We start from the raw sequence: 1112376 nt of genomic DNA, 5'->3' as shown, positions 1-1112376 counted from the left end.
TAGTGGCGGTGGTAGACTATTTGATGGGCTTAATTTGATATGCAGAGAGTATCGCGACGGCTGGCTTGCTAGTTTGCGGTGGCAGCTTTTTTTTGAGGCATGAACAGCACGATGAAGGGCTGTCAGTGCAGTGTGGCCGGGTAACTATTATTATTATTTTTTTATTGTTACCTTGACGCGTTTATTATTTTTGATGAGACACGACGCGTTTTAAAAGCCCTAACTGTGATACGCGTTGCGTTTCCATAGCAGCCTCAAAACCAGCCCAGCAATTTCAAAAGTAAACAAACAACCAAAATAAACAAATGCAAAACCGCGTTTTCTGGTGCTATGATAGGCGGAAACATTTAACTCCCACCACTACCACCACCACCAAATAATAATAACAACAATAATAACAACAACAACATCTTCAATATATCAACAAACCTACCTGCCTTTTATCAAAAACAACACATCCCAGCCCTTACCAGACACAGACCGTTTCGAATCCTCTGCATTTTTTTTTCACTCTCCTCCATCGTTCTTTTTGGTTTCTGTTACTGTTGACACTCTTTAGGTTTGGGTCGTTATACTCAATACATTAAACTGCTAGACATATTGGAAGATAAACTTACGGCTATTCTATCCTCAACTGTTCTTTCTTCACTTTTCCTCACTTTTCTGTTTTCACTTTACATTCCTTTTGCACTCTGTTTCATTATTTTTTACCATCATAGCAATCTCTTTTACTGCTTTTCCTTTCATCGCCATCATTAATGAATACCCAAAATCCTCCTCGCACACCTTCACCGCCGTCATCTGCACCGGATCCAGCCATGTGGGTTCCTCCAACCCCTCGCTATGCACCAATTGATGAGCCCGATAACTTCCCTGGAATTTCTAAATCCTATATTGCCAAATCGCGTCAACTTGAAGAAGCTGCTGCTGCTCAATCTTCTCAACGTTCTTCCAAACTCCTTACTCGCACACCGGCTCAACAGATTGTTGATAGAAGGCATCGGAGGCATGTCTCAGGTGAAGCTTCGCCCTGGGGTCACAATATGAGTGTGATGAAGGGTCCCTCTGCTCTTTACTTTCCCCTTACTCCAGAACAAACACCTGCTCGCAAGAAGAAGCGACAACTTGATACCATTCAGCGCACAACCTCTAGTTCTTCCTCTGTGGAATCCACCGCAAGTACTTCCACCACACAGTTTCGTAACACCAGTCAGACTCATTCTTCTGGTAGAATAATATTCCCTCCAAACACAAATATAGCTGGAAGTGGGCGCTCATACCATCGTCCACGACCAGTTTTGGCACTTGCGAAACCATCTGATCAAATCGTTGTTGATTCTTCGCATTCGGAAACTATTTCTTTGACAAGAAATGTTAACATTGGCAGTAATCAAGTAGCATCAACTCCATCATTATCATTATCATCACCATCACAATCACATCTCCAACTGCATGAATCCACCAGTACCTTATCGACTCCAAGACAAAAAGCAGATACATCTGTATGCAGAGTGCCATCTCCTTTACGTCAAGATCATTTATCTCCTCGCAAGCGTCAGATCCAAGAACAAAACAATCAACAATCACAACAACAAACACATTTTCAAATTTTCCATGATATGCAGCATTCTTCCACTAATTCACATTCTCAGATCAAACCCGCAAGTCCGGCAAAAAAGACACAAAATGCATTTGTTTCTAAGCTTTTGCTTTCTGCGAAAAAATCTAAAATTACACCAAATAACAAGGATCTGTCTTTTATTTCAACTTTGGCTGCTCCAGGTCTCTCTAAAAAGATTAAGGACAATGACATTTTCACCAAAAACGTGAAGAGAGGAGTTGACAAGGCTGAATATGACACAGATGGTATCCCAAAGGGTCTTTTGGACGAAGTGGATGCTGAGGACGAAGAATATTACAAAAACCATCCTCACCACCCTGTTGACTATTCAACTGTTCCAGGAATGTGGTGTGTATTTCGTGGGAAAAAAGTCTTCAGACCTTTTCCTGAAGGTGACCCTAAGTGTAATAAGATTACACCCTGCGTTCTATTCCCCAAGAAAGATTCACGCTCTCTTGAGGAATCATGTACACCTATTCCTCAGCGACGTGAATCCCAATCTCCTGTGGCTGTAGCTGCTGCTACATCTAGCTCTCTACACAGCCCTAGTTCCACCCCTATGATTCCCCTTTCTCCATTTCCACGTGTTGAATCTTCCAACAGAAGCAGAAAAAGGTCGATGAGCCCAGCGCTCTCGCTGCACGAGGACGACGATCTGGGTCTCCCGGTTTCTATTGTTTCGGGCTCAGCATCAGTAGTGCCGCAATTAACTTCTTCTTCTTCTGTTTCACCATCATCGTCATCCCCTCCAAAGCGCAGACGCTTGATGGTGCCTTCACCATCTTCCACAGAACGTATCACCCGGTCTAAAAGTCTTTTGATGGCACAAAAGCAATTTCAAGGAACATTTTTACCTCCACCGATATCAGCTCCTGCTGCTGCAGGCTCTCGTTCTTTGACAGCAACTGTCTCAGTAACTGATTTGGAAGACGAAATGACTGACCATGAAGACAGTGCACCACTTGTCGGCACAGTGACTCCCCGCAAAAGTTCGTCCATAGATTCTGTAATGACTGTTTCTTCTACCCATGGCATTTTGGCGGCAGCTACAGTTTCTCTTCTTCAACCTTCAGCCTCTGCACCTAACACTCAGCATCATCAACACTCTCATCACCATCAGACTCCTCATACTCCACGCACAAGCATAAATCGGAATCCGAGGTTTTTCAGATGACTTTGAAAAACAAAAGAGAGAAAAAAAACAAAAAAAAGATTTCATTGTATTTTTATCACATTTGCATCACCTTCCATCTTTGTACTCTTTTAATGACAGCTAATAATTGTATAACATTTGTATTTTTTTAAAAAAAAAAAAAAGGAAATGAAATTAATGAAATACTACTCTAATGAAAAATTTACAAAGACATAAGGTCTGGTTCTCAAATGATTTCAAATGTATTTTAAAAAAAACTCCATAGAATAAAAAAAGTTATAAAAAAGTCAAGTGCAATATCACGTCTAAGAGGGAGGGTTCACAACTTGAACCTCGTCATCATCATCCACTTCAATTACTTCAACACCATTTGGGACAGCTGAATTTCCAGATCCACTTGTGGCAGCGGTAGTCTGGAATTGGAAGCGACTAGTACCAGTAGTTTCTTCAGATCCAGCATTATTAAGTGGTCTAACGTGGAACGAAGTATTCTCGTCAAATCGATAGCTGCTATTTAAAGAGTTAGTGGCGGCATGAGAATCTGCATGTGGAGATAAAGAGCTTGACATCTGTTGCTGATGACGTCCGGAAACTGGAACAGAACGTTGGAGAGACTTTGATGAGCCAGCAGACGATGAGGTACTGCTGCTAAATGTCGAGGTACGGCGTGAAGCGGCAGAGTTTTTGCGTTTGAGCTCGTCAAAGATGGCATTGCGGTTTTCTAAAAAGTCGCGCGCAAGAAAGTATCCATGACGATCGCTCATTGTGACCAAGTTTTGCGTCTTGGGGCGCAAGAACAAAAAGCTCAGTTCCTGGCCCAAAGAAACACGATACTCTTCAGAAGGTTTTGCAATCTTCATCAAACGCTCCAAATGCTTAGAAATAGCGTCAATTGTCGCAATGCTTGAGAGCTTAAGAGGCTGCAGTAATGCTTGGATTTCCTTGAATCGCGCAGCTTGATGTTCGACCCCACCTTGTTCATTGTAAATGGCCTTAATTAACTCGTACGATTTACTGGGAACCAGCGAATCAGGTAATTCTAAAAGATAAAGCTTAAGTGCGCTTGCAACAATAGGCGCCTTGAATTTACTCAAAGTTTCAGAGTCAATTGAGAGACCATTGTTCAAAGCCTTGCGAAGTTTATGAGTTTCTTCGAGAGGTACCTCTACTGTCCAAACACCAAGACGTACTTCATCATTTTGAAGCAATGGGTATTGGTCATCCAAGTGACGCAAAATTGCGGAAACAATAAGAGGCACTCTTTTGCCATCACCACGAGCGCGCATCTCAATGTCGCCACCAAATGTCCACCCTTCATCAGGATTGTAGTAGTTGTCATAAACTGTGACCTTAGGGACAAAAAACCCAGTCTTATTTTCCTCAATAAGATAACGTATATCACGTTCAGGTACAATTGATTCTTGATAAAGAAGACACTTTTCAAGAGTAGCTTTAAGACCTGCCACTTTATTCGAGATAGCAGCTGTGAAATCCAGCAAAACAACCTTGATGGCTTTCAAACGATCATTCTCACACCTTTCCATGTAGCTCAGATGTCGAATAATTGTCTCCTCCAATGTAGTTCTTGTTGTATCATATTTGGTAATGGCTTCGTAAGTCTTTTGATCAAGCTCCTTAACTTCACGCGCAAGCTTTTCAATAGGAGTTTCGTTAGGATTAGGGTTGGAAAGGTAGTTTGAAATAGCCCCAGGTAAATACTCCCCGGCCATAGAGGAAATGAGATCGTTTCCACTCTTTTGCTCTTGTTCAAGACCTGCACGAGTGAAGGCTAAGCGCTTCCACTGGTAGTTAAATACAGAGGAATTGGCAAATTTGTTTCCGACCTGACCAACAAGACGGAGAAATCCATTTTGAATTAGGTCCTGACCAAGTTTTTCGGCAACAGGGATAGATCCACTTGTGACATTTGCGGTGAGCCAAGTGACAATCTCTGAACCGGTCGAGATGTGATCGTAAGTGCCGAGAATAGAAATCTTAATATTTTTTTGAGGAATTTCTGCCAGCATATTAGAGAGAAGCTTTCTAATCATGACACGAGTGTAAGGAACGTCAGCAAGCTCTATTTCTTCTTCATCATCCTCTTCAGCGGAGCTAGCTGGGGTTTCTACTGGGGTAGTTGCCGAAATAGTAGCCGAAGAAGATGATGATGCCAAAGGAGCTGATTCAGGAGGGATAGGAGGATCGGCCTCAGAAGTAGACAAAGCCCCTTGCGAATCGAGATGCTCCTTTTTGGCTTGCTCTTCAAGGAGTTTAGTTTCTTCTTCTTGTTTAGCATCGTCGTATAATCGGCACTTATTAAAGTAGCGGTTTTGAATTTTTTGAACTTCTTGACCCTCCTTCTCATACGATTTAACTTTACCCTTAAGAAAATCGTAAGAAAAATCAACACGTTCCTTGTGCTCTGCGGCCCATTTACCAAAAGGCTGAATCACCATTTTACGGATATTTTCAGCCACTTGAACGTGATGCTGGCCTTCTTCACCCATTTCCTTGATAATTCCTTCGTAAGACCGGCGAAGACTAGCACCTTCATCAGCTCCAAAGCCATCTTTTCGTGGTGCAAGAGAGACTGGAATCTCGTTTAGTCTAGAACCATAGGCATACTCTGCTTCGGCACGGGCGTTTGCTAAAGCTAGAATTTCTTCGTTTTCACTGCAGCCTTGAACAAGTTTTTTGAACAAAGCATCTAGACCTATAAAGATATTAGACTTGAACTTTTCATTGAAATTAATGACCGTTACTTACCGCCAACGTAATCGGGGGTCCAAAAGTTGGAGGTAAAGGACATGAGATATAATTGCTTTGGTGCTGTTTTTTGATTATCGGTAAATAAATGATAAATGACAGCTCCAATCCGGGGGAAATATGCAAATTATTATTATTTACTTGCACTTTCTCTTAATAATCTTAGAGGCAAGCAAAAAATCAATAAGAAAACAGTAATTGAATGAGATGATGTGAAAAAAGAATTCAGAACTATGAATTTTTATTTTGTTAAAATCGTTTCCTGAAGGCTGTGTACATTTATCTTATGGGACTGGGAGAAGGATGGTTTGAGTTTGTTTAAGTGCTACGCAAAAAAAGGTCCATTGCCTATGTAATTTAATATTTGTTACGTGCAGCTGCATTGAATGTAGCTGTGTGGTCTTTTCTCTAAAAGAAAGAGGCGTAGGCGTTTCTACGGTTCATGACATCTCGTGTCACAAATTTGTGTAACAAAAAAATGTAACGCCTTGACTCAAGTTGTAACAAGTCAAGACCAGTGCTTTAATAATCGTCAGTTCCTTATAACAAACCACACAGATACTTTTAAACATATTTTTGAACAATAAAGATGGTTTACGCGTATCCTCGAGTCTCAATTGAATTTTGTACTCAGTGCAAATGGAATCTTAGAGCAGCTTGGTATATGCAGGAACTTCTTTCCACATTTGGCAATGGTCTAGGTGAAGTTGCTTTGCTTCCTTCATCAGCTGGAACCTTCATTGTCACTATCATCCCAGAACAAGATGCTACTCCCATTGTCCTATGGAACAGAAAAGACAAGGGCGGATTTCCTGGTAAGCTCACTTATGTATTGTAATTTGAAAACCAATTTTTACTGACTTGTAGTCATAGATTCAAAAGAACTAAAGCAGCTAGTGAGAGATGTTATTCAGCCAAACAGAGATCTGGGGCATGTTGACAAACACAACAAGAATGAGAAAAAGACCCCCACTCAGGAACCACATATAGAATCTAAAGCTGACCAAGAAGATGATGATGCCTGCCCCAACATTAACTAATCTTATAAAAGATTAAGTAAAAAAAGACCAGTGAGAATTGTAATTATCCAAATTGGCATTTTGCCTTTTCGAACTCATTTCACGTGACCTCGAATCAAAATGGTATTGTTTAGCTGAAATCATAGGCTCAAATATTTGAACAGAATCTATGAACCAATTACTTTAAGAATGGCAATTTCATATGATTTATTTGTGACAAGATTAATTAATCTAAAAAAAATACTCAAGGTTTTGAGAGAAATAGAATTTCTGTTTTTTGTGTTGATATGAATGAATGGTTAGGGCATTTCATTTGAAGTTGATGCTGTAATGATTACCGTTTGCTTAATATATCTTCAAATTCTAATCTATAATGATTTCTATTCAAAAACAATATATTTCGGTTGAATAATTATATGTGATAAAATAAAGCTAAATGTTACATTAAAGTAAATAAAAATTAAGAATAACAAGATCTTGTTATAATTTTAAAATCAATAGTAAATAAGTCTTCAAAACTACATTTACTCAAAAACTTTAAAATTCATCTAAAAAAATATAAATTTTTTTAAATAAATTGATTGGTTTGTAAACAATAAAGATAACAACTTTATTTCCTTGTCTGTTTTCATGAAACTTGAAGTGTATGGCGAACTGATTTACTTTATTGTACACCCGATTTTCAAAATATATATATATATATAATAATTTAATAAGCAAAATAAATTAAGATAGACGAGACTCATGACTCCCTTAAGGGTGGCCCCAACCAAAAATGATAGTTTAAAATCCTGGTTCTTTTCATATTTTTTCATCTTAAGATAAATGTATTATCTATCCTCTTTGTATTTTTTTCATTTTTCATTTTTCATTTTTCATTTTTCATTTTTCATTTTTTATTTTTCATTTTTTATTTTATATTAGTCAACTGTTTTCTTTTCTCACATTTTTTAAATTTTTCAAATTTTTTAAATTTTTTTTGTCGAGAATAGAAAATATTTTAAAAACTTTTATGTTCATGAAAATGTATTAAATTAGAACATCTTTTTAGAATCTAGAATCTTTTTAAAGTAATTACTTTTTCATATATTGAATCAGCCACGAGCAATAGATCAACTAATAAACTTATTTAAAAAATGATTAATTAATCATTATAATGAAAATTTCAATGATTAAACAAACACCACTCTAATACATTCTAATGAAAAAATCACCTTTTACTTTCACTAAATTGCGATGATTACATGTGAATTATTTTTAAAAAAAAATAAACGTATCAGTTTAATCCTCTGAGATTATATTCCAGAAATTTCTGCATAACCTTTTACGGTAATGTTCCCTTTTTTTTTCCGAATGCAAATGGCAGCTTTATGTAATTCGTAACTAACACTGTCTTTCAAAAGTTCGTAGTTTTTAGCTTCTTCAAATATAAAAATTCCCGTGTCAAAAGTTGACAAAGAGTTGAGGACACGTTCATGTTGATACAAATGTTAGCATTCAAATTAATGGAAATCCTCAAAAATTTTTTCACCATTGATTATAATGAATAGTAGATCTAATATAACTCTAGAGTTATTTTTTTTTAAATCTATCACCCAACTCATTCATTTTTTTTTCAAAGAATAATTGTGCTAAGCATATCTTGATATTTCATAGTCGGAAGCAATGGTTGCAATCGCCACGTAACCGGCTATTGATGGTTATTCCAAATAAAAAAATTTTTCTCCCACACCTCTCATTTGACTTTTGCATAAATCTACCTTGGTACCATAATTACAAATAGTTTTAAAACGGCCACATCGCATATCTATCTACGTCTCCATGGACTTTGGCTGAATCCAATTCACCAAAGTTTTCAAAAATTTCAAAATATTGAACTAAGGAAATTTTAATCCTCAATAAAAAAATATTTAAAATAGAAAATTTAAATTTAAAGTCAGCTGGATTATTCATTTTAATAAAGTTTTTTAAAAGAAATACAAAGATATTCTTAATTAAGAATGTGTTTTAACATTTAAAGTTTTCATAAACCAACCCTACACTGATATTCTCCGACGGTTAATGTAATACCATCCATTTCTAGAGTAAATTTTTTTTTAAAAAATCATATCTCTTCTAAATTTAATGTAACTAAAAAAATATAAAGCATAGAAGCCCAACTTGTATTTTCTTGGTCAAAAAAAAGATGCAAAAATAATCGTTACTTTTTATTGCGTTATAAATTTTTTTAAAATGCCTTGCTGTAGCTGAGATTAAATTAACAACGTGATGCCTGAACTCGTTATCCAAATCGCTATTAGCAATTTCAAGCCTTTGTGCACTCAATATCTTTATTAAATTTATATTTCGATAGCCGCCGGTGTTCATTTTTTCATTTGTTTGTTGAATGGTCCTTTTTTCAATTTTGATGGAGCCTTTTCTAATAGTTGACCTTGCAAAGTTGAAAATAAAAGTCTTGGCAAGGTTTCCAACCGTTGATATCAGCGTTATCTTAGAAAAAAAAACTTTTTATATTCAAAAAAGGCAATTGCTTTGCAAAGTCATGAAGATACTCATTTTTTTTTTTGAAAAAAAAAATAATTTTTTTAAACTAATCATTGTGCTAAGGTGTATATTAGGGAAGTTTGTCTGAATGATAATTCAATTTCCGTGCCTATATTAATTTTTCATAGTAGTTGTAGCTATTACTTTTTGTCAAGTTTTTGATACTTTTCAATATTTTTTTTTCGTACATTTTAGTATCAGGGCAACCCCCATCGTAAATATTATGGCTACCACAAAAATAATACTCGTAAAAATATGTTTACCAGTATCTCCGTGGACAACGCTGTGGAGGATTTAGCCCACACTCTTCAACAGCATTTCACAATGACAATAAACTTATAAATTCAACTTTGTTTTATGCAACAATGGTTTTCATTAAAATAAAAAATGCTTGTTTAAAAGTATTATGTGATTTTGATACAAAATTATTTGATACAACAATATTGTATATTTTTCAATTTTTTAGAGCAAATTTCAAGATTTGAAAAAAACAAAAAAACCAGTGATATTTTCAAGGCATTCAAATAATTCACTCAAGTTGAGTCCATTTCATAATTGTTTCTTTTCTTTTTTTTTTTAACAACGTAAATAAACTACTAGTATCTTGACAACTTAAGAAAAGTACTGGTCAAACGTATTTATTTCGAATTTTTTAAACTTATCAGCTAATTAACATTACCGCTATCTTCATCTTTAAATAAGCTTTTTTTTCAACCTTAATATTTTTTTATTTTATATAAATAGTTTATCAATTTCCAATATTTATCAATTTTTTTTTCTGTTTTTCATTAATATATATCCTCTTTTTTTTAAATCATTAAATCATTAAATTATTATTGATATCACATTTCATATCTAACTATGGAAAAAACTTACTCAACTGACCTTGAGCGAAACGGCCAAGTTTTGTACGGACGAAACAGTTCTAGCAGCAACTCCTTTAATGAGAAAAAAAATGTCTACACATACACAAATCCAGTTTCAAACTTAGAAAGCGGTGCTGTTGACGGCAGCGTTGTTGAAACGACAGAAAATCCACAAGGCCGTCTTCAACGTGATCTCAAAGCCCGCCATATCACTATGATTGCAATTGGTGGCGCCCTTGGCACAGGTCTTGTCATTGGTTCTGGTTCTGCTTTGGCCCAGGCTGGTCCTGCTTCCTTGCTGATTGCCTATCTTATTGTTGGTTTCATTGTATATCTGGTTATGTGTGCTTTAGGTGAAATGGCTACTTGGATCCCTCTTTCTGAAGGCTTTCCCGGCTATGCTTCTCGTTTCTGTGACCCTTGCCTTGGTTTTGCCGTTGGTTGGGTTTATTACATGAAATACATTATTGTCACACCAAACCAACTAGTAGCTGGTGCACTTGTTATACAGTACTGGTTACCACGAGAAAAAGTTAACCCAGGGGTTTGGATTACTATTTTCCTTGTTGTCATTATCTTTTTAAATCTTTTTGGTGTTAAGATTTTTGGTGAGCTTGAATTTTGGCTTTCTTGTCTAAAAGTCATTACAATGCTTGGTCTTATTATGGTTACTCTTATTATTGCTCTTGGTGGTGGCCCTGATCACGACAGACGTGGTTTTAGATATTGGAAGGATCCGGGTGCTTTTAAACCTTACAGCAAGGGAACACATTCAATTGAAGGATCAGAGGGAAAGTTTGTTGCATGGGCATCCGTTTTGGTTACTGCAGTTTTTGCCTTCTTGGGCACTGAGTTAGTCGGTGTTACTGTCGGTGAGGCTGAAAACCCTCGCAGAAACATTCCCAGAGCCATCAAGCTCACATTCTTCCGCATTCTATTATTTTACATTGTTGCCATATTCTTTCTTGGAATGTGTGTTCCTTACAATGATACTAAACTTGCCTTTGCCAACAAAGCTAGTACCAGTGCTGCCGCTTCCCCATTCGTTGTTGCCATTACTAATGCAGGAATTCCTAAGCTGAATCAAATCATCAATGCTTGTATTTTGATTTTTATTTTTTCTAGTTCCAATTCAGACTTGTATATTGCTACAAGAACCCTCTATGGCATGGCTAAGAACGGCAAGGCTCCTAAGATTTTCTTAAGAATTAATAGATGGGGTATTCCTTATGTGGCACTGGGCTGCTCGGCCATGTTTTGCTGCTTGGCATATTTGTGCACGGCTCAAAGTTCTGCCAAGGTTTTCAACTACTTTGTCAACGTTGTTTCTATCATGGGCCTTCTTACTTGGATTTGCATCTTGATTACTCATATATGTTTTGTCAGGGGTAGAAAAGCTCAAGGTATTCCTAAAAGTGAGATTGTTTACAAGGCTCCATTTGGCGAAATTGGCAGTTGGATTGCTCTCGTTTTCTGCATTATCATTGCTCTTATTAAGAACTTTACTGCATTTGTTTTTTCCTTTGACAAAACGTCATTCATTACCGGTTACATTGGCATCCCTATTTTCTTGATTTTGGTTTTGGGTTATAAGTTTATCATGAAGTCTAAATTTGTTAAGCCCACAGAAATCGATTTCTACCCGCCATTGAGGCACGAGATTGACTGTGAAGAGCAGGAGTTTTTGGAGAGACAGTTAAAAGAAAACATTGAAAATCCACCGTCTTTTGCAAAGAAAATTTACAACCATTCCATTGGCTATTTGTTTTAAAAATAATTTGTTTATGTATTTGATTTTTTAGATATTTATGAAAATGATAACTATTTATTGATATTCTTAATATGACCGCAACTGAACTTTATATTATTAGCTACACATTGAATTTTTGAATATTATCTTTATAGTTTTTTAAGTGAGACCATTAACCATATTAAAACACTCCCTAAAAAGAGATGAAAAGAGATGGATACAAGTGTGATAGTCAAGAGACAAGAACAAGCTTACACCTCCAATAAATTATGTAATCATACAGAACATTAAGAAGGGATAACAACGTACTGTCACCAGTAAATGAAATTGATATTGGTAACATAAATATAACTAACTTATAAAGATTTGAAGTGGATTTTAATCGAATCAATGTTAGCAGTCAGAATGACTGTCCCCAATCATAGGAGTATTTCAATTGGCCTTTTTTGTTCTGAACCCTGCTTAAATTCTTTTCTGAATTTGGAAATGATGTAAGGCTGAAAAACAATCATAAGTGCATGAGTTTTTTTGGCTGTGGAAATACAATATGATAGAGTGCATTTTGCTGCAAATTTTTGTGAGTAGATTTCGCTATAAAATCTTAATAATATTATAATGAACTCATAATTATGAGCTCATTTTGCCCTACAAAAATTACATGACCCCTCATTTTTTCTTATCTTCATGTTTCCAGTTTAGTCTTGAAACCATTAAGAAAAGCAGCAAGAAACGTGAGACTCAGGCCAAATCAATTTATTGATCGGAATTCTACTTTTAGGCTTTTGAAAAGTATATAAAGAACGGAAATTCATTTTGGATTTACTATTATTTTTTTTTTCATTCTTTATAATTACATTTCATCACTCCATCTTCATTAAATATATATATTCTCCTCTCAGAAAATAAATCAAAAACAAATCATTTAAAATGTCTTCTAACTGCAGTTGCTCTACCCCTACTCAATCTACTTGCACTTGTGTGAGCTCTTGCCAGTGCAAGGAAAATCGGTTTTGCAATAATAAGTTTTGTTTTTGCAACAGCTGCAAATCTCTCTGTTGCTACAAAGATGGCTGTCCTTGCCCTCCTGGTTTTTGCAAGTGCACTGAATGCAAAAATTCTGGCTGCACTAAAAATTCCTGCTCTTGTTCACTTGCAGAGTGTGTCTGCAGCTCTTGCAAGTCTGCTTGTTGCACTAAGGAAACATGTGCTTGTCCTCCTGGAACTTGCAAATGTGCAGGCTGCAACGACAAGCTCGGAAAGTCTTGCACCAAGGAAACTTGTTCATGCCCTGCCGGCGAGTGCAAATGTGATGGCTGTAAATAAAAAATAAAAAAAAAAATGTTTATTATTTCACCATTATTTTAAGGGTCATCAATCATAATATTTTTATAAAAGGAAAATTTAAGTCAAGTATTCAAATTATATATGAAATAATAAGTAAAAAATTTACTTCGACAATACTACAATATCATCCACTTTCAAGATTTTGCGTTTATTTTGGTATTAGCTTTAATGTAAAAACTATCAAATTCATCTTATATAAGATAATGTATATATACATTCATGAAAGTTTTTGAGAAAAAGTTAAGTCATAGGTACTTTAAAGAAAATTAAGTTATCGGATTATCGGTATCACGAAGTTTTTAATATATGCTTCTGATACTACAAATAGGACATAGTATTTTCAAGTACTTCTTTCAATTCGTTCCTATAGGGATTCCATAAACCATTTCAATTTTCTATTTCCATACCTATGCTAGTAATAACTAGCGTTAACAATTTATCAATATAAAATGATTTCAAGTAAATAATCGCATTGACAAAAAACAATTTTTTTTCTAACAGAGCAATTACTGCTATACTTTTTAAGTCAAAAAAAATTAACGCCAGGGATAATAACCGGGAGAATGCCATTCAACAGGTGTTTTATTATACTCGTTTGAAATTCTAATCATTGGGACAGTCAGCTTGCGAACAACAACTGCTGCTTCAGCAGCCCGTTCCTTTTCTGCATTGGCGGCATTGAAAGCAACCTTAACATCTTCAAGCGTAAAATCAGTGCCAGAGCCCACTGGTGTATCGCCTTTCCAAAATGTCACCGAAGAAAGCTTCCATTTAAAAGCTTGAGAGACAGCAGCCCCCAATAGAACAGCAAGATGATTTGCCAACTCTTGGCTGGTAAGAGTAGAGGTATCATCGATGTGAATGCGCACGACACGGACAGTATCACTGCCAAAATTAATTTCCCAAATAATATAGACAGGCCCATAGCGGGCTCCAGTTTTTAACGGGAAATATTCATCGTCAATTTCACCGATAACAGGGAGAGCGGGTATTATTTCCGGGTACGTTGTGTGGGCATCAAATGTCGAGGAGCCCCAGAAAAAACGGAAAAAGTCAGCATCAGGGTTGATGGCCACACGTGTAATACCATCTCCTTCTGTGGCGGTTATCATTTCTTTAATCAATTTAGTTTTGTCAACTTGTGCAAGGTTTTCAAAATCGGCTGTCCCGAGCCAAGAAAACTCGTCAAGGTCCGTGTAAAATGTACTTTCGACGGGTGCGGCTTCCGACAAGTCAATGTAAAGCTCTTCGGGAGTAAGAGATTTGTATCCAAAGGCCGAATAGTATTCGCCAACTTCTGACCATAAAGTAGAAAAATTAACTTTGTTGTCTTTTGCTTGTTGGTCAATGATTTTGGTAATTTCTCGTAATAAGTGAGATGCATAGCCTTTGCCACGATACTCTGGGGGAGTGACTACTGCCATGATTGATGGAGAGATTACTTCCTGAGGAGCTTTGCCCTTTTCTACAACAGTCACCGGACGAGGAAAGAGAACTAATGATGAAAGGATATTGAGTTGGCCATTGTCCTTGGTGGGGGTTTCCGAATCAAGAAGAACCCATTGAGTTGAGTCTAAGGGTTTACTATAAGTGCTGCTAATGAACTTGACTTTATCATTAAATTTGTCAAAAGAAATTTGATTATACCATTGGCCATGCTGAATTCTACCGGCAGCGGTAAGATCTTCTGGGGAATCGACTTGTTTAAGGATATATGAAACGGTCATTGCTGTTGTTTTTTTTAAATGAAATAACGGTTGGGTTTCTGGGATTAGTTAAGTTGATGTTTTATTTGCACTTTACTATATTAAAGAAAAAATAAATGAAATATATAACAAGGCAATTGGGAATGTATTTATACGTTTTTGAAATCCATCATTTTATGAAAAAAATTAAAAGACTTCAAAAGCCGAAACGAATAAGATTTCATCATATATGATGACTTTAACCAAGGTAAGCATACTGATGGGTACTTAAATTCGGCTAGAGTTACTTGGACGTGTGACACGAAGGCATAAGACTTGGTTCTGGTTAGATTAAGTGGTCTTATCTTGAGCAAATTATCAATATACCTTTGAAAGGATCCATTTTAATTAAATCAAGCATTCAATAATTGCATTTTAGGAATCTTTAACCTGACCTTACTTCAGCTTAACAAATTTACCTATTTCAATACTATTAAAAAAAACAATTCAATGTTATCCAAGGTAAATCAACAGAAACAAAAAAAAATAAAAATAAAAATAAGCTTGATTGAAGAACAAAAAAAAAGTAAGCCTAAAACAATAAATCAAATAAACCACCTATATATTTTCTTTTCCAAAAATGCTAGATCACCAATCATCCCAGTCACTCTTCTTGTTCTTTGCTTCTGGGTTTTCAATCCCTTGCAGATTAGTGTGAGCATCCGGCTTGGATAAGCCAAAAGCTGGCTCAATCTCGGGACTACCAACTTGGTAATTTTCTTCGCCCAAATCGTCAAAAAGCTTTGAGTAAGTATTTCCGCCTTGTTGTCTGCTTGTTGAAGTGGAAGATGTGGTAAAAGTGTTGAATGTTTCTATGCCATACTTGCTAGTTTCCTGAACTTTTTGGCCAAACTGCAACACTGCCTTTCTAGTTGTTTGACCGTATTCGCCCTCTTGGAAGTTTTTGACACCAGGCCTAATGTACTGTTCATTAACTTGATCGACACTCTTGGAGATGGTACGAGAGAAAATGCTCCAGCCCTTGCTCATGGAGCCAAGAGGATCATTTGAAAAATTGTCAAAAACAGAAGCAGCACTGTCAGGGTGGGGTTCTGAGGCAGTGTTTCCAAATCCAGCGTACTTTCCGCCTTGCGAAGGAGGAAGGTTGTCAGGTCTGTTTTCGTTAACTTTACCAAGAGTCGAAAAGTATTCCTCGTTGCGAGTCTTTTGAGTAGGATCGGTAGAAGTACCGGTATTACCATCACCAAATCGTCTATTGGTAATGATAGTGTTTCCACCAGAATTACTACTAGCCACAGGGGTCTTTGGTTTTGCTGCAGAAGAGGCCTTGGGCTCACGCTTTTGACGGACCCATTCAACACCTTGAACTTCAGCTGCAAGCATATCCTTGTAGTCTTGAGCAATGTCTGAGTTATACTTTTCTTGTGGCTTAAGAGTCATGTCTAGACCTTCCTTCTCCATCCACTCACGGGCCCGCTCGTTGCCTCCAATTTCCATAGCTTTCATCTCTTCGGGCTTGAACTGGTCCATGGTGACGGATCTAACAAAAGAGATGTGGACACCAAGGCCACGGTGAATACCGGCACAGTCTAAACAGATGAAAATGCCGTACTTGGGAGAAGCCCATTGCGGGTTGGAAGCACCGCAGTCGAAGCATTGTTTGTTTGTGCCTTGTTTTTGAAGAGCCTAAAATGTTACATAGATTGTCCGTGCAGCACGAGACAACCGTGCGATGTAAAAGTTAAAAAAAATTGAATCAAAAAGAGGAAGCTCTATGGAGTCAAAAACATACTAACAAGCGTCTTCGGTTATCAGGATCTACAGTCCAGTCAGAAGGCATGATTGAATAAGGTGTTCAAATGAAATGAGAAATATAGGGATTATATCTATGAAAGTAAACAAAATGCACAGTTAACTTAAATCAAAAGATCAAAGAAAGTAATAAAAAAAGCGATTGAAGAAACCCCCTAGGTTATTTGAAAAAATAAAAAAAGATAAGAAATTAAAGAGAGTTATTTAAAATAAAAAAAAGAAGAAATGCCTGTTTTAGGGATTTGGAATTTTTGTTTTCTTTTTTTTGTTTATTTATTTTTTTTTTTGGCTGTTTTGATTTTAATATTATTTTGGTGGTTTAATATGGTTATTTATTCGTGTCATTAAGAACAAAAATAATATATCCCCCGTTATGACCTTGGTAATTTAATCATACTGTATTATACGCTACCAGCCCCATAGTTACGTGGCACTATCTCTCTGCAGAAAACAATGCAAGCCCAAAAGCAACTGAGATCGCCGCCATACATCACGATCAGACAGTCTCCTTAAAAAAAAGCTTATTGAGCAGTGTATTTTTATAAGGCAGACATTGTTAAAATATTTTAATTTTTAAATAATTCAGGTTTGTTATATATAAGAGTGATTTGGTTAGACTTTTCACATGAGCTTAGTTTAAAAAAAATAATTGTCTGTTTTAGTCGTATATTCCCGTTTGTTTATCTTGGTCGCATGCGCCTCTCTCCATTCCTGTCAGTTTCCTGGTCACTGACAATGTTGATACTGACGTAGATTCATGAGTTCACAATTTGTTTAATTTTCAGTAAACCATCATGACAATACTTGCTACAACTATATTAATTATTTTTTTATTATTTATTTTCATACTTTCATTTTTTCATCTATGTATTCTTTGTTCTTTTTCTATGTATGCGCCAAGTTGAAACTTTCAGATCAATTGCATTCTAAGTTGAAATTTGCAGACTTTAAAAACCAATTTGCCCACGTGATATTATATTTTTAGGGAAAGGGTTTTTGCCATGAGCCAAGATTTTTTTTTTTTGAGCCTATCATCACTTGGAATTTCTAAGCTTTTCTAAGCAGATCTGCAGAAAAGGCCGCTTGTCATAGACAACTTTCCGACCATCCTTTACATTTCATTTTTTATAATTTTTAATCTTTTGTTTCTGCATTATTTATAAAACCTGTTTGAAAGCTCATCAAATATTATAGCCATTTAAAATGTCTACAGATACCACTAAACCTCAGGGCGTATGCCCTGTTGATCATACCACCCGTGAAGCTTGGATTCGCAACGCGGGAAGCAACCAAAAGCCATTACTTGAAGACAAACTCAACCAGCAGCAACAAGTTCCCGCGCCGCATCCAGTACCTGCTGGAGCTGATGAAGCCAAATGTCCGGTTGACCATGAGTCGCGGGCTGTGTGGCTACAAAACGGCGGTGAAGGTCGTGTCAACGTCGAAAACTGTTCCTCTGACCGATTAGGAAGCAACTTTAGCACACCCTCTACTGCTGTCGATTCAACGGGTCACCGCCTTTCTACAGAACGTGAGATATCAACAATCCCTAGAGCAAGTACTGGCGACAACTGGGTGTACCCTTCGCAACAACAATTCTTCACAGCTATGCAGCGTAAGAATTGGGACCCAAGTGCCGACGATATGAAGACTGTGGTTCCGATCCACAATGCAGTCAACGAACGTGCATGGACGGAGATTCTTAAGTGGGAGCAGGGTGAAGGTGGTGAATCGTGCGGTGGACCCCAGCTCATTCGTTTCCAAGGTGACTCAAAGAAAATCACACCCAAGGCTAGATTCAATATGATTTTTGGATACCAAAAACCCTTTGATCGCCACGACTGGCTCGTCGATCGCTGTGGAACACAGGTTGAGTATGTTTTGGACTTTTACTCTGGTAAGCCTAATCCTCTGATGCCTGATATGCCCAGTTTCTACATTGACGTTCGACCAAAGCTCAACTCGATAGAAGGCTGCCGCATGAGACTTTTTAAGTGGTTTGGTCTAAAATAAATAGACGTTTTACATTGTTGCTGTTTTTTTGTTTAAATTTTTTCTTATGATTTTGATACTTGCGTGTAAATAAATTCTGATATTCTTAATAATAATAATAATAATAATAATAATAATAATAATAATAATAATAATAATAATAATAATAATAATAATAATAATAATAAATAATAATAATAATAATAATAATAATAATAATAATAATAATAATAATAATAATAATAATAATAATAATAATAATAATAATAATAATAATAATAATAATAATAATAATAATAATAATAATAATAATAATAATAATAATAATAATAATAATAATAATAATAATAATAATAATAATAATAATAATAATAATAATAATAATAATAATAATAATAATAATAATAATAATAATAATAATAATAATAATAATAATAATAATAATAATAATAATAATAGTAGTAGTAGTTGTTTTTTTTAGAAAAGTTCATGGTGTTATTTGAAAATCTATTAACACCAGATATCACTCATCTTAATAGGATTTTTTTCTTTAATTTTCCTGTAAAAATACATTATCATTACCGCTTGTTTTTATATTTATATATTTACAATTGAGCTCTGTACATATTGATGTGTACTTGCAGGTGATTTAATTTAACTTGTTCATAAAAAAAATAAAGAAAAAAATGGAAAAAAGCAAAGAAAGTCATGAAAAAATTTATGGTCTGCCCATGAAGCCAGAACCGCCAGAAGCCTGGCCAACCTTTTGCATGTTCTAAAAATGAGAAAAGTTAGTAAATCAAACTAGGAAAAAAAAAGTGTAACATATTGTCATTGACACTTACCTCGCCAACCTTGGTGTTGACCTCGAAGTACTTGGCAACGCATCTGTCAAGACACAGAGCTTCACTCTTGTTAACAACACCCTCCTCGTACTTAACGCTGATGCACTTGGTATAGCAAGAGTCGACAAGTCTGTTGAACATATCGGTGACCATGTCGAGCTCAGCCTCAGCGGCAGCAATCTTAGCGGGGTTGGTAATACCGTTGGCAGCAGAGCCAGCACCGAAACCAAACAAAGAAGACATTTTTAATTGATGTGATTTAAAGGGGTATTTTTATGTGCGTAAAAAAAACAAGCAAGATCCGTAGATGTCTAGATGGCGGATGGATTGGCGTAGCAAACAACAAGGCCCTATTTGGTGATGTATTTTTGGTGGTAGGGAAGAGAAAAATTTATGATTTTCACCTGCGGAGAAGCAAAATTTTTCACAATACTGTAATATACGCTGGAGCTAAGTGATTGTAAGAATGTTGCATTTTAAATACTTGTTACAAATATTTAAAATACTTTAAATACAACTTTTCTTGTAATTTTCAACGTTTTTGTGTTTGTGCACATGCCTTTCTGTTAAGAGATCCGCATACGTGTCTAAAAACGGCCGGCGAAAAGAATAAGCAGAGGAAAACCTCGCCCCACAATCACATACAGACATTTTGGCAACTCGCACCAACCAGAAAGAAATTCAGAAATATCATTTTTTTTTCTTCGACAACCCAATATTACGAGAAAAAAAAAAGCACTAGCCGGTATTCTTGTCTTAATCATAATATACCCAAAACCGCTTTTTGGATTTTTCATTCCAAATTAATTCATTTAAATCATTTGGTTTCTTGGTTTCTTGGTTTCTTGGTTTCTTGGTTTCTTGGTTTCTTGGTCATAATTATTCAATTGATCTAATCATCACATATCTCGTATTCTTTCCGTGTTTCTCAGCATACCAACGTTTCTCTATTATCCTATAAAAAATGAGGGCCTGGAATTTTTTACCCGCGATACTTTCGCTTTCATCAGTTGTTTCCGCCATTGAAGCAATTAGTGCGCTTTCTATTCCTCAGAACAAGGAGGCCGGCAAACCGATCCCTAACTGGACCAGTCATGGTAGCGTGCAGGTGGAGGCAGGCCGAGTTTTTTTGACTGGTCTGGGCGGTAAAGACCTACAAAACTCAATCTGGGCTAACCTTGGCAATAATCTCGAGAGCTGGACACTAGACGTTGATTTCACTGCTGGTGGTCTTGTCGAGGCTGGTGGTGGTCTGGCTATTTGGTACACCACTGATCAAGGGTTCCCTGGTCCTGCATACGGTAACAAGGACACTTGGGATGGTCTGGGTATTTTCATTGACAGTGCAATCAAGGACGAATCTGGCAATGAAGATTCTGGATCGGTCCATGGTCATCTGAATGACGGTACCACATCATTTGTTAACACAATCAGCAAAGATCCTAAATCTCATGCATTCTCGTTATGCCACGTCAATTATAGAAATACAGGATATCTCACGCAGGTTAAGATTTCTTATGCTCCTGGTCTGTTTAGAATTTTGGTCAACAACCAGGTTTGTGTCCAAACTGACAAGATTGTCCTGCCCAAGGGCGGCTACTTTGGCATCTCCGCAGGTGGCACCGGGAACGTGGACAACTTTTCTCTGTATAGAGTCGAGACTTTTGTCAATGTTCAGCCCAGTGTTGAACAAGTTGACAATGCTATGAAACTTGAAAAGGAAAAGCAGCAACAGCAACAGAATGAACAGCAGAAGAAGCAGCAAAATGAGCAACAAAAGCAACAACAAAATGAACAAAAGGTTGTTGCTCAGTCTTCCTCTTCTTCTTCATCTTCTTCATCTTCCAGTTCTCCAATAAACAATGAGGAAATCACCAAAATGATTGAAAAGCTCAATCTGGTGTGGCACAATGGCAAGGAATGGAAGGAGCATACCGAAGGAGCAGTCAGTGCAATGACTCAGCAAACGCTAAGTGAGCTCAAGAACCAGCGCAAAGTGTTTGAAGACTCTTTGAAAGAGATCAACAACAAGTTTGAACAGCGAGTCAACAAACTGGAGAATGTTATCAAGGAGCTGATTGAGCTGCAGCGGAATACATTGGAGGGCCGTACAGCTGACACCAAGGCGCACATTTCGAGCGAAATCAATAAGCTCAATACGCATGTGGATGATATTACTCGGTCACTCAAGGAGCATTCGACCAGTCTGGGCAACTTGCCACACTCGCTCCACACTGCTGTGATTGAGGGCGGCCAGTCCATCTGGACCATTCTCCTGGTAGTGTTTGTAGTCCAAGCAGTTGTCGGACTTGGCTATTATCTTTACTCTCTCAGACAAAAGGGGTACCATGCTAAGCTTCTTTAGAAAAAAAAAAAAAATATTGAAGATAATAATGGAACAAAATGGACTAAATGGGATTTTGAAATTAAAATAAATTAAGAAAAAAAAATTGATAAAAAAAATAAAAAAATAAAGTGAAATTTCTTGTATGAAAAGTTTGAAACATTGTAACCTTTTTTCTTTTTTTTTTTTTATCGCGATATGATGATTCTTGTTTCTCGAGGCCTTTGCAACCTTACAAAGAAAAGTTTAAGGTTGTATCGATTTCCCCTTCCTCTCGTCCCCCCACATTATGACGTAAATATCCCGTTGTATTGTTCCATTAAATACTACCAAGACTAAACTAGTTTGTGTGCCCGTTTTTCATTTCCAAGCTTGTCTCAGAACTAAGGAAAAGATACAACCCCCACCTTTTAAAAACACTCCTTCATCATACTAAACTCTCGTACTTCTATAGTCCCGGAAAGTTCTCTTATATCAAATAACTTTACCCGCGTTCTATCCTATTGTTTATTATTATGCCTGGAAAAGGATGAAATCTTTTTTTTTCTAACCTAAACTTACATCTATAGTACCTTTTCTCGGCTTTTTATCTATTTTTTTTTTCTTTTCAAAAAAAAAACTTTCATTAATTACCTTCAAATTTTACTCTGCTCTTGGCCCCATTCTTTTCGCTAAAACCCGCCCGGTCGTGGTCCACCGATACCGGGAGCACGCCAATCCGGTACACCTTGTTGTTGTTGTTGCTGCTGCTGCTGCTGTAGCATCTGCTGCTGTAACTGTGCCTGCATCTGCGGCGTCATTTGCTGCTGCATCTGTGGAGGCATTCTCTGTTGTTGCTGCTGTTGCGGTATTATTCCTCCACCTGGCTGTTGCTGTTGTTGTTGATTCATAGGGCCTCCTATTCCGGCTCCAATCCCTGCCCCATGCTGCTGTTGCTTATGTGCAAACTGCTGCTGTTGCTGCTGTGCGAGTTGCAACACATGAATCTGTTGCGGAGTCAAGCTGCGAAGTTGCTGTGGCGTCAACCGGTTCTGAGCCGCAGCTGCTAATAACGCCTGTGCCTGTGCTTGAATCTGTGCTTGAGCCTGAATCTGTGCTGGAGTCTGTTGTGAAGGAGATGGTCCCTGTGGCTGTTGCTGCTGCTGTTGATGTTGATGCTGCTGATGTTGTTGATGCTGCTGCTGCTGTTGCTGTTGCTGTTGCTGTTGCTGTTGATGTTGATGTTGATGTTGATGTTGCTGTTGCTGTTGATGTTGCTGTTGCTGTTGATGTTGCTGTTGCTGTTGATGTTGCTGTTGCTGTTGCTGTTGCTGTTGCTGTTGCTGTTGATGTTGATGTTGATGTTGCTGATGCTGATGCTGCAGTAGAGGTGGCACTTGCTGGTGTTGTTGTTGTTGCTGCTGCTTTGGTGGCGGAGGAACAGAACCTTTCGGAGGACCTTGCTGAGGGCCTGGAAGTCCTGGTGCTGGTGTTTTCATTTGCATCTGACCCGCACTCATATTTCCATGAGCCATATGACCACCTCCACGGTTTAAATGACGAGTCGGCGGACGACCTCTTGTTCCAGGAGTTCGTCCTCTGCGCGCTGGAACAGGGTTGGGTGCGGGGGACGGCATGGGAGAGTTATTTAGAGGCATCATTTTGTTTGGTGGCACCTGTGGCTGCTGCTGCTGCTGCTGAGGGAATCCTGGTGCAGTCGATCCCGGTGGACCCATTGGTGGATGTGACGACCCAGGTGGAACTCCTGGTCCTGGAGCTCCGGGTGGCATTTGTTGTGGAGGGAGGGTTCCCTGTTGAGGTCCCTGTTGAGGTCCCGGAGCAGGTACAGGTGGACGCATGGCATTAGAAACTAGAGGCCGGCGCACGGTGGGCTCGTAAGGCTGAACAGCAAGGGGAGGGTCCGGGAGAAGTTGCATTTCTGCTTGTGGCATTTCGAGCTCGCCAGCAATGTATTTTGTAAAGCCAATGGGCACTGTTTGTGGAGCACGCTCAATGTACACGCCAGTCTCGGTAAAGGACACAATTTTGGGTTCCGGCGAGGGTTCGCGCGGAATGGGGATCCGTGAAATCATTGATTCGAGAGACTCAACAGGTTCGACTTCTTCAACCTCAATTGGAGACTTGGGTTCGGGAGGATTGGTTGAGTCGGTTGTTGTAAGTTCAGGGTCCAGCTTTACAGGTGGTTGTTCCTCAGTCTTTTCCAGTTCTTTGGGTTTTGTGCCAAATAAGTCGTCTTCGTCGTCATTCATGAGACTGTCAGTGTTCAAAAAGTTCATGGGATCATCTTGATCATTAAAAAATAATGATGAAGGTGCTTTGGAAGTATCATCCAGTAAGCTCTTTGATGAGTCTGACTTCCCCATGGCCTCTGCGGCTTCCTTTTCGGCAGCTTCCCTGGTTGCCTTTTCGCGTGCCGCTGCAGCTTCTTCAGCCAACCTTTTTTTGTTTTCTTCGGCTTCACGCACAAGCGTTGCATGTTCAATTTTAACTTCTTCAATCTTCTTGGTCCTCTGTTCGACCTGCTCATGGAACAGCTTTCGTCGCTTGCGGTTATCCTCAACTGCATGTTTGTCAAAGTCCATTTGTACAAGCGATTTTGGTTGCCAGAAAGTTTCCCACAAAAGCCGCCGGTGGTTGCGCTGCTGGTTAATATAGTGAGTAAAGTTAAGCACAGAATGGAAAGTTTCCACGTCCTGTGCACGTTCTGCAGAGCCCAAATAAAGAGCCAGTTTTGCGGTCAGCAGTTTGCTTGATCCACGTCCAGGGCCTCCAATCACAGGGGTAACAGACGTTGCACTGTCTGCTGCTCCATTTCCGTTGGGTGAAAATCTTGCCAAACTTTCGGCCAAATCGCGGCTATTTGCCGAAAGAATGGCTGCGAATCCTGCATGGTCCTGAAACTCAAACGAACCCGAGATATCTGAACCTGGCAGAAATGAATCTGGGGGGGCAGTTGCTGGATTTTTAGTAAACACTCCAAGAGACGGGTTGAAATTAAATCCAAGTGGTGGCGGAATCATTGGCACAACACCTACACCATGATTTGAAGGGATAGGTGTTGTGGCGTATCGGAAAGTACCAATGCTAGAGAGTCCAATGGGATAGTGTAATTCCGCATTATTGAACTGTGCAGCAGGGCCCGAAAGGTACGGTAACGGTTTGTGTGAAGCCATACTCATGGGAGGTGGGTGAAGAGGGTTATGAGAACTGTATGCGTTAGATGCTGTAAAAGCTTGGAATTGACTGTGGTGTCCGTAGTGAGATTGGTGGTGGTGGGAGTGATGATGAGAATGATGGCTTCCAGGCCCATGATGGCTATTACTATTAATTCCGCTACCCCCGCCACCTCCACCACTGCCACCCCCACTTCCTCCCCCACCCCGTTGCGTGGGATATGAGTCCTGTGCTGGAGCCACAGGGCCTACTGTTACAGATGATGGGCCACCGCCATATCTTTTTGCATCAAAAACGACTCTATCTTGTTCAGTGAACCCTGCCTCTATAGCCTTTTGTTCCCAATAGTCATCTTTAACGCGATATCCATCTTTTACAACTTTGGCACCAAATTCGCGGAATATTGACCTTGCCGTTACTAGTGCTATTTGCCGAGACCTAAAGGAATAAGAAAGAATTTTGAGCGCAATAAGTTTTTCCTTATCACTTTGAGAGGCAATCATTTTGTATAGTGACTTGTTTTTATTAAATAGAAGGTACGAATCTCGATAGTTTAGCTCTTTGGCACACTCTGTGGCCATCATGAAAAGCTTGTTTCCGCGGCCTGGCAGCGTGAATGTATGAATACGGTATTCACGGTCGCCAAGTAGTTCGCCATCTATCGAGATTTTCTTTTCACCAGCTTCGTCAAATAAAATGGGCACGTATTCATCCTTTTCTGGTGTCAGTTCTGTAGTTGTTGTGATGCCATTTTGCGAAGTCATTTTGAATTTTTTTAAAAGTGTGGCAGAAAGTGAGAAGGTCAATTGACGCGTTTTTTCTTTTTCTCTGGCTATAGGGTATTATTCCGAAAGTGTAGAAATTGAAGGATGAAATATTAATTAAGGGTATGACGCGTGTATTTTTTTAAAAAAAAATTATAGTAAAGTACAGTCCCACGGTAAAAGACCTTGTTTGTGTATAGTGTAAGTATAGGCAAATATATATATATATATATATATATATATATTTTTTTTCAGCTGTGTGTTTTTGGTCCGTGTTTGTGTTTCGTGATGATTAAATTGGTGGTTTAGGTATTTTTTTATTTTTTGTGGAAAAAAATAAATAAATAAAATAAAATTGTTATTTAGAAATACCCTAACCTGAATTTTCAATCATGTGATATTCACGTGAGTTTAAATATTATTTAACCTCGGCATTTAAATTAAAGTTTGGAATGACTTTATTTTGCGACTACCCAAAATATTAAATTAAAAGATTATTCAAAGAAAAAATATGATGTTTGGTTTCTTTTTTTTTCGGTTAAACACAATCCATTAAGTTGATTATAAGCATATTAAATGTTTGAATCACTGAATAAACGTAGACAATTTCGCAATGCGCGATTTTAAAAAAAAGAAAAAAAAAAAAAAAAGAGGACACTTACTGCCTTCATTTTGTTGGAATGTAAAGATTAAAGAAAAAAAAATGAATGAGGTTTCAACAATAGGTAACTGGAAGAAGCATTAACTAGGTATAAAAGGTTTTGAATCATTTAAGGGTCTATCAATGTAGTAAATTAAATGTTTTAACTATATTCACCGTCACTTTTAATGTTAAATCATCATTTAGATCTTAAGCTTTTTTTTTTTTTTTTTTGTGCTGGGATAGATCTGCATAGGAAAATATATGTTACGATAGTTTGGACTCAAAATATTGCCCAGGTATTATTTGATTCCGGGAAGATTACCGCTTGGTTGCAACCTGTTTTGTTGGTTAACTGGTTGCATGGAAATTTTTGTTCTTTCTGCATAGGAACAACAAACTTTGCATGTAGGTTTGCAGTTTTTTTATTTATTTATTTATTTTTTAATTTATTTTAAGAACGATAGCAGAAAACCAAAGAAAGACTCAAGTAGAATGACTCCCCCCTAATTAGAAATAACAAAAAAAAAGATATCTTTCTAAGAAAGATGAGTTTTTTTTTTTAAAATTATTAATTTTGTTTTTTATACAATAATTATTATTATTGACAAAAGTTTGGTGCATACCGGTGCAGCACCGAACCCAAACTACAAACAAGGAAGTCGGTGTAACGTCGGCATTAAATGAAGGTTCACTCATGTGAAGAAGATAAAAACAAAAACAGCAACACCATCAACAACAGCAACAACAACAGCAACACCGGCCACAGTTCTCGGTACTTAATTATAATTATGTCTTAACCTTTTTCGTAATAATAAAATGAATGGCATGCTGGATGGGTCTACTAATTTGAATTAATGCTAGCATTCCCTCGGAGGGTTTGGTGATGATGTGGATATAGTTAAAATTAGTTTGTTTATTTGTTTGTTTGTATTAACTACCTAACATTTGGTATATACCAATATATACCCAGTTGTCTAGTCCATAGCAACGACCCTTTAAATGGTCTGACTGGATGGTTGATCAAGTAACTTGAATACCGCCTTAATATATTAAACAATAGAAAGAAATCAAATACAATGCTTTGTTTTTTTTTTCTTTTTTTTTTTTATATATTATTAGTTTGTTGACTTCAATATTGATTTTTATCTCCATCATTTAAGGCTCCATTCTTTTTATGACCATGTGTGAATGTTTGTAAAAGTAAAATAACATTTGTAGATATTGAATGAATAATCATAATAAATAATAATTCGCGCCTTATTAAAGCTCGAGATTTCGGAAAAATAAGAAGCCGTGTGTGGAAAGGTACACTACTTAACCTTCTCTCACCCACTCAAAGTTTTTCCGAAAATGAGCTCAAGTAATCCATACAGTTTTAAAATGAAAATGATACACAAATTTTGAACATAACTATAATACATTAAAAAATTCTAAACAAACTAAAGGATTTTTTTTTAAAGGTGTGGGGGGGAAGGGAAAAGAGAGGGAGATTTTTATTAAGGGAAAGTCATAAAATCATGAGAAAAAAATGCCAAGTGAATGAAGGTTTTTAATAAAAAAAAAAGGGCCAATCCTTTTTTTTTTTTACACCATAGACTCTGATCGCGACATGGTTCTGGCGAGAGCAAGGGACAAAGTGTCTTCCTCGTCCTCTTCCTCGCCGGCCTCCTCGCGCTCCTTTCTCTGGCGCTCTTCCTCTGCAATGAGGCGGTTAAAGTAAGAACCGGCACGCAATCGGGGTCCGTAGATCTCAAAGAGCCAAGGAATAGGCATCATGGCAAGAGCAACAAAGGCAAAGAAGGAAGAAGCCCAGGAAATGTGCATGCGCTTATACATTTGGACGGTGAAGAGGGGGAAGACAGAGGCAATGATATAACGAGCAAGGTTATTTGCGGCAAGCGCGGAAGCCAGAATAATAGTAGGGTATGAAAGCATAAAGTAGAGAAGAACAGAAAAGAAAATGAGCAGCAAAGACATGCCAAAGGGTACACCAGCAGCAAGCGGGGCCATCCAGTGGACACTTGCGCGTGCAGTCCAAGCTTGCCAAAAGAGTGAGATGGGGAGAAGGATTGCACCAATTTTGGCAGGGAGCAGACGAGACTCAGCAGTAGGGATGATGGGCTTGCCATCTTCACCCTTAGGGATGCGAGTACCATCTGGTTGTGTGGGATAAAAGATAAAGCGGTCGATTGAAAGGAAAACAACGACACCCAAGCACAAACCAACACCAATACCAATAAAGGTAAGGCCTGTGATGGAGTGAGACATGTCGTAGACTCCAGTATAGATAACTGGGTAAGCCTCAAAGAAGCCGAAGAGAATGGCAAAAACAAAGGCAGAGTAGATGGAAAGTACAATAACAATGGGTTCACGGGCGAAAAGCATTTGAAGAGGACGGAGAACAGTAAGAACTAGAATGAGTTTGAGGAAGCCGCCGAGGCCCATCTTGGGCTTTTGGATTGTAATACCACGCTTCTTGGCACGGCGACGCATAATGGTGCGCTTATAAGTCTCAGGCATCCAGATAATGAAGGGGATAGTGACGCCAGAAAGCATGAGACTGATCCACATGGTCCACTTCCAGCCTTTAGCAGCAACAGCAAAGCCGCCCATGATGGGACCAAGAACAGGGCCTGCAAAGGGAGCAAAGCAAAAGGCAGTCATTGTAACGCCAAGCATTTCAATGGACCAGAGATCACTAATGGTACCACCAGCAATGGCCATGACTGGGGAGGCGAAAAAGCCCGAGAAGAAACGAAGAATAAGAACGGACCAAATGTTTGTGGAAAGACCAACGCCCATGACGAAAAGCATGGAGATGGGCATGGAGGTAAGGTAAACGATTTTACGGCCAAAAATCTCTGAAAGGGGGGCACCGAGAACAGGGCCGAGTGAGAGACCAATGAGGTAAAAGGTAAGACCGGAAAGGACTAGAGTTTGAGAGGCATGGAACTTAACCATCATATCGAAAGTTCCTGAGACGAAGAGGGAAGAGCCGCAAGTGACGGAGAGACACATAAAGGCAGCTGTCATGGTGATGACCCATTTTTTCAGGTTGCTCCAATTTTGCGGGTTTTCCGGGTCATCGGGGCTGTCCCAATCGAGGGATTCTAGTGGCACTGGTTCATCTGGATTGTGTTGATGGGCATGATGGTGGTCTTCTTCATCTTCTTCTTTTTCTTTTGGATTATGGAATGGTTGTGGTTTTTCTGTAAGAGATAATGGGATATCGTCATTTTCTGGAATGTAGATTTCGTTTGAGTTATCTGAAGACGAGTCTGAGATTTTTTCATTGGCTGGCTTGTCGCCATATGTTTCTTGTGTTTGAATGTCACTATTTGACATTTTTTATAAATGTTGGAAGGTATATGTGTGTTGTATATATATGATGAAGTATTGAATGGGATTCAAAATGATAGGGAATTGAAGGTAAATTTATAAAAAATAAAAAAATAAAAAAAAATAAAAAAGATTTTTAAAAATACAGAAAAGGCAATCATTGGGAGGGATTGAATGGGTATTTATATAGAAAAAAAAACCTCCCCGGGACTTGTGTTTATGGCTATTGATTGTATATGTTTTTTTTTAATTTGATATATATATATATTATAATATATATAAATAATGTTGATTTATATGTTTTCTATATATTTTCAAGAATAAAAAAAAAAAAAAAAAAAGCTCCTTTGGCTAAATCGGCACACAACCAGTTTAGGGGCAGTGGCAGTAGCAGCAACAGCAGTTTTAATTGCGAAGGCCTGCTGCTGGTTGTGATTATTTAATCCGTGTGTGTGTGTGTGTTGTGGCCTCGGTTAAGATAGAAGCCAGTTATGGACTTTTTTTTTTTTTTTTTTTTAAAAAAGATTTCTTTTATTTTATTGCTCATTCCTAAATCCATATTATCATCATTATGATGATGATAATGATGATGACGAAAAAGTCTGGCTATGACTTATTCCACGTGCAAAAAATGACTTCCATACAAGGGAAAAGCCGTTATTAAGGGGATTTTGGAAGAAATAAATAAAAGAAAATAAAAATTTGTGATTTCTTAATCAAAATGTTAATTTAAAAAAATGATTATTTCTCAAGAAACACAAATACAAATACAAATATAATTTCAATAATAATTATAATCTCTTTTTGAAGTTCAAAAGATTTGAATATTTCTCATTTATTCTTTCCCCCATCTTCTTAAAAAAAAAAAAAAACTGGCATCTGGGGTACCGACACACATAAATAAAAACCCTTTGCAAAGAATGTTATTTTTTTTTGTCACAAAGCCAGTTTGTGGATATCCATCAATGGATATCATGTGTATAAATTTTAGCCATGTTTTCTAATTCTTTTTTTTTTTCATTTCATTTCATTTCATTTCATTATTGTTTTATATAAAATAAATAAATAAATAAAAATAAGGAAGGAATCATGATGTGACTTAACTAATATGAGCCACTTTATGTTTGACAATAATTTTTTTTAAGTCTTGTAAGCATCAAAAAAAAAAAAAAAAAAAAAAAAAACGAATTACGCAATAATTAATAGAAGCTTTTGTGTGTGTGTGTGTTTTTTTCTTTTTTTTTTCATTTTAACTGATGTCAGAATGATTTTCAATCATTTTATCGAAATTTTTTTTTTTATTTTTTTATTATTTTTATATTTTATATTTTAAAATGTAAATTGTATATAAATTGCAAAATTTTAATGTTGTTTTTCTTTTATAAATTTTTAAAAACTGTTTTATATAAGCATCGAAATTTCCTTTAAACTAAAAAAAAAAAAAAAAAAAAACCAAAAATTAAGCTCATAAGCACGGCTGGTGATTATGTAATTGCTATCTTTCTTTAGGTCTAAGAAATATTGTTGCTTCTCTTTTTGACTTAGCAAAGAAGATAAAAAAACCGGGCCGAGGATCCAAAAAAAAAAAGGTGGAATAATAATCATCCATCCACAAGTGTCAAAATAAAAAAAATAAAAATAAAAATAAATATATATATATATATATGAATTTGTAATTGAAAGAATAAGATATGATCAACAAAAATTCCCTATTTAGAAAAATAAAAAAAAAAGAAAAAATAGAAATTTATGAGAATATATAAGAAATTAAAAAAAAAAGAAAGTTAACCAAAGTTGAATAATCCGGCTGTAAGCAGCAATAATGTAGCTGATAATGATTTCCTTGAATTTAAAAAAAATATAATCTGTTCACCTGCGTATTCTTCTTCCTTGTCTTATATAAAGAGAGGCCTTAATTTTTTTTTTTTTTTTCATCATAGATTATAATATAAATGTTAGATTTAAACAAAAGTTGAATTACAGAAACAAAAAAAGGAAAGTAACCCCTAAGTTGTACAATTCAAGTTTTTTTTTTTTTTTTTCCAGTTGACTAACTTCAAACTGTTTGAGTTGTATGAATAAATATCTTAATGTAATAAATCAATATAAATATATAGATATATAGATATATAAAATACCCTATTTGTTCAAAAGCAGAAGCATTAATAACTGTCTACGTTTAAGGCCAGATTCTTGGAAACTGAATACTCACCTATTAAAGATATTCAAGATTTGACTGGCTACCTAAGCTTTCTTACCTACTGTCTTAAATATTAAGAAAATATGATAGACAGATATAGTTAAATAAATAAATAAATAAATAAAATATAAATAAAATACCACCAACGTTACAAGTTGACATATTTAATTTCAATTAATTATAATTAATTATAATTAATTAGAATAATTCACATAAATGTCTTTTCTTATCTATATTATTTTTTACTTATTTTTATTTAGGGGGGAACAAAAAGCCAAGTTGTTATTTTATATTTTATATGTTATATTTTATTCTGTTGTCAAAATTGCTTCAGAATAGAAACTAATTGATGATATTTAATCAAAACTGAACAAAATTGCTTTAAACATATAAAATGAAATAAAATAAATAAATAAATAAATAAAAAAAAATCATATATTTTTATACATCAATGTATATCAACTTGTTTTTTTTTTCTTTTAATCTTGTCAATTCTTCTTTTCTTTATATATATATATATATATATATATATATATATATCACTCTGAATAATAGTATCTCGTATTTTTTTTTTTCTTAGCACTAATCAAATCACAGTCAAACGTGTATGTGTGTGTAAGCCGATGAGTTTATTTTTGAGCCACGTTGAAAGCTTTTTTTAGTGGGAAAAAAGAAAAAGAAAAAGAAAAAAAAGAAAAAAAATTCCTTCCTTTTAGTCGCATGTCAAGATTTAAAACAATTTGTAGCCACTTGGGAAACTGTTTCTTCTACGCATTAAATCGTTCAATTTGTTTTTTTTTTTTTTTTTTTTTTTTTTAAAATAGTTATTATTATAATAACAAATAAATAACCATTCACTATATAGCAAAAACCCAAAATTTTGATTTAAATGAATATTATATTTAATTATATTTTATACTATTATTATTATTATTATTATTATTATTATTATTTTTTGATCAATTGACTAACCAATTGTTGAAAATCTCAAAGTCCCTAACTGAAATTAAATCAACACTTATTCACTTTTATCATTAAAAGAGGCCTAACTATTATTTATTATAATAACTAAAATATAAGGTAATTACCTTATATTTTCCATTTAATTAATCAATAAATCAATAAATCAATTAACAGATCAATCGATCTTTGAATGACTAAAAAAAATAAAAATAAAAACAACTAAAAGCAACTAAAAGATGAGGGTATAGTGCATAATTATATTATAATATCCATCAACAATGTCACACACTAACAACAACTTTCAATTCAACTGAGCCACTTCTCAATTATCCAATATATATAAATATCAAATATCCTTCTCCTCAAACAAAGAATCAAAAGAATTCAAACTCATGTCTATTTTCTAATGATGATGATGATGTTGTTGTTGTTATTCTTGTTATCTTCAAAATGCCTCATTTAACCACAAGAATTTTCATCACTGGTTTGCTTTATTTGTTCATATCAAAAGGGTATCATCCATTTGTCCTAGTCTAGCAGCCTCTTTCTTCATTAAATGCAAAACAAATACGTCATCGTTTAGACCCTCCGCCTTATCGTTCTTTTTTATTCTCTCTAAAACTCGCTTATTCTTCTTCTTCTTTTTTTTTTTTTTTTTTTTTTTTTTTTTTTCCTTCAAGAACCCCCTGACTGCTTCTTCTCTCCATACTCCTTCACATCAGCCTTCAGTCGCTCTCTCACAATCTGCACAATTGCGTTTTGAGTCTGAGCCTCCAGTACCTTCAGTTGTGGCTCTACATCTCTCTTCAAGTCCCAGTTCGCCCGTTTGGGTTGTAAGCTTTCTAAATCAAGTCCCGTCTTAGTCGATCCAGTTTCATCTTCTGTTTCTGCCCTAGGTCCCGTAGATGATATACCCCGCTCGCGAAGACGCGCCAAAGTCTCCCGCTCAAATTCAGCTGAAACAGCTTCTACTGTCTCGTCCGTTCCAAGCCGCAATGTTGGAGGCCCATTAAACCCAGACTGAGGCCCACGAAGTTCTACGTTATAATTCTTACCAATGGGCTTCAATGGCTCGAAAGCATCAGATTCTTCCTTTGAATTTGAAGCTCTAAAATATATATATTGTATTAGCCAATAATTTTCATCATCATCATCATCATAGTAGTAGTAGTAGTAGTAGTAATATTGATCTCTTTCTAAACTTACCCATTTTCAGTGCCCTTTTTAATGTTTCGCAGCTTAGCCAGCCGCTCTTTCCGACTCAGCGCTTGTGATTCTAAAGATGACATTTGTTTGCAAGATTTTTTCAAATGATGGCAATGGTCAATGGGAAAATAAAAATAAATATAAAAAATAAAAAAAAAGTAAATTTTAAAGCAGTGGAAAAAAAAAAAAAAAAAAACGCGTTAATGTTATGGATTTATTAGTCATGATTAATAATACTTGACACTTTGCACTTTATGTTTTTTTTTTTTTTTTTTTTCCTTCTTCTTCTTCCATAAAATTTCACTCCACCGTTCCCAAATATTCATTCTGGTGATTCTTCTCTAAATTACAAATCTTTTAATTATCTACCCCTCTTTACAAAACTATCCTCGTCCCTAATTTATCTCTGGGAGTAATTTTTCCCTATTTTTATTATTATTATTATTTTTTCTGTTTTTTAGAATTCTTGATAAAAGATTAAAAGACAATTGTCTCTTTTTTTTCTTTTTCTGCTGTAATCTATAAACAACTCTGGACTTTGGGATAGAAGGATATAAAGGACTTATATTTAAAAAAGAAGAAGAAGAAGAAATGGCAGCCAACATTCCAGGCTTTAATTCGTTTTCAACCGTTGACACAAATGTAAGAAACTTTTTTTTTTTTTTTTTTTTGATTTCAGGAGGACTCAAGAAAACGAAAAAAAAAAATGTGTTTGATTAAGCATGCTCTTATTCCTCGACTTTTTTTTTTTGGTCACTTGGATCGCATGCCTTTATACACACATTGAATTTTGTTAAAGTGAGAAATTGAAAAATATTTCATATTGCTTGAGTGTTTTGAAACAAAAAACTTGTTTTTTTTTTTTTTTTTTTTTTTTTTCAAAGAGATTAAGAAATCTGGAATTTTCATCGTATATTGACCACATGGAGGTTTTTTTTTTTTTTATTTTCCTTATAGGGGAAACCAGAGACTTCGGTCATCACGCTGCAACCGCATTATGAATGGCGGTTTGAAATCCCCCAGCGATGTAAATACAGCATCAAGGTATGCCCATTTTAACACTCAATGAATAATCAACTTACAATCGATTTTAAAATCTAACAATACACAGCTATTAAAAGGTACCGCCGAAATCTTTGGAACCGAAATTACACAAGGCCCTGAGTATGTTTTTGCAAACTACAAGGGTGCAATCTACACCTGGCATGGTTGTACTTTTGAATACAAAAATATCTCTAAAAACAGTCTCGGTATGCAAACCCTTGGTCTCGCAAGCATTCGAGGAAGTGGCTCCGGTGCTTCTGCAGCTTCTTACAAGCCCAGCGGAAATGCAACTGGAATTTCCACTGCATCTGGATCTGGGTCTCTAGGAAGTGGCACATCAAACTTTTCTGATTTTTTGCCTGGAGGTGGGTTTGAAGGCTCAACCGTCGATGATGATGATGATGATGACAAGAAAAAAACAAATCCAAATCAAGAACCTGGGAACCCTGACGGATCAGAAACAAAAAACAACAATGCTGTACCAACACCAACATCAGCACCTGTAATCAACAATACTGTCATTTCGGAACACATTTCAGATAAAACAGAAATGACCTTTTATGCAAACTTGCATTTTGCATTTGAAAACATTCGCCAGAAACAAGCCCTAGAGCTTCCTTCAAACTCATCATCACCTCCCTCTACTAATGCTAGTCCACGGGTGTTGCTGTTGGGCCCTCGTGACTGTGGTAAGACATCTCTGTGTAAAACCCTGGTGTCTTACGATTGTAAACGTGGGCGCACGCCAGTTGTTGTGAACTTGGACCCTGTCGAGTCGGTGTTTTGTGCGCCTGGCGCGCTCTCGGCCACCGTGCTTGCTGACATTTTGGAGATTGAACAAGGTTGGGGCGGTAGTGCCATTACAGGACCTGCCCTGTTTCACCCAAAACAGCCTCTCGTGCGTTTTTTTGGACTCGATAATCCCATGAAAAATGTACAGTATTACGGTGAAAGTATCTCATTGCTCGCGAAAAACGTGCGCGAAAGACTGGACCAGGACCCAATTGCTGCTGCAACTGGAATCTACGTCGATACCCCGGCTGAACTAGTGGCCCAGGAAAACAAAGAATTGGCCCGTTCACTTGTTGCCCGTATCATTGCCGATTTTGCCATTAATGTGGTGTTAGTTGTTGGTGCTGATGGATCAGATTTGGTCGACGAGATTAAGAAAATTGTAAATACATCTGCTACTGAACAACAACAAACTCCCGCTTTGGATACAACTACACCACCCATTGAAGAAACAGACCCCTCCAAAAGTACCTCTGCTGATACCACTACTGAAAACTCGTCTGTAACCCCATCACCGTCAACAATCACCCACAAGGTTACTGTGGTGTCAGTTCCTAAATCAGGTGGAGCTGTGATCCGGTCCCCAGAGTTTCTGGTCTCAATGCAGTCGCGGCTCATCAATGAATACTTTTATGGTACACCCAAACAACCCTTGTCACCATATACCATAACGGTTGATTACTCAATGCTTCATATTTACCGTATTGCTGAGGACAAGCTCTCCGACTCCGGCGAGGTTCTTTCAGGCGACACGGCTGGCGCAGAATTCACAGCAAACGGGTCCAATGACGATGATGATGACGATTACTACGAGCCCTTTGACGAAAGTGCTCGTGCACCTGTAGCATCAACAACAAGCACTACAGGTGTAGTTACTTCCTCAGTTCCGAAAAAGCCAAAGTATCTTATTAAGCTCGAACCTAGTTCCATTGTGGAGAATGGGCTTCTTGCGGTAGTAGATGCGAGCGTGGATGATTCAATAGATTCAATTGCCAAGGCAGCTGTGAGGTGTTTTGTTCATGTGGTTGAGGCGGATGATAATCGCCGTAAGATGCGGATTCTTATGCCTATTCATGGTCGGTTGCCCAATAAACCTTTTATTTTGGGTGATTTCCGATATACAGAATAAGCAATAAATAGTATAAGAAAAGAAGAAGAAGAAGAAAAGATGATTTATTATTTTATGAAAAAAAAAAAAAAAATTTGCATTTATTCTTGGATAAAATGATAAAAGTAAAATAAACTTGTTTGAAATTGAAATGGTTTGAAAAATATTAATACCTTGAATCGTAATTGTTCTCATAAACTCTACAAAGCTCTTTAACTGAAAAAAAAATAAAATAAAATAAAATAAAATAAAATAAAACATTTCCCCAAAGATGAAGTCATAAAAACTCAACTAAGTTCTGTTTACATTAGGTTTCAAAATACAAAAAAAAAATGCATTGATTTAGAAATTATAAAAAAAAAAAAAAAAAAAAAAAAAAAAAAAAAAAAAAAAAAATGGCATGCAATAAGTCTCTTTTCTTTTCTACTATACTTTAAGATTTTGAATGAAATTGTCCAAATTGTACTCCTCCTCGTAATCCTTCTCATCCCAGAGCTCTCCAAGCTCGCCAATAGGATTACTGGCTCCTTTGCCCTTAATCTGGCCCGTCTCGTCAAGAGCACCTTCATCATCGCCAGCCCCTCCAGCTCCACCCTTGCCTATGCCTTCAATACTTGCATCCGTCTCAAACAGATCCAGCAACTGGTCCGTGTCCATGGACGCCAGTCCAGAGTTTTGCTGGTTAATGACAGTTGATGCAATGTTAAGCTTAAACTTTTGCAGACCCATAATTTTCTCCTCCAGTGTACCGCGCGTAATTAGACGATAAACATTGACCACCTTCTTCTGACCAATACGATGCGCACGATCCATGGCCTGCAAGTCATTCATAGGATTCCAATCGTGCTCAACAAAAATAACAGTGTCAGCACCCGTCAAGTTCAAACCGAGACCACCAACGTGAGTTGTCAGCAATAAAACATCGATAGAAGGATCACTATTAAACTTTTGCACAATTTCGTGACGAATACGAGCATCCTTGCTACCGTCAAGACGCATGTATGTTACTGATGGCATGTATTTCTTGAGCAAATCGTTCTCCACAATGTCCAACATATCCTTGAGCTGACAGAAAATCAAAGCACGATGCTGCGAAGTTACACCGGCATTGAGCTCATTCAATTGGTTAGCAACAACGCTGCTATTGCTTCCGTTAGTCGTAGCAACCGCATCGTTATTATTGACACCAATGCCACTCGACTTGAGCAGTTCTTGAAGAGCAAGAAGCTTAGGAGCATGCTGAATGGAGCGAATATTATCGTGGTGTGCTTGTAGCTGGTGCATAACCAATTGGTATTGAGGATGCTTGGGGTTCATAATAAGAGCAGGGTGGTTACACAACTTGCGCATGTACTGTAGAGCCTGGAAAATGTGCTGCTTGCCCTCCTTTGATCCAACCTCAGAGGAAACCGAAGGTTTCTGTTTTTTGGCAAAGCTTTCATATAATTGCTTTTGCAAATCACTAAGCTCACAGTAGTAATCCTGGATAATCTTTGGTGGCAAGTCAGATAAAACGTCTTCCTTAAGACGACGCAGCAAAAATGGAAGTACTTGCTTATGGAGCGCCTCAAGAGCCAAGGCACCAGCCTCCTGTTCTTTGGAAGAGCTCTTACTATTACGACTCGCTGCAATAGGTTTAGCAAAGCGCTCATTGAAAACCTTTTCAGTACCCAAAAATCCAGGCATTAAAAAGTCAAAGAGCGACCAAAGTTCCAAAACGTTGTTTTGAATAGGAGTACCAGAAAGAATAAGTCTGTGGTTTGCAATAAGCTTTTTGACAGCTTGAGTAAGCTTGGAAGACGCATTGCGGATAATATGGCCTTCATCGAGGGTGCAGTAGTTCCAGTTTTGTTGGTTAATGTGAGAAATATCATTTCTGGTAATATCATACGAGGTGATGACAACGTCGTAATCATTGAAAGTGGGGATGAGCTTTTGACGAACATTAGGAGGCCCGACGTAGCATAAACACTTGATAAATGGAGCATAAGTGTTAAACTCATGCATCCAGTGGCCAGTAAGAGTAGGCGGGCAAATGATAATGGATGGCAACCGTCGCGATTCTGGAGAATGTGATTTTGCATGTTCCTCAGCGCGAAGATGGTGGTCACTGGCAATTATGCAAATTGTTTGAAGAGTTTTACCAAGACCCATATCATCACATAAAATACCATGAAGGTGGTACTTGTTGAGAAAGGCAAGCCAATTAACACCTTCCTGCTGGTAAGATCGAAGACTGGCCTTGATAGCAACAGGAAGTTTAAACGTTTGAACTTTGCTGACATCAAGCATTTGAGAAATAAACTCCCGCTCACGGTCTCTTCCTTCCAAAAGCTTTCCCGACATTCCTGGAGGATCAGGAATACCAGACTCAAGAGGAACAAGCTTGATGATTGAAGCAAATGTAGTTGTAGCCAGTAAACGAATATCTTGATCAGCATCACTCATGCGACCCAAAACAGGAACAATCAAGAAGACAACGTAGGGAAGAATATCAGATCCCATTGTGGCAGTAAGATGGTAAATGCATTCAATAGCACCCTGGCGAGAGTAAATTTCAAGAGCATTAGAAACCATGGAGAGAATGTTCTCTACAAGGAAAGTAATACCAGTGATGGGCATGACGCTGCAAATAGAAGCAAAGCACTTAGCAGCTGCATATCTAAGAACAGAGTACTTAACTGTAAGAATCTTTTGGATAAGAGGGAAGATTGGCTTAAAGTCATCATGCAGAGAAGGGTCAACGAATGGAAGTAAAGCACGAATTACTGACAAGGCGTCAATAATGTCTTGGCCATAAGTGGACTCAGAATCCTCGATATCAGGTGGCAGCTGAGTAATGTTATAATCGGCATCTGGAAGAGCATTAAACATGCACTCCTTGAGCTTGGGCAGTTTGTTGAAAACTTGTGAGCCATAATGGCGTGTCATGTTTTCCAAAGCAGTCTGAGCACCCAGGCGCTTAATCTTTGCCGCGTGAACTTCACGCTGATGCGCAATAATGTCGGCAGGGTCAGACTTGGCTTCTTCCTTGCGCAGAGACAAAATTTTATCCAAGAAGAGTTGATTGGGGTGAAACTCAGGTACCTCGGAAGTGTCCACACAAAGAAATGAGCAAAGGTTCTTGACAATCTTGTCGGAAGCACCAGTCTTGCCCATGTCAACAAACATAGTTACCAAACGGGAAATGGAAGAGGCAGCACGCAATTGAAGCTGGCGGTGTTCCTCAGCTTTGACGCTGTCCATAAGACTGCGGATAATAGGATTAAGTTTCTTTGGAAGAGTGTTAAAGCTGACATATGCTGCAGCAACCGCTGAAAATATGCTAATGTCGCGAGAGGATTTAGCATCATGGGCTTCTTGAATAGAATGAAGAAGATTTCGGTGAGCATCATCCAGCACTTTTGCATATGTGATACGGTATCCAGCAGAAAGCGACCGGCGAAGCTTGTCATAAGTAACAGTGGCAACAGATTGAGCAGTGTCAATGCTAAAAGACTCAGGACCAGCTTCAGCTTCGCCTTGAACAACAACAGCAAGCTGAGGAATCTTATTAGCAGATAACTTGGCGGAGTCAACAAAGACACTGAAGAGAGTGAGACACTGGGTGCGCACAGCCTTGAGGTAAGGAACAAAATCTCTATACATGGGGATGGGTTGGTCATTATTAAGAATGGAGGTGAAAAGTTCGATATTGACATTCTTGTACTGAACATGGCTAGGGTTTTGAGTCATTTCAGGAGAAAGTGATCGGCCATACTCTTCGAGAATAACACCAGTTAAAAGACGCTGGGTAGAAAAGGTGGAAAAGATGTACTTGTTAAAAACAAAGAGAGATGAAACTTCAGAAGGCTCCCACATTGCAATCAAACGGCCATAAGCTTTTGAAGACGCAATTCTAGTGCGGAGGAAAGTGGAGAACCCGATAAGTGTGACATCGCCCTTGAGAATGGGGCTATCGATGTTGACCTCAAAAGAAACCGGGATTGAGGATTCTTTTGGAGCAGCAGGTGTGGTGGTGCGACGTTTACGCTTATTTGTAGATTTGGAATCTGAACCATTGCCATTGGAAACAGGAAGGGTGAGCGGGGCACCGGTAGGTTTAATCATGAGAGTTGTATCCATCTTGTATGATGTTCTAGAGGCACCAATAGGGGTCATTAACAATATAAGTAAAGACTTTGCATGAGGCCCTAAAAGTTTTGTAATGCTGTATGTACCGTTTGGAGAATGTTCGATGGAATGGTCCAAGAGAGCATTCCAGAGGTTAAGAGAAAGATTTAAAACGTCTTCATTTTGCTCAACAAGGAGATTTTGGAAAACAAGACGTAAAACAATGGAATTGATCCAGTCCTTGGTACCAGGGCCATCAATAGCCAAAAAAGTTAAAAGGGCACGCAAAACAGATTTCCGAACGTTTGTGATTGAATGACGCAAAAATGGAGAGAGATGAGGAACTAACATGGAAAAGGATTTGGAGGGATCATGTTCCGCATTTTCTTTAATGATTTCAAGAACCTGAGGATACTCACTTAGCTTGGCGAGAAGATCCATGACGTTACCAATACTGGCACTAAGTTCGTCTCTAAGCTCTGCCAAACAGCCCCAGAGAACATCGAGTAGCGCTGGGATAGTTTTGGAACGGAGAGTAACAAACTCGTTTGAGATTGGAATGAGAGTAGCAGCACTCATAGCTTGAACATCATCATCAGATTCCTTAAGGCCATGAATTACGCATGCAATAAGGCCGTCAAGATAATCTGAACTCTTGAATAAAATGTCATTACGAACAGAAACAAGGTAACGAAGACCAAGCATGCCACCATGGCAAGCCTCCCAAAGTGGGGCAGGCAGATCCAAATCAGTTTGAAGAACTAGACGAGTTAAAACGTCAAAAGTGCTTTTAATGACAGAATCAGGGAGATGTAAAAGAAGGGCACCTAAAGTTTGAGCGGCAGATTCGCGGACAGGGGCAACCACTTGATCTGCAACATAGTCACCAAAACGATCGAGTGCAAAGATGCAGCAGAGACGGCAGGAAAGATCCTCGAGCCAAGCTCTATTGCGCTCATCATTTTCTATGCGAGACTTGCCAATGACTCTGCCAGCGCCAGCGCCGTGGACCTTGATGACTTCACGCAGGCCCAGCGCAGCACCGTGGCGGACCTCCCAGACAGCGTCAAAAAGATCAATCATGAGAAGCTCACAAATACCCTCGAATGGCCAAACGCGGCCGGCTGAGCCCTCCATTTGGAGAAGGGGAGAAGTCTTAGGAGCCTTGTGCTCAATGACAACCTTGTCATTGTGTCCTTGTTCAGTTGTAGTCCACTCGCTTCCATCCTGTTGCATTTTGACAGCTGAAGGCGCAGGGCTTTCTTGGTCCATGCGACGAGCAGCCGAACTAGCGGCCAGGTCCACGACACGAACCTTATTTTGGTTATGTTTAGCATCATTTTTAGCTTTCCGGCGGGCCATGGCACGGAGTCGTGCATTTGAAGCGGAAACATGATCTGGTGCTGGATGAGCAGCCGTGGCAGTGGCAGCGGCAGTACCAGCAGAAGAAAAAGAAGAAGAAGAAGAAGAAGAAGAAGAAGCAGGAGAATTACCATGCTGAGATTGTTCTGGGGTAGCCCTGCCAGATTTTGGAGCAGGAGAAGAATTATTTTTGGAACGAGAGGAAGGTCTCTTTGGTTTATCAGTGGTGATTCCAACGACGGGGGAAGCAGCAGGCGAAGCTGATTTAGGGATAGGGTGAGCAAGGTCAGAATCATTTAAAATCTCATCATCTATATACTCATTTCCAAGACCAAGACGACGTTTCAAGTCCATTTTTTGGCGGCGAAGTTGGTCAATGGAATCTGTATCACCGATAGGTTGGTCGTACTCGCTTCCAGCAGAAGCAACGAGTTTTTTCCCCTTTTTAATGATTTTCTTCAGGTCAAAAGTTTTAAAAGAAAACATTGTATCTGGTAAATCATCTTGGGGTTTTAAAGAGGAAGTGGATTTTTCAGAATCTTCTTGCTTGACGACAGTTGGTAGGAAAGTAGTAGAGTCTTCTTGTTTGATTACAGTATCAGAAGGCTCAGATTTGATTTCTAGGTCAGAAGTTTCTGATTTAATTGGTTTTTCATCTTTTTCGGATTTTATGAGTTGGGATCCATTAGAAGTCTCCGAGTCAAGCTTTACATCCGGCTCTTCGTTATTTGGGTCCCACTTGGGACAATTTGCGACGATTCCGCCAAGAGCACGAGCAGCTGAAATTCTCGTATCCCATTTTTTTGACTTCATATAAGGGAAGACTCTTCCGAGTAAGTTGAGGAGGTCTTCAGGATGAGCTTTTTGAACATCTGCAAGTTGGTCAGCAGCAGTATTGCGCACAAAAGCCGAAGAGCCAGTATCTAAGAGTCTAAAAAAAAAAAAAAAAAAAAAAGTTAGAATGGAAGAAAATTAAAAATAGAAAAAAAAAAAAAAAACAGGATAATAATAATAATAATACATACAATACTAATCGATCTAATCGTGACATTTTAAGTTATTGATAAATATGAGAATAATTTTGTAGTGCTGATAAAAATACATTACTAAAGTATAGGAAATGAGACTTTAGGAAGACATAAAGATGTGCAAAAAAATATATATATGAAATTTGAAATGATGGCGATAATTGTATGATTGATATGTATATATTTATATTTACAATAAAGTTGTTGTTGAAATATCTAATTTAGTGGAGAAAATAAAATCCCATAATTATGAAAAAAAAAAAAAAAAAGAGTTTGAAATTTTTGAAAAAAAAAAAAAAAAAAAACGCGTTTGTGGGGGGGGATTGTGGGATTTAAATAGACGCGTAAAAAGTGGGTTTTGCCCCAAGGCGTGTTTGCTGCGCGTGGCCGAAGGGTGTGTGTGTGTGTGTGTGTGTGTATAAAAGTGGGTTAGGGTGCGGTTAAAAAATAAAATAATAAATGTGAATAGGGTTAGGGTGAGGGCAAAGGGTTTTATATTTATATTTTATATGTGAGTTGCCACTCTATGAGGGGGGGAGGGGGGAAAATTTAAAATAAAAATTAAAAAATTAAAAAAATTAAAAAAATTAAAAAAATAAAAAAAATAAAAAAAATAAATTTTTATTTTATTTTTATTTTTTATTTCTCTTGTTTTTAAATAAATTTTTTAAATGTTTTTTTTTTTTTTTTTTTTTTTGATTTTGATTTTGATTTTCTGGGAAAAAAAAAAGACGGCAGGTGTGCGCCATATATATACTTTTTGGGATGTCACTGGTGTAAAAATAAACACCAGATTTTTGGCCAATGAGCCCTGCCTTTTTTTTTATTTTTTATTTTTTTTATTTTTTTTTATTTTTTTATTTTACTTCTCGGAGCACACACATATATATATATTATATACACACATCACAATAATGTTACTCAGCATAAGCACTACCACCACCACCACCATATTTTGTTATTATATTTTGTTATATAATTTTTTATATTATTTTTAATATATAAAATTATTTTATTATTATCACGGTAGTAGTCAAATATTAACAGACACACCACCATCCCTTCAATTATATAACGGGCCTTTTTTGAGCTTTCCTTATTTCCCTACTTTATATATATATAGATATATATATATAGATATATTAGATAGTTTTCCTTTTTGCTAGGAAACTCAAATATACGTATTACAAAGCAATCGGATCATAACCACACGCAAGCTTAATATTCTTAATACCTTATTAATCGGACGTGTCCCGTTTGGAACCCCAATCTGTTGGTTATGTGGATAATGTCAAAGTTCCGGCTTCCTCTCTCTTTTTTTTTCTTTCTTTCTCTCTTTCTCTATTTACAACAAACATTGACACGACTCGGTTGCCACTCACTACCATGTAAACAAATAGGGGAGGAGGGGGCTCACGCAAAAAAATTTTAAATTTTTTTTTTAAATTTTAAATAATAAAAAAAAAAAAAAAAAAAAAATCGAGCTTAAAATTTTTTTTTTTATTTTTTTTTTATTTTTTTTTTATTTTTTTTTTTTTTTAGTTTAGCCTTACTAGGCTGGCTTTTATTTATTCTTAAATTATTTCCATGCCATGCTGTTCCATACCAAAAAAAAAAAAAAAAATTTTTTGTTGTTTTTTTGTTCTTCTTCTACTTGGAATTTTTTTTTTCCAGACTTGTATATATATATATATATATATATATATATATAATACAATAATAGGTTTTGAAACCACTGAAAAAAAAAAAAAAAAAAAAAAAACTTATTAAATTGAATTTCATAATGATTCTTTTTTTTTTTTTTTTTTTTTTAGGAGAGTAGGTGGTTCAATATATTAAAAGTTTAGAATTCCTTAGAAGTATATATACTATATAGAAAGGACAAAGCTTCATGTTAGCACTAGTTAGTCTAAAATACAGTGTATTTAGTTAACTGGAGCCGTTATTTTTTTTTATTTTTTTTTTTAAGTTGTCATTGTTTGCGGAATTTTATTTTTTTTATTTTTTTTTTTTTTTTTTTTTTTTCTTTATTAATTTGAGCAATCGATAAAAAGGTTTTTAATATCCATATGCTTGACAATTAATTCAAATAAATATAATAGTAGTAATATTAGTAAAAGGAATGCTAATCAAGGTAAAAGTGGAAATAAAATTTTGAAGAAGAAGAAGAAGAAGAAGAAAAAATAAAAAAATAAAAATTTTTTTAAACAAAAACAAGATGATTAAGTTTTTAATGGAGGTGTAGTTGTTTAGTGATATTTGGTAATTTCTAAAAGGTGTTGTTGGCCCAAAGAAATAAATAAAAAAAAAAAAAAAAAAACCCAAGTATGTTTGTGTGTGTGTGTAGGAGAACTCTTAATATTTCTTATTTAGAAAGTTTAAAAGGGCTCACATGTAAATTTTCAAAATAATGTCACAAGTATGTAATAAAATCATGTAATGTAATTATAAAAAAAAAAAAAAAAAAAAAACTTTTACAATATTCCCCGCCTTTTTTTTTTTTTTTTTTTTTTTGTATGAGTTATTTAAATAGTTTGCATAAAAAATGATTTTATAAGTTTCATGGTATTTTTATTTTTTTATTTATTTTTATTTATTTTTATTTATTTTTATTTATTTTTATTTATTTTTATTTTTTTGTGAGAACCAATGACGTTTGATTGGGAATTCTTAGATGAATTTTTAAACCAAAAAAAAATTAAAATTAAAAATAAAATAAACAGAATTATTACTTAACACTTGGGATTTAAAACAAGATACATACCTATCGATTAATTGACAAAAGTTGTTATCAAAATCAAACAAAAAAAAAAAAAAAAATCAATGAACTTTCCATAAGAGGTAGTAGTATATACTTGAAAAGTTTTTTTTTTTTTTTTATATACTATATATGGCAGTAATCGAGCAAATTAATTATATATTAATTTACATATTATAATGTAGAAACTTTTTAAACAGTGAGGAATTAAAGAGAAGACCATATAAAAAGTTATTGAAATATCTTTAAATTTTAAAATAAAAAAAAAAAAAAAATCTATAGAAAGATTTATAAAATCAATATTTGATAGATTGATTTAAATTACTATGATATGAAAAAAAAAAAAAAAAAAAATTTCAATTTAATTTTTTTTTTTTAAAATTTTAAATAAAGAATCATTTATGAGATTAATGAGTCACTATCAAAGAAATTAATCAGTCATATATGGTGATCAATGGAAAAAAAAAAAAAAAAAAAAAAAGTTTAAGTAAGACTTTTAAACACATATATTCAAATGTTTTATCTTCTGTTTATCTTTTTTTTTTTTTTTTTTTTTTTTTTTTTAATTCTCCTTATTGCTCGTATCGCGAGACATTTCAACGAGCCACTCTGTAATTTATTAGAAGCGGCAGTTTAGACGGAGGTGAAATTTTATTTTTTTTTTTATTTTTACATATTGTTGTAGTGATGTGTGGCTATAGGGGGCGACTTTTGACTTATATAATTATGTAACAAAATGTAAGGCTGAGGGATGACATGTGCCTGTTTTTTATTTTTTAATATCAAAAAAAAAAAAAAAAAAAAAAGTTGTCATTGCACTTTTTTTTTGTTTTGTTTTATTAAATCTTTGTGTACACATAAAAAATTTCTTATTTTCCATAGATCCAGAATACTACAGCTGAGTCATCTTTTTTCTCCCCACACTTTTTTGTAATAATTACATAATCTTTATCAGATATATATGATTTTCATATGACTAATTTATATTTCTTAAAAAATTTTTCAAAAAAAAAAAAAAAAAAAAAAAAAAAAAAAAAAAAAAAAAAGGCTTAGCAAATAAAAAAAAAAAAAAAAAAAAATTTTTTTATATATACACACACATAGAGAATCAATAGCCCTCATAGTATTTTAGTTCTACATATATAAATAAATATTAAGTCCTTGTGAAATAGTCATATAAATTAATTATTGTTAAATATTTTTAAATATCCCCGTAGTAAAAAAAAAAAATAAAAATAAAATAAAATAAAATAATCTTGAGAGTGACTTATCTTTTTTTGACAAAAAAAAAAAAATCCATTCAAAACCCTCTCACCCCCCTTCCCTTCCTCTTCGAATAAAAAAAAAAAAAACTATAAAAGTCCCTTTCATTTCCCTTTTACAAAAAAATTTTTTTTTTTTTTTTCTTTCTTTCTTTCTTTCTTTCTTTCTTTTCCACACACACCCATTCCTTCCTTCCTTCCTTTCTTCTTCTTCTTCTTCTTCTTCTTCTTCTTCTTCTTCTCTTTTTAAATTAATTGAAAATTTTTCACTCAATATAAATTTTTATTTTTTTTAAAAAAAAAAAAAAGCCCTCATCGTCATCTCATTCAGCATCTTTACAATCACCATTTTATTTTATTTATTCAACCATCCAGTAATATAATACCATAATAATACCATCAAATACCTATTTTTTAACAATAAAAAAAATGACTGAAGCTTCTTCTACTACACCTTCTTCTTCTTCTTCTTCCTCTACCAACGGCACTGAAAGCCTCCTGCCCAAGTCTAATCCTTATGGACCTAACCCAAGCGATTTCCTCTCCAATGTCAGCAGTTTCAAGCTGATTGAATCCACCCTGAGAGAAGGTGAACAATTTGCCAATGCCTTTTTCGACACTGAAAAGAAGATTGAAATTGCCAAGGCTCTTGATGACTTTGGTGTCGACTACATTGAGCTTACCTCACCAGCTGCTTCCGAACAATCGCGCAAGGACTGCGAAGCTATCTGCAAACTCGGCCTCAAGGCTAAGATCCTTACCCACATTAGATGCCACATGGACGACGCCCGGTTAGCTGTCGCAACTGGTGTCGACGGTGTCGACGTTGTTATTGGCACCTCCCAGTTCCTTAGACAATTCTCCCACGGTAAGGATATGAGTTACATTGCCCAGTCTGCAGTTGAAGTCATTGAATACGTCAAGTCCCACAATATCGAGATTCGATTTTCTTCCGAAGACTCGTTCCGATCAGACCTTGTCGATCTTCTCAACATTTACAGAACAGTCGACAAGATTGGTGTCAACCGTGTTGGTATCGCTGATACCGTTGGTTGCGCAAACCCCAGACAAGTTTATGACCTTGTCAGAACCCTCCGTTCCATTGTCTCTTGCGAGATTGAATGCCATTTCCACAATGACACTGGCTGTGCTATTGCCAATGCCTACTCGGCCCTTGAGGCTGGTGCCACCCTGATTGACGTTTCCGTCCTGGGTATCGGTGAGAGAAATGGTATTACTCCTCTTGGTGGTCTCATGGCCCGCATGATTGCTGCTGACCGCGACTATGTTCTTTCCAAGTACAAGCTCCACAAGCTGAGAGATCTCGAGAACCTGGTTGCTGAGGCCGTCCACGTTAATATTCCCTTCAACAACCCCATTACTGGTTTCTGTGCCTTCACCCACAAGGCTGGTATCCACGCCAAGGCCATTCTCGCTAACCCCTCTACCTACGAGATTCTTAACCCTGCTGATTTTGGTCTTTCCAGATATATCCACTTTGCTAACCGTCTCACTGGCTGGAACGCTATCAAGTCAAGAGTTGACCAGCTCAACCTTCATCTTACTGATGACCAGTGCAAGGAAGTTACTGCCAAGATTAAGAAGCTTGGTGACATTAGACCTCTGAATATCGATGATGTTGATTCCATCATTCGTGATTTCCATGCCGAAGTTAACACCCCAAGGCTCGGTCCTGTTGGCGATGAGCCTGCTCCCAAGAGAGCCAAGACTGAGGCTTCGTCTCTCTCTAACGAGGTTACCCAGGAGGAAGAGGCCAAGACTGAGGAGGCTCCTTCTGCTTAAAAAGGACAATAAAAAAAATGTTTATGTGATTATTACTACAATGTGTTGATATTAGAACAAGCAAACAAACAAACAAAAAAAGGATTCTATTCTATCGGTTTTTGAAGTTTTTCTTTTTTTCTTTTTTTCTTTTTTTCTTTTTCTTTCTTTTTTTTTTTTTTTTTTTTTTTTAGCTTATAGACAAAAAATTGGCATGTTATTTGTTTTTTTTTAAAGATCTCTTTTGATTTATTGATTTTTATTTAATACGTAGTTTTTTTTTTTTTTTGTTATCTTGCTCTTAGATCAATTATTTGGATTTTGAAGTTTATTTTATTTTTTTATTTCTGGTAAAAAAAAAAAAAAAATTTTTTTTCACCATATGATAGTCCAATCATAAGCATTATCTTGATTTACAGATAGGTCTAATAAAAAATGTTCGGAAGCAACAACAATAATAATAACATTAACAAAAACCATAAAAAAAAAAAAAAAAAACTTTTTCAACCGGATCCTCCTTCCCCATTTTTTTATTTTTTTTATTTTTAAAGAATCGGCCCGTAAAAAAAAAACAGCAATCCCGTATAATTGTTAGTTTAGTGAGGAACCAATCCTAAAATGATGTAGTAATTCATATTCAATTAATTCTATATACCCAAAGAGCGACATGTTAAACGAACAACTTATATCAATATTCAGTTTATATGCTAACAGACCATTGTAGTCTCATTTTAAATGTATTATTATTATTATTTTTTTTTTTTCCCATTCTTCATTTTTAATTCAGTAACACTGTAACGACAAGTTTCAATAGTTGAACAAAAAAAAAAAAAAAAAAAAAAACTTTCTTGGAAAGTAAAACTTGGGACATTAATCATTTTATGATTCGAACTATCTACATAATTAATTGAAAAAAATTTATTTTTTTTTTCTTTTACTTTCGGTTCCTTGTGATCCACTGATAAGTTTTCATTTTATTTTTATTATTATTCAAAAAAACTTCGTGAAGATGTTAAATTTTATTAAGAAGAAGAAATGAAAATAAAATCAACTTTCAACGTCCCGGCTAGAAAAAACCCGACAATACTATTTGTTTGCTATATATTACCTTCATGCCTAAATATTCAAGCCGTACATAATTAAATCACATGATACATGAATATTTATCATAACCTTTGTTACAATTGTTATGCCAATTAGTATATTACAAAACAAACTCTTTTTATTGTCACTAAATCTGTCATAAAAGTTGTCACATAAAATAGGCAGCCATCACCACCCACCGTCTCAATGCGGCCAGCCTCAACTCCCTCATGCAGCGACCAGTGCTGCATCACGACTGCAAAAATTTTTGGCTGCATACACACAAATTTATTGGGTTTTTTGGGCGGGAGATTTTTTTTTTTCTATATATACAAACCAAAAAAAAAAAAAAATAAAAAGTCATTCACTACCACCATCATTTTATAAAACCTCCTTCTTACCCACACCTTTTATTTAATTTTTTTTTTTTTCAAAGAAATTAATAACAAACCACCTAACGGGGTTATCTAACTTTCTTTGAAGCTAATCCCTTCATTCTTCACTTTTCATCTTTATCTTCCAAAATGGTTGTTAACGAGGCCATCTTCCGTAAGTATTAAAGGCAGCAGCAACAGCAGCAGCAACCATATTTTGAAAAAGTCTTTACTCTCTCCACATGTACTAACAATGACTCTTCTCCACTAGGCTCTGCGGAAATGGGTCTTGTCCAATTTTATATTGCTAGCGATATCAAGCGCGAAGTTGTTTCCGCTCTTGGCGAGCGTGGCAATGTCCAATTTCGTGACCTTAACTCCAAGGTGAGCGCTTTCCAGCGTTCCTTTGTCAAGGAAATTCGTAAACTCGACAACTCTGAGCGTCAACTCCGCTTCCTTAAGGCTGAACTCGAGGCCCGTGCAATTGTTGCTGCTCCTGCCGCTGAGCATGTTGCCGTGGCTCCAAACCCTTCCGACATTGATGACCTTTGCGAAAAACTCAATGACCTCGAGGAACGTGTCTCTCAACTTAAAGAATCGGAGGGCAGTCTTCTCAAGAAGGAAATGGAACTTGTTGAACGCCGTTACGTTCTGCGTGGTACCGGCTCTGTTTTCTCTAGACAATCTCCCTCTGATGTCAATGAAAGCGTCCCTCTTCTCACTGACGATTCCATTGAGCCTGAACAAGACATTGAGGCTGGCCCTGGCGCTTCCCTCGCTAATGTAGACTTTGTTGCCGGTGTCATTTCCAAGGAAAAGGTCCCTATCCTTGAACGCATTCTTTGGAGAGCTCTTCGTGGTAACTTGCTTCTTCGCCAGGTTGATATTCAAGAACCTATTTATGACCCCAAGTCTGGCAAGAAGATCCCCAAGTCAGTCTTTGTTGTCTTTACCCATGGTGCTACCCTCCTCGCCAAGGTTAAGCGCATTTCCGAAGCCCTCGACGGTGACATTTACCACGTTGACCACGACAATGAAATCCGCGGTGAGGCTCTCAATGATGTCAACAGCAGCATTGACGATATCAAGAAGGTTGTTTCCAACACTCGTTCTACCATTGAAGCCGAGCTTGTCACTCTTTCCGCAAAGATTAACAATTGGTCCATTGTCATTGCAAAGGAAAAGGCCATCTATGCAGCCCTCAACCTTTTCCTCTATGACCCCCGTCGCAAGTGTTTGATTGCTGAGGGTTGGGTCCCCAAGGATAGCATCCAATCGGTCCAAAATACCCTCCGCACCATCACTGAGGGCGCCGGTGTCGACATGCCTTCCATTGTCAATGAGCTTTCCACAAACAAAATCCCTCCCACCTATCACCGCGTCAACAAGTTTACCTCTGCTTTCCAGGCCATTGTCGACGTTTATGCCGTTGCTACTTACCGTGAAGTCAACCCAGGTCTCCCCACCGTCATTACTTTCCCCTTTATGTTCGCCATCATGTTTGGTGACTGTGGTCACGGTATCCTTCTTTCCCTTGCTGCTCTTGCTCTTGTCATTAACGAAAAGAAAATTGCCAAGATTAAGCGCGATGAAATTTTCGACATGGCTTATGGTGGTCGTTACATTTTGCTTCTCATGGGTCTCTTTTCCATCTACACTGGTCTCCTTTACAATGATCTCTTCTCTCGTTCTCTCACTCTCTTCAAATCTGGATGGGTTTGGCCAGAGCACTGGAAGGAGGGCGAAACCATTATCGGTCGCCAGGTTGGTGTTTACGCTTTTGGTCTCGATTCTGCATGGCATGGAACTGAAAACAACCTTCTCTTTACCAACTCTTACAAGATGAAGCTTTCCATTCTTATGGGTTTCATCCACATGACTTACAGTTATATGTTCTCCCTTGTCAACCACCGCTTCTTCAAGTCTGGCATTGACATTTGGGGTAACTTTGTTCCTGGTCTCTTGTTTATGCAAAGTATCTTTGGCTATCTTTCCATCTGCATTGTTTACAAGTGGTCTGTTGACTGGGTCGGTATCGGTAAGAGCCCCCCAGGTCTCCTCAACATGCTTATCTCCATGTTTTTGTCCCCTGGTACCGTTGAAGAGCCCCTCTACCCCCACCAGGCCAAGGTCCAGGTTGCTCTCTTGCTCATTGCTTTCATTTGTGTTCCTTGGCTCCTGCTTCTCAAGCCCCTTTACCTCCGCAAGAAACTCCAGGAGAAGGAGGCTGGCCACAACTATGAGGTTATTGGTGAGGCCAATGGCGATGCCAATGGCGGCGAGGCTCCTCACTCTGCTGCTGACGACGATGATGACGAACCCCACGGTCACGGCGACAATTTCGGTGACATTATGATTCACCAGGTCATTCACACTATTGAATTCTGCCTTAACTGCGTTTCCCACACTGCTTCATACCTCCGTCTTTGGGCTTTGTCGCTTGCCCACGCCCAACTTTCCACGGTCTTGTGGTCCATGACCATTGCCGGTTCCTTTGGCATGACTGGTCCCTTTGGTGTCTTCATGACTGTCTTTTTGTTTGGCATGTGGTTTGTCCTTACCGTCTGTATTCTCGTCGTTATGGAAGGTACCTCTGCCATGCTGCATTCGCTCCGTCTCCACTGGGTCGAATCTATGTCCAAGTTCTTTGTCGGTGAGGGTAGACCTTACCTCCCCTTTTCCTTTGAAAAGATTATTGCTGGCGACGAATAAGAACGCTCGACTTTATGAAAACACAATTAAATACCTTGTATACAATAGTTGCCAATTAAATAAATTTAATAATTAATTATAAATTTTTTTTTTTTTTTTTTTTTTTAGAGAAAGTAATTTAAATAGAAGTCTTTTCTAAAGACTTTGCAAGTTTCTTTTCTTGTTGCTGCTGAGCAAGAAGTTTAAGACCTTCAGTCTGTGTAAGACTGTTGACGTCCAAGTAGGGTCTTTCAGCAATACCAACGGTTCTAACACCACTCCGGAACTCATCTCCAAGCAATCGAATATCGCGGTTGGCTGCGTGCAATGTCGAGCGGTTATCCCAGATTGCAATATCATACTTATCCCACTTGTAACGCACATGAATATCATGCGACTGCACCAGCAAATCCCACACGAGTTTCTGCAATGCTTGGGCCTCAAGAGGTGTCACATCATTCAGGTGTGTGAAATTGGATCCAATTCCGAAAAAGGCTTTCCATCCAGTCACCGGATTAGTTCTTATAATTGGATGTACCGCAATACTATCATCACCCGTATTCTCCGGTGCACCTCGTGCCTCAGAATATATCTGAAACTTATCAACAGCTGCCCGCTTAAACAATGGCTGAGAATAAGTTCCAGTCAACGTGTCAAAATATCCTCGCAAAGATGGTGATAACTTTTCGTATAATGCGTACCCGTTGGCCCACAATGTATCTCCACCGGAAGGTGGTTGTTCGAAAATTCGTAGCGACGAGTAATCAGCAGGCACAGGCTCAAAAGTGATATCGGAGTGCCAACCTTCAGCCGCGGTACGGTCACCGGCCACGTCCACAATTAGGTTTTTGCGTCGGTTTGTGATGAAGGTAATTTCAGGATCTACAAGCCCGGACTCACCAATGATACCTGCACCTGGAGTAGTTTGGTGTTTATGTAGTCCGTTGGCTGCAGGTTTCCCCGAAAGAAGTCCTAACTTTTGAATCAGATCCTTTTGCTGTTGAATCGTCAAGTTCTGTTGTTTTTTGAAAAAAACAACACCGCGCTGGGAAATCTGAATTGCCAAGTCACGCAACAACTCATCATCCTCTAAAATATCGACAAGATTGACATCTTCTGAGTATGTTGTACCCAACAAGGGAGTCAAGTCAGTGGTGTATTTTGAGTATTTCTCATCTAGTTTCCCTGATGAAACCAATGGCTTTTGACGATCCTCTGGCTTGATGTAAGAAGGACCCTCGAGATACTTGTCCCAGTAGGGTGAGGGACCAGAAATGAGTTTCTGCTCAGGGAACTTGCTTGAGTCATTGATAGCAAATTGAAGATCTGTAAATACTGACATTGGAGATTTGCTTTGCTTTGCTTTGGTTTTCTTTTTTTCTTTTTTTCTTTTTTCTTTTTTTTCTTAGAAGTTTAGGGTTTAAAGTACTGTTGATTTGATATTTATAAAGAATTGATAAAATTGAATCAAATTATAAGAATATCTGTTCTGTTTTATATTCATTTTTTAAGCCAAGGACTTTTTGTCAATCAATATGTGGCTTCAAAATTTCATTGATAACTTTAAGTACTTTGGTTTTTTTTTTTTTTTTTTTTATCTATATAATCAGACATGGAGATACGTTTTCATTGCAATTTTTTCTCCGAATTGTGTAATCGCAGTCCTATAAGGTTGTATCTAAAGATATTAAAACTTATGTACCTGGATCGCACAATAGAATTAGTTCAGGCATACTTTGAATAATAAGCAGCGTAGGAATTTAACAGTTTTTAACAGTATCGCATTCCTTCGTTCCTTTTAACTTGACAATTTTTTGAGGTTTATCACCTTACGGAGTCCGAATCAAATATTGCACAACTTCCACTACTATCAATTTTAATATAATTTAAGATAATCGGAGTTCCTTTTTTGATATTTATAATGAAAATAAATGTTAGAACTTGGAAAAGTTATTTATGATCGGAACGCGATAAAACTTAAAAAGAAAGAAGTAAAAAAAAAAAAAAAAGGAATGCAAAGATGCCCGACCCTCCCCCACAAATGATATAGTCATGACGTCAAGTTGAACTCATTATATTAAAATTAATTTTAAAATTTTTTAGTAGACAACTCAAATGTCCAAGAACACTCAAAATTATAAAAACGATATAGGAAAAAAAAAGAAAAAAAATAACGGATTACCTCCAATTTCATACTGGGATATCCAATACTTAAACATTCATTTTCAGAGGTTTGCTGATAGAAGATGAGAAATGACATGGATTGTTTTACTTACAAATAAAAAAAATTCAACAGCATTTCCTCACAAGGAAATCAATTGGATAAAAACTGTGCCACAATCTCTCTCTTTATTCCACAAAACCACAGTTATCCTTGAAACTTCAATTTTTTTACTTAAAAATCCCATTGTTTTTAATAATATCTTTATTTATTACAAAAACTAACATCAATAATATATACATTTATTTACAGCTTTTTTCAACATATTTTCACCCATTCCTTCTGGCCCTCATAATCGATTGTCGTTATAGTTAAATCCCAAAACAATTCAACGTTAAGACAGTGAGCTCAAATCACAACATTAGATTATCAAACTTATTTTAATAAGCTTGAATTAATGAATTTTTAGTTGCTTTCACTTTGACTGAGCTTTTAAAGTATCTTCTAAGATCTAGTAGTTTCAGATAACCCTGATCAAAGCAACAACTATACTTGAAATCATTTTTTCCCTTTTATTCTCACATTTTTACCAGCATATATTAGACATGAACACTTCTTTACTAAACCTTTTACTATTCAATTACTTGTTGACCTTTTAATTCGCTACTGAGATAAACAAACTTCCGGTGAGTTTAATTGAATAATCTGGTTGATCAGTTATTTTTAGTTAAGATTCTTACTTATAATGGAAATATTGAATGTTTTTTTTTATACAAAAAAAGTATTAAATTTAAACTTTATTCACTAACAATTTCTTTAAAAATAAAATAATCACCTGTTCAATTACCAATTAACCTGACAAGTTAATAACCAGATCAAAAAAATTAATAAAAAAACACTGCAAAAAAAGATATTATGGACGACACCGGAGTTGAACCGGGGACCTTTCGCATGCTAAGCGAACGTGATAGCCAACTACACCAGACGCCCTTATAATCACGTGATTTATAAATTCTAATAGGTTTATAAAACATATCAACTATATACATTAAAATGGCTTTTTTTTTGGGCTGAAATGCTTATTGGTTAATTTTTAATTTTTTAATTTTCATTAAATAGCATTATAACTTATTTTTGGGCTGTTGGAAATGCAATTTTTAAAGTCAGATTAAAAGTTTATTATGAAACGATAAATAGTAAGAAAAAAAAGGATAGCGCAGATGCTGGTGTGTAATTCTATAATTCTATAACCCTTGAATAAAAACAAACAATTGATTGAAAGTCCATTGAGTTTCTGGTTTGTTTCATCTAGCAAAAAAAAAGATATTTGTAAATTGTTAAATATGCAGCTGTTTAAATTAAATAAAAAAAATATTGGTAAAATGGAAAGTTATTTAGTAAAATCAAAAGGGATTGAATTGATGCTGATGTTATATAGTTCAGTATCAATAGAATGAAAACAAAAAAAAAAATTAAAAAGAGATATTATTAAATTAGATTCTGATATTAAATAACAGTGATCAAAATACTGGTAAATGGGCTCTGTGCTGAATGAGTAGGGTGTGGAAATACAAGCCAATACAACAGTAGATAAAAAACAAGGTACGCTGTAATATAATTGAAAAAAAAAATGTTTTTAGTGAAGCTGGTATAAATATAGATATAAAAACTATTGTTTAAGCTAATAATGAAGCAAAAACAGAAACTTATATTGAAGCTGGTAATAAGGCAAGTTTTGAACCAGATATGAAAGTAAGCAATTGGGCAAGTCTTAAAGCTAGTATATAAGTGAGTTTTTTTAAAAGAATGTTTGTGTTGAAATCAAGGCCGACATATAAATGGATATAAATATTAATATTGATGTTGAAGCAGGCGTAAAGGTATGTTAAACTAGGTACAAGTAATTTCAAACGTGTGTATAAAAGTCAGAAATTGATATAGATACCAATAGTGAAAATGGCAATATAGTTATGATGATATAGGTGTATAAATTCCCCGATTAAGTAATATATTGCATACTTCATCTGTTCAACTTACTTATATTACAGCTTTAACTTCTAGTTGTTAAAATCTTTAGCTGACTTTATATTACCATTTAGGCTAATATAGAGAAAACCTATTTTATTGTTAACGATGGCTTGATCTTTTGTTTTTTTTCCCCCCCGAGTGGCTAGTGAAACTCTTCAGGTACTTCCATATTTACAGGGATATCTTTGCATTGCTGCTCATAGATTATCAAAGCTATTCCTTAGCCTTGCTTCAGCCTTTATGGCGCCAAAAAAAAAGTTGTCATAGAGATGATAGCGGTTACTATCATATTTTAGTGACCTAACTCCGTTTATAGCTTCCCAAAGTAGAACATTGTTTCCTCAAACTTTGGTCAATCTCCGAATCTATTACTTATTAATCAATAGATGTTAATACAAGGACACAATGGAAATAAAAAAAAAATGAAAATAATTACTGAATCCTTGGCTATTCTATTTCACCTTTTGAAGGTTTTCTTTGTGAGAAAATTATCAAAGGCCTAATTATTTTTTTTAAAAAAAAACAAGCGGGGTATAATCTTTCATGTGTGGGGGGAATCAATAATCACCATAGTCGTCGTTCCGTGCTGAATCGGTCATAAAATTCATTATGCCTTTGATTTAAAAGTAAAGAAATGATTAATGGTGATATAAACATTTTTTATGACTCTTAATTCAAAAGATCCTTTGGTCCTTTATTTGATTTGAATTGCAAATAAGAAGGGAATGGACCGTTGAAGACGAACGGTCAACAATTTGTCAGTGTATGTCTATCTGAAAATGGTTCAGCCGTCCAACTGTATTATGACTAACTTTTTTTTTTTTTGAACAAAAAGAAAGAAAAAGAAGAAAAAAAAATTTTAAAAAAGGAAACGGCTTCCCGACCAGAATGCATCTACAATTATTCAAGAAAAAAAAAAAGAATTAACTACAAGTTAGTTTGACGGATGAGAAACTCGCCCGCAGAGTTAGAGTTATCTTTGTGGGAAGTTAGTCAGTCCAATTAATATATATAAATGGTCCAGTTTGCTCAAACCTTTTTATACTCTTTCTTCTTTCCTCTGTTTTGACATTTCTCCAAAATCAAATTTAGTAATTGACGATTTTTTTTTTTCTCTCAAGAACAAATTTATTAAACGAAAGTCCCCCCACGCATATTGCATTCTCTATACGTTTATTATATAAATTCAAATTTTCCATAGCCTGATGTCTGTCTCATCAAAAGAAAACTCCATAAAAGTCTCTATTTCTGTACCAGAACCAACCGCGAGCCAAGAAAAGAGAGGCCCTGAGCCTACTTCTTACTTTTGCGGGGAAAACGGTTCAAATTCAAACCTTTCATTTACTGCTGCCAGCCATCATCAACATCATCATCATCACAATCTCCATTCCACTATAAGCAATGTAGACTATGGTGCTGCAGAAACAATGCTCATGGAAGGCGAAGACCTTAGCGGACGGAAAAGTCCTGCATCTAGCAGCATACGTCGTAGTCGAGAAGACGTTGAGGCACACGGTACAGGAGCTGCTGATCTGACTGAAAAAGAGCCCGAACTCGAGTTTGATCGAGGATATGCATGGGTCGTGCTTATTGCTGGAACAATGATAAACGCTTTTAGTTGGGGTGCATCTGGAGCGTTTGGTGTTTTCCTGGCCACCTTCTTAGACACTAACAAGTACCCTGGAGCAACACGCATGGATTTTGCGTTTGTAGGTGGTCTACAGTTTGGTCTTGGGTTAATGGTATCACCGTTTGTTGTACAAGCCATTCAAAAGATTTCCTTTCCAATTTTCATCATTGCCGGATCATTTGTACTGGCTGCCGGAAACATTGCAGCATCGTTCGCAACACGCATCTGGCATCTGTATTTGACACAAGGCTTGCTAAGTGGTGTAGGGATCGGAATGGTCTTTGTGACAGCCAACGCAGCAGTGCCCATGTGGTTTGTAAATCGTCGGGGCATCGCATATGGCATCTTTACTTGTGGCGCGGGGCTCGGAAGCATCATCTTCAGTTTATCAGTACAGTCGCTGATTGATCGGGTGGGGCTTGCATGGGCTCAGCGATACGTAGGGTTTATGACATTTGGATTCTGCATTCTTTCAGGTATTTTTATCAAAGAACGTCGGAGTGTTTACAAGAGCAGAGGAGCCAATGCATACAACTTTGCTCTGTTGAAACGACCAGATATCTTGCTGGCCATTTTTTGGGGCATTATCACAATGCTGTGTTATGGGATTGTTTTATATACGATGGCGCCATATGCCGTGAGTGTTGGTTTAACACATCATCAAGGCTCGGTACTTTCATCAGTGGTCAGTGCGGGTATAGTTATTGGTCGGCCCGTTATGGGTCACTTTGCAGATAAGATTGGAAGTCTTAACATTGCTTTAGTAACAACGCTGCTGAGCACTGTTTTCATTTTAGCATGGTGGATTCCAAGCAAAAGCTACGGTTCACTTATTGCATTGTCCTTTTGTCTGGGGAGCGTTGTGAGTTCCTTTTCAGCTGGGTTCCCGCCAATATGTGCATCGCTGGTCGATCTGGAAGACTTGAGTGCAATGATGTCTATGAGTTGGACCGTTATTGGAGCCCTCAATATCTTTTCAACACCTGTGGCAATTGGCTTAACGACTGTCAATGACACATACTTGTATTCTCAAATCTTTACAGGACTATTGTTTTTTGTTTCGTCATTGATTCTAGTGGTTATTAGAGGAATCGAGTTTAGGATGCAAGAGCAGGAAAGTGATGAAGTAACAGATCAAACAGTTTGTTCGTCTAAAAGTTGTACAGAAGAAGGATGTACTGGGTTAAAAGAAACCAAGCCAAAGTCATTTATCGCATTAATGTTTAAAGTTGCAAAAGTTTAGTATAAAAAAAAAAAAAGTAAAAAAAATTTTCAGTAAAAAAAACAAAATAACATCCAAATTTATAAATACATGGCACACGACATTACGATAACTATTCTCAAAAGAAGGTTTTTTTGAAGATATCCTTTTAGCCCTTTTTTTTATTTTTTTCAAGAGATGGCATCATTATATTAAAAATAGAAGTCTATTTTCATTTTTTTTAGTTGTCCTCAGAAACAACCTCAGTCTGAAGACCCTTGACAGAGGGAACATCGACAGCCTGGACGTAAGAGAAAAGCTTCTCCTTGGCACCCTCCTCGTCGTTTCTCTTTCTAGAGATACGGAGTCTGAGTCTGTGGGGAACACCTCTAATGCCACGCTCCCAAAGCTTCTTGTTCAGGACAGGATCGACACGAACATCAGTAGTACCCATGTGTCTCTTGGCGAACTCCTTGATGGCCTTGACAGCACGGGGAGCACGCTTCTTGAACTGAAGACCAAAGACCTACAAAGTGGTGTTAGTATAGGGGGTTTTTCATCAAGGTATCTTCAAAAACATCATCGTCAACATGATGATGATTATGGATATATCCGTTTTCAACGTACCCGCTTGTGGAGGTGGATGGTGTATTCACGGGTAACAACGTCAGAGATGGCGCTTCTTTGCTTAGTGGATGGAGCCATTTTGGGTGGTTGTGTCTGTCTAAGGATTGATGCTATCGATTCAACAAGGCAGCAAAAGGGGTACAAAGAGGGGAGGGGGCGGGAAGGGAAAAAAAAATTGAGTGGGTAGAGGATTTTTTTTTTTTTCTCTCTCTCCCTTCTCAGACAAACTAGAAGATAGAAAGTAAAAGTTTTTTTGTAACTATGCTTGTAACATGATTACTAAGCTTGTAAGTTGTGAATAAAAAAATTTTTATTTTATTTTTTTTTATTTTTTTTATTTTTTATTTTTTATTTTTTTTAATTTATTTTTTTTTTTTTTTGACATTTTTTGGTTTTCATTTTCATTTTAAAAGATTTGTATTTTTGTGTGTATCATGTGACTAAATTTGAAATTATTGAAACATGTTTTGTAACATTATTAGGGCTGTACCCTAGCTTAATTTAAAATATATTATTAGCATTAAAATTTCAGTGAATATATGGGTCTGTGTAAATATCAGACTGGATATTATTAAATTTTTTTTTTGTTGCCCACAAACCTTTCCCCAAATTAATATTTGAATTAATATTTTAAACATCGATTTTGATATCGAAAGAAAAAAAAAAAAATTAAAATAAAATAAAATAAAACAAATATCAAAAAATGAGCAATTTCAACAATCCAAAATATTAAAAATAAACTCAATCGAATTTAAAAACATATTAATTGAGCCGACATTGCTTGAAATCCTCTCTTACCTTCAACTTTTTACATTATTGTAGTGAAGCCGTTTATCTCTCTCTCTGAAAAAATCAGAAATCATTTGCACTTTTTCTGATTTATTGATAAATTGATAAACTCAGCCTCATGAGTTCACGTGATTTATTTCTGCGGCTGTGTAGGTCAAAAATTGGTTTTTTTTTCTGTGTGGGGTGGAGGTGAGAGGGAGATTCTGTAAGACTTGTTTTGAGCCGCAATAATAACAATAAAATTGCTTTGGAACAGCCCAAAGGCGGAAATAGCTTAGCATTCCTTAACGTAAGATTTCAAGCACATCCTGGCCTAAAGAATATAAATAAAAGTCTCTTGTACTTGCTCAAAAAAATAACTTTTTTTTTTTAAACAACCTCCTTATTATCAGTCATAATTCAATTTTTGAGCAATTTATCATCAAACAAACATATCTCTATTTTAAAATATTCGACATCAATATGAGCTGCAGTTCAGAGCCAAAAAAAATGTACTTAGAATCGCTGGGTCATGACATTCTTGTCAACCATGTGTTTCCGTATCTCTCGGAAAAAGACATTATGACACTTGCCGGCATGTCCTCTGTATTGCACAACTATGCTAATGACCCTGCAGTGTGGCATGATCTCTACTTCAAGACATTTGGCATGCAACCAAATCCATTTACAGAATTCAACTGGCCAGAAATGTACCGGTGGCGTAGGCATGCTGCGCTGTATACTTGGGGTGAAGGAAACAATGGTCGATTGGGGTACAACATTTTGGATGGGTTTATTCCCCAGGAAGCACTAACACCTGAACGGTTCCCGCGTGGCGTTTCATTACCACAAAAGGTTCCAGGCCTTGACAAAATGGTGATTTCCGATGTTGTGACAGGTGGGTATTGGACTGCAATATTGACTGCAACAGGGGATATTTACGGAATTGGAGAGTTGGGATCTAGGCCTTGGGATCTACCTGATTATTCAGGATCCAATGATAATGACCGAAGTGTATTTGACAATTTGAGACAAGGTGGTCCGGTAGGGCCCGTCATTAGCCGATTTTTATGGCCGTTTCGGGTCGGCGGAGTGATTGACCGTGGAGTAGATCCTGCACCGGATTTAGGAGTGGGAAATAATAGTGCGCGAAATTTCCCATTGACGCCGCACCGCCCACGCATAGACCGACCGGCACATTTGTCAATGCCGCAAACACGAAATCCTAATGAAGAGCCAGATGATGAAGCCCAGCCATTTACGAGCAATATCGTACTTCCTGGAGAGGAAAATATGAGTGCATTTACGCAAGACCAAGTTAAACAAGAAAAAGGTGACAATGATGGAATTAATTACCAAGAACGCGTGGGGATGTCACAACGTATCAATTCAAAATTTTTAGAGACTCTTTCACCAAAAAAAGTTGAATTTGTTGGACTGGGAGGTGGTGGTCGAACACATTTGCTCGGGTTAGACAAGGAATATAATGTATGGGTATGGGACAAGTTATTTAATGCCCCGGGGACCAAGGTTGAACTGGACTTTAACCAAGGTGTTGTGAAGCCATTGAAGATTAACAAGCTTGCTGCGGCTTGGAACTGTAATGCTGCACTTGTTGATGGGAAGGGGCTTGTTGTTTGGTGGGACGGGTTTGGTCATTCGCAGCTACTTGCAGAGACGAAAAAACAGGAAAAGGACTGGAAAAGACAGGGCAAGACTGGTGAGGTTGTGCAGACGACAGTTGTACCTCTTACTGACCAAGGACTTGACAGCCCTGACCGGGTGGTTGACTTCCATGCAGGTGACAAGTTTATCATTTATGCGACTGCGTCGGGCAAGTTGTATCGGGTACGGACCAATAATCGAGAAAGCATTGTTGGAGAGGGCCGAGAAGAACTCAAGGAGTTTCAATCATTATTGCAAAAGGAGTTTGAAGCTGGATTGAGTGACAAGGAGCGAGCTGCACTAACCGCAGAGGATCGGCCTAAGTTTGATCGTGTGCGCGGGGGGTACAAGTTCGTTGCTGCGCTGAGCAATAGCGACCATGTCGTGTATGCGGACGCGCTTGAGGGTGATGGAGCCAAGCTCAAAAAGCCAGAGGCGCCGGCCATATTACAAAATGCTGGATGTATTTCAGTTGCTGCAGGCGATCATCACTTATTGGCTTTGCTACGGGGGGGGCGGTTAATGTCCTGGGGAATGGAGTGTCAAAAATGTGGAGATCTTGGGTTGGGAGGAACAGAGGCCAAGAGTCACATAAGACAAGGTGAATTTGTGAGGGGTGATTTTATTGTTAAAGAGCCCGTAGAAGTGAAGACTCCGGGGAAAGTTGTTGCTATAGCGGCAGGAGGATGGCAATCAAGTGCCATTATTACTACTGATATAGATGAAGAGAATTGATAAACGAGGAAAAGGAAGATGCTTTGGATATTAATTAATTCAAAAAAAAAAAAAAACAATGTTTAGCTAAGCTAATTCATTAAATGATTGCATTTTTTTTTGTAAGATTTATTTTTTTTTTAATGATAAATTATTTATATGGTTAAAGTTAATGTAAACATTATTAAATACAAAACCCAAAGAATATATCAAGCTTAGAAGTGAAGAATAGTGAAAAGAATATAATCTATGTGATTAAAAAGGTTTTCTTTTTGTTTTTTTGATTTTTTTTTTATTATTTAGTACTGCAGAATGGTTCGACAAGAAGAGCTCAAGTTTTCAATATTAAAAAAAAAAGGTAATGGATTGATTTATGTTGTTTTTTTTTTAGTTATTGAAACAATTTACTCGCGCTCCTTGATGCCAACGACGGCTCTGCCAAAGTAGTAAAGAGGAACAAAGACAGAGGTGGTCCAGAAAAGAGCGTAAGCAGGGTAGACGATGAACTTAGAGCGAGGGTGTCTGAGCCAGAGAGGAGTGGCAGCGTTAGCCTGGTAAAACTTCTGGTGGTCGATAACGTGGTTCTTAGGCTGGGGAAAAAAAAAAAAAAGATATATATATTAGTCAAATGTGTACATTATAAATTTTCAATACTGGAGATGAAGCAATAGGAAGCTTACCATTGTGACGATTTGATGAGTTTTGGAGATGGGAGGGGGTGATGGTGGTTGTGGTGATGTGGTAGAAATAAAATAAAAAAAAAAAAAAGGGAGGTTTAGGAGGTGGTGAGAAAGAAGGGAAAGAAAATTTGTGTAAGGAGCGGTTGTTGTGCGGCGGCGGACTTTGCCAGCCAACAGGAGGTCGGCAGAAGAGTAATCAGACCAAAAAAAAAAAAAAGCGTGATATGGGCTTTGGGTTCTTGGAACAAAATAGAGACAGGCTGAGAGCTACACACACAATAACAATAACAACAACAACAACTACTACAACTACAAGCTTTGGTGCAGTACGGAAAAGTGGTGTGTTTTTTGTGCGGCTGAATTTAAAGAGAGGATTTTCTGTTCAGCAAAGAGATTATTCGGCAGTTGTGTTATTGGCTGTTGAAAAGATCCTAAAGTTTGTCAGTATATGTGCATTTGTTATTACAAAAAAAAAAAATTGAAATTAAAAATTAATATTATTAGTCATGGTTAGTCATTGTTATGTAATAAACGCGTAACGCGTATTTTTATTACATTATTATTTTAATTTTTAATTTTAAAATTTTAAAATTATTAAATCTAATTTTTTTTAAATTTGACGTGTTAATTAATAAACCCATTTCTTTTCACATGCATTTTTTAAATAACTCTCATAAATTTATACCAAAATATTCGATTAGAAAACCCCGCGGTATACGGAACTTGCTACAAACCTTTAATACACTCGCATATATTTATTGAGATACTTTTTTTTTTTTTTTTTTTTTTGTCGCATATAATTATGGGATTTCATGAAGAATCTTTAGTCCTGACACAATTGATTTTTTTTTATTCAACAAGTTTCAGCAGATTATTAACACACTAAATAAGTTTTATTTATATCTTGATTAAACAGATCTGTTTTTCTTTTTTCTTTTTCTTTTTAATTATTATTATTATTATTATTATTATTATTATTACTAATTTCTTCTTCTTTAAATTTATGCTTAATTGTTGTTTGGGAATGGTTACTTAATTGTTTAATAAATAGAGCAAGAGGATGAGAAAGAGAGGGACTTTTATGACAAAATGACAAAATGACAAAATGACAAAATGACAAAATGACAAAATGACAACCGTATATATATACACGAGGCTTATTGTTGTGATTTGTATGGCAAATCTAAGGGAAGAGACATTGACTTGTAATTGTAACCAAGCACAAAAAAAAAAAAAAAAAAAAAAAAAAAAACAGATTTAAGGGGAAAGTACACAATAGCAACCACTTAAAAGCAGCATCAACACCTTCAAAGAAGAAAGTTTGTGAAAACTACACATTTGAGATAATAATAATAATAAAAACACAAAGAGTCAAAAAAAAAAAAAAAAAAAAAAAAAAAAAAATTAAACAATTCGTTTTATAGTAAAAAACCTGATTCAGATATTGAATGGTGATCATGATCCAAAATTTTTTTTTTTTTTAAAACAATGTAAGGAGCAAGCGAAAGGATAATTTTATTTGTATTTATTTGTTCATTTATGATTTTATTATATATGCAAAAAAACAAAAAAAAACAAAATCCATACGGATGTTGGAAATCCGTCTCCCCCGTCCCTTTTAAAAGTGGCAGTGAAGAAACGAAGATGATTTGTAGCAGTTGGTTGGTTGATTGAGTGGAGACAAAATAAAAAAAAAAAAAAGAGGGGCAGAAGATGTATTTTCTTATATATTATATAGAGAAAGTAGATTTGAAGAACCTCCTCTTTCTCTCTCTCTCTCTCTTTAACAAAAAAAAAAGAAAAAAAAAAAGAAACATGTACTTTAATCTGAAAATAATAATATAGATATTGGTAGTATAATATAGATCGTTACGAGGAAAACAGCAACAGCCAACCAAAGGCCCCACGTCTAGAGTGGAGAAAATAAGAGAAGGGGGGAGGTGCGAGAAAAAAAAAAAAACGCAAAATGATTCATTTAAATAATTTTTTTTTAACCGTAATAGCAAGAAAGAAAAAAGGTATTTTGAATATCAAAAAATAAGAAAAAAAAAATAAAAAAAAAATTTAAATATTGGAGAGTGATTTAAAAATTGATTAGCTTGTGAATTTTTAAATTGTGCTTTTTTAATATTGAAATTTTTTTGGGATTTTGAAAAAAAAAATTTTTTTCTTTTTTTTTTTTTCTTTTGCGATAAGGAATTTCAGTAAGAAACACCTAAAACCAATGAATTAGACTGGAAAAATCTACTCATCAATTTAGATCTTTTTTACAAAGATCATCATAACAGAAATGCTAGAAAATGTAAGAAATATATATATATCTTGTATATAATGGTGATATTGGGGGAGGAAATTAAAAATCTCTCTTTCTTTTAATAAGTATTAAACCAAATTTTTTTAAAAAAAAAAATCTTTGCATCGCATTCAAATCTCTTTTTTCATTCAAAAATAAAAAATTTTTTATTATTATTTTTTGGTGGCTACAATTTCAGGCATGAAAAGTTTTTTTTTTTTTTTTCCCTTATCTCTAAACTTTGAAAGAAATTCTCCCACCCAAAAACATTTTACAACTACCAACCATAATGACTAGCAACATCAATAGTAACAAATGGAAATGAGCATAATGTGTGTATCTTCAGTAGTAGAATCGTAGTATTGTATATATATATAGAATAGTAATGCTCACAAAATAACAATAGCAACGGTCGGCCCAAAAAAAAAAAAAAAACTTTAGACAAAATTTTGAGATAAAAAAAAATTTAAAATTTCACAAATTCTTTCCTTTTTTTTTTTTTTTTTTTTTCTTCTTCTTTTCTTCCCATCAATATTTTCTCTTTTTCTTATTTTGGCCTTCTATTAGCTTTAAATACACTTTAATATATACCCTTTTTTTTTTTTTTTTTTTCTATATCCCATCCTAATCACTTTATATCCATCCATCTCAAAAATGCCTCCTCCACCACCACCACCACCGCCGCCTGTAGGCCCTCCTTCCTTTTCTCGAACGCTTTCCCAGCCTCCATCTTTACCTCCATCCCAACCCTCTTCAGGACCCCTTCACCCATCTCTTGCAAACGGCCTGCCTGATCCAAATGATATCACTTCTGCAATTCGCGAAGATTCTTCTACAACATTTGCCACCAACCCACGGCTTGCCCTTTCCCGACCCATGTCCCGCGCAGGCTCTCGTTCAGGAATCATGCACCCAAATCCTTCTGGTGGTACCAATAACTTTGCCTCTTATGGCACGATTGACGGACTAAAAGCTTACGATTCCCATCATTCCACAGCTATGCATTCTCCTCGCAACTCGGTCATCTTTAATCCGGAACCATACGTCATGAACCATGCTGTGCCTCTTCCTACTAGTGTCTACCAGCGTCTTCATCGCCAATCAGTCATTTCACTTTCTGCAACCCCATCTCCAAGGGAAACAATGGTTCGTGTTGGAAATCTCCAGGAAATGCGACCGTTCCATTTGGTTGGATTTTCTAGTCCCTTTTGTGACTGGGAAGCATATCGCAAACCAGATGAAGTTTTAGAAACAATTCAAAACAAGGAAGTCCGCGAATTTTATGAAAAACAAAATGCTCTCATTGACCGATATATGGAGATTGATCGTCTTCTAGATTCGGGTCTTCAGATTGATATGCTCCGGGAATATGGCTCTGATTTGGCGGAAACCCATGAAGTCATTCAAGAAGAAGAAGAAGTCCCTACGGGGTCTTCAACTGAAAGTCTTACTACAGTCGCAAATGGCGGCAGCGCAATCATCAACCACACAACGGGTGGCAATGGTATTCGCAGCGGATCAGGTAACAGCTCAACTTCAAAACTGAAACTTACAGCTCGTCAGGGTGTGCCCGGTCGAATTGACCAGGAGTCGCCCCTCGTTAACAATGGTCAGGATCGTGAATCGCAGTCTCAAATCGTCATGTTTGCCATTTATGTCAATTTAGTCATTAACGTTTTCCTACTAGCTGGAAAAATTGCTGTTGCACTTCTCACAGACTCCCTGACCATTGTGGCCTCACTTGTGGATTCCGTCTTAGACTTTTTGTCAACTGCTATTATTTGGGTCTCTACGCGGCTTGTCGAGCGCCGTGATTGGCGTACCAAACATCTTTACCCGGTCGGCCGCACACGTCTTGAACCCATTGGCGTGCTAGTCTTTTCTATTCTCATTATTGTCTCATTCTTACAGGTTGGAGACGAGGCTGTTCAGCGATTACTCTGGGGACAGCGTATTGCTGTTGCTATTGGCATTGGATCAGTTGCCATTATGGCAGTGACTGTTGTGGCCAAGGTCTTTTGTTGGCTTTGGTGCAAGACTATTGATTCTAGTGCTGTGCAGGCTTTAGCTCAAGATGCTCTTTCCGATATTGTGTTTAATACCTTTTCTATCATTATGCCTCTCACTGGCCATTACTTTGACATTTGGTGGCTTGATCCGCTGGGTGCATTGTTACTTTCGTGTTACATTTCATGGTCTTGGGGTGAAACTGCCCTCGAGCACATTGACCATCTTACGGGTGCTGCGGCAGAGCCTGAGGATCGCCAGATTCTTTTGTACTTGTGTGCACGTTTTGCCGAGACGATTAAACAAGTAACTGCATTAAACGCATATCATTCAGGTGACCGCCTGACAGTTGAGGTTGATATTGTGTTGGAGCCAAAATCGAGTTTGCGCGACTCACATGACATTGGTGAGGCTCTGCAGTATGCCTTAGAGACAGTTCCATTTGTCGAGCGTGCGTTTGTTCATTTGGATTACCGTGAGGGTAATTTCACTGGTCATTTAGAGCGATGATTATGGTTAATGATGACGATTTAAAAATTAAAAAAAATTTAAAAATTAAAGTTACATTTAGGTAACTTTTTTTCTCAAGTTATTTTTTTTTTTTTATTATAAAAAAAAAAGTAACATAATTTGTATTAATAGTTTCTATAATCATGTCTAAAACATGACTAATGATGATTAATTATATTTATGCGACGTGTGTGTTTGTATAAAAATGTAAACAAAACTTTGTTACAACAAAGCCCGCTTTTTTTTTATTTTAGGCGGCCTTAGGTGCAGCCATTTAATTTGCCGCTTTTTTTCTATTGTGTGTGTGTGGCTATCCTTTTTGTCATGTCATATAATTTTAATAAAAAATTTTTTTTCTTTCATTACCACCACCTCCACCGCCTTTCTATTGCACGATTTTTTTAAAATTTTATATTCCAACTTTTTTGTGACAAATTTTTTTTTTTTTTTTATTCTATTCCTCTTTTTTTTCTTACTTTTTTTTTTTTTCATAGAGAGATTGAAAAGTACACACAAAAAGAGAATTTATATTTCAACAACAAAGATATTTCAACAAATTCTTGCAACATTTTGGTCATTATTGTTGTTGAAGTTGAAATAAATATATTCCAAACAAAAGGTCTTTTTAAATTCAACAAAACTGTACTACAACATTATAATAATAATAATAATAATAATAATAAATATAATACAAAACAAAACAAACTTCAATATCAACAATCTCCAGCCATTTGGCAAAAAAATTTAAAATTTCCAGCTGTGTTTTGCTTGTAATATAAAAAAAAAAAATTACTCACCATATAAAAAAAAGAAAAAAAAAAACTACTTATTACTTCAATACATTTGCCCAAAATACGCGCCTTTCTTCTTCTTCTTCTTCTTCTTCTTCTTTGATCTCAAAACGCGTCTTAATTTATTAGAATCTTTTAAAAAGACGCGTTTTTCTTAAAGTCAATTAATTATAAAAACAACTAAAAGGGAATCTATCAATCAATCAATCAATCAAAAGAAAAGAAAAGAAAAGAAAAAAAAAAGAAAGGGCTTTTATTAATATTATATCATTAACCAATCTCGGCTCTGCCAATTTTCAAATCATCCTTGATAGATTAAAAACATTTATTTATCTCCACACACACACATAACATCTACACAGCCATAAATGGTCTCTGTAAAAGACGAACGCTCAATACAGGTTCTGGGTGACCCCAATTCTACATCACCTTTATATTCAAACCAACTATACATTACAGATAACCTTCAATCAGACCAAGGCGTTCAGCAGCAACAGCAGCAACAACAACAACAACAACAGCAGCAGCAGCAGCAGCAGCAGACTTCTCAACAACAACAACAGTCCGCGCAGTCGGTACAACAATCAGCTCAGCAGTCTGCCCAGCAACGATACTCTGCAGCCCAGCTAGCTTACACCAACGCATCTTCCCACCAACAACTCTTGGGTATAGATTCATCCCCACTTCATAAACAACAACAACAACAACAACAACAACAACAACAACAACAACAACAACAACAACAGTCTCATCAAAGAGGCACTATTCCTACTACAGTCTCATCCCAGCAAATGAATCCCCTGCTGGCAACTTCTGCTGGTAGTTCTCCTGGACTTGTCCACACTAGCCGTTCGACTTCAGCAGCCGTGGCTGCCGCCGCTGCTGCCGCTGCTGTCACTGCAGGAGACCTTGCTGCTGCTGCTGCCGCCGCGGCTGCTGCTGCCGCTGTAGATGATAGCATGAGTGTGCACCACCAACAACATAATGATGGCACAGATCTTGATGCCCAGCAGCAACAACAACAGCAGCAGCAGCAGCAACAGCAGCAGCAGCAGCAACAGCAGCAGCAGCAACAACAACAACAGCAACAACAACAACAGCAACAGCAGCAGCAGCAGCAGCAGCAGCAGCAGCAACAACATCAACAACAGCAGCAGCAGCAACAACAGCCACAGCAGCCACAACAACAACAACAACCGCAGCAACATTCTGGCCACCATGACGATGGTAATGGTGACCATGAAACAGGAAGCCAGGCTGGTGAAGAATCCGCGCGGCGTGTCAACTTGAGTGGCCAAGAAAAACTTCTTCTTGTCAAGACATTTGTTGATCATGAGCGCGAGTTTTTCGATGCCAATGTGCGTAACCGTGATTTTTGGATCACCATTAACAAGGAGTTTTCTGCGCGTATTGCGCGACCATTTAAAACCGCCCGTCAAGCTATTTATCGTTACGTCAAATCCTCTGAGGCTGACGAAAAGGAACCAGGATCTGGTGGCACTCCCGATGGTTCTAACGCAGTTTTGGCTGCTGCCGTGGCTGCCGCAAACCGTTCAGCCGGTGGACCTGGAGGAAATGGTACTGGAGTACCTGATGACGGGTCTACTCCTCCTCCAGGTAGTGCAGGCTCATCTACTGATGCCTATGGCATTGACTTGCATGCCGGGGCTGGTGGTGCTCGACGCCGTGCCGAGGATGACTTTTCCAAGTACGTGGAACGCGCTGTGTCTATGTTCCAAAGCCGCAAAGAGATGAAGGAAAAGCGTATCAAGCGCTCAACCCTTGGATTGACAAGTGGCAGCAGTAGTCTGACGAGCACACCCATGCACAATGGTGGAGCTGCTGGCTCGGCCTCAGGTCACCATCACAAGGTTGGCGCACTGGGAAACCACCACACGCACCATCTCCATCAGGAGTCTCCGGACGAATACCAGGATTCTATTGAACAGGGACTTCCTCTTCACCAATATGCTGTAGTGGCTACGGCTTCAGCAGCGGCAAATGATGGTGTCCAAAACCCGCTTTCGCCAACGCCAAATGTCGGCAAGTCTGGGTCGCGCCGCAGCACTGGACCTGGCGGATCATCTCGCAGCGCTTCTGCATTACTTAATCAGACTCTTGCTCAGGGTGTATCTGGCGAGAAACGGTATCTTAATCCTACAGACATTTATGGCAGCAGGAAAAAGTTCAAGACTGGTTACGATGATGGTATGTTTTATTGATTTACTTTTTTTTTTTTTATTAAGATTCAAAGACTAACATTTTAGGCCAAATTTCTATTGACTCAGAAGTGCGGATCCAAGCGCTCGAAAAGCGGATGGATAGTCTGTACGAGTCGCTGGGCGCACACCAACGTCGGTTTGAACAGTTTACAGCTATTTGCAGCCAATTTTTCTCCAAACTCACTGAAAAGATTGGCGTGGACAATCCTCTTAATGAATACCAAACGTTTGGACAGGGTCAAGGCCAGCCTGAAGACGAACACCAGGCCCAATCAAATCAAGAGGAGGAGGATGCTCGGGCAGCTCAAGAACAACAAGAGCAAGAGCAAGAGCAAGAACAAGAACAACAGGAACAGCAGCAACAAGAGCAGCAGCACCAACAGCAACAAGAGCAACAAGAGCAGCAGCAGCAACAACACTACAATGGGTCGTACCAATTACCGATTCCGATGAACCAAAGTGCTTACCAGCAGCAGAGCTCGATTGTGTCGTCAATGATACATCCTGCGTTAATACAACAGCAAGAACAGCAACAGCAAGAGCAGCAGCAACAAGATGATGAAGACAAGGAGGACGATGCTGCAGCGGCAGCAGCGGCAGCTGTTGCAGCAGCTGGTATGGTTGATCCGTCTTTAACTGGCGCTGGCCAAGAAGAAGAGGATCAGGGAGCTGAACAACCTCAGGAGCAGGATTCTGAGGAACAAGCAGCTCACCACCACCATGCCCACCATCAGCATGTACACCATGGACACCACCACGACGAAACTGGAGCCCCTGAATCTGCAGTCGATGTCGAAGCTGTTGCAGCTGCAGCAGCTGCGGTGGCTGCTGTTGAGGAGCAGGAACATCACGCGACTCACCAGATGTACGATGTTGGTGTGGACGAAGACCAAGATGTTGTTATGGCAGGCGTCGATGAGAAGGATAAGAATGGTTCACAAGAGGAAGAAGAAGAGGATGTTGATGTTCATGCTATTGTGGAGGCCAACGCATCCGAGATTGTGGAACAAGAGCAACGAGAGCAACAACAACACCAACAATCTGAGCAAGAACAAGATCAGCAGCATCATACTGTGGAAGATGATGAAGAGGACAAAGAGCAAGTACAGCAACAGCAAGAGCAGGTCCAAGAACAAGAGGAAGGTGTGGATATGGAAGACATGGGGGTTGTAGGCGATGTTGTGGGTGTTGACGTTTCCGGTGTTGTTGGCGATGACGGCGTAAATGTTGACGAGAATGGCGACGTGGACATGGGCGTTGGTGAAGAAGATGTTGTTGACGAGGATGAAGAAGAAGCAAAACGCTCAGCGGCAGCAGCTGATGTGCTCATGGCTGAACAAGCACTTGCAGCAAATGCTCAAGAAGACGCGGAGGCGGCAGCTGCTGCAGAAGCAGCAGCAGCTGCGGCAGAAGCTGAAATGGCTCAGCATCTTCATGAAGCTATGGAGCACGCGGGTGGCGCGGATCTGGGCGAAGCTTCTGTTGCTGACGAGTAAAATATGAAGACGAGTGTTGTTGTTATTGTTTGATTAATTTGAGCTTAGACAAAAATTTACAGACTTTGCTCTTTTTATTTTTTTTAAATTTATTTTTATTTTTATTTTTATTTTATTTTTTATTTTATTTTTTTTTTGAAATTCTCTGAAATATATATAATAGTACTTTTATGCTTATCTTTTTTTTTTTATGCTAAAAATATAATGACTTTTAAACTGCTTTGAAGAATTTGTGATTTGGAAGTTCAATTGATCATAGTCAAGAATTTCTAAAGAGTGAGCCAGAAACATCCTAATTAAATATCTGGTTTCCTCCAAGTAGTTTTAGTTTCAAAACACAGGTGTACATCCATGTTCATTCAAAGGTATCTGCCATTTTAAGGTATATTTTTTCATGAACGGGTTCAACGGTATATAAATAAATGACATTTATTTATATATTATTTAAATTTAAACCCTCAAGATTTCCAACCTTCTTTCTTTTTACAGTTTTGCACTAATCTCGCGTGCACTTTGTAGCTCTTGCCATGCGCACATACATGCTAACAAGCCCTCGATTTCCTCGACAGAGTTCCCTTCATGCACACATACACGCACTCGCTCCATCCCTCGTGGAACCGTAGGATACACAATTGCACGCACAATAAACCCCCGTGCTTGACAGTATGCAGCAAGTGCGCGAGCCCGAGTGTCGGCCGGTCCGGCGCATCGCACTGCAAATATAGAGCTTGCTGGTATGTCTGATCCAACTGCGGCATATTCAATACGTGGAACAGAGGGTGGAGAAGGTCCAGGTTCAGGGAAAAGTGCACGCAAACGGGTATGCAAATGTGTTGTTCGTGCCCAAAGAGTATCATGACGGGTGGCTGCAAGAACAGCAGTAGCAGAAAGATTCGTGATACCTGCACATTGCAGAGATGCACCGAGAAGTGCGTAAGATGCTCGCACAGCAGCCAGTGCAGCAAGTGGTGGGGCAGTTGAATAGATGAATGGACGCGCGTAGTTTACCAGGTACTCACGGAGAACTCGTGGACACAGCACGACGGCACCTGCCGCTCCCACAGCTTTTCCAAAAGTGTGTACACGCACCAGACATGCTGACTCCAGAGATTCAGCATTAACAAGACCCAATGCAGGACCTTTTGGTGCTCCAAGAACACCAGTTGCATGGGCTTCATCTACTATGAGGTAAGTGGGACCCATAGTATAAGAAGAACGGTTATGGCGCTCAAAAATGATAGAAACGATATCAGCAAGTGGTGCAACATCACCGTCCATACTGTACACACTTTCAATTGCCACAAAAACACGAGTACTTGGTCCGTGTAATTCATCTACTTTTTTCAAAACCTGTTCAAGACTCTCCAGTTGTCTGGTCTTGTTTTTTCCTCTTTTAACATGGACATCTTTTACACAGTTGTGCGCAAATGGGTACAATTTGGCTGCCCGAGATGCGCGCATGCCGTCGTGCACACTTGCATGGATATATTCATCATAGACCACAACATCTCCTGGTTGTGGAATACAAGTGTACACAGCAACATTTGCATCATATCCAGAACCAAAAAGCAATGCTGCTGGGGCTCCATGAACACGTGCGAGGTCATGTTCAAGTGCTTCTGCGTAGCGCGAATTACCATCAAGCAATCGCGATCCACCGCTACCGGTAGTTCGTGTAGGAGAGATTAAAGTTGTAGATTTTGCAGAAGCAAGTTCGGCTAAGAAAGTAGCGTGAAGTACAGGGTCAGATGCCAGTGAAAGATAATCGTTACTGGAAAAGTCAGCAAGAGGGTGGGCTGGGGAGGAGTCGAGAGTTGTGAGTTTGCGAAGCTGGGACTTGGAGGCACGGGTTGCCAAAATAGATTCAAGATGATTAAGAAATTTATCAGAGTTTTGCATTTTTTAAAATAAGTGATATGGAAATTTTAAAATTAGAAATGAAAGAAAGAGATAATGATAAATAATGATAAAAAATAAAGAGATTGGATTGTTGGGGTGGTTTTCTTTCTTTTAAACTTGGATTGTTGTATTAATCTTGACCAATAATAGTAACACAAAAAAGAAATATCTAAGTAAAAAATATTTGTTGTCTATTCTGAGTCCCCTCTTTTTAGATAAAAATTTTTTTTTTATTTCGATGTATTTGTGTATGTGAATCATTTGAGTCATCCTCTGATTTGCAGGGCTGTGCTGTAAAGCGAGTCATCTGAGTCATCTGTAACTATTTTGTTACTTTCTTTTTTTTTTTGCGGGGAACAATTGTAAAAAACCAAAAGTCTCAATTTTTTTTTAAGAAAATAAAAGTGGTTAATGCATGTTCAAGAATTTAACTTGAATTAATTTTTTAAATATACATATATATAATAAATTCCGTCGTTTCTTATGAAGATTGTAACTTATTTGGTGTCTTCTTTTTTTTAGAGATACAAAAATAATATTTCATAATTACTAAAATACATTCACAGTATCGAGATGCAAAAATGGCTTGCTCATCGACATTTAGTATATAGTCTTGCCTAGTGATACCAAAAAAATATTAAAATATCAACACAACACATAATACTATTAAATTGAAAGCTTTGAGTATCGAATATTTTAATGCAAGCAAATAGGAATCAAAACACACAAAAATGATAAATATAAAACAATTACCAATTATGCTTGGTTTTAATAAGTTAACGCAGCGGGTACCTCTATGACTTGGGACTGTGGCATTGCAAACCTTCATGTCTTCTATCATGTACTGACAAGCTTGATCAAATAAAACTCCTTTTTTTATAAGAATCCGTTGAGTAAGATAGTTAACGATTTTTCTTTTTTGAAAGTAACAATAATTCCGTATTTTTTTTTAAATTTCGTACTTAATGATTAAAAATGGTTTTATTTTCAGCTAACAGTTTAGTATAACTGGTTATCTCCTAAAAGCTGTTGAATCTTAAAAGGTTCAAAGCCGGCCATCCATGCTCTCGTCGAAAAATGCCTTTGACCTCATCATCATGAGAAGTTTCATGAGTTGAATCTCAAATTAAATTCAAACCTGAGTTTTTAGTTGAAAATCCAGAAAAGTAAATAAACAAAAATATTAGACATCAAAATGTTCACAAGGCTTAGCGAACGCTTATAATTTGTTATCCCCATGTTCTGTGAACATAAAAAAAAGGGGTCATTTATGCAAAACAATAGTAAAGGATAATAAATTATTATAAGTGATGGAACTATATATGTCTGCATCAAAATTTGGAAACAATGAAACAAAAAATAGCTGGAATATTAAAAAGAAATTGACAAATTAAACCAACTATGGTTAAAGAAACAAAAAGTATCAACTGGTTGTTCTTAGTTAGTAAACTTGCCAAGTTTTTTGAAAAGGGCTTATGAGCAAGAAAAAATACCTGTCAAGGACTTTTTACCCCTTATAGATTTTGTAATTCAAAACGACTTAACCAAATTCAAATTAGCCGAATTCAAAATCTTTCAAATTATACCATCAGCAAACTGCAAGATGTAAAACAGCAGATATCTTTAAAAACCACCAATTCTACCAATAACATCAATGCTACTAATTTTTTTCTCATACTATGGGACTTACTTAGATCAGTCTCATTTATATTCCTCTAACAAAATAAAAGAAAACAGATGTACTTCTTGCCTTAGCAATGAAAAAAATATAAGCGAGTCATGCTTTTTCTATTGTTGAGTCTAAATCATTTAACACTACCAAATTGTGTTTTTGCAAGACCATACATAATATACAGCAGCGAAAGATTCAGATTAAATATCAAAAGTTGTATATATAGTATCAAGAGCAAAAAAAAAAAAAAAAAAACTAAGCAAATTTTTTAAATTAAGGATTCAAGAAAAAAATTACAGCCACTGTCTCTGTCACAGCCAGAGCCATAGACACAGATAATAATAATAATGTAGCTTCTGTTCAGCAAGTGCCCAGTCATCTATCTAACCAGATATATGTTCATCAGTAACCATCACTTCCCGTATATTACCAATTTGGATCATTACTTACTTATCATGTGGTAAACCAGCTACAATTTTTTAAGGCTTTAAAGAAATGCTTTCCAAAAATATGAACCAATATTTTCTTATGGTTTTCAAAACCAAGCTATAGATATCAAAAGAAAACAAAAAGAGCAAATACCTTTCTTTTGAAACTACATTAACATGAAAGTAACCTAACTACGTTTACAGTTAAATGGAATCTGTATTAAACTACAATAGAGTTTAAAATGGTCTGGCTTATAAATCTTTTAAGGAAATATATATAAGTTTCTTTGCCTGTGTATATCAAAGTGAAATTAGATAAAAATAGTGATGAAAAATGTGATTGTATTTTTACATTATTACCTTTTTAAAGCTTTGGCTTATTTTGCTCCATCAAAGAAATCGCCTTTACAGCCATTCCGTAGCCAGACTGGTATCCAGTTCCTCCTGCTCCATAATTATGAATTATCACACGGCCTTGTCCAAGATCCTCACGCTCTATTCGTGTTCCACCAGTTCTGCTAGGACGCAGTCCAGCTGCCTCTCGCACAATCTCAATAGGCTTACGCCCATAATCGTCAATTTCTGGGTAAAGTCGGCGAGTGCGTTCAAGAATCGACGCAGTCTCTGAGCCATATGTTGCAGTTCCATCCCAGTTCCCACTCTGCATATATCCACCTAGTACAACGTGTCCACCAGTCGAGTGTGGTCGAGGAATCACATAGGTTTCAAAATGTGGGGAAACGAGACCTCTGTTCTCGCGAATGTGTGGCGCGCGAATCACAACCACTTGGCCTCGTGTTGGATATACGTTTTTATCTGCAACACCACCAAGATTATAGGCACCAATTCCAGTACAGTTAAACACAATTGGTGTAACGCCAGATTTGTTTCCGAACTCGAATGCCTCATCGATGTTGTTCAAACGGCGGCGAATAAAAGTGGCTCCACGTGCAGTCAGGTATTGTTTTAAAAAGGCAATGAATTTAGGACAATAAAAGTTAAATGTAGTAAACTTTATGCCATATATAGCATTTTCGATCAAGTCTTTTTTTTCAAGAATTTTGAACTGTTGCATAGTAGCGTTAGAAGAAAAAGACTTGTTTCAAAAGTATTTTAGTACTTACGTCAGGGATATAGCTCTGCAAAGAGGTTATTTTTTTAGGTGATGGGATATCACACTCATAGTACTCGATCGAAGGGAGCATGGCAATTCCTGCCTCGGGTCCAAACTGGTCATGGATCTTCTTTAAGTTTAGAAAGGACACACGATCATATTCCAGTTCAGCGTCAGAATCTCCAGACACGATAGAGAAGTTTCCGCCCTATCGACTGATTAGCTTGAGTTATTAGGTTGGCTACCATTTGATACTTACAGCCCTAAGAAAATAATTAGCTAAAGAAAAAAGAGGGGTAGAAGTTTTAATATCGAAAGACATTAACATACCATGGGGAAGTGTACATGTGCGACTGATCTCCGGGCATAAACTCAGCTACAAAGGTGATATCCTTTGCACGGTCTTGTTGTGCCAGCACAAAACCTGTATATAATCCCACGATTCCCGATCTACAATGTTATTTTTTAAATCCTTTTCTGATAGGTTTTACCACATACCCGACAATGACAATTGGATTTCCCATGTTGTTTTTAATTTTTATATTTAATTAATGTCTAAGTTAAGAAAGTTAAGAAAGTAAATAAAAAAAGATAATGGTATGATAAATAATAACGGTTAAAGTGAAATATGAAATATGAAAAATGAAAAGTTACCGTTCAGGCCTTTTACCTTCCTTTTTATATTTTAGGAACAAAAGATAGTGACCAAATTTCCCCATGATAATAGCGCTACCGGTAGTTAACACGGCATGCTATGGCGAGATTATCTAAGCCCTTTGATAGCCGCCCTATTTCAAACTTCTATCTTAGTTTATTTTATTCACCATCATAATTGTCATTATTTTGTGTTTTAAACAGAAACTACTCGCGGTTTATTTATTTTTTGTTCCATAATTGTATAAGGTGATTTTTTGGGCATCTGGTTTTTGTGTTGTCTACATATTTTAAATCTTTTCAATCTCAACCTTGGCTCGCTGCCAGCTTTCCAAATTGTTTTGTGCCCACTCCAGGTGACACTGGACATATGCGCGCATCATTTGCCGCAGATCTTCCTCCTTAGTTCGTTGAAACCGTTCCATGTCTGCTTTAACCGACCCGGAAGCCTCTTCAACATCCGTTTGAGCAGCAGCAAGTGCTTCTTCAAGTTGTGCAATCTGCTCCCTAATCTTGCTAATATTGTTGCGTCGCGTGGTTTCCGGATCATTATCTATAATGCCATGGATTGCACTGTTGAGCTTGCCGATACCAGGTATCTTAAACCCCCCTCCGGCTGATTTTTGTTTCCAAATTGGCCGTGCAACAGGAACCGCATCGGCATGTGTTGGTGGGAATGCCGCACTTTCTTCGTTAGAAGGTGCGGGTGGAACCGTAGGCTGTAAGTTAGGAGTAGTATCGCTAACGGCACTACCACTGTTTGCTGCACCGCCGCTGCTGTTGCTTCCGGTACTAATTGAATTGCGTAAAGTTTCATTATCGTCATTGGTCAACACGCGAGAAGTTGTAGGTGAATGTTCAACAGCTCCATTGGTCTCACCAAAGCTGTCTTTGTAGAGGTAGGCCTGAATACGTTGAGCTTCTTGCTCAACCTTCTCAAGAGAAGCTAGTGACACTTTTTTGTTAGCAAGACTGTCAGCTGTCATTTCAAGCTGCAGAGCCTTTTGGCGCCGAAACTTTAGCACAGACCGTACCACAGATGCAAATTGTGCAGACTCTCCCAGAGGTTCACTAAAAGAAGATGATAGTGCCTCTACTAAAGTACCGGTTGCAATATAACTGCTGTCAATTGCTTGTCCAACCATCTCAATCGATGTGGCCAATGCACCATTTTCTTCAAGACTAAATGCATTAAACCGTGCTCCCAGACTTGACAAATCTTTGGCCTCATCGGAGTAACGCTTCATTATCCTTTGGTTGGCCTTTTCTAATCCATTGACAATTACGTTTTCGTATTCTTTTGCGTTCTGTTCCGCTTCTTTAAAGGCTGGGTCTTCCTGAGTGCGCAGTTTAGCTGAACTTGGGGGAATCGGGAGATAGGTATGTGCAATTGACTCTTTGGAAGGGTCCAAAGGTGGAGCCTTAAGCACGTTTTTCGGGAGATTAGACACAGGGGGTGAGTTAAGCACTTCGCTCCAGCTTGAATTAGGATCTAAAAACCGCTGGAACACGGAACTGGCCTTGATTTGAGTCATTGACTTGCATCGATTTAAAAAGACTGCCAACATTCGGCGCCGATGCTCAATTATGGTTGTGTCTTCCTTAGCTTTTGTCGGAGAAGATGCATAGTCAGCTATATAAAGTTAGGAAACAAGTCAAGAAAAAAAATAATAAAGATTTCTTTGTTAACTTACACATTGTGTGCTTTTCAGGAATTGGAGGGATAATGAGGGTAGGGAAAAGTTGAACAAGCGTGTTTCTTAAACTTTCAAATTCAGAGTACCGTCTGCGAACAGTGAGATCATTTATCTTAATTGTATAAGAAATAAACCCTCTGCTACTTCCTTCACGGCTTTTGCCAGCTTCGACAATGGTAATTGTGGCGTTTGGATCAGTAAAAAGAATGAGTTCAACTCGAGAAGAGTAAACACGAGGAGAATTAGGATCGATGACTTCCGTTTCTGCGGTATCCTTTTTGTCGGGAACAGAATCTGTAAATCCCGGATTTCCTAAAATATCTGCGTCATCATCATCAATAATGGCGCTGGAGAGTGCACCATTGCTAGACTCATGAGCGTCTCTAGTGCTACTTCCAATAGAATTCGGGTTATTGACAGAAAGTGATGCAAAGTTAGAGGTAAGGCCAGAAGATGATGAAAGTCGACGGTCAGTCCCAGAAAACGGGTTGTTGTCTTCAAAGTCGGACATGGTTTGGAAAAAGGTGGCGATAGTGAGAGCTATGGTACTACTGGTGGTGTAGTATGATACGAGTGAGGTATTCTTTAATTAAAAAAAAAAATTGGTTTTCTTAGAGCCTGAAAGTGCTGATATCAAGACAAAAAAAAAAAAAGCAAGTTTATAAACTTCCACAAAAGACTTGACTAGTTCTGGGCTTGAATGTTTATGAATATAAAAGAGTGAGATAGAGAATGTGAAGAGAGAAGAGCGAGCAGAGCGCAATGGAAAGTGAAGATGGGGGGGGAAAGTATTGAGGTAATAAGGCTTTCTTTACACAAGGGCTGGGCAGTGCATAGGCGCAGTTTGCGGCGGGGTACGTGTATTAAGCCAAAAAGCAATGTGTGCTACGTTAAAAAAAAATAAAAAGCATAGTGAATTATAATTATAATGATTGAGATTACGTAATTGCTTATTATTACAAATGAAGGTCTTTCGTCAGGCAAGTCAAAGATCAATCACAATTAAATCACATGACTTATAATTATTAAGTTTTCCCGTGACTAACGGGAGCTGCAGGTACCTTAATCACTTAATTTCCTTAATAGGAAATTTGTAAACACAAAAAAAAATATATATATATTTAATTAATTAATAATAAACACCCACAACGCGACTGTGGTAACCATCACAATCGCGGCTTTGTTTGTTTGTTTATTTATTATATATCACGAAAAGAAAGAAAAAAATAAATAAATAAATAATAATAATAAATAGACCAAAAGGTGTATACCGTTATATATTTCAGTATATTCCCGTATTATTTATTTATTTTTTTTTTCTTCTCTTTCTCTCTCTTTTTCTCTACCCTCCTTTTCTTTTCTCCAGGAACCATTCTTTTGCTGAATGGAATTGGTCCTGTTTGCTGTTCCATCAATTTGTTTTGTTTCTGTTCTGTTTTTTAATCCTTTTCTTGCTGGTCAAGACACTTCTTAATTTTTAATACCTAATAAAAAAAAAAATGAGCTTTGCTACGCCTACAAAAAAAACTAAGACAACATACTTTTTCGACTCGCCAACTACGTCGCGAGTCGCAAAGACTCCCACGAAAAGCCCATATCGCACACATTTGATGCATGGAACCCCAAGAAACATACCTCCATCGCCTATGTTTCGCGCCATTCAAAATAATAGTACGACCTCTAGTATGAGCAGCCAGTGTATTTCTCTCACTTCATCCACTGCTACGGCAGGCTCTTCACCTCTCAAGTTTGACGTTGTTGCTGCAGACTGGGTCGGTAGCAGTAGTACCTCTACAAACAATGTCTCCAGCAGCGGAAATACAAACAGTACAAGTGGAGTTGCGACTGGCATTGCGACTGCCGCTGGTCCCTCTAATTCAACTGCCTCAAATACACGCTCTATCCCAGGGTCACCTTCACATTCTAGATCTGGCAGAACGTCTGCCCAAGCAGACAGATTTATTCCTAACAGACAGTCGTCTTTCCCTATTCGCTCTAAACTAGACAAGCCAGCCGACCTTTCAGCGTCTAGCGGCAGTGGTGCCAGTGGTGCCAGTGGCTTGGGAGGCAACGCATCAATCTCTGGTCTCACACTCGGTAACCCGTTTGGCAATGTGGGTGGTGACGATTTGGTAGCATCAGCCAGCGCGTCACTCGGTCCTCAAGCCTCTTCCAGCATTTCTTCTAGCATCACTTCACCAACCTCACAAGCATATCAAAGTTCAGTAGCTGAGGCATGTGGTATTTCGCTCAATACACGCATTCTCGAGTTTCAGCCTGCTGCACCTCAGTCTTCTAAGCCTATTGACCTTCGCAGTCAATACAATAAACCTCTTAAGGCTGTTAATGCGCAGTTGCGCCGTAAAGTCCCAACTACTCCGGAACGCGTTTTGGATGCACCCGGTCTTATTGATGACTACTATCTTAACCTTCTCGACTGGTCCAACGACAACCAAGTAGCCATTGCACTCGAGCGCAACGTGTTTGTTTGGAACGCAAGCACTGGTTCTGTTTCTAATCTTTTAGAAGGGCCAATGAATAGCTACGTATCAAGTGTACGATGGTCTGGCGACGGTGCCTACCTTTCCGTTGGTTTTAGTGATGGTGATATTCAAATTTGGGATGTAGAAGAATCAGTTAAATTACGTTCAATGCGCGGTCATACAGGTCGCGTAGGTGTAATGTCGTGGGATAAGCATATTTTATCGAGTGGATGCCGGGATGGATCCATCTGGAACCACGATGTGCGGATAGCTGAACACAAAGTCTCTGAGTTCAATAATCATGCGGCCGAAGTATGCGGCCTTGAATGGCGTTCAGACGGACAACAATTAGCAAGCGGTGGAAATGATAATGTTGTTAACATTTGGGACCCGCGCTCAGCAGCTGCACCCAAGTTTTCAAAGACGAACCACCATGCTGCTGTTCGTGCATTGGCATGGTGCCCTTGGCAGCTCAATTTACTGAGCTCGGGCGGCGGTTCACAAGATAAGCATATTCATTTCTGGAATTCAACTACAGGTGCGCGTGTCAACTCGATTGATACAGGATCTCAAGTCACATCACTCAGGTGGAGTACCACCTACAAGGAGATTGTGTCGACCCATGGGTTCCCCAATAATGTGCTTACAATCTGGAGCTACCCCAGTCTCACCAAGAATGTTGACATTGTTGCACACGACTCGCGTGTTTTACACAGCGCTTTATCTCCTGATGGAGATACGCTGGCAACTTGCGCTTCTGATGAGAATCTCAAGTTTTGGAAGATTTTCGAAACTGTTGGTAGAAAGACGCATAATACAAACACTAGCACGATTGCTACGGGCAAAGATGTTATGATGATAAGATGAAGTAATTATATTTATTTATACGTTATAGAGATTAAGATGCATTAAATGAAGAGTTGTAATTTTAAATAACAAATATTAATTTCAATGATCAAAAATCCTCAACTTTTAGCTCTTTTTGATAAATTGACGACGATAGTTCTCTTTGACAGGTGTTGCAGGTTAGGTGTGGCATGTAAATATGTATACGGCTAAAATTAAATAAAAAGCAGTCACATAGTAAGGCTAAATTTTCCTAATAAATTTTTATAAGGTATATTTCAGACTGAATTTAATGTCATTCAGTACTTTTGAGACCATTATGATATGTGTGTATATCAGGGCAAGGGTAAGTGAAAATTTTTCACTTTGATAAAAAATAATAAAAAAATTTAAAAATTAAAAAAAATTTAAAAATTAATCAGTGTTACAAATTAATGTAACAAATATATGTAACTTTAACTTGTGTAATATTAATATTTGCTAAGCCTTTTTATATGTCTTAGCTAATCACAGAGTGAGTTTGTGTGTGACTGCGTTTTTTCTCTTTTTTTTTTCTCACTCCCGCCAGTCCCCCCTCCCCCCGTCCTCCCTTTCCCCCTAGGAATAGTTCTGTGTCATTGAGCCTCGACAACGACGACAAGTTTCGCCTTCGCCCATACATACAATGTCTGCTGCTGCTAAGATCCTTCACGACAACGCCACCGAGCTCGAGCTCCAGGTTGGCCAGGCCCTCATTGATCTTGAGAACTCTGCTCCTGAGCAGAAGTCTTCTCTCAGACTCATCCAGCTCAAGTCCGTTCGTGAGGTTAGTATTGACTGAAACTTTGTTTGCAAGGATATCCTGATTGTTTTTTTTTTGTTAATTTGCATACCTTTTGATATAATACCATTTCAAGGCTTGATACCATTTAAAATTTTGTTGTATATACCTTTTTGAAGCAGGATAAAAATTTGGGAGATGTTGGTGAATTTTTTTATATACGCGTGAAAAAACAAGTAAATTTTTTTCTATTAAACATTAGGATCCTTGAGAAATTTGTTCTAAAGCCATTTGCTAATATGTTTCTATAGCTTGAGGTTAGCGGAGGCAAGAAGGCTATTGTCATTTTCGTTTCCCCTCCCCTTCTCCCCATTGTCCACAAGGTCCAGCAGCGACTGACCCGTGAGCTCGAGAAGAAGTTCTCTGACCGTCACGTTGTCTTCATTGCTGAGCGCACCATCCTTCCTAAGCCCAGCCGCAAGGCCAAGCCTGGTCAAAAGCGCCCTCACACCAGAACCTTGACTGCCGTCCACGACGCCATTCTCGAGGATCTTGTTTTCCCCAGCGAGATTGTTGGCAAGCGTGTCAGATACCAGATTGGTGGCAACAAGCTCCAGAAGGTTATTCTCGACAACAAGGACTCTGCTGTCATTGACTACAAGCTCGAGTCTTTCCAGTCTGTTTACAACAAGCTTACTGGTAAGAAGGTTGTCTTCGAGATCCCTGCTGCCCAGGGCGAGGTCTACTAAACAATATAGGCTGCATTGATGGAATGACTAAAATAAAATAAAAAAAAAGTGAATTTTTCTTTTTTCCCTCTTCATTCTTATGGTTTCTGATTTCTTTTTTTTCTTTCAAACCCCACCTCCCATAAACGTGTAATGATAAATGCAAAAAGTTATAAAAACATTTAAACAAGCTTTTTGGGAAATTCTTTTGGTAAACCAAGAGAAAACTATAATCTAAGATAAAAGTATACTATGCAATGAGGAAATTAAAACTAGTTTATTTTTTGAAGCAAAAGAAGTGTCTAAGAAAAGCGTTTTTTGGGGTCTATGGACATTTTGCGGTAACAAATTCTTTATCCTTTTTTGTGTACCGTAAAAGTTATAAATAAAAAAAGAAAGAAAATTTTTAATTATGGTCGACGTTTCATCCTGAAAGCGGTTTGACCAGCCGGCTTTTCAAGAATAGTGACATTTTCTGGGTGGTAGTTTTCTTTTCCTGGAGCATCAGACCCGGCCGCACTGCTATAAATGGCCTGGATCTGCTGGACGCGTGAAGGATAAGGTCTGTATGCCTGTTGTTGCGTACTATCCTCATCCTCCATGGTCACTATACGAGGCTCCATAGAGCTGTACTTAGTGGGAGACGATGGAGCAACGCCGCCAACAACAGTCCGACGTACAGGTGAAGCGGCACGGGCAGTACGTGTGTAGCCTGTCGTTGCGGCTGCATTGGCAGATGTCGCAGATGCTTGGTTGAGTGCGTTGGCAGCTGCAGCGACAGAAGGACCCGGAACGGCCTTACGTACAGGTGAAGGCCGTGAAGGCGATGAGCTGCGTGACTTTGCCGTGTGCATCATCATGTAACCATCTTCAGCGGTTGGATAATGGTTAACGATGCGACGAGTGACAACTGGAGCTGGCGACGGAGCTTTTTGGTTATAGGGGTTGTACTGTTGTTGTTGTTGCTGTTGAATTGGCGGTGTGTAGTAGTTGGCACTTCCGGCGCTGCCGGACGACTGGCCACTGCTGCCAGAAGACAGTGTGATGTCAGAAAAAACGGACGCAGCAGAAGACATGACCTGGCCTCCTGAGGTCAGTGTGGTCGTGGGAACGTAAAGATGAGTAGTGGATGCCATAGGAGGGGATCCGGACGCGACAGAAGGCTGATATGCAATGGTAGTACCTGGGGGTCCTTGAGTGAATTCAATATCTGGCGATCCACGCTCATAAAGTTGGAGAACCGGGGGTTGGTTACTCGGACTTATGTCATAAATGGTACCTTGTTGTTGATGTTTGAGGTTGTGAAGCGAGCGCGACTGTAATCGCAGCTGGGCCTGGAGTTGTTGTTGAGCAGTTGGAGGTTCCGGGAGCGGAAGGGGCAGAATTCCCGAGTAGAGTTGAGACTGTTGTTGTTGTTGTTGTTGTTGAAGCTTCAACAGTTGTTGCTGAGGGGAAGTTTGTGGGTAACTGGAGGTGTCTTCAGCATCTTCGTCTTGTAAGTTTTGATCTTCTTCGTACTGTTCTTGCTGATTAGCTGCCTTTTTGGCCGAGGGGTTAATGACGAGTGTGGCTGCACTAGTTTGTTGTAGAACGCGCAAAACAAGCCAGGCAATGAATGCGACAGAGCCCCAGATGAGAATGAAGCGCATGCAAACAGCAATGTAGGACGCGCCGACATCGACATAGAACTCAATTATTGGTCTTAAAAACGCGACAATAAGACCAACAACGACGCCGGTACAGAAGGAGGCTGGCGAGGTTGGCCAAATGTATGGGACAAGAACGTTAGGAAGAATAAGCGAAGAAACCTGGCCGTTTGGAGGCATAGGTTTTCCGATTGCAGTTGTTGCGGTCACGGCGACCGAAGACTGTTTTTTTGCCATGGATTCTAAATGGATGGATAATGGAAGAGTGATTGTTGAAAGAAAAGACCTTGGTTTGAAGGGAAGAAAAGATGTTTTTAATAAAACGACGCGTCTTTATTTTTTATTTTTGAGTTTATATGTCAAGGCGGTGTTAGTTACAATGACACAGGTATTTTTGATGGTTATATTTTTAAAAACAACCCCGTGAACTAAAACAATATCGACGGTAAAAAAGTGGCGATATGTATTCCAAGATCCGGGACTGGAGGTTTAGTTACGAAGATAATGATTATGATGATTGATGATGATGATGATGATTTATATATGAATGGTGGCAAAAAGAAGAAGAAAAGGGAAAAAAAAAAAAAAAAAAAAAAAGGGAGTGGGAAGACTGAAGTTTAAGAAAAAAAATTAAAATTAAAATAAAAACAAAAATTAAAATTAAAATTAAAATTAAAATAAAAATAAAAATAAAAATAAAATGAGCACACGGGATCGCAGGCTTTTGAAAAAAAAAAAAAAAAAAATTTCCATTAATGGAAATTTTTTTTTTATATTATTTGGGATATTCACGATGTTTTGTTTATTATTTGGCGAGACCCTATCCGCTGCGGTGGGTAGTTTGTACGGATTTGTTTGTTTACAAGTTGCCTATTTAGGAAGTGATTTTGGGCTTATAGTACACTGCGTAGACAGCGGATATAATTATTATGCAAATGAATGAAAGAAATATATATTTCTAGACATGAACTCAGCCAACCATCATATAATAAAAACAACAAAAACAACAAAATTTTTGAACCAGAGGGATTCATGATTCATGATTAACAGTTAGCAATAAATTCTAGAAAATAAAAAAACAAAAAATAATTAAATATTGAAGTCTATAAAAGTGGAGAAACCTTTGAGTAACATTTTTTGATAACGGTTATTTAAAAAGTTATTTAAAAACCTCTCCTGAAATCAAAATGATGCCTAAATGAGCTGCTTGGCTGGTAAATTGATTTCGACATTGAGCACAATATTAGGCTTGCAACACAATAAAATCGAATTTCTACTATATTATTGAATTTAGCCAGAGCGCCTTATGGTTATCCCAAGTGGAACCTCCAGCCTTTTCTAAACACTCCACACCCCCTAACCGTTGTTAGTTTCGTATTTCCCCACTTGTATATAAGACTTATAAACGTGGTTCCAGTATTTCCAATAACCTCCCTGAGCATTCAGGGGGGTATGTTTTCTATCCGTCTATTCCTCCCTCTCCCTCTATCGCTAAATCTCCAAAGGTAGTAACTATTGGTCAGGTATTTTATCCTCAGCCGTCTTGCAAACGTGATGATTCTGAAACTTGTCTGAGTCTAATTTTAAAAGCCATGTCAGGTTGAATGTTGGACATCAAGGGTAAATTGGTTTTAGAGAGAGTGAAAGATAAACGAAATTTAAAAGAGAAGAACACAAGTATCCTTAAAATTTAAACTATAAGGTTTTTTAAGTAATTCCCCTTATGCCATCCCTGCATTTCAAAGGTTCCTGTGCAAACCAGCCCCGTCTTTTAATATTATGCTTACATTTAAACGTATTAGCATATGATTTAATGCTCTATGCAACTGTAGATAAATTAAACACCGTCTTTTATAACTTTTGATTGTGAATTCTATTTACGCTTGGCATTTTTGAAGGATGAAATGATTATAAAAAAACTATTAGGCTTCACCAAAAGGTGAATAATATATGAGTCCATAATAGGAAGTTTGTTTACAATTTGACCCACAGTAGCAAGGCTGGCTAGTTCAAGCTAATTTAGGCCACTTGCAGTAAAGTAACAAGAGGGAATTCAAGTGCTTGTTCCGAAGTCATTTCATTCAACTAGGCCGGTCTTTGATCGAAACTAACGTCTATTACTAGCAACCATTTTTCTTAGAAGGGGAGAGCCTTGTTATTTGAAACTTGCGAATCCCGGTTCGTGCCCTCGGATTGTTTGTTTTGGGTTTATTTAAATAATAACACTTTGACAAGGACCGTAATCCTTTACAGATTTTTAAGACATTGATAATTCTACTAAAAATTCAAAACTTTTAAAATATTATCTTCAAGGGTTGTGTTTGTTGTTGTTTGAAAATCACAAACGGCGAAACTTAATTGCATAAATGGTCAAAACAATTGTGCTTTTGAAAGCTCCTCAATTGAGCAAGTTTGAAGAACAATAATTGAATTTAAGCGGTTTGAGATTTTCAACAAGAAATGTTGAAAAAAAAAAAAAAAAAAGGGAGAAAGAAACAAGCCCCATTCAGCAATGAGTTCCGAGTCCCGGGTACCGTTAAATTAATTGAAAACATTTTTTCGGTGCTTACTATCAGCCGCGTATTCTTGAATTTGTAACAATATTTGGTGACTGTTGAAACCTAAATAGGAAACTTAACAAGTAAAAAAGTTACAAACCCTAACAAATATTTGACAAAAAAGCCCTAATTCACTACATCTACCCAACCAAAAAAATATATTCTATAGTTAACAACACCTTCCCTCTATAGATACCGGTGCCATGCCCATCTTTTGTCGGGTAGTAACAAAAGATTAGAGAGCCAGCACGACATTGAATGCAACGATTACATAGAATATATATTTGTTTTGTAAAATTAAGACAAATTGTCATCAATGGATCCAAGTAGTGAAGTTTCAGGTCTTAAAGTAACTCAAGATTCCAGTGTCATGATTACATAAACATGTATTACAAAAATTCAATTTATGGTCCCAAATGTACGCTGATAATTAAAGATATAGTGCATATATCAGCACGCATGCTAGAATTTCCCCAAGAGCCCGGTGCCCCTCCCCCCTCGCAACTTTTCCCGTTCGCGTTACTTTTTACAATTTTTTTCGCACCCTGTCCCACTGCACGATAGAGACTTGAGTCAAATCCAACCTCGGGCCTAATACATACAACAGAAAGGTATGAAATCAAAGAGAAGCTATTTCATTTTTGTGGACTTAACGAAGAGAGAAAGGAGAGGAATGTCATGAAGGTTTTTTTTTATAATTTTTGAAAAGGAATGTCAGTAATCAATCAACAAGTGTATAGAGATCGAAAAAGCATTTTTTTTTTTAGTTTGAATATGACCTTTGTAGGAAATAAGAAAGGTATACAGATGAAATACCCAATGTTTTAATCATAAGACGAAGTTAAATGATTTTTTCAAACTTGCAATACAAAAAAAAAAAAGGACTACCCGTGTAGAAAATGCTTTCAAATTGTTTTTAAAAAAAATACTCCAGTTATTATCACCAACTTTAGAAGTTGAAAGACGGAATAAGGATGGCCAATCTGGATTTTTTATAAAGACTGCTCTCTTTTGAGGGGAAGGACTTTATTATCCCTTGATTTGTTACGACTCCAAGATGTTACAAAATTTTATGTCACAATCAAAAAAAAAATACACAGAAAAAAAAATTTTTTTTTCCATATCACTAAAAAAAAATGGACACTAACATCCTTTCTCTCTCTCCACACACATTGACCGGAAAGTACTAACTTGAAGTTTCTCAATATAGCGACAATGTCAGACATTTTCAACCTCACCCCTGAGGATGCTCAGCTCCTCCTTGCTGCTGGCGTCCACCTTGGTTCTAAGAACAAGGTTGTCAACATGGAGTCCTACATCCACGCTACCCGTCCCGACGGTGTCAACATTATCAACATTAGCAAGACCTGGGAGAAGATTGTCCTTGCCGCTCGCGTCATTGCTGCTGTTCCCAACGCTGCTGACGTTGTTGCCATCTCTGCTCGTATCTATGGTCAACGTGCTGTCCTCAAGTTTGCCAGCCACACTGGTGCTACCGCCATTGCTGGTCGCTTCACCCCTGGTTCTTTCACCAACTACAACACCCGCTCTTTCAAGGAGCCTAGATTGATTGTCGTTACTGACACTCGTCTTGACGCCCAGGCCATCAAGGAGTCTTCTTACGTCAACATCCCCGTCATTGCTCTTTGCGACGTTGACTCTCCTGTTGAGTACGTTGATGTTGCCATTCCTTGCAACAACAGATCCAAGAACGCCGTTGGTCTTGTCTGGTGGCTGATTTCCCGTGAGGTTCTCAGACTTAAGGGTGTTCTCCCCGACAGACAGACCCAGTGGAACGTCATGCCCGATTTGTACTTCTACAGAGACCCTGAGGAGCCGGAAACCACCACCGTCACCGAGGAGGAGCCTGCTGAGGAGTTTGTTGCCGAGGTTGCTGCTGCCACTGAGGAGTGGGATGCTGCCGCTGCTGTCGACGCCTCTGGCGACTGGGCTGCTACCGACGACTGGGCTTCTGAGAGCGCTCCCGTCGCCCCTACCCCTGCCACTGCCGCCTAAAGAAATTTTTGTAATGTTTATACGGGTGTAAAAGAAAAAAATTTAAAAAACGAAAAGAAACTTTTAAAAAATAAAAAAAAAATAGTGGAGGATTAGTGTAAGTTTGTAAGATTTGTGCATATTAATGGATGTATATTGGTGTAGAAGCAGCAGCCCATAATCCATTTTTTTTTAAAAAAAATAAGCTAAAATAAGCCAAAATAAAAAAAAAAAGGGTAAGTTTTGATGTGTATGAAACTTTTAACTAAATACCAAAGTCGTGATTCTATATGAAAAAAAAATTTTTTTGAAAAAATAAGACAATCCTTTTATTCCTTATTAAACGGAGGTTTTCTTTTTTTCTTTCCAACATATAACTCTCCTGATTCTTTTTTTTTTCCATTCTTTTAAAAAGTCTCTTCTTCATCTCCTTCCATAGGCATAAGAGTATCTTCATTGTCAACCTCCATGATTGTATCATTGGGAGCCTCAAACCCTTCAGCTGTAGAGTATAAAATGTCCATAATAGCCTTTACAAAGATTTTCGGCTCAAGCATTCCCAATTTTCCATTAGCGGTTGATCCCAAACCACTTTCTTGACCATTTGATTCATCTCCATCCTTCTTCTTTTCTGATTTCTCACCATTCGCTTCGCCTTCATTTTTATCTGTACCATCCCCGTTGCTCTTCTTATTATCGCCACTGTCACCACCTTGTTCTTCCTTCTTTTTAAGCATTTCGGAAACACTCTGCATTAGAATCTCAATTTCACGCAGTTTGGAAAAATAAAATTCGCGCTCCGAAGTCACTAGCTCCGCATGGTCCATCAGTTGGTGGTATTCATTCTCTATCGCTCCATATTCTTGCCGTGTTTCTTCCAACTCCTGTTCTAGAGCCGCCACCTGTGCCTGGGCTTCTGTTGCAGCTTGTTGTGCCGCTGCTGCTTCTTCTCGCGCAGCACTCACTGCAGCCGCTGCTGCTGCTGCAGATGCTGACGACGAGTGTGCACCAAGCGCAGATACAGATCGCACCCCAACCGCACTCAAACGGCCACCACCAGTAGCTGCTGAACCACCATGTCGACCTGCAGCTGTTGCTGTAGAAGCTGGGCCTGTGTGTGTTCCAACAGCAGATGATCGACCTGTGGTGCGTGCGTGTGTGGATGAAAGCCGTGAAGAAGAAGTAGTGTTTGTTGTGTGGATTGTGGTATGATGAGGGGTGGTTGATGTACGAGAATGCGATGCTGCACTAGAACCCAAACGAGTTGCTGGTGTTGTTGATGATGATGATGATGTTGTTGTTGGCGTTGGACGGGCTGAGCGGTATTGGCCAGTGACTGAAGGTCTTGAGGCGGATGTGGGTCTAGCAGAACCAACTGCAGAGAGTCTTCCTGAAGAAACTGAGGGTGATCTTGAAGAAGTTGAAGAAAGTCTAGGTCCTAGAGATGAAGAAGATGCTGGAGATGAAGAGGCTGATGTTGATCCTAAAGGCGCCAGAACTCCAAAAGAAGATCGAACAGCAGCAGCATCATAGTCTGTGCCAGTGGGGTAGTTTGCATCCCAGAAGCGTTTAAACCACTGAAGAAACTCGAGGTTATCTTGAAGCCGGCACTTGGCAAGCCGGTCGACTTCAATGGGTCGGTCAATTCCATGTGATGTGAAGGCGGCTTGGAGAATCTTAAAGTTAGACAAGTACTCGTACTCATTGCGGGCGCGGAAATTGACACGCTTAAGTGGTATGTCTCGGTAGATGGAGTCGAGTAGTTGGCAGTACACAAAGCCCTTGCCACATTCGTCAACTTTAGAGATGTTGAGCTGTAGGGTGGAGTTGACCCAGTTGACAAGCTCTTGTCTAGATTCACTGCTCATTGTTTGTTTATAGTTGATATAGTGGTGGTGGTGGTGGTGGTAGTGTTAGTAGTATTTGTGATAGTTTGTAACGATTGGTTTGTTGGAATAATAATAATAAAAAAAAAATTTTTTTTTCTATTCAATTGCTTTCCTTTTTTGTCAGTCTATTTGTTTCTCTTTTGTTTTTTTATTATTATTTTATTTTTTATTTATTAGAAAAAAAAATAAAACAGTTGATAAGCTTTATTAATTTACGGAGAAAAAAACTAAAACCATTTAAAAAGTTAATGTTTTGTGTATAATTATGTTTATAATTTTAATTATAATTATGATGATGATGATATTTTTTTGTTTTGTTTTTTGGCTTAGTGATTGAAAAGGGGGTGGTGGAGTTTAAAGGAGGTTTTTTTTTTTTTTTTTTTTTTGAAAATTTCCACGTAGTCAAAGGAGAGACGGACTTTATTTGTGAGTGTCTGGTAAGTAAAATAGCCGTGTATATAGTTGATTTAAAAAAAATAAATAACTAAATTAAATAAATAAAATAGATCTTAATAGATTGAAGTCCAATGGTGACAATATTTTTAAATAACTAAGAAGATCAATTGAGTATTTTTATTTTATTTTTTTCAATCATAAAAAAATAAAATTAAAAAATAAAGAGAAAAGTTGAAATTTTTTTTTTTTTTTTTTTTTACAAACCAGGACGTTAGTTTGTGTTAGTTTAATGTAATTATTGATTAGTAATTTTGTTAATTGTAATATTTGTTATATTTATTATATAATTGTTAATGTTAATGCTAATGTTAATGTTAATGTTATTTAATTAAATTACCCGGATTAATTTCTTTTATGAGCACTATTTAGCTTTCACATGTGAACTTTTGTTATTTTTTTTTTTCTCGGGTCCTTCGGGACTTTTGATAATTTTTTTGGGGTTTTTTTTTTTTTTTTTTTTTTGTTGATTGTCTCTCATCGGCTTTTTACAATTACAAATTTTTATGTGTGTATATGTAAGAACAGCAGAAGCAATTAAAAGGAGAATAGAATAGAAAACATAATAATCCCTACGGGCCGAAAGGGCAGCAATAGTAAAAGGTTCTTATACAATATAAAAGCTTTACAATTGAGACTTTAAAGATACAGCCATCAAAAAAAAAAAAAAAAAAAAAAAAAAAAGTTAAAAAGATATCACCATTAATATTAACATTATTATTCACCATTAAATATCAACTATCTACTATCAATTATCAACTTCATCATTAACCATGCGATAAGCATAAAATAAAAAAAAAAAAAAAACAACTTTTCAATTTTTTTTTATTTTTTTCTTCCTTTTATTTTTCAACTAAATGTTTTTTCACTCAATTCTTTCTTCAATTCATTTATTTGAAAAAAAAAAAGACATACACACACATATATATCACAGATAAACATAATTGTTTCTTAATCGATTTTTGTGAGATTTTTTTTTTTTTTATCTTTTTTTCTTTTCAGCATAAAACAGATTATACCCATTTTAATTGACTTCATCGTCTTTTATTATTATTATTATTTACCACACTAGAACACCCAAACAAAGGTTACCTTTCACTGTAATTACCTTAATCTAATCTTTTTCAATGGTAAAGAACGTCATCATCATCATCATCATCTTTCATAATCCTTCATCTCATCTCCCCACAGATTTATATGTTTACTAAGAAAATATACCCCTTATAATAAAGACAGTTCTTCTAATTCATTGCAATGGTGATGAACATACCTTAGAACTGCAGTGACATGCAGCACCCGAACCAACCAGTCAATAACATATTACCATCCATACTATTATTACCTATGTCATGCACAGCAATCTTTAGATAAAGACTACCACGTACTCATGATTTATCTTCATATTATTCTTTCTCTTTACCAGGGGGTCTTTTGAAAGTTTCAATTTAAATCCCTTTAATTACAGACCAACATCGGCTAGAAATGCTGATGATTTTGATAACAATGATAACAATGATAACAATGATAACAATGATAACAATGATGACAGTGATGACGATGAAGAATTGAAGATTTAACAGTGGTAAATTGCCTTTTAATTTTATTGCTGATATGTGTATGTGATTAAACAAACAATCAACAACCCAACTCAATAAGTTTGTTTGAAACGCGTGCTTAACTGCCTGCGTTTTTACTTCAACCCCGCGTGCGCGTCATTTTTGTGATTTTTTTATGATTTAGTGAGTGAGTGAGTGAGTGAGTGAGTGAGTGAGAGAGGGGCTCATGACACAAGGTCACGTGCGAGATGATTTCCTATTTAAGAAATGAAAAGTTTCCCGATTAAAAAAAAATTTTTTTAAATAAAAAAAAATAAAAAAATTTTTTGTTTTTTTTGCTGAGCTGCCCAGAACTTTTTTTCAACAAACAACTCTTTTCAGGCCCTGAAAAAAATAATTACAAAAAAAAAAAAAAAAAAAAAAAATAAAAAAAAAAAAAATAAAAAAATAAAATAAAAAAATAAAAAATCTCAAAACTCTCCAGCTTAAAAAAAAAAAAAAATTATAATCCAAACCATCTAAATCAAATCTATTCAAATCTTGCAGATTCTGTTTGTATTTGAACTGCTATTTTTTTTTTTAAATCTGCAGACGTCGCTGTGATATCATCATCTTAATCATCATCTTTATCAAAAGAATCATACACACACACACACACACACACACTAATATATCACACCCTCCCCCCTTCCTCTTTTAAAACTACTTTTAATCAAACATTTTCCTTCATGTCCAAATCATCCTCCACAATGGTCAACCCGGCCTCTGCTCAAAACACCGCATACTCTCCAGCGGTCTCTTCTTCATCCTCTTCAATCCCGTCGTCTGCAGCAATGATCCACCAACCTCCACCGCCAACAGCCATTGCTTTTAAAAGCACCACCACCACTAACGGTTACCGCTCAAGTTCTACTCTGCCTGGCGGGACGGAAGTTCTAAGCTCTGCAAACAGAAACAATAACAATATTAGTAAAAACACAACAGCAACATCTATAAACAAATCTACCACGAGTCCAAACTCGGCTTATACTTTTTTGCCAAAGTCTTCGGGTCCTCGTGTGTCTACTGCTTCTGCTGCTTCTTCTACTTCTACTTCTTCTTCTGCTGCTGCTACTGTTACTGTTACTAATACCACTGCTAATGCTCCTATTAATGCTTCCTTTTCATCCATTCACAATCCCTACCCATCTCCATCCTCTTCATCATCCCTCTCAGCCCCCAAGGTTCGTGCAAGAAAGAGTTCATATACCTACTCTTCTTCTTCTTCTTCTTCCTCCTCTTCTTCTGCTTTCTCAACTACTGGTGGTGGCCCAGTCATAATACAACAAACTTTTGGCCAGCATCAACAATTAACACACCCTCCACACATCCCTGGTCCAACTGCTCCAACACAAGTTTCTGCGGTACACTCTCAAAAACTGCAACTACAACTACTACAACAACAACAACAACAGCAGCAGCAGCAACAACAACAACAGCAGATACCTCCTCCACCACCAGCAGTACTTTCTCGCAAGTTTGTGGCTCGTCGGATCTCGGAGGGCGAAACAGGCCGTCTTAAAGAAGAGCTCAAGTGTCAAGCTTGTGGTAAGGGTTACAAGCACATTTCTTCTCTAGCCAAGCATCTTTGGGAACACACGCCCGAGTGGAGAATGACCTCTAAGCTACTAATTTCAAAGCATCAACAGGTCCAACTTCTTGAGGCTGCCTCTATTCTTGTTTCCATCAATGAACCTGATGAAGGTGAGTCCGAAAACTGCTCTGTTTCTGCTTCTCCATCTCCAAACTTTCTTAGCTCTCCTAATAATGGCGTCCTGGCTGCTGGTTCAGCCAAGCCCGAAGGTGTTCTCTCCACCCCTTCATCCTCATCCTCATCTTCTCCCTCAGCCATTCCTAATCCCACAATGTCGCCGTCTCTTTACCCACAATACCTTCACAAACCCACATCGCCATCTGCTGCTGCTGCTACTGCCATTTATAACAACAATAGCAATAATTCATCGTCTGTTTCTTCATCTTCTGCTGACAATGGACCAACTCCATCACCTTCACCACAACCTCAAAATTTTCAGCTGAGGCTTCATAATGGCCAAATCTCTTCTCTATCATCGTCTCTAGCAGCCTCTTCCATTTCATCTTCCCCTCGTTCTAAACAAGGTCCTGTACCTACTCGTTCCGCAAACTTGTCTTCACCACCACCTCCGGATCTCATTCTTCCAGGAAGCGCACTTGTGGCGTCTGCAAAAACTACAGACGGCCCAACGGGATCTTATATTACCGATTCGCTTTATCCAATGGTTGACGACAATACCACTCCTCAAACAGCATCCACAAACCCTACCGCCCCAAGTACCGCGATGCACGCGGGCTATACCCAGAAAAAGAAACGCGGGGGATCCATTGCCATTGCACACACAAAAACCGACTCTCCTGCGGCTCTTCACCACGCAACAACAGCAGCTCGCACGCGCAGATATTCTGCCTCAACGGCTGCTCAAGCTTCAGCAGCTGCAGCTGTAGCCGTTGCTGTGCGCAGAGCTACTCAAGGATCCTCTTCGTCATCATCGTCAACAGTTTCTGGAATAGCCTCATCACCTTCAAATTCGGTAAATATTCCAGGCGCTACTACTGCCGTCAACTTGCGTGCTTCTACAGATATGCTTGCAGGACCCACTTCGTCCTCGCTAAGCTACACCCACACTCCACCACCGCCACCTTCCTTTTCGTCATACCTTGGAGTGTTTCGCACAACTCCGACCCCGGCAGCTGTCACTGGTCCACATCCTGCCAATTCTCTCCCATCCTCGTCCCCGCTATCATCATCTTTAGGTGGTGGGCCGTCTTCGGCTTCATCATCACTGTCTTCCTCATACTCGGGCAGAGGCACCGGGCCACGACAACGACGACCATCGGCACTTGATCCACCGTTACGTGTGAGTACGCGGTCGACACTGGATGACGTACGACGACATCACCGACCGGGACAAAACCATTCTGCACATCGACATGGTGCTACAGGAGGATCGTACCGGTCTGGTGGTAGTAACGGCAGCGGCAACAACTCCAGTCACTCGGGGTCTTTTGGTGGGGCCTCTGCAGTGAGCTTTGGCAGTTCTCTTGTGTCTGGCACAAATGGAAATGGTCTTGCTGAGGGGAATAACGGGGCTACAAGGCAGTCCAAATGCGGTTCCAACTCACCACAAAGCGATCCGGACCAAAACGGGCTTGAAGAAGATGATGAGGATTCTCAAGACGAGGACGTCATGACGGAGCGTGCAATTGCAGATGACCAAGGTGTTTTTGGTGACATGGATTGAAGAGATTTTTTTTTCTTTTTTTTTTTAAAAGAGTTTGTTTTTATTTGGGAAATTAAAAAGTGTTTGATACACTTTGGTGTTTGCTCGTTTTATTCCTTTTTATATTTGATTTTGATTTTGATTTTGATTTTGATTTTTTTTTTTAATTCTTATCTTGATTCATGATAGACCAAACTGGATTTTGATTTTGAACAAAAAGAAGAAGAAAAAAGGGTTTTATATTTTATATTTATTTTTTATTTTACTTCATATATTTTTTCATGTACCTTTTTGATATATATTCGATATAGATGTACCATTAAAAACTAGAAAGAAATGAAAAAAAAGAAAGAACAAAAAAGAAAAAGAAGAAGAAAGATAACTATGCTTAGATGCTAAAGCTAAAAAAAAAACAATGAGAAGAAAAACAGTCTAAATGAGTATTGTCATACATAATTTCCCGGACGAGATTATGCCCATCTGCCCAGCATGGACATTAAACCGCATCCCAAACACATGAAGCCAAAAGCCAGCATGACTTTGCTAAGGGAAGCATCTTCAAATTCCTCCGAATGCAAAAATTCGGCACCCATGAGTTCGACGAGTGAAGTATAAATTAAAATTCCTGCCGAGATACTATCAAACACGCCATTGGTGATGAGTGATCGTGCGGAACCTGGAGGGTAAGTATTACGTACTGCCAGGCCGACAGAAATCCCCAGAGGGGTAGTAATTGCAAAGGCAATTGCGAAAACCCAGGGAACCCAAGCATTTCGTTCGCTCCAGGGGGTTTCTGCTAATCGGGAGCCAAGACCCATGCCTTCAAACATTTGATGGAAACAAATGACCACATATAATGTGGCAAAGGACTGGTTTGTGACGGCTAGGGTTAGCCCGACAAATATGGAATGGAATACAATGCCAAACTCAAGAAGACAAATAGTGGCAACTTGAGTGCTGAGTCGGGCCTCAGCATTCACAGTTGCAGTACGTTCCAGTTGCCGCAGACGCTCTGTGTCAGCAAAGGGAAGCTCAGTAGATGGAGGGGAAAGGGAGGAAGCAGAAGGTTGTGGAACAGTAATTATATGCTGTGGTATTTGTTTTTTTTGAGAAATAGAAGTTTGTGGGGATATTTCTTCAAATGCTGTAGTTTCAAGCGGCGTTGGTTGTGATTTTTCTTTAATGGGTGAATCTGGCTGGGAGGATGTAAAAGTTTCTTCGACTTTGATGACGGAGGGGTACTCAAGATCCGGGTGATCATGTGGATGGTGATTGTGATTGTGCTCAGGTTCTTCATTTTCCTTTTTCTTTGACGATGCGAAACCAGATGGGCCATGAGTATGAGGAATATTTTTGCCTCCATTTTTTTTCCTGATTGAGAATCTCGTTATGATTTCAATCCAGAATGTAAAAAAGATTCCCACCAATGCAATACCGATTGAGTAAGGGAACTCATGAAATGCTTTAGGAAGACATGGATCTGATAGCGATGTCATTGCTTCATAAAGCAAGTGCACAAATGATGTTCCGATAATAACACCACTTCCAAAATATTTTGCAAAGAAATAAACCATTGGTGGCATATTAAGTCTACGCACACGAGATGATACAAGTGGGAACATGACGCCAATTAATGAGGCAACAAAGACCACTGGCACTGAGGAAATGCGCAGTCCCAGTTGTCCACCAAACGTACTGGTAGAAGAACACTCGCGACGGCCAATGTATCCGGGTTCAAAGCTCATAGGATCAGGGCCTATCATGATATTTGTAATTTAAAGGAAGGGGTATATTATATAAATATTTATAAATTAAAATCAGATGAGTTTTTAGTGAGCAATGGAGAAATGGTGTGTGGGGGTATGGCAAGAATAGTAGTGTTTTCTAAGGGGGTAAAAGATGAGCTTTTGTATTAAAAAATTAAAAAAAAAAAAACTTAAAGATAGAAGCTTATATATATATATTTAAATAGATAGATACTAATGAGACTTAGGAGAAAAAGAAGTGTTTCTTTATAAAAGTCTGGTATTTCTTAAGCAGCACTAAAAGCATCCACGGGATTTCTCGGGACATTCCAGAGAAGAAGAAGAATAATAAAAAAAAAAAAAGGATACAAACTTTTATTTTTTTTTTATTTATTTATTTATTTATTTATTTATTTATTTATTTATTTATTTATTTATTTACGAGAGAAAGAGAGACAGACACTACTAATTAAGAAGATTTGCTTGTAGAAGAAGGTTTTTCACCTCATACATTTCTCGGCGCAAAAAAAATAAAAGAAAAAAGAAAGAAATATTTTCACAGACACGCGACACCTTTGGGATTACTTTAGGAGTATTTGATTTGGTTGCAATACAGGTAAATACATAATATATATATATATAGAACAAAAGAAGGAAGAGTTTACAAGCCGTAGTTACCCAAGCAAAGGACCTTTTTTTTTTTTTTTTGATCTTAAGAAGAAGAAGGAAGATGTAACACTTAAAGATCTAAGACGTTTCTGAAAAAAAAAAAAAAAAAAAAAAAACAAGATCTTTCGTTAAGACAAGACCTAAAAAAAAAAACAGACATGTAGATGTTTATGAATGTTGTAAATCTCTAATTCATTTTGAAAAAGAAAAGAAAAAAGAAGAAGAAAATAAGTTTTTTTTTTTTTTCTTTTTTCTTTTTATTTTTTATTATTTTGAGTGCAAATTTAAGGCTCAAGTTAAGGTTATTGTTTGAATTACAGCCTTAAATTAATTTACAAAAACTTATGGCAGCCACTTTAATTAAATATAATTTTTTTTTTCATCATTTTCAAAGTCAAGGCAGCCGCAAGATAAAGTGGAATTGTGTCGTTGTGCTTTGCTGTGTGTCATATATCATGTGACATAAGAGGTTAGGTTTAAAGGGTAGTTATGATCTAACTTTGTTTCAAAAAAAAAAAAATTATTATTATTACTATCCCAAACTGCCCATATTTTTGTTTATCAACTTCAAAATCTATACAAAAGAAAAAAATGTCAAGAAATACAACTGAGTCATTTCTCAATAACTTTCTTGCTCTACCGACTATTTTTATTTTTTAACAAAATTGGATTATATCCCGCTACATTAAATGTGAATACCACCAAGTTTACACAAGATATTCTCGCTTTTTTAGTTGAATTTATCAAAAAAAAAAAACAAGAGAAAGACACAATACACTCCAAAACAATCATACAGTATTAGCAAAATACCCATAGGTTTCACAATTAATATTTGTACAGATACATTGAAGTTCATTAGAGTGCTAAACAAATACTTCAAAGTCGAAATGACTATTTGCATCACAACTTTGCTCAACTGAGTATCAAAATAAATCTATAATACCCTTATGGAAACAGATACTGTTATTTGCTCAGGTTTTTTTTTTTTTTTTTTTTTTTTTGAAACTGAGAATAATAAAAGAAAAATTTAACAAACTCTTTTATTTATATTTCAGTAGAAATTGACATTCAGATATTTTTTTTACGGGGCTCTGGTATCCGCAATAATGAATAAAATTTGCAAGCGAAATAAACCAAGAAAAAAAATACCTCCCCTCCTCACCATTGCATTTTCATTGGATTTGCAAGCAAGTTATACTTTACTGATTATAAGTTTGTTAAATGGAGATAAAATGGATTTCGTTGTATCTGAATTTAGAGGTCAAACTTTGAACTTTGAACTTCAAATAACACAAGAGTGAATGGCGGCACTGGAATACTACATTCTGGAAAGTATCCAAAAATCTTAGGACATGACTATAATAACATTGACTGAGGAGGAGGTTTTTTTTTTTTTTTTTTTTTTTTCCCCAGAAAAACAATAGTGTTTTAAATATACTTTAAGTATACCAGGTACGAAAATAAACAAACAAACAATTGTAACTAATATGACCCATGCGGAACTTCTTCAGTTTTTTGGAACATATACTGCCAAGAATAAGGAAACTTTCCAGTCCGCGAAGCAAAGAAAAAAAAAATCCATGGAACCCAATCAAAAAAAGATGACCCGTAAGTTTGTATTTCTTAAGAGGCCTTTGTTTCACGAAATAGTATTTACCACGTTATAACTAATTAGCTACTATGGTGATCACAACATTATCTTTTTAAAATGTGCTGGAAAACAAAAAACAAAAAAACAAAAGGGGGACATGCTTTTATGAATATAGACCATGCAAACCACTTTAAAAAAAAAATATTAAATAAAAAGAAATTGCGAATTCTGTGGATCGAACACAGGACCTTCAGATTTCAAAGACCAAAGTTTTAACTTCAGTCTGACGCTCTCCCAACTGAGCTAAATCCGCTTACTAATCTGTATAATTAAAGAAGGTTTAGGACGTATTTATTTATGGCATGATAAATTTGATAATAACTCATTTAGCTTTCAGATTGATTTAAGGGGAAAGGGCTGGATGGTGTAAAGGGTAACACGTTCGCTCGATAGCGGAAGATACTGGGTTCGATTCCCAGAATACCCCCTTTTCCTGAGGATGTGTACGGGAGTATACACCTAGACTGAAAACCATAGGCTACCCTGGTTACAGGAATGCCGACTCTTCCGTACAGTCTAAATAGCCTGCAGGTGATTGCGGGCCGTATCTCTGACGGAAGAGATTAAGAAATACATGGGCGTCCGTGAAGATAAGTGGAAATGGGTTGGGAAGGTTTTGGGACCGACAGACTGGTTCTCCCTGTTCCTCGTAAGCTGGCATCAGGGCCCATCTTCCGGGCTACCGGAGACGCACAGAACAGAAACCACCAGTACTAAAAAGGTACAAATGAAAACCGGCAAGTCACATAGTCAGACAATAAAAGGATAGCGCAGATGCTGATGTTATATAGTTCTATAACCCTTGAATAAAAACAAACAAACAAACAAACATCAGATTGATTTATCTTTTTTAAATAGTCGCCAAAGTGATTATTAAGAAAGAGAGTTGAAGAATCTTTAGTAAAATTACTCAGTTTTACACAAGCCATGGCAAATATTGGCGCATGATTTGAAAAGTTTGGAATTAAAAAGGATAGTAGTTGCAACTGCAAATATGGAGAGCTGGAAACAGTTAAACACATTTTAGTCGAGTGCTCTTTGCTTGAGGGAGAAAGAAAGGAACCGAAACAGATATCTACAGAGATGGACTTGTCTACTCTCTTAAACATGCCTAGTGACTTGCAAGATATTATAAATTTGAACTGTGCTTCGAAGGATTAATGAATGAAATTTAAGCGTTGATGAAGACAAGCAGAAATAATTTGGGTAGATAGTATATATAGCTCCATTTATCCTAAGCTACTTTTGTAACTCTTAATTTCATACTTCAAAATGTGTATATATCTATTTATCTATGATCATTCTCGTCGCATTTTTGTAAGTATTTTATATACACATTTTGAAATATAAATTTGAATTCTGAATTCTGAATTCTGAATTCTGAATTTTTTTTTATGATTTCTTAAAAAAAAAGTGTAGATTTAATAAAAAAATTCTGAAAAAAAAAGGGCGGAAATTGATTTTGCGATAGATTCAGTCGCTAAAATAAGTACATCACTATAACAGAAATTTCATTCTTTGAAACTCTTTTCCTTCAAAAATCTCTTTAAATATGAGTTTTAATTCTTTTTTAAAACTCTGCATAAAGGAGCTGAAGAAGGGTATTCTAAAACAGTTAAGATTTTAGGTAAGAGAGTTTTAGTCTTAAAAAGAGTAAGGAAGCTTTTAAATAAGCATCGAAACTATTGATAAATTTAGTTTTTTTTTTTTTAAAAGGATGTGAAAAAACAAAAATTTAATGGTTAAATTGGCTAGGAATATTCTAAACACTATGGTGTAGCGATTTAATGTAATATACCCACATATTAAGGGGAAAAATGATATCAAAGTTGGTCATGATAACTAGGATCTTATTATCTGAAGAAAAACTAGCCAAGTTTAAACTGGCAGATAACTAGGACTTTAAATCCTATTGGATTATTTTAAAACCAGTTTTTTTTTTAACCTGGTTAGGAAAAAAAAAGGGTTCTACGATTTTAACGAGGAAAAAACTAAATTGGGTTGATCTTGCATTGGAATAAAATAATAGTGGGGAATAAAAGATTTAAAGAAAAACCTATGGGAATCTAATATATTAAAAAAAAAAAAATTATTTCACGATGATTTGAAATCCTTGAAAATTTAATGGGAATGGAGGATTTAGCAAAATTTTCAAAAGAAAAAAAGAGTGCAGTTGCGGCTATTTCGCTGTTGTTATGCAGACACTCAAACACGTTTTTTTTTTTTTTTAATTTGTTGCTCACTTATCTTTGTTAATGTAGAGAGGAGTTTTAAGCCACATCTGCATCCTCGATGCCATTTTTAATGAGGAAAAAAGTGCTTATAAATTGGATACACAACATTGGTATATTGGGATTTCAAAAAACCCCTAGATTTAATAGAAATTAAAAAAAAAAAAAAGTTTTGACTTCTTCATTCATCTTCGAAGAAAAAAAATTTCAGTAAAAGTTTAGGTTTTATTTTAATTCAAAAGACTGGGGAAATTAATTTGTATGGGAGAACAAAATTTGGACTTCTTAAAATAAATGTGCCGATTACGAGAACATTGAATATTATTGAAAACAATAAACAAATATTTTAACAATCTAGCCTTTGTTTAAAAACTTGGTTTTAATACAATAATACAATTTTTGACAGAATTCCTATTGTCGAACTTCTCACTGTGGGTTCTTTTGTTGTCATGACAAGATACCCATAATTCTTTATATAAAAAATGACTTTGATTATTAAGGTTATAACTCATTTATCAACCTGCAAATAATTTCATAAAGAATCACTTCTTTGACATTAGGCTTGGCCTAAGTAACTTATAGGTAAACTTGAATATATCCACATTAATCAAAGCAGATGGCGATAAACTATGCTAATTTTTGTCAATCAACAATTTTAGAAAAATAAATTAAAAGTAGATATTTAAGCAGAGAATGATTATAAAAGCACTTTCAATCGTACATTAAATTTAGATGAAGAGGTCGAAACTGTAAAATATAGGAATAATATTACGGTATCACTATCGAGTTATCTGATTAAACGGGAATCATACAAAAACAGCTGAATTAAGTATTTCAGCTACATGATATGCATTTCAAATATGCTAAATTCTTAAAACGTAAACAGATTTTCACAATCACTGAATCACTGAATCACTGAACCACTGACTTTCATCTGGAGTTTTTAAAATTTGAGTTAGAATTCATCAAAGAAGGTTTTAAAAACCAGAAAAGCACACACACACACACACACACTAGTTCAGCAACAACTATAATGGGTATCTCAAAATCAATAGAAACAACGGAGTTTAATTGAACTAAATTAAAGAATAACTCAGAAATAAAACTCGAATATGAGAATTAGGTGATTTTTAAAATTTCATACTTTTGGCATAGCTGCATGACATTCCGAGTTTTCAAACAATACTAATAGTGATTATACTCACATACGTATGCAACAGTCACTTCATATGAACACTTGGTTCCTTTATTCTTTCAAAAAAAAAAAAAAGTCGGTATACTAATAGATTGACAAGGTGGCAAAGTCAAAACATAGATATCAATAAAAACAAGTGTTTTTCCTCTATCTTTGTCATAAAATAATTATTTTATAAGACAACATACTTATAATCATTTAACAAACCAACAGTCATTAAGTTAGCCAAGTATTACATTACACTCAACAACATGGTCAAATCCATTCAGCTTAAAAATAAAACTTTTGAAATCTTTTAGAATCTTCTGAAATCTTCCTATACAGCTGATAATCATACCTTATCATTCTAATAAATTGACAACAAAAAAATTATGGTATCAACATGACCGTAAATGTCAGATTTAAAAACAAAAAGTCAAGGTCCAAAAGTAAGGGTTTCTTTTAAAAAAAATATTAAGGAGACTAGAAATATGAATTGCATTTAAGTCACCAATGTATCGGCAAGAGAAAACAGTAGGGTATTGTTGGTATTTAACATAATAGTGAAGGATATACGACAAACCCAGATATCATAACATGACAGTATGCCAATTTAAAGCACATCAAACAGGTGAATTAGTGATAATCATAGTACCAGAAAATTTGAGATAATAACCTATTATAGCATGTCCAATCAAATACTGCTTAGTATTTGTACAAAAGTTAGTTTTGAAGTGAGCCAGTAGTCGCCATCGAAACATATCAACTTGAACATCCAGAAAAAAAAGTAAAGCAAAATGTCTGAATCTAATGCGTAAAGTCCACTATCGTGTTATTTTAAAGTTCATTTCTATGGTCGTTATCAAACATCTATTGAAGGATTGACATGGCCCAAAGCATTTTTTCCAGTATGAATCTTAACCACCATAGTTCTCAAAATCAAATCAAAAATATTAGTATAAGTTGGAAAAGATTGTACCTATTATCAAAACGAGTATGGACTTAAGGTTAATTAAACCACAAATATCAACTAGGAGAGATATGAGTATGGGCCAGTGTAAGATAACCACCAGATAAATATTGATTTAAGTAAATTAGGATTATCTATCGTTTTGCTATAGTCAAGATTTTAACTTTAATATATCAGGATCATCAGGAAATAGCTAATAGTAAGCCTCTGACATCGTTTCAAAATATATTTGTAAACTGTAAGTCAGGTAGGCTTCAGATTATCCTCAAATATCAACATGTTTGGTATTTGTGTTTTATAAATCAAGAAATATTCAATTTATATTTAAATTAAAAAAAAAAGCAAAAAAGCAAAAAAGCAAAAAAGCAAAAAAGCAAAAAATTAAAAAATTTAAAAGAAATTGAATTTAAAAGAAGAGAAAAAATTTTTTTTTTTCAAATTTGCAAGTTTTTTTTGACAAGTTAAACGACGAAATCCTTTTGAAAACCGTTGAGATCCCCAATTAATAGTGATTTCTGGTGGGTTTATGGAATCGCAGAAGGTAGCGCACGGCTCAACTGGTTGTTCGTTACCCTACCTCAATGAAAACAAAAAGCTGCAACAACCCAAATCAGAATATGCCCGTTTTTTTAATGAAAATTTCGATCGACAGTAGGAAAAAAGTTTGCCCCTATGTATGAGTTTAAAAAAATATATTTATTCAAGTGAATATTTACAATACGAAGAAATTTACATTAAAACAATAATAGTATCTTTATAATAGTATTCCCAAACCAGAGTCCTTAAATCTATGCCGACGCAGCAGGCGCAGGAGACGATCCGTCATCGTCGTGCTTTTGTGGTGTCTGCGACAAGTACTTGTCAAAGGCGTCGTTGCGCTCTGGGAAAGGTCTAGGTCCGAGAAGACGAATCATGTCCTCACGGGAAATAACCTCCTTCTTGAGGAGCTCCTCCGCCACAATTTCAACCTCCTTCTTCTTCTCAGTGAGAAGCTTGTGGCACCGCTCATGGGCTTCATTGACAATGCGTCTAATTTCGCTGTCAATCAGCTCACCAGTGTGCTCACTGTAGGGCTTGGTAATGGACTCTTGATTTTGCTCGTAGTAAACTTGTCCGACCTTGTCGGACATACCAAGCTGTGTGACCATGGCCTTAGCCATCTGAGTCACCTTCTTAAAATCATCACTGCCACCGAGAGTGACACTGGGAAAGTTAATCTCCTCGGAAACACGGCCACCAAGAGACATGGTCATCTTGTCCCTGAACTGCTCCTCAGAAATGAGATATTGATCAGGAGGAAGGTATTGTGCATAACCCAAGGCAGCAGAGCCACGGGGTATAATAGAAACCTTAACAAGAGGATCGGCGTACTTGAGGTACCAACCGCAGATAGCGTGACCGGCCTCGTGGTAAGCAACGATCTTCTTCTTTTCAGGAACAAGAACGCGCGATTTCTTTTCCAAACCAGCAATGACACGCTCAATGGCTTGCTCAAAATGTTTCAGTTCAACAATAGGAGCTTCTTGGCGAGCAGCAATGAGAGCAGCTTCATTAACAACGTTGGCAATATCGGCACCAGAAAATCCAGGAGTCATGGCAGCAAGCTTACCTGCAAGCTCAGGAATTTCAGTGTTGTAGAGAATCTTCTTCAAGTGAACCTTGTAGATGGAGATACGGCCTTCAATGTCGGGTCTGTCAATGGTAATGTGACGATCAAAACGGCCAGGACGCAAAAGAGCAGGGTCGAGGACATCGGCACGATTAGTACCAGCAAGAACAACAACGTGATCGGAGCTCTCAAAACCATCCATCTCAACAAGAAGCTGATTTAAAGTAGCTTCACGCTCATCGTGACCACCAGAAACAAAGCTCTTGTTACGTGCCTTACCAATGGCATCAATTTCGTCAATGAAAATGATACTGGGGGCCTTAGCACGAGCAGCCTTGAACAAGTCGCGGACACGGGAAGCACCAACACCAGCAAACATTTCAATAAACTCAGAACCAGAAACAGAGAAGAAGGGGACACCAGCTTCACCAGCAGTGGCCTTGGCAAGCAAAGTCTTACCGGTACCAGGGGGACCAGAAAGAATGGCACCACGGGGAATCTTAGCACCGAGTTCCTCGTATTTGGCAGGCTCCTTAAGGAACTTGACAAACTCCATAATTTCTTCCTTAGCCTCTTCCATTCCAGCAACATCAGCGAACTTGACGTTAACATCGGTAGCCTTGTTGTAGAGCTTAGCACGGCTTTGGCCCATGCCAAAAATACCGCCACCAAGACCACCACCACCAGAACCACCGCTGGGACGTCTAGTCATCCAGAAGAGAGCACCGAGAAGAAGCAAAGTAGGAAGGAAACCAAAGAGAGCACCGAGGAAAGAGCCTTGTTCAATGTAAGAGATTGGAATACGCTCATTTGCAGGGACATTGGTCTGAGCCTCGTCCATGCGCTTCTCAAACGTGTCGACAGAACCAATTGTGAAGAAGACAGTGGAGCCAAAAGAGGTGGTAACATAAACGGTAGACTTGTTGACGACAGTCAGCTTGCGGACAGATCCCTTATCAAGGTATTCATTCTTAAACTCCTGCCAACTGATCTCGCTATTGCTCATGCCGCCCTGGCTCATGAGGGTGAAGAAGAAAGAGGTGAGAATGAAGAAAATAAGCATGTGCATAGGGGTGATTTTGATTTCAAAGACACGGAAGTTTTGCGAGTTAAAATCAAAGCCCGGGGGCATAGGCTTCCCATTCTTTTGTTTAGAGTCTTTATCCTTGTCGTTATTTTTGTCAGCGTCATCGTCTTTTTTCGAGGATTCCTTATTATTCTTGTCGTTACTACTGCTACTGCTGGACTTCTGGGTATCTGTTTCAGAAGGTTTTTCGGCACGGTACCACTCGGGTTGCTTGCCCAGGTGATCTGCATCTTTTTCGCCTTCGCTGTCGCTCTTCAATTGCTCGTCACTACTTTTCGACTCACTGTTGTTGCCAGTTACATTTATCCACTTGGCCCGGTTAAGTTTATCCCGTGTGCTGTCGCTAATATTGGGCAACCCGTTCTTGCCTGCAGAAAGACGCCGGCGCATACGAGCCAAACGCCGCTTACGGCTGGACAAATCGTCGTCGTTTTCGTTTGTATTGGAGGAATTGTTATTATTATTGTTGTTGTTATCGTTAGGTGCCTCCCGGCATGCTGCAGAAACAGAAAAAGACCGGAGCAGCAAAAGATTGCTGTTGATAATGCGCGGAGAAACAGGTCGTTGCAGAGCAAGTAGTGTAAAGCGGGCTCCGCGGATGGCACAGGTGGAAGAGGAAGCTGGGGAGGAGCATGTCCTCGGGGCCGCGGCAATGGCGCGACCCAGCAACACAGCTGTGGTGGCCATTGTATAAGGTTTATGAATATGAAGATTTAGTATTAAATGTATATAAGGGTTGTGGAGATTGAGGATTGATGGTATATGATGATGATGAAGGTGATGTGTTAGGAAGGAGGAGAAATAAGAGAAAGAAAAAAGAGGCAAATAAAAAATTGGCGGGATGAGAAAATTAACTGGCCCGACCTGTGGTGCTGGCGGGGGGTTTTATTAGTGGTTATTAATGGTGGTAGTGAACATTTTTTTTTTTCGCGCTTTCTCACGTAAGGCCTTTGCGGTGGAGAAAACGGGCCCAGCAACCAAATCCCGTCTAAGTAGAAAGCTTACCAGGTAACTGATATATTCGGGTCCTTACCAAAAATAAATAAGGGCAAGTATCTATATGGTACTCCAATATCCAATATATTCAACTCTTACAAATACCCGCAAACATCCGGTCTTCATCATCAACCTGGATATCTTATCGTTATCGTCGCCCCCGCAAAGGTCCATCAGCTTTTGCACCTGCTCCACTTGCTGCGGCATTTGGGCCATGAGGACCACGTCCAAGTCGACCCCCTGTACGACTCGAAAAGTCTGTGTAACTGTAAATGTCGGTGAAATCTCCATCGTGCGCGAGATCCATCTCCGTGGCGTAATAGTGCCGCTGAACAAGTCGCCGGTATGTCCGAACTTCGCGAGTCTTTTGTTCCCATTCTGGAGAATCCTTGTCGAGATATTTTTCCGGGTCCCAGTAGTCAAGCTTGTCAAATCCTCGAATCGGGCCCAGCTGTCTAAACGATAATGAAGATAGCTCTGAGTCTTCAGAGACCGTCTTGCTCATTTTATTTGAATCTCTCTTTGAATCCTTTTCTTCTTCATCATCGGTACTCTCCTTCTTTTTATCATCATCTGCTTTTTCAGTCTCCTTCAACTTGCGCAAACTTTCATTCAAATCCTGGTACCCTTGGCTTTCCTCTGCCGTCGGTTCTGCAGAATGCACTGGCCAGTGTTTCGGATCCAGATAAGAAGAATTGACCTGCACCGTGTACAGAAATGTGCGTCCACACTTTGTCAGCACGCGACCCATAATCTCACTGCTCAGTTTCGCATCTGCTCTTTCTGATCCCTCCTTTTCTTCACCTTTCATCCCGAACTCTTCGGCATACCCGGGACACAAGTCAACCATGATTGCCTCAGGTGGTGGCACGAGCCGCATTGCTGGTGGAGGCCCGCCAACCGCCAGAAACTCCACCATCTGTGGCTCTGTTGCGGTACGAAAATGTGCCATGCGTCTTCTGAAATCCCTCCGCATATCGCGCTCATGCTGCTCCAAATATTTCCTTTGTAATGGAACCACTGTTGCAGTGGACGAAGAATTACCATTTCCCCCGATTCCTCGCCCCCCTCGAGAATTTCTTCGTCCAGGTAGCCACCCCCATCGGCCCCCTCCTTGTTCGCTTGTATTGCTGCTGCTGCTCGTACTACTGCTGCTGCTAATGCTTGTGCTATTACTTCCACCTTTACCACTTTTAGTACTCAGTGAATCGTCCCCCTCATCACCAATAAGTATCTCAAACTTAATCTCCTCACCCAAGTATACAAATTCCGCACATGCCTTACGGTCCTCTTCAAACAGATCGGCTGTCAATGAGACATCTGATAATGTATCCGATCCATTCCCACCAGATGCAAAGCTTGCCTGAATGCCGGAAAGTGGGCTGCTCATGCTATTGCGGGCGTCCGCAAAACTCGCATTGTTGGTCATCGTCGGGTTGTTGTTGTTATTATTATTTGTGCGACTTGATTGCCGGCCAAGCGTTTGCGGTCCGCTACTCAAACCTGCACGCCCGCTTTGAGGAGACCCTGTAGTTTGCGAGTCGCTTGTGTTAGAAGAAAAAAGTCGTTTAAAGATGTTCATGTTTGCAAAGACCTAATTTGCGTGCGTATATATACTAGATATTGATAGCCGGTTTGATGGGTAGATGTGTATGTGTGCAATGAAAAGACGCAACAAGTATTATGATGTATAATGCAAGAACAAGAACGAGAAAACAACAAAAAAAAAACAGAGGATAAAAATGGAGCTCAAAGGATAATCTCCTTATACTAAGCCTTTCATGGGTAAAAATGATTATAAAACAAAATGAAATGTCAAAAAATGTGGCGAGCCAAAGAGAGAAATAAAGAAATAAAGAAAAGAAGGAAGAGGACTCGTATAAGAACTTGATAGTTAATTGCGGTGAAAAAGTCTGTGGCAACCAAATTTGCAATAAATGTTAAAATGGATTTATGTTTTAAGTTCTAAGTTTTAAAACCAGTTAGTAACTTTTTTTTTATTTATAAGTTTTTTTTTATTCATAATCATCTAAAGTCATTAAATTCTTTATACACAAATATTATACAGATTTACATTATAGTTATTTTATTTTCCACTCGTTGTCGTCGTAGTCGTTGTTGTTGTTGTTGTTGTTGTTCCGTTTGTAGCACCACTAACAGAATCCGGGGTATTGGCCTGGTTCGGAGTAAACTCACTTGTCGACGACGTTGACCACCCATTAGGGCCCATGTCAACATCAACATTGCCATCTTGAGAATATGGGGTGCCAGAATTATCGCCTCCAGGTACTATTCCAAAAGTGTTGGTATTTAAGCCAAATACTGAGTTATAGACTGAGTCGAGATTTGCCCACGTCGCAGGACCCATGAAAATACTATTGTAAAAATCAGAATCCAAGTCATAGTCTAGCATATCAACGCCCGCCGTTGTTCCTGGGTTTGACGAAGAAGCAGCCCCAGTAGTCGAAGCAGAGGCTGAGCCTGTTCCTAGTGTGTTGATTGGAGATGAATTTGACGATACAGATGTTGAAGAAAAAGATATACCAGGTGCCTGAGAATGATGATTAAACTGCGAACTCTGCATTTGTTGTGGTGGGGGATGATTATACCCTACTGGAGAAAACTGTGTGCTGTTAGCAGCGTTCTGTTGAAGAGGGAACGGATTCTGGCCGTTAGCAAACCCAGACAAAAACTGAGTTTGCTGTAGATTGTACAAGCCATTGTGCATCGCAACCCCGCCATTAGAACCAGGCGAAGAAAGCGATGACGGTGGTGAATGACTCATGGGATTCACCAAGTGCTCATCTCTATGGAGCGTTTGTTGTTGGTGTTGTGGATACGACAGCAATGTGGATTCAATTCCTGTCGCACCATTGTTGGTCTGCTGCGGCAGCGGCAGCGGCTGTGGCTGTGGCTGTAGTTGTTGCTGTGGCTGTTGCTGTGGCTGTTGCTGTTGCTGCTGGAGCTGTTGCTGTTGCTGTTGCAGATATGAGTGCTGATTATGTTGCGGACTGGAAAAAGATGACGACGCAACATGTCCAGGGAAATGGGAATCGCTTGGTACATGTACACACGATGTAAGCTCTGCCGAAAGATGAGCCTCAGATAAAGTCACAGGAATTCCTGTCGTTGAATTCTTCTCTCTATTGTCCCGATGGGTCTTGTCTTGTCGGGACCTATCTTTCAGCGGACTCTCAGAAGAAGCGCCTTCTTGCTGTTGAACATTCTTCTTATTCGATGCCGGCGTAGCACTATTCTTGTTTGTTGGATCGCGCGGTTGCTTGTGCTCAATATAAGTGCCCAGACAGTCAACCAGCAAATTTAAAAGAAAATGAGCCCGTGTTTGGTGCATGAAATCCTTGCTGCGATCAAATAACCGGTCATACACCTCAATCATATTGCGCATGTAGACTAAATCGGTGAACACCTCCTTGCGTGAATGTGTGAAAATGCCATTAACAAAAAGTGTCACGAACGCATTGAACCCGAAAAACGAGCACCGCCAGAGAGGCACATAGGTCCAAGGATGCAACGCAAGAATGCACTTGATGGTATTGCGTGCCGACTCAATGCAAATGTCGGGCGATCCCAATAGTCGCGGATACTCTTGTGCAATATTGCGCGTGATGAGACGGACTCCATTTTTTATTTTCGAGACGTAGGGTTTTCCCAACTTGTAGTCCTCGCGCACTTCACGCAAAAGGTGATCAACTGTTTCTGCATCGAAATGTTCGAGCCCCTTTTCGGTCTTGTTGTCGCCCACGCGTGCAACTCTGTAGATCCAACTTGGATGACTGGCAACGTGTCGGTGTAATCCAGAAAGAATAAAATAATAGGTGGTTTGCATATAATAGACAAGATGCTTGAGGATCCAGAGTGAAGTATCAACTTCAAAGCTCATGTTTAGCAGACTGGCAATGGTAGGCGATCCTGGTTGAACAGACACTGGCAAGCTTTCTTTCCACTTGATTAGTTCTTTATCAAAGGCTACCACTTTTGTAAGGCGATCTTTAATACTAAGAGATTTTGACTTTGGAGAGTTGAGCTCCACATAAATATGGTCCCAAATCTGGTAAAGTTCGACTGCAGCTGTGATAAAACTAAAGTTTTTAAGTTCTTCATCAATTTCAGGAGTTTTAATAGAAATAGGAACGTAACATACTGGAGCAGAAATATCTTGCTCGAAAATATGTGATGGTCTGCCAAGTTTAAGGCAAACATCCTTTTCCAAACAGTAAAGAGTCCACCACAGTGTCAAACATGATTTTGCTTCGTCAGCTGGTAAATTTTCATATGACTCTTTGCGATGAAGACCTAGGTCTTGCGCAAGGCGTACCATTATTGAGGATATGGGAATTGCAGGCATAAAGTTGAGGCAGCAAGTGAAAAGAAAAAGCAAAATAGTCCCACCTTTTATTCCACTTAGCGAGTTTCCAACAAAAGAAAGGCGTTCAAGATGAAATAGTGCGCATGAAAGATAGTCACTTGAAGTCTTATATGTGACTCTATTAGTGTCAAAGTCCTTGGGGATAAACCCCTGAGAAATTGCTGCCAAAAAGGGAGAATCAGTAGGATGATCGTCGGGTGACTTGTTAGTATACCTCGAGCTGGGTATAGCAATGAGAGTCAAAAGACCAAGACTGGTGGCGGCAGCTATACACAGTTTTTCAGCATAACCATTGAAGCCTGTTAAAGTTTCTCCAGGCATGAGGTTGTCTATTGATGCCGAGACACCATATGGAGTATAATCTTCGTTGCTAGTGCTGTTATTACTGCTACTGCTGTTGCTGTCACCACTACTTCGACGAGTGGCACTGCCTCTGTATCGGAAAGCGGTTGGAAGTTTGAACTCCCGCAAGTACACAGAATATCGTTTTTTAAACTCTGCAGTGACGTCACCATCAGGAAGATGACAACCAAACTCGGCAAAGATGATTCGGTCGAGCTCCTCAAAGGAAAAAATACTTGCAACGGGGAAACTGCGAAGAAACCCATAAATTCCAAGAAAAACCATATCTTTGTCAAATTGAAGTGGGTTTTCAGTCTGGCGTAAAAACTGTATCATGCCTTCGCGAATACCTGTTTGAGCCTGCTTGTAAGCTACATTAAGCTTAGCCATCAATGTAGGATCGTTCATCTGATGAGATATCCAGTGGAACCCATTGGGGGAACAAAAAAACATAGGCGCTGACTCGACAAAAAGCTGGGTATAGCTATTTTGGACGGTGATGGCCATAACATCGTTTTTTTTGGCTTTGATGGAATGGTGAGCCATATCACGCTTAGTGAAATGAAGAACAACGGGCTGGTAGGGTATTTCTTCTTCCTTGGAGTTCTCCCACATGGCAGTGTTTGTTTCTTTACGCGTACTAAAGACTGGTGCTTTAGAGGAGCTTTTAGGGTTGAGACAGGAAAGAGTTGGGGCACCCACAATAATTTCCTGGGAACCCTTTTTAGGTTTGGAGATTTTCAGTGGTTTGGAAGCATCTTTATGAAGATCTGCTTCGTCGTTATCGGTATCCTTCTCATCATCATCATCCTCATCCTCTTCGTCCTCATCTTCGTCTTCTTCGTCCTCCTCATGATCTGGATCGTCGTCATTATCGTCTTCATCCTCTTCTTCATCATTGTTTTCCTCCTCTTCGCTTTGATTTTTGTGGAGTTGAATTTGTTGCCTTTGTTGTTGTTGCTTTTGGTCTCCACTAGAATATGTAGATTTCCATTTTTTCGAAGAAGCCGAGGTTTTTTTCTTGATTATTGATGATGATAAAGATGACGAAGGTGAGGACAAAACTCGGCCAACTGATTTGCCATTTTTGTCATTACCTGCATCACTCCCACCACTATTATTATTACTATTGTTACTGCTACTCCCAACTCGAATCGCCGAGGATGTTAAAGACATAAGCTGTGGCAGGTTTTGCTCAATAAGCGGTGTCACAATCTCGAGCATCGCTTCGATTCGTTGAAGTCGTGTTTCAAGAGCAGAAGACGGACTGGGACGGCTGAAAAAAAAAAGAAAAGAAAGCTGACGTTAGAGGCTGCTACTACTACAAAGGGTGATGCTTTTGGTGATAAAGGAAAACAAAATCCACAACAACAGATATGAGCAGTGTGATGTGAGAATTTCGCAATAACTACTTACACTTTTTTAATTTTGGGCTTGGGCTCTGGTTCGGTGTACAGACAATGGTACGCGTTGGTTGTGCAGTGAGTACATGGCGTTTTTCCATCACACTTGGTTTTTTTCTTGCGGCACGAATCGCATGCTCGCGAAACACGCTGGCGTTTAGGTTTGTGCAACGGTATGTCCTGTTGTTGGTGCTGCTGTTGCTGCTGTAGTTGCTGTAGCTGTTGTAGCTGTAGTTGTGAACTGTGGTCGGACATATTGTGGTAGTCTTGGTTTTGTGAGTGATTGATCGGCGGGTCAAACTGAGCGTTGTTGTGGTTAAAATATGGTGTAATGTTTGCGAGGTCAGGATGGTAGAAGGAAGAAGATGATGAAGTATTAAGTTGGTGCTGATGGGACTGCTCCAACGGCAGAAGTGGAAATAGATGAGACTGTGAGTTCCCTGGGATTGCCTGAAAGGGCTGATCCTGAGGATGGTTAGGGATCATTAGAAGATGTTCATAGGCTGGGTTATAATTATGGAGATAAAAAAAAACGGGGATGGGGATAGAGATGAATGGAGATATATTTATTAGTTTTAATGGATATAGGTATCTAACATCTAATGAATATCGAATATAACAGGATGACAATTCAAAAATAAATTAAAAACTAAAATAAAATAAAATAAAATAAATAAAAGAAAGTAGATGTATATAAAGGAAATCCCATCTTTATATATATAATCTTATAAATCTCCACTCCGGACTTGTTTTGTTTTTGTTTGATTTTTTTTAAAAAAGGAAATTAATTAATGACTTCAGATTACTTACTTATAGTATTAGTCCATATATTTTTAATATTATTATAATATTTAAAAATCAAAAAAAAAAAAAAAAAAAAAAATAACGTCAACTTTAACCAATATGAAATGAAGTGTTTTTTTTTGTTCCCTGATCCTTACTTAAAGTTATTTCTGATCAGAAACAAAACAAAAAAAGGGGGGGAGATTCAATTTTTTTTTGTTTTTTTAAAAAAAAAAAAAAAGAAGCCGACCGTTATACTGGGCTCTGTTTTTTTTTTTTTTTTTTATCCCAGAAGGTGTCAAGAAAAAAAGAAGTTTGGGTTCTGTGGAAGGCAGCAATAATGTTTAAACGGCCGTTAGTATTGTTACTAAGTAGACATTGGCTTAAAGCCACTCAGCAGCCAGCCAGCCTTTAATTATATATATATATAATATATCGGGTGGCTTTACATAGAAATAAAAAAAAAAAAAAAAAACCCCCTTCGGCTCCCATATGATCCCGCCACCCGCCAAGCTTGCAATTTCTCTTAACCTAGTTTAGTCATACCCCACAGTTATCTTATGTAACATTAACATGGCTAAATATGAATGTTTTCTGGCCAGTCCTTCCGAAGAAACAGAATTACATCATTTAACCAAATGTAATTACATAATAAATTTTAAAGTCTTCCCCGCTACCGCACAAAACCTCTCCAATCGGAGTCCGGTTAAGTTCCCACTTTATTCCTAATCAGGCAATTGTTTCTCTTTTTTTTTTTTAATAGATCGTCTCGGATGTTGATGAAAAGTAGATAATAATAAGCATAAGATCTTTTGCATTCAATTTTAAACGTTAGGCTATAGTGATTTGTTTGTTATTGTTTTCGGTCTCTTCGAAATTTCTCTCTTCTCGGATATGCATTGCAAAGGATCAACTATTGTTATAATGTTGGCCGATCCGTTCGTTATCAATCAGTTAAGCTCATGTGAATATTTTTACATCTAAACGATAATCTCTTTTTTTTTATGACAATGATTAAATTAATCCCGACAACTATTAAAATTCAAAAACTAAGAACTTGATCTCACAATCTGGGTTTTTTTTTTTTTTTTTTTTTTTTTTCATCTTTATTGTTTTGGGAAAACACACAGCCACCTCCATATTTCTTCTTCATCACTTGCATTTGATCCATTTGTGTCCAATCATAGCCAATAAAAAAAATTAAATCTAACTCAGGGTTTTTGTAACTTTTCTTTACATCATAAAAAAAAAGGTACTTGGATGGTATTTATTAAATTTTCTTAATAATCTCTCCATATTTCTTTTTATGAAAATCAGTCGAGAATCTCGGTCGTAATTACTTGTAGTTCTCGAGAAGGTAGCCAAACCTATGTCTAGCAAATAATATTTTTTTTTAGACGACTCCAACGGTGAGAGTGTAGTTTTCAAAGGAATTGAGGCTTAGCCTGAATTCTCTAAAAATGACAATAACAACAGAAAAACTATTAAATATTTTACTTTTGGTATATTTTAATCAAGCATTGCATCTAACAGCGAAGTGATGGAACTCTATCCCGCACTTTACCATCACATAAACTTTGGATTTTGAAGTTTGGCATTGTAAATTTTTCCCCCTCCTCTTTGTCTTAGATAGACAATAAAATCAGTGTGGAAAACGTTAACGAGGGGTGAAATTAGTGCCGTGCGGTGTGATTTGGTGCGGAGAATTTTGGAAGTAAACAATTGTCTTAAAATGTCTAAGCAAGATATGTTTTTTTTTGTCCTGAACGACAAATACAACATGAATCCAAAAAGAAAATTAAAGAAAGATGTCAATTTGGATATTCAAATTGGATTGGATATATACCATGGTATTCTTCATTGATTTAATATAGTAAAATTAAGAGTTTCCACTTCAGACTATTGGAATGTACGAAATCTATGATTTTCTTTCTGAGTCAGAAGGTATCATTATCGTAACTGTCATTATAATAATTACCACCGTCATATGCTTATTTTTAACTCTGTTCAATTAAAATTAAAATCAAAATCAGGCCTTTTCTTTTTTTTTTTTTTTTTCAATGTTACATTTCTGATCTTTTTAATCTCCTGTGCCTTAACTCCACAAAAAAAATTTTTAAAAAAAAATAAAAAATAAAGGCCTGACTCAAATAGAATTCAAACATAGCTCAATTGTAACAATGGATGATCATGGTTTTTTGTGTGATCCAGAGATAATAGTCTTTGCCCTTTTAACTTTTTTTTTTTCAATTCATCCATTGGTATATTTTTTTTTCTTCCCGCAATTACCATAGTTTGTTCGCTTTTATAAGATTATCATTTAAATGATAATTAACTATAAATTTATAGTTAATGTTAATCATAACTAAGCTTGCGATGATCGCCTACTTTTTCACATAAAATATCTTTATCGTCTAATTAAATCTTAACAAGATTACTTTAAATGTGACATGAAGTAAACATTAAATCTTATCTCGAGTCCATCGACAAGACCAACCAAAAAAGGAAAAAAAAAAATTTTTAAATTTAAATCAAGTATATCGTATATGCTTACATTTATGGTTTGTATCTTTTATATTCAATTACTGCTTAACTTCCTAAATCAAGCATTCTTTAACTCAAAAATACATTAATCTTTTATTGGCTTTTTCTTTAAAATCATTGTATTATGGGAAGCAAATTTCTATTTAAAAAAACAAAAAAAAAAAGAATTAACGGATATTTTAATACTCAAATCTCCATCACCCGAAACTGTAATTTAAATAGTGTTGGGTCAGATATATTGTCTCATATATATATATAGTCGAAAATAAATGTTTAATATCATAGCTGTCAAATTTTATACCTAGGTATATTTGGAGGTCGCTATTTTTTGTTCATCATACTTCATTTATGGCTCATTTTTGTTTAAATTACCGAGATATCTTATTTTTTGTATTTGTATCTCTCTCTCTCTCTCTTTTTCCCTTCCTTTTGGAAAAGTAACTGTTATGATATGTGTATTGCTATACAAAACAGTGTTCGGTTAAAGTTGTATATACTCCTTTATTTAAGCATACATTTTTTTGTTCCTTTCTCTAGCTTGTACGTTAATGTTTATACTAAAGTTTAACTTATTCATCTGTTTAAATAAAAAAGCTTTGCTATCTTTATTATAACTATCCAGATTCAAAAATGAGTGGTTTTTTTTTCATTCATCTGATAAAACAAAATGCCCCATCTAAGAAAGAGAAATAAATCACAAAATATCATTCTAGTCTAATCTTTAAAACATAAAATAAATTCCTCGGTTTTTTGTAAGTTATTGTCTTTTCCTAAATTGAGAGTATACATTTGTATTAATTCACTCATAATTAGTCCCTAATCAATATATTAACTCAAAATTAACTTTATTATTTTTTTTTTCAATTTACACGATAAACAAATGACTACCCACATTTTTCACATAATAGAATAAATATTGAAAAACATTTTATTCAATGGCCTGTTTTTTGATTGGCTTTGTTTTTTTTTTTTAATCTACTCATTTCCATGATGTTATTCAGTGGAAATGTAACGACCTGGATGGATGCGGGGCAATTGTTTCTCCATTATGTTTCAAAAAAACGTCAGATCAAAAAGTAAAAATATAAATTTAAAAAATAACTTGTTCAAAAATATTTGAACGCTTCATCAATTTAAGAGTTGATATTAAAAAAAAGAAGTAAAAATAAAAAAAAACATACATCCATGCCTATCTATACTTATTAAAAATCGGAATGTATTAGGTCCAAAAAAAAAAAAAAAAAACTTCTCTATCAAAATGATTTCTCCTTTATTTTCCTCATTTCACATGTTCATCTTCTTGTACTGTCAGCGCTGTGAATATCAGGCACCGTAGTTGCAGAAACAGCTGTATTAACAGACGACGAAGGTCCATTCACAGTTTCAGTGTTTGAAAACTCAGGGAACAATCCCCCAAATGCATCAAAGTCTCCAAACCCCATTCCGAAGCTGGTGCGCCCAAAGCTTCCCCTTTTCTCACCAGCACCATCGTATCCGCTTCCACTTCCTCCCCCTCCTCCTCCTCCTCCTCCTCCTCCAGCATGCCTATCAGTTCCTTGCGACTCGCCAGTCATAGAACCAGTTCCAGTCCCACTAGGCGCACCCTCTGTTGATACAGGTATTGGGAGTATGCCGAACATGGAATTGTACATTGAATCCACATTGGCCCACGAGCCAGACCCCATAAAGTGGACACCCCCAAACGGATCCCCACTTTTTGTATCTGCAGTCATTGTTGTAAACGGGTCCATAAGCGGGATTCCAGGATACTCTGTTGTGGGCTGTGACGGAAGAGCCTGTTGTTGGTTTTGCTGTGAATGAGAACCAGAAACAGAGTGTGGAATCGAAGACGTAGGGATATTAGTGTTAGTAGCGGCCGTCGTATATCCGGGTCTTTGAGCATCAGAGTATCCAGTAGGGGCCGCAGAAAACTCTGTGAGCGGAGTTGTTCCAGAAAGTGGAGATAATACATGTAACCCAGATGACGAGTATGCTGGCGATGCATCAGGACCTGTCGAAACCTGTGGGCTTAAAAACTGAGGGCTATTAGGCTGTAAATTTTTTCCAGTTGCCAAAATAGGAGAAGGTCCATGTATAGGAGTATTTGAAGGCAATTGCTGTTGCTGTTGCTGTTGCTGTTGTTTTTGAAGTGGCAATGGTGGAGATAAAGATAATGGATGTGTGTTATCCTCAGAACTATTCTGCGCAGCCATGTACTCACCAGTCAAATGAGTAAACCGTTTATTAAGACCTTGGCTTGGCTTTGACTTCTGTTGACTATGTGTCCTCAGTAATGGAGCTGGAGCTGGTTCTGGAGATACTCGTCTATTCGTGCTGTTGTTTAGCCATTCGCTCGTCTTTTCCTGGCTCACTTTGCGCAAATCCTCAGAAGTTATAATTTCTGGCATATCTGGGTCTTTGAGATTTAATTCACGACGTTTCCGCTCAACGTGAGCCGTGATTCCATCCACCATCGTGCGCAGCATGCGATCCGGATGGTAAATAAACATGAACCCGCGCGTTTCTTCAAAAAGTCTCTCCAACACATCAATCAGATTGCGCATGTAAAAAATGTTGGAAACAGCCTCATCGCTCGAATAAAGGAAAGAGCTCGATACGAAAAGACCAAGAAAAGCGTTAAAGCCAAAATATGAAATGCGCCAAATGTAAGGAATGGTCCACGGGTGAAGGCGCATGATACTCACAATGGTTTTCCGCGAGTATTCGGCTACTAAGTATGGTGATCCTAAAAGTCGCGGATTCTCCTTAGCAACTCGGCGCACTGATAACTTGATGCCATTTTTGGTGCGTGCCTTATAAACTGTGCCCATTTTGTAACCGTTGCGCATTTCTGCCAAAAGTGAGGCCACTGTTTCGGTGTCAAATTGCTCAAGATCTTTTTCCGAATCAGTGTGTGACGAAAGTGCAGGAGACGCATTATCAGAAGCTCCATTAGACTTTTCTTCTTCAGAATTGGAAACTCGAGTCACACGGAAAATCCAACTTGGACGGCTTGCAACATGTCTATGAATATATGAGAGAGCATAGTAGTAGACTGCGTGGCAATAAGTCACGCCAAACCGGAAGATCCAGTCGTGCATGTTAAACTTTGCGCTAATGTTAAGTTGGATAGGCATTTCCTTAGAGTCTGGTTGGAGAGCTAATGGTAAGCTGTTTTTCCACTTTTCTAGCTCGCGATCAAAGTCCAGAATTTTGAGCAATGCTTCACGAGATGATTGTTGGCGAGATTGAGTAAGCTCAATGTGGATTCGGTTCCAGAGCCTGTAAATGAGGACAAAATGCAACAAGAAATTAAAGTTGGAGAAACTATGTTGTGAAAGAACATCAAACTCAATGCGACAAGGCAATGGGGCGGAAATATTGCCATCAAAAATAGTAGAAGGCCGACCAAACTTGAGAGAAATGTCCTTTTCGACGCAATATAGCAGCCACCAAGCGTGTAATCTATATCCCAACTCTGCTGGGGGCAAATTCTCATAATGCTCACGTCGGTGGAGCCCCAGATTTTGAGCAATGCGTACAACGATGGAAAGCAATGACCAGGGGGGCACAAAGTTGGGGCTGCAAGTGGTCAAGGATACTAGCAAAAGACTGCCCTTGACTGCAAGAATAGAGTGTCCAGCGAGAGCCAGCCTCTCGAGATAGTAAATGCCGCTTGTTATATATTTTGTGACGAGTTCATAGTAGGCTTGTTTAGGCATGCCTTCGGGGACCCACCCAGGGCTATTTATTTCGAGGGATAGGCCCATTGCTGTGATGGCAGCAACACAAAGCTTTTCTGCATAACCATTTAGCCCAGTTGGTGTTCCAAACGCCGAGGGGATGTTTGGTTCTGTGGCAGGGTGGCTTTTGGTGTTAATTCGAATTTCCTCCGCGTATTCTTCAAATTTTTTATTTACAGATTTTTGATACTCGCGAGCATGTTGATATTTTTCTGTTTGAGGAATATGAGAGCCAAACTCGTTAAAATACATGAAATCTAGCTCCTCGAGAGAGAAAACATTCCAAAGTCCAAGTCCTGAAATAAACTCTTGAAAGCCTCGTAGCACAATATCTTTATCAAAAGTAATGGGTGAGGTGGAACTGTCTAAAAGATTTGTGAGATTTGTTTTTGTGTTTTCTTGAGAAACTTGGAATGCAAGAGAAAGCTGACCATACAGCGCACGGTCTTCAAGCTGACGTGAAATCCACCCAAAGCCATGTGATGAACAAAAAATGAGTGAAACACCTTCAAAGTATATTTGCTCAAAGCCGTTGAGTACAGTAACAGATGCAATATTACTAGGTTCCACATGAGGAGCACGAGCTGGGTCAAATTTTGAAGCAATATAAGATCCTGCGGGCAGATTAGGGACATTCCATTTGACATTAACTGATTTCCCTGTAGTATCATTTGTTGAAGATGCAGTTGGTGTTGTTGATGTTGTAGCAGCTGTTGACAAGGCTAAAGAACCATGCTGATTCGTTTTCGAAGCGTTGATAGTTGTATCAACCGTTGATTTCAGCTTTTCGCTTTGAGATGCTGGTAAGGTTTTGCGCTGTTTCTTTGAGGTATCATGTTCATCATTAAAAACACAAGCCGAGGTATTATCATTTTTCTCGAGTTTTACATTGGGACCATGTTTGTCGAGGTCGTCGCTTTCGCTATCGCTGTCGCCGTTTGTTGTACTTACAATGCTATAAGATTCATCCGAGTTAGGGTCGTCTGTGAGCTGAGCATCCTCGGAATCAAGGTCAGAGTCATTTTGGTTTTGATGGTGGTGGTTTTTACGGTGTCGATGTCGTCTGTTGGTATTAGTGATCAGAGATTGGTTTTTGACCGCGGAGCTAGCAAGAGAAACTAACTGCGGAATGTTTTGTTCAATTAAAGGGGCCACGGTTTCGAGGAGCGTTTCGATTCGACGCAACCTAGAGTCCAAGAGAGAGAGCGTGCTAACTCGACTATATGGGTGTTAGATAATTTATTACTGATAATATCAGAGTTTTTTTTTTATTTATTTTTTTTTAAAGCACACCTCTTTCTTTGTTTTTGTTTTCGTTCTGGTTGGGCGTAGACGCATGGTAATCTGTTTGCAGCGCAAGATGAACACGATGGTGTTTTCCCATCGCACTTGATTTTCTTTTTACGGCATAAATCGCAGGCGATGGAAACGCGTTGACGTTTTGGCTTAGGTTGTTGAGAAAATGTACTGGAATGGTCATCGTCATCCATGTCGTCCATGTCATCAATGTCGTCGAGATCGTCATCGTCAGCCTCATGCTTAAGTGAAGGGGGTTGTTGATTTTGCTGCCGAGAATGTTGAGACATTGATCGTGATGCGTTCGAGGATGAAGATGATCGGCCCGCACCTTGGATCATTGTGATGGATGAGATGTTTAATTAAAAAAAAAAAAAAAAAAACGAAGAAAAAAAAAGCTGTGGATATATTATGTATAGATCTTTTATTTTGTGAGTGTAAGGTTTTGGGAGCTATTATTTTTTATATACATAAAAGATTAAGAAGGAAGAAGAGGGTAAAAAGTTAAAAAAAAAAAATAATAAATTAAAATATAAAAAAAAAGAAAATAGTGGGCTTTATAAGCATTATGTGTGTTTTGATGAAGAAGCCTTACAAGCTAAGATTTTTGGTGTCCTAGATGCGGAAAGACAATAACTCCTGAGGGTTCCGAAAGCGCACCCAAAAAGAGGCATAAAGCGGCCATATGAGTCAGCACTTGTTTCACTGAGGTGGAAGGTCATTCTGGGGAACAAAAATATTATATAATGATTAGATAAGTTTTTGGAGTATTAGATTTTTTTTTATTTTTTTATTTTTTTATTTTTTTATTTTTTTATTTTTTTTTGAGTTTACCCGTTACATCGAGATCCATATATTCACGTGATTGTTGTTGATCTTTAATTTTGTTACAAACTTTTTTTTTTTTTTTTTTTCTCATCAAGATTATAAACCTACATTGCCACCTGCCATACAAAAACAAGGACCGGTTGGCTGGAGGGTTGAAATTTAGGAACATGAGAGCGATTTTATCTTTACAAAAAAAAAAAATTAAAATAAAATAAAAAGCACGCTTGGTAGTCGGTCTCAGGCAAGATCGGTGTTACTTGGTCGGGTAATAAACACAACGAGGGCTTTAAGTTAAAAAATTATGAACTATATATATTGTATATCATATAAGTAGTGAGACTTGAATAAATATATATAAATAAAATAACTCTTTTCCAAATTATTTTTCAATATTTTTCAAAAAATATATTTTACTTTAAAATATATTCATCATGATGAATATATTTGATCATGGTATACAGCATACAGAAAAATCGTTATTACACCTTAATCAAATTAAAAAAAATTAACGGTAAGCCCAAAATAGGCATACATTAAAGACTTATATATTGCAACTTCTAGTTACAATACTTAAAAGCAATTACAAATAAATTACAATTTTAAAAAGCCACAGTGTTCATTTTAAGAAATTTTCAATTGAGGTATATAGAAATAGACACACAACATTAAAATAGTCAATATATATTCAAAAAACCAACTTCACTCTATTGTCTAATAGGGGCGAAATTGTTTATTTGAACTTCTTGCCAAAGAGGATGAGCTGGAGCTGATCGTAAAGAGAGATAACACCAGCGCCGGCAACACCACGGAGAATGTTAGCACCGCAGCCCTTGAAGAGAGACTTGACACCCTCAGCCTGGACAATCTTGGTGAAAGCATCAAAGGCACCCTTGTACTTAACGGCTTGACCAGAAGTCATCATCATACGACGACGGACAGTGTCAAGAGGGTAAGAAGCGGTAGAGGCACCAGTGGTGACGCACCAACCGAGAAGGAAGGAGGCAAGGAAGTTGCCCTCAAGAGGACCAACGAGGACAACAGGCTTAAGAGAATCGTAAAGACCAAAGTAGAGACCACGGTAAACAATGATACCAACGACAGAGGGACCGAAACCACGGTAGAGACCAGCAATACCGTCAGAAGCAAGAGTCTTCTTGTAAACATCAACAAGACCGTTGAATTCACGGTCACCGCCGCCCTTAGCAGCCTTAGCATCGTTAGCAAGACGGGTACGGGCGTAATCGAGAGAGTAGACGAAGAAGAGGGAAGTGGCACCGGCAAGACCACCAGAAGCAAGGTTACCGGCAAACCAAGGCCAGTAGCCCTCAGACTTCTTGAAGCCAAAGAGAGCCTTGAACTTGTCCTTGAAGGCAAAGTTAAGGGCCTGAGTGGGGAAGTATCTGATAACGTTGGCAGTGTTACCTCTCCAGAAGGCAACGATACCCTCATCAGCGGAGGTACGCTTAAAGCAGTCGATGATACCATCGTATCTCTTAGCAAGACGGCCTTGCTTTAACATCTCATCCTGGTTCTGGATAAGGAGCTTGACACGCTCAATGGGGGCGGCAGCAGTCTTAGAGACAGCGGCAGAAACACCACCCATCAAAAAGTCGATGAGGAAGTTCTAATGAAAAAATATATTAGAATACATGATTTTTTTAAAGTTTTCCCAAATAATTGATTTATTATTAATTGATAAATCATTAATGGATTGATTGATTGATTAATAGATGGATGGATGGATTAATAACTTACATTCAAGTCGGAGGACATTGTTAATGTGTGTGTGTGGACGGGATTCTCAAAAGAGGATGAGGATAAGAAAAAAAAAAAAAAAAAAGAAGAAGAGAAGAAAGGAAAGAAGCTTTTTATAAAAAAAAAAAAAAAAAAAGTTTGTTTATGCCAAAAAATGGAGGGTGTCTAGTGCTCACAATGTGTGTAGCCAATAGGAAGCGTTCAAGGGTCTATGGAGGCCAGCGTTTGGTGGGAGCGCATTTTAGGTTGTTGAAGTGTGTGGGTATATATGTATATGTATGTGTGTGTGTGTGTGAGGGAGATGTTGCTGCCTTCAGGCTAATCAAAAGCCCTGCCCTTTGGCTGGCTAATTGACTGGCCATTTGGCTGTATCTGGTTTGTTTGTCATGGCAAATCACTAACTACTGTTTGTATTACTAGTAGGTGGCATTTACAGCATTTTTTTTTTCATTCTAATAATAATAATAATAATAATAATAATAATAATAATAATAATAATAATAATAATAATAATAATAATAATAATAATAATAATAATAATAATAATAATAATAATACAAGTGATAATGGCTAGATGGAAGCAGTAGACTAATCAATTGGCAGCAGCTTAGCACTTTACTGGTGCAATTTTTGGCATACCAACAACAACCACCCACAGGCGCAAATATCCAAGTCCTACTATGACAGTCAAGCAGCAGCAGCAGCAGCACAACTATCACTACCTTTACCTTTACCTTTACCTCTACCAACTCCAGCCTATTACAAGCCCTGGCCTTATTATGGCCGGGTAACATGCGCATTTTCTGACTGGTGGCCACACAAGAAATTGTGGTTATGTGCTTTGCAAAAAGTCTACAAGACAGCCAGCCAACAGCCAGCCAACCAACAGGAGTGTCTTTATTTTATTTTAATTTTGGGGAGGAGGGAAGGTCTGGGTCTGTCCATCTCTCCGAGCGCAATCAAAATGGGTCCTTGAAAAAAGGGGAGTGCACTTTTATTTATTTATTTATTTTTATTACAGATTGAGAAAAAAAAAGTTGAATACTCTTATCTCCAAACATAAGTTTTTTAATTAAATAATTAAATAATATATAAGCCTGATGGTGCTAATTAAATTGAGAAGTAGATGGATTTACTAAATAAAAACAAAAAAAATTGAAGTTCTCTTTAACGTGTCATTTTTTTTTATTCCTTAAGAGCCCTTTTATTAGGTAAAATCTCTTTAGAAATCGTCTAAACGACTCGTTCAACTTTACTGGAAAACTCACTGGGGTCCATTTCTTTATCCTCCTTCTCCCCCCCCCCTCTTTGATCTACACTTCGTGCGCCAATTGGCTGTGATTAAGTCGCGTAGCCCTAACCCTGTATGCTTGTAAAACACACACAAACATCCACCCATTAAAAAGACCTTTTCTTTCACTTTAATTTAAGCGGCAGTGGACTTTTTTCGTAAAGTGGAGCACCAAAAAAAAATTTTTTTTTTTTAATTTTTTAATTTTTTATTTTTTATTTTTTATTTTTCATTTTATATAAAATTAAATACAAAAGACTTTCTGCGTGCGTTAAAATTAAAATTAAAATTAAAATTAAAATACAAAAATAAAAATAAAAAAATACAAAAAAAAAAAAAATCTTCCGGAACTATCCGATGATTTTTAAATTCACACTCGAAAAAAAAAAAAAAAGGAAGGCCTAGCACAGGCGTTTATTTTATTTAAAAATTTTAAAAAAAGAGGAGAGAAAAGCAAAGGTTTGTTTGTCAGTGCGCGGGTCAAAACTTTAGTTTTTTTTTTTTTTTTTTTTTTTTTGGGAGGGAAGCTGATAAGGATTTTTTTTTTTTTGTTCTAACAAGTGAATCTATTGACTGTTGAAATATATACACTCTTTATATATATTGTGTATTGTGTATTGTGTAATAATAATAATAAAAATAATAATAATACAATTATACATGCAGCCTAGTATTGACAGCTCTGTCTAACTGATAAATAACTGCATCTTAATAACCGTTTTATATATATATATATATACTAATTAGTATAATTTTTATTTATTTTAATATAAATATTCCTTAAAATCCAACTATAAACAAAACGTCAAGATTTTTTTTTTTTTTTTTTGAAAATGTCAACTGCTCCATTATTTTACACTTAATTCCTTCCACTTTCATAGAAATAAAAAAAAACAGCTCTTTTGGCCTCTGCCAATCTTGAGCTGCCATTTTTTTTTTTTTTGTTTCTAACCAGTGCTGCCGCTGCTGCTGCTGCTGCTGCTGCATTGATGTTGTTGTCGTCGTCGTTGTCTATCACTCTTTCGGAGCGACTCGGACAGATTCGGTGCTTTTTTTATTTTTTTTTTTAAAAAAACAAAAAATGATTGTGAGTGTATCTGAAGCCCTAAGACTGAGTTTTTTTTTCTTAAGAATAAAAGGGGCCCGCCAATCCCTCTGCTCCCGTCGTTACCCGGCCATTAATCTCGTCGCTGCTGCTGCTAAATTTCCTACGCCACCACCATAATATCACTGTTTAATGTCAATAATCCTCCAGAGTTGAAATCAAAAGTGATAAAACAAAACAAAACAAAACAAAAAAGGCGCACGGGCAAATGCGGGCTTTTTTTTTTTTTATTAGGCTGAGATGATGATATTAATGATAAAAAGTAGTGATGGTTGATTAAAAATTATTGGGAAATTAATGGCTCTGTAGATGATGGAATAATTTATTATTGGTTTGATCTTAACTTTCTAAACAATGGTTTGAATTTTTAATACGTTATAGATTTTTTCATTTTTCATTTTTCACTTCACTTTTTACTTTTCACTTTTCACTTTTCACTTTTCAAAAAATTATTGATGATGCAGAAATTGTACGCTATATTTACTTAGTAACTATGGCAATTTTTTTTTATTTGTATGAAATAAAGTAAAATGACTTTTTTGTGCCAAAGGGATTGGATGAATGCAAATGCTTATTACTGGAAGATACACAAGTTTAAAGCTTATTACTGGAAGATATATAAGTCTAAGGCTTACTACTACTGGCCCAAGAATACTATACCCCTTTAAAATATACTAAAGAAAAAAAAATTCCACTAGTAACTTTTAACTCTGCAGAGTCTGTCAATCCAAGCTATAACAGTTATACCAAACTTTTAGATAAACCCCTCAACCAAGAGAAAGGACAAGGCAAGGCAAGGCAAGGCAAGGCAAGGCAAGGCAAGGCAAGGCAAGGCAAGGCAAGACAAAGTTTTTGCTGGCAATGCTAATGCTTACAATCTAATCAGTTAAAGAGTAAAAATAACATTTTAAAACGTAAAATGAAATCCAGAAAATTCACACGGTGCTACACCTCATTAAGACGATTTATTTATATGTAAATGGGAAATTCGAAGGGACTAATTGCATATAATTAACAAAAAAAAAGATGTTTAAGCTCTTTGATATACCCAGCTTTAAAAATCGTTATTGGCGGCTACCACAAACCATAGTCAATACTATTATACTTTTCCATCTAGAGACTGGCTCTTTTAAAATAAAAATTAAAATAAAAATAAAAAAAAAAAAAAACAGAATACGCCCGTCAAGAAAAATGCATTTTTATTCCAGATTTATGTTATTAACGTACTATTAAATGCATTATTATAATCAAATACCATTCATTATACTATATATACCACATCAAATGCTTATGCAGACCAACTGATTCCCCGGATATTTCTTATACTTCATATTCATGTATTCCTTTTTTTTTTTTTTTTGATCAAGGCATGGAGTTTAGTGTTAGAATTAGTTTCTTGAAGAAAGAAAAAAAAAATATCGAACATAAAAAGCCAAGTCATAAAATCTTCTTTATTCATTGCTGTATAAAGAAAAAGAATAACATTTGTGTCTTGAAAGATAACCGTTGGACTTTGCCTTAAAATACAAAAGTCTTCCATCATTTTAATAAAGTGGAATAAAGGTAGTATCGCACTGATTCCTAGGCTATACTACGACATTTTCTTTTTTTTTTCTTTTCTTTTGATAGCTATGTTTACTGATTCTATACCCAGAAACCAATTTATAAGATTTACTTTTTGATCTCTAGATTGAGAAAGTAGCACTACGGCTCTTTGTTTTTTTTTTCTTTCTCGGGTCTTATATCGATAATACATATTATACTTTCGTTTAAGAAAAAAAAAATTTTAAAAATTAAACTGAAACTTAAGACATGTGGTTTAATGATTTATGATGATCATGATGATGAAAAAGATTTTTAACACAAATGCAATTTCCCAGTGTTGCTAAAAAGAAAAAGCAAAAGCAAAAGCAATTCCTAATAGAAATACACTATTAAGCATAGTTATGGTAAAGTGCTTCATTCAGTGATACAATTCATGTGCTTGGTACAATCAATATACTTCAGCTGTTGTTGTCTTTTATTACCTCTTTCTTTTTCTGTTTGATAGTTTTTCAGGTATATTTCAAGGTAAATTAAAAAAAATAAAATAAAATAAAAAGGTTTTCCATTTAAAAAAAAATTAAACTCTTTGTATTTTTATCCGTAGAAAAATATAACTAATCTTTAATTTTTCCCAATTGACGAAAATTTGAAAAAATTAAAAAAAAAAAAAAATGAAAAATGAAACAAGCGAAGTGCTATTATTGAGATAGATGTAATTATTCAATGAGCCATTTTAACTATAACAGTTTTTAAAAATTAGTTCCTGTTCATTTGTTTGCTTACTAAACCAACATTATGTTTTATGAAAGCTAAATCAATCATTTATATTATCTAGTTACCACTTAAACTTCTGATACTTTTCAATGCCTAATTTTTACCAAAGCTTCATTCTTTTTTTAACTAGTTCACCATCTTTCACTAAATACTTTTATCATTCTAAATGGCTGTTATTATTAAATTTTTTTTTAGCAAAGTTAATATTCCACATATTAATCAAATTTTATAGTTATTATAGGTATATTAACTATCTGACATGAGGAAATTTATTTACGCGTTCAAATGATTTGAACATGTTTAATCACACTCAGGGTCTTTTTTTTTTCTTTTTTTTTTTTTCTTTTTTTTTTTTTTTTTTTTTTTTTTTTTTTTTTTTTTTTTTTTTTTTTTTTTTTCTTTTATTTTTGAACTGATATATTATTATCCTGTTTTTTTATCCTTTTTCTTTTTAACGCCTGAAGAGTTTATTCCTACTAAATATACTAGAGCATATACAGGGTGATAATTTCCCCATTTCTATTTCAATCACATTTTTCAAAGAAGGATAAAAGACAAGAAAGGAAAAAAAAAAAAAATAAAATAAAATTACTGAAAACTGGAATATGGTGGGTCAAATGTATTGACTTTAAAAGAAAAGAATTTTGGTATTTTGGGGTATTATTGCCATTTTGAAAGTACATAAGGAATCTTAACAGTGTAAGCTAGTTTGGGTAATAAAAGAGGTCATATATAAAAGATAAAGAGAAATGTAAATGGGATAACTGGTTAGTTTACGGGATCATGTCCAACTATAGTAAAAATTCCATGATTAATTATATCAATTATTTCAATAAAGGTAGGTTAATGTTATAACTTGAAAATAGATATTTTGATTATATCGATATTGGCAATATTAGCTGTAATAAAAACAGTATGTAGCATGCAAAAATGATGAGTGAGATAAACGTAGAAGAGAAAAACAAAGAAAGAAGAACATAGTTTAAGATTGAAATCTCTTTATTCTATAATGATATTACCAAATACAGCAATTTGATGCAAAGCTTCCCGGATAATTCTATACTTGGATACCTGCCTCTGTTATTCATGGTTATTCAAAATTATGAATTAAATAAGAAAAAAGGAAAAAGAAAAAAGGAAAAAGAAAAAAGAAAAAAGAAAAAAGAAAAAAGAAAAAAGAAAAAAGAAAAAAGAAAAAAGAAAAAAGAAAAAAGAAAAAAGAAAAAAGAAAAAAGAAAAAAAACTAATATAAACGTGCCAAAATAAATGAAGGAACGTATGTTGGAAACAGAGACTGCCAAAAAGAAAAACAAAAAAAACAAAAACAAAAATAGACGATATCGTCTATTTCGTACAAATATATATTCAATATTCAATATTTACTTTTAATTTTTGGTTTCAGGTCTTAATATCTTATTTTGGAATGCATTTGTATGGTTCAAATCTACTCAGATACTAAGTATAGTTCTAATTGATTAATGATTACATGTTGCTCTCTGAAATAAATCTTTTGCCGAATCTATTTTTTTGTCTAATTTTTGTCTTATTTTTTTTTTTTAGATAACAATAACAAAATATTTTTGATCAAGATATTTGCTACTATTCCCAACTTTAAGAACAAAGCTTACCCGTGCGCGCCTCGAGAACCTATTATCTTCAATTTTTTTTTTTTTTCATTTTTCTTTTTTCATTTTTCAATTTTTTTTTTTTTTTTTTTTTTTTTGTCAAACTCTTTTCTTTTTTTCACCTCTCTTTCTGTCTTGTCCTTTATTTTTTTTTTACATTTTAAAGTTTTTTGCTGTGTGCACCCACTTCTTGTTAGACCATGTCTGACGGTTATCCCATGAAAAAAAATAATAATAAAAAATTTAATTTCAAAAAATGCATGAAAACCCTGCAAGGCTATTATAGAAGAAAAAAATAAAAATAAAAAAAAACAAAAACAAAAATTGTTTATCCAAAGAAGAAAAAAATAAAAAAAAAAGAGTTTTCTTTTTTGTTTTTCTTTTTTATATTATTTTTTTTTTTAAAAAAATTTAAACATTATTACTAGGACTGGTTATGACGCACTTTTTTTTTAACCCCCATTTCTTTGCTAAAAAGCAAATGATAGTTCTATTATTAAAAAAATGCTTTGTTTGTATTTATGAGCTGAATATCATTTTTATATCTTGATTATGGACTCAAAATGGCAGTTTTAAGCTGACCTTTTATTTTATTTTATTTTTGAATGTGTATTCGGTGAAATATTATTATTATTATTATTATTATTATTATTATTCTCTTTCTTTTCCCAAACACTTGGTGTATATAGTTGCCTGATACATTTTTCCCAACCAAAATCAAAGCACCATTTTTACCGTGATTGACGTGTACGTTCCCCCTTACCTGCTGGCTAAATGAATTGAAAAGTAGTCTGCCTGTACAAGAGTACGTCTCTGTAACTTGGTGATAGGTGTTACTTGACGTTTTGTTTTGTAGCAGCGGGTAGCAGCGCACAGAAACTTTCTAGCGTTGTTTCTCGACCGGATCAGCACCCGGTACCCGGTACACTATGCGTTTATGAGTTCCGGGATATTTCTAGCAGATAATGAAGATGCGTCTGTTAAAAAGTAATATATATATTTTTTATTCCATTTGTTGTGTGACTTTTTAGTATCCATCTTTATAACTACTCATCTTTCATCTAATTTCCATCTATCCAACCTGGTAGTATATTTAAGTCCTGTTTATTGACTTGCCCTTCAATCGTATTATATTAACTTGCAGATATATATATATATATATCTAGCTATATAGCTATACAAGACTCAGCTTCGATTCATAATTACTGTGACACAGACGGACCATACTGGGATGCTGACCTACTGCTCTAGCTCATCCCTTGAGCTCATATTCTCTTATACATTCTAGTTGAGATCCGCATCCTCTATAGCCTCTATCTATACGTATAATTTTATCATATTCATTCAAAGGCTTTGAATCTACCAACAAAATGTTTACGATGAATCATCTTGAGCCACTACAATGGATATTTGCGTCTACTTTTCAAAAAAAAAAAAAAGAAAAAAAACCAAAAATAAAACAAAGGCACTCCAACCTTGCATCTCATACTATCTTGTATTATGATATGAATTTACACAATTGCATAAGTTTTCTAAAAAATGGGGTTTTTTCTGAAAAAATGTTATGACAATCCAATCAAAATTTTTTTTTTTCATATCACGGTGAAAAATTAGCCGGACAATTTATTTTGGTGTAAGAAATTTTAAAATCTGTTTACATGCAAAAAAAAAGTCAGAGCATTTTAAAGTTTGACTATCAATTTTGCCTAATTTAATAGGCAATTCCATAGTAAATCATCAAGACAAGTTTCCAATGTTATTCTTTTATTTTATTTTCTATATTAACCCTAAAAAACTTTTTTGTAAATCAACAGAATTCCGGACTGAGTTTCCGAATATTTTGAAAAACTGAGGAAACAACTTTTCAAATGAAAAAAAAAAAAAAAAACTAATAATAAAATGGCACAAATATCCAATTTTGGCAAAACATTCTACAATCGAGAGTATACTAAATCCTCAAAATGAACTAAATAAAAAAAAATTGCCACCCATTCATATATACATAAGTAATTATGATTAATTAATTATTTAATTAAAGAAATAAAGAAATAAATAATAGCAAATAACGCGTGCAGTACAGGTAGTGGCAGAGAGACAGAGAGACAGGCAGGCAGACAGGCAAGCATCCAAGTTGAGTAATCTCCGCGCTCTTTATCCAATTTTAACATGCATTAAACAGAAAAAGAGGTGATGGGCGTGGGGGGAAACCAAGAGCATTATTTTTAAACAAAAAAGAATTTAATAAAAATATTATCCAAATTAAACTAAAACTTGAAAAATAAAAATAAAAAATAAAAAAATAAAAAAATAAAAAAATAAAAAAATAAAAAAATAAAAAAATAAATAAAAAAAAAGAGTATTTGCACAAGACCCCTTTAAAAGAAACTCTTTTTTTATAGTGAAAAATATGTAGTTTTTTTTTTTTTTTTTTTTTTTTTGTGAATGTGTGATGAGTACAACTTTGATAAAGATTATTTTTTTTCTTTTTTTTTTATTTCTACCAACAAAATCAAATATTTTTGTTTAAAACTTAACTTAACTTAACTAAACTTTACGTTACATTAGTATTAACTTGACCAAAAAAAAAAAAATTCTACAGAACCTATAAAATCCTTGGAATCTTTAGGTAAATAGTGACTATGGCAAAAAAAAAAAAAAAAGGGAAACCCTTAGGAGAATAAAATGTATCTCTGGATAGACCAATTAAATCGCACCATTTAAATATCCCTCTTTTTATCCTGTACAATAATTAAATAATTGAATTAAAAGAAAGTACGATTTAAAGTAACTCTTATAAGACGAGTCTAAAATGAAGTATACAATTTAATATTTTACTACAAGTGAATAAAAATGTTAATGCTAACGAATAAACAAGATGAACCAATCTATCCAACCAAATTTCTTTTTGTTTTTAATTTTCCAAAAATGAAAAAACAAATACTTGTGACTAGTATATCATTCAAAAATACTCATATCCAGTATCTAGTTTCAAGCATCTAGTATCTAGCGTTTAGTATCTAGCGTCTAGTATTTAGTATTTCGAAACCAAATAATAATAACAAAGTGACTATACAAGATAGTTATGAAGTGCTAGAAAGGTTTTACTGCAATTCTTAAAGGAAAAAAAAAGAGGAACAGGAAGAGATAAAAGTATAGAAATGAGGTTTGATAGAGATTTGTTTCATTTATCGTTATTGGTATTATAAGAGAACTATTGTGCAAGGCTTTTTTTTTTTTCTTTTTTTTTTTTTCAAAAACACAAGTGTTATATATACATTTTTTGTTTATGTAGATAAAGAAATGAATAGAACAAATGACAGTTGATTAGATTAAATTTTAAAAATTACAAAATTAAAAAAATTAAAAAAAAATTATAAATTATAAATTATAAATTATAAAAATTTTAAAAAAATAAAGATATATATGAGGTTTATTTGATAAAAAAAAAGAATCTTTAAGCTTTTGCTTTTGTATTGAAAAAAAGAAAAAGAAAATAATATGTTCTAATTAAAACACCAGGTGGAAATTAGGTACTATAGGATTCATATCCTCAACAGTTATTATTTTCTATTAAACCATTTTTTGTTTTTTTTTTCTATAAAACTTTACTGATAAATAATAATCATTTTACTTTCTGAGTTACCATTTTGAAAGATGAATACGCAAATAAAGTCATATAAAAATAAAATCTATTATTTTAATAAGAAATGTAGAGAGACATGGAATGAAAAAAAAAAGAAAAAATTGTGTTTATTATGAAGTTTTTTGTAGAGTTATTTTAAAAAATAAACAAGAAAATAAAAAGTATATATATATATATATATATAGATTTACAAAAAATGAAAACAAATTTCTAAACTAGAAATATTAAAAAAACCAAAAATAAATAAATAAACACATTCTTGTTAGCAGAAATTTCTAATTTTGAGTAACACAAACGATTAAACAAAGAAATATAAATAAAAAATAAATAATCATATGAAAAAAGAATGTACAACTTTGATACGGTAGCAGAGTATGCTATAATACAAGTTGGGTTCATTAATATTGATTTCTTTTTTTTTTATTTTATTTTATTTTTTTTTTGCTATTCCATTTACTTTTTCTTTTTCTTTTTTTGGCGGGGATTTAAATCAACAAAATAAAATTTAAAGTGATTCAAAAAAAAAAAAACTAAATAAATAAATAAATAACAAAAAAAAAAATTAATAAAGTTGTTTCTTTTTTTCTTGATTTATTTTTCTTTAAAATTTAGAATAGAGAAAGAAATTTATATATAATGATTGTTCAAGTGTGTTGGATTATTGATTATGGATGATTCATTCATTCCGAAAAAAGACTCAAAAAAAGGGGGTAAAAATAGGAACCTACCAACCAGCTTTTTATTTTAATTTTTATTTTTTGTTTCTATATATTCTTCTTCTTTTCACTTTTTTTTTGTAGTTTTTGATATGGATTGTTGATATTTTCTCTCTTATTCTTTTTAATTAATATTGGTTTTTTTTTTTTTTTTTTTTTTTTTTTTTCAAAACTTAAGAACCAAAAAAAAAAAAAAAAAAAAAAAAAAGAAGAAGAAGAGAAAGATAATGAACCAACTTCTGAAATATATCCATGTTAATTTCACCTAGCTTGGGTTGAATAAACATAGCAACTAATTAGTTGGAGAAAGACAAATATAGTTTTCATAAATAATAATATATTAACAAAAAAATAAAAATAAATAAATACAATACTAAATTCAAATGTCATGAAAAACTTATAAGTTTTAGAATAATTATTCATCAGGGTTTTTTTTTTTATCTTCTAAATGTTGCAATCAGGTGGTTTGATTAAGGTTTTCTTTTTTTTTGTTAAAAAAAAATCTTTGAATAAAAGCAACAATCCAAGATTTTTAAATTGTTAACAACTTTATTCTCATGCTCTTCATTACAATATTCTCATAGAATCTTTGAATGAAAGGTATATCATGATTTTTTTTTTCATTAAATATTATTATTAACTATTATTTTGCTTTTGCTTTTGCTTTTTCGTTTTTTTTTTTTACTTAAAAAGAAAAAAAAAAAAAAAGCTATTATACTATTTAATACACTTGTAATTATAATCATTTTCAAATATCAAAAGCTCAATTGTAAATCCAAAATAAATTTTTTCTTTAAACAAAAAAATTTCCTTTCCTTCAAAATAAAAATACATTGCCACTTAAAATCCCGGGTGGTGGTACCCCGCCGGGGCTCCACCATGAGGAGGCAGTTGAGGTAGATGCTGCTGAGGTGCAATATTTCCTACCGCTGCAGACGACAAAGATTGTGGACCCTGTGACTGTGGTGTAGCTGAAGACGGTTGCGCGTAAACAAGGGACCCCAACATGGAGTGTGGTTGCTGCTGCTGTTGTTGCTGCATTTGAATTTGTGAGGAGGGCCCCGCAGTTGATGAAGATGAAGATGGCGGTTGCGGAGGCAAAAGCAAGCCCTCATCTATGTGCTCCAACTTGTGCACCATCCCAGTGCCACCACCATCACCACCACTACAATCTTCATCATTATTAGTAGCTCCCATTGCACGACTGCTGCTGGCACTCGATTTATTTGGTCGTTTGCTGCGTCCACTACTGTTTCCATAACGCGACTCCTTACCACGGCCCTTGATGCCACGGTTTGAATTTTTGTAGAGATCCGCAAAGTACCTCAGCATTTCCATGTCCTCGTTTGAGATATTTGGCGGCTGCTCACTATCTCCTGGACTTGCAGACCCACCTGTAACTCCGGGAGAACCATTGCCACCACCAGTAAACAGCTTAGACTTGGCGTAAATTTTGAAAAGTTCCGTGAGCCGGAGCAGTGGACCTTGGTGGAACTTGTTTTGGTGAGCCTTGAGATTACCGAGCTGAGAAAAAGTTTTGCCACAATTGTCAAGACGACAAACAAACGGGCGGAAAGACTTGTGGATCAACAAGTGGGCCTTGTAGTTGCCACATTGCGCAAACCGCTTACCACAAGACTCACATGTATAAGGCTTTTCGCCAGTGTGCGACCGCTTGTGAGTGCGCAAATTGCCGTGTTGTGAGAACCGTTTGCCACAGCCGTTAATGTCGCAGACATAAGGCCGGTCACCTGTGTGAGAGCGCCCGTGAATCACCAAGTGAGTTTTTTGAGAAAACGACTTGTTGCAGTCTGGGAATCCACACTTGTACTTATTCTCGGCTTTGCTTTCCCGCTTGCCCACACCGCCATTCAACATGCCTTTGGAGGGAACAAGTGTTTGCTCATTATCAAACTCAAGGGGTGCAACAGCCTCACCAACCATTAGCTTCTTCTCCAGTTGTTCTTGTGCCTGGATAATAAGCATCATCTTGTCAACCTGTGTAGCACCAATTTTAAGGTCTCCATCACCAAGAACAGGTTCTGAGGATGAGCTTGAAGTCGATGTTTGTGGCGGTGGTGAAGTGATGCCTCCATTTCTTTTTCTTCTTCTTCTTCTTGGGCCATCTCCTTCTCCTTCTGCACCTCCTTCTTCATTTTTAATTTCCACTACTCCATCTGGGCCTGACTTGTGTGTGAGTCCTTTATTTTTTCGTGATTCTCCAGAATTTGTGCGGCCCCGTTTAGCACGGGACTTTCCAGGACCCGAAGAAACATCAGATGATGTGGCGGAGGCTGCTGTTGTTGTTGTTGTTGTTGTGGAAGAAGACAATCCTGTTGAATTGGTAATTCTGTTGGAATTCGTGCCAGAGTTACGGCCACTGCTACCACCGCCAACACCTGCCGTGGCAGATATCAAATCAGTGTTACCCGTTGGCCCGGTGCTAGCTCCAGATGAGTCGCTAGCACTTGCCCTTGGGTCTGAACCGACAACAACCACGCCTGAGCCAAGAGTACTACCTCCACTACCAGTGCCGTTACTCCCGAGCACATCTGCAAGGCCTCGCCGTTTATGGTCCGCGGACACAAGTCCGTGCGAGTCAAACGGCTGAGATCCGTCAATATTATTATTGCTGTGATTGGGGCCAACACCAGCACTACCCGCCCCATTTAAATATCCTCCTGGATAAGCGACCGAGGACATCATTGTTCCGCTGCTGCTACCACTGTTGTTATTGTTGTTGCCAGTGTTGCTGTTATTGCTGCTGCTGCTGCCGCCGCCACTGCTGCTGCTGCTGCTGCCGCCACTGTTGCTCAATATTGATGTTGATGACGTAGACCCACTAGCGCTGTTCGAATCACCTCCTCTGTATCCCATTCCTAGCCGGTGGTGGTCGGGTCCATTTTGTTGTTGTTGAGGATTTGAATACACTGTAGCTGAATACGATCCGGGTAATGCATCTGCCGAAAGTGCAGCTGCAACCGACATTGAATTCATGTTATTTGCATTGCTGCTACTTCTGTTGTTGCTGCTGTTGCTGCTGTTGCTGCTGTTGCTGCTGTTGCTGCTGCCACTCCCGCCTGCAGGGTTGTTTTGATTTCCAGTTGCAGGACCCGAAACAAGTTGTTGTTGGTGTTGTTGTTGGGAAGGACTTTGATTATGGTTATGAGATTGTAAATGTAATTGATGATGATGATACGCATGTCCTAAGGACCCTGACGTTAAATAAGGGGATGACGCAGATGTCGGGTCATGTTGTTGTTGTTGTTGCTGTTGTTGTTTAGAATAATCATACTGATAATCTTGATGAATGGAGCCTACACCATTTAGAGTGGGCATTTGTGTTGATTGTGGGCCAGAATTTGATCCGCCGGAAGTTTGTTGTCCGTGGGTTAAAGATGAGATTCCTCCTAACCCCACGGACGAAGTAGACTGTGGAATGTTTAAGCGTTGTTGTTGTTGACGTTGGTGAGGTGGGGGGAAAAGGTGTGGGGGTGTTGCAGATGCAACGGCTGCAGCAGCTGCTGCAGCTTCTGCAGCGGCAGCGGCAGCAGCAACATCTGGGTCATGGTGAGCCGAAGAAGACGTAGAAGTAAGACCATGTTGTTGTCTTTGTCCAGAAGACGTTGATCCTGGTGCTGTTGTAGTAGAGGTTGCAACAGATCCTTCATAGTAGGAAGTATTTGAAGAAGAAGAAGAAGAAGATGGGGCAGACTGGGCCGCAGCTGTGGCGGAAGATGTCGACAAGGTAGAATATGGTTGCTGTTTGCGAGAAGGGGTTGCAAATTGTGGTGATAATGGCTGGTGTTGCTGAGGAAGAGCTCCAAGATGGGATTGCTGTGAAAAAAAGTATTGTGAAGAAGATGAAGAAGAAGATTGAGTATTAGGTTGAGTAGAAGATGGAGAAGAAGTAGATTGGTTATATTGGGATTTCCCAAAGATTTTTGAAGAATTGGATCCTGGGTCTGAAGCTGGATTTGTGTTGCCAAAAGAGTAAGATCCTGAAGATTGTTGGTAGTCACTCCAAGTATGGTTTTTTAATCCAGCATGGTGATGATGATTGTTATGATGGCTATTTGATGCTGAAGAATGAGTTGGAGAGTTTAATGAAGAAGCATTTTGTGCAACAGTTGTAGTAGCATCAGCGTTCAAGAGACTTTGCTGGGAAGAAGATGAAGAAGAAGAAGGATGAAACTGGGATTTAAGAATGGAAGAGTTTTGAACATGTGGAGTGTTTTGAGCTGAAGTTGAAGATTGCTGGGGATTAGCAGAAGATGAAGATTGTTGTTGATTAGAGAGTTCGTGAAGAGCATCCATTTGGGCTATTTGAGCATTGAACTGAGCTTGAGCTTGGATTTGGGCATCAAGAGTAGAGTTTGCTGAAGACGAATTTTGAGGAGAAGAGGATGAAGAAGATTGTTGAGCATGTTTCTGGTAATAAAGATGAGAAGAATGTGATTGTTGTTGTTGTTGCTGTGACGGTTGCTGTTGCTGATGATGCTGGTATTGAACTTGTGAGACAATCTGGTTTGGAGATTGGGAATAATGATTATGAGATTGTTGAAGATAAGAGTTTTGGTAAAGACCTTGTTGAATCATATAAGATTGCTGTTGTTGCTGATTCTGTTGGTTCTGTTGATTCTGTTGATTCTGTTGCATTTGGGTTTGTTGCGAACCATAGCCCAGATGACCATAATTATATTGGTTAGGCTGTTGCTGTTGCTGCTGCTGTTGCTGCTGTTGCTGCTGCTGCTGTTGTTGTTGCCTTGGTTGGGCAGAATAGTATCTATTACTATTACTGTTAGGCCCAAATGATCCTGAACCAGAGTTCATTGTAATTTCGACGCGATGAAATGAAAAATAAAAGTTGAAACGTTTGCGTGTGTGGAAGTGGAAGTGGATATATATTTTTATTTATTTTATTTTTTTTGTTTTTTTGTTTTTTATTTTTTTTATTTTTTTTAGTTTTTGTTTTTGTTTTTAATGGTTCGTAGATGAATTTAAAAAAAAGGACAAAAGTATAAATTAAAAAAAATAAAATAAAAAAAAATAAAAAAAAATAAAAAAATAAAAAAATAAAAAAATAAAAAAATAAAAAAATAAAAAGAAATCACTTGTAACGAGAACAGACTTTATTTGGTTACAGCCTTTTTTCGTTTCTAATGTCTTCTATTTAAAGTAAAAAAAAAAATTGAAGAAGGAGCAAAAGATTGAAGATCTCAAGAAATTTGATGATTATGATAATAATAATAATAATAATAATAATAATAATAATAATAATAATAATAGTGCTGATTATGATGATATTGATGATATTGATATTATTGATATTGATATTGGGCACAGAAACGACAACAAAGAGCCGAACGAGGCTAAGACCGAATAACCGGAATCAGTGGCTGGACCACAACATGAAAAATAGGAAAAAGATTTTTTATTTATTTTTTTGAGAGGAGGGGGGAAAATAAATAAATAAATTGAAAGGAGGATAAAAAAAAAAAAAAAAAAAAAAGAAAAAAAGGAAATAAAGAAATGTTGAAGAAGATATTTAAGTCTTTAAACAATCAATGATATTATTATAAGTTAATAAAATAAATAAATAAATAAATAAATAAAAAAGAAAGAAAGAAAGAAAACAAGTAAAAACAAGTAAAAAAATAAGAAAAAGAAAACTCTCCTGAAGTATTTAAAAGTGGAGTTGGTAATTAGGAATAAATTATTATTATTATGATTAATATTAATATTATTAAGGTAGAGGGTATATATGTTTTGTTTAATAGAAAGAAAAAAAAATGATAAGAAGAAGAAAAAGAAAAAAAAATTTTGATAAATATTTATAAAAACAAAAATAAATAAATAAATAAATAAAAGTTGTTATAGAAATATTTAATAAAAAAATTGTTGAACTTTTGAACTTTTGAAATTTTAAATTTTTTCCCTTTTTATTATTTTTTTTTTATCAAAAATATGATGATGATAATGATGATAATTATTATGATAATATTTTTTGAAGATTTTTTTAATTTATTATATTTATTTTAATATTTTAATATTTTAATATTTTAATATTTTCCAATTATTTTTTTTTTTTTGGGCACTGCACTTGTGCTTGTAGATACAGCCGCAGGGGGTCTGGCAAAAGATTTTTTATATTTTTTTTTTATTATTTTGTGTGTTCAATAAAAAAAAAAAAAAAAAAAGAAGAAAAAAAAGAAAATTTAAAATAAATAAATAAAAAAAAAAAGAAATTTTATTTTATTTTTTTATTTTTTATTGGCAAGTGGTTTTTTATTTATATTTTAATGTTTGAATTTATATAACGTGGCTATGACGATATGGTACCAATTAGAATGAGGAGGAGGAGTGATTAGAAAACCAACTAGAGTCATGATTATACTTATGTAATCATACAGAACTACTCTACTCCTAATTCTAATTCTAATTCTAAATAATTTTTTTTTTTTATAATAATAATATTAATATTAATATTAATAGTAATAATTGGCATTTATTTTTATTTTTGCCTTTTTTTTTTTTAATCACAATGAAATTACGGCAAGAAATGTCCTATGACGAATATATAAATATATACAACACTATAATTCAATATAAACATTCTCACATAAATGTGATAGGCATAATTAATGTCAATATATATATATATATATATATATATTAAAATATTCAAATATTCAAATATTCAAATATTCAAACAAATTTTGTCATTATTATTATGCTTAATATATATATTTATATAGTTTGTTAACAGATTTGTTTGGTTTAGTTTAGTTTGGTATGGTATGGTATGGTATGGTATGGTTTTGTAAATCTATGGAATTTTGTCCCGAGCGACTTTTTTTTTTTCTTTTTTTATTTTATTTTTTTTTTTTTTTTTGCTTCTAACGGCAATCTCCCCTTTTTTCTTCTTTTTTTTTTTAATTTTTTTATTTATTTTTTTTTTTTTTGTGCTAATGTGCGCGGTGATATGAGCCACAGCAAAGCACCTTTTAAGAGAACTTTATTACAATAAGTCACTGCAGCAACGCCGTTACGAAAATTAAAAAAAAAAAAATTTAAAAAAAATTTAAAATAAAATAAAAAAAAGCAAGCAACCAAATAAACAAATAAGCAACAACAGCAAAAAAAAAAATCTTCTCATTTTTAGATTTTTTTTTTTTTTTAACGGAACCTTCAAACCGACAAACACATGAACCGTTCTATATACTTTTTCTTTCATCCTTTCAAAAAAAAAAAAAAATAATAATAATAATAACAATCACGATAACTAATAAATAATAAAGGAAATTTCATATTCATTCAAAAATTAATATAAAATAAAATAAAATATATTGTATATACATTTTTCCGACGGAAGAATTCTACAGTGGCAAATTTCATCAAAAAAAATTAAAAAAAAAAAAACAATTCCAAAGGTACAACCATTAAGTATCTTTCTTCTCGTTTGTTCCTTCTACTTTTTTTTTAAGTAGTCTCTAATTTTTCATTGATATCAATGGAATTAGTTAGCACACATTTTGAAGGTCACAAAAAAAGAAAGAAAGAAAAAAATTAAAATAAATAAACAAAAAAAGAAATAAAAAGTAGTTTTATTTGAAAATGCAAAATTAAAATCAATCAATGAGGTTTATTTTCAAGATAAATAAGAAGAAACAATAGAATATTAAAGATAGTTAAACTATCTTATGTTAAGTTAGATTAAGTTAAGGAATTAATTTGATTGATTCAAGATATTTCATTTCGTTTCATTTCAGTTTATCATTTTATATCATTTAATTTAATTTTATTCCCGTTTTTTTATTTTACCGAGATCTATTCAATTTTATAAATTAAATAATATATAAATAAATTTCTACATTTATGAACATGAACAAGAACTAATAATAGCTTATAAGCTAATTAATGATTGAGTTAAGATAAATAATTTTCATCTAGACATTTATCTAAACATTTCTTTAAATATTTATCTCATAAATCAACTAGTTATCAAGAAATGAAATATAATATTCATAAGAATTAGTAAATAAATATACAGTAGAAATTTTCTTTTACAAAAAAAAAAAATACAAATACAAATACAAGAATAATAAAAAAAAACAGCCGCCTAGATCAATCAAAAGCTCACCTTATTTATTTGTAAAATAAAAACAGACCATCTTTATTATTACTATTTTAGTTTTTATTATTATTATTATTATTATGAGTATTTTATATTTTATTTTATTTCATTTTTTTTAAATTCATCTGTTTGTTATCATCATACACTTTGTTTCTTTTTTCTTTAAAGCACCCAAAAAAAAAAAAAAAAAAGGTCTTTAATAGCCCTCATTTGTTTGTTGATATTATTCTATTATTTTACAAATATTCGGAAGGTTCCGAAAAAAAAAAAAAAAAAAAAAAAACTAAAATATTCAAATTCCAACTGAAAAAAAGAAAGAAAGAAAAAAGAAAAAAAAGAATTTTAAACATGCTGCTTTTATGCCTTAGTTGAAAATAGATAATCTTTCTTTCTTTTTTTTTTTTTTTTTTGCAATCTTTCAAAATATACTTAATTTAAATTATCTTAAAGTAATATATCTCATTACATCTATATAAAATCTGTCAAATTTCATTACTTTGGAAATTTTTTTCTTTCTTTTTTGCTGACAAAACGAATAAATAGTCCACAATTCTTTGTATTTTTTTTTCATATTTTTTTCACCATTCTTCTTAAATGAATTTCTATTCTTTTAATGATTAAGTATAATGATCAATTTAAGGGGGAAAAAAAAAAGCAAAAACAATATAAAAATCATTATATTAACAATGCAAAATGCCATACCCATGGAAAGCTCAGTTATCGCACGTGATGCACGTTTTTCAACACTTGATTGTATTTTCTTTTCTATTTATTAACTGTTTTTCTTTTTTTTTTTATTATTATTAAATTGATATCTTTAAATTTAACCTAGTTTATTTAATTTTGTTCATTCAATTTTTATTTTTTTTTTTTGGAGATTTTTGTTAAATTAATTCAAATTAAATCAAAAAATTGTGTATCAATCACAATTATCAAGTAAATTTCCCAGTACCTCAACATGATGACATCATCACTTCCTGTTACGTAAACTCTTTCAGAGAAATTTCTGAAATCCAATCTATACTAAAAAAAAAAAAAAAAAAAAAAAAAAGAGAACAAAATTTGAGAAACTTTCATTCTGAGCCGCAACTCTATTAACCGTGCTGCCCGGCGGCCCCACCAATTTTCTTCTTCTATCTAATTTTTTTTTTTTTTTTAATAAAAAAAAAATTTGATTAGAATCGGGCCCGGCACATTCACGCGCTCTTACTATTATGGTATAGCAAAATTTCTTAACAACTGTTACACAAACCTCCTTTTTCATCTTGATTTTTTTTTTTTTTTTTTCTTTTGAAATAGTGTCGTGTTCTCGCTGTATTTTGGTGGCTTTAGTAATTAATAAAAGGTCTTGAATTAAACTAATAGTCTAAATTCTTTATTAGCTTCCACTTTACTTTTGATTCAACTTATCCACCTTCTTAACTTGGATCCTAAGATAAACTTGGTTCCCTCTTGAGGTATTGTTTGATGTCAAGTTCAAAATTTACCACTCATACTTCTCAAGTTCTCTGTTAAGTTGATACTTATATTATATTACCCCTAACCATTTAGGTCACGTGGAACTGTGGCGTTCTGTTACGGGGAGGAATTTTTGCCACGCTCAATGTTTATGAGTGTGTATTTGTATGTCATTGCTATTACTTGCCGAATTTAGGTCATTAGGCTCCACTCTCTTTTGGATGTATGTGATATTTTTTATTTTTTTTTTTTTTTTTTTCATTTAATATGCAAATACCTAAAGAGGAATGAATTAACATTGTTAAAGGTCACGTGAAATGCATAATATTGTAAGGGAAAATGATCAGCCTGTGTTCGATGTTAGTCAATCTGTTCTTATTTTTGTTTTTTTATTTCTCTCTTGATTCATCCTGAAAAAGAAAAAAAAAATTAAAATAATAATAATAATTGAGAATCTCTTTAGAAAAAAAAAAAAAAAAAAAAAAAGACTGGCATACGTCATGCATTTCAAAAAAAAACTAACGCAAATAGTTTCTCTTTTTGTCTTCCCACACCCACCTCCCCGGATTATTTATTTTCTTACTTGTCACTAATTAATTACAACTGTTTTTAGTTGTAACAAATTTGTAATGTCGTAACCAAGTTAAAATTTTGTAACAATATGTGACAAATATGTAACAAACTATCATTCAAAATTATGATCACTAAATATTATTCATATATCAATATTATTTAATATTTTCTTTTCCGGCCACGTTCACAATAATCAACAACTCCTTTTTTTTTTTCGTGTATTTCTATTCTTCACAACCACCAATTTAATCATAACTTCCTAAACCTCCCCCCCTCCTCCTCCCCAACTTTATTAAACCCCACCCTACAATCCTCACAATGACCAAAGCTCAACAAACAATTTCTCAGGTCGCCACTATTGTCTCAATTTACGTCGCACTGGTGGTTGGTCTTATTCCAATTCCTGCAACTGTACGCTCTGAAATTGTGCCTGTGCTTCCCTGGTGGGGGCTGGTTGCATTTGGATCTTACTCTCTGGCTACCTTGGGTTGGGGGATTTTCTCTTTCAAGAATAAGGAAGCTGAGTACCATACTCTGTTAAAGGTAATTATTAGGATTGAAAAAAAAATTTTTTTTTCTCATTTATTTTTATTGGAATTGTTTTATTCTAACAATGGTATTTTTATTTTAGGAAATTGACGAAGCTAAGCGGGATCTTAAATCAAAGGGTGTTACTATTGAGGAATAAGTTTATTAAAACATAATGATTTTTTTTGTACAAAAGTAAAGGAAATAAATAATAATAATAATAATGAATGAATGAATGAATAAAAAGAATATTTATGACTTTTGTTAGGTAAATTATAGATCAAAGATCAAAATCAAAAAATCAAATAATCAAAAAATCAAGAAATCAAGAAATCAAAATCAAAATCAAAATCAAAAAATCAAAAATCAAAAATCAAAAATCAAAAAATACTACAAAAATAAGGGCTTAATCACGTGATAACTTGACACTGCATACTAAAAAAGACCCTCAGTCTCGCAAACCGAGAAACGAAAAAAAAAAAAAATACGCCCTTTACCAACAATTTTTTTTCTTCTTTTCCATCATCACCAACCTTTTCTCCATCTTTTTTATTTTATTTTATTTTATTTTAATTTTTTTTTATCTTTACACGAAACCCACTTTAGATTACACAATTATAAATTCCCTCCCCTACTCTTTTCACAATGGCAGTTGTTCTCACCCTTCTGTCTTACGTAGGCATTGCATCTGCATTTGTTGCCCTCACCCTTGCAATTGCCTCCGGACTATATATTTTATCTGAACAAGTTGAAGAACACACGGTCACAACTAAACGTCTACTGACCCGACTGATCCATGCCATCATTGCCATTCACATTCTGCTTCTTCTCTTTGATCACTTCCCGCTCTGGACAACTCTCTTTTCCATAGCATCCAACTTTGTGTATCTTCGCAACCTCACCAGATTCCCCTTCATCACTCTAACCTCAGGCACCTTTTTATTATCGTGCGTGTGTGTTGTTTCAAACCATTATCTGTGGTTCCGATATTTCACAGATCCAGCCATCCCTCCCTATGCTATCTTCAAAACAAACCCGCATTTTGGTGGCCAGACCCATCCACCTTTTGCTCAAGTTGCTTCCTTCTTGGGCATTTGTGTGTGGATGATTCCATTTGCCCTCTTTATTTCGCTTAGTGCAAACGATAACGTTTTACCAATGACAGATCCAGCTCTTGATGACACTGGAGCCGCATCGGCAAAGGCTCGCGCTAAAAGCACAGGTTTGGCCAAGGTCATAATTGGCACGGCGTATGACTGGATCAAGAGGGTTAGTAGGGCCCTGGGGTATGAATTGGATCCAAACTATGGTCGTATAGTGTAAAATGACGAATTGAATGAACAGTTTAAAAAAATTAAAAATTAAAAATATATAAAGACCTACTACTATTCTGTGTAACATGATTTTTTTTTTTTTTAAATTTTTTTTGTAAGTAATAAATGGTTGATAAATATTTTTTGATTTGAAATACTCTTGGTATTATTTATTTATTTATTTATTTATTTATTTATTTATTTATTTATATATTTATATATATATATAAATTTTTTTTTTTTTGAATACAATTGAATTACAATAAGAACCCCTAATCTCTTGATGGCGACCCCTCAATGTTATCTGCTAACACGTTATGCCACATATATATACACACGCACACTCACACACGCACACGCACACGCACACCCACAAATAAATTCCCTCCCCACCACCACCACCTCTGTAAATTTCTTCCTCTTCTCTTTTTCTCTCTTTTTAAACACACCACCACTTTATCTTCAACATAAAACACCATTTCCCATCACCAACTTCCATCATACCTGCCACCATTACCGTCTTCTTTTTTTCAAACTACTTATAATTTTCACCAAGTTTGAAAAAGGTCTTCTCCTCATTCTCATCACTATTAATTCCCGTTATTCTCAATCGCATATTAGATATATACACATACATAAATACGCACACATAAACACACATAAACACACACACACACACACACTTCTCTATAACTCCCAGCAATGCGTGTCTCTCAAGTCTCTACCGCCGCTAAGCGCATGGTCGCTGCTGCTGCCACCGCCAAACAATCTGCATCTTCCGCAGTCTTGACTCCTAAGCGTGCTTCCATTGTTTCTCCTTCGATTGGTTTCCAGGCCGCTCTTAGAACAACCTTTCCTCACAGAGAGTCTTCCACCGTTGGAGGTGCCACCACCACCGTAAGTATATATCTTACTTTTCTTTTAATCTACTCAATTCAATTGCCATTTTCTTTTTGAAATTGGTAATTCAGACTGCTTCTTAAAGTCGAATTGTGCTTTGCTGTGACTACTTTTGAAGAGTTTTTTTTTTTTTCGTTTTCCCGTACAATGGAAGCCTAGAGCCCGTGCATAGTGCGGAGTCTTGCTGACTAGATAAGCCGTGGCTGCCTGACTGACTGCCTGACTGCCTGTGCTGTTTGCTGCTTACAACCAACGCTTATCCGATACTTTACGACAATTCTTGAATATCATCACCATTCTCTTCAAGTTGAGAAAAATAAAAAAAAACACTCTTTTGTTCACTTGTTGATTCTGTTGGTGGTTTTTTTTTTTTTTTTTTTTTTTTGTTCAATGCCTTTCTTGCCGGCTTACACCAGCCCATCACCTCCCAAGGCGGGGCTGGCCATGTCAATCTCTCTCTGCTTGTTGTTTATGTATGAACGCGGGGCCGCGTGTTATTCAGCCCGTGTTTGTATGGGCCACAGCCAGCCTTTCCCAACCAGCAAGTCAGTAAGCCAGTAAGCCAGTATGCCAGTAAGTCAGTATACTAGTAAGCCAATCTGCTAATCTACCAGTCTGCCAGTCTGCCCGTCTATCATCCAGCAAGTCAGCAAGTCAGCAAGTCAGCATATACAATTGAATACCAGCAAAAAAAAATATACCCCTCTCTTCTTAATTTTTTCCTCCTCTTCCTCCTCCTTCTGTCAACCTCTTGTGAGGGGTCACACAGTGGCTATCGGCTAGCACAGGCGGTCACCACTCACCTCCACGCCGAACAACCCAAACCCTACTTTCCCGTCCACACCCTTGATTACCCTATAATAAACCCTAACATCAATCCCTCCACTTTTTTTTTTCTTTAGATGACGGTCCGTGATGCTCTCAACTCCGCGATGGCCGAAGAAATGGACCGTGACGACAACGTCTTCCTCATGGGTGAGGAAGTCGGTCAGTACAATGGTGCCTACAAAATCTCTCGTGGCCTGCTGGACCGTTTTGGCGAGCGTCGTGTCATTGACACACCCATCACTGAAATGGGTTTCACGGGTCTCTGTGTCGGTGCCGCTCTTGCCGGCCTCAAGCCCATTTGCGAGTTCATGACCTTCAACTTTGCCATGCAGTCCATTGATCAAATCATCAACTCTGGTGCTAAAACTTACTACATGTCCGGCGGTACCCAGCAGTGCAATGTCACTTTCCGCGGCCCCAACGGTGCCGCCGCAGGCGTCGGCGCCCAACACTCGCAGGACTACTCAGCTTGGTACGGCTCTATTCCAGGCCTTAAGGTCGTGTCACCATACTCTGCTGAAGACTACCGTGGTCTTCTCAAGGCCGCAATCCGTGACCCTAACGTGACCATTTTCCTTGAAAATGAAATTCTCTACGGTGAGTCTTTCCCCGTCTCTGAGGAAGCCCTTTCCCCAGACTTTGTTCTGCCCTTTGGCCAGGCCAAGATTGAGCGCCCTGGTAAGGATATCACCATTGTTGCTCACTCACGCAATGTCGAGTTCTCTCTTAAGGCTGCAGACATTCTCAAGAAGGACTACGATGTTGAGGCTGAGGTCATTAACCTGCGCACCATCAAGCCCCTTGATATGCCCTCCATCATTGCCTCTGTCAAGAAGACCAACCGTATCATCTCCGTCGAGTCCGGCTTCCCTGCCTTTGGCGTTGGTTCCGAGATTTGCGCCCAGATCATGGAGTCTGAAGCCTTTGATTACCTTGATGCACCAGTCGGCCGTGTTACTGGTGCAGAAGTTCCTACCCCCTATGCCATTGAGCTTGAGAACTTTGCTTTCCCTACCCCAGAAATTATTGTCAAGGCTGCCAAGAGCGCTCTGTACATTGACAGCGAGTAGTTTATTCCAGCCACTTTTGCTTGACTGAAAAAATAAAAGGAATAAAAAAAACGAAATTTAATAAAGTAGACTATAATAATGAAAAAAATAAATAAACAAAATGAATAACTGGTTTTATTTAGATTTTAAATTTTATTTAAATTTTATTTAAATTTTTTTTTAAATTTTTTTTTTTTTACCACATCTATGAAATTTCTTTTTTAAACTGTTTTTAATAACTAGGCGACTCAACACGCCAAGCAGCCGTGTTGAGGGACTGCAGCCGCGTCATCTTACCTTTGATCCACGCGAAAAACAAAACAAGCCCAATTCCAACACACAGTACATTAGCCACATAGTATCCATCCGTCTTTATTTCGCACGCGCCTTGGAGTGACCGGCATATCGCCTTATCAGCTTCCTTGACGCACGAGAATGGCGTAAACGGGGTTGTTGCATTCTCCGAGAGTGATGTTTCACTTGGAGGCTGACATGTTGCGCTGGTGAGCCAATCGACGGCATACAACACAATGAGACGGGGCCACTGGCCTCCCAAATTAGAGATGGTGTTAAGGGTGGTCATGTAAGTGCCACCAATTGCTGGGTCTGCAATCTGTGTGTGGAACGCATTGATGGAAACAAACTGGATCGTCGACATAAACGAGCCCAGAACGTGCGTCAAAATAATCACAAGTAAATACCCGGGTCCTACCTTACCAGACCGTGGGAAAGCAGCAACAGCAAACATCGATAGCACAGCACATGCAAGACGCCCAAGATATCCGAGCATCCACGGGCGCAGAGGCCGCGCACCTGTCGACCATTTGGCCGCATAGTAGCCAAAGATGATTTCAAACGGGAAATCAATCAGCACAGTCAAAGCCAGGTCTTCTTTAGAAAGTCCGCGTTCCAGTAGCTTAAGGTTGGTGACAGCCTCGTTTGCTTGGAACCCGATCTTGGCCACAAGGTGTACCAGAATCAGGACCTGGATATTGGGTAGTCGCAGTACCTTGTACATGGACCGATATACGGCCGAAATTCCTCCAGAGTCGGCGTGTGTGCGCTCCTCGCGTTTAAGAATGGCAACAAGAGCGGTGGCTACCAGATAGATCCACCCCCACGCCGCCAGGTACTGGCTAAGTGAAATTGGTGGCACATCTGAGGATGCAGCGCGCAAATACTTGTTTGCAAAATCTGGTGAATTAAATGCCAGGAACACTGTAAAAGACATAAAGTAGCCTGTGTTGAGACCCACAGTTTGGGCTGTGGATGCGTAAGAGAGTGCTTCTTGGGACAGCAACGTAAGGGCCCAACCATCCACAGCAATATCCTGGGTAGCGCAGAGAAAGACGAGAGTGAAGAAAGACATTGTGATTTTGAAGAGGTTTTCCTGGGCGTTTTCCAAGAGGTTTTCGACGGTTGTACTCAAGTAAATGAGCACGAGGGCAGACACAGTTTGGATCGGGACAATCCACGACTTGCGCCGCCCAAACTTGGGGCTATAAAAGGCATCCACAATTGGCGACCACAGAAGTTTAAGAGAGTAAGGGTATGATGCCAGTGTGAAGATACCAACCTGGCCGTATGACAGCCGACTTTTAAGCAGAAATGGAATTGATCCAAAGGCAAGGCCCACAGGGATACCTTGGAGCAGGTACAAGAAGACCAACGCTAGGAAGTTTTGTCGGTCAATGGCTGTGAGTTGTGTGAAGCTTAATGATTTGCGTGTTCCATCGTCGTTGTTGTTATTTTCATCTTGTTCTTCTTTTGTGCTTTCTGTCATTCCATCAGAGTTACTACCATTCAACTTTTCATACGGGTTTACAGATGCTAGTGTCCCAGTAGTCCCCGTGGACGTTGATGAAAGAGTGTGGGTATGACTACGGAACTGGGAGCTTGATGAGTCAATGGAAGGGATGAACATAGGCTCTCCGAGTGAAGCACCTTCAGCCCAGTCAGCAGAGGCTGTGGGCAGGTAACTTCCAGTTTCATAGTCGGTGGAGGAGTGATTCGCCGAGGGTGACGATTGCGCTGGAGTGGCTCGTTTTCTATGGGAAAGCTCGATGCCATCCATTGTGGGGAAAGTTAATTTTTTTTTTATTTATAAAGTATTAGCCTTTGTAGGTATTTATGATTAAAGAGAATGAGTTAATGGTATATGTATAGTACTTATTAAGAAATAAAAGTCTATGATATACAATTAATGGGGTTGAAATATTGGAAGCGAAGGTCGGTTGATTAACCAGAATGAGCAAGAGACGTATTAATTTATATGGGGGGAGGAATAAGGAAAAAGCAAATTAAAGCAAAATAGGTAATAAGAAAAAAAAAGAAGGAGGCTTCTCGACTGGAAATGCACGCTTTTTTTTATATATATCCAACTAGCAGATATATAAAAAAAAACTCTTTTTAATGAGCAGCAGGAGTGCAGAATACAGAAAGAGGGTTAAAGTTGGCTGGTGGTTATGAAAGGGGAGGAGGAAGGAAAGGAGTATTTTTTTTTTTTTTTTCAAAACAAAAAAATACTAAAGTAATAAACTGGCTGAAAGAAAGCCAGCAAAGGACTTTTTTTTTACGTTGCTTGTTTTTTTTTTTTTTGTTTAACAAATCCTGCGGCTTAACTGATACGACATTCTAATGTGCGCGCTGGCTTTTTTTTGAAAAAAAAAAATTATAAATAAAGTAATTAGATCAAATATCTAAATCTCAGAAAATCTCAAGATTCCAGTTTATTAGAAAGGTTTAATTTTTTCTTTTTAAATTAACGGTTGGGGGATTTTTTTTTATATATATTCTATATATAATAATTATATATATTATATATAATATATATTGATTTTTTGATATTCTGGTAGTCACCAAAATAAAAATCAAATCAAATCAATCAAATCTGACAAATTCAGGCAGATATGGAAAGTAAGATAAAAAAATATATATATACATATATAATCACATGACATATTACAAAATTTAATATCTGTAACAAACGCGAAATCACATGAGCACGCGTTTATTTATTTTCATTTATTTTCATTTATTTTCATTTATTTTCATTTATTTTAATTTAATTTTTTTTTTTTTTTTTTATTTCCCACCATAAACAACAACCGTCAATTCTTTCCATCTAATAAACAATCAAATTTACTTAACCATAACCGCAAGAAATATCAACTTCACAAAACACTTCAAAATGTCAATTATAAGCAATAACAGGCGGCTCACAAGTTGGCTTTCTCAATCAGACTTTGTCATCGATGTTAGGCCACCTTCTAAAGATTCAATAACAAGTACTACACCTTCTCAAAATGATTTACCCTCACCACCAACAACTTCAAAACAACAACCACAACAACAACGTTTTCTTGTCCAGCTCACTCCAAGTGTTTCCAGCGAATCTGAAGACTCAAACGAGTATAAATATTATGCAAAAAATGATATCAAAGAAAGAAAAGAAGAAGAGGAAGACACTGTAGATGACTTTTTCCAATATGTTCACAAGGACCAACTAACCCAACTCACAAACCCGCTCACTCCATCTGACGTGGAAATGGAATCAAACCCAGATAAACCATACACGCGGATTTCCATACCTCATCAACCAGCAAAACGTTTATACCCAGACTTTGATTTTACCATGGATATCGACGATGACTACCATGACTCAAGTTTAAATGATAGGCTGGAACGTGTGGGGCCTGTCACACGCGATAAAGAGGCAGATGCAATTGCTGAATATACAAACAATCTTCCACCAGCTGAATTAGACCTAGATAGGTTGCTTGGGGTCGGCGCATTTATTCTGGACCAAAATGACGGACTTTTACAAGATAAGAGCATGACAGATTTGGGCAAGGCCTCATCCACACACTCTGCACGGTACCTTGGGCTACGGTTTGATTTCTGCGTAGATCCTCCCGCAGGTGCCGATCATTTGCGGCCGCACTATGTCATTTTACGTGAAGCTGGTGGAACCAATTTTTCGTCTAACCCCACACTAGAGGTATACCGTCATTCCATGCCTGCATTTGTTCCTGTGGAGCGGCTCGCACACCGTCACCTTAACACAAATGCTTCTGTATTTGCACGTAAGCTGCGTGAGTACTTGGTGCTGTATAATACACGGCGGCAGTACTTTGAAGCAGCTCTTTTTGAGCATGAGCAGCGGACAGCTGGAAGTATAGAGACTGAGAAGGACCAAGAACAGGAGTTACTACCACAATGTGTAGTTGCGTTTAAATGGAACCCAGAGTACACTGTGATTGAATTGATTTTGGTTTCGCCTTTAGTGGCCGGTTCTAAGAAAAATGATGATAAAGATGGGAAATATGACAAAGAAGAACAAGATGAAGAAGAAGAGGAGGAAGAAGAAGAAGAGGTGACTTTACAAGAACTCACAGTGACATGCTCGCCTAAGACAAACTTAATGAGTGTGGCTAAGCTTAGCAAAATAGTGCGACCAAAGGAAGATGTGGAATTGCTGCGGCGGCTACAGCGAGGAACGTTAACGATAAACCGGCTTGGACAAGTCATTGAATCCTGGAAAAGGTCCATTGAACAATAATGACTGTAATGAAATAAATAAATTTACGATAGAATTTGATTTTAATGATTAATGAAACCTTTAATATCCTCTTTTTTTTCTTTCCAATTCTTTTCATTTCATTTCATTTCAAAAAAAAAAAAAAATAACAAAAATATATATAACTTCCCTGACATACCCTTCCTTTCTAACCATATAAACTCACTTTAATGTTGGCCCTCAACCTTGCTAATGAGCCTGTTGAAACGCAAAATTGCTGGGAATCCCTCAAAAAAGATAGAGACGTACCACCAGGCGCGCTCCTCTTTCGGAACACGGTACTTGGTGACCTTGGGCCGGATCACAAAAAGTCCTTCAGCAAAATGGGCTGTGTATGTAACAATGGCTGGAATCCAAGGCCAATTGGAGCAGAATGACACAATAGGCCCCCAAAAAGCACCGCCATCTGCAGGAATACCTAAAAGGCTGGCCAAGGCGCTGAAAACTGGAGTGCGGAGAGGTGGCAGAATAAGAATGGCAACCACAAAAAGAAGGGCCATATCATGGACTGGAGTGGCACCGGACCAAGGCGGAACATAAGAGGAGATACGGTGAGTTGCATAGCCGCGAGTACCTGCTGCGGTTTTGGCCATATCGACAAGGGCGGTTCGTGCTTCACGTAGCGACTCCATGGGTGGGTTAATGGGGAACTGGGCATACTGGGCATTGGGAGAGTCAGGGTATGTGTACCGCAGAGTGATGTAGTTGTTGGTAATGTCGGTCATTTCGACGCTGGAGGAAGCATTATCTGGGTCAAACTCACGGTGCATGAAATACGACAGATAGTCAAACAGCGATAGAGCATGGTCTTTATTCATGTGGGTCAAAATGCGAGCTTTGGCAGCAGCCTGGGGCGAAACAGAATCCGTAGACCCGGTTGCTCCATAGGAAGCAGGAGCAGCGGAGGTGGACTTGGTAGAGGTGGCGTGGGGACTGGACCCGGTTGCAATACTGGTCATTTTTGGTTGTAGTGGTGGTAAAAGGATTGGTTAAGTTAAGATGGTGGTTGTGTATAAATTGGGTATTTATTTCTGTCTAATGACAAGAATAGAAGGGAAGAGAGAGAGAGAGAGAGAGAGAGAGAGAGAGAGAGAAAGAGAAAGAGAGGAAAGTTTGGTATTTGACTAAAAAAAAACAGCCCTGCTAACTTATTTCAATTTAGTGACAGAAGCAGCTGAGAGTGATGAGATGCAAAGAAGAAAGTCTTTTGAAGGCGAGACTCAAACAACAAAGTGGCTCAAAAATGGTCAATTGGCTTAAAAACTCCAAAATTCTGACAGGTAAATTTGTGTGTGTGTATGAAGGAGATTTATTTTTTATTTTTTATTTTTTAATTTTTTTGTTGGGAGATTTGACCAAAACAAAATACACCTGAGGGAACCTTATGATACGTCCATCTTTTAACCCCTCAATGTTATCTCTTTAAAAACAAGAGCCATCACAGCCACATGAATGGAAATTAATCAAACAAATAATGAAATAAAAAAAAAGGGGGTTTTAACAAGTCAGTGGTTGGTGGTCGATGTTGTGAGGGTGAAGTTTCTGGCAAGTGTTCCGGATGGAACCTATGTTCTTACGGGACACTAAATAGACAAAGACCCGAATGTGTTCTCAATTAGTGCACACAAGAGCCTGCCCGTTTGTCCGCGGGGGTTCCTGAACAGTTTATTGCAAGGTTACCCTCTTTTTACAACTTCCCCTCGTATTTTTTTTTGTTTTTTTTTTAATTTTTAGAAAATGCGTTTAAGCACTACATAGATATTATTAAAGGCACATTTCTCGCTAAATCTTGCCATACAAAAAAAGAACTTAGGTTTTATGTTATAAGTTTTAAATTAGGACTCAAGAAATCAAAAAAACTGTGGGAAAACCTTAGGTTAGTAATCTAAGTTACATGTCGCAAAAATTTTTTTTTAAAAAAAAAAGGCGTATGGTACATAAAGTTTATTGTCTAAGTTATATATTCTATAAATAACCCTTGCCCTTTAAGTTTTAAATGATGTCACTCTCACAGAATTTTTTTTTTTTTTTTTTTCTTTTCAAATTCTTTTCATTCTCCAAATAATCAAATTTTTATTACCAAAATATACTCCTTAAAAATACCAATATTTTTTTATCCGACTCTATTAAATTATTTAAATTGAATAATAGTGATTGCTAGGCTGACGTTGACATTTGCTGCAACTTTTTTTTTAACTTATTTCAAACACAATACTAGACAAACTATTGTATGTTTTCTAGCAACTTTACCTAGCAACTATTGAACCACAAACCATTGTTGCTATTTTGCCATCCAAGATCTAAAGCTAAATTATGATTAAAAAACTTAACAAAGAAAAAAGCTTAGTTGAGCATCAAGGTATCTTTCACAAAATGCGAGATTATTTAAGGAATAATGAGTTAAGGTACCTAGTTTATTTTGAATAAAATAACGTAGAAGATCTTGCTAATCCTAACTGAAATAGAAAGAGGGTTGAACAGACTGGAAATAACTAACCTATTTTGATTGTTGATCATAGACACTATACCAATTCTGGCTATAATTTGAACAAAATCCAGTTAGTTTTGTGGCAAAAATTAAGGTAAAATCTGGTTTATTATAGATCTGACTGCTTTAATGATGGAATAACTACATTCTTTTAATTACCACTTTAAAAACCATTTCATTTTTACAAGCTAATTATCAGATAACTTTTGAAAAAAATGGATTTTTTAAAAAATCATTAATAAGGATAACCCAAATAATGATATAATATATATGAACTAAACTGTATTTTGAACTTTTCTTAATACCATGCAAAAAAGAAAAAAATTTTTAAATAAAAAAAACTGCTTATTGCTTCCAGCAGATCGGGGGGACATAATACAATCCAAGCGTTTCTCCTAATATTTGACAAGATTCTAACAATACTAAATGAACTAAAAATGTGACAAATATTAAAAAACCACTTACACAGACACATTTGAAGAAATAATTTATACTTAATACACAAAACGATTTTATATTTTTTAATACCTTTCACAATGAAATCTTTTCATGTCATTATAAATAGTGGAATTTTTTTTTTTTTTTTTTTTTTTGAAGATAACCACATTTAGGTAAGGATGCCTATGTATGAGCTACAATATTATTGAATTTACTTTGAGGTTAAATTAATGAAAACCTGCTTTTTCCAATAGAGATGTGCAATATCTTTTTAATTTCATAATGGAACAAAAAAAAAATAGTCGAAATTTATAACACAAAAATGGGATTAAGCACAACTGAAGATCATTCTTTTTTGTATATCTATGTGGAAAACGAAATACTACCAATTATTGTTTGATAAAAAGTAATTATAAACATTATACTAAATGCTCATAAACGAAGAAACAAATTGCAATAATTCCAAATTGGGCTTGTCTGCTACAAACTCTTTTTGAAGACCATCCTATAATTATAGGTAGATTCTTAGACTTTCATTTATATTGAAGAATATAGATACTTTGCAGTTACCTTTTTATATTGTACTATTTCAATTTTATCGTATTTCAATATACAATATAATAACGTAGTTTGAAAGGAATTCTCTTACAACAGAGTCTAGTTATACTCATTCGCTTATAAAGTATCAGTTCAGTCTCTCATGTACCCTAACTCTTAACTCTTAAGACCTTGATATATCATGTTTAATACACAATAATATAGGAGACAGAATTAGCCTTATGTTTCATTCTATATTTTATCAAAAAACCCAGCACACTAACGCATTTTACTTTCTACTTTCTACTGGATTGTTTCCAGCCCGCACCTTTAACACAATCTTGTACCTGTGTCAGCTCCATAATGAATATAATTGTGTTTTTCTAGTTATATTTATTCATTAATTTATGAATTACTTATAGTAGTTGTTAACAGATAATAAATCTTAACTTTTCGTAATTTTTTTATCCTAACCATAACTTTCATGTCGATGTTTTTTACTTTAACAGCCATACATAGTGCTTAAAATGAGAAGCATAGACCTCTTACCCTAACCCTACACAAAACTTTAAATTATCCCTTCTGAATTCCTAATCTTTCCGACAAGTTCTCGCCGAATCACCTCTACTGATTAGCTCTTTGGTTGTCTAAATACCTCTTCACACCAACCCTACATCACCCTTTTCTATCAATCTCATCCTGGTCTATTCCCTTCTATAAAAGAAATCACAATGACTGCTTCTAGTGCTGATCCTACTTCTGTTCCACGTACTCTTAAGGTCCTAATCGTCCGCCATGGCCAAACCGACCATAACATTCGCCGAATTCTCCAGGGTCACCTCAACACAAGACTCAACGAACAAGGTCGTTCCCAAGCAACACTTCTCGGCAAGTATTGGGCTGCTCCTGCCACCTCTCAAAACATCGATGCTGTTTTTTCTTCTGACCTCCAGCGCTGCATCACTACCAACAACCTTATTCTCACAGAACTTGGTCTCGTAGCTCCAGCCGATGATGATTCTGATAAATCTACAATAAACCCTGATATTAACACTCACAAGTACGCAGTTCCTGTCACCTTTACGTCTAACCTGCGTGAACGTGATCTTGGTCCTCTTCAGTCTATGTATGTTAAGGAAGCCCATGCCAAAGCTGCTTCCGAGGGCAAGTCGTTTGTAGACTATGGCGAGTCAATGAAGAGTGTTCGTGGGCGCCTGCGTCTTGTTTGGGCCGATTTGATTGATACCGCTCGCAAGAATCCTGATATTTCTACCATCATGATTGTGTCTCATGGTGGTGCTATTTCCAAGCTCTGCGCAGATCTTGTCAATACTGGATCTGTTAGAATCGCAGATGAAGTCCCAGTCGAATCTATCGCAGTTCCGCCTAATACTTCGGTCACAACGTTGCTTATCCCCCTCGACCTCGACGAGGACCCGGAGAAAAACGATCTTAAGGAAGGCAAGGTCCACAAACAAGGGAAGCTCGCTGATTTCGGAAACACAGAGCACTTGAAGGTGCCTGTTACAACATATCAGGATGAGCAGTAAAAATATATATATATTTCTTTAGGAGTGGTTATCGTAAACGGCTTAACTATTTTTTTATCTGTTGTATCTTAGGTAATGTGGATATAGTCTATTAGATATTGTGAGGGTTGCGGTTTTTACCTATTTGGGAAGTCTTAAAATTTTTTTTTTTTTTTTTTTTTTTGGACAAAAATTTTCCTTCAGCCTGATCCCTTTTTATTCAGCACACATAACACTGTTATACGACACCAATAAATCAACATAAAAAATGGCCAAGTTCAAGAAGAAAGTCTCTACCATTACTCGTGAAAATGAATCACAGATTAAGACAGATAAGTTGGCAGCTAACCGTTTAGCCTACAAGTCAAAGAACTATCTGAACGCAAATGACAACAAGAAGAAGAAAAATACAACTGGCAAGGTTACCAAGGTGAACCCCCTGCTACCTAAGAAGGTTTGTATATCCGTTATTATTTTACTTTAAAGGAATTTCTAACATGTTTTTTAATAGAAAAAACCAAGAGTGTACACAGAAAAAGAGCTGGGAATTCCCAAGCTTAACAAGTCGATAGACCCTGAAGGTGTGAAGCGATCGCGCGGAAAGAAGGGCAAGATCTTTGCGGACAAGGATGCCATGATGCGCATTCTGTACAGTGTGACTGAGCAGGTTGATAACCGCAATGCATCTAAGCTGGAAAAGGCGCGCCAGCTCGAGGCTATTCGCGAAACTAAGCGCAAGGAAATTGAGGCCAAGGAGAAGCAAAAGTCCGACAAGCTGGAGCAAAAGAAGAAGGAACTTAAAAGCAAAAAGAGCGGTGGAAATAACGACAATACTGATACCAAAAACAGAAAGCAAAAGAATACCAGAAATGCTTCGTCCTCTGAGCCTGCTAAAAAGAAAAAGGTTGCATTTGCTTAAAATTAATATATTATCATCCATTGTAACGACTTTTAATGACCAAATTAATACAATATCATAAATTATAAATCACAAAATCAATTTAAAAAAACACTTTTACATAAACAAAACTAAAAATAAGACTAATCCTAGGCTTCATATGTAACCTCTCCTCTATCATTCTTCTTACCTTCCTCAGTAGAATGGGCAATAACTTCAGTATTGTACTCGGCGTCAATGGCATTAAGTTCATCTTCCATCTTATTGAGATCCTTAAAGAGGAACCAGAAAATGACACCGGCAATGGCGGTAGCAACTGCCAAACCAGTGTACATCCAGACCAGCTTAGGATCAACGGCAGTTGAAGAAAGAGCAATACCCAGAGCAGCACCAAAGGCATTTGTAACCAAAAACATCGACATAATGAACGACTTCATATTAGTGGGAGCCTTGGTGTAAGCATACTCAAGACCAGTAATGGAGGCAAAGATTTCGGAAAGTGCAATGAAAAAGTATGCAGGGGTCTGGACAGCCACGTGAATGTTATTAGGGATAGAGCCATCCATTGAGGCAGCGCAGGCCAGAGGAGCATCGTAACAGGGGCCAGTATTGTAAATCAAATGTTGGACAATAGCAGCGTAGGCCATGGAAATGGCGGCAAACATAAAGCCAAAGAAAATACGAGTGACAGGCTTGAAGGGAATTCCCCACTTGCGCAGCTGTGGGTAAACCAGGCGATCCATAATGGGGATGAAAATGATAATGGCAATGGGATCAATGTTTTGCATAATGTCATTGGGAATGCCATGAGTATTCATTTGACCAGCCTGTGAAATGAAATTGTTAATCATTTGACCGTAGACAACCCAGTAAATGGGGTAAATGATAAACACCTTGCAAGCAACCAGAGCACGCTTCAACTCGTCAACAAACAAGTCTGACCAAGGAACAACAGAAAGACCCTCAGCTTCGCGAACAGAAGGCTTGGCCTTTTCAAGACTAAACTTATTCTTAACAGCAATCGTAATAATCTTGAAAGCATGGGGCATGACAGAGCCGGTAGGAGGCTTCTTAACATAGTACTTTCCAAAGATTGCCAAAGATAGAATAGCAACAAAGAAGAAGCAAAAGGGAAGCAGATATGCAGCCCAAAAGTCAATGTTAAGCTCCATCTCAGTTGTGGCAATTGCAGAAAGAGAACCCACATTGATACACAAGTAAAACACCATGAAAATAGACTGAACAGTAGTTGAGGGGTCCACAATAACACGTTCTCCAGACTTGAGGGTCTTAACATAGGGTTTTGTTACAGTGTACTGTTCAGCAATCAGAGGAGAAACATTCGACTTGATACCACCAGTACCCAAACCAATGATAATCATGGCAGCAACGAGGCCTCCTAAGGCAGCATTGTGTTCAATAGCAGTTGGAAGCGAAGTAACAAACAAAAGGAGGGTACCAATAACATAAATTCCAGAAAATACGCAAATTGTCTTAAACTTTCCCCAGTACTGATCAGAAATAATGGCAGCGAAAATGGGAGTAATATAGCACCAAAATTGGAAAAAGTAACTGAGGGCACTGGCACCTTGCTGTCCAAGTCCAATAGCACCAGGTCGGAGCCCGCCCCGGGGATTCTGCATATAATTTTGAAATGGACCAGTAATGCCGTAGTATGTAAATCGTTCGCACAACTCAACAACTGCAACAGACCATGCAGACATGGGCAATGAGTCTGGGACTTTGCGCAGAGTCTCGAGTTCCTCTTCTGTGGGGACATATCCCTTAAAGTTTTGTTTTCCATCGTAAACCTCTTCGAGCCCGCCCGATGAGGTTACACCCAGAGCAAGTTCCTGGTTCTCAAACTCAATGTCGAGTTTTTCTTCCAACACCTTATTATCGGCGGTAATAGTATCGTTGTTTGCCATTGTTGGTGGGATGATATTTTTGATTTAAAATGTTGCAGAATAAAATGAGGCAATCTGAAATTGAGGAGTGAAAAAGATTGTTGATTTAATGCCTCGGGATTATGTGATGAATGATGATGTATTAATAAAAGGAAAAAAAAAGAGAGAGAAAAGAGTTTTTCAGAATGTCAAGGGAAGAATATTTTATTTATATAGAAATAAAAAATGAAAATATTAAAAATGAGGAGATAAAGGGATTTGGGGAAAGGCAGACGAGATTAGAGGAGATGGTAGAAAAGAAAGAAGAAAAAAAAAAAAATAAGGCAAGTGGCTTGTTCCCAAAAGGGAAATGAAAAGGCTCCACACCAAAACGTAAAAAAATTGTCTATTTTCTTCTTTACTTGTTTTCCCAATTTGTATACTCCAATAGATGGATACCAATATTATTTTTTCTATTTACTTGGCACGGTAATAAGATAAACCTGAGCTAAAATATTTTTTTTTTCAAGCTCATTATCTGGATTATAGCATGGCTATCTTGCAAATGGAATCAAGAAAAGCAGCTACAAAAAGCAAGGCATTGCATTATCCTCAACTTATCGGATGTCAATAAACTAAAAAGTTTTCGAGATAGAATATTTAATTTTTTTTCAAGCATATAAACTTTTATTGCCAAAATAGATAAGGGAACGTATAATATACCGTCGGCTATAGTTTTCTTTATTTTGTTTTTTGTTTGGAGTAGTAGTCTAGTATATATTATCATATACATAATTTTAGTTTATTATAGTGGCAAAATCTGAAAAAAGCAATCCAAATGTGAAAAAAAAAATTATCATTTCTTTTGATTTCATCAAACAAAACAAGTGTATTTCTCTTCTAAATTTGGTTTATCAAGTCATTGAAAATAGATTAGTAGAAACTGAAAACAATCAATTCCTTTTGTTTTAACCCCACAAATTCTCAATCATCAGATGAATTGATGAGACACAATGATGCTCAATTTTTTTTTTTTCAATTCCAAATTTAAAGCTATCAAATATTTACAAATGAACTTTTTTATTGGCTAGTTTAAAAGCCAAGTTTTCTTTCTTCGTTTTTTGAAAAATAAAACGTTGCGGATATTCACTTCGATTGTTATTATTTTTTTATTTTTTTATTTTTTCCCTTTTAATACATATCGCCATTATATCGAGACTTTTTTTTTTCTTGATTGGCCGTTTGATGAGCTAGTATTCAAAAAATAAGGAAATAAGGAAATAAAGAAAAATCATTACGTCTTCGTCATTTCCCTCTCTCTCACCGGTACTAAAATCCTAAAATGGGGTTCACCAAAAAATCCCAACGGCACCTATCAGCCCTCGAGATATTAAAAAAAATGGTCCATTAGTCTTTATCCCCGCTCTAACCATTTCCCGATATTGTACTTTTCCGTATAAATCAGAGCCACTCCTTTTTGATATATATCAACAAAAAAAAAGCAAATATAAATCTGGCAATATTAGTGCCGTTTGACGCGACCTGTCAAAAATAATACTCAACGTAAACCCCGTGTAAAATAGCTATTAAAAGGGTAATTTGTCCTTTTTTCATTCATTCAAAGGCCACACCTACCTAACAGTATCGTTTGCTTGCATTACCGTTAATTGCCGACAACAAAAAGAAATAATCTATATTTACCTGTCATTCCTCGAAGATGAAAAAATTTAGAGTGATTAACAAGTAAAAGTCTCATATTTATTTGAATGTAATATTCCTTTGATAAACAAAAAAAAAAAAACTAATGATTTGGATCAATCCAGTTACAATTTCTTAGGCACAAACATATGGAGGTCTTGTAATCGTTAATTTTATGCTTTGCTATACGAAGACTACTGTTTTCATTCAATTATATTATGTCTACTACTACTAGCAAAAAAAGAGCATTTTTCCTACCTAATCCTCGGCATATCCAAACAAGACAGTGGAGCGAGAATATCACCGAGTAGTGCTGTGAAGTAGCATTTTTTATATTTTGATATTCCATTTTTTTATTTATATTTTTATTTTTTTTTTCGATATGGCGGGGACTAATCGGTTAGAAATGACAGCAGGCACTGGCAGTAACAAGAGCAGCCCATGGTTTACAGTGCCGCAGGTACAAAAAAATAGTACTGTCTAAATAAGGAAATTGTAATAAGTATGCGGCGCATGTTGATGCCGTGCAACGGTGCCGTACAGAAAAAAATTCAAAAAGGAGAGAGAAAAGTTTGGTGATAATTGAGGATATCAAAAAAACACAAAACAGATATCTTTTCCAAATGACAGCCTATAAAAAGTGTGATTTTGTGAAAAATTGTTAAATGTTGAATGTTAAATTTAGCAAATTGTTTGTCAGACGACTTTATAAAAAATATTAAACAACTATAGTTAAAAGAACTTCAATGAAAAACCGATAAAGAAAAAAAAAAGGCAAACTCAAACAAACAACACATTTGAGCAGATCAAATAGATGATTTTAATCTGTGCAGTCTCAATCACCGACAGAAATGTCACAATACACACCCAAAATGCCCAAATATTTTTCAAAAAAGAAAAAAGGATAATGGTATTTTATAGCGCCTTTAAAATCTTAAAGCTATTACAGACCGGCGTTTGAATAAATCGCATCCGAGTTTACCGTCTCAACTTGTTTAACAAAACAAGGATCTCGGTTAACCAATGACTTACGTATCTGCTGCCAAAAATCATATCAACTATTTACCAATATTTTTTAAAGAGAGGGGAAAGAGAATAACATAGAAAAGGCGGGTTTTTTTCTTTCTTAAGAGTCGCGTTATCTCCACATTAAAATATGACATTTTTACCAAATGAATAAAATTAGGCCTGCCTGTAAACTTTTCATTTAATTTCAAGGCATTCTAACTATATATATTTTTTCTTTTTTTTTCTTTTAAAAGTCTGTCAATATCATATTAAAATGATTACCGCGGGCTTAATTATCCAATGTAATTTGAACGTCATTGTGTAGACAGAGTCAGGTCCGAGGTCATCTTCATCAAAAACTTTAAAGAAAATGCATGCTAGAGTGTGTCCTAGTCCCAGAGAAAAAATTCAAGCAATGAATGCTATGAAAATATGTATTTCATAAAAAATTCAAGCATTCTTATTAATACTCCATGCCAAGAAGTAAACCTTGCTATTTTTTTATTCAAATATCGGCATCAACGTATTCTTCATTTTTAAACTTGATATATATATCCATATTCGTTTAAAAAGAAGGATTATACAAAAAAAAGTAGTCATACTAAGACTTTTTCAGTGAAATTTCCCATTTATTCTCTCAGAAAATACGAAAAAAAAACTAACAAAAAAAAGCCAATCAATGGTGCCGTGTGCTGTTGGGGTTTTCAATAGACAACCCCATCTTTTCATTGATGGTAATTCTAGGAGTAAGAATGGCAATGTGTATAAGTATTACTATACGTATTACCGATGATAATGCATTAAGTGGAAGGTGCCAGTTTGGTAAAATCAACTATAAAATTTGTACTTAGTACATTTGAATATTTCAGGCCTTGTTTATAGACCGTGGCAACATTTTCCGAGACCTGTTTTTTTTTTCTTTTCCCCAGATTTTAGCGCGTGCTAAAATTCACATTGATTAGTAAAATATCAATCATATAGAAACAATTCACAATCAATTGACTCGTCATCTAACAAATGGTTTCAATTTGGTGTACCAATTGCTTTTAATTTTCATTGGTTCTTGTAGCATTTGAATCCGCTTCGTCAGGTGGATTCAACCTTTTGATTTCAAACCTAGATGTAGCTTCATTTATTTGGACATTGACAACTTACAAAAGCTTTATTGATCTTCTGATTAGCGCGCTTATGCTTGATAAGAGTATGTATGATTCTCTTCTAATAGAGGTTATAACAAATTTGAATATTGTCCTTCCCCCCAGTATTTCCACGTGTAGTCTGTATCACCATGAAATTACTAAGTGATACTTTGCAAATAATAAAAAAGGCACGGCACCTCGGTTACGTTTGCATTGTTAAATACGGTACACGGTACTTGTATCTAAGATACATCACCAACAACAAAAAATAAAAAAAAAATTAAACATATCAAGGATAACCGGTTATCTAAACTTTTAAGTGAAAAATTAAAACTTAAATAAAGGTCAAGAGATAAGACAGTGAACCCTTTGGTAACCGAACAATAGCCTACAAAGGATTATTTCTCTTTATCTTGCCAAAAATAATTATTAATCGTTATTAACCGCTTTTTTATACTATTTAATTCCATTTTGTTTTTTCTTTTCCGAATTCAACTTCTCTTGGGTCCGTAGGTCTTAGCTCCAAGACTCCCATTTGCTCTTTTAGGCTTTATTGGCGATCTTCTCTGCTGTCGCTGCTGGTGAAACTGAGCCTGCGCTTGCTGCGCATTATATGTAGCCCAAAGCTTATCCAACTGATCCATTGTCCACCCAGCCGCTGCTATAACTGAAGAAGACGGTGTAACTAGCCCAGAAGCAGTATCTTGTTGTGTTGGAGCCGCCCTTTCCTTTTGCAAACGAGACTGTGTGCGACGCTTTATTGAGCTCTGGCCCGGGTTGCTTTGAGAGTAAGCTGAGCTTCCACTGGAAACTCCATTACCCTTTTCAGGATAAAAAGTGGCCGTATAGCTTGATAAGATGGGCATACCACTGGCATTCCCCATTTTAAGGGCAGTGGTCCACCAGGAGTCCTTCCCACTATCTTCTTGATACTGAACCCGTGTCGTTTCATCATCATCATCATCATCATCTTCTTCTTCTTCATCCTCTTCGTAGCCATCTCCGCTCACAGACTCATCTTCATACTGTTCACAGTCTTCATACTCATCGCCATCATAATAGTAATCTCCTTTCCATCTTCCACCATCATTATTATTGATTCCAGCAGCCATAATGATCATTGACTGACTTAGTCCTACAACAAATGCCAATAATAACCCTTGAAGTGATTTCCCGATTCTACGACCAAATTCGCTATCAAGCAACACTTTCTTTAGTACACTTGTAATCAGAACAGCTGCAAAAAATGCAATTCGGATAGCATTGATAGCTAGCGTGCCCAACTTTTCCAAAATCCGTAGTCTGCGTTCTTCAGCAGCAAGTGCGCCAATAAGTTCCTTGGCATAAGGTGCTGCAGTCTTGAAAGCAAGACAACCAGAACGCACCGATGTTACAACAAACCGTTCAGCAAAGTTCTGTGGCTCGTACACCGGTGGAGGTGACGGAGAGGATCCATATGGATGAGAAAGTCTGCGGACTCTTTTGCCACTTAGAGGTGTGGTTTGCTTAGACGACTGAACAAGAGTGTCCGATGATGTATCCATGCTATTTCGTCTTGCAGGTGATTCTTTCAATGCTGAAAGTACCTGGCTAATATCTTCATCTCCATTTAGTCGACCATTGCTTGCTTCTTCAATAGTAACAGAACTAGTTCCAGGCTTTTCGGGGTCCATCTGAACTGAAAATGTTCTTCCCCGCATCAATGGTGTTAAACAAGTAACAAGCATTTGCTCATGTTCATGTTCACTAAGCTTTTGGGTGCCATCCGATCCCTTTTCAAGCTCAGAAAGAACAGCACCTGCCAGACGACCAAGGCCATGGACCGTCAACGCACGACCCAACTGCGGGTCCTTGTTTAATTGAGCCAAGCCTAAAGTCAAAATATGAAATGATTGATCAGTCTCGCGTTTCCATGCGGATGCAGGTGATTTGACTGGGACTGAACCTCCCGTATTAACATGGACGCCTTGAGGGGTATTTTTGAGCTCAACCTTGGGTGAGATTTTACCCGCAGATTTAGGGGTATCTGAATATCTTTCATATTTTGCAGAAACATCTACAACGCGCGGAGTTCCGGGAACCGTTGTTCGGGTGGAGCTAACCACACTGCTTTCTGAAGAAACCTCAACACTGCCTGTATAAGGATTCGCGACACCAGTACGGTTTACGTCACTATAATATCCGGCACCATCGTCGCCTAACTCCTTAGTATCTTCATCATTATCTGTGCCACTTTTGAACGAAGTATTTGCTTGTTCATTAAAAGTGGAAATACTAGGACTTGTAGCAAAAACAGAATTGTCTCTTTTTTTCAAGGGTATTTCCAACAGCTCGGTTCCAGAGGAGGCATCCGTTTTGGCAGTTTCAGAATCAGAAGCAGTGACTGCAGTTGGTACAGCCCAGGACCCAAGCCCGCCAGCCAGCGAAGAGAGACTATTAATGCTTTTTGAGCGCACGTGTGAAGTTATGTCTGCAACAACCTCGTTGACTGCTGCACGCTTGTCTTTGGAATTATTGACAGCTGAAATCGTGTTAAAAATTAATGCTGTTTTTTCACTTAGTCTGTCTCTTAATGTCGGTGTTGACGAGGCTGTCTCTGCAGGTGTTTTTTGCTGTCTGGGTGGGGTTTGTGGTTCTTCATTCTGTGGTGGTGGTGGCGGGCTTTCCTTTTGTATTTGTGCAGCAGACCAATTAGTCTGATCATCTTTTAATCCTTGTTCTGATGACATAATGCTTAAAGCTGTGCTAATATTTCGAGTAGAAGAAAGAGAAGAATAAGAAGAAGGAGCCGGTGAAGTGTCAGTAGAAGAGTTTGATTGTGCTCCGTCGCTCCGAGGAGGATCCAGTAGTGTTTCCAGAGATTCTGACGGTAAAATAGTAGTAGAGTTATTGTTTGCTGGACTTGCTTTTTCTTTTTCCTTCTGTTCAGGCGTAGAACTGCGACTCTGGCCGTTATTAGTAGAAAAAATAGTTGCAGGGAAGGATGGAGAAGCTGAGAATCCCAGAAGTGAGCTCATTTGGCTTTGCAGATTTTGCTGAGAGGATAGGTCTGATAACGCATGGCTTGTTGTTGTTGTGGTGGTAGAGGCAAGCTTAGTAGTGATTGGCAACGAAGAATTAGCACGTGAAAATTCAAAGGTTTCTTTCTTGCCTGACACTTTAGAAGATTCTGCCTTTGTTTGAGGGCATAAAGAATCCTTTGAGGTGCCTAGTTTTCCCATTTTATTGTTTTCAGCTATATTTTTAACTTTTGAATCTTTTTTCCAAATATGTGGTGATTGAAAAAAAAAGGGAAAAGGAGAGGATCAAACTTATAACAATAAGAATAACAACAATACCCAAATCCTTTTAAATCTTAATATCCATCATTCCACAGTCATTTTCAGTTTGTTTTCATGCAAAATAAAGTTGCTAGTTCTAGTTGACGTGTTTTAATTAAGCTTTTTCTAATATATATATATATATATATATATATTGATTTAGAACTGAGAAACCTCTGGTTGAACCACTGTATGAATAAGTGAATGATACCCATGTACATTTATTATCAACTATTATTAACTAAATTAGACTACAAATTAATAATTTGATTTTTAATATTTAATTTAGGTATTGCGCTTAAAGGAAAAGAGCACCAGCAGCAGCAGCAACAGCAGCAACAGCAGCACCAAAGTATGAGCCAACATTAACTGCACCATTGACTTGAGCAACAGAAGATGAGGCGTGAGTGCAAGTACCATTCTTATGGCAGATAGTTACTGTTTCAACAACCTGACTAATAGGGCTAGAGGCAGCGGTAGGAGCGGAAGTGACTTGAGAGCTGGCGATAGAAGATGCATGGGAAGCTGTAGAAGAAGAGGATGCAACGGCCGAGTGGGAAGAGGAGGCAATAGAGGATGCAACAGTGGAAGAAGCAACAGACTCAGAAGAAGTGGAGTTGGTTTCATCCCAGACAACACGGAGAGCAATACCAATAGCATTACTTTGACTGTAGCCAGCACCGTTGTAAACATTGTAGGTGCTATCACCGCTAGAAAGAAGGTAGAAGTTGGAGGTCCCATCACTCAAGGTCAACCAATTGTTGTCATCGACACCAAAGTTTTGAGGAGTGGCAGTAAGAACAGCCAGTTGCTCGTCGGAACCAACAGCAAGCCACGAGTCAGTGCCACCGACACGAACACGGCCATCAGGGAGAAAAAACCCAGTGAAATCAGTACTGATAGAAGAGTCGATAACCAACTTTCTATTGCTGTCCTCCTTGAGGGAGGAATACTGGACAGGGCTACCAGAGCGGATGACAATAAGTCCAAAGGCAGTGTTTCCTTGAATGGCGGCCTGAGCAGCAGCGGCAAAGACAGAAAGGGCAATGAAGAACTGCATGTTTGGTTTATTTAATTTAAATTAAACGAGTGTGAATAGTTTGAAATAATCTATTAATGAATGTAAGCGATAAAGACCAAAAATAGAGAGAACAAATAAAAAAGTTGAGGAAAATTGAATCCTTTTTATACTAGAAACAAAGATTTAAATATAAATATCATGTATTATCTGACAAAAAAAAAGAGGAAAAAAGGAGAAAGTTATTTCAAAACCTTTTTGATGGACTGAGGGTGCAGAAAAGTGAGAATGACCTTAAAAAAGGTTTCAAAGATGTATAAATTTAAAACATTAATTTAGATTTATGGCTATAATAACCCTTAAGTCAATTAATATCACATTAATAATAATAAAAGTATTGCACTCAAAGGTTTGAAGATTACTTGCTGCAACAGTTTCACTTGAACGATTTTAACGGTAGTTACGCAATTTTGCAGAATTGATCTAATATAATAAAATTATTTTCTATTAATACTATTAATACAAATATATTTCTAAGTATTCGTTTTTTTTTGATATTTCTTTTTCTTCTGTTTTTTGAGGAATGCTAAAAATTGTTGAAAAAGAATGGATAATCCTAGTTGAAATTAGACTTTTTTAGCGCGTTCCCTTTCTCCACCAGAGAAAATTTCCCACTTTGGGAAAATAAAACACAAAATAAATATTATCCACGTGACTTGTTACAATTTTTTTTTTCGTTTTTTGATTTTGACATAATTATTTTTTTTTTCTATCCAAAGCTTTCATGGGCCCACTGTGTGAAAAGTCTAGCAGAAACAGCCTCTCCACTTCAAGCCAGCTTTTTTCACTACCACCCAAATCCACCAGCATTCATAGCCTACTCCCCCGATCATTGAAACTTTTAGGTGCTTCTCCGGAGTAACATATTAAGGCTTTTTGCGCAATTCATCAGATAGAATTAAACATAGGCCATACATTTCATACACTACCATAGCATGCCTCAGCAACACAGGGTCCTTAATGGATCAACTGGACCTGGCCAGCAGCTCCAGCAAGATCCTTCCATTCTTAGACAAAAAGCACCACAATACTTTCAAAGCTTACGCACGTTATCAGTGCGCGACATTGCTCATAATCTTTCCGCATCTTCAATTTCTTCTTTTTCTTCTATTGATTCCCCAATAAAAGCCATTGCCTGGAACGCAGTTGGTACACGTGTAGCTTGTGCCCATGCAGACCGATCAATATCAATCTGGCCCGTGGCTGATGCGACTGGAAACATGGGCGGCGGGTCCGCAAGTGACCAAAAATCGTCGCGGGCGTCAAGTGCTTCTAATGCGGATCTTTCAATGACGGTGGTACTGCGAAGCGCACACGATAGATCAATAGAGGGCATATCCTGGGACCCCCTCCACCCAAACAGACTTGCTTCATGCAGTGCTGATGGAGCTGTGCGCATTTGGGACACTGCTCCTCATTTGACAAACCCTCTTAGCTTCCCCTCTTCTTCACAAATGGCCGGGTCTCGTGTTCGCACCATCACCAATGCCGTATCTTCTCCTGCCCTCCTAGCAACTACATCCACTGATATTGACAACTATGTGGTCAAATATTCACCTTGTGGTCAATTCCTAGGAATTGGTACTCGCTCCGACCAAGTTATCATTTATCGTGTTTTAAAAGAATACAAGATTGTTCCAGTTTCACAGTCACAAGAGAACCAGAACCACAATGGCAGAAGATCTAAAAATAGCAATCAAAATACCAGAAACGCAAACCAGACAAATAATAAACCAAGATTAGTGATATCTTTAGTTAAACTTTGCTCTCACACGGAACATGACGAGATTTATGATTTGTGCTGGTCAAATACATCAAACATCTTTGCCTTATCTCTAGGCAATGGCAACATTCGCATTTTCCTTTTTGACTTTAAGGAAGTTTCAGAATTGCAAAAGGTTGCTGAAGTCAACTCTATAGATCAGACAGCTACAGAAGATGTTGCAATGCTTGATGTATCAACAGATAAAGAGGGTGCTACCTCTAGCGATTCAAAAATAGAAGCATCCCTTCAAGTGATCCATACCCTGCGAGGCCATCGTACTGCTGCAAGTTGTGTGGCTTTTGATCCCAAGGGTTGCTACATAGCTGTCGGCTCAAATGAAGGAATTGTTAGTTTATGGGATATTTCTTCCTCCGACTTTATTTGTTTCCGTACATTTAACAAACCAGACCATGCAATTAGCTCCTTATCTATTTCCCACGACGGAGTATACATAGCAATTGGTGTGGAGGGCGCATCAGGAAATACCAGTGGTAGTGTACAAACTTCAGGTCCTGGCAGCAGCAGCAGCAATATGCAAAATATAGGCGATATGCCTGTCATAATAGGCTGTGTTGAATCAGGCGAATATGTACACTCGATAGATTATCCTCATTTCTTTTTTGCAAGTGGCTCCAGTATTAGCACTCATGGCTCTAGTAACAACTTGACTGGATTAGGGGGAGGTCCGGATGCTTTAAATTACTCAGGCAGTCTACCACACAGTGGAGGAGGCACTCCTAATATTAATGGGATTCCCCGAAGTGATACAATTGATTACGGCGGCGATCATCCTTATCCTAGCAACAGCTCAAACAGCCACACAAACCATAATCTTCAAATTGCTCGTTCTAAAGGAGCCCGACCTCTTGTCATGTGGCATCCTTTGAAATATTATCTTTTGTACTCAGCAGACATGTCTTATAGCTCTGGAAGTGGAGGAAGTGGAGGATCTGGGCAGCCTGAGCGTGGTGGCTCTCTCCCATTAATGATCTTAGGCCGATTTTAATAACAATAAAATATATGGCACACTTTCATAATGAAAACCTTGTACAATATAGATTTTAAAAAATTAATCGTTTGATTTTATCTTTTAGAAATTTATGACGCGTATTCTTTTTAATTCAAAATCCGGCTAGTTTAAAACATTAAAAAAGTCAATTAATTACCAAAAAAAAATTCATAATGTAAATCCAAACCGGCTGTAAAAGACATGAAATTCTATTTTAAAAAATCACGTTAACCGATTATTGTTTACTTTTCGACACTGAATGAAAATAAAAATGGCAAAAAATAGAGGCTAGGGAGAAATAAACATTCTGGATAAATTTAACAATTGCAGTGCGCAAGGCTTCGATGTAAGTTTTATCCCAATGTTCAGCAACGTTGCCTAGCCACAACTGACGATCTGTTTATTTTTATTTTTAACATGCACTAAGTTTAGAGAAATTATTACACTGAAATCTTCAAGACTGATAGTTAAAGTTCACTTCAAAAATTGGGCGGCAGTGATGCCTTATTGATGAACAAGAAGTGAGAAAAAAAAAGAATTTATGCAAATTAAAGGCAGGATCATTTTTTTAATCGAGCAAGCAGCAACATATTTTCATAGTGTGTAACGCCAATTTCCCATTCTTTTTTCTCACACAGGAGTCATTGGAAAACAACCATAAACTAGACAAAGAAAGAACTTTCATGTCCAGGGATATTGGTTCAATAGCATTATTAAAATCTTTTTATACAAAAGTAATTACTTATATATAAATATGCATTTGCACTATTAGAATCTCTTCAAAAGAAAAAAAAAACAAAATTTAACAGTCAGAACTTTACAACTATCACTATTTGATTTTAAGTTTTAAAAATAAGTTTGAAACATCGAAAAGAGGAGCTTTATGGCGTTGTTTATCGTCGCTAGCCCTTTTTCTTTTTTTTTTTTTTTGTAATTTAGGGAAATCATACTCAAATAAAAGCTAATATTTTTTAAACTAGTCCTAGAAAATAAAAATCAAAAGTGTGCTACTGATATTGACTGTTGCATACGACTTCTGGGATAAATAAATTACATGTAGCTGATGATTTCAAAACAAAAGACATGGTTCTTACTCTGAAAAAAATTCAATTTTTATTACTGGACACAAGGAAAATAACAAACTTTCCTTTTTTTTTATTTTTATTCTCAGTGATATCAAATATTTGGATTAATCCTAGTCTTCCCCTTTCACTTAAATGAAATTTTAAGTGGTATCAAGATTTTACAGGAATTTGTTATTTTCGAAACAAAAGAAATTATAAGAATGATGTCTTTTTAAACTTCTTGTTTGTCACGAACTCCAATAAATCCTTTAATAAAGATTGAGTTCCAAGTTCTTGTCCTCAATGCCTCATTTATATATCAAGCTTTAATAAAATCACTTCTCTCATTTATTATTTCAGCAGCTTAACCTTTATTTTTTCTCATTTACTATTTCAGCAGAGTAACCTTCATTGATATCGTAGGCATTAGGGTTTTGTTTAAATTTTCGGTACAAAAATTTTATTAATTCTGGCTGAAATTTCATTACCGAAATTGTATTGTTTTCTTTTAAAATATCTGTCAACTTGGAAAAAATGATTTTAAGCAGGTTTAAAAACATTTCAGAAATAGGAGGAAAAACGAAGATAAACCGTTATTTAAACGAGTGTTGCAGAATACAAATCAGTTGGTATTCAATACGATTTTTGTCCACCCTCAAAGTTACCAAAAAATCAGTTTAAACTGATTTTCAAATTTGGAGATTTCTTCTAAACTAAACTAAACTCATTGAAATCAGTTTGACAAACATAAGCTTGCTCAAATTGTTTATGAAAACCGGACTAATAATTCTTCTTCTTTTTCTATTGCCAAAATATCTTTCAAAAAGGAAATTGTTTATATTAAACTATTCTTATATAATACATATAAAAAAATGAATTCAAAAAGTTGCTTAAGATACTGATATATTCCTATGGTAAAGCTATTATGGGCAAATTTCTTTGGATTTGATTAAAAAAAGAAAAAAAAAAGGCTTCACAAATTGGTTACAAATATGATAGCTCATGTTACAAGCGTTGTAACACAATAACGTTAAGTTGAAATATAAAAATCGAATTTAAAGGTCAAGTAAATTGTAAATTCAGTTAACGTGATAATATGTTTTTACGGGGTTCTCGTTTGGTAGTATTAAACTTGATATATCAAGTTTATACATAATCAAACTTCTATACTTAGTTAAAGATGGGATTTTTTTTTATTTTTCACTAATAGAATTAATAGAACAAGTTTCACTTCTGCATCCTTAAAGGAAATATGTTCCCTTTCTAACTGCCTGGACATTCTTACAGAACTTTGGATAAACACACTCATGAATGTGTATTGTTTCTAAAAGTATGGACATATCAAATTATTTACAAATAATGAATAATTACAAATCATAAAAACTCTTCTTACACTGTTACCCTTTTCTTCTTTTCTTCTTGATCTACTGGTTAGAAAGCAAAACTTCAACCTGCTCCCAGTAGTCCTTGGTAACCTTCTCCTTAATTTCCTCCTTTGTCAGCCATGCGAAATCAGCAACACCCTTTGCCGCTGGAACAAACTTGCCGTGAAGAATGTGTGATTTAATTAAGTACTCTTTGCTCTGGGTCTGCTCCGAGTTGCCGTTCAAAATGGCCTTGCGCTGAGCATCACTGTATCGTAAAACAGCGCAGGGGGTATTACTGACGGTCCAAGTGTACATGTTGGGACCACCAATCTCGGTAAGACCACGTTGGGCAGCTTCATGCAAAGGTTCCTTGGCCTGAAGACCAAACGAGGGGAACTTCCACTCCTGTTGCTTGACAAGGAGGTACAGAGTGCGGTCGAGACGGCGTGTGAGGGCCTTGGTGTCACCCTTGGTATCAGCCTCAGTGATTCTGGGGTTGCCGACAATGGGACGGAGAACGGAGTCCTCGCTGCCTTCGTCAAGACCGTTGGCAGCGTTTTCGCGGGGGATTACAATCTCTTGCTTGAAACGACGCTCACGGTTGAATTTAACATCGGGAATACCTCTGGGGTACCAGACACCGGGCTGGCGAGTGACGGGACCCTTTTGAGCAGCCGCAAACTTACGTTCAGAAAGAGTACCCTTCTTGAAGTAAAAGTAGGCTGGGAAAGTCCACATGAGTCTGCGCTCAAGTTCGCTCTGGTATTTGTAGTAGGCTTTCTCAAATTCAGTCAGCTCAGGAGTGACAATGGGTATCCGCGACAAAATGAGAGAAGAGTAAACGTTGGCGGGAGGTTGGCTGGGAGCAGCAGGGGCGACAGGAGGCTGCTCGGAAACAGCATCAGCTGCTGGTAATGCTGAGGTGCTGTAAAGTCTCATGGCGGCACCTAAAAATCATGATCTGGTTAGTATTTAAAGATGAAAAAAGTAATTTATGGAATGAATCAAACAACTTACGAGGCAAAGATCGCGCGCCGGAGCTCCATTGCTTCAAACTCATGATGGATATAGGGAAGTATTGAGAGTGGGTGGGAGGTCAAGGGCTTTATGTCCCGGGTCGGTGGTTATGAAAAGAGGATTTTCTGGTGGGAGGGTAAGAAAAGGAAAATTTTTCTGGTGGTAGAGGTGAAAAGTTTGGCAGGCGGTGGTTGGCCCAAACCGCGTGATCACGTGCGTTGATTTTTTAAAACCTCCCTTAACTACCGGCCAACTATCACGGTCATGGACTTTGCCACGATTTGACATAAATAAATAAACCCACAAACAAACAAAAATGTTGGTGGTCCAAAATACATCTAGAGCAGCCTCTGTGGCTGCTGTTGTATCACTATTATATATACCATTTTGTGTTGTTCTTTTGGTTGCAGATGCTGCCTTGGGCTTCATTATCATTCGCAAAGTATCCTGTATGTATATTTATATCTTTTGCACCTTAATCTAACGCGTCTTAGATACTGAAATCGACTGGGTCGCATATATGGAGCAAATAACTCATGTAGTGGACAATGGTCAACGAAATTATACATTGATTGAAGGCGGCACAGGCCCCATAGTGTACCCTGCTGGCCATGTTGCTATTTACACGTTGCTTTGGGCCCTTACGGGCAAGGGTGCCGATCTGCTCACTGCTCAAAATATTTTTCTTTATCTTTACTTTTTGACCCATGCTATTGTTCTGCTAGGTATTTACAGGATTACTTCGATTGCAGATCCCGACCGAGAGTCTGATCAAAGCTCATCGGGCAATCTTTTGCGGCCATCGACAGGAGCTACTCGCGAACCAGCCAAAAATCCTCTAGGAAACGCAGCTCCTAACCAAGACGATTCAATTAGTGCCATTGCACGTGCTTTACCAGGTTATGTCTGGGCCGCTGTTCTTCTTGCTCTTTCTAAAAGGTTGCATTCTATTTACGTGTTGCGATTGTTTAACGATTGTTTTGCCACTTTTTTTGTTGTGATTGCAGTAGCTTTGACCCAACGTCACAAGTGGTCTCTTTCAGCTATTTTTTTTTCTCTTGCTGTTTCTGTGAAAATGAATGCTTTATTGTTCCTTCCAGGTGCCGCCATTATTTATCTACAAGCATTAGGCATTTTTGGTGCTGCAAAACGTACAGCAGTGCCTTTTATTCTAATTCAAATCCTTGTCGCACTTCCCTTCTTAGTCGACTTCTCACCTCTTACTACCCTTTTTAAAACTCATTTGGCTGTTGCCTCTCTTCCACTTTACGAGCTTGGAAGAGCCCCAGAAACACCCCCCACAGTCATCCAAACTCTTATACCCTTGGCCGCGGGATACCTTCAAGCACTCGGATCTATTCCTGTCACACAGTTCATTGCCGCTGTTTCGCAGCTTCGAGTTTCACCATATGCTTTTGATTATCTTTCTCGTGCGTTTGAATTTTCACGTGTGTTTCTTTATAAATGGACTGTCAATTGGCGATTTGTCCCTGAAGATATTTTCCTGTCTCCTGGATTTGCAAAATCTCTTCTGGGAGCCCATCTTGCCACAATTGTATTTGGTTTCGCTTCACATCGTGCAGGTTGGTGGCTTGCTCCATTGAAACCTGCAAAAGCTGTCCGTGCAGCTCCTGGAGGATCTGACTATTCACTGGCAGCCCTTGTCCGGTCACTATTTTTTGAAAATAGTCGCGTCGTGCTGGCACGTCGCGTCTTTGACGGTATGGATCCCGACTACGTGCTATCTACACTTGTATCATCAAATCTGATTGGTATTTTATTTGCACGATCACTTCACTACCAGTTTTATTCGTGGTTTTATTGGACAGTGCCATACGCCCTATATCGTGCATCTAAAGTTTACTCTATTCCCGTAGCACTAGCTATCTGGGCTTCCCAAGAATGGGCCTGGAACACTTATCCATCTACGAAAATAAGTTCAATTGTTGTTGTCAACTCGCTAGCTCTCATGGTGCTTGGCTTATGGCTTGATGGGTTTAAAAAGTACCGTGCAGTGCGCAACAGTACAGGAAAGTTCAAAAAAGATGCTTAATGAAACCTTCATAATTCTCTAGTAATATAATGTTTTTTTTATTGTACACAATAATAAGCAATTTCCAAAAGAAAAATAAGAAAAAAAAAATAATAACTCCAGTAGATATAATCAATCATCAGATTTTACCACCATCTCCCCGGTGGTCCGTGTTGTTTCTATAGTTCCTGAGTCCTCAGTGGCGGCCACGGTTGTCGTCGACATTGGACTAATGTTTGCACTATTATGAGTGGGTTGGTCATCTTCCAGAACTTCAATTCTGTTGCTAGTGGTCACTTGATTTGTAAATGTAAATGTTTCTGTTTTCTTTCTCAGTGGTGGAAACGGGTATGACGACAGGGGAGTTTGAGTCGAGGATGCACCATCAAGCGGATAGATTCCATTGGACTTGCGAGGAACACCGGGTCTTACAAACTCGCTTTTGCGACTACTTGAGGCGTCCATAATACTACCGCTACTACCGCTGCGGCCCGTTCCACGAGCAAGTTTGTTTGCACCTGCATCCACATTCTTTTCTTTTTCCATTTCTTCAATACGCGCTTGACTGCGCACGTCTACCATAGTAGCAGCACGTTGAGACAATCCACCGGGTCGCACGGGGATTTCTGCAGAGGGAGATGAAACAGAAGAAAGAGGTGAATCCGGAAGAGACGATGTGGCGCCAGCGCCATCTGCCCTAGCAGCAGCAGTACCTTCTCCAGGACCAATAATAGTTTGATCAGCGGTGCCAACACCATAGCCCTTAGGCATAGTAGCACCGCCAGCAGTTGATGATGGAGGGCCCAATGCAAGATTCCGGAGCTGATTAATAGAATGTGCACACTTGTTTATAGTTTGGACAAGAAGAGCCGGTTTGAGGGGCTTTGAAAGATACTCGTCCATTTGGGCTTGCATACATCGTTCACGGTCTCCCAACATAGCGTGGGCCGTTAATGCCACAATAGGAGTGCGTGTACGAATTGTGATGTTCTGCCTCTCCCATTCACGAATCTTGGCTGTGGCCTCAAAACCACCCATAACGGGCATCTGCACGTCCATGAGGACAACATCATAACGCTTACGCTTCACAGCCTCAAATGCTTCCAAACCATTTTCAACTACCTCAACCTTGTGCTTGTATTTTTCCAGAATGCGCACAGCCAGCTTCTGGTTCACGACATTGTCCTCAGCAAGCAAAATATGGAACTGCTTAGCTCCATCGCTGTTAAGAGGAGCAGCACGGCTTTCCAAGGCTGGCCGCAAAACATTGCCAATATCATGCACCGAGCAGGGTGTGTTACCATAAGATGTGATACCCAAGTCCAAGCACAGCTTGAGGTTAACTTGGGGGATGCATGGATTTAGCAGAACAAGGGGAATATACTTGAGATGGTTAAGGGTGCGAAGCTTAGTGGCAACCTCAAGTGTGTCGACAATGATGGTATCAAACTTGGGGCCTGTTCGATCTTCAGGAAGTGGAGCCTCTTCTACAGAATGAACAACCCAAGCGTTCAAGTGAAGACGTGCCATATTTTCAATAAGCTGTTCAGTGACGCGCCTTTCGTGGACAGTATCAATAAACAAAACAAAGTGGTTCCGGAAAGGAGCAATGGATTCAAGAAGCTGAGTCAAGCCTGTATCAGCAGGTTGAACAGCCAGTGTGAAATAAAATTCAGATCCTTTACCAAGTTCAGAGGTGACCCAAATATCGCCACCCATAAGATTGATAAGACGCTTAGAAATACTAAGACCAAGACCAGTACCACCAAATTTTCGAGTAGTTGAACCATCGGCTTGGCAAAAAGTATCAAAAATAACGTCAAGCTTGTCGCTTTGAATGCCAATACCCGTGTCTGACACGCAAAACTCAATCATCATTTCATCAGGCTCGCATCTACTTTGGTCAGCCGCTTTTCGGACGCTAAGTGCAACCTCACCGCTCTCAGTGAATTTAATTGCGTTACCAACAAGGTTAAGAATAACTTGACGTAAGCGGAATGAATCACCAACGAGATTATCAGGGAAAGTATTATCAACCTTGTAAACCAAGTCAAGTGGCTTTTCATTTGCCTTAACCGCAAGAGTCTTGAGTGCACCAAACACGGTTCCACGAAGAGAAAATGCAATCTTTTCAATAGTCATTCGGTTGGCCTCAATCTTGGAAATGTCAAGAATATCATCAATAATTGTCAAGAGTGAGTTTGCCAAATTGTGAACAATAGAAAGCATTTCACGTTGGTATTGTGTAAGCTCTGTATCGAGTGTCAGTTGAGTCATTCCAATAATACCATTCATTGGGGTTCGAATTTCGTGTGACATATTGGCCAAAAACTCTGACTTTGCACGGTTAGCCAGCTCGGCAGCTTCTCTAGCAGCAGTATTACGCTGAAGGGATTCACGCAGATTAAGCACCATTTGATTGATCTTAGTCTTCAGGGCGTCCATTTCACCAGAAGCCTCGACAGTAATAAAGGAAGTGAAATCACCGTCTGTAGCAGCAGCAGTGATCTGTGCAAATGCACGGACCTGACTTGTAAGATTGGCAGCCATGGTATTGACATTAGTGGTAATTTCCTTCCAAAGACCATCAACATCGCTGACTTGAGCCTGAACACCAAGCTTACCATCGATACCAACATCTTTGGCCACACGAGTGACTTCAGAAGCAAAAAGCTGGAGTCGGTCCACCATCTTATTAATGGTTGATTTAAGAGCGAGCATCTCTCCCTGAGCATGAACATCAATTTTCTGAGAGAGATCGCCTTGGGCGACAGCAGTAGTAACATGTGCAATAGAGCGCACCTGCGTTGTGAGGTTGGAAGCCATGACGTTGACATTTTCCGTAATTTCTTTCCAAGCACCTTCGACATCTTCAACTTTGGCTTGACCACCAAGGATACCTTCAGTACCCACAGAGCGAGCAAGAGTAGTAACTTCAGTGGCAAAGTTTTGAAGGCGGTCAACCATCTTGTTGATTGTAGACTTGAGATCCAAAATTTCACCCTTACAATCTGCAGACACCTTTTGAGACAGATCGCCACGCGCCACAGCAGTGGTAACATTTGCAATATTTCGGACTTGATCAGTAAGATTGGAAGCCATGGCGTTTACATTGTCTGTAAGTTCACGCCAAATACCCTCAACCCCTTCAATTTGAGCCTGACCACCAAGCCGGCCTTCGACACCAGTTTCACGAGCAACCCGAGTGACCTCAAAGGCAAAAGTTCGCAGCTGATCCACCATGGTATTGATTGTTTTTTGAAGTTCAAGAATTTCTCCTTGGGCATGGACATTAATTTTTCGCGAAAGATCACCTTGTGCCACAGCTCGCGTCACATCAGCAATTTCACGGACTTGATTCGTAAGATTGGAAGCCATGACGTTTACATTATCTGTTAGTTCACGCCAAACACCAACAGTACCGTCGCTTTCTGCTTGACCACCAAGAGTACCACCAGCAACTTCTGTTGCGACTTTTGTGACTTCGTTGGCAAACCTTTGAAGCTGGTCCATCATGGTGTTGATTGTTTCTTTAAACTTGATAATTTCAGGGTCCATTTCACGAGCATGGATAGTAACTTTTTTAGAGAGGTCACCTTGGGCAACAGCAATGACAACTTCGCCAATTTCGCGAAGTGCCTTTTGGAAAGCTCTATTTGCATTCTGGGACTTTGTAAGTTCTTTGTCAAGTAGATAGTGGTCGCGGGGAGAAGTTGAGGGGTAGGGGAAAACGTCTATGGATGTAGGGGAAGATCCGTTTTCGGCAGTTGTTGCTACATAGTGAGCTGCGTGTAGTGGTTGGAGGGTTGCTGCTGCAAAGGGTGATGTGGGAATAGGTTGCGATGCCGTATTTCGATGGGACAACTCTGGATTCAGCTCTGAAAGCTGGGATTCAAGCATGCGGATTCGGACTGATTGAGCTGCCAGTTCAGCTTGTTGAGCTTGAATTTTATTAAAAAGAGCAGCCACAAGAGTTTTTGTGTGAGTGGAGGGAGAGAAGTTTGCTGAAGCTGCGGAGGAAGGAGAGGAAGAGCTGCTGGAGGAGTCACCATTAGTGCGTGATGTGGAGGTCCTTGTTGTATCGTTAGAATTGTTACTAAATTCGTTAGAAGTCTCATGCAGAGACCTAGAGTCATAATCATTAGAGTCATTAGAGTATGTGTCGTCTTCATCTTTATCATTGTTTTCTATGTCAGTATCGCTATAAAGGTCGTCTTCTGAGGGTGTATCGACGGTAGCCGGTTCTGAGACAAAATGGTATAGTCGTGGGTCAAAAGGACTCTCGAAGCATGTATAAGCATTTTGGAAAAGCGAATTCAGCTGGTCTAAAAGGAGTGACTTTGTTGGAGTTAACACACCAGGAAGCGATGATGGCAGTTTGGATAGCGGGACAAAGGGTTCATCGTTATGAATTACAAGCGGTTGGAGTGAAGTATCCGTTGATGTCTCAGTTGTTTGAGTTGTGTCAGAGTTAGAGTTGGAGTAGGATTTAGATGATGATGTTGCCTTTTGAGATAGATAAAATGACAGCGAATAAATAATTTCACTGAGTGCCAGAAATGTTTGGTCATTGGCACAGCAGCACTCAAGACACGGACCGGACCCAGTAGAGTGGGGAGTCCCGCTAGGTGGTGGTTGAGTGGAGTCGGTTTTTGTCTGGCTAGTGCCCTGCGTGCCATGGAAGATGCAGGAATGTGAGGTTAGGGACATTTGAAGAATAGAATAAGATTGGTGGTGGCGTTGTATATATATTGTATATTTTATGAGAGTATATTTAAATAAAATAAAAGCCAAATAGGAGTGATGATTAAAAATAAAAAATAAAAAAAGTGAAAAGCAAGAAAGAAAGAATTTTATGGTTGCAATTTTTTTATTTTTTTAAGCAGACAGGTACAAATAAATAAAAAAAAAAAAAAAACGAAAAAAAGAAATGTTTAATTTGATTTATTTTAATAATTTATTTTATTATTTTAATTATTATTATTTTAATTAACACAAAATTTAGTTGTAACTTATGTAAGAAATTATAATAATAATCAATAACGATATATATAAACAATTGCATCATAGGGGAGGATTAAAGTAATAAAAATGTAACAAAAAGCCCCAGATCATTAAAAAAAAAGATATAAATATATATAAAGTATCTTTAAGTATCTTGAAGCGCCTCTCCTGCAGGATCTAAAATTAGACTAAAGAAGCATGTGCTCATGTGTAAAATATGTCCCCTGCGAAGATCACAGGCTATTGTTCTACACCCTTTTATTTTTTTTCAGCTTCATCTGTCGCTAAATAAACAAAAACAGCCACAAGTCTTTAAACTATAGCAGGTTTTAAAACTACACCATCAATTCTATTCTAATATATCAATTCCAATCCACTCCAAATCACTACAAATCATTACAAAAAAAAAAAAAATTATACAATAATGACTACCGATATTGAAGCTCTTAAGGCATCTTACAAGGCTGCAGGCCAAGATCACGTTTTCACCTTTTGGGACAAACTTTCTAAAGATCAACAAGATGCTCTGGTCGCGCAACTTGTCGAGTTTGATCCTTCCGAAATCTCCACAATTGCCAAAGACACAATTGAGTCTTTTACAAAGCTGACCAGTGGCTCTGCTGCTCCTGAAGACTCATCTGTTGAACCTTTGCCTGAATCCGCAACATTCTCGCTATTGGACTCGTCAAAGGAACAGCAGGATAAGTACTTTGCTCAGGGTCTTGAGCTCATTGCTGCAAATAAAGTGGCTGTCATTCTGTTGGCTGGTGGTCAGGGTACACGTCTTGGATCTTCAGCACCAAAGGGTTGCTACGATGTGTTGCTGCCATCGCACAAGTCGCTTTTCCAACTTCAAGGTGAGCGCATTGAGCGTCTCCAAAATCTCGCACAGGCCAAAGCTGCTACTTCTTCTACCAAGGTAGCCATTCCCTGGTACATTATGACATCGGGTCCCACACGCAAACCCACCGAAGAATTTTTTGAAAAGAACAATTATTTTGGTCTTGACAAGGCCAATGTTTTCTTTTTCGAACAAGGTGTCTTGCCCTGTCTTACTACTGATGGTAAGATCATTCTCGAAAGTGCAGGTAAAGTGGCTGTTGCACCTGATGGTAACGGTGGCTTCTACAAGGCTCTTGTCAAGGCCGGTGTTATTGCTGACCTCGAGAAACGTGGCATTGAACACGTGCATACTTACTGCGTTGACAATTGCTTGGTCAAGGTTGCTGATCCGCTCTTCATTGGTTGGGCCGCTGATCTCAAGCTCGAGGTCGGTACCAAGGTTGTTCGCAAGCGCGATGCCGCCGAATCTGTTGGTCTTATTGTGGCCAAGAACGGTGCTCCTGCCGTCATTGAATACTCTGAGATCTCAAAGGACCTTGTTGGTCTGCCTGATTCTGCTGATCCTTCGATTCTCAAGTTCCGAGCTGCAAATATTGTTAATCACTACTACTCTGTTCCATACCTCCAGTCTATCCCTTCATGGCCTGCTTCTGTCTTGCCTTATCACGTTGCTCACAAGAAGATTCCTTACATTGACTTGGCCACAGGGGTTGAAGACCCTAAGCCTACCAAGCCCAATGGTATCAAGCTTGAGCAATTCATCTTTGATGTCTTCCCTGCACTTTCTCTTTCCAAGGGCCAATTTGGCAGTATGGAGGTTCACCGCTCCCAAGAGTTTTCGCCTTTGAAGAATGCCCCAGGATCTAAAGAAGATTCCCCTGAGACTTCTCGTGAGCATTTGCTTGCTCAGTCCAAGGGCTGGCTCGAAGCCGTTGGTGCCACTTTCCCAAATTCTGAGACTGTTGTTGAGGTTTCCCCCCTAACAAGTTATGGTGGTGAAGGTCTTGAAAAGTTTAAGGGCACTGTTTTCGATAAGCCTGAATACATTATTTAAGTGACCAAGGAATTTAGAAGTTAACAAACAAACAAAAAAATTATTATTAGAAATTAAAATTAAAGAATATAAATGCAGGTATAAAAGAGAAAAATTAGTTTAAACATTCATTTGGCTGCGTCGGAAATCCAAAACAGACCCGAGCTCCAGCACTAGGTTACGCGTCACATCTGCTGACGGTCGTGAGTAGTCAATGCAACTGGCATCATCGTTACCATCACTAACATCGTCTTCATCTTCATTATCCAATCCCCCGTAGACTTGGATTCCATATTTGGCACCCACAGTTTCTTCATCCGGAGAAGCAACAGCAGTTGAAACACCGCTTATGCCAGACCGTATTCCTACACCAGAACTACTACCACCGTTTGACACAAGCGTTAGATTAGAAACACCAGAAACGCCGGAAACACCAGACAATTCGGAAATATCGCGTCGATGGTGTAATACACCTCTCGCACGTACTTCCTCCATAATTCTTCCATATACGTGCTGCTGTTGTATACGAAACTGTTGGGCTGTTAATCCAGGGGAAGGTCCTCCTACAGGAATCCCAGTTCGTGAGACAGGTGGAGATGACGAAACAGAATATGGTGAACTAGTTGGTGGTCGAGTAAGAATACTAGAAGACACAGGAGGTAAAGTAGGCGGTGTGGCAGTGGTTGAGAGTGGTTTGCGTGCCGGCAATGAACCACGGCGCAATACTCTTCCACTTCCTACTGAAGCTGCTGGGCTGTCCTGAATTTTAGGTGTAGCTTCAAATCTCGGTGCAAGTCCTCCTCTCATGCTGTCACTGTTTCTTCTTTCCTCATGGGTGTTACGGAGTGCTCCTGCCGCTATAAATTCTTTGCGTGCGCGGGCCCAATTTTCCAGCAAGTTTTCAATTTCAGACCCGACTAACGCAAAATTCGTTTCAAATCCTGGTTGTAAGTCTTCAGCCCCAGCTGTGACAGTTGCAGTATCCCGAAGCATCTCCATGCGAGCCTCTATATGCTGTAGAGAACCAAATATTGTGTTGAGCGTGCGCTGTCGCCTTCGCCACACGCCAGCTTCAGCAAATTGTTCAGAAGGCTGCTGCAAAGAAGGCGGTGGGGCTGGAATCTCCTCAGGTACTGCAATGCTTGGTTCAACACCAGTTGCAAGCTGGTTTACAGTCATTGGACGTACGAGTTGTTGTGCTAGTCCCACAGTTTCTTGGGCGCCAGCAAGCACGGCGCGCCATTTTTCCAACTCATTCCCAAACGATTGAACAGGCACAGAAAGCAGGCAACATGCGTAAACACTTCTTAAAAATTGTACTTTATAAAGCTCGAGTCTCAAGCGAGCCAATGATGCATGGGCCCCAAAGCTGGTAGTTTCTTCAGGAACTGGGCCACGAGCATCCAACAGCTGTAACAACGCAGTGCCTGTCAAAGACTCGTCCACATCGCAGGGTATTGTATTCCATCCAAAGTCAAGCAAGACGCGCACGTCAAGCTCGTAAATATCTAGATATTTGTCAAGATCTATTTTGCTGCAGTGCGGCAATACTCCTCTTACGGTACGCGCAAGCTGCGAAGTCAAAAGACACAATCCGGACGCCAAAGCAGCACGGAGGTGTCTTCCCATGAATGCATCATCATGATTGTTTGATTGTTTTTGTTGCTGTTGTTGTCGGAGTTGAGAAACATAAGCTGCAACGTTATGTACTACTGGTGTTGAGCGTCCCAAAGTAGCTGATGCGTCACCAAGATCAGGGCGGTACCCCCGTGCAAGGAGATCAATTTCACGGAGAACAGCAAGGGACTTTGAAGCTGTTGCATCCAGAGCTGTAAATGCTTGTGCTAGAGACTCTGCAGCAGTAACAAGACGCAGGCGAAGAATGCGATGAGCGCGCCGGCGCGCGTACGCGTGAACAAACAGCGAAGCACCAAACGTCACAGCCACCAGGGCCAGCGAGCGCACTGCGCGGTGAGTTGTTTTGACGTCATTGCTTTCTATAGGTTGTGTAGGAAGATAGCGAAGAGAGTGTAGTAAAAGAGCTAGAGGGTTTTCAGAAGCGCTTAATGCCAATGGGGAGGGTTCAGGGGTACTGGGAGTAACCAATATAGAATGACGTGATGAAAGAGCCCAGGCAAGCATGGCCAGCACAACAATTGCACAGCTTGCCGAGGCTGACGACCGGGTCCAAAATCTGCGCTCAGCACGGACCTGGGCTGCTGATAAGCATGAGGAGCACCTTGCGTGAGCCTTTGCTGAAAAATGGGGTGATAATGATGCTGGCCCTGAATCTGTGTGGGTAAGTCCAAGCGGTAATGAAGGATCTGAAGAACCTCCAGCGCGTCGCGGGTCACCACCAGGACGGTCAAGAAGCCTGCTTGATACAATAGCATATCGGAACCGTTCAAGGAAAGTGTGTGCTTCTTGTGCTGGCGGTCGTGATGTTAGTGCAGTCGTCAGGAGCCCCACAAACCGTGCACGTAGACGAGATTTGTCAGCCAGCGGGCTATCAGCGGTACCAAGAGTGAGCGGGTGAAAAGAGGTTTGGGATTTAGTTGCACGATGATGATGATGATGATGATTATGGTTATTATTCTGCGACGATGCGTTGTTGGGTTCGTGTATCGGTTCAGTAGGAAGAGCCGAATTGTTGTAAAGATCCGAGGTTGTGGAACCACCATCTGTTCCCCGCACATGGGTGGGCCATTTAACACTGGGTTGTGGGAACTCGAATCTAACGTTTTGGTCATAGTTTATATTATCATCGTCGAAAAGATCTATGTCTCCAGTCCCGTCGCTTGAAGACCCATCGTAATACGCGCCGGTTTCGTCATCAAAAGTTAGAGGTTCTATCCCCCACCCAGCTAGATTCGCTGCTGTATGGCTTCTAGGAAGTTTGTCTACAAATCACTCTATTAGTACTTATGAAAAAATATTCACATAATAAAGATCTTGGACTTACTCATATATTCGGCAAGAGGCCCGTCGCCAAAAACCAACGGCTGTGGCTTTTCTTCTGAAACGATTGCAGGGCGCTCCGGTTCACCGGAATCCCTGCTCTCGTTCATTGTGAATTGGGTTATTGAAAAGCTGAAGATCTGCTAAATGGGTTGAGAGCAGTTGCAAAAAGAATTTCAAATGGTGTAAGTTTGTGTGTGTGTGTGTTTTTTTTTGTGGGCTGAGAAGAGAAAAAAAAATAAAATAAATAAAATAAAAATAAAAAAAATAAAAAAAATAAAAACACACGAGGAATTGAGCGGTTGCCGTGCGGGCGGTGGGTAACTTTGTAATGTTTGAATATAACTTTGAGGTGACTACAAAAAAAAATAACACAAATTTAAAATGCGAAATTGGGGGCGTGAAATCTGCATTCCATTGAAATCTTGTAAAAAGTTCAGTAGGGAATGAATTTGTTTTATTAGGTTGATTCCCCATTGTTTGTAACCACAGCGTTTTTTATCCAACTGCAATTAAATATGGATAAAAAATTAAAAATTAAACAAAAAAAAAAGAGTAATTACGAAGGTCAACACTAGGAATTAGAGTTGTGTATGGGGTCAGGTTTAGATTATCGTTTCTTTATTGGTCTAAGTCTTTGCTTGATCATTACAATATGGGATGATAATATATATATATATATATATATATATTAGATTCTAATGGCTTTGATGTGCTTGTGATATCAGTTTTATGATTATACAAACAATTAACACTATAGGTTAATCATCTAAAGATTGTTGTTACTGTTATTAAGACAATCTCTTTTTTTTTATCATTAAAAGAAAATGTAAAAGTTATACGTTTCTGTCATCGGGACTAGTTGAAAAAATAGAGTATAAAGATTGAGATGGGTTTAGATCTCTGAATACTTCTATTAAATTTTTTCTTTTCTTCTCATATTGATATCAATCTATATTTATATAAACAATTAACTTTAAATTAGAGAAATGATATCATTATAAATTGGGATTCAATTAAATATAACGTAACTAGTTTTAAAGTTAAATAAACATTTGTGAAAAAAAAATTTTTTTCACGACTGATACATTTGCTTAAATTTCATGTCCAGAATTTAGAATTCACAAATAGTGTATTTCTGTATAAAGGAATTCTACAAAGAAGCTCAAGTCCTTGAGATTGATAATATAATTGTATTTATCATTCAGTTATTCAATAACCAAAACTTATAAAAAAAAAAAGACTGTTTTTTGTAAAGATTAATATGAAAAGTACCCAAAATAAATAAATTAAACAGTTTTTTTATATAATTAAAAAAAAAATTCCCTCTAAAAAAAGGCATTCTTCTCTCAATATAAATATTATATATATAGAAAATTTTGTTCTCTTGGTAAGATTTTTTTTTATATTATTCATTTGTTAGTTATTAATTTGTTGATTTTTTGTTAAAAAAAAAGAGGATATTTTTGTATAATTGTTTTTTTTTTTCTTTCCTTTTCTCAATTCTTCAGCTACCCGAACTTTTATTTCGATAATACTTCCTTCTCCTTCATTATCTTTGCAAAGTCTCCTTACACTTCATGTCCTGTTTCAACGGTATCAGTTCCCCAGGGTTGGAAATAATTATTAATATCAAAATCCAGCTCAATTGTCTCATCGTTAGGGAATGCCAAAAAGTCAGACTGCAGGTCAGATGCCATGCTGCCAGGACCCAAAGAATTAATATCGCCCAAAACTCCAGGAACTGAAGAGAGACCCCCAGCATCGGTGTCCCCAATGCCTGCACTGCCATTGGCTCTAGCTCCAGCTGACTCCGAACCGTTGCCATTGGCTCCTTCACCAGAAGTTCCAACACCGCTAGGATCATCGCCATCTCCTGCAGAAATTCCAATCTGCGGCGCCGAAAAAACGTCGCCTGCAAGTGCAATGGGGGTACTGGCAGCAATTACGCCCGAGCTGAACCCGTTGGATGATCCCGTAGACACTGGAGTAGGAGCATTGGCTGCATTTCCGTTAGCTTTGCTAGCCTTATCGGTACTACCTTTATCATTCTTGTCCTTGCCCTTGTTGCCACTGCCAGCAGTAGCGCTGCCATTCAACGTTACCGAGGCAGCAGCGACGGCAGCAGCGACGGCAGCAGCGGCGGCGGCGGCAGCAGCCGGTGTCGCTGGGGTTGTAGGTGTCGGCGGCTCAGACATGCCTGCAGGCGTTGTTGGGTTGTTTGCACTAGCAGCAGCTGCTGCTGCTGCATTCTTCTTCCCCCGCTTCTTACCCTGACCTTCCTTTTTCTTTGTAGGTTTTTGAGTAGTAGTAGGTGTGGGCGGGTTTACATTAGGTGATGGCGGCTGTGTTTTTGAAGAACCAGCTCCAGTGCTAGACGCAGGAGTACCTGTGGAAATGGGTCCGCTGGGTGGGGGCATTTGCTGGCCAGGGCTCCGCAGCTGCTTTGCAGACGTTGCCGGGGAAGAGCTGGCTTGCGGCGCACCCAGTTGCACCACCCCAGATGCTCCAGGTGTTGTACCTTGCCGAGCCGCCAGGTTCGGGCTGTGAGTCTGGCTCTGCTGGCCCGATTGCCACGTATGAGGGGCGGCCGGCGACCCGTGATTGTTGGTAGTGCTGCCCGCAGCAAGAACGCTGCCAGGTGATGATGCGTGGTCAAGAGGCGATGCAGGAATCTGGTTGGACAGTTGTGGTGTACCGCGACGCGAGATATCTCCGCTTTTAGTGTTTCCACCAGCCGGTGAAGCAATACTAGACGTCCGCGATCCATGGACGTGTTTAAACTGGCCAGGTCCGCTAATAGACTTGGAGCGTTGTTGTTGCAAAAGCTGTTGTTGGGGGTTATTGGAATCTATACCATCGTCACGGTTTTGTTTAAGTTTGAGTTTGCTTTGCTGCTCGATATGCATGAGCTGATTTTGATAGTGCTGGAGAGCTTCAGTAGAGTGGGACCCTGGAGTACCACTGTGTTGTTGCTGTTGTTGTTGTGGACGCGCTTCAAACGCGTAAATGGGCTGACCTGGGAGGGACTCTGTGGATAAAAGGGGCGATGGGCTAGGAGCCATACCCATATGTTGTTGTTGCTGTAGTTGAGGAATCTGGCCTGGTTGGCCAGGCTGGCCAGGTTGGGCTGGGAATTTACCTGGAGGAATCATTTGAGCCATGGTAGTGCCTGGTCTGGGGTTAATAAGCATTCCTGTGGGGAACTGCTGATCATTAACTGTTTTTATGGGGAAGACTTGAGGGACAAACTGGCCGAATTGGTTAAATGGACCATTTATAGGTTGTGAAACCATAACAGGGTGACCAGGTTGTTGTTGTTGTTGCTGCTGCTGAGGTTGTTGTAGAGCCGCAGCCATTATTGCTTGTTGGGTTTGTGGAACACCGACATGAGGAGGAACCGTGTATGATCCATCAGGAGAAATACGCAAGCGCTTTGAAGGAGATGATGTTTGAGGAGTGGAGACGTGAGAAGGATTTGACGGGTCCATGTTAAAGTCACCAATAGGAGACTGCTGAGAGCCTGTTTGATTAAGGACAAGGGGACTTTGTTGTTGCTGGCCTGGAGTCGGTTGGCGCTGAGGTTGTCCTGTCCCTGCAGCAGCAACAGCAGCGGCAGCAGCGGCGGCGACAGCAGCTATGGCTGAAGCATTTGAGTGTGGTCGTTGGCCTACCTGGCTAAAACTTCTGCGAGAAGCAGACTGTCGCTGAATATTGTTGCGTTTTTCAGCTTCGGAAATTTGTTCTGGAGAAGGGCCTTGGATAGGCCGAGCATTGACAAAAACAGGTTGTGGAGTGTTGTAGCCTAGAACACTACCATTGTAGATGATTTGACCTGCAGAATTCATCATGGGGAAAGCTGGGTTGGTCTGGCCGGGAATATGCATGGCGATGGGCTGTGGCTGGCCCTGAAGATGTTGTGGCTGTTGTTGTGGCTGCGAACCAGCTACTGCACCAATTTGCTGTTGCTGAGCTGTAGTCGCAAGAATTTGTCTAGGTAAGCCGGGTTGGCCTGGCTGACCAGGTTGCATTTGCCCTTGCTGAGGAATGGCAATAGAATGAATAAATTGTTGAAGGTGAGGTTGTTGTTGTTGTTGCTGCTGCTGCTGCTGCTGCTGCTGCTGCTGCTGCTGCTGCTGCTGCTGCTGCTGCTGAAACTGAAAATGTTGCAACTGTTGTTGGTGTTGTTGGTGTTGATGTTGTGGCTGCTGTTGTTGGTGTTGATGTTGTGGCTGCTGTTGAGGATGTAGTTGTTGAAGATGGGGATGAGGATGTAGCATTTGCTGTTGAGGCTGTTGCATTTGCTGTTGGGGCTGTTGGGGCTGTTGCATTTGTTGTAGAGGTTGTAGAGGTTGTAAAGGTTGTAAAGGTTGTAGAGGTTGTAGAGGTTGTAGAGGTTGTAAAGGTTGTAGAGGTTGTAGAGGTTGTAGAGGTTGTAGAGGTTGTTGCAGATGTTGCATTTGTTGAAGCTGTTGCAGCTGTTGCATTTGTTGAGGCAGTTGATGTTGTTGGCCTGGTTGGCCATGTTGGCCTGGGTGTAGCTGCTGTAGCTGGTTATAAAGCTGTTGCTGTTGGCCTTGTTGCTGAGCCTGTTGAAGTTGCAACTGTTGGACTTGTTGTTGTTGGGCCTGATGAATCATTGAATTACGAGTCCATACAGCTTGAAGATACTGTTGGGCGAGTGGAGAACCACCTTTTAGACCTCTAGCACTATAAAGATCACAAAAAATACCCCACCATTCAAATAAGAATCCGTGGGTCGTATCAATAATACCGGCGGGGCGCGGGCACTCGGACGGGCCTGTGTCTGTGTCTGTGTCTGAAAAATGTATTAGTTTGATTAAATCCGGGCGCAATAAAACTTTAAAATTACATACCATTTTTTTCTTCCTTTTTAATTGGAGTCTAGAACGTGTGTGTTAAAAATTTAAAAAAAAAAATTAAAAAAAATTAAGCATACCTTTGATTTTAAATGGCCGTTGGGCATGTGTGATCCTAGAGACAATTGTTAGGGAGGGGTTGCATGGTTGCGTGAGTTGGTAAAATGGTAGAAATTTGTTAACATACCGTTTGCTGGACTATTGCTACCACTATTTGGGCGAGAAGTGTGAGTGGATGATGAACCTTGTTGTTGTTGTGATGACGGTGGGAGTTGAGGAGGTTGTGGTTTATCTGAAGCAGAAGATGATGAAGATGTAATCGATGAATTTGTTGCTGCCTCTGTTGCACCTGTAGAGGCGATTGTAGCAACTTCTGCTTCTTTGAGAAAGGCTTTGGCCGACTCTGTAAGATTTTGTTTAATTAGGTAGTCATAAATGTAATTGTTAAGCATATCTCTATCAGACCTTGATGGCGAGGAAGCAGCAGCCTGTGCAGGCCCTGTTGGGATACTACCTAAACCATTAGTAAGACCTGAAGCCACAACAAGTGTATTTGTAGAAGAAGGAACAGTTGTGACCGGGTTTCCAGAAGTAGGGCTTATGGAAGATGTAGGATTCGGAGCAGGTACCGAAGAAGCTGCCGTAGTAGAAAAAGGCTGCTGCTGCTGCTGCGGCGGCAGTGGCAGTGACAGTGGCAGTGGTAGTGGTAGTGGCAGTGGTAGTGGTAGTGGCAGTGCTGGTGCTGGTGCTTGCGGTTGCAGTTGCGGTTGCGGTTGCGGTTGCGGTTGCAGTTGCGGTTGCGGTTGCGGTTGCAGTTGCAGTTGCGGTTGCGGTTGCGGTTGCAGTTGCTGTTGCTGTTGCGGTTGCAGTTGAGGTTGCGATTGCGGTTGCGGTTGCAGCTGAGATTGCGGTTGCGGTTGCGGTTGCGGTTGCGGTTGCGGTTGCGGTTGCGGTTGCAGTTGCGGTTGCGGTTGCGGTTGCGGTTGTGCTTGTGCTTGTGCTTGTTCTTCCGGTTGCGGTTGCGGTTGTGCTTGTGCTTGTGCTTGTTCTTCCGGTTGCGGTTGCAGTTGTGCTTGTGCTTGTGCTTGTGCCTGTGCTTGTGCTTGTGCTTGTGCTTGCGGTTGCGATTGCGGTTGTGCTTGCGGTTGTGCTTGTTCTTGTTCTTGTTCTTGCGGTTGCGGTTGTGCTTGTGCTTGTGCTTGTTCTTGCGGTTGCGGTTGCGGTTGTGCTTGTTCTAGTGCTAGTGACTGCGATTGTGATGGTGATGGTGATTGTGACTGTGACCGTGACCGTGACCGTGACCGTGACCGTGACCGTGACCGTGACCGTGACTGTGACTGTGCTTGTGCTTGCGGTTGCGGTTGCGGTGGTGATTGCGGTTTTGCTTGTGATTGTGACTGTTGTGTAGTTGCAGGTGTGCTAATGGAAGAAGCTGGAGCAGCCGTGGTTCCAGAATCGGTAGTGGAGCCAGTGGTAGGCCCGGATGGGTCAGGACCTGGTTTTGAATTTGATTTTGATTTTGATTTTGATTTTGATTTTGATTTTGATTTTGAATTTGAATTTGATTTTGAATTCGAATTTGATTTTGATTTTGAATTCGAATTTGGGTCTGGATCTGGATTTGGGTTTGAATTTGAATTTGAATTTGAATTTGGGCTAGTACCATTTGCAGGACCAGTGGCACCAGGAGTGGTTGTGGAAGTGCTAGTAGAGGACGTAACAGAAGGTGCGGTTTCGGAGCCTACAGGGACCGATTGGGCCTGGCTTTGTGTTTTAGATGATGATGGAGTAGAGGATGGAGTAGAAGCAACATCAGCAGCATCAGCAGCATCAGCAGCATCAGCAGCATCAGCAACATCAGCAGCATCAGCAACATCAGCAACATCAGCAATAGCAGCAACAGCAGCAACAGCGGCAGCAGCTGCAGCAGTGGTAGTAGCTTGACTTGTCAGAGAGGCACTTGCATTCATGGTTGAGATGAAAGGCCCTCAGAGGGAAAGAGAGAGAGAGTGTGTGTGTGTGTGTGTTTAATGAGGGTTGTAAAGTAGTGTGAGGGAAGGTAGTTTTTATATATGAAGGTAGTGATAATGTTTTGGACTTTTTGATGTTGTTGGAGAGAATGATTGTGGTGGTTGTGATGGAGGAAAAGACACGGCTGCACGACGTGGAATCGGTGCCATCACAGGGAAAAAGAGGGTTGATGTGAGAATATATGAAAAATGTGTAAAAAAAAAAAAAAAATGAGGATGATGAAAGAAAAGGCAAAATGAAAAAAAAAAAAAAAATGAACGTGTATTGCCTTAATGATGGGATATAAAAAAAAAAAAAAAAAAAAAAAAAAAAAAGTAAAAAGACTTTAAAGGACAAAGATAATTATGATGATGAAGATGATTGTTTAAGCAGTGGAGGATCCTGTCGGGTCTGTACGCACTGGGGATTGGAGGTTTTTTTTTTTATTTTTTTTTGGAGGGGGGGAAAGAGGTGGGAGGGGATGGAAGAGGAGGTGATTTTTAAGAAAAGATTTGGATTGTTGTTGTTGTTGTTGTTATTTATGATATTGGTGGTAGTGACAAAAAATTAAAAATTAAAAATTAAAAATTAAAAATTAAAAATTAAAAATTAAAAATTAAAAATTAAAAATTAAAAATTAAAAATTAAAAATTAAAAATTAAAAATTAAAAATTAAAAATTAAAAATTAAAAAAAAAAATAAATAATTGAAAATTCTGGGTTTAGGGTTTATTAAAAAAATATATATATATATATAAATATATAAATATATATGGTGGTGGTGATGGAATTTTTTTTTTTTTTTTTGGTCACTCATCATAGACGTGTCCACAATCTCTTCATCTTTTTTTCCTTCTTTTTCATCAACTTTTTTTTTTTTTTTTTCAACCCCCACGGCCGCACTTCTGGCTTTTCCCGCTACTGCCGGATAGGCGCCGCTGTCCTTGGGGTCTACAGATCATCAATCAAATAACAAGGTGTATAGATATATATTTTTTACACGTTTAGTCTTGGAGGAGATAAAGTTATCATTTGTTACAGATAGGAAGAAAAAAAAAAATTTTAATAATAAAAAAATAAATAAAGGACCGACGTTGCTGTTCTTTTTTTTTTTTTTTTAAACGGTAATGGTTTTATGAAACAGTGAACAAACCTCTCTATTGGTTTCGTAATTGCATTCTCTTTGTTTTTTTTTTTTTGTAATCTTTGTTTATTAAAAATTATAAAAAAATAACAAAAACAAACATATTCTTAATGATTTCTTTTCTTTAAGAAATATATATGTCCTAGGTTTCCTTATGTGTTACAAGTTTCTTTTTTTGTTCTTTTTCTTTTTCATTCGTTGTTGTTTTTTATTTTTTATTTTACGAGCTCCGAAGATCCGATAAATTGAAAAAAAAAAAAAAAAAAAAAAAAAGGGGGGGAATTGAAAGATGTGAAATAAAAAAATGAAAAATGAAAAAAGTGGCATCTTGTTAAGACCCGCCGTGGATTAAGGTCTTGGGTGGTTTTGATATTAAATGAAAAAAAAAATTATATATATATATATACTTATCAACGTTAACAACAGTCACCAAACGAGACTTTTAATCAGATAAACGTAGAAATGTTATATAGAAGCTTGAGTAGAAATGCGCATTCACACTAACAAACTAGTAATAAAATATAGTACTAATACTACGACTACTACTAATAGTAGTAGTGGTGATGGTTAAATCCCTAGTAGTACGTGGAAACTTCTCAACACACAAAAATATGATATGCTGGCAATCAAAAGCGGTTGTTGTTTTTTTTATTTTTTTGTTTTTTTCTATTGGTGATTGCACTTCGAGAAGTTTTTGTGTAAAGACCATATGTAGTGTATATTAAAGTATAATAAGCGTATATATCAGTCTTGTTCCTTGCCCAGGATTTTTTTTTTTCAACACTTTAATATATGTGCCACATGTAAAATAGAAAGGAAGAAAAAGGAAATGTAGTAATTGAATACAAGACTACTAGGCTATTGGCTATATGGAATTACTAAAATATTCAACAAGTTGTCTTATATAGATTTGGAATGGAAATTTTTTAAAGATTCAATTATGAGACTAAAATAAAAAAAAAAAAAAATAAAAAAAAAGAGCATGGAATGTAGATTTCTTTTTTGTTTTTTGTTTTTTTTAAATAAAAAATTCAACTTGAGGCATTCAATGTTATTTTTATTATTTATTTTTTTTTTCTGTTACCAAAAGAATTTTTTTCTTTTGTTTAAATTTTTTTATCAATATCAAATATTCATAATTTTTCTATAGAAAGAAAAAAAGAAAAAAAAAATTAAAGTAAAAAAAAATAATGAGTTTAAAAATTTTGTCTAAAAAAAAAAAAATATTAAGTTAATCCCATTTAGTTAGAAGTTTCTTACTTTTTCCTTTCTTTCTTTTTCAAACACTCACTCTCTCATTTTTTTTATGTCTCGCGTTTTAATGACTTGTTTATGGTTGAAACGCGTCCAAAAAAAAAAAAAATTTGTATATATATTTCAGAAGAATTTAATACTTTGGATCCGACACTTGAAGTGAACCCTTTACTTTTTTTTCTTTCTCGTGTGTTTGTTTCATTTACTGTCTGCAAAAGATGTTTATCTTAAAGGGTTTATCTACAATACATATAAAATTGGAGAAAAGAAAAAAAAAATTACTAATAAGAATATATATTCCACAATATCTTCTTTCTTTTTTTTTTCTCTCTCTCCCTTTTTTTTTCTTCTTCTTTATCTTTTTTTAAATAATTATACTTTTTTTGTTTTTTTTTTTGCTTCATCTAAGCTTTTTTTGTTTTTTAGTAAATAATTCTAAATTAAAGTAAATCGATCATTCATTAAAAAAAAAAAAAAAAAAAGAGAGAGAGAGAGAGAAAATGAGCTTAACATATGCTTTGAGAAACCTCAACCATGAAGATATCGACATTATATACCGCGCCTTACCCTTCATTAAAACCTTGTCACCAAGCAAGGGAACACATGCAACACCACTTGACAGAAGACAAGCAGCTTTGGCAGAAGCTTTGACACTTGCTCGTGACAGTTTTTCATTAACACATGAATCACTGCGTCGCAAAAACAGAGCAAGCAGGGCTATGCATGAGAGTGAAGATGAAAGTGGTTATGAAGAAGAAGAAAAAGGACAAGAGGACAACGAGAGTGATGAAGAAACAAGAGTTTTTTATACAACTAAACAGAAACCGTTAAAAAGACTACTTGATAGAGTCATTACAAATCCAAGTAAAACGGTTACAACCATCCAGAACAAGACGTACCCCGCACAAGCCCCTCCTTCTCCAGGAAGGTCGCCACCACCGCGCGACGATTCGTTGGCATACCAGCGCAAGTTAATGGTGGTAGGTAGTAATATTTCTAGCCGCAGGGACACGGAAGATGATGACGTTGGTAATGAACAGAATTTACGGGGGGGTTTCTACAAAACAGAAACAAGGGAGAGAGGCCTGCGGACTAGAGACAATGATAATGAAGATGAAGATGAAGATGAAGATGAAGATGAAGATGAAGATGAAGATGAAGATGAAGATGAAGATGACAAAGACGATGGCAATGACGATGACGACATTAGAATTGAAAACAAGGCCGGCTTTAAGGGAAAATCTCCGCGCAAATCCATTTCAACCCCGGATTTGAGCAGTCTCGTGGACCGGGCAAGAGGGCGCGTGGCTGGTGCGGCGGCAGTTGCGGCGGCGGCAGCAGCGGCGGGGAGCAAAGAAGGGCCTGGCGATGGTGGGGTTGTCAAAGACTCTGGTCACCATCATGGTACTACTACTACTACTACGGATACTGGGCAACCCCCACATTTTCATCAGCATCTTTATCAGCATAGGCAGAAGCAGAAGCAAAAACAGAAACAGAAACAGAAACAGAAACAAAAGCAAAAGCAAAAACAAAAGCATAAGAAGCAACAGAAGCATCAGAAACATCAGAAACATCAGAAGCATGACCTAGTTGCAAACTCAGGGATGAAAGATGAGTTGCTTCCACCAGGAATTATTCCAATTACAGGGACAGATGAATACAACTCTCCAAGTACGCTGGCTAGTAGTAAGCGGCAATACCAGCTGTCACCTGGATCCCAACATCATTATCACCAGCAACAGCAACAGCAACAGCAACAGTTTATGAGAGGAAAAAATCAGCGAGATGGTTGGGGGAGGTATGCTCCGATTGAGTATGTACGTCCAGGCGATGGGCTTTTTTCATCCACATCATCATCATCATCCGATGGAATCTCTTCTTCTTTTTCATCTTTTTCTTCTTCTTCAACAGCTTCTACTTCTACTTCTTTTTCTACTTCTTCTTCTACTTCTTTTTCTACTTCTTCTTCTTTTTCTTCTTCTCAACTGTCGTTTGTTTCAGCTCAGGAACGGGCTCAAAGAAGATACGGAGTACATGGCCAAACCCCTCCTCAACATGGGACTTATACCCACGGTAAACGGCGGCGAAATACCAAAGAACGTAAATTACCACCCACGCCGGCTTCTTCTCTCTCACCACCACCACCACCACTACCAACACCATTATCAGAACCACCACTTGGTAATATAAATGCACAAAATGAAGTAGCAGCCAAAGCATCAAGAATAGCAACTCGACGAGCTGACCTTAAAGCGCTTGTTCAGACCATGTTTGCAGTACCTCCAACGGTGCCTCCATATGATCCTGTACGGGATTATCTTCCAACATGGCTTATACGGACATATAATTACTGGCGATGGACATTGCGTGTTCCAGCACATGATGTGCCTCAGAGGTATGCTGTTTGGATCAGTTTACATTTACGGCATGCAACGTTATGGTACCATATTGAGGATTTGGCTGTTCTTGCAGATGCTGGGGGGTTTAAAAATTCTCCGGATGTAAATGGGTATATATTGAGACGGGCTGCTGGGCATATTAAAGTTCAGGAAGAGATTGCAAGATTAGAGTTTAATGTTCTTGTTCAGCCGGAGCATGATGTTCCTGTTCTTGTTTTTAATGCAACGTTTAGGAGAATTTTTGAAAAGGTGCGTCACTTTTATCACCCGGACCGACTAGCGGTGCAATATTATGATAGAGTGGCAGCTCGGGTCCGCAAGAAGTTGGATGTATCATTTGTAGAGAGGTATAATAATAATGGTGGGGGGTTAATAACTAGGGGGGTAGTTAGAGGTGGTATAGAAGAAGAGATTAATGAAGATGGAAATGGAAATGGAAATGGAGGGGTTATTGTTGGGTCTAAAGGATTTATTGCATTGGAAGAATTGATGACATTGGCAGAAAAGGCCGATGACACGTACCGGCCAAAGTTAGGAGGAGAAATAAAGCAACAACATCATGCATTTTTAGGGCAGTTGTTGGGCCGACATAAGCGGAGGAAGGAGCCTAAATAAATAAATAAATAAATAAATAAATTATTTAGTGTGGGGGCCGAGGTTAGGTTTAGGGTGGGTTAATATAGCCTTTATTGTGGGGGGGAGGAAAGAGGAGAAAAGTTGTTAGTTTTTGTAAGAAAAAAACCCGCTTTTTTTTTTTTTTTTATTTTTTTTTTTATTTTTATTTTTATTTCTTTCTATCTTTCTAGGAGAGTTTAACTTAATTACTTAAAGTATAGTAACATTTTTACAACAAATCTTCCTTTTTTATTTATTTTTTTTTTCTCTTATCATCATCATCAATTATAATATACCAAAAAAAACAAGAAATTGACTATTCTAAATTTTTTTTCTTTTAATTAACTATTATCAATCATAATGGTGGCCCCAATCGAGACTCAACTTCGTCTAGAGAAATTTGAAGAAAATTTATATCGAAGTACAGAAAAGTTATGGAAACCTCGAAATGCTCGTGGAGTATTTGGAGGAGTTGTGATTGCTCAATCTCTCATGGCTGCTGTACGTACTGTTGACCTCAAGTTTCATGTGCACAGTATGCACTGTTATTTTGTAGCAGCTGTAAGTTTAAAGATAAGACAGAGAGAGAAAGAGAAAGATAATAAAAAAAAAATAAAAAAATAAAAAAATAAAAAAATAAAAAAAAAAAAAACAGGCAAGTCGAAACGATTCTAATGAATGATTTATATCTAGGGTGACAATCAAATTCCAATTGTCTATAATGTTGAGCGAGTTCGAGATGGTCGAGTAAGTATATATATATATATATATATATATATATATTATTCAAAGATATATATTAAAAAAAGACAGACAAACAGTCATATTAACTGATGATTTCTTTTTTTAAATAGTCATTTGCAACACGCACTGTAAAGGCTATTCAACGAGGCAAATGTATTTTTACTACGACTCTTTCATTTATGATTCCTCCTCCTGATGGTCATGTATCATTGTCACATCAATCACTATATCCGGGAGTTCCATCACCTCGCGAGTCACAAAACTATGTGAGTCATCTACGTCTTAAGAAGAAGGGATTTGCAAAGCGTGGAAGCCCAGAATCTAGTTACAATGCCTTTGCAGTTCAAGCAGATAAGTTATCACCTCCTATTCCTGTTCCTCCTAGTGCAGATAAGAAGAGTTCAGTTCCTAAGGAAGAAGAGGGGGAAGTTGAGAATGGAATTGATGTTCGATTTATTCCTCCAAGTGAAGAGTATATTGGACAAGCACCTTCTCAAAGACGGATCCGACATTGGATTAAAGCTCAGGGGAAGATTGTTGATCCTCTTGCACATGTGATGGCACTTGCTTATATGAGTGATTCATTTCTTTTAGGGACAGCCATGATTGCCAATGATGTACATTTTTCAGATATGTCAATGATGGTATCATTAGATCATACAATTTATTTCCATAAGCCTCCTAAGGCTGATGAATGGTTGATGCATTGTGTTGAATCACCATGGACTGGGGATGATCGTGGGCTTGTTGTTGGGAGATTTTTTTCGCTTGAGGGAGATCATGTAGCGACAGTGATTCAGGAGGGGCTTCTTCGGTTGAGTGATTCAGCTCAGCGGGATGCCAAATTGTAGAGGGAAGATGAAAAGGAAAAAAAGAAGAAAATAAAAAGAAACATGGGGATTTGTAAAAGTAGTTTTTTTTTTTTTTTTTAGATAGTAGATATAAACAAACCATACATGGTGATGACAATTATGATGATGATGATGGACTGATAGCCGCCGACGGTGCAACCTTAAAAAATAAAAATAAAATATAAAAATAAGAAAGATCTCCTAAAAATAATAATGAAACCAATTTTTTTTTTAATTGTTATTTTATTTTATTATATATATTTTCCTATATTTATTTTCTTAAATATATATAAAATTAATTTTTTTTCACATTGTGAACGATGAAGTTTTAAGTGGCTGGTTATTTTTTAATTATTAAAGAAAAGATTTAAAAGATTTAAAAGATTTAAAAAAAAATTTCCATTAAAAAAGAGCGTTTTTTTTCAGGGCCCTTTTTTTTTTTTAAAAAAAAATACTGAGAGAGAGGGAGAGAGAGAGAGGGGAGAAGAGAAAATTTTAAAAAATTTTAAAATTTTTTTTAAATTTTTATTTTTTTTATTAATTAAAAATATTAAAAATATTAAAAAAAAAAAAAAAAAAAAACTCTCTCACTCGCTCGCTCACCTGAAATCTCACATTTTGTGTATTTTTTGTATTTTTATATTTTTATATTTAAAAAAAAAATAAAAAATAATAATAATAATAACACCGAGCGTCTCTTTTTTTTTTTATCTCAAAAAAATAAAAATAAAAGGGTATATATATATTTAATATTTAATATTTAATATTTAATATTTATTATATAAACTTTTTTTTTTTAAAAACCGTCCATCGGTACTTTTTTTTTTTTTCATATAAAAACATTCCGCTTTTTCCTAAATTTCCTAAATTTCCTAAATTTACTATTTTTTTTTTTCTCTTTTCTTTCCATTTATTATAAAAACCTTTTTTTTTTTCTCTTTCTCTCACTTTCTCTCTTACTATCTCTTTCAAGGAAAAAAAAAAAAAAAAAAAACTCTTCTAATCTATATATATCCCTATCTCCATTCTATAAATCTCATGACGGCCCTGTAATATCTAATAACCTCCCAATTCACGCTTGCCGTTTTCATACCGCATCCAGAAACAAGCCTTCATCTCCATCATCTACCTATTCTATTCTATCATATCTTATCATTGTCATTATCATTATCATAATCATTATCATAATCAATTAATCAATCAATCAACTTAAATTTATTTTAATATTCTTTTCTTTTTCTTCATTTCAAAATGTCTACCGGCCCTATTGCAACTTTATCAAACCCTTGCGGATCTTATAACCCCGTTGTCGGCCCTCAACATCGCCACCATCTTCTTCGACGTACAGAATCAGACCTAAACCCCCATGATCTACCCTATTCATCATCATCTGCAGCAGAAGATATTTATGACCCTAGATATATGACAATGTTGGCTGCATTTGATCGAATCATTGATCTAATACATACACACACCCCAGGCTCTTACTTTTGTCCCGATCATGAGGTTGTTTGCCACTGTGGATCACACCCTAATTCAACAGCTTATCTTTGTGACCATTGTACTCCTGCAGATGCTGCTGCTCTTTCAAGTCGGCGATCTAGTGGAGTTTCTTCCACATGTGAACCTGGTGGAATAGAAATGTCAACTAGAGGATCAGTCGAAACTATCGCTTCGGCTGCTTCTATGGCTTCACTTTCGTCCGAGGCTTCCTCTACCCTTTTCTCAATGACTAGTAACTCCACTTCCAGAAGTAGCACCATTGCAAGCTCGCGCTGCTCGTCATGTCCTCCAGTTGCTCATACAACTGGGTGCTCAACTACAAATTCACTAATGGTGTTGCTCAATGTGGGAGGACGAGGTACTGCTGGTAATTTAGTCGCGGCTAAGTCACCTACCACCAAAGCCACGTGCCCCGTGGTGGATCCCGACTCGAGAATGACGACAAGTGCATATGGGAAAACGAAAAGTCGTAATGGTGGTGGTGCGTTTATTAGTGCCGATAATACTACCACTAACACTACTAATACTAGCAGCAATACTACTACTACGATTACTACTACTACTACTTATGCATTTAACTCTACTTCAACACATATAACCACCACCTCCAATAATAACAAATCAACAAGCAAGATGATGGCTCTCAGACAGCTGTCGCCGTGCTCCGAGGCTTCAGCCGACACGGCCAAGCCTAATGTGGTGGCTGCAAGTCCACTACCGGAACCTTATTATGATGAAAGTAGTTTGAGCTTAGGTACTACGACGACTGTCACAACGACTGCCGACGGTGACCAGGCTCAGTTTCATTTCGGTCGGCCGGCACGACTGTTGCGACATCGAATGCTTAATTCGGAGTACTTTGAGCGTGCAGATTTGGATTTGAGTAGTGATAGTGAGGATGAGTTTGAAGAGGAGGAGGAGGAGGAGGAGGAAGAAGAAGAAGAAGAGGAAGTGGAAGAAGAGGAAGAGGAAGAGGAAGAAGATAATGGTGAAGAAGAAGAAGAAGATGTTTATGAAATTGAAGAGGTTGATGAACATGATGACTTTTTTGCTGATTCTGAAGAAGAAGAAGAAGAAGATGACGATGATGATGATGACGACGATGATGATGATGATGAATATGATAATGATAATAATGGCCATCCATTAACAATATTTAAAAAACGGCCATCGATTGTTACTTATGGTGGTGACTTGTTTACATCTACTGGAGTTTCATCTTCGGAGGCCCAAACATTGGTTGAGACTGAAGCTCGGTCGAGTTCTCGCCAGCCTAGTGTTAGTACTCGTGAGGTGACTCCAGATACTCTTGTTCAACAGGAAGAAGAGCATTATAATAATGATGATGATGATGATAATGGTAATGGTAATAATAACAACAATAATAACAATGGTAATAATAATGGCCGCCGAGGAAATAATGGTTCAACATTTAAGGTTTACCATCATCACCATAGCCATAGCACTGGAGGAATGGGAGTGGAATATTATACAAATCTTATGGCTCGGTCTTCTCACCCGGCAGTTGCTGGAGCTTGTGCTAGGGCGCTGGCCGCCGCAACTATATCTTCATCATCATCATCATCATCATCATCATCATCATCTTCGTCATCATATCCTTGTTCTCCTACTACTGCTGCTACTGCTACTGCTACTACTAATACTAATACTACTACTCCGACTGAAACATTAAATAGTGGTTCATCTTCTGGAGCTGGCTCTTGGCCTTGGTTTTTACGTGGCTTTGGACGCCACAAAAAAAGTGCAGCTAGTATTTGTACAGTAAGTGGTGATGGTACTACTAGTACTACTAGTACTATTAGTACTATTAATACCACTACTCCTACAATAGGTTGTTCAAAAAATGGAGAATCACAGCAGCAACAGCAGCAACAACAACAACAACAACAACGGGCACTAAGACCAGCACAAACATTACCTCCACCTTCTTTGCTTGTATCGTTTCTTCCACATCAATTTGAAGGACCAATTACTGCCAAGCCAGTCGAGGAAATATTCCCCGCAGATGAAAACTTGAGCAATGGCTTGTGTCTTGGCCAAGAAGGCACTAGTGAACCCCACTTGATTGATGAAGAAGAACGACGACGACAACAACAACAACAACAACAAGAGGAAGAAGAAGAAGAAATAGAAGAACATCATTCTGCACCGGAGGGTCGCCGGAAAAGTATTGTGGGGAGTGTACGAGGGTTTTATGCAGAAGTTAAAGCTTGGAGAATGCAACGGAAAGCAGAGCGTGCTTTTCGAGAGTTACCAGTTGCAGCCAAGTGTAAAGCTCTTGCGAGAGATGAGGGGGCTGCATTTATGGCCATGAGTGCAGTTCGTCATCAAGAAGGAGCTTAAAGAAGAAGCAGAAGAAGATTTTTAAAATAAAAAATAAAAAGTGAGAGAGAGAGAGAGAGAGAGAGAGTATATAGATTGTGCCTTTTTTTCTTTTTCATTTTTTTTCAAATATATATATATATGTCTACACACATCTGGAGTTAATTTAATTTACTATTCTTTTTTTCATTTTTTCAATTTTTTTTTTATGAAACACTTTTTTGAAAAAAAAAAAAACTTTTACTTGAGAATAAATAGAGATTTTTATTTATTTATTTAAAATGAAAAAAAAAAAATAAAATAAGTTTTCTTGGCAAGGAAAAAAAAAAATTAAAAGGAGATTTTCTTTATTTTTATTTTTTTTTTTTTGTTTAATGTTGATGAAATATTTCAATCAAATTGCAAATCATTAACAGGTGCTTCAAGATTGACATTTTGTATGGGGGGAATGAAAAGAAAAGAAGTACAGGAAGATATACAAAAAAAAAAAAATAAAAAAAGTTTTTGGCTTTTAACCATATTATATAAAATAAAAAAAAAACCGGCTTAAAGAAGAAGAAGAAATATTTAAAGAGCAAAAAAAAAAAAAAAAAAAAAAAGCCACTATTTATCAAATGACCCCGGAGTTTTTTTTTTTTTTTTTTTTTTATTATTGATTTACCAAAAATTTATTTAAAAAAATAATTCAAAATTCAAAATTCAAAATGAGATATTTATATTTATATATTTATATTTTAATTTAATTTAATTTAATTTAATTTCATTTCATTTTATTTATTTTATTTATTTATTTTTTTTTTTCAAAATATCTCTCATTCGGGGTTTTTTTAATTAATTAATTAATTCGTGTTTTTTCGTTTAAAAAAAACACAAAAAAACAAAAAAACAACAACTTCAAATCTCCTGTTTTAACTCAAAAAAAAAAAAAAAAAAAAAATACAATTATAAATATATATAAATATATATAATTACTATAATTATACAATTATACATTTATAGAATTATAATTATCCTCTCGTGACCTTTTTTTTAATTCTTCTCTTTTACTCAATAAAAAAAACCAATTAACCAACCAAATTTGGTATTTTATAAAAATATAAATTTAAACAAATTCAGGGCCTTCCCCCTCTCTCTATCTCTTTCCTTGTATTTTCTATATATATATATATATATATATATATATATATATAAATGACCTCATCAATTTTTTTAAAAAAAAACCAGTTTTAGTTTGTATTCGTATATATTGTGGGAAATTTTAATTTTTTTTTTTTGACAGATAACCGTTTATTTCTTTTTTTAATTTTTTAATTTTTTAATTTTTTAATTTTTTAATTTTTTAATTTTTTAATTTTTATTTATTTTCTAACCTTTTCGTAATTATTTATAATGACGACATACATGGTTATATTAATTAATTAATTAATTAATTAATTTATTTATTTATTTATTTAATATAAATATTTATATTAGCCTCTCATAATACATATTCTTCTCCTACAAACTCAACCCCATCATAATATGTCCCAGCCCATCGTTTAGCCTGAGAAACAAGCCCCGCTGGACCACAAGCACACACCCAACACCCACCAACACCACCAACACCACCAGCACTTTCTTCTTCTTCTTCTTCCCCTTCTAAATGGAAAAATTCCTTTGCAACTAACCGGAAATCAGGCCGACCCTTATGAATTCTAACACCTTTAGGACCTCCACCACTCACAAGCGTACCCTCTTCTTCTCCTGATCCATTCGTCAATGTCGATCCAACAACTGTCATGTTAACATCTTCATCATCTTCATCATCATCCAACAATTCCTCCAATTCAAACTCATCATCAAATGGATCCTCAGACCTTTCTTCTTCTTCTTCTTCTCCTCCTCCAGTCCTCTTATTACCTCCCCCATTACTTGTTACATAAACCTCTGCACACGTCACTTCCAACAACCCCAAAGCCGTAATTTCATCCCGCCGTCTAACCATCCAAATAACCCGTACCTGGGCCCCCCGCATCTCCAACGCCCTTGCAACTCCAGCAGCAAATGATAACCCAGATCCACCTGCAAATATCAGAGCCTTCCGCGCCTCACGAACTAACTGCGACGCCCGTCCAGATGGCATATACGGGCCATTGACCGCAAGCCATGTTTCTGTGGCTGCAGGACCATCCGGCAGAATCGGATGCGAAAGATCACGCACTAGTAACCGCACCTCAGGGTCTGACGGCAACGATGCAATGGTATATGGATGCAAGCCTAACCTCAGATGAGATGCAGGAGCAAAGTCATTAGGAAGCACTCTTCGTGGTAATACAATAACACTTAAGGTAGGTGAGAGTCTAGTAACTGAAACTGCCTTGACAACCTTGGTGGCCCAAATACGAATTAACGCTTCCACGAAAAGAACAGATAAACTCATAATTGCTAAAACCAAAACTCCAGGCCTTGCATGGAAAATAATTAATATAACAATAGCCCATGCTGCAGGATAATGTATAAAATAAAACACTCGGTACACGCGCCGACGCACCGGCTTAAGCGACGTGATCCCAACAACTGCCATCAGAATCGCTGCAACCAACCCAAGCAGATTATCCTTTTTTTTAATCTTGTCTGTGCGTCCCGTCGAAATATACACCGCCAGGTATATAACTACATGTACAGCAGCTGATACCAATACCACACGGGCAATCCACTTGTGCAATCTCAAAGTGTCGAGGTAAGATGTGATAATGACTGAGTTCCCTGGGACTCTTAGTGCCAGTAAGAGAATGACAGGTACCATTGAGTAGGTGATACGGCCTGCACGTTTTGCCAGTTTTTTAGCTGTAAACTCTGGCAGCCCCACTGTACAGAAAAGAATCATGAAAAACCCCCAAAACATAACTACCACAGGTAAGGGTACTCGACCTTCAAGTAATAGTAATAGTAACCTTGACCCGGATTTTTTTTGACGGCCTTGTCTTGATCGGCTTGCTGATTTTGAAGAAACAATTTTGGCCACAAGTGTACGTGCAGTGGCCAGTAATAGTAGACTGGAGGCTGTGGCCAGTGCAATGTAGCCGTATTTGATGTTTGCGTAATGAGGTCCGCTATGGTCATGACCTTCATGACGGGGGATTAAAGATTCCACCGACATTTATTAAGATAGAGTTATTTGGATCTGTGTTTTTTAAAAAAAAAAAAAAAAAAAACAATGTAGAATATAATTGAAGAGAGAAAAGAGAATAGAAATAAACAAAAAATAAAAAAAAAAAAAACAAAAAGGAAAAAAAGAAGAAGATCGGAGTTTGGGTATATCGGAGAAAAAAAATAAAATAAAAATATGTTAGTGATAATATATATATATGTTTTTTGTTTTGTTTTGTTTTTAGTTTTTAGGGTGATTGTGTAACTACCATCAAAGGTCCTTAAAATGAGTTTCTAATTTGCTCAAATATTATGCTTTAAACAAACAACAACAACAACAAAACGAGTAAATTTCTCCACCGTTATATGAAATGAAATATGAAAATATATAACAATAATATTAACATTTTATAATATTTTTTAATATTCAATCATTATCACCAGTCATAATAAAAACAAAAAAAAAAAAAAATATCTAAAGACATTTGAATTTCGTGGTAAAACCGGTGACTTTTGATTCATGCTACAAGGGTAGTTATTATGAATCAATCTTAATCACCAAAAAAATATATGAAAATCTTCTTTATTCTCTCTCTCTTTTTTTTTTTTTTTCAACTATCTTCCCCACCTTACTTTTAATCATATTTCTTTATTTTTTTTTATTTTTTTATTCTGTATTTATAAATCTTTTCTAAAAAAATAATGCTAACTCAATGTAATATTTATAGATATTCCTTCCCAAAAAAAAAATGTATTACTTCATCATTTTTACTCCTTAACCAGACCAAGCGAGTCAATAGAAAACTGCTTCTTAACAACATCCAGAAGCTTACCTTCCTCATCTTTCCGCTTAAGCATCTCATTTGCTATTAAGATGGCACGACCCTTCTAAATCATTTTGTTAGTTAAACTTCTCTCTCTCTTTTTTTTTTCTTATTGTTTATTGCTAAAAAAAACGCGTAGATAAAAATCATCTCATACCTCTTTCTTGTGGTGCAGGCACTCGTAATAGTCTGCGCTCTTGGCCTGGCACTTGGTGACATCTGAAGTCGAGCTAGCTGTGTAGCATTCCAAAAAGCTTTGCCATTCTGCAATTGATGGTTAGTCAATAACTCTGTTATTCTTTTTTTTTTCTTTCTTTCTCTCTTTTTATATCTGTTTTCCAACATACCAGGAAAGCATCTGCTGGAACCGCCGGTCAATCCAATAGCTGAAACCATGGTGTATTATATGTGAATATTATTAATGGAAATTTTTTTAGAAAAAAAAAAAAAAAAGAGTGTGTTGTATGATAGGATTACTGGGTCAAAAAACCTTGGACTGGAATTTCTGATCGGTGTGTGTGTGTGTGTGTGTGTGTAAGTGAGGATTTTTTAGCAGATTAATTTGGTGGTGGTGATTTGGGAAGCTCTTTTTTTTTTATTTACTCCTACTGATTGCTTCCCAGTAGAGGACGGAAAAAAAAAAAAAACAAGACATCATAATCGCAAAATGTCTGATTGGATGAATAAAATCACGTGAATGGATCACGTGAATATTACATACTTATTACCTATCATTGACTAAACATGACTAATAATTATTGATCTTATTATTTTTTTTCATTTTCATTTTTTTTTTTTTTTGCAAAACCTCCATTCTTATTTTTCCCTTGATCAAACTAACATCACCACCCTAAAACAAAATAAACAAAAAGATCACATCAATCACCACCACTACCAAAACTTTTCTTTCATCACCAACAAATGTTTGACAGGCGATCCCGTGATTCCGCCTCTATAACAGGTATATTTAGCTTTTTTTTTTTTTATTCTTCATCTCCATTTCAATTCTCTAATTTATTTCTCCTTTTCAGGCACAAATAATATCCCCCTGGGACACCGCCAACAATCGCCACAGGGCCGCAACCGGTCGCTTTCGCCCCCTGATACCCGAATCAAATCTGAACACCTACAAGACCACTCGTCTTCCCAGGAACGTGCAGATACAGCTGCCCGTCTTGACCGTGTTTCATCCCGCCGCAAAAACTACCGCTGGGGAATTTCTGCAGACAAAAACCCCTTTGTTAAGATCCACCACTCTACCGTCTTTGTCGAAGCCCCACTCACTCCAGAACAGCTCGAGGCTTACGCACTTGTTTTACGCATTGAGGAAATTGGATTCAAGCTACGTGAAAATGATGTTATCCCTCGTGAAGCTGAACGCTCCCCATCCCCCACCCCACAGTACAATGCCCAAGGCAAGCGCACAAATACCCCTGATGTACGCTACCGCAAACTTCTTGAAACTGAGCGACACAAACTCATTCAACGCGCCATCAAAGCAATCCCCAATTATAAACCCCCCTCAGATTACCGCAGACCTTCGAAAATTGAAGAAAAACTTTACATCCCAGCTAAAGAATACCCGGAAATCAACTTTGTTGGTCTCCTCATGGGCCCCCGTGGCAATTCCATCAAACGAATGGAATCAGAATCGGGTGCAAAACTGGCCATTCGTGGTAAAGGTTCCGTCAAAGAGGGTAAGCGCAGAACTGATGTCCCTAATCAAATGAATGAGGACGAACCCCTGCACTGTCTCATCATTGCTGATGATGACGAGAAAATCCAAAAAGCTATTGCACTCGTCACAAAAGTCATTGAGACTGCCGCATCCACTCCTGAAGAACAAAACCTACTTAAGCGTAACCAACTTCGCGAGTTGGCAACTCTTAACGGTACCCTCCGTGACGACGAAAGCTATTCGTGCCAAAACTGTGGCGAAACTGGCCATCGCAAATATAATTGTCCCAATCGCAAAAACTTTACTGCAACAGTCACATGTCACATTTGTGGTGGAGTCGGCCACTTTGCTCGTGACTGTAAAGAACGGCCCTCAGCTGGCTACGGCAATTCATACAAATCTGGAAACGGTTCTGGCCCTATGCCTGTTTCTGCGGCCGACCGCGAGTATGAGCAGCTCATGCTCGAGTTGGGTGCTGGTGGAGGGGCCGGCGGAGGAGCCGGATTTAATAATAATAATAATAATAATAATAACAACAACAACCCGCCAAACGATCACCAGTTCCGGTTGACTGATGGAAGCAGTGGCCCTAATAACGGTGCTAACGTACCTCCTAAAAATGGTTCTGGCCCAGCACCATGGCAACAGCCTCAACAGTTCCGAAGTGGCCAGGCCCCGCAACTACCATCCATGCACGATCACTCTGTATCAAATCATCCTTGGCAAAAGCGTCCTACCAGTAATACCGGTTTACCGCCAGGAGCTGGGAGTCCAGGTGGTGGAATGCCACACTCTGGCGACAATAGCTACCGAGGCGGTGCTCCAAACTCTGGTCGGGACTATGACCGGCCGCCGCAACGAGGAAACCCTGGAGGACCACCCGGTGTCGGGAACACTGGCCATAATAACGGTCCGGGCAGCTTGCCACCTCGGCGGTATGATGACTATGGTCGCCAGGGAGGTTCTGGCATGAATGGTTCGGGCCATGCTGGTAACAATGGATGGGGCCAATCGCGACAACATCACCAGAACCATTACCCACCGCAGCAGCAACAACAGCACCAGCACCAGCATCAGCACCAGCACCAGCAGCACCAGCAGCAGCACCAGCAGCAGCACCAACAACAACAACAACCACAACAGACTTATGACCGCGGATTCCCTCAATCACATACCCAGTCCCCCCCACCTTTGCCCCCAGGAATGGGCGCGCCAGGTGTTCGACAGAGACCACCAGGAATGGCAGCTCCACCGGGAATGGCAGCTCCACCAGGGCTTCCAAGTGCGCCACCTGGACTTCGCAAAAATGCACCACCACCGCCACCGCCAGGTACTCGTTCAGGTGCACCTTCAGCTGGGCCTCCAGGCTCGAGGCTGCCACCTCCACCACCGCCTGGATCCAAATAATAAACGGATCTCTGTTTTGATTGCTTTTTTTTGTAAAAATAAAAAATAAAAAAATTAATAATAACCAAGTAAGTATATTGTACAATATTTTTTTTTTTTTTCTATTTCTATTTCTATTTCTACTGAGCCTGAGTAAGCTTCCATTTTTTTGCATTTTCCAAAAATTTGGAAATACTCGACGCCTTTTCGTCAGTGGGGAAAATGTAATCAGTATATTCCTCGAAAGACCCATCCTCAAGCTTACGTGTCTTGGTCACCACATGTGGTGTCTGTTTGGCTACACGCTCTTGTGTCTCAGGTGTTCCATATACCGTTTCAAATTCGCGCCATGCTTCATTCAATATCACGCGTTCCTCTGTCTTATGGTTGGCCTTGAAAAAGTCCCATCCACGTTGGAACACTGCCCGTGCCCGTTCTTTGGCTGCTTCTGAAACTTCAATTTCCTTTTCTTCATCTTCATCTTCATTTTCTTCATTTTCATTTTCATCTTCATCTCCCTCATTCTCCGGTGTAGACACTTCAAACTGGGCATACGAGATCCATACTTTGACATGCCCAGTCTTTTCCACCAGTCGCTCGTACAACCCCCGTGCCCGTTCGTACTCTTCTTCCTCGGTCTCAAACTCAATGTACCGCTTCCACACAAGTTCCGGCATCTCCATCTCAGGCTCGCCCACCGCCATTTCGAAAATGGCTCGCCCGCGTTCCACATCACCCAACATCTGCTCCATCATCGCATACTCAATCCAGGGCTGAGGCAAGTCCGCATATCCCTCAATGTACTTCTCATACAACACCCGGCACCGATCAAATTCTTTCAAACTCTTTTCCAGCTCAATGTACCCCTTAAAGATTCGCGGCTTACCTGACAACCCAAGTCCCTGTCCTAAAATCTTCCGTGCTGTCGCAAGTGCTCCATGACGAATCTCAAACTTGGCATACAGTAACCATATCTTATCAAAAGAAAACGACTTGTGGGGAATTAGCTTAATGCATTCTCGGTATACCTCGCGAGCCCGCACAATATCCTGCGTCTCTAGCTCCTCGTAGATAGCATATTTGATCCACAGGAAAATGTACCGTCGCCAGTATCTTTTTTCTTGTTTTTCTGGTACATTGGCAATTGCTCTTTCGTAAACATCCCGCACATCGTCAGGTTCCGCAGAAGCTTCTTCCAGTAATGTCAAGTATGCAAACCATGTATCGTAGTCATTGGGATCCTCCTTGAGCTCTTCCTCATATTTGACTCGTCGTTTTGACAAAATCACGTCCTCAATACCGTCCTTGTCGCCATACTGTTTTGTAAATGCAGTGTATGAGTTGTACAAAATCCGGCTCCGGCTCTTGGCCAGTCGCTCCAGTCCATATTGGTATATCGCACGTGCGCGTTCCCACTCCTTTTGCCGTGCCTCCCATTTCGCCCACGAGTCCAAGATTCGCTCGTCCAGAAACTCTTCACCAGCAGCCGCCAGAGTATCAACACCAAGGGTATACACCTCGCGCACGTTTTCAGCGCTCCCCAGTTCTTCCTCAAAATGCGCCCACTTGATCCAATTCTCGGGCTCCGGGTGCACCACTGTGAACCGTTGGAAAACATCTCGTGCTCGATCATACTCTTTGTACCGTTTTTCCATGCCGATATAAGCCAGCCACCCTGGAGCATCGGGTCGCCATGCCATCCAGCGTTCAAAGACTTGGCGACATCCTGGAATGTTAAGTAGAGCCTCTTCGACTTGAACATAGGTGAACCACAGTTTATCGATGCGAGGAAGAATTGTTACTGCACGATCAAGCAGGTTCCGAGCATGGTTAACATTCCGCGTTTTCAGCTCTGACTTGATATACCGGATCCATAAAGGTACTTGGGTAGAGTCGACGTCTAGCGCGCGTTCAAATACCGAACGCGCTCGTGCAAACTCCTGCTGGTCTAGTTCCCATTGGGCATACCGCATCCATTGTCCAACATTCAAGCGGTTTCGACGGAGAGCATCTTCGTATTCTCGTCGCTTACGGCCTTGATATTCATTGAGCTATAGAGTTAGCCGAGAAAAAAAAACAGGCAATTTTTTTATTATTTTCTTCAAACTTACTTCTTCAAGATCCACAATCTTTTGGTGGGGTATCTGAAGTGGCTGTTCTTTACGTTCATAAGCCTCCAATAATAACTGCTCTGCAGAAATCTGTAGCTCGGCCACAGACTTATTTTTAACTCTTCGTTTGGCGTTTTCACTCATCTTGATGGTGTTGTTTGTTTTGTTGTTCACACTTGAAAATATTAAAAAAAAAAAATCTACATCAAAAAAAAATAAAAAATAAAAAAAGTGGCGGTCGTGCGGCAAGTTACCCTACATCGCCATATATCAAACCCAGTACAAGAAACACAAGATATTGTTGGTCCAGTGCCAGGTGTTAAACCGATACTTTGAAAAGAACTTGAAAAAAAAAAAAAACAGATTACTTTTTTTAATAGCCTATAGACTTTATACTCTAGCAGCCACCTCTCAAAGCAAGAACCAGATGGAGCGTGGCGCCAGCACTGATTTTGTACTCCTCAATGGTCTTGTTGTCATCCCTATCAGTTCTTGTTAGTTTCTCACTCATTCCTTAACGTAGTTAACCGCCACTCACATTTGCTTGCCATCCCAGATGAGCTTCTGTTGCTCAGGAGGGATACCCTCCTTCTGCTGAACCATTTCTTTAATATCGGCGGGCTAGATATGTCAGTAACTAACCATTGATACTATTAAATACGAACTTACAGTATCCTTGGGCTCCACTTCGATTTTGATCTAAAATATATTGTTAGTCGTTTGCCATCAATAGCCTATATCTAATCAATCCTTACATTTGCGCCGGTTAATGACTATAAATATCTTGTTAGTAATTGCCAATTATTCATCTTTCCAATCTTTCATACCTTCAAGTTAAGCTGCATTGTGAATCTAGTTGTTTTTGTTGTCGTTTTATTTTATTTTTGAGTTTTGTTTGGGAGGAAGAAAACCCAAAGTCTTTGTAATAAGCCTAAATTTTTAAAACTAAATTTCCTTCTTAAACCCTCAGCAATGTCATTCCCCACGCCTACAACAAAATCCGTCGACTACCTCAAAGTCTATGAGCCCGCAGAAGACTCCTTCCTTTTCCTCGACATGCTTGAGAAGGATGTTTCGAATATCCATTTTCGTTTCAAGTCCAACTACCCGGCCATAGTGCTGGAAATTGGCACCGGCTCAGGAATTGTGACCACTTTTGTGCAACAAAACATTCTCACCGGATCCCAAGGACTATACCTCACCACTGATCTTAATATCCACGCATGCATAGCATCTTTAGAAACGTCAAAAGAAAACGGCGGGTGTACATATATGGACACTCTACGTGCAAGTCTCGCTACTCCACTAAGACCTAATATAATCGACCTGCTACTCTTTAACCCTCCCTATGTCCCTGACGAAATTGTCCCAACAATCCCACAAACAGATGACGATGATGCATGGTTAGATCTTGCCCTGCTCGGTGGCTCAGATGGTATGGAAGTCACTTGGAAGCTCCTTAATGAATTAGATTCTATATTGTCCTCCCGAGGCGCTGCATACATCATCTTTTGTAAGCGAAACAAACCCGAATCAGTTGCAGAAATAATGCAATCTCGTGGATGGACAGCTACACAAATAGGTGAACGCAAAGCAGGCTGGGAAGTCCTCAGTCTTTGGAGATTTAACCGATAATTTATTTATTTAGTCCTTTTATTGTTCCATCTTGTACATAACCACTAAAAGTCAAAAATATCTTGGAGGATCTCTTGCTCACAAGCAACAAGATCAGGAGGTACAAGTGAGTACATGGCCTCATAGTTGTAAATGCTAATGTTGTCAAAGAATGGTCGTAGTTGCGAAATAGAAGTAACGTTTCCAATATTTGTCAAAAACGGCTTTCGGGTCTTGGTCTTGTCTTGTTTATGTTCATAAGATGCCTAGTAAAAATGTTAGCACAGTGTAACAATTTGTTTAATATGTACTTACCCCTGCAATGCTTAGTCCTTTAGAAGTGGCAATCTTATCAACAATGCCAGTAGGAGGATGTTCAGAATCTTTAAAAATGGCATCAATGCTATCACAAATGAAAATCCATTCGTGTCTAAAAAGTTAGTCATATGAAAATCACTTTTTAAAAAAAGTTTACTTACGGATTAAAATCCTCTAGCCCTAAAATCAAAAGCATATCCAAAAGTTTGCAAGCAGAAACAAGTCCTTTTAAAAATATCTTTTGCTTGGCTAGTTGCTCAGTAGATACTTCACCATTTTGGTAGATTGAAAAAACCATGGTGAACGTCTTATAAAGCTCACTGTAAACAAAAGTCCAAATCGTTGATAGATGAGTTGGATCAACTCTGAGAATAATGGCACGCAGGCATGTAAACACCTCGTTTCTAAGTGTATCAGCCACCGTCTCAGAAGACATAATTTCTTCCAACTTTTCTGTAACACTTTTGATGTTCAACATATATCCGTCACTAGAGCCACTCAAAAATATAAACGATAACCGGTTAATGTTTCGATGAGTATAGGTAGCCTCTTGGTCAGACCAACCAAAGAGCACATTAGAATTAGAGCCATGGCTTAATAATCGATTAATGTAGTCTTGAAGTCTATCCTTATCAGATTGTGCCCATTTTTGGGTAATATCCTTCCATTTACTTGATTGAATAGGATTCATATTCATAAACCTTTGATCGAAAATAATATCCCCAATTGATGTTTTCCACGCTTTTTGACTTCCTGGCTGTGACATAACAGTTAATAAAAGAGTAGTCAATCTCTGTGAAAACGAGCTTGGGAACGCTTTGGATTTGGCAGCAGGTGCAATGAAATTGGCAACTATTGTTGTCAAAGATGTTGTTATTTTATCATTGTCGTTAAGAATAAACCCAAGAGAAGGAACCACGTCGATAAGAGATGCGGCCAAATTTTCGTGAAGAGCATTTCCTGTTTTTCCAACAGAAGTTGTAGCAAGCGCTGTTGTGGAATCGTTTTCATTCGATAAAACTGGCTCAGATCCTTGCTCAGTTTCAGCAGCGAGTCCTGACGCATCGGACGCAGCAACAATGGACCGTGACGATAACACAGTGTTAAACAATCTAATGAAAACATCACTAAGATCTCTCCGAATTCTGCGTTGTTCTCCAAATGATAAAGTGTCAACCTTTTTAGCCAAAACGGCAATGAATCGAAAAACATCTGGCATCAAATGACGATAAAGTGTATTACTCGCCTGAATCTCTCTCAAAAATCCAATACTCTCGTTCCAAATATCTTCTACTGCATCATTTTCCAGAGATTTCAAATAGTCAACTAAAAATGACATCAATTCGACATCAGAAAGATCGGAAGTTAATGTAGACCTCTCCTTAAGATCAACACTGGATGGATTGACACGACTAATGAGACTGTTAAATAAATGTGGTATTGTCGATTTGGGTTTGGAGCCATCAAGACCATGGAGAATCTTAAAAATGTAAGGAGAAGATTTGCCAATTTCAATAAACATCTCTAGTGTCTCCATGGTTTCCATGTTGTATAAACTTTCCATAATCTTGCGTGTCCAAAACTTTAGGCGAGCTGAATGGTACATGTGAGAATCAACTTTTTGACTTTTGGTTTTTAAGCTGTTGTTTTCTTCAACCCAAGACCAAATCTCAAAGCACCCTTGAATTGTGTCTTGGAAGCTAAGTAAAACAGTTAACCTATTGTTGGCTGCTGTAGAGCGTGCTATTGGAGATTCAACAGTAAAAACCCCTGACATTACAGCTCCAAAAAATCCAGGTTCTGTAGTAGGCTTGCCAGAAGCAACATTGTTACTTGTAGTTAGTTGTTTATGAGCAGCAGCGAGAAGTTTCTCAAGAGCTTTCATGTAAGAAAATAAAGCAGAAAGAGAAACTGATTGACTTCCACTTTTATTTTCTTCCAAATCTTCATATGTCTTTTTGATTATGGTAAAATTTTTAGAAATTTGGTTAGTTAGTGATTCAACTAAAGGAAGAAGCACCTGTAAAATCACTTCTCCAAAAAGAGGAACACAGTCCGCAAGAAGAGATGTCCAGGCCTCTACCACATAAAGATCATAATTAGATGCAAATCCTTCAATTAGAGAGTTGACAAGATCTTTACTAAGTTTCTCCAGGCGTTGAGAGGTTTCATTCTTTTTTTCAGATTCTGGGTCTGCCTGAACTGATGTATCAAGATTAGAGCTAATTTGATTTTTTCCAAATGGACCGAGTTCATTGAGATCCTTAAGTAAATGCGAAAGAAGTTCAATGATTCTGATTTCTGATAGATTTTTGGCATTGTTATGACTGTTGAATTTTTTAAGCAATTGCATCAAAACTTCAGTGATTTCTAATATGTCATCCAAAGTATTCTCCACAAGAAGATTTAATAAATCAAGACAAACAGATAATATTGATTCATAAGTCTTGAAAAATTCGTCATCTGAATGGGAAGACTCTGGAATTTCAAACGAAAATAGGCGTAAAATCGCGTGTTTAATAAGAATCGCATATGTTGAATCTTTCCCCTTTAAATTTTCATTATGCACAACAAAAGCAATAGTATGCTCCATGGGAATAAATTCCCGAATGAACACCTGTTTTAGTAAGGGGTGAGACTTAATGACAGCAAGAAGGGTTTCACATTGATAGGAAAACACATCTAAATCATCTTCTTCCAAAAACACTGGCGTCTCTCTATGTATGAATTGCGTATTAAGAATTGGTGACGTAATGAAACTTAAAAGTCGATTCACAGATCCACTGGAAAAAACTTGTTCAACCCAATGTTGTGCAACAAGATAATCAATTGATGATGGCTTTCTGAGATATTCTAGTACCAGGAATATGCAGCGATTTAAAATGACATCTGCATTAGATCTTTCGCTACTGTGATTCCATAATGCGCTCAAAGCTCTTCCACGTTCTTCGGCAGAATATTCACTGTTGACAAATAAAGAAGCAATGCAGGCTTCAATTCTGCGGTCTTGAAAAGCTTCTTGAAGTTGCCACAAAGATTTCACAGCTTCAACTTCTCTTGTTCCTGAAACTGTGATTAGAGATCTCCAAATAATAGTAACAATAGCTGTTAAAAAGTTTTCAATTTCTCGAGTAGTGAGGCCGTCAATAATAGTAATGAACAAATTGTTTACATCAGACACAAATTTGTAATTGTAATCTTCTTCAAGCGAAAGTGTTTGAAGAGCCAGAACTAAACTATCATCGCGCCATTTACTTTCGTGGTGATGAATCTTTTGCAAAAATTGTGCAAGAAAAACAGAATAATGACCTGCCATATCATATTTCTTTTCATTAATGTTTTTGACGGTCAATTGGGTAATATGATTTTGCAATATTTTAGTGAGTTGGGCTGAAGAAAAAGGTAATTTATCTGCTTCATCAGGCTGACTTTGATAATAGCTTGTTATTTTTTGAGTAATAGCTTCGTCGTCTAAATTTTCATCCTGATCGTTATTTTCTGGCTCTATAAATAGTGGTAGAAAAGCGCGATCTGGTATAAGATTAAGAAGTAACTGAATAAGTTGAAGTTTAGTACCTGTTGGAGAAGGTGGAACTTCGGTGATTATGAGAAGTATAAGAATTAAAGGCAATTGCTGGACAATCATTTCTTCTTCTTCGACATTAAAGGATTGCAAAATAAATATCAGTAAAGAAAGACTTTCGTCAGTTTTTTCTTGGATAAGTTTAACACAGTCGGACCAAATGGTAATAGTTTCAACGCCATCAAAAAATGCACCAGCACTTTTTAAAACTTCAGTGTAATAATGTTCGTCATACGAAAATTCGCACCGCTTGACGCTTTTAATAATTGGTGTAAACACACTAGGCACTACACTGGCGCCAATTTCCCAACGATCCATAATACTAAGACATATTCTATAAGGTCGACAACGTTCAGTGATACTATTGGTGTCACTGTTAATGTAACTGAGAAGTCCGTTAACAAGAGAATCACGGCCATTTTTAATAAAGTAAGCTTCTCGACTAAGGTTAGGACCTGAAGATAAATCTGTTGATGACATGTCGGGACCAAGAAGCCAGTTCCAAAGTCTTCGGTTGAGAGACATGTCACGTCTTAACACGGTAGAGCAAGCACTTAATACTAATAACTCCAGATCTTTAGGTGATGTCACAAATTGAAGTGCAGGGCTGTGAAGTTCAATGTTTTTGACCAAGAGTTCTAAAAACCCACGTTGAACTAAAAGCTGATCATCTTCTAAACCTTTGCAAAAGGCTCGAATAAGTAGCCCCGTCTCTGGAATGATGGCAGTTTGTGCTTCATAAGAAAGGGCTTGAAATCCTGTTGTCTTGTCGGTAGGAGGGTCAGCATTTGAAGAAAGAGTGGAGTTGAATTTCGGTAGTCGACGATTAGCCCATACTAGTGCACCCAACCTGCGGTCGCTCGAATTGATAATAACGAGAAAGAAGCATTGCCAAAAATGACTGTCGTCGTTTACTCGTTTTTTGATATTGTCTAATAGCTGGAGAACCGCATCAAAAGATTCGTTGGATTCGTCATCTATACCGGGAAGAAGAGAATAAAGAAGTGGCAAAACTAAATGTCGTAATGTTTTCAGAGGAAGTATGTGTGTGTTAAAAAGCTCAATCAAAATTGGCTTCACATTAATCGAAGCATAAGGCATTAATGGGATTATTCCCGGTATCCATATGTCAATTTCGTTTGATAAATTCTCTCCAAGTATGGAAAAAACAGTGCTGTATAATTCTAGTGCTTTTTGGTGAACACCAGAAGGCAAATCGGATTGTAAGCACTGTCCAAGTCGCACAGCAACTAATGAGGAGCGAGGAATTGTTGGAAAAGTGTAAGACCTAAGAGCCTTATGAAGCTTTCCAAGAAAGGATATATAATCTGCCCATTCTTCATTTTTATCCCAAGTGGTTAAAGCTCGGTCGATGGCTGCTGAGTACTTCTTATACTTTGGGTCCGTGTCTAGGCATTTTATTAGATACGTGGTCAATTCAAAGAAAAATCAAAACATACTCTCATCATTTCTCGAAACAATAAAAGGTAACGGAGACAGTGACCTCAGCAAAGACTGGCCAGATTGGTCTAACGGTGCCATCCTCTATTAAAGTCAAGTCTTTCTGAGTATAAAGAGTCTATTTGCGTTGGGAATAACAGTCTAATGAAAAAAAATAGCGTCAAAAAAAAAAAAGTTCCAGGTGTCTATTATAATTAACTGTAAACACGCGTAAATTACTGGGGTGAAAGTGACAACAAACCCTAACATCAAATAATATTCACGTGCAGCTCCACAAACGTAACTAATTAGTTTGTATACATACAACTACCAGTAGAAATGTTAAGATTTAACTAACTAGCTCCCATAACCATGTGTAATGTAGATTTCAATTGCAGACAGATCCTAAATCTCATAATCAACCAAAAGCACTAAACGACAGAAAAATATATACAATTTAAAATATAAAAATGTATTTGCTTTTTTTTTAAAGCTCTTACCCAAATCTATAATTGCATAACTAATAAGAAAAACTTAATTGTGCCTAAATAAACTTACTGATAAGACTTTGTAATTATGTTGATTAAAACTTGAATTAACAAAAACAAATTGCTCCTTAGTATGTTACATGACGCATATTTGTAACAAAAATTTTATCTAGAACTTAAGTGCACCTGATGTACTCTGTATTTCCATTGTTGTATTTTTAGTCCAAAATTTATTCTTAAAGACCAAAACGGTACAAAGATAATGTCGAATCCATTGAATATCAATAGCTCCCAGGATGTTTCAGGGCCGCATAGATTATTCGATATACCTAAATCTCATAAACCCCGCAAATCACTAAGTTCATTTCCAAAAAATTCTATGACTGATATTCTTAGGGCCGCTGATAAAGGTATAAATGATAAGCACCAAAGAAAGCTTTTTACTAACATTCCATTGTAGATCATGACAGTGACTTAGAAATGAATAATGTTCCAAACCCTTCGGAAACTAAAATACTCAGTGAACCTTCTTCTATTTTGTTTAATAACAACACTAATCAAATCACAAAAGAGATTCAAGTAGAAACAACAAGGATTTTCAACAGTGTGTCCAACAAAGTCCTAGAAAAAAAAGGTAAACATTCTACATTTCGCAAGACTAACATATTTGAAGACATGGATGTTTTTGGTGAAAATAATACTTCAGCAACGGGGAAGAGTCGTACCACGACTAAACCCCACATTAAACAACAAGCTAGCGGCATAAAATCAGTATTGCCTTACCGCAAACCAATCATTACTAGAAAATTTGGTCGGAGTACCAGTAATTTTAAAAAAAATTCTTCTTTTGACTCTGAGATTGGAGGTAACACAGTTTTGGAAGATCGGATAAACAAAGAACCTATGAAGTATACGCAAAAGTTTCTGGCATTTCCTAAAATTTCTAAAAAGCAAGACGATAAGGGAGATAATAAGGGAGGCGACCAGTCAAGTGATATTTCTAAAGATAGGGAGTCTGAAAATCAAGAAGCCAGTAGTTTGGAGTATGATGCAGGCGCTGATGATAATTCCATGCCTGATGTTTTAAATAATGAAGAATCTAAAGATTCTGAGTTGAATTTGACATCTGAACAAATTAGCCAGGTTTCTGCAGTATCAGAAACTAGTCAATCCAAGAGAAATCAAATATCCAGTCAGCCTTTTATTTTTGATAGTGATGATTCTGATGACAGTGTTTTATTTGGACCAAGGATTAAAAATGAGATTTCAACCAAAAGTACTGAACTAAAAGACTTTATTAAACAGGAGAAGGCTTTTGGTAACGATCCAGCTTCCTTAAGTCTTTTTGCAGGGTCAAAGAGTGCCACAGAAGAATTTCCTCCAGAAAGGTTTTGTTATGAACCTAGTATTGCAGGTAAAGCCAACGAAAGTTTAGTGGAGATTCGAATTGAAACATCATCTAAAAGCCGACTTAACTCAATGATTTTGAATCCTAAAATAGATCACAACGTTAGCAACGACGGTGACCATAAATCTGAGGATAGCAGTATTAATGAGACTAAAAATGCAGCTGTACATAATTTTGAGCGTGAATTGGAGCCCACTGCCGGCTCTGCACCAATGTTAAGATTACCTTTACCGCCTTTGGATTCATCAAATAAACCATTGGCTGTTCTTTCTGTGCCTACTACCTTTTCATCGGCCGCATCTACGTCAACCATATCTTCACCAACAGTTTCTTCTGCATCAACTACTTCTCTATCAGTCGCTACTTTGGCACAAACTTCTATTTCTGGTTCAGCTATTCCTTCGGTTTCCATAGCTTCTCTGAAGTCAACAAAACCTCTTGCTTCATTAGTTCCTGCTGCTCCTGCTGCTCCTGCTGCTCCTGCTGCTCCTGCTGCTCCTGCTGCTCCTGCTGCACGGTATAGATCAACTACCCCACCTGTACTTAAAACACCTTTGCTTGATTCTTCTGTTTCACCCGATACTCCTCAAGCTACTACTACCACTGGTATTTCCCAAAATAACACTTTGTCTCCAAAACGAGTACTGCGACGAAGACCTGCACGCGAAGCAGCCACGATGGCACAAAAACGAGTTACCCAGTTGGCTATTGCCCAAAGATCATACAATGAAGAAGAGGTTTCTCAGGACGACATATTTTCAGAACATTTATCTCAAGAAAAGGAAAATTCTCAGAAAGACATACCCCAAAAAACATTATCTCAAGAAGAAGAGGTTTTTCAAGAGAAGATACTCCCAAATATATTACCTGAGATTGAGTCTGAAGCTGTAACTACATTGGTTCCTGATGATAATGGTTTTCATGCTACTGAGGATCAGCGAAGCATCACGGATGAAAGCATGACTGATACAAGCAACAACAATGTAAACGCCAAAAATAAGGAAAAATCATTGAGTAACGAAAACCCTGCTCCAAAAGTTTCACAGCCCTCTTTACATAGAAATTTTAAACGCAAATTTCACAATGAAAGTAGTAGCAATATTTGTGCTGCTACTAGCGACACTAATGATGAGAGTATTGAATCACCGAAGAAGCGCCGGCGCAAAACTTCGACTCCACAAGCACATTCTCATGATTTGTGTGAGTACGAAACTTCAACATCGGCATGCTGTTCTCATGGACATCATATGCCAGCTTACGGATACCCTTATATGTACCCACCTTGGATGTATGGAGGATACCCTAATGCACCAGTAGTAGTTCGTGATGCTGCTGGAAATTTGTATTTAAAAATTCATGATGCTGTCCCTACAAGAGATCTTTTCCCCCTGACAGAATCCCCAAATGCACCATCGATGGCTCTTGAACCTGTTTCAGGACAGGGAAGGGAAGATTTGAGGCTGGGAAATCCTGTGTGGACAAGCACACCTGTGCGGGGGTTTCGAGAAGAATTGCAGGACACGGCTGGACCGTTGTCCGAAAGAAAAGCCCCATTAATACCTGCCGAAATTCCAATAGAAAAAAAAATTGAAAATGAAAATGACGACGACTACAATAAAGATAAATCCAACTATGGAACCGGGAAAAAAGCTAGTAACCGGGATGACTACAGAAAAGAGGGAAAAGACGACGGCTACAACGATAATGATGAGAGTGAAGAAGAATATGATGATGAAAATGATGATAGTGATGATGATGAAGAGATAGAAGAGATAGAAGAGATAGAAGATCATCAGCCCGGGTGGGCGGCACGGCATGCTCGAAAGTTTGCACTCTTTTTGGGAGTTGCAGCTCTTGGAATCTTACCTCATCTATCTAGTAGTGGGCAAGAAATATGATTGATAAAGATGATCTTATCTTCAATTTACTGCTCCTTTTGATCAAGATAACAAAAAAAAAAAAAAAAAAAAAAAAAAGAAATAATAATTTATATCAAAAAATTTATCACTATTTCTTGGAAAACTCAAATCGTCTATAAATCGATATGAAAATAGAAACAGTAAAGGTATATCTTTTTAATACTTACTAAAGTATTCCCATTAGTTTTTAGTAATAAATGTTTTCTATAAAAAAAATTTGAATGTTTTTATTTTTGAAATTGTATTTCATTCATTTTTTTAATTAATAATATATATTTAAATTTATTTACATAGCATAGCACTATTTAAATTTGTCTCAAAAGAAAAAAGAAATTTAATTAAGTAGTATTTATTGCATATAGAGCAACTTGATTTCTTTTATATTTTGTTTCTTTTTTTAAAAAAAAAACATACGTATTAAAAAAAAAAAAAAAAAAAAACCTTTTTCTTTACTATATTCAATATTTTACTCCTAATCAAGATTTTTTTTTTTTCAATTTCTGTTCTTGAAAAGAAATCCAGATGAAATGATGTCGGTATGCATAGTTCGGTTAATTCTTGGAGAGTCTTATAACTGTCCTGGTATTTATGCTTTTTGTGTCTTGTTTTTGTTTTTCTAAAATACGAATAACAAAAAAAAATTAGGAAATAATAAGTTCAAAATTGATATAAAAATCACGTTAGTATTCGTGTTATAGTTAGTTAAAAAAGGGGTTTTTTTTTGTTTTTTGTAAATATGAAAAGAAAATATAAATTGTTTTTTCCTCTTTTCAATATAACAGTGAACTTTAAAAATATAACTATTGAAATGTATAAATGAAAAAAAAGAGACTTTATGGCAAGTATAAAAGTACAAATTTACTAGTTATTGCAAATCCTCATATCAAAAATAAACTCCGATCAGGTTTAGTATCTGAGTGACTTACGCTTATTTGGAAAGAAAGAAAGAAAAAAAAAAAAAAAAAAAGTCACAGCCCATTACTAGTCATAGTGTCGATTAGTTAAGAAAATGAACATCCGGTTAAAAAAAGGTAAAAAAAAACTTTGATAACTTCTCAGGTAGTTATTAATTCATTATGGCATATGATTACCTATAATAATTGAACTTATTTCAAGATCAAAGTTTTATAGATATCTGTTTTACTATATCTGTTGAACAAACTCAATTGATTGCAAAAAAAAAAAATTTTAAACAGTAGAAAGATTGAAATCCAAGTAATTTACCAATATTAAGTTGTTTGTTGTTAAGAGTTATACTACAAACAGGATCAAATTCTACCTGAAAGAATTTGGGGGTAACTCTATTGTTAAAAATAGCCTATATTATAATCGAATGATTAAATTTTTAAAATGAATTCAGGTTAATTTCAGTTGATTTTGGGTATTATTCTAAAATAGAGAATTCAATAATATTAAAAAAGTATTAAAAAGTAGAAAGTAACTATGAATAGTTTATCTCTTGGTGGTATGATTAAGGGCTATGATTTTGGCAGTTAAATAGATGAAACCATGTTATTTCATTTTTAAGAACAAATCATTAAAAAAAAATTGTTTGTCTAACAAACTTATAAGTTAAGAGACTAATTTTTTTTTATTTAACAATTTTCATAAAATTTGATATAAAGTTAACTGTATATCTATGTCAACAGTAGTACTACTGGCCAGTCATCAATTTTGAGCCATATTGATATCAACACCTCAAATTCACTTCATTTGTAATTTTTTTTTAAATAAAAGATGTTAGTTATCCTTAATTTTTTTTATAAGAAAAATAATTGTGAATTAGTTTATATTTTTGAATTATTAGTGAAAAAAAAATATATATAAATAAAAAATGAATTTCCCAGAAAAAATAGTCATTCATGACAAGGACAGGAAGCAGTAAGAAAGACTGTTGGATAACACAAAACATTTTTTTTTTCAATACTAAGTAATCGATATAGTGACATATTATTTATTGAGCAAGAAATTAAAGGATTTCAGAAACTCTCATATTTAAAAAAAAAAAGAAAAAAAAGATTTTTTTTCTCTTTTCATGGCTATACTATTTAAAGAGCACGATATATATATTGACTTTTAAAATGACTTCCAGGTTAGAGAAGCAAAGAAGTTCATGAAATGGATTATGAAAGAGTTACTATTGCAAGCACTGAAAATCCTAAATGTTTTTGTTTTTGTTTTTGTTTTTGTTTTTGTTTTTGTTTTTTCATGATTGATACTTGTTGGCTAACACTAATGCTATATAGCGGGGAAAATCTTTACAATGTTGATGACATAGGATTCTTTAACACTTGGGGGGGTTTTTTAAAGTATTCATAGGAATTATAGTATTTAAAAAGTTTTTGGTAATAAATTGCGCAACGATACGTTGGTTTATAGGAGAAATGAAGTTCTTGAAAGAAACAGAAAAAAAAAAAAAAAAAAAAGTAAATTTTGCTAACAAACCCCTCACAGGATTGACCACTTTAGTAGAAATGAAAATAAAATAAAATAAAATAAAAAAAGAATGAATTTGATGCAGTAGTATGTACATATGAACCTGTTACTTTCACGTTATCATATTTATATTACCAACACCATATATATGGTACCAAAGATAGTTTATTAAATCATTTTTAAATTAACTTTAAGAGAAGCATGGGCGCCTTGTATTTTTTTAAAATTTAAAATAAGTAATTATTTTTTTTTTTTATGAAAGCCAACAACAACAATTAGCTTCATCGAAAAATATTAGTCTTTTTATTTTAGTTTAAATATTTATTCTACACGCCCATGATGGTTTTCAAAAGTACTTTTTTTTGGAAGAGGTTAAAGCATTTAAACCAAACTGGATTTTTGCATATTCCCTTTTCTTATTTATCCTATAGTATTAAATGAAAAAAAAAAACTAATCTATGAACTGTTCTTTTAATTTTTTATTTTTTTTTAACAACACCTTTAGGAATGAGAAAGCGATGAGATTTTAGAATAAAATATTATTAATACCAAAAATTTTTAGTTCTTTTTTTTTTTTTTTTATTTGGATTCTTTGGATTCTTTGGATTCTTCAAAGGTACAAGCTTCAGGGTAATATTAGTGTGTTTAATTATTGAGTTATTTCCAGAAGAGTTCGATTCCCAATTTAGGATTAATATTCAGTTTTCTTACAACATTTGTATTTAAATTATATTATATATATATATATATATTTCATATGAAAAAAAAAAGTAGCTAACAGATATATATATATTTGTTATGAAAAAACTGAGAATTTCACGTGGAAAGTCTTAACGTGCACAAGCAGATGAGGGGTTTTGAGCTTATTGAGCGCACGCCAATATATATATATCGGCTAGTCAACGGTCAGGAGAGTAATGTTAAAATTGTTTTTTTGGTCTAACAATATAACGTTAGAAAGAAATCTCAGCGATTCATGCAAAAACATTATTGTGTCGACATCAGAAGCCCATTGTTTTTTTTTTTTTTTTTTTTTTCTATATTATTGTCATACAACGTAACAAAGTCTTTTGATAAATATTTTTGAAACATTTTTTTTTTATTTTCAAGCAATTAAAGGAAATTGAAGCGAAAAGCAAAAGTTAAAAACAGAAATTAAGTATATCACAATAAAAAAATCAAAGTTCAAGAAAAAAAAATTCCATCTGGAAGACAATTCTAATAAAAAGCAATCATATATATTGAGAAAAAAAAAAAAAAAAACTATTATAAGAAATGCATGAATACTAACAGAGCTTATCAAATTGTTATAAGCTCAGCGCATTCTTTTCCATTTTCTGAAAAGAAGAAGAAGAAGAAGAAAAAAAAAATTAAAACATATTCTCATGTATTATATATTTATAAAATATATACTATACTATATAAATTTATTAAATATATTTATACTATATATATATGGTACCAACTAATTGTATTATTTTTTTCTTTTGATTTGAAGTTTTGTTTTTATTTTTTAAATATAAAAAAACCCAAAATGAGTGGGGGGAGGGGGGGGATTAAAAATAATAAAAATAAAAATAATAATAATAAAAATAATAATAATAAAAATAATAATAATAATAATAATAAAAACAAAATGGGAGGGGTAAATAGGCGGGGTGGCTTATTTGAAAAAAAAAAAAAAAAAAAAAAATTATGGAGAAAAAGTCCAAAAATTTCTATGATAAAACTTTTATCTTTAGTGTTTCACTGATTGATACTGCCGCGGTAAGTTGGCGATGTCACAGATGTGAGTTACTACTTAAGTGCTGCGTACCCTTACTTTTCTTGCCGCCTTTCCGTATAGTAATGTGACGTAATCCATTACATCACATTAAAGTGAATCATATCCGTCGGGGGAAAGAGAGATGAAGTTGCAAAGTGCGACTAAACCTTAAAATAAATGGTTCAGACACGATACAAGATCTCTTTTTTTTTTTTTTTTTTAATCTGTGACGTCTATATTTTTTGTGGCTAAAGAAAGGGATGAAATGAAAGAAAGAGAGAGAGAGAGAGAAGTTAATAAGCATTAAATGTAGAGAATAATAACGTGGCTTATTGTAAATATTTTAATTGCCTAAAAAAAACAAAATTTAGTATTTAGGAGTATGAAATAGAAAAGTCAATTATATAAAGTTCAGAATAATAATTTATGTGATTCCAGCAGTTTTAATATATCCAAAATTAATAATGACCATTGTTTACAAAAAAAAAAAAAAAAAAAAAAAAGTATATAGATTGAGTAGTTCTTTTAAAATTTAAAAAAAAAAAAAGTTAGGGATTGACTTTCTTTCTATCCTCTTAAATATTCTATTTTTTTTTTTTTTTTTTTTTTTTTTTTGAAATACATTGTTCATTTCATTATCATAATTAGGTCTAATCAAACAGTTTTTTTCTTTTTTTTTCTTTAGTTCCCCCTCGAGACAGACATCACAGTAAGCGATTTTCAGGAGAACACTATTTTTGGGATAGATAGAGTACACACATGTTGATAACCAAATTAAGAATAATATTTTATAAAAGCCGCATTCGTCAATCTAACGTAATTATTTCTTTTACTTTCAAATAAATAAATGTGTATTTAAAAATTAATTTATTTTAAACAAAAATAGTTAAGAAAACTTGAAAAGTCAACATTGAATTTTTGATAAAATGTTAATTATTTGAAAAAGGCTTTAGGTTAAACCCGAGGGGGGGGGGCGGGATTTCTAACTTTTTTTTTTTAACTTTTTTTTTAACTTTTTCTAACTTTTTTTTTTCTCGGTTAGAATGGTTTTTTTTAAGACTAATATTGATACAATTTCATTTCCCCACCCCCATTTCTCTCCATCGTCTTAAGACTCAATTTCTGTAGGGATATTAGTGATACGGATAAATAGAGGCTTATTTAACCATGCTGCTGCTGTTTAAAAAAAAAAAGAAAAAAGAACACGATGAGATTTTTAAGTATGCCTATCAACGTTGAAAAACATCATAATTTAAAATTGAGAATAGTATTGGAGATCTGGTGATATCATTATTAAGAGATATGTTTTATTTTTTATTTATATATTTATATATTTATTTATTTATTTTTTTTAAATAAAATTAATTCGGTAAATTTAATGAAAAAAAAAACCTCTTTTAATGATTGGCATCGTCATCAATCATCAAAAGAAATCAATAGAAATCAATAGAAACAAAAATGAAATCAATGTTCTCTAATGAATTTTAAACGATGACGAAACTATTTTCATTATAAAATTTTGAAAAAAAAAAAAAAAAAATTAAGTATCAACACTATAACACTACCTTGTCAATTATGACATCAAAAGATCGATTATTTATAATTGATAATGTCATCTTACATATTACACATTATATTACAACATCTGATAAGCTGCGCCTACTTTTTTTTCATTTAGTTTGACACAGAAAGTCTTATTTAATATTTTCCCTATCGAGTTAAACCCGAAGGAAAGTTTTTCAAGAATACTGTTGCTTGGTATATATACCAATTCAACAAACAAAGAGCCATAATATGATCAAGTATGCTAAACTTTTAAATGAATATTTTTACAACATGTAATCAACTGAAAAAACAAATAATAATAATAATAATAATTAAAAAAAAAATAAGTTTGTAGCTAATGTGAAATGTTTTTTTTTTTTTTTTAAAAAAATGAAAAACAATGGACTTTTGTTTAGTAGTAAATATGTTAAAATCATAGCTTATTACTCAATTCAATAAGCTTTATTTTGGGTATATATGTTATTAGAGATAAAATAACCACGGGATATCCGAAGGAGAACAGAGAAATGCCAAAAAAAAAAAAAAAAAAAAAAGGTTTAAGTTCTTTCTCTTTTTACTTCTCCTCCTCTCTCTCTCTTTCGCATTCACATCTGACTGCAGAAATGATTGCTAATAATCAATTTACCAAATTCAAAAGTATATAACGGAATGGGTCAAAAAAAAAAAAAAAAAAAAAAAAAAGTGAAAGAAATCTCCTTGTGAAATTCAAACTTAAACAGGTAAAAGAAATAACCTGAGCATAGTGGAAAACTTAATTCATTTTGATGCAGGTATATATCTGAGTATTGTTACAAAGGGTGTGCCGAGGTTTATATATTTACGAATGTAGAAAAAAATGGAGAAGTATAAAATTAAATATAAATATACTGGGAAAAAAAAAATAAAAATAAAAATAAAAAAAGCAAAAGCAAAAAAGAAACAAACAAACAAACAAAAAAGTTAATAAACAAATAAGTAATTTGAAATTAAGAAAGCGAATGGAGTTGTATCTTGGATGGTGATCAAATGTTTGCCTTGTGGGAAGTTAAAAGAAATGAGTTACTAGTTGCAGTTGCAGTTGCAGTTACAGTTACAGTTACAGTGAATTGAGTTATTCTGGACCAAATCATGGACCAAAATCTGGGCCAAATAAAAAAAAAAGAAAGAAATAGCCACCAGCATACTATTAATAAGGCTTGTTCATATCCGCTGACAAGCGGGGAAACCAGGCGTTTATACTTTTGATTTTTGATTTTTTTTTTTGATTTTTAAATTTTTAAATTTTTAAATTTTTAAATTTTGATCATTTATATTTTATATTTTATATTTTTTTGAATTTTGAATTTTGATTTTTGATTTTTTTTTTATCTGAAAAGAGATTTCTTTAAATGGCACTTGTATTTGGAGGGGGAGAGTTATTGTATCAACAAACGAATTAAAAGTTTAAAAAGGTCAAACGAAAATAAAAAGAAAATAAAAAGAAAATAAATCCATTGAATCGCGTCACCGAATAAAGTTTTCAAAGTTGACCAACGCCCAAAGATATTAAGCCTTTAGTTGTAAGCGTTTAACATAACACTATTAAAATAAATATAAACATTACTTGCAAGTAAAAAAAAAAAAAAAATGACAATTTAATATACTGACCGTCTAACTGCCTAACTGACTAACTGACTAAGAAAAAAAAAAAAAGAAAATAATAAATAATAAATATTATAAATAATAATAAATAATAATAATAATAAAAAAGAAAAGAAAAAGAGTTTTTAAACTAAAGGATATACATATATCCCGGTTATAACTTGTTTTTATATCACACACACACCCACACACATCCCTATACATATATTACTATGTTCTAATTCTTTAGACATATATATATATATATATATACTCATGATATCCCATAACATTAGAAAAAAAAAAAACTAAATTTTTTAACATTTTATTTTTATTATTTTAAAATAAATATTTTCTTTTATATATCTTTTTCTTTTTTTTTTTTTAATATTTTTGGTCCTTTGAAAAAGAAAAATACCAAAGTCTTGAATTCTTTGTTTTTTTTTTATTATTATTATTAATTCTTAGCCATATTTTCTTTTTTACCTCTCCTCTCCTATTTTTTTGTTTTTTTTTTCTAAATAAATTTATTTCACACCACCAAAATCTTACTTAAAAAAAATTTTTATTCCCTCTTTTTACTTTAAACAACCCATTACACTTTTATCATCACTCATATATAACTAAAACTCAACCTTTAATACTTCTTCCAGAAACCAAATATTTCTCAGCTTAAATCAGTTTATCCCATCACTTGTTTTTTTTTTTTCACCATACCCAGTTATTGTCATCACTTGAGCTGCTTTACAAAAAAAAAAACCCTTCAAAATACAACAACTTTGACCTTTTAATCCTTTTCTAGAAAAAGTTTTATTGGTCTTGTTTAAGATGAACACTACTGCTCTTAGCCCAAATACAACACCCCCTACAAACCCTACTGGCCAGTATCGCCCATATTCCTCCAAAAAAGACCGGATACTTGCCGTCTTGACAAAAGATAGCCAAGCTACAGGCTGTTTTGTCGTGGTTGTTGGTCAAGATACTGATAATAAAGATGCTATTATAAATAATAATAATAATACCACTTCTGATGGCTCCCTTAATAATTCATCCTTTTCATCCTCTGGCTTCTCGGAAATACCGATACCCTCATCATCTCAAGCTAATCCCTTACTATACTGCCGACCTGACTGCCCAACCATTTCTTCTCATGTTAATGTCGAAAACCTGATATTCTTTGATACATCTGATCAAGCCCTTCAAGCCAATTTCAAGGCTTGTCTAAAGTGCAACCCCGACCTTCCTGTTCATGTCGACTCTTCTATAGTACAGCAAACTGTCCAGACTGTTAATGCAAATTTCAATATTGATATTGGCGCCATTGCTGAAGAACCACACGACTCTAATACTCCTACCATTATAAATTCTTCAGCTCCCACTCTTCCTCCTGTTGGCGAATCTTCATCTAATCCTTCTGCATCTTTTGCCTCTATGAAAGCCGACCCTTCAAATTATTGCGAAGCCGCCATCTCCTCTCCAAATAGTTCGCCACCCTTATCACAGATGCATAAATTCAATACATATGGACACTCGCGTACTCCCTCTCTTGCAGGAACCCCTCCTGATCAAATAGAACAAGAGTTTTGGAACTCTCGTCCAAGAAGAGCCTCTATTGCTAATGGTCATATCAGTGTTGTTGCTGCTGCTGTCGATGAGATTTCAAAAGCTGAAGGAAACTCCATGGGCTTTGAAATGCCTTCTGCCACATCTCCAGAATTCACTCGTAACCAATCTAACTCTCCTAGCATTTCTCAACAACAGCTACAACTACAACTGCAACAACAAATACTTCAGAGCAATCAAATTAGACCACAGACCCAAAATAAGCGTCGTGATGATCGTGTCTCTAAAGGTGAGGGTGAACATGCGCGCCTTGTGAGTGAAGCTTGCATGCATATTGCTGCTGCTGCCGCTGCCGCTGCCGCACAGGCTGCTTATGGTCCCGAAGAGTCTGTGCCAGAGAGTAGTAGACGTCGCAACACATCTCTTGGACCTGCACGAGCGTCTTCTCAAGATCCTATGCGCAGAACCTTTAAGCCACAAAGAAAGAAGCGCCGTGGTGGAATTCTTGGATTCAAGGAGCTTGCTGCCAAGGCAGGTTTAAGTCCATGGCACTTTCACCGTGTCTTCCGCTCAGTCACTGGCTTGACTCCGAAAGCTTATGGTGATGCCTGTTGGAACACTGTGAGCAACCTCTCTCCTCAAGATCTCCTGGAAAATAAGCCTTTGTCTGCATCCTCGTCCCCTGCTCATCCAATTATGACTGCACAACCGCCACCTCAGCAAGAAATGTTTTCGTCGCTCCCTCCTCAAGCAATTAAGCCTACTGACTCATCCAACTCGCTCCTTAACTACTCTATGCAATTTTCATCCCAGAATCAAGTTCTTCAGCCAGTTAACAATCATCCTCAATCAAACTCTATCTCACCAACCCCAACGGATTTGTCCACACCTAGTACAAATTTAAGTTCGGATAGCCAGTCCACTTTAGGTACACATCAAACAACTCCAGGAAATAACATGGAAATCGATCCTGCCTCTGTTACTAGGTCGCATTTGCCCATTGCCCAGGACCTGAGTCAACACGCGAAAATAGTGCAAAACATAAATCAGGTGATTGGAACTCCAAGAACTGTCCCCAATGTTACAACAAATAACGTTGTTGCCACAATCCCCATTACTGCAACTACTTCTTTTGTTACTCCCCCTTTACTTCCCACTTCTTCTGAACATTTTAATTATGTTGGGAATAGCAACAATAACCATAACCTCAACAACAAGCCCGTGGCCTTTCACCAAAATCCATTCCCGCTAGAGCAAATTCCACAAAAACTGCATCAGCAACCACAATTATCACAACTTCACCAGGAAAAGAGTGACAATATTCGTGAGGGCTGGTCCATTCATGATCAAACTCAATCCAGTGATGGCGTTCACTCTGATCTGAAACACTGGCCTCAGACCACTAATAATATTAATGATATCGGCACGGATCCTCTTCAAGCTGTCCCAATTTTGTCTGATGTTGATGCCATTCTCAAATCTTTGGAGCCTGAAATGTACATGATGCATATTGATAATGGCTTGAATAACTTTTCGCCACCACATCATACCCCCATATCGATGTCTTTTCCTCATCACCAGCAGCAGGGAACAAAGGAAATTAGCCCTATTCAGCACCAATCTATTGCTACTGCTATTTCCATTCCTCCTCCAGTTTCATCAATAGATGCTACTGTTCAATTGGAATCGCACTCTCTTCCAAACTCTGTTCCAATTACACATAATATATCTTTCCCAATTGGACCAACTTCTGGTGAAAATATTCCAATTGATGCTTACAATATGAATTTCCCTATTCCTTTGGACCCATTCCAAGGCTCTAAGAACCATTTGCTTCATCCTACATCTAGCAACACTACTGTGTCTGATGGAAATGTCAGTCTTTCTCATGAAATGACAGCCCATAATTTTACTCAATTGAACGAATTTCCTGGTGTTTCTCGTCCTCATAGTCGACTTCAGGCTGTCAATTCTAGATTAGAGGCACCCACTTTTGATGAAGACCTTGAGATTGGCACTGTAGATGAAGCCATGGGAATGTTTGCTCCGACTCCGGACCGCATTAACCAGGGAATTTCTGATAGTGGTACCAACACTCCTAATATGATTATGCGCAATGGTTTGCCTTTATCCTTTTCTGGTTTTTCTCAAAACAATATTGGTCGACCTGATTTTCAAGATATCAATTTTCACTACTATCCTACTGCCGATGGCCAAGTTGATTTACTCCAACAACAACAACAACAGCAGCAGCAGCAGCAGCAGCAATTACAATCAAAAGTTACATCTCCCACTGATCCAAATTTTCATTTATACATGCAACAAGTTCCAACAACTCAAGCAAACTCCAACCCAGGATTTATTACTGATTCCTTGGTTTCTTAATGACATTGTGTAACCCACTCTTTACTAATATTTTTGTTTTCTTCTTATTTTTGGTTTATAATTTTTGTTTTTGGTTTTTTTTTAAAAGGGAAGATGAGACCATTCTACGACCCGGTTTTTTAGATTAAAAAAATATATATTTAAAAAAATATATATAATTTTTTGTTAAAAGTACTTTTCTTTTTTAATGTATAGTTAGTTCTTTCTGTATTATTTTAGCATCAATTTATCAAAATTTAAAAAAAAAAAAAAAAAAAGAAAGAAAGAAATTCTTTTTTTTTTTTTTTCATGGAGGGTTATTATTATTATTACCTTATTTTTTAGTACTAGAAAAACAGTTATCTGGATTCAAAAAGTTTTCCGTTCTCCGTACGCAGATCCATGCGCAGAAATGAGGTGAGTAGGTGCGGAAACTTTATTGATCAACTTAGACTTGATTACTCTCGATTTCGCTTTTTTTTTTTTCTTTTTTTCTTTTATTTTCTTTTATTTTTTTGTTTATTTTCTTTTATTTTCTTTTATTTTCTTTTATTTTCTTTTTTTTTTTTTTTTTTTTTTTTTTGAATTATCACAATGTCGCAAATAACAAACCTTGTTCTTTCGTTGCGCCTAAATGCCGACAGATCGCAGTGTGAGCGGGGATGGTGAAAGAGGAAGAAATAGACTCGTTCATGAACCATGGTCGTAATTTATGATGAGAGGATTTTCAAAAGAAAAGAAAAGAAAAGAAAAGAAAGAAAGAAAGAAAGAAAGAAAGAAAGAAAGAAAGAAAGAATAAAGAGAAAAAAGAAAAATTCCCAACAAAGCATAAAAAGTACGATACAAGTTTCAAGTATTTATTTTTTTTTTTTTTTTTTTTTTTTTTTTTTTTTTTTTATTTTTTATTTTTTTTATTTTTTTTATTTTTCCCTAAAAAAAAAATTATTATTTAAAATAGATACAAATAATTTCTAAATTTGTAAGTCAAAATATATATGTATTGAATATAATTACTTATAATAGTTTGAATATGTCTATTTACTGCTTAGGAAAGTGGGCACATCTAATTGAAAAAAAAAAAAAAAAAAAAAAAAAAAAAAATTTGGGGAAAGGAGATGGTAAAGATAAAAAAAAATAAAAAAGAAAAAAACAATTTAATAAAAAGAAACATGAAAATTACAACTTTTAACTTCAAGTAATTATTGCAACTGTTTAAACCATTGATAATACCTTGCTAGGAAGAGCTACAAATTGGATTCGCTGAATTACCTTAATAAGATTAAAAAGAAATAGATAAATATATTTTTATCTCTTTATTTCTTTCTTTATTCCTTTCTTTTGGAAAAAAAAGGTTTGGAAAAAAAAAAAAAAAAAACTTAACTTTTTTTTCTCCCTTTAGTGATTTGTTTCTCTGAATGGTCCATTGACTGTTTCCTCTATTTTTTTTTTTTTTTTGTTTTAAAAAAAAAATACTTTCTGAATTGTTTCTTTTTTTTTGTTTCTTTTCATGGTTTAAGTCTTAAGTTCTATAGTTTATACTGCCTTCCAAACATGTAACATTTCGTCCCAACCTACAGTAGCAACCCAGCCAGGTTCACCCCACAAACTCCAGTCGGCTCCCATGACAAACTCGGTATGATTATGGAAAACATTAACCATACCACTGCCATGATTAAGACGTGACATGTAACGAGAAGTTGTACCTGATGTGTCACTTCCAGCCGTCATGTCGCGCCAAACGCGTGCAGTCATATCATATGAAGTCGATAACAGCATCTCCGGGCTATGGGGCGACCAAACAATTTTCCGAATGGCATAATCATGACCTAGTAACTCATTTACAGGTGCCACAATCGAGTGCCTAACCCGTGCAGGCGCCATACCTACCCTCCCAGCACTCAACTCTGCAGCTGAATTGTTCGAATCCACCCCTGGAACCATGCGCAAATCCCAAATCTTGATTGTCTTATCTACACCACCCGTCGCTAGCACCGTCGGCCGATATTTATTCCAGTCCAAAGTTAATGCCTCTAACCCAGCATGTCCCAGAAAGTCGTGTGTCAATGCGGGGTAGGCCCGCGTGTCCCAAACTCGGACATGGGAGTCAGCATGCACCGATGCCACAATGCTGGGATTATGTGGTGAAAACATGGCGCTGTGAATAGATGATGGTCCTGTTCCAGAAGCTGCTCCACCTCCAGCTCCGGCTGCCATGGCTGACTGAGGGCCTGATCCAGGCGCATGTGCATTGTTTTGCTTTTGGGCCGGAGCACCGGCTGCTGCTGCTGGAGGAACAGCCGCTATGGTAGTTGTATCAGGAACAGGTGCTACAAACGTTGAAATGGATTGCGCACGATCCGGCGTCCAGATCTTTATGGTGCCGTCCCATGAACTGGTACAAAACAAGTGTTTTTGTGCCAAGTTCCAGTTGACTGAAAAGACTTCACGAGTATGTTCCTTGTAGACTTGGATTGGGAAATTGATTTTCCCAGCAGTTGGAGGCGCTGCTGCTCCTACAAACCCTGTAGCTGGTGGAGGGGGGCTTGCTGTAGCCAAATCAAATAGTTTGATTGTTCCGTCACCGGAACTAGCCACAACCTGATTCTCGTGCACCTCAGACCATGCCAAATCAAACAACCCATCCTGGGTATCAAAGTATGCTTGAGGTAGTATTTGACCTGAATCTGTCAGATTCAAGACATATAGTCGGCCATTTCCAACAAGACCAAAGTTAGCAGCAGCAGCAACTGCAATTTTGGAGTCGAAGAATGGTGAATAGGCAACCGAGTATGGATTAAAGCCTTGTGTTCGGTATGATAACATCACAATGACAATTGTATATTAATGTATGTTTTTATTAATGTATGTTTTTATTAATGTATGTTTTTATTAATGTATGTTTTTATTAAAATCTGTCTCAACTGATTAGTACTTAATAATGAAAAATAAAATGAAACTTGAATTTTGAATTGAACGAAATGGGAAAATGAGTTCAAAGTGGGGTCGTGTTGTTTCTTTTTTTCTCTTTTTTTTTTGGTTTTGAATGTGATGATGATGATGATGTTTGTGGAGAAGATGCTGATTTTTTTTTTTTTTTTTTTTGAGAATGTCTTAGCCTTGGATCCTCGGATAGAAACCCCCACCCACCGAGAGCAATGTATAGAAAGCTTGATTACAACTCTTTTAGAATACCAAGTCATGTAACAATTTCATCACCACCAAAAAAAAATAAAAAAAATTTCAAACCCTCCTTACATTTACCAATGCCTATAATAAGCATATACTTGATTTGATTTCCCCCATCTCGTATTCGTTTATTGTTATTTACACCTTCCTAACTCGCTACGTACCTTCTATTTACAAATATGGCTTTATCTTGATACGAGTCTTTGTTTAAGTGAAAAAAAAGAAAGAAAAAAAAAACTTCCTTAATAGTGATGTGGAAACTTTGCAATTAGATTATCTGGCTTTCATGAACCACCATTCCAGGATTAGCTGTGATTTTCTGAATTTTTCCACCAGGAAGTACTACCATTCCTATATGTCGAATATGCCCATCCAAAGGTTGTACTTCATATGTATTTCGTAAAATGAGGTTTCGATCCTTATCAAAACTGTTAACAATGCTAATAAATGGAAATAGATAATTGACTGTATCATTTAAAACAAAAACTTACCTTGTCTGTGCATACCAATGAACCAATATATTGTCGTTCATCTTGTATTGTAACTTTGACTAATCTTTCTATATATGATTCTAAAATTCTGCGCTGATGAAATCTCTTAGTTTCGGTGTCCATTTTTATTATTATTTTTTTTTTTTTTTATTATTAGGAGAAATGTAAGTAAGTCCAGAAGATCTTGAAGGGAATGTTTCCTTGCTTAAAATCAATTTGTGTCTGAGCGGTGAGTTGATGCAACTGTTAAAATTACTAAATCAAATGTTTATCAAAAAAAAATAATTCAGACTGTATTAACTTAAAAACATGTAAGTATTAAGTTTTATCTCTCTGCAACTCATTTAAGCCACTATTTTTTTTTTTTAATCTTACTCAGAGACAACAATAAAATATGTAACCTCGCTTAAGTTCTAAGTTTTATTATAGTGGATAATTGTTTGAAGATCAGGAGTCTACTAAAAAAGCTTAAATCTGACATACAACGCCTGACTTAAGTATCAAGTGCTATGTAGTATTATCATCATGATGCTCATTCTACATTCCTTAAATCCAAATAAACTGAACTGCATAAAATGTTTTGAGTTGATTTAAAAAAGAAAATACTTAAAAAAAATTAAAAAAATAAAATAAAATACGATACTCCCATCCCTTCTCTTAAAACTCCTTGAAAAACCTATCTTCTTTGTGCTATGAGCTTACATAGCATCAATCACCCACGCTGAACTTGGAATTTCAAATATTTCCAGAGAAAATCGAACCACTTTTCAATCGTACGTTAAATATTATAATAATTATTAACAATCATCATGATGAAAAATTATTTAGAGAATTCATACTTTTGGCTCTACAGTAAGTATATTTTGAATGTTTTGAATATTTTGAATGCTTGATTAAATTGCAAGTTAATCAATTAAGTTTACAAACAAATAAACTTAAGATATTACTTTTGGTACTATCATTTTGATTTTTTTCTTGCTTAAAAAATACAACTCAATAGCTTGCAACATTTACAAGTATAATTGATAATTATGATGTTAATTAATTAATATTAAATTCTAATTAATTGCTTATTCATTTGAAACTTTAGCAAAAAAAAAAAAAAATAAACAAAAATGCTAATTTTTAATATGGTTGTTTGCAGCTATTTGCTGTTCGACTCCCTTCACAAAAAAAAAATAAAAACAAAAACAAAAACAAGTTGCTATTATATAAGTTTATTAATCTTATTACGTAATAAATTTAATGGTATCTCAAAATGTGATATTTTAAGCGAAAATCATAATAAAGATAAAAAAAAAAAGACAAAAATATGGGCAGCATAGTAATGAGATTATTAGAAAAGTGATATCATCATAGTATTTCAGCAAACAATTTTTAAAAAAAAAAGTCATCGGGTGTGAAAACTATTATCAAGTTAAAAATATAAAAGGTTAACTAAAAAAAACAGGTTTTAAAATGGTTGTAAAGTCTAAACTTGAAGCTTTTGTCAATTATTAATAATCCGCACAATAAGTTCTATGGGTTAGGTTTTTGACCTCGTAAGGTTGCTAGTGTTGTATTTAATGCTTACATTTCTAATCTAGTGTGGTAAACCAATTTACCGCTAATAATTATTGCTAAAACGTAACACAAATATTTCATAACTTTCAATAATTTTTTTTTTAACCCCGAAACTTGGATGAATATAGATAAACAATCCATTGTTTATCTGTAAAAATATATTTTTAATAATTACACAGATGGATGAATATCAATCAACATCTGAGCTTGAAAACGTACCAGCTGAATACCAATCCCATATCTACTTCTACAATTCACCTCCTAAAGAAGATGGCTATTTGAAAGCATCAGCAGCACCAAGTGATTCGGGACATTATCATGGCGAATTTGAATTTTTGCAAAATCCTTCTCCAGGTCTTGACAATAATTCAGTTATTTGCTCATCAAATATGAAACAACTAGTAGCTAGTTTTCATACCCATGTTCACGACCCTCTAGGTGATAAAATACCTTCATACCACCCATTCCACCCATCAGATATGACAATAGATGATAAAGGGATACTTCGGATACCCCATATCAGTTATGATCCAATAATAACAAAACAAGAGGCAATGAAACCTTCTCATACCTTAACTTCAAGTTCTTCAAATTCTTCAGCTTACTCGTTTTCTTTGGATCATCCAACTAGACAAATGTTTCGATCTTTAGCAGAATCACCTCTATTTGATTCATTTGATCAAAATAGTGGTGCTTCCGAAAACCTGCGGCAGATTTATACCCAACCAAACGCTAATACTACACCATCCGAACATGGAGATTCTCCAGGAGCCCCCCACTTTGCACGAGAAAATGATGCAGCAAGCTTCATGTTTGCATCACATCCGGAAATTAATGATGATGAAGAAGTTACTCAGTTGATGAGCTCTTTCCATTTTTGGGATCCTCTTAACCGTTCACAGTTTCGTAATGAAGAAGAAGATAATAGCCTACAGCCATTGTATATGTCTGAAGAATCAATGCAACAAAACACAGACGCCTCTGTAATCTCACATCAAGATGGGTCGGGGTTTCCCGAAAACTCAGAAATTGTTCATCGTTCAACACTAATCCGGCATTTGACAATCCATGTACAAAATACCCTTCGAAGAATTCGATTGCGCCATATTTCAACTATTGGTGAATACCAAACAGATGATTCTTATACCAACCATACTAATGATATTAGAGCTGAAGAAGAAAATGAAATACCAATTTATAGTAATAATTCTTATACCAGACTAGGTATACCTGAAGATGAAGAGGAATTTCAAGCGCACCGAGGAATTAGACGTTATCTTCGAGGGTTATGGACCAGCGGCAGATCACCTGAGGATTCTGGAAGACGGCTTTTTAGTCGAGAAAGGAGAAGAGCTGCTGATACAATTTTTGGTTCACTTGGTGAATCTCAAGATGTTGATAACACAGCAAACAGTATACAAAGAGGTCATACAGCATTTTTTGGATTTTCTCGGTTTTCTCGAGGAGATAGCTAAATTTAACTGGAATTAATGAAATTCATCAATGTAGAACAAAATATATTTAATATTTAATTAATATACTTTTTTTAATTTCATATCTTTTGGAGAAAACCTGTTAAGATGTAGCCATTTGAGCGGTTTTAGTAGATTAGAATCATATTCTTAAAAATGTCAAATTCGTGCCCTCAAAAGTAAAAGTAGCTTGATGAACATATCAAAAGCCAAAATGTTTGATATCTCGAAAAAATAGAAAAATAAATTTAAAAAAACCAATATACTACGTATGATATCTGAACTAATAGATGATAAGTTTTTAAATATTCATTTTTATTAGGTTCAGGGAAGAAAAATTTTTTTATCCTTATAATGAGTATCAAATAAAAAAAGGGCAAATTTTTTTTAAAAAAAAAAACCATTCGATGTAACAACTTGGTTAAAAAAAATTGGCAGATACTTATTATAAGTATCTTATAATAAGTATCTGCCAATGTTTTTTTTTTAACCATCAGAATTGCAACGGAAATTAGTAGTTTTTCAATAAGTCCATCCTTCGACTATAGAATATAATGATAATTTTTTTTAAATTTTATTTCTAATATATATCAATATATAGTTGTTCTTTTAATTTTCATAAAATGAGATTTGAGGAATAAATATGACGGTACCACATATTTCACTTTAAGTGCACTTTTTTTTATACACAGTTAGTTAGTCAGTGTAACCAATGGAAAAATAACACCTAGTGATAGAATCTTAGCATTACATCACTTCAAAAACAAAAGAGCAAACTATCGCGATATTTTATCAATAGTATAACTCGTTATAATATGGGATAAAAAATTTGAAAAAAAAAAAAAAGAAATCAATATAGATTAACAAACTATAAATAAAAAATTAGGAAAAAATTTCATAAGGGGGAATTCTATTGATGGAAAGAGAGAGATGGTAAAAGGTTTTTGAAAATATCCTTTTTTTTTTTATTCTATTGGTATGATATCTCACGCGCTGAAACAACTTTGAATTTCAACTTTTCTTTCCAAACAAAAGAACAAACCGAGGGAGGGGTTAATATTATTAAGGTTTTAAAGAAGGGAAATTTGTAAAAACATCCTGTAGATATTGTTCATAGGTGATTATTCCAAGATCAACATCAGGTAATCTATAAGTCAAAGCAAACTTTTTGCATTTTTTCTCAAGTTCCTTTTGGTCGTAGAAAACATTGGTCATATGATATTTCACATCTAAAAGGATTTTGATTGATAGTTTGTGACCTGAAAGTATTCTTGCAAGGACAATATATATTATATCCTTCATGAAATCTAGGTCGACATTGGAACTTGTTCGGAAAACACCTGGGGCTCTGAGGAAATAGTCTACCATGTTGTTATTAGATTGACAATGTGTCTCAATAGATTTTTCAGTTCCATTTCGAATTGACGCCAGTGTAACTCCTGCATCTTTAAACCAGTTGGCCATGGTGGACTGGGAAACTGGGTGATTAAATACAGTTTGAGCATATTCACCGATATCTTTGTAATGGGCTTCGATTTCTCCCACCAACACTAGTTGGACAATCTTTTGGGTTATATGTCTTTCATAGTTGTATCTGACTGAATCTTGGGACATTTTATTTACTGCAATTTATTGATGACAGCTGTTGGTGGTGGTTGTTCTGATGCTAGAGAAGTGTGTTTTAAAAAGAAAATACTAGAGAGAAACCCGGGCATTTATAAATCTTTAATTAAAAAAGGGAGGGATAATATATATATATATATATATATATATAAATAAAAAATTACTCTTGAGCGGCAATATCAATGAATGTATCATTGTTCATTCGATAATAAAAGTAATAAATTGAATGCTTTTCTAAATTAAAGAAAGGTTCAGACCACCAATTCCTTGATTAAACATAACGTGGCGTAGCTGTATAAAAAGCAAATTCACCGGCTTCTTTATCGATGTTTTTTTCAAGTTAAATTTTCATTCTGACTTTCGACTTCTAATATCGAAGAATGGTTCTTTCGGGAGAAAAAAAAAAATAGGAGTCACAAGGAAAGCTGGGCATTCTACACGGTCACGTGGGACATTTGTTCCTGTTTGCTTTATTGAAACATGGGACAGTGACATGGCCGCATTGGTATTAGAACAATAGCAAGAAAAACAGAAAAAAGATGATACACTCAATTGGTGTATTATTCTTTATTTATTTATCTATCAATTGTAGCATCAGAGAACTAAGGAAGAATAAAAAACTGAAATTTCCTACTGGAATAAAATGGTATGCTGTATAGGTTTACTTGAAAACCCGGAAATAAGGAACTATTTCAACAAAGCAGTATAAGCATTACTTATTATTTTCCTGTAACGTTTACAAAATTTCTTCATTACCATTAAATAAAGAGCCAAATATCTCTGTTTATCTTATTTTAATCTAAACTAGTTGTATTCATAATCATGATTATCGCAAAGAAATGAATGCAAAAAAAAAAAAAAAAAAAAAAAAAACTTGATATCAACACTATGGAGACTATCCGTCAGCCTTTTCCCCTCCATATTATCCACTTTTAAACAAGTACAGCGTCATAAGCTTACTTCGAAATGATCTAGCATCTAAAACCGTTGAATTCTGCATTGATTGGATTGATTGAATAAGAGGGAAAAAAATTTACCGGCCAATTCTGAATTGACAATTAAACATTGTACAGGATCGATAAAAAAACTGAATGGAAACTTGGAGTATAAAACATTCAATTGCTTTTTAATTCAGTATTATAATTTATTTATTTATTTCACTAAAATCATGAAATGATTTTTTTTTTTTCGATCTTTTTACTTTCGAGAAGCTAAATATTTCTGGTACGCTTAATTCAAAGTCATCTCTCCATTCAATGCAAGTTTAACCATGACTACGTCATTTAAAATAAAAAAAAATTACAATCAATCATATAATACACGGGGGTAGTCCAAAGGCAAGTCAAACCCGCGGGGCTTTTAAAGACCTCCGGATTCAGGTATATTTATTTTTATGTTCTGTTGCCCGAGCCGAGCAATAAATAATTACTTTAAATAACTTGTAAAGTATCAAGACTGCGCCACCACTTTTTTTTAAAAAAAAAAAAACTAATGAATTGATTTAAAAAAATAAAAAAAAAACATCGGTGATAAGAAAAAAAATTAAGATTTGATGTTTTATTTTTCTCGAGTATTCGATAATTAAAATATCGAGCATTTCATGTATGTACACCTTAAAAAAAAATTTAATGAAGTGAAAAGTGAGTGATTACATAATATATTACAACATATAATTGATACGTGTATTAACCCGTAAATTCTCTCATACAAGTGACACCGACTTTCTATGCCCACTGCCCTTTTCCATCATTAACTTGCCAATATACTCGAATTCACTAGAAAAAAAAAAAAATAAAACAAGAAAGAAAAATGTCCATCACAAGAGGTATGCATCTATTGAAACAATTTAAACGCCTTTAATACTAAAAATCTGTTTTAGATGCTATCTGGGCCCCTCTCCCTACCACTAGAAGAGGTCATTCTGTTCAGTTGTCTTATGACAAAAAATCGAACCGTATCGCATATGCCGCAAATAAGTCCATTCACGTTAGATCTGTCGAAAAGCCTGAAGAAAGCATTCAATACACTTCTCATACCACCACTACCACAGTGGCTAAATTTTCTCCTTCCGGATTTTACATTGCTTCAGGTGATTCCAATGGTGTTGTACGAGTTTGGGATTGTGTTGGGGAGGATTTGATTACCAAGGGTGAATATCACGTCATCTCTGGCAGAATCAATGATATTGCTTGGGATGCTGATAGTCAGCGTATCATTGCTGTTGGTGATGGAAAGGAAAGATATGGTCACTGTTTCACTGCTGATTCTGGCAACTCTGTGGGTACAATTAGTGGTCACTCTAACATTGTCAATGCTGTTGATATTCGTCCTGTGCGTCCCTACAGAGCCGCTACAGTTTCTGATGATAGCTCTCTTGTTTTCCTTCATGGTCCTCCCTTTAACTTCAATTCCTCTGTCAAGGGGAAGCACACCAGTTTTATTCATGACGTTAAGTTTTCACCCAATGGTGAGTACATTGTCACAGTTTCTGCGGACCACAAGGTTGCCCTTTATGATGGCAAGACTGGCGAGTTTAAAAGCTTTGTTGGCGAAGAAGAGGGCCACTCTGGTAGTGTGTTTGCAGCTTCTTGGTCTCCTGATTCTAAGACTTTTGCCACTGCTTCTGCTGATGCTACCATTCGTTTATGGGACGTGGAGACTGGCAAATCCACCAAGGTTTGGACTTTTGAAAAGTCAGTTCCCAACCAGCAGGTTGGTGTTGTTTTTGCTGGCGATTACATCATTTCTCTTTCTCTTTCAGGTGAGCTTAACTACCTCACATTGGACTCAGATACCCCTGTTAAGGTGATTAGTGGCCACCAAAAGAACATCACATCTCTTTCTGTTTTCCCTGATTCTCCCAAAGACCTTTACACAGGGTCTTTTGATGGTAAGGTTGTTCAATGGGAAATCAAGACTGGAAAATCTGCTACTGTCGAGGGAGATGGTCATGATACACTTGTGACTGCTCTCCTGCCATCTTCTGATGGAACTACTACCTGGTCTATTTCTTGGGATGATACCCTCAAGGCCTTATCAGGAACCAAGTTTAAGAGCAACATTGTGGCTTCTCTTGGTGCTCAGCCCGTGTCTGCTTCTAATGATGACGATATTTTGACCATTGTTACTGAAAATAGTCTTCAGGTTTACGATAACGCTACCGGCAAGCAGATTGCTACAAAGACTCTTCCATTTTCTGCCAGCTCTGTTGGCGTCAGTGTTGCTGCCGGCTTGATTTCTGTTGGTAGAGCCGGTGACTATGGCATTAGCTTATTTAACATTAAGGATCTTTCCGATGCAGATTCCTCTTCTACCAAGCTCCCCAATCTCCGATCAATTCCTAGTAACACTTCGTTTTCTCCTGATGGAAAATACCTTGCAGTTGGCACAAGCTCTGGTAAGATTACATTGTACAATGTCGCTGAACGAAGTCTTAAGACGGCCCGATGGGCTTCGCACTCGAGTCGTGTCACGAGTATTTCATGGCACCCGTCTGGGGAGTATGCCGCTACTGGTGCTTCTGATGCCGATGTTTACATTTTCTCTTTGAACACGCCTGGCAAGGTTATTAAGAACTTGAGAGCACATAAGGACGGAGTCAATGCAGTTGCCTGGACTAGTCCAGAAACTCTTGCTACTGTTGGCGCTGATGCCACGGTCAAGACTTGGACTGTTAAGTTTAATTAGATTCTATAGATGAATAAACAAACAGATAAACAAAATAAACAAACGTAATCGATATATATATATATATTTTTTTTATAAATATTCTTTTCAGCCGGTACCTGCGACTTTAAACCATTCTTGAATACAATTTTCAGTATCCAAGTCACTCCAAGGAGAGAATTTACCCGCAACACATCCCTTACATTTTTTAGATTTTGGGCAGTTTGAATATGGCAGATGGTTATAGCCGATATCTTTGAACCAATGGATTCGTGATTTATCAGTCATAAGACCCAATGCGATTGAATGAACTGGAGCATCACCCCATCGTTCGTAAAAGAATCCACCTTCAGAGTCCAGGTAGTTGAAATACTCTTGGTATTGTTTTGATCGGAAGAAATCCAAGCGGCCAATTTCGAAATTTGACCAAAAGTGGCATGTGGAGTAGCCACCTGTATAGTCATTGTGATCTTTGCGAGATTTTTGCAATAGCCATTGTCTTGAGCTGTTGGGGTGCATGTATTCTGGGTGTTGTTTAAAGAAGGAAACGGTTGTAGGCCACAGGCTTTTGATTGTGTGGGGGGAATCATAAACATTAACGGTGAACCCGTAGTCCTTGTTGTTATCTTGCATGTATGCAAAAACATCATAATCGATGGAGCAGTAGTAGTGAACATTTGGCTCGACACGCCAGTAGTAGTCATAATCTTTAAGGGCAGGGTTTGTGTAAAATGGGCCTGAGTTCCATCTGCACATGCGGTGGTACGACGCCATTGCGGCGTATTGGACGTGGTTTTTGGATGACATTTTGTTATTGAGTCTAAGAGCCTTTTCAGTATCGATCCAGTCTGGCTCCAGCCAATCTTTAGGGTCTAGGGTGACGTATTGGCACTTTGCTTTAGTGGCAGCTTGTGTCATTTCTTTAAAATCCTTGGTGAATTCTTTATCGTTAAAAAAGATCCAAGGGTAGTTAAATTTGGAGTTGAATTTTTCTTCAAGTTCTTTCATGGATTGGATAATGCCTTTTAGTTCCTCATTTCTAACAAGGGATATAAAAGCGGCACGGGCCTTTCTTGTTGGGGATTTCTTTGATGGTCGTACCAGAGGGACTATTGATTCTGGTTCGTTTGTATTTTCAGACCAAGGATTTTTAGAGGGACTAAGGTCAGATTTTTCCCAGGGGAGTTTTTTAGAATCATTAATTGAGTCGATTTGTTTTTTAGATAACGGTGATTGTAGTTGAAACGATCCATCTGGAAGTGAGACATTGAGGTGATAGTATTGGACCAAATCCAGTTTGGAGCCAGGTAGTAAGAATGAGGGATCTTGTGAGTCTCCATCTTGATTTAATGGCCAATGACCATTGGTTGATTCATAGAGCCAAGAGTTTAACGTGGACCCCATTGCAACACCATCTTGCCATTTCTCTTGAGTTATTGACTGGAAGTTTTCCCAAGTTTTTTGGAAATCGGGTGGGGTTAGCATGAGAGTGACGAAGACGCATAGTGAAACTATCCCAGTTATAGTAGTTAACAAGACTAGTAAGCGTTTTTTGAACTTCATGCTGGGAACCTTGTTATCTCTAAAAAAAATATTTTTATCTCAAATGTTCATGAAGAATATTAAGATGGCAAAAAAAAAAATAAAAAATAAAATAAATAAATAAATAAATAAATAAATAAATAAAGAAGAAGATGGGATAAAGAAAAGGGTTAAAAAGACAAAAGGGACAAAAGGGACAAATGAACTTTAATCTGCACGCTACGTCTCTTAGAAAGACTACGTGTATTTGCTAACGTAGGCCATGTGTGTCTTGTTATATAACCAACTTGAATTCAATTAGTATTAATAAAAAAATTTTAATTATTATTTTTTTTTCTTGTAAGCAAGAGAATTTTAGATAAATCCTTTGATATAAAAGAATTTTTTTTTTTTTGAATGATGATGATGATAATAATAATGCTGATACTGCGAAAAAGGTCAGTTACAAATTGATTTTTTTTTTTTTTTTGTCCTATCTGAAAATGTGGGCTTTTTTTTTTTTTTTTTTTTTTTTTTTCTTAGGAAGGCCTCTGGAGGGTCCTAAAAGTTGCCTCTTTTTTTATTTTTCTTTATTTTTTTTTAGTTAGTTAGTTAGTTAGTTATAACTAAGTTAGTTAGAGTGAGTGGGGGAAGGAGAAGGAGAAGCTTGTGAGTGTGTGGCACCCAATTTCCATTTTAAGAAATGGTTCGAACCATAAAAATTAAACCGAAGCAGCAACAATTACTGTTTTTAGTAAAAAAAAAAAAAAAATTTAAAAAAATATATTTGTTACACATTAAAAACTTGAAAAAAAAAAAAAAAAAAAAACAATTTGCGAACCACCAATCATAGAAATACTACCACCAGTGACAATTTTTTTTTTTTTTTTTTGGAGAGTTTTTTTTTTTTTTTTTTGCACCCACCACCACCACTCATAACTCCAAACCATTACAACAACAACAACAACAACAACAAAAATTCACATCTGCGCTTTCTTTATTGAAAAGATCAGATTCAGTTAGCTATCATATAACTAATAGAAAAAAAAAAGAACAAAAAAAAAGAAAAATGTTTGGTCGCATGTTTGGTCCCTTTCGCGCCACGATGCCTGCTTTGGGTGGTCTTCTTTGGTATGTTTATGATGAAATAAATCATTTTATTTCTCAAAAGAAAGAAATTCAAATGAAATATATATATATATATATATACTAACAACAGTTTATAGGAAGAACCCTCATACCATGTCGAAATTTCAAAAGTCCCGACACAGACTACGCATGAGAACAGTTGATGCAGTTCTTGAGAACCTACAAAAGGGTTTGGATGCTGTAAACCAACGCTGTTTGACACTCCAGAAAATGATTTCTAATACACCAAAGGAAAGCGACATGTTGCCAAGAGACAAGTACTGGATCTTTAACAAAAAGTCTAAGGGATACCGCAAGTCTGCGCACCGTCAAAGCAAGTGGACCAGAATAACAAACCGTGTCCCTCCAGAGCACTTTTAAAACAATCTCATTCTTTCCCCCCTCTCTATCCCCACCTGTCCTTCTTTCATTTTTTTTTTCCTTCTTTTGTTTTCTCTTGTTACTGATTTGGATTCCTAAGAATTGATACCCTCATTGTCAATAAAAAAAAAAAAAAGAATGAGAGAAACAAAATTCCTATTTCTGTATATATACTAGATCATTTTATCATTTCTTTTTTTTTTATTTTTTTTATTTTTGGCTTCTCATGAAATTTTTATATGCATATTTGTTTTGTAAATAATGTAAAAAAAAAAAACACCTTATATCTTATCTTTTTTTTCTTCTTCTTCTTTTATCGCTTGCGTTCGTTGGCCCAAACATATCTGGAATATCCATCTCTATCAGTCACTTTTCTGCGAGCACCCTTTTTCAAAAGTTCTCTTTGAAGATCCATGGTCTGTTTAACCTTGGTCAGATCTGACTCACGTTCCATTCTCTGCTCAAGTTCCTTATATTTTGCCAATCGCTGCTTGTTAAGTTCCTTTTGTCGTTTCTTATCCAAGGTGGTTGCTTCTGCTGTCGCAACAGCTAGCCCAGCCTCAGAATTTGTGCCCACTACAATTCCTCCCTCACGCTCCAGTTGCCGCCGTCGTAATCTATTTTCTCTGCGGTTTAATAGCGCCTTGTCTGTGTCGAAATACTTTGCTGCTGAAAACTTGTCAGCCTCTTCCACCGAGTCCACAAAAACAGTATGTTTGCCTGAACTTCGGAAAGTCAACTCCTTTTCAAGTCGCTCGATATTTTTCTTTTCCTTAGAAAGGTATGTTTGCACGTATGAGCTGTCTTGTGTTTTGAGCAGCTTGACAGCATCTGCAGTCAAAGCATCTGTTGATACTGCAGGTCCCTTTTTGCTATCGTAAACAACCACACCAGAACCATCTTCTTCACGACGGGCGTGTGACATTTCATGGTAGTACTCATCAGGGTTTCTTTCTTCAGCCTTTTTCCTCAGCAGTTGGAGCTGGGCTTGTTTTGCATGGTAATCTTGTGATCGCAGCTTGTAGTCTTTTTTCTTTTCAAGCATACCGAGCTTGCGACGCTCGAGAGGCTGCGAGCGCTCTCTATGCTGTTTCTTTTGAACGCTTAATGTTAATGATCCCATTGATGTGGTTTATTTATGATGATTTGGGGAGGGGCTTTTTTTTTTTTTTATTTATTGATTATGGGTAATGTGGATGTAGATGATTTAAAAAAAAAAAAATTATAAAATTTTTTTTTTCCTCTTTTTGGAAAAACCCTAACCTGGAACTTATCAATGAGCGCCGCACACATATATCCAACACCACCATAATTTCTCTTTTTCTAATCAAGATTTTTTTTTTTTTTTTTTGTATTTTATTTTATTATTTTATTTTATTTCTTTTAAAATCAAATATAAATGGTTCAAACTAAACTATTTTGGAATGAATGCCAGGGACTAAGAGAAAAGAGTGGGCTCTATGATCTAGACCAAGAATTATTAATTACGGTATTATCTTCTTTCATTACACGACAGAATATTGTTGTAACAGCTGACAATAGTGAAGCGTCGTCGTATGTGCAATGTTGGCTAGAGTTGATTGCATCCAACATTCTGGGGATTGAAGATGTTGCGACGATTCGGTTTAAGCCAACAACAGTGTGGGCAGATGTGGAAGATGCGTTATTATCTATGGGAGAATTACGGCGGATGAAGAATGAAATGCAACAGCATAGAGAGAATAGCAACACATTGACTACAACAACGACAACAACAACAACTAGTACACAAGATGTTGAGAGTGCATCACGCAAATCCAGTTCAATGATTTTGCCTGCACGAACTACATCTCATACTTCTCATAAGAAGCAGAGACAGGGATTACCGCGGTTTATTATTATGAAGGATCTTGATCGGGCGTCTCGAGAAATTCAGTCTCTTGTTGTACAAGGGCTTGTTACTAAGACTGTTTTTTGCAATGGGGTTGAGTATCCATTCCCTAATACCAATTCACTAGTAGTATCGTTGATCAACTTGAAGCGTGGACAAGGAGTTGAAGGGCTGATGCCACATTTGAAGGATTTATTTTTTTTCCGGCATCATGTGAGTTTAGAAGATTCTTCAGGGATTCCATTATCGAAGGAGGAAATTCGGGAACGAAGTCTTAGGTTACCCAATATTGCGCCGGCGCAACTTGTTTCCAAGGACATGATTGATGAGGCAGTGTCACAGATTGGGCGGATAGTGATTATACCTGAGATTAAGATTTACATGCAGGACATTGTTGTTTTTTTAAGAACTCACCGGTTAGTACAAGCAGGACGTGGGGTATCTCCTAAGGGTGTTAAGGATTTTGAAAAGTTATTAAGAATCATGTGTGTAGTACATGGGAATGAGTATGCGACGCCATCACTTGTGGCTTTAGCGGCTCGTAAGTTATTCCCATTAAAGGTTGATATGTGTCGGTTGCCAGAGTATGAGCCGACGTTGCATTATGGGAGTGATATTAAGCTTGTTACGCAATGGATGAAGAAGTGGGACGCTGAGTTGATTATAGATGATGTTTTGAACATTGTTCCAGCGCCTCTTTGAGATAATGGGTTTATTTTTATTTTTTTATTTTTTTATTTTTTTATTTTTTTATTTTTTTATTTTTTTATTTTTTTAATAATTTAAATAATTTTAATTTTAATAGTTTATATAACATACAAGTTATGGATGGATAAAAGTATAAGCATTTGTTAATTGCCAATTATTTTAGTTATTTTAATTATTTAATTATTTAACTGTTTTAATTATTTTAATTATTTTAAAAGTAAATTGGGAAGAAATCTATTTAGAGAGAAAGAGAGGGAGGGGGGGGGAGGAAGGCCAAGAGAGGGGGAAACCCCCCAAAAAAAAAAAAAAAAAAAAAAAATCATTTAATAAAAACGAAGAAAATCAATGACTAATTGATTACCATATATAAATTGAAAAAGGCTCATTGAATTCTCATTGAATTCAAGAGGGGAAGAGTTTATCATTAAATTAGGGGTGCAATCTCGGCAGTTGGAAATTATTGTAAAGAACCCTGATGAGCCATAAAAAAAAAAAGATGATGAAATTAGAGAAGGGACTTTTTTTTATTTTTTATTTTTTTAAAGACTTGAATAAATATTTTTGATTTATTTATTAATTTATTAATTTATATATAATAATAATAATAATAATAATAATAATAATAATAATAATAATAATAATAATAATAATAATAATAATAATAATAATAATAATAATAATAATAATAATAATAATAATAATAACGACTTGTTGATGATCAGTTAAAGTAACTGTTGTGGCACAGTCGGACCGTTGATTGAATGGTTGCGGTATATGAAAGGGTACATGTTTCCTTTATTTCTCATAACGTGGGGGTTGGTGGAGGGGGGGGGGGAAAAAAAAAAAAAGGGAAAGGGAAATTATAATTAGGAAGGAAAGAAAATTGATTAAATAATTAATTAAGTAATAATGAAATATAGTAGTGAAATAAAAACAGGAAACTAAGTGTGGCATTAAAATCCGGGGAAGATGTAATAACCAGTAAAGATGAAAAATGGGCAATTAAATGAATGAATGAAAAAAAAAAAAAATTATAAAAAAAAAAAAAATAATAATACACAAAATGCATAAAGATTGAAAGATTGATAAATGTTAAATCAGAATTTTAAAAAAAAATAAAATAAAGGACCGAGGATGGTTTATAGAGGGGAGTCATTTTGTGAGGGGTGGAAGAAAAAAAAAAAAACAAGATGATGAAGATGAAGAAAGAGAATAAGATAATTATGGTAATTATGATAATTATGATAATGAAGAAGATGGTGATGATGAAAAATAATAATAAAGAGGAGGTTAAATGATGACTGACCGACTATTTTATTTTTTTATTTTTTTTTTTTTTTTTTTGTACTAAACAACTTAGTAATTAATGAAGTAACAAAGCATTTCATTGATCATCAAAGCGGAGATTTTTTTTTTATTGTGATTTGGATGGAGGTTTTGTATTTTTATTTTTATTTGTTTTTAAAAAAAAAAAAAAAAAGCACCATTTAATACAACAACAACAACATCTAGATGTGTTTATTATTATTATTATTATTATTATTGATGATGATGATGATGATGAATATAGTAATTACCAATCAATTTATTTTAAACAATGTTGTAACAATTGAAAAAAAAAAAAAATTATTTTATATCCGTTATATCCATTGTATCCATTGTATATACTATATATATATATATATATATATATAGTGTTGATTCCCTCCCCGAGGCGGGGCTTAAAGGCGGGGTAGTCTTGTGTTGTTGTTGTTATTGTTGTTGTTGATATATATATATATATATATATTTTTTAAAAAAAAAAAGAATGTATGAAATGGGCCGGTTAAGAAGAAGAAACTTGCAGTCCGATATGACATCCGGAACTTTTTTTTTTTTTTTTTTGGAGGGGGAGGAGGAGGAGAAGAGAGGAACGTCACGCAGACAATTTATTTTTTTAATTTATTTTTTTTTTTTTAATTTTTAGTCATTTACTTTCTTTCTTATTCACTCACTCACTCACTTGCATGTATATACAAGTAAAGCAAGTAGAGGGGAAGAAGAGGGATCTAGGCGGGGTCGGGTGCACGGTACCGGATCCGGAGAGAAGGTTTATTTAGAAAAAAAAAAAATAGAGAGAGGGAGAGAGAGAGAGAGAGAGAGAGAGAGAGAGAGAGAGAGAGAAGGAAAGAAAGAAAGAAAGGAGTTATTACGGAGAGATATGTGATAATTTTAAAAGAGAGTTGCTACAACGGACAGACGGTGGACGGTGGACGGTGGACGATGGGAAGGCGGTGGTAAGGCGGTGGGAAGACGGTCAACAAGCGGAGCTTTAAGAAGACAAGACAAGAAAAATGACGAGAAAAACAAAAACAAAATAATTATTATTATAATAAATAATAAATGAAAAAAAAGAGAAAGTGGCAAATTATCCCAAATAGGAAATTTATTATAGTTGACAAACAACGACAAGCCAAGGAAAATATATAGTTTACAATTGTGGTAGCAAAAAAAAAAAAAAAAAAAAATTGTTGTTGTTGTTAAAAAAATTAAAATTAAAATAAAAAAAAGTTAAAAAGTTAAAAAGTTAAAAATTAGAGAGAAAGAAAAAAAAAAGTAGACATTTAATTTTCTTTTCTTTTTTTCTTTTTTTTTTTGGATTTATAATATTTGCCGAAAATATATATATATATATATAAAAAAAATTGATTTGTGCCGAAATGAACAACAACAAACAACGACAAACAACGACAATAATTTTTTTATTTTTATTTTTATTTTTCTTATTCTTCTTTTTGCTCGTAAAAAAAAAACCTAAGATTTATTATTATTATTATTATTATTATTATTATAGACTATCTAAGAACTATTATCAAAGTGAACAATTGTTTAACTGTTCAATTGTTTAATTGTTTAATTGTTTAATTGTTTAATTGTTTAATTGTTTAATTGTTTAATTGTTTAATTGTTCAATTGTTCAATTGATGATTCTCTTGATATATGGGTAATATATATATTAAAATAAGAATATTAATACTGATTGTCTTCTTATTTTTTTATTTTATTTTTTTTTTTTTTTCAAGTAATAAAAAAAGTGTGGAGAATAAACTGCCGTTATATCCGATTGTAGTTTTTTTTTTTATTTCAATCAATAAATCAATTAATAAATCAATTAATAAATCAATTAATAAATCAATTAATAAATTAATTAATAAATGAAAAGGTTTGCCTCCTTTCATCTTCTTCTTTTTCTTCTTCTTCTTCTTCATCTTTCCCTCCCTCCCCCCCACGAAAAAGCGGGGTAGTTAGTGCTTCAGCCTCACTTAGAGTTACCAAATTAGGAAAAGAAACTTATCGCCCAAGACTTTGATTGGAATTATTATTTATTATTATTATTTTATTTTTTCTACAACTTAGAGATTAAAAATTGTTTTATTACTTTATATTTAGAATAAAACAAATCTTTATGAAAAAAAAAATTGATTTGTTTTTTTTTTTTTTTTTCACATAGTAAGAATAAGATTAATTAATATAATAAAATAAAATAGATTAACTATATATATATATATATATATATATATATATATATTTTTAAAGACAAACAAAACCATCTTTTGCTAAAAAAAAAAAAAAAAGTGTAGAAATAATAATAAAATCCAATATATAAATAAAAAAAATAAATTAAAAAAAAAATGGACATTGCAGCATGGTGAGCGAGCTTACAATAAATAAAGACAGCCAAACTATTTATGAGAGAGAGAGAGTGGAGAACAAAAAGACAGTTTAATACCAAATATATCAAAAAAAAATAAAAATAAAAAGAAGAATTACTTTAACATTAATCAATCAAAAAAAAAATTCTTAATGAGATGATCTTCTTCTTCTTCTTCTTCTTCTTCTTCTTGTTGTTTTTCTATTATTTTATGAAAAAAATAAAATAAAAAATAAAAAAAAGAGAAGAGAAGAGGGGAATTACCAGTAATGCGTAACCATAAAAGAAAAAAAAAAAAAAAAAAAAAACGGTCCGTTTGTGTGTAGTGACGGCTGCTGCCCTTTTTTTTTTTTTTTTTCAACAGCCTTATAAGAAAAAAAAAAAAAAAAAGTCTATTGAGCTTTTTATTTAATTATTTAATTATTTAATTAATTATTTATATATATATTTTATATATTTTATATATTTTATATATATAAATGTAAATGTAAATGTAAAGGAGGGAAAAAAAAAAAAGAAAATCTACACTGCAAAGATCTTTTTATATTAAAAAAAAAAAAAAGTCTTTATATTTTTATTTTTATTTATTTATTTATATATATATAAACACTTTTCTTTAACTTTTTTTTATTTTTTATTTTTTATTTTTTATTTTTTATTTTTTATTTTTTATTTTGCTCTCCATTTATTAACTATCACCACTACCATCACCACCCTATTTTAATTTTTAAAAAAAAATTAAATTAAATTAAATTAAAATAAAATTTATAAATTTTAAAAATAAAAAAAACCTTGAATATATATATATATATATATATATATAATAATAACCCAACCAGCTGACAACAACAAACTTTTATCCCCTCCCCTTTTAAAAATAAATCATAAACTCTTTCTTTTTCTTCTTTTTTTTTTTCTTGCCATATATTTATTTATTTAATTGCATTATTACAAATAATAATAACTTTTCTTCTTATTCTTTCATCTTTTTCTTTTTCTTTTTCTTTTTTTTTTTTATATTACCCCAGATATATTCATTTAAAATTGCATTCAATCAAACTCATACAAAAAAGACACACTCTCTCCACCTTTTATTTCATGACTCCTAAATTATCAACATCATAATCATCATCACCTCCACACTCTTACAACTATTCAACCTTTAAAAATAAATCAATAATAATAAAATCAACAACAACAACAACAATGACTTCTTCAATCACCTCTTCAACTACTCCAATCAAACAAAAACAAACTCCTTTAAAAGTCCGCAAAAATGGCCTCCCATCCCAAGGACGTCGTGCAAATACAAAACCAAAACCAAGCTTTATTTGTTCAATCTGTAACGTCACATTCAAACGTTCAGAACATTTAGTTCGTCATAAAAGATCTCGTAAGTTTTTACAAAATAAAAAAAATAAAAATAAAAATAAAAATAAACCTCTTCTTCTTCTTCTTCTTCTTCTTCTAATATCTAACTTTATAGACACTCTTGAAAGACCCTTTGGATGCCCACAATGTGGCACCTGCTTTACTCGCAAGTATGTATCTACCATAATATCACACACATACCCCTCTACTCTCTACCAATACTAATCCAACCCACCCCACCATCTAGAGACCTTCTTGTACGCCACCAAAGAACATGTAAAGGTGTACCCTCCCGACGACGCAGAAAATCAGTAGTCCCAATCATCCACTCGGTAGAAACAACAAACGGCGTTTTACATCCTGCAACTACCCCAACAACTTTGGCTCTCCCAGAATCACCAGACTCCCAACGTAGCCGCCGTGACTCATCTGTATCTCTCCTATCACCATCTTTGCTCCCAAACTCTCCCATACAGCAACAACAACAACAGCAACAGCAACAGCAACAGCAACAGGAATCTCTTTCTTATAAGCCCTATAATAATCATCACCCCCTGTTAACCCCACCAACCCCACCACCAGCCTTGCTTACACAAGCTTCATTTTCTTCCATGACGGATAACGATGACAATACCGTAGACAATGATGATGACCTCTTAAATGCAGCCATTGATCCTTTTCTAGCTGGGTATTTTGATGACCCAACTGCTCTAGGGAATATGGACTTGACCTTGGACCTAAGTTCAACAAACCACTTTTTCGCTGATGACCCAAATACTACATCCAATATTGATAGTCAAATTGAGGGTATCTCAATGCAGTTAAACTCTCCTTCTCCATCTCTTTCTGCATGGTCAGGAGATGACGCTACTGCTGTTGTAGCTGCTACTGCTGCTGTCAGTAATTCTGATGTTCAAGAAACTGCAGATCATCTTAATAACTCTATTTATTCATTCTCTGATTTGTCACCACCACCTTCTTCTTCTTCTTCTTCTTCTTCTTCTTCTTCTTCTTCATCATCATCATCATCTTCTTCCTCTGCATATATGGATATCAATAACTCGGCAATTGATCCGGAATTGCCAATGCTTTCTCTTTTTTCTCAAAATAATTCTTCTGCGATACCCACACACTCTACCCAAAAGCACCAGAATCAAGATATACTATTCCCCCTTTCAAATCAATTAAAAACATTTCGAAAACGGGAAGACTTTGAGCGTAGCAAGACTTTTAAAACTATTAGCTCAAATGTCTCAATAACCGACTGTGCTATCATCAACAATAAGAAAAAGGCAAACTTGGTACCCAAGTCTGATGACTACCAAGTAAATGAGGAATTTAAAAATCAATCAAATTCTGGATCCTTAATACATGAAGTACTCTTTGGCCAAAGTTACTTTAACATGTACAATATCCCAGGCGCAGAAATCATTAACCGCTCAAATGCAGGACTTCAAAAAATGCGTCGCAGCAAGAGTAATAGTTCTGGATCAGCAATAATAAAACATCCACTCACTGATGGACCTGTGTATTCTATGCTCTCTTCATCCTCATCATCGCTGCTCTCACATAACCATGCCTTTATTAACAATATGAATATGATTCATAAGAAGGAATGCTTGGGAAACGATTTATAAAGAGAAGATGAAAAAAAAAATGAGTTTAATAGCATTTTTTATGGGAATTAACAAAATTTAAAAGAAAATATCCAAAAAAAAAAAAAAAAAAATCTGGCTGGGCCAGGTTTGTGTTTGCGTGTGTTTTTTTTTAAGACGAAATGAAACTAAAAAACAAAAAAAAACCCTCCTGTTTATGCCAATTGTTATATATATATATATATATGAAAATAATGAATTTAATGATTTTGAACCGTGATGGAAATTACCATACTTGGATATTTTTTTTGTATATCTTGATACTTTTTGCAAAAAAAAAAAAACTGCAAGTAAAAGAGTTTTTTTTTTTTTTCAAATAAATATACCCAGAGAAGTAATAATCTCACTGAGAAAAATAAAAGAAGAAGTTAAAAAAAAAGCAAATAAAACTGGGAAATTGTTTTTTTTTTAAAAAAATAATAATAATAATAATAAGAACAAGAAAAAAAAAAAAAAAACTAAAAGAGAACAAGATTTTGTGAATCTGACAAACTAAAGAATTTTCTTTTAAAAGGAATAAGAAAAAAACTTTAGAAAGTGGTTAAGGGTTTTTTTTATCTTTAAAAATAAAATAAAAAAAAATTTCAAAACACTTTCCCAAAAAAAAAAAAAAAAAAAAGTTTATAAAGAAGAAGAAGAAGAAGAAGAAGAAGAAGAAGACTTTTTTCACTAAAATCAGAGCTCAAAAGCATTTTAAATGTTACCATCACCACCACCACCACCACACTACTAAGCATTACCAAAATGGAGTGAGTTTTTAATTAAAAAAAAATTCTTTTTTTTTTTTTTTTTTTTTTTTTTTTTACAAGAATTAAAAATCTTAATTATATTTGGGAAAAACAAGTAGTTGGTGACTGATGAGTGAAAATGAGAGGGGGGAAAGAATATATAAAAATGAGAAATGATAAAAAAAAAAAAAAAAGAAAGGGGGTTTTAAAAAAAAAAAAAAAAAAAGAATCATTTATGCACTTTTAAAACTGTTTTTGGTTAAAATATGCGGGTTTTTTTTTCTCTTTCTCTCTCTTTCTCTCACTCGTTTACTTTAACATTCATCCATCTTATTAACCAATAATATTAGATTTAACATCATCTCCCCCTCCCTCTTTTTTTTTTTTGCCTTCATACTAAGCTTTTATAAAATAAATAAATATTAATCTTAATAGTTAGCTCCAGTATTCTCTTTCAAAAATCTTTAATTGATATTTAAACCCAGTTTTTCATATACTCAAGTCCAACTTTACTTATTTCACAGACTTCAGGATCTCCATTCTTTTTTACAAAACTCATATATAACTTTAAAAACCCTTACTATGTATAACTCATTCTTTACATCATCTCAAGTGTTCACTCAAATTCCTTTACTTCAAAACTGGATTTTAATCTCAAATTAATGGTTTTTTTTTTTATTTTATTTTTTTTCGAAAAACTTTCTTTACTGTTAATCATTGATCTTAAAAAATACTAATTTCCATCATCTGGCCTCACCTTAAATTGATTGAAAAATAATGAACCAAATTGATAACAATATTGTAAAATTCAACAAACTGTATTATACTTAAGTATATTACTTTTAATTCTCATAAGATTTATCAACTATATGGTTTTACATACTTGTTTAACCATTTCATATCTGCAATCATCCCCAAGCTTGTTGTTTTCTTTTTTTTTTTTTCAAACACTTTAATGGAAACACATAATGGGTTTTTTTTTTTTTTTTTTTTTTTTTTTTTTTTGACAATGACTTACATTCTGACACTTATGGGTAAATCTGATACCCAATTTTCCTCCAATAGCTTCACTCGAATATATAAAATCAAGGTACCATAATCAATCACCGGATCCCTTTTCTCTCTTTGGACTCTGTCGAAAAGACTATGGAATCCCTGAACACCTCTTACTCCCATAAAACATTTAATTCATGTACGGTATCCCCCCTCCCTCTTCTTCTTTTTTCTTTTTTCTTTTTTCTTTTTTCTTTTTTCTTTTTTCTTTTTTCTTTTTTCTTTTTTCTTTTTTCTTTTTTCTTTTTTCTTTTTTCTTTTTTGTCATTCACCGGTATTGCTTCAGGTTACTCTCACAAGTGATCCATATTCCAAGCTTGAGCCTATATAACTGTCTTTTTTTTTTTTTTTTTTTGAAATTACATAATCTATTTAATTTCTGCCTTATTTCTACTGTACTACAAAATATATTACAAAAAATTAAATATCTTTAATTTTCCCTAATTTATTATGCCAGCTGTGAAGGCGCGTGGTTGCTTGCGAGTGGTTTTGGAGTTGGTTTTTGGTCTGCCAGAACTTTGGCCAAAATAGAATTATTAAACGTGGAGGAACTATATAACTGTCCATTGATATCAATTTGCAAGCCTTATAAAAATGTTCACGTGACCTTACTTAAATGTATCCTCTTTTTTTTTTTTTTTTTAAAGAAAACTCCATAAATGGGTGACTTCTTTTTTTTTTTCATTTCTACAGTTGAATTGTAGTTTAACTTAAGCTTTACTAATATAATACTGCTAAGAATACCTTTTGATCAAGTATTATAATATATTCTAATATATTAGAAATTTTGATTTAAAGTCAAAGGATCAAAACAGATCTCTGTAAATTACAATTTAAAAGAATTAAATGAAATGTAACAAAGTTGTAATTCGCTAATGCAAGAGATTCATTTGTCTGATATAATTAAGTGGGGAAAAGAGAAAATAATTACTATTGACTCATTCGAGATTTGAAAAATAAATTTTCATAAATTTTTTTGGAAGATTTAATGAATCTTTTTTTTTTCATCTTTTATGAATATAATGAAGATTTTTTTTTTATTTCCGTTCCGATTTTAATATATGCTTAACTTTTCTTTTCTTTTCTTTTTTTTTTTCCCTGACTGTGTTTTTGAAGAGATTTACTTAAAATTTTTCAATACATTGACAAAACGGCATTTCTAATGAAACTATAGTTATTTTAAACCCATATAAACAAACAAATAAAGTGATTATAATTAAATGTACTTTGGGAAATATAAACGAACAAATAAAGTGATTATAATTAAATGTACTTTAGGAAATATAAAACTAATTAAAACCGTTTTTAAATAAATCATATAGTATATTTTAAGACTTTGTCTTGAAAAAAAAATTTTTCAAAGAAGATTTTAACAGAAAATCTATGATTATTAAATCCATCCATCATCTAAAATCAGAATTATCATACCACTTAATCACATATTAAAAAAAATAGTTAAAAATACTTGGTAAAGATTTTAAGTAAAGATTCTAAAAAAGAAAGAAAAAGTGGACGTAAATTTTCGTATTAAAAATGATAAAATGACAAATGCTTATTTAATTCAGATTACAACAAAAAAAAATTGATTCTGAAAGTATTTATGCGTAAGTCCCCTTTGTCATATTATTGAAAACTTGGCAAACAAAAACTCATTAATAATTCTTTTAATCATATTTTTAAACGTATGCCTACAATTTTTTTTTTCTTTCTTTAAAAAATACTATGAAATCTTTAAGCTTAAAAAGTAAATTTATCTACAACCTGTTTGGCTAATATTAGATTTGTTAATAAACCGTTATAATGGTTTAGTAAATGTAAAGTCTCTTCTGTAAATCTGCTACTAACATAAATCAAAAAAAAAAAAAAAAAAAAAGGTTTTTTAGCTATGAGTTTCTGTCAATCAACTGTGTTTGAACCAATAAATGCTCATTTTTTATAAACCATTTACATTATTCCGTTCATAAAAAGATTTCAGTATTGAATTATATAACCTCTAAAGTTTTTTTTTAATTTTTTCTCTAGTTTTTTTAACTGATTTTAAAATGCGACTTTTATTATACCCATCTCATCTTGGTAATGAAATTCCATTAATGGAATTTTAAATATTTGAAATAAATAAAAAAAAAAGTCATTCAAAATAAACTAGATTTTTTAATAAACACCTTTATACCAGTGAAAAAAAAATTATTTATATGTAATTATACAAACTCATTAATTTCTAGATATAATTCCATTTTTCCAATCTTTTCAAAAATATATGATATTAAGTTAGTTGAAGATTAACAATAGAAATTTTTTAGCCTAAAATCTCTGTTTGTTGTTCTTTATTTTTAGATTAGATTTTTAAACTTCAAATGATTTAAAAATTATTAAGACTGTGTTCACTGATTCCAGTAAAACTTTTTTACTACTATTTTTATTGGATAATGAATGACTCTATTAGCTAAGAAATGAGAAACCATCTTGACGGTGACCTATATAGGTATTTTATTCACAATGTTTTTTCCGGAGCCAAGAGAAGCTAAGTTTATAAATTATTATTACTTTGAATATAAAAAAGCTAAATAGACACCATTAATTTAAAATTTTCAAATTCAAATTTTGGTTCAATAGATTGAAAATATTTTTTTTTTTTTTGGTTTGACATAAAAAACTTTAAAAAATACAAGACAAATTCACAATAAGTATAAAACAAATATAAAAACAACAACAACAAAAGTTTACCAGGAAAAGGCTTCTTCGTAATAATCTACACGTCCTTTGCCAGAACCAAGATTATCAGTGACAACACGACGAGCAGTATCATTGAGAGTGGGTGGGCCACAAACCATAATAGCTGTAGTTCCAATGGATTGTTCAATATAAGTAGGAATCAAAGAAGCCACATCGGGACGATGTCCCGAAATAACACTGTATCTGCCACCAGAGCTATTACTTCCAGTATCACTAATCTTCTTTTCAGCATCACTGCTGCTTTCAAGATGAGAATCTGAATCAGGTGCGGTAAGATAGATTTCAACATCACACTTATCACTTTGTGACAAGAACTTTAGTTCATTTTCAAAGCAGTCCAAAGAGGATTGATGACGAGTCACCCAAAGAAAAATAAGGCGCTGGTCATGATATTTGTTTTTAATAATATCAATAGCATAACCAATACCACTGGTAATACCAATACCTCCACAAACAAAAACTACAGTGTCGTAACGTGCAACATCGTGACAAGCACCATATGGACCGTCGATCAAAACTTTCAAAGACTTGTTTCCATCAGCCTTAGATAAATCACTAGCAATTTTCTTTGTCATTCCTTTTTTGACAGTACCGCTAATCATGAGCTTGCCTTCATTCTCTGGAAGGGCAGACTGATAAACAGTAAAAGGATGAGATTCCCAGAAGCCCCAAGAACGCATGATATGAATATAAACATATGATCCAGGATAGGCCTTCCATCTTCTTGGGTAATCAATGGTCATATGGAAAAGATCATTAGGGTAAAGTTTAGTTTGAGTAGTACCGAGTCCCGACCACACAAGTCTACACAATCGGGCGGCTCTGTCAAAACCCCAAATAGCAATAGTAGCATACATCCAGTTCATCCAACCAAGAATGGTAAGATGGTACCACATACCAATGACAAAGAAAACAGCAAGAGCAATGTGAAATGCAAGGAAAAATTCGTAAATCTTAGATCGGAAAAAGTAGATACTTTGTCCCAACATGATACATGATGTCACAGTAGCAACAACACCCCATCTCCAGTAAGTTTCTGCAAACTCAGCAGCAATATAGCTTCGGACCAACCATGTATAAGTGACAGAGTGAATGAAGGCAAAGAACACCATAGCTCTGGCAACCCATCTGTGGTATATATTAAATGTATCAAAAGACCACCCAGTAAGCCATTGAAGAAGATTATTTCGGCCCGCAAACAAAAAGATGGGTGGGATTTGGGTTAGGGAGATGAGACCAGTTCGATCCGCAATGTATCGGATAAGCTGTTCATGTTTGTCCGGGAACCACATATTGGGCTCAAAGGGATTGAACTTGATCATGCCAAGAATGATACACATGATTAAGTATCCAGAAACAACTATAGACTGAGCACGAGTGGGTGTGGCCATTGCAATAAAGTTGTGAAGGCAGCCAATCGGAATAGAATGTTTATAACCGAAAGTTGCCGGTGTCACAAAAGTGCGACGAAACTTAACAACAGCAGAACTGTTCATAGTGAGGAAAAATCTGGGTGCGGCTTTTGAAATCAGGTTAATGATGATGGCAATTACAAAAACTCCACACCAGTATGATAGAATAATGCCACTATATTTGAGTTTTAGTTTTCAAAAAAAAAAATTCCATGATAAGGCTAGTAAAAAAGTTAAATTATAAAACATACCCGTAATTTTCTCCAGTCGCCAATTGCCAATAAAAGGAATTTACACTGTCATAAGCTAAAGTTAGGTTTTCTTGAGAAAGAATAAGTGGAAAGGTTACATTTTTGGTGAGATCACTTCCGAAATCATCAATTGGAGTAAGTTCATCTTTATGTTCTTCATATGCGTCCAAAAAATCTTGCACTGTAACGTTTTGCATGCCGTATTCATTACAGTTAAAAGCCAGAGTTTCGGCTTCTGATTTAATAGAGTCTTCAGTAAGTCCATAGTCTAAAAGACACCGATAAAATGAAGTGATGAAATTAGGTTCGTTACAAAAACACCCATAAAAGTCGTCATTACACCCAAAGTTGTAGTTCTCAAGAAAGTCTTCACACATATAGACGTAATTTTTTTTGTATGCCTGAACTCCCATAAAAGAAAAGGATGCCATAAGTGCCAAGGCATTGTGGATGCTGGTCACCTTCATTGTGGTGTACTAGTGTATAATTTGTATGATAAAAAAGTTATTGATATTCTTGGCAATCCCTATTTTTTGATATTTCGGAGTTAGATGTAAAAAAAAAAAGAAATTGGTGCCAATTTTATCAAACCATTTAATCAATAGAGGACTCTCCACATATTTATACATAAGTTAAAACCAGAGAGTACTATGCCATTCAATTTATTGAATTGCTTATTTATTTAGATTCTAATTAGACTGTTTTAATTTTTTCATTACAAATCATTACAATATAATAATTGCTAAAGGACAGCCAGGTTTGGTTTGTAGATGCCGGCTTTTGAAAACTCGAACATATTTTTTTTCAGGTGTAATTTAAAAGTAAACGTCCCTGAAATACTCACGAAAGTAATTTAATATTTTAAAATGTTTTCATTATATGGTAGGAACTTCCGTTTTAGGACTTAACTGATTGATTTTTTTGTTGATGGTTTCTTGTGATTGGTTAGAGTGTAATGTTAATCACCGCGGGATTAGAAAAACTGACTTTTTAAAAATAAAATGCTTTGAGATTTTAAAAATGAAAAAAAAAGTTTTTTCATGAATGGTGACAAAAAAAATTATCAGATGTTCTTCAACAATTAACAACATACATATATATGCTTATTTTAAGGTGATATTTTAAAACATATTTAAAATAATAATGTTGATGTTCATTATGAAAGTTTTTTTTAATTTTAATTTTTTCAAATAAATTGGCATAAAATGCCAATTAGGAAATACGTAGTTATTTACAGATTTATATCTATGTAATTGTTAACTGTGATCACTGGTCATAATCACCAATTATAATTATTTCGTGAGAGAATTTTTTTTCATTGATAATTATCAATCATATCAGTATAAAAACCTATATTTTAGGTAAATTATGCAAAAGTTATAAGAATAATGTTAGGTGTAAATTTCTGAATAAAAAAATGAAACTTTTACAAATTCGATGGGTTACCAACTTAAAAAAAACTTTAACCCCAAAATTTTCATAAAACCCTAAATCATTTTTGTTAAAAAAGTTTTTACCATTTACCATTCGTTAAAAAACGAGAGAATAAATGTGACCGCCTCAACTTTAATATGAAGGCATTTTTACACTATTTATTTTAATAAATAATTATTATAATTTTTCTATTAATATTTACATAACCTTTGATGCCCATAGTAGTAAAGATACCGGGAATCAAGCTAATGTTATGCAAGTGTAGGCGGGTGCCTGCCAGTTTGGCGACAACGACCAAAAGGTCTCCTCAGAGGAACTGTAACTACCGACAGGATATTAAAGTAATACGTATACCGAACCTAATACACTTTTCTAGTGTTGAAAAGATTAAGCGAGCTAAAAATTGATGTGCATATAAGCAGCGTGGAGCAAATTAATTTCACCATAACTTAAATCGTTTTTAAATAAGCTGGCCAGCTAATCAATATCAACATATTAATATTGAGAAGGGTCTTTGGTTCAAGTCATATTTTAAAAATAAATAAATAAAAATATTTATTTAATTAGAGAGGTTAATAAATTACTTTAAAATTACGGTTCAACCCAAAGTTTACCATGAAAATGCTTCTTCGTAATAGTCAACACGACCATTACCAGCGCCGAGATTATCCGTAACCGTGCGGCGAGCCAAGTCATTCAAAGTGGGGGGTCCACAAACCATCACGGCTGTAGTACCCTTAGACTGGCTAATGTAAGTGGGTAAAAGTGTTGCAACATCTGGTCTTTGACCTTTAATCACAGAATATCTACTGTTGGAGTTGTCACTACCTGTATCACTCAACTTCTTTTCATTGTCGCTGCAGCTATCATCACTGCTATTAGCGTCAGGGCTTGTAAGGTAAATTTCAACATCGCATTTGTCACTGTCATTCAAAAACTTGAGTTCATTTTCGAAACAGTCTAAAGACGATTGGTGACGTGTAACCCAAATGAAAATCAAGTGTTGATCATGATATTTGTTTTTGATAATGTCCAAAAGATAAGAAAAGGCAGCAGTAACACCAATACCACCACATAAACAGATGACTGTATCATAGCGGGCAATATTATGGCAGGTTCCATAAGGACCATCAATCAAAACCTTAATAGCCTTATCACCACCAGCTTTTGTCAAGTCATTAGCAATCATCTTGGTCATTCCTTCTTTGACAGTAGCACCAATCATAAGCTTACCTTCATGTTCTGGAAGAGCAGATTGATAAACTGTGAAAGGATGAGATTCCCAAAAGCCCCAAGGACGCATGATGTGGACATAAACGTAACAGCCAGGATAGGCCTTCCATCTTTTAGGATAATCGATAGTCATTCGAAAGAGATCATTAGGATAAAGCTTTGTTTGTGAAGTACCAAGACCCGACCAAGCTAATCTACCAAGCCGTACGGCTCTATCAAAACCCCATAAAGCAATTAGAGGATAAACCCAGTTAAGCCAGCCCACCCATTCTAAATGGTACCAACATCCAATGACAAAAAACACAGCTAAAGCAATATGGAAAGCTAGGAAAAATTCATATGTTTTGGCACGAAAGAAAATAATACTTTGTCCCAACATGATACATCCACACACTGTGGCAACAACTCCCCATCGCCAGTATCTATATTTAAATATCACAGAAAGATAATCACGTTCAAGCCATGTCCAAGTCACAGAGTGCATAAAAATATGAAACATCATGACTCTGGCAACCCATCGATGGTAAACATTAAATGTGTCAAAAGACCATCCTGTCAACAATTGAAGGAGATTGTTGCGGGCCGCAAAAATAAAAACAGGAATTATTTGAATAGTTCCCATCATTCCTGTACGATCAGTAATGTATCGGATTAATTGCTCATGAACGGTGTCATACCACATGTTGGGAACAAAAGGCTCATATTTAATCATTCCAAGTATTATATTCATAACAACATATCCAGCAACGACCAACGATTGTGCACGAGTAGGTGTGGCCATGGCAATTATATTCTTACAGCATCCAATAGGAATAGAATGCTTAAACCCAAAGGTAGCGGGTGTACTGAAAAGTTGACGAAACTTAACGACCATCGGATTATTCATTTTAAGTAAAACCTTGGGAGTAACAATTGTTAAGAAATTAATAACAGTTCCAATAACAATAACACCACACCAGTAACCAAGCAAAATTTCACTAAAAATTAAATATATGGTTAAACTAAAACTAATAATAAAATTTTTTTATTATAACATACCCATATTCTTCGCCCAAGTAGTACTCAAAATAAAAAACAGTAATTGTTTTATATGCAAGTGTCAAATTCTTTGCATCAAAAATAATTGGAGACGTAAGTGGCTTTGTGAGATTTGTTCCAAATTCATCCATTGTAATCAAACTGTCTTTATTTTTGTTGTAAATTTCTTTCCATTCGTCTAATGAAGTTGTGACATTTCCATATTTGTCACACCATCGAAAAAATGATTTTGATTCAACTTTCAAAGCTTTCTCGGTAAGATTATAATCGCTATAACAATTCATCATACTTGTAACATATACTGGATTTTTGCACCTGCATTGATAGTAACTCTTTTTTCCGCAATTGAGATTATAATCCCCAAGTATTCCAGCACACATAGAGTAATAGTTTTTACTGCGAGCCTCTACCGTAACCGAAAAACACAATAGGCATAATAGAACCCCAAAGATTCCACTAAAGATTTGAATTTTCATTTTGTTGAATAAACACTTATTTTTCCAGATGATTTACAAATTATTGTATATATGGAAGATAAAGAAAAAGTACTTATTTATATAAATTTGTTTTAAAGATAAAAATAGATTAATTAAATTTAAAAACCCCATATTTAAACTCGAATGAATGTTACTCCATATTTTTAATTCAGTTTTGATTCAAATATTGAAACCCATTTTAATTGAAATATTTCAATTTATTTGGAAATTGATAATTATTAATTATTAAAATAATTAAAATTTTAGGCTTCTCGCTTGGATCGTAGTTTAGTTTAGTTTAATATATTCCATCATTTTTAAAAACATGGACCCATGTTGAAAATTAATTTAGGAACAAAATCATGATTTCATGTATTTGAAAACATGGAAAATATACGGCAAATCAATTGATTTTTTTTCGTTAATTTGAAATTCCAGTCGAGTTAGGTCTGAATAAGTTAGTATGCAATCATCAATCAACCAGTCCTTTGGAAAATATTTAATTTTAATAAATATTTATTTTTTTGGTTTAAATGCTTGAAATCCAAAACTCGAAATTTTCATGAACAGATAACAAAAAACGCAATTATCAGACTATGATTATTTTGCAAAGTTTTAATTTTCCCATTAAAATGATCAGTTTTAAATTTTTGTCATAATTATGATAAAACCATTATAATGATTTTGTCCTCCTCTCGTATTTTATGTATTTATTTGTTTTCAGTTTAATATGGTGTGCATCTATATGATCCATTTATTAGTACTAGCCCTTGTACAGGAAATTTATTTTTCTAATAGACAATTTCTTTAAACCTAATTAGTTTGTACTTAGCCGATTATTAATTAATGAAGATTTGATCTTCAAATATCCTCATATTTTTAAATTATTAAAAATAAATATATTTTCCTGGGATTTTATTAAAAATACCTTTTTTGCAAATTTTCAAAGGCCGAATTGATCTGTTAAGTTTTAAAAATCATTCCCGAAATACTTATGCAGTTTAATTCCAATTTGATCTTTTCAATACATCTAAATTCCAAAATAATAAAAAGGGTTATAACCTTCTTTTTTAAGTGTTTCATTCAAAAAAAAAAAAAAAAAAAGCAGTTAAAAATATGTGAACTGCTAATTTTTGCTTCAAGAAAATTTCCAAAATTCCGATCACAATATATCACAAAAATAAAACAAACTGAGTTCAGGTTTTTTAATCTAAGAAAACGCTAATACTGCGTATGCATTTAATAATTTTAAATACTTCATATTAATGAAGTTAAAAGATACAAATATTAATTACTCAGTTAAACAATTATGGTTATAAATAAAATAGCAACCAGCTTTTATCAATTAAAATAATAAGTTTTCCTTGAATAAAAATTGAATCATTAACAAACGGAGTTAATTGTTTTTTATTTTTTATGGAGTTGAATTTTCTAAATCATTTATAAAGCAATTTACAAAAACACATTTTGGTGATAAAAAAAGTAATTATTCTATCAATTAACTTCAATTGGTTAAGGGCCAGTATTATTCAAAAATGGTTTCAATATAGTACATGTGATTATTATCTAATTACCAGGAAGTAATTCCGATCTTAGTAATTTCTTTATTTTTATTAAATTTTATCTATCTGACCTAATTAATTGATTCAAAAAAAACAAGTTGAACGAATTTATTTGTTTTCAATTAACCAATCTCAAATAATTATTTTTAAATTTAGAATTACTCTATTCATTAAAAATTTCGTGAGTATATGTTTTATTTTTCCATTTTCCATTTATAAAATTATCTCTAAACTTTAGAGAAGCAATTCATCTTAGGCTTTAAATTTTTAATTTTCTAAACATAAAAAACTTTAATGCAAACTATATATTTGATTTAAAAACAACCTACCAAGAAAAGGCTTCTTCAAAATAGTCAACACGACCATTTCCTGTGCCGAGATTATCCGTAACCGTGCGGCGAGCCAAGTCATTCAAAGTGGGGGGTCCACAAACCATCACGGCTGTAGTACCCTTAGACTGGCTAATGTAAGTGGGTAAAAGCGTTGCAACATCTGGTCTTTGGCCTTTAATCACAGAATATCTACTGTTGGAGTTGTCACTACCTGTATCACTCAACTTCTTTTCATTGTCGCTGCAGCTATCATCACTGCTATTAGCGTCAGGGCTAGTAAGATAAATTTCCACATCACATTTGTCGCTTTGTGCCAAAAACTTAAATTCATCTTCAAAACAGTCTAAAGAAGACTGGTGGCGAGTGACCCATAAGAAAATTAAATGTTGGTCGTGATACTTATTTTTGATGATATCCATTGTATAAGAAAGACCACTAGTTACACCAATACCACCGCACACAAAGATCACTGTGTCATAACGAGCAACATCGTGACAAGCACCATACGGACCATCGATAAGAACCTTAATTGTTTTTTCTCCACCAGCTTTTGTCAAATCCTTGGCAATCTTTTTAGTCATTCCTTCTTTCACAGTGCCACCGATCATAAGTTTGCCCTCGTTCTCTGGAAGAGCAGATTGGTAAACGGTGAATGGGTGTGATTCCCAGAAACCCCAAGGACGCAAAATATGAACATAAACATAAGATCCAGGATAGGCCTTCCATCTTTTAGAATAATCAATGGTCATTTTAAAAATATCATTTGGATAAATTTTGGTCTGAGATGTGCCAACTCCCGACCATATCAATCTTCCAAGACGAACAGCTCTGTCAAAACCCCAAATTGCAATGGTGGAATACATCCAGTTCATCCAGCCCATTTCTACAATGTGATACCACATTCCAATAACAAAAAACACCGCCAAAGCAATGTGAAAGAGAAGAAAGAATTCGTAGAATTTTGATCGAAGAATGAATATACTCTGTCCCAACATGATACAGCAAGTAATAGTGGCCACAACACCCCATCTCCAATATCTCCATTGAAACTCATAAGAAAGCCAGTCACGTTCGAGCCACGTATAGCAAACTGAGTGCATAAAAGCATAAAACACCATGACTCTGGCAACCCATCGATGATACACATTGAATGTATCAAACGACCATCCAGTCAGCCATTGAAGTAAATTGTTTCTGCCAGCAAAAAGAAAAATTGGGGGTATTTGAGTTGTAGACATAATACCAGTTCTATCAGCAATATAACGAATCAACTGTTCATGTTGGTCTGGAAACCAAATATTGGGCTCGAAGGGTTCATATTTAATCATTCCCAGAATAAGGCACATAGTGAGATACCCAAAAACAATCAATGATTGAGCACGAGTAGGAGTAGCCATTGCAATGATGTTTTTAAAGCATCCAATTGGGATCGAATGTTTAAACCCAAAGGTGGCCGGGGTAACAAACATTTGACGGAACTTTATAACAACTGGACTATTCATTTTCAAAAAAACATGAGGGGCTGCTTTTTTAATGAAATTGATAGCAATTGCAATCAAAAAGACACCACACCAATAAGAAAGAATGATACCGCTGATAATTGTTAATACATTTAATTTTAAATTTTAAATTTTATGATACTCACCCATAATTTTCACCTGTTGCAAGCTGCCAGTAAAACATGTTAATACTTTTGTAAGCCATAGTCATATTGTATTCGGGCATGATAATTGGCTTAGTGAGCGGTGCAGTCAAATTAGTTCCAAATTCTTCAACAGTAATGAATTGATCTTTGTTTTCTTCATATATCTCTTCAATTATTTCGGTAGTGACATTCATATATCCGTATTCATTGCAGTTGAAAATGATGGTATCTATTTCGCGTGATAATGCCTTTTCTGAAAGATTGTAATCTTCAAGACATCTTATAAGAGACGGCATAAAGACTGAACTCTTACATCTGCATTCGTAAAACGTTGAGTTTCCACAGTCAAGATTGAACTCATTAACTAGGGCTTGACACATATACACATAATACTTTTTGTAAGCCAGGACGCCCTTGGAAAAACAAGAAAAGTATAATATTAAAGCAACAATCGCATTTATTGTTTTCATTTTTCGGGAAATTTTGTTTAATGGGATACAAAAAAAATAAAATGAAATGAAATAAAATAAAATAAAATAAAATAAAATAAAAATTGAAGAATTTCTAATCTTTTTATATTCAACAGTCATATATCATTTTTTTACCTTTTTTTAATAGTTAATAATACAATTTTTTTAATTGTTAGATTTTTATATTTTAGAAATTTGCAATATTGGTTTTAAAAACCCACAAATCTGATAAAACAAACCACAAAAAAAGGGTTATAAGCTTGGCGAAATTTGCAAACATATGTTTCTTGAAATTTACTTCTTTTAGTTGTGTTAGATAATTGGGTTAAATTTAAGTTTTGAATCTTTTTTTACTAATGCCAAGATGATTTTTTGTAAATTGTGCGATATGGAAAAATTTGTTTCCCCACACTATTTGATTATTAATTAGTTAATCATTATTTACTTACATATAAGTAAATGCATTTGATTATAATTACTTCTACCCAAAAAAGTATATTTTTGAGGTTAAAATAATTTGAACCTCCAGAGGTTCTGTTAAAAAGAAATGGTAAATTAACATCGACAATGCACTATTCATTTTTAATTTTTTTTTCACAATATCTCAAATAACTTATAATAATTTGCAAAGTGCAAAAGTTTTTACTTTTTTAAAGATCCAGAATTTTTCAGTGCCAAGAAAAAAATTTACCATATAGTAAAAAATTACAATATATTGTAATTTTTTAGGTAGTAATGCAATAACCTCTAAGAGTATCTCCATAAAAACATTTTATTCTTCACTTCCCATAATTATAATAAAATGACAATATAATCAATTTATATATTTTTTAAAATAATCAATATTTCATAAAAATCTGAAATAAAAATAAGCATATATGTTTATATTGATACTCTTAAATTATTGCATATAGGCCAGTAATTATATGAATAATCATATATATATTGCATGTGCCGGTAATCTTTCTAGGATAATCAAAGAAGCTAGTGACAAATATATTCATTTATTCATTAATAATTAATAATTAATAATTAATTTTTCTCCATAAAAAAATTTTTTGTGAAAAGTTATTGGTCTATGAACTGTGTTTTATGCAGTTAGATAATGGGCCAACTAATTTTAATCAATTTTTTTTTTCTTTTCTTTCAAATCTAAATTAAAAAATCAACAAAAAATAATAACAAAAAATAATAACAAAAAATCAAATCTACCATGAAAAGGCTTCTTCAAAATAGTCAACACGACCATTACCAGCGCCGAGATTATCCGTAACCGTGCGGCGAGCCAAGTCATTCAAAGTGGGGGGTCCACAAACCATCACGGCTGTAGTACCCTTAGACTGGCTAATGTAAGTGGGTAAAAGCGTTGCAACATCTGGTCTTTGGCCTTTAATCACAGAATATCTACTGTCGGAGTTGTCACTACCTGTATCACTCAACTTCTTTTCATTGTCGCTGCAGCTATCATCACTGCTATTAGCGTCAGGGCTTGTAAGGTAAATTTCAACATCGCATTTGTCACTGTCATTCAAAAACTTGAGTTCATTTTCGAAACAGTCTAAAGACGATTGGTGACGTGTAACCCAAATGAAAATCAAGTGTTGATCATGATATTTGTTTTTGATAATGTCCAAAAGATAAGAAAAGGCAGCAGTAACACCAATACCACCACATAAACAGATGACTGTATCATAGCGGGCAATATTATGGCAGGTTCCATAAGGGCCATCAATCAAAACCTTAATAGCCTTATCACCACCAGCTTTTGTCAGGGCTTTGGCCATTCTTTTGGTCATACCTTTCTTGACAGTAGCACCAATCATAAGCTTACCTTCGTGCTCAGGGAGTGCAGACTGGTAAACTGTAAAAGGATGGGATTCCCAAAAGCCCCAAGGACTCAAAATATGAACATAAACGTAAGAACCAGGATATGCTTTCCATCTTTTGGGATAATCAATTGTCATTCTGAACAGATCGTTAGGATAAAGTTTGGTTTGGGAAGTACCAAGGCCAGACCAGACCAATCTTCCCAGGCGTGCAGCTCTATCAAAACCCCATAGAGCAATAGTGGCATATTCCCAATTCATCCATCCTAATTCAATAAGATGATACCACATACCAATTACAAAAAATACAGCAAGACCAATGTGAAACGCAAGGAAAAACTCATAAATCTTAGAACGGAAAATAAAAATACTTTGTCCAAGCATTATGCATCCGGTGACAGTGGCAACAACACCCCAACGCCAATACGTTTCTGCAAATTCTTCAGCAAGATACTTGCGTTCAAGCCATGTGTAAGCCACAGAATGAAGAAAAGCAAAAAGAATCATGACTCTAGCAATCCAGCGATGAAACACATTAAATGTGTCAAAGGAAAAACCAGTAAGGTATTGAAGCAAGTTATTTCGACCTCCAAATAAAAATAGCACTGGAATCTGAGTCAAAGATGTAATACCACATCTATCAGCAATATAACGTATTAATTGATTGTGCTGGTTAGGAAACCAAATATTTGGTTCAAATGGTTCAAATTTTATCATTCCAAGAATAAGAGCCATAATAAGATACCCCCCAATAATTATTGATTCCGCACGAGTTGGAGTAGCCATTGCAATGATATTTTTACAGCAACCAATTGGGATCGAATGTTTAAAACCAAAAGTTGCAGGTGTTACAAACATTTGACGAAACTTAATCACAGCAGGACTATTCATTTTTAAAAGAAAACTAGGAGCAGCTTTACCAATGAAATTGATAACTGTCGCAATCAAAAACACACCACACCAATAACCGAGCATGATTCCACTTTTTTTCATTAGTATTTTTGATAGATAATAAAAAAGAAAAGTTTCTTACCCATAGTTTTCACCTGTTGCAAGTTGCCAGTAAAACATTGTGATACTTTTTTTGGCCATTGTTAAATTATACTCAGGAAAGGAAATGGGTTCTGTGAGTGGTATTGAAAGATTTGTACCAAACTGTTCAATGGTGATAATATTGTCTTTGTTGTCTTCATATATTTCAAATACCATTTCGTTGGTAACATTCATACTTCCATATTCATTGCAATTATAAACTATTGTGTCAACTTCCTTGTTGATGGCCTTTTGGGAAAGATCATAATCATCGAGACAATTGATTAGAGAAGTCATAAAAACCGGACTAGTGCAACGACAAGCGTAGAAGGTTTTTTTTCCGCAATTTAAATTAAATTTACTGATGAGAGCTTGGCACATATACACATAGTGTTTCTGGTACCCCTCAACGGCGGAAGATAGAAGAAAGATTGAAAAAAAGATAGAAGAAAGATTTGTTAGTGAAATCTTCATTTTTTTCTTTTAAGAATCAGTAATGTGAATGAATGATTGATTGATTGATTGAATAATTAAACTAAAAAAGAAGGAAGAAGGTGCGAACATTAAGTTTTTATACCTTTTCAAAAAGTATTCCTTAATCGTATCAGGTCATTTTGACATTTAAATATATACCATTTATATCCAATATCATTATTTTTTCTAAATCTCAAGTGTTAATTTAAACTCTTAATTTTTTTTTTTTTTTTTTTTTTTTTTTTTGGTTTTATTATTTTTCAATTTATTTATATGGGAGTTTAGTGTTTGGATTTAAAAAATGAGTTTATTATGTTACCCAAAGTTCAAATGTAGTTGGCACAGTATTTTTTTCGGGTAAGTAAGTTTATTCCCAGAAGTTACAGCGTACAAATGATATGAAGCGGCCCTTTCCTAAAAGTGCCTCTTCGAGGGTTAAAAAGATGCCTTGGCATCTATGAAAAAACAAAGTATAATCGGTTACCAGTCTTAAGGTAGTTATGCTCGTTACAAAACTATTAATGAAACCCAAGTTGTTTATGTTGATGGACCTCCTTTGCTTTGCTTTAATTAATTAGTTATGACTAGTTGTGACTGTAATTATTCAAAACTGTGAAAACCAAAAAAAGACAAAAAATTATTGCCATCTTTCCATAGGCCCTAAGTTTTATTTCAAAAAACTCACATTCCTTTTATCAATTAACTTTTACTCTAATTTTTAAAAATAATAAATGATAGTTTAAACTCTCGGTAGTTTAGATGTTTATTTAAATTTTAAAATACGGACTATTGTTGTAGAAGTACTAAGTTTGGCGTACAACTTGAAATTTTTAAAACTCCTTTGCGGTAGATTATACCGAATATGGAAATTTCATGCAAAATAAATGCGTATGTACCCATTTCCTTTTTTTTATTCAAGGGATAAGTGAAAAATGGTCGGGTAAGTTTGGGATCGACAAACTGGTTAAGTTGGCATCAGGGCTCATCTTCCGGGCTTCCGAAGGCCCACAGATCAGACATACACGTACTGAAAAGATAAATAAAGAAGACGGAAAGTCAGCAATAAGAATACCGTTGATAGATAGACCTATCCCTTAAATAAAAGCAAACAAACAAGGTACTAGTACCTTATAAGGTTATTATCATTATAATAAAAATATGATCCAACAACAAAACTTTGTTTTCGGATATTGTGCTGCGCTGTAATCCTTATTCAATTATTCGTATATACATGATTATAATTATAATTATGTGGTTTAAAAAAATAAAAAAATAAAAAAATAAAAAAATAAAAAAATAAAAAAATAAAAAAATAAAAAAATAAAAAAATAAAAAAATAAAAAAATAAAAAAATAAAAAAATAAAAAAATAAAAAAATAAAAAAATAAACCAAAACTGAAACTGAAACTGAACGTGAAAGTGAAAGTGAACGTGTACTCATTCAAATTCAAATTTAATTTGTAAAACCCAGAAATATGGGTTTGATCAATTTACTTTAAAACTGATAATTATGTAATATAATTTACTTATTTGATCTTATCTAATCAATCAGACATATTTTACATCAATTTTTTACTTAGGCAATAGACTTTTACAATAAGTTGATTTTATGATCACTTTTTTTTTCCCAACTTATTATTTTTAATCTTATTTTTTGTTCTTATTTTTATTTTAAAAAAGTTTTTTTCTTCTTTTTTATTCTTTTTTAAAAGCTATATTTGTTAATATTTTTTTAATTGTAACTGATTTTGTTGTAGAAGTTTGTAAACCTATCCAGTTAATACTAATATTTATTAAAAAATAAAACTCATGCTTTAGAATTATTTTAGTGCAATGAAATCTCTTTGGTATTAATACTCATTGTCCATTTAAGGGCTCTTTTCAAAGATCATCTGATAAAAAGTTGATCATCTCATATTGTTACAAAAGTAGAAAGGCGTGTAAAAAGTTTTTAGCTCAAAAATTAGCTTTAAATCTATTTCACTGTCGACATAAATAGCTATTTATTTAGGCATGTCTAAATTTAATAAATTTAATAAATTTAACATATTATGTTCTTATTTATTGGTTTATATTTACGTCTAAATGTAATGCGATATGTCAAATTGTCTACGCCTATGGTTTCTTAATTTTTCTAAGAAAAGGTGACTTTCGTGAAATTCTTTCGATTTTTGGAGCCACAAGGTTGTTAAAAGTTTTACATAATAGTTGAAAAGTTTTACAAGGATGTTACCCATCCCCTAAAAAAAATAAATTTAGACGTTAATATTTGAGTAACGACTAATTATTAACTATTCTAACTAGCATGCTGTGAAGGTATGAGGAAGGATATCGGTCCGATCTATTTCTTAGAAACTGTACAGTAACTAAAATGAAATACAAAATGTTTGTTTGTTTGTTTGCCCATCTTTATTCAAGGATTATAGGTTATAATATCTACATCAACGATACTATTCGTTCATACTATAACTTCCCTTTTTCACGACAAACTTTTAATTTGGCTTCAACATTGCATCTCCAACAGGCCGAAAATAAATCCTGATGCAAATGAAATACAAAAATTAAATAAATACTATTTATTTTCCATATTTTATTATTCCAGCTGTGAAGGCGCTTGGTTGATGCAAAGACAAAGGACTAGTTGGTGTAAAGGGTAAACCATTCGTTTTACTACGAAAAATACTGAGTTCGATTTCCAGAATACTTTCCATTTCCTTCGAGAGTGTATGGAAGTACACACCTCAATTGAACCCCCAGGCTACCCTGGTTACAAGAAAGCCATCTCTTCCGCTCAGTCTAATTAATTAGACTAAAGGCGATTGTGGGCCTTATCTCTAACGGAAAGAATTAAGAAATACATGGACTTCCTTGAAAAACAGTGGAAATGGGTTGGGAATATTTGGGGCCGATAGACTATTTCTCCATGTTACTCGTGAACTGGCATCAGAGTCCATTTTCCGGGCTTCGGGAAATGCACAGAGATCGAAATCACTCGTACTAAAAAAGTACATGATAAGACGACAAGTCCCCAAAATTAGACAATATGAAGATAGTGTATTTACCGATGCTATATATTTCTATAACCCTTGAATGAAAAACAAAAAAAAAAAAACGCATAATTGATGGTGATGATCTTGGAGAGGATTCTTACACTGCCAAAACTTGGTCATTATAAAAATGTTAAACGTAGAGAAAATTCCCGTGGTAACTCAGCATCTAATAAAACTTACCCTGGTAATCAAGTCTTTGAGTCTGGATAATCGGTGTGGTCATGTCATGAGATTTGTTCGTAAAAAGGTGAGACTTGATTTCAGAGTTGAGTGCATCCCGTATGAAATCATAGCATAGACGAGCTGTGAAGATATGTTTAGGGGTTTCTGATTCAGCTCCACAAAGTGGGCATTTGTCTTTTTCTTTCTTGGTATGCTCAGAAATTTATTTGGCAAAACCACCATGTCCTATTTTCAGATGAATGGTACCAGACAGAATGTGTCTAGGGCCCTCAATGGCTTTTTGGAGCTGTAATTTGCCATTATTAGTTTCTACTGTTGTTTGGGTATGTACCAGGGTTGGTAGTTGGGATAGCATGGTCATCCTGCCATTGAGTAAGGACAGCTAAGATATAGAATAAGCAAAAGCTTTTGTAATAACTTCACGATATCATGGTATTGAGCATGGTATTAAATAAACAAATAAACAAATGTCGTGTTCTCAGGGTAAATTGGTTGTTATTGATTAATGGCACTAGTCTAGATAAATTATTAGTCCCAGGTTCCATCAGCTTAGTCCAATCTATCGTACCTTTGATCTTAAGATAGACTCAGTTCCCTCTTAAGTGATAACTTGTTCTGCTATGCTGATGGTGGTGATTGTGGTGGTGGTGATACCTCTTAATCTCTGGTTGTGTTGCTACTTGATCAACGCAACCTTAACCACTCAGGTCATGGGGCCCAGAAGCACCCTGTGACAATAAATAAATAAATAAATAAATAAATAAATAAATAAATAACCCACAAATCTTTAAGAATTTGTGAAAAGTGTAAAAATCCCAAATTTTTATATTTTATTACAATAATGTTACAAAAAGTTACGTAATGCTAAGGAAGACTATGCAAAGGTCTCGATAATCCTTTGATTTTGTGGATGAAGCCTCTGATATACCCCACAATTTTTTTGGATTTGTTATTTTTCACGGTAGACCGGGGGTTTTATGAAAGCTAAAAAGGAGTTATATGCTTTCAAAACAGTTTTCACTATTATTATTAAGAATACCCTATACCCTAAAAAAGTCAGAATGTAGATCTCTAAATAAGAGAAAAAAATAACCGGATTATGGGTAAGGGTATCATTACAAAAACTTAATGGGGCTACTACTTAGTAGCAGTAGAAAACAAAAAAAATATATTCAATAATGTAAAAGAAAAAAATCTTGGAATTAAACTATAAAGTATCATAATTATGATACTCATGACCATGATTGTTAAAATTTGTAGAGCAGAATAATTAAAGTTTATTAAAAAGGTAAAACAAATATGAAATATCATAAATTTAAAATATTATCGACATGAAAGATAATCCGCTGATAAAGAACTTTAACATTATTAAAATTCAAAAAGGACGTAGTGATCAAAATTTCAGAAAAAACAAATTCCATTAGTTACTAAAATCATTAAATAAAATTACAAATCATAAACAAGCAAAAACAAAAATAGGGATGAACCGTCACGCATGAAACCAATAAAATAGATGAACAAATGAGTTCACCAGAAATTTATAATTCCTGGCTGGCACCGGTCTTAGCTGCCTTAGCAGTTTTCTTAGGGCGTAAATTCTGGTGGATATTAGGCAAAACACCACCTTGTGCGATTGTAACGTGTCCAAGAAGCTTATTCAGCTCTTCGTCATTTCTAATGGCCAGTTGAAGATGACGGGGGATAATACGCGTCTTTCTGTTGTCACGGGCGGCATTACCAGCCAGTTCCAAAATTTCTGCAGCAAGGTATTCCAGAACAGAAGCGAGGTAAACAGGAGCGCCAGCACCAATGCGTTGAGCGTAGTTGCCTTTTCTAAGAATGCGATGAACACGGCCAACAGGGAATGTGAGACCTGCCTTAGAAGAACGAGATTGAGAAGACTTAGTAGAAGCGCTAGAAGCAGCCTTTCCGCCAGATTTGCCACCAGACATTTTGTGAGTTTTAGTTAAAAATAGTTATTAAGTGGGTAGTTGTGTTAAAGAGCTAAGTATGACTTAACAGTATATCAAAAAGAATTATAAATTATGTGAATGAAGATGAAAAACTGCAAAGAAGAGGGGGAAAGGTCAGGTATTTATAAAAAAAAAAAAAAAAAGTCTAGTGTGGGAAAGATAGTGGCGAGGGGAGTTAAGTCACGGTGACAGAACGGAAAAGAATAAATGACGCGCCGGGACGGGGCAGCGGGCGTGCTCGGTGACTGCAATCAAACATTAGAATTTTTTTTTCTTAGTGGAGACAAGGCGCTATGTAAACCGCGACATTGCGAGTTGCTGTATTATGGAAATTCGAAGATTGTTGAGCGTTCTGTTCAAAGTGGCCATTTTGATTTTCAATTTTGTTTCCAAGAAACAAATTTACAAACTCTGATTGGTCCATAAGTACCCAAAAACGCAATGCTACAATTTACACGTGTGTAGATCAGAGTCTGGGATGTGATCTACATGGTGTATATTTGAGAACACTAAATCCTCCACTCAGAAGACAAAAAAGCGCAAAACAGGGCTTTTCGTTAAGGAAGTGATGACCGCTTTTTTGTGTCGCCCAAATCACCGGATGCAAATAGTGGCGCCAGCGGTACCCGCCCAAAGATAGACTTTGCACATAAAAAAAATATCAATTTCGCAGACAACGCCAAAGCAAAAATTCTCCGAAAACTAGCACATTCCTTGCCACACAGCATTTTCTTCAATATATGCACTCAACGCTCAGCTTCCCCTCCACACCCGCGTCACACTTTTTTCTTAAAAAAATCTCCTTTTTTTCCTTACACACAGAAAATTATATAAACCCTCTCTTTTCCTCTCTACAACCCAGTTTTTTATTTTTTTAATAATTAATATTTTCCCCTTACAACACTCATTACTTCAAACAATTGATATTAATTATTAATATCTTATTACGAATTTAATTATATTATACTACATTTACACAATCAAAAATGGCTCCTCCTAAGACTGCTGGTAAGGCTCCCGCCTCCAAGGCTCCCGCTAAGGCTCCTGTTGAGAAGAAGGAAGCCGGAAAGAAGACTACTACCTCTGTTTCTGGTGAAAAGAAGAAGCGCACTAAGGCTCGCAAGCAAACTTACTCTTCTTATATTTACAAGGTTCTCAAGCAAACACATCCCGACACTGGTATTTCTACTCGCGCCATGTCTATTATGAACTCGTTTGTCAATGATATTTTTGAGCGAGTTGCCACCGAAGCTTCTAAGCTTGCTGCTTATAATAAGAGATCCACTATTTCTTCTAGAGAGATCCAAACAGCTGTCAGACTTATTCTTCCTGGTGAGCTGGCAAAGCACGCGATATCAGAAGGTACTCGTGCTGTCACCAAGTACACTTCTTCTTAATTGGCGTTTTTATTTTTTCTTTTGGTTTTTATATTTAATTTTTATTGTTATGTTATGTTTTTGTAATTTTAATGAACTTGATGTTTAGCTTTTTATGAAATTAATTTTCTTTGTATTCCTTTTTTAAATTGCGTTCAAGCTTAGCTTTAACTGAATTTACTTTATCTTCAGGAGTTTGGTGTTTATCAGTTCTAATGTTAAGTTAGCACTTGTAATTTTTTTGTTTATTTTAGACGCGTTTTCTAATTTTTCGCGTTTGTTTAGTTTTTTGCTTTTGGTCAAAAATTCGCCACGTGATAATATTATATATCACATGATAAGTTCTAAAAACAAGAAAAAAAGTTTTCTTTTTTATGTTCATTAAGCTTATCATAAAAAACAAGACAAAACTTACCGGGTACCAATTCTAATGTCACTTTGAATTCTAACGACTCCCATAGCATGAACCTCTTCATGAGCCTTACCGATTACAGCAGTAACTTCATCCCAGGGGCCTTCGATCGTAGTTCCAGCTGAATGTAGTGTGTACTTAAGACCGCTGTCGCGAAAAACCTCCACTACCTTGGTGACATATTCTGATACAGAAGAGGTAGGAGTGCCAATCTGCTTGAAAAACAATTTAAATTCAGTTATTTATTTTTTATTATTTATAATTGAGAATAAGAGACGGGATTCATCTATATCTTAAAAAAGTTCAAAAAGAAAAGTCTAAGATTACTCATGCTTACGGGAATAAGACAAATGTCTGCTAGACAGTGAAGTTTTGTCATTTTAATAAGTGTGTGGCGCATATGTTGAATTGATAATTATCCAGAGAGAAAAGTTTGAGAGGTCAAATTGTTAAGAACAAACCTATCATTTTTTTTTTAACCTTGGGCAGATACAGCATCTTAAATTAGGCTTAACATAAATAAACATAAAACTACTATTTAGCTCCCCTAATAAATATTATTGGTGATTTTTTAAACAACATTACACCATGTGATATTTACCCTAAACCTCACAATTAATTGAAAAAAAAAAAATTAGAGGCATTCTGATGAGGATTTTACTATTAAATACTATGAACGACAGTGTTCGAACTCTGGTATTTTAAACCAAAAAGCATTATGTTATCTTAGAAGAAATTTAAAATATGATACTAGTCACAGTTATCACACTCATATGACAGACATTTTTTGACCAAGATTTCAGTAATTAATAGATCTTAATCAATATAGCTTAACTTCTCTATCTTCAATGGTTATATGTTGAAACAATACACTTATAGTTTATTATTTATGTTACTTATTATTATATTTTGATGATGATTATGATGATAATGATAAGTTAGTATATAATTTGTTTGTTTGAGAGCTTTTTTTTGGTCTTAAGTTATAAGACCAATACGATGCTATGCCTTTAACAAGTATTACAGGCTTAATACTAATATCGACATCATTTCCGGCCTTTTTTCTTCTGCTATTTTCTTGAACTCGAGTTTTTTTCCAGATTTGAATAAGTATAAGTATTTATATTGTTTTCAGACAGGTTCATTGGTTGTGCCTTTTCCATCTTTAGGCTTTCTAGATAATCTTTTGCGCATTCGTTTTGTATAGAATTTGATTGCTTGTTAACCATATCCATTATCAACAACAAGTCCTCTTTTTTATTTGATTTTAATGTATCTTCATTATACAACCTATCCAGGTGAAACTTAATAGTTTCTCTTAAATCTTCTGTTTTATAAGCTTCTTTTTTGATTAGAAAATGATCTTGTTGTGAAGATTCTTCTCCTTTACCCTCATTCATATTACCTTTAGCTTGATGCTGCTTCATAGGTTTGATTCAAGAAATTGCTTTATTATAAATATATTTTCAGAGAGATACCAGCTTATTTATTTCATTATTTTAAAATTGGTTTTTGTGCACAGGAAAAAAGTGAGAAATGGGGGGAAAATAATGATGATTGAGCAGAAAAAAAAACAGAAAAGTTTAAATATGATTTTTTTATTTATCCCGGAACTTTTTCGAAATTAATATTTCTGTTCATTAAATAAGTCTTTTTTCAAATAAACACTAATTAGTGTTTAGGGCTTATTAACATATATTAATCTAAATTCCTAACTAAAAAAAATACTGATTTCAGGACAAAAATTAGTTATCATAACTGTTTAATATAATATTCATAATATATAATCAAACAAAATTGAAAGAAAAATTAGAATAAATCTAGACAATAGAACGTTCAATTCAATTATCTTATAAATTTGTAATAATACATCTATGATTTAATTGCCAGTTTCTTAAACCAAACATCGTTCTTAGAATTTTTTTGAAAGGGAAATTAAAACAAATTACCAAACTAGGAATTTCAATTTCTAGTTTTAAATACCACCTTATTTTTTGAAATTATGGGTTTTTAACCTATGCAGGTAGGACAACTTCTTGAAATTTCATGTTTTAACGAGGATACATTTATACGGCTATGCGGTGACAAAAAAGTGATCTGTAATTACAAAATTTGTTACAAAAATATTACGTAATTTTATCTATCACTTCCTGAAAATTTTTTTTTTCTTCATAGTTTTCCATATCGTTGCAGATTTTTGGAATTTCAGTCAACTTTGATCCCAACAGCAATAGGCTTTAAATCTAGAAAATATCTTCAGACATTATATTTATAAAAGGGATAAAATAGATCACAGACTTTAGACAATGTCAGCACCATTAAGACGCTTGGAGCCAGCGAAAAATCCAGGTCTTCCTTCAAAAATTACGCCAGAACAAACGTACTGGCGTGGGTTTCGGGTAAGTCTCTACTTTTAATGATATAGACTAGTTAAAATGACTATTCAAGGAATAATTTATTAATTTTTTAATTAAGAGCCCTTTATTAGTCAAGGAAAATAATGCAGTAAACCACATCCATTTCAATCCTCAAAGTCCGCATGATTTCGCAGTCACAAGCAGCACAAGAGTTCAAATATTTTCAGCTAAAACGCGACAAGTAGTTCGAACTATTGCGCGGTTTAAAGACACTGTTTATAGCGGTGAATTTAGATCTGATGGCAAGCTACTTGTTGCAGGCGATGCTACAGGGTTAGTTCAGGTTTTTGATGCCAGTTCGCGCTCAATTCTTGTCACATTACAGCCTACTCTCCATCCTACTCATGTAACTAAATTTCATCCATCATCTCTTACAACTCTTCTTACCGCTTCTGACGACAAAGTGGCTCGATTATACGATATAACTGCTTCAAAACCAGTTGCCACATTTGATCAACACGGGGATTATATCCGAACTGCTTGTTTTGTCCCTGATTCTACATTGATAGCTACAGGCTGTTACGATGGCATTTTTCGCATTTTTGATTCTAGAGCTCCTGCAGAAGGCCCAGTTTTTCAATACAATCAAAATTCTCAAGTTGAAAGTGTATTGGCCTTAAATTCAACAACAGTTGTTTTGGCAGGAGGTCCCTTTGTTAAAGTTTGGGATATAACTGCTGGAAAAATGATTAAAAACTTTTCCAACTTCCAAAAAGCAGTCACTACATTATCAGACGCTGGGCCTGGAAAAGGATTAATTGCAGGATCTCTGGATGGCCATGTTAAGGTTTTTGACTATTCTACTCCTAACTGGGAAGTAACATTTGGTTGGAAATTTGGTGGACCTGTTTTAAGTAGCGCAGTGAGCCCAGACCATAAGCATTTTGTTACAGGTTTGGCTTCTGGCTTACTGTCTATTAGAACTCGTAAGACAGAAGGAAAAGAAATCAGGGGTCCTAAGGGTCCTAAAACTAGCAATATTAAAAGATTATTAAGGGGTTTAGAGTATCACGGCGAGCTGGAGCACCGCATTATTGATGATACTGTACCACATGATCATATATCGAGGAAAAAGACACCTTTGTGGGAGCGCCATTTACGAGCATTCAGATGGGCTGATTCATTAGACGCTGCTATAGAATCAAAAGCGCCTATTGAAGTTAAACTATTAGTTCTTGAAGAGCTAAGAAAACGTGGAAAAGTTCAAAGAAGTTTGGCAGGGCGAGACGAAGCATCATTGGAACCTCTATTAAGGTGGTCATTTAAAGCAATTAAGGATTTCCGTGCTTTACCAGTAGTTGCTGATTTCCTTTCTGTTATTTTGGACATGTATGGTCCACTAATCGAAATCTCTCCCCTTTTAGAACAACGAATTCTTGAACTGCGAAGTTTACTTATTTCAGAAGTCAATGTTGTCGAGGAAGCTCAAAAACTTCAAGGCATGATGGAACTGCTTATTGGCTAAAGATGTATGCTTTATTATATATATCCCATGGCATAAATAAATAAAAAATTTGCAATAAATTCTAGAGACAATAGATAAATTTGGAGTTATTTTTTTTTAAAAAACTGTGGACGACCTTTGAAACCTGAGTTGTGAAGTTTAAGTCGTTTATAGTTTTGAGGAATAGGCTGTTTAGAAACTTTTGTAGAATCGATATCAATAACTGGTTCATTTATAGACTCAAAGTCAGGCCTAAAAACGTGTCGTCTAGTGGTTCGCTTTTGACCCCTTTTTTTATAAATCGGGCGTGAAGAATTAGAAGTGTCAATCTCATTATCCTTTTCTTTTGTTTCGCCTAAGTGATCAAAATTTTCAATTTCATTTAAATCATTATTTTGGTTTTTCACATGCATTTCAAAATCTAACACTTGATTCTGAGTTTGGGTAACACTGTCTTTTCGCATTTCTGCGATAATATTTGAAAGTCCACGTCGAATCTTTCGTGGCCCTAATGGGGAAAGCCCTATGCAATCGTGCACAATTCCTTGGGTCTCTTGAAATGAAAGGTTTCTACCATTTTCAAGCTGACTAGGTGATTCAGTAGGTTTGACAACTGGTGTTTCCAAATGCTTAAAGCTTGTAAGTGATAAAGTAGAATTATGAATGTATTTTGGTGTCATCATCAAGCTGTTTGAGATGTCAACATTATCGAAGGACGACGAAGAAGGGGTGTTTGGTGAGTGTATTGAAAGCTTTTCCTTATTAGGGGTTTTAGGTGAATTAGGAATAACTGGACAATCATCATCATTTAAACTGCGTTTCGGATTATCCAATGAAGAGTTATCTTTATTTATTAACGTCGATTCTGGGGTTTGCCTTAAAGACGAGGAACATGGAGAATATGACTTTAAATCAAACAGGCCCAAAACCTGACCATGGACTTGAGGGGTAGGCCCAACCTCAGTAACACTTGCTAGAGCTGAAGATTTTGATATCGGGGTAATAAACTCTTCTGGTTTTTGCTTTCTATTAGGTGTCGATACTTCGCAAATAGACTGATTTTCATTTTTCTTTTCATAATCAAAAAGAGGTTGCCTTTTTTCGGGTTTCAGGGATTTTGCAGGTGGCCGTTTATACTCAGAAAGACTTTTGTCAGCCCTTTTATGTGAATTAACAGCTCTATTTACTGGATCAGACAGTGATTGCTTTGACTTTTGATAAATTTTGTATTTTTCAGCTAAAATTGCAGGTTATTAATACGAACGTCATATCAACAAGAACGCGTTATAAAAACGTACCAATTTCCGGAAATTTCTTGATATCCGATTTTCCAGGAGGCCTGTTATTATCTTTTTTGAATTCATATTCCCATTTTTTAAGTTCTAGTTTTAATTGCAAAACTTTCTCGGATTTAGTTCCCATCTTAATATTTAATATAAAGGTTGTTTGCTAAGGCAAGTTCTAGTTTGTCTAATAAATAAACACAAAAAAAAAAAAACAAATAATCGTTAGGTTTATACGCGTATTTTTGGCGATTTATTTTTTTTTGTTCCTATACATTCAGTTTACTGTAACTAAGCATAAACTTGTTTTTCAACAGTTACCCTACTTTTATGATAATCTCTGACAACTTGAAAAAAACTATGTCTCCACACTTCAAAAAATTTTTTTTGCTTGAAATCAGCCAACCAGAGGCTAAGGTCTTTTTTACCGTTTAATGACCTACAGTTTTACTCCATTGAAATACATCAGTTGCTACTAAATTCATTTTTTTACCATTCATCCACAAACATAGTGAAAATTTCTTAGCAAATACTACAGACGGTCGATGATGATTCGAAGTCTGCCTTCTCATGTGGCGAACTCATGCCACAGAATTTTTTTTACTCGTTCTCTGCTTTTAAGTGCACCAAAATTTATGCCTATAAGCCTAAATACCAACACTAGCAAATTTTCAACCACCGCAACCACTTCCACCTCTGAAACAGATACCGAAAAGCACTCGAGCTTTTCAAAAAATATTTCCACTGAACATGAATCTCAAATAGAAACATCAATAGATTCGTCTATTCCATGGTATATGCGCAACAACAATGAAGATCTTGATCAACTTAACTCAGCTTTGAAAGAACCTATTCCTGAGCTTCCTCATGAATCTCCAGAGTCACTTGGTTTACTAGTTGAATTTCTTGTACGAGATTTAGGCCTTACCGACATTAAGTTTATTGACTTAAGAGACCGTGATCCTGTTACTGTTTTTGGCCCGGATGCAATCATGATTCTTGCAACAGGAATGAATGATAGACATATAGGCAAGGCTACTCAAAGTCTTCTTACCTGGATTAAGCAAAATCATGGAATAGTTCCTCACAAGGAGGGGATATACACTGCCGGATACATTAAAGTTCAAAAGCGGCGTCAAAAGAAACGGTCAAAAAAGTTTGCTATGGCAGACGAGACATATGAAAATTTGAACAGCAGGCTTTCCACCAATTGGATGACAATGGATACCAAGGTTGACGATATTTTTATTCATGTTTTTACCGAAGATAAACGCAGGTCTGTTGATCTTGAATACGTTTGGGCGAAAAATAAAAAAGAACTTCGTGCTCAACGTGCATTGCTGAAGGAAGAACAAACTCGAAATACTCAAGATCATTATGAAAACTCATATGCTAACATTTCCGAACCTAATCAGACAGAAAATGAACCTTTGCAAAGAAAATCTTTTTCAAACGAATCGTCAATATCACCCTTTGGATCAAATAGTGGGTCTATTCGAAAATTTCACACATTCAGATCAGGAAATTTATTTGCTGCACCTCCGTCAAACCCGTCATCTACATCTCTTTCGGATTTATTTAAAAATATTGTTTCGCAATCAAATCACTCAAATGAATCAACTCAATCAAGCAACAGACCTCACCCAACTGATTATAAGGGATCAGAAGAGAATACCCCCATTCATCAACTGCAGCTTTATTCATTTTTAGGAAACTACAAAAAAGCCAATGAAATTTATCGCACTTCATTTTCACATAAAGACCTTTCTCAAGATTTTGATATTCTTCAAAATAGATTGAATGAATCATCAGAGCACAAAGTTCGACGACACAATAGTAATGAAGCTATTTTACTTTTGTTAAAATCGCATATCAATTTTCTCTCTAAGCTTAAACCATCATCTCCACACAAATCCTCGAACGATTCACAACATTTAGAAGAGATTTTGAATGGTATTGGAGGTAACATTGACCAAAACAAGATTCATTTCAATCATGGAAAAGTCACATTGACTAAGAACAGCGATGTTGTTAATTCGTTTATCAGCTGTTTCCCTTATTATACTACTAGAGACCATTGGAAGTTACGACTCATTTTTTTTCAACGTGCTCATATGATTAATCCAACAGAATTTCCTATTGATATGCTTGTTGACATTGCAATCTTACAACAAGCGTCGTGTGAACCAGTTGATAACTGGGATATTGAATTCATTATCAATTCTATTATTCATACTAAGCAATTTGATAAACTTCCTTTTATGAAATCTTCCCAAGAAAAGTCTAAAAGAGTTTTCTCACTTTTATGTGACACGGTTCGTCCTTTATTGCCCGGCAGCAGATCATCTTCTAATGTTCCTTCTGTTAACGATTCAATGATTATGCTACTTTATCGTCTATGGACTAACGATAAAAATAATGATAGAAAAATTACCATTACACCTTCTTCATCGCGTTTAGATCCATCACCATTTTTAGACAATGAAGGCGAAATAGTACCTATATCGGACCAGAAAAATGAGAACCCTCTTGCTCGAGTTACTACTCCAATATCTCTATCATTATATCGTTATTTAATGGGTGAAATTGATATCACCGATAATATCACCCTTGTGACCGCTGATCAAGCTTCGCGCATTAGATCATTTTTAATTTTATCACTTACAGCTTTTGCCAATGATGGATATTGGTCTCTTTACTGGTCTCTTTGTGCTAAAATATTCAAGTCATATTACATTGACCCAGAAATGCTTCATATAATATCAGCACTTGTTACTAAAAGCGGTGACCAAAAAGCTATGGATTTCCTTCTTTCTCGATATATCCCTAAACTTTTCATGCATAATTCCAGCTATATCACACCTGAAATAACAGAGATCATTAAAAGCGGTTTAACAGTTTTGGATCCTAATGGCCAGAAATACATCACACTTCGTAAATACATCACACCCCGCACCTAGTACTATATATTTGTTAAATAATTAAAAGAAATGATTTTATCATAAATGATTGCATAGATAACGCATATTAAAAATTTCAAATGCTGGAGTTCGAAAACATTATAAGAAGATTCACATATGTGAATTTTATAATTCATTATAAATTGTTCAAATGAACTTGATTAAACCGGTCACATTTTGGGACAATAGTTTTTAAATGCGGCTTAAATAATTCATTACTAGGGTCTGATTTTCCGGAGTCCATTTCGGAAGTCCGAATTTTGGTTTCAAGATCATCTAATTAACCTTATTTCACATCATTGATGGACGTAATTGTTAAGTAGATCATGCCAATGATTAGTTATTGTTCAGCTATTAAGAAAATAAAGATATTTCACAATAAATCAATATATTATAGTTTTCTATGAATAATTACGTCATAATTATATATTATTTTTAAGGTCAATGATAATTATTTCCGTCATTATCAATTACACAATTTTTTATTCTAATTATTGAATCATTTTGATCTTTTACGGAGTTTAGAAAATTGTTGATTTCCATTAACCTATGGATTATGTTGGCTTTGTAAGCCACGACCAGTGTAGTATCCGATAAACTATATAAGAATAAGGAAATCAGCTCATCTAAATGATTTTTTTCTATTTAAAATTGAAATTATCAAATATATATCTAGTTACTCAATTCGGAAAACAATTTCTTATTTTCTTTAAATATTTTAAGCAATATTCATTCACTATTAATATTATAAATCACTAAAAAAAATTAACTAAATCCAAAATGTCTTCTATTACTGATCTTGAATTTACTGTTAGTGACCAAACCAAATTTCCTTCTCGAAAGAACATTGAAGGCCCTTCTCCTTTTTGGGACAAGTATACTGAAGGCCCTTCTTATATTAAGCCTGAGGATCGCCAGAAACCTCTGGTTCCTTCTGGAAAACTGGATCAAAAATATTCGGCTTTTGCAACGGATCTTTCGCCTCTTCTTGGAACAACCTATGATGACAATGTTAAACTCACCGACATTCTCGATAACGACGAATTGCTTAAGGATCTTGCCATTAAAATTTCTCAACGTGGCGTTGTTGTATTTAAGCACCAAAAAGATCTCACTATTCCCCAACAAAAGGAATTGATTCAAAAGCTTGGTATTCTTTCAGGAAAACCTAAAGGTAACGGCCTCCATATTCATCCTTCTGCTCCTGGTGCTGGAATTATTGGAGAAAATGGGTTGGTTGATCCCGAACTTTCTTTCATAACAAACAGAAAGAAGTCTAAGGTATTTGCTCAGAAGTATGAAGAAAAAACAGCCGCTTGGGGATGGCACTCTGACATTACTTTTGAACCGGTCCCTGCTGATTATTCTTCGCTTCGTATTTTTGAACTCCCCCCCACTGGTGGTGATACTCTTTGGGCAAATGGATATGCTCTTTATGAGAAACTTTCTCCATCGTTGAGATCTTATTTTGATACATTGACCGGTACTTATTCTCAACCAATTTTCAAAGAAAATGCTAATGAAGAATATAACCTTTATTCGGAGGAACGTGGTGCACCTGAAAACATTGGTGATGATTTGAAAGCTATCCAGCCTATTGTCAGAACAAACCCTGTAACTGGGTGGAAAACTCTCTTTGCTGTTGGTCATCATTTCACTAAAATTAATGAGGTTAACCCACTCGAGTCCCAGGCGTTGAAAGAATTTGTTTGGAACATTTTGGTACAATCACATGATATTCAGGTTAGACATAAATGGGGAAAGTACGACATTGCCATTTGGGATAACAGATCTACTTATCATACTGCTAATCCTGACATTAAATTACTTGGAGATGTATATAGAAGTGGTGTTAGAACCGTTGGTATTGCTGAGCGTCCCTACTTGGATCCCAATAGTATCACACAAACCGAGGGCTTACAGAAGCTTTCCACTTCTGAGAACGAGTTGGCTGATTCTTTGAAAAAGGTGTCTATTTAAAGCTTGATTTCTTAGTTCCTATATAGTTTCTAGTTGAAGAATATGCTTATTTATTCTAGTGGGTTAATTCCATTATTAATGAAATATTTAAATATTAAATTAAAATTTCTTTCCATTTGCATGTTACATTACAAATCCAAAAACATCATCCATTATATAAATTGCTTAAAAAAATCGACTTATTTATACAACAGTCTCCATTTCAATATCATCTTCATCATCTTCATCGTAGTCTTCATCACCTTCGTTACCTTCATTAGAGGGATTTCCGCCAGCAGAACCGTCCTCTACTTGGGCTTCACCATTTGATTTGCTGCTTCCATCAGCAACACCGTTACCAACCATGCCATGTTTTTTATACTCAGGCTTTAAGGAGTATTTCATTGAATAGGGTCCCTTTTTTATTAAAATAGCAATCTCATCCAAAACTTCTTTAAGATAAACTTCAGGCTGTTTGGTGCGTTCTTTTAAACCCTTTAAACTCCAGTAATCATAACTTTCAAATAATTTGAACAGCAAATCCAAAAGCTCGTTGCGCGGAATACGTGTTGCTTTTCCTTCTGATGATGCTTTGGAGTCCTTTTTTTGGGCCCTCATGAACTGGCTGGCTTGACCACGAAGAGTCTGTGAAAATGCGCCTGAAGAGACCTCTAGTGAGTCAGACAAAAGAGTTACCTTAGGTCTAGGCTCCTCTTCTTGTAGACGTCTTCTTGAACTGATCACTTTGTTGTAATTAGGATCATTAAGAGAAGGAATCACATTGCATTCATGACAGACTTTTCCCACCAAAGAAGTTCTCTCTAAAGCAAAATGGTTAGCATTTTCTACTAAAGAGAAAATAAAAAACTTACTTGGAATAGTTTTCACATAAGGGACAAACCTATCCTTATTAAATTGAAATCTTCCTCCTCTTCTCGAATGTTGTTGCTGTTGCTGCTTTGCAGCAAGCGATGTTGCATCTTGAGACTTCTTTTTATCATACTTAGGAAGATCTTTTTCTGTAAAAACAAATGTATTATTGTTATCACGTTGTTCCGCCAACATAATATCATACTCTCTAGGAATATCTTGAGTTTCAGGAGTATCATTAAGTAATAGTTTTACGTCCCACTGTTAAAAAAAGTTAGCAACCTAAATAAACAATATCAAAAATATTCAAAATAGATATTAACCTTTTGTTCACTTGGATTAGATGTATTGTTATGAATCATAACTTTTCCTAGATTTTGTCCTTGAAGCTTATCATGATCTCTCCATTTTTCCATCAAAAATTTGGGAAGTCTTACTAGCCAAACCTTGGTATCCGCCTTCGAAGTATCTAAGTCTAAGGAATCTTCGTCATCTTCCAAATCATCTTCGTCGATGTCTTCCAAATTTTCAGAGCTGTTGTTACCTGAAACTCTGTTGCCGTTAACAATTTTGGATTCAGAGGTATCATTACGCCCAAGAGATTCGTCTTTTGGTTCTTGTTTGATTGCAACATTTGGTGCCATACTGATAATTATGAAAGGTGCTTTTGAAAAAAATCCTTAAAAATTTAAATATAAATAGATTAAATCACTAACAATAAAATTGCAGATATTTAAGATTAACCAAAATCACCCTTTTCGCGGTGATCGTTGACAAAGTACAAATAATTAAGTTTGAGAACAAAAATTGATGGTGGTAATAAAATCTTTAATTCAGTTCTATAATATTTGCCATGACTTATTCTACACACCAACCGTTTTTCTACTAAATTCTATTAATGCTCATGGTAGCTTTCTATCTAAACCAACAACTTTACAATATTCTCTGCTCATAAATTTTTAAAAATGGATTTTTCTCAAATTTTAGCAAAAGAGATTGCTAAAAAAAAAGCTACTGTTCAAAATGCCCATGAGTTTAAAAATAATCTTGATGAAAGGGCCAGCATACCATGTTCAAATACGCAACCAAAACAAAAAGAATATATTCCTAAAGCTGATATGAATGATATGAAAAAAGCCAAAGAGGAACCCAGCAAAGCTAATGATAAAAGTGCAATACCCCCAAAGGAGAGTGACACAAATTTAAAAAGGCCAAGAAATAGAGATGATTTTGATGAACGTGAAAACCGTAAACGAAAGGTTCGAGAAGAATGGGTACAAAAAATGAAAGAAAAAGAGTTACAAAAGGAAGAAGAATTAAAACAGAAGGAAGAATTACAAAAATTTGAAGAAAATTTATTAAGTGATGAGCAGATTTTAATAGAGTTAAAAGCTAGGGGCTATTTGGAATCCGACTTACAGAACGAACCTAGGTCTTCTTTAGTAAAAAAGCTACACAAAATCAACGAAAGAGAAGAGAAACAAAGACGTATTCAAATGGAAAATAGCGTGAATATGGAAATTATTGAGAGTGAAATTTTGCATGATCGTGAAAAAGTACAGGCACAAATGGCAGCTACTATTCGCACTTTACTTTCTGAGTGGAAAAACGTATTAGAAAAAAATAATGACACACCTGACCAAGCCAAACAAGTATTACGAGAAACTGTTTCTTATTGCAAGCCACTTCTAACTCGACTAAGAAGTAAAGATAATCCATTTCCAGAGAAACTTTATAATAAATTAGCTCGATTGTTTATGCATATTCAAAAGCACCAATATCGGGAGGCGAACTCGATTTACATCAAAATGAGCATAGGTAATGCAGCTTGGCCAGTGGGTGTTACAGCTGTAGGCATACATGCAAGAAGTGCAAGGGAACGTATTACTGGTGAAAATAATGAGAGTTCAGGTGTTGATGTTGCACACATATTAAGTGATGAAGACACTCGCAAATGGATAATTGCCGTGAAAAGATTTATTACGTTTGCCGAAGCACATTTACAAGACAAAAGCTTTCAATCATAAATGACAGGGGCAGATTAATTTTAACTTAAATGATATATAAACTCATTTACCTAACAAAACCACATTCTTACTTATTAAGATTAGTTGAGTTCCAGTACTTGGCTTCCATTCCATCAGGAGGACTAGTTTCAATTTTCTTTTGAGATACTTCTTCCCAATTTGTAGAAAGAGCAGTTCCATTGCTTTCTGTATAACTTTTAAGCATTGCACGTTGAGTATCAGAATCAGCGTTTTGATATAAAATTCTAAAAAATGCATTAGGATCACCATCGGCTTCATTCTTCTCGATCTCCTTGATATCATCTTTAGCGATAGAATCCCAGTTTTTAGGACCAGACTTTGACGAACTTGGATATAAAAATGTATTTGAAGGTGGAATGCCTAGTCCTTTCTGTGCCTCTTCAGCAGAAACTTTAGTGGCTTCTCCTTCGGTGTTATCAGCACCTTCTCGTAACAAAGTTGCCCATTTTAAATCAGTTGACTTAACCAAGTTAAGCTCAATTTTAGTACCGAAAACTCGAAATGTGGATTCTTTAGTATTAATAGTTCCATAAAGTGGATCGAAGTCATAAACAAATTCAGACCCAGTAGGTAAAGGAAAAGAAACTGAAACTGATGACTCAGAAAAGTCTACATTGACTTTATCTTTTGGAGAATTTTTAATGAAAAGAGAAATATCAACATTTTTTCCGTTTTGATACCAGTCAAATCGAATGTTCTCAACATTGGGTTCAATGGAGACAGCGGGTTTCGGTGCAGAAGACTGCCCAGTTTTGTCTGAATTATCTGTTGAAGTACTTGAAGTAGAGGGTGCATCCGAAGGTGGCAAAGCCTTTTGCTCATTTTGAGAAGGAGAAGGAGCAGGTTTTGATTTAATAATAGGCTCAGGAATTTTTATACTTTGAGGAATAGCATCAATAGTAACAAGATCAGGATCATAAGTATCTTAAAGTAAAGTTAGTAAATCTTAAAAAACTCTGAATTTTTTTCTTACCTTTTCCCAAGTTAGCTCCAATCTTTGCTTTCCAGACGCCATGAGTGGCGCTTTCTTCAGGTGCGTATTCTATAGATTTTTCTAATGAAAACAAAGCATCGTCATAACGTTTGAGGTTGCATAAAGTAATTGCTCGCCGAAGCAAACCTTCACTGATTTTCTCTCGTTTACCAGAGTTGTAAGCTGCCACGATTGCCAGTTCCGAATCTTTATAAGCTTTTCCAAGTTGACCCAGGCGTTGGTAGGCTGTCGATCTATAACAAATATTATGAAAACAAATTGGTTAGTACATAACTTGATAAATTAAAAACAAAAGGGATTATAATACCTATTGATATAAAGAGTAGAAGAGGCTGGGTATTCTTCTAAGGCTTCAGTACATTTAGATACAACCGCATCATAATCTTTGGCTTCCATCAAACCTTTGGTATTATCAATTAAAGAAGTAAGCGATTCAACTACCATGTTTAAGAAGTTTAAATATTGACACTACTATTAAAAAGAAGAGAAGAAAAGTAATATTGATTGTTTGTTTTTATTCCAAGGGGAAAAATATGAACAAATTAATTGACCTTTAGGGTTTATTTATATAATATCAGTAAAACCAACTAGTGATATATCATATGAGAAATATGTGGATAAAAATAGAGTTTATTGCAAAAATTGCTGGTTAAATGTTTAACGATATAGGTTCACTTATGGAAGGGGGATCATGGAAAAAACTAGAAAAAACATACGCATATATTATGTTACCCACAAAATTTAATGACACAACGACATTAAGTTTTTTTTTTGTTTTTCGTTTTAATCATAAACATAAATGCTGAATATTCGAATATTCACTTAGTAGATCTTGAAGATCTATCAATGATTAATTGATCTAAAGCATTAGGTTTTATATAGTTGATTATTTTTCAAAATAGTAATACATTTACAAGAACAAAATGCGTTAGCATATCTTTTACAGAAAACAAAAATACCTAATGACAACTGTTACAAATATGAAAATATATCATAACTATGTACTAGATATATCCTAATATTTAAACTATGGTGAAACCCTCTATATAAGTTGAAGGGAATTAAGTTCTTTTAACTTAAAAGAACCTTTCTCTGATAGTTTTAGAAAAAATCTAGCTTTTTTTCTAAATATTTCAATCAAATAATATTCCAAAACGATTTCCGGGTTATATAAAAAAAATTTGTAGATACAAAACTGCTCCTATAAGAAGTTATTAAGAGTAGGACTGTAGCAAAAATACTGTAAAAAAAATTGTTGCATTGACCACCCAAATTTGAAGCTAAAATCAAATTAGAGATGAGCTAAATGCTATCAAATTTTACATTGGCCTCATTTATCAATAGGCATCAAAATTACATTTACATAAAAAAAATTAATGTCTGCAGCATGGGTTTACCCGAATAACAATCAGTCAATGACTTATCAAAGCGTTTAGGAATATGCTGCTGCGAAATACCAACGAACTACACATAAACCAGTTTCAATTTCCGAAAAAAAAGAAACCTTAAATTGTTTATGGAGCTCAAGAAGTTATGACGCATTATTATAGAATCAGCCAACGGGGTCGTCTCGTAAAAACTAAGTTTTCATTACTCAATCTAATGAGAAGGCAACACATGCATTTCTTAAAATTTCAATGATGCAAATTCCTATAATTCACAGAGACCTCACACCAAACAATACCAATATCATGAATATAAGAAACCCAAACTCTTGTAAATACAAGGGAGTCCCCATATATCCCAATGATGGTAAAGTCAGCGTTAATAGCGGCACCCTAAGAAAAGAAAAAGCACATCAAAAAATTAACAAATGACTGATAATATTGTCATTTCAAACGTCCACACTCAGCGTTGAAATGTGAAACTCCTCCTAGTAGAAACATTGAATATGTTTACTAGAAAAAACCTCACCCGATCCATGGTTGTTTAGAAAAAAAAAATAAAAGGAGAAAAAAACTGGCTATTTATACTTTTTCTAATTTTTTTTTTAAAAAATAGACCTGCAGGGTAACACTTAGGGTTGAAATTTTTTCAAAAAAGTACCCTAAACCTTAAAAAAAAATTTACTTGATGAACATAATGAAAGGAAACTTTTCCTTTGATCTAGTTATTACGTCCATTTGCATAGACAATCATCTTCAGAAGATATCTAAAAAAGAAAAAAAGGATTTTCTATTAAAAAATGGGGAAAAACCAGACTGCCTCTGTGGCTAAAAAAAACCTCAGCTTGCAGGCCAAAAAACGAAAGAAACCATCATCTGAGCCCAATATCAATCAAAAGAATTCTCCTTCATTAAAAGCACATCCAGCAAATGTACAGACACACCCTTTTGTCAAAAAACTTGCCGATAATGGTACGAAGTTCAAATATTATTAATTAAAACAGAGTTTAACACATATTTTAGAAAAAAGCGTACGCGATAATGCCCTTAAATCTCTTAATGTGTTCTTACAGACATCAAAAGAAATTCCGTCATTTGAACTTTTGAAACTTTGGAGAGCACTTTTTTATTCCGTGTGGCTTTGTGATAGACCCTTAACTCAGCAAGCATTGACAGATGATTTAGCAAATATTCTTATTAAAATTCATTCAATTAATTTTTCCACTTTCCTCGATGCCTTTTGGGTTATTATGGCACGTGAATGGGAAGGATTGGATAGATATCGATTAGACAAGTTTTATTTGCTAATAAGAAGGTATTTTGCAGCATCTCTGAGACGGCTTAAGAATCAAAACTGGGATGATGATTGGACAGACGATTTTTTAAAGCTGATGGAACATATCCCTTTGAACTTAGATAATATAAAGGTTCCTAATGGCATTCGTTTCCATATTTTTGATATCTTTCTTGATGAATTTGAAAGAGTAATGAAGGAAGACGATATATCTTTTACAAAGGGTATCAAGTCGAAAAGAACTAAGAAAGGTATAGATGAGGAAGACAGACTCGAAATCGACAATGTTCCAGAATACCACACTGTGAATAGTGATAATGAAGAAGAAAGTGATGATGAAAATAGTGATGACGAAGATAGTGAAAGCTCGGATTCTGAGGATGAAGGTTGGGTTGAGGAAACAGAGGAAGAAAAATCTCAAAAAGAGAAAAAGAAGATGGATGAACAACAAAGAGAGCAAATCGAACGTGAAAAAGAATGGGTGGTCATTGCGAAAAAAATAAAAGAAAACAATGTACCTTTAAAAAAGCTTCTTAAACCATTGGAATCTCTGGCCACTCAAAGTCAGTATAGATTGATTCGAAAGGCTGCCCAAGAAGTCTTAGATGACGAGAGACTGATAGTTTGGGGAGTTAATAAATCCTCTACATTAAAAGAAGCCGATAGTGAAGAAGAATTCACTGGTTGGAACTGATTTTTTTTTAATTGTATTCTCTTTTGTACATGAGTTTCTTCAAAAATGATTCATAGAATCTTTTAAATTAATCTTGATTTGTTTTTTATACTTTGGTTTAAAATTTTCCAGGACCAAAAAATTTATTTAAAGATACAATAAATTCCTATAAATTGTCAAATACACACAAATTTACTCGTGACGAGCACGTTTGTGGTTCCAATCGCCTCCTTCTTTGGAGTTTATGTTCCTATTATTACTACCCCCTTGTGAGTTGACTTGTCCTTGAAACGGAACAAAATTAAAACCTCCAGAAAAGTTAGGAAAATTAGTTTGTTGATTCGATCTTCCTTGTACCATCCCAAATTGAGACATATTAGTGAATCCACCCATAATGTTCATCTGATTTGTGTTATTTCCCCCATTGAAACCATTGTTACTCATGCCTCCACCGTTTCCTCCCACATTACCTATACGGGAATTATATCCATTTCTCCCTATTCTCCCATCATTATGCCCCCCAGTTCCTGTACCACGGTTGTTGTGATATTGCTGATTATGATGAAAGCCGTTATTACCAGAGTTCATATTGTTAGCATTACTGAACTTGCTTGTTTGAATTCTAAAAGGCGTAGAAGAGGGAGAACAATAGCTCACATTTATTGGAGTGCTGGATGAAAAAAAATCGGAATCTCTTTCTTTAGCAACCGTATTTTCAATATAGGTTTTGGTTTTTTCAGAAGAATCAAGAGTATTAAATTCGACATATACCACGCTAAATTAAATTTCAATTATTATATTACTATTATGATTATTGTAATTATTGTAATTATTGTAAAGTTTTACTTTTTTAAAAAACGTACCCTTTTGATTTACCATTTACCTTATGTTCATCAAAAATGATGACTTTTAGGTAGTTGTCTTGACCAGATTCTACTGCCCAATTTCTCACATCTTCTTCATTAGTCCACCAGTTCAAGTGCTCTATAAGGATAGATTGTGTAGCTGATATACTTTTATTTGCACTATATCCTGTCTGATTGTAAAAATTTCCAGTTGTGTTATTTTTATGAAAATTGGAATGATAGTTATTTCCTTGGTAGTTTTTATTTTGGTAATTGTTAAAATTCTGGTGACTTTTGTCAATATTTCCACTTTTGTTGTAATCAGTATTAGTATTATTCGTAGAGTTAATACCTTGTGTATGCTTATTCTCAGGTATCGAATTGGCAGGAGACCCTTTTTGTATATGATTCTTGGAATTATAAAACGAATTGGAATCTAAATCGTTACCTAGATCAATTTCAAAATTATATTCATCACTAGACATCGTAAAACAACCAATAAATATTATTCACCTTCAGAAATATTGTAAAATGTTAAATATTATTGATATATTGATCATTAAAAAAACTATAGTAGAACAGTAAGTTTTTGTTCTTGAAAAGTTAGAGATTTAAATATATTTTCAGTGTCTTTATAAATGTTACAATATCAACCATACGTATTTTTCTATTATTTTTATTTTTATTTTTATTTTTATTTTTATTTTTATTTTTATTTTTATTTTTATTTTTATTTTTATTACCTTTGAAACATGAAACCAGCTGACAGCGTAAAAAAATTATAATTTCAGTTCATACACTTACTTCACTAGATAATATTTGGGCAAAAATCACGATTGTAAAGACCAAACTATGTAGAAAGGACTTTGAAATAGAGGTTAGTCTTTTTTTTTTTTTTAAAAAAATGGATGCAATTTTTTAAAGCTTCTTTTTAAGCGTTGAGAAGACAGACTAAGATATGCTTTCTCAAAGTTTTGAAAAAACAGAAATGACCAATTTAGATTTAGTGTGATTTGTTTTGTAGAGAAATTTTAGCATTCGTAAAGTTACAAAGTTTGTTGCAAAAAAGCCTTAAGGAGTACAACGATTTTTTCAAAAATGGGCATAACCTTTTATTTCTCACTAATTAAAAGCAATATCTTGCAATATTCACTCTTATTTTGGGTTAACTGGCAGTTAATAGACATCGAGCTGATTGATAAGAAGTGAGTTAAAAAGGTTTAAAGAAAAATTTTCCATATGTCGTTCTTTTTTGTCGCAATCCAAACAAATTTTCATGTAATGTCGAGTCAAGTCCCAAATCCATGCTCCTGATACTGAAAGACAGACTAGAGCTCTCTCAAATAAGTACCCATACTACAGTGTTATTTCTGATATTGCTTCTGATATCAACTTATCTTAGATCTATCTTTTCTATTCTTTTAATATCATTGGAATAATAATATCATGCTCAAAAGAGCTTAAATGCTATGTACATATTAAGCAAAGGGCAGGTTTAATCCATGATTAATTACATAATAATTACATAATAATTACATATTTAAACTTGTCATTAATATTTCTTTTTTCTTATTAACAGCACATCAAATCTAGAGTGAAATATTATATAGTAACAAAAACTACGTCTATTCTTCCCTTTCCCTCTTAATTTTCCAAATAATTTCAATAACACATCTTCCCTAGAATCAAGTTAGATATTTCATTTTTTCGGTTTATTATTGGAAAAAGTTCTTGAGAGTTGATTAAAAAATGGCTAACGACGGTTTGGAAAAAATTTCTGAAATTCCTCTCGAATTTATCAAAGAAGGAAACACATTTATCAACAGATGCACGAAACCTGATGCTGCTGGTATGTTCAACAAATTTCTGATATAAGAATTTTATTTTTCTGACATGAAGCTTTTTATAGAATTTTTAAAGATTGTCCGTGCTGTTGGTGTTGGTTTCATTGTCATGGGAGCTATTGGCTACCTTGTCAAGCTGGTAAGTGTATATGTTCTCAAACCGCTAAGTTATCTAACTCATTTTTTATTTAGATCCATATCCCTATCCGACATTTAATTACTGTTTAAGGGGTTTGTCCTTTCTTTGATAATTTCTGGAGCAATTGATTTCCAGAAAGATCAATGTCCTTCAATGGCAATGTTCACAATTGTAATACCATACACTTACCATTGCCGATTACGATGATATGATATGATTTTTATAACGCCCTATACCCATGTATTTAATAGTTTCTGTTTTTTATTGTCATCCTCATTTTAGCATAGCTATTAAGTTATGATCTTTTAATATTTACTTTAATGGACTCTTAATTAACATTATCCGAAGAATTTATCTCTGGAAGTTGTTTGAACTTATATTTTATGAATTTTGGAATGGTTAATCATTTACTTGTGACTTATGAATTGCTCCAAGTGAATACGCTAGGCTTACCGATCTCTAATCAACTAAGCAGTTTGATCTGTCACAAACTAAATTTAGTAACCCCAGCTGAAAAGTATTAAACAATACAGTACATTTGGTTATTTCTGTAAAATCTGTAGAATAATAGTGCTATGATTTTTAGTCTTAGAATCTTTCTTTATTTAAAAAAAGGCATAATCTTAATAGAAAATATTTCCCCAGACAAACACTTTATAAAATTGTATGAAAGCTAATTTTTGCTGCCTGAACAGGCTACGGGTTCCTGCCAACAAAGTCGAAATCGACAATGAAAAAAACTTCAACTTCGAATAATTGTTGCCTGGTGCTAGCCAACTAAAAATGGGGCATGGCTGGTTCGCGGGATACATATTCGAATGTACCAAAAACGAAGAAGCAATATTATGAGACATCCCCTCAGATCTCTCCAACTGTGTAAATTGCAAAATTATTAATTATTTCAATTTTTGCAAATATAATTTGTAGTACAGTACACACAAGAAATAAATAGATTATGTAATTATGATTAAAAAATTAAGTGGCAAAAATGGTTACTTACAGTACCTTTCAACAAATTTAGTGAGGTCGTGAAACTCCTATATTTAACTTGATAATTTTATAAGAAAAAAAAAAATTCACAAAATATTCACGAAATAATGAGTCTCTCCACTTTGATTTTTCATTAGAATTTGCCCAATAAAAATCATTTTCACTATTTTCTGCTGCAACATGTACACAAGAGGTCGTGGAAAAGGTGGTCGAGGAGGATCTAATAGTACTGGACATCGTGGCAAACAACAACCTGAAGTTGGACCTGACGGTAAAGAAATCAACCCATATATTCCAAGATATATTGCAAATGCGCCATGGTATCTTGAAAAGTCTGATGATTATTTAGAGCATCAGCGATCTCATAAAGATGATGATTTTAAAGGCGAGTGGTATGATCGAGGAAAGAAACCAATTTCTTCAGATGCGACCAAGTTCAGAAAGGGCGCATGTAAAAATTGCGGATCCATGACACATAAAGCAACAGACTGCTTAGAACGACCGCGAAAGATTGGAGCCAAGTATAGACCTGTTGATATTAGTAATGACGAAAAAATTAAGGAAATTAAAACAACTTGGGATTCTAAGCGAGATAGGTGGAATGGATACGATGCAAATGAGTACAAAAAGGTGATTGAAAAATTTGAACATGATGAAACTCAAAAAGCAATACTGGAAGAACCAAAAACCAACAGCCCCACTGATACCATACCCGAAGAAAATATATCTAACACTAGTCCACAACGGCTTTCAAAAGATGATGAATATGGATTGGATTCTTTAGATAATGATGATGATGATTTTAGTGAAAATGAAATCAGCCTTGATAAAGGTTCTCAGAAAAAAGATGGGGCATTGGCACCAACCACACGCTCTCTTCGAGTACGAGAGGATAAAGCTAGATATCTTCAGGATTTAAGCGAAGATGCAGCAGTTTTTAATCCAAAAAGTCGTACTCTACGTACTGAAGAAGAGGGTAGCATTAATGATCGAGGTCAATTTATAAGGAAACTTACAGATAAGGCTGAAGAACATAAGATGTATACTCAGTTAGCTGAAGAAGCAGCTGAACGTGGTGAAAATGTTCACATGGAAAAGGGTCCAACTGCGAGTTTGCTTTTAATTCAAAAATACCAAAAGGAAAAAAAGGAATCACACGACAAATCCCAAAAAGTTTTATTTGATAAATATGGTGGTTCAGAACATTTCGATAAAAACCTGAAAGAGAAAAAAGGTGACTTGCTGGATGATCATTTTGAATATTCTCAAGAATGTGAAAGTCCATCAACCCACGAACTCCAAAATCTAAAGAAACCTGAATTAGAAAGAAATTCAAAGACAAAATACAAAGAGGACAATTATTATCTTAATCATACTTCAGTATGGGGATCATATTGGGAAGATTTTCAATGGGGATATGCATGTTGTCATTCTTTAGTAAAACAAAGTTACTGCACTGGAAATCATTTAGAAAAACTTCACAGCTCATTTGCAAGAAACGAAAATATCAAAAGCAAAGATTTAAATCAGACACCTTTATCGTCTAAAAGAAAATTAGGGGATCAAAACTGAAGTTTGATTTTCTTCATCTATGCCAATATTTGTCGTTTCAATTTAACTTTTTTATTTAGTACGTATACTGTTTCACAGTGATTTTCTAGAATTAAGAAAGCAAGCAGGTCTACGCTATTAAAAATTAGCTGGATTTCAAAAAATCATATCCAAGCTATTACAAGTACAAGAAATAAAGATTTTTTTTTTGTTATATTGTAAAATGTAATTATGTGCATATAAGCATATTTGAAAAATATTTTTGTGCGGAAGAATGGTTCCGATGACGGATATGTGCTTCCGATATGTGTCCGAAAGGGTGAATACACCCAAAGACTACTATCCGCAACTCAAGTATTCTATTAAATCCTGATAATAGTCAAGATATTGTTGAAAGGTGGGGATGAAGTGGCATACAATGGCTTCTTGTTAATAACTTGTTCCAACCCTAACCACTATTAATGAATCAGATTGCAATAGTGAAATTTTAATTCAAATGGAATCGATGAGCTATTTCCTGCTTTTATTTTTAAAAAAATGTGTCATAAATTATTTTTGATTCCATTTTTAAGGTGACTGATGTATTTGGAATAGTCGGCTCTTACTCTAGGCTTACTACCCCACTTTATTTAAACAATATATATTTCTGAGAATAAGCATAAGATTCCTTGCATTTTATACTTTCATATTTTATTCTTCATATTTTTACTTGAGTTCTAATCAACGTGAAAGATACAACCAAGGGAGTACCTTATACAAATTAATTATGGATGACAATACAACGACCCATAAAAATCAAACAATGCTAAATAAGTTGGATACCAAGCAGATCCATAATACCTTGCCTAATTCATCTCACAGTATCGATATTACACCAAACAATTCTTTGACAGTTCAAAACTTATATCAGGATACACATGAGGATGTTGAAAATCCACTTGAATGTTCTGTTGATGACACTCTGAAAACGTCGGGAAAGTTTGAGACCTCTATTAAAAGTTCTAATTCTCAAGAACCTACTATAATACCTCGACACGATCGTAGGGGACTTTTCAGTAATTTAATTTTACTGGATGAATTGGCCAACCCTATTGAGTATGGATCATTAAAAAAAACGTTCATATTAATTATAATTGCATATGCTGCCATTATTGGCCCAATGGGTGGTTCAGTATTTTTGCCCGCAATAGAGGAAATTTGCACAGAAATGAAAGTAGGAAAGGATGTGGTAAATATTTCTTATGGTATCTATGTTCTATCTCTAGCCTTTTTCCCTCTGTGGTGGTCTAGTTTTTCCGAACAGTTTGGACGTCGAAATATATATATTGTTTCTTTTGTCGCTTATCTTTGTTTTCTTGTTGGATGTGCTTTAGTCAAAAATATAGGCTCATTAATGGCACTTCGCTTTCTTGCAGGTGGATGTGCTGCTTCAGTTCAGGCAGTTGGGGCAGGCACATTGGCTGACATATATATTCCCACAGAAAGAGGTTCAGCAATGGGATATTTTTATCTTGGTCCTTTGCTTGGGCCTATGCTTGGACCTATATTTGGAGGCTTAATTGTTGAAAGGTGGGGATGGAGAGGCACACAATGGTTTCTTGTTATTATAACTGGTTCCATTATTCTTAGCATTGTCTTTTTTTTACCTGAAACTTTACATCGAAGAGTGCGGTCAACATCTACGCCAATAACATCGGCAAAAGATTTGGAGAATAATCCAGTTGATACCGCAAATTTGGAAAAAAGTCAGAAAGAAAATCCTGATTTATCTCCATTTTCGAAAAACAGTTTACTAATTCAAGAACCAAGTTCTCTAAATACCAAAAAAGTATTGGAGCCCTCAAGGCAAAAAGAGTGTATAAATAGTAAACGCCGCATGTCTATTTCATCTCTTATGAGCCAGCTTCCAGTAGATGATCTAGATAATTCTAATGTAGGTGATACATTTTTGCCAATGATCCCCTCCCCTTCTCGTGTCTTGGAAATGGAGCCTGAAGCAAGCAATCTCAATTTTCAAGAATCAGACAATAAAAACACTATTACTGACCTTGAATACCAGGTTTCTGAGCTAGAAAAAACTCAGAAAATCAAAACAACAGCATCTGAAAAAGAACGACGACTACTTAATTCAAGCGGGCAGGTTGATTTTCAATCTTTAAGATTTAATGAAAAACTTGAATGGCTAATTATTCGGCCTCTTTTTACCTTTAGATTTTTACAATACCCACCTGTGACCTTAACAATTATCTATGGCTCAATATGCTTTATGGTGTTATATTTTTTAAACGTGGGGATAGAAACTTTATATTCGGCATCTCCTTATGAATTTAATTCCATTTATGTTGGACTCTGTTATATCCCTAATTCAATAGGCTACATTATTTCAAGTATTGTAGCTGGTAGATATAGTGATTTTGTTGTTAGAAGAGAAAAAAAAAAGTTAGGGTATTTTAATGCAGAGTCACGATTTGCAGAGCATGTTTTACTTGCTATGATTTTATATCCCATATCTATTATTTTGTTTGGATGGACTGCATATTATAAATTACATTGGGTAGTGCCATTGGTAGGAAGTTTCTTGTTCGGCCTATCGTCTATGGTTGTCCTTGGTAATTCAGCAACTTATCTCATTGATGCTTTACCTGGTCGAGGTTCATCAGGTATCGCTCTTAACAATTTTGTTCGCTTTATTTTTGCTGCTATCGCTACCTTTGTTGCAGAGCCGATGAAAACGGGGATGGGATTTGGATGGATGTACACATTTCTTGGGCTGCTTGCGGTTGTTTCATCTATTGCAATTTTTTCCATTAGAAAATGGGGAAATAAATGGCGCAATGAAGCTGATTTTGAAAAAATGTATAGGTAAAGTTATCAATTTGAAAATGTAACAATAGGCATTGATTTGACCACCGGTTTTAAAACTTTACAGTTGTATTATAGAAATGTATATTTAATTTATTAATCACACGTTAGAGTATTGGATAAATATGTAAATGTTTTTTTTTTTTTTTTTTTGAGGCTCTAAGGCTTATCGTTGAGATTAAGCATACTAAAAAAAATAATGCAGCCATCTGTAACGTCAAACGTCTGAAGTATCTGAACTATTTAACAATTTCTAAAATTTCTTTAACATTTGACGTTACATATAACACACATGTCTGATCCCATGAGACCCAGCCATTTAATAATCCTCTAATATCCTAGTTTTTTTTTGACTATAAATGAACGTTCAATTGATCAAAAAATGAAAAAATGAAAAAAAAAAAAAAACTGAGATCATACAAACCTTAAATAATTGGAAAAAAAAAAGGGAAGCATAAAATCAAAGATGAGTGAAAAAGAAGATGAAAATCAAGAAGAGAAGCCATATACTCTAATTTATTTATTGAAACCTAATAACGTCCCTAGTCTCATTTGTTTTGTTCTTTTGCTTCTTTCCACAATCATTTGGGGTAAGGAATATCGATGTGTTTAAAATTTATAATTTTAATAATTTTAACACCATATAGGATTTGTTGCTACTTCATGTTTTAGTACTTCGGATACATTTGCAAGAATGCATATGGTGAATCTGCGATACAATTTCAATAGCACTTTACTTCAAGAACATATTTCCACCACTGAAATATTTGGGAATGATATTAAAGTATTGGTTGGTCTTAAAGGTAAGATTTAGGATTAGATTTAAGTTCTTTTCTAACAGTCTATTTAGGACTTTGTTCAAGAGATATGACAGCAATAAACGGGGTATCGGAAAATCTGAATAAAGGCGAGCTTCTTTGTAGTAGGGGAGGCGATATTTCCAAACTTCATCAAATCCCAAATGTTACATTCTACGATGAAGATACAACCGTTATCGACTCGTTCTCTCTTTACACTATTGCCAGCAAATTCAAAAAGCATGCCTCCCATTATGGACTTGTGTTAACAACTTGTATTGTCAATTGCATTGCTCTGATGGTGTTGGTGTTTTATGGATTTATTGCAGTTAGTCACGATAATATCATCAATTATTCAGCACTGATTTTATTGGTAATACAAGGTTTATTGTCGTTCTTAACAGCCTTTCTAATATCTTCCTCTATGTGAGTATAACAAAAACCATTTCAATTATAGAAAAGTCACATTAAATAAAAACAGCGATGTTACTAATTCGTTTATAAACTAACATTCTTCATAGACGATCATTTTGCTATATTTTGGGAGCAGGGAACTTTCATATGGTGAATTGCAGAGGAAGAGCAATGCCTATTGGTATTTCATGGCTTGCTACTTGTGCATCTCTTACCGTTTCATGCTTTGTGTTGATTCTCTATTTTCGTGGAAGAGATGAGTCGTTAAAAGAAAAAGCTTATCGTGAAGGCGAAAAAGTGGAAAAGGTTTGATTTTTTTCAGAAACACTTTCAAATATGCTTATGCGGACTTTTTTATTTATTTATTAACCATTCCTAATTATTGCTTTAATATATGGACAGTCTATTATACATAATAATAAATGAATTTGCTAAATAGTTTATTGTTAATTGCAAGATGGCAATGATATAGGAAAAATATTAATATTTTTCATAGAGTTCAAAAAATTATTGTAATATTCGTGTGAATTTTAAAAAAAAAAATAGGGAACAAAAAGGCTGATTTACACGATTATATAATAATTATTACCTAATCTATAACAAACCATGTATATACGTGGTTTGTTCAATCTAGAGGTACCACCATTACTAGCATTTCTTTCGTGTTTGCCTCCATTATCAACTAAGCATATTTATCACATATTTTGAGTTATCTCGATACATTGACAAGATAAATTTTGTTGCTAATGATATAGTCTACCTGTTTAACGGCCTTTTCTTTATTTTGGCTTTCATTGACTCCACTAGGTAGATTTATCGACTTTTTTTTTCACCATTTTTACTTTGTAAATTGCTTTTACGAATCTCAACCGTTAACCTAAGAATTATATTGCATGGTACTATAGGATTACCTTCTCTTGACCAATTATCTTAAAGAATCAGGGGTTCAGTAAAAAAAAGATGATACATTTTTTTCTATATATTGTTGCTAGTATAATACTTGCTATTTTTGTGGTAGGCATACCCTTAATTAGTCGACCGAACTTTTTTTCGGCATCAGTCATGATTTACCAAAATAGCGTAAGCATGCTGATTCTTGGAAATGTTGGTGTGGTATTTGCCCTTATTTTAGGGAAGATTCTTCAGCTACTGTTTTTTGGGCAATTATACACACTTGAAACTGAGCGGATATATGAAAGTGCTTGGTATGCTGTTACGGAGAGTCTTCTTTTAGTCCCGCTGTTGAAAGACGATTCCAAGATAGAAATAGGCATTTTTTTTGCAACTTTACTATTTTTACGAGTTTTTCACTGGATATCTTCTGGAAGAATTGAGACAATATTTCAAACGCAATCTTCATACTTTAGTCATTTCAGACTTTGTTCAGCAATTGCCTTCCTGGGTTTAGCAGATGTTTACCTAATTCGATACTGGGTCATGGCCTTTCAATATTCTTCAAATTCAGATCGCAATTCCGTTACAGTTCCTACTTTTGCATTCGAGTGCCTTTTACTACTTAACAGTATTTTAACAACAACCGGGAAATATTTCTTGAACGTGGTGGAGGCTTATTATTTAAAAAATCACGAAGATGAAGACATTTGGGAATCTAAAACTTACTGGAGCTTTATCTTAGAAGTAATATCGCTATTCACACGTCTATCAGCTTACTGTACATTATTTTTTCTTATTTTACTACCTTATCGCTTGTTACCTCTTCATATTATTCGTGATACCTACATTACAGCAAAATCCCTTATATCTACTGTTCAGAAGCATATCAAAGCAAGACGCGCAAAACGTCAGATTGAGAATGTCGTGCGTACTGTAACCCAAGAAGAACTATCTAACGCTGATGACGTTTGTATTATTTGTCGAGAAGACATGATCTTAGAAGAAGGGCAACATTCTCGTACCATTCCTAAAAAGCTTTTATGTGGCCACATCATACATTTTGGATGCCTAAAAGGCTGGTTAGAACGATCACTTCGTTGTCCAACATGCCGAAGATCGGTTATGGATGGTACTTTCCCCGATCAACCTGGTGCGGCAAACAACAATGCTGCTAATGGCAATAATGAGATTAATCAAAATAATGGTATAGGTTTCAACGCAAACTTTGGGGGTCAAAATAATGAAATTCCTGGTTTAAACAATCCTGCCAACCCTCAGCATTTAAATCATATCCATCCTACACCAACATTGAATTTAAATCAGCACACATTCTCTACATCAGCCACTGCATCACCATCAAATTCCGAAAACTTAGCTTTTGTTTCGACACAAGTTTTTAACTTTCCTCATCAAGCTGAAATTCCAGAGGGATTTCAAATGCCTTATGGTTGGAACGTATTGGCAGCCCGTGAAACGCCTGATGGTGAACTTCAAGTGCAAGTAACTAGTGATTATTGGGCTACAGTCATGCCTTCCGATCTGCCTCATACAACCAACGATAATATCGACTTGGCCAAGCACACCGAAATTTTAAACCAAGAATCAAGTCAAAATAAGACTGATATTAACACTTCATCAGCATTTTCTGTTCCAGATCAATCTAAAAAAGGCAAAGAAAAACCTTCCTTTGATGACAACATACAACCTGATTCTCACGAAGAAAAACCTAATGAGACTATACCTGATACTAGTCTATCGAGTCCGGAGTTAAAACCGGTGAACACATCTATGGAGACATCAAACTTATAGTTTGATAATAGTAATAACAAAATTACTCTTAAACATTACAAGTAAATGATGTAGTAACTGGGTTTTAAAATAAATAATTTGTCAGAAATGAATTTAACGAGTTATTTGAAAAAAAAAAAAAAAAAACAATATTTTTTATATTATCTTAGTTGCTTTCCTCGTCATTAACTAGAGACTTTTGTAGTTTTCCAATGTTTTTTCGTTGTAAGGTAATAAGATCTTTGGGATAAAACCCTTCACCTCCTAATTCATGAACATTTTGATAATCATTCTGAATACTATCAATTGCTTTTAATCTTTCTGATGTATCAGCGTTTTCATCATAAGCTTTTTGAGTGTTGGCAAAGGCACGAAGCAAATAAAACACAGGTTCATCTAGATAAGGTGCTTTTCTTAATAAATCATCCAGATAATCGATTGCTTCATTGTATCCCCTAGGTTCTGGTTTATAAAGCATTTTCATTACGTATAATTGAGCGTATTCGATATTTTTAGGAAAGCTTCGACTAAGCTGAAAATACTCAATCATGGAAGGATAAGCAACAATCATCCATCTGATTAGCTCTTCATCTTCAGAAATTTCATTTACATCACCGTTCTCGATATCACCATTTTGATTTAAAACATTGCTGCGTTTTTCTGTTTTCCTATAATCCAATATTTTTAACGCAGCGCTGTAAACCAATCTCATATCACTATCGTCATGTCTAACATATATTCCAAGAGCACGCCTTGCCAACTCATACTTTTTATCTAGAATCGATTTGCAAAGGATATTAGCCACCATTTGCTTAGCTGTCACAGCTTCAGTAATTTTCTGACCCGAGTTGTTGTTTAATTTTGCACATGAGTGAAAATTTATAAATACATCATCCTCTCGTGGTAATTTAAAATGGTTATAGTCAGCGGTCGGTATATTTTTGTTTTTGAAATCATTTCTGGAACGATTTTTGGAAAGAAATTGAAGAGTGGTAGAACTAAGAGATTTCATTAGCATTTGAACACGAGGGCTCTCACGTCTAATCTTTCCTACCTTGAGAGGCTGAGGGAGAGATTCAATTCCACTTAGCTCGCAACGAAAAAGCAAATCTTGTTTTTTACGTCTCAAGCTGTCACCAAGTAATTCTGGGTTACTTAAATTTTTAGAGATTCGGCTCTTTTGATCTTTCAATAGATGAAAAGTAGAAATCTCTTGGCTATCAACGCCTAATAAACTTTCGGAATTGTTTTCATTTATTTCGAAGGCAGGAGAGTAAAAATTTTCTTCATCTGAATCAGAACTTCTTTCTATATCAGAAAAGTTATCAGCAGAAAAGCCCTTAAACTCTTTTGTATTTGATTGGTATTTAGGTTTTAATCTTCCAAGAAGATCATATAAGTTACGGGTATATAGTCCTCGGAATCTCAAGGGTTCTATAACTGAATTTGCTTCTATAGCATCTTCATCTTCATCTTCACCTTTTTCATCTAAGTTTACAGTCGTTTGACCAGAACTGGACATATCACTGGATCTCTTTGAGTTAGAGAACTTAGAGACTTTATTAGATTTCTTTCCAGAATTACTTTTCTTTTTTGAGGCACTCTTAGAACTGGAACTTCGGGATTCTGTCTGAACAAAAAGACCCTTGTAACAATAATGTGGGTTGTCTCTTATGTCTGATAAGTCATTTCGGTTTGTTTTGTACCACTGTCGAATTTCGCGTTGTTCTTCATAATGGAATCTTCGAACAGTTTTATTTTTTAAAATACTAGGAGTCAATAAAGAAATATGCAATGGTTCCATTGTATAATCACATTTAAAAACTTAAGAATCTTTTAGATAAAAGATTTGTTTATTGATTATTTCATTTGAGAAAAGTTTAAAATTTGGTCTGTGATTATATTTTATGATTATGAAATCATATTAAATTGTATTACACAAATATATTTTTTAAATGTTGTAACACTTTCTCTGAAGTTTTGAACAAGTAAGATCTTGAATTTCTCTCTTAATATTATTAATAAACTTTCAAAGTTTTTTTGATTTCTTCGGTATCCTAATTTTCATTTAAATAAATCAAGTTAAAAATTTATTTCATGTATGAAAATGTAAAAAAATGTTAATTATTGCTTTAAAGTTAAATTTTAAGTTTATTAGGCATGCTTAGTTTAATATACTATCAATTAATCTGTTACGATGGCCGAGTGGTTAAGGCGATGCCCTGCTATTACCAGCAGTTAAGGCATTGGGTTTTACCTGCGCAGGTTCGAATCCTGTTCGTGACGTTATTTTTTATAATTTTTTTGCGTAATAAACATATCAAAATTTTTGAAAAATATATGTCAAGTTTTTTAAGTGTTCATATATCCTTTTTAAAATTACATTGTTTTGTATACAAATTATTTAAGGTGTTTCATTGTTCATTAGGTGAGTAGCAAACGCTACAAAAAAAAAAAGGCCATAAGTCATAAAAGAGTGGATAAGGTTTTAAGTCCTTTATGGTTTGACTTTAACCAAACCATGTTATGCTAAAGTTATTCAAGTTATGCTACTGAGGCAAAAATTGAAGAAATGAGAGAAATAGAAAGCGATACCCCAACAATTTTCATCAAGTAAGCAGAATTGCGACTGTTTGCAATGCTAGCAGCATTAACCAACGCTGGGGTAGTTGGTGAAGTAGTGTTTCCACTGATGCTTGTTGAAATAGGAACAGCAGAGAGGGTAGAAGTGCTACTGTCACCTGCTGCAGCTGCTGCCGATCCTGAACCTGTACCCGAACCTGCAGCTGCTGCCTCTGATCCGCCTGATCCTGAGCTTGAGCTAGAACTGGAGCTAGAACTGGAGCCAGAACTGGAGCTAGAACTAAACCCGGATCCTGCAGAAGCGCTAGGAGATGCTTGAGGTGATGAAGAGGCAATAGAAGAGCCGCCAATAATAACGGCAGTCGAAGTACTGGTAGCAGAACCAGCAGCAGCAGATGCGTCAACAGCAACCGAAACGACATTGGTCGGGGACGCGTTGGCATCAGCAGCGGAACCTGCCGCACCGGTTGCTGCAGCACCAGCAGCACCAGTAGCATCATTTGAGCCTGCTGAAGCTACAGCACCTGTTCCAACAGTAACCGCAACCCCTGCTACACCAACACCAGATGCTCCTGCAACGCCGGTACCGGATGCTCCGTCAACTCCAGCACCTGCCTGGATAGTGGTCGCAGTAGTGACAGTAGTACCACCTGCTGCCGCCGCTGCACCTACCACAACATTGTTTGCTACAGAGGTTGTTTCTTGGGCTCCAACGTCATAGCCTGGTGATGTAAATGATGCTGCTGCCCCTACAGTTGTGGAGCCAATAACCCATTGCTTTGTTGTTGGTGAAGCAGTGTCGATAAGGAGAGGAACATCTTGAAAATTGAATGCTGATGAAACTTCAGATGGATGAATGGCTGATGGAAGTGATAAAGAAGAAGTCATTGTTATGAATTGTGTTTAGAAAATTTTGTGAAACTTGCTGGAAATTAGATATTTGACGTTTTCGTATCTAATATGATTCTATTGTTTTAAAAAAAAAATTAAGAAACGAGCGAGTAAATATAATTATTAGAAGAAAGTATTATCAAAAAAAAAAAAAAATAGACAAATAAATAAATAAACAATAATCTTTAAAAGGACAAAAATAAAAATGAGGGAGGATAGGCGAATTCCCAAGATATATATATATACAAATCAAGATTTTTTCAAATACTCCTTTTTTTTTTCTTTCAACTATAATTTCTTTTTGTCGAAACAGTGTATTTTTTTATTATTATGACGTATTAAAGTTAAAACCTTTATTTTTTTCATGTATGTCTTAACCTGCAGTACTGCAGATGTTAACTTTTATTTGATTGAACATTCCCTTTTTTTTTCAAGACATGGAGTTTTTAAGCTTCTCAAGACTTATTTCTTTCCTAGCCCATATTGAACTGTTAACTTTTTTAATTTTTTTTTTACAAACCATTTTGCAAGTTTTCAGTTTCTGATGTTCAAGACTTAAGTTTTTATAGCGGCATTCTTTCCGTTTCTAATCTAACCGAAAAAAAAAAAAATTTTAACTGATACGAGAATCAATAAGTTAATAACTTGTTTTGTCCACAATGATTCTTTTTCAACTATCAATTGTAAATATTTATTTATAAACTAACAATTCCCATAAAAAATATCTACATTAATTATTATTAGAAGTTCAGATCTTGTTTCTCTTGATTAGATATATGAATATACAGACTATTATTAGCATGATGCTAACTTCATGAATAGGTCAGGTCAAGGTTTATTGACGTTTGGTTGTGTGCCCTTTTCCCCCCTTAATTTCAAGTTTTCTTTTGTTTCTTATTTACAAAAAAAAAATTATTTTTTTTTTTTTTTTGGAATTAGGTCCATAGAATTGGCTACCCTGAAAAAAAAAGTAAATAAATAAAAATTTGCTTCCATATACCGCAAACAATTAAGAATTTTTGTTTTTATTTTATTTCTTTTTAACCCATTTTGAACACATCCCCACTGGTATTCACTTAAAAATCTTGGAATTCGGCACTAACCGTGATAAATGTTGCCTTGTTACACAGGAGTGCATAATAACAACCATCAGCTGGTCAACTACCTCGGTACCTGCATCTTTGTCCTAAAGATTCGTTCCTGAATATTTGATGAGTCTAGGAAGTCATTAATATCTGTATTTTTTTTTTTTTTTTTGAAAATTTCAACTTTTTTATTTTGTTTCAAGAATCAAAGAATGGACCTAAGATAATTTTTTATTTTTATCCAAGCACTAATAAAAAAAACGAAACACAAAACACTCAGCAAATTTTTTAAAAACTCAATTGTCTATATATATATATTTTTACACATTATTATCTCTCAAGTTAGTTTTAAACTGCTTTGGTGTTGCCTATTTTTCCATAGCAAAAAATATTGTTTTCTGTGAATGTTGTAAAACTTTAAAACTTTAAAACTGATAAAATAATTAAAGAAATACTTTTATCATCATATTTGATGAATTATTTTCTATGAAATCTTACACTTTAACAAATAAACCTGCTGTTTTCTTAAAAAAAAAAAAATCTGGAATACTAAGTCTAAACTTTAAACCAAATTTTTTAAGAAAACAATAGGGGCGTGTGATTAAATTGTGTATTCCTTCTCGTTTTATAAATATATATAATACTTCTCTTTTTTTCTGCAAGAGTTTGTTACAGTACTTTGTTTTATTACTGGACGTATATTAAAGCAAAGAAGTATTAAGAACAAAGAGACGGAAACAACCGTCACAGAATTAGGTGCTTGTGAGTTCGACTTTCAAACAAATTCTAAAAAGTGAATGTTGTAAATTTAAAACTCTATTATTTTTTTCAACTTTTATGGAGATAATGACGAAGCAATAGTGCATAGTGTGTGTTCTATATTTTCAAAAAAAAAAAAAAAAAAAAAAAAATTTAATACGGAATCAACCCAATTTTGTCTTTTATATTTTAACATTCGCTTAATAATTTTCATTTTTTTTCTACACGGTGTTATTAAAAAAAAAGTATTGACTTCGGTCAAATCATCAATTACATTCTAGAAATCAATTTATCTAAAAGTTTCCTAGTGAAATTAGTTGTTTATAATTCTGGATAAACTTTTGATTGTCCAACTAAAATAGTGGCTTTAGTAATACACACTATGTTTATATAGAAGTCTATGGTTTTTTAATCTAGTATTTCATTTTAAGAATTCAAATTGTTATCTTATAAAGTAATTTTTTGCAGTTTTAAAGAATTAGTTGACTGTCGCCGGGTGCCTGGAAGGGCCCTGACCTATGTGGCTAGGATTATGTTGGCTCAGCGGTAACATAACCATAAACCATATAGTATCACCACCACCATCAAGCACACCACAACAAGAGACTACTGAAGAGGGAACTAAGTACATCTTAAGATCAAAGACTACAGCCTTTAATTAATAACTTTTAATTATAACTGAATTACACTTAAAGTAATACCGACTCTACGACATTAACCAAAATTCCATATTAGTAATAATGACATATATTGCTGTATTCCAAGATATAAAGGAAACTTTCCCTTCAACTTGTAAACAGTTCAAAAAGCTAAGATTTCCAACTCTAATCAGAAAAAAAAGCCTTTGCAGCATCTTGCTATTGATTTGGAAGATCCAGAGTATATAAACTGATATATTGAAACTTATTGGAATTGTAGATTTAAATATAAGTGACAAGCAGAATTAGACTTCAACCAGGATAGATATATTGGTATAAACTTTGGGAATAAGTTAATAGTGTTGGTAATTACTCCAGTATGGTCCCTCAGTTCCACAGTGCCTATAAATCAGTACTGAGGAATGTTAAAATATCAGAAAACTAATAGCAAGATCACGGCAAGTTAACAGACAAAAGACCCAAGTGTGCTACTAGGTAAAAAAAATGATGAAAATAAAATTATAAATAAAAAAACGCCCCAAATGGAATAAATATATTCCCTCTTTACAAACAAGCTTCAGTGTTTACTGAATACCCCGGTATTTTGGCCGTACAGTGCACAGGGCCATTGAGAAGCGATATTAACATATTCGGGTGTGCGGCCACTATGTGTTGTGCAACAAAACGTCAGGTTGCACCTATAGCATCGAGTTATAGCGACTTACTCTGATCGAATGACGGTACTTCTCAACATATCCCAATCTAATAACAATTACCAAATAATAAATATTTTATAATTTCTTTACTTACAAAAGTTTGAAGTTTGAAATTTATCTTGTAGATAATCGGTATTATGAAAAAAAAAATTATATATATGGGGATCACAACCTTTTTTTTTTAGTATGAAATAATAAAAACAAAAATTGAAGCGCTTTCCAGAAAGTTTTCATGAAAAAAACAAATCTAGGATACATAGCTGATAAGAAAGGAACGATGGTAAAAAAATAATTTTAATTTAATTTTCTTAATATCTAGTCTCGAAGCACTGCATTTGGTTAAAAAAAAAAAAAAGTGAAGTTTATTCAAAAGTACTTTTGTTGCATATACGTTTTAAAATTTGGGCTACTTTTTTGAATTAAAATTCATTAAAAAAACTCAATATTAAAAATCAGGAGAGCTAGTATTTTTTTTAATATGATCATATTATCAATCATGATTGATATTCATGATATCATTGATTAAATAGTTATATTGTCAATTCAAGGGAAAATCCCGTCATTCTTAATTGAGAAACAACTTTTTAAGATATATTAATTGTATATGAAATCTTTATACAAGCGACCCTTTTTTTGTCAATATTTAAGACAGTTTGGAAATCATTCAATTCAAAATTCCTACAGTTCAGAATACCAATATACATAATAAGTTGCACCACTTTACAAATTTGTGAAGTGGAGGCTTTAAAGAGTACGACTAAATAAAAAAAAAAAAAAAAAAAGGGGGGGTATGTGGAGGTTCCGGGATGAGTGATACATACTTTTGTAGAATCACATTTTCAATACATCCTGTCGAGTTTTAAAGTGAGACAATTCCCATATTGTTTTTCTCTTCATTTTGTCGGTTTACTGCATTTTTCAAATCAGCCGTATTTGCATGATAGACAAGCAATTGCACGATTAAGAAAAGTAAAAAATCCTGACATTGGCAACGCCCTACAAGGAAAGCTAACAGTTTAGAAATTTCAAAGTACTGAATATTTGCATTTTAAACTCTTTTTTTAGGTAAACACAGCCCTTTTTTTTCATTTGATTGTGAAAGGGCGTCAAAACATTGTAGACATAATAGAGGGAAAAGGAGGAGGAGAAGAGATGAAAAAAACTAAAATTACAGGGTCTAAAGGTGTAAGACACTAGGTTGTACTGGGGCTCAACGGTTATTCAAAAAAAGAAAGAAAAATGTTTAAAACCCAATCTTTGAAACTAGACCTTAAAAAAAATAAAATAAATCAGTTCAAGGTGGGTGGGTTCAACGACATGCTTTAGTAAGAAAACACTTTTTAAATGTTATGTATGAGTGAGTTTAGTTTCATGAAAAGTAAATTGATATAAGGGATGGGATGCATGAAGAAATCTAGAGGATAAAAAAAAAAAAAAAAAAGGATAATGTTTATAAACATGCATAAAAAATCAGAGAAATAAAAAGATGTATGTATCCTTAGAATGTAACTCGGAGACAGTACAGATGATGGAAACTATTAATAGGAAAGAAGATAGTAAATGTAGGCATAGAAGAATGGGGGAAAGTCAAAATGGCAATTGAAAAAAGAAGAAAGAAAAGTTTAAGAACTTTGTTAGTTAAAAAAAGTTTCAAACATACAATATATCAAAGAAGTTTAATCAGAATATACCATATATGGAGATTTCCGATCATGACAGACTTGACCTAGTGACGGGGGTATGATTTTAAGGGTCCTTGGAACAATTAAGGGGTTCGGACCCGAATTTACATTCTATGTTATACATATATTTAAGAATATTTGAGACCGTTTTTTTAAAATGTAAAAAAAAAATTCAGCCCTAAATAAAATTAGCCCTAACATTTGCATTCCAAAATATACACAGAATACTGAAACATACACTAAAAATTTTTAAAAAAAAAATTAAAGGAGGGTAACTAGTGTACGACTCAAATGTCTTTGAGTTTCCTTCCACCTCGTCTCTCCCCTTTTCCGATTTTTCTTTTGAAATTTTTTCCAGCCCTGCTACACCTCGACCTGACTCTACAGACAGTGCTGCCGTAAATATCAACAAGTAAGTTAATTTGAAAGAAAAATAAAAAAAAAAATGAATAATTGATATATGATGTCAGCATGAATGAATATCCCTTTTCAAAGAGTTTTGTATTTCAATGATGTCTTTATATAAAAATGAAGACAAAATCTGAAGATGATGAGATTCTTTAAAAAGGCATTTTTACCCATAATGACTTTATAAAATGAAGAGAAAAAAGAGAGAACTAACATAAGATTTCTTTTTTTTTTCTGAATTTTTTAGTGGGTGCCTACAAGTATCTTGAAGAGCTTCACAGAAAGAAGCAGTCCGACGTTTTGCGATTCATTCTCAGAATCAGATGCTGGGAGTACCGTCAGCTGAAGGCCATTCACCGTGCCTCCCGCCCCTCCCGCCCTGATAAGGCTCACCGTCTCGGTTACAAGGCCAAGCAGGGCTTTGTCATCTACCGTATTCGCGTTCGCAGAGGTGGCCGCAAGCGCCCTGTTCACAAGGGTGCTACCTACGGTAAGCCCACCAACCAGGGTGTTACTCAGCTTAAGTACCAGAGATCTCTCCGTGCTACTGCTGAGGAGCGTGTTGGCCGTCGTGCTGGTAACCTCCGTGTCTTGAACTCTTACTGGGTTAACCAGGACTCTACCTACAAGTACTTTGAGGTTATTCTTGTTGATCCCCAGCACAATGCTATCCGCAACGACCCCAGATACAACTGGATTGCTAAGCCCGTCCACAAGCACCGTGAGGCTCGTTCCCTTACTGCCACTGGCAAGAAGTCCAGAGGTATCAACAAGGGCCACAAGTACAACAACACCAAGGCTGGCAGAAGACACACTTGGAAGAAGCACAACACTCTCAGCCTCTGGAGATTCCGTTAAGCGTGACTGGTATTTTGGTTGCGTATCTCTATACTGTTGTAAAAAATTGCTGTGTATGGCCTTGAGGTTATTATGAAGCTTTTTAAAAAATAAAAATATATCTCTATGACTTTTAATGACTTAATGATGAATTTTTTTTGAATGTTTTATAAGTTTTAGAGTTATAAACTTTTTTTTCTAGATTGTTGAATCGAGATAATGTTCAATTTGGGCGTAGGTAGAAGTTATCTAAGAGATGTTTATAATCAGATTTATTAATCTAATGATTTTAAGCATTGTTTTAAAAAAAATAAAGCACAATTTTTTATTACCAATCCTTTATGAAATGTAAAATTTTTTCAAAGATTAAAATGCTAATGTTGAAATTTCTTATCGACTTTAGTTGACAAATATTTGATATACTGCAAGTCTAATTAAAAAAAAAAACTTATACAAAATGCATTTCTACAAAAATTTAAAAAATTTTACAAAATTTACAATTGAATAAAAAAAATTAAAAAAATAAAATGTACAACCGATCATTGCACCAGACCCCATTCGAGGCCACGAAGGGTCACCCTTAGTCGACTAACAAGAGTCGACAGATGGTCCGCTGCACCCAAGATCGATAGATTAGTCTCCAGTAAGACATGCGAATAACGTCCAGTATGTCCTGGGCAGACGCCGAGAGGGTCGCCTCGTATGAACACTTCCTAGGCAAGGATTACAAAAAGATCCTGTAAAGAACCTCTCCTCCAAGCCGACTTACTGTGGAAAAAATGCGTAAGGAAAAAAAAAAAAAAAAAAGAAGAAAAGAAAGTATATAAAGGGAAATTATTTTTGTTATATTTATATTAAATAATGTTTTCACGTGATCAGGTGGTTTAATTATAGGGTATGGAAACCGGGTAACTTTTTTTAATATTTGCTGTTTGTTTTTTGTTTGTTTTTTAAAAAAAAAATTTTTTTTGTGTATGTAAAATAACATGAGCATGTGAGAATGGTTGGTTTTAATGTTAGTGATGAGATTGTCACTTAAGAAATTCCCCAACCATGACGTAAGGCATATATTTAATTAATTAGTTATAATTATTTTTGGTCTTTTTGGTTGTGTGATTCTGCCAATATTAAAGCATAATAGATAAATAGATAGATCGATATACACATTATTAAGTTTAAGGATTTAATTTTAACATAATGATAGATCTATAGTTTTAATGAAATAATCAAAAATATATTTATATATTTATATACATAGAAAAGGTCCAATGATAAAATAGTACATTATATTAGGACTTTAAAGAAAAGTATTTAAATCCATTGTTGCTTACTTGCACTGACTGACTGTCTGTATGTGTCTGTCTGTCTGTCTGTCTGTCTGTCTGTCTGTCTGTCTGTATGTGCCTGTGGCTTACTTGTGATGGGCTGCTTCACTAAAGTGGCCGGTTGCACTGCCCAAAAGTCCCAACTTTAGAAGGCAATTAAGCAGAGTGAATTCTTTTTAATAAAAAAAAAAAAAAAAAAGAAAAGTAAAGAAAAAAAAAAAAAAAATTTCAAAGGTATTTTTTTTTGTGAGTCACATCACATAAATTATGGAAAAATATTTTAAAACAAACAGTGCAAATAGTTTCAAGTTTTTGAAAGGGTTTTTTTTTATTTAATTTAATTTAATTTAATTTAATTTAATGTTTGTTTATTGTAGAGAAATAAAGATTTATTAACTTAAAAGATTTTGGTTGATTGGATGGGATTAAAAAAAAAATTTTTTTTTGAATGAATCTGACAGCAACAATTTAACGTTAATATTAAATTAACTTTTATTAAATTAACAATTTAATTTTTTATACTGTTAACGGCTGTGCTGCCCCAAGAAAGTAGTAGAAGAAGAAGAAGAAGAAGAAGAAGGCCTATGTCAAAAAAGAAAAAAAGTTTTTTTTTTTTTTTTTTTTTTTTTCCTTCACATATTTTTTTTTTTTTTTTTTTTAAAATCTTCTCCACCCTCCAAAACCCTTCTTCCCTTTTGCTTCTCTTAGCAAATCCAAACCATCTATTCTACACATATAAAAAGATGTCCGGCCAACAAAAAACCGCCATTCTCTCCGTCTACGATAAGACTGGTCTTCTGGACCTTGCTAAGGGTCTTGTCGATAATGGTGTCCGTATCCTTGCCTCTGGCGGTACTGCTAAAATGGTCCGTGGCGCCGGGTTCCCCGTCGAGTAAGTCAATTCCAACCATTGCACTTGTTTTATACCTATCCTATCCTATCCTATCCTATCCTATCCTATCCTATCCTATCCTATACTATCTTATACTATACCATGCCATGCCATGCTAACCTCTATCCTTCTATTTTTTTTTTTTTTTTTTAAATAGAGACGTCAGCTCTATCACTCACGCCCCTGAAATGCTTGGTGGTCGTGTTAAGACTCTTCACCCAGCTGTTCACGGTGGTATTCTCGCCAGAAACATTGAGTCCGATGAAAAGGACCTCGAGGCCCAGAACATTGACAAGGTCGACTTTGTCGTCTGCAACCTCTACCCCTTCAAGGAGACTGTCTCCAAGGTTAACGTTACCATTGACGAGGCCGTTGAGGAAATCGACATTGGTGGTGTCACTCTGCTCCGTGCTGCCGCCAAGAATCACTCCCGTGTCACTATTCTCTCGGACCCCTCCGATTACCATATCTTCATCCAAGAACTTTCTCAAGGTGGTGTTTCCGCCGAGACCCGCAACCGCCTTGCCCTCAAGGCCTTTGAGCACACTGCTGAGTACGACTCTACCATTGCTGACTTCTTCCGCAAGCAATACTCTGAGGATATTACTTATCTCCCCCTCCGTTATGGTGCCAACCCTCACCAAAAGCCCGCCCAGGCTTTTGTCACCAAGGGTGAGCTCCCCTTCAAGGTCCTGTCCGGATCTCCTGGTTACATTAACCTTCTCGATGCCCTCAACTCTTGGCCTCTTGTGAAGGAGCTCTCTGCTGCTCTTTCTCTTCCTGCAGCTGCTTCCTTCAAGCATGTTTCCCCCGCCGGTGCCGCCGTCGGTCTCCCCCTCTCTGATGTCGAGAAGAAGCTCTACTTTGTTTCTGACATTGAGAACCTCTCCCCCCTCGCCAATGCCTACGCCCGTGCTCGTGGTGCTGACCGCATGTCTTCCTTTGGCGACTGGATTGCTCTTTCCAACATTGTCGATCTCCCCACCGCCCAGATCATCTCCAAGGAGGTCAGTGACGGTGTCATTGCTCCTGGCTACGAGCCCGCTGCTCTCGAGATTCTGAAGAAGAAGAAGGGTGGCAAGTACTGCGTTCTCCAAATCGACCCCAACTACAACCCTGACTTGATTGAGACCCGCCAGGTTTACGGTGTTTCTCTTCAACAAAAGCGCAATGATGCCATCATCAATGCCTCTACATTCAAGGAGATTGTCTCTGACAAGAAGGATCTCCCCGAGCAGGCCATTATCGACCTTACTGTCGCTACCATTGCTCTTAAGTACACTCAGTCCAACTCTGTTTGCTACGCCAAGAACGGTATGGTCATTGGTCTGGGTGCTGGTCAGCAGTCCCGTATCCACTGCACTCGTCTTGCTGGTGACAAGGCTGACAACTGGTGGCTCCGTCAGCACCCCCGTGTCCTTGCCTTTAAGTGGGCTCCTGGCACTAAGCGTCCCGATAAGAGTAACGCCATTGACCTCTACGTCTCCAACCAGATCCCCACTGAGGGCCCTGAGAAGGTCGAGTACGAGTCTAAGTTTGCTGAGATTCCTACTCCTCTGACTGCTGAGGAGCGCAAGGAGTGGATCTCCAAGAACACTGGTGTTGCTCTTGCCTCCGATGCCTTCTTCCCCTTCCCTGACAATGTCTACAGAGCTGTTAGATCTGGCGCCAGCTACATCTCTGCTCCCTTTGGCTCTGTCCAGGACAAGGCTGTTCTTGCTGCTGCCAACTCTTTTGACTTGGTTTACGTCGAGAACAATATTAGACTTTTCCACCATTAAAAACTTGACTGTTATATGGTGATGGAAAAAAAAAAAAGAAAACTTGTTTTATATATAGGGTAATGACTGTTTGAATCGGCTTTCATGTTATGATTATGGAAAAAAAAAAAATTATATATACATTACTTATTAAATATATATATAAAAAAATGATTTATTTAAGACTTTTGATGAAATCTTGATGGACTATTTCTTTTCAATATTGTTTTTGGGTATAAAATTTACAAACCGCCAATTCTCCGAGCCCCACCATCAATGACAATCCTACGTAACGGGCCAGTAACAATTGCCATCTACTGCTTGTCTGAGTTGCTGCTGCTGCTGCTGCTGCTGCTGCTGCTGCTGCTGCTTTTAATCTAGTTTCGACAAAGCGTATCAATGGAACAATCTGTAGCAACAAGGCGAAAAGAAATAACCAGACCCTCCAGCGTGGCGGCCACTTAGCGGTACATGCATACAAGTTCATTTCCAAGATTGTGAGGAGTTGTATACCCATTATTGTAACCAGTATAGTAGTGATTCCTAGGGAGGGGAAAAAAAAAAAAAATTGTTAACTGAATTGTTAACTGAACCAAATTCAAGTCTTTGTAAACACGCTTACTAAACAAAAGATTAAACATCAATTGGCGCAAATCTATAGTGGAATTAATTCGGTTACTCATTCTGCGCCATTGCTCAAGTACTCTGCGCAACCACCCTATAACTCCAGTGCCCGGCATCACCACTTGTTGTATTTTCTCAAAGTCTGTGGTTACAGTTTTCTTCAATGATTCACAATCACTGGTTTCATCATTATCATTATCATGATTATCATGATTATCATTATCATTATCATCATCATCATCATTTTCTTCTTCTTCTTTTTCAACACCCGGCCTCATGAGCGACCCCAGATAGTGCTCCTCAAGGTACCTAAACACGTGCGCGCACTTGAATCCCAGCGGAGCCTGTGCTGCATATTTACAAGCTGCATCAACTACAGTTTGTGTTTGAGGTCCATGTAGTGTTAGTGCAAGATACCTCATAAACAGGGGGTACATTTGGTTTTCGAGCTGGTGCAGATGATGATGATAATAATGATTATAATAATAATGAGGAAGAGGGTTGGGCTGTTGAAAAGAAAGCAAGAGATTTAAAAAGGGGAAGTTTTCCGAAGTAAATTGAAACTCTTCATGAAAATAAGAAATGGTGTGAGAACGCCACGTGGTGAACAAAACTGCTTGTTGGGCAGAAGACCCGGCAATCGTGACAGCCTCAATGTTGGAGCCCCGGTACTTGTGAATGAGGACGGTGCAGATGAGGTTATCTAATTCAAGCAGTTCATTTAAGTTCATTTGGGTGAGGATTTAATTTAATTTAATTAATTAATTAATAATATGCAAGTGGATTTAATAAGAATTTGAGGAAAATGATTAGTTTGCAAAAAAAAAAAAAAAAAATTGATTTTGGGGATTTGAGGGAAAGAAAATTATTTTTATTTTTTTTTTAAATTTATTTTAAAATCATTTTGAGGATTTTTTCTTTAATTTCCCTAAAATGGAAATTAGAATAATAAAATAATCATTTACAAACTATTTATTTTATTTTATTTTTTTCTCTCCTCATTTCCCATAATAATCATTTGATTATTTGAAACTCCTTTTTTTCCTCATTTCTATAAAATAAAAAAATAAAAAAAAAATCAACTCATAAAAAACTTCTTGGGGACTTCAAAAATCTTACCATACAAGTAAAAAATGGCTAGCTGGAGCAACGGAATTACAAATAAACAAACCATCAGCACAGCCGCAACAAACACAGGACCATCACCTTCTGAAAATGAATGTACAGTCCCCCGTATAATCCCAAGAAACAATGCAACAGCAACAGGAGCTAGCTGAATAAAAAGTGAAAGACTAAACACAAATACTTTGCCCTTCTGGTTCGTTGGCAAAGCCTGAATACTTGTCCAAAGAAGTTGCTCCAATTTAACTGTAAAAACAACCATAATCAACGTCACAAACCCCACAATGATAGAGAAAAGCACTAAAAGAAGAAGAAGAAGAAGAAGAAGAAGAAGAAAAAAAAAAAAGAAAAAAGTTAGAATACCTTGCCAATATATATACATGTATATACACCAAATGGAACCCTTTTCATCGGGCTCAAAAAATAAAGAAATACACTTCGTCATAAGCGAAGCCGCGCCTGCCATGTTGCCAGAAACCTTGCTCACAGCCGCACGGCTCCACTCCTGTACCCGGCCTGCCACCCGGTGCCAAATATTTCTCCCATTTCTCCCAGTGCTTCCCCCCATTACCGTAACCGTCAAAGCTGCTGTACGCTCATCACTGTCTTTTCCTCTGACTTCGTTCCTGCCTCCGTCTCCACCTCCGCTTCTTCTAGAGTGAACACCGCCTAGCGAGCATGAAGAAAATGAGTCCAGCGATGACACCGAGCCTAGTCTTCTGCCAGTGTCAAACCCACCCAAATGACCTCCGTATGGGGAATTTGTCAGTGGGGCTGCCGAATGACGCTCCACCCATGCTAATAAACTGCGACAGCGGAGAGCACCGGAAGAAGGCCGGTGAAGTCTTACCACGGCAGCAATGGAGGAATCTCCTGCCACAGACATTTCGACATAGCGTTTAAAGACGTCGTACATTCGCAGATCAAGTTCACGTCTTGCAGCAGGGACCACAGTTCCGAGCTCAAGGGTTGAAGAGGAGTAGTCTAGTTTTCCAGTTATTGTTATTCCTGTTGCGGTATCATAGGGGTCTGGATCGTGAAGAGTTGTACAACTATCGGTATCGTTGAGTTGAGACTCCAGAATTTCGTTAAAGCATCCGGCACCATGACTGTTTGTTCCTGTTTGTGCAAAATATTCTAGCGTTTTGGTGTACCATTCAAGGAAACGGTCATGAGTAAGGTTGATGGCAATATAGGGCATTTCTGCTGTAGAGTTTTTGTCTGGAAGAATAGCACGAATTAACGCATCTAATTGAGCTTTTTCACAAGACATTTTGGAAAAAAGCAATATCAATTGAAGAGTATTTTTTTTAACAAAAAAGAAAGAAAGAAAGAAAAAAAAGAAAAGAGTTACAAGAAGAGAATTTTTTTTTTAAACCAACAATCTGATGGTAGCGAATCATTCTATATTGCCATTTTAAGTAAATATTATACACACACAGTTTCCCATTACTCGCCATTGTCCCATATTTCCACACCGCGAGCCAAATCACTAAAGTCTAACTCACCGTACTTTCCATTAGTCTTTGTAATACCAGACCGTGACGAACCTCCAAGTGCAGCCACTTTGACAGCAAGGTCAGTTTCTCCAGTATGCAGCGCGCGTAATAGCAAGATATCTTTTGCCATGCTAGCTCGTTCCAAATTATTTTTCAAAGTAAAGCTGCTGCTTTCTGTTGAAGTTGTCAAATTGCTAAGTGTGACTATATTGAGTAGAATAGTGGCGACAGTACGAGACTCTGTGACAGAAAAGGGAAGGTTGGCAAACCGCCAGGCCATAGGAGCAGCTTTAAAGAGCCGCTTGGAAGGTGATTGCAACGAACTCTTGGGAGAATGTTTAAAAACTAATACCGAATCAATCATGACTTTGAGCAATGCAGTTTTGGCACTAATATCGTCATAAGGATCACGCGAAGCCAAAGGTTCAGCTTGTTCTTTGCTTGGACTGATGTCGTCGACACATCGAATAAAGTCAAGAGCTGCGTAGAGTGATGTTTGGCACAAGACTTTGACGTAGGCCTCAATGACGGGCTGTGTCACAATCTGAGGTGCTTTTGCAGTCATGTATGCAATGGCCAGCGAGTATCCGCCTGTCAGAAACGTACTATTGTCAGAGTTCACTGACTCCTCTCTTTTGGCAGCAGCCGAAGCAGCAGCAGCTGCTGCTGTAGAAGTGTGGATTGATGCAGATTGAGTTTGCGCACGGATAAAGGCAGCCACTATTTGCTCTGTGTAACTCGGCACAATGTCAGGGTCGGCAAGCGCAGCAAGCCCACGAACATAATCACGTGTATCAAGCGCATGCAGTCCTTGAACAAGGTGCAGGTAAGCCTGCGGGAGATCAGTAACTTCTGCGTAGTATTTGGCGAGCGATTCACCTGGGGGGAGCAGGCTTTGTGGGTAGTCGAGGAAGAGGTAATAGATGAGGGAAGCTGCACGTGTACCTGTGGGGGTATTATTTTCAATTGTTTGAAGCAGGCGGGTTAGACCAGCCTTATTTTGGGGAGGGTAAAGGGTGTTCCAGGTCTCGAACGGGAACGGGTCTGAGGGAGATTGTGGTGAGAGTGCAACAATGTCTGCGGCCATGAGATCGATGAAAAGCCGGCCGCCAAGGGCTGTACGGTTGCTAAGGATTTGTTGGTACAGGCCAAGATCATCGTAGGGAGATTTGGGAATTGCTTTAATTAGAGTGACAGCAAACGAGTCCTGCTCTGCTGTGGTATCAGATGTGGGTTGAGCTGTCATTGTGATGTTTGGATATTTTGAAGGAATGGAGGGTTGGAAAAAAAAAAAATAATAATAAAAAAAAAATTAATTACAGGGTTAGGGTAGATATAGTTTTTTTTTTTTTTTTTTCAATAATTAAATTTTGGATACCCCAGAATCGAACAAAGATTTGGAAATTGCCGGTTTCAAATCGGTTCATAGTTAAAAAAAAAAAATGCCATCATCATCTTTTGATTCCGAGAATGCGCCGTTATATAAAGCTCTTTCTTTAGTTTTTTTTTTTGTACACCTATTTTCTTTCCTTTTATATATTCATTCTCTCTATTCTCTTAAAAAATTTTCATTTCATTTCATCTCATTTTATTTCAATTCAATATACAAAATAACTAACAAAAAAAAACGAACCAATTCATTATAAATTTACGAAAGAAAGAACAAAACGTTAAGAATAGTTATCGTTAAAAGAAAACATCACTACTACTACTACTATTACCAAACAATGCTATTTCCGAATTCCAAAGGATTGTCAGTGTCTGCAAGATCGTCTTTGCTTGGGTTAATACAATTGGTCAAGTTTTGAGCAGAAGAAGTCTTAAACAAAGGTATGCCATTTGGGGGAGAGGCAAAATGATCGCCTGAAGTATGGTCAGGTCCACGCATACGCATGGGCACTTTGACTGTAGTAGTGGAAGTCACTGGTGTTGAGACTCGCAGTTGGTCCCAAATGATTTTCCCTGCGGTCCCTGAAAAGGAGCTTTCACGGCGGCCTGGGGTTGGAGCACCAGAACTGCTTGAGCTGGAAGTCCGTCTGGTTGCTCCATTATTTGAAGGAGCAGCCGAGTTATTAGAAGAAGAAGCAATGGGAGAAACTGATTTGTTTTCAGGCATTGGACTCATACTATTTTCTTGGTCTTCCATTTCTTCTAGCAAACGGATACGTTTGCGGAGATAGGAGAATTCGTCTGAAGTGTGATGGCCAAGTTGTGACAAGGACGAGTTGTCCAACTGGAAAAATCCGCGCTTTGAAGGTCCAGCCTGTGGCGGTGGAGGAACATTATTACTTGATTTATGGGAAGGTTTATCGAGAGCCGAAGACATGAAAGCTTTGCCTGCAGAGTGCATGGGGGCTGTGGGTTGACGCAAGTCTTCCAGCACACTTTCAAAGTCTGATGCCTGAGTATGGCGCTCGTGCATTTCTAGTTGCAACTCGCCAATATTGGTGGAAGTTCCAAAGTGGTTGCTGAAATCCGGCATGTGGATGCCATTAATGAGGTCATCCAGCTCGGAACTGTCAATGAGAGGTGGAATGTGAGGGAAAAGATTTGATGATGCAGATGAGGTGTTTGAAAGAGGGGTAGCACCTTTTGAAGAGGATGCAACTGGGTCAGCTGGTGCAGCCGAGAGTTTAAAAGGCCATGATTTTTCAGGAGCAGTTTCTTGAGTAGAAGGAGGAGAGGCAGTTTTACGAGAAGATTTCTTTTTAGGAGAAGAGGAAGACTTTGTAGATTTCTTTGTAGTCTTTTTCAGTGTAGTAGTAGTGGATTTGGCAGCAGTAGCTTCACCCAGAATGATGATATCGTCCGTTTCGGCCTCTATAGGAGATGCAGAAGTTTGTTTCTGTTTTGATTGTTTTGGTTGCTTGGGTTGCTTGGGTTGCTTAGGTTGTTTAGGTTGTTGTTGTTTTTTATTTAAGCGTAGAGGAGGAGCAGAAGGACTTGGAAGATAGTCATCATTTTCTGGTGTTGGGACAGTTGAAGATGTTGAGGAAATTGCACTTTCAAGATCGGCAGAGTCATCTGGTGACTTGATGGGGATCTGACACAGGTGGGGATTGTCATGCATGTTAAGACGGAACTTTGTGAGGGGCTCAAAGTAGGCAGTATCTGGGGGGGACAGTAGGGGGGAAAACGGGCCCCCACCCGGATGGTGATGTTGGGTTGCCTCAGAACCGGTTGGAGCGGTGGTAATGGAAGAAATGTCGTCAGGGTTGTTGTTGTTGACAGCCTTACATGTATTTGTGGAGGTACCGAGAGATTTGGTAGTGGTGATTTGGGTACTTTGACCAGTACTTGTGGAGGAGGAAGCGGGGGGTTTTAATGGAATAAGGACTTCAGAGTTGTTGCGAGCCAATGTAGCAGCACGCGACATTTGCTTGACATTTGCAGGGATAGAAACAGCAGCGGCAGCGGCAGCGGCAGCAGCAGCAGCAGCAGCAGCCAGTTGAAGTTTTCGTTTTTCAGCAATGTGAAGACGTTGTTTACGACGTTCTTGTTCTCTAAGTTGAAGCTTTTTCCTATTAATATAAAGAGCAGCATTCCCAGAGGGACGAAAGATGCGGCCGCGTTCTGTTTGGGCGATAATTTCAGCTCCAACGACCTCGGCAACAAGTTCATAAGCATCATCCCAAGATTCCCAGAAAACCATGCAAACTGCGCCTTGGATACGGTCCGCTAGATCTTGAATGATGTTTTTAGCACGGAGGAGTTTTGCATAAAGAGCAGCAGTAGGCATATGAGCGAGAGATTCCGATACTGCGAGGGGGTCTGATGCGGGGTGACTTTTTAGTGTGTTGGGAGATGCATGGGATGAGGAGGAATCGGATGGAGGGGATATGGATGAGTCAGTAGAAGAATGTTGTTGACGTGGGTGTAAGATTGGTTTAGGAAGAAGAGGAAGGTTTGGACAAAGAGCTGAGATTTCACGTTCAAGGTTTTGAAGGAAATGGGCAAGCCAAAAGAGAACGAGATCATTTGCAGGGTTTGTTTTAGCAATCATAGAAATGACAATGTTGTACTGCTCGACTTTGGATTTTGTTTGTGAATGATAGGCATCAGGGCCTGGTGAAGGAGGAGGTGGATTGTTAGAAGAGTTTGAATCTTTGTCCAAAGAAGAAGTAGAAGAAGAATCTGAGGATCCAAAAGATGAAATTGCATGGAGAACTGGGGCAGCAGCTAAAAGGATTTTAGAAAGCAAAGCCATACATCTGCGACGGGCTTCCATGTCACATTCAGGGACAATCAGGGCTCTTACAATGGGATTTTCAAGAATGACTGTTTGGATACGAATATCAGAAAGACCAGTGTTAAGTGTTGGGTGGTATTCATCTAGGCGGACACCTGCTACTAAAATGTCTTGTAGGGAGGATGAAGATGGAGGGTTTTGTTGGTTTAAAGAGGATGTAGTAGTATTAGTAGTAGTAGTAGTAGTAGTAGTAGCGGTAGATGTTGATGATGATGAAGAAGAAGACATTGGAGAAAGGGCTGAAATAGAAGATTGGGGGGAACTTGACGACATGGATGTTGAAGAAGATGAAGAAGAAGAAGAAGAAGAAGAAGAAGAAGAAGTGTTTTGTAGTGATTGATTAGAGATTGGATTTTGTGGGGATAAAGATGATGCTGATGATGAAGATGATGATGAAGAAGATGATGATGAAGAAGAAGACGAAGAAAGAGATCTATCACGAGAAATGGCAGCTCTCATGGCAGCTGCCTGAGATTTAGACTGGATAGATCGCAAGACGTTTAAAGAGTTAAAGACGTCTGTTGTGGTGACGACTGATGATGATAATGATGATGTTGTTTGGCCTTTTTGTGGGGGGATTATTTGGCCGGAATCTGAAGGAGATGAATTTGATTTTGTTGTTGTTGTTGTTATTGGATCTGGAGATTTGAGCATTTGGATGAGAAAAAAAAAAAAAAAAAAAAAAAAGTTTTTAAATATTAAAGAATAAAAATAATTAAAAAAATAAATAAAAATAAAATAAAAAAATTAAAAAATGAAGATATTAAAAAGAAGACCAAATGGAAGGATTGAAAATTAATAAAAAAAAAAAAAAAAAAAAAAAAAAAAAAAAAAAAAAAAAAAAAAAAAAAAAAAAGAGGACAGTGACGGCTTTTTCGAACCAACAAAAAATAAATAACACCTACACGGAACGGTACGGACAAAAAAAAAAAAATTTAAAAGTTTGTTGTATATCGTGATAATCGTCTATATAATAAACAAGGAAATTTTTTATTTTTTTTTAATTTTTTTTTCTCTTTCTAAAAAAAAAAAAGGATTCTTTTTTATTTTCTTACTTTCTTACTTTCTTTTAATCCAGCTCAGATTTTTTTTTTTTATTTTTTTTTTTATTTTAATTTTAATGTTTTTTTTTTTTTTTTTACTTGTTATTATTTTTTTGTTTTATTCTTTATATATATTTATATCCGATTTGTAAATTCTTTTTTTTTTTTTTTTTTTTTTTTGTTAATGTCCGATGTTCCATATAATTTATTTTTATTTTTATTTTATTTTATTTTTGTCACGTTCCATTGGATATCATCACACCTTGTCTTTCTTCAGAAAAAAAAAAAAAAAAAAAAAAAAAAAGGCCAAATAAAATAAAAAAAAATAAATAAATTTGTAACCCCGCACTGAAATTTTTCTCCACAGGCCTTTTTTCTATATAGTATATATATAATAGTAGTAATTAGTAGTGTTTTAAAAAAATAAAAATAAAATAAAAGACTGACAAATCACAAGCTGCTTTGGGGAAATTTTATTTTATTTTATTTTATTTTATTTTTTTTTATTTTTTTTTATTTTATTTTTTTTTATTTTTTTTTATTTTTTCTATTTTGTGGCCGCATCATCGGCTTTTAAACTTTTTTTTTACTTTTTTTACTTTTTTTCAATTTTTTTTTTTTTTTTTTTTTGCGGGGCAACCAAAAAGGGGTCGCTTCATCTGCACTGGCCAAAAGAGGCCTCTTCCAGCCCTCCCCCCCCCCCCAAAAAAAAAAGAAACCCTAAACCCTGATTTAATCTCCTCTCCATTAGTAAGCTACCACTATATCATAATATAATTATTATTATAATATTTATATTTATATTTATTTATATATAATACTTTTCTTTTTTATTTATTTCTAAACAACCGCCCCCGTGAAAAACGGCTTAAACATATCCTCCTCTGCCAAATTACGTTTCACCATCTCATACACTGCCATCAACAAATATGGGAACCGCCTTAAGAAAAACCTTACATACCCCTCCGGATACGGACTCATCCGCTCTTTTAACCCACTAGGCAAGTCGTTAAAGTGATGAGACTTGTTCCGCATAGCTCGTAACAAATCTGATACCCGGTCTCCGTGGTACTTGCGGTACTTGCCCAGATTCTCCACAAAATCAGTCCCCAGCCGTGCATGCCAGTCTCTACCAACAACTCGCGCTGCATCCCGTTCAACCTCAACAAGTAACGCTGATGCGGGGTCCCGACTCTCCCCCTCAAACCGATCAGATACCTTCAACAAAAAATCTAACCGTTTCCCTAAACTCCAAAATAACGGATGTTGCAATACCATATTGGCATCCGGACGCTCCCGTGGATTCCGTGAAATCATCCGTGAAATCAAGTCCCGAGCTTCAACAGCATCTTCAAACCCTTCAAAAATCCCATCACCTTCCTCTATCTTCATCTTCATCTTAGTTTTCATCTCCATCTTCATAGCAGCCTCCGTAGCCGCAGCTATCCTCGAATCCAAATACTCAAGACTAAAACTATTTTGCACAATGTTGGCCTCTCGTAAAATCTTGTCTCCAAACGGATGCTGCCCTCCAGATAAAATGTAGTAAAACACACACCCAAGAGAAAATATATCAATCGCACGAGTGGCCCGCCGATTAGATAATGTATCAATCACTATCGGCTCAGATGATGACCGGTTATGTTGACTATTATTAGTACCACCACCACCACCTCCTCCTTGCTCATCATCTCCTCCCTTGCCCTTATTATTATTACTACTAGCAAAAGTGCTGGCTCCATAAATCATCCCCTCAGGATCATCAATCAACAACTCTGGTGCACGCCACCCAGACGTCCCTGCCGCCTGAGCAGTCGTCGTCCGGAAACTAGACTGGTCACCCTCAAGTCGTTTGCACAACCCAAAGTCCGATATCAGCATTCTAACTGGACCACTCCCCTTGTTGTTGATGTTGATGTTGATGTTGCTATTGCTATTGCTGCTACTGCCACTGTTGCCACCTACCATACTAAAAGTCGAACTATTGTTCGCACTGCAACTACCCCCACCACGCTTTAACCGTGTAGGTGCAACAAGAATATTCTGCGGCTTCAAATCTCGATGCACAATCTTAAGCGAATGCAAATGTTGCACGCCGCTCGCAATCTGGTACATGATCTGAACTGGCGTCATAACACTCGCCAATTCACTCATCTGTTGCTGTTGTTGTTGCTGTAAACTCTTCTTCCCTCCTTCGCGCTCATCCTCAGCTGTTTGGTACTCTATCCGAGGTGCTGACATAAACCGTTTTTCAATCATATCCTCAAGTGTACCAGGACACAGCTCCAATGCAATATACAGAAACCGTTCGCTCTGCTGCTTGCAATAATACCGAATCACATTAGGATGGTCATCGCTTTCCTGAAGCAATGAAACCTCATGTGACGCAACATCGTAAAACTCAAGCAGCATCCGCTTTACTGCAACCTCCCGGTTCTCAAACTCTCCCTTCAATACAACCGTCCCGTGACTGCCGTACCCAAGCACATTGTCAGATACTACCAGCTGGCTCGGCTGGATAGGTAATATGTTTTTAGAAGGCGATGGAGGTAACGATGGATTAGAAGAAACAACTAAAGGACTCGATGGAGATGCCAATTCCGATAAAGCAACAGAGGAAGGTGTAGGTGTCAAATCAATCGCATCCAAAGAGGATCCCCCTTCTTCAGCTTCTTGATTCTGTAAATACTTTTTCTTATTCTTATTATTGCGCCCCCCTCGACTCCCTCGTTTCCGCCGTTTATGGGTGCCTGGACCAGCCGGCGATTGGGGTCCTGGATTCGGAGCACCAGTCGCTGACAAACCTTCTGGAGAGTCGGCAGATTCTAATCCTTCCCGCCAGCTCTTTTCAGGCTCAATGATTTCAACCTTTTTGGGTGAAGTTGTAGTAGTTGTAGTTGTAGTTGTATTACTCTTTTCATTCTCAAGAGTATGGCTAACCTCTTCGCTAGCAGTGGTAGCCCCAACCAAATCCTTCCTACCATCCTTTTCTTCTTCTTCCTCATCATCATCATCTCCTTCTCCTTCTTCTTCCTCTTCTTCTTCCTCTTCCCCAGTCGAAGCCTCACTAATACCAACAAACCTCACCTTTTCGCGCATGACATACTCTTTACTTTCTTCTTCCCCTCCTTCCTCCCCCTCCTCATCAAAAGTAACCCTTCGTTGACTTTTGAGTGAATCATTTGTTGCTTTAATCACTTCAAAAATATGTAGCAACTGGGGGAACCATCCAATCTTGGTCGCTACAGCAAGCAATAAGAAAAATATCACAAATGCAAAAAAATTCTCCATAATTCGCACAATCGAGTTGAATAACTTCGATTCAGGTGCTGGAGGAACAGCCCCTGTACTTGCATGCTCCTGCTGCTGTTGCTGCTGCTGCTGCTGGTATTTCGGGAAAGGTGCAGGAAGTGCCATTGGCGATGACTTTAAAATATCGGAATGAGACGGCCGTTTCCGTTTTTTAGATCGATCAGCCTCGGGACTATCAATAGCCAAAATATCATGAGGCGGCTCATCTTCATGTTGCTGCTGCTGTTGTTGCTGTCGCTGCTGTCGCTGCTGTCGCTGCTGCTCCTCTTTATTGGTGTCAAGCGTGTGCACCCCTATAATTGCTGACGCAATGTCTTTTCCATACGGCTTAAACGTGTCTGAGCACCACGGTGCAAGAGGAGCACTATGTACAAGGGACGGGTAATTGCTCCCCGACATTGCAAACCATTGACCATCTGCTGTTTTTTGTACATATATGCTTGACAGAATCTTACTGTCAATCTGCATATTTTTGTAGTGGAGAGGCTGTGGCAAAATAATCAATGAATCATCATTCTCCACTTGCTCCTCCTCTTCATCATTATTATTCTTGGTGGGTCGAAACACGTCAAACACTGAAATGGCCACGGTTGAAATCTGCCCCACCCATTGCGCAGGTTTCTTACGTCCATCTGTCGAAAGAGCCAAAATTGAACTGTTGTAAATAGGTGTCACGTAGATATTATCTGGCGATCGATAATGTTGAGCAACTAAATCGTAATCAACTGAGTTGGGCCCCCAAGTCGAGTAAGTTACATTCCATATTGTCTCATTTTTACCATGAATCTCAAGCATGTAATCTATAAAAGTTAGAGTTTTTTTTCGTTTCAAAAGGGGAAAAAAAAAAAAATTAATTCCAACTTACCTGTCCGCCCAATGAGAAAAGAGCCCTTGTCTGCAGACATGTGTGGAAACACATAATCTTCCTCTTCTTCTTCTTCTTCTTCATATTCATTTTCTTCATAATAGTCTGTTTCATCCGTACTATCCTTACGGAATATATTGTTGAGTGGATTTTTCAACTTGCACTCGGCATTGCCCAGATCGGATTTCCCAGATCCGTAAACTTTTAATACTTTTCCTGTTGCAGAGTCAATTGAAAAAAGTGTTGTATGGCGGCTACCTGTATAAATCTTGTCGTCACCATGTAGCGCAAATGGTGATTGTAAAACAAGATCCTTGATGCTGATGGGCAATTGTTGTAGCCCTAGTTCCGGGGTAAAGTAAAACAAATTGCCTTCTCCAAGAGGCTCCACAATCCAAATCAAGTCGCGTTCTGGACATTCTCCATTGTTGTTGCAGTTTGAAATTTCACCCGAAGAGACTTGTGCAAGCGGCCGCTCACCGGGAATAGACCAAATCTCAAGGCCTGTTTGACGGTCGCGAGCATGCAGAGAGCCGTCGATGGAGCAAACAAGAATGAAATCGGAAACTTCAAAGTCCTCTATTGAACGTGGGCTGATGAGAGAACTGATACCGCCGGATGACACGGCTGCAAGGGCGTTTTGAGAAATGGCTGAATTGTGTAGAATAGATGCTGGAAGATTATTTGCCTGCTGTTTATTGTGCTTGTTATTAATTGACATGGTTGTTTGATAATCGTTCATCCGTTGGTACCGCTGACGGCCAGCGTCAGGAGGTTTAGCAAGAGCCGTAGTGAACAAAAGAAATAAAGTCATATAGTGGAGAAGCATTGTTAGGAAGAGACTGGAGCGGACTGGATGGCCCGGGTTACAGGCGCCAGCTTCAGTGAGGGCTGGATGACGGCGGTGGATCCATTTGATTCGGCTCATATTAGAGGAGAGCCCATACGTAAATGAATGGTTGTATATATGTTTTTTTTATTAGGTCAGTTGTATATGTTAAGTGTATGCTTTATATAAATAAATAAATAAATAAATAATAACGATAGTGTATGCTTGAATGGTGATTTGTAAATGGTGGAGTGAAAAAAAAAAAAAAAAAAAAAAAAAAAAAAAAGTGCATAGAAGAAGAAGAAAAAAAAAATTTTAGTGAGGGGAGAAACAGATTTGTTACAATTACACTTTTTTTTAAAAAAAAAATAAAATAAAATAAAAACCAGTTGCATCACGTAAGAAAAATTTCAATTAATTCTGGGGAAAAAAAAAAAAGTCCATTCACAAAGAAATTACCAATGGAAATCAAAAAAAAAAAAAAAAAAAAAAAAAAAATATAGGGCTTTGAATGGGCCGATCAATCAGTTAAAATGGTCAGATATACGTCTATACGACGATACTATTAGTATATACACTTGTAACATATATAATTGCTTAAAAAAAAACAATTAAATTCAAAATAAATAAGCAATTGAGATGCCGTTTTTTAAAAGTCAAATAGATTCATTCATTAATTTCATTAAAAAAGGGTTGTGAGGGGAGGTATATGGATGGAAATTTTTTTTTTCATTTTTTTTAGTTGATCTCGTTTCTTCAAAAAGAAAATGCACTTATTTCTTAAGCTGCTCAGTAAGATCAGGAACAGCCTTGAACAGATCCTCAACAAGACCGTAGTCAGCAACCTGGAAAATGGGGGCTTCAGGGTCCTTGTTGATAGCAACAATGGTCTTAGAGTCCTTCATACCAGCCAAGTGCTGGATGGCACCAGAAATACCGACAGCGATGTAAAGCTCGGGAGCAACAACCTTACCGGTCTGACCAACCTGGAGAGAGTTGTCGGCAAAGCCAGAGTCGACAGCAGCACGGGAAGCACCAACAGCAGCACCAATGGCATCAGCAAAGGGGAAAATGACCTTGTCAAAGTTCTCCTTGTTAGCAAGACCACGGCCACCGGAAACAACCTTGCTGGCAGAGCCCAGGTCAGGACGCTCGCTCTTGGCAATAGCCTCAGAGATCCACTCAGTGGGGGAGGGAGTATTGGGGTCGTTGGCAACGTTTTCAACAGCAGCAGAGCCGGAAGAAGGAGCAGGGGCGGCCTCGAAAGCAGATGAGCGGACTGTGACGAGCTTGACAGGGTCGGTGGACTTGATAGTGGCAATCACGTTACCGGCGTAGATGGGGCGGACAAAAGTGTCTTCACCAGCAACCTTGATGATATCGGAAATGGGCTGGACGTCGAGGGTAGCACCGACACGGGGGAGGACGTTCTTGCCAAAGGCAGAGGAGGAAACGAGAACGTGGGAGAAGCCGCCATCCTTAACGGTGGATGCAATGAGGTCGGAGAAGTTCTCGGCGAGACCCTTGTCGTAGGCGCCGTTAGAAGCAACAAGGACTTTTTCAATACCGGGGATTTTGGCAACCTCAGTAGCGACGGCTGGGGCTGTAGAACCGGCAACAAGAGCAGTGACGGGACCGCCAATCTGGGAAGCAGCGGTCAAAGTCTTGAAGGTGGACGGCAGAATGGCGCCGTCAGCGTGCTCAATGATGGTGAGAGTTGAGGCAAAACGGGGGGCGAAAGCGGAGGCGCGGATGGCAGAAGCGCGGGCAAAAGCTGAGCGGGAGGTAGCAAAGATCATTGTAGATGAAGAGACAGTGAACTATAACAGGAAGAAAAAAAAAAACAAAAAAAAACAAAAAAAAATGAATAATGAATGAATGAATTGATTGAGAAGAAAAAAGAAAAAAGGAAGAAAAAAAAAAAAAAAAAGGAAAGGATGGTAGAAAGAAAAGACTTTAAAAAGATATACACTTGAAGAAAGAGAGAAAAAAAAATTAGATGGTAGTGGTGGTGGTGGTGGTGGTAGTGAGTTTGTATGAAAAAAAAAAAAAAAAAAATTGAAATTTTTTGGTTAGGACAAAACGGCAGAGAACGGCCAATGGTAAGAGTTGATGGGTGTGTGGGGATTGTGGAGAAACTTCGGTGGTTTGGAGGGGCGCCGCTATGAACGATGAGCGACGACGGCCAGCGCGGGACTTTGACGGGGCGGGCCAGCCTCGGCGGTTGGATTTTGTATATATATATATATATATATATATATATTTTTTTTTTTTTGGTGGTAGTGAATAATATGAAACAATTGTGTAATAATTGTGTAATAATTGTGTAATAATTGTGTAATATTTGTGTAATAATTGTGTAATATTTGTGTAATATTTGTGTAATATTTGTGTAATATTTGTGTAATATTTGTGTAATAAGTGTGTAATTTAATGTAATGTAATGTCACGTTTTATTTCATTTAAATTACACTTATATTACATATTAATTACATATTCATTATATATGTATTACACTTATATATATTATGTTTCATTGTTGATCTCTCGGCTGTGCCTGCTAGTAATTTTAATGCCTCCCACGTGAGCGCCCCGTAAAGACCGTATCTGCACAAATACACAATGCCATTTTGATGCATCTTCTCGCCCGGGCTCAAAGTGGCGTGTTCGGGTCGTCTTTCAAATGTTATATTTTCCGGGTTCCCACAATCTCACCAGTTTTTTTTTTTTTTTTTTTTTTTTTGTAGCAAATTTCTTCAAAAAAAAAAAAATTAACCCACTCCATCTATCCAAAACATTTACAACTTCTTTATAAATTCAACTCCTCCTTACAAAATCAGACCAAAAAAAAAAAAACAGACCACCTGCAAGAAAAAAAAAACATCCCAGCTTAATACACAAAAAAAAAAACCTCCAACTGGCCTGTTTTTTCTTATAAAACATTTGAGATTCCCTGTGGTTTTTTATTTTTTCCTCTTTAATTTCAATTTTTTTTTTTTCATTTCATATATTCATTTCATATATTCATTTCATATATTCATTATAATCTTCTTTCTGCTCTGCTCTTTAAAAAAAAACAACAACAACTTCCTTTTTCTGTCTTATTACTGTATTAGTCAAACCTATTTTTATTTTTATTTTTATTTTTATTTTTCAACATGTCTGAATGTATCATTGCTGAAAATCTGTCATCGAACAAATCTCACAATACATCTTCAATAACACCCTCTGCAGTCACCTCTATCGACTCCCAAGAATCCCTCTCAGACTCTCATAAAACATCTATCTCATCACCAAGCTCGTCTACTTCTCTTTCCTCTCAAGGCTCATCTCCTTCAACATCTCGATCATCATCATGTTCTTGTCGAAGTCCCTCAAAACACCACCATCATCACCACCATCATCACCACCATAATCACAATCAAGACCACAATAAAGCAAAATCAAGCAATAGCAACCCTAGTAGTAATAGCAATAACCAATATCAACTCCACCACAACACCCACAATAAAGAAATCCAACTTCTCCAACATCAACTCCGCCAACAACAAGCCCTTACAGCAGCAGCTCGCTCCCAAGTCGATTCACTGACACGCACAGCTGTCCGCATCCACCGTGGACTGATTCGTCAAATGGACGTCCAACACGGTACATATCCAACCCGCATCGCCGTCCACAAGGGCCCCATGACATCTCTCAAATTTGCTCAAATGCTTTATGCCCAAGTCCCCGTCAGACTCACGGCTAAAGACGTGTTCCCGGACTCTTTGCAGGCCCTTAACCTTTGGACCAATCCCGAGTACATGCATAAAGCCCTCAAGGGAACAAAACTCACCGTTGCACAAACCCCCAGCGGCCTCGCAGATGCTCCAGGGCTACGAAACACAGCTTTTATGCAACCTCATGTCGCAGAAATGGATGCAACTGACTTTCTTAAACATCTCCGCAACCCAGACCCTCCAACAACAACAACAACACATGATGGAGCACAACCCACTAGTGTGACTGAATCAGGAACCAACAATCAAGCGGCTATCGGTACGGATGCAGCAGACAATGTTGTGCTTTACATGCAGTCCCAAAATGATAATTACCCTCGCGAGTTCCCCTCTCTAATCAACGACGCGCCGCACAGTATTCCTTGGGCAAATGAAGCCCTAGACGTTCTAGGACCTGCCGCAGTCAACCTGTGGCTCGGAGACTACCGTACCACATCGCGTCTTCATAACGATAATTACGAAAACCTTTACATCCAAGTCTCGGGCTCCAAAGAGCTTTACCTGATACCCCCAGGAGACGCATATGCTCTCGACGAGCGGTTCCTCAAGCCCTTGTCATATGGCGAAGATATGTCACTTGAGGAAAATAATGAATCAGATTCCTTGATGCAAATTTATACAGGTCAAGAAGCCGCGGGCAGCGAGACTCCTAAAAATTGTGTGGATGACCATGGTGATAGTAGCATGAACACGCCACCACGAGCATTGCCAGATGAAGCCTTGACCCCATCCTCCACGGCTACTGCATCAACAGTAACAAATAGTGGTAACCCAAATAATGGCAACACAAACAACACAAATGGGTGCGGTAAAAGCGCGTTCAAAACGCCTCATATTTTATTCCCCACAGTAGACCCATCCAACCCACTCACATTTAATGACATTTACTCTCAAAATGCGTTTGTGTATCGGGTAGTACTTAACCCGGGCGATATGCTATATATTCCTGCGCTGTGGTACCACCAAGTGCGCGTTCTTGACGGCGCACCCAACGTCTCATTAAACTACTGGTATACACCCACACCTACCAATGGACAATGGATGCGCTGGGACTATGTACGATATTGTTCTGCAGTGCTGCGCAGGTACCATGACCCATTTTACTTTGATGAGGAAGACGAGGATGAACCTGACGAGCCTGAAGACATGGAGCTGGCCGATGAATATGACATAGAAGATGACACTGATGTTGGCGGAGAGCACAGCAGCCTCACAGAAGAAGAGGCACTGCTAAGCGCCAAACGCGACAAGGTCCAAAAACTCATGCGCGCTCTGCGGCTCCAGCAGCAGCAGTACCAAGATCGCTTGCAAAAACAACAAAAGTTGCAGCGTAAACAACGCCAGCACTTGATTCGCCAACAACAACGCCAACATGCGCGAGCCAAATAAAGTGTAATGGAAATTTTTGTTTTTTTTAATTGAAATTTAGTTTATTTAGGCAATGAAAAAAATAAATAAAAATAAAAATAAAATAAAATAAAAAGTAAAAGCCAAGATTGTAGAAAAAATAAAAAAAAAAAAAAAGAGTTTTTCTTTTTTAGTTTTTTTTAGTTTTTTTATTTTATTTTATTTTTTTTTCAGAATAGTAAATTTACTAAATGCAATTTATGGAAAGTGTATACATGATGTGTGCAGTGAGAATCAATCAATGTTTTTAGCTCGCGTGCCACGCTTTTTAAACGACCAGCGTCAGTTGCGTTACTCGCTTACTTACTAACTAACTAACTAACTAACTTACTTACTTAAACAGAATAAGGCACACTCTGGACCCACAGCTGGGGCTCAACAGTGTTTGCTTGGATGAGTCTTGCATTGAGTTCATCATTAGTACGGACGCGCTCAAGACCCTGCTCAAGCGACGTCACAATGCCTGCATCAAGGTGTCGAGCAGCCAATCTGCTGGTAGCCACGTCGACAGTCACATCCAGCATCCACGAATCATCAGCGGTGGCTGCAATGTCGCGCCAGGGTGCTTCATTGTAAAGCAAGTACAGGCCTTCGAGCATGACGATGCGAGCGTTAGATTGGACCATAATGCCATTAGGCGTGGGGTCCTTGACAGCATGGTCAAACGAAGGGAAATAAAGTGTTGGGGGCAGTTCCTGCTGTTGCTGGTCCAGAATCTTGTGGACATGGGCATTGGAAACACCATGATCACCCTCGTCATCACGGCCTGGGGTTGCAGGCAGTGTTAAATTGGTGATAGAATCAGAAGCCGAAGCAGGCAGAACTGTGACCATCGTAGAAGGCACGGCTGATGGATTGTGACAGCATTGGGATGATGCATTATCCGGGGTTTTATTAATAATAACGGGGTTATTATTAATGTTTGTGTGATGACTAAGATCTTTGTAGGAACTTAACAATGAAGGTGACATTGAGGTCGACGACGACGACGACATGGAGGACAACATCCGCGCGGGAGGAGACAGCCCCACAATGTCAATTGGTAACAGAGTTTGTGAGGACAAAGATTGCCGGGGGCAAGAAAAGTAATCTTCGCAATATTCGTCTGTGTTTGTAAACCGGGACACGCATGACGCACGGAGAGTCCGTGCCATATCGACCACACCCTGTGCGTCAAAAGTCCATGGGGATCCTCTGCGTGCGTGAGCTTCTGCGGGGTTCGGGAACTTATCGAGCTGGGCTCGTGTGAGATGGTATCCGTCCATGGTGACGGTTGCTGCAAATCCGACTGAGCCAGTGTGGTTTTTATTATTGTCAGTTGATGCACCCGATGGCAAACTGAACGATTTGCGGGGGGTACTAGGTAGAATTAGCGCAGAAGTCGTGGTAGAAGAAGAAGAAGGAGGAGAGAGAGAAGAAGAAGAAGAAGAATTGGATTCTAAAGCTGCAGTATATGCCTTGTTGAGGATCTCAGCCACAGCTGCAGCCAATGTTGATTTGCCAGATCCGGGGATTCCGGCCACAACAATTGTGATGCGCCAATTGGGCGACGCGGCTAGGGTGTCGAGAGCACGTAGTGCCAGTCGGAGGTATGTCGCGTGCATGGGATCGTTTTTGCTAGATGTTCCAGTTTTAAGTTCTTGTTGAAGAAGTGTTCGTGCACTTGCCAGAATTTGTGCGTCAGGATCCATAGCAAGATGTTGTTGCTGTTGTTGTTGTTGTTGTTGTTGTTGTCGTTGTTGTACAACTAAATGTCCTAGGGTTGGATCGCTAAGTGATACTTGTGATGATGCTGTTGCAAGAGCTGTAGAAAGTCGGGACGCAGGCTTCATTGGGCTAGCTGGGGGTGATGAGGGAGTATAAGTTGGAGTTGAGGAAGGAAAGTTGAGAGAAAGAGATGGTAGAGGTTTCCCCATACGAGCTGTGGCCGTGGTGACCGAATAGGCAACACTAGCATTAGCATCAGTATTAGTATCAGCACCAACACCAGATGCACCGCTAGAAGTAAAAGACAAGGTGGGCGCATTGGATGTAGTGGTGGTACAGGGTAAGCGCGAGAATTCGCCGGATGTTGCTATTTTAGTGGCAAGAGGCTCTGAGGCTTCTGCGCCAACTGCCGTGGGTGATGATGCTGTTATTGCTGCTGTTGCTGCTGCTGTTGATGATATGCATGTGGAGAGGTTTTTGCCGACGGACGGACGGGTTCCGGGTATGAGAAAGTGCATGAGACAGGGGTCTGCGTTTGTGGTAGACATGGTTATATTTGATCAAAGAATAGTTATATTAATTAATGAGTAAATAAATAAGTATATTAATATTATTTTATTTTGATTAATCTAATGTTTTTTTTTATATATTATAAAAATACGAGCTGGATAATAAAAAAAAAATAAAACTTGGCAAGTCAAGCGTGGGGAAATAAAAAAAAATTAAATAAATTAAATAAATAAATAAAATAGAAGAAGGTGGGATAAAGAAGATAATATATGAAAGAATAGATTGGAGGATTGTGTGTGATATTTATATATATTGGAAGAAAGAAAACCGGTGATGAAGGAGATTATAACAAGAGCCCAACATCACGGGAAACTGGCAGGAAGAGACCCGGTAAGAAAAAAAAAAAAAAAGATGAAAGAAAAGGATAGCAGCGAAAATGCACTTTTTATTTATTTATTTATTTTGGCGATTAGCCAAGGTTGGAAGTGGTTATTATTATTAACAAGAGAAAATATATTGGATCTAATATACCATAAAAAGTACCCATACATATTATAGAAAATGTCAGTAAATACAGAAGAGTAAAATAGGCTGTAGGCGGACGTTGGGCAAAAGGGCATGTTCGGTCGGACATGGTCCATTACCGGAAAAAAAAGAGGGCGCTTTTTTTTTTAATTTTTTAATTTTTTATTTTTTATGGCCCCAGACTTTTATTTTTTTTTTTCTGTGGGGAAATAGTATGTTCTGTGTATGTGGAGAAAAAAAAAAAAAGTAATGGAAGGGCACATACAGTAACACTCTTGTACGACGGAAAGCTTCGGGTGAAACCGCTTGATAGACTATTGCATGACGGGGCTTTTTAGCAAACTTCTCCACACAAACCCACGAAAATAGCAAAAGCCATCGACAACATCAACATCAACATTAACAACAAAAAAAGGGTGGAGACATCAAACGGAAGCTCTTATGTGCTCCCGCGCCCGCATCAGTGCGCATCAAAGGAAAAGACAAAAATATATATATATATCAGTAGCAACAACAACAGTCTGACGCAGAAATCAAGGATTTATTGAAGATGTAAAGCTACAATATAAATTATATATCCAAACAACAACAATGCATCTTTTTTTTTTGATATTTTTTTTCGTTATTAAGAACGGCCGGTCTTCGGACAAACGTCTCCGAGAAAGTTAGAAGGACAAGAGGGAAAACTTAATGTTCAAACGCAAAGGCTCAGAGACGTCCGTAATTTCTGAAAAAAAAAATATAATAACGAAAAGATGTTGAAATTTTTAAATTTTTAAAAAACTTTTTAAGAAACTTTTAAGAAACTCTTTAAAAAAAAAAACCTTAAGTAATAATGTCTGATTCATTTTTCCTCGGATATATGTTTTGTCATTGGAAAAGAAAGAAAAAAAGATTAACAATGATGTTGACCGTTCAAGACGAAGTTCATCATGTAAACTTTTTTTTTTAAAAAAAAACCTGGGGAGAAATTTTATTATCTTGTAAGAATCAAATACTAAAAAAAGCAGTTGCAAGCTTGTCATTTAAATTTTTTTTTTTTTTTTGGAATTTGTCAAACCCTATGCCCTGAGTCCGGGCTCGCCTCATCCGGAGACGGTCTTTCGGCTGTGTACCACCAAATGAGCCGCACGTAACTTTCAGCTTATATAAGTGTAAGATAAATCTTAGGATCATTGCTTGAAAAAAAAAAAAAATTTAAAATTTGAGATCCTCCCGTCGAGATAACTTTAAAGCAAATATCGCTTTGATAAATTCACCGATACTCCGATCCTCGGATTTTTCCTTTTTTTTTTTATAAGTTTTTTGCTGCCATAATATGGTCATTTTAAAAAGTTGCCATAATATTTGTTTTTTTGAGCATTTTTTCTTTTTCTTTTCTTTTTTATTTTTTGTTACAAATTGTAATGTAAGAAAATGTATCAATTATTCAATCAAGCATACACTATGGGGTGCAAAGACTCTTGGCATAACGGATGTGTTATCCGTTTAAACTTTTTAAAAAAAAAAAAATCTCTCATTGTTTAATTTGATGAAGCCACGTGATCAAATGAGATCCCTAGACATAATGGTTAGGGTTATGGAGGCATAGCCTAAACCTGAGAAAATTCCCATGGGAAACCCGATTTTTTCTTAAGATCAAAGTTGATGAGTGAAACAAGTTGATCAGTTCGTGAAATGAAAGGAAAGTGTAATCTATTCATGTCACATTAACTCAATAACTTTTTAATAACTGAATCCTTCAAGAAACACTAAACACACAAAATTCAATAATTTTAACTTAACTAGTAAATGTATAAATGTACTTAACATAACTTTCTAAATTTTAATAATTTTTTAACTAATTAGTTAATAACTTGATGAATAGGTGATATGAAAAAGTTTCAACCCCACAATGTTTATTTAGCAACTTGGAACTGTATCAAATATCAAACGTAATATTAGGGAAATATTCTTTATCGTAATCTTCATTAAGGTATCGTGGATTTTTTTTTTTTAAAAAAGAAGAATAATAATATTAATTATAAAAACTAAGTCAATATCTGGATAAAAAAAAAACCTTTTTGTTGCATTCATTATACCGAGTTAGAGAAAGATGACATCACATAGCAAATCAAAAAAGAAATCACGAGAGAGCGTGGTCTAAAGGAAACGTAGTAGCAACTAAATCCAGTAAATAGTGACTAGAAGAGGTAGAAAAAAAAAAGATGAAAGAATTAAATGAATAAATGGATTTAGAATCATATGGGTAAAAGAAATAGAAGAGTTGAGTAAATCTATTAGACTTTTTAAATTACCTCCTTAAAAAATACAATTGATTTTCATTCATCAAATAATAAATGAGTAATCTCAAAAGAACGGTGACATTTACCATAATCAAAACAAAAGAAATTTTTTTTTTATTTAAAAAAAAAAAACAATTTACAACTATCCTCATTATCACACCATCAATCAATGAAATATGATTTAGATTCAAAATTTTATTTTATTTTTTCTTCTTCTTTAAATTTTAAAATTGAGGCATACCAGCAGATCATACGGTCGTCAATCGTTAAGATAACACTATTTACTAAATAGTGTTATATATATAGTATTGGTGTCACCGGTAGCAAACTCATCTAACATAAATTGGAACCACAGTTTCTTATTTTGTTTATAAAAAAAACCTTTTTCATTATATTGGAACTTGTCAGACATTAAGATATGAACTTTTAAACATTTTCATATTTAATGTGAGCTTTAGAAATACACATCCTCAGAATTCTTGTTATTCTCAATACATTTCCCATCCAAATATACCATTTTGGTACAGCATTTTGACCATTGGTAATATAAAGTCTCTTTAAAAACCACACTGAATTTTTTTTATTTAACTCGTTTATATAAGAATAGATATACAACAAATTTTTCTATTTTACGAGTTTAAAAGAAATGTGATTTTATGAATAAAAGAAAAAAAAAAGATTCACTTTTTGATTTTTATGTTTAATCATTTCCATCATCTTGGATTCAAAAAGAAATTGTTTAACCCTTATTTCAAAAGATAAATTTAGACTCCAACTATTAGAAAAAAAAATTTTCTTCAAAGAGAAACATACTAACTTTGCAAGTTTATATTTATCACAGAAAGGTCTTCATATATTTAAAAAATTCTTTTTTTTTCAACAAGCAGTATCAATGATACTCAAAAATTGCTCATCGTCTTTGCCACCTTGTAGATTTTTCAAATAGGATTTAAATAAGAAGAATCTTACAAAATCTCTATTTTATTATCTTGTTAATGGGCTTTGAAAGAGGGGTAAATATACATGAATTAATGAGAATCGTAAAGATTCACCAAAGTTACTTAATCCTACTCTTTTTTTTTAAATTTAAAAAGAAATAAAAAGAATAAGTGTTTTCAAAAAAAAATTGTTATTTTTAAAATTTTTTTCATGTTAACATGATGATACTCATGAAGAATTTTATAGGCATCCAATCAACTATTGGAATTTATACGTAGAAAACTTACAAGTTTTTTTTTTTTTTTTTTTTTTTAAAAATAAAGTAAGGAATAAGAAAATTCTGATATTGTATATATTGAATTTGTAAAAATTTAACTTATTCAAAAATTTGATACTATCCACTGTCCCATGCACCAAACTTTTTAAAAAGATAGTGTGATCAAGACCAAGAAATCTGAAAGCCTTATCCATAAGTCCTTTTTTTTTTTTTAGTAATGTTTGCCCTTTTTTTTTAACTAATGAAAACTCAAATCACCAAAAAAAAACATGTTTTGTTTAAAATACAAAATTTGACTAGTTTACAAGCATATTGGAATATTCTCTTATAAAGTACTTTTAAAACATACTTAGTCTTCAAAACTGCTTCAAAATTAAAAAATAAATAAGTAAATGAATCATGTTAATAAATTTACTAAACAAGTCATTCAATTTTGAATATCCCGGCAGGGTAACTTTATTTTGTTTCAATATTTTATTAATTATATATTTTTATATTTATTTATACATTATTTATTATTGTTGTTAGTGTTATTTTCATATTTATATTTAATTTTATTTTCTGCAGCTCAGAAAACATTTTAAAAAAGAACAAGCTCTTCCTCAAAAAATGACATAAAGAGAAGTTTGCTTTTTTTTTTTTTCAATTTTAAACGGAAAATGAAATTATTATTTTTTAGTCAATTTTAGTTTCGTCATTAATAAATTTATTATTTTTTTTAAAAAATAAAAAAAAACCCGTTTCTACTCTTATTATTATGCAACATTAATGTTGCTTGTGTTGATTGAATATCTTAGCCTCGCTAATTTACTTTTTTTTTCTTTTTCTTTTTCTTCTATCGCAAAAAGTTTAAATTGGAACCTTCCAGCTTTTCTTGACCGAGGCCCAAACCTAGTCCGTGCGTTAAAACTTTCTCTGAAAGTCCTTTTGCTAAGCGAGTCATGGGTGGGAATATTTAAAAAAAAACCATTACATGTCAGATATCAAATCAAAATACTTTAAACAAGAAGCAAGTAAATGGAAATCGTATATGTTGTAGTATCTTTAATATGTATCTTGGGAAACATCGTAAATGTGTGGTGATACAATAGCTCAACTCCGAAATCATCATTATAATTCTGGATATTATTTACACAGGCTTATATCGTGCTCAACTTTTGTAGTTCAGCCAATTGACAAAAAATTGAAGTAATATTAGTAGTAATAGATTTAGTGTTTAGTGTTGATGGATACAGAGACTTACAAATGAATATACAGGAATTATATACATATATATAAAGGTTATTACGGCAACGGATCTCGGCTAAAAAAAAAGAAATGGATATGCACTGGATGAATGCGCTGGACTAAAGAAATGAAGTTCATCGAGATATGATGGTATTTATGCCTATGGATCCCATGAGTCGCTTTAAAGCTTATAAAGTTACTTGTAATTTTGGAACAAGAATTAAATATTACTTTTTTTATTTTCATAGGTAAGCTTCACTTTCGGGTAAGAGCATAATCAGAACCCTAACCACAATATATATATATATATATATATATATAGAGGTTGAGGTCTAGTCTTCTGTACGAGGGTTCAGAAAACTCAGGAGATGCGGACGGTCTGTGCTATGTGCCCGAACGGCAAAATATGTTGTTGTTTATTAGTATCATGGCCAAAACTTTAAGCCATACATCGTCTTTAACTTTTAGACAATTTATGCAGCTATTGCAAAGAAATTTTTTACTTCTTAACCTTGGCCCCCCTCCCCCCTCCTACCCCCACCATGCGCATCAAAGGAGCCACACAATGTCACAACCATTTTCAGCATTGACTTTATTAAATACAGATTACCTAAAAAATTGGGTTTCAACCGAAAATAGCCCACATAACTTTATCAGTAAGTTTGCAAGACTACTGTTCATATCTGACGATGCCGATCAAACCTTTCTAACCTTTAAAAAGAAATTATAAATAACCGGCGCTACAAAAAAAAAAAAAAAAAAAAAAATCTCATGATGATTGTAGACAAGTACCATTATCACATCATGGGGTAAATTGTTTTTATGTACAAAGCTTATTACAAAGAAACTCCATTAAAAAATTTTTGTTTTAATTCAAAGTTGTTAAAACGTGCCTTGTAGCTGATCTTGTTCTTTTTAAAAAAACAAACAAACAAACAAACAAACAAAAAAGAAAAGAAAAGAAAAGAAGAATAACTGAACAACCCTTAAATACAATATTACATCACTTTAATTATAACAGATATAGGAAAATACTTTTATTTTTTTCAATGTTTCAAAAAAAAAAAAAAAAAACTAAATTGTAACCAGCTATCATAGGTTCATTTAAATTTTTTTCTTGACTTGAGCTTGTAAGGGAAAAAAAATCATGTAAGATATTTCATATATTTGGTAGTATCATCATCTTGAGAAACTGTTAACCATTTTTCACTATCAAGTACACATAGTTATTGACTAATAAATAAATGATTATCAAATTTATTTGACCAATTCAACCAATTGAAATATTATTAATATTAGTACACGTACAAGCCATACCACCTCCCACCTCCTCCCCGTTGGTGAGCTTTTAGTGAGCCACTCTTAAAGATTCTATTTCTTATCCTTATATATATACAAATATTAAAAACAATTAAAAATTTTTTTTTTTTGATTAAAAATTCTACATTTTTACCTTTTCCCTTTATATATATATATTAATTATGGTAGAAAATCCAAGTTTGTGGAACAACGGAAACGACCCTGTTAAATATATCATTTGAAGTGAAAAATAAAATTAAAAGCATTATCACAAAGTTGTTTGCAAAGGATACAGTATCAATAGATATCAAACAATTTGTCAAAGATTTTTCAAAATTCTTGGTCGCTGTATTGATGAACTAAACAATATTATTAAAGAAGTGAGCAAAAGTCTATGATTGCCAGGTACACATTCGTCGTTTTGGCGTATTAAAATCTTTTCTTTGGTACCACAGAAATTAGGAGACACACAAAGGAGTTTGTTTCTTTGAAAGGTGTAACTTTCACTATGAACCATTTCTACAATTAGCAATAGTCTAAGTCTATATTCTATCTAAAATTAATAGATTCCAAAGAACCTCAAGTTTTTTTGTAGTTCAAAAAACTTTGAATTTCTTCTATTGATAATCATCCTAAAAGAAGAATAGAATCTTAGGATCAGCAAGGTAGTTTGAATATTATACAATAACAGAGCTTGTGTCAAAATGCCTGAGCTTCAAAAACAAATAAATAAATAAATAAACGGTTTCAATATTTTCTTTCCAGCTTGTAAGAGATTTGGAATGATGAATGATATTCAGGTTGAGGTGGATGTTGATGAGTTGAGGGGTCAAGGCTTGGGAACCTTCAGAGTTTTGTAGCTTTCAAGATCTTTTCACCGATTAAATTATAAAATTTGGTCAAAAAGACATTTCAAATAAGTATAAAACAATGGGAAATATTTTTAAATCTCACAGTTCTTAGATAGAAAAAAAAATCTCCCAGTATATGATATAATCTCTGGTTTATTCAGTATGATAAAAAAAAGGTCTATGAAAATGGTGGTGAAATTTCCTTCAAAATTATATTACAAATACATTCATTACACATTCACTTGCCCAAGCCTCTTAAAATTGTGATAAAGACCTACATGATTACGTGTGTGACCTTTTATTTTCTTAGTGTACATTTAATTAACTACTATGATAGGTGGTGTAAAAATGTTCCCTCAAAAAAAAAAAAAAAAAAAAAAAAAAAAAAAAAATGGGAGATGTCAATTATGATGGTACTAATTTAAATAAATTCTTGAATAAAACCAAATCAACAAATCAACAAATCAACAAATCAACAAATCAACAAATCAACAAATCAACAAATCAACAAACCAACAAACCAACAAACCAACAAACTAAAACCATTCTTTTTTTGATTTATTGGTTTATTTATTCATATAAACTTTAGGAGAATACTGTATACCAATTATTAATTAAAAATTCATTAAGCCTTTCTAAAATATAAAATTTTCTTTTTTTTTCTTATTCTTCTTCTCATCATCAATTTTTTTTTAAATTCATATAAATAAGCATTTCATTTCTTCAAATTTCGATATATATATATTACATGTTTCTTCGTTTTCTCAAAAATCATTTTATTTTTCTTTCATGTATTTAAAGTCTATTTGCACTGTACAAATTAAAGTAATTTGCAAATTCTTTGTAGTATCAAAATTTAAAAAGTTAAAATCAAAATTTCAATAAAATCTCTTCATCCCTATTAAAAAGTTAAAAACAAACTCATTTTTTTTAAATTCTACTTGAATCTGTCCGTGCGCAGGTATATTTTAAACGGTTCTTTACTGAAAAAAAAAAATCAAAATCAACTTGTTATATACGTAACTAATGACGTTTTTAAAAGTAATTTAAATTTGCAATTAAAGTTTTTAAACTACGGTTCAAATAATCAAAATTACAATAACACGTAAAATAAACTTACTTTATTTCTCGTGTTTTTTTACCTTATATTTTAATTCTTTGAAAACCAAATGGCTGATTAAATATGTTATCCGGTTATAAAAAAGCAGAGCCAACCCACAGTATGTCGTATATTGATATCAATTGCAATTCCTTGGAATTCTTGCCAATCATAGTACTATAAAGAATAAAGTCTAAACAAAATCTGGATTTTTTTTTTTTTTTTTTTGATATCACTTAATAACCTTTTTAACATTTTATTTTCCTTATGCTTTTATTCAAATGTAGTTTTAATTGATCTTCATTAATATGCTTAAGGCTTTTTTTTTTAATTTCTTATTAGTTGATAAATCTTAGATGATGTATAACTTTTAACATAAGTAATATTTGTAAAACAAAATCATTTTAAGCTATCAAAAAAGAACATAGCAAGATGTTGTTATTAATACTTTTAAAATGTAGTTTTGTAAGGTAACAATTCAATTTTGAATTAAGTAAATCAAGTGGCATCATAACTCTTTCCTTTGTTTTTTTTTTGTTCATCAAGTTGTAGAAGTGTGTTTTTTTTAAGTTACCCCTCCTTTTTTTCTGTCAACAAACAAACGCCGTCTGTTTTTAAAAGAAATAACTCAAGAAAAGTAACAAGGTATATATTATTTTATTTCATGGAATAAAGATTCAAAAAAAAAAAAAAAGAGGTAAATGAATAAAAAAAGCCATTGTTGTGATGAATATGTGTGTATATCTGAATATATGTTTAGTTAGTTGATACTACTCACGTCAAACTAATCATTTTTTTAAAAAATATCAGCTAAGTTACTATATATGGTTAAAAAGGCCAAAGAAGGAAATGCCCGGCTCAAGTGTACAGTTTAAGAAGTTAACACAATATCTGCATACGCTATTATAAAAAATATATACAACCCATTTATATGTACATAAATTTAGGTTGTATTTTAGAAATATCTTGGATGGATAGAGGATTTTTTATGAAGTGACATGCAATTTTTGATAAAATGAATTTTTACTCTTCAAATATTCAAAACATTAAGAGTCTCAAGCTTCTCTTTTTTTTTTTTTTTTTTTCTTATCCAAAAATGAATTGAAACTTATAAAAATCACTTGATATTTTTTTTTTTTTTTTTTACTATAACAAGGCATCGAATTTTTTTTACTACATAAAACACTAATACTTTACTTTAGGGTAAAAAAACATGAGGCATTGCTTATTGGGTCTGGTTAATGTATTTTAACCAAAACAACTTCTTGCTGATAAGCCTGATAATACATTGCAAAAAAAAAAAAAATCTTTCTGTATATTTTTATTAGTTTTTCAATCAAGAAATTACTTTTCCCACTTTGTTTCTTGGTCATTATCAATCATGAAAAATAATTAAAAAAAAAACACAAAACTATTCTTTAACATGCTGATGATGGCAGATTAACTGTGACAGTTATACTAACAAATATTCAACTAACTAATTTCTATATTTCAAATGATATTGGGTTATGATAATTTATGATAGCAAATAGAGTTTCGGCTTATGAGTGTTGATGAATGATCGGCATTTGAAATATAATAATAATATTTATATTTTGTATCAAATGATTATTTTTTTTGCTGATATTTAATCGCACAGTCATTTCTACGTGATCAAGTGGATCCATGTTTAAGCTAATGAACGTTAACGAATATACTCGGGACCTTATCTTAGCTGCCAAATTTTTTTATCTTTTTTTAATTATTTTTTAAATGTCTATGCATTTTTTTTTTTTTTTGCTTTTCAATAGATATATATATATATTGAAAAAATTCAAACTGATTTTATATTCAGCATATTCAATATAGTATATATCTCTAAGGGAGTAATGTTCTTAATTCCCGCTAGCAAACAAACAATTTGATTGAACAACTATTATTTTCCGGCTATTTTCCTGGAGGTTGCACGCGTGTAGAGTCAAAGCATTGACGGCCGACAGCTACAACAAGTATTGCTCTCATTTGTGTTGTTTATGCATCCGCTTTGGTGAACTTTTTATTTATTATTTATTAATTATTTTTATTTTTTATTAATTCTTATGTGGCGCAATTGATTTTTTCTATTTCTTTCTCATTTTTATTTAAATAAATGACTAAACCATTATTCTCATGATATTGTGAACTTAGGATGACAAGGCTTACAGGTCTTATTCAATTTAACTAGTAGGTTATTAGATACCATGGGACCATGTTAACCGGTACGCCCACATTTTAAGTTATTCATTCAAAAGGCTTGCAACAAAAATTTGGATCATGTTTGAAAACTTCAGTTCTTATTTTTTTTTTTTTTTTGACCTAATCCACCCATTGATTTTCAATCTCAGTTAAGTTCTTATTCATAAATTTCTAGATATTATCTTTTTTTTCATTCTTCTTTGGTTTGCTCATTTAAAAAGTTGAAATATCATTTTTTTTTTCTCTTTAAATTAAATTCATTTAATAATATATATTTTTTTTCTTTTAGCTTGGACCAAGATGCATTTTATACATTGTTTTTGTATATATCACCAAGTGCACTTCTTTTTATTGGTATTTTAAGTACTGACCCCATTATTTTAACAATATTTCGGATATATCTATAAGCTGCATGATGGTTTCTCTTTCTTTCTTTTTTTTTTTTAACTTCATTGCCAAAAAAAAATATAAATATCAATATATAATAATAATAATAATAAAATTAGTATTTAGAGGATTATCATAAGCTATAATAGCTTAGTCAATAATATTGTCTCAGAGCTTTGTGTCTCATTACTGAATCATGATTTTTGTGACTAGATGCTTGAACTATGTGTATCAATCCTTTTTTTTTTTTTTTTTTTTATTATTCCTGTAATTGAAAAATTATGCTTCAGTTTCACTCATTATATTTAAATTTGGGACTTAAGCAATTTTAAGTTTTTTTAAAAGGATATGAAATCCATTTTATCTATCGTTCAATGATTTTGAGAAAATTGTGGAAAATTGAATAAAAAAAGAAATGATTCACAAAAACGTATACGCGCTAGACTCACTAAAAAATTAGACTTATTTACTCTGCATTTAGTTAGCTCAAATTTATTTATTTTATATTTTGTTTTGATAAAAGACTAGTGAGTTTGAACCGAATTTAATGGAACAAGAAAAAGAAAAGAAAAGAAAAATAATAAATTCACCATTTTTTTTGAATATTCCTATTGTTATCAATTACGCATTTGCATTTGCATTTGCATTTGCTCAAGTTGGTTTCTTATTTTTTTATTTTATTTTAAAAGAGAGAAGTTTTATTTAATTATGATTTTGTCTTGTTAAAATTCAACAGCAATTCTTGGAATTGATATAACAATGAAGTTCGTCATCCAAGGGTCCCAAGGCGTGCTCTTAAAAAAATTTTGTGGCACATTTGCCACATTGTATTTCTTCACTCCCTCACCCTCATGTCCTACCCATTTTCACTCAAGCATACCCTCCCTTGCTTTAAAAACAAAAATCAGGCAGATTAATTGCATAAAAGTTGAGATAACTTCATTTATCTACAAAATAGTAATCATTGTGAAATAATATATATTTATATACTTAAATTAAAGCTAAATTTTTCTTGTATTACAAGTAATGATGATGATGGTGATACAAATCTCTTACGATTCTTGTAAAAGTTAATTATTCGCTAATGCCATTTAAAACATTCTCCATTGTGATATCTCTAAATATATCCAACATTGGCACTCTGAAGGTGGTGCAATAAGTTCGGGAACAAAAGAAATAATAGATAACTGCTTTAATTTGTCTAATGTTGCAGACGCCCAGAGTTTACCCCGCTCTTCGTTTTCTTGATACTCAAAGTCGATTTTAAAAATCAAAAAAAAAAAAAATAAAAACCAAAAATTTCTAGGCAACAACACCTTATCAATAGTGTTCAACTTAGCCAGATAAAAAAAAACAGATTTCTTGATTTATATTCAATATATAAATATCTATTATTTAGGGTAGAAAGGAGTTGTTATGATGACCCTATTTTTTTTTTTTTTAATTTATTTTTTTTTGTAAAAATAAGATCCAAATTTTTTTTTTTTTTTTTTTTTTTAATGAGACTCGAGCTAGTGAGATTTTGATTTATGATACTAGTAATTGCATAAACGGTAAAAATAACTTTAAATTATAGCAAGCTTCTCAAACGCCTGGTGTTTGGACTTTGGTTTTTCTGTTAGCCAGAAAAGAAAAAAAACAAAACAAAAACAGGACAGGCTACATATGAAAAATAAAAAAAAATAAAAAAAAAAACGAGGCCAAAGATATATTTAGCAGAAAGTAGTGAAGCGAAGTGTCGAATGAATGTATTATAATACATTAATTTCAATAGATATAATAATGAAGTAAACTTTAAAATGATAGTTTGAAAAAAAAATAAAAAAAAATAAAAAGATTGCCGTGAAGCTAACAAAAAGTAAAGAAAAAAAAATATTGTTTAGGGTTATTAAGATTTTGAATCACCAGTGCAACTGAATGTTAATAATAATTTTGGCCCAGTATTTCCCTTGTGCAATCCGAGGCTTTGGTTTCAATATCATTTTTGATAGCATCGGCCGAAACTCTTTTCTTACTATTACATACCAAAACTATGATAAATATTTCTACTTACTAGTGGATGAGCACACACAAAAAGTATCCACTTAAAATACGAAAAAATCAAACTTTTTCTACCCATATATATATAGATATATTTGGCTTCAGAATGAACATTTTGAAAATCTTATAAGGGATAAGCCAACTGAACAAAAAATTTTCAACATAAAAAAAAAAATGTCATTTGAATCGCTAAACATATGCCTATAACACAAAATGAGGTAGAAATTATCAACTCTAAAGACCTACTTTGTATTTTTATGGAAAGAGAAAGAGAAACAAAAAAATACTATGGCGAGAGAAATTCAGGCAAAATACTAATCGGTATCTCTTACTTTATGCTCTTTTTTTTTCTTTTTTTTTTTTATCTGAAAAAATGGAAATTCTTAATTCGGAAAAACGTGTTTTCATTATCTGTGGGGGCATATCTTTTTGAAAATTATTTTCTATTTTCTATTTTTATTTTTATTTTTATTTTTATTTTTTATTTTTTATTTTTTATTTTTTATTTTTTATTTTTTATTTTTTTATTTTTTATTTTCTATTTTCAATTTTTTACTTTTTACTTTTTTATTTTATTTCTCTCTCACTCTTTTATTCTCCATGTAACATTTCTTGTTTTGAAACAATCATGGAGCTGCACACAACCCTAATTGGCGCAGGATATAAGAGGACGCGCATATGCAAAATCCAAGAGACCCTGGTTAGTATCAAACAGCCTCAAGACGTCACTGGATACAATACTGGATAAAATCAAAAAATTAGCGACAAATTCCATTATTAAGTTAAGAGCTTTTAAACTTATTTTTTTTATAAAAAAATAAATAAAAAAATGTGGGTGTTCTCCATATAGAGACACTACAAAAAAAAAACACTACTATAAAAAACTTTTCATTTATGATAGTTTGAAAGATGAACTAATGTAGAATATATTTGTGTGATAGTGCAGCTTTAAATACGGTGTGTTGATCTATGGGGGATTTTGTTTGCAGCCGCCATTTCCTATCCAAAAATTAATACTTGTTACTGAATACTCGTAAACTGAGTCACTTTCAAGAGTCTGGGCATCAGATTTATTTTATTGATAATTTTAACGACTCCCCAGATTACCCAAATGATATAGTTACAATTGAAGATATAACTGAGATAGAAAAAATAATTTTAACTGTCAAAGCTTCATACATTTTTCAATTATTATTAATAGTAAATTTACAATAATTACAACAAAAGTCATACAAATAAAAACATCCGAGAACAGAAAAAAAAAATAATAATAATAAAGCATACTAAACTCACCCCGCCTCCATAAGCAGATTGCAGGACAGGGTATTTTTTAACGAGCCTCAATTGATAAATGTATCGGGGATATTCGGATTAGTAAAAAAAAATCTAGCGTAAAAAAGTAGTACTGTTTTTATCACTGGTTCAAGGGATGTTATGAAGAGCGGCCCAGGGCTTTAAAAAATAAATTCCTAGGCTTAAAACCCAGGCTCAACAATACTAAACCACACTGCAACTCTACCCCTCCTTTCCTCACCATCCCGGCTAATCGGTGAAATATTCTTGTTTTTAATGATAATATATTTCAATTATTGATTAACTATTAAACTATTAAACTATTCAACATTTATTATCTTTTTTCTAGTTATCACCAAAATAACAGAACTTATTATGAGGAAGTACTTGTACATGCAAGCTTCTTGGCTATCTTTATTTGAACAATTAGATAGAAACAACATATAGTTCAAATAATATAATCAAAACATTGGATAATCTTCTTTTATGAAAACAGTGTAATAAAGCACTAGAAACATTCACAGGGTATTAAATTCAATAAGGAACACGTATATAAATCTTTAATAAACCAGAATACATAAAATCATAAACTTATTTATCCATATATTCTTTACACACTTAATATTTTTAATACTCCTTGACATATAAATAGTTGAAATCCTGCCCTTAAACCGTCTTTTTTTTAAATATATATATATTTACTCATTTCTTAATCAGTTTTTCTATTTTTTTCTCTTTTCTCCTCTTTCTTTTTTTTTTTTAAAAAAAAAATGACATTTTCTCAAGATTTTCTAAACACTTGTCAAAATACTACTTCCTCATTAAATAAACAAAATATTTTTCTTTCAAAAAACTGTCCTTCTGTTTCACAACCTCAACTGGCTAAAGATTCTCCACCTTTCTCTATAACTTCCCAAGACTCTTCTTGCTCATCTCGAAATAGACTCGGAAGTCAAAGTAGTATCACTAGCATTGAAAGCAATAGCAGTAGTGATACATCTGTCAGCAGCTACTTTTCTGAATCGTTATCACCAAAATCGCTGTCATCCTCCTCTTCCTCACTGTCCTCTTTAAACTCTAAACCTAATTTGCACTCAACGTCTTTTTCAGACACAGAGTTCAACGAAGCTTCGAGTCGCATGAAAAATTTTGATTTTATTTCCGCTCAGGGCTATTCTTCCGAAGTTCCTTCCAAAATGCATGGGCTTGTTGCAAATAATAATAATACTAATAATAACACTCAACTCCAAATGAGTGGCACCGAAAATCATCATAATGCTATCTCTTCTTCTGATCATTATACTGTCCCCTCCGCATACGCCCCCCACTCTCAGCCGTCCAATTACCCTTTTGTTACATTATCTTCAAACTGTCAACCACAATATTCCCCACCCTCACTTGAACTCAAACCTACTGTATCCTCATCTCATCACTCATCTCGAGAACATCGTAGCAACAGTACCTCAAACACTGGATCTTCAGGAAGTAAAAGACATGGTCGCCATTCTCATTCAGCCCCCAGCTCCGGATCTTCTTCCTCTTCCTTATCTTCCTCAATTTCTGTAACATCAATTGCAGCTTTGGTTTCTTCACCTATCCCAACTCCTGTTTCTGTTTCTGTTCCCGCTCCTAGTCCAATTCCCGCCCCATCCCCATCCCCAACACCAACAACGGTATATAGAGATAATGAGGGAGTGGATTGGATTACATTTACTTACTCAAAAGATCGTATCCCCAAGGAACACCGCATTCGATGTGACATTGAAAGTGTTGACATTAACAATCTAACTGAAGAATTTAAAAAGGATAATTGTATCTATCCACGCGCTTGTGTTGTGATCCACGAATACAGAGGGAATCGTTGGGAATATGAGACTCAATGCAACGCTATTGGCTGGTGTCTTACTTGGATAAACCCATCAATCCGTAAAAGACGTGGTCTGATTCAAAGAGCGGTAGACAATTGGCGCAATACCAATGCAGATCCTTCTTTGCGATCACGACGAGTTAGACGGATGTCGCGCAAAAATGACAAGATGAAGTGTTCAACCTTGGCAGCAGCAGCTGCAAATGTAATCCCAAGTCCGGGACCTCATTTAGGTTCTATACGCAGAACCTCAGCATCACCTTCATCAATCATTTATCAGCAATCACCATATACACCCGAAACTCCAACAGCTCCATACTACTACTATACCAATTCGGACTCTACTGTACCACAAATTCACCAACAACAGCAACCACTTGCTAATGCTGCTCCCACTCCTTTATCACAGCAATATCAATCTGTGGTTATGTATGAGCAAAACCCTATGCAAGTGTACCCGAACCAATTTATGGTATCAGCTCCTAATCCTCCACCGTATCATGTCAATGGTCAGTTGGTTGCCCCATCAAATCATTCAACCATAGGGCATCATGCCAATTATCGTTAAAAAATATTTTTTGTTTTAAGGTTATCTATCTATCTATCTATCTATTTATCTTTTTTTTTTTTTATTTATTTGGTCGAGTTTATTTGTTTAAGAAAAAATTCAATGAAAATTTTTTTATTAATTAAATGATGAGTGGATCGGCAAATGCATTTTAGGCACTAAGAAATAATATGTCATTGAAGAAAAATAATAAGTGGGCTTTGTACAAACATGTGATTTATAGAGGCTTACTAGCTACATGAAGAGAATAAAGACCATGCACTGTTCTTTTAAACACGAACTCTGAATGGGTTTAGTTGATAATTAAGCTGATAACAGCCTGAACACCATTAAAGTCAAGTTTAAACAAGGTTTATTGAATCTATCCTGGAGTAGTCTGCGCTTTGACGATAGTCAAATTAGACTAAAATAGAAAAAAATTCATTTTTACTTTCAAAAAAAAACAAAAACAAAAACAATGCAAAGCTAAAATATCACGAGTAACGAAAGTAGCTTTAACATTTAACATAAAGGTATCCTGCTATATTATTAAATGAAAATATTGCACCTTAATTGATAAAATACATTGAAATAATTCATTAAAGTTTATTAAGATTTATTAAGATTTATTAAGATTTATTAAGATTTATTAAGATTTATTAAGATTTATTAAGATTTATTAAAATTTATTTATATTTATTAAGATTTATTAAAATTTATTTATATTTTTAATTGAGTTTTGAAAAAAAAAAAAAAAAACACGTGAAATTTAAATTTTTAAAAACGGAGGCTTAAAATAAGAAAAAATTCCCAATCTAGGTATAAGTCCCTATTGTAAATATGCGGCTCATTGAAGACATTGAACTTATTGAACTTAATAAGAACGAACCTATCCACAGAAAAATAAATTTGTTACAGTTATTCAAGTATACATTGGTAATTGTAACAAACAAATCAGGGTGCAGTCTTTTGTTTACATTTTTCTTCTCTCTCTCCCCCCCCTCCTCATTTTCTACCATCCCCTGTTATTTATTAGTTGACCTAAACAAAAAACACTCACTATTTTATCAAATTCAATCATCATAACAAGCCCTTAATTCCCATTCACCATGTCTAGTTCAGTTTCTCCGACAAAGACTACGAGTGGGCCTGGTGCAGCCAGCATTTCTGGCTCTGCAACCCCAACCTCATCAGTTTCTGGAGTCGGTTCTGGTTCTATTTCTGCTGTTGCATCAGGGACCACTGCCGGCATTGCTACCAGTGCTATCCCCCCTGTCACATCCGATTCTACATCATCTGTTGCATCAACTGCTGTTGAATCACCATCAGATGGCCGTCGTCGTCAGGCATACCGTGACGAAGCTATTCGACGTAAAATCAATACAAGTCTCTCTAAACGGGGTGGTGGTAGCAGCTCCACAGGTGGATTTCCTTCTGGATCTTCAAAACAACGACGGCCGCCACCTGGGACTGTTCTTTCTTTGCGCCCTTCTCCTCCACTTACAATGAAATACTCTGCTACTGTTTTTGAGGCAGCCCGTCTTATGGCTGCCAAGCGTGAAAACTGTGTCTTGGTTGTGGATGAAGATGATACAGTTTGCGGTATCTTTACAGCCAAAGATTTGGCTTTCCGTGTTGTTGGAGCCAACTTGGATTCTAAATCAGTGGCCATTGAACAAATTATGACTCGCAATCCCATGTGTGCACGCACAGACACCTCTGCCACAGAAGCCCTGAACCTTATGGTTAACGAAGGCTTCCGCCATTTGCCAATTATGGACGATAACCAGGACATTGCTGGTGTTCTTGATATTACAAAGTGTTTCCATGAAGCCATGGAAAAGCTTGAGCGTGCTTACAACTCTTCTCGAAAACTCTATGATGCACTTGAAGGTGTGCAGATGGAGGGAGGTCTTGCTGGAAACTCCCATCGTGCTGCGCAAATCATTTCTTATGTCGAAGCCTTGAAGCGCCAAATGGAGGGCCCTGATCTTACAACTGTTCTTGACGACACAACTGTTCCTGTTTTTGTTAATTCAAAAACTAATGCCGCAGAAGCTGCTCGTCTTATGAAGGAGCGAAATACCACTGCAGTTTTAGTAACTGATAATAACCATATTACAGGCATTGTTACTTCGAAAGACATTGTTCTTCGTGTGATTGCCGCCGGATTTAATCCCAATATTTGTTCTCTTGTTCGCGTTATGACACCTCAGCCCGACTTTGCTCCTCAGTCTTTGACTATTCAATCTGCATTACGCCAAATGTATGATGGAAACTACCTTAATCTTCCTGTTATGGGTGATAATAATGAAATTGTTGGAATTGTTGATGTTCTTACCCTGACCTATGCAACTCTTCAACAAATAAATTCAATTAGCACATCTGATTCTGAGGGCCCTGCTTGGAATCGCTTTTGGACCTCATTTGATGATCACGATACCCACTCTACACACTCGGATGGGTCCGGATATAACCAACTTGGTGGAAGCAATAGCATTATTAATCAACAACAGCAGCAGCACCTTCGCGCAAGTACACCTGGCGGAATGGGATCTGGAAGCGTTGTTTCTACACGTGCACGCGATATGGCTTCTCCCGGAATCACTTCATCTGAGTTGGCTCAGTTCAATATTGTTGAATCAGGGTATGAAATTGGACCCAGTGATTCAATTTCACATGCAGGTATCACCACAGATAGTGTGCTTCTTCCTAGTGTTGGTCTTGGATCACTTGTAGGCTCTACTGCTCGAGGGTCTGTTGCTGTTTCTACTGGACCTACAGGTGGATCTATTTCATCAGAAACTATTCCATTCCCATTTAAATTTAAGACACCTTCTGGACGGGTTCATCGTGTTACCATTGCCCCAGTCGACGGACTAGAATTTTTCCGTAATGAAATTCTTCAAAAAATGAAACCAGATGAAATTTCTAAGCTGGGTGGTGCGGATGTTGAAGTAGATGAGGAAACTGGTACTTTGCTTCAACCAGGATTTGCCATTTCATATATTGATGATGAAGGTGATGTGATTGCAATTACTTCTTCTAAAGATCTTTCTGAAGCCATTGCTATAAACCGTTCGCTCGGTAAGGCTAAGGCTGAGCTTTATATCCATCATCCCGATGAAGAAATTTCTCCTCCGGCTCCGGCATCTATAGCCACAGGAATTGGCAGTGTTGCACCTTCAACATCTTCAATCCAAAACAGATCAGCACTCACTTTATATCGTCGTGATGATAATAATAATGATGATGAAGATGATGAAGATGATGATGACGGAATTTCCTACCGCAAAAGTGCTCGTAATGCACGAAGACGTAGGGGTCCACGCGGGGGAACTAGTCCAGCAGATGAAATGCTGATACCTGGTGTTCCCAATGAATTACTTCTTCCTGGTGCGCTTGTTACACTGGCTGCGTCAATATTGGCTGTATTTGCATTGAACCGCCATCATTAATTTATCGATACAAGTTGCATTTTTTTTATATATATATACAATAGTTAGAGACAAGATAAAAGAATATATTGGTTATTTACAAAAAAAGGAAAGAGAATAATATAAGGGTAATGCATTTCTAAGAAAATTAATTCATGGCGGAATCCATTTGTTCTTTGACCTCGACATCGCGAGCCTTGCGAGCCTGGGCAACCAAACGGCCCCATTTCTTCTTTTGCTCGCCCTTAGACAAGGGCTTGGGAAGAATGGTGATGTTGGTACCTTCGTAATCCTTAGGATCGAGATAAATGGCATCTGGTTCCTTAGGGTTGAAATGAACTCCAGCAACAAATGTTTCAAAATAGTTGTAAAGATCATGTGCGTCCACAATTTCAGCTAAGCGCGAATCTGGAATGGCAACTCCGAGTTCACGAGCTACGCGTTTGGTAAAATCCAATCGTGTTCCAAAGTCCAATAGGCTTACACTTTTCATCCATTCTATACTGTCGTTGTTAGTATCTGTGTTGATGCCAGCAGCAACGCGGATGGCAGTGGCCACCTGTGCCAGGTCGAGAGTTGGGGCCACAGTATTGATGGGGAAAGCTTCAGCGAGAGAAAAGCCATTGTTTTCAAAGGACCAAGATTCATCTGTATTGGGGAGACCGATAACCTCAAGTTTTGGTGCCTGACGTTGAGTAACATCGCTAGCTGAGCCGCTCTCAATCTCTGACAGTAATTCCTTGGTTTTCTTAGGCTTGGGGACTTCCACAGGCTTAAGAGCAGGGGAAGCTTGTTTTGATCGGAAAAAGGAAAATAGATCCAATGCCCGTGGAGTTGTGGTGTGAAGCATTCGGCGTGTTTGCACCATAGTAGCGGCGCGTCGCACGATATTTGCCGTAACAGTTGTAGTCATTATATATATATATATATATATCAAAGGTTCAGTCCAGGATTTAGTACTGGGGTTTATGTTGTTGATCCTGTGTTATGGTAATGTGTGTGTGTGTATGAAAAATTTTTTTTTTTTTTTTGGTGGTAAATAATTCTTGATAGAATATATATATATTTTTTATTGTCAAATTGCAACCAAATGGGTTAGGGTTTATTTTAATGATTGGCTAAATTAAAAATGTTACATGTGTGATATAATATTTAGACTTTATACCATATAACTTTAGGTTTAATTAACTAAATATGTCTTGTCTAAACTCAGGACAAAATGATTGCAAAAGCAATTTTTCTTTTTTTTTTTAACAAAATTAAATTTAAATAGGATTATTTTGAAAGGTATTTAAGAGATTAATTTATTATTATGACTATTAGTTCAACGAATAAAAATATCTTGAGCCAAAAATAGGTAAAATTTTTTTAAAAAAAAAAACAATTTATAAAAAAAAAAAGAAATAAAAATTAACTGGATAACATTATTCTTAGTTTAATTATATTTAAATTATATTTAAATTATATTTAAAATGTTTGATGATTTTCTTAAATAATGATATTTTTAAAACCAATTTACAAATCTCTTGGATAATTTAACTCATTTTATAAACAACGTACGATTGAAAAATGGAATATATAATATATTTTTTTTCATCACTCTTTATTATCCGGTTATGATTATTATTTAATTTTTTTTTTGATGAAACAAGAATTTATTTATAATTTTTTTCAATACCTGGCGTTGATATCCATTTTTTATTTTGATTATTACTAAATACAATTTTTTTTTTATTCAAGTACAAGTACAAGTACTTTTTATGAAATAAAATAAAAAAATATATATATTTAATAAATTGTATTTAGTTAAAATTTAAATATTAACTTAAATTATATTGAGACAAAAGTTATTCTTATTTAAATAAAAATATAACCACAATGTTACATCTTGCAAATATGAATCAAAGGAGAGAGTTCTTAACCAAATAATACTATGGATTAGAGTTTATATAAACATTCCAAGATGAAGTCGTTTATATTAATAGTTTCTTAAATATTTTAAGGTTATATATATAGTCTTGATCAATAATAGTATTATTCTCTACGTATAAATAAAAACTTGTATAAACTTATTTTACATTATAATAATAATAATAAATAATAATAATGGTATAAAACAATTTCATTCCAATGGGTTGTAAATTTACATACATATTTCTTTAAAAGAAATTTCCAATATAATTATATTTTATTTTTCATTTTAAATATGAAATAAAAAATGGTGGATAAAGCCTTCCAAGGTATTTGTTTAATTATTTAACCTACCAAATAATGTTTTTAATTTTCACCTTTTTTTTTTTTATTTTGATAAAAATATATTTAAAAACTTTCTTCTTTTTTAATTTTTAATTTTTAATTTTTAATATATATATATATATATAAAAGAAAAGAGTTAATTTAATGTGCTTATCTGATTTATATGTGTGAGATATTTAAAAAAAAAAAATCATTATTTTTAAGGGTCATCCGATAGTTCGAGGTTGTCGATAGTTATTGTCACTCACGTGAGAATTAAAGTTCCGTTCAAACCGCGGAAAAAAAAAATAAATATTTCTGGCCTGTTTTTTTTTTTTTTTTTATTTTTTTTTTTCTTTCCTTCTTCAATCACAAAAAATTTAAACCTACATTTTATTTTTATATATACCTTTAAAAAAAGAAAAAAAAAAGATCAAATTTCAAATAACAATATTTTTTAAATTATAATTCATTATTTAAAAAAAAAAAAACATTGATAATAAATTAACCATAATTATCAATAAATTCTATTTATAAAGATGCATTGGGAGGTTTGATGAAACGTGATTTTAAAGGACTGGTGATTTATATGGTTGTTGTTGATGTTGAATTTTCTGTGTACCTTGAAAAAAAAAAAAAAAAAAAAAAAAAAAAAAAAAAAAAAAAATTTTGTTTGTTTACCAGACCACAACCACCACTTTTTTTTAAATTCATCATCAAAAAAAAAACAAAAAGCTACATTTATTTTGATTTTGATTTTGATTATTTTTTTGAAAAAAAAAAAAAAAAACAATGATTTATTAAATACAAAATCAATTCTTTTATTGGTATTTATACTTACTCAAAGTATATTTATATAAAAGAAATCATTCAAGTACTGATACTGCAGCAATCTTTCTAATTTTTTCTAAATTTCTAAGAAGCAAAAAAATAAAAATAAAAAAAACCCCGCCCGCAGGATTCTCTTTCTGGAACACAAAAAAAAAAAAAAAAAAAAGAAATCATAAAGGAAGACAGAAAAAAATAAATTATACGGAACAAAAAGTCCATACAATTTTTATTTTTATTCTTATTTTTTATTTTTATTTCTCTTTTAAAAATACATTAAAATTGGACTGTTTTCTTGTATTTTTTAATTTTTTTTTTTATTATCTTATTATCTTAAAAAAAAAATGCTATTCAAATTTTAACTTTTTCTTTTATTTATTTATATATTTTATCTCAGCAATCCTTACGCCTTCTACAATCAATTACTTTGTAAAAAGTTCAATACTTTATCAACACTCTTATTTCCTAATCGCATTAAAAAAAATTAAGAGAACAAAATGAGCAACAACAATACTAAAATTCCCCAGTCCATCTCGAAAAAAAATGAATCTGAAAAAATACATCGATTTGTAATTGCAGGTGGATCTTATGCTGCTATTTCTGCAATAAAAGTATTAGGAAATGATATTCTTCCTCGTATGATTGCAGACAAATCAAGTAACTTTAAAATAGCAATCACCGTCATTGCTCCAAATCGCGAAGCATATTGGAATGTTGCAGCAGTGCGAATAATTTCAGAAGTTGATCTTTTAGAAACAAATACAAAACAACTTTTTTATCCTTTAGTCGATACTTTTAAACAATATTTCCCCCCAGAATACCTCCACGGATTAAATATTATTCAAGGGAAAGTAATTTCAGTAGATCCTGAAACTAACACTGTTTCCTATATCCGTCTTGACGATAATGGCCCAGCTAATGATGACTTCAATTTTTTGGGCCAAGAACTCTTCTACGACAGTTTAATTTTAGCTACAGGTGCATCTTCTTCTTCAGCTGCCTTTAAATTAAATGGAACGTCAGAAGAAAGCAAATCCGCTTTAAGGGAACTTCATAACTCTGCACATGCTGCTCAATCCATTGCTATAATTGGCGGTGGTGGTGTAGGTGTAGAACTGGCAGGTGAACTTGGCTACAAGTACGGGAAAACTAAAAAAATCACTCTTTTTACTGAATTAGGAAGGGCATTGCAATACCTTAAGCCCAAAATATCGGAAAAGGCCATCAAAAGACTTGAAGAATTAGGTGTGGAAACCGTTGTTAATCACAGAGCAGTTTCAATTGTTCGCGATGACGATTCATATGAAATACAATCCCCAAATACTGAAGAGGAACATCCACACGAATACAATAACGACATTACTGCATCAAAAACTCATAAAAGTACATCAAACGAGTTAAAACCTCTCACATCTACATCAACTAATGGTAGACTTCATAAATTAATACATTTACATCATGGCAATACTCATGGAGATAATGGAACTTTCAATGAGTCTTCAAGCGATAATTCTTCTCAAGGAAGTTTAGATACAGAAAGTTCAACATTAGATAATTCAACGCACAATTATAACCATGACTTGTCAAAGTTCCCAACATATCATAAAAAACCATCCCGGACAACAATAACTTTCCAAGATGGGAGTAAAGCAACATATGATTGCTGTATTCCTGCAACAGGAAATACACCAAATACTCAATACCTTCCTGACGGAACGTTAGATTCTGAAGGTTATGTCCTTGCAGATTCTTATCTTCGCATGTTGAATGATAATCCCAATAAAAATATTTATGTAATAGGTGATCTTCTGTCTGGAGGAAGAGAAACTATGGCAGATATTTCAAATTCTCAGATATTATCCTTAAAGGCTACATTGATTCATGATGTTGTTGATTCCTCATATCCATTAAAAAAATACGTAATATCACCACCATCATACTTAGTCCCTATTTCTAAAAAGGGTGGTGTTGGTACAATGAATGGCTTTACTGTTCCAAGCGTCGTTGTTACAATGATGAAAGGAAGAGATTTTAGAATGGAAGAGTCTCATAAGTATCTTGAATAATTAATTTAACCGTTTGAAAAGATATTTAGAAGAATAAAAAAAAAATTGTGCTACTACTATTTGTATATGAAGATTAAATTATTAATCTAGCATAAATCATTCATAGACAATGCCTAACTTTTTGATACTAAGTTAATCTTAAGTCGACTTTGATTGTTATAACCCTGGCATTTTTTATTCGATTTTAAAATCATTTACATGTTTTAATCGTGAAATGATGAGTTACATAATAAATTACATAAACAATTTTATTTTACGTAATCACTTTTTTTTTACAAGTAAAAATTTTCAAGTTTTTTTTTTTCATGATTTTTCAACATATTATATTTGTTTCTTAATTTTATTTTTTCAGATAAACACAAGAAACAAAAAAAAAAAAAATAATCATGGATCTTTTTGATGTTTTTGATGAAGATCCTTCAGTTTCTGTCCCTGAAGATACTCAAAAAGAAGAAGTCGTAGTTGGAGAAAAACGCACAAATTCAGTTGCGTTAGACAACGTCTCCGACTCTCAAGAAAATGAAAACGAAAATGAAAACGAAAACGAAGCAAATAAAACTACAGATGATTCAGTTAAGGAAAAATCAACAAATAGGAAAATAAAAAAAAATAAAACTTCAGATGAAGTGAAAACCGTGGTCACTGATTCTTTTGAAACCGAGGCATCGCGTGAAGTTACCGCGTCTGCTGGTCTCATGGCTCAAGAAGTTGTTCAAAATGGAGATGAACAAAATGTTGTTTTATCTCATCAAGTCAGACATCAAGTCGCACTTCCTCCAGATTACGAGTATATTCCCATTTCCCAGCATAAAATAGAACACCCTGCTAGAACATACCCATTCACCCTGGATCCCTTTCAAAAAGTATCTATCAACTCAATTGATCGTAATGAATCAGTTCTTGTTTCAGCACATACATCAGCAGGAAAAACAGTTGTTGCAGAATATGCTATTGCTCAAAGTTTACGCGATAAACAGCGTGTTATTTATACATCCCCAATTAAAGCTCTTAGTAACCAGAAATATCGTGAACTTCTTGAGCGATTTCAAGATGTTGGCTTAATGACTGGTGATGTTACTATTAATCCTGATGCATCATGCCTTGTCATGACTACAGAAATTCTTAGATCAATGCTTTATAAGGGATCCGAAGTTATGCGTGAAGTTGCATGGGTTGTTTTTGACGAAATTCATTACATGAGAGATCCTGAACGTGGTGTAGTTTGGGAGGAAACAATTATTTTACTTCCTGATAAGGTTCATTATGTTTTCTTATCTGCGACTATTCCTAACGCTATGCAATTTGCTGAATGGGTTTGCAAAACTCATAACCAGCCATGTCACGTTGTTTACACTAACTTTCGACCTACCCCCCTTCAACATTATCTTTTCCCTGCAGGTGGCAGTGGCATCCATCTTGTCGTCGATGAGAAGGGCAATTTTAGAGAAGAAAATTTCCAAAAGGCCATGGGAAGCTTGGGTGAAAAGATGGGTGAAGATCCAGCTTCTATTGATGCTAAACATAAAAAAGGAAAAATTTCCAAAGGTGGAAAACAAGGTAAGATTTTGAAATGAAGAGAGAAACAAAAAAAAAAAAACTGTTAAACTGTTTATTGACTAACAATTGATATTTTTTAGACCTGGGTGATATTTACAAAATTGTTCGCATGATTATGCAAAAGAATTTTAATCCTGTCATTGTTTTCAGTTTTTCTAAACGTGAATGCGAATCACATGCATTGAAACTTTCCAAGCTAAATTTCAACTCAAGTGATGAAGTTGAAATGATTGATAAAATTTTTACTAATGCAATGAGCTCTTTGTCTGAAGATGATCGGAAATTGCCCCAAATTTCACATATTTTACCCCTTTTAAGAAGAGGTATTGGTATTCATCATTCTGGTCTCCTTCCCATTCTTAAAGAAGTCATTGAAATTCTTTTTCAAGAAGGTTACATTAAGGTTCTTTTCGCTACAGAAACATTTTCTATCGGTCTTAATATGCCTGCTAAAACCGTTGTTTTTACCAATGTTAGAAAATTTGATGGTAAAAATTTCAGATGGGTTTCTGGTGGAGAATATATTCAAATGAGTGGACGTGCAGGAAGAAGAGGTCTTGATGATCGTGGTATTGTTATTTTGATGATTGACGAACAAATGGAACCTGCTGTTGCAAAAGGAATGGTTAAAGGTGAGGCTGACAGATTAGATTCTTCATTCCATCTTAGTTATAATATGATTCTTAATCTTCTTCGAGTCGAAGGAATTTCTCCAGAGTTTATGCTTCAACGATGTTTTTATCAATTCCAAAATCATGAACATATACCCGAGTATAAAAAGATGTTTACCGAAGTGGAGGAAAAACTTGCTGCTATTCATATTGAAAATGAAGAGGCAATTCGGGAATATTATGATTTACGTGAACAAATTAAACTTTTTTCCGATGATGTTCGCACAGTTATTACCCTTCCAACTCATATTATTCCTTATTTACAACCTGGGCGTCTGTTAAAAGTTAAAATAAATGGAACAGATTTTGGATGGGGTGCTGTTGTTTCTTTTGATCGCAGAAACCCACCAAAGAATAAGAAAATAGAACTATCCCCTCACGAGTCAATCATTGTTGAAGTTCTGCTTTGGGTCACAAAGGCTTCTCCCACAAATCTTCAGCGCAAAAAGAGCCCATTTTTACACCCAGGAATAACCCATTCTTTGGATCCAAATGAAGGGAAAATGGAATCACTTTGGATTACTTTAGACTCAATTCAAAAACTGAGTAATCTTAAGATTCGTGTACCTAAAGATCTTTCATCTCCTAACCAACGGAAGTCTATCAAACGTAACATTGACGAAGTTTCTCGACGTTTCCCCGATGGTATTCCCAGCCCAGATCCTGTTGAAAACATGAAGATTGTTGACGATTCCTTTCTTAAACTGATAAGAAAAATTGAGGTTTTGGAAACTAAACTACATGCAAATCCTCTTCACAATTCTCCAGATCTTGAGGAACAATTCAACAAATATTCTGAAAAGGTCGCTCTCATTCAAGAGCGTAAGAAAATCAAATCTAAATTATCTGATGCTTACTCGATATTGCAACTAGATGAACTTCGGTGCCGCAAACACGTTTTACGACAATTGGAGTTTACAACACAGGACGATATTGTCGAACTTAAGGGAAGAGTTGCATGTGAAATTTCCAGTGGTGATGAACTTGTTATTACAGAAATGATTTTCAACGGTAGTTTCAGCAATTTAACTCCTGAGCAATGCGCTTCATTACTCAGCTGTTTTGTTTTTGATGAAAAAACGCGCGAAGCACCTGTACTTTCTCCTGAACTTAAAATACCTTATGATTCACTTTGTGAGATTACAAAAAGAGTTGCTCAAGTTTCGAAACAATGCAAAATTAACATTAATGTCGATGATTACCAAGCAAAGTTTAAAATGGAATTGATGGATGTCGTATACCATTGGTGCCAAGGTGCGACTTTTGCTCAGATATGTCGTATGACTGACGTTTATGAGGGCAGTTTGGTTCGTTTATTCCGTCGTCTTGAAGAACTGATTTTGCAGGTTGGAGAGGCGGCAAAAATTATGGGAAATACAGATATTCAAGATAAAATGAACAAGGCATTAACTTTGATCAAGAGAGATATGATTTCTGCTTCATCTCTTTATCTTTAATAGTCGATAGAATTATTTGCTTTCAAAAAAAAAAAAGTACGTTTATGACATTAATTGAATAAAAACATCACTACTATTATAATTTAATTATACAATATTGTAATAAATTTCTACCTTATAATCTTAAAAATAACTGATCTTAGATATGTTAGTCAGTTTGGATCTTGTTATTGAACTAAATGGATGGATTCTTATCACAACAGGGATTTTCAGAAATAAAATTTTTTTGGGATCATACAATATTATTACATAATAATTTGAGATAGGTTACTAATGTTTTATTGATTGAATAACTTCCTATTATGTAACATAAATAAATAAATAAATAAATAAATAAATAAATAAATAAATAAATAAATAAATAAATAAATAAATAAATAAATAAATAAATAAATAAATAAATAAATAAATAAATAAATAAATAAATAAATAAATAAATAAATAAATAAATAAATAAATAAATAAATAAATAAATAAATAAATAAATAAATAAATAAATAAATAAATAAATAAATAAATAAATAAATAAATAAATAAATAAATAAATAAATAAATAAATAAATAAATAAATAAATAAATAAATAAATAAATAAATAAATAAATAAATAAATAAATAAATAAATAAATAAATAAATAAATAAATAAATAAATAAATAAATAAATAAATAAATAAATAAATAAATAAATAAATAAATAAATAAATAAATAAATAAATAAATAAATAAATAAATAAATAAATAAATAAATAAATAAATAAATAAATAAAGTAAACAAATAAACAAATAAACAGACAAACCTCACTTCCCTTTCTCTCTTCCTAAAAAAAAAAAAAACAAAAAACGCAGAAAAAAAATTTTTTTTTTTTAATGCTTGTTTCATCAAGTTCTTCTTTTTTTTTTTTTTTTTTCCCCAATTCCTTTCAATATAACAATACACTTAAGAATATTTCATTTTTACCAAAGAAAAAAAAAATTGCATAAATGGTGGAAAAAACTTTAGAGACACCTAACGGTGATTTCGATCAAACTCGACAGTCCCGCCCTCGTACTTATGGTAAAAAATTAAATACCCTTCAAAAAACCAGTAACTCAAAGGAGTTTTCCGAATCCTCATCCTCATCCTCAAATGTTCCAACTCATGAATTTACACAGAAAGAAAGTTCGCGTGATATAATGTCATTTCTTTCATCTACTCAGGCTTTGGTCAATTATTCAAAGGAAGTTTCTTTAGATTCTGAACCCGATGAATCCGATGAACTCGATAATACTACTAAAAAAAACTTGGAAGCACATTCCTCAGATACTGAAAACACAAAAACTAATTTGAACGACGAGGAGCTTCTTAATAAAATTAGATCTTTGAAGCAAACAAATACGCATGCAAAAGTTTCTAATTTAATCGCCAAATCATCCATTACTTCAGACGAACAATCTTCCATCCAAACACATGATACCAACTCTGATCTTAATAAATTACCAGTTGGTGTAATTGACACTATTGAAAAAATGCATACTGATACTGATCAAAACGTCAATCAAAAGGATACGAGCAGTGACGATATAAATAACCATTTATTTAATGAAGATAATGAACAACCGGCAACATCAGATATTGAAACTGAACAAAACTTAGTCACTAATAGGAAAAGTGATTTTGTTGATACTGAAAATAATGTTTCCGTTTCTATTGAAAGTGCTTCCAAAAATATATCGAATATTGAAGAGATAATTTATACAGCGTCTGATGATGAGAATTTTCTTAAAAGACGCGTTAAAAAGGTATGGTTTATATACAATAAACTTTTAACAAGTTTCTAACAAGCTGAAAAAGCCTTCTAAAAAGGAGACTGAAGAAACTTATCGCAATACTGCACGTATTAAACGTGACCGAAATCTTGGGCCTGCTCCTACAAATAAAAAAGCTCCTCTTGATGGGTTTTTAAAACTGTTTAGAGAAAAAAAAACTTTCCCTATCTTTGACGCAAAACTTGAGAGAGTTTCTGAAAAAAAATCTTTGAAAGAAGTCAGTGAAGAAGAAAGTGTATTTTCTGATCAAATGTATGTTTTTTCCCCCCCTAATTATTATAGGCATTAAGGTTAGAATTAACAATTAATTTTAGATTAAGCCCGGAACCAGTTCATTCTTCGATACCTTCATCACCTATTACAAAAGATGCAGATGATTTTTCTTCTAGGAGGTCTAAAGAACTGGAAACTGATACTAATCTTAAAGCCTCAAAGAAATTTCAATTAAAAAGTATTAAATCTTATACGAAAGATGTTGATATTGATATTGATATTGATTTTGATTTTGAGATAACGAAACCCATAAGGCCTTCTTTAATTTCAAATTCAAATGGGGGTTTAAATAAAAAATCATCTCAATCTCAACTTATTAAAAAACAATTATCTTCAAACTCTATTCAAAATAGACTTGCTAAGTTTGGAATAAAATCGAAATTATCAAACTCCTCGAATACCAAAGATATTAATAACACAGATACACCTAAAGCTATTATTTTTCATCAGCGCAGCCAAATTCGAAAAGAACGGGAAAGTAAATTTGAGAAAATGAAAACTATTATGCAGCATCCCGCAACAGCCAATGACAAAAACTTAAGAAAAGAAGTTGATGATGAAATAGAACGAGAAATCCTTTTACAAAAGGCCAGAAAAAGTGCAATGCTCATTCGGAAAAGAGAAAAAGAGCTTGAAGAAAGTAATAGATCTAAGGAACTTTCATTAAACAATGAATGTGATGAAGAAGGTGAAATTGCCCATGTTTTTAGCAGTGAAGAGGAACAGGAAGAATCAAATTATGAATTTATAGATCACTCCACAGATACCGAAGAGGAAGAAGAAAACCTTGAAGAAGATGAAAGTCAACATAGTTTCAACAACGAAAACTCTTTATCACAAGAGGATAAGGATGATGGAGATTGTGAAGAAATTATACTTCCTAAGAATAGAAAAAGTCGAAATATTATTTTTGAAGATGATAATAATGACCAAGAAGTTAATAAAAAAGCTTTGTCAACTCAGATTATATTGTCTAATACTATACAAAATACTGTGGCTGTTACTCAAACCCAACAAATTTCGCAGTATTCCGTTCAAAGTGACAAATCATCTGATTTAGCTTTAGATTTATCTACCCAGGTCATTTCTTGTGCTGAAACTCAACAAATTATAAATAAAACAACCGATACACAGGATATTTCTGAATGTTCATCCATTTCACTGGCAACCATTGGAGCTGAAAAAAAAAGAGATGATCAGTTTGATGTACTTGGAAAATATCCTGGCTTCACACCTTCTCAGTCAAATAAAGCTATTCTACCATTTGGGAAGAGCAAAAAAAATGTTATTTTGGATGAAACTGGAGATTTTCCTGATCCCACACCTATATCTCAAATCCCTCCAGCAACGCCTCTTTCCCCTCCACGAAAGCTGAAAAGTACAACATTTTTGGAAAATTCCAAAAACACTGATTTGAATGAAGCTTCTGAAGATGAGCATAGTAAAAAGGGGATTTCGATTTCTGGCCCATTTTTACGAAGACTTCGCCAGAAAAATAATTTTAATGATGAAGAGTTAATTGATGTGGAAGAACCAACCCAAGTTACAGATAACGTTCCGTCTTTGCGTGACTTTAATCATAAACACAAGCTGACTGAAAAGAAATCTTCTTTTGTTAATGAAATTCTTGATGAAGAAGCAGTTGAATCGGAAGATGAATGGGCAGGACTTGGAGGTGCTAGTGATGATGATGAAAGAGTTGCAAATGAAGAAGAAGAGGAAGCGGAACTCAAAAAAGTGCTAATTAATGATAATGATGAAATGGTTTTGAAAGGTAACGCTGAAATGGAGGCCAGTAATTTAGCTTTACTTGCTAAAAAATTAAGAGCTACCGACGAAGAAGTCACTAAAGAACTTCTCGAAATGACTACTGGTGAATGGCGTAAGAAGGGAGGGCGCAATGGCTTATTTGATGAACTCTCTGATGACGATTATGATGAGTTTTTTGATGAAGATAGCCATCGTCTTTTGTTGTTAAAGCATAAAAAGGAAAGACAAGAGGCCCTTAAACTCGAAATTATGGCTAATAAAGATTTGTCATATTTAATATCTGAGCCCAAGGCCAGTGCGTTTCTTCGTCAATTAGTTGAAGTTGGTCCTGCTGCTCATATTGATGCTGAAACAAAAGCAATTTTTGGTGATGAGGATTGTGAAAAATCCATTGATGTTGATGTTTCTAGACCAGAAGAGACTTTATCAATTCTAGAAAATACTGAAATTAATGATGACAACAACTCTTCATTAAAAAAGAGAACCAATTCTGAAATTGAAATCAAAGAAGATGATCAATGGGCAATCATGCAACGAGCTAATGCACAAAGCCAAAAACGTCGCAAAGTGAATTTGGAAAACATTCATTACCAGCTTTCATTTTTGAATAAATTAAAAGACAAAAACGATGCAGATGCAGATGCAGATGCAGATGCAGATGCAAATGATGTTCTTGAACAGGACGGAAGTTCAAATATCCATTTAGAAAAGCCACATACATTATTTGACAACCTCGATTCTGATGTGGAGGATATATTAGAAGATAATGATTTCCCAATAACTGGACTTGATTTTAATGACGAAAAAGCAGGTTCAAAAATGATTTCTTCCATTTCGACATTGACTAGCGTTTCTGAAATAAAAAAAAAGTCACGGTTATCAATAAGTTTGCAACGAAAATCAGGTCACTGCAACTCAAGAATAGAATCTGATAGTTTACTTTTTGGTTATTTGGCTTCTCGAAACAACACAATTTCCAAACTTCGATCGAATAAGCCTGGGTCAATTGTTAATCGCTCTAGCATATTACTCAATGATGAAAATGAAATTACAGAAGAATCTCCAAATAATTCAAGTTCAACTCAACGGCAAGAAGTTACTGTTACAGTCGGACTGCCAGTGGAAGCATCGGAATCATCAATGACGGCTTCTATTAATTATCAAAAGAAGGGAAGTGTTACCAAAATATCTAATACTGCTCTTTCATCCAAGTCACTAGGCCGTCACAATAAAAAGCCATTCAAGAATGCAGTAGTCAAAAATGGGTCTGCAATTAAACGAGTTGATCCCATAAAATCAGCAAAAGCTGAAATTGACCGAAAAATATTAAAACGATTGAAATCTTCAAAGTTTCCTTCGTTGGAAGGCTCTTGGTCTTGAGTGTTTTAGTTTATATTTATCAAAGTATTCTAATAAGTTCATTAGGCTACTCTGGTATTGATTTTTTTTGTCTACATACCCTCTTCATTTAATCCTTTTGTACTATTATAAACCGGTGTAAAAATTCAAAATTTAGCGTATTAGGTTTCCAAATCTCTGGCTAATACTTTCTTTATTAGAAATCAATTAAAACGAATCCAAAACAGTCAATTTTTTTTTGTTAACCTTTCATAAGTTTTTTGAAATCAAAAACAATGTTTTGACTTGAGCTTTAACTTTGACCTTTCTTTTGAGTTCTGATTTTTACTTTATAAAGCAATGATTAATTCATGCTAAATGTACATTTAATACATGTATTATTTTTTTATTATTATTATTATATAAAGTACAGAATGATACAGTTTGTTGCTTACTAACTTTTTCCCTCCTACCTATACACCACACCATGATTTCAGACGACGTATTAATTTCGCGAATTCCGAAGCAAGTTCAAGAAAAAGATGATCCCAATGTTCTTGAGTATGAATAAAATGAAAAAGAAAATATATTGTTCTTTTAATATATTAATTTCTGGTTTTTATTAGGTTTCAACTGCCGAGTGTTGCCTTGTGTCTAGATTGGTTTAATGAAAATTTAGTCTATGGCCATGATCTTGGAATAACTGTTTTATCTAGATCTCCAAACACTCAAGCTAATAGTTATTCAACAGAAATACAGAAGAAATGGGAATTTAAAAAAAATTATTTTCATTTGGGAAAGTCTGTAGAGCTTGTTAGATACCGTGATAAATATGTCGCTGCAGTCCACCCTACCTTTGATATCACTTTAGTAGATACCCAATCTGGAAAATTAACATTGCTCGGTGGCTCGAGTGGTCATTCTTCTTATATTAATTCTGTTGATATATCTATTAATGGCTTAGTAGCTTCTACAGGCGATGATCGTGCATTATTAATATGGGATGATGGAACGCCCTTTGACTTTCCACTAGGCGGTGTAGGAAAAATTGTCAAATTTTGGAACTCTGCAGATAGCAACATTGTTGTCGTTCTTGAAGCTGGAAATAAAATTAGAGTACTAAATTATCAAACAAAAGAGTGGATGCTAACTATTTATCCAGGTCAAGCTGGGTGCTGTGGTCCTTCAACAGGTTCTGTAAAGGATATTATGATAACTGATAAATTCCTTTATGCAATTGGACTTGGGTGGTGGAAAAAATATGATTTGGAAAACATTTATGGTGGATGCGGATTTACCACTCCTGTTGCAGAGCAAACATTTTTTCAAAAGCCTCTTTCTTCTCATTTAGTTATTTCGAACTCGAGATTTATAGGTCTTGCTACAGCTAAGCTTCAATTGATTTATGATACCAACAAAAATAAATTATACTCGTTGGATTTCAACCTTCCTGATGATGAAATTACTGGATTAACTATTTCATCAACTGGTGAAGCTTTTATCATTGCTACTGGAAATATTTTAACATTAATTAGCCTAATATAAATTAGTACAATATTTATATTTGTTTTATCCGAAATCTAGGAAAAAAATCTAATCAAGATTTTAATGATAGTACAGCAACACTTTCAACATGATGCGTTTGTGGAAAAAAATCAAATCCTCTAATACTTTCAATTTTGTAAACCTTTCCTTTCTCTGAGTTCAAAATATATCCTATATCCCGAGCTTGAGAATGAACGTTACAGCTGACATAAACAATTTTAGCAGGTCTGAAATCTAGCAATTGGTCTAAAAATTGAACATCACATCCTTTTCTAGGAGGATCAATAATTATTGAAGTCTGATTGGGATCTGTTGTTACACCATCAAAAATTTTTTCTGCTTGACCCACGATAAATTCGGCTTTAACATTATTAAGCTCAGCATTTTTTCTCGCGTACTTAACGCTATCTTGAGAGATTTCAACCCCAATAACTTTTTCAGCTTTGCCACAGCAAGTGATGGCAAATAGACCACAACCACAATATGTATCTACCAAAAAAGTTGGCGGCTGACCTGTCTGTGGAAGCTTGATATTATCGCGCACATAATTTGTTACCAATGTCAAAATAGAATTATTGTTTTGAAAAAATGAAGATGCTGGATATGTAAATATGTAATCGCCAACATATTCCGTGATAATATCCTTGGTGCTAGTAGAGCAAACCTTTTCTTTTTCCCCCTTGCTCAAGTTTATTTCCTGAAGCTTATTTTCAGTATCCTGAAGTTGCTCAGCGTTTTGTTTCAAAATTGTATTCTCTCGAAGAAGAAAAGTAGCTCCACGTTTATATTGCTTGAAATTTTCTTGAAACCACGATCTTTGTTTCTTCAAACCACCATTAACAACAGACGTGCCGATAGAACACTCCTCAATATCAAGAATTGTTTTTCTTCCGGGTTGTCCAAAACCCACAGGTGGAGCAGTTTCAGGTGTTTTTCTTGGAATGTCAAAATGAGGTGTTAGCTTTGTTCTGTAGTTATATTTTAATGGTGAGCCAACTGTTTCCTCAATATGAGGAACATTAATTGGATCTAAATTGGAGTTGTGTTTGTATGCATTGACAATCACGTTTCGCTTGATCTCTAGTTGGTCTTTATAATCCAGCATCTGATATTGACAACCAGAACATTTCCCAAAATATTGACAGTTAATTAAAGAGTCATCTCGTTTAGGTGATGGTACCATAACCTTTATTAAATCAGCTTTGAAGTAAAGTTTTTGAGTGTTATAAATTTTAGCTTCTACTTCATCTCCAACTACAGTGAAAGGAACGACAACAACCTGATATTTAGGTTGCAAGGTAATACCCTGAGTATTTGAATCATCTTCAGATATTTTTACCAAGCCGATACCTTCACCAATACTGGAAATCGCTTCAATCTTTACCAAAACATTTTTATGCTCGGGGTGAGACGTTCCTTTAGGACGAGAAAAAAATTCCTTTAAATCATTCGTTACATCCTCGACAGAAACTTCTTTGGTCTTCAAAAAACTTTTGATATCTGTTATGAGAACACCCTCATGTGAAATTGGATCGGCAAGAGGGGGTTCTTTAAACCGTTTGCCTTTTGCCTTTCCTTTTTTAAACGTATTTTCTTGATCTCTGCTTCTTTTGTTTTCATTAATTGGTACACTTGAGACCTCGGAAGATTTAATCATTGATTCCTCCATTCCATTAATGGAATTAGTAGTATTAGTAGTATTAGTAGTATTAGTAGTATTAGTAGTATTAGTAGTAGTAGTATTATTGACAGACATGATGGGTAGGCTTGAAAACGCTTTTTTCTGGTAGTATAGATATGATGATCCAAGTCTTCTATTTGAATAATATATGCCACGATGGTTTTGAAAAGTCTGAACAATTAAATTAGTATTATACTTTAAACATATTTTTTTCATAGGATTTGTTTTTGAAAATCGTCACTGAAGAAAAGAACAAGGATGATAGAAACCTTCTCGTTATTTTATCAAGTGATAGATGAAAAATCTTCAATAAGAGATCACAGAAAAAAAAATCTTCGTAGAAATTGATCATGTAATATCTATCAAATCAAACTAATTTGTTTAATAAGCTTTGAAAAAATAAATATCTTAACTAATACATTATATAATAATAATGTGATATTTATTCTAAGTCATAAGTAAATAAGTATAGGTTTTAAGTTTTAAGTTTTATTTTATATCATAAAATAAAATAACCATAATTATGGTTATTTTAATTATAATTAATTAGCGATCCCAACAGAATAATACTTAGATTTTTTTTTAGTTGCATATCTTATTTTTTTATTAAGTAGAACTTAGTATTCTAGGAATCCCAGTGTTATTGTTTTTGGCAATTTAATTTAATGTTTTTCATAAATCTCCAGTCGCTACGCTAATTACGTTGTTAAAAGCTAAGTTTGGGATTTCTGATAAGCTAATAACTAATGTAAATACAATGGTATTGATGGAGATGGTGAAAAAGATGTAGGTAGATATTATTAGTATTGTTATTGTTGAATATGTAATTCTCAGCTTAATGTCTGTCATATTTTTCTAAAACAAAAATTATGGTTGGCTTTGCTAAAATCTAGAACTTCAAGACTGACAATTTTTCTTACGCCTAATGTAGAGACGTCTACACCATAGATTAACCATTAAAGATAATGATTTTTTCTTTTAAAGTTCGCTAATCAGATACAATAACATCAAGAAGCTTTCCGCATTCATAACTATCACCTGTTATTAAGTCAACGATTGTTAAGCCTTCTAAAGTAAATTGACCTGGTGCTAAAGCCATCATTTGGATCTGTGTTTCATAACAAGCCTGGGCTGCAAGTGGACCAATTCTAACATCATTCATTAAGCTGACAATGCCGACACCTGACAATCCGTTAAGAGCTCTGTCGCCATAAAGTTTTCTTAAAGATACTTGATCTAAAACTGGAACATATGAAGAAATTATTTTTTCATTTGTTTTTAACTTTTCCTCTCGTTCCTTCGGCTGTATGTATAGTGTTAAATGTCGATTAGTAAATGATTTATTAATAGCAAATACTCTCCAACTGAAAACCTCCCCTACTTTTACCGCACTTGGTGCAGAGAAACTAATTACCAATCCACTTAAAAGAGAAGTCGACCTGTTATTTATTGAAGATCCATTGCTTACAGCGATTGTGCGCATAGCTGTGTTGGAACTTCCTGGTGAGCTTTGCTGACTTTTTATTGAACTAAAATTGGCTGTTTCATTGCCACGAAGAAGTTTTTTAACACCACCTGAAGCGCTTGCAAATGAAACAGGTGCTGTGATCTTAGAATTTCCATGTGAAGGGGGAGCAACTACTCCAAAATCGACTATAGTATCCCATTTTGTAACTATCTCAGGACCAATATTGTTGACATTTAATGATTGAATTAATTTAGATTTTTGTTCACTTTCTTTAAATTGAACTGAACAATTTAAAACTGGTATTGCATTCAAAATTATTGTTATAGGTTTCACTCTCGTTTGGGGTAATCCAGCATCAGGGTGGCTTAAATGATAAGCTATAGAACATGATTCACCAGGTGATAACCATAATGGGAATGATGTGTTTCCAAATTCAACAGCAGATCCAGCAGTAAAATCAAGCGTTGCAGATTTTATAACAACATTAAATGGTGCGTTTTCATTATTATCTATTTCCAATATGGAAACAATACTATCTTGCATACCAGTGGCTTTTGTGCATCGAAGACGAAGATTGACAGCAGGAAATACCTGAAATGAAACAGAACAAGAAATTGTTGAAATAGGTAAATTTGCTGTGGAATTTGAAACATTTGATAATTGAGAAGTTGAAATAGCGCTCTTACTATTTCTGTTTGAACAGCTTTCTATGCTGTCATTTTCTAAATGGTATTGTGCTTGAGTATTATCCTTTCTTATGGTGGGGGTTTTAGAAAAATCACTAATTAATCGATTAATAGCAAGTCGAGATCGAATTGACTTTATGCTTTGGTCGCTATGTAATGGAGCAAATAAATTGGTGTCTTCTACGGGCTCAAATTCCTCTAAAAATTTTGTAGATTTATCGTCTTGGTTTTTATCGTGAATAGCATTGACAGTTGAGGCCCTATGAATTAGTTTCAGGGTTGAACCATCCATAAAACCTTGGTTGTTCTCTTCATGAGTTACCCTTGCTAAATTCGCCATTGAGACAGTATGTACTAGTTTAGCGTTAGAAACATTTTCAGCATCGTCGGTAGAAACGTTTTCAGAAGCATTAACACTAATTATTACTTCCGGTTTAAACAATCGAGCACGGGGATGGGAAATTACAGTAGAAACTTTCCATACTGCAACCCAGGTAGCACATTTGTGCTCGTCTTTCAGTGAAGATTTACCAGAATAAACGAGTTCCGAACTATCCAAAGCAGAAGTGAAAAGTTCATATGCCTGTAACTGAAAATTTTGTTTCTGTTTTTCATTTAAAGAATCGGGTACTGCAATATTACTGACACCAGAAATCTTGACATCCACGACAATTTTCAGCGTGCTAATAAATCGTTTAAAATCGTCACCAGATAGATCCGAAATGCAAGAAATGGAAGTATCAACGTCTTGATTTTTTTCATTTTTGGAACTTATGTTCAATTGGCTTTCATTAATTTTAAGCTGTATATAATATACTAACTTCTCATCGTAAAAAACAGCAGTTCTGGCCGGGGAGGATTGATTTTTAGAGTTCGATAGAATAGAAATAGGATTGGTATTTGACGAATCATCATCAACGGTTATAGAGGGGACATGAAGAGAAAGTGCACCATTACTAATTAGAAATCTTTCACTCATATTTTATGTTTGGAACTATTTTATGGATTTTTTTTACTGTAATTAAAATAATATAATTAATTAAAATAATAATATCTATAAAACGACATAGAATAGAATATTAGAGACTTGGGCAGATTACATTCCCAAATTAATTCAGCAACGTAAACTGTGACACAGGTCACGAGATACTAATAATAATGCGTCATTGTGACTAAAAAATGTTACAAGTTATGCAAAAAGTAATCACTTAACCTTCCATGACTTTCTATTTTCCAACACCTTTACTTCACCTTTACAGTATTTAACAGTTTTTGTTCCCACCCTTTTTTTCTTCCTCTTTTTCTTTTGAACCCATTCAAATCCATCGAATTTAAATTTATTTTTCTAAACTATCTCGATTTTACTTCACTTTTAACAAAAATGTCTAATGCAAGCTGGGATGATGTCACCGTTATCGGTAAGCACAAACAGGGTGGTGCAAAAGCTACCGTCGCCAGATCACAAGCACAAATCAATGCTGCTGCCCGAACCGGTGGTATTCTCGCTGTTGAAAAGAAGTGGGCCGGTGGCAGCAACAAGACTGGTGACCCTGAAGGTCAAAGATTAGCTAAAATTGATAGAGATAATGAAGTTGCACCTCCTGCTAAAGTTGACGTTAGCGTCGGAAGAGCTATGGCTAAAGGGAGACAGGAAAAGAACCTCACACAAAAAGAACTAGCACAACGTGTAAATGAGAAGCCAAATGTTATTAATGATTATGAAGCTGGAAGAGCTGTTCCAAATCAGCAACTTCTTGGTAAGATCGAACGAGCACTTGGCGTTAAACTCCGGGGTAAAGATATTGGAAGCCCTCTTGGTGGTCCCAAAAAGAAATAATTAGAAATAAAATATAATGAATTCTTGTATTTTCTTGGCTACATTAACACACATAATATTTAATTAACTTGTAGGAAATAAAAAAAAAAGAATAAAGAATAAATTGTAATTAAATTCACTATATAGTCATAATTTAAAATATTTTCTCCTAAGCATAAAGATCGCTTACAAAATCATTGTACTGGATGCCAGGCTTCACAAGAACGCTTTCTTCAATCAAGAATTCGTGGGCCATTGGAACAATATGTCCCTTAACCTTGGCCAATTGGCTACGAATTCCAAATGAATCGTTTGCATACTTTTGAGAAACATGACAGGGACTGGTCACTTCAGATGTCCAGGAAACATACTGGTTCCAGTTATGAGCATTGTTTGTGGGGTAAGTATGAAAAACATCCTCAAAAACACCCTGATTAGTTCGAGCAATATCCAGAGTGTAATTCCAAAGATTCTCATCTAATGGATCTGCAACGATACTATCTTCTTCAGAGCCAAAATCATAATTGTTGCATTGGGGCAGCGGGGACATATCACTAGTAAAGGTTTCACCGGCTATACCAGCCACTAAGGACTGGGGTTGAACTAGGCCCAAATGCTTGCGCATTAATTGACGTCTCAAACTGGTTGCAAATCTAGACACAAGAGTTGGAGAGCCTCCAACATTAATTTCAAAATCTTGAGGCTCTTCTATCACCATCGCAATTTCACTATCATGATCTCCCGCCATACTGCGATCATTAATATTAGAACTGCCGCAAACAACCACTCGATCATCAACAATCAAAAGTTTAGAGTGAATATAAAGCTGTTCCGAAACAAAATGTTCAGCTTCATTAACCCCAGGGAAGGCCCAGCCTTCATCCATGACGCTAGGAGTTGATTGAAAAGCGCAATATGAAATGCTACTTTTAGCACCTTTTTGCTCAGCCAACTGTTCATAGTTTAAGTAATTTTGGGAAAGTTGTTTCATGTACTCTGATGTTTGCTGATATTTTGATACAGTGTTGGGTTGCAGGTCGCAAAACGATTCAGTAGGAAGTATTCTATCAAAACTTCTTAAGTGATAAAATTGAATATAATCACCAGGGTTAAAGCCAGCTTGAGAAATTCTCTCCAAAATGCTATTACCACCCCTGTTAATAGATTTATATTGAAAGTTCATGATTGCGCGAATACCCACTGCATCATCACTTTTGATATCACCTGCAAACCCTGGAATTGCTGGTATGACAATTGTCATCTTGAAAGGTTCATTGTTTCTAGCAGCTTGTAAGATGCGATCAACTATAGCGTCGCCAATTTCGTTGTGAAATCGATCTGCCGTGGAAAAAGAGCCTCCAGCAATAAAAAATTGATTTTCAATGTAGACAGAAAATCGGGCATCTCTTATAAGTGATATATAAGCGTTTTGAATAGATCTTTCAGTTAAATAGCCATGACTCCAATCTGAGATGCTTCGACATAGTTGAGTGGTAACATTCCCACAAAATGAATCCGGGCTTTCAGGATGAGGTAAATATATTTTCCTAGGTTCTTCCTCATTGATATTATACTCCATTCGTGCATCTGGATTCAAAATAGGGTCCTCGTAAGGGGCAAGTTTTGGAGCTTCGTCGTTTTCTTTTGAATTATCATTTTTTCCAGAAAGATTCAAAGAACCGATTTTATCTCCAAGATTCTTTACCGCATCAAGTTTCGATTTAGATGCAGGGATATGTTCAATGACACCAATTTCCATAGGGATATACTTGGGCCTGTTAAGATATTTAAAAACACGTAAAAACTCCCAACGTTCAATAAAGTGGCGTTCTAATGATACACAGCCGGGACCATTTATTTGGAAAGAGACATCTTGCCATCCCATTCTAGGGATTACCCTTCTATCAACTGAATCAATTTCTGGGCTGGAAACATTATCAAAATCATGAATTCTGGCATTGTTGTACTCTTGTCCATTATAAATAGTAGCTTCAGAAAAACCAGGGTGCAAATCGGCAATTGGATGATAATTTAAATCCCATCGTCCATAACAAAGATCAATGCCACCCATAAAACCCACACGACGATCAATTAACATCATTTTTTCATGATGTGCCCAAAATAAAGTGACGTTTCTACCTTCGAGAGCAGTGTGATCAGGGTGACGCATTACTTTTATGTTAGGGTGAAGTTTTTCCAATGCTAAGTACGTTAGCAAACATCTTTGTTAAACCATTTTCTTTACTAAACTTACCATGTTTTGTGTGAACCGATTGAAGTGTTAAAGCTGATTCCACTTCCTTATAGCAAAGAATTCTAACATCTACTCCTCTTTCAGCAGCACGGGCAAGGGTCCGGTCGAGTCTCCATTTTTCATTTAAAGCAGGTGGTCGAACAAGAAACTATACCAAAATAAGGTTTGAAATAAGGTTAGGAAGGCGTAGCAAAGTATATCAGCATCAAACGCAGAATTCAAAGTTTAGATTTCAAAAAAAAAAAAAGAGTATAGAAATACACTTACAAGTTCAGGTGAAAGCCACCAATCCATGATAAGAATTTCGTACTGAGCACTTTCAATAGCTTGAGCAATTGCTGCCATATAATCATGACCTAACTTAATTAGAACTGCCAAAAACATTTTGCATTAAGATCACAAAACTTACCACCAACAAACCATTTCACCTCATTGCGAAATGAAGAAGAAGAAAAGCTCCTATAGGAATTTCAATATATTAGTCTTATTGTTTATATTTTATAGATAATTATAATACTTACTTAAATCTATTATTTGCTTTTTCTTTTTCTCGTTCTTCGTCAGCAGCAATCTCATGCTCTTCATCATGTCGGTGATTATTGTTTGTTATACGATCTCCAAAATTGCCAAAAGATTGAGCAACATCTTTAAGAAAACCAGTAGAGTTAACGTTATCGGAAGAGATGTTGTCTTTGTAAGCCTTTTTAAGGCCATACTTTAAAGTATGGAAGGACATATAGTTAAATAATAAATAATAATATGATATGCCTTATAGAAATAAAATGAACAGAAACAGATCAATGATAAGTAAAAGGTATTAATATAATTGACCTAATTCAAATTCAAATTATATGTATGATATGTTTATTTGCAAAAAAAAATATATATATGTTAATCAAGATAAGTTTACAGAAATATATAAATGTAAAAGTAAAAGTAAAAGTAAAAGTAAAAGTGAAAGTGAAAGTAAAACAACGTGGTTAATATATCTGTACTGATAATTTCTAATATATTATCTAATAATATTTATTACATAATATTTAAATAGGAATATTTACTGAGTGGTATATCTAAGTAAGCTTATGATTATGCTTAGATTTCTAAATCGAATTTGGCAGGGATAGAGGGGTTACGTTTTCCAATTGATAAACTTTGGTCAGGAAATTTTTTAAGAAAAAAAAAATCCTTTCTAAAATAGCCACTGGATTGATTATGAAAAAAGATTGTTGAAAGATCTTGAGTGCCATTATTCAATTTCGCATGAGTCATGGAGACTTTGGTGCCTGATGTCAAAATCTCGGTATTGAGACGGAGAGCTACAACTGTAAGTGTATCGAGCTGGGAACAATAATGTCCATTTTAGTTCAGCATCCTTTAGAAGAAAAAGAAATAAATGTATTAAATCCGGTGTTTTTTCTCTTGAGATAGAGATTTGACTCTCTGAAACAGTATAAGCAAGAAATTGTAAGCTATATATATCTGCTGACCTTGTTCTTCGTAAGTTATCATCATCAATACATATTTTCGGGCTATTGAAGATTTAAACGTTGAAATTAAATTAAATGTTCATTGCAAAAACGAAAAAAGTGGTAAAAACCGAATGAATAATATTATTCATTAATTTCGATGCTGATGTTTTTATTATCTTTGAATAAAAAAAATTAAAGAAAAAAACTCAAGTCAACCCTGATTTTAATTGCATTTAAACGAGTGGTTATCTAGAAAAGTACAAAACATTTATATATTGCAATTCAATGAGGTTTCAGTCTAGTTGCTTTGAAACGATAGATTTTAAAAATACATATATGACAATTTTGAAACCTTTAAACAGATAAAAAAAAATCGGAGAATTTATTAATGCTTATTCTTATCTAAATCTACTTAAAATAAAAAAAAATATATTAAAATAATTTTTTGAAATCATAAAATATTTGCTTGTCTTAGAATAGACACAATAAGGTTTAGCTGCACAATAGCGAAAAGTCGTTTTTGTTGACGGTGTTTATAAAATTTACAAATTAGGAAAATTTTTGCGACATACCCCTCTTTTTTTTTTTTTTTTTTTTTTTTTTTTTTTTTTTTTTTTTTTTTTTTTTTTTTTGTTTTTTTTGTTGTTTTTGTTGTTTTTTTTTTTTCTTGTAAACTTTTATTATAAAATAAAATGCGTTCATTTTATAGTTTTGTAAACCTTTATTAGAAAATGTATTCATTAGTCTGATCCTAATACTAACCAATTCTTTTATTTTAATTTTTTGCGGAAAATAGCTATTTGAATATGCTGAATATTGTCAAATTTGACTCAGAGAGTTCCAAAACCGATGAAAAAGCTTTTGTGAAAATTAAGACATCGGAACAAACTTCATTCCCGTTGGTTTCTTCGAAGTCACAATCCAATCTTTCCTCTCTCAAAATCGAATTACCGGCTCCATTCCAATCATCCTTAAAACAACATGATAACGATCATCCCTTAAACTCCTTGCAATCTTGTCTTAAAAGTTCTAGAAAAAAATCTGAATCTGAGTCTCCTTGCCATTTTGCATCTCAATCTGAGCCTTTGGTGGAAAAAACAAACGGTGAATTGGCGTCGGCCGAATTCCAAATTCTCACGCCTGCATTGCAACAAAAACATCACCTTTCCAAATTTAGACCAAACAATTCTTGTTTTTCTACATTTACGTCTACCTCCACATCTAGTAAATCTATCATCATCACCACCACTCCATCAAGTCCTGTTAAAAAAATTTCACCCTTTTTAACATCCACAAAGCAATTAGAAACAGTGAAATCACTAAATTTTTCTCCATCTTCTGACTCTAAGCCGAATTCGACAGACATTTCTTCTCACTTTAAGCCTTCTCCTTTGACAGTAGTTTCGAGAGCTACTAGTCTTTCTCAAATGACGGCAGGTAAACAACAAGCTTCTTTGTCGTCTTCGTCATCTGCACCCAATACACCACCCGCTATATCTTCTTCTTCTTCGGTCTCTTCCATCTCGACGAGCAGACCTCCAATTCAATTTCAGCATCAATTTCAACATCAATTTCAACATCCATCGGCATTTTCTCATAGACTTGAATCTTCTCAACATCAAAATCAACCTCAAAATTTAAATCACAGCCAAAGTCAAAGTCAAGGTCAAAGTCAAGGTCAAAGTCAAGGTCAAAGTCAAAGTCAAAACCAAAACCAAAACCAAAATCAAATTCAAATTCAAAATCAAAATCAAAAACATCAACAACACCAATATCAACATCAACAACAGCAACAGCAACAGCAACATCAACAGCATCAGCAACAGCAACAGCAACAGCAACAGCATCAGCATCAGCATCAGCATCAGCATCAGCATCAGCAACAGCAACAGCATCAGCAACAGCAACAGCATCAACATCAGCAACAGCATCAACATCAGCACTTACAACCTGCACAACCACAACCACAACCACCTCCACCTCCACCTCCGTCTTCACCACCATATTTATCTCAACCACACATACAACCTCAATCACGGTCTCAATCACAAAATCATCAACAAAAGCAACAAAAGCAACAAAAGCAACCAAATCCAAATTTATCACAATCATCTCAGTCACATCAAAGTTCTCCTTTTTTAGATAATAATTCTTTACAGCAGACTTCACCTACTTTGCCTCAGTCTCGAAGAGAACCTTCATCACTATATCCCCCTGTTCCAGCGAATGAAGACTTTTTTCAGTCTTTATTAGGCCCTGGAATATCTTCATGGAACTTATCAGATGAAACATTACGCGCTGCTTTGCAGTTGAGAACAGAACAAGAGCGAACCAAACAAGAATATTATAAAGTAGAATTGAGAAAAAAAAGTGCAGACTTATTATCAGAGGCAGTTCGTCACAATATTCCATCTAATATAATGCCATTGTTATTTTCAACTCCTAATGAAAATATATCTAATTTGGATTTGACGCAACAGAAATATATATTTAATAACCAAAATAATCAGCTAATTTCATCTCAGTATTCTGCTCAACATCTGCAGCAACAATCACAGTATGCGTATACATCATCTCAAAGCTCATCTCAAATGAACAACACATCTGTTGACATCATACCCCCTGATAGAGAAAACTTTTCACAGCACCAGCGTAATACATCGTTATCCCAACCCGCAGTAACTAATTCCTCTGAATATCAACAAAAGCATCCTACAACTGCACAATTACAAATTCAGTCCAATCAATCTGCTCAGGGATCATCATCTACTACAACTCCTAATTTTAGACCTCGTCATGGCCAGCATTCCTCGTTATCATCAATCCCTTCTTCCCATTATTCTCCTACCCGCAATGCATTATCATCGCAATCAGTTTTTCATTCGCCTTCCAGAAATTCCTGGCAAGGAGCTAGCCCAAGTCCATACTTTCCGCCTCCTCAAAACGCATATACTTCCAATAACAGCCCTGCCTCTCCTTCAACATCTGTACATCAAATTATTCAATTCCATCATTGGCAACCTAATCAACAAAAATCTACAACCTCCCCTAAAAAGGACGGTTCTATTAACGTATTAGCTGAAGAACCTTCTTCTATTAAAAGACGAAAATCTGTTACTGTTTCTAGCGATAGAACAATTTCACCAAGTCCAACAAAATCTATTAGTACAACCACCCCTTCAGCTTCAGGTGCAATGGTATCTGCTTCCGCATACTCCAGAAGACGAGGAATGCATTCACGTAATAAATCTGAAACATCAGTTTTACGAGGAGACTCTCTTTCGCGAATGTCATTATATTCGAGCCCCAGTGCTAGTGCTTCTTCTGTCTCTATTTCTTCATTATCTCGGAAAGTAGCTGAAGAGGAAAATGGTGATACTTCTCAATCATCCAGCTTAACTCAAGGCACGAATCAGCAACCGCAATCCCAAAACTCACAAGTTATTGGACCTCACTCTTCTTCTTTGCATCCTGCTAAATCGGATTTGTACAGCCATATCACTTCTGAAAGTTCTAAGGCTTTAATTAATGCTACCGGTACTAGATCCCCCATTAAAACAAACTCTAATGTCGATGACCCCCAAAAGGAGTTTACCAAAGAGGATTCTAGAACATCATTAGAAACTTCGGTAACCTCTCCAATTTTAGTCGCACCTAGACCCAGACTGGCAGGCAAAGGAGTATCAGGAATCTCATCCGATTCCATTGGTTTAAAATCAAGTTCTTCTGTTAACAGTGAAGAATTTATCTCTTCAAATGCTAATTTTAGATCTTATAGTACACATTCCGAGTTCGTTTCTACCCCTGTTTCAAAGAATAGCTCTAGAATTTCTAACGCTTCTGGCTTTAATTTTCTTGCCTCTGTAGCTGCAGATTCACAGCGGTTAGAGCCTTTATCACAAAAATCGGAACAGAAACTCCTTCCTAGATTTCAAGAACCCCATGATGGTATAAAAGGAAGCTCTCTTTTAAACAGATTATCTAAGGATGAACTGAACTCGGAGTTTACTTATCCCGTTAGAAAGGCTGAAAAATCTCCCGTTCCTTCAAAGAAATCGTTCTCGACGTCTACTAACTCACAAGTTGATAATCTGCAGTCTACCTTAAAAAATTCACAAGATAATAAAAAAGAAAATGATATCTCCTCGGTCGATGAGCCTAAAGATAATAATGGCACTTCCATGACCTACAAAGAATCTAAAGAGCCTAAACCGTTAATATCGACTGGAGAAGAAAATTCTGATGATAAAAGTGATGACGGCGAAGAATTATCAAAGTCAAAACAGTCTAAAAAGCATGGTGTTGGATTTATAATTGATGATTAAAAGAAATATTCAGTTTAGTTATATATAAATTGCCATCAGATCAGAAACAATGTGGCATGTTTAATTATGTCTGGTTAAAAAAATGATAGAATGTGGGAAAAACAATAAATGATTTTTTTTTGAAAAAGCAACGAATAAAGTTTTTTACAAAATTTGTCGATATTACATAATAATTAAAGAGTTGATTTTAAAAAAATAAAAACATGTTGAAACGTTGAAAAGGGGTAATAAGGCTAATAATGATTTATCAATATTATATCTTGCAAGGTGAAAATTTTAAAATATCAAAATATTATTATGCTTGCTAACTTATATTATGTTCATTTTCTTGAAGCGTTTCTTTAGCTGCTTCTTCCAATTCTGTTAATTCTAACCCTACCAATGACTTGATTTCATCATCTTCTAATGATTGCTGAGTGCCCCATTTTAATTTGCGAAGTTCATGAGCCATGGCCCTAATTACGCTATCAGATGCGTTAAGTTGAATCCATGCTATATAATCATCGACCCATATCTTCGAGTATACAAAATAATTGCCACCTCCCCCAGAAGATTCCAAAATTTCTTTGAGTTTAAGTAAAATGTGTAGTATTCGACGTTTGCCTAAACGTAACACATGGTACACATCTTTTTGAAAAACAGTAGAAGCAACAAGTTTCCAATTTCTTATAAGAGGAAAGCATAAAGCACGGCGGATACATGCAATGACAGCAGATAACAAAGTATCAAATTGGTCATCTAAAGCTGAAAATAATGGACATAATTTTGAAATAGTCCATGGGGATTCAACAGTGGGCTCACCCATTGTAGTTCGTTCGTCGTAGCACACTGAAAATATAATACAAACAAGCCCAATGTATATTTTTTTGGGGTTAGAAATATTTTCATAAATTGATTGGCCAGGATTCTCTGAAATTCCCTTTTCTCGAGCTATTCTCTGCATGTAATCAATTTCTTTTGTTGAGAAAGTAATATTTTCTTCTGTTTCTAATGCCGCTGCATTAGAAACATCAGAAAGATTATTGAAAGATATATTGGCGGGGGATTCCCATTTTAATATTAAATCTAGTTCAGGAGGCTCATCAAACATATCAGATAAATAATAGTCAGAATCAAAGGATAATGCTTCTAGTTCAAATCTTGACTGATGGCGAGATTCTGATGTAGAAGTTTCTGGATCAATAACATCATTAACATCATTTGACCCATCAGCAATAGAAACTCCTATAATATCAGAATATCGAGAATTAAACCCATATTTTCCAATTTGATTTTCTAACCCAGACTTATGGAATGTGCTTTCATCTACCCTTCCAGAATCTGTTTGTTCCACTTCCCAGTTAAAAGTTTCCGCTTCAGTTGAAAGCTTAGAAAAATGATCATTGATGTCCTGAGATGTAAGATTTTCTTTTAAGTCTATTTCTTGTATCAATGGTGTAGAAATAGATTTAATTTGATTCTCTATTTTTTCGCGTCGGGTTTTATCATCTATATCCTCTTCAGCATTATTGGGTCCCGTAATGTTAACTGTTCTTGCTAGAAGTTTTGTTACTAAATCCAAATCTTCAAAATAAGCTCCTTTTAGGGCCTTAGAAATAGATATCTCTATTATCGATTCGTTTGTCTTATAATGGATTGTTGATTTTAGTTTTTCATCATTAATAACTTTTTCGTCGTCATCGCTGAGAAGTTGTCCTGGAAATCGTAGGCGCAAATAATAGGGGCTCAAGGCAAATATAAACAAATCACCCTCAACAATAAATTCTATAGATTTACTTTCAGTGCGAATATTAATAATTCTGATATCAATATAAATTCGATCATCGTCTTGGCGGACAGAGAATTTTGGAGTTATCATTGTTAGTCAGTCATATACAACAAAAAGCCAGCGCAGGCAGGGTTTTTTTTGTTTTGCACTGGGTCTATTTTTTTTTTTTAATTTTGTTAAATAAATTATTAGTCATTGATTAACAAACAAATTTGTTTGTTTCTTTTATTTGTTTAGACAAAAACAAATAAATTTATTTACTTTTACAAGTAAAAATAATAAAATAATAAAATTTTAGGATAATGATCGTACTCTGTTTGAAATGCCTCCTACTGAACTGAAAGCTTTGAGGTCAAAAACTCTTCGGCGCATGTGGTTTTGGGAAATGAACTGTCATTTTTTGATTATCTATTTTGTATTCTCCTGAACTTCATCCATGGTATTCTTAACAAGTCTGTTAAAATCGGCCGAGTTATCAAGGCAAATATGATAGATGGATGGCCCACTTTTTCCACGATATGAAAAGGTGGTATAGCAGAAATTCAGTGAGAACAGCGGATATCGGTCCTGCAAACAATAAACACTTGTGTTCAGAAGTCATTTGACAATGTAGCTATCTGTATTTTTTTTAATTGGCTGTAACGATTTATTGTATTTTTACAAGGCCATAAAGTGAAAGAAAAGAATAGCTTCCAGTGGAGCTAGTGGGTATGTAGTGTTAAAATTTAAACATCGTGTAAACACATTTCCTTTTTTGTCGAAATAAACCGTAAATAAGCCAATTATATCTTTTTGTTTTAATTTCAGGCAATTATCGCTAAAATATCCGGATATGTCTATTATTATAGTCTGATACGACTATGTAACAAAACTTCGAATAAAAGTTAACTGATATACAACGAAGTTTACCAAGCATTGTCAGAATAAACTAATATTTTACTGATTGAATTATTGTTTTAAAATTAAATAAAGATCTAAATATTTATGGTTTTATTTAAGCTGTTAAAATATGTTGTGGTATACAAAGAGTAGACCTCACCTTATCAGAAACTTTACACATAAGATAAGCCAACAGGGTGGCGTTTTATTTAAGCGTTACTCACCCAATATTTTTTTGTGTATTTTGGCAACTCAAAAGGTAAAGGCATTCTATTCTAAACCTGTTTCAATTTATCACCCACACAAAGTCTTTCACAATTGTAATTTTAGTTCTAAAATGTCTACAACTATTTTCGACATTAAAAGACCTATTGAATCTCCAGAGAGAGATCCTTCTACTTTATCAAATTATTATGCTTTTAACGTCAATCTCACCGATATAGAATACCATGTTGATTGGGAGAAAAAAATTTTAGTTGGCAAAGTTATATACGACCTTTCTATTAAAGAATCCTCACAACCTTCTAGTATTATTTTAGACACCTCATACTTGAATGTTTTTAAAGCATCAATTAACGATGAGGAAACACCGTTTGTACTTGATGAAAAACGACTGGAGCCATTGGGGACTAAACTTTCTATACCCTTGCATAAATGGAGAACTAAAACTTCTAGTACTAAAGCTCAACTTAAGCTTTCCTTAGAGTTTTCTACAACGGAAAAAGTTACTGCTGTTCAATGGTTAGAACCTGAACAAACTGCGGGAAAAACAGCACCTTATCTCTTCTCTCAGTGTGAAGCAATCCACGCTCGTTCTATGTACCCTTGCTTTGACACGCCTTCTGTTAAATCTCCAATGAATATTTCAATTTATTCTATTTATCCAACTGTTTCAAGTGGTAATGTAGTATCGAAGCCTTCAAAGCCAGGTAGTGAAATCGAACCATATGTTTTTAAGCAAGAATTACCTATTCCTTCATACTTGTTTGCCATTGCATCTGGTGATATCTCTAATGCACCGATTGGACCTCGTTCTTTAATTTACAGTGAACCATCTTTTTTGCAAGCATGTCAATATGAGTTCGAAGCAGATACAGAGAAATTCATTGAAGTCGCTGAAAAAATTGTGTTTCCTTATGAGTGGAAAACCTACAATGTTTTGATTTTGCCACCTTCATTTCCATATGGTGGAATGGAAAATCCGAATATCACATTTGCAACACCAACACTCATTTCAGGTGATAGACAAAATGTCGACGTAATTGCTCATGAGTTAGCACATTCTTGGAGTGGAAATCTCGTTACTAATTGTTCATGGGAGCATTTTTGGTTAAATGAAGGTTGGACGATGTATCTTGAGCGTCGTATAGTTGGCTCAATTCATGGCGAGGCTTATCGTCACTTTTCTGCTATCATTGGCTGGAAAGATTTGCAAGATGATATTGATTCTATGAGTCCTGCAACCAGAGAAAAATACTCTCCTTTGGTTGTTGATTTATCTAATTTGGCCGATCCTGATGATGCATTTTCAACTGTTCCATATGAAAAGGGCTTCAATTTATTGTTTTTAATTGAGCAGAAGCTTGGCGGCTTTAAAGAGTTCGATCCTTTTATTCCCTTTTACTTTACTAAGTTTCGAACCCAATCATTGGATACCTATCAATTTAAAGATACTCTCTATGAGTTTTTCAAACATAAAAAAGATATTTTAGATGAAATCGATTGGGATACATGGTTCTATTCACCTGGAATGCCACCGGTCAAGCCAGACTTTGATACCAGTTTAGCTGATGCTTGTTATGCTCTTAGTGCCAAATGGGTTGATGCCGCTCTAAATGCGCCTAAAAATGCTACTATTTCATATTTTAAAGAAAAGTTTTCAGTTGAAAATTTAAAAGGATGGAATTCTCAACAATATCTCGTTTTTTTGGATAGCGTGACTGATAGCCCAAAAATTAGATGGAGCGATGCGGCTCCCAGTAATGCAGTCAAAGCATTGGGGGAAATTTACAAGTTTGAATCATCATCTAACCCGGAAGTAATTTCCAGATGGTTTAAAATTGCAGTTAAAGCACGTTTAGGCCATGAATCAACCTATAACCCATTAGCAAATTGGCTAGGGACCGTTGGAAGAATGAAGTTTGTTCGTCCCGGTTTCCGTGAGCTAGCTAAGGTTGATAAACCGCTCGCTATTAGTACTTTTAAAAAAAATGAGTTGTTTTATCATCCTATTTGCAGAAACATGGTATCGAGAGACCTTGGACTTTAAGCATATGGTTATTTCTATTTTAAGTAGACATCTAGGGTGTTTTTTGTAAAACCATATCTCACCAATAATTTAAAATATGACAGATAAATACATTTTGGTACTGAAATTTTGAATAAGTCATACTTTTTGAGTATTAATAAGTTTTCCCGAACAAAAGATTATTATTCGATCTTAAAATTTAGCATACTTAGTTTTTTGATGTTGTCTTCTAAAAGATCCTTAAATCATCATGCTGTTTCTGGAAATTTCAGATTTTTAATTTTTAATGTGTTGCATAGAGTATGCAATGAATAGATATAATTACATAATACCCCAGTTGACGTAAAAAAAAAATAAGCAAAACCACCATTAGTAGTAAGCGTGCAAAAAAATTTTCAATCCCCAATTTTTGATAGCTCAGTCATCATATATATATTTGCCACTTCTAATTATTATATCTATTTTTACAAGTTTTTTCTTTATTATTCATTTTTAAGCTATTTCTTATTATTTATTTTTCATTTTTCATTTTTCATTTTTCAACTTAGATTTTTGTGTGGGTGTGTGGGTGTGTGTTTTTCCGTCTATTATTCTGTCTTGTCATTTTTGCAATTTTATAAAATAAATAAGGCATAAACTATTGGATTTGTTTTTATAGAATCTTTTCCAATATCGTGATATAATTATTACCGCTATTTTTTTTTCTTGATCCATAACTAGTGTGGGTGTGGTGTACATTATTAGAGATTTTTCAGTTCCAAGTTCAGCTTTTTGTTTGATTTGATTAAGCGGCTTGATTCGATTCCTTATACGTCTAATTTCAGAAAACCAACTTGCTAATCTATAATAAACAAGTTAATTCAATTAATAACTAAATTTATTAACCAACTATCTTAAAATTTGACATGTCAACCACTACAGCTAGTTCCTCCTCGCTCTCTACAAATCATTCATCTTCAACACCTTCTGCTTCGACTACCGCCACTACGGCACTTTCTTCTTCTGAAGTATCTATTGTCGACAGTACGTCGCAAAATTCTACTCAGTCTTTGTTTCAAAATACACAAGACTTAGACGATGGGTTGTCTGAAGAGGTACCTTTGCACCAGATAATCTGGGAAATAGTTGAGAGGTACTACACCACATTTTACCTAGAACCCAATCAACTACATCGCTTTTATAAAAAAGAATCAACTGCCCTTCATGGATTTGAAGGGGTTAATAGCGAAGTTTATGAAGGTCAAGCCGGTATCCGACAACTTATTTCTAATCATAATTTCAAAAATAGTAAAGTTATGATTTCCAATATTGATTTTCAAAAAATTGGTGATGTTGATATACTAGTTCAGATAATTGGTGAATTTGCCAAGGCTAATGAGCCATCTCAAAAGTTTGTTCAGTCTTTTGTTTTATCATCATATGAGTCTCAAAATAGCAGTTATTTTATCCGAAACGATGTTCTCCGGTTTCTTAGAGAAGATCTCCCTTCTGAGATTGGTGATTACGATGAGTCTCCTGCATCAACTGTTGTTGATTCAGAAGCCGTTCAATTAAAGGTCCCTGAACCAAGCTCTACTTCGAATTCTATTGAAACCTCAAAGGCTTTTGAATCACCAAATGGTCCAATTTCTGCAGAATTTTCTTCGGATAATGATTTGAAGCAGATCTCTCATACTGTTGATTCCTCAGTGACTACTTTGATTGCATCCAAAAGCGAACTTTTAAATGAGTCTCAAGAAGTTAACTTGGACGAAACTACTCAAGAAACCGCTGAAACTTTTGAGCACCCCTCTTCTTCAGAGTCATTTGTAGAGCTTATCGATGATACTGAAAAACTATCTTCTGAAAAGTCTGTTGATAAAAGTGGTAATGAATCTACGGTAATATCTGCTGTTGCGCCTTTGGTAGATGTTGGAAACGAAGTTAACTCAGACTCTGTTGTCTCTGAATCTCATATTAATCCTGATTCCATTGCGGCATTTGAGCCTCCTTTATCTATTCCCACAGGTCCTGCTTCTACATCATCGTCTCAAGAGCCAATCTCTACCTTTGAAAACATGGAATTAAAAGAAGACTCAGATGAAAGAGTTTCTCTTAGTGCATCTTCTATACCCGCTACTTGGGCTTCAGTTGCTCGCACTCATATTGGAAACGGCACCCCTGCTCCTTCTATTGTTTCTCAAAAAGCACCTCTTATTTCACGGCCCCAACCAAAACCACAGCCAACAATCTCGCCACGAGCTACTAACGGTAATGTCATTGGACCCAAGGAATTCTTTTCTGTGTACATTAAAATGACTGAAAATATGGATTTGACTGGTCTTCGAAATGCCCTCGAACGATTTGGTCAAGTCACTCATTTTGATCCTCAGAGAACTCGTGGTGCTGTGTTTGTGGACTTCAAGACTGAGGAGGATATGCTAAGAGCTCTTGATGCAAAGGAAGTTGTGGTGAGCGGTCAAACAATTGCTATTCAAGAACGCCAGCGAAAAAAAAACTATACAAATAGAAATAATAATGCGGGTGGAAATAATGGCAGTAAGCCTAACATGTCTGGTAGTGGCTATTATAGCAATGGACATAACACTAACAACAGCAACAGCAACAACAATAACAACAACAACAACAACAACAACAACAACAACAGCAGCAGCAGCAGCAGCAACAGCAACAGCAGCAACAGCAACAGTAATAATAATAATAATAATAAGCCAGCAAATAAAAATAATAATCGACGAGGTCCTAGCAGCAACAATCTTCAAAAGAAACCGAATACCCCATTTACTCGGCCTTCTTTTAAAAATTGAAATATAAATTTAAGTAAATAAATTGCAAAAAATAAATTTGGCTAATCAAGTAATATTTATGATCATAATCATCATAATCAATGTATTTAATTTAGAAAATAAACCACTTGTACATTTGAAATTAGATTTACTGAATGTTTAGATAGACTAATGGCAAAACGTAATAAACCGTTTTATACAACATATAATATAAGGGAGAAAAAAAATTTTGTGTGTATGATGTTCCCACATAATGGTACAAAACCTGGCCAATACTTGTACCCATTATGAAGAGAAAATTTGGAAAGTAAGAAACGCATCATTACAGAATAATATACTACAATTTCATGAGACGATATTTTATTCAAGGGCCAGTCTGTCAATTTTGACAAATATGCTCTTAAACGCCCCATCTTAATACTTTAAATTTTAGTTCGTGAAAAAAATTTTGAGATTAAAGTTAATAATAATTACATGCATTTTATTTTACTCTCCCAGAGCTTCCAAATCAATAGGTTCTTCTTCTTTTCTGAAGAAAAATGGAGCAGCCACTTTTTCAAAATATGGCGCCATGGCATTGTAATTTGGATTTTGACGGACTACCTTCTCAAAATAGTGCTTATAGACATTTCCATCAAAGCTTCCAATAGGTGAGTTCAAAAAGTAGTCACTATAGTTAAAAGCATCTGTTAATGGAATAGCCTGTTCACGAACCTTAAGGTTGTATTCATCAACAAGGGAAGTAACAGTGTCGACATCTTTGTCGGTAAGGAACTTGGATCTCAAGAAAAGGCCAGTATCCTGCTCAATAGACCACAGTGCAAAAAGAATAGCAACCTTGACCAAAATATCTGTGACATTTGCAGGAACAGAATTCTTGGAGTTTTCAATCCGATTGAAAAAGGCTTTGATAATATACAAGCGAGTGTGTACTCTAGCCGTCTCAAATCTAGCCTGGGAAATCTTCTCCATTGCTGCAGCAACGTTGCCATTAAATTTTACCAGTTCCTTCTCATAAGCATCGGCGGCATTCATTAGCAACAATGAGCTAGCGCTTTCCCAAGCCTCGATAAGGACAGCAGGGTCCTCAAGTGACCGTTCACCAAGTCGGGAACTGGCTAAAACAGCATGACGGCTAAGGTATTCAGACGCACCGCCAACAGACGTACCCTTTCGGACTGCAATAGCAGTTTGAATAAGAGAGCGTCCCATTGAAAGTGTCAAAATATTATTATCGCCCTCCCAAGTACAGTTAACAACCCAATCGGCGTAGCCCTGACCAAAGCCGTTGTATCCAGAATAACCATGACCACCACAAGCCTGGCGACACTCATCAATAATGTCGGAAGTAGCCCAAGTGCAGAAAGACTTCACACCAGCTGAAACAGCAAAAAGCTCCTTAATATCATTAACCGCAGTGACAAGAGCATTCTTGTCAGTGACATCCACAGTCTCAAGTTGAGAAGAAGCAACATCATAAAGATGGTAAAGTTCAGCAGCAGCTGCATTCATTGCGTAAGTATAAGCCAATCGAGGTAAAAGACGTCTTTGGTGTAAAGGGTAATCAAGAATTGCAGTTTCTTGTTGACCTGGTGATGAACTAAACTGTCGTCGGACTGCAGCATAACGAATAGCAATGGTGAGAAATTTAGAAGCGGCATAAAAAGAATCTGCAGCCATAGAAACTCTACCAGTGATAAGAGCACCATAAGCCAGTTGGGCAAGAGGAGGCTCAGTAACATTTCCCTCGCGGTCAACTTTAGAAAACCGCATCAGCATAAACTGTCTGGGAATACGAACGTTGGTAAACTGAATCCAACCATTATCAATACCGTCGCGGCCCATCTTCTTTCCGATATCACCAATAGCGATACCAGGCTTAAGAGACCAGTTATCGGTGTTTCTAAGAGGCACAACAAAGGATTTGACGCCATGATCCTTACCATTAACAATGAGTCGAGCAAAGCAGACAGTATGTGTTGCAGTATGTGCGGCACCACCAATCCACCATTTTGTTGCCGCGAGATTGGGTGTGTTAATAATAAACTCATCAGTATCAGAATCAAATGTTGCAGTGGTTTCAAGACCAGCAACGTTGGATCCGTGGCCTAACTCAGTCATGGAAAAGCAACCAAAAAATCGCTTAAGCTCGACAGCACCCTTGTTAACCCAATAAGAAAATTGCTCGGCAGTACCAGAGCCGCGAACTGAGCCTAGAAAAAGGCCGTAGTGCACGCCTGTGCGTGTACCAGTACCTGGATCAGCAATGGCTGTGATAGCAAACCGTTTATGAAGAATTTGAGGAGAAGAAGAAACATGGGTGGCAAGAGCAGCCACGCGCTGGACAGTGAGTTCACGAAGCTGGTCCTTGGTTAAATCATAGTACTTTTCATTATTAAAAAGAGGATCACGTTCAATGGAACGCATAATTGCCTCAACATCTTCTGTTTGACTCTTGCCGCCATCAAGGTAGTATGTGAGTTCTCGCGGATTAAATGAAGCCTTAGCACGTTCTTGTGTCATAAGAATTGGAGGCTCAGTTTCTGTGTTAAGAGGAAGTCCGTTAGGTCCTTTAGTGGGAAGATTGGCAGAACAAGTTGCCGAGGCAATAGCCTGAAGTCTGTCAGTAGAGGGCATTGCACAATTTTTTTAGAAATGTTTTAACTGAAATAAATATAAGATAAAAAAAAAATCTTATAGAAAAAGTTGTTTAAATCAGATGTAAAATGAAAATCTTGGGAAAATATGATGTTTTATAAATTTAATTAATATAGATTCAAAATAAAATAGAAAAAAAGAAAGAAAGAAAGAAAGTTAGAGGTCACAAGAAAATTCGATGGAAAAACTGGGGAATTTATATAAATTTTTTCTCAGTTCATATTCAAAAGCCACAACTGCCGAGGTTCATAAATCTTTTTAGTTACCTGCAACCCCAGGTTTTTCTTAGTTTTTGCTGCCCCTCCCCAGAATCCGCAGGGTTGTCGGCCGAAACCAGGCAACTAATGTAATTGTGCCATCACATGTAAAGAGCTCTTACCAGATTTCTGACTAATAAAAATCATTGCAACAAACTTAATAAAAAAAAAATTTGAGATTTTTTTTTATGTGACTACGAAGACTCAAACTTGGAACACAAATCTAAGCTCTAGAAAAGTTGGAGCGCGCAATTCTTATTCATGAATGAAATATGTGGTAAGTTTATTATTCATTCTAAAGAGAAAAACAAATACTATTGTTAATTTCTACACAAGCTCGACTTTTTTTTTTCTTTCTTTCTTTCAAAATCATTAGTATTTTGTGGTTAAGCTATCAAAAATCATCACTTCTGTAAAAGTTTCTCGGTCTGAAGATAAAGATCAATGTATGGAGCATATAAGTCTTGATCCTCGGTGGTTCTTTCGTAGCTGACTTTGTGGTCTGATGATCTTAGATTCTTGTCTTCCTGTAGTCGTTCCACCGCTCCCGGATACTGTTTTATAAAATCATTATAGCTCATGCTACTCTCATCGCTCTTATGCATTGGTGGTCTGTGGACCATTTCATGTTTTCCTTTATTACTAAAGATGTGGGGTTGAGTGGTATTTTTTTCATTGCCAAAGTCGCCTGACTTTTCCCCAAGATTTATTAACTGTGCTGCTCCCACGGCTGAAACCCCCGCTTTAGCCGATCCAGCCGATACCTCCGACCCCAACCCACATGGTGTATTTGTCGGCCTCTCGGCGTAGTAAATAGCCTTGAGTGCAGCTCCGTAAGCACATGCGTCCCGTGTGCGCTCTCCAGTAAGCCGAAACATTCCCTCGAGAGGATTTAGAACCCGGCCCAGTGCCAAACAAATACCTGTGTTAGCACTGGTCCCGCCAACAAAGTACACACGGCGTGGCTGATCTCGAGATCCCTCTAGGCTTTCTTTTGATGAAAGCATTGTACTGAGTCGTTCACGAATGCTTAACCCTTGAGATTCAATGATACCAAGAACATCATCTTCAGGATGATGCCATTCCTCATCTATGTCACCTCTATCTTTACCCTCATGAGTATAACCAGACAAATGCCATTCCTTTTTACTATTAGAGTAGCTTTGCCTCCAGCTATAATAATTCGTTTGTGCCTTGACAGGTGGTACTATTTCTGCCATTGGAAAGTAAATTCCAACTTTTGCTTGATTAAGATGGTTTTTACCGTAACCCATAACAATACCGTCTTTCATTCTAGCCTGAAGAATATCATCAAATTTAAACCAGCCGTTGGTAAAATATTTTAAATTTAAAGCGTCGCGAATTTTTTCTCGTGCAAGCGACCCATTGCTATAGCATACCATTCCCATATACGAATCTTGATCAATTGGATGATTAAAAATATGATATTGGGAACTGGGTGCATATGTTTTACTGACAACTAGAACTGTAGTGGATGTTCCTAATGATATAATAACATCACCATGGCCTAAAGCTTGTGCAAGAACTGTGGCTGGATTATCTCCTGTAAAGGGCGTTACAACTTGGCAAGATGACTTCAGTCCGTACTTTTCTGCAAAGTAAACTGCAATCGGTTCCGCTGATTGTGTCTCTTTTACTCTTCCAAGTTTTGCTATAATACCACCATCTGAATTTAAACAGTCCTTATCGAACAATTCAGTAATTTCTTTACACCACTCTTTTTTTTGAATGTCCCACATGTTCATTCCACATGCATCGGATCGATCAAGCTCTTGAATTTTTCCATTTCCAGTTAATACGGTTGCAAGAAATGAAGATACAAGGCTTATTCTGCTGGTGGATTCATAAATGCTAGGGTTGTTTTGCTTAAGTTTTAAAATCTGAGGACCAGTAAACCTATGATGTGCTTTACTTCCTGTAATCTGAGCCAACCCCTCTGCTCCACCTTCAACAGCGTTTTCAAATGCTTCACATTGAGATTGGGTGCTCCTATCTTGCCAATTTGGGCTTTTATTCCAAGAAAAAGCATCATGAAGTAACTCAAGTAGGTTCATTTCAGTTTTAGAAGAAAGCTTCCTTAAATGTTGTGTGGCTTCACTGTTCCAAAAAACACTACCATGTTGTTGGCAAGCCCCCGAAATAAATTTAATTCGTGTGACAAGAGGTTCATTATTTTCATCTTTAAGGCAGCTTAGCCTAAGAAAAAATAAGTCAATTGCTTCCAGCCACATATCCACAGGAGCATGTACCTCCATAGATTTCTGGTCAACATAAACACCTTTTGTCGTTTTATATTTTGGAAAATCATGGTCAAAATCTACTATTATCTTTGAAATAGTTACAAGTGAAACACTTTCAACAATAACACCTTTGAGCTGCTGAGTAGATAAATCAAGACCCTAAGTTTTGTTATGTCAGTTTTATTTCACTTTATTAAATTAAATTAAATTAAATTAAATTAAATTAAATTAATAAATATATAATTTAATCTTTTGAAGTATGCTAGAGAAACTCACAAGAAATAAGCTAGAATTCGACATTGGAATGAATGAAATGATTCTAAAAGTTATGTTTGTGTGAATTCAAAATAATATTAAGAGTTTTAAATTTATAACCACTATAATTAATGGCTTAAGTACTGTTAGTAATTTTTTTTTTAATTAGCTTGTTTGGAAACCCCGATTCATAATAATAATTGAAAGTTTTTTATTTTTTGAACAATAAGCTGTGCTTCCTGACTTCAAATGAAACGAAGACAAAATAAATAATCGAAATAAATCTTTAATTAAATTTTCAAGTCTGCTTAATACGATGGTGGTATTTTTATTCAAAATCATTAATTTCAACTAGTGAAACATAAAACCATCTCCTAATTAAACAATGTGGTTACGTTTGATAGAAATTTTCAGAAGGTAAACTTATTAGGCCTATGAAAAAAATAAGCTGCCCCAGTATCCTATATGTGAGCGAAGTGAGCCATAGCTATGACTATAGTCTTCAAGAAACAATATGATACGAGGTCGATAATGGCAATAACAATTACGCCAATATCAACTGATATATCTACATCATGAGCACATTAGTTGTATACCTCATCTCTTAATATTATCCTTTATATAGTGACTGGTGATTAATGAACACTATTGAATTGTCAAAAACACTAACATATGATTTTTAATAATACATATCATACATGTGTATGTGACAAAATTTTCTTGATATATTTGTAGCACTAATATAAATAAATCTTGTTTTTTTTTCATATGTATATTTTCATCACAGGCTGAGATTTAGTTGATTAGTCAGTGATAAGTCAGAAGGTGTATGTTATTAATTATTTAAAGATCTTAAAAATTAAGTAAGAAAAATAGATTATCTATATTAAATATATATGGCATTAAAATTTAAGGATGTGAGTGGGTACTTTATTTTTGTTCAACTTCTTCTTTTTCCACATATGTTTATAACTATCAATTTTAATTTATTTATTTAATTTTTTTTAATTTTTTTTAATTTTTTTTTACAAATCAAGTCTCTGTTAATCATAATCATTTATTTAAATTCATACTACGCCGACTTTGACTTATATAAACATGGAAGTTATTAGAGAATTTGTTGATGGAATTATTGTATGAGAATAAAATAGTTTAATAGGTACAATTTTAACATCTTTATAAGGATTTTGAAGGCCAAAAACTGGCAGACACCGTTAATTTATTTACGATCTGGGTTGGTGCACTTTTTTCCATTTTGTTCGGATTTTTGACTCAGAATATTTTGGTTACTCTTTACATCTCTTTATTTTCATTATTAGTCGATTTACTTTTAATAGTTCCAGCCTGGCCATTTTACAACAAAAAACAAATTCAATGGCTTACTCCTCCCGGGTTTTTGGCTAATTCAACAGCTGAATTAAACTCTAAAGAAACCATAAGCAATATCATGGAGAAAGAACCAAGCAATAATGACATAGTGCACGTTGATATATAGACTTTAAAGAAATGTCGGGAGTATATAACAACATATTAATATGAAGATCAAATATTATAAATTATCAGAGATTGATTACAAATGTAGAGAACTCATAGAGGAACATGCACTTAAAGATATCTTAATAATTTGTCTTGGTGGTCAAGTCGCCAGGTTATGACGAATTGCTTTTTTGTATTTTAATAACGAGGTGTTAGTTAACTAAGTTAGTCAGGGCTTTTTTTTTCAAACATCAGCATTTATGTTTTTCTCACAAAGGGTGCCAGTCTGACTTTTGATCATGTGACGTGTCAACCACTCTAGTTTTTGAGCTGCTGGGTGTTACTGTAATTATAATAACCTGGGAGATTATCATTTTTTTTATTTATTATTATATTTTAAATCCCATATGACAACAAATATAGTATAAAGATTGTTCCTTAAATGTTTGAGCGTGTAAATTTAATATTATTTAGAAAATGTCAAATAATACCTTCAATGAGGACGAGTTCTACAAATTTTTTAAACAATCTAAAGATGGTAAGAAAAACAAGACATCAAATCTAATCTTTATTAAGACTTTTTAGAAATTTCAAATGACTTAAAAAACCTGTCAGTAGGGAATCCTGAACTTTTAACTATAATTGATAAAGTGAATATGCTTTCCAACTTGACCAAAGAAAAAACTATTTTTTTGAAGCCGCACGATAAGCAAATATACTCTAATGAATTGGAAGATCTGTACAGACGTATTAATCAGTTGAAATCAAACATATATTTGCAGAACCAGAGTTCGCATGTAACCCCAAAACGTTTTCGATTTAACAAAGGTACACTACAAAAAAAAAAGACATTATCAAATGAAAATCTAGTTTCTGTTTCTGAAAAAATAGAATGCAAAAACTTAAAGTCGTATGAAGAAAACAAACGACAGCAAAAACAGAAGATCAACAATCAACAATCTGATGATTTCACACAACTTCAGGATATTTGTAATATAAATGCTAAAGATTTTTCAAATAAACGCTTACTTATAAGTGATTTAGAATCAACAAAAGCTAAAAACCTATTAATTGATAATGCTAATAATTGCATTATCCAGATATCTCATGTTGGCTTAAAATTTGACTATCTTACTGCTAAATTGAACAACTTATGTAATAGTTTTGTTCATATTAAAGATAGAATAAATGGCCCTATATATATTACCAATATTTTGAACTGTATAATTGTGATACAAAAATGTCAGCAATTGCGTATACATGACTCAAAAGATTGCTTGATAGTAGTGAGCTGCGAATCTAAACGACCTATAATAGAAAACTGTCGGGATATGGTATTTGGACAAGTTGACGAACTTGTTGAAAATACGGAAGCAGATGGTAAACAAAGATGGACTACAGTTGATGATTTTAACTGGCTTGATACCGACAAAAATAGTATTCACTGGAGGTCCGTCGAAGATGAAAAATCTAAAAAAGACATACGAACTGAGTTGACACACTTCAATAATTTTTCAGTCAATGGAATTGATGACATGATGCATCTAAAAGCTATTTTGAAAAAGTTAAAGTTAAATTTGAATATGAAGAAATAAATTCAATTACATATTGGCGAAGATATTTGTTTAATGCGAACTTAAATGAAAACGAAAATGAAAAAGAAGAATATAAGGTACAGAAATAGCTTATTGATCTACAGTATCAAGAAAACTGGTAAAATTTTGAAAGAAAATTTTAACAAAATTTGATTATCATTGTTTTAAGATAGTGATTTTAAACAAGCCAAGAAGTTTTTTTTGTCATCAAGGTAATCAAGAGGCTTCTGTTAATATTAACAGATATATTTTAGTAAACTAGGTGACGTGTTTCATTATTGGAAGGCCTGCCCATTTTTGCAGATGCCATCTATAATTTAATAAAGAATCAAAGTCAAACTTTATTTCAGAGAAAAATAATTAGATTTTTTATCAAAAAACTACAACATAAAAGTAAACTAAGTGAAATGAAGAGGAAATCTAAATATTAAAAAAAAACAAACATTGTGAAAAAAGTTTTATACTCTTAGAAGTAAATAAAAACAAAAATAATTGTGTTGATGAATACACCATAATTCTTCAATAAGAGCAAACAAAATAACAAAATTGACCTATAAAAACATGGCCAAGATGTATAAAATAGTAAACATGAGTTATAAAGGTAAAAATGCGTTGATTTTTTAAATGTGCTGTAGTAAAATTGTTATTCATTTGGCCAGATAAACAGATAATATTTAATTGATAATGTAAAAAAAGTTTAGGACCTAATATATCATAACAGTGATCAAACAGAATTTTATTAAATTATTAAACTCGTTAACATTAATTTAACACTATTTAAAAGTTTTAAATAGATAGCATCATACAAAAAATTAAAATTTACAACCACGTATAAAATATTACATAAACTTTTTCTTCAAATATGCTTGTCTAATATCTTAAGGAATTATGATTAACTCAAATATTAGTAAGCTTATTTTTGTTTTTCATATTGAAATACAATTAAATGTAAATAAGCTCAAAATCAGTTTTCATTTTTTTTTCAGAACTACTAAACATATTTATATTCATAAATAATATTATTCAAATCATACTTACTCATTCACATATTTTCACGCAAGTTATTTACCAAAATTTGCTGACGTTGTTAAACTTATTATTTGCGTTTTGAATTTTTCAAAAATACCTCTTAAACCAACAAAATCAAAATAGAATAAAACTAAAGTGATTAACAATGGCAATAAAAGAATATTCTAAATTAAAGGTAGCCGAACTTCGTGAAGAATTGTCTAAAAGAGGAATTAAAGCAACAGGAACAAAGAGCGAAATGATAGCGACTTTACGATTGAATAATGAATCTAAAATTTCTTCATGTATATCTGGACCTGAAAATCCTTCTACAAATATCAATACTGTGGAAAGTAATAATACTAAGGATGATTTGCCCCAATTGCAAATCGAAACAGACGAAAAACCTATTAATAATGAAAGTGATAATTCAGAAGTTGCTCTAACCGAACCTTTACCTTCCTTTAATGCTACGGTCGATCTTATTGTGGATGAAACAGAACCTCAGAAAAGTATATTAGAAGATAAGACAAAGGAGGTTCTTGCCGAGTTAAAAAAACGTTTAGAACGCAGTAGAAGATTTGAAAAAAACAATACTGAAGAAATTGAGAAGTCAATTGCTCGTATTGAGAAATTTGGTCTAGTCAGTACACATCATGCAAATGTCATTTTGGGAATAAAAGGGCCTAAAAGAAATCACACACACAGAGGATCTCATCCACAACGACGGAATTTTCAAAGAAACAGCGGGAGGGTTCATAAGAATTATAACAGCAAAACAGAATAAATTTATTCTTTAAATGCTCAAATATTTTTTTAAAAATAATACTTGGATAATCTGTTTTTAGTGCTCAATATTAACACTCTCAAATATATTTAGGGATGTTTGTATCTAAGAATTAATTCTAAATTTGATTACCAAGAGCCTAGCTTAAAAAATTATTATATTATATTATATTTTTTCGAGAGGGCCATGGTTTTTTTTCTTTGAATAATAAATATAATAAATATAATAAATATAATAAATATAATAAATATAATAAATATAATAAATATAATAAATATAAATGGCTTAACTGATTAGTTTAAACATTTTTCAAGCTTAGTTGCGTATTGATACCACTAATTTTTACATACACACTGACTGGAATACTTAGGTTTGGTTAACTTGAGACTAATTATTATTTTAAATTCTGTGAATTAATTAAAATATTTAGATTAAATGTAAATCAATATCTACAACCAACATCAATATCAACGATTTTTATCTAATTTTCTTTGAATAAAAATTCTTTTCCAAAAACCAACGGAATAGTTTATTACAATCTGTTTACTGTTATGATGCTTCAAAACTTGATGAACACTATCTCAAAAGTTAAAATAAAATAAAATAAAATATACGAGACCCTTTATATATTTTTTTTATGAATATGTGATAAAACTATTTTTAAGATCATAGTAGTTATATCTTGATACATAATGCTACTGGGTTTCGTCATCTATCATGTTATCAACCTGAAAATCAGTTTGTTGTTGATAAACATCTTCGAAATCTAGATTATCTCTCAGAAGTGCTTCAGTCACCAATGAAGCATTTTTTTTAAACCCAGCAGAAATCATTTCAGAGATTTCTTCATTTTTGTGAGGGAGTAATGTGAGAACATATGATAAATGATCCCACATTAGAGGAGTTTCACATTTTTCAAGCCGTTTTGCTAATTTTTCAGAAAGTTGCTTGATATATTTTTCTTTATCGACCAACGAAACCAAGAATTTAAGAATCCTGTGGAGAGCCTCTTTGGTCAAAGGTTCAAAAGATTCATAGTCTTCAGCGTCATTACAATTATGAATTTGTTCATCTGCATCAATATCAATCATACTATCTTCCATATATTTTCCATAAGATTGATATGCGATACTATGATTAATATCAGAACGGCGACTACTTCGTCGCAAAGTATTGTTGTCTACTCTAATTGAAGTATGACTTACACTGTATTCAACATCATCTGGATCATCACCTTCTCTTTTAGCAATTTCTTCAGACTTTTTAGTATAACTGACAAGAGAGTTGAACATGTCAATAAAATTATTGTAAATGGCATTGTCTTTTGCCGCTAATTCCAAGAAAAAAATATGTGCTAAGTTTGCAATTGTTTCATCATTATCTTCTAAGCATCGAGCCATCTGACCTAGTAATTGTTGATCTTTTGCTTTAACCTGTCCTGCTAAAATCAAAAAAGTAAGGGTCAAAAGAGTTGTTCGTTGAACCATTTTAGTGTGATCACGTAGACGTTTATAAACAAACTGCATATTATCTTCTAACTCATGGTTAAACTGTACAGCTAAATCACCCATGCCTAAAACTATGTTAGATCTAACGATTGCTGCTGTATTATAATCGTCAATTTCTTCAAAATCAATGGTCTCATTATTGGAACAATCTTCACCGTTATTATTTTTGGAAATGCTGTCAAGTGAGATATTACATTCATCGTTTTCAATTTCACATTTAGATTGAATCACTGGTTTTATCAACTTGCTAGTGTGTTCTAAAATAGTCACTAATATAGAAAGGTTGTTTGAACAAAATTCTGATGAAACGCACATCATTTTTATCAATGATAAAGTAGCCGATACAACAAGCATTTTAGAATGGCGCCTTTTGAGAGAACTGTATTGTGTAAATTGTGAATCTACACCAAGTTTTACCTGTGCAGTTCTTTTCCAATGTGCATTAGCTTCACTATACTCTTGGTTTTGAATATCACGAATAATCTCAAGACAAAGTGTAGATATCAAAGGACCAAATCTCGATAAAAGAGACTGTTGTCCAAATATCAACTCAGTTTCTCGAATATAAACTAAATTTTCAGAAAAGTCATCCTCTGTTGTTCCTCCTCCGATTAAGTTAAATTCTTGCTCTTGAGTCATTTCTTCTTGGTGCATGCCTTTTCTAGACGTTTTAGAACCTGTGGAAGATATAGAACTTTTAGACTCCATTGCTTCAACACGTTCTCGTTCTGATTCTATCTTTCTTCTTTTAAATTGCCCTTCAAGACTTTCCAAGTATACCAGTGTTTTAAGGGAAGTATGGCCAACAATAAACAAAAGTTGGGCAAGTAAACTGTTTCCATCTGAATTCTCAATAATATTTTGGTAATTTAATCCAAGTTCGGTATGTTCAATTTCTAAACTTGGATGCTTTGGGGAGAATACTTGCTTAGTCTTTAAACGTATGAGATGCGAAAGTACGATATCTGGTGCATCACAAATAGCATAAATGGCATTAATCGCCTCTTCACAAAGAGAAAACCATTCCATAGACACTGATGGAAGAATAATGAAACTTGCTAAGCGTCGAATAACATCGTGATTGGCGCAAAATTTTTTCTCAGAATTTAAAGGATCAGGAACTTTTTTAGAACTTTTCAATCGAAAATTATTAGAATTGTTGACCATTCGTTGCAGGGCAATACACGAATACCTTGCCAGTTTAAAGTCTATACGCCCCAAATCACCAAGACCAATTCGAAGCAATAACTCTAACCCGACCGAATTTATTACAGATGACTTCTCTTTAGCTAACATTCCTAAAATTATTATGGCACCTCGACGTTGGCTTTTTGCCATTGACTGATTGTATCCATATATTTTCCAAAGAACCTTAACCACATCATCAGAAATCATACAAGTTGTAGGTATTGCTTGATTTGCCAATTCAGCGATTGAGAGGTCAGTTTCAATAGTATCTTGCTTTACTTGAGTTATTGATGCTTTTTGAGTAGAGGCAACAAGTGAAGATGGCTCCATCGCAAATGATAATAATCTTTCAAGAGAAGCAGCTTCAGATATAGTAGCACCATAAGTAAGGGAAATCAAGGAACGTGCCACAATATTATTTGCTTCTGCAGGGGAAACGTCTGCTGGTGGATCAAAAAAAAGAGATTTATAACATGAAAGTAAATGCTTTTGAATAGCAAGCGCTTCATCATTATTACCACCACCTTTTGCCCACACTAAATGGATCATGAGACGAACTCCAAAACGTGCTGTCTCAACACCATAAGCATCCGCTAGAACAAAAAGATCCATAGATTCAATTGTTTCTGTTTTATTTTTTGAATTTAAAAGTTTGACAGCAACAGCAAGACCTTCATGAACTTTCTTAATGAACTGGACTGCTTCGGTGTGATAAGTTAAAGCTAACTGAAGCTTTGGAGAAGCAGATATCTCATTTATTGGATTTTCAAGTGAACAAGATCCGGAAATTCTGGAGCTCTCCAATGAAGTTTTCTCTGCCGTATTTTCATCTTTAGACTGGTTCAAAAATTCAGAATTTTCTGCTGCTTCATTTGAAGTAATTATGCTCGAATTACTATCCAATTTTTCAAGTTCTAATTTAACTGCTTGGAGTTTTTCCTCCCAGTGAGAAAGATTTAACCGACCATCTTCATTAAGATAATTGAATGGATGTGTCGAAATCAAGCGAGATAGCAAGCGAAGAGCGTTTCTTCGAACTAAGCTAGATTTGTCTTGTAAAGCTTGAACAGCTAATTCTGTCATTCGAGGTCGACGCTTATTAAACTTTGTATTTAGCTCAGTAAGATTAGTTAGTGCTTGAATGGCACGAATTCGAGTATATGGATTTATGTCTAAAACACGCTCTTCTAAAAGATCAAATAGCGATTTTATATCTAAAAGATTTTTATCTGAATCAGAATTAGAAGAATATAATCCTTGTTCTCTTTCTTCTTCAGGGGTGGATGAATTTGTTTTTAATGTAACCGCATTTTTGCATAAATCGTAAAGAACGATTCCGGCAGCTTCGACAATTGCACTTCGAAGTGTATAATGTTTACTGTCAAGTAAACGGCATATTTCTCTAAATTGTTTCAATACTAACTCCGGTGATAAATGTACCAATTTGCCTATCAACAAAGCAACTGCCTTAGGACCTTTATTATCGTTGGGATTGAACTCGCGCGAAATAATATACCGTATCATTTCCTCATAAAGCCCCATGTTTTTATATTTATAATAAAGAATAAATAATAGATCACCAAGCGGTTCTGCAATATGTTCAAAGTAAAATAAAAGTTGGCCTAAACATGACTGCACATTTTGGATTTCATCAAATTCCACAACTGCAAGACACAAAATGTCAAACAATTTATCATGAGAATCTTTTAGTATAACTTCACTTTCCATTAAACGATAAACTGGTTTAAGAAGCATCCCTATAAATGTACTGCATTCTACACGAGTAGAAAAAATCCGATTAATAAGTTTTGATTTTTGAGGTGGTAGTAGATGCGAAAAAGATATTAGTCCCTGGTAAATAGAAACAAGCGAAATTCCTAACAATTTCAAAATAAAAGCTAATGCTTCTGGTTTTTTATGAGCTGACCGGCGAGAACCTTGAGTTAAAGCAGTAGCCTTTTTAACTTCGTTTTGGCACGAATCTTCAAGTTGATTTATTAAGAAATAAATAAGAAAGCCGTATCGAGAGATACGCTGCTTGACCTCACCAATTACACTAGCCGAATTAAATTCTATTGCTTCAAAATGGTTTTCTTCTTCAATCGATAAACTCATATCACTGGTGTTATGAAGTGAATTAAATTCATTGCGCTCTTGAATCTGAGCTTGAAGAGCATTTGCAGTTTCTTCTTCTTCAGTTAAAACTTCCGATGCTCTATTTATCTGATTGTTAAATATAGATGTAAATAAATCAACAATTCTCTCTTTACATTCCCTGTCAAATTCGTTAAAGCGACTACATTAAAAACACAAATATTAATATCAAAGAAAATTTAATAACATCAAATAATTACCTTATAAGAACTAAGGATCCACCAAAAATGCTTCCCTCAGTAATAGAATCTGCAGAAACAGCGAGGTAATCGGTTATTTCATTTAGTAATGAAACAATTTCGCTTTCACGAATGCTTAACGAGCAGTAATTCTCTAGTACATCTGATGGATTTTTTTGAAACTCAGATAATATTTCAGAAAGAATAAACGTGTCACTGTGCATTATTTTATAAATTTAATGAGAAAACGATACTATCAACTAAAACTTTTAGAATAAATCTTAACTTTTTGTGGATATCTTGGATGACGATTATTTGTGGCACAAGAGTAATGGATATTAAAGTTTAAACCCAAACATTCATATCATATCATACAACACAACATAATTTGTTATGTTAAAATTAGTTACCTTACCGTACGGTAAGCCTAATTAACTAATTAGAGCATTTTTTAACTAAATTACATAATCTATTAATTTCTGCCCTATTTCTACTGTACAACAAAATAAATTACAAACATTAAGTTTTTCATATTTTATTATGCCAGCTGTAAAGGCGCGTTGTTACTGGTGTTCGTTTTGGAGTTGGTTATTGAATTGCCAAAACTAGGCAAAAGTAAAAAAACTTAAACGTGGAGCAAATCCCAGTGGCAACTTGACTTCTAATATATTTTGATTATCAAGTCTTTAATTCTGGAAGATCTGTGAGATTATGTCATAAGAGTAGTATGTGAAAAGGTAAAGGGTTTCCAGGGCGGAAGGTATCTATTATGAAATCATTACATGCCCATGCTATTATAATGTGCTTAGGGATTTCTGATTTAGATCTACAAACAGTGCATTTGTCTTGTATGTCGTCTTTGTTCTCGGTGCGATCAGCAATATATTTGGCGAACCTGACGTGTCTTGTTTTCAGCTCTAATTTGAGTATTTTAACCTAAAAACTCTTACAGTACATGAAAGTATCGTTTTCAAATAACTAGTCCATGGTTTAGGTTCAAAAAACTGACAACATTCAAGGTAAACAATTTAACCCTGATTTGTTTTCAAATCACCATACATTCTTAGTTATGTATATCCTTTAACCGCAACCCAAAATGAGTAGAACATCTAACATTGATAAATTAAATAGATCTATAAAACAATGCCTTGGTAACTTATACCATCTATTTTGTTCGAATACACTGAATTTTTTTGTTATGAGGACTTCATTTGTTTCTGTGCATACTATTTTTTTTTAAATCACAATTTAGAGATGAAGGTAATCTTATAAGCTATTGAATTTCTTATAGGAAACTCGATGGTTCTTTGTATTGATATCCCAGATATCCCCTATTTCTTTTCGTTGAATCTAGTGCAATTTATTAGCTTTTCGCTTAACGCCACCCAAAATTTATTTCATATATAATATGGTGAAACCTATTGTGAAAACATTCTCGTTTCCGTTGAGTATAAAAGAATCACTTATCTTATTATTGCTACGATACTCTTCGTTAAAAAGCAAGGATTTGCCATGGTAAATTGGCCGCTTGCTTTTGACAAGATTCACGGTGATTATGACTCATAGTTTGGTCAGGAGATAAGGAACAGTTGTGGAGTAATATTAACGTGATTTTTTTATTCAAATAGATGAGTTACATATTATTACGATGTTATTGTACGAAAAGAATCTATAATCATATATGGTTCTTAACATTTTTGTATTTGTTGATGGAACGTACACAAATCTTAAGTCGAATACTTTCAGCCAGCATCTTATAGTAGTTATACAAATTCACATGGTGTCTAATATCAAGGGATAGCTGGATCGGATGACTTAATAATTGGAGTCGATGAATCATTTTTAAGAAGTAACAATGATGTGAATATTTTACAAATCACTCATCTTGAAGATTTACTAAAGAAATTGTTTATAACGATGAAAATTTCTATGTATATGGCAATACAGGTCACTCCGATCATGGGCAACTTACTGCTTAATACGAGGGATTACATATTTTGAATGAGGAGCGAGGACAGTTAAACAATAGCATGTATTCCGAATAACAGCCTGATTGCACAATTTTAGAATTTGTATTAGGTAAACTTCAACATTTGCTTCGATTATCAATTAGAAACTCTCAATATTCTTCTAATATTGAGTTTCAAATTGCAGAAATCCCAGTTGTAGAGTTACAAGGATATACTAATACTTTGAATAAACGTTTCAGTGGCCTTAGCCGTTCTTAATAAAATCGGTCAGATATAATATTAAAATGAGTGCTAATACATAATAATATATAGGTCAAAATTCAAATATATTATAGCCTGTATTAATAATTTGTGTTTAATAAACGTTACTAAATGGATCAAGATTTCTTAGAATATCCTTTCAATATAGCATTTAAAACTCCAGCTCGTTGATGTTCTAGTGCCAGTATTAAATCACGAACAACTAATCCTTGCTCTTCCCTAACTTCTCTGTATCTTACAGTTCCATCTGATCTTAACCCTGCGCCAGAGCCTCTTATATTTAAAGCTGAACCTGCCGCGTTCGTCGCATTCCCAACTCCACCAGTATTGGTACCCTCAGTAAGCCAGCTGTATTTTCTTTTTGAGCCAGAGGTCATCATCTGTACTGTAGCATTTGCAGCTGAATAATTAATTTCATCAGATTGGGTTCCACGTCCTCTTCCACGCGCTTTAGTTCCTTCTTCATTTGTATTACTATCATCTGCATTATTTCGTTCTTTCTTGCTTAAACCAGATCCACTTCCATTCCCAGATGCCCCTTTCCCTTCGCCATTTTCGTCATTTTCACCAATTTTTTGAGCTTTTCGAACTAATCGCTTTTCTTCATCCTCTTTTTCTTTTTGGGCAATATTTCGAAGAGCACGGGAAACTTCAGAATGAACATTGTTTCTTGAACGACGGCGATGTCTAGAAATAACTAACGAACTGGTTATTATATCTGAAAGCCATTCCTGACAAGAATATGAAATTAATGTAAGCATTGCATCTACTTCACGAATATCCTTTGATAAAGATAAACCCATATCATGTGCATGACTATTAAATATATACTGTAATCGACCAGGATCTAAAAAGGGGGTTTGGTTTCGACGTTGTTGGTATTCGTAAATTCGTTCCAAAAGAGGAGGAAGAACTGGAGCACTAACTCCATATGATTCTTTTAAAATATGACCATTAATACCACCATCGTTAAAAGATGTACCCCCAGATCCAACACCGGAAGTTATGCTAGTAGAATATTTAGATCCAGAGCTAGTACCAGAGCCATATAAAGATCGAGATAATAGGCTTTCCTCTTCTTTAATATCCACACCAGCAGATAACAAAGCATCTGATAACATCTCTGGATCTAAAGAGCTTGATGATGGAGCATTACCAGTCCCAGGGATTATTGGCCCGTGACTGGAGTTTATTATAGATGGTGAGCTGGATTCATTTGAAACTTTAACTCGCTTTGGAACAGGCTGCGATGCAGGAGCTGGAGAGGTTCTTTTCGAGGAATATGCAGAAGCTGATTGGTTATCTGACATCAAAGAAATGTTGGTGGCCTTGCTTTAAAATTTAATGGTTAAGTTCTTGTATAAATTTTTTCGCCTGTCGTTTATCTAAAATTCTAGTTCTGAATACAGTTAAAGTTTAGGTTAATTAACTTATAACTTAAGCGTTAGCCCCCAAATTAGGGGAATATAATACTAGAAACAGTGGTTAAGCCCCCTGGGGCTCCTTAATTAATTGTTGTTACAACATGACTAATATTTAAAGTAACTTATAAGTTACCCAAATTGGTAAGACATTAATTATATAGTACCTTGAAAGCTGAGCATACAGAACATAATGTTATTTCTACAAAATCAGTTTCTTGATAGTTATTCCATTTATATATATTATAGTCAAAACCAGGACCCTGAACAATCTTAATGATCCTTTAATAAAATTAATTCTTAAAGAAAAATGGCTCTAAAATTTTCTTTTTATCTAGCCAAGCACAACCATAGAGAGCTTATTAACAAAAATAAGATAAAATAAGATAAAATAAGATAAAATAAGATAAAATAAGATAAAATAAGATAAAATAAGATAAAATAAGATAAAATAAGATAAAATAAGATAAAATAAGATAAAATAAGATAAAATAAGTTAAAATAAGTTAAAATAAGTTAAAATAAGTTAAACAAATTTATATAAATTTATATAAATTTGTTTTATATAATCTTAAGAAAACTTTTGAATGATCAAAGCACGGTCAACACACAAGCAAAAAATGGGTACAATTTTTGTTTTTGAAAAATAATTCTGTTATTTTTAAAAGATACCTAGATATGTTGACCACCTTAAAAAATTTAAAATTTAACCATAGTTTATTTGTTCTTATTTTTCTTAGTTAACATGTAAAAGCCACACAAGTGATAATGAACTTAAAAATAGTTACAGCAAGAAATGTAACAAAAAAATTACATAAGCGATACAATTTTTTTTTTTTTTTTCAAATTTAAATCACTTGAAAAATTAAAACCATCGTCATAAAAATAACATAAAATAGATCTAACATATGCTATTTCATTTTCATTTTCATTTTCATTTTCATTTTATTTTATTTTATTTTATTTTATTTTATTTTTATTTTTAGCTATTAACTATAAATTAAGACTCGAACAGTAAACAAAATGTCGGTATTCACTGATAAAAAAAAGGGATTCATAACTTTTGAAGGGTCTCAAGATTTTAGACTTCGTATTGTTTTGGCCACTCTCAGTGGCCAGGCTATCGAAATTCAAGGAATTCACAAAAACGACAGTTCTATCGGAATTAAAGGTATGATACTATTTGAATTATAATTTTTTTTTACATTAACCATGGCCAAAAAAAGATTACGAAATGACGTTCTTAAGAATTCTCGAGTCGGTCACAAATGGCTCATTTATACAGATAAATTATACTGGTACAGTTGTTCGATATAAACCCGGTCTTATTGTTGGAGGAACCCATACATTTAAAGTACCAAAATCTCGAGGAATGGGCTATTTTTTAGAACCTTTACTTCTCCTTGCACCTTTTGGGAAAAAGCCTCTTTCGATTACTTTAACTGATGGTATCACATCAGTTCCTAGTTTTTTACCAAGTTCTATTAAAAATAATGATAAATCAGGTACCAATCGTGAGGATATTTCAGATGTAGTTGATGGATCCGGTGATATTGGTGTGGACACAATTCGTACAGGTCTTTTTCCTATTCTTCAAAAGTTTGGCATTGATAGGGAAGAGCTTCGAATTACAAAGCGTGGTGCACCCCCTAATGGTGGTGGTGAGGTACAATTATATATGCCACATTTAATTTTGCAACCAAAGACCGTTCATCAAACTTCTACGCCTAATATAGACAGAATAAGAGGTATAGCATATAGCACGAGGGTTTCGCCTGCTTCGGTTAACAGAATTGTAGAAGCAGCTAGGACAGTACTTAAACCAACTGGATGCGAAACATTCATTTATACCGATGTTGCAGTAAGTACTGAGAGTGGATTATCTCCAGGGTTTGGTTGCACAATAGTTGCAGAAACTAAGTCAGGATGGGTATATGTAGCTGAAGAAGTTGCACGACCTGGCGATACACCTGAAGACTTGGGTTCTCAAACAGCTGCCAAACTATTAGAAAACATTTCTTTTGGTGGAGTCGTCAATCGTGGTGCTGCATTAAGGCTAACATTAATTTTGATGGCTCTCGGAAAAGAAGATATCGGGCGCATTATGTTAGGAAAGAGTCTTATTGATGATGAATTTGTTAGGTTTTTACGAACCCTGAAAATTTTTTTGGGAGTGGAAGTTGTTTTAAAAGATCAAGATTTTAAATCAAATGAAGTTTTATGCTTGATCAAAGGGATTGGGTTTGTAAATTCGAATAAAAAAATAGCATAAGTGCTTAAATAAACAAATAGTTATATATTCAATTAAACTGCAGCAAAGGTGCTATTGTGTGCTCCACGTTTCCAAGCATTTGTCATGTAAACCTTTTACTAATTAAATAATTAAGAAAGAGGGAGTTCTGTGACAATATCATGTGTCAAAGCTGTCCAATTATCTGATTGCGATTCAGCAAATTTAACAGCACTATTTGACCAGTCACTGAGCAATTTTGCAATAAGATATTGAGTACGCTGGTGCAAATCAAGTTCTTCAGTAATGGTTTGCCGAATAAGCCAAGATCTATTTTTTTGGTAATCTATAGCCCGTTTATCTGATTCTATCATTTTTAAAATCTTGTCTCGTTCTGAAGCCCTAACATCATTTCCAACAGAACCATTAAGCCTAGCTTCATTATGTTGAATCCGGCGCTCTAACTGTGGAATTGCATTGCCACCGATTCTCTCATATCTTATAAAAATTTCAAGGACAGAAACAACAGTGTCTCTAAGAACTTTCACATCTTCAAGTAGTCCCGAATCAAGAGAGTTACTCTCTTCAAGTAAAAGATCCGAAGAGGTCGTAAGATAATTTGAAACATTTTTAACTGTTTCAGTAATAACAGGTAAATCACCCGCAGTAGATTGATCACTTCCTTTATATAGTAAAGGGATGGTTTGATTAAAAGCACTTAAAACGCCAGAAATTTTGTTGTAGTCTATAGCCATGGCATTGTTACGCCTTGCAATTCGATCAGCAAGGACACAAAATTGAGTTAGAGTATCACGAGCAGCTTCTGCGGCATGTTTGACGTCACGCCAATGTTCCATCCGAATGTGCTCATCCCATAGATTGACGAAATCTGGTGAAATAATACGATTATGATATTCTTCATGCAATTCTAAAGTAGATCCTGAAGATTTCCATACACTTAACTCAGTTTCGACAGACAAAAATATAGCAACAAGCTTTTCATTTTTAAGAAGTGGATGCTTCATAAGTAAATTGATAAACCTTTGTAAACCTTTTCTTCTTCGCTCAAGAAATTGGTCATCAGATGAAAGATAACGGCCGTCTACTAGAATCAATAGTATTACATAATGTTAGAAAAATCTAAAAAACAAGGAAATAAGACATACCAGACAAACGTTTAGGGGGCAAAATCGGTAGTAATCGAAATGGGTATTTTTTTTGCAGAGACTCGAGAAGCCAATAGAAATCAGAATATCTACGAACAACTTTAAATTTTGAAGTGGATAAGGATGAAAATCCTGAAGATTGGGCACTAGATAACGATTCGCTGTTAGAAGTACTAGTAGTGGGATTAATAGAAGCCAGTAACGATGATGGAACAAAACCTTCCACAATATAATTGACGTGTCTGAAAAAAAAGGCTCCTTCACGTTTAGAGACAAGTGAGACTGATATAGTGTTTTTAGATAGAGGATTATAATTTGAAGGATTTATGTTTGATTGCCATACTTGGCTTTGCTGAGGTGCATTCTTATGTAAATTGTTATCTGGAATACCAGTTTGAACATTTAATGTTTGGTCATGGCCATTAGAAAAAGATAAACCAGGGAGAGAATTGCGGGAAAAATCAACAAGATTAAGAGATAAGTTATCTTCGCTTGTACCTTTTTGTACAAATGCTGCAAGTGCAAAAGCAACATTACAAGTTCCTCTGTCTATAAGTGCATTGCTGGCGATAGGATTAACTTCGATATTGATAAGTGAGTAAATTTTCTTTCGTACAGGGATTGGAAATTCAAGACGATCAAAAAATTTTTCAAGTGCAAAAACAGGAACTTCATCTTTTAATTGTTCTGAACCATTGGGGGAATTTTCTTTTAATAAATCGTTAAAAGACGAGTTATATATATCAGGTATAGGGGCTCCTTGAAGTAATGTCGGTACAGAAAACGGAAGCCCAGTAGAATTAGAACTCCAAGGGTCATTATGGTCTTGTGATGTAATTGTACCCGAACCAAATAAATCAGCAGAATGATGGCTTATATCGTCCCCAAACAATGACGACATTTTTTTTATGTTTTTATTTTTTCAAATAAAGAAGAAAAAAATGTTAAGGTAAAGAAAGACGTAATTACGCATTATAATCTTTTCTTGATAAACCCATGCTTATTCAGTATTAAGAAACATTTATTATTAATAGATTATATAATCTAAGTTATATTGAAGTGATGTGAATGTTTTGATTAAGCATACTAATTTTGATTTTTTGAGTTTTTATTCTGATATGTTCAAAATAAACCCGTTAACACTATTACGATAGTGATTGTTAAAATCTTGAACTTTTATAGAATTTATACAAAATTTCCAAAATTGGAATAGGTATTAAAAACTTGAAAAGATCACATCATTTTCTGAAAATTTACTGTTTATAATCATTATATTTAACTAAGTATATTATCATTTTATCTTTGTTTATAACTTTTCATCTTAGAAAACAAGGTAATCGTTTCAATTAAACATTTTTGAAAATATTTTTTTACAAATTTTTTTTTGATAGTGCATTCGCCCTGCTAATAAATGCCTTTATCATAATGTTTGCAATTGTAGGCCCAAAGCTTTTTGAAACAGAATTATACAGAGCTGACTTGAACAAAAACTTAAGCTCAAAAGAAACCGCACATTTATTTGGTTGATTGGGAATAGGTTGAACTGACCATTTTGTATATAGCGTTTGAAACATTGTATTATCTGAAGCTTCTGCAATAACAATAGTATTTTCTGAATCATATGTTAAAAAGCTTTCGAACTTTTCGTTAAAATCTCCCCATCCTATATCTAATGTTGCTTTAGCCGGCTTTTTGGTTATAGGATCATACGAAATTATATAGGATTTGCGACAGTAAGGAAGAAATTGGTCATATTCATTTACATCAGCAATAGCTGTGTAAAATGTTTTTTGAGAATATCTGGATTTATAAGTTTATGTTAAATGAAAACTAATAAAAAAAATCGCCATACCCAAGAACCCGTTTAATATGGTAATTTTGAACGTTTTGCCGGGAAGAAGTTAGCGCTTTATTTAGAAATGATCGAGCAAAGACTTTTCTAAAATTTATTTTTCCATGACTCATAAAATGGTTAAATGGTTTGGTTTTTAATAGTTTATTTGAATTAAACAGTATCATGATCCAAAATTATTCTATACAACAAAATTTAATATAACATCAATAAACATAATAAATAACTAAATATTTATTTATTGATTTAGGTGTGTTCAGAAAGCCGTATTTCAATTGCCTTCCGTAATCCCACATTTTACTTTTGAACTGGCTTATTTTAAAATTTAATGTATATGGTGGGTGACTATCACAAGAAAATTTTGAAGACAGAAACACTGAGAAATAATAGGGGGAGGGATATTTTAGTTTGTGTATTTAACAGATCAAGTTTAGGGTTAAAAATTAAGTCCATATATTGGTCTTTATGGGGCGATGGAAGTAAATGAGTGAAAAGATAGAAAAACTACTTTTTTCACAAACAAAAATATCTTGTCTCAGTGATTTTGAAACTTTTCTACAGCCTGACTACCACAAATATTGGGTTTGTTGTTTATTCATAGTTCTTTCAATAATATTTTATTTTATTGGGGTTTCCAATTCTTGTTTAAATAAAATATTATACTATAGTTAGCTTCAGTATTTATATTTATAAATTGTAATGTTTTCTATCTTAAATTTAAGTCATTTAATAAATGATAATGATAGAAATCCTAATGCATATTTTGCAATAAAATTAAAAGAGATATTTTAACTAAATTATTATATGTATTATCAAGTTGAGAGACGTTCAGCTCCGCTAAGACGAACTGCAGCCCCATATTTTTGCAATTTAGTGAGTAATGCGTCGCCTTGTTTCACAAACTCCTGGTATTGAGCATTTTTGTTGTCTGGTCTGTTTGTGACAATAATGCCATTAACTCTATCAATGACACAGTTCAATTTCTTGCTAGGGATGAATTTAGCTAAATCGTTATCCAAAAAAGAAACGGATATGCCAAATGCATCAGCCATGCTTCGAATACTAAGGGTTTTATATGATTCCAGAAGTTGAGCATAAGCTTTTCTTCTCATTTCACGGATATAAAAAAGTGAATGTGAAGCAAGATATCTTGACGTTTTAAGAACTTCAACTTCAACGGTTGCCAAAGCTTTAAAATATGAATCATATTCGCAAGTATAAAGAGAATTGGTCATAACCGTGATAGGCTCGAGAGATGGAGTGGTAGGAACAAGTGACAAAACTTCTGGTGAATCAACAACCTTACGTTTAAGGTTAACTCTATCAAGAGCAAAAGCACCCGAAAGAACAGCATATTTAACAATTTCTTCATAAGAAGTGATTTCAGTTGAAGTAAATGTTGATAAAGAGTCAATAAGAAGATTTGCTGCCTCTTCAAACTGCCGGATAGATAAAAGATAAAGACCTTGATAAGTTTTAAATCTATTTCGACGTTCCCAGTCACCACCACGATCAATAAGAAGCTTGACAGATTCAAGTTCTTTTTTGACAAAAGCTTTATCATCATAAAATAAACCAATTCTAATAATTGTCAACATTATATCAATTTTGTTTCCTGTTCCTGAAGATAAATCTTGAGCATGTCGAAGTGTTGATATAGCCTTATCCTTGTTTCCAATTTTAGCATAATAATTCCCCAATTTATTCCAGCTTTCAGAAATTGAAAGCTCTTCTTCTTCTTCTTCAGCTTTTTTAATGGCGTCCTTTAATTCAATCAAATGCTTCTCATTTTGAAGAAAAATATCATTGTATAAAGATTCATCCCATGGTAATAAGTTGGCCGTTTCTGATGAATTGTGTATAAAATAGTAAAGGGGTGCAAGCTTTTGTTCTTTGATAGCCGTGAAAAGAGCGCTGCTAGCTGATTGAAAAGCTTGGGAATCTCTGGCTGTTGTCTTAAGAACAAATATAAGATCAGCAAGTTTGTAATCTGGAATAGCGTCGACAAAAGTAGAAGCAGAATCTTCTTGTTCAATTTTCTTTATATCTGACATATTTTATTGAATTTATTTTTATTCTTATTTATAATTTCGTATTTTTTCTTTGAATCTTGTGAACAAAAAAGGTTATGAAATTAGTTATATAAATCACTAAGCAGGCTGGATAGACCAGATAAATATGTCGTTAAATCTATTTAAGTGTGGCAAAAATAGTTTAAGGCTTAGGGTAAATCATGTGATTATCTTTCTTAGGTTTAAAAGTATTAGTACTATCCCATCTACACTACATAGTCAAAACATAAAACAACAAACTACAACTCAAGAGAGCCATAGGAGGTCCCAGATGCATTTTATCTGGTACCATCTAATTAAAAACAATATTCACCAAATGGATTGTAGAACGAAACGAAAACGAAGAAGCCAAATAACACATCAGCTCAAGTGTCTTTCAGATTACAAAACTTGAAAACCAAAATATATTATTTGAGACGCCGAAATACCGGTAGGATATCCCCCTTACCTAAAAAATATGTATTAATCAAACTATGGGAGACACAACCTGATAGTAAATTACAAAAGTGTTTATTTTTTATTTTGCCACATTAGACATGTTTTATTATTGTGTATTGTGATAGAATAAATTATTTACGTAGATAATAAAAATAATTTTGTAGTGCTACAAGTTGTAACTGGATTTGTAATTACAAAACAACAGCACATATATTATGTTACATAATAGGGAAAAGTTAACAGAGTATTTATCTTAAATAATTATTTTGATTACATAATCATCTAAAAATGATATTTCTTTTATCTCTCGTCGCAATCAAGACTTAATGCGATACTTTAACTTTTACCAATACACTACCAAGCTATTTGTTCAATTCTATATACATAGATAAATATCTATCCTTTTTTTGTCTTTTATATTGGTCTTCTAAAATGGTCAATCTTGGTCCTCGCAAGCCTCCTTCTCGTAAGGTACGTAATGAATATTCAACTCAATAGCAATCATTAGCTAATGGCTTTTAAATTTAGGGCTCTATGGCTGATGTTCCGAAAGACCTCCTTCATACGATATCAATTCTCGAAAAAAAATTCACTGTTGACAAAGAAATGTTAAAAAAAATTACTGACCACTTTGTCGAAGAACTTCGTAAAGGTCTTTCTAAAGAAGGTGGAAGCATTCCAATGAATGTTACTTGGGTTATGGATTGGCCAACCGGAAAAGAAAAAGGTGCTTATTTGGCGCTAGATATGGGTGGCACTAATTTTAGAGTAGCTGAAATTACTCTTGATGGTAATAGAGGTTTTGACGTAACCCAATCCAAATATTTGATGCCCAAAAATCTTAAAGTTGGCTCCAAAGATGACTTGTTCGATTATATTGCAGATTGTGTCGGGAAGTTTCTGTCCTCATCACATCCTGGGGAAACCATTAAAAACATTTCACTCGGGTTCACTTTTTCTTATCCTTGTACTCAACCTGCCATTAATAGGGGGATACTACAAACATGGACTAAAGGTTTTGATATTGACGATGTTGAAGGCCATGATGTAGCGCCAATGTTAGAATCAGCTCTTCGCAAAAAGGGATTGCCGATTTCTGTTACAGCTCTTATTAACGACACTACTGGAACACTTGTTGCTTCAAACTATGTAGACCCTCAAACCAAAATGGGTCTTATTTTTGGAACAGGATGTAATGCTGCCTATTATGAGCGCTTTTGCAATATACCCAAGCTTGAAGGGCTTCTTCCAAATGACCAGAATATTTCACCTAATGATTATATGGCAATTAATTGTGAATGGGGAGCTTTTGATAATGAACACAAAATACTTCCCCGTACTGAATGGGATATTTCAATAGACAATGAATCACCACGACCTGGTCAACAATGTTTTGAAAAAATGATATCTGGTTATTATTTAGGCGAAATTTTACGGAAAGTTTTGTGCGATCTTTATGATGAAGAAACAATATTTGAAGGAAGAAATATTGAATCTTTGAGAAAACCTTATTCTCTTGATGCATCGTTTTTATCACAAATTGAAGAAGATCCTTGGGAAAATCTTACTGAAGTTGAATCTCTTTTCCTTAACAAACTTGGAATTTTTGTTACAGAATCTGAACGAAAACTAATTCGTCGTCTTGCCGAACTCATTGGTACACGTTCTGCTCGTCTTTCCGCTTGTGGTGTAGCTGCCATTATTAAACAAATCGATATGCAATCTGGCCATTGTGGTGCAGATGGCTCTGTTTTCAACAAATATCCACATTTTAAAGCCCGCATGGCTGAAGCTCTATCAGAAATCTTTGAATGGTCATCTAAGTCTTATAAATCACATCCAATCACTGTTATTCCTGCGGAAGATGGCTCTGGTGTGGGTGCTGCTCTCATTGCTGCTTTAACAGTAAATCGTATTGAGCAAGGGAAGTACATTGGTCAACGTGAAGTTTAGGGTTGAATTAAAGTTGTCTTGTTAAATTTTTACAACTATTATTTTTTAATTTTTATATAATTGAATTGAGAAGCACCTGTTTATGAAAATGTACCATAAAATGGCAGACTTCTTTAAAGGAACATGGACGTACACTTGTATATTGAAATAAAAGCTACTTGGAAAAAGCCAGAAACTTGGTGTTTCTGGCTCCGTTGACGTCTTTGTCAGCAGAGATTTCACATAAGTCACAAGGGTAGATACCATTACCCAGAGATAGATTTACATTTACAGTCCAGCAATTGGTACCAATCTTGCTGATGTACTCTTCACTCATCTTAGAGAACCTCGTGTCTGTCAATTGGAACCTGAAGTAAAATCGATGGTAAGATTTGTAGTGCGAACTCACCATCAAAATTTTGTTCATCTCCCTGTTTCTACTAATCCCAACCAATTTTAGGGTTTTGAATTGCGGCGCTATGATTAAATATTCCAAAAGATTTTTTCATTTAGTCACTTCAGTATTCAAAGGCTCAATTCATAAAAAAAAATATAGACTCTGGCAAACCTGAATCGCACTCATTTGTGGCGACGTAAGTTTTTATAATTTATGTTTGTGAACTGTCACTAAATGATAAAAAGGGAGAGGAATAAAATGGAGATATATCCGACACTCGAACAAAAGATAATACTTTAGAAGTGGATGGATGTTTCCCGTCGTATGTATAACAAAACAGACAGCAACATTAACTCCAATGAATCAAGTTCCTAGATGAGGTTAAGAGATGACCATGTAACAAAGACATCTTACAAGTCTGATAAATGCAACAAAAAGACACAGGGTAAACCATGTCAGCGGGCTAGTCACAACTGAAACAATTAACAATGACACTATTGAAAAAGTCCGAATTTGATGTACCAAAAGAAATAAGACTATTGGCTATGAAACAAACAAACAAACAAACAAACAAACAAACAAGAACTTTAAAAGTGCCTTCACTAACTTAAGGAAATGAAATATAGAAAAGTTTAGAAATTGGTTTCCAAAGCCAAAAGAGACAATACAAATATTTGTCAGTGTTACAGAATATATAGGTTAGGGTTACCTATTCCTTAAATACCATCACAAGTGTCATTTATTACTCTATGAACGCCAATGACTTTTCAAATTTAAAATTTGATTTATAATTGAGATATCATTTTTACGGTTTCCAAATTAAAAAAGAGAATATTTTATTGGATTTCATTTTAATTTAAATAATATATTTCGTGCGAAAAAATTCAGCTATGGTACTATCTGAAAAAATTATTGTTTTTGGAGTTTTGAATTCACAAAAGGATTATTCAGATGCTATTTTAAAAGCAAATAAAATAAATTCCACCAGGGGACCTTTTTCAGCTCTTATTCTTTTTGTGACGTCTGTCGATTTTTGTTCAAATTTTGTTACTCCAGATATTCAAACGTATATTTTGGTAGATAGAACTAATGTCTTTAACAAACATTCTAAGGCTCTAGAAGAAAAAACTACCTTACTTATTCACGAAAATGTTACAATTTTAGATACCAATTTTGGAGTTTTAAAAACTAAGCAAGGAATTAATCTGGCATGGTTTCAAGGAGCTGACAATGATGTATCTATTAATGAAGCAATAGAATCATTTAAAAAGTTCGCTCCTATTGACATTTTTTTATCTAAATATTATCCTAAAGACATTTTTAAAGGTGTTAGAGATATTGATGAAGATGGGAAAAAGTTCTTCTATTGTCATGATACAGAAATGGTTACAAAAGCCATAACTCCAAGATACCATTTTGTATCACATATAAAAGATCGTAATAACTTGGGAAAAATTTTGAAAAATATATCTACATTTTGTGAACGACCTCCATATTATTCATCGCCATCATTTTTTTCAAATTACCAAGAATCGGATTTAACTAAAAAAGATAGTTTTATTATTTGCAGATTTGTTTCTTTAGCACCTTTTTCTTTATTGTCAAATTTACAAAAATCACTCTCTCGATTTCATTACTCATTTGTTTTGCGACTTCCTTACACTAATGACCTGTGTTCAAAGGAATCAATCATTGATAAAAATAGTGATTTATTTATCACACAGTCTCCTTTTATCAACGGGAAAAGAAACTCTCCAGATGATGATTTAAATTTTTCCAATAAAAGGATGAGAGTTTTTAAAGATGTCAATAAACGAATTGATGTACAACCCCAGGATTGTTTTTTATGTTTAGCCAATCCAGATGTAACAACTCATCTAATTGTTTCAATTTCTGAGAATACTTATTTAACTTTGGCTCGTGGCCCTTTGCTAACACCGGGTGGTAGACATGTTTTAATAGCTCCACTTTTTCATGTTGCTAAATTGGAAAATATTAAGGGAAATTTAAATACAAACGAGGAAATCTTAAAGTGCAATGTACTTAATGAGCAGAAGAAATACGTTTCATCGTTATTAAATACTTATTTTAGTGAAACTGTTTTGAGCTCACAGTTGGTTGTAGCATTTGAATTTTCTCGAGAGAAAAACATACATATACACATGCAAGTGGTTGCGCTTCCAAATGGAGATACAAATACGTTGAAGAATCTTTTCATTAAGTCAGCAAAAAACTTAAATTACCCAGATTTTCAAATATTGAACGAGAACAATAATAAAGATTTTCATGAAAGTGATTATTTGAGTGTTAAAATATATTCAAAAAGTAACTTTAATCAAAAGAACACTGATCCTGCAGTTGACATGATATTAGAGATTACTAAAAAGTTTTCCAATTTTGATTTACAATTTCCAAGAAAAATCCTTGCTGAATATATTACAAGCTTAGAGGATCAAAACATTGATATTTCTAATTGGAAAAAATGCGTTCAATCTCAAAAAAAAGAAAAGCAAGATTCTGATGCATTTAAAATTTTGTTTTCTGAAAAAGAAATTAAAAACTAAATATTTGTTAAGTTCTATTTTATTTTTCTGTTAAGCGAAACTTATTTTGAGTTAAAAACAAAAATTTTCATATATCTTTTTGAACATTAATTCATGATCTTTTTCTCGGTTTCAGGTTTTGAGAATGTTTTGATTATATAATACATCGAGAAAAAATTAGGTTTAAAAAATTGGGTCAAAAATTTTGTTTGGATTTTATGTGTTAATTTTTTCTACTAACAAATTTAGTATGAGAATTGTTTAACAGTATATTTCTGTTATCATATATTATGGTTTAAGTGTAATTTTAAACTATTGAAACACAAACCGAAAGCTAGCAGAAAAAAAACATCAGAATTTTTTTAAAGAAACGGAAGAAAACGGCATACATATTTCAAAGTTAAGAAAAGAGAATAAATTAAACTTACTAACTTTATGGATATAAAAAAGCACCGGGTTCGGTATTTAAGAAAAGACTTTTCCAAATAAGTTTGTTATGAATTTAAAACCAATCAATTTCAACATATACTTTGAAAGACTCTGTTTTACCAAATTCTTTTAAAAGCTTTTTAAATTTTTTTTCTAAGTTATTTATCCGATTTCGAACCATTGGAGCAGCAGTTTGAGGTGAAGATTTACTTGCTCGAATTCTAATCAAAATTTCTTCAATGTATTCAGTGTCACTAGTTTTTTTTAAGCCTGATCTCGAGTTCTTGTTACCATCAAAATTCATTTTAATATCATGAGGTTTATTTGAAAAAGATGCATTAATAGAAAAAATTTCATTGTGTGAAATATCATCATGAATGGTTCCACCAGGGTAGACTCCTCCAACTACATGCATTATGTGACCACAGTAAAGTGCCCACCAAGCAAGTTTGCGAGTAGAAAGAATAGATATCATATTTTCCCGTAAAACAGGATCAGGAAGTTCACCGCCCCACCTTTGACATAAAGCTAGTCCTAATAATATACGTACTTCATGTGATAAGCCATGGGTGTCAGATAGGGCTCCTAAAATAGCAATGTTCAATGCAGAAAGTGGTTGAAGCTCTTTAGGAAAGGAAGAGTGAGCAAATGCAGTATTGACAAGAGCTGGTAATAATCGTGAGTGGATAACATGGGGGACAAGAACCTCAGAATTTTGGTCGTCAACGGGAATTGATTTTTTTAAAAGTTCCAAATAAAGCTGTGAACTTTTGGGTCTTAGTAATCGAGTTGCAACTATTAAAGGGTCTTGCATACGGATATCCTTAGAAAGTCTCTGAAAAAGTACACCTTCACGAATTCCGTCTTGAGAAAAAAGAACTTTTCGTATAGGAGGAAATGAATTTAAAAGTGCTTTTACTAAAAGAATCACTGAAGGAAGTTGGTTGGCCCGTCGTTCAGAAACTTTAAATGCTTTGGTTTTTCCTCCAGCTGATGACCCATGTTCAAATATAGATAAATTGCTGTTATTACGAGCAAAGTCTAAAACTGAATAATGTGAATTTAAAGGGTTGAATTGGTCAATGAGACGAAGTAAAGGTTTGCATGTACAAGCATATCCATTTATGATAGGGATTGGATAGGAATATGGGGAGGAGTGAGCTGGTATAGTTGTTGAATTAAATTCTTCTCTGGATAATAATAAACTTCCAAGACCGCGGTACCCACCCCCAGATACATACAACTTAAACCCCCCAGAATCAATAGCAGAATTAAAAATGTCTTCGGGAATGTTAATAGAGCTGATAGCTTCTCGAAAATGAATTTTTATTTCATTCAAAATATCATTTACACTTTCTGTTGGCAATTCGTTTGATGTGGGTGAAGAACATCTATTTAAGCGGCGAGTAAGAGCTGCAGAGCCGTATGGTAATGAAACAGGGTTATCAGAAATTTTAAGATCACCGTCTATGCAAGAAATCCAAGAGATCTGAGTAGATCCACCTCCTAAATCCATTATCAAGCCTTGAACTGCATTAAAAGAAGAAGCCACACCATAAGCTTTTAACATAGCTTCTTCTGATTTACTAACAATGGAAATTTCCCAACCAGTAGCATTTGTTATAGTTCGACAAAAATCTGATAAATTTGAAGCATCATAGATAGCCTCAGTTGCAACAATGCAAATATTTTCTTTAGGAACCTTGAAATCTTTGCATACGGATTTAAAACGAAGCAAAGCATAGACAACATCATGGATAATAGTTTCAGAAATAGAATTTTTATTTCCAATCACTTTAAAGTCCTTTGAATCATCATGGGTTATCGAATTAGGGGCTTTTGAAGGGTTAACTAAATTCTTGATATTTGTGTTATTCGGAAATTGAGAAACGTTTTTTATATCTGAATTTTCATCATATTCTTCAGAAGGTTTTTTGAGATTCTTCTTTAAATTGTCGGATATCCGAGAGGTGGTTGAAATTTGTTCTAAAGATTGATTTTGGGTGTCAAATAATGAAATTGCAGCCCTATCCTTATAACGGCAGGGAAGAATGCGTGCGTGGATATCACTTGTAGATGATACTGAAAACCTTATACCATTTAAACCTATATCGACAATTGCTGTTAAATCGTAATTAAATTCATTTTCGTTAAAGGTATCAGAAGAATATTTATCTGAGACTCCTTCAAGATGAAATGACATTTATAAATGTAAATAAAAATAAATGAAATTAATAACAATAGATTATGTGTTCAAAACTTATAATAACAGCGAATATATTCAAAAAAAAAAAAAAAAAAAAAAAAAAAGAAGAAGAAGAAGGAACAGTACAGGGTAACCGTTAATAATTACTTCCATTCTAGTCGAAACCCGCCTCCGCAATAACTATCTCTAATATTCATTCTTAGCCTAGTCCTAATAGAGTGATTACAAAATGGAACATTAAATTTTAAGTGTTAACAACCTTTAACAGCTTTCAATATTTCCTCTTTATAATTGTTTAATCGGAAGTTATGCTTAGGTAAAGTCTTAAGTTTATTTTCGATATATTTTGTATTTATTCATCTCGCATTTTTTATTTACAAAAGGGGGTATAAGGTCTCCAGTTTATTCAAATTGTTCAGAAACATCTTGCAGTTGACGATCAATACCTGCCCAGTAGCTTAGCTTCCTAGTCAGTTCAGTAGCCAGACTTAAATCATCCGACTTAAATGCAAGATCTAATTCCTCTTCAATGATAGACATACGCTGTTTATTTTCTTCAACTAGCGCCTTTAGTTCTTCTGGCGAAGAAACTTCATCTGCAGCCTCACGAGCCATTAAAACGTCCATCAAAAAGTCTTCGTCGGTAATTATACTGGAGCTATCAACCTCTTTTTCGGCTCGAGCTTCAGCTGCTTCTTGTTGAGATCGACCTGCATCTTCAGATAAAGGATCTGCAATTCCTTCCCGACAAGCAACTATGTGCTGTGCGCGTCTTAACGGAGATAGTAATGTATGATATGCTACACTTAATTGAGCTGAGCGATTTTCGGCTTTTGTGCGTTGTTCATCAGTGGCAGTCGGTCCTAGTCTATCTGGATGCGCGGTAGCCTGTAGTTGTAGATATTCCTTGCGAAGAGCATTGACTGGTACTTTAAACGGTCCAGAAGGTGGTGGCCCATTTGGAAATGTCTTAGGGAAAAGTGAATAATATGTTTGAGCTTTAGATTTTGTTGAATTCAAACGGTGGCATGGTAAATGAAGTGGTTTAAAACAAGGAGAAATGTTAACGATGGCCAATGTGACCCTTCGATAGGTAAATAAACCGGTTCTGTTCATAATATTCGATGGTCTTAAAATTGTCATAAGTTTGCAATGTTGGTCAACTCAAATAATTAAAGATAGCAACTTGAAAATATTAATGTCAGGTTATTAACACTTGTGTTGAATAATCTTTCAGTTGCCCTAAATATTATAATAATAATTAGCAAAAGCAAGCAAATACCAACAGTTTTTTCAAGATACAGTAGTACTAATTATTACAATTACATGTAACAGAAATTATTGAGATAACACTTGAAGTAACTATTATAGTAATGCTTTAACTATTGTTTGCTTTGTTTTTATTTAACTAAAACCAAAAGAGTACGTCTGCAAATAGCGTCACACAAAATTGATCATATTTTTATTTATAATTAAAATATTTAAAATACTTAAAATATTTAACTGGTTTATTGATTAAGATGATTACAATTCATGTTATTGCCCCCATGTTAATGTTAAAATAATTCATCAGAAAACTTCTATCATTTTACAAATTTACTCTATCTTTTTTTAATTTTAGTTTTTGTTTCAATTCTCTAGAACACTAAAGGTTTAAATTTAACAATTTGAATCATGACTGATGCCAAAGTCACATCTGTTACATCCTTGGTTTCGTTAAAAACTTCTAATCAAGACTTTGGCAAAGCACCAATATCTGCCCGTTCTGTCGTTAAATGGGCTGATTACATGGACAATCGCCATTGTGGTTATTGCAATGGAACTTCAACTAGCTCTAAATCAACAGAACGCCAGGGAACCTCTCTTTATTCAATTAATATCGACGACGAGCCTGTTTTATCGTCCGACCGGCTTATGAAGGATTCAAATGTTTCGGCTGTTCCTGTAGAGGTTTACTCAGAGATGCTTAATCGGGGTTTTAGAAGATCAGGAAACACGTTTTATAAAATTGATCAGCGTAATAGCTGCTGCCCACAATACACGATGCGTTTGATTGTTTCCAAATTTAAACCATCAAAAGACCATAGAAAAGCTCTTAATCGTTTTAATAGATGGGTTTTGGGAGAATCAGAAACAAATTTATTGAGTATATCAAGTTCACTTTATCAAAATGATAGTCATGACGGATTTAAAGTGAACCTTCAAAACAATAAAAATGAAAAAATTTACTTTAAAAAAAATAAAAAAAAGTTGGCTGAATACAATCTTCCATATAACGTTCATCGTGTTGATGCAGATTTCGATCATCTTCAATCACAAAGTAGAGATCCAGGTCTTTATCTCACACCAAATGATTTTTCTTTTGAGACTGTGATTAGCAAACAGCAAAAAGAAATAGCCCAAACAAAAAATTCTATTGAATTTAAATCTATTTTGTATACCTGTCGGCCACAATTTGAAGTATTTTTAAAGATTCCAATGGCAACACAAGAAAAGTTTGAACTATATCGCAAGTACCAGGTTGCAATACATAAAGATTCTTTTGATGAGGTAACTATGTCATCTTTTGATCGATTTCTTTGTCGTTCACCTTTGAATTCAAATAAATATCCATCAGATAAAGTTCTTACTCTACAGGATATAAAAGATTTGGGAGGAGGAACATTCCATCATGAATATCGGTATATGGGCAAGCTAATAGCTTTTGGAGTTTTAGATATTTTACCTGGCAATTGTTTATCATCTGTCTATCTTGTTTGGGATTCAGACTATTCTGATTTAGAACTTGGAAAGATTTCAGTATTACGCGAGGTTGTCTTAACCCAAGATTTACAATTACCTTATTATTGTCTGGGATTATATGTTCCATCGTGTCCTAAAATGCTTTATAAATCATCTTTTCATCCTACAGAGCTTTTAGATCCCATGGCAATTCCACCAAGCATGTTGGGCTGTCAAGACAGTTCAAGTCACAATAAAAAAGATACCATTTGGTCAACTTCTGGGGAAGACATACGGTGGATTCCATTTGAAGAATTTTCGACTCGCTGGAACGTTGATGGTACTCATACAGATTGGTATGTATCAGTTTTAGAAAAAAAAGGTCTTCTCCCTCAGAATGCACTGTATAAACCCCCAGACCTTCTTTGTGAACCTGAACGCGTTACAAATATATTAGGAGCAGAAAGCTACCCCCAATTTTACATTGAACGTACTCCTGTTTTTGATGTTTGTATGCCTGGAATAATTCCTTTTGATAGTCTTGTTCTATCTCTTAAAAATTGCTTTGACATGTTTTCAGAAATTAATGTATGTTTTAAAGCAATCACTAATGGAACTTCTTCTGAATTTATACAAATTACGTTAAAGCAACTATTGGATTATAGTTTTAAGCCTGAAATAGTTGAAATTGTTCTTGAATTTATTGCTGCGATAGGGTTAGATTTAGGACCATATTTTGCATTTCGATTGAATTAATGACTTAATAAAATAAATATCTATAGAATAGTTAGGGTAATAAAATGGTGTATCTGTCATGTTTTTTTCTTAATTCACAGATCATTTTTGATAGAAGAAATTTTAATTATTTCGCCAGGTTTGAAAGGAGGAAGGCCAAGATATGGGCAACTGTCACAACGGAAAGCATCACCAAGAGCACAAGAGCCACAAGAGCCAACGGGTTTTCCAACAGCAACAGTGAAATCAATAGCATAATCATCGTCCTTATTATCTCCATCAAGATTAAGAATAACAGCATTTTGGTTTTTGCGGTGTTCTTCTTCTTCTTGAATTTCAAGTTCGCGTAAACCACAAGTGCAATCTCTGCATGCTTTGCGACGGCGTTTTCCAGGACCCGGGTCGCATCTGGGAGGAAGAACAATAGGTTTAGATAAAGTTTTTGCTGCTTCTATTAATAATGCGTTTTCGTCAATAAGACCGTCATCCATACTATCATCATTATCATCAAAATCATCACTTAATGTCAGCTTCACAACTCCGGAAGAAATATGATCAGTATTATGAGGTAAAGATGAAATAGCTCCTTTTTCAGATATGTCCGTTTGTTTCCGTTTAAAAATAGGAAGCTTCTTTTTAGAATTAATTGTTGTATTTTCCACCGATTCTTCAGGCTGTTTTTTGGATCGTCGATTTAAAAGAGTAGCAGCTGCAGTTGATTCTACCAACTGGTGAGGTTTAATAAATGAAAGTTTGTCTTCTGATTGCAAAAAACCAGCAACAATGGCTGAAGTAATCATTTTGGGTGTGATTACAGGGATGTCCTGAGAAGAATCTGAAGAAAGTAATATGGTTTGTAAGGTGCCATTGACTTCAATAGCTTCAAAAAGAGAACTCAATACACTTTGAGTGGCAAACAAATCTTCTTGCTCCTGAAAAGAGCTGGGTAGATAGTAAACTGTAGAAAAATAACAGCTTGGAAGTTTCGCTGCACCATTTGAGATTCGATCAATAACATGGCGGTGAATTTCGTTTGAGGTTATATTTTGCTTGAATTTATTTGTGATTGACTCAACAAGCGATGGACTCTTAACAGTGTCAGAAGTCAAAAGTAATAAAATTCTGTTAACAGGGGTCGTTAGAATGTTGGAAGTTGGTTCAGGCATAATTTATAATGTCTTCTTTTTGTTGTTTTATATCTAATATTTAAAGAGGGGAACTCGTGTCTTATATAGAAATATATAAGAATAAAACAGAAAAAAAATTTTTTTTTTAATTAGTAATGAATAATAAATGAGCCTGGTTAAGACTTGTTAAATTTCAAATACTGAGGTAAGATTTGACTAAATACGAGTGTAATATGAGTTGCAATTTTAGTTTAACTTAAATTTTAAAAATATGTTATGTACTTTTTGAGCCAATTAAATATAGGTGTTTGTAATTAGGACTTACAACTAAAACATTACGCTTCATTTACATCTATAGAACATTAAGTTAAATATGCTTAACACCCCCTCATTCCCCCTCCCAGGCAATGGAACTGAAAACGTCATAGATTAATATAGTAATCTATATTAAGTCTTCAGGACCATGGCTAGGTGGCTCGTCTAATTCCCTAACTGGCTGGGATGCATACGGGCGGAGGGGGTGTCAAGCCTATATATATTAGTCAACAACTTGCAATCCAAATTTTCTAACATTTAATGAATATTTTTTTTTCCCTCATAGACCTAAACATGAAAATATAATACCTGTATATTAAAGAATGAAGGGCAATGGTGCTAGCCCAATAACTGTTGCTTTACAAAAAAGCAATAGTTATTTTTTTAACGGAATTACATAATCTATTAAGTTCTGCCTTATTTCTATTGTACAACAAAATATTTTTCATAATTTAATCGGCATTTGCCTTGTATGTTATTTTCGCTCTTGGTGTACTCAGTAATGTACTTGGCGAACTTTCCATGTCCTGTTTTCAACTGAATGGTACCAGACAGAATGAATATAGGGCCTTCCGTAGATTTTTGGTGTTGTAATTTGTCATTGTCGGTTTCTAATTTATTGTTTGGGTATGTACCATTGTACCAGGGTTAGTGGAAACCTTTTGATGCCTTATAAAGCATGAAAATGCTGTCATTTAATATAGTCATTGCGTTTTGAGAATAGAGTTGCGCCGATTTTGATAGAGCCTGATAATGTGGTTAACTTTATTCAATCTCTTGTTAGCTTCGGTGGCAAAGCTTCCAGCCAGAAGTTGGATTTTGGCTGGGTTGTCACTGTATGTTTTCATGAGGCCGTAAAGGCAAAGGATCGCTCTTCGAGCTAGGTGTGTAGCGAGAGGACACTTGTTTTTCTATGAGGGATGAAAATTGTTGTGGTGTGAAGCATTCTTCGTATAGCTATGTTTTGTATTAACTGGATAGAGTTGCCCCATTTTTTTAACGCATGACATTGGGGCTATGCCCCCATCAACTTTAGTTAAATCGAGTGATTAAAAGAGGGGAAGTATCAAAGTCACACGACCCCATTTGACCTGAAGTCGATAACAACACTAATTGTGGGGTTGCGCAAGAAAAACTATAAAAGCATGAAAAAAGTCCACTTTTCAATTTTTAAACATTCCTATTAACATACGATTCAATTTTTTTAAACCCTCACCGCTTTATTTATTATTAAACTTCTTTTAAATATTTCCAAATCTATATCTTCAATATGACTAGAACTGTTCGCACTTATTCTAACTCATCCGACGAGCCTCGCTATTTTGCTAAGGCGGGCCACTCTGACCAAAACCCCAATTCAGTGAAGAAGAACGGTCATGGTCGTTGCAATTGGGGTGCTCCTGGGGATGAGGTTGAAGATGTTGCACTTTCTGGAGAATTTAACTTTTCCAATGCCCGTCGTCGCTCTAATTCTATGTCACGTTCTCAACAAGCCAAAGAAATTAGGCCGCCACAGTTTGAGTCTACAATGGCAGAAGAAGAAGAAGAACTAGAGGCTTTCATTGAAGCTTCGAAAAATACGGATGAAGCCCAGTCCACGACTTTGGTTTCGAGCCCAAACAAAAAATCTTTGGAAGAGGAATCTTTTGAAGAGGAATGACTGACGATAGATTCTTTTAATGAGTAATGACTGAAATGTAACTTGTATTATAATATATTTGAATGAACGTTGATAATCACTGATGCTTTTAATTCCAATATAGACTGCAAGAAGGATGTGAAAAGTCATAAAAGAAAAAATATTAGTTTTTGATCCTAGAATTTAGCATTTGACATGTTGCTCACCAGATGGCGAAGTATTTCCTTTGTCCTCTCTACAGAGAGAAAATCATGAGGTTGAAGAAGAATATTGCAGAAATTCCTCATGCGAGAAAGGCCAAACAATGTCTTAAGCATTGTGGGGAGAGAATCTAACATAGTGATAAACAATCATTAACAAATCATTCACAATACAAATTTTACCAACACTTTTCCTTCAAGTGCTAATTGACAGAAACAAGTCTCTCTATGATGAGTGAAGAGCACCCTAGTAAGGCATGCACTAGACGTGGAGCAGTGAAACCCAAGTTGTTTCTGCGTGAGCACATCTACCATTATGACTCTGGTAAAATCTCCGTTGACATCTCTGTCAACGGATCCAAAAACTTCCTAATCAATTGTCTGGATTCATCCAAATAGAATTTATTTTAAAACAGAGAAATACGTTTGTGTTGCTTTAAAAAAGTCAATGCCATTTTATGGCTCATTTTCATGAATATTCATAATACCATTAATGGTTTTTTTTTTTTTTGGATCGGACTATCGTTTAAAAAATAACACATTTCAGCCGTACAATAATGAAAAGTCATAATTAAGCATATAAATTTTGATTGAATTAAAACAAAATGAAACGTAGGTTTAGATATAAAAAATATTTACAGAGTAGTAAGTGTCAAAATTAAATGACTAAAAAAGACAAATAAGAGCCTTCAGTATGGTTGTTTGTTGGAGAAATATTTGAATGTTAAAAAGATGACTGAGAAAAGCGAACAAAAATGGCAGTTTTTAACCAAACAGGAACGTTAGCCAGGTTTTAAAGGAATTTCTGTACTATTCATTCATCATTTTTGCACCCAAAAAACTTCAAATCATCAAAATGAAATGATTGTGTTTTATTTTTGATGGTAGTCATTACCCTAATATTTGTTCCTCTTCTTCAAACTCCTTCCCCTCAGAGCTTTTAATATTAATGTCTGGATTGAGTGTCTCAACAATTACCATTGATAAAACACCTGAAGGCAATGCATGCATCAAGCGAATATGTAAGCCTTTCACCATGGCCCTAAACAAACCTACCTCTTTAATAAGATTTTTAGCCACAGTTATAACGCCTTTTGCATCATCGGGACGAATGTTTTTTATTTCGTCTGAAACAGCAAGTTGTTGACGTGTTTTAACAACATCTAAAAAGTTTGCTGCAGTAGCGGCACTTACAGTGCCTACAACACTTGCGCAGGCGATTAAACCTGGAGATAAATCAGCATATGTTGAATTAGGTGGTAACATATTGTTCACAAGAAAAGTTTTGGCCTTTTCATAGGTGGCCCACCAAACAATAGAATGGGGAACAAAAACCGCGATTCCAATCCAATAACCACGAAAAAACCCCTTTATACCTTCGGTAGCATATATCGACTTTAAAAGCTTGAATGTTGATGTTCCTGATTTTGAAATTTGCATTCGTCCCTTTACTACCTCCATTGGTGTCCAAATAAAACTACTGGCTAACTCAGCATTTGTCCCGCTGATAATATAGTTCGTCATGGAATCAGACCCAAAATATGGTGTGAGCTCGCGTTTTGACTGTCTATACGCAACCATATATGTTGTAAAAGCAGGTGTGGTTAGTGCGACAGAAGCCCCTAGACCACTCCAGTATCGACGTAGAGGAAGTCTATAGGAAAAATTGGTCGATGTTTGTTGAAGAGTTCGAATAGTATCAACTGAGTCATAAAATGAGAGAATTATATATTAGAAATGTCATTTAAAATGAAGGTTCCCACTTACGAGGATGGAAAACAATTTTGCTTCCAACTGCACCTGCACTAGAAAAATCTGTCAGCAAAATAAAAAAAAAATGTTTAATGATATAGAAAAGATAGTAAAATAGGTATGTTCTTTAAATGCTGAAATTTAAAAAATAAAGTAATATAAATTAAAAAAAAATGAAAATAAAAATACGTACACGGATGCCAATATTGTTTCAAAATCCATATTGATAAGTCAACTGAATATAAGATGATTGAAATATAAAAGGAGCCCTGAAGAATGGTATTGATCTCTAATCCTTAATAACCTACCATAAAAAATTCCGCTATTAGTCATCTTTATATAATTTTTTGGTGAAAATATTCTCAACAATTTCTTTGAATAAAAAAAAATTACGATCTACCGAGCATTATCCTAATTATGATAGAAAAACTTTTATAAGTTCTGGTGGTTATTAATGAAAATAATCATATAGCGCCAGTTGTCCAGTTAAGAACTTAGGGGAAACTCTGTGTTTGAATAAGATTTACACAACAAATGAAAACTAATTACAAAATAATAAGTTCTGCGCAACTTACAGAATGAGGAAAACGAGGAGAGTCGGCTATTTAGCTCCCATAAATTTTCTGCTACCTTATTCTTTATTTTCTTTTTCTTAAATTAGCCCGATGGCACTCAAGCGCCCTTTTAATTAACAACACTTGTCTTTAGCCATAGAAACAAATAATAACAATTGCCAATAATATAATTACTTTCTCATACAATGTCCGATACTGAAACTTCTGCAAACACTATTGAAATCATTGTGAAGTAAGTCAATAATATGAAGCGAAGATGTTTTTTTTACTAATGCTTTTTAAGGTCTTCAAGTGACAAGAAGTATAATGTTGAAATTTCTCTAGATTCTACTGTTTTGGATTTGAAAAATATTGTTGCTGAACAATCTTCTATTCCAGCAGAACGCCAAAGAATAATTTATTCTGGTCGTGTTCTTAAAGATCATGAAACTATTGGAACTTACAAAATTAAAAATGGTCAAACAGTACACCTTATTCGTGGTGCAGCACCTCAATCAACACCCGCGACATCTTCTTCATCACCTTCTGTCACTTCTTCCACTACCCCTAATGTCCCCACTTCCTTTTCGACTGGTGGAACTGTTGGTAATCCCCTTGCTGATTTGACAGGTGCTCGTTATGCTGGCTTTGCTAACCTTCCAAGTGCATCCATGTTTGGACCGGATGGTGGAATGGGAAGTATCCCTAATCCAGATGAACTAGCTAATTTATTGTCTCAGCCTGGCGTTCGCGAACAGATGAATGCTATGCTCAGCAACCCCAGTATGATTGAAATGTTGATAAACTCTAATCCTCAATTACAAAACATGGCTCCAATGTTTCGTTCTATGATGGGCAACGAAAGTTTTCGCAACATGTTGACAAATCCTGAAGCTATCAGATCTATGATGCAGATGCAACAGGCAATGAACCCTGCTCGTACGAATACATTTCCTGCTCCTGGGGTAGCTGAGAATATATCAGAGACTGAAACAAGAGCATCTGAAAACAATACTTCTAATTCTGGTGCCACATCTTCCCCTTCTATTGATCCTACCGCTTCATTGTTGTCGCAAATGCTAGGTAATTCAAACCAGTCGGCTAATCCCTTTGCGGATCTTCAACAAAATCTTCAATCTCTCTCACAGGCTTTGGGAACTAATAGAGGAGCATCTGAATCTGGATATGAAAATTCTTCTGCAGATAATCCATTTTCCGCTTTGTTAAACCCTGAGATAATTCAACAGCAAACTCAATATCTTCAATCACTTAATCAAGCAATGGAAGCTTCTAGAAACGCAACTAATGCAGCTGATCAAGCTGATAATCGTCCTCCAGAAGAAAAATATGAGTCACAATTGCGCCAATTGAATGAACTTGGTTTTTACGATTTTGATCGTAACGTTCGAGCTCTGAGACGTAGTGGTGGCCATGTTCAAGGCGCTATTGAAGCTTTATTGGATAACTTGATCTAATTATCTTTATTGTACCTATTTTCAGTAAGTAACAGTTATTACTAGCGGTTACCCTGAAATTAAGTCCAAAATGCTCAGTGCACTATTTAATTTACCAAGAAAAGTTATTTGAAAATTTTTATATTGGACATATTACAACTTTTTTTTTCTTTTTTTTAATTTATTTATCTAAAGCCAAAGCTATCATTGAGGATATAATTTTTTTTATATTTTAGACTAGTAATAAATAAATTAGAAATTAAATCACGATCTTTTGAAAAGTATTTGGGTTTAAAATAAAATGATATCTACCTACCGCAAATTAGCACCACAAAGATCAATTGATATTGTTTTGAAGACGAGAAGAACCCAAACTTCTTATGTACAGAGAAATTTATCATCAATTAGTCAAGCTAGCCTTTATGGTACCCCTACCCCAAACCCTATTGCCACCAAATTTATCAATCCTTCAACTTTTAACCCACCACACAACAGAATAATAAACAAATCAATTCAAAAAAAACCCTATCACCAATCTCGTCAATATTGTTCTAAGCATTCCTCTTTCTTGTCTAGCTTTCATCATTACCCTTCTCAAATGTGTTATTCAGCTGATGGTGCCTCTGCGTAAGTAATTGTTTTTTTTTAATTTAACCATTATCTTTTTTCAGCTCCCAAATTATAAAATTATAAAATTGATCACATTGATCCTAATTCTGTTTTTATTTTAAATTTTGGCATTTCTCCAATGATTCTTTTCATTAAAAATCTCTAATCCCAATGATTCTTTTTAATAAAAATTCCTAATTCCAATGATTCTTTTCGTTACAAATTCCTAATTCCTAATTATTTGCGTTTTAACGAAACCACTAAATTATGCCATTGTTTAAGTTATTTGTAACTAAACTCATAATAATTTGTTGCACTTTTTAGACATGCAGCCCTCAATTTCCTTTTTGATAAAATCAATCAAAAATACTCTCACTTCTACCTACGTACAACAACTATTTAACTGCGTTTCCCTAAGATCCCACAACAACATTTCTTCTTTTTATCTTTCTTTAACTCTTGGTTAATTCCTCATTAAATAATATATATTTTTTTTTCATTTGCATTAATTCTTCTATTTCATAAATTTCACTTCAATATTTTTTTTGGAGGGGTTTTCAGTAATGCCTAAAATTTCTTGGAAGTTAGGAATCGCCATTTTTTTTTTAATTGGCCTTATAACAAACATTACCATCTACCAATCTAATGTTGTTCCTAACAAAATATTAAAATCCCTTGGAAAAAATCTGATTTTTGATAAGCAAGCTAACCAATACCCATTTTCTAGTTCAAGCAAAATTCCTGAAAGACAATTGCTTCCTACTAATGTTAAGCCTACAAATTATAATTTAACCCTTAACCCAAATTTTGAAACTTTCAAGTTTGACGGAAATGTCGTTATTAGGTATGAATTTTTTTTAATTTGCTGTCTAGGAAAATACTGACTTAAATAGCCTTGATATTCAAGAAACTTCATCTTCTATTACAATCAATAGCTTGGAAATTGATGTAATCAAGTCGACACTTAAAGTTGATGATGGTGCCCCTGTTGAACCTGTCACCACAACATTTAATAAAGATGACACTACTGTCACTTTTGAATTTAAGGATGAATTTAAAAAGGGGTCAAAAGCAGTTCTCGATATTGAATACGTTGGACTCCTTAACGATAAGCTTGCTGGCTTCTATAGAAGCAAGTATACTGACGATAATGGTGTTACCAAATATCTAGCTACAACCCAAATGGAGCCTGCTGATGCCCGTCGTGCTTTTCCTGGTTTCGATGAGCCTGCTCTTAAAGCGACTTATGATATTACTCTTATTCATGACAAAAATTTAACTGCGCTCTCTAATATGGATGTCAAAGAGACTAGACCTCTTGACAATGATAAAGTTGCTACTGTCTTTAACACTACTCCCGTTATGTCTTCCTATCTTGTTGCATTCATTGTTGGTGAATTTAATTATGTTGAATCTAATTTATTCAGAGTTCCTGTTAGAGTCTACACCACTCCTGGATTAGAATCTAGAGCACAATTTTCTGCTGACCTTGGAGCCAAAACCCTTGCTTTCTTTGAAAAAACTTTTGATGTTAAATACCCTCTTCCTAAAATGGACATGATTGGCATTCATGATTTTTCTGCGGGTGCTATGGAAAACTGGGGTCTCGTTACCTATCGCGTTGTTGACCTACTTTTTGATGAAAAAAACGATAGTGCTGCAACTAAACAACGTGTGGCTGAAGTTGTTCAACACGAATTGGCTCATCAATGGTTCGGCGACTTAGTTACTATGGAATGGTGGGATGGTCTTTGGCTTAATGAAGGTTTTGCCACCTGGATGTCTTGGTTTTCTTGTAACGAATTTTACCCTGACTGGCGTGTTTGGGAAACCTATGTTGGTGATACATTGCAATCTTCTCTTGGTCTTGATGCTCTTCGTTCATCCCACCCAATTGAAGTGCCTGTTAGCAAAGCCGATGAGATTAACCAGATTTTTGATGCTATCTCATATTCCAAGGGGTCCTCGGTCTTAAAGATGCTTGCTAATTATCTTGGAGAAGATAATTTTATTAAAGGAATATCTGATTATCTCAAACTTCACAAGTACAGTAACACTAAAACTGAAGATCTTTGGAATGCTCTTGAAAATGCATCGGGCAAAAATGTTTCAGCCGTTATGAATACTTGGACTAAAAAGGTTGGTTTTCCTGTTGTTTCTGTTGAAGAAGATGGTGATAAAATCACTGTCACTCAAAACAGATTTCTTAACACTGGTGATCCAACTCCCGCCGAAGATGAAACCATTTATCCTATCAACCTTGCTTTACGTACCAAGGATGGAATTGATGAAACCATTTTGCTTGAAAATAGAACGGCAACTATTACCGTTAAAGATCCTTCATTTTTTAAACTTAACGGAGATCAGGCGGGTATTTATCGTGTAAAATATTCGCCTGAGCGTGTTTCAAAGCTTGCAAAATCTGCTGATCTTCTTTCAGTTGAAGATCGTATGGGTCTTGTTGCTGATGCCCGTGCTCTAGCTTCTAGTGGCTATTCTAAGACAAGTGCGTTCTTGGAGTTAATTAACGGATGGAAGAATGAATCGGAACCTAATGTTTGGGACAGTGTTTTGGGAAATTATGCTAGTGTGAAACGTGCTTGGCTTTTCCAACCCAAAGATATTAATGAAGCTCTTAAAAAACTTCAAGCTAGTCTCGTTGAAAACAAGTCCTTAGAACTTGGTTGGGAAATCAAGCCACAAGATGGACTTCTTCTTCAGCAACTGAAGGCTAATTTGTATAGTGCAGCTGTTGGAGCTGAGATTCCCTCTTTTATTGATGATGCATTGGCAAAGTTTAAGAATTATTCTGCTGGAAATGAAAACGCAATTGACCCTAATCTGCGTGGCGCTGTTTTTAGAGCCGCTGGCAAGTACGGTGGTAAAGAAGCATTTGACAAGCTCTTAAGTATTTACCATAAAAAATCTTCTGTTGAGGGCCTTACTGCTGTCCGTTCTCTTGGCTATAGCACTGATAAGGATCTTCGTGCTAAAGCCTTAAATTTTACTCTTGATGGTACCATTCGTACACAAGATGTTTCTTACATTTTTGCTCCATTTTCTACAACTACAGAATCTATTGAACAAGTCTGGAGCTGGTTCAAGGAAAACTGGGATAAGTTAAGTGAGATCTACCCTGCCAGCTTAGGTCTTCTTGCTCGTGTCGTTGGTGGTGCTAGTGCAGGCTTTAGCACTAAGGAGCAGCTTGCTGATTTTGAGGCCTTCTTCAAGGATAAGGATACTAAAGGCTACGACCAAACTCTAGCCAATACTAAAGATCGACTTCATGCATATATTTCATGGACCGAACGTGACTCTAAAGATGTCGAAGCTTGGCTTACTTCTAGAGGCTACCTTGAAAGAGATGCTAAGTTGTAAATAATATATTACTTAAAGTTGATTCACATACTAAATGATAATGAATAATAAGTTTATAATAAATGTTACTTTAAGCTAGTAAAAATCTGATTATAAACACGTACGATGTAAAGATTTCAATGACTGTGTTTTTAGTGAATTTATCTCGTATTAATTGAAGTTTTAATATGCCTTAATGTCTAGTAATAATTTCTTATCATTTTTTTCTAGAATTTCCTTCCTCATCCTCCCCTTCCTCGTCCTCCATTTCTTCAACCTCATCAAAAATCTTTTCTAATTCACCAAAAAAGTAACGCTGCTTTGGAATCTCTCCAATTTTTATATGCATTCCATCAAAGGCAAATGCAAATACAGGTAATTCTTTTATTTTTTCAGTAGCTTCAGAATCTTCATTAAGATTTTGTAACCCGTCCATATTTGGTAGTTTCGGATAACGCTGAGAAAAATGAGTCAGAATTGTATACTTAGCTTTCATGCTACGGGCTACTCCAATAGCCTCAGATATTGTAGAGTGTTTCTTTTTGAAAGCTTCAGCTTCTAAACCATTATCATGAGTAGCTTCGTGAATTAAAAGATCCGATCCAAAACCAACCCGTTTAGCAAAAAATTCAGTTGGTCTAGTATCTCCAGAATATGAAACTTGAAATGTCTGTTTGGATGAATTTGGTGAATGTGATCTTGAAGGAGAACGTGATGGTGAAGATGGTCTGTGATTGTTTTCTTCAACATTGTCAAGCGAGAAGTTGAATGAAACGCAGTAAGCAAGCTCACAATGTATAGCTTTGCAAGTACGAACAGATGTAAGTCCCATATCTTGTTTCATTTCCTGGATATAAGAATATCTAGAAAAATTGGGTGATGTTTTGTCACAAAAACCCCAACCAACAATCGCAGATTCATTATCAACAAACCGTAGTCTACCTATCTCGACTTCAGATTCTAATTGGGACCACTCTTTCAAAAAATCAAAATACTTCCAGGGTCCCATAATGTATAAAGGCCGCTGAATTCGGTCCTGCGAATTTGCCAACTTTAGCCAGTATGTGATAAATGAAATAGCACCGAGATGATGATCAGCGTGCAGATGAGAAAGATAGAAAATACCGATATTAGAAACGACCTCTTTAAGTTTTTCAGGGCCATATATTCTTTTCATATTTCCTAAGGTATTTTCGCCACAGTCAAATAAAATAGAGCGGGTATTTCGAGAGCTGGGAATATTAACAAGGGTTGCAACTACATTACGGTATTTATTGGGCATCGCACTACCGGTTCCCAATGTCACTATTTCAATATCCTTAAGGTGTTTCTCAACTATTTTGTCGCTTTCAATGCATGCTTTAAATTTAGATTTGTTATCATTTCTAAGTGCTTGATCGGTACCACTTTTTTCTATTTCGCTGTCTAACTGAGCTTCCAAAGAGTCCCAATCCACACGTCCACCAGATTTTTCAAAGGTAGTTTGGTAAATGATATCCTGTTCTAATGAAATACTAGCCATTGTAAGCATTGGAAAGAGTTTATTCTGGGTCTTCTCTAAGCTAGGGAAGTTCAATGGTGCATCAGCAGTATATAGTCGCTTGAAATTATCTGGAAAAATTTTCCGAAGTTTCATATTTAACAATGCAGCAGACTCTAATGAAATACCATCGGGGGCATAAAATGGATGTGTGATAAAATGCATACATTCCGGTGAAAACACAGTAGAATCTTGTTGAGTTATCCAATCAAAATATGGACCATCAAATGGGTTTACAGATTCTCCTAACATATGAAAAGCTACAGTTACTGGTTCAGAATACCCATGACATGGATCAATAAAATTATTCTCAAGATCAGACTGAGCTCTTCGTCGTTTAGAATCAGGAGGTATGTCTGGGTTATTGTTGCTATTGGTAGGATTGTTAACGCTAGAATTGTTAGAATGACTGCCTAAATCAGGTGATAAGTTTTCGCGCCAATCATGACCATTGATAAGATCTTTAACATAATCATTAGTGGGACAGTCAATGACAAGAACACGGCCGTTGATATTAGGAGGTTCTAAAACTTCATGAGGATGAACAGTTTTCCCATCAGGTGTAATAATAGATTCACCGTCAGCTAATTTTGCAAACATTTCTCCGCGGGGGACACCTAAACTAATGGCTTTTTGAGGGATGAATTTACCACGACTAGGACGAATTTGAATCATGTAACAAGAAACTCGAGAGTCACGCAAAACTGCAGGAAGAGCAGCGTTTGACACAGGTCCGAGCTTGTAGTCGTTTCCTTCTTGTTTGGTAATAGTTTGTTTTGAAAAAAGTCTGTTTAAAATACTGAGAGATTCACGATCAACTTCTTCTTGATCAATATTTCTGTTTAAATAATCGTTTTCAGTGATCGTTTCGGGATATATATGTACTCCCTTAACACAAATATATTTATCTGAGTAAATTTCCTTACTAGCGTTTTTAATTTGAAAATCAAGATTTCCTCTAAGAACAAAATTGCGCCAAGTTGCACATGCCCAAGGTAAATTATCAACAGCTGAATGCAAAGTCATCTTTTTTACCCCCTGGTCAGCTAGTGTAAGAATTATTCCAGGAAGACCTCCTAATGAAGACCAATCAAGAGGGCCAGAAATAAAAACATTTTTTAGTTTTCCAAATTTTACGCGATTTTGATTGATTGACCGTTGCAAACCTTCTCCAAAGCGACCAAATAGGTGACGATCGCCTTTTGCAGTTTTCAGAATAAGTGAAGGTGATTGGCAATCCGATGTTCCATGAGAAAGAATTTGAACAGTAGTTTTCATTTCGGCAGATATATTACGTAACAATTGCTGCTGCTGTTGTTGTTTTTCTCTTTGAATTTGTTGTGATTTATTTGCATATTTTTTTTCCTTCTTTTTTTTGTTTCTTGATCCATCCAGAGGTTGTGGAATGGAACCAAGAGGACCAATGAATGACGGTCTTTTTTGGCCATCAAAAGTGTTGTGGAACTCAATAGTCATCTTATTTTTGCCAAAAGTGGAATAAAACGAAGATATGTGAGAAAAGTAAAAAAATGGAATTTGATGATTCGATGATGATCTTAATAAACAGGACTGATCGAATGTCAGCAGCCACTTTGTGCTGTGACAAACCAGTGTATTTTTTAGTAGAGGTGCAATCGCTGATATTTAAAAAAAAATAGAAAGTAATAAACAAGTAAGCATATATTATATATATAGATATATATTTACAATATGCAGATCATTGATATCTGTGAATTACAAGTGAATCTGTCTGTATTGGAGAGACAACTGGGATCGGTTTAAAAAAAAAAAAAAAAAAAAAGAAAAAATTTAAAGCCATGAAAAAATTTCACCCTAACCCTATAAAAAAATTAAAAAAATTTCATCGTTATATAGTTACTCGTTGTAACTCTAATGAGTGCTAATCGTAGGCTTCCTAAAAAGAATGTAATGTTGAAGCTAAAATTTTTAAAAAAAAAAGGTCATGATATCTCTTGAATAGAAATAACATCAGTATCATTACCGTTTACGGTATTTTTTTATTAAAGTCATTTTTTTTAAGTTCTGTAGTACGTAGTAATGCTTAATAAAATAATGAAAAACTTAGTTTTACTTAAAGTAAATCGCGAAAAAAAACGTGCCTATTATCATTCCAGATAAACTGAGATTTATGGGCTAGACATTTACTTACTAATTGGCCAACCACATTTTTATTTAACTAATTTAACACCAAACCCTATTTTCTATTAATTCCCAAGCCAATATCATTCAATACATATATATAAAATGGCTGCTAAAAAAATCAATTCTCTTCTTTTAGATATTGAGGGAACAGTCTGTCCTATTTCTTATGTTAAGGATGTTCTTTTCCCATACGCCAAAAATGCTGCTGCGGAAAAAATCCCTCCTCTCACTCAATATTTTCCTCTTCCTGATAATGTAAAGGATCTTGATCTTGGTGCTTCTACTGGCACCGTCGTTTCATCTGACGATACCGAACTTTTAGGTTATTTGTGTGCATTCCCCCAAGCTGCACGACAAAGTCCTGTATCACTACTTGGGCATATTGACGGTCTAATTGATAACGATGTTAAGGACCCAGCTTTGAAGGCCTTACAGGGATATTTGTGGCATTCTGGTTATGTAAGTGGAGAAGTGACGGCCCCTGTTTACCCCGATGCTGTGAAGGCTATTAAGAAATATTCTAAAGAACTTCCTAGTGGGGTCTCTATATATTCTTCTGGTAGCGTTAAGGCCCAGATTTTGCTTTTCAAGCACACCACCGATGACGGTGATCTGACGCCTTATTTGTCAGATTACTTTGACACAATTAATGCAGGACCTAAAACTGTTAAGGAATCTTACGAAACCATTTCCAATCTACTTGGTGTTCAAAACGATACCATTTTGTTTTTGTCAGACAACCCTAAAGAAGTTGAAGCTGCTGTAGCTGCTGGGTTCAATTCTTACATTGTTGTTCGTCCCGGGAATGCGCCACTTCCCGAAGATGCTAAAACCAAGTACAAAGTGATTACAACTTTAGATGATATTATTTAAAATATTTTTTATGAAAATAGAAACTTAGATTATTATTTAAATAAATAAGCCTAAAATAAAGTCTGAGAATAGCAAACATCAGCAATGTTAACAGTAGTTTTAATGTTATTTGGCTATTTGATATTTTGGTATTTTTAAGATAAGATTGAATTATTGAATTATTGTATTATATATATATAAATATAATTGTAAAGAAACACCATAATATTCTTACAACCCCATCCATTTTAACATCATAAGTTTTTTCTTCTTAGCTTTGATAAAAATAAGTCCATTACCGAAATTTGTTAACCAAAACCTATTAAACTCTTTATATTATTAACATTTTTTTTTTTTTTTTTTCAAATTTGCTAAGCTATATAAGCTATAGATTAGCCTAAATAGCTTTAATCTTCAAAACCATGGTCAAACAAATAGTTTGCAGCCAGTTCCTCATTTTTATCACAAGCAAAGTATGCTTGGGCAGCCAATGTTCTGTCAAATCCCAAATCAACCAGTCTCTGAATAGCTTCGTTTTCCTCAGGTGTGATTCTAATAGTTCCAGGGGGAAGCTGACCACCTTCAACATCACCTTCGGTACCATCTTCGTAGTCATCACCTTCTAAGTCACCAAGATCGATTCCAAAAGTCTCTTGAATAATGCGAGAAAAACTGATTGGGTCAGATGCTGCGAGGACCTGGAGCTCAGGATACGACATGACAAGTTGCTGAATAATTGTTTGGAGCATTTCGGGTCTTTCGCGCACAACTTCACGCATTTGCTCAAACTCAGGAGTGCTACGGAATTCTTCAAACATGGCCGACATGCTGCTCTGAGCATCCTGATTGCGATTCTGAGCAGCAGCGGCAGCAGCAAACAAATCAACCTCACCCTCGGTTGCCTCAGTGGTGTTATCTCTAGCTTCAGTAGCAGTAGTAGTTGGGGTTTCGGCAGAAGGTTGTTGTGAAGTAGTTTGGGTGGGCTGCTCTTGAGGCTGTTGTAAAGAGTCAGGGATACCCGTCAGTAGATATTCAACGGCTCTATCAGGATTGTTGAAAGCGGCACGCATAGCGTGTTGGACCTGTTCCCGAGTGTAGCCCATTTCGACCATGCTGTTAATAGCAACTTCTCTTACAGAGCCAGTTGTAAAAGCTGATGGGTCATTAAAGACGGGTGTAGTAGAAGTGGTTTCAGCGACAGCGGGTGTATTGGCAGTTGCTTGAGTCTCATTAGCAGGAGTAGTTGTTGTAGAGGATGTTGGATTTTGGTTAGTAGGCTCAATTGCAGCAGTGGCCGTAGTTGGTTGTGTTTCAATAGTAGTTGAGGGGGAAGGTTGAGAAGGGGCTGGTGAGCTTGCTGGCTTCGGGGCTTTAGCCTTAGGAACCATACAGACCACAAAGCCTGACTCTGTAAGCTTGTAGGACTCTAGAGTTTTATCATCTTGCAAAATTTGACCTATTCAAATATTTGATTAGCATAAAAAATCAAGAAGAATCAATAAAATAAATATTTATAGGAAATTTCAGAAAACATACCAGAAAAGATTAACTTTTGTTCTTCCACAGACCAGCCGTTTTGCTCTCCGTTGAGTTTTTTTAATTCAAGAACCTGTTTGAAACTATTAGTTCATCAAAAATAAATAAATAAAAATGTATTTAATAAATAAGCAAACAAGGTATTGCCCATTATACTCACAGTTTGAGTTGGATCAATTTCAATTGTCCACGATTTCTTTTGAAAATTTTTAAGAGTAACCTTCATTGCGGTGGCAAATTTACTAAAATGGTATGTATATATAAAGGTATGTATATATCAATAAGGTAATTATCAAAGATAGCTACTTTTTTTTTTTTTTTTTTAATTAAACAAGGCTTTAGATAAAATATTTTTAAAAAAAATTGTAGATTTTGTAAAGAAGAAAAAAAAAATAACAATAAAAAATTTCAAGGTGATGTGGGTAATGGGTTGATTACAAGTGACTGACCAAAAAAAATAACAACAAAAACAATTATTAAATTAAAACGGACCAAACTTTTAGATTATTTTGTTTTAATCCAAATACGTGTATTAACAAAATGCCTACTTCTATTTAAACTACAGCTTTTTCTACAATTACAGATAATAATTGTTTCATTTAGGACATTTCAATTTTTTAAATCTCTATTTACGAATATATTGAAAACTGTAACTTGAGGTGGCGTTGAAAAAAGTTTTAAGTAATTTAAAGTGGCGTTTTTGTTGAACTTAAAGCTTTTTACTTAATCTGTAATTTAGACCAGAAGTTAATCAATTTAAACTTATAAGTTTGAATTTATTTAAATTAAATTATATTTAATTTAATTAATTTAATTAACAATAGTTAACAATGTCACGTTATTTAAATAAAGTGGCAAAATATGAGTAATCATTTGTCATGAAAAAAAAAAAACATAACTGAATTTCCAAGTTTAATATTAAAATATTAAAATATTATGGATAATAAGCCTCAACATGTCGCTTAACTATTATTAGTGTTATATTGCTATTTAGTTTATATTTGAATTTCCTGTCTTGTCTTGAGACAATTCCTCCAAAACCCTAAATAAGGAAATTCAATAATCGTATCAATATTTGATTTACCAAGTCAAAAAAAAAAAAGATATTAGTAGAATTTAAAAATTTTAGAATCTAAAAACAACTTTTTTTTTTTTTTTTTCACTCTATCAAATAGATTAGGTGATTTTTAAAATGTATTATGACTCAGGATTTTAATGAATAATAAAATAAACAATAAAGAAAAAAGAAAAAAAAGAATTTCTCTTAATGAACCTAAAGAAAGTATATAGGATCTTAATTAAGAAACTTTTCAATCTTGGCTTTGGTACAAAAACCTTAGTAGTAGTTTGATATTTACATACTAGGAACATTATTGAGTTAAAGTTAACATTTATTTTAACTCATAATATATCAAAAAAAAAAATTTTTTTTTTTATTTTAATATCGCCACCGACATATGCCATATATATATATATATATATATATATATATATATATATATATATATATATATATATATATATAAAATATAAATATAAATATAAATATATATTATTTTTAATTTTTAATTTCTAAATATCGATAAAGTTATTTTTGGTAATTTTTGGTTATTTTTTTTCTCGGACTTCAAAATAGCTGCTAAGCTTCCAACAATTTTTTTTTTTTTTTTTTTTTCCTTTTCCCTTTCCCTTTCCCTTTCTTAATCACTATTTACTATCACTACCACCACCACAACTATCATCATCTTACCTTTGGCTTTCACAGCTCTCTTTTTTTTTTTTCTTCGTCATCCTCCTTTTCATTCACCCTGTGTTTCTTATGTCCCGAAAACTCCGACGGACCTCGTTTTTACAGCTTTGTGATCTCAGCCACACACCTTTTAAACAAGCGTACCCTTATACTCAAACTTTTACCTGCCTTTCTTTTCACCCTTTTAAAAGATCCAACCACTTATTCGCTCCTACGCTACCCCCATCCATTTGCTCCTGCCGCAAAGCCTATTTAAAAGGCGGTAGCTTCTTTCCTTAAACTTAACATTTGTATATAAATGTCCTTCATATCTAAGCTCCGCCCAAAATCTCACGGCAGCCCCCGTGAAGATTATCTTGCGACAGTTGCAGACGGCACTCAACAACCACAACAACAACAACAGCCTCAACACAACCATCATCCTAACGTTCTTCTTCACGGCCACCATAGTCATCACCATTCAATATCGTCACCTATTTGTCTTCAGTCTTCTTCATCTGCAGTACCTGTGCCATCTTCAGCCATTCCCATCCCTTACTCACACTCAACTTCATCATCACCACCACCAGTAACATCTCCAGGTCACATTTTACTTTCTCCCCCACAATCATCATTCAGTAGTTTGCTTACCCGCCCCAGACTTTACATGTCTCACTCAAGTTCTGCTGTGACAACAACATCTTCCAATGGCCATCTTGGGAGTCATCATCATAGCGGCCATCATTCGAATCTTCAACAAAGCACTGCAGCTTCTGATATTCCAACTTCTTCATCTCTACAGCGTATCAGTCACCTTGCAAATCAATCCTCTTCTCCCCCAGTACAAAGTTACTTTTCTTCTTTATCTGCAAACAACAACTTTTCAGAAAACCACATTTTTGGGGTTCCTCTTGAAACATCCATTAAATATGCTAGCTCCAATATTATTCTTAAAGATAAAGCTGGGAAAGAATATGTCTATGGCCAGATTCCAATCATTGTTTCTAAATGCTCTTACTTTCTCAAAAAAAATGCTGCTAACACTGAGGGAATTTTTCGTCTAAGCGGCTCTGCTCGACGCATCAAGGAGCTTCAAGCTATTTTTTCTGATCCTCCGGCTTACGGGAAATCTCTTGATTGGGTGGGTTTCAATGTCCATGATGCTGCCAATGTTTTACGCAGATATCTCAATAACCTTCCTGAGCCAATCGTCCCTTTGGATCAATATGACCAATTTCGTAAGCCTTTATCTCAGTATCCTGTCATAATCGAACATTTACAGGGAAATCAATCAATATCAGCCACTTCGCCTGGGTTTATTAGCCCCTCAACAAACCCTCTTGTTACTGTTTCTGCTGTGCCTGAGTCTAATCTTGAGACAGTCTCTCCCTTGACAAATACCGCAACTGATATGACAACAATAACATCTACATCTATATCAACAGAAATAGTAGACACAAAGACCAACAGAGATATTAATGGCAATAATGATGTCAATAATTTAAAGACTGCAACCACTACTCCCCAACTACTTTCTGGTTTGTCCGATGTTTTATCAATACCAGAGGCTGTGAATATCTGCAGTAATAATAATAGCACTGGAAACATTAGTTTTCATGGCAGTTTAAACAGTTCGACAGGAAGTAGTAGTGACACATCTGAAGTCACTCCACGAACAGAAGATACTGTTTCTCCCACAACTCCCACAACTCCTATGACAACCACAAAAGATCTTAAAGATAAACTTTCTTCGGGTACTGTTCTACCACAGCCCCCTTCTTCTTCCACACAAAATTTATCATCAACATCGTCTCTTTTACTTCCGTCCACGTCTACTTCGCCCTCATTGTCGTCTCCAATTACATCCTATTCTCAACAACCTCAGGCCCAATCCTCAACTCCTATAATTTCATCCAAACCTTCTGCCTTGAAGTCAGACAATGACAATGAGAAACTTCAAGAAGAAACAGTGGACGCCATAGAGCTATATAAACAGCTCCTTGAAACTTTACCCCCACTAAATCGTCAACTGTTATTATATATTTTAGACTTGTTGGCCTTTTTTGCAAAACACTGGCAGTTTAATCTCATGCCTGCAGTAAATTTAGCTGCAATTTTTCAACCCAGTTTGCTTTCACATCCTAGCCATAGCATGATTCCTAGCGAGTACCATCTGTCTCGTGCTGTTGTACAGTTTTTGATTGAGCATTTTCATTCTCTTGTTCCAGTCGATCTGGACCCTGATAAAGCAAAAACCTCAAACACAACTAAAGATCCACGACCTCGTCATCATTTTCGTCGTCATAGTAAGTCTATGAGCAGTGTTAATATTCCTTCGCAAGTGACGTCATATCTCGAATCTTCAAAGACCACAAACTCTAGTAATACGACTGTGCTGGATTCCGAAGTAGTTCTAGAGCAAAGTTCTGCAATCAACTCATCATCATTATCACCACCATCATCATCATCATCTGCAGTTTTGCCTTCTTCACACACTAATTCATTTGCAACTAGTATCAGTAACCTTGCAAAACGGTCAGTATCTCCTGTTCAGACGGCCTTAACTGGGCATATTAAAAATAGAGCAACAGATAACGCTTCGAATTCAACTGGGAGTAATTATAATGCCTTTGCATCGACATCTGAAGTGACAGCACCCGCCTCTTCAATGAGATCACGCGCTTTATCTCCATCTAGACATTCTGTCAGTGCTCCTATTAGTCCACATAATCCTCCTGGATCTCCGCCATTACATTCTAGTATTCCTCTAGCAACCCCAGCAGTGGCAACCACTGGAATATTTTCTGCACTTAAACGTGCATCAAGCATAACGCGACGTAAGCGTGCTCCGTCTACTTCTGCAAATTCCAATAATCTTGCTAATAATCTTAACTCATCTACTGTTTTAAGCTCTGCTGCTTCTACACCTACAATTAATACATCATCCCGCCAACCCACCATATCAACACCAAGTTTTATGAACCAAACATCAACTCCGAATTCTGTACTCAATAGCTCTGAGCAGAGTTCATCAACAAGTTCTAAGCTTTTAACAGAAACCGTTCCTAGTTTGTTTTCAACTACCACAGCAGTTTCAACACCAACTGTACCCACAACCACTTATGCACCGACCTCTATGCTTATTCCTGATACAGAATCTACACATGTCTTACAGCCTGATTTGGGGCCTACTTCTATGTCATCTTCTTCAACAATATCGAATTCTATTTCTAATTCAACCTTATCTAAAGCTCTCGCAAAGAAATCGATACCGTCATCTATGCTAATTCCAGAATCATTACCTTCTCCTATCTCTTCACCATCCGAGCATCCTGATCCTGGAAATGCACATTTTAGTTCCGCCGCGATGTCGTCGTCTTCCTCACTCACAGCATCTGCATCTGCATTAAGTTATGGCTCAACAAGTTCTGCAGCGGCAATAATTACTGCTACTAGCACTGCAACTGTAAAGAAGTCATCTAGCGATGATAAAATTTGTCTTAAAAATAGTGATTCATGCTCTACATTTACTACTAATCAATTAGATTATGCCAATTTTAGAAGTGAGTCTACTCCGACTCGTACGCTTGCTACATCTACTCCGCTTGATTCAAGTGATTTTTCTTTGGGAACCCCTATTGATTACAACCATAGCAATAATGGTGGTAATGTTGTTGCTCCAGAATCAGCACTAAAAATCCCTGAGATCACTACTAGCAAAGTAGATGATTTGAAATCTGAAGAGACTGATACTGTGAAACGATCGAAAATTTCGACAAGTTTAGCTAGATCTATAAATCTACAACCACCAAACACAACATTGAACCCGAATTTCGGAGCAGTTGGTGGATTCTCTTCTGGGTCTTCTTCAGATGAAGCGGAGCCTGTTAATACTGTCACTGCATCTACTCAGACTGAATTTGATGTTTTACCAGGACCTCCCATACTACAGTTACCCCTATCTTCAAACAATGCCAGCAATGAAACTATTGGAACAGAGTCTGGACGCAGTAAGTTTCGACGTCATCGCAAGCGTATGTCTCAATCTCTTTCTAATATGTCTAATCGACTTACTCGTCGATCTCTCTCTCCTTTGGCCAAAGTGGAAGGTGGTAATACAAGTTGTGGAGAACTAGGCTATCGCAATATTACACCAAGTTCACTGGCTGGAAATAATTTTTATGGCAATATCTCATCAGGGGGGTCGTCACCTTTGAGTCTTGCGGCGTCTTCATCTGTTCAGTCACTACAACAGCAAACTGATTCAAGGGAGCAACAGTCTCTTGATAACGCAATTGCTTCAATGTCTTTATCTGGTCCATCTTGGCCTCGTAACAATTCTACTGAAAGCGGAAATTGTGCGTTTTCTAGTGAATCTTCTATAGATTGCGAATCTGATGGAGATTATGATGAATCTAATAGTAGCCTTGTTTATCAAAATACTTCTACTGTTTCTCCAGTCGCGATTGATTCGTCAAATTCGTCAAATTCGTCAACTGGATTCGTCAATACTTCGGGCTTTAACAACAATAATATTTCTATCAGCTCTTCTGACACTGGCTCGCTACCAACATCAAATAAACCGAACGTATCTTTATGGCGTCGTTCTCTCATTGCTATCAATATACCAGTGACAACATCTTCTTCATCGGCACCTGCATCGGCCACTACGACTTCTCTTTCAATTTGCGATCAAGAAACTGATAGTATTAATCTATCTAAAAGTTCCCAACTTTCGCCCCGAACTTCCCCAATTAACGATGATAATACTAGCATTATGACTGCACCCACATTAGGATCGAGTCCTAATAGTCGACAGGGTTGGCTGCATAGACCTTTTAAAGTGACATCGCGTAATAATAGCCGGTCCCAACTTAATTCAGATGATGAACGTGCTCCAATTTGAATTTTTTTGCAGTGGTATTTTTGACAGGAATCAATATACTAAAATTCATTATCATTAATTACATGGTTTTTCAGTAAAAAAATTATATATAAAAGGTAAAATGCAATACTTTGTTTTATTTTTTTCTTGTTGGGGAAAACAGTGCCAGGAATGTAAATAAATAACCTTGAGCATAAAGTAAGGATTCTTGTGAGTCCCCGGACCAACATAAGAATTGTACTAGGTCAAAACTGATGCGATGATTCCAAAATACCCTCCAGTTTTGCTGCAAGTAGTGCTGTGGCCGTTGTGTCCGATAGTCAAAAACAAAAAGGTAGGCTCAACAACTAAGAGGAGTGGAAAAATAAAAGTGGACCTTACGGTGAGCATGATCATGACTCATAGGTAGCATGGTGCTGAAAAAGTCATCCAAGTAAAAAGAAGCCCACCACTTCACTCCATTTATGGTCGGAAAAATACGCGGCTGTGAGTCCGAAAGCTTTTGTTTTAATATTTCACAAGTGGTTTGGTGTTTATTGTCTTGTATAGAAGAAGAGTCCACGATATTGATACCAATGGCATGAGGCTCTTTATAAGCCTAAGAGATGATCATGTAACCTGAAAGTCTCATAAGTGATATATACGCAAGGAAAAACGCAGTGGTAAAGACACAACTGAAACAAACAACACTATTGATGAGTTTGAGTGTGACGTACTAGCACAAATAAGAGTGTCTTCTATGACGGAAGTATAACAAAACTTCGAGAGTGCTTTCGCTAATAAAAACAATGGAAATATAATGAAGTTTAGGCTTGCTTTCAAGAGCAAAAGGAGATAGTCCAGTCAGTCTATTGGGTTTGCAAAATCCTTGTATATAACAAAAGAGATCGCTTCTGCAAGATATTGTCTGGTATATCAAAACAAACGCAATTCAAGAAAGGAAAAAGACAAGGGAAGTCATTTATCGCAAAACATGATCTCAAGTTGTACAATAAACTCACTAAGAAATTATATCCCTTAATTTCAATAGCATTCAAGGAAGAGGTGAGGAGTAGTCAAAAAAAGAGTATTATAACTCATGATATTTCGTTTATCGTTTTACAGAGAAAATCAAGAAATTGAAAAAATATTGCAGAGATCCGGTCTGCAGGAAAGACCCGAAAGTGTCCTAAACACCATAAAAAAAATTAACCAACATAGCGGTTGATGATTACTACCAAATCATTAAACATCTTATTACTATTGACAAAAATATAGTACTGCCGCCATTCGAAACTCAGAAATTGGTTGGTATTAGTAGAAAAATGGGGATGAACCAAAATTTGATATTGATTTCACACTACAAAATTTTTCCGGTGCCTTTCCTTCAAGTGCAAATTGACAGAAATGAGACTCTCTAGGATGAGTGAAGAGTAAACCAGTAAGACATGTATCAGTTGCGGACCAGTGGAACCTAATGGATCTTTCAGTGATCTTAAGTACCATTGTGACTCGTGTAGAATCTCTGTTGACAGAGACGTCATCAAATGTCTGTCTTCCTCCAGATAAACACATTAAATTCATGATCCTTTAAACTTAGTTGATTAAATCAATGCCATTTTATGGTATATTTCCATGAAGAGATATTAAATAAATTTATTAATACATCCAATACCCATGTTCGCCCTTTAGCAATAATAATAGTTATTTGAATAGGATTTTTTCTATTTTTATTTTATATATATTTTTATTTCTCTTACAACCAAAGCTTGCCTTCCTCAACAAGCAGGTCAGTGAGAAACTCAACCTCAGAGCGCTTACGACCTTCGGAAAGCCAATCAGAAGCAAGACGCTTGGGCCAGCCCTTAAGGGTATTGACTTCGGCCACGGCATCAGTAGTGCGCCCCTCAGAAAGAGCAGTGTTTGCACGAGCAAGGATAGCCTCAACATCATCGCCAGTAGGATTACCTTCCTTCTTCCAAAGAAGTTTAGAGAAGACAAGTGATCCAATATGGCCAGCTATACCAGCGTTAGGTGGTAACAGAGACGCTTTACGAATTTCAGGTTCCAAAAGGTGGAAGCGCGCAGCAAGTTGAGCTGGCGACAAAACACCTTGCTCCAGCGCCTCTTGGGGTACGGCAGCCACAACAGCACCCAATAGCGTATCTTTAGAGTTTGTTTCGTCAATTGTCAGCTTTTCTACTGCAGCAAAGTATGGAGCCAAAGGCACGGGCTCATCTTGAGCAAGAGCGAGCCGCAGTTTAGTGATGGAAAATTGAAGTTTGGCCGCACGGTCGGCATCAGAAACGGCTTTGTCAGTCTTAGCAACAAGTTCTTGTACATTAGAAACCTCAGCAGCAAGCTCCTTCAAGTTAGACAGGCGGCCTTCACGCTCAGTTTCAACACGTTCAACAACTTGCTTTGCAAACTCACGTTCACGTGCAGCATGCACTGCCAATAACTGATTATTAGCATGAGCAAAAATAACACGATTAGCAGCATTGACTTCGTTTTGTAAGCGCTCGTTGTAAGCTTGTGCAAGACGTTTGGTCTCATCATGGAATTCACGAGCCCATTTTTCCTCTTGAGCACTGACAGCAGTCTTAAGCTCATTAATACTCGATTCAAGACGATGCTCAGACTTTGCAATATCAGTAGCAGCAAGCTTTTTGGCTTCAGCAGCAGTAGTTGCCTTAATCGAATCAATTGAGGTGGAAAGAGCATGGAGTTCATTGGAAATAGCTTCAACATCGGCTGAGCTTGCCTTTGCCTCGTTGACGACTTCAATGAAGGCATTAAGACGCTCAATAGACTTTGAAACAGCAGGGTCGGCACCAGAAGGAACACTAATCAAAGGGAGAGAAGGCTTAACCGCAGATGAAGATAAGGAAGAGGAAGGAGTCGAAGCACTGGTAGCTTCTGTGGGAGCTGAGGCAATTGAAGACGTTTCGGAAGACGCGGGCTTTTGTTGCTGCTTGTTGTTAGCATTTTTAAGAATGCTAGCAGCGCCGGGAGCAACATCGTGGTCATCAACAGGGGGCTTCCAAGTAGTTGAAGCACCAGAAGCGCGAGACTGAGTTGCCGTAGTTTTACTGGAAGTAATTGAAGAGGGGGAAGAATCGGAAGAAGATGGGAAAGATGCAATTGTGGGAAGTGAATTGGAAAAGCGTCTCTTGAAGCGTTGTTCCTCAAGGAAGTAAATAATGTCCTCAGCAAAGGGAACATTCTCAGTGAATAAATCACGGAAAGCATCGTCATCCAATGAGTAGTAAACAGCACCACCATAAGCAATAGTAGTTAAGCCTAAAGTATAGAGAATGAAATTTCGGAAACGGTGGGTCTTTTTGGGAGGCTTGACCTGGGGAGGAGGAGGAGGAGGAGGAGCAGCAGATGATTGTGACTTTGCTTCCTCTTTAGGTTGCTTGGGCTCTTTAATTGGTCTTCCCTCAAAGACCATTGGGGGCAGGTCGCCGGCACCTGGAGGTTTGCTAATATATCTGGCAGCCTAAAATTTTATTAGCTATAATTTAAAACTAATTATGTGCTATAACTTACAGAGCCAGAAAGAGCTCGAGTAGAAGAAAAAGATTTAGCAGCTAATTGCTTAGCAACAGCGCCAGATCTTGTGACAGTAGCGATACTTCCCAACATTTTAAATGATAGAGGGAGGTCAGAGCACAGGTCGTGTTTTGACGGTTAATGATAGTGATGATGGTGATATTTGAGGAGGATTTGAAGAGGTTTGTTTGTGGGAAGAAAGTGCTGGTCATTGGTGGAGCACATTACGCTTCAAAAAATTTGAAGGCAAATAGCCAATCAGTATCTATAAAAAGAAAATAATTTATAAGCACTGACTAATCATGACATGTCATTTAAGTTGCACGATAATAGTAATCGAAATAAACTCGAGAAAGATCTAGCTGTTTTTTTTTTTAAGGATTATTGTCAGATGATATACTTTTACCAATATATATATATACGGATCCTTTTCCTAGAAAATTCCAAGTTATTATAATAGGATGATAGAAGTTGTTAGTAAAGTATAAATAGAAGAGGTTTTCATGTAGAAAAAGAAAAAGAAAAAGAAAAAGAAAAACAATAAACAATAAACACCAATTTAATTGATAAACAAATTCAACAGCCAAAACAATTTTATGACAATGGCTTTAAATACTGAGCTTTTTGGCGGTGCCATAAAAGTAAACCTTCCACAAGGATTTATAGATGCAAGTCTTTTCCGTCAAGTGCCTGATACACAAGAAGTTTTTGTTCATCAAACTGTGGATGACTCAATGATGTTTGACTTGCTTGAACGTCTAGACTCTCCTACAGATTTTCACGCTCTCAAAGAACATTTAGATGAGATTTCCCGAATTAATGATACAGACCCTAATTCGCAGTTAATACAGCTTTATACTGAAACTCACCCACTTAGAAAAAAATCTATTAGTTCTAAAGCCTCACCAGCATATATCACAGTGGCTATTGAGCCCGCCAAAAAATGGGGACGAACTACAAAATTGAACAATGAACCAGAATCAGCCAATGACAACGTTCTTGAAGAACCAATTTTGGTGCTAATTCTTGTTTTGATTCGGATAAAAGATGTAGAAACTGATTTTATTGTGTCTTACAACACCCCAATTACCAAGATAAGTGAGCTCAAGGCTTTACAAGAAATATTTGATCAAAACGAAGATTATTCGACCTCATCATTAGAAAAACTTCCTTCGCGGGTTCAAGAAGGCGTAAAGAACATTAAAGAAGTTCTTAATTCTTTAGAAGTCGAAGATTGGACACTGTTCGCGTAATTTTTTTTTTCTTTTTGATAAATTATACATTTTTGAAATATAAAAATATATCAAAAAAAATCTAATTGAATGAAAATTCTCAATCATTCATATATTTAAGCTACGTATCTATTAGCATTTGATGAGTGAAACAGAGTTTTTTTGTTTGCGTAAACTCCATTCTAAATTTTTTTGTTCTAAAAAAAACCTTATAACGACTTGTGTACTAATGAACACCTCACACATTATTTACTTATTAGGCCCTTGCCGCCCTGATAACACCTTAAAAACAACATTAAATATATTCACTAAGGTGGCCTTTGATAAATTCTTTTTTGATTAAGACCTTAAGAACTTGGACAAATGCATTTTGATTGAAGCCTATTATAAGAATTCAACTTGATTAAAACAAGAAACAGATAATAGCTTTATGATAACTTACTTTCTTACAGTTTTTATTTGTGCAGTTTAACTTTGTCTAAGATTCAAGACTCCTGTTCTCCTTGGAAGAAAAAAAAAATCAAAAAATAAGAACAGCCTTTCTCCCCCTTTATTCTACTTTTTCACTTCCCCTACTTTTAACTTGTTTTTCCTACTTTACTTTTGGGATTACATAGATTAAAGTCCTAGTTTTTTTCACTGTTTCTTTCATTCCTTTTTTCTTAAAGAAATGCTAATGCTGACATATCGTCGGGCTGTGCTCACCACGGGCCTTGTGCTCGTGCTTTTTTTCCTTTTCTTTGGTGGCTCAAGCAACCTTTCACCAAAGTCTTTTTTTCAAAACACAGATCTTGAACAATCAATCAGGAGAGTGAAAGAAGATTCAGAAAACATTTTACGCGAGTTTCAGCGAACTGCTAGAGAGCAAGCCGAGCTCCAAGATAAGAAGCTTGAAGCTTTTGAACAAGAACGCAAACTCCTCGACAAACAACTGCAACAATTACGCCGACTTCCTTCAGACACACCAGTTCGGACACAACTGGCTTATCAATTTCCCTACGATGTTTCTTCCCGTTTTCCCGCCTATATTTGGCAAACTTGGAAACAATCTCTTGATGATCCTAAATTTGATGGCAAGTTTCGAGAAAATGTTAACTCATGGCGAGACAAAAACTCAGGATTTGTCCATGAAGTCATGTCTGATGATATGGCACACGCAATCATTCAACATCTTTACATGAACGTTCCTCAAGTGATTGAAGCATTTCAAGCTATGCCTGAAAATATTCTTCGAGCAGATTTTTTCCGTTATTTAATTCTTCTTGCTCGGGGTGGCATTTACTCAGACGTTGATACACAGGCTCTGAAACCAGTTCCTAACTGGATCCCAGAAAATGTAGACCCTCAAAAACTTGGTCTCGTTATAGGAATTGAAGCTGATCCCGATCGGCCTGATTGGGCCGAGTGGTATGCTCGACGAATCCAATTTTGTCAATGGACTATTCAGTCTAAACCAGGCCATCCAGTACTTCGAGATATTGTCGCTAAAATCACTGAAGAAACTCTTCACCGAAAACACCATGGAACTCTTCCACTTCCTAATTCCAAAGATCGAGGCTCTCAAATTATGGACTGGACCGGTCCTGGTATTTGGACCGATTCTATTTTTGAATATTTTAATGATCCTCTTAAAAGTGGACTTCATTATCAGGTGAGCTGGCAGAATTTTACTGGAATTGATACTCCAGTTGTTTTATCAGACGTTCTAATTCTCCCAATTACTTCTTTTTCACCTGGTATTGGTACAATGGGCGCACAATCTGAGTCTCATCCATTGGCATATGTCAAGCACCATTTTGAAGGCAGCTGGAAACCTGCTAATGAAAGGATGAACGGATGAAAAACGAATAAAAAATATGAAGCATTTTCTCTTTTTAATGTACCATAGCATAATGATTATTTCGACTTTTTTAACTTAGAGTAAATGTATAGTTTTAATACATAACGTTATCTGGAATGAACAATAAAGTTGACTTAAATGATAAATAAAGGAACAAAAAAAATTAAAATAAAAACAAGATGAAAAAATGAATGGAAGATTAATAATGAAAAAAACTTTTTCTTAATACTAACCACAACTTCAAAATAATATCAAGAAACTTCTTAAATTAGCTTGTCAAGGGTAAATTTAATTAAGCACTATAGTCAAGCCATTCTATTAAAAAATAATTCACAAAAACTCCGTTTTAAGATATTGTTAAGACTGAAATTAAGACTGCAGTCAAATTAAATAGGTTGAGCATAAGCATATGTTTGGATCGTGATCGTGATCGTGATCGTGATCGTGATCGTGATCGTGATTGTAATTGTGATCGTGATACATATTATAAATTAGTTTATTTTTCGAAAAATATTTTAAATAAATAACTAGTAGCAACTGTTCATTTGCCGGCTAACGGAATACTTTTTTTTTAGCATATGAAGGAATCGTATTTAATAATATGACTTTTATGGATTTATCGTATTATCACCACATAATCACAAAATAATAAATTACATAATGACTAAAATTAGGACGAATCAAGAATACACTAGGATAGCCATATTACAATTTGCGTTTATTCTAGTATTCATCATACAAATTAATTTGCAATAAAGGTCTAGATAAAAGCTGAACTTTTCAATATTAATCATCATATTTCACCATATTCTACATTTCGAGTCAGAGAACTGTACTTGATAACTAACAGACGACGTAGCAACCTCAACTTATTCAATCTAAACAAATATTCTTGGCTCTAGTATTAATTATTTCTTAAAATAGGATGACATTAGGTTAAAAATGACACTGCTACTGGTATTAAGTATTAGAATTATCATGGGCTTAATTTGTAATGTAAATTTTTTAGTGAGGTGTGCCGCAATATATGTAAGCTTAGCTCAATGCAAGCATTATTCTAGCTAAGCTATTTATTTGACCAGGTTAGGGTTTTATTTTTTACTTTCTTAATTTTCTTAATTTTCAATAAAATATATTGATTGATTCAAATCATTGCTAACATTATATGAAAATAATCGAAAACTCGTTTAAAATCAATTTTATTAAATAAAAAAATGAATGTTTCCACATCAACTATTGAACAACCTCGACGGAAGCCAAATCAAAGTATAACTGACTCTGAAGACGCGTCTATATTAAATCTTGGCCGTGAATTTGACGTCAATCAAATTGGACATGATGGCAATGTTTCGAAACTAATCACTTTAAACTTATCTGAAACTCGTATATTGATTAATGCAGTACTCAAGCAGCGAAGGAAAGAGGAATCAGGGAAACATTTCAATGATGGTGATATTAATGATAATGAAGACGAAGAAGATTTTTCAAATTCAAATGAGTATGTCATATCAACAATAAAAAAAATAAGTTAACTTACCGAAAATAATTTTTTATTATAGAGTATTAAGAAAAACTCAAGAATATCTATCAATTTTTGCAAGGTTTAGAAATGAAGAAACTGTTAAAGCTGTTGAAAATCTTCTAAACTCAGCCGAGAATGCGGATCTCCATCCATTTGAAGTAGCTCAATTGGGATCACTTGCTTTTGAAGAAGCTGATGAAGCTAAAACTTTGATCCCCAGTTTAGCTAAAAAGAAGACTGATGATGAACTCCAGTTGATTTTAAGTCAGGTAAGCATATTTATTTATCTATTTAAAATATTAATCTGTTCTAATTTTTGTTTCTTTTAGCTCAACAAATTAGGTTAGCTGTTCAATTCATTAACGTTCATTTACATTTAATGAAATATATAGTTTTATTAATTTTGTTATTTACATTAGTAAAAGCTCATCATGATATTTATATAGAAAATGTCGCCCCCCATGTAACCACCACTTAGGAAGGCATGAAAAAGGTTGAAAGTCAATATTGCTTGCTGGGTTTTCATCGCAATAGCATCTACCAGAAGAATATGATGCTTCATCATGTGGACATCGATAGTAAGGAGGGTGCTTATAACCTATGTCAGCAAAATGATGAATTTCGGAGCGGTTGAGCATCATCGTAAGTGCTATGGTATGAACAGGAGCATCACCCCAACGCTCGTAGAAAAATCCTCCACGCTTGTCAAGAAAATCAAAATATTTCAGATACAATTCTGATCTAAAAAAATTGAGATTTCCTATTTCAAAATTACTCCAAAAATGACAAAGGTTATACTTTGATTTCGATTGTACGTAATAGTCATCAGGTCGTACGGTTGATTTATCTAAAATGAACTGAGCAGCATTATTTGATGCTAGAAAATTTTTATTTGCATTAAAAAATTCTTCTGCTGTGTCCCATAAAGTAGGTATAGTGTCTTCATACTCTGGAATCGAAATAACAAAACCATATGTTTTATTGTTTTCGCGCATAAACGTGAATGGATCGTAGTTTTGATCACAATAGAATCGAGTTCCCGGTTCCACTCTCCAATACCACTCATACTTAAGCATAAGTTCATGGCGAAAAAAAAAGCCAGAGTTGAAGCGGCACATATGCCTATACGAAATAGAACCACCATATATAACACCCCGCCTTTCATAATCGTTTCGGGCTTCCTCAAACACATTTTCATCAATAAAATCAGGAATGGACCAAAAATTGGTAGGAATAAGCCCATACTCAGTTTTTCCAGACGCAATGCCCGTCGTTAGCCGTTTAAATTCTTCTGTAAATGGTACATCATTTAGAAAGGTCCAAGGATACCGATATTGCTTGTTAAATCTATCCTCTATTTCTCGCATTATTTTAAGGGTTTCTTGGAGTTCACTATTACGAACCAAAATATAAAATGTAGCGTTTTCATTTCCAATTTGTGTACGGTTTTTAGTATGGTATATTCCTGTATCTGGCAAAAAAGAAAGATCGGAAATTGTTAACACCTCATCATCGATATTATTCATTTCAGTATCTGAAATACTTTTGGCTTCAGATTTAATATTTGGTATTATATTGGAGCTGCCTAAAAAATCATATGAGCTACTAGAAATAAAAACACTAACTATTAAGCAAAGAATTCCCCCAACAATCATTAATGTAAAAGATAATTTTAAAAGGTTGTCAGTTTTTTTGCTTTCGCCATTTTTTTCTCCATTGTTCGGCGTGGAAGAAAATACTTTTTTGGTATTATCAGCCATGTTTAAAACCAATTTAAAAGTTTCAATCTTAAAATAAAACCGTTATCAGTATTAATCTATAAATATTCCGAGACTTAAGTTACTTCAAAAGTAACAAATAGATTTAATCCCCCCCTTTTTTTTTAAAAAAGATGATCCTTTAATATCGTTAAAATATCTTATAAGATATTAGATTATCATAATTATGATAATCTATGAAATTCACTGTTGAAAAAATTAGTCAGCAGAATAAAAAAATCTTGAATATTTTAAACCTCATAATGACTTTGGAATTTAACGTCTTTCAACTTGGTAGTATTGAAAAAAGAATCACGTGTTTTAGAGAAAAAAAACTGCAGGCCAGTTTTTTTGCAAATGCTTGATGCTTGGTCTATCCTGCGAAAAATATTCTGAAATTGTTATTAACTAATTAGTTTAGTTATAACTAAACCACGGTCTATTACTACGACTTTTATTTTTATATTTTAAAAATTAGCTAAAATATAACTTATTTTAAAGTGCAACTAAGCCCTGCTTCATTTTTTTATGTTTTTTCTTAAACAGCTTAAATCCAGTGTGGTGGCTTCACAAAGGTTTACCAGCGGATCCTCATGCATTTTTCGTTTACCAGCTTCTAAATCACGATTTAACCGATTATTTTTGACAACTAGATTTCAATCATCGTTAAAAATTAACCCTAGGAATGTAACCAGGAGAACTCGTAATGGCGTCGAGATACCTCCGTTTCCAAAAAAAAACACCCGAACTCAAAATATTTTAGCTGCCTTTGCACTGTCTCTTGCTTTTGGTACCGTTGCCTACAATCTTCATGATCCTTTTAAGGATATTGTTGATGGAATTTATTTTTCAAGTAAACGAATCGGGGTGGTCACTGTCGCTTCGGTACAGGGGTTTTTAATTTATAAATCTCTTCTTTCTAAAAAATTTGATTCAGAGGAAGATCGAGATAAAGCATATTCAGAGGCTCATCTACAAGCTGCTTTGATCACCCGCAATGCACTGGAAAGAAATGCTGGAATCTTTATAAAAATGGGTCAACATATAGCAGCATTAACATATCTATTCCCCCCTGAGTGGACTGAGACAATGATACCGTTGCAAGATAAATGTCCTATTTCTTCGATTGAAAGTATTCATTCCATGATCGAAAATGATCTTAATGTTAAATTTAGTGACATTTTTGAGGATTTTGACACAGCACCTATTGGCACTGCTTCTCTTGCTCAAGTTCACAAAGCACATTTGAAAGAAACGGGTGAACTTGTTGCAGTAAAAGTACAACATCCAACTCTTCAACAATTTGTTCCTCTTGATATCCTTATGACCAGAACGGTTTTTGCTATGCTTGACTACGTTTTTCCCGAGTATCCACTTACATGGTTAAGCGAAGAGCTTCAGTCTTCTATTTACGTCGAACTTGACTTTACTAACGAGGCTAAAAACTCTCAAAAAACTGCTGAGTATTTTAAGGATTATTATGATGTCACAGCCCTTCGTGTTCCCGAAGTTCGTTGGGCAAATAAACGTGTTTTGACAATGGAATATCTCTCAGGGGGGCGCCCTGACGATATCCAATTTTTAAAAGACCACAACATTTCCCGAGCCGATTTAACAGCTTGTTTGGCGCATGTTTTTAACAATATGATTTTCACTCCTAATGTAGGTTTACATTGTGATCCTCATGCTGGAAACATTGCAATTAGGCCTATTGAAAATGCTAATGAGGGTTCTGGAATCTGGCGACTTCTTCAAAAAACGTTTGCACCTTGGGCAGCTCCAAGAAATTTTGAAATTATTCTATACGACCATGGCCTTTATCGAGATGTTCCAACACCTTTGAGACGTGCTTATGCTCACTTTTGGCTTGCACTAATTGACAAAAATGTTGATTCAATGAGAAAATATGCTAAGGAATTTGCTGGAATTAATGATGAACAGTTTCGTTTGTTTGCTGCCGCAATCACTGGTCGGGATTTTGATAATGCCGTACAAAATGTTATGTCAAAGCGTTCTGCTGATGAGATCCAACGAATGACCCATGCTGTTGCACACGAGGGGCTGTTAAGTGATGTGATGCGTCTTTTACACAAACTTCCACGTGTTGTTCTACTTATTTTAAAAACCAATGACTTGACCCGCTATTTAGACGAAAAGCTTGACAGTCCTCTGGGACCCGAAAGAACTTTTTTGATTATGGCCACCTATTGTGCTCGTACAGTTTATGAGGAAGATCGAGAAGGCATCTTGAGCAAATATCGAAGGTTTGGTATAACTCGTTATACCAAGCTTTTTCTTAACTGGTGGACGTATTTTAAACGACAAAGTCAGTTAAGTATATATGATTTCTATGTTTCATTCAAAGATCTTTCTCATGACTGACCCTACTGTTCAACTTATATTAAAAAAAATCTGGGGTGGTAATATCAGAAAGTTAGATGAGAATTATTAAAAAACTTTACATATTTTTAATAATTTAGTAAACCCGTGTAAAAACTAGGTCTACAACGCAAATACTATCAATGAATTGTATGCCGATTCTTGTTGATTTGAAAATTTAGAAACTTTAGAAACTTTAGTGTCAACAAAATGACATCAAAAGAAGAAATATGCAAATTAATGATCAGTAATTTACCAATTACCTACAGAAATTTGATATTATACTTATGGAATGGTTCATATAAATCAAAAGGGACATTGGTTCTGGATTTTTTGTTCTAGCCACCTGTTGAGTTGTCCTGTTTTTTGAATAAAGGGTATTTCTAAATTTTAATTTCAATCTGATCCTAAGAAACAGATAAAAAGGTTCAACAAAAGAAATTTTCACCATGCAGAAATTAACGGTTTTGTTTAGGAGGGTTATTACGTGAACAAACAAATAGTGCAGTATCAGTATAAAAATGAAGAAGAAATTAATCTTTTAATTTCTGAAAAAAAAAATTAAACAGAATAACTCAACATATGGTGAGAACCAAATAGTTTAAAGAATGCCTACCAGAATCCTCTGTGGTCTGGAACTTCATCAGTTCACCTTGTTAAACGTTGGCCTTAAGATGGACTGGGTTTTCTCCTCAGTAATATTTTGATATGCTGTGCTAATGGTGGTTATCCAACATACACCGTGATCTTACTTAAATATTATGGTAATGTATAAGAATTATTTAACTTTTGTAATTTTTTTGTGATTCATTTTGTAGTACAGTAGAAATAGTGCAGTAATGAATCGATTATATAATTCTGTTAAAAAAAGACATAATAATATATTACACTATAAAGCTAGTTTATTAATATTTTATTAATATTTTATTAATATTTTATTAATGTTTTATTAATGTTTTATTAATGTTTACTAATAAATTTATTAAATAATTGTTTCTTATACCAAGTAGCTTCTTCCATAAAAGTCAAAGAAAATCAGTTTGTAACGGTAAACCGTTACAATCATATCTAATTCATTTGATAAACTTATTCAACAACACCTATGATTTTTGATATCATATAATTTTCAAATGGATAATTTTGATACCTACGAAAAATGCCTATTAGTAAAAAAGGGATCACAGACAGACGCTGAATTCATCAAGCTTCTTCAAGATGAGATAAAAAAAGCTTATGAAGAAATTAAAAAACTGAAGTTCGAACTACATGAGAAAACGAAAAGTTGCAATGCCTACAAAAAATCAGTGAAAATACTTAAAGCCAAGCGGATTGAAGATAAGGAAAGACTACGTGCTTGGCATGAGAGAATCGCTTTGATGGCTCATTCCGATACTGATATCGAAGCTTCACCTTTTGTGAGAATTTCAAATGATGTTGATTTAAGTTATTTAAGTAAATATGATCAAACGATGGGTGACCAGGAGTTTCGATTAGTAGTTGATGAATCAGATAGACAAAATTTGAGGTATGTTCAATCAGACGAAGTAGTCATAAAAAAAGGAACAAAAAATCAGTTGCCAAACAATGTAAAAGAAACATCTTTTTTAAATGATAGAAGCAAAGAGGGGTTAAAGCGAACGTTTGAAAATGAATCCAAACATTCTTTCATAAACATACCGGATCCTTTATTTTCCGACATAAACCAAGATAATAAAGATAGTAAGACCAAAATCTCTAAGTCAAAGTACAATGGTAACATCTTCTTTGGAGACATTGATGATGACCTTAGAAAATTTCATGATAAATCAATGTTGGTGAATTCTAAAAAAAGCTTGCAATTTGGCTCTGATCTTTTACCACAATCTGATCTCAGTGCTACGGATTATCTCATTACTGAAAACAAAAATATTTCATACCAGTTAACAGAAAATTTAAATCGGATACCAAAATCCTCCTCCGTAAAATCCAATTCTGGGGCTAATCTTGACAAATGGCTTTTTTCCAAAAATATCTCCAACAACAGTAATAGCAGGAATAAATGCATTGATGTTTCAGAAAAAAACGCGGATTTTCACCCTCCAAAAAAGCCGAAACAATTAGAGCAACCAATAGTTTTAAACAGACGATATGAATCTAAAGATAGTTTTGTAACTAATAAAAAAATTGAAAAAAAACAAACTAGTTTTGATAAAGAAATAGGACAAGCCCCAATTAATTCAGAAAAAATAAAAATTGACAACGATATTACTTCCTACATAAAATTTGATGACTTATCGGATGCTGATTTTTTTGAATAGTGAGTAGCAGGTTACGTTAAATGTAACTATTGATTTCACAAATCTCAATTAATTTTAACAATTTAGTATTTTAAATTATCAATGGAAACCTGATGATTTCATCTTAAATCCTGATTTTTCGGAAGATTTCGATTTAGATTTTAAATCTGTTTTTAACGGAAAAGAGTGCAATTTAGAGAAGAAATGCACATTTTGTGAAAAGGTAGGATAGTGCTTAAATTAAAGATCTTAAGTATTAACTCTTTTTCTTTAGTTTGACCAAATTAAAATGAGATTATATGAATCAAATAAATTATCAAAATTCGAAAATATCGAGTCTACTAATCAAAAAATATCTACGGAATATTTTTCTTTAAAGAAAAATATATCTCAACAAAACCATGGGCCATTCAGACCAAAATCCCCAGAAGGATTTTGGCGGACAGATTTTCCTACAACTCAAGAAGTTTTAAAAGAACGAGAAGAGGCTGAGCGAACGCGTCAAAAAGTTGCATATTATCGTCTTAAAGAAGCTGTTATCAACTCTGAAAAAAAAATAAATAATGATAAAAGTTGTTATGGTAGATTCATTTTTCGGGATATAAGTTTACGAGAAAGATTTTCAAAAATAAACACATTTCATAAGTAAATAAAAAATAACTTGTTTTCACTTTGCCACGTTCAAATCTATGGTTTGGTATTTTCATCTGGAATAAATAAATGTAACATTGTTATCTAAAACTAATTAATTTTATTACATTATTATAATGTAATTTTACTTAAATTACTTTAAACCTTTATTAAATTTACACGTGATATATTAGCAAGATTACAGTTTTAACTAAGAATATTTTAAATATTAATTTTCTTGTAATAGTTAAGGTATTACAGGAGAGGTTTATGGTGGTAGTGAAGAAAAAAATTCTAACCATCATTCTTTTTGGTTTTTCCTAACTAAAAGTGTCTTTTCTGATACAACACACACACATAAGGTATGATATCATAGGTTTTATTTTTATTTTTTTTATTTTTATTATTATTATTTTTATTTTACTTCGCCCTGGGATAATCACTCTATCCACACGTTCTATTTAATCATTTAAATATCTTTTATCGAAACAAGTAATGAAAAGTTTACTTCAATTATTTATAGTAGCATGATATAATCATCCTGATTATATCGGAGATCTTTGAATATTTTACCATTCAACACAATTCAAAAAATTGGAATAAAAATGAAACGATAGTAAAAATTGGAACTAATTTAGAAATAAATAAAAATTGACTAAAAGAACTGGGGGTTGACTTTAGAATATTTTCTTTCGTATAGAGATATTTGAATATGCGTTTACATACCCTTAATTTTCCAAAATTATTTCAACGATTAGATCAGTTTTTAACATGTTTTTACTTATCGTCTAGGTTAATATTCAAGTTACTTTTTTTTCTCATTACTCCTGTTTTCATTTCAATATTCAATATACAATTAATGAAAGGGTGCCTTTCGAACATGCAAAATCAACTTCTGTAACTTCTACTGTTAATGAGCAATTTCTTTAAAAACCGCCATCTTCTTTTTTTGAATAATATGATTCCGTCAACAGTCCCCCAAAAAAAAGAAACAGCAGTTTCTTTGTCCCAGACATCTGATGCGAAGAGTCTTCTTGAAATGGAACCTAATCCATTTGAAATGTCGTTCAAGGAACGCGAATCCTCTGTTGCTGCTGCAGCAGCAGCAGCTGTGGCAATAACACAAAATAAAAATTCATTGACTAATCAAAATGGGATAGCTACCTCTTCATTATCCAAACCGGTTTCTTCAGCTGTCCCTTTAACAAATACTACGAGTAGTACTTCTAGTCAAACTAATGTTATATCGCCGACTTTATTTTCAGGTTCTCAATTTTTAACTCCGGGTGGTAGACGAATGCTGCCTCCAATGTCTGCCATTTCATCTCCATCCTCGTTGCTTCCTAATGGCACTATAAGTCCTGTTTGGACTGAATCACTGCGTTCTGGCCCCCTTTCTCCTGCAATGCTTCAAGGCCCTCAACACCAACAGCAAATTCAACATATTCAATCGCAACCACAGCCACAACCACAACCGCAACCACAACCGCAACCGCAACCAAATCCACAACCACAACCGCAAACGCAACCGCAAACGCAACCGCAAACGCAAACGCAACCTCAACCTCAAACTCAACCGCAGTCGCAGTCGCAACCGCAACCGCAACCGCAACGACAAAATAATTCTCAACATCATTTGAAATCTACATCCAATTCTTCTGCCACATCGTCTTTATCATTACTTAGTTTGGCCAATGCTACTAGCGTTGCTGCTCCGGCATCTTCTGCTCCCATTAATTCTTCTTTTCAATCGACATCAAGTTCTCGCCCTGGCCCTCTTTCACCATTCCCTAATAGCTTATCTAATTCGCTTCTTCAAACGGATGTCCCGCTTTTTTCTACCCCAGGCCCGGCCACAGCAGCCATTCTCTCCTCTCTTGGAGGTGATATAATTAACGGGTCGACCGGTGTTACTCCCCTTGGTTTCAAGGTTTCTACTGGAGGTGCATCGGGTGGGGCTTCTATGATTCCGACTCTGTTACCCACAGGTTCTCAACCTATTCCAAATGGCGTGAACAATAAGCCAACATCTGTTGCTCCATCTATAGCGCTTCCTAGTTCTTCGACAACTACTACAGAAAACATTTTTTCAAATCCAGCTACAACTAACATTGATACCATTACCGGAAATAATGTTGCTCAGTTACCTGTACCACATATTCATTCTTCTTATAATGGATCTGTGGATGCTGCTAACTCTTTGTATTTGATGAGTAAGAGTGGTGTGATACCTTCTCAACCGTCTCAAACTAAGCTTAATTCGCATCAACAATCACAAACAACTCAAGGACTTTCTAGTGACTTTATTTCTATTCATCCAGCTTCCCAAGAGCAAACAAAAAAACAATTTACTCCAATTTCAGCGTCCAAAACTATTACCTCGCCTATATTAAACCAACAAGCAATTAATAACTCTCAATTAACAACTAACTTATCCGACAGCATTAAAGGAAATAATGCTAATGATATCAAAGTAGAACCGTCCGTTTCAGATGTTATTACATCTCCTGCTTTGAATCCTCAAAATCCTAAAAAAAATAATTCAAAAAGCACTAATCGATCTAAGAGGAAGCGAAGCAATAGCTCCGATTTTCCTTTGACTGATCAAGCCCATAATGTTAAAAAAGAATGTTTTGAGACTTTGCCTATACCTGAAAATAAATCAGACCTGGAAAAGTCAAAGATATTTGATGACAGTTTATCTGCTTCACCTCCATCCTTATCACCTTCAAATACCAAACATGAAAAAAAGAAAATGTCTGCAGAAGAAAAAAGAAAATCGTTTTTAGAACGCAATAGAATTGCAGCACTAAAGTGTCGTCAGCGGAAAAAGCAATGGATGGAAGATTTGCAAGAGAAAGTTGAAACTTATACAATAGAGAATAACAGTTTAAAAAAACAGCTTAATTCTGCTTTTGATGAAATAAGAAATCTTAGAACATTGCTTCTTCAGCATAAGGATTGTTCGTTAGGTCTTTCCCCAGAACTGTTATCAAAATTGCTTGCCCCAATCACCTCTTCAATTGAAGATAGTAGCAAAAAAAATATTGAAAATTCTAATAAACCTCCTTTAAAAGCGGGAACAGAGTCTCAAAATTCTGTTTCAAGTTATACACAAGACCGCTCTCATGGGATCTCTCAACAGTCAAAGGCCATACATGCAACTGAAAATCCTATTGGTATAAATTTATCCGGTATTATACCAACCCAAAGCATCGCATCTGGAATTCAGCAACCTCATCCACATTCAAACCAACAAGGTTATCGGTTTTAGAACATTCTATCAAAATAATGTTTGAATTTATTTTATAATCTTTAGCACTTAATTATATGGAATTGGACCAGTTATGAAATTATGAAATGTTTTTATGCGAACTCATAAATTTCGTGATCTCCCCAATATTCAGGGTAGTGTGGGGTAAAAAACAGCATCAAGACCTAGTCCTGCTGTTGCCCTTGCAAGAAAAATAAAAGGAGACACCATACCAGCCTGCTATTTTTTGGCTAAGAGAAGACGATGTTACTCTGAATACCAGTTGACTCAAAAATCTTTTACCAACCAAGTACTCAATTACCGTTCTATTTATCTGCCTCAATTTATAAAAACAAGCCCACTTTTTTTTATCCATCCAAAATCTTTTGTTTTTTTAAATTCTTCATACATTTATTTATTAATTCGTATTCAGTTTATCTTTCCTTAATTAAATTTTATTATATTTTCAATTATCTTGTAAGTAAATACCATATTACGTCAAAGTCAAAAATGCCCCTTGATCTTCTTGATATCTTTTTATTTAATGACTTGCAACCACTGATTTTTTGTAGATAGAGATGTTAACTCGACTATTACGATTTATAAAAAATAGACATCCTAATTTATTATTGATATTTTCCTACATAACCAACCCATTTACTTTTACCCTTAATTTCCATTATCGCTTCAGGAATTAACTTCAAGAAAAGGAAAAAGTTTTAAAACCATTTTGGAATGCAGCATACAAAGACATATCGGAACCATTGTGGTTGCCTACAGAGGCTCTTTGTACAAATTTAGATTTGAGCTCGTTGAACAGGCCAACCAACTTTCTGAATGAAGGGCCCTTATCGGTTTATCGGTGACAATTTCGTTGAACGCAAGCAGGTAAATAATTTTCCTATCCTATCATACTCAAGAAAAGTTTCGAATCATTTAAAAATGGAGAAAAGAATCCCCATAATACCGATCTGGAATCTAATTATAAATGATATTTAAAAAAAACAAAAAACAAAAAAACTATTATATCTTTTGCCAGATTTCCCTCTTTATAAAAAGTGGTTTATTATCAAACCCAAGTTACTATTCTTTGAACATTTTAATTTCAGCGTTTATCTTGGTCCTATGAAAACCCAAGTTTTTAATAACAGGTTCATTGGGAGGGAGTATTATCTTTTGGTGTAAAATGAAAACTTCTTCTAACAATACTAGCGAAAAGGCCGATAATACAAGCAGATAATACGAGCATAATTGAGTTTGTTAAAAAGTTTGAAGCCCACAATGAATTAATTTCTGATATTATATTTTTACCATTATTACTAGAGTCGATGTAAGTAAAACAATAAGAAAATCGAAGTTATAATCTTTGACATGATCAACATTTTTGAGCTTCATTAACAAGCTCGCTCACTATATTTGTTAATCATCTAATAGTTCATCCCTGATCCAAGGCGGTAATTTAGGTGGCGATGGAACAGGTGGAGAGAGCATGGGTGCAAAAGAAACTGGAAATCTGTATTTTTAGAATTAATTTGATTACCCTGGTTCTATTAGATTTGATATGCCATTTCGCTTAAATAAGGCTAATTCTGGTCTTAATTCCCATGGTTCTCAATTTTAACTGCAGAGGCGCCGTGGTTAGAAAAAAAATACACAATTCTGGGTCAATTAGATTATTCTGATGCTATTATATCTTTAAAAACAAGCAAAGAAGATAAGCCGACAAACCTTTCCATAATATCCATTAACATTGAATAATAACTCATTCTTCTTTTTTGTTATGTTGTTATGTTAACTCAATTTATTATATTTATAAATACATAAGTTAAAACAATTATTAGATCTTAAACATTACTAAAAATGACTAAATTATTATAAATGATTATACTACATTTTTTATCAAATTTTTATTAGGTTTTAATTAGATTTTAATAAGATTTTTATTACATTTCTATTACATTTCTATTACATTTCTTTAAGATTAGTCAATAATTTATTTCTTTTCTTATCTGATAAATCATGGTTCACTCCTATCTTTCCCCCTCGTTTTTGTGTTGTATATCGTTTTAATTAGCATATTCATTAAGTTTTTATTTTCATTTAATATTATTTTATTCTAAGGTATTTTCATTTAAAATGGCTTATTCATCATCATCATCATCTTCTTCTTCTTCTTCTTCTGGTAAGCACAACCCTTCAAGTCTTAAAGCTGCAGCAATTGTAAAAACCCTCAAAGGTCCTAAGTATGACGACTGGGAAGACGTTGATAAGTATAGTCCAGACCTTCCGTTCAACCCTAAATTTACACCTGAAAATTACACGGAAAAATTCCTTCATTTTATGAACACTTCTCCGACTGCTTATCATGCAGTTGACTATCTGGCTAAAGAATTGGAGGCGAATGGGTTTAAATATCTTTCGGAACGAGAATCATGGTCTGAAGCTCTTAATTATAAAGGTAAATATTATACCACTCGAAATGGTTCCTCTCTTTGTGCATTCGTCGTTGGTAAAAATTGGCTTCCTGGTAATGGAATTGGCTTAATTGGCGCTCACATTGATGCCCTCGCCGCAAAGCTTAAGCCCGTTTCTAAAAAAGACCCTGTTGAAGGTTATCTCCAACTAGGCGTTGCTCCATATGCCAATTCATTTGCTGGTCCTACATGGTGGGACCGAGATTTAGGAATTGGTGGTAAAATAATTGTCAGAGAAGGAAATTCTGTGACATCAAAGCTTGTACATGTTCCTTATCCTATTGCGCGAATCCCCACATTAGCGCCACATTTTGGAGCACCTTCTGTTGGACCATTCAATGCTGAAACCCAAATGACACCTATCATAGGTTTAGTAGGTGAAGATGAAAAAGAAGATCCCACTGATGATGAAAAACTATGTCCTCTTTACGGTAAACATGACATTAAACTTTTACGTGTGATCGCAAAAAATGCTGGAGTTGAAGTAAAAGATCTACTTCAGTTTGATCTAGAATTATTTGATACTCAATTTGGTACTGTTGGAGGTTTGCAAAAAGACTTTTTGTTCTGTCCTAGAATTGACGATAAGATATGCTCTTATTGCGCTATTCATGCATTATTGGATTCTCTAGAAGACCCTTTCAGTTTTCCAAATGACAGTTTGCATATGGTTGCTCTTTTTGATAATGAGGAAGTAGGATCATTATCTAGACAAGGAGCAAGAGGTGGTCTTTTAGAAACAGTTGTTGATCGAATTTTAGCTTATCACTCATCTGATGATGAACTTAAACGTCTCACGTATGCAAACTCTTTCCTCATATCGGCTGACGTGATCCATGCTGTGAACCCCAATTTTGCAAATGTTTATCTTGATCATCATAAACCCAAGCTTAATGTGGGAATTTCGTTAACTTGTGATCCTAATGGCAACATGGCTACTAATTCAGTTTCTATAGCTTTTTTGGAAGAAATTGCTCGTCAAACTGGAAACACTTTGCAAGTATTTCATATTCGAAATGATTCCCGCTCGGGAGGCACTATTGGTCCTGCTTTATCTTCGGCTACTGGAATTAGAGCAGTGGATTGTGGAGTTCCTCAGCTTGCCATGCACTCCATCAGAGCTACTACTGGATCAAAAGATGTTTGGCTTGGGGTTAAAATGTTCAAAGCATTTTTCGAAAAATGGAAAGAAGTGGATGTTCAATTTAAACTTGGTGATTTATAGATATATTAAATCCAAATTTACTTCGTCTTTAAAATAATGATGATTGGGAAATGGTAGAATTTTTTAATCATTTCAATATTTTTATTGCAAACTGTGCAGTTGGTTAAATTTGTCGTCTCAACACCTTTTTTTTTGTCACAAAATGACTTTGCTACACTTGTAAAAAAAAACCAAAATCCCTTAATTAAATAAAAAACGATCTAAATGAATAAACCTCGGCAAAATTTGACAGCCCCACTTTACTAGCTATTATAAGAGGGGAAGAGATAAAAGCTTTGGACAAATCTTAAGATGATGACATTTAAGAGGCCTATTTGTACTGTTTTTTTTTTCTTGCAACAAACTAAAAATACCAAATAATCATATAAAGCTTAGCTACTATTTTAATTGAACTAATATCGTTCTCATCTTATTTAAATTGTTTACACTCAAAGATTCTTTTTTAGAAATATATTTTTTTCTCTGGCTTTTCGACTATAATCCAAATGGCAAAAAATTATTTAAGCGAGTCATATTCTTCAGTTCCATCTAGTTTAAAGACAGCTCTGGTTACTGGGGCTTCTTCAGGAATTGGAAAAGCCCTAGCAAGGGAATTGTTTGTCAAAGGTATGCTAATTCTTGTACAAAAGTATTATTCTAATTCATGATTTACAAAAGGTTACGCCGTATTTGCTGGTGCACGCAGAGTAGAGGAAATGTCTGATTTATCAAACCTTGGAATAACCACTGTGAGCTTAGATGTCACGAATAAAGAGAGCATAGAAAATGTTATTAATTTAATTAAAGAACAAACAGGTCGACTTGATATTTTATTTAACAATGCCGGCACCTCCTGCACTTTTCCAGTGACAGATTTAAAGCTTGAAGATGCAAAATCTTGCTTTGATGTTAATTTTTTTGGCGTTATTCAAGTAACCCAAGCAGCAATCCCTTTGTTGAAAGAAACTAAAGGAACTATTGTTCAAACTGGTTCTGTGGCTGCAATACTTCCTTTTCCTTTTGGTTCTATTTACGCTTCATCGAAGGCTGCTTTGCAACAGTTTTCAAATGTACTTCGAATAGAATTAAAACCATTTGATATTAAAGTTGTCGTTTTAACTGTTGCTGCTGTCAATACAAATATTGCTGATACAAGACCACTTCCACAAAACTCATGGTATTATGAAATTGAAGAGGGAATCCAATCTCGTCGTTCTATGGCTAAAGATAATGCGCCTATGGAGCCTGATGTTTTTGCGCGAAAAGTTGTTCCTCAGATTATTTGTTCCAATCCAAAGCGGACTATCTGGAGTGGCAGGCATGCTTGGTTACTTTGGCTTCTTTCTCTTTTTCCTCGTTTCTTTGTAGAACTTATATTTTACTATAAGTTTCAACTTGCTAAACTTCATTCATACAAAAATAAGAAAAACTTATCATTGTAAATTAATGAATAAAATATAAAAGTCAATCAACGCTAAAATTATAATAAATGAATTGTTTTTAATCTCTAAGGTATATAAAAAAATTATAATCTCTAAAACCCTTTCTTTTTCTGTGTAGTGATATGTTGACGTAAAACTTTTTGCTTTTCTTTCAGGCTTCGTTTTGCCTTACCTTGGACATCTTTTTTATGAATCATCATCATAATGTTCTTCTTTCTGGCCTTTTCTTTATTTGTTGTAGATCGTGCATTTTCACGCTTGCCCTTTCTAGATCCAAATTCTCGTCGACCTTCACGCCCTTCCTCAACATGAGCCAAGCGCTCTTTTTTATTTTGCTTATATTTTTTAGAGCCAATGAGGTTGTCTGCTTCAACAGTCTCCTCGTTAAGCCCCATAGATTTGCGTACACTTTTGCCCATGATTTTTTCAAGTCCTGCCTGTGTTCGAAGCTCTTCTAATTTTTGAAAATCGGCAGGAGTAAGAACACGAGTAGAAGCTAATTTAATGAATGCCTCTTCTTCCGCCTTGGTTCTTTCCAAAATTAGCTCTTCCCTTGTGAGCTTTCGCTTTTTATTATTTTGTTCATCTTCATTATCGTCATTTTCTTGATCTTCATCCATATCATTTTTATTATTCCTCTTCAATTTCTTGTTTCGATTTCTCTTATTTTCAACATCATCATCTTCGCTGTCTGAAACACTGTACTCTTTATCACTTTCCATATTGATCCAATCTCCTTCATCACTGTCATCCTCGCTTTCTTCGCTAGCAATCTCCCAACCATCTTCCTCTTCACTATCTTCCCCACCAGCCTCTCGGTTTTCTTGCCACTTTTGTAATAAATCAATGCCTTGAATTCCAGTAACGACATTTGACTCAATTCCATAACGTAGTTCTCTTTTTTCACCATGTTGCATTTCAATAGAAGCTGTTTTTCCTCTATCTTTTCTGGCTAACATTTCAGGTGCAATCTCTCTGTAAAGACCTAGTAAACTTCGGGCAGCCATCGTTACAGATTTGGATTTAGAACCCTTATATGTAACCAAGTCTTGTAGTAAAGTTTCGTCAATGGAAAGTGGTGCACGTGCCAAAATTTCACGGATAGTGTTTAACCCTGCAGCCGCAACCTCAGATGAAACACCATCACTGACAAATTCATCCGCAATTTTACGAATTAAAGGAGAGATGACATCTGGAGGCACTAGATCGTGTGAAGCTTGAGCAGCAGCAGCCATGAATTGGGTCACATTTTCTTGTTTAGGTGTCATTAATTTTTCTAAAAATGAGTAAATACCAAGAACATGAAGCTTGTGAGTGCCGATTAGTCTTGAAACTAAATTTGTTATTAAAATGCGCTGCTGTATGTCAAGTTTTCTTGAATTCTTAGAGGTTAAGTATTTGTCAAACAGGGCGTCCGCAAAGCCTTGAGGGTCACGAAGTAAATGAATAGCTGAAAAGTTAAGATATGTGGCAGAATGACGATTACTTCCTTTCTTTTTCAACTGCTTAAGTGCAGATTCCATCTTTTTCCCTCGGCGACCAGTTTTTTTGTTGATTTGCATTTTATGACGTAATGCATTGATATCTAAGTCATCTTCATCACCAGATTGATTTTCTGTAGTTTCATCTCTTTCTTTATCAGCACCCAAAAAAAATCTGACAGCAGAAGATGAAACCTTTAAGTTATCATTAAGAGCAGCTTGAACCATCAGTTCAACAGTTCGCGAATCATCCCAAATACCACGTTTCCATAGTTCACGAGTCAGTTTTGTTGCCCATAATCCATTTGCTTCAGACTCATCAAGCAAATTAAATAAAAGTGCTTGCATCGTACGATTAAGCTTTTGATTTTTGGCACCATGGTTAGCTGCTTTTAACAAAGATACAATAGCTGAGTAGATTTGAGCCCTAGTAAACTTTGCTGTAGTCTCTACAAGTACCGGGAAAAGAACTTGAATGAGAGTATCAGGTGTAATAACATCTTTATTTCTTAGCAGCACTAAACTTTGAATTAATTTTTCCCTTACATCGGGAGGAAGTTGATGGTGCTGAGTGCGTAAGATATGGGATAATTCTTCGGGGAATTTAGCGGTTTCTGTAGGAAAATTCGAGCAAACGTTGGCAATAAACCCGACGGAATTTAAAAAACTTTCAGTCTCGCAGCCATCTCCTGCAGGATTAAGTAAGAATAAGTTCCGTTGAGATTCATAATGTTGGTATTGTTCCGTGAATTCTTTGGCATATGCTGAAGGATCTCTTTTGACAAGATTTTGAAGTAAAGCTGTATTCTCAGGAAGAAGAGCTGATCTTTTACGTTTAGCCATTATATATTAATTTTTTTAAAAAATGGTAGAAGATGTAGGGATGTTTGAAATAATTAAAATTTACTTAAAAATTTTTAAGACGACTTTTCAGAAAAAAATTTTTCGATTACATAATTATTTTTTTTATATCTAACATAAGTTATCAAAACAGGTTAAGTTACTCAAGTGATTTGGTAAAGTTGGATAATAAGCTTACCAACCGGTTTCCAGAAACATATCAGGGGTAAAACAAATAAGGTTCTTAAAAATACAAAATGAAAAACAAAATATTTTGTTAAATTCAATCCAAATTTGGATTTCAATAAGCTTATGCTTGATAAATTATGTTGCTACTTAAAAAATAAAATTTCAAAATTTATGGTTTTGCTTAATAAGATCCATAGTCATAAATAGGCAATCAAGAAGACCATATATTATTTAAAAAAAATAGATAAGTCTTAAGTACTTGAATTCTTGAAGATACTAAATAGATCTACTAAATTTTTAAAATAAAAATTAGTATCTATTATATGGTAATCTTAAAAAAAAAAAAAAGGAATTTCATAATTTATGCTGACACTATGCCAAGGCAAATTTGAAAGCATTAAATTGATAAATTAACGCATTTATCACGAACTACAATGCTGGTAAAATGTTATAACTTCTTAAATTTTATATTAAAATAAACTATTAGCAATTATAATCGAGTAAGATTATTATTATATATTTGAGTGCATGAAATTGGGAAATAATAAATAAAGAAATAATGCAACTGATCAGGATCTTTGGTTTTTTTTTTCCGATGTTTAAATAAAAATTGAAATCATGTATTTAAATAGTAAAAATTTAAAAACCATTATAAATACTTTGATTTCTTTTAGCAAAAGAAAAGTAATTTCCATTATATATATCTATATATGATTCCTGATAGAAAAATGAAGTCGAAAGTTTTTAAAGCTACAATAATGAATGTTTTGTTATTTTTATTAAGTATTGTATTTCCTGTGATATATGGAGCTCCTTCAGATTCTTTTAGTAGTAGCTCCACCGGTGTCATTCAATTTGAAACGATTCAAAATTTTCGACAAGTTGAAAGTGTAAAAGATCTGGTCAAACGAAGCACAGAATTTAACGGTACAATAGATTTAAAAAACTATTTATCTTATTATACAATTGATTTTAAAGCTGGAACCCCTTTTCAAAATGTTTCAACTGTTTTGGACACAGGGTCAAGTGATTTGTGGTTTTACGATAAATCTAGTGGGCATAATCCATATTTTGATTCAAAATCATCTTCAACATATTTTTATAAAGATTCAACATTATTTATATCATACGGGTCAGGTCCTGTAAAAGGAGATTGGGGAACAGAAGTATTACAGTTTGGTAATGCAATATTAAATAACTCTACTATTGGACTTGTAACACGAGATTCATTAAGAGGTGCACCAATACCAGGAATTTTGGGATTAGGAAAAATCAGTAACGAAGCAACAACTAACAAGTATGATAATGTTCCTGCAAGACTCAAAAATGAAGGTCATATTAAGCGAAACTCTTTTTCAATCTATCTCAATAGCTTAAATTCTGGGGTTGGATCTATTTTATTTGGAGGTGTTGATTCCTCAAGATATATAGAACCTCTTTATGAAATACCAATGGCCAATGAATCCCATTTATCTGTTGAGTTAAGTAGTGTTTCTTTAAAATTACATGGTGAAACACAACTTATCAATAATACAAATTCTCGTGCAGCTCTTTTAGACACAGGAACATCTTTCACATACCTTCCTGATTCAGCATTTAATGCGATTGTAAAAGCCTTGGGGGCAACATACAACCCCTATTTTGGTGTTTATTTTGTATCTAATATTACTGAAAAAACACCCAGTCTAGCTTTTAATTTTAGTGGCGCCGAAATTGTTGTTCCCGCAGTTGAATACATTCTTCCAGTACGCCTATTCACTACAGAACCAACGCCAGCTCCTTATATTCTCAGTATTTTTAGATCCTCAGAAATTCGAGGTCTTACGATTTTAGGAGCTAATTTTCTACGATCTTCTTATACCGTTTTTGATGTTACAGGAAATAAGATCGCTCTTGCACAAGCAAAATATGATGTCTCTAGTACATCTGTTCAACAGATAATTTCAGAAATCCCGGGGGCTACCTCTGCTCCTGCTATAAAAGTATTTTAGAAGTAACTTTTAAATTAAAGTGTATTATAATAATGATTAATATTTTCAATATTTTTTTAATATCTTTTAGTGTTTTTTAATATCTTTTAGTGTTTTTTAATATCTTTTAATGTTTTTTTAATATTTTTTAATGTTTTTTTAATATTTTTTAAATATATCGGTATATATATATTTCCCGGAACATTAAAAACGGTATAAGGAGTTCGTAAAAAATTTGTTGCTAAATTGTAAGACCTCGAATTTTTGAAGATCTAAAATACTGAGAATATAAGGAGCTGGCGTTGGTTCTGTAGTGAATAGGCGTACTGGAAGAATGTATTCAACTGCGGGAACAACAATTTCGGCGCCATTAAAATTAAAGGCCAGTGTGTATGTTTTTTCATATACTTAAATCATAAATAGGTTTCATTTAAAGTTTTAAATTTTACTTTTCAAGGTAATTCTTAGTAGCGATAAGACTCAAAAAAAAAAAAACAATATTGTTTTTTGATTAATCAAAAATAGCTTTGAATATTGTACCTGAATATAAATTTCTTATGATTCTCACTGACTCACTTTACAAAAAATCATTTGACTTTTACTCAATCGTTCATGTTTTTAGAGATGTTCATATGACTTTCACAAGTTTCTGTCACCCCACAAGTTTGTTACAAACTAAATTTATGACTTTAAGGATAACCTTACGTGAAGTTGAATGAGTATTTAGCCTAGTTATTAATTAATAACTAACTTATAGGTTAGATAACTAATTAGTTATTTATGTTATCATAATTATGTCTTGGCAAAACTTTGATGGATTGAAAAAAAACTGGTTTTATTGGATGAACCAAAGCATACCTACCATAATCTAGCCGTACAAATCTTTTTACAAATATGTAAATACATACATGCAATAAGTTTTAATAGGAATAAATAGAAAATCTATCAAAAATTACTTACAGATAGAGTTCTCAAATTGATGATAATTAATTTATGAAAATAGCAATACTTTTTTGTGTTCTTTTGCTTTGTCTTTCGCTTATTGCACAACATTTGAATTACAGATAATTTCAAATTTTTTTATTTATCGTACTTGATGTCAACATTAATTAATTATTAATTATTAGAATTGTTTGTACCTTGCTTAAATGGGGCGTTTGATTCCATCTAAAGAACTACATCTTGGTAAAAAGGAGTTTTAACTAGTTAAAATTGAAACCGAAGTAGCATTGAGATCTTAAAAGCGGTAATACTTGCTGCGTCATAAATGACTGTTTTAGTTTGATTTCATCTTGTGTTGCTAACTCATTTTTTAAATTTAGTGGAATTTATTAAGAGTAAATAAATTATTATCTGTACAACTGAAAAGTTCATTATTGAAACTTTTTAATTATTGAAATTTTTAAATTTTTTAAAAAAACTTCATATATTACATTTTAATTTTTTTAAATCATATCATGCTGGTAAATTTTCTTCTTTAAAATTTTATTGATTGTCGTTTTAAATAAAAATCATCATTTTGAACTATTTGGTTTATTACCCCTTAAAAAAGGAGTAATAAAAACTTAGTGTCAAATTTTTTCATAAAAACTAAAAGAAAACATTCCACTGAAGTGTGGGAATATTAGTCGAAAGTCGAAAGCTTCACAAACCAAATATAAAATAAATAAAAAATAAATTTAAAATAGGTTAAATTTTTTAATGACTGGGTATATTTTATTTATAAGGTTACCCAGGCACCTAATTAGTTGTAGAAAATCATCTGAAAGTAGTAACCGTTTCTCATAAACGGAGACATAACTAGGTAATTAGTCTAAAAATATTTCCAAAAATGGAATCGAGATTTGAATCAAATAAACCTAAAATAAATTTTGTACCTTAAAACTGTTAACTTTTATGATATATCAGGAATACTCTTTCGGCTAAGAATACTTGTTAAAGAAAAAGATGGCAAAAGTTTTGAGGAAGTATTTATTTTAGTATTTTGACTACATAAAAAATGTTCCAAAACAAAATATTGAAAGTTGGCGACCCCAAATATATAAAATTGTTACAATTAATAGACCAATAAATTAATATTATAGCTTAAATAATACACGGAAACGAACTTTTATTTTAAAAAAAAAAACATAAAAGTAAATAAAAGGGCTTAAAAAGACTTAAACGTAAATAAAATATTGTTGTTGTTAAATCTAAAATATCTATATAGATATTTTAAGGATATATCCCTAAGAAAATATACCCCAAGTTTGGATTCGATACTTAACTTTAGATCAAGCGACAGAAATATTATTTGACCAAAAAACCAGGAGATAAATATGTAAACAAGCAATTTCTTTCATTAAAAACTAACAAACACGTATTAACTGGTACCAGTTAATTATTCATAAATAGATACGAATTTTTTGTTATATATAAATATAGACATCCAGTTCCAATATTTCTTTCGAAATTTTTAAACAAGCAAATACATTCGTTAATTTTATCCATAAAACTGCTTCTAAAACAAAAAAAATTGATTCTGGCTCCAATCATTAAAATATTGCACTTATTTTTTTTAAATATTTTCTAATAGTTATATCAACTTAAAAAAATTTTAAATTCATGTTCAAATAATTTTATTTTTGAAATATACCTTAACGTTTAATTTGAGACGTATTATATCTTGTAAGGACTAGTTTTTTTTAAGTTTTTCATAAATGGTTATACTAACAACACTTTAGAATGAATCTTTTAAAAGTCATCTTTCTATTGGGATTCATAGGAAGTGGTCTGTGTGCTGACCTTGCTGTAAGAGCAGAATCGGCTGCAGCATGCACCTATGGTCCATCAATGACTCAATGTGAACAAAACTGTGCAAAGGCTCTCAACCTTTCTACAATTCTCTCAACAGTGTTAGGTAGCTTGGTATGTGGATTGCTTGACACTGTCCAAGATGCTGTGATCGACTGTTTGCTTTGTAACGCTTTGTATGGTACCATTAGTAGTATCACTTCTGAAATCATCCAACTTTTAGAATCCACTTTACTCGGTTGTGATGTCACAACCTCTGAAGTCACAACATGCACCGATTATTGTGATGTTGAAGAAACTACAGTTCCTGATTCTCAAAGCTGCTCTGATTTGTGTGATGAGGTTCAAAGCGATCTTATTTACTTTGGAGGTTTGACTACTCTGGTTGGATGTACTATTCTTAACGATGTTGTTAAAAACAAGATCTTGGCCTGTCTTGTGTGTGGCCCTATATTCGACCTTGTGGGAGGAATTATTGACACAGTGACAGGATTGTTAGCTGGCGATTGTTTGGACGAGCTAAAGTCTAGTACAGAAATCTGTGTTTCGACAACTTCTGCATCTGCGTCAGAAATTTCAAGTAGCGAGACTTCGTCATCTGATGAAATTTTCACTAGTTCCGAGACATCTGTTTCAGAATCGTCATCATTGGAGTCTTCAACTGTTGAGTCGTCTTCTACCGTTGAGTCCTCCTCTGCCGTTGAGTCGTCATCTGCCGTTGAGTCGTCTTCTGCCGTTGAGTCGTCTTCTACCGTTGAGTCGTCTTCTACCGTTGAATCGTCTTCTGCCGTTGAGTCGTCTTCTGCCGTTGAGTCCTCCTCTGGCGTTGAGTCGTCTTCTGGCGTTGAGTCGTCTTCTGCTGTTGAATCGTCTTCTGCTGCTGGGTCTTCTTCTGCCGTTGAGTCTTCTTCTGATGTTGAATCTTCTTCTGATGTTGAATCTTCTTCTGCCGTTGAGTCGTCTTCAGCCGTTAAGTCCTCCTCTGCCGTTGAGTCGTCTTCTGCTGTTGAATCGTCTTCTGCCGTTGAGTCGTCTTCTGCTGCTGGGTCTTCTTCCGGGGTTGAGTCTTCTTCTGATGTTGAATCTTCTTCTGTTGAATCTTCTTCTGTTGTTGAATCCACGGAATCATCAACCGAGTCGAACGTTCCTTCATCCACTGAAACGGCTGCAACATGCACCTATGGTCCATCAATGACTCAATGTGAACAAAACTGTGCAAAGGCTCTCAACCTTTCCACAATTCTCTCAACAGTGTTAGGTAGCTTGGTATGTGGATTGCTTGACACTGTCCAAGATGCTGTGATCGACTGTTTGCTTTGTAACGCTTTGTATGGTACCATTAGTAGTATCACTTCTGAAATCATCCAACTTTTAGAATCCACTTTACTCGGTTGTGATGTCACAACCTCTGAAGTCACAACATGCACCGATTATTGTGATGTTGAAGAAACTACAGTTCCTGATTCTCAAAGCTGCTCTGATTTGTGTGATGAGGTTCAAAGCGATCTTATTTACTTTGGAGGTTTGACTACTCTGGTTGGATGTACTATTCTTAACGATGTTGTTAAAAACAAGATCTTGGCCTGTCTTGTGTGTGGCCCTATATTCGACCTTGTGGGAGGAATTATTGACACAGTGACAGGATTGTTAGCTGGCGATTGTTTGGACGAGCTAAAGTCTAGTACAGAAATCTGTGTTTCGACAACTTCTGCATCTGCGTCAGAAATTTCGAGTAGCGAGACTTCGTCATCTGATGAAATTTTCACTAGTTCCGAGACATCTGTTTCAGAATCGTCGTCATTGGAGTCTTCAACTGTTGAGTCGTCTTCTACCATTGAGTCCTCCTCTGCCGTTGAGTCGTCATCTGCCGTTGAGTCGTCTTCTGCTGTTGAGTCGTCTTCTGCCGTTGAGTCGTCATCTGCCGTTGAGTCCTCCTCTGCCGTTGAGTCGTCTTCTGCTGTTGAATCGTCTTCTGCTGTTGAATCGTCTTCTGCCGTTGAGTCGTCATCTGCTGCTGGGTCTTCTTCTGCCGTTGAGTCGTCTTCTGCCGTTGAGTCGTCTTCAACTGTTGAATCGTTCTCTGCCGTTGAGTCGTCTTCTGCCGTTGAGTCGTCTTCTGCCGTTGAGTCGTCTTCTGCTGTTGAATCGTCTTCTGCTGCTGGGTCTTCTTCTGGGGTTGAGTCTTCTTCTGATGTTGAATCGTCTTCTGCCGTTGAGTCGTCATCTGCCGTTGAGTCCTCCTCTGCCGTTGAGTCGTCTTCTACCGTTGAGTCCTCCTCTGCCGTTGAGTCGTCATCTGCCGTTGAGTCGTCTTCTGCTGCTGGGTCTTCTTCCGGGGTTGAGTCTTCTTCTGATGTTGAATCTTCTTCTGTTGAATCTTCTTCTGTTGTTGAATCCACGGAATCATCAACCGAGTCGAACGTTCCTTCATCCACTGAAACGGCTGCAACATGCACCTATGGTCCATCAATGACTCAATGTGAACAAAACTGTGCAAAGGCTCTCAACCTTTCTACAATTCTCTCAACAGTGTTAGGTAGCTTGGTATGTGGATTGCTTGACACTGTCCAAGATGCTGTGATCGACTGTTTGCTTTGTAACGCTTTGTATGGTACCATTAGTAGTATCACTTCTGAAATCATCCAACTTTTAGAATCCACTTTACTCGGTTGTGATGTCACAACCTCTGAAGTCACAACATGCACCGATTATTGTGATGTTGAAGAAACTACAGTTCCTGATTCTCAAAGCTGCTCTGATTTGTGTGATGAGGTTCAAAGCGATCTTATTTACTTTGGAGGTTTGACTACTCTGGTTGGATGTACTATTCTTAACGATGTTGTTAAAAACAAGATCTTGGCCTGTCTTGTGTGTGGCCCTATATTCGACCTTGTGGGAGGAATTATTGACACAGTGACAGGATTGTTAGCTGGCGATTGTTTGGACGAGCTAAAGTCTAGTACAGAAATCTGTGTTTCGACAACTTCTGCATCTGCGTCAGAAATTTCAAGTAGCGAGACTTCGTCATCTGATGAAATTTTCACTAGTTCCGAGACATCTGTTTCAGAATCGTCATCATTGGAGTCTTCAACTGTTGAGTCGTCTTCTACCGTTGAGTCCTCCTCTGCCGTTGAGTCGTCATCTGCCGTTGAGTCGTCTTCTGCCGTTGAGTCATCTTCTACCGTTGAGTCGTCTTCTACCGTTGAATCGTCTTCTGCCGTTGAATCGTCTTCTGCCGTTGAGTCCTCCTCTGCCGTTGAGTCGTCTTCTGCCGTTGAGTCATCTTCAGCCGTTGAGTCGTCTTCTACCGTTGAATCGTCTTCTGCCGTTGAATCGTCTTCTACCGTTGAATCGTCTTCTGCCGTTGAATCGTCTTCTGCCGTTGAGTCGTCTTCTGCCGTTGAGTCGTCTTCTGCTGTTGAATCGTCTTCTGCTGCTGGGTCTTCTTCTGGGGTTGAGTCTTCTTCTGATGTTGAATCTTCTTCTGATGTTGAATCTTCTTCTGATGTTGAATCTTCTTCTGATGTTGAATCTTCTTCTGCCGTTGAGTCGTCTTCAGCCGTTAAGTCCTCCTCTGCCGTTGAGTCGTCTTCTGCCGTTGAATCGTCTTCTGCCGTTGAATCGTCTTCTGCCGTTGAATCGTCTTCTGCCATTGAATCGTCTTCTGCCGTTGAATCATCTTCTGCTGCTGGGTCTTCTTCTGCAGTTGAGTCGTCTTCTGATCTCGAATCTTCCTCTGTTGTTGAATCCACGGAATCATTAACCGAGTCGAACGTTCCTTCATCCACTGAAACGGCTGCAACATGCACCTATGGTCCATCAATGACTCAATGTGAACAAAACTGTGCAAAGGCTCTCAACCTTTCTACAATTCTCTCAACAGTGTTAGGTAGCTTGGTATGTGGATTGCTTGACACTGTCCAAGATGCTGTGATCGACTGTTTGCTTTGTAACGCTTTGTATGGTACCATTAGTAGTATCACTTCTGAAATCATCCAACTTTTAGAATCCACTTTACTCGGTTGTGATGTCACAACCTCGGAAGTCACAACATGCACCGATTATTGTGATGTTGAAGAAACTACAGTTCCTGATTCTCAAAGCTGCTCTGATTTGTGTGATGAGGTTCAAAGTGATCTTATTTACTTTGGAGGTTTGACTACTCTGGTTGGATGTACTATTCTTAACGATGTTGTTAAAAACAAGATCTTGGCCTGTCTTGTGTGTGGCCCTATATTCGACCTTGTGGGAGGAATTATTGACACAGTGACAGGATTGTTAGCTGGCGATTGTTTGGACGAGTTAAAGTCTAGTACAGAAATCTGTGTTTCGACAACTTCTGCATCTGCGTCAGAAATTTCGAGTAGCGAGACTTCGTCATCTGATGAAATTTTCACTAGTTCCGAGACATTTGTTTCAGAATCGTCGTCATTGGAGTCTTCTGCCGTTGAATCGTCTTCTGCCGTTGAGTCGTCATCTGCCGTTGAGTCGTCTTCTGCCGTTGAGTCATCTTCTACCGTTGAGTCGTCTTCTACCGTTGAATCGTCTTCTGCCGTTGAATCGTCTTCTGCCGTTGAGTCCTCCTCTGCCGTTGAGTCGTCTTCTGCTGTTGAGTCTTCTTCAGCTGTTGAATCGTCTTCAGTTGTTGAATCGTCGTCTGGCATTGAGTCATCTTCTGTTGTTGAATCCTCTACTGTTGAATCTTCTGCCGTTGAGTCCTCTTCGGTTGTTGAATCGTCCTCTGCTCTTGAATCTTCTTCTGCTCTTGAATCTTCTGATGTTGAGTCCTCGTCTACTGTTGAATCTTCTACTGTTGAGTCTTCTGCCGTTGAGTCCTCTCCGGTTACTGAGTCTTCGTCCTCTGTTGAATCCTCGTCTGTCACTGAAGTTTCTTCTGCTGTTGAATCTTTGCCTGCCGTTGAGTCTTCCTCAGTCATTGAGTTTTCCTCTGCCGTTGAGTCTTCTCCGGTTACCGAGTTTTCTTCTGTTTCTGAGTCTTCATCTGCTGTTGAATCTTTATCTGTTTCTGAGCTTTCTTCTGCTGCTGGGTCTTCCTCTGCTATTGAGTCTTATTCTACTACAATGTCTTTCTCTGTCGTTGAATCTTCGTTTGCAGAATCAGTTTCGAAGTCCGAGTTTTATTCTCTTTCTGTATCTTCTTTGGAGTCTTCTTCTGAATCGGTCACAGAATTTTCAGAAACTGAATTTGCTTCCCAGATTGGTTCTGCTTCTGAGACTAATTCTGCTTCTCAAACCGGTTCTGCCTCTGAGACTGGCTCCGCTTCTAATACTGGATCTGCTTCTCAAACCGGTTCTGCCTCTGAGACTGGCTCCGCTTCTAATACTGGCTCCGCTTCTAATACTGGTTCTGCTTCTCAAACTGGTTCCGCCTCTAACACTGGCTCTGCTTCTAATACTGGTTCTGCTTCTCAAACTGGTTCCGCCTCTAACACTGGCTCTGCTTCTCAAACCGGTTCCGCCTCTGAGACTGGCTCCGCTTCTAATACTGGCTCTGCTTCTCAAACCGGTTCCGCCTCTGAGACTGGCTCCGCTTCTAATACTGGTTCTGCTTCTCAAACTGGTTCCGCCTCTAATACTGGCTCTGCTTCTCAAACCGGTTCCGCCTCTGAGACTGGCTCCGCTTCTAATACTGGTTCTGCTTCTCAAACTGGTTCCGCCTCTAACACTGGCTCTGCTTCTAATACTGGTTCTGCTTCTCAAACTGGTTCCGCCTCTAATACTGGCTCTGCTTCTCAAACCGGTTCCGCCTCTGAGACTGGCTCCGCTTCTAATACTGGCTCTGCTTCTCAAACTGGTTCCGCCTCTAACACTGGCTCTGCTTCTCAAACCGGTTCCGCCTCTGAGACTGGCTCCGCTTCTAATACTGGCTCTGCTTCTCAAACCGGTTCCGCCTCTGAGACTGGCTCCGCCTCTAATACTGGTTCTGCTTCTCAAACTGGTTCTGCCTCTGAGACTGGCTCCGCTTCTAATACTGGATCTGCTTCTCAAACCGGTTCTGCCTCTGAGACTGGCTCCGCTTCTAATACTGGTTCTGCTTCTCAAACTGGTTCCGCCTCTAACACTGGCTCTGCTTCTCAAACCGGTTCCGCCTCTGAGACTGGCTCCGCTTCTAATACTGGCTCTGCTTCTCAAACCGGTTCCGCCTCTGAGACTGGCTCCGCTTCTAATACTGGTTCTGCTTCTCAAACTGGTTCCGCCTCTAATACTGGCTCTGCTTCTCAAACCGGTTCCGCCTCTGAGACTGGCTCCGCTTCTAATACTGGTTCTGCTTCTCAAACTGGTTCCGCCTCTAACACTGGCTCTGCTTCTAATACTGGTTCTGCTTCTCAAACTGGTTCCGCCTCTAATACTGGCTCTGCTTCTCAAACCGGTTCCGCCTCTGAGACTGGCTCCGCTTCTAATACTGGTTCTGCTTCTCAAACTGGTTCCGCCTCTAACACTGGCTCTGCTTCTAATACTGGTTCTGCTTCTCAAACTGGTTCCGCCTCTAATACTGGATCTGCTTCTCAAACCGGTTCTGCCTCTGAGACTGGCTCCGCCTCTAATACTGGTTCTGCTTCTCAAACTGGTTCTGCCTCTGAGACTGGCTCCGCTTCTAATACTGGTTCTGCTTCTCAAACTGGTTCCGCCTCTAACACTGGCTCTGCTTCTAATACTGGTTCCGCTTCTCAAACTGGCTCCGCCTCTGAGACTGGTTCTGCTTCTCAAACTGGATCTGCCTCTAATACCGGCTTTGATTCTCAAACTGGCTCCGCCTCTGAGACTGGCTCCGCATCTAATACTGGTTCTGTTTCTCAGACTTCTGCATTGGAATTCCCCTCAGTTTCATCAGCTGAATCATCATCGCAAGGTAGTTCGCCTTCTAAATCTGCATCTATGTCATTGAGTGAATCTTCTCAAGCATCTCAGAGTGTCTCTGCAACTCCATCTCAAGATAACAATACTCTTCCTTCAAACCAAAGCACAGCCTCTCAAAGTGAATCTATGAATGGACCTACTTCTCAAGCTAGTGCCAACACTCAGAACACCTCGCCTTCTGAGCAACAGGAGCAAACCTCCAACCTCATCTCCTCATCACCATCAGCAACCCAGTCGGTATCAGAGAATTGCCCTGGCTGCTACACCACCTTAGAAACGGAGGAAATTACCACAACTCTTACCACAACTCTGCAAGGCACAATTGAAACCACAATTACAACCGCCATCCAATCCACCATTACGTTGGTTCATTCTCCTGTGGTTTCAAGTGATTCAACTATCACCTACATTTCATATACTGCATCAGCACCACCATTATCAAGCGGCGGCGTTAATACAAATTCTGGTGCTTCTGCTGAAGAAACTTCTGTTACTGCTGCTCAGACCACTCCAATTTATGAAGGCGGTGACAGAAACAACTCAACTGCAAGCATTTCGAGTACACTTAACACTACGTTTGTGCCCTCTCCATCTACTGAGCAAAGTAATGGTTCAGCTGCCAGCATTTCGGCAGGTATTCTTGTTCCACTCTTTGTTTCCTGTATTTCTATTCTCATGGCCATTTAATGAGTGAAGGTTTCATTAGTTACCTTTTTTTTTTTTTAACGGAACATTTTCATTATTATTTTTTTTGTTAAATTAGGATATTAAAATTTGTTATTTTTGTTATATTGATGTTATTTTTTTTTATGTTATATATGTACTATTTTGTTATAATAATTAATTATTGGTGATTTAATTTTTTTTTTTTTTGCAACTTAAATGGGGTATTTTTAAATAGATATAAAAATAAATTAGTAGTTAAAGTTATTTGCATCTTATTTTCGGTTCACTGACTCAGATAACTTAGATTTATTTAAGAAAAAAAAAATTTGATGAGTGAAACAGTGTTTTTTTTTTTTGTTTGCGTAAACTCCATTCTATACATTTCCCATTTCCCTCCCATATATTTTCAACAGTGTAAGGTGTTAGAAAAAAAAAAAAAAAAATTTTTTTTTGATCCATCAAGATATTCACCAATTGCTGGATACTAAATACCAATCTGTCTCTGTCTCTGTCTCTGAGTGATTATGTCTACCATTATAACTTGTGTAGAAATCTCTGTTGACAGAGTAGATAAAACTGAACTAGAAATATTTTTCTAATCAAATGTTTTTATTTCCTCCTCCAAAGTAGTGTTTATTTCAAAACAACTGGTGATAAGTTTATGTTTTTTCTAAGATAAAGAAGTTTTATCATTTTAAGATCTTGATGCATTTTTTTTTTTCGTTTTTTTCTTTTTTTTTTTTTTTTTTTTTTTTCATAAACGGAATCTCGAGGGAATTTTTTCAAAAGTTTAATTTTAATGATGTATCTACCCGGTTATTGCAACATAAAGATAAGTAACAATGGGATTAAAAAAAAATTTTAATGAAAATGATCATAATCATGATCATGATGATAATGATGATGATGATGATGATTTTTTTTTTTTCTCAAGAAAAATTCTTTAGAATCAACATGATTGGTTTTGAAATATTAAAGAGCAAGCAATTGTCCCATGAATCATGCAATTTATTCTATTAAATGGTCTCTTTTTTTTTTTTTTTTTTTTTTCTTCCTTTCTTTGTCTGGAAAGTGCAAATCATTTGGACTTGTGACCTTCCCCCCTCTCTTTCTCTCTCTCTCTTTTTAAGTGGAATACCCAAAAAAAAAATAATAATAATTTAATTACTTTTGAAAGTAATTCTCTTTTTCATATCTCCTTCAATTTACCTATTTTAAAGGGTATACTTATATATACCATTCTTAAGTATATATATGTGTTTCAATGTTTTGTTCTATTGATATAAAAAAAAAGAAAGGTACTTTTCCAGGTAAAGTTGTGGGCATTATTAGGAACTTGGAAAAGAAATGTAGAATTTAAAAGATCCTAGTCTATCTTTTTTTTTTTTTTTTTTTTTTTTGTAAAAGAACAAGTGGACCATAATAATCATACCATATTACAAGATAGTGAGCTATTTTTTTTTTTTTTAAAAAAGAAAATCATTAAATTAATTATTAATACAATAAAATGCTAAAAGACAAAAAAACAAAAACTCTATAAAAAAATTGCAAGGCATTCATAAATTTTTTTTTTTTTTTTGAATAATCATAAGGTTCTTTTTTAGAAAGTCATGTGTGTACTTCCAAATGCAAAAAAAAAAAAAAAACGTTTTAGTAGCCATTATAAGCGTACTTACTTTTGGCTCTGATGCGTGCACCATAAAAGAAGAAAAGATATGGAATGGCGCAACATCCAAGTGAGATAAATGCCATAATAGAAACACCCCACTGGTAACTCATGTGCATGAGTTGAACAGTGAATAGGACGACACCAGCACCAGCCAATGAACGGGCACAAGTCTTTGCAGCCAAAGCTGAAGCGGCGTAATGCTGGTACGAGTCAACAAGATAGTTGTTTGCAGCATTGTAAAGAAGTAAAAAGCCAAACCCGCAGGGGAAACCAGCAAGAGTGGGACCAACCCAACTAAGTCTTGGGTAGGAAGTCCAGGCAAAAATAAAGAGACCAACGGGGACAAACCAGCATCCAACCATCATGGGGTAAAGACGGAGTTCAGCTGGAGGAATTTCACCACGATCAGTGTAGGCCTTTGCACGGCGGTTATAATCTTTATTAATCCAAGGTGCAAGGACTGAGGAAAGAATGACACCCACAGCAATTGGAATAAAAGTGAGGCCGGTTTTTCCTGCACTCCAACCTTTTCCTTCCATAAAGACGACTGGGTAGGCAAAGAAGAACATGTAAAGAAGAGCGTAAATGACCGACATGTAGACTGAAATCAAAAAGACAATGAGTTCGACGAAAAGTTGGAAAGGTCTAAAGAGAGCCACCTTCATCATTGAAGTAAGTTTAACAGGAGCCAAGTCATACTTGGTCTTGTACTTTGTATCGCCAGTAAGCTTAATGAGCTTCTTTGCACGACGGCGTAAAAGAGTAACGTGGTGAGTTTCCGGAACAAGAAGGACAGCCAAAACGTAAATGACACCAGAGTAGATGAGCATAACCCAATAAATCCAGCGCCAGCCAGCATGGTCGCCAATGTAACCACCAATGAGGGGGCCCATGACGGGACCCAAGAAGGGTGCAGCAGAAAAGACAGCCATTGCGACACCACGTTCTTCAGTTTTCCAGATATCAGATAATGAGCCGCCGATAAGAGTCATTGGAGCAGAAAAGGCGATACCTGAAATTAAACGACTGACAAGAAGGGTACCAATATTTTGAGCCACGGCACCAGGGATGATAAAAATGACAGCAATAAGAAGGGTTGAATTGTAAATGACTTGTCTACCCCATTCTTCAGAGAAGGGAGCAAAAACAAGTGGACCGATACCAAATCCGACGACGAAAAGGGTGACTGTAAGGATAACGACTTCTTGGGAGACGTTGAAACGTTTTTCGGGACCCACCATATCACCGGTAATGACACCGGAGGCAAAAGCGACGGTGAAGCAGACGATACCTAGGGCAATTGTGAGGAACCATTTACGGCCGTTAGACCAATTCATGGGGTTTTCTGGGTCACAGTCGAGCCATTCAACTAGACGGTAGCCAGTTTCTGAGTCTATCAGGTATTTCCATTCGTCAGCGTCATTGACTTCCATATGTTTTGGGTCTGGACGACTTTGAATTCGGGAGATTGCTTCTGCAAGTTCAGGGTCTTCATAAGCATAGTCAATAGCAGATCTAAAAAGGGAACAAAGGTTAGTTGAGATTTAAAGATAAAGATAAAAGAAAAGAAAAGAAAAGAAAAGAAAAGAAAAGAAAAGAAAAGAAAAGAAAAGAAAAGAAAAGAAAAGAAAAAGGAAGATGATTAACATACGTGATTCTTCGGGGTTCATTAAGAGAACGGCCAGTTGATGTTCTGTTTATTTCAGCAGAAGAGAGATCATCGTCCTTATTATAAGGACGAGGACTATTTTCAAGGTCACTCATGGGTGTGAAAGTTGTAAGATGAGATGATATATATGTATAGATGTATAGATGTATAGATTTATTAAATCGAGATAATTAATAATTTAAATTTTTGATTGTAAGACAAAATACCAAAAGGTAAATGGTGTTGATGATGATGAGAAAGAAAGAAAGAAAGAAAGAAAGAAAAAAAAAATTATATAAAGAGAGGTATTGAAGAAGTATTTATATATTTTTTTTTTTTTTTTATTATGGCTTGTGGCATATGATTTTAATTTTTTTTTTTTGAATTGAATTGAATTGAATTTAAAATGGATAAAAATGGAAACAAAAGATTTAATTTAATTTAATTATTCGGTTTGGCCTATCCGAAAAAAAAATAAAATAAAATAAAATAAAATAAAAAGAAAAATAGACTTTACACAGCCGCACTTTTTTTTTGTATGAGAGAAACCTTAAAATCGGGTACATATTGCACGGATACCACAATAGTACTCTTTTCAAAGAAGAAGAAGATGATGATTGATGATGAAGTAATGAGGTACTTGTTGTTGTTTTTTTTTTTGAAACAATCATCTTTTTTTTTTTTTTTGTATTTTATATAATTCTCTTGACAGGTTGTATTAAAGAAGGTACATTTTTATTTTCTTTTTATTTTCTTTTATTTTCTTTTATTTTCTTTTATTTTCTTTTATTTTAACATCAAAATAAAAATAAAAATAATTAAAATGGGCCATTTATTATTATTAAAATGATACAGAGTAAAAATTTTGATATTGGTATAAACAACAATCTCTCATACAATTAAAACGTTTTCTTCTTATTCTTATTATTTTTCTTCAAAAAAAATTTTATTTTTTTTTATTTCAACTACTGGCTAGAATTCCTGTTTAGTCAAAGTACCCGAAGACCCGGGGACTTTCGACCGTTTCAAAGTAGGGGGAGGGGGAGGAGTGGTTTTTTATTTTTTTATTTTTTTATTTTTTTATTTTTTTATTTTTTTATTTTTTTATTTTTTTTTTTTCAAGAATATTATTATTACAATTTTATTATTATATTTTGCAAATTTCTATTAATTTATTGTTATATTTATACGGAAACTACGGCAGGCACCGGTGCGCGTGGACAGACCTTTATATCACTGTTAAAATTGATTATGAGTAAAAATCAAAATTTCTCATACATATATATGTGTGGTGGTGGTGGGGGGGTGGTAGAAGAAAAAGCTCAATAAGTTTATAAAAAAAAAAAAAAAAAAAAAAAAAAAAAAAAAAAAGTTCGGAGGACTAGTCAAGTGTCTCCGAGATGATTGTGTCAGCACTGAGTCATATAATCAGCCGTGCATAATAAAAATTTAATTTTCTTTTTTTTCTTTTTTTTCTTTTTTTTTCTTTTAAAAAATATAAATTTAATCAAATTTAATTATTTAATTGTTTAATGAATTGAGTTTATATAAAAAATTATTATTATTATTATTATTATTATTATTATTATTATTATTATGATAAAGAAATCTTAAAAGAATTTGAAAGAATCAAATAAATTAAAATTTTTTTCTCTTTAATTGTTTTTTTGGAACTACCAGAATAATTATTTGTAAACCTGTCAGAAGATCTCTCTGTCCGCGGCGATACCATTTTGATCAAAAGATTTATTCTGATAGAAAAAAAAATAAAAAAAATAAAAAAAAAGGCTAGCCGGAAAAATCTGCAAGGGGTTTTTTTTTTTATTTTATTTTTTTTTTCTGTCTTTCTCATGATTTTAATTATTTAAGCCTTTTTTTTTTTTTTTTTTGTTGTTAATTAATCCCGTGGTGATCTTTAAAAAAAAAATAATTTATTTTTATTTTTATTTTTATTTTTTAATTTTTTTAATTTTTTTAATTTTTTTAATTTTTTTATTAAACAAAACTTTCAGGGTAATTTTTATTTAAATTTTAATTCTCCGATATTTCGCCGAACTTTAAGTATCTGTGTTCCGTGTCACATGATCAACTATAATTGCTTAAAGTCCCGTATTCATTGAGTCACCATCAAACAGATATATTCATATATATATATATATATTACCAAAAACATGAAAAGAATCACTACAATTATCTATCTATATATATATATATATATATATATAGAATCTACTCATAAATTTTCATACTAATAATTCAAAATACTATAACTAAACTATTAAAGAAAATACCCGAATTACAACACCCGGTTAAGTTTACCGGTATTGGAAGGAAATAATAATACAAATGCACCGGGTAGCTGGCTAGTCTGTTTTTGTGGCACAGCTTGCCGCAGACTTCCATCGGATGGTGTGCGCCGTTAAGAATTAGTCAATGATTTGTCATTTAAACAACTCAAATTTTTTTTTCTTTCTTTCTTTCTTTCTTTCTTTTCTTTCAGTACCGTTACAGCCCAGCGTTTTTTTTTTTATTTATTTTATTTTATTTTATTTTATTTTATTTTTTGAGGCTGCTACTCCGCGGATATCTTAGATGCAAGAGAAAGAAAAAAAAAAAAAAAAAAAAAAAAAGGGAAAGCCATTTGGTCTTGACATCTCTTCCCCTCGACTAAATATATAATTACTTAAAACCTTTCCCCATAGAGTAATTTCAATTGAGTTTAGAAATTTCTGCTTTAAAAAAGGAACTTTCTTTTTTTTTTTTTTCTTTTTTCTTTTTCTTTCTTTTTAATTTGGTTTGGCATTTTTTATGGGCATGTTACAGTGCATCTATAAAGTTATATTGAAAAAAAAAAAAAAAAAAAAAAAAAAAGGTATTTCTATCCCCCCCCTCGGAATTGGGTTACTCAAATTGTTGTGTAATTTTAAATTACTTAAAATAACTTAAAATTACTCAAAATAACTTAAAATTACTTAACATTACTTAACATTACTCCAAATAACTTAAACCCTTCCCACCTAGAACTTAACAATATTTTGTCCAAATCAAACAACCAGCCCTTCCTCCAATGCAACCGCTACCAAACTTGGGCCAAACAGACATTGCTCATCCATCGGACCCAAATATCGACCAAACTACCATCAACAAAAACAATGACATTGTCATTAAAAATGTCATTAAAAATGACTTTGAAAATGACTTTAATGACGACTTTGATGACGACTTTGATGACGACTTTGATGACGACTTTTCAGAATTTGAGCCTGCCGAGTTTGGAGAGTTTGGCAAGTACATGACTGCAAAAAGGTCCAAACTTGAACGCCAGGCCCTCGAAACAATGCGAGCTCAAACCGGTGGTCGCCTGCTCTCACACATCTTTATAGGATGTACAATCTATATCAATGGTTACACGGGTCCAGAACGTTCAGATGAACAACTAAGACGACTCATAGTTGCCCATGGAGGACGTGCCATCCAACACATGTCGCGCAAGGGGAATGTCACTCATATTGTGGCTACAGGACTTACGGCAAGTAAAAAGATCGAGTACAAAAATATGGCCGTTGTAGTTCCACGATGGGTCGACGCATGTATCGAAGCCGGGAAGCTTCTTGATTGGAAAGAATATAGAACAATTCCTGTTGACTTGACTCGTGGTCAAACAACCTTGGTTCCGTTAAAAAATAACAATATCCAACAGCAACAGCAACAGCAACAGCAACAACAACAGCAACAACAAAAACAAAAACAACAAAATGATGGCATCCCTAGTATAGCTGACCCAGCTTTTATATCTCACTTTTACTCTCACTCACGCCTCCATCACCTTAGCATGTGGAAGGCTGCTCTACGTCATAAATACCTGGCAGCAGCTGCAGCCGAGTTGGCCAAAATACCCTCAGCTTGTGCCCCCCTTGAGGACCCCTCTCGGCGTGTTATTTTGCACATTGACTATGACTGTTTCTTTGCTGCCGTCTCGTCACTTAAATGCAACCCCCCAGTTCCACCAGCTGTTCCGGCAGCAGTGACATCCGGATCGCATGCAAAATCAGATATTGCATCGGCAAACTATGCAGCTCGTAAACACGGCGTGCGTAATGGCATGCTACTTCAAACAGCACGCGCCATGTGCCCAGACCTTTATGTATTGCAATATGATTTCCCGGCTTATGCAGAAGCCAGTGCAGCAATGTACGAAACACTGAGCGCTGCGCGGGCAGGTCCCGTGTGCCCGATATCTGTTGATGAAGCACTTCTTGACGCGACTGAATGGGTCGCCGCTCAAATACCCATTAGTGTTGCTACCCAAAAAGAAGAAGAAATTGAACGCCTTGCAACCACTTTGGCAAATACCCTGCGCGCACAAATCCGCACTAAAACAGGTCTCGAAACTTCGGTTGGAATCGGACCTAGTGGGTTGTTGGCCCGTGCAGCTTTGGCCCAAGCAAAACCCTCAGGGGTACGGTGTGTGGTATGGTCCTCCAGAATCGCTTGTTTGGCAGGAACCTTGCCTGGGTTTACCCCCATCTCACTGAACGACCTACCTGGGCTGGGCCCCAATATTGTATCAAGACTGCGAGCTGATCCATTGCGCATAAAGTCATATGCTGCACTCTCTAGGTTTGCGCGTGGTCTGCCTCCTGAAGAGAAATCCTTGGATGCTACAAGTGATCCCAAAGCTGCAGCCAGGGCGTGCGACGCGTTAACTTGTATTTTCGGACCCAAACTCGGACGTAGGTTGTGGGAATATGGTCATGCTGAAGATGTCACTGACTTTGCACGGCACGTTGAAACCGCACTTGCACGCAAGTCGGTAGGTGCGGAAATCTCGTGGGGAGTACGTGCAACATGTCGTGAGGACGTGGAAGCATTTGTGCGTAACCTATGTGCAGAAGTTGCTAAGAGACTTGCATGTGGAGGACTAATGGAATCTCCTGAAGATTCAGGGGAGGGGAATGGGGGGGAGCAGGGAGGAAGTGGCGTGTTGCAACAACATCAGAAGCCTGGCCCACTTGTTGGGACCAGTGTGAGTGTGCGTGTTTATATAGCCAAACTCAATGCCGACCCGATGCGTTCCAAGGCCATGGGCCATGGACAGTGTGACGTTGTGAGCCGTACACGACAGGTTCCTGGAGGTATTCCGACACGGGATGCTCAAGTGCTTGCACAAGTTGCACAGGCTGCACTAGATGATACGCCATGCACGCCCAGCAGGCTACGCGGGGTTGGCGTGACTGTAACACAGTTGGTAGAAGAGGGTAGTGTGATAAAAAGGAAACGGTCTGGGCCTATGCTTCGGTTTGTAGACAAGGGCAAACAGAAACGCAAAGTGCACATTGAGGAGGAGACCCTGGGGAAGATTGAGAAAGAAGCTCAAGAAATATCAAATGAAGAAGGTGGGGATGACCAGAAAACAACAACAACAACAACAACAACAACAATAACGATCAAAACTCCAACAAAGGACCCGGAAATTGATTGGAATACATACTATGAGCTTCCAGAAGATGTGCGCGCAGCAGTGCGTGCTGAATATGCGTTAGCTGCAACCCCGCGCGGACTCAGCCGGAAGCCAGGTGCATTATCCTCAGTGCCTTATACTCGGGAAACCCAGTCGGCGCCTCCCCCGGATACTCAGTCGAGTGCAATTTTACCTGGTGTGGTCCAACCTGGTGCAGTCCAACCTGGTGCAGTCAGGCCAGATGCGGCCCGGTCAGACGCGGCCCGGTCAGATGCGGTTCGTGCGCCGCCCCGGGTAGTTCTTGGGCCACTGCTAAAGCGCGGGAAACATACACGTTTTCAGGTACAGTCTGCAAGTGTACCGCAACACCATGACATTCTCGCACACCCATCGCTACTGGACCCCGTAACACTTGGCGAGCTTCCGGACCATATTGCTGCCGAACTACATGCTGCAGTTTCTGCACATAAACAACACAAACAACAACAAAAACAATATAAACACACATTTGGGCAACCACAAAAGTACCCACCACCACCACCACCACCACCACTACATGAAATTGATTTGGACCTGCGACGACCTGAGGCATACCGTGTTCGCGCGCCCGTATTAGACATTGACGCGCGTGGTGTGCCACTGGTTCGTATTGGTGAGGTATGTAGAGCAGTACGTGAATGGATTGTAGCTTGCGTGAGGTTAGGTCCAGGGAATGAGGCACCACACCCAGCGGATGCGCAACTGCTGTGCAACTATGTGGATGCATTATTAAGGGACCCTCTACGGTGGCCGCATGCGTCACGGCTCGCATTGTGGATAAAGTCAGAGACGCAGGTATTAAACGCAGGCCCGGAATGGCAGCAATTGTCGCATAACCTTAGCCAGCACATTGTGTCAACAGCATGGACAATATACCATAGAAAAATAGTTATATAAATAAAAAAAAATTAAATAAATAAAAATTAACCCCATTATATTATATATATATATATTTCGTAAACCAAATTTATTTTTATATGTCATTATTATTATTATTATTATTATTATTATTATCATCATCATTTAAAAACAACCCAAAATGCGAAGAGTATTAGTATGGCCAAGACCGCCAGTCCAGCCCTGAATAGCCACAACGACATCGCCACGGTTCAAAATTCCAAGCTCGACAGCAGAGTCCATGCCCCACTTGAGACGCTCCTCGACATCACGTTGCCAGTCAGCAGGAGTTTCAGCACGGGGTTGGGGGTAGATAAAGGGGTACACGCCACGGTACAAGTGGGAGAAACGGGCCACCTTTTCATTGCGAGTCACCATAAGAATGGGGCAATTAGGGCGATACTTGGACAAGAGACGAGCAGTGGCACCTGAGGTAGACAAAACAATGATAGCCTTTGCTTGTTGTTCAAAGGAAGCAGCAACGGCAGAAATGGCAATGGTTTCGCCAGTTTCGGTTGGTCGTGGAACAAGGGAGCGCAATTCCTGGAAAAGGGGTTGGTAGGCAATGGCCTTTTCAGCAATCAAACAAGTCTCGTGCATCATATTGACGGCATTGATGGGGTAGTCACCCTTGGCAGTTTCTCCTGAAAGCATGACACAGTCAGCGCCATCCAAAATGGCATTGCCCACGTCCGAGACTTCGGCACGGGTAGGGCGAGGGTTATAAGTCATTGATTCAAGCATTTGGGTAGCACAAATGACGGGCTTACCAGCCAAGTTACACTTTGCAATGAGTTGTTTTTGGACAATAAAGACTTGACTTGCAGGGATTTCGATACCCAAGTCACCACGGGCCACCATGACACCGTCAGTGACTTTTAAAATTTCATCAAAGTTGTTGACACCTTGTTCCGATTCAATTTTGGAGACAATTTGAATGGACTTGCCTTCCTCGCCAAGCACCTCGCGAATGGCCAGCACGTCAGCGGCAGTGCGGATGAATGAAGCAAAGATAATGTCGACTTTATTCTTAACGCCAAACTTAATGTCGGCCTTGTCCTTTTCCGAGAGGGCGGGCAAGTCAACGTCAGTTTTAGGGAGGTTGACACCCTTGTGGGAAGAGATTTTGCCATTATTCAAGGCGCGGACCTTAAGAGTTTTTTCATCGGGGATTTCAAGGACTTCAAAGGAGAGGACACCATCGTCGACATAAATGGTGCGGCCGGGTTGGATAACCTTGGTGATATTTTTATAGTCAATGTACATGGTATTTGAGTCGCATTTTTTGGAATACTCGTCATCAGTGGTGAAAATCATTTCATGGCCCTTTTCCACAGGGTAGTCAGTGTTGCCAATGGTAGTGCCTGTGCGGATTTCTGGGCCCTTAGTATCGAGAGCAATTGCAATGGGACGTCCAGAAAAGTGTTCTTCAGAAGCGCGAGCGTTATCAACAACGGACTGATGGTATTCATAATCACCATGGGAGAAGTTCATACGGACAATGTTTAATCCAGCTAAAGAGAGTTAGAAGTGGGGAAATTTATTAAATAACAATAAAAATATAATAAAAATATAAATAAAAGCATACCTTTTCTAAGGTTGGTAATCATTTCAACAGAGTTTGTTTTAGGGCCAATGGTACCAATGATGGAAGACCTACGATAGTTTCTGCTGGGTAGATTCTGGACATCGAGGGTTGTAAGCCACTGAAGGTTTGAAGTTGGAAGATCAGAGGTATAGAACATTGTGAGAAAGAGAGAGAGAAAAGGATGGATAGATTGTTGGAAATGTTAATTTGAAGAGCTACTAAGATAATTGATGATGGGTATTAGTAGAGAGAGTTTTTTTTTTTTTTTTTTTTTTTGAATGGTAATAATTGATAAATTATGGAGAAAAAAAAAAAAGGAAGGTGATGGGAAGAAATGGGGGGATATTTATATCTTTTTTGAGTGGTTTTTTTTTTTTTTTTTTTGGTGGTGGTGGTGGTGGTGGTGGTAATGAATTGTTTGTTGGCAGACTATTTTTATTATTATTAAATACATTATATAAAAGAGTTAAAAGATAGTGTTGGTGGTAGCAGCAGCAGCAGCACCAACAACAGTGAGAGAAGCAGTGAGAGCAGCACTACAAACGGCAAACGACAAACACGCGCAGTAACGACAAAAACCAATTGAGCCATTGAAAGTTATTTTTTTTTTTTTTTTTTTTGAATATTAATTGATTTAGATTTAGATTTAGATTTAGATTTAATTGTTTTATTCATGCCAATTGATAAATTTCTTACTTATAAAAATTTTCTAAATAAATTTATAAACCTTTTGTTGAATCGGAGAAGTTTTTTTTTTTTGTTTTTTTATTTTTTTTTTTTTATGGAAGACTCTGCACCGAGCTTTTAAAAGAGAAAACTCGCATTGAAGATTTTATTGTTAAAGGAGGGGAAAAAAACGAAGAAGAAGAAGAAGAAGAGGGGCATTTTGTCTTTTTTTAAAAAAAAAAATAAAAGAAATAAAAGATTTAATGAAAGATTTCTTTGATTTCTAAACAATGGCTTATTTGTTTTTTTTATATAATTTATATATATATATTGTCAATTGGGTTTTTTTTTTTTTTTTTTTTTTTTTTTAAAAATTTTAAAGATGGGTTATTTTTTTTTATATATATATATAAAGTCGGATCCTACTTATTTTTTATATTTATTTAAATGATCATTTTAACAATATTTTTATTTTTTATTTTTTATTTTTTAAATTCATTTAAGAATTATTGTAAATCAATTCTATTTTATTCTATTTTCAAATTCCTTGTATTTTTATTTTTTTAAAAAAGATTTAAAAAAAAAAAAATTTTGATTTTCTATAAGGCTGACTGGCTGCCCAGCTTATCAGCTTATCACAAAAAAAAAAAAAAACTTTTTGCCATTAAAGAATTTTTGTTTATGACAGTAAAATATATAACATATATATATATATATATATAATCATTTTAAACGCCTTAAAGAAAGCTGTTTTAATATATATATATATATATTTAATTTATTTATCATTTTTTTTTTATAAATATATAAATATAAACAACTGATTTTTTATTTTTATTTATTTATTCATTTAATTAATTAATTAAAAAAAATAAATAAATAAATAAAGAAAGAAAGAAAGAAAAAAAAAAAACACCAATTGAGTTCTTTTTAGCTGGGCGTGGCTGGTAATGAATGAATGGCCTGACGATCTTATCTTTTTTTTTTTTTTTTTTTTTTTTTAAAATAAATAAATAAATAAAATATAAATTTAAAATAATTGTAAATATACAAATACAAATACAAATATTGTAATGTACGTACTAAAAGGTTTTTTTTTTTTTTTTTTTTTTTTTTTTTTGCTGTCAAAAACTTTCATTTTTTAGCAACGGATGAATTTTTAAACTAAAATAAAAAAAAATAAAAAAATAAAAATAAAAATTTGAGCCGCAGCAGTTGAATTTTTTTTATTTTTTTTTTTATTTTTGAAACGTTCAAAAAATCAAGGCACGTGTTTTAAACAACAGGGTAACTTTAATAATAAATTATTTGGTTTTTTTTTATTTTTTTTTATTTTTAATAATTGTAATAACAAAATAATTGTAACACAAAAGATTGTAACGAAAAAAAAAAAAAAAAAAAAAAAAAGAAGTTACCAAAGTATATAATATAAATGTAACATAAATGTAACATAAATGTAACATAAGTGTAACAAATATATATATATATATATATATTTTTTTTTTTTTTTTTTTTTGCAACAACAACAACAACAACAACCACCACACTCACACCTTCCATCAATCGTCTTGTGGCTGGGAACCCCCCCCCCCCCCTTAAACTAGTAAGCAAGAACAGCACAAAAAAAAAAAAAAAAAAATTCAAAACCTTCCAATGAAATCTCAAAGCGCTCTTTTTTTTTTTTTTTTTTTTTATTAGAATTCCAAAACCTTCTCTACTCTGAAAAATAAAAATAAAAAAAAATAAAAAAAAAACTTTTTTTTTTCCCTTCCTTTTTTTCCCTCTTCTTCTTTTCTCTTCTTCTTTAGAATTTTTCACTTCTCTCAAAAAAAACCCATCCCCCCAAAAAAAAACCCTCTAAAATTTAACAATGGCTGACGAAAGAACCTTTATTGCTATCAAGGTAAATATATATATAAATCTATTTTTTTTTTTTTTTTTTTAATTTTCTATTGTATCCAATTCTCAATTGACTCAATCTAACCACTTTTTTTCTTTTTAAAAATATAGCCCGATGGTGTCCAGCGTGGTCTCATCTCCCCCATCATTGGCCGTTTCGAACAGCGCGGTTTCAAGCTTGTTGCCATCAAGCTTACCCAACCCTCTGAGGCCCTTCTCCGTCAACACTACGAGGACCTCCAGGAGAAGCCCTTCTTCCCTGGTCTTCTTAAGTACATGACCTCTGGCCCTGTCCTTGCTACCGTCTGGGAGGGTAAGGATGTCGTCAAGCAGGGTCGTGCCATTCTTGGTGCCACCAACCCCCTCCAGTCTGCTCCTGGTACCATCCGTGGTGACTACGCCATTGACGTTGGTCGCAACGTTGCCCACGGCTCTGACTCTGTTGAGTCCGCCAAGAAGGAGATTGCTCTTTGGTTCAAGAAGGAGGAGCTTGTTGAGTACAAGCCTGCCTACTTCTCTTGGATCTACGAGTAAATTTGTGTAAATAATTCTCTCTTTTTTTAAAAAAAAAAAAAAAATTAAATTTTTATTCAATTGTTAAATTATATTATTCAACTCCATTTTGAATCAATTTCATTTTTTTTATTATTATTTTTATTTCCATTTATTTATTTATTTTTTTTTTTTTTAATATCTAGACCTCCGCTTAGCCTTTTTCAATGCTGCTCGTTTGGCCCGAACCTGCATGCTTTCTTCTGGCTGCTGCTGCTGGTTGTTGTTACTATTGTCATTCTGTAAAGACTCTTGCTCCAATTTGTTGTTTACAACTAATGACTCCGTCTCAGCTCGCCGCCGTGTTAACCGTCTTACAAGAACAACGGGACTATCATATACCATCTCCTTTTCTTCAACTTTCTTTGGTTCGCTGCTTACTGCAGTTGCAGTTGCTGCTTGACTTGTTGAATTGACCGGAGCACTGTTGTGCTGCTGCTGTTGTTGCTGTTGTTGCTGTAGCTGCTGTTGCTGTTGCTTAGATTTAACATTTTTTGTACTTGTATTTGCACTCGCTCCATAGTACCACACTCGAGCTACCCTTACAGGGTAAACAAGAGCGTCGCCTAATAAAAACGCAATTGTCATCACCCCAAGCAACACCACCTGAACAAAAATAATGCTCATGGCAAGACCAACGCACGCCCAGTCAACAGTCGCTTGCAAAACGGCCCGCCCTGCTGCTCGCGCAACAGGTGCAACCTGCGCAACACCACGAGCTCCCTCACCAGCCCGCGCAACCTGCGCAACAACTGCATCCCTCAACCCTTCAATAACATCCTTTGGTGGAAGCAATGCAGAACCATTATTTTCAGTTTCTTTATTTTCAAATTCTTCCTCTGGGCTTGTGTGGGATCGTGGCCACAATTCTTCACGAACTGCAGCTCCATTCGACACCGTGGCCCACACAAATTGAACAAGATCAATCACAGCAGATGGAGATTTGTATGCAGTCATCCATGTGCGCATCATCTCTCCAGTCATTCGCCACGACAATACAGTCCCCCCAATGTTCCCAGGTCGTTGTGGACCCATCACAGGAGTCCCATCTTCTTGTAATTTTGATGATGATGATGATCCATCGTTATTCCCACTGCCGGACCTGCCAAACAGTGATGACGACTTCTCCTGTGCCTCGACCAGCGACCCAAACTCTTCCAAGTGCTCCATCCGTCGTAGTCGCTCAAGATCTGAAGCTGAAATAATATAAAACCCCTCAGGAACTGTACTTGTGGCTTCACCCTCGCAAATCTCTAAAGAGTCCTTGGGTCGTTGAAACCCATACGAATTATGGTGGCTATTGTAATGGTAACTATGACGAGCAAACCTCCGATTAACAGATGGCGAAGCTGGTGGTGATGGAGAAAACATCCCGCTACTCGTACCACTCTCTGACAACACACTACTTGTGCGTGCACCGGCAACACCTGATGGTAAAAACATGCTCCCGCAACTGCTTGCAGAGCTGCTTCGACGACTAAAACTTCGAGCCGTTGAAGTTGGGAATTCGTCAGCCGCGTTTAGCGACGCTAACGCAGCGGCGCGTGCAGCGGCACGCGGCGACATGGGTCGGTAGATGTTGTTGTTGTTGTTGTTGTTGGCGATGGTATTGTTATTATAAACGTTTGAGTAATTATTCATGGCAGCAGGCAACATGGGGAATCCAGAAGCAACTGCGGAAGAGAGGCTGCTGGGGCCTCCCAAGGATTGGGTTGCAGTTGCGGTGGAGTAAGATGGTGCAGGTGCAGGTGCAGGTGGAGATGCTGACATGTCTGGGGCTCGGTTGTTTGTAGTGTTGTAATAGGATTGTAGAGACAAATGTCTATAGTGGGTGTTTTGAGAACCACTTGGAATAATAACCTTGGGACCAACTGGGACTGGACCCCCCGTGGTTGCCGCGTTTGGGCTAGATTGAAAACTGGATCGGGGGCTAGTGCCAACTGAAGAAGATGAGTAAGACGAGACTAAAGGTGAGGAGAGAAGAGAAGCTGCTGCTGAAGAAGCACTCGAGGTAGTAGTATTTGTATTTGTATTTGCATTTGCATTTGCATTTGTATTTGTTGTTGTGTTATTAGATATAGTTCCATCATTTAAACGGGCATTTTCAGAGCGAGCCAATTCCTGAAGCTTTTCCTGAAGCAGCCGCTCTTGTTCCGTTAAAAATGGGGTCGAGGGATGTGAAATACCCAAGGATGAGTTACGGCGGTGGTGCAGATGCAAAGGTCGAGGAGAGGAAAGGCCATTATGCGAGTCCATAATAACTGAAGAAGACCAACGTTTGGAGGCTGGTGTTGCTGTTGTTGTTATACCACCCGTTGAAGAAGAGTTGGAAGAAGCATGAAGAGAACGGGTGCGGCCAAGAGAAGAACGTTTTTCTACAACGGTTGAAGTGGAAGAAACAGATGAATTTGTTGAGTTTGTTGAAGAGGGCAGCGAGGTCATGCTGGGGTTTGTACTGTTGGTTAAGGACGACGAAGCGGACAAGTTGTATAAAGAGTCCGGAGTGCGGGATCGCTGGCCAGCCAACATTAATGAGTTGATTCTACGGTGGTAATAGGGGGTGGAGTTAATTCCAGGGGTAGGTACTCCTGAAGCAGCAACAGCAGAAGTAGAAGCAGAAGTAAGATTGCTATTAGAAGTGGAATGTCCCAAAAGTCCATCAATCGACTCTTGCTGGAAAAATGCCGAAGTAGAAATGGGTGATGTTCTTCCTGAAGAAGAAGAAGAAGAAGAAGAAGGAGAAGACAAAAATGGTGACGACGCTGAATGGTCATCAAAGTCCAAGGACGAAGTTGGATGGGAAGCCACAGGGGCATATACCAAGTCAGGACCAGATGATTGCAATGTATGAGTTATGGTCGAGAGAGGAAGAGGAGGAGGAGGAGCAGCAGCAGCAGCTGAAGGAGTGATTGACCATGAGCGTCGCTTAGCCTGACGCTGGAGCAGATCGTTCTGCTGAGCATCAGATAGCGTAGCTGACATTACAAGACCAAGAAAACAATGGTAAAGGCAGTCACAGGTATTGTTGTATATATATATGTATATATAAAGATTGGATAACTACCTTATTAGAATACAACAAGGTTTATAAAATATATTTTTTTTTTTTTTTTTCGAAATTAGCAAGATTAAAGGTTGATTTGATTTTAAAAAGATGGAAAAAAAAAAAGAGAATAGATGGAAAGAAGAAGAAGAAGAAGAAGGAAAAAAAAGATATTAAAAAAAAAGGAGAAAGAAAGAAAAGAAAATCGCGGGTTTTTTTTTTTTTTTTTTTTTTTCTGTTAAATTAATATAAAAAAATTCCCAAAAAAAAAGAAAAAAAAGAAAAAAATTTGGATGTGACGAGGTCGTGGGGCTGGTTGGCTGGTTAGCTAGTGGTGGTGGTGGTGGCATACTATTATATATTATATATATATATATATATATAAGACTTATAAGTCTTGACTATGATGATAATAATAATATGAATTACTCAAAATTTCCCAAAATAAGAAAAAAAAAATGCTTCACCGTTTTGTACGGCCACATAGTAAATACACATAAATATACATATAAATATACATATATATATAACCTGCATACCAGTCAGTCTTAGTAAAGGGGGGGGGAAAGAGAGAAGAGGAGAGGGGAGGATTAGAAAAAAAAAAAAAAAAAAATGAAAAATGAAAAAAAAAAAAAAAAATGTCAGGAATGCACACAAAAGGAGGTTTGTCTCTTTGGCATTTTCATTTTTAAAATAGAAAATGTGAACGTGGCTATTGTTTTTTTTTTTTTTTAATTTTTATAAAATTTGTGGAGAATCGCGATTTATATATATATATATATATATATATATATGGACATAATAGAATAGTGGGGAAAATAAAATAAAATAAAAAACAACAAATTTCAAGTTGAATAAAACGCGATAATTTTAAGTCTTCAATAAATTTTTTTTTTTTTTTTTAATTTGTTTATTTTTCAATTTAAATTATTATTCTGTAGAGGTTTTAATGAATTTTAATGAATTTTAATGAATTTTAATTTTTTTTTTCTTTCTCTCTTTTCCCTTTCAGAAATTATTTGAGAAATCAACAAAATCCCACTTTGGAGACTTTATAATAACTCTATGTGAAGAATAAATAAATAAATAAATAAATAAATAAATAAATAAATAAATAAATAAAATTATAATATTTCACAATACCCAAAGGTTTTTTATTTTTATTTTTATCGCCCCTGAAAGTTGAAAATCTATTGGAACGACAAAGTTGGTTATTTTATTTTATTTTATTTTTAAAGAAAATAAATAATAATAATAATAATGATAAAAAAAACACATTACCATTCTAGGAATTATATCTTGTTAACAGATGGAAAATAAAATAAAATAAAATCATCAAAACCCCCCCATTTAAACTTGTGATATCATTTTTATTTTTATTTTTTTATATATTTCTCGTTGAATTTTTCACTTTTCCTAAATAAATCAAAATCTATCTTTTCACTACACCACCCACCCATCCCCCCCTTACTCCTTTGTCATTGCCACGTTGAAACTAATCAAAATATGCTTAATATGTTTATCATTAAAAAAAAAAAAATTATATAAAAGCCTTCCATGTGGAGTCCACCATTGCAGTCCCATTTAACTTTTTTTTTTTTTTTTTTTTTCTCTTCCCCCCCAATATCCATCTTCCATCTTCCATCTCCCATTCCTCTTTTTTCTTTACTACTTTTTATATATATATATTTTTTTTATTTTAAAAATCTTACACTGTGATCATTTCATCTAAATCTCCACATAGATATTTTAGTATACGTTGATTGTCCTTTTTTTTTTTTTTTTCTACCTAATTGTTCCATGCGTTTGGACATTTGAGGCAGCCAAAAACGGACAAATTAAATTTCAAAATCGAAGGCCATATTTACAAATATTTTGATATTTATTTATCTCTCTCTCTCTCTATATATATATATATATATATATAAATATCCTAAAGATCTATATATAATAAGATATTTCAAAGAAGGAAAAAAAAAAAACCTCAATTCTGCTATTGTGACTATCAGATTATCCTAAAATTATACAATTGCGTTTTTTTAGTAAACCTTTTAGTCCCAGGTATCTGGATAAAAAGAATAAAAAGAAAAAAAAAAGAAAAAAAAAACAATCTTAATATTATTGGCAACAACCGGTCCAAAATATTTTCATCATCCTTTTACTCTAAATTTTCTAAATTTTCTAAATATTTTAAATATTTTAAATATTTTAAAAATTCTAAATTATTTTTTTATCAATCAATTCTTCTCCTTCCCTGGGGAAGACAATAAATAGTAAACAAAAACTCTTATTTAGGAATGAAAAAAAAAAAAAATAAATATAATACAGCCGTATGTCGCCCAAAAGAAACTAGAAAAAGACGCGTTGGAATTTAAGACTTTGAACATGCTACTGTACTATACTTTTTCAAATTAAATCCTGCTATTATTATCATTAATATTATTATTATTATATACTAGACCTACCTTTGTAACCCTTGCAAGACTAAATAATCATTCTCAAATTCTCAAATTCTCAAATTCTCAAATTCTCAAACACTTCAAAAGCTCTTCATCAAAAAAAAAAAAAAATCAAATTAAATAAAAGTATATAAATCAAGGTAAATCAACATCTAGTAATAACATTTCGTATCCTTTAAACTTCACTCAAACAAACATAAGCAAAATAAAGGAAAATAAGTGAAGAGTTGCACCAACACTCATAACCATACCATTATTGGCCTGACTAAAAAGTGAAGATGTTGCTGATGCAGAACCTACTGCGCTAGTCGAAGCCTTTGAAGTGGCCAGCGTGGTCTTGGTCGACCCACCACCAGCAGCACCACCATTGTTCACTGTTGTTTTAGTAAACATTGTAACCGTGCCAGAAACAATTGGAGATTCAACTGCAACAATTGTAGTCGTGCATGGCTCAGTCACAGTAACAACAGAACCACCACTTGTCTTTGCATAGGTCGTCAACCCAGTGCTTGTTGTAACAACTGTCTTACAAACCGTGCAAGGCTTAGTCACTGTCGTAACCTTGAGAGTCGACTGAGAAACCGATACAAAGCTAGTTACTCCGCTGGTAACAATCGGTGATTCCACTTCAGTAATCGTGGTTGTGCACGGCTCAGTAACTGTAACCACGCTTCCTCCAGATGTTCTTGTGACTGTAGTCAGCCCGGTACTAGTAGTCACCTTGGTTTTGCATACATTGCAAGAAATGACAACCGTCGAGGTGATGATTTCATTAAATCCAGGATCCTTTTCTTCGCTTGAACTCTCCGTCTCAGTTTCCTTGCCATTGTTCGGCTCAGATTCGGAATTGGTCGGTGGCTCAGTGACTGATTCAGAAACTACGGACTCAGTAGTGGTGGAAGACTCGCTGTTGACAGGTTCAGTAGTGGTGGAAGACTCGGTGTCGACAGGTTCAGTAGTGGTGGAAGACTCGGTGTCGACAGGTTCAGTAGTAGTGGAAGACTCGGTGTCAACAGGTTCAGTAGTGGAGGAAGACTCGGTGTCAACAGGTTCAGTAGTGGTGGAAGACTCGGTGTTGACAGGTTCAGTAGTGGTGGAAGACTCGCTGTTGACAGGTTCAGTAGTGGAGGAAGACTCGGTGTCAACAGGTTCGGTAGTGGAGGAAGACTCGGTGTCAACAGGTTCAGTAGTGGAGGAAGACTCGGTGTCAACAGGTTCAGTAGTGGAGGAAGACTCGGTGTCAACAGGTTCAGTAGTGGAGGAAGACTCGCTGTTGACAGGTTCAGTAGTGGAGGAAGACTCGGTGTCAACAGGTTCAGTAGTGGAGGAAGACTCGGTGTCAACAGGTTCAGTAGTGGTGGAAGACTCGGTGTCAACAGGTTCAGTAGTGGTGGAAGACTCAGTGTCAACAGGTTCGGTAGTGGAGGAAGACTCGGTGTCAACAGGTTCAGTAGTGGAGGAAGACTCGGTGTCAACAGGTTCGGTAGTGGAGGAAGACTCGGTGTCAACAGGTTCAGTAGTGGAGGAAGACTCGGTGTCAACAGGTTCGGTAGTGGAGGAAGACTCGGTGTCAATAGGCTCAGAAGAAGATGAAGAGTCACCACTGTTACAAAAGTTATAAGAAGGCACTGAATATCCGCAAGTAGTCAAGGCACCTTCAAACATAGTCACGCTGTCTTCAGAAAGAAACACTTCATTTGTGTAAAACTTTGTGCATCGAAGACAGTGACCAGTGATGGACTCAACATTGGCAACAGAAGTACATAATTCATTGGTCGATCCGCCGTTATTTTGAAACGCTGTGTAGAGATTGGAAACTTCAGATTCCAGAGGGAATAACGCACCACAAGTGTCAATACATGTTTGAAGCTCAAGAGGAGTGACACAGTCATTTTGACCAAGAGCTGTTTTTAAAGTGAATAATATGGAGAATAAACAGTATTTTTTCATTTGGAGAAGATAATTGACCAGATATTAGTATTAGAATAAAAAGGATTTTTTCTTTTTTTTTGGGGGGGGAATAATAACTTGTTGAAGAAAAATAAAATAAAATAAAATGAATGAGAAAAACTTGTAGAATTTATATCTTTATAAATATTCTATTTAACATTTGATTTTACCTATTTTTTGATTTTATTTTTATTTTTATTTTTAGACCATTTCTAGTTGAATGCGCTGTAGTCAAGATCTAGAGACTAAGAGCACTGTAACAAACGTTTTGAATTCAAAAATAAACAATCGCAGTTAATTATACATTTGATGGATTTTAGTTTTTTAAATAAAACTATTTGGATTTCTATATTATATTTATTGAGTACTAATTGATATTATAAAAGATTTTAATTTGAATTTGAATTTGAATTTTAGATATTTTTATAGACAGATGAACCCCCCCCCCCTTCCCAGAATACTTAAATACCCTACTTCACGATAATTGCGGTAGTTTGACTGATTTTACCAATTAAAATTGAAAATAAAGTTTATTTTAAGCCTCCCATTAAACAACTGACAAGGCCCACTCCCCGCTTTAAACAATGGCTTTCTTACTTATTTTATTTTTTCAATTTTTTTTTTAAATGTTAGCCTCTTATATAGAGAGGAGGCTGAGAAAAATAAAATATAAATAAAATATAAATAAAATATAAATAAAATAATAAAATAAAAAAAAACTTGCAAATAAAAATAGGATAGTAGTAACACATGGTTTGAAAACTATGAAAGCTCTATTTTTAATCTTCGTTTTAAACTGTTAGTTAATTTTCTTTAAACTTTTTTTTTTTTTTTTTTTAATAATTCCAAAGTCTGTCTAGTACAAATAATATTTTTTTTTTTGTCTTCTTATTTGTATTTATTTAATAGTTTATTTTAGAAAATAAAAAAAAAAAATGAAAATGTTTTAAAACCTCAGAACCTCAAAAAAAAAAAAAAAAAATCATTAAACTGCATGTAATTCACAAACACTTTATAAATTGCTGTTAAATATCACAGACTTTTGTTACTATAAATTAAAGTAAAATTTAAAGCTTCAAAAGTCCGAACTTTAACCTAAATGTTTGTTAAATAAATAAATAAATAAATTAAATAATAAATAAATAAATAGTTACGAGACAATTAACAAAATCAAGCCATTCTTTTAGTTGCTATCTATGTGGAAACCATTTTCATCTCCAAATTCACCCAAGAGAGCTTTCTAATTGGCTTTTCCGGGTTAGTATATGTTGCGCTTAAGATAAGAGGCGTAATAAAAGTTATGGAGGTAGCAAGACCTTCCCCGGCTGTCAACATCAATGTTTATGTTATACATGAATTTCACAGCTTGGAAATCATCAATATCGACACCATGATTCTTAAATAAGTGAAGGATAGATGTTATGGAACCAGAGTCAAAAAAAAGAAAATCAATATTAAAAGGCTCAGTTCTACTCGTTGTGTCTTGTTTGCGATTGATTTTTTTTTTTTTTTTTTTTTTTTTTTTTTTTTTTTCAAATATCAGAGTTGCAAGCGAGAACAATGTGGCTAACCAAATCGTCATAAGGTTCAATGTTATTAATGATAATTTAAGCGCATTTTTTACGTCTTTTGATCGACATTGACTTGAATAGAGCAGTTTCTGTAGTCTCCGCTTGGCATTCTAAGATGGAAGCCCTGTCGGACCCTCAGTGGTGGTTAGAGTCATCAGGGTTTTTGCACTTGTAATTACGGTTGCTGTTACGGCAGGAAAGCTTTCGGTTGTGATTGTTATTGTTATTGTTACTGTTATTGTCATTGTCATTGCCAGGTAGCCCTGCCCATTCTTTAGCAAAGCTGTGGTTATGTAATTGATAGAGTTACAAAAACTATCAAGTTCCCCACTTTCGATGCTGCTATGGTTGTCGAGAAGGTAAATACTGTTTGTTAAACTTGGACTTGTGGGCAACAAAAGTATCACATTTCTGTATGGACATTGTTAATTTAGCTGCTTCAAACCCTCCTTTCCTTATTAGTGGAACACTTGTTCATGTTTCTGAAATATTTAATTGCCAAGTTCATGATTTTTTTCAAACAAGGAATCAGGTGACATGGATTTCTGATAAATTTTCCAAATTTTGTAATGTTAACCTTTTCGGTAGTAAGTCAGTGTAGAATTGATTATCGAACTTATTAATTACAATGTTTATGAAAAAAAAGTTCATGACTTATAGTCGACATTTGCTGTGAGAGGTTCAATAGATGGGAGATGGCTTCTATAACTAACCGGGACAACAAGAAAATTGAGGTTGCTAGGTGGTTTGATAAGGTGGTTAAAGCCTGGAAGGTTTAGGGGGGACCGAGAAGTTTTTGATTCCAAACTTAATGATGATGATCTTAAGAATTTCACTGCACCTTGCCAATTGTACGCTAGCAAAATGAAATCCTTATTAAGCATTTCACAAACTCTTAATAACGGTTTTTTCTTCATTTTCAACACGTTAATAAGCGTTTGTACAATCTTTAACAAAAAGAGTCCTAAATGCTTAAATCATAGTATTTAATGTATTATTATGATACTTAAACACTTTATTAACAATCATAAAGGCTACTATTGGCATGGAGGTGGGCTGGAAAATATTAACAAGTCTGAAAAAAAAAGTGAGCTTTTTGGTACAAATTATATAAATATTCGTATATACGAACTAATTTTTACCATATATGGTAAAAAAAACACTTTTTTTTTTTGTTAGGACACAATTGGCAAAGTGGTAGTGGGAGTTGAAAGTTTCTTGGTTTTCCATGATATGAATGATAATTATTAAATTATAATTTTTTCTTGATCAATGAATGGGCTTGGCATCTGTGCATATATTTTTCAAAAGACTCAACTGAAAAAAGTTCTTCCGTTTCGTAGACAAACTTCACTGGTTCCTGTGCGTTTGTGAATACGTATTCTTATGCCAGAGTCGTAACTCTACCACCATTCACTATGCGGTTAGGGCACCGAAGACAAGAAAAAGCAACACTAGAACATTATGGTATGTGTAATGCTCTTTTTACTGTGATTAGCAGCATGGTGGAAAATACTCATAACACCTAGTTATAGCGATGTGTTTTAGTCGAAATACGCTATTTCCACACATATATTAAACTACCAAGATTTAAATATTTTTTTTAAATTTATTTTGTAGTTGTAGAGTAGAAAGAAGGAGTTTATATATATATATATATATTTATGCACCTGGAATTTAACCAAAAAAAAAAAAACAAAAACAAAGGTAAAAGAAGTCATCGATGAAACGGCTTTTGCAAGGTTTATGGTGAAGGGCACGGCAGAGACATCCTTTTATTCTTTACCACGGTACGTTAAAGCCTTTTAAAAAAAGTAGAGCTATTCTTTGGTTTGTGCAGAAGGTCGGATTTGATATTCCGCTGTTCTTCCAGCTCTTAAAAGAGATCTACATAGCGGATAAAAAAATCTAACAATTGAACCTTGTAAAGACCCAAATATATATTAAAACACACATAGAAACTTTAATATACCTATATAATATAATTGAAGAATGGGGGTTTAGACGAGATCGGCAAACCTTGAAAGAAAATAATAGACTTTGTAGAAAAGGAGGAAAAAGATGTTTTTGATTGGAATGAAAAAAAAAAAAATAAAAATAAAAGAAAAAAAAAAGAGAAGGACGACAAATAATTTGAAAAAAAGTATCATGACTAAACGTAGTCTACCCAAACGGAATGGTGTGAAAAAGTGTAGAAAAAAAAAAGAATCATCCAATATTTGATAAAAATAAACAGACCTAACTAGTCAATTGTTAGTAATATCTATCTAATTTTAAAAAAAAAAAATCGAGCTTTAAACCAAGATGATCTTGATTGTGTTAGAATATACTCGAATGTTGGTTGAAAATGTTATAATTTTAATAACAAATTGTGCTTTTAAAAAAGCGTTAAGTCTGCCCACCAAAAAAATAAAAAAATAAAAAATGGGCGAAAATGATAACAATATTGTTTGTAAAGATGTTAAAGAAACAAACAAACTCTATTAGATACTTTTTTTTTTTTTTTTATATATATTTATCTTCATATCTTCATATCTTCATAAAAAAAAAAAGTACCGAGATTTCTCACATGAGCGGAACAAGTTCATTCTCATATATATATATATTCGGATACGTATGATATACCACTAAAATATTATTGAGTTCTCACAAGCGGACCTAATTACTCTGATTGGCCTTGACACAGGCTTGTCTTAAAACGCTCTAAACAAACCTTACAAAGAAAATATCGTCATGGGTTCCTATATATATATATGAATATAGTCTTCTTTCGTGTTTCAATTCTCTAGAAGAAGAAAGGAAATAAATAAATAAATAAATCAAAAATTCTGAATTCGTCTTTGTTCTTCTTGGACTTTCCATCACATTTCATCTCACACCCAGCACCCCACAAATAAATTTATTAAAAATCACTCCACCTTTCTTCTCCGCGGGTCCACTTAGACTATAAAAATACACACAAAGGGTCTCTTTCTCTCTTCTTAATCAACAACTTTTTCCCTTTCAACTTCTTCAACTTCTTCTTCCTTTTATTTTATTTTATTTTAAAAAAAAATACACAATCTGCCTCTACTTTCAATCGGTATTATTAAATAATATTTCCTTTTAATAAATAAATAAAATATATATATCCCTCAGTTTTATAAAACAATGTCTGAAAAAATACATAATCCTGTTCTTGATTCAGTTCCTGGCCAAAAATCAAAGGCACATGACATTGACGCTGAAATCAATGACTTGAACCACAGTATTGCCACAGCAATCATGCTCCTTAAAACAACTCTACCGGACCGTCTTCGCTCGCTTAGTGCTCCCGACGCTCTCCATGATGCAACCTCCAATAAGGAAACACACGTCGCAAAATACCAGCGTCATTTGAAGGATGCCCGCAACTCAATTGACCCTAAGGACCTTGTTTTAAGCTACGTCGATACTACCATTGGCTACCTTGACCAAAAACTTGATCTTTTTAAACGCCGCCATCAATTATTTGCAAACCACAATTCCTACGTCCATGAATCCCCAGAGTTTACTCATAACCCTGCCTCCCACTTTATAGATAGCGTTTCTTCTCTCCCTGAAAAGGACTTTTTCCGTCTTTTCCGCGTCAAGCCTTCCACCTTTAAGGTCCTGGTTGCTTGGCTCCAAAGCAATACTTCCATCCAATCTGGTAAGGAGCACATCCTCACTCCTGAGCTCAAGGTCGCCCTCTTCCTCTACATTGTCGGCCATAATGCTACTTATCACCAAGTCCATGAACTCTTCCCTTTGGCTCTGTCCACAATTGAGACAGCCTACCATCATGTTACTGAATGCCTCCTAGAAGTTGCCCCATCTCTTATCACACCAGAAGACTACTCTCCCGGTAACATGTTTGACTCTTACCGCAGCGACCCTAATTTTTACCCATATTTTCAAAACTGTGTGGGTACAATAATTACTCGCTACATTAAAAGTCCCCTAAAGGCTACCAAGGCCCTCTACGTCCTTGATCTCGAAAACCGTGTTGTCTTTTTGCACCTTGACGCAGACTTGGATAAGCCTTCTCTTACCATTTATCAAGAAGCAATCAACTCTGGCAAGCTTGTCATTCCTCCTGGGAAGTATCTTCTTGGCCCCCACAATTTCCGTTGCACAAACGGCGTTTTGTCCCCATACCTTAGTGTAACTCCTTCTCGAGAAAGTCATATTGAGCAAGAAAGTAGCCCTGCTTTTGAGACTGAAAGAGAGCTCTTTAATCACATTTCTGAAAAGTTTTTGGAAAAGCGTGCCTTATTTGACACTCTGCTCATCCACCGCTTCCACATTTTGCGCGCAGGTGCCTTGCGTCAAACCACTCTTGACGAGGATTCCCTTTTCACTGTCATCTTGGCTCTCAATAATATTATCCACCACTACGATTTGCCTCTGCTACAACTTGGCCAGTGGATCTCTGAGGAAGAGGGTATCCGCACTGTTGAGGCTGCTCCTGTTGAAAAAGATACTGATGGGGACGCTGAGATGGAAGATGACGAATCCTCTATCCCCGTTTATGAAATCACTGAATTTGCTGCTCCTGATGCTGAATATAGTCTTTGGGCATTGAGAAAGCACATTGCTGATACTATGTGGCGCGAATATCTTGCCGAGACTGCGTAATTTTTTATTTTCTTTTTGTATCTTTTTGTATAAAATGCCTCTAATTTGGTTTTTTTTTTTTTTTTGTAATGTTGTATTTATGGTGTAAAATTTAATAATTTGTAAACATTTGCGTTAATTATAATTAACTAATTAGTTTAATATTTACGTTAATTTAAATATGGGTTTGGGTTTGTCGTGTGACATTACACTGTTCAAATATCTCTGTAACTTATAATTTTTTTTTTTTATTTTTTTTTATTTTATTTTTTTTTTTTCAAAAATTAAGTCTGAAAAAAAAAAAAAAAAAAAAAACCTCACTCTCTCTCGGCAGACAAAAGTCGTCGTCCACTCTTCTTTCCCTTTATTCCGGCCTTTACTCTATTTCTTCATATTCACATTTTTCATATATAAACGGACCCATATCCGTCTCATAATCCGGAGCATTTCTACCTATTCTTAATTCTTATCTTTTCATTTGCCCCGGATTCCCCTCCTTCATAGTCCCTCTCATTGTTCCCCTTCGTTTTCCCACGTATTCATCTTACTTTTTCATCCCTACTCTCATTTTAGCTTGCACTCCAACTTTGCGCGCGCAAGCCACCCTCAACTACCCACAAGTCCCTTTTCTATTCCAAGATTCTGCCCCAAGATACCCCGCCGGTGTCGCATGAGCCTGCGACTACCGTTGCGATCCATCGCATGGCCACTTCACCTCTCTCTACCCTGGCCCCTAAGGATCGTTTCTATGCTCACCTTACTGATTCGCAAATCAACGCGGCTGCCGGTGCCGTTGCTGGTGTCTTTTCCGCGCTTGCAGTTTGTCCACTAGATGTGGCCAAAACAAAACTCCAGGCTCAAGGTGGTATGCTTTCGCTCCAGAAACATTACGCCGGCACTCCTCCGGAATCAGCTTCTTTATCACCCCAAAACACACCAAACGCTCAAACTCCTATTCCCCAGCGACATTTGTCAGCAACCTCAGTAGCAGCAAAAGCAGCAGCAAAAGCAGCAACAGCAACAACTGCACCTAAAGCTACATACCCTGCACCTTATGTCCCCAAGTATCACGGAATTCTGGGGACTCTTTCCACAATTGTACGCGAAGAAGGAGTCGCTGGACTGTATCGTGGTGTCGTTCCCATCACTATCGGCTATTTACCAACATGGGCAATCTATTTTGTTGTCTACGAAGACGTCAAAAAGCTCACAGAAAAGCCACTGGCCAACTACCCATTTTTTGCACATATGGTTTCTGCTTTATCAGCAGGATCTTCTTCAACACTGGTCACTAACCCCATCTGGGTCGTTAAAACACGACTTATGACCCAGTCTAAGGGCCACAATAAGTATAAGGGCACCATTGATACCTTCCACAAAATGTTTATGGAAGAAGGTATTCTTTCATTCTACGCTGGCCTGGGCCCCGCGCTTCTTGGTCTGTTGCATGTCATGGTCCATTTCCCTCTTTACGAAGAGCTCAAAAAGGTTTTCCACGTTGACGACAATGTTCCCAAATTGCATCAAGCTCCGCAGATTCTATGTGCATCTGTCATATCCAAAATTTGCGCTTCCACTTTGACCTACCCCCACGAAGTTATTCGCACCCGCGTGCAAATCCAGCCCACCATCATAGAGGAAAGTGGCGCGCCGGGTTGCTCCTCATCTTCCGATTCGGGAAAATTCATGAAGAAACGTAATACGTCTCTTATGAAGTATCATGGCATCATTCAAACCACAAAAACAATTTGGCGTGAAGAGGGATGGCGTGCGTTTTATTCTGGTCTGGGAATCAATATGTTCCGTACTGTCCCTGCTAGTGCTTTGACTCTTTTGACCTATGAAGTCGTTGCAAGTTATTTAAAGGACAAACGCAACCATATTATCAGGAGTCTATGATGTACGAGTCTGTGATGTGTCTTAAAATATTCTTTTTTTTTGTGTGTTTTTATTTATATAAAATGGTTTTAATTGATAGACGTTTATTAGCAAAGAAATTCTAAATTTTTTTTTCAGTGTGGCACGAGAGTATCGAATACTGGACATATACTGAAGTAAGGTTAAAATAAATTTTCCCAAAATAGTTTCAAATATAAAGTAGATGAGTGGATAAAAAGATGAATCTTTCTCGAGGAATTTCAAATTTTTTTTTCTTGAGCAAATATTAACGTTGCAATATTGCTAAAATCACTTTTAAAGTTGCTCAAGAAAGTTTTTTTTGGAACCGCTCACCCTTCAAAGCTTCAAACTGTGGTGATGCGTATGTAATCTTAGGCAGTGTCAGAATCTCAGTCAATCTTCCATACTGCATAGTCCCGACACGAGTTACTGGTCGCAGCCCGACCAAATCAATTGCACCTGGATCTTCCTTATTATCCACTAGGTCGGCGCGTGCGTGCACCCGCACAACTTCTAGAAGAAATACGTCTCCAGATTCACGTGTCGGGTCGGCGCGGCTTTGAATCGGAATTGCAGTGTGAACACGGGTTTCAAAAGACACAGCGCTTTCGAGAACGTGGGGGGCTTTAACTAATTCACTAGGGACTTGCGTGAGTCCCGCAAGAGGCCATTCGGAAACTTCTTCGGGGGCATTTGTGCTCGAGGCATTTGCAGCCCTATGTTGGGAAATGAGAAAGAAAAAAGTTAAAATTGAGAATATTAATAAAAAAAAAAAGACTTCCATAACTTTGGCAAATTCAGCATTTGACTCTAATGCTATTTTTGAGGGCTTTATTCTTACTTACTCCACAAACCATTCCGAAATAATGTTGACGGTTGCTTCGCCAGTTTCAAGTAAGTTACGGGCAGTGTTTTTGTACTTGCCCGTGCTTTTAGTGGTTCCAACAACAAGCATAAGCGGGTCATAGCCCACAACACCAAAATAGCTATACGGTGCGAGGTTATGGTTTCCACTCTTGGAAACCGTTGCCATCAAACCAATCTGCGGCTGTTAGTGACAATGTTTATGGAACCCCATTTTAAAGGGAAGGAGGGGTATGGGATGTTTGTGTTTTACACATAATAATGGAGACACAAAAAGTTAAAAAAAATGAAAAGCCGCACCAAACTAATACTCACGGGCTTAGGGGCTAGAGCTGTCACTGTCAACAGATAATTGTTGATCGGGTTACGACCAGCACCATAAGGATCAAAAGATATTTTTTTGTGCTCATCCCAAGGTGCTGAAAATTCTGGAGTTTCATTTACAGCACCATCACCTAGTTTCCATTCCGGATGTGGGGTTTCATATTCAGTCAATCTTTCTTCGGACTTAAATTTGAGCAAAGTTTTTCCGGAGTTTGAGAACGACGAGGTGGAAGAAGATTTAGTAGACATGGTGCGTGAAAAAAATAAAGATCCTCTTTTAAATAAATAAATTTGTTTCATTTTTTTCAGATTTTCTTGATTTACCAAATACCAACAAAAAATATATATTCATTAAAAAAACCAATGTGATTTTTTACCCTTATTATATTTGATCATATCAATCTCCGGATCGATTGATTAATCACATTTTTGAAAAAAATCTAAAAAAAATTATGTTTATCTGAATCTTTATCCGAAGTTGGTAACGGCCGTTAAAATTATTTTTAAAGACCCTTTGGTGGAACATCTTTCAAATTAAACCGAAATTCTTCAATGTCAGGATTATTCTTATGGGTAGCTTCGGATCGTAAAAGCTTAGACATCGGATAGTAGCCATTAGTATGGGTTAAATTTTAACCATTATGTAATAAGAGCAATATCTTATGTAATATATATATAAATATTTCAAAATCCAAACGCTAAATCATGCATATTTCCTGTATTTTTAACGAAAGTATTTCAAGTCAGCGATCCAGAAAGAGTGGTCAAATAACAGCCAAAATGCCAAAAACTATTTGAAATCTCATCCATTAATTACACTTTTGAATTTTTAATCTCTACTTGACAACAATACGAGCGTCTTTCTAATGTTTTCTAATATAACCATTAAAACAACAAAAAATGTCATTCAGGACGATTTTCAAATAGATTTCTATTGATTCTAGTTTTCCATCCGTAGAAATATTTGAGTTAAAAAATCCAAGTTATTGATATCATTAAATAAGGTTACTTTAAGTCAAAAATAAATCAGAAATCTTTAATAAAAACCCCCAATTAAACTATTTTTAAATCTTTATGTACAAACCATAAGTGAAAATTCCACAAGCTTTTGTATTCCATGACTTTTCCTCAGAAGCTTTGAAATCCTACAGTTTTTTAGTTACTTAAATTCAAAAAAAATCAAACAGGAAATACAAAAACTGAAAGTAATTTTCTTTTAATTGTCTGATAATCTTTTCGGTATTTAAAAAAATATGATAATCAGCGAATGGCCTAAAAAAGTTATCAAAAAAAAAAATTAAACCAAACAGAAAATGCTACATTTGAAGCATAAGTTCTAATTATGGTTATGGACTCCATAATATGGAGAAAAAAAATGAAATTGAATAAACGTCCTTATATTGAAAATAAGCCTATTGCTTTAATTTCTTTTAACCCTAACCTTCTTTGCCTTCGTTCCCTAAACATGGCTTGTTCGCATAAAGTGTAGAGACATCAGCATAACTCTTACTTTAGTATTAAATATGATCTTATAAGATAAAGTCAATTCTAGTATTAACCATTAATCGATCTTCAGATTTTTTATGATATAATTGAAACGTTTCCTATTCCCTCTTTTAAAAAATAATTGGTCATAAAGAAGTATATCAATCAAAGGGTTAGGGTTTGCTTTTTTTTTTTTTTTTTTTCAACACCTCCAAAAACTTTTTTTTTCACAATTCTTTTCACTAACTAAATTATTTTCCAAAAAATTTTCTAAAAAGAAAACGCGTTTTATTTATTAACTTCTACAATATAATGTCTGAACAAATTCAATCTTTTGCTGAGACTCAGCAAATAACTTCGGCTCCTGAGATTGCTTCTGTCCCTGTTACTGAGGCTGCCACAGATATTGTTATGGATTCTGATAAGAAAGTACGTATTGCCACAGACTTTTATGATTGTTTGTTTTCTAACAGTTATTCCCAGGAAGAAGAAGATGTCGATTTGATGAAAGCCCGATTGAAAGAGCTTGAAGTTGAGGCCGAACGGCTACAAGCTATGCAAGCTGAACTTCAGAAAGAGAGCCAGGATCTTGCCGCTGAGGATAAGAAAGACATCGATGCTCGCAGTATCTATGTTGGAAATGTTGATTACGGCACTACTCCCGAAGAGCTCCAAGCCCATTTTCAGTCCTGTGGTACTATTAACCGCGTCACCATTGTTTGTGATAAGTTCTCGGGTCACCCTAAGGGTTTTGCTTACATTGAGTTTGCTGAACCTGCACTTGTCCCTCAAGCACTTGTTCTCAACGACTCAGTTTTCCGCGGCAGACCTTTAAAGATTGTTCCCAAAAGAACTAATTTGCCATCATTCATGCTTAGAGGCCGTGGCGGCTTTGGACCGCGTGGTCGTGGTGGTCGTGGTGGCTACTTTGGTCGGGGTGGCGGCTACCGAGGTGGCTTTCGCGGCAGAGGCAGAGGCATGAGTCCTTATTAAAAGAAATAAAAGCAGCTACAAGCGACAACGACGTTATGAAGTGAGATTCAACACTCATAAATCTACAACCATGTTATTTATGAGTCGACATCCACGACCTACTCAATTAATGACCAAAAATTCAATAATGATTTACTCTATTTCTTAAAAAGATAAGAAAAAAGAAGAAAAGAAGAGAATGAAAAGAAAAAAGTTAAATAATGAAGATTAAAAAGAAAAAAAAATAAGAAAAAAATAAGAAAAAAAACAATGATAGAAAAAAAAAGAAAAAAGCTAATGATTGATGATTAATGATTAAGAAAAGATAACTGATAGAATTAGGATTTATTTCCTTTTGTTATTTTTTTAAAAAAAGAAAAAAAAAAACATGTTGACGAATGTAACGTAAATGAGATTGACTACCCGTTCATGAAAGTCTACCATAAAATGGCGGATTCCTTCAAAGGAACATGGATTTACACCTGTGTTTTGAAATGAACGCTACTTGAAGGAAGCCAGACACTTGATTAGGATGTCTCTGGCTCCGTTGATGTCACTACCCCCAGTATTCGAGATTGGTTGTGCGTTTAAGGTGCCCGGTCATCATCCAACCTTTTTCACCAAGGAATTCGCGTCGCCATGAAAAGCTAAATTTTCCAGTTCCAACAGATTGCCTTGCAGGAGGAGTGCTGGCACTTTGTCGGGGAGCCGGTGATGCAGGAGGTGGTGGAAATGAGGATGGAAGTCGACTCAAAAGTTCTGCATGCGCATTCGTATTTGAGCTTTTTGCAGCTTCATTTTTTGCAAAAAAATCTGGGTCATGCTGAACAAGGTATGCAAATTGCCAGATTTCCTTCGGCATAAGTGCCGGAGAATCCATGTTTGTTAAGTACAAACTCACATTGGAATCTTGTAACGTTGAATAGACTTGGTCTTCCTCGTCGTCTTCAAATGCATCGTGTACCTCTTCGTTTGGCACTTCGAGAGGTCGTGAAATCCATCCTGCGGGTGCTACAAACTCCGCAGTTTCGATGGTAACAGTAGTGTCAGTCGCATTTTCCACTCGTGTTTCTAGTAGGTAAGTGTCGTGAGCAACAGATGTTATTTTAGTGCCCACGTTAAACCCTGCAGCTGTAGTGAATCTGTAATTTTTTGTATATGTGATTGGTGCCGCCAATGCAACGGCCACCAGCCCTGAACCATGTTTAGGAGCTGAAGAAGTTGTTCCTTCACCAACCGAATTGTCGACCTTTTCGTCTTCGGGTAGTTGGATTGGAGTGTAGGTGACTGAGGCAGAAATAGTGTGAACGCCAACATCAGCTGTTTCAAATTCAACAATATACTGTTTGTTCCCTCCAGGAACTAACACAAATGTAGAATCCGGATGAGTAGGATGAATCAGTGAAACAGACTGTTCACGAGTAGGGGTGGTTACCGAAACAGATACTGTTACCGAAAGATTTGGGCTTTCGGCTACGTTTGCTGGTACTTCAGAGTGAAGCGATAGAATTGCTCGAAATGTCTCGCCCACGTAAAGATTGCCAAAGTTTGCAGGAAGCGTTAACAAAGGAGACACATCAGGAAAACTTGGAGATGCTTCATTTACACTGAAAGAAAGTTCACCAAGATCTTGGTCAATAGTCTCAAGCCCTCCATTTCCTAGATCAATAGGCAAGCGTGGTTGATTAATTCGAGGTCGAGAAAGCCGCAGGATCTAAAGCAAAGTTAGAATGTTTGCAAATAACTCAAAAATCAATTTACAAATTTACCTTTAAAGAGACCAAATGAGATCTAGGAGCATATGGAATAGAACCAGAAACACCACCAGAGTGGCTCATACTCAATGGATAATTTTGCTGAGATGGAGTTGATTGTAGTGCGGCCATTATGTATATGGAGCAAAAATAATGAGTGAAACCAGAGAGGCAAGCTATCAAGGGTGGTAATCCCTAACCCAAGATTATACTAGAAACTATCATCATCACGTCACGTGGATTTGTCAATGTGTAATTTCCGCTCTTGAAGGTGGACAGAAAGTGGCGATCTCCAAAACCAACATCAGTAACTACGCGCCTTCACAACTGGCATAATAATGGCATCTTACGAAGGTATGATTCCCTAGTCCCCTAGATACTTTAAATTATATTTTTTTTATTTTTTCGAATTAACACTCTTGTAGAGGACCACAATATTTCTACTTCTTCGCAGACAACTTCTGCTAACTCTGCTCAATCAGCTCCACAGATAAACCCCAATTTTACTTCTTTTTTTAATTTAGATCGCGATGGCGATGACCACACAGAAGGTCGCCACCGTACACTTCAAAGTTTTCTTGAAGAAGAATCTGAAAACGGTTTAAATGATGAATCATACCGTATGCGTGTAATAAGCGCTTTAACTGGACTTGGACAAACATCTGATCTTGCTCAGCAACTTGCAGACCAACTCAGACAGGAAGCTGGTGGAAACACAATTCAACTACCACGTCAGGCATTGAATGGCGAAGATATACTAGCTCGTTTAAGTGCTTCTGTATCTCCGTTTGAAGAAGAATCTGGGGGTTCCCAAGGCGTAACCCAGGAATTTTTGGATCGTCTTGATCGAGTATCTAAAAAGTCTTTAAAACCAGATGATGCATGTCCAATTTGCACTTCAAAGTTTCTCGATGATAAATATCCTCTTGTTGTGAATCTACCATGTAACATTAAGCATCGATTTGATCTTGAATGCGTGGGTCCTTGGCTTAAGCTACATGCTACATGTCCTTTATGTCGAACGGACTTTTTGAAGAAAAAGGAACCCCCAGTTCCACAAGAAGATGACGAAGAAGAAGATTACGATGATTTTTATAGTTAATTTATATTCACTACAATTTGGACCCGGTCAGTCCCGCACGCTTGAGCGCTGCAATCTCGTTAACAAAACTGGTATTCAATGTTGACTTCTTGGCTCGTTCCATAAGTGTTTCATAAGGAAGACCATTATAATTTCCGAGAGCGGTGTTTAACTCATAATCAGTAAAGCCAAATGCATCTGTAAGCGCAATTACGTGGGGCGCAATTTGTTTAATTTCTTGTTGCAATGCATCCCGCAACGGTCTTATTGAATAAGCGTTGATGTGCGAAAACTCGAGAAGCGAAAGAGCAACATTATCATCTACCAAAAACTTATATGCCAAAATGCGAGCAAGACGCAAAACAATGTCACGAGTTGCTGGGTCGTTAATGTTGGCAGCGCCACGGATATATTGGGTAATGATAAACTGTTCACCAAACGCAAAACTAACAGCTGATCCCAAATGTGGGCGGTCTTTGGGATCAGTAGATCTTGTTGCCATTACAAAATCCGATACAAGCGACGTTGTACGCTTTTCAAAAAGCTCAATAATATATTCGTCATTTGCAAGCCATTCTTCTACTGTCTTTGGACTTGAAATACCTTGTGTGGCGCCAGGACCGTGCGATGCATCTAGACCCATACGATCGATATACTTGATCAAGAACTGTGAAGCTGGGAAAAGATTTTTTGCCGCTGCTTTCTTGCCATGCTCGAGAATGTAGACATATTGTTTTGCTAAAGCATTGGCTGTTTGTTGCGCGACAACATAATTTTCGCCTTCAAATGTTTGAGCAGGGAGTGCGTTTCCGTAAAGAGTTGAAAGCCCAGAATGGTATGAAAAGCCATGGCCACCCATAAGGATCTGACACTGTTCAATGGAACGGGTGCATTTCATTGAAATGACCCCCTTTATTGAAGATGTGATAACATGTACCTCTGGGAGTAACGCGTCACTACCTTGGCCCACCAGTTGATCCATCATTTTCAAGTAAGATGTTTGAACACCATCATAAATAAACCCAATAGAGTGTGCAAGAGCGACAAAAGGCACAAGACGAGAATAAACAGATGAGTACTTAACAACTTGAACTTCCTTGGTCTTATCATTATTGTCGTAGAATTGACGTCGAATTGTAAGGTATCGAGAAGCTATCGTAACGGCCTTGCAAAGTGGAAGCCCTAAACTGAAAGGATATCCTGCTCGTAAATTTGTCATAGACGCATACATAACTTTGGGATTACCAGTTAAAACGTAACGGGCACCTTTTGGATCAGTGGTATCAATTGAAGTGAATCTGCTAAGTAGATTAGAAGCTGGGATTCGGACATTGTCTAATGCTAAAAATCCATTGTCGATGATTGAAAATCCATTTGCAGCCTTGGGACCAATGTCACCAACAGTGACGCCAGGGAGAGGTTCACGTGTGGTTGGATTTCGGATAGGAACAATGAACATGTGTGGCCCTAAGTACTTGTACTTGGAGCGATCCGTAGACTGTGGATCGTCTTTGGGTGGGAAGTACAGACTGGCTTGAACAGCAGCATGGTCCGCTGTTACACCAAGACCACCGATCCACCACTTTCTTGCAGTCAATGGCTCACTTGAACACAAGACAACATGTTTAAGTTTCGGGTCGTAGAAGGCTTTGGTTTGTAAAGCACGTACGTTGGATCCATGGCCAAGTTCAGTTTGTGCATAACAACCAATGACTTCGTGAGTATCACACTTTGGCAACCATTCTTTGCCCTGTTCATCTGATCCAATTACCTTTATAACATATTTGAAAGCCGAGTTATGAAGCGAGGTAGGAAACTTGTCACCAAATATATTGGTCATCGTCCCATTAAGTTCCTGAAGAGTCCAGGAGTGCTTCTTCGATAACTCAAGAATCTTTGTAGTTACCCGGAAAGAGTAGCGGAACTGATCTTCTCTGGACAGTTCGCGGTACATGTACCGATCCTGTAAAATAGGCTCTTTTTCTAAAATCTTGACAATTTCATTGATACGTCTCCGAGGAATGTCGTGCTTGTAAAGATTGTTGGCAAGAATTTCTGGATCAAACAAGCCATTACTGGCCGCTCGTGCTTCTATTAATTCAAAAGACATTCTAATAAGGGAATTTTTGTAAAGATGAGGAGGGGTTGTTAGAAATAAAAAGAGTAGGCTCTTATTTGGTATTTATATATTTATATAAATAAAACAATAAAACAACATTTTCCTCGGCTCAAAAATACTGTGCGGGGAATATTTTTCTTTTTTTTATACACTATTTAAAGTTTTGACAGTGGTTTTGAAAGGCCTGCCTTTTTCAACTCTGCAATTTCGTTCTTAAAGCTGGTGCTATTTAAAGAGGATTTATTGGCACGCTCGACAAGTTTTTCATAAGGATTTCCGTCATAGTTTCCAAGTGCACTGTTTAGTTCATAGTCTGTGAGTGCAAAGGCATCTGTCAAAGCCACCACATGAGGAGCAATCTTTACAATCTCTTGTTCTAAAGCCTCGCGCAAAGGCCGGAGAGAATGTGCACCAAGGTGTGAAAACTCAATCAATGATAAGGCTGCATTATCATGGACAAGCATCTTCAAGGCAACAATGCGTGCCAAACGAGATGTGATATCGCGAGTGGAAGGATCGCGAATTTCGGCAGCCCCGCGAATATACTGGGTAACAATGTACTGTTCGCCAAATGCAAAACTTACAGCAGCCGAAATATGAGGGAGGTCTTTGGGGTCCTTAGTTTTAGCTTCAGAAACAAGTTGGCTAACTAAAGAAGCGGTACGCAATTCGTACAGTTTGATCAAGTACTCGTCATTGGAAACCCATTCTTGAGCCGTTTTAGGACTATTTGTTTTTGAATTTGTATCAACATTTATCAAGAACTGGGCAGCAGGGAAAAGCTTCTTGCGAGCAGCTTCTTTACCATTCTTGAGAGTGTAAAGGTACAACTTTGAAAGAGCACCAGCAGTTTGTTGGGCGACAACATAATTCTCGCCTTCAAATGTTTGTGAAGGTAAGGCATTGCCATAAAGTGTCGAAATACCTGAGTGGTAAGAAAACCCGTGGCCACCCATAAGTATTTGACACTGTTCGATTGCTTTGGTAAAATGCATGGATATTACACCCTTGATGGATGAGGTAATTATATGGACCTCAGGAAGAAGAGAATCATCGCCATTGTCAATAAGCTTTTGTAACATTTCAGTAAAGCCAGTTTGAACTGCATTTGAAACAAATCCAGAAGAGTGAGCTAGGGCCACAATAGGAACAAGGCGATTATAAACAGAGGAGTATTTGATAACTTGAGTCTCCTGTTCTGATGACTTTTCAGAAAATTGACGACGAATAGTCAGGTATCGAGATGCAATTGTCACAGCTTTAGTCAACGGTGATCCCAATGTCAAAGGATATCCTGCACGCAAATTCGTCATCGAAGCATACATTACTTTGGAGTTACCTAATAGTACATAACGTGCACCCTTTGGATCAGATGTATCGATCAGAGTAAATCTGTTGAGCATATAATTGACGGGAATTTGAACATTTTCCATTGCCAAAAATCCATTATCGGTCAATGAAAAGCCATTAGCAGCCTTAGGTCCAATATCACCTACAGTGATACCGGGGAACGGCTCCCGAGTCTTGGGATCTCTGATAGGGACAATGAAAATGTGCGGGCCCAAATAGGTGTATTTGGAGCGATCAGTACAATTTGGATCATTAGATGGAGGAAAATATAAATTGGCTTGAACAGCAGCATGGTCTGCCACAACGCCTAACCCTCCAATCCACCATTTGCGAGCCGTGATTGGGTCGTTGGAGCAAAGAACAATTTTTTTAAGCTGAGGGTCGTAGAAGGCCTTGGTTTGCAAGGCACGTACATTAGATCCGTGACCAAGTTCTGTCTGGGCGTAACAGCCAATTACTTCATGGGTATCACACTTTGGCAACCATTCTTTGCCCTGTTCATCTGATCCAATTACCTTTATAACGTATTTGAAAGCCGAATTGTGAAGGGTAGTGGGAAGATATTCACTATAGATAAGTCCCATTGCACTCATAAGCTCGTTTTCGTTCCATGAATGACGTCTTGCGAGTTCCAACATTTTGGCAGAAGCTTTAAATGCGTACCGAAACTGGTCAGGACGTGAAAGCTCACGAAACATGTAGCGATCCTGGAGTTCAGGTTCTTTTTCCATGATTGTAACCATCTCATCATAACGAGATCTGGAAATGCCTTGCTTATAAAGTATGTTTGTAAGTTCCTGTGGATCAAAAAGCCCCTTGCTGGCATTGCGAGCCTCAGTAAGTTCAATTGACATGTTTGTTAAAGATAAAGATAGAGATAAAAATAGAAATTAAAGTAAATTGGTTTTTAAATAGATGTTAATATTATCAAAAAGCATATATTTTAAAAGAAATTATGATGGGTTTTTATCTAAAATTAAAATTGCGGGGAAATTTTCTTTCAAAAGCTGGGGTACCATAATACTTTATAAAGTAACTTCTTTAACTAATTAGCTGAAAATCAGTCGGAAAGTCCTCGGATGGTTTGACTGTGAGGAGGTGGGGTATTTTTCACAAAATATCAATCCCACATTTTTTTTTATTCCGTCTTATCCTTCATAACCACTTTGGGCAGTTTTATATTTTGTTTTAGGCCCAGAAAGACTGGGAGGAGCCAGGATCTCGTCTTTACTTCCATCATTTCCTCTAGTCCCCGCACTGCCGCCAGCGCCAGCGTCACGGCCTCCATTACTTGCACGGTCCTTGAAGTCGCGTTGCCGCATGGCTTTTCTAACTATTTGGCCTAAACGTGAATGTTCAGCGTGGCTTGATCCTAGTAGCCTCGGCTTGGACCATGCAATTCGCAGTTTGCATCCATTAATTACAAGCTTGCCAGCTGGTGCAGGAACAGAGCTTGCAGCAGCTTCAGCGCCTGCGCGGTTAGCGAAATTTATAAACCCGCAGCGAGCTCTATGAATGCACACTATACTAGAAATGGCACCATATTTTGAAAAGTAGTCACGAATAGCATATTCCGGTAAATCATCTTCAATTCCCATAATGAAAAGAGAGGTAATAGAAGTATCTTTGGGGGGAATATTATTTCCATTAAGTGGCAGCTTGGATGCAATTTTACCCACATCTTGAACCAGCGCTTTGTTATTTACCGGTGCAGGATCCACATTCTGCTGCTTATGTTTTAAATGTCCCGGAGTATTTTCAAGTGATGGGTATTGTCTCTTGTAGTATGGCATTGCGGTAGCTAGGTGTTTTAGTAGATTTTTTGCGCCTTCTGATTCCTCCATTAAACGCCTTCGTTCCTCATCCTCCAAATCATCCGTAGTACTTCCATTGTTATATTCAAAATTCTGTGCAATATATTGCCTTATAATTGCATTTGACATATTGCTCGATGTATTCGTAGTTGAATCACCACTACTTGAAATCATCTTGAGCGCTGTATCACGAATGTGTAGCGGTAGTCCATACGTTAGATCGAGCATACACGACTGACAGCAGTTCTTTTGACGTGCGCAAGTCAAGCATATACTTGTCTTTTTGGGCTTTTTACTTCCGGCTGAACCTCCACCAGTCATGGATCCTTCTGGTTGCCACCGAAAAACAGTGTAAGGTCGAGCGCAGAGCTTACACTCCGCACCATAGCGCTCACGCGTCATACGAATATACGGGTTGGAACCGAGACATCGCTCACAAACAGCAGGAACTTCGGTGTCTTCCCAAGTGGCTTTATTAATATCAGCTCTTAAAAATATGTTAGACATGATGAAAAAGATGAAAACGTGTTTTTACTTACTTTGGAGGCATTGATGTGATGAAATCGATGGCGGTGGCCAAGAAATTAAATCGATCATTATTTTTTTTAAAAAAAAAAAAAAAAAATTAAAACCCTAACCACATTATAAACTTTTCTTTTTTTTAGGTGAGAATGAACGTCAACCTTGAACATTTTTAAATAATCTGAATTTCAATTTTAAAAACTTTTCTAATAAAATTACAGTCTACCTTAATAATTCAAAATATCACTCTTAGGGAAAGGAGTCACGGTGGGTACCACAATCTGAGGAATATAGTATACATTTCCTTCATCGTCGTAACGCTCTCTGTCACGCTCAGAAAGTACGAAGACTCTATCTGCGCAACCCACAAGCAACTCCATAATCTCAGAGTATGCTGTTTGAATAGTATAAGCATGGGTACGCATACTACGACGTAGTAGGCCGTCTATCAGGCGTACAGCATTGGGTTGCATTTCATGGAGACGATCAATAAGTCTTCCCATAGAGTTGACGAGGTATTCTTCCTCATAAATAGAGCCTTGTTTTCCACGCGCACGCTTGCGCTCCTCACGACGACGGTTTTTGGCAGTGCGCCTGGATGCACCAGTCTTTGCTGTAGAACCAGTCTTTCCAGTGTATTTCGTGAAGAATGATGGCGCTGTAGAAGTTTCAGATGCAGCAATAGACACATTGTCGGGAATATCAAGATCATTATGACCAGATCCATCAACATCGGCAAAGAAGGCATTGGGATCTTCAGCTTTTTTAGTGCGTAATTCATTGATTCGGTTAACCTGAGACTTGATCTGAGAGTTACAGTCTGCAAGAAGCTCTGAAATTTGGGCAAACCCTTCCAAAAGACCTGGATCAATAGTGGATTTGAAAAGGGGCCCAGAAGCTTCACCCTGACGCGAAACAATGCGAATGGCCTCATCATATAAAAAGCCAGTGCATAAAATTCTCGCAGCCTCCATTGGATTGTTAAGATACTCCAAATAGATCGTAGCAGCAGCCTGGTAGTTATGAGCCTCACTGGTTTTGTCGGCTAGCTCGTTGGCTACACGCAAAAGCTTTTCCTCTTCAAAAATATTTCCAGGATTAGATTCCACCACAGAAAGTGCTTGTTGCCAGCATCCACCGGTGAGGTATGCGTTAAGAGCACTTTCATAGTCTCGCAGCATTTCGTAGACAAGACCTGCTTGTTGGTGTTGATTTTTCAAGAGCATGAAGGCGGCCTGTAGCAACAAAATTTGGTCTTGCTTAGGAACTTCGTACTTGAAAATCTCAAGAGCTTCTTTGTAAAGGTCATGTTCAACAACATATTCTTGCAATTCATCAAAGACTGAGTCGCCAATTGCTGCAAGATGTTTAAGAGCCTTCGGGTATCTCTTGAGATACGTGTCAATTTCAAACTGACGACGAAGGGTATCTAAAGACTGTAGGTTTCGCAAAAATGGAAGGTACTCCTTAGGATCTTTGGTAGACTGCTGAGCAATCAAGAGGGTAAGAGGAAGATCATAGATGCCAAGGGCTGTATCGTAAAGTAGATTGACATCCTGTAAAAAGCAAAGATGCTGAATCGAGTCATTTGTAAGAACTGGGTTAGACTCTCTACCTTTGCCAACCATTTCAAGTGCGTCTTCAAGAGCGGGGGGGACCTTGCATGCATAAGCAGTAAGAATGCTCTGGCGATATTCAACCTTGTAGGAATCTTGAGATAATACTGAAAGAATAGCGTCGCAAATAGTATTAACTTTGCTTTTTTCTTCAACAGAAGACTTTGTAAGAGTAATGGGTTGGTAAATCTGAAGATTTTTCATACTGTCAATCAAACTTTCCGGAAGCTTGATTTCTTCAACAGTCTCTTTGTATTTTGTCTGGGCAACATTTGCTTCTTGAAGACCAGACAGAAACAAATCGATATAATTTGTAGACTGCATTTGACGCACAAACAGTTCCACATTATCAATAAACTGGTGGGGCTGGTAATCATAAAGTAAATTAAGATCGATTCTGTGAACACGGCAAGTGTTAAACGCCAGGTCATATCGCTTCTGTTTAATGTCTTGACGGACAAGCGTCAGAGTCATGATACGTGGATAAAAGGTCTCGAGATTACCACGAGGAGCCTGGAGAGTAAAAGCACTCTTTGACGGCATTGCTGTGACAATGAGTGATCCACGCTCAATAGCTCTGCAGCGTTCGTCATCGACTGAACTATCAGCAGGAACGGAAATTTGTTCCGGTTGAGTGAGATGAACAAATTTAAGGTAATGCTGAGCAGTAGTGAAAACAAGATATCTGTCGGTCATACATATGGAAGTTGCACCGGAAGCGATTTGCTTCTCATTAGCATACACTTTTCCGCTAGAGTGAAGACCGAATACAACAGGGATGGGCTGATCAAACTCATCCTCAGAAGACTCAGGGAAGTAAACTTCAATGGCTTCGCAGCGTCTAGGAAGTGTGCCAATGTTGATTACATCCGTAGTAACACTACGCAAACCTAGAACTGAGCCATTAATGGTTTGGAAAATGGCGCCTTGACCATCGGGAAGTGATTTCAGTAAAAACACTTGTTCTGGAATAGTGTTTGCAGCCAAAATTTCGTGTGTGATTGATCCCTCATCATTTTGAAAAAGCTGAATAGTGACAATATCCGAAGTTTCATCTTCGTTGTCAACAGCAAAAACAACCACGTCAGTACCAATCATGGCTACCTGTTTAGGTGCATCAATTCCTTGAATAGCCTCATCGAGTGGAATAACAGCCTTAATATGTGGGGAAACAATGTCACGGACACCCTTGTTAGAGGGGTCATTCACATTCCAATCAGCAATAATAAGCTCGAAACCAGAAAGAATGGCGAAGCGTGTGTTAGTGCTAGAAATAGCAACATGGGTCGGAGTTCGGGATGTTTTGAGAGTCCGGAAAGACATGGGAGGTGGGGTATTTGCAATAGCAAGTGGTGTGAGATTAATATTTTGGCCGTCAACGACAGCCACAAGGCCTATATCTGAAGGTGGGGCCGTGGTGCCTCTAGTAATATCCCATTGGAACTCACAAATGTGTATAGATCCATTATCAAAAGTGACTAAAAGTGTGTGCGACTTTTCAGGGTGCCATGTAAGTTTAGTTGGTGTAAGTCCTGTCGTGATTTCTTGCTTTAAGTACCAGTGGTAGTTTTTAGTTGTCCAAAGCTGAACACGGTCTGAAAGAGAAACAGCCAAGCAGTCTGAATCAGAGTTCCAAGAAAGACCAGTGACATGCTCAACAGGAGAGATCCGCAAAGAAAATTCACCACGACGCAGACCGTTACGCTCGAAAAAGACAACTTGAGAAGATTCGTTTAATTCGTCACGGCGTTGCACAGCGGCAATTAGATTTCCACTAGGTCTCCATGACACAAGACCAATAAGGCCATCGACAGGTTCAGAAACACTATCAAGAGTCCCGCTACGTGTGTAAACACGGACTGTTCGTCGCTCAATGGGGTCTGTGTCGACAGAAATGATGGAGACAACTTCGCCATCACCACGCCATGAGATTTCCACGTGAGTCAAGGTATCCTGTGCACTAAGGACACCAAGATCAACCTTTTCAGGCATTGTTGGATCGCGCTGGGCACGCGCGCCACGACCTTGAAATTGTGTTTCACGCTTACCCCAGCCTACAGAAACGTGTTTAGAAAGGGAATGGTCAGAAGGCAAAATTGGTGTTTCTGCAATAGGTTCAAAGATTCTGCTGAGAAGTACAAACTTGTCTGCCTTAGTAACAAGTGCAAGAATTTCTTCATCTGGACTCCATTTGGCAGCCGAAATGCCAACATCAATAGAACCCACAATATCAATAGAGGATGAGTTGGGAGAGTCCAAGTAAGAAATTGAACCGTTTGTTGGAGGTTCAGTAAGGGAAGAGTAATAAGCCGAAGGGTCGTCGATAAAGTCTGGAGGCTCATCAAAAAATGCGTTTGCATTGTTTCCGAAACCTGAAGAACCGCCGGATCCATCAGAAAGAGAAACAATGTCACCAGTTGAAAGAACTAAAATAATGTTGTTTGACGAGGAAAAGTATTGTGCATCAAGAACTTTGGGCAGTTCAGGGAGAGTCTCAGTATCGTCATCGTTAGACTCTGGAATCACAAATGAAGCAAAAGTGGAAATGTCACCAGATTTCTTGCAAATGGTTAGTAAAATGATTAATCCGATAGGGAGATTAGCAACTTACAGTGACTTTTTGGACTTCAATAGATTTAAAGTCTTCAGAGGGTCCGTAGACAAGGAAAGTGGATGATTCAACTGGATCAATGGCTGTAAAAACAAGCGGTAAATCAGGAACCTCGAGGGACGTCGAGGTAACTTTCTTACGTCCCGCCAGAATGAGGTTTCTCATAGTGCAAAAGTGGTGATTAATAAAGAGGTTTTGATATTTTGGTGTATTTTTTTTTTCTAAGTCTAAAATTTTTTTTTAAAAAAAAAAAGGCTCTGTTATGAATGTAACAGCCGCATCTGTTGTTGTAACAGAATAACCTCTGCCACCACCCCCCGAAAGCAACTAACACACCTGTATCGTCGCCACTATCACTAATAATCATATAACAGCTGAAAATGACAGATAATGTAAAGTCAGGGCAGCAGGATGTTCCCGATAGAAAGTAAGGTTTAAGAGTAATTATGGGAATTGTTTTTTGTACTAACTTTGGTTGTAGTATTAAACCACTAGAGCTCTTGTTGAGTCGCAGAGGACCCTTTACTTTTGAAGAATTTACCCCAGGCATTGAAGTTGCTCATAACCTAACCAAGATGAAGGTTTTGTAAGTATTTAAAATATTTTTATCAAGAATTAGTTTCTAATATTTGTAGGGTTATTGGTGCTGGTGGCTTGGGGTGCGAGATTCTTAAAAACCTGGCATTATCTGGTTTCCGCGATATTCATGTCATTGACTTAGATACAATTGACTTGTCGAACCTGAACCGCCAATTTCTTTTCCGTAAGACTGACATTGGAAAATCCAAAGCCATTGTTGCTGCCGAATTTGTGAACAAAAGAGTCAAAGGTGTAAAAGTGACACCGTATTTTGGCAAAATTCAAGACAAGGACATTAACTACTATATGCAGTTTCAGCTCGTAATTTGCGGGCTAGATAATATAGAGGCGCGACGATGGATAAATGCGACACTGGTGAGCATGGTAGATGAGAATAATCCAGACACATTAAAGCCCTTGATTGATGGTGGTACAGAGGGACTTCGTGGTCAGTCGCGTGTGATTATCCCTACAATTTCTTCTTGCTTTGAGTGTTCGCTAGATTTGCTAGGTCCACAAGTAACGTTTCCAATTTGCACTATTGCCAATACACCACGGCAACCTGAGCACTGTGTTGAATATGCATCGGTAATTGAATGGGATAAAGCTTTTCCTGGGCAGGCAATTGACGGAGACAATCCGGAACATATTTCGTGGCTGTTCGAGACGGCGAAGCGGCGGGCCGCCGAGTTTTCAATCACGGGCGTGACTTACGCCTTGACGCAGGGAATTGTGAAGCACATTATCCCAGCAGTAGCATCGACAAACGCTATCATTGCTGCGTCGTGTTGCAACGAGGCACTCAAGATTGCAACGTCTGCAAACCAGTATTTGAACAATTACATGATGTATGCCGGCGACTCGTCTGTGTACACATTTACATATGAGTACCATCGTAAACCGGACTGTGCAGTATGCGGGAATAATCTTAAACATATGACAGTTCCTGGAAGCAAAACTCTTGAGGAGTTTATCGAAATGCTGGGGGCTCATCCGGATATTAAAGCCAACAAGCCTTCGCTGCGAAGTGAGTCGATGAGCTTGTACTTTCAGCAACCACCGCAACTTGAGGAAATGACACGCAAGAACTTGAGTAAACGGTTGGATGAGCTGATACAAAACGGCGAACAGGTGACTGTATCAGATCGTAATTTGCCTTTCCCTGTGATTGTCAAGGTTCAGTTGTCATAATTATATGGTTATATGGTTATATATTTATCTTCATTAAAATACATGCGGAAATGTATATGCTCTATGGTGATGCGGCGTCAATGATTTTGTCGCCTGAAATAAGACCTGTTGTGGCTATTAAAATGTTGAAAACATCTGATCGCTCGGAAATGAAGCGCAAGGCTGCAATTTCGGCGTAAGTAATTCCACCAATATAAAAAACAATGATGTTTGCCTTGTGAGGCCCACTTCCTGGGGGGGTCGGGCTGTTGCGTGTTAGAATTTTGCGCAACTTGCCTTCACGCAAAAATAGCTCGTCGTGCTGGACCTCGTCAACACGCGGACCGGGAATGTTTTTAAGAATGGCCTCGGCACCTTTCCAGCCAACAGCCTTCCATGGAGCTGCTGCCGTTGGTGCCCCTCTTTTTGCCTTTGTACCAAAAAATAACGCGTCTTTGTCAATTGCTGCTTGAACAATTCTTACACTTAGTGGAGAGTAACCTGAGTATGTAAAGGCAATATCGCTAGGATCCATATCATCTTGTTGCTCAGAAATCAACGCCAATTGTTTTCTTGCCGATGGGAACCAGTTTGGTTTGCTTGGGTGGCGAGGGAATAGCAGGCCCAAAGTTTCAAGGTTCTCAAAAGTGGTAAGGTGTTGGTAGCCATAGGTTTGGAGAAATTCACGCTTAAAATGAAGTAGTTCTTTTTCCTTGATACCACCGTTGCAAACAGAGTCAATACAAAGAAGTCTCAGAACCATTGCTGGGTTGGATGCACGGTCAATGAGATCTTCAATCATGGTATGGATCTGTGTTAAATCAAGTGTATCAGCGACCAGGTTCTGTTGAATTTCAAGCCACTTGTTGAACTCTTCCTCGCGGAGTGTAGTCATGAGTTCTTCAGCAAGTGCTGTGTGAAAACGAAGAACTTGGTGCAATGACTGAAGTCCGCCTAGCTTACCGACAAATGCTTTGATTTGGTTGACAGTTTTTGCTTCGTGGCGCAACTCATAGTCCGACTGTAGCTGGCGAGCAACCTTGTTAAGAGTATGGCCGACGGTTGAAAAGTTTGTGTCTTTAATGGTAGCAAAGAGCTGGTCATTATCACTGCCCAGAGTAACTTTTTTGCTGTCAACTGTGAGGTTCTGGACCAGGTCCGGATGTTGTTCTGCAGAATCAGACGTGAGCACGAGCGGAGACGAATTTTGGTGAGCTTGTGGGGAGTCTTTATTTTGGGGAGGGGTAACAATGTGAATTGGTAACTCGACTTGGCCTGACTCTGTGACACCGTAAAACTCTTCAATGAGACCCTGGTATGTGAGCTGGGTAAGTAATGGAGTGAGAGGGTCGATCTGACGATCAATAACAACAAGCTGTTCAATATTTTTGCCGGAAAAGATGTTAGTGTACTGATGGTCAAAAATGTCATTGACGGATGGTGGTGGCCCTGTTTGCCGTGACACAGCCTCGCTAAGATTTGTTTGGTGCTCCTCGCGCTTGCGCAGCAAGATGTCGACGAGCTCCTGGGCTCCACGGCCCTTGCCAGTGATTCTTCCGACAAGGCCGTAGCGCTGTTGGATATCCTGAATGGCTGCTGCTGCATGGTGGACAGTGGAAGGTACGTTTGCAAGACACGCGTCGCGAAATCCACCTCCGCCAGGCATGTTAAGAGAAAGCAGGTCTGGAGCTAGTGGGACAAAGTAAATGGGCCATATGTGAAGAGAAATGTCACCAAGAACACCCGCATTTTCAAGCACGGCGACGAGATCTGGGGCGCGGTCTGGGGTTTGGATGACTGAGATGTCGTAGTATGGAGAAGTCGATGAGCCGTCAGTGCTGTTTGATTGATTAAGAAGCTGTTGAGCTGTAGAAGCAACAAGAGCTGCAGAGTGTGGTGAAGCTACAGAAGGGACAAGAAATGTGATATATTTAGGACCTGAGGTGGAAGAGGTGACTGCTGCAGAGATAAGTTGGACTAGAGATGGTGAGTCTAGCCAAAACATCTTCTCGACACCGTGTTCCTGAAGGGTTCCATAGGACGCGATGAGCGAAAGAGTAGATGCAAGAGAGCGGTCAATGACAAGACATTTTCTGCCACGAATAGCATCAAGAGTGGCCAAAAGCGAGTCCAGGGCTTCGTCTTTGAGAGCCTTAGTATCGACCGGGGCCATTGTGTATGTAGTAGGATGTTTAGAGATATCTAAATAATAATGGAAAAGGTCGTGACGGATAAAGAATTTTAAGAGAGTTTTGGAGGATTGAATATGATATTTTACATTTTTGATAAAATATATGATAGCAATTTAGCAAACATAAAAAACTAAGTTACATAAGTAGTCTTAACTTACCGCGCATGGATAAGTTATTCAAAATGGGGGGTGAATATTTTCAAGCTTAAAAAAAATGGCTTGATTTTTGTCTACGCATTTAAACATGAAATCACACAAGAAATGAAAACTTGAAGGGAAATCTAAAGCCTTGCTAGGCAGAGATAATACTGTTTTTTTGTTCTTTTTTTCATTTTTTTTTGTAAATTGATACGTAAGAATGGTGATCATAAGCAAGGATAGATAGATATAGATAGATATAGGTTGATATTAAGTTTTTTTTTTAAATTTTTTTTCTCATATTATTATCTATGACGTGAGAAAACGAGAGCCGGAATAAAAGGTAGTTAATATTGTGATTTAATGCCTGGAAAAATGTTCTGGGGAATTGTTTAATCGTCCTGGCCCTTGGTCTTCTCGTACTCGGCGTACCAGTTCTCACGCTGTTTAACGTAGCCGTTGTGAATGCTAGATAGAAGAAAAGTTAGTTTTCTATTGTTCAAATCGCTAAGAGGGACTCATAGCACGTACCCGTACCACCAGCCGGCGGCAAGAACGCCACCAACAATGAAGGAAACGGAGATGTCAGTAATGATCTTCTTCTTAAGGGTGCCAACGATGGGAGCGACCATTTTTGCGATGTTTTGTGATAGTGGGTTGTATAGAGGGGAAGGGGGTTGAGATGTGGTGATGGAGAGAGTAAAAAAAAAAAAAAAAGCGGGTTGAATATTTTTGGTGGTAGTTGTGTAGAATTAAAAAAAAAAAAAAAATCGGGATTAGGTTAACCAATCAAACATTGGTCAAAAATATTATGTAATAACATTTATTATGCTGACTAACTTACTGTGAGCAGAAAAGCCTGCCCGAAATACACACCTAACTCCCCCCCTCCCTCCTCGAACGAGCAGTTTTTGTTCAGATCTGTGAGAATATTATTGTCTCAATGAATATAAAAGGTCCCTAGTCTGCTGCTGGTTATTTGTAGATCTTTAGAAATTGCAGATTTCCCCAGTTTTTTTTCAATCTAAAAGTTTCCTTTTTCTTCAGGGTCAAAATTTGTTGATATCAAGGCTCTTTGCCGGGCTCTGCTGAACGGATTTCTCCTGCCCAATCACCTCGCCGCCAAAGGAAAGCGCCAGCAAAATACACACACACAGGAAAAAAATGTCACTCCACAAATATAAAAATCACCACTACCACCACTATTACAGTCACGTGATCTACCCAATGAGCGCACTGTGTCTTTTCGCCCTTTAAAAATTTTTTGTCTTCCATTCGACTGGGCCAAAAAAAAAAAAACCCACCAACAATACTTTTAAACCTCCTTTTTTTTTTTTATTCCCACACATCACCACCACTTACTCCCACCACCCATAAACCCACAATCTTCAACAATGTTGTCCAGAGCTGCCGTTAGAACCACCTCTCTCGTCTCCAGACGTGGCTTTTCCTCTTCTGCTATCTCCAAGGTCGAGCACCACTGGCCTGAGGGACCTTACACCAACATTCCTTTCAAGGTCCACAACAGAAAGATCCCCTACTTCTTTGTTCACTGGACTTTCTTCCGTATGTAAACATAACATTTCCATGATTATCACTGTTACTAATTTTTTTTAGTTGTCGGTCTTGGCTCTCCCTTTGCCATTTGCTACTACCAGCTCAAGAAGTCTTCTTAAATAATGTTGGCTCATTTTCTTTCAATTTCTAATAAAACTGTTATGACCTATTATTTCCACCCTTTCATCATCTTCTATTTTTGTTAATAAACTTTGAAAAATACTATTCTCCGAATTATGACTATTCTGATTATTTCAAAATATTTTACATTTTTTCAAAATTGATTTTATTTTTATTCTCGTATATATTAAAAAAATGGCTTTTGAATATCAAAGCCCACTCCGGAACCGTGATTATTTTTTTGTCTCAACACCCATTCGATCAAATCTTAAGTCTACAAATATATTTAACACACCATCCTATATCTCTTTACTAAATACCTATTAGGCACTTCTTTTTTATGTTTATCGCCGTTTGGGTGTGCTTGGAATTGATAACCGACTACTACTTGTGTTGCCATACCCTACATCTCCTTGATACACTGCTGCTGACGACGAGCCACGGCTGTACATGCGTTTAAAGGGACTTGCACTTTCTGCCCGAGCAATCTTATGCGCATGTACTACAGCTGCCGCTGCTGCTCGTGGATTCGTCTCAAACGTAGGATACCCACGATTTTTAGAGGACTCTCCGTTGTTGCCTTCTCTGCGTACCTGCCCTAACCCACTTTCGGTATGCTGAAAAACAGAAACATCAGTTAGATGGCTAGTTCCCCTATTCACCTCTATACCAACTCTTCCGCCACGGTTCCCATTTCCGTAGTTTTGTTGTTGCTGCTGCTTTTGTGTCTCAATATTTCCGTAGTATCCTCCTCCTCCACTTGGCCCGATATCAGTCCCGGCTACTCCCCGCCGCGTCGTAACGTTAGGATGCATCCCGTACCTCTGATCTCCGTTGTAGTCTTTCTTCTCTTGTAAGACAGTCGCTGAAATTCCTCCGTATCTATCCCCAACTCCTCGAGAACCATTATTAAACATTTGGCCACTCATAGCTATAGTACTACCAAAACCTCCTTGGGACAGCAATTGATTATCAGTCGGAGCTCGGCGATGAGGATAATACACTCTGTGTGATTGCAGAGGTTTTTTTTGCCCCACGTTATCCTTGGGTACACTTACAAACACATTCTCGGGACCCGGAACGTATTCGTATGATCCATGACCGCGGGGAGTCTCAGTAACCCTTTGCACTGGATTTGTCATTGCACTTCGTTGAACACTACTTACAAAGTCGCGCGGAGCTCGAGTTGATCCATCTAATCTTGCCCGCTTCGACGAGTGCCCATGCCCTGGAGGGGGCATATGAGCACCGGAAGATTGCTTGCTGCTTAGAGGTGTTGAAGTCTCTAATGGTACTGAATCACGCAAATGACTTTGAATTGTAGTAGCACTACTACCAGTAGTATTAACAGCAACTAATCGACTACGCAAATTTTCTAATTCATGTTCCAAAGCCACTATGCGCTCAACATTCTGCTTGCCTTTAGCTATTTCTTCATTGAGTTTCCTAAAAAAAAATCATTAGCCAGTGATCAAAATCAAATCAAATCAAACCAAAATTGAGAAAAAAAGCCAAAGCATTATTTCAACTTATGTTTTTTTTTTAGTCACACGTTTTGCAATCATTTGAATTGTCCATTTCTTCTCGCAACCGCTGTGCAAGTTCTTTATATTTTGCCGTCAGTTTTGCAATCGTCTTAATCTGTCTTTGGCATCGCACAACCAGCCCATCTGTTTGGAACTTTGCAACTGCATAAATTGACTCCAGAGATGAAATATACGGTCGGAAATAAGACTGCAACTCTACAGGCAGTGCCTCCTTAGTAAGTGGAACAACAGAAATGCCGGTTGCACTGCATACAGGACATATATGTGTTTTGGGGCTCTTGTTTGCTCCTGATTCGTTTTTTGACCTGGTTAATTGTGCTCCACCATTTGAAGGACCGCCTTCCCAAGTACCGGGCCCACCATTATCTAAACCTTTTGGAAACCGATCTGATCTAGAGTTGGATCTATCAGATAGTGATTCACCAGAAATACACTTCTTATGATGATGTGCGCAGAGTAGATGTGCGCAAGATGTCAAGTAAAAGGAGCCTTCATCCGAGTTGCACACTCCGCAATACACATAAAGCTGTTTAAACGAAACGTCTTTGTCATTGGACTGGGCCATTGTAAAAAAAAAAACAAAAAAACAAAATACTAAACTTAATGATTGATATTGATATTGATGTTGCTATTACTATTAATTAAACAAATTCTTAATATAGTCTCTTCGTTTTTGCGAATAGTTTTAAAGAAGTTTGTAAAGAGAGCTAGTGAAAAAAAAGTGGAGAGTTGGGAAAGCCCTAGTTACACAGATGTTACAATACTGATAAAGAATTGTAACAGCTCAAAAGCTCTCAATTTTTCAACGATTCCAGATGATTGACTTGATTTTCAGCAAACAACCCAGAAACCTTTCAATTAATTTTTTCTTGGTCTCATCAAGTATCGCCCATAAATTCCATAGGAGTATCAACTTGAAAATAAAAAAGGGTTGTAGTGCGCAATTCGAAACTGATGCTGCTCATGGGCAAAAACGTGGGATAACCTAAATCTTAATAATTTGGAGGTAGTTGTCCCAACTTTTTTTTTTTTTTTTTTTTTTTTTTGGTATATCCTCTAAACATGAAGCCCATTTTATCCAATTCTATTTTACTGCCCTTAGAAAATTACCTATCGCTATCATATTTATTCTGCTTTTCGTAAGATGCCACCAAAAAATGAAAACAGAGAACTTCTCATTGCTGAGGCCTTGAAGCTTGCAAACATGGGAACCCTGTCAATCAGAAAATCTGCACAAACTTTTGGATTATGCCCATCGACTTTAACTCGAAGGCATCACGGGGCGTCAACTTCCAAAAAATCCCATGCACGGTTTCAAAAGCTTGACCCGAAACAAGAAAATGAATTAGCCCAAAGAATACGTGCTAGGGCACGTATCGGTCAGCCCCTCATTAACTCGATTCTCCGACAATTGGCTTTCAACGCTCTGCATCAAAACTCCCCCAATGCTACTTTGGGGAACCACTGGACAGAATCCTTTTTGAGACGGTACCCTGACCTGAAAATCACTAAAGCAAAAGACTTTGAACCTACACTCAGAGACTCAGCGGACCCGGCTGCGGTCAGAAAGTTTCAGAACATGTATCTTTCTCGGAAAATTCAAAATATCAAACCTGAAAACATTTACAATGTTGATGAAACTAGCTTTGATGAGTCCAATTTTCAAAATTTACATGTTTTTATCCCTCAAGAAACTAAAAGCTATTTGAAAGTATATAGTGGTCGCAAGTGGATCACCGTAATTGAGTGTGTCCGTGCAGACGGTACTACCATACCTCCCTTTTTTATTTTTGCAGATGAAAATACTCCAGAATCTTGGATAGACAGCGTCTTCGATTCCAAAAAGCAAACAGAAACCTGGGGTGGTGGCTTCACTAAGAAGGGCTGGGTCGAACGAACTTCCTTCACAGAATGGGCTAAAACAATATTTTTCCCAAACACTGTGCCACTCAATCCTTCAGAGCCTCGCTTATTATTCTTAGACGGCCATCCAGCACACCGAAACCCAGAGTTTCTTAAACTTTGCTTTGATAATAATACATTTGTTTTGTTTTTACCTCCTCAATCTTCTCATTTTTTACAACCTCTTGACGTGGCAGGTTTCCCACACTTGAAAAAATTGTTGGCCCAAAATATTGAAATTAACCCTCCACTATTTAGCGAATCTTTGAAACAAAGAGCAGATTTTATTGACCGATACTGTGATGTTCGCCCTCAAGCATTTTCAAAGGAAATTGTAGACTTTGGTTGGTATCAAACTGGTTTATGGCCTTTTCAAAGAATCGATTTCCCTGAATGCGTGATGAGGCTTACTGAAATAAATAGCGATTACGAAAATGCAAAAAAAGGGGAAAACATGGAGTACACTTGGAAACCAGCACCTTTGCCACACTCTTTACCCGAGAAACCAACTCCTCAAACTACCTCTCAGGAGAGTCAAAATGAGCCGAGGTATATGGTACTTGGCGTTGAGCTGACTTATGCAAACTACTCAAACCCGCAGCAGCATGCTCAAGAGCTTGCGCAATACGTAGGACAAAAAAATGGGTACTCTTTCAATACAGAAACCTCTCTGAGGCATAGTGATTGCAATTGAATTATGGAAAGAGGTTACCATTTAGGCTTATCGACTTTTGAAATACGGTACTTTGTTTATCTATTTTTTTTACTGTTTTCCAGCATTTTATTAAATAAAGTTCATCGGAATAATCATAGCTTTCCTTGGCAACAAAATTTCCTGGTTAAAATCCTCGATTCTTTGTTTCGTTGTTAATATGATTCACTTTTACCTGGCTGACCTATACATTTCAACTGTATTTTATTGCTCCTAAATGCGGTCATTATTTTTTTTTCAGTTGAGCTAATATTGATAGTCTAATCATTGAGAAAGACAAAAGTTGGAATCAAGAACCTGTTTAAAGAAAATACAATTGATAAAGCCTTAGAAAATTGATATGCATATGATTTGTTTCTAAAGACAAACTTGGATCTTAAAAATAGCCCATATTAAAGAAGACATATTTATGAATCAAGAACCTGTTTGTTATCAAGCTTAAAGCTTACACCATTTCTGCCTGTTGCTCAAAATCTAGTACCTGCAATTTTACAGATTTTTAAAAAAATTGTTTCTACTGAAAACAACAAAATTTCAGGATTTAAATGAGTATGATTTATGACAAGAAAAAATGTCAATATATATATATATATTTAATTTGCACAAGAATCTTTGGTTTTATGGTTACCATGTTACAATGATTTGTTCAATAAGTTAAAGAATCGCAAACAGAGTTTAGGTATTTTGGAAATTGATGACAATATTTGGCATTTACAAAATTTGCCTAACATACGAAATTAAATCAAAATTATCTTTTTTAGGAATATACTTTTTGTTTTCATTGGTATCAGTTCCTTTATTTAAAATTAACTTGTGCTTTTTATATAACAAGACGTCTTTATTTAGAAAAAACTTACAGCCCTGTATTAAAAAAAATAAATCTTTTTTTTCATCATTTATTGATTTGTAGCACTTATGACATTTTGTGAGTTTTTTTTGTCGCTCAAAGTTTTTCGTATTGTATAAATCTTTTAATATTGAAGCTTTTGATTTTGTAAAAGTATAAAAGTATAAAACTATATTTAGTTCATAGAAAAACTATTTTAGTAGAAAAATTTGGCTGATACATTTGGTTTAGTAAATTTAAAAGTCCACTTTTTTTTTGGTAGTTATTTATTTAGGTTCGTGGTGTCAAATGAATATCGTTTCGGTTCCAATGTTTCGGTTCTATTTTTATCAAAATAATCGTATTAATGATAGCCTTTAAACTATATAGCAGTCACTATCTTTTTTTTTAACATTTTAGTTGAAAAATGCTGCCCTTTTTAAACTATTAGGAAAGATATTTGTTAATAGTATCGTCAATGATGCTTACAGAATAATTCTAGGCATGAATGATGAAATAGAAATCGTTTCTATACATTTTTAGAATTTAAGTTTAACCATTTTCAGAGGTGTTTAAATTCGCTTATTGAAACCATGTATTTGAACTGCCTAATTGACATCAAATTACTTAGTCAAAAAAAAAAAAAATGAGCGAAATTCTTCCAAATTTAACTCTTTCTTTATTGGTAGATCTTGGTAAATTGATAAACTGATAATTTTTTTAAATTCACTTTAGAAAAAAATAAATATCTCCTGAATACATTCATTTTCAAGTTGAATTCAATATATTGTAAGAATATTTTAATAAAAGCATTAATATATATATATATATATATAATTGTAAGAAAAAGGATATGGAAAAATTTACCGGAAAAATTGTATGCTCATAAGCATATAATTAATTACAAGCTAGAGTTTAGAAGTTAATATCAAGCTTACTAAGGAGGTTTATGCAAGTTTAACTCAGCAGCCTAATTGGGTATTTTAAGTATTATTCTTTCTAAAAAAGTGAAAGAGCTTACTTTCCCATTTCCCCTCCTTCATATACAAAAAGGGTTGTTTGGGAAATCAACTTCCTTAGTATTTTCAGTAATTAATTTTACGATAACAAAATGGTTATCCTATTTTATGTCGTTTTAACTCTCTCTAGATTTGACTAAATTGGCTAAAAAAATCCTACAAAATTCTTCTAAGCAATTCTTTTGGTTCAATTATTTTATTTTACAAATGCTAAACCACAAAAGTGTTTCTACCTTTTTATAACTCATTCAAGGTCATTAATGTTTCTCATATTGATATTGTTAAAATTGAGCACTCACCCCGACTCTGACTGAGCCTGATTTTGAGTCAGAACTGGCAATCCCCATATTTCTCATATACCTTTGTTGCAACGGCATCGTAACTGGTGGGTCGCCCATGAAGTTTGACAAAAACTGACGACGGACCATGAGCGATATCCCCGTATTGATCCCTACTAATTGGGACCCTTGTAACATTGAAATGGAGCGATTCACGAAAGAAAAATTTCGCATTTTTATCTTTAGAGCAATTTCATGTATATTAGTTAATTATAATAATGACTGGGAAACCTTTTAGTTTTTAAAGGTTTTAAAAGTAATTAAAAAGTGTGCTTTCTAAACTGTACCAAAATATTATAGTGGGTAATTTATTATCCCCCAAAAATGCTAAGACCTTTTCCATTCCACATTCTTTTTCAATTTTTTTCTCCATAAACTCATCCGAATTTAAAAGCTTGACGTTTGCATAGTAATTATATTGGGCATGGAATTTTTGAAGTGTTTCTGTGTCACAATAATAACTGGTATCACTTGGATGTTCTATTGAAAGAAACCCAAAAACCCCAATAATTTTTTTGATTATACACACACAGGGTGGCTTCTGAGAGACCTAAAGAACAATAGTAGCAAGGGCTTGGAAAATGATTGCCGCCATCTAGGTGATTGAAGAGAAGTTTCTAAAAACAAAAGTAAGGCCAGCCGTTATAATGACCGATTGTATAATATACCATCAGAGTTTTGCAAACGAAAAATGAATAGATTATAAAATTTTATACTTGTTTAATTTTTTTAAAAAATATTTTGATAGCCTCTTTAGCTGTTAAAGAAACCAATTGTTTACAGTTTACCAACTTTTCAAACTAAATATACATTATGACAGCTCTAAAATGTGCATACTCCGAGAGGGTATCTTGGTCAAGATTTGACGGGATGTATTTCATTTTTTTCAAAGTAGTTTTTTTAGGTATTTATTCCAGCTGGTAAAACTAAAGGGTCATGATTCTAATTTTTAGGTACTTGTTCAAGATTTTCATTCTAAAAATCTTGCTATTTTCGTTTGCATATTCTGATCCTTAGTAGTCACGGTCACCACAATCATCACTATCATAATTATCGTCGTCATAGCTATCCGAAACCTTCAAACAGTGGATGTCAAGAAACTCAGCATTTTTTGGTGCTAAAAGATAGTTAGAATAAGAAGAATTAAGGAATAATACTCATTAGTTACCACGATAGCGGTAGGATTTAAAAGGAGATATTATATAATATTTTGGTTTGTGCAGCTGTGAAAATTACTTTACTACTTTTTCATTCTTTTTCTCAAATTAAACTTTGGTTAATTACTATAATATATATATCATAGGTTTTAGAAGTTGATTGTCGCCAAAATATTTTACGTACCTGTCTATGGTTTGACTATTTTTTTCTTAATTGTTTTTGACCGAAGACTAGGTGTGTTGGCTTGCTGTACCAGGGGATTTAAAACTTGGGCATTATGAGATGATTTCAATAATTGCTTTTATAGTAGTTAATACTGACAACTTAAATTGTTTAAAAAAAGATATCTAACAATTATATTTTAAAAAGAACAGAAATATAAGAGAAACATAAAAAATAGAAATGAAAAGAATAACTTGTCAGGAATCCCTTCATTCTAGGCTTCCGTTTATTCATCTTGGTTTAAATAGGGGGGTGTAGCCGTACAGAGTGCGGCTTGAATGCGACTTTTGTGTATTATACCTGTCATGAGTAATTTAGTCATGTGACTTAATACTTGATACTTGAGAATGGTACTTTAATTTGAATATTCATTAATGTTTCTTGTAGGTATTTGATTTCGAGTTTTAACGGTGCCTGTGATTATAGTAATAAGGGTTTAAAATAATTTTAAAAAATAGTTTACAAAAAGGAGTACTACTCGAGATTAACTTTAACTTTTTTTTTTGTTTATTTTGACTATTTCAGACCCAATTATGAAAAATTTCCGAAGATTGTCCGTTTGGTCTTCGGCCCGCGGGTCATCATGATTTCTCAGAGCTACAAGTTTTTTTTTTTTTTTTTTTTTTTTTTTTAAAAGAGCTTAGTTCTGAAATTCATTAAATTTATCAGATCATATTTTATTTAAGAACTGAAACTGATCTTAATATTCCCCCTTTTCCTTTTGTAATGAAAACAAAAAGACCTCCGAGGTACTTCCATGTTGCAAGGCTAAATTGTTGCACTGACAGTGTTTTTTAAGACAAACAATGAGAAATGGTCATCATTTAGAAAGTTCGCGCATGGAGCGGCTTAAATTCGGAGCGGTTGAGTGTGGATCAAGTGTAAGGGGTATTTGAATTTGAATATAACAGACTTGGTGATAATAAAAGTAAATTTGAAGAAGACTGTTTAATAAGGATGGTGATTATGATAGCCGTAATGATGGATATTGACTGTTTTTGGGTTTTTTGGTTCATGAACCTCATGAACCTCATTAACGGAGTACAAAGTGCCGAACAAGTTTACCGAGGATTTTTATTTTGTCTTCATGGGCAGAGATTCTTATGTGTATGAAACCCAAGATAAATGTTGTAATGCAAAGAAATAAAAATAAAGGAAAATTAAATAATAAATAATAAATAAACAGTTTACCATATGTGTAAGAGATCCGCTTGCCCAGAAAGCGATATGTGTGTGTGGGAGTAGATTGCCGAATTCATGCCAGACGAAATGAATACGAGAGAATGAGAGGGTGGTTTTTTTTTTGAGTCATACAGGAAAAGAATGGTGAAACAAGATTCTCAATCACTCATGGTAGTTGTTTTGTTGTTTTGAAAGAATCTTTCAAGTTATTTATTTGTTGAGTTACAATATCTTTATTATGTTTTTATTTTTTTTTTATTTATTTTTTTTTGGAGGTTTATTTTTATATAAATATATATGCACATTGTATGCTTTAATTATAATTATAGTATAATTATACTCTCGAGAATTATTTCTGTGGAAATGAAAAAAAATTCTTTTTTGGGAACACAGAAGGAACCGACCAAATGCTATTAGACTCTTTGATGACAAATGACGGTGTGGGGAAAACGAAAAAAAGAAGACGAAGAAGAATAAGTTGAGCCACGTTTTTTGCCTAAATAAGAAATTATATTTTTAATTTTGATTTTTCAGATCCGTGGGTGACCTTGATTTGTTCATAGTATTATGGAGGAGAGAAGGAGTTGAAACTTTTTTTTTTAATCCACCCAAGTAAACTTATGGATTGTTAAAAGAGGGGGGGGAAGAGACCCGGGATTTCAGGTAGAAGATGGTAATTGTAAATAGTCACAGCCCCTCCTTATGGTTTTCAATTTTTTTTTTTTTTTTTTTTTGCTATTTAAGTTTTAAAAAAAACAAAAAAAAAGAAATCGTGGAATCATGTCGGAGAAGTTGATGAATAAAACCGAGAAAGAAGGGAGTTTACTACTATATAATTCTACGAACGAGAGGGGTGGGAAGACAATCGTTATGGAACGGTCGGCATTGAATAATGAAAAAAAAAACGTGCAGAAAGAATTGTAATTTTTTTTTTTAAGAAATTAAAATAAAGAGTCACTCAATTGATATTTTCAAACTCTGATGAAGATATCACCATTTGCAGGTTAAATGGAGGTTTTGAATTTTTTTTGTTTTTTGTTTTTTGTTTTTTGTTTTTTGTTTTTTGTTTTTTGTTTTTTGTTTTTGTTTTTATTTTTAAAAATTTAAATTTGAAGGGCAAGAAAATTTTTTTTTATTTTTTCAAAGCGGAGAAGATGACCTAATCATGCAAAGATTAGGTAATATTGGGAAGACACGCCTAGTATAAATATATCGACAATATATACAATTAATAAAGAAGAAAAAAAAAAAATCAAAAGGTCCACACCGCCTCTCGTAAAGCTAGAATGATGACGAGAATTAAAAGGACACGATTTATAAAAAAACTTTTTTCCTTTTTTTTTCTCCTTCTTTTCCTCATTTTTATTTTCTCACAATTTTTCAATTGAAGGGAGAAGTTTTCTGTTGTTTTGTGTGAAGAAAACAATGCCAAAAAAACGGTTTGGAAGAGTAATAATGTCTGCTGGTTAACGGAAGCAGGTATTATACTTATAATTAGGTACTATATTAACAACTATATTATGACTATCCTAGCGGTAACCAGATGACAAGAAAAAAAAAGAGGAAAAAAAAAAATATTTAAGCGCACAAACACAAACAAATGTTCAAACGCAGCAGCAGCAGCAATAGCAGCAGTAGCAGCAGCAGCAACAGTACAAGTCAAGAAGAATTGAGAATCGCCGGGCACACCGAGCCATTAGATGGGCTGTGCCCTAGTAAAAAGAATAGTGAGTATTATGGCATAGTGCACCCGCACACACAAAATATTATTAGAGTCATTCGTTTAGAGCCTGGCGAGAATCCTGTGCGTGTGTGAACTTTTCGGAGGGGCCTTTTTTTTTTTTTAAATTTTTTTTTTTAATATTTTAATAATTTTATTTCCTCTCCTTTTTCTTTCTTCTTCCTTTTTTTTTTTTTTTTTTTCTTTCTTTTCTTTCTTCATCACAGTTCTTATTGTTCTCTGTTTTTTTTTACTAAGGATCTTCTGGTAAGTTTTCGTCATTTTTTCCCTTTTTCGTTGCTTTATATTATTATTTTGTTTTTCTTCTTTTATTTGAAAAAAAAAAAAAATCCTCTTGTTAAAAAATCAATCAACCTCCGTCCATCTCTCCGAACCCACGATATATCTTCAAGTGGAACAAAAAAAAAATTCATGAATAACCGCTTCTTCATATTTTGCACATCCATCAACCACAGTAAAAGTTAAACGTTAGCATTTCTCTTTCTCTTTTTTTCTTTTTGTTTGGTTGTTTATGTACTCGACAATTCCTTAGTTTGATTTGCAGATCTCTTTTTCTCTCATTCTTTACTATGATATACACTAGATACCCTCATAAATTGAGTTATTGTGGCGACTTTTTTCTTTCTTTCTATTCTTTCCATCCTTATATCTTTTAACCCTACTATTCATCCTTGTATTCATTACAATGCAGCAACAAATCAAATGCGTGATATCAATCAGTGGTGATGCAAAGCGGCATATAATTATAAGACAAAGATTTTCCACTGCTCAGGCCATCATCATCAACAAACAGAGAGAGAGTGTGTGTGGTATTAATGTGTAAATAAATATACACTTTATTTTTGGATAACGCAAATTTTTTTCACCATCAAACAAGAATTATTTTTTCCCCTAAATTTCCACAAAAAGAAGACATACGACTATTTATAAGCATTCACGATCATGCATCGACACTCAAGGATATATATATATGCGAATGTGTGGGGGAGAATTATAGGTTGACATGCTGGTGGCAGCTTTAAGAAAGTTGCCGAGATTGAAGTCTGAAGGGCTTTTATATTATATTTAATTTAATTGCTTTTGAGAATTCTCCCCCACCTATTTGGAATTTCCTCCACATTATTATGCTTCTCGGGTCTTTAATTTATTGATTTATTTGCTATCTCGGCACAATACATTAGATGGGCTCATCAGAAATTCTTTAAAAGCTTAAATGTTCGCCTTTTGTTTCTTCTTTTTCCTTTTTTTCATTCATTCATTCATTCATTCATTCATTCATTCATTCATTCATTCATTCATTCATTCATTCATTCATTCATTCATTCATTCATTCATTCAACCATTTAATTCTAATAAAATTTCTTGATACCTCTTAATATTAGCAACAATTTTTTTCTTTACAATGTCTTCTAACTCTCAAACAGAACTACAGGACAATATGACTTTCCGCCGTCTTTCTGCTATGGCCACTCAATTGGCCATCCCCCGCGTCAGCACTTACAAGACTGCTTCGCAGGTTAGATTTGGTAAGTAGTGACAGTTATTAATATTTTTCTTTATTTCTTTGAGCCTCGGCTTGTGTGTGTGTGTGTGATATTTTTTTGTTACAATTGTATTACTTTTATGTGTAATACTTTTTATTTACTTGGAATACCCCCTCCTCCAAACATTTCAATTTTGTCATATCTTTTACCCCATAATTTCTGGTTCACTTTTCATTTGGGATTGCTTCGCTAAGAAGAAACAAGAATTGAAGAAAAGAAGAAAGAAGGTTTTTTTTTATCTGCCATGTTCTTTTGTTTGATATTAAAGAACCTTTTTTTTGCCTTTTTTTTATTTACTCAGTGCTCCGATATCGCTGCGATTTTTTTTCAGTTACTCGGTTCCACTTTTCTCTATTTTTCATCACGGACGGCCTCAGTCCTTTTTTTTTTTTCATTTACTATTTTGAGTCTGGCACTCAAAAATAAATGCCCTTCTGCCCGAACTCCAAACAAGGTTTAATCTTCATTGTTCCATTTTACTATGCGCTCAATCCACCCCTCATTGAATTGACATTTTCTATTCAATTCTGGAGCCATTCAAATCCAAGCCGCTTTTGCCGTTTCTCTTATGCTTATTTCCAACTTGTCTGGTGATGTCAATTGATGATGAGTTGATAACTTTTCTTGATACTATCTTTTCCCCAAATTTTATTGTCAATGTCAATCAATGTCAATGTGTGACTTCAGGTTTGTTATTTTCTTTTCATTCATCATTAAGATGAAAAAAATAAACTATTTTGATTGATTTTCTCTATATGAATTCGGGATCGGACCTCCACATTTATCTGGATTAAAGCGGGGGGAGCAAGACTTTTGATTCTGTTTTTTTTTTTTTTTTTTTTTTTCGGCGCACTTTCCCCCACCACCCGGAAGCGGTGATTTCTCCGGAACGGTGGGCAACCGCACGCACCTACTTTGGCATTTCTGGCATTTACTCTCACGCACACTCTTCGGAGACTGTTGCATGGAGCCTGTAACTTCTGGTTTTGGCCCCTCTGAGCCGACTCGGACGCGAGGACCCCGCGCACACATACAGATGTTATTGTTGGCATTGCGATGGATGTTCCCCACACAACTAGCTATACCTACAGCCACACCTTAGCACTATGTACAGCGGCTATACGACCTTTTTTTTTGCCTGAAGCGGGCCGCTCCGGAGAAGGGAATTAGTGCGGTTGCGCTCTGCCGGCGTTTCTGCCAGAATGGCTTGCAGTACTTTTGAAGGTTTTTTTTTTTTGATTTTCCATTTTGCAGGGCGCCCCACTATCCTTTAAATGTCCCCACTACCAGCCACTACAACTAGAAGTAACTGTCCAACGGTTGTTACCATGTACAACTTGCCTACAGCATAGCACAGCAAGGCAAAGCAAGGCAAAGCAAGGCAAAGCATAGAATCAATATGGCACCGCACCACTCTCTACCGTACAGCTTTTTTTTTCTTGAGTCCGTCGCCACTATATAACAAATTATTATTATATCCGCTCTCTCCCACAGCAACACGAATGGTTAGCAGGCCACTCCGGAAGCCCCCGAGGACCCAAAAAAACTTTATGTGTGATAATCACGACATTGGGAAAGGCCTTTTCATTTATTTTTTTTAAGCTGTTGTTGGTGTTGCTGATTGTTTTAGTGTGTGTGTGTGTGCTGGCCCTTATAAATTATTTTAATTTTCTGGGTAAGCCGGCATGGTAGCTGGCTCAATGAAATGTCAAAACGATCCAAACGAGATTTTCTAGTTGAGATGGTGGAAGGGATTTTTTTTTTATTTTTATCTGCTTTGAAGGATTTTCAATACACAAAGTGAGAAAAAAAAAATTAAATTAAGAGATTTGTCTAAGCGCTTGCTGATTGGCAAAGTGATATTGGAAGTCTTTCATTTGAATGTTTTTTTTCCCCCTACTAGTGGTTGATTTATTTATTTAAAGAAGAATTTTTTTTTTAAAAAAAAAAGAGATAAAGCCCACTCCGGAATCTTTAACTTGAAGATCCGAACATTTCTTGTTTGGTTATTCTGGTGTTTATAAGGCTTATTAATTCTTGAAGGATTTGTTGTTGGGAAAACTTGCTGGCTGTCTAGCTGGCTGGGTGTAAGGGTTGGGCGGCGGAGAGACTTTTGATGGCCAATGAGAAGCTTGCAAAAGATTATTTTTTATTTTTTTTATTTTTTTTTATTTGTGGCCACAATGAGAGCACCCAACCTTAATAAGCTTCTGTATGTGTGTGTGTGTGTGTACTTGGAGAGAGTTTCTATTACCACCACCACCACCACTACCACCACTTTCTCCACCACAATGCACAGCCTGTCTATCTGCCTTGCCTACCTGCTTTACTTGCTTACCTACCTGCCTGCCTACATGCCTGCCTGCCTGTCTGCTTACTTGCTTACCTGCAAATCTGCCTGCCATTCTTACCTGCCACTTTCCCTTCCTACTTAAAAATTGGATTTGTCATATATCGGCGCTGGCGTCATAGTCCCGATAATTCCTCGCTTTAATTTCTTTCTCTGGCCTTTTTTTTTTTTTATTTCTTCCCCCCCTTTTTCCTTTCCTTTCTTTCTTTCTTTCTTTTTTTTTTTTTTTTTTTTTTTTTTCTTCTTCTTCTTCTTCTTTTTTTTTTTTTTTTTTTTTTTTTTTCTTTAGTGATTTTTATTTTCATCTCACACACTCTCTATCCTCAACACATACACACAAAAACTTCATACTAACCAAAAATGTCAGCCTCTTCCTTCCAAAAGATCAAGGTCAAGAACCCCATTGTCGAGCTCGACGGTGATGAGATGACCAGAATTATCTGGCAATTCATCAAGGATAAGCTCATCACCCCCTTCCTTGATGTCGACCTCAAGTACTACGATCTCGGTATTGAGTACCGTGACCAGACTGATGACCAGGTCACCATTGACGCTGCTAACGCTATTCTCAAGTACCAAGTCGGTGTCAAGTGCGCCACCATCACCCCCGATGAGGCCCGTGTCGAGGAGTTCAAGCTTAAGAAGATGTGGCTCTCTCCCAACGGTACTATCCGTAACATTCTCGGTGGCACTGTCTTCCGTGAGCCCATTGTTATTCCTCGCATCCCCAGAATCGTGCCTGGTTGGGAAAAGCCCATCATTATTGGCAGACACGCCCACGGTGACCAGTACAAGGCCCAGGACACTGTCATCCCTGCCCCTGGTACTGTCGAGCTCGTCTACACTCCTGCCGATGGCAGCGAGGTTACCAAGATCAAGGTCTTTGACTACAAGGGCCCCGGTGTCGCTCTCGCCATGTACAACACTGACGACTCTATCCAGGGTTTTGCCCACTCTTCTTTCAAGCTTGCTCTTGACCGCGGCTTGAACCTTTACCTGTCCACCAAGAACACTATTCTTAAGAAGTACGATGGCCGATTCAAGGATATCTTCCAGGAGATTTACGAGAATGAGTACAAGGCTAAGTTTGAGGAGAAGGGTATTTGGTACGAACACAGACTGATTGACGATATGGTTGCCCAGATGCTTAAGTCCAAGGGTGGCTACATTATTGCCATGAAGAACTACGATGGTGATGTCCAGTCCGATATTGTTGCCCAGGGCTTTGGTTCCCTTGGTCTCATGACCTCTGTTCTTGTTTCCCCCGATGGAAAGACCTTTGAGTCTGAGGCTGCTCACGGTACCGTCACCCGTCACTACAGACAGCACCAGCAGGGTAAGGAGACCTCTACCAACTCCATTGCTTCCATCTTTGCTTGGACCAGAGGTATTGCCCAGCGTGGTAAGCTCGACGAGACCCCCGAGGTTATCCAGTTTGCTGATGCCCTTGAGAAGGCTACCATTGACACTGTCCAGGTTGATGGCATCATGACCAAGGACTTGGCTCTTGCTGCTGGCAAGACTGACAGATCTGCTTACGTTCTCACTGAGGAGTTCATTGATGCTGTTTCCAAGAGACTCCGCTCTGAGCTCAAGGCTTAAGGTCAAAAAAATGAAAAATAATAAAAAAATAGTTTTTGTGTGTATAAAAAAAATAATAAAAAATGAGGTTTTTCAAAAAAAAAAATTTTTTTCTCTATTAAAGTAAGCATAGTTTTGGAAACCATTAAAAAAGTCCCTCATGAGTCACTAGGAAAGAAAAAAAAAATATTATGTCCGGGGTATATCAAAAGGAAGTTGCTGCGCAATTGAGATTGTTATATATATATATATATATATATATATATATATATGAAAAAAAGAGACCAACCTTAGAGCAAGAATAAAAAAATAAAAATAATTAAATTTTTTTTTTTTTTTCAATTGTGAACTTCGGGGAGATTTTCAAATGTGGGGGGACTGAGAGAGACAGATTATAGCAGAACAAAATATATAAAAAAAACATAAAATGCGGAGAGTTTTTTACAGGTGGGAAAGAAAAAGTCACTAAATTTTTAGAAAGCATTAATTATTATTACTTTAAATAAAGTGATTACTTTTAATCACTACCATTTTATTGATAATTTACCCATTTTTGAAATATTAAAATTTTAAATTTTTTTTTTTGTTAATATCCATTCTATTTACAAATTTATTACTTCAATTTATTCAATTAACTTCAGTCTCAGTGCCTGTCTTTTGCTCACTACTCTCGTGCTCGGCCACTAATGCAATTCGTGTATACTTGAGAGTGAAAAAAGTGGTCAATGCAACTGCCACAATTTTCAAAAACGGGCGTCCAAAAGAAACGTAAATTGCAATCTTTTATATTTTGTTAGTCAAATCAAAAAAAAAAAAAAAAAAAAAAAAAAAAAATTCTATTAAGTATAACTTACATGAGGACTGATGGGCTTTTCTCCAGGAGCAACAGGCTCATAGGGAATCCGTGGCTGCTGTTGTTGCGGCGTAGGTGAAGGCTTGCACAATCTGCGTGCACTGTGAAGTCTTTGAGCACGAATAGTACTTATAGATTTTTGTATACCTGGTAAAAGTTTTTGGCGCAAAGCTGAGGTTGAGTTAATTAACGACATTGTTCTGGAATGAGTATTTTGTAAGACGGGATGGAAAAACAAGAATAAGAAAGTGGTAGTAGTCAAAGGGTGAGAGTAGGAAGTAGTGGAGGGGTTAAAAAGAAGAAGCGTGGTGGGTATGAATGAATTTAATGGTTCGCGAACCGCGGAGTAGAGAAAGAAATTAAAATAATGTATAAATATAGAAGAATAAATAAATACACGATACTTTAAACTTATCTTTTCTTTTTTAGTCAAACTATTTTATAATTTATCATTGTTTTATAATAAAACCCTTGATTTTAATCAGTAATGATTTTATATATCACACATTTTTAATTAGAAGCTTTTTTCATTGAGAAGAAAAATGGATGATATTAAAAACATTTGAGATAAAAATTGTAATTACGGGCCAATTTTTTTTTTGAGAAGTTTTTGAGAAGTTTTTGAGAAGTTTTAAAACAATTTTCATGCTATTTCTAATAAGAAAAAAAAATGACATATCATACATTAATTTATTCAGAAATGTCAAAAATTAGATTGAATTCCAAATATTTTTTTTTCTATGCTATATCTATAATGTCAAAAAAAAAAACGGCAAACAAGAAATACTTTATTTAAAAAGTTACTCTCGATTACACTCTGTTAATGAAAATCTACCATAAAATGACTGTCTTCTTTATGGGAACATGGATATACACCAGTGCTAACACTACTTGGAGGAAGCCTGACACTTGATTAAAAATTTTATGGTTTGGTTTTACATACTCTATTAAGATAGATTCCACATAAGCCACAATGGTAGACATGATCATTCAGAGTCAGGTTGGCGTTTATTGTTTCGCAATTGGTGCTTGTCTTGCTAGTGTACCATTCAGTCATACTCATTCGTTTATGAAGTATTATCTTTTGATCGGGTGTTGAAAATATCCTCATCTTTTTTTTTTTTTTTTTTTTTGGGAATTGACTCGATGATATATAACCTTTTGTTCTGATTTTGATAAGTATCAGTGATGAATCCCAGCAAGATCCTTTTAACTTTGTTTAGAATATCTCAATTGCCTTTAATTAATTTTGAAAATTTAATACTTGCCTACTCAGCCTAGCTGTGTAGAGGTCTTCATCCAAGCCAAGCCTAATAAGTGTTCCATATCCGAGTCCAATAAGGGATCAATACCCAAGCCCGAATGAGCTTACTATTCTTAATCTATTTTTTTTCTTTTTTTCTTTTTTTCTTTTCTTTCAAATCTAAATTAAATTAAACAAAAAATAACAACAAAATAAAAAAAAAATCAAATACAAATCTACCATGAAAATGCTTCTTCAAAATAATCCACACGACCGTTACCAGCTCCTAGATTATCGGTAACTGTACGGCGGGTCAAATCATTCAAAGTGGGTGGTCCACAAACCATTACTGCTGTAGTACCCTTAGACTGGCTAATATAACTGGGTAGAAGTGTTGTCACATCTGGTCTTTGGCCAGTAATCACAGAGTAATTGCAGCTTGAGTGGTCGCTTCCTGTATCACTCAGCTTCTTTTCATTATCACTGCTGCTATCATAAATTCTGCTGGCATCAGGACTGGTAAGGTATATTTCAACATCGCACTTGCCGCTCTGAGATAAGAATTTAAGCTCTTCTTCAAAGCAATCCAACGAAGATTGGTAACGGGTTACCCAGACAAAAATCAAACGTTGATCGTGGTACTTGTTCTTGATAATATCCATGAGATAAGAAAAGGCAGCAGTAACACCAATACCACCACAAATAAAAATAACTGTATCATAGCGGGCAACATGGTGACTGGCTCCGTAAGGTCCATCAATCAAAACCTTGATTGCCTTGTCACCACCAGCTTTTGTCAAAGCTTTAGAAAGTCTCTTAGTCATACCCCCCTTAACAGTAGCACCAATCATAAGCTTTCCCTCATTTTCTGGGAGCGCAGACTGATAAACAGTAAAGGGATGGGATTCCCAGAACCCCCAAGGGCTTAAAACGTGAACATAAACATAAGATCCAGGGTAAGCCTTCCATCTCTTGGGGTAATCAATTGTCATTCTGAAAAGATCATTGGGATAAAGCTTAATTTGAGCAGTTCCCAGACCAGACCAGACCAATCTAGCGAGACGAACAGCACGGTCAAAGCCCCAGATAGCAATGGTAGCATAGACCCAGTTCATCCATCCTAATACAACAAGATGATACCACATTCCAATCACAAAGAAAACACCAAGAGCAATGTGGAAAGCAAGGAAAAATTCGTAAATCTTGGACCGGAAAATAAAAATACTTTGACCTAGCATTATGCATCCACACACTGTGGCAACAACACCCCATCTCCAGTAAGTTTCAGCAAATTCTTCAGAAAGATAACCACGGCAAAGCCATGTATAACAAACTGAGTGCATAAACGCAAAGAAAACCATTACTCTACCAACCCAGCGATGGAATACGTTAAATGTGTCAAACGAAAAACCAGTCAAATATTGAAGCAAATTGTTACGACCAGCAAATAAGAAAATAACAGGAATTTGCGAAAGGGCAGTAAGACCGCATCTATCAGCAATATAACGAATCAATTGTTCATGCTGATCATCAAACCATACGTTGGGCTCAAAAGGTTGAAACTTAATCATACCAAGAATAAGAGACATGATAAGATATCCACCCACAATAATTGATATGCCACGAGTAGGAGTTGCCATTGCAATTATGTTTTTAAAGCATCCGATTGGAATCGAGTGCTTAAATCCAAAAGTTGCAGGAGTCACAAACAATTGACGGAATTTTATAAGAGCAGGACTATTCATTTTTAAAATGACTCGGGGTGCCATTTTACCTGTAAAATTAATCACAGTTGCAATTAAAAAGACACCACACCAGTATCCAAGCATAATACCTCTATATACTCTGTTAGTATAAAAAATTTCAAGTCACTCGTTAAAGTAAATGCATACCCATAATTTTCTCCTGTAGCGAGTTGCCAATAAAACATTGTGATACTTTTTTTTGCCATTGTCAAGTTGTATGCGGAGAAAGTGATCGGAGCTGTGAGAGGCATAGTAAGATTTGTTCCAAACTCTTCAGTCGTTATAATCTTGTCTTTGTTTTCTTCATACATTTCAAATACCATGTCGGTAGTAACACTCATGTTTCCGTATTCATTGCAATTGTAAACGATGGTACTAACTTCAGTGGTGACAGCTTTTTGTGTAAGATTGTAATTGTCCAAACAGTTTATGAGTGAAGTCATAAAAACTGGATTAGTGCATCGGCAAGCATAGAAGGTTTTTTTCCCACAATTTAAATTATATTCGCCGATGAGAGCTTGACACATGTATACATAATGCTTCTTATATCCTTCGACTAGAGTCGAATAAAAAAAAATCGAAAGAAGCAAAGATGAAAAGTTATACAGTGATAATTTCTTCATTGTAGCAATTTTGATTTTGTTTATTCAACTAGATAAATCAAGTAATAAAAAAAAGGAGAAAGAAAAGAAAAATTGAAAAGGATAAAAGTGGGACTGATGGATTTTTATAGCCTATAAAAATAGATTTTTTGATCATATCAGATCATATTGATTATCTAAATATCGTATTCATTTTCCAGTAGTATAATTCAAAAGGGTATTTGTTAAACTCCTAGGGTTTAACATTTGTACGGGAGTGGGAATTTGGGAATCTATAGACGAGTTTACAATTCAAACTAATGACTGAATTATTAAATTATAAACCCTATTTGGCAGTTTATAATTCATGAATCAATCAATATATACAAAAATAATAATTAAAAAAAAAAGGATTAACCTTTTAATATTTTGTTTTATAAAACGCTTTTTTAATAATGCCATTTCAAATTGATCAATAATTATATTTGCTCTCTAAATACAACAAATTTATGAAGATTTTTTTTTTTTCATTTTCATTAAATAGGTTATTTTAAACTCAGAGAAAAAAAATTTTCTGTTGGTTTTTGCTAGCATTTCAAATCTTTTTGAGTGGGTATTATGAATTATTTTTTTTTAATATTCTACAAAGCTCAAATTGGACGGCTTGCATGAACGACATAACTTTTGATTTTTTCAAGACTAAATAATATTTTTTTAATTCCTCGGAAATATAATTTATGGTTATTTTAAAAAGGAAACGGCATTACTTTTCTTTTTATTTTTTTGTTTTTTATTTCCCAAAAATGACTCCAAACTTTGAAGATTGATAGGCTCATTCCTTGGCTTCTCCATTAAAAAAAATAGCCCATTACATTAGGTAGTTCTGTTCGAGGCAGATAACTAAGCTTAGTCTTTTCGAGTTTTCCAAATTCATGACCCTTTTATTCTACTAGGCCAAATAGGTTTAGTTTTCCGCGCCATGTTTTAAATCGTCGAAAAATTTTTTTTAAGGTTGGTTTGTAGGTTAAGCTGATGACTTTGAGAATGCTCAATAGTATTTTTTTTTTTGAAATTATTAACGATTTCTATGATTTATTATAAACTCTTAGGGTCCTTTTTAATATCAATTTCAAATTACAGCCGATTGATTTTAAAAGCGGTATGCTTAGTTTACTGAAATATTTTAAAACCCTACAGCCCACTTTATGCACCGAAACTATATCAATTACAATAATATTACAAGTTTATTCAAAACCATTTTCGCATTATCGAGGCAAATAATGCCTTTTAAAAAATTAAACTGCAATATATACTATTTACAGTTTGAATCCTAAATGATGATCAGTAAAGTATCGAACCATATTATAGTTTTTAATCAAAGGAAATACTTTACTTTTGCACATTTTTCCTAATATATGGAACTAAGAAATTAACCATTGTTTATATCTGTTTTGGGTGATTTTAAGGATTAGCTTTTAAAATTCAGGGAATAACTTACCATTTTGTGATTTTTCCAAATAAAATGATTAGCTATTGGGATCTATTGAACTTATTGCACCAAATCAAAATCCCTTTTTTCCTCATAAGTTAAATAAAATTGTAATTTTGTGCCAATTAACTAAAACCATCAAATTTTAAAAAAGGAACTTATATTCAATTATTTTAAAAGCAGAATATTATCTGATATACCCTGCTCCCTTCATGTTCTTCAACATCCGTTATTCGTTTAAATTCGTTATTTTACACTCAAATTTAGAAGCCGCAAACTACTTAAACAAATGTCTGGATAAACCCAGCATATGCATATTCGGTATTAAAAAAAATGAGACGAGTGAAAAAAATGCCAATTCAAATGCTAAGAATACCAAGGTTTCTTATTTTCTTTCTGGCATACTCTCTTGTGAAACCCTGAGATATGGTTTTCACAAATTTAATTATATTACATAATCACAACATAATCATTTTATTATATTAAAGTATTAATTTAATAACCGTTTTAAACCAATAAGCAATAGCCTCGGTGCAGTTCCATATATATATGTTGGACAATTTATAAATCTAAATCAGATAAGATCAAAAAGAATTAGTATTATTTAACTTAACAGGAATGCTTACAAGATGGTTGACTTTTAGTAATTATCATATTTTGTCCATGTTTTTTCAGGCAATAAAACTGATAGCAATTTTTTTATCTTACCTTGGTCACTAGAAATAAAAGTTATTATCTCGGGCCAAAAAAGAAAGGCTTGGAAATATTAATCAAAATGTATATATGTACTATATATAGTTAACTTACTTGAATTTTCATACAAAGACAAAAACTGATATTTTGTACAAATGTGAGCTTTCTATTTATTGTATTTAATCAAAACTAACATTTCTCTTGAGAATAAACTCATGGGTAAAGTCTGGAAAACATTTTTTCAAAGTTTGTAAATAGGGTTGAAAAACAACTAACATGTGACTATTACAAAAAACACTTCATTTTAAAAAAAATATTAAAATATTAATACTTGAAATTTTTATTAGCTATGAAACAAATTATCTGGTACTGCCGAATTTTACTTTTAATGGCTTCGTGCTTCAAAAAGATATTAATAGCTCATGAAATAACTATGACATTTAACTTTTTTGGTTAGCAAGTTTTCTCTGGTTTGAAAATAGTTTTCAACTTCTCTAGTTTCTTGAAGGAGTTTAAAAAAGTATAAGAATTGATTTAAAGTCTTTAAATTACCTAGATCTAGTGAACTATTTTGTTTAAAAGTTAAAAAAAAAAGAGAGAATTCTAAAATTTTCTTTACATAAGAGGTTTTCATAAATTGTAATTTTTTGATCAGATTTTCTAGTTGATTAAATTGATAAGTTTTATTCTTTTAAAATAAAAATTTGCTAGTTCTGACTGTTTTTAAATGTGCAATAATTTATCTACTATAGGTTCTGTTAATCCAAGAACGCCATCAAAGAATCACCTGTTAAAAAATAATAATCTCAATTCAGTATTAAACATACTTTTCTAAAAGGGGAAGCGTTAAGTAAATTTTATAAAACAAAAAATTAGGTCAGAAATTAGCTTCGACTCATAGTAACGTTGAAATTTGTCCAAAATCAAACCTTTTTGAAATGATTTTGAAATATTTAGAAAATAATTGTACTCATAATTTAATCTATGAGAAATAAACTAAAAGTTTTAACTATTAAAACTTAAAGCATGAGTTTCCAAATCAACGTTTTCACCAAAATAATGGAGATAGAAAATAAAACTTTTTCAACTTAACCGGCTGTGCTAGTTAAATTTATTAGATTGGTTTTTGGCGATAGTGTTTTGCAAAATTCTCTGGATTTTCAAAAACATATTTTTAACTGTTGTTTATGTAATCATAAATACTGTTACCCTTCATTTTTTGCCGCTTCTTTTTTCAATAGCTAGTTGAAAGATCTGTTGTGATGAGAATATTTAATGCATAAAAATTTATTTCTTTGTTGGCCAAGAGCATCAATTGTTGATAGATATGAATGTTAGCCAAAGGTCGGCCTTTGAAAAAAAAAAAAAACCTATTATTGTCGTTGCTCTTGAAATATTTAAATGCTAAAGGATGGTTTTGCTTTTGCTTTCCCGGCCGTGATGAGCTTTGTATGCTGGAAATTCATCTACTAATTGACAAATTTGATTGAAGACATCACTAAATAATTCTAATGTTTCAGTTATAAGCTGACGTGACTTTTAGAACTCTTAGTGTTCGTCTCTGAGAAAGGTTTTTTAAGCTCAGCTTTTTCAAAGTACTTCTAAAGATTATTTTTGTAATTCCAAAAGACTATGCCTGGTTCAAAAGTATTAACTAATTAGTTCCTTATTCGAAATTGTCATCTTGAACCAAAAAAGGTAATTTCCAAAAAGAATTTAATAAGGTTGAAATATATAAACTTTTCTCTAACGATTTCAAGATGTGATTTCCAAAGTTGTTATTTATGTAATTGTTTTCAAAAACTATTTTCTTTTGCTTTATTGAGTATTTCTGGATTTTTTATTTGTTTTTATACTAATACAAACAACAACATTTATTCAAATTAATTATTTACAGTAATTCATAAAAAAAGGATCTAACTGGTCATAAATTTAACCATTTTCATCTTTTTTTGACCAGTATTAAAACTAAAAACCATATGTTTTTTTAATATATGATATCGCAATTCGAAAATTTTTTCATTTTTTTTTTCCTAATTAACATTTCTTAAATATTTCTAACAAATAAAATTTATACAAATGACAAGGGTATATTTGTCAATAATAAATTGAAAATATTTTTAATAACTGTTTAAATAAAAATAAATGTAAATAAAAAGAAATTCAATTACAATCTTTGAATCTTAATCAAAATAGATAATTTGTAGGACTTTTCTTAATATTATAAAACAACATTGGACAAATTTTGCAACAATTATTTATGCTTTTCTAAAGCTATTTGTTTCGTCTTTATCACTGAAATTGACTTTAATAGCAATAGACAATCAAAATTTTTACAATTTAGAAAAACAATTATAGTGCAATGGTGTAATGAAATAATGAGCACCGATTATTCCTTTGTATCAGATATAAAAATTATAACTGTTTATTGAGATTTCGAATATGTGATTCACAATATTTTTTAAAAGTCGTTACCAAATATTGAAAAGATCAAAAGCATCATTTTTTAGATGTTGTTTTATTTTATTTTTTTATTCTATACAAGATCAACTATATGTTTCTTTTTCAAAAATGAAAATTCCTAGTTAAATACCGAAACTCAGTTCCAAGTTTTGAAAGAAATGGAAGATAATTATCAAAAACCCACATGTAAGCTTATTCCAATTTATTTTTAAACTTCATAACTTATCTACCTTCAGTTTTGCTTAATTTCTTTAAAAAAATGAGTTTTTAAAACACTCTCTAGTTGAAAAAAAAAAAAAAAAAAAAAAAGAACAAACTAACTTTAAGTTATTTTTATCAAAAATTCCACTCAAAAAATTATATCTTCCATTGAGGTCTATGCAATACAAAAGTATTTAAGTGTTTTTCTTGATTAGTTTTCATTGCATGGCCAGAAAGAAATATTCTGGTCTCCAAAATTTAGTCGAAGAAATTTTTTAACCTCAATTATAAACCACTAAACAAATATTACACTTTAGTCAAGTTTATTGTGAATGGGTTTATATTTAAGATGTTCAACATTTTAATGCATATTATTGGCTTAAAATCCGATTATTAGTTCTTTGCAAAAAAAAAGTTGAAGTCAGGTATGCAAATAAGATAAGCATATAGCAATTTTTTCATCTATTGATCCATGAAATAATTTATTGTCTTATAAGACAATATTAAGAAAAATACAGCGCAATTCAGATTATTACTAATTCAATATGCCTTGTTACTTTTTCTTTTTGTAAAAACAATGTGAGGTTACACTTATTAAATATAATGAGTTGTGAATCGATTAATTGGATTTTAGCTTCCTACTGAATACCCAGGTATGATTGCTTCAACGAGATATTATTTTTATGCTTGGTACAATATCATGAAGAGAAAAAGTTAATTCCAATCAGTGAAGCAAAACCTTTTCTTGAAATTGGATATAGAACTCTTATCAGACTTGGATATAAAATAAACTTACCTTAGACTTTGCAGAAGAACTTTTCATTATTAGGTTAAATAAGATTGTATCAAACACTACATGACTTTTTTAAGGCCAATAAAGATATTCCATACAGAGTTATAAGAACCCTACTGAGATTTATCGCTGATCGTCATCGCAATCCAAACAAAATTTCATAGATTTTCAAGCTAACACCAAGTCATATAATAGGCTCTCAATTACATACCATTATTTAACTGCTATTTCAGTTATTGCTTTAGGAATCAACTTCAAGAAAAAAGTCTTAAGACCATTCTCGAATACAGCATGCGAAGGCTGTATTTTACTAATTAGTGTTAGTCTACAATATACGCCCTGTTGCAATACTCTTAGGTAATTCGTAGTCTAATATATATATCTCCACCACCATGAATCAAGAATATTGATTGTAACCGCTTTTATATTGATTCATAGGGATTTTCATCCCCTCTAACCTCTCTTAATGTGAACTAAACTTTTTACTTATTCTCTTAATTAGTTTTACTACGGTTTTTAAAAAATTAACTTAACTTGAACTAGTTGTTTTCTCGATTTTTGAAGTTGAACCAAGCCCCGAAGTCCTTGCTTTTATAACTTGCATCATGAAGATTCCAGAATCCGCCTTTAATACTAATGAGAGTACTGAAAAGTTGCCTGCCCTAATCAAGGCAGATTTAGAGGCTTTCTTTGACTTATAAAATGTATTTGCCCAGTTTTCCGCGATTTCCAACTTTATCAGTACTTGACGTAATAAACTCTGTCTTTGAAGCTTGGTTTCACTTCAGTGCCATTGGTACTCCTAATGGCACTGGCTTGTCTTCCTGTACATCAATTAAACCCTCTAACTAAGATGACTTTTGTCTTCCGCCTTTCTTGGTTGTACCAATACTCAGTCTGGAAGCAATAACATTCTTGCCGGCCTTGAAATTCTTAACATATGCTAGTTTGGCTTCAGATAAAGAGCTTATTCATGATCAAGTTGCCACCTAATTGGAGCTCGTTTTCTCTGCTCTCAGGAGTTTTTTTCGTTGACTTTGTTGAGGATGCCCGTAATATGGGCCTGGGCTGTTTATTGGGTTGATTTAGTTAAGGCGATTTGGACATCAAACCCTATTAGCATGATGATTCTCTCTCATGTGGGGTCTATATCAGCTTGGAATGATGTTTAATAGAGTAACTATAACACCATTTATCTTATACTTTTTGTGATCTATGAACGGTTTCTCCGTGGTTTTGACGACAGAAATCGTGCTTCTTGGTGAGCCGATTTGAAACCTGTTGCTGTCCCAGAAGAAGAGTCAAAAATCATTGAAGAGGTACTTTTAAACAGCCTTCTATCAAGAAAAGGTCTGCTCTATTAAAATACAAGAAAGAAAAAAATCTAGTTTTGGAGATTTCTTCGAGAAAGTTTGGCTCCTTAAACAAAGGACTTTAAGTTTACAATATTAAGTGAAGGCATTTTATTAGGTTGTTTGTGTATAATCGCTCTGGCACTAGAGAGTGGCCTTACCAAACTTGGTACTATTGAATTAACGGACAGGCCATCTTAATACACGTATTTTCCTTAAAATTAATGTGTTAACAAGTTCGGTATTATGGTACAATAGCTTACAATATGAGTTGTAAAAGCAGTTTTCTAGAAATAATTGCGATTGGTAATAATTACTGGGCAACAGTTCAAATAGTCTTTTCACACTAATAGTTTAAACAAAGCCCAAAAATCACTAAAAAAAACCTTTTCTTAATATTTATTAGTTTCTTCTATTGGTATAGTATAAAATACTCTTCAATGATGTAGATTTAATTCCTGCTTGCGTGTTTTTTAATTGGCTTTTCCCCTTGGGTACACGAGAGTGATTGGCAAAATGGCGAGATAGTCTGTGACTTTGTGTATGTGGAGAAACTAAAAATGGTGATATTATTAAAATTTCTTCGTCTTTCTTTTTGACACATGTGCGCGCAATTGCGAGAATTAATGACCTTCTGGCGTGCCACCCTTCTCAAAGGTTCTCATATCACTCTTGAGCAAAAAAAAAAATATGTATAAAAGGAGGCCAAGATCAACCTTTTTTTCAATTCATTTCTCATTGTCCATCTTACTCGAACTTTTCAATCACTTCTAAGCTTATAACTTTTCAATTACTCTCATATAACTAATAACAATCACAATTACTTCAAAATGACTGCTGCTCCCACTGTTGCTATTGTTGGCTTGACTGGCTTCCTTGCCAAGCACGTCATTAACGCTCTCATTTCCGAACCTTACAAGTCCCAAATCTCAACTCCAATTCGTCTCGTTACTCGTGATGAGACTAAAGCCAAAGCTGCTATTCCTGCCATTGAAGCCTCTCCTGACCTTTTCAAGTTCTACAAGGCTGATGCAGCCACTGGTGAAGGCCTTGCAGAAGCATTTGAAGGAGCTACTGCTATAGTCAATCTTGCTGGCACTGGGTTCTCTCATGACAAAATTTCCGATGCAGCTGCCAAGGCAAAAACAAATCTCTATGTTGCATCTGAGTTTGGGGTCCCCACTACTGAAAAGGCGTTGGGAAAATATGCACCAGTCTTCGACTTTAAGATTAAGGCTACTCAACAAGCCCGTGACAAGGGTCTTAAGACTGTAGCCGTGTACAATGGTCTCTTTACCGAGTTTGCGTTCCGCGTGCCTGGTGCAGGTGGACTTCAGTCTACAACTGAAGCACAAACGTATGTTCCCGACAAAGAGTATGCAACCACTTCGTTGGTGGATATTGGTCGCAGTGTTGCTGCACTTGTGACCAAGTCGGCCACACCTGAGGAAGCCGGCAAGCTTCCTGACGAGCTATTCATCAAGGGCGGGTCCCTGAGTGGCAAGACTGTTGCTGACATCATTAGCAAGCTAACAGGAAAAGAAGTTGCACTGACTGAAAAGCCCCAGAATGAGATTGTTGACCGTGCAACCCAGGTGGTTGAGAATGGTGTCAAGGGTCGCGATGACTTTTTCGCAGTGTTACAGGCTTTGTTCACACAGGGTCTTGCAGACTACGAGGCCAATGCAGAGGCCGTTATTGCTGATGCTTTTGAAACCCCTGAAGAGGTGGCTAAGCGTGTTTTCAAATAAATAAAACAGTAAATTATACTTATAAGTTTCATGAACAGTCTTTAGCAGGTTTATAGGTTTTCATTAAAATTTAGTGTTTCACAAATGAATTAGTTTAAGTGATGTTTGGTCGCGTGCACATTATGGTGGGAGATTCGATTGGGTGCTTGGCAAGGCTTATCGATGCCACCCACAAAGTAGTTAACCAACGGTATTTACAACGAACCTTGGTTAAAAAATTTGAACAGCTCTAGCAACTGAGCTGAAAGTAAAGAAAGAAAAAGAAGATAAGAATCAAACAAATGAAAAAGGCTTTTTCAAGGCCGTCAGAATTGGTTATATTCCACTTTCTACATGGCAACGACAATGCCCTCTTGTGCATGGCTGTTGGTTCACGTGGTTTATGTAATCATGTGCGGCTCAAATAATTTTTTGCTGCTTTTAAGCGTCTTTTTTTTTAAAAATTCTCCTCTAAATGGCGAAATATTTTTCCAATCCATTTGTAAAGTCTTTGGAAAGCCTTTTTTTTATTTATTTATTTTTTTATTGGGTTCTGTTCTTTTTCCAATTCTTATTTACTAATAAAAGACATCTGAGACTTTTTTTTCTTCTCCTTTATAAACCTTCTTTAAGTTATTTTCTTTATTCATCATTTTCTTCCTAATATAAACCAAAGGATTACTATTATTATATTATTATTCACTATCTCTGGTCCTATAATATTCTTATAAAATAACATTCCCCCTCATTAGGTCCAATGCCAACAGAATCGTTTCCAGACCCAAAAGAAACCGCAGCCAAACGGCGACCAGCAGAGTCTAATCTCGATGCTGAAGAGATGGATCCGCTCACTTCTTTAAACCAAGACTTCGAATCCCAAGATTTTACTTTTGCAACCTCTCCACTATCTCAAAACACATTTCTAGGCTCTACAACCAATACCATAACATCACTCCTTGAACATAAGGCTGTCTCGCTCGTGCATACCCTGTCAGACGACACCGTGGCCTCGTCGCCTGGTTCGAGCTACAGCCCGGCCGCTGATAACAATACGCTTACCGGTACAACCACAGGTGCACAGTATACTACCGCTGACGTCGTTATGCCTGTCCCCCTCACAATCAAACCCGAAGAAGATGAAGGTAATGTTTTGCTTGATGAAGAGCAGCGGGTCGGAGGCTTCCCGGACTCCGACCCCTCTAGACTTAACCACCCCACAGCAGCAAACTCTGATGATGACTCTTATGACGGCTTAGATGATGACTCTGACGGACCTTTGGGACCTTTGCGTAAAGAGTCCATCCGTGAACGCGCAATGATTATCATTAACCATATTTTGTTTTCCCATGCCGGCGTCAAGCTGCTCCTTCTCGCTCAGGTCTTCAACTCGGCCATGATTGCAAGTACGCGTCTGCTCGAAACAGCGTCCGACCCACCATTTCACCCATTTCAAGTTCTTTTTGCTCGTATGGGCATCACTTACATTGGTTGCGTAGCATTCATGTGGTATAAGCACGTCCCAGACTTTCTTCTTGGTGAAAAAGGTATTCGTCTACTGCTTGTCTGTCGTGGTGTATTTGGGTTTTTTGGGGTCTTCGGACTCTATTACTCGGTCAACTACCTCGAAATATCTGATGCTGCCGTTATCACCTTTCTCACACCTGTATTTACAGCCGTTTTTGCTTGGCATTTCCTCAATGAGCCTCTGCTTCCCATTGAAATTCTGGGTGGATTATTTGCCCTCATAGGTGTTGTCATCATCTCTAAACCCTCATTCCTTTTTAAAATTGGCCATCATTCAGAAAGCTCTAATGATACACCAGATATTCCAGAAGCAATGCGCGTTCGCGCTGTTCTCGTCGCGCTTTTGGGTGTTTGCGGTGCTTCCAGTGTTTATATAGTCATTCGTAAAATTGGTCGCCGTGCACATCCTCTCATTTCGGTTTCTTACTTTGCTTTATGGTCTTTTATCGTCTCGACTGTTGGCCTTACTGTCACTCCTGGTCTTCATTTTGTCATGCCTCAGACAGCCCTTCAATGGTTTCTCCTCCTGCTTCTTGGTGTTTTTGGCTTCCTCTTCCAGTTTTGCCTTACAGCTGGTATTCAGCGCGTAACAGCTGGCCGCGCAGCTATGGCTACATATACGCTCATGTTCTGGACATTACTTTGGGAAAAAGTCATTTGGCATAAAACTCCTGATCTTTGGTCCTTACTGGGTATGGTTCTCATTCTTGGATCAGGTATTTTTGTGGCTGTATATAAATGGTGGTCGAACAAAAAGGCTCGCGAGGCACGGATCCATCTCCCACATTCGCGCAGAACTTCGCATATAAGCACACACGACAGAAATAATGAAGACGAGGACCAAGACGATGATGAGCACGGCGGTGAAGGATCGCCCTTGCTTGGAGATCAGGAATACCAAGGTGACGAAGAAAACGCGCTCTCCAGTGATCTTGAATCTGACATCGACGATGATGACGATTCACGCGAACGTCGTCGTTATTCTTTTACTATTTCGCATCAACCCTCGATTCCTCTTCGCGAACTTGGCACTACACCGCCTGCAACAGCAACGACAACAACGACAACAACACCAACTGTTACTACTGCGTCTGCGCCAGCACCAAAGCGTCACAACAGCAAGGACCGTATTAGGGCCACAGTTTCAGAAATCGTTTCAATTCCTGCTACAGCTCCAGCAGTACCAATGACTGGAAAGGGAGTCATGCAAGTACACGTGCACACAGGCGCGGGCGCCGGGAAAGTGTTGCCGCGGTCAGCCTACACTCGGGTTTATGACCGGAGCACAAACCGAAATGATTTTCTGTCAACTTCCTCTACAGTTGTCTAAGGTAATGGGGAAAAAATTAAAATGGGATATTATAGCATTGACCAAGAAACATTTTGGGATATTTATTTATTTATTTTGGGACATTTTATTTATATGCATTGGAGTATTGTTTTAGTTAATACATAGATTGTTTTTTTTCTTGTCATCTTGATGTAAATTGGTGTACCTACCCTATTTGATAATCATATGGTTATTAATTATTATGTAATATTTATTAATAATAGGTTTAATTATTTTCAATTTTTTATATCATAGTATACCCTAAAAACCCTTTGTTACCCTCTCTTGTTAACGCCACCTTGCAGAAAATGTCTATTAGAAAAAAAAAAGTATAAATAACAGCAAGTTCCCACCTCTTTTGGGATTTTCTTCTTCTTTTTTCCCCATACTTACCTAGAAACGTTACCGAAGCTCATAAATTTCGTGTGACCTCGGAGACTGGTATTTAGTCATTGGTTGTTTAAAAAGGCATTCGTGTCTTTTTAGATGGCTTACCTTAAGTATTGGCTTTTTGTCTTGCTAGGGAATGACTCTTAAGCATTGCACTTCGCGTACTACAGTCTCCTGCCGACTATCTGTATGGGTAGATCGGGTTTTTTAATTTTTGATTTCTGCTTATGATTTTAATAATCGGAGCAATAGTATGAGGAATTTTGTTGGATTTTTTTTTGGAAGACGTTGTCGTGTTGATAATTTCTTTTTAACATTTTCAATTCAATTGCTTGCAATTCAGTAAATCTAACTTGACATAAATTATACATAAGTGAAACGAGCTTGCATGTTGTGAATTGAGTAGTTTTTACTCGCTGTCCCGCTTCTAAGTCTATCTTTTAACTTGTGAAGAAAGGGATGCGGTTTTCAACATCAACTCTTAAATTTTTATGAAAAAGCTTTCTTAACTAGAGTTCTTCTCAAATAGCTGAAATTTTGTAGTTTTAAATGTCAATTTAAGTTGTATCGATTTTTTCAAGATCATAGAATTTGTCTTTTTTTCTTTTTTTTTAAAAAATTAAAATTAAATCTCTACTTAAGCCTATGATCAAATTTGTAAAATATACAGTGGGGAGACAAAATTGACGATTCACTCCCACATCACCAATTTTATTTTTCTTCACCACATCACTTTCAAAACGGATCTCTTTACCAAATTTAATTCAATTCATACATAACTTGAGATATAGGTTCCTTATATTATAGAGATATATATACTTGTTTAATATTTTGTGTACCAGCCGTTTGCATCTACTACAGCTTGAAGTCTTCGGGGCATTGATAAGACTAGCTTATTTATGAGGTCCTGATGGAAATCCTCCCAGACTTCCACAGCTGCTTCGCATAACTTATTTAATGACTGATTATTCTGAGGTAATAGTGATAGTTCCGGAAATCTTTTACAGATTTCTTCCTTAAGCAGTTTCCATATGTTCTCAATTGGATTAAGATCAGGTGAATAAGGAGGCAAATCCACTAAAGTAACCCCATTCTGTTCGGCCCATTCACGCAGCCAATTCTGAACAATTCGAGCTTTATGTGTAGGTGCGTTATCTTGAACAAATATAGAACCCGACTGTGCAATTTTTGAAGTTGATCTTGAAGGCATTCGAGAATACAGTGGCTAGTAACACCTCCGCGAGCAGATGTAGGGTCTCCATGAAGCGGCCATAAAGACGATCGAGAGGAAAAGGAAATTGCACCCCAGAACATCTGAGAATGACGTGAGGGCTTACCTTTTGGCTGTACATATTGAATATCTAATCGTTGTCCCTATTATTTGTAAATAGATGAAGGAATTGTAATGTGAATAAAACATACTTTTGGGCATAAAACCCACTCCTGCTTTTCGCCATCACCACGAGCAATTGTAGACTCATCACTTGAAATCCAATGCTTCCAAAAAGCTTTCTGGTTCATCTTTATACATTCTTGCAAAATTTAGGCGTTTTTCCGCAATCGTTGGAGTTAGTAATGGCCGTCGGAGAGCGCGTTGATGATGGATGCCTTCATGTTTGAGCCATCTCAAAATAGTACGTTTAGAGACATTTAAATCAACGGCAACAATAAGATCTTGCATTTTAATAAAATGATCTTTCCTAATGACTCGGAAAATAGCCCTTTTATTCCTATCGGAAAGCTTTGGTGGTCGTCCTGACCGTCCACAACTAGAGGCATTATTTTGGATAGGATATCGTCGAATGATGCCAGACACTGACCCTGGTGACACTCTTTCTTCAAATGCGATACGCCGCTGAGAAATTCCCATTTTGTACTTCATATAAATTCTAGTCCTCTTATCAGGACTATATTCAACCCTGGAAGTCACTGGAGCCATTGTTGTTGAGAAACTAGGAATTCAAGATGAAGTCGCTGTTGCGTTGAAAGTAGAAAACATGACTCTGTCGCAAAAGTGGTGATTTTAAGACAGATGTTTGCTAGAAGTGCTAAACCGGCGTGACTGAAAGGAGGTTCAAACAGAATTCTGTATTATTTTTTTCAAGTCATTCCATGATTTCAGCTTTCCTAGTAACACTACTTAAAAACAACACAGGTGATCAAAAATTTTGTACAAACAATAATCTATATCTTTTGGAATTTTTGCTAAGTTTTGACCTATTGAAGTCGTTGTAATTGAAGTTTAAAACAACTACATTTCTGAAATTATATTAATCGACTAGTGGTTAATAAAAAAAAAAAAAAAAAAAAGGAATCTATTTTTTGGGTTATTTCTATCTTTCGAAAGTTGAAATATTTGAAAAATATTAAAAAAAAAATACCAACCTTAGGCAAAGTTGTTAAAAGTTCTTCCTGAATATTGATCATAATTGATCATACATGGTCTTTCTTGTTAGAGTTATGCATCTTAGAAATATATTTCGAAAAGAATTGTTATATAAACCAAAAAAAAAAAAAAAAAAAACATTGACCAGTTTAGAATGTCTTAATAGTTCAGTAATTCCAGTTTTCAACTGTTTTGGAGTAAAAGATGGCTGGGTCTTGAGCTTTTTTTTTACTTTTATTTGAGCGCCCTCTAATAATTTTTTTTTTTTTGTCATCAAATTAGAATTACTTCAACCAACAGGAATGTAGGCTTTTAGTTTTCTCAAATTTTAAAAGTTGGAGGAGCTGAAGCAAATAAGGATATCATCTTAACCATTTTTTTTAAAAAAAAAAAGTCTAATCAAAGTGTAGATATGCCAATATTATCTTTTTAAAAAGGTTGGCAAACTTCTTGATAGAAAAGTAGAGTAGTATTTTAAAATTATATTTAACCCCAACCCTTGTGGAATTTGAGGGTTTTGTTAAAGTAAGTTACATTTTGACTTATGACTTGGCTTCTAGGTTAAAAAAATCTTTTGTTTAACTACCACAAAATAAATTAAGGTGAAAAATAAGGTTACACTTTTTACTAGTATAGATTGAAATCCACATGTTGCTAAATTTCGAAGCAAATTATAAAGAAAAAAATCCTAGTTATCAGTCTTGTATTTCTTTCTGTATATAAACTTTGCTCTCTTAAAGATTTCAATTTTGTTTTTAATTATTAGTTTCGTTAAGCTTATCTATAATTGTTATATCTAAATGTCAAACCACATTTTATAAGAACGTATATCTTAAAACCTATATATGATTGAATTATATATAATATAAGTACATATCTGTGTTTTATAGCAAAAAATAGACAAATATTTATAGCTTGACTAAGTTGATTATTAGATACGGGTATAAATTTTCATGGGATTCCATATCTTATCGGGGTACACTTATGCTTATAATGACCTGTTTGCTAGCAATTGGAGTAAATATATTCTTTTTTTTATTAGAATTCATTTATTTTAAAAATAAAGTAGCTATTTTTTTGTTAGGCTTTGTAGTTCCGCAATAAAGTCTTTAAAAGTTCAAGCTTTCCTTACGAATGAATGAATGAATGAATGAATGAATGAATGAATGAATGAATGAATGAATGATTTGATTTATTATTTTAGGGTAAGGGTATAAGCTATTTTTATCACACAGAAATAGAATTATTTAACCTAGAGGCCAAGTCACAAGCCAAAATGTAACCTATTTTCAGTAAATGTCTATATTCCACAAGGGTAGGGGTTAAGATAAGTAAAGGCAGTGCTTGGTGGTGTTTGTAAAGTCTGTGCCCAAAGGATTTTTTTTAAATAACTGTCAAGCTTTTAATTATTAGATTATATGAACAATCAAAAATATTTTAATTTTAGCAATCATGGCTTTATTAAATTATTTTAATGTAGGAAATATTGGCTTTTTTATGTATATTGTTTTTTGAAAAAAGATACCTACAAGGCAACTTTTCGCCAGCAAAATTTCCATGGAAAAGCCGTCGGAGATTTTGACCAAAAGTCTTGTATGGCAGACATTTTCGTTACTTGCGGAGAATCCCACAAACATATATAGGATAAAAAAAAAAAGGGGGAAGGGGAAGGGGGAGAAGAAACCGCATCGGAATAACAGCCACATTTTTGTTTGTTTTTTTTTTAGAAAACGTACGAAACAGTTAGCTACAGCAGTTTCTGTTAAAGATTTAGAGAACGGTGACGTTAAGGTGAGGTGAACCGACCAGAAAAAAATGAATGATGATTTGTTAGTACGTTTAGACAAAATCTGTTCCGTATTTTATTGATGGGATGCAAGTTCAAGTAATATTTATGATTTTGAAAGTTTAAAGAAGATTAAAGTAGAAAAAAGTAATTTTTAGGAACTCTTTTTACAATCTCAAAACTATCAAAATTATTATAGGCATGCTATTTATATATCATATGCTATTAATGAACTAGATTGATAATGAGATCATGATTTAAGCTAATTACCCTGCTTTTACTTTACTATTTTATTTATTTTTTTAAATTAAACAGTTCAACTATTTCTTCAAATCAAAAAAGTGTTTGTCTTTTATTTTTTGAAATGTTTAAACTTATGTAGAACAGAAATTATTATTAAAATAAATGGTTATTGTGTATCTATTTCTTATCATATAATGAATCATAGGCCACTCTTTTAAATGATAAATGCTTTTGGTACGATTTCGCTTATTATACTTTTTTCCCCAGCTCTAAATCATGTTCACGATTAGACTGATCTATCTTTTTTAAAAAAAAGCAAAAAAAAAAAAAAAAAAGAAAATCCCCATTAAACCTTTAACATTAGAATGTTTTACATCATAATTTATTAATATGTCTTGTTAATTAAATTGCCCTAATCAGCAGCCTTTAGAAAAGAGCTACATGTGAGCCTTAGAAATGCACCCAGTTTGATTCTTGTTTATGCAGTCATATTGAAAGCCTTGGCCACGGTTTTTCTTAAATAATTAAAGAGTACTACAGATAAGAATTTTTTTTTTTGTATCTTTTGTTTCTAAATTGCTGCATTAGCCACTAAAAGGAAGCAACTTGAATTCTAGATATAAATAATATATACTGTTGACAAATCACAATGCAGCCAATACTTGGACTTGATGATTGAATCTGGACTTCCGAGTGTTTTGTATATTAAAGACTAAATCTGTTTGGAAAAATTAGATCCAAAGGGAAATGTCAAAAAAAAAAAAAAAAAAAAAAAAAACCTTTGAAATTTAAACAAATAGAGAGAAAAAATAATTTAGCCATTAGGGTTTGAGCACATACAAATCAAGCCGGCAAAGCCGTCGGAGAAGCGTGCAAAATAGGTGTGTTAAGCCGCGGGATGTTCCGTCAAGTCCGCACAAAGCCGTTTTCGAGGAAGCTCTACGAGGATTCTGCTGTTAGTGGTGCTGCTGGTGGTGCTGCTGGTGTGCCTTTTGGTCCAAAGGCTTTTTTTTTTTTTTCTTTTAGGCTTATCTCAAAAAGTGCAACATAGCGCCGAATAGAAGATAAGTTAGTAATCATATAAATACTCTGATACTGCCGCCCTCCTTCTTCTACTCTTCTTCTTCTTCTTCTTCTTTTTCTTCTTTTTTCTTATTTTTGTTCTTTTTCGCCTTTGTGTTTTCTACAGGAAGATTTTAAATTTTACATTTTTAATTAATCATTTCTAAATTCTCATTTCTTGTTTAATTGCCAACCCGAAATAAAGTAATCATCATTACAAACAATCAGCACACAATGACGGTGGACACTAAGCCTACCTTCACTATCTACTACGGGACCTTTGTAAACCCGGTTTCTATCAGCGACCTCGAGTACGTTGTAACAGGCGCCATTGGCGTGAATGACAAATCCGGCACGATTGAGTTCGTAGAACGCAATGTTTCCAGCGTAGACCAGGTTCTGGCCGATAAGGCATCTCTTCTTGTCCAATATACAGTCAATGTGATTTCAAACACTGATAAGCAAGCATCCTTTTTCTTTCCTGGATTTTTTGACACTCATATAGTAAGTTACAGAAAGAAATGAAAAAAAAAAAGATCAAAGAGGATCGTAAACTAACTAACTTTTTTTTTTTTCTTTAGCACGCACCGCAATACCCCAACTGCGGTATCTTTGGCAAGTCAACTCTTCTCGACTGGCTCGAAACTTATACATTTCCCTTGGAGTCATCTTTATCAAACATTGATAAGGCCAAATTTGTTTACAACAAGGTGATTGACCGAACTTTGCGCAGTGGTACAACGACGGCATCGTACTATGCAACTGTTCATGTCGGTGCAACCAAGGCACTAGCTGATGTTGCGCTTGAGCGCGGACAGCGCGCTTTTGTAGGCCGCGTGTGCATGACACAAAACTCTCCGGATTATTACTGCGACGCTAGTGAGGAAGCGGCCCAGGCGGCCGATCTCGAAGTTATTGACTACGTGACTGGGCTGGACCCGACGCGCGAGCGGGTTGCACCAATCTTGACACCTCGGTTTGCTCCATCATGCACTCCAGCAACCATGAAGTGGATGGGCCAGGTGATGCATGAGCGGGACTTGGCGTGCCAGACCCATCTCTCAGAAAATGTCAAGGAGATTGCATGGGTCAAAGAATTGTTTCCGGAGAATGATAGCTACACAGATGTTTACGACAAGGCTGGAATTCTTGGGAAACGCACAATTTTGGCGCACTGTGTACATCTGAGTGATACTGAAGTGGCAACCATTAAGGCGCGTGGAAGTGGAATTTCACACTGCCCGACTTCCAACTCGAGCATCACTAGTGGTGAGGCACCGATGCGCCGCTACCTTGATGCTGGGGTCAAGTGTAGTCTGGGGACTGATTTAAGCGGTGGTTATGCGCCCAGTGTGCTGGAGGTTGCGCGACAAGCATTGCTTGTGTCTCGCCACGTTGCCATGAAAAGCTCCAGAGGTGATGCAGATAAGCTGAGCGTGGCCGAGGTATTATGTTTGGGTACTATTGGTGGAGCACAAGTGTGCGAGATGGCTGATCAGTTGGGTAGCTTTGAGGTAGGCAAGAAGTGGGATGCACAGCTGATTGATCTTGAGGTTGAGAACTCTCCTGTGGATGTTTTTGAATGGCAAGAGCCTCGGATTGGAGAGGGAGGTGAGGATTTGAACAGATTGGAAAACCTAGTTGCCAAATGGCTTTTTGGTGGTGATGATCGTAATGTGTCTCGCGTCTGGGTTGACGGTCGCCAGGTGATTGGGAGCAAGTAATTGTATTGGGTACGTTTGTTAATTGGGAGGGGCATTGTTGGATTAAATAGATTTGTGAGCCGCATGGTAGTTTTTCCGGTGTAGCAAGTTCAAGAGCAAAGGTTGGAAAGACGTGAACTTTGGGCTTGATTTTGCAATGGTTTAAGAAATTTAACTGTGGAGAGATATATATATATAGATGTATTTTTTTTTTTTTTTTTTTTTGCTATCTGATTTGATAATTTAGGAGTGTTATTATTATGCTTAATATTATTTCCATTTCAGGGTTCTTTGAAACAAAAAAAAATATATAAATTAGAAGAAGAAGAAGAAGAAGAAGAAGAAAAAGAAGAAGAAAAAGAAGACGAATCTTTAAAAACCTCAGCTTTTTCACCATCACGTGCGAGTCTTGCTTTGAGATTGAAACTGGAAGCTTTCCAATGGATTGTGTGGGGATTCTGCTACTGTTATGCCCTTTAGAAAGAGTCTTGGCTTTGAATTCTGCCTTGAAGATTAAAAAAAAAAAAGAATTACTTAAAAAGATTGCTTGAAGTTTTTTTTTGTTTTTTTTTAGAAAGAAAAAAAAATAAAAATTTATATAAAAACAGGGAGATCCCCATTTTTTTTTTTTTTTCTTGATGTGGACCAAAAGAAAAGAAGAAAATAAAAATAAATAAATAATACATTATCTAAGATACCCTGAGTAACATATTTACTTACCACTGGATTACTTAGAGTAACAAAGTATTAGATAAATTTTTATCTCCATCTTATCAGTGGCCCTAAAAGTAAGTAAGCGTTCTTTTTGTGTGCTGTTAATTAATAATAATTATTATACTGTTACTGTCATAAATATTTTACCGCCTCCCTTCACACCATTTCTTTCCAGCCATCTCCACGTCGCTTTTTCTTCTTCTTCTTCTTCTTTTTTTTTTTTTTTTTTTTTTCATTCTTTCAAGATAGTCAACTAACAATGGCTTCTTCTCGCAGGCAGACAGATAGCCCGCGTGCTAATAGCCCGTCTCTTCCACCACCGAATCCCCTTTCTTATCCTGTGCCCAAGTCTCGAAGAACATCAAACTCAAGCTACCATAGACCTACACGACTCCGTTATTCTGCAAGCAACTCTAGCATGTCCAATAACAATAATAACAATCCTAATAGTACCCCACAAGGACCTTCTGCTGCTAGCCATATTCTTGGGCACTCTTATAGCCATTACGACGATTCAGACGTTGAAAGTTTATTCATGGTTTCTGGAACTGGAACCGGAACTGGAGGTGCTCTTGCATCTACGGGCATCTTCAGTCATAACAACAACAATAACAACAACAACAACAACAATAATAATAATAATAATACCACAGCTGCTGCTTCTTCAGCGGATACCAATGTAAACACCCATGTTCAAGGTGGAGCTTCAGGAACCCTTAATGCACTTAATAGCGATATCCCGTCTTCTACAAGCTACAATAACTTTTCTCTGGGACCATCTGCTCTCCCAGTTTTGGCACAATCACATGCTGCACGAGGAAATTCATATACCGGCTACGATGGTGTTGGATCATCGATCCCAGTTGCTCCTTTGACTCCACGACTAAATAATTATTCTAATGCTGTCACTCATACTGCCCCTAAGCGACCACCTTACATTCGCCAGATCTCTGGCTTTAGCGACACCTTCAACTCGCCTGCATTCTTCCCCTCCTCTCCAGTTTTGGGTCCTAACACTCCATCTTTTTCATCTCTTGATGACCAAGTCTCGGTGAACAATCTAAACACCCAGCCTTTACTCCCAAAGCGTGGCAAGCTGAAACCCAAAATGCAATCATATTGGGCATACTATATTCCAGCTCTCGAATGGATCCCCCGGTACAAGAAAAAATATCTTATTGGCGATATTTCCGCCGGCCTTACAATTGCCTCATTCCAAATCCCTGTGTCCATGTCGTATGCCACATCACTTGCACACGTCCCTATTGTATGTGGTCTCTACGGCTTGGTGATCCCCCCTTTGGTGTATGGTCTCATGGGTTCTACTCCCCACATGGTGGTGGGCCCGGAAGCAGCCTTATCACTGGTGGTTGGTCAAGCTGTTTCACCATTTTTAGCTGCCGGTACCTCTCCAAATGTTACCGCAGCCACCGTGTCGGGAATCATTTCTGGTTCCGCAGGTGCCGTTTTACTATGTGCGGGTCTTCTTCGCTTTGGCTTTTTGGAATCGGTTCTTTCACGTGCACTTCTCCGCGGCTTCATCTCTGCTGTGGGTTTTGTTATGGTCATTGACCAACTGCCATCCGAGCTTGGAATAGGTTCTCTTTTAGAGTCTGAGATTGGTAGCCACTCAACCACATGGGAAAAACTTGTCTTCCTGGCAACCCACCTCCACAAGGCACATGCCCTTACAACGCTTGTCGCCTTTTCGGCCATGTTTATTATCATTTCATTCCGCCTTTTCAAGGCAAAAGTCTCTCACGTGTTTAAAAAAATTATTTTTGTCCCAGAAATTTTAATTGTCGTCATTGTCTCAATTATTCTTACAAACATTTTTGACTGGGATAAGCAAGGCCTTGACGTTGTGGGCGACATACAGCCTGGCGCCGTACACATTCATTTCCCCATTACCCCATCAACTTGGCCTGTTTTTAAAGATACTTTTTCTGCGTCTTTTGTTTGCGCCGTGCTAGGCTTTTTTGAATCAACCATTGCGGCAAAATCCCTTGGCGCCGCTACTAACCGTACCGTTTCCACCAACCGCGAGCTCGTGGCTTTAGGTGTCACAAACTTAGTAGGTTCTGTGTTTAACGCACTGCCATCGTTTGGCGGTTATGGGCGGTCAAAAATCAATATGCTTTCCGGCGCACGCACCAATCTTGCCAGTTTTGTTCTTGCATTTGTCACCTTTTTATCGATAATGTTTGCCATGCCATATTTTTACTACCTGCCCAAGTGCATCTTATCAGCTGTTATTTCGGTTATTGGCCTGTCGCTTGTTGAAGAGGCACCAAATGACATTTTGTTTTACTGGCGTATTGGTGGTTATGAGGATTTGTTTACCATGTACTTGACACTGATTTGCACCATTTTTTGGTCTGTTGAAACGGGTATTGCCCTTGGCGTGGGCTTCTCACTAGTCCGTGTTATTCGCAATGCCACACGTTCACGCATCCAGATTCTAGGCCGTATTCCTGGAACCAACCAGTTTGAGAATGCTGATTCCTTACCACCAGAACGCATGGAAGAAATTGAAGGCTGCTTTATTGTCAAAATTCCTGAACCTTTAACTTTTGCTAATACGGGTGATTTGCGTAACAGACTGCGTCGACTTGAAGTATATGGGTCGATGCGTGTTCACCCGTCCTTCCCGCGCATTAGACAAGAGGAAATGACTCGGTATGTGATTTTTGATCTGCACGGTATGACTGAGTGTGATGCCTCGGCCATGCAAATTTTGCTGGAAATTGTGTCGAGTTATGTAGTAGATCGGGACATCCCAGTGCTTTTTGTTCGTGTGCCTAACAAAAAGAGCACGCGACGCATGTTTGAATTGTCTGGGATTGACGATTTGGTGACAAAACCGTCGCGCGATGAATATTTTGAAAGCATTGAAGAAGCGCTGCGGTTTATTGACTACAAGTGTCACCAAGGCAGGTGCCAGCTTTGAAGAAAAATTCTGCATATATGTTATAATTAAAAAAAAAATTTAGAGTGTACAAAATTTAAGCAAGAACATGGAAATGGGAGCGGCCCTTGGCAATGCCTTCTTTGACAATACGAGCGACTTCTTCAGGATCGGTGGTGACTTTGGTAAAATTTTCAAAGCCGGTTTCAGTGACGAGAACGTCATCCTCAAGACGCACACCACCAACAGCCCAGTATTTTTCCAGGACCTCTGTGTTAATAATTTCGAGATGCTTGGGATCCTTAAGGTATGGCTCGAGCAGAAACTTGTTAAAGTAGATGCCAGGCTCCACAGTAACAACGAACCCAGGTTCGAGGGGTCGGCGCAGACGCAAGTATCGGAACATGGGGTCTGGGTCTTCATAGTTGGGGTGGCCGGCCACATCGTGAGTATCCATTCCAAGCAAATGGCCAAGGCCATGAGGCAAAAAGCCGACTGAGGTGCGAGCCTCGAGGATTTCTTCAGGAGACTTGGTGTTTTTAAAGATTCCAAGCTCAAGAAAGTGCTTGATGAGAATGCGATGAGAAAGTAGATGGAGGTCGTCCCATTTGACACCAGGCTTGACACCCTCCATGCTCTGGGTCTGCATATCAAGGACAGCCTTGTAGATAGCAAGGGCCTCTGGAGTCCACTCACCAGTGATGGGGAAGACTCTGGTAACGTCCGAAGCGTAGCATTGCCACTCAGCACCGGCGTCAATTAGTACAAGCTGTTTATCGGCCATTTCCTGGTCGTTGCGTACGTAGTGGAGCGTACCGCAGTCAGTACCCGAGCAGCAGATGGGGTCGTAGGACTGAAACTTGGATCCCTGGCGCATCGAGTGATACACAAATTCAGCGTGGATATGGCCTTCGTTTGTTTCAATGGGTAGAGCAGACATTACTGCACGGTGCGACACATCAGAAATGGCAGAGGCCTTGCGCATGAGTGCAAGTTCAAACTCATCTTTACGCAGACGGGCTTCCTCGAGAGCTTCCTTAAAGGTTGGTGAGATAGTGACGTTAGAGGATGACAAGAGACTCTCAAGAACAGACTTATTACGGTCGTCAATTGTGAGCACATTGGTAGAAGCCACATCTGCAGCTAGGTCTGCGTGATACTTGACGACATCCATATCGTACTTTTCTTGGGCCTGGGTTGGAGATAACGGCAGACCACTCCACATGACGTCGTCGGCATCAATGGGTGGGAGATACAACGTGAGCCTGTCTGCAGCTGAGTTATAAAGTACAGCGGCGGCTGGAAGATCATGAGCACCGGTGAGATAGTTAAAGTAGCGGTCCTGGCGAAAGGGTTGAGACTGGTCGCAGTGGGGGTACAACGTGAGCGAGGGAGCTGTCAGCGCAAACAGAGGCTTTTCGGATGAAGAAGAAGTACCGGTAGCATTAGCTGCAGCAGCGGCAGCGGCAGCCAAAGAACGATAGTAGGAGAGTGTATTACGGGCGTGAGTTTTAGCAGGATATTTGGACATGATTGAAAGGTGTTTTTGTTGTTATATTTTGGAGAGGGAAAGAAAGATCTTGTAAGGATGAGAAAAATGGTGATAAGTGGCGCTAGGAGGATTTTTATTTTTATTTTTTATTTTTTTTATTTTTTATTTTTTGGTGCCGTTTGACTTTACCACCAATTTTTAATTATCTGTTTAGGGGTCCCATCTCTAATTTAATGCAATAAGCGCCTTCTATATTGACATTGACAAAACTATCCAAATGTCTGCTACTGGAGATAAGGACACCCGGCAAAAACGACCTCGAAGACCCGCTGACACCCCAGATGTAAAGCTGTCTAAAGCGCTCTCGTATGTGCTGCGCCATGGCGCAGCAAAGGAGCGGATTCCTATGCGGCCTGACGGGTATGTGCGGGTTTCGGATTTGTTTAAAAGCTCGCGGTTTCACGCGTTTACTGCCGCAGATATAGCACGAGTAGCGCGTGAAAATTCTAAACAACGGTTTGCGCTTGCGCGTAGCTCTGCCAGCGGGAGCGATGCAGATCCAGAGCCTGTTGCACTTGAAGCCACGGAGAGATTAACGGACGCGACGCGTGGCGAGTGGTTCATTCGTGCGAACCAAGGACATTCACTGACTGGTGTTGAGGTCGAGATGCGGCCATTGCTACGTGTTGAGGATTTCCCTGTGGCTCATGGGGCTTCAGCGCCCTGTGCGGTTCACGGGACCAATGCTACAGCATGGAAGAAGATTAAGGAGTCTGGTGGGTTGTCGCGGATGGCGCGCACGCACATACACCTCGCTCCGGGACTGGCTGGCGACGCGCATGTCACGAGTGGGATGCGCGCGTCAGCAACGGTGTACATCTATGTGAACATTGCGGCTGCACTTACTGCGGGGCTGCAGTTTTGGGAGTCTGCGAACGGTGTGCTGCTGAGTGAAGGTGATGAGAACGGGCGGATCCCGGTGTCGCTCTTTGACCGGGTTGTAGAGCGGCGACCAGACGGCACGCTTGCCGAGTTGCCTATAATGGACGTTCCGGAATGAATGAGTGCTTTTTTTTTTTTTTTTTCCTTTTAACAATTGCCTGTATATATAATAGATGTCCATGCTTAAAAAAAAAAAAAAAAATAAAAAAATAAAATGCCAAACCCACCGTAAAAAATCCCCCAACCTCCTTACATACCATTCACAACTAACTATCTTGAATATCATACAACAGACCTAATTATGACCTCTAACTACCCTTCGTCGCTGCAACAGCCGTCGGGACCTCCTCCTTTGCCTCCGCTTAAAGCCATTCATGAGCATTACCTTAAACGTGAGCTCATTCGAATCCAGCTTGCTCATGAGCTCCGCACACTCGCAGATTTGCGGCTTTTCGGTCTATTAGGTCCTCCACTAGATCCCCCAGACCCATCCCTTGATCTTCCTGAGGACCCATCTGTACCTATCATGCAGCACGTTTTCCAGCATCATATTTTGACTTTCCCATTTATTAGTGCTGGCCTGGATCATAAGGGCATGCCCACCACGATTGAATTTTGGCGTGACACGGTGCAAAAGTTTTTTGAAATTTTGGGAGCCGAAGATCTTTCATCGTCAGAAGATCGTGAGGAGGCTACCAAGCGTCGCAAAATTAGCAACAAGCTGACGACCTTGGTTTCTATCTACATGGCATCCGGGTTACAAACTACTAACCCAGACGAAAAAACATCTAAGATTTCCGGGTCGGCAACGCGTTCTGCGATGGCTCCAGGATCAGGCAAACATGCCCATCATAATGGCGCAGCAGTGGCAAAATCTGGTATCCAAAACATTGATGCTGCTGCGCTTGCGCGTGAACTCTTGGACGCGCCAAACTTTATCAATGGGTTTGACGTCAATGTTGTAGGCGTACGCATAGTCAAGAATAAGAAAAAGTCTCCTCTTGGTAACTTTGGCGGCGCTTTGGGCAACCTGTTTCAGGTTCCGGACGACCACGCTGAATTCATTATTCGTGCACGTATGGCCCATCCGGACCACGACCACTCTGAGGCTGATGACAGCAAGTACAATGCCGACTTGCTGAAAAACACGCCTGTGATTTACGTGTCACGCCGCTTCAGTGATTTTGTTTCACTGGGAAATCGGTTGGCAAAGGAGCTTGTTGGAATTGAACTACCCAACCTGCCAAGCAAAAATAAGAGCTCGCTGAATTTGGATGGCGAGGAAAAAGCTGCAGATGAAAAGGATAACATACCGAAATCTCCATCTCAGGAAAACCATTTTGAGGACGAGGACGAAGACGAGGACGAGTACGACGACCATTCTCAGGATCATGTGCAGGAATCTCAACAGCAGCAGCAGCAGCAGCAACCCCAACACAACCTCTCAAAGGGGCTGGGAAACTTAAACTTACAGTTTAAAAAGCTTCAATTTAGCAATATAACCAATATTGTTCCTGGCATTGCTTCTTCTATTAACAACAATAACACTCCCCATGCTCCTCCCAAAATTAAGCTACCTCGCGAGCGCCAGCGGTTGTCTGTGCGGGCTTATTTGCGGGATTTGCTGACTGTCCCAGCCGTGTCAAAATCACAGACTTTTATGGAGTTTTTATTTAGAGACCAACTCCGAGGTCTCTCTTCAGAAGAACAAGATGACATTGACCGTCGTCGGGCCATGGACACCAAGCGTGTAGAGGACCAGTTGGAATTCTTACGTCTGGCAACGGCCCGTGCAAGAGAGCTTGAGACACACATGGCCGACTTTAAGCATGATATGATGCAGCCGGATGGTCTTCAACGGATTTTTGCCGAGTTACGCGAAAAGGACCATATTGAGCAGCTTTCGCCGCGTTTCCAGACATTTTTGCAATGGGCCGCCGTTGAGTTTTCTGCAAGTTTGTATTCCATGTTTGTTTCAGGGGATCACTCCGCTTCACTTTTTTCCCAAGTTTCCCGGATCCACCGCTTGATGCCATACTCTGTTTTGCGCGGTATTTTGCGCTATAGCAATCCTGTGGCCATCATGAAGGGTGTCATCGATTTGTTTTTGGCTCAGCCGTTTGGCAAGCGCTCACTCCTGCAAAACATCTTCTACCTTGTGCTGGCTGACGATATCAAGGCTCAAGACAAGCAAATTTCTATTTTGAGAAAGGGCTTGTGTGCCGATCCTCGCCATGCTGAGGTAGTGGAAAACATTTTGAGTGCCTACTTGAGTGCTTCGCCTTCAGTGCGTCGGGAGATTCGTGCAAGCACGCACAATGAAGACCACTCGGAGTTAATTCTGGCTATTTTCAAACATAGTCGTATGCTTAACCCCGATGGCGGCGTCATTCAAGACGAAGTGTCATTATTGGTAGAGGCTTGGTATGAGGCCTGGAATTCAGCGGTTGAGCGCAACAATAGCGATGCCCCTGGTGTATTTGGATCTGCGGCCAAATACCCAGACGAATATGTTGCTTCTTACACTACGACGCGCGAACTGCTCAAGCACATGATGCGCCGCAGCGATAAAAACAAGCTACAGGACTTATGGAATGAGACGACCACCATGAGTTTGCTCCGTGATCTTTTTACAATCTTTTACAGTCCTCTTATCGATGTATTCAAGTCCGCCAAGGTGTACGAAGCTGTCGCAGATTTGGAGAACTTTATGAATGACTTGATTAAGGTTGTTCAGCGAGCAGAGGCTTCTGTGCTTACACGTGGTCCTAATGAGATGGTGGATGAGTTTATTGCTTTGTGCAACCGCCATCTGCCGTCTCTTTTCCGTTTTGTTCATGACATGTATATCAATGACAAGGGCCTCTTTTTCGATGGTCTTTTGAAATGGCTGACTGACATTGTGCAGTTTTTGCGCTACGGTACTACCGTTGAGGGCCAGGAGCCTAGCAGAATTGACTTAAATGCCATTTTGGAGTTGGCAGCCGCACAGCACGGCGTGGACCCATTAAAGGTACGAGCTGAGATGGATTCGCTTGTCGAGTGGCTCGAGGCTAGACGAGCATGGATTGCAGAACAATCCCAACAGGCACAACAGTTAGCTAAGCAGGCTGGCGTTGTTGGGTCAATTGAGAGTAAGGGCTTGAACTGGAACGAGGCTCTTCCAACTTCAGGCGACTTTGACAGCTCGACATTTGGCATTGCACAGGATGAGTTTGATGCTTTTGATGACCTGAACGAAGAAGACACTCTCAATGCTGATCAGGAGGAGGCCACAGCTGAGTTGCGTGATACCAACGCACAAGTGTCTGCTATTGCAGCAGCTCGCAGCAAGTCGCCCAAAGCCAGACGGGCGCCAAGCTGGAAGGTCCACCGCAAGACTGGATCGGATATGAGTCAAATATCAGTATCGAGCCATGGATCTGGATCTACAGATGGAGTTGTTGTAGACACTAGCGTTGGAGTTGAAGCAGAACGGGCGCGCCGCGAACGGTTGCTGAAGCGGTTACAACTTCAGCGCGAGATGCCTAAGCGACCACTCATTACAGAAACGCCTAAGTTACGGGAGACGTTTGCTTTGGCTTTGAAACACTCGTTGAGTTGAGAGCTTAGAAGAGGGACAATGAGAAGACAAAAAAAAAAACCGGGACCCCTTTTTTCTTGTTGCTTACTTGCTTGCTTGCTCCCGGGTCTCGGGTACTATATGTATTTGGAGGGTTATTATTAGGGGGATGACAGAGAACTCACGTGTGACTACGGAACACTAGGATCCGTGCGGGGAGGTTATTAGGTATTTTCAGTTTTGGCTGGCTGCCCAACAAAAAGTTGTTGGCGCCCGCGCCGCATTTTTCTATATAAAAAAAAGTTTACTTTTAAAAAAAAAAAAAAAAAAAAAACCTACAAAACTAACCACTCAATCTTTTCGACATTCCCAATTTCTTCTTCTTACTTATTTTTTTTTATTTTTATTTTTTTTTTTAAAAATATATATATATATTACTATTTCCCTTTAAAAGTTTCCAATTAAAAACATTTATAAATATATATATATATATCATGTCTACATTCATCACAAAAGCTGCAAGTCGCCCTTTCCGGGTATGCGTTGTCGGGTCTGGCAACTGGGGAACAACAGTGGCAAAGATTGTTTGCGAAAACACTCAGATCTACACCGACCTGTTTGAGCCTAAAGTCAACATGTGGGTTCATGAGGAGGAAATTGATGGGCGTAAGCTGACGGAGATTATCAACACTGAACACGAAAATGTCAAGTATCTTCCCGGGATCCGGCTCCCTGGGAACCTGCATGCGGTGCCAAATCTTTTGGATGCTGTGCGGGACTCCAACATCATTGTCTTTAACATTCCACACCAGTTTCTGCGGTCAGTTTGTGCACAGCTCAAGGGCTATGTGCACCCCCATACTCGAGCCATTTCATGTCTTAAGGGCCTTGATGTGTCTGCCAACAAAATCACGACGCTTCCAGCATACATTTCTGAGCATCTGGGGATCCATTGCGGAGCACTTTCTGGCGCTAACCTGGCTCCTGAAATTGCCCAGGAAAAGTTTTCAGAAACTACCGTGGCATACCGGTACCCTAGCACGCAAGAGTGGAAGCCTGAGGACGAGTCACAAGACGTTACCAAAGATGACTTGCGCAAATTGTTCCACAGACCCTACTTTCACGTGAATGTTATAGACGATATAACTGGCGTTTGTCTTGCTGGTGCACTCAAGAACGTGGTTGCAATTGCAGCTGGCTTTGTTGATGGTCGTGGATGGGGAGAAAACGCCAAAGCTGCCATTATGCGCCGCGGCCTACTGGAAATGGTCCAATTTGGCCAGACTTTTTTCAAAGGCGGCGATCCACGCACATATACTGAGGAGTCTGCAGGTGTTGCTGATCTCATCACTTCGTGTGCCGGTGGCCGTAACCACCGTGTGGGCCGCGCATATGGCAAACTTACCAAGGAAGATCCAACAATTACAAAAACACTGCAAGATCTAGAGCGCGAGCTACTCAATGGGCAGTCTGCACAAGGTATTTTGACAGCAGTTGAGGTTTACAAGTTTTTAAAGACTCAAGATGCGCTCGAGCAATTCCCTCTCATGACTGCCACATACCGCATTGCGTTTGAAGGCGAATCGATTGATGAGCTCCCCAAGATTCTCGAGCAAGTTGAAAAGAAAAAGTATAAGCTGTAGTTTTATTAAACAAATATATATAAATATTTTATTACTCCATCACACTGTCATTATTTTTTTCATCCTTGCCCAAGTTTTTTGCCAGCTGCTGTTTCATGGCGGCCAGCCGTGCCAGCGGCGAATCACCTGTAGTACTTAGCGTCGCAATATTGTGTTGAAGCACCTGCTTGTCGTGTTGAATCACACGTTCACGGGTCTTGACAGTAGGAGCACGAGTCCCACGCTTAGCTGCACGAGTCTCAAGCTCACGCTGGACGTCTTCGAGCTCCGGCAGAGCGTCACGTAGCCCGGCCACACGTTCGCCAAAGGCCTCAGCCTGGGCCTGCCGCCGCCTCCGCTGCTTTTCACCTTTCTTTGAAATCTTCCCTGTAGCCTGCTGTGCGCTCACTTTTGCACGAACCAACAGCTTCTCTTGAGCCTGTGCTTGCTTTTCCTTTTTGGTGAGTTTAGGGGCATGTAGAAACTCATTTACTTCGCGCGCAAGTACAGAGGCCTTAAGACCTGGGGTAATTTCGGTGACTGATCGCGAGGGCAATCCCTTGAGAGTGGTAGGTTTTTTCTTGAGACCTGAAGATGCTTTCTTAGCTAGTCGTGGCATCGTTATTTTTATTTTATTTTATTTTATTTTATTTTAATTTAATTTTTTTTTTTTTTGTGTGCTTCTGGTTATGAATGTTAGAGGGGGATGAGAGATGGGTTTGAATGTTTGTGAATCGTTGTTGTTGTTGTTGAAAGATATTTTGGTTTGGAAGATTTTTTTTTTTCTGTTAAAAAAAAAAAAAAATTTTTTTTTGGCTACAGTAAAAATAGCGCCGTTCGGGACACACGTGACAACCCGATTAATTCGGTTCTTGTACCGGGATTCTTGTTACAACAACAATATGTTACACATTTCTTAACGGTTAGAGTCTGGTTCGCTCGCCAATCACACACCACAACCTGCCAATGCCATTAAAATTTTCTCCACCTTGTTTGCTTCTCAGTCCTTCTCTTTTTACTCTTAAAAAAAAAACCTGCATTACCACCATATCACAACCCTTTTTTTTTTTTTTTTTCAACCCCTACCAACATCTTTCCCCCAAACAATGCTCCGAATAGGCCTTTCGGGACCCCGCGCTGGGCTCTTTTCTGCGCTGCGCGCCAATTCTTCTTCTTCTTCGCCAATTTTCCGCCGTCTCAATTCATCTCAGAGCTCTGGAGGTGCGTTTCTTTCCTGGAACGATTTCCTGGCCAAGAGACTGCAACGACGCCGAGTTAACCTGGCCGCCTCTGTGGTGACTGGGTTTTTCGGCATGACGGCAGGCTGGGCCGTACTTGCCAACATTGAAATCAATCCTGCTGAGCCAATTTTCGGATTTGATGCCATGATTGTACTCCCCCTGGGGCTGCTGCTGTGCGCAGGCGCCGGCTCGCTGCTGGGGCCCAGCGTTGGATCGTTTTTGTTCAAAGCTTCCCTCGGAAAGTCTTTCCCTGAATTTGCACACAAAAATGCTCAATTCTTGAGACACGTCCAGCGCAACAGACCTGATCCTTCCAAGCAAACTTATGCAAACCCCGTCCCTGACTATTACGGTGAGAAAATCGGATCTCTCAAGGATTACCGGCGGTGGCTGCGCGACTGTCGCGCATACCGCAGAAAGGTTGAAACCTTTTTGTAAATATAATAAAGTTATACATTAATGATGATGATGACGATGATGATACCCTTTGTAATTATTACTCTTCCCTATACATGTAAAAAAATATATGTTTATAAGCTAAATCCTTTTTTTTTTTTTATTTTATTTCTTTTGAAATTTACTGATCGTCCAGACGGGTAAACTCAAAGTAGGGAGTATTGGGCTTAAAGTTGACACCAAGCTCCAGCAAGGTGCTAAAGGCACGGGCAAATTCTTGAAAGAAAAAGTCGTTATCAGTGGCATAACGGTGAACCCACTTCTTAAACTCCTTGTCCTGGACCAAGCTGTAATCAGCAGGAAGCATCATCAGTGACTTGGTCTTGTCGTCCTGGTACTGCTTAGGTCCGTCCCACTTGCGAACATGCCACTTTTCATCCTCAAGCAACTTGAAAAAGTCATTGGTAAAGTAGGTGGGGGAAAAGGTCCAAGGTCCGTCATAGCCAGAGTACTTTGTGTGACAGCGGCCAAGTGCGTGTGCTCCAATCAATGCCACAGTTTCACCTTCAGTAAATCCCATACGGTTCTCAAACAGCGAACGAATATGATCTGCACCCTTGGAGGCATCGGGCAGTCTTCCATCAGGAGGAATCTTATCTTCGGCGCCGTCAATGCGGCCGCCACGCCACTTAATGGTGGGGCCACCGAGCTCTTGAATGGCCGTCACACCGCCCAGGGTAAACAAGTCACCGTGAGAAATCCAGGGGAATTGCTTGGAAATGGGTTCCAAAAAGATCTTGGCACGATCCAGACCAGCATTTGCTCCAGTGGTTGATTCCTTTTCAAAGCGCATTGTGCCAAAGCCAGAACCACCAGTATGAGAGGTACGGTCCCAAGTGCCCGAAGCGTGCCAAGCCAGACGCACCAGAGCCGGGGCAAATGAGCCCTCATCGGGTTCATCGTCAACATCCTGGATTCGCTTGGCAATTGCATTGTAGACTTGTTGGTAGTCATCCTTGGTTGCATGTTCGGCAAAAGCTGCAAGACGTTCTTCTGAAGAGGGGGCACTGTATGAAGAGTAAGCCCAGTAGGCACCACCAGCGACAGCCGCAGTAGCGATAATTAGACCGAGAGAGGAGGATGACTTGGGTTCAGGAGGAGGGGTCTTTGGACCTGAAGAAGAAGAAGAAGAAGAAGACGAAGACGAAGAGCTGGTCTTTGAGGAATTGTAACGACGAGTGGCAATGGCAATTGCAGCGGCACCAAACGACTTAGGTGCTGCAAAGGTCGAGAAAAGGGTTTTTGAAAGAACTGGGCGCGCCGCGCGAGTTGCTAGGCGAGAAGAAGCCATTATTGTTGTAAATTTAGTATTATTTTGGATTAATATAAGAAAGGTTGTGTTGAGGGTTTACTAATTGGCAAAAGAAAAAAAAATTGGGCCAGTAGAAGCTGAGATATAAGTAATTGTTAAAAAAGAGAAGAGAAGAGAGGAGGAGGAGGGGGAGAGGAGGGGGATTTGGTCTGGTATTTATATTAACGCTTTTATTATAAATATAAATCCATATAAACAAACAAACAAACAATCTACTTTCTTTTTTATTATATGGAAGAAATGAGGGGGAGTGACAGATTTAGAAAGAAAGTAAGAGGGGATTTATTATTATTATTATTATTATTATTATTACTATTACTATTAAACTTATAATTACTAACATTGAATGATTGCTAAGCTCTACACGAGGCTATCAGGCGATCGATGAAGCGTGGTGAATTCCTGTTGTGCAAGTCGACGGAGCTTGTACAAATCCCGTTTTGGATACCTTGAAGATGAGTTCTTTGTAATTAAGATTAAGACAGGCCTAGATGAATGACTATAACTATACCAAAGAGTAGACTTTTTATTCTATTTGACTTAACATTATTAGAATCATCATTAGCATCATCATCATCATCATCATCATCATCATCATCATCATCATCATCATCATCATCATCATCATCATCATCATCATCATCATCATCATCATCATCATCATCATCATCATCATCATCATCATCATCATCATCATTACTTTAAGACTGGGTGCCTTAAGAGCATGAATAAGCTGGAATGATGGTGTTTACTATCACAGTCTTACAAATGCAAGTGCGCTCATTTGGCAATGCGTAAAGTTAGGACCTGCCTGGTTTGGTCCGGACTCAATTTTAAGGTTGTTGAGAGACAAACTTGGAAGAAAGGCTTTAATTTTTAACCAGCATGGCATATCTTTTTTTTTTTTTTTTTTTTGGGTTTTTATTAAACGGGGTTTGATTAATGAACTTTTTTTTTATTTTTTATTTTTTTAAAATCTTTAAGAATCCAATCAATTGAGTTTATTTATTTACTTTAAAAATTGAAATATATTTTCAATTCAATATTTCATTCAGGTTTTTTTTTTTTACTTCTTTTTCAACAAAAAAAAAAAAAAAAAAGAAAGACCATGGAAACAATCTTTTCTTTTTTTTTATTATTATTATTATTTATTGAGCCGTTCGTAAGTAATGCCGTACATAATCACGTGATATGGTCTAGACTCTTGGTCTAGACCACATGACAACTAGCTGATGACGTGACCATCCTTTTTGAGCTTACGTTATTTAAAAATAGATACTTTCAGGTAACCAATTAAAATTGTAACTTACTATTTTGCGGCTTTTTATCGGTAACGTATAGGTAACATCACCCATTTAAAAAAAAAAAAAAAAAAAAAAATTCTCTATATATATATTTTATTTATATAACATCATCCCCTAACCCTTCCACAATTATCGAACCACAAAACTGTCCACGCGCGTCTTTGCCTTGTCCAGCCTTTTGGTTAATAGAATTCCCACAAAACCACCTAAAATATCGACGACGGGTTCTATTTAGTTTAGAAAATAGAATAAATCTTGACTTCTTGATACCTTCTATTTAGAATTGCTGCTGTAGTTATCTTTTTTTTTATCGGTTGTATTTTTTTTTTTTTTTTTTTTTGAAAATAGACTCTTCCTTCTCATGTCTGAGATCGCCTTGTGTCTTGTGTCGCTGCTAAATCTGCGTATTATTCGTTATTACTACTACTCACACCATCACTATTTTTAAACTCTCGCAAACCAACTTCATCCTTGCTATTCTCTTTTTCACATTCTATCATCCCCATTACCAATGTATAGAATCAAATCTGCCCATGATTGTATGTCAATATAAATATATATATATATACCTATATATTATTTAATTTTTTTTTAACTTGTCTTTAACAATCTTCTTCTTCCATTTCTAGTCGACTCTTTAGAGCCAATTCTCTTGCCAAAAATTACCGACCCAGAAATCTCAACCAGCGATCAAACCGTTTTTCAATGGGAAATAGACAACTGGAACCAGCTTTCGGAAAAACAACATAGCCCTACCTTCTACTTAGATGGTTATGCCTGGAAGATCCAGCTCTATCCAAAAGGAATCTACAATGATAATAACGTTTCTATCTATGTCGAAGCCGACTTCAAATCGGACTCGCGCGAAGAAGAGTCTTATGATGACGATGCAATCCCCCCATATTATCGCGAACGCGATCTCCAACTTCACAGAACAATCTCAACTGCATCCTCATCTTCTAAATCTCTCCTCTACCCAAATGACTCTGACGATGATTCGGCAATCTGTATCCAGTTCGGCTTCGTTATGTGGAACCCAGACGAACCCTCATCTTGCATCTACAAAGCCTCTCGTCGCAGACTTACCCGCCGCTCACCCAACTGGGGGTTCTCAAACTTTGTCACCTCTGATCGCCTCTTAGGCCGCAACGCGCGCTGGCGCCCGCTGCTTGGTGCCCGCTCCCGTATAAACATTTCTCTTTTCCTCCGCACTGTTGACGATCCCACTGGAATTCTTTGGAACAACCTCTCCAACTACAACTCTCGCAGGGAAACCGGTTACATTGGTGTCATCTTCCCAGGATCAACAAACACTAAAATACCAACTCTTTTGCAAACCCTCTATGCAATACCTGTCTTTCGCTCTCACATTATCGATATCGTTCCCGCTAAAACCCTGCCGGGCGTCTTCCGACCCCTACACACCCTACTTAGATCATTTTTTTCCAACCTCGAAACTTTCCATACACAAGTAATATGCACTGAAATTGCAGTCGCTATGGGCTGGACCCCTCAAAAGGCTCAAATGCTAACATTTGAAGAGCTTCAGTTTGAGCTCATTGAAAGCCTTGAGGCGGAACTTAAAAACTCCGATTTAGAGGCTTCCTACCGCCGGATCTTCACCGGACAGACAAAAACCCTCATCCGTAGCCCCCACTACGAAAACTACAAAGTCGACGACTACTGGGAACTAAGCTTCAACGTCATGGGCTTCTCGTCTCTTGCAGAATCGTTTAAAAACTTTCTTCAAGAAGAAGCCCTCACTGGTGACAACCAATACTTGGTCCCAGGCCTAGGCCGCCAAGACGCTGTTCGCGCAGTAAAGTTTCAGTCATTACCTTTAGTTCTAAATATCCGCCTCAACCGTTTATTCTATGACCGTGTTTTACAGCGCGTTTTGGTTTCACGCGCCCGCTATGACTACCCAGAGGAAATGGACCTCACTCCATACCTACTTCACAACCCTTTCCACACTTCTGAATCTTTCAAATACACTTTATATGGGGTAGTGGTCACCAGAAATGGCGAAGATGAAACCGGAGATGGTGATTTTTTTTCCGTTCTTAAAACTGGAAGAGATGGGCCATGGCTCAAGTTTGATGGCCGTTACGTCTCCCGCACTACCAGAATGGAAGTTTTCGACCGGAATTTTGGTCCAGGAACCGGCCCCCACGTTTCCGACGGTACCACCCTAGACGTTTCCCTAGATGGCGCTGTCACTGGAACGTTAGGTGGAGGTGGAGGTGTTACCGGTACTGGCTCAGGCGTCTCTAACCTTGGTACCACCGAAAAACCCCCACTGCGCTATGCAGCTACTTTGGTTTATTACCGCACTTCCATGCTCAATTACATTGTCGGCGCTGAAAATAGCTCCCCTATGACTCCAGATAACCCTCATTATGTTGACCCTTCGCGCGAAATTGCTCGAGAACGTCGCCGCATTCAAAGACACTTACGCCAGCTGCGGCGCGGCCGGCGCGATAGTACTGCAACTGCAACCAATATGGGCGTTGTTATTCGGTTAGCCACACTTGAGCAATTTTGCAGCAACTCAGCCATGGGCATAGCTGTATTCCCTTCCAAGGGTCTGGCTCTCGAGTGTGGCCAAGAAGAACAGAAGCAAGAGGCATACGCAGAGCGTCTTGTCGTCAGCAAGCAAAGTACTCCAGGAGATCTGCTTGACCTTCTTATGTCTATCTACCCCGGGATGAAACGTGCCTTCGTGCGGCTGTGGTCTGTGACTCGCCACAGACGGCAAGGCCAAACATTACTCCCCCCTAATAGTAGCAATAACAGTACAAATGGCACCAACAACGACCCAGAGTCCCGTGTTTATTATACATTGGGTCGCCCCATTCGCGATCGTTATGATGTTACAATGGAAGACTTGGTTCCAAGTCATCCCAACTATCTCGACTCACGGGAGCTCGACATTTTCCTTGAGTACGTTTCAGAAGCAACCATTTCCGAAAGCCACTTTGATGCGGAAAACGTTTTTAAGGAGCAGGACTCGCGGCGCGGAACTCGCATTTTGCTTTTCTTAAAGTATTTCAACCCATTGACGCAGCGCCTCAAGGGTATCTCCACTTATGTCGTTTACTCTAAGGATCGGTTGGCAGTGCTATTCCCTGTAATTTGTAAAGCCATGGATTGGCCAGCAAATACACCTATACGTCTTGGGGTTGAGGTAGGCAATAACACTACTGGATGGAAAGCTCTGGGGCTTTCCGAACTTTCTTTTGCTTCCCAATCAATCACTAATGGTGTTGTCATTACTTTTGAGCGTGAGTATTCCGCTGCAGAACGTGCTGAAATAGTTGAGCAGATTCCATCTGGGGGGTACCTTTTGGCCAAAGAGTACTACGACTTTTTGAATTACCGTGTATTGGTAATTTTCCGACAAAAGAGACGACCTAGACCCCGATCCTTGTCAACTTCCACCACTTCTACTTCTTCCACATCTTCCACGTCGTCGGCTACAATTTCTTTGGAACAAAATCACAGAAATGCCGCAGCCGGTCCTGTGGGGCCTATAACACCCATGCACTCAGAGTCTTCTATCCCTGTGCTAACAACCATGGCTCCTATCACACCAGTTACCCCAACTTCTACAGGAATTATTCTTGTTAAGGATGATATGAGCGACCAAGAGGATCAGCTAAATACTTTTAAGTCTTCTGTTGAAGAAGATATTGGCGATTTAGTTCCACCCGACGTATCACACCCGGATTTGCCGATATGGTTGCATTCTCAGACAACCTATGAATCAATGTGCCAGCGGGTTTCTAAACTTTTGGATCTTTCTCCTAAAACTGAACAAGTTGAATTTTTCAAGAGGTCCCCCTTCCTTGCACCCATTGCAATTTCTACTGACTTACAAAAGACACCATTAAATGACCACGATGATTGCGAGTATGATGAAGAAGATTTTGAAGATGATGTGGTTCCTGTAAATACTTTTGATGACTTTAAAGATTTGAAAGTTGAAGACTTTATTGTACGGGGTCGCAAGATTAACGTGATGTATTATGAAGTTTTGCGCAAGTTTTAAATGGCATTGGGAAAGAGAAGAAAAAGAAGAGCGTGAGAACGAAAATCAAAAAAAAAAAATGAGATGAAATAGAGTACAGTATATATTTTAAAAAGTGTTTTTTTTATGAATTCCAAATATATGTTTTTTTTTTTTTAAAAAAATTAAATTAATTTAGATCTACAATTAATATCGAAGAACCGTTTTTTTTCAGGGCCTACTGGTTTTCAACCGTCTCAACTCACGTGATTATTTTTTAACTTTTTCATGGTATCATACACTAGATGAGCAAAGTTGGTGTTTAGATTGCTAAAAAAGCCAAGTGGGAAATAAAAGAAAGTTTTTTTTGTCTCACGGGATTAAAAAAGAATATCATAATTATAAGCTTTTAGGGGGTGGGAAAGACAGAGGCTTTTAAATAGATGGCTTCTCATAGTGATAGCGATAGAAAGGTTTTAGTAGAATACAAATCAAGTACTAAACTTAATAGATCCATTTCAGATAAAGAGCATTCCCTTTATAATGTCGATTTGAAATAGAAAAATAAATTCAGATAATAGCAAACAAGAGTTTACTTTAATTTTAAAAAGATATAAAAGATGTTATTTCATGAATTGATATTTTTTTTTTGTTGCCCAGTTTTTTTTTTTTTTTTTAATTCATTTCCATGATAATCCAGGGACATAGTCCTGTAACATTTTGCTGTGGTAAACATCAGTCTGACCAACGTAAAATATATCCTGATTTTTTTTGTAGGTACCTCCTTTTATTTTATTTATTTATTTTTATTTTTTATTTTTTTTTTGCACCTCTACCGCCTGCCCGCATATAAACCTTCCCACTCTTGCCGCTTTTACTAAACTTTTGACACGACCACCACATATTTATATATTTTTTTTTTAAATTTTTTTTTTAAATTTTTTTTTTAATTTCTTGTTTCTTTCTTTTATATATTAATTAGTTTAAAGAAGTTTCCCACTTCATAGTAAAAAAATAAAAACAAGTATTACTAGAAAAAGGAGGCTTGAAGACTGAAGGGAAACCGCAGCAGCAGCAGCAGCAGCAGACTGAGAAGTTTTTTTACTCTGTCTTTAGTCATAAATTTTTATTACAACCACCACCACTCATTGTTTTTAAAAAAAAAGACCTCTTTCGCGGGGATTTTTTTTTATTGTTATTAAATACACCAAAAATCTATAGAATAACTTTTCATATACACAATCATGGATCTCGTATGTAATTTCTAAAGAAGAGACACTATAGATTCCATTTTGTGATAAAAATGCCTCTTAAATTAGTCTGTTAACTAACTTTTCGTCTTTCTATCCCTCTTTAGGAACAAAACGACACTCAAATTGAGGAGATTGCGGCATATGACGGAGAGTTTGACACCTCTGAGCGAACAACTCCATCAGTCCCATCTGAGTCAGCCATTGATGGTATGCATGAACTTTTCTCGTTATTTTCAACTGATGTGTTGCTAACTCATTCTTTTTTCTTATATATATAGAAGAAGCGTTCAAGGCCAAGCTTCTCCCACAGCTTGACGATGCAGATATTACAACCAACTCGGAACAAGTTTTTCATTGGGAAATCAAGGATTGGGGCGCTCTTCCTGAAAAGCTTTACGGCCCCACCTTTGTTTTAGGAGACTATTCCTGGCGTTTATACCTCTTTCCTGAAGGCAATAACACACCTTGTGTTTCTGTATACCTAGCAGCTGAGCCCTTTGACGAAAATGCAATTTCATCTTCAGAAACTGATGGCCCACCATCCTCCATCAACCAGCAGCTCAAACCATCCACTCCACCTAAAGAATGGGCAGTTTGTGCCCAGTTTGGCATTGTCATGTGGAACCCTGAAGAACCTACGTCTTTTACATACAATTCTGCAAACCACCGTTTCACATCAGAAGAATCTGACTGGGGCTTTTCAAAGTTTCACGAACTTAGACGTCTTTTTGTCAAACAATCGCCTCTCGAAACCCCCATCATCTCTAACAACAAGGTTAATTTTTCCGTCTACATTCGTATTGTGAACGATCCTACTGGCGTTCTATGGCATAATATGCGCAACTACAATTCTAAACGCGCAACAAATTTTACGGGTCTCAAGAACCAAGGCGCCACGTGCTATCTTAATTCTCTTCTTCAATCTCTTTATTTTACAACTTCGTTCCGCGATGCTGTGCTCCAAATCCCCACAGACAGCGAAACCGACGGCATTCCTTATGCCCTGCAACGCGTCTTTGCACAACTCAACACGTCGGAAGCACCCGTTGGTACTCTACAGCTTACAAAATCCTTTGGTTGGGATACTGCAGATGCCTTTACTCAGCATGATGTCCAAGAACTTAATCGTGTGCTCATGGACAATCTTGAAGGCAAGATGAAGGGAACTGCGGTTGAGGGTGCGTTAAACCGTATGTTTGTAGGCCAGTTTAAGTCTTACATCAAATGTGTTAATGTTGACTTTGAAAGCTCGCGCATTGAAGACTATTGGGATATTCAACTCAATGTTAAGGGTATGAAAAACCTTGAAGATTCCTTTAAGGATTATATCCAGGTGGAAACACTTGATGGTGAAAACCAATACATGGCTACTGGATATGGTCTCCAAGATGCCAAAAAGGGTGTTGTTTTTAAGTCTTTCCCACCAGTGCTACATCTTCAACTCCAGCGTTATGAGTTTGACCCCATGCGTGGCGACACAATCAAAATTAACGACCGATATGAGTTCCCTACAGAGGTTGATTTATCGCCATTTTTGGATGAGGACTCGCGCGATCCCAACGAGTCGTATGTTTATGAGCTTCATGGTGTCCTTGTGCATTGTGGTGATCTTAATGTGGGCCATTACTATGCTCTGCTCAAGCCAACAGCTGATGGGCCTTGGTACAAGTTTGATGACGACAAGGTCACCCGAGTTACGATGAAGGAGGTTCTTGACGATAATTTTGGCGGTGATCCTCCACCAACAGATTCTAAACTTTCTCCTACCCGGCCCGCCAGCTACTGGCGCCACAATAGCGCTTACATGCTTGTTTACCTTCGCAAATCCAAATTGCATGACATTTTGTTTGACGCCAAACTCCCTGAAACAATTGTCAACCGCGAGCATCAACTTGAGCTTGAAGAGCAGCAGCGCCGACGCGAAAAGGAGGAGCAGCATTTGTACATGACTTTGCGTGTGGGGACCGTTGAGCGCCAGTTTAAAAACTATTCAGCATTTGACTTGGCAGTTTTTCCAGTAAAGAATGAGGGCCCTGGGTTTGGTCAACAAGAACAACCGGCCGAGGCTCATGCAGACAAGCTACGCATCAGCAAGCTGAGCACACCTGGCGAGGTTCTGGACCACTTGGTAGCTACTTACCCCAACCTGGACCGACGATCAATTCGATTGTGGTCAATGGTTCACCGTGATAATCACACTTACCGGTTGAATGAGCCAATTATGGACCGTTACGACATTACAATGGAAAAGGTTGCTTATAAGCACTGCAATAATACATCTGAGATGAATTGCTTTTTGGAAGTTCCTTCTGAGGAGCAGTTTCAGTCTTTTGGGTGTGATGCGCGTGCCATGTATGCGCCCAAGGACCGCGTTCGTGGAGAGCGGTTACTACTTTTCCTCAAGTACTTTGATCCTGCCACACAAACGTTGCGAGGCATTATGTCGTATCCCGTGTATTCAGAGGACCCCACTTCCACTTTGCTGCCTGTAATTCGCAGAGCTATGGGTTGGCCTGAAACGGTTGGTGTGCGGCTGTGGGAAGAAATTAAGCCCGAAATGATTGAGCCTGTTGATGTTGAGATGGCTACGTTTAATTCTGCAGAGCTCGTCAATTCGGATATTATTACATTTGAACGCGAATACACCGAGGAAGAGCTTGACGCTATGGTTCCTGCAGACGAGTTCCGCACACCGGTAGAGTACTATGACTTTTTGGTTCACCGGGAGCAGGTTATTTTCCGCCATCGGGTGGACCCTGAGGCAGAAAAAGACGGCATTGTAAAACATGTTGCTGAACCCATTCCCAACTTGTCGCTGTGGCTGCACCAAAATGCCTCTTACGACACAATGGCAGCTAAGGTTGCAGCCAATATCGGTGTGGAAGCTACGCATTTGCAATTTTTCACTTCAACACTTCAAGGACAGGTTATTGCGCCTGTACGCCGAGGACCTAACGGGCATGGTCATCAGCAGCATTCTGGTGGAGCCACTGTTTATAATATTCTTCACCAGAACCATTCATATTCGAATATTTTATATTACGATATTTTGACAATGAGCTTGCACGAGTTTGAGACTAAGAAGCTCGTGAAGTTTCTGTGGCTGCCCAAGGAAGGTATTATGCACGAACAGCGACACGAGAGTCTTCTTCCCAAGACTGCAACAGTTGGAGATGTTGTTGCAGAGCTTCCCGGTAAGGTTGATGGTCTGAAGCCGGAAGACCGCGAGCAAATCAAGGTGTGGTTGGTTCAGGGCCATAGAATTGAAGACCTACTTCTGCCGCAGTTCCCAGTAATTTCATTACAGAGTTATCAGCAACTGTGTATTGGTTTGCAGAGTGATGAGGAGGTTGCATATTACGATCAACAACAGCAGCTGCAACAGCAACAACCGCCAGCAGGTGGAGCACATCAACAATATCGATTGATTGAAGTGTTTCACTTTTACCGCGACTTGAGCAATACCCACGGAATTCCTTTTACATTTGTGCTGAAGCGCGGAGAAAAGCTCGGTGAAACACGGTTGCGAATTCAGCGAACACTGGGAATGTTTGACAAGGTGTTTGAGCGGGTGAAGTTTGCAATTGTGCGCCGCGGAGTTGGAAATGGAAGTAGCAGTGGAGGAACTGGTACTACTGGGTCGATTGGCTCACGCGCGACAACAGGCAACATTGCAGAGACCGATGCGTTCAATGGGTATGAAGGAAGTGTTACTCCTTCGACTGGAGTAACGACTACAACAACAAATACTACCAACTCATCTTCAGGGACCACGCCGAGTGATGGAAGTGTATCTTTGTCTACGTCATCGTCTGTGCGACCCGTGTTGCGCTATGTGTATGACGCGGAGCCAGAGAATGGTCCTGGGTCTACGGGATACAATGAGGACATGGAGTTGTTTGCAGAGATTGGAGACAATGAGTGTCTTGGGTTAGACCACATGAACCGGGCACCGCGCCGCAGGATGGCAGGAGAGCGTGCGATTTTGATTAAGAGTTAAAATGGAAGTTGTTGTATGAGAGATTTTTTTTTTAATTATCATTGAATTGTCTATTGAATTGTTCGAATATATATCTTTTTATAGTATATATACATATATATATACAAAATGAATGAAGTATAAATATCTGGTTGGATGCGAATTCCTTTGAGGCTGAGTCTGATGATGACCAGTTTGGTTGAATGTAAATAAATAAGCTTAAGCATATATTTTGGCTTTAGCAGCTCACCTTGGACGGATATTTCGGGGCGGTTTTGTAGGAATTCAAAAAAAAAAAAATACACTGAGAAAAATAAAAAAAAATTCTTGCTGGTCACAACAACCACTTAAAAAAAAAGCATAAAAAGACCCGCACTCCCACCTCTTTTGAAAAAAAAAAAATAAAATAGAAAAATAAAATATGTATCGAATAATATCCCGCAAATAAAACTTTTCATTATTGCAAACTTTTTCTTTAATCATTTGAGCTTCTTTCTTTTTGTTTCTCTTCAATCATGTCTTCTAAAAACAAGCCAGACACTTTAAGCGAAACTGCGTTCTTGCTGCGCCGTATTCATGCATTTAAGGCTTCGCGACCGGCCTGGGCCCATATTCATACTGGCAATTGGACGCGCAAAATTCACAACATTTTTGCGTCTTCCTATGTTAACGTGCTGCTTGTGTTTGTGCCCTTGGGTATTCTTGCCTACCATTTGTCATGGGGAGCCAAGGCTGTTTTCCTCTTCAACTTTCTGGCCATCATTCCACTTGCTGCACTCCTTGGCTACGCGACCGAAGAAATTTCTGTGCACGTTGGCGAGACTGTTGGTGGTCTTTTGAACGCAACTTTTGGTAACGCTGTAGAGCTCATTGTGGCCATTGTTGCTCTTGCTCGTGGTGAAATCCGCATTGTCCAAACCTCTATGCTTGGCTCTATTTTGTCCAACACACTGTTGGTTCTCGGATCATCCTTCATTGCTGGTGGGTACAACCGAATTCAGCAAAAGTTTAATGCAACTGTGGCTCAGACCATGTCATCACTCATGGCTCTTGCTGTGACTTCACTCTTGATTCCTGCTGCTTTTAACTCGTCTTATCCTCACCCAAGCAAGCCTGGTAAGAAGGCCAATCAAGCTGTGCTCAACGTGTCACATGGCACTGCACTAGTCTTGCTCATCATTTACACCTTGTACCTTATATTCCAACTTAAGACCCATGCTCAATACTTTGAGAGCATGTCCGAAAACTCTGATGATAACGATGTTTCTGAGCGTGGTGAGACTACTCCTCTTTTGACTTCTGAGAATGGTACTGTTGTCAATGGCCAGTCCACTGATGACCATGCTGCTCCTTCCTCTTCTACTTTGTCTACTTGGGAGGCTCTTGGACTTCTTGCCATCATTACAGTTGTTGTTTCTTACTGTGCTGATTATCTTGTTGATTCTATTGATTCGATTGTTACTGAGACAGGTATTTCCAAGACTTTTATTGGTGTTGTTTTGATCCCCATTGTTGGTAATGCTGCTGAACACGTTACTGCCATTGTGGTTGCAACTAAGGACAAGATGGATCTTGCTGTTGGTGTTGCCATTGGTTCATCGATGCAGATTGCCTTATTTTTGACTCCATTCTGTGTGATTATTGGTTGGTTCATCAATCAGCCCATGTCTTTACTTTTCACCACCTTTGAGACTTGTGTTCTTTTTGTGTCGGTTCTTATGCTTAACTACATTGTTCAGGACGGTGAATGTAATTGGCTTGAAGGTTCTATGTTGGTAGGTACTTACTGTGTAATTGCCATTGCTTTCTGGAACTATCCTTAAAAAAAGAAAAAAAAAAAAAAGAAATTCCAAGTAATTTGGTGGATTTTATTTGTGCCGGTAGCTTCCAAATATTGGTATTGGTTGTATCATATCAACAATATTAAATTCTCCTCCTACACACTATGTATTTTTTTTAAGCTTAGAACAAGGGCTATCATAAACTCTTTTTCTTACACACAACACTAATTTTTTTTTTTTTAAAAAAATTACTTGTATACTAATATACTAATAATATTCAATAACAATCTTGAAAACTCTTTATAAATGACTTCTTCAACTACACAATATTACCATCAAATGGACTCGCATTCTCAGGGCTCGAATGCTGTTTACCAACAGCAACAGTATAATCAACAGGAACAACAAACACTCAGAACACAAGCCAGTTCTCAAACACTGCAACACAAAACAAGCGTCCCAAATTTGAACCCTTCTCTAAATACTAAACAGTTTCAGCCTTCACTTCCTAGCGAGTCTTCTCCTATTGCTGCTGCTACTACTACTACTACTACTACTACTACTACCGCCTACGACCGTAAAGCAGACGCGTTAGCCACTTTGAAACTGCGAAGACAAACCATACTCAACACACGACTGCGCAAGGAGCTCTCGTTCAAACGCATCCCTGCTTCCGAAGCCTGCTCGTCTCTCGTTGCCTTCACACAGAATGTCCAGGGAGATCCGACTTTGCACGACTACTGTGTACCTTCTGTGTTTGGAGATAAGCCCGCGTACATGGGGCCTGACGGGTTGCCTGCGGCCCCACCAGCGGCTCTCATAGCAGGTTACGACGGGCAAGCCATGGAAAATGGGGCGGTATACGATGGTAAGGGACAAGTATATTATGAGGAAGAAAAGAAGACACTACTATCGCCGGTCAGTGGCAAATTTTCAACCGGTGGCGGGAGTGGAGGAGCAGCAACTGGAGGAGGACATGGCAATGGTGGATGTTGTACCATCATGTGAATGAAATAGAAGAAAAAGAAGTTTCAAGACGTTGATGACTGTTCTTACGGGCTTTTTCTTTTTTAAGAATACCCGGTCAGGGCATGACAAGACAGGCCAGGACAATTGGAAAAGTTCCGAGGGTAAGTTCCGGTTGTCGTGTGTTTGTGTTTTGTGTTTTGCAGGCAATCATACAAGGACAAGCACCGAGCAGGGGTGGGGAGGGGTTGCCTATTTCGGTTGCATAGGCGACCAGGGGGGGTGAGGCTGTATTTGGGTGAGTGCATTTCTGGGACTGTTTAGAAGAGAGAAGAAAGCAAAAAAGTATGAACAATCAAAGAATATCATGGACGTTTTTTTTTTTTTGGAGGGTTTTAAATTATAGTTGAAATATGTTGTTAATTTAAACCAATATTTATAGATTAAAAATTTTTTTTTTAATGGCTGCTAGATTTTCAGTTAAATGTCATGATGGAGAGTGGATTCTTTCAATAAATAATAAATATTATGGGGAAACTAGTGAGGCGGTGAGGCATGGCAGCATGAGTGAGTGGGGATAAAGGCTTAGTAATCATACATTTGCAGCAGCACATAAAAATAAATACAGCCAGCCGTACATTATTATAATCACATGACAAACCCTTACCTTAATTAAAGCTTGAGGCTATTCAAAAATACAAAATACAAAATAAAAAACATTCAAACTTTTTATTCAACTATATTCAACTATTCATACATTATTTTAACTTGAAAAAAAAAAAAGAAAAATTAAATCAATAAGGATCATCTTCATGAGCAGGAGGCATCAACTGATAAATAGGCAAATAAGAGTGCAATGTCGCACACCCAGCAAACTGGACAAAGTAATAATAGTGAGCATCCAAAGCCAGCAACAAAGTCTCAAAATCCACGCGATCGCCATATGAGCAAAACTTGGAGTTACTTCCCAAACAGAAAAAGGTCACATCCGTTCCAGGCATTGGATTAAGCTCATCTGAAATATACACCTCTCCCTTAGTATGTGTGTATGAACGCATGTAGGGCCAGTGGGTGAAAGGGTCTTCGCGACGTGTGACCCGGTAAAACCGATTCTTGTCAAGAGAAAACATGTCCAAGGTAGCCGTAACGTCCAGTCCAAACAACTCTTCCACAAACTGCGTCATGGCTGCATTCCCATACTTGCTTGCTCCAAATGTAACAACTGTAACATCAAATCCTTGCATCTTTAAATCAACCCCAGCTAGTGCAGCCATCATTCCACCAACATTGTGACCCCCAATTACTATCCGGTAGCCAGGGTATGCGGCCCTTGCGTCGTGAAGTGGACCCGAAATGTAGCCCATAGTTTTGAGATATGCACGGTACAAGCTGGTTTGCACTTTACAGTCCTTGCATTTGGCAGCCCATTTGGCTCGCCATTGGGTCGGCTGGATGGTGTAATGAGCTGGCACAAACGGCGTTTGTCTGAGGTTCCAGCTGTTTGCAATATCTGAGGGGAAAATGGCTCCACGAAACATTACTACCAGCTCTTTACGCTTATCATCAACTGCCATGTACCCGGCAATAGGTCGTCCAAAAATACCGTGCTCATACCATTGAATTAGTAGCGTGGTTGTAGGGAATTGCGTACACCCAATGCGGCAAATGAAAGGATACTCAATATCTTCTAATGATTCCACACAGTAAGAAATTTGTGTATACTTGGCCATGCGGGCCAAAAAAACAAGTGTCTTGTGGTCAATATTAAACCGGTGTGCGTGGTCATCCAAAACTCCCATGGCCGTTACGTTGGACTCATGTTCTTCTTTAAATTCTGCTGCAGCACGTTGTTCAGCAATATACTTCTTCATTTCTTCATCAAATGAGTCATCAGAGTATTCCTGTTTTAGTTTTTCCAACGTTTCCATAGCTTGTTTATTATTGAGCACAGCATCATTTAAATTTCTATCCTCGTCCTCGTTGGCAAAGTATTCTTGGGGCAATTTCACCGGTCGGGTTTTATCTTCTTCACTGTACGCTTCTTCCTCTTTTTTGCTTTTCTCTTCATCCATGGATTCTTCTTGTGCTCGTACAGGGGGGTAGTATCGCACAGAGTGCTCGTCACTCAATTCAACAATGCTTCCTCCATTTTGGCTCGCCTTTATAAGCGCATCTGCAATCTCTGCTCCAATCATAGCGTCCACGCGGTGAGCCTCTGCCTCTGCTTGTGCAATAACTTCAGCCTGTAACCTCTCGTGAGCCTGAACTTCGGCCATGAGTGCGTCTACCCGCGCTTGGGTTTCTGGGAAATTTAGAGTGGTTTTAATAGAGATTCCAACAACAACGGATGGTATCAAGTTGCATGCTACGACAGCAGCACGTAATAGCTTCATGTTTGTTATCATATATTATGTATGTCTGTAAATTTTGAACAATAAAACAAAAAAGTTCGTTTTAATAAGAAATTATTTGGGTATTTATAGACCTTTTCATTTGGCTGATTCAATCAATGGTTTTTTTTTTTTTTTTTTTTTTTTTTGGCCTAGGCAATCATGACAATTTGATGCTATTTCGTCTTTTTATAAAAATTTCATAATTTGACATCAATTCATAGTGATTCTTTAAAAAAAAAAGAGAATTAAAAAAATCTCGTATTAATGCTAGTTAAAATACTAGACTAAAAAAGTTACTGGAAAAAAAAAAACTTGAATTTAATGTACACGCAATTATTTTTTAAAAAGCACTTGTCTAAAGAAATCGTCATTTAATGTTTAATACCCAGGATGCATGAGAAACCCGCGAATCGTATCAAACTCAGGTGACAAGTAATCCGGCTGTAGCGGAGTACTAGTTGTCGTTCCCACACGTGTATCACAACCACCTCCATTCAGCACCTGTCCTGGTGGAGTACCAGCACTTGCCATGCACCCGGTAAGGTTTTGCTGTAGCTGTTGTGGCGCCTGTGCATAATGTTGCGACTGTGAATGTTCTGATACATGGTTTAGCTGAGACTGGTGCTGCATCTGTGGTTGCGCCACCCCATTATCACTGAGTTTGTCACGCGTGGAATATCTTTCATTCTCGCTCATAGACCCAGGTCGGCTCATTTGCTTCTTGCCTTGTTTTGGAGATGATGGCGCGTCATTATTTCCTGTTGCAGACACTCCTGTAGTATGACCCTCTGGAGATACCACAGGCGCTCCCTCAGGTCCCGCAGTTGCTGATCCATTTAGTAGCGAATCAATCACGGGGCCTGTCGATGTAAACAGCCACTGGTCTAGCTCACCTGTTGTGAAATCAATCTCTTCAATGTTCATAAACAAACTAGCTGGACTGCCACCTGCATTCATGGGTAATGGTGGGAGAGGGTGGCCAAGAGATGGTGACGGCGCAGCACTCCCAGCAACCATACCTGGAGTAGAATTTGATGTTGTAGTCGTGGGTGCAGCATGGCCATTAGTTGCAGCATAGCTTGAAATGCTTGCAGACATGGGCACCGGGACGCTAGATAGGCCAGAAGAAACCGTCATAGATGGTACGTTGTGTGCAAGAGGTGCAGGTATAGACGGGTTGGAAGTCGTCGTAGCTGACGCCGATGCCGCAGCATTGGACAAGGTACCAAGGTTTGAAGTAGTAGCTGAGCTTGAGTATATTTCTCCATTTGGCGGGTTTGCAAGAGGGCTATCAGCAATTGGCGTTGGCACCGAGCTGCTAGTCATGATACGCGTGACAAATGATGGTGTGCGAGTGATGAACGAAGACGTTGGTGAGTCTGCAGCCTCTGCTGTTGGTTGATCTTGTTGATCTACGGGACTAAATGACGGGTCCGTTGTACCTTGCTTGTTTAATTTTGATTGCAGGTTTTGCATACCAGCACTAAGCGATCGCACATCTTTTGGCACATCACCCGACGGCATTTGCCCTCCGCTGTTTTCATTGGACTGCTGTTGTGAAGGGTGCCTGTTACCATCTGGTGGTTGTTTGGGGTTGTTGTGCATCGACGATGAGGTACTACCTCTGGGCGTTTCACCAGTAGTATTATTATTGATGAGACTAATTTGGCGCTGCGATACAGCCATGTGCATTTCCTTTAGGATATTCCAAAATCGCTTAGCAGATGGATCCACATTGCTGTAATACGAAAGGATCCTAAGACTGCCCGAAATGCCCATGGAAAGTGATGACTGTTCCGACGGGATACACTTGTAAGCGCGGAGAAGAAGCATGACGCCCGAAGTGAAAATAAAATAAGACACGAGGGTGGAGCGTTTAGGATGACGGTTATTAAAAAATGTGTTTTCCATGAGCTTGACAGAAGTCAAGGCACTTTGAACACACTTAGATGCCAGGTTTTCAAGTGTCCGGATAGCGTCTGGGTCGAGTGAGCTTGTACTAGAAGACCGGCGAGCAGCCATATAAAAAAGAAAAGGCCGTGTGAGCAGGATAATTCCGTGGAGATAAGTCATGTTAAGGTTAAGCAGTTGATGCTGGTCCCAAGGGATTCTGTGAGATACGTCAATGATGCCAGCATCATGAGCCGTGGCTGGAGTCGGTTCTCTTCCTATGGATGAGCCGGCAGCACCAGTATTGGAACCGGTCGAAGTACTATTTGTAGCCCTTGGAGACTCGGGATCTTGGTTTCTCATTTTCCGCTCCTCCTCTTTTTCTTGTTGCTCCACGGCGGTATCACATGCAAATTTACGAAATGAAGCCGACCAGGCTTTAAGTCGTGTAGTAAGGGACTGCGATGTACTGCTGCTAATGTACCGAGAGCGATAGACATTGTTCCAGATGTCGCCAATAATTTGACACAACTTGACCATTTGGATCTGTGCTTCGTCGTCTTTACACTTGGGGTCTTCAATGACGTGTTGCTCCAGCTCGTCGTTGCCAAACGCCATGGGCCGGCCCAGGTAGATAGACAAGAGACGGTCACGAAGAAAGAGGGTTCGGTATAGTCGTTTGCGGTAGTCCTGCATTACTGGTGAAAAGGACAAATCAATCCATTTGCGGCCCATGCCCAGAGCTTGCGCGTAGCGAATCGAGATACCAAGTTGCACCCAAGATGCGTTGCGCTTGCACATGACGTCGTAATAAAGCGATACCATAAAGTACGCTTGGACTACCCACAGATCGCCGTCCTCAAACGAGTCGCGAAGATATCCTAAGGCACTTTCAAAGTAAGAAGCCAAGTTGATGTGTTGAAGTTCTTGGGCCGTGTCTGCATCAATGTTGACCTCGATTGGTGGAGTGGTGAAGTAAACACCGCCGAGAGCAATGGCCAAGTAAAGAAGACACAGTTGCGAATTTGATGCCGAAACAGGGCTTTCGTAGATTTGATCTACGTCGCGCCAATACTGAGGGAACATCAGAACAAATCCCGTTGGTTGGACATGCTTTTCAAACGCCTGAACAAGGTAAGTTGTCAGTCTCTTAGAAGGAAGTTGCACTGGGATAAGCGAAACGGTAAATTTAGGGCCGTCAACCATAATGTACCGCTCAGGATCTTCTGTGAAGGCAGACTCGCCTATCCGTTGGCGGAATAAGCTGCGAATTTGTTCTACAAGAGAAAGTGTGCAGCTTTCGCCAAGGTATCGCATATTGCCTGTTTTGCGGTCATAAAGCAGACGCGGATCCTTTCCCTCACCCACTGACTCTACCTGATAGTCTGGCGGTTTGAGTGGGTTTCGCGTGGATAGCAGGACCGAATGGAGTGATGGCATGGGCATGGACGCAGAGGAAGTAGATGACGATGTTGGAAATCTATTGTTGATTTGAGGAGAAGGGATAGGAAGGTTTGATGAGACTGGAGGTAGAGATATAGTTGTAGATGTTGGGAACTGTTGAGGTCGAGCGAAGAATGTTGCTTGATGTTGCTGCTGCTGCTGCTGTTGTTGTTGCTGCTGCTGCTGCTGCTGTTGTTGTTGTTGTTGTTGTTGCTGCTGTTGCTGCTGTTGCTGCTGTTGCTGCTGTTGCTGCTGTTGCTGCTGTTGCTGCTGTTGCTGCTGTTGCTGCTGTTGCTGTTGTTGCTGCTGTTGGAGAGGTTGAGACGGAGGATGAGGTGCTGAAGTCACAGTATTAGAAGGACTTGCGGGTCCACCAAGAGTTAATGGGGAATTTGACGAAAGCGAATGAGAGCTAGGAGAACCAACGCTTGCAGGAGATGGTGACGAGTGAGCGAGCATTGCTGCAGTTGATTCTGCGGAGCCGACAACAGATCCGACAACAGACCCGATGGGGTTTGCATTTGTGGTGGAAATAGTAGCAGTAGCTGCGGGATGATTAAAGTGGTTTGAAATGCTTGGTAAAACACAGCCAGTCCCGGACAGTTTGTTATTGTTGTTGTTGTTTGTGGTGGGCGGAGGTGTTAGGGAATGTTGTGGAACTGTTGTTTGCGTCACACTTGGGCGGCGAACAGCTGTCGTGGTTGGAGAGTGGTGGAGAGCCAAGGGCTGGTCAAGTGAAGGAGACACAGGTAAAGCAGAATCAGAATGGAGATGTCGCTGGTGATGTTGGATATTTGGTGATGCCTGAGAGGAATAGTCTGAATTGCCTGAATGACCCGGTGAGTCTTTTGGAGGCTGCTGCTGCTGTTGTTGTTGAGCAGAAACTGTAGTTGTAGATACTTTGGGACCAGTGGCCTCGCCGGGTGACGTATCAGTGGCTGATCCGGTTCCGCTACAGCCAGGCTCCGTAACAGCTTTTTTAGAGACTCTTCGGCGCTTGATGAGTGGAATTAAGGCCTGCATTCGCTGATCTGGAACCGGCTTTGAAAAAACACATTCAAATCCTCGTTCTTTACATAGCGAACATGGGTTATTTCCGTCGCACTATATTAATAGTTAAGATTAAAAAAAAAAAAAAAAAGAAGCTTTTGTTAGTTTTGAAAAAATAAAAAAGAAGGATAATTTTTTTTTTTCTTTTCAAAATACCTTTTGTTTTCGGCGCTTACAACTGTCGCAAGCTACAGCTATACGTTTCCGCTTAGACGGATGGACAAGACGCTTGAGTCGGCGTCTTTCTTGCGGTGGAAGTTTGTAAAACTCTGCAATAGCAGAGCTATCTGAGGCCGAAGATCCGGATGCAGCTGCTGCTGCAGCTGCTGCTGCAAGTGTATGATCATCACTAGCAGCACCATCATAAAAAGCAGAGTCACCTTCTCCTGTTGCTGCTATTCCGTTGTTCTGCACGGAGGTTTGAGTTGAAGGAGACTGTGGCTCGTGGTCTGTGGTTGTAGAAGAAAAGGGGGCTTCTGAAACTTTAGTCGACTTTGAAGAGTCAATAACAGAAGCCCCAGTTTTAGATGTTGAAGAAGATGTTGTCATTATTTTTTTTAATTTCTCAGATGGAAAAGTGGTATTACTATTGTTAATGTCTGTGTAAGGATCTTGTTCATTGTGGGATGTCCGTAGCGGAATCTGATGAGACCGGGACTAGAGGGTGAGACAAGTACGAAGAAGCTGTCGTCGTCGACTCCAAGGTATTATAAAATATTCTTTGGTTGGTAGAAGAAAGAGAAGAAGAAGAAAATGAAGTGGATGGTTGATCAAGAGAGATTTGGTGGTGGTTATGGCCAACAAAGGAGGACGAAGTGGGGGTGGATGTTGTAGATGAAGATTCAGACAGAGTTCTGTCCATAAGAACATGTGAAGGGTAGTCTAGTATCTATTAGGGTATTTTTTTTCTAAAAAGATATATGATGATAATAGTCTTTTAGATATCTTTGTGAATAGAAATATATTGTTATTAGAAAAGAACGGAAACTTGTTGGTAATGTGTTTAGTAAAAGTTTTCAATGTGCGTGTGTGTGTGTTATTTTTCAATATGCGGAGAAAAAAAAAAAATTTATAATGTAAAGGCGGGGTTCAAACTAAACAGCTGCCTTTACAACCAATTTTTTTTTTTTTTTTTTTTTTGCTGACTGGATGGCTGGCCGGCTGGCTGGAGTGGCACAGAGAGGCTGGCTGGCCATACAAAAGCATTAAAGTCATGTGATTAAAGTACTACTCCAATTACAGCATCATCAACTAGGGCCTCGGAGATTAATAATACTGAATTTGAAAATAGGCAAGAAAGAATTTTAAATTGAAAATAAAAGTCAAAAAGATGCGTTTATATAAAAACAAAAAAAGAAAAAAATGCAATCATTATTGTTTATAACAAAAAAAAAAAAAAAAAAACTTTTATATATAATACACATTATTGTTTATCGTAAATCGCGTCGTCTTGAGGTGAAAACATGGGCACGGATAATAACCGACAAATTTCATTAATCTTGTCTTGGTCAGGATACTCGCCTTCAAATACACACTCCACTAAGTAATCAAACGAACTTTGAAGCAACTCCACATCTAGTTCATGAGTCCATTTCGGTGCTTTGTTAACTTGTTGTTCAGACGATGAAGAACTACTCTTTTTGCTTGTAGTCGTTTTCTTTTTCGTTTTATTATTATCATTATCATTATCATTATCCCGGCTAAAGCCTCCAGCTAACTTTGCAAACTCAACTGCTTGTTTGCGAACAATCAACATTGACTGAAATGGCATCGTCTCAACGCGTTGCAAGAAATCTTCCAACTCTTTGTTTTTGCGCATCATGTAGTCATAATTAGGTAACCGCGTGCGTCTCGAAAACACACCGTCAATCGCACATGCTTGATATTCGTATGCACGAAATGCTGCCCAAGATCCCATTCGTTCTCCTGCAATAAATGCCATGTTAGGATACCGCATGGAAAAGGTCCCCAGAAAAACATCTGCAAGTTTGTCGTCTTCTGTGAGAATCCCAGGAAAGTTTTTCCGCAAAAACTTGTAGTCATGTTGATACCCTGTCGCAAAGATAAAGTAGTCTGGAGCACACTCCGTGCTTGTTCCATCTTGAAACAAAGCACGGCCATCAGAAAGAATCTCTGCAATCTCAGGCTTGAAAATAACACCTTCTGGGTACTTGTAGCCGGGTATTTTTTCCCACCTGCTGGGGTTGCGCTTACTTTGGTATATTTTGCGAGCTGTCTTGGCCACACGTAGCGTAATGTCGTTGCCACTGACGCCACAGCCCACAACCACTGTGACAGAGTCTTTATACATAAGGTTATTTTTAAAGTATTTTGAATGGATGCATCGCTCAGGGTGTTTTGCCCAGTATTGGGGCAGACCGGGGATCTCAGGTAAAAGAGGTACATTGAATTGTCCTGATGCAACCACAATGGCATCGAAGTCTTCACTCCACCAGTAATCTGTCTTTTGTTGGTGTGAAGAAGTGGATTGTCTGAGTGTTAACCTGTATTTTGGAGGATTGATGCTAATAAGTTGGACTTCTTCGACTGAAGTGTTGAAAACGTAAAGACCCAACTCTCTTGCTGGTTTTGAATATTCTTCTAGATATTTTTTAACTTTTGAATGAAGAACAAACCGATCATAATGAAAATCATTGTTATTATTTGAAATGCAATTTTGTTGTTGTTTTAATGAGGGCTCATTTGGGTAGAACGGAGCGTCCGAAAAACACATGACTTTATTTGTGACGTTTGTTTTTAAATCGTCATATGCTGGAGACCCGAGCCATTGTTCTATTGGGGTGGATTTGACTCTTGCTGGAAGAACATCAGGAGGAGTGAGGATTGGGTCTATATGATCCAGGTCTGGACCAAATGGAATATAAGTTGGTTGTTTCATATTTGCCGAGTAGTTCCTTTTTAAATGAATTTTTTTCAACAAAAAGAAAGAAAGAAAAAAAGGTTAATTGAAGGAACATGATTTATTACAATTGAATAAAAAAAGAACTAAGATAAGAATAAAAGTAAAAGTAAAAGTAAAAGTAAAAATAAAAATAAAAATAAAAAATAAAATAAACTTACCAGACTCCCCCAACACTATCGCGTTTTTCAAAAACACGAACTTTATGATACTTTGCCGAGTTTTTGCTAAAAACCTCTGCAGCAATGACACCTGCTGGACCGCCTCCTATGACGGCAATGGATTTGACTGTTGCCATTGTAGTATGGAATGCATGAGAATATAATTACAATGATGAAGATCTGATATTGAGCGAAAAGAAAGTGAAATAAGAGTAAGGGGGGAAATGTAATTAAGTCAATGAGAAAGAGAGAGGTAAAATGTTGCAAAGTTTGAAAAAAAAAAAAAACAAAGAAAAAAAAAAAGATAAGATGGAGAGATTCTTTCTTTTCTTTTTTCTCCAACTCAAATGATAGACTTAATGGATAGATATTTATATATATATATTATTTATAATAATGATATAATATATATATGTATATCTATCTACGAATGCTAACGATGTTGTTGTAAAAAAAAAAGTTAACTATAAATGGTGTTTTTAAAAAAAAATAAAAAAAAAACAGAAAGAAATGCCGATATATATAAGAAGAACGGCGTAATATTCTCTTCGTCTTGTTCCTTTTTCTTCTTTAATACTAATGTAACTTTTTGGGTACTCTATTAAATAGTATCATCATCATCTAAAAAAAAAAAAAAAAAGGGTAGCAAAGGGCTCTGTTTCCGGAGGTTGGGAGCCGCGGTGATTGGTTGATTGATAAGACTTTTTTAAAGTGTGTGGTAGGAGAGAGAGAGAGAAATAAAAAAAAGAATCTTAAGCATATATTCAAAGTGTTCAGGTGGTAGTGAGAATCTTTTTTTTTTTTTTTTGTAAGTGGTGGAGATTTGTATATAATTTTTGGTGGTAGTGGGAAAAATATAGATGATCTGATTATTGATTTGATTTGATTGATTGATTGATTGATTGATTGATTGATTGATTGATTGATTGATTGATTGATTGATAAAAATCCCGTTAAAAATCAAATCAAAAAAATTTTGATATTGGAACACAAAAGCTTTGATTTTCAAAAAACCACCAGCCAAACCATTCAAACCGTCAAATAATCATTAATATCAGGAATACTCATCTAATAATAATAATGGCTTGGCTTTTCCTCCCTCTCTTCTACCTCCTCCCTATTCTATCAAATGACCCCACCTGTTTTTCCGTCGGTTTTGGTGAATCCACAAGCCCGGAAGGTTAGTATTTTTTTTTAAAAAAAAAATTAAAAAAAAGGCAATAACCATAAAAAAAGAGGTCAATTAACATATCAATTCCCTTTGATGCAATTATTTTCATTAATAGAAATTAAAACATTTTCTTATTATTATTATCCACCTTTGCATCGAAGCTACTTTTTTCTTCCAACCTGCCATCTACCCCCTCTCTCCTATTCATCCAAACACACTGCCACTCCCCCCTTTTTTTTGGGGGGGGGCTTCAACTTAGATACTAGTCTCTTTTTCCGTACACCATCTTACAATTTTCTTCGGAATAATCTGTGTATAAAAAATAGTAAGGCTTTGAACTATGTTATTGTATTTTCAAAATTACGTTTTCAGGCACTCTCTTTCATACAATTTTATACAGATACACAGATGATAGTGCAATGAAGTATACCACTTTAAAAAAAAAGCTCCTTTTTCGATGAACTTGACAGACAAAAAAAAAATTATGAATAAAAGTCTATCAATTCGTTTGTTTTCTAATACTTTTAAAGCATCATTTTCCTTTCTGCCCCTCCCTGTTTTTTTCTCTGTCTTCTTGCTCTTGCTTTTCTTCCTTTCCTATCGAAAAAAAGACGGCTGCGGCAAGAAACCTCCTTTTACTGTGCATGATCACAAACAATGCCTTAACCCATCACAATAATCCTTCATACATAGGCGAGTGACACAAACTTCTCGCAATAATTGCCTAATCAGGCTTTATCTGATGGTATTCCTTACACTAGCCAATCAGGTAGTTGCTCCGAACCAAAAAAAAAATTAAATAAAAAAAGCTAAAATCCACGTATTTTCTACTAGTAATAGCTCGAAGCAAATACAATTCCCGCCATTTCCCGTATAAAATTTTTGTTTTATTCTCGTTAAATATATATATATTTTTTTAAAAAAAAGAAAAATATAATGTGCAAAAAAAAAAATTTGTTCTAGTCTTTCTTTTTGCCCATAAAGATGTTTTAGATTGAATCTTTAAAAATTATCTGGGCTCAAATAATGATAATTATTTTTTGTGTAAGTTGCTTCTTTTTCCTGTTTTTTTAATCATTGATTTAATTACAGAGCAGGTTTTCTTTCTTTATATTTCAATTCACTTCTTAATTTTGACATTAAAAGTCAGTCAAGCACAATGTTTAAAAATTATCTCTCTTTTTGTTTTTGTTTTTTTTGTTCTTTTTTTTTTATAAAAACTGGACTCACTTTTTTTTTAATATACTCTTCATACCGTACCTCTTAAATACCTTTATGATTGCTTTTTGATAATTCTCATCTTTTTTTTTCTCTCTTCTAATATTCTACTTTTCTAAAGTATATGAAAAATATTAACTTTCATAATCTCATTTTAACGTCATTTTTACCTCTTTTATCCAAACAGCTTTTTTGTTTATTAGTTTTTATTCTAGAAATATTCTTTCTGTTTCCTTCTTTTTTTTTTCTTTCTTCTAAATGATCAATTTCTAATCATATGACTCATTTTTTTCAATTAAATTAGGCTTATTCTGCTTGTCAATCAAAAAAAAATGCCCGCGTATATACTAAATATTAACAAAATACCTACTGCTTTCCTTTTCTTTCTTACTTTCATAGGCTTACAATCAAATTACATTACACCATCACCCGTAGTATTTAGAAGCCTGTAGCTTTTTTTGTACAAATGTGTGCTAGATAGTAATTTTCCCAAAAAAAAAAATTAATAATATTACCAGTTGATCTTATCTCATCAATCTCCACTCTTACTTGTTAAGCAAATCTCTGTAAAACTATTCTCCATATTTATGAAATCAAAATCATTTTACTCTTTCTCTTTCCTTTTTACTTTTGCTCTTTCTTATTGTGCTTAATTGGTATATCTTCTATTAAAACGGCCTTTTTTTTTGTTCTTTCTTGTATCTTCTAGTTTTTCAATACGTATCATGTTCTAAAATAACAATAATAATAATTACTATTAATACAATTAGCAGAAGCTTTCCATTTACTTCAAAATATTATCTAATTTTGTTATTCTTTTGATTTTTATGATGTATCAAAATGCTTACACCATTGTGAATCCTATTTGTTTACGCTGCATTCATTTCTTTTGTTTTCATTCTCATTTTCATTTCAATTTTCATTCTCATTTTCATTCTCATGACAACCAGTTATCCATTTTTATTATTTGTTTTGTTTTGATCAATAGCATTTCTTTATAGCTCATTTCTGATATTAAGCACGATGACTTCCCTCTCTTATTTATTATAATATCTTCCTCTTCCTTTTCGGATCTCTTATTCTACTGCAAGACACGTCAGTTACTTCAAAAAGTTATCTTTAATTGTAAAATTTTCTTGCTTTCAACTCTCTTTTTTTTGTTTATCTTATTTTCTTCTTCTATTGTTAATATACCACTTTCTGGTATTATCTACCTCGTAATCCCTCGTCTTTTTTTTTTCATCGTCAAAAATCAATGGAATTTCGTCGTCACCAAAAATAAAACCTCATTATTTTGCAATTATCTAGTATCAAATTAAAAAAAAAAAGTAAAACGATCTTTTAAATATATTAAAACGCCTTCATTGCTTTTTGTATTTTTTTGTTACTTTTATTAAAATAAATCTAAGAAAAAAAAATCCAAAAAAAAAAAAAAAATAATAAGCCATGTGTTTATCTTTTTTGGATTTCTTTGTTTTTTTTTTCTGTTTATTGATTTAATCATCTATAAACCATGTAATCAATCGTTGGAAAAGCATGTATATAAATATAAATAAAAATGAAACTTTCAAATTGTACAAGTGCTCAATCTCTCATCTTTAACATTTTGTTTCTGGTACCCTTTATTATCAACTACATAAAAATTTATAAACATGCTATATGTTCTCTTTTTTTGTTTCATTATGGATATGCTTAAATTAATACCTAATTATTTAAATTAAATTAATTCATTTTTTTCTCAATATTTTTATCCTCTTCTGCCTAAATCAAAATGATGTCTAACTCGTGCCCTTAATAAAAAAAAAAAAAGTCACACTATACTGATGCATCTTTGAATTATTATTGGCCCAAAATAAAATGTGTATTCCTACCCGTATTTTTTCTTTTCTGCACCTCTTGCTTAAATTTTTAGTGGCGCATTCACCCTTTTTCCGCAATCGCTCAAAAAAAAAAAAAAAAAAAGTAGTTTCATTAGCCCGTCTTCGTTCCTCCATTCAAACTCAATCATAAACTATCATCATTTTTTTTAAAAATATTCATTATTTTTCATTATTTTTTTAAAAAATAATTTTAACCAGTATTAGATTTGCTTTTGTTTAAAAAAAAAAAATGTCTATAAAAACCTCTTCATAACATCTACAATCATCCCCATATGCTCAACTAATCTTGAGTCCCGTAGCTTGAGTATATACATCCCACAACTCATCTGAAATCATTTTAAACTCCCTCACTATATCCCCAAAGTCAATCACTGTTTTTCCATTCAGGTTATTGGTTTCTTGACTTCTTCCTTGACTTATTCCTTGGCCTATTCCTTGTTGTTTCTTCTTTCCCAATTTTATCAACTCAACAAGCCGCTCAAGCCGGCTTTTGATCCGCCGTGTTGTTCTCATTAAAGCCTGCTCTAATGCCTCCCTTTCCTCACTTATATTCCTCCTTGTGGTCGTTGTTCCAGTCTCCATAACAGCTTGCCGCTCAAGATGCCTCTCAATATCACGCAAATACTTGTTGCTGCGGTAAATGTACTTGACCACCTCTGTGCGCTCAACTTGAGAAAGATGTTCCAAAATCACTGCACATTCTTGAAAATGTAAAATTATCAACTTCCCCTCATCGTCCTTATTATCTTTATTATTACTTTTACCGTTGCTCTCACTCTCATAAACTTGCCGCTGCAGCTCCTCAATCAACCCCTCATGTTCTTGCCGCTCAATAAACATTTCTCTTTGTGACCTCTTCAACTCCTCCACTTGCTTCCTCAGACCATCAATCTCCTTGTCTCTTTCGTCAAGTTCTTGTATCAGCACCAAGTTTTCGTCCTTGACACCTTGGGCATTCAACTGAATTTCTCCACGCTCATCCATCGAGATCCCAGCATCTGCCATTCGCCTCATCAGTCGAGTGTTGATCTTCATTTGTCGAGCAAGTTTATGCTTCAATTCATTATATTCTTCGTCCTTTTGGTACCCCCATTCAGCCGCATTATCTCGCTCAACAATCATTTCTTGAAGATATTGGGCGCAAATCTCTAAATCTCGCTCAAGCTCTGAAATTCGTGCTGAAGATTTGCTTTTTTCTTTCTGTTTTTCTCCCTCACGCGTATTTTCAGAAAGAACAAAAGCTCGCAAGTCACTAGTGTTTCGCATTAAAAGTTGTTCAATCAATGCCATTTTGTTGGACTGTTCATTCATTTGTGCAAGTTTTTCAGAGGTGATTTCCTGTTTATTTTCTTCCTGCACAAACGAAGTTTGTGTCTCTCTACTGATCATTTTTTTGCTCTTTTGGGGATTCGTACTATTATAGTTGCCAAAGTACCGCGTGAGAGGGTTAATTCCTGTTGATGAGCTTGTAGGTCGCGTATTTTCCTTTTCTTGTATCTGGGTGTATTGATGCTGATGTTGTTGCTGTGGTTGTGGTTGTGGTTGTTGTAGTGGTTGTGGTTGTTGCTTGTTTTGTTGTTCTTCGTTCTTTAGTCGTTCAAGTGCATCTTGACGTTCTTTCGCACGTACTGTTCTTTTCGATGGAAGTTTACCTGGGAATCCAGCCGGTAACAACGAAACCATGAATCTACTAGCACTTCCTGTGGTTGTGTCAAATATTGATTTATCGCCGTCGTTGTTATTATCATTGTTAATGTTGTTGTTATAGTTATTATAATTATTATTGTTGGTATTGTTGGTATTGTTGGTATTGCGAATGTCATTAAATTTGTTGAAATTGTTATTATTTAAGTTATTAAGATGATCATTATTGTTGCTACTACCATATTGATGACCATTTCCTGTGCCATTCACATTGCCATAGTAAAACCTACCAAGCGGATATGAAGGTGTTGGTTTCTTTTGCATAGCAATCGGCCGTCGCGGATCCTGCACGCGGTCTCCTCCAAAGTTAAGTTTTTGTCTAATTCCTAAGATATCCGATGATGATGGAGGTAATGGCGCGTTCTTAGGGGTAGCTTGGTATAATGGTGCTGCTTTGGATAAATCTATAATGTGGTTATTGAAATTGTTGATATTGTTGTTGTTATTATTATTATTATTATTATTATTATTATTATTATTATTATTATTATTATTATTATTATTATTATTATTATTATGATTAGTAGTAGTAGTAGTAGTAGTAGTAGTATCAATGTTAATGTGATTGTTGTTATGATTTGTAGTATTGTTCATGCCAAACCCTCCAAGGATACCACCGTTGGAAAATCCACCCCCAATTTGTCCATTACCACCACCACCTCGATCGGGAGCAAAAGACACATTCTTATTACGTCCTGCGGTTCCCGGTGTTTTCATGATTCCAATAGGATCGTCGTAAGCATTTTGAGTAAAAGTCCGCAGCGGTGTCACAGGTTCTGGTATCGTAGATTGTTGCAGATGAGGTTGGTTAAACTTTGGATAAAGAGATTGTTGTTGTTGTTTGGGTGGAATTGCATCGAAATGAAGCGGTGGAAGAGAATTAGTACTTTGGCGCTGAGGAGCATGAGGTGCTTGAAGATTTTGTTTGTTTTTAGAAGATTTGTTGCTTAGCGGTGTTAGAATCTCATTCTTGAGCTGATCAGCAACCATGGAAAAATCGCCATCATTGTCGCCTACAGTGTAATCTATGAAAGGGTTAGAAAAACGCGTCTTTAGATTCAGAGTTTAATTATCAATAATATCTCACAAACACATACCTTTTCGTGTAGTTTCGTCAAAAGGCCATGGCATTCTTGTGGCCCTTTACTTTTTTTTTTTTTGATGCCTGGGATCGGTCTTTTTGTTTATGTTTAATTAAAAGGATCCGATCGAGATGTTTTCGTTTGTTTACTTTTTGCAATTGAATGTTAAAAAGGGGAATTATTCGGGAAAAAAAAAAAAAAAAAAAAAAAAAAAGATTATATATTTGTTACAAAATAATAACTAAATGTAACACAAATTTGGTGTCACCAAATATTTCATCTTTCCTAAGGCCTTAACGGTGATGGTGGTGAACTGGGTGGTGGTTATTATTAAAAACAGCCCATGTGATTCATTTCAACTATTGAAAAAAAAAAAAATAAAAATAAAAAAACTCTCTCAATACTCGCCACACTCTCTCTACCCAAAAAAAAAAAAATTACTAAGTCATAAAACAATGCCAATCGTTAGTATCCAAGTTGAAGATACAGCAATTGATGCAATCCACGAGGTCCAGCATCACCACTCTACCTCTACAGCTGGCTCATATTCCGAATCCTTTTGGCTCAGCGTATATTTAGCATTCCCAGAAAATGGTGAAACTGCAGAGGCAAAGTCTTTCCATTATACCATCACAGTTTCTAAACAAAACAATAATAATAATGATAATGATATCCAATTAGAAGCAGAAAATTCAGTCAAATCAAAGGGAATCACGCCAATTTGGGACGGTGGCGATGATCTATTACCTCCGATCTCCTTGACATGGGAACCTTCTTTGAATATTTCATCTCCAACCATTAAGCTTGATCTCTCGCAACTAGTGAGTAAAGGTTCCGCTCCACCATTGACTACTGTTTATACCATTGCATTCCCCCTAGCTCGCGAAATCCCCCTGGTTTCTGCCGGAGCCTTGCTCAATACCACTGACGAAGAAGAAATACATTTGGAGGACGAGGTTGGGACCCTGAGGCCGAAATACACAACAGTTTTTGAACCAGTCATTGAAAAATATCGAGCAGAAGTTTTGCTCTCGGACCTGTCACAATCTCTTTACCGTGCTTTGCGATCCAATGCTGAAGATAACACTGCACTTGCATTAAGCCCCCACGGTGAACTATACGCAAGTGGTGACGACCGCGGTAAGCTTCTCATTGGCTCCATTCAGCCATTACCTTCTTCTAAAACAACACTTCGCCATGAACCACGCACCATTATTAATGCGCAAACTTTGCGTCCGCGCAGAATCCTTGAGCCAGGTCATTTGTTATCTGTTTCCAAGGTACTGTTTTTCCCCTCTGGTGAAGTTGTTTTGTCAGCGGGTCGTGACATGCAAATCAAGCTGTGGAGTGCCGTGGATGGATCCAATCCTCGCACATTCCGCGGACACGCAAGTCCTGTCACAGATTTGGCGCTGGTGGTTTTACCCACAGAAGTTACAGAGGACGCTACTGCTCCACTTACGGGGAGAAATTTTGTTTCGGCAGGAGGAGCGGATGGTACCGTGCGGCTCTGGGAAACAGGGTCCGGGGAACTAGTACACACTTTTGCAATTAAAATTCCTAGCCCTCCTACACCTGCTTCTCCTGTGACGGGGCCTTCAGTAGATTCGGTTGTCGATAAGGTGCTGATTGTGCCCACCAGCGCGCTTCCAGCATTCATGCAGCCAGCCACAGAACAAGAAGAAAAGGATCACTTGTTTGACTACGAAACAAGAGGTAAAGCCGTAATTGTGGTACATCATCATCCGGTGCTTGACAATGCTTATATTTCAGCTTATGATTTATATTCTCGTGCACATATTACGACTGTGGGCCCTGTGACCCCGCCAGGAGTTAAGCTGACGAGTGCCGTGGTGACTTGCAGTGGTACGAGTGATACTTTGTGGAAACTGGTTACTGGTACGAGTGATGGTCGTGTGGGGGGATGGGATTTGGGGTCTTTAACTCGGGAGTCGTTGGGTAAAGTTGCATTAACACAGGTTTGCGCTTCTGCAACTGCAACTGTGACTGCATTGGCAGTAGGTAGTGAAGGAGTTGCAATTACGACACCATTGTCGAGTGTAGTTGTTCCTTGGGCAAGTTTGGAGGAAACTGGCGATAAGAAAGAGTTTGCATCGCTTGAAAATGTAACATTTTTGGCTGGGTTTGATGCAGCAGCACCAGCAGATGCGCAGTTTAGTGCACGGGATGGGAGTTTGTTTGTGAGCGGCAAGCAGGGACTCTTGTATCGCTATGTAATTTAAATAAAATATTTAAGATATTTAAAATGATTTTTTTTTTTTTTATTTTTTGATTTCTTAATATTTGAAAGAAATATATGGTTTTTTAATAATTATTTATTTATATATATTAAAGCAACAAAGGAATACAAGAGAGAAAGAAGAAAAAAAGAATGAAAGGTTTGGATATAACAAGACGACAAAAAATGAAAGTGAGATAAATCTGAAAAAGGGAATTAAAACAATTGGTAAACAAAAAAAAATAAGATTGACAAAAAAAAATTTTTTTTTTTTTTTTTTCATTCTTTAAAGTTCATTCAAGTCCTTCTTCTTTCATCATCACAAGTCTCTTTTTTTTTTTTTTGTTTCAAAATCACATCCGAAAATAACAAAAAAAAAATAAAGGGATTAAGCGTCAATCAAATTCTCTTCAGGGGTGCCGTCAACGGTATCCTTGGTCGATCGCTCACGCTCGTAAAACTCCTCAAGAATCTTGGGGGAAATACGGTTGAGGTACTCCTTGGGGTAAATGCGGAGAAGCGACCAAGCCTGGTCAAGGGACTCAAAGATAGTTCTGTCTTCGTAGGCGCCCTGGGCAATGAAGGTGTTTTCAAACTTCTCCAAAAACTCGAGAGAAAGCTTATCTTCATTGGAAAGAGCTTCCTCACCAACGACAGCCTTCATGGCAGCAGCATCACGACCAATAGCGTATTTGGCGTAAAGCTGGTTAGACACATCACCGTGGTCCTTACGAGTCATACCCTCACCAATGGCAGATTTCATGAGACGAGAGAGAGAGGGCAAGACGTTAATTGGGGGGTAGATACCACGGTTGTGTAATGGACGGTCAACAAAGATCTGACCCTCGGTAATGTAACCAGTCAAATCGGGAATAGGATGGGTAATATCATCGTTAGGCATGGTCAGAATAGGAATCTGGGTAATGGAACCATTACGGCCCTCAACACGACCAGCACGCTCGTAAATGGTGGACAAATCCGTGTACATGTAACCGGGGTAACCACGGCGACCTGGGACTTCTTCACGGGCAGCAGAAACCTCACGAAGAGCATCAGCGTACGAGGTCATATCGGTCAAGATGGTGAGGACGTGGCGTTCAGTCTGGTAAGCAAGGTACTCAGCGGTGGTAAGAGCGAGACGAGGAGTAATGATACGTTCAATGGTAGGGTCATTGGCCAAGTTAAGGAAAAGAGAGACACGTTCAAGGGAGCCATTCTCCTCGAAATCCTGCTTGAAAAAGCGGGAGGTTTCAAGATTGACACCCATGGCGGCGAAAACGATGGAGAAGTTTTCCTCGTGGCCATCGTGGACGTCCTTGGTGGGACGGACAAGGCCGGCCTGACGACAAATCTGGGCGGCAATTTCATTGTGTGGGAGACCAGAGGCAGAGAAAATGGGAATTTTTTGGCCACGGGCAATGGAGTTCATGGTATCAATGGCGGAGATACCGGTGGAAATCATTTCCTCGGGATAAATACGGGAGTAAGGGTTGATGGGAGAACCGTTAATGTCGAGGTAATCTTCGGCAAGGACCTTGGGACCATTGTCAATGGGTCTACCAGAACCGTCAAAGATACGGCCCAAAACGTCTTCAGAGACGGGGATTTTAAGGTTCTGGCCAGTGAACTCGACGTGGGTCTTCTTGACATCGATACCGGAAGTACCCTCAAAGACTTGGACAATGGCACGGTCACCACGGACTTCAAGGACTTGACCAGCACGAGTGGAGCCGTCAGGGAGCGTCAGGTTGACAATTTCATTGAAACGGGGGAATTTGACATTTTCGAGAATAACGAGGGGACCGTTGACACCACCGACAGTGTTGTAATCGAGACGGGGGGCAATGTTGAAGCCCTGGGTGACGGCTTTTGCGTTAAGTTCGACTAGAAGAGAACAATGTTAGTAATGAATGTTATTTTGGTCTTGGTGTGTTTTTTTTTTTTTTTGCTGAACCTGTAAATTAAAGTCTGTCCAATTGAAGCAGTAACATAATTATGGGTATATTTAAAAAAAACCAATTAAAGTTGGAATAAGTTATAGAAAGGTTCTTGAATGATTTTACAAGAAGATATATATATATATATATATATATTTGGGGGTATAATTGATGGTGGTTGATTTTTTTTTTGAGTTGAGTTTTTTTTCAAGGCGTCTTTTAAGCCACCAGTCAGATATATATATATATATATATATATATAGACAATATTTGTATTGACAGGTTTCTAGAAAGAATGATGGTAGTAAAATGATATAAGCAACATACAAAGTTCTTTATCAGAGAGACGAGCAGAAGCCATTGTGAATGTTGATGACTATGTGTGTGTGTGTGTGTGTGTGTGAAAAGTGCGCGTGTGATTGAGTTGTGAAGTAAAGAATTAGAAGATAAGTTTTTGAATAGTTGGGAAAGGTGAAGTTTATATATATATAGTATAAATTAAGACTACAAAAAAGACACAGAGAGTTAAGATTTTAAGTGCTGGAAATTGTGAATTAATGTAGGACTGGAGTATATATATATATATATATAAATAAATAAATAACGCGAGATGAATGCAAAAACTGGACTTTTTTTTTTGTTATTTTATTTTTACAAACAGAAAGAAGGAAGGGAGGGAGGTAAAAAAAGAAGGAGGAAAAAGTAGGAAGTAAAGAACCTTTTTTTTTTTTGGTGATAATTTGGTGGTGGTGATGATTATTATGATTATGACGGTGAAAAAAAAAAAAAAAAAAAAAAAAAAAGGTGGTAAATTACATAAAAATAAAAATTAAAAAAAAAATCCACCAAAATGTTCAATTACACACACACACACACATACAATAATGCAACCAAAATGAAGAGGATTTTTAATGCTGCCGCTGCTGCAGCCACCATCACCATCACCTAATAAATAATTGAAAATATATAAAAAGTCTACTTCTATCAGCATTAAGAAATACAAAAAAAAAAAAAAAAGCATTATTGTAATTGATTTATGTAAAACTAAGTTTCTAAATATTGTGAAAAAAAAAATAGTTTTTTTAATATTACAATTGAAATTAATTCATTGATTATTTTTTTTCTTATTCTTATTCTTATTATTCTTATTATTCTTATATATATATATATGACTATTGTAATTGTTGTTGTTGTTAATGCTGCGCCTGTTATTGTTGTTTGTTGTTGTGCGTGGTGATTTATTTAATGCTGCTGCTACTGCTGCTGTTGTAAAAATAAAAAAAGGCAGAGGCAGCCAAACATTTTCAGAGGCAGCAAAAGCAGCAGCAGCAGTGGCAGCCAGCTGTTAAAGCAGCCAGCTGTTAAGGCAGCAGCCAATTCTGTTATAAGCAGCAGCAGCAGCAGCAGCAGCAGCAGCAAAAAAAAAAAAAAAAAAAAAAAAAAAAGGACACAGTGTGGCTGATATTATGTGTCAATGATGAGTAATGTTTAGTAATATTAAAACATATATTTAGCCTGATAAGAAAATAATTATTATATTTCACCGTACTCCATAAATAAAAAAATAAAAAAAAAAAATGTCCTTCGATCTTTCATAATTTTTTTTCTTTTCTTTTCTTTAACAAAATACCCTTTTATTCTCATAAATAATAATAAACTTTCATCAAAATAAACCATTGTCCTTAAACTATACAGATTATACCCAATTGTTAAAATCTCATTAATTTTAAAACAAACAAATTCTATGAAAAAATATCAGACTCAAGCAAATCCTATCCCGTTATATCTATACAAATAGATTTATTTAAACACGTATTTATTATGTTTAGCAGATTAGTGAATTTTAATAAAAAAAACAAAATACCTATATTAAATGCATGGGAAAAAAAAAAAAAAAAAAAAAAAAAGCATTGTATTCATAGTTAATCAAATATACTCATTGTTGATGAAAAACAATGAAGTAATTATACCCTCTGGAAAAATTATATGTTTAATTGGTTCTTGAAAATCAATTCTAGTTGAAGTTAACCAACGTTCCAAGTCAATTGAACTTAAGAAATGGTTTTATTCCATATTAGGATGATTACCCCAGTGTTTGAGCTTTTTCTTTGAGAATTTGAACTTGAGCTGATCTTTGAAAATAAATAATACAATTTTAATAGACACTCTGAACTTTTATCAAAATTCTGAATAGCTAAACTAATAATGGGGAAAAAATCAAAAACAAAATCAAAAACAAAATCAAAAACAAAAAGGGTACTATATAAATTTAATCCAAAATACAATAAGCCAAAAGTCGTTATCTTATTCACTTGTGCTCTTATAAAATAGTTTTTTTCACTTGGAATCAATAAATGTATTTGTTTCTAATACTATAATAATTAAAAACAAAAATTATCAAGAACTGTAGTAATACCATGGTATAAACTGGCATAAATATGCATATTGTCAAAGTATTCAAAGATCTAAGTTTTTTTTTACAAAATTATTGATTTGCATCAATAGTAATTGTTATGCGAAAAAAAAAAAAAAAAATTTAAATGGTTAACATGAAAAGATCTAACTACAAGGATATATCAAAATCATTTAATTCACTTTTAAAAAAAACAATATTCCATCAATCACTACCTAGATTTAGATTTAGTAGTGGCACCTGAAGTCAATGATTATACATGCTTGGTAATCTTTTTTTTTTAATATATCTCCAACCCTTACCCTTCATATAACACAAGAAGTTAACAAAAAAAAATTAAATGGTATATTATCAAACACCTCTTAATTGTTTCTTCTTTAAATCTCATGTCCATACCATTACCATGTATTTATTTAATGGTTAATACATTGATACCCAAAATGGTCATATGAAAGGTTATACATTATTTTGTAAAGATTCATATCAAGTGATGTATATCAAAATTCCTTTTTAAAAAATTTATCAGTTTGTATCCTCAGTCTTAAATCAGAAAAATACCCTGTGCCTCTTCTCAGCCACCATACATCAAATTTATTGTCATCTGTTTGAAATTCTCTCGTTAATATGGATACCTCTTTTTTTTTTTTTTTTTTTTTTTACATATTGCTCCGGTTTCCGTGAATTACTTTACATACCTAAAAACATATCACGAATTATCCAAATAAAAAAAAAAAAAAAAAAAAAAAAAATCGTTGCGAATACTGTAATTTGTTCACGGGTATCCAAAATGAAACATTGAAAGAAAAAAAAAAATTAAAAAAAGAGATCTGAATCAGAATTTAATAATAAAGAAAAAAAAATTCAGCAAATAAAAGAAAAATGATGTGGAAAGTTTTTTTTTTCTGTATTAATTGCCAATAAAACAAAACTGTTTAGTAGCCCGCTCTAGCCGAAATGAAACCTTCTTGTTATGATTATTATTATTATTCCCTTATTAAATCTTTAAGCAATAAATTATTCATTTTCAATATGACAATATCAATATCGATATGCACGTTAATTTAATTGAATCAGATGAAATGCTTTTTCTTTCCTTCTAGTTTGTTGACAATTCTTCATTAATATAAAAAAAAAAAAAATGAAACTTTTACTATATAATAATAAAAAAGTAAACTGTGGTTGCATGGAAACTCTTAATTCTTGATCTCTTAATATCATTGGAAGTTTTATAAAATAACTTCCATAAAATAATACCATTAAAAATATCAATGATAAAATATCAAAAAAAAAAATTAAAAAAATAAAATAAAATAAAATAAAGCTTATAGATCCATCTTTTGCCTGATAATCTTATATCAGTTTGATTTTATTTATTTTTTATCTTATTTTCAGTTCATCGTGTTCAATGTGAATCAGTTTAAATCAGGTTTCTCATGCGATTAATTATTTAGATGAATCATATTGTGATTCTGAAAGAAGAAGAAGAAAAAAAAAATTAAATAAATAAACATGGTTGCTTGTTCCTGGTGCCTAGTGGAATAACTACAATGTGATGATGGAGCTGATGGCGGCGGCATATGTATAGATATTATGAATAAACTTTGTTTTTATTTTTTTTCATCATCACTGTCGCAACGAACCCCTCAAGTGAATTATTTTTTGGTTCTTGTGGTAAATTTTGTTTTCAAGATATGCTTATTTGAATTGATTTTTTTTTTCTTTTTTTATCATTTTGTCATTTTGGAAACAGAAAGAGATTAAGGAAAATTCAGTTCATATGGGGGAAAAAAAAATAAAATAAAATAAAATAAAAATATAATTGTCTCTGAAAAGTGTCTCATTTATGGTTGAAACTTTTATTTGAACCGCTTCTATTTTCAAATATCAAAGCAAAAGAATGGATTGTTATTGTTTTTTTTTATTTTATTTTTTTTCAACATTTAAAAGGCGGCTGATTATTTTAGAAATTGGATTAAAAAGAAGAAGATTGTGTTTTATATTAGTGCTCGCTAAAAAATAAGTCTTATTTTTTTTTTTTTTTTTTTTTTTTTTAGTGTTTAAACTGTTTAATATTGGCCCAATTTCATTTAATTGATTAAAGTAAAAGACAAGAACAAAAAAAATTAAATAAAATTAAATAAAAAGAATGACAATCATGAAGACAAAATTCGCGGTATTTTCAAGAAGATTTCCGGTCGGATTAAAGATATTTCCGGAAAAGATTCTGATTGTCAGTTTTTTGTACCAATATTACATAGCATACCTATCCAAGTTACTAATGGTATACTTCAGTATGGGAAAATTAGTAGTAGTAGTAGTAGTAGTGGTGGTGGTGGTGGTAGTACACTTACCATTAATAGTGTACAAATTGACATAGGTTACTTAAGCATGATATTTAATAATACACTAAGTGTTTTGCACTATTAAAACTTGACATTGAAGAAAATGATGATTTCAGTCATATTAATGAATGCACTGCTAAAGATTAGTTGCAAAGAACGTTGGTATTCCCTTTTTGAGAAAAAAAATGAAACTTGAATATTGATAATTAACAAAGTTTACGTCTTTCAAAAGAGGCTTATGAAAAAGGGAAATATATATATACATACCTATACCTATACCTATATATATATATATATATATATATATATATATATATATATATATCACTATAAAAAAAGACTGGTTGCTTATTTATATTTAATAATAATATCAATTTTGACCGTTCTCTTTTTAATATTGATAATACGGCTCGCTTTCATGTTTCAATCACAAAGAATTTGTAGGGACCTGTCTGATTTCTTTAAAATGTTTTCCGATGAAGCTAAAAAAGATGCTTGTGGCTGTTGTTGCAAATGAAAAATCAAAAAAAAAAAAAAAAAAAAAAAAAAAAGAGAGAAGGGGAGGGGACTTTGGGCCATATAGTTATAACTAATTAGCCTCATTATTGGTGCCGTGAATTTCATATATATATTTTTTTTATAATTATATTAGAATTCATTAGAATTCATTAGAATCAATTAGCCTCGTTATCTTAACATTCCTGAAAATTTGGATGGACAATTCCTTTTTGCTTTGAAAATTATATTTGAACAGTTAACCCTTTGAAAAAAAAAAAATTAGCCAAGCATTGTGCTGTGCTATTCTGAATATTTTGTAGGGTTAGTTATTAATATATATTTATATCGTATATTCCTAGAAAAAAAAAAAAAGGATTTAATTTTTTTTACGTAATATAGTAATTATTTTTTATTAGGATATATTATAAATAATTATATATTTTAAATAATTTAAAAAAAAAAAAAAATTAAAAATAAATTTTTTGGTTAGAATAATTTATTTTGAAACTAAGCATGGAAGTTCCTTAAAAAGAGGGAGAAAATGGATATTACGGATAGTTTAATTAGAGAAAAGAAAAAAAAATTGAGAATAGAAGATCTAAGCGACTTTTTCTTTAAAAAAAAAAAACATTGATTGATAATATTTTAAAAAAGAAAAAAAAAAAAATTCTTATCTTTTGTTGAAAGTCAGTGACAATATTAAGGCACATACCAAAAGAAAGAAAGAAAGAAAGAAAGAAAGAAAGATTTTTTATTTTTTATTTTTTTGTGATTTCCCATTTTTATTGCCTTATTATATAATGGTGAAAGGAGAATTTCCTTTTTTAAAAGAATGAAGCATTTTTGTAAAAAAAAAATAAAAAAAATAAAAATTGATACATTTTGATTTTTAAAAAGGTGTTTTTTTTTTATATTTTATTTATTTATTTCCTTTTAATGTAGAAAAAAGTTTACTCTCTCATTTATATTTTATTAATTTAAAGCCTTGATTCCTGGTTAACGCCAATTGATTTAGTAATTACAAAAAAATAAAAATAAATAATATAAAAAAAAAAAGATAAATATTTAAAAATAAAATCAAATTTTTTTTTCTTTTAAATTTATATCTGGTAAGTGGGCACTTGACATAATTAAAAGAAAGCCTTCAAAAAAAATTTTTTTTTTTTTTTTTTTCAAGGATAAATTTTAAGGTTTTTAAGCTATTCACGAGGGATGATTGTGAACGGAATAAAGTGAATATCGTAACAAAAAAAAAAAAAAAAATTTTATTATTACACAATCCACACATGTGCACATCATTTTGAAACAAAACGCGTATATATTTTTATTTTGAAATAAATTAAATTAAAATAAATTAAAATAAATTAAATTAAAATAAATTAAAATAAAATAAAATAAAATAAAATAAAATAAAATAAGTGACGCGCGTGAAATGTCTATTTAAGCTTATTGGTCATATTGCGCGTGTGTGCACGCGTTTAAGGTTGCTTGTGCCTGAAAAAAAAAAAAATTTATTTTTTATCGCAGAATTTATAAATAGAAGCTGATATGATAAGTGATATATAAAAAGTAAATGAAAAGTTGGTTAAGAAGTAAATAAATAAATAAATAAATAAATAAATAAAAAGATGTTTGAATAGATTTTTAAAAAGAAGAAAAAAAAAAAAAGAAAAAGAAGAAGATAATTATAACTAACTGTTTTTAGAATTAGGAAACTATTGAAGGAGGCCGCTTTTTTTTTTTTTTTTTTTTTTAGAACAAAAGTTCATTGCCCATGAAAAATAAAAAAAAATTACCAATGATGTCAACATTTTTCAAAAAAATTTTAATGAAATCATTCAAGCTATCCAACATATATTTTTAGGAATTTAAATAAATAAATAAATAAAAAAAAATTTTTTTTTTTTTTTATCTTTTTTTTATCTTTTTTTTTTTTTTTTTTTTTGAGACCATACGGCACACTTCCCTTTTTACTTGTCTGAACGTCTTAGAAGTGTAGCAATGTCCTTGTTAAAGTCTTCTTCCCTTTGGAAAATCGAAACTACTCTGTCAAAGCGACGCTTGTTATTCCCAAGAACAAAAGCTGTGTTACTATCCAAGAAATAAGTGTATACATCATTGTTATCACGCCTTCTACTCTCCAAAAGAAACACTTGATGCGATACCCGCTCAATATTGAAAGTTGAAACACCCTTTTTCATAGGAAGTTTGTTAATGTAATAAAAACAAGTTGTGATTCTGTCATAAAATTCATCCTCCTCCCTCTCCTGAGCAGTTCTCTTGCCTGTAGATGAATTGCAAGGAAATTCTAACGAGTCTGTAGGGATGTCGATGGTTAGCAAATCTTCTAATGGTATCCTATGGCCGACCACAAGTCTCTGTGGTATGCCTTTTGCTGAACAAGTGACAAAGGAAACAACTTTTAAAAAGCATAAAGAGGAGTTCCCCCTTGACGCAGATAAAAGAACTATAGAGCCTTCTTCGATTGTCGAGTTTCTAGAAGCCAGATGCATACTTCCAGAATACTCCAAGGAGACCTGGTTTCGGACGCTTTCGCGTGTAACACCAGGTTTCTTGAAAGACCCTCGTGCCAAAAAGGCAATGACAGAGCGGTCAACCACTTCCTTTTCTGTCTTCCTATCATCCTGGTATAGCTTGGATGTGCCTCGCAAAGTCTTGCATCCATATACAATACCATGTTCAGAAGGAAACAGCCAACTGAAAATGTAAAACCGTGCAATACGGTTTTGGATACTAAGAAGGATATGTCTTTTGTTTCGAACTCTTGTTCTCAGCCATTGGAAAGTGCTCTCTTGGCCAAAATTCCAAAATGGACGAATGGGACCTGTCTGTTTAATCATTTCCGTTAAATGCGTAAGCGAATGAATGTTAATGTTGGCATATATTTCCCATTATCGGTGTTGGCGCCAACAAAAACCGTCTCATAGAGAAAAACAGTCATTCTGATCATATTGTCATAGGAAGGAAGAAAGCCAGAGTCAATTTCCTGAGCCAGTAAAGCCTTGCAAATAGTACTTAAAAACAGAAAAACCAATAATGCTTCACGGCTTGCTTTGATTTCCATGTAGAGAATAGGGAATAGGTCCAACAAAGCTAGGAACTGGTTTGATTTCATCCCAGCAAATGTTGAATTTACTATAAACTTTTCAGGATCAAGCTTTTCGCTGCACCAGCCATCAAAAGCTCTCGTTTTTATAATAGTTTCCTTGAGAGTTGCCATGTCATCTGGGGGAAGTAACGAGAGAGCCTGTTCATCGTAAAAGTAGGAAAACATGCTCTTACAAGCGTTTTCTAGAAATAAGTGCATTGCATCGAGAGGGAAACAAAAGGGAGGAACAGTAGAAAAAAGATCAAAAATGGGGGAGTAAAACCGAATACCTTCACGAGAAGAAAGATTTTTTTGGTCTTGCAAATGTTGTGCAATTTCTTGCTTGATTTCTGGTTGTGCCTTTTCTTCTTCTGTCAAGACCTTTTTGGAAAAAAGGAAAAAATCACGAAATTTTGTGACAATAGATTCAAACCATGTTCGGTCTCTTGGGACATTTGGATTTCGACCAGGGTTCATGAACAAGAAGGTTGTCAGGCTTTTAGAAATTCTAAGCAATTTGCAAAACCGACAGGGCATTGTAGCGTTATGGGAACAATACCCAGAGATGTTATTGACATCAGGAATGTCACCAGAAAAATATGGGCAAATGCACCGAACAGTTATTTCAGATTGAGTATATGCGTCGTAGACTTTCATACCTTGCATACCAAGGTCCTTGAGATCTTCAACAATAGGCACGAGAACGGAACCAAAGTCAGTGTCTTGGCCAAATGCATTCTTCCTTTTAATTTTTGGAATGGACATCAAAGGCAAAATGAAACGACGCGATGAACGAATGCTTAAAGGAAGATTGTGAATAGTGGCTGTGAAAACAATTACTTCCTTGTGACCAAAAGAAAGAACATTGGTTATATCGCTGTTTATAGATAGAACCAGCTGTATCGAGTCATCAGAATGCTCAAAATGTTTGACACCATCAGGTTGGGGGTGGAACTCACTACCGGGTCCGTCACGGCATTTAATCACCTCGTTGGACAATGCTTTATAATTTTCGCCATCAAAAACATCTCGTAATTTGTCAGTGTGTGGTGAGCGTCGGGGCAAAAATCTCATAATTTTAGCTAGAACCTTGTTTTCAAAAAGCTTAGCAATGGAAATACGGGGACTTAAATGATAAAAGTAAGACGATTCAGATTTTTTCTTTGAACAAATCCGGCATGCGTCTAAATTTGTGTATTCACCGGTAAAAGCCATGCAAAGCTCTTCACAGTAGTAATACTTGGTGACATTTGTAGAAGGGTATCTTAATCTAATATATAGAAAGAATAAACAAAAGGCACATGCTCAGTTTTATTTTTTATTTTTTATTTTTTATTTTATTAAAGAAATAAATAAATAAAAAATCATCTTCAAAACTTATTTGATTTTTAAATTAAAAAACTTGGGATTTATTAAAAAAAAAAAAAAAAATTTAATGTCGTCATTTTATGGAGAACTAACTAGACATAAAAACCCTTTGAGAAATTTTTTTTTTTTCTTATCTTTTTTTTTTATTTTTTTTTTCCCTCCCTTTTTATTTAGCTCTATTTTTAAGCCCCCCATAACTGGTTCATACTATCTTTGATATATTTTCTGTAAATTATAAAAAAAAAACCAAAAAAATTTTTGCATTTTTTTTTTTATCTGCATATTAACTCTCCATTTTTTTTAAATCTTTGAAAATAAAAAAAAAAAGTCTTAATGTAAGCTTACCAGAGTAATTTTTTTTTTTTATCTTCAGACAATATTCATTATAACGAAATTCGATAATTTTGTTTTTACTTTCTTTCTTTCTTTCAAATTCACAAATCTTTTCAAGTCTGTTTCATTTTTATTTTATTTTTTATTTTTTATTTTTTTTTTCACCTCCATATATCCTATATTCTGGGTCTTGTGGTTTATTCAGTTATTATTATTATATATTATTATATATTTTTAATATTAATATTATTTACATTTGTACCAAAATCTAAGAAAAAAACAAAACATGGCTCTGTTTAGCTATTACGAATTGGGACGTTTCAAACGAAGCCATGTATACTAGGGTTTATAAATACAGTGTATGAAAAAAAAAACTGTACAAAATAAAAGACCCTTTTTGAAAAGTAAATATATATTTTTTGTTTTTTTTTTGTTTGTTTAAAGGACTGATGCTTAAACTATGACTGAGGCAGAAGTGTATCATTTTATTCATTACTTTTGACCCGAGCAAAGAATAACAAAAATATATATATCTTGTTCTGTTTTTTTTTCTCGGATGATTTTAATGGAGGTTTTTTATTTTTTTTTTTTCTAAATCTGAAAAAGTATACCAACTTCAGTCCAAGAAATTAAATGGTTATTTTTTTTTTTTTTTTGCTTTTATTCTACATTTTGTCTACTATTTTTTTTTTTTAATATCCGGTTAAAGAAACTTCTGAAGAAGAAATAAAAAAAAAAAATGGCGAGCTTTTAAGAGATGAAAATATATGAAAAAAAAAAAAAAAAAAGAAGAAGAAGAAGAAGAAGAAGAAATAATTATATTTTTTTACCAATCTTTGTGTCATGAATAATGAAAAAGTTTAAGCCGGCTCCTTGACAAGACTTGAAAGTTGCTTTGTTTGATGAGGACTTGTTTAATATATAGCAACCAATCTTTTAGAATAGAGAAATTTTTAAAGGACCAAAAAAAAAAAAGTGACTTAACGATATTTTCATTTTACACAAAGAGAAAAATTGGAATATTTTTTTTCTTTTTTTTTTTTAACAGACAATTTCTTTTCTTTATTTTGAACGTTATTAAGCTTTTCTAACATAAAAAAAAAACAACGGCCGTAGTAAAGTAGTAGAAATAACAATAAAAAAAAACAAAAGAGATTTCAATTCTTTTTAATTCCAATGTTTTGAAGGGATGAAAAACACTCCGTTTATATAAAGCTGGTGATAAAAGATACAAATGTAGACGATGCATTATGTGCATGATGAAGGTGATGGTGATGATGATAGTGATGATGATATGGTTAATGTCAATCGCATATTACCGATATATTACAAGTAATTCCCATCCAAATATTTGCATGCCAATAGTATTGCATGGCTGCATTTTATTTTTAGTTTTTTTTTTTTTTATTTTATTTATTTTTTTTTGTTATAATTTATTAAAATATTAAAGGCAAAACAAAGAAGCGGTTCCAAAAATGTGATCCATAGGAAGCGAGATATTACTGCCAATGTTAAAATAAAATAAAATAAAATAAAATAAGATAAAATAAAATTGTTAAAAAATATTGTCGGGTTTTATATGAAAGGTTTTGGTCCGAATGGTTGCGGCTCTTACTTCCAGTCATGGCTACTACCTGTATGCTGCTGCTGCAACAATGTATCGGAGCAACATATATACTAACCATGTCTCTTTATTTTTTTATTTATATTTTTTATTTTTTATTTTTTTTTGTTTTGTTTTGTTTTGTTTTGTTTTAGTCCAAAAAGTATTAGCTGATAAGGACCTCAGGGTGGGTTCCAAATAGTTAGTATTAATATTTTTATAATCGGGATTGCATGCCTTTTTTATTTTTTATTTTTTATTTTATTATTTTATTATTTTATTATTTTATTATTTTATTATTTTATTATTTTATTATTTTATTATTTTATTATTTTATTATTTTATTATTTTATTATTTTATTTTAGGTCTGAGAAAAGAATTTGTCTAGAGTCAATTAAAAAAAAAAACTTTTAAATTACATTCTTACTGGTGGTAGTCTTTTTTTTTTTTTTTAAATGTTGATATTGAATATATCTAATTTTTATCCATAAAAATACTTTTTTTTTTTTTTTTTTTTTTTTGATATTAATAATTTGAAAAAATTTTTGAAAAATTTCAATCTTTTATAAGAGACTTATTTTGTAACTCTCTTGAAAAAAAATAAAATAAAATAAAATAAAAAAAAGATTGCTTTAAGACCCATCCTGTCAAATCAGATGACAGGACCCACGTGAAATGGTTATGACTTGGTTTTTTTTTTCATATTGAGCTTGTTGCACAGCAGCAGCAGTAGGAGCAGCATTTGAAAAAAAAAAAGCCACCATAAATCAGCAGCTTCAAAAGTACTTTTCACGAGCTTTTTCTTTTCTTTCTTTTGTTCTTTATTTTATTTTATTTTTTTTCTATCTGGATTGTTGCTATGGTTTTTTATTTCCAATCTTTTGATAGGTTCTGTTGCTCTGAGCGACACGAAAAAAATCAAAGCACGCGCGTCGATTTGTTTAATATCAGCATCTATCATATTTGATTGCCTGTTTAGACTTACAAAGAACGCGTTTCGGGAAATTTCACCTGAAATAATATTTTTAAGGTAAAATTGTTTGACGCGTCACACGTGTTTGTAGTGCGTAAGTGGATGTTTGAGGTACGTACTTAAAATATTTATTTATATATTTATATTTATATATTTATATATTTATATATTTATATATATTTATTAAATAATTATTTAATAACAAAGTAAAAGACCGAAAAAGTCCCCCATCGCCTTTTTTTTTTTCAAACTTTTATGGTCTTGGATATATTCCTGGACTTAATAACGTCAATTAGTGGATTAGGTTTTTTTTTTTTTTTTTTTTGACTAATGGAAAAAAAATAGAAAAAATAGAAAAACGAAAAAGATTAAAGACGCTAAGAAGAAGAAGGCGTATTTTTAAAATAAATGATGGTTTTCTTTTGAGGAGAGGGAGGAACAGGCGGAAGATTAAAACTTGTGATTGAAGATGGCTTTATTTTTTTTATTTTTATTATTTTTATTTTAGTTGTTGAAGTCTTTTATTTTACTTGCAATGGATTGCTTGTTGTTTTAGAGTGGTCTATTTTGATGGTCAAAATGATGTTATTAAAATATAATAACCAGGTCTTTTCTACATTGTCATTATTATTTTAAATAATGTTAAAATAACTCCACTTCTTCATTTTTTTAACACAATCATCATCATCATCATCATCATCATTAACAACTCCGGAATGTTTCATATTTTTTTTGCTTTTAATTTCCCCGATTGGCTTAGGATAATAAACTAATAATTAGTACCACCACCATTAATCCTTATAAATGATCATGATCTGATCATAACCAAAACATTGTATATATATACGCCCAAAGTATTTATATATATATAGAGAGAAAATAAAAAGGAAGAAAAAAAAAAAAAGGAAAAAGCCCAGCTGGTTGTCAATCAAAGTGAAAAATTTCGAGTCTTTTTCATTCCCCCATTGAGTGTGAAAAAAAAAAAAAAATACACATTGTTGTAAGAATATCTAATTTTAAAATAAAAATAAATGATGGTATCCAACTTTGTTTTTTTTATTTTTATTTTTTTTTTTTTTTTTTCCATTCTTTTCTCAAAATACAAATAAAAATTAAAAATATATATATATTTAAGCAACCACTATTACGGTTAACGACAATGACGACAAACACAAGATAAATGATCTCACAGAATTAAAAATGGATGAAGTTAAAAAAAAAAAAAAAAAAAAACAATACATCTCATATCAACCTATCTTATGCTCATAGTCTACTATATATATTCTATTAAGTATATATAGATATCAACAAAGATTTATATTTTTTCAAATAAAAATGAAAATGAAAAACAGATTCTTGATTAAATCCAAATCAGGCAATTTCTTTTCTATTGCATTTTCTTTTTCACTTTTCTCATAAATTCCTCTTCCTTCCTTCCCTTCCCCCACGGCTGCTACTTTTTCTTATCGTAGAATAAATAAATTGTTTATACACATAGCCTACCTACCTTTGATTTGGGAGGGAAAAAAAAAAAAAGTTTCAGGAGAAAAAGATTAGAAAAAGGATCAAAGAGAATTAGAAAGAGAAAGGAATGAAAATGTCTTTTATTTTCATTTTTATTTTGCTTTATATGTATATTATATATATATAATATCAAAATCAAATTATAACTATCTTTTTATAATTATTCAAGTGTTATCATCAAATTTCAAGTTAGTTAAGCATATTTTTTCTTTTATTCAAAAAAAAAAAAAAAAAGCCCATTTAACCGGGATTTTTTGTTCAAAGCCGAGGTTTTTTAGTTTTTTTGCCCAACTTTTGTAAGATTCTTCTTCTTGGCTTCTTTCTTAGTAAGAACAATAATATATTTATATTTATATTTATATTTAAAGAAATAAAGAAATTGGAACGCAAACTAAGCTGCGCCTACATAACTTCCGTAAGCCTGAGTGTTTAGACATAATTATATAATAAAGCTTTATTATATAAAAAAAAAAAAAATGAAAATCAGCAGTCATCCGAAATGAGAAAAAATGAAGGGGAAATATAAAAATAAAAAAAATAAAAAAAAATAAAAAACGAGAGAAATCATTAAGCTTATTTAAGATCATAATTAGATCTTCATTTAACATTTTAAAATATGAAAATATATATATTACAAAAAAAAAAACGCTTTTTTTTTATTTCAAAATGTTAAAGCAAAAAAAAAAAGAACTTCAGTTTCTATTTTTTCTTTTTTCTATATATATATATATTTTTACTAATATTTTAATTTTTCTTTAATGCTCAAAAAAAAAAAAAAAAAAAACTATCGTAATTCTTAATACATATATGTCTGATATGACATAGTATGGGATGGCGTTGCCTTAAAGCCTCCCTGATTTCAATTTTTTTTTTTTTTCCATGCCTCCTAATAATGCCCCTGAAACTAGCCTTTTTTTTTTGAAAAAAAATAAATAAATAAATAAATAAATAAAAAAAAGGAGAAAGATAAAAAAAAAAATAAAACCCTTCCTGCTCATCTTTCAAAAAAAAAAAAAAAAAAAATACAAAGTAAATGAAGGGATGACATTAAAAGGTAATTCAATATGTATTTTATATGGTAATATTGTAATGATGAGGAGTTTTTTTTTCCTATTTTCTATTTTCTCATTATAAGCATAAAAATCAATTAAAGAAGAAAGGCCCACTTTTTTTTTTTTTTAAATAAATAAGCATAGCCTTATGAAACAATAGATAAGAAAAGAGGTAAAAATAAAGAAGAAGAAGAAAAAGAAGAAGAAGAAGAAGAAGAAGAAGAATATGATGATGATTTCATTTATACTATAATAATAATAATAATAACCGTTAGATTATTTGCAATTTAAAAAAAAAAAAAAACTTTACTAATATATTAAAAAAGGTAACTGGTAAAATTTACTTGTTTTTTTAATATTATTATTATGACTTTTGTCTGTCGTCAGTAATAAATACAAAATTCAAAATCAAAAATTAAACCGATAAACATTATTAACTTTGATATCAGAAGAATAAGAAACCCTTTTTTTTTAAAAAAATAATAATAATATGTAAGTTAATACACTGATGATTGACATTATGTTATTGTTAAAAGATATTTTACTCGATAAACTATGGATCACTAAACATTGAGCAGATCGGCTCTATTTTTATATATATTTTATTTTTAAAAACACATTTTTATTTTTATTTCTATTTTATTTTTTTTAGAATATATTCATCATCAATGGACTGAGACATTGGTGAAAAGAAAAAAAAAAGAGTTTTTATCATTGATAATACTAATAATTAATTTAAATTATAATAAATTAATCATTTTGTAGGTATTTTTTTTTCCTATCAAGTAAGTACAAGAAAAACAGGAAGGGAAATTAAGTCCTAGGCAGATCTATTATTATTATTATTATTTTTTTTTTTTTCAATGGACCAAGAAAGTGTCTCATAGTATATTTTATATACATTAATAATTAATGATTTTAATATTATTATAATATATATTACAGCCAAGTATTTTAATTTTGTGGGGATTGAAGGTAAAGAAGAAGATGAAGGAATAAATAAAAATAAAAAAAAAAAAAAAAAAAAAAAAAAAAGGAAACCCTGGGTTTAAAGCCTGGGGAGAGAAGAAGACGAGATGAGATTTTTTTTTTTTTTTTTTAAAAAATAGAGACTACTCCTTCTCTCTTGTTTTAACTGGTACGCAAGTTTGATGCATAGTAGCATGAATCTCGATAATTAAAAGAAGAATAACCGTAAAGTAATATATATATATAGAAGAGTTTTGAGTTCTTTTTTTTTTTTTTTTTCATTAGTTTAACAATTGGTAATTTTTTTTTTTTTCGTAAGATATTATAAAAATGGCTATATGAGATATATATAAAGATAGAATTTGGGAGGTTACTAAAGAGGAAATAACTGGGCGTCTATGATAGAAGAACCATGGAAGAATTTCTTGTTGTTGTTGTTGTTGTTGTTGTTGTTGTTGTTGTTGTTGTTGTTGTTGACAGGAGAAGAATATAAGGAGGCCATCTACTACCAAACTTTTTTTTTTCTTTCTTTCTTTCTTGTATTTCAGTTTATATAAAAAAAAAGTTTTTTTTATATAATATATAAACTTTTTTTATTTTATGATAATAATAATAATAATAAAAAAGGTCTCAATTATGGATGTTCTAACTTTGGATTGTATATATTGTTTATCATTATCATGTTGATTCCTTTCCATTTTTAAAAGAAAAACTTTTGTAAAACCTCCTTTAATTGATGTGCGTACCAACATAATAACGGTATTTTTTATTTATTTATTTTAAAAAAAAAAAAAATAAAAAATAAGGTGTGAACATTGGAATGATGCAGAACGGGATAATACTTTTCTAGAGAATAATTTGATTGAAATGTCTTATAATTATATATATATATAGTTGTTGATATAATAATATAAAACAATTCAGTTCTAATTAATGTTTATATGATATATAATTCTTTTCTTCTTCTATAAATATACATTTTTCATTAACTGAAGTTCCAAAATCAACAACTCTTGAATCCATTATGATTATTATCTTCATTTCCATTTTTCATTTTTCATTTTTCATTTTCAATTAATTCCATTTTAACTTGTATTAATAATTTACATTTATTAAATATAAATATAAATAAATTTCGGTCATTTTAATACTCCTTCTCAAAGTCCATGCCTCTCTTTCTCTCTCTCTCTCTCTCTCTCTCTCTCCCTCCATCCATCCATCCTCCCCCTTCTGCTCCTTTTTTTAGTAACATTGGAAATTTTTCATCATACAAAACAATCTGGGCGGTGGGAGGCCTTTTAAAATATAAACTTGTGAAATAATGACGATTTTGTGTGTGTGTGTTTGTATGAAACAGTGAGAGAAGCTAAACGCGCCACCCAAAATTATTTTTTTATTTTTTAATTTTAATTATTTTAATAAAATATTTTTATTAATTTATTTTAAGAAAAAAAATAAACTCGGCGGAGGGAAAAAAAAAAAAAACAGGTGAAGAAAAAAAAAAAAAAAAAAAAAAAGAACCCGTCAGGCTTTTATTTTTATTTTATTTTTATTTTATTTTTATATTATTAATAATTTCTTTTTATTTAATTATTACGATAGCAGCAGCCTTTTTTTTTTTTTTTTTTATTTTTTATTATTATTATTATTATTATTATTATTATTATTTCTCTACTCCTTAGGCCCCATATATAACAAGCACCTCACCTCACCTCCCTTTCTTCTTCTCTCCCCCCCCCCCTTTTGGTTATAAAACTCCCGCCAGATCCTCTCCTTTTTTTTTTTTTTTTATTTAATTTATTTATTGCTATATATTTATTCATTTTCATCCACAAACTATTCTTGTTGAAATTCAAATCATTCATCATCATCATCTTGTCTATTTTCTAATCTTTATTATATATTATTATTATTATTAACTATATCATCATTTTCAATTCTGATTAACTAAAAATTAAATTTAAAACTAATATAAACGTTTTTTTTTATCTATAACCTCCGTTTTCCTCGTAAAACTCCTCTACCCGCCCTTGTTTTTCTTACTGTGATTAATCAACTCTTCAAAATGGCTATCCCTACTATCGACGCCTCCGTCTCACCTGCCGCTATTGTCATTGACGACTCAGCTGCTGCTTCTTGTATCTCGCAGGCTACCCAACAGCATCCTTCCATTCCAGCTCCTGCTGTTCTTCTTCAATCTTCTCCTGTAATGATGCAACAGCAACAAGTTCAAAATTCAATCAACCAGCATCAACAGCAGCAGCAGCAACAACATCAACATCAACAACAGATGGATGCTGCAATGTCACCTGGTTCTTATGAAGAACTCCAAATTGGCCCTAACGGAGTCCCAATTACTATCACAACCACTGTCGGTTCAGGACCAAATAAGCGTAAAGAAGTCATGACTCTCCCTCTTCCTCCTGGTGCTTTGCCTCCTCGCAAACGCGCCAAAACTAAGGATGAAAAGGAACAGCGTCGCATTGAGCGCATCATGCGTAATCGTCAGGCTGCTCATGCTTCTCGTGAAAAGAAGCGCCGTCATGTTGAGGAACTTGAAAAGAAGTGTGTTTCGCTTACTTCAGAAAATGAAAAGTTGCATTCTGGGTTTACTGAAATGCAATCCCAGCGTTCTCTTCTCTTTGAACAATTCAAGCGTTTGGCCACCATGGTCGAAGCTGCTAAATCTTCTGGTGATCTCTCTTCAATCAATGCTCAAACATTTCTTGACGAGTCTCTCTCTCTTATGAAGCCCATTGAAGTCCCTGTACCTTCTCCAATGGACTTTGATCTTTCTTCCTCTGGAAATAGCCCTGCTCCTCAGCTCCCTCAATCTCCAGCTCCTGTCACTGAATCTGCCACTTCAACTATCAGAGATGATCTTTCACTTGCTGCTTCTCCTAAATCCTCTGGCGCCAGTAGCGCCTATCCGGCCTCGCTGGCGTCGCCGGGTTCTTCTTCCTCTACCTCTTCTCAACCGCCTTCTTCTGCTTCTGTCGCCTCAAACACCGGCGTCGCCACTACCACTACTACTACTACAACTACACCCACAACCAATACTTCTATTACTACTTCTACTACTAATACCGCCGCCGCCACCACCACCACCACAGCGGCATCAATCAGCCCGGCAGCTGCTGCCTTTGGCACGTCACCCACCGCGCAAACCGTATCAGCCAATGGGGCTTCTAAACTTACTTCCCAAGATGCGGCGCTTGCAGCTCTGCCACCCACCACTTCTCCGGTTAAGCCCGCCACAATCTCGGCTGCTAATACCTCAACCACCACCACCGCAACCATTCCTACAACACAGGCTCTAAATGGCGCCACTAGAAATACACCCACAACAAAGATTACAAAAAAGTCAACAGGTTCAACCACAAAAAAGACTTGCCCTCCTATAATTAAGGCTGAGCCTATGGAGCCCGTCATTAAGGTTGAACCTATTGCTGACGTACCTACTGCCACAGCCACTGCAACTGCAACAGCCACAACAACAACCAATGAAGTTGTTGCTGCCTCTACTGCTGCTGCTGCTGCTGCCGCTGCTGCTAACCCTGACATGACTGTCATCCCTTCATCTACTACTCTCGCCTCAATCTCCAACGAGGACTTTAATAGCCTTTCTCCTGGCCTGGAGTCAGAGTCTGGCAGTCCTGTCTCTACCCCTAGCTTGAGCTCAAGCTCATCTGCTGCAAGCTCTCCTCGGTCATATCCCCTCGACATTATGTTTAAGACTGAACCTGATTCGGCTACAGTTTATCCTTTTGGCTTGCTCGAAACCCGGTCGCATCATCCCGCAGAAATGATGTGTACTTGAATTTCTTTTCCTTTTTTTTTTTATTTTCTTAATTTTAAAAGGAAAGAAATGGACCTGCAGCGTCGGTTCCAGAGCCAATTAAGGATTTATCTGCTCGCCATCATTCAGTGGTCTTTAACAATCTTGCAACAATGGATAATGATACCACCATTGTGTCGAACCCTTCGACCCTTGTGGACTTTGAATTGGACTATTCGTGGTTCAGTGAAAAGAGCCTCCACTCTTCTGCAACAGACTTTATTATTGCTTCCGGCCAAGACGACGATTTGGGTGGGTTTGATCATTTGATTGAGTATCCCCAGATTGGAGGCTTGTGAGAGACGTCTCACTATGAATCCTTCTCCAATTGTTGTATGCTTGTTATGAAAGAGATTTTTTCTTGATCCATGGAAAAGAAATTATCACTTTAGCATCACTCCAATATTGGTTTTTGATTGTCTTGGAAGTTTTAATTTAGAGCTTTTGGAGAATTTTTTTTTCTCTTGGGAATAATTATAAGAACAAAAATACCTTGTGAAGAATACCCATGTCATATTTTCTCTTATTGCGGACTTTTGGCTTTTGAAATTGCTTTTATAAAACCCACCCTTTTTTTTTCCTTTCTATCTTTTCTTCCTTTCTTGAATCTTTATCTTTTATCAACATTGGTTTTTTTTTCTTTTTTTTTTTTTTTTTTTTTTTACAATTACCTTCCTTTTGAATTAAAAACTTGATTCTCTATCGCAGATTAAAGATGGTCTGCCAGGCTGGCAAATGGCGCGCCCCAGAGGCAGCGACTGGCCGAAGCCGGCGGCTACTTTTATTGTTGTGCGAATCTATGAGTTTAGAAAAGTTTTTTTTTTCTTTGGAAGTTTTTGAAAAAAAAAAAAAAATTAAAGGAAGAGGCCAATTGGAGAGAAGAGATAAAGTTGAAGAGAAAATGTGAAATGATGATTGATTTTTTTTTTTTTTTTTCGAAAAAAATTGAAATAATTAAGTGGTGATTTTAATATTGCTAATTGATAAAAAAAAAAAAATATGGCCTTGGTTTGGGAGCATTAAGAAGAGAACGGAGTTTTTATTTTTATTTTTTTTTTTTGACATGGCTTTTTATTTTTCAAGGTATGGGAGAAATTGATGAATGTTATGACTTTGACTATATAACTATATATATTTAAAAAAAAAATAGACAATATTACGAAGTGATGAATTTAAAATACTTGCTATACTTATGGGGGGGAGGGGGTTTTTTTTTTCTGTTTAAAAATATGTTTTAATTATTACCTCGTAGATCAATTAATAAATTAATTAATGGTCACCCAGATCCAATGACGGTCTTGCCGACTTGAGTCTATCTCTAAACCTGTTTGCAGATGATGCACCGTTATTATTATTATTATTATTATTGTTATTGTTTGCTCCAACTCCTGTAACTCCAGACTTGTTGGCGCTCCATGACATGTATTGGTATCCTGTTGCAGCCGGCGACGATGCAGCCCGGCCCGCCGGACCCGACACGTTGCCACCATGTAAACCCCCTGCTCCTGCTCCTGCTCCCGCTCCTGCTCCCGCATTTCCTCCATATGCCAGCTCTGCAGCTGAAGCTTTACGATAAATATCCTGAAGCTGAGACGCACCTGCACCACCGTACCTCCCAGCCCCGGTAGCTGTAGAATATGCACGTTGTTGTTGCATGCTGTTGTTATTGTTATGATTATGATGGTGAGGATAGTACACTTCATTAGAACCAGGAGCTCCGGCCAAAGACCCGGAAAATGATCCCGGTGAACTCATAACTCCATTTGAACCATGTGCAATGTTAACAGTAGCCCCACCCATTTTAGCATTATAAGTCCGGGTAGCTTTTGCATCTGCAAGCCATGAGGGGATTACTCCAGTCCCATTTTCAGCATAGTACCGAACCAAGGCTCCAGCAATCAATGTGTCATCATCCGTATCGCCATCCACATCACGCGAAAATACTTGCTGAGTGGCACTTGAAATACTTGACTTGAACCGTGAAAAAAATCCTCCAGAAAGTACCGACGAAATACCACCAGATGATACGGGTTCCTGCTGCGCTAGCACGTGCTCACTAGGTTGTGGCGGTGGCTGTGACTGTGACTGTGACTGTGAATGTAGCTGTTTCTGCTGCTGCTGTTGCTGTTGCTGATCAAACTGAGACGTCCGTGGTGACAATGATGATACACTACTGTTACGTGACATCCATGTTCCTGCAGCGTCTGGACCTGTTCCTGGTGGTGGTGGCGTAGGTGTGTATGTTCTCGAGGGTCCTCCAGCATTCACTGCATTGTTAAAGTTATATCCACTATTAAGATCTGCAACGCCTGCTCCTGCTCCTGCTCCTGCTCCTGCTCCTGCTCCTACTCCTACTCCTACTCCTACTGCTCCTCCCACAGAGGCAGCTCGAGGAGGTTGGAATCGATATTGTTGTTGCTGTTGTTGTTGTGGGGGAGGAGTTTGTTGTTGGTATCGTTGAGGTTGAGGGTAATGCTGTTGTGATTGTGAACGTTGTTGATACGGTTGTTGATGCATGCCTGGGTTGGGACTCGGTCTGCGCGCCATGTTGGCTGCAGAAATAGAACCCACACTCAAACTTCCAGTACCACCAGTTCCATTTGCATAAGGATTGGGGGCAGCTGTTCCAGTAGCTGTATGAGCATAAGGGTTTACAGCTTGTGGTTGGTACAAGCTATCATGTTGTTGATGCTGTTGATGCTGTTGTTGATGTTGTTGTTGTTGTTGTTGTTGATGATGGGGGTAGTAAGTTCCACGTGAGTCTTCAGCAGATGATGAAGAAGAAGACTTTTTTTTTGATCCACCCCATGATTTAAAAGACATTTTTACAGAGTTATATGGTGATGATGATTATGAAAAAAAAAAAAAAAAAAAAAAGTGAGTTTACTTTAGAAGAATCAATCAAAGTTGTTAAGTTTTTAACAAATAAATAAATAATAAAAAAGAAAAAAAAGAAGAATATTTGTGTGTGTGTGTATGTGTAATATTTTATTTATTTATTTTTATTAAAGAAGTGGCCACGCGGAAGTGTTGAATTTGCGGGAGAAAAAAAAAAAAAAGAAGCGGCGTTTTTACGATTGGGGAGGAGTTTTTTTTTTATTTTAATATTTATTTTAATATTTATTTTAATATTTATTTTAATTTTTTGTTGTTACCTCCAAAAAAAAAAAAAAAATTATAAATTAATTATAAATATATATGTCTTATATATTTAGCTCTCATAATTAAAATATTCACAATAAACCTTTAAAAAAAAAATTAAAAAAATAAAAAAATAAAAAAAAAATAATCCCATTCCAGCAGTAATTTTTGGTTTTTTTTTTTTTTCATCCTTTTAATATCCCCCCCCCCTCCCCGTCATGTCTGCACCAGATGCTGCTTCTAAACCTGAGTCTGCACGGTACATAATTGACCGAGGTAAGTTATTTATTTTTTAATTTATTTATTTATTTTTTTTTTTTCATTTTTATTTTTTTTCTAACTTAAAATATCTAGGCGTCGTGAGCGGCGGAACCTCAATCCATAACATTAACCCGGGTCTTTTGGTTGAAAAGATTTTACGTGAACGTATCTTTGAATCTCTTTACTATAAAGAAAAATGCTTCGGTCTTAACGTCGCTACATTATGTGACCGTGCTGTAGAGCTTGAATATATAGGTGGCCAATACGCAAACCATAGAGTCTCTCCATTTCTTTGTCTTCTCTACAAACTTATTTTACTACAACCTAAACATGACATTGTTTTGTTATACCTCACTCAAAATGATTTCAAATATCTTACCGCCATTGCCGCATTCTATGTTCGCCTTTTCTTTGAACCACATCAAGTCTTTGCTACCCTTGAACCCCTTCTTGCCGATAAACGCAAACTTAGATTCAGATCAATGGCCGGCGTCAGCCTCACTTACATGGACGAGTATATTGATACCTTATTGACCCAAGACCGTGTCTGTGATATTACTCTCCCACGTCTACCTAAACGTATTGTCCTTGAAGATGCAGAGAAACTTGAACCCAGACTTAGTGCCATTGCAAGTGACTTGGAGGATTCATCATCTTCTTCCGACGATAGCGACAGTGACTAAAACAAAAAAAATTATATATAATATATACATTACTTCATTTATTCATTTATTCATCATAAAATCATTTAAATTTTTTTTTTTAATTTTTATACAAAAACTTTCATAACCAACAACAAAAAAATAACTTAAAGAGTCTTCTCAATAAGCTCAATGCCAAACTCCTCCTTGAGTTCCTTCATCAAAGGATAAGCAAACTTGGGAACAACAGGAGCGTGGATGCCAGACTCGCTAATGGTACCGTTAAGAACTTGACGAACGGCAACAGCGCAAGGGACACCAACAGTCTTGGCCATGGCAGAGTAGCCACCAGGAACACCGTACTCAACAAGAGTGGAGGTTCTGGTCTCAGTGGTCTTGTCAGCCCACTCAATGCCAAACTTGTGCTGGAGAATAACGAGATCACGCTCGCCCTCCTCAAACTGCATCTTCTCCTCAAGAGTAGCACACAGAGTGTCAAGAGGGTTACCACGGGGGATGATGGGGGCATCAGAGAAAAGACCCAGCCACTTGAAGCCAGAGAGAATGCGAGCCTTGTCGTCATTGTCCTTGAACTTGGTCTTGGAAGAAATGGCCCACTCAAGATCCTTCTCCTCGTTAGAATCAGCACCAAGAACCTTGGCAAGAGCATCCTTCCAGGCAAGGGGCTTCTCGTTGGAGGCAGACAAATAGTCCTTAGCCTCCTCAGAAAGGAAGCCAATGTCAACAAGAACCTTGATGAACTCAGGGAAGCCTTGGAAACGAAGAGTGCCACGAATGACAGTCTGGGCCTCAGGAATGGCATAGCGCTCCTTGTAGGTGGTGGAATCACGGTTGGGGTAAGCAACAAGAGCATAACCGGGGTAGATAAAGTAAGGCTTGGCAGTGCTCATCAAGTCCTCAGAGGAAACCTCAACAATCTTGCCATCCTTCCAGTACTTGGCACTGTTTCTGAGAGCGAGAAGAACACCTCTGGAAGACCAAGAGAACTTGTAACCCAATGGGTTGTCAGAGTCCTCAGGGGCAGGGAGACCACCGCAGTAAGAGAGGAAAGAAATAATCTTACCACCCTTCTGGTGAACCTCGTCAATGGTCTTGACGGCGTAAAGGTGATCAATACCAGGGTCCAGACCAATCTCATTGAAGACAATGATACCGGCCTTCTTGACCTCCTCCTCGAGCTCAAGCATGGCAGGGGAAGTGTAAGAAGTGGTGACAACGTGCTTCTTATTGCGGATGGCAGACTTGACAACGAGAACGTGGTAAATGTAAGGAATCAAAGAGATGACAAGGTCGACCTTGGCAACCTCAGCGTCGAGAGCCTTCTCGTCAGTGACATCAACAGAGATGGCCTTAGCCTTGTCGCCGGCAAGAGCCTTAGCAGATGCAAGGGTTCTGCAGCCGACAGTGACCTCAATGCCAGGAGTGGCAGCAAGGACATCGACAGTGGGCTGGGCAACGAAGCCGGAGCCGAGCAAGAGAACGGATCTGGAAATTGAATGAGGTTAGTATGGGGGAGAGGTTGGATTAATCAGAAAAAAAAAAAAAAATTCCAATTGAGTCATCATCATCATCATCACGGGGACAGTTTGCCGGAGAGTTTGACTAGATGATTGAAGGTAATGGTATATGATATATAGAAATGGATAATTTAGTGATTATTATTAGACGTACTTGGTCATTATGAAGGTTATAGCTGGATGGTGAATCTAACAAAAGATTTGTAGATACTAGAAAAGAATCAAAAAAAAAAAAAAAGAAGAAAGAAAAGAAAAAAAAAAAACGTGGAATTTGCGGATCTCAGGCCAGTTAAATACCTTACAAAAAAAAAAAAAAATTCACTGCTGTGGCGGTTAAAAACCTTTACCTCTAAAGCGCCGATTCAGGTCCGGTCCGGCGTTTACGGAGTTTCAAGCGTAAATGTCAGAACGCAATCTTCATATACAATTAAACAATCAAACAATCAAACAATCAACAATCAACAATCAACAATCAACTAAACAAAATCAACAAAATGCTAACTTTCATTCATTCATTCATTCATATATATATATATTTTATAATATTTGGGAAAAGATCCTGGAGTACTTCCAATGGCTTCTTCAATTCCAAAATAGTAATTAAATGTAATGGTACCGCTCTAATAATATAGTAATAATCATAACAAACAACATAAAAACACACACACCCATATATAATAATAATAATAATAATAACAACCTTCTCTAGAACCCCCGACTCGATTGCCCACGACCGCGTCCACCACGACCGCCACCTCCTCCACGGCCCCCACGGCCTCCACGACCTCCGCGACCGCCACCCCGGCCACGTGTCGAGTTTTGCCGCGCATTACCAGCACCACTGCCCACCTTAGGCTTAGGTGTATCGTCAATCAGTAGTGTATCCAGCGGCAGCGACTCAGGTAGAATAAAGTAACGAATGGTGCTGCCGCGAATGTTGATATATTCTAATGATATCGGTTCACGGTTCCGTATTGTCATTTTTACGCCCCGTAGTGTTGTGTTCATATTTGGTGACACAGATAGAATTGTGCCCGAAACAATTGTACCTAGAGGAGGGGGGGGAAAAGTTGTTAGCAAATAAAATAAAATAAAATCAAATGAAATCAATTTTGTTTTAAAATCATTAAAAAAAACTCACCATTCTTAAGCTCTATTTGGACTGACTCGTTTGTCAGTTTCATTAAAAATCTAAAATTCTCTCCAGTCAGCAAACTTTGAAAAATAAATTTTTTTTTTTTTTTAGAAAGATTCTTCTTAAATAACTCCTCTATAAAAACTTACCGCACGAGCTTCATGTTGAACCGACGCGTCTTTTTCTTCTTCTTTACTGTTCCTCCTTGGGTGGCTTTGAATGCTTTCTGCTGGGGGGATGTGTGTTGTTTGATTTTTTGGTGGTTTGACAAAAAAAAAAAAAATAAATCAAAAAAAAAAATCAAAAATGAAAAATTTCGCTGGGAAACGCACGCGGACAGACCATACTATTCGCAGAGTCCTAAAATTACGCATAACATCGGTACACCCAATTTTCTTCACAACCCCCCCTCCCCATCCTCCTCTATCCTTTTTCAACCCAACCCCTTCCAAACATTTGGCCAAAAAAAAAAAAAAAAATAAAAAAGACCAACAAAAATATGTCTGAAATTGCCATCAAGACTAAGCGTGGGAAAATTTCCAATTGCCCTACTTCCTTTAACGGCCCCCTTACTGAGCCTGTCCAAACTGTAATTAAGTCCATTTCAGACAAAACTGGGCTTTCCGTTCATAGAATCCGTCTCACTATCCCCACCGCATCCGACGACAAGCCCCAAGAACCTAACCAGAAAAAGCGCGATACCGTTCTTGATCCGGCATTGCCTCTTTCTACTTATTTCTCTGCTACCTCTACCAATTCTCCTATCATTTACGTCAAAGACCTTGGCCCACAGATCCAATGGCGCACTGTCTTCTTCATTGAATACTTTGGACCCCTCCTCATCCACCCCATCTTCTACTTTGGTCAAAAGGCCATCTACGGCTCCACTTTTGAACACTCTCGTGTCCAGCAACTTGCATTCATCTTCACCATGCTCCATTTCATTAAGCGCGAATTTGAGACTGCCTTTGTTCACCATTTTTCTCTTGACACCATGCCCGTCTTCAATGTCTTTAAAAACTCATCTCACTACTGGTTCCTTTCAGGTATTAACCTGGCTTACTTCATCTATGCTCCTGAATCATACGTTGCTCCTGAAAAGTCTATCATCTCTCGTTTCCTTTTTGGCAGAAACATTGTCCCCCTCGGTGCTACCACTCTCTATGTTCTTTCTGCCCTTTGGCTCTTTGCTGAACTCTCCAATGGTTGGACCCATCTCATTCTCTCTTCCTTGAGATCAGACGGCTCAAAGACCCGCAAGATTCCCTATGGCTATGGCTTCAACCTTGTTTCCGTCCCGAACTACTTTTTCGAATCCCTCGGCTGGTTCGCTATCCTTCTTATTACCCAGAACTGGACATCCCTTTTGTTTTTCACTGTTTCTACTACCCAAATGTGGTTCTGGGGTGTCAAGAAGCACAGAAGATACCGTAAGGAGTTTGGTGACAAATACCCCAAGAACCGTAAGATTTACGTCCCCTTTGTCATTTAGATATGAAAAAAGAAGGAAAAATTAATATTAATAAAAATAAAAAGGAACTTTAAAAGTATAAATTTAAATATTTTGAATCAGAAACACACATGACAAAAAAAAACAATTAACAAGGAATCATTACCAATAAACTTTTTTTCCCCTATTCAAAAAAAAACAATCTCTTGTGTATGTTTTTCATGTGTGGTTCAACCCCACACGTAGACCCTTCAAGGCTTTTTTTTTTTTATCTTTACTCCTCTCCATAATTCCTTACCTGTACCGGTATAACCGTTGGCATGAATTGTTTCAATGCTTGCGTGTTTTGCTACTAAAAACATGATTCATCCCAAACGCCAAACAATATATATTTTTTTGACCAAAGGAGAAATTGGGTGTTAGATCTTGTTATCTTTGCCCGCCGTTGACGTTTGTTCAAAACGTTATATATTCTAGAAAAAAAAAAGAAAGTGATTCCAAAGAAAATTAAACCATTATCAACTTACCAATAAATAGGAAATTTTTTAAAAAAGAGATCGGTCACGCCTTTGAAAAAGAAAGAAAGAAAGAAAAGAAAAAGAAACTTGACATAAAATTTCTAGCAATATGAAGTTTTTTTTTATAGTTATTTTCATTGTTCGGAGTTTTCCCGCAAATTGTGTCGATACTGTTGACATTTGTCTTGAATCAATCCGTTGATGAAACGACTCTAAAAATATACATTTGAAAAAATTCCGTTTGATATAGAACATTTTATCAAAAGAATCATTTAAATACCAATGATTTCTTCTTCTCTTTTTTTTTTTTTTTTTTTTTTTTTATTTTCTTTCTATCAAAATGACCATATTTTTTTCATCAATCAAATTACATACACAATGAAAGTAAATTCCTCATTTTTTTCTCTAACCCTTTCCTCTTCTTTTTTGATTCCTCTTATTCTGACTGCAGCTCCTGGGGTTCCAGCTATACAAGCTTTAGATTCTTCTGAACTAGAGGACCTTGACACAAGTAACCTGCGCATCCTGGGTACCAAGAAAATTAAAGAAATACGCTTTACCCAAACACTTAGCGTAGACGACCCAGAGATAGAAACCGCAGCTTTGGAAAAAAGAGGCCAAACCAGCGATGTATCTCAAGTACTCTTTAATAGGCATTCTGTACCTGGAAGCAGCAGCTATTCATATAGTGTTTCGACAAGTATTTCTACTGGAGGAAATACAAATACGGTAAATAATAACTACAACAGTAATGTAAATAATGGAAACAGTAATTCAGTGAGCACAAGTGATACTATCATTAATAATAGCAACACCAATAATATTGATCATTCAAATACAAATACAAATACCAATACAATAAACAATAGTAATACCAATAGTAATACCAATAGTAATACCAATAGTAATACCAATAGTAACAGTGACACGAACAACTCAAACTCAAACAGCAATACTAACAGTAACACTAATAGCAACACGAATAGCAATAGCAATAGTAATAACAATGAAAATGAAAATGAAAATGAAAACGATAATGACAATAGTTACTCAAATGAACCTGGCTCCGGTAGCTCTTCTTCTTCTTCTTCTTCTTCTTCTTCTTCTTCTTCTTCTTCCATCACTATTTCAACGTCTTCAACAAGACTTTCTAACGGTTTGTATGCTGGTGGCTCCAACTCTGTCTATATAGCCGGTTCTACCACCCATTCTGGTCTTCAATCAGTCCTTCTTCTATCTTCTTCTGTGTCTGCCGCCTATCCAGGGTATTGGGGCACTCAGGGTGTATACGACTACTCATACAATTCAACTATTAATGGGGTTCAATATTCTGTTCGCTGCTTTTGTATGGTATTTAATCCCTGCTCTTGCGACAAAACTCAAAACTTTGTTTACTTTGAAAATCTTTCTGGAAACTTTTCCAAAATCTCTGTCACAAGTACTGGGGAACGTACCGTAATGGTCAATGGAACTTTGATTAATTCTACAGCTCTCACTTCAAGTTCCCAATCGTCTTCACCTGAAAATCAACCAGTTGCTCCTGTCTTGGAATCTTTGGGAATTGCTCTCATGATTCCAGAAACTTTTCTCTTCTTGGCGATTTCAGTTGTTGGCATTTTTTATTTGTAACTTTTTTTTTTCCAAAATTATTTATATCTATATATATCAATTATTTAATTTTACTGTATTATAATATTCAATATTAATTTTTTTTAAAAAAATAAGCATTTATTTAATCAACATCATTCCAAAATGGTTTCTTATAGTTATGCTGTCATAAGTTGAGAAATAGTGGTTTGGGCGCAGTTGGGGGCTTATTTTGCCACAGCAACTATATTGAAAAAAAAACCTATGACGATCCGATTGCATAAGAATGTGGCAGTGTGTTCGAAATGACTTTTTTTTTTATATATTTATTTATTAATTCTTTTCAGAAAAAAGTTTTATAATCTTGAGAAGATGATCTTGTTAATTACGATAAATGATATAGTACTATATTTGATAATAAATGTTGTGACGGCGACACCAATCTCTTATCGTCCATAACTAGGCTACGTCATCCTGGGGTAGAACCGTTATAATATATCAACTCTTTTAAACTTCCAATTTTTCATTCAATCCTTCGATAATTTTTTTTTACAAACAATTATCCTCCACTTTACCTCTTTGAAAGTCTACCAAACCAACATGAAAAGCTGTCATAAGGCGATCCTTTGGGGCTGTTGTGAAGAGGCTTAGAAACTTCTTAAAATTTTTCTTTTTGAGCCTACCACCTATAAAAACCCTAGCAATCCGCACATCAACAATTGTAATATTTTTTTTTATTTACACTATGCTTATATAAAATTCTTCAATTCTTAATTTTATACCTTCCTTCTTGAAAAAAAAAAAAAAACTATACAAATCCATTTAAAATGAAGATATCAACTACTTTTTTAACCCCTTTTCTTTTCACATCTTCACTTGTTTCTGGAAGAACGCTCTCAGATTTGTTGATTCCTAAATTCAACCCAAGAAATGCAAACCCTGCCATTCTTCCACGCAACCTCCCCGCAAATACACACTTTGTGCCTCTTGACGACTTGCCCTTTCTGGAAGAAAAACTTGTCAACTTCAAGTTCAGCAGTGTCAATGGCAAACCAGTAATGATAATTAAAGATGACGACCCGGATCTTTCTTTTGAAAAACGTCGGGGTGGATCCAGCGGCGGTAAATCTGGGAGTAGCAGCAGCGGCAGTTCAAGTAGTTCGAGTAGTGGTTCTGGAAAAACAGGTTCATCATCTTCTTCATCAAGTGGTTCAACTTCTTCTTCGTCACGGGGTTCCTCTACTTCTTCTTCAAGGCTTTCTAGTGGCCTGTACTCTGGAGGTGCAGTAACTCCCTTTGCAGCAGGAGCAGTTACTGGTCTTGGTCTCGGCGCCGTGTTTCTTTTAGCTGGTGCTGCTTCTTCAGCTTACCCAGGATATTGGGGCCACTATGGTACCTATGAGTACTCCTATAATACTACTATCAACGGAACTGACTATGTTGTCCGTTGCTTTTGCATGCAGTACAATCCTTGCTCTTGCGAAAAGACTGAAAACCAAACTTATTTTGACAACCTTCCAACGAACATTTCAAAAACTACCATTGACTCTAATGGTACCCATTTTGTTGTCATTAATGGCACCCTTACGAATCAAACACAGGCAACTGCTACAAGTTCAAGCTCAGCATCCGCGTCAAGTGCTTCGGCAAGTGCTTCGGCTGCTGCAACAACCAGTAGTACATCTTTTGCAAATATTTTGGGATCTCCAAACACTCTTTTCACAATTGCCATTGCTGCTGGATCTTTATTTTTGTAAATTAAGTATAATATAATTTCATTTTTGCACAAAACATTAGTGCTACATACTTATAGCAAACAAAAAGTCAAACTGCAAAAAGTTTAGCTTCCCTGCCAGGGGTCGAACCTGGAATCTTTCGCTGTGCAACACAATAATCGTAGGCGAACGCCTTGCCATTGGGCCACAAGGAATAACTTGAAACAAGACAATGTTATTATTATTTAAAACCAAATTACAAAAATCACAAAACCACTAAAAAGAAATTAAAATGATTTCTTTACTTTTGAATAAAGACAAACAAATATAAACTGATTTATTTTAAGATTTTATCTACAGCATAGTTAAATTTAAAACTCAAAATTTAATTTTAAAACAGAAAAATTATATAGTAGGAGCATAAATAATAGCTTGAATGCTGATATACTTTTTTAGATTAATAGAAAATTATCAAAAGTATAGCAAATTGATATAAATAATATTTTAATAATATATAAATTATATCCCTACTTAACAGATTATAAATAAAATTAATTCTCATTCATTCAAATACATCACTTCTTCTTGATAAACATTTCTTCCAACAGAACATATAGTAAAATAAAAATAAAGTCGCACCAAGAACAGGGGGCATAGCCAAACGAAACAACTTCAACTTCAACTTCAACTTCAACTTCAACTTCAACTTCCACTTCAATTTCACTTTTTTTTTTAATTCGAATCAAAAAAAAAAAAAAAAAACGACCTGAATTAAAAAGAATAGATAGAACAACCATGAGCAAACAAAAGAGTCAGGATTGGTTCTAAATAAAGTCTTGTTTGGTATCTTTTTTTATTCTCATTGCCATCAATAACATTAATCGTTTATAACGATTAAATAATAAGACTGATAAGAAAAAAAAAGGTTCAAAGATTTGTCTAACCTGTTGCTCTTCCTCTTCCACGACCTTGGAAAACAACCTCCTCGTCACTATCCTCGCTGTCATCATCATCATCATCTTCTTCTTCCTCATCCTCATCACCATCTTCATCAAGATCCAATTGTCTCATATGAGAAGCAGCCTTGTCCATAACAATATTTTCATCATCATCCTCTACCTCACCATTATTCTCCGCAGAAACATTCTCATTCTTCTGTTGTCTACTTCTTCGTCCCCGGCGGCGACGCCGTCTGCGTTTGGGAGACGCAGGTTCATTTCCAGTATTAGTATTATTGCTGCTGTTGGAACTGACTGCACGAGACCCTTGTCTATTCTGGCCTAAAGGAGATTCAGAAGTACCCAAACTGTGTCCACGAGCATTATTCCGCCCGTCTGAGCGAGAACGTCTGCTCTTATGGCTGAACTGGGCATGTTCCAAATTGTAAAGCCTAGATAAAAAGGCAGGAGAGGCAGAGTTCATATCAGAAAATTTGGGGAACAGTGCACGATTCTGACTGTTGCCATTATTGTGATTACCGTTGCCATTGAATTGGGGATTTCGATTCATATCTCCATCAGTACCATTTTTAAAAACAGCATCATTTCGACCAATCTTGTAGTACTCAGATTCATCGACAACTTCCTCTTCAGCATTGTTAAGACAACTAGAAAATTGGCTTCCAGTATTACTTTCAGAATGCTGTTTATCATTAATCGGGCTTTTACCAAATCCTTGGGGAGCCCTTGGTATATCAGCATACTGAAATGGTTGAGATTCTTCTTCTTCCCCCACAGCTTCTTCTTCTTCTTTTTCAGAGGCAAAAACAACGCTTTCAAAATCAATAGGCTCAAAGCTAAAATGAGAGTCTTGGCCCTTGAACTCGTCAAGGCTCAAAAATGTCAAGTAAAGACGGCTAATTTCAACACCTGAAAACAAGAGACACTGTGAACGGTAAAGGTCCTGTTCGGTACGCAACAAGGATTCAGCCGGATCAAGACCTGTGGGAGTGTCACTGATTCCTCCATCGAGAGGTGTTAATCCCAAGCAATGAGTCTCCTCGTAATTTTCGGCTAAAACCTTTTTGCCAACTTCTTGAGAAACATTTTCCTTTTGACGCTTTAAAATCTCTTCAAATCTATCCCAGTTTGAACGAGCAACAGCAGTTGAAATATCAAATTTGAAACCATAAACTTCTCGTAAATGTTCAAGCAACTGCCAAGCTTTCAAAAAAATTGCATTGCACTGAGTCGAATCTTGGCCCCATTCCGTAATAGCTGAACCTGCTAATTGCTTATGAAGCCAATCCATTAAAATTCTAAAAGCGGGCAAAAGCGAAGCCATTCCTGAGGCGAGCTTTTTGCGATCTCCAACAACAGAAACATTACGAAGGGCAGCAGAAAGAAGCTTATCAAAAATGCGTAGAGTGAAGCCCACTACAAGTTTGTATGCCTTTTGGGGAGTCAACACAGCATTACTCACCTTCTTAGAGTCTCTTTTGCTATCAGCATCGCAGGATTGATGTAGTAACCAAACAAAAGTAATAGCAATGATGACAAGTTTAGAAATAATTCTGCTGGGAATCTCTCGGTCCTTACAAAGTTCGTAAAGCCTATCAGTGAATTCTTGCTGACGGTCTTCCGAATTAGGATCATAAAACTTAAAAGGGTCAGATGATGTTTTGGAAGGAAGCTGGGCTAAGTAATAGGTACTGTAAAGCTGAATGATCTGCAAAAGGGTTTCCTTTACATCTTTCTGAGAGTTACCAGTCACCGAATTTTCATTATCAATATCATTGAAGGAATCGTTTTCATCAACCTCTCTTAAACCAAAAATTGGCTTTTCTGAGAGATTTTTTAACTTGACTAGTTTTCTGAGAATAATTCTCAAATTAGCTGGACCATCTTGGAATGGTTCATCAACTGCAACAGAACGCAAAAAGTAATAGGTTGCAGTGAACACGTCTCCACGAGAAAAACTAATATTTCCAAGTAAATTCAAGGGAATACCCGAACTAGGTCTGATTTTGGAAGCGGTAGTATAATAAATAATCGAGTGATTATAATCGAGCGAAATTTCATTAGAGCTGGGATGGAGCATGGAGCGGTATCGGGATAAATCGCCCATATGGCATAAAGAATCATGTATAGATGTATGCAAAATTGGTGTGACTGATTGGTTGGCTCTAGGTGAAGTGTTTAAATTTTCAGGCTCTACCTGAAGAACTGAGACCACATATAAAATTTGAGGTGTGTATCCATAAATTTCCACCATTCTAGTAATGAGTACTTTATAGTAGTGGCTGATATGTTTGCAAAGCTTAATGAACCGATTACGAGCAAGTTGACGAGCTTGCTCATTTTCGGCTTCAGTGGGAAAAGTAAAATTATTTGGTCGGTCAACAACATGATGTTGATAGCTTTTAATTACTGTGTAATAAAACGATTTCCATAGAGTGTTTTGGAGCGAAGTAGAATTAACAAAGTCATCAAAAATCCAGACTGAAAATTGAGATCCAATAAAAGCAAGAAGGGCATCAATCTCTTCATCAAGATCTAGTATATTTTGGGTCAAGCTTATACGGTCAGTTGGTTGTTGGGTACTATTGGATGTAGGGTCAGAAACATTGTCATGGCTAGAAAGAACTATTTTAGAACGCAAAACTTCAAAGGTATTGTTAGTTGCAGCGAGCTTTTCTATGAAAGATTCCAAAGAAATACGGAGAGAAGCAATGATCTTTTCATTTTCAGTAGAAGATTGGGTTAGGCCATTTTTTGGCGCAAAATTAGTGTTGATATGGACAGGTTGATTACCGGTCATGATAAGGCTAAACAAAAGCGGTAGTGAAGAAAATTTTGAAAAGGACTGATGGCTTTGATGATGGCAAAAATCATGCTGTCAAAACTTTCTGGTAACCGATTTATCCAAATTAAGGAATAAACCCAGACGTTTATGTTCAGGCAAGTGGTGAAAATTTAGGTAAAAGTGAAAGCGAAAGCTGTGGAGAGAAATTTTTAAAATAAAACAAAAAAAAAATTTTAAAGTGGAGTTGGAGTGGCTGATGAGATCACCGTGGTGGTGGCATTTGGGTGAAATTGATGGTGGTAGTGAAACTTCGTTAGTAATCATCACCATCAACAAAAACTTTTCAGAACCACCAAATAAGCAATAAAAAGGGCATACTTTTTTGTTTTTTTAAAACAAAAAAAACCTAAGCTTATCGTATTGGATAATATCTTTTCTTTTCTGTCCTTCAGAACATGGCCAGGAAAAATATCATCTGCAAATATTACACAAAAGGTCGGTGCGCAAAAGGAAGCAACTGTGAATATATCCATCCCGGAGTTAATAACAACGAATTACCGGAAGACGAGGACATTGAAGGTGTCCAAAAAACTATACTTGATAACTTAAAAGAAAGACCAGAGTGGGTTTTTTCAAGCTTCTCACCTATTTCTGAGGTTAAAAAAAATCTTATTTCAGATCGTGATATTTCTCCTGACGAAGATCGCTGGAATTTTTACCTAGCAAAACAAAAAAATACTGAACAGCAATATCGCTATCAAGTCGAAGCAGAAGTCAAAAAGCAACAGGAAATTGAAAAACACATACAGATTAATAGCGATAAAGCAGCTCGTTACTCTCAAAGAAGTAAGGAACAAGAACCAAAAATGGCCTTTTTACCTCCTAATAGCAGCAACACATCCAGTGGAGGCTGGGGAAGTAGTACAAATACCGGATCATCAGCTTTTGGAAGCTTTGGAAACTCTTCCTCCGGAAACACTACTTCAAATCCTTTTGGATCCTCCTCTTTTTCTAGTCCAGCATTTGGATCTTCTACATTTGGAACCGCGTCATCTGGAAACCAACAAAAATCATCATGGTCCAACAAAAGCGGAGGTGGCGCTTTTGAGTCGTTTGTGTCATCCTCAAACAACACAAATCCATTCGGTTCGGTAACCCAAAGCAACACATCAAGCCCATTTGGAGCATCTAGTAATACTAGCACGGGAGGGTTTTCATCGCAATCAACAAACACAACTACATCAGGATCTGGCTTTGGTCAACACGGGTTTGGCCAGCCTAGCTTTGGCCAGTCGGGTTTTGGTCAATCTGGTTTTGGTAAACCCGCTTTTGGCTCAAGCGAGGCTCCCAAGTCTGCATTTGGAGCATTCAGCAATACGAGCACCTCATCAAATGCCTCCCCGTTTTCTTCTTTTGCCAGTAATCAAGGAAGTGCGTTTGGATCAGCAACTACTAATACAAATGATAATCCCTTTGCATCAAGTTCGCCATTTGGTGCTGCTACAAACAATAATGCTTCCAGTCAATCTCCATTCTCAAGTAATCAAAATAGCTCTCCATTTGGGGCTTCCAATAATAATAACTCTCCATTTGGTTCTGCTGCTTCTAAGCCATCGATATTTGGCTCTAGCTCTACATCTACAAATGCGTCACCTTTTGGTGTTGCTTCTAAGCCATCGGTATTTGACACTTCTACAACAACAAATACATCTCCGTTTGCCACTGCGAACACACAAAATACAAATTCACCATTTGGCTCTACTTCTACACAGAATTCTAGCTCGCCATTTGGTGCAGCTACACAAAAAACAAACTCGCCATTTGGGGTTGCGGCCAACAATAATCAGCAATCGCCTTTTGGATCTCAAGCTCAAGCTCAAGCTCAGGCTCAATCTTCATCGCCATTTGCTTCGCTTCAGTCATCTACCTCATCACCATTTGGAGACTCTGGAGGGTTTGGAGGGTTTGGATCTTCTCAGAAACCTGAAAATTCATCGTCATTTGGTTCGTTTTTTAATCAAAGCTCTCCATTTGGATCCAGCACTGCTTCTCCATTCGGGGCTAGTGCTGGTCCTGGGTTTGGTAGCTCGAATGCTAAATCCACAGTTATAGATCCGTTAGATAAGCCATTTTCCCTTTCTGAACTTTCAGATGTTTTTAAGGCGGAATTTGAAAGTAATGAATTTACCATAGGTAAAGTTCCGGATGTTCCCCCTCCATTAGAAGTTCGATAAAGTATGGCTTATGACTTGTTAATTCTATCAGCATTATGAAATTTTTTTCTATATAATACGTTAATCAAATTTGCAAAAAAGGCTATCAATTATAGTTAATATCATCGCTCATTATTTATTGTATATACTTAATATAATGGTTCAAGTAGTAGAAGATTGACCACGGTTGCGACCTCTCCCCTGAGTTGAACTACTATTAGCTGTATTGTTAGCGATGTTAACCACTCTTTCAAAATTACTCTTTGTGGTATTGACCAAGACGTTTACCTGTCGTCGTGCAATATTATATACATCATAATATTTAGAAAGAGTCGCTCTTAAAATCTCTTCTTTAGAACTAACACCATTAGCTATCTTTACCATTGATTCCTCCATTTCCTTCCGTAAAAACGGCTTTGAAAGGGACTTTTCAAAACCAATTTTATCATATCCTTCTACTAATCCATATCCTAAAGCTGAAGGTATTAGTCGTGAAACACCACTTTCGCCTGGTGGGTTAATTTTATTCACGTAGTTCCGATCAATGATAGTTTGAATGTGATCTGCCATGGTTGCATCTGTTCCAATTCCGTTTGCATCCATAAGAGAAATCAAGTCAGTTTCAGATAAATAGCGTGGTGGCGATGTAGTACCTTCAAGCAAATCGGCAGAATCCAACTCTACTGTAGCACCTGGAGAAAATAGATTTGGTGGGATTTGGACCGCCGAAGAAGCCCATGTTTGATATGGATAATAAACCTCAAGAAAATTTCTTTCCAGAACCTCTAGGCCAGATGCAAAAAATGTTTCGCCGCCCCAGTTCAATGTTATTGTGGTAGTAGCGCCTTTAGCGTCGGGAGAAACGCATGCCAAAAATCTGCGAGCAACAAATTCAAAAACTATCCGTTGACCTTCATCTTCTAAAGCGGACGAGTTGACAAACGCAACCGGATGGATGGGTGGATGTGCTTTATCGTTATGTTTTCCCTTTCTGGGAGTGCATATTGTCGGGGGCTGCGGAGGTTGTGTATGACCAAGAAGCCGCTTTGCATAATTACCCCATTCAGGGGAATGAAACTGTTTTTCCACTAGCTTGTTTAAATCAATTGATTCGTCAAAAACATCTGTTTCCGTGCGGGGATAAGATATGAACCCTTTATTGTACAGTTTTTCGGCAGCATCTAAAACCTTTTTAGGTGTTAATCCTCTGAACTTAGAGCAAACCTTTTGCAGCTCGACTGTTGTTAAAGGTAAAGGCCTCCAACGAGATGTAGGAACCTTTTTGACATTGATAACTTGTGCCCGAGTTCCGGTGTTGATACATCTGTGAAACAGAACGTATGCAACAGCTCTATCAAACAGTCGAGTACGACTCCACGTAAACTTAAGGACATCAATGCGATTCTTAGAAGTCTTTCGTCTTTTAGTATTTGTGTTTTCTTCATTCTGTTGTTGTTGTTTTTGGAAATCAACAAAACTTTGTGGCATTTTGGCGTCAATAGATATATACCAAAAGTTTTCTGGTACAAACTTTGTTACTCGATTATATTGATCAACCACAAATCCAAGAGTAGGGAACTGGCAAGGTCCATAAGAAATTACGTCTTTTTTAAGAGTGGTAATGGCATCCTGAATAGCGAGAGTTTGAAAGCGTGTTAAAGCTGTTCCTATTCGAAAATCAATTTCTATTCGAGCTATAACAGCATTCACAAGTCTCATATCTAATTGACGAGGATTCTTTGCTGCTTGTCGTATATGAGATTCTTCAATGTTGTTAAAAACTGCTCTGTGCACGTTACTCATCGTGAGATTCGGGTTACTACTGCATGCAATTTTAAAAATTTCATAGCCAATATGCTCTCCTTCTCTATCGTTATCTGTCCAAATAAATAGCTTATTTGCAGTTCTGCTTTCGTCTTTAATATTTTTTGCCACTGTCTTATTAGATTCAGAAGTAAAAGTTATGATTGGAGCATTAAACAAATGGCTAGGATCAACGCCTCTCCAGTTTCTGTACTGTGGGTCAGCAAACTCTGTATCATTGAGATGCCCTAAAACACTTGTGACTGTGACTTGACAGTCTCCCCAATTTGGGAATACAAAATTAAATTCATAATTTTTTATATATTTATTTTGAGAATTTCTCTTTAAACTGCGTTAGTTTTCTAATCGTTGAAGTATGATTAAAAAAAAGGCCCATACCGTTACAAAACTCCCTTGAGATAATGCAGTTGCTACTCCTCTGGCTACAGATGGTTTTTCTGCCACACATAATATTTTCATATTGAGGAGATAGAGAGATCATATCATTTCTATCACTGATGAATAGCTGTCGAACTAAGTTGCAAAAGAGACTGTTTAGAAATGTTTTTCTGTGTATTATGGTCTTTATGTAAACAAATTGTGTTACAGATTTTGTGTTACAGATTATTGTAACAAAAAATAACTTGATATTGTTTCCAAATTATTTTTTGACCACAAGAGTTGAATCACAGGTATAAAAAAATGGAAATAGCTTAATGACACATGAACTATTTTTGGAATTGGAAATAATCATAGAGTAAATACTAAATGATTTATACTAATAGTATTAATATATTAATCATTGCATAAATGTTCCTTTAAAGAAAGATTTGAAATGTTAAACATAGTTATTGAAAAAAAATTACTTTCAAAGCAGATAGTTAAAAAAAGCCCTCTATGACGTTTTCTTTTTTTTTCTTTTTTTCTTTTTCTTTTTGATTTGATTTAAAAATGTATGATAATAAATCAGAATGTATTACGAGTCGAAATAGTGCGTTTTAAATTTTTTGTTTTCCAATATCAAATTTTATTTAACCTATCAAAAATTAAAAACATTTGAGTTTAATTCTGAGCTAAGGATCGACTTAATTTATTTTTGAGGGATTTCTAAAAAAGATTACGTCAGATTCATACGATAGATCCAATATATTTAGACTAAAATGGAAATATTCTCAATATCAGGTCAGTTATTTGAAAATTAATTTTGGGAAATTTTGCTTATTTTAGAAATATTTTTGGCTCCAACCAACTTTTTTGCCAAAGCATGCTCTAAGCCTTTAAAAAATTAAGTTTCTCTATTATGCGGCTTTCCCAGATAGGAAACTGTAACATGTAATGACGCACAAAAAAAGACGCAATCGCACCTCTACAGTAAACTGTCTTACGTGTATCTGGGGCTTTGCCTGCTAAATTCACAAAACTCTATCATTAAACGCCACCAAGTCTCGCAACTGATTCTAGCACATTCAAGAACTTTCTCTGATTTTTCAGCCCCTACGTAACAACCAAAGTCCATTTTGCAGTCACTGGGAAATTATATAAAAAGGACCAGATATCTTCCAGTTTTCCTACTTTTTTTTCTTCTTCCTTATCTTACAACATCATTCAATCATCAAAACTCATCTTCTCACATTATCAGCTTTTTATCAACAACTTTTATTATGAATCCTTTTTTTGCATTTACTGAAGATTTTGGCTATCAACCCCGTGGTCGTGGAGAACGACGTGGATATGGATACCCTCCTCCACCACCTCCTCCTCCCCCTCCATTCGGTGGCCGTGATTCTCAGTACTATGCTCCTCCTCCTCCCCCTCCTCCTTTCTTTGGCTATGGCGGTCCTGGTGGGTTTTCCTTTAATGCTCCTCCTCCACCACCACCTCCACCTCCTCCTCATGGGGCCCCAGAAGATAGACGTTCCCGTCATCGTCATCACCACCACCATCATTATGATGGTCCTGAAGATGGCCCCGACTTTCCACGCGGCCCTCGTCCAGGTCCCCGTCCTGGCCCTGGTCCCCATCATGGTCCTCATGGTAGACACCCTCCTCCACCCCCTCCTCATCACGGTCACCATCGTGGTCCTGAACCTGGCCCCCACCCTGGTCCTCATGGTAGATACCCTCCTCCACCTCCACATCACGGTCCCCATCATGGCCCTGGTCCCCATCATGGTCCTCATGGTAGACACCCTCCTCCACCCCCTCCTCATCACGGTAACCATCATGGTCCTCACCATCATCACCATCAACATGCTGCACCTCAGGACCCCTTCAATCTTTTCTCTTTGTTGGAGATTCCTTTTATGATTGCCTCTCAGTTCATTCCTGACTCCGGTCATATTAGTGACTCTTCTGAGTCTTTCACTTCTTCCGACAGTGAGTTTGAGGATACCTACGAGCCCAAAGAGAAGACTGAATCTAATGAAAAGAATTCATCCTCCTCCACGGCATCAGCTAAGGCTTCTGCTGAAGATTCTCAGACTGCAGATGAGTCTGAGACCGGCTGCCAGGCTAAGCATTGTCACAAAAAGTCTTCCTCTTGTGCTTCTAAGCGCAAGAGAGATGTTGATGGTTCCTCTTGCGCTGCTACTGGCTCCTGCGCTTCCTCTTTTGCTGGTTCCTCTGGATGCCATGCTTCTTCTTATGGCGGCCGCCGTCATCGTCGTCACCACCATCATGGTTATCCTCATGGTGGAAGATCTGGATATTATTACCGATCCAATGCTCCTGGTAGCATTGCCGAAGAAATAATGGGTCCTCTAATTTCTGCCATCAGCAGTGCCTTTGTAGTCCCTTTTGCTGACTCTTACAGTAGCGATGATGAGACTAAAGAAGCCCCTAAGGCTTCTACTTTCTCTTCTTCTTCCTCTTCATCTGCTACTCCCGCTCCTTCCAAGACTGAGAAGTCGAGCGAAGAGTCCGACTTTGAGTTTGAATCTGAGTCTGATTTCAATGTTGCTGATGACACTGAGAAGACTGTTGAGCCCGAGATTTCCACTACTCCTGAAGAATCTCCCGCTGAAGAAGTTGAGTGTCAGACTGAAGAGCCTTCTAAGCCTACTGATGTTGAAGCTAAGTCCGCTGAAGACGATACTGAGGTCATTATTAAGACTACTCCTGAGACTTTGGAGGTCAATAACGAGGTTACTCCTGAAGCCTCCGAGGTCATTGAGAAAGCTGAAAAGGAAGTTAAAGAAGTCGAGAAAGTTGTCGAGGCTACTGCTCAGGAAGACACTCCTGAGTCTTCTGTTGCTGATCGTCTTCAGCAGGCTAAGGTCAACATCGACCGATACATTGGCATTTACAATCGTATCAATAAGTTAAACAAAGAGGGCTACACTCCAGCTTCTACTGATGATGAAGCCGATGATGATAACGAGCTTAATCTTAGTATGACTTCTCGTATTTTAGTTTTGGAAGGCGTCCAGACTCAGCTTGAGGACATTTATTCTGAGCTTGATGATATGGAGTCTCCTTCTGAAAAGGCCTTGCGCAGAATGAAGCACGGCCTTGTTGGCTTGGCCGTCACTTACGCCGATAAGGTTGAGGCTCTTCTTGACATTTTGAAGAAAAAGCAGGCCGATTTCGATAAGGCTGACTCTAGCATTGATTCCAACTGGATTGATGTTGAGTCTTCCGAGACCTCTTCCACTTCTAGCTCTTCCAAGAAGTCTAAGGGTCGCAAGATTGCAATTGAAGGTGCTAATTAAGCATCTAACTATTATATAGCTTAAATAACCAATGATTTTATTTTAATATGATTTTTTTTAATTTTTTTAAACATGTTCTTTTCTTTTACATAATGTTGATGTATGTAGTTTTTAGGGCCTCTGCCTCACCTTAAACCCCGTTAATATCACGTTTTTTCTCCGACAATTATGCAAAACTCCCTCTAAATTATCAATTCGTTAAATGAGATTAATACCAGTTTGAGTCTATAAAAAGGAAAGAAAAACTGAATTATTTTTAAAGATTTTAATTATTTGGTTTCATTCATTTGCAAAAGATTTAACTATTTAAAATATTTGCAAATAAACCTGGGTTAAATCTTGAGTATATGACTGATTTACCCTAGAGTAAACAATTGCTTCAAATTGATACTAGACTAAATTTCTTATTCTGTGAATGCGAAACCTCTTTTAAGCTACTACAATAACATGTCGGATACTTGAAAAGGAAGTTATATATGAAAAAATATCACTTTTTGATGCCCAATGCAAGTCTTTGTAGGATGTGTGAATGGTTATTGTTGCGGTAATCAACGGCATTTTATAATTTTTTTATTACAAATTGGAAACCATAAACGATTTAAGCGCAAGAGATGTCAGTTCCTGGTACGTACGTAGATGGAAAGAACAACCATTAGACACGGCGTTTAAGGCTTCTAATTTAGAATTACCTGGATTTGTATAGAAATATAAATACTCTACGGCGTTTCCAGAGACATATATATATGTTCTGACTTCTTGATTATCAGTATCATTTTTTGTTGTATGAAAAGTACAAAGTGGTTATCCGTCACAAAAAATTCGCTCACCAATTATTTTTCTTTCTTCTTTTTCTTACTCATCAAACACTTTGACACCTCATTTTATCTTTCATCTCCCCACCTCTTCGTACCATCTTTTATATATTTATCAATAATTCTAAAAACAATGACGAGATCAAGCAAAGAATTCCGAAGTGATACTTTCACTGTTCCATCTGAGCGTATGATGGAAGCCATCAGAGAAGCTTCTGTTGGAGACTCTGTCTATGAAGAAGACGAAGACACAAATTCGCTACAAAAGCGCATTCAAGAGCTTACGGGCAAAGCTGGTGCTTTATTCTTCCCCTCAGGCACCATGAGTAACCAGGTTGGTGTTCGCAGTAATTTGCACCAGCCTCCATATAGTATTGTGGCTGACGACAGAGCACACGTTTACCGTAACGAGGCCGCTGGTCTGGCAATTTTAAGTCAAGCAATTGTGTATCCAGCATTCCCCAGCAATGGGCTGTATCTCACGCTTGAGGATATCAAGAAGCGCGTCATTGATTTCAAGGACATTCATGTTGCAACAACAAAACTTGTTTGCCTGGAAAATACGCTCAATGGTATTATCATGCCGCTCGACGAAATTAAGCGTATCTCCGAGTACGCCAAGGCCAACGGTATTAGAATGCATCTTGATGGTGCTAGGCTATGGAATGCTTCAGCTGAAACTGGTATTTCGCTTAAAGAATACTGTCAATACTTCGATACCGTTTCCCTGTGTCTGTCTAAGGGTCTTGGTGCCCCTATTGGAAGTGTCTTAGTGGCTGATGAAACGACAATTGAAACAGCCAGATGGATTAGAAAGCAGCAGGGTGGTGGTATGAGACAGGTAGGTTTGCTTGCTGCTCCTGCAAATGTGGCGATTGACGAAGTCTGGCCCACCATGAAGGCTACTCATTTGGTTGTCAAGAAGTTGGCCCAGTATTTGGAAGAGGAGCTTTCATATAAATTTGAAGGCCCTGTTGAAACAAACTTTATCTTTATTGACGGCCCCAGATCTGGTGTTGACATCGTAATTTTGGAGGAAGAAGCAAAAAAGAGGGGGTTGAATGTTGTCAGCAACCGTCTTGCTTTCCATTATCAAATCAGTCCTGAAGCCATTGAGCTGTTAAAGGAAGCTGCAAAGGCTGCTCTAGAAAGATCAAGGGAAATTGGAGTTAAGCCCGAAGGTGGTGACTCTGAAGGTATTGCTGTTGCTGGCTCCAAGTCTGGATCTCATAAGTACGCTCCTGTGAAAAACTAAGATATGGCGCATTAAAAGTTTCGAGAAATAACCCACAAAAAGCAGAGTATTTATATAGTTATAAATAAGAAGTTAGGGTATAGTCTCATGGGCTCTCATAAACATCAAACATTAAATGAGAAGTTTTAAATAGACTAGGAGAGCTATGCCTATTTTTTTTTTTTTTTGCTTTTTGTTTAAGATCTTAAAAAAGCAACTAAATGAAAATAGACTGTCTTTAAATTTTTATTATGGCGAACGCCAAAGAACTGTGCTTCTTTTCATGAAATGGTTAAAATTAAGTCCAAACACTTTGCCTTCTGTTGGTAAGCCATTGATTTTTATTAATAAAACTTTTATAGAAAGGTCTTTAAAGTGATTTCTTTCCGAGAGCTGGCGCCATGTCTTAGATATTAGCTTCTTTTAAAGAAAACTTGATTAATGGTACACCATATCATTAGTTACACATTTCACCTGATTGAATTAACTTTCCGTTGCTAGCTAAAAGAGATTTGTTTTAATCGGTCACCTTTACTAAGTCAATGAAATGATGTTTTTAAACCACTTTTTAGTGTAGTATTTATCTGAAAATTTTTCATAAAAAGCGATCAGAGCCTTGATATTTAAATGGAATTCTCCACGGTAGCCGCGGATGTCAGTTTTCATTAGTGCTTTGGTTTAATTTATAAATTATAATTATAAATTAATAGTTTAATTAAGTTATTAATTTTCTAGAATATTAACATTAGAATCTTTGTAGAAATTTATAAAGTGAAAAAAAAAATTATCATTGAAAATGACATATTTTTCTTTCAAAATGCAGTAGAAATTTTGATTTGCGTAGAGAGTGGCACCTTATCAAGATAACCAAGGCCTAACCCTGCGGGGAGGTGTTGAATTTTAGCAAAAGTTTTCTCGGTGTTGTCCGAAAAAAAGAAAATCCATTATTGTGACGCAACACATAAAAGCATTGCTCAACCCCTCGTTTTTTTTTCAACTATTTTTTTTCCACAATCTTTTTATCATCTTTCAACATTCAATTAACCCTCTCTAAACAATCATGTCTAAGCATCCTATTACTTGTCATATACTTGATACTGCTAGCGGAAAGCCAGCTGCGTCGGTTTCATGCACATTATATCTTTTTGAAGGTGGCTTGTCAGCAAAAGCTGATTCCAATGTCATAGTTCTTGGAACTGCCTCCACAAATTCTGACGGCCGCGTGATGAACTGGGACCTGAAAAGTGACTCCGAAGCTACAAGCAAGTGGTCCGATAGCAAAATTGTTCCTGGTATTTACAAAATCAGATTTGAGACTCTGAAATACTTTGAGACCAAGGGCGAATCCACATTCTTCCCGTTTGTCGAAGTTGTGTTTAAGATCAACAACCCACCAGATGGTCACTATCATGTTCCTCTGCTTCTGTCTAACTTCAGCTACAGTACTTATAGAGGAAGCTGAAGAGATTGAAGATCAATCGGTTCTTAAAACAAGATAACAATAAAAACTTATAATGATTTGGCTTAATGAAATTTTAATTCTTTTTTTTTATTAATCATATTAATTATCATTGGCATTCACATATAGTAAAGTTAGGGCAAAAAGAAAAGATACCAAAGGCCCATACCAACAGCTGTGGTTATTGCTGAAGTCAAAAGATTTACTTGGTTATTTGATAAGATGTTGTATCCAGAAACAACCTTGTAGTCCGGGTTTTTTGTGGCATCAATATCGGTAAGTTTACCACCACCTTCGCTTTCGACAATAATGTTTTTGTCAACCGAAGCAACAGACTGTTGAAGTGTGGCGCCCAGCACCGAATCAAGAACAGACCCAAAGAGGCCCATCACTGACGTAAAAGCAATCAACGCACCACATTGTAAAAATTGTTGTGTAGGAGAGTACAGAAATAATGACGAAATCGTGCCAATAAACGCACCAGCACCTAATGCAACGCCGAGACCTAGTGGAGAGACACCACCGTTGGTGCCCTTAGGGCAAGGCTTGAGTGTGGTAATGAGAATAGGGTTTGACTTGGACAGAATCCCGAGCTCAGAAGACCAAGTATCGGCGCAAACTGCAGCATATTGACAGATTATTCCAATTAGTAAAAGATTGGACCAGGGATAAGAACTGTCCACAAAATAGTAAAAGTGTGTGTGGAGGAAAATTAGAGAAGTTGCCACAATGGAATTCGCAAACACCTGAGTCGCATTGCGGGGTCCCTCTCCACCCCCCTCGCCATTGGGATGCTGTGTGAGACTGGCCTTAATATCGGCCTTTAATTTAGTGAATTTAGAGCTTGTCAAGTAAAATCCTGCAAGCAAAGAGAATGGTAGTAATGTCGGATGGTGAGTGTGAATCAAACCGGTAGCCACCGAGGAAGCAATGCCTAAATGAGTCAGCCCCCGAGATTTGTATGCCTTGAACGCAAGACCCAAGACCAACAGGTCACTGGTGTAAAATGGGAAAGAGGGTTTAATAGGTTGAGGGAAATTTAATATAAAGTCTAGCATTTATTGATTGAGATATTATATGTATTAATAAAGATTGAGTCTTCTTCTTATTATTCTTCTTTTTTTTCTTCTTCTCTACCTTCTTTTAAGAATATGATGTGTAAACAAAAAAGCTAAGCATAAATGTTGGTTTCAAAGCCTTAAGGTAGCTATTTTAATCTTATATGTTTTATCATTTTAAGTTTGTAATAACATTACATTATTACATAATAAATACGATTATAATTTCGGAAGGTACGATGTGAAAAAAACCGGCCCGGAAGACGGCTGGTTGTGTGGTCTGGAGACGGTCTATCTGTGCTTACATAGCCGTATGTTGGAACCAGATTTTTAAGTCAAAATGTTCCGAAAAAAAAAAAAAAAAAAATTACTATGGTTGTGTGAATCTCAGCGCCATGGAAATCAACAGAACGTTTAGGGTTTTGGTATATAATCTGGGCGCTCTTCCTTTTTTTTCTTCCTCCTTTTTTTTTTCTTTTCTCTCTCCTTTCCCTTTGCAAGGATTTCTTCAATCTACATTTTTCAATCGTTATTTTCATTTTGTCACTCAACAATTAGTTGTGATCATCATTAAAAACTTTTAAAAAGAAAAAGTATCCATTTACAAATACTTAAAATGCCTCACTACGAGCCCATTCCGGTCCCCGATGCCTTGGCTAAAATTCCCACCCCTAGCCAGCTCACTAAGGAAGAACAAGAGAAGTACGATGCTGTTTTGAAGCATTTTCAAGAAATTACCACTGTGGGTCTTACTGAAAAGGACTATAAGACCAAACGACGACCAATCACTGATGCTGACAAGGCCTTTTTGACTCGTGAATGTTTTCTCCGTTACCTCAGAGCCACTAAATGGCAAACGACGGACTGCATCAGTCGAATCGAGGGCACTCTTGGATGGCGCAACGAATTTGGCATTGATCCTGAGTCCAACCTTTCTGCTAATGTTGTTTCTGTTGAGAATGAATCTGGCAAACAGGTTATTCTTGGCTTCGATATTGACTCCCGACCCTGTCTTTACCTCAAGACTGGCAGACAAAACACAAAGCCTTCCCACACTCAAGTTCAGCACTTAGTTTACATGCTTGAGCGTTCTATAGATCTTATGCCTTCAGGTCAAGATCAGCTTGCACTTCTCATTGATTTCAAAGCTAGCAAGGCTGGCACCGTCAACAAGCTTCCCACTCTTAGCATGGGTCGCGAGGTTTTACACATTCTCCAAACACACTACCCTGAAAGACTGGGCCGCGCCCTTTTAACAAATATTCCTTGGCTTGCCGCAGCATTCCTCAAGCTTATTCATCCTTTCATTGATCCATTGACTCGTGAAAAGCTGGTCTTTTCTGAACCTTTCCCTAATTACGTCCCACCTAATCAGCTTGACAAGGAAGTTGGTGGTAATGTTGATTTCGAATATTCCCATCAGAGATATTGGCCATCTCTCACAAAACTTGCTGCTGAGCGCCGCAAGAGATATATGGAAAACTTTCATGCTCTTGGTGGTGTTGTTGGCCTGAGCGAGGCTGACCTCAGAAAGGAAGTGTTAGATAAAGCAACTGCTTACATTCCTAATCAAGGCTCAACACAGAAGATCGCTCCGCCTGGACAATTATCTGAAGCCTCGACTTTGGTCGTGGAACCAGATGCTGCATCCAAGAATACGGAAGCTGTTGATGAAGTTACAAGTAAGTTGGAAGATTTAAAGGTTGTTCAAGCTGAGGTTCCAGAATCAGCAAAAATTACTGCCATGGCGAATTAGTCATTGGATTATTTCATCGTTAAATACCTTTTACCTTTCTGTTTTTAAATGTATAGACCCAAAAGCAAAATATTAGTCACTAATTAACTAACAATGTATAAAGAATGAACTCTTTTAAGATCCGAATTAAGCACTAGACCCTTTATCGCCAAATTAAGTGGTAATTAAACTCAAGTGAATAGTGCTTAAAATTTCATCACACATCCGACGTCGAAAACGTAAACACTGGTTATCACAAGGTACTTAGAGTGATCCTCAGTGATTTTTAATAACAATTTATAATATATGATTAATGATTACTAATAAATACATACAATTTTTTTTTTTGGGGATCTTTAACCCCTTCGACTACCGAAAATATCCATTTCTGGCAAAAAATGATTCACGGCTCTCTAGAAAAATATGATCGGTTAATAGCGGTCTAAGGCATTCCTTTATCCTCCTCCCCCCCCCACATTTATCTTTTACTACCAGTTGCTTGAAGTCTCCGCACCTAAAAAGTGCTTAGGATATTTACCTCGAGAGATATAAAATCCCGTCAATTTCCTTGTATTTCCTTTTTTTTTAAAAATATTTTTCTTCATATTTTCCTTAAGCTTTTTTAAAATATCATTATCTTCTCATCTTCAAAGTCACAATGAAAGCGTTTTTTAACACGTCCTCTAAAGTTACTAGAACTCTACCAAAAACCAGTCATACAAAGATACCTCAGCTGGTTATTTCTCACAAATATATACACAGTACTCTTTCTGAAAAGTCTGCATCTATTCTTTCTGAGTCGCATAAAACTCCTGATGCTTCTTCTAGTCCCAGAATTAACAAGGGCCTGGATTTCCCAGGTATAACCAAGACAAAGTTTGTTAAAGACATGGCTTTAAATGATCCAGCTCTTTTACAGCCGATGGAAATTTACCGGCTAATTGATGTTGATGGAACACAGTTTGATAAGAGCTATGAGGTTGATGTTGACAAGGATCTTGCTATTCGAATGTATCGAGAAATGCACATTATTGGCATTCTTGACAATATTATGTATGAGGCTCAACGTCAGGGTCGACTGAGCTTTTACATGGTTAATGCCGGTGAAGAGGCTTCGGCTATTGGCTCTGCATCGGCACTCAAGCCTAATGATGTTATCTTTTCTCAATACAGAGAAGCTGGTGCCATTTTACACAGAGGCTTGACAGTCAAAGAGTTCATGTCACAGCTCTATGCCAATAAAAATGATCATGGCCATGGTCGTTCCATGCCTGTCCATTATATGTCCAAAACTCTTCGCATCCAACCAATTTCTTCGCCTTTAGCCACCCAAATTCCTCATGCGGCTGGTGCGGCCTACGCATTGAAGGTTTTGGGAGAAAAAAGTGGAGTTGATCCCAAAAGCGAAAATGAAATTGACGATGGCGCATGCGTTATTTGCTATTTTGGCGATGGTGCTGCTTCAGAAGGAGATTTTCACGCTGCATTAAATATGGCAGCTACCCTTAACTGTCCAGTAATTTTCTTTTGCCGCAATAACGGTTATGCCATCAGCACACCTACCAAGGAGCAGTACAGGGGTGATGGAATTGCTTCACGTGGCATTGGGTATGGCATTGAAACCATTCGTGTTGATGGCAACGATCTGCTGGCTGTTAGACGTGTCACTCAAAAGGCTAGAGAGGTTGCCACTCGTGACAAAAAGCCTGTACTCATTGAAGCAATGTCATACCGTATTTCTCACCATTCAACTTCTGATGACTCATTTGCTTACAGACCAAAAAGAGAAGTGGAAGATTGGAAGAGAAAAGACAACCCAGTTGTTAGATTCAGAAAATGGCTCGAACTAAAAAACTGGTGGAATGAAGACGAAGAGGCTAAGCTTAAGGTTGAGCTTAAAAAGAGCGTTTTGAAAGAGTTTTCAGCTGGTGAAAAGACTTTAAAACCACAAATTAGAAATATCTTTGATGACATGTATGATACGCTTCCTGAGACCCTGATTGAGCAGAGACGGGAACTAGGAGAGATATTAGATACTTATCCTGATCATTTTGACCTATCACACTTTGAAGGTGGCAGGCAAGGTTTGGGAGATAAATAGAAAGTAAATTGTTAAAAATATAACTATTATATTAATCTTTTAAATCTTTTAAAACTTTTAAATTGGAGAATTTATTCATGTATAATACGTTTATGCAAGTTTAGCTAACCTTTTGTTGAATTTTATTTTCTTTTTGCAATCAATCCATACGAAAATGTCAATTTTTGTTTACCCTGGGTTTACCAAAGAGTAAAGTTAAACTTACTATTGAAAAATAACAGTAACTTAGCCACACAGTTGAAAAAAAAAAAAAAAAAACAGAGATCTATCACACCTACCACCAACTATATTTTTTTTTGCACAATTACGGGCAAGGAACACATTCACAATAATTGTATCGTACATGATAGAACAAATGAGATAATAAAATATTGGAAGATGAATACGAAATATTACAATCCACTTTCAAATAACGACAGTAAGAAAGAAAAGTCTAGCACATTAGACCAAATTTTTGGATTGTTTACTTCAGTTCCTGGTCGTGTCTCGGAACAGAATATTCGGAGACTTGCGTTACGTTATGGGTTGGTACAAACAGAGGTCAAGACTTGTTTATAGACTATTAATTCTAACTAAATTTGATTTTAGCTTTGAAATATTTGCCGACAACCCATCTAAGTCAAGAAGACGCGTGTCGCTTGGTGGTCAAATTACTTTGCTTGATATTTACGTCGCGCTTCCTAGCGAGCAGCTTGACCAAGTGACTTTTTCATTAGCATCCGAAACAGAGCCTTCAGACCCCCAACATTCATTTACATCACAGTCAGTTTCTCCATCAGCAAATGAAATAATATTAAGGGCGTTAAAACAACCTCGCCTTGATAAATTTGCAAAAATATTTTCATTTCTTGCCTGTGCTGACAGAATATCCTCGGACAGCAAGGTCGACTGTTTTAGAGCACTTGACGAGATTTCACACACTCTTTTTAGAATTGCACAAGCGTCTTCTTCAATGTTTTTGGACCTTTCCGCTTCTTGCTATGGCGTTCCAGAATTCAATGTAAATAACACACTTGGCTTAAGCTTATGGTACTGGCAAAGTCATCGTCATGCTTATCATGTTTTAGAAAAAAAGATCCATAATCAACAAACAAGAGGAGGTAGAAATATGCAAAATGCCCAGCCGAGCGCTACCAATTTTACTGACCCGTTCACTCACATACAAATAAACGTTCAGCCAGTAGACAGTAATTCTACCACAAGCATTTACTCATCAGGGGGCGTCGTTGCAAATGGAGGTCTAAGTGATTCCAACGTACTACAGGAGCTTATGGGAATAGGGAATATTGGATCTCCCTACTACTTTCAGCGATATAACATGAGATGGACGATACGTCCCACTGGCGACACAGCGATGCAACATTTAGAACACCTAGACCCACCACCTCCAAGCGGCGGATTAGAAAACAAGGAAGAAGAAGGGTTTTATAATCTTAACAAAAACCGACATGGGTCAGGAAACCATAGCAAATATGGCGTTCGATATAGCAATACCTGGCTTCCTGAAATGCTGCAAATCAATGATGAAACTGGTCTTGTGGAGTCCTGGGGGCCTGAGCCTGAATTGAAACCAGTCACTGGCGAGTTTGCATTGCTATTAGACCCACCTGTATTTTTACCTCGCCATGTGGCTGCATCATTGGATGCTGTTATTGATACCACTGCTGATTCATATATTAACTCTTCATTTGTATCTTCTCGCCGCCGTGTTTATGGTCCTAAGAAGTCGCGAAAGGACAGTATTCTAAGACGAGAAGGAAGTATCATTACTGTTTCTGGGACGACAGGGAATAATAGTGGATCTATTGACAATACCAAATCTCACCAAGGTAGCTTGCAAGGCAAATCCGACCACCATGACAAAAGTGAGGGCGAAAAAACATCAACAGTTTTTGGAGATAGCTATTCTCACGGACACGACAGCGAAAACGATGAGGACGCTTTTGACATAGATACCAGTTTCAGCAGCTTGGTTCCATATCCTTTTGTTAAGGTTGTCGAGATCCCTGTCTCTCATCCAAGAGATTTACCAGAAATCATCAAAGCGCTACGGAAAGCAATAATGATTGACACTCTTTGCCGAAGTTTAAACCTTCATGAAACCACCATGAATAAAAACGGACATGGTGGTCCTACTAGTGGACTAGGACCCCCCACTAATAATGGTAATCATAGGGGAGGCCCAGGCGATTCTGAACAAGAAGATGAAGAGGAGGCTATTGACAGCGATTTGTTATTGATTGATACTATTCTAGAGGCGGCAAATAACATCAATGCGAAACGGCTAAGAATATTAAACAACATTAGAAGCTCGCTAAGCTCTTCCGCAATTTTGGACGACCCCATAGATGAAAAAGTTCCAGGGAGTGGAGAAAACAACGAAGATGATGTATCTGCGGCATTTTTGAACTCTGATTTATTTGAGAATGAGATTTCTATTAACGTTAGTTTGATTGAAGAAAACAATGATGTTCATCTTACAGTTTCCATTCCTTACCTAAGCCATTTTTCATTTTGGATTACACCTACAATGAAACCTGCAGGTAATATTGGATATTCTTTAAGTCACATTAATTTTTCATCACGCTTGCCTAACGGTACTACTATCAGTGGAAGCTCAGAGGATCTCGACCTTGTTGGACTGGCGACAAAGCTGTCTGCAGCGTTAGAGATGACTGAAGACTTGGGATTAGTCTGTAGGTATCTGAGCCACAGATTATGTAAGAAATGACATAACATTTATTGCATTTATCACAGTAATTTATGTAACAGATGTGTGTAATTTTCAGAACAAGTTCTGAGAAAGAAGAAAAAAAAATCATTTCTGGTAAATTTTCTTTGATTTTCTCTTCACCCTCATTTATTCTTTAAATCACTACCAAAAAACTCATTTAAAGCACAAACGGATCCAATACGTCTTTCCTGTGCTTATATCAGAAAACCTTTATATTATTTTTTATTAACATTTTCCCTTCATATTCTTCATATTCAAAAGATATATAGATGTTTTTATGAAGCAATAATAATAAGACTTAGTGATTACTACGGAAATCTTGACACCACATCTACAAAGACAACCATAGTTACTGCATAAAAGATCCATAAAAAAATCATAGATGTTTTCAAAGTTATTAGGAATGGCTTCAGGGGCTCAGACCCCGAAAGATGATGGGATTTCAAAGCCCACTTCTACCAGTTCTAAACCTCCAAGTCAAACCAGCACATCAAAACTCGCCACTTCAAAACCACCTCCAGCTGCTACTAAATCCAAACCTATTTCAAGTCGCCAAAACTCTACCAGCAGTAATTCTTCTTTTTCTACATCAAAAGGCAGCAGCCTTATTGATGAAGAACAGCGGAAACGTGTGGAGAGGCTTAAAGCAGCCAGATTAGCGGAACGCGCGGCTTCTTCTCCTAATACCAAACAAGCCTCATCACAACGACCTTCAACATCAAGTAACGGGACAACTAAAAGGTCTGTCTCTATAGGAAGCAACGGAAATGGTAGTTCTTCCAGAAAATCTAGTGTTACTTCTAAATCTAAATCAGCTAGTCCTTCAACATCTTCACTGAACCGTTCTACTGCTAATGGTGTACCTCAGGGAAAAACAGAAAAGAAAAAGGTTTGTATTTTTTTTTTAAAAAAATTCATCGAAATTCCCCAAGTTTGAGATAATAAATGTACTAACATTATCTTTAGCTTAATTTTAAAGAAATTATGGAACAGGCCTCGAAAATCAATTCAGAAAAGCTGAAGATGACAGTAAAAGTTAAGCCGAAAGGAACTTCTACGTCTACCTCATCCTCTACTAATTCAATACCCGCAACATCATCACCGTCGCTTTCTACATCTACACATTTAAATACCAATAGTCGAATAGGTAGAACATCTTCATCTTCGACATCAGCATCAGCATCAGCATTAGCATCATCATCGTCCACTTCGGGAAGCCGACCCGGAAGGGATTTGTATAATAGAACACCAGCATTAACATCGGTATCGCCTGCATCAAGTTCTGGTAGCAGATTAGGAAGGACTCCTTTTTCTTCTTCTGTTTCAGAACCTTCTACTTCTCGCATCTCTTCTTCTGGGCCGATATCATCAGCAGCTAGAAAACGTCAGTTGCAGCAAACAGAACTATCGAAATCTTCAGTGAGTCCTGGCCCTATATCTTCCGGAAACCGTTCTAGTTTAAAGAATGGTACCGGTGGCAAATCTGCTTCATCGGGTCCTGTTTCTAGATCATCTTCTAAACCATCATCATCTTCGTTAAAGACGACTTCAAGCTCTAGATTATCATCTAAGGGGACAGAATCATCACAATCTGCATCTTCTAGACTTGAGCGCACGAAATCACCAGCTCCATTTGCTCAACCCATGAAGAAACTTTTAGACAAGCAAAAGAAAAGAAAGACCACATCTTCTCGGTATGATGGAATTGAAGAGATAGACGATGAGATGGACGACTTTATTGTTGATGATGAAGACGATGATTTCATTGAAGACGACAGAGGGTATTCTCGAAGCAGAGGGAGAAGCCGAGATGAATATGGATACGATCGAGACGAAATTTGGTCCATGTTTAATAGAGGCAAGCGAAGAAGCGATTACGTGGATGATTACGAGGATTTCTCAGATATGGAGGCCACCGGAGCAGACGTTTTGATGGAAGAGCAGCGAAGCGCACGCCAGGCTCGTGAAGAAGATGAGGCGGAAGAAAGAGAACTTAAGAGACGTGCATTGGAGAAGGCACGGCGGAAGAAGTTACGACAAGATTAAAAAAAACGATTGTGTCATGGTTATATATAGTTTTGACGGATGATGAAAACCTCTTATTGATTAGTATGTAGAGATAAGAGGAAAGACTGGATTTATCATTTCTGCACTCAGTTTCTTATTCTTTTAATAAGAAGAATATTCAAATAGATTTTTTTTATACGTTACCATTACCAAATACATACACTGCCAGTGATTACTTTGTCGTGATCAATAAATTTTCAAAAGGATTTGTTCCAAGGATCTTTAAATGGAAGTTATTGAAGAATATTTATATAGTATTGCAGAAGCATGGGTATCGATGGCTCATTCTGGACAAGTAAGTGAATACGTTTGAAAAACTAGAAAGCTGTCAAGGAAAAAAAAAACGTGCCAATATCAATGCGGGATGGAAAAGAGTGGGCCGAGGTCGAGAAACAGGCTACGATACTATTTACACAGTAAATAGACAATAGGGGATAATATGTACGTGGTATAACTAAGTACTATATACGACTTTATTTTAAGTTTTATTTCTAAAGTATTTCTTCCTGATCCAGGTTTTTTTAACTGATAAGAAATTGTTTCCATTTAAAACGTTTCACGGGCGTTAACAATTTTTCAACACACTAGTAAAAGTGTGCTGAATTAGACAGACAATTAGTTGTTGAGTATATTTTTGGTAATCTAACTTAAACTGGCCACACAAGTTGGTTTTTCAGATAAAATAAAATTGTTTTAACAATAACAAAGAAGCTTTTAATAGTTAAATCATCCACAAATTTTGATTAAAAACAGTATTAGTAATAGTTTAAACATCAAAATAAAAGAGTAAATTAACTTATAAATTAACAGCATGAAGTTCGCTACAATCTAGAAACAATAAAGGTATAAATAGTTATTGTACAATGGATATAATGGATAGCACATGAAAAAAAAAAGACAGCCAGTCAAACTTACAAGCGATGCATGTGAAAAATTTAAAAGATACTATTAATAAGATCTTGAAAGAGATCTAGCAGTGTTAAAATAGAAAAAAAAAAAAAAAATTTAGAAGAATGAAGGGACAACAGTAGACTGAGTTTAGAAAATTTGATACCTAAGATATTAATATTCATAAATTTAGTAAGAATCAAATATTGGGAGTTAATAAAAGACTTTTTTTTCCCATTAAAATAATTTTATTATTAATAACAAAAGATAGGAATAAAAGAAAAAACTATTGATAAATTCAAGTCTTTGAGATTTAGAAATTGGTACCAAATACAAAACTACACTTTAAAAAAGTTTTGAGTCTTTTTTTAAGTGAGACATTGAAAATTAGTAAAAAGAAAAAAAAATTTTTTTTTCACTCTTCATTTTCGATTTTTGAGTGATCGTTTGATGACTATTCGGCAAATATTTGCCCGAAAAAGTCAGCTTAGAATATGAAAATTCAGAGAAAATTCGTGGGACGGCCCGTAGAGAATGGCATTTTATTTATAATTAATGAAGGGTGTAGACTAACATTAGCAATCAATAAAAGTAACACAAGTTGTAACAATCCCCAAAAAAAAAAAAAAAAAAAAACAGGTTACCTATTTCTATTACCCAATTCAGGTTACCCGTCCAGTAACTGGTGTGGTCCGTTCATGGGTGGTTGTAAGTCGGGCCATTTTCTCTTTTGCTCGTTTGAATTTTCTATTTCTTTTTTTCTTTCTTTCATTTTTATTTTATTTATTTTTTAAAATCTCATATTTGTTCTATTTTCAGTTTTATTTTTTGTCGATTTTCTCAAAACTTTCTCAATCATTCATTTATATATATTTAACTAAAATTTCCTTTTCCTTTTCCTTGCTGCGTGCTTCGACTCCACATTGACTTTTTGGCTCAATACATTTTTCACGGTCCTTTGTCTGCGTGTGTTTTTTTGCCCGCAAGCATCTCTTATTCCACCACCCACCAAGATCCCAACAATCTCCTCACAAAACAAATATACTTGATTTTCTAAAAAAAAATCCCTCTTTTTTCATATATATTCTTATTTTTTTTTCATTTTTCCATCATTTACTCTAATTATACTCTAAATTAAATATCAAAATGCCACTTCTCTCTAGGTCAAGTGGTGCTGTAACTCTTTTTGACATTCGTCTCAACAACATTCACAAGAACGTCATCGTTCTTCGTGGAAGCCCAGGAAATGCCGCTTCAGTTCATTTGACCGGAAACGTCATTCTTGCACTCTCAGAACCGCTTTCAATCAAAAGAATCACGCTCAAAATTTACGGCAAAATCAGGCTTCAATGGACAGATACAAGTGCAATCTCTAGAACAGGCGCTGCTCGTCATTACCGATATGAAAACTATGTCTACGAAAAGGAGTGGCCCAACCTCGAGCTTGCAAGCAGCAGTCTTGACTCTTCTACAACAAATTTAAACACTTTGTCTTCATCTAATAACGCTAGCAGTACGGGTCTCAGTAATAGTAATAACAACAGTTCGAGTCTGATCGGCTTAAACCATTTGGGATCGTCGTCACATGGTAGTTCTACACCCTCATCCACACATACCCTTCGACAGGGAAACCATGAGTTTCCCTTTGAAACTATCATTCCGGGCTCTATCGATGAGTCAGTTGAAGGCCTGGAAGGTGGCCATGTCATTTACAGAATTGTGGCTACTATCGAACGCGGCAGATTCACAAATAATGTAACATGCAAGCGTCACTTACGAATCGTGCGGACACTCGGTTCCGACATTCTCGAGCTGTCGCAATCTGTCAGCATCGATAACACATGGCCCAAGAAGATTGATTACTCCATATCCATTCCTAATAAAGCACTGGCTGTCGGATCCATTATAAACATTTCCATGGAACTTTCCCCACTTCTCAAAGGCCTAAAGTTAGGCACAATACGCATTTTGTTAGTGGAGCAAGTAAGTTTGGCCATTCCCTCAGGTGCACATCATCAGTACGAGCGCTGCGTAGTGGAGCATGTCATTCCTTCCCCGCCAAACGGATTCTTGGGCTATGATGTCTGGTCTATCAATGAAACTTTTGCACTGCCTGCAAACCTTTCAAAATGTACTCAAGACTGCATTATTCATTCCAACATTAAGGTCGGACACAAGCTCAAATTTGCTGTCAGCTTGAAGAATCCTGATGGCCATACTTCTGAACTTCGAGCATCACTGCCTGTTTATGTCTTCATCTCCCCAAATGTCCCAGTACGTGCACCAGACTCTAGTCATACTGTTATCTTCGACCAACAAACCTCGTCCAATACCAACATCCGTTCCACTGACTTGGTAGAAACAAATGCTCCACCAAACTATGCCGACCATGTATACGATAGATTATGGTGCGATATTGCACCGACCAACTTTGATTCTCCCATACATTCTGGTGCCGCAACGCCTTTACACTCCAGATCTCGACGTAATTCCAATGACCATGCGGTAATTAGCTCATCATTAGCAATGACCGCTGCTCCACAACACCTCACTGATGCCCATGCTCGATCAGTTCTTGTAGACAACTTAAGACAACTTCAGATTCAACAACATGCCGCAACTGCCATTTCGGACGACAGTAGTGCGCCACCACTCTTGTCCGGTGGAAACAATAGCAATAATAATAGTGGTACCAACCTTCAAGGCCTCTACGCAACCAATAGCGGCAGTAGCGACAACAGCAATGGTTCTTCATCTAGCGCAAATAACAATGGTATCACTATTACCGCTCGGCAAACGCTGGACTTGTCTAGTGCAAACGAAGGAGTGAGTGCTGGGTCGGGAACCGCAGGTGGGTCACTATCTCAAGTTATGGCGTCCTTAGGGTCACACCGATCCGGCGGCTCATCAGGTACCAACACTCCCGGTGGTGGTCTCGAGTCCCACGCTCAGTCGCTTGCATTTGCACTCAGCACCTCGGCTGATTTTAGTCCGATGCCACCCCAGTCGCCCGACTTTATGCACTTGTCTCACCCAGTTTCCCCTAACCTATCTACAGCGCCCAGCCATGCTCAACTTGAGATACTATCACGGGTACCCTCTTATCAAACTGCGATTAACTCCGACACTCCAATGGGTGTTGAGGAAGCTCCACTCTACGAGGACAGCATGCGACACCTTTCCTCGTCTGGTCCTGGTCAAAGTATCTCAGGTTTTCGGAGATCTACCCAGTCGGCTACTAACTTGATGAGATCGGTTAGCAGCGGTAATGGCACCTCTAATTTGCGGCAAGGAGCTACTACATCACGGTCTGCCGTCCATCTACACGAAATTAACGCTGCCTCTGCAATTAACGAACCAACCATTATTAGCAGCTTCAACAACAACACCAACAACTCTGGCGTAACTAATAATACCGTTTCCGGAAATGCCAATTCCACTACTGGCGCCATTCAACAACAGAAGCAAATCCCTACGCCCGGTGGTAGTGGTACCTCTGTTGGTGGTGCGGCTCAACACCAAATATCTTCCGGCAACCCCGCATTTGCCTCCGCTTCTGCAGCTTCTGCTCCCCAGCCAGTATCATCATTTTCATCATCGTCGAGACCCTCCTCGCCGGCTGTGCTCACACTCCCACCGGTGTCCTTGACTCCACCACCTCCAGCGATTCTCCATCAACCTCAGTCGAGCCGCCGAATAGCCCCAATTGTTACTAACAACAACATCAACAATTCTTCACGGACCCGCAGTCACAGCATGGGCTCCGTGTCCTCACCCTCTGGTGGAATTATGTCTGTATCGAGTGGCATGGCGTCTGTGCCGCCTACGCTAGTTGAAAACGAAATCAGTCATACTTTTTTCCCACCGTCTACTCCAAGCAGTCCTTCGGGTCCGGCACCTATATCTTCATCTGCATCAAGTAACAGCGCTTCCTCTTCATTTAGTTCTTTTATGCGAACTCGCAACGCGTCTTTTAGCACTACCCCAGGAATCGCCCCAGGCTCAATGGCTGGTAATGGAAACGCCGCCTGCTTTTCAGTCACACCAGGCGTAAGCTCCGGCACCACTTCATCGCTTTCTGGTACGGCCGGGGTTTCTGGTAATAGCAGCCGTTATCGTGTGCGCTCTGGCCAGTCTTCTGCAACAGTCAGCGGATCATCGACCCCTTTATTTTCTAGCTCGAGCCGCTCTAACAGTACCCGATATTTGTTAGAAGAAGCTACCAAGTTTTTACACTTAGGAAAACTTTCGCCGTCATCGGCTCCTGCATCGTCAACTGGTAATTCACAGCCTTAACTAACTGTAAATTATTTTTTGTGTGTTTATGCCTTTTTTTTTAATGATATACCCATTTTAATGAAATAGATAGAACTCTTGAGTATTTTCTTCGGTTTGGATATGTGGTTTCTCTGCGTAGGTATTTCAGAATTTATTCTAACTAACGACTACAATTTTTCAAAATGTTTTTAATTTAATTTAATTTAATTTAATTTAAATTGAAATACTATCTTATGTGCTACTTAATATTTAAAAGAAACCTAACTGTTATACCCATTGATTTGCACAAATTTCAAAAAATAATAAAAAATATCAAAAATATTAAAAAGTTAAAGTTAAAGATAAAGATAAAGTTAAAGATAAAAAAAAAAAAGGAGAATACCAGCTTCATAAAAAACTGAACCCACAGTACCCTTAAGCACTGGCAACAGAAGTGGGCGGAATCACATTCCCAGTTGACAATGTCACACCAGTAGCGGTTGCAGTAGCACCACGAGTTCTGCGGCCTGAAGTTGTTGTGGAAGTGGGCTTGCGGCGATTATCGTCATCGCTGTCGCTGTCAATATCGTTATCGGTGCCAACGTTGTTCCCGTCAGCATGATCGTCTTCGCTATCAGTATCAGGGGAGCGCTTAGCAAGTTTCTTACGAAGCATCTTCTTGCGAGGAGAACCAGTGCGACGAGGTTTGCGATCATCATCACTGTCACTGTTGGAATCAGTTTTATTTCCGTCAGTATGATCGTCCTCACTGTCACTGTCAGTATCAGGAGAACGCTTAGCAAGTTTCTTGCGGAGTGTCTTCTTGCGAGGAGAACCAGTACGACGAGGTTTGTGATCATCCTCGCTGTCACTGTCATTGTCATTGCCATTGTCAGTGTCAGTGTCAGTGTCAGCGTCAGCCTCAGCGTCAGCCTCAGCGTCAGTATGATCGTTCTCGCTGTCAGTATCAGGGGAACGCTTGGCAAGTTTCTTACGAAGCGTCTTCTTGCGAGGAGAACCAGTGCGACGAGGTTTGCGATCATCATCACTGTCACTGTTGGAATCAGTTTTATTTCCGTCAGTATGATCGTCCTCACTGTCACTGTCAGTATCAGGAGAACGCTTAGCAAGTTTCTTGCGGAGTGTCTTCTTGCGAGGAGAACCAGTACGACGAGGTTTGTGATCATCCTCGCTGTCACTGTCACTGTCAGTGGCATTTTCTTTGCCTTTGTCGGTTTCAGCGCCAGAGTCATTATCTTCACTGTCGGTATCGTCAGAAGATCTTTTGTTCATTTTCTTTGAGAATCTCTTAAATTTCATGCTTCGACGAGAACCTACTTTTTTGACAGTAGGGGTAGCAGCAGGGATACCGGAAGAAATACCAGCTTCCACATCAGCTTTGGCAACTGCATTGAGAACTGTATCAGGCTGAGCTGTAGGAGCAGCAAGAGAGGTAGCAAGAGAGACAAGATAAAGGGTGTTAGAAAGTTTCATGTTGAAATTGGATTTAAAAATGGGAGTTTATCTTTTTTTGGAGTTTGAAAGTAGTGGAGAAATAAAATAGCAAGATATAAGAAAAAAAATATAAGAAGATAGTGGGTTAGTAAAAAAAATGAATATCTTTAGGAAATCCAGCTCTTTAAATACCCTTTTCTCTTCTTTAATATCTTGTGTTTTGAAGTGAGTTGATACCATAAAATAAAAGCAAAATGATAAATTTAAAAGATTGAATTTCTTAGGTTTTGGGCCTTTTTTTCCAAAAAAAATACCAAATAAGAATAAGAAGTAATGATTTAACTTTGATATTATTGTTTATTAAGAAAATTATTTACAGAAAATATACTCAAACTGTGATTTCTTTTGTGATTTTGCGGATAATATTCAGCCCCCACTTTGTTTGAAACCGATTACAAACTTGCAAGCAATTGCCATCATTAAGTTTTTCGTGAAATTAGTTATTACTCAAGTAACGTTTTTAAAGTTGAATCTTGGCAATTAATTAGTGACGCGACTTTTAAAAAAAAACTAAAATTTGGTCCTTTAAATGCTTTACTTACTACCCCTTTGATTAATTCCCTAGATGGTTAAGAATTAGGAAATAAATGGCTTTTCTATATCATAAAGCTTTGCAATTCAGTTTCGAATAAAAATATAAAACACTGTTAAAGTGCACGCTGTAATTTTTCTGATCAAAAAAATTATTTAATAAATAAAAATAAAAATAAAAATAAAAATAAAAATAAAAATAAAAATAAAAATAAAAATAAAAATAAAAATAAAAATAAAAATAAAAATAAAAATAAAAATAAAAATAAAAATAAAAAAAAAAATAAAAATAAAAATAAAAATAAAAATAAAAATAAAAAAAATAAAAAAAAAAAAAAAAAAAAAAAAAAAAAAAAAAAAAAAAAAAATAAAAATAAAAATAAAAAAAAAAAAAAAAATAAAAATAAAAATAAAAATAAAAATAAAAATAAAAATAAAAATAAAAATAAAAATAAAAATAAAAATAAAAATAAAAATAAAAATAAAAATAAAAATAAAAATAAAAATAAAAATAAAAATAAAAATAAAAATAAAAATAAAAATAAAAATAAAAATAAAAATAAAAATAAAAATAAAAATAAACTTTGTGACGAAATGTAAAAACAAATGAAAACTTTCAGCTTAATGAAGGCCATGTCGTGTGCACATGTAGCATCTTGGCATACCTGCACTACTAACTAACACGTTTAATTGATAGATTTTTTTCCCTTTAGCTTTAAATTCTTATTGAAAAAATTCATTTTCTCTATTTTCTATTTCCAGGTCTAGATACAGTGCGAAAACTGACATCATCTGCCAAGTAATACGATCATCATAACATAATGTGACTTTTAGACAGCATATGGACAAGAAAATATAAGTTAGTAATTTTGAATGTGCATAAGTGGCTTTCAAATACTACACCACCTTTATTCTAACATTGTTTCTCCCAATCAAATTTTCAGATTGTCTCTTATTTGGTGTTATTCCTAAAAGTAAAATGCATGTGTGACCAGAAATAAATTTCAAGTTTAAAAAATGCATTTATCTTCGCAGAATATACCCAATTGAAGTTGTAAAAAAGAGGCTTAAATATTTCTGGTTCTTGGTGTTTCAATATGGCTTGGCTGGAAAAGTTATACCAACAGCGCATTTATTTTTGGCTGTGCAGTTAACAAGAGATTTTATTTTGATTGATATCATGATTGTGTTTTTTTTATAGATGGAACGTGATTGTTTCTATATTTAAGTGGATGTGATGAATTTGTAAATTTTAGACTAAATAAACAAGCTAATTGTGTATATAGCTTAGTAGAGTACCAAGAAACTCAAGAATAAAGGAGGCCATTTGCTCAGGGCTTAGAAATATCTAAAAAAAACTTTACAAGTTATGGAAATTTTGATCATGCACAATAGAAGAATGAATGCTTGTTGGTTTATTCCTAATAATTTAGTGATATCACTGAAAAAAAGATTTATTGATAATATTTTTAGATATCCTGATACACATTGAAAATTTTCAACTTGACACGCAAATTAAAATAAGTTTATAAAAGTCTTTTAATCAAAATTATTTATAAATAATTGCAGTTCGTATTTCATAAATTAGATTGAATCTTTATCAATGGTGTAAATTCTAAACAAAATAAGCGCATTGAGATTTAATTAATTTGAAAGCAATAGTCTATTCTACAAAAGCCCATACTTTTCATTCAATTATATTAACATCGTTATCAAAAGCTTTGGATTTTACAATCGACAATTCACAATTCTCAATGCTATCAATCTTGCAATTTTAACTAATATAATTATATTATATTATATTATAATAAAGATTTAACTGAATTTAAGTGAATTTCAATAATAAATAACTTATTCAACTATTATATCAGTTGAAAACTTGTAAATGTTGAGGCTGATTGACTAGTATTCAATAAAAAAATTTTAAATGTTGAACATTTGTTTTCAAACCTTAACCTCAAAAGAGTAAATTTTTGAAAAGTGGCTGTGTATTCTTGGCAAGAATAAATTGCAATTTTTTTTATTTTACATTAAATACAATTTTGGTTACTTTTCATTTAGATATTTTCCAAAGTTCTGGAATCAATTGCTTAAAAAAGTTTTGTTAAATCTAATATTTTTTTTTCTCTATATTGCTAGAATGTTAAAGCACCAAATGATTGACAATTTGTTAATTTTTTTCAGTTAAAATTGTTAAAAATATTTTAAATACGTCATTCATATCACTCAGAAATTTTATGGTGCGGATCTTTCCCGGTCTCCCGTCGTCATCTTGTATATAGAACATGATCCTTTAGAATAAATTTCAGTGCCATTGTGAGAATTTCTAAACACTTGAATTAAAAATATTTCCGTCTGTATTAATTTACCCTTTGCTATTTATTAAAACCTAGAAACTTTGAAAAACAGGGGAAAATATTAATTTATGCATACAGTTAAGTGATTGGCGGTTTCACTAAATTCACCTAAAAAAGAGACATGAAAAAAAAGTACGGCTACGTCTTTTTTTTGAAGCTTCTCGTATACTAGATTTTTTTTAGGTTTACAAAAAAATATTCCGAAAAAGCCGGCCTCATTTATCAAAAATTGAAGATCTTGAATATCAACGTCTTAACTTGCGAAATGTCAAAAAAAAAAAAAAGTATCTTCACCAAGATACGATAAAAAATATATTCACAGAGAAAAACATTTTTCAATTTTTAAAGAAATTCAAATATAAAAAAAATAAAATAAAACTTTATTGTGTATTTGTCAAGGTAGTTAGAAAAAAAAAGCAAGTAAGACATCATAATATTGATGAAGAATATTGTAGCTATGCGGTCTTCTGGAAAGACCAAACAATGTTTTAAGTACTATGAAAAAAACACCAACATAGTGTTGATAATCACCACCATATAATCAAACATCTTATAAATACAAACGCATAGTTCGGCCGCCATTAGAAACCCAAGAATTAGTTAGTATCAGCAAAAACAAGGATATGAGCAAAATTTTGATTGCAATTTCGCACTACCTTTTTTTCCAGCGCCTTTAATTCAAGTGCCAATTGACATACACAAGACACTCTTGGATGAGTGAGGAGTATACCAGCAAGATATGCACCAAGTGAAGTACAGTAAGATTCAAGCTGTCTCTGAATGGTCGTGTCTACCATTGTGATTAGTTTAGAGTCTCTGTTAACAGAGACGTCAAAGAAGCCAGAAACATCCTAATCAATTTTCTGGCTTCCTCCACAATTATACATCAAACACGGGAGTGCGTTCATTGCTCCTTTAAAAAAAAAACCTGTCATTTTATGATACATTTTAGTAAACAGAGTTGTAACAAGGTTTTAAGAGTTAAAAAGTCTGTCACTTATGTCACATTTCCTGGACAAATTAGTTTTTATGTCTCTATTTCCATTGATTTGTTTGATTTTTTAAAAATATGTCTCTGTTTTTGAGTTTGTTGCCTTTTTTTTTCTCTATGGCAATCGCCTGCTTATCTTTATAGATTTAGTTGCTAGTTTTAATCCGTTAGGGTTCTTGTTTTGAATATATTTGTTTCAACTAGAATAAGAAAAAAAAAATTAAATGGACCATTGTTTTTCTATTTAGAAGATATATGCAAATCAAACTGTGAAATTAAGGTCACATTGGATAGAATCGGTTTTTGACTTTAGTTTTAACTTTTTTTTATCCTCCTTTAGCCCTTTTGTAATTTTGTCATTTTCATTTCATCTTTAATTTAATCTATTCATGCAAATAAAATATCGATATCCATTACTGTTATTAGAGAAAAAAAAAATCAATTTCTAGTCCTTTAGACGAGGCTTCGACTTTAAATTAAGAAATATTTTAAGAAATATTTTAAGAATGTTTATTGCCTTGATTTTAAGCTTGTTTCTCTGAAAGGCTTTTAAAGACTCTCTCTCAACTAAAGACTTTCTCAAAACTTTGAAGAGGGGAATTTGTTCAATGATCCTTTCAAACATGTCTATTACTCTCCAAGTTACCAATAAATTTGAAAAGGTATATTTTCTCCTAAGACTATTTTTTTATAAAGGCCTATCATGAATACAACCCCCTCTTTAAAAATTAGCCCTATTTTAAAACAAGTAAGAATTAGTTTATTAAATCCATGCCTTATGAACGATTTTCTTTTCTCTTCTTCCCCTTTTTTTGTGAATATCGCTTGACTACCCCATGTTTTAGAAAATAAAAAAAACTGTTTATTTTTTTTTCTAGTCCTTGTAATTAACCCATAAAAAAAGATATTTGGGACCCGAAATTTCTTCTCCGTGATCTTCATGTCTTAAAGAATCTGGTAAAATAATGTTTAAAGGCATTTCTTTTTTTTTTTTTTTTGAAAAAAGAGGGGTTTGTCGTAATGAAATTTATTTCTTTAAATATGGTCTTGTTTCCATCTTTATCTTCATTTATTTTTTTATCATCCTTGTATATCAAATAATGCTTAATTTGTTATCTGTTTTCTTGGCTTTGGTATCACTGCAGCTGGTACTGGCCGATCCGTCTTTTATCATCAATTCTAACCAGAAAGTCACTGGTAAAAATGAAAATGAACGGGTGGAATCTTTTAAAGGAATCCCATTTGCAGAACCCCCTTTACGAAATCTGCGATTTGCTCCTCCTATTCCATTCAATCAAAGCTATGATCAAATTCAAGCTACTGCATTTAAGTCATCATGTATGGGTATCAACCCTGTAGGTGTTATTGACGCTCTCAGAACAGCTGTGGGAGTTATACCATTCAATAACGTTCTCACACAAATAATTAAGCCCCTGGAAGGTGTTTTTACAATGGCTGATACAAATGAGGATTGTTTGTACTTCAATATTTATCGTCCTGCAGGCACCAAGCCCGGAGATAACCTACCAGTCATGGTTTGGTTTTTCGGTGGTGCATTCGTTTTTGGCACTGGTAATACATATGATGGAACTCGGTATGTTGAAGCAAGTATTGACCTTAAGGAGCCTGTGATCGTTGTGACAATGAACCACCGTCTGGCAGCCTGGGGGTTTTTGGGAGGAAAAGCCGTGAAAAATGAAGGCAGTGGGAACGTCGGTTTATTGGATCAACGAATGGTGCTGGAGTGGATTGCTGATCATATTAAAGACGTTGGAGGAAACCCAGACAAAGTGACACTGTTTGGTGAATCAGCTGGAGGTATGAGTATTTGGGGTCAAATGGAAATGTATGATGGTGATCATACATATAATGGTAAGCCTCTGTTCCATGGAGCAATTATGCAAAGTGGAAGTGTTCTTCCATTAGAGACTATTGACAATGAACGGTCGCAAAAGCTTGCTGACCGGTTCATCAAGGCTGCTGAATGCGATAACCGAAGTGATAAAGATACCATGTCGTGTTTGCGGGGAAAGTCAACTCAAGAATTGGATCGAGCCATGAATACGTTTAGTGTGTTTGAAAACTTTGGTATTCTTGATATGTTTGTGACATGGGCACCACGAGCAGACGGGAAATACATTCGGGATATACCTCATAAACTCACCGATCAGAGAAAGTTTGCCAAAGTGCCCATTATTATTGGTGACCAGGAAGATGAAGCGACATTATTTGCACCAATTTTGCCGGCGATGTCTGATGCTGACACTTACCAAATTGCAAAAACCTTGCTACTATCTGCCACAGAAAATGATATTCAAAAGTTGCTGGCCTTGTACCCGAACGATCAAACAAAAGGAGCACCGTTCAGAACTAGATACCTTAATACGCTGACTCCCCAGTTCAAGCGGCTAGCAGGTTTGCTGACAGATGTTTTGTATCACAATAACCGACGGCGAGTGTTGCATGCAGCAGAAGGTGTAGACCGGTACAATTACTTTGCAACAACGCTACATAATGTGCTTCCGTTCTTTGGGACAACACACGCAAATGATTTGGTGTGGCAATGGTTTTTAAACCTAGGTCCTTACAAGGCATACATCAATTATTTCTTGTCGTTTGCCAACCACCAAGATCCAAACGTTAACAATGGAGGATTGCCTAATTGGCCCAAGTATACAAATGACGGAAAAGATACGCTCGAAATAGGGTTTAACAGCTTGGGGACAACTAAGGATGATTTTCGGGAAGAAGAGATTCAGTACATGATTGATAATCCTAGTGTTATTGCTTTTTAAGGTGGTAGGAAAATAATCTAAATTAATTAAAAGATTAAAAGATTAAGTATCCAAAAAAAAAAATTGTTGTATGAACGGTTATTTGATTGATATTCTGAGTTTAGAATAAAAGAATTAAGATAAGAGTTGGTTGTAACCAAAAACACAGAAGTAGGCGTTTGTTGGCTGGGTGTCGTTTAGTGCGGCTAAAGGTCAGTTTTCAATTGTAGTTATCTGATAACTGAATAATACAATAATCTGTGTCTGCTTCTCGATATTTGGGTTTCAGTAAAAGTAAAGTTTTATCTTTTATTGCCTTTTTTTTTTAAAAAAAAAAATAAAATAACGGATTTATCTTTAAAAGTTATAGTTGTTTTATAACAAGTAAATTTTTTGGTTTATAAAATATTTTTATATAAAAGGGTACAACCAAATGAAAGATTGTTGCTTAGTCCATGGGTCCTTTAAAAAGTATTATAGTTAACTGATAGTAAGACAATATTAAGTAAAATGTTTAATATAAAAGAGAATTAATTTTTTAAAGTCACTTACTAATTTCTTATTCTTTTTCTTAGAGAAGCCGATCATCATAAATTTTTCATAAGAATCAAAAAAAAAAAATTTTTTTGAAGCTAGACTTACAACTTAAAATCACTATTTCTGAATATTTTATTTAGCTTGAAGAGTTTTTAACTACAAATATAGTTGTTAATTTAACTATTTTCGGTAAATCTATTACGAAAACAAATTGATTCAACTAAAAGAGTTTTCCAAGTTAAAAACTGGATAAATAGTAATTCTTTAAGCATATGTTTGAGAAAACAAGAATGACGAATTTTAAAAGAAGGTTTAACAAGTATACATATGTCAACAATATTTTTTTTTATTCATAAAAGATGAACTTTACTTTTTTTTTAAATGAATTTCAACCATCAAAAAGTTGTTTCTCTCATTTACAAACAAATTGAGATTCGATTACTTTCATCGGCATCAAAGTATATGTGTAAAAATCAAGCAATGGTTGGGTATCATGAGAAAACATTTTCTTATAGGTAAGTTTACTATGAATGAATAAAAAAAATTAAAAAATTGTGAAAAGAATGTCCTAATGAACAATATTTCAGTCAAGATCTATTTGACTTGAATCTTTCTCCTATAACGGTGTTGAGCAATGTAACACATCTTAGTATTTCCACATTAAATTTTCAAGATGGGAAAAAATTTGTAACAAAAAAAGGGAGTTTTTGGAAAAACTTGAGCTTTTTTTTTTGAATATAGAAGTTAGTCCAAAACTGGTATATTTGAGGCTGGTTATCAAAACAGAAAATTATTGAAAGGGATGCATGTGAAAGATTATATATATATATATATATATATATAATAAAATATATTTTATTGTAAGCCAAGTGGATCTACTAGGGTGTATGTATTTGGTTCCATTTTTTTCCCTCATTCCAAAATTGGTGAACCTTCAAGCTGCACATTTTTATAAAGGCAACTGTTTAAAGACAAACACACAAAATTATTTTAGCCAAGTTCAAACAGTTTTATGCAATCGTCCTTGTTTAACTGCATTAACAGTACCATTAAATTGCAGTGAGACTCAAGCTCCTAGTTACAATGATGTTATGGTATTTATTAGACATATGTGCATTCAACGGAAATTAAAGAGCGGTGCAGGGATTACCAGCACTACATCTGAGTTTGTGCTACAGTTTTCCAATTTTGATTTGTTTTGTAATAAGGATAAGCTGACTGAGGTGTTTAATAAGATACCAGAAAAAAAAACAATAGTAGAAACACGGTACGAGAAAGTGTACGTTTCGCCATATGACGTGTTTGGAATAGTTCTAGATATCCCAGAAACCAGCTGCATTAAGCTTGTGAAAAGTACATCAATGATTCCCAAGGAAACGTATATTCAGACTTTCAACAGCAAGAGTGTATTGGAGGCCCATATTTATTAGGAAAATAGTCACTAGGCTTAGTTTGAATGGTTTTTGGTGATTATGAGAGAGAGTTGATCTGATGTAAGATTTAGGAGGTTGCAAGCAAGCAAGTATTTTTTGTTTCCATTAGAGTGGTATTTTTTAATTGGGAACAGCATTGAATTTTGGTATACAAAAATAAAAATAGAAATAGAAACAGAAACAGAAGTATAGTCAATAAAAAAAAATAGCAATTGAGTTTTGCATGGAATAATGTAAGATTTTGGATTGTCAGCAAGTTTCCATGTTATCACGGAGTGGTTTTTTTTTTTTTTTTTTTTCATGGAGAACACAGAATTTTGTGCAAGTGGATATTATTGCACCGCCGCACTATATTCCAAATCACATGATCTTATCTGATTGTTAAGGTAAATAAATTTACATTAAAAACAAAAATAAAATAAAATAAAATAAAATAAAATAAAATAAAATAAAATAAAATAAAATAAAATAAAAGCTCGATACCACTCCGGTACTTTCAGATTCGACGCGCACCGATAACTATAGAGGCTCACTCGCCGAGGATCCGGAGCACAATACTACCGGGGAGTGGTAAAAAAAAAAAATTAAAATTTGTGGTATATGATACTCTTAAGGGATTGAAGATCAAGGCAATGCAAGTGCGGTAATTGGAGAGCTTCAAAAGTTTAACATAAATAAAAAAAAAAAAAAAAATTCAATTGAAGCGGGTTTTTCTGGAAAGGTACTTGGGTAGCTGCGGCTTTTTCCGGGAAAGTCACGTTTTGTTTTGTTTTGTTTTGTTTATATTTTTTTGTCGTCAGCGCCGGAAAGTCCCGAGAAATTATCCGAAGTTATAAATCAGTAAGGTATTAATAGGTAACTTAATAATTTTAGTAACTATATATGGTAACATTGTGAAAAATTTAAGTTTTTTGTTGTTTAATCAGGGTAACTTTTGCCTTGTATATATATATATATATACTAAAAAAAAAAAAAAAAAAAAGAAAACCCCCGCAATCAAAATAACGGGTGTGCGTACCATGCGTAGTGGTAAACACACAGCCAATGAGCGTGCTGATGATTAGATATGCCTGATATCTCAGCGCGCCAGACGGGATCTGTTGACCGGAGAAATGGGTTGTATAATGGCTAGAACAGTACCGCAGTGAGAACATTAAAAAAAAAAAAAAATTAAGGCATAGAGGGGCATTTTGTTTTAAGAGGTAAAAATGATTGGTATTACTTTGATTTCAATTAGACAATTAAATCATCTTCAAACAATCATCCATTATCACATACTTTTCCCAAAGAATGACTTGGAGAGATAAATAGATATATATATATATATACTGCTGTTCTTATTGCCGATTCACGTGATGTGGGGAAAAGATTTTCTATTTAGAGAGAAATTGCACACGAAAAATCAACGGGGGAGGGAAGCTTCATCATATTTTATACTTAAATTTTCTCCTTTTTTTTTCTCATTATTATTATGTATATGTAAAAGATTTTTTTTATCAATCAAAACGTTAAATTAAGCGGTGAAGGACATGCTCTTCTTGATCTTAGCAATGGCAAGACCAGGGTTAAGACCCTTGGGGCAGGTTCTGGAGCAGTTCATAATGGTGTGGCAACGGTAAAGAGACATGGAGTTCTGGAGACGATCGCGACGGTGATCACCGTGCTCATCACGAGAGTCAATCATCCATCTGAAAGCCTGCATGAGGACGGCAGGACCAAGGTACTCAGCAGAGTTCCACCAGTACGAAGGGCAGGAAGTAGAGCAGCAGGCACAGAGAATGCACTCGTAAAGACCGTCAAGCTTCTTGCGGTCAGCAATAGACTGGAGGTTCTCCTTGCCATCGGCAGGGACCTCAGAACGCTGAAGGTAGGGCTCAATGGACTTGTATTGCTTGTAGAAATGGGTCAAGTCAGGGACAAGGTCACGGACGACAAACATGTGAGGGAGAGGGTAGATCTTCTTGGGCTTGGACAGGTTGGTGTCAATACGGCAGAGACATGCAAGAGTGTTGTTACCATCAATGTTCATGGCGCAGGAACCGCAAATACCTTCACGGCATGATCGGCGGAACGTCAGGGTAGCATCCTGCTCGTTCTTAATCTTGAGCAGAGCGTCGAGAACCATGGGACCGCAATCGCTGAGATTGACCTCGTAAGTCTTGAGCTCGGGCTTCTTTTCGGGGGTGTCTGGGTTCCATCGGTAGATTTGGAACTTCTTGATGCGTGGGGCCTTGGTGGTGGCAGCGGTGGCCATGGTACGAGCAGCAGGAGCTCTCATGAGTCTAAGGGCTGGAGTAATCATTGTGATATGTGTATATGTGTTGATGAATGAGGGAAGAGTGTTGAGTGGAATAGTAGATAGATGGAGATATATATGTATATATATAGAGAAAGGAAGGGAAAAAAAAAAGAGAGAGAGAGAGAGGAAGGGAAAGAAGAATAAATAAAAAAAAAAAATTCTGGGGGGAGACAGAAAAATAAAATATATATATGTCTAAAGATTTTTTTTTTTTTTTTTTTATATGGACAGTATTTTCGTGGTCAGCCAGCCAGCCAGACAGCCAGCTTTTGTTCCTTCTCAAAGGGAGAGTTTTTAATGTATGTATGTATGTATGTAGGAAGAAGCCCACCACAACACGGCCCTCCTCCTATATATTATAATTACCCACTCCATACTAACGCATTGACTACCAGATTCTAACTACTAATAACTTCTCTTGCAAAGAATTAAAAAATAACCAAAGAATCTCCCTCCCCCCTCCCCCCCCCCCACCACATCCACCACCACCACCACCAGCCAGACTTTCTGCAATTCTCATGCTGGGCCGCTGCCCGCCTGTCAACCTCCACCACCTCTCCCCCTCCTCCAGCAAAACCCCTCGGCTCCCCCGGCCAACTTGCCGTTGCTGTTGCAGCCGTTGGTAATCGTGTGTGCGCTGATTGGCCGCCGTACCGCGTGCCTGGCTTTGAGCCCCACAACCGGTAGGGTAATCCATTACTAACAACTGCACGCCCATAGGCTGTCTTTTTTTTTGTCACCTTATGATCACGTGAATATGTCGGCTCCTTGGTTCCGGAAAATGTTAGATCGACTTGGAAAATTAAAAAAAAATGTTAACAACAACAACGTTAACATTTCAACTAAAACATTAAAAATTAGTTAATCTAACTTTTGTTTTATTTAAAATGGTTTTTTTTTCTTTTTTTATCTCTAAACATACTTTTGCTAATTAGCTCTCACAACATGTCCATCTATTATAATCTTTACACAGCAATCCTCAAGGCATCATCTGAAACGATTCTCAGTTGGCCACAAGGTCCTAACATACCATTCTTCACTATCAAACAAACACGCAAGTCAAAAACTAACCCACAATGTCTTGTAATCACATCTTACTCAGTCACTCCATGGACAGCTGACCCTGAAATCCCTGTACTCTATTTTTCAGTTACAAGAGTTCCAGACACTACCACAGACGACAACAATACATATACTGATGACGACACTGACTGCAACTCAATTGACCTCAACACACTTCCCCAAGATACCTTCCTTACAGATCCAGAAGATATCATTGCAGAACTAGTGCCAGAACCATACGCAGATGAAATCAATAAAACTTTGCCTGCACTTTCTCAAGGCATCCATCCTTACACTGGACTTCCAGTCTTTTTTCTTCATCCATGTGCAACCCAGGATCTACTTAAAATAATTGAATCTCCAGATCCTGTACTTACAATGTACCGCTGGCTCCAAACTTTTGGTCGAGTAGTCTCTTTAGACATCCCCGAATACGTTCCTTAAAACTTTCAATTCAATTCAATTCAATTCAATTCAATTTAATCCAAATTCAATTATTTTTATTTTTTTTTATTTTTTTTATTAATCTATTCCACTATACATCTTCCATATCACTGTCTTCTTCATACTTAATTTCTTGATTTAAAACAGCAGAAGAGGGAGCAGTCGTCAATGACCCAGCACCAGATTGCTGTGGAGCAACCGCACGGAATGTCCCATCAAGTTTTGCAACCGCATGTGCCTTGGTCCGCGCATATTGCACTTGTACCTTTTTCCCCAGCACCTCGACACCCTGCATGGCGCGCGCTGCTGCTGCTGCTGCATTCACACCACCATAAGCAACAAATGCTTGTCCACGCATACCCTTGGCCTTGCTCGCATTCACAGACACAACATGTCCGTACGGCGAAAACGCAGCATACAAGGTCCGCCGCAGAACATCAGCAGTCACCTGGTCATTCAGATTGTTAAGATAGAGCGTGCAGTTTGGGGCACCAATAATTGTCTGCGGTAAGGCTTCCAAAGGTGCAGAGGATGTAGTAGTCGTAGTAGTAACAGTAGGAACACCTGCAATAGTAGCACGAGGGGCAGGCGGCAAAGATGCTGGAGCCGGTGGTAGTGATACTGGGGTAGGTTTGTTTTGGGTATCTTTTATGGGACTCTGTGTTTGTTCAGGTTCAACCTTCTGTTCTGGATGTTCTTCTGGATGTTCTTCTGGATGTTCCTCTGGATATTCTTCTGTAGGTTCTGGTTGCTCAGGCTTTTGCTCTTCAACCACAGACTTTGATGCCTTCTTTGGCGACTTTTTAGGTGTCTTCTTTTGTGGCTCTTTGGCTTTTCTTGGGGTTTTATTAGGTGACTTTTTGGGTGATGATGCCACGTCTTCTTCGTGCTCCGGTGCAAGACCCGGCGCGTCAGCTAGCTTTGTTGCGGGCTTGCGACCACGCGTCGCCCGCCGAGCAGGCTCTGCAGGTTCTACAGCCTCAGTCGGTTCCTCCTTTGTACGAGTGGCCCGTCGTGTTTTCTTTGCTGGCGTATCGGGGTCAGCTGCAGGAGCTTGTCTTTTTGTTGCGCGGGTCTTTGCAGCACACATTTGTTTATTGTTGGTTCAATGTTTGTTAGGTGGTCAAATCCTAGATTGTTATTTTTCGCTTACCCGTTAATTTTTTTAATTTTTTTTTAATTTTTGTGGTGGCAGGGCTTAAAAATTTTCCCAAAATTAAAAAAAAAAAAAAAAAACCCCTCCATCAAATTCCAAAACCTCCAATCCATCATCATCATCATCATCATCACCACCACCACCACCTCCACTCCAATGGCTGCCTATCCCCCTACAACCACCAGCATCAAGTCTCTGCTGGCCACCTTCCAGAAATGGACTCCTGACTCACTCAAGCGTTACGCTTCTTTCCGCGACTTTAGCGTTGAACGTTACGAGACTCTGTTGGCTGGTTCCCAGTCTTCACTCAATGCTCAGGCCCTGGCGGTCCGTGCTCGTGCTGCTGACACTCTTCAGAAGAATACAAACAAAAACTCCTTTGTTGTTACAGACCGTCTGCTTCGCCCTGTATCAAATCCCATCTACTACGAGCGTCTTTGCCGCGAGCTGGCCCCGGGGCAACCCAAGACACCCATGCTGACTGCCATCCGCCATGTTATTTTCGGTGGTTACGACTAGTTTCTTTCCTTTTGTCGTTTTTTTTTTATTGTATATAGTACCGTATAATAATCTATTCCTTTCTTCACTTCTTTGCATATGTAACCTTGACTGGATACCCTTCAAGCACCAAACTGCGTGTGCCTTCGCGTGCAACCACAGCATGCTCTTCCGTATCAAACTCCACAAAGCCTAATCGTCGCACAGCCATCAAACGAACCTCCAAAAAGCCAGGATATTTGTCGTAAACAGCCTCCAACGGCGCGGCCTGCACACCTGGTGGCAGCTCTTGCAAAAACAGAATCTTGTTTGGAGGCATGCTTCGTTCTTTCCCGCCTCCACCGGCACCACCCCGCCGGCCTCCTGCAGTTTCCTCTGTTCGCCTCCGTTTCGACAGTGGGCCTTCTGCGCCTTCTGCAGCATGCTTTGCCTGTTTCCTTTCTTGTTCTTCTTCTTCCTTGCGTTTGGCTCGTTTTTCGCGTACAGATGCTTTGTATTCTTCAGCACCCGTAGGATCAAGCGCGTCAGCTGCAGCAAAACTGCGCGAGCGTGATAACACAGCTATCATACGCTTGCCAAAAAGTGCCCCTTTGTGAAGAGCCTTGACTGCAATGGCAGCTTCTTCTGCGCTTGAAAATACGACAAATGCCTGGCCGCGCGTGCGCAGTGTGTTGCGTGCAACAATTGTTAAAACTGTACCATATTTGGCGCACCGATGTTGCAGCTCTGTTTTCAAACGATCTATCTTGATCCTTTCATTTAAGTTTTTTAAATAAACGCTAGATTGTTAATTCAATGAAGGTAAATCAATGGGTGTTTCAATACTTACGTTTCGCTGGCCATTGTTGTATGTTGGGTTGTAAAATTTCAGAAATCCCAAGGCCAATTTTATTATTATTTTTTTATTTTTATTTTTTTTTAATTTGGGCACAAACCAAATTTAGCACTCCCACCCACAACGGCAACTTTTTTTTTCTCTCCAACCATGTCTGACGACGTTGATGCTTTGCTCGCCAAAGAAGCCTCTGAACACACCAAGGATTCTGAGATTGATCGGATTCTCAATGCATTTCCTTTAGATGCATACTCAGTTCTTGATCTTCAGCCAGGTGTTTCTCCCAGTGATATTAAAAACACTTATCGCAAAAAGTCTTTATTGATCCATCCCGATAGAACCAAGAACCCTAGGGCCCCAGATGCTTTCGATAGACTTAAAAAAGCCGAGACTGCATTGGCTGATGAAGAAACACGGACTGCATTAGATTCTGCATTTACAGATGCTCGCCGGATTCTTATTCGTGAACGCCGATGGACAATCCATGACCCACGCTTGACATCGGACGAGTTTCTTGTAGACTGGCGACGCAAGACCCAGGAGGTTCTTGTAGAGACTGAACTACGCAAGCGCAAGCGGGCAAAAGCACAGCTTGAAGAGGAAGGCCGTTTAAAACGGGAGCATGAGCGCGAGGTAGAGGAACGACGGTTAAAGCGGGAGCAGGACCGTGCGTGGGAGGATTCACGAGACACGCGTGTCAAACAATGGCGGGACTTTCGGAAAAAGCGAGATGCAGCAACTGCAGCAGCAGCAGCGTCACATTCTAAAAGTTCGCGTTCTGCCATCAATGCACGCAATGCTACCAAGAAGCTCGGGCTGGAGCCTCCTCGTGCAGCACCAGCCTCTGGTGTGACCAAGGGGTCTTCTGGGAAGAAAAAGAAGATTAAGAGCAGCTTGCAGGTGTTAGGGTGAAACAAAAATGACAATTATTATTAAAGCAGTAAATATTTTTCACTTGTTGATACTGTTATATTGTTGTAACCCGACCGATGAGAAGAAAAGACCCGACTCTGAGCTCCGGCAACCCGACCAGATGTTGCCTTTGTTACAACTTGAGAAACCTTTGTAACAAAGTGGCTAGCACGGCGGGCTGTTTTTTGTGCCCTTTTTGTGGGACTCCTAAAAAATTTCATCTCTCAAAATAATCATCACACAAAAATAAAATATAAATCTTTGAAAACCCTCCCCCCCTAATATATTTACCACCACAACGCACATAATTAATTATAATTAATTTGCACCAATATTCATCTAAGCATAATGACTGCCAATCGTATTTTGGCTGCCGATCTATTATCGTCTCCTACGATCCTTGGGACTCTTGCCATTACGGGTCTTACCGGGTTTTTGCTTGGTCTGTGGACAGCCCCAGCACTTCGTTCCGACCTCAAGCGCACAACAAAGATTGCCGGTCGTCGGCGGAAACCCAAGCGACGACATCACCATTCTAAATCAGAAGCAGCATCATCGATATCCAGCTCGACAAGCAAATCTGGCGACAAGCAAGCGTCTGGGTCGGCAGCAGCAGGATCTACAGGCGATATCAATGTAGATTCGAAATCAGCTGATTCGTTCAGCGACAATGACGAAGAAGGAGAGACCGGTGACGAGGATGAAGATGATCTGTCTGCGGAAGAAGACGATGAAGAGGAGGAAGAGGAGGGCCCAGATGCTCCCCCAGACGCGTTTGCTTACTCGTCTGAGGAGTGCAAGATGGTGCTTGTAGTGCGCACAGATTTGGGTATGACCAAGGGCAAAATTGCTGCGCAGTGCGCGCATGCCGCTGTCGCATGTTACAAGTCGATCCAGCGCACCAACCCTCTCATCCTGGCGCGCTGGGAGCGCCTTGGCCAGGCCAAAATCACTCTCAAAGCAAACTCTGAGGAGGAGTTGCTTACCCTTCAGGCCATGGCAATTTCTCTTGACGTGACTGCGAAAACCGTCCGTGACGCTGGGCGAACTCAAATCGCAGCAGGCTCAATGACCGTCTTAGGTCTGGGCCCGGCGCCCAAATCAACCATTGACCAAATTACAAAAGATCTCAAGCTTTTATAGAAAATGAAGATAAATAAAGAAAAATAATATATACAAAAAAATCTATATTCCAAGTACTAGATGTCCTCGTACCGGATCAAGCTCCAAAATGTCTGTGCTAATGATTCTATCTCCAGACTTGAGCTGGGTCCCAGCTTCGGGTTCTGTGGCCCCCTTACCCATCATTTTTTCATACCCCAATGCTATTTTTTCTTCGTCAGTCGTCGCCTCAAAGGGCATCTCCTTGTTTTGCTTTTCCTCAGTGACTCCAGTCAAGTACCCCAAAAGCCCCCTTCTGCGTTGTCGAGGTTGTGGCTCTGTAGGCACAAGCATCAGATCCACTTCAAACCCAAGTTCCACACAATAAACCCGAGCAAACGTTGGCCGGGGTTCGTATGATCTGGGCGCGCTTTGAGGTGCAACCACAACACACCGAAACACAAAGTATCCTCCAAAGCGCGATACTTCCTGCTCCAGCCACCGTAATGCCCAGTACCGCTGAGAAACTTCCTCCAGCTGGTCCAGAGCGTGCGCCCGTGGACTGACCTGCGTGTCGTGCACCAGCTGCAGCTCCTGGCCTGTCAGCCGGCGCCATGGTTCGCCCACGGGCCGCATCAGCGTGGTTGTCAATTGCCACTGGTTCATGACGTGCCGCATGTCATCAAATGGTCGTGCAACACCGGCAAACCCAGCAGCCAGGCCTAAACCAAAGTGTACATGGTAAGGTTCAGATGTGGTTTCTCGAGGTCCGAGATATTGTGAGGAAGCTGCAAGATACCTCCCGGCACGTGTTAGTTGTCCAGAGACATCTTTTAAGTCTGTAGCAAGACCCTCTCGTTCCAACCGCTTCCCGCTATCTTCCAAGCCAAACTTTTGAAGTCTTTGTTGCTTTTCATATAACAGAGGAACATTTTCTCTTGAACCAAACACAGACGCGATTTCTCCGGCAAGGATATTGCCTTCTGTAACCAAAAAGTCCGACGCAAAAATCTGCTTATCAGTTGGTTGGCCAATCATTTGCGGCTTTGCTGAACTGCTCTTAGATCCAATTGTCACCAAATATTGTTTCGTCTCGGTCTCATAAACGGCACTTCCTTCTTCCATGCGTTTCCAATAGTTTTCCGAAAAAATATCGTAAATTAATTGAAGGTTTTGCTTTTCAGTAGGACTCAATTCAATCTCATTTGATTGCTTTTCAGCTGGAATTATGCCCATGGGTGCCTCCAAAAACTCGGAATCATGGAGCATATCAGTGTCTCCGAGAATGGTCAAATCATCTTTTAAGTCACCCGATAAAACTTCATCAAGGTTTAAATCAAAAACATCATCAACCACAGGAACAGTATTGGACGAAACCTTTATCCAACCCATTGTCTTGCTCAGGTCTTCTAAAGCAAAAAGGGATATGCTACTCTTGGGTATTCTTGTCAGCGAAACACTGACATCCGAAGCACCCCATGAAGTGGAGTTCCAGCCCTCCATCTCAACAGTAAATGTCAAACATGGAATATACTCCATGTCACTTGAAAATGTAGTGCGCTCCAGCAGTTCCTGCGGGAACAAGCGCCGGATACCTTCAGGAAGCCATACCGTACGAGCGCGCCGCAGACCAACAGACATGATGCTTGATGTTGGCCCATACCAGCTTGCAAGATTAGGCACATGCACATGGATTTTCCATTTTGGTTGGTCCATTTCCACCGAAATGGCCAATTGGGCCTTGCTGTCCTTGGTGTGGAAGGCATATACTGGAATTTTTTGTGGCCACTTTTGATGTGTTTGCTGAAATTTAAAAGTCCGTGGATCCAGCAACGATGCTTTCTCAGCGCTAGGTGCCCGGTCAGTGTATTCGTCAACAATCATGCCTTTTTCGTGATCAAGAACCAGTCCCGAGTCTAAATATGCATTTGACGTACCGACCAAATCAGCATCAATCAACATTTTGTGCACAATGAATGCCGTTGCACGCGGCTTGTTGAGAATGTCCGAGTAAACTTGCTTCAAGATGGTATCAATGACATGGTCGCAATCAGTGTGAGGGTAAACAATGTAGCGCTTGAGAAACCCTAGCAACTTGGAAAATCTTTCTAGCGCAGATTCATCAAGCTTTTCGGGAATCTCATCCACAGGTAAATTATTGTTTTCTTGGATCCGCCGTCGCACGTACCGTGCAAACGAAATGTATTCCTTTTCACCAATCTCGTGCATAATGTACTGGGTATCCTGAACAGCAATTGTTGGCGCCGGTATCCATTTTCCATCGCCAGTATCATGTCTGGTAGAATTTCGTTCGCTACTGCTGTTGCTATTGTCAATTATGCTTTTGCTGTCGCTGGAGTTTAGTGTCGGTGGGAACGTGTACCAATATTCCGGACTATTGGAAACCCACAGGTGGGTCGCTATAATTGATGTAACATGAGAAAGACCGCTAGATGTTTTTGAAGATCCTGGACGAGGAAGTTTGCGAGAAGCATCGAGAGCTCTATGAGCAAGAAGATTCAATGGGAAAGTTCGCACGGGACCAGACGAGGCGTGTGCGTAGACTACAGGGAATGCGCTGCTGAGAGCCCCGCCCTCGTAAGATTCCAATGAAGCGCGAATAATCATCTTTAGTAAAGTGAGTAGTGTATAAGTGTATGTTGATTTCGGAAGAGATAGTTTGATAGTTTTTGGTAACGTGGGGGGATTGGGTGTTTCTTCAACGGTGGTTATTGATGGGGTTGACGAAAAAAAGGACTTGTTAGGATCGCCCTTCACTTCAACAAGGCTGTTAATTTCTTTAGAAAAGATTGTCAATAGTATTGCTGGATCAAATACTTGCAAAATGCGAAGATGTATACTGGAGATGGGGTATTTCGAGAGTGTGCCATCAAGATTGTAGATGAGAACCTGGGATTGCAGAGGCATTCGAGCCACGACAACACCAAAGGCTATTTCCGCGCCATCTCTGGTGATGCATTCTACAAGATCGCCTGGAGAAACCACAGTAGTAGAATTGCTGGGGGAGTTTTCAAATACAAAGAGCTGGCGGGCCAAGTCCCGGTCAAAAAGATTACTGTATGGATCTGAAGACGACTGGGTGTGCGTGCGGTAATACTCGGCAGTGGAAACAAGCTTTTCAGGGCTGGTGTAAAAGTCCTGGTACTGAGCCCGGTGCAGGGACTTCCACATTTGCGAAATGGCGAGCTTGTGGGAGCATCGTTGAAAAGCTCTTGGAGGGCCCGGAGATGCTGCTGGGGTAGATTTGATCCAGGTCTCGACGGACCGGCCACCACTATTTCTACTGTAGCACCACCGGGCAATATGTGGACCTCGGCTGCTCGGGCGCATGAGAAATGTGTGTGGAGGGTGGTTGGTTAAAAAAAAGTTGGCTTTCTAGCCAGTTTTAAGAATGAAATAAATGGATTGGGAGTGGTTGAAAAGTTTAGGTGAAAAAAAAGTCTCTTTTTTTTTTGAGAAAATAAAAATTTTAGTGGTGGGCGAATCGCGGACAGAAGCTCCTATTTTATTTTTTTTTTATGTTTTGGGAATACTTATTCTACCACCAACTTTTATAACATCCTACCCCAAAGATACTATGCTGACCCCTCCTGAAGCTTTCGGAACCGTTGAATCCGGAATCTATCGATGTGCAGTGATTGATCCTTTCCATTTTGCATTTCTAGACACCCTGGGACTTCACTCCATCATTGTTCTGAACCTCAACCGGCCACCCAAGGTTGTCCGGTCATATGCTGCAGAACGAAATATCGATCTTGTTCATATGGGATTACGACCATGGAGATCAGCAGCCACTGCTGAATGGATGGTTCTTTCTCATGAACTAATTATGGACGCTCTGACGTTTGTTTTAGATACCCGGAACCACCCAGTGCTTGTGCTTGACGCTACCAATGCCTTTATCGGCACGCTTCGACGCGCTCAACATTGGAACTTTTCCTCGGTGCTTTCTGAGTACCGCGCATTTTCTGGCGGCAAGCCACACTACATGACGGAGCTTTTTCTCGAGCTTCTTGATATTAAATACATGGACCATACTGAGGCGCTGACACGAAGGCAGTCTATCGAAGGTATGGCCAATGCAGCCATTGCAGCAGCAGCCGTAGCAGCCACTCAGACCCCAACCGCATCTCCATCTCTTTCACACGCCATGCTTGCCAGCTCCAATCCCAGTGCTGCGGCCTCTCAAGCAACTCTTTCGCCATCGCAGTCATCTGCTCTTTTAGTTTCTCGCTCACCGTCATCTACCTCATTAGCGGCGGCAGCTGCTGCCATTGTCAGCTCACCGAGTGGGATTGCTACGCCACGCAGTAGGTCTTTTTCTGCAACATCTCCGTCTCTCAACTTTGCATCTCTGGTCAACAATAGTAATAGCCCTGTACCGACCATGACACGCGAGCATTACTCTAACGTGTTGTCTCGCGAGGATTCGGCGGCCGTGTATGACTCGGAAGGAAGCACATTTCCAGGTGGCCATTCTGGCCAGGGCCACGTGGTTGTACTGCTACCACCCACAGAGTACCTTCCAGCTTGGTTCAAACGACAACAAGCATTATGGGAGCGTGATAGGCGGAAAAGGGAGCAAGAAGATGGTGAATCTTTGAACCAAGAAGCTCTTAGTTCTGCCATGTCTTTAGCTACGATATAGCTTTAGAAGACCAATGGGATCTGACCTTCAAACAAGTAAATTACTGGAGTGAAACTTAGAACTTAATACTTTTAAAATGCCAGCCGCACCACAGTTTTATTAGATGGGGTAGACTCTTTAAAACAGGCAATGGAACATGGGGTTTAACAGAACTATTGTTATTTTCAATTAAAAAAAACATTTTATTACAAATTATGAAATTCTAAGATATTAAAGGTTGATTTATAAGAGAAGAGCCAAACCGGCAAGAACAAACGCCGTGATACCACTGACGGTGTCTGACATAACTGCTCCGTTGACCTGAAGAAGAGAAGAGGAAGTGTACAGTGGAACAGTAGCCACTGGTGTTAAGGATGAAATTCTGCTAGGTGAGACAAAGGTAGGTGTAGTGATACCCGTGTTGTTGTTTGTGCTACCAGCAGAGGTTGAAGCAACGGTGGAGAATGAACAGGTGGTCGAGGTGGTGACGTTGTTAGTTGGGGAAGCAGTAACAGCGCCAACAGAGGTGGAGAACGTAGCAGAGGTGGTCAATGCTGCCAGGTCACTGGTAGAAACGTTGGAAGTGATGTAAAGAGCGGTCTCTTCTGAGTCATTATCTGTGGAATCAGTGGAATCGTCAGTGGAATCGTCAGTGGAATCGTCAGTGGAATCATCACCAGAGTCATCACCAGAGTCATCATCACCGGAATCGTCACCGGAATCGTCACCGGAATCGTCCAAGTCATCACCAGAATCGTCGCTCCAATCTTCGGTAGAATCATCAGATTCATCGTCTTCTGTGGAAGTGTCATCAGTCTCAGAGTCATTTGTAGAATCGGCGATAGTATCATTATTATACTGGACACTAAAGGCAAATGGGATTGTATTGTTACCATCGGTAGAAATCCAATCTCTAGCATAAATATCATAGTAACCATCTTGGGCTCTGGGGACAGCAAGGAAGGCGGACTTGCCATTGTCAAAAGATAAGTAGTTTGAGTCGCTGACTGAAAACTTTGTGGAGGCTGAAGATGAAACGTCTAAAACATTGGAATCACCAATGCTGAGCCAGCTGGAAGAATCTTCCAGTTTGACGGAACCGTCTGCTGAAAACAAAAAAGTCAAGTAGGAGCTGCTTTCTGGAGAGAAAATAAGCTTGTCACTTTCCAGGATTGGCGAACTATATTGGATATCAGACCCAGATCGAATAGCAACAAGACCAAAAGGCGTGTCAGTCTGAAGACCAGTCAATTGGGAGGCAACAAGCGAGGAAAGAGAGCATAGAAAAGCGATGGTAGATTTCATTTTTTTTTTTTTTTGGAAAGTTTTGAGTCTAGATGTAGTGTAAGATTTATTATATTGTAGAAGGAATATAAAAAATAAAAGAATAAAAATTTAAAGGAAACAAATCGCCTTTTGTAGTTTTTGAAAAGGTCTATAAATACATCTTTATTTTTTTAGAGATTTCAAAACGGATTAGATTTAAGAACGGTAGGTCATTTTGAATCTAAGTCAAATGGGCTTTTTTTTAAGTGATACATTAAGGAATAAATTCATAAAAGTTGTTATTTTAGAGTTGTGAAACAACAACAGTCTTTATTTTTCTTTTCTTTCCACAATTCTAAAAACAGATAATAGACAAATTTATATCATGCAATGCGCGGGGTTTTTTTTTTAAAAAAAAAAAAAAAAAAAAACCGTTGTTATCTGCATCAACAACAAAACGGTTTCTCAACTATGATCCGTTGTCTAAACCAATTGATTCAAATTTTTTTTTTTTTTTTTTTCAGAAACTTGTTTTTTTTTAAAAAAAAAAAGATTCTTCAGTTGGAAAATTTACCGAATTTGATACACGGAAAAAAGAATAAAATCGTTACCTGATTTTTTGTTAGAAAACTCACAGTGAAAACTTACTCTTTTTTTTTTTTTTTTGATTTGATATCCGCACCGTTCATTTTTTTGGGTTTCATTTGATAGAGTTGGTTTAAGTAAATTAAAAGCCTGACTTAGTTTTTATTTTTTTTTTCTTTCCCAGGTACACACAAGCCGGGATAAAATAGAATCTCAAACTCTGCGCCATCTGTATGATTGACACATTTCGCGCGCAAAAATAGCATAATTTAATTTAATCTTTGGAACTTAACCTATGACTATATTCTGCATACATGACAAAAAAAAAGTCTTTGAAACTAGTTTTTGATACCTTATTTTTTTTATTCACTTTAAATTCTCTTGTTTTCGAAAACCCAAAAAGAAAACTTGTTAAGACCCAAATGGTGTTGCATTTCCCTGAAAATGTACCAGGCTTTATTTATGCCACACGATTGTTTATCCTCAAGGGATATCGCAAATATTGAAGGCAATTGAACCAAATAGATTGAAAAGCTTAACTTGAAAGCTATGGTATTGATATACTAAACGAAATAAGACTGTCTGCTGTAAAGGAAGCATACAAAAACTTTGAGAGTGTCTTCACCAACTTAATTAGGGGAAATAACGAGAAGTTTAGAATTGGTTTCCAAAGAAAAAAAAGACAATCCAGTCAGTATATTGGGTTTGTGGAATCCTCAGTTAAATACAAAAGGGTGATAAATTCTGCAAGATATTTCCTGATATTACAAATGTGTCAAAGTTTAAGATAGGGAAGAAATAGGGGAAAAAGGTGTTATCAATTGAAATAAAGCATAATTTCAAGCTGCATTATGATAAAGGAATTACATCTTTTAATTCTAATAGTGGAAAAGGGAAGTGAAAAGTGATGAAAGAAAGAATGTTGAAGCTCGTGATTTTGGAGATATGCACCTCTTGACAGGTCACTCAACAGATGGCAATGTATTTAATTTGATTTTTCATATGGAGAAAATCACAGAGTTGATGGAGAAGATTTCAGTGATGCAGTCTGCTGAAAAACCAAACATTGTTCTAAATACTATATAAAAAAAAACACAAACACAGTGACAAACAATCACTATTAGCTACCAAATCATTAAATATCTTACTACTAAATACAAAATCATAGTACTGTTGTCATTCGAAACCTAAGAATTAGTTAGTATTGGCAAAAAAAAACAATGATATGAATGAAAATTTGATAATAAGTTTACACTACTTGTTTTATCAGCGTCTTTAATTCAAGTGCCGATTGACATACATCACGACTCTTTGGGTTGAGTGAAGAGTACACCAGCAAAATAGGCACCAATTGTGGGGCAGTAAAAGCCAAATTATTTCTGACTAAATTATTTTGTTAACTGTTGTGATTAATGTGAAATCTCTGTTAATAGAGATGCCAAGAGAGTCAGAAACATTCTAATCAAGTGTGTTTTGCTTTTTCCACCTAAACACACTTAAACATAAAAATAGAAATGTGTTCATTGCTCCTTTCAAAGAGGACTGTCATTTTATAGTACATTTTAGTGAACTGTTAAATTAACTTAGTTTTTTATTTATTTTTTTAAAAAAATTAAATTAACATTTGGTTACCCTCTTTTAGACAAAAACCTTCCTTGCTGGCATGTAAAATCGTCAGATCCACCGGGTCTTTTAAAATACATATACATATACACACATACACACAAACATTCAAAATGTCAGCAGCTGTAATTGCCGGATGGAATCCTTCCATCTCTGAGCTCACGTTCTCAAAAGCGTTTCTGGTACTTCTCAAGAACTCCTCTGTGGGTGTATCTGCGGATACTACTAGTCTTGCGGGAGCACCATCACCTACTCTTTTGTCCAAGATGCCCAAACTTCGTTCTTCCATCACACAGCCTCCCTCCAGTTCCTCGTTGCCAGTTTCTGTTGACGGTGCCGTCACCATAACTGTCAAATCTTTACGCGCACCACACAAGTTTACTGCAACTGTGACGGCGGCACCCACAGACTCTCTGTTCCGCGTCAAGGAACAATTACTTGCTGATCCCGCAGTGGCTGCGACTGCAGTTGATGCACGGGTGTGTGCTGCAGATGTGCGGTTACTGAAGCGAGGCAAGGTTGTTTCTGATGCTCATAGTGTAGGAGAGGTAAGTGAAGGTTTGGGAGAGGTTTCGCTTGTTGCAGTGTTACCTGCTGAGGGCACAGCTGAGCTAAAAGAGAAAGAAGAAGAACAAGAAGAACAAGTTAAGGGAGAGGAAGAAAAGGGAGAAGATATAAAGGAAAATGAAAAGGTGGGGACGGGAGATGATGACAACCTGCCGGAAACTGTGTGGGAAGCAGTTGCAAGCGTTGTTGCATCTAGGGTCGGTGCAGGAAAAGCAGGCGAGGTTGTTGCACGGCTCAAGCGTGGATGGGTTTTAGCAGGCGGTGAGCCAATTCATGAAGATCTTGATTGAATGAAATGAAGTAAAAATAAAATGAAGGGAAAATAAAAATAATAAAAATAAAAATAAAAATAAAAAACAAGAAATTGTTATGCATTTTACAAGATTGGTATATCTATTGTACATTAATTAAACATTACTAGTTGTATGAGAAGAGGAAATCTTTAAAGACTTCATGCGCTTTGTAAAATTGGAGTAGCGACCGTGGGGGTGCTTGTAGTGGAGATATTCCTCGAGGTCGTTACATGGGGGGTCCTTTTGGGAAGGTGTTGGTGAAGAAGTTGCAGCGGTGTTACTACGGCGTTTTGGGCCGAGTCTTGTAGATTTTGAGTGTTGAAGGGATGGAGGTGATTCAGGGTCAGGTTGTTGTAAATCATGTTGTTGATTTTGAGGGAGTGGAAGGGCAGTTGCAGATTTTTGGTGGTGCATCATTGGGATGAATTGTTGTTGCTGTTGTTTAAGGGCTTCTATGGAAGCTTGTTGACGTTTAGCTCGCACAAACTCGCGCATTTTTTTAATTTCATCTTGAGAAATATGGCCTATCCCATTACGGCGCTTAAAACAAGTTCCAAGAAGGATTCCTGGGTCTATAATTTTTTTAGGGAAAGTTTGAATGACTTGGAAGATTTCCATTGGATCATGAAGGGGTTCAAGATCAGGTTCAGCCAATTTGAAGACGGTGAGAGCAATGCGGAAAAAAGTTTTAGAATCTTCAAAGAAGAAGCAATCCCAAACACGAAGAACAGTTTCTATGGGGAAAATTCCAATGTAACCAGACATAAACCAGGCTGCAGTGCAGAGGGTGATGGGGGGGAGTTTGGAAAGCATATTTGGGTCATGGGAGCCATCAAAGTTTACTGCTATTTTGTTCCACATTTTAGGGAGGGCTTCTCGAGTGCAAAGCATGAGGACACCTTGGTCAACGTTGACGCCTTCTAGATTAACTTCGTGAACGCCTGGGAGGTATCTTTGAGTGATGATTACTAGCATCCAAAATGCCTTTTCTTCGTCCATGAAGAGGAGGAGGAGAGCTGCGAGGAAGTTGAGACTTTGACAGTAGCCGATTTTAGGTTGGTAGACAGAGAATGCAATGAGGAGACGTCTAAGGGTGGTGATGAGAACAGGTTCTTTAAGGTCTGGGTCATTTTGGTCTATGCGGAAATGGATATTATCAGGGAAAGTTCTAAACAAGTCGCGCTCAATGATATCAGTATCTGAGTTTTTAAGGGTAGCAGTTTGAGTGCAGAGTTTATTGTAGACATATTTATTAGCATTGAGTTTTTCTGAGCCCTTTGCGTAAAAGAACCATGCATTTCCTCTCCATTCGGAGGGGATACCTTTACGGATGTACCGTTTTAGTTTTTCCGAAGGAGGAGGGAATCGTTGTGGTTGATCGTGGTCTACAGAAAGTCCATTATCCTTCATTAAAGCGAGCCATTTTTTTTTGCGACGTTGGAGGTGGGGGTAATATGTTTCCCACCAAGCGTTGTATTCTTGTTCTGAAATGTAGGATGATTGTTTTTTGAAACCGTAGCGATCCCTGGAAGGGTCTGAATTTGATTTTGGAGGAGGCATTGATTGAGGTAGTTGTTCTTCTTGTTCTTCTTCTTGTTGAGATGGTTGTTGTGAAGGTTGTTGTGATGATTGTGGTTGGTCTGAGTAGGCTGAGATGATATCTTCTGCGAGGTCTTTTGAAGTGAGAGAATCTGAGAGAGAGCAAGTTTCATCTGGAGGGGTTGTAGTAGTAGTAGTTGTAGAAGTTGTAGAGGTTGTTGATGTGGTTGTTGTTGTTGTAGTGGTTGATTTTAGTAAATGATGAGGATGAGAGATTGAGCTACTAGCAGAGCTTCTATCAGAGTAAGAAGTAGTTGAAGAAGAAGCGTTTGAGTAGCGATTATCTTGTGGTAGTTTAAGTAAGGCTAAAGATTTGGGGTATGGAGGTTGTTGGTCTATAAAAGAAGGGATTGCAGATGGTAATGGTGGTGGTGATGATGATGATGATGATTGTTGTTGTTGTTGTTGTTGTTGTTGTAGATGATGAGAAGTTGTTGCTTTTGGGGATAAAGCTGGAGATGATCGAGCTTTATGTAGGAAGATATGAGTTGATGATTGTGATTGTGACTGTGACTGTGATTGAGGAGAAGAAGGAGGAGGAGGAGTTGAAGGAGATTGAAGAGATCTTATAGAGGCATCATTTTGAATAAACTTGAAAGCCGCTGGGATTTTGATATTTGTCATTTGAAAGGTTTTTTTAAAAAAAAAAAAAAAATTTTTTGTTATATTTTAATTTTTTTTTTTTTTTTTTTTTTTTTCCTTCTTCTTAAGGGGGGTTAAAAAGATGGAAATTTTTTATTTTTTAATTTTTTTTAATTTTTTAATTTTTTAATTTTTTAATTTTTTAATTTCTGGCAATTAAACGGAGGAGGAGGTTTTTTTTTTTTTTTTTTTAAAAAAATAAATTTAAAATAAAATAAAATAAATTTAAAATAAAATAAAATAAATTGGATTTGTTACAATTGTATAATGTAATGTCACATTAGAATTTTATAAAAAAAAATAAAATAAAATAAAAAAGAAAACTAGGCTGGTTTTTATTTTTAAATTAATTAATAATGATTAATAAATAATTAAATAAAATTAATTTATAACTTCTTAGATAGGAAAGTATTTGATTATCTTTATTATTATTATTATTATTATAATATAATATAAATATTTAAAATAAATAAAACATATTATTACAATAATAATTGTAATAATATAAATGTAATGTCATACATACTTAAATATTTTATTTATTTATATATAATATAAACATATATTAAACCTCAATTTTAAATTTTGTTTAACCATAAAATAAAATTTAAAAATTTAAAAAAAATCTTTAAATTTTTTTTTTTTTTTTTTTTGGCTTTAACTTTGGCTTTTTGAGTATTTTTTATTATTATTTTTTTATTTATTTTTTTTATTTATTTTTTTTTTTTAACCACCACAATCAATCATTCAATCATTTAATCATTTAATCATTTAATCATTTAATCATTTAATCATTTAATTCCTTTCTTCTTTTTTTTATTTTTTTATTTTTTTATTTTTATTTATTCCTCCCCACTCAACCCTTTCTTGGCTTTTTCTCAGCAAATAAAAATTAAAAATAATTAAAAAATAATTAAAAAATAATTATAAAATAATTAAAAAATAAAATAAAATAAATTTTAAACCAATCTTCTTCTTATGTTTTTTTTTATTTCTTTTATTTCTTTTATTTTTCTTATCATATATATATAAATAAATAAAAAAAAAAAAAAAAAACCGGTTCTTAAAAATATCCATCCCTGCATGTTGGTGGCTGCCACTTACAAAAGTCGCCCTTCAAACTTCTTCTTATCCTTCTTTCATTTCATCATAATCACCATTAACTTCTTTAACTTCTTTAACTTCCTCTTTTTCTTCTTCTGCCTTCCAGTTGTCTTGGCAAACCACTTCCAACATACTCTTCCAACATTAGCATTAACACTAACACTATCACCAACTCCATTATCATTACCATTACCATTACCATTACCAACACTAACTCCAACTCCAACTCCAACTCCAACTCCAACTCTACAAATCCTTCTCCCAAGATACGATATTTGGAGAGAAGCTCAGTCAACAGACTATCATAATAGCGCATGCAGTCAAATCGCCCTTTCCACAGGAACCCTTCTAATAGATGCTTCAACAATCATCGATATAGACAGAAATTTAATCATATACCCTACCCAGTCTTCTCAACATTCTCAGTCATCTTCTCTTCACCTCCCTATTCAAACTCATATCCTACTATACAATGCTGCCTGCATAGACGGCCATCCCGTCCAAATCAAACGCCCACCCGCTTATCGCAATACTCCAAATATCGTCGCCGCTTTCGACTCAGACTGGGCAGCTTGGACTGCTTCTTCTCAAGGAAAATTCTCTCTCAGCATTGTCCCTTACATTTATTCTATTGCCATCTCAACAACAATATGTCTCCTCCTATCTATCCTAGTCCTCTGCTTCCAATGGTCCTCCCGTCCACCCCTCTTCAAACTAGCTCTAGTAGTCTCAACTGCTTACCTCATTGCAATCACTGCAGTCTCCATGGCTATCCTTTACAACCAATACAAAACTTACGGATACCAAAATGCTGCCGCTCTCCGACGCTCACTAAGACATCCTGCAATGTACGGTCTCAACCTCGCCTTCAATACCATCCTCTATCTTGCTCAAGTCCAAGCAACAATGCTCCTCTTTTCTCGGAAAAAGGAAAAACGTATTGTCTTTTGGATAGGAGGCTCTCTCACAGTGGTAGGCCAATCCATATGGGGGATTTCTGTCTTCCACAAAAACATTCTTGACTCGGCTCTCCCAGCATTTGCCTATCTCTTCCAAATAGCCTTAGCTGTCCTCTTCCTTTGTTGCACTTGCTACTACGCAATCACCCATTACCATTCCGTCCTTGGACCAGATATGCTGCCCATAACTCTCTTTGCCATTCTCACATCCGCAGCCTCTCTCGTCCTCTTCATTGTAGACCTTGCCAACGTTTGGGTCATTGAATGGTCTGATGCCGTTTCTTGGGTCACTACCGCAGTCTCCATCATTGGTGTTTGGGAATGGTTTGAACGGTCAGATAAACTTGAACGTCATCGAGAAAAAAATGGAATTCTCGGCCGTCAAATCTTTGAAGAAGATGCTCTTTTTGGTCCACACGATTATCATTCCACAGACGAAGAATACGATGACCCAAAGCATAAAAAATCCACGGTAGTTAGATTTTCATCAACAAGCAACAACAACAATTCTGGTGGTAGTTCTGGTAGCAGTAGTTCTGGTAAGAGGCTCATTCTACACACTTTACAAAAAACAACTCCACAATCTTCTCAAACATCACACCATTCGAACCTCACTTTAGCCTCCTCTTCTTCATCTACTAACCAAAACAAAAGACTCTATCAACGCACATCTCATACACACTCTCAACAAGGTAGACCCAGGATAATAGCTAGCCGTATTCAAGATGAAGATGAAGATGAAGGTAATGATGGTGACAATGATGATGATGATGATGTTGATGTCGATGACGATAATAATGATAATGATAATAATGATAATGATAATGATAATGACAACACAGACCCAATGCTCCCTTCTGCACGTCGCCACAGCCACAGCCACAGCCACAGTCATAAACGCAATCACAGCCAAAAAATAGCTACTCTCCGCAAATACTATCACCGCGTAGCTGTCGACCCTCTAATTCACCTCTCTGACTTTCTCATTAACCTCGGCCTTGCCTTTTCGCGTCCCATCTCTGCTGTTTCTCACATCTCAAGCTCAGGCTCAGGATCAAATAACCCTACTCCTTGTCCTAACCCCGGCACCACAGGGTCCACAGCCTCCATGCAACGCACTGCAAAGCCCGCCACACTCACAATGCCAACAATGCCAACAATGCCAACACTTCCCACAATGTCCACAATGCCCACAATGCCCACAATTCCCACAATGCCAACGATGCCTACAATGCCAATAATGCCAACAACACGCAACAACAAAATACCCCCACCTACCGTTCAATCATCACCAACCAAACATACAACAAGCACTGCAGACACAGTACTTTACCATTACGCAAATAACAGATTGCATTTCTACACACGTAACGCACCAAATACAACATTTAGTAAACGGTGGTCGGCAGGTAACGGGCGCGGGCAGCCAACAGACCCTGCAGCAGCAACAAGTAGTGGAGTGGATAATGGCGGGACTGCGCCAGGAACACCAGCGCGTACAGCCAGTAGCACACCACAGAGTAGACGAGTAGTGGATGGATCAATAGAGTCTGGAGCAGAAGTAGGAGCAGCAGGGAATCAACAAGTTAAAGAGCGAGCTAAGTATGTGCATGTACGGCGGCATGGGTTACGAGCGCATGAGCATATTGTGAGTGATGAGGGAGTAGAGGAAGAGGAAGATGATGTGGATGACGTGGATGATGATTAAGAAGAAGAAGAATTTACATAGGAAGACTGTTTTTTTTTTTTTTTTTTTTTTTTTTTTTTTTAGATTGGGTTCTTTTTGGGAAAGTATTAAGAAGAAAGAGGAGAAGGAGGAGGATTTGTCGTGTTAATTTTCTGTTTGTTTTAAATTATTTCTTTTTTTTTTTTTTTTTTTTTTTTTGTAATTTTTGTATTTTTAGTTAAACATTAAAAAAGTTTTTATTTAAAAAAAAAAAAAAAAAAAAAAAGCCGTTGAAAAACATTTTAAGTTTTCAAATTTAAAATTTAAAATTTAAACAAAAAAAATAAAAAGGTGGGCTTTTCACCTTCATTAAATTACGTAATGGGGATTTTTAAAAAAAAAAAAAAAAATTTATATATAATAATGATGTCATAAATAAGGCAAAAAAAAAAAAAAAATGGAAATGGAAAAATGGAAATAATGAAATGGAAATAATGAAAAAAAATAAATAAATAAATAATGCTTAGTTAAATTAGACTAAAAAGTCATTCATTCTTACAAAGACGCTTAGGCCGATGTCCATAATTTAGATCACCTTCTTCATCTTCATCATTATCTTCATTATCTTCATTATCTTCTTCTTCCTCTTCTTCTTCTTCTTCTTCCTCCTCCTCCTCATCATCATCTTCTTCTTCTTCTTCTTCCTCACCATCATCTTCTTCATCATCATCATCTTCCTCTTCTTCCTCTTCTTCATCATCCTCATCACCTACCTTGAACCCCAGAGCTTCTGCAGCTTCAACTACAGAAACACCTTTAGCTGTCCATCTCGCATTCCCTAACCTACTTCTCTTCCCATTCCCTCCTCCTCTTCCTTCTCCTCCTCTATCATACACCTGCTCATCATGTGCAACCCGCTTCCGTTGTACACGCCCAATCAACACATCCAACTTAGCCCAATGCTGCTCATCAACTGCCATCTTCCGATGCTTGGCCCCTCCAATATGCTCCCGCAAATCCCCATAATACTCATGACAATTCTCACAATGCCCCCCTCCACCTGCTACTCCTCCACCTCCACCTCCTGCTCCTGCTCCTCCTGCTCCTGCTCCTCCACCTCCTGCTCCCCCACCTATTCCACCTCCTGCCCCTCCTCCGGCTCCTCCCACACCTATAACAACCACTCCACCCCCAGTCTGTGTAGGTACCCCTCGAGCTGGAGTAGTCCCAACCCCTCCACGATTCTTTACCACCACCGTACTAGGTGTACTCCCAGCACCTCCTATCGCTTTCCTCCCATTAACCCCTGCAACCGGTGTTTTCGTATTCACTCCAACTTCATCCAAAACCACATGCCCCTTGACCGGTGTCACCTCTCCACCAGTACCTCCAACTGCAACCGCAACCGCCGCAGAAGTCGCAACAGCTGCCACAGCTGCCACAGCTCCAGAAACTCCACCCCCCTTGATCGCCTTTGGTGTTGCCACAAACGGCGCCTTCCGCGGACCACCCATCAACGGCCCCCCGCTGCCACCACCGCCGCCACCGCCATTCTCTCCACCACCATTACCTCCAGCATACCTCCGGAACCGAAACAACACTTCCTTCCCCATCAAACTTCCTGCCCCGGTCCCTGCAGTCGCCGTCGACCCCATGCTTGCCATCGATACTGCAGACCCTCGCGTCGACACAGAGTTAAAGTTTGACAACCCTGCCCGCCCAGATGCTGCCCCATACTCAGTCAGCCCTTGGTACCCGGACGCAGACGCGCTCTCGTACCCCGTATCCCCAACCCCATGTTCAACTTCTTGGCCCGCAGGCCCTCCTCCAGTCTCTTCAAGCCCGTCTCGACATCCCTCGTGCTCAGTGTCGGCCATGCTCCCGTGTCCAACTGGCAGTGGAGTCCCCGCTGTCGCATCCAAATGCAATGCCCCCGCTGGTAACGTCGCCCGTGTTGGCGTCTGCACCGGCGGCCTTGTGTATGTACGGAACGCAGCACTGTTCCCTTGTCCTGTCGATGGCGCTGTCGCTCCAACCCCAGTTTGCATTGGCTGCAGCCTGGATGGCAAAGTGCTAGGCACTGTTGGAGTCGCTCCTGTCCCAAGTCCTGTCGGCTCCCCAGCTGCCTGTTTCGGCGTCACGTATTCCACCCCTAATCCCTGTGCAACGTTCGATCCTTGTTTGGGATTTTTGGGGCCCTGAAACTGTTTTTGTGTAGTAGCTGTCAGCTTTCCTGTATTTCCTGCCTTTTTCTCTCCAGCAACAAACGGCGACCGCCCACCCCCTGTCGGCTTAAGCTGTGGCCATTCTCCATCTTCAACCCGTTGGATCCCACCCTCAAACTCCACCGCATGCAACGGCTTATATCTGTGTGTCGGGTCCCACACCAGCTGGTACGGGCCTGAAAACTTTTGAAACACATCATCCAGGCTCCGTGCCCGCGGGTCCCGATCTGCGGGTCCTAGAATCTGCTCTTCCTTGAGCATATGCGATAGATTTTGCGATGCATTTGTATGAGCCAACACATGTCCAGCGTGTGGTTTGACCAGCGATCCACCGCACAGATGACACAAAAACCGAATGAGCTTGTCGTAGTGCCAAATCTTAATCTCCATGGCCCGTGCCTTGGATATAATGTTAGCCGGAGGGTAAACCACCATAGGCGCGTTCTTGTCGCCGCTCGCCGCCCCTCCGCTGGCAGAATCCACTAGAGGCTTGCGCGTCACCAGAATCTTAATGCGGTAGTCAAAAAATGATTCAATCACTGCCCCAATCTTGTTAAGGGTTGGCCGTACCTTGTCGACACTTGCAGCATCTATCCCGTCCATGTATATCCGCGCGTCCTTCATGTACTCTGACCACTGGTGTCTCCAGTTTTGAAAGTCAGGGTCATCGTTACGTGACCGTGTGCGTCGCTCTGGTGCGCTTGCTGTTGAAATTCCGGTTCCTAATGGAGTCGTATTGGTATTTTTCGTAGCTTGAGTTGTTGCTGGTGTATGATGCTTTTGTATTTTTACTGTGGGTGTATTTTCCACAGAATGAGTAATTCTAGTATTTGTTAATTGTCGATGAGAATCACCTCGAGTTTCCACGGGAGTCACAGACACTCCTGGAGTCAGGTTACTTTGGTATGATCGATGATCTAGCGATGCGAAAAGTTGCTGGTGAGGTGTTGCTTGAGAACCGGTTGCTTGGCCGCCTGGTTGAGTTGGTAGAACCAGTTTGGACGCGGATTTCGGAGTGCGTTTGGCTAAAGAAGAAAATGCATGGTTTGATTCTGCCATTGGTGCATAGTAAGACAGATTAGGTTTGGAATGACGAGGCGATTGGTAAATGATGTTGATGTTGCCTTCGACTAGAGGTTCGCGTGATTCGCTATTTGACATGATATTTAGAAGGAAGGGAAAGAATGAAAGAAAAAAAAAAAAAAAAAAAAAAAACCGTTTGTAGTTAGCAAAACGTATTATAATTCCAACATTGGTTTTTAAATAAAATAAATGAGAAATAATAATGGGAGTGATAAATTAAATTATAGGTCGTAAGGACCTTTATGATTAAATAATAATAATGATGATGATGATGATGATGTGAAAAAAAAAAAAAAATAAAAAAATAAACTTGGAGGTTTAAAAAAAAAAAAAAAAAATACAAATTAACGTGGTAGACCAAAACATATGCGTAAACATGGGACTGAGTTAAGTAATTTTTATCATTATGGACCCCTGATAAAGTTCCCGAGGTCTTTGAAGAAAGAAAGTTAACATTTAAATTAATTTAAAAAAAAAAAAAAAAAAAAAAAGAGAAATTTATTTTAACAAAAAAAAAATTATTTTTTTTTTTTTAAAACAAAAGTGAGATTTTCATTCAAGGTAAGTCCACTAGAAATTGTTTGAATTAAATTGAATTGAACTGAATTGAGAATTTATTTTGCCACTTGTACGTGGGGCATTTCTTAGTCATGATGACAAACTACCAAGTCAGCTAGTGTGAGGGGGGGGGGGGGGGTTTTCTGCGCATGCAAGAACATGTGATGGGTTATAATAATATGAATGCTAAATACCGCTCACATGCATGCAAAGAACAATCAAATTAAAAAAAAAAAAAAAAAATATAAGAGGAAATACTATGAACTTTTTAACTTTTTGGTTTGGCTTTATGTCATATGGGTCTTTTTTTTTTTTTTTTTTTTTTTTTTACAGTTACGGAATATTTATCATTATTATTACAATACTTCAACAGCTTGTCACGACCGTGAAAATAAAAAAAAAAGCGGCAAAATATTAAATAAATAAAATTTATATTTTTGGTCCATGCGGGCCGCCCCACCTGGTTAAACGCCCAGAAAATATAGTCTATAATTCTTTAAACAAATTTGGTTTAAATAGAAACAAGATTTATATATTTTAAAAGGACAAAGAATTGATTGAAATATTAAAGAAAGAAAAGAAAAAGAATAAAAGAAAGAAAACTCCCACCCAACTTTCTTCTCCAGTCATAGTAAGTCTACGGAATTTTGTTATTTTGATCCTGTCCCGAAGTGTGTATTTTTTTTTTTATTTTTATTTTTGTGAATGCATATATATATATATATATATATACATCATCATTAAGCCGGCTGAATCATGCGATTTCCTTAGGCAAGAAAATATGCTTAAAGAGTGCAAGTCGTTGCGCTAGCCAATCAAGCTGATAAGGAAAATATCACAAGATTTTGGTCCACTCTAATGCAAATGACATGTATATTGGATTTAAAGGAATAAGGGAAGTGGGGAGATATATAAGAAGAAGAAGAAGAAGAAGAAGAAGAAGAAGAAGAAGGAAAAAAAAAAAAGGGGTTGGTAGAAAGAAAGGAAGAAGGGGCAATTATTGTGACCGATGATGAAGATGGCGATGAAGATGGCGATGATGATGATGATGAAAAGAAGAAGTAATTAAATATATAAATATATAAATATATAAGCATAGCTTAGCATTTAAAGTCCCACCTCATTCCATAGAAGATATGAGTGTACCACATTAGAACGTTAGTTTGTCATGGTGTTCAATTTTATACGACTTTGATATTATTATTTGATATTATTATTGTTATTGTTATTGTTATTATGCAGGCGCACATGCGCTTATGAGTTTTCCGTGATGTGTGTATATTAATATATTAATTAAGAAAAAAAAAAAAAAAAAAAAAAAAAAAAAGAGAATTACCACCACCACCACCACCAAAAAATTTAATATTTTCTCCTGAATTTCTTCTTTTTTTTTTTTTTTTTTTTTCTCCTTCTTCTTCCCATCTCCATTTATTATATATATATATATATCAAACAATAAAAAAAAAAAAAACAAAATTTGGTCTATAAAGTTTTTAAATATATATATTTTATTCTCTTTTGGCTCTAAGAGAATCTATTTCTAAGATTACCTTAAACTTTTTTTTTTTTCTTTCTTTCTTTCTTTCTTTCTTTCTTTCTTTCTTTTCCCTTATTTCTTTTTATTATACTAAAGTTTTCGACCCTGACAAACCATCAAAAGAAAGTCCATTTAAAACCTATTTAACCCTTTTTTTTTTTAAAAAAAAAAAAAAATAAAAGAAAACAAATCTTTTTTTTCGCCACTAGTAGGAATAATGAACTTTAACGGTTCATCAAATAACTCTGTGCCGCAGCAGTTTGTTAACCTGCAACAGCAGCAACAGCAGCAACAGCAACAGCAACGAAACCAACCTTCGGGTCAGTTCCAGCAGCAAGCTCAACCAATGCAACAACAGCCTCAACAGCAACAACAACTCAACCCACAGCAGATAATGCACATCAGCAACTTGGGAGTTCCTCAAAGCGAGAGAAATGCCTTTATCGAACGTTTTTTGGAGTTTCTTGCTAATTCTAATATCCCACCAGAGCAGCGCCGTATTAAAGCTCAAGCTTATGAACTTTCAATTTTATTAAAGTGCAATTCAAAGGTATGTTTTTTTATTTTTTTATTTATTTATTTTTTAGAGCGGATGTTTTGCCGGAAATTCATTTCTATGCATCTCAGTAGCAATTACAGCCATAATATTATCACGACAAACAACCTTTATTTTAGTTGAGACAAAACAACCAAAATAAAAAAAAAATAATTTTATAGTCTACTAACATGTAATTTTTAATAGGAAGCTTACCTTCAAAAAACAAGGGAGATTATTGCCAGGTTCCCACCTAGCCAGAGGTATAATCCAATGGTCCAAATGCAACCGCAACAACGACAACAACCTCCACAACAAAACCAGCCTCAGCAAAGTATGAGTGAGTCTCAGCAACAACAATTTGTAGCAGCTTTACAAAATCAAAAAAATCAACCCCTCACTCCTGCACAGATTCAACAAGCTCAACTTTTTAGACAACAACTGCAGCAACAACAACAACAACAGCAACAGCAACAGCAGCAGGGTCAAGGGAATCGACCAGCAGTTACTTCAACAGCTACTCCAGAGCAGATTGCTATTATGAAGAAGATTATGGTCCAAAAACAACAGCAGCAGCAATTGCTGCAACAGCAAAGACAGCAGCAGCAACAACAACAACAACAACAGCAGCAGCAGCAGCAGCAGCAGCCGCAACAACCACAGCAGCAGCAGCAACAGCCGCAACAACCACAGCAGCAGCAACAACCACAGCAGCAGCAACAGCCGCAACAACAGCAACAGCCCCCACAACAACATATGTCACCTGAGTTAACCAATGCTCTCAAGCAATTTATGATAAGAATTCCCATTCCCAATGAACTGCTGCAACATCTCAAGGTTCGACTTCCTGATGGTGTCAACAATCTTGAACAGTTAATGCGCGGTATCAACAATGGTTCGATTCCTCTTACGGATAATATTAGGTCCTTGCAATCTTATCAACAGAAATATGCTCTCAAGAATTTCTTTCAGGCTGAAGAATTTCAACGATTTCAATTGCAACAGCAACGTGCCCAGCAACAGCAAAAATCTCAACAACAACAGCAGCAACAGCAACAGCAACAGCAACAGCAACAGCAACAGCAACAGCAACAGCAACAGCAACAGCAACAGCAACAACCACAGCAACAGCCACAGCAGCAGTTACAACAACAGCAGCAGCAGCAGCAGCAAAAACAACAACAGCAGCAACGTGCTCAGCAGATTCAACAAGCTCAACAAGCTCAACAAGCTCAACAAGCTCAACAAGCTCAACAGGCTCAACAGGCTCAGCAGGCTCAACAAGTTCAACAAATCTCTCAACAAGTTCAACCACAACAGCCTAACAGGTCTCCGTTTTTGCAACAAAGTCAAATTGCTCAGCCAAACCAAAATGCAGGAATCATGAATGAAAATCAAAATAATGCACCGCCACAACAGCAAGTGCTTCCAAGAGGAGCCGGTACAACAAGAGGTCGCGGAAAGCGAGGTCGTGGAGCAGCTTCAAGATCACCTCAGGTTACACACCAAGGACTTCAAGCCAACAAACAGCAGCAGCAGCAGCAGCAGCAACAACAACAGAAGCAGCAACAGATTTCTCAGGTTCCACAGGTCATACAGCAACAGCAACAACAGCAACAGCAACAACAACAACCACAGCAGCAGTTGCAACCTCAAACACAGCAGCTCAGGCCTCAAACCTCGCCACAACAACGATTTGCCAATCCTGCCTTGAACAACAATGGAAACAATAATATGATTAGGGCAAATCAAGGCACTGGAAACCAACCTCAGCAATTCCAACAAGCACCGCAACAGCAACAGCAACAGCAACAACAGCCACAAGCAACACAGCAGTCACAACAGCAACCTCAACGTTCTCCACAAATGGGTAGACGGGTGGCTCCTGAGCTTTTGAACCAGCTTAAGGAACTTGTCAGCAAAAACCCCATTCCTTTAAATGATGAGACAGACCAGTTGTCTGAAGAAGATAAGAAGAAGGTGAGAGACATTTATGTGACATGCGCCAAAGAAGTGATGCCCTTTTTTGACCAATATTATCATGCAATTGCCCAAGTTCTCATCAATGATAATCAAGGGCTTTTGCGACTTCACCGGGCCCTTGACAAGTTTAAACGTGTTTCAGGGGGGTTCAAAAATGGACGCTATTTGACTGATGTTGCCGGAATGGAGCACATGAAGCAAGAGTTGTCTGAATATCATAATGTGTTGATTAGACTGCTTAGATCACGTATGCAAATGTCAAACCAGGCTCAACAACAACAGCAGCAACAGCAGCAGCAACAGCAACAGCAGCAGCAACAACAACAGCAGCAGCAACAGCAGCAGCAGCAGCAAAACCAACAGCCTGGAGGTTCCAAGAGTAATCTTATCTCACAAACTGCTATGAGAAGCCCGATGATGAACCAGAATATGACTTCTGCTCAGTTGATGCAGATTCAACGACAACAGCTTCAACAGCAGCAGCAGCAACAACAACAACAGCAGCAGCTTCAATCTCAAATTCAACAACAACAACAACTTCAGTCTCAGCTTCAGCAACAACAACCTGCTGGGGGCTTGGTACCATCGCCAGTTGTTCCTTCTGCAACAATCCAAGCACCTGCTACTGGAACCACCACCACCACCACCACCACCAACAATAATAATAATAATAGTACGCCTGCTGCTACTCAAGCTCCTAGACGCAAGGGCAGAGCTCCTGGTACACGGAAAAACTCGAAACAACTTAAGTCGACACCCACTCAAGCACCGGCACAGCTTCCTCCTCAACAGCCACTGACGCCAATGACACCAGTAACAGCAGCCAACCAGTCTTATCCTGTGTCTCAAACGCCAACAGGAGCTGGAGCTACACCAAGCGTACCGCTTGCTACGGCATCGCCATACAATAATAATAACAATAATAATAATAATCAAGGCACTAATCCAAACTCTCCAATGCTGTCTAATACTCCTACAACAATGAACCAAGCTGGTCAAAGTATGAATGCACCTCAAGGTCAGCAGCAGCTCCAGCAACCTCCTCCATCGTCTTCTTCGTCCTCGTCTTCTTCGCAGTTATTGCAGCCATCTCCACGGACATTTGCAGCTAACCCTGATGCATTGTCTCCACAAGGAGTGCCACAGTACATGAAGCCTGGGCTGACACAGGACCAGCTGAAACTGCCACAGAACTTTCAACAACAACGGAAACAGCGCAAGGGTTCACAGACTCCAAACGTGGGGACACCTTCCATGCCTTCTGGTGGAAACAATACACCGTCAATTAGTGCTCAGCAACAAAGTCAACAAAGTCAACAAAGTCAACAAAGTCAGCAAAGTCAGCAAAGTCAGCAACAGCAACAAGCTGGCGCAACACCAGGTATTGGAACACCAGGATCAATTGGTTCTCCCGATAATACGTTTATTGCAGGGTCTCCTATGCAACAGCCAAACACATTAAAACATTCACGGAGCGGTAGTATGAATGATGGGCCTATTGGTGGGGTTAAACGGGAGAAGCTTGAAGGTGGGCCAGCAGTGCAATCACGCGCGGGGACGCCTGGGGGGTCTTTTGGAGCTGCAGATGTTGATTTGCGGCGCAAGAGTTTTGTTGACCATTACCAGCGACGTGGAGACTCCAACAAGGCGGAGCTTGCACGGAACGATCCGATTGGGTTTTTTATCCACGGGCTTGGAGAGGCACTTGGAGTTCCTGAGGGAGTGATTCAAGAGGTGAATAATAGTAGTGTTGAGCAGCTTGAGGTTATTGTTAAGAATGAGAATAACAATGGCGTTAATAATAGTAATAGTAATAGTAATAGTAATCCTACTACTACTACTACTACTACTACTACTACTACTACTACTTCTACTCCTACGAATATTATTAATAATAATAATAATAATAATAATAACAACAATAATGCAGTATCTGGAATGTCGTTATTATTAACGCCACAGCAAGGGTCTGGTCGGGTTCCAATTCTTGGAGGAGCCAACTTTGGGTTTGAAGACATTAATAATAGTGGGTCAGTACCTAAGATGCCTAGCAGTTGGGCGGGACCAGTATCAGCACTTGCTATTCGCAATGCATTTTCTTGTTTGGATTCTACACGGAGTGTTGACATCAATTTGTTGACTCCTCCTGAGGACCCTGAAGGAAGTGGTATTGTTGGAAATGGTCATAATGTGACGTCTGTGCCTAGTGGTTTTATTTCTCAGTCAAAGATGGCGATGACAGTTCCTACACCTGGGTCTACTGAGGAAAGTAGTAGTCATCATAATGGTGGTACGAATGTTTATAGTATTTCAGAGGAAGAAGTATCATGGCCTTCATTTGATGCGGAAGGCAAACAACCGATTGAATTTAATGGATTGAATCGAACCAATGCAGAGGGTTTGAATCCTTGGGACTTTGATTCTATGTGTGATTTTATTGATACGCATAATTTGGGGTTTGGAGAGATTAATTTGTATTGATTTTCTTCTTTTTTTTTTTTTCTCTCTTTTTCTTTTTAATTTTTTTTTTTAATTTTTTTTGATGAAAAGTTTTATTTTGTATTTTTTTTTTTTTCTTTAATGAGTTTAATGATTTTAAGTATGTTTATAGTCTACAATCTTTCTTTATCTATAACTAATAATAATAATAATAATAATGATGATTTTAATAATGAAGTATATAAAATTTTTGAAATATATATATTTTCTTTTTCTTTTTCTTTTTTTTAAACGTTGATTCCATTGAAAAATAATAGACGGTTGTATGTTTATATATAAAAATTTAGGAGGGTCCGAATAAACGAACGGCTTTTAGTACCATAATTATATCCATCATCACATAAGAATTAAATAGTAGGATATCTATCTACATGGGGGATAATAATTTTAAAAATCTCGGGTAACCAAGAAGGTTTCGAGAGGAAAAGCGATATATATATATATATATAAAGGATCTCTTGAAAGAGTTTTTAAAGTTTTATTTTTTATTTTTTATTTGTCTTGCATTAAAAGGGAGGAGTTATATGTATATATATTGTGATGGAGAATATAAGAATATAAGAATTAAAATAAGAATAAGAAATAGAGGCATGTCCCTTTTTTTTTTTATTTTATTTTATGGAAAAACTAATTGAGACATAAGTATTAGGATTTTCCAAAACGAGAGAGAAAAAAAAAAAAAAAAAAAAAAAAATAAATAAATAAATAAGGGGCATCTCAAAGTATGCTTTTAGGTTAACAACAGTGATACATAATTTAAATGTATTATACAGTTTTTTTTTTTTTTTAAAGATCTTTTTGGGTTTGGGAACTTTGGAATGAAGTTAGTTTTAAAAATAAAAAATTCATAATAATAATAATAATAATAATAATAATAATAATAATAATAATAATAATAATAATAATAATAATAATAATAATCCTCAAAAGTCCTTTTGTTTGGTAAATTTTGATTATTTTATTATTACATAAGCATTTTTTTTTTTTTTTTATTTTAGTATTGAAATTTATTTATTTATTTAAATATATTGAAATATATTATATGGTGGGAGTAAAAAAAAAAAAAAAAAACAAGCAGCACTAAGCAGCAGCAGCAGCAGCAGCAGCAGCAGCAGCAGCAGTACTAAGCAGCTTTTACTATCAAACCACTAAACCACTAAACCACCAAAATACCAGTGAGTGAGTGGCAATTTTTTTTTTTTTCTTCTTCTATTAAGTGGCCCCAGGCAACCGCGTAGGCCATTCTTTAAAATATAAATAAAAATAAATAAAAATAAATAAAAATAAATAAAAATAAATAAAAATAAATAAAAATAAATAAAAATAAATAAAAATAAATAAAAATAAATAAAAATAAATAAATAGAAAAAAAAAAGCAAAATAGGCAAGAAATGAGGTTTATATATATTTATATTTATATATAGAGGTAAAAGAGCCGCCAGCCCATTAAACTATCTACAAACCATCAAGTTTATATACCAGCGGAATTAAACGGTTTGTTTTGATTCTAAAGAATTTTTTTTATTTTTTTTTTTATTTTTTTTTTATTTTTTTATTTATTTTCTTGTCTTCTCTCCTTTGCCTCCCTCTTCTCCCCCCCCCCTTTTTTTTTATTTTTTTTATTTTTTTTATTTTTTTTATTATTTTTTATTTATTTTATTTTATTTTATTTTATTTTTTTTTTATTTCTTCCTTGTCAAAATTCTCATCTGTTTTTGCTGGCTTGTTGGATTTCTCATCACACCTTCTCTTTCTCTCCCCCCTATATATATATATATATATATACACTGTACAATACACACTCACACACTCACACACACACTCTTTTTTTTTTTTTTTTTTTTTTTTTTTTTTTTACTCTCACTAACCATTATCATTATCACCACCATCATTACTATTATTACTACTACAACCACCATCATCACATGAACTCGCCAATTCCTCCCGCGACCCGTGCATCGCCGGGCTCAGATAGATATGGTTCTGGATCAAGCATTTCGTCGTCGTCGTCTTCGTCTTCTTCTTCTTCTTCTTCATCTACATCTACATTAACACCTTTACAAACTTCACAACAGAATTCACTTGCCACTTTAACTTCACGCGTTCAAGGAACCACTACTACTCCTAATAAAATGTCTATTTCTGGTTCTTCTTCTTCTTCTAATTCTAATTCTTCACTTAATGGTTCTTTCCAAACAACTTCTGCAATGGCTTTGGGGCCTTCAGCATCTTTGTCAGTAACTGCACCGATGGGATTCAATCCTGGATTATCCCAACAGCATAATCTTCATCTTCAACTTAACCTTCAGCATCAACAGCATCAACAGCATCAACAACAGCATCATCAACAACAACAACAACAACAACAACAACAACAACAACTAGGCAACTCTTCTTCGGGCCAACAACCTTCAATTAGATTAGTTTCATCTCTTTCATCTTCCTCTTCTTCTTCTTCAAACTCTTCAAATTCTTCAATGTCCTCTGCATCAAATACTACCTCATCCTCATCCTCATCATCCTCATCTTCTTCATCTTCTCCTCTCTCTTATGAAAGTACAAGCACCTTTTCGGGTCTTACCTTACCCTCGGGTCAACCCTCTTCTTCAACCATAACCCCTTCAGTTCATCCAACTCATCGTCATTCCATTGCCTTTGCAAGTACTCTGAATCCTTCAAAGCCATCTTCATCTTCTTCTTCATCATCCTCTACTTCTTCTTCATCGTCATCATCATCCTCTACTTCATCTTCTTCTTCTTCTTCTTCTTCTTCATCCTCTTCTTCTTCTTCTTCTTCTTCTTTCGGTCCTCCCTCTTTTCACACTCGTAACCATTCTCTCTCCTCGGCTTACCCAACTTCTCCTCCACTCCCACCATCCTTGGCTTTTCAACAACAGTTTGGTGCCCTCCACGGCTGGCCACAGAATATTACAGGTGGTAGTAACACTGGTGGTAGTAATAATAATAATAACAATATTAACAATACTGGTCCAAACAACTCAACTGGCTCTTCAGATCTTTTGTTTTCGGAATTTCCTCGGATTTCAATAGCCTCACCCCCTCCCTCTCAATCATCATCATCATCATCATCATCATCATCATCGTCATCATCATCATCTGCTTCTGCTTCTACCTCTTCTTCATCAGTATCGTCATCTTCTCACTACCATGGCCACTCAAAATCCCTCTCTTTTTCTCTCTATTCTCCAAGCCACAGCAATAACTCTTCTAATAATAACCTTCTAGACAGATCTCCCATCTCAGTTCTTAACAGTACAAGTGACAGTCTTACAGCTACACCAACGAGTTCTGCAATCACTCCGCCACCTGGATTACCCTCACATTCTACTTCATCTGCCGCTGCTACTGACCAGCATACTTCCTCTTCTTTGACAGGCCCCTCACAATCTTCTTCTTCAAAGCCTGGCTCACTCATGCAATTAAACTCACCTCCTACAATTATTGGATTTGCAAACAATTTAAGCTCGCCAGCATCTTTTCAGGGTCCCGTCACTCCATCTGCACCAGGAACAGGCGCAACTTCTTACTTTGGTGACGCAATTCATGCCCCTGCAACAGACCCAGGATTGTCAATGACCTCTTCTTCTACTCCTGGCATTTTATCCTCTTCTTCTTCAGTTGTTTCTCAAGGTCCTCCTCCATCTCTTCTTTCAGGGCATGTACTCTTTTCAAATAATAATAGCAACAACAACAACAACAACAACCTACCCCTGTACCCGCACCACATCACTTTTGACCATCAAGCCACACAAAATCTTAGCTCTCCTAGCACCTCGGCGGTTGGCTCCCAAACCGGCTCTCACAGCAGACGACATTCCATGTTTTTGCATCCTGATCCTATTGAAGAGCTCGAACTTGAAGATTCTACAGTGCCTATTCATCAGCAACAATTTCAACAAATACTACAGCAACAGCAGCAGCAGCAACAGCAGCAGCAACAGCTTCAACCACCCCCTTTTTTGCATAAGTTCTACTCTAAATCTGGTGTTGTTACTAATAATATTAGTGGCCCATCGCCACCACAATACCTCCAAAACAGTATCAATAACAATAGCAACCCTACATCTTTGTCATCAGAATATATTAACGACTTGGTACCATCCTTTGACAATTTAAGTCTCCAACAACAGTCTCAGCAACAGCATCAGCAACAGCATCAGCCACAGCATCAGCAAAAGCAACAACCTTTTGGTGTGTTCCAGACTCATCGCAAACGTCAGTCTTTTGGGGGGTTTGCTTCTTCCACTTCACTTTCCTCTGCATCCTTTTCCAATGTTCCATCTGCATCTTCCTATATTTCTTCCTCATCATCTGCTTCCTCCTCCTCCTCATCTCTCCAGGACTATGTCGACGTTGCACGCAATAACCACCATCGCCACTCACACTCGTTGTCTATCCCGTTTCAGCCACAGGCTTCTTCTCGCTCGGCTGGTGGTGCCCCCTCGTTGGCGTCTACCACTACAACCAACAACAACAACAACAACATACCTAATGCATCCACTTCTAGCAATAGTAATACCCCCGGGAACGGCGGCGTTCGCACTCACCGGCCTTCACACAGCATGAGTCTCCTTGCAGGACCTACAGACGTTTTTGGTAATCTCAATGTCCATACAAATACCAATAGTAACAATAATAACAATAACATCATCTCCATTGATTCGCGTGTCTTTGGAGAACCCTCTATGGGCTCTCAGTCACATCTACAACGAGCACATTCTATTAGTGGACCTAATTATGGGATTATGGATTCACAATTTGCATTCCAACAGCAGCAGCAGCAGCAGCAGCAGCAGCAGTTTAAGTTACAACAACAACAACAACAACAACACTCGGCACAGCCGCATGTCTTGGCTCAACCCCCTCTTCCGCCCCATGCTTTTCTCAAGCGAAGCAACACGACAGTCGGGCCAATCACCACCAACATGTCGGGATTCCCCGTTCCCTTTGAAGACCCATCTTCTTCCTATGCCTTGAATGCTTCTGTTTATAACAATAGCAGTAGCAGCAATATGCTAACGCCGGTCCCGCAAATGCCTTTGGAATCTCCTGGTGGGTCCTCTTCTAATATGACTACTCCAACATCCTCGGTAACAGTCCCTGCTAAACCCCCGACTCCCTCCGAACTTTGTTTCCCTCAAAGGGAAGCCCTCTATGAACAGATTCCCGGTGGTGTTGTTCCCATGCCTACATCTTCTTCCTCATCGTCATCGCTTCTTATGCCATTGCCTCTCGACAACAATTCTTCACTTTCTCGAAGTATTTCATTCAAAGATCCCAAACAATCTCCTACTCAAACAGCTAATCTTCGCCGCAATTACTCTGTCAATAATCGTCGTCACAGCCAGCATGGCCCCACCATTAATAACATTTCTTTAACTACAGGCGAAACCATGAACCGGTACGCGGACGCCAAGATTGAACATTTTGAAGGTGACATTTACTCGTTGTGCAAAGATCAACATGGGTGCCGGTTTTTGCAAAAGACTTTGGATGAGGCTGCAGCTGGTAGTGTTGATTCTCTGTTGGATGTGCATTCACGTGCGGTTCACGCAGCGCACTTGGAGCTCATTTTCCGTGAGACAGCCCCTCACATGAGTGAACTCATGACGGATCCGTTTGGCAACTATTTGTGCCAAAAACTACTGAAGCATACGACTCCGGAACAGCGTACGGTGCTTGTCAAAAATGTTGCACCAAATCTTGTTGAGATTGCGTTGGATACGCATGGCACGCGCGCGTTACAAACCATGATTGAGTATTGCGCAGCTGATGCTACTGCGACTTCGGAGAATGCCAGCACACAAGCGGAAATAGAGGCACGGATACAAGTTTCTTTGATTACAGACGCGTTGCGCGATAATGTGGTGCGATTAATCCAAGATATTAATGGTAACCACGTTGTGCAAAAGTGTTTAAACAATCTTGTGCAACCCCAAGACACTCAGTTTATCATTGATGCGGTGAGTGCCAATTGCGTGATTGTTGGTAAACACAAGCATGGATGCTGTGTACTTCAGCGGTGCATTGACTTTGCTTCAGATGAGCAACGTCAACAGCTTGTTGCAGAGATTATTGCGCATGCCCATGAGCTTGTTCGAGACCAGTATGGAAACTACGTTGTACAGTATGTACTTGACTTGAACCAGCCCCAGTACAGTGAGCCACTTGTGCGAATGTTTTTCGGGTCTCTTGCAGCCTTATCTCAACAAAAGTACTCGTCAAATGTGATTGAAAAGTGTTTACGATATGCGGCGCCTGTGACTCGGCAAATGTTGATTGAAGAGCTTGTCCAGTCAAAGGATTTAGAGGTTATGTTGCGAGACATTTACGCCAACTATGTGATTCAAACGGCACTTGATTATGCAGATGAGGCCATGAAGCGCAAGATTGCAGTGTGCTTGATTCCCATTTTACCGTCGATTCGGATGACGCCATATGGGCGCAAGATTCAAACCAAGCTTCAGCAAGTAATTGGGAGTCTTCAAGCTGATGATGATTATGAGCAGCACCATCGGTTGAGACGGATTAATAGTGGCAATGGCAGTGGTGGTAGCGGTGGAAGCAGTATTGATGGCAGTGCCAATAGCAGCAGTACTAATCTTTCTCGGTCTGGATCTCAGCTAGGATATCAACGAGGGAATCTTGGGAATACGAATATCAATAACAACAATAGTGGGAGCGGTATTAATAATATTGTTGGAAACAATGGTGGTAGCAATATTATCATCATGAATAATGGTAATAATAATAATAATAATAATAATAATAATAATAATCCGACAGGATTCAATGGTCGGAGATCCATGTTTACGCAGCTGCAACAGCAACAGCAACAGCAGCAGCAGCAACAACAACAGGGCTCTTATTTTGAACAATATGCACCAGCACCAGGTCCTATGATGATGTATTCAACTGGACCTGGAGTAGGAGGGCCAGGACCAGGACCAGGACCAGTACCAACTGGGCTCCAGTATGGTAATAGCAATTCCATTGCTGGGGCTGGAGTACCTGGGCTGCCAACAGGGCCTGCGTTATTAACACAGTATCATCACGGGTATGCTCACCAAGGACAGGTTCCAATGGCGTATACGAAGCATCAACAGCAGCATCCCCATCATCATCATCATCATTATCAACAACAACAACAACAACAACAACAACAACAACAACAACAACAACAACAACAACAACAACAACAACAACAACAACAACAATAACAACAAACAGTATAATAATAAACAATCAGAATTTATGTAATTTTTTTTATTTTTTTGTATAATTTTTTTGTATGTATTTTTTTTAGTGTAAAGTAGTGTATTTTAATATTTATTCAAGTTTTAATAAAGACCTTTCCCTCTCTCCCCCCCTCATATGTTTCTTGTTCCTGAACTTGGTTAAACGAACATGTGAGAGTGATGCTTTTTTTTTACTGTAGAAACCAGCACGAATCTCAAACGTCTTTTTTTTATTTTATTTTATTTTATACAAAGAAAAGTTTAGAAACGATTTCTTTATTCTTTTGTCTTTTTTTTTTTTTTTGTTGTTTCTGGAATTTCTTCTTCCACACCTACCTACCTCTTCTTCCCCCCCTTTGATGTTTCGGATGTTTTGTGCTCTTTGTTTGGTTGTTCTGTTTAGCACTAAACTTTTATTTTTTATTTTTTTTAATTTTTTTATTTTTAATTTATTTTTAATTTTTTCCCCTGACGGATTATGTCAGCAACTATCCCAAAATTGCAAATTTCGAAAGCCAGCCAGGTTTTAATTTTTTTTTTATTTATTTATAAAAATATTTAAAACCCTCCATCACCACCACCCTTTTTTTTTTTTTTTTTTTTATATTAAAACAAAATTATTTATTTATTCATTTTATATTGTTTTTTTTTTTCTTAAACTTTTGATATCCTAGAAAAAGAAAAAGAAAAAAAAAAAAAAAGCATTTATATCTATCCATTAAATATATCCTAATGGACCCATTTAATCCTTCTCAACAGGCTGCGGCTCCTCCTCCTCCTACTCCAGCAACTCCTCAAACACTCCCTACAGGTTCTTCTTCTTCTTCATCATCATCATCATCAACAACCTCTAGCGCAACAACAACCCCAGACACCCCCTCCTTTGCTCAAACACTTTTCCTTCACAATAATTCAAAGCAATCCAAATCTCCCAGCATTGCTTCCTCTCCATCGGCAACTTCTCTAGTTTCTACTTCTTCTTCAGGATCCACTGCTGCTGATCCAGATTCTCAGATTTTCAAATCATCATCATCATCATCATCATCCCCCTCTCTCACCCCAACAACTGACCCTACGGAACTTATTCGCCGTAGAGAAGAATTAACAAAATCTCGTCATTACCATGAACTTAACGTCCCATTACCACCTGTTCCTGGAAACTCTGAATCTCGCAGAACTCCTCGTCAAGAAGTCGTTTCTGTCACTGAATCTCTTCTTGATGAATATGATGATGATGATAATGATGATAATGATGATGACGCAATGAGTGTCGGAGACGTGTACACTACACCAAGTTCTAAAAATAATAATGACTCTCGAGCTCCACCAGTCCCTCCAAAAGATGACGAGTTTCTGCGGCTGGCTCCGCGAACCTCACGCGTGGAACCTTTGGCATATGTGGACACTACTGCGCCTCGTCCAACAAGTAACCACTACATTCCCTTTTACCATACCCAGCGCGTTAACGACGGCCATGAAGACTCAGTAGTGCGTGAGACCACTCAGCAAGTATTTGGTGGAGTCAATGGCAATGGTGGTTACACTTCATACACACAAATGTACGATATGGATCATCCCATAAAGGGCAATGGAGGTCATCGTGGTAGTGTTGATAGTCAGAATAGTGGTTCAATCGGTAGCGATGATTTGATTGTACTAGAAGAAGATGAAGAAGCTGCGCGGCAGCGTAGGAAACATTGGAATGGAGAAGTGGGTGCTGGGGCTGCAACCGCAGGCGGTAATGGCAGCCGAAGTTCAAGAAGAAGCCAGCGGCATCGAAACAGTGCAAACGTTAAAAGTAACAATAGTATCATTTTTGGTCAAAACTTTCGGTCTGGCTCCCAAGTTTATTTCCCTACATCTCATGCAGATGTTAGAAACAGCAGTGGCCACTTGTCGCTAACAAGCCGCAATACTTTTTTCGATTCTGCCAGTAGCATGAAACGTTCACCATCTCCTCCCCTCCCAGACTTGCCCTTAGGTGCTATGCCAGTCAATAACAATAATAACAATAATAATAATAATAATAATAATAATAATAATAACAACAATCGGTTTGCTTTAGGACCAGGGCTTGAAGCTTCATCTCATAATCACCGTCCGTCCAATATTGCTAAAGCAACTTTTTGGCGCCGCTGGGCTAAACGACCTCTACTTGTTTACCTTCTAACAGCTATTCAGGTCATTGTTTTTTTAGCAGAGTTTATTAAAATGGGCGTACTTACTGGCTCTCCTGTGGCCACTCAGCCCTCGTTTAACCCCATGATTGGGCCTTCGGCATATGTTCTCATCAATATGGGTGCTCGATTCACACCATGCATGCATGCTATTTCAGGCATCACAGATGATCCCACGCTACGGTTCCCATGTCCAAATTCAACAACCACCGAAACCAATGTATGTTCGCTTGCAGAGCTCTGTGGCATGGGCGGCGTTGGGATTTCGTCTGCACAGGAAATGGCAGAGGCCATTGCAGCCGGCTCGTCGCCAAGTGCACCTCACCAGTGGTGGCGTTTCATTACACCAATCTTTCTGCATGCTGGACTTGTACACTTGGGCTTTAACATGTTGCTGCAAATTAAGTTAGGTGCAGACTTAGAGAATGCCATTGGTCATATCCGCTTTTTCCTAGTATACTTTATTGCTGGTATTGGCGGGTTTTTGCTTGGCGGGAACTTTACACCCAACGGCATTGCGTCTTCTGGAGCTTCTGGGTCCCTTTTCGGACTTATTGCGCTAGATCTCCTGGACCTTCTTTTCAACTGGAGCACATATGAGAACCCTCGCCGCATGTTATTTTTCCATATTGTTGAGATTGTCATTTCCTTTGTCATTGGGTTACTTCCAGGTCTTGATAACTTTTCACATATTGGTGGATTTGTTATGGGCTTACTTATGGGTACTGCAGTTCTCAAGTCTCCACGCACACTTCGTCGTCGTAAACGTGATCATTTACGCCAACTTTCACAAAATGATAAAGCTTTATTAATTCAAAGACAATTACAGCTGAAACAGATGCGAGAACAGCAACAACAGCAACAGCAACAACCTGAGTACGATGATGTATCGCTGACGACGTTCCGGGAATTTACCGAGAATGCGCCAGTCGGATCTCATCGTCATCATTTCCATGGCTCACAACAACAACAACAACACCCAGGTGGAATAGTAGAAGAAACTACAAGTTCAGGGTTTAGAGATTACAAAACCACAACAAGTCCAAGTAAAACCCCATTTACTGAAAATACGTTTCGCTCGCCATTTGCTGATGAGAATGAGATTCCCTCTTCTTCGTCTCCTTCACAAAACCCCTTTGACACAGCCTCTGTATTATCTGGAGGATCATCATCACCTCCTCCCCCTCTTCCTCTTCCACTAACTTCTGCTACTGACTCTCAACAAGGAAACTCAAGAACAATGCACAATACTAATACAGGGCTTGCACGATATGATCCGAGACATATGGTACGTCAACGTCCTGCATCATGGTATACATGGGGACTCGTACGTGCCGCTTGCTTGGGACTGGTAATTGCATACTACATTGGATTGTTGGTAAACTTTGCTCACGGTGGTGGTCATTGCACTTGGTGTAAGTACCTGAGTTGTTTACCTGTCAATGGGTGGTGCGATACTGGTGATATTACAACCTCTTCTTCGTCATCAGGTGTTCTTGGTCCTGTTTTATTGTATGCAGTACGAGTTATCATGGAACGTTTAGTGTAAAGAGAGAGAGGAACTTTTTTTTTTGATATTATATATATATATATATATATATGCGGGCGTTGTTTCAAAATCTTTTGGTTTATTATTATACGTTAAAAATGAAAAATATACAGGGTTTTTTTTTTAAAAAAAAAAAAAATTAAATTTCAATAATAATAATAATATACACATTTTATAAATTTCATTTATATATTCTTTTTTTTTTTTTTTTGGTTCTTCCATTTATTAAAAAAAAAATAAAAAAAACTCATAAAAAAAGAGGAAAGTTTTGGTGGTGATGATGAAAGTTTTTTTTTTTTTTTTTTTTTGAGGATTTTATTTTTTTATTTTTTAATTTTTTAATTTCCACCATTTGGTCGTTAAAATGAAATGAAAATATAAAAATAAAAAATAAATAAAAGGGTCAAAAGAGTCGTCATTCATCATCGGGTCGTCATTATCGTCGTCATCGTCATAAGGAAAAAAAAAAAGACAAAAGAAAAAAAGCAGCATGAAAACAAAACAAACAAATGTTTGAAAAAAAAAAAAAAAAACTAACAACAAAGGTTTGAATAATAAAAAAAAAAATAAAAATAAAATAAAAAATATGCAGTGACAGTCAAAATGTCTATGTGATTGATGCAGTTTGCATATTAAAATTGGTCTGGTAAAAGTCATTTTGTAGAAAATGAAAAAAAAAAAAAATTTGACTTTTTTAATGATTTCTTCTTCTTTCTTTTTTTAATCTTTTGAATCATCAATCTCTTTTAATTTTGGTCGATTTTTAATTTTTTTTTATTGGAGGAAGAGAAAGAGAAAGGAATGTGATTTTTTTTTGTTCTTCTTCTTCTTCTTCTTCTTTTTTTTTTTTTCTCAATCCTTTTAAAATTAAAAACCAGCATGAAACGTTAGAAGAATATTTTCCTCCTCCATCATGTCTTAAATCGCCGTACATGTGGAGTACAGAAAAAATAAATAGAGGTTGTGGGTATTATATACACCATATAGTATAGTTTAGTATAGTATAATAAACCCTTCTCCTCTTCTTCACCCTCCTCCCCTCAAAAAAAAAAAAAATACTCTCCATTCTTTTTCTTCTTCTTCTCCCCACATCAAGCTTTTCTAAATTCGCTCAATACAGGATAAATGGCCTAAAAAGTTAGTACAAATACCCTCTTTTTTTTTTCTTCTTTCTTTTCTTCCTTCTACTTACCTCAAATGCAGCATAAATTTCTTCTCTTTGCTTTGCACCAGTCAAAACAATCTTACCAGAAACGAAAATCAGCAAGACAATTTTAGGCTTAACCATGCGATAGATTAATCCAGGAAATAATTCAGGTTCGTAGGACGAGAAAGTTCCGTGTGAAAATGCAAGACCCTCAAGACGAATGGGAAACTTGACGTCGCAAGAGCCCACAATGTTTTGAATCTTAAAGTCGGTAAACTTGGCATTAAAGCCCAGCTTTTGAATGATGCGTGCATACTTGCGAGATGCAAGCTTGCTGTCGTCCTCAGACTTTGCACCAGTGACAACCATCTTGCCAGATGCAAAAATCAAGGCTGTGGTTTTTGGTTCTCGAATACGCATAATAACGGCAGCAAATCGCTGTAATAAAATTTACAAAAAAAAAAGAAAGAGGGCAACAAAGGAAACCGCATTAATACACATTTTAAAAAGAAGAAATAAGAAAGACATAAAAATACAAACCTTTGGGTTATATTCAGCATTTCGAGCGTGAAGTGCAATCGTCTTCAAATCTAAGCGGCAATCCAAGTTGACAGTTGCCACAATATTCTGGAGGGTAGGTACAATACCCGAGGCGGATTCTTCCTGGGCATTTGTGGTATCGGCAGCACCGGCATTATCAGTCGAAGCGCCATTGACAGTGCTTGGATCTGCTTTAATAGACTTATCGCCTTTATTGGTATTATCTGCTGCTGCTGCCGCCGCTGCGGCACCAGAATCCCGTCCATCGGGGAAAGAAGTGGACATAAATGCCTTTGCTTGGGCAGCAGTAGTGGGAAGATTCGTATTGGGTAGGCTCAGTCCTGTAGTAGCAGCATCCATTTTTTTAATTTGTGATGTGATGATTTTTATTATATTATTATTAAGTATAGTAAACTATGTAATAGTGAAAAAGGGAAAAGAGGGTAACCACAAGAGTTGTAATATCTAAATGTAATAAAATAAAATAAAATAAAAAAAAAACACTTAAAAATGATGAGTAAGCGAACGTGCCAGAAATTGCAATTCCACTTTTTATTTTATTTTTTTTTTTTTTCAAAAAAAAAACTAAAAAAAATTCCGGAAATTCGGGGGGAAATGGGCGAGTATTTATAGTCAGAGCCTTTAAGGGTAAGGGTAGGCATTTAACAGGGGGATTGCTACGGCATGCATGGGTCTTGCATGAGAAGCTCAGCCTGCTACAGCACTTATGTGTTAGGCCAATCTTACGTAAGGAGTTCAAGCAGCTCGCGCGTTTAAAATTTCTCCCAAAAGGGAAACTTAAAGTGGCTTTTTTTTGCTGACGTGTCAACAAACGTGATGGTCACGCGCTGTGATCTCGGTGGGATCTTACTTCTTGAGTTTACTGGAATAGATTTTTATGCGAGCTATTTAACTTGACGGCTATTTTCGGCTTTTTTTAATGCGTTGGCCCCTCCCAAAAAAAAAAAATTAATTAAAAATTAAAAATAAAAATAAAGGCGTTACAAGATTTGTTACATTACAAAGATTTGTTACAGAATGACCAGGATTGTGATTTAATAAAAATTTTATTTTTTATTTTTTTTTTATTTTTCTAGCTTATTCTTTTATAATTTTTTTTTTTTTTTTTTTTTTTGCATTTATTACTACTACTCACATCGACACACACTCCACAAACTTATATATTTATATATATATATATATCCCATCGCAAATGGCCAAAAAACAAATAAAAAAGTCGGGCGATGTTAGACGAGTTCTCCGCTCGAAACATGAAACTGATCTTGAAGATCTCCAGAAAAAAGTAGAAGAGTTTGTATGTGATTTTGTTTTTTTAAAAAAAATGAAATTGATTTAATTGTTTGGGAAAATTTTCACGTGCGGCTCAAGTATCAGCCTTACCTAGGAAAATTTTTTTTTTTAGGGAACGCGTTTATTTGATTAATTGAAAAAAAAAAATGATTGAAATCAATTCAAAATACTGACAATCTAAATTTGTAGGAACTCACGCCAGAAGTAACAAAATTTTCTGATCTCCCCCTTTCTAATGAGACTCAAAAGGGTTTGAAACAATCTCATTACGTAGAACTCACCGATATCCAGCGTTCTGCTATTGTACCAGCACTCAAGGGTCGCGACATTTTGGGGTCTGCACCCACAGGGTCCGGGAAAACGCTTGCATTTTTAATCCCCCTGGTTGAGCGACTACATCACCAGCGATGGAACCGTGAAGATGGTCTTGGTGCACTCATCATTTCACCTACACGTGAGCTTGCTCTGCAAATATTTAAGGAACTGCGCAAGGTGGGTCGATGCCATGACTTTTCTGCAGGTTTGGTGATTGGCGGCAAAGACGTCAAAACTGAGGCAGAACGATTGAACTCGATTAATATTTTAATTGGAACCCCAGGAAGACTTTTGCAGCATATGGATCAAACACCTAATTTTTCTCTGTTAAACTTGCAGGTGCTTGTGATGGACGAAGCAGACCGTATTTTAGATAACGGGTTTAAGAAAACCATTGATGCTATTTTGGACAACGTTCCAAGCGAACGACAAACCCTCTTGTATTCTGCAACACAAACTAACTCTGTGTCAAGTCTTGCTCGTTTGTCCTTAAAGACTCCGGAGTATGTGTCGACAAATCCACCAGAAAAAACAGCTACCCCAGATACCCTTGAGCAGTTTTACATTGTCATGAACCTGGCAGACAAGCTTACAACATTGTACAGTTTCCTTAAAACGCATCTCAAAGCCAAAATCATTGTATTTTTTGCATCTTCAAAGCAGGTGCGATTTGTTTACGAAACATTCCGCAAGCTGCAACCAGGTATTCCTTTGATCCAGCTTCACGGCAAGCAGCGACAACAGGCACGTATTGACGCCACCGCAAAATTTTCCAAGACCCAGCATGCATGTCTTTTTGCAACAGATATTGTTGCACGAGGCATTGATTTCCCCACAGTTGATTGGGTTGTACAAGTAGATGCTCCGGATGATGTTGCTACATATATTCACCGCGTAGGCCGTACTGCTCGGTCTAAAAAGGAAGGCAAGGCACTTTTGTTTTTGACTGCTAAGGAGGAGCCTGCTATGATTGCACACTTGGAGGCCCGCAAAATTCCAATTTCCAAACTGACTGTGAAGGAATCCAAGCGCAAGACAATTCAAGATAAGCTACAGGCACTGTGTTTCCAAGATCCAGAGATCAAGTATCTTGGTCAAAAGGCATTTATTTGCTACGTGCGATCGATATACTTACAAAGTGACAAGAACGTATTTAAGGTGGAGGATTTACCACTGGAAGATTTTGCAAAGAGTCTGGGTCTTCCTGGTGCTCCCAAGCTTAAGATTAACCCCAACTCTGTTGCGAGCGCCAAGATGAAGAAGAATATTCCACACAAGGTAATGCAATTGGCCAAGGCCAATGATGATGGTGAGATTGAGGAGCCTGAAGCGGCCGAGCATAAAACCAAATATGATAGAATGTTTGAACGCAAGAACCAAAACGTTTTGTCAGAGCATTATAAGAAGATTTCAGGAGGCGGTAAGCCTGAGGATGATGAAGATGAGGATGATTTTATCACACTCAAGAGACAAAACCACGATTTGAGCGAGGAAGAAGAAGAGGAAGAGGGGAATGAGGAAGAAGGAGAAGAAGAAGAAGAAGGAGAAGAGGATGATGATGATGATAAAGAGAAGGTTATTATGGATTCCAATGGGGTTCCTACATCTAAGCGAGCCTTAAAGAAGGCACTTTCAAAGAAGCAAGTGGCTATGGGTGCCAACAAGGTAGCTACGAAGCTCAAGTTTGATGACGAGGGCAATGCACACCCATTGTACGAGCTGGATACACTGGAAGACTTTAAGAAGAAGGGTAGTGCGGAAACTCAGATTGCCGAGTTTTTGGGCAAGGAGAAGAAGGAGATGGCTAGCCGGGATGTTAAAGACAAGGAGATGGATCGCGAGAAGCGACAAGAGAAGAAGAGGCGGCGCAAGGAGTTTGAGCGGGCAGCTCTTGAGCGGGAGTTTGGATACGATGATGATGAGGAAGAAGATGAAGGTGATTATAGTGAAGTGGAGCGAGAAGACAGAGAAGAAGAAGAAAAAGACGGAGAAGAAGAGGATGAGTTTGGATACGATGCCGGAATTGATCGTCGGAAGCGTAAGAGAGGAGGAGAAGAAGAGGAGCGGGTTTTTGGGAATGATGATGAGGAGTATAAAGATGTTGAGTTTGTTGAAAAGACAGAAAGAAACACAAAGAAGAAGAAGAAGAGCAAGCGAAGTAATAAGGTTGTGGAGGTGTCTGAAGTTCCTACGAGTGTTGAAGATCTTGAAGCATTGACGAGCCAATTGATTGGGAATTAGAGTTGTATAGAAATAAGAAATAAGAATTAAAAATAAAGAAATAAATAAAAAAAAAAAAAAAAAGCAAATGAGTTTAAAAGAATTGTTAAAGGTCAAAAGTCAAAATTCAAAGTTAACATCATAAGTCATGGTCATTAAAGTTTGAAGCAAGAAGAGCCAAAAAAAAAAAAAAAAAAAAAAAAAAAAAAAAAAAGTTTGTGCGAGATTTTTTTATTTAAAGTTACACACCGTCCTTTTCTCCGGTAACGCAAAAATGAAGTTTAAAATGAAAAAAATGAAAAAAATGAAGAAAAAAAAAAAAAGAAAAATTCAATTAAACGGAGAATGCAGTGCGAAACAAATGTTATAATTTTTGAACAGAAAAGAATTAAATCCAAAAAAAAAAAAAAAAAAAAAAAAAAAAAAATAAATAAATAATTTCTAGATTTCAAGGGGTATAAGGAAAAGAATATTTTAGATATTATTGATGAATTTAAGCATAATATAGTTGAAAAAAAATTAATAATGGTTAAAGAAAGAAATAGATTTGTTTAAAAACTTTTAGAAGGATTATAATGATCATCATGATGAGAAATAACTTATTGAGAGACAGTTAAGACTTTTTTTTTTCTTTTTTTTTGGAGCCGAAAACAAGAAACATTCGGTTCCCAAAAAAAAAATAAAATAAAAAGAAAATGAAAATCAAGCAAGAAAAAAAAAAAAACGAAGAAGACAATTGATATACCAATTTTATATAAATGTTATTTGTGATTTTTTGTTTTTTTAAAAAAAAAAATGAAAGATTACAAATTGACAAAGATGATATTTTTTTTTTTTAGACAAAGCCCTTTTTTTTTTTTCTTTCTTCTTTCTTTTTATTTAAGCTTAGGCCTGGTTTTAAACTTAGACACAATATGAGCGATATTACATAAGAAAATAACGTTTTGTAAAACTGTTTTTAGTCTAGTTTAGTTATTGGTGCATACCAATGACAAAGAATATAAGAAAGAACGCCGCCAAAATCATTGAGAGTTTATTTCTAGTAATTACTGGAAATAATAAAACTCTAGAGTGAAAAAAAAAAGTATGAAGTAATATATAAATATATATATATGTAATATGAAAGGAAGATTAATTATACGGATTGGGGAGCAAGGCTGAAAAATTGAGAGGTTTTAATAGAAATATTAGTAAAAGCAAGTTTCAATCTTTTAAATGTTGTTGAGATTTAAGAAAAAAAAGTCCTTTTGACAATATATATATATATATATATATAAATATTCAACGGAAATAAAATACCGCGATAAACATATTCAACTTTAGAGTGAAGATTAGAGAAACTAAAAAAAATAAAAAAAATAAAAGTAAATAAAGTCGTGAGATCTGATTAATGACGATAAGAAAATATAGTATGTAATGCATGATGGTATTATATGTATCCATTTTAAAGTATGGACTAAATAATTTATGGGATAAATATATATATTTTTTTATTTTTTTTTTTTTGGGTCAACAATCTTCAGGGATGATTTTGAATCGCACCCAAAGAATGTCGGCTGCCATTCCAGGAGGGGAGGTCAAAAATGAGAGAGAAAAAAAAAGCATGATTTTCAATTTTCAAAAGATTTTCAAAAGATTTTCAAAAGATTTTCAAAAGATATTTTTTTTTATTTTTAATTTTTAAAATTAAGATTTCAAGAATAATATCTGGGGGAGAAAACGGGAATAAGTCATAGAAAAAAAATAAAAGTATAAAAGAATAAAAAAAAAAAACAAACTTTGATTCTATTGTTCAGTTTTAAAATTTTATTTTATTTTATTTTAGTTTTTTTTTTCTCTTAAGCAAGCAAGGTCTTGAACGGTCTTATGGCTCTTGACAAAATAAGAATCTAAAATAATCCGGTTACACTAGAATGACTTTATCTTAATCGCTAAACAAAAAAAAAAGGTTTAGTCAGTTAGCTAGCAATAGATAGTAGATAGCAATAGAAGTTGGAGCGAGGATAGTGGTGATTAAAAAAAAAATAAAAAAAAATAAATATATAAAGGACCCACAGTTATATACGGAAACTTTTGGAAGATCTTTCGGGAAGACACGTCCGGGAGGAATCTCGACACTATTAAGACTACTATACTATCTAATGCGCCATACTGGAGAAGCTGTTGCTGCTGCTGTTGCTGCTGCTGCTTCCAACAAACATTAGAACCATCATGCCACACTAGAGTTGAAGCTTTGCTTACTTGCTGTTTTTTAGCAGACATACCAAAAGAGCAACTTTGGATTACAAGGAATTTTTTTTTTTATCTTTATTCTTTCTGGGAACAGACATGCACTCAAAATCTATTTTCTCTCTCTCTCTCTCTCTCTCTCTCTCTTTCAGGGACCAGACAAAAAGATCGACAAAGAGAACTGGGCGTCTTTTTTTTTAAGAAAAAAAAGAAAACCCGCGATAAAAAAAAATTAAAATAAAAGGTCCTCTGAAAAAAAAAAATTTTTTTCAAGCTTTCTTTCTCAAATATTTATGGTCTCCTGTCATGACTTAATGTTCTTTGTAGCGGAATGGAGTGCCCATCTCCTGTTAATCTGGGAATGGAATGCTCATATATAAATTTGTATGTTAAAAAAAAAACTTGTCAATGGAATGCGACCTGGTCATGATCTTGATTTTTTTTTTTTCATATATAAAAATAAAAAATAATGGTATCATTAAACCAGATAGACAAATTTTTTTTATCTTTATTTCTAGCTTTAAAAAATTTCTGGTAAAGGGTAACATAAACGCAAGCCATATATATATACTTACCCAATAGTATATATATTTTAATTATTATAATATTATTATTTGACTTGATTAATTATAATAATTCCAACCTGAAGAATACCCAAAGTGGCACCGGAAACGCCCAAAATGGAAAGACCCGGCAGGCAAAATAAGCTTGTAATCGCCACATTGAGAAATATACAAAAGCTGTGAAGAAGAAAAAGAAGAACAAGAAGAAGAAGAAGAAAAAAAAAAAAAAAAAAAAAGAGAGGATTTGAGAAGGAAATTATTAGGAGCAGCCAGCAGTTTATTATTGTATTAAAGAGATTGAAGGAAGAAGCAGCCACACACCCAAAAGAAGAAGAAGAAGAAGAAGAAGAAGAAGAAGAAGAAGAAGAAGAAGAAGAAGCAGCAGCAGCATTAAAAGCAGCACTAAGCATCAACATTAGCTGGCAGCAGCCACAACCGTAGAATTGGAATTGATATATTAGTATTAGTAGCAGACACCCTTAAACTTAGGAATTCTTATTAAAGTTCCATCTTCCGGATAGCTAGTGTTATCCCAAAAAGGTGGCAGCTCTATCGCTCCGCACTATTTGAGGAAAGGGTTTAGGGCTTACTGGTGGTGGTGATTTATTTTATTTTATTTTATTTTTTTTGATATTGTTGGTGGTAGAGGTAGTATTGCTGACGTAGACGACGACTTTTTTTTTTTTTTTTTTATAATTATAATAATTCTGTAATATATCATGGACTGGGTACAAAGTGTTAAGTTGTTTGTTTTGTTTGTTGGTGTGGCCCACACTGTGTGAAGGAAAAAGAAATAAAAAAATAAAAAAATAAAAAAATAAAAAAATAAAAAAATAAAAAAATAAAAAAATAAAATAAAAATAAAATAAAAAACCTTGTTATTTTCCATATCCAAAATTTTTCTTGTTAAATTCCTTTTCTTCCCTTTTTTTTTTTTTTTTTTTTTTTTTTAAAAAATTCTGTTTTTCACCACCACCATTCAAACCATTACCTTCGTTTTTTTTTTTTTTTTTTTTTTTTTTTTTTTTATATATCCTTTTTCCCCCCTTTTTTTTTTTTTATTTCTTCATTCTTATTATTCAATTTTTTTTTTCATAACTCAATCCATTCGTTTCTTAGATTTATTATCAATTTCAATATTTACACATTTTAATAATTCGTTCAATCTTACTATAGTGGTCAACCTTTCTATATTCTCCTTGTTCTAAATGAAACCTTCTAGATAACCAACTATCCAACCATCCCAACAAAAAAAACAAAACAAAAACCCTTTCATATTCACACTCGTTTAATATAGACTTCTAATTAATTAATATTTATAATACAATGCCTTTAACTGCTCAGCATTCATACTCATTTGACCATTCATCCATGGCTCCAACAGATTTTGATGAGGTCGCTCTTGGGCCTTCAAAACACAAAGACTACCCTCAACAGCAACAACAAAATCCTCCTGAATTTATTGTCTCAACCGGCACCACGTCTCTCGTTCCACCTTCATTGTCAACTTCTTCAACTTCATCTTCATCTTCAACTTACTCATCTTCAAAATCTTCTTCTCCATCTCCTTCTTCATCTCCTTCTCCTTCTTCTTCACCTCTCTTCTCAACCCCTATATACCTTCCTGGGAACCCTTCAAACACTAACGCTACCACTACCACTACTACCACCACTTCTTCTTCTTCTCCAAGTGTCCCAGCCTCTGGTATCCCTCTTCAATTAACAGACAGTTCTAGCTCTACTTCTAGTCTCAGAAGTTCAAGCGCTCGTTCCTCTACAAATTCTACAGCAACCTCAAATACTTCGGACGATGATGAGTATGTGGATCCAATCACCAAACCAACCCCTGCGTCTTCTTCTGACGCTAACAATAATAATAGCAATGTAAACACTCCCATCTTTAACAACAGCAACAGCAGCAACAACAACAACAACAACATCCAACAAACAGTAGCCCCTTCATACAGCCCTATGGCAACCTCTCTTTTTCGATCTCCTCCAAGCAGACGTGGAAGCACAAACACTGTTATGTCCGTTGCTTCTTCTCTCGCTTCTTCAGATGAAGATCCAGAGGACCCTATTTCTTGCGTCCCCCTGGCCTCAAACTCAGATGGTACCATCATTGCTCCTGTTTCTCACAAACTGAATGGCCATCTTATCCAGACTCTCAAGTCAAAATCTTCCATTTCTCTCTTGGCTCCTAATCAAGCTGCCTCCCAATCACGTTCTTCAATCACTACCTCAGTAGTTCCTGCTCCTGCTTCTGCTACACAAGCTACTTTGGGGCCTGGCTTTTTACCAACAGTAGACCTCAATAAGTCCTTTTCTATCTCTGCTAATTCATCATTTTCTACTACTTCAACTGCCTCTATGTCAAGATTTTCTTCTAATCCAATGTACAATAACAATGGCAGCTTGAGTAGCAGCACTTCTACAATCACTCCTTCTACAAATACCTCTCCAAGAGGAGTGTCCCAGTTGCACCGTACTAGCCCCAGATCATACTCTTACTCAGACGTTAGTACCGCCGCTACTGCCTCTTCTCCCAGATCACCTTCTAATGCCGTGAGAAATGCTCCTAACTTTCAACAACCGGGCTCGCCTCCGTACTCTTATTCCCCAACTTCTGTTTCAAACCAACGTAGCCCTGGATATTATGCAAACCAGGCAAACCGTTCTTACATTAAACCTTCTCAGTCTGCTATTCTTTTGGCCCAAGCTTCACAGGCTTCTCAAGGGTTTAGAGTTACTCGTCGTTCATCCGCTACACCCAATTATTACTCTGGGTCTGGTCAACAGAAGCAACAACCTCAACAACAACTTCAACAACCTGTTCAACTTAACTCACACAATGTTTCTTCTCCTGGCATGAATCAACCGCCTTCGTCTAAAGCTGTTTCCTCTTCATCTTCAAGTGTTAATGTCTCACCCAACTCTAAACACTCTCACACACCTCTTAAAAACACTTCCCAAAACCTTAGACATGCCGCATCTTTGCCCCATATTGATGGAGTACGTTCTGAACACCCGACTGTCCCAGAGTCTATCAATGAAACCGATGCTTTTGCTCCTTTCCCAACATCAAAGAAGAACCTTCAGCGTGCTCTCTCTAGTCGCCGCTCTAATTCTTCTCTTTCTGCATATCCTCCCAATATTCTCCCTTCATCCCCTTCTTCGTCCCATCTAACTGCCTTGGCTGCCGCTACAGCCGCAGCTTCCGCCTCCTCTCCTTCCACTTTGGGCGGTTCTCATGCACGTGGCTATCCCAAACGGTCAAGTAGTGCTGCAAGTGTCCACAGTGCACCTGGTCTGAACCACTCTACTTCTCTTTCCAGCCTTAGATCAGCTCCTCCTGAAAATACTTCTTCTCAAAACTACCCAAATTCACAGCAACAACATCCCTCTCAACTCACTCCTCAGCAACGGTTCCGGCTCCGCCGGTCCCGCTCTACTACTAGACTCACCACAAAACAACTCGAAATGCAATTTGATTCAGAGGATTTTGATAGCGATATTCCAAACGATTCATTGGCTTGGAACGTGCCCTTGTCACCGGCTCTTTTTGCAAAGACGCAGCTACAAATGCAGGCTTCCACCACTCAAAAGGCCAAAATGGCTTCAACCAAGTCTAGCAAGCACTCGCGTCGCCGCAACTCATCCGGTAGCTCTTCTAGCAAGTCCAATGGGGTTATCCAGCCTTCTGCTTTGTCTTCAGCAGCATCATCTTCGTCGTCGTTATCTTCTTCATCTTCATCTTCTGGAACATCTACTCCAAATCCTGCTATCGACAAGTCTTTAATTGCTATCAAAGAATCCGAGCCCACTGTTTTCTTTTCTAGTGCTGGGTTGGAAAATCTCTGTGAGGATGCTCGTGTTCTTACTATGGCGTTCCAGGAATTGCCTTCTGCAAAAACGTTTGATGCAGATTTAAAGCGTCGTGTCGATCGTGCTTCTGCTCTTAAACTTCCTCCAAAGCATCGCTCATTCCCCGTTGCCAATATTCCTCCTGTGCGCCCATCCTCTGCTTCTTCGCTTCCTGGCACCCTTCAGTCGCCAATGTCTGCTTCTTTTGATAGAAGTTCTATTGCTTCTCTTCCCACATCGGTGTTGATGTCATCTGATTCCAATTTGCCTATTTCCAAAGAAAAGGAGGCTGTTTTATCTCGTACAAGACCTTCATGGCTTCCTCCCAAGTCTCCTGAGGAGGAGCGCAAGCATGTTTTGGAGTTCCAAGCAATGATGGCTCGTGTTAATGAGCAGGAAAAACAGCTTGAGACAAAGAAGCGCCACGAAGCTCAAGCTCGCGAAAAACAGCGCAAGAAGGACGAACAGGAATGGAAAGTTCTGATGCAGCCAGGAACTTTTGATAAGGCTCTTGTGCTGATGCAGGACTCCAATCCTAAGATTCGCGAATTGTGGTGGCGTGGAGTACCTAGCAGATATAGAGCCCAAGTTTGGAAGGCACGCATTGGTAACTCTTTGGGCATTACAAAGAAGACTTATGAAGGAGCTCTTAAGCGAGCCCGTGCACTTTTAAAATGTGAGGCCCAACACGGTAAGCTTAAAGAAAATAATACCCTTGAATCAGGGGAGTGCCTTACTGCAGAGCAGGAGGCGCGGCTGCTTGCCCAGTTTACCCAGATGAATGAAGACATTGAGAATACGTTCCCTGAACTTAAACTCTTTGATCCTGAGTTTGGCCCATATTATGAGTCGCTGGTTGATGTACTTTATGCTTTTGCCTTGTACCGCCCTGCAATTGGTTATCAGCGAGGCTTGAGCCACCTTGCGGCTGCTTTGCTGCTGAATCTTGACCCTATCGATGCATTTATTGCACTGGCTAATGTTTTAGGGGGGGCATCATCACACCAGGGGCAACAACAACACCACTCTGCACCATCTGGTCCTAATGAGGCATCTTTTGCATTGGGACGGGGAGGTGCACACTGGCAGCTACTTAGTGCCATGTACACCCATAATGAGCGTGAGCTCACTGGCTATTATCAGTCTTTCCTCAAGGTGCTTCACAGCAAAATGCCTTCACTGTATAGACACTTTAAGAGCATTCACTTGTCGCCTGGCTCGTATCTTCAGCCCTTGATTATGCCCATGTTTGGCGAGCACGCTCCTTCGGTTGATATTGTGTCTCGCATTTGGGATGTCTTGCTCTTTGAAGGTGATGTTTTCCTGTTACGTGTTGCCATGTGTGTGCTTGCCAAGACGGAACACCGCTTATACCAAGAAACAACGGCTGGGGTTCTTTCAGTTATTGGGTGGCCTGCATATGATAGAAATGATTCTGAAAGTGATGAAGAGCAAAACCAGGCTAAGGAAGAAGTGTTGAGTCGCCGTGGTTCGCGTGCTAGCAGTGCCAGTACTGCCAGCATGACTGGAAACGGTCGGTACTTGAATCTTGGTTCTGAGGATTCGTTTATGGTTTCAGTTCGCAATGTTTTTAAGAACCATTGAAGGAAATTTTTTTTTTTTTTTTTTTTGAATGAAGGAATAATATTAAGGTGTTTTTTTTTAAATTTTTTTTTCTGGTTTTAAATTTTTTTTTTTCTTTTCATTTTTTGTTTATTATTTAACTCCATTATTATTTTTTTGATTAATTATTAATATGTGTATAAAAACTTGTGTGTGTACTTAAAATATAAAATATATAAAAATTGGCAATATAAATTTATTTATTATAATTATATATATATCAAAAAAAAAAAAAAAAGAAAAAAAAAACTTATGAGAATTATACATTTTAGATTCCCAATTGGGAAATTTAACTAGAGTTACGCACACACACACACATACACAAACAAACCTCATTCTTGGATACACTTTTATTTTATTTTATTTTATTTTATTTTATTTTATTTATTTCTTTTTCAAGCCCCTTTTCACCCATGTACATTACAAGGCGAAAAAACAAAAAAAAAAGTATCCTTCAAAGTGATGTGTTCAAATCGCACCCAATCCGCCTCCTTAAAGACTCCCTAATTAAAAATTAGTAAATGTTTTTATTTTATTTTATTTTTTTTTTATAAAAAAATAAATGTATATATCATATATCATCACTTCATTTTTTTATTTTTTTCTTTTTAATGGCCTCATTTATAAACATATGATAATTTAAATTTTTTTTAATATAAAATCCATCATTATTTCCTCGTTTTTTTAATTGTTTTTTTTTTAATCTATCCAAAATTATTAAAAATTAAAAATTAAAAATCCCTCCCTTTTTTTTTTTTTTTTTTTAAACGTTCAAACTCGCTGCACGTATCCTAAAATAAAATAAAAAAACAATAATAATTACAAGACGACTTAGTTTTCATTTTAGTTTTAATATATCAGATAATATATTTGTTTAAAATATCAAGGTTTTTTTTTTTTCTTTCCAGAAATTGTTTTTAAAACAAAAATCTTCCTTGTTATCTTTGGCCTTTTTTTTTTTTTACTTCTTAAATTTACATCCTTGAATTCCTCAACAAGATATCGCCATCATTGGTGATTTATATACATCAACAGACTTCCCATCTTTTACTCCATCAAAAAAAAAAAAATGTTATTCTCAAGACCTCACACCAAGTCGACGCCGGCGTCTGACACCCGATCCATCGTCTCTGGACGACCAACCCTTAAAGGCAAATTGTATCTGGACCTTGTCACCTTCCGCGATTTAAATGCACCACTGCCGCACTTGGACGATACTCGTTCAGGTCCTGCATCACCTCTTTCATCCAAGTCTTCGTTGAAATCACGATCAACCTCATCATCTTCAATGTCCTCTTACTCCAGTTCGAACTCTGCATCGTCGTCAATGCGTAGCGATACAAGTGAGCGTGCATACGAAGAGGAATATTTTTTCCTTGTTCCAATCGATGGACGCGCGCAGGACGTGGGTGGGCTGGTACACATTGTAGGGTCTGGAACTCAAGACATTTACTTAACGGTAACGCCTGGGGTGTGTCCGATGAAGAAGAAGAGTTATATCCGACGACAAAATATTGGCATTGTAACGGGCGAGGCTCAGTTTCTGAGTGTAGCGGCACTAGCACCTCTTTGTGTAACAAAGGAGAACCCGCGCATTGACAAGGCTATTTATTCGCGGTGGAAGCAAGATATGATTACCCAGGCCTTTAAGACGGGTGTTTTAAAGGCTTAACAAAAAAGAGTTATTTGTCAAACTCGTTTAAAAAAAAAACTGATGATATAATAGATGGAAATTTTTTTTTTTTTTTTTTCAGTTTATATTAATGATGTGCACTCATATATATAAGTTTACAGAAGAAACAAATAAGAAAAGATATTTACGCCTGGTGCGTATTTGAAAAAAAAAAATACAAAGTTTCGTTCACTTCTTTTTATTTAAAAAAATAAAAAATCAACCCAAGTCTTAGATTATTATTATTCCAATAATTTTTATAAGAAAAAAAAAAACAATAAATAGTAAATGATTCACCAAAGTCGGTTTTTTTTACCGAAGCAACTTTTTAATAACTTTTTCTATTTGGCTTCCTCCACTTTGTTCAAATATTGAAACTTTCTTTCTACATCAACCAACAACAAAGTTCTAATACCCAGTAAGACCCAAATAAAATACAAAGGCCTTTTTTTTCTTTTCCTTTCTTTTATTATTCCATTTCTTTTATTTATATTCATCTATTTTTTAAAAAAAAACATTGACTTTTACTTGTCAATATTTAATCATTTTTTTTATAAACTGGTCTTTAATTCAAAGCAATAATCGGGCTTCTTGCTAAAAGTCCTCGTCGCACTGAAAAAAAAAAAAAAAAAAAAAAAAACTTTAAAAAAAAAAATATAAAAATATATTTTGCCTAAATAGGAAATTAACCCCTAACCCTTAACCCAGCCTTTACATCATTTTGTTACTGTTAATCATTTTGCTGACATAACATGACAGAAAATGGTTGGAAAGAATTTTTCTACACACGTTTTTTTTTTTTTTTTTTTTTTTATTATTATCAAAAAAGAAAAAAAAAATAATCATTTTAAAGAGTTTAAACAGTGCAACAAATCAAACAACTAAAAAAAAAAAAATAATAATTTTAAAGAAATAGAAAACTTATATTCCCCCCTTCTCCCTCCCCCAAACTGGTGGTAGATAAAAAACAAAAACAACAGTGGATATCATGAAATAAAAAGTACAGCTTACCCTTTTGTTTTATCTTATTTTTTTCTCTTTCATTCTTTCTTTCGCCCTTATTATTATTATTATTTTTTTTTCCCTTTGATTTGGATCTGTCTAAGCTTTTTTCAAAGAATGATCTGCAATGGTTTGTATGCTAGAAAAAAAAAGAGAGAAATTCGTTGTTTCACTTATTCCCTTTTTGAATCAAATAAGACGATATATCTAAAGATTGTACTTTTTTTTAGAAGATTAACAAATATTAGAGGAGAGAAAGAAAAATACAACTGTGATAAAAGAGGGAGTTTAACTAAAATAGGAGGAAATAATAAAAATAATGAACTGCTCTTAATTTCCTCAGCCTGTAGAATAATACAATTTTTTTTTTTTTTAAATTCGAAATACTTTAAACTAATACCCACAAAACCTCCATATTTGAAACAATTCATCCGGTTATATTTAAATGGTTCACTGGGTCTTTTGACAGCTGTGCTTTTAATGGAGAAAATGCATCCCTCAAATTTTTTTTTATTTGGAAAAACCATGGAGGAAAAGATCAACAGATGTTGAAGATTATCATTGCTCTTAATTTTTTCAAAGCAGACCATACTCGACCTTGGTGCAGTATAGTATTGAAGGTTTTTTTTTTCCCGACTAAAAAAAAAAAGTATACGTGAGAGGTCCAAACATATCCATTGTATAATTCACATCAGATACCCACTCAACTACTGAGGATGTTTTTGTTGAAAAGAGTTTTTCAAGCAATTGATATCCCCCCCCTTCCCTTCCTCGTTCTTTTTTAAAACACATCAAAACATTTTTCCCTCCCACTATTTTGCTTGGAAATCCCAATTTTCCACGCCTTTAAATTACCATGAAACCTTTTAAACTATCAAATTACTCAGAAAGCTAATGTTCAAAGGCGTTGTAACAACTTTCAAAGGCGTTTGTTCTACAAGGATCTTTTATTCAAGAAATAGCTCACATAACTGCGTAACATGAGGTATCTAATTGTATTTCTAATTTTGCCTCAACATCAAGGCGTTTTTTTATATATCAATACTTAGTTGCCAAAATGAAGTGACAAAATAAAAAACTTAAGTTTATTGCTTTTATTTTTCTTTTGTTTTAATTCTTTTTCATATCAAAGAGGTAAGGAATCACATTTAATTGGAAAACATGCCCATGTTGGAAAGCCTTAAAATGAAAATAATTTACAAGATGAATTATTAAGAGAAAGGAAAAAAAAAGCTTTGACACCTGATTCTTAACTTAACTTTTGCAGTTAATCATATAAAGGTTTAATATCCATCCATACTAATTTTTCTTTTCTTTTCTCTTTTCTATTTTATTTTAATTTTCTAGCAACCAAGAAAGAGGGTTCCCGTTCTCTTTTTTCATTTTTTTATTTTTTTTCCTCAGCCCATTTTTCATTTTTTCTTCTATTCTTCTACCATACTTTTTCTCATTTATTCTAGTATGCTTATAATTCTAATATTTCTTGTAACAGAAAATCTATGTAGCATGTTTAATCCCCTCAAAAGTATAGAAATTTAAAAAGTAAAAAATATTAATACTTATAAGAATAGAACATTTACTACTCAATAACAAATGATTGTATTATACTAATAAATAGATGTCAAATTGTGGAAAAAAGGTTGAAAATTTTTTATTTTTAAAGACGAAAAATATAAATGCGGCCATTTACGGGTGTTAAGATGTAATGTCTCAGATATACTTCTTCTATCAGCTTATTTTCTTAAGTTTAGATAAACAAGTTATTTGTTTTCAGACTATCAATCAAGAAATAACAAAAAAAACGAACCGATAATTGTTAAGGATAAATTTTCAATGTCATATCTTAAATTTAACAATAGATTTCACCCAAGTCTGATGTCATAAACTTTAAAAATAATTATTAAAACAACTTCCTCCTCATTTCCTCTCAATGAAAGACCTTTTTTTTCTTCTTTATTCATTTAGAATACAAATCAATATATTCTTACGTACTCTGGCGTGATTTCAATAATATCACGTACCATGATCTCATGAACACTCGTTGCTTCTTTAAGACTAATCATTCTACTCAATTCTACCACACAAGAAGATATCTTTTGTTAAAAAAAGTTTGACACTAGATCCTAAAAAAGACATTTATTTTCAATTTAGTTTAAACTATTCTTGAGTATTCTTAAATGACCTAAAGAAGACTTGACTTATTTTTGCCTATACTTTTTTTTTAAAAAAAAAAATCTCCTGATTAAACTGTAAATTAGGGGGGAAATCGTAAACTAATAATTTAAGAGATTAAAACATGCCAATTACCAGAATGTGGCCATACATTATCGCCTTTTATTTAATAAGTTTATTATACTAATAATTATTGATATAAAAAATCGATACTCATCTCGTTTTCACGCATTGCATCTCATCTCATCGCATCTCATCGCTTCCCAGCAGCAATTTCATAAACCCCTTGGCGGCCCTTTATTTTGATGCATCTAATTGTCTTAATTGTTTTAATTGTTAATCCTTGTATTTTTTTTTCCCAGGTCACTCCCAATTGTTTGCAGTTATGCTTGGCTTATATTTTGCCCATACTACTACTAGTAGTACTAACACAAAAACAAATTAATTAATTGAACTGTGTAGCCTTTGGCTTTTCGCTTTTCTAGGGTGGAATTTGTAACAACATTCTTTTTTAGTACAATTTTACTTCTCTAAAAATACCTTAGGTTAGAATTAGTTTCTAGAAACTAATAAACACCAGGTTTCTGGCGTTTCATCATTGCTTATAAGATAATTGTCAGCCATATTTTTTTAACACATTCGTAGTGAAGATTTTATTTATTAAAAAAAAAGATACTAATTTTATTCTCATTATTCTCATCTAAGATAAACGAGAACAGGAAATATAAAGACTTTTTCTATTTTTCTTTCTCTACAACTACTACTACAACTATTACTACTAGAACTACCCAAATAAAAAAAACTTTCAAGTTTAAAAAATAATATCAAAACAAGGTTACCAAACATGAAGAATAGCATGTATTGAATACCTCTCTTTTTCGTTTCTGTCACAGCATAAATTCTCTGCTTGTCTGTATCCATTTGACATGCATAAACTACGTTATATGTGATTTGACTTTTTTTTTTGACAAGATATTTTTTAGCAAAAACAAAATAAGTTCCGTCATTTGTTAAAAAAAAATCAAAGTAATTATATTCACTTTCCATAATCGTAAAGAAACTCAACTTGCCACGCTTTTTTTTTTTTTTTTTTTGAGGTCTCCCTAAAAGAAGTATTGCTACTGTATACTGTGGGTACCATTACACCGTCACACTTGTTCAACAACAAAAGCTTTTTTTAAAACTTAACTCGGTCACCGGACTATTTTGTTAACGGTATGTTTCGACTAATTAACTATAGTCCTAGTTTCTATTTTGAATATAAACAGTACAAAATATGTTTCTGGGTTAGATTAAATAAGCAAAATCATTAATTTCCAGAGTTGAGACCAAACTTTGAATTTTTTTTTTTTTTTGCTAGTGAGAGGCTGCTCAGGCCAGCTATATATTTTGTATTAACAGTTGACACTACAACTAAAAACTAAGTTAATATCACAAAATTATCTTTTCCTAAGTAGTTTACTTCAAGAAAACTTAATTAAAAATAAATCAAGTTAAAGAAAGAGAAAAAACTTCAAAAAATAACTAGTGACTGGTTTTAATAAAAAAAAAATAGAGTATTGCTTTCTTAATAAAATACCTAGTTTAACGGCCCTTATTTTATCAAAGTAAACTTTCCGCAGTTACAAAAAAATATAAAAAACTAATCACAAATTAAATAATCCCAATTTTGGTTTTATTATGGATATCTTTTTTTCATTGGTTCAGAATGTTATCAATATCCATAAACTAATACTTGAATATATATATATAATAAAATAAAAAATAACAAGTTCTAAAATCTTTTTACGGATTTTCTTGAACTTATCTGATTTTTTTCGTAAGCAAGGATTCCTGATAGTCGGCAGATGCAAATCCCCCTTAGTTTAAGAGGTAACCTAAGTATTGTGAATATTTTCTTTTATTACAGTGTTAATACAAATAGTTTTTAGTGTTATGAATCCCTAAACTTACTTTTAATTAGGAATGTGAATTATTATCAGCTACTTTTTTAAAAATATATTTCAAATAAGTCATTTTATTTTATTTAAATATTAATAAAAAAATTCTATAAAAAATATGCTGTCTCAGAAGGGGTGAATGTTTGCATATGAATTCTGGTGTAGGGGATATGTGGGATATGTACAAAGGTTTGCAATTTTTCTACCAAAACTACCTCTCAGATTTTTTTTTTTCATTTTTTTCATTATAATTTTAATCAATAATTTAATTTGTTTTTTTAACTAGTCTTATAGAACCTTTTCAACTAAAAAAAGAAGTGAAAAGCCATTTCTTTGGTGATATGCATAATGTTTTTCATTCAGGTTTGACATTTGAGTCAACTTGGTACATCTTGATATCTGCTCGCCAAAAAGTATTTCTTACATTGATTCTATGACTAAAAAAGCAACGCTTTTTTAAACTGTATTCAGTTCACTTTTTTTTTTTTTTAAAAAAAATCATTGTCATTATACATCAGAAAATATCTAACCACTTCACAAATATCATTGTTATAAAGTCACATTGCTTTTGGTTGTATTCTTTTAAAAATATATAATAATATTATATTTTTTTAATGTAAGCTTGCTATTCTTCTTATCTTTTATGAAACAAAATTGAACGAGAATACAGGGTACTTTAAAAACTATTAGTAATAAAAAATTCTTTTAAAAAATACAAAAATCTACCAGTAACACCTGTCGCTAGACAATGATTAAGACAGAAAACCGTTTTACAAAATGATTTTCATTATATCCGTTAAGCAACATGTTCTACCTGTCAATGAAAAAAAAAACAAAAACTGTCTCGATTGTCTTTTTGTTTAGTTGGTATATCTTAACACAATCAAAAGGTAAATTCATTACAAAAAACATTAAAAGCACTGGATCAATGAAACTTATTTGTTTTTACGATTAAGTTCTTAAAATATTAGCAAAAAATCTTTAAACAAATAAATGTTTATTAAAAATTCGGCTTTATATTAATGATTTAATGATATCTTGAATCTGGGACACACTCTTTCTAGAAATTGAGCCATATGAAAAATTATATTTTTTCTTAAGCGTATAAAGAACAGAAATATAATTGGACATAAATAAAGTTTTTCCTTCCATCAAAAACTTCAAATTTGTTTCTCTAAATACAATATTTTCAAAAGATTATAAATTGTATTCGTTTCTATTTGTTTAAAAATGTCAAAAACTCTTAAAATAATGATTTTTCAATATTTTTTATTGTGCGAATCTTAACAAAAGATTTAAATCAGATAAAGATGTCTTTATAATCATCATAACCAGTTAACAAAATACAAATTGCATCGAGTTACTTTATCTTTACTCATATAATGGTAATTTTTTAACTAATTTTAATTTATTCCTAGTTTCCGCCTGTTGAATTCTATTAGTAAATGAGTTGAAAGATTTTCTCTAAATCAATTTTTTTTAGCTATTTCACAAAGTTATTCGTCAAAAACTTCCTCATTTTGTAAAATGAACTCAATTTTGGAATCTATTCAAATTTTTTTTTATATGTTACCTAATTGAATAAATAAATTAATACCTAGAAAATATTTCTTGAGTTCCAAAGATGATAACAGTACATATTCCTTTTTTTTTTTTTTTCTAGTGTACTTTTTTAATAAACATCACAAAATAGTTTCTTTAAGGGGCTATTACTGGAAAAACTTTTACTAATTTATTAAAAAGCAACTTCTTTTTTTTTCCCTGAAATGCTTCAAAGATTTTGAATGTACACATATGTTTGAGTCTCATTTTATTTTAAATAAGTGTCTTTATAAGATCTCATTGTTAAACCCCTGCAACCTTTATAAACAATCAGATCTGTTTTAAATAAGGTAAGAGTATCAGACCTATTATAGAGGACGGGAAAATTACATATAAAAACAGTCTTAACTGTTATTTGAAATTGAATTTGCTATTTACCCAAGAAATTATAAACTTGTTTCACTGAATATAAACGAAAATATAAATTGTTATTTGAATTGTCCAAATTGAAGTTTTTGCTTTTTTTTTAAAAAAATGAAAGCATTAGGATAGTTTAAAGGCACCTCCCTACCAAGTAAGATTTTGGTTCTTACGTATTTCAGGCACATGTACGGCAGTTAAAAAGTAAAATTACCAGAAATATTATAATTTATAAAAAGTACATAATTTAAGAAACATTATCCACTTTGATTTTTAATAAAATTTAAAGATCAAACATTTGTGATAACAGCTCAGGTTTATTTTGCTGTTGAAGCATTTTAACTGGCTTCAAATTTTTGGTAAGGTTTTTGTTACTACTTAATAGTGTAAATATCTCTTTTAAAGCAATGCAAAACGGTTCAACCCAATTATTTTTGAATATTAAGCAAATGAATTGAACTCACAATTACAAAATTAACTTCAACGCTTTACCTGAACACAGATCATACAATGTAAAATCACTAAAGGGATATAATCCCTTACTTAAAAAAATGTCTTAAAATCTGCTAAAAAACATGTAAAAGCATTGTTGTAAAAAAGAAAAAAACAAAACAAAAAAAACAAATTTTCCAGATAAGGTTGAGATTTTTAGCAGGAAAATTTGCGTATCTGACTGAATAAGTGACCTATCTATTTTTTAGCCCTATTGTTGTCAGTGCTCAATCAAGGGGCTTCTTTTCTTTTATTGTGCAGTTATATATTAGAATTAAGGATACTAAAAATTGTTAAACAGGAAATAAGGTGGAGAGATAATATTATTTTCTTACATCCGAGAAGGTTTAAAAACTTATTAAGAAACTAAACTGAAAAAAGCTCATAACTTCAAATAATACTATACCGTATTTCGAAAGAAAAAAAGAAAAAAAAGTCCTATTAATCAGGTTCAAAAAATTACCTTCTAGCAATCTCGTTTAAAAAAATATGTCGTTAGTAAAGCAATGGAGTTTATATAAATCAAGAGTTTAATTCTCAACTTTGTTGATGCGATAGACAGAAAGAAACACTTGCGACTCTACATGGCTATTTTGTGCATAGCCATTAAAAATGAAACAATAAAAATAAAAAAAACACAATTATTTAAGATTTCATACACTTATATATATATATCCAAATACCCTAACAATTTTTGAAAAGCTATTTCATTCATTTTGAAATATTTATTCATTTCAACTCTATTTCTTTATTTTTGTCTTTATTTTTGTTTTAATTCAGCGCTAAATTTCTGATTATTTTAGATACTATTTCATTTTATTAAACGGTATTAATACACATGTCAAATCGCTCATCTCATGGACGCGCCAGTAACCAAAAGGTCCTTCCATTTTATCCTCTTTTTTATATTCGACTTGAATCCGACGTCACATTTGGCTCAACCAACGAAGGCCTTTATATAATGACAAGGCAAAATGAAAAAGTCGACACTGGAATTATCATTGGGTTAACAATAGGAGACGATAGAATAGCAAAAGTTATTATCATTCCAGAATACTCACGGCAAAGATCAAATCCATTTCCAGAACGAAGATTTCTTACACTCATTCAGTTAAGAGATCAAGACCAACTTTCAGATTTTTTTAAATCCAGACATCAACCAAATAATCTTACTACAACACCTGCAAATTCCCCAGAAGAGTTAGAAATTGTTAGAAATTGGTTTTCGGAAGCAGCAAGAGATTTGAAAACAATGAAGTGAAAACGATTTTACACTTCTATCATTCTGTGGTTCTGTCAATGAGCAAAATCATTCGTTGCATCGCTCTTTTTTTCTCGACGGCTATCAAGCAGAACCCCCTATTTAAACTTACTTTGCATTATGAAACAGTGTTAAGCGTATTAACATAAGACGCTTGAAATATTATACATTCGTTTGTCATTTTCCTTTTTTTTAAAAAAAGAAAACGGAGAAAAAAACAACAACCAAATGATAAATCAAAAATTAAAAACAGAAGGCTTTATTTTTGTTTTATCCAACCTTTAGTTCATCATTTCATTTTCAAAAACTTCAATCATGTTAATTTGATTGGTAAGGTACTAGAATTTGATCACTAGAAACACCTTTTTTTTATGACCATGTGATCATTTAAACCTATTATCAAAATAATGTGCGTTGTACCTGCTTTTTAAATAGTTTAAAATTGTAAATTGTTGATAATAATCGTACTTATGTGTATAAATGCGTTTTTAGAATTTATTTTTTCTACATTGGCTAGTTACTGAAATTTATCATCAAAATGAAGTTCTCTATTTCTTCTTTTTAATCTATCCCTTAGGTGGTTCTTTTATGCAAATTTTTTAAATCTGAATTTAAAACAGAGCTTTTGTAATCGACATGACTTTCTATTTAGAATCATAACATTTTCTTGCATTAATGGAAAACTTTCCTTTTACGAAAAAGAAAGAAAAAGGTTTAACTTTATTATTGACACTTTAATAAATTGTCTGCATATTCAAAGATCTTGTGCTAAGCTCACCTAAATAAATAATTATATTTTATAAAAAAAATTAAAAAAAAAAAGAGTTTTGGATAGTTCAAACTTTTTTAAAAGTTAGATTAAATAATATCAACTTCTATTCAAGTTAATTTTTCACTACAAACGATTTCTAGGGTTCCTGTTGAATAGTTTATATATCTCTTAAATCGAGGCAAAAGATTTAAAATTTTCATATATTAACATCACAACTTTTTTTTTAAAATGAAATTTTTTATAATTTTAGTTTGACAGATTTCTTGAAACTTTCACTCTAAAATAATTTATAAAATGCCTTCGTTTACATGACATAATAAAAAATAATAATGATTAACCAGATGCCTGAGCACGGATATTTAAAATAAAATATAAAAAAAAACCTAAACTCTTATTTTTACATTTTAACTTGAATTTTTATTTGAACATTTACATTTGACCTATAAAAAGATCAGATAAAGATTAAAATATAAGTATATATAATAATTGTTCCTTTTCGACTAGTGTAGCCTAACAATTTGAAAAATCTCATTGTTAAATCTAAATGAATGTCAATATATGAAAATGGAACTTTCAAACGCCGACATCTAAATAAAAAAGAGTTTATTATTTATTCTTAAGTTTGAAACTCAAATTTAAAATATAAATATTATATATATTATTTTATATTTCTACAACTAGTTTGTATCAAATAGTAACTTGTTTACAATCTAAATGAATTCCGGCTTTTCTTTAAAAATAAATGAGTATAATAAAATTATAATTCCTCGGTCTCGGTATTAATATATTTGAGAAAGTTATTAGACTTTTTAAAATATTTTGTCTAAGTTCACGCGTTGATATTTAAGGTACTTTGTACAAGTTTAAACTTGTTAACAGAGTAAAAAGAACTCTTGAAATTCTTCACTTATCACATGCTTATTCATTAAATGTATTTCAAGTTTAAAATAACATTATCTCTTTTAAAGCGAATTGTCTATGAGATATAGGGTTATTCATTCTGTAGATTAATTGATATCTTAATAAATGTAGCTGAGGATAAACCTTCAAAAAAAGAGTAAATTTATCAAGTTAAATGTTCTAATAATTATAGGGTTATATAAGTAATTACATAATGCTTATGACATCAGCTTATGTTAAGTTTGTAAACAAGATGTATCGACAAATCTGGAAATTTCAAAACAAACAGTGTATTTCAAAACAAACAAACAGTTGGAATAAGTTTCTTCTTTATCCTAATCCTTTCTTTTAATGATAAGAAATATAAGCACTCAACCATTTTTTTAGAATAATCTACGATGCAAAAAGGAAATAATGAGAAGATATCTCCGACTGCTGGGCTTAATGGACCCCAAACACCAACGTCTAGTCCAGCGAGAAGATCAAGCAATCAAACTCCCCGTCAAATTTCATCGCGTCCAAGGTCATCTATTGGATTGCCAACTACACCATTAAGGTTAAACCAAGTTGTCAGAAAGGAAAACAGTCCTCTTTTGTCCAATTCACATGGACCTTTTAATTCTCCAATGAGGTCGCCATATCTCAAAAATTTTAGTGCAAAACTTCCTGGGTCAGCAAATGTTAAGGTTGTCGTTCGTGTTCGGCCCTTTCTACCTAGAGAAATTGAAAAGGGTGCATCCAACCTGATTGTTATGGATTCAGCTAACAACTCAACAACCATTCTTCCTCCACCCCCTTTATCACCGTCTTCCTTATCTCAAACAAACAGTAGATCCCGACGAAATTATGAATCCAAGACTTTTACGTTTGATCATTCTTTTTATTCGGCGGACCCCGAGTCTAAAGATTTTGCCACACAAGATATAATTTACGAAAAAGTTGGGAAAGAGTTTTTAGATCATAACATGGAAGGATACCATACTTGTATATTTGCGTATGGCCAAACTGGGTCAGGTAAATCGTATACCATGATGGGTACAGAAGAAACCCCAGGCCTTATTCCTAGAACTTGTCAAGATTTATTTAAAAGAATTAAAGCTGTGACTAGTGCAGACACCCAGTGCACTGTTCGAGTTTCATATTTTGAGGTATACAATGAGCAGGTACGAGATCTTCTTGTTCCCCCAGCTAAAGATGGAAGCCATCAACGCCTTCGGGTTCGCGAATCACCAACGGAAGGTCCATATGTTGAGAATCTATCTGAGTTCGCAGTCCAGTCTGTTATGGAAGTCGACAAGTATATGGAAATGGGAAACAAAAATAGGGCTGTTGCATCGACAAAAATGAATGATCAGTCTAGTAGATCACATGCCGTATTCACTCTTGTTGTTAAGCAAGTCATTAGTGATCCAGTAACTGATTCAACCGAAGAAAAGACAGCTAGAATACGATTAGTGGATTTGGCTGGTTCAGAAAGAGCACTGGCCACTGGTGCCACAGGACAAAGATTACGAGAAGGATCAAATATTAATAAATCATTAACTACTCTTGGTCGTGTAATTGCTGCTCTTGCTATTGATAGCACAAAAGATGATAGCAATAGACCTGAGACAGTTGTTCCTTATCGTGATTCTGTTCTCACATGGATTCTTAAAGAAAGTCTGGGAGGAAATAGTAAAACTGCCATGGTGGCCTGTATTTCGCCAACAGATTATGAAGAAACCCTGTCAACACTTCGGTATGCTGATCAAGCAAAGAGTATTAGAACGAGAGCAGTTGTGAACCATGATATTGTTTCTGCTGCAGATAGAGATAAGCTACTTGCAGAAATGCAAGAACGTATCAATAGCTTACAATTATCACTCATGGAATCAACTGCTGCTGCTGCCGCTGCCGCAAACAGCATTAATAACGAAGATTTAGCAAAACAAAAAGAATCTGATCGCAACAATTACTTGGAGAAAGTTAAAGGAGTCATTAGGTTTTACGAAGATAAGGCAATTACTGAAGAAACCAAAAGAAGAGCCATTCAGTCCGAAAATGAAGCAGTTAAACGTCATAATCGTTTATTGATTGAACATCTTAAAGAAGTGACAAATAAGACTCTTGGAAACCAATTTGTTTTTGCAGATGACGAAGAAAAGGCAGAATGTATTGATGAGGGAAACAATGATAAACCTCATGTATCAAGCTTAGATTTTGGGAATTTACAAAAAACTCCAAAAAGGCTTTCCTTTCTGAGGCCCCAGGTAACTTACGAAGAGCTTGAAAATGAAATTAATGACATCTTAAAAGATTTAAAGTCATTTAAAAGTAATTTGATTATTGATATCAATACTTATCAAAAAAAGCCTCATTTAATATCCACGTAAATGATGTGCTCATATATATATAGGGAAAATATTAATAAGTTTATGATCCTTCATGTTATGTTAAACATAATTATGTTTAGTATAATACAATTGTTTAGTAAGGGTTTTAGTTTCTCAAGAAACCAAAAAATGGGTAAAGTTTGTTTGTGGTCACATGTTCACGTGATCTTCTTATGGACTTCTTCTACAAACTATGAGGGGTTTACGTTTACTCCCTTCTCTACTCTGCTTTATTTGATTTTTTTTTCCCCTTCTTAATAACGACAATATTTCAACTATTTACTTTAATATACTTCATTAGATTTAAGCTCGGGTTTTAAAAATGTCTTTGCAGGGAAAAGACGAAGGAGAAAAGTTCAAAGGTAAGAAAATATCTTAATAATGCATGGAAAGATTTCACTGACCACAAGTTCTTGTTTTAAATAGTTATGATCAAGGCATCTGACATGGTTAGTGATGTTTTATTGCTATTCTAATTTATTTTTCATAAAGAAGATCGATTTTCTGTGATGTCAAATGTTTGATTTCACCATTAAAATCATCATGTCTTGACATGTTACATTTTAGTATCTCCACAATTTAACATAATTCATGACTTTATCCTCAATATAGGCTGATGATATGCAATCACAAATAATTGAACTAGGTATACAATTTTTTTTTAGAAACGAATTTTCTTGGAACCATTGAAAAAACTAATCTAACAAATTTATTTAGCGCAAACTGCAATTCAAAAATATAGTGTGGAAAAAGACATTGCTGGATTTCTCAAAAAAGAGGTAGATATTTTTAAATTCTGAGCCAACGTTTAAATTTACAGCCAATGAAATTATTCTAACATAATATTTATAGCTTGATAGAAATTATGGTGCAACATGGCATGCGGTAGTTGGCAAGAACTTTGGAAGTTATGTCACACATGAATCCAACTATTTTCTGTACTTCTATGTTGGTCCTCTGGCATTCCTTTTGTTTAAGACTGGCTAGTTTTTGGGTACAGAATATTACGGGATAGCGGAAATAATAGAGAATCATCATTTAGGATTGTCAATGAAAATTAAAAATAAAGATAAAGATAAAGATAAATAATTTCGGATATATTCATTAATGCCTAGGAAGATACAACGATTATTTACAATACGCATACTATTAACAATAATGAATGTTGCGTTTTGGCGATCATCGACTGTAGTCCTTTAGTTAGTGGATGTTCTGCTCTTTAGAAAGTTGTAACTGTTTATGTAATAATATTTTGTAATAATAATACTTAAAACTAATATTTGGCTTATTATGTTTTCCAGAAGTCGTTTGCTAGTATACATGCCAACGCACTTTCAACATTAACCATTCACATGAGTATAAATCTCAATTTCGACCATCTTGCATTAAAAATTTAAGGATGCGGTTTAACTCGGCTTTAATCGTATTTCAAATATTCATATTAAGTGTTTTAGCCTTAGAATCTACTACTTCATCACGCAGCAGCAATGATTTAGCACAAAAAATTAGCGACTTGATAAAAAAGGGCGACACTTCTCGTACATTGGGTCAAGTAAACAACGCTCTACAATCTTATAACGAAGCTATTCGCCTTGATCCAACAAATTACCTTGTTATTTTTAAGCGTGGTGTCATATATATGAACATGCCTGGCAAAGAAAATTTGGCGATTGCTGATTTCGATAGCGTCATTAAACTTCGCCCTTCATTTGAAGGTGCTCTTAAACAAAGAGCGAGCATATATATTAAATTAGGGAACATTGATGAGGCAGAAAAAAATGCAAAACTTTTGGCTCAATCTGAAGCTAAAAAGTCAGGATCATCAGAAAAATCCGAAAGTTTGACACAATATTCTATTATAGTATTGGACCAGATTTCAACCATCAAAAATTCGATTAAAGCTGCTACCGAATTTTCAAAAAAATCTGAATTTGATAATTGTGTGCAGTCGGCTACTGAAGGTTTAAAAACTGCACCTTTTTCACAAGAGCTTTTGTCTATTCGAATAAACTGCAATTTGTTTCGAGGAATGTCGAGAGCTATTTCCCGAGATTTCAACAACCTGGAGCTCGTTATTACAAAAGAAAATTATTATTCACAAGATGCATTGCTATTATACTACACCCTGCACGAATCTGAAAAATCCATTACAAAACTTCAAAAGTGTCTTCGATTTAACATGGAATCGAAGCCTTGTAAGGATGCTTTTACCGACATTAGAGGCTTTGAAAAAAAATTCGGAAAATACGCAGGAATAGCAGATCAAACTCAGAATAATGGGCGTCCAAAATACACTGAAAGGGATAAAATATGGAAGGAAGCAAAGGCGGCTTTATTACCTGCTTTTGAAACCACTATTCGTAAATCAGTTAAAGAAGCATACAATAAACTTGGATTTCCAGATAACCTCGATCCTAATAAGCATTCCAAGCTTCTCTCAAACATAGAAGAAACTATTTGTGCAGCATCTTATTATTTGAAACAATTTAGCGATTTAGAAGCTATAAAATACTGCGATTTGATCATTTCTAGAGGGTCCTTACTTGAAACATTAGGTGATACCCAGTTTACTCCTAGTGTTGATATTCAGGTGATTGCACATTTGTTTAAAGTCGAAAAGTATCTATCGGATGAAGCTTATGATAAAGCAAACGATGTGATTAATAATGCCCCAGACACGGTCAAGGCTGATAATCGCATAACTTCCAAAAGGAATGAAATTGAATTACAACGCACTAGATCTAAAAATACAGACTATTACAAGATTTTGGGTGTTTCGCGAAATGCTGATGATAAAGAGATTAAATCTGCATATCGTGAAAAAACTAAGCAGTATCACCCCGACAAATACCGTGGTGAACTTAGCCCAGAGGAAGTGGATCGGAAAATGGCCCAAGTTAATCAAGCATATGAAGTATTATCAACACCGGAACTTCGCCAAAGGTTTGACAGAGGTGATGATCCAAATAACAATGAAGCAAATCAAAACTCGCAACATGCCGCTCAAGAACAAATGCAGAAATTCTTTCGAAATGCTGGAGGATCCCAACAATTTGCTCAACAGTTTGGTGGATTTGACTTTGGCTCTTTTCATCGGCAGCGTCCTGGGGGAGGGCGAGCTCAAGGTGGTGGGCCAACAAGAGTGAAGTTTACAATGAACCATGGGCATGCTCGTCAAAAGAATAAACCAAAATGATTAACTATTTAAGTACTAAGATTTTGCTGTATTATAGATTTTATGTATATATCAAACTATTTGTGAATTACCCAAAAAATGCCAAAACTATTAGTTTATATCCAAAGACTGCCTTGCAAACTTGTTATTCTTAATCTCATTCCGAAAAATATGACCTTGTGACAAAGTAATTATTATATCCGCAATTTCTGTTGGTTCTTTTTGGTGAGTGATTATAATAATAGTCATTGTTCGCTTTTGTTTGTATGCTTCAAGTTTTGTCAGAATTGTAGCAGTAGACTTTGAATCCAAACCAGAAGTGCATTCATCCAAAATAAGAACTCTGGGCTGTCTAAGTAGTGCTCTTGCTAATCCTATTCTTTGCATTTGTCCGCCGCTCATTAAGTTACTTGCACCACTAGAAACTTGACCGGTTGAACCACCAATCATAGTGTCATACTTATCAGGTAAAGTGCTGATAAAATCATCAATTGCGCAATCCTGACACACTCTTCGAATTTCATCCATAGATATATTGGCATTAAGTCCAAAGGTCAAATTTTCACAGATTGTTCCTCTAAAAAAGTTTAATGGCATTTGTCCAACAACCGCAATTTCAGATCTCAGTGAATCGGTATCAATATCGGTAATGTCAACCCCTCCAATAGTAATAACTCCGGAAGTGGGAAGATAAAGTTTAGTTAAAAGTGATGTAAGTGTAGACTTGCCAGAGCCAGAAGGGCCAACTATAGCAACAACTGAATTTTTAGGAATTGTTGTGTTAATGTTATATAAAACAGGAACTTCAATAATGCGACGTCTAGAAGCCTTTTCCGAAATCTTGGCTTTAAGAATTTGGCTTTTGGAACGCTTAAATAACAAATCTAGGCCATTTAGAAGATTTTTAAACCCATGCTTGCTTGTTTCTTGTTCTGATTTTTTGACAGGCTGAGATGTAGTGATGACTGAATCTTTAAATGTATCAGGTGCAAAAAAAGAAAAAGAGCTAACGGGACGTGTAGATTCTATCTTGGTTGTAAAAGTAAGATCTTCGTCATCGCTTGATTCATCGAAATTGACCAAAGTACTGATTTCTTTTGGTGTAGTATAACTAAAGCAAACATCCTTAAAAATAATTGTGGAGCTGGTTAAAGACATTTTAATTTTTTGCCCAATTTTTTCTTGGTTGAGGTCTGAGTTATCGTCAAGAAAATGAAAAAGGCGCAAAACAGTAAGCAGAGGACCATGCATTTGAGGTATAGCAGTCATGAGAACACTAATAGAGGTTATTGAAAATAAAAGAATAGTGAAAATGATCATTACTTGCTCCAAAGTATATTCACCATCAGCAACAAGCTTCATTCCAAAATAAAGTAAAATTCCCTGGCAGGCAAGAGGAAAAAAATCAGAGATTGCAAATCCAATGCCTTTGCACATGGAATCCTTAAGTTTAATGACAGAATATTGGCTTATTGAAGATTTAAAAGCATCATTAAAATACTTTTCGATGCCTAAAATTCTTAATGTGCGAATTCCTGAAACCATTTCATAAAGTATTCCGTCAACCTTAGCGCCCAAGCTTATGACTTGAGCCTCCCAAATGTTGTTAAAATACTTAAAGATGAGATACGAGATATAAGATCCAGGAATTAAAGATAACGCCACAAAGCATAGTTTCCATCCCATAATCATAACCCAAATGATACAAATTAAAGAAAGTGAAACACATGTCGATAAAATTGTAAGAAATAATGTGATAATAACTCTAATATCTTCAGTGTTGTTCATAAGAAGAGTAGTGAGCTCGCCACTGTCAATCTTGTTGTCAGTAAACCATGAAATATCCCGAGAAGTCACAGATTCAAAGGCTTTAAGGCGAATAGAACAAACCCAACGATCGGCAGCAAGGCACAAAACAGTTGTACGCAAATAAATAGTTACTGAATCAATAAATGCAATAGAAATTGCCAACGCAATCCATTTAGAGTTGGATCCGGTTGAAGATCCAGGAAACATACTAGTGAAAATTTTGGCAATAGCAAAAGAGAAAATTGGATTGACAGCACCATTAATGATAGCAATGCAAATTCCAAAAAGTAAAACGGGTTTATTTTGAACTGTTTGAAAACATTTATAAAGAACCGATAATGTTGGAATTGGAAGTCCTTTGGTATCTTTGGGATTGATGTATCCAAGCTTAAATGCTGTTTGTTTTTCTGGTTTGCTTTCCATGCTATCAAAAGTAAATTGGTTTGTGGGTGTGTATGGGGTAGGTGGCTCGGAAAATCTTCTGCCATCAATAATATTTCTGTTTCCAGCCTCTAAAAGATTATGAATAGATTCCTCCCCTCTTGGATCAATAAGCAATAACGACGGATAAAATGATGAAAGAGGGCGGACAGTAGACAAACGGTTGATGTTTTTAAGTCGTTCAGATTTTGGATCAATATTAAGAGGCGCTTCTTTACCTTTGATTTCATTTAAAGAAGAAAAATCTTCAGAAAAATCTTCAGAAAATGTATCCATAACGTGAATTGTTTCTCGTTTTGAAGAGTTAAGCGACATCCCATAATAATCAGAGAAGGGTGAATGAGAACTAGACGAGCTAACGGTACTCATGTTATCATTGATCATAATACTATTTGATTTTCCAGAAAAGAAATTGCAATCATTGAGATCCTTCCGAAGTCCTTGGGCTAAGGTTTTGCCTTTGTGAAAAATGTACACATAATCTTCAGGTTGTATTTGATTCAACTCGTGAGTGATAATAATGGTAGTTTTTCCTTTACGCCAAGTACGAATATTGCGAAGAATAGTTTCTCTTGAACGTGGATCTAAAGCGCTCAGTGATTCATCCAAAATCAAAATCGGTGTATCTCTAACACGGGCTCGTGCTAATGCAACTCTTTGGCGTTGACCACCACTGAGTTTACTACCACCAGAACCAACAATGGAATCCAACCCCTTCGATGCAGATTCAATAATATTTCTCAATGTTGCAAAAGAAATAGAATATTCAAGTTGAACATCGGACATTTCCGTTCCACGAATACAGTTACCCAAGGCAATATTTTCCTTGATTGTGGTATTAAAAAGAACACTCTGCTGTTCAACAACAGTAATATTGTTTAACAACCATTTTGCGGAAAGAGTTTCAATAGGATACCCGTCAATAAGAACCACGCCTTTTAAAATATTGTATAAACGCAAAACAATATTGGAAATGGTAGATTTTCCACAACCAGAATTACCAACAATAAATACAGTTTGTCCAGGAGAAATATCTAAATCAAGACCCCGTAAAACTTTAACACCAGGGCGTGAAGGATAAGAAAAATGGACCTAAATTTAAATGTTAACAATTATAGCTTAAAAAAAAAAAGATAGAACTTACGTTTTGAAAAACAATAGATCCCTTGCAAGAGTCGGGAAACAAACCAATCATACTTTTGAAATAAGTAGAAGATGACATTCCAAGATCTAAAAATTCTTTGATTCTAGATGAAGCAACAATTCCTTTGTGGACGGGTTCCATCCGTAAACCAAGTTCGCTAAGGTTGTTGGCAATCATCATTGTAGACCAAAAAACTGTAAGAACATCACCTGGATAAGCTTTACCTTTAGCAACTAATTTACCACCATATACAAAAGCAGGAACAAACATTGTAAGCATAATAAAGCGAGAAATTCCTTGTTGAAATCCGGCAAAAACAATGAATCTTTTATAATGTATAAATGCTTCGTCAAGATATATATTGAGTTTTCGGATCTGTACAAATTGAGCGTTGAATTGCTTTACTGTAGCAATAGATGTAACTGTCCAATTAATTAACGATGATGCATCTTCAACAATTGCTTTATATTGAACGAGGGCCTTTGTCATTGGGGTAGTTGTGATTCCTGTAAAGATAACGATTACAGGTAAAGAACAGAGAGATATCAGTGTAAGACTCCAATCAAATACAAATGCAACTATCAATGCAGCAATTATACAAGAAATTGAACGAATGTTTAAGGCCAAATTCATAGATGTAGCGAGTCTAAAATCATCAAATGAGCGGTTGAGAAGAGATAAAGTCCCCATTACACCTTTGTTTTTATCATACCAAGTAAAATCTCTACCAAGAAAACGAAAATATGCCTTTTCTCGTGCACGACTAACTTGTACAGAAGAGTAGTAATCCCAAGTCGCTACCATGAAACTTTGAAAAAGCAAAATGGCACCACTAAGACCAATTATAGACATAGTATAAATAGTGACATCTCTCATAAATGCTTGAGGTGAATCATACACAAGTCCCGTTGAAAATTTGGAGAGTGAAGTAAAAACCTTTCCCATAAGAATTGTTTGGATTGGTTGGCCGACTCCAGCAACACAAGTAACAAAAATTGCAGGAATGACATATATGAAATCTGCAGGAAAACGAGAAAAGGAAAACAAGGAGCCATCAACTGTAACATTTTTGTCTTGATCTTCGTCTTTATCGTCATCTGTGGGGTCGTTTAGATTCTTGTCATTTTTTTGTTTTTTAGAGGTTTTTTTCTTTTCTTCAGGTTCTTTGGTTTCTTTATAGGTTATCTGTTGTAAACTTTCATCTGAAGGATCACTGATATTTCTTGGTGGTTGATCTCGCTGAATTTCTTTAAATGTTATGTCGGGTTTAAAAATGCTACCTCCGTTCATGTCATCATTTTCAAAATCAGTGTCATCATCTTCATCATCTTCGCGTTCGCCAATGATTCTTTGGGGATCAATTAAGCCGCGGTTGCGTCTCGAAGTGCTTAATTCTAGCTTTGGATAATAAGTAACTGGGGAGTTTTTCTCAAGTAAATCTTCATCTTGGTTTACTTTGTTTTGGGATTTTAAAGAAGAGAAAGGTAATGCTAAAAACTCCTGAGAGTGACCAGCGCTCACAGATTCTTGATTTTTATTAGATGAATTAGAAGTAAGCATGTTAAATAGTTTAGCTTTTTAAAAAAAAATAAAAAAGAAAGAAAGAAGAAAAGACAAGAAGAAGAAAAAGAAGAAAAAGAAGAAAAAAAAACTTGAGAAAAACTTGAGAAAAATTTAGAAAAATTTAGAAAATAGAATTAGTTTTAAGCGTCCAAGCTATTGTTTTAGTGATAGCAAGAGTCTCACCATTGCTATGCTGGCCACTTAGCCAAAAGAAGCCAAAATAATCTGACTGTAAAGAAAACCCGATTCCCCAATTGATCGAGTATAAGGGGAAAATGATATTTGAGTCTTTATATTTTGACTACCCATGATTAAGTTGCTGAATATTTCAAACGCAATTGTTCTGGCCCAAATAGGAAATAGCTTCAGCGATATGCACCCTGGCGCATAAATATTTTTTTTTATCTTTCTAGACGAATTCCATGTATCGCTTCACAAAGAGAAAAGCAAGAAGTTGAAGAAGAAAATTTTAGAGATGAAGTCTACAAGAAAGACCAAAAAAGTATGCTGGGCACTATGAAAAAAATAACCAAAATAACCAACATAGTGGCTTTCAATCACTATCAAAATCATTAAACATCTTTCTACTAACTATGAAAACATAGTACTACCGTCATTCGAAACCCAAAAATGGGTTGGTATTAGCAGAAAGAAAAGGATAAACAAGGTTTTGATAGTGATTTTGCACTATTCGTTTTACCAGCGCCTTTCCATCAAGTACCAATTGACAGAGACGAGACTCTCTAAATAGAGTGAGGGGTTCACCGGTAAGAATTGCACCAGTTTCGGGAAAGCAAAACTCAAGCTGTCCCCGAGTGATCATGTCTACTATTGTTATTCGTGTGGAATCTCTGTTGACGTCTCTGTCAACAAAACCAGAAACACTCTAATCAAGTGTCTAGCTTCCTTCAAATAGATTCAAAAGACCATACATTAGAAAATAATATAACTCTGGTTTTGCCAATATTTCTTTGACATTTTCTGTAAACAAAGTGTTTATGCTTTATTTACCTTACTGTAGTGAATAAAAAAATAAAAATATATTTGAGTGGGAAAAATTAGTGAGAAGATGTTATTTTAAGGTTCGGAACTCTTTAAATTCCCATTTGTTACAATATTACAATGTGTAACAACTTACAACCAAACATCATGAATTGACTTTCACATGTCAAAACTCCTGCTATTTTGTTGGGACCAAATTTCCATTTCCTGGGGAAGCTGAGCTTTGCCTATTGGTCTATCGAGGTTAACGTGTTCCTGAAAATAAGTGATTTTTTTTTTCAAGTACTTCATATAAGTCCTGTTCTCTTTTTTTTTTTCTTCTTTTTTTTCTCTCTTTCTGTTTTTTTTTATCTCGTTCAAGCTTTCTTTAATCTCTCTGTTATTCACTTATATCACACGACTGATTCCCTATTATATATAACATTTTCTGTAAACTACCCCTTTTTTTTCTGGTTTTACATTTTTATTATTCAATTATATATTATAACAATGTCCGTTACTTTTTCTGAACTTGCTACCGACTTTATAAGTCATATTGATTTCTCCAAGTTATCTTTGGCAATCTCCCTTGGGTCAATTGCATTCAATCCTATTTTTTGGAACATTGTTGCACGACAAGAATATAAAAATAAAATTCTCACAAAGCTTGCTGGTGGCAATAGACTGTATGGCTGTTATGGTCTGGCTGTTACCATTTTCTCGTTAGGTATCATCCGTGATCTTCTTTACGAACGGGCTCTTCGTGATCAACCTTCATGGCCACTTTTTGCTAAATATGATTTGATTGTGAAAGCGCTTGCTGTCATTTCGTTTGCTATAGGAAACGTGTTGGTCCTTTCTTCAATGTGGGCCCTGGGCATTACAGGTACCTATCTCGGTGATTACTTTGGAATTCTAATGGACAACATTGTTACTGATTTCCCCTTCAATGTTTGCGCCAACCCCATGTATTATGGATCTACGCTATCCTTCCTGGGAACCGCTTTGTGGTTCCAGAAACCTGCTGGAATTTTTGTGACTGTTTTCGTTTTTGTCATGTACATTATTGCTCTTGGCTTTGAAGAGCCTTTTACCGCACAAATCTACGCTAAAAGAGAGGCCGAGAGAGCTGCCGAATCTCAAAAGACAAAATAAAAAGTATCTGTTACTTATTGAAAATAATGACTTAATAATAGAAACTGTCCGTAAATTTTAATTTTTAGCATATATGGGCATCGGGGGCTTTTAGATTTGATTTACCACTTAATGATTCTTTTCAAAAAGTTATTATTTTTAGCCTATAGATTTGTGTATATATATTTACCACGTACCCATACTTTTTATAAACATTAACGATCAATTATTACTCGTCTTCCGGTCCATCAATAATAACCTTGACTGCCTTTCCAGCCATAACTGTCTTAAAAGCATCTTCAGCTTCAGTGAACTTGAAACGGTGAGTAATCAGTTTCTTAACAGGGACTTTTCCAGAAGCAATAAATTCAACGGCAAGTTTGTAATCGCCATATCCATATCTAAAGCAACCAGAGGCCTGAAGTTCCTTGGAGCAAAATTCAGCAATAGGAAATGTAACTTCATCCGCTCCCATACCAGCTTGGACAAACATACCACCTTCCTTAAGGACATGGATTGCTGTGTTGATTGATGCTTCTGCGCCTGATGCGTCAATAGCAATGTTAGGCTTGACTCCACCCAAAATATCCCAAATCTTTTGAGCAGATTCCTTGTATGAATCTCCCTTCACTGGCTGAAATGTGTAAGGAATTCCAAGTTCACTCTTTGCCATCTCAAGCTTGTGAGGGAGAATATCAACAGAAATTACCTTTGTGGATCCAAAAGCCAAAGCACATGATGCAATTAACAAGCCAACAGGGCCAGCACCAAAAACAACAACCACATCACCAGGTGAAATTTTAGCAAGTCGGGATACATGAACACCAACCGAAAGAGGTTCGGCCAATGCACCCTCCTCCAAACTGACATTTTCAGGGAGCTTCACGCAGAAATCTTCCGGTAGCAAGTAGTATCTGGTGAGAGTACCATGATATGGGGGAGTGGCAGCAAACGCCATATGAGGACATAAATTATAGTGACCAGACTTATATTCATCTGAATAGCGAGAAGGAATGCCAGGTTCCATGGCCACTCTGTCACCAACCTTGAGAGTTTTAACTGCGGCTCCTACTTCGACAATTTCGCCAGCTGACTCATGACCAAGAACCATGGGTTCAGTGACAACAAAATGGCCAATTGAGCCATGTGTATAGTAATGGACATCGGAACCACAAATACCAGTCTTTCTGACCTTGATCTTAACGTAGTGAGGATCGGTAATTGTAGGAATTGGTCTATCAACAAAAGAAACGTCGTTGATTTTGTTTAACACAAAAGAAGGATTGGGCTATAAGTTTTTTTTTTAAGGATTAGTAGGTAATAATAATAACAATAAAATAAAAAAAGAACAATTAAGAAATCTTCATACAGTCATTTTAATGGAATTGATTTATTGTCAAAAAAAAAAAAAGGATAAAAAAAAAAGTTGTTGGAATAGTGAAAGGAAAAAAAGAATAAATGGATGGAAAAGATGCCCATGTTTATATATATATATATATATATATATATATATATCTTCAAGATAAGCCAAAACCCAAAACCTGAATGTAACAAGGTCTTATAATTTATTCTTTTTAAAGAAAATTATTCTCTACCAACAAGCATAGAGCCAAATCATCCGATTTTTTTATTTAATGTGCTTCCCGCTTCACAATCAATTGGTCGATATCTAAAATAGAACTAAAAAAAAGTCGCAAAAAACAAAGAAAATTTTACATCAAAGTTTATTTTATTTTATTTTTTTTCTTCCTTTCCTCTCCTTTCCTTTCGTAACAAATGATCAATTTTTTAAAAAGTTTTGCTGCAATAAACCTATTTAATAAATAATTAAAAAAAAAAAAAAAAAAAACAAGACATAAAAAATAAACGTTAAAAACTAAAATAAACAAAATAAACAAAACAAAATGAATGCTCTTTATCTTTAAATCACCTTCACTAAAAGGGACTTCTACCATGCAAATACTTCGGTGTATACCTTCACTTCGTCATATCCTTCTTGTCTCAACTTGCCACCTGCATTTCTAATTTGTTTAACAAGCTCAGAAGGTCCACATACACCAATCCAGCATGAGTCGTAACACTTTTCTCTTCTTTTAACACCCATGGGTTCTTCTTCTCCGTCAAAAAACATTGTTCTAATTTCCTTATCAATGTCTGGGCGTCCACCTCTTTCAGATGTCACCCAAAGACGAATATGCACTGATGTATCATTTTGTTCTAGTGATTCCAGTTGCCGAGAAAATGATTCTGGAAGCCATTCAAGATATCCGCGGTTAGGAATAATCCAGAAAAACCAAACTTCTGGAACATCAATTGAAGTGATTTTGCAACCTTCAATTGAACCCAGACTATATGCATCGGCTTCTTCGTCATTAATTTCATGATTCTCTCTTCCAGAGCGAATAGCTTCAGCATATTCAAGTGCCATCCGATATTCTTCATATAGCGGATAAGTAAATGCAACCCCCGACCCTCCGGCTACAAGAATGATCTTAGAACGTGATGGTTCAAACTTTGTCTCAATTTCTGCCGGCAGGAGTGACGATATGCTTTCTCTTGATGATGACGATGACAGGTGGTTGATAGATTGATAGTTGACAACAACTGAATTTTTAACGACGTCATAATTTTCATTGTCGTAGTAGTTGGGTAATTCACTGTCAGAGCTAATACCGGCACCTTTCTCAACGGTAACGACCGAAAGCGGTCGATCTTCTATCGGAGTTCCATAAGGACCATGAATAATAACCCATCGTTCACAAATTCCAGTGTTTTTTGTTTTCTCTAATAGACAACGAGTAAACCCATTACGTGCTCGAATTACAAGGTCCATCGTAGTACTTGATTCATAATTTGATGCGATTGTAAAGGGATGTGATTCAAATAATTTGCACCCGACAACAGTAATAAATACATGTTGCCCTGGCTTCCAAGGAATAAGCGGTCTACTTGACAGCAAACGACCCAGAAATCCAAAGGGAATTTTAGTATCAAAATTATTGTTCTTTCTAGTAGGGATTTTGATAACAACTGTGTCACCTGGTTTAACTTCCACAGTGCTATATACCAATCGGTAATCTTTTATGACGCGAATTACTCGATCATAAATTATTGAAAAAATAGCTAAAGCAACAAAAGGACGAGTAGTAGGATGATGATACCAAAGGGCAGGTAAGCAAACAATCAAACCAAAAAGATGAACAATATAAAAAAATTCGTAAAGTTTTTCTTTAATAACTGGATGAGCGCTTAAAAGTATTATAAAAAAGCAGAATCCTGCAACTATACCAGTAGCTGACCAGAGATGTGTGAAAAGATATTCTAACCGAAAATAATATAAAAATATAATGGTATGGGCAATAAAAGTTTTGATGCAGACATTGCCAATATGTTGGTGAAACATATTTAACTGTTCGTATGACCAGCCAATCATCCATGAAATCGGAGAGTGTTTGGTTCCAAAAACATATAGCAAAGGCAGATTGGCAGCTGAAATAAGACCTAGTCGAAATGCTAAAATAACAGGGTACCTTATCTGCACTTCATAAAATATAAATCCTAGAGTAATCAGATAATACGCCGTAATAAAAAGTGACATCCCCCAGTTGCAGTACATAAAAGCTTCGATCTCTGGTTGTTTAATTAAGAAACCACTGATCTTGTAGTATATCTTTTGATTAAAAGTGAGTTGTTCTCGCCGAGTCATGGCTTTTGGTATTAGAGGATAAATGTCAATACTATCAGCTGCAATGCGTGTACCTCCCGATAATGTAATGTTCTTGAAAAGCTGTTCGTTACTGTCATTTGTTTTCTTTTTTTGATTTTTTTCATATCGAACTTGATAAGCTGCTGGATTAAGATTGTTGAGTTTTGGTGCTTGTGTTTTAGAAGATCTTAACTTTTGAATCCAATGAATAGCTGTGGCAAAAAGAAGAACTGATAATAAAAAAAACTGATAATATAACCCAATTGTTCGACCTTGGAATATATATTTTACCATTTCTGGTACTCGCTCGGGGGTGAACGGGCTATGGCCAGGACGAAATGGTATTTCTCTACTTGGTTTTTGTTCAAGAGTATTCACAGTTTGCGCTATTAGTGGCAACGACATGATGCTAAATAATTTAAACTTTTAATGTTGTAAAATATGTCTATTTATTTGTCTTGATGTTTATCAAAGTGATTGCTTGCTTGTACAAAATCCTATTTAAGTAATAAAAAAATGCTGGATTATCACAGCTGATTAGATGGAAAAAAACCGTACAAGGCCAGGTTGAAATGTATTCAATATATATTGATACCTTTAAAAAAAAAAAAAAAAAAAAAAAAAAAAGAAAGAAATTGAAAGATTTTTAAATGATTTATCGCACTGTCAAACGAGAAAAGATTGTGGTTTAATCTTGATCATCAGATAACCCCTATTTAGGTAAAAAGAATTTACGAGGAAAGAGACCAACCAATCAAAAACTCCATGGTCAGGGTAAGGGTGTGCCATTCTATTAGCTTGTTTTGGTACACATTCCGCGCCTTGGCCCATGCTGTTTCTACATTGACATACGTCACAAGCGTCCGTGCCGTCGCATTGTAGCAATAGGCCGCCACGCGGTATATCTGTGTGCTCCGAGACCCTAGCCAATGACAGTACTTTGTATTCCCAAGATCCGGCTTCCCGTGAGTCCTCGCCCTCCCCGTTGAACGTGAACCCGAGACCATCAGTGTTGGAAAACACGCGGTCATACACAGGCATACCTACCACAATCTTGTGTATCTGTGAAAAGATAGTAATTTTATTAAGCACAACAAAAAAAAAGAGTAAAAATGATTTCCATTATTAATATTACATTCGTTACTTGGCAATGATTGTTTGAGTTTTTGTAAAAGAAACCTGTTAAATTCTAGGTAACTAATAACCTAAAGTAGTTCATAAAGCTCATTTGGGTTTTCGAGGGCCAGAGGGTTTTTGAGTTGGGACTTGTTTATAATTACTAACGTTTAACGTTGGTTTAATTTGGTTGGTTTCCCCTGCTAGTTTTTGAATCATTGCAAAATCCGAATTACTAAATCCCCAGTCTTGAAGAGTGGTTGTAGTTGTATTAGCATTTGATGTAGGCTCAGGTGTGCTACTACTAGTTGCAGCAAGAGCTGCCGCCAGAGCTCCAGTCAAAGCCAAACTCTTAGTGTTAGTTTTACCAAACCCAACCGATTTATCTAAACTAATAGGAGAGTATTGTGATTGAGCGCTCTGTACTTGAGCACTCTGTACTTGAGGTCGAGATACAAATACGCCAAGAATCACTCTTTTGTCTTTATGAAGAAAATTTTCAAGGAGGTTTCGGGCTTCATCGGAAAGAAACAAGTAATCTGGGATTTCTTGGCCATCTTCAATAGGAATTAGATATGAATCCTTGACAATAGGTTTGTCCTTTTTAAAAACGCCAAATTTCTTGCGTGTGAAAAAATAGTCAAAAAGAGCTTTAAACATTGGTCTTTCACCATGAGGTTGGTTCGGAGAAATTCCATTTTCATTGGTACGAATGATCATCGAAATGATATCTTTAGATTTGCCTACCTCTTGTAAATATGAAGCGGCACGATCACTAGGGAGTCTACCCTCGACCAATAACAAAGGATCCATGTTCATTATTGTTGGCCAAGATCTATTAGGATCAAAACCAGGAGGCCCACATAGATGAATTGCCTTTACTGGAAACTCTGTGATGATGTCCATGAAAATTGATCCAGACCAAAAATTGCATGTTGAAGATGCAAGATACTCCTCATCTACATCAATATTAGTTTCATTTTCTAAAAGTTCATCAGGTGCTGATGCAATATCCATATTGCTTGTAGATATTGCAATGCTTTCACCATTTCCCCATAACCCATTCTTATTAGCTGAGACAGGCTCATTGTTTTGGTTGTTTTTATCAAGAGACTCAGATTCTTTCCTAGCAAGAACTGCATCCTTAGACCCTCCTGTGTAATCAACTTTGGAACTAGTTATAAGCTCACTGGTTGTTGGCAACTGGTTATCAGAAAAATTGTTGTTTGTATTTTGATCATCAGTGATATATTCCTCGCCCTTATGAGTTCGGCGTATCCGTGGGCCATCATCGACTTTAAGAATTGCATTTCGAGTACTTTCAGCACGCACTGATTCGGCAAATTTTTTTAAAGTAGGGTTCATGCGGTCTTCTTGTTCCATTGTGACAAATTCCTTTGCTTTAACTTCGTTTGTCACCAGCCGTCTATGGAGGTCGCTATTCGCATCATCTTTAAGTATTGAAGTGATAATCCTAAAATTTGAACGGTATCTGTGGCCAACATCGGAACTAGTATCATCTTTATCAGCAAATTCTTGATATAATGCTTCTTCAAGAGCTACGCTTAAACTTTCTGCTAAGGTTTCTATCGTTTCAGGTAATTTTATTTCAAAAGTTGTTTTTTCAACTGTTTTGGGAATCGTTGATTTACAAAGGATATTTCGAAGAGCTTCAACAGCAGTCTTCCGGGCTGAATTTCTTAAAGTGTCCGTACCAGAAGGGTGATCATGCTAAAAAAAAATTGTTAGAATAAAATATGAGAAATTTATGTTTGCTTACCCCATTAGCACGGTGTTTTTTGTTTGGTCTTTTAGAATTTTTGTCATCAAAGCTATCTATGGATTGCTCTGAATCCTGCTGATCTTCATTTGATTCTCTAGAATTTAGAAGATGGGTTGCATCTGGCTCATTTATCTTTGAGGTTTCCAAGTCTAACGACATTTCTGATGTTTTCAATTTGCTTTCAATTTGTGAAGACAGGTTCTCCTTTTCTACCTCCACTTCAGTTTCTAACCTTCGTTTTTTTGTTGATAATCTAGCTGAAACTCGGGTTGGTTTTAATTCGGGTTTGACAGGTGCCGTTCCAGTAGTTAATTTTCCGGATTTACTAGAAATGTGTTGCTGAGAAGAATCTGTAGGCGAATGAAGAGGTGGTGATTGCGAAGATTTGTTAACTGCTGCAACAGTCTTCTTGGTGCTACTTTTGCGACGTCGACGCTGAGGTTTTTTTGCATTATCGATTGCATTTTTTGTTAGTATCTCGATATTTGGATACAAATCGGGTCTGCAATCATGACAAAAGTAATGATCCGGAAGTTTTTCAGCATCATCAATCTCTAACATGCAGGAACTGTGCTGCCATTTTAAACACTTTTCACATTCAGCCATAAGTTCACCATCATCCTCAGAGGCTCCACAAATACATGAAACAATACCATCACTACCATTGTTTTCTTTATCTTCCCCGTCTTGTTCCTCAATTTCTTTAGAAACTTGAGAGACATTACCTTTGGCTCTGCTTGTTCGCACGCGCCCGCTTCCTTTATTAGAATTCGACTTTTTCTTTTTGGAGGAATTGCTTGTTTCGTGATTTGCATCAGCTTGCCCCGCTCCACTTTTACTTTCTTTATCTATTGTGTCATAATCTATGTTTTGTTCTTCTTCTTCCTTACTTAGTCCAGTGTTTGACCTAGAAATTTCTTTTGATATCTTGGGCTCAGTATTGTGGCGTTTGTCTGGGGTAGATTGTTCAGCAGCATTCAAAAGTTCCTCTTCACGCTCAAAACGTGAATGTTTTCCTTTAGTCGTTCTAGAAGATCGTCTTAAACTAATCGAAGGTGGTACTAACAAGGAATCAGACTTATCCTCCGAGTTACTTGTTGCTAAGTATATGTTTAAAAAGAATCGAGATAACGAGGTTAATGATTTAAGATTTTTAAATAAAAAAAAAATTAAAGAAATATATTGACAAACCTTTAGACATGATGAAAGTATTTGAAACTAGTTGAAATATATATTATAAAAAGATATGAGAATGTTTGATTGTGCACAGTGAGTGCAATGGTAAAATGTATGAGCAAGAAAGGTATGAATTTCAATTTTTTATTCAGGTGAGTAGTGTCGGCAAGACGCGCGAACCAAAAATAAAAGATATATATGCTTAAATAAAATAATAAAAAAAAACGCGAGATGTTGAAAAAAAGCCAATAAATTTAAGTCATAACTTAATGTTATGTTACAATTATGTTATGTAATTACATACTTTAATGCAATTCTAATAATTGCAATTTTTATATATTACTAATCATTTATCATTTGTATGTCATTAAATTTACCTTATTTAACAATAAAGCTTTCAACTGTAACCCCATGGTAAAATGAAACTTTTTAGGTATCAATAGATATCAATAGATTTTGTTTTCAAGGTTATTATGATGAATACCGTGTAAATGCAAATCTAAACCCAAATAATACATTGTTATATTAAAAAAAAAAAAATTAAATTGGTTTTTTGTAAAAAATGTAAGAAATCCTTAGGCAGGCACAGAAGACCCAGGTCCCGTTGGAACGCTAACCCCAGGAACAACTTCAGTGAATGGACTATCAATAGATGTGACACCCTCAGCAGGATTAATTTCGTAAAGCATGGTACTCCGAACAACGACTCGCCCTAAATTTCTAACTCGTGGTTTTTGGGTAGTTGTGAGTTCTTCCACTAAAATCTCGTCAGTAATTGAAAAAAAAGGATCAAAAATTAGGCAATAAAACTTACAAGTGACAGTTTCAACTGTTTCATCAAGTACTAGGTTCATCAGTTGATCATAACCTTTCAAAATTCCAACAACTATAACATTGAGAAATAAGCGTGTTAATGATCATTTAATCAAATTATAAATTTTTCGAACATACCCTCACGATTACCCATCAATTTAACCTCTACTTTTTTATTAAAATATTGAGCAAGATCAATAATTGCTTCCTTTTTGGGTCTATCTTCACCTGGTCTAGGAGCACGTTCTTGCTTTTCTGTACTTCCAGCACTGTTTCCACCATTGTTGGTATGATAATTATTTGAATAGTTCCTTCTTTGGTAGTTTCCTCTGTTATTATTATTATTATTGTTGTTATTGTTGTTGTTGTTGTTGGTGGTGGTGGTGGTGGTGGTGGTGGTGTTGGTGTTGGTGTTATTGTTGTTATATTGCCGGTTATTAGAACCTCCACGGTTCTGATAATTTTGGTTGTAACTGTTGCTAAATTGCTAACACGAAAAAATTAAAATTTTCTTATATTAGAAAAACTAACAGATAATTTAATTCTTGGATATCTTTCATAGACTTACACGAGTTTGATTCTCCATTGTAACCTAGGTATTTATTTTAAACTGATAAGACGTTGATGTCTAAACTTATGTTTTATGGCGAAAGGTGGTAAAATTTTTTGATTTATTCTTAAGCCTATCTTGCCCATTACAATTTTGTTACAATTTTTTAAAATTTAAAATTTCCGAATTTTCGAATTTTTCATATTTAAACCGGGTAACATATTTGTGCAAGTTAAATCGAGTGTTTATATTATTTAATACAAGAAAATTAATAATTATTTTTTTGTGGAATTTTATTGTACATATTGTAGAGAAGGCGTTGCATAATTTTGATACACTTCGACACAGCCCCTTTTAATAAAAAATAATTACATAAGCATATTAAACAAAGGTGCGGTCTAATAGAGTTACCCAAAAAAACTTTCATATTTCCTATTTCCAATTTTGAATTTTGGTATTACGCCTGTACGGATTATTTTGTCCAAAGCTGGAAGCAAACAAAGAACATCTTTTCATTTTTAAGGGAATATTATCAAAAACATAAAAGACATAAGAAAATTTGGCATAAGTTCAGTATTGATAAAATATCTTTAAGAAGTCATGAACAGTGTAATATAAGGATTCAAAACCTATTTAAGAGTTACATAGATTATTTTGATTCATCAACTTAAAATATAACCCATTAGGTGTGCTGGGATAAGGCGTGTTATTGTAGAAAACTTTATTTAATATGTAAATTGCTACTGTAAAGTTTTTTAAGTTTAGTTCTGGGGTAAGCATTTAATAAAGAGTAGCCATACAATACAGATATATGTAACTACGAAGAATATGCCAACTGACCTTAAATTTACGGGTAGTTCCAAAAGGCAATGGCAATGACCATATATGTACCAAACAACATGGTACCTTCAAGCCAGTTAGACTCTCCATCTTGCACAATATAGTTGAGCATGAGTACCGAAACAAAAAGCACACATGTCTCGAACGTAGTGAAAAGCAGCGACATAGGTTGATCGATAATCCAGCCAACAATCACACAGAAAGGAGTCAAAAACAAAGCAATTTGCATTGAGGAGCCAATGGCAACACCAACAGCCAGATCCATTTTGTCTTTGGTAGCAACTACAATAGCAGTGACATGCTCAGCTGCATTGCCAACAATAGGGATCAAAACAACACCAATAAACGTCTTAGAGATACCCGTTTCAGTGACAATCTCGTCAATTGAATCAACCAGATAGTCAGCGCAGTAGGAGACAACAATTGTAATAAGGCCCAAAAGACCCAGGGCTTCCCAGGTACTCAATGTAGATTCTTCTTGGACTTCGACATCACTTCCACCAGCAAGGAGAGGTGTGGTTTCATTTCCATTGGAAATGATCTGAGGTGAGTTTTCAATATCATTGGGCTCTTCAGACATGCTTTCAAAGTATTGGGCATGTGTCTTAAGTTGGAAAAAAAGATAGAAAATGTAAATGATAAGAAGGATAATTGATGTTCCATGAGAAACATTGAGAACAGCCTGGTTAGTGTTTTGACCAGGCTCACTAGGATGAGGGAAAGAAGAGTTAAAAGCGGCAGGAATTAAAAGCGATGTGACGGCCAGAGCCATGAGAGATGACATGGTCTGTGCAACCGTGGCATTGAAAGTTTGTTGAATTCGATTATATCCACCAGCAATGAAGGAGCAGCCTAAAACAAGAAGCGTATTGGAAAGAATTGAACCAAGCATGGAGGTTTGGACAATGCGAATTTCACCTCGAGCCAAAGCAACAATGGCAACAATAAGTTCAACTGCGTTACCAAATGTCGCGTTAAGAAGACCACCAACAGTCTCACCAACATGAGATGAGATTTCTTCTGTAGCATAACCCATAAGTGCGGCAAGCGGAATGATGGCCAAAAAATTAAGCAAAAAGATTGCTTTGGCACCCCAGCCAAGCTGGTAAGCTAGAATACCAAGGGGAACAAAAATCAAAAGAACATTAACATAGGAAGAGGTAAATATGTTGTTGATCTTGAGTATCCATGGATTGGAGTTGAAACGCGTCCAAGTTGGTCGGCTTGCCTTGAAAGCGTGAAACCGCTTCAAGAGAAAAGACGTGTCACGGTCTTCAGCAAAATTGGATGACGCTGCCGATGATCTGCGCGTGCTATTCATTACTTATGAAAAAAATAGAAAAAATAGAAAAGTAAAAAAAAAAAACTCAGAATTTCTATATTTTTTTTAAATAAAAATATAGGGAGTTAAAGATATAAAAAGAGAAAGAAAAAAAAAAGAGGAGGAAAAATGTGTAAAATATATTTGCGTTGCTGCGCCTTTGAAAAAAAAAGTTTAACTCCGACCCAACATACGCCTCTTCAATTTTTTCTTCAGTGTCTTAAGTAGGAAACTCTCAACTCTACCCATTTACAATGACTGAAATCCCACTTTTTGTGACATCTGAGAATACTTCATCTGAGCGACGAATTAATCCATCATGGACAATAAAAAATCTCAGAGTTCGGCTTGAAACAATCACCGGAATTCCGCCAGCCAATCAACAAATCCAACTTTATGGTGCATCAAAAATATCGAAGCCCATCATCATTTCTGCAGCAGATGAAGACACCACCACCTTGGAAGGCTTTTCTTTAGAGAAATATGGACGCATCAACGTTGACGATACCCGACCGCTTTCAAATCGACCGAACTTTACTGATACGACAAATGTCGAGTTTTATACAATGCCTAATTCAGTTTATGAGAAAAGAACGGATTCAGTTTTAGCATGGAAAAAACAAAATCACCTGGGCCGCTTTGCTGAAGAAAATTCTGGTGATGAAGCTAATGGGTTAACAAAGCAACAAGAACAAGAAAAACTAGAGCTGCTTTCTATTGCGACTAGAGGAATAAAGGTTGGAGCTCGTTGTATTGTAATCAATCCTGTTGAACCGAATGGGCCAGAAAGACGTGGAACTGTTCGATATATAGGAAAGATCCCTGAAATCAAATCAACCCAAATAAACTACTGGGTTGGCGTAGAATATGATGAACCTTTAGGAAAAAACGATGGCTCCTTAGAAGGGACACGATATTTTGATGCAAAGAAGGGATGCGGTTCATTTGTGAAGCCTGAAATAGTTCAAATTGGCGATTATCCAGAAGAGAATTTGTTTAGTGATGATGAAATTTGATATTCAACAGATATTTCTAAACATTAAGATATATTAACTTATTAAAGATTGTATCACATACTAAATATAATAAATGTTTTATGCCATTAGAACGGCATGTTTAACTACTCTTCATCCTCCTCTTCCTCTTCCTCTTCCTCATCATTACCAGTACCATCAGTTTTACGTGCTTCTTTAAGGGCATTACTAAAAGCTGTATCTTTGGCCTGCACCATAAACAGCTTTGCTTCCTTCTCTGTCAAATTTTTTATGGAGTAGTAATTTCCCATTGGAACTCGAAATGATCCACCAGCTCCCACTGAGATAACATTTTCGGAAATATTAGCTTCCACTACTCCGCTAATCACAAAAAAAAAGTAGTCAGTTTCACGCGAAGGTTTAAACGGCTTTTCACCGTTAGGATCAAAAACAATCATTCCAGCAGCCGTTCCAGTACCATTGTAATTAGGGTACATAATAAGCAACTTGTGCGTGGATCCCGGGATAGAGGAAAACTGGTTATTGCTGATATGATTGCCCCATGCCAAAACCATCTTTTCTGTACGCTCCGTTGTAATATTTCCATCAGAGTTGTAGTCATGAACAAGCCCACTAACACTGTTTTCTTTGACCAGATTCTTTGCACGCTTTACAGCACGTTGGATTACAGGATCAGTCTCTTCTAATGTGTTGTTCCTTGCCTTTCGTTTTGTTGTTTTCCGTTTTTTAGAATGAGTGAGTTCATCAGAACTATCTTCATCTTCCCGATGAAAAACCTCTTTAATTCCAGGGACTTTGGTATGCGCTTCTTCATCTTGCTTCATGGTGTATAAAATTCGTTCATTTTTCCAAAACTGAAGGGGTGCTACCCGTACTCTACCAGAACGTCTCAACCCTGGAGCAGATTCATTTAAATCAACTCTAATATTTTTTGCTTTAATAGCTTTTCCAGATGGTACCGACTTCGGTTTTTGAATAGTGGCAAGCTTTGTAGCAGATTTAGAAGTAGGTTGAACAGCAGGTTGAACAGCAGATTTAGCAGCAGATTTAGCAGCAGGCTTAGCGGCAGGTTTAGCAGAAGGTTTAGTGGAAGAATTAGTTGAAGATGTCGTAACAGTGGCCGTGTGTTTAGTTGCTGATTTCTGTGATTTAGAAGCACTATTCTCAGACACAAAGGAATTAGAGGCATTTATTCTTTTAGTTGATTGCTTTTGAGCACCAGCTTTACCAGTTTGAGCTTTTGGCTTTGGGGGGGGCGGTGAAAAAAGGTCAGATTCAGATTCAGATTCAGATTCCAAAGTAGACTCTGGTTTAAGGCCAGAATCTTTGTCTTCTTTGTTTCTCAAATTCTTTGAAATTATGGAAGATACTGGTAAAGGCTCCTTTTCATATATCACTTCTTCTTCTTCTTCTATCTCTTCAAATTCAATTTCTGTATCGATATTGTCATCAGTTTTTTGGCTTACAGCCGTATCAGGGTTTGTGGCTAACATTTTTCTCCTTGACGATCCTCCCCTTTTCGCATTGTTCAAAGTATTTTTTTTAGATTGTGACACCGAAAGCTCTTTGGCGTTACTTTGAAATTTACGAGGCTCCACTTTTTCAACTTCAATTTCATTTTCAAAATCATCATCAGAGTAATCGTCTCTTATAGACTGTGTACTTGGAATGTTCTTTTGGGCTTGTAAAGAACCTAAAGTTGATTTTTCGGCTTCAGAAACAATTTTTTTATTTTCAATTTTGCGACGACCTTTTTGCGACGCGTATGATTGTTTTCGCTTTGGAAGATCCTCTGTTGGAGAGTTTTCTTCTTCTTCTTCACTTGTGTAAGCAAATAATAATTCTCCTCCTTGTTTTGGTCCGGTTCGAGAAACTGGTAAAGGCAGACCGTCATTTTCTTCTTCAACTATACTATTAGTTCGCTGTGCTATCTTTTTCGCCTTAATAGATTCAGTTGCTTTTTTAAGAGGGTCGTGGCTTTTTGCAGAGTTTAATTCGTTTCTTTCTTCGTTTCTTTTATGTTGTAAGCTTGGTGCACTTTTAGTGGGGTTCTGAGATTGAGCTAAGTTAAGTGACTTCATCCGAGTAGACAATCTAGGTTTTACAGAGCTGGATGCCATTTTTTTTCCGTTTGATGTCGGGGATAATATATACTCATTCTGTATTTTTTTTGTAGCCTCGGTCGACACTTGAAGAAAAGAAGTATCTTGTAACTGACCATTCCGGATAGGTGATGAATTGACAAAAGACGATTTAGATTTTCCTGCCAAAGATTCTGATCTAGGAGACTTCAATCGATTATTTGTTAAATCCATACTAACGTCATCCACACTATGAGAAAACATGTCTTTATCAGAAAGAACAGTAGGAGAATCTTTTAAACGAGCGGCAAGCGTTGATTGAGTTGCAGAGATTACCTCATTAAATGAATTTTTTTGCCTATTTGCTGGAGAAGACACCAATGGGCCAGTTGTTGCCCGTCGATACATGGAATTAAAGGATTTAGTAGACTTATTAGAGTCATTTAAAGATTTTTTTGAGTATGTTGCTGTAGGTGTACTGAATATTCTAGCTGCATGATTATGACGCGTCTCTGTTTTGTTTTTTGATGGTCCTACATCCTTTTGAGCTGACGCCAAAGATTTTTGCTTGTCATTGCTTGGGCTATCATAGTAATCTTCCATAAGTTCCATTCCAGTTTCATCTCGTCTAATTCCATCTGGCAAGACAGTTCCACCTTTTCTATATTACGCGTTTGAGTTAGTTTTAAAGAATATCCTATAAGCGTACTTTTAATTCTTACCGTCCTATTGTACCAAGCTGATTCTTATCATTGACATGACTACTATTCCGGTGATGTTTCGGTTTCATGTATACCATCGCAATTTGTAACTTATTGAAAGTCAAAAAAATAGGAATATGATAACTGCTGAAGACTACTCAATAATAGATATATGTGTTTATAGGATATATAGACTAATAAAAGACGCGTAAATCAATCCTCGCAATAATCAAAAACGGGTTTAAAAAATTACTTAAGACGCGACACTAGATGTAACGAGGATGAGATTTTTTATGGTGGTGTGTTCAAAAATTTAGCTTACACAATACTTGGATTACATAATTATATTAAAATTTGCTGACTACGCGTTAGTCTTTTGTTTCAAATTCCTTTGCCCATAAACATCAAAATGAGCACGATGTTCAGTAAAATTCCAATTCCCCTCAAGTAAAATCTTTTTAACACCGTTTTTAATTCTTGGAATATTATCAACACTGTGCGTCCCAGCCCCCGTGATTATACGTAAGTGATGAACTGTGCGGGCAGCCCCACGAGAACTACTTTCTTTCGTCCACCAGTTTTCGATTTTAGTGCGTGTGGCATCTAAAGCATAGCTTACCGAAAGATGGTGCAAATCAATACTATAATCAGTAGTTTGGCGAGCCAAAACCTCATCAAACTGTGAGGCTAAACGCGCATTATTCGAAATTGCATGCTGACGAGCCATGTTCATGTAATGTCCAGCGACACTACGATACAAAGGGTTAGAGCTTGCTTTGCGATATGCCTCAGCAGCACGTCTCATATAAACCATGCGAGTTTCTTGCTCTTCATCCACAAGGTCTTGAATGTTCATATTATTCCAACTACCAGTGGAAGCAGTGGTTCCGGAAGAAGATGGCGTATTGATGTAAGAAGCATCAATGGCAGTAGAAGGTCTTGATATACTCTCTTTAACAGAATGTTTAGGAATAGGAGCAGAATTAGGCTTATAACCACGAAACGATGGAGAAGGAACAGATGAAATAGAACCGGGACGCTGCACTTTCATATCCAAAGATGTCAAAAGGCGAGAGTGTTTTACTGGTTGTTTTTTAGCATTCTTGTTCATAATAGAGGTAATAGCATTAAAAAGATTACCGTTGCTATTTTCGTACAAAATCTGAGCTGCTTTTTTATCAAGACCAAAATTATCCATCAAAAAATCAATGTTTTCATCTTTGGCTTTGTCCTTTTTATGACGTGAACGAACTGTTTGAAATTTTCCTAAAGAATCTTGTTCACGACGGTACTTTTCCCATTCTGTTTCAGCCAACTTTTGAAGATGCTGGTGTAATTGCATCTCCTCTTTAAAATTAATAATAATTTCTGCGCTTAAAAGTTCATCTGATGCAAGCATTACATCACCATCATTACTTTCTAAGGCGTCTGCAATTTGCTTATCAGAAGTTTGTGGAAAAGACATTTTAAGAAAAGCCACAGGATCCAAATCATCTTGCTGGACATTTTCAGTGGATATGTTTGTTAAATTAGGATCATTAGAAAGCATTTGTAAGGTTAATAATTCGTCAGAAGAACGAATTAGATCTTGATTGTTTGATTGGTAAACTCCCTCAATAACATCTTTTGACATATCTGGAAACGAATTAACAAGAAAAGCAATATTTGATACTTCTTCAGAAATACCAGAGTCGTCATTACTTTCATTTGAAATTCTGTTATTGAAAGGTTCGGTTACGTTACCCCAAGCATGATTCTCGATTGCATTAATATTCAAAAGCTGGTCAGAGGTGCGGCCGGGATCATAATCGCATTCCTTAAGAGTTTTGACAATAATATCGGAACTAACATCTGGAAACGACATTTGGAGAAAATCAAGGTATTGATGGAACGTCTCGTCGTCAATTCCTATTGAATCATCAGAATCGTCGTTTGTCACAAAACCATTTGATATTTCCCCGTCCGCTTCATGTGCATTATCATCCCATTGGTAATCTTGATTTTCAAACTTATTGGATATTTTCATTTTTTTAAAATCATTCAAAACATCAGAATTTTTATTTTTTACTGTAACAGGGGTAGTATACTCAAGATTACCTAAAGAATCTAAAGAGCTATTTCTTTCAAAAGAGGTGAAGGAATCTTCAGAATGTTCCCTGCTCTCATCAAATCGAATATCTCGAGACAGATGGTTACTATTTTTGTTTGAGTTATTGTTGGTTGTTGTTTTATTTGTTGCAAGGTAAGTTGATTCCGGAGTAGAAGAGCGTGAAGAAAGAGGCGAAACAGATGGAGAAAGGTGACTAAACGTTGAAATCTTATTATCAGATGCGGTTTCATTATCATAGTTGGGAATATAGTCATCGTCTTCGATATCATCCATTCCCGGAATGTCGTCAGTGTTTAGTTTTGTTGAAGAGCTTGAACTAGATGACGGGATATATATATTTTTTTGTAACTCATTTTTATAGGCTTCCATAATTTTAATGTGATCAATATCATCAGCACCCATAAATTTTAAATTAGTGATAGCATCATCAAAATTTGAAAATGTATTAAGCGTGATGTCGACCATGTCTTCAATCGATGGGTACATTTCTTTAATGACATGGGAAAGAACATTTTTGTCCACATCACTCAGGGATAAAGACATTTTTAAATAAAAAATTGGCAGATAACTGCAAAATATGTTTTCTTCTCAAATAGTAGTTTTGATATTTTTTTCGAAAAAAAATAAGGGTGAGTATGGCAGGTAAATAAGTATAGGAGCAATGTTTAATAACAAAAAATAAAAAAAAACAAGAAATGAGAATTGAGAAATGAGAGGAAAATCTAAACCATCTGATGAATGTAACATTGTAATTACATTTTGAATTTAAGTTTGAGGTTAGGTTTCAGTATTCCCTAAAAATGCTAAATCATACTACTAACAATTGGCTTCTGCTAATTATTAGTTACATTACATACTATTCATCACTATTCCGTAATTTTTAATCTCACTGATTTACCTTTATAATTTACTGATGTGTTTACAAGTTTTTGATACTAATAATGATATTGCTAATTATTTTTACACACTCATTTACTTATTCGATGAAACACATCTATTTCGCCCAGATGTATATCGAAGAGTAGAACCCGTAATACCTTGCGTATTATTGTTATTCCATGATGATTTCGAAAGGTTTGGTGTTGATTTAGTAAAGTATTTAGATCGTTCTAGTCTAGATGGATAAGGTAAAACTGATGCAGATAACGATGGAATCAATGATGATGACGGCGATGGCAATGATGAAGATTCAGAAGAACCAGAGTAAGCATAAGAGGCTTGTGTAGTCCCATGTGTCTTTAGCGGTATCATTGACACTCCTAAATTGTTAAATGATGACAGCGCCATGCTTGATGAAGAAATAGGGATTTTTGAAGGGTGTGAACTGTAGTTTTTTGAAGAAGATGTTAAAACATTTAACGATGGTGTCCTACGAATGACTTGGTCATGATTTCCTGTATGAATAGATGCTGATGTATTAAAGTTAGCTGACGAAACAATCGGTTTTATGGAAGAGGTTGAAGGCAGCAATGTTTTTTGACGGGTTTTTGTTACTGCTAAATGCTCATTGCTCTCTATTCTCCTTAAATTAGAATTTGAAGGAATTTTGCAATTTGTCCGAAGAGACTGAAAAGGTTCTCTCATATTTTTTGTTGGAAATGATTGCTTTTGAATTTTTAAAGTAGGTCTGGATAGGCGTAGTTTTTGAAGGTCTTCTTGATGCGTTGAGGGTAAGTCCGGACTGAAGTCACGGTGTGGACATGGTGTTGGGGAAATTGACCTTATATGCGATTTATTTGTACAAGGTTTTGTGGGTGATAATGTTAGATTACTTGTGTTCACTTGCAAAGATGGTTTCAAGGTGTTGACTCTGATGTCTGGCTTTGACTGATTTGGAAGACAACTTTCTTTGTAGTCCAAATTTACTCCTGAGCGTAGATTTGACCGGGAAAAAAGACTGTTTTGATCATATTCCAAAATTGAATTAGAATTCTCCATTTCTTGCATATGACCAATTTCGCTTACTCTTCTACGTTTAGAAGATGATAAAATTAATTGGTTTGATAGTCTTTTTGGAGAGTCTTGCTCGGGCGTTTGGTTTAGAAGATTTAATGGAGTAGTGCGTAGATGGGATGGTGTCTTCAAATCTGGCTTATCAGTACAAGACTTTTCGCAATATTTTGGAGATGGAGAAGAGTTTAAAATAGAATGCTTTGGTAAGTTGGAATTCAAATTAATACGTTTTCCGAGCCTTTCGGAAAAATTGCGATCTTGAACATGGATTTGCCGAGTGCCATTTCCTGAGTTAACAGTGTAATGCTGATCAATACCTTCCATTTTCGCAAACCCCTTTTGATGAGCCTTGAAATATCTTTGGCTGTGTTTATTAAAATTTCTGGAAGACAGCTTTGCAGAAACAGATGCAAGAGCTAAAGGCGAAGAACTTGGGGATGTAGAAAGTTTTTTCGGTGTGGAATCAAATGAGGTGCTTTCAAGTATACCTAATTTTTTTTAAATGTTAATATATGTATAAAAGTTTCAGATATTACTACTTACTTTTTGCTCTTTCATTCATTTCTTTCATAATATCCTGTGTTGTACTGCGATGATGAGTTTTGATTTTTGAGTGGTGGAAATTCGAAGTATGTTTATCAATGTTATTTGAATATTCATCGTCAACAACTGGAGCAGAGCCTCCGTTGCGAGAAAACTTTAAGGGAAGTTTTTTCATGGTGACGGGGAAGAATAAATTTTTTTTTTTTGAAAATTCAATAAAAAGGTAGCTATTTTGGTTAAAAATGAAACAAAGAAAAAGCTTGGTTTTACTATTAAGATAAGATTAATAGTAGACTATCGCATGGTCGGTTTTTCATAAAACAAAATTTCGCAAAAGTAAACAAGATAACTTCAACTTTACGTACTGGTGGTTAAGGTATAATAATATTTCGGTTTTTAGTAAACAAACTTCTACTTTGAGAAATACAATCACGTGATAATATATCAACACTTGTCTAGGACAGTGGCGCTTGATATTCATTGATTTACAAAAAAGCAATATTGCTTTTTAATGGTAACGGTCATAAAAATTTAAGCTCTTAGCGGCCAAAGGATGCCCTAAGTAGACCACCGATTTCGGTGGCAGCATATTAAGTTAACCAAAGCAAGACCACAATAAGTTTTGATCGGTGGCTGCTGATTATGTCCAGTTGCGGTTACGTTTTCCTCTAGAGATCTCAAAAATATCATTTCACTAGGCGCTTGTGGACTACACCAAACAAAAAATTTCCAGTCGAGATTCCTAACAAGGAATAAAAAGAAAGGCCTCTTTTAAATGAAAATACTACAAGTACGATATAAATGGGGAATAGTTCTAATGTAACAAAAAAAACTGTTTTTGCAGTTGTAAATTTTGGATCGATATTTATGTCTTATAAGGTTGCAAATGAAAATTTCTGTAATCGTAATCTCTGAAAACTGTTCAAATGTTCTTTAATTATAAGTGGAAACAAGCTTATATTCAAAAAAATATTAAACCGTAAATTTGATATTCATATTCTATATTGAAGAATAATTAATTTATTGAGCGAGATATTTAGTTGCCAAAAAACCGAAATGGTTATTTGGAATTGTTCAAATAAATGTCATTTTTTAAATTAGAATAGTAGGTGTAAAATTAAAGGATAAATATTAATATTGGGTCAGCCTATACATGAATTTATCTTATGGTTTTAAGTAGTAATTTTTATGTGATCTAGGTTTTTTTTTTTTTTTTTTTTTTACTTCAAGCTGTCAAAGACAGCCAACAACAGGGGTACATTTTGGCCTCTATAAATTGGTTATGGTTAACTTAACAATTTATCTAATTACTTGATTTTATAGCTATACAGTAGTACGGTAAATAAAATGCTAATTTTAATTGTCCTTAAATGATGTTAACATCTGGTTAAACACACTCAGCTTTCACATGGATTTCATTTCCACGAAAACACTAAATCTGGACTTTTGTTGAGCAAAATTTATGCATTAAAGAAATAAACAGGTAGGTGGTGAAAGAAGATTTAAAATTTACATGATTTAGCTAAACAGAATAATAAAGTTGCTTTTGATTCCCATTATTCTGTGTTAAATAATAAGCAGATCATGCTTACCAAGAAGTAGGTTTCTTTAACATAACGACCAGTATATAAACAAGAGAAAAAAACATGAAATTCCAGTGGTTTTCATTAAAACAGCTACCAATCTGAAATATAACACTGCCAATTTAAAATATCTCCTAAAATCTTGAAGAGTATTGCGATTATTAAATTATTAATACAGCAGTGCCTTTTTTACATTTAAAATATTATTTTTAAAAAAGTAAATCCAGGTCTTGATTTCTTTTAAAGGCTACACCTATCAAAAACGCACAAGGAAAAAAAAAAAACAACTGCATCGCATTTCCTCTGAAATTTGCCCCTTTCTCCCATATTATATCAGCAAAATTCACCACATTTTTTCGCTTTCTTTAAACTTGGTCATTTATAATCTCACTATTCTATTTGATTCATTTTTTTTTTGATAAGAACTTTTAAGAAGTTTAACTTTAATAATGGCACTTGGTGGAAATTTTTTACAATCACTCAAGGATTATGACTTTCGTGATTGGATCAGAATTATTGTTATTGTCTGTGGCTATATTTTGATGCGACAACAGTTTGTTCAATGGAGAACTCGTCGATATCAACGACAACAAGAAGAAGAAGACGATGTTCTTAAGCAAGAAGCCCATGAAGAAGCGAAACGTGTTGCTTTGGAGAAGATGGAATCTAAGGTCAAAGGTACTAGTGCTAAAAGTAGCGGTGCTTCTTGGGGCTGGGGAAATACTGCCAAAGAAAGATTTGAAAAACGTCGCAAGTACATTGAAAAGCAAGCTATGCGTAAGGCCGAAATGGCTCAGAATGAAGTCGACATAGATTCTGATGATGAAATCAATGAACTCCTCCATTAAACATACATGAAATCATCTAGTTGGCATTGAGAATTTTTACGCTCGTTTTTACAATTACAACAAATAAAAAAACATTACTATTTATTAATGATAAATAAAAAAACTCCCTATTTTGCTATTTTGTAATATAATTTATTAAAAACTAATTTTTATTTAAACAGATGCATGGACGAGTATGATTAACTATTTGTTTATTGCTATTTATTTTTAGTTGTATTACGTTTATTTAATTTTTTTAAGTTAAATATGAAATTAAATTGACACATAATTTAATCATAACAAAATGATCCATGGTATTAAACAGCCCTATGCAAAATAGTATTACTCCACGTGATTTATCACGTGAATGTTTTTTTTGGTCACCATGATTTTAAAAAAATTTCAGAAGTGTAAAGATTTGACTTACTAATTGATTCGATACACAAGCGCGTTTTTTTTTTTTTTAAAGAAAGCCTGTCCTTAAGCTTGACGATATATAAGTCAAGAGTTAAATTATATTCTAAAGTTTTTTTTTTAGCGATTTTAATAAATTTATTCCATTTGTTAAAATCAGAAGTTCTCTTTTGGTTGAGTTCAACAGCCTAATTTTTTTTATTAAAAAACCTATATTATTCTGTAACATGTCTTTTCGCGGTGGACGTGGTGGTCGTTTTGGCGGACGAGGAGGAGGTGGTGCTGGTGCTCCTATGACTGAAGAAGAGCGTAAAGCTTTTTCATATGCGTTTCCCACGCCTACATACCCTCCAGTTGCGGTTCCTTTACAATCTAAGCCCACGAGGGTAGAACGACTATGCGCTTCACAATTTCTTCAGTTTCGAAATCAAGTAAGAGATGGTCCATTTTATATTGGCAGCTATGTTGGACCTCTAGTAGATGAATCTACTGGAAAAAGCAAAAAAAAGACAGCGGCAATAGCTATAGAAATTGACGAGGGACAACAACTGAACGATGGAATCAAAAGATATACTGATAGATACACCAAAAAACGACGGATAGGAACTAAGCCTGCAGTTGACGAGCATCCTTATGTCATTGAGTTTTTCCCTAAAGAGTTATACGAACCTATGGGACACATCACTTCAGGATCCGGGAAAAAGATAAATCGAAAACTAGATTTATCACGATTTACAGCTGAGCTTTTATTAACGGAAGCTGGTGATGAGTTAGATGATGATCCTGAAGCCAGGGAGCGTAAACTTAAGGCAAAAATAGAAGAACTTAAAGCTTCTGCTGGGTCCGGAAATGATAAAGATGATGATAAGAGTGATGATAATGATGAACCCGAAGAAGAATTTGATGATGAATTTGAATCGGATGACGACGATGATTATAATGCTGAAAAATATTTTGATGATGGTGAAGGAATGGATGATGATGATGATGGGAATGATGAAGCTGCCTATTAACTAACTTTATATAAAAAATAAAATAGAGAACCGAACTATCATTAAGACATTCAAATCACTTATCTGAAGCAACTAAGGTTGATTTATCGACTCCAATATAAAGTAAGTTTGGCTATTGCTTTATATTTTGTAGTTTACAAACTGAAAATCTATACCCATAGCATATTTGGAAATTATTTAAAACACTTAAAAAATCAATAATTAAAAGAAAACAGTAACAAAATAGTTTGAACGCCTATAGTGGCCTAAAAATGATTATAAGAAATAAAAAACAATAAAATAAAGAGAAAAGATCAATAACTAAGATTGAACTCTGGCAGATCTTTGTTCAGCTAGTTTCATCTTTTCATACTCGTGATAACCAATAACAACATCAGTCCATTCATAAGAGTTGCCAGTGCAATAGGTTACTGAAATATTGAGGGCCTCAAACCAGGCATCCTTGGAATCAATAGAGTCAGCATAAAATGTGATTTCTTCTCCGTCCTTAAAGGTCACTCTAAATGCACGATCATAATATAAACAACTAGCCATCATCTCACGTTTATCTTGAGGAGACATCTGATCAAAGTCAACAATAGATGATACATTTGTAAGGTTCATCACACTTCGAACTTTTTTTGTATCTTCTGTATGACCCACAAGTTCGGCGCCACGGAGTGTAAACCATCTTCGTCTCCAGTAATTGCAATCGCCTCCTTCTTGTGACAAGTATCCATCTAATGAAATACTTTTGTAGGTTTTCATCAAAGATAATTCACGGATAGCAGCTTTCATACTGGGAGGAAGCTTTCCACCCATAGTTGCACGCGGAATGTACATAAACGTAATTTGCAAAGATGCAATTTTCGATGGTTCGAGTGGCACCTTTTTGATAATAAGGGAGTTTGATGTCGAACCAGCGTGGGGGAAAAGAGAGTCGCTACCGGTAGAAATATCTGACCCATTCGATTTGGTGTTTTCCTTGTTCATGTCAAACATTGTCACCTCTTTATAAGCCCATTCATTGTACAAAGTAATATTGAAAGTACGAGAGCGACCGTACACTTCTTTTTCATATTGTGATTCAACAAGATAACATCTACCAAACTCGCCATGAGGTCCTACCAGACCTTCCCAAATATCTTTTGGTTTCTTAGCAGGTGGTGAAGGTTTAGAAATAGAGGGTTTAAGAATGTTAAGTTTTGGCGGAGCGGCAAGATCTCTAGTTCTTAAAGCAGTGGTATTTTGAATAGCACGAGTGGTAGTAGTAGAACGAATTGCGTTTTGTGAAAGCCCCTGTTGAGAAGCAGCAGAAAGGGCAGCTGAATGCTTTTTCTTTGGAGAAGAAAAAATAGATCTAAACTTGCTTTGTTTCTTAGGGCTTCCTTGAGGTGTGGTAGGCTGAGATGCAGCTGCAGCTGCGGCTTCCGCATCTCTAGCTTCTTTCTCTCGGCGCAATCTTTCTTGTCCCTGAAGCAATAAGCGTTTCCTTTCTTCTTCAGCTTCCTTTTGCATTTCAATTCTTTCCCTTTCTCTTTCAGCTCGGATTTCCTCTTCAGTTTTCAGTGGAGGTGTGTTTTTAGCAGGATCCTGAAAAGCTTGAAATGTGAGAATAAATTGAAGATCTTCTCCAACAACTAGTTCAAACTCCTGATTAACACCAGGATTAGTTGCTGTAATAGGTAATGAGTCAATTGTTACGCTCTGAACTCCATTATCAAGCGTCATGTTAAATCTAGGATTGCGATGAGAAAGAATGGGAAGTTGCAGATTCTGAAGACCTTCAACACGAACAAATAAGCGACCTCTGTCTTCAGGGTCAATATCAGTTTCTGATGTTTTTTCTTTTGATGAATTTTCATCTTTCTTTTCTTCGACAACATCAGCCCTAGAATCATCTTCATTCAGCTCATTTTCTTCATTTAAACTCTTTTTAGAGTGAGTTTCAGCAGAAGCAGTGCGAAAGCTTCGTCCACGTCCAAGATGAGTTTCAGATTGCTCAGAAAAAATTGAAATCGCATCCACATCTTCATTATCTTCCGTAGAAACAATCACTGCATTTGTTGGAGGTGAAAATGAAATTGCATTTAATACTGGGCTAGGGATAGTACAAAGCTGGGCAGCTATATGAGAATCAAAGGACCCATTAGAAGTGGAAGAAGTGGTTGATGGTGTACGTGATGGAGAAGAAAGAATATTAAGAGATGTTTGAGAAGGTGGTAAAAGATTTTTGTTAATTTGTGGATTTTTTGAAGAGCTAGTGCTGGAACTCCAGGTAGTAAAATTGCTGCTAACGCTATTGCCACGCTCCACCGAAGTAGCTTCAAAAGGATTTGAAGATTCAATGACTGAGACAACTGGGGAAACGGGTGTCTCAGGATTGATTTCATCCTTTAACGTAGGCTCCAGCTCTGCAGAGCGTGAAGAACCTGATACAGATCTAGCAGTCGACACACGAATAGAGCGCATACGTTCAAAAACATTTGGAGACGTTTGACTTTGAGTAGTAGTAGTAGATACCTTTCCTTTGACCGAGATGGTGTTTTTACGCCCCAAAGAAGACTCAGTCGTAGGAAGTGATCCTGGGAGAGGAGGCTGTGAAAAGTTAAAGGTTGAGCGAGAAAAATCCTTTAGAATCAGAGAAGAAAAGTCATCGTTAGCAAAAGACAATTCAAGAGGAAGAAAACTAGAGGTACTATGAGTAGGAGTGCTGTCAGCTGGAAAATTTTTGTAGTTGTCACTAACTCGGCGAGGAGTGTCAAGAATATTACTAGTAATCGGTTTTGTAGAGAGCGACTCAGAAGAAATCGATTCTGAAATAGTATCCTCGTCAAGATCACCAGCTAATGGGATTCCAGAAGGAATTTCGTCGCTTTGATTTTCCTGCTCATAAACCAAGGGAGACGACTGCTTTTGTTGGTGCTGTTTCTCATTATAAGACATAATAGCTGAAATCGGAACCTTGGAAGGACTTGACTCTGAGAGGTTGTTGGAAGTACAGTCGGTTTCAGTAGAAAAAGAGGAATGAGAAGCAGTTGAAGAGGAGCTAGAAAATGATTGTTTTTGAATAGGCTGATGAGAATCAATGGGAGGTGACAATTCTGACAGACTAGATAGGTTTTTAGAAGCGTTAGCGTAATCGTTAGAGGTCGTCAAGTCAAGAAGGTCGAAACGCGATGATATTATGTCCGAGCCATTAACATCAGACATATTGACTATTATTCTTAAGGATAGTCTGATGATCTCTCAAGAATGACTTTAATAACGTTAATTTATGTCCTGCAAAAAAAAAAAAAGATTACGATGAATAATGAATGATAGAAAATAGAAAAGAGGATAGAAAGAAAATAAAATTCAAAGTATTTAGGAAGTAGGTATCTTTTTTTTAAAAAAAAAAAAAACAAATAATAAACCTCATATTTCAGCCGCCGTTTCTAAGGATGTTTTTTAAACATATCAAGCTATGTTTGTTTTCTATTTTTTGTTTATAAATTTCCATAATTGGAAATGATTAACATTTACAGCTTGTTTTTGTTGTCATAGGAACCTAAACAAGTTATGTAATAAACGCGTAAAAATAAATATTGACGCGAATCTAGTGATTAAACACATAGAGGCTTAATGTTACTAAGCATAATTAAATTGATTGGACAGCATTGTTAAGGATGAATATATGGGGTAACTACATAAGTACATATATTAATATGCCTTAGGCAGTTACATCTAAGACGTAACTAGTTCTAACTTTTCACAGTATCAACTTATAAATAAGCCGATAATAAGAATAAGAATAAGCATAAATAAATCCTAATATTGAGGAAACAAGTCTCTAATACAAACTTAACAATATATTCATACAAATATATTAAAACAAACACAAATGAATAATGCTGTAAGCCATCTAGCCTGATATCAATATTTCAACTAAGTTTAGTTTAAACTTATTGGAACTTATCTTCATAAACAAGAATAGCTATTATTGATTAGTTTTATAGAAAAGCACTTTGTTTGCTTCATCAAAAAAGGCAAACTTATTATGATATGTTGATCGATAATGGAGTTCAGGATACAAGTTTTAAGATAGACGTTTTTGTATTACTGTATCTAGTAAAACAAAATAAGAAAGTATCAATATTTGTTTACCAAAGCTTTCTTATAAAATAGAAATAATATTGAACTCGATGTGACTTCCACTATTTGCATTATATTGAAGCCATATAGTTTTTTTTGCAACTCCATTAATTAATGCACTCCACTCTCTATTAAGAAAAAGAAGTAATTGGTTGACATAGATTTATTTGAATAATACTTATTGGCAAATTTCAAGAAACCTTTACAGTTTACCAAATGTGAAGTGAGTGGTCAATTGTGTTTACAAGTTGACTATTCTTTGTGATTTCTATATTCATTCACAGTTTTAACTGTTTTAACAACTCAAACAATTTAAAACTTAATCCACAAAACACTTCTCCTGCACGGCTTAAAAATAGAAGTTTCTCAATTTCAATTTCAATTTCAATAAGAATAAGAATAATAAAACAAAACAAAACAAAACAAAACATTGACACAAAAATAAATAAAAATCGTTGAGAAATTTCGAAAGAACAGATAAATATGGATCATTTGAAATAAAGAATTCTTATCATTTTACAAATTCTGTCGTCAGTAAGCTATTCACAAAATATCCCACCACTATTTTCATGTTTGCGTTTGTTAAGCAAATTTCTTTGTTAAACCTAAATTGTAATCAATAACGCTGTAATTATTAATAGATAATGTTACAATTATTTTTTGGGCGTGCGCAACAGGCTTTGTTAATATTTTACCTGTCACAAAGATATTGCAACATACCTAATTTGAAATCATGCATATTTATTGTTTTTTTCTATCTGCTTTTGACAGTAGGTGGTGTTCGAAAAATAATTATGTAATATTTTTGGCTTCTCAAATCGATGAACCCAGCCAACCTAAAAAGAGCCCAGCCAGCCTAAATCTCCACAGCCAGCCTTTTTCCTGCACTCTGAGGTTTAAAATTTCTTTCTTTTCTTTCTTCTCTTTTTTCTTTCTTTCTTTCTTTTTTTTTTTTTATTTAATACTAAGCTAATAATTAAATTAGCCTGAATTTTTTTTTTTAATTTCAAAGATTGTTTAAAGATTTTTAATTATTTTTTCTGCAAATACTGAACTTTCAAACCTCCGTTTATCACATTTCTTAAGATATATTTCTACTATTTATTCAAATATCGTTATATTTCAACAAGAATTTTGCATTTTTTTTACAAAATTTGTTTAATTTTTATTCAAACTTTCCTCGTTTATTAATACCACTTTTTTTTTTTTTTTTTTTTTACAATGAACACTTCTTTGATTGACTCTAAGCCTTTTGGAACTCTTATTGTGATATTTGCAAAAGCAGTAAGTTTGAAACGGAACCATTTTAACCAATTCTCAACAATCAGCACCTTTTTTTAACCAACTATTAGAGGAATCTTCCAAATAGACGCACACTAGGAAAACAAAACCCATACTGTATTGCTCGAATTGGTGCAGATGCAAAACGATCGAAGGCAGACCAAAGAGGAGGTCAAACTCCTATATGGTAAGCATGACAAATTTTTTTATGTTTACATTACGGTCTTAACCAAAAGAAACTTTTTTGTACAATAAAAATAGGGATGATGAAGTGCGTTTTAAACTTATTGAAGGAACTCAGATTAGTACGTTAAAGCTTTCTATCTTAGACGAAACTGAGTCTAAGCCCGAATTAATTGGTGATACAGTAATTCAACTGGCACCTGTTTACCAAACACTTCCAACTGAAGGTTATGATAAATGGCATGAACTTACTTACAAAGGGAAATATGCTGGTGAGGTTTATCTTGAAATGACTTTCTATCCCGAGAAAAAACCTACAGGACGCAAATTTAAGCGGTCTTCCATAATGGAATCGTCTGTTAACAGATCGGGAACTTGTTCCACTACAAGATCTGACACTACCAGCTATTACGATTATACAGGATCTTTAAACTTTTCTTCTTCAATGGTCAGCATGGCTTCTTCGCGCCCTCTTCCTTCTCAACCTTTACCGGCCACTGCATCAACAGCAGCTCTCCATTCATCTACTGCACAGACTCTAACAAGTTCTCTAGCAACAGTCAGAGCTCCCCTGAATACCCAGCAGTTACACTCTTTTTCCATGTTTCCTGGTGTACCTAAAGTAGACCCAGCCTTAGACCCTTCTAATTTGTCAGGTACACACTCTGCACATAACTGTGGGTCCCACCACTCCAATTCTTTTAACATGAGCGCAATGTCTCATAGTTTACCGAATCCCTTGGACTTTCAAATCGCTTGCGAAATCGATCTTCCCGCAATTCCTCCAGAAACTACTTTAGGTCAAGATCATACGGTTTCAGAACAACATAAATATGAAGAAAACGCTTTTGAATACCAATTTGATAATTCTTTTGACAATGGAAAATATACAAAAGATCCAGAAAATGAATTCCACAAGTTTTTTAATACACCAATCCCAGATGTTCCAGAAAGCCACATCCAACGAAGCTCAAATGAGACTTATACAGCTAAGCCTCTTCCTGAACCAAATTATCATCAATCAACCCAAGTTTATTCATCTACTTCACTTAACAGTTCTTTGAATCGTTCAACAGGCTCACAGAAAAGCACTGGGTCAACTAATAATTTTAGCTCCAATAGTAATACTGATTTAGGTACGTCACTAGTTTCAAAAGGTCTTCCAGTTATGCCGAGGCCTGAGAGCAAAGGCTTTTCTTGTAGTGAAGAAAATCTTGACTCTTGTCCCACAATTTCAAATAAAATGTCAATACGACGAAAACCTATTAGTTTAAAGTCAAGTCCTGCTAAAGAAACACCAGTTTTACCATACCCAGGTGCTACACACTCTGTATCTGATATTGGTGCAGAAGGTCACTCTATAAATGATGATGAAGATATAAAGGAAATACCATTTTCTCCAGACTCTTATGTTTTGAGAAAATCTTTACCCCAACCTCCTTTACATGCTCATTTAAGAATTAACGAAGCACCACCTTCGCCACCAAAAGAAAAAAATTTTAAGTCTTTACAACCATTAAATGAACACATGCCGGTACTGAATCTTACTGAATCTTTAACATTGGAACCTCAATTGCGACCAATGAAACCACTGCCTCCTTCTCCCCCCGCAAAAGAGCATGACGAAAGGATTCGTGAAATTTCTCAAGATTCTTACTCTGATTATAATAATGGGTTTAGCCAGTATCAGCATGATGATTCATATTCACCTGTTGAACTTCAGAATTTTGATAGCTCATATTTTTCTTTAAGTAAGCAAAATCTAGAGCATGATTTTGAAAACACAGCCATTTCTAACAAAAATGTTTTTGGCCAAATTGGAGCGCTTGGTAAACGTTATTATAAACCTCAACCACCTATTCCGACTCAGGAGCCTCAATCTGAATTTACATATCCTACTATGAGCATGTCTTTATCATCAATGTCTGGCAGTGTTTTGCGAACTTCTCCAATGCCAAGGGTCAGAGGAGGCAGAGACTCTCCAAGTAATTTTACCGAGTCTTTTTCTGGGAAGTTTTCTAGTTAATTGGCTACAGAAAATAAAAGCTACTGATCATTAAATCATTTTTAAAAAACCTTATAAGGAATTTTGAAATTGATGGCTTATTACTTTTAGCATAGAATACATAAACAAGTAAACAAGTAAAAATATGATTAATTTGTTATATATATATATATATATATATTTTTTGTATGTTTAAATATAAACATGAGTTATAAAAACAACTGAACAAAACATTTATAAACTAAAAACTGACTGAACAAAACATTTATAAACTGAAAAACGACTAATGTGCAAGTATTTATGCCCAAAACCTTTTAAGGATATTTTTCTTTGGGGAAAACTCTTCAACGTTGGGTGATATATTTTTACCCTCAGGATATTTTTCCTGATCTTCAACGTTTAATTCTGGTGTCCCTTGATCATCAAATCTATTTTGTGCCGAAACTAATTTGTGATTGCGTAAGCAAAGCGTGAATGCAATTAAGGGGACGCAAAGGCATGTACCAGTGATCAAAAGATATCGCTGAACCGTTTTATAAGCCACTACAACAGCCATACGTTCAGGAGAGCCCCATGGATATTCAACTATAAAGGTGAATGGAGAGCCATAAGCAAGAGTGATGAGATCTAAAGAATAGGCTCCAATTTTGGTTAGCTCTTTTTCAATTTCTTTTGCTAAGGTCTGTGTCCAGATGGCTCCTGAAACGCAGTTACCAAGTGCTGATCCAATATAGTAGGAGGCGAGGTAGAGACTTGTAACAATCGACAAATATTCATGATTTGTAACACTTTGAATAGAGTTTTGTGTGGGATAAGTAAAAAAACCAGCGCCAAAACCAAGCAATACCAAAGAACCGATAATTCCAGATCTCGCTTCCATACCTCCACGGTAATGAATCATTAGACCCATTGCAATAATCCAGATGCATGCACCAAAAACAATAAAAGGTTTGAGGTATCTGACTTTTGCTACAACAAAGCCTAATATGGTACCAGTGACAACAGATGTGAAAGAGTAAAGTTGAGTGATTCTAGTGGCAGACTTTACACTTTGATTAACTGAAACAACCAGAACTGTGTACATATAGTCGCCCTGCATATACCAAATGAAGTTGATTAAAACGGCAATGCAAAAAGCAGCCCAAACACCTCTGTCTTTTATCAAGAAAAAGGGGATAACAGGTTCAGGTGAGTACATTTCCCATGTTACAAAAACAGGAATCAAGAGACCGCCAATTATAAGAGGTGCAATGATTTTTGCATGTTTCCACTCAGTAGAAACACCACCAGCAAGTGTGAGAGGAACTAAAATCAATGCAAAAACGGCAATGATCAAGAACAATCCAATAGCATCGATTTTAAAGAAAAGATACTTAACGAACCCGAAAAATCCTCTTTTTCTGTATTCTGTCTCATCTTCATTAATCTCATCAAAATCTCCATTTTTCTTTGCCAGATATCTCATATGGAAAAGACAAAAGAAAAGGGGGATAGAAATAACGGGAAGAATGATAGCCCAACACGCTATACCCCAACTCCATCTTGTTCCAAATGCTGCTGAAACATTACCCGAAACCCAAGTATTGATAATAAAAGGAATAGCTGGGACAAAGGAACTAAGAAGACGCCAATTAAGAAAAGAGAAATCAGCGGCAAGAAGTTGCAAAAGAAGCATAATTCCTGTAATACCAAATTGATAAATGATGGCACCTCCCGCAAAAGTTTGGACATTGTCTGCTTGGGACTCAATGATTGTTCCAATAACGTAAAAAATGACTGAAATGAATAGGATTTCGGTACGACCAAATACATCTGATAATCGTGCATAAAAGGGCTGAGCTGCAACGGCAATAATTGATGCAGCGACGTTAACCGTTGACAGAAGTGAGTGATGTCCATATGAAGATTGGGCTTGTGCCAGGAAAACATATCTGATTGTTTGATCTAGACCATAAGTATAGGCAATTAAAAACATTGAAAAGAAGAATAGAATCTTTCCATATCTTCCGTATTGTTTTGACATAGCCTCAATCTTTTTGATACCAACAGTTTTAGTTCCATTGTGAAAGCCATCTGGATGTCCTGTATCACGAACAATTTCTTCAGGATTCCCGCCTTGGCTTGAATTTTCTATAGATGTCTTTTGCTCCATATTGATGTAAAAATAAATCAATTAAAAAAATTATCTGATGGATCAGCAATTGAAAAAAATTTTTTTTTTTTTTGATAATTATCAGGATAATCTATTCATTAAATAGTTTTTTCTTTTTTTTTAACAAAAAAAATTAAACGGCTTTATTTTCTTAATAAATTGTGTTTAGGTCATAAAGCCTAAATATGTGATCAGGATTCCCACCTCCTCCCCCAAAAAAAAAAAAAAAAAATTGTGCGGACTAAATCTTTTGTAAAATTTACATATGCTAACGTTAACATATCATTTAAATTTCATTTCTTTTTATTTTACTTCGTATCGCATATATCGTTTTTTCTTTTTTTTTTCTCTTTCTTTTAAACTTATGATCACAAGTTAAATCATGATTTACAAGAAAAAATTTTTATACAACTATATATTATAATGTACAAAATAGAATAGGGGAAAATAAAATATGATTGTTTGTGAGCATATCTTCGAACAGGTTAAAGCTGCTTAAACTTAAGTATACTTTCTTGGCAAGGTTTTTTATTTTTTTTTTTTTTTAGAAACGTCATTTTCACTTTTCGGGAACAAGTCTTATTTCAGAAAAGAAAAGTTTTTTTTTTTGTTCTTTCTTGCGCAATAATCTTTGTAGCTTAGATTTTCCGTTTATTACTTGAATCAGTAGTGATAAGTGATGTCACTACTGATGGATTTGATAATCAGATTATTCAAAGTATGTGAATAATTAAATAATTTGGAATTTTTTTTAATTTATCTAAATATGAATATTAATTGAATTTCTTAAAAAAAAAAACAATAATTTGATTTCATTAGAATAATCCATGCAGCTGTGGTTTTGCTAACTTTTTTAACGAATTCATGGCTCATATAGAATGCAATAGGGAAACAATAGCCGTTGGACAAGAATTATTAGAAATGTTAGAAATATTAGAAACATTAGAAACATTAGAAACATTATAATTAGAATATCAGAATATTAGAAATACCTGACAAATGATTAAAAGGGGTTTAATTAATACATTTGCTAATTAATATGCTTGGTAAATGATCAGTTGCTATGCTTATTTAATTTTTATTTAAAGAAATAATTTTTTATTAATAGACAAAATATACAATGGTTTATTGTACTCAAAATTTTTTTTTTTTTCACAAATGTCGTGGAGAATACTGGTCGGATAAAAAGACCTAAGGTACTAGTCTACATTTAGATAATAATCCACTCGGTTACATGATGTTAAATAGTATCTTTCCACTCTTAAAACTAGGCTTACCATTTTATTTTCAACAACAGCTGGAAAAATAATTACTTAATGAATTGTTATTTTGAGTTTCCTGAAAACAATAATATTAATGGTCATGAATTTCCAAGTAACAAATAATTTTCTTTACAATATTTCATAATCATACTAAGATCAGATAAATATCTGAACATTAAATTTTAGAATATTATTGATTATCATGATAATCTTTTTTTTTTTTTTTTTTAGTGGACAAACTTTTATTTTTTTTTATATCCGAGGTGTTCACAAAAAGTAAAAACAAAACAAACTAATAGAGACAGGGACTACTTGATTCTTTACAAAATTAAAATAGCAAAAAAAATTTTTTTTTCATGAAATTTTAATTTCAAATATTCGAAGATTTGAAACCTTGTTGTATTGGAGGTGATTAACGACACTTAAAAAAACTTCCTAAGTTAAAGAAAAATTTTGATTTTGAGCTTTAAGACTAATTGCGTTTATTAAATAAGTTCAATCATAACCTTAGTAACTACTAAGAATGAATAACTTCCTCCGACGGCGATTAACAACTACTTTTATTTACAAAATATAAGGCACACTGGGGTTTATTTTAACTTTTTTATTTTATTTTATTTTAAAGGCTGTAGAAATATTTCCAAAAGCTTTTTTTTTTTTTTGTTTTGTTATTTGAGCTGATAAAAAAAAAATTGAGGAGAGGTGTTGATTTTATACTTATTACTCTTTTTTCAATAGGATTGTTTGAAAATTTATTGCGGGGAAAAAGTAATAGTGACGTAAGCTTTTTAATAATTAATTTATAAATTATTTATTTATTTAAAAGTTTGATTCGAAAATACCAAGAAGTTCCAAACCCTTTGAAAACAAAAAACAAAACAAACTCTGCCAACTACTTTCAAGAGTATTCAAAGATTTATATGCCAAGATTGACATGTTAATACTTTTCAAAGCTCAACTTAAAACCCATCTTGGCAATAATAAAAACCCAAAAACCATCTAGGTTTAGAACTCTGTAAAGCATTTTAAAAAAAAAACAAAAATTACAATGAAGGGGAAAAAAATATATATTTCTCTATTGCGTCAAATTTCCCTTTAAATGTTACTTTTTTTATTTTATTTTATTTTTTTTTGCCATCACGATGGTTCATCAACAAAAATTTGAAATACATTTTGCTCACTAATCAAAGCTCTTCAATATATCTATGGCTAAAGAAATTAATGTGAAATCAAAAAATTTACTTTCAGATAATTTTAAAGATATCTACTGTTTAAATTGAATCACATTTTCATGAACATTCCAGAGTCTTCAAAAAAAAAAAAAAAAAAAAAAAATCAATAGTGAATATTGACTCGTATTTTATTATTGAAAGGTATTTATTATGCACATTAAAAATTTCTTAATAAACATGATAAATATGACGAAGACGATGATGATGGCAAAAAAGAAAAAAAAAAGAAAAAAAGCTAAGTAAAGACAAAAATGGCTGGTGCTTTACTGTACTTTTTAATTTTTTTATAAATATTACATAATGAAACAAATTAACACTTACACTTTAAGCCATAAGTTTAAATAAACTGACACGTGATTAAACACTACAACTTAGGTTAAACTTCTCTAAATAATGTTTAACTTTTTTTTTAACCAAGTTATATTTTTCTTTTATATTCAATATATACAGTATATAATATCTACTATACCAGACTACAGCCTTTTGAAAGCTAGATAATGAACAATCAGCCTTCAGTCCCTCTAAGCATTGGACTTCGTGTGGGACATCGTGCTGATTCTTTGTGGAAAGTAGGAACAATCAGGTTTATTGGCACCACACAGTTCTCTAATGGAGTATGGGTTGGCATAGAACTCGATCAACCGGAGGGTAAAAATGATGGGTCGATTGGAGGCATCCGCTATTTTGAATGCGTTGCCAGTTCATCAAAACAATATCAAATTGATAATGATAGTTTGTATGGTTTGTTTGTGCGCCCAAATAGTGTCAAGCCACTTTCAGAGATAGACCGCCTATCAGGTACTACTACCCCAATAATGCAAAGGTCAACATCTTCAACGATGACGAAAAAGGTATGTATTGGTTCACTAATCTATTTTCTATTTTTTTTTTACGATAATTAACTAGAATTATATGATCAGTCCTTTGGATCATTGTCTGATAACTCTTTAATGCCCCCTCCTAGTTTACCCTTCACTTATCGAAAACCATCGGGCTCCTCACTGGGATTTCAGCAGCCTATTTCTCGTTCCATGACACCATCTAATGAATCTTTCATGAGTGATCCCCAGTCTGAAATACCAGATGAACCAACTGAACTTCCGGAAATACTTCCGCGTAATAGACCTCATTCTCCAGTAAAAATTGGCGCCACGCCTCCTCTAGGAAATGTATCACCAGGATACTTTAGACAACCGTCGCCTTCTCAACTTCAAAATTCTGGTATCATATCATCTCCAAAATATAACCGAAGTTTAAGTACTCTTAGCATGCGATCAGATTCTTCTTTTGTTTCAGGGATCGGAGCTAGTGGAGGTTCAGCTACAGTGTCTTTAGAACTTCAGTTAGACAATCTTCGAAAAAAATTAAGGATTATGGAGAAAAAACGCATGGAGGATCGTGATAAAATTCTAAGACTCCAATCAGAAAACAAAGATACACAGAGACTTGAAAATATTGTTGGACGCTTACAGGCTAAGCTTGCACCAATGCATGATGAGGTTGTATCGCTTCGCACAAAACTTCAAGAGTCCGAAACTGAGAGAACACGACTATTACAATCATCAGCATCACAAGATGAGATATTAGAAATGGCAACCCTTGACCGTGAAATGGCTGAGGAAAAACTTGAGAATTTACTTGTTGAAATAAATGAACTTAAGGAGGAATATAATAACTTGGAGATTGAGTATGAAGCGCTGCGTGAAGAAAACGCTTTATATGAAGAACTTCGTGCAAGTGGAGAACTTGGAAGCATAATACCTGGCGATAATTTTGAAAGTTCTAACGATTTATCCATTGACAATGCAAAATTATCAAAGAAAAATGATCAGCTTCAGGCAGCTTTATTAAAAATTAGAGATGTTATGCAAGAGCAGGAAAAAAACCATAAAGATGAAATTGATAGACTTAGTGACAATGCTTCTTCAGCAAAGTCTATGACTGAATCTTACAAGCTAATTCAAGAGCAACTTAAAGATGCAGAAGATATTATTTATGATCTGAGAGTCCAGTTAGACGATGCTCTTGGTGCAGAAGATATTATTGAAAATTTATCCGAAAAAAATCAGGAACTTACTGAAAAATGTAGCGAACTTCAACATACCATTGACGAATTGGAAACTCTTAAAGCACTAAGTGATGAACTTGAGTCAAACCATATCCTCACTGAAAAACAATTGATGTTAGAACTCGATGAACTGGAGGCTTTGCACAACTCTAACGAAATCAAGCTAAACGAGGCACAAGAAAGAAATGCTTATTTAGAATCTGCTATTGTTAAATTCAGAGAGGTTGTGACGACATTGGAATCAGATTTAGAAGAACTTCGCACAAATAACCAGCTAATTAACGCTGACTCAGCAGCAATGGCTGTACACACAAAATCTTTAATGGAGCTTAATATGAAACTTAATAACACTGCTTTAGAAGCAAATTCAAAAACTATGGATCTTCAGTTAAGAAAATTTGAAGCAGAGCAAGCTATTGAGCACCTTTCTATTGTAAAGTGCTATTTATCTGATGGGTATTTATCCGATGAATCTTCCATCAATGCATTATTACGCCTGGATCGTATATGCTTCATGTCCCAAGTGATTGAGGATTATTTATTAACACGAGTTAATTCATCTGCTGACAATCTAATTCCCATCATACCATACGTCAAAATTATTTTATCCCTTGGAGAAATCAAGAGATATGCGTCTTTACTTGCTTATTATTTAAGACACTCTGACCCAGACGAGTTCAAGCAATATTCTCAGCTTTATTCTCAAACTGAACCAATCGAGCGTATATTTTCTTCCGTTATTGATATTTTACATAGCAACAACTTACAAGAGGATACTTTTCTACATGAGCTTGAGGATGCATTACATCAATTATGGACGCTGTATGAAGATACTCGAAAACAATCTAGTAAAGAACCTCGTCATGAGCAAACCATGAATGATTTAAACCAAATTCAACTTACACCTCAATTCATTCGCGACATATTTTTACAAATAGAGAAAATTTTGTCAGAAATAAATATGAATGGGATTTCTAACATAGGCTTGGACGGAATATTAAATCAAATTTCATCATTTATGAGAGTCAAGGTTTTTGCAACCAAATTAAGTAAAGAGTTATCATTATCTTATGAAAATGAACTTATGATACCCCCCTCTTTTTCTTTAACAATATCCAATATTTCTACAAAATGTCGATCTTTAATCCAATTTTTCATTCAAGTGTTTGAAGATGTCCAAAATCATACTAACGACTCTGGACAAATAAATCTCACTGAAAAAGAGATCTTCGGTATTTTCAAAAAAAGAGTTGAAAAAAATATTAGTGGAAAAGATGACTGTACGACGCCAAGTCATGATGATCAAAATAACACCGTTATTTCGTTGATTACGCAAGAACTTCAGACAATAATGAATCAGATGAAGGAAATATCAAGCACAGATACAAATGTTTTTGAGCCTATTCAAAAAAGTCAGCCACCTTGGAAAATCAACGCTGATAAGCTAAAAGAAATCTATGCTGTTCAAAATGAAAAGGAAAAAGAAGTCGTTGAACTGAAAGCTCAGCTTCAAAAGCTGGCTACCTCATTACGAGCCCGAGATAAATCAATCGAAGAATTTGAAGTCAAAGTTGGTTTGCTTAATTCTAAGATGCAAAAATCAAAAGAACAAGCAGAGATGATTACTGAGCTTAAAAACGCACTAACTGAATCTTTTTCACAAGAACAAAAACTCAAAGATTCAATAGAAAAACTTCGCAAGTCTTTGATTGATCAAGAAGTCTATCTAACTGAAAAATGGAAAAAAGAAGGCTTGATTTCTCTAGGTGATAATATCAATGATTCCCGACATTCCGAAAATGTTAAAATCGAAGAAATTTCAACTGCCGCTTTGAAAAATGAGATCCAAGGTTTAAAAGAAACTATTAATCATCTCAATCGAGTTTATAATGTGTCAAATATTGCATTTAAAAATCAAAATATCGACTTTTCATGGTTAGATTTTGATTCTAAAAAAGTTATTCGGGTAAATAATTCAACGGCTTATAGATCTTACAGAAAAAAGGTTCACAATACTCTTTTAGATGCCAGAAAATCTCTTCTAGAATTCCAACCTTCTTTAATCAAAAAGCCTGAACAGGTGATACCATCGATAGATAGAAGAAACAGAACTGAAAGGCAGCATTCTTTATGGATTCCTAAAAAGATTGACCCCAATTATGTTGTCGCGTCTCAAAGAGATACATATTTTAAGGTTCGTCTGATTATCAAGAATCTCGCTTCATTAGAAATATAAATATATATTATCCAATAAATTTATCTATCCATTTCCGAAATCAAATTATAAGATTCATCGAAATAATTAATTGTGTCTTGAGGTGGCTTTTTTCTAGGCCATTTTTTTGCTTTGTCTATTGATTCAACAGGCCAAAAATATTCAAGAAAATGCAGCAAGATTACATCAACGATCACACAAATAACAAAAAGCTTCCCTGCCCAAGGACCACCATGATAGTATCTTGCTAGACGATCTACCAAAGGTTCTGTCAGTGTATTAGAGTCAATCTTGTCATATACTTCCTCTGTTCTTCGTGCAACGTCTTCCCAGCAATACATGTTTTTGATTTCATCATGAAACTCAGAAGGTGTTACTTTTTTTTCTTCTATCAATTTAATAGCTGACAAAGTGGATTCAACTAGAGAGTTTTCAGAAGGTGAAGCGAAAACCGTCATGTGAGATGGTAAAACTTCAGGAATACCACCCACATTTGTTGTCACAACTAACAACCCACAAGAAGCAGCTTCAACAAGAACAGTGCCAAACGCTTCTGTTAATGACGGATGCAAATATATATGTCCCTTTATCATAACATCTCTGACTTCTTCGTGCTTAATACTTCCGATAAGTTCCACTCGTTCTTGGAGTCTGTACTTTTCTCGCATTTGCTCTAAATCTATAGCTTTGGGACCACTGCCAGCAATGGTAAATGTCACGGTGGGGTGTAATGCACAAATTCGAGGTATAACTGCAGTAAGTAGGTCTGTACCTTTATTTGGGTATAGTCTTGATATCACAACAATGGTGATATGATCCTTACTAGCTTGAGATGAATCAGGTCTAAAGTTAGAAGCAACCACAGCGTTAGGTATAACACTGACGTTTAAAGGATCAAGAGAAGCACGAAGAACTGTATTCTCTTTACAGGTATGAGAAACACAAATAACATGACCAACATCACTAAGTGTAAATTTAAGAAGTTTATTTCCTAAAATACTGCCAGCATCTGCAAAGCCAAATAGAGAATGATCAGTAAAGACTGTGCGAAGTCCCATAGTACGACCATGAAGAATCGCTTCATGACAGAAACTACTTAAACTTCCATGACCATGAACAATGTCGATTTGTTCACGAATAAGAATTTGTCGAAGAATAGGGAAAAAGGAAAAAACTGATGGAAATGTTGATTCTCGATAAAGAACAAAAAATGGAACATAGTAAACCTTTAGTCCGTTTGTCAGGACTCTTACACCAGTCCGAGATCCGTAGGCGTGGGTGATAATTACAACTGAATGACCTCTATCAATTAATCTTTGAGATAGATGATAAACATGTAGTTCAATACCACCAGGCTGTGGATAGAAAAAGTCAGAGACCATTCTATAATTATGTTAGCGTGATCATTAATATAACATATAAACCTAAGTAACTACTAACGCTATATTATAAGGCATTTTTCAATGAATCCCATAGCCACATTAATTGCCACTTAAATTTCAATTTATCTAATTCTTATTTTTTCTTTAGACGTTATAGAATTTAGATTTGATGTTATGATCACACAGTAAAAAAAAAAAATTGTGGTGCGTGTTGTTTAGTCCTTAACCGCAAAAATATCACGTGAATTTACACACTTTCATATTTTTTTATTAGCATTTTTTCTTGTACTATGCAATTAAATTTTTCAAATAAAAAAACTCACGATAATAAAATGGAAAAGTATACGAAAGAAAGAAAAGTTGGTGAAGGTACTTATGCCGAAGTGTATGTGGGTCGAGACCAAGAAAACGGAAGGCTGATAGCCATTAAAGCTTTGAAGGTTACTGGTTTTAAAGAAGGGCTAGACATGTCGGCGATTCGAGAAATCAAGTTTCTTCAAGAAATACGACACCGCAATGTTATTGAGCTGATAGACGTTTTTGCAACTGTGAACAGTATTAGTTTAGTTTTAGAATATCTTCCTGCTGATTTGGAGATGCTGATAAAAGATAAATCTTTAATTTTTAAGCCTGCAGATGTTAAATCGTGGCTTTTAATGACACTTAGAGGTTTGCACCATTGCCATCGATCATTTGTTTTACATCGTGACTTGAAGCCAAATAACTTATTAGTGGCTCCAGATGGTCAAATAAAACTAGCAGATTTTGGTTTGGCTCGCGCTATGGCTGTTCCTCGTGAAGCCATGACACCATTAGTTGTCACTCGCTGGTATCGAGCCCCTGAGCTATGTCTGGGCGCAAGATTTTACACTGGTGCTATAGATATCTGGTCTGTTGGTGCAATTTTTGCAGAATTAATGCTTAGAACTCCTTATCTTCCAGGAGAAGATGATGCAAAACAAGCTATTCTCACTTTTAAAGCACTTGGAACTCCCACGGAACAAACATGGCCAGGAATCACACAGCTTGATGGTTATAAAAGTTTGGAGCCATCTATTGAAAAATTTCCTGCACCAAGAAGAGCAGATTTACAGCATTTATTTCTTGCTGCTTCTGACACAGCTTTAGATTTACTCCAAGGCATGCTCACTTTATGCCCCTCTAAGCGACTGAATACTAAACAAGCGCTTAAATCACCTTACTTTGTAGAACTTCCCAGAGCAACCAAGCCTGAAGATTTACCAAGAAAAGCGCCATCAGCTGTAGAAAGTGAGGGTGATAGCGAAGAACGAAAGCGTAGGGAAGAAATGAGACAAAATATGATTAATCAAACTCGTGAAAGAAGAATGCAACCACAAGTTAAAAGCGTGGTTAATTAAAATAGTAATTTAGCAAAATATAAAATAATCTATTAAATGTTTGGAACACCGTTATAGATATTACTGACATATTCAGCAATAGCCAAAGATGATGTTAAGCCTGGACTTTCAATATTGAGAAGATTGACAAAGCCTGGGAACCCTTCTTCTTCCCTGATTATAAAATCTTGAAAATCTTTTGTGTTGATTATCTTTGGACGAATACCAGCATAATCAGGAACAAGTAATGAAGTATCCAAACCAATCATATATTGGGTGATGGCTTCTATAGCTTGGGGAAGATTAGCAGGGTTAGGCGTTAAATCATTTGGACTATCAACCCATTCAAAATCTGGTCCGAACTTAATTTGGCCTCCTAAATCAATTGTGAGATGGGTGCCAAGCGATCCATAGTCTGATGGACAAGGATATATCAAACGATTAACCTTGGGATGAGATGACTGGTATAAAAAGTAACTTCCCTTAGCATAATAAGCTGTGAAGTGACGAGTTTCAGGTAAGAGCATATTAGACACTGCAGGAGCTCCATGGCCCGCCGCGTTAACTACAGCGTCAGCTTCAAGAACAATTTCTTCTTCTTCTGTATCTTCTTCAGACAAACGACTCTTCAAAGTGACTTTATAAGTATTTTGCGGTGTTTTTTCAATGGCGGTGACTCTGGTTAATAAAGAAATATCACCACCGTATTTCTCAAACTCTGCTTCAGAATACGAGACAATAGAATGAGCGTCAACAATACCGGTAGATGGCGAATTCAAAATCGCGGTATTTGCTTTAACCGCCGGCTCCAATTCTTTTGCCTTGTCAAGAGATACAAATTCAAGAGGGATTCCTAAAGAAGTTCCCTTTTTCAAAAGACCATCTAAGTATTGTGCTTGCTTTTCATCTTGGGCCACAATCCATTTTCCACATCTTTGAAGCTCAATTGGTATACCTTTGCTTGCAGCGTCATAAATCATATTTTTTCCTTTTATACAAAGCTTTGTGCGCAAAGCATCCGGAGCAAAATATAACCCAGCATGAATCACACCTGAATTTCTAGCGCTTGTTTCTGTGCAAAGTCTATAGTGGCGTTCAGCTAACAATATAGAAGCTGGTGAACCAGTCTTTTTATAAGTATCTTCCGCTAATTTTGCTGCAATGGCAGTTCCAACAACACCGCCTCCAATTACAATATGAGAATAATCGGAGTTCCTATGAGCAGAAGATGAAAAAAGTCTTTTAGAGACTGAAGATTTTGTGAAAGAGGAGATATTGCGAAATATTAAAGCCATTTTTTGTTCTTGGAATCCAATAATTGTTTGAATGCCATTTATTTCAAAGTTGATTTTCAATGGGAAAGTTGTGACTTATAAGTTCTTGAACTTAGTTACTTAAAGTTTAAAGAAGAGTCACCAACCGGTTGCACCTACCCATCCGTCTAACAAAAATCAGATCACCACCACTTCTTTTTCGCGGAAAATTTCCAGTAAGTGAGAACATATATGCTTACAAAAACCAAAAACCAAAACACAAATTACCGCCAAAATGTCGTTTTTATTTCCAAAAAGACCTTTTTTAATAAGAAATTTACCACACGTTTGCCGACATTCCCCCCAGCGCCGTTATGTTTCTGAAATAGTTATGGATGAAGTTCGAGATATTTTACCATCAAAAGGCCAAACCAGATTATATTTATTCCAACATAGGATTCCGCATTCCTACCAAACTGTTTTAAAATCATATGCCGCATGTTTAGGATCAAATGATGCTCCACTACCTAAAGGTATTAAGGGGAGTGATTTAGTTAAGTTGAAAAATGTGCTTGAAACACATAGAAAACGAACAGGTTCTATTGTTAAATCTGCTTTAAGGTTGGAAGCAAACTTAATTGAACGAGCAGCAGAATTAGGTGATAATACAGCTATAGCACTACTTTGTGGCCGAACACTTTTGACACCATTAAAGGAAAATATTAGCGAAGAAGAACGGAAACAAGAAGAGGATGACCGGTTACATGCTGTCAAATTGTTAGATGAATTGTCTCAAGAGCATGATTTTGGCCTTGCCTATAAGATCAAGGGCGATGTAGCTTACAAGCATGGTTCTGTTACCAAAGCAGAAAGTCTTTATCAAGCTTGTATTGACAGTTTGCCTGCCACTGGATCGAGAGATAGTGACAGTAATACTGCTACACTTAGGGTGGAATGCCTAAGAAATATAGGTATTATCCGATTTCGCGACTTTGATATTGAGACATCTAGAACTTATTTTGAGCTTGCCGTATTAGAGGCCGAAAATAATGAAGTTGGTAATCCAGTGCAAGCCATGGACTGTCATTATTATTTAGGACAAATCATGTCAGAAAGTGACAAGCAACGCGCACGGTACCATTTGGAACAGGCGGCAAGGCAAGGATTGAAAGAATCTTTTGCACCACTTGGGTTTTTACTTTTAAACTATTTTAGCCGAAGTGATTTGGCTCAAGAGTGGTTTGACCTTGGTGCAGATATTGGCGAAGTGACTTCATTAATCGGTCAGTTCGATGTTGCAATGCTACAAGAAAATTACGAGCAAGCTGAAAAATCTTTAGAAAAGATCAAAAAGAATGTTCTGGCTAGTGATCCCAATAGTGTTGAAAATCAGCAAACCCCAGCAGAATTGTTGAATCAAATCTTAAAAACCAGGAGCGATGCGATTGAAAAACTTGAAAAAACTAGGCCACCCAGTGTTGAAATTGCTAAAGAAACCGTGTCAGAGACTACAGTTACAGCTGGCGAATCGGAAAACACGCCAGATGTGGATTCAAAATCTATCGAAAATGGAAAAACTCAAAAAGAAGAAGTCGCACAATCTTCTAATTACAATGAACTTAAAAATACTAGTCGATGGGATTTTTAAAGAAAACAAACACAATTAATCTGTATATATTTATTAGAAACAATATTTTATTTCAATGAGTAAACAGCCAATAAAATTTTTGTTTACGCGTGCCTTACGTGATGTTTACGCGTACTTAAATTAATAAGCCCATAAGCTCTGTTTGTTTTTAAAATTTACTTCCCCCTTTGTAACGTTCTAATTGTCCCATAGATCCTTTCTCTTTACTTCTTATCATAACTAAATGAACTATTAAATATGCCTCCCAAAAGACCAGCTCCAACACTCACCTCTTATTTCAAGTCTATTCCTGGCTCAAAAAAAGGGTCAGCTACTCTCCCTCCTGCAAAAAGACAAGCCATCGGATCAACAAAGCCGGCTACAGCTTTTTCCAAGCAAAACTCTCTTTCATTTGTGAAATTTGATAAAGAGAAATGGGTAGCATCATTAACTCCAGAGCAAAGAGAGTTACTTCAGTAAGTATATATTTATTTATATTTATAAATAGAAGACTAACCATTGAAAGATTGGAGATTGATACTTTAGAAAAATCATGGCTTGAAATTTTGTACCCTGAACTTACCAAAACATATTTTTTAAATCTTAAGAGATTTTTGGCGCAAGAAAAAAAAAACAAGCAAGTTGTGTTTCCTCCAGAAGCTGATATATATTCATGGTCTCATCTGACGCCGTACTCCAAGGTTAAAGTTGTAATTCTTGGCCAGGATCCTTATCACAATGTCAATCAGGCACATGGACTTGCCTTTTCGGTAAAGCCACCAACTCCTGCTCCACCTTCTCTTAAAAATATGTATATTGCTCTTACAAATGACTATCCTCAGTTTAAAAAGCCGCCTCATAATGGTGGTTACCTGGTGAAATGGGCTAAGCAAGGAGTTTTGATGCTTAATACATGCTTGACTGTCCGCGCTCATAATGCAAATTCACATGCAAATAAGGGCTGGGAAACTTTTACAGAAAAAGTTCTTGCTGCAATTGCTCGTGGAAGCATTGACGGAAAAATAACTGTTAATGTACATCCAGTATGCTTCCTTGCTTGGGGAAATCCTGCTGGGAAACGTATGGATATGATCAAACCAGATCCAACTATACATAAGGTGTTGCGAACAGTACATCCATCACCGCTTTCCGCATCTAGAGGATTTTTTTCTGCTGGTCATTTTAGAAAAGCAAATGAGTTTTTGGAAGAAAAGTACGGGCCCGGAGGTATTATTAATTGGGCACTAACCAACGATAACAAAATTGACGAAATCGAAGAAAAATTGGCATTAGGAAATACACAAAAACAGGAAAAAGAGGCCAAAAAGGAAGAAAATAAAAAAGACGAAAAAACAAAAGATGAATCAGAAAATGTTTCAAAAGAGCAAGATGAAGAAGAATTACTGAATAAAACTAAGGAAAACATATTATCAGAGTCTGAATTTAATAAAAATAAATTGGATTCCCTTATCCCAGCTCGCAACCGAATTGTCGAGCCAATAAAATCAACTGATATTACTGAAGAAGACAAAAACAATGGGCCTCCTAGAGTTTTAACTGAACTAACGAATGTAAACGAAAGCAATCCTAGCTCTAACAACTAAAATCTTAGAGATTAATATGGAATCGGACACTTTTGTATCTACAATGAAATACCTGTTAATTAAGCATATAAACTTATGTACAATTCTTATTAAAATGCTTTTGATTTCCCAGTCTTTGTAAAACTATTATATGAAAAAGACTAATACCTGAGAAAATTTAGAATAAGGTTGTCCATCCCACTCAAAAAAAAAAAAAATGAGAATAAACAATGAGCTTTTAGTTAGTGGAATGCTACTTTGGGCAGCTAACTTATCTTGAGGTTAATAAAAATTTATAAGAGATAATGTGATAATGTTATGTTATCTTGAACATACCTAAAACAAATTTACTGAGTAAATTCATTTATATTTTTAAAAGTTGTCTATTTGCAGTAAACAATGACGTCACCTTGTCTGCGCGAATCTTCATGGAAATACGAATTGAAAAATCTCCGACACTATAATAAATATTAGTAGCGATCCATAATGATTTTGTTTATACATACCTCGTAGTAGGGTGTTTCCTGTAACAAAGATTTGATTACTGGTTCCAAAGATTCAAAAAAGACTAAGCGCGAAGGCCAAATGTAGTCATAATTGATTCTTGCTTCAATATTATTTTCATATTTTTCTCCCAAAACTGATAAAATTGTTTCTTCGTTTATTTCTTCTCCCCTCGATGCTTGACGCGAGATTACATCGTCTTCCTTCAAATCTTGTTCAGCATATTTTTTATCTTTAGCGTTTTTTTGAAAAGTTAAAGTTGATAATGGAGGGAAATGCTTGCTAATAAAAGTTTCAGGGTCATTATAAAATTGGTCCGAAACATCTATATAGTTGGCTCTTTCGGATATATTAAGACCCAATGGAGGCTCGCACGTTAAAAACCAAAGCTTATCCCACGAGTCAAGTTCCGGTCTGTGAATATGGCTTTGCCAAGGGGTTGAATGACATGGCATTAAAAATCCAATACTAAGTGGTGTTAGACTGCCATCTGGTGATGGCTGAGATGGTTCGTTACGAAGGTATTGCAAAACCTTCATGACACCTTGCTGGTGAACAGTGTTAAAAAAAGTTGCAACAATAATATTGAGCAAAATAATTACTGCAAAAACAGCTTTAGAAAATATGAAAGAGCCTCTCCCTTTCAAAAAAGCATTTAGCGTTTTTAGATGCAAAATTGGAATGATAGGATAAATAAAACGAACTTCCTTGTGTTTAAGGAGAGAAAACACCCCAACGATAAAAACAACGAGCAAAGTGCTATGGGATGACTTTGAGCGGAGCATATCAAACAATGTGAAAGGAAGATATCCAATAAGAAGGAGTGGGAGACCTTGAACAAAGTAGTAGTGCCATGGTGATGTTCCGTAAAAACTAGAAACAGACTCTAAAACATTCACTCTTAAAAAATTGAGCATGGGGAAAACCCACGTGGGCGATTCTGGGGTAGAAAGTTCGTAAGCTTGAGAGTGAGCATAATACCAGCGGTCTAAATAAGCATTAATTCCAACCACAATACTTCCAATGGTGACTACACTAAACATGACAGAAACTTTTTGGTTTGTCTTGATAAATAAGATTAATCCAAGAAAGATCCAAATCAATGCATTTGTTGGTCGACAGACACATGAAAAAGCAGCTATTAAAAGCGACGTGTAAAACTTTGGCCATTTAATGGATGTAGGTCGCCAAGGCCAGTAGGCAAGGGCGATGGTTGTTAGCGAAGTTTCAAGTGAATTTGAAAAAGTTCTGGTAGAAACAAAAAGATTGAAAGCCGAACCTGTAGTAATAAAGAACGAGTAGAAAGTAATTGTGTCGGTGGGATATTTGTTGCGAAAAATGTTTTTACTGAAAACAATAAAGTAGTAGTCGCCAATTGCAGCAATAAAGGCCTGAAGAATTCGAGGAGCCCAAATAATTGCGTCAGGAGTTTGGGGTAAACCTAGACGAGCACCCAAAGAGTAGGCACCAGAAAAAAGTAATGGATGAAGGGCACTCCGTAAAGCCACCCTCCATTCCCAGGTGAGGTAACCGTAGCCATAAGCAATACTGTGCGCCGGTTCCAATGCCTGCCAGTACTCATCAGGTTGCCAAAAAGTAGTGGTAGTGGCTGCATTGAAAACTCGAAATGCAAAAAGTATTATTAGCAGCAAGACCGACTTTTTGCAAAACATGGTGATGGGAAATGCAGTATTGATATGATCTTACAGTACGAAATGTTGGGAGATTCTGGGTGACGAGCAAAGGATTTTACAAGGGCAGTTAATGTTATTACATATCTGTTACAAACATGTGTAATTTTTCATTACATAAAAAGATGGGTTTCCTGTCTTAATACAGAAGAAAAGAAGAGCCGCCGCCTTCTACATTAACAAAAATGATTTTATTTCCCTTGCAATATATATTTTATAATAATACTATTATACAATATTTCAACGACCATCATGTTTTTTGCAAAGCTTAATAAACCAGACAAATCAGGGTCTTCATCTGAAAAACCAGCTCCAAAATTACAGTCTTCATCTGTGAAAATAAAAACAGTTAAAATCAAGCGCGCTGTGCCACCGAAATCTATTCCTAGCTTAACGTCTGCAGATCCATTGTCTACCAATTCACGTTTTGCACGTTATTCAGGTTCCCCAGAATCAAGATCTGGATCTTCAACGCCTAAGCGTCATCTAAATGACAGTAAAAACAATAACAATAATCAAAACAGTGACGAAGAAAGCAGTAGTAGCGCTCACAGCAGAAAGATACGAAGGCGATCTTCATCAGCATCTTCCAAAGGGAAGCAGACAAGAGGCACAACTCGACGGGGAAATAGAACTCCTGATTTGTCTCGATTCAATAGAGCCACGAGCGATGATGATGAAATAGATGACAGTAACTGGGAGGCACAGATTCGAAGATTTAGTTCCTCGACACGTCTTGCTGATTCCAATAGTGGAACCGTATCGCCAGCACCTTCGGCGGGTTCAAATTCTCAACACCAACAAAAAACTCGTGAATTTTACTCTGGGATTTTAGATAAAAAATCAGGGCCATTAAATATTATTCATGCGAAAAAGCTTGTAGAATTTGCAGAGTACACTCCACTTTTCAAAAACAAAAAGGATTTTGAGTATACGTTAGCAATGCCGTGTACATGGTTCAGAGAAAGGTATGAAAAGCCAACTTGATTTTCGTTGTTATAATGTTGTTAACTTCTTTGATTTTTCTTTTAGATATATGGCAGCAATACCTAAATCAGCCGATGAATTCAACCCTGTTTTTGAAACAGAGCGAATAATGGAGCTGGTGGCAAATTTTTTTGTCCCAGAGAATTATACGTCATTAATTAGACATCCATCATTAGAGGATTGTATTGTTCGGCGATATCGTCGTGCTGTTAAAAATAAAGACCCTGATGCTTTTCTAAAAAGCGTTGAAGAGTATAATACACTGATTGACAAACTTCGATCTGATGGAGCGATTGATACACACCTTTTACAGCAACAGGAAACCAGATGGGGTGGAAATATTAACACACTTCCTTTGCCAATTTCGCGTCTTATTTTGGACCAAGTTTATACACGAGTTGTTTCACCTGTGACTGATAGTCTTCGAGATTATAAGGCATTCTCTAATAATGTTTATGGAGAATTGCTGCCAGTGTTCATGACTCGAATATTTAAAGAAACCGGCTTGGAAGCTGAAATGAAGTTTATTGATCTAGGATCTGGCGTTGGAAACTGCGTTCTGCAAGCTGCACTAGAAATTGGATGCGAAAGTTGGGGATGTGAAATGATGAAAACCGCGTCACAACTGGCGGCAAAACAAAAAGAAGAAATTGAAGAGCGGGTGAAGATGTATGGAATTTCGGTAGGATTAGTTGAGGTGCGATCGGCGGACTTTGTTCACAATGACGAAATACACAAACAAATTTCTGAAGCTGATGTGTTGTTAGTCAACAATTATGCGTTTGATGGTAAACTCAACAGTCACCTTCTAGATATTTTTCTTGACCTTAAAGAAGGGGCACGCATTATTTCATTAAAATCATTTGTACCACCAGGCCATGTCATTTCTCAGCACAACATTCAGTCACCTGTAAACCTGCTTCGAGTGGAGCCTAAAGAGTTTCCAACCGGGAGTGTCAGTTGGACAATGGCCAGTGGAAGATATTATTTATCAACTGTTGATCGCACAAGGCTAGATAAGTTTTTGAAAGATCATGGGATGATTTGAACCTTAATGATACTTTCCAACACTGATGATTAAAATAAAAATGGAAAAAATTAGTAACGATAATTAAAAAAAAAATGGAAATTGTAATAAAAAATATCGTTCTTTTTTCTTTTTTTTTTTTAAAAAAAGCCTGATATAGCACAAAATATTCGTATTAACACATACCTTTTTAAAAATGCGTTGGCGTCATTCATTTTATCAGCTTCCTCAGCAACTTTGCGCATCCAGCGATCAACAAGATTTGCATTTTCATCTTCCAGTTTCCGTGCCTTTGATTCTGCAACGTTTAATGACAGCTGAAGTACAAGCATGTCGTCTTGGACCAATTGTAATTCTCCAGATTTTTTAATGGTTTCATTTCTGTAATCTTCAAGCATACGTTGACAATGTGCAAGTTCTTTTTCAAGTGCAGAAATCCGTTCCTTATCCTGCAGGGTAATTGTTTTAAGGGTATCGTGTTTCTGAGTTAAAGTATAAATTGTATCTGTATTATTGGCAAGTTGTTGTTCAAGTAACTGAATTTTATCCACTTTTTCAGGACTAAAAGTTCAATTGTTAATTATTAATTTTTTTTTCTTAAAATAGAATAAATATTTTATAATTACCTCTGAGTGTCCAGTGATTTTTGCTCAGCATCTAAAGCTCTTTTTGCAATTTGAGAGTCTTGACTATGTTAGGTTCCTATGTAATAATATCATTTAGAATACATACAGGAATGAATAAAGTCATCAAATTTCGATTCAACATCATCTCGATCTACCAGTCTCTGGAAAAAAGACGTTTTCCATGAATTAAATTCCATTTTCGAGTATTTAAATTTTTTTGATAGTAAATAAGTAAATAACCGATTTTATATAGTTTTGTTGTACTAAGCTTGGAAGATTAAGTAGAATATTGATGGGTTTGTTTTGCTTTCAAAAAAGTGGTTACAGTGTAATGTGATTAGATAATCATACTGCTATCACACCTAATTAGAATCAGTTATAACTGATTTCGAATGTGAGAGGAGGTCATATTAGAAATTAAATTTCAAAACACGAATTTGAAATAAACCCGATTTTTATGTTTATCGACACACAAAATTGTAATTACAAATATTTTTTTGGTAACAAAAAGTTTTTCAAGCAAACACCATACCCACATCTTTCAAAATAATGATTAGCCAACTGCGACGGTTGGGATCTCAAATGGTTCTTGGACCATTATCTAAATCAAGTCGATTAAATAGGAGTGTTTTAAATGATTCTTCAAATATTTGTTATGGATCGAGTAAGTAAAAGCATTATCTTAAATAAAAAAATTTCATTGGCTGATCAAGTAATTAGCATTTGTGGGGTTGCATCCATTATTGAGAAAGAGAACCGAACAACTGGTTGAGGAGCATAAGGTTTTGACAAATGAAATGGCTGAAGGGGATAGCTCGTCATTTACACCTGAAAAGTCGACCCGATTTTCTAAGTTGAATCAACTGGTTGCAGAATACGATCAGTATCTTTCTGCCGAAACAGAAAGAAAAGAATTAGAGAGTCTTCTAGAAGATCCACAACTTAAGGGTGATGCTGAAACAGAAATAGAGGCCTTAGATGAAACTCTTGAAAACCTTGCACAGAATCTCCAGGGTCAGATTTTACCACAAAATCCATTTTTGGAGCGAGGAACAATTTTAGAATTAAGACCAGGAGTAGGTGGATCAGAAGCCATGATTTTCACGCAGGACCTGCTTAACATGTACCAAAACTATGCTAGCAAAAAACGATGGTCCGCACAAGTTCTTTCAATCAACGAAACAACGACAGGTGGAGTGACAGAAGCAATTTTAAGTGTGGATCAACCGGGGTCTTACGCATTTCTTCAATATGAGGGTGGTGTCCACCGAGTACAAAGAATTCCATTAACCGAAACTAAAGGGCGAGTACATACGTCTACAGCAGCAGTTGTTGTTTTACCTCAAATGAATGATAATGATACTAGTGGTAACAGTGACGAAGCTGAGCGAACCTTTGCAGCTGGAGAGGTCCGAATTGATGTAATGAGAGCACGAGGTGCTGGAGGTCAACACGTTAATACAACTGAGTCGGCAGTTCGATTGACTCACGTTCCAACTGGCATTGTTGTTGCAATGCAAGATGAAAGATCACAGCATAAAAACAAGGCCAAGGCATTTATGATTTTGCGAGCCAGAATTGCAGAAAGAGAACGAATCGAAGCTCTTGAGCGAGAGAAAAGCAAGCGTACATCCCAAGTAACAACAACTCTGAGATCAGACAAGATTAGAACATACAACTATGTGCAAAACCGACTTACGGATCATCGGTGTGGTCATACGTCCTATCATCTTGCAGACTACGTTGCAGGAGATCCAGAAACCTTTGACGATATTGTCAAGGTGATGGACAAATATACTAAAGAGGAAAGCTTAAAAGATATGATTGCTGAAGAAAATGAGAAGAGAAATTGACTGGAAGAATTTAAATTTTGTACATAAATTGTAATTATAAACCGATATAATAAATATAGTATAATTATACTATTCTTACTTAAATCTTTGAATTTAAGTTTCAAAAAAAAAAAAAAAAATTACTATGGTGTAAGCTATTTGAAATTCAAAATCAAAATTTATTGAAGTGAGTCAGCAATAATCTTACGTTTAGTTAAATATTGAATATCAATTGAAATCGATTTCTAGCATTCACATCAAAACTAGAATAAACTTAGATATTATCTGGAATTAAGACTTCAGGTTAGATGACAATTTGATATCCAAATTATAATTAGAGAAATTGTTTCTTTAGATAATTATTATCTAAGATAATAAATAATGAATAATAGATGTTTACTTATAAATTAATTAATTTATTAACAATTAAAAATAGTGTAGTTAGCACCTATCGCCAACATGCCAAAAAAATCATAACCATTCTGTTTTTTTGAAATTAAAAGGCCTATGCTTAGCTTTCATTTTCTTATCATCATCATAAGTGGAACAAGTTTGGTATCTTCATCGCTTTTGCGTATTTCTTTTGTTGATAAGACCGTATTCCTAAAAGTTTGGAAAAAAGAGAAAGAGGTGATACTAAATTAAAAATAGTTTATAATAGTTTAATAGGAGTGTATCAAATTTTTGTAAATGAAACTATAATACAAAAATAAAGAAATAAAGACTATAAACCTTCTTCCAATGCCTGCATTTTGACTAGTTGAAAATAAAGTCCATTAAGTGCAAGCAGTTCGTCATGAGTTCCAGCCTCAGCAACTTTACCTTTGTCAATAAGATAAATCACATCAGCATTTTGAATTGTTGAAAGTCTATGAGCAACTGCTATTGTAGTACGCCCTTTTGCTGCTTCATCTAACGCTGCCTGAACAACCTTTTCTGATTCACTGTCCAGAGCAGACGTCGCTTCATCCAATAATAATACTTTAGGGTTTCTAATCAATGCTCGCGCAATTGCAATCCGTTGTTTTTGTCCGCCAGATAATAAGGTTCCTTTGGTTCCTGTTTCAGTATTATAACCCTCTGGCAATGACATAATGAATTCATGAATATTTGCCTTACGTGCTGCCATATAAAGCTCCTCCTCAGAAACATCTTGGGCTTGATATTCATCCAAACCAAGTAAAATGTTGTCACGAATTGTGCCACTGAATAACACTGGCTCTTGTTGCACTAAACCGATGTGTTTTCGGTACTCGCTTACATTAAGTGTTGTAATATCAACACCGTCCAACAATATACTACCAGATAATGCCCGGTAAAACTGTTCAATTAAGCCAATAGTTGTACTTTTTCCGCATCCTGAATACCCTACTAAAGCAATGTACTCGCCACGTTTGATATTCAAGTTTAATCCTCTCAAAACAGGAACATGTGGTCTTGTCGGATACCGAAAGTGTACATCTCGGAATTCAATTTCTCCAACTACATTGGTAAGAAGATCACCATCTTTAGAAGTAGGATCAATTGTTGACTGAATGTCAAATATCCGTGCAACATTTTGTGATGCTTGCCGTGCCTTACCTATACTTGGAGCATATGAAAAAACTTGTCCAGCGCTTTGAGCACCAAAAACAACAGCCACAAATGCTGTGAAAAATTGATATGACGAACTTTGGCCCTTGCGAATTAAAGTTGCACCATACCAAAAGCCAAGACCCATAATTCCTGGTAGTAATCCTTGTGAAAGGCCATACATAAGTGCAGAACGAGCCATAGGAATACGCGCACGCTTGACTTGAGTCTCAACCGAATTAGAATAAGTTTGGAGAACATAATCTTCCTTAGTAAGAGATGCAACAGTACGCACTGAGCTTACACTTTCACAAGCATATTGGCCGGAGTCGGCATAAGTTTTTTTAGCACGTTCCTCAAGTTTAGTCAAAATATAGACACGCAAAAACCCACACCCTACCAAAATTGGCACACAAGACGTGCAAACCAGTCCAAGACGCCAGTTGATAGAAATAGCCATGATGATTCCACCAAATAGTGTAGCTAAACTGTTTAAAATTTGACCTAAAGTCACACCGCCAAACCCTTCAACACTTTGGCCATCTTTAGATAGAGTTGATGTTAATGCACCAGTAGAATTATTTTCATCATCAAAATATGCAATGTCCATTTGCAAATAATGTTGAAAGACTTGAATACGAATGCGTTTGACTAATACCTGTGTATGATAAGTAAGGGATCCAAGAAGACCGCAAAAAATGAAAAACTCAATGCCGCCCAGTAAAACAAAATAACCAGACAAAACATTTACTTCATGTCTCATATGTCCATACTGATCAGGGGGTACCATAAGACTGTCCAAAATCTTACCATAAATATAGGCCATAATTGGATAACCAACGCCAGTAGTGAGAGCACAAATTGCTCCAGATATTAAAAGTTTATTATAACCGACGGTGAATTTGTTGAGCTATGACAAAGTTAGTAAAATAAACAATTAGCTTTAAGGAACTTACATATTTCACAAGAGCAATAGTAGATCGAGTTTGGACAGGTTTATCAAAGTATCCATCTTCTTTCATATCAGCAATGGCCTTATCTGAAATTGAATAATTAGAGCTATTGGTTCCGCTCTGTGAAAGTTCAGCACTCATGCCAGTGCTGGCATCACTGAGTAAAGATTGTGTTTCGTTGTTACCAATACTAAAACGTGAAGAGTGTACGGGTTCATGTTGGTCTCGCTTTTTAATGTCTTGAGCTTTAACTAAAGTGTAATATGCTCCTTTTTCAGCTAAAAGCTCGTGATGTGTACCCATTTCAATAATGTTACCAGAAGAAACGACAACAATCTTATCGGCATCTTTAATTGTTGAAAGACGATGAGCAATAACAATAGTAGTGCGATTGGTAGCAGCACGATCTAAAGCCTCTTGAACAACACCCTCAGATTTGGTATCAAGAGCAGAGGTAGCTTCGTCTAAAAGCAAAATTTTAGGCTCAGAAACAATGGCTCTGGCAATAGCAATACGCTGTTTTTGCCCACCAGAAAGTAAAAAACCTTGCTGTCCAACATTGGTATCAAGGGCTTCTGGGAGAGTCTGTATGAATTCCCATGCATTAGCTTTTTTACATGCTTCAATAATCAAGTTTAATTTTTCTTCTTTAGAGGAATTTTCATATTGTGTGCCAATCAAACCATATGATATATTTTCAAAAATTGAAACGTTAAACAAAGTAGGTTCCTGAGAAACCAAAGCCATTTGTTGGCGTAGCCATTTGACATTAAAAGAAGAAAGCTCAATACCGTCCAAAGTAACTGATCCTCCAAGATACGAATAAAAACGTTCAAGAATACCAATTATCGTGGACTTTCCAGAACCAGATGCACCTACTAAAGCAACTTTTGTTCCGGGTTTAATATCTAAAGAAAAATTGTTTAAAACTGTGACATTAGGACGAGATGGATAAGCAAAGCGGACATTTTGAAATTTGATTTCACCTGTAATTTCATTAAGTTTTTTTCCTTCTTCTGAAGAAGAATCGATAAGGGGGACCCTGTCTATTGTTTCAAAAATTTTTTTCGCAGCACCAACTGACTTTCCTACAGATTGAAAAGCTGGTGTCACACCACCAATACTAACAGATCCAATAATAATAGACATAATTACAGTGACTGTAGAGCCAACAGATCCAGTTCCATCAGCGATGAAACGGGCACCTTGCCAAAAAGCAAGACCATATGTCCAATAAATAATCAGCCAAAGACCAGCAACCATTAGCATAATAGTCCTACCAGCCTTGACGCCATAACGAAATGACTCATCAACATGAAAATCATATTTCTGGGATAATCTTCTTTGGATTCCAAACGCAGTGGTGGTACGAATAGAACTAAGAATATCTTCCGCAACTGAAGAAGCTTTGGAAAATGCTCCTAAAGCGGAAATAGTATATTTCATCATGAATCTTGATGCAATACCCATAGTTATTATGATTGTAACAATAGTAGAAAACAAAATTAAAGTAAGACGCCAGGAACGAATAAAGCCAATAACAAGAGCAGCAAAAAATGTTGCAAATCCAGAAAAAATTATATTGACTTTTTCAGAAATCCCTTCCTGAATAAGATTGACATCAGAAGTAATTCTATTGGTAATTTCACCAGGACCAACCTTATCAAAATAAGCAATGTTTTGGCGAAGAATTGCCTGTATATAGTGTTCTCTAATACGGGCGGTAATAACTTCGCCTCGATCAACTGCAACATATGTTTCTAGAGTGGTAACAGTGCAAATTCCAATCATTAAATAAAGAAAATAAAGAGTATTGTGGTTCACTGAATGTTGAAACTCATCAGCACCTTGACCTGTAGTAAGAAAACGGGAAAAATTGTCTGTGATGTTACCCATGATAAGAGTAAATAGTGGTAACGCTGCGCCCGAGCATATTGCACCAAAATTAGCGAGAATTATCATAAAAAGATCAAATTTGGTAGCATAACGATAAAGAGTAAAGTATGATACTGAATTATCTGGAATTATAATTTGTTTCTTTAAAATATCTATTTCTTCGTTGGTGCGACCTTCGTAGCTAAGGTTGAGAATATGAGCGTTTGGATCAGCATATTTGTCTTTTTTTCCCTTTTTCTTTTTTTTATTAGGCAGCGAATTTTGCTTCTCATCAGCGTCGGTTTGAGTTGTTATTGAAGACAAATGATCTAAGCCAATATTCTTTTCTTGAGACGAGAGTGCATTATTTCCAAGTTGTGGTGATCCCATTATTTTTATGTGGGGGTAGACAAGTTACGGAAAAAAAAAATATACAAATACAAATACGAGGCAAGACCAAAGGATTTAAAGCCTTTATTTATTTCAATGTGTTGGATGGTTACATGGCTGACTCAGGCACTCGAAACGATAGAGAGTTGCTTTGTAACTTTATATTTTTGTCGGACTCCGAAAATATTATCCTTTGAAAAATCAAAATCAAAATCAAAATCAAAATCAAAATCAAAACCTTGCAATGAAATGAAATGAAACGAAATAAAATGAAATGCAACTCGAATATGAATACGATAAAATGAAATAAAACCATGGAAAATCGCACTTCTTATTTTGGTCTTATTAATAGCATTAATACTAATAGTAATTACTAAGGGTAATTTGGGTTAGGGTTGCAAATTATATTTAGTTCTGATCAATAAATTATTACTTCTTCATAAAAAATAAATCTAAAAATGGCTCCAGCTCTAAAAAGAACATCAAGAAAATCCCCAAAGCTAATAAAAATACCATCTTTTACTTCCAGAAAACCAACTTCTAAAGTGTCTCCAGCTCGCATTAAGCAGCCGTCTTCAATAAATACATGTCAACTTTCACATAATATAATATCATTAACACCTTTCCCGGACTTAGACAAATACTCCGATGTATCCAATCTTTTGAGTCTAATTCAAGAACTCGCGTCTCGAACATGGGAATCGCTTCCTGATCCAAAAAATAAAAACCATGAAAAAGCAGCTGCAGCTTGTTCGTTTTTAGCCAGGTCATATATTCGGGAAATGCTCATTTTTCAATCAGGAATACCTGCATCAACTTGCGTACCCAAAAGTTTACTCATGGGTACGAAGATAGGAACCGAAAATCCTACTAGCATGGATAGGGAATTAGCAAGGCTGGCGGATCAAGGTCTTATATGGATTTTGAGCATGGACGCTAGAGACATCAAAGAAGTTGTTGTCTTAAAAAGTGGTATGCTTGAAAAACTTAATATTCTTTGTAATGATCAATCTTGTCAAAAAAACATCAATCAAGATGAACATGCAGTCGTTACAGAATTCTTTGGGGGTACTCAGAAAAATATGGAAAACAGAGATATATATGTCCTTTTTCGAGAGTTTTTACTGTCTCATGGGAAGGCACTGCGCTATATTACTCGATCTCATTTTATAGAATTTGAGCAATTTTTTCTTGAAAACAGAGATATGGATACACCCGATGAAGTGGAGCTCAAGCAACGTTTGGTGAATTATAAAAATCATAATGGTCTTTGTGCTTTATGGGAACATAGAAATTTGCTAATGTCAGCTGGGTATTTAACTTTAGTTCTAGAGGCAACAAACACTGGAACTCTCGATGAAGCAGAAAAAAGTTTTGGAGAAAGTGGAAGTTTTAGATGTGCAGCTGTGGTAAGTTCCAGTAGTGAAATGAATGGTATTATAGTAGACGATGATACAAAGTTGCAGAGCTTTAAAAATCAGAAATATGAAAAAGAGCAAGATCCCGTTTTTCGTCTGAGTTTGCCTAATGTAGGTGCCCTGTTATCGACAATCAGAGTAACAAGAAAATGGATTCTTGATACAATAATGAATCGGCGTCGAAGCAGTGGCGACCACAATGTTACTATTACCCCTGTGGCTGCTTCTTCACACAATAATTTTCGACAAATTACACAACCCATGCTATTTGAGAAATGGACAATAAAACGGAAATCAACAGCATTTTATTATAAATTTAAAGGTATCAACTTAGAATATGTTTTAGAAGAAGCATATGGAGGAGGTTGGATAGAACCTTTTAAAACACCAGCTGGAGTTTGCTGGAAATATACTGGGAAAACTGTATCTATTTAAAAAAATAAAAAAATAAATAAATAAACATTGATAAATAAAATAATCCGGAATGATTCTATCATCAAATGAATAATATAATATTAAACAACTTCACCTTAGAAAAATCCTTAATTAACTTACAAGTTATTGATGATTGAAAGTCTGCGAATTATTAAAAGTGTAATACATTTATGTAATTAATCACGTGATATTTTTGTTTTATTTTAATTTTTCAGTGCGCGATACTTCAAACCTGGTTTTTTTTTTGTCAAGAACTGAACTATTAAGAAACTTAATGTCTTCTAAATTATTGACGACTGGGGCTAGTCTCAGCTCACCCCCATTGCATTTATATTCTGTTACTTTGAAAAAGCCTACCGCGTTCATAAAGTCTATTGTGGGTCAATTTTCTGGTAAACGTTCCCAGGATATTATTGTTATACGCGGTTCTTATATTGATCTTTATCATATTAACAAAGAAACTGAAAAACTAGAACTGCAACTTTCTTATAATCTATTTGGTATTATTCGTTCCATTGCCCCTTTTAGAATTGCGGGATCTTCTAAAGATCATGTTATAGTGACTTCTGATTCTGGACGTGTGGCGATTTTGGATTACAACCCTGATAAAAATGTTTTTGAGCAGTTACACCTTGAAACCTTTGGAAAGTCTGGAATTCGGAGAATAGTACCTGGACAATATCTGACAGTTGATCCAAAAGGAAGAGCCGCTTTAATTGCATCTGTTGAAAAAAATAAGCTTGTCTATGTTTTAAATCGAGACTCTGCAGCTAATGTTACTATCTCATCACCTTTAGAAGCACATACGCCACGAACAATTGTTTACGATGTGGTAAGCGTGGATGTTGGCTACGAGAACCCCATATTCGCGGCATTAGAAGTGGATTATACACATGCTGAAAGTGATCCAACAGGTGTTGCATACGATGAATTAGAGAAAAAAGTCACATTTTACGAACTCGATCTCGGCCTAAACCATGTTGTTCGGAAATGGACTGCCCCTGTTGACAAACATTCCACTATTCTTTTGCAGGTTCCAGGCCCAGATGGAGAAAACACATTACCTTCTGGTGTTTTAGTCGGAACAAATGGTTACATATCATACCGCAACATGAACCAACCCGAACTCAGAGTGCCAATTCCTAGACGCCATGGGACTGATCCTACAATTGCGCCACCAACATCTATTGTTTCTGGAATCATGCACAAAAACCATGACGATTTTTTTTTTATTGTTCAAACAGAACTTGGCGACTTGTTCAAAATCGAATTAGAGCATGATGGCGAAAATGTGATTGATTTAACTATAAGATATTTTGATACTATTCCTCTGGCAATTTCGTTGAACATTTTGAAATCAGGGTTTCTGTTTGCATCTTGTGAAAATGGAAATCATAAATTTTATCGGTTTTTGACACTTGGATATGAGAATGGTGAAGTTGAAGTCTTTTCCAGTAAAAACTTTACAGATGGCGAAATAAATCAGTATCCAGTTAGTTACTTTACCCCAAAGTCATTGACCAACTTAGAAATTGTCCATGAAATTAAAGCTCTTCATCCTTTAATCGGTTCACAGGTTTTACACTTAGATGAAACCCAAGACATACCTCAAATTTACACCATTGGCGGACAGGGTGCAAACTCGCACTTACAAAGTCTAGTTCATGGCATGGATATTTCTGAAATTGTCGCCTCTGAGCTTCCTGATACACCAATTGGTGTGTGGACAGTAAAAGTTACAGACATTGATAGGTTTGATAAATACATTGTGTTTTCGTTCCGCGACCGAACTCTAGTATTGTCAGTTGGTGATAATGTCGAAGAGGTCACTGATTCTGGTTTTTCCTTGGAAGTTTCTACATTAGCTGTTGAGCAGCTGGGACAAGATTCAATTTTACAAGTGCATGAAGGAGGTATTCGACACATTTCTAGCAGTAAAAATGTTAGTGAATGGGAGCCTCCACAGGGATGCCGAGTCACTTGTGCCACAACGAACAACTTTCAAATTGCCATTGCATTGTCAAATAACTGTATAGTTTATTTTGAACTTGACGATGAAGGCCAGCTAAACGAGTACGAAGATCACAAGGAATTACCTAGTGCACCTATTGCCATGAGTATTGGTAAGATCCCTGAGGGTAAACTCCGAAGCTTGTTTTTGGCTGTTGGATGTGATGATTCTACTATTCGTATTTTATCACTAGACTTGGAGTCGACTTTGGAACCTTTGACGATGGCTGCATTAACCGCGCCTCCTAACGACGTTTTAATTCACTCCATGTTTGACAACTCTTATATTCCTAAGTCAAAGAATGGCTCAGTATTACCATTACCACCATCTACTTTATATCTTCATATCGGTTTATCCAATGGTGTTTATGTAATGTCCCAAATCGAGGATATCACAGGACAACTCTCGAACACAAGAAAGCGATTTTTAGGTCCTAAAAAGGTTAAGCTGGTTCCCATAAGACACAATTCGCAAAATTGTTTGCTCGCCTTGTCATCAACCCCCTGGATGGGCTACATGAATGGTGTAAATTATGAAATGACTCCATTGGTTTGCAGCTCTCTTTCTTATGCCGCAGGCTTATCTATTGCGCAAAATGAAGAAGCCATTGTTGGCACCAAAGATAATTTGATCCAGTAAGTCTGATCTCTTTTTTTTTTTTTTTTTCTAACTTTTTAAGAATCTTTTCTGTCAATGATGTTGGAGAAAAATTATTTCAACAGGCAGTTCCATTAAAATTCTCCCCACGACGGTTTACGAAAAACTCTTTTTCATCATACTTTTATGTTGCAGAAGCTGACAACCATACCCAGATTGTAAATTCTGGTAACCCAAGCTTAAACGGGAAAACCAATGGTCATCATGATAATAGCATTAAGGAAGAATTTAAGGAGTTGTATGAAGACCTTGACCGAGTACAGGCTGGATACCCTCATGTGCTAAAATCCTGGGCATCAGCAATTCAGGTTGTCAGCCCGTTGACACAAGAGGTTCTAGACACTGTTATTCTTGATAACAACGAGGCTGCATTTGCCATTGCTAATTGCTATTTTATTTCTCATGAACGTGAGTTTTTAGTAGTTGCCACGTCTTGTGACACGGAAATCTTGCCTAAGAAATCAAGTGGTGGGTATATTCATGTTTATGAGTACAAGGATAAAGGACGGAAGTTGAATCTGCTACATAAAACTAAGGTTGCAACAGCACCATCAGCCATGATTGAGTTTCAAGGTCGGTTGTTAGTTGGTATGGGAAACTTGTTAAGTATCTATGAACTTGGTATCAAGCAACTTCTGCGCAAGGTGGAAACAAAGTTGAACTTAAACACAATAATAACTCTGGACACTCAAGGAAGCCGGATAGTTGTTGGAGATGTTCGTGATTCAATAACCTTTATTGTATACAAGCCAGTCACCAATTCGCTGATTGCATTTGCGGACGACGTGGTAGCACGACACATTACTAGTGCCATAATGCTTGACTATGATACAGTACTTGCTGGTGACCGTTTCGGAAACATTTTTGTATTACGGTGCCCTGCAGCAGCATCACGTGCTAGTGATGAGGACGACTATGGTGGAAACATTCTCAACCAACAGGGATATCTTGGTGGTACTGGGACCAAACTGGAGTTGCTCGCACATTACTTTGTGGGAGATATTGTGACCGGATTGTCACGTGCAGCCCTTGCGGTTGGTGGCCGACAGTCCGTAATTTACACAGGAATCCAGGGAACTGTAGGAGCAATTGTTCCGTTTGCTACCAAGAAAGATGGAGAGTTTATGGCTCAACTAGAACGCCAGATGCGAATTCATGCGCCACCTATGGCGGGCCGCAACCATCTTGTTTATCGGGGCTACTACGCTCCTGTTAAAATGGTAGTAGACGGCGATCTCTGTGAACAGTTTGGTGGGTTGCCTGGGTCACTGCAGGACACAATAGCAAAGGACTTAGAGCGATCTGTCAAGGACATTACCCGTAAAATCGATGATATTCGTATCGGGTCTGTCTTTTAGGATATTCAAAGATCTATCAAAGGGTAATACTAAATTATTTAGATTTTTATATTTATATACATCAAAAAAAAGTAAATTGTCTATGCCAGAATGCGGCATTTGGAAATGCCGGCTTGTTGAGGATACCCCGCAGCAAAGTCTTGAATGTGAAAATTTCCTTTACGATCAAGGGAAAAGAGTGCATGTCCAGTGGGTGTAAAGCGAAGTGATGCTGCTTCCATAAATGTTGGTGCAGAAGCCATTTCTGTGAGCACGACTATGCGCTTGTGCACGCGGTCCTGCGTGTGCATCAAATACACAAGTCCGTTTTTATCAAGATATGCAACAGAAATTGGTTGGCCTAAAGTCGAGCCCGTTGCTGAAGAAAAGGTTGAAGATGAAGGGAAAGGAGGAATCCCTGTACTAGAACTAGTCAAAGCTGAATTCATAAAGATTGGAGAAGTTGAGGCTAGAGCTGAGAAACCCATACTTGTGTTGGTCCCGCCAACACTGCTGCCCCCACCTCCACTAGAGCTAGTGCTCGTCATTAAAGTATTACCACCAAACCCATTACTCCAACTTGTACTGGTGCTACCACCACTAAGACCCCCGCTGTTACTCACACTCACGTTGGCACCGGATATGCTCCCTCCAAAAAAACCAAAACCGCCAGCATTTGCAGAGACACTATTGTTATTATTACTGCTTGGGCCTCCGCTATTATTATTATTAGTGTTGCTGCTACCACTGCTGCTTGTCCATGGCCTCGACACACGAGGAGACACAGCACATCCATAAATCCTCGACCCGACCTTTTCCACATGCATAAGCACTTTGAATTTGGTCCCACCTGTCCCAGACGCAGATGCAGATGCAGTTGACGAGGTACGGAGAGTAGGTGCCAAAGCCGAAGCACCAGAGCCTGGATCTCCGGAAGCTGTTGGATAGAGTTGGGTGGGATCATTAGTATTGGTTTCAGGGTATTTCGAAGTTTGAATTGATTGATCTGAGGGAATAATAGGAGTTGCGTGCGATTGAGAGTTGGTTTGAGAACTTATTTCTGTAGCAATGATAACAGGATATGATTTGGGGCACGCGGCTGTGACACTAATTAGATGGTTGCCCGGGTGGAACTGGACAGAAGTAGTGCCCTCAGACTCTGCGTCATCCATATTATATGATCTAGTTAGGGGCTTTACCAGTCGCGGCCGGTGATGATTGGTGATGTTAATAATAAGAATGTGAGATGTGTTTCGAGTGGAACACGCGATATAGGATTCATCGCTAGAAAAAGAAAGAGTGTTGATAATGTCTTTATATGGTACCTCAATGGTAATTGTTTCTGCTTTCTGAAAACTAAGGCGGGGGTCTGCAGCATCAACCAGGTGTTTCGGAAGCGCAGAGAGACTTTGAGTCATGTAATACACAAGTTGGGGACAAAAGTCACCACTAGAAAGCCAGTGTAGCACAATCATGGGGACAGGCTGATCCGGTTTCTTTTTATTGAAACCCGTTGTTGCGCAGGCAATACAATTTCCACTTGAAGAAATGGCCAGGTACTTGATGTTGAACTTGGACTTGTAGTGGTAAACCAGTCTACCACCGCGTTCAATGTCATAAACGCGAAGAACACCCCCGGTACCAGAAACTGCCAAGTATCTGTTGGATAAAGATGCGAGCTGATGAGTCCAATTACGTATATCGTCTTTTTCTGTGGGGTAAAAATTGGAATATAAGTCCGGATCGATTTCTATTGAAGAAGACGAGATAGAGTAAGAGGACAACACAGATGAAGAAGAGGAAATAATTGACGATGCTGTAGATCCTTGAGGAGAAGTCGATTTTCTTTGATTTTTTTCATCAATATGGTTAGTAATGACACCTGCTGTATTTCCTGAGAGCCAAAGGACAGGGGGCTCGTTGTAGTCAAGAGGAATTCTGTAAACAGACCACAGGGTTTCCGAAACAACAACGAATTTTGTAGCATCTGGCGTAATTGCAGTTGCAATGTAGGGTTTAGTGCGTCCAAGTGGAAATCTGCTGTTAAGAGAATGCTTGAATTGCTTACGATAAGTCGGAAAACAGCGACTGTAAAAACTTTCCCGCTGCTGCATGACAGCCTTAGGCAATCGGATTCCACCAATAGAGTCTGTCATGAGGCGGTACGTTGCCATTTCTTCTGGAGTTATGGATGATACAAAAGAAGGGATCGGTCCGGAATTTGTGGTGATCGACGGCAATAACTGATAGTCAACATTACTAGAAAGAGGCCCAACTTCCTTAGGCACAATTACTGAAGGTTCTGTCAAGTACCCAGTTTCTCGCTGAAATTTATCTACTGTGTTTGTAGCGGTGCGGAAAACGTCAAGTAGTGAAGGTTTTTGGTCCGAGTATGAATTAACTGTTGCATTTTGAAACCGCTTGAGAAGGATTTTATTGAGAGTAGTTCTATTATGAATGTTAGAAAACAAGATGGTACATGGCTCATAGTAAAAAAATTTCAACATACTCGGCGTTATCAGCAATCTAGAAGAGTTAGAGGGAAAAAATTCCTTTAGTTAGACAAAAATAATGCATGGAAAAAAAAGGGAAGAGGGTAATCGCGCTCTTACATTAAAGTTCATCAGAGAAACATTTGTAGGATCATCGAGAGACATGCCAAACAGAGATTCAAGAGTAGCCGATGGTGGAAGAGGTTTATTTAAATCAACTGAAGGTCCCGTAGGCGTCATGGCCGAGTCTATTGTGCGGTTTTTATCATTGGTGACTGTTGGCGAATCGCTTGGTGGACTGAGAACAGTGAGAGCGAGCATTTTTTTCATAGCATTAACATAAGTGTAAATGTTTCGGAGTTGTGTCAGAGGCCGTAAAACGGTGGTCGGCGACTCACCGCAAAATGGGCATGTTGGTGACGTTGATGAAACTGAAGAATTACGTGTCGGTGAGTTCTTTAAATGCGTTGAAGTTGAAGAGGGAGAAGATAATGGGCTATGGTGAAAGTCGGTAGTTGGTGCAAGAAAAGTCGTTCTTGCTTCATTTTCTGAAACAATACACCCACAAGTTAAAACACAAGCATCAGAAGCAGGATTAGAAGGTGTAGAAGGAGTCAAGGTAGAGGTTAAACCTGGAAGTGGTGAAGATGAAAATGAAGAAGAAGATGGAGATGGAGATAATGTTGAGGAAGAAGGAGGCTTAGGGGTAGGTGATGGGAGTATGAGTTCGCACTCAATAGCATCGAGAAGAAGCGCGATGCCAGCCGTAGGGCTTGATACCGTGTCGGCAACATAGTTCTCGGAAATGTCATCAAATAGTTGATGTGGAAGATCAAAAAATGAAGGTAGAGAATGGCTGTTTTTATTGACAGTTGCATTTATATTTGCATTGGTAGTGTGCTGTTGGGACCTGTTTGCACCATTTGCGGAAAGATCAGCAACAGCCTGCGTGATCGACCGATTACTTTGTTGCGCATCGGAAGGCGGTGTTGTGAGGTTGTTTTTTGATTGAAGTGATGTTCCTGATGAAGAAATATCAGAAGTGAAGGAAGGGTTATTAGCTGGGTTTGTAAGACTTGGAGCCTGTTGATGGTGGTTGTCTCTGTCTGGAGGACGCTCATGACGGAGCGAAGAAGTTACAATATCATCGGCCGGAAGGTTTGCAGCTGATTTCTCTGCTGACTGAGAAAGCGTGACGGGCATAGCAAAAGAAAAAAGCGAGCCCAGGTCAGCATCCCGTGGCATAAAAATGAGAACAGATTTGAAATAGACTGGGGTAGTAGTAGTAGTTTTAAAGAGTTGAGTGGGAAGTTTTTTTGTTTTGCTTATGGTAGCGTGTTTTGGTGGTAGTGGTGAAGAAGAGCGAGGCAGTGCATGTGCCAACGTGCCCAAATAGATACCTGACTAATCATATACGGCTGACATTCAATCTAATCAATCTTTATCTAGGTTACTAAGCTCTATATTTCACAAAAACCTCCAACATTGATATTTAAAAATAACAGACCCCGGCCTGTCTGATATTGGGGAACTTCTAAATTAATATTGAAGATTTTAGAGTCCGTTTAAGCACCAATAACAATTCAATCACTGTTGAGCTTCCCTCCCCGATGAAATTCCTCAATCACATTGCCTTTTAAAAGAGTTTCCGATACAATTCCTTGCACGTTCTCAGGGAACACGTTTCCGTACCACAGCCCTGAGGACCCAGGCTTCAAAATAATAACATTACCAGCATACTAAATCATTTAGTCAGTAAAAAAAAAAAAAAAAAAAGGATTGAATATTAAACTTACCACATGACCACCAACATGAGTACATAAAGATACCATGTATGTGTTTTCTCTCGATACATCTTCTCCATCATCAGATCCGCGCAGCATTCCTCGATCACCTAATACTCGCCGAAACTCTTCAGCAAGCAATGGACCAACTGCACCGCAACGTGCATCTCTTGCAGTGTGACCGCAAATTAATATATGACCCCCTGCTAAGTTGCGTCTCTCGAGTCTTACAGCAAGATCCGCAGCTGCTGTCGCATCGTGTTGATCAGGCGAAAGTAAATGTGCTTTAGTGAAAGCCAAGACATCTGTGAGTGGGATTTTGGGAAAGTAGGCACCATCCGGGTACATGACCACGGAGCTTGTTGGTCCGTCGGATGCATCTGAAAGAAGTGAAGCAGCTTTGCGCGAAAGAGAAGGTGTGGAGCCAGAGTGTGTTCCGCGGGCTCGAGGGCGTAAGATCAACTTGGGAGAGCTTGGGGATGGTTCTGGAATTGAATCGTCATAGACAAGATTAACAGGGAATGTAGGGTCAAGAACTTTACGTCTAGTAAGAAGGAACTCTGATCCAAAGTTGTCTGGCATTAGTGCAGGTTTGCTGGGCCAATCTGTAAAAAAAAATTAATGTTAATAGGGAAACAAGAAGGATAGGATTTCTAAGCGAACCTGAAGTTCCAGTTTTGACAATTAAAAATTTTTCAAAGTACGGTGCAGTTCCACGACAATCTTTCCGCTCAGAAAACAGAGACATGTCGGGAGGCATACAATGCGTACATCCAGTATCATGGTCAGGAGGAGGGCACCGAGCCACCGAGCCGTTTGAGCGATAAAGGTGGGGGAGAGCAAGAGTTTTGCGTGTCCCTGGTTTCAAAGTATTTAGTCGAAAAGATGAAAGCATCGCACTTTAAGTAGTTATTCAAATAGATAGAAACATGAAGAAAATGAAATAGTATATAAATAAGAGAAAAAGAAGATAGAACTGGTCAAGTCAAGGGAAAATTAGGTGTGTAAAAGTCTGAGATGGCCAGTCACCGCCTCGGGAATTGTGATTTGCGAGAAAAAAAAACACCTTGGTAGCAAACGTCAGGATATCACAAAAAAAAATTTGTGCAGTTTCTTTTTTCTCGGTTCGAAGCCCAACATTTGCCATTTTGAGATTAAAGGGGATTTACTACGGAATCGGTCCGGGATAAATCTACGTAAATTTGAATCACCTGAAAAAAACAGATTCGAAAGATATCGGTCCGATTTAACTAATTAATGGGCTACATTTCATTTTTCAGGGGAAATAAAATGCTTTTTACTACTTAAGTAGTATACTTAACATAGTTGATATGAATAATATATTTATTGTTTAGCTATATAATGAAGAAAAAAAAAAATGTTCAAAAAACTATTATAATGCATAAAAATCATAAATCTGGTTACTTGTTATAAGTATATTAAAAGTGTTGTCATCGTCATTGTCATCATCATCATCATCATCATCAAAAGTTTTAGTAGCATGAGTGGTCCAAGTCCTGCTTGCCATTATCAATGCCATAAAACCGAAGCTGTTGCTCAAGTTGCTTAATCTTAAATTCCATGCGCTGATTGCTCAATTTAAGCTCGTTATTTTCACGAGTGAGCTCGTCCATTTTGCGCTCCATGAGCTTATTCTTGTCCATCGACTCCTTGTACTTTTGGTTCTTAAGATCACGGGAACGTTTAGCATAGATTCTGTTTCGTCGTTTTCTCTCTTCGTCTGTGTGAATGGGATCAGTAGGTAGAGGAGTAAGATCTGCAGCAGATAAAGAAGAATATGAGTTCATGCTGGAAACATTGCTGCTGGTTTTTGGAGCAGATATTTTGTTGATGGTTGGTCTTACATTAGAGCTGCTATTTTTTCTGCTTCGCAGCTCCGGCAAAGGAAGTTGTGGAGGAGATTGTAATGCAGGAGAGCTATGAGAAGAATATGGCAAAAATCCAGATGTATTGGTGCTCGCAGAAGTAGATAACTCATGCTCGCTAGGTGATGGAATAATTGATGGAACATTAGGGCTTTGCTTTAAAGATGACTTTGTAAATTCTGGTGAGGGTGAAGTTTGTTGCATTTGTGATGCTGGAAGAAGAGACATAAGCAAGTCTGGTTGTTCTAAAAGTGCACTTTCCGAATCGGTTGTAGTGTGACTATGATTGTTAACGGGTGGGGATGTAGTATGGTCTTGAAGTGATTCAAGTTTTATAGCTGGAACAATCTGTGTATTCATTGCAGTGATGTCCAGGCTATTTGAATTAGTTGTTATCGACATATTATTTTCTGTATTGTGTGTTGAGATAATATTGTTGAGAGATTGTTGGTCAAAGGGATCAGCAACAACAGGAGTATTAGTATTCATATCAGAAAACTTTGGGGCTGACTTTTCTTCTGGCTCTAACAAAAAGTACGTTGAGTCATAAATAAAAGATTTAGTATCAATTTCGGGCAGATTTAAAAAGAATTGCTCAGAAGTGACACCGTCAAGAACAGAAGACTTTTGCGCATCTGAGTTGTTGTTAGTAGATCCAAGAGACCGGACATGAACATTATCGATAACATTTTCCACATCCTCTTCCTCTTCGTCAATATCTACATCGTCGTCGCCATCTACACCGTGGTCAAGGGGAGGTGGATTGTTTTCTGAGAGAAGGTCACCAGGCAAACCGTCATATGAATAGACTGAAGAAGTTGACGTAAGATCGACGTAGAAATCCGCTGAGAGATAGTTTTGATCCATCGTAGTTTAGTGAATGTGAATAAATTATAAAAAAAAAAAAGGCCGGGAAAGATTTAGACAAGTAGTTATTTCAACAGCAGTTAGATATCTGAGTTTTTAGTAAAGACTTTTGTATTGGCAAGAATGATTTAATAGAAAGACAGATACCGGGGATTATTTTGAATAGAGGGGATGTAGAATTAAAGAAAATTCGAAAATTTTTTTAAACCAAAAAATGGTGGATTCGAGCTTCATAATAAATGGTTTGCCACCGGCGGTTTTGGCCTTCAATAAAAAAAAATAAAAAAAAAATAAAAAAAAGGCGCAGAAAGTAATAGTGCTGCTTATTTCAATAGCTATGGGTGGCTTAGTAACCCTTGCACATCTGACATCAGATTTTCTTCTTCCTTGCGGGAGAACGAACTGTAAGTATTTCCTTTAAAATAAAAAGGTCTATAAATGGAAGCTATAGCTCATGGAGAGTTTTTGTTCCTGCCCTTCCTAGTCACCCCTAACCCTAGGTTATGTAACATTAATATGACGTGTTAGGAATTTTTTTTTTTTATTTTTTAAAAGGCGCTGATGTTTCGCTGCAAGTATGGCTCATCGCCCCTTTTAAAAACTCTTTCTGTTGTACAGAAAAAAAAAAAAACAGCAACAACAACGTTAACAGCAACAATCAAACATTCAACATTCAAAAGGCTTCTTTAATTGATAACGTTTCTATCATATAATTTGGTCTAAAAAGCCAATTGTGAACACCGTGTCACAGGAATATTAGTAAAAAAAATATCAATATATCTATCTATATATCTATTTTAGGTAGTGTATGGATATAATATACATACAATCTATTTTCACTGTAAACTTTCAAATATATAACGACTGCAAAAGGTAATAATTACCTTATAAGTTGGGTGGGTCCTTGTCGAACTGGCATGGAGGCTGAGGTCGGTTAAACCAAACCAAAATCGAGGACTTTTTTCTCTTTTACCAAATTTCGCCCTGAGATTTATTTTTTTTTATCTCTTTTTTAATTTCAATATTTATATTGGATCACACCCGGATCGGTGTATCTTCTTTTACGGCTGGATCATTGCTCCGGTTCATGTAAGACCTGTGCCACGTGCAGACAAGAAGTCTTTTATATTAAAAGCAATTGAGTCTCATATAAAGATTTTGAAGCTGCGTGCCGGGTTTTCGTTGCTATTTAAAGTGGTATCTTTGTTCCGCCAAACGGAGGTGAGCGGACGGACATTAAGTAAAAAAAAATAATTTTAAAATACGTTAACTCCACCGTTTAAGTTGAATTGTAGTGTGTGTGAGTATCTGTGTTTTTGGAAATTCTTCTGGTATGTACTAATTCGGAGTCCGACACCTTCTTTTATTATTAATGTGACCTCGTATTTTTATTCTCCCCAACATGGGATCCCTACTAAGCGTTTTTTTTTTCCCCACAATTTTTTTTTATTTTGGTTTGTTTTAGTTTGTTTTAGTTTGTTTTGTTTTTTGTTTATTAATGTAATTATTAACCAGTCCATCATTGTATCAATTTTATTTTTTTATTATATAATCAATTCCAACAAACAAACAAACAAACACTAGATCAATATCCTCTACTATGTTACTATGCTATGCTAATGGCCGTAAAAATGGCTTTAGCACCAATGTCTTTTCCGCTTCTCTTTCTAAATCTCCGTAGCTAACAAGCCCTGAAATTCTCCGGTGACCGAAATCGTCAACGCTGTTACTGTTCCGTCCAAATCCAGACCCAGACCCACCCCGCGAATGCCGTGACCCATTGTTCCCCAAGCCTCTACGACCACAAACTCCATACAGCGCAGCTACCCCATGCGACTCCAAAATCGACACAATGTCCATAAAGTCCGCGTAACCCAGAGGCGTCATGTCTCGCTCTTGGTCACATGCTTGAACATATCGTTCATACAAGATAGCAACAGTAATGTTTCTCACACTAATTGTAGACATAGACCTAGTGGATCTCGAAACAGACTTGGACCCAGGCATAGGCCCACGGTGTCTTTCAAGAGAAACGAGAGTGCATAGCACGGCCTTTTGCTGTAAATTTAGCGAGCCAATTCGATTTGTTGTTGTATTTCCAAACATAACTGAACAAACTCTGCTTACATGTGCAATCGTGACCCGCGGGGCAGTCTCTAAATTCAACTCTGCCATTTTTTGAGCGCATCTACCTGTCACCACTGCCCGCTTTCGGCCTCGTGCACTCTTAAGAGCCTCCTCGCCATCCTTCTCTGCTAAAATAAACCGTAGCCGCACATCCTCCTCCACAATTGCAAGTGCTCGTCGACAAATATCAAATGCTTTCCGTAAATCACCGGTATTAGCTGCTGTCTTCTTTGCACAGAGCATGATTCCAGAAGTGTCCATCATCGGCGGTTGAGCAGGCTTCTTTGGTGCACCGTTGTTGTCTTCCCCAGTCTGCCGCGGCATATCCGTGGGTGCCATTGACCATAACCGCTCAGAAATGATCTTGACGATTTGTACATCAGAATACGGCTTGAATGGCAATAGTTGCGGCGTCAAACTACTCGACCTTAACCGCGGCAAAAACCGATCAGTCAAGTCAAGTGCGTTGGCAATTCCAAATAAAATCAAGCTCGAGTTTCGTGCAAAGGCCCATTGGAATATCCGGAAAAGTACTTCCTGGTCTTTAGTCATAATGCTGTCCAGTTCATCTAAAATGAAAATGTGTCGCACACCAGCTTGGTGAAGTTTTTCATACTTGTTCTTCCTCCTTCTCTTTTGAGGTGAATTTTCTATATTCTCTGGAATATACTGTTCGTGCTTTTTGCTGAATAGTCGTTTTTCCAAGTCTCTGATTATGGATCTTGTGTTTGCATCCTGCATAAGTTGCCCATAAGTTTGAATAATATCATTTCGTCCATCATCCTCTAACTCATCTCCATCATCATAATCTTCAAAAAAGTCGCTTGGAACCCCTTCCTGAATAGAATTGTCAATCAGCTCGCGGTGAATATTACTGAAAATATCCACCGCGTTTTCCATCGTCATGCAGTTAATGTTAACTATTCGAATCGGATACCGTGATCGGTGCTCTTGAATCACTTGTTCTGCAACCTCTGTCAGTAATGCAGATTTTCCCGTTCCAGGTAACCCGCTAATATACAAAGCTCCTTTCCCCCGGACTTTAAGTCGCGTCTCTAAGAACTCTCGAATCGTTGCACGTTCAATGTCCCGACCCACCACAGATGTCATACCTGTGCCTCGCTGAAAAAGTGCCTGAGCTTTAGTGTATATGTTAGATCTTGATGGGTCGACTTCAAATTCTCTTTTTGATCGTCTTTTCTTTGGTTCTTGTATAATTTCTACTATTCCTTCGTCGCATTCAACCTCAATCGTCCGTTTTAGTCCCATTCCGGACCCCAAACTTGTCGTACTACTTCTTGACGAGCATTCATGCGATAATGAGCTGTCTATTATCGAATCGTCGATGACCATAGGTTTTAAAAAAGTCGACGATGATGGAGCCGACGATGAAGATGGTACTTGTGTCACATCTGAAATTGGCAGCTCTAGTACTCCAGAATCAAGAACTACTGCTGGAGAAGTTTCTGTTACAATGTGGGACTTATGCCAAATTTCATCTTCTTTCTGAATCCTGTTGATTTCTTCTAAATCATCAGTCGAAACCCCACTCAAGTCATTATTTGAAATAAAAAGCGAAGTTGAAAATGTTGGCTCCCGTCGCTTAATTTTCTTCTTGGAAACTAAAAAAAAACAAATTAGAAATTTTAAAGTCGTTTTCAATTTTACTTTTATAATATCTTTTTAAAAAAAATTATTACCTGCTAAAGTGCCAAACATTATAGTTAAGTATCTTTTTTCCTTTCTTTCTCTCCTTGTGTATGGTATATACTTCTGAATAGATCGAAGTAAAGGGATTTAAAGGTGAAAGAATGCAGGAGTTATTTAAGTGGTGTGTCTCTTCAACCTTCCACAATAAAAAAAATTTCTGTTTATTTTTTCCAACCACATACACAAAAAATACGCGTCTTCCAGAATTGGTAGTAACCCTATCCCGTAACACATATAGCTTTAAGGAAAGCAACTTCCATCAGCTTTTAAACATTTGGATTTTGACTACCAAGCCTTTATTAGAAAATGGTAAGTTGGAAATCCCTGAAACAATTTCTTATATTTTTTTATTTAACCAATAATTTAAACCCTATAGAGCAACCCTGTTCCAATTACCATCCGCTTCAAATACAATAGCATTACTGTCTATGTATCGATCAAACCCACTGAAACAGTGGTTGATTTGAAGGAGAAGCTAGCCGAAGCCCTGAATGAGACCAAAGTGCTCAACCGTAAAATCAAAACAATTTCTACTAAAAAGCTTTTGGGTGAACCAGGTGATGACGAAGACGAAGACGAAGACGAAGATGATGAAGAAGAAGAAGACATAGATATTCCTATGCCTTCATTTGCCACTTCATCTTCTTCCACATCAAAAAAGGAACAAAATAAACAGGAAAAGATTAATGAAAAGGATGAAGCGGAACAACAAAACAAAAAAGAGCCAGATGTCATTTATTCAACAATTTTACCTGAAAACATCAAAGTTGGCCGGCCGATTCGCGAAAACGACGTAACAAGCGGGTTTACAGAGATCAAGAGCACAGCCAACGGTAAGCCGCAAAAACTTGAGCTTGCAGGAATAACCAGTAATATGACCCTTGCATTCACTCCGACTCAGGAAAATGATTTTGTTGTGAATGTAATGGCGGACGATTATTATCGCGATGACGACTAAAGACTTTTTTTTCTTCTTCTTCCTCTTCTTTTTTCTTGTGCGACCAGCATATCATTGTTTTTAAGGTGTTTTTAGAAAGATGTATTTAAGGTGTTGTAACTGTTTTTTCTGTTAAAAATTTTAAATTTTTTTCCCTTTTATTTTCCCCATTTTTGATCCATTTTAATTTTTAAAAAAGAAAACCGAAATCACCATGAGACGAGTGCATTTTCGGAAACTTGATTCACATAGGATTCCAGTACTACAGTTATATAAAAGTATACTTAGAAATACCCTACATCTCACATTACCCCAAAATGATGTTCACACGCTACGTACCGAAATTACCGAACAGTTTAAGGCTGGTCGCAATTCCATGGCCATCATAAAGACAAAGTATTTACTCCAAATGGCTCAGGTTTGGAGTACGCACATTTACAATGCTGTCCGAGACCCAAAATCAGAATCATTGAATTGGATCAAAGCTCGCATGATTGAGCAGAAGCAACAGCGCGAATATGAGTGCCGAATCCAACAGGACAAGAACATTACCAAGCCAACACGGCCGACAGGAGAGGCACTGGTAAATGTCCAACGGAGAAGTACATACACCGTGTTCCGACACCGAATGTTACGGTCATACCAAAAATCAGGTCGTATTTCGGCGAAATCGGAGCTCGATGAAACATATCTTAATTCGGTGTTAATTCCAGAGTTTATGGAGCGCAAGGCTGAGCAAAAACTACAACGAAGGCGCGCAATCGAAACAGGATCACCCCAAAGTGCAAGGATAGTGTATATACCAACGCCTATAGGAACTTTTTACTTTCTGCGATATCCACCTAAAAAGATGAAGCGCAACCTGGCGTCTCTTATCCATAACCACATTCACACCAATAAAATGGCTCAGATAGACCAGCTTAAGGGCCTAATAAAGCTTGCAGAATATGAGGCACAATGGGAGTATGATTTGGAACAAGGGTCATCTGGTGGCCAACAACAGCTCGATGCTTTAAAGCGTGAATGGCTGGCTCCAATCTCCGCATCAATTAAAGGCATCAACTCTTCAGTTTGGAAGCGAGGGCACAAGAATGAAATCTATCTAAGCACGTTGCTAATGCGTAAAAAACAAAAGGATCGCATATATCAAGGAATTCACGAGCGCAAACTTAAAAAGTGGAAGCAGTACGACCAGGAAAGAGAAAAGGACCCTCTTCGGTTTTTGATGCACTACAATGTACGCAATGCCATGTAAATAGAGTATATAGAATAATAATAATGTACAAACACGCATCTTTTTTTCTTTTTTTTTAATTTTTAATTTTTCGTAACGTATCCTTCAATCACATTGGGATTTCCAATCAGTTCTTCGTCAATTCCTGCCAAATCATCCATGTTCGTTTCGTTAGGGTTCCGCTCATTGATGCTTGTGAATGATAGTTTATCTGCGAGCTTGGCCAGCTCTTCATCTTCGGCTGTTTGCTTTTGTTCGTTTGTTGTTGATTCCTGAGCTGTATCACGTGCGGCTTTGATGGCGTTAACTGCAAAGTACTGTGCGGCCTGGTGCAATGACATGCCATGGGTCGTCGCCAGATATTGGAGTTCTTCTAGTGATGCGACGTGGCTTTCATAAGTGCTTTTCCCATAAGGCAAAAATGTAATGTCAGATCTCAGAAAAATAGGTTCCTGAGAGAGCTGTTTTTGGAAAAACATAGCGGCATGGGCGTGTTCGCGGCTACAGTACTTGGTCAGATATGGGTGCATAATCTTAAAGCCTTTGTACTTATATTCAATTTTGTATTGGCCGTTGGCATTCTAAGTGGGAGAAAAAAAAAGTTAGAGAAAACAAATAGTAAAACCAAGGTCTGACATACTTTTGGAACTTGGGCACATAATGGGTAGCCACATGTGTGCACAATGTTGCGTTCGGTAATAACTTCTTCGAAATCTTCAGGAGTTAAGAATCGTGCAGAAAACTTGAGAAAGTACAAATCAACTGTATCCACTAGCATCGACAAAAGGCCCATTGCAATTCTATCGCATTCCGACCGTGATAGAGTTCCTGGTCGAAAGTAGGGAGAAATCACTTTTGTAAAGGCCTTGATGTAGTATGAATTAGTTCCATCAGCCATATAGTCTTCAAGACTGACACCAAAAGGCAGAACGTCATATTGACCTGTAGTTGGGTTTATAGGAATTTGAAATGTATTAGAGTTCATATTTTTGATTATTTAAATGAAGTAAAAAAAAAAAACGAAGGTCAAATTTTTATAAAAAAAGGGGGGGAAATAAAAGAAAGAGATTTGTTAGAATAGTCAGTGTACTTATTTGGTATGGGGATGTAGAAGCAGTTTAAACTCGGGCTACGACTTTAAAGATGAGCCAAAGGCTAGGGTTTTGAGTAAGGTGGAGAAAAAGGCCTCTAGAAAAAGGCAAGCGCGCCCACATGACGTTGATTTCTATATCAAACAGTTTATATGCTTTTTAAACTTGAATCTCAAGTTGTTTGTGGTTTTTGTTTTTAAAATAAAATTTCTTCAGAAAATCGTCTTCAAGAGGCTTTGCTTTGTGATTGTATTTCAAAGTTATTAAGAGCACATAAACAAAAGTGCTCTGGGGTGCGGCGTTTTTTAGAAAAACTATCCGTATTTGGTGATTTTGGTTGGCAGCCCGTAAAATTTTTTTTTAACTTTTTTTCATCACCACCACCTAATCTGATCACAGTTTTTATTTTTTATTTTTTTTGCTTCTTCACCACGCACTCATTTTTTTCCATAAACTTCTCTTCATCTACTCGCAATAAAAATGAACAGCAGTCTGTCAGAACAGCAACAGCCACAACAGCAGAAGGAAGCTCCTGGTTTCTTTCAGGAAGCTTATGAAGATATCACTTCTTCTTTTAAAGGCAGCCCCGTGATGATGGGTGCAACTGCCATTGCAGCAGTTTGGGTTGTCAAGTCGCTCTTTTTCTCCAAGCGCGGACCTGGTGTTGGTGGTCGCGAGTTTTTCACTGGTGGGTTTGAGCCTAAGATGAATGCTAAAGAGGCTCTTCAGATTTTGGGTCTTCGTGAGTCTACTCTCACCAAGTCTAAGCTTAAGGATTCGCACCGCAGAATCATGCTGCTGAACCACCCGGATAAGGGAGGTTCGCCATTCCTTGCCACCAAGATTAATGAGGCCAAGGACTTTTTGGAGAAGAGAGGTGGACTGAAATAAATTAACCTGAAGTTACGAAAAAAAGAAAAAAAAGAATAAGAGAAATTGGTTTCTCTTAGATAGATTTAATGCCCTTATATGTTTTTTGTTTAACCTTGTATATATGATGAACTGAATTATTATTATTATTATTAAAGTGTATATTAAGATTTTGTAAAAAGTGTGATAACATCTCCCTCAGCCACCCTGTGCTGAAGACCACATCTTTGTGGACTGTGCTTGGTGGAGGCACCCCAGACCATGGCATACCGGAACTTATTTTTGATTTCTCTGTGAATAGAATCACACACATTTTCCACCGAGTTGTGGGCTGCGCGAACGACCATAGGTTCCGTAAAATCCGGGGCTTGACCCTTGGGTTTAGTGTAAATACGGAGAAGTGACAGGTCCGCCCAGATACGCTCTAGCAGATCGTCGAGACCAAGGTCCATGGCAACAGAAATAACGGTAGAATGGGGCTGTCGGGCAATTCTGTCCACTTCCTCAAGCGACACAGCATCAATCTTATTGTAAGCATAAAGGCAGGGAATATAAGAGCGGTGAGATGAATTGATAATGTCAATGAAGTCCTCGACCGTGCAATTTTCATCGCGGATAAGAACTTCAGCATTGTGGACTTTGTAGTCCTTCAAGATATCACTAACAAGGCGTTCATTCAGGTATTTGGGGGGCGAAATAGCATTGAACTTGACACCACCAGTCTTTTTGATCTTAAGATAGATGTTGGGTCGTTCCTTGTTAAGACGTATTCCAACAGCCTCAAGTTCTCGCTCGAGAATGACACGCTGCTCCTCAGGTTTGGTAGCGTCAAGAACCATGAGAATCAAGTCAGCAGTTTTAGCTGTTGCAACAACCTGACGACCACGACCTTTGCCCTCAGAGGCACCTTGAATAATACCAGGCAGATCGAGAATTTGGATCTCAGCACCATTATATTCAAGAACACCAGGAACAGATGTAAGAGTTGTGAAAGCATATTGGGCCACCTCCGACTTAGTCTTGGTGATTTTAGAAAGAAGAGATGATTTACCAACGGAGGGAAAACCGATAAGAGCTACACGTGCATCACCACTTTTTGATACTTCAAAACCTTGACCTGGAGAACTAGAGGATCCTGGGGCTGGCTCAAGAAGTTGTTGGCGGTACCGCGCAAGTTTACCTTTAAGAAGACCAATGTGGTACTCGGTAGCCTTGTTCTTTTGCGTACGAGCAAGTTCCTCTTGGATCTGCTGGATTTTTTCTCTAAGAAAAAAAAACGTTAGCAAGGTGATATGATAGAAACAAATTTATACCTACATGATACCCATGATGAAAAAGATTTGGTCAAAGGTGTGCTAGAAATATGGAGATTATAAATTTTTGTTAAAAAAATTGGTTTGGGGTTTTCGTTAACAAAAAATTTTTTTAAGTTATCCACATCATCACTACCATTTTACACCCCACCACCACCACTACTACCACCACCACCAACCATTATAATATTTTGATTTTTCACAAGCAGTCTTTAACAATGACGATAGTTTATTTACATACGACTATGGGCACAATTGGCCTAGAAATGTATACAAAACATGCACCGCGAACGTGTGCCAACTTCATTGAGCTAGCAAGACAAGGCTACTACGATAATACGATATTTCATCGCGTTATAAAGGGCTTTATGATCCAAGGAGGCGACCCAAGCGGAACAGGATATGGCGGTACAAGCATATACGATGATTCGGGAGATGGGAAAAAGTTGTTTGTAGATGAGAAGGAAGCTTTAAAAACGCTGCGACATACAGGTGCAGGTGTTTTGGCAATGGCCAACACGGGTCCGGATACAAACGGGTCGCAATTTTACGTTACTCTTGCGCCTACACCGTGGTTAGACAAGACAAATGTTGTTTTTGGGCGCGTTGCATCAGGTATGGGTACTATTGAACGGATTGGGCAGGTAGCGGTTGATCGGGAAGATAAACCGACCACCGCGGTGATCGTGAATCGTACAGAAGTAGAGGACGATGGGGATGAAGAAGAGTATGGTGGAGAAGAGTAAGAAAAAAAAATAACAAGTTTGGATATTTGATAGAATCAAAAGAAATCCCCGGACTTTGAAAGATTTTTGTGTCTCCACAGTAGTTCTCATTATGGATTTGTAATGAAGTTAACGTTAGAAAGTGGAGGGGTTTTTTGCTTAAAAAAAAAAAATTCCAGATCCAGCTTTTTTCCAACACTCACTTACACCCACACCTTAACAACCAACTTAATACAACTGTACAACGTTCCACTTCACACACCAGGTGTAGAGTCGTGTATATGAATAGATAAATAGAAGATCGCCATTGTCTTCAAAAACATTAATATTATAACTTCAGCATGGCACGAAAACTAAGCGGTCTTCAGCGCGAAGGTGAGTAAACAGTTTTCTCATACTTCGAGGTATTTTTGTCTAACTGCATCTCTTTTTTTTTTTTAATACAGTTCTTGCGCTTTACCGCGAGTCGATCAGAGCTATCTATAAGAAGCCTGTAGAGGCACAACCCAACTTCCGAGAATTTACTCGCCGCAACTTTCGGAAGTATTCAGGCATGTCGCGCAAAGAGTTTGGAGCGATTGAGCACTTGATTCGCAAGGGCAAGAAGATGCTGGAGCTCTACACGAATCCCGGCGTGCGCAATATTGTTCTGTGAGTCACGTGGAGAATTATGCAATTTCACTTTATTATAATTATTCACTTGTAATAACTTTTGTACATACTTTTCATTACACTTTTTTTTTTGTAATAATAATTGGTACGATACCGGAATTAGCATCTTTTCAAATATATGCACGGCGTTTACAAACCTATTTTTAAACCTACGCGGTCAGCCGCAAAGATTGTTTTGAAGATACACCATTTAGGCTGCCACTTAAGAATTCTCTTAGTGCTTTTTTCGTCGGTCCATTCTTCTTGTGTCATCCACAACAACAACAACAACAACAATAATCCTTTCTATATATAATTCCTTTTCTATCCCACCACTTTCTTTTCTCTCTTTATTTTTTTAACTGCTTTTTCTTTTCTTAATTTTGAAGTTAAATTACTTTATACTATCAATCCTTAATCCTTAATCACTAATCCCTATCTTTAATACAATGTCTAAGGAATACGTTCTTGTCACTGGCGGTGCTGGATACATCGGCTCACACACTGTCGTTGCACTGCTCGAAGCTGGCCGCAATGTTGTTGTTGTTGACAACCTTTCTAACTCTTCCGAAGAAGCTTTGGAGAGAATCAAGAAAATCACCAAGGTTGATGACATTCCCTTTTTTCAAGTTGATATCCGTGACACTGCTGGTCTCGAGAAGGTCTTTGACGCCTACCCCACTATCACTAGCGTTCTGCACTTTGCTGGCCTTAAGGCTGTAGGAGAGTCCACCCAGATCCCCCTCGAGTACTATGACCAAAACGTTAGTGGTACTATTAACCTCACTAAGGTGCTCAAATCTCGTGGTATTAAGAAATTTGTCTTTTCATCCTCCGCTACTGTCTACGGTGATGCTACTCGCTATGAAAACATGATTCCAATTCCTGAGGAGTGCCCCACTAGTGGTGAGTCGCCATACGGCCGTACCAAGCTGTTTATCGAGCACATTCTCCGTGATTACACTCTCTCGATCCCAGGAACTTACACAGCCCTGCTTCGTTACTTTAACCCTATGGGTGCGCACCCGTCCGGTCTTATGGGCGAAGATCCTCGTGGCATTCCTAACAACTTGCTGCCCTACCTGGCTCAGGTTGCTTCAGGCCGCCGTCGTGAGCTGCAGGTTTTTGGCAACGACTACGATTCCCGCGATGGTACTCCTATTCGTGATTACATCCATGTGCTTGATTTGGCCTTAGGTCACTTGGCTGCACTCAAGAAGCTTGAGGAAGTTGAGGCTGAGGAGAAGGCTGCTACCGAAGCTCCTACTAAGGGATTTTGTCGTGAATGGAACTTGGGCACTGGCCATGGTTCTACTGTCCTTGAGGTCATTGCAGCTTTTTCCAAAGCTGTTGGCAAACCTCTCCCTTACCGCATTGTCGGTCGCCGTGCCGGTGATGTGCTTGATCTTACAGCAAAGCCTACTCGTGCTAATACTGAGCTCAAATGGAAGGCTGAACTGTCCATGGATCAAGCTTGCGAGGATTTGTGGAACTGGACTAGCAAAAATCCTTATGGTTACAGCAATGAGCCTGATTCTACTGACGAGACTCCAGCTTCTATTAAAGCTTAACCGATAGAATTTGTAAAATTGCCTTCTCTTTTGTTTTCTTTTCTTTACCTTTTTGTTTATCACTGTAAAATTATTATTGTTATTATCGAAATTTGTATACTAATATCTGACATTTAATCTTTTACTAATACATTAATTTCATATGTCTCTATGGTGTGACGATGTGGTTTATCATTATTTTTCGAGAATCTGCCAGTACATAATTAGCTATATATGATGAGGCTACAGGATTACGTGGCCAAGTGGTTAAAATAATAGGTAAAGTACCGAAGCAGAGCGACGCTGGGCAGCTTTTTCATACACAATGACTTTAGATTTTGAAGATTCTAATAATAATTTTCTAAACTAATTAGTTTATTATAATAAATGAAAAAAAAAAGAAAAAGGATTTATTTTTAATAGATATTTATTTTAAATTTAGATCAAAATAGATTCTAATTTCCGTTTTTTTTTTTTTTTTTTTTTTTTTTTTGGGTCTTTAAAATGATGATGGTCATGAAATAGAAATAAAGTTTATTATTTGGTTTAGATGGGATATGAAGAATGTGCGGCCAGTGTTATTATCAGGGGGAGAATGAGTCTAGTGCTTAACACTTGAACCATATAATTTTAACATTATTAAGGTATAAGATTTAAGTCATATAATTTGTCACGTGGCTCATTTGAAAATTTTTTCTTTGAAAAAGTTTTGTGATCTCCCAAAAAGTAAAAATATTTTGAGCCCCACAGAATTTTTTTTTTTGGGCACAAAAATTTTTGTCTTTACAAATTTTTTTTTTTTTTTTATCTCTTATCATCATTTTCCCAAACTACATATAGACAAACACCATGAGAATCGAGACCTGCCATTTCTGCTCTGCGCCAGTATATGTAAGTTATATATTGTTTAAATCTTTTAATCTCTTTTTTTTTTTCTAACTCGTTTTTTCTAGCCCGGCCACGGTATCATGTTTGTGCGTAATGATGCCAAACAATTTCAATTTTGTCGCGCTAAGTGCCACAAGAACTTCAAGCTGAAGCGTAACCCGCGCAAGCTGCGTTGGACCAAGGCTTTCCGCAAGGCTGCTGGCAAGGAAATGGTTGTGGACAAGACTCTCGAGTTTTCTGCTCGTCGCAACGTTCCTGTTCGTTACAACCGCGAGCTTGTTTCCGAGACACTGCAAGCCATGTCGCGGATCGAGGAAATTCGCCGCAGACGCGAGCGCGCCTTTTACAAGAACAGAATGGTTCGCAACGCCCAGATCAGAAAGGAAAACGACAGAAAGCTTGTCGAAGCACACCCGGAAATGCTGCGCATCAGAGAAGTCGAGCTCAAGAGAGCAGCCGAGAAGAGAGCCAAGCAGGATATCGATATGGAGGACGACGAAGTCGATGTCGACAGCGAAATGGATGTCGACTCGGAGGACGAGGAAGTTACTCAAAAGCAAAAGGTTGCTATCACTCTCAAGAACAAGAAGAAGAAAGCTCTTTCTGCATAATTGCATTTATATGTTGGGTTCTCATGGGAATGAAATGGAAAGATGGATATACAGTTCTAATACCCACGGTTGTTTTGTTTTAAATAAAAGAAATGAAAAAAAGAAAGAAAGAAAGAAAAGTTTTAGTTACTATGTACAAAGTTCTCTAAATGGTTGTAGTTATCTCTTGAAGGGTTTCGGTCTCGGGAGCATTTTGAGATTCAGTATCTTTGGAGTCAGTATCCTTGGATTCTTGCTTCGCCTCCTTCATCAGTCGGAGTTTGATCCGAGCCTGATGAGGAAGCTTTCTAAAAACGGCCACAAAACCTCCACCACCAACACCGGTTCCTACACGCGGTCGGCACACACGCGCTACCTCACCAGTTTGTCTTATTACCGCTGAACGAACGTCCCAGGCACGCATTGACCCACCAGCAATACCAGGCATGAGTTCTACGGTGTTTGCCAGGGTCAGGTCAATGCTTTCGTCAACCCGAATGTGTTCAACAATGTCCTGGATCTGTGTCACGCTGGGGCAAAACACAACCAAAGGTGCATCAACTATCAAGCGTTGGGCAATGGCAGTTACCGAAGTGTCTGGGGATGGGAGATCCAAAAACGCGCCACTTAAAAATGATCCAGGCGTTTCTGCACTTGCTCCTTGAGCAGGCTCCTCTGGAATCCCGCGTGCTCGCCATTCACCTTCATTTTCAGCTAGCCACTGCTCCGGCGAGTCGCTAACATGAAATTCCACATCACCATAGTACATGCCGTTCCGGAAATCGCGCACATTGTGACGACCTGTGCGAGAATGCGACGCGTTTCTGTCAATCGAGTGTAAAACTGCACCGCGAAGACTCAAATCACCAAGCCTTCGCGCATCACCATTTGCGGCATGGATGGCTTTGGATATAGCCAGTGTTAAAGATCCATGACCAGTTCCGGCCTCGAGATACTGACGCATCTTGATAGGCACAATAGGAGTCACTGCTGTCTTGCCTTCAGCAGGCAACCCTTGAACAAGTTCTTCGTCGCTAGTCTCTAGGTCTCTCGCAGTCCCAGTTACGCGCCCATATCCGCATGCGCCTGTTTCATCTTCATGGATATCAGCGAGAGAAACAATGGCTGCCGCGTCCAGCGGATAAATTGGTTGAGCTTGGCGTTTTCTGTGAACAGTATACTCATCAAGTGACGGAAGTGTAAGAATAAAAGTCTGGTTTGTCTCAGCACCACGTTTAGTTAATGGAGACACTGTGGTACGCACAGGTTGTCCGATGATAGACTCATGTGGGACCGAAGAGTTGCCCAATGTCCATTCCTTGCCAACTCCTAGGGGAGTTGAAAGAATGGGTCTGTCAGGACGCAAAACATGGCGCGCTAGGACAATGTCACCTGGTTGAAACGTTCGGTATGTAGCTATATGAACGCGAGATCCTAACCGTGCAAGTAGCGACGATGTTTTAGACGTAAAAAGAACCATTATGGTGATTTGATTAAAAAAAAATTTTCTTCTGCGATTTATTTTTCAACTTGATTAAATTTACCCTACTCACTACTATCTTCATCTCTAGGTTTATCTTTGAACAACGATCAACAATCAACGATCAACAATCTTTTCTACACTTTAACAATTTTCTTGAAGTTTTTCTTCTTGGTTGGAATATCATTTTTTTTTTACTTTTTCATTGACTTAGATACCCTATGTCACATTTCACTACCATCCACGAACTTACCTCTTATCTTTCATGGTATCCAGCATATACATACGTCCGCTTTTTTGGTCGCGTTGTAAGCTATGATGACCGTAAAGGCGTTTTTACACTTCAGGAACTACCTGCGTTTTTTGTAGAAGCCACTGTCAATACCTCTTTCTCTAGCCAGTCTATTTCATCACAACAGTCGCCACCTATTAGTCTAACCCCTCGCCCATTACCTGTAGCAAATCTCTATGTACAATCAGAGTCGGGCGTGACCGCAGTCGTCATCGAGGGGTCGCAAGTCTCGGATACACTACATAATAATCTGATAGTTGAAGTATTTGCACGCGTCCGAAGCAGGCAACCGGGTCTCGGTGCTCGGAAGTCTTCTCAGATGTCGCAACAACGAGGCGACAGCAATGCGCCAACTCCAAATGTGGCTCAAGATCCCCACGTGCGCGCCCATCCAGGCGTGGGTGACAGTAGTAGCAATAACTTTGCTATGCCGCAGCCACAATCTTTTCTTTCTTTTCTTTCCTCTTCTACCACTTCTTCTACATTAGATTTACCTCCTGCTGTCTACTTGGACCTAATGTCTTTTAAGAAACTCGATACCCAAACGCTTTTTGACAACCCGACTTCCGAATACGTGCAAGCCGTACTTCTAAAGGCAGTTTTGGTGCGCGAATCGCTTCGTATGCGAGTTTTGGCACAGGCTGAAGAAGAGGAATATGCATGAGCATCTGAGAAATTCAACATAGCTGATTCACAAGAGATCAACAATTCAACTTTTTTAAAATACTTGCTGAAGAAAATAAAGAAAAAAATTACAAAAACTGGGAAAAACGCCACAAGTGGTTTAAAGGTGAAAAAAAAAAAAAATTAAAAATGAACTATTGAGCGTCATTGGCACAGAAAAAAACAGGTATTTTCCCATTATTATCTCTCAGAATATTAACAAAAAGAAGTAAAAAAGAAAGAAAAAAACTTCTTCACAGAAATAAAAAAAAACTCCCATTTATTGCCATTCACCATGAGGATTCATCATGACACCCATATTACTAGGAGCGAAAAACTGATCCCAGATAGCAGCCATGGGAACCTCATTAATAATGTCAAACAACCTTGGGCCACTACCACCGCCTCCAGGACCATTTGCACCTAAAAAGTCGTCCACACCGTCCAAGTACTGGCTCAGCTGTTGGCTCATGGGTGACGGCGCAGCATTTATTGAGCTTACACTGGAGTTGGGGTTGTTGTTTCCCACAGCAGAAAATTGTGTTTGCTGATTTTGTTGATACTGAGGAGATACTTGTTGCTGTTGTTGCTGGCGGGGCATGGGTTGGGAAAGAGATTGCGATGACACAGGTATGGTTTGACGAAGTTGAGGCCGTAGCTGGTTTGAACTGTTATTGATCGCAAACGAAGCAAGAGACGACCGCCGCCGCTTCTCAAGTGATTGCTGAGGTTGTTGTTGCTGCTGTAGCTGTTGTTGCTGTTGTTGCTGCTGCTGCGGCTGAGGTTGTTGCTGAGACACTCCGAGTGGAGTCGAGCCTTCGGACTGCTGATCCGGCATAAATATCATGGGCATACCTGCCTCAAGGAAAAATTGTTCCAAATCAAAGTTATCAATCCATGGCTCATCAGAAGAGTATGATGAGATGTTATTACTTCCTGCCATAGATTGGGAGCGAAGCTGCGGTGTTGTATTTGAAGCTGAGAGCAACGAAGATGGTGGTGGCATTTGTTGCTGTTGCTGTTGCTGTGAAAACTGGCTCACCAACAATGGCTTTTGAATTGTAGATAAGGACTGCTGTTGAGGCGCCGATAAAGGTTGGTCAAATGAAACTGACATTTGCCGATTAACTTGAAATTGCCGATCTTTTTGAAGTACTATTTCAGATGGCAATTGCGGTTGTTGTTGTTGCTGCTGCTGCTGCTGTTGCTGCTTCTGCTGTTGCGGTTGTGGTTGCGGTTGTGGTTGTTGCTGTTGCTGTTGCTGATGCTGTTGCTGTTGCTGATGCTGTTGCGGTTGCGGTTGCTGCTGTTGAGACGGAATATAAGTCATGTACCCTTTAGGAGTAAGGGCCTGGGGGTATCCCATACTATTACCTTCAATTTTGATATCAGAGTATGTTGCTGCTGTTGCTGTTTTTTCCTGCGTGCAAAGCTTAATAATGGCTGCTGTGAGTAGCTCAAAAGTAGAACGGCATGATATAGCGGCATCACAGCGGTCTACAAGAGCTGAAAGTACTTCGATACAGGCGTGTGCATTATAATTGATTTCTTCAATAGTTGTGTTTTCACGCAGTTTTGGTGAATGGTAAAGGGCATAGAGATACGATGTACCAGCCATGAAAAGGTTGTGGACTGCGACCCAAGTATAGTTGATACTGCGGTGACGGTGCAGGACTTTGTAGTGCTGAATAACCTTTTCACCGGCATCTGCAATTATTTCAAAGTGATCTTCTGTGGGTTGCGGTGCATCGGATGGAGTGGGTCCATAAAGCAGAAGCCGTGTTTGATGGTAGTTGAGTTCGATAAATGCAAGGTTAAAGTTGCAGTTCATCTTTTTAGCCGACTTGGGACAGGATGAATGCCACGCCTCAAGCCGTTGACCCATGACCGTACGCCACTGTTCAAGTGTCTCAAACTCTCTGGGGAGAGCGGCGCAATCATATAAAATGCGTTGAATCTCAGCTTGAATTTTCCGGATGCGGAAGAAACTAAGAGAGATGATTTTATAAGAGGGGGCCTTACGAGTGTGATCGCTTTGGATATCGTTGAGATCGCTAAAGTCGTCTTCGACAATGAGTGTATCGTCTAGTTGAGATGGGAACGGGACCTTGATACTTTCTTCAGGGATGCCAAAAGGACGGCCGAGGTAAACACATACCTGGCGATCAATAGCATAAGTGCACCAAAACAAGCGCCGGCGCATGTCGAGAGTGAAGGGGTCATAGCTGGGCCCACCACCAGCATTGGAGTTTGAGGCAAATACAGAGGATCGGAAGCCGGCCTCAGTGTGAAGACCGAGATCGACACATAGGCGCAGAGCCCACCCAAGCACGTACCAGATACCAGGGACAGATGGCCGCATGATTGAATACTGTGCGAGTAGAAGAATACCCTGCAGAGCTTCAAGACGGTTTGGTGAGGCAAGAACTGTATCAAGATACTGCATGGCAGCTGCGCGGAAGGATTCAGAAATTTGAGCAGGGTGTGTTTGATGATGGATTGAGGTTGCAATAGCGAACATAAGGTGGAGGAAGTAGAGTGCCTTTTTTGGGGTTTCTTCAGTCACTTCAGGTGCATTATAGTTGGAGATGGCAATTGGGGTATTGCTTCCAACATACGTGGATGCGTGATTACTGCTAGAGCTGGAAGTACCTCCTGGGGAGGACTGGGGAGGACCATTTTGATGGCGAAGAAGGGGGGACATGCCCGGGGTAGCAGGTGAGGGCTGTGGGGATGGTGTGAGCGGAACGCCAATTGTGGTATAGTCAGATGCGAGAGAGGTTCCCTCCGAGAGGGGCCCATATATGGGAATGAAGTGGTTTGTGAGGAACTGTTCACGGTGGATTACGGGGAGCTGAGAGTTTGCTTGAGAGAAAAAGAGATAAAGAAATTTTTCTGCAGTTTCTTTTGAAGGAAGTGAAGCGGGCTGAACCTTGTGGGTTCCAATCTTCAATTGGGTACTGGAGGGTGGGACTGTTGAGGGTGCAGAACTTGTTGAAGAAGAGTCGGTAGTGTTAGCTGTTGCAGTTGCATTTGCTGCGGCAGCAGCGGCAGCAGCGGCAGCTGCTGTTTGGTCTTCTGTCGCGTTACTTGATAGGTTTTGGGCGTTATTATTTGGTTGGTTATGGTCCGGGCCGTTTGCATTTGCGTTAAACTTGATTGCAGTCAACAAGAGACGGGCAAAAGAAAGGCCGGAAGACGAACCAAGAAAAGCAGAGGGTGCAGACGTTGCTGCTTTGGAGGAGACCATTTTGACAGTGGACATAAGGCCTTCGACTCCAGTGGAGTCAACTTTTGAACCCTTGGGGGATGTGGAACCCGGTGCAGCACCAGATGAAGAAGAGGATGCAGCAGTAGTAGTAGTAGCAGCGGCAGCGGCAGTTGGCACAGCCGCAGTAGTTGCTGTGGGGAGAATAGCCTTAGCGCTTCCATTGGACGTGTCTAATTGCTGGATATTATTTGTGTTATTGGTGGGTGAAGAAGAGGAAGAGGGGGAAAATGAATTTTTAGAAACAGATTGATTTTGTTCAATGCCTTGTTCAGAGCCATTTAAAAGTGAGTGGATAGAATTCATGGAAGATGAAGAGACAGACGCAGGAGGTAATGCTTGGGAGGTATCTAAGGAATGAATATTGTTATTGACGGGTGTTATTGAGGGCGACCCATTTGTTGATGGTGAAGACATGGGACCAAATCCTGCACTCTTTGTCTCTTGGAGCTGTCGTTCAAGAGTAGCAATGCGATCTTCTAGATGCGAGACATAAGAGCGGGGGATTTTACGGCCAGTGGCTGCATCTATACCTACACATTCGACGCCAGCCTTTAGACAAGCATTACATGAGGGGAATTTTTGATCACAGCGGGTTTTGCGCATACGGCAACGATGACATGCCGAAATGGAGCGTGCAACTCCAATGACTGCTGGACGGAATGGAGCCGTTGGGGTAGCAGATGGGGCTTGAACAGATGTTGTAGATGCAGATTGAGGAGAGAGTTGTTGAGAGGAAGGGTATTGTTGTGGTTGTAGTGATGGAGAGGAATGTGGTTGATTTGATGGTCCAGGGAAAGCCATGAAGGGATCCACTACACCTTGATTTGCTGCGACCTTTTGTCGTTTATTTTTTGCGGATTCCTTTTGTTCGCGTTTGATTGATCCTGAGCCATTTGGAGCTCGTTTTTTTCGTGGAGGTTTCACTGGAGGTGAATTAGTAGTATTTGTAGCAGAGTTAGTTATATTATTTGGTACTGCATCGTGAGAAGCCATAGGGTAAGGATTAATTACGGGGTTTATTGGAATATTGTTATTGATTAGATGAGGGAGTTGTTGTTGTTGTTGTTGTTGTTGCTGGTGGTGGTGATGAAGTTGTTGTTGTTGCTGCTGCTGCTGAGAGGCCTGCTGCATGAGATCAGGCGAAGAAAAGTCTGGTTGCTCGGTGGTAGCGGAGATCATAACGGAATAACGGTAGCGCGATTTCTCGACGCAAGAATCATGAGAACAATAGAGATGAAAAAAAAGTCCTTTTTTTTTTTTTATAAAGAATAGTAAAAAGGGTTTAGAAGGGTTTTTGTTCCAGTAGAAATGGAAAATAAATAATAAAATATTTTTAAAAAAAATAAAAAAAAATTATATAAATAAAGGGGAAGTAGAGGAGCGTGAAAGTTTAGTTAGGACTTCAACAAGAAAAAAAAAGGGTGGTGATCTAGATATTTGGAGGATTTTTTGGTAAGCCAATTTCTACTTTTAAAGAAAAAAAAATAAAATAAAAAGAAAAAGAAGAAGAAGGAAGAAAAAAGGAAGAAATATTAAATGGTGGATTTATTATTTTAATTATTATTTTAATTAATTTTTTTTTTAAAGGATGCAAAGAGTCAGGATTATTCATATCTATTATATATATATAAATATATATATATATATATATATATATACACACACACGCCTACATACACTCACACACACAAAATACTCCTAACCCAAGGATTTATAGTGCCGACGGATAAGAGAGAGATTTTTTAAGAAAGATATTCCGTGTATTTGATTTTGATTTTGATTTGAAATATACAATGATTATTGTGGAATAAATTCTCTGAAGGAACTTTTTTACTTGGATATTTCCATTATTATTTTTGAAGTTTTTTTTTTATTCATCAAATTATTAAACATATATGTATATATATATAAAATAAAATACCCCTTTTGGGTCTATTAACAATAGTATCAGAAAATGCTATTATCAATAGGGACGGGGCCACGGGCTAAAAAAAAAAAAAAAAAAAAAACTGTTTGTCTGTTTGTGAAGGTCCCACCAAGCACCAGTACAATGCCATCATTGATTTCTAATAACCGTCCAAGTTGATTGTCAGCAATATTTACATTAGAATCGGCACCTCCGGCGGTAAGTAGTCAACCAGCTAGCCGGCATTCTAGTTCTAGGACATTGTCTACCTTTTTTTTTTTATAAAGTTTTTAATAAAATAATGAGCACGACTTTTAATTTTTTTATAATTTTTTTTCAGTTTTAAAAAAAAAAAAAAAACAAAAAAAACACTTTCCCACCTAAAACGGCAATGGGTGTTTTTATGTGGGAGGACCTAAACAGTGTTTGTGGTTATCTACAATCTCTGAGGACTGTTATAGGCTGTGCAATGCAACGATAAACGACAAAAAAATTTTTTTTTTAGAGTTAAAATATTATAGGGCCGGGTAAGAGTCCGAATTAGGTTTAAAAAAAAGTGCACGGCTTATCGCATCACGTGTTTCTTATCTGGGTTAGGGCTAATTTTTAACATGTGACTTAACGAAATTAATAAAACTTAATGATTAACACTTAAATTTTAATAAATAACACTTAAACCTTAATATTTAAAAAAGATAGCATTTTATGTATAATACTTATATCTTAAAACTTACAACATTATTGCATGATGTCATGAACTGAATTTTTTTTTTTTTTTTCAAACCCTTCATTCCAATACTCTCCTTGTTTGAATTAAAAAGAAATCTCAACATGAGACCCTTAAACGAAAATCGTTTAAATGACACAAGAAAAAAAAATATTAAATTCCAAACAACTGGAAATTGATGATGATGATAAGGATGATTTCATTAACGGGTACTCTTATTAAATTTCTATGCTCTATTTTTTTTTTCTATAATTAAGCTTGAGCTTATTTATGTCTATGATTTAACAAGTTGAAGCAAATCTTGATTTTTAAGCAATCATCTGATTAAGAAGTTCAGTAAAAAAATATTACATCTGAATATATAAATATAGATATCATCTTTTCTTAATAAACAAAATTATAATATTTGTTGCTATTTCTATTTCCATTATTATTACATGATCGGTTCACTTGCTAAGAATATTTTCATTGCAAATATTTGACAAATAAGACTCAAATTTCTCTTTTTTTTTTTTTTTAAATTTTCATTTATTATTATTCTAGCCTTACATCTTTCTTATAATAAGAAAGATGTAAACTAATTAGTTTAAAATCAAAACTAACGATGCAATGATAGTTATATTTTAAGAAAGAAAAAAAAAAGAGAAAGTATGTTTTTTTTTTCAGACAAAATAAGTAATTGTTCCAGAAACCAGGAACCTGATTAAGTGGGTTTTTAAATTCTCTATTTCTCTTTTTGTAGAGGCTTTTTTTTTTTTTTTTTTTTTTTTTTTTTTTTTTTTTAATTAGTTTGCATTCTTTCGGTACATCTTGCAAATACTAGAAGTACTTATTAGTACTGTTCGTAACTAACATTATGAATCATTTAAAACCTCTATATATATAAATTTGAAAAAAAAAAATTTTTTTATTGAGGGCTTTTTTTTTTATTACTGATTAAAAAAAAAGGAACCATATTTATAAATGAACGGGCTATTATACTCTCGCTTGTTGGTGATGAAACATTGATGACTTTGAGTATTTGTCTGTATGATTCATATGTTTGTCTTTCATAACTATATAACCTATGCTCGCTTGTCTTACACTGCATTTTGTTAAAGTCAATATTTATTTATTTATTTAGTCATTTAAGTCTATTCATAAAACAATTTTAATTTTTTTCATGTAAATAATAATTTACCAGAAATTAATTGTTGGTGTTATTAATTTCTTTGGCGCGGATTCTCCATTTTGGGCTGCTGCGTCTAAAATAAAATAAAATAAAAAAAATAAAATAAAAAAATAATAATAATAATAATAATAATAATAATAAGGGCCGTTTAAACTTTAGTCTAAATTCATTACTCCAATAATAATAATAATAATAATAATAATAATAATAATAATAATAATAATAATAAATCCCATAATTCATAAATATTCCCAATTCTCTCCTTTTTTTTAAAAAAAAATATATCATTTCATTTAATTATATATATAATATATATTGGTCTTGGTCTATTTAGGTCTGCACGAACTAATCTCTTTTTTCATTTTTATTTTATTTCTTCTTTTTCCTTTTTTTTTCTTTACTCCCCACAACCATCCCCAGTGTGAAAAATCAAAAACCTCCCTATTTTTTTTTTATACTTATATAAACCTACCTACCTACCTACCTACCTACTTACCTACCAATAATATATTCTTCATCAACATTTCTAAAATCATCACCACTACCACAATGGAGGCTTCTTGGGGTTTAGCAACTCAGACCCTCGAGTCTCACCTCCTCGTATACCACCTCAACACTCTCTTTCTATATCGCGACGCTAATGTGGCCACCCAGCCAATCTCCTTCCCATTCCCCCTCTTCAGTACTTCTGTCTTCACAACTCACCGCAACTTCCTCCTTTGTAGACCGTCCCAAGACCGTTTTGCAGTCTTTCAGTTTGACCTCGAAGACTTCTCTCCACCATCCTTAATAGGCATCTGGAACGTCTCACCAGCTCATAAAATTTCTGTCGCTTGTTGGGCAACTGAAGATCCTGACGACTCAGACAATACCACTCGATACCAAGATGACACCACCGCTAGCACTACTCTTTATTTAACAACTCTTTTAGACGAACATACAAATCCCTCAGACCTTCCCCTACCAACACCTTACACTCGACCATCCCCCTATGCTCTTCTAGGAACTCGCGATGGAACTATCCTACGTCTTGACCTCAGCTCTCCAGGAATCCTTACAACCCTCCCAATAGTCCCTATACATTACCCGCTTCAGGCTTTGTCCCTTCCATCAACCCCCTCCTCTTTCATAAAGTTTATTTCGTCGCCGCCTTCATCTTCCACCGCCTCCACCTATCCAACCTCCCCCCTGCATACCGTCGGCTCAAGACTCAGCTCTAGTGAATCTTCGTCCTCGTCTTCGTCTTCGTCCTCTTCTTCTTCATCCGCTGCTTTCACTCCAAATGACTGCTCATCGCCATCTTCAGCATCCTCCTTTTCCTTCCTGACCGACCCGCCAGGTCCTAAAACTCCAACCGATTTAGTCAACGCACTGTCTTACCACCAGGGAACCGTTTCCAGCATTGCAGCAGCCCCATGTGGTCTCGGCATTTACGCCATTGGTTATGCAACTGGCCATATCTCTATCGTCCAGCTAGTCTCACATTCTCCTTCCTCTCCCGGCGCTCCTACTCAGGTTCTGCGTCCCATCCACCAAATCCAGGCCCCATCCGGATCCCCTCGCACAATTGTGGGTCTGGCCTGGCACTACTCTTCTAAAGATATGCGGGCTCAAAACCTTGCCGTTTTAAAAGACGGTACCGACAAATTGGCCATCTGGACCGTTGACATGAGTACAGCCTCCGGCGCGTGCAAAAAAATTCGTGAGGTACCTCTCCCTGCTCGTCATTCCACTTCCGCTTCATGTGCTGGATTTGTTCAGTGGAGCAAAAGTGGTAAAGTCGTAAGATTATCGAGTGGAGGACTGCTGCTATCAGACGTCCGCACTAAAAAAGTCACAACCCGTTCTATCGCTGTTCCAGGGCTCCCAGTCATAGCCATTGCTGTGCGAAGCAGCCGTGGTCGTGCATGGGTCGTCAACAGCTCTGGTCAAATCATGACTTACAATTTACTCGACGGAGGCGCACTTCTTGAAAAACATAAGCTACCATTCTCCCTTAGTCCCGTTGATGCAGAATCTCCAGCAATTCTCGACTCTCCTGTCATTTTCTTGCAAAATCTACGCGTAGGCGAAATCACACAGGTTACAATAACCAAAAGTCCGCACAACCGTGGAACTTGTTCAATGGAGCAACAACAGTCGAATGCCGCAAAACCTTCTCCCGTAATTTCATTATCCTCATCAAAATTGGAAACCAATTCACCTAATTCTAAAACTCATCCCATCCAACTCTGCATGCCACCAGTCAAAATAACCTTAAACTCTCTCTTCCCCACAATCCTTAAGGGTCTCGCCAAAATGCCTGCTCAAACTGTCCCGGAGTTCAACCCAGCTCAGCTCTCTGTTGAGCAATATGTTCTTTGCGCCCTTTTTGGAGGCATCCTGGGATCCACTGTATGCTTGGCTGGTACTCGCGAGGTTCTTCAAGCCACCCAAAATGTTGTTCCACCACCTTCACCATTCCGCAAAGCTATTCTCGCAATGCTTATTCAACATAACCCACCGACTCTTCAAGCCTTCATGGACCTTTTGTCTTCGACAACTCAAACTATTCCTCAACCACTCATGGCAGCACTGCTCTATGCCGGAGCCGAAACTTCCGAGTCAATGGCTTCGGCTGCATCAGCAATCACAACCTCTCTCGGCTCCTTCGACCAACCTGAACACTTACATCTCGCAGCTGCATATTTATGCGCCCTTGGACGGCATGCCCATGCACGCACCCTCTACTCCAAAGCCGCATACTATGTAGAAGCGGTGTCAGTATCTCTTCTCGCCGGACTTGACGTTGTTTCCGTTTTGCGTGAGTGGTACAGTGCACTGGCCATCCCTGCAAATTCCAAAGCCGCCTCTGCTCCACTCATCAAGTACCTGTCCGATATTGCCTCCAGCATTGAACGGGCACTTCCTCCTTCTCCTGTAGAAGTTTCATCCTCGTCCATGGCAGTCACTGCAACAACACCAGCATTTGTTGCGCCAACCACTCGACATCCGCGTGTTCCTGCCCCAAGCTCAGATCGTACAGGGTTGCTATTCCGCACTGACGTGGATGACGACTTCGACGACACTCAATACAGTGTGTCTTCAGTCACTTCTTCAGTGTCTTCTTCGGCCTCTTCTTCTTCCTTCTCGCTGTTTGTACCCCCTCTCACTCGTACTATGCCTCTACCTTCACCCGCGCCGCCTGCGCCGGTCCGCACTCCTCCGCCGCAAGTATTCAATAACAATTCTGGTGCACTCGGTTCCGAATTCAGCACGCCAAACTATAGTCATCACAATAATAGCATCCACCATAATATCCACAGTCATTTGGCTGCCTCAGCAAACTCGACTCCCCAATCCCAGGAGTTTAGTTTCCGTGAAGGGACAGCAGTAGCAACGCCGATTTTCGACCAATCCACTAGCCCAGCCTCGGTTGTATCATTGTCACGCGCCAGCCATTACCATAATCATACCCACCATCATCATCACAACCATGGCAATAATCAACAGTACCATGCGGCCCAACCTTACCATTACCATCAACACAGGCTACACAATGTATTTTCGGCGGCAGCTGCCATGGCCGGAAGCCCGACTACAGCATCCTCAGTAACAGCTAAAGAACAGGCCACAAATGATTATGTGATTACTTATACACAGAACTCAAGCAACAACAATAATAATAATAATAGCACAACTGCATCCGAGGGGTTATTACCACCTGTAAGTGCTGCAACGCTTGCCAACAAACGAGCTGGCATGGCCAACATTTCTCCTCCAGATTCCATTACAGGGGTTGGTCTAGGACTTGGATCTTCAACAAATGTTTCTTACAATAATAGTGTCACTGGCAGCTCGGGTATTTCAAATCATAACCACACCCATACAGTCCCAATGGCTATTGCATCCCCGCCATTGTCGATTGCACCTTTGTCACCTTCTTCAACATTACAGCAAGAAGTTCTGACTTCCCCTAGTCGCAATCGCCATCCTGCTTATGCCCAGTCTTTTTGATTGTTGGTAAATCTAGGATCTTACGAAAAAAAACCTTTATGATATTTTTTTTTTATTCTTGTTTTGTCCATCTTTTTTTAAAGAAACCTTGCCACCAAACTGGCTTTAATTTTTTTCACAAAATAATACTTAATGTCCCCACTTCTTTTTTGTTTCTTCTTAATTTATATAATATTTGTAAAAGTACGTTTATGATTAATATTTTCTTGTATTTCTAAAACTTATAATATCTTCTACTACGATCAGTTTGTTGTACAATTCATCAGACTGACTTTAAAAGGCTTTCTCATAAAAATCCACCTAAATCTGAAACTCTTTCTTTTCTTACTTACAACACGTCAAACGTCTCTACAAGAGGTATTATTAAAGTCTCCAAAATGGATTCCACTCGCAAGGCCCCTAAATCCTTCAAACCATATCGGTAAGTTCCACTTGAAACTATAATTTCTTTTCTTCAACATAACCATAGGGCTCGGAAAAAATCCATAAGGTAATTAGTAGCAGTTGAAACTAACAGTTAGTGGATGTTTCCACTTTAATAATATTAGAAGCACTAAACGCAACAGGAAACTAGCTGGAGCTGGAACCTACAAGAAGAAGAAGAAACCTGGAACTAAGTCAAAGCAAGCTTATGCTAAAGATACACATGATTCTCCTACGATTTCACAGATTTTAGCGCCATTAGTACCCGTATCTGTTGAGGCTGCAGAAAAGAATCAGCAGCCCATTAATATCATTGATGTAGTGGAATACTCTAACCCCGCAAAAAATGATGGCGATTACAAGACTAGCGCCGGGTTTTGTGCTGGTGTGAAGATTCCCGCAATCGCGTTTGAACCTCCCGCATGGGCATGGGACTGGGCATGTGAGCCTAATACGCTGGGATCTATGACAATTGCAGCATCAGCAAGTACAACACCATCAACACCAAGCTTGATCATAGAATTACAAGGCAGGCAAAAGAGTTCAATGGAGAGTATTACTAGTGATGAGGCTTTATGGGCTGCTGCTGCGATCAGTATTGGAACCCGTAATTGCACCAGTAAACTTAACAATAAATTTTCTAGCAGTGAAGATGGGTGTGAACTAGATTTAGACGCTCAAAGCTCGGAGTGTCCATTGGCGTCGCAGTTATTGAGAATCAGGAGATTTCCACGTGGGACCCTATCCCAAAATGTGGGAATCGAGGGGGTATTTGCGCTTGAAAAATCACCCGGTCGGAACATGACTACTACAATTGAAGAAAACAAAGAAGGGGAAAACCCCCAAGATCATGAACAAGAACAAAAGCAAGAAGAGAAAGAAAAAAAGCTACATGAAGAGAATTTAAAGATTTTGACGCGTGAAAAAATGAAAATGAAAAGAATTCATCAATCTAACAAGGAGTTTTTGAAGCATTATCAAGACGCTTGTTGTAATGATAAATTTGCAGAAAATGCACAAATTTTACTAGTGCCGGCATACGGCGAAAGCTATAATAATGTTGCCACAGTTAGTAGTACGAATACTAAAATTGCAAAAAGCATCCCTAGTCTGCACTGTTACGAGAACTTGGAAAAAGAAGATAAGCGTAATGCAACATTCAATTTTGGGTCGTCTGCAATTTCAACCACTGATAACAAGACTGATGGTGTCATATCGCCAGACTGGTCTTTACATGCACATGATGGGGGATCAATCAAGAATGACGAAGAAGTGGCAAGCATATTTGACAGTAGTAAGACAGATCAATGTCTGGCCTTTTCAAAAAATATAAAGCTACAAAGGCAACTCTCGTCTGGATCTCTGGAGTTTGGAGGCGCTGTGTCGTCCCTTGGTTCAGCATTCCCAAGAAGCCCATTAAGTCGCAGCAGCACAATTGAGAATGGAAGATCTTTTGCAGATACTGGTAGACCTAAAAGCACTCAAAAAAGTGATTGGAAAACTCTGCATGATTGCGGTAATAATTTATCATTCCAGGTTCCTTGTTCTTTGAAAAATTCTGATGAAGCTGCACTTTTGCAATTACCACCACTACTACCACCATTGCAGTTTGACCCTAATAGTGCAGCACTAGCACTCCAAGCTCGCACTATGTCAGATCAGTTTTCCTACTATTGGCCTTCACCATCATCTTCCGCTGCCGTGCCTTCTCCTGCCGTGCCGTCGTCGTCCGAGTCCTCTGACGGTTTTTATTTCCCTCCACAACCTCCCCTAACACAATCAGTGCTGTCAGGTGAATTATTTTCCCGAGGGGCTTCTGCAGGCACGGATGCACTATTACCACAGTGCAGTAGGGCTGGCATGATGGTAGGAGGTGTTGCGGCAGCAACAGTCCAAAATGGGTGCGAATGTCGACCCAGTCAGCAAACTCATCATAAGCACCATCAACACCTCCTGAAAAATGTGCTTAACAGTGCAATACAAACTGAGTACCAAAACCTGGATCAACTAGAGGAAGAAAAAATACGAGAACAAATAAAGGCCCTCGGCCCTGAGAGTTTTCCTTCTCAGGCAACACCCGCCCAGTTTTATGCCGGAAACGAAGCCTCTTCAAGCTTAGTGACAGCAATAGTTGCACCTGGCTGTCGCTCATTAAAGAAAACTGCCAGTGTATGTGGCCGTGGATCTTCTGGGACTATTAGGGATAGTAAAGCTAGAGGAGACATCATCCACCAAGAAATTGGTAATACAGGAGAACTTGGCGATGGTCACTTTAAGGACCCTTTGATTGAGTTTTTGGCTGGCTCCAAGTCTACTTCTTTGCTGGATTATGACGGTTTTCTGGAACAACAAAAAGGCATGGCGCGGTCTAAGCGTCGCGCAAGATATAAATCTGAAGCAAAAAATGGCATTGATTCGCTCGAGTCGCTTTTTGAATCCCCGGACCGAGTACATAAAACAATGTGTGAGGAAACTGGAACGTGCTTTTTCACCTATGAAGTTGGTTCAGATGAGTGCTACGACGCCGACGATGATGGTAGCGGGTTTTATAGCGATAGTGAATCTAGTCTTGATGAGGAAACTGTTACGTCACAATTTTTGGAAAACCTTTCCTTGCGGTCGCAACCCCCTGCCGTTGTTGCTACCACTGATGTGAATAGTCTTATAAATCTTCCTGCCGATCGAAACGGAGCCTTTTCTGCTAAACCAATTTTTTCTGATAATGCTATCGTAACAGTTACAGAAAAGGAATGCACTGAAGATGAATGTGAAGAATGTGAAGAATGTGAAGAAGAAAGAGAATTAGAATTAGAACAAGGACTAGTTTACTTGACTGTGGATGGCACGCAAGATGTAAAATCTGCACTTGAGGTTTGCTCTAAAGATCTGCTACTGCTTTGCCGAGAAATCGAGCTACCTCTATGCAAAGATGAAGTCTCCAAATCGTTGGATCTTAATACCTTAGATCTCGAAAATCTGTTAGACTTTTCTCATATTGGCTTTGAAGAGATCCAAAATGATTCTGATGAAGACCAGATCCAAGATGGGACTAGGGATGAACCTATCTTTAAACCTCCGACTGTTTGTTTTACTAAGGCTGCCAAATGTGTGGCTGCAGCACTGATTACCGGGAACTGTGTATATTGCCATGCACCTCAATGCTCTTTAGGTGAAAGGTGTCCCGCAAATCCATCTGTTGAGCTTTTGTCGCCTTTTGAAAATTTCAATTTATATACCCCAGAAAATACCAGTACTCCTATAAATTTAGAAACAGGAGAGGAGGAAGAAGAAGATTTAAAAGGAACCGTGATTTTCTCTGTGCCTTCGCAATTTTACGAGCATAATAGTGAAGAAATATTGGGGTCAAGTGTTAGTACAGGTACTAGTATTAGCTTGGAAAATGGGTCTATTGTGGATTCAAGTTCCCCTTTACTTAAATTGACATCGTTCCTTAATGGATTAAAATTCGGGGATCTGGAAAAGTACCCCAAACCACATTTGGTACATAGTGGATCTTTATACCCATATGCATCTCAAGATAAGAAGGGAAATGAAGAAGGTGAAGTTTTAAGTGATAGTAATAGTGATAGTGATTTGAACATTGATAGATACTTTGGGTCTGTTAACGAAGATGACGACGATGACGACGATGACGATGACTATAATAATAATAATAAAAGTTTGGGTTCCGGCAATAATAATTCCGTCATTTCTTCAGGCACATTAAAACGGTACTCTCAAATTTTAAATTCACTAGCCACTTGGTCGATGAAGAAGAAAAAATCTTTGAGATCTACAGCTAAGCCATTTGTTGATTCCAATAATTTCCTAATCACCGCAACTTGTTCTGCAACTTATGACGATCCCGATACCCCATGTTTTGACCACTCGCCTAAAAACTCAAGCACTACAAATTCAACAGATACCGGGGTTTTGATGTCCATAACTCAAAGCAAAGATAATTGTTTCATGACTCTGTCCCAAAACGAGGATTTTAAAAATAACTTGGCCTCATATCAAACAGATGGTACAACTGAAAAAAAAGAGTACCCAATATTATGGCAATAAGTTAAGCAATAAGTTAAGCGGTATACCCAAAGAAATTATTAACACCAATGCGAATAATACCGCTGAGATAAATGCAAATATACAGCTTGAAATTCCAGAAGATTTCCAACGCGACATTATGGCTTTTCCTTCTCAACAGATAAAATCGTTTACATCCTCTGTTTCTTCAGGATCTGAAATTTGACTTGAGAAATTACTTGTAGGTACCTTTGATGATGATACTCCAAATAACATTGCTTTGAAAATTGTGATTACAGTGAAAAAAATAAACAAGGGTAAAAGTAAAGATCAAGATAAAAATAAAAATAAAAATAAAAATAAAAATAAAGATGACAAACCAAATACCAGTTACCAGCTAAACTCATTTCAATAAAATAAAGAATTTTTTATGTATAATCTAATTAATTAAAGAAATTTATAAATTATAGATGTCAATTTGTTTTCCACCTGTAGAATACAACTCTTTGAGTTGTTCCAAAGGTGGATCGTAAATCATTACATGAAAATGTTCCAGAGCCGGGATGCTTTGTAACCCAGTCCAGTTCTTAAACCAGGTGACACGGTCCGGCGTTAGGTCCAATCCCTCTACAAAATTTACATTGACGAATCTTTCAATGAGTTTTTGGGATTTTTCAGTAAGTCTTGTTGTGGGGATGTCGTAGGTGACAACATCTGGTACATATTCCAGAGGTTCTGTGGAAATAGGTGTGCGTAGCCAAACAACCACATGAACAATTTTGGGATCAAGCGCGTAAGGGAAATCGTTGGCAAGAATGCACGCATCACTTGCCACATTTTCAAATAACGATCGGCCCTCATTTGTTGGGTAAACGGGGAATTGAAATCCCCATCGACCTTCTAAGCGGACCCGCAGGATGTAGATCAGAATTCCCGATATGCGTTCTCCAGTTTTTTCGTCTATTCTAGAGTATTCCTTATCTGTAAAATACTTCCATCGTAAATAGTTGCGTAAATCATGTGGAAGTCGGGTAAATTTGCTAAGATCCATTCGCTCCACAACATCGCGGGTTTCTTCCCACGTAAAAATTTTGGGTGTGGTTGTTTGTGAAAGAATTACAACATCCCGATCAAGCACATCAATGTGCTCCAGTCCTGCTAGAGGATTTTTTGGATTGACAAGACCCATAGGCTGCGCTAGATTTTCAGGTACGGTATCGTCAAAATAGTAAACGTCATGGCCGTCATCTGGCAATGTTTGAATAACAGGGCTCTCTAAGGTCATTGGATATCTGTATCAAAAAAAAGTTTAAAATATAATGAAAATTTTATTTTTTTTAAACAAAAGTAAGATATGTATGGTATATATATTAACATATATATGTTTTAATATATGTTAAAAAATATTGCAAGCAAAGTGAACAAGCCATTTTTTGAAACTAAGTTTTGCATTAGGTGTTTTTAACATAATATTATGTAATCATATATTATTGTTATCTGTACTGCAGTCGCTAAATTTTGAAATTTGATCAAAAACCCATCAGTTTTTTTTGACATCTATGTCATTAGGTAATATGTAACTAAGCTTTAAGGTTCGAATGAAGTACAATAGACTCTCGTCTTATCAGATACTATTATCAGTTCGATTCAATTAATTGTATTCATATCATAATTGGGATTTAAAAAATTTTGTACTGGATTAAAATTGATACATCCAAAAAAACAGCCATTCTTTAGGAAGATGAACAATAATCTGGAAAGCGTTAATAGGATAGGATAGGATAGGATAATTATCCTATATATCACGTTGAATTGTCTAGTTAAATCATGAATGCTTAATACTCAGTGATCAATTATTATTGTATAAAAACCTTTTTTCTTTTACTTTTGACATTTAGGTCAATTTGTTTAATAGCTTTTTAATCAATTGGTTTATAAATTAAAGAATTATGTGAATGATATTTTGAAAAAATTTAAACAGGTTAATCATATGATTTGAAAAATTAAGAAATTATAACTTCTTAATTTTCAACTGAAGCTTGTTTTTTTCAATAAACTTTTGATTTCGCTAGAACAATTGTTTCATCTTATTTCCAGTAAGAAGACACAAAATCTTTTTTTTTATCTCCTTATATACATAACTTTTCGTTTTCACAATAAACTTTTAATTTGACTTCAAACTTCCACTCCAAGCAACGAAAATTAAAGTCAGTGTTGTCTGTTCAAAAAAATTAAAGACCAAAAATTAAATACAAATCAGTGTTTGTTTGTTTTGTTTTTATTCAAGGGTTATAGAATTATATAACATCAGCATCTGTGCTATTCTTCTTGTTCATAATATATCTTTTCATTTTGATAATAAACTTTAAATTCTGGCTTCAACATTGCATCTCCAACAGCCAGAAAAAAAAGTCCTGATGCCAGCTTACGAAGAACAGGGAGTTAAAAATAACTAAATCTTCACAAATTATCTTCACTACAAAGCAGTTTTAAATTGTCTTGATACATTTTATTTTTAAAATAAATTTAAAAGTACACATTTATTTACATTTCTAATCATGTGATCCGATATAGTGTAATGGTTATCACCTCACGCTCTCACCGTGGAAATCGGGGTTCGATTCCCCGTGTCGGAGTTTTTTTTGTATACCAATTAAACAATTTCGATATTATCAAATGAAATATACTATAGTTGTTTTCATTTTAGCAAAAATAAACGTGTTTTTTTTATTAAAATGCAATAATGATTCAATTACCATTTGTTTGGGTAGAGAACAAACTTTATTTCATTATTCTCCTGAAACACCTGTACCTACAAAATACTTGAAAAGGTGTAAAGTTTACCACTGGTCAAGTTCTTCAGCAGCTTTTTTTCAAGCGACAAGTTTTTGCAGTCAATGATAATTAGATTTAAAATAAATTAATCAAAAACTGCTACAGATTGTTCCATTTACTCCAAGAAGTAGGAAATTTAGGCAAAACACAAAGTATAGTGTAAACTGAAATGAGTTCATAACTTATAAAAGACTACTACAACCTTTCAACAGATGTTACAATATCTTATTATCTATCAAAAATTAAAAAAAAAATTAATTAAAATAAAATAAAATAATAATAATAATAATAATAATAATTAAAAACAAAAAATGAGGGTTTATGATTTAAGTTTGGAAGTATTATCTCGTGAAAAAGGTTCAAATGAAATAACCCTTTTAATCCAAATAAAAGTTAAAAATTCAAATGCATAAAAATATCAAAAATTTTATGTTAATAAAATAAGTAGAGATTTTTGCCAATTAAGCTTGAATTGAACTTTTTTCGTAGGCACTTTTGGGTCATTCTATTAAATTATTAAAATTCCACTGCATTTAGACATTGCTAAGTTCTTCAAAATCTTTATAATAATTTCCCGAAAAGAAATAAATAGACTTTAATGAATTTTGGGACTGAAAAAGGGATGGAAAAACAAAAAACGGGAATAAGGGAGTTCATGATTAACATATTGATATTAAATATAATGATAATTAATCAATATTGGTTATCTATGAGGTTATAAATAGTCTACTAATAATTGCAATTGAATAGTAAACCTATGGTTTATAGTGTGATAATTGACAAGATTCCTGTGTAACAAACATCTTTTCAAACAAAATAAAACAAAATTTGGAATACCTCAATTTTTAATTTCCCCAAAATCGAGTATCAATCTAAATATCACCATATTACTCCAACTAAATTGGTTTACCTTCAATATTTTTGTTATTATAAATAAAACTTCATTGAATTTAATATTAAATTTTTTCAAGGTTTAGATTGAGGCTAAGAAATGTTAATGGTTAACCTTTGAATTAGTCAACCAAAAAGAAAAATGGTTGAATTAGAAATAGATATTAAAGAAAAAAAATTAATTGAGAAATTATGCTCATCAAATAAAGTCCATAACTAACTTACTTATTGAATTTATAAGCTTTGCTTTATAAATAATTGATGAATGAAAAACTTGGAAATCAAAAACTCCTATAATTACAAAATATTATCACTAGTTTTAATCATTTATTTGAGAGATTTTTTTACCCCCATTTTTTTTTTTTTTGTAAATTTAGTTATTTGTGGTTTATAATGAAATTCTTACATATTACTGTATGGTATCAACATTGTTTAAATTTGCAGCTTTTCTAGATATCTTAGCGATGTAAATGGATCATAATTCCAATCTTTGTTGACGTCTTTGTCAACGGAGACAGAAACATTTCAATCAGGTGTCTACCCTCCTTCAAGCAGTGTTGAAACCGGTGTACGTTTATGCTCATTTAAAGAAGTCTTCCGTTCAATGGTGCATTTTCATGAATTGATGTTTTATATATTGTTATTTTATTCCACTTTAAATTTTTATAGGTTTGATTCGTTTATTTAATATATTTTTTTTAGATGAAATTATTTGATAGTATCCAATTAAAAAGTTAAATTATTGATACTTTAGTAATAGTTGTTCTCATATTTCAAAAGCTAACCTTATAGTTAGTAAAACTTAACTTTTTTGGTATGAACTTAAAAATTGAGGAAATATATTTACTACCCCATTTCTCTCCTTTTTTTTATTTTTTCTCTATATTTTTTTATAAAAATACCCCTTTAATTACATTTCATATTTTTTAGCATACACTATGGTCAAATTATCAAGAAAAGATCAAAAATCCCGAGGTCGAGGTTTTGATGAAAATGAGGAGTACTTCAAAGCAGTCCAGGAAAAAAATTTTAAGTATGATGGGAAGTTTTTTTTTGGTGATAAGACTGCTGGGTATTACTGCAGACCATCTTGTGGAAAATACACAGATATCAAAGAATTGATTCGAAATAAAGACAACTTTGGATGGTTTGAAAATGAAAAAGAAGCGAAAAGCTATCAATATCGGCCTTGTGGAAGATGCTGTAAAACCAAATCACCAAAACTTCGACATTTAATTATTAAAAAAATATACTTGGAGTTTTATGAGAAAAACAAGCGATGGCCTAAATGGACAATAATTACTAAAAATCTTAAAGAGTATGCTATTAGTGGAACCAAGTTTCATTTATGCAGAGAGTTTCAAGGTCGCGAAGGGATGAGCCTAAAGACATGGGCAAAAAAGGTATTAGGTGAGTAACTGAAGAAAAATATACCATTTATAACAATAAAAATTAAAATTGGAATTGGAATTCTTTGAGCAATAATCGTTATTGCAGTTTTTAGACGGGTTGTCTGACTAGAACAATTTGATGTGAAATTTCTCTCTGAAACTTTTGGGAATTAAATACAGATTCTGGAAAAATTAATCTTGAGATTAAGAAGTTGAACTTAGAAGTCAATAGTAGTGATATCAAATTGCATCAGATTGAAGAGAAGTCAAAAAGCACTTTTAATCAAAGTGTCGAAACTAATGATCAATATGAACTGGCTAAAAAAACAGAATTAAATGAAAACATTCAAAATCAATTATCATATGTCCAAGACTATCTGTTACCTATTTCAGAAGTTATTGATGACGGCTCTAGTGGTTATGAGGGTCTATTTAGAGAATATGATGCTTTTGAAATAGATAATAGGTTATCTAATACCCATATAATGGATGATGAAAGTGTTGATGATTATCATGAACTTAACGAAAATGTTTTCGAAACAAACGGCTTGACACCAACAGTGTCAGGAAATGATTCTAACACTAATACGTTGGATTTTAAATATAATTTTTCTCAAGATTTGTTATCTACTATGAATCTTTCAGAAAACGAAAGTCCGATAACAAATTTCTCAAAAACCGAAATTCCTATAAAAAAAAATTTAAATTCAATGCCACTCGAAGATTTATTTTTTGTTTGAGAAAAATGTTACCACCTTCATCTCCCTCATTGACAACAATAGAGAGAAGAGTTAACTTTTCTCTCAAAAAATCATTGGTAAAAAGTCATGAGTAAATAGCCCATTTAATGAGCGAGGTTTGTGATATTTATTTATGAGAATGAGAAAATCAGATAGGCAGTGAATAATCGAGTATAGTTTATTATTATGTTTTATGTAAGTGTTGAATTTTTGATTATATTTCAAATACGAAAAGAGTCATCAATATCAATTTTGTGGTTTGATTGATCAGCTTTGTTTTTGTCAATACCTTATTCTAAAAAGTACCGTTTATATATAAACACTTTAACGAGACAAATAAAGAACACTCTTGTAATAATTTCCGTAAAGTTCTGATCTTTTCGTATATGTTTTTTTAATTTGGTTAATACACTGTTTTTTTTTGAATTTTATTATTGAACATGATTGGGAAAGTAAACATTTGTTTAGTTAACTAATGGGTTAAAGTTCAGTAGAATGCAGTTTTACAAACATGGAAATACAAAAGAAAATGTTTAAAACAATATTATTCCATATCCCAGAAAAAGATAAATTGAAACTTAAATGACTTTATTTCGAATCTGTTGTTTAATCTAATTCGTATAATTTAAGGTTCAGCTTTTAAAAAAGAATGAGGGTCTATCAATTCGTTCAATTTATAAAAATATATGTGAAATATATATGAGTTGGAAATTTTAATGGTATTAGTAACGCTCAATGTCTTCGTGCAAGCTTGCGGGCCAAAAATGAAAAAAAGTTCTAACGTTTTAATTAAAATTAAAAATAAAAATAAATTTGTTTGAGAAAGCTCTTTTTTAAATATAGATAACATAATCTATATCCATTAATGGACGATTTATTATGTTCTTTAGCAGAGTCGTGTTAAAAAATAATTTTTTGCTAAACGTAATTATAAACAATTTTTTTTAAAAAATGAGAAGATAGAACATAGTAGACTTAAAGATTTTGTCATATAGTCATTTGATTTTTGTTACAATGATGTTTTCATACGAATTTTGGATATAAAATATTCAAATATGTCTTCTGAATAGTATATTTATTAATCCTTCCTTTTTGCAATAAGTTTGATCAATATTGTATTATATAATTAATGCAGTTAAATCTTAAATAATTTGAAGAAGATTATCCACGTTTTTTTCTTAATACAATGCTAGTTTTTATAGGTAACAAATAGTTATTAGATGTTAATTGGTATCAATTGATATTAATACTATTTGATTTATTCAACATAACTATAAGACTTATTGAATAGCAATGACTTTAAAAAAAATTAAAAAAAAATTAAAAAATTAAAAAAATAAGAGCTACAAGTTTAATCTCATGGTATAAAATGACTGGGGTATTTGAAAAATGAAGTTCAATAATTGATGGAATTTGATATGACGAGATATGTTTCTTTAGGTATGGTGGTAAGATAAAAAAAAAAAAAAAAAAAAAAATACTGTATTTGTGGCTCTTCAACAATGATTGCTTAACGGTTTTATAATTATGTAAATTTTACATAATATATATTTGTTACAAAAGTTTAATGACAAATTGCAATAAATGAAATTTTAGTGTGAAAACAGAAATTTGGAACTCCGATCTGTTGCGACAAAAAAATATCCGATTGCTTTTTAATCATTTTTGATTCTAATATATTTTGTTCCCGGATAATGATAGGACTTCTTTTGTTATTTTTCATTTGCTGAGCTTTGATAAATGTTGCCAAAAAGCAATAAATCACTTATTTCTCAGTTATCACTAAAAACTGAAAATTCCTAAGCAAAACACGTGAATTATTTTATATAATATTTCCAACAAGGATGAACTTGGTTTATTGCTTATTATAACAAGTAATTACTTGTTTTTAACTAATAACGACTTACATGAAGCTTTTCAGCTGTAATTCTTTTCTGAAAAATAAAGACCAGCCAATGCAAATATATTCGCCGTAGACTTCTCTAAAGCATTTTCGGTAAAGATCGGGGATTAAGAGATGCTCAGTCTAAATATCCGTTATTGGAAACCAACAGCAAAATAAAATAAAATAAAATAAAATAAAATAAAAAAAATTTCTGTATGCAAATAGGAATATTTTATTTAAAAAAATAATAATAAAAAACCGTGTAAGATTCGATAGATGTTACCAAACTTGGATAAGTTGAGTACAAATGAAAATGAATTGCATATAAATTGAATACTTTAAAAGTTTTTTTATTCATTTTTAATCATTTTTAACTTTCAGTTAGTTTTCAATGTTTTAACATTTATGTTAGACTTTATTCTTGATTTCTTTATTTCCTTTTTTTTTTTTTTTTTTTGTTCCAAGAAAATTTCAAATTCCTCGATGCCCGCTTTTTCGGGCCATTGCGGGGATCTAGAAAGCCTCACATAAACCAGGCACCGTTGTTACGCAAAAGGGCAATTAAGCATATTTCTCTTCAAAAAAAATTTTCACACAAAAGGGTTTCGTATTAACCACAAGATTGCTAAATTAACGTAGCAAATAATAGAGCTATTGTAAGGAAATTGGATATGACAGATAAAGATAAAGATAAATATAAATATATATCTGTTCCACCTAGTATCATATGAGAATCGGCGGGTTTGTGGCAGTAGGTAAGAGGTACAATAGGATTTTTAGCGTCGATTGCAAAAGGTTTTGAGGTAGAGAACGATTAAAAAATAATAATAATAGAAATAATAATGATCATTAAAAAAAAGAAAAACATGGGGAACATAAGGCCGCAAGGTCGTGAGATATCAATGGACACGCCTGAAAGGGATAGAGGTCGTGTGCCATGGTGGCAGTAGTTGAGTGGTCAATGTAAAAAAAAAAAAAAAAAAAAAAATGGTTGACGGATGACAGCAACTTTGACCAGAAAACTTTCCAGGTAATTAGAAACCATTTCATTATAACGGGAAAATTTTGGCATAGTTTCAATAGTTGTGATTTCAGATAGTACGATGATTATGATGATTACATGAAAAAGCAGAAAGGCCTAGGCGGTAATATAATATAAGACACAAACCTAAATGTATTGTTATAAGTTGGAGTTAGGCAGTTAATCACATTCCTAGATTTGATTGCAAGAGCAGCCTTCACAGCCAATGAAACAAGCGATTCAGACCAGAGAAGTCGCGTGTATTAGGAACGTGGGCTGTATGTGATGGTGGTAGTAGTATATTAAGTGCATAATATTATTTTTATATTATTACTATTATTATTATTATTATTATTATTATTATTATTATTATTATTATTATTATTATTATTATTATTATTATTATTATTATTATTATTATTATTATTATTATTATTATTATTATTATTATTATTATTATTATTATTATATTTTTATTTATTAAAAAAAAAAAATAAAAAAAATTATCATCACCATAGCTGAACTCCAGGGGTTTGTTATTTCCAAGGTCGTTTTGAAAAACAACACTGGGCGCACGTGCTCAGATGAGTGTCTTTATTTCGACGGTTGTGAGTTTTTTTGAGAGCTTCTTTGTCACCGGCGGCTTCCATCCACGCATGCACGCGCGTGCTTTCTCTCTCTCTCTCTGTCAGCCAGCCACACATCATCACACACAACAACATATATATTAAAATTTTATATATTAAAATTTTTAATCCCAAACAGATATTCCGCGCGCCGCAGAGCCTGCCATGGTTCAACATTTGGGCCCACACAATATTTTGGTTCATAAAAAAGAAATAAAAAAAAAAAATTTCCCGCGAATATTTATAACTTTAGTATAAATATAAAACATTTCCTCTCATGTTGCTTTTTTTTTTTTTTTTGACTATATATATATATTTTTTTTCTTTGCTCTTTTTTTTTTTTTATTAAGATAGATACTTTTTTCTTTCTCCATCTTATTTCTTTTTTTGATTTGTATAACCAACTCAAGGTAAAAACCCTTATGTGTTAGAAAAAATCGAAATCATCATGATCTACAAACTACAATCCACATTCACAGTCGTCCTATTACTGCTGCTAAGCCTGGTAACAGCCCAGCAGCAAGCTGACAAAACTCCAAACTTTTCAGAAGAAAATGAGGAACTCATCAGAGCCAGTATTTCACAACTCAACAAAATTATGAAAAAATCATCAATAGACTCATGCGAGAAGTGTGTTTCGGCCTTAGAGCTGGGCCATGAGCTTGCTAAAAAGGCTGATGCCGGTGTCGTGACTGAAATCATGACTCGATTCTGCCGTAAACATAAAAAATCTAAACATGCAAAGGCAAGATGTGACTACAAATTTGGTCTTTCAACTGTCAACGGAAGTGCCTTTGGCGACGACATTACAAATGTCCTCACTCTCATCAAACCACGCTCGTTAGACGGAAAGTACATTTGCAACCATTTCCTCAAGGGAGCTTGTCCCATGCCAGAAACACCGAACTTTGACCTGTCTTCATGGTGGCCAAAGAAGCCTAAGAATGCCCGTCAACCTGATGCCTCCGGTGAAACCTTCAACGTCGTCCACATCTCTGACTTTCATGTCGATCTCGACTACGAAACTGGCACTGAATCTAACTGCACTCAGTCCATGTGCTGCAATGAATGGAAATATAATGAGGCTTCGCATAATATTGTTCTTCAGCCGGCTCAAGCATACGGTTCTTATCAGTGTGACGCCCCCAACTCACTTTTACAAAGCTCTCTCGAAAACGTGGCTGAAATTAATAAAGACAAAAACTTTGAGTTTGCCATCTTTACTGGTGATATGGTCGACCATGATGATACTCAGTATCTCACCCTGGAAAATGCCATTGCTACCGAAAAGCTTGTTTACAGCTCTATGAAAAAACACATGAATATCCCCGTGTATGTAACCCTTGGTAATCACGATACATACCCTTATGCACAAATTGCTCAGGAAAAATCTGGCTTTGTTAACCGTTTTTCCTGGAACACCGACTTGGCCTATGAAATGTGGACTGACAGTAACTGGATGACCGAGGAAGAAGCTGCCAACGTAAAGGACCACTATACAGCCTTTGCAGTGACCACCAAGCGCGGCTTGCGCGTCATTTCTCTTAATGCCAACCTTTGGTTTAAAGAAAATTACTACAACTACTGGGGCACGGATACTGACCCGGATCCATCCGGCCTCTTCCGCTTCCTCAGTGACCAACTTCTTGACTGTGAAAAGAATGGTCAGCGTGCTTGGGTCATGGCCCATGTTCCGATGGGAGGAGAAACCTCAGAGGCACACCCGCCTGCCACCCAAGTCTTTAACCAAATCATGGAGCGCTTTTCTCCTCATGTTGTTGCTGGTATCTTTTTCGGTCATACCCATCGTGATGAGTTCACAGTCATGTACGCAAAGAACGCCACCGAAAAAACTGAGGAAAATGCCCTTAACGTTGCCTTCCTTGATGAGTCCGTCACTCCTTACAAGTTCCTCAACCCTGGGTGGCGCTACTACGAAATTGATGCAAAGACATTCCAAGTTATTAACATCCATCATTACTACACTCGTCTCAATGACTCCTTCACTGAAGTCCCCAGCGCCAATGACACTGAGGCTATCAAGCTTAAGTGGGAGTACGAGTACTCCTCACGTGATGCCTATGACCCTGAAGGCTTATGGCCCAAGGAGGCTCCTCTCAACGCCACTTTCTGGCACCATGTTGTCAATAAGATTCGCGATTCAGCTTACTATCGTAAGCTCTATCTTGAATACTCTTACCGCCGTTCTCCGTATGTGCCAGAGTGCACCCACTGGAACTGTGTTAAAAAACTCTACTGCTACATTACCAGTTCTACCGTTCCTCAAGTCCAGACTTGCATGATGGAAGAACAATACACTCCCAATGGTGATATCAGTATTTTAGGAGCTTTACTTTGGGTTATTTCCTTTGTTATCATTTTTGGCGTTCTTGGTTTAGGATTGTATTACTGGTTTGCACACCATGAATTCCCCTATGTCAAGAAGGTCCCTCATTCAAATCGCAGAGATTACATCTCTCTTAATTAGCTATCTGCTGCTGCCGGTGGAGACACCGGTGGTATCCTTACGGAAGATCCATCTTTAAGTTCTCGTCAAGATAGAGAGAATATTGAGTTGGAAGATCTTCCTCCTAGTCAAACTTCCTAAAAAAAAAGGAGAAGAAAAAGTTTATTATTGTTATGATGATGATAATGATAATAAGAATGCATCAGGACTCTTATAATAGTCTAAAAACATTTGGGGATTTTTATTTTGTTTATTTTTATTGGGGTTAATTGTTTTTATATAGTTTTTTTTTTTTGGGGTCTTTTAGAAATTATAATATACTATTCTTATATATGAACATCTATTTGTTTAAAAAGAGACCGTATTGACGGGCCAAATCGAAGCCATCGGCAACATTTTGAACTCTTGCATCAAGTTTAAAGCCCTCAGACTCTAGTTTGCGCAAAGTCTCGGAAAATTCCTTTAGAGGAACTATACAAAAGTTAGCGAAAAAAAATATATATATATAATCAACATAAAGGCGCACACATACCAGTAAATGTCTCAATGAACTCGCCTTCTTCAGGCTTAGACTGAGGGTTTTGATTTCGTGGATCATCCAAGTCAATATCAACCGTGATAAGCTTCATATTAGTGTTGCAGAATCCTGGGTCACTAAACATGAGTGGACTGCTACGTGTGGCTTTGCCAATGTATCCTGTTTCCTCAAACAACTCGCGCACGGCACATTGTTCAAGTGTCTCACCAGGATCCAACAATCCGGCAGGGACTTCAATGCACACGCCGCCAACAGGTGGTCGGAACTGTTTCTGAAGAAGAAGCTCGGGACCAGATGGTTTTTTTAGTACAGCAAGGATGCCAACGCCATCGCAATCGCTTCCCGGAACACGGGTTGTTCGCGATGCAAATTCCCAGTCACGGGCTTTAAAATGAGTGGTTAGTTCTGGATCGGCAAATGTTCAACTGAATAAAGAAAAAAAAATGATTGAATAATAATTGAAAATAAAAATACATACGTTTGCCACTGGCATCATTGAAGTGAATCTTTTGAATCTAAAAAGAATTAATCACTCAGAAACAAGTAATGATAGTGATTCTTTATATACGTACCTGAACCCAGCGGGCAGCTTCACTTGTCTGGGAAAAGAGTTAGATGTGAAGTTTTCCGAATTAGTATTGGAAGAAAACAAAACTTACCAATGGCTCAATTTTAGTGATAGCAGCTTTGCTAAAGTTGATCTTTGGAGGCATTTTTAATGGAATTTTATATGAGTTTTTAATATGAAATGAATAGTTGAATGAAAGATGATAGTGTAAAATGATCGGGGGAGGGTTAACGTGGACTTATTTTCTACCTCAAGCCATGCTTATGATTTTCTTTGTGGCATTTCTTTTTTTGGTTAGAGCACGTTTATGGTTAGCCAACTGCCCGCGGCGGCTTTTCTTCCAGGAACTATGGCCACCTTTTTTTTTTTTTTTTTTTTTTTTTTTCCTACACTAAACATCCTTCACAAACTACCTTCACACACACATACGAGAGTTTATTGGGGAAAAAAGATTCTCCATAATTGTGAAAAAAAAATTTTTTTTTAAACTATTTCAAATTTTTTTTAAAAAGTTTTAAATTTTAAATTTTTGGTTTTGATTTTGATTTCTTTCCTTGTCTTAAGCTGAATATCTATCAAGCTTGGAACCGTAATAAAAAAAAATAACTACAAAATGAGCACAGCACGACCAAAAAACGAAAATTCTGCAGATGTCATCAAGGTTAAGGTCCACGACAAGCTGCTAGAAACTGGTGAATATGAGAGGTGAGATAATGATTTTAAAATCAAAATGAAATGAAAATAAAAAAAAATAAAATGGGAAAAGAACAATACACATACAAGTTTCCATATTAGGAAATACCCCGCGGCTACCACATACCTTTATTTTATTTTTTATTTTTTATTTTTTTGATTCTTTTTAAACATTTGTTAACGCTTAAATCAAAAACATAACCATATTTATTCCCTTATATATAATGTGTTTGGTATATACACACGCATTTATATATGAACCTTCTTATTCCTTAGAATGAAATCTTTTTTGAGAGAAAAACTTTTGGAGGCCGGTTGGTTTGATGAAATCAACGTCCTGGCACTAGACAAACTCAGCACTCAAGAAAAGCCCAGCTTTGAGACTGTGGCCGAGTCGCTCGAGACACAAGCCCTTGGTATGTTTTTTTTTAATATATAAATAAAGAGTAAAGTGGTTTTATTCTAACATATAAATCACTTTAAGATATGATACCTGACGATATCAAAATCGAGCTTTTGCGGAAAATTAGAGGTTTTCTCGATACCTGGGTCGAGAGCAAAAATTCATGAGCTTCCAGGTTTGGTTTGGTATCCCCAAAACCAGTATATAACTAACTAGACACTTTATGACGACTATTCTAAAATAAATTTCCTTAATTTACTACTCTCATGGCATGTCCAATCTACTCAAATCCCTCCATCATCGCTTTGCCTCATTCATTTAGAAATTTCTTTTCATTATGCAGGTCACGTGGCTTGAGCAACAATTAGTATACTGATTAAAAAAAAAAGGTCAAACCACCATTATCAAAAAAAAAAAAAAAAAAAAAAAAAAGTTAGGCAATTTAAAAAGACAATCATATTAAAAAGATCTTTCAAATTATAATTCTTTATTTATAAATAAATCGCACTATTATTTTTTTTCATTTTATTTAACAAGTTTTTTTTTCCTGTAGTTTGTTATTGATGGATGCTAATAACTCTCTAAAGTAGACTGTACAAGATTCTCTAAAACAAAAAACAAAAAACAAAAAACAAAAAATTCTAAAATCCCCTTCTCCCGTTAAACCAGTGTTAAACTGCAACTAAATACACAAGCTTGGTTTACTTTTTAATTTTTTGTTTACCACACCGCACAATAATACACAAATATACACATCACAATGGTAAGCTTTTATCGCACGCGCACAACTACTTGATTACAACAAAAAGGCTGATTCCTGGATTTCCTAACCTCGTCATATTGATCTCTTCTTGCAGAATGACAAACAGCTAACGGCCGTTCAAGGCCTTATAAGCATTGCCAGTGTTACCAGGCACGATGCTATTAGCATTCTCAACAAGCACGACTACAATCTGGACCGTACTCTTCGATTAGAATGGGACCGTATTCCCAAGCGACGCGAAGCAGTCATGCTGGAAAATATCTTCAACAATTATAGAGGTATTTTGAAAAGGGTTTTTGTCTGGATTTTTTGGGCTAACCTTTTTAAATAGATCCCGAAGGAGGTGACATCATTGGAATTGATGGTACTGTCCAATTTATCACAGACCTTGGTCTTGAGCTCTCTGACTCAGTTGTTTTGGCTATCGCCATGACTCTTAATGCTGAAGCCGAAGGTGAATTTTCTAAGCTCGGTTTTATCTTTGGCTGGCTGTCTCTAAGGTAAGTTTATTGGTTTTGTTTATGATTACAATTGTCACTCGTTGATGCTAATCACCTTATGCTCAGTGCCACCTCAATTTCTGAAATGAAGGTCGCTGTCGAACACATGAAGGAGCAGATGCAAAATAATCCTGCATACTTTAAGAATGTGTATCGCTTCACTTACACGTATATTTTGCCGCCCAATACCCGCAGTCTGCCAACCGAGTCTGCCATTGCATACTGGGAGCTGCTACTTACCGGTCGTTTCCAAAAGCTTACTGAATGGAACGAGTTCATTCTTAACGTATATAAGAAGAGTATTTCGAAGGATACGTGGAATATGATTCTTGAGTTTGCAAACTATATTCCAAATGACCCTGACCTTGAAAACTACGACCTCGAGGCTTCGTGGCCCTCTGTCATAGATGAATTTGTCGAATACCTGAAGGAAAATAAGAAATAATTGTAAATAGTTGGCATAAAATATATATTGACTGTTTATATTATCTATTTCTTGATTTTCATATTCAAATAATGTATTAACTTTGGGAGTTTTTTTTTCTGAGGTTGAGAATCTTGCGTTAGGGGAAAGGGGAATAAAAGCAACGGGGAATGGTCAAATTCTAGATCAATTTGTCATCTACAGACGTAAGGCCGTATGGTACACATGTGCCTAGGTGATTGTTGGTTGTTGTCTCTCCAATATATTCAACAATATTAAAGGCTTTTTATTTAAATCTATATATATATTGAAAAAAATTCGCAACTTCATTTCAAGATGGTTAAAAAAACCGTTATCTTTGCCTTCGGTTTTCCCAAAATCATTCAAATGAAGGTATGTTGCAACAAATTGTGTGCTTTAAATTTAACTTGCATAAGCTCCTCTCCCCCCACTCCCTCCCTCAAAACCACCTCTCCTCAGAAAAAGTTTATGTTTATAACTGTACATTTTTGTACTAACTCACATTTTTTTTTTTAAAAAAAAAAGCTCTCTAGAATTTTGACAATTGCCCTACGTGTCGCTACTTTTGTTCAACTGCTCATCATAGACGATTCCAATGGATGGCACCACTATTACTTTTTGCCATCTTCGCGACATAAAACTACCTTTCCGGGTAAAAATGTATGTTATTTTACAAGCTATTTTTTTTTTATTTCCTTAACATGTCTTTAACACACCTATTATTAGTGAATCGCTCGAGGGCACCAAGCCGACGAAAAAGGCTTCCGAGCTGATCCGTGACCCAGAAAAGGCTCTTACGCTTTCAAACACAGAGTGCGTAACTTCTCTCTCTCTCTCTTTTTTTTTTTTTTTTTATAGCTTTGGATCTTCATCACTAACTTCAGCGTTAAAGTCCCTACTCGGATCTTATGGTCACGGTCCAGTTGTTTGCTGATAGCAAGCCTCTTACAAATCCTGTTGCCACACGTCACAAAGAATTTAAACTGACTAGAAAGTAAGTTTTTTTTTTTTTTTTTTTTTGACTTGATGAGAATAGAGATTCTCTATTTCGTGTGTTTTCTCTAGCAATCTAACTATTTAGATGGGACGAGTGGCTCACACTACCGATAAGGTACTCGGAGCTTATGTTTTCTTCACAGCTGGCAATTACAATATGGGACCTTGCAGGTGACCAACAGCTTATTCCTTATGGCGGAACAACCATAAAGCTTTTTGATGAAACCGACTGGTAAGTATCTTGTGAACCTTGGTGGCAACTTGTATAAATGACTACTGATTTCTTTCTTCTAACACTATTATTTTCGATTGCAGTTCGTTAAAAAGAGGACGCCAAAGACTGAAAGTATGGCTTGACCAACCTGCCGATGGCTTGAGCAACAGCTCTACACCTTCAACGGTGATCCCTACGAGTGAAATACAGAGGATTGATACAGTAAGTTTATGGTGTTCTATTATCAAAATTTCAATCTAACAAGCTTAGCGCGTCAAACAACTTAGCACTCATAAAATACCAGAAGTAAAATGGTTAGACAGACTTGTTTCTCGTAAAATAGATCAAATGAACAGCGAAATGTCTAAGGAAATTGGCGGACAGTTTCTTTTTATTGAGTTTACCCAGTTTGATGTTCCTATTGCTTTTTCCGATTATTTATACCCTCCACCGCCTCTTCTTCCTTTACAAGGCAATACTTTAGATGGTAGTGAAAGCTCTTATGCCAATGGATCTTCTACTCACTACAATAATGGCGGTGTTTATCGAAATGGAGATACAAATAACAGCGTTTACAATGACTTCCCTTCGCCTGAAAACCTTATGCAAGTGATTGTTGACCCCGAGCAATTTAGAGAAAACCAAATCGAACGAAAACACAGGCGCCTTAACCGCGGTAAAGAAGCAGGTCCTTTTGACAAGGATCTCAAACCCAGTGCTAAAATCCGTGATGATATTAACAAAATCATTAGTTATTCGCCCGTCCATGAACTTACAAATGAAGAAAAGGACAAACTTTGGAAGTTCCGCTACTATTTGACGCGCCACAAACAAGCTTTGACAAAATTTCTCAAAACAATCACATGGGAGGACCCACTCGAAGTCAAGCAGGCTATTGATCTTCTTCCCCGTTGGACCCAAATTGATGTTGACGACGCTCTTGAACTTCTCGGTCCCAATTTTCATCATCCTGCAGTTCGCGCATATGCAGTGAATAGATTACGTCAAGCCAGCGATCATGAATTAGAATTGTATTTACTACAGCTTGTTCAAGCACTTAGGTTTGAAAAGCCTTCTAGAACTCTCAGTGCCACCTCTTTAAATTCATCATCCCCATCTTCATCTTCATTCAATCCGATTCGCAAAAAGTCGTCTCTTGCAAAGTTTCTTATTAACAGAGCAGTTAAAAACCCTATTCTTGGAAATTACTTTTTTTGGTATGTCACAGTTGAGTCTCAAGAAAAGGGAGCACCTTCAATATTCATGTATGTCCTTAAACACTTTCAAGCTGCACTTAAAAACCAAGAAGATGAAGAGGAAGCTGCTGCGACAGATGATATTGATATCTCTCAGTCTGGGCAAACTCCAACACCTGCTCCTCCAGCTCATCCGTCTATGCTTAGAACTTTGGAGCGCCAGATTAAGTTTATTGATCGGCTTTTAAAAGTTGCAACAGAAATTAAAATGGCTAAGGATCCACGACCTAAAAAGATTGAAAAGCTTCACCAGTATCTTTCTGACTCTAAGAATGGGCTTTTACGATTTGACCCAATCCCTCTTCCTCTCGATCCTTCAGTAACCATTGTTGGATGTGTACCAGAAGACTGCACTGTCTTCAAGAGTAGTTTATCTCCGCTTAAAATTACACTGAAGACTATTCCGTCTTCTTTAGCTTTGGAGCTCCATCAACAACAGCATCGCCGCAATCATCATAACCGTCATCATAATTCTGAGCCAACAGCTCCACATAGTACTTCTTCTTCAGTTGCAACTCTAAGAATAACGTCAACATCTTCCTCAATTGCCACGCTTGAAGACACTACGGAGTCTTTGCGAAATTCCCGATATAGCGAACAAACCCATGGCCTTGATAAAATCCCCGAGGAAAGCTTTGGCACTTACTCCATTATGTTCAAGACTGGCGATGATCTGCGACAAGATCAACTTGTTATTCAGATTATTACTCTTATGGACCAGCTTCTGCGCAACGAGAATCTGGATCTAAAACTTACTCCTTACCGGATTCTAGCAACAGGTCCTCGAGATGGTGCGTTGCAATTTGTTGTCAATAAGACACTTGATAATGTACTTGCAGACTACAATGGAGGCATTCTTGGGTACCTCCGGGATCATAATCCTGATTCTACAACAGCCCTTGGAGTAACAGACGAGTGCATGGATACTTATGTGCGCTCTTGTGCTGGGTACTGTGTCATTACATATATTCTGGGTGTGGGTGACCGGCACTTGGACAACCTGTTGATTTGCCCCGACGGTCACTTTTTCCATGCCGACTTTGGGTACATTCTTGGTCATGATCCGAAGCCTTTCCCACCTCTGATGAAGCTGCCGATCCAAATCATTGACGGCATGGGTGGAATCAATTCTGAGAATTATAGTCGGTTCCGGTCACTGTGTTTTACAGCTTACACAACGCTACGCAAATCAGCAAATCTTATTCTCAATCTTTTCGCGCTCATGTCTCACTCAACTATTCCGGACATTATGGTTGAACGTGATAATGCAGCGGTGCTAAAGGTCATGGAGAAATTTTGTTTAGATATGACAGAAGAAGAAGCAATTATGCATTTCCAAAATCTTATCAACGATAGTGTCAACGCATTTTTACCCATTGTGATTGACCGACTCCACAGTTTGGCTCAATACTGGAGAGCTTAAAGTGACCAAGAGGGCTTAAGATTGAAAGAAAAGAAACAAGTATGTAAGTTAAAATAATAATAAAACGCCATTTCACAATTAATATACAATCATAAATAAGAAACCTAATAGTTGATGACAGCGCGAATGCAGGTACCGGAGTGCATATCATCAAAAGCCTGGTTGATGCCATTGATGTCATGTCTGTGGGTGATGAACTCGTCAACCTTAATCTTGCCAGCCAAATAGTCCTCAACAATTCCAGGAAGCTGAGTTCTACCCTTGACACCACCGAAGGCACATCCCTTCCAGACTCTTCCGGTGACAAGTTGGAATGGTCTGGTTTGGATAACTTCGCCAGCGGCAGCAACACCGATAATGATGGAAGTACCCCAACCCTTGTGACAAGCCTCGAGAGCGGAACGCATCACATTAACATTACCTGTGCAATCAAAGGTGTAATCAAGGCCGCCATCAGTAACGTCGACCAGCTCTTCCTGGATTGGTCTGTTGACTTTTGTAGGGTTGATAAAGTGAGTGGCACCAAAATTCTTGGCCCACTCTTCCTTCTTGTCGTCAATGTCAATGACGTAAATTGAACCAGCCTTGCGGGCAGCGGCGCCCTGCACCACTGACAAACCAACACAGCCAGCACCAAATACAGCAACGTTATCGCCCTCCTGAATATTGGCAGTAATGGTGGCAGCGCCATAACCGGTAGTAATACCACAGCCAAGCAAGCAGATGCGGTCAAAGGGTGCAGTCTCGTTGACTGCGACAACGGAGACATCGGCAACGACAGTGTACTCGGAGAAGGTGGAGCAGCCCATAAAGTGGAGAATATCCTGGCCACGGGCACGGAAGCGGGAAGTACCATCGGGCATAACACCCTTGCCTTGGGTGGCGCGGACAGCACCACAGAGATTGGTCTTGCCAGATTTGCAGAACTTGCACTCACGGCACTCAGCAGTGTACAGAGCAATGACATGATCACCCTTCTTAACATTGGTAACGCCCTCACCGATGCTCTCGACGATACCGGCACCCTCGTGTCCAAGAATAACGGGGAAAGCACCCTCGGGGTCCTTGCCGGAGAGGGTGTAGGCGTCGGTGTGGCAGACACCAGTAGAGACGATCTTAATGCGGACCTCGTGGGCACGAGGAGGAAGAACCTCGACGTCTTCAACAGTCAAAGGCTTTCCTGCCTCCCAAGCAATGGCAGCCTTGCATGTGATGGTCTTTCCTTCAGTATCGGACATTGTGTGTTTTTGGAGATTGGAAGTGGTGGTAGTGTTGTAGGTGAGTGGTTGTAAGAGTAAAGATTGGTGATTGGTTTATTTTTATGTGGGGAGATAATCTGAAAATAGGATATACTAAATACCGAGACTCAATTACCAACCCTTGATGAACGAATTAAAAAAAGGAAAAGTAGGTAAAAAGCTAGAAAAGTAAGGGATTTACAAGACTTTTATAATATTTCAAAAAAAAAAAAAAACACCAAGAACCTCAGGCATGTGTCGGCTATTATGGCTTAAAATATGGAAAATGTCACCTCCTAGAATCCCAGCAAGATGTGATTGATGGCTAGCGCTATTTTAACAGCAGCAGTAGCAGCAGTAGCAGCAGTAGCAACAGTAGCAACAGTGTTGGGCTAGAAGTTACCCGGCTGGTTTATCGCTTGATAGGAACGAGTTGGGCTGACCGCTTGCAGTTCCACTTTGACCCCGCCGCTTGCTCTCAAATCTCACACCTAAAAAAACCTTCAAAAAAATCTTCAAAATGTTCCGGTGTGTGCGGCTCAAGTTTTTAATTTCACACATCACCACCATAAGTCATTCAAAACGTTTCTCGCTCAAACATCCGCCACTTACTCATACCTCATCATCCTTACGTCCAGTTATATTTATAAGATTATTTTGAAGTTTATGATCATCTTTAAGATACCCAATAAATTACCCCCGCTTTCTAGAAGTCCTTCTTGCTAAAAGTTTGCACGGATTAATATTTCCGAGTAAAATATATTCTTGCTTATTTTGATCCCCCCCACGACTTTGAACCCCTCACAGTATAATGGTATTCAGGATTCCAAATAGAAGTTAAGATATTAAAAGAGGAATAATTGATTAGGAAAAACAGGGTGTTCTTGGTATATCCTTGGATATCCTTGAACAAGTCAAGAAATATATAAAAACTATATTCACTTAAAAACACCAGATATTCATAGAAGCAAAAGAACTCCTAAACTGAAACAGTACAAATGAAAAAACAAAAACAAGAAGTCAACTCAAAAGTATATCGGTAACAAATCTTTCAAGTATATAAGAAACAAACCTCATCTACTCACAAGAAATATACTTCATAAGTCACAAAAAGAACTCTAGAAAATGAAAATAACGAAACTATCTTACCAAATTTATTAACCATGGTATCCAATACTTTAATGTTTTTGTTAAAGATTTTGTGAACTAAAATCAAAGTTAGTACAAAATTCAGCTTTAACGTAATATAAAAAGATACAATTACCAATATACTACCAGAACCAATAAATGATGACAAAATTCTGTTACTTGAAACCGATAACTTGCGAGAAATTTTTAATACATATAATTTACTATACTTTTGAAATTAATTCTTTAAAAGAAGCCAGTTTAATGAATAAGGTAAAAACAAAACTGTGATATGTTTAATTTTTTTTTCTTTTTAAAATATGAAGACTGTGGTGGTTTATAAATCGTTTGTTTGTTTGTTTGTTTTTATTCAAGGGTTATAGAATTATATAACATCAGCATCTGCGCTATCCTTCTTGTCCATACTATATATTTTTTCATTTTGATAATAAACTTTTAATTTTGGCTTCAACATTGCATCTCCAACAGCCCGAAAATAAGTCCTGATGCCAGCTTACGAGGAACAGGGGGTTAAAATAACCAAACCTTCCCAACCTATCTCCACTTGTCTTCATCAACGCTGTAATTGTATTTCTTAATCCCTCCAAGCAGAGATAAAGCTTACAATCTCTTGTAAGCCAGTTAAACTGTTTAAGAGAGTCGACATGTCCATCTCTGGAGATATCCGTTTCAGTCCTTTTCTTTCCTCTTCAAGCAAAGGACACTCAACTAAAATGTGATGAACTGTTTCCAGCTCTCCACATTTGCAGTTGTAACTATCCTTTTCAATTCCAAACTTTTTAAAACCATGCGCCAAAGTTGCCATGGCCTGTGCGAAATTGAGTAATATTACTCAAGATCCTTCGACTATCTTTCTTCATGATCACTCCCGTAACCATTTTGGAAAGATTATCAGTACATTTCGACTCCACTGTGATATTATGATACCACAGATCCTTACTGCTGTTCCAATACATTTCTTGCCATTCTTCCATTGCTTGTTTTTTCAAAATTCCAATCGTCTGATTTTGTTGTTGTTTCAGTGTAAGAGGTTCAACCCTCTTGCATTTTCGTTTTTCATCTATTTTAATCATATAGTCTCTATCATCTTTCGCCAACATGTAAAGCGTGGTTAGCTTTGCAATTGGAGATTTCTCAATCAATGTTAACAAATGACCATTAATAGGATTAGTTTTGCTAATATTTAGGTGTAAACGAATAGCTTTTCGTGCCACCATAAATTTTAGCCTAATACTATATGGCATAATACCAGCTTCCTTTTGTAGTACCGCAATAGGAGTTGTGCGATAAGCACCAACAATTCTTCTTAAAGCCATATTCTGCATTACTTCCAACTTGTGGATTTCTCCTTTCAAAATTTTGTGATGCCAAATTTCTAAGCCATATTCGACAATTGGTCTCACGCAAGCAATATACAGTGATCTGACTGCAGACCCTCGCATACCTTTTGCACGCCACCAAGATGCCAAATAGCACCAACAGCTTTTCTTGCTTTATTGATTTTATTCAAAATATGAGATTTAAAATCAAGCAGATTGTTCAAAGTAATTCCAAGCAATTTAACTTCCTTCTGGGGTTCACGAAGTTCTCCATTAGGTAAAGTAAGTTGCACTTTCTCATCTTTAGGTTTCACATTTTTGTAAAATGAATAAAACCCAATTTGTCACCCAAATCAATTTTGGTCATTCTTGATTTAGCCCAATTACAACATTTTTCTAATATGTTGCTTAAGCTTTTGGTATTTTCTTCAATTTTACCTTCAACGGTAATAGTCACATCATCAATAAATAAAGCCAAAAGGAGTTCCACCCCATTCTTTAATGGCATGATACATTGGTGTGGAATATATCAAAAAAGTAGTGGTGAAATAGGTGAGCCTTGCGGAATTCCAGTACTAATTTTTGTACTGATCCTTTTCTTCGGTCCATGAGCATACTAGCTTCTCTTTCACTTACAAATTGGTACGTCCAGTTTATAAGTGCTTTGGGTAGTTTCATATCCTCCATTGTGTGTGCCAATATATTTCTGTTAACATTATCAAAAGCTCCTTGAATATCAATGAGCATAGCTGAAATTTTTTTCCTTACTAGTTACAATTCTTTGGACAAGTTCCAAAACAGCATCAGTAGCACAATAACCTTGTCTTCCCCATATTGCTCTGGTGGAAGTAAGTGTGTTGTAAGCTTGGTCATTCTTTTTGTATAATTTTTTCCAGTACTTTAGATGGAATCTTAAGTAAGGAAATTGGTCGGTATGCTCTTGGCTTTGAATAGTCAGGTTTCTTAGGTTTAGGTATAACAACAATAATGCCATGTCTCCAGACTTTTGGGTGGTATCCAAACTTCACACAAGCTTGGAGAAGCTTGAAAACCTTTCCTTAAAGTCTTTATTCAGCCATGCCATCTTTAAAACTTTGCCAGTAATTCCATCGTCTCCTGGAGCTTTATCATTTGGGGTATCAGCCAATGCAGAGTCAACTTCATCAAACTCTAATTTTGGCCATCGAGAATCGTCATCAATTTCAAACTCTCTATCAAGACCATGATCAATTTCAGGTAGAAGTGCCTTCCATATTTCATGTCTTTTTTCGTCAACAGTAGTAGTGAGAGTTCCATCTTCTTTTCTAATTTGTGGTATAATGGTATCATTGCTTTTTGGATTAATATACTTCAAAATCTTCCAAATGTCATTTCCTTCTAAACTAGACAAATATTTATTCCATTGCTCAGTACTTGCTTCACGCAAACTGTGGTCAAAAATTTTTCTAGCTTTTTTCGCCTCTTCAATTTTTTGTCGTTTCAAAGCCAAAGAAGGTTGCCTTTGACGGGCTTCCCTTTTAGCTTCTAGCGCTTTTTCTAACTTCTCCTTAATTCTTGATTCCAATAACGTTTGGACTTTTTCATCACCTTAACTTCCTTCATCGACTTTGCCATTGCTCTTTTTACAACCTCCTCAAGAACTTTAGCTTGGTCATCAATTTGGTCAGTTGATTTTAGAGTTTTGTTATGCACATTAAAATCTTTAATGGCAGAAGAAAGCTCCTTGTCAAACTTTTCCCAATCTGCATTCTTAATATTCAATCTCTTCACCGAAGTAAAAACTTCATCCCCGTTTTACTCTGAGACATATAGATGTCCCACTCCACAATTGAGTGATCACTTAGTGTATTTTCATCCACTCCACTAAATGAAATTCTATGAAGTAAGTCCACTGAGCCATAAACCAAATCAATATTGGTTCTATTGTTGTATGTTTTTGATTTCTTGGAGTAATTAACATCATATCATTTTCATGTAGCCACTCAACAACTTCATCTGCTTCCGTATTCGGACCTGCCCTTGACTCCCATTCCTTGTGATGTAAGTTATAATCACCTGCAATGACAATCTTTGAGTATTGTTCCTTGATCTCCCGTTTGAGAAACTCAAAAACCGGTGGCTCAGGGTATTTCTTGGATGGTTTCGGTTGATTATAGACATTGACAATTGTAATGTCTTTAACCAAAATGGTAACCATATCTCGATTTGTAAACTTTTCAATTTTAGTAGTTAATGCTCGTAAGTCAGAGTTAGACCTAATATAAGTAATTGCTCTGCATTTATTTTTTTCTTTTCCAGTTTCTGTAAAGATTGGGATCCAATCTTTATGTTTAATGGGCCCATAGTTGTTAAAGTAAGGTTCTTGTAATAACAAGATATCAGGTTCTTTTTTATCTAAGATAGTTTCAGTAATAGATTTCGATTTATGACAATTGAGTTGGAATACTTTATAATTCATTGGATGTATTAGAATTGTTTTCGTTTTCTTCCTCATTGGATTCATCTAGTTCTTCAATATTTGTTTCTTTCATCGGTTCATCTTGTGAGTCGTCAGTGGAAACAGGATGGGCCTCATTATCCTTTTTGTCTGATTCATTTTTCAATAATCGTATCTTATTACGCATAGCTTGGAGTTCTTCAGGAGTTTTTTTCCTGCTAATAAAAGGTCTAACTTTAACTTTTGTGTACTGGATAATAAGATTATCAGCACACTTTGCATAGTCTTGGGCATTTCTGAATGAAACCAATGCTGTTTGGGTAAATTGGTTTCTGCTAATGATTTTGGGTTCGGTATTCAAAACAATATGGTAATCATTAAAATTGTAGAGAGTTTCTTTCAAGTCTTCAATCGATGCCGTATTAGGTATTTCCTGAAGTACAGCCTTGTACCAAGAATCTGTGTCAAGCACTGAATAAGTAGGGTCAACTTTGGGGATCCATTCTGCAGCTTTATCAGCAAAATCTTTGTCATTAAGTTGAACATATAAATGCCCTTTGACAGTATAGCCTATTTCCTGAGCCACCGGCTTTTGTGCAACCGCATCAATTTTCTTTCCAATCGCAGGGATATTAACTCTTTTCATGGTATCTGGAATTCTTATGCACACTCTAAAAGTGGGTTTGTCTTCATCAACTTTAGTTTCACGGTGTTGTTTTTGAGCCTTCATAATGTCTTTCAACTTTGGAGTTGTTCCATTTGGGGTTTTAGGGGTCAAAGCAAAAGGCAAAGTGTCGACTTTTCTTACCGCGCTCTTGATTTCCTTTTTTGCGTAGCTAAGTTCTTTGGTAGTTAAATCAGCCTTAGTTGAAATAGTTCCAACTTTGTATTCCATATTATCAACTCTTTTCTCAAGATTGTTGGTCATTTCTTTGAATTCCTTGATTTCAGTGTCGATAATTCTTTTGTTTCTTGCTTTTTCTTGAGACAAATCTTGAAGAGTCATCTTAGCTATTTCATCAGCTTTATGTTTCACTTTATCGCAATGATCCTTATTATCTTTAACTTCCTTTTTGAGTTTTTCAAACATTACATGTTTAACTTCTGTGTGAACCTGATTGTTTCTCAAAACATCAAGTTCTGAGCGAAGAGAATTCACTTGTCCTTCTGAAGCTTTAAGCTTTTCGGTCAAAGCAATGAGTTGTTTAGCTAACTCATTGTTTTTAAGTTCAAGATTTTGAAATTTTATTTCCCAATCTTCAATTGTAATACTCAAGTCTTCTTTAACAATAGACAATTCAACCAGAAATACATCCTTAAGTTTTAAGATGTATTCCCAGGCTTCAGAATTATCACCAAATGGATTTGCATCCGGCATGAGAACATCCATGTCACGTGATGGTGTTGCGTCAATTTCAACATCACCACCATCTGGTGAGGAGTCAAAGGTAGGGTTCAAGGTTGGACCAACATTCACAATAGGGGTTTCAACGGGGGTTTCGTGGTTTGAAGAAGCGTTATGCTTATCATTCGATTCAAGCTTTTTGTGGATAGTTTCAATTTTTTTATGGGAGTCTGGTTTTTCATTATTTTTTTGGATTTTTGTCGAGGGTTTGATGTGATGAGCTTCATGAGAATGAGGTCCTCTGGAATGAGAACTTTCTTTCTCCTTCAGTTCAACAGCAATAATTTTTTGCATATCATTAATATTAGTCTGTTCATTATTATTGTCGGTATAATTATTGTCGGCAGGGGGGTCGCCGCCACTAAACGTGGTTTGGTTGTTGTTGGGGGGGTCTGACATTTTTTTTTTTTTCTGTTCAATAATTTTAAGGGATGGTTGGTTTATAAATCATATCAAGTTTGAAATGACCAACACTCCAGGGTTATTCAAATACCCCACCAATAGTGATGCGATTCATTGGCTGCGTACCAATTTTATTTTTATTTTGATGCCGATCATGATGAATTGTCTGATATGCAAATTCCACTGTAACAGGCAGCTAAAAAAATGAAGGAAGAAATAAATCCAATACCTTTTTAGTTTTAAGTTTCTGGATAAGATTTTTTTTGCAACACAATATTGATATTTAGTTGTTGTGAGTTTAAAGAAAAATGCGTAGGTGAAAATTGAAATTATATAAGTTATGCCATAATATCAATTAATTTCAAAACTTCATCTATTCGCTATAATTTTTAAACTATACAAAACTTTTAAACATGTTGGAAAATAGCAGAATTCACAAGTTGAGTTCGGTATCCCTTTTTTTTGCCGCCACATATCTAGTAACATAGATGCATAAATAACTTAAGTTATATATTTTCGTTTTCATAATAAACTTTTAATTTGACTTTAACATTATTTCTCCAAGAACCTAAAAATAAGTTTTGACTCCAGATCAAAAAAAGGGATCAAATACCAATTTTTTTAAATTATTTGCACTTGTTTTAATTAACTTCAAGCCAAATTTATTGTTTGTTTGTTTGTTTTTATTCAAGGGTTATAGAATTATATAACATTAGCATCTGCGCTATCCTTCTTGTCCATACTATATATCTTTTCATTTTGATAATAAACTTTTAATTTTGGCTTCAACATTGCATCTCCAACATCCCGAAAATAAATTCTGATTCCAGCTTATGAGAAACAAGCCAAATTTGTTTGTTTTGTTTGTTTGTTTTTATTCAAGGGTTAAAGAATTATATAAAAGCCAAATTGTTTGTTTGTTTGTTTGTTTTTATTCAAGGGTTATAGAATTATATAACATCAGCATCTGCGCTATCCTTCTTGTCCATACTATATATTTTTTCATTTTGATAATAAACTTTTAATTTTGCCTTCAACATTGCATCTCCAACAGCCCGAAAATAAGTCCTGATGCCAGCTTACGAGGAACAGGGGGTAAAAGCCAAATTATGTTTGTTTGTTTGTTTTTATTCAAGGGTTATAGAACTATATAACATCAGCATCTGCGCTATCCTTTTATTGTCTGACTATGTGACTTGCCGGTTTTCATTTGTACCTTTTTAGTACTGGTGGTTTCTGTTCTGTGCGTCTCCGGTAGCCCGGAAGATGGGCCCTGATGCCAGCTTACGAGGAACAGGGAGAACCAGTCTGTCGGTCCCAAAACCTTCCCAACCCATTTCCACTTATCTTCACGGACGCCCATGTATTTCTTAATCTCTTCCGTCAGAGATACGGCCCGCAATCACCTGCAGGCTATTTAGACTGTACGGAAGAGTCGGCATTCCTGTAACCAGGGTAGCCTATGGTTTTCAGTCTAGGTGTATACTCCCGTACACATCCTCAGGAAAAGGGGGTATTCTGGGAATAAAAGCCAAATTGTTTGTTTGTTTGTTTGTTTTTATTCAAGGGTTATAGAACTATATAACATCAGCATCTGCGCTATCCTTTTATTGTCTGACTATGTGACTTGCCGGTTTTCATTTGTACCTTTTTAGTACGGGTGGTTTCTGTTCTGTGCGTCTCCGGTAGCCCGGAAGATGGGCCCTGATGCCAGCTTACGAGGAACAGGGAGAACCAGTCTGTCGGTCCCAAAACCTTCCCAACCCATTTCCACTTATCTTCACGGACGCCCATGTATTTCTTAATCTCTTCCGTCAGAGATACGGCCCGCAATCACCTGCAGGCTATTTAGACTGTACGGAAGAGTCGGCATTCCTGTAACCAGGGTAGCCTATGGTTTTTCAGTCTAGGTGTATACTCCCGTACACATCCTCAGGAAAAGGGGGTATTCTGGGAATCGAACCCAGTATCTTCCGCTTTCGAGCGAACGTGTTATCCTTTACACCATCCAGCCCTTTCCCACTAAAAGCCAAATTAATATTTTAAGTTTTTTTAGAAAAATAAAAGAAAGGAAGGAAATAGAGGTTTTTAAATTTTGACATTAACGATATCCGATATAGTGTAATGGTTATCACCTCACGCTCTCACCGTGGAAATCGGGGTTCGATTCCCCGTGTCGGAGATTCTTTTATTTTTTTATTTTAAATAAGCTTCACTTTGATTTACAGGCATAATACATTTCGAACGTACACAACTGAATGCACTTTTTTTTTGACTAGATTAGTGTAGAATGATGCCGGACACTGAATCTGGTGACTCTTTTCCCTCCAATGCGATATACCGCAGGGGAATCCCCATTTTGTGCTTTCTATTGCTATAGATTCTAGTCCTTTTATTAGGACTCTGTTCAACACTGGGAGTCACTGGGTGGTTGTTGTGAAGCCGGGTAACCCTACATCATACTGATTATTTATTTCAAAAAGAAACATCTCAAGAACCATAAGTATCACCACCACAATTTGTACAGCACGTTATGACATAACACAAACTCTAGAAGAAACTGAGCCTATCTTAAGATCAAAGGTGAAAGGTGAGAACAGTGAGAATGGTGAGAAGCTGAGCCTACGTGAATATGAAATCTAATTATTTATATCTAGACTATTATTTTAATTCAATAACTACTTTTTATAACTTAGTTATAATATTATTTAAAATACACTGGAAGCAAGACTGCACTTATATTTTTGTGAAATCAAACAGAAAAAGAAAAAAATCCTACAAAATCATTGCGTGCAATGAACCCTCAAGATAAAAATTCTTCTACTTTGCCCCATGGTTCTATTGCTACTAATCCATTGGTTGATTCAAGAAACCAACCTCCACTACAACTTCTTCCTCAAAATCTAGATTCTTCAATTCAGCAGCCACCTTTTCCTCAAAATCCGGTTCCTCAATTTCAACAACAATTTATTTCTTCAAATACTCAGCGACAAGAAATTCCTGGTATTCGACAAATACCTTTGTCTTCAACTTCAGAATCCTATTCAAACTTTAACAGAAATTTTACTCCTATTTCGTCTAATACTAATAAAAATGATCAATTTTTGTCTTCTAATACTACAAACATTCGAAACCAGTATCAAAATGAACAACCTGAAACCAGTATTTCTTCATCAATACCCTCTGCACGTAATAAACATTATCACCCAAGGCCGTTGCCCCCAGTGAGGGATATCCTTTCGATAAATTTATCTGACTCTGATTCATTTGATGAAAATTCAAGTACTGATAGTAGGTTTTATTACATTATTTTATTTTTACTCTGCTAACTTTTCTAGACTCTTTTTTTTGTTCCGAAATCGACTACTCTGATGAGGATGAAGATGGAGACGAAGACGAAGACGAAGACAATGATGAAAACGAAATTCGCCATCTATCACATGATTCTCAAGATAGTTTCTTAAAAATGAAGTCTCGAAATCCTGCCGATGTTTTGGCAAGCTACCATAAATTTGTCGCAACTTTGCTAACCACCATAAACAGGTTTAACAAGATCTTTAAAAGTGGAGATGAAAACCTTCAAGCTGCTAGGTTTTTTCTCATGGTAGAATTCTATCTAAACCGATCCTCTCTTCAGACTTATGACTCGGTAATCAAACAAATTTCATATCAGTCTCTAATGGAGATGAACGATATCATCAAGGAGTTTGCAAGCATCCTTAACAACATGAAACCCATTAAAATAAATGACTTAGTGATGCCTTACATGGGTGTTCCTTTACCTGGCTTCATAAAAGTATGCAGTCATGGCCATTATCCTTTGTTCAATGAATCTGCTACTCTTCCAAAGTGCCCAATTGAAAACTGTGAAAGTATTCCCACTAGTAAGACTTACTTCAATGGTATTATACCTTATTTAGTATTAGCTCTTAAAGACCCCATAACTGCTAAAATGATGAGGGTAGGTCCTAGCAAAAATGATCCAAGTGTAATAGACAGTTTTGCACAAGGAAACCTATTTAAGGATCGTTGCTTTGAAACTGCTGGTAAAAGCGATTTACATGTTTATGTTTCACTTTTTAGCGACCAATTCTCTCTCTTTACTTCAGCCACCACCAAATATAATGTCATTATTGCTCTTATCGACAATCTTCCACAAAGTGAGCGTGTAAAAAAAAATAATCGAGTGACGATTTATGCCTACCCTACTTCTCATGAGGAAAAAAACAATCTTCGTGATAAAGTAGAGAATATCAATTTTGACAGCAGGTTTCCTGTAGGGGAAAGCGACGTCAGCGCTTTCTATATGATTATTGCAGATCATTTTAAAACTCTTTCTGATGTTGGGTTTCACACCTATGACGCTAATTTAAAGGAAATGGTCCGAGTTTACGTTCATCTTCAAGCATTTGGAGGAGATATACCGGCTATTACCTTGGCAATGGGGCACAGCGGACCAACAGCTGTTCGACCTTGTTTGTACTGCTCTATACCTAAGAGCATTGATACAAACGACAAGAGGGGAGTTCTCACAGCTAGACCTTCTGATTCTGAAGGTAAAAATTCTTTGCATCAACCTTATGATAAGCAATGGTACTTAAATACAGTCGAGCCAGTTCTTGAAAGTCTCCGACAAAATTCTGGGAGATTTCATCAGCCTACCTCAGCAGAGAAGAGTGATTTGGGATTTTGGGCGCACTCAGCGGTTGTCCATTTAAAAACGATCTCCTTTCCTCACTCTTTCCCTTTTGATCCCATGAATATATTTTTTGAAAATATAACTCTTATGTTTTATCAAATCAGTACTGAATCTATTAACGACCAAATAGTAAATTCTGATTTGAGGGAATTCACTTTTTCAGTGATGGAGAAAAAGATTTTCAAAAGAATACTCATGACTGTGAATCAAAGTTTCGACACCATCTTTCTGGGCTCTGAATTTAAATCAACAAGATTTGCTCGTGGCCAATTTGACGGGATTAAGACTGCTCAACTAGAGGTTTTGTGCTATCTTATGCCTATTGTCCATCACCAGTTACAATTCAATGATGTTTTTCGTGAAGAATCCTCTAAAACCCTTGATATTTGGGATATATTTGCGGACTTTTCTATTATGATAAAAATTGCAAATGGGAAAATTATTAAAAGATCCCATTTGGATGGCATTGGGAAAAGTTTTGAAACACTCGTTAGAGATTACGAGTTCACTATTACTCATGGCTACAAGGACAACTTCCCTCTTTGCACCTTGCCCATTCATTTGTGCACTCATACAGCTGATATTATTGCTATGGTTGGACCTCTGTCACAATTTAGCGGTTACACTGTGGATAGCTATGAGGAATATAACGAAGATGTCACAAGTAAAACTTCTGAAATTTCGGAATTTGTCACGTCTCAGGCTAAGCACCAACAATTGCTCACTATTGCTCAATGCCTTATGAATTCCGTTGAAAATGCTATTCGCATAGGCTCCACCAAATTTTCCATGGAAGCGAAACCATTCGGTCGTACTATAGACTCAACCTTTAAGTCTTACCAAGGCATTGTCGAGAGACAGATACACGAGGAGTTAAGATCAAAGGGACTTACCTTAGAGGAAACATCTTTTAAATTGAAGGAGCAGAACAACTGCCGTTTCAAGTCTATCACGTTTACAGGCTATGATATTACCATCAAACTTGGTGATTTGGTTCGCCTTCACCCATCTCACTCTGATCTGACAGTAGCAACAGAAAGTTTTCAATACTGCAAACTGTTGGATATTGTGGAGTGCTATGACATTAAGGTTAAAAGTCAAACACAAAGCCAAGCTGCTAAACCAAAATACGGCAGATATAATCAAACATTCATTGTTGTTGTTCCACTTCCAATTCGATATGTTTATTCCAAACGTAACAAATTGACAAGTGAACCAGCCGAGAAACTGGTCCGTTGTAGCTACTGGTATAAACGTGAAGTAGTTTACGATAAGGTTTTTGTTGTTCCTTTGGAAAGGGTTGCTAATCCTGCTTATTTTATTCATCTTGATAACTTAAACGAGTTAGGTGTACGAGACGAGATAAATTATGTTTATGATCCATACGTCGCCTGCCGCATTGACATCAATGGTGTCTTTGAAGATGTTCTTACGCGAGATCTAGACGTCGACATCAACAGTCATTTGGTAGAGCCCTTCAAAGAAGCGGGGCTTGGTGATCTTGTAAAAGAAAATAAAAGGAGATTGGGAAATAGTAAAGTCTCTGATTTTTTTGAAGATTTGTCTTTGGACTAAGTCAAGTCAAGTCAAGTCAATTTATTTTTATTTTTTGTTTTTTGTTTTTTGTTTTTTGATAGCATGATTTCCATATATGAATTATATTGTGGATTGAGTGGATTGTATAGACCCTATATTTATCAAATTAGTTTCTTAGAAAAAGTTTGCAATTTGGTTTTAGATAAATTCCTAAATGGGACACATTTTTTGTTAATTTGAAAGATGTGTTTCAAACCACCGAGACTCGGGTAATCAGCGCCTTATTCCTTTTAAGTTTTTTACTTTACCGTAAAAGCACTTTTAAACTTAGAAAAAAAAGAGGACACAAACTAATCACAATCATGTGTAAATTTTTTTTTTTTTAAAAAAAAAGAAAAAAAATTCAAGATGTAGTCTTTCAACTTTTGGAATAAAATAAATTAATTCGAAAGCATAAAAAAGACTTATTATCTTCGTTGTCAATCAACCAACAGAATAAATATTGGTTTGCACACATAATTATGTAAAAGATATTTTTAAAAATACATGCAAATATTTAAATATGTAATTGGTTCCACTAATGAATTGAGGCTTGATTTTAAGAAACTTTTATAAGAATATTAGCTTAAAAAGAAAAAAAAGAGGTATTTTTTATTTAAATTTATAATTATGACTCCAGAAAGAAATAAAAACAAATAACATTTATCAATTTGTACAGTCTAGCCTAAAAAAACTCCTGCGCACCTTTTATGAATTTTTTAAGGTATATTTGATGATTGAAACCAAATAAGAATATTCTTATCTGATTACTATTAATGGTAATTGGGGAAGTCTTGTGTGACAAATAATTTTAAATTAGAAGTTAGAAATGGTATTAAGTAAAGTATTATTACATTCTTGAAAAGAATTATATAAAAAAATTGAGGTATCCAAAATACTTTTTTTTTTTTTTTAGATTTTTGATATCATGATAGTCTAAGAAAAATACTTGAGAGCCTGAGAAAAAAAAATATCATTGTCGATGTCTTTGAAGTATCTTCACGAAAACCCGGAGTTTCTTACAGCAATTCTGAATAGAAGTATTCAGTATAAGGGGTATTATGCAAAAATTAATGGTAAAACAGCTTGCAGACCATTTTGCAAATCTCGAAAGAAAGAGAACATTTTGAAAGACAAAAATCTAGTTTATTTTGAGACAGAAAATGAGGTTAAGGAACACCAGTTTGAATTTTGTAAAAAGTGCGAAAGTGGTATTTCTCCAGAAAAAAGAAAAATGTTGATTAATCTCATAATACTGAAAAGTTGGTTGAATGAAAAAAAAAAGATTTCATTAGAAGAGATCATAAGTAAACTAAAGAAGTATAATGCCGATGTTTCTATAAGTCATATGGTCAGAGAATATTCTAAGAGAAATAATCGAATTACAATTGGAAACTATATCGCTGAATTAAAAAATTTACATGGTAAGTTATTTCTAACAATAAATCAAAAATAATGAAACTGTTTTTCTTTTTTTTTTTTTTTTAGAACAATATTAACTAACATACTTAGATGATGAATTGAGCAACAAAATCAAAATTTTGGAAAATAAATTAGCCCCAATTGAAGTTCCTATTGTCAAACCACCAAAAAAAAATTCCCATTCACAGATTTATCAACCTTCAGAAAATCTAAATACTGAAAATAAACAATTGTTGAATCATGAAGTTGAAATTGACTGTATTACATCGGAGCAGATTGATGAACAAGATACATGCACACCTGTAGATCCGAGTCAAGGATCTTTAGGAAATTCGGTGTTTCCAAACTCAAAACTTGGGGTCAACTCAGGGTATTGTCAGACTACTTATGAGCCAAATACATTTGATTCAATTGTGTGTCCAATTCCTGACTCTTTAAAAAATCGAGCCTTTCAATTAATTCAGATTCCATCAAGAGATCCAACTTGTACTGAAAATTCGCCGATTTCAAACTGCCAATTGGAAAATTTGCAACCTCTTGATGTACAAGGTGAGCCTTTTTTTCCAAACCAAGATCCTAAGGCAAATTTAAAGCTTGTTTTTGAGCCTGATATACCTGTTCCTTGTCTTCCCGAGTTCAAATTTCTAGATAATTCGTCAATTGAAATTTTCGGTGAAACATTTAATACATTAAATCAAGAAATACTGGAATATTGTTTGATCTTGAACAATGGTTAAATGGGCTATTTCACAAAAATTTTAAAAATATTTAATTATAAGAATGATTGTTGATTAAACAAATGGAATCCGTTAGTGACTTGTTTTGGTATCTATTGAAAAGAGAAAACCAAAAAAAAAGATATTACTTTTGTATTATTTTTTTTTTTCATATTTATTAAAGTGAGTCGTTAATGAATTCCATTTGTTTAATCAACAATCATCCTTATAATTAAATATCTTTAAAAATTCATATTAAAAAGAAACAAAAAAAATCATTTATTTTTTATTATTTCAAGTAAGAAAAAAAAACTCCATAAAAATATATAAAAAAAAAAGATAAAACCCGGATAAAACTGAAAAGGAAAATGAAAACTAAAACTAAAAACTAAAAACTAAATTTCGTGAATACTTAAAGAAGGGTTATGTCGTTTCATTCATGAAAAGCACATAATTTTATAATCATTAGTAATTATTACATAATTTAATAATTAATTAATTAATTAATTAATTAATTCATTTTTTAACAAGGCTTGTTTTCTTAAACTCCATTTTTAAATCGCAGATAAATAAAAATCCCATCTTTACAGTTTCAACACGTCTTCTTCTTCTTCTTCTTCTTGCTTCATCTGTTTTAAATTTTTTTTTAAAAAAAATTCATTTTAGACAAAATTGTGTCATTAAGAATTCTACTCTGCTGATTTTATTTTTTTTTTTTTCATAAACTATAAATTGATTAGAATCCGTCTTCTCTCTTTTTTTTTTTTTTGTCCTCTACATAAAATTTTTTTATTGTCTGACTTAGACGTAAAGATTGACAGATCAAGGTACCACCCACCCCATAATAATTTTTTCTTTCTTTTTTTTCTGCCTGGTCCACTGCCATTCCATCTAATATCAATTGTATATAAATCTTCTCAATCTTTTAAACTAATAAAAAAATGTCATTATATCTTGGATTACGTCCCTCAGCGCGCCATAACCTGGGCCTGTGTTATCGCCGATACGCGTCTACCATTGCAACTAAGCCTGCCGCGACAACTTCGACTGCTTCCAAATCCACATACACACCTCGATCCACCACAACTCCAACAAGAACTGCTTCTAGTACCTATAACAATGCTTCCTCTACAACTACAGCCAAACCTGTAGCTACCTCAACGTCCTCCACAGCAGCTGCTCCGTCGTCATCTGCACCTACTGGTTCATCTACCGGCGTTGCCGCCTCGCCTATTGCGATTGGACGCAGCGTTTCCGGGACTCAACCTTATTCTTTATCAGACTCGCCAACTTCTTCTTCTTCTTCTTCTTCTTTTTCTACCTCTGCCTCTTCCTTCTCTACTGAGGTTGACTGGTCACGGAGTTATCTTGGGCTTGGGTCAGCCCCGTTTGGCGAGAAAACGGCTAAAGTACTTTCTGCACCCGTGTCTGAGGACGAAATTGAGATTAAACCGGACGGCATGATTTATTTGCCGGAGATTAAGTATCGCCGAGTGCTCAATCGCGCGTTTGGACCTGGAGGATGGGGGTTGGCTCCACGCAGTGAGACACTCATTACCCCACGAATGATTACCCGCGAGTATGCTCTTGTGGCTCATGGCCGGCTTGTTGCTGTGGCCCGGGGTGAGCAGGATTACTTTGATGTGTCAGGGATTCCAACGGCCACGGAGGGATGCAAGAGTAATGCTATGATGCGATGCTGTAAAGATTTGGGTGTTGCATCTGAGCTATGGGATCCCAAGTTTATTCGTGCTTTCAAGAAGAAGTATGCTCACCAGGTTTTTGTCGAATATATTCCCACCAAGAAGACCAAGAGCATTTGGATGCGCAAGGATGACGAGGTGGTTTATCCTTACAAGAAGACTTAAAGTAGATGTCAATAATTTGTAATTATAAAAAAAAGAAAGAAAGAAAGAAATAAAGAAGAGCTTATCAAGAGTATTAACTACATTGAAAATATGCACGATAACGGTTTCTTATTGTAGCGTATTTTTACACTTATAAAAAAATATAAGGAATGTGTGACATCTTGCTATAATGTATAAAATAATGATAAATCAAGGATAGGAAAAAAAAAAAAAGGAAAAGAAATGAAAGACATTGACATTCGAAGAGTAAAGAAACGTTTAACATGTGGACTCTTTCATATTTTTTCACTCTTGCTTAATGCTAGATCCAGAAGAACTGCTACTGCGTCTCCATCCAAACCAGCTCGAGGATCGACGTGCAGGAGATGGAGGCAACAAGGGCGCGTTTGGATCGGACGAGGTTTCCGAGTAAGGTGGAGGTGGAGGGCCTCTAAGAAGCGACGATGTGGCATCACTATTATCGTGCTGACCAAGGCTCACGGGATCAGCAACACTATTGGTGCCGGAGCCAAAGCGGGAGCCAGAGCGGGAGCCAGAGCGAGAGCCAGAGCGGGAGCCTGAACCTGAACCTGAACCAGAGCCGGTGGCATTACCGCGGGGGACATGGGTATCATCGTATTCACTATAACGCACAAAATCAAAGTCCATATCGCTTGCAGAAAGCGAAGAAGTGGAGTCCCGGTTATGCTGGCGGTTAAATGCGGCGGTACCTGCAGGTGGCGCAAGACCTCCGTCAAACCCGGCATTTATTTTAGAAGAAGAACTGGAGGAAATTGACGACGCAGTGGAAAGCAGCGAGGATGTAGAGACCGAGGGTGGTAGAGAGACACCTGCTGCGCGCGGCTTGAGGGTGGTTGATGCCGAGTAAACTGATGCACCTGACGAAACTGCATCAAATTCGGAATCTTTTTTGGAGAGAAGGAGGAAATCAAGTTAGTAAAGAAAAAAAAATAAAGAAATAAAAAAAAAAAGGGGGAGGTTATAAGACATACTTGAAGCATGGGAGGGGAATGCGTTTAGCTGGGCATTGTATGCTTCCGGTGTAACTTTGGGCAAATGTAGACCAGTTTGGATGGCCGCTGCACCAGAACGAGCAATGGGTTCCAGGATAGAGTTCCAAAAAGTATATGAAGAGGCAGGGTATGCAGCAAAAGACTGGGCATCTAAAGGTGGGACATTTGAGTCTCGGGATCCAGGTCTGCTAGAAGTTGTAGGAGCTTGAGAAGAGGGGAAAGAAGATTGTGATGCAGCAGGTGCAGGATGAGATGACGATGAAGTCTGGGGTTGATCCATAACCAAAGAGGGTGGGCTTTTAAACTTGGAAAAGAAGGCATCAAGGTATGCTGGTTGGAAATCTTGCTGAGGGGCTTGACGTCCACTCAAAGGGCTTTGTTGAGAAGAAGAAGAAGAAGAATAGGAAGACTTGAAGATCTTGGAAAAGATTGCGCCTGCGCTAGTATCCAGATCAGGTTGATTTGATGATGAAGAGAAGAAAGAAGAGAGTTTGGAGGTTGCACTACTACTAGTTAGCCCAGCGGCAGTGTTGTTGTTGTTATTGTTGTTGCTGGTTTGGGTATTATCGTTGTAGTTATTTTTAAGCTGTGATTGTGGTAGAGCTTGTTGCTGAAAGAACTGCTGGGGGGTTTGTTGCTCAATGGCAGGGAAGTCGCGGACTTTAGATCCTGTTGCAATGTGCAAGGCATACTCCTTTGCATAGAAGAGGAGTTTTGCAAGATACTCTGTGGAAAGGGAGTAAAGTTTGTAGTGAATTTTGGCAATGGTTTTATCAATTTCACTCTCGTGTTCTGTGAGAAAGGGTGCAATGTAGCTCATGTAGATCTGTGTTGCACCTTGAGTCTGGGGGAGGACCATCCAAAGGGTGAAGAGGAAGCGGAAGAATTGGAAAAAGGGGACAAAGAAAAAGAAGATCCCTAAATAGGACTCAATGGTCAGCTGGATGGAAACGACGACCCAGTACATGAGCCATGAGCGGATAAGTGAGACATCATTTTGCTTGAGTGCACGGAAAGAGCCTAGGACTGGGAGGGCAGTATTTGCGAGAGAACTATAGAAGAGATAGCATTAGAAAGAACAATAAAAACTTTGTAGAGGTTATCAAAAATTTTAATTACCTGAGGAACTTGAAAAAGATATCAAACATTGTTTTTTTTTTTTTTTTTTTAGATACAAAGAAGATCAATCAATAGTGACAGGTTAAGCGCAGTAAAGAATGAAGATCAAGATTACAATAAATCACGATAGAGCAATAGGAACAAAAGATTAGGTAAGAAAAGAAAGTAGGTTTTATATAGAAAAAAAAAAAAAAAAAACAAGAATAAAAACCTTTAGAGAAAAGAGGAAGACTAGATGAGATTGTTTTATATTTATTATATATATATAAATATATATATATATTTATTTGGCTTGAAGTATTAATATTATGCGGGACAATAAGTGTAGATAAAGAAAAAAAAAAAAAAAAAGTAAGAAAGAAAGAAAGAAAGGAAAAAAAAAAATCCCGATTTTAATAAAAAAAAAAAAAAAAAAAAAAAAAAAAAAACAACAACAGCGGGTGTTGCGCACTCAAAAAAATTCTGCCGTACGACCACCAACTGCTGGTCATCGCCATTAATCAACCACCGGACATTATTATTATTATTATTATTATTATTATTAAAAGACATTACATGCACACTTTATATATATTTCTTTTGATTAAAGATATTTTTAGTATATAAAAAGTCATTTTTTTATAAATAAATATTTAACAATCAAAACTTTTTTATGATTTTTATTTTTTTATTTACTATTGATATAGACATATATACTTGATTTGCACAACAGTCTAATTTTGCCATTAAAATGAGCCCAGTTCATGCATTTGTAAAGCCTTTTGAAGACAATTAAAAAAGAAAAAAAATACATTAAAAAAAACAAAAAACCTTCGCTTCAACCTTCTTGTCAGAAAAGTTCATTTATATTATAATGAACTGAGAAAGAAATAGAATTATATATATATATATATATAAAAACAATTGCGATTTCGCTCATGTATATATATATATATATATTTTGGTCCACACGTGAGAACCACCTCAGTTATATATAATTATATTTATGTCCATCCTAACTTAACCCAACCCAACCCAACAACAATCTTACCTTCTTCCATTTTAATTTTATTCAATAACAATTATATATAAATATATATAAAATATTTCAATCTTTCATCAGTATTATTATTATTATTACCGTTAAATAAAATAATTCTTTTGTTAATTCACACGTGTTTCTCGCCACAAAACATCTTTATTTGGGTGGTTGAAACTGGGGGAGGGGAGAGGAAAGAGGGTTTTTTTTTATTTTATTTTATTTTATTTTATTTTTTCTTGTCCAAAATTGCTTCATACATGTGTGGCGCGTCTTTTTTAAATAAAAACTTTGTATATATATATATATATATATCTTTTTTGTCAGTTTTTACTGAGCTTTAAAGAATTAAAATAAATATATATATTAATAAAAATAAAAATAAAATAAAATAAAAATGATTTCTGTTTGGTTTTTAATCTTTTAATATATATATATATTTGATTTCTATTATTTCTATTATTTCCATTTTTTTTTTTCCCTCTTTTTAAAAAAAAAATTATTATTATTATCTCAAAAAAAAAAAAAAAAAAATTAAAAATAAAAATAATCTCAAATCTCAAAATAACCGTTATCAATCCTTCCTTCTTTCTAAACCCGCACACACACACTTATATATATATATATATGCACACATGACCACCAAAAGTCCATGCATTCAAAAATAATAAAAAAAAAAAAAAACCTCCAAGTTTTTTCCCCCACAAACTTCTAAGCCGTATCTAAAAAAAATAAAAAAAATAATTATTTTTTTCCGCCGCACATATACGCATCACTAGCATCACTTACATCGTTAAAATAGTTAAAATAGTTAAAATAGTTAAAATAGTTAAAATCATCAAATATTAAACAAATCAACCATCCAGCAAAAAAAAAAAACCTTTCAAACATCATCAAAGCTAATTTACATATATTTAATAAGTGAAAATCAAGATGTACATATAAAAAAAACATATATATATATACTCTTAAAAAAACAAACAAACTTTTTTTTTTCTTTACTTCTTACTCTCCCGTCTAATAACACAAAAAAAAAACACACCATTACTTATAAAGCTTGCCTTCCATTTATTCATCTTCCTTGGTCGCACGCTTAACAGCTGTGGTCTCAGTGGCCTTGGACGAAGTAGAAGCCTCATCCTCCTTCTTATTCTTCTTCTCAACCTCACCCTCCTTCTTTTCAACAGGCTCAACCTTCTTCTTGTCAGATGCAGCAGGCTTCTTGGAAGAACCAAAAATCAAAGACTTGAACAAGAAACCAATGGCACCCAAAATGCCAAAGAAAACAGCAAACAAAGTAAAGCCAGATGCAACAAAGGCCAAAAAGACAAGAGGATCAGCCTTAATGGTCTCAACAGGATCAAGTGAAAAGTTCAAAATAAAGTGACGGGCAGTCTCAACAACAAAGTCAACTGGATCATCCTTAAAGTGATCCAATCGAGTGGGGTATGACTTGCGGGGCTTATCGTCCTTAGGCTTAATGGATTCAGCCTTAGCATTCTCCTCAGCCTGTTCAATGGCAAGCTTAGGAACAAATGTCTTGTTTCCAACAAACTCAGCCTCCTCAACAGAGTGACCAAAGTAAAAATTATCAAACAAAATATTGTTCTGCATAGTCCACAACTCAATACCAACAGCACCAATGGGCTCAAGATCAGAAGGAGTCTTGTCCTCATAGTAATCAGGGTTAGGGATAAGTTTGGGTGCCCATTCGCCCTTGTAATCAGGATTGGGAATTCTGGGCTGTACCCACTTGCCCTTGTAATCAGGATTGGGAACAAGAGGAGCCTTCCAGGGACCACAGCCATGTGTCGCACACTCAGGGTTCTCAATCTCAGGAGCAACAAACTCTCCATCCTCCTCATCATCCCAATCTTCAGGCTTCTTGGCCTCAGGATCAGGAATGTACAAAGGCAATTCCTCATCCCAATCAGCAGGCTTGACAGACTTGGGATCAGGAATCTTAGCAGGAGCATCCTCATCCCAGTCCTCGGGCTTGATAGCATTCTCAGGATCAGGAATGGTAACATCGTCAACCCAATCCTCAGGCTTGGTATCATTGGGATCATCAACCTCCTTGGGGGGAGAAAGAGAAGGCAAAAGAACACCCTCATCAAGGAGATTGCCTGCACGGACAACCTTGCCATCGATACGGATCTCAAAGTCCTGTGTGGGCTTGATAATCAAAGTGTAAAGATTGGAAAGGTTGTTGAGACGAGCAGGAGGAGGATTCTTAAGATGCTTTTCCTCGTATTCACCAGTCTTGGGGTTCTTGCGGCGAATGATAAAGTGAACCTTGTTGGTAGAGCCACACTTGTCGGGGCCAAACATGACCTGGTAAGGGGTGTCGTTGCTAAACTCCTCAGCATGGAGCTTTTCATTTTCTGAAAGAAGCTTAATGTAAGCGCCACCGCACTCCAGAGTTTTCTGGAGCTTGACTTCGTACTGAACAACAAGCGTATTGTCCTTGTTGTCAATGGGCTTGTTAAACTTGGCAGAAATAGCGTGATGAGCAGCAGGACTCTTGACAACAAGACCCTTGTCACCCTTAAAGCCAGGGAAGACAGTGGGCTCTTCAATAGCCCACTTACCAACGTAGGAAAACTCGCCATCGGTACCAGCCTTGACAGCATTAGAAGCCTTCCATCGGCCAGCAGTATCATCGGTAAATTGCTCAAAAAACAAAGCGCCCTTAGGAGCAGCAAGAGGCTAATAAAAAGTTAGATGACGTGGTGAAAATTTTTTAAAAAAATCAAAAAATCAAAAAATTCAAAAACTGATAAAACTGATAATAAAAAAAAATCAAAAATCAAAAATCAAAAAATCACAATCATTCAAGACTTACCTCAAAAGGAGGATGCTCAATCTTGGGCTTTTCTTCCTTAGGACGAGAACTCTTGACATTCATCTTTGGGTTGCCAGCCTTGGGGGCAATTACGTCGTCGAAATTTAAATCCTGATCAATGTCAATGCTGGCCTTAACCGAAGCGGCGACCAGAGCCGAAAGCGCCAATTGCGAAAACTTCATGATATATGTTGGTTTTTGGATATATGTTTACAGATTAAAAATAAGAAATTGTCTCAAAAGAAAAAAAAAAAAAAAAAAGAAGGAAGGAAGGAAGGAAGAAAAAAAAAAAGAAAGAGAGAGAGAGAAAGAAAGTTTAAGGGGAGGGAAAAAAGACTTGTTCAAATATACTAATTTTTTTTTTTTTTCTTCTTCTGACGTTGATGATTCCAAGGTTGCAAGGTGGCCTTTTTTAAAAGGCTAAACCTAGAATATTCTACACAATCCCTCGTAACCACGCGCAAACGCGTTTCAAAAATGTCACGTGTCTTTTCCATTCGAGTCAAAATTTTCAAAAAAAAAAAAACAAAAAAAAAACAAAAAATATTTCATCTTTTTTTTCCAAATTTAACAAATTTCAACTATCACCAACATCATTAACACAATTAACACAATCATCACAATCAACACTGCCACCACCATAATCATTAATTAAAACTTGAAATACGTAGCCATTTGGTGAGTAACCTGTTAAGAAGTGCCTATATCCAAAATCAAAACTTATATTATTATTATTTCCCCCCCCCATCTTTTACCTCTTCCTTTTAGTTTATTATACATTAAATTTTTGACGTATTATAATAATAAACAACTTTTGAGCAAATAATTTACCACATATTTAATTCAAAATATTTGCAAAAAAAAAAAAAAAAAATTTTTTTTTTTTGAAAAAAGTCTTTAAATTAAATTATAATTTAATTATTATTTACAGATTTATACATAGCTGATATTATGATTCATTCTTCTTCGTAGCAGTGCATCAAACTTATTTGTCCAGCTAGCATCCTTTGCTCTTCTTCGTGGCAACTTGTCAAACTTGTTCGTCGTAACCAAGTGAGCCATCTTTATATTCATGAAACTATTAAGTTGTTGATATCATGTCCTTTTCAAAACAAAACAAAACAAAACAAAAAAGAAAAATAAGAAACATAGTTTTTAGCTTATCTTAGCTTTTACATTATTGTCATCAATTACAGACTTAAAACCACCATTAGTGATTGCACCTTCGTTTGCAAGTCTATCCGCTTGATCGTTACCATAATTGTCTGAGTGACCCTTAATATGAATAAACTCCACACATACTTCCATCATCTCTAAAATATACAACAATTGGTGCCCCTTTTCAATCAAATCTGCATTTGGCATTAGTCGTCCGTCCCCTCGTTTATACTTTCGCTCTTCCCATTTGCTCTTTAATATTGTCATCAACTCAATCGCATACTGTGAATCAGAGTATATGTTGAGCTGACTAGGCCTATCAATCTTTGCTTGCAAAAGTGCATCAGTCATTGCTGCAAGCTCTGCCCGGTTGTTGGTTTGTGGTCCAGGCCCCAATAGCCGGCTTACATTTCGCAAATCGTTCTTACCATAAAATACCCCAACTCCTGCAACAGCTCCCTCGATCCCATTTCCCCTAGACGACCCATCGGTATACACATTGCAAACTTCCCCACTATTCATACCTTTAAACTTTGGATTTTCTCCAATTGAGCCTGTTTCAATATAAATCATTTCATGCTCTCTAACTTCATATTCTTCAGGATCTATCAACCCTTTAAGGTGCTTCTTAGCATCTTCATATGTGTCAAATAGCTGCACCTGACCATCACCAAAGTTAAAAGAGTAATCTGGCATATTCACACTATAACTCGTATGTTAGCATAATGGTAATACGTTAAACATGTCACTTACCTTGTCTGAAAAATCTCATAACTATCGCCACATTGAATAACGTAAAATCTGCGTGTAGATTTGGTCAATTGATCATTATGCATAATATAAACCTCCGCGTCATCCTTATTTTTAAAGAGTCTATACTCGGCTTTGCGGTATCTATCTATTACTTCTCTGGTCTCTTCCCTATATAAAATAGTAATTTTCTCTTGTTAAAATTGTACTAGTACCAGTAAACCCCCCAAGTCTAAAAACTTACCATGTACTAAAAATTCCTGTTTTACGCCCTCGGCGTACGGCATAGTATCGACCATTGTCGTTACTTTCTTTTAAACTACTGTCATCTGCTTGCTTCACAAATGCATCAGCTTCTTCATATGAAGTAAATGCTTTCCATCTGGAATTTTTGAATTTGTCAACACTTTGGAGGGCATCCCCGCTGAGTTTGTTAGAATAAAGATACTGCCAAAAATTAACTCTCATACTTACAACTTTTCAAATACGCCTATTTCCCGACCTTGTTGAACAGCATAATATCTCTTCTTTTTGTCTTCGGGCGATTTCAAAGATGATGCTATTTTTAAAAAATTTTCAGCTTCTAGTCGATTAGAAAATGATTTCATATAAGAATCCTTATGGTTATCTGTTAAGCTACGAGCATGTTCACTAGATCAAACTTGACGTCAGTTAAATCAAAAGCCGTAAAAAAAATTTTTTTTATATATGCTTACAACGAAGTAAAAATACCACGATCTCGTCCCAAAGCTACTGCATAATATTTTTGGGCTTTATTAAAAGTATTTATATTTGTAGAAAATTTTCTAATCTTTTTCGATGAACCTCGTAAATTTATCGGTACCATATTTTCAAAATGTATAGTGTATATGGAGATTAAGGTACAATTAAGATAGCCTTTCGAAATCTGACTATTAAAAGCATTAAATTTGAAGATCTTTTAATTGATTATTCAAAAAAAAAAAAATAATAAATAAACTTACAAAATATGTGTATTTTGAGGGTAGCCCGATGCCACTAGGCAATTTATCTTCTCCCAAGTGTTGCAAGCTAAAGATTAGTTAAGTATATACAAAGTTGATGATATAGTTGAAAAACCCATAATTTCTGTTGAGGCTAGGGTTTTTTTTAATCACGATTTTGCACTAACTCGGTACAACTTTTCATAAACATATTTAAGTAAACAACTCCATTAATAAAAAAAAAACTATTTATTTAAGTTTGCTCCATTTCTCGCTAACCGATCGGCTTCTTCATTCCCAAGATGGCCTTTATGGCCTGGAACATAGTGAAACTGTATATCAACACTTTCTTTTTCCAACTCCTTGATTAGCTTACGACCAGTTTTAACCAAATCTTGATTTTGAACTGTAGTTCCATTCACAGTTTTATAATCCTTGTTTTCCCATTTATCTCCCCAAGATGTCATGCAATTAATCGAGTATTGGGAATCAGTGTATATGTTGACTTTCTCAGGTCGATCTTTCAAGGATTGATTCAGTGCCTCGTTCACAGCGGAAAGCTCTGCTCGCTGGTTTGTTTGTATTGTTCCAGGAAGAGGTTTGCTTACATTGCGCAAGTCTCCATTGCCATAATAAACTCCATAGCCTGCCCTAGCACCCTTTTGACCATTGCCAAGTGTGCTGCCATCTGTATAAACATCAACTACATTTTTTTTATTTTCTGAAGACCTAGTAATAACTGCACTGGAATAATTACTACTATAAGCCTGCTGAAAATTTATCGAAGAAGTTTGTATTTTTTTACTTGTTTTCGTGATATGTTGACTTGAACGGACGACAGGTGTTCTTGAAATTCTGGAGCTCGTATTCACAGATGTACTTTCCTGTCTCATATAAGCTTCAGCTTCTTGCAAAGTATTAAATGACTTGTGTTGGCTTCCTTTAAATTTATTAACCTGGCCCTGGGCTTCATCCCTATGTTAAGTTAGACAAACAGTACATTTTTTAAATGGAGAAAACGCTATAATTTACCATGAATCATAGACTCCTGGGTTGTTACCCTTTGCAACGGCGTAAAACTTCTTTCTAGCCATCAGTTATTTAAAATTTATCTTGTTGGTATTTGTAGTAATGAGAGAATTATAAACCTGGTAGGCAAAAAACGAAAACAAAAACAAAAAATTGGGGTTATAGAAAATGCGGAGAAACTCTTAACTTTTCAGAATAAACACTAATCAGTGTTCATGAACACATCTCAGTAGGTTGAAATGCAATGCAGCGGGTTAGGGCTCACGAAAATGGACCACAATCAAAATCTATTTTTGATTCCTTTGGTAACTTAATACCAGTAAATGATATCATTATTGTATTGAGTTTGTCCATATACTACTTATTTTTTTTTTTTTGCTCAAGTACAATAGCTAACCAGGTAATTAATTATTGTATTTTTATAGAAACTAAGTTTCTTTATTGTCATTATCGACCTAGTGCTCTAGAATAACGAAAAGGGAATAAGAATGCCAATTATATTAATTTTTTTTAAATACTCTATAGGACTTTGTATTAACTGTATTAACTATACCACGAAGAATACCTCTTAATAGATTCAGCGGACTACATTGTCGCCTCCTCAGATAATTCGTTGTCCAATTGTTTATAATCGTGAATCAAGGAAATGTTTTCCTGTTATCCTCAGCCATAACATCAGAGTTCATTTGAGCTTCAGAGCTCCGATGAGAATTCCTACTAAATTTGGAACGTCTCTGTCTGGAACGTCTCTGTCTGGAACGCTTCTTAATAGCATGAAAGTTGGAGGAGCTGTTCAAAGATCGTTTAGCAGCCTTTCTGCTAGAAAGAGGCTTCCATTTGTTCCACCAAGAGATACGATCTTTGGCGTTATACATATTGATTAACTTCTTATCGACCACAAAAGGTCCGTTAGCCACGGAGTCCAAGCGACCAAAGAAACTGGCATGTTCATTCGATAAAGAACTCATATACGCTTCAACTATCATGCGAATATTTTTTTCATCCCATAATTTGTCGGTCAAGTTTGCGTACTCGACATTTTCTTTACATTCGGAACCCTTGGTGCGGATTTCGTGAGAAATTTCCAATATCCAAGGCTATTCACGGTAAGTCAAAAAAGGCCATTTTACGGCTCGTGTGTATTTAAGAATTTTAATGTTAACTCAAAGTTGTAAATCGTAATTTTGTCATGCCTTTACTTAGCTGACTAAGAATATTTAGTAAGAGATCGCACCAATTACACGATAACAACAAACGTCAAGAATAGACCCTTAAACTAAATTCTTAAGGATGAAAGCGATATATATAGCTAATATGATGATTTAGATAAAGACTAGACTATTGATTTCCTTAAGAATTCAAGAAATTCCATTCAAGAGCCAGTCGCACCCATTTCGCGAATATTCGGTGTTCATATACCAGTTTTTTTTTTAATATTACATAATTTATTATTTTTTGCCCTATTTCTACTGTACTACAAAATAAATTATAAAAACTAATTAATTTTTTTTTATAATAATTATATTACAATTATAATTGTCATGATAAAGGATCACAGACACGCATTTTAAAAAATGTTATTAATGATTATATCATTATTATATACATGCGGCGTTTATTATTACTTATTACCACCCCACGTTTTATCCGAAGAAACTTGTGTGGGGGGGAGGGTGGTCGTCATCCCACGCAATAAATAAGCATAGCAATTAAAAGTGGTTGCTTCCTCCAAGAAAACATTAACCATAAATAAAAAGAAAAATTAAATCAAATTATATTACACTGTTAAAGAGTAAAACTATTAAAATAGAAAGAATTAAATTGAAAAAAAAAGTGGAATAAAAGGCTAGTCAGATTAAGCAATGTACGGCTTCTTGTTGCCATTTCCCAAGTTGTCGTGTAATTCCTCATCATCATCTTCTTTGGCATGGTCCTCAAGACCAAGTTCGCTTTCATCGTCAAGTTCTCTAGGGTCTGCTTGTCTAATAGAAAGAGATGGTTTATCATTGGAGCTGCTATTCCATTCACGAAGAGCTGCCTCCGTGTCAATGATAATCTGCTTAGACATTTCATAACCATTATAACTCTCGCGTGTTTCACCAGGAGTCACAGAGCTATCATCAAGCAAGTGCAAAAGTACCTTACCAAAAGATGCACACAAAGCAATTCTCTCACTATGTTCCTTAATGGCATCGAATTGATAGTTGAAGGCTTGTTTCAACTTTTCACGCGTAATGTTAGAGAGTTGGGCTTCGGCAACAAGAGACTCTGCTTCAGCACGCACAAGTTCCTGCTCCAGTACCACAATACGAGGAGACTGTGGGTCCTTATACTTAAGACCGGCAATTTGGTCAGTAATTTGTTGTTTGCGGTTGCGGGATGGTATGACTGAAGCTTCAATGTTTCGAATGCTCTTCATTGCCAGTCTGTACTGATCATACTGGTCAATATAGGCATCATCAATCATGCCCATTTCATAAATAAGCACACTAATTTTATCTGTAATGTCAGAAACATCGTCCTCTTGTTCCTCACCCCACAAGGTGAGACCTTTGGCGGCATTTCTGCGTTCCTCAGCCAAAAGTTCAAGAGCTCTCATAACATTTTTTTCAGTCTTAACCAATTGGGAAATCTTACGAGAACCTTCAGGTGAGAGAGAACCAGCAGTACTTCTGCGAAACGTGTTTCCAATAGAACCTTTACCAAAAAAGCGACCAGACTTGGTTGTCGAAGGTGGGGGAGGAGGATTTACTTGCTGAGAAGCAGTAGGGGCTCTGCTTTGACGAAGTGAATATGTTCTGTGCATTTTCAGTTATCTTATCTTTAATTAAAGTCGTGTATATATATATTTTGTGAAAAAAAATCTTTTTTTAAACAAAAACCAAAAAGAATAATTGTAAAAAAAAAAGAGAGGAAAAAAAATAGAGAATTTAATTTAATTTAAAAGAATTCAGATTTTTTTTCTTTTTTAAAAAAAATAGCAAGAAATGTGGAAAGAAGAAGAAATTCACAAAGGGAATTTTCTTTTAAACATTCTGAATGAGTGCGCTTAAACCTTAAAAGGCCTCACTTTTTTTTGTTTTTTTTGTTTTTCTTTTCCTAAAAGGCGTCCGTAGGGTCTTTAAAACCCAAATAATAAATACCTTTCACTGTGTTCACATATTGTTGATTACGGGTGTGCTGATGCCTCTCGAGATGATGTTGATTTAGGAATGAAGTTTTGTTTAAATTTTAAATAAGAACGCCTGTATCATCTCAAAGTGCGGCTTGGGTTTAATTAGGGCTATGTTAATGAAAATACCTGCTTCTTCTCTACATGTACTATCTACTATATATATGAATAATAAAACCATCACAGTTATAAAAAAAAAAGTTTAATAAAAAAACGCATAGCTAAAAGAAAAAAAAATTAAAACATTAACAACTATTTAGCACTTCTCCATTTCCTGAGCAAGCACAGCTTGTCCCTCGTGAAAGTCTTCAGGAGTAAGCTCCTGCTGTTCTCTTTCTCTAGCCTGAGCCTGGGCTCTGTAACGAGAAACCTCCATGCTCTCTTGAGCGACAGCACAAGTACCAACAAAGAAATGGGCAGCCCAGTCCTTAAGGACAGAACCTTCAATGTTGAGCTGTTCACGAAGAGCTGTTCTGCGGGTGGCGCCAAGAATAAATTGTCCCGAAATTTGAGAGAGAAGACCGTAGAAAGGAGTATCAATATGGAACCAGTTAGTGTATCTTCTGTCAGCCTGAGCATCAGTAGGGTCTTCATTCAGCAAGCGCGATGTCGAGCCAAAAACACAAGGGGTGCAGAAAAAAGTGTTCAAGCCTAGTAACAATGTTAGTTTTGTGCCAAGTAGAAAAAAAAAATTGTACTGTCTGCAAAAGTGATTACTTACACATAAGAGGGCTACCAAAACAATCAAAAAGTCCAGTTTGGAAAGGGTGTTGGGGTTCTTCTTCTTCTTCCTCCTCGTAAGCTTCAAGGTCGGTTTCTTCATAAGGAGGGACTGGCTCCTTGACAGCTTCAGCATACTCAGGAGGAGTCAAAAGTTTGTATCCTGACTTGGAATCAGTCATTGTTGATGTCTTATAAAAACTGTTTTTTTTATTTATTTTTTTATTTATTTAAATCGGTATTTGCTTGTCTTTTCTGAAATATTTCTCAGTTGGTAATAAGTTGGAGAGTGTGGGATCTTTATACTCAAAAATTATTTATATATAAAGCAGATAATGTTGTAGGAGGCTGAGGTGTTTTACGGTAAAGCATAGTTTAGAGGTAGCTTATACATTACATAAATATTTACTAATACACTGCTTTGAAATTGCTGGTCTAACCTTGTACAAAATGTAGAACAAGCATGCAAACTATCTCTTAGACATTATGATGTTGTTAAACAACATCACCAAAAAATTTTGATTTCAAAAACCATTGAAAATAAATTAAAAGGTTCTCTAACAAAGAATTTGACAATATATTAAAATTAATAAATTAATGTTTTTATTGTCAAATACTATTGAGTTGAAAAAAAAAAAAATCTATTTACTTTGAAATTCTCGAGAAAAAAATTCAATGACACAATACATTTTACATCAATTTCTCAGCCACCTTGAAAAAAATTGGGTATCGGCAGTTACGGCATCTACGGCTTCAACAGATACAAGAAGTTCACTAACATATTTTATCCAAAAATCATTTTAGGAAATTCATCTTGTTTCTATTTTCATTTAAAATTTTATGAAAATTTTTCGATTTCCATACTGATATCCAAATGATATGACATAACTGGTTGAAAAATAATAATAAAAGCTTCAAAATCAAACTACTTTTCAAAAACTAAATTCAAAAAAAAAACATCAGTTTATTGATAAACACTTTTTTTTCATTTAGAGAACCCAGATTCTAACTCATTTTTAAAAGCTCTTATTGTTTACTTCACGCGATATTAAGAATATAACAAGAAAAAGATTAATTAATATTTTATAAATTTTTTTCTTTGGCATTAAATTCAGAGTCCCATAAAATAAATTCTTCAGCATGGAGCTTGTTAACCATTATAATAATTATCATTTACAATAGTATTTGCATTACCATGAATTTTTTCCTTTTTGTTTTTTGGGAAAGGTACTAATTGCTAACAGTACTGTTAACAATGACCACCCTAAATTTTTGCATGCTCTTTCCTGTGCAGCGTGAATTCATGCTCCAATTTGTGAAAAAATTAAAAAAAATTCAAGGTCGATTATAAAAGGGATGGAATTTTCTCAATTTCTTGAGTTTTTTTTTTTGATTTTTTTAAATTTCAAAAACTAAAAGAAAATACAAAGAAAATAAATATCAATCTCATATCAAGCAAAACAATATCAATATCTACAATGATCAGTGATCAGCAACTCAAAAATTTTCGGCTTGATTACATTGCCAACAAAAAGATAAGAGAAGATGGCCTTATTAAATTGCCAGAAAACAGAAGTGACTCTGAATTTGTCAATATCATGAGTGAAATCTATTATGATTCCTGGGATTTTACCAGTTTTTATGTCGAATATATTCAAAGAACTCACAGATGCAACGCATATTTCAAAATGAAATATTTGTTTCAAAATCCAAAACTTAAAAAAGTAAAAGTTGATGGAGAATCATGGTTTGACAAGAGTTCATACTCCCCTGAAAAATTTTCCCAAGATGTTTTGACATATTGGGCTTCATTTTATCGGTATGCATCAGTTGGTGAATACAATTTAATGACGACATTTGCCACAGAATGCTTAAAAGAACCTGCAAAAGTTTGTTCCATTGAACTTTCAGGAACTGAGTTATTTCATGCCGATATACCTTTATTTTGCAAAGACTATATCAACGATTTTGTCCAAGGAGGCAATATTTCCATGGAAAACCGGAAAGTGAGATTTAAAGACGAAGTGGAAATTTGTATGTATCCTCCAAATGATTATGCTCTTGCTTATGAAGTCAGTTATGCTGAAGTTTTCAGAGGAAATTATTGCCGAAAGTCGCTTGGATCTTTGTACGGCGAAAAAGATCTATGCCATGGTAACTTTACCAAATTTCATGAAAAGTCCAAGTTTTTAGATATTGGCGATTTTATAAAAAATTGGCACATGAATGTCAGTAATCAGTGCTCTTCTTTAAAAAAAGATTACACGCCAAAGTCAATATTGAAAAAAACACGAGGTACATCCTATGCGCCTCCATCTGAATTCTTCCCCTCATACCCTATTTTCATTTCACCTAGCAGCTCTGGTCGCCGACATTTACAAAATTATCCAGCACTTGTGCAATATTCTAGAATGAATGCTTGCATGGGTGTGCGCTCACCACCCCCATCAATTCTTGACTACAAGCCTCAATACACTTTGATGGAGAATGCAGAATATATGATATTGAGTTTTAATTCATTGATAAAAATGGAGATTTCAGAAGAAGGTACTTCAGGTTGGAATGATGTGGATTATGTGGAAGATAATAGTGGTTTGTTTTTTGATTTGATTAAGGCTCAGATTACGCTGGCAAAAAGCAAGAGAAAAGACGATAATATTGCTGGAGATAATTCAGGGGATGAATTAAAAATAAAGTCATTTGATAAAGAAACTGTTAAAGAAACACAGAAGGCCAAAGAATCATTAGTTTTACAACTAAATGAGTCTATGGTTGAAGCTTTTGATTATGTTGAAAAGACTCCCACAAGAGATTTGATGAAGGAATATAAAAAGACTAAAAAAAATGTTTCCATTGATGTTCCAATTGCATCAACTAAAAAGACCAAGATTTTAAAGTATGAGGAAACACTAATTAATGAATTATAATGTCTAGAAAAAATAATTTTTTTTATAAGTTGTAAAAACAATTTAAATTTAATTCAAATTGAAGATTTTTAATAATAATATTTTAATAAATTAAAGAGAAACATGAACATTATTAATTTTTAAAAAAAATAAACAGTTCTAGCTTACAAAAAATAAATTAGTAGCAAAGCTTGTTTGTTTTTATTTAAGGGTTATAGAATTATATAACATCAGCATCTGCGCTATCCTTCTTGTCCATACTATATATTTTTTCATTTTGATAATAAACTTTTAATTTTGCCTTCAACATTGCATCTCCAACAGCCAGAAAATAAGTCCTGATGCCAGCTTACGAGGAACAGGGGGTTAAAAATAACCAAACCTTCCCAACCTATCTCCACTTGTCTTCATCAACGCTGTAATTGTATTTCTTAATCTCTCCAAGCAGAGATAAAGCTTACAATCTCTTGTAAGCCAGTTAAACTGTTTAAGAGAGTCGACATGTCCATCTCTGGAGATATCCGTTTCAGTCCTTTTCTTTCCTCTTCAAGCAAAGGACACTCAACTAAAATGTGATGAACTGTTTCCAGCTCTCCACATTTGCAGTTGTAACTATCCTTTTCAATTCCAAACTTTTTAAACCATGCACCAAAGTTGCCATGGCCTGTGCGAAACTGAGTAATATTACTCAAGATCCTTCGACTATCTTTCTTCATGATCACTTCCGTGACCATTAGTAATAAAGCTTTTTGTTTTGTTTGTTTTTATTCAAGGGTTATAGAACTATATAACATCAGCATCTGCGCTATCCTTTTATTGTCTGACTATGTGACTTGCCGGTTTTCATTTGTACCTTTTTAGCACGGGTGGTTTCTGTTCTGTGCGTCTCCGGTAGCCCGGAAGATGGGCCCTGATGCCAGCTTACGAGGAACAGGGAGAACCAGTCTGTCGGTCCCAAAACCTTCCCAACCCATTTCCACTTATCTTCACGGACGCCCATGTATTTCTTAATCTCTTCCGTCAGAGATACGGCCCGCAATCACCTGCAGGCTATTTAGACTGTACGGAAGAGTCGGCATTCCTGTAACCAGGGTAGCCTATGGTTTTCAGTCTAGGTGTATACTCCCGTACACATCCTCAGGAAAAGGGGGTATTCTGGGAATCGAACCCAGTATCTTCCGCTTTCGAGCGAACGTGTTACCCTTTACACCATCCAGCCCTTTCCCCCTTAGTAACAAAGCATAATAATTATAAAAAATCATATTTTTAAAATTGATCTATTTATAAAACATACTTTACTTATTTTCATTGGTTGGTGTTGTGGCGCAATGGTGAGCGCATTGGATTTCGGTTTCGATACTTTCCAAAGGTTGCAGGTTCGAGTCCTGTCAACATCGTTGCAACTTCTTTTTAATTTAATTGTCAAAAGTTTTTCATTATCTTGTTTTTTTTTGAGTTTTTTGAATTTTTTTCTAATCAACAAGTTAGAAAAGCTTACTGGTCCACAAAAAGATAATACGATACACTTACAAGATGTTACAAATAAACCCTTCTGTAGAAAAGTTGTTTTTTTGAATGATGAATGGTGGCATTTAATGGCTTCCCATCTTTGTAGTTGAAAACCAAGGATATTTTATAGTAACAAAGAAACGGCATAATTAATGAAGAGGTACCGTTTGTCTACAATACAAAAGAGCCAACTGGCAATTAATAAAAAGAAAAAAAAAAAAGTGGCGCGGCCAAAAAAACAAAATGTATATTTGAGAAACGTCATAAAAAAAAAAAAAAGAAAAAAAATCGTCGTCATAAGTTCGTCATTGTTGTTTTGAATACAATCACCATATCGAGTTCTTTGGAGTACCTGCAGATGCGCCAGCAGATGCACCTATGCTAGAAGCGGTAGTACTAGAACGCAGAGAACTAGGGGCACCAAAGCGGGTAGAGTATGGTGAAGGAGATGGAGACGAAGAGCGAAGTATGCTGCTAGCTGCGCTTTCAAGGTTATGGCGTGGGTACCCTCCAGGAGCAGGTGTTTGATGGAGGAGCGATGACCCGCTAGAGTTTGACTGTAAAAACAAACTCTGAGAAGAGAGAGAAGGAGAAGAAAGAGCAGATGAGGGGGTGGTGCCCCACAACGAACTCCCGGCAGTTGAGTTAGACGAAAAAGTTGACTGCAAATGCTGGGGGAATCCGGCGCTGGCAGCTGTAGGTGCCATCCCGGTGATAACGGAACCACTACCAAAGCTTGTGTTAAAGCTATTTAAACTAGTAGTACTATTATTATGGCTGCCAATAAGACCTCCATTAAGAGCAGAACTAGAGCCACCATATGTAGCATTAGTGGATGATATGCTGACCGCACTTTGTGTGCGGGAAAGCAGGTTGCTATTATACAATGCCTGTTTCTGGGCACCCTCTTTGAGAGACTCAGAATGAATTTTAAATTCAAATAGTTGTGTTTCAGGAAGATCCAAAAGTTTACGAATGGCCTCGCGAATTTCAGGATTTCCTTCCCCATGTTCACCTGAGCGTGTCCAGATGCTGAAAATGTCCTCATCCTTGCGAACACTCATCACAATGCCTGTGACTTCATTAGTGTCTACACCAGCGGTTTCCGCAAGAACCCCACCAATCATGGCAAGCAGGAGTTTCTCCCAAAGCAAGCGAGCGTGAGAGCGAGCATAGTTGGGAGTGGGTTTGTTATTATTGTTAAACTGATGAGGAGAAGACATGGTAGGGGTAGTAGTTCCATCAGTGTTAGGACCATTATGGGTATTGAGATGCAAGTTGTTATTGTTTGTAAAGGTTGTTGCGAGCAATGCGTGAGATGTAGTGGGAGTAGAGGTGAGCGAATTGTTGGCAGAGTTTTGAGTAGAAGTATTAAAAAAACTGTTTGCGCCGGTATTATTGTTATAGGTTTTAAATGGTCTTTTAAAGCGGAAAACCCATTTGCCACCGTTAACATTGACTGGATCTTCCCACATGGGCTTAACACCCTTGCGAAAAATTTGGTACTCACTGGTAAAAGGAAGTCTATCAACACGCTTGAGATGAGCATAAATTTGCCAAAACTCTTCCACACTACAGAAAGACTGGAGTTCCTTGGTAGCGTCAAGGTAGTTTGAGATTTTAACACCCGGACCACGGTTCATAAACCAAATGGTCCATGAGTTGATAAGAATATGAGTTCCGGAAGTAGGCGTAACGATAACTTTGCCGTCTTCGTCGAGCTTGATCACTTCCTTTGAAGACTTGGAGGTTAGAGGCTCAGAAAATGGCGTGTCCTTTGGACGAAGCGCATAAGGTGAAGATGCAGGGGACGAAGATGCAGAGGATGGATTGGTATCAGATTTCAGTCTCGCGCCGGTAGAAGCGAGAAAAGCAGATTTTTCACTAGAGTATCAAATTGTTAGTTTGATGAAAAGAATAAAGGGATGGTGGCAGACGATGGGTTGGTTGATTGGTTGGGAACAAAAACAATTAAAAAAAACAAGACGAGGAGGCGAGACGAGAGAAAAAAAAAACTTACTGAGTTCTTCGAGACCAAATGGAGCTCGATTGAGTAGCAGTGGCGGTAATAGATTCAGACATTGTTTATATATATAAAGATTTGAATAGTTGAGAGTATATTTCAAGTGGTATCTTAGGGATTTGAAAAGTATAAAATTTTCTTGATCTGGAGATAAGCGAAAAGTATGGGTACACAAAAAAAGAGCCGAGTTAGATATAAGAATATAAGATTATTAGTCGTAAGATTTGCAGAAATAATATACAAATGATTTAGGGTAGTCTATAGAAAAAGCGATAGAGATTAATTATTATAAGTAGTGGTTGTGAAGATTGAAAATAATAGCACAGAAAAAACGAAAAATTGAGGATTAGAAAAATTTTGAGAACAAAAGAGGTTGGAATTTTTTTTAAGAGTAAGGAAAAAAAAAAAAAAAAAAAATGGCAGGTGGAGCAGAAAATTTTTAAAAAAAACAATTGGTGGCTGTTACAGATTTGAATGTCATACAATATTGTAACATTAATTATATCACGTGTATTTATTAAAAGTTGTATTGATATAACCCTAACCCTGATTTTTTTTTTCCGGGGAATGATTGTCCAAACGTAAAATGGATGAACCCGGCATGACGCGCTTCAAAATATAAACATCAGAGCGCCGACATTAATATCGAATTCAATTTTTAAGTAAATTCATTTCTTAGATCTGTTAGTCTCTATCAATGGCCGTTTCAAAAAAAAAAAAAAAATTCAGACGGCGTTAGTGCGTCATTAGCCTTTAATTGCCGGGTGCCGTGTGCTGCTCCGTGCGTCTGTGTGTTGCCCTCTTGTTTATTTTCTCATCAAAATCCTTCTTCTCCAATATTTCTTTCCTCTTTCCAAACGCCACATCCTATATAAACTCTTCAACCCCCCGCCAGTTTTTGCTAAATTTTCATCCTTTTTTATATATATTCAATCTCAATAATTAAAATCTAATAAAAAAAACACCCCAGTCTTTTCACAATGTCTGAAGAATCCATCAAGTCCTACTTTGACAAGTACGTGATATCCTCTTATCTTTGTGCCCTAATGCTAATATATTGTTTTTAGAGTCGACTCTCTTAAGTCCAGTTTTATCTCTCGTACGTGTCAACAACTATTCTAATCATATATTTCAAATCTAATACCAACCCCTTAGGACTTGCTGATGCCGTCGCCATTCCCTCAATTTCCGCTGAACCCGAGCGTCGTCCAGATGTCAGACGTGTATGTTTATCTTGTTGATTTTTTTTTTTGTTTGGGTTTGCTTATCGGAACCATCTACAATTGTTCAATTACTAATAACCGCAATAGATGGGCCTTTGGCTTGAATCTCAACTCAAGGAACTCGGTGCCACCGACATTGTTCTCAAAGATCTTGGAATTCAGCACGATACTGCAGATCTCCCTCTTCCTCCCATTGTGCTTGCACGCTACGGAACTGACCCTGACAAGAAGAATATCCTAATTTACGGTCACTACGATGTCCAGCCTGCCCAGCTTGAAGATGGTTGGAATACCGACCCTTTCACTCTTATCGAAAAGGATGATGTTTTTTATGGCCGTGGTGCCACTGATGATAAGGGCCCTGTCGTGGCATGGCTTAATATGCTCCAGGCACACAAAGAGCTCGGCCTTGAAATTCCTGTCAACTTGGTTTTCTGTTTTGAGGGTATGGAAGAATCCGGCTCTCTTGGTCTTGAAGAGCTCATCATTGCTGAAAAAGACGAATACTTTAAGGGTGTCGATGCTGTTTGCATTTCTGACAATTACTGGCTGGGAACGAAGCACCCTGTTTTGACCTATGGTGTTCGTGGCTGCAACTACTACTCAATCACTATTGAAGGCCCCGCTGCCGACCTGCACTCTGGTCTTTTTGGTGGTGTTGTCCATGAGCCCATGATTGACCTCTCCCACATTTTTTCTAAACTAGTGACCCCTAAAGGTGAAATCCTGATTCCAGGAATCCAGGAAATGGTTGCACCTCTTACTACTGCTGAAGACAAGCTATATGACGCAATCAACTTTGATCTTGAGGGCTTCGAGGGAAACATTGGCTCTAAGACTGTTATCCAAGACAATGTCAAGGATGCTCTGCAAGCGCGTTGGCGCAACCCCTCTCTCTCGATCCACGGTGTCGAGGGTGCTTTCTATGGCGCTGGCGCAAAGACTGTTATTCCTGCCAAGGTTATTGGCAAGTTCTCCATCCGTACTGTGCCCGACATTGAGTCGGCTAAACTGGATCAAATTGTCATTAAATATGTCGAAGACATTTTTGCTACCCTGGGATCTAAGAACAAACTTAAAGCTGAGTTAATCCATGACGGTATGTACTGGGTTACTGACCCCCACAACTGGTCTTTCCGTGCCGCTGCGAAGGCCACTAAGGCCGTGTGGAACGTTGAGCCCGATTACACTCGTGAAGGTGGTTCTATTCCCATTACTCTTTCCTTCCAAGATGTTCTTAAGACCAGCGTTATTCTGTTGCCTATTGGCCGTGGTGATGATGGTGCCCATTCAACTAACGAAAAGCTTGATCTCGTCAACTACATTCAGGGCACAAAGACCCTTGGTGCATACCTCCACTACTTGAGCCAGGAAGAGAAGGATGCTTAATTTTTCAAAAAAAAGAAAGAAATTTATTAATAGTTTTTTTTGTGTTGCATCCTATAAAATGTTTATACCCTATCCAATTGTAATCTTTCACTCTGGTTACCGAGGCGCGAAATGCGCAAAAATACATCACAGCCATATCCTTCAAGTGAGTGAAGGTCGATATGACCATCCCAGTATTCAACGTAGACTTTGCTAAGTGGCAATCCCATTCCGAGCTTTAAGTGTGGTGGCCGAGACATAAGCGACGAAAGTGAAGCCATCATCTCATCGCGTTCCTTATCTGATAATGGATGTAGAGGCGATGATTTACCATGCTTATGGCTTAATTTTTGTTCAAGCTGCTCTTCTTCCGTAGCCACTTCTTGCAAGAGCCCTGCAAAAGTCGGGACTTGCTTAAAATTGTCAAGACGGTGTTCCATTTGCGGGCCCTTAGAAAAAGACCAAATGTAAGGCAGAATTTCAGGAGCAATGCCACCTCCTTGATCCGACACCCGAATTAAAACAGACTCGTGCGTGTTGGAAATAGAAACAACAATAGGTGGAGGAGATTTCTTACCCTCATGGTTCTTGACAGTAGCCTCAATTGAGTTTCGTAGTAACTCACCCAAAATGTAGTCTAGATGGGACTGCATATATGGGAATCGGGCATCCTCACTTCCTTCAATTATAATTTCAGGCATCAACGCATTGGGATACAAATCTTGAATTAGCTCCGAAGCACGCGAACCACAAGATTGAACGGCTTCTTTTGCAGAACATTGCAGAAATACAGCGCCTATATATGAAGGGTCGTCCGCATGGCTTGTATTGGCTGCCGGAGTGGCGAAAGCCGACGATAAGGCAAGATGTTGTTCAGCAATAACGCGACGGGAAATTCGAGATCTCAGGATGGAAGACATAAAAGAATCCAAACGGAGCGAGTCGATCGAGTTGGCCATGGAACATTCAATAGCACCCATGACAAGCTTGGGAATGACGGTCAAGTGGTCATTCAAAAGTTTATTAAGAAGCCCGCAAAAGCGTTCATTATCCTCAAGAGTATTAATCTTTGAAAAGCGACGAAACTGATCAAATGCAGTATAGTACATCTCGTATACGGAACACAGGTGAGGATTGGATACCGCGCCAAAGGGCAGAACCTGCATATCACGGATACGATGCGCCAGACGAGTGGGAAGTTCCTGCTGCACAAAGTTTGCCGATGCCAAAAGCTTATCACGAGTAAGCCTGCGTCCAAAAAATGCAAGTTGTCTTAAAGACACCGGCCGAGGATCTCGCTGCACCCACTCCATGAGAACCGTGTTTTGGTAAAAGTGCCGCGAGTTGATAAGTGTAGACCCTCGGGGATATGTATAAGAGACCAACTGAGAGCCAAGCGAGCCAGGCTCAGCATGATGGGCAAAATCACTCCAATAACGGATAAGTTTAGGCAGCGGTGGTGGGCGGTGCTTAATAGTCGTGCGAAGCATTTTGTTGTGAAGGGATGATTTTTTTGGCAGATGGAGGGGACAAGAAAAAGGTCTGCACTGGTGATACCAAATGGAGGAGGTGCAAAAAAAAAAAAAATTGTGAAAGGAAAAGTAAAATGTCACGTGAGTATATTTGATAAGCAAAACGCGGGGAAAACATGGCAGAAAATCGATCGATTAGACTAAAATGAAATTTGTAACAGTTCACAAGGAGATTGCTCTTTTTCACTTCTCATCAAAAGTTAATAATAAAATAAAGACTATTAATTTAAATAAATTAATAAATTTTTACTATATGAAGTAATAAGCTAAGAAACGAAAACGGAATATTAGGAACTAATATTCCTCAATAAAAATACCACAAATACAGCATTGTCATATTAGATAGTCGATTCACTATACTGCATAGAAATTTCAGAAGTATCAGAATAGATGCTTGTGCTTTGAGATTCGTAAATACTAGATTCAAAGTATGAAAATACCGAAGATTTCAATGTTTGAATACTAGGAAAATCTAAAGATGATTCAGAAAATGAAAAGCTTAGAGATGTTTCAACCGATGACAAAGCTGTTACTGGTGAAAAGGTGAAGCTCTCTGAAATTTTGTCAGTTGAACTTTCTGAACTTTCTGAACTTTCTAAAGTTAAGTGGGTTAGACTCTGTAGTGTAGATAATTCAAAAGAAAGTGAGCTATCCAAGTTTTCCAAAACTGCAGAAGTTTCTGAGGTCTCTGAAGTTTCTGAAGTCTTTGAAGTCTCTGAAGTCTTTGAAGTCTCTAAAGTCTCTAAAGTCTCTAAAGTCTCTAAAGTCTCTAAAGTCTCTAAAGTCTCTAAAGTCTCTAAAGTCTCTGAAATATCTGAAGTCTCAGATAAATAAAGTGAAATATCAGATAATGAAAAATCAAAACTTTCCAAGGAAGAGGAAAAATCATATTCATCGCTAACACTGAGTGTGAGGCAGTTTTCCTGAAATCTCTTTATTGGTATTCGACAAATTCCATAAGTTGCACAAAGATCCCTAACCTCATTGTCTTTTAAACCAAAGTTTTTTCCATAAACATTTTTACAATACAAGCATTTATCTAACCATTTGGAAGCCAATCCTTTAGCTATTGTGCATAGTTCAATATATGATCCATTTTTAATATAGGTTTCAAGATTTTTTTGAATAGTTTTAATATCGCTAGGTTTATTACATATTTTTGTACAATCTAATTCCTCTGGTATGTTGCATTCGGTATTTGGTTTGGCGGCATGGACCAGAGTGAAAATCCCAAAAGAAATTATTAGATTTAATATCTTCATTTGAATTTCAGGAAGAACTTTTAAATAAGTTGTAGGTATAAATTTCTGTCTTTTTGTTTTTTGATTAATTGAAGTTTTTTGGTTTTTTTTTTTTTTTTTGCAAACAGGCGGATTTTATTTAATGTTTATACCTTGTCGCTTCTCTTTCATTCAACTTTTATAAAACTATACTTGATGATTAATATTTTTTTATCGCCTAATTTTTTTTCAGAAAAAAAGGTGATTTATTTTAATAATAACTTATACCAAAATAATGAATTATTATTCTTATTCTTATTATTAAGTTATCATCTCTTTTAGTGCTTTGTGAAGGTGCCCCCATTATATTAAAAAAAAATATTTGAAAAAATACAATTGAACACAATTGTGTTCAATTGCAATGTGTAAAATAAAATTTATCAAATAATAAAAAAAATATTTGATCAGATGTAGACAGAAAAAAACTACTATCATTTTAATTAATTAATTAATTAATTAATTAATTAATTAAGCCAAGAATTGAGTGATCATCAAGCCAAACATTTGGAATAAATTATTTTCCAAAAATTTTATGGTAATCTATAACTATTATTTGTTTTTAAATTAATAGATGGTTTCCTGATATTACGGAATTAAATTAACTTATAAGCTATTCCATCACTGTTTACATTAACTAATCTAAATTTTTTTAGAGATATCTCTATTTTTAACTAATTAGTTAATTAACATTTTATTCTTCAAAATTTAAAAAAAATTTGCTCTCAATATTTTCAGTATTATAACCGATTACTATTAGATCTTCTATTTAGTTAAAGGAAGTTTTTGAATCATGATTGAGCCTTCACTATAAAAAAAACGGATATTCCTGTGACTTAATATAACAGGAAGTTGAATTTTAACCTTTTGAAATTCTCGTTGTTTGGGTAACAGTCTAGGCACATTGGCAACTTCACCGATGAGAGGTGGAACTTATCAATGATTGGTCTTGTTGATTAAATGTTTTAATAACGATAGATGGATATATATAAAATTAAATAAATTGAACAAAGAAAATGATAATATTTGTGGTCTGTTTTGAAAGTTGAAGAACAGTTTAGAATGGGAATTTTTAAGTGAAAAAAAAAGGGGTTTGGTAATAATCCGTTGTTCTATCAAGCAAATTCTAATTTCACAGTAGCAGCAATTAGTTTTTTCCCAATGTTTCTTTAGGTAATAAAAAAATGGGTATAGAAACGATTGTGGAGAGTTTTGTGGGGAATACTTCAGATTTGAAACAGAGAGAAATCAAAAAGTAAAGTTGACATAGTTTGAAATTTGGTTGGTAGATATCATTTATCATTACCATCAGTAAGTGTATATTTGTAATGGAAATATTAAATTGTTTAGAATTGGAAATTAAAATGAAGTACTTCATAGTTACTATAGTAGCTTTATGCCAAATAACAGTTGAGTATTATTTAAAAAGTCCTTAACGGAAAGTCTGGCTAAGCGAAAATAATTATCGATATTAAATTGACAAATTTGTATTGAGGAGAAATTTTGATTAAATTGATCGACAAATGAGATACGAGAGTTAACTTATTTGCATGGTATATTTCTAAAAATCTGGAGAAATATTGCAAAGCTGATGCCAAGTCCAATTTTAATCTTCCAATGGTGCGCATATTTAGACCCAATGGCCAAGAAATAAATCTGGAGGTTTCCGCTGATAATTAAAGTTAATACTTAAAGAAAATTTTTTTTTTTGGTTTTTAGCATTTTAAAATGGAAATTGATAAATCCATTCTCTTGCATTTATTGAGTTCAGTTTCTCTAATGTTGATATCTTTTTAAACTGACTTCTCGATCCAAATACGAGTGAAATAGTCATATTTGTAACAAAGCTTTTTTTTATCTTAAATAATAGCCTGATAATGTCGAAGCGGCTATATTGCCAAAATTTCCTTGTAATAAGAGTTGTTAATGTTAAAAGTAATACATGTAAAATCAGTCATTATGAACTTATTCTGCTTTTTTAAAAAATAGATTATCAAATAATGCTTGAAGAATTTAAAGAAATTGAGGTGTGAGAAAAATATATTTTACTATCTATGGCTTCTGATAAGTGTAACTACTGAATAAACTCTACAGGTATATTCAGGTGTGAAACTATTGGTGTATGCCAAATTTTTTTAATTGGCTAGTAAAAAGTTGTCAGTCTTATGTACCAAAATCAATATATTAAATGAAAACTATGGCAATTTGTTGTGGCATGAAAAAAAAAAGTTAGCGGAGTTCGTGATATTAGAGCAGCTATGCTTTAATAAAAGCATATGATAAAGAATCCAAAGATTTGAATTAATAAAAGATGTTTTTTTTATTTTAACTATAATTATCATATTAACTCTGAAAACATTGACATTTTGATCACTGATTATAGTGTTTGTTTCTTGTATAAGTCGTTGTAAAACTCGTATCATATGTTTTTAATTATCTTTATAAAGCAATATATTGAAAACAGGAATCAATAAATTTTAAAATTAATTAATTATTGAATGTTTTTAGCAATTCAATATGATATTACTAAAACCAATCAAATTGTATTTATTTAAATTACCTTCTTTACTTGGATTGACCTCAATATCTCCTATAGATTTAAAACTAGTAAGTTTTTTTTTTCGATATGAGTTTACCAAAAAAGAGCCTTTTTGTTAGCAATAAAAAAGATACTAATATAACTATTAATAATTTTCTTTTTTAATTGTTTTTCTTTTAAAAAAAACATTGTTAAAATCTACTTCACCTTAAACTAACAAATCTTTCATCTTCAATTCAATTTCCATCTTTTCATAAAACCCCCCCCCCCCACCTGCCCATGAAATAGTGTGTTGTAACAAAAAGAGTCACACACACAAAACAATTACATCACGTGTTCCCCTATGACGCTATTGAAAAATAAAAACACCGCTCACCACCATCACCACTTTTCTTTTTCGCACGGGAGTTCCCGTGACTTGTTAAGCTAAAAGGTCCTTCCATTTTTTTTTTTTTTCTTTAAAGACTTTAAAAAAAAAAACTCCCTCAAACTTTCCATTACCACCTTTACACATTTTCCTCCTATACACTATCATTAAACCTCTTTCTAAATCATTTGAAATTTCCTTCTCGTAATAATGCCAGCAGACCCAGCCGAAGTTGAAAAGGCCTTCAAGATCTTCAAACATGAGCTGACGTTCCCGCAAGATGAAAACCAGCTTGCAATCACATATCCCAATGCACAGCCGCTCAAATTCGAACCGGCAGATGAAGACAAGTATGTGTTTTTTTTCGACATTGATAACTGTCTGTATCCCAAGTCAAGCCGGATCCATCAGCTCATGCAGCGCTATATCGTCAAGTACTTTGTGTCGCACCTGTCGCTGGACGACGAGTCCGCAGAACTGCTGCAGCAAAAGTACTACCAGGATTACGGTCTTGCACTAGAGGGACTCGTCAGATTTCACCATATTGATGCACTCGAGTATAATGCAGAGGTCGATGACGCGCTGCCGCTTGAGTATATTCTTAAGCCAGACGCTGCGCTGCGACTCATGCTTCAGTCCATTGATCGTACCAAGGTCAAGAAACTGTGGCTGTTTACCAATGCATACAAAACCCACGGGCAGCGTGTAGTCAAGCTCTTGGGCATTGATGATCTCTTTGATGGTATTACCTACTGTGATTATGGTCACATTCCGCTTGTATGCAAGCCCAAGCACGAGATGTTTGACAAGGCAATGCGCGAGGCCGGTGTCACCCGCAAAGATAAGTGTTTGTATGTGGATGATTCTTATCTCAATGTCGAAAGTGCAGTCAAGTATGGATGGACCTCAGGCAGTGTTCAGTATGTTGATCCTGATGATCCGCTCCCGGACCCACCTGCTGGAACTCACGTTTTGCGCTCACTGCTTGATTTGCCAGTTGTGTTCCCTGAGATTTTCATTCTTGACGGCGCGTCCCAGTTTGCTCACCTGATTGCGCAGCCCACCTATACTGCGGATGTATCGCTTGATCAACTCATGGATGTTGCCGAGCACAAGAAGGAAGAAGTTGCTGTTGGTGAGCAGCATCTTATTGCGAGCGCCGCAGCTCGGGCTCGTGCAGAAGCTGCTGTCCCACAATTAAAGAAACCAACATATCTGTCACCAGACTTGGAAAAGAAAAAGCTCCTGGATGCCGGATTCGATACACCAGCTCGAACAGAACCATCAACCCATCAGGAAAAGCGTTTGCAATGGCGCCGCCGTTACAGTCGCCAGCTGGTGGACCCGGCAGTTCTCAAGAAGATGGCAGCACGGGTGGAGCAGGCATCAAAAGAAAAGGAGGATGCCTTGAAAGAGTCTCAAGAAAAGTCAGGCTAACCATCTTCATAAGTTCTGCATTTGTACAATCTGAAAAAAATAAAAAAAATAAAAATAAAAAAAATAGATAGTAAAATATTCATCAATCATCATTAACATTACTATTAAAAACTTTTCTAAATCATTCTATTGTTCTCTATGATTGAACAACTTCAGGACGCCGCCGGTGAATGACGCGCCTTTTGGGCCGCACGCCTGTGGGTGGAGCCGCGGGATCAAAATCCAACGTGGGGTTGACTGGTTTTTGACTTTGAATTCCCATTATAACGTTTTCCTTTTTTTCAGCGAGTTCCACCTCCGGTGCTTCTTTCCCGTCATGCATTTTTGTGTCCTCGTCAAATGAGACCACCTTCATCTTCTTTTTAGGCGGCATCATTTTTGTTTCCTCATCCTCTTCACCCTGACCTTGCTCATTGTCTCCATTCTCGCCTTCACGTCGCATAGGTGTGGCATACCCAGATCCAATTCTGGAAGCTGTCGATGTCTTTGCGCTGTATCCATCTTCCGCCGGTCGCAAGTCGCGCAGCTCTTGCAAAACGGATGCCGCAGCAATGTCCAGTGTCAATCCCTCGTGCAAAAACTGCGGCCGACGACTCACCCTCGACACTTCAGTAGTCATCACCGCAGGTAATATCTTGCGACGAACCTCTGGCTGCGCCTGAGCAAATGCAAGAGCAGCAGCCAGCGCTGAAGATCGCCGCGAAGACGCAGACTTTCTGTGTGTGGGCGATTCACCAGCCGCGCGCACAACAACACATGGACCAAGAACAGGTTCAGGGTCTTCAGAGAGCCGAGACGGAGAGCTCGTAGGTGATGACACTGATGGCGACCTCGGCTCATCCAGGTCAGTCATAATTTCCTGGTCGGGTACTTTAATTTCTTCATCGCCTTCCTTGTCCTCGTCATCCTCATCCTCATCATCCTCGTGGCCGTCTTTAATCCCGGCACCGCCGGGACCCGCCCGCAGCAGCTGGAGCACGACCCTCGTTACTTCCTGAAGTCGATGGATCAGGGCTTCACGTAGGGGTTCAGCAACACGCACAAGATGGTGCAGCACATATGTGCATAATATGCACAGGCGCGTGCGTGTTTCAGCAAGCCCTGTCAGCGTATTTGTGTTGTCTCGCCATGACGACAGTAACGCGGCTCGACGAGACTCGAAAATATTCCGCACACCTTCGGTCTGGCCCTGCTGTAGGTATGGATCTAAAGCTTTGCGTGTGACAAGCTCTAGCCCGTATGCACGGGCGTTTGCAAGTACAGGATCACGGAACATGATGGGGAGAATGGTGCGCTCTACGGTGGCCGCAATATCTTCTGGGTCAAAGTAAAATTCGAGTGGGTCTGCATAAGTGTCAAGGTCGCTGGCACCTTGAGGCATGTCGAAAGTGGATGTGGTAAAAAAGGCCGTAGCAAGGTACTGCCGTAGCTCAAACATACGACCGGCACTACTTGTTTCCGAAAGAGACTCAAGAAAACGAGATCGCAAAATTACTTGTGATGGTGGAAGCACACGGGCGATGGTATTGACTAGAGAGTAACAAAAGGTATCCTTGTATTTGGGGGCGATTGTCGGCAAAAAGGGAAGCAAGTCAGTTGGGCATGACTGAGTTGTGGTGTTTGTGTTTGCCTGTTTATCGAACGTAGTGGTACCATCGTCATTAGTCCAACGCTCTGCAGAGACAGTGGACAAAAGGCGGGCAAAGGCAACTGGAAGGTCCAGTTGGCTGATTTGTGAAAGCAGTGAAGCGTCGGTAGAAATGAGTGCCAGCAACACAAAAACGAGTTGTTGGAGAGACTCCAAAGTGGTTTGAGGCAATTCGGCACAAACAGCAGCAGCCACCTGTTCCACAATACCGAGTGCAACTCGTGTGGCCATCTTGACAGCCTGCACTTGTGGGAATACGTACCGTGGACCTAACACGGGTTTCAACAAAGTGTCAAAATTGAACTGGGATAGAGCAGACTTGGGGGACTGTTGGTCTGAATTGTGCTCGCAGGTATCCTTCTTAAAAACCAATGCTGTAATATTATCAAAAATTTCTATCGATAGACCAACGCTTGCGAAAACCTGCCTCAGTGTATCCACATGATCCCACTCAGTTGCATTGTATCCGGTCGTTAGCACCTCCACATACTTATTAATGATTGCGTCGTTTGCAGCCTGTGGCGACGACATGAATGAAAACAGAATCCAAGTCCAAACAGGCAGTGGTAGCTTTGTGGGTGATTGTTCATCAGGCTGATTGGCATTTAACTTGCGTAAGAGTGTGCCAGACTCCACGGCAAAATGAGGGGTGGTAGCATACGAAAGAACCCCCCATGGAGGTAACTTGGGGCCAGAGGCATTACCGCTACCGAAAAGGTTGGATGGTGGATCGCACTTGTAAGGAACGTAGATGGGTGCTAGAAGATAAAAATCCTTGCACGTTCTGTAGTCAGATCCGCCAGGGTCTGTTTTTTCGCGATACATGATGCGGGCAGTTTCGCGTGCCACGTCAAATCGTTTGGCCACCAGGTCGTCGATTGATTCTTCTTGGACAGAGTGTTTTGCGCCACGCCGTTGTTGGGATGTTCTGGAAGATGTTGATTTCTTTGGTTTAGTCGATGTATTTGTACATTCAAACCCAGCACCGGGCCAGACTTTGGGGCCAGGAACAGTGGCACCGTTAAACCCATTTGAGACTATGCGCTGGGTGAGATCGGCGAGAGTGGACTCCTCAAGCTCGCGTAAGGCAGCCACTTTGGAACGTACTTTTTCACGCTCCAGCTCGTCCTCATGTTCCAGGGCCTCAAGAGCATTTAAACTATTGACGAGTTTCATTGTGTCCTCACTAACTTTGAAGTCAAACAAATTGTTACCCTTCACTGCTTTCTTGGAGCCACGGGTGCGTGGAGCTCCCTTATTAAAGAACTCATTTAATGAACTTTGCTTGGTCCCAGAAGCTGTTGATTTTTTCGGAGGGAAAAAATCATTCAGCGACGGCTGGTTAGTCGCCTTAGCAGCCCCACGCTTTGCTCGTTTTTTAGGGTTCGATTCAGCTAGAGTGGACGGCGATGATGCACTCCGTGAAAGTCCTTTACTGTTTGCCCCGGCCAAAAAGTTAGTTTGCGACCGGCGTCTGATCGGGCTTACAGATTTCGACGATACTGGGGATGATAGAAGAGGTGATGAGGGGACTGGCTGTGAACTTGACAAGTTGCTATCGAGATCGTAATCTTCTTCAGCCGTTGTTTCCGAGGGGAGCCCTGACGGTGTGTCAAAAAGATCTGGGATAAGTGGCTTGGAGGATGATGTGGAAGATGAAAAGGGTTTTGTTGTTGTGATTATGGGGAGGTCCTTGAGCAGCTCGTCATCTTCACCGTCCGAGATGAACTCGTAGCTGGTTTTGCTCATGGTAGGATCAATTGAGATAGGAATATTGAAAGCTAATGTGAAGATTGGCGGTTGTGTTTGTTTATTATTTTGGTAGTAAAACGATAAATAAAAAGAAAAAAAAAAAAAAAAAAAAAAAAATTTATACTGGGGAATCAAAACATCCACTTTTGAGTGCATATAACAATGTAAACAATAAAAGTTACCCGGATGGGGAAAGTTATAAATTTCATATAAGGTTATCTATAAAGCAAGTAAAGCAAGTCATAAGTCATAAATCATAAAAGTTCTATATATATGTGATGGGGAAGAAAAAAAAAAAAGGGCCCAATTTAATAGAACATTTATCCAATAATAATAACAATAATAAAATATCCAAAAAAAAAAAAAAAATAGTAATAGTAATAATAATAATGATAATAGCAAAAATCCAAAATACCCATATGTATTCCAATTATTCCCTGCGCTCAGCTCCGGCTCCAGAAGACCGGCGCTTCTTATTGTACCGAGAATCCCTGTTATCATGGACTAGTTGTTTGTGGCGTTTTAACGAATCCTTGCGTGCAAACTTCTTGTCACAGGTAGGACATTCCAACATGGCTTGTCGTCCGTGTTGTGACTTAGAATGGCGTGAGCACTCTGAGGCTGTTGGAAACCCACATACAAACCATGGGCACTCTTCCTCCTGGCAATGGTAGGGTCGTGTAGTGCCCACGGCGTCCATGTGTGCACATAACTCTAGAATTGTTGAGTACTTTGTGTCGCAGTGAGTGCAGTAGTACTTCCCCTTTTTGCCGCCCTTGGCCTTAATGAGACGATCAATATTGCTTTGCATGAGATTGACATGGGTGGCTGCGCGGCTCTTAATGACTGGGTTGGTCCAAGGACGCTCCTTTAATTTTTTAGAAGAAACAGAAGCAATGGCAGCAGCAACGGCAGCAGAAGAAGATGAAGATGAAGACGAGTTATTTCTTGAAAACGAAGACAATGAAGGGCTTGAAGGAGTGGAAGATGAAACAGGCTGGACAGTTGAGCGACGCATGTTGCACTCAGTGAGGACTTGGAAAAGTTGTGGCAAGCGATGGTTGTGAACATGCAAGACTTGGCCATTCTGTGGGACAGACTCCGAGTCGCTACTACTACTACCGCTAGATTCCTCATAGGCCTCGTATGGTTGGTGATGGAGCGGCTGGTGATGGTTTTGTTGGTGAGGTAACTGATGAGGGGATAGGGATTGATGGTGGTGGTTGTGATGATGGTGAAGATGTTGAGGCTGCTGCTGAAGTTGAGGCTGAGACTGAGACTGAGACTGAAGTTGAGGTTGAAGTTGAAGTTGAGGAGGAGGAGGAGGTTGTTGTTGTTGAGGAGGAGGAGGTTGTTGTTGTTGTTGTTGGTGGTGATGTTGGTGTTGGTGGTGATGTTGTTGGTGTTGAGGATAATGTTGTTGTTGATGGTTTACAACCAAAGGAGGTAGTTGGGGGTGTTGCTGCTGAGAAACTTGAGGCATTTGAGAAACTTGAGGAATCTGAGACATTTGTTGTTGGGGCTCATAAAACGACTGCATAGGAGGCAACTTTTGCTGCTGCTGCTGCTGCTGTTGTTGTTGTTGCTGATTAGAAGACATCTGAACAGGGAAAAGAGACGACTGTCTAATAGGATAAGCCAATCCAGAGTTTTGTGACCCAGCAGGCGACGGGTACCCTTGAAAGTTGTAATAGGGTGGTGGGCCAGCAGCACCTGCCAATGACACCACACCTGAATCTTGAGGTGAACCAGTCATAGATGTCGGAGCATGAGGAGGAGTAGCCATTGGTGCAGAGGTAGAGTGTAACCCTGTAAGCAAGTTGTTATTATTATTGTTGTTGTTGTTATTGTTGTTACTATTATTATTATTATTATTATTATTATTATTATTATTATTATTATTATTGCAATTATTGTGGTTATTCCCACCTTCCATACTTGTGGTACTTCCTGCCGACATTGGCGCGGCAGGCATGGGCCCAATCAACGGTGTAGAAACCGCAGTTGACGAAGACGACGATGAAGTTACCAAAAGAGGAGCCGTGGGAGGACGCTCCATGATAGCGGGCTGAGGCTGTGGGATGATGCGCGGAGATCGGGCCGCAACTGCTACTTGGGGAAGCGCATAAACAGCGTGCATAGGATCCGGTTTGTAGGTGTACATGTTTGCTGCAACAGCAGCAGCAGCCGCAGAGGCAGCCGAAGCAGTTGCAGAGGCAATGACTACCGAGTCTGTAGGGTCTTCAAGCTTAAAGGGATCCAGTTTGAAGGCTGGATGGTCCATGTTTTGCAACGAGAGCCAGTGGGCGTGAGATTGGGCGTGGATCTGCTGGGTGATGGAGGAAGCCAGAGACGGGTGGATAGATGGGTTGATTGCAGAAGAGATGGTGATACTTGAAGCTTGGCCCAGATCAAAAGAGTATTGCTGGTGGTTAAGCTGATTGTTGGTGATGTTGATGATGTTTGAAGGGTGTTGATGATGCTGCTGCTGTTGCTGCTGTTGTTGTTGTTGTTGTTGTTGCTGTTGTTGTTGTTGTTGTTGTTGTTGTTGTTGTTGTTGTTGTTGTTGTTGTTGTTGTTGTTGTTGTTGTTGTTGTTGTTGTTGTTGTTGTTGTTGTTGTTGTTGTTGTTGTTGTTGTTGTTGTTGTTGTTGTTGTTGTTGTTGTTGTTGTTGTTGTTGTTGTTGTTGTTGTTGTTGTTGTTGTTGTTGTTGTTGTTGTTGTTGTTGTTGTTGCTGCTGCTGCTGCTGGTGATGGTGTTGAGGAAATGCCATGTGGAGGGCAAGATGGGCTGCAAGGGTAGAAGGGATTTCCTGGTTTGAAGAGCTTAAGCTTGGAGTTGAAGATGTTGTTATTGTTGTTGATGGTGATGTTGATGGTAATGTTTGATCTTGTTGTGATGTTGTTAAAACAGTTGAAGAAGATGGGCTGGTCAAAAATCCACTCACTTGAGGAGAAATCAAGCGGCTTTTATTCAATCCCGGCCACACCGTCGCCGAAGCCCATGGCCGCCGGTCCGGCAGTTGAAATGAGGCATTCTGTGTTGCTACTGCTGCTGCTGCTGCTGCTTCTGCTGCTTTTGTTACTTCTGCTATTTCTTCTGATTGTGTTGTTGTTGGAACGGTTTGAGGCCCACATGTAAAGGGCTGGTCTCCAGTGTTTGAGTTCAAATGTTTGTTGGCTACTATAGTAATGGCGGATTTTGCATCACATGGTTGGAGAGTCTCTTGAAATGAGGCTTCCTGGGGGGACATTCCGGACACGGCCGCCACAGAACTTGTGGGCCTTAGCAATCCCAACTTTTGCCCGAAATGATCCGAGGTGGTAGCGGCAATATTGGAGGTTCCAGATATGGAAGAAAAAGGTGGGCCTATCGGATTTGAAGCCACAGGTCCTATACTGCTACTGCTGTTATTAGCAGAGTAAAAAGTATGAGCTTGCTGGACCGACATCATAGGCGAAGGACCCGGGAAAACATGGTCCATTTGCACAGATCTCATGTCGGCCATTTGAGTTGGCAGTTTAACGGGGGGTTTCTCAATAGCGATAAATTTCCTGACATCATTGTCTTTAATAATATCGACCCCACCTTTGCCTCTACCACAGTTGTTATTATCACCACTATTAGAAATGGGACTTTGTTTAAACTCCGGAATAGGCCCGATAAAGGGCTCTTTAGTGATTTGCTGCTGCTGCTTCTGCTGCTCTTGCTTCTGTTGCTGGATTTCTCTCTGCTGCTCTTGCACCCTGGTGACCTCGAGGACCTTGTGCTCGCTGACGTCATTGCTGCTAAATATCGATGGAGACAATTGCAGTTCAACAATGCGCATTTCCGATTGTAGACTAGACAAATGGTGCAAAGAAGACATCGACAACAATGATGATGATGATGATGATGATAAAGACAAGGGCAGATCTCCAGCAGTTTCGGATAATGGAAGCGGTGATAACGGTAAATTCAAAGGAAATAAAGCTGGGGAAAAAGAAGTGGAAGGAGCAGGAGCTACCGATGGTGGCCGAAAATGTGGGGATTGGACCTTTATGGGAGATGAAGAATTCAGGGAAGGATCGTATACTAAAGAATATGGTGACACATGGATTGATTCCAAAAGCTGGCCCAGTTGTAAAGAGTAATCCAGCGACATGTCGACCGGTGAAGTTGGCGATCCAGGAGACCGCAAAAACGGATTGTTAATGTTTGTGTTGGTACCTGCTGAAATGTCAAAGCCAGGACTGATTCTGCCTACAAAGGGACTTCCAGGTCTACGATTATTGCCTGCTCCAGAAAGTGCATCGAAAAGGTCTTCAAATAAAGGTGATCTGGGCCGTGCTATGTAAAAGTCTGGCGACCCAGGTACGCTCAACATTCCTGATTCTATAGGTTCTGAATCTTTATCTTCTCCATCATCTTCACCATCTTCATCTTGGATTACCAATTGAGTACTGGGTATTGGAGCCGTTGTAGTTGTTGTTGAAGTCACTGTGTTAATTTCACCACCTGCAACTGTTGTTGTTGTTGTTGTTGTAGCAGTTACCACTGTAACTGGCGACCTTTTATGACTTTTTGAACCTGCAACAAGAGCCCTGGATCCAGATCTAGACTTTTTGTTCAGTTGATGATTTTCTTCTTCATCATTTTCATCCTTTTGGTCTTCTAAAAATTCAGAGTCCATTGGAACTCGGATTGAGAAATGCACTACGCGAGTCTGGTAAATCTCCACGACACCTTTCCCGCGACTATATCCACGAAACGCCTGTTGCATCATGTATTGAAGGCCTTCTGGGGGGACTGTGTGTACCCGAAGCACCCGCCTGCGGGGTCTAAAAGGAGGCGGTACAGTTGGGACCAGCCGCATGAGCCGGTTATCCGCTGGATCATTGTTATCATTGTTATCATTTTTATCAATTTTTTTATTCTCTTTATTCTCTTTATTCTTTTGAGATGATGAAAAGGATAATGTGTGTTTGCGTATAAGAGCGGTACGCGCTGACTTTGGATGCAATTGGGTAGTTGATGGAAGTCTTGGTCGGTGCAAGTCAGCAAGATCATGGAGCCCTGTAAGTTCTGCGAGAGGTTTCGGAACGCGTGTAATTTCTTCAGTATCGTCGTCTACTGTTTTATTTATGGTGAAGGGTCGGTTGCTATGGCCAAGTTTCTGGTTTGACAGTTTAGAGATTGTAGGAGAGGTCAGTTCGTGGATACGTTTGTTTCGGATAAGACGTGCTGAAAAAGAGAGTGCACCGAGTCGGGCGCTGAGCTTTGGGCGCGGGGTGGTGGGTGTTGTAGAAGTAGTAGCATTTGCTGTTGGAGAGGATGTTGTTATTGATGTTTGTGTGGAATCCGGGTCTTGGGTGCCGGGTGTCCCGGGGGAAGTGTTTGACATTTGTTTATTGTCGGGTAGCATATTTTGTGAAATGAGGCCTGTTGGGATTTTGGAGGTCATGCTGATGGAGGGGTGTGTGTGTGTGTGTATGTGTGTGTGTGTGTGTGTGCGATAAAACTTTATTGAAACACGCGCTAAACCCTTGCAAGATTTTGTGTGTGGATGTGTTTTTTTTTTTTAATAATTTTAATATAGAAACACAGTGTAAGTAGAATTGTATGAGGATCTTTTGATAAAGAATGGTAAGTAATGAATTGGCAAGTAGTTGTGAAAAATGGAGATAGATTTTAACAAGAATAAAAAAATAAATTAAAATAAATAAAAATAAAAATAAAATAAAATAAAAAAAGAGAGAGAAAAGAAAAGGTGGTTTTTTTTTTTTTTGAGGATTTTTTTTTGAACCTGGCCGGGGGAGTTTGGAAGTGATATATATATTTCTTTATTTATTTTTTTTTATTTATTTATAAATATATATATATATATATATATATATAGAAGAACAGATGAACAGATGTGTAAGGGAAAAGACCAAATAGACATAAAGATATATTTGTACAATGTTATTCTTATTATATGATTGAAAAAAAAAAAAATAAATAAATAAAAGAATGAAACAACCCATTATAGAGGATTTTTAATATAACTAATATTAATTCAATGAAATCCTTAAGTAGAGAATTTATTTTTTTATATTTTTTTTTTATATTTACTATTAAAATATTTAAATATAATAATTATAATAATAATAACTATAATGATCTAGAGGTTATCATCATTTATTAAATATTCGAATTGAATTGAATTAAATTAAATTGAATTGAATTGAATAATGAAGATTCAAAACATCCAAGTAAATTAACAATCGACCAAATGAAAGAAAAAAAGGACACTCAAACTTAGTTAAAAGTCGATGATAACCAAAAAAAAAAAAAAAAAAAAAAAAAGAGGGATTTTGTTTTTTTTTGTTTTTTTTCTTACACTGAGAAATCTTAATAAAGGAAGCCACCAAAGATGGACGTTTGCATGTGTGCGCAGTCGGGTGTTAAATATTTTGGTGGATTTTTAAAATTTTTTTTTTTTTTTTTTTTTTTTTTTTTTTCGTTTATATATATATTCTTATAAAGACTGCTAGTACTGCCAACCATATATTTGGATATACACTCCCAGATTAAGCTCCATATGTTTACATGTATCTAAAACCGCACCCTTGTTTTCTAGAGGTGGAGGAAGAGGAGGAGGAGGAGGAGGAGGACAGCCAAGACGCCCTAGCTTATAATATTGACAAGGGTGTTAGGTGTACTGAGATTTCACAAAAAAAAAAAAAAATACAAGCAAATGAAATGAGGTTAGATGGTTAAATTATTGTTTAGTCAGTTTGTACTGAAAAAAAAAAAAAGCAAAATCAATAAAAAAGCAACTAGGTTTATTTTATTTTTTTTTTTTTTGGGGGGGGAGGAGGCTTATATAAAACCACACTACATAGGATTTAAGAGTTATTGCTGGTTAGTGTAGTAAATGTGATGACAATGCACCACTTTAAAGAAAAAAAAAGGGAAAAAAAAAAAAAAAAAAAAGTGGTGGTCATTTAAACAAAAAAAAAAAAAAAAAGTATCTCCCGAGAGAGAAAAAAAAAAAAAGATCAAAGATTAAAGATTAAAGAGAGAAACAAACAAAAAAAAAAAAAAAAAAAAAAAAAGCCTCATTTGAAGTGCATATGTGTGTGAATGGCTGAAAACCCCCCCAAAAAATAAAAAAAACCACGAGATGATGATAAAGTTTTGCAAGACATGTGGTGACTAGCCGAGAAAGAGAGAGAGAGAGAGAGACAAAAAAAAAAAAAAAAGAGAGAAAAAAATGGTGTAACATATAATAATTATGTTTAAGCTTATCAGTTGGGCCTCAAATGGAGGAAGATTGTGAGAAAGACCCCAAAAAAAAAAAAAAAATTAACGATAGAGTTCATTTTCAAATGTGGGGAGGGGAGGAGAGGAGAGGAGAGGAAGGAAGATCGAATTGAAAGTGATGACATAAGCTATTACTACAAATTGGAACAAGAAATTAAAAAAAAAATAAAAAAATAAAAAAATAAAAAACCCTTGACCCTAATAAGTAAGGCTGATAGGGTTAGGGATTAAAATATTTCAGGGTATAGGGTTTAAATTTTTTTTTTTTTTTTTTTTAGGAAAGAGGATCAAAGAAAAGAAGAAGAATAAAAAAAAATAAAAATTATTGTGTCTATTCAACTATAAACTTATATATATATATATATATATATCCAACAACAAGTTTTTTTATTATTAAAAAACAAAAAAAAAAAGGAGGACAAAATATGTCTATAGAAGAAACAAACCAAACTACAGTTTCTGGACCGGTTCCTGTGGTTCCTGCAGTAGCTGCTACTGGTGGTGTCTGGGGCTCCAAAATGTCATTTAAAGAGGTTCTTCTTCGAGGAGTTGAAGAGGAAGAAAAGGAAAAGGAAAAAGAACAAGAAGGAGAAAACAAGTTAAAGGAAGATTCCAAGAAAGTTCAAAATGAGATTAAGAATGAAGAAGAAGAAGAAGAAAAAGAAAAAGAGGATACTCTTACTACTACTACTACTACTACTACTACTACTACTACTCCTACTACTAAAAAGGAAGTTTCAATTCCTACATCTGATGACTCTACAGTGACTGTTAAAAGAGAAGCTGGTGGGCCTTTGATTCATACCCTTGTTCTTGATGCTGGACCATTGCTTGCACAGACATTTAGTGACTTACAAAAGAGAGCTTGTCGATTTTTCACGACTCCTGCAGTTTTACATACAGAGATTCGTGATGCTCGTGCTCGAGCCAATATTGAGCTTTGGCAGACAGCAGGGTTACTTGGAGTTCGTCAGCCTACTCCAGTTCAAGTTGCAGCAGTTGCAGATTTTGCTAAACGGACAGGTGATTTTGCAGTATTATCAACAAATGATTTACATGTACTTGCATTGGCGAGAGAGTTGGATGTTGAAGTACATGGTGGATCTGATGCACATTTGAGAAAGATGCCTGGTGGAGAGGGAGCTAAAAGAAGTAAGGAATTAGAGGGAGCTAATTTCCGTGCACCTGTGACTTATAATGTTCATGTGGATAGAATTCGACCTGGAGAGGAGGATGAAGAGGAGGAGAAGGAGAAGAAAAAAGAAGAAGAGGAAAAAAAAGAGGAAGAAGAAGAAGAAGGTGATGATGATGGATGGTCGACAGTTAGTAAGAAGAGTAAGCCTCGACGACACAATAATCGATACAACAACAACAACAATAATAATAATAATAATAACAACAACAAGAGTGAAGAGAATACTGGAGAATTAACATCTAAGATGGCAGAGATGAACATTACTACATCTTATGAGGAAGAAGAAGAGAGTGAGGAAGGTTGGATTACAGAGGAAAATATTGTTGAGACTATGAGAAAGGATCAATATGAGCCAGATGAGAATTCATTTTTGGCTACAGTTAAGTCTCATCATAAGAATGGGAATAAGAATGATGGTGTTGCTGCAGATGCTGAGGCTGCAGATGCTGAGGCTGTAGCACCTAAAGTTCAAGAAAAAGAAGAAAAAGAAGAAGAAGGACCATTTTTGCCCTCTGCAGTTTCTACGGGAGATTTTGCAATGCAGAATGTTGCATTACAAATGGGGTTAAATTTGGTTAGTCCTGTTGATGGTAAGAGTGTACGACAAGTTAAGAGTCATATGTTAAGATGTCATGCATGTTTCCATTTGTGTCCCGTTCCTCGAACCAATGATGTTGATGAGATTATGCAAAAACGTCGGGGGAATCAAAAGACAGATACTTCTTTATCATCGACAGTTTTAGGACGTGGTCTTAATTTTTGTCCTCAGTGTGGGTCCGGTAATACATTGAGACGATGTACAGTTAGAGTTGATGGACGAGATGGACATATTCATGTATATTTGAAGCGACATATGCAATGGTCTACTAGGGGGAATATTCAACAATTGGGAGTTCCTCAGAGTAAGAATGCAAGACGTCAAGGACGGGTGAAGGATCCTTATGATACTTCATCACAACCTATATTACGTGAAGATCAAAAGGAGTATGAGAGGGCCATTGTTCATGATTGGAAGCAAAAGCGACAGAATGAAAAGGTTTTAGAGGAATGGATTGGAGGAAGTGTTGGAGGGGATGGGAATGTGAGTGTTGGATCTGTGGGTGTGCCTTTTGCATATCATCGAGATGCTGCACGTCATACGGGGATTCGGATTGGTCCTGGACGGAACGGCAATAAGCGCCGTGGGAAATGAGTGGGTTGGGTTGGGTTATTACTAGTACTAGTACTAGTGTAATAGTATGGTAATATGGTAGTATGGTAGTATTAGAGTTGGTGTTTTTTTTAGGGTTATGGTTAGAGAGAGAGAGAGAGAAAGAAAGTTTGGACTAAAGTGGAGATATTAAGTTTTTAGGTTATTATATAAGCGTAAAGGAAAAATAAAAAATAAAAATAAACATATAAAAAAATAAAAATAAAAACAAAAAGTCTCTTTTTACTTTTTTTTTTTTTTTGATAGAAATTGAAAAAAAAGAAAAAAAAAAAAATGACGTGAGAACAAAAAAAAAAAAAAAAAAAACGAATTTACAAAAATAATAATAATAAAACTATTTAAAATCAATCATAGTTGAATAAATATATATATATATATATATTTACAATTTAGTTTTTTTTTTTTTTTTTTTTTTTAGCTTGATGAGATGATGATGATAATGTTCAGTTAATTGGTTAATTGGTTGGTTAGTTAGTTAGTTAATTAATCATGTTAGATTACGTGATGTGAGACATTAGTAGTAGTAGTAGTAGTAGTAGTAGTAGTAGTAAAACCCGCCTCCCGATTATTTTTATTTTTTATTTTTCTTCTTCCCGTAGAGTGCGCAAAGTCTTTTTCGGCTGCAATTCCACGTTTATTTAAGGGGCGTGAGTGTTGAAGGAGGAAGGAAGGAAGGAAGTTTAACGCGATGATGATGATGATGATGATGATGATGGGAATTTTTATTTTTTTTTTGTATGTGAGAAATTTTTATTTTTTATTTTTTATTTTTTATTTTTTATTTTTTATTTTAATTTTTTAAATTTTTTTTAAATTTTTTAAATTTTTTTTAAATTTTTTTGGGTGCTACTGTTTATTAGTACTAATTATATACAAATGTTGTTATCAAAGGGTTAGGGCGGGCAAAGAGTGATGTGATGAGCTTAAAAAAATTAGAGTGCTTATGTAACAAGTTAGTTTTGATGAACTGTAAAAAAAAAAAAAAAATAAAAAAAAAGGGCGGTTGTTTGCCTTTTTATTTTATTTTATTTTTTATTTTGGTGTGGCGCGCTCTTTTCCGAGTTGTTGTTATTTTATTTTATTTTTTTTTTTTTTATTGGTGAGCGGAAAAGAAAAATAAAAAAACCTTTTTTTTATTTTCTTTCTGTGGGCGTTTTGGGGGGTTTTTTTTTTTTTTTTTATTTTATTTTTTTTTGAGGCGCGCGCGGGAACTTTAAAAAATAAAATAAAATAAAATAAAATAAAATAAAATAAAAAGTAAGTAATTTACTTAATAAGTAAGTAAGTAAGTAAGTAATTATACTTTATATATTTTAAAATAATAAAAAAGAAAAGTGTTTACTGAAATAAATAAATAAATAAATAAATAAAAATAAAAGTAACTTTATATAATAATAATAATAATAATAATAATAATAATAATAATAATAATAATAATTATTCTTTATTCTTTATTCTTTACCACCAGTAAAAAGAAAACAAAATAAAAACTTATGTTGGTGGTGGTGTTTCTCTTGAATTTTTTTTTTATTTTACTTTTGAGTAACTTTATAATAATAATATTTTTATTTACTATTTATTACTTCTTTTTTTTTTTTTTTTTTTTTTTTTTTTTTGTCAAAGCCCATTTTTTTCTTTCTTTCTTTCTTTCTTTTTTTCTTTCTTTCTTTCTTTCTTTTCCCAACTTGAAGTCATTCGTTTTTTTTTTTTTTTTTTTTTTTTTTTTTTTTTTTTTTTTAATTTATTAAATTTTCATCATCATTAAATTACTTTCGTTTCATAACCATCACTATCAACAACATCAACACCAACACCAACATCACCATCACCATCACCATCACTTTTATTTATTCCATATTAATCCTAGTTGGATCTTTACTTTTACAGTAATAATAAATTATTATTTAAATATATTTATTTATTTATATATACACTGAAAATGTCTTCTTCATCTTCATCATCATCTTCATCAGTCTTCTTTCAACAGACGACATTTTCAAACTCTGACATTCAAAATAACGCGTGGCAACCAACTGCTAATACTACTGATACTACTATTCCAGTACAAGTTATTGCTCAACCCCAGCACCATCAAGTGGTTCGTCCAGTCTCTTCACAACAACAACTACATCAACAGCAACAACAACAGCAACAACAGCAACAACAGCAACAACAGCAACAACAGCAACAACAGCAACAACAGCAACAACAGCAACAACAGCAACAACAGCAACAACAACATCATCATCATCATCATCAAGTATTTGTGCCCCTTAAAGAAGCCACCCAATCACCAGTGTCAAGTTTGAATTATTCTACTACAATAACAAATTCATCTTTAAATGATTCTTCACCTCCAAGTGGTAGCAGGTCTCCCACAAATCTTGCTACTATTCCCATTTCTAATACTACTACTACTACTACTACTACTATTAATACTAATACCACAAACAACAACAAGTCTCCTCTTAATATGACAACAAATATAGATACCAATAACCCTTGGAATTCTTCTTTTAATCCTCAATATCAACAACAACAACAACAACAACAACAACCTACAAACCAATCATCTGTTTCAGGGGTTGGTAATAGTGGACTTTTAATGGGAGGTCCTGTGGGTGGAGCTCGTAAGCGTCTTCCTGTGGCTAAAACAAATATTTTGGAACGTGCGTTTCAGGAAAACCCCAAGCCTGATAAAAAGTCTCGTGAGAATTTGGCTCAAATTACTGAAATTCCAGTTAGAAATATTCAAGTGAGTATTATTTTTTTTTTTTTATTTTTCATTCTTTTTTTTTTATTATTCATTTTTTTTTATTATTCATTTCAAAGTCATTTTTTTTTTTGTTGCAAGGGTAAAGAAAAACAAAAAGATGCCACTTAAAAACTTTCTACTCCTTTAATTATTTTTTTATCAAACAAACAAACAAACAAAAAAGCAAAAAAGCAAAACAAACAAAACAAACAAAAAAAAAAAAAAATCACCACCACCATTGGCTACCTGCTAATAAAAAATTAAAACAAAAAAAAAAAATATTCTTAACTACCTCCCCACCCCCCCTTTATATCCAAACAAGCATATATTATCAACAACAACTTAAATTCACCCTCCAATTTCTCATATTTCTCACACACACACCCCTTGTTTTCAAACAAAATTACTTCTTTATATATTCATTACAAAACAATAAGAAACAACCCTTTTTTTTTTTTTTTTTTTTTTTTTTAATACTCAAATGAATAATAACTTGCCCTTATTTTCAAATTCTTTTCTTAATCATCATCATGCTAACTTAAAACAGATTTGGTTTCAAAATAGACGCGCAAAGGCTCGATCAAATGAAGAAGAAAATATCATTAAAAAATTACAAGCTACAATGCCTCACCTGCCGGCTCAGGAACATCAACATCTTAATGAAAAAATTAATGATAAAAATTTAGATGATAATAATAATAATAATAGTAATAATATTATTATTCAAGATGTTTCACAAGTTACAATGGCTTTTCCTAAGCAACAGCAACAACAACAGCAAAATCAACAAATGTTTGCCGGGCAGGTCCCTATACAACAAGTTCAACCTAATTCTCAACAAAGTGGGCAGCCGCAGCAGCCGCAGCAGCCGCAACAGCCGCAGATGCAGCAACAGCAGCAGCAGCAGATGCAGCAACAACAAATGTTTCAAAGTCAAATTGTAAACTCTAATCAATTTATTCCTCCTGGACAAATTATTTCTAACCAAATTATTCCTATGCAAATTACCCCTGGGCAAGATGTTAACAACAACAACAACAACAACAAGACCCAAATTTACGTCAATAGTAATGGCCAAATCTTGGTTCCTGGGCCGGTCCCTGGACAATTGGTGGCAACAGGACAAGTAATTGAGTTTGAGCAACTTAAACAAATTCAACAGCAACAAAAGGATTTAGCTAACCAGCCTATTCAAAACTACAATTTTATTCCTTTGTCAGGAAATGGTTTAGTAAACCAACAGCAGCAGCAACAGCAGCAACAACCACAACAGCAGCAACAATCTCCTATTATTATTCAACAACAATCACCTACAATTATTAGACAGCAAACTGGATCTAATCAAAATATATCACAACAACAACAACAGCCACCTCCTCCTCCTCCTACTCATCATTTAAATGCTTCTAATGCTCTTGTTTCAAATCCTCAAGTTGGCTCTTTTATTAACTTTCCTATTCAAGTCCAACCCACTGAATCTATGCATTCAATGCAATCAATGCAATCTACCATGCAGCAGCCTCTTGTTCAGCCTGGCAATCATTCCGTGCAATCTCACAACAATAATAGGAATAATAATAATAATAATAATAACATTATTATTATGCACTCTACCTCATCTACTATGCAACAGCCACCTGGAGAACAATTTGAGCAACGCCAACAGCCAATATTACAACAAATGCAACCGATTGTTCAACAACAGCAACAGCAACAGCAACAGCAACAACCTCCAATGCAACAAATGCCTCCTCAAGTAGGCCCACAAATGGTCCAACAAATGCCATCTCAAATGGCACCTCCAATGTCTTCCCCCATGCTTCCTCCTCCTCCTCCTCCTCCTCAACAACAACAACAACAACAACAAGTTGGTCCACAGATGAGCCCACGAAATATCCAGCAAATACCTATGCAACAAGTTGTTTCAGAATCTATGCAACAACCTCAACAACATTTCCAATTCCAACCACCCATTGTCATGCAAATGCCAATGCCAATGCCAGTCCAAATGCAAGTTCCTGTTCAAGTCCCTATCAATAGACCCCCATCAAATTTAGCACTTGCTTCGGGTCCTCCACCCCCACCCCCACATCAACATCAACATCAACATCAACATCATCAACCCCCATCTCAAATCCCTGGCCCTATTCCTACACCTACCCTTCAAATTCCATTCCAAACTCCTCCAGCAGGATCACCAATTTCTCCTCCATCTTCATCTGCATCTGCATCTACTTCTACATCTTCTTTCTCATCTTCATCAACCCCAATCTCTACCTGTAATTCTTCCTCTTCTTCTTCTTCTTCTTCTCATTCCTCTTCAAACCCACATCCACCACACCCAAATCCTACCAATGTCTCACAGAGACCTCGTCCAGCAATGCATATTAACCCGAACTCTGCAAACGCCCTGTTTGTTCAACAACAACAACCCCTCTTTGTATTAGCCGGATCCCCGTCACCCGGAAGTTCTCTCCTTGTTCCTGCTTCAGCAACATCATCATCAATGTCCGGTCCAAGTCCATCTGCCGTACCACCATCAACTACCCCGCTATACACTCCAACAACTCCCCTCTATACAAGTCGCCTACAAAATACCATCAATAACAATCCTGCCACCATGTCATCGCTCCGCAGAAGCTATTCCGCTACAGGACATGGAGGACTGCTTTCCGTGAATGGTAATAACCATGTTGTTGATTTAAACATGGCTAACAGCATTCCATCAAATAATCAACAAAACTCATCATTAGTACAGCCAATGCCTACCTCATCGTCATCGTCATCTTCATCTACAACTGTAACCACCCCACTTACAGGTACCAGTATAATTAGTAATGCCACTACTGCTAGCAGCAGCAGCAGTATTAACGGCAGCAGCAGCAGCATTTGTAGCAGCGCGCTACCTCCCTCCGTGCCTGCGTCGGCTACGGCCGCCGTCTTTGATGATTATGGCGGTCTGCTGTCGCCCAGCGGGTCTCCGTTTCTTTCTGTGCGGTTCCCATCGGACGCCAAGCGCCACGAGCTTGAAGGTGGGGCAAGCGGCGCTGCTTCTTCTTCTTCTTCTTCTTCTTCCTCTTCTTCTTCTTCTACTACTTCTTCCTCTTCTAGTTGTGCTGCATATGCTGGTTATAGTGGTGTTAACCTTAATTCACACCCTGACCAAGTTCCTAAACGCAGACGGTCCAATGCCGGCACGGTTTTAGAACCTCCTGGGTCTGCGACATTATCAGGAACCTCTCCATGGCGAATCAATAATAATAATAATAATAATAATAATAATAATAACACTGCCAATTGTCAACAGCCAATTGGCAGTGGAAGTGCACCCACTACGTTTATTTCATTTACAAATGGTCCCTTTAGTGGACCCATTAGTGGGCCTCCTAGTGGATGTACTCCTCCTTCATCTTCTATGAATGTTGCTTATCCTTCACCGGCCAGTTCTGCTAGTGGTGGTAGTAGTAGTAGTGGGAGTAACATTGCTGGTTTGAATAATAACAATAATAATAATAATAATAATAATAATAATGGGGTTGGTCTTGAACGTCGAGGAAGTCCATTTGGGTTGCCAGTTTCTGGTGCCACTATGGTACCAATGAATATGACACCAACAATGACGACAATGACAGGTGGTTCTAATTCAAATAGTGGTGTACTTATGAATGTACCTCCACCATTACCACCTACAATGTCTTCCTCCTCACCTTCTATGGCCATGTCAATGGAACCACCAACAACAACAACAACAACAACAACAGGTGTATCCAATTCCACTTCCCCGGATATGTTTAATAGTTTATTTGCATTACCGGAAGAATCTGGAGATGGAGAAGATGATGGGTTTTTTGAGCAATTGGTTCGTGAGATTGAGGAAAGTTCATTTTTGTGTCCACAACCACCGCCCGATGTTGTTGCTTAATGTATGCATGTGTATTTTTAAAATATTTATCTTTCTATTTATTTATCTTTCTATTTATTTATCTTTCTATTTATTTATTTATTTATTTATTTATTTATATATATTAATAAATATATATATATATATATATATATGTTAAAGATTTTCTCTTTTAATTGATTGAATTTCTAAATCTAAACTGGTGATTTCAATTGGAATGTCTTTGTTATTGTTATTGCTGGTAGTATTGGTAGTGCGCTGGTGTTTATTGTTGTAGGTGTTTCTAACTCCCTTCCTTCCTTCCTCCCTCCCTTTCCCTCCCCCCCCATACATCCGCAATAAAGTTTTGCGCAGTGATTGGCTGCGTTAAACTTTTCCCTTCCCCGATTGATTATCGTGGCGTCTTTTGCTGGGCCTTTTCTGTATATGTAAAATTTATATTAAATAAAAATATATAAAATAAATTAAATATTAAATAAATAAATTAAATAAATTAATTAAATAAATAAATTAAATAAATATTAAATAAATAAATAAATTAAATAAATAAATTAAATAAATATTAAATAAATAAATAATGATCTTTTTTTTTTTTTTTTTTTTTTTTACTGGCACTATAAAAACCCCCCCATCTCGCCACTTTTTTTTTTTTTTTTTTTTTTTTTCTTAAATAACTTCTTCTTCTTCTTTCTTTTCTCCCTCTCCCCAACACTTTTTCTTCTTTCTTTTTTTTTTTATTTTTAAAAAAAAAAAACACACACACACACAATTCCCTTTTTCTCATATATACATTCACATTACCTTAAAAATGGCCATCACTAAAATCTTCTCCAGATACGTCTACGACTCCAGAGGTACGTTCAATTGAATCTTGTTTTCATTGCTCTATCTCTCTCTCTCTCTTTTGTTTCTCTGTTAATAATACCTTCATCTTAACCCTACCTTTTACTAACTAACTCTTTATAGGAAACCCAACTGTCGAGGTCGACTTGACCACCGATAAGGGTCTTTTCCGTGCAATTGTTCCCTCGGGTGCTTCCACCGGTATCCACGAGGCTCTCGAGCTCCGTGACCAAGATAAGACCCACTGGGGTGGCAAGGGTGTCTTGACTGCTGTCAAGAATGTCAATGAAATCATTGCCCCTGCTCTCATCAAGGCTGATATTGATATCACCGATCTTACCGCCATTGATAAGTTCCTCATTGACCTTGACGGAACCCCCAACAAGTCTAAGCTCGGTGCTAATGCCATTCTCGGTGTCTCGCTCGCTGCCGCTAAGGCTGGTGCTGCTGAAAAGGGTCTCCCCCTTTACGCCTTCATTTCAGAGATCTCCGGTACCCCTAAGCCTTATGTTCTCCCCGTCCCCTTTATGAATGTCCTCAATGGTGGCTCCCACGCCGGTGGCCGTCTCGCCATTCAGGAGTTTATGATTGTCCCCCTCGACTTCCCCTCCTTTTCCGAAGCTTTGCGTGCCGGTGCTGAGGTTTACCAGATTCTCAAGTCCCTCACCAAGAAGAAGTACGGCACCTCGGCCGGCAATGTCGGTGACGAAGGTGGTGTCGCCCCCAATATCCAAACCCCCCAGGAGGCTCTCGACCTTATTACCGACTCTATCGAGAAGGCTGGCTACACTGGCAAGGTCTCCATTGCCATTGACGCTGCCTCTTCTGAATTCTTTAAGGATGGCAAGTACGACTTGGACTTTAAGAACCCTGACTCTGATGCCTCCAAGTGGCTCACTGGTGAGCAGCTCGCTGACCTCTACATTGAGCTCCTCGACAAGTACCCCATTGTCTCTCTTGAAGACCCCTTTGCTGAGGATGACTGGGAAACTTGGGTCCACTTTTACTCCAAGGCTGCCGACCGCCTCCAGATTGTCGGTGATGACTTGACTGTCACCAACCCCATCCGCATCAAGACTGCCATTGAGAAGAAGGCTGCCAATGCCCTGCTGCTCAAGGTTAACCAGATTGGCTCTCTCTCTGAGTCTATCCAGGCTGCCAAGGACTCTTATGCCGCTGGCTGGGGTGTCATGGTCTCTCACCGCTCTGGTGAGACTGAGGATACCACCATTGCTGACATTGCTGTTGGTCTCCGTGCTGGCCAGATTAAGGCTGGTGCTCCTGCTCGTTCCGAGCGTCTTGCTAAGCTCAACCAGATTTTGCGCATTGAGGAGGAGCTCGGCGACAAGGCCATCTACGCTGGTGCCAAGTTCCACTCTTCTGTCGCCATTTAAATGGTGAAGAAGTTATGAAAAAAAAAATTTTTGTACATCTATGGAGTTTTTTTTTTTTATTTATATGTAACGTTGTTTTTTTAATATATGGATTCTGCATGTTGCTGAATATAAGATCGAGGACAAATGCCTTCAAGGGCCCGCATAGTAGCTCGGGATTGAACTGATACAAGTCGTGCAAAACACCATCCGTCGTCAAACTCATGGAGCACAATGACGAGATCTCCTGTCACTAGCTCAAGCTCGTCATCAAGCACTGGGCGATAGGCCTTAATTGCCCGATGAACTGCCACTGGGAGTTGAGCAGTTGTGATTGATGAAGAATCATCTGCATCAGAGTTGTGTACCAATGTGTTGCGTAGTTGCAGACCACGGGTAGACATATTGCCCGTAAGTTCCGGTACAAGGTCGTCCTCCTCACCTCTTCCGTCATCCGATAAGGATCTGTCGACAGCTGCCGCGGCGGCGACGGCCGACGACGATGACGACGATGACAATGACGATGACAATGACGATGACAATGACGACGAAAGACTGGTTGCAAGGTTTGGTGCACAAGACTCGGAGATACCGCTAGGTTCTTGACCACTAGGGTGTTGACCACTAGGGTGTTGACCACTAGGGTGTTGACCACTAGGGTGTTGACCACTAGGGTGTTGACCGCTAGGGTGTTGGCTACCATTTTCTTGAGACCGGTTGCTAGACCCCTGTGGGCGACTACCAGATCCATTCGACCTACTACCTGACCCGCTCGATGATCCTTGTGACAGCCCACCGGCACCGTACACACCGCTATCTGGTGTGGGTGGAGTATGGTTCGGTGTCACAAACGCAGGTGTCACGAACGCAGGTGTCACGAACGCAGGTGTCACGAAAGCTGGAGGTGTCACAAATGCAGATGCATCGCTAGGCGTGTACCCTCTGCCCTGCAGCACCAGCGTGGTATCATTATTGGGCGAGCTTGGGTAATGAATTGCAGATGACGAAGTGGACATGGATCCAGGAACAGAAATAGTGGCAGTAGTACCAGGAACTATAGTCGTAGTGCCAGGGGCCGGTGGAAGCTGCTTGGTTGCATTGATATGTCGCATGGTTTCTCGAGATAACGCGCGCCGACCCGTACCACTACTTGACCCAACGTTACTTGACCCCACGTTACTTGATCCCACACTACTTGATCCAGTGCTATTCCGAGGTCCAGCGTTGCCGCCCACCATCACTGGTACTGCTACCATCACGCCACTATTTCTGGTCGGCGTTCCCGGAGTGCTTCCAGTGTGTGGTGGTGGTGGCGGGAGTCCCGATGTTGGTGGTGGGGTTGTTGGAGTGGATGTTGTAGTTGTAGTTGTAGTTGTAGTTGATAAGGAGTTTGTTCCAACAACAACAACAACTGCAGTTCCTGGTGGTGTGGATCGGCCACCACCAGTGCCTCCAAACCTCTCGCTGCTCAATCGCTTCCATGGATGATGATTATGATGGTGTGAATTGCCCACTGCAAGTTCTGACTCGGGTCCACTGCGTGTCGAATAGAACGACGGCTGCGGTATAACCGTATGCGTAACAGTTGACGACCCATGGCCTCCCAAAACTCTTGCTCCTACTTTCGGACTAAACGGTGCTCCTAGCCCACTCCCATTCCCACTCCCAGTCGTGTTAATACTCGTTGAACTCCCGCCTGCTTGCAAATACATTCCTCCACGTACACTACTGTTCCCTCCATGCTTCTCTGAAATAACAGACGCCATCGAGTACCGGTGTACTAAACTCGCACGCCGCTCAGATAACATGCCTGACGACGACGGTGCTGACGAGTCAACGGATTCTGCGGATACCACAGACAACGCTGACGCCCGCGGGCCTAGCGAGTGGAGGCTACTATTTCCACCTGCTGGTACTCCTGCTGGTCCACCTGCTAGTTGCTTCATGTGCGGCTGGGATATCTGCGGCTGAATACCGCGCGGCTGGGTCTTCTTCTCTCCTTTCGCCGCTCCCCCGCGTGTCCCCACAAGCTTATTATTAGAAGACAAGTCGGATGCAGCTACTGTTGTTGCAGGACCAACTGCAGAACTAACTGTAAACCCCCCCGTGGGGAAAGCACCAGGGAACAAATCCTGCACTGGCCCAGGTGAAAACGACGAGAAAAAGGAGCCCGTCGATGACATCGATACTCGTGGCACTTGTCCCCGAGCACTCCCACCGCAATTCCCGCTAGCCGCTAACGCCGTTGTATTTGTGCTCGCTGTTGTTGTCGTTGTTTGTGCAACGGATTGAGAAATTCCCACAGTTCCCGCGCGCATCGATGGCGACGAAGTCAACGGTACCTGTTGCTGTTGCTGTTGCTGTTGCTGTTGCTGTTGCTGTTGCTGTTGCTGTTGCTGCTGTTGGGGACCCGGTCCTGAAACTACCGGTGGATATTCGCCCTCAAACGCAGTCTCAACAATTGATGCTTGCTCGCTTTCGACAGGTGTCGTGACTGCTGTAACCTGCACGCTTTCCGGGTAGCTTTTTGCATTGGCTAAGCTTCTTGACGACACCGATGTCATCCCCGCATCGGTTCCCAGCCCTCCAGGTTCTCCAGGTCCTCCAGGTTCTCCAGGTCCTCCGGATCCTCCAGGTCTCACTGCACTTGTATTCCCCGGGAACCCGACCGAGTAAAATACAGACACCGGTGACGAAACCGCTTTGGAAACAACAGGTGCTGCCCCACTGCCGGATCTAACCGGAGACAAGGACTCGTTACACGTCACGGACCGTGACAAACCACCAGGCCGCGCAGCAGTTGCTGCTGCCCCGGCTGCCGTAATAACTGCCATCATCGAGCTTGATGACAACGCAGGCGACGCTTCTGTTTGTTGTGGCTGTGGCCGTTGCTGTTGCTGTGGATTGTTGTTCCCCATAGGAGCTTGGTGCAGCGGCCCGTGTTTAGTCGACAGCCAATGTCTCGCAAGCCCCCCTTTTTCCTCATCATCTTCATCCACATCATCGTCATCGTCCTCTGCCTCGTCGTCCGCCAGGTTTGTCTCGCTCTCATCAGCACCTGAGCTCCCTCCTACTCGAGAAAAAAATAGCGGCCGCGCACCAGCTCGTGCACCTTGTCCAGCAACATGTCTCTGCAAATATGAAGAAGAAAAAGAAGAAGCACCATTACCTGATAAATAAGACGAATTAATAGTACCATTTCCTACCAAATACGAGGAAGTAGTAGTAGTAGGTCCATGTCCTGACAATGCTGGGCGTAATTCAGGAGACCCCACATGTGGACTCGCATCTTGAGCCTGTTGGGGAGGCGTTCCCCGAGAACTACTTGTATCTCTACTCAAGCCACTACCTGCTACTGCTGTTGTTGCTGCTGCCGTTGCACTTCTCTGGATTGGCGTGTGCGTGGTACTAGATATTTTTGGCTCGCCCGTTCCCATGCGCCCCCTGGCAAACGGGTCCAGAGTGTATGTTGCGGTACCATTGTTTGCGGCAAACACGGACCCGAGTGAAACCGCAGACTGGTACTCTGAGCGGGGGTCTGAGCGTGATGCAGAAAGAAACGCAGTAGAGGCTGTGGGTTGAGGGTTTGGCGGGGTCAGGTCGTAAAGAGTGTGAGCAGCGTTGCGAGCAGAAACAACCGAGACAGCACTGTCAGAAGCAAAGCTATTAGTAGCAAAGCTATTTGTGGATAGGTTATTTTGAGCAGTTACTGGGTTTGGAAATGAATTTGAGCTGGGTGCTGCTGCTGCTGCTGCTGCTGCTGCGGCAGTGGCGGCGGTGGTGGCATAGGGTAGGGCATTGAAGCTGAGCGTTGTTGCAGAAATAAAGGTGGGCGGCTGCTGTTTATAGTTAGGAGAATATGCACCATGTTGCTGCGGCGCAAATATGGATGTCAGGTTCTGGTGGTGGTAACTGTTGTTTGACAATTGCTCACCCCCTCGCGCCGGTTCTTGCTCAAGGATGGGATGACTCGGAGCAAACGACAAAGGCGGAAGCTGGAATAGATTGTTGGACTGTGGGTGGACCGGAGCTGCCGCTTGCTGCTGCTGCTGCTGCTGCTGCTGCTGATGTCCTGACAACATATTGCTTCCGGTATTGACCGTACCATTACCACCAACTGCAGGCCCAACCGATGGCACCACATTATACTCAGATGTTCGCGAAGGCCGTCTACTTACTTGAGCAGATGTCGATGGGCTGCTAGACACCCTTGAGGTCGAATTGAATTTAGAAATGATAGGCCCATACTCTTCCATGAAGGCCAAGTTTGTTCCCGAGTACCCGGATGAACTGGATTCTGTGTCCTGCAATTTTGGAGGGAATTGTCCATAGGGAGCAGCCATGGCGCTTGAATTGCTGAGCCCTGGAGCAATTGAAGGCGCAGTAGACGTGTCCATGTACTCTGAAAATAGTCCGGATGTGCGCGTTATGTTGAACGAAATGCGGGGGGCAGTTCCTGGGCCTGCAACAATGTGTGGGCCTGAGGGAGACCGAGAAAGCGGCGGGACTTGTTGTTGTTGTTGTTGTGCTCGTGAGATTCGGAAAGAAGCGAGGTCGGAAGAGCTTGATCGTACGGAATCTTGACGAGCTGAAGAAGTAGATGTGGCTGTGGGTTGGTTTAGTGAGGTTAGCTGTTGTTGTTGTTGTTGTTGCTGTAAGGAATCTCCTAGCCCATCTGATGAATATATTGAGCTTGATCTAAAGGAAGGATTGGGGAATTCCATGTTGATAACAGGGGGCATTCTGTGAGCAGGCAGAGCTTTGGAGGTTGTTGAATTATTTGGGGTTGAATTAGGGAGAACATTTTCTCGTTCTGGAGAGCTTTTACGAGAACTTAGTTTATTTTTGAGTGACCTCAATGGTGAGGTATTTGTACCAGCACCTGGACTGGTTACAGGTCCAGATGAAGAGTCATGGGATTGCTCTGTGAGTCGCTCACTGGTGTAGTATAAGTCTGCAGCCACGTTTGGTGAGTTCATATCCTCGTAGCGGAACCCTGACACATCGCTTGGTCGTTTTTTAATCTTGTTTATGATTGAGAGATTATTTGTTTTTGCTCCACGAGACAATTCGTTAGAGGAGGAAGATATGCTGTGATGACTGTTTGTGTCATTGAGACCCCCCAAAGTTGCATGATTTAATGAGGATGTGTTGTTTGTGGTCTCTCGTGCTCGTGAGGTCGAATGTTCGAGCGGGGGGACATCTAATCCACGCAACGGTTCTCTATCGAGGTTGAGTTCTAATGGTTTTATAATAGTTGTTGTTCTTCCTTGTGCAGAATCTTTTGTTTGTTTAATTGCAGATTGTTGAGGGATTGTAAGGGGAGGGTTATTAGGGATGGTTGATGAGTCGTAAGTATTTTTTTCATTATATGGAGAAGTGTTTGATTGAAGATTGGGGGGATTACGATTGCGGCAGCGGCAGCGGCGGCGGCGAATTAGAAACCAATATAGGAAAAATAAAAGAATGGAGAGAATGAATACAATTGGGACAACTATAGCCGCGATCCAGCTGCGTTTTGCGGTGGATCTTTTTAAGAGTAAGAGGTATTCCATGAGGTTTTTTAAAGGGCAATTTTTTTAAGAGTAAAAGAGAAAATAAAAAATAAAAAAGAAAAAAAGGAAAAAAAGAAACAAATTTTTGAAAAGAAGGGAAAGATGGAAATAAAAAAAAAAAAGAAGAAGAGAAACTGGAGAGTTTATATAAGATATAATGTACATGGCTGTGACGGTAGTAGCTTTTAATACATTTTTTTTAATATTAGAAAAAAAAAACTTCAAACATAAGAATTTGTAAAAGAGTTAAACGTTAATCAGGGCGACGAAAACATATGAAGGTAAAAAAGTTTGTATTTTTTCCATTTAGAAAAAAAAAAAAAGGTTTTCTTAAATAGGACTTTCTTATCTCAAAAAAAAGTTTAATTCCTCGATCGTATTCAACTTTTTGTTTTTCAGGGTCTTTAAATATCAAAAAGGGTCTTTTAATCGTTTATTTTTTTTTTCTTCTGTCATTTTTTTTTTACAGATTTGTAATTCATAAAAGATCTTCCTTTTAGAAGATTTATTGTAGTATTATTATTATCAAATTGATAAAGATAGAAACAATTGTTTAAAAAAAAAAGCGTTGGTGGCAAAACTGGGTGAGACGTGTTTGTGATGAGTTCCGACAGGAAGTTTAATCTTAAAACTTTAAATAAAAAAAAAGTCATTCAATTCTTCATTCTGGGTATTTCTAATGGTTTTATTCTTTTTTTTTTGATTTTTTAAAAAAAAAATTAAGATATTTTTTTCTTCCTATTGAAACTTATTGCCTTTCTCGTTTACTATCCAAGACAAAGTCCTATATATGAGAATATGTCTATTGTTTTAAACGAGTTCTTTTTTTTTTTTTTTTAATTATTTTTTATTTTTTTATTTTACCTTCCTGGCCACATTCTTCCTTCTCGGGCAATTGCTTGAAAGGCCGAAGTTGCAGAGCTAAATGCCTTTTGAGCCGAGCCTTTAAACGAGGCAGCTGAAGTACCTGATCCATCCAGAGAGTCAGAAGCTTGAGCTGTTCGGACTTCATTTACAGCAGCGACTATTTTATTAATGTTTGTTTCAACCACCATACCAGCCTGGACGATTTCACCCAAGACGGTCTGCATAATTTGCCAACCAAAAACAAGATCGAGCTCACAGACATTTTCGAGGCAGCGGTCGAGAGATTCAACAAAGACTTGGATGAGATCGAGGATTCCGAGTTCAGATTCTTGTTCGTCTACAATGAAGACAAAATAGAGGGTGGCGTAGTGGCGGTAAATGACACGAATTTCTTCCATGCCTTCTAGAAGTGGTGGTGGAGTAAGGAAAGAACATTGTTGAGAGGATCTAGTTGAGAGAATAGAGTGGACTTGTTTGAGTAGGAGGGATTGTGTTTGGAGGTCAACTGGGGTATAAAATTTCATGAGACGCGGCAGACCGCTTGTATTGACTGGAAAGAAGAAGAAGAATAATAATAATAAAGAAAGGATGAAAGCATTGAGTTAGAAAAAGAATATTTTGGTTGATTAAAAAGGAATATGGATAAGGGCGATACGTACGTACCGACCAGGACAGAGTGGATCATGGTTGAAGGATTTGAAGGTTATGGGGTTGTAGTTGGTGGTGGTTTGTTTATGATGATGATGATGATGATGAAAGAAAACCAAAATGGCAAGTGGCGAGGCTTTAAGAAAAAGTATAGGTGTAAGTGAAAATGTGTAATGTTTATATAATCATTAGTCATGTTTAATAATATTTACATGCTTATCTAATAAGCCGAGGTTTTTTTCGTTTTTCTTAATAAAGCCGAGAGCCAAAAAAAAAAAAAAAAGTTTTTGGAACCGAGCAAATCGCGTATGTAAAAAACTCACACACAAAATAAAAAAAAAAATTCTATATATATATATATAAAAACCACTCTCACTCGGGGACCCCCGGCAAGACGGACGGGCCAAAGGGAATGTTTTTAATCTTTTTTTTTTTATTTATTAAAATCAAACATCATAATTGTTTAATACGACTTGGTTTTTTTTATTTTAAAAAAATTGAAATTGATTATATAGTTGATTGTAATTGATATATATATATATATATATATATATATCATTCAATTGAACTACTTATCAAAAAAAAAAAAAAAAAAGACCCGTGTCAATATTTCTTTATTTATTTTGTGGCTAGAGAGAAAGAAAGGAAAAAAAAAAAAAAGGTAATGTCTTTGTTGTCACGTGAATAGAATTATTTACCCATTTAACTATTTAACCATTTAACCAATAAATCCGGAATGTTCCTTTTTTTTCTTTTTTTTTTTTTTTTGTGGTTCTCCCCGCAAAATTTTTGTAGAAGCGCCGCCCAGTTTTGATTGGTTCAATTGATGGTACCTTTCAACCCCAACATTTGAAAGAATCATTTTTTTTTTAAAAAATTATTAATTAAATAAATAAATATCTTTATTATATATATTCTTAAAAAGTCAATTGCCTTTATTTATATATATAAATATATATATTGTTTCAACTGATTTCTTTTCAGTCTGCTGATGTGGTCATATATATATAAAAGTTAAGGTCCACCCTCCCAGCCAGTCAACCCACATGCTGAGTTACCCCGGATTTCAGCCACGACACACACATACACAATCCACGCCTTTCCTCCCTTTTTTTTTTTTTTTTTTTTCATCCATAGTATATAAATATAAATATATCTATATATCTATATATCTATATATATATATATATATATATATACTGAATCTAACTAAACTATTTAAAAAAACCTCCCCGGTGATGGTTCGGCTCTAAGATCAGACTATTATATATATATATATATATATATATATATATATATTACCAACTCATGTTTTTTTTATCATTAAACAATTGATTGAAATAATAATAATAATAAATGTATATATATAAATATAAATCTATAAATCTAATTAAATTATCATGTCGTTTAAAATTAATAAATAAATAAATAAATAAAATTTCCCAGACCGGATAGTTTCCGGGTGGCCTCTAAAAGTCAATGTTATGTGTATGTGTGTGTGTGTGTGTGTGGCTGCTACTGCTTGTTGTTGTTGTTGCTGCAGATGGGCAAATGGATGGAAAAATAAAAATAAAATAAAAAAATAGGCCTCGGATATATTGAGATTTCTTTCTTTTATCTTAACCACCGTATATCTCAAAAAAAAAAATATATATATATATATATAAAATAAAAAAAAACTATAAATACTCCATATATCCCCCCCTCTCCAATCAATTTTTTTTTGTTCTGTTTTTTTTGTTTTTTTGTTTTTTTTTCTACCCTTATAGGACTTCTTTTTGTCTATTTTTTTTAATATAATTCATATCCCAATCCCTATACTTTTTTTTTATTTTTTTAAATAATTAAATAAATATCCTATATTCAAAATGGTCGCCCCTACTCCCCAACTCATCGAAGGTGTCGAAATCAGAGCCCCCATCCCTGATAACGCCCGCCACATCCTTACCAAGGACGCAATTGCCTTCTTGGCCACCCTCCACAGAACCTTCAATGCCCGCCGCAAGGAACTCCTCGCCAAGCGTGTTGTCCGCCAAAAGGAAATCGATGCTGGCAAGCTCCCTGATTTCCTCCCTGAAACTAAGTACATCCGTGAAGACCCCAACTGGAGAGCCGCTAAGCCCGCTCCAGGTCTTGAGGACCGTCGTGTTGAAATCACCGGCCCTACCGACAGAAAGATGGTCATCAATGCCCTCAATGCTGACGTTTACACCTACATGTCCGACTTTGAAGACTCTTCCGCTCCTACCTGGGACTCTATGATCCAGGGTCAGGTCAACCTCTACGACGCTGTCCGCAGAAACATCTCCCTTAAGATTGGCAGCAAGTCCTACGAGCTCAGCAACAAAAAGAAGCTCCCCACCCTTATTGTCCGCCCCAGAGGCTGGCACCTTGAGGAGGCCCACTTCCTCGTTGATGGTGAGGTCATCTCTGGTGGTATCTTTGACTTTGGTCTTTACTTTTACCACAATGCCGTTGAGTCCACTGCCCGTGGCTTTGGCCCCTACTTTTACCTCCCCAAGATGGAGTCTCACCTTGAGGCCCGTCTTTGGAACGACATTTTCAACTTCTCCCAGGACTGGATTAGCATCCCCCGTGGTACCATCAGAGGTACTGTTCTCATTGAGACCATTCTTGCCGTCTTTGAGATGGACGAGATCATTTACGAGCTCAGAGACCACTCCTCCGGTCTTAACTGCGGCAGATGGGATTACATCTTCTCCTTCATTAAGAAGTTCCGCGCTCACCCTGACTTTGTCCTTCCTGACCGTGCTGACGTCACCATGACTGTCCCCTTCATGAGCTCCTACGTTAAGCTCCTCATCAAGACTTGCCACAAGCGTGGTGTCCATGCCATGGGTGGTATGGCTGCCCAGATCCCCGTCAAGAATGACGAGGCTGCCAACAAGGTCGCCATGGAGGGCGTCTACAAGGACAAGCTTAGAGAGGCCCTTGCCGGCCACGACGGTACCTGGATTGCCCACCCTCAACTCGCCCACATTGCCCTTGAGGTCTTCAACAAGCACATGCCCGGCCCCAACCAAATGTACCGTCTCCGTGAGGACGTTGAGGTTACTGCCCGTGATCTCATCAACCCTTACATTCCTGGCGGCAAGGTCACCGACGCTGGTATCCGTAAGAACCTTTACATTGGTCTTAACTACATGGAGGCTTGGCTCCGTGGTGTTGGTGTTGTCCCCATCAACTGGCTCATGGAGGACGCTGCCACTGCTGAAGTTTCCCGTTCCCAGCTTAACCAGTGGGTTAAGCACGGTGTCATCACTGCTGAGGGCACCAAGGTCACCCCTGACTACGTTGTCAGACTTCTTGATGAGGAGACTAAGAAGATTCTTGCTACTGCTCCCAAGGGCAACAAGTTTGTTGAGGCTGCCAACTACCTCAAGCCTGAGATTACCAATGAGTCGTACAGCGACTTTTTGACCACTCTTCTTTACGACAAGATTGCCAAGGTCAGCTCTGTTGCCTCCAAGATCTAAAAAAAAAAAAATTAAAATAAAATAAAAAAAAGTTTTTTGTAATGAATTATGTATTATGAATGAATTAAGTAAATGAATTTAAACTGAATTGACGACTTGACTTGACTTGACTCGAATTAAACTGAGTTGAAGTTGAGGTTGAGGTTAAGGTTAAAGTTGAAGTTGTAAAAGTCTGGGGTTGTTACACGTTTTTGTATTGCATAGCGGGATTATTATTAGTAATGCGCGAGCTATTGGTTGCTGCTAAGGTCGTTCGTTGTATGCATGCAATTTTTCACGCTCTCCACCCTTTTTTTTTTTTTTTTTTATTTTACCATCATCACCACCTTTTTTTATTATTATTGTTATTATTATTATTATTATTTATCTTTCTAACAAGATATATATAGACTTAATTCTTTTTTTTTCTTATAAATACTATCATTATTCACAATGGGCTGGGCTCGATGGATCAAAACAATTCTTGCTGGTGGCTCAGTGGTCGGACTGGGTGTCAGTTGCTTTATATTCACCACACCAACCGATGAAGAATTAATTGCTGTGAGTCCTAAACTTTTCTGATCTTTTGGAACCCCCTTTCTCTATCTATACTACCTCTAGATCTATTCCATTCTAACTAAATAACTAGAAACTCTCGCCAGAACTACGTCAACAATATTACGATGAGCGAGAACGGCGCCGCATGGTGAGTCAGTGGGCCGTGGGTGAGGCACGCAAAACTGCAGCAAGTAGTAATCCTATCTGGATGACTGGTGAAATTCCCAGTGGACTTGTTCGTGGTGAAGATGGTCAAGGTCGTCGTGTAAGTCCTGCCGAAGCAGAAGCAGTCCAACGTGAACTGGCCCAAGACCCAGATGCTGCAAGAGCTTACGCAGAAGGCTTACAATACGCACCACCTAGTCTGATTAAACAAAAGGATTCTTGGGCTGCTAAACAACACATGGAAAAACAGCGTGCGATAGAAGAAGAAAAACAAAGACTGAGGGTACTTGCAGAGAAGGAAAGCAAGGCGTAGGCTAAGGGAAAGAAAGGAAAGAGAATGAGATTAATTCATTAGTTTTTTATTTTTATTTTGTACAGTTTTATATATATTATTTATATTAAGAAAGAAAGAAAGAAAAAAAAAAAAAAAAAAAAAGGTTTAATACCACTTGAGTTCTTCTAAAATGTAGGGCAAAATGACAATCGTAGCAGTATACAAAACCGTAATTGACCGCAAAAGAGCTCCAGGGAATCCAGCCAGACCTGCATCACAAAAGTTACAGTAGATAGCATAGAATGCGACGGCGAAAAAGTGGTTAAATAAAACCAAGGGCCTTGGCAAGATACCTGACAGAAGCGATACTGGGTCTGCAACACACGCACCGCCACGCTCGAAATAACGGAAGCACCCACGCTGTAGTACATAAAGATCCTCACTGTTTGCCGCAAAAAGTGCATACAAGGCCTGAGCCAAAATGTTGACCACAGCTCCCAAGTTCTTACGGCGCCAGTAAAAGGGTTCTAAAACTTGAGCTTGTACAGCGTCCCAGTCAGCCCAATCCAGTGTGCCGGCCGTGTCGCGTAACAGTGTGCGTAGTAGATCCACATCGTTAAGAGCTACAGTCATGCCACCGCCTGTGAGTGGGTGGCGCATGTTCCATGCGTCACCCAGTACAATGACACCTGGTGTACGTTGTGGGCTTGTAGGTAAGAACTGGTTAGGCATGCTGCGGAACTGGCCCTTATCAATGGCTGCTCGCATAGATGGTTGCAGTTGTTGCGGCAGGTATGGCACCACGTTTTCCGTAAGATGTTTGGCCATGTCGCCGTTAGAAATTGATGGAAGTTTCCCCTGGATATCAAACAGTGCACGGGTTTCTGTGGTTCCAATCTGGTACACAAGCACAGGTGCAAACTTGGTTCCAAGTAAAACGTGACCATGGTTCGGCGCAACTAGCTCTGCATTGTCCAGAACTACCCCTACAAAATGTGACTTGACAACCGGCGAGCGGGTCGTGTACTCCTTGCGGAACTTGGACGTGGTGCCGTCCGCAATCACGGTGATGGGCGCAAATAGGGTCCGTTCTTCTGTGACTGACTTGTCTGCACCAACTGCTTGTTTAATGCGTACTCCAACCACGCGTCCAAGTCTACGATGGATTCTCTTTTTTGCTAGCAGCTCTGGAGGCTCCACCTCTTCTTCCTCAGTGATTGTTGCAGTGACAGTGGCCTCGATGACGTCCACATAGTCTGTATGTTTAGCAGCTGCCTTTCTGAGATTCATAATGAACCTGCCATGATGGAATGATACTCCATTTTCTCTAACTTTTATGATATCTTGTAATGGTGTTCCTGGTTTCTCCACAATTGCTGCATTGGCTGCAGAAGGTGTGCCTCTTGTGCTTGGGTACCCGCGTGGCGGGTATGGTAACTTGACTGACTGGCCCTCGTAGAAAATGGTGTATCCAATCTCCGGGATTGCATCAATACCTTCCACGCAACTGGCCAGCCCGAGCCGTTCTAGCGCATGCAGACCGGCCGGTTGTAGAAGCTCGCCCACAATGCGGTTGGGTTCTCTTAAATCACGCTCGATGAGAGCTACACGGCGGCCCTGTAGTGCCATGGCGTGAGCTAGTGCAGGGCCCACGACACCGGCACCTACGATGATCATATCGTATACTGCTGCAGCGCCTGGAGGCAGTGAAGTTTGGTTTTGGGGTTGTGAGGACATTTGGTATTCTTAGAGTAAGGGGAATTTAGTAGATGGGATATCTTGAAAAAAGAAAGAGAAGAAAGAAAGAAAGAAAGAAAGAAAGAAAGAAAGAAGTAAAAAAAAGGAAAGGAAAGAAAATAAATAAAAAAAAAAAAAAAAAAGGAAGAAGGGGGATGAAGGAAAAGGGAAAGTCTGTGACTTTTATGGGATGATAAAAAGTCGACTGATCGTAAGGGGGTGAGATGGATGGTGGCAGTTGAAGATGCGAATGGGTGGTGGCCTCTTTTTTTTTTTTTTTATTGTCTTCTTTTTTCTTGTGTGATGTGTGAAAAATCGGACGACTGACGAAAGTCCACAACAGCCGTTTAAGGTGTTTAGGGAGGGGGAAGTCAGGAAAGTCCCCAAAAAATTCAAAAAATTCAAAAAATTCAAAAAAAATAAAACGTTAGTACATATAAATACTATTTAGCTGCTATAAAATAATTAAAGTTATTTGGTAAGTTCAAAGTTACTAATAATAAAATAAGGTTACTTCGAGTATCAGTTGTTACTCAAAAAACCGGGGTCTGAAGGTAAAGCCGCACCGGGTTCCTTAAACAGACATTTTATTTTCTCAATCACCCTCACCAGCCTTTAAAAACCCCACCACAACCACCCAAAAATCAACCCAAAAATCAATAACCCAAATTAAAACTCAAAATCAACATACAAATTATCTCAACAATGGATCACAGTCAAATGGATCACAGCCAGATGGATCACAGCATGCACACGTCCATGGACATGGGCAACGGTGGTATGGACCACGGCGGTATGGGTCACGGCGGTATGGGCAAGGGAGACATGTGTTCGATGAATATGATTTTCACCTGGAGCACCGATAACTTGTGTGTGGTTTTCCGATGGTGGCACATCCGCACGCATACAGACTTGCTACTCACGTTGGTCGCTGTCGTTTTACTCGGAATGGGATACGAGTACCTTAAGGTTCTGGGCGCCCGACTTGATGCCAAAAGCGCCTCACGGTACCCGGGCGGCCGCGTCCCATTACTCGATGAATCCCCGGTAAACCAATCCTCTTCGGGAGCAGCAGACGTGGCATCGCCATACACTGCATCTCCACCAGCTGACAGACTCCGACTCTCGCGTGCATTACTATACTGCTTCCAGGTGTTTTATTCGTTCTTCCTGATGCTGGTGTTTATGACCTACAATGGTTGGCTCATGCTCGCAGTCACCTTTGGTGCGTTTCTGGGTTATTACACTTGGGGCTACCGCCAGCCTGCCCGTCGCGACATGTCGTGCCACTAACCTGCCATTTACTTACTGACTTACCTACTTACTAACTAACTCACATAACCCAGTTTATATTTCAAATTAGTTGAACCTCTTTATTATCAATTATTATCAATTATTATCAATTATTATCAATTATTATCAATTATTACCTCTTAAAATCATCATTTTCTTTCGCATACTTGACTAAAGCTTTAACACCAGCTGTTGCTTCCTCCACTTGCAACTTGTTGGCTCGCATTACCCGTGAGTATTCCTTCATAAACACTTCTCGTACTCTTTTAAATGCCATCCGTTCTGCCTCTGCTTCAGGCGCTACCCCGGACCGCCCAGAAACCGCACGTCGCCTAGCGCGAGCCACAGAGCTTACTGCAGAAACAAGTGCATCTGTTCTCTGTGCCGCGCGGTCGCCAGCCTGTGCCATGTTCTGCACGTACTGCACGGTTTCTTGATTAAATTTTTTCAGGTTCTTTTCCTCAATACTTCCCTTCCAAATGGCTCGTAAAGCTTCAACTTTTTTCTCGAGTTTTAGACCCCATTTTTGTAGCTGTAGCTGTAAATGCAAATGTAGCACTTTTGTCGTCTTTCTCTTCAATTCCAAGAATAAGTCTCTCATCTGCAAGTTCTTGTGCCCCGCGTGCTTGCCACGCCCTATAAATGTAGGCCCGCTCGTGAGTCATACTTGCAATTTCCTGGGCTTCGTAGTCGGGTCTGTCGAGGGCCCCCGTCAGAGCTAGGAAAGATGTTTTCCCTGAACGACAGTCTTGAATTGCTTGTTGTAGAGCCTGTGACTTAACGCAGAAGGATTCCAAATTGTCACTTGAGTCTGGGATTGGTAACAACTGTTGTTCAGGGTTTGTAGCCGCACAAACCCTGCGCAGGATTTTCATGAGCAATTGGTCATCGCTGTTTTCTTCTATTTCACCATTTTCATCATTATCATCTTTACTTTGAGTAGAAATCTTTTTCATACGGTTTGATGTTGAATCTTCAGCTTTTCTCTTCATAAAAGATGGTTGAAAAGTGGGGAAATAAGATAAAATAAAATAAAAAAATAAATTGAAAAGGAAACTTTTGTAAGACACACAACAACAATAATAACAACTCTATATAAAAATGCACAACACTAAAAAAATTATTAAAAACGGTTTTTTTTTTTTTTTTTTTTCCGTCATGGGAAAAAATTGCCCGGAGTAATTAACTTGTGAGCCCGTTTACGCTCAAAAGCATCTACAATCATGACATCGTCTTCTAAAGAAGCAAATGCCTTTTGTGATGATGATGATGACAGCGAGCCAGGACCATTCAAAGACTTTAAAGAATAAGGGGGCGCTGCAGATGCAGATGCGGATGCGGATGCGGATGCAGACGCGGATGCAGAGGATGACGGAGACAACGAGGTAGAAGAGGAAGAGCCCATGACCCGCAAGGACCTTTTCCCCTCCATGACGACCTTGGCCACTGGCTTGACCTTTTTCTTCGTCTTGGTCTTCTTATCGTCGCCCAGGTTTTCCTCTGCATCTGCGGTAGCAGAGTACCCAGGAGTGTAGTTAGGGAAAAGATCTGTAGGGTTTTTAACCAATACTGCGGGGACCTCAATGGTCAATACGTTTGCAGCCGGGAACTCGACGCAAACCACGAGGGTATAGTCGCGCATAGTGTAGCATGAATGGTACGTTGGAATTAGAGCCTTTTCCATGGCCGTTGAGGTGACGAGAGGAATAGCAAAGTCTGCTGAGTAAACCAACTTGCGTGGGCTTTTGCCTGATGAACCAGCCACCTTTTTCCCACTTGGAAGAACTGATGGGGTATCCGGCCAGCGGAACCCGCAAGACTGGCTTAGTTGAGTCACTAAAAGCGGATGTACTAGCTCCTTGAAGCCTTGGGGGAAAAGATGCGTCCGTGCTCCAACATGGGCATTGACACCAATGCCACGCACCGGGTTAAGAACCTCGCTGGATACCGGCTCAATTTGAACTGGCTTGATGAGGTCGAGGTTGGAAGGGAGATACTTGAAGGAAGCGTCGTTGGAATAAACGGTGCGGGCCTTGAGATAAACGGAGATTTTGCGTACAGGCGGCGGGTATCCATAAATTGGTGAAGTAGCCGAGTGAAGCGTATTAGTAGTTGTTGTTGTTGTTGTTGTAGTTTTAGTTGTCGGCTGATTATTTTTATTATTAATAGCCGCTGCCGCCGCATCACTGCTGCTACTAATACCTTCAAGGGATTCACCTGCAGGTACCACGGAACTGGGATAAAACTTGAGGGAAAGTGGTAGCATGGAGACTCTGTCTGGAGACAATGCCAGGACTGGGTAATGTTCAAAAGCCAGCTGGGCGACTCCAACGGGGGTCCGAGAAGAGGCAAGTTTGCCTGTGCGTTTGGTGATTTCCAAAAATGACTTGAAAGGCTGTGCTGGGGGGATCAAAACTTCCGGAGACACAGCATAGGATGGAATGATGGTAAGATGACGGCCAATCGATGACACAACATACGAAAGGTTTGTGTTAGAGGTCATGGACTTGAGGGTTGCAGTGAGAGTATAAGTGATTCGAGCCACATTGCCCGGGACGTCCAGCGCCGGGACCGAGTATTCTGGGGGGACACCGAGGGTTGGCGGTAGTCTGGTATGGTAGTCACTAACAGTCAGGTCAGTTTTGGCCACATCCAAGCAAGCGGAGGGGTCAAGGAATTCTGGGATTTCAATAGAGAATGGAATGGAGTAGAGCATATTGTTACGAACAATTCCATCTTGCGGAAGGTTTGTGATGCGGTGTGTTTTAAGTCTGACTCTGCGGTTGAGGTGCTTTTCACGAGCCCAGGTAGCGTGGGAGGTATCTTCCTCCATTTCCAACGTCACAGTCAGCGTCGACACTTTGACATCTCTGTTTGGTGCGACCAGCAAGGTGCCGATGATGACTTCACCATTCTCGTAGACCTTGGTGTGTGCGCCGCCCGACAGTGAGAATTTCATCATCTGAGGGATTTTGTTGCGTAGAGTGTACGGCTCGACCGTATAGTCTGCGCCGTACTCTGGCGGTGGGGTGCGTCGGTACGACTCTGAGGATGAGCAGGAGCCTCCGCTAAGGGTTGTTTGAATTGCGGACCATGCACCGGATAGGCTGTTGCGGGAGGTGCTGTTGCGGCTACTGCGCCGGCCGTGAGAGGAGGAAGAAGGAGAGGTTGTTTGGACATGAGAAGATGAGTTTATAGAGTGGGAGGAGTGTGCCGAAGAGGTTTGGTGGAGTCCATGGAGTGAAGAAGCTGCGGAATAATCCGAGCGAGTTGAAGAGGCACTTGAAAGGGTTCCAGCGACATTATTCATTGGTGATGAGCAAAAGAAGCGCAACCAGTCAAGCCATGAAGAAGGTTTGTGGGGAGAATTAGAAAAAAAAAAAAAAAAAAAAAAGGTGGAAATTTTCAGGTTTTTATATACCAAAAAATAAAATAAAATAAAATAAAAGGGGGAAAGGAAGTAAGAAGGACTTTTTAACTGGACATATATATATATATATATATATTTATACTACTACTACATTATTATGAAAAAAAAATTTTTTTTTACTCTTTTTATTTCTTTTCATGGAATTTTTAATTAGAATTCATTAGAATTCATTAAAATTCATCATCGTCAAGTGGAACAATTCATAAACTATTTACCAGTATACGTTAGGGGACCGCGACAGGAGTATACGTTAAGACTCAGCGACCAGTTAACCAGTCAGTTAGCTTAGAAACCAAGAAAGCAAAAAAAAAAAAAAAAAAAAAAAAGAGCGAGAGAGAGAAGGTTTTCTTTCTTTCTTTCTTTCTTCCCCCCCACCCACTCACTCATATACGGCATTGCACGGTTCTCAATGGGAATTTTTTGTTTTTTTTTTTTACATTCGGTAAATTATGATGATACGTTGTTATTATTTTCCGTTAATAGAAACAAAAAAAAAAAAAAATTAAAAAAATAGGGCTATTGTTGTTTGTAGGTTGCACAATTGAGTGCTTGGGTGATCACTTATTTTATTTTTACAATTTTGTAGTAAATGAAGCGTAAAAAGTTGATGGAATTTTAAATTTTTAAATTTTTAAAATTTTTTTTTACAATATATGGCATTCATTATATCGTGGGCATTCTACCAAAATGTCAAAAGTTTTATTTTATTTTATTTTATTTTTTTACGTCGGTGGTAATAAATTGGATTTCTTTCTTAAAGGGTAATTAAATACAGAGTTTTTTTTTTCGATACTTAAAGATACCCCAGAATATCGGTCCATTCTTTTTTTTTCTTTTTTTTTTATTACAAATAAATAAAAGTCAATTGAAAAAGCCTTTTTTTTTTTGTTTCTCATTCTTATATATATATACAATTAACTTTTCGGTTTTAAAATACAAAAGTTGTCAGTAAAAGTAATCTAACAGCGATGGCTTTTTGTCCTAATCTGGGCATTGGATTTACACTTGTTCTTGTTCTTCTTCTTTACTTATTCTCCAATCTTTTTGGTACTGTACTGTAAATAAAAAAAATATTCATAATTCATAATAATATCTCTTTGATCAAAAGTTTTTATTAATAATTTATTTCATTTTATATCAGAATAAGTAGAATAAAACATTTGTCCTACTAGACCAGCTAGATATGAACTTGTAGTTTTTTTTCTTTCTTTAGTCACCGAGATTATTCCATGTGTGTGATTTTAAAGAAAAAAAAATTCATCACCAAAATGGTTCTCCCTTTTTTTTTTTTTTTTTTTTTTTTTTTTTCTTTGTGGCTTTGTGAAAAAGAAAACTTATGGCGCCCACGTTTAAACGGCCAGTCCCGGGCAAATTATTAGAAGGATCATCACTTTAAAAAAAAAAAATAGCCTTAGTCAGCATAGTGGGTCTTTTCCATATGCATTTGCAAAATAACCGTTGCAAAAAAAAAAAAAAAGAAAAAAACCGTTGAAAGAAATTAAATCAGGGTTAGGGTTAATTAATTTCAACGGAATACCACGTGACATCAAAAATAAACAAACAAAAAAAAAAATAAAAATAAACAAAAACATGTCAAAAACATGTCAAAAACATGTCAAAAAAATCAAATCAAATCAAATCAACTCTCATCACCATTTCTCTCTTCTCTCGCTTCAACTCTTATTGCTTGTTGTAAATTTTCCGACAATGTGTGCACGGTTGAGGACTATTGAACCACGCTTTGCAAACATTACATCCATCTGGACTCACAGTCTCACCACAAGGCATTAGAAATTTGTTGGAATGGGAACACGAGTAAAGAATTATCTTGAGCATGCACATATTGGATGATGATGATAATGATGATTGTGAATAATGTAATTGGTTATTGGTGATAGATATTAAACTGTTTAATATAATATAGATAATCGTTAAAAAAAAACAAGATGATTGTAAAAAACAAAAAAAAAAAAAACAGAGAGATTTAAAATTATAAAGCCTAGGGGAAAACCAGAGAGTATTTATATACTAATAAACTTCACAGTTTGATAGAAATTGCCACCAGCAATGTATGCAGATGTAGTAAAGTAGAAAGTAAAACTGGATAGGCTTAGCGATATACACATGCCATGTCTATCTTGTTTTGATAAAATATGTGTGGTCCCGGTGACTATAAATCAATCACCCATCTCACAAAATGCCCTTTATTTTTATTTTTTATTTTATTTTATTTTATTTTTTTTTTTTTTGACGTGAATATGAAATTTCTTTTGACAGGACTTATTTTCAAAACAATTCATAAATAATTTTCATATTCCACCCTCAAAAACTGGAAGGACCCTTAGATATCCTCATACTCCACTCCGATCGATCATCTCTCTAAAACACATCCCTCTTCCAAACACTGGGTTTCCCCAAGACGTAAACCATCACCACTCTCTTACAATTTTTTTTTTTTTTTCCCTTCTCCTCCTCAACTTACATACACACAATTGTTAGGAGACATCCATCATATATACGCATTGTCAGAGATGCATATCAGATGTCAGACGTCTAAGTGCTACTCAGAGACAAGGACCCAACAGACGCCCTCCTCTTTATTTGGACCAATCGTGTATTGCTGACTAGACTTTAGCTACTAACAAAATAATAATCTCGTGTAATATGTAGGCTTGCATACAAAAAAAATAAAAATAAAAATAACAAATAAATAAAATGCAAGAAAAAAAACAAAAAAAACACAAAAGAAAATAAAAACCAGCCTAATATTTAAACAGTAATTAAATAGTGCACTCCAACACCAAGAAAAAATGAGTTTTTTGCTTTGTGAAATATATTGAAAGTCAAATTTTATATCGTGACGTATCAAAAATAATCAACTTTTTTCGCTATGTTTGTTTGTTTTTATTCAAGGGTTATAGAACTATATAACATCAGAATCTGCACTATCCCTTTATTTTTTCGCTAATAAACACAAAAATTGATACTCTATATTTGAGCTTTATTCAAATTTTGATAAAATTGTATATTTTTCATGTCACGTGATCCGATATAGTGTAATGGTTATCACCTCACGCTCTCACCGTGGAAATCGGGGTTCGATTCCCCGTGTCGGAGCTCTATCTTTTTTTTAAAATTATATATTATTCATTCATTTTTATTTGTAGTCGCAGAATTTGATTGTCTTGTTGCGAAATCTCTTCAGGAAATAGCTTGTTGTGTTGTAGTGTTGTCAAAGACAACAAAAAAAATAAGGTTTTGATATGGCGACAGTGTAAAAAAAAAAAAAGATGGGACAAAATTTATTTTGATATAAGGGGGGTTTACTAAAGAAAATACCAAAAGTAACTGGAAATTCGTTTTACCAAGCTGTTGTAATAACGTTCAAGGTTTCCACGATAATTAGTTAATTAGTATAATATAAATATCTGTAAAAAAATTTTTTTTTTTCATAAACTATCGATATAATTGAAGAATAAAATTTAACTTTTATCTCATGATATTAATTCTTCTATTTCTTTAACAAAAAATAAATAATAAAAATTAATAAAAACTTTAAATTTCCTTTCAACTTTGGTTTTCCTGCCAACCCAAAATATTTCCGCAAAGGTATCCACTAGACATTTTAAAAAATAGTATTTGAAACATGTGTGGGAAAATTTGTAAAAACAACTTGCGTTCCGAATCATTTATGGACCAGGGCTAGGGCCAGGGCTAGGGCTAAGTAAATATATATTCATAGTAATATTCATATATATAAAAATTACACCTTACCAGAAAAAGTCCCTTTATTTTATTTTCAAACTGGTCTTTTCCAGAACTGAAAGTCATTCCAATAGTATAAAATGTTTCAAATTGTTTATTCCTAAAGAATTTGCATTGTTTGTTTGTTTGTTTGTTTTTATTCAAGGGTTATAGAACTATATAAGATCAGCATCTGCGCTATCCTTTTATTGTCTGACTATGTGACTTGCCGGTTTTCATTTGTACCTTTTTAGTACTGGTGGTTTCAATTCTGTGCGTCTCCGGTAGCCCGGAAGATGGGCCCTGATGCCAGCTTACGAGGAACAGGGAGAACCAGTCTGTCGGTCCCAAAACCTTCCCAACCCATTTCCACTTATCTTCACGGACGCCCATGTATTTCTTAATCTCTTCCGCCAGAGATACGACCCGCAATCACCTGCAGGCTATTTAGACTGTACGGACGAGTCGGCATTCCTGTAACCAGGGTAGCCTATGGTTTTCAGTATAGGTGTATACTCCCGTACACATCCTCAGGAAAAGGGGGTATTCTGGGAATCGAACCCAGTATCTTCCGCTTTCGAGCAAACGTGTTATCCTTTACACCATCCAGCCCTTTCCCAAAGAATTTGCAAGCTTTTACTAGACAAGCTTAATTTACAAATAAGAACAATCTAATGTTAATATTGGTTTACATTTTTAAGTTATTCCTTGTGGCCCAATGGCAAGGCGTTCGCCTACGATCATACAGGTTACACAGCGAAAGATTCCAGGTTCGACCCCTGGCAGGGAAGCTTATCTTTTTTTGCATCTTGCAATAGACTCTTACTTATGTTATTGTTTGGATGTTAGTTTTTGTTCAAGGGGTTGAGTAAGTATATCATTAGCATTAATGATAACTTTTTTTGTTTTTCATATAATTTTACTCTTTTTCACAATAAACTTTATATTTAACCTCAGCGGTTGCATCTCTAGCTTCTCGAAAATATCTCTTGCCTCTGAGAGACAGAAAGTAAATTATTGAAACCTATCTACCAAGCTTGATTTTACTATACTACTCATAAATTCTGTAAAATTTAAAGTATTCTAACATTTCTACTTTGGTGACAATTATGTAAAATTTAGAATTTTCAGGTATTGAAAAATTTAAATTTTAAATCACGTGGGCGTCTGGTGTAGTTGGCTATCACGTTCGCTTAGCATGCGAAAGGTCCCCGGTTCAACTCCGGTGTCGTCCAAGTCTAACTTTTTTTTGTATTTAATATACTTATTTTTTATTTTTTTTTAATTTTTATTTTTATTTTGGGTAAACGATATTTATGTAAAAAAGTTTTGTTTTTAAACTTACTATTTTATTCTAGTTTTTAATTTATTTCAATATTATGTTTATATTTTCTCCCCTTTTAGCATGAATATCTTACCGATCTAGTCGATCAATGGAAAGAGGGGAAGCACCAAGTTTAAAAAATTAAAAATAAAAAAAGGATTAGATTTACACTGTATTTATTTTAGAAAATAAAAAAAAAATTTACATAAACGATTTTCATGCCAATCATTAAAATGAGTAGAAAAAAAAAAGGATGTTGACGAAAGAGATAAAAAGATACTGATAATGGTTTATTATCGATAAAATTATAAGGATAGTAATTAAAAAAAAAAAGTTGCCTTATTATCGGCGGGATGCAAGTAAACTAGGGATTGTGCTCTTGGGTACTTTGCGCTCAAAAGCGTCAATCACCAAGAGATCGTCTTGGCTTGACGAGTATGCAGAGTGGGGAGATAAATCACGCGGTGATCTTGGCGTCGGGGTATTTGTTGATGAAGAAGCGGGTGAAGGGGTGTTGTGATGCTGGTGGGAATGCTGATGAGAAGACGTTTGGACTGATAAAGGTGACGATGGTGAAGATGGTGATGATAATGCAGAAAAAGAAGAAGAGGAAGAGGACGAGGAATTAGAAGTAGGAGAAGAAGATGATGAAAAAGAAGACCGATCAATTGGTTTTTCCAAAGACGGAATAGGTACCTCAGGAAGTAATGAGTATCCCGGGATAGAAGCATTAGAAAGCGCGTCTGATTGGTTTTTGACGAGGACTGCAGGCACCTCAATATTGAGGATGCAGCTTGAAGAAAACTCAGCACAAATAACCACAGTGTAGTCGCGCATGGTAAAACAGGAGCGGTAACTGGGGATTAATGCGTGCTGATGGGATGTAGGCATGACCATGGGGATTGCAAATGAAGCATCATAGACCTGGCGAGAGGAGTTGTGGGAAACCGGGACTGGGGTCTGTGGCCACTGGAACCCACAAGAAGTATTCATTTGAGTAACAATATAAGTCTGAAAGACTTCCTTGAATCCTGGAGGCAGGTGAGAGTTTGTGGAATCTTTTGAGGCATTGAGCGAAAGACCCTTTGCTGGGTCGATGACATCGCTAAAGCGAGATTCTATTTGTAAATTGCGGACGGCACCAAAGTTCGTGGGCAATGTTTTAAAGGAAGTTTCGTTGGAGTATACTGTGCGGGCTTTGAGGTAAACTGAGAGCCTGCGGATGGGTGGTGGTGGGGTATTTGGGGCTGATTTACTTGGATAGAATTTGATGGAGAGGGGCAGCATGGTAACGGTTTTTGTGGAAAGAGGCAGGATGGGGAAATGATCAAAAGTCAGCTGGGCCACACCCAGGGGTTTCTTAGACGAGGATAGTTTCCCTGAGCGTTTTGTGACCTCAACAAAGGATTTGAAGGGAATAGCTGGTGGAACTAAGTCTTCTGGTGCAACGGCATACGAGGGAGAAATGTTGATGTAAATGTGGGTTGAAGCATATGCCACGGGCTCACCAGTTTTGGGGCTAAACCGTTTGAGAACAGCAGTTAATTTGTAGGTGATGCGAGCTGCATTGTTGGGCATGTCGCTTGCTGGGACTGGGTATTCGGGAGGATGTGCGAGGGTTGGTGGGACTCGCAGATGGTAATCGCCAACAGTGTGGCCATGATCCTCAATGTCACGACAAGCAGTTGAGGATTGGATCTCTGGGATTTCTATGGAAAATGGGAATGAGTATAGAAAGCCTGCACGGAGCAGAGTATCTGGGGGGAGGTTTGTAATATCTTGAACGCGGAGTTTCATATGACGCCTCAGAATGTGTTCATGAGTCCAGCTTACGCGGGAAGTGACTTCTTCACCCTCAAGAGTAATTGTGAGAGATGAGACATGGAGTTTGTCATTTGGAGCAACCTGGAGTGTTCCGAGAATGATTTCACCATTTTCAAAGGGTTTTGTGAGTGGAGAGTTGAGCAGAATGCGGAGGGCATGTGGGGGTTTATTTTTGACTGTCAATGGCTCAACTGTAAATTCACTGCCGTACTCTGGTGGAGGAGCATCTGGTCTGGTATCGTTACGGGTCATGGCCAAGTAGTAATTGGAGTAGTCGTCGATGCTAGAGGATGTTGATGATGTTGCCGATGATGAGTATGATCTGGGGGGTGCTGGGGGCCTGTTCAGTGCTAGCATGTGTGGGGAAACAGGAGCAGAGAATTGAGAGTTGTCTGAGGAAGAAGATTCCGTTGATACGGATGCCAATGATGGAGACCGTGGGCCCTGGGGGCAAGTCCAGGAAGCTGATGGTGGCTGTTGAAGTGGTATTCTATTTGAGTTTATGGCATGGTTATTTGTGGTTGCAGATCGTGATGATGATGAAGAAGCAGAGGAGGTATGCTGGTGGTTTAGTGGGGTTGTATGTGCCATTTTATTTTTTTGAAAAAAAAAAAAACACTATTAATGATAATTTTTTTTTATATATATATGATATTGATAAAAAAGAAGTTGATTTATTTAACTAAAGATTAGAAAAAGAAGAAGAGAAAAAAGGAAGAATTAAATATAATCCGGAACCTGGAAAGACGAGAGTTTTTATATATTGCACCTGCGATATTTTATGGGCATTTTCGGTAGGGAGGGGATGTTTGGCTCGTGAGTCACTACTACTACTACTGAATACTATTACTACCGTGCAATTTTTTTTTTCCTCTTCACAAGCAAATCAGCAGCATTAAAAGAACCAGCAGTTGCTGCTGCAGTACTAAATACCCCATACAATCCACCGGAACCGGAGCTTTTCTTTTTTTTTTTTATAATAATAATAATTATATTGATTGAAAAAAAATTTTTTTTTTACATTCACGGGGATTTGCGATTTTTACAAAAAAAAAATAAAATAAAACAAGTCTTGGGGTTTTAATTTTAATTTTTATTTTCATTTTTATATTAATTTCCATTTTTATTTTTATTTTTATTTTTATTTTTATTTTTAATTTTTAAATAAATGTACAAATAATTCTATTTATTTGAATCTCTCAAGACTTTTGCAAGTGAACTTTTTTCGACACTCCAATGGCTTCACCCCGCAAATCCCGTCAATTGTTTATTATTAATTCCATGACCCGTCATCAATTCGTCGCCAACCAGGCACGTTGAAAAAAAAAAAAAAAAAATTTTTTTAAGCTTTTTTTTTTTTTTAGGATATGCGCCGATATCGCAATCTATTTTTTTTTTATCTGTCTGCTACACTATTATAATTAACAAAAGAAATGTGAAAAGAAAAATTTTTTCACCAGCACTCTCGTCTCTCCACCAGAACCTGTTTCACGGGTCTTTGCACGGGAAATAGTCTCCAATACTAAATAGACCTTGGAATTGAACTACCAAGTAATGATTTTCCTAAAGTTTCGGCAAATTGTAGAAAAAAATTTGCTCTCAGATTAATTTAAAAAAAAAAAAATTCTTTTAGGTCTAACCGGCAGGAACTTCTCTTTAATTTTCTTTTGAGTATCCACTATCCCCATAACTTACGTCCTACTAATGATATTTGATTTTTTTTTTTTTCTAAATCCCAGATCTTTCGTCATCTTTTTTTATTTTATTTTCAATTAATATTCTATTGACTCATATTCTATCGACTCATATTCTATCACTCAATTCTTTTCAAAAAAAAATTATTAATTAACTAATATAGAATTTTTTTTATTTTTATTTTTTTATTTTACACACACCGTTTTGTTTTGTCCCCCCAATAGCTTTCCAGATTTGGGCAAATTGCCTCAGCCGTGCTCACCAGCATCTTCTTCTTCAATTAACGGTGGTCATCCACACACACTCACGTTTTTCCTTCTGTCTATTAATTATTTATAAATAAAGCTTACTCAACATCCACCTTCTTTAACCAATCTCAAACAAAAACTTCATAACTTATTTTACCGGTAAAACAAAAAAAAAAGGTTTCCTATTCACAGATCAAAAGTCTTATGGCTTTTGACTTGTCATAAGGTTTGTCACAAAGAATGAAAACCAGCCTTTTTTCTAAGGCTTTTCCAATTCGCATGCATAGTAACATATGTATATGACTCAATCCTCAAGTATCACAATGGAATGAACAAGCCACGCCCAACTGGATATTGTGGCTGGGTTTTTCTTTGAAAATTATAATAACGTATTACAAACATGATATACTAGATGGTTATACAAACAAATTTTACGCTTTTCTTTTTTTTTTCCCTCTATACTCAATTCGTTAATTGGACCAAAATGTCGCCATTGCTTAAAATGATGATGATGATGATAATAATAATAATAAATAATAGACTTCCCTTTTTCTTCCTCCATAATTTTCAACTTACGGTGATAATAATCCCTTCTTCTTCGTTACCGAGTTTACCGTCAATATCCACAATGCCCTCCAAGACATTTCTTTCCTGACTTTTAGAGTAACAACGTATACACACTAATAAGCTGTTTTATCACAGTCATACATACATAGAACCTTCTAGAGAGTGTATTCATAATATGGGGAAATTAAAATCTAAAAAAAATATATATAGTTTTAACAACGGTCTTACAACAATAACAAAAGCAATATTACATTTTGATCAAACCCCATAAGTTTTTTTTTTGTTGTTGTTGTCGCTATCGCATGCTTTTCAAAGATCTTTTCTCACTGTTAACAAGGGAAAAAAATCAACTTTTTTTTTTTTAAAAAAAAAAACTTAACATATTTGCCATTTAATTGAAGTAAAATTGTTTGGTAAAAGAGGGGAAATACCTGGTATGACTAACCTATTTCAATTAGAAGCCGTCTTTGTCTTTAAAAAAAAAAGGAAAGAAACAGAAGATCATGGAACAACATGATTGATCTTGAGCTTATTTATCACTATCATTATCAATAAGATTATTCTCTAACCAAAATTAGTCGATAAAAACTATTACAGGATAAAGCAAAATGTTAACCATAATCTAATGTCAGATCAATTGTCAATATTGGACCCAAAATGGTACTCATTAAACAGTACTTTTGTTTTTTAAATTACTCTCAACTGGTCCAAAAACAAAAAAATATCAATTGATTAATACTTACTTTCAATTTTGTAAAAAAAAAAAGTAAATATAAGAAATCACCGTAAACGTCTTTCTATCACACTAATAACCCTTTTGAAACATTCCGTTGTTTCCTCCAAAAAAAACAATGATTTCAAACTTCTTTCATAAATACTTTTTACATGGAAATATGACTAATCCGGATAATTAAACTTATTTTACAACAAAATAAAAGAATTATAGAATTAAAGAAAAAAAAATAGTTGACAATAGAATATAATTAGTAAAACCAGTCAGTCATACTTGCATGATAATTGTCCAAATGTTTTCAATCATATTCTTATCTTATTTTTTTTTAAGTTTTTGTCATTTTATCAAAAAATTTTTAAATATGCAATTCCCCAAATCAATCATCTATTGGTGGATATCAAAAGCTTCTCCACTATCATCTCTAAAATCTGAATCAGTAAAAAAAGAAGTCATGCGAAATACATTTTGGAATGAACTAGATATTCAATTGATCTCACTGGTCATATAAAGAGTCAGATACTTCTTTTAAATTCTATTTTAATCAATGGATTATAAATTATGCAAATTACTCAAAAGAATCAAAAAAATAAATGATAAATTACTAGCTCATAATCAATAATATTTGTTGGAAATACCTGGTTTTACTATCCGAGTACTTTTCAAGTCCAATTCAATCGAGTAAAGATATTTACAATTAATTTAATAATTGTTCGATTACCATTTACATAGAAAAAAATCTATTTCAAATAGCAAAAATGTAAAGTTATTTTACAATATATACATGATAAATATAAAAATACCAAACGAAATACCATTTTACTTGATATAAAGTAAATAAAATACTTTTTCATAGCAAGATAATCTCCAGTGATCTATAAAAATATCAATTTACATTTAAATACATTAAATATTTACTTTAGTTTTTACTTTTCTTTCTTATTTCAAATTTTTTATTCAAAGAAATAAAAGCAATTGATATGACCGAATAGAAAACTTTTAGTCGTCATATTCCTAGACAAGTAAAATGTACCTACCTTTCAATTTTAAGATTTTTTGTTTTCTGTTTCTTTTTTTTTAATATCGTAATATTTCAATTTTTAATTAATTTAAATTTCGCATATACCATTAAGTAAAACCGATTCCACTTTTACTTGGTCAATCAGTTCAATTATTTAAATTTTTACTTATTTCATTTTAATTGATTACTCTTCCTATAGTTTAATTCAAAACAACATCTACCAAGTCCGGGATTCGGAGACAAAAACCGTTTTTAATGTTTTTTTACATGACTTTTTCTTTTTTTTTTCATTTCGGGATAACTCTTTCTGTATTTCACCTTTCCCCGTCTCGAATATATCACTTCTACTTTAATTTTATGAGTCAATGATCTTTTCATAGTGTAGGTAGTGCAAAAAAAAAAAACAACAACAACAGCCAAAATTATTCACATATTTTTTTGTAATTGGCAAAATATTTGTTTCTAAGTTGTATTATAAATACACACGGCACTATAATTGAACTCTTCAATCCTCTAATGTAAAGGTAGTCTAAAAGAAGAGGGCAGTACCAAAATGTTAAAAGTGAATTACTCTTTCTAAAAATATAGTCATTTGTTATTTCTAAAATATATTTTATTTCTGTATTTTCTATTTTTTTTTAAAAAAATAAAAAAAAAAAACCCATCCCTTTGAAAAGATTGAGTCATAAACTTCAAATCGTTTACTTGAAAAAGGAAAACAAATTTCCAACCTATGATTGGTTGATAAATAATATCACAACTGTTAAAAAAATACCGTTGCATTTAATAAACTTTAAAAAAAAAGGGGGGCCTTCTAGTAGTTAAATATTGCATTTACCAAGTATGGAACTTTAAAAATAATTAAACATTAGCCGATTGTGACAATATCAACAACTTGAAGGACAACAGCTTCTCCACAAACAATCATAATGACATAGATCTCTACTTAAATGATTGACGTTATTAGTACAAATCATGGGCAAATAATGTTCGTGTGTAGGTTTGTTGATTATTCATTCCTAGGTGTTTTTTTTTCTTAGTTGGAGTAAATTTAGTCAATAATGCTTGGATTTTTATATTAATTTGCTTTTCAGATAAATATAATTTAGCAAATAAATATAACAATCTCAAGCCATCAAGATCAACAAATAATTACTATTCAAATCAATTCATATTAGAATTAAGGCATCTTCATCTACTTAAAGGCATTGGTACCATCTACACTTCTAATCAAATACCTAGTATACTGTTACAATATTTCTATTAAAAATTGCCATTAATATAAATAATGAATATAATGAAAACGTTATCATATAACTAATAAGCTTGATCACTTGATATACTCCTTCATGGTTTATCATATATTCAGAGTTGGTAAATCTTCTTGTCGTTTTAGTGAAATAGAGTTGAATGTTTGAAATTTTGGAAATTTTTAATATTTGAAAGTGTTGCCCTAATTAGGGCTAAATATTTCTTCCTCATATAGTAATAAACTGAACTATTCAGCATGGTATATATTTCAGTCCCTCTTGAGTTTTCAGAGTCCAGATGTATATTTGTAACAATCTAATAAAGTTGTAACAAGCGGTGAAATTTTTTTTGGTAACGGATCTCAACTTAATGTAATTGAAAACCCTAGCCCAGAAACCCGGTAAGAGGGAGAGAAAAAATTTCTCCTGAATGTTGTAACAGCTAGGAGCACGCGCTGTGACACACTCTCACAGTCCTCCCCCCCTCCGACTCTTTTTTTTTTTTTCCTCTCTTTTCCGACTCCTTCATACTTCCTCTTCCCCCCAGCGCAGGCCAGTTCGTTCAACACCAGCCTTCTACAGGAGTATACATTCAAAAATGGTTGTCGGCAAGAACAAGAGATTGAGCAAAGGAAAGAAGGGTATTAAGAAGAAAGTCATCGACCCCTTCACCCGCAAGGAATGGTACAACATCAAGGCTCCTTCTACCTTTGAGAAGCGTGATGTCGGTAAGACCCTGGTCAACCGCTCCACTGGTTTGAAGAACGCCAATGACGAGCTTAAGGGCCGTATCATTGACGTCTCTCTTGCTGACCTCCAGGGTCAGGAGGACCACTCTTTCCGCCGCATCAAGCTTCGCGTTGATGAGGTCCAGGGCAAGAACCTTCTCACCAACTTCCACGGTCTTGACTTTTCCAGTGATAAGTTGAGATCTTTTGTCCGCAAGTGGCAAACTCTCATTGAGGCCAACGTTACCGTCAAGACCTCTGACGACTACTACCTCCGCATTTTCGCCATTGCTTTCACCAAGCGTGCTTCTAACCAAGTCAAGAGAACTTGCTACGCTCAGTCTTCGCAAATCCGTGCCATCAGAAAGAAGATGTCTGAGATTATGGTCAGAGAGGCTTCCAACGTTACCCTTGCTCAGCTCACTTCCAAGCTCATCCCTGAGGTTATTGGCCGTGAGATTGAGAAGGCTACTGGCAGCATCTTCCCCCTCCAAAACGTTCACATCCGCAAGGTCAAGCTCCTCAAGCAGCCTAAGTTCGATCTTGGTGCTCTTCTTGCCCTTCACGGCGAGTCCCTCAAGGACGACAGCGGCAAGAAGGTCGCTACTGAGTTTAAGGAGGTTGTTCTTGAGTCCGTCTAAACTTGATGTTTTAACGTATATACAAAAAAAAATGGAAATTGTCGTTTGAAATCTATTCCCTCTTTTACTTTTTTTTAATTTAGAATGTGTTAATGTTTTGTGGTTGATTGAAGATTTTTCTCTCTAGTCCTGTTTTTGCAGATGTTTGACTAATTTTCAGTAGATGTAATACTTTGCTAAGCATTAGTAATTAGCTTGTCAAATGGCCATTTGTAGAAGTTTTATGCGGGTGATGAGCTTATCAAAGTAAGTGCTATTTAGCTTTCATAATTTGGATACTGAGCTTTAAGAGGGATACGGCTTTTTCAAATTTCTTCAGGAGGGTGTTTTAAAAAACAAAAAAAACAAATCTATTAATTATAATTGATTAGGTCTCAATAGACACATTTTTATTTTATATACTAATACTACACTCAAAAATTAATAAAAACTCAAAAATTATAAACCAAAATGAACCAAACTATCAAGAAACTTATTTCTTGGGCTCGCCATCAGCTCCAATCAGAGTTTCATCACTCTTCTTAGGACCATCGCCAACCTTGGTAAAGTAAACACGTGAAACACCAGCGCTCAAGACCTCAAGCCATCTTTGCTCAAAGCCCTCGGGAAGTGAAGCAGCGATTTCGGTGGAATTCCAGCCTTCAGCATTTGCGAGTGCAGAACGGATAGGACCAATGACCTTTTCTGCATTTTCCTCCAAAAAGTAAATAACACAGTTTGGACCAGCATCAAAAGTGTAGGCAGCAACGGTCTTGCCAGCATGCTTGTTAATTTCTTCAACAGTGCGAATGGCAGCACGCGAGGTGTCATTAAGGTAGAAAATGGGTGGGTATGAATCGAGGCAGACGGCATGGAACTGGTTGGAATCACGCATAGTCAACTCAGCAAAGGACTCAAAGTCCTTGTCGACAATGGCCTTTTTCATAGCCTCGTAGCGTTCAGGAACAACTGTCTCAATGCGTTCCTTAAAGAGAGAAGAAGTAGCAACAGTGGTCTGCATGCCAGAGGTCGAAGACACGTCCTTCTTGTTGGCGTTGGCAACAAGAATAAGAGCACGCATATCGGGCCAGTGCTCGCGGGGGGCAACACTCACAGCCTTAGAGTCGGAGCCATCTTCCTTAACGCCCATGTCCCAGGCAACGTAGCCGCCAAAGAGCGATCTGCAAGCGGATCCAGAGCCTTGGCGAGCCAGAACGGAAAGCTCCTCAGGGGTTTGAGGAAGCTCGTAGAGACCAGCAACAGAAGATACAAGAGCAGCAAAACCAGCAGCAGAAGAAGCAAGACCGGCTGCGGTAGGGAAGTTGTTCTCAGAAATAATGTGGAGCTTGTAGGTGCTCAAGGGGATAATCTTTTTCTTCTCAGTAGTAAGCTTCTCCTCGTATTCAATACGGAGCTTACGAAGTTCGCGCACACAAGTGGAGAGACGAGCGCTCTTGTCAATGTCTTCTTCAGTACCGTTGAGCCACAAGCGGTCCTTGGTAAAAGAGGAGCTGGTGGCAGCAGTGGTGATAGCTCTAAGATCAGACTGGTCGAGAGTCACAGAGACAGAGCTATTAGTGGGTAAGTTCAAAGAAATATTGCGCTTGCCCCAATACTTGAGGGTAGCAATATTGACTGGAGCGGTGGAAGTGTAGGAGTAGATTTCGGCCATGGCTGATGATGAATGCAAATAGGGGATAGGATGTTGAAGAAAATATATCAAGGGTTGGAGTGAAAAAAAAAGACAACAAAGACTAATTCCAGGGTAGGGAACGAAGCAGCACACACTACTAGACGGTGATGGATCGAGATTAGATATAGAGGAGAGTATAAAAAAAAACAAAAGGGGGAAATATACAAATTTCTTTGAAGAACAGCTCTTCCTTTTATACTTTTTGTCCCCTTGAAGTTGATGAGAAATTTGACAATGGGTGCTATCTGTTTACTGCTCGTAAGGGCTTTTCTGGACTTGTCAAACATCTAATCGTGAAAAATTTCGAGAAAAAGCCACGCACCGATACGTCCCAGAAAAAACGTGCATTCAATGATGAATTTTGAAGAAAAGCAAGTGGCATCACATTGAAAAATACTCAATTGTTAAACTGTAAAGGTTTGAAAAACATTTCGTCAAAATTTCAAAGAACCAAAGGAAAAAAAAAAATATTTTTCTCAGGCTTGGAGCAGATAAATAAAAGGTGCTTGGTGGTCCATGGCGGTTACTTCAATGATCGACTCAACAAACCATACAACCAGCGCAAGACAACCAGTGCTTTGCGCCGCAACACCATTTCAAATTTACAATGACCGAACAACCAGCAATCCCATTAACAATGTTTGGGATCGTGAACCCGAGAGTTTAAAGGGAGCTAACAAGTCAACTCGTGACTTTTACTTTTCCTCCTGCCAGTGGACTCCAGATGGATCGTCATTGTTAGCAACAAGTTCCGATAATACAGCACGTATTTTTGTAGCACCACCAGATCTGCTTTCTGATCTCGACAATCCATCTAGCACAGCTAAAGATTTACTTCCTTATTCAAGACTTCAATTTCCCTCAGCCCCAACAGCCACTGCCATCTACCCGGGATTTCAGATCTCGGAGTTTGCACCTGCGCTGGTGCTTGTATCTACCGAAGACCACCCCATCAAACTGTACAATGTACATTCACAAGAGTGCGTAGCAAGCTATCCGCTATTTAATCCACACCGCGATATTTATGATAATGCTTTGGCCCTCGAGTTTACTGGAGCTGCAGGCTCCAACGACACATTTCTTGCTGGAACTCGAGGCCAGCGTGGCCGTGTTGATATGTTTAGTTTACTGAGGCCAGGTGCAAGCACAGAAACTACTCGTCCACTGACCTCAGCCCATGTCCCAGACTCCATGGCTGCAGGATATCGGCGAGCCATTGTTTCGGCTATAGCCACTCAGCCTTGTCAAAACAATTCATTAGTTGCTGCTGTCGGATTTTACCAGGGCGGTACAGAGCGAACAGCCAAAAGTTCTGCAGTTGCATTGTATGATTTCCGTGTGGACAGTGTTAATGCACGATGTACAATTTTGTCCCCACCGTTATCGTCTTCAGGGGAATACAGCTGGACAAAACAAACTAGTGGAACAACCAGCCTTTTGTGGAGTCCTGAACCGGGCTCTGACAATTTACTATACCAAGTGTTAAGGGGCGGCTATTCACGTGTGATTGTACGCGACACTAGAATGGATTTAGGCGAAGTAGGCCAGCTGAGTGACCCAGCCCTCGAAACACTTAGCACTGTACAGCGACTAGGTGTTGACTGGGTGCCGAGTCTCCACGGTAGATCCGCATTTGATCTGTATGCAGGAACTTCCACTGGATCTGTTTATGTTTACAAAGACCCTTTTGAGTCGTTGGCGGGTCGGCTCAATCAAATATCCGAATTGGGGGGAGGCTCAGTGACCAATCCACAGGTCGAAACGATGAAAATGACCAATGACTCGCGCACTAGTGTGTGTGACGTTTCATGGAATCCACAAGTAACGCAAAACGGCGTCGAGGTTATTGCGACATGCTGTGGTACACGCAAATCTACTGATGAAGAAGATGAGGACCTGAATTTCCCTGAAACTGGAATTAAAATCTGGGCCCTTTTCAAGTAATATATTTTTTATTATTTTTATTATTATTTATATTTAATACATTACCACTTATTACTTAATGCTGATGATCGCACTTATGAGTGAGAATCGTGGAAAAAAGCTGATCACGAAGTTCTTGTGAAATTAATCCGTGGAGTTGATCGTTACCAGTTCTTACTGAGCCCAAAACTGCTTCTTTAAACTCCATGCTGACGCCGGCCTGGGCTTCTGATGTGATTTCTGAACGAGCACTCATCGAAGAGCCAACACCATTGAAATAATTGAAAGGCCGGGTATCAGACTTTTTAACGGAAAGAGCCAAGTTACCTGGCAGCTTGATTTTTTCTGATTTTTTAGAAGAGTTTGCAGTTTCCTCGGATGAAGCAGTACTCGAAGACGAACTTGTTTTTTTCTTCTTATTAGTAACGCCGCGCATGCTTGTAACTGAGACTGTACCTGAGGAAGAGGTCGCACCACTTGAACCGGGAGCAGTGACATTTGCATCTCCGTGTCGCTCTGTATTGTGTATTGCGGTTCCAATAAGTGCGTAAGTGGGAATGAATACCGTCTTGCCAGAGTCACGAGTTTCTTTACCCTCTTTCCCCGAGTGGCCCGACGTTAGGCTGTGAGGCTCCATATAAATTCCTTCAGAGTTTATTGTTGTTGCAGAAGCAAACGAGTCTGAGCTCGAAGCCTTGGGTTTTGGTAAAGATGATGAAATATGAAATGCTGCATTTTCATGAATTGCATTAAGCTGTCGGGCCAAGGCCTCAGTGGCAGCATCAGTTTTAAGAGCATTTTCTTGGATTTGCCGAGTGGCATAATCGTAATTGGAGAGAAGAGGTGATTGGGAAAGAGTTGATGTCCAGTACTTGTTCCACAGCAGATCAAGTAGTTTGGAGTCAAGGTTAGATTTAAAGTAAGTAATAGGGAGCTGGTAGTAGAAATCGGCATGGACACCAAAATCCTTGATTTTTGCGGATGGAATAGCCTGGCTCTTTGTAGATTTTATCTGGGCTGCTGATGCAATCTTAGAGGCTGAAGAAGCCTTTTCTGCTGTTTTGATGGGCCGGCCCTGGGAATTGAGAGGGTAAGTTCTAAAGGCACCAATCTCAACTTTGCCAGCAGCAATTGTACAGTTGGGATCAATGACAAGCGCAAGGAATGGGTCTTGGAAAGTTTGTGACTGGCGTTGGGTATTAACATCAATTCCTGAGAGCCAACAGCCGTAGCCCGGGTGGGAATGATACCAACCGATAACATTTTCGTTACGGCCAATCTTATTAAGAGAAGTCACGTAGTTGACCATGTATTCATAACCCTCTGCCATGGCATTCACACGGGTTTCAGTACCTTCTACAGGAAGAGGAATAACGTCCATGACAACGAATTCATTTGGAAGTACTTTGCCGGTCATGACGCCCATGATTTCAATGGAACCACCTGAACGAGCGTGGATGGCCTAGCTTTGTTAGAATGAGATCTTTGATAGAGCAGAGTAACAGATTTATATTTACCATTTTGATCAAGGCAATTGAAGAGATTCTGACTTTTTTAAACCATTCAGGACTATATTATTAAATAAAAGTTAGACTTAGGTGTTGAAAAAAAAAAAAAAATAAAAGACCATGAGCATACTCTTTTTTCCATGGTGCTTGTTTGCGAAAATCTTCTTGTTGTTGTGGGTCAAATTGATAGATAGCATCAACAAGATCTTTATCTTTATCTGAAGAAGAATCCAAAGTTTGAATCTCGTTTTCTAGCTCAAAGGTCTTAAGAGCTGCGGTTTCTTGGGATGTGGACATTGATTTTTTTTAATGTTGATTTCTCAGTTGTACTTTACCTTACTACTGAGCCTAGGCTGGGGAAAAGATGTTGATGTTGTGTGCAGTGGCGATAGACTCCCCGTTGTAACAACTTAAATAAATTTGTAACAAAACTATATTACATAATTAAAGCATCATCCCCGCGCTTTCAAGCTTAAACACGGCGTGTTGCAGATGAGCGATGAGCGTCGTCACGTCCTCAACACGGTTTTTACGTTTTTTTTTTTTTTAATTTCATGCAGACAGCATCGAATTTTCAAACATGGCACGCCTCATGCTAAGCGCACAGCCTAAATATCTATGCTAAATTAGAAATCTCACAATAACAATTCAATGGACAAATAACAATCGAAGGGTGAGAAAAAAAAAAGGAAAAGGCTGGTCCAGCGCTTTTTAGCATGTATCAGAACCAAACCACTTTGAAAAATTGGGCTGGGCTAGAAGTGGATTCTAGTGGGAGGGAAAAAGCCAAAAATTATGCATTACCACGTTATTGTTGTGATATCTATGCTGATCTATCTTCACTAGTTAAAAATCTCATCAGGATTAAAATATATAAACCTTGACTTTTTCCGCAAATTTTTCTTTACTCTTAATTCTTTACTCTTTACTCTTTTCCTTTTACTTTGATATTTTTTTATAAAATCTTCTGCTTATATCAATCTTATACGCTTTCCTTTTCTTTAAACCCACCATCTAATTTGCTTAGTTTTCTTGTAATCCCCCCACAGAGTTTTCTCTTACTTTCTGCTCTACTCTGCTTTTTCTCACCTAAAACAAGATAGCTTTTCTTATTTATTTATCTTTTATTGCCATACAAAATGATTTCTCGCAAAGGAAAATCTAAAAACAAATGTATGTATTTTTTCTATTGTTGTTGTTATTGTCAAACTTGGTATGATGATGAGGGCCTCCCGAGGTGCACATGTGCTTGTTTATGCAAACATTATGCACAAAGCCGTCTCTTCTCGGCCAACTTTCCATCATGTTGTTATTTGACTTTATTTTCCCTTTTGAGTTTCTAACTTTAAAACAATGCTACTTTAGATGAGGTTTTGAATCTCTCTTCATCTTCTTCATCCTCTTCTCCATCTTCATCATCATCCAATGCCTCAACCCAGTCCCAATCTGTTCATCGAACTCAAATTTCGTCTAAGCATGCCCCATCAAATGCTAAAAGAATTCCCTCTGGACCTTCTAATAACAATAACAATTCCAATACCAGCAGGAATGGAAATTTCCCCTCAATCCGCCCCAACAATTACAACAATTACAACAACAACAACAATAATAATAATAATAATAACAACAATAATAGCAGCACCCACAATCCCTCATTTCAATCGAAGTATAAACAATCAGCTAAACCTTTTGTTGTGCGTTCAAATTCTCTTCCCTCTTATGCTCATGCAGCAAAGAATTGGCAAAATAGAGGAGAAAATTATAACCGAACCGGATCTAATGTTCCAATTCGCAGAAGCCAACTTGCAAATTCCAATTCTCCTCTTTCAGACTCAAAGCGAAAGCCGTCTTATCATCGAAATGAAAATAGGTCACCTAAGTCAAATGAACGAGGAACAAAAGATATTCATACATTTTCCGACTCTAGTTCTTTGATTAAGTATCCAGCAGCTTGTATTTTTGTTGCAAGGTATGCATTCTTCACTTTGAAAAAAAAAAAAGCAGTGCAACTCAATTCTAACTTTTTAGTCTTGTCAATGGTATCACTCTTGGTGACCATAAGGAAATGCTTCAGTCTCTTTTCTTTAAGGTAAGCTCATACTCCTTTTTTTTTATTTTTTTGATTTAGTGAAAAAGAAAGTTTTTTTTTTTTTTTTTTGCTAACCTTATCTAGCTTTGCGGAACTTATCCAGAAATCAAGGTTTTGAAAGACAATAAAAACCGGCCCTATGCTTTTGTTCAATTTGAAACTATTGAAGAAGCCAAAGTTGCACTAAAGAGAGCTCACGGCTACATTTTGAATAAACGCCCTTTAAGATGTGAGCGGGCTCGCGTCAATAGAACGATTTTTCTTTCACCCAAGAATGATGGCGCCACCGTGGAAGTAAGTGTTTTATAACATTCTAATAATTTTTTTTAAACTTTAAGACTAACTTGTTTCAGGAAACAAAAAGGGCTGTTGAAGCGTTTGGAAAGATTGAAGAGCTTATTGAAGCTAAGTCCACGAATCTTCCAAATTCTAGCGAATTTTTTCCAAATGAATGCTTTGCAAAGTATGCTTTTCGTGCCGATGCGATTAAAGCCTTTAATGTGAGTCAATTATGCTGGATTAATGTAATAATAATATTTTTTTTTTCTAACATTTTTTTAAAGGATGAGACATTCAACTCTAAATGGAATGTCACTTGGTCTCAGAATGTCGACTCTATGCTTGATCTTAACAAGCTCGACTCGCGCTCAATTTCAATCAAGGGCCTTGGTTCAGATATAACTGAAGAAAAGCTTTGGGAGCGTTTTATTAATTATGGCCCTATTAAAGATGTTTCTATTGTCAGACTTTTGAAGCCTGAATCTGGTGCAGTGGCATACATTAAATTTGAAAATGAGTTGAGCCCGCGTGAAGCAACTCTCAAAGAGGTGAGTGAAGAGTAAAGAAGATTGAAATTATAATAACTAACTTTCTAGAATGGAAACATGTTTGACAATAAAAAAATTGAGGTTGAGCATCGTCTTGTGGTGATTTCTTTTGAAGGTGACGATGCTGTGGCTAGACCTGATCCTCGGGTTCCTTCTGCAGCACCACCCAACCTGACTGGCAATGGAACTTCTAGTAGCTTCAAGCCTTACTATAACCCTTATAATACCTTTACAAGTGTTGGGGGCTCAAGTCAAGCTGTTTTGTCCAATGCACCTAATCCTCGCAGTTTTAGTGCTAATCAGTTTTACTCACCTAATTCTGGACAGTATAGCGGAACTTACATGCCTCCCTCTGGGTATGAAGGCTTGTCTTTTTATCCTCCTATTCTTGCAACACCTCCTTCGGCATCTGTGCCTCGTTATACCCCACAGATGTATCCCGGTGTCTCTTATGGATATTATCCCCACGCTTCTATTCTTAGCCCACCGCTTAGTTCTCCTCTTCGAACCGATGTGTCTCCTGGAGCTAATAGTGCTGGTCCAGGAAGTGGAAGCACCAGCACTATGTCAAGTGCTTCTGTTGGTGGAACTAAGGAAGGTGTTCCATACTACTTTGATGGTGAATATGCTCGTTTTCTTGCTCGGCAAGGGTCCATGGCTATGATGAATCCAGCTATGATGTCTGGTTATCCTCAGGCTGCGTATAACTATGCTATGGTGGCAGCCTTGCATGCGGCAGCCAACCAACAACAGCAACAGCAACAACAATCACCGGCCCAGCCTCAACAAAAATCTTTTCAGCCTCAGTCTATGGCTTCGGTGGTAAATTCAACAGGAAAGGTGGCTAGTGAAAGCCATACTGAGGCTTCTATTTCTAGCCACAAATAACTACTACAATAAAATTTGTGGAAATGTTTTTTTTAGTTTTTTTAATGTGATGACCAAGTAATGATTTATTTTTTTAAGGGTTTTTTTTCAATTTCAAAATGATTTGTGGATATAGTATATATTATATATATGAGCATAATATTAGTAGTAATAATAATAATAATAAAATATACTGATTGGCTTACATTTTGGTTTTTATGATGATGATGGTGATGATAATTTCACAATGACGAAAAAAATGGTGAAATTTTTTTGGTATGTCGCCGACCGGAATTTTTTGGGTGGCTGACACGGAGTTTGGCATGTGAAAGTTTGGGGCTGGGCAGATTGTTGAAAAATTCAAGCTAAATGGGGATTTCTGGCCAGACATTTCGGTCCGCACAGTTTCTTGGAACTTTCCGGCTTATTTGACAACAAAATACTTTGAAACTTAGAATAAAAGATATAAAAGTTCCTTTCATTCATTTAATTTTATTTTATTTTTATAAATTCAAAGCTTTGATTTCTCTTTTTTTTTTTTTTTTATCGCTTGAATCTGGTCGGGGTTGTCTTATCGCGTGACCCCGCGAAACATTTTTGGTTGCTGCTGGCATTTTTTTAATTGGCCACAGTCAGACTTTCCCCCAACGTTTCCAAAAGAACACGGAGGGAAGTGGGGGTGTCATTGGGCATTTTATTTTATTTTATTTTATTTTTTTTCAGCAAATCTTTGAAGGAAACAAGTAAATAATTTTTTTTTTTAAAAAAAAAAAAAAACAGATTGACTCGAGAGTTAATAGAAAGTTTAGTTCATGTTTAGATTTTTTTTTTTTTTTTTTGGGATTTAGAATGGATTGAAAAAAAGAAAACCTTCAATATTAGATTTATTTTATAAAAGAAAAATTAAGAAAAATTAAAAAAAAATAAAAAAATAAAAAAAATAAAAAAAATAAAAAAATAAAAAAAAAATAAAAAATTATGGACATAATTCATACCTTATCAATAAAGGCTGTTGTTCTGGTTTAAAGTTTTTTGTTGGATTTTTTTTTTTTTTTTTTTTGCATATAAAAGGGTTGCCACATCTCTTTTTCTTTCCCCTTCCCCTATTCTCACACTCTTCCCTTTGTTTTATTTTATTTCAATTTTTTTCTGCTTAAACCAGAACTCTGTTAAGAAACATTCTATTCATCATCAAGGATTCTCTATTCCTTTTAAATACCACCATCAAATCTATATCATGACCCCACCTCCAACAGCCTTTTCCCCCGTACTTTCTGGGAAATCAGACCCCATTACTGCGCCATCTCCATCTTCCATCAACCGTAGATACTCCAAGACCCGTGGCTCCCCTGGTCCCACAAGCCCTTCCTTGGGGCCTGTGACTTCTGGAATTAGTGGTCTTTCTCTTGGCCCGAGCTCATTTTACAGATCCAAAAGCTTTGGAAGCCAGGGTAGTATTCCCGGGTCGGGCCACACGAGTGATGGAGAGTCTGGGACCAATCATCAATCCCACGCGCTCCCCAAAACAAGCATTTTCCTCGACAATCGGTTGCCGTCAGAGTACTTTAAACAAGACATTCTTAAAATCATTCACCGTCTGCGGATTCACCGTTGGAGCAAATATGTGGCGCCAGAAATGGCTAAAGACCTACAAGTCACCCGCATTTCGGGCGCTCTCACTAATGCTGTATACTGCGTTGCTCCACCTACCTATATTCGCGACGTGATTAAAATGGCACACAAGGCTTCCGTCATTGCCGGAGTTGACCAGTACACTGGTCATTCTGTTCCGTTTTCTCCAGATGCTAACGCCGTTGCAAAGGAAAGAGAAGAAGTGGCTGAAGCTATTGCTGCAGCTTCGGGCCCTAACACTACCTCTGAAGACTCGGGTTACGTTTCTTCGATTTCCGTTTCTTCTTCTGCCATTACAAAAAAAATCCCCCCCAAGTTGCTTTTAAGAGTTTATGGACCTCACGTGGAAAACTTAATCGACCGACAGTCGGAACTTAGCGTGATTTCACGGTTGTCTCGACGTCATATTGGTCCCAAGCTCTTGGGCATTTTTGCCAATGGCCGATTTGAACAGTTTCTAGAGGCAACTACCCTCACCAAGGACGATGTTAGAGATCCAGATGTTTCAATTCAAATTGCAAAGCGTATGCGCGAGTTGCACGACTTGGTGAAACTCGAGGAAGAAGAAGAGCGTGCACTAGGTCCCTGTGCATTTACCAACATTACCAAGTGGGTGGGTCCCGCCCGTGAAAAGCTCATTGCATTACAAAAGCAACCCCAATACCAAGGCAAAAACATCTTTAAGGAAATTCTTGGAACTGAAACTTTTGATGAGTTTGAAGAGGCTATTAACAAATACAAGACTTGGCTAGAAAAACAATATGCACCCAAGGTTGATGACCCTAAAGCTTTGGCTTTAGGTCAAGAGCAAATTAAAAAGGAACTTGTTTTTTCACACAATGACACTCAATACGGTAACTTGTTGCGCATTTTGCCCCCTCCTGGATCACCTTTACTTTCCCCAGCTTTTGAACACAGACAAATTGTTGTCATTGACTTTGAGTATAGTGGGGCTAACACTCGCGGATACGATATTGTAAACCACTTTTGTGAGTGGATGTCAGACTACCTGAGTACAGAAAAACCATGGAAAATTCACCACACAAAATATCCTACACGGGCACAACGACGCAACTTGATTCAGGGATATGCTGAACATGGGTATTCGATTCGTGCCAAACAAGACAAGTCGAGCTCAGTCTTTTTTGATGACGAGGCCATTGAAGCTGAAGTGGAAGCTCTTGAACAAGAATCAATGAACTGGCGTGCTGCCGTCAGTGCCCATTGGGCCATTTGGGGTCTTGTTCAGGCGGTTATTGATGCGTCGGCAGATGCCAAAATGCGCGAGGATATGGTGACTTCTGAGGGCTACAAGTTTGAAGATGCTACTAAGGACGAGGGAAGCGACGAAGATGAAGCTGAGGAAGAAGAAGACGCTTTTGACTATGTGCTTTATGCTAAGGAAAAAATTGATCTCTTTTGGGGTGACTTGATCAAGCTGGGAATTGTTACTACTGAAACATACTCGGGTCCTTATGTTCAAATTGCTAATGATGAATAGTAAAGTTGTGTCGAACGTATTTATTATTGATATAGAGTAAATTAAATTTATATACATACGAAAACCCTTACCCATAAAACTTGTCAATATAGAGCCCTAATTTTTTTTTTAAACCTACACCATTTTCTGCTACCATCACCATCACCAACACCTTAAATAAAAAAGCAAAATACCAAATCATCAATGCCAATCATCCAAGACATTTCCGATATTCCAGAACCTGATGATTTTAAGGATTCCCACACTTTGGATCTCAGGTCGGATCGCATTTTAGAAAATCAATCTGATGACGAGTCCTGGTTGACAGCCATCCAGACCAAGAAAATCTCATCGACACCAGTTCCACTTCCCTCAGCACAACAACTACCACCTACTAAATCTGAGGCTATCAATACTGATGCAATTTTAGAGGAATTACGACTTAGACCTAGTATTGAAAGGTTTATTGAACTTATAACAATTTTTGAAAAACAACAAAACACCTCGGAATCTACGACTTCCCCGCAATTAGCTTCCGTTCTGGCAACGGTGCTCAATGTCAACCTGCCTGATCTCTATACCCAGCTTGACCCAAGTACAGAGCTTGGCCCAGTTCTACATCTTTTTGACTCACTTCCAGGCATTGCCAGCATTTTAGCTCAAATTAAAACTCATTTAAGGGCCTTTCTTGACGACGATAGCGACACAAGAAATACCACAGCCTCAATAACCGGCTCCGCATCATCTTTTCTAGTGGACCCAGGCGAGCGCAATAAACACGCATCTGCAAAAGTCACTGATACAGACTTAAGACCTACTGCTACTAAACATACCCGCGTTTCGGATACCCTGCTGGCAGCATTCCGCCAGACATCGTTGCTCCTTGATCTGCTGGCATCGATGCTTGAGCAACCTGGTGCAGTGGCGTGTATGTACATTCGTGCTATTGCCTCGTCATCTTCTGCCCGGCGGCCTGCTGCGTTTCGCGAGGTGGCTGCTTACATTGCTGGATCACGCGTATACATGCTTGCTGCACAGTGCCTGACGGTGTTTGGCCGACATCCACTTATTACTGGACCCGAGCTTTACGCTGTGTCGTGGCGGTGGCTTTGTGATCCGCAAGCATACCAGCGATTTTTGGTAGCATCTTTGCTTGACATGCTTCGTAACAAGAACTGTGAAGAAGCCATTCCAGACTTTTTGTTGCGCGGTTTACGGTTGCACGGATCCGCTGGTGGTCCACAAAATACCGTGCTGCTGAGCAGTTTTATTGATCCGCATAACCATGAGCTTACAGAAGATCTAGCCTTACAAGCATTTGCCACCATGAAGCCCCTGGATGTCCGTACTGTATTTTCTTCATACATTATTCCATATATTTACAGAACTTACCTGTGTGTGCCTGTGGTTCTTGAGCAAGACGAAGACGAGAATAGCGGTGGTGCCGAGGCACGTAATATTGTTGGTGCGTGCGCAGATTTACTTGTGCGGCTAGTTTGCGCATGTATTTCTCCGTTATCAGGAGACATCGATAAGCAACGAGCTACGCTAGAAAGCATCACACATAATTTCCCCGCAATGGCAATGTCGCCGCAGTATTCGCTTGGGTTACGCAGGGTCCTTGTAATTGTTTTGGATACAGTCTACAAAAAGTTTGATTACGGGGAATGGCAGTATTTACAAATTGAAGAGTTGCTGGCAGAGTGGGGGAAAAATATGAATATTCGACATGCGTCACTCGTGGCTCAGCACGCTCAATCAGAACTTTTAGTTCTATGGACGCTTAATCTTGCTCGTGGAGGCTATGTAGAAGATGCAGAGTTTATCAAGTCCAAGATTTTGGAATCTGCTGCGTACCTAAATGCAATTACCAATAGATTATCATCAAATTCGGTGCGCCCGCGGGTATTGGGTATGGCTGTTGCGGAAACGTTTAGTCGCGAGCTGGATAAAAAGAATGATGCGCCATTGAGTTTTGGTGTGGATGAAGTTTATGGAGCAGACTTGGATTATTTCCGGAAATACCTTGTGGGACTCAATGATCATTTAGTTAAAGAAGGGAGCTGGTGGGAAGTACTGGAGAAAAACCATGACCATATTCAGCCTAAAAAGAAAAGAACTGCAGTTGAAACAGAAGATGAGGGATACCCCGAAAGCAATGCAGACGAAATGGAACTTGACGATGAGGATGATAATAACGATAATGGTGAATTTGCGCCTTTATCTTTTGCACCGGAACAGGATCTTGATTCAGATTTAGAAGAAGAGGATCTAGATGATCCATCGCTTAATGTGCTGGACAAGGATAAACGCAACACCAAACCTCCAGTATACATTAAAGATTTGGTTGCATATCTTGATGCTACTGAGTCATTTGCCAAGCAGAAGCTTGGATTGGAGACTGCAGCCAAGTTGATTGAACAAAAGGCTAGATACGGAAAAGAGTTGCAATTTTACAGCAAAGAACTGGCTACGGCCTTGGTGGGGATGCGTAACAATTTCGACATTAAACAGTTTGAGGAGCAGCGTGGGTCTGCCCTGGCGACGCTTGTGGCTGCAGATCCTTCTCGGGTGGGCCCGCACTTATCTGTGCTTTTGGTGACTGGTGATTATTCTGCGCTACAACGGACTGTTGTTTTAAGTGGGTTGGCTTCTGGCGCTGAGATTTTGGCCAACAGCAAGACGGGTGCAGGTAATTCACCAGTGTTTGCATCTCGAAAATTGCCTTCAGAAGCTTTGCACAAACTGTTTTTGGAAATGGATGAGGTATCACTTGGTGGTGATCCTGACGAACAGAAAAGGCTTGGAGCCGAAGGCTATAGCGGAGCCCATCTCAAAACACTGACGTACGAGATGCAGCAGGAGCTATTGGGTGGAACTACTGAACGGGCACAGGAGCAGCTTGTGGGAGCAGCTCGGGAATTGCGGGTGTCAGGAAGTCTCGAAAAACAGCGGAAAGAAGGTACCGTTGGGAAGCTTCGACCAAGCGGTGTGTTGGCGCGGACAAATGTGTATGCCAAGACAGCAGCGCGGTCCTTTTTCCTGCCGCTGGCTGGTAACTGGCAGCGGGTATCTGGATCTTCGTCTTCGAGTGCAAGGGGAACACCGTACTTTGGAATGTTTTTAGCACAGGTGCTGCGTACACTTGCTGTGTTGCTGTACTTGGCTGCGCCTGGATCTACGGAACTCACGGAGATGAGCGGAGTTTTGTTGGAAATTGTGATGGCGCAACGTGCACGCGGACTCCGAGGGGCTGTTGAGTCTGGAAATGAGAATGCCCAAGTTTATGAGGATTTGGCAGTACGCGAGGGTCTGTACACCGCCATCTTGGCTATTGTGCAGATTGCACGTGAACAAGACGGTGGTGAGGCACTTGTGAGTCGATGGCCCCAGGAAGTGGTGGAGCTCAAGCTCTGGGTTGAAGAAATGTGGGAAAACCACGAGGAAGGGGTCGGTGGAGGCAGCAGCATTGAGTCTGCAACAACCTTGCCAGCTTCTGCTACTGGTCTCGGGGCCATGGACTACGAGGCACGGAGGGTCCGAGGGCTTGCAGCGAGTGCTGTGTTTATGGTGGACGAGATTGTTGAGAAGTGGCAGCGAAGGTTAGTTGGAGAGCTAGTGAGTCCGGAGAATAGTATGAAGGAGCTGCGGATTGAGCGCACAGGAGTTTTAGGAGGCCAAGTGAGGATCCGTTGATGATGATGACAAAACAAATGAAAAGTTAAAATCATAGTTTAAATTGTTTTTTTTTTTTGAATGAAATCATTATTGTACATATATATAAGATGATTTATATAACCGATTATAACTAAAAGACAAATGGAATAATGCAAGATAACTAGAGAAAAGATGGATAAAGATAGAGATGAAAGTGGTGGTCGATGATGGTGATGCTGGAAGCTTGCAAGTGCCTGTACAAAGAGCCCCCGGACCTGCTGAAAAGAGGATATTAAGGGAGAAAAAAATAAAACAATTAAAAGAAAAAAAAAAACATTTTTAACCAGAAAAAAAACCAAAAAAAAACCAAAAAGAAGAATTAGAAAAAGATTGAATCAAATCAGATAACCTCCTGTGCTTTTCTTTTTTTTTTTTTAAAAAAAAACATAAGCCCTTTTGACATGGAAATCTATTGACAGTAAACTCATAATAAGCTGTGAAGTTTCTCTCATGTATAATAATAATATCACACAAAACAAGGAATTTGTTTTAAAAAAAAAAAAAAAAAATAAGAGCCCAGGAAAAAAATTGACTTGGGATTCAAAATCTTTTTGAAACAAATCTTTATGCTCCATGAAGCTTTGTCCATTCTTCAGGTGTATAGTTTTTCTAGAAATAAAAGGTTTAATGTCAATATTAATCACTATTTCCCAATATATATATAAATATTATATCTTTACTTTTTTTTTTCTCCACACTCGCGAATACACATAAGTTAGATCTTATTAAAAAGCTTGATCTTTTAGATTATCTAGGTATAGAGAAAAACAAAACAAAACAAAACAAAACAAAACAACAAAACAAAACAAAAAAGCAAAAAAATACTAAATTCACAGACTACTTACCTGAGTAAAAGCATGGATGGAATTGATTTCTTCACGCAGAGCTTGGTTGACAAGTCTGTGGCGCATTAGACGGTTTTTACCAGCAAAGACTGGTGACACAATGATCACCTCAAAAGCCTGGCCGCAACCTCCAGAAGTGTCGGCGCATTCGACGTACACGGCCTCCAGCCGGTTTCTGATAGCATCATCTAAGTACTCGGAGGTCAGAGACATGGCGGGATGGAGATATATCTGAAGAGAAGAGATGAAAATAAAAAAAGGAAAAAAAAAGGGTAGATGAATATAAAAGAAGAAAGAAAAAAGATTGATTAGTAAAGAAAAAAAAAAAAAAAAAAAAAAAACTCCGATGGGTTTCAACTCTTAAAATTTTTTTTTATTTTTTATTTTTCATTTCCTGGAGGGGTGCAAAGAAGCAAATATAGCATAATAACATACAACCCTAACCCACTGATTGATAACAGCTCTTTTTGGAAGCACGTCATAACCAGCAGCTACGAGAGAGGATATAAACATTGGGGCAAGTCCTTCAAGTCGATAAGAAGAAGTAACGTTGGGTTCTTACAAATTGTCATTGTCAAGTAATCATTATTTGTTTTTTTTTCTTAATTCATATTTTCAATTTTTTTCTCATTCACCATAAAAAAGAAAGACTCAACAAGGCTTCCATCTTCTTTAGTGGGAACCAGCGCTTCTGGAAACACGCTCCAAAACAGTGTCGTAGGCAATCTCGTCCAAGTCAGTACCCTGGATCTCGTTTGTAATGCCCGGCAGCGATCTTCTAATAGCGTCCTTAGAAGAAGCGTAAACCATCTTGGACTTGACCTTGGCGGTATCGGGGGACCAAGAAATGAAAATAAGCTTGTTGCGGATACCCTCACCAGACTGGGTCTCGTACTCAAAGTCGTAAACAGCGTATCTGCAGTCATCCTCGGGGAGATCATTGACAAAGTCGTCGTACTGAGTGTCGGAAGACTTCTTATCAACAACAATTGACTTAAGGTTCTCAGAGAGCTTGTAGATAACGTACTTGACCTTGCTCTTAGCCTGCTTCAGCTCGTTGAAGGCCTCAATAGCCTCGTCAGCGACAACAACACTGTGTTATCATGAGTTAGTGGTGTGTGTAAATAAATAAATATATCAATAGGAGCGTGTTTATGTGTATGAATAAGATCTTATCGCTATCTTAGTGTGTGTATGAGTGCGTTTAAACTTACCCAGATCTGGACTAGAAAAAGTCAATGGCAATCAATTGTTAACAAAAAAGAACCATCTATACGTAAGATAAAGGGCTTACCATTTCTGGCAAAATAGTTAGTAATGGGATAAAGATAAACAAAAAAAAAAAATCTGGGGCAAAAGTAAACAAATGGAAGTTTTCTATGTTTAATACAATTGAGCGAGATGGAGGACTCAGACAAAAAAACCTTGATAGAGTATATATATGATAACAGTTCACCCAAAGTCTTCAATTAAGTCCTTTTATTTAAAAAAAAATATCCACCGCTTAAAATGTTCAATTATTTAAAATATTAAAGGGGGGGTATTTATGAAAAAAATAAATCAATCAATCTATCTATCTTTTTCTTGTAAAATTTCATCCTTTTTTTTCGGAGAATTAATTGATTTTTTAGCTACCATGAACAATGCCACATTTGAATTTTTTTCTAGTAAAAAAAAAACCGCAAAGAGTTTGTTATCTTGACTATAACATACTTTATAGAAATTAGTTATAAGGAGGGGGTTGTAAAAATAAAGCGATTGAATTGTTGACAATTAAAGTCAATTAGAGATGATTTGAACGGAAAAGAAACTAAAAAAGAAAGAAACTTTGACGTTTATGTTATATATTTATTTAAAACAAAAGAGAGAGGAAGGGAAAAAAAAAAAAAGAAGAGGGAAAAAAAAAAGAAGGAGAGGACAAAAAAAGGTAAAAAAAAAAGGGGCGGTGAGCTAAATTGACTGGTGGCTGTGAAGAAAAAAAATAATGCCAACGCACCAGATGTCATGCCATACTAGCCTCGGACCACAATTTACGCACACAGACTCATATATACTTGAATCTCACTTATCTCAACACTCAGCTCTGAAGGCTTCATGTTCTGGGGGGAAAAAAAATACAAGACTTTAAGATTTTGGGAAAAAAAAAAAAATTACAAAAGTTTTTTGACTTATTTTATATTCTAGATTAATAAAATCATATAGATATGGGAGTTTTTTTTTTTTTTTTAATCTCTTAAACCGGCATAAGCATCCCGGTTAATAATGCGTACTTCAGACTGTCTATTGTTAGGATGGCTTTAATGCCCCGCCTAAATTGTACGGCTACACATTAAACCTTAATTGCAACAACAACAAAACACCCTATAATCATCATTTAATCATTTCATCATTTCATCATTCACATTCATACACTACATAAGTTTTCTAAAGTTCAAGTTTTTCTTTTTTTTTTTAAGAACAGTAAAATCCAACAAAATATAAAAAGAAAATAAAAAAATCAATGCGCTATCTCCCAAATGTCTCCCGTCAATCTTAAGTGTACTCCCAGTCGTCATATCCATGTCGCATGCCATCTCTCCGCACCGATGCAGAATCAACAGTCTGAAATCCAGGCATCCCATTCTTGGATAACTGAGCCAGCCCAGAAATAGAAACCGTCGAGGACGACGTCGAAAGCATTGGAACAGGACCCTGTGGTCTTTGCTGAAGTAAAGATCGGTTGCTAACATCTACCAACCCCCGGTCATCTTCCTCCTCACCTACCGCAGGTCGTTCAACCATATACGCAGACATGGAAAACGTTGATGTCACAGAGCTTGGTGCAAAAACCTTGTGATATCCATCATCAATGAAAATAGATGAGGATGACACCGATGAAGGCCCAAGAACTACAGCTTCAGATGATGTTGTTGACGATAAACTAGATACAGCAGCACCCATCACCACACCAGATGGATAGGACGTTGGTATTCCAACATGTTCAATGCTACTGTGTGAGCTAGGCTCCAAAAAATCCCCACCATATGTTCCTTCTTTAGGAGTGTTATTCGTTGTCCCATCCATTCCGAGCATCCCAGAGTGTATTAATGGTCCTCCTCCTGGAATTGGAATTGCCAATGCTGTTGTTGTTGTCATCGTTGTCTTCGTAGAAGCTGCTGTTACTTCTTTTTCATCTTTTGGCGATGATGCTAATGCTGAATCCGTGGTAACAGAGGCAGTAGCCAGCGTGGGCTTTATGGCAATGGCTGTCACAATGGATTGCGTCAATGTATCGTCTATGCTTTGAATATCAACCTCATCGGCTTCTTCATGTATACTTTCACGACCCAATGAAACCGTCAATTTTTGAAACCCTTCTTCGTCCTTTTCAGTAAACTGGTAAGTGCCTGTAGGCTGTATTGCTTCCACATCTTCTTTCCCAACATCATGGAAACTGTTATCCACATGATCATGGTCAATATCATCTCTTTTCTCTTTTCCACAATTAGTGTCGTTATCATCATTGTTGTTACTCCCGCCTTTGGTTGTGCAGTCTCGAGAAATCGTGGGGAAACCCTCATTATTCTTTACTACAACTACCACCGGTTCTTCCTCTCGCCGACAATACTCGTAATCAGAATCTTGAAACTTTGGTCTAAGAAACACAGAAGATGTATCGCTATTTATTGGCGTCCTGACTTCCTTAGATTGTAAGTCTTTTGCATCATCGTTGTAAATCTTTTCAACACTAATCAAAACAGAAGAAGAAATAGTGTTAGGAATGTCTAAAGATTGTGGTAAAACGACCACAGGTTCATCATTGGATTCTAGCAACTCACCACTAGTGTCTCTGTCATGAGTCGTTTCATCTATTACTTCATCTTGGGTGGTCACAGCAACTTTGGCAGTAGCGGCAGCATCAGTATTTTCAGAATCCAAAAAAATCTCCTTACTGTCACCTTCAATTAAGGCATCTCCTTCCTCTTCCTCTTCAGGCTCCAACATAACATCAATAAACTCTCCATCATCATCGTTTGACACAGACACGGATTGACGTCGCAAATCTACTGGGTGGGGAGAAATGTGAATTATGGCTTGTTGCGGAGAGTTTTTCACATGCCTTTTCCATTCTTCCCAATCATTTCTATTCTTTATTAGAACACCCACTAGCATACTCGGATCCATTTCACTTAAATTTAGCAATCGAATACGTTTCGAATGTACAGTGTCAATAGCTTCGCACGTCAATTTAGAAGGAACAAGAGCTGGCTTAGGGAAATGTGGATCCAGATAAAAAAGATTATTGCCTTGGTACCCATAAAAGTAGTGTGACGATGAGGGCCGTCCTCCAGCAATGCCAACGGCATGAGGGCATTCCAAAATGGCTTTTACACTTTCCCAGTAAACCTTGTTAACTTTATCAATCCCAAGTCGCAGACCAAGAAGGATTAAAGTTGGGTGAAAAGTCTTTGTTTTTTCATCATATGCAGTTTGTAAAAATGGCTTTTCGTAAACGTCAGAGCCACTGGATATAAACACTCGGAGTTGTTTTTCTTTATTTCTTCCAGGTAGCTGTTCTTCCTCCTCTACCTTGTCCTCAGCAGTAGTAACCTTATTATTCTTGTTGGAGCGGTACTGCTGAGCCAAAGCTTTTATGCTGCTGGCCGCCGCTGATGGACCAAACCATTCACCTGGTCTTTTTCCACATGCAGCCTCGCCATGCCTCACGAAATTATGGATGGAAAAGGGGCATGCCGGGTCATCGGCAAACAGCGAAATAATGCGGACCTCATTAGGGTCAAGTGTTTCAGGAGTGTTGGGTCGCCGCCAATCACGACCAAGCTCCAAGAGTAATAAACAGTTGGCTAACAAGGACTGACTGGTGCGAATCATGCATCCCCAGCCCACATCAGACGTGAACCCATTGAGGTCAATGCCGGAGCCTCTAAATATCCCTCCGATGGATACTGGTGATGGGCCGTTGCGCGACTTTGGAATAAGAGGGAAACTAGTGCGGTAAGTAAGCCATATCCTTGATCCGGAATCATCTAAAAAGTCGGAAGGCCATTCTGTGGGGGGGAGTGGCTGCAAGTCTAAGTTAGTTGAAGAAGTTGTTGGTGTAGAAGTAGATACAGTGTCAGCTGCAGTAATGGTATTAGAAGAAGCAGCAACAGTAGCAACATCAACAGATTCTTGTTTGCTGGTGGCAACGTCATTTATAATATTTTTTTCATTATTGGAACTTTGTGTTTCGTTACTCAGGGTCTCGCCGTCACTACATATCGCAGTATTTGAGGGTGTTGGTAATGTAGATGCTTGTGTTTTGCTCAACGGGCTGTAGTGTTGTCCCAGGCAAACAATCTCGTGGTCGTGATCAGTATTTTGGGGCTCCGGGTCCCAGATAAACTGTATCATACGCTTGAACTCGGGTGGGCCATACATGCTGTGTGATTTAAACCGGGAAACAAGACAAGAAACGGGACAAAAAAAAAATGCAGTTTACAGAGGGAAAAAAGGTGGTGGAAATGACGATGGTGATGATGGCGATGGTGAAAGTAATGGGATTTATTGGAGAAGAAGGGCTTTTTTTTTATTTTTATTTTTTATTTTTGTCTGATATCTAACTGATAGGCGTTGCTAAGAAAAAATATCATAAATCACATGCACAAACACGTAGTTGTATTAAAGGAGCTCAAAGTTGAGTTTAGTGGCGCTTTACTGAGTATTGATTAATTTTAAAAGTGGCAAGAAAATAAAATAAAAATGAAAATGAAAATGAAAATGAAAATATAAATGAAGATGAAATCAATAAAAAAAAAAAAATTAAAACCAGATATATGAAAATAATCGGGGTTTTTGCGTAAGGTACAAGAAAGAAGACCTGATGGTGTTTGTTCTGTGCGTTTTGTCTGGCATTACCATAAATATTAGAGACTGAGCCTATTTACGTGTCGATCACGTGCGTATATTCAACTTTAAATGCGCTTATCAAAAAACAATTATTGATTACCCGGCCTAAATTATGCTTAGAAAAAAAAAACATTGTGATCAGCCAAAGGATTATAACTCAGGTTGTCATTCCACAGAAAAAAAAGTTACTAACAAGAAAAAGGGATAATGACTGGAAATAACTATCAAGACGACAAACCCTTTGGAAATAATAGAGATGGAGGTCGAGGAAGAGGTGGAAGAGGTGGAAGAGGTGGAAGAGGTGGAAGAGGTGGCCGTGGTGCTAGAAATTCTGGACGAGGTGGTCGAGGTGGTTATGGTGGTCGAGGTGGTCGTGGAGGCTACAATGGACCTGGAGGATTTGGTGGACCTGGAAACTACGGGAATAACTATGGCGGTGGGGTTTTTGAAGACAATGGTGATGATTTCTACGTTCCAAAACACCGTAACAATAATTTTGGTCAAAAAGAAAGATACCGAGCTGGGCCAGGTGCACCAGTAGGGTTTAACCCCAATAATGATACCCCAGGAAGCAGCAACCAACGAAACAAGAAGTTTTCTAACTATGAAAATAACCGTAATACTTTTAAATATTCTTCTGCAAATTATAACGAAATTCATCAATCACAACGTTTTCGAAATTACCGGTCTAATTCAAGATTCTTGGTTCCTGTTGTGTTTGTAAAATCAACCGAGGTTTATAATCCATCGAAGTTTGTTAATGATTTTATTAAAGAGCATCATTCTCATATTTCGACACACTCCTCTTTGTCAAAACCGACTAATTCAGTGGAAAATGTTTTAGAAATATCCAATATCGAATCGCCTCCAGTCGAAACTAGTGATTCATTGGACCAGGAAACAAAAGGTATTAATAACCTTGTCATCCATGATTCCATCTCTAATGCAATAACTGATATTCCTGAAGTAAATCAATCTGATACTGTTGAGTCTACAGAAGATCAGTTCTCTTCAAGTAATGACTCCGATTCTGATGTGAATGAAGATGATCTGGCTCAGTGGGCAATGAGAGATATTGGTGGTGAAGGTGAAGGAATAGATTATAATGTCTCTTCCCCTGAAAATAGTGACAGCGAAACAGAAAATGAAAAACTTGAAACAGTTCAACCACTTCTTAAATTTTTGTCGATTTATAGATTTCGACCAACGGTCTCAATTAATGACCTAATGGGAACTCATCTGCAAAAATATGATTCCAATGAACCAAATTTTAAAAATTTATTTTATTCAGAAATTGTGGAAAAATATCCAAATATTAAATTTCCGCCTATTGAAATGTTATTTTCACTGATTGCTTCTAAAGGCCGGTTTTTTCCGTTGTTAGACTGCCGTTCTACAGATTATGATAGTATTAAATCGGAACTAGATCAGCTTGGTCAAGATGAAGCTACATTGAAAAATACATTACTTGCATCTTCACTATTAGGAACCGATAATGAGACATCAATGTCTTCTTCAGTGGCTGATCTTGTTGACAGTTTATCTCAAATGCAAGGTTCGAAAAAAAACAAAACTGCAAGAAAACTGGCACAACAAGACCTCGAAAATATTGCGCGGCTAACTTCTACAAATTACAACGTTACTAAAAAGTCTCTCAAGGGGAAAATAAATTTTGATGCTGCAGACGAATCACTTCATGCAGATTTACAGAGTCAATTTGACCAGGCACGAAAAACTCAAGCACTAAAAAAAATGGAACGTAAGTTGCAGCGCGATCTTGCAAAATCTCAGTTTAAACATGAACGTCATAAGGAAGCTGCTAAAACCGATCTAATGACTATTCGACAACGACGCGCAGAGCAGTACAAAAAATCTAACGGTTTTGTTAGTTTGCCCATTAAATACCCTGTTTATATGAAAGTCAGCGATGTCGCTTATGAGATTGAGTACTTCATGCTTCTTCCTACTGGTAGAAAAACCTTGCCTTTTCCAGTTATGGGAGTTCCAGGTGATATGAAAAGAGTCGATGATTTGGCTCGTTTTTACGGACTTGAAACAACGATCAAAGGAGATGAAACAAACCCTCATATTGTCGTCATTAAAGATAATCAGAAACTTCTTTTTGCTAAGCATTTAGAAATATATAATTATCTTTGTGAGCATGGAAATACCAAGCTCTGGAATACAGATGCTTCGATTAATCCCAAATTCTTAAAAGAAAAGCATGTGAGAAAGTTAAAGCGCAGGATAGAAACAAGAAATCTTACTGGAAAATCAGAAACTGGAGGTACAAAGCTGAAGGATGGACATATTGTTGGTCAAAATGCAGAGGCCATAGAATCGTCTAATTTTGGTCATCAGCTTCTTCTCAAAATGGGATGGACTGCAGGAACTGGTCTGGGTACAGAAAGAGCCGGTATTTCTGAACCTTTAGTGGCAACAGTTAAAATAACAAAAACTGGTTTAGGTAACAGCAGTCAATCCTGGTTATAATCAATGAAATTCCGTGGGGTCAAGTGTATATTGATTAATAAAAATTAAATTTTCTATATATATTATTATTAAACATTAAATGGAGAGCTCTTTAATTTGTTTAAAGTGATTGATTTTTGTGGTTGTATTTTTATAATGCGTAATGAGGTTTTGAACTTCGTGCATAATTTGCGCCATTGTTCGTTTCCGTTCTTCTCCAAAAGGATATATATTGGCATCTATTGGAATTTTAAAAAGTGCTCTGTTCAAATCATTTACAAACTGAATATACATGTCTGTCATGCATACACAGGATATAAGACCAGCAATCTTGTTTTCTAAACGATGTAAATTCACACCAGTTTGCATGACAATGTTTTTCAAAAAATTTCTAGCTTCAATAACACCCAAAGTATCTATCAAAGGCATATCTAACCGTTCATATAAAGCACTTGGTATTTTTGCTCCTGGTTTAAAATCAGGCATTTCTTGCGAAGTTAAAGGCCTTGCAGTACCGATTAACAGTTTGACTTGTGCCTTGAGGGCCTTTACTTCAACACCTCGCTCGTTGGCCTTTTTCGTGATATGTGAGACTTGCTTAATCATGTTTTCGTGTGAAGATTTGAGAGTACCTGAAAGCTTCGTAACTTCATCTTTAAGAGTTTTTGTAGTTTCATTATTGCGATTGTTGTCGTTGTTCCGTCTTTGTATTTCATCCAAAAGCGATGCCTGTGTGCTTTCAAGCTTTTTTTCAAGACGATAATTTTCTGCCTCCAGTTGGGCAATTTTTTCTTTAAGCAAACCGATATCAAGTTCTTGTTGGGTGTTAAGACTATTTTCTCTCTTTTGAAAAAATGGCTGGTCGACTTCAGTTAAACTTGTCCTCTGACTATCGTTATTCTTATAACTATTAGCATTCTCTTCAACAGGTATAATATTTTCGGTTGATGCAAAAGTTACAGCACTGGCTCGTCTAAAAGGTCTGTTATTATCAGGTGTTTTGGCAGGGATAGATGCTAATAATGAGTTTTGGTCATATCTCAACGGGGTATTATCACTTTCTATAGCTTTTGAAGAAGAGTTGACACCTAGTACATTAGTGTTTTCTTTTATAGGTGTAGACTGTGCATGGGGGCTAGACTTATTTAAAGCAGAATCACCTAAATTTCGATTGCTTTTGGTAGACTGAAACAAAGTAAGCATTGGTGGCCTTCCTTCAAGGAAAGATTTGAAAATCTCAGTCCCTTCAGGAAAAGATAATAAATACGACTCGATACCAATAGTGCTTTTTTTGGAAGGTGTGGTTAAATCATAAGACGTTGGACCTGACTTCTGATAAGTAAATGATCGATTTTGTACGTCTTCACTCATTGACAAATGTGGACTTGGTATTTGAAAAGTACTTTCATCATTTGGACCAGCTGCCCTTGAAGTGCTAAATATTGGTGGGACATACATTGATGATTTCTCGCTGTCGATATTTTTATTACTGCCTTCAGGATGTGCTATTTTTTTTGCAATGTTGTCAGATATCCCATGAATAAATACTTCCAGATCTTTTTTGGTTACGTAGTCGTTATTATTGCTAGAAAGCTTGTCACCAATTATTAGATTTTGGGCAACGTTAGTACTTTTCTGTTTTTGCTTTAGTGATGCCTGATTATATGGAGTCGAAGAGTTAACAACATTATATGAAGCATCGGTGACGTTCCTGCTGTGGTGAGGATTAAAGGATTCGTTTTCATATTCAGCATCACTGTAGGAACCATCTTTTCTAAATTTGTGGTTTTCATGTTTTTTATTTCTATCATGGTGATTATTTGGAGTGAGTTTTTCTTTGTGAGGAGTAAGACTCTCAAATTGTTGTGCAGCATTGGTTTTTAAACAATTGTCTAAAGAAGAGCTTTCTTGAGTCGAATCATATGGATATTTTTCTTGGTCTGGATGATTGATCTCTGGATTTTCGGTTTGTTCGAAATCACGGTTGTGGGATGGAGGGCTGAATAACGAAGTGTCAGAAGGAATCGCGGGCACCGTTCGAATTTGGCTCATACTGTGAACAGGGCCTACTCGGCTAATAGTATGGTGACGATCACTATGTGGTGGGAATTGAAAGTCTCCGGGCATTGGTGGTTGAAGAGGAGATTCGGGTAATGGTGAAGGGGAATGAGGAGTATCTTCTTGGTGTGATGCTATATCGGCAGGTTTATTATTTTGATGATGAAGATTATGATATTGATTCAAAGATTTAGAGGATATCTGGTTTTCTTGAGAAAGTAAATCACTATAAGATGTTTCAACATCTGGTTGTATAAGTTCAGGCTCCAAATGCGGGTCAGAAGCTGAGCTCTCCTCAGTAACTTCTGAATAATAGTCAGGCTGATTTAATTCGGTTGCTCTTGGTAACGACGATGTTGGTTTTGAAAAATAGTCTTCATCAACTTTGACCGTATGAGATTGAACACTTGGTTGAAGTAATTCCTCATCTTTTTTATCATTTGAGCTTGATTTCGGTTGATCAACGTTTTGCGAAAGATAGTATTGTCTGACTTTATCACGAGTCGCTAATGATATTGGAGGTCTATTGGCTTCTAATTTATTTTATTAGTATGAAAATTCTTAATCAATTGTCTTTTTCTTTAAATAAACACTCGAAGAAAATCAAACTTAGTAACCCAATCAACGAAACCACATACCTAGTAGTTTGAAAGGGTCATTTTCTAATGGAGGGGATTTCAAAGATGGGAAAAAGGCATCTGTATTAGACCCCCTTAATATCGGAGGAGGTGTATATGCCATTAGTAAATAAAAAAATCTCTTAGATATAGAATACCTAAAGAAGAAGGAGTATTTAAAATGAATGAAAAAAAAAAGGCAAATGTAACAATTTTATGGAGCCTGTAAATGTCCTGTAAACAACCTTTCAACTCCTAATATGATAAAAGAACTTCAAAACATGAACCCCCAAATGCAATATATTGCATATATAGATTAAAATAAAAAAAAAAAGGGTTGTACTTTGTCGTCACATGTAAGTATATTATTATGTAATGCTTTATAATCATTACTAACAAAAGGATTTTTTTTTATACTTTTGTGTATTATCTACTCTAGTACAACTGCTCTCTAAGCAGCCTTCAGGTTTCTTTCTTTCTTTTTTTTTTTTTTTTTGCTTCTCAGCTCTAATAAACATGAACAAGTTCTTGCGTTTATTTTGAATATATAATGAAGCCAGCTAAAGCAAAAGTGTCGAAAAATGACCCGCTTCCAACGCCTATAAGGAAAAAAACATTTACAGGCTGCTGGACTTGTCGAAATAGAAAAGTTAAATGCGATTTAGGAAAACCAGAATGCAACCAGTGTCTTAAAAGAAAAATACCTTGTGAAGGCTACGACATTAAGCTGAGATGGTCTACAAGAGGTGATAAAGATGATTCAGAAGAATATTTTCAACGAAGAAATATTGGTATGCCTATAACTTATTTTCTTTTTTTTTTTTTGAAAATATCATTATTTCTAACCTGTTTAGACTTTGTTGTATATCCGCCTGGCATGACTTTTGAAACCTATGAAGATATGGATGTAACACTTGCAAAACTTCACTCTCCTTCGTTTAATGCAAACGAAACAAAAGTCCTAGGTCCTTTTGGAGTTTTTCAAGGCTTAAAAATAGTTCCCAAAAAATCTCGAATAAGTAAACGCAAAAGAAAAGACGGAACCTGTAAGGATTCAAAAGCTTCATCGTCCCCTTGCCTTACGCCTTCAAACTCAAGCTTATATCCTACTCGAAAATCAACACCTGAAATCTCTCTTATAGATCTTACCAAAACTCCTGAAAATATGGGGCCTAACACCGTTTTAAACAGCCTTGAATCGACCAATAATACTTTGTCTGCTTCATCTGTTTCCGATACATTACCTCCTTTTCCTAACTTGCTTCCCTCGGTTATTGAAAATGCTCTTCAGCTAAATTCAAATCCTGAAAAATTATCTTCTCAACAATCAGAAATTCTCAGTACAATAGACAATAGTCTATTTGATAACTTTGGAGCTAATAACGACAATAATAAAACTAGTATGCCCGTGAATAGCAACATTTCTCCGGGAAATATTTCTTCCGATCAAAATAAAATTTGCTCGAGTCAAAAAACCGCTAATGTTATTGAATTTGAATCGTTTCCCAAAGATCAGTCAAATAGTGTCACTAGTAGCAGCAAAGATTTGAATAGTAATAACAATAAAGCTCAAAACTTAAACAGTAACACTTATATTATTAATAACGCCGATAGTATGAGAAATACACTACAAAATTCTTCTTTCGATACGTTACTTTCTCAATTTCACCCAGCTAATCTACAATCGTCTTCATTAGTTCACAACAAATCGTCAGATACCAATAATCTTTTTAATAATAACTTACTGACTGATTCTCATAATAATATTATTACAAATAACATTATCACAAATAGCATACAACAAGATCCAAGCCTTTCTCTATCTTCTCTAAATGATTTAGGAATAACATCTTCTTTAAGTAGTGGATTGGATAATTTCAATACTTCTTTTAATGATAGCCATGTCCATAGCTCAAACAGAAGCATTAACTCTATTAACGATGTCAATCAACATGTTAATTATCAACATGAGAACCTTGATGCGTCTGGTAAAATATACATTTCGGGTAATACTTCAATAACAAATATCGATTCCAATAATTATATCAACTCGACATCTCTAAGAAATACTAGCAACTTGTCAAATCTCTCTCAATCTGAAAAGCACCTTTCTTCGGATAATAATTCTTACGAAAGTGATGGGGACAATGATTTAAGTCCTGTGATGATTTCCACAAATTCTTTAATAAACAAGTATCTTAGTTCAGATATGAATTATGGTCTTCCAACCAACACTATTTATTTTTCTCCTGAAGCAAGACAACTTCTTCATCATTATATTCATCAAGTTTCTCGTCTAATGACTGTCGTCACTCATGATTCTACCCCATGGAAAACCATTTATCTTCCTCGTGCTATCAACGCAATTGGTTGTTTAACTGCGTTAGGAGTGGCATCTCCTGCCAGAAGTACAATTCTTCATGCATTACTTGCTGTTAGTTCTTATCATTTAGCCAGTAAATATCCTGAGCATTCTGATAATCGAAAACATTTCACCATGTTTGGAAGCCGCTTAAAGATGTATGCATTAAAATATTTGAAGCAATGTCCATCTCGCCCCAGTGTTGAAAGTCTTCATAAAGACATTACTACTGCGGTTTTATCTATGGTCACGATAGATGTGGTATCTGGTGAAATGGAATCTTGTTCCCAGCATTTAAATTCGTGCAAGGAACTTATCATGTCTCAAGTGAAGAATTCCCAGATGGCTGAATCTAAAGAGACCCAAATTTTGCACAGAATTTATGCTTTTCTCAACCTTTTGCAAGATTCTACTAACATCACCACTGATCGTTTAGATTCTTCAGTTTTGGATGATTCAGAATGGGACTATATTCGCGAAATGAAAGATCTTGGTTTAGAATCACCTTTGGATGGAACACCCATGGTGAGCCCCTCCACTATTACGTCTGGTTCACCGGACGTTAACAATCCAAGCGATAGCGACAAAAGTCGTGTCACTAATTCTGATAGCCCTAAAACATCGATACCTGTTATTAGCCCTGCAACTGCGAGCTCTATTTTTGGGGAATTTGAATTTTTTGGAAATGAATGTGCTGATGTCGCATGGCTTTGGGAGAATAATGCTGCTTCTCCTTCTGCTTCTACGATGTTAAATTCAACCCTTTCGACAAGCAATAGTACCAATAAAATATTTCTTTCAGCATCTCAGCCCGTGAAAAACTACTACGATGCAGAGATTGTTTCGACGTATGCCATGTATGGTATTCCGGATTCTTTAACTATTCTATTTAATAGAGTTGTACGCCTTGCACGACAGAGATGCTATATTAATGCTGTTGGTGATGCACCTCCTAAACTTTTAAAGGCTTTCAATAGTAAATGTGCCAGAATGGATGAATTATTACTTGAATGGCTAACTAGATTCCAAGAAGATCAAATACCTCCTGAGTTTACTGCTGACAGTAAAATGGCATTTTATTTGCATACAATCGCGTTTTATCATTCAGTCTGGATTTATCATTGCACTATTGTTAAAGATGTTCCATCAGAAACTCTTCAAGATAAAGTTAAGTTTGTTTTGAGATATTTGCAAAACATGCTTCAATTAAATCGGGATAGGCCATCTCCTGTCATTGTACCATTATTGTTTCCTGCTTTTATTGCAGCATGCGAAACTGTTGACAACAGTCTTGCACAAGAATTTGAAATATGGTTTAACCAAATGACTATAGACGGTCTTGGAACATATCATCAAGCCAGAAAAGTTGTCAACGAAGTATGGAAGAGACGTCGCATGGGACTTCCTAAGCATAGATGGTATGAAGTTATGCAAGAGTGGAATATTAACCTTTTACTCAGTTAAAAGTTTTTTAATGTGTTTATGTTTATTTATGTTCATGTTTGTGTTTGTGTTTATGTTTATGTTTATGTTTACGTTTATGTTTATGTTTGTTTTTTGTATGCTATATTTTGTATTTTGTATTTTTTTGTATTTTTAACTTGAAATTACTGTTTATGAAAATGTACCATAAATGGCAGACTTCTTTACACAAACATGGGCGCCCCTCTGTGTTAAATTTGCTTAGGATGAGGAAGCTAAACACTTGATTAGGATGTTTCTGCCTCTGCTGACATCTCTATCAAGTAGCACTTGAGGAAAAGGTGCTGGTAAATTTTAGAGTGCAAACTCGTCATTAAATTTTTGTACATCCTTTTATTTTTGCTAATACCAACTAATTATTGACTGTTGAATGGTGGCAGTACTGTTGTCGTATTCACCAGTAAGATATTTGAAGATTTGATCGTGATCGTCTGTCACTGTTAGCTATTTTTTATGGAGCTTAGAACAGGTTTTGGTGTTTTTTAGTAGCAGCATTTCTGCAATCTTCTTATTTGACTTCATGATTTTCTCTCCGTGAAACAACATATAGAATAAGTCACTATCAGGTAAGTAACATGTAAATAAGTGCTTACTTCCAGGATCAAAATACTATACTACTTTTTTCTTTCATCACTTTCCGCCTCCTTCTTGGAGTCTATCGGAATTAAGAGTTGGAGTATCTTTGTAAGTCTATTGTAGTGTAACTTGACACCATGCTTTATTGAGATAAAAATGTAATTTTTTTTGAATTTAAGTGAGGATGCCTTGAGCTCAATAGATTTAATGGATTGTCTCTTTTTGCTTTAGAAACCAACCGTTAACTTCTCTAAATTTTTTCTTGTAAAGTTATAACTTTGCCAACCAGTGAAGGAATTCTTGAAGTTCTGGGGTGCTTCCTTCATAGCAGACGCTCTAATTTGTTTTTGTGCATCAAACTCAAATTCTTCAATAGTGTTATTTATTGTTTCAACTATTGCTTACCTGCTGTATGACTTTACTAAGTGTCTATTTGTTGCAGTTATCAATCACACTTGCGAAACGTCTTGGTAACATGATCTTTTCTTAAGTTCATCCAGGACCTCATTCTATTGGAGTTGATATCGTTGACTGGTCAGTAATACATACGACAAAAAACACTCACTTGTGATGTGTTATCTGTTGTTTGAGTGTTGGATATATCCTTATCTTTCTTATTTTTAGCTGAGGAAATACTCTTCTTCTTATTTTCTTGTAGCAGTGTATGTGAACAGGGGCAGGGATGCAATATCCTGCTTTTTACTTGTGTTCAACAGAATTCTCGCCAACGAGGGTCCTCCATCCAGCAATTTGGTAGACCTGCTCAACGAGCTCAAATCCAAATTTGTACAAACAGTCTTAGCTCGAATATATTTTTGCGTGCTGCATTCCAGAATGGTCTTAAATTTTATTTTTCTTGAAGTAGGTTTTTGGAGCAATAACTTAAATAGCACTAAAAGAACGGTACGTAACTTAGAGAACTCTAATCTGCCTTTGAATATCTTTAGTTTTTTTTGGAGTTAACTTGATGGTATATGAAATTTTGTTTCGATTGCAATAAGTATAAGTATAAGTGCTGAATATCAGTACGATCCTTTTTGCTGAGTTTAGAATATCTCCATTGGCCTCAATTAATTGTGAAGAGTTTAACAGTCATTCATTCAAACTCGATAAGTTTTTCATATCCAAGTCCGAGAAAAGTTCTATATTCAAGTCCGAAAGAAGCAAATGCTTCTCTCAACCTGATCATTTCCTCCTCATGGCGTGGCACCAAGTATAAAATAATACTTCTTATGAAAAATCTTCATACATCCGTTAGTTTAAGTTGAATGAAAAAAATACTAGGTTACTTACCAATTATCCAAAAAAACTGTAAGGAAATTAAACGTTGAAGTAAATATTCACTATCCATTTTTTTATTTAAAGATTTGAAAGTTGTCTTAGATAATATTCTAAATTGAAACCGCTTATTTTTATGTTCCATTTTAAGATCGATTGAAAGGAATTGCTTAATCCGTTATTATTTAATAATAAGTATAAATATTTTTGTCTTCGCCTATCATTTAAAATTTCCGTTTTGAAACAGACTTCATGATATTTTACAACCACATTCAAAAAATAGTTTTAATGTTTCATTTATAAAGCCATTGAATATAAATTCTCTTTTATTTCTTTTTCTTATTTGCAGTTTATTTAAAGATTATAAAGATAAGTCATCTTCTAAAACAATATATATATGTTTAAATAATTTATTTAGCGATTTTAAATTTAAAGTTAGTCGTTTTAATTAGACTTGTGATTTTTGTCGTAATCACATTTAGATCTAAAGGAATTTCTGAAGCATATTATTAGTTTGCAAAAAAAAAAAAAAAAAAGTTTACAAAATAATAATTTATACTGATTGTTTCTTCTATATCTATTTATGTAACAGCCATATTTAAGCCTATTAGCAATAAAAAAAATATTGTTTTCTTAAATTTTTTGAATAAATGTTATTTCTTCAATATTGCAACAATCTTTTTTCAATCGTTATTCGTGAAATGATTGTGTCGCTTTCATCTTTTTATGGAATTATTTGTAAACAAGAAAATTTACCAAAAAAATTCACTTGTTTTAAAAATATTTCTAATTATGTTCTTATTCACATCGAATTATGAATCCTTGAATTCGTTGTGCTGTTAATGCAATGATTTGAGAATTGTAAATTCCAACCCGGTTTGCAATTTCTTAGTTAAATTGAAATAAGTGTTCAATTGTGCGTTAAAATGTTCTAGATAATTTATATATGTAGAATAAGTTAATGCCATTTATTAAAATAATACGATTAAGTTTTTTTTCTCATTTTTGCTTTGAATATGACTTCATTCATAATGTATTTTTAAAAATTTGTTTAAAAAAAACAAAGCGATTAGTATTTTTGTTTCATAAGAGAATTTTTTCATCACTATGCAGTAAAATTAAGATTTGGTTTCATTTTAAAACCTTCAACCCCAAAAGAAGCAAGTTATGCGAACATATTATTCAGCCTGTTTATTTTATTGCACTCGTAGTTTTTGGTTTGACTTCTTCTCAAAAACTTAAAACCTATCGTTTTGTTTTCTTGAGAACGACTTTAATACTTGGTATCCAAAATTTTATTGCAGGACAATTGGTTTATGCTAAGCTTCTTTTTTTTAAAACTTAATTGTACAATTAAATTTATAAGTAATGCATTATTTGAGTGGTTTAAAGAAACAGATGTATTCCCCATAAGTTGTTCAGATTTAATCAAAAGAAACAACTTATATTTTTTTCAGATTTTTACCATGTTTTTACCATGTTTTTATTTTTCATTCTAACTTTGATTAAAACATGTATATTAAAGTATTGAGTTTAATTTTTTAGCTTGGTTTACAGTTGTAGTTTATTCAAGCTATTCGTTTAAATAATAAACTTTAAGTATAAAATTAAAAAAAAAAATTATTTCTATTCCAAAATTTACGTTTTCTTAATAAATTGTCTTAATATATGACTAGCTTTACGTGGATTTTTTAATAGGCAGCCAAGGAGTCGTTTTCATTTCTGGAAAAGCAAGAGTCAAAAATATCAAAAACATAATATAATTTTCAAACTTATAGATATCAAACAAAAATATTACTATTTAAACAAGTTTTAAAGTATTACAAAATTTAAAGATCATGTTAAAAAATTTTGCCATTTAAGCTTAAAAAAATTTTAAATTTAGGTAATCCCACTTTCTCATAATTGGTCGTAAAAGATACTTTAAAAAGTAATTAGTAATTTGCAATTTTAATATCTCTGGATTTTTTTGTACGAGTAAAAAAGGTAGAAAACTACTTTTTTCTTTTGCATTCTTACATATTTGTACGTTTTTCCAAAAAAAAACTTTAAATTAGTTTTTTATTCTTATTCATTGTTTAAAAAAAAAAAACTTTGACTTTTGGTGAAAATATATCGGTTTGGTGAATGACTGCTTGGCGACGTCTTCAAAGGCGTATAATTTTCACTTTGAAATATAAATTTTACAATAAGAATCTGGAACATATTTTTATGAATTTAATTTTAATGACATATTAATGGATTCCACTATGATAATTATTGGTGGTTGATATATCAATGAGCCATTTTAATGCTTGTTTTGTGTTTTTTTTTTCAAGCGATATTCTAATTGTAAACTTAACAGTTTCCTCATTCATTAATGAATAAGTATTTGTAAACTCATTTTAGCAATAGTCAAATTGAGCAGGACTTGCTTTTCTTTTGTTTTTATTGTAGTATATCTTAAGTAGTACTTTTGTAATTATCCTTAAAATAAATATGCCTCCTGATCAGTATAAAGGCCTCATATTGAATAACCATTACTTGGCTTAATTACTATGACATACCATGCAAAAAAACTTTAGTAGAATAGCAAACCGTTTAAATTCATCGCATCTTTTTTGGGCTAGCATTTACCAGATTTCTTCTAAAAGCTACATCTACATGTGTTACTTTTTACCTATAAGGAAATATAAATAATCTTAGAGAAGTTACCGTCAGAAACAAAAGAAAAAGGTAATTTTAACCAAACACTTATTGAAATTTGTTTGAAGAGGTTAAGGTTTTTAAGGTTATGAAAAAAAGTTCCCTACTTTTTTCTTCAATTTTTTTATTATTTAGATCTTTGTTATAGCTTTTCAATAAGGGTGGTTTCGATCTGTGCACCTCGGATAGCGCGGAAGATGTGCTTTGATGCCAGCATGAAATCAGGAAATAAAAGCTGCCTTTAAAAATATAAACATACCTACAACCTTAAAATATAAGTCTACCATAAATAAATAAATAAATTTAAATTTTCAAAATTATGACAAATTAACAAGTTAACAGGTTAACAGGTGAATATTCTTTTCTGGTTCATAAAATAAATGTAAATTAGATTATGTTTGCTTAATAACCAACTGCAACAGGTTAAAGCTCATTTAATTGTCATATACCTACGTCACACTTTAATTGATTTTTTTTATTTATGTTTTACCTGTTAATTACTGATCAGAAAGGAAAAAGAAGAGGCGGAAAAACTCACGATTTTAAGATCTCCTTCAAATAATCTATGTAATCATCTTCTTCGTTCATAATAATTTACCATTAAGAAGATATTAGAATAACTCGTCCACTTACTAAAAAGAATTAAGGCTAACATTACACATCTCATCGGTAGCATTAATTTTTCCCGAAAACGCAATGAGTGCATAAACAATTGTATTTCAACATTAGTAATACGGTTACGGTTGCTATTACTCTTTGGGTAAGTTATAGTTGTTCGAAAAGCTATCCCCCATAATATGATATAAGATGTATATATTCCTGTTCAAATTAAAATCTATTGTTATAACATTAGATTTTAATTTGAGAAGTGTTAACGCTTAACGTTAATCAAAGTATTGTTTTTTTTTAAAAAAAAATGTTTATTTTTTAAATTAAATAAAAATCTATTTGTCTTTTATTATTTATTAATAATTATTTATTCTGGAATTACTTTTTCATCCATTCAACTCATCTCGTTAATGAATAAGCTGATTAAGTTTATGAGCTAACGCTTCAAGAAGACTGTAAATATGTTGATATAATATGACTCAATTTATTTGATTTGTTAAGAAATTTTTTCCCAAATAATAAATTATTAAAATATTTAAAAGCTGCTCCACAGAAGCATATGATATCATTCTTGATTTGGAATATGAAGAAAAACTCAACATTGATCTTTCATAAAGCTCAAGTTTAGAAGTTAGAAATTTTGACAATTATGACAATTATGAAAGTTATAAAAAGTTCTTTGAATTTATAATTATTGTATACAATAAGAACTAGGCTCAAACATTGAAAATTTTTAAAAGTTACCACATGGTTGGAATAAGTCAAAAAAAAATTCTTTGCAGCGCTTAATACAAAATATTTTTCCAATGCCAAAGATCTTAGATTATGTTGATTATTAGGCGGTTAGCATATTAATATTGTATACAGTATTAATACATGTATTAATACAAAAGACCTAAAATCAAAGAGAAATATTCTTGGAGAAAATGTTTATTAAAGGAAGACTAGGAACTTTTATTTAGATATCAGTTTAATAAAAAAAAAATAACTGGAAATTGTGTGTTAATAATTGATATCTAATATTCAACTTTTGTGCAAATACCTATAAATATGCATGACATCCTATTATGCCCATATTGATTCCTCATATGGACTAATTAGTCAATAACTATTAAACGCTTTTTTATGATATGTATAGTTTGTTTTTTTTTACCTCAATATGATTTCAATTATAAGATATATATTCAATATATTCAATATATAATATATACAATTACAATTACAAGTTCATTTTACAATAATTTTTAAATTTTTAATTTATCAACAAAGTAATTTCATTTTAATATATAAATATGGTTTACAGGAAAGTTTATCAAGTTTTTAGATTGGTCTGTAAATGATTACCATATAATTATTTAAGTTAAAAAAAAAAAAACAATGATGAGTCCAATATTTTTAAAATAATTAAAAATCATTTCTTTTGAATGTTTATCGAGGTAATGCAGGCTTTTTTCGATGCAGTGCGAACTTTGAAGAAATTCGTAGTTAATAATAAAAAACCAATTAGTTATTAAGGTTTCTAGCTGTCTTGAATGGAATGCAAATAATACTTGCCCCTTTCTTTTCTTGTGCCGAAACTTTAACGCATTGACACACTAAACCGCTGATTATTATCTGATTCACAATTATGAAAATCCCAAGGTTCAAACTGGTTTAATGTTTGATTTTGTTTAAGCAAAGATATCAACGTACATTTCAAGCTTTTTTATTATTTATTGTAAAAAAAATAATAAAAAAATGTTGAGATAATTTTTCTCTAAAAAACTTTGTATATGTATAAAATTAAAATATTGAAATAAATCTGAATAAAGCTCAATCAAATTTGACTTTATATAATCTGATGTTTGAAGATTCCCCAATGATTATCGGATTTCTCGGATGTAAAATTTTCAATTACGTTGAAAACAAAAAGAGGAAAAAGTGGCGATTGTTGTTACCTGTGAGTACATAAACATCAGATAAATTTTGAGTTGCTCTGTATTAGAACTACTATTGTTACTTTTTGTCCACGTCTACCTTTTCAATTGGTAATTTCCCCTTACCAACTAATGCTCTTTGTTATAAACGTTTTGGGTTCCCAAGTTAATGATATGCTATTGACTCTCTTTTTTTTTAACAAAAAAGAAATGAAAACAAATGATTGGTTTTAAAAGGTTTTTTTTTTGAACAATATTTAATCAACAGTTTTTATTTACGAGATATTAATATTTATAACATTGATAGATTTTGGTATCGCCAATACTAAAAAGAAATAGTTAGAATTCATCGATTAACTCGTTAGTCTACCCATCATAATATTAATAATGAAAAATTCAAATAAATAGATATTTCCCCGCTCATAGCTTTTTTTGTTACAATTGTTTAAATATATGAATTATTAACCCTATTTGTTTTTCGGTTTTGGAAATGATTCTTCTTAGACATTGTAATTCAAAATTGAGTGAGATACCAAACAAGCTTTTTAAACTTAAGTTTCTGTGCCTTAATCAAAACTATTGGAAAATGCCAAATTACTGACACATAAACCTTGTTTTTAAATAATCTATCCTTCCATTTTATTTATTTTTGTAAGTACATTTAATGTGCTCCTCTAAGTTTGAGTGTTTTTAAAGATTAAAGTATTTAGGGCGACATTTATTGAAGCAACCGTGCGCATAAGTCAGTATTGAGTGATATGCGGTTGCTTTTCTCGACTTTATAAATTACTGAGATTCAACGCGTCAAAATAAAGACTAATTGCATTGTATTTATTTATCTGTCATTTGTTCGCAAGAAGTATGACAGAAATACAAAATAACTCTGCTTTTATTTCCTTTTTTGTCAAAACTACTACGATAACATCTTGGTAGATTCAGATTCTAGTGAATGAATACATAGGATTTATAGATATAAATAGAGGCTATCAGGAGGAGACCTTAGCAATTGAAAGTGAATACAAGAACTGAATGAATAACCTGAATGAAGAATAGAAATTTCAGTTTGAACTATTGGCATCTAGTTATCGCTCAACATCATCAGCTCAGAAACAAGTTTTAACTAGTATTGGTTTATCCTAGTTTTCACTATAATGTTGTTTTCTCAAGTAGCTAAATAGTGTTTTATTTTTGATGCTGCTTGTGATTATCTCATATTCAACAGTTGGCTTATGATGTATACTTAAGTGACTAAGTAGTACTAGCTTCAAAACTTAAATGTTTACCTAAAACAAGTCAAGATTTTGAAATATTGAAATTCCTGAGGCTGTTGCAAATCTCAACACAAAGACTTAACTAGAATAACTAGAATGGCTAAGATATTTATTTTGAGCCGACTTCTTAAAACAATACATTATCAGGTCATAATAAAATAAAAGAAAAATTAAAAAAGAAAATTAAAAAAGAAAATTAAAAAAGAAAAGAAAAAATCAAATATGAATTTTCCTTTCTTAATTTCTTTGTTATCCACTTGAGCCTAGACATTACATTTCGACGCAAAATCATTAAATCAATAATTTGGTGGAAATCTTTATTAATACTGAATGAAAAAAATTATTCGGACTAGCGATATGATTGTTATTTTAAGAAAGGGTTTAATGATGAAAAAAAAGTTCAAATAAGCATATTAAAGATTAAGATATTTTAAGCTTAATAAATTTAAGTGGAATGTACCCAAGTTTAAAATAGTGAATTTCTCAGATTTAGTCTACTATTTTTATTATTAATGAAAAAGAACTTCAACTATATATTTGATTCAATATTTTAAAAATATTGTTACAAATGAAACTCTTTAATAGATATTAGTTAAACTCGGATAAACCTTTATCGCCGTCAGACTTTCAAATATTCATCTCCAATTTTTTTGAGGGCACCAAAGCACCTAAGATTTCCGGTAGTGTCTGCAGGAGGTGCAAATCTCCCGCCCACTATGGAAATTTATTAAATGAAATATCACTGCATGTAATCATGCAGTTTTTTAAATGGGAAAAGACTTGGGCAAGTTAAAAAAAATTATTTATGTAGTGATGAATGTATTAATATTATTTTAAAAATATGTGGTTAAAAGATCTCGCTAAGAGGTTTTTTTTGTAACATTTATCACCATCATTCCCACAAAGCATTTTTTTTTATCATTAAAAAAATAGACCAAATTTTATTTCAAATAAACTAATAAAAAGTTAAAAGCATTAACGGTCATACTGAGGAATATTTTCCAACGTCTGGTACTTACTAATTAGGATGTCTGTAACGAAACATTCCAATCTAGTCGCCGTTAACTTCCTAAAAGCTGTGACATTCTGAGGACAAGGCCATCACCCTTCGACTCATTAGTATTTTATTCAACCTGACTATCATATTTAATTTCAATTCACTTACAAGTTGAGGCCTGTAATTGTAGTATTATGGCTGCTTAAAAATCTGATATTCAGCAGCATCAGTCACCGTTTGTTCGACAAAAAATAAACCTTGCATCAGAATCCTTCTTAGATAGTCAAGCAACATAACAACATCCTCGAATTTTAACGCATCGTCTTGAAAACATCTATTATTGGTACAAATCCTTGAGTTAAAACACAATGGGTCAGTTGTCTTTGTTGTAATCATGTAAATCTTGAGGCGCAATATTTATTTCTTGCTGTAGAAAATTTCTCCTCAAGACTTCCTGGAGTTCTGCCTGGATTGTAGTAGCCACTTCTGAGTATCTGTTTATACTGGGTAACGGGAAAGTAACGAGAATACACAAGAAGGATTTTTAAAGTACAAGTCTTTATAGCATCAATGTACTTGTTGATAAATGCAAATGTATTTCCATAGATTGCTTCTTGGGACTCAACCTGTTCGCGATGAATGTCTGAAAGATCTGATAGGCTTAACTCAGCTAATATATGCACTGAGACGAAAGGAACTGTTGCCTAGTAACTTTTTACTAAGGTTATATTTGCCCAATGCCTAAAAATACGGATAGAGTCCTCTATAGCGCCCTCGTTAACACTAATATGGTGACAAACCTTGAAGAATATGAGTAATTTTTTTTTTTTGAGACCAAATTACAATCCGTCAAAATTTTGAAATGAGGCTATTGAGAATGTTTGTGGTATAAGACTTAGATGAAGCAGTTCCTTAAAAATGCTTTATTCGATATCAAAACTGGAGGGGAGAAAAGTCGATAGAAGCCTTCATGCTCTAACATTTGCCAAATATGAAATCACTTGAAAAAAAAAAAAAAAATTAAAGGCCAAGCAAGATAACTACAAAGGAATGAGTTTTCGTGACGTAAACTTCAAGCGTACTCAACACGCCTGGTTCGATTTGTTTCACGTTAGAGAGTAACGAACTAAATGGAAGCTCATTCCCCAATGCGTGTATCTATTAAGTCTTAAAAGATCTTATAAAATCAAATCATGACTTTATAAAGCCTCAAAGAGGATGTTGAAACTTTTTGTTTCCATTATGTGTTCAGAGATTTTTACAACAAGCTGATATTGTACCAATCGTGTTGTGGACAAAATTTAAACTATCTAACTGGCTAACGACGTAGAAGCAATTTTTTTTTTTCTTTTTTGTAATAATTTCATGGTAGTGAAAGAATCCTAAGCAGCATTACTCCGTTTCGTTCGGGACATGACAACTTTAGTGCATGATTTCGAAAGTTCAGTATTGAAAAATAGCTACAAATACAAGTATAAAGAGTTGGGAATAATTAGGCAGGTTTTAGATGAAGTCCCATATTGGAATAGGAAAGAAAAGGTTTGAAAGGGATATCTCTTGTTGACGCTCTTAAGCAGTCTAAGTGGCATGCAAAAAAAACTATGAGCTTTACATCTGTTTGGAAGGTTTAGAGAATAAAACTAAAGCGTTGGTGAAAAAAAGTGGATGTAAGTTGGGTAAGTTTAGTTTTTGGACCCTCTGTGCCTGGTAAGCTGGCATCAGGATTATTTTCTGCTGTTGGAAATATAATAGATCATAAGAACAAATATACACCTTTGGTATCTCATGTAGAAATATCTATTTTAAGATTTTGATTTATTATCAAATATAATATTTGGACAAGCAGAGTTCAAGCAAAGATCACGCATTAAAAAAACATGGTAATTTAAACAGATGTATAGGTAATATAGATAATAGATTGCAAGAAAGAGATAAAAAGTGGTGAGAGAAAGAATATCATATCATGATCTTGGAAGTAAGCACTTCTTGACAAGCTGCTCACCAAATGGCGAGGTATTCCATGTGTCGCTTCACGGAGAGAAAATCATGAAGTTGAATAAGAAGATTGCAGAAATGCAGTCTGCTGGAAAGGCTAAACAATGCCAAAAGCACGATTAAAAAATCACCAACATAGTGACGGATGACCACTATCAAATCATCAAGCATCTCTCTACCAGATACAATAACATAGTACTGCTACCATTTGAAAGTTAACAGTAAGTTAGTATTGGCAAAAACAAGGGGATGGACAGAAATTTGATGGCAAATTTGCTCTACAAATTTTACCTGCGCTTTTGATTCAAGAGCCAATTGACAAAGACGGGGCTCTCTAGGATGAGTGAAGAGAACACCAGCAAGGCATCCATTAATTGCGGGACAGTAAAAGCTAACTTGTCTCTGAGTGATTGTATCTGCCATTGTAACCCGTGTGGAATCTCTGCTGATAGAGACTTTAACAGAGCCAGAAACATTTTAATCAGGTGTCTGGCTTCCTCCAAGTAATATTTATTTTAAAACACAGGTGTACGTCCATGTTTCTTTAAAGAAGTCTGCCATTCATGGTACATTTTCATCAACGGGTATAAAGTTAATTCCGTAATATAGAAGAAAAAATCTTTATTTTTCCCCTATTTTTAAAAACAATTTACTGTCTTTATGCGCAAAAAAAAGGCATTTCACAGCATTTATATTTATTTTTAATTATGTAAAATTTTTATCCAAATATCAAGAGATCGGTTTTTTGTTTTGCATGAATGAAAATCAGTGATCCGTAATGAGTTAGTTCTGCAAGTGATCAAATGTATCTGTTTGATTGGGTGTCATTTATATATATTTTTATAAATATCTTTCCAGGAAAGGGTGGTATTGTATTTTAAGTTTGTGTTTAAGCTTCAATAACTTGTATCAAACCTGTCGCTGTGATCAATAATAAACCCCCCGAAATGGGGGAAAAGATGGTTGGTTAGTTAGTTAGTTAGTTAGTTAGTTAGTTAGTAATTACATTAAAAAAGCACACTCGTTTGATCACCAAAGATATTAGATTTAACTACCAGATATTGTCCTTTCCTGAAAAAAATATACAGAAGTAAACGCTTCTGTTGAACTCCCCAAGCTACTCTGTTCAACAGAAAAGTCGACTTTTCCCCTCAGTATAATTAGTTTGCAGATGATTGTGGGTAGTGTCTCTGGTGAAAAAGATTAAGAAATACATGGACCTCCCTGAATATGAGAAGAAATGGGTAGGACAAAGTTGGTCTTCTATGACCCTTGAATAAAAGCCAAATACATTTGACATAAAGAAAATTATTTTTTTCATGACTTTCTTATGTTTTTTTACTTCCCATACGACCAGATCTTTGTTTATGTTTTAGATTATTAAGAACAGTATTTTGGGGGTTTTAAGCAAGAGTTAAATGCGCTAATAAGAAGTAAGTTCAAATGGGAAATAGTTTAAGTTTTTCAGTGATTCTGCGTTTGTAGTTTATTCTCTATGTAATAAATAATTAGAAATAAGTAAGAATAGAAATTCTTGCATGTAATTAAGGATTAGACAAAAGACAAATAAACGAAAAAGAAAGAAGAAAAAAAGAAAAAAGAAAAAGACTAAGTAAAAGAATTCTTTTCGAAAGGAAAGGGAAAAAAAAAAATATTGTAAGGATTAGGGGGGGATTAATTGATATCCAAATCGGCATTAAAGCCCTTACAAAAAAATTTTAAAAAATTAAAATAATTAAGGGTTTGATCTGGATAAAGTTATATTGAAGCTAGCGAATGAATACATTGGAGTTATAGATATAAATAGAGTTTATAGCACAGGCAGGCCTCGATTAGAATGAAAGTGACTACATGAGCTGGGAATGATAAAAGGTTCAGTGAGACCAAATGGTATGTGCAATGTCTATGAGTTTGTTGTCTTTTCCTAAGTCACTCATAATATGATATGAGATGCAGGGTATGGAGTTACCTGGACATGTATGAAAAAGGAATAAATATTATATTATTCTAAAACCTGTGAGAATGGCCCAGAGCATGGGTGAGATGTAGAAGATTTGCGCTATGCAACAGAGTGCCAAATTACACCACCTATAACATTGACATATAGCGATGTACTGTGGTCAAGGCGATCTCCTTCTCAACAAAATAAATGACTCCCCTTTTGAAATCAGGAATACCTAGAGTTATATATATATATATATATTCTATTTTATCAAAGTCCGGGTATATTATAACGTAAGAATAATGTTAGTATGAAAAATATTAGGCGTTAAACAACATAAAAGAAAAAGCCTGATACTGAATTCAGGTTTCTTTGTGTGAAAATCTCAAAATTTATTATCCGTAACAAATTATAAATTTGGGCATAAGGGCGATTGTTTTTTTTTTCAAGTCTTTAGATGATAGTAATGCTCAAACTTTAGAAAGGCAGAAGGAACAAAATAAATAAATAAATAAAAAAAAGGATAATTTTATTATTAGGGATAAAAAAAAAAAAAGAAAAACATGGAAATAATATTATTATGGATAAAAAAAAATTAAAAATAAAAATAAAAATAAAAATAAAAATAAAAATAAAAATAAAAATAAAAATAAAAATAAAAATAAAAATAAAAATAAAAATAAAAATAAAAATAAAAATAAAAATAAAAATAAAAATAAAAATAAAAATAAAAATAAAAATAAAAAAAAAAAAAAAAATAAAAATAAAAAAAAAAAAAAAAAAATAAAATAAAAAATAAAAAAAAAAATAAAAAAAATAAAATAAAAAATAAAATAAAATAAAAATAAAAATAAAAATAAAAATAAAAATAAAAATAAAAATAAAAATAAAAATAAAAATAAAAATAAAAATAAAAATAAAAATAAAAAACCGACGAGTGTTTTCAAACCAACTACAACAACATACAATCTTAAAAAATTGACCGCAAAGTTTATTAAACTTGAACCCATGACGATTTATTTTAATCAATAAACTTTATTCTTTAGGTTTAACAAGTTTTACTCAGACACTATTGAGATAAAGGAGGCGACATTTTGAGCTCCCCCCTGAAAAAGTGGGTTAGAGAAACTTTAACTGTAACAGAAGTTTAAGATTTCGTTAAATGTTGAACTCCCAAACGTTGTAGTGAATAAGGTTTGAATCACGTGAGTGTACCGACATTATTGAGATATCAGAATCATATATACATAAGATTGGTTTATTTATTATTATTATAGATAATTTTATGTAATTGGAACAATGTCAATGTCAATTTCAAATAAAAAAAAGAGAATAAAGAAGAAAGAAGAAAGAACTTAGGATAAACCATTTTAGATTTTCTTTCGCTTGTATTTTTGAGTTTTTTTTATTTTTATTTTCATACCATACCATCATCTGCTTCAGCATGAATAATAGCAAGCTTAAACTAGATACATGTTAATTATAGTACTTTCCTAAATTATACGAGTGCAGACTACTACTACAATAATATTTTCTTTTTACGAAGCAGCTTATTTAAAGTTTAGAGAAAAATGATTATTCTTATTTAAGAATGAATGAATAAAGAAAAAAATAATCCCATGGTGTAAATAATTCAAATATGTGTGATTCTTAATTGAATAATATCAGATTTTTTTTATTTATTATTCCTATTCTATTTATAATTGATTTAATCTTTTGTTTAGCTTTTACAGGATATCCTGTATCCTGTAAAAGTATATACTTCAATTGTTAAGATGTCTGTTATTTGTATGTACATCTCAATTGAAATACTTCCTACCCACCACCATCAAGGATAAGGATATACATACAAGCATATTACACGAGGTATAAAAAAAAAATAAAATAAAAAAGAAAATGCCTTTTTCAGATAATCTCCGGCTAAATAAAAAAGCCTTATTCTAATCACAATAACCCCCCGATATATTTGCGTTTATTACAGTAAATAGTGCCACGCTGGCGTCGAGTTCACTTTTGGCCTCGAGAGCTCCTTTGTAATTCAATTATCACAACACCAATTATTATAAGGAGAAGATATAATTTTTTTTTACGTATACCATTTTTTTAGATGCGGTAAACAATCGATTTTCTACGCCTTAGGAATTTAATCCCTTATTTATTTTCAATAATTGAAAATAATGTAGAAAAAAAAAAGGGTTAGTAAAAGAACGACTTTAAATTATGATGGGCAAATTTTTATCTATTTATTTACTTATTTATTTATCTATTTATCTATTTATTTATCTATTTATTTATCTATTTATTTATCTATTTATTTATCTATTTATTTATCTATTTATTTATCTATTTATTTATCTATTTATTTATCTATTTGTTTGTTTGTTTGTTTGTTTTTTACTTACTTATCCATGAAAAATTTAAAGTCGGGACAAATCCAAGATATGCCGCTAAACTCAATTCCGGATCCAGATTTAGGAATAACCAGAAAATAGATCCAAATCTTCTATCCATGAAAAACGATTAAGTTAAAATAGGAAGAAATGAATAACTGGTAGAATAATTGAAAAAAACAAAAAAAAAAAAAATAAGGAGAAAATGAATTACAAAATATGTATATAAAATAAAAGATTGTTAATATAAACTCTAATTTTAGTTTTTTTTTGTTAAGATTTGGTTTAAGAAAAAAAAACACATGATTTAGTACCCGTGAGTTGGGAAAATATTCACATTAGAACTTTAAATAATAATAGCAATATTACCAAATTTCATATCTATTATCCCGGAAAAAAAATACCCATCTTATTATTTTTATAATTGTTATTGTTATAATTATTATAATTATTATAATTATTATAATATATTACAGCAAATATCATCAAGTTTAAAAAATTTTTCTACATTGATGATTGATTTTGGAGATGGAGATGGAGTTAAAAAGATTTTTTTTTTTTTTTCAAAAAGATTTTCTTTTCCTATAGATATTTGATTAAAAAAAAAAATAAAAAGCAATTGATTGATTGGAATTGTCAGTTAAAACAGACATTCCAAATAAAAATGAAATTTAAAAATATACTTGGTATTAAAAGGATAACCATTAGTTGAGTCTACTCTGGGTATCCCGTATTTGGATATTTGGATATTTGGATATTTGGATAAGGATAATTAAAAAAATATGAGCTGAGCAATACTCCAAGTTCAGGCTTATTCCTTTCTTATATACAACCAGAAGTTATTGAATATCACCTTAAGGTAATTGTGGAATAAAATATATTGTTTATTATTATTAGGTATATATTAGGTATATATTAAGTATTTATTATAGTATATTTATAACTAAACAATGGTCAACAAGTCTTATAATTACCGTTAATATTATAGTCTTAAGTCTAAACAAAGTTGATTGAAATCACCTCGTAATGGGTGGGTAATACCAATATCTGCCTCAATTTTTTTTTTCTTTTCTTTTCTTTTAAAAAAAATATTTAAAGAACCTTTGCGCATTAAATCCGGTATGCTTTAAGAAATAATTTGTAATTTACAAAATGTTTAAACAAGTTCAACATTTGTTTCTAGTATTTTATTTTATTTTATTTTATTTTATTTTATTTTATTTTATTTTATTGCTTTTATATCTTGTAATTGCATGAGATTTAATATGTGCTATGATTTTTATTTTAATTTTTTTTTTTTTTTTCATTTCATTTCATTAGAGAATTTGGCCTAAACTACAAACTTGGACATAGGCCTCAAGTATATCAGTACAAGCGCACAGACCAATATGCCTGTAGCCCAAAGGTCGCTTGGTTGGTGCAAGAGTGAACGTGACTACTCACATGCCGATTCCGAAATATGAGGGAAACTGCAATAAGGAGAAGAAGAAAAAAAAAACATAAGAATGGTAAGTATTTGATCCCCTCTCTCTCTCCCTCCCCCCTGAACCTAGATGAATCAAAAAAAAAAAAAAAAAAAAAAAAAGTACCAGCGCAACAGTTTTTGTTCTGAACAGAGTTTGAAGAATTTGTTGGATATTTCAGTCAAGTTGTTAAATCCTTTTTCTAGTAACAGAAGCAGGCTTAAAGTATGATTTGTCAGCTTTTATTGATGTATTATTAATAATATATCATGTGAGTCGAAAGTTTGGCTTCTTATTATAATAATAATTAAGAAAAGATAGTAATTGTTACCATGAAATGTTTATTAAAAAAAATTAAAAAAAAAATGAAAATATTGAAAAAATATACGGTAGTGTATTGTTAATAATTAATATTTTTTTTTAATATCAGCAAACAGCCCTCATAATTGGGATATTAAATTACATTAAATTTATTTCAAACGTATTTTAACGATCAAAATAAAAATAGAGACAAACAAAATCAAAAACAGAAACAAAACTTTCCATTAATTATAATTAGAATTATTTGTAACGAAGTTTTCAAAATGTTATTACCAAAATTAATTAGTTTTTTTTAAAAAGAAAAAGAAAAAAAAAAAAAATTTGAATATTTAAAAAATTGAAAAAAATTTTCTTGCACTGTTGAACTTCTAAGTCAAAAATAAATGGAAATTTATTAAAAAAAAAAATTTAAAAAATTTTTCACATTGTTGTGGTGCTTTACCTCCAATAGTTTCCTCTTTAGGAAAGGGATCTATACAGATTTGGCAAGAAACATACTGTAGTTGCCACATAATAGGTGCTCGGTATTAAAGATAATAAAATCCAAACTAAGGCTTTTGGCGGTTATTAAAGGCTATAAATGTCGGTTATTACATTAAAGAGAGCCACATATATTTTTGAGAACTTTAATGAAAATAAAAATTTAAGCATTGCAGCCTAAAGAAAATGGACACGTGAGATTGAGTGGGAAAAATCGATAGATGCCAACACATAAACTCTTGTAATTTCTCAATGGTTTTGTGTTTAGGAAGCGAGAAAAAAAAAGATTTTTGATAAAAAATCAAACAAACAAACAAAAAAAAAAAAGAAAGATTCTCAGGGTCCACGTAACAGCGGGTTATCACGACCGCAGCGACCACGGAAACCCCATCAAGGCGGATAAGATAGTATATAGATATATATATTTTTTTATGAATTTAGAGCATGTATGGAGTGTGAGGAAGAAGGGAAGGAAGAATAAAAGGTATTATGTTAAATAAACAAAACAAAATTTAAACAGTATTTATTTAACATAAAGTTCTACTACTACTTTTTTTTTTTTTTTAAATTGAAATTGAAATTGAAAAAATGTGTTAAATGTGTAGAGGTTAAAATTTATAAAAAAACCGCAAAAATGAAAAAATGAAAAAATGAAAAAATATATATATATATTTTTATAAAATAAATAAATGAATAATATTTTAAACAAGATATAAATCGGTGTAAAATCAATATTTTGTTGAATAATACGTTGTTAAAAATAATAATTTAATTATTTATATATATCACGTTTCTGTCAAACACTTCAAAGTTTCGAGCTCAACGTCTTGACGCAATCTTAAAAAAAATACTACAAAGCAAATCTTTGGTAAAGGGGGAGCGAAAAATAAAATTTTTTAAATAAAATTTAAAAAAAATAAAATAAAATAATAGTGCTAATAATTATAATAAATCCTGACTACTTTGGTAAAAATGATAAAATGATAAAATGATAAAATGAAACGGAATAAACACCGCCTTAGACTTTAAAAGAAAATATATAAAAAAAAAAAAAAAGATTAAAAAAAACTTTTTTATTTCCAAAACTTTTATTATTATTATTATTATTTTTTTTTTGTTAAATATAAGCTTATAATATCCTTGAAAAGGAAAGGTCTAGATGCTTAGGGTTGTTAAAAAAAAATTTAAAAATTAAGGCCGATTGCTTCAAAAAGAAAATAAAAGAAAATAAAAGAAAAGAAAAGAAAATAAAATAAAATAAAATAAATAATAATAATTAGAATTAATTGTAGGTAGCAAAGATAATCTCAGCCAGTTTAGCCAATATGTAAGTCTCAGGTCATAATATTTTGGGACATTAAAGACTTTGTCTCTCACAAAGACCCTTCTTATTTTTTTTTTAAAGTGTGCAAAGGTACGCAGTGGCTTTACATATCAACTAAAACTAGTGCAGTTTAAGATTGATTACAGCAACATGAAATAATATTTATGCCAAAATGACATGATTTTTTTTTTTTTTTTTAATTTTTGAGGAGGGGGGGGGAGAGGAGAGTGAGGAGGCAAAATAAAGATCTTAACTATTTTATTTTTATTTTTATTTTTATTTTATTTTATTTTATTTTATTTTATTTCTTTATCCAGCCAGAAAGAAAACTAATAAAGGTATATATATAAGCATAACAACGGTGCTGACTCATCAGGGTCCTAACATTCAATCCTCTAAAACAAAATAAAAAAAAAAAAAGTCACTGAGCAAAAAAGTTTCTTTAAAATCAAAATCTTAATATCAAAAGTTTATATTATTCATTCCACACTGTTCCTAGACATTTCAAAAAAAATAAATAGATAAATAAATAAATAAAATAAAATAAAAAACAAATTGTAATATTAACAATCTGTTGTTATTTCAAAACATTATTGTTCAATGTTTAATTTTTAATTAATTCCTTATGCATAAACTTATAATTATAGATATCTGCCTATGACATAATCCCTTCTATTTTCTTTTGTCAGTTGTTTTTTATATTTTATTGTTTGTTTTTTTAATTTATACATTTTTCTTCCATTTCCACTTAGGCACCATAGATCTATACATACCATTTTATCCTCTGATCCCTTTGGGCAGTAGATGGCGCTATTTATTTTATGACTTTGTAAATGGTTGCATTCTATGACTTTGTGCTTTGTGCTTTGTGCTTTGTACTTTGTTCTTAGTGCGTTGTAGTAAATGTAGTAAAGATTTTATATACAAAAAATTAAAATATTGCAAGAAAAAAAGTGTAGTGGATTGTTTTTTTTTTTTTTTTATAGTTTGCCTGGATTGGAATGGTTGGAAAGATGGATTTATTATTTCCCTAACACAATCCTCATGCTCCCCTGCCTTTAAAAAATAGGCGGCTTGCCTGAAGAGGTTGCTGCTGCATACACAGGATAAACAATAGTTTGGTGATTGAGCACTGTTGTCGCGGACCTTGCAAAGTGCGCCTTGGTGTAGTCCTGTAGTGCGTTTTCCCATCCACTAGTTTGTTGATCATACGAACCGACAAAGGTTGCGATATCTTTGTATGCGCTATCAAAGCCACGAAAATAAATCCACACAAGGAAGGCTAGAATCGCACCGTAGAAGGCCACTTGTACTATTGAAACAGCAATGCGATAAAGAGCACGTATTGCGCTAAACAGAACAAGCCATGAAAGAAACAAAACAACAATCAGGAAAAGAGCTGACTGAAAGCTAGCATTTTCGCTTAGAAAAGCCTCTTGAATTATGGGGAAAACATGAGCCTTGAGCTCTGCCAATCCAAGCGTGATGTAGGGGAAAACAATGTTGTTGAAAATGGAAGTGGCCATGGTTAGAAGTGTAATGGTTGTTGTGATCGTGTTGATTTTGATTATTAAAGGTGGTGGTTATGGTGGTTACGTTGGCAATTGTATGTTGAATATACGATAGCTATTTTACTTTCATAATGACAAAAGGTGGCAGTGTTGGTGGCGAAAATAATTATATATATAAAAATAAAAAAATTAAATAAACAAACAAGCAAACAAGGAACTTTAAAGAAATGTCCGTATTAATCAGCCCTTGGACTTACATAATACCAGCTCTGATTTTATTTTTATTTTTACTTTTTGAAGAGCCCATGTTTTAATGAGACAGTTTGATGTAGATCTCGCGTGTTAAACTTGAAATTGTTAAAGTCATAAACTGGCAAGGTCGTGATCGTTAGAACAATAATAGAAAGGCGTTATTAGAAAAATTAAAAAAAAAAAAAACAAGTTGTTGTTTAATTCGTTTACAAACGTAATATATGACGTTCCATAAATCAAGTAATATGACTTCATAAAGTCTAATTTCTATTATACTTGGAAATAATATTTAAAGTCGTTTGTTATTAATTAATCATATTTTTCAATAATGGTAATTACTAAAGTATTATTATTTTTTTTCTTTTTTCAAGCCCAAAGAACAGAGTGATTTTAAAACAAATCCATTTTTTTTTAGTGTTTGTTAATAAGACCGGGAATATTATGTAAAATAATTTATGAAAATGAGGGCGTAGTAGTGCTGGGATAAGCATTAAGCTTGATGAAAAAGATAAATGGAACTAAAGCAACATCGAAAAAATGACCTACATAAAGACGCTCACAAGGAAGTCGAAAAAAAAAAAAAAATCTATGACGATTTTATTTGAACCTGTGATTTATTTTTATTTCGAAATTCTATTTTTTTATTTTATAAATATATATTTTTAAATTTAAATAATTTTGAACAAGAAATATTGGAGGTTTTATTTATAATTCTCTAAACATAAAAGCAACTCTAACCGTGAAAACCAACCGACTACGTTTGAGTAATTTCTCAATGCATTAAGCTACTGCCAGGCACGTAGTAATAGTGTAACTCCTCATTTGATCAAATGCACTTTTTGGCCTTGTTCACCACCACCATGAATCGGAAACAAACTAGTTTTAGTGTCACATTAAGTTAAATTAGGTTAAAAAAAAATGCATTTATTATTTCATTTCATTTTATTTTATTTTTTCTTTTTCTAACAACTTTCTAGACCGTGACCACACTTTTTATTTAAGTTTATTCCGAAAAAAACCAAGAAAATTGGTAGTGTTAATTTTTGTGGATAATCTTTTACAGTTAACCAAACAAAAGTTTTTTATGATCGGACTATTATTATGTTAAATGATCTTAAACTTGTAAAATTTTTTTTCCCGTCTTTTGTTATGTTTGAATTAGGAATGTTATTATTTAAAATAAAATAAAATAAAACAAAATAAAACAAAATAAAATCGCTAGTCAATAGCTGTGCTGTTGTTAAACTTAGTATACGTAAGCCTATTTTAATATACTATTATTATTAACTACATCAATAAAAGTTAGGCTTAGCTTGTTGGGATATTACTTTCATTGCCGAGAGTGCAGCATCATAATCTAGTGTTATTAGTGCTCATGTTGTCCTCTTTGCCACTGAAACCCTAACCTTGGCGCGGTTAGGGTCATGACTTATACCTAGCATACAGTGAAATTTTACATAGAAGGAATAAAGTCAACACAGATTCGCAAATATAAACATAACAATACCAAAAGGTTCCAAGGAACTTTTTAATCTTCTCCTTAGTTTATTCCTTTAGCTCACATGGCCATATCCATTTTAGCCGTAGCCGTAGCCAGGTTTTGATAACTTCAGTTTATTTTCTATCCTTAATGTATTCATTTGGTAGCTTTTGAATTTGTTAACATAGCTAACATACTAGCAAACATTTCCCACCTCCCTGGAAGTGGAATTTTTTCAAATAATAGTTTTTTTTTTTTGCCAATGGGTTCTCAATATCCACCCACTTTCTTCGACCCCACATTACTAACTACTACATTATTAGCAGTATGCTGATCAGCATGAAGAATTGAGCGCCTCGACCAAAGTACCTTACTATAAGTCGACTTTATAGGTGCAACTAGCTGCTCTGTTGCATAAAACAAACCGGCCGCACGCCCAAAATTCAAACATATGCTCTGGAGGCTTTGCAACAGAGGCCAGAGCCCTAACCTCACAATATACCGAGGTTAGGGTTCCAAGACATCAGCAAACAGTAAAGCTTGCATATTTATTTCTCAGTTCTATTAACTCCGTATCCAACATCTCATATCATATATTATGAGTGACTTAGAAAAAGACGCAGATTAATAGACATAGAAATATGATTAAATTTCACTGAAATTCTTAATCTTTCTTCAGTGTTTTTGTTCAGCTGATGTAGCCATTTTAATTTTTGTTGAAGTCTGCCTTTGTTATAACCTCTATTTATATCTATAACATCAATGTATTCATTGGCTAACCTCTGAATGTACCAGCATTAGCGGCTAGTACTTCACATGAATCTCGCGACCTTAGACAAAAAAATGCCAGCAGCAGAAACAAGCGCTATTTGATGGCCACTAGGAAATAGTATATATGTAAGAGCTAGAATAGTGGCAGATTCCTTTTTTGGTAATTTTATCTACATTTACATTTTTTTCTCTCTCTTTCTTTTTTATTTTTTTTATTTTTTTTATTATTATTATATTATTATTATTATTTTAACATTTTTTTCTTTTATAATTTAGTCTTGAACTTGCCAAATGTTTTTTTATTTCTGGGACGCAGCTCGATACCATTCTGACCGCCTGATATTGATAATTTAACTACTTTCGGTTATTTTTTATATATTATTCTTCGTATCATGAAATTATAATAAATAAATAATATTATTATTATAGCCATCATCAATTATATTATTTGATTTCATCAGAAATTATATATTTTATTATACTAAAATTGTATTCTTCCAGTTTGTTTGAAATTAAAACTACAAACAAATGTGGATATGTACAGACCCAGCTGAACATTATCGTGTTAATATCTTAAAACCTCAAATTGGTGACTAAAAGACTCTTTCCCCATCAACATCTAACAATTTTTTTTTTGACCCTTACTAGTTCTTTCCTTAAAAGCTCCCCCTTTTTTTTTCTTAAATATCTTATGGAAGCATTTTGCATGAATATTCGTTCTCTATCTTCTCCTTGTTCAACTTTTTTTTTTTTTTAGTTTTCGCATGATTTGTGGGTTTGATGCATTTATCTTTTCTTTCGAGAATACCGTGCTTGTTTGGCCCACCCAGACCCACTACACTAAGATCATAAAACAAGTTATTAGTTTCAAAGGAAAAAAAAAGGAGGGAATAACAAAGTTTTGGACACTTGGAATTAAAAACACTTCGTTTTTTCAAGCTTAATTTTTTTTTTTTTTTTTTTTGGTTTAGCTTTTAATCATTTATTTTTTTTTTTAAATTTTTTCGAGAATCTAGAATAGAAGGATTAGGTAAATTTGGTAACCATAATGGAAAATACCATGTTTTCCATTAGATTATATAAAACCTAATTGATGGGCTTGAAAGGACGGTTCAAACAAGTAATTAATGGTAATTTTTTCTTTCTTATAAAAATATTTTTGATATGAGTTTACCAAAAGATAGGGAAATACGCGATGACGATGAGATTGATGGACTTATCACCGAAAACCAACCAACTTATTCCTGGCTATATAATCTTTCAGATTGGTTTTGAGAACATGTTAAAAATAAAAAAAAAATAAAAATTAAGAGAAATCCCACCAAAATCTCAAAAGTAGAATCCATTCATCTGGCATAGCCAGTGTGATATAGTTTATATACTCAACTAAGCTTATACAAGAAACAAAATCCAAGTGAATGGAAGCTTCGTTTACGCTGTCAAAAAAAAAAAAAAAAAAAAAAAAAATTTCTTTCAAATATATACACTAAGCATTTTATTTTCTTTGATTTCAAAAGTTGCGTATACAATCAAAATCCTTTCAGTGGATAGGCTTTACGAGGCGATTTCTTTACAATATTAATCCACCACCATATTTTATACTCTATTACTAAAATGCTTTAATGAAAGAAATATATTTGTATACATGCCTAGTACGCTAGTAAAAATGTTAAAGTACCTTAGAGCAAACTATTTCTGTGCCTTAGTATGTAGACAAAAAATATATTGTCATTTGAAATCATATTTTTTTTCAAAAAGAAAAAGATGTGTGATTTTTAGGCTTAGAAAGGTATTTTTAAAAACGTCTATTGAGTAACCTGCGTGTGTATATATAAATATATTTTTCAGTAGTATAATGGGTGAAGTACCTAATTCATCGCACACAAACCGTTTAAATGAAAAAAGTATTTTTTATAGCTTTGACCTTTTATTTTTTTATAATCGATCTTAAAAAAAAAAAAACTTATTCCAGAAAGAGCAAGAGTTTGAGCAAACCTACATAAGGGATCAGACAAAAGGAAAAAGAGGGAATTATAAATATAACCAAAAGAAAGAAAGAAAGACAAAAAAACTCTGGGATGAATTTTAGTTCTGGAAAAGTTTTCACAGATTTTGCGTTTTCAAATTATGCTTATAGGATTGGGGGAACTTTTAAGCGCTTAGTTAATGCAGGCATTAACATGTAGCAGGTAGCAAGTAGCAGGTATCAGTGGATTAATTCGAGGTATTTCTTTTTCCGTAGATCTAGGTAAAAAAAATTTTTTTTTTCTAAATTGCGGCAGAAAGACCTTAACATCGAAGTTATTTAAAATATCGGTATTTAGATATTATTGTATTGTAAGAGTCAGCAAAGAACGAGGTGTTTTTTTTTTGTTGGGTGTAATGACAGATGGGATGCCGAGAAATGTTGCTTCTAGCGGATTACTTGCGATGACCTTAAATCCAGGTTATTGGAATGGGGGTTTACAGAGTAGCCATAACCAGCTGCCATAAGCGCGTGTTATAAGTCATGTTAAGGTTGATTAAATAATACCGTTTAACCAAAAATAAAAAAGTTAAAAAAGAAATGTCTCTTAGCGCCACCTAAGAAAAACTTTAATTTTAGTTTCTATTTTTATTGCGTCAACTTTGTTTTTTTTTTTTTTATGCTTTTCCCGAGTTACACTGCATTGGTTTCTCCCCCCTTATAATAATAATAATATATAGCTATAGAACCAAACATTAATTTACAGTTATTACCCAAAATAGCTAAACTCTAGGATTTCATGCTTTGCCCCAAAATATATGCTAAGTTTATTACCTTTTTTTTTTAAATATAAATATACACCGATTCCCCAGTGCCCCCCTTTTAAAAAAGATTTTAGCAGTTTCCTTTGGCCCTACCTAATTACTCTCAATTTATAATTCTATCTTTTCTCTTATTCTTAGTTATCTTTTTAGTTTTTTAGTTTTTTTTTTTTTTTTTTTTACAAAATACATTAATATATAATAATTTATATATCTTCATCAACCTACTCTTTCTACAGTATCTCTAAATATACACAGACATGGGCACTAATATGGAAACCTATTTTGGCCATGTCCGCACCCCGCTGGACGCCATTTATCTCTTTGAAGCATGTCGATTAGGAATCCTGCCTCGAGTGCAGCGACGGCTTTCTGAAAAGGAACGCCAGGCAATCACATCAGGTTCTGTCTTTGTTTGGGACGAACGCGAAGCTGGTATGCGAAGATGGACTGATGGCAAATCTTGGAGTGCATCTCGCGTTTCGGGCTCATTTTTAACATATCGCGAGATGGAGGGCAAGCGCAATGATGGCTCTTCTCAAGACCTTGAAGATGATAAAAATGGTGATGAGGATTCAAACGTGGTTTCTTCTGTATCTGATGGGTTCCATTACAAGCCTGACGGCCTTATGAAGCAGTCTTTCTCCATTCAAACAACAAACGGTCTCAAGCTTCATCTCATTTCTTACTACTCGCGCTCATATACAAACTCCAACAAGCTCATGCAACCTTCGCTCGACCCAAAGCTTAAGGATATTCACATTCCTCCAAGCCTTTATCCTGATAGCAACACACCCATTGAGGGCCCAACACATATGCTCTCTCTTCCAATGCACCAGGCTCCTCCTACCATGCACTTGATGCCTCCGCGTCCTTCATATGCACCTGTTCCACCACAACATCCCTCGCATCTCACCCATCCTGCGCCACCGGCTCACCCAGCCCATCCACAACAAGTTCATTACTTGCAGCCTCCTCCACCAGCGCCAATCCATCAACACCCGCAGCAGCCACCCCAATCGCATCTACAACATCAACAAATTCCACCACGACATCAACCTCAACATCCTTCTCATATGGGCTATGCTCCTCCACCACAGCTCCATCAAGCGCCTGCTGCTGCTGCTGCTGCTGCTGCTGCTATGACTCCTATGCAGGTACAACAACAACAACAACAACAACAACAACCACCTCCACCACCACCACCATCTCAACAACAACAACAACAGCAACAGCCTCCTCACCCGGTTCAGCAAATGCCTTCTGGACCATACCCCCATGGAGCTGTTGCACCACCACCACCACCACCTCCTCCTCCTCCCCAACATTACTCGCAGCAATCCATACCTGTTCCAGGTCATGCTGTCACACCCCATCAACAAAATGTTCCTCTTCTGCCGCAGCAGATGCACCATCATCCCTCCAATGGCTACTCGCCTCAACAAATGCATACTATTCCCCCTCCCCCAATGGCTAATCAACAAGGACCTTGCCAATATCCTCCTCAAATGGTAAACTTGTCCATGCCTCCTCCTCCTCCTCCTCCCCATCAGCAGCAACAACAGCAGCATCAGCATCAGCATCAGCATCAGCAACAACAACAACAATACTACATGACTCCTCCTCCAACTCAGGAGCAGCCGCGCCAATCTGCTGTTATGCCACAGGGCCAACCACCATCGGGTCCTTATCTTCAGTACCCTCACGCTGCCCCTCATCATACTCAAGGCCCTCCTCCTCCTCCTCCTCCTCCTCAATCTCTCCAACCTTCCATGTCTCAACAGAGCCCGTATCCTCAACAGCAACACGATGCTTCTTCTCCTCCACCTCCCCCACCTCATTATTCTTATACTCATGGTCCTTCTGGTCCTTCTCAGCAGCGATCTCCTGGTTCTTACCAGCCATTGCCAGGCCATTCTCATGGTCCTGCTGGTCCTCCTCCTCCTCCTCCTGTTGCTTCACAATACATGTTGGGTCCTCAGCCGCAAAACCAGCCGCACCCACACCATCCCCAAGCTTATCCCCCCCCACTGGCCAACGGAGTCCCCCTCCCCCCACCACAACAAATGTCGCCCATGGCTTCTCCTGCCTCGGCACCCGCGTCCACTCCTGCACCAGGCCCGGTGCCTGCTCCGGCCATGCCAATCCAAGGTTCTTCTGCTCCTCACGTTGCTCCAATGATGTACCATTCTGCTTCTCACCATGGCTCACCCATGGCTCCTCATAATTCACATCCACTTCCACCACCATCACAACAACAACAACAACAACAACAACCACCACCACAGCAGCAGCAGCAGCATCAGCAGCATCAGCAGCAGTCTGTTCCTGCAGCTCCACCAATTATGCTGTCATCTCCCCGCTCGACACCTGTTTCTTCTGTGTCTTCGTCTGGTGATGTTTGTGCTAGCCAACCTCCCACTCCTCGGGCTGGTGTTGTATCTCCTTCTATTAAGCATATTGGTAAGAGTCCACGGATCTCTGCTTCCCGCGTATCTAAGAAGGGTCCTAAGCCTAAGACTTCTCCTCGCAATCTTGCGGCAGCGGTTTCAGTGGGTGCAGCTTTCCCTCCTCCACCAGCTCCACCCACCTCTAGTTCCTTTTCTTCTCCTCGCTCTGCTGCCTTTGCATCTGCTGGTTCTGTTCATGGATCTCCTGGCTCGGGCGTTGTTTCTCCCGTTGTTTCCCCCCAACACTGCGATTCATCTGCAGCCTTTTCGACGACTCTTAAGAAGCCCATTCTGCCAAGCACACTTGGAAGCTTGAGTGGAGGAACCGGGCCCATTACACTGCCCTCACTGCCCAGTCTTGTACGGGAAAGTGGTTGGGACCGATCTGGGAGTGCAGGCATTTGGCGTGAGGACTTGCGTGCCATTAAGGTGCTTGACCGTGGCTTTTCGCTTAATTGAATTAAATGTGTTATGATGTTATGTTATTATTATTACTATTAGTTTTTTTTTTATTATTTTTATATATGTTGTATACTTTGTTTTAGCTTTATGATTTGTTTGATGATTTTAATGAGAAATGGTTAATGAATTTATGAATTTTTTTTTTTTTTTTGTTTATTTATTCCAATCCCAAGGTTTGAACAATCCTTTGTTTGAATTGAGAGGGTTTTGTAGCAATAAATTGGAAATATATATTTATACTTTTGAAAGGTACTAGGCATATAAAAACGCCAGCCAACGTGACTATTAATATTATTATTAAAAAACATTGTTTAAAATCAAAAAAACTACTATATATATATATATATAGATATCATAGAAAATATAAACTCTTGTTCAAGTTAAAAAAAAAATTTAAAAGAATAATTATTATTATTATTATTATTATTATTATTATTATTATTATTATTATTATTATTAAAAATCATAGAGTCATTACATAAAAAAGAACAAAAAACACAAACATCATTTAAAGCTTAGGAGAACGCGAGTTAGGATCAGAGTCATTAAGATCCAAAGGTGTGAAGCGCAGGTAAGGCTTGACAATGCGGAATTTGGGGAAAATGGTCTGTGCCTCGTCATTGGAAACACTAGGGTGGACAATAACATCCTCACCAGGAGTCCAGTTAATGGGGGTAGTAACACGGTGCTTATCACCTGTCTGGAGTGAATCAACAACACGCAGGACTTCAGCAGTGTTACGACCGGTGGAGGCAGGGTAGGAGAGAATAAGACGAATAGTCTTTTTAGGGTCAATGATAAAGACTGAACGGATAGTAAGTTGGACACCCTTGTCGTCAAGATTGGTTGCATCTTGGAAATCAATCATATCGTACAATTGGGCGACTTTACGTTCTGGGTCAGCAATAATGGGGAAAGTCAAGTTTGTGTTGCTCAGCTCATTAATGTCACGAATCCAGGCATTGTGGGATTCAGTACCGTTGGCTGACAGACCAATGAGTTTGACTCCACGTTTAGTGAATTCGGGTTGCAGACGTGCAAAGGCTCCGAGTTCAGTTGTGCAGACGGGTGTGAAATCATCAGGGTGAGAAAATAAAACCACCCATGAATCACCAGCCCATTCGTAAAAGTTGATAGGGCCATTAGACGAGTCAGAAGTGAAATCAGGAGCCTTTGATCCCAGACGCAGGGTACCGTTATTAGGAGCAGGAATTGACATTTTATATTTTCAAGTAAAAGTTATATGAGAAAGAGAAAGAGAAAGAGAAAGAGAAAGAGAAAGAGAAAGAGAAAGAGAAAGAGAAAAAGAGAGAGAAAGAAACAAAAAATTGGCAAAGTAATAATTACGTTTATATATATGAAATAAGAAATTTTTTTTTTTTAAAATAGAAAAAAAAAAAAAACGAAATAGATTAAAAGAAATATATAGAAAGAGAAATAAAAAGGATAAAAAAAAAAAATTGGATCTTAGGGGAAAACTTCGTTCTTTTTATATTACTTTTAAAGGATTACAAATAGCACCATTTGGTTCCGTCATTTTGATAGAAAAATTTTTTTTATTTTATTTTTATTTTATTTTTATTTTATTTTTATTTTAATTTATTTTCTTATTTTAAAAAAAAAAAAAAAAAAAAAAAAAATTAATTTGGACTTGCCAGTGTCCCGCCATATTGAAAAAAATTTTTTTTTTTTTTTATTTTAATGAAAAAGCTCCGAGTCAATAACAATGTTGATCAGGGAAGAAAGAAAGAAAGAAAGAAAGAAAGAAAGAAAAAAAAAAATAAAAAAATAAAAAAATTAAAAAAATGACGAAATGTCACGTGGAATTACGCACGGCAAGTTTACTAAAGCCTCGCCCGTTGGGTTACGTCACGTGAGTAACTTTGTTGTGTTGTGGCGCACATTATTTTATTTTAATTTTTGTTGATTACAAAGAATGAAATTTTAAAAAAATAAAAAAAATAAAAAAATCACACCAGCCCAAAAAAAATAAAAAAATAAAAAAAATAAAAAAAAAAAAAAAAAAAAAAAAAATAAAAAAAATAAAAAAAATAAAAAAAATAAAATTTCCTTTTTTTTTTTTTTTTTTTTTTTTCACTCGGGTCTCCACTTGAGTTGAGTGGACTTCCATTAAACTATTATACAGGTTTTATATCGGGTCCTAATCACACAAAAGTCCCACCCGGGATCCTCTTTCCTTTTTTTTTTTTATTTTTTTATTTTTTTTTTTCAAATTAAATAAATGAAATAAATGAAATAATTCAAATAAATCAAATAAAAAAAAAAAAAAAAAAACAGAATTTCAACTTTGCATTCGGGTTTTCACAAAAGGAGATTTACACTCAATTATCTACTCAAATTCTCCCCCGCCCCCACTGTAATCTTGAAATAAATAAACAAATTGTTTATCTTGTATCATTCTAAATTATGTACGATTTATTACTTATTACTATTATAATTGTTTGTTCCTCCCTATACTGAAATCAAGCAAAGCTGCGACCACCGTGTAGCCAGCGCATAACCATGTCCAAGGCATGCTTAGGCTGATCATAAGGCACCATATGTCCAGCATCATAAACACGAACAAAAGTCAAATTACCAGCCTTCTTATACTCACCAGCAGCCTCACCATCATCAACAGTTGCCCATGATGCAAACTTACCTGCAGCCCATTCATCAGCACCAGGCCATTCTAGAGCATCAAGCCATTTAACTTGGCCAACCCAATTGCAAATGTAATCCTTGTCTCCAGCATAAACAAGCACTTCCAGACCCTGTGCAAGTGCTTCCACAACATCAAAGTGGAATGGCTTGCCGCCATCACCAGTGTGAATAAACGCGTTAAAAACAGGATCACTGCAGCCTTCGTAATTCTCAACCTCAGCTCCAATGGCAGCTTGCACCTTGGGCTTGTTCAAGTAGTTGGCATAGTAGTCAATGTCATCGTAACACATATCCTGGGAACCCACACATGGCTTGCGAATATCATAGGGATTCAAGCCAGTGTCAATGTATGGATCAAGCAATGAGTCACACACATAGGTTGCAGGGACACACGTTAAGCGGTCTTGACGCTTGTAGCACAAACCATCAAGCCATCTGCATCTAGCTTCTGTGTGGTTGAACTTGGCACATTGCTCTTCACTCAACACAGGCTTGTAACCACCCTTACCACACGCCATGGGTCCATAACCAGCAGATTGGTGATAGGTATCAGTCCAACCATTACCAATCAAAACAGACTTAAAAACAAAATTTCTATCAGTGTGTTTCAAAATCTCAGTCGAAATTGCGGGAATGTAGTGGCCAGCATACGATTCACCAGCAATGTTAAGACCTAAATCCTTATACTCAGGGAACTGTTGGAAAAATAATGACAAAAAGGCGTAGACATCTACGGCAGAAGCACGCGTATCAGACACAGGGACATTTTCAGAGTCAAAATATGAAAAACCAACTCCAGCAGGTTGGTCTAAGAAAATAACACTGGCGTTATTATTCCAAGAGTAAGGATTAAGCTCGGGCTTTTCAACTGGTGTCAAAATGCTTGAAGGACCCAACTCATAAAGCATACCCATCAAGGATGAGCAGCCTGGACCACCATTCAACCATACCAAAATAGGGTCCGTTTTAGGGTCATTTCGCGACTCAAAGAACCAGAAAAACAAGTGCTTTCCCGAGTCATCCTCTGGGCCATCAACATCAAAATACCCAGTGTATTGCTTGACTGAGTCAAGTCCAAGCGATTCCGCAGTATTGGTCTTTACACGCAGTGCGTGCATTGGGAACTTTTCAGACTTGACATGCAGGTCAAAGTCAGTGCGACGAGAAACACGTTGCTTCTTACGTTCCTTGGGCTTTTTAGATTCCTCAGAAAGGAAAACCTTCTTTACGCGACGAAAGGCTGATTGAGGCTTTTTACTATAAGAAGCAACATCAGAAGCCATATCTTTCCAATACTTGCGGATTGAGTCCGGAAGCCATTTGGGGTTAATACCAAGATCATGGGCAGCATCTGCAAGTTGCGGACTAACTGGAGTCATCGCAAACCCGGAGGCAACAAGGTTGTCGACAGCTCCGAGAAGATTCTGGGGGATATCAAGAAGATTGAATGCGTTAGTAGCCGAGACCGATGCGGCTAGCACGGTGAGAGATTTGGCAGAGAGTTTCATATATATAAGATTATTTAACAGGAGGAAAGTTTAATTGAAAAAAAAAAAAAAATATAAAAGGAAGAGCAAGGAATGGATGATAAAAAAATGGTTAAAAGTGAATGTAAAGAAATTATGAAAGAAAGAGAAAGAGAGAGAGGAAAAAAAAAAAAAGATAACAAAGGATGTTGGAAATAAAGCGGTATTTATAGGGAGGTTTCTTATCGCTGATGGGGGGGATGCCATCTTACGAACGATCGTGACGCTGCAGCAGGGGTGCGAGATAAGAGAATGGGTGCAATTAAAAACCTTTCCTATTTAAAATATAAAAATAGAACCGGGTTCGAACCAGGGTTCGATTTCTTTTTTTAATGCGGCCTCGGGAGCAGTCGGCGTTTGGCAGTCGAAGGAAATCAGCTTACATATATTAGAAAGCTTAGAAGAAAAAAAAAAAAATAAGTAAAAACGAAAGAAAAGAAAATCCCGGAAAACAGCTTTTCACACCACCACCACTAAACTATTCTCAAATCTTTCTCTATCAACTCAACATATCTCAAATCTACATATTTAAAACAATTTTAAAAAATGGCTTCAGGAGCACCAGGTATGTCATTTGTTAAACATTTGTTGAACATTTGTTTCTTGATCTAACTTTATTGTAGGTGGTGGAATTTCCAAATGGATCCCAAACCCCCCGCAACGCGGGTCTTTCCCACTCGACCATGACAAGGAATGCAGTGTCATTATGCAGGACTACTTAAGATGCCTCAAACTTGTTGATGGAACAAACGCACATGGATGTCGGTTGCTGGCCAAGTCGTATCTCAAGTGCCGTATGAACCACGGCCTCATGGAACAGGATGAATGGCGCAACTTGGGACTGCCCGAAGATGATAAGCCGCTGCCTTTGCGTAAAATTCCAGAGTATGGTGAACAGAAAAAACTTTCTTCAGACTCTAAAAGTGGAACATCAGGATCAGGATCAGGATCAGTAACAACAGCAACAACAGTAAGTTCAACTACAGACACATCGGCGAGTGCAAGTTGAATGGGGGGCAGGACAATTCTTGCAACTGAAACTCAATAAATGAATGACTATAATAATAATTAATGTATGTACATAGCAGTAAATAAGACTTGGACTTTAAAACTTAGGAACAAAATCCATGTCCCGTGTCTCAACCGTTGGATACCCGGCCACAACCGTCATTTCCCATTTTTGGATAGGCAAGCGCTTTTTTTTAAAAAAAAAAAAAAAAATTTTTTTTTTCTTCATCGAGATATTCTGGAAAAACCCCAGGTTTCTTTCGTTTTCCAAAAAAAAAAAAAAATTTACTAGTTTTCCGATTTCACAACTATATAAAAAATCCTGTAAGTCACTTTTCTTTACAAACCATCAGGTTTTGTATCATATCCTCCTCTCTCCTCCTTCTCCTTCTACCTCCTTCCGCGGATCAACCCACCCGACAACACACTCTCTTTAAGCTTTTTTACTTCTAATCTCCACCTAAATATACACTTCATCTCTTCAATAATCCTTCCCCTTTTTACTAACTCTCCAGTTTACATATCACCAGATCAAAACTACAATGTCTACTCTTGCCCCCGTCATTGCTCCTTCCATTCTTTCCGGCGACTTTGCCGATCTTGCTGCCGATTCTAAGAAAATGCTTGACCGCACTGCCGACTGGCTCCACATTGACGTTATGGACGGTCACTTTGTGCCCAACCTGACGTTTGGAGCCCCCGTCGTCAAGGCCCTCCGTGCTCATATACCCAAGGGCTCTGCCTTCTTCGATTGCCACATGATGGTCTCGAATCCTCTTCAGTGGGTCCCCGATATGGCTGCCGCCGGTGCTGACCAGTACACTTTCCACCTTGAGGCTGCGCGCACAAGCACATTTGGCGAATCGTCGTCAGCAGCTGACCCTGTTATCGCTACCATCGAGGCTATCCGTGAAAAGGGTATGCTTGTTGGTATTGCCATTAAACCTGGTACTAGTGTCGATGAGTTACTCCCATATGCTGACAAAATCGATCTTGCTCTTGTTATGACTGTCGAGCCAGGTTTTGGCGGCCAAAAATTCATGGCTGATATGATGACCAAGGTTGCCGCTCTGCGTAAGCAATTCCCCAAGCTTAATGTCGAGGTCGATGGTGGTCTTGGTGCTGATACCATCGATGTTGCTGCTGAAGCCGGCGCTAATGTCATTGTTGCCGGTACCAGCGTTTATAAGGCTAAGGACCCTGAGGAGATGATCAAGTTGCTGCGCTCGCATGTTGCAGAAAAGCTTTAAAATGAATATTATTATATATATTTAATTTTCTTTTATTATTATTATTTTAATGTTGTAATTAATTATTATTTTTTTCTTTCTTTTTACTAATCTCTTAAAAAATCCCTTTGGCTTGTTTAACTCTACAAGCAGTGCGAACTGTTTCCCAAAGAATTTCATCTGAGATATCATCTTCATTTTCATTTTCATCATCATCTTCATCCTCGCTACTGTATGCGTTCTTGGATTCACTATCCAAATCATCATTACCTACAGTACCAAAATCACTTGAATTCATTCTCCACGCATATTTCACACCTCGGACAATTTGATGACAGGACCATGTTTGTGTGAGCTCGGTTGTGGCAGAAAGCCACTTGATCACTGCGGCTTGTTGGTTAGGGTTTACTAGTTGCACCGCTGCAAAAAATACAGGCATCATCATGTCTGTAAACATTCGACGCAACTGGCCTTCAAAAAAGTACTCTCGTTCTCCATTATTCATGTCCACAAACCGCCCAAATACAGAGTATGCAGGTAATTGTCTTAATAATTCCTCACTCCACCCTTCTGTTTTGCCATCTGGTGTCCACTTGGGAACATACTCCAGCGCAAGCTCAGAGCTGGGCAAGCTTCGAAGTAACCGTAAAGCATAAGGGGCGGCATCCGTTGCTGCACGTTTCACAGCAGCAAAGCCAAACTCTGGGATTGTAGGATTGTGTCGTGATAGCATGATCCACATGAAATTTATGTAGATGACCAGGTAAACATCATAGCTTGTTCGGTACTTGAGAGCAGGTCCAAACGGTGTATTTTCTAGGGGAACCTTACCAGTCGAATAGTCAAAAGAAGCCGAGGAAGATGAATTATAATCTATTGGCAGTGGCTCTAAATAACGTTGGTATCGACTTTCAAAGGCTTTTAAATCGCGTTGAAGGCCTAGCCATTCGCTCACCGCATCTGCAAGTTCATTAGCTGCATTAGTTGAGGGTGACACGCTCTTCATTCTCTTAAGTTTGGGCGTTTCCTTACGCGCAGAATCCTTGGACGCAAATGCACATACGCGCCCAAACAAACGAAAAAAGTCGTCTATTATGGTGATGCGTGGGTTGCTAGCGCGTCGGCGGGGGATCTGCTCATAAAATTCCAACGGAAACGCCGGCGGACAACTACTCACAGCGCTCTGCGCCATTTCCATTTCTTGAAAAGCCCACAGTAAATCAACCACTTGGACAGCCATAATTTCTGCTGATGACAGATTTATGGGTTCTGACCCAAAATTATTGTAGTTATTAGTCTGTTCCATGCGAATGAAAACAGACTCTGCCTTAGCAGCCAACGCCCCAACGTCAAGAGCTCGAATAATGTCTCGTGCGCCCAAGAGGTGACGCGACCAGCGCTTGACATTTCCATCTATGGACTCGTAGGTTGCGAGCAAAAAACAAGTAGCGAGAGCCGCTATGCTATCTGGCGGCCTTAGTAATAATAGATCCTCACGGAGGGCACTAACGCCTTGCTGATAAAGGTCCAATGCACGATATGCAAAGTGACTGGAAGACTCATTGGGACAAATTTTCGAATAGTATAATGCTGATGTGGCCAGCATGGAGTAGAAAACGTGTGGGTAATACTGGGAGAGTAGTGGAATATCATAGCTCCAGATATTTTCAAACCCACGACGATCCAAGACCTCTTCACTCGGGTGTTTAAAAGACCTGGATGATTGATTATTCCATTTTGCGTAAAGGTTAAATGAAGAACCTGGCTTTGTTTTTGAAAAATCAAAAAAGAAGTTGCTTGAGTCTGTAGGGTGGTCGTAACGGGGAACTCCGTCAATATAATGAGCAACACTTTCAATATAAAGTCGAAATAAAAGATGAATTTCAGGGTCTGTCAGTTGAGTGGCCCACTGTTCGGTCCATTTGGAGGTATTATGAGTGATATTTTCCGGAACCAGAGAAATTTTGTAAACTGGTGGAACGGGTAAACCAGGAGGTAAATGTGTTACCGGAGAGGTTGGTGTAACCGATTTAGAATGTCTCGGTTCAAAGGGTGCCTCTTCCGGGGTTTGAACATCGACCATAGTACCTACTGAGTTGATATTATGTGACGATGATAGATGTGACGTTGATGGACCTTCGGGTTGATTCCGAGCCACTTTGTGCTTCTTTTTTGAATGCTCGAGTTCATTACAACACTCTTTTTTAGACGACTGCCAGCGTGTCTTGCGGTCCGGCCGCGAGACGGTCACAAATGTCTTTTCAGAGGGCAGAACTTGCCCATATCCAGCACAAGCACGCCGGGCCTTGATGCAGTTTCGACAAACTGGTTTTCCTTCGTCGCACTTGATACGTCTAAATTGAAAATATTAAAAAAAAGGAAAAAAAAAGGGAAAAAAAATAACCGGATGAAATCAGTTTAAGCTCAACATTAAATAAGAAATAAAGCCATGCAGTTTGACTTTAAAGCTTCAAAACTTACCGCTGACGACAAGTAAGACACCCGGTCTTAGTTCTCCGCTTTCGCGGTCGAGGTGGAATGATGATTTGTTCAAGAACAGTGGTTGGAGAGGAGGAGGACTTGGTAGTGGTGGATACTTCAGTGGGATCTGTCTTGGTCTTTATTTTTGACTCTTCGGGAACCGAAACATGATGTTGTTGAAAATTCTGGCTTTGTTCTTGATGTTCTTCTTGATGTTCTTCTTGATTTAGTTGTTTTGTGCGCTTTTCTTGCTGCTGTTTTCCTGATTCCTTGTTAGCTGCTGCTGCTGCTGCCGCTGCCGACACCGCTGGGACAGCTGTAGACACACTGACTGTCGCCATCTTGTGACCCTCTCTGTCTATGCTAATATTTGTAGCTGAGTCAGCGCCAAACAAACTAACATTGATGTTGATGCTACTAGAGCTAGTGCTGCTCTTTGACATAATTGCGGAGCAGCAAAAAAAAAAAATAGTTATTATATTATAATAACAATGAGTGATGTGATAAAAAAAAAATTTGGTAAAATATAAATAAGCCAGTGGTTAGGTCCGTACTACCAAGTTGGTAAAATAAACACTGGACAAAAGCTGGGCTAGGCTTCCACGGCAAAAAAGAAGGAAAAGAAGGAAAAGAAAAAAATAATAAAAAATAAAAAATAAAAAAAAAAAAAAGGCGACCTTCTCAGCTTCTAATTAGCGAGGGAAGAATCGTTCCGACGGTTGTTGGATACGCAGGTCAAACCTGGGAAACTGGCCGGTCCAAAACCAGTTCTGGAAATTGTCATCCCGGCCGGGCCTCTGCATATCTTTTCCAGAAGAGATGGTTATGGAAAAAAAAAAAAAAATATGCAAATAAGGAAAGTGTATTGAAATGTATCAAAATGAAATGAAATGAAATGAAATGAAATTGAAAAAAAGTAGTAACAAAACTTGATAGAACCGGGGAAGTATGTAACAAATAATAATGTAATATATTACATAACAACTTAAGTAACAAATAGATATATAATGTAATAACATGTTTGTTACACCTGTCAAAAACTAAACTTCCTACCTCTAAATGAAATGAAAATACATGACGCGCTGTACTTTTCCAAACCTCCGCTTAGGGCATCTGCCTGATGATCTTCTTTTGTTCCTCTCCTCCCTCTTTTCCTCCCCCCCTTTAATCCTCCAACCCACCACAACCCATCTTTGCAAATACCCACAATGCTTGCATACCCCCGCCCACGGCAAACTCACCAGCCAGAGTTCGTTGGCCTGATTCCATTGCTATTAGCAGCCATTCTGGCCGTCTTCTCGGTCGGCGCTGGCGCCGCAGAAACCAAGGACAATAAGCCTATTCCACCCCTTGGCAAGGAGTACATTATCGAGGACTCTCTCTTTATCACACCAAAGTCTCACCCGGGCCTTTTCTCATTTAACGGCCGTTGGCTCCGATACAGAGACACTTTCTATGCCTCTTCATGGCCTGCAACTTCTGTCAACGTTCTTATTTACGGTGACGAATGCTCTATCAAGCTTAGACCTCCACGCAATACTGGTGTCATTAAAAACCAGCGTTTCCTTGTTTCAGTCGATGGATCTCCTCAGCTTGTCCTCTCTCTCCCCCCATACAATGCTGAAGAAAACCCCGTTTTTGACGTCCGTATCGATTTACCTCCTACTGACCCCTCTATTAAAGAGGAGGCTGAAAACTCGGCAAAACTTGTCCCTCATGTCGTTGAAATCATGTCAGACGAAGAAAACCCTCTGCACATTTTGGGTATTTCCATGACAAACACCGTTGTTCGTCAAGGCTCCTCCTGGGTGGCCAACCAGCGACGCATCCCTCACATTGAATTTGTGGCAGATAAATCCTCTAACTTTTATCCCTCTGTTAATCAAACTTCTCTTTATGCGGCTTCTCGCTCTCTCGGCCTGCGTCAAACTTACATTCACAAGTACGATACCTGCTTTTCCTCTCACTGCTACAAGGCTCGCGGTGGTCTTGCTCAACAGTACGAATGGCTTTCTCCCTTTGACGGTAATCCAAAGCCTGCCGATGCTCGCAACGAAATGCCCTTCTTTCACGTCTTCAACCGTATCCAACGTCTCTTTGAGACTACAGAACCTCAGTTCGTCGTTGTTGATGTTGGTGACAATGACCTTCTTAAGGGTGTTTCCCCCCACAATTTTTACACTGACTTGCAGATGTTTCTTGGTCAACTCATTGTGAACCACAGACCCGACGCTCAAATCTTTGTCATTATTCGCGACGGCCGCTACTTTCACGAGACTGAGGATGCTGTCATCTCTATGAGAAATTCTAATGTCCATGCCGTTTATTTTGGACAGGAGTCAGCCGACTGGTGGAGGGCTTTCTTTTGCTCTTATATTCTCCCTCTTGCTGATCAAAACTATCCTTATGCAGAGTTTTGCAGCGCCCCAGGTCTCACACAGATTACTGGCTCTTCAGCGACTTCTGGCTTCTTTTCCTTTTTGATTATTTTGGGTCTTGTTGCCAGCGTCTCTTATGCCATTTATGTTAACCGTGGATATATTCTTAGTCTAATCCAAGGCTCTTCTAACCTGCCACATTACACCACATCTTCCAGCAAACCACTTATGTCTGAAACTGCTTAAATAGAATAAAGCATTAAAAACCCCTTCAAAAAAATAATATAAAACAACATCAAGAAATTTTGTATATTTTCTATAATTTTTTTTTAAAAAAAAAAAAGAAAAAAAAATAATTACGTTCGTTACAGAGATTTGACGACTCGATCAAACTCTTCGTTTTGTTTCACTGGTTTGATTACATAAAATCGGGGGTCATGAAGTAATGCTTTTGGAAGTCGCGTTTTATCGCGTAACTCACTTGCACTGTACTTGCCTAAAGCTTCTGCAAAGGCCTGTTGACGTTCTTCATCGCTCTTTTTAGCTACCACTGCAAAGCTTCGAAATAATGTTTCACGGTCTTTGTCGCCAAGTCTGGCAGCTGCACGTACAAATTCAGGTGCTGACCGGTACTTGCGTTTAAAATCAATATAATAAGGACACTTTTTCTTGGAAAAGTTTGCTTGCACAAATGCCAGAAACTGAGCTGTTGCGTCTGACGATGGAATTGTAATCTCCATAGATTTAGGCTCATCATGGCCTTTTATACTTGAAGAATCTTGTGGTTCTTCGTCTGCTTGTTTTTCTTGTTGTCGACGGCGGGCTACTTCTGCCCGGGCCCATGATTCGTAGGCTTCGCGACGCGCCTGCATGGACTCTAGCAAGTCGTATCTTTCATCTTCAACAACCTTGGGGTATTCTGTTTCCCATGCACCTAGTGCGTTGACACCTCGCTCAGTTAACATGGCTTGGAAAGCTGCTATGTTTTCTGCAGAGTCTTGATCTTCTTCAATATCTAGGTTTTCATCACCATTGTAAATCCATGCTAAATCCTCTCCCGGTGACGAAGGTTCCGATATATTATCTGGAGCTTCTTCTGAAGGATTCTCATCTTCCTCTTCTACTTCTTGTTCGTATTCGTATTCGTATTCGTATTCGTATTCTTCCTCACCGTCTTGGTCTTCTTCTTGTTCTTCGTCTGAATCTCCGTCTGAATCTCCGTCTGAATCTCCGTCTTCGTCTTTTCCTTTGTCATTGTCATTGTCATTGTCACTGCCATTTCCATTTTCATTTTTCTGTACTGTTTCAATCCGATCCATATTTTTTTTGTTCTCGGTTAATTTTAATCCTCGAGCAGATGCTATAAGTTTCAATAAATCATCTGTCTCAATATCATCAAAAGCTTCCTGTACTGCTACGCTTGGTGCTCCCCAGCGTGCCTTCCCTGTTTCAGGATTATAAAAGTACCGCCGCCCATTTCGTGTTACCACCAACACCCATGGTCGCGCATTCTCGGGTTCTAATGAAACAACAAGCCTTGGACGATCGCGTTTTGCCCGTACTGAACGTCTTTTTTTAGTGGCTCGTACCTCATCGACCTCAGATGTCTTGTTGACACTGGAAGGCAGGATGATTTGTGGATTGCTACGAGTTGCAGTCTCTTTAGGGAGAGCAGATGGTATTTCAACATCAGCCTCAGGAAAAGTATATGTGGATTTTTTAGTAACTGAGTTATAATAGTAGTAATGACCAGAAGGAGCCAGGTGCTGTGACCATCCAGGCGGAAGTGGTCGGTTTTTGTTAAAATTGTTGTCGGTACTCATGCTGTGATCGGGACTCTCAGGTATTATGTTTTGTTACAAGGAGAAATTTTGTCACAATAAATGGAGAAAAAAAAATCGTAGCCAAACCACCAAACCTACATCACCATCTCTTTCTCTAACCACAACTCATCGACACTCTGTTTTTTTTCTTTCTTACAACACCACAACAATCATTTCTAAGAAACTTTTATAAAGTCAAGTTATAATCGAAAATGGGTAGCAGACGTTACGACAGTCGTACGACTATTTTTTCTCCTGAAGGTAGACTTTATCAAGTACGCTGATAATTTTGATTCAAAATCTCTTTTGCCACCCAATTGACTAACCAACACTCTTTTCTATTTAACAGGTTGAATACGCCCAGGAAGCTATTTCCCACGCAGGTACAGCTATTGGAATTCTTGCTCGTGATGGAATTGTTCTTGCTGCAGAAAACAAGGTGGCTTCCAAACTGCTGGAGCAAGATATTTCTGCCGAAAAGATGTACACTCTGAATGAGTAAGTTTTATTAAAATTCATCATGACATTCTATTTTCTAACAGTTATATTCAGTCATATGGTGTGCTCAGTTGCTGGTATCACTTCCGATGCAAGTATACTTATTCAGTATGCGCGACAGTTTGCGCAGTCCTATTTGCGCACTTACAATGAAAATGTGCCATGTGAGCAATTGGTGCGGCGGCTTTCGGATACTAAGCAGGCTTACACGCAACATGGAGGTTTGCGTCCATACGGTGTGTCGTTCCTTTATGCCGGATGGGATGAGGTCAATGGATATCAACTTTTCATGTCGAATCCCTCAGGCAATTACTCGGGTTGGAAGGCAGCTTCCATTGGAAACAACAATTCAACTGCACAAACAGTTCTTAAGCAAGAGTACAAGGAAGATTTGTCACTTAAGGAGGCTGTTGATCTTGCAATCAAAGTCTTGTCGAAAACTATGGACAGCTCAACTCTTTCTTCTGAAAAGATTGAATTTGCCACACTTGGAAAATCTTCTCATGACCCTGAGAAGATTGTCCACAAGATTTGGACACCCGTAGAAATTGACGCTCTACTTGAGGAGCTGGGTCTGGCCAAGCCCAAGGAGGATGATGAATAAAGTGTTTATATTTTAATAGAAATAATAATGGAAGAATAAAAAAATGATGAAAACTCAAGAATTTAGCACGATAAGGAGATGAAGTGCTGACGCAGCGCAGCCACGGGACCCTGAGCACGACTACAGCTTCCAGAACTAGTTTCAGAAGATAACGAGGATGAAGATGCACTGCGAGAAATAGTCTTGACCAAACTTATATCACTTGACAAGAAGTACTTTTTGCGGCATTCCACAAAAGATCGTTGTGGGGTTTTAGGGCAAGGTGGTGCAGAGTACGATTGTTGGGCCAATAATTCAAATTTGCGCTTAATTGCACTAACTGATGTCAAAGTTGAATTGCTTGATTTCGATTGAGTTATGTCTTGCTCAGTTGGGTTACAGTTTGGATTAGCAAGTTTAGGTGGAAGAGGTGGAGCCCGAGGAGGTGGCGGAGCTGCCAGCAGAGCCGCAGTGAAGGAGTACATGCTAACAAGAGCACTTACACTTGTTCGCACAAAATACTCGCACCCATTCTTTTCAGCAAGTGCTTGCCGTCGGAGTGCATTAAAACTCAAGGATGATGATTGCCCCACAGATCTATCAGTTGTAGCCAACTCTTCTATTTTTTCTGCGTTGGTGCGGCGCTGAATAGCAATAACAGCAATGGAGGATGATGCCCGGGTATTTAAAAATGAAGCCAGCAGATTTTCAACTGACCGGCGTTCTAAACGTTTAATAGTCTGAGCGGCATACACACCAATATTGCTTGCTGGCGGGACCAGCCCGCGAGCACACAACTCTTCACGCGATGGCCGGTTAGCAAGTGCGCGTGCAAGACGGTCGCGTGATTGCCGCCTGGGCAGTGTCAAAAGCATATATGTCCGGTTGGGCTCAGCTCCTGGAGCAAGACGATTTGGAGAGAGCAAGACATTACGACGGTAAAGGTCAACTGGAGATGGTCTGTTTGCAAGTGCGTCATCTAAAGAGTGTGCAGCTAGCAGCCTGCGGGACTTATGAAGTCGTGGGTCCTGTACAAGAGAACGAAAACGATGAGACACAAGAGCTAGGGTTTGCCAGTCTGATATATCCAGATGAGCCAGGAGTATTAGCCAAAGAAGTTCGTCAGGGAGTGCAGAGAGTCTATCCATAATTAAGGGTTGATGGTTTGTGGGCAGATTCATAAGTCAGGATTGTGGGCCTATATTTGGGAGGAGAATCTCACGTGTACTACGCTATAAAATGCGTGATAAGAAATCAGTAATGCCTACTACAGCAAAATAACAAAAAAAAAAAAGCAATCTACACGTGACTAGAAAGTTTTCTTTGTATTTCCGAAACTGCCTGAATAGCATTACAATGTGTCAAAAAAAAAAAAAAATACCCAGCGCCAAATATCCATCCGTGGGTATTTGACATACTATTTTGCGTCGAGCGGGTAAATTGCGGTAAAATAAAATTTCTTTTCTCTGTTGGATCTCTTGCCCACAACCACCATAAGCAAAGCTTTCTTTCTTGCTCAACTTGAACATTTTTTATATATAAGTATATAAATCTATTTATATTTCTGCAAATTGTTTGACAGGAATATGCCCAATTGATTGTGGAAAGAACAATTTTTCTTAATTCCATATCTAATCAACATGACCGGCCGACCTACTCTTGACTCATCCTTTGTCTCAACGTCTTTTGGCTTAAAAGAGAACTCTCCACATACCCACGATGCTTCACCCATTAATAATAAAACAGACAAACAAGAAGTAAACCAAAAGTCACCACTAAAGAATATGAAAGCAGAAGAGCTTACAGTAGATTCAGATGCTGATAAACTGCTACAATCGACAGGGCCATCTGCAAGAAAACGAACCGCCCGTGCTTGCGATAAGTGTAGTGTTGCGCGAACCAAATGTGACGGAAAGAATCCATGCTATCGATGCTTGAGTAAGTATAATATTTTTGTAACTAGATAAAAGTTTTTTTTTTTTTTTTTTTTTTAACATCTGTTTAGATTTAGGAATTCTCTGTCAATACAATCGTACAATTAAAAAACGCGGTAAAGGTAGCGATTCGTATCCCCAGCACCCACGCAAACAACAAAAGACCCAACCTGCATCACAAGCATCAGATACCACAGACCCTAAAATCCAAGGGGAAAATAATACCAAAACTTCTCAAGATAAACGCGATAGACAAACACTTGAAGTGAAGACTGTTAATGAGGATGAAGCATTTTGGAGCCAAGCATCTCCACCTCAAAGCAAACCTTCGTCTCCACAAATCACAGCAACAGAAATAACAACAGAAGTAGCAACAGGTGCAGCAGTTCCCTCTGCCATAAAGTCGATACCAGCTATTTCAGTTGCTGCTGCTGGACCTCCTACAAACTACCAACATTTGGCACAAACTACCAGTATATTACCTCAGCTTCAAAGCTTTTTGAAACTTACTACTAATCCCTCATCAAGCGGGAAAAGTTCGGTGCCATCTCCTACTCAACAAAATGGACTGGCATCTACTCTAGCTATGTCTAGTTCAAACTTGTTAGATCCTCACCGCCAACAACAAAACAATCAACAAACTCAACAAACTCAACAGCAGCAAACAGATATTTTACAAGCATCGTCTACATTGACTTCCTTTAACCAAAACCGCACAAATAGTACTACTAATCTTTTAAAAATTCTCAATCAAAACACCAAAACAGGAGCATCATCTTCCAACATACCTAGTCCTGTTCCCAGTACCAATATAATCCCCTCTGAAGTAAAAGCTAGCAATTTAAATTTTGGAAATTCATCCATTCATAATCCTTTAAATTTCAATGTTCAACTATTGAGTCATCTCGCTACATCGGCAAATCACAAAATTCCGTCTACAGCCGCATCTACTATGCCCACACAAACAACACCAACACCAACACCAACAGCACCAACAACAATAACAGAAACTGATTCTGCCGCCTCAACAACTAGTACCAACACTACTAATTCTTTAAAAACAACAATATCTCGGATCTTACCATCAGTTGATTCAGGTGTTGGAAAACCCAATAGTTCAATAAAGAGCACAGCTACCCTTGATCTAGACGGTTCACCTACAAACAATGATACAAATTCCCAGCCAGATGTTTTGGCTCCAACGCCGCTACCACAAATTTCTATACCCTCAAGCCAGTCTTCTTCAGTAAACAGTCCTCAGTGGCTAGGATCTGTCAAGTCACCATTTCCTACTGAATTAATATCAATTTTTGACCGGTCTACACCTAATCTTCCACAGCCACAGCAGCAACAGCAACAGCAACAGCAACAACAACAGCAGCAACAGCAACAGCAACAGCAACAGCAACAGCAACAGCAACAGCAACAGCAACAGCAACAGCAACAGCAACAGCAACAGCAACAGCAACAGCAACAGCAACAGCAACAGCAACAGCAACAGCAACAGCAACAGCAACAGCAGCAACAACAATTATCTTCAACTGCAGAGCCCTCACAATCAGGACAACCAGCGTCACAGCATATTTCGACTCCACAGCAAACCCAGCCACAATCAATGATGGAAAATGAAGATGAAATAGATATTTCTCATGAAACAGTAAATGACAGTAAAGAAGATAGCCGGGAAACAGATGGTAATTCTAGTAATCAAAATTCAGCACACAATCGTACAGATATATCATTCGGGTCTCAGTATACTCCAGCTCCACCACCGGTTCAAGCACATATTTATCCTGTTTTGGATCCAATTATTAGAGACATCGATTATATGCCTTTGGTGTTGACATCAGAATTTTTAGAAATTTACTTTACCAATACGGTTTATTCTGTAGCACCTATTTTGCGCAAGTCATCTATTTTGTGTGATGAGAATCCTCGTAAGTGTTCACCTGCACTTTTGTACTCTATTCTTTACTTGTCAGCTCACGCAAGTAATCACCCCATTATGACATCTGGATCAGAATACAAAAACATGCTCATTTCAAAGCTGCTGGACAGCGTTATGGTATATTTGCAGCCTATGCGAGAAGAAAATTCACGTGAGTATGATTTGGATGATGTACTTGCATTTATCAACATAGGTGTGGTTGAGTCGGCATCAGATTTTAAGCCATCAACCATGAAATGGTGGGACATGGCTGTAACATTGGCTCGTCAACTCAAGTTGAACAAAGAAATACCTACACTGCCGGAAGAAGCCCGGGAAGAACGACGACGTACATGGTGGTCTTTATTTATGATCGACCGCCATTTGGCACTCTGTTTCAACAAACCTTGTATGATTTTAGACTCTGAATCATTGGAACTGTTTTTCCCAATTTCTCAAGATATTTGGGACTATGAAGTAGATGAACTACATCCTAGTGGTCAAAGTGGTGTTGATAGTGGAGAAGATGTTAGTGAAACAAGAAGAACAAGCACTGGTAACACTTCCGGAACTACAACATCGGCAGCTCCTTCCGCAGAAGAAAAATCAGACCGAAGTGGACCCCCACAGCTTTTTCCACCCGAGGAGGATCGTAACCGACGTCGGGGGTTGCAGTGTACAGTTATTGAGAGCGGGATTTTTGGTATGTATCTTCCTCTAATGACACTTCTTGGGGGAATCATTGAAATTCATTTTTTCGAATTAAGTCCGCTATTTTTTCACAGAGAATCTGTGCTTAAAAGCTTGCGAGAAAACTACCGCCATAGGCTGAAGGCATTTCAGTATTCACTTGAAGAGTTTTTTGCTATGACAGTGACACAAGATACATATTTACTTGCATGGAAGGAGTACTGTCAATGTGTACTACAGGTACTCTATATTCTGTTAGAAGGTTATTGGGATCCAACCGATACTCTGGACGATATTGATGTGCTTTTAAACGATACTAGGTTTACTGGGTGTCTTCAGAATTCGATTGAGGCTTCAAAGCATGTTGAAAAAATTTTGCGGCTAGATCCCACCTTACAACTTATTCCATTTTTTTTTGGAATTCAGCTG

The 1112376-nt window shown here is 36.3% G+C and overlaps 354 protein-coding genes across 354 annotated transcripts in view; 182 read left to right on the top strand and 172 right to left on the bottom strand.

The window, feature by feature from the left end:
* Positions 1-758: 758 nt before the first annotated feature.
* Positions 759-2795, top strand: SAPINGB_P003983 (uncharacterized protein; the record flags this gene model as incomplete). Its single annotated transcript, XM_031998698.1, has 1 exon — positions 759-2795. The coding sequence occupies one exon, from the start codon at positions 759-761 to the stop codon at positions 2793-2795; it is 2037 nt and encodes a 678-aa protein (XP_031854589.1).
* A 284-nt stretch (positions 2796-3079) lies between these two features.
* SAPINGB_P003982 (uncharacterized protein) lies at positions 3080-5583 on the bottom strand (the record flags this gene model as incomplete). Its single annotated transcript, XM_031998697.1, has 2 exons — positions 3080-5487; positions 5541-5583. 2 exons carry the CDS (start codon positions 5581-5583, stop codon positions 3080-3082), a joined length of 2451 nt encoding a protein of 816 aa, XP_031854588.1.
* Positions 5584-6129: 546 nt separating this feature from the next.
* SAPINGB_P003981 (uncharacterized protein) lies at positions 6130-6580 on the top strand (the record flags this gene model as incomplete). The annotated part of the gene is made up of 2 exons (XM_031998696.1): positions 6130-6355; positions 6414-6580. The coding sequence occupies 2 exons, from the start codon at positions 6130-6132 to the stop codon at positions 6578-6580; spliced, it is 393 nt and encodes a 130-aa protein (XP_031854587.1).
* Positions 6581-9964: 3384 nt separating this feature from the next.
* SAPINGB_P003980 (uncharacterized protein) lies at positions 9965-11740 on the top strand (the record flags this gene model as incomplete). Its single annotated transcript, XM_031998695.1, has 1 exon — positions 9965-11740. The coding sequence occupies one exon, from the start codon at positions 9965-9967 to the stop codon at positions 11738-11740; it is 1776 nt and encodes a 591-aa protein (XP_031854586.1).
* A 1859-nt stretch (positions 11741-13599) lies between these two features.
* SAPINGB_P003979 (uncharacterized protein) lies at positions 13600-14790 on the bottom strand (the record flags this gene model as incomplete). The annotated part of the gene is made up of 1 exon (XM_031998694.1): positions 13600-14790. One exon carries the CDS (start codon positions 14788-14790, stop codon positions 13600-13602), a length of 1191 nt encoding a protein of 396 aa, XP_031854585.1.
* A 606-nt stretch (positions 14791-15396) lies between these two features.
* On the bottom strand, positions 15397-16609 carry SAPINGB_P003978 (uncharacterized protein; the record flags this gene model as incomplete). The annotated part of the gene is made up of 2 exons (XM_031998693.1): positions 15397-16455; positions 16562-16609. The coding sequence occupies 2 exons, from the start codon at positions 16607-16609 to the stop codon at positions 15397-15399; spliced, it is 1107 nt and encodes a 368-aa protein (XP_031854584.1).
* A 1175-nt stretch (positions 16610-17784) lies between these two features.
* On the top strand, positions 17785-18594 carry SAPINGB_P003977 (uncharacterized protein; the record flags this gene model as incomplete). Its single annotated transcript, XM_031998692.1, has 1 exon — positions 17785-18594. The coding sequence occupies one exon, from the start codon at positions 17785-17787 to the stop codon at positions 18592-18594; it is 810 nt and encodes a 269-aa protein (XP_031854583.1).
* A 697-nt stretch (positions 18595-19291) lies between these two features.
* SAPINGB_P003976 (uncharacterized protein) lies at positions 19292-19661 on the bottom strand (the record flags this gene model as incomplete). Its single annotated transcript, XM_031998691.1, has 2 exons — positions 19292-19348; positions 19419-19661. The coding sequence occupies 2 exons, from the start codon at positions 19659-19661 to the stop codon at positions 19292-19294; spliced, it is 300 nt and encodes a 99-aa protein (XP_031854582.1).
* A 721-nt stretch (positions 19662-20382) lies between these two features.
* Positions 20383-21783, top strand: SAPINGB_P003975 (uncharacterized protein; the record flags this gene model as incomplete). Its single annotated transcript, XM_031998690.1, has 1 exon — positions 20383-21783. One exon carries the CDS (start codon positions 20383-20385, stop codon positions 21781-21783), a length of 1401 nt encoding a protein of 466 aa, XP_031854581.1.
* Positions 21784-22433: 650 nt separating this feature from the next.
* Positions 22434-25700, bottom strand: SAPINGB_P003974 (uncharacterized protein; the record flags this gene model as incomplete). The annotated part of the gene is made up of 1 exon (XM_031998689.1): positions 22434-25700. One exon carries the CDS (start codon positions 25698-25700, stop codon positions 22434-22436), a length of 3267 nt encoding a protein of 1088 aa, XP_031854580.1.
* Positions 25701-27927: 2227 nt separating this feature from the next.
* Positions 27928-29688, bottom strand: SAPINGB_P003973 (uncharacterized protein; the record flags this gene model as incomplete). The annotated part of the gene is made up of 1 exon (XM_031998688.1): positions 27928-29688. One exon carries the CDS (start codon positions 29686-29688, stop codon positions 27928-27930), a length of 1761 nt encoding a protein of 586 aa, XP_031854579.1.
* A 3832-nt stretch (positions 29689-33520) lies between these two features.
* SAPINGB_P003972 (uncharacterized protein) lies at positions 33521-34134 on the bottom strand (the record flags this gene model as incomplete). Its single annotated transcript, XM_031998687.1, has 2 exons — positions 33521-33953; positions 34052-34134. 2 exons carry the CDS (start codon positions 34132-34134, stop codon positions 33521-33523), a joined length of 516 nt encoding a protein of 171 aa, XP_031854578.1.
* Positions 34135-34642: 508 nt separating this feature from the next.
* Positions 34643-37016, top strand: SAPINGB_P003971 (uncharacterized protein; the record flags this gene model as incomplete). The annotated part of the gene is made up of 3 exons (XM_031998686.1): positions 34643-34693; positions 35009-35095; positions 35163-37016. 3 exons carry the CDS (start codon positions 34643-34645, stop codon positions 37014-37016), a joined length of 1992 nt encoding a protein of 663 aa, XP_031854577.1.
* Positions 37017-37421: 405 nt separating this feature from the next.
* On the bottom strand, positions 37422-43521 carry SAPINGB_P003970 (uncharacterized protein; the record flags this gene model as incomplete). Its single annotated transcript, XM_031998685.1, has 2 exons — positions 37422-43401; positions 43496-43521. The coding sequence occupies 2 exons, from the start codon at positions 43519-43521 to the stop codon at positions 37422-37424; spliced, it is 6006 nt and encodes a 2001-aa protein (XP_031854576.1).
* Positions 43522-47947: 4426 nt separating this feature from the next.
* On the top strand, positions 47948-49321 carry SAPINGB_P003969 (uncharacterized protein; the record flags this gene model as incomplete). Its single annotated transcript, XM_031998684.1, has 1 exon — positions 47948-49321. The coding sequence occupies one exon, from the start codon at positions 47948-47950 to the stop codon at positions 49319-49321; it is 1374 nt and encodes a 457-aa protein (XP_031854575.1).
* A 1586-nt stretch (positions 49322-50907) lies between these two features.
* SAPINGB_P003968 (uncharacterized protein) lies at positions 50908-53469 on the top strand (the record flags this gene model as incomplete). The annotated part of the gene is made up of 2 exons (XM_031998683.1): positions 50908-50932; positions 51029-53469. The coding sequence occupies 2 exons, from the start codon at positions 50908-50910 to the stop codon at positions 53467-53469; spliced, it is 2466 nt and encodes an 821-aa protein (XP_031854574.1).
* A 118-nt stretch (positions 53470-53587) lies between these two features.
* On the bottom strand, positions 53588-54790 carry SAPINGB_P003967 (uncharacterized protein; the record flags this gene model as incomplete). Its single annotated transcript, XM_031998682.1, has 1 exon — positions 53588-54790. One exon carries the CDS (start codon positions 54788-54790, stop codon positions 53588-53590), a length of 1203 nt encoding a protein of 400 aa, XP_031854573.1.
* Positions 54791-58842: 4052 nt separating this feature from the next.
* On the top strand, positions 58843-60510 carry SAPINGB_P003966 (uncharacterized protein; the record flags this gene model as incomplete). The annotated part of the gene is made up of 1 exon (XM_031998681.1): positions 58843-60510. The coding sequence occupies one exon, from the start codon at positions 58843-58845 to the stop codon at positions 60508-60510; it is 1668 nt and encodes a 555-aa protein (XP_031854572.1).
* A 199-nt stretch (positions 60511-60709) lies between these two features.
* SAPINGB_P003965 (60S ribosomal protein eL31) lies at positions 60710-61173 on the bottom strand (the record flags this gene model as incomplete). The annotated part of the gene is made up of 2 exons (XM_031998680.1): positions 60710-60994; positions 61096-61173. 2 exons carry the CDS (start codon positions 61171-61173, stop codon positions 60710-60712), a joined length of 363 nt encoding a protein of 120 aa, XP_031854571.1.
* A 1173-nt stretch (positions 61174-62346) lies between these two features.
* Positions 62347-64263, top strand: SAPINGB_P003964 (uncharacterized protein; the record flags this gene model as incomplete). The annotated part of the gene is made up of 1 exon (XM_031998679.1): positions 62347-64263. The coding sequence occupies one exon, from the start codon at positions 62347-62349 to the stop codon at positions 64261-64263; it is 1917 nt and encodes a 638-aa protein (XP_031854570.1).
* A 3606-nt stretch (positions 64264-67869) lies between these two features.
* On the top strand, positions 67870-69732 carry SAPINGB_P003963 (uncharacterized protein; the record flags this gene model as incomplete). Its single annotated transcript, XM_031998678.1, has 1 exon — positions 67870-69732. One exon carries the CDS (start codon positions 67870-67872, stop codon positions 69730-69732), a length of 1863 nt encoding a protein of 620 aa, XP_031854569.1.
* A 1159-nt stretch (positions 69733-70891) lies between these two features.
* SAPINGB_P003962 (uncharacterized protein) lies at positions 70892-74241 on the top strand (the record flags this gene model as incomplete). Its single annotated transcript, XM_031998677.1, has 2 exons — positions 70892-72731; positions 72791-74241. 2 exons carry the CDS (start codon positions 70892-70894, stop codon positions 74239-74241), a joined length of 3291 nt encoding a protein of 1096 aa, XP_031854568.1.
* A 483-nt stretch (positions 74242-74724) lies between these two features.
* On the bottom strand, positions 74725-76140 carry SAPINGB_P003961 (uncharacterized protein; the record flags this gene model as incomplete). The annotated part of the gene is made up of 1 exon (XM_031998676.1): positions 74725-76140. One exon carries the CDS (start codon positions 76138-76140, stop codon positions 74725-74727), a length of 1416 nt encoding a protein of 471 aa, XP_031854567.1.
* Positions 76141-78604: 2464 nt separating this feature from the next.
* Positions 78605-79878, bottom strand: SAPINGB_P003960 (uncharacterized protein; the record flags this gene model as incomplete). Its single annotated transcript, XM_031998675.1, has 4 exons — positions 78605-79306; positions 79365-79562; positions 79681-79804; positions 79853-79878. The coding sequence occupies 4 exons, from the start codon at positions 79876-79878 to the stop codon at positions 78605-78607; spliced, it is 1050 nt and encodes a 349-aa protein (XP_031854566.1).
* Positions 79879-80298: 420 nt separating this feature from the next.
* Positions 80299-82216, bottom strand: SAPINGB_P003959 (uncharacterized protein; the record flags this gene model as incomplete). Its single annotated transcript, XM_031998674.1, has 2 exons — positions 80299-81641; positions 81703-82216. 2 exons carry the CDS (start codon positions 82214-82216, stop codon positions 80299-80301), a joined length of 1857 nt encoding a protein of 618 aa, XP_031854565.1.
* A 988-nt stretch (positions 82217-83204) lies between these two features.
* SAPINGB_P003958 (uncharacterized protein) lies at positions 83205-85055 on the top strand (the record flags this gene model as incomplete). The annotated part of the gene is made up of 1 exon (XM_031998673.1): positions 83205-85055. One exon carries the CDS (start codon positions 83205-83207, stop codon positions 85053-85055), a length of 1851 nt encoding a protein of 616 aa, XP_031854564.1.
* A 643-nt stretch (positions 85056-85698) lies between these two features.
* On the top strand, positions 85699-86543 carry SAPINGB_P003957 (40S ribosomal protein eS7; the record flags this gene model as incomplete). Its single annotated transcript, XM_031998672.1, has 2 exons — positions 85699-85839; positions 86106-86543. 2 exons carry the CDS (start codon positions 85699-85701, stop codon positions 86541-86543), a joined length of 579 nt encoding a protein of 192 aa, XP_031854563.1.
* Positions 86544-86932: 389 nt separating this feature from the next.
* SAPINGB_P003956 (uncharacterized protein) lies at positions 86933-88405 on the bottom strand (the record flags this gene model as incomplete). Its single annotated transcript, XM_031998671.1, has 1 exon — positions 86933-88405. The coding sequence occupies one exon, from the start codon at positions 88403-88405 to the stop codon at positions 86933-86935; it is 1473 nt and encodes a 490-aa protein (XP_031854562.1).
* Positions 88406-91941: 3536 nt separating this feature from the next.
* On the top strand, positions 91942-92742 carry SAPINGB_P003955 (40S ribosomal protein uS2; the record flags this gene model as incomplete). The annotated part of the gene is made up of 1 exon (XM_031998670.1): positions 91942-92742. One exon carries the CDS (start codon positions 91942-91944, stop codon positions 92740-92742), a length of 801 nt encoding a protein of 266 aa, XP_031854561.1.
* Positions 92743-93128: 386 nt separating this feature from the next.
* On the bottom strand, positions 93129-94589 carry SAPINGB_P003954 (uncharacterized protein; the record flags this gene model as incomplete). Its single annotated transcript, XM_031998669.1, has 1 exon — positions 93129-94589. One exon carries the CDS (start codon positions 94587-94589, stop codon positions 93129-93131), a length of 1461 nt encoding a protein of 486 aa, XP_031854560.1.
* A 2758-nt stretch (positions 94590-97347) lies between these two features.
* Positions 97348-99936, top strand: SAPINGB_P003953 (uncharacterized protein; the record flags this gene model as incomplete). The annotated part of the gene is made up of 1 exon (XM_031998668.1): positions 97348-99936. One exon carries the CDS (start codon positions 97348-97350, stop codon positions 99934-99936), a length of 2589 nt encoding a protein of 862 aa, XP_031854559.1.
* Positions 99937-100385: 449 nt separating this feature from the next.
* Positions 100386-101678, bottom strand: SAPINGB_P003952 (uncharacterized protein; the record flags this gene model as incomplete). Its single annotated transcript, XM_031998667.1, has 1 exon — positions 100386-101678. One exon carries the CDS (start codon positions 101676-101678, stop codon positions 100386-100388), a length of 1293 nt encoding a protein of 430 aa, XP_031854558.1.
* A 7465-nt stretch (positions 101679-109143) lies between these two features.
* SAPINGB_P003951 (uncharacterized protein) lies at positions 109144-111738 on the bottom strand (the record flags this gene model as incomplete). Its single annotated transcript, XM_031998666.1, has 1 exon — positions 109144-111738. One exon carries the CDS (start codon positions 111736-111738, stop codon positions 109144-109146), a length of 2595 nt encoding a protein of 864 aa, XP_031854557.1.
* Positions 111739-112195: 457 nt separating this feature from the next.
* SAPINGB_P003950 (uncharacterized protein) lies at positions 112196-113629 on the bottom strand (the record flags this gene model as incomplete). The annotated part of the gene is made up of 1 exon (XM_031998665.1): positions 112196-113629. One exon carries the CDS (start codon positions 113627-113629, stop codon positions 112196-112198), a length of 1434 nt encoding a protein of 477 aa, XP_031854556.1.
* A 504-nt stretch (positions 113630-114133) lies between these two features.
* On the bottom strand, positions 114134-118665 carry SAPINGB_P003949 (uncharacterized protein; the record flags this gene model as incomplete). Its single annotated transcript, XM_031998664.1, has 2 exons — positions 114134-118052; positions 118193-118665. The coding sequence occupies 2 exons, from the start codon at positions 118663-118665 to the stop codon at positions 114134-114136; spliced, it is 4392 nt and encodes a 1463-aa protein (XP_031854555.1).
* A 4133-nt stretch (positions 118666-122798) lies between these two features.
* SAPINGB_P003948 (uncharacterized protein) lies at positions 122799-126886 on the bottom strand (the record flags this gene model as incomplete). The annotated part of the gene is made up of 2 exons (XM_031998663.1): positions 122799-126468; positions 126543-126886. 2 exons carry the CDS (start codon positions 126884-126886, stop codon positions 122799-122801), a joined length of 4014 nt encoding a protein of 1337 aa, XP_031854554.1.
* Positions 126887-128103: 1217 nt separating this feature from the next.
* On the bottom strand, positions 128104-129146 carry SAPINGB_P003947 (uncharacterized protein; the record flags this gene model as incomplete). The annotated part of the gene is made up of 2 exons (XM_031998662.1): positions 128104-128997; positions 129129-129146. 2 exons carry the CDS (start codon positions 129144-129146, stop codon positions 128104-128106), a joined length of 912 nt encoding a protein of 303 aa, XP_031854553.1.
* Positions 129147-140667: 11521 nt separating this feature from the next.
* SAPINGB_P003946 (uncharacterized protein) lies at positions 140668-144660 on the bottom strand (the record flags this gene model as incomplete). The annotated part of the gene is made up of 1 exon (XM_031998661.1): positions 140668-144660. The coding sequence occupies one exon, from the start codon at positions 144658-144660 to the stop codon at positions 140668-140670; it is 3993 nt and encodes a 1330-aa protein (XP_031854552.1).
* Positions 144661-150313: 5653 nt separating this feature from the next.
* Positions 150314-150683, top strand: SAPINGB_P003945 (uncharacterized protein; the record flags this gene model as incomplete). The annotated part of the gene is made up of 2 exons (XM_031998660.1): positions 150314-150538; positions 150627-150683. The coding sequence occupies 2 exons, from the start codon at positions 150314-150316 to the stop codon at positions 150681-150683; spliced, it is 282 nt and encodes a 93-aa protein (XP_031854551.1).
* Positions 150684-151168: 485 nt separating this feature from the next.
* SAPINGB_P003944 (uncharacterized protein) lies at positions 151169-151846 on the top strand (the record flags this gene model as incomplete). The annotated part of the gene is made up of 1 exon (XM_031998659.1): positions 151169-151846. The coding sequence occupies one exon, from the start codon at positions 151169-151171 to the stop codon at positions 151844-151846; it is 678 nt and encodes a 225-aa protein (XP_031854550.1).
* A 692-nt stretch (positions 151847-152538) lies between these two features.
* SAPINGB_P003943 (uncharacterized protein) lies at positions 152539-154634 on the top strand (the record flags this gene model as incomplete). The annotated part of the gene is made up of 2 exons (XM_031998658.1): positions 152539-152733; positions 153639-154634. The coding sequence occupies 2 exons, from the start codon at positions 152539-152541 to the stop codon at positions 154632-154634; spliced, it is 1191 nt and encodes a 396-aa protein (XP_031854549.1).
* A 211-nt stretch (positions 154635-154845) lies between these two features.
* SAPINGB_P003942 (uncharacterized protein) lies at positions 154846-156687 on the bottom strand (the record flags this gene model as incomplete). The annotated part of the gene is made up of 1 exon (XM_031998657.1): positions 154846-156687. The coding sequence occupies one exon, from the start codon at positions 156685-156687 to the stop codon at positions 154846-154848; it is 1842 nt and encodes a 613-aa protein (XP_031854548.1).
* A 1116-nt stretch (positions 156688-157803) lies between these two features.
* SAPINGB_P003941 (uncharacterized protein) lies at positions 157804-159174 on the top strand (the record flags this gene model as incomplete). The annotated part of the gene is made up of 1 exon (XM_031998656.1): positions 157804-159174. The coding sequence occupies one exon, from the start codon at positions 157804-157806 to the stop codon at positions 159172-159174; it is 1371 nt and encodes a 456-aa protein (XP_031854547.1).
* A 185-nt stretch (positions 159175-159359) lies between these two features.
* On the bottom strand, positions 159360-160151 carry SAPINGB_P003940 (uncharacterized protein; the record flags this gene model as incomplete). Its single annotated transcript, XM_031998655.1, has 1 exon — positions 159360-160151. The coding sequence occupies one exon, from the start codon at positions 160149-160151 to the stop codon at positions 159360-159362; it is 792 nt and encodes a 263-aa protein (XP_031854546.1).
* A 3235-nt stretch (positions 160152-163386) lies between these two features.
* SAPINGB_P003939 (uncharacterized protein) lies at positions 163387-164205 on the top strand (the record flags this gene model as incomplete). The annotated part of the gene is made up of 1 exon (XM_031998654.1): positions 163387-164205. The coding sequence occupies one exon, from the start codon at positions 163387-163389 to the stop codon at positions 164203-164205; it is 819 nt and encodes a 272-aa protein (XP_031854545.1).
* Positions 164206-164452: 247 nt separating this feature from the next.
* Positions 164453-165103, top strand: SAPINGB_P003938 (uncharacterized protein; the record flags this gene model as incomplete). The annotated part of the gene is made up of 2 exons (XM_031998653.1): positions 164453-164638; positions 164696-165103. 2 exons carry the CDS (start codon positions 164453-164455, stop codon positions 165101-165103), a joined length of 594 nt encoding a protein of 197 aa, XP_031854544.1.
* A 128-nt stretch (positions 165104-165231) lies between these two features.
* On the bottom strand, positions 165232-167010 carry SAPINGB_P003937 (uncharacterized protein; the record flags this gene model as incomplete). Its single annotated transcript, XM_031998652.1, has 1 exon — positions 165232-167010. The coding sequence occupies one exon, from the start codon at positions 167008-167010 to the stop codon at positions 165232-165234; it is 1779 nt and encodes a 592-aa protein (XP_031854543.1).
* A 4294-nt stretch (positions 167011-171304) lies between these two features.
* On the bottom strand, positions 171305-174034 carry SAPINGB_P003936 (uncharacterized protein; the record flags this gene model as incomplete). Its single annotated transcript, XM_031998651.1, has 1 exon — positions 171305-174034. The coding sequence occupies one exon, from the start codon at positions 174032-174034 to the stop codon at positions 171305-171307; it is 2730 nt and encodes a 909-aa protein (XP_031854542.1).
* A 397-nt stretch (positions 174035-174431) lies between these two features.
* SAPINGB_P003935 (uncharacterized protein) lies at positions 174432-175193 on the bottom strand (the record flags this gene model as incomplete). Its single annotated transcript, XM_031998650.1, has 1 exon — positions 174432-175193. The coding sequence occupies one exon, from the start codon at positions 175191-175193 to the stop codon at positions 174432-174434; it is 762 nt and encodes a 253-aa protein (XP_031854541.1).
* Positions 175194-176146: 953 nt separating this feature from the next.
* Positions 176147-177982, top strand: SAPINGB_P003934 (uncharacterized protein; the record flags this gene model as incomplete). Its single annotated transcript, XM_031998649.1, has 1 exon — positions 176147-177982. One exon carries the CDS (start codon positions 176147-176149, stop codon positions 177980-177982), a length of 1836 nt encoding a protein of 611 aa, XP_031854540.1.
* Positions 177983-180473: 2491 nt separating this feature from the next.
* Positions 180474-181476, bottom strand: SAPINGB_P003933 (mitochondrial 54S ribosomal protein mL46; the record flags this gene model as incomplete). Its single annotated transcript, XM_031998648.1, has 2 exons — positions 180474-181363; positions 181434-181476. 2 exons carry the CDS (start codon positions 181474-181476, stop codon positions 180474-180476), a joined length of 933 nt encoding a protein of 310 aa, XP_031854539.1.
* A 273-nt stretch (positions 181477-181749) lies between these two features.
* SAPINGB_P003932 (uncharacterized protein) lies at positions 181750-183486 on the top strand (the record flags this gene model as incomplete). Its single annotated transcript, XM_031998647.1, has 2 exons — positions 181750-181882; positions 181928-183486. The coding sequence occupies 2 exons, from the start codon at positions 181750-181752 to the stop codon at positions 183484-183486; spliced, it is 1692 nt and encodes a 563-aa protein (XP_031854538.1).
* A 111-nt stretch (positions 183487-183597) lies between these two features.
* Positions 183598-188175, bottom strand: SAPINGB_P003931 (uncharacterized protein; the record flags this gene model as incomplete). The annotated part of the gene is made up of 1 exon (XM_031998646.1): positions 183598-188175. The coding sequence occupies one exon, from the start codon at positions 188173-188175 to the stop codon at positions 183598-183600; it is 4578 nt and encodes a 1525-aa protein (XP_031854537.1).
* A 718-nt stretch (positions 188176-188893) lies between these two features.
* On the top strand, positions 188894-190366 carry SAPINGB_P003930 (uncharacterized protein; the record flags this gene model as incomplete). Its single annotated transcript, XM_031998645.1, has 1 exon — positions 188894-190366. One exon carries the CDS (start codon positions 188894-188896, stop codon positions 190364-190366), a length of 1473 nt encoding a protein of 490 aa, XP_031854536.1.
* Positions 190367-190465: 99 nt separating this feature from the next.
* On the bottom strand, positions 190466-193413 carry SAPINGB_P003929 (uncharacterized protein; the record flags this gene model as incomplete). The annotated part of the gene is made up of 2 exons (XM_031998644.1): positions 190466-193245; positions 193308-193413. 2 exons carry the CDS (start codon positions 193411-193413, stop codon positions 190466-190468), a joined length of 2886 nt encoding a protein of 961 aa, XP_031854535.1.
* A 1461-nt stretch (positions 193414-194874) lies between these two features.
* Positions 194875-200153, bottom strand: SAPINGB_P003928 (uncharacterized protein; the record flags this gene model as incomplete). The annotated part of the gene is made up of 4 exons (XM_031998643.1): positions 194875-198122; positions 198181-198208; positions 198264-198298; positions 198371-200153. 4 exons carry the CDS (start codon positions 200151-200153, stop codon positions 194875-194877), a joined length of 5094 nt encoding a protein of 1697 aa, XP_031854534.1.
* Positions 200154-203090: 2937 nt separating this feature from the next.
* On the top strand, positions 203091-205607 carry SAPINGB_P003927 (uncharacterized protein; the record flags this gene model as incomplete). Its single annotated transcript, XM_031998642.1, has 1 exon — positions 203091-205607. The coding sequence occupies one exon, from the start codon at positions 203091-203093 to the stop codon at positions 205605-205607; it is 2517 nt and encodes an 838-aa protein (XP_031854533.1).
* A 360-nt stretch (positions 205608-205967) lies between these two features.
* Positions 205968-207202, top strand: SAPINGB_P003926 (uncharacterized protein; the record flags this gene model as incomplete). Its single annotated transcript, XM_031998641.1, has 3 exons — positions 205968-206168; positions 206301-206354; positions 206462-207202. 3 exons carry the CDS (start codon positions 205968-205970, stop codon positions 207200-207202), a joined length of 996 nt encoding a protein of 331 aa, XP_031854532.1.
* A 1251-nt stretch (positions 207203-208453) lies between these two features.
* On the top strand, positions 208454-211069 carry SAPINGB_P003925 (uncharacterized protein; the record flags this gene model as incomplete). Its single annotated transcript, XM_031998640.1, has 1 exon — positions 208454-211069. The coding sequence occupies one exon, from the start codon at positions 208454-208456 to the stop codon at positions 211067-211069; it is 2616 nt and encodes an 871-aa protein (XP_031854531.1).
* Positions 211070-212525: 1456 nt separating this feature from the next.
* On the bottom strand, positions 212526-214187 carry SAPINGB_P003924 (uncharacterized protein; the record flags this gene model as incomplete). Its single annotated transcript, XM_031998639.1, has 1 exon — positions 212526-214187. One exon carries the CDS (start codon positions 214185-214187, stop codon positions 212526-212528), a length of 1662 nt encoding a protein of 553 aa, XP_031854530.1.
* A 758-nt stretch (positions 214188-214945) lies between these two features.
* SAPINGB_P003923 (uncharacterized protein) lies at positions 214946-215397 on the bottom strand (the record flags this gene model as incomplete). Its single annotated transcript, XM_031998638.1, has 3 exons — positions 214946-215065; positions 215159-215265; positions 215349-215397. The coding sequence occupies 3 exons, from the start codon at positions 215395-215397 to the stop codon at positions 214946-214948; spliced, it is 276 nt and encodes a 91-aa protein (XP_031854529.1).
* A 525-nt stretch (positions 215398-215922) lies between these two features.
* On the top strand, positions 215923-218086 carry SAPINGB_P003922 (uncharacterized protein; the record flags this gene model as incomplete). The annotated part of the gene is made up of 2 exons (XM_031998637.1): positions 215923-215962; positions 216033-218086. 2 exons carry the CDS (start codon positions 215923-215925, stop codon positions 218084-218086), a joined length of 2094 nt encoding a protein of 697 aa, XP_031854528.1.
* A 119-nt stretch (positions 218087-218205) lies between these two features.
* SAPINGB_P003921 (uncharacterized protein) lies at positions 218206-220320 on the bottom strand (the record flags this gene model as incomplete). The annotated part of the gene is made up of 2 exons (XM_031998636.1): positions 218206-220116; positions 220177-220320. The coding sequence occupies 2 exons, from the start codon at positions 220318-220320 to the stop codon at positions 218206-218208; spliced, it is 2055 nt and encodes a 684-aa protein (XP_031854527.1).
* Positions 220321-220573: 253 nt separating this feature from the next.
* Positions 220574-221021, bottom strand: SAPINGB_P003920 (uncharacterized protein; the record flags this gene model as incomplete). Its single annotated transcript, XM_031998635.1, has 5 exons — positions 220574-220658; positions 220715-220797; positions 220846-220875; positions 220932-220949; positions 221004-221021. 5 exons carry the CDS (start codon positions 221019-221021, stop codon positions 220574-220576), a joined length of 234 nt encoding a protein of 77 aa, XP_031854526.1.
* A 127-nt stretch (positions 221022-221148) lies between these two features.
* Positions 221149-221811, top strand: SAPINGB_P003919 (uncharacterized protein; the record flags this gene model as incomplete). The annotated part of the gene is made up of 1 exon (XM_031998634.1): positions 221149-221811. One exon carries the CDS (start codon positions 221149-221151, stop codon positions 221809-221811), a length of 663 nt encoding a protein of 220 aa, XP_031854525.1.
* Positions 221812-221855: 44 nt separating this feature from the next.
* SAPINGB_P003918 (uncharacterized protein) lies at positions 221856-227233 on the bottom strand (the record flags this gene model as incomplete). Its single annotated transcript, XM_031998633.1, has 4 exons — positions 221856-222056; positions 222106-222220; positions 222270-227100; positions 227152-227233. The coding sequence occupies 4 exons, from the start codon at positions 227231-227233 to the stop codon at positions 221856-221858; spliced, it is 5229 nt and encodes a 1742-aa protein (XP_031854524.1).
* A 765-nt stretch (positions 227234-227998) lies between these two features.
* SAPINGB_P003917 (uncharacterized protein) lies at positions 227999-230925 on the top strand (the record flags this gene model as incomplete). Its single annotated transcript, XM_031998632.1, has 2 exons — positions 227999-228029; positions 228080-230925. 2 exons carry the CDS (start codon positions 227999-228001, stop codon positions 230923-230925), a joined length of 2877 nt encoding a protein of 958 aa, XP_031854523.1.
* Positions 230926-239140: 8215 nt separating this feature from the next.
* On the top strand, positions 239141-242260 carry SAPINGB_P003916 (uncharacterized protein; the record flags this gene model as incomplete). The annotated part of the gene is made up of 1 exon (XM_031998631.1): positions 239141-242260. The coding sequence occupies one exon, from the start codon at positions 239141-239143 to the stop codon at positions 242258-242260; it is 3120 nt and encodes a 1039-aa protein (XP_031854522.1).
* Positions 242261-243772: 1512 nt separating this feature from the next.
* SAPINGB_P003915 (uncharacterized protein) lies at positions 243773-245062 on the bottom strand (the record flags this gene model as incomplete). The annotated part of the gene is made up of 1 exon (XM_031998630.1): positions 243773-245062. One exon carries the CDS (start codon positions 245060-245062, stop codon positions 243773-243775), a length of 1290 nt encoding a protein of 429 aa, XP_031854521.1.
* Positions 245063-247658: 2596 nt separating this feature from the next.
* SAPINGB_P003914 (uncharacterized protein) lies at positions 247659-248954 on the top strand (the record flags this gene model as incomplete). The annotated part of the gene is made up of 1 exon (XM_031998629.1): positions 247659-248954. The coding sequence occupies one exon, from the start codon at positions 247659-247661 to the stop codon at positions 248952-248954; it is 1296 nt and encodes a 431-aa protein (XP_031854520.1).
* A 1059-nt stretch (positions 248955-250013) lies between these two features.
* Positions 250014-250565, bottom strand: SAPINGB_P003913 (uncharacterized protein; the record flags this gene model as incomplete). Its single annotated transcript, XM_031998628.1, has 1 exon — positions 250014-250565. One exon carries the CDS (start codon positions 250563-250565, stop codon positions 250014-250016), a length of 552 nt encoding a protein of 183 aa, XP_031854519.1.
* A 1818-nt stretch (positions 250566-252383) lies between these two features.
* SAPINGB_P003912 (uncharacterized protein) lies at positions 252384-254261 on the top strand (the record flags this gene model as incomplete). Its single annotated transcript, XM_031998627.1, has 2 exons — positions 252384-252399; positions 252454-254261. The coding sequence occupies 2 exons, from the start codon at positions 252384-252386 to the stop codon at positions 254259-254261; spliced, it is 1824 nt and encodes a 607-aa protein (XP_031854518.1).
* Positions 254262-254348: 87 nt separating this feature from the next.
* Positions 254349-255803, bottom strand: SAPINGB_P003911 (uncharacterized protein; the record flags this gene model as incomplete). The annotated part of the gene is made up of 1 exon (XM_031998626.1): positions 254349-255803. One exon carries the CDS (start codon positions 255801-255803, stop codon positions 254349-254351), a length of 1455 nt encoding a protein of 484 aa, XP_031854517.1.
* Positions 255804-256830: 1027 nt separating this feature from the next.
* On the top strand, positions 256831-257270 carry SAPINGB_P003910 (mitochondrial 54S ribosomal protein mL60; the record flags this gene model as incomplete). Its single annotated transcript, XM_031998625.1, has 2 exons — positions 256831-256892; positions 256988-257270. 2 exons carry the CDS (start codon positions 256831-256833, stop codon positions 257268-257270), a joined length of 345 nt encoding a protein of 114 aa, XP_031854516.1.
* A 313-nt stretch (positions 257271-257583) lies between these two features.
* On the bottom strand, positions 257584-258393 carry SAPINGB_P003909 (uncharacterized protein; the record flags this gene model as incomplete). Its single annotated transcript, XM_031998624.1, has 1 exon — positions 257584-258393. The coding sequence occupies one exon, from the start codon at positions 258391-258393 to the stop codon at positions 257584-257586; it is 810 nt and encodes a 269-aa protein (XP_031854515.1).
* A 276-nt stretch (positions 258394-258669) lies between these two features.
* On the top strand, positions 258670-259842 carry SAPINGB_P003908 (uncharacterized protein; the record flags this gene model as incomplete). The annotated part of the gene is made up of 1 exon (XM_031998623.1): positions 258670-259842. The coding sequence occupies one exon, from the start codon at positions 258670-258672 to the stop codon at positions 259840-259842; it is 1173 nt and encodes a 390-aa protein (XP_031854514.1).
* A 4903-nt stretch (positions 259843-264745) lies between these two features.
* Positions 264746-266547, top strand: SAPINGB_P003907 (uncharacterized protein; the record flags this gene model as incomplete). Its single annotated transcript, XM_031998622.1, has 3 exons — positions 264746-264932; positions 265026-265080; positions 265158-266547. 3 exons carry the CDS (start codon positions 264746-264748, stop codon positions 266545-266547), a joined length of 1632 nt encoding a protein of 543 aa, XP_031854513.1.
* Positions 266548-271066: 4519 nt separating this feature from the next.
* Positions 271067-273209, bottom strand: SAPINGB_P003906 (uncharacterized protein; the record flags this gene model as incomplete). Its single annotated transcript, XM_031998621.1, has 2 exons — positions 271067-272666; positions 272743-273209. The coding sequence occupies 2 exons, from the start codon at positions 273207-273209 to the stop codon at positions 271067-271069; spliced, it is 2067 nt and encodes a 688-aa protein (XP_031854512.1).
* A 1577-nt stretch (positions 273210-274786) lies between these two features.
* SAPINGB_P003905 (uncharacterized protein) lies at positions 274787-276578 on the bottom strand (the record flags this gene model as incomplete). The annotated part of the gene is made up of 2 exons (XM_031998620.1): positions 274787-276386; positions 276448-276578. The coding sequence occupies 2 exons, from the start codon at positions 276576-276578 to the stop codon at positions 274787-274789; spliced, it is 1731 nt and encodes a 576-aa protein (XP_031854511.1).
* Positions 276579-278810: 2232 nt separating this feature from the next.
* On the bottom strand, positions 278811-280932 carry SAPINGB_P003904 (uncharacterized protein; the record flags this gene model as incomplete). Its single annotated transcript, XM_031998619.1, has 2 exons — positions 278811-280410; positions 280463-280932. 2 exons carry the CDS (start codon positions 280930-280932, stop codon positions 278811-278813), a joined length of 2070 nt encoding a protein of 689 aa, XP_031854510.1.
* A 1208-nt stretch (positions 280933-282140) lies between these two features.
* Positions 282141-284087, bottom strand: SAPINGB_P003903 (uncharacterized protein; the record flags this gene model as incomplete). The annotated part of the gene is made up of 2 exons (XM_031998618.1): positions 282141-283740; positions 283792-284087. The coding sequence occupies 2 exons, from the start codon at positions 284085-284087 to the stop codon at positions 282141-282143; spliced, it is 1896 nt and encodes a 631-aa protein (XP_031854509.1).
* A 4948-nt stretch (positions 284088-289035) lies between these two features.
* Positions 289036-289449, bottom strand: SAPINGB_P003902 (uncharacterized protein; the record flags this gene model as incomplete). The annotated part of the gene is made up of 1 exon (XM_031998617.1): positions 289036-289449. One exon carries the CDS (start codon positions 289447-289449, stop codon positions 289036-289038), a length of 414 nt encoding a protein of 137 aa, XP_031854508.1.
* Positions 289450-290456: 1007 nt separating this feature from the next.
* Positions 290457-290867, top strand: SAPINGB_P003901 (uncharacterized protein; the record flags this gene model as incomplete). Its single annotated transcript, XM_031998616.1, has 1 exon — positions 290457-290867. One exon carries the CDS (start codon positions 290457-290459, stop codon positions 290865-290867), a length of 411 nt encoding a protein of 136 aa, XP_031854507.1.
* A 100-nt stretch (positions 290868-290967) lies between these two features.
* Positions 290968-291658, bottom strand: SAPINGB_P003900 (uncharacterized protein; the record flags this gene model as incomplete). The annotated part of the gene is made up of 3 exons (XM_031998615.1): positions 290968-291058; positions 291262-291470; positions 291596-291658. 3 exons carry the CDS (start codon positions 291656-291658, stop codon positions 290968-290970), a joined length of 363 nt encoding a protein of 120 aa, XP_031854506.1.
* A 1906-nt stretch (positions 291659-293564) lies between these two features.
* Positions 293565-295140, top strand: SAPINGB_P003899 (uncharacterized protein; the record flags this gene model as incomplete). The annotated part of the gene is made up of 2 exons (XM_031998614.1): positions 293565-293657; positions 293734-295140. 2 exons carry the CDS (start codon positions 293565-293567, stop codon positions 295138-295140), a joined length of 1500 nt encoding a protein of 499 aa, XP_031854505.1.
* An 86-nt stretch (positions 295141-295226) lies between these two features.
* On the bottom strand, positions 295227-296541 carry SAPINGB_P003898 (uncharacterized protein; the record flags this gene model as incomplete). The annotated part of the gene is made up of 2 exons (XM_031998613.1): positions 295227-296356; positions 296418-296541. The coding sequence occupies 2 exons, from the start codon at positions 296539-296541 to the stop codon at positions 295227-295229; spliced, it is 1254 nt and encodes a 417-aa protein (XP_031854504.1).
* Positions 296542-297037: 496 nt separating this feature from the next.
* Positions 297038-299362, top strand: SAPINGB_P003897 (uncharacterized protein; the record flags this gene model as incomplete). The annotated part of the gene is made up of 1 exon (XM_031998612.1): positions 297038-299362. One exon carries the CDS (start codon positions 297038-297040, stop codon positions 299360-299362), a length of 2325 nt encoding a protein of 774 aa, XP_031854503.1.
* Positions 299363-300142: 780 nt separating this feature from the next.
* On the top strand, positions 300143-301342 carry SAPINGB_P003896 (uncharacterized protein; the record flags this gene model as incomplete). Its single annotated transcript, XM_031998611.1, has 1 exon — positions 300143-301342. The coding sequence occupies one exon, from the start codon at positions 300143-300145 to the stop codon at positions 301340-301342; it is 1200 nt and encodes a 399-aa protein (XP_031854502.1).
* A 183-nt stretch (positions 301343-301525) lies between these two features.
* On the bottom strand, positions 301526-302835 carry SAPINGB_P003895 (uncharacterized protein; the record flags this gene model as incomplete). The annotated part of the gene is made up of 3 exons (XM_031998610.1): positions 301526-302142; positions 302194-302452; positions 302515-302835. The coding sequence occupies 3 exons, from the start codon at positions 302833-302835 to the stop codon at positions 301526-301528; spliced, it is 1197 nt and encodes a 398-aa protein (XP_031854501.1).
* Positions 302836-303156: 321 nt separating this feature from the next.
* Positions 303157-304218, top strand: SAPINGB_P003894 (uncharacterized protein; the record flags this gene model as incomplete). The annotated part of the gene is made up of 1 exon (XM_031998609.1): positions 303157-304218. The coding sequence occupies one exon, from the start codon at positions 303157-303159 to the stop codon at positions 304216-304218; it is 1062 nt and encodes a 353-aa protein (XP_031854500.1).
* Positions 304219-304285: 67 nt separating this feature from the next.
* Positions 304286-305677, bottom strand: SAPINGB_P003893 (uncharacterized protein; the record flags this gene model as incomplete). The annotated part of the gene is made up of 3 exons (XM_031998608.1): positions 304286-305163; positions 305213-305466; positions 305541-305677. The coding sequence occupies 3 exons, from the start codon at positions 305675-305677 to the stop codon at positions 304286-304288; spliced, it is 1269 nt and encodes a 422-aa protein (XP_031854499.1).
* Positions 305678-307418: 1741 nt separating this feature from the next.
* SAPINGB_P003892 (uncharacterized protein) lies at positions 307419-308606 on the top strand (the record flags this gene model as incomplete). The annotated part of the gene is made up of 2 exons (XM_031998607.1): positions 307419-307590; positions 307642-308606. 2 exons carry the CDS (start codon positions 307419-307421, stop codon positions 308604-308606), a joined length of 1137 nt encoding a protein of 378 aa, XP_031854498.1.
* A 2573-nt stretch (positions 308607-311179) lies between these two features.
* On the top strand, positions 311180-311502 carry SAPINGB_P003891 (uncharacterized protein; the record flags this gene model as incomplete). Its single annotated transcript, XM_031998606.1, has 3 exons — positions 311180-311279; positions 311340-311413; positions 311467-311502. 3 exons carry the CDS (start codon positions 311180-311182, stop codon positions 311500-311502), a joined length of 210 nt encoding a protein of 69 aa, XP_031854497.1.
* Positions 311503-312583: 1081 nt separating this feature from the next.
* Positions 312584-313975, top strand: SAPINGB_P003890 (uncharacterized protein; the record flags this gene model as incomplete). The annotated part of the gene is made up of 1 exon (XM_031998605.1): positions 312584-313975. The coding sequence occupies one exon, from the start codon at positions 312584-312586 to the stop codon at positions 313973-313975; it is 1392 nt and encodes a 463-aa protein (XP_031854496.1).
* Positions 313976-314756: 781 nt separating this feature from the next.
* On the top strand, positions 314757-318339 carry SAPINGB_P003889 (uncharacterized protein; the record flags this gene model as incomplete). The annotated part of the gene is made up of 5 exons (XM_031998604.1): positions 314757-316816; positions 317363-317406; positions 317464-317619; positions 317667-318039; positions 318135-318339. 5 exons carry the CDS (start codon positions 314757-314759, stop codon positions 318337-318339), a joined length of 2838 nt encoding a protein of 945 aa, XP_031854495.1.
* Positions 318340-319113: 774 nt separating this feature from the next.
* On the top strand, positions 319114-320730 carry SAPINGB_P003888 (uncharacterized protein; the record flags this gene model as incomplete). Its single annotated transcript, XM_031998603.1, has 2 exons — positions 319114-319232; positions 319395-320730. The coding sequence occupies 2 exons, from the start codon at positions 319114-319116 to the stop codon at positions 320728-320730; spliced, it is 1455 nt and encodes a 484-aa protein (XP_031854494.1).
* Positions 320731-320875: 145 nt separating this feature from the next.
* SAPINGB_P003887 (uncharacterized protein) lies at positions 320876-322513 on the bottom strand (the record flags this gene model as incomplete). Its single annotated transcript, XM_031998602.1, has 1 exon — positions 320876-322513. One exon carries the CDS (start codon positions 322511-322513, stop codon positions 320876-320878), a length of 1638 nt encoding a protein of 545 aa, XP_031854493.1.
* Positions 322514-323253: 740 nt separating this feature from the next.
* SAPINGB_P003886 (uncharacterized protein) lies at positions 323254-324180 on the bottom strand (the record flags this gene model as incomplete). Its single annotated transcript, XM_031998601.1, has 1 exon — positions 323254-324180. The coding sequence occupies one exon, from the start codon at positions 324178-324180 to the stop codon at positions 323254-323256; it is 927 nt and encodes a 308-aa protein (XP_031854492.1).
* A 4897-nt stretch (positions 324181-329077) lies between these two features.
* SAPINGB_P003885 (60S ribosomal protein eL15) lies at positions 329078-330329 on the top strand (the record flags this gene model as incomplete). The annotated part of the gene is made up of 2 exons (XM_031998600.1): positions 329078-329119; positions 329733-330329. The coding sequence occupies 2 exons, from the start codon at positions 329078-329080 to the stop codon at positions 330327-330329; spliced, it is 639 nt and encodes a 212-aa protein (XP_031854491.1).
* A 2047-nt stretch (positions 330330-332376) lies between these two features.
* On the top strand, positions 332377-334306 carry SAPINGB_P003884 (uncharacterized protein; the record flags this gene model as incomplete). The annotated part of the gene is made up of 2 exons (XM_031998599.1): positions 332377-332525; positions 332683-334306. The coding sequence occupies 2 exons, from the start codon at positions 332377-332379 to the stop codon at positions 334304-334306; spliced, it is 1773 nt and encodes a 590-aa protein (XP_031854490.1).
* Positions 334307-334746: 440 nt separating this feature from the next.
* On the bottom strand, positions 334747-335640 carry SAPINGB_P003883 (uncharacterized protein; the record flags this gene model as incomplete). Its single annotated transcript, XM_031998598.1, has 2 exons — positions 334747-334828; positions 334874-335640. The coding sequence occupies 2 exons, from the start codon at positions 335638-335640 to the stop codon at positions 334747-334749; spliced, it is 849 nt and encodes a 282-aa protein (XP_031854489.1).
* Positions 335641-335987: 347 nt separating this feature from the next.
* On the bottom strand, positions 335988-337304 carry SAPINGB_P003882 (uncharacterized protein; the record flags this gene model as incomplete). Its single annotated transcript, XM_031998597.1, has 2 exons — positions 335988-336331; positions 336467-337304. The coding sequence occupies 2 exons, from the start codon at positions 337302-337304 to the stop codon at positions 335988-335990; spliced, it is 1182 nt and encodes a 393-aa protein (XP_031854488.1).
* A 176-nt stretch (positions 337305-337480) lies between these two features.
* Positions 337481-338776, bottom strand: SAPINGB_P003881 (uncharacterized protein; the record flags this gene model as incomplete). The annotated part of the gene is made up of 1 exon (XM_031998596.1): positions 337481-338776. One exon carries the CDS (start codon positions 338774-338776, stop codon positions 337481-337483), a length of 1296 nt encoding a protein of 431 aa, XP_031854487.1.
* Positions 338777-339247: 471 nt separating this feature from the next.
* SAPINGB_P003880 (uncharacterized protein) lies at positions 339248-342433 on the bottom strand (the record flags this gene model as incomplete). The annotated part of the gene is made up of 1 exon (XM_031998595.1): positions 339248-342433. One exon carries the CDS (start codon positions 342431-342433, stop codon positions 339248-339250), a length of 3186 nt encoding a protein of 1061 aa, XP_031854486.1.
* Positions 342434-343662: 1229 nt separating this feature from the next.
* SAPINGB_P003879 (uncharacterized protein) lies at positions 343663-347927 on the bottom strand (the record flags this gene model as incomplete). The annotated part of the gene is made up of 2 exons (XM_031998594.1): positions 343663-346934; positions 347000-347927. 2 exons carry the CDS (start codon positions 347925-347927, stop codon positions 343663-343665), a joined length of 4200 nt encoding a protein of 1399 aa, XP_031854485.1.
* A 674-nt stretch (positions 347928-348601) lies between these two features.
* SAPINGB_P003878 (uncharacterized protein) lies at positions 348602-349627 on the bottom strand (the record flags this gene model as incomplete). Its single annotated transcript, XM_031998593.1, has 1 exon — positions 348602-349627. One exon carries the CDS (start codon positions 349625-349627, stop codon positions 348602-348604), a length of 1026 nt encoding a protein of 341 aa, XP_031854484.1.
* A 1359-nt stretch (positions 349628-350986) lies between these two features.
* SAPINGB_P003877 (uncharacterized protein) lies at positions 350987-352996 on the top strand (the record flags this gene model as incomplete). The annotated part of the gene is made up of 1 exon (XM_031998592.1): positions 350987-352996. One exon carries the CDS (start codon positions 350987-350989, stop codon positions 352994-352996), a length of 2010 nt encoding a protein of 669 aa, XP_031854483.1.
* Positions 352997-353349: 353 nt separating this feature from the next.
* Positions 353350-355269, bottom strand: SAPINGB_P003876 (uncharacterized protein; the record flags this gene model as incomplete). Its single annotated transcript, XM_031998591.1, has 1 exon — positions 353350-355269. One exon carries the CDS (start codon positions 355267-355269, stop codon positions 353350-353352), a length of 1920 nt encoding a protein of 639 aa, XP_031854482.1.
* A 15168-nt stretch (positions 355270-370437) lies between these two features.
* On the top strand, positions 370438-372102 carry SAPINGB_P003875 (uncharacterized protein; the record flags this gene model as incomplete). Its single annotated transcript, XM_031998590.1, has 1 exon — positions 370438-372102. One exon carries the CDS (start codon positions 370438-370440, stop codon positions 372100-372102), a length of 1665 nt encoding a protein of 554 aa, XP_031854481.1.
* Positions 372103-373190: 1088 nt separating this feature from the next.
* Positions 373191-375539, top strand: SAPINGB_P003874 (uncharacterized protein; the record flags this gene model as incomplete). Its single annotated transcript, XM_031998589.1, has 1 exon — positions 373191-375539. The coding sequence occupies one exon, from the start codon at positions 373191-373193 to the stop codon at positions 375537-375539; it is 2349 nt and encodes a 782-aa protein (XP_031854480.1).
* Positions 375540-375666: 127 nt separating this feature from the next.
* SAPINGB_P003873 (uncharacterized protein) lies at positions 375667-376431 on the bottom strand (the record flags this gene model as incomplete). The annotated part of the gene is made up of 1 exon (XM_031998588.1): positions 375667-376431. The coding sequence occupies one exon, from the start codon at positions 376429-376431 to the stop codon at positions 375667-375669; it is 765 nt and encodes a 254-aa protein (XP_031854479.1).
* A 2647-nt stretch (positions 376432-379078) lies between these two features.
* SAPINGB_P003872 (uncharacterized protein) lies at positions 379079-380647 on the top strand (the record flags this gene model as incomplete). The annotated part of the gene is made up of 1 exon (XM_031998587.1): positions 379079-380647. One exon carries the CDS (start codon positions 379079-379081, stop codon positions 380645-380647), a length of 1569 nt encoding a protein of 522 aa, XP_031854478.1.
* Positions 380648-381033: 386 nt separating this feature from the next.
* Positions 381034-384332, top strand: SAPINGB_P003871 (uncharacterized protein; the record flags this gene model as incomplete). The annotated part of the gene is made up of 2 exons (XM_031998586.1): positions 381034-382204; positions 382285-384332. 2 exons carry the CDS (start codon positions 381034-381036, stop codon positions 384330-384332), a joined length of 3219 nt encoding a protein of 1072 aa, XP_031854477.1.
* A 980-nt stretch (positions 384333-385312) lies between these two features.
* SAPINGB_P003870 (uncharacterized protein) lies at positions 385313-389560 on the top strand (the record flags this gene model as incomplete). The annotated part of the gene is made up of 3 exons (XM_031998585.1): positions 385313-386110; positions 386163-386389; positions 386452-389560. The coding sequence occupies 3 exons, from the start codon at positions 385313-385315 to the stop codon at positions 389558-389560; spliced, it is 4134 nt and encodes a 1377-aa protein (XP_031854476.1).
* A 445-nt stretch (positions 389561-390005) lies between these two features.
* Positions 390006-391063, top strand: SAPINGB_P003869 (uncharacterized protein; the record flags this gene model as incomplete). Its single annotated transcript, XM_031998584.1, has 2 exons — positions 390006-390079; positions 390145-391063. The coding sequence occupies 2 exons, from the start codon at positions 390006-390008 to the stop codon at positions 391061-391063; spliced, it is 993 nt and encodes a 330-aa protein (XP_031854475.1).
* A 52-nt stretch (positions 391064-391115) lies between these two features.
* Positions 391116-392819, bottom strand: SAPINGB_P003868 (uncharacterized protein; the record flags this gene model as incomplete). The annotated part of the gene is made up of 1 exon (XM_031998583.1): positions 391116-392819. The coding sequence occupies one exon, from the start codon at positions 392817-392819 to the stop codon at positions 391116-391118; it is 1704 nt and encodes a 567-aa protein (XP_031854474.1).
* A 913-nt stretch (positions 392820-393732) lies between these two features.
* SAPINGB_P003867 (uncharacterized protein) lies at positions 393733-395877 on the bottom strand (the record flags this gene model as incomplete). Its single annotated transcript, XM_031998582.1, has 2 exons — positions 393733-394047; positions 394213-395877. The coding sequence occupies 2 exons, from the start codon at positions 395875-395877 to the stop codon at positions 393733-393735; spliced, it is 1980 nt and encodes a 659-aa protein (XP_031854473.1).
* A 402-nt stretch (positions 395878-396279) lies between these two features.
* On the top strand, positions 396280-396735 carry SAPINGB_P003866 (uncharacterized protein; the record flags this gene model as incomplete). The annotated part of the gene is made up of 1 exon (XM_031998581.1): positions 396280-396735. One exon carries the CDS (start codon positions 396280-396282, stop codon positions 396733-396735), a length of 456 nt encoding a protein of 151 aa, XP_031854472.1.
* Positions 396736-396883: 148 nt separating this feature from the next.
* On the bottom strand, positions 396884-399704 carry SAPINGB_P003865 (uncharacterized protein; the record flags this gene model as incomplete). Its single annotated transcript, XM_031998580.1, has 5 exons — positions 396884-398916; positions 398969-399116; positions 399236-399324; positions 399378-399427; positions 399490-399704. The coding sequence occupies 5 exons, from the start codon at positions 399702-399704 to the stop codon at positions 396884-396886; spliced, it is 2535 nt and encodes an 844-aa protein (XP_031854471.1).
* Positions 399705-401928: 2224 nt separating this feature from the next.
* Positions 401929-402549, bottom strand: SAPINGB_P003864 (uncharacterized protein; the record flags this gene model as incomplete). The annotated part of the gene is made up of 1 exon (XM_031998579.1): positions 401929-402549. One exon carries the CDS (start codon positions 402547-402549, stop codon positions 401929-401931), a length of 621 nt encoding a protein of 206 aa, XP_031854470.1.
* A 479-nt stretch (positions 402550-403028) lies between these two features.
* Positions 403029-404762, top strand: SAPINGB_P003863 (uncharacterized protein; the record flags this gene model as incomplete). The annotated part of the gene is made up of 1 exon (XM_031998578.1): positions 403029-404762. The coding sequence occupies one exon, from the start codon at positions 403029-403031 to the stop codon at positions 404760-404762; it is 1734 nt and encodes a 577-aa protein (XP_031854469.1).
* A 304-nt stretch (positions 404763-405066) lies between these two features.
* SAPINGB_P003862 (uncharacterized protein) lies at positions 405067-406620 on the bottom strand (the record flags this gene model as incomplete). The annotated part of the gene is made up of 1 exon (XM_031998577.1): positions 405067-406620. One exon carries the CDS (start codon positions 406618-406620, stop codon positions 405067-405069), a length of 1554 nt encoding a protein of 517 aa, XP_031854468.1.
* A 1126-nt stretch (positions 406621-407746) lies between these two features.
* On the top strand, positions 407747-409678 carry SAPINGB_P003861 (uncharacterized protein; the record flags this gene model as incomplete). Its single annotated transcript, XM_031998576.1, has 1 exon — positions 407747-409678. The coding sequence occupies one exon, from the start codon at positions 407747-407749 to the stop codon at positions 409676-409678; it is 1932 nt and encodes a 643-aa protein (XP_031854467.1).
* An 884-nt stretch (positions 409679-410562) lies between these two features.
* On the top strand, positions 410563-412271 carry SAPINGB_P003860 (uncharacterized protein; the record flags this gene model as incomplete). Its single annotated transcript, XM_031998575.1, has 2 exons — positions 410563-412107; positions 412254-412271. 2 exons carry the CDS (start codon positions 410563-410565, stop codon positions 412269-412271), a joined length of 1563 nt encoding a protein of 520 aa, XP_031854466.1.
* Positions 412272-412929: 658 nt separating this feature from the next.
* Positions 412930-415080, bottom strand: SAPINGB_P003859 (uncharacterized protein; the record flags this gene model as incomplete). The annotated part of the gene is made up of 1 exon (XM_031998574.1): positions 412930-415080. The coding sequence occupies one exon, from the start codon at positions 415078-415080 to the stop codon at positions 412930-412932; it is 2151 nt and encodes a 716-aa protein (XP_031854465.1).
* Positions 415081-415762: 682 nt separating this feature from the next.
* SAPINGB_P003858 (uncharacterized protein) lies at positions 415763-417919 on the bottom strand (the record flags this gene model as incomplete). Its single annotated transcript, XM_031998573.1, has 2 exons — positions 415763-417778; positions 417896-417919. 2 exons carry the CDS (start codon positions 417917-417919, stop codon positions 415763-415765), a joined length of 2040 nt encoding a protein of 679 aa, XP_031854464.1.
* Positions 417920-422119: 4200 nt separating this feature from the next.
* Positions 422120-422740, top strand: SAPINGB_P003857 (uncharacterized protein; the record flags this gene model as incomplete). The annotated part of the gene is made up of 1 exon (XM_031998572.1): positions 422120-422740. One exon carries the CDS (start codon positions 422120-422122, stop codon positions 422738-422740), a length of 621 nt encoding a protein of 206 aa, XP_031854463.1.
* Positions 422741-423435: 695 nt separating this feature from the next.
* Positions 423436-427993, bottom strand: SAPINGB_P003856 (uncharacterized protein; the record flags this gene model as incomplete). Its single annotated transcript, XM_031998571.1, has 2 exons — positions 423436-427651; positions 427791-427993. 2 exons carry the CDS (start codon positions 427991-427993, stop codon positions 423436-423438), a joined length of 4419 nt encoding a protein of 1472 aa, XP_031854462.1.
* A 2123-nt stretch (positions 427994-430116) lies between these two features.
* SAPINGB_P003855 (uncharacterized protein) lies at positions 430117-431310 on the bottom strand (the record flags this gene model as incomplete). The annotated part of the gene is made up of 1 exon (XM_031998570.1): positions 430117-431310. The coding sequence occupies one exon, from the start codon at positions 431308-431310 to the stop codon at positions 430117-430119; it is 1194 nt and encodes a 397-aa protein (XP_031854461.1).
* A 1134-nt stretch (positions 431311-432444) lies between these two features.
* SAPINGB_P003854 (uncharacterized protein) lies at positions 432445-433693 on the top strand (the record flags this gene model as incomplete). Its single annotated transcript, XM_031998569.1, has 2 exons — positions 432445-432592; positions 432648-433693. 2 exons carry the CDS (start codon positions 432445-432447, stop codon positions 433691-433693), a joined length of 1194 nt encoding a protein of 397 aa, XP_031854460.1.
* A 110-nt stretch (positions 433694-433803) lies between these two features.
* On the bottom strand, positions 433804-435718 carry SAPINGB_P003853 (uncharacterized protein; the record flags this gene model as incomplete). The annotated part of the gene is made up of 2 exons (XM_031998568.1): positions 433804-434756; positions 434818-435718. The coding sequence occupies 2 exons, from the start codon at positions 435716-435718 to the stop codon at positions 433804-433806; spliced, it is 1854 nt and encodes a 617-aa protein (XP_031854459.1).
* A 1763-nt stretch (positions 435719-437481) lies between these two features.
* SAPINGB_P003852 (uncharacterized protein) lies at positions 437482-438723 on the bottom strand (the record flags this gene model as incomplete). The annotated part of the gene is made up of 1 exon (XM_031998567.1): positions 437482-438723. The coding sequence occupies one exon, from the start codon at positions 438721-438723 to the stop codon at positions 437482-437484; it is 1242 nt and encodes a 413-aa protein (XP_031854458.1).
* Positions 438724-439611: 888 nt separating this feature from the next.
* Positions 439612-441132, top strand: SAPINGB_P003851 (uncharacterized protein; the record flags this gene model as incomplete). The annotated part of the gene is made up of 2 exons (XM_031998566.1): positions 439612-439650; positions 439708-441132. 2 exons carry the CDS (start codon positions 439612-439614, stop codon positions 441130-441132), a joined length of 1464 nt encoding a protein of 487 aa, XP_031854457.1.
* Positions 441133-444553: 3421 nt separating this feature from the next.
* On the bottom strand, positions 444554-446683 carry SAPINGB_P003850 (uncharacterized protein; the record flags this gene model as incomplete). The annotated part of the gene is made up of 1 exon (XM_031998565.1): positions 444554-446683. The coding sequence occupies one exon, from the start codon at positions 446681-446683 to the stop codon at positions 444554-444556; it is 2130 nt and encodes a 709-aa protein (XP_031854456.1).
* Positions 446684-447088: 405 nt separating this feature from the next.
* SAPINGB_P003849 (uncharacterized protein) lies at positions 447089-447829 on the bottom strand (the record flags this gene model as incomplete). The annotated part of the gene is made up of 1 exon (XM_031998564.1): positions 447089-447829. One exon carries the CDS (start codon positions 447827-447829, stop codon positions 447089-447091), a length of 741 nt encoding a protein of 246 aa, XP_031854455.1.
* Positions 447830-448360: 531 nt separating this feature from the next.
* SAPINGB_P003848 (uncharacterized protein) lies at positions 448361-450163 on the top strand (the record flags this gene model as incomplete). The annotated part of the gene is made up of 1 exon (XM_031998563.1): positions 448361-450163. One exon carries the CDS (start codon positions 448361-448363, stop codon positions 450161-450163), a length of 1803 nt encoding a protein of 600 aa, XP_031854454.1.
* Positions 450164-450237: 74 nt separating this feature from the next.
* Positions 450238-451308, bottom strand: SAPINGB_P003847 (uncharacterized protein; the record flags this gene model as incomplete). Its single annotated transcript, XM_031998562.1, has 1 exon — positions 450238-451308. One exon carries the CDS (start codon positions 451306-451308, stop codon positions 450238-450240), a length of 1071 nt encoding a protein of 356 aa, XP_031854453.1.
* A 1546-nt stretch (positions 451309-452854) lies between these two features.
* On the top strand, positions 452855-453244 carry SAPINGB_P003846 (uncharacterized protein; the record flags this gene model as incomplete). The annotated part of the gene is made up of 1 exon (XM_031998561.1): positions 452855-453244. One exon carries the CDS (start codon positions 452855-452857, stop codon positions 453242-453244), a length of 390 nt encoding a protein of 129 aa, XP_031854452.1.
* A 1070-nt stretch (positions 453245-454314) lies between these two features.
* On the bottom strand, positions 454315-455397 carry SAPINGB_P003845 (uncharacterized protein; the record flags this gene model as incomplete). Its single annotated transcript, XM_031998560.1, has 3 exons — positions 454315-455126; positions 455191-455228; positions 455369-455397. The coding sequence occupies 3 exons, from the start codon at positions 455395-455397 to the stop codon at positions 454315-454317; spliced, it is 879 nt and encodes a 292-aa protein (XP_031854451.1).
* A 538-nt stretch (positions 455398-455935) lies between these two features.
* On the top strand, positions 455936-457204 carry SAPINGB_P003844 (uncharacterized protein; the record flags this gene model as incomplete). The annotated part of the gene is made up of 2 exons (XM_031998559.1): positions 455936-455982; positions 456034-457204. 2 exons carry the CDS (start codon positions 455936-455938, stop codon positions 457202-457204), a joined length of 1218 nt encoding a protein of 405 aa, XP_031854450.1.
* Positions 457205-457781: 577 nt separating this feature from the next.
* SAPINGB_P003843 (uncharacterized protein) lies at positions 457782-461170 on the top strand (the record flags this gene model as incomplete). Its single annotated transcript, XM_031998558.1, has 3 exons — positions 457782-457810; positions 458520-458636; positions 458686-461170. The coding sequence occupies 3 exons, from the start codon at positions 457782-457784 to the stop codon at positions 461168-461170; spliced, it is 2631 nt and encodes an 876-aa protein (XP_031854449.1).
* Positions 461171-461366: 196 nt separating this feature from the next.
* On the bottom strand, positions 461367-464165 carry SAPINGB_P003842 (uncharacterized protein; the record flags this gene model as incomplete). The annotated part of the gene is made up of 1 exon (XM_031998557.1): positions 461367-464165. The coding sequence occupies one exon, from the start codon at positions 464163-464165 to the stop codon at positions 461367-461369; it is 2799 nt and encodes a 932-aa protein (XP_031854448.1).
* A 789-nt stretch (positions 464166-464954) lies between these two features.
* Positions 464955-465725, top strand: SAPINGB_P003841 (uncharacterized protein; the record flags this gene model as incomplete). The annotated part of the gene is made up of 1 exon (XM_031998556.1): positions 464955-465725. One exon carries the CDS (start codon positions 464955-464957, stop codon positions 465723-465725), a length of 771 nt encoding a protein of 256 aa, XP_031854447.1.
* Positions 465726-466111: 386 nt separating this feature from the next.
* On the bottom strand, positions 466112-467466 carry SAPINGB_P003840 (uncharacterized protein; the record flags this gene model as incomplete). Its single annotated transcript, XM_031998555.1, has 3 exons — positions 466112-467160; positions 467241-467313; positions 467401-467466. The coding sequence occupies 3 exons, from the start codon at positions 467464-467466 to the stop codon at positions 466112-466114; spliced, it is 1188 nt and encodes a 395-aa protein (XP_031854446.1).
* A 1822-nt stretch (positions 467467-469288) lies between these two features.
* Positions 469289-473875, top strand: SAPINGB_P003839 (uncharacterized protein; the record flags this gene model as incomplete). The annotated part of the gene is made up of 1 exon (XM_031998554.1): positions 469289-473875. One exon carries the CDS (start codon positions 469289-469291, stop codon positions 473873-473875), a length of 4587 nt encoding a protein of 1528 aa, XP_031854445.1.
* A 1714-nt stretch (positions 473876-475589) lies between these two features.
* Positions 475590-477484, bottom strand: SAPINGB_P003838 (uncharacterized protein; the record flags this gene model as incomplete). Its single annotated transcript, XM_031998553.1, has 2 exons — positions 475590-477338; positions 477389-477484. 2 exons carry the CDS (start codon positions 477482-477484, stop codon positions 475590-475592), a joined length of 1845 nt encoding a protein of 614 aa, XP_031854444.1.
* Positions 477485-477993: 509 nt separating this feature from the next.
* SAPINGB_P003837 (uncharacterized protein) lies at positions 477994-478644 on the top strand (the record flags this gene model as incomplete). Its single annotated transcript, XM_031998552.1, has 1 exon — positions 477994-478644. One exon carries the CDS (start codon positions 477994-477996, stop codon positions 478642-478644), a length of 651 nt encoding a protein of 216 aa, XP_031854443.1.
* A 649-nt stretch (positions 478645-479293) lies between these two features.
* Positions 479294-480463, top strand: SAPINGB_P003836 (uncharacterized protein; the record flags this gene model as incomplete). Its single annotated transcript, XM_031998551.1, has 1 exon — positions 479294-480463. The coding sequence occupies one exon, from the start codon at positions 479294-479296 to the stop codon at positions 480461-480463; it is 1170 nt and encodes a 389-aa protein (XP_031854442.1).
* Positions 480464-481677: 1214 nt separating this feature from the next.
* On the top strand, positions 481678-482332 carry SAPINGB_P003835 (uncharacterized protein; the record flags this gene model as incomplete). The annotated part of the gene is made up of 3 exons (XM_031998550.1): positions 481678-481961; positions 482071-482254; positions 482315-482332. The coding sequence occupies 3 exons, from the start codon at positions 481678-481680 to the stop codon at positions 482330-482332; spliced, it is 486 nt and encodes a 161-aa protein (XP_031854441.1).
* A 63-nt stretch (positions 482333-482395) lies between these two features.
* SAPINGB_P003834 (uncharacterized protein) lies at positions 482396-483640 on the bottom strand (the record flags this gene model as incomplete). The annotated part of the gene is made up of 1 exon (XM_031998549.1): positions 482396-483640. The coding sequence occupies one exon, from the start codon at positions 483638-483640 to the stop codon at positions 482396-482398; it is 1245 nt and encodes a 414-aa protein (XP_031854440.1).
* A 630-nt stretch (positions 483641-484270) lies between these two features.
* On the top strand, positions 484271-486124 carry SAPINGB_P003833 (uncharacterized protein; the record flags this gene model as incomplete). Its single annotated transcript, XM_031998548.1, has 1 exon — positions 484271-486124. The coding sequence occupies one exon, from the start codon at positions 484271-484273 to the stop codon at positions 486122-486124; it is 1854 nt and encodes a 617-aa protein (XP_031854439.1).
* Positions 486125-489985: 3861 nt separating this feature from the next.
* On the top strand, positions 489986-492301 carry SAPINGB_P003832 (uncharacterized protein; the record flags this gene model as incomplete). The annotated part of the gene is made up of 1 exon (XM_031998547.1): positions 489986-492301. The coding sequence occupies one exon, from the start codon at positions 489986-489988 to the stop codon at positions 492299-492301; it is 2316 nt and encodes a 771-aa protein (XP_031854438.1).
* Positions 492302-494416: 2115 nt separating this feature from the next.
* On the top strand, positions 494417-495979 carry SAPINGB_P003831 (uncharacterized protein; the record flags this gene model as incomplete). Its single annotated transcript, XM_031998546.1, has 1 exon — positions 494417-495979. The coding sequence occupies one exon, from the start codon at positions 494417-494419 to the stop codon at positions 495977-495979; it is 1563 nt and encodes a 520-aa protein (XP_031854437.1).
* Positions 495980-496464: 485 nt separating this feature from the next.
* SAPINGB_P003830 (uncharacterized protein) lies at positions 496465-497400 on the top strand (the record flags this gene model as incomplete). Its single annotated transcript, XM_031998545.1, has 2 exons — positions 496465-496585; positions 496637-497400. The coding sequence occupies 2 exons, from the start codon at positions 496465-496467 to the stop codon at positions 497398-497400; spliced, it is 885 nt and encodes a 294-aa protein (XP_031854436.1).
* A 92-nt stretch (positions 497401-497492) lies between these two features.
* On the bottom strand, positions 497493-499724 carry SAPINGB_P003829 (uncharacterized protein; the record flags this gene model as incomplete). Its single annotated transcript, XM_031998544.1, has 1 exon — positions 497493-499724. One exon carries the CDS (start codon positions 499722-499724, stop codon positions 497493-497495), a length of 2232 nt encoding a protein of 743 aa, XP_031854435.1.
* A 944-nt stretch (positions 499725-500668) lies between these two features.
* Positions 500669-501901, top strand: SAPINGB_P003828 (uncharacterized protein; the record flags this gene model as incomplete). Its single annotated transcript, XM_031998543.1, has 1 exon — positions 500669-501901. One exon carries the CDS (start codon positions 500669-500671, stop codon positions 501899-501901), a length of 1233 nt encoding a protein of 410 aa, XP_031854434.1.
* A 2703-nt stretch (positions 501902-504604) lies between these two features.
* On the top strand, positions 504605-512239 carry SAPINGB_P003827 (uncharacterized protein; the record flags this gene model as incomplete). Its single annotated transcript, XM_031998542.1, has 1 exon — positions 504605-512239. The coding sequence occupies one exon, from the start codon at positions 504605-504607 to the stop codon at positions 512237-512239; it is 7635 nt and encodes a 2544-aa protein (XP_031854433.1).
* Positions 512240-513868: 1629 nt separating this feature from the next.
* SAPINGB_P003826 (uncharacterized protein) lies at positions 513869-515651 on the bottom strand (the record flags this gene model as incomplete). The annotated part of the gene is made up of 2 exons (XM_031998541.1): positions 513869-515402; positions 515539-515651. 2 exons carry the CDS (start codon positions 515649-515651, stop codon positions 513869-513871), a joined length of 1647 nt encoding a protein of 548 aa, XP_031854432.1.
* A 2951-nt stretch (positions 515652-518602) lies between these two features.
* On the top strand, positions 518603-521871 carry SAPINGB_P003825 (uncharacterized protein; the record flags this gene model as incomplete). Its single annotated transcript, XM_031998540.1, has 2 exons — positions 518603-521653; positions 521770-521871. 2 exons carry the CDS (start codon positions 518603-518605, stop codon positions 521869-521871), a joined length of 3153 nt encoding a protein of 1050 aa, XP_031854431.1.
* Positions 521872-522058: 187 nt separating this feature from the next.
* SAPINGB_P003824 (uncharacterized protein) lies at positions 522059-523677 on the bottom strand (the record flags this gene model as incomplete). The annotated part of the gene is made up of 2 exons (XM_031998539.1): positions 522059-523446; positions 523521-523677. The coding sequence occupies 2 exons, from the start codon at positions 523675-523677 to the stop codon at positions 522059-522061; spliced, it is 1545 nt and encodes a 514-aa protein (XP_031854430.1).
* Positions 523678-526056: 2379 nt separating this feature from the next.
* Positions 526057-526619, top strand: SAPINGB_P003823 (uncharacterized protein; the record flags this gene model as incomplete). The annotated part of the gene is made up of 2 exons (XM_031998538.1): positions 526057-526089; positions 526197-526619. The coding sequence occupies 2 exons, from the start codon at positions 526057-526059 to the stop codon at positions 526617-526619; spliced, it is 456 nt and encodes a 151-aa protein (XP_031854429.1).
* A 153-nt stretch (positions 526620-526772) lies between these two features.
* SAPINGB_P003822 (uncharacterized protein) lies at positions 526773-529619 on the bottom strand (the record flags this gene model as incomplete). Its single annotated transcript, XM_031998537.1, has 1 exon — positions 526773-529619. The coding sequence occupies one exon, from the start codon at positions 529617-529619 to the stop codon at positions 526773-526775; it is 2847 nt and encodes a 948-aa protein (XP_031854428.1).
* Positions 529620-532325: 2706 nt separating this feature from the next.
* On the bottom strand, positions 532326-534089 carry SAPINGB_P003821 (uncharacterized protein; the record flags this gene model as incomplete). Its single annotated transcript, XM_031998536.1, has 1 exon — positions 532326-534089. One exon carries the CDS (start codon positions 534087-534089, stop codon positions 532326-532328), a length of 1764 nt encoding a protein of 587 aa, XP_031854427.1.
* A 4721-nt stretch (positions 534090-538810) lies between these two features.
* Positions 538811-540298, top strand: SAPINGB_P003820 (uncharacterized protein; the record flags this gene model as incomplete). The annotated part of the gene is made up of 1 exon (XM_031998535.1): positions 538811-540298. One exon carries the CDS (start codon positions 538811-538813, stop codon positions 540296-540298), a length of 1488 nt encoding a protein of 495 aa, XP_031854426.1.
* Positions 540299-540979: 681 nt separating this feature from the next.
* Positions 540980-542176, top strand: SAPINGB_P003819 (uncharacterized protein; the record flags this gene model as incomplete). The annotated part of the gene is made up of 1 exon (XM_031998534.1): positions 540980-542176. The coding sequence occupies one exon, from the start codon at positions 540980-540982 to the stop codon at positions 542174-542176; it is 1197 nt and encodes a 398-aa protein (XP_031854425.1).
* A 304-nt stretch (positions 542177-542480) lies between these two features.
* SAPINGB_P003818 (uncharacterized protein) lies at positions 542481-543613 on the bottom strand (the record flags this gene model as incomplete). Its single annotated transcript, XM_031998533.1, has 3 exons — positions 542481-542892; positions 543022-543224; positions 543356-543613. 3 exons carry the CDS (start codon positions 543611-543613, stop codon positions 542481-542483), a joined length of 873 nt encoding a protein of 290 aa, XP_031854424.1.
* Positions 543614-545161: 1548 nt separating this feature from the next.
* Positions 545162-545842, top strand: SAPINGB_P003817 (uncharacterized protein; the record flags this gene model as incomplete). The annotated part of the gene is made up of 1 exon (XM_031998532.1): positions 545162-545842. One exon carries the CDS (start codon positions 545162-545164, stop codon positions 545840-545842), a length of 681 nt encoding a protein of 226 aa, XP_031854423.1.
* A 535-nt stretch (positions 545843-546377) lies between these two features.
* Positions 546378-547707, bottom strand: SAPINGB_P003816 (uncharacterized protein; the record flags this gene model as incomplete). Its single annotated transcript, XM_031998531.1, has 2 exons — positions 546378-547535; positions 547591-547707. The coding sequence occupies 2 exons, from the start codon at positions 547705-547707 to the stop codon at positions 546378-546380; spliced, it is 1275 nt and encodes a 424-aa protein (XP_031854422.1).
* A 206-nt stretch (positions 547708-547913) lies between these two features.
* SAPINGB_P003815 (uncharacterized protein) lies at positions 547914-548677 on the top strand (the record flags this gene model as incomplete). The annotated part of the gene is made up of 2 exons (XM_031998530.1): positions 547914-547929; positions 548001-548677. 2 exons carry the CDS (start codon positions 547914-547916, stop codon positions 548675-548677), a joined length of 693 nt encoding a protein of 230 aa, XP_031854421.1.
* A 10-nt stretch (positions 548678-548687) lies between these two features.
* Positions 548688-550766, bottom strand: SAPINGB_P003814 (uncharacterized protein; the record flags this gene model as incomplete). The annotated part of the gene is made up of 1 exon (XM_031998529.1): positions 548688-550766. The coding sequence occupies one exon, from the start codon at positions 550764-550766 to the stop codon at positions 548688-548690; it is 2079 nt and encodes a 692-aa protein (XP_031854420.1).
* A 164-nt stretch (positions 550767-550930) lies between these two features.
* Positions 550931-552979, bottom strand: SAPINGB_P003813 (uncharacterized protein; the record flags this gene model as incomplete). The annotated part of the gene is made up of 1 exon (XM_031998528.1): positions 550931-552979. One exon carries the CDS (start codon positions 552977-552979, stop codon positions 550931-550933), a length of 2049 nt encoding a protein of 682 aa, XP_031854419.1.
* Positions 552980-553273: 294 nt separating this feature from the next.
* Positions 553274-554489, bottom strand: SAPINGB_P003812 (uncharacterized protein; the record flags this gene model as incomplete). The annotated part of the gene is made up of 2 exons (XM_031998527.1): positions 553274-554426; positions 554479-554489. 2 exons carry the CDS (start codon positions 554487-554489, stop codon positions 553274-553276), a joined length of 1164 nt encoding a protein of 387 aa, XP_031854418.1.
* Positions 554490-554688: 199 nt separating this feature from the next.
* On the bottom strand, positions 554689-558853 carry SAPINGB_P003811 (uncharacterized protein; the record flags this gene model as incomplete). Its single annotated transcript, XM_031998526.1, has 2 exons — positions 554689-558636; positions 558689-558853. 2 exons carry the CDS (start codon positions 558851-558853, stop codon positions 554689-554691), a joined length of 4113 nt encoding a protein of 1370 aa, XP_031854417.1.
* A 215-nt stretch (positions 558854-559068) lies between these two features.
* On the top strand, positions 559069-560458 carry SAPINGB_P003810 (uncharacterized protein; the record flags this gene model as incomplete). Its single annotated transcript, XM_031998525.1, has 3 exons — positions 559069-559115; positions 559170-559274; positions 559324-560458. The coding sequence occupies 3 exons, from the start codon at positions 559069-559071 to the stop codon at positions 560456-560458; spliced, it is 1287 nt and encodes a 428-aa protein (XP_031854416.1).
* A 61-nt stretch (positions 560459-560519) lies between these two features.
* Positions 560520-562610, bottom strand: SAPINGB_P003809 (uncharacterized protein; the record flags this gene model as incomplete). The annotated part of the gene is made up of 1 exon (XM_031998524.1): positions 560520-562610. One exon carries the CDS (start codon positions 562608-562610, stop codon positions 560520-560522), a length of 2091 nt encoding a protein of 696 aa, XP_031854415.1.
* Positions 562611-564160: 1550 nt separating this feature from the next.
* Positions 564161-564442, top strand: SAPINGB_P003808 (uncharacterized protein; the record flags this gene model as incomplete). The annotated part of the gene is made up of 2 exons (XM_031998523.1): positions 564161-564332; positions 564384-564442. 2 exons carry the CDS (start codon positions 564161-564163, stop codon positions 564440-564442), a joined length of 231 nt encoding a protein of 76 aa, XP_031854414.1.
* Positions 564443-564787: 345 nt separating this feature from the next.
* On the bottom strand, positions 564788-566555 carry SAPINGB_P003807 (uncharacterized protein; the record flags this gene model as incomplete). Its single annotated transcript, XM_031998522.1, has 2 exons — positions 564788-565889; positions 565996-566555. The coding sequence occupies 2 exons, from the start codon at positions 566553-566555 to the stop codon at positions 564788-564790; spliced, it is 1662 nt and encodes a 553-aa protein (XP_031854413.1).
* A 579-nt stretch (positions 566556-567134) lies between these two features.
* SAPINGB_P003806 (uncharacterized protein) lies at positions 567135-568586 on the top strand (the record flags this gene model as incomplete). Its single annotated transcript, XM_031998521.1, has 1 exon — positions 567135-568586. The coding sequence occupies one exon, from the start codon at positions 567135-567137 to the stop codon at positions 568584-568586; it is 1452 nt and encodes a 483-aa protein (XP_031854412.1).
* A 10758-nt stretch (positions 568587-579344) lies between these two features.
* Positions 579345-580586, top strand: SAPINGB_P003805 (uncharacterized protein; the record flags this gene model as incomplete). The annotated part of the gene is made up of 1 exon (XM_031998520.1): positions 579345-580586. The coding sequence occupies one exon, from the start codon at positions 579345-579347 to the stop codon at positions 580584-580586; it is 1242 nt and encodes a 413-aa protein (XP_031854411.1).
* A 606-nt stretch (positions 580587-581192) lies between these two features.
* SAPINGB_P003804 (uncharacterized protein) lies at positions 581193-581614 on the bottom strand (the record flags this gene model as incomplete). Its single annotated transcript, XM_031998519.1, has 2 exons — positions 581193-581345; positions 581420-581614. The coding sequence occupies 2 exons, from the start codon at positions 581612-581614 to the stop codon at positions 581193-581195; spliced, it is 348 nt and encodes a 115-aa protein (XP_031854410.1).
* A 1283-nt stretch (positions 581615-582897) lies between these two features.
* On the bottom strand, positions 582898-584849 carry SAPINGB_P003803 (uncharacterized protein; the record flags this gene model as incomplete). Its single annotated transcript, XM_031998518.1, has 2 exons — positions 582898-584497; positions 584554-584849. The coding sequence occupies 2 exons, from the start codon at positions 584847-584849 to the stop codon at positions 582898-582900; spliced, it is 1896 nt and encodes a 631-aa protein (XP_031854409.1).
* Positions 584850-592808: 7959 nt separating this feature from the next.
* On the top strand, positions 592809-593729 carry SAPINGB_P003802 (uncharacterized protein; the record flags this gene model as incomplete). The annotated part of the gene is made up of 1 exon (XM_031998517.1): positions 592809-593729. One exon carries the CDS (start codon positions 592809-592811, stop codon positions 593727-593729), a length of 921 nt encoding a protein of 306 aa, XP_031854408.1.
* A 736-nt stretch (positions 593730-594465) lies between these two features.
* On the top strand, positions 594466-596562 carry SAPINGB_P003801 (uncharacterized protein; the record flags this gene model as incomplete). The annotated part of the gene is made up of 1 exon (XM_031998516.1): positions 594466-596562. One exon carries the CDS (start codon positions 594466-594468, stop codon positions 596560-596562), a length of 2097 nt encoding a protein of 698 aa, XP_031854407.1.
* Positions 596563-597775: 1213 nt separating this feature from the next.
* Positions 597776-598891, bottom strand: SAPINGB_P003800 (uncharacterized protein; the record flags this gene model as incomplete). The annotated part of the gene is made up of 4 exons (XM_031998515.1): positions 597776-598129; positions 598186-598326; positions 598375-598435; positions 598773-598891. The coding sequence occupies 4 exons, from the start codon at positions 598889-598891 to the stop codon at positions 597776-597778; spliced, it is 675 nt and encodes a 224-aa protein (XP_031854406.1).
* Positions 598892-602663: 3772 nt separating this feature from the next.
* On the top strand, positions 602664-604153 carry SAPINGB_P003799 (uncharacterized protein; the record flags this gene model as incomplete). The annotated part of the gene is made up of 2 exons (XM_031998514.1): positions 602664-602933; positions 603011-604153. 2 exons carry the CDS (start codon positions 602664-602666, stop codon positions 604151-604153), a joined length of 1413 nt encoding a protein of 470 aa, XP_031854405.1.
* A 952-nt stretch (positions 604154-605105) lies between these two features.
* SAPINGB_P003798 (uncharacterized protein) lies at positions 605106-607796 on the top strand (the record flags this gene model as incomplete). Its single annotated transcript, XM_031998513.1, has 1 exon — positions 605106-607796. One exon carries the CDS (start codon positions 605106-605108, stop codon positions 607794-607796), a length of 2691 nt encoding a protein of 896 aa, XP_031854404.1.
* A 55-nt stretch (positions 607797-607851) lies between these two features.
* Positions 607852-609285, bottom strand: SAPINGB_P003797 (uncharacterized protein; the record flags this gene model as incomplete). Its single annotated transcript, XM_031998512.1, has 1 exon — positions 607852-609285. One exon carries the CDS (start codon positions 609283-609285, stop codon positions 607852-607854), a length of 1434 nt encoding a protein of 477 aa, XP_031854403.1.
* A 238-nt stretch (positions 609286-609523) lies between these two features.
* On the top strand, positions 609524-610306 carry SAPINGB_P003796 (uncharacterized protein; the record flags this gene model as incomplete). The annotated part of the gene is made up of 1 exon (XM_031998511.1): positions 609524-610306. The coding sequence occupies one exon, from the start codon at positions 609524-609526 to the stop codon at positions 610304-610306; it is 783 nt and encodes a 260-aa protein (XP_031854402.1).
* Positions 610307-610489: 183 nt separating this feature from the next.
* SAPINGB_P003795 (uncharacterized protein) lies at positions 610490-613792 on the top strand (the record flags this gene model as incomplete). The annotated part of the gene is made up of 1 exon (XM_031998510.1): positions 610490-613792. One exon carries the CDS (start codon positions 610490-610492, stop codon positions 613790-613792), a length of 3303 nt encoding a protein of 1100 aa, XP_031854401.1.
* A 452-nt stretch (positions 613793-614244) lies between these two features.
* On the top strand, positions 614245-615393 carry SAPINGB_P003794 (uncharacterized protein; the record flags this gene model as incomplete). Its single annotated transcript, XM_031998509.1, has 1 exon — positions 614245-615393. The coding sequence occupies one exon, from the start codon at positions 614245-614247 to the stop codon at positions 615391-615393; it is 1149 nt and encodes a 382-aa protein (XP_031854400.1).
* Positions 615394-615424: 31 nt separating this feature from the next.
* SAPINGB_P003793 (uncharacterized protein) lies at positions 615425-615991 on the bottom strand (the record flags this gene model as incomplete). Its single annotated transcript, XM_031998508.1, has 1 exon — positions 615425-615991. One exon carries the CDS (start codon positions 615989-615991, stop codon positions 615425-615427), a length of 567 nt encoding a protein of 188 aa, XP_031854399.1.
* A 487-nt stretch (positions 615992-616478) lies between these two features.
* SAPINGB_P003792 (uncharacterized protein) lies at positions 616479-617051 on the top strand (the record flags this gene model as incomplete). Its single annotated transcript, XM_031998507.1, has 1 exon — positions 616479-617051. The coding sequence occupies one exon, from the start codon at positions 616479-616481 to the stop codon at positions 617049-617051; it is 573 nt and encodes a 190-aa protein (XP_031854398.1).
* Positions 617052-617190: 139 nt separating this feature from the next.
* SAPINGB_P003791 (uncharacterized protein) lies at positions 617191-618360 on the bottom strand (the record flags this gene model as incomplete). The annotated part of the gene is made up of 1 exon (XM_031998506.1): positions 617191-618360. One exon carries the CDS (start codon positions 618358-618360, stop codon positions 617191-617193), a length of 1170 nt encoding a protein of 389 aa, XP_031854397.1.
* A 1836-nt stretch (positions 618361-620196) lies between these two features.
* SAPINGB_P003790 (uncharacterized protein) lies at positions 620197-623736 on the top strand (the record flags this gene model as incomplete). Its single annotated transcript, XM_031998505.1, has 2 exons — positions 620197-620224; positions 620315-623736. 2 exons carry the CDS (start codon positions 620197-620199, stop codon positions 623734-623736), a joined length of 3450 nt encoding a protein of 1149 aa, XP_031854396.1.
* Positions 623737-624938: 1202 nt separating this feature from the next.
* Positions 624939-628947, top strand: SAPINGB_P003789 (uncharacterized protein; the record flags this gene model as incomplete). The annotated part of the gene is made up of 3 exons (XM_031998504.1): positions 624939-624947; positions 625052-625154; positions 625226-628947. 3 exons carry the CDS (start codon positions 624939-624941, stop codon positions 628945-628947), a joined length of 3834 nt encoding a protein of 1277 aa, XP_031854395.1.
* Positions 628948-629441: 494 nt separating this feature from the next.
* On the top strand, positions 629442-630749 carry SAPINGB_P003788 (uncharacterized protein; the record flags this gene model as incomplete). Its single annotated transcript, XM_031998503.1, has 1 exon — positions 629442-630749. One exon carries the CDS (start codon positions 629442-629444, stop codon positions 630747-630749), a length of 1308 nt encoding a protein of 435 aa, XP_031854394.1.
* Positions 630750-631046: 297 nt separating this feature from the next.
* SAPINGB_P003787 (uncharacterized protein) lies at positions 631047-631715 on the top strand (the record flags this gene model as incomplete). The annotated part of the gene is made up of 1 exon (XM_031998502.1): positions 631047-631715. One exon carries the CDS (start codon positions 631047-631049, stop codon positions 631713-631715), a length of 669 nt encoding a protein of 222 aa, XP_031854393.1.
* A 752-nt stretch (positions 631716-632467) lies between these two features.
* On the bottom strand, positions 632468-634066 carry SAPINGB_P003786 (uncharacterized protein; the record flags this gene model as incomplete). Its single annotated transcript, XM_031998501.1, has 1 exon — positions 632468-634066. One exon carries the CDS (start codon positions 634064-634066, stop codon positions 632468-632470), a length of 1599 nt encoding a protein of 532 aa, XP_031854392.1.
* A 378-nt stretch (positions 634067-634444) lies between these two features.
* SAPINGB_P003785 (uncharacterized protein) lies at positions 634445-638998 on the bottom strand (the record flags this gene model as incomplete). Its single annotated transcript, XM_031998500.1, has 2 exons — positions 634445-638503; positions 638606-638998. The coding sequence occupies 2 exons, from the start codon at positions 638996-638998 to the stop codon at positions 634445-634447; spliced, it is 4452 nt and encodes a 1483-aa protein (XP_031854391.1).
* Positions 638999-639872: 874 nt separating this feature from the next.
* Positions 639873-641667, bottom strand: SAPINGB_P003784 (uncharacterized protein; the record flags this gene model as incomplete). Its single annotated transcript, XM_031998499.1, has 2 exons — positions 639873-641364; positions 641531-641667. The coding sequence occupies 2 exons, from the start codon at positions 641665-641667 to the stop codon at positions 639873-639875; spliced, it is 1629 nt and encodes a 542-aa protein (XP_031854390.1).
* A 4408-nt stretch (positions 641668-646075) lies between these two features.
* Positions 646076-648634, bottom strand: SAPINGB_P003783 (uncharacterized protein; the record flags this gene model as incomplete). Its single annotated transcript, XM_031998498.1, has 2 exons — positions 646076-648528; positions 648601-648634. 2 exons carry the CDS (start codon positions 648632-648634, stop codon positions 646076-646078), a joined length of 2487 nt encoding a protein of 828 aa, XP_031854389.1.
* Positions 648635-649040: 406 nt separating this feature from the next.
* SAPINGB_P003782 (uncharacterized protein) lies at positions 649041-650828 on the top strand (the record flags this gene model as incomplete). The annotated part of the gene is made up of 1 exon (XM_031998497.1): positions 649041-650828. One exon carries the CDS (start codon positions 649041-649043, stop codon positions 650826-650828), a length of 1788 nt encoding a protein of 595 aa, XP_031854388.1.
* A 384-nt stretch (positions 650829-651212) lies between these two features.
* SAPINGB_P003781 (uncharacterized protein) lies at positions 651213-653122 on the bottom strand (the record flags this gene model as incomplete). Its single annotated transcript, XM_031998496.1, has 2 exons — positions 651213-652708; positions 653089-653122. 2 exons carry the CDS (start codon positions 653120-653122, stop codon positions 651213-651215), a joined length of 1530 nt encoding a protein of 509 aa, XP_031854387.1.
* A 6862-nt stretch (positions 653123-659984) lies between these two features.
* SAPINGB_P003780 (uncharacterized protein) lies at positions 659985-662338 on the bottom strand (the record flags this gene model as incomplete). The annotated part of the gene is made up of 2 exons (XM_031998495.1): positions 659985-660863; positions 660947-662338. The coding sequence occupies 2 exons, from the start codon at positions 662336-662338 to the stop codon at positions 659985-659987; spliced, it is 2271 nt and encodes a 756-aa protein (XP_031854386.1).
* An 8673-nt stretch (positions 662339-671011) lies between these two features.
* On the top strand, positions 671012-673083 carry SAPINGB_P003779 (uncharacterized protein; the record flags this gene model as incomplete). Its single annotated transcript, XM_031998494.1, has 2 exons — positions 671012-672703; positions 672808-673083. The coding sequence occupies 2 exons, from the start codon at positions 671012-671014 to the stop codon at positions 673081-673083; spliced, it is 1968 nt and encodes a 655-aa protein (XP_031854385.1).
* Positions 673084-674053: 970 nt separating this feature from the next.
* SAPINGB_P003778 (uncharacterized protein) lies at positions 674054-675607 on the bottom strand (the record flags this gene model as incomplete). The annotated part of the gene is made up of 1 exon (XM_031998493.1): positions 674054-675607. One exon carries the CDS (start codon positions 675605-675607, stop codon positions 674054-674056), a length of 1554 nt encoding a protein of 517 aa, XP_031854384.1.
* Positions 675608-676143: 536 nt separating this feature from the next.
* Positions 676144-676869, top strand: SAPINGB_P003777 (uncharacterized protein; the record flags this gene model as incomplete). Its single annotated transcript, XM_031998492.1, has 2 exons — positions 676144-676201; positions 676280-676869. 2 exons carry the CDS (start codon positions 676144-676146, stop codon positions 676867-676869), a joined length of 648 nt encoding a protein of 215 aa, XP_031854383.1.
* A 125-nt stretch (positions 676870-676994) lies between these two features.
* On the bottom strand, positions 676995-678527 carry SAPINGB_P003776 (uncharacterized protein; the record flags this gene model as incomplete). Its single annotated transcript, XM_031998491.1, has 2 exons — positions 676995-678333; positions 678520-678527. 2 exons carry the CDS (start codon positions 678525-678527, stop codon positions 676995-676997), a joined length of 1347 nt encoding a protein of 448 aa, XP_031854382.1.
* Positions 678528-679070: 543 nt separating this feature from the next.
* SAPINGB_P003775 (uncharacterized protein) lies at positions 679071-679549 on the bottom strand (the record flags this gene model as incomplete). The annotated part of the gene is made up of 2 exons (XM_031998490.1): positions 679071-679414; positions 679507-679549. 2 exons carry the CDS (start codon positions 679547-679549, stop codon positions 679071-679073), a joined length of 387 nt encoding a protein of 128 aa, XP_031854381.1.
* A 450-nt stretch (positions 679550-679999) lies between these two features.
* On the top strand, positions 680000-680992 carry SAPINGB_P003774 (uncharacterized protein; the record flags this gene model as incomplete). The annotated part of the gene is made up of 1 exon (XM_031998489.1): positions 680000-680992. The coding sequence occupies one exon, from the start codon at positions 680000-680002 to the stop codon at positions 680990-680992; it is 993 nt and encodes a 330-aa protein (XP_031854380.1).
* Positions 680993-681846: 854 nt separating this feature from the next.
* SAPINGB_P003773 (uncharacterized protein) lies at positions 681847-683097 on the top strand (the record flags this gene model as incomplete). Its single annotated transcript, XM_031998488.1, has 1 exon — positions 681847-683097. One exon carries the CDS (start codon positions 681847-681849, stop codon positions 683095-683097), a length of 1251 nt encoding a protein of 416 aa, XP_031854379.1.
* Positions 683098-683882: 785 nt separating this feature from the next.
* SAPINGB_P003772 (uncharacterized protein) lies at positions 683883-684812 on the top strand (the record flags this gene model as incomplete). The annotated part of the gene is made up of 1 exon (XM_031998487.1): positions 683883-684812. The coding sequence occupies one exon, from the start codon at positions 683883-683885 to the stop codon at positions 684810-684812; it is 930 nt and encodes a 309-aa protein (XP_031854378.1).
* Positions 684813-685709: 897 nt separating this feature from the next.
* SAPINGB_P003771 (uncharacterized protein) lies at positions 685710-688529 on the bottom strand (the record flags this gene model as incomplete). Its single annotated transcript, XM_031998486.1, has 1 exon — positions 685710-688529. One exon carries the CDS (start codon positions 688527-688529, stop codon positions 685710-685712), a length of 2820 nt encoding a protein of 939 aa, XP_031854377.1.
* A 440-nt stretch (positions 688530-688969) lies between these two features.
* Positions 688970-690748, top strand: SAPINGB_P003770 (uncharacterized protein; the record flags this gene model as incomplete). The annotated part of the gene is made up of 1 exon (XM_031998485.1): positions 688970-690748. One exon carries the CDS (start codon positions 688970-688972, stop codon positions 690746-690748), a length of 1779 nt encoding a protein of 592 aa, XP_031854376.1.
* A 141-nt stretch (positions 690749-690889) lies between these two features.
* Positions 690890-692999, bottom strand: SAPINGB_P003769 (uncharacterized protein; the record flags this gene model as incomplete). The annotated part of the gene is made up of 2 exons (XM_031998484.1): positions 690890-692799; positions 692930-692999. 2 exons carry the CDS (start codon positions 692997-692999, stop codon positions 690890-690892), a joined length of 1980 nt encoding a protein of 659 aa, XP_031854375.1.
* A 1192-nt stretch (positions 693000-694191) lies between these two features.
* On the top strand, positions 694192-696240 carry SAPINGB_P003768 (uncharacterized protein; the record flags this gene model as incomplete). Its single annotated transcript, XM_031998483.1, has 1 exon — positions 694192-696240. The coding sequence occupies one exon, from the start codon at positions 694192-694194 to the stop codon at positions 696238-696240; it is 2049 nt and encodes a 682-aa protein (XP_031854374.1).
* A 945-nt stretch (positions 696241-697185) lies between these two features.
* On the top strand, positions 697186-698307 carry SAPINGB_P003767 (uncharacterized protein; the record flags this gene model as incomplete). Its single annotated transcript, XM_031998482.1, has 1 exon — positions 697186-698307. One exon carries the CDS (start codon positions 697186-697188, stop codon positions 698305-698307), a length of 1122 nt encoding a protein of 373 aa, XP_031854373.1.
* Positions 698308-699346: 1039 nt separating this feature from the next.
* On the top strand, positions 699347-699748 carry SAPINGB_P003766 (uncharacterized protein; the record flags this gene model as incomplete). Its single annotated transcript, XM_031998481.1, has 1 exon — positions 699347-699748. One exon carries the CDS (start codon positions 699347-699349, stop codon positions 699746-699748), a length of 402 nt encoding a protein of 133 aa, XP_031854372.1.
* Positions 699749-699879: 131 nt separating this feature from the next.
* SAPINGB_P003765 (uncharacterized protein) lies at positions 699880-700803 on the bottom strand (the record flags this gene model as incomplete). Its single annotated transcript, XM_031998480.1, has 1 exon — positions 699880-700803. One exon carries the CDS (start codon positions 700801-700803, stop codon positions 699880-699882), a length of 924 nt encoding a protein of 307 aa, XP_031854371.1.
* A 616-nt stretch (positions 700804-701419) lies between these two features.
* On the top strand, positions 701420-702559 carry SAPINGB_P003764 (uncharacterized protein; the record flags this gene model as incomplete). Its single annotated transcript, XM_031998479.1, has 1 exon — positions 701420-702559. The coding sequence occupies one exon, from the start codon at positions 701420-701422 to the stop codon at positions 702557-702559; it is 1140 nt and encodes a 379-aa protein (XP_031854370.1).
* A 637-nt stretch (positions 702560-703196) lies between these two features.
* On the top strand, positions 703197-704639 carry SAPINGB_P003763 (uncharacterized protein; the record flags this gene model as incomplete). Its single annotated transcript, XM_031998478.1, has 1 exon — positions 703197-704639. One exon carries the CDS (start codon positions 703197-703199, stop codon positions 704637-704639), a length of 1443 nt encoding a protein of 480 aa, XP_031854369.1.
* Positions 704640-711474: 6835 nt separating this feature from the next.
* SAPINGB_P003761 (uncharacterized protein) lies at positions 711475-714624 on the top strand (the record flags this gene model as incomplete). Its single annotated transcript, XM_031998477.1, has 1 exon — positions 711475-714624. The coding sequence occupies one exon, from the start codon at positions 711475-711477 to the stop codon at positions 714622-714624; it is 3150 nt and encodes a 1049-aa protein (XP_031854368.1).
* A 396-nt stretch (positions 714625-715020) lies between these two features.
* Positions 715021-716079, bottom strand: SAPINGB_P003760 (uncharacterized protein; the record flags this gene model as incomplete). Its single annotated transcript, XM_031998476.1, has 1 exon — positions 715021-716079. The coding sequence occupies one exon, from the start codon at positions 716077-716079 to the stop codon at positions 715021-715023; it is 1059 nt and encodes a 352-aa protein (XP_031854367.1).
* A 5000-nt stretch (positions 716080-721079) lies between these two features.
* SAPINGB_P003759 (uncharacterized protein) lies at positions 721080-722774 on the top strand (the record flags this gene model as incomplete). Its single annotated transcript, XM_031998475.1, has 1 exon — positions 721080-722774. One exon carries the CDS (start codon positions 721080-721082, stop codon positions 722772-722774), a length of 1695 nt encoding a protein of 564 aa, XP_031854366.1.
* A 3462-nt stretch (positions 722775-726236) lies between these two features.
* Positions 726237-727025, bottom strand: SAPINGB_P003758 (uncharacterized protein; the record flags this gene model as incomplete). Its single annotated transcript, XM_031998474.1, has 1 exon — positions 726237-727025. One exon carries the CDS (start codon positions 727023-727025, stop codon positions 726237-726239), a length of 789 nt encoding a protein of 262 aa, XP_031854365.1.
* Positions 727026-727967: 942 nt separating this feature from the next.
* SAPINGB_P003757 (uncharacterized protein) lies at positions 727968-728528 on the top strand (the record flags this gene model as incomplete). The annotated part of the gene is made up of 1 exon (XM_031998473.1): positions 727968-728528. One exon carries the CDS (start codon positions 727968-727970, stop codon positions 728526-728528), a length of 561 nt encoding a protein of 186 aa, XP_031854364.1.
* A 91-nt stretch (positions 728529-728619) lies between these two features.
* SAPINGB_P003756 (uncharacterized protein) lies at positions 728620-729618 on the bottom strand (the record flags this gene model as incomplete). The annotated part of the gene is made up of 1 exon (XM_031998472.1): positions 728620-729618. The coding sequence occupies one exon, from the start codon at positions 729616-729618 to the stop codon at positions 728620-728622; it is 999 nt and encodes a 332-aa protein (XP_031854363.1).
* Positions 729619-729840: 222 nt separating this feature from the next.
* Positions 729841-730203, top strand: SAPINGB_P003755 (uncharacterized protein; the record flags this gene model as incomplete). The annotated part of the gene is made up of 1 exon (XM_031998471.1): positions 729841-730203. The coding sequence occupies one exon, from the start codon at positions 729841-729843 to the stop codon at positions 730201-730203; it is 363 nt and encodes a 120-aa protein (XP_031854362.1).
* A 64-nt stretch (positions 730204-730267) lies between these two features.
* On the bottom strand, positions 730268-731025 carry SAPINGB_P003754 (uncharacterized protein; the record flags this gene model as incomplete). The annotated part of the gene is made up of 2 exons (XM_031998470.1): positions 730268-730961; positions 731012-731025. 2 exons carry the CDS (start codon positions 731023-731025, stop codon positions 730268-730270), a joined length of 708 nt encoding a protein of 235 aa, XP_031854361.1.
* Positions 731026-731167: 142 nt separating this feature from the next.
* On the top strand, positions 731168-731929 carry SAPINGB_P003753 (uncharacterized protein; the record flags this gene model as incomplete). Its single annotated transcript, XM_031998469.1, has 1 exon — positions 731168-731929. The coding sequence occupies one exon, from the start codon at positions 731168-731170 to the stop codon at positions 731927-731929; it is 762 nt and encodes a 253-aa protein (XP_031854360.1).
* A 348-nt stretch (positions 731930-732277) lies between these two features.
* SAPINGB_P003752 (uncharacterized protein) lies at positions 732278-733072 on the top strand (the record flags this gene model as incomplete). Its single annotated transcript, XM_031998468.1, has 1 exon — positions 732278-733072. One exon carries the CDS (start codon positions 732278-732280, stop codon positions 733070-733072), a length of 795 nt encoding a protein of 264 aa, XP_031854359.1.
* A 42-nt stretch (positions 733073-733114) lies between these two features.
* Positions 733115-736381, bottom strand: SAPINGB_P003751 (uncharacterized protein; the record flags this gene model as incomplete). Its single annotated transcript, XM_031998467.1, has 1 exon — positions 733115-736381. The coding sequence occupies one exon, from the start codon at positions 736379-736381 to the stop codon at positions 733115-733117; it is 3267 nt and encodes a 1088-aa protein (XP_031854358.1).
* A 247-nt stretch (positions 736382-736628) lies between these two features.
* On the top strand, positions 736629-737699 carry SAPINGB_P003750 (uncharacterized protein; the record flags this gene model as incomplete). Its single annotated transcript, XM_031998466.1, has 1 exon — positions 736629-737699. The coding sequence occupies one exon, from the start codon at positions 736629-736631 to the stop codon at positions 737697-737699; it is 1071 nt and encodes a 356-aa protein (XP_031854357.1).
* Positions 737700-737921: 222 nt separating this feature from the next.
* Positions 737922-738983, bottom strand: SAPINGB_P003749 (uncharacterized protein; the record flags this gene model as incomplete). Its single annotated transcript, XM_031998465.1, has 1 exon — positions 737922-738983. One exon carries the CDS (start codon positions 738981-738983, stop codon positions 737922-737924), a length of 1062 nt encoding a protein of 353 aa, XP_031854356.1.
* A 2282-nt stretch (positions 738984-741265) lies between these two features.
* SAPINGB_P003748 (uncharacterized protein) lies at positions 741266-742009 on the top strand (the record flags this gene model as incomplete). Its single annotated transcript, XM_031998464.1, has 1 exon — positions 741266-742009. The coding sequence occupies one exon, from the start codon at positions 741266-741268 to the stop codon at positions 742007-742009; it is 744 nt and encodes a 247-aa protein (XP_031854355.1).
* Positions 742010-742126: 117 nt separating this feature from the next.
* On the bottom strand, positions 742127-744235 carry SAPINGB_P003747 (uncharacterized protein; the record flags this gene model as incomplete). Its single annotated transcript, XM_031998463.1, has 1 exon — positions 742127-744235. The coding sequence occupies one exon, from the start codon at positions 744233-744235 to the stop codon at positions 742127-742129; it is 2109 nt and encodes a 702-aa protein (XP_031854354.1).
* A 1101-nt stretch (positions 744236-745336) lies between these two features.
* Positions 745337-748024, top strand: SAPINGB_P003746 (uncharacterized protein; the record flags this gene model as incomplete). Its single annotated transcript, XM_031998462.1, has 2 exons — positions 745337-745361; positions 745464-748024. 2 exons carry the CDS (start codon positions 745337-745339, stop codon positions 748022-748024), a joined length of 2586 nt encoding a protein of 861 aa, XP_031854353.1.
* Positions 748025-748527: 503 nt separating this feature from the next.
* SAPINGB_P003745 (uncharacterized protein) lies at positions 748528-751368 on the bottom strand (the record flags this gene model as incomplete). The annotated part of the gene is made up of 1 exon (XM_031998461.1): positions 748528-751368. The coding sequence occupies one exon, from the start codon at positions 751366-751368 to the stop codon at positions 748528-748530; it is 2841 nt and encodes a 946-aa protein (XP_031854352.1).
* A 2234-nt stretch (positions 751369-753602) lies between these two features.
* On the top strand, positions 753603-758384 carry SAPINGB_P003744 (uncharacterized protein; the record flags this gene model as incomplete). The annotated part of the gene is made up of 2 exons (XM_031998460.1): positions 753603-753935; positions 754128-758384. 2 exons carry the CDS (start codon positions 753603-753605, stop codon positions 758382-758384), a joined length of 4590 nt encoding a protein of 1529 aa, XP_031854351.1.
* A 1943-nt stretch (positions 758385-760327) lies between these two features.
* On the top strand, positions 760328-765643 carry SAPINGB_P003743 (uncharacterized protein; the record flags this gene model as incomplete). Its single annotated transcript, XM_031998459.1, has 1 exon — positions 760328-765643. One exon carries the CDS (start codon positions 760328-760330, stop codon positions 765641-765643), a length of 5316 nt encoding a protein of 1771 aa, XP_031854350.1.
* A 750-nt stretch (positions 765644-766393) lies between these two features.
* SAPINGB_P003742 (uncharacterized protein) lies at positions 766394-769387 on the top strand (the record flags this gene model as incomplete). Its single annotated transcript, XM_031998458.1, has 1 exon — positions 766394-769387. One exon carries the CDS (start codon positions 766394-766396, stop codon positions 769385-769387), a length of 2994 nt encoding a protein of 997 aa, XP_031854349.1.
* Positions 769388-770478: 1091 nt separating this feature from the next.
* On the bottom strand, positions 770479-771434 carry SAPINGB_P003741 (uncharacterized protein; the record flags this gene model as incomplete). The annotated part of the gene is made up of 3 exons (XM_031998457.1): positions 770479-770517; positions 770580-770972; positions 771075-771434. 3 exons carry the CDS (start codon positions 771432-771434, stop codon positions 770479-770481), a joined length of 792 nt encoding a protein of 263 aa, XP_031854348.1.
* Positions 771435-772287: 853 nt separating this feature from the next.
* SAPINGB_P003740 (uncharacterized protein) lies at positions 772288-774941 on the top strand (the record flags this gene model as incomplete). Its single annotated transcript, XM_031998456.1, has 2 exons — positions 772288-772389; positions 772575-774941. 2 exons carry the CDS (start codon positions 772288-772290, stop codon positions 774939-774941), a joined length of 2469 nt encoding a protein of 822 aa, XP_031854347.1.
* Positions 774942-779038: 4097 nt separating this feature from the next.
* SAPINGB_P003739 (uncharacterized protein) lies at positions 779039-783181 on the top strand (the record flags this gene model as incomplete). Its single annotated transcript, XM_031998455.1, has 1 exon — positions 779039-783181. One exon carries the CDS (start codon positions 779039-779041, stop codon positions 783179-783181), a length of 4143 nt encoding a protein of 1380 aa, XP_031854346.1.
* Positions 783182-784268: 1087 nt separating this feature from the next.
* SAPINGB_P003738 (uncharacterized protein) lies at positions 784269-784871 on the top strand (the record flags this gene model as incomplete). Its single annotated transcript, XM_031998454.1, has 1 exon — positions 784269-784871. The coding sequence occupies one exon, from the start codon at positions 784269-784271 to the stop codon at positions 784869-784871; it is 603 nt and encodes a 200-aa protein (XP_031854345.1).
* A 10899-nt stretch (positions 784872-795770) lies between these two features.
* On the top strand, positions 795771-797744 carry SAPINGB_P003737 (uncharacterized protein; the record flags this gene model as incomplete). The annotated part of the gene is made up of 1 exon (XM_031998453.1): positions 795771-797744. The coding sequence occupies one exon, from the start codon at positions 795771-795773 to the stop codon at positions 797742-797744; it is 1974 nt and encodes a 657-aa protein (XP_031854344.1).
* Positions 797745-798066: 322 nt separating this feature from the next.
* On the top strand, positions 798067-798731 carry SAPINGB_P003736 (uncharacterized protein; the record flags this gene model as incomplete). Its single annotated transcript, XM_031998452.1, has 5 exons — positions 798067-798106; positions 798171-798193; positions 798357-798390; positions 798462-798523; positions 798597-798731. The coding sequence occupies 5 exons, from the start codon at positions 798067-798069 to the stop codon at positions 798729-798731; spliced, it is 294 nt and encodes a 97-aa protein (XP_031854343.1).
* A 412-nt stretch (positions 798732-799143) lies between these two features.
* SAPINGB_P003735 (uncharacterized protein) lies at positions 799144-800940 on the top strand (the record flags this gene model as incomplete). Its single annotated transcript, XM_031998451.1, has 1 exon — positions 799144-800940. One exon carries the CDS (start codon positions 799144-799146, stop codon positions 800938-800940), a length of 1797 nt encoding a protein of 598 aa, XP_031854342.1.
* Positions 800941-801030: 90 nt separating this feature from the next.
* Positions 801031-805873, bottom strand: SAPINGB_P003734 (uncharacterized protein; the record flags this gene model as incomplete). The annotated part of the gene is made up of 2 exons (XM_031998450.1): positions 801031-804261; positions 804314-805873. 2 exons carry the CDS (start codon positions 805871-805873, stop codon positions 801031-801033), a joined length of 4791 nt encoding a protein of 1596 aa, XP_031854341.1.
* A 1494-nt stretch (positions 805874-807367) lies between these two features.
* Positions 807368-808012, top strand: SAPINGB_P003733 (uncharacterized protein; the record flags this gene model as incomplete). The annotated part of the gene is made up of 1 exon (XM_031998449.1): positions 807368-808012. One exon carries the CDS (start codon positions 807368-807370, stop codon positions 808010-808012), a length of 645 nt encoding a protein of 214 aa, XP_031854340.1.
* Positions 808013-808220: 208 nt separating this feature from the next.
* SAPINGB_P003732 (uncharacterized protein) lies at positions 808221-809366 on the bottom strand (the record flags this gene model as incomplete). Its single annotated transcript, XM_031998448.1, has 2 exons — positions 808221-809279; positions 809361-809366. 2 exons carry the CDS (start codon positions 809364-809366, stop codon positions 808221-808223), a joined length of 1065 nt encoding a protein of 354 aa, XP_031854339.1.
* Positions 809367-809939: 573 nt separating this feature from the next.
* On the bottom strand, positions 809940-815797 carry SAPINGB_P003731 (uncharacterized protein; the record flags this gene model as incomplete). Its single annotated transcript, XM_031998447.1, has 5 exons — positions 809940-811889; positions 812550-812759; positions 812982-814544; positions 814594-815696; positions 815788-815797. The coding sequence occupies 5 exons, from the start codon at positions 815795-815797 to the stop codon at positions 809940-809942; spliced, it is 4836 nt and encodes a 1611-aa protein (XP_031854338.1).
* A 550-nt stretch (positions 815798-816347) lies between these two features.
* On the bottom strand, positions 816348-816739 carry SAPINGB_P003730 (uncharacterized protein; the record flags this gene model as incomplete). The annotated part of the gene is made up of 3 exons (XM_031998446.1): positions 816348-816529; positions 816587-816658; positions 816724-816739. 3 exons carry the CDS (start codon positions 816737-816739, stop codon positions 816348-816350), a joined length of 270 nt encoding a protein of 89 aa, XP_031854337.1.
* A 1243-nt stretch (positions 816740-817982) lies between these two features.
* On the bottom strand, positions 817983-819296 carry SAPINGB_P003729 (uncharacterized protein; the record flags this gene model as incomplete). Its single annotated transcript, XM_031998445.1, has 1 exon — positions 817983-819296. The coding sequence occupies one exon, from the start codon at positions 819294-819296 to the stop codon at positions 817983-817985; it is 1314 nt and encodes a 437-aa protein (XP_031854336.1).
* A 254-nt stretch (positions 819297-819550) lies between these two features.
* SAPINGB_P003728 (uncharacterized protein) lies at positions 819551-820312 on the top strand (the record flags this gene model as incomplete). The annotated part of the gene is made up of 1 exon (XM_031998444.1): positions 819551-820312. The coding sequence occupies one exon, from the start codon at positions 819551-819553 to the stop codon at positions 820310-820312; it is 762 nt and encodes a 253-aa protein (XP_031854335.1).
* Positions 820313-820416: 104 nt separating this feature from the next.
* SAPINGB_P003727 (uncharacterized protein) lies at positions 820417-823162 on the bottom strand (the record flags this gene model as incomplete). Its single annotated transcript, XM_031998443.1, has 2 exons — positions 820417-823033; positions 823095-823162. The coding sequence occupies 2 exons, from the start codon at positions 823160-823162 to the stop codon at positions 820417-820419; spliced, it is 2685 nt and encodes an 894-aa protein (XP_031854334.1).
* Positions 823163-823434: 272 nt separating this feature from the next.
* On the bottom strand, positions 823435-825726 carry SAPINGB_P003726 (uncharacterized protein; the record flags this gene model as incomplete). Its single annotated transcript, XM_031998442.1, has 1 exon — positions 823435-825726. The coding sequence occupies one exon, from the start codon at positions 825724-825726 to the stop codon at positions 823435-823437; it is 2292 nt and encodes a 763-aa protein (XP_031854333.1).
* A 429-nt stretch (positions 825727-826155) lies between these two features.
* SAPINGB_P003725 (uncharacterized protein) lies at positions 826156-827854 on the bottom strand (the record flags this gene model as incomplete). Its single annotated transcript, XM_031998441.1, has 2 exons — positions 826156-827624; positions 827680-827854. 2 exons carry the CDS (start codon positions 827852-827854, stop codon positions 826156-826158), a joined length of 1644 nt encoding a protein of 547 aa, XP_031854332.1.
* A 1857-nt stretch (positions 827855-829711) lies between these two features.
* On the top strand, positions 829712-830110 carry SAPINGB_P003724 (uncharacterized protein; the record flags this gene model as incomplete). Its single annotated transcript, XM_031998440.1, has 1 exon — positions 829712-830110. The coding sequence occupies one exon, from the start codon at positions 829712-829714 to the stop codon at positions 830108-830110; it is 399 nt and encodes a 132-aa protein (XP_031854331.1).
* Positions 830111-830730: 620 nt separating this feature from the next.
* Positions 830731-831516, top strand: SAPINGB_P003723 (uncharacterized protein; the record flags this gene model as incomplete). The annotated part of the gene is made up of 1 exon (XM_031998439.1): positions 830731-831516. One exon carries the CDS (start codon positions 830731-830733, stop codon positions 831514-831516), a length of 786 nt encoding a protein of 261 aa, XP_031854330.1.
* A 300-nt stretch (positions 831517-831816) lies between these two features.
* SAPINGB_P003722 (uncharacterized protein) lies at positions 831817-834708 on the bottom strand (the record flags this gene model as incomplete). Its single annotated transcript, XM_031998438.1, has 1 exon — positions 831817-834708. One exon carries the CDS (start codon positions 834706-834708, stop codon positions 831817-831819), a length of 2892 nt encoding a protein of 963 aa, XP_031854329.1.
* A 2142-nt stretch (positions 834709-836850) lies between these two features.
* On the top strand, positions 836851-839119 carry SAPINGB_P003721 (uncharacterized protein; the record flags this gene model as incomplete). The annotated part of the gene is made up of 3 exons (XM_031998437.1): positions 836851-836913; positions 836982-837097; positions 837172-839119. 3 exons carry the CDS (start codon positions 836851-836853, stop codon positions 839117-839119), a joined length of 2127 nt encoding a protein of 708 aa, XP_031854328.1.
* A 277-nt stretch (positions 839120-839396) lies between these two features.
* SAPINGB_P003720 (uncharacterized protein) lies at positions 839397-841250 on the bottom strand (the record flags this gene model as incomplete). Its single annotated transcript, XM_031998436.1, has 1 exon — positions 839397-841250. The coding sequence occupies one exon, from the start codon at positions 841248-841250 to the stop codon at positions 839397-839399; it is 1854 nt and encodes a 617-aa protein (XP_031854327.1).
* Positions 841251-844241: 2991 nt separating this feature from the next.
* Positions 844242-848048, top strand: SAPINGB_P003719 (uncharacterized protein; the record flags this gene model as incomplete). Its single annotated transcript, XM_031998435.1, has 2 exons — positions 844242-844595; positions 844665-848048. 2 exons carry the CDS (start codon positions 844242-844244, stop codon positions 848046-848048), a joined length of 3738 nt encoding a protein of 1245 aa, XP_031854326.1.
* Positions 848049-848068: 20 nt separating this feature from the next.
* SAPINGB_P003718 (uncharacterized protein) lies at positions 848069-849409 on the bottom strand (the record flags this gene model as incomplete). The annotated part of the gene is made up of 1 exon (XM_031998434.1): positions 848069-849409. One exon carries the CDS (start codon positions 849407-849409, stop codon positions 848069-848071), a length of 1341 nt encoding a protein of 446 aa, XP_031854325.1.
* Positions 849410-849741: 332 nt separating this feature from the next.
* On the top strand, positions 849742-850788 carry SAPINGB_P003717 (uncharacterized protein; the record flags this gene model as incomplete). Its single annotated transcript, XM_031998433.1, has 1 exon — positions 849742-850788. One exon carries the CDS (start codon positions 849742-849744, stop codon positions 850786-850788), a length of 1047 nt encoding a protein of 348 aa, XP_031854324.1.
* A 32-nt stretch (positions 850789-850820) lies between these two features.
* On the bottom strand, positions 850821-852062 carry SAPINGB_P003716 (uncharacterized protein; the record flags this gene model as incomplete). Its single annotated transcript, XM_031998432.1, has 1 exon — positions 850821-852062. The coding sequence occupies one exon, from the start codon at positions 852060-852062 to the stop codon at positions 850821-850823; it is 1242 nt and encodes a 413-aa protein (XP_031854323.1).
* A 349-nt stretch (positions 852063-852411) lies between these two features.
* SAPINGB_P003715 (uncharacterized protein) lies at positions 852412-853668 on the top strand (the record flags this gene model as incomplete). Its single annotated transcript, XM_031998431.1, has 1 exon — positions 852412-853668. One exon carries the CDS (start codon positions 852412-852414, stop codon positions 853666-853668), a length of 1257 nt encoding a protein of 418 aa, XP_031854322.1.
* A 237-nt stretch (positions 853669-853905) lies between these two features.
* On the top strand, positions 853906-855251 carry SAPINGB_P003714 (uncharacterized protein; the record flags this gene model as incomplete). The annotated part of the gene is made up of 2 exons (XM_031998430.1): positions 853906-854123; positions 854174-855251. The coding sequence occupies 2 exons, from the start codon at positions 853906-853908 to the stop codon at positions 855249-855251; spliced, it is 1296 nt and encodes a 431-aa protein (XP_031854321.1).
* Positions 855252-855613: 362 nt separating this feature from the next.
* SAPINGB_P003713 (uncharacterized protein) lies at positions 855614-857407 on the bottom strand (the record flags this gene model as incomplete). The annotated part of the gene is made up of 2 exons (XM_031998429.1): positions 855614-855688; positions 855737-857407. 2 exons carry the CDS (start codon positions 857405-857407, stop codon positions 855614-855616), a joined length of 1746 nt encoding a protein of 581 aa, XP_031854320.1.
* Positions 857408-857677: 270 nt separating this feature from the next.
* On the top strand, positions 857678-859460 carry SAPINGB_P003712 (uncharacterized protein; the record flags this gene model as incomplete). Its single annotated transcript, XM_031998428.1, has 2 exons — positions 857678-858393; positions 858458-859460. 2 exons carry the CDS (start codon positions 857678-857680, stop codon positions 859458-859460), a joined length of 1719 nt encoding a protein of 572 aa, XP_031854319.1.
* Positions 859461-859579: 119 nt separating this feature from the next.
* On the bottom strand, positions 859580-860262 carry SAPINGB_P003711 (uncharacterized protein; the record flags this gene model as incomplete). Its single annotated transcript, XM_031998427.1, has 3 exons — positions 859580-860000; positions 860066-860123; positions 860172-860262. 3 exons carry the CDS (start codon positions 860260-860262, stop codon positions 859580-859582), a joined length of 570 nt encoding a protein of 189 aa, XP_031854318.1.
* Positions 860263-860614: 352 nt separating this feature from the next.
* Positions 860615-861918, top strand: SAPINGB_P003710 (uncharacterized protein; the record flags this gene model as incomplete). Its single annotated transcript, XM_031998426.1, has 2 exons — positions 860615-860729; positions 860786-861918. The coding sequence occupies 2 exons, from the start codon at positions 860615-860617 to the stop codon at positions 861916-861918; spliced, it is 1248 nt and encodes a 415-aa protein (XP_031854317.1).
* Positions 861919-862621: 703 nt separating this feature from the next.
* On the bottom strand, positions 862622-866687 carry SAPINGB_P003709 (uncharacterized protein; the record flags this gene model as incomplete). Its single annotated transcript, XM_031998425.1, has 2 exons — positions 862622-864379; positions 864426-866687. 2 exons carry the CDS (start codon positions 866685-866687, stop codon positions 862622-862624), a joined length of 4020 nt encoding a protein of 1339 aa, XP_031854316.1.
* An 875-nt stretch (positions 866688-867562) lies between these two features.
* On the top strand, positions 867563-868540 carry SAPINGB_P003708 (uncharacterized protein; the record flags this gene model as incomplete). The annotated part of the gene is made up of 1 exon (XM_031998424.1): positions 867563-868540. One exon carries the CDS (start codon positions 867563-867565, stop codon positions 868538-868540), a length of 978 nt encoding a protein of 325 aa, XP_031854315.1.
* Positions 868541-868814: 274 nt separating this feature from the next.
* On the top strand, positions 868815-872566 carry SAPINGB_P003707 (uncharacterized protein; the record flags this gene model as incomplete). Its single annotated transcript, XM_031998423.1, has 2 exons — positions 868815-871186; positions 871231-872566. The coding sequence occupies 2 exons, from the start codon at positions 868815-868817 to the stop codon at positions 872564-872566; spliced, it is 3708 nt and encodes a 1235-aa protein (XP_031854314.1).
* Positions 872567-872646: 80 nt separating this feature from the next.
* On the bottom strand, positions 872647-877716 carry SAPINGB_P003706 (uncharacterized protein; the record flags this gene model as incomplete). Its single annotated transcript, XM_031998422.1, has 7 exons — positions 872647-874993; positions 875055-875071; positions 875158-876441; positions 876545-876571; positions 876666-876776; positions 876834-877426; positions 877485-877716. The coding sequence occupies 7 exons, from the start codon at positions 877714-877716 to the stop codon at positions 872647-872649; spliced, it is 4611 nt and encodes a 1536-aa protein (XP_031854313.1).
* A 598-nt stretch (positions 877717-878314) lies between these two features.
* Positions 878315-879574, bottom strand: SAPINGB_P003705 (uncharacterized protein; the record flags this gene model as incomplete). The annotated part of the gene is made up of 1 exon (XM_031998421.1): positions 878315-879574. The coding sequence occupies one exon, from the start codon at positions 879572-879574 to the stop codon at positions 878315-878317; it is 1260 nt and encodes a 419-aa protein (XP_031854312.1).
* A 1611-nt stretch (positions 879575-881185) lies between these two features.
* Positions 881186-883420, bottom strand: SAPINGB_P003704 (uncharacterized protein; the record flags this gene model as incomplete). The annotated part of the gene is made up of 2 exons (XM_031998420.1): positions 881186-883323; positions 883402-883420. 2 exons carry the CDS (start codon positions 883418-883420, stop codon positions 881186-881188), a joined length of 2157 nt encoding a protein of 718 aa, XP_031854311.1.
* A 297-nt stretch (positions 883421-883717) lies between these two features.
* SAPINGB_P003703 (uncharacterized protein) lies at positions 883718-884369 on the top strand (the record flags this gene model as incomplete). The annotated part of the gene is made up of 2 exons (XM_031998419.1): positions 883718-883720; positions 883788-884369. 2 exons carry the CDS (start codon positions 883718-883720, stop codon positions 884367-884369), a joined length of 585 nt encoding a protein of 194 aa, XP_031854310.1.
* Positions 884370-884562: 193 nt separating this feature from the next.
* SAPINGB_P003702 (uncharacterized protein) lies at positions 884563-885603 on the top strand (the record flags this gene model as incomplete). The annotated part of the gene is made up of 1 exon (XM_031998418.1): positions 884563-885603. One exon carries the CDS (start codon positions 884563-884565, stop codon positions 885601-885603), a length of 1041 nt encoding a protein of 346 aa, XP_031854309.1.
* A 62-nt stretch (positions 885604-885665) lies between these two features.
* On the bottom strand, positions 885666-886567 carry SAPINGB_P003701 (uncharacterized protein; the record flags this gene model as incomplete). Its single annotated transcript, XM_031998417.1, has 2 exons — positions 885666-886163; positions 886223-886567. 2 exons carry the CDS (start codon positions 886565-886567, stop codon positions 885666-885668), a joined length of 843 nt encoding a protein of 280 aa, XP_031854308.1.
* A 586-nt stretch (positions 886568-887153) lies between these two features.
* On the top strand, positions 887154-887564 carry SAPINGB_P003700 (uncharacterized protein; the record flags this gene model as incomplete). The annotated part of the gene is made up of 1 exon (XM_031998416.1): positions 887154-887564. One exon carries the CDS (start codon positions 887154-887156, stop codon positions 887562-887564), a length of 411 nt encoding a protein of 136 aa, XP_031854307.1.
* A 143-nt stretch (positions 887565-887707) lies between these two features.
* SAPINGB_P003699 (uncharacterized protein) lies at positions 887708-888871 on the bottom strand (the record flags this gene model as incomplete). The annotated part of the gene is made up of 2 exons (XM_031998415.1): positions 887708-888806; positions 888861-888871. The coding sequence occupies 2 exons, from the start codon at positions 888869-888871 to the stop codon at positions 887708-887710; spliced, it is 1110 nt and encodes a 369-aa protein (XP_031854306.1).
* A 203-nt stretch (positions 888872-889074) lies between these two features.
* Positions 889075-889602, top strand: SAPINGB_P003698 (uncharacterized protein; the record flags this gene model as incomplete). Its single annotated transcript, XM_031998414.1, has 1 exon — positions 889075-889602. One exon carries the CDS (start codon positions 889075-889077, stop codon positions 889600-889602), a length of 528 nt encoding a protein of 175 aa, XP_031854305.1.
* Positions 889603-889922: 320 nt separating this feature from the next.
* On the top strand, positions 889923-890236 carry SAPINGB_P003697 (uncharacterized protein; the record flags this gene model as incomplete). Its single annotated transcript, XM_031998413.1, has 2 exons — positions 889923-889956; positions 890028-890236. The coding sequence occupies 2 exons, from the start codon at positions 889923-889925 to the stop codon at positions 890234-890236; spliced, it is 243 nt and encodes an 80-aa protein (XP_031854304.1).
* Positions 890237-890681: 445 nt separating this feature from the next.
* Positions 890682-891803, top strand: SAPINGB_P003696 (uncharacterized protein; the record flags this gene model as incomplete). Its single annotated transcript, XM_031998412.1, has 1 exon — positions 890682-891803. The coding sequence occupies one exon, from the start codon at positions 890682-890684 to the stop codon at positions 891801-891803; it is 1122 nt and encodes a 373-aa protein (XP_031854303.1).
* Positions 891804-892631: 828 nt separating this feature from the next.
* On the top strand, positions 892632-893281 carry SAPINGB_P003695 (uncharacterized protein; the record flags this gene model as incomplete). The annotated part of the gene is made up of 2 exons (XM_031998411.1): positions 892632-892673; positions 892736-893281. 2 exons carry the CDS (start codon positions 892632-892634, stop codon positions 893279-893281), a joined length of 588 nt encoding a protein of 195 aa, XP_031854302.1.
* A 145-nt stretch (positions 893282-893426) lies between these two features.
* Positions 893427-894740, bottom strand: SAPINGB_P003694 (uncharacterized protein; the record flags this gene model as incomplete). Its single annotated transcript, XM_031998410.1, has 1 exon — positions 893427-894740. One exon carries the CDS (start codon positions 894738-894740, stop codon positions 893427-893429), a length of 1314 nt encoding a protein of 437 aa, XP_031854301.1.
* A 221-nt stretch (positions 894741-894961) lies between these two features.
* SAPINGB_P003693 (uncharacterized protein) lies at positions 894962-895696 on the top strand (the record flags this gene model as incomplete). Its single annotated transcript, XM_031998409.1, has 1 exon — positions 894962-895696. One exon carries the CDS (start codon positions 894962-894964, stop codon positions 895694-895696), a length of 735 nt encoding a protein of 244 aa, XP_031854300.1.
* Positions 895697-895975: 279 nt separating this feature from the next.
* On the bottom strand, positions 895976-900145 carry SAPINGB_P003692 (uncharacterized protein; the record flags this gene model as incomplete). The annotated part of the gene is made up of 1 exon (XM_031998408.1): positions 895976-900145. One exon carries the CDS (start codon positions 900143-900145, stop codon positions 895976-895978), a length of 4170 nt encoding a protein of 1389 aa, XP_031854299.1.
* A 3174-nt stretch (positions 900146-903319) lies between these two features.
* On the top strand, positions 903320-906766 carry SAPINGB_P003691 (uncharacterized protein; the record flags this gene model as incomplete). The annotated part of the gene is made up of 1 exon (XM_031998407.1): positions 903320-906766. The coding sequence occupies one exon, from the start codon at positions 903320-903322 to the stop codon at positions 906764-906766; it is 3447 nt and encodes a 1148-aa protein (XP_031854298.1).
* A 377-nt stretch (positions 906767-907143) lies between these two features.
* On the top strand, positions 907144-911257 carry SAPINGB_P003690 (uncharacterized protein; the record flags this gene model as incomplete). The annotated part of the gene is made up of 3 exons (XM_031998406.1): positions 907144-907187; positions 907236-907256; positions 907315-911257. 3 exons carry the CDS (start codon positions 907144-907146, stop codon positions 911255-911257), a joined length of 4008 nt encoding a protein of 1335 aa, XP_031854297.1.
* Positions 911258-911672: 415 nt separating this feature from the next.
* SAPINGB_P003689 (uncharacterized protein) lies at positions 911673-912500 on the bottom strand (the record flags this gene model as incomplete). Its single annotated transcript, XM_031998405.1, has 1 exon — positions 911673-912500. The coding sequence occupies one exon, from the start codon at positions 912498-912500 to the stop codon at positions 911673-911675; it is 828 nt and encodes a 275-aa protein (XP_031854296.1).
* An 8552-nt stretch (positions 912501-921052) lies between these two features.
* On the top strand, positions 921053-923092 carry SAPINGB_P003688 (uncharacterized protein; the record flags this gene model as incomplete). The annotated part of the gene is made up of 1 exon (XM_031998404.1): positions 921053-923092. The coding sequence occupies one exon, from the start codon at positions 921053-921055 to the stop codon at positions 923090-923092; it is 2040 nt and encodes a 679-aa protein (XP_031854295.1).
* A 319-nt stretch (positions 923093-923411) lies between these two features.
* On the bottom strand, positions 923412-924322 carry SAPINGB_P003687 (uncharacterized protein; the record flags this gene model as incomplete). The annotated part of the gene is made up of 5 exons (XM_031998403.1): positions 923412-923542; positions 923604-923993; positions 924088-924124; positions 924182-924208; positions 924269-924322. 5 exons carry the CDS (start codon positions 924320-924322, stop codon positions 923412-923414), a joined length of 639 nt encoding a protein of 212 aa, XP_031854294.1.
* Positions 924323-924790: 468 nt separating this feature from the next.
* On the top strand, positions 924791-925440 carry SAPINGB_P003686 (uncharacterized protein; the record flags this gene model as incomplete). Its single annotated transcript, XM_031998402.1, has 3 exons — positions 924791-924882; positions 925147-925286; positions 925355-925440. The coding sequence occupies 3 exons, from the start codon at positions 924791-924793 to the stop codon at positions 925438-925440; spliced, it is 318 nt and encodes a 105-aa protein (XP_031854293.1).
* Positions 925441-926033: 593 nt separating this feature from the next.
* Positions 926034-926981, top strand: SAPINGB_P003685 (uncharacterized protein; the record flags this gene model as incomplete). Its single annotated transcript, XM_031998401.1, has 4 exons — positions 926034-926036; positions 926131-926314; positions 926368-926536; positions 926603-926981. The coding sequence occupies 4 exons, from the start codon at positions 926034-926036 to the stop codon at positions 926979-926981; spliced, it is 735 nt and encodes a 244-aa protein (XP_031854292.1).
* A 366-nt stretch (positions 926982-927347) lies between these two features.
* On the top strand, positions 927348-930870 carry SAPINGB_P003684 (uncharacterized protein; the record flags this gene model as incomplete). The annotated part of the gene is made up of 7 exons (XM_031998400.1): positions 927348-927353; positions 927568-927641; positions 927708-927794; positions 927874-927975; positions 928063-928209; positions 928293-928413; positions 928462-930870. 7 exons carry the CDS (start codon positions 927348-927350, stop codon positions 930868-930870), a joined length of 2946 nt encoding a protein of 981 aa, XP_031854291.1.
* Positions 930871-930974: 104 nt separating this feature from the next.
* Positions 930975-932108, bottom strand: SAPINGB_P003683 (uncharacterized protein; the record flags this gene model as incomplete). The annotated part of the gene is made up of 1 exon (XM_031998399.1): positions 930975-932108. The coding sequence occupies one exon, from the start codon at positions 932106-932108 to the stop codon at positions 930975-930977; it is 1134 nt and encodes a 377-aa protein (XP_031854290.1).
* A 1928-nt stretch (positions 932109-934036) lies between these two features.
* SAPINGB_P003682 (uncharacterized protein) lies at positions 934037-936773 on the bottom strand (the record flags this gene model as incomplete). Its single annotated transcript, XM_031998398.1, has 7 exons — positions 934037-934576; positions 934702-934877; positions 935213-935282; positions 935352-935520; positions 935629-935880; positions 936183-936318; positions 936590-936773. The coding sequence occupies 7 exons, from the start codon at positions 936771-936773 to the stop codon at positions 934037-934039; spliced, it is 1527 nt and encodes a 508-aa protein (XP_031854289.1).
* Positions 936774-937023: 250 nt separating this feature from the next.
* SAPINGB_P003681 (uncharacterized protein) lies at positions 937024-938817 on the bottom strand (the record flags this gene model as incomplete). Its single annotated transcript, XM_031998397.1, has 1 exon — positions 937024-938817. The coding sequence occupies one exon, from the start codon at positions 938815-938817 to the stop codon at positions 937024-937026; it is 1794 nt and encodes a 597-aa protein (XP_031854288.1).
* Positions 938818-941615: 2798 nt separating this feature from the next.
* SAPINGB_P003680 (uncharacterized protein) lies at positions 941616-945094 on the top strand (the record flags this gene model as incomplete). The annotated part of the gene is made up of 2 exons (XM_031998396.1): positions 941616-942111; positions 942159-945094. The coding sequence occupies 2 exons, from the start codon at positions 941616-941618 to the stop codon at positions 945092-945094; spliced, it is 3432 nt and encodes a 1143-aa protein (XP_031854287.1).
* Positions 945095-946442: 1348 nt separating this feature from the next.
* On the top strand, positions 946443-947253 carry SAPINGB_P003679 (uncharacterized protein; the record flags this gene model as incomplete). The annotated part of the gene is made up of 2 exons (XM_031998395.1): positions 946443-946518; positions 946607-947253. 2 exons carry the CDS (start codon positions 946443-946445, stop codon positions 947251-947253), a joined length of 723 nt encoding a protein of 240 aa, XP_031854286.1.
* A 920-nt stretch (positions 947254-948173) lies between these two features.
* On the top strand, positions 948174-949100 carry SAPINGB_P003678 (uncharacterized protein; the record flags this gene model as incomplete). Its single annotated transcript, XM_031998394.1, has 1 exon — positions 948174-949100. One exon carries the CDS (start codon positions 948174-948176, stop codon positions 949098-949100), a length of 927 nt encoding a protein of 308 aa, XP_031854285.1.
* A 285-nt stretch (positions 949101-949385) lies between these two features.
* On the bottom strand, positions 949386-951261 carry SAPINGB_P003677 (uncharacterized protein; the record flags this gene model as incomplete). Its single annotated transcript, XM_031998393.1, has 3 exons — positions 949386-950005; positions 950093-951165; positions 951233-951261. 3 exons carry the CDS (start codon positions 951259-951261, stop codon positions 949386-949388), a joined length of 1722 nt encoding a protein of 573 aa, XP_031854284.1.
* A 2057-nt stretch (positions 951262-953318) lies between these two features.
* SAPINGB_P003676 (uncharacterized protein) lies at positions 953319-955278 on the bottom strand (the record flags this gene model as incomplete). Its single annotated transcript, XM_031998392.1, has 2 exons — positions 953319-954959; positions 955096-955278. 2 exons carry the CDS (start codon positions 955276-955278, stop codon positions 953319-953321), a joined length of 1824 nt encoding a protein of 607 aa, XP_031854283.1.
* A 972-nt stretch (positions 955279-956250) lies between these two features.
* Positions 956251-959059, bottom strand: SAPINGB_P003675 (uncharacterized protein; the record flags this gene model as incomplete). The annotated part of the gene is made up of 7 exons (XM_031998391.1): positions 956251-956956; positions 957007-957174; positions 957248-957427; positions 957478-957620; positions 957987-958053; positions 958245-958940; positions 958998-959059. 7 exons carry the CDS (start codon positions 959057-959059, stop codon positions 956251-956253), a joined length of 2022 nt encoding a protein of 673 aa, XP_031854282.1.
* A 573-nt stretch (positions 959060-959632) lies between these two features.
* SAPINGB_P003674 (uncharacterized protein) lies at positions 959633-960560 on the bottom strand (the record flags this gene model as incomplete). Its single annotated transcript, XM_031998390.1, has 2 exons — positions 959633-960091; positions 960555-960560. The coding sequence occupies 2 exons, from the start codon at positions 960558-960560 to the stop codon at positions 959633-959635; spliced, it is 465 nt and encodes a 154-aa protein (XP_031854281.1).
* Positions 960561-960849: 289 nt separating this feature from the next.
* On the bottom strand, positions 960850-961800 carry SAPINGB_P003673 (uncharacterized protein; the record flags this gene model as incomplete). The annotated part of the gene is made up of 1 exon (XM_031998389.1): positions 960850-961800. One exon carries the CDS (start codon positions 961798-961800, stop codon positions 960850-960852), a length of 951 nt encoding a protein of 316 aa, XP_031854280.1.
* A 622-nt stretch (positions 961801-962422) lies between these two features.
* On the bottom strand, positions 962423-963068 carry SAPINGB_P003672 (uncharacterized protein; the record flags this gene model as incomplete). Its single annotated transcript, XM_031998388.1, has 2 exons — positions 962423-962817; positions 962888-963068. 2 exons carry the CDS (start codon positions 963066-963068, stop codon positions 962423-962425), a joined length of 576 nt encoding a protein of 191 aa, XP_031854279.1.
* A 1296-nt stretch (positions 963069-964364) lies between these two features.
* On the top strand, positions 964365-965813 carry SAPINGB_P003671 (uncharacterized protein; the record flags this gene model as incomplete). The annotated part of the gene is made up of 1 exon (XM_031998387.1): positions 964365-965813. The coding sequence occupies one exon, from the start codon at positions 964365-964367 to the stop codon at positions 965811-965813; it is 1449 nt and encodes a 482-aa protein (XP_031854278.1).
* Positions 965814-967627: 1814 nt separating this feature from the next.
* On the bottom strand, positions 967628-969383 carry SAPINGB_P003670 (uncharacterized protein; the record flags this gene model as incomplete). The annotated part of the gene is made up of 2 exons (XM_031998386.1): positions 967628-969185; positions 969322-969383. 2 exons carry the CDS (start codon positions 969381-969383, stop codon positions 967628-967630), a joined length of 1620 nt encoding a protein of 539 aa, XP_031854277.1.
* Positions 969384-970304: 921 nt separating this feature from the next.
* Positions 970305-971936, top strand: SAPINGB_P003669 (uncharacterized protein; the record flags this gene model as incomplete). Its single annotated transcript, XM_031998385.1, has 4 exons — positions 970305-970339; positions 970392-970423; positions 970480-970547; positions 970635-971936. The coding sequence occupies 4 exons, from the start codon at positions 970305-970307 to the stop codon at positions 971934-971936; spliced, it is 1437 nt and encodes a 478-aa protein (XP_031854276.1).
* Positions 971937-971998: 62 nt separating this feature from the next.
* On the bottom strand, positions 971999-973405 carry SAPINGB_P003668 (uncharacterized protein; the record flags this gene model as incomplete). The annotated part of the gene is made up of 1 exon (XM_031998384.1): positions 971999-973405. One exon carries the CDS (start codon positions 973403-973405, stop codon positions 971999-972001), a length of 1407 nt encoding a protein of 468 aa, XP_031854275.1.
* A 116-nt stretch (positions 973406-973521) lies between these two features.
* SAPINGB_P003667 (uncharacterized protein) lies at positions 973522-974281 on the top strand (the record flags this gene model as incomplete). The annotated part of the gene is made up of 2 exons (XM_031998383.1): positions 973522-973528; positions 973926-974281. The coding sequence occupies 2 exons, from the start codon at positions 973522-973524 to the stop codon at positions 974279-974281; spliced, it is 363 nt and encodes a 120-aa protein (XP_031854274.1).
* Positions 974282-977840: 3559 nt separating this feature from the next.
* SAPINGB_P003666 (uncharacterized protein) lies at positions 977841-979067 on the top strand (the record flags this gene model as incomplete). The annotated part of the gene is made up of 1 exon (XM_031998382.1): positions 977841-979067. One exon carries the CDS (start codon positions 977841-977843, stop codon positions 979065-979067), a length of 1227 nt encoding a protein of 408 aa, XP_031854273.1.
* A 136-nt stretch (positions 979068-979203) lies between these two features.
* SAPINGB_P003665 (uncharacterized protein) lies at positions 979204-982464 on the bottom strand (the record flags this gene model as incomplete). The annotated part of the gene is made up of 1 exon (XM_031998381.1): positions 979204-982464. The coding sequence occupies one exon, from the start codon at positions 982462-982464 to the stop codon at positions 979204-979206; it is 3261 nt and encodes a 1086-aa protein (XP_031854272.1).
* Positions 982465-982897: 433 nt separating this feature from the next.
* On the bottom strand, positions 982898-987910 carry SAPINGB_P003664 (uncharacterized protein; the record flags this gene model as incomplete). The annotated part of the gene is made up of 2 exons (XM_031998380.1): positions 982898-984276; positions 984406-987910. The coding sequence occupies 2 exons, from the start codon at positions 987908-987910 to the stop codon at positions 982898-982900; spliced, it is 4884 nt and encodes a 1627-aa protein (XP_031854271.1).
* A 2269-nt stretch (positions 987911-990179) lies between these two features.
* On the top strand, positions 990180-992141 carry SAPINGB_P003663 (uncharacterized protein; the record flags this gene model as incomplete). Its single annotated transcript, XM_031998379.1, has 1 exon — positions 990180-992141. One exon carries the CDS (start codon positions 990180-990182, stop codon positions 992139-992141), a length of 1962 nt encoding a protein of 653 aa, XP_031854270.1.
* Positions 992142-994098: 1957 nt separating this feature from the next.
* Positions 994099-998836, top strand: SAPINGB_P003662 (uncharacterized protein; the record flags this gene model as incomplete). The annotated part of the gene is made up of 2 exons (XM_031998378.1): positions 994099-994914; positions 995462-998836. 2 exons carry the CDS (start codon positions 994099-994101, stop codon positions 998834-998836), a joined length of 4191 nt encoding a protein of 1396 aa, XP_031854269.1.
* A 787-nt stretch (positions 998837-999623) lies between these two features.
* Positions 999624-1001052, top strand: SAPINGB_P003661 (uncharacterized protein; the record flags this gene model as incomplete). The annotated part of the gene is made up of 2 exons (XM_031998377.1): positions 999624-999669; positions 999782-1001052. The coding sequence occupies 2 exons, from the start codon at positions 999624-999626 to the stop codon at positions 1001050-1001052; spliced, it is 1317 nt and encodes a 438-aa protein (XP_031854268.1).
* Positions 1001053-1001132: 80 nt separating this feature from the next.
* SAPINGB_P003660 (uncharacterized protein) lies at positions 1001133-1008138 on the bottom strand (the record flags this gene model as incomplete). The annotated part of the gene is made up of 3 exons (XM_031998376.1): positions 1001133-1006560; positions 1007451-1008003; positions 1008117-1008138. 3 exons carry the CDS (start codon positions 1008136-1008138, stop codon positions 1001133-1001135), a joined length of 6003 nt encoding a protein of 2000 aa, XP_031854267.1.
* A 1831-nt stretch (positions 1008139-1009969) lies between these two features.
* SAPINGB_P003659 (uncharacterized protein) lies at positions 1009970-1011598 on the top strand (the record flags this gene model as incomplete). Its single annotated transcript, XM_031998375.1, has 1 exon — positions 1009970-1011598. One exon carries the CDS (start codon positions 1009970-1009972, stop codon positions 1011596-1011598), a length of 1629 nt encoding a protein of 542 aa, XP_031854266.1.
* Positions 1011599-1012030: 432 nt separating this feature from the next.
* On the top strand, positions 1012031-1012613 carry SAPINGB_P003658 (uncharacterized protein; the record flags this gene model as incomplete). Its single annotated transcript, XM_031998374.1, has 2 exons — positions 1012031-1012138; positions 1012227-1012613. The coding sequence occupies 2 exons, from the start codon at positions 1012031-1012033 to the stop codon at positions 1012611-1012613; spliced, it is 495 nt and encodes a 164-aa protein (XP_031854265.1).
* A 126-nt stretch (positions 1012614-1012739) lies between these two features.
* Positions 1012740-1014311, bottom strand: SAPINGB_P003657 (uncharacterized protein; the record flags this gene model as incomplete). Its single annotated transcript, XM_031998373.1, has 1 exon — positions 1012740-1014311. The coding sequence occupies one exon, from the start codon at positions 1014309-1014311 to the stop codon at positions 1012740-1012742; it is 1572 nt and encodes a 523-aa protein (XP_031854264.1).
* A 705-nt stretch (positions 1014312-1015016) lies between these two features.
* On the top strand, positions 1015017-1016041 carry SAPINGB_P003656 (uncharacterized protein; the record flags this gene model as incomplete). Its single annotated transcript, XM_031998372.1, has 2 exons — positions 1015017-1015581; positions 1015782-1016041. 2 exons carry the CDS (start codon positions 1015017-1015019, stop codon positions 1016039-1016041), a joined length of 825 nt encoding a protein of 274 aa, XP_031854263.1.
* A 57-nt stretch (positions 1016042-1016098) lies between these two features.
* SAPINGB_P003655 (uncharacterized protein) lies at positions 1016099-1016596 on the bottom strand (the record flags this gene model as incomplete). The annotated part of the gene is made up of 1 exon (XM_031998371.1): positions 1016099-1016596. The coding sequence occupies one exon, from the start codon at positions 1016594-1016596 to the stop codon at positions 1016099-1016101; it is 498 nt and encodes a 165-aa protein (XP_031854262.1).
* Positions 1016597-1016760: 164 nt separating this feature from the next.
* SAPINGB_P003654 (uncharacterized protein) lies at positions 1016761-1018914 on the bottom strand (the record flags this gene model as incomplete). Its single annotated transcript, XM_031998370.1, has 1 exon — positions 1016761-1018914. One exon carries the CDS (start codon positions 1018912-1018914, stop codon positions 1016761-1016763), a length of 2154 nt encoding a protein of 717 aa, XP_031854261.1.
* A 5530-nt stretch (positions 1018915-1024444) lies between these two features.
* SAPINGB_P003653 (uncharacterized protein) lies at positions 1024445-1026517 on the bottom strand (the record flags this gene model as incomplete). The annotated part of the gene is made up of 1 exon (XM_031998369.1): positions 1024445-1026517. The coding sequence occupies one exon, from the start codon at positions 1026515-1026517 to the stop codon at positions 1024445-1024447; it is 2073 nt and encodes a 690-aa protein (XP_031854260.1).
* A 5518-nt stretch (positions 1026518-1032035) lies between these two features.
* SAPINGB_P003652 (40S ribosomal protein eS1) lies at positions 1032036-1032806 on the top strand (the record flags this gene model as incomplete). The annotated part of the gene is made up of 1 exon (XM_031998368.1): positions 1032036-1032806. One exon carries the CDS (start codon positions 1032036-1032038, stop codon positions 1032804-1032806), a length of 771 nt encoding a protein of 256 aa, XP_031854259.1.
* Positions 1032807-1033278: 472 nt separating this feature from the next.
* Positions 1033279-1034457, bottom strand: SAPINGB_P003651 (uncharacterized protein; the record flags this gene model as incomplete). The annotated part of the gene is made up of 1 exon (XM_031998367.1): positions 1033279-1034457. One exon carries the CDS (start codon positions 1034455-1034457, stop codon positions 1033279-1033281), a length of 1179 nt encoding a protein of 392 aa, XP_031854258.1.
* A 552-nt stretch (positions 1034458-1035009) lies between these two features.
* SAPINGB_P003650 (uncharacterized protein) lies at positions 1035010-1036422 on the top strand (the record flags this gene model as incomplete). The annotated part of the gene is made up of 1 exon (XM_031998366.1): positions 1035010-1036422. One exon carries the CDS (start codon positions 1035010-1035012, stop codon positions 1036420-1036422), a length of 1413 nt encoding a protein of 470 aa, XP_031854257.1.
* A 55-nt stretch (positions 1036423-1036477) lies between these two features.
* SAPINGB_P003649 (uncharacterized protein) lies at positions 1036478-1038206 on the bottom strand (the record flags this gene model as incomplete). Its single annotated transcript, XM_031998365.1, has 3 exons — positions 1036478-1037863; positions 1037919-1037970; positions 1038040-1038206. 3 exons carry the CDS (start codon positions 1038204-1038206, stop codon positions 1036478-1036480), a joined length of 1605 nt encoding a protein of 534 aa, XP_031854256.1.
* Positions 1038207-1039048: 842 nt separating this feature from the next.
* On the top strand, positions 1039049-1041713 carry SAPINGB_P003648 (uncharacterized protein; the record flags this gene model as incomplete). The annotated part of the gene is made up of 7 exons (XM_031998364.1): positions 1039049-1039082; positions 1039275-1039878; positions 1039938-1039998; positions 1040083-1040292; positions 1040337-1040498; positions 1040562-1040825; positions 1040874-1041713. The coding sequence occupies 7 exons, from the start codon at positions 1039049-1039051 to the stop codon at positions 1041711-1041713; spliced, it is 2175 nt and encodes a 724-aa protein (XP_031854255.1).
* Positions 1041714-1042929: 1216 nt separating this feature from the next.
* SAPINGB_P003647 (uncharacterized protein) lies at positions 1042930-1044825 on the top strand (the record flags this gene model as incomplete). The annotated part of the gene is made up of 1 exon (XM_031998363.1): positions 1042930-1044825. One exon carries the CDS (start codon positions 1042930-1042932, stop codon positions 1044823-1044825), a length of 1896 nt encoding a protein of 631 aa, XP_031854254.1.
* A 183-nt stretch (positions 1044826-1045008) lies between these two features.
* On the top strand, positions 1045009-1048500 carry SAPINGB_P003646 (uncharacterized protein; the record flags this gene model as incomplete). Its single annotated transcript, XM_031998362.1, has 1 exon — positions 1045009-1048500. One exon carries the CDS (start codon positions 1045009-1045011, stop codon positions 1048498-1048500), a length of 3492 nt encoding a protein of 1163 aa, XP_031854253.1.
* A 585-nt stretch (positions 1048501-1049085) lies between these two features.
* On the bottom strand, positions 1049086-1049579 carry SAPINGB_P003645 (uncharacterized protein; the record flags this gene model as incomplete). The annotated part of the gene is made up of 2 exons (XM_031998361.1): positions 1049086-1049130; positions 1049367-1049579. 2 exons carry the CDS (start codon positions 1049577-1049579, stop codon positions 1049086-1049088), a joined length of 258 nt encoding a protein of 85 aa, XP_031854252.1.
* Positions 1049580-1050038: 459 nt separating this feature from the next.
* On the bottom strand, positions 1050039-1050663 carry SAPINGB_P003644 (uncharacterized protein; the record flags this gene model as incomplete). The annotated part of the gene is made up of 3 exons (XM_031998360.1): positions 1050039-1050459; positions 1050581-1050591; positions 1050661-1050663. 3 exons carry the CDS (start codon positions 1050661-1050663, stop codon positions 1050039-1050041), a joined length of 435 nt encoding a protein of 144 aa, XP_031854251.1.
* Positions 1050664-1051898: 1235 nt separating this feature from the next.
* SAPINGB_P003643 (uncharacterized protein) lies at positions 1051899-1054787 on the bottom strand (the record flags this gene model as incomplete). Its single annotated transcript, XM_031998359.1, has 1 exon — positions 1051899-1054787. The coding sequence occupies one exon, from the start codon at positions 1054785-1054787 to the stop codon at positions 1051899-1051901; it is 2889 nt and encodes a 962-aa protein (XP_031854250.1).
* A 675-nt stretch (positions 1054788-1055462) lies between these two features.
* Positions 1055463-1057748, top strand: SAPINGB_P003642 (uncharacterized protein; the record flags this gene model as incomplete). Its single annotated transcript, XM_031998358.1, has 1 exon — positions 1055463-1057748. One exon carries the CDS (start codon positions 1055463-1055465, stop codon positions 1057746-1057748), a length of 2286 nt encoding a protein of 761 aa, XP_031854249.1.
* Positions 1057749-1057823: 75 nt separating this feature from the next.
* On the bottom strand, positions 1057824-1060526 carry SAPINGB_P003641 (uncharacterized protein; the record flags this gene model as incomplete). The annotated part of the gene is made up of 2 exons (XM_031998357.1): positions 1057824-1060318; positions 1060424-1060526. The coding sequence occupies 2 exons, from the start codon at positions 1060524-1060526 to the stop codon at positions 1057824-1057826; spliced, it is 2598 nt and encodes an 865-aa protein (XP_031854248.1).
* A 426-nt stretch (positions 1060527-1060952) lies between these two features.
* SAPINGB_P003640 (uncharacterized protein) lies at positions 1060953-1064228 on the top strand (the record flags this gene model as incomplete). Its single annotated transcript, XM_031998356.1, has 2 exons — positions 1060953-1061193; positions 1061257-1064228. 2 exons carry the CDS (start codon positions 1060953-1060955, stop codon positions 1064226-1064228), a joined length of 3213 nt encoding a protein of 1070 aa, XP_031854247.1.
* A 20323-nt stretch (positions 1064229-1084551) lies between these two features.
* On the bottom strand, positions 1084552-1085019 carry SAPINGB_P003639 (uncharacterized protein; the record flags this gene model as incomplete). Its single annotated transcript, XM_031998355.1, has 1 exon — positions 1084552-1085019. The coding sequence occupies one exon, from the start codon at positions 1085017-1085019 to the stop codon at positions 1084552-1084554; it is 468 nt and encodes a 155-aa protein (XP_031854246.1).
* A 5535-nt stretch (positions 1085020-1090554) lies between these two features.
* SAPINGB_P003638 (uncharacterized protein) lies at positions 1090555-1093203 on the top strand (the record flags this gene model as incomplete). The annotated part of the gene is made up of 1 exon (XM_031998354.1): positions 1090555-1093203. The coding sequence occupies one exon, from the start codon at positions 1090555-1090557 to the stop codon at positions 1093201-1093203; it is 2649 nt and encodes an 882-aa protein (XP_031854245.1).
* A 511-nt stretch (positions 1093204-1093714) lies between these two features.
* SAPINGB_P003637 (uncharacterized protein) lies at positions 1093715-1094425 on the bottom strand (the record flags this gene model as incomplete). The annotated part of the gene is made up of 1 exon (XM_031998353.1): positions 1093715-1094425. One exon carries the CDS (start codon positions 1094423-1094425, stop codon positions 1093715-1093717), a length of 711 nt encoding a protein of 236 aa, XP_031854244.1.
* Positions 1094426-1095689: 1264 nt separating this feature from the next.
* SAPINGB_P003636 (uncharacterized protein) lies at positions 1095690-1097378 on the bottom strand (the record flags this gene model as incomplete). Its single annotated transcript, XM_031998352.1, has 1 exon — positions 1095690-1097378. One exon carries the CDS (start codon positions 1097376-1097378, stop codon positions 1095690-1095692), a length of 1689 nt encoding a protein of 562 aa, XP_031854243.1.
* Positions 1097379-1097942: 564 nt separating this feature from the next.
* SAPINGB_P003635 (uncharacterized protein) lies at positions 1097943-1099654 on the top strand (the record flags this gene model as incomplete). Its single annotated transcript, XM_031998351.1, has 3 exons — positions 1097943-1097961; positions 1098020-1098366; positions 1098920-1099654. The coding sequence occupies 3 exons, from the start codon at positions 1097943-1097945 to the stop codon at positions 1099652-1099654; spliced, it is 1101 nt and encodes a 366-aa protein (XP_031854242.1).
* Positions 1099655-1099748: 94 nt separating this feature from the next.
* SAPINGB_P003634 (uncharacterized protein) lies at positions 1099749-1102557 on the bottom strand (the record flags this gene model as incomplete). The annotated part of the gene is made up of 2 exons (XM_031998350.1): positions 1099749-1101987; positions 1102115-1102557. The coding sequence occupies 2 exons, from the start codon at positions 1102555-1102557 to the stop codon at positions 1099749-1099751; spliced, it is 2682 nt and encodes an 893-aa protein (XP_031854241.1).
* A 765-nt stretch (positions 1102558-1103322) lies between these two features.
* On the top strand, positions 1103323-1104738 carry SAPINGB_P003633 (uncharacterized protein; the record flags this gene model as incomplete). The annotated part of the gene is made up of 1 exon (XM_031998349.1): positions 1103323-1104738. One exon carries the CDS (start codon positions 1103323-1103325, stop codon positions 1104736-1104738), a length of 1416 nt encoding a protein of 471 aa, XP_031854240.1.
* A 119-nt stretch (positions 1104739-1104857) lies between these two features.
* Positions 1104858-1106315, bottom strand: SAPINGB_P003632 (uncharacterized protein; the record flags this gene model as incomplete). The annotated part of the gene is made up of 1 exon (XM_031998348.1): positions 1104858-1106315. One exon carries the CDS (start codon positions 1106313-1106315, stop codon positions 1104858-1104860), a length of 1458 nt encoding a protein of 485 aa, XP_031854239.1.
* Positions 1106316-1106527: 212 nt separating this feature from the next.
* SAPINGB_P003631 (uncharacterized protein) lies at positions 1106528-1107417 on the top strand (the record flags this gene model as incomplete). The annotated part of the gene is made up of 3 exons (XM_031998347.1): positions 1106528-1106590; positions 1106665-1106813; positions 1106868-1107417. The coding sequence occupies 3 exons, from the start codon at positions 1106528-1106530 to the stop codon at positions 1107415-1107417; spliced, it is 762 nt and encodes a 253-aa protein (XP_031854238.1).
* A 62-nt stretch (positions 1107418-1107479) lies between these two features.
* Positions 1107480-1108544, bottom strand: SAPINGB_P003630 (uncharacterized protein; the record flags this gene model as incomplete). The annotated part of the gene is made up of 1 exon (XM_031998346.1): positions 1107480-1108544. One exon carries the CDS (start codon positions 1108542-1108544, stop codon positions 1107480-1107482), a length of 1065 nt encoding a protein of 354 aa, XP_031854237.1.
* Positions 1108545-1109036: 492 nt separating this feature from the next.
* The window catches only part of SAPINGB_P003629 (uncharacterized protein), a gene marked incomplete at both ends in the record, with an annotated part of 3625 nt that continues 285 nt past the window's right edge, over positions 1109037-1112376 (top strand). The window contains 2 exons of the mRNA XM_031998345.1: positions 1109037-1109334; positions 1109402-1112376. The exon at positions 1109402-1112376 is cut by the window's right edge and continues 285 nt beyond it. Of these exons, the coding sequence (XP_031854236.1) occupies positions 1109037-1109334; positions 1109402-1112376 (3273 nt within the window). The remainder of the gene's footprint in view (positions 1109335-1109401) is intronic.

The sequence above is a fragment of the Magnusiomyces paraingens genome (genome assembly GCF_902498895.1).
Source record: "Magnusiomyces paraingens strain CBS 517.90 genome assembly, contig: contig3, whole genome shotgun sequence".
NCBI classification, from domain to species: domain Eukaryota; kingdom Fungi; phylum Ascomycota; class Dipodascomycetes; order Dipodascales; family Dipodascaceae; genus Magnusiomyces; species Magnusiomyces paraingens.
The sequence above is the reverse complement of the archived record's forward strand: the minus strand, read 5'-3'. Positions and strand labels throughout refer to the sequence as shown.